Below are 1,153,433 nucleotides of genomic sequence, written 5' to 3'. Positions count from 1 at the left end.
AACGGAAGAGACCCAGAGGCCGTCCAAGAAGAAGATGGGCTGACGCCGTTGAAGTGGACTGGCTTCATATAGGAAGACCCGGTAACTGGAGAAGTGTGGCGAGAGACCGGAGTGAGTGGAGAGCGGTTGTGGAGGAGGCCAAATCCCACCCCGGGATGTAGCGCCGTGGAAGAAGAAGAAGAAGGTATGGAAATATGGACGCTAAACCAAAAGATGTCACGGAGACTTGAAGCTTTCGAGATGTGGCTGTATAGACGCATCCTCAAAAATCCTTAGACTGACCGGGTGACAAATGTTGAAGTTCTCAATCGAATGGGGAAGGACCGAGATGTTCTACGTAGTATCAAAACCAGGAAATTACAGTATCTCGGCCACATTATGAGATGACAAAAGTACAGTATTCCCCAACTTGTCATTCAAGGAAAGATCAATGGTAAGCGTAGCAGAAGACGGCGCCGCCATTTGTGGCTTAAGAACCTCCGTGATTGGTACTAGTTCAGCTCCACTGAACTGTTCCGGGTAGCAGACGACAATGCTAAGATCGCCTTGATGGTGGCCGACCTCCACTAGGGGATGGTACAATAAGAAGAAGAACGAATACAATTAATTCTAACTTAAGTATAGTAAAAACTTCATCCCCTACCTATTAAGTCAAGGATCGCAATAAAAATATAACCAACAAATTATGAATAGTGGAAGTGTTTGTAAAAAATCCCTTATGACTAGTAATACAATCAATATGTGTATACATCGTCAAGACCCTGATAAAGGATCATTGAATAATAATCAATAAATACTACATTCAAGAAGTGTAAAATTGTCAATACTGGGAATTTAATGCAGTTAACTTTTGGAGTTAACTGGAGTTTTTTTTTTAAGTTTAAAGTTACGCTCAATAATTGTTCGTGTGATTTTCATCAAGGTCGACTATGTATAAGCAGATCATGGCACTAAATTTCGAATCATGATGATAGTGCTAGCTGTTGATTATCTTCGAGTGCAATAAATGAAGATGTATCGAAATTTTTACAATTTATTTCATTATGCAACAATCATCATTTTCTACAAACAGTTTACCACTATACTGCCCCCATAAGCAAAAAGGCAGCTTTTGGACAAAGTCACATTTTGAGATAATGAGACATTGACGTTTTTCTACTTTTCTTAATATTTTTTTAAATAATTTGTATGAATCTTTTGATATATGGTATAAGCAAAAACCAGTATATTTTTAATCGATGCTATGTGTTTGCTTATGAAACTCGTTATAATGTCTTTTTGTTTAGAATAACTACCGTTTTTGTGAAAAAAAACGAAAAACAATATGTCGATTATTATATTGAAATAAATTTATACTGCTTTTGACTTTATGTAAAATGGTTCAGAATTTCACGTAGAGCATTCATTATCTGTACACTAACTCAATTTGTGATGTTTGTCAAAAAGCTGCCTTTTTCCTAATGAGGGCAGTATAGCATTCGAAGTATGAGCAATAACTAGCACTACCACCAAAGTTAACCGTTTCATATCACGGCCTGACTAAAGTAAGCCTGGATGGATTTTAATAAACCCATAACCTTAAAATATAGTTCACAGGTAGGTACTGACAATACATTTGGAAGTGATCTGGTACTCTTTAAAAAAATAACCTCCCTATCGATCTAATACCTTCAAATATATTCCTCATAGAAGGTTTCTAGATAAAATATATAAAAGTGATTGTTATCGATAATGGTAAGATAATGGATCTTAACATTGTGTTATGTAGCAAAAAAATGTAGTAAAGGGGGGCGAAAGTAACAGGGGCAGAACCCTGCTAGTATCGCTATTGTAATGTAATTGTTTTTTTGTAGTGAAAAACTTCTCAATAATAAACAAGAGTGATCAAATTTAATGTCCCTTTGGATTCAAAAATGTCAATTATATAACGAGGCCGTAATTGTTGGTTTAGTCGTTATATGTGTGATTAATATGAAGACCACCGTGGTTTTTACGAACTTTCATTAGGGCATATGAAAGAAATATTTTTAAAAACAATATTTGTTCGTAATATAATAATTTTTCAAAAATTTCATTTAAAGTAAGTAAAATATAGCTCCGTTTCGGTTTTTCAAGCTTCCATACATTTAAGCGTCGCGACGTCGGAAGCATGTGATTGCGAGAGACGTCGTTTTTTTAAAAGCTTGTGTTTTTGGAGAGCAAAAAATGACAGAAAATACTTAGACGTAATATTCAGTTTAACATTTGCGGCGGGCTACGTAACGTATATCAAGAGGAACACAAAACGTGAAAAAATCTTTAAAACACTCCTGATATCGTTCGCAAATTTATACTTTTTACGCGTTTTATAGTAAATAGTAATAACGATGGATAGATTATTTGAAGCTCTTTTTGATAATCATTTTAAATGTCGTCATACATTGAATGGGTACCTACTAGAACCAGATTATGTAAAATCCAAAACAGACTATTAACTACAGGACGTCTCACTGAATCGATGAAATAGTTTACCACATTGAATTCGAATTTTGAAGAATAACTAACACTACGATCAAAGTTTATATTATCGTGTCACGGCCTGACTATTATAGTGGGTCTTAGTAAATTCGGTAAAGTATTTATTTTTTATATATTTATATTATTCATAAAACGTAACTGCCTATATCTATAAAAATATAACAACCAAATTCGATGAGTTAGGGAACAAGAAATTTAATCCCGTCATTTTGAATTGATTATTTTTAATCCCAGTTCACATATCGAAATGTCTGAGGTAGTAAAAAGTTTTTTTGTATTTTAACTATGATATATTATTTAATAAAATGTAGGGAAATAATTAAAAAAAAATGAATCAAGGCGATCAAACAGTTTAAAAGTTTATTCTGTGGGAAAAAAAAATCTTTATAAACCCAGTACTTAATTATTATTACAGAGTTAAACCATGTTTATGATATATTTTTAGTGTAGTATTATAATGCAATGATAAACTCATACTCACCATGACCAAGCAGTTACGCGTCTGGCTTATGATGTCATGTAAATTCACATGTTATTTTTCAATGTGTGTCTATTTTGACTCTATTAGTTGAGCTATTAATACAACCTCCATTCTGTAGAGCCCTGTATTATGATCTTTTTATGAATACTATTTAAAAAATATATAAGTCATACTCTAAAATCAAGGATGTCTTTCTGCAATGTATTACTGACTATTGCCGAAATATTGAATGTGAACTTGTGGCATTTGTATTAAATTCTAGATGTAGCATTTCACATTAAAACAATACTGTATAAACAAAAAAATGAGGTAATAATCCATACATAAAATAAATAAATTAATTAATTATAAATGTTTTTATCGAGGATTCTTTATGGAATTTGAATTTAATTTAAGTTGTGATCTTTTTTATTTCAATCATTTTTTGCAATCAGGGTTTCGGTTTAGGTAGGTATATTCATGCAATCTGAAAAATGCATAGAATATATAGAATATAATAACATGCTGCTTATATACTAAATTATTATATAAATTATCTGATATTGGAATATCTGCTGTTAAAAAAAATTTGTATTAAAATCCCAATTAAAAATGAAAGAATGAAAAATTTAAGTAAATATGATATAAACCAATTAATGTGTAGTTCAAAGTTATTTGTGTAATAATGAAAATATTAAACGTTGTCTAGAATAATTCCAGTTAATAAATTTTCAAATATGACATTCTACAAGTAGATAGTATTACGTTTTAAATTATTTTGCATTTCATCATAACGAAGAAATAGGTAAGCGTATAATGTGACAGCCTATCGTCGATCATTTAATTAGTATAAGAAAAAATTATTACATAGTGACTATATTTAGTAGTTTGAAACTAAAAGTTTCAGGTAAAACTTTAGTTCACGAGTCACCATATCGCCGTCCAAAGTTGTTAGGTCACCATGAAAAGCTACCGCTGAAGAAACTTTAAGCCAGCTTTCAGAAACTAGGTATCGATCATAAATGTGAATGGAAAGAAACAGGGAACGGTTGAAGATGTTTTATTAATCAACATCATAACTTTTTATAATATTTACGATGTTGCATATCATTGATTGCAATACCGATATTTCAAAAACTGTTATTTCAGTATTTTTCGATACCGAAGTACCGGTTTTAAAAATCGGGAAATACCGATATAATATTCGGTATTGAAGGTTGAAACAAAATGTGTTAATTAGCATGAAAGGTTTAATATGACTGTATTTTGTCGGGTTACGGGATTTCCGGTTTACTTCCGTTGCTCTTCAACGCCCTTGGAGATTAATATTAATATTTTAAAGATCTTTATGTATATATTTATTAGTATATACCTCTGTTTTTTTCTATATATATCACGAATACCGGTATTCAATAGGAAATACCGAAATAGCGGTATAAATATTTTAATTCAGTATTACAATCCCTAATCATCGTAAGTTATGGTTCTATGACCTTTGACAGGTCTTGGTCTCCTTAAAAAACATCTTCTATCATGGACGCTCTACTTTCAATACTCTCCAGTTGAAATCAGTGAGCTTTCGTGTGGCGCAGTTCAGATCATTTCAGTTTCAACGATCTATGTCTTCTCTTGCTCTCAAAAAATATGTACATAGCCCGCCTTGGTGGTAACTGCTGTGGTATTCCATGGACATTACCAATCCACCGCACCGCAGTCTCTGCATTTTCATATGCCACGTGTTATTTTCGCCCCCAATTTATTATGACATAGTTAAAAACATATTATATGGACTTCCAGGACATGACCATTTGACAAATATGTAATTAGCCACCCAATTTTATTTAGAATTCTACTTTACCAACATTGAAATATTTTAAATCAATTTTCAAACTCGGTAAACTCAAAATTTAAAAACCTCACAATAAGGTAATGATTATTGAGTTGTATATTATGGGAAAATAATAGCATTTTCTCGCCATAGTCCAGAAATAGTTACAGTTCCGAGAAATAAATAAAAATATCAACAGTGCCTTAACAGTGCCAACATAATATGAATTATTAACGACTTACTAAACATTGGTCATGATATTGCCATAAAAAGTTTTCACATATCATCATCTATTCGATTGTAACTTGAAATTTTATTAACTATCTTTGTATCCTATTACAAGGGCCATTTTATCTGTACTATTGATAATAATATTATGTACAATCAAATGTCAACAATTCACACGTGATAAAGTTGACTATATGAGCTAAACATATTGTATTGGATATAGTATATGTCGAAAATAATTTTCTCAAGAGATTCTCTAACCAATTAAATGAATGACTTCTGCAACGATCCTTAAATGTCGAAGAAAGAAAAAAAAAGAGTGACAACTGAAAAATTAATTACAATAGATTGTAGTTAAAGACAGTATTTGTACGGATTTAATTATTATTAATACTTCAAGCGTTGTTTTGAATGGCTATATGCCACATCTTTTCATTTCAGAAATTTTCGCAGCAGGTCAACTACGAAGAATGAATTATTAAGCCCGATAAAGGCGGGAAAACTAATAAGAGCCAAGAAAATGCTCAATGAACTTTTGCTTCACTTTAAGTTTTCCAAGTTTCACTTTAAAAATTATTACTTTTTATCACCATGTTTTATCGAAAGAAAACTCGTATTATATACTAGAAAAAAGTAAAATTATCGCTGATCAGAGACTGGAGTCACGGTTTAGAATTTGGCATCGGGAAAATTTTGATGATATTTTTTAAATGTGTTCCATATGTTTATAAATTTTTCTTGAAGATAAACACAGATCATTTTATACACGAGTGAAAATATTAGTTAATTACATTAGTATTTTGGGTTCCTTTTTTTGCCCTAATTAAGCCACATTTACTACCTCCCGAATAACTTTAATTTGCCCTCATAGGCCAAAGAAGAGGATTAAAGCTTGTCGTGGTGACGACTAAAAATGTCTTAATATGTATGGTATACTTTACCTGTTAGTTGAAATCTTTGAAATACCATCTCGCACTACATTACTCCTGCTTATTATTAAATCAACTGAATTATGTATTATATTAGTGTTAATATATTTAATTTTAAATCTTATAATGTCTTTCCACAATGATTTTATTTTTCAACATATGTTTTTCATACACAGTTCATGGACCCTTAATGTAATAAAAATTAAAAATTCCGAGTAATGGAATTTTGCATGGAAAGGTGCATGTTAGACATAACCGAAATACAATAAAATAAACCTATGGATAATGAAGAAAACAACAGTACACGATGTGATAGAGGTTGCCAAGTACTTAGATGAATTCACAATGTGCTGGGCATATCGCTTGGTGAATGGACAATAAATGTTGACATGTAGTGGTATCCAAAGGGTATTAAACGACCACATGGATGCCCTAAAATTCACTAGATTGTTGAATTCACAAAGTTTGCTAAGTGTGCGTGATAGCAAAGAGCTAGGCACCGAGAAGAAAGGAAGAAGTTAGAGTAGGCTTTCATCCATCAGTGGATCGACCCCGAATAAAGATGATAACACAGTTTGTTCGTTACATTGCGGTAGATAGTTTCTCCGATATTTTGTGTGAGGGAACTAAATAAATGTTAACTAAAAATACGGTTTAAATTGTCAGCCATTTAAAAATGCTGCGTTAACACTTTTATATGATAATAATGCATACACTAGGTATGTGTGTTTTTTGGGTCCGATTATCGGTTGTTGGCATGCGTTTCGAACCACAATCGCACCTCGTTGTCCGAGAATATCTTTAATTGCGATACAATGTTTGGTTAATTAACAACAGTGTATGTAAATATACTGTCAATTAATTAAGCGGAGTGAACACGGGCCATTCTCTGGTAATGCACGTATGGACAAAACCAGTTTTCCGGAATGAACAAAGTATTTCATTCGTTTGTGAGGCTGCATCTTGGAAAACAAAGGTAGATTACTGTGGGATAATTTAAATGTATAATGATAATTATTCATGCAGCGTAAAAATATTTAGCATTACCGTACGACGTATATATAATTGAATTCAACAATGATAAAGAACACCTCTCTTTATCTATATGGAAATTTTATATATTATGGTATGACAGTTATGAGAGCATTATTATTATAAACATTAATATTTATTTCTATCATACATCATCATTAATAATTACATTTTCTCATTTTTTATGCTCCCTATTTACCCCATTTTAAAATATATTATTTATCAGTTCCCTCACTAGGGAATATTCTTTTTTTTTCTCAACTATCATGTATTTACATGGAAATTTTATATATACCTATTATAACTTATATTTATTTAGGCTGCACTGGGATAACAGTTCAGAGTATTATTATAACAAATCTGCATTTTTTTAAATCTACCATATACCATCATAGTATTAGAAACTTTTAGACTCACCATCCTATAATCAAATATATTAATATTTACCAGTGCTCTCCGCCAAAAAATCTATCTCTATCTCAACTAACAACTATTTTTTACGACGAATTTTCTGCAAAATATGTGTTTTTCAATTTCGGTTTTCATTCTTTTATTGTCAAAATTTCAAATAATTATTCTTGTAAGCACTTGTTTCTTTAGTTTCAAAGTAGATCTAAAACCGTTGTTGCCCATCTATTTATATAAAACAAAGTCGGGTTAGTTACACCATTTATAACTCAAGAACGGCTGGACCGATTTTTATAATCTTTAATTTGTTGGATTTGTCTCCACCCCGAATAGCAGAGTAACTATTTAAACATTGGATAAATTACGGAAAAAATTAATTATGAAGAAAATTCATTTTTTCATACATTTTGACATTTTGAACAATGAACCTCGCCATTCGAAAATAAAAGAAAATCACAAAAAAATTAAATCCGTATACAACGCCATCTCTGATACATGACAGAAGCAATAAACAAGAAACAAACAAACAAAAGAAAGTATGAACATGGCGTTTTTGACAGTTGATTCAGTTCAGCCTCAGATATACCGAAAGACTTTGTTGTAGACAAATAGCAATTTTGATGGTGATTTTCAAACTATAAGTTGCCTTCTAAAATGTTCACTTTGTGAGGTTATCAAATTTGTGAATGTGCGCGTATCAATAATTGCTTTATTATGTAATTTTGAATTGTGTGATTAATTTTCCAGTGTTATTTACAATGCCGCGAGCCAGAAGATTTAATTTATCTATCTATATAAAACAAAGTTTGGTTAATTACACCATTTATTTTATAACTCAAAAACGGCTGGACCGATTTTTATGATCTTTAATTTGTTGGATTTGTCTCCGCCCTGAATAGCAAAATAACTATTAAAACATCAGAAAAATTCACGGAAAAAGAAATCATGAAGAACATTCATTTTCTTATACATTTCGTATGGAACGGCTTTTTTGATGATGTCTATTGATGATATAGAACTGATTGACTGGTTTCGATGAATTTTTTTTAATTGTCTCGGCCTCAAGAAGCTTCCTCGCGCATTAGAAAAGTAAGAAAATCACAAAAAAAATCCGTATACACCGCCATCTCTGATACATGAGTATTGCAATTCAGTAAAGTACATCAAATACATCTGCAAATATGTCACCAAAGGTAGCGATATTGTGGTTTTTGGCGTTCAAACTCCCAATACCAACGATAAAATCACGCACTATCAAGTTTGTCGATATGTGAGCTGCAAAGATGCAATTTGGTGTATTTTCTCATTCCCCATTCATGAACGTCATCCCACTGCTGTACATTTGGCGGTGCATCTGGAGAATGGTCAACGACTTTATTTTAATGCATCAAATGTTGCTCAGCGTGCTGTAATACCTCCAGCGACAACATTGACCAGTTTCTTTTCAATTTATCAAAGCGATCTGTTTACACGAACGTTGTTCTACTCTGAGATGCCACGTTATTACACTTGGAACGCTTCATCGAAGAAATTTCAACGTTGGAAGCAAGGCGATGCGGTTCCTGATCATCCGGATGTGCATTCTAATGATACTCTTGGTCCCATTTACACAGTTCATCCGAAGAATGGCGAATGCTTCTACTTGCGGTTGTTGATGGTAAATGTTCGTGGGCCGACATAATTTGAATCACTTCGAACTGTCAATGGTGTAGTGTGTCCAACATTTTGTGCTGCATGTCAACAGCTCAATTTGCTTGAAAACGATATTCATTGGGACATGAAAATCGCTGTAGCAATTGTTTCTGCATCTCCAAGTCAGATACGCACATTATTTGCTATCATTATTTCGACATGTTTCCCATAAAATCTACCTGAATTGTGGAATAAGTACAAGGATGACATGTCAGATGACATTTTACATCGAATTCGTGTCAGTTCAGAGAATCCCGATCTCGAAGTGAATGAGGAGATACATAACCAGGCTTTGCTTTTGATCGAAGACATGAGTTATCTCATGTGCGGCAGTTTGTTATTTTTCCTCGATGCGCCTGGTGGAACTGGGAATACATTTCTCATGTCATTGATTTTGGCCACTGTTTGTGCGAGATCCAAAATTTCTGTAGCAATTGCTTCTTCTGGGATAGCGGCCACGTTGTTATAAGGATGCCAGGCTCATTCAGCGTTGAAATTGCCGTTAAACCTTCAAACGACTGAAACACCGACAAGCAGTATTGCGAAACACTCAGCAATGGCCAAAATTTTGGTAGCAAGTAAAATCATCACCTGGGATGAATGCACAATAGCGCACAAATGCGCATTGGCAGCACTCAATCGAACTATGAAAGATCTGCGCAATTACTCAAGATGTTTTGGTGGCGCAATGATTCTACTATCTGGCAATTTCCGCCAAACACTACCAGTCATTCCAAGATCGACCGCTGCCGATGAAATGAACGCTTGCCTCAAATCATAGACTCTGTGGCGCTATGTGAAGAAACTTCAGCTGATGACAAACATGCTAGTTGCATTGCTAAACGATCCATCTGCCGAAAATTTCTCCACGCAATTGCTGACTATCGGTAGCGGCCGTGTTCCTGTCGACGAATCGAATGGATTGATTTTGTTTCCGCTGAATTTTTGAAATTTTGTCTCAGCGAAGGACGACCTCATCAACAAAGTGTTCCCGAACGTCATTGCTAACCACAAAAATCACAATTTGTTGAGTGAACGAGCAATTTTTGCGGCAAAGAACAAAGATGTGAATCACTTAAACTTCACAATTCAAAATCAAATCGTTGGTCTAATGCATTCCTTCAAATCTATCGACTGTGTAATAAACGAAGACGAAGCAACCAACTATCCAACTGAATTTTTAAACTTATTGGATCTGCCTGGCTTGCCAATGCACAATTTACAACTGAAGATTGACTTGGTAGTTATCATGCTTCAAAATCTGAACCAACCAAAACTAGGTAATCTATTTCATTTTGATTTGATTTTTGCACATTTATTGAACTTAATTTATTTTGAGTATTTTAATTCAGCTAATAAGTTAACACAAGATTATTGATTCTGAGGCGGTACGAAGTTCGCCGGGTCAGCTAGTTTCTTAATAAAACTCATACTACACTAGCAACAAGAACTGTGAATAATATGACGTACGTAAGTTACCAAATAATGTTGCTATTTTTTTCAAAACATTAAATTTAATACTGCTACCACTATCAATTCAATTTTTTTGTTATTCTGTGTTTAATGAATGAATTATTTAACTGATTTTCGATGTTGTTTATTACTCAATATCTACACTTTACACCCCTGTGAGTCTGAAAACCTTATCACTGTCTAATGCCGAGAAGCGTAGATTATCAGTAATCATTAAATACTAAACAACCGTTATTCAGATAAATAGTGTTTAGTGAATAGATAAAAAGTATGCACAAACAAGTTAGGTAAACTGTAAGAGCGCATAGCTAGTGAAACACCACTAGCGGTAAATAGTGAAGGAAATTTGACAGCTGTCATAAAAGTTTGGCATTTTTACCAGAAATCAAATAAATATAGTTTATAATGTCAGTTTTTTGTTTTCGACAAAGCAATTATTTATTTATTTTGAGTATCAATTATACACGCAAACATGAAATAATAACGTATTGTATTAGGTATGTCTATATTTTTCTTCTCTGTATGCTTCTATGGATACCTTGCATTTACTATCGAGATTTCTTTAAGGACTTTGGCACGCAAACTACTCTACTTGATGCTAGTCAAATGAAAATTTGCCAGCTGAAAAATATGCCTTATAGAGATAAATCATCCTTACTCGGGGTCAATCTATTACTGGATGAATACCTCCCCTAACTCCTGTAGAAATGTTTCATAGAACTGATATTCTGAGCATATACTTATCCTGACTTATATGACTGCAATCACTGGATCTGAAAGGCATGAATCATTATTACATGTCACCGTTTCAATGTTTTTATTCTTTTTATTAAATCAATACAGAAATTAAGGTGCATCTCTTCCAGCCTCGTTTGCCAAGGTCCGCCAAAGATCTTGAATATCCGCATCTGCCACCTCTAATAAAAAGTTCAGGTTGTGCTGCTCCATGCTAAAAAATGGAAAATCGAGGAGTAAATGTAGGACGTCATGGTCGCTTCTGTCGTCGCATGGGCACTTGCCGTCTGATGTTATATTAAACCGGTGGCTCGCATGACTTCGTGACCTTTAAGGATCTGAGTCATCTCTAAACATAGCCCCTTGTGTACCCTGACGTCTCGTGCTGCTGAAATAGAAGGTAAAAACTTTCGGGTCAACTCCCATGTCGGAGGGTTTAAGTAAATATTATGCACACTATCAATGTCTAGTAAATTGATATCTAATGTGGATAGACGCAATATTTATAATATTTTATTTTTATTGTAATGTCAATAAAAAAATTTACAAATAATGACGATACTCTAGAAATTACAACTACTGAATAATAAAAAATATTTCAAGTTTAAGTTTAATTTATGACTATTTTTCAATTTAAATAATTCATTTTTTTTTACTATAGCACATGCAATAAAAATATTTTAATAATTATTTGGTAAACAGAATTTAAAAAGAATAGCGTCAATTTTGATCCTGGAAAGCAACGTTACTTAGCTAATTAAGATGTACGAATCTTTCATCCTATTTTGATTTATGCATGGCTTTAGACGTATTTTGATTTTCAAAGTTGCTGTAATGCTTTATACAAAGTACATACAATATACCTTAGTTTAGGATTCGGGTTTATATTAAATATATATAATATATTTAAAATAAATACGAAATGGTATACAGTATTATTATCATAGTTTAATTCTTAAAATATGAAAAGTGCATAAACTTTTTGTTTGCTGAAAGTGACCACACACAACGAACGATTAACATGACTTGTTTTGTATAACATAGTTAATATTAAAAAACTTTACTTTAAATTAAAGTTCTCAGTCAGCTGAAGTGACTGAAAACAAAAAGCTCGTCGACTGTTGCCATTGTCGTAGCTTGTTTTCATTAAAAAGCTTCTGAGAACACTTTTAGAAAGCTTATTGTTAAGTGAAAGCTCCCTGCAAATAATTGAGTGGAGAAAACGAATGTTACATAGAAACATTCAATTATTTATATACTGCTTTCTGATAATTCTTCGCTATTAACAACTTGACGCGTTATTTTTGTTTGTTTTTTTTTCTCTCATAATCATCTCTTGTTAAAATAGTCTTTTACAGAACGACAGAGTCACATGACGACAATCTTGTGTTCAAGATAGCATTAATTAAATTGAATTGGTGAGTACATTATTTCATTATTACAATGAATTAGATATTTTTTTCATTTTATTTAATGACCAAATATATAATTATTATAATACTAGTGATCGCCCACAGCTATCCGGATATATTATATAAAAATAAATATTTTGACTCGTATTAATAATTATTGTTTTATTTTTAGGAGTGCGTCTTATTTCATATTGTGGGTTATTTTGGAGAAGTGCTATTTTCAGATATTATGAAGTTATTAGTATCAAAGTCGGTAATCTTCATTTTTACTTTATTTGATATTTTTTTTTTGGTTATGATTCAGTAAGTACTTTTCCATTATATTATTATGTTTATTCATAAAATTTCAAATCGAGCTCCATTTCTTAGTTGAATAGAATTAAAGCGGATGCTGATTGCAAAGTAGTTTATAGTCATCATCCGCCATTTAAAAAAAATACGACTGTCTATGTTTTATTCTATTAATTTGAATAACATTAAGGACATATTATTTCGTTATTTTATTTTTCTAATTGTTAGATAATATTGTCTCTGTTCTGGCAGAACACACTAACTGGAGAAAACTAGTTTTGAGTAATTTGACTTTGAAGTTGTTAAAATGTTTGAAATGGTCTATCATGTGAGTTTATTAAGTAGTCGTAAAAAGGATGACTTTAAAATAAAGACTGTTTATTTATTAAGAAGGTTTCCAGACGATAAAGTTTGAAATAAGGAACATTTTGGTATAACTAACTCAATATGTAATTTTTTTGAATTAGTGTCTTTTGCTAGAACAGAACTAGAAGATATTATGTTTGCAAAAAGAAAATATTATATGTGCTTGACGCTTTTCTTACGATTGTCTCAAAATGATGGAATATAGAGATTACTGACTTTAAAACTATTGCGCATATCCGATGAAATTTGTTGCATGCAACACCAGCTGTTTTTTTTTCAAACTAAAATATTTCAATCATGTGTGCGATGGTACATTTTGTTACATGTGAATGTCAACAAAATCCCATGTGGGACCCGGTTTAGTGTTAAACAAATAACGTCATACAGTAGTACACAAGGGACTCAATTTCGATGGGTATACGTGACAGCGAAAAAAGAGCCTAAGGAAAGTGGGTGGTGGTATAGGAAGGTCCAGGCTGATGATTATAATGCAAATAATATACATGCAATTTAAATTAATCATCTAAAATCTAGGGGATGCTAAAATATAGTTTTACCTGTGACATCTATGTTAGAAACGGATATATTTCCATTAAGTGCTAGGGGTGCCGGTGCAGATTATTTGGTCATTATGTAAATCTACTTTTTAGTAATGTAAAAGTAATTTTGTTTACGTGTACCATAAATTTCAGTAAAATTCTCTTTGTATTCTGTAAAATATTGAGCATGGTATACATCAGTAGTTTTCAACCTTTTTCGTGCCATGACCCTCTTTTGTAGTGGTCAAGTAAAATCCACCCCCCTCCTCCCCGGTCACGTAAACATAAAATACATTTTAATCTAGCGAGAAAACACATTAAAATTAAACTTCACACGTGGTTTATCATTTAGTTAGTTATTATTCATCACATAATATCTTGATACCAAGAATTCATTCCATTTTTGATAGTTCGTTGTACATTGACGTGTAAAACACATTCATTCAGACATTGAAACACTGTATTAATTTTTTTTTCTGGTATAATAACTAATAAACTTGTTTTTATAATTTGATATGTTGCTTTTATGTTATTTCAATTTTACATTTAGTTGTACCAATTTGGTTCTGTTGTATAAATTGTACCTGACTAAAATTTATTATTCTGTGTGCTATGTTTAATTGTTGTAATTTATATATAGTCGTACACACTAAAACATAACCATCAGGCCTTATTTTGTTTACTATCGGTTATTTTTCGGTATATAATAAAATATTATTACATAACATCAATGCAAGTTGATTCACTGACTGATGAAGGCTTTCATTTTTTTTAATGTTTAGTTGCCTCGTATTTTCTGTGAGCATAATCAGCACCAACGTTAAAAGACTTCATAAGAAACCAATGGTAGACCACCAAACGTCCTTTTATAATATCTTCAACAGCTGATTTTTTTGAAGTATTTGTTTTCAAATTCAATATTTCTACTCGTTTCAATATTTTAATTACTTACAGTTTTTTTCTAAGCACCCAAACGATGTAATCTAACTCTTTGGTTGGGGGTCATTGATATCCTTGCACCGACCCGCCCACCTTGATTGTTCGGTGGCGTTGTAGGTGCAATTACACACCTGCCGCCTACTAACAACCCACAGGGGAAGGGCGGGAAGTCATCATCATATGTAGGGGTGCCATTCGAGATACATCCGTATTTAAACTAACCGTATTAAGTAATAATTATTACTAGCGAGAGCGAGCTGGCTCAGCTAGTTATTATTAATTAGTCGCAATAATAACGAAATTTGAGAAGTGTTTGAAGTTATGTCTAAAAGAAACTGTCTACTGGAGCGTCTTACGACTCACTACATACTACATCAACGAATTTATTAAGTTCGCTGAACAGCTAAGAGCTAAGGAGTAAAATACTCTAAGATACCATATCCAGCTAATACTGATTAAGGTGATTGGTTGCATATTAGAGTATTAGTATGATTTTATAGTAACATCTATCGACATAAATTATAACAACTAACGACCTCAGTCGATAATTAAGTACTCGAAATTATCATAATATTATATTATTAGATTATAATATTGAGTCGATATCAAATCTTTTAATCAAGCAGTTCAAAATTAACATCTCAATTAAATAGTCGTTCCTTGCATGTTTGTCCTAATATGACATAAAACTATTAAATACTAAATTCACATAGATAATTAAATTAATATTATCAAAATATATAGGTAAATTCTCAAAATGTAATACAGTGTACAAATGCATACAACAAAACAACGCTAGAAACAGTTATGTATATCAATCAATTATTTTGTATCCAGATATCAAAAATTAAACATGGTAGTTAAACAATTAAAGATAGTAACCACCCCACCCCACCCCACCCCACCCCACCCCACCCCACCCCACTCCATTAAATGAATTAGCAAATATAATTTTTCTTAACATTTAATTACAGTTTAATGAACTAATGTTATACAAGAAGTATATTGATTAATTATTACGATTTAGTGGAAAGATATGGAAGACAATATATTTATATATTGATATGTACTAGTTTTCAGCGCTAGTCTACATTATTAAGTGATACAAAATAATTACAAGATAAAAAGAACTTTTTATATACGACGTTTTAAATTTTCTGTTGAATTATTATGCTCAATATGCTCAAATTTGTTCTTGATATGAAGTAAATAAAAAAACAAACAAACAAATATAGAATACTGAAATGTCATTTTGATTGCCATAGTAACGCACGTATATATTAATAATTCAGTTGCTAAGACCACCCTTTAGCAACCAATAATCTTAATTTTTACTTTTTACGGATAATATTTAACTTTTTACGGATTTTTCTGAAATAACTCTCCATACAAAACAGAATTAACTGAAAATGAATTCAATTCTGCTTAAAGATGGCTAAAAGTATTACAAAAATGCATTGGCATCGTGTTCTGATATATTCTAAAAGTTTCAAATATCTAACTAGTCGGGAAGTTAGTTAAAAATCGATTGCAAGATTTGTACTGGACAAACAACCACCGGACAAACAAGAATACGAGCTAATAAAAACGTTGTAAAATACATTGTCACATATATTTATGTATCTAAAAATATATATGGTACAAATAGTGGAATTAGATACCTGTAAAAAAATCAACCGTAAATATATTTTGTACGATTGTGGCAACCCTGAATTTACAGGTAGACGGCCTGTTGCCAAAATGTCGGGCGGTGTGTTTCTTCGCTAAATTGAATTTGATGGCCGGTGAAACGAGTGTGTCGTAAGTTAGGGTCTGCTCACTGCCGGTGCCCGGACATGTGTTTTTCGTTTATCGTCCCTGCTTTTCGCAAATATTTGCACTAAACATTAACTTGAATTAAAATGAAAATTATTTCACATCCCGAAAAGAGTCAAATATTTTTAGAATATTTGTTTTTGGTAAGATTACCTCTTTGCAATAATCTAAGATCGTTTTGTATTATTCGCTATTACTGGGTAGCTAAATCTTATTGCTATAGAATAATAAAAATCTCTCATTGTACTTAGATTCTAAACAATCACTGTGTATTATTCCTTCTTTTACCTTTCTCCGCATTTTTTATTTAATAATATGGTAAAATGTACTATTAGGCTAGGTTAGGTTAGGTTGAAAATCTCAAAGAAAGAAGGAGAAGAAAACATATACGGAGATAGCCCAAAAACTAAATACAATCATAGATTTATAACTACGAAACGTGCAGCGTTGTTTTCAAAATCTATTATTTTTAGTAAAATATGAGAATTCGGAAAGATCTCCTCAAAAGTGCACTTTGATGCAACCTGTCATTAAAATACAACATTTTTTTCACACAGTAAAACCCGTATTATTATTGATTGTAAATTTATAAAATGACAAAATAACAAACTCGATACCTACAAAATGACAACGATCCGTCATATTTAAGGCGTACCTATATATTATAATAAAGCTTTTTATGTACAAGGATTTTTGTGGATCAATTTTTGTTAATATTTAAACAATATGTTAAGGGTGAAAGAATAATAACTAAAACTACAGTACATAATAATATTAAATAAAAAATCTAATTTTATACCAAAATGGAATTTACAAGTTTTAAAAACGAAATAATAAAGAAATCATATAATTAGGTAGGTATCACATTAAAAGTTTTGAAAAAAATGGCAGAAATAATAATTAATGACAAGACAAGGAACTAAGTATAGGTAATAATATTGGAAGTTAAGAAATGCCTTTATTCCATAGATATTATGTTGCTAGACCACTCATAAATATTCTTCTGACCAGGGTTCGAAATGACCGTATCGCCGTTCCAGTTCATAAAATCACCAAAATTATCGCTCCGTCTCGTGGAAAAAATAATTTGACTGTCTGAGCCAGATAAGCCATATTACAAAAAAAAATCTAATACACTTATACATAAAAATGTTGATATTTTCGTAAAATTAGCCAGCGATCCGGTTCATAAAAAATTACATTTCGACTGCTGCTGCAACCAAGAAAACGAAATATGTATAATGTGATGGGTTTTTAGTTCCCAACTAGAAAACACAAAACAATCAGGTGCCTATTACTGGTCATGGCAGGGAAGGCATGATCTCCATATTACATTTAACTTATTTATATACTTGTGTGATTATTTTAACATGTTTCAATTAAAAAATGTTTACATCATGATAAGAATTATAATAAGTACATAAAGATGCATCAGTGTAGGAATTAATAAAACATCGATCATCTAAACTCAGTCGCACGCATGTGTAAAAAATCTATGTTCGGATGGGATTCCATTATGTTTATCTACAGGACATTATTTCATTTGGTCAAAGGGCGTGAGCAAGTTGAAAGTAAAAGATTGAAGACAAAACACTATTTTCGTGATCAATGCATTTATTGTTTAATCACTTAAGTTACATAGTTGAATGTGCGGTATGAAGAAATTGAAAGGCGAACGGTGATATATAGGTAAAATACTAGGTAAGTTTACAATGAAGGGCTAACACTCTGACCTCTGACACACAGCTGAAAATAATTGTTCTTTTTAATTTCTAACAGCCAGTTTTAAAGTTTTGTTTCAGCTTGATATTTTTTCCACGGGTGTACAGTAAATTTGATCTGTAGTAAGTTTTTATCTTCCAAATTGTCATCAGTTATCACAATTAGCAGATTAGTTCTACAACTTAGACTTATAGGAACAAACAACTGATTTCTGAAATTCCAAAGATCAATACTGGTTTAAAAGGCTTGTGGTTTTCGGTAATACCTCACCTTCTTTAATGTCGTCATAATATTATTATAGTTGCAAGAAAATAGTCGAGATCTGTTTTTCTTCCCATTAAAGAAGCATCACATTTTATAGCCATATTATAAAAGAAAACACTAACATTTGACCCCAGTAATATTTATATTATATGTATGTTTTTTTATATATTTTATTTCACATACACTCTGAATGATGGAGAAAAAGCAGTGGCGTGGATTTATCTTCGCCTGGGGGAGAGTTTTCACATATTATTATACGAATGTGGGAATAAGAGGAATAACCGCAGTTGTTATTGCTCAAATAAAAAAGCGATAAACAAGTACACTTCAACGGTGCGCCATTTTGTTGACGGATATGTGGTTACGCCAGTGCTACTCAAATAAATATTATTATGTTAAATGTGTGTACATATCTGTAGTTTTCAGTCAAATTAATAAGTGAAATAATGATAAACTAAGTTTTCTGAGTTCTTCTATTGTAATAAAATTATAGTATTTGCTGTGTTATTCTAATAATATGTTATTTAACTTCTTTTGTAACTTAACTATTTATATTTTATATAATTAACTGTCAATTTGTGGTGGAAGTGCATCGTATTATTATTGAAATAAAACGCATTTTACAATACTGGTTGCACTTTTGTGAACTGTCTGAAGAGGGATTAAGGATTTGGATGTTGGTGACGGAAAGCGGAAGCAGGGGTGTGTCCAGGCAGTAACCTTTGATTTGAAGCTGGTCCGGCCTGCTGGCTCTTGGGGTGGTCTTCTGGGTCCTGCACGTACTCACTTGTTGCTAATTGTTATGTATAGTACTCTCACATTCACAATGAATCAAGCGGAACTTTCTTTGTATAATTGGCCCAACTAAGTACTAATTCTATTTTTTTTATTAATAAAGATTAAACTGGAACGGTTTCGTCCGCTTCAGAGGGATATTTTCAACTTCACGATGGCCGCATGGCTTAAGCGTCGGCCTATAGCGTCGTGAGTTTCAGGTTAGAATCCTGGGTCTGGCAAGTACACATAGGTATTGTTTTTCAATTTGTGTATGAACCAGGGTATGGACCTAATAGGTTGAGCAAGTGGCTGACATCCATTTTTCGTAAAAATAATCTGTTAATACAAACCTACACTTTGTGGAGGCCCAAAATGATCTTATCAAGATCGTACATGGTCGAAAAAAAAGAATAAATATACAACAAAATAGATATTTATACAAATAAATTTAAAAAGAGACAAACATATTCACAAATAAATTAAATACATTTAACTAGTTTATCAACTTTACCGGTTACGCTTTAGAAAAGCGCCAAATGTATGCAGTGTAGCCATTTTTGAAGTAAGTTAATTCGGTTGCTCGTGAAACCATACATTGACGATTAATATATACAATCAACATAATATTACAGAAACAATCAATTGAAATTGTTTTTTATTAATCGATTTATAATATAACAATTATATAAAATATGCGTGTGTGTGTGTGTATATAATAAAATATAATGAAATAATGAGTCCGTGAGTAGGTACACACAAAGCTCGCAAGGTAATGTTAGAATAAGCAATTTAGAAACAATATTTATTTCAATTTGCCAAATTTTTTTTCATGTATTTTTTGGATTCATTCAATGGTGTAAATTACGTTTAATAGATACCCGAGTACCTTTTTATTATACATAGTTATAATAAATTTAGTTAATGCCCACTTATAAAATAAAATACTGATATGAATTACTTAAAAATTATTTTGAGTTATCTCGAGGCAACTGAGATTATGGTAGGAATATTTATTTATGTATATTTAGGAACCATAGGTGCAATCCAAATGAAGGTTTTGCTGCGAAGATTTAAGTAGGTTTTAGGGGGAAGAAAATGGACGTCTCATAGCAGGAAACCGGCCATTCTGAGAATAATTCAGACAGTTCGTCGCCGGCGCGTTTTATCCAACCAGACCATGAAGAGATTGTGCGTCAGTCAATTGTCATGATTGCAATCTTATTTGGGAGTAAGGATGTGTTCACTGCTTTAATATTTTTTTCGGATATTTCGATATTTTGGCATCGATACTTTATTTTATTGAAAGCTTATTAATTTGTTAAAAATAAACTCATTGTAACTTGCAACAAAAATAACACAGATGTTCTATTACAAATAGTTAACACCAACCAATGCGAGATTTAACCTTTAAAAGATCTTGGGACAGACAAATAGATTGGTTGAGCCAATTATGGTGGTTATCATCCCTATATTTCCCTTCTACTTCAAATCCTCAGTGTTGATTTACGCAGTTACGAGTCAGTAGTTGACCGACTATTAATATAAAAACTTCAGTCTTTCATCGACCGCGCGCTAACAAACACTTACAACTTAAACCACCCTTGAAAGTTCCGCGCACCGGGTGACTAACAAATAATACCGTGCAAGTGATAGTAAAACTAGACCACCTAGCAAGATCATCAACAGCATAAAAGGTTAGTGCCTGGCATACCAACATAACCCCCTCCCCCAGAATCCACATCCACCATCACAATCATTCCATCAAAATCAATTACAGTCCATTATAAAAAGCGCAACGATAGATATACAGATATATCAAGACAAATATATAACGTAATATTAGAATTATATTGCTTAACTAAATCTGCCCATCGATGATCTGATATTGAATATATTGTCAAGGCTCTGAAGTGACAAATCCAATAACAAGAACTTGGTCAGAAAATGATTTATTTTATACAGAGGACTATGATTTGAGTTACCCCATCTCCACCCGCCATTAATATGCAGCCGAGATTTGTGCACGGCCGCCTTCGGTAGCGCTATAAACGTGTCAGATTAAAAAGATTTTAGTGTCACACTTCCTTGTCCCGAAACAAAGCTTTACAAGAAAAATGTAGAAACTATGCACCTTAGTGCTTAAAGAAACAGTTTAGAAAATAAAAAAGAATCTTGACATGCTCTGCCGTTATTTATCTTTAAAGACATGAAGTGTCCTCTGTGGCCGTGTACTGATCCTCTGCTGAAACAGAGGAGTCAGGATGTGAAAGTAATGAATTTAATGAGGGATCGGAATTATTCCTTCTTCCATATTATGACGCAGCAATTTTTTCTAAAGCCTCAAAGTTTGCCTTGGTTGATACCAAATTGACGTGGCCAATCGGGCTTGTGTGTTTAAGGATCCTGGTAAACAGCTCTGCTTGTACCGATCCCATATTATAGACATCTTACAGTTTACAATATTCAAGTGGATTAGTTTATTTAACTAGGAGAGCGTTAACGTTATTCTGGCATTTTCGGCGAGAGACCGGATCCAACTACCCTTTACCTAAAAGTACCTTGCTCATCGATTTGAGGCTTTTTCTTTTATCTGAACTCTTTGTGCTGGAGGTGCCATGTGCCCTTCTCAGAAACGACTCATTGTGTATAATTCTTAAAGCTTATCAAAATGTACAGAACACACAACATATAAAATAATATTCATCATAGCTAAATTGCGGCCAATTCCTGGTTATAAGATTGCCAGAAACCAGTTCCGGCCCAACACCTGAAGTGCGATTTAGTGGATCTATGTATTTTTAAAGCTGTGAATTACAATTTATCTAACGTATTCTTCCGAAATGACACTTATAACTATCGATACAAACTATCAATACTCTTCTCTCAATAGTGCACCCCTACTTTTAGCTCTGTGGACTGAGAATTACATTTGCCGTGAATAAATAATTCGAAAGAAAAAAAGCTCTTATCTTAAGTTGGCCAGGATATGGGATGAAAGACACGTCGGATAGGCATAAATTTCTTTATTCATCTCTTTGCGAAGAGTTATTGATTTGTTATTTTGATGTTATCGTTATTAGATAATAATATAAAGGATTTTGAGCAATGTAAATCAACTAACAAATCGAGATATATAACTATTTATTTGTTTTATTGACAGATAAAATATAAAAAATATTCTTAATACTTAGGTAGTTTAAGTACACAAGTATTACACACAAGTTATTTAAGGAAGAAAACGGAAGTAATATATTATGCGAATATGTTTTTATTCGTTTTATAATATAACCAAAAAGCTTGTAATCACCACAACCTAAAATATAGTTTTATAATTTATAGCATGTGAGCATAATACTTACTTTCAATCAATTATGTCCGTTTCTTTTTGTATCTTAATTAAATATATTTTGATAGTGTACTTTTTGTAATTTCATTCAAGATCAAATTCACCACGTTTCTTAAAACTATTATGTTTAAATCACAATTTATGTAATATTAGCATTTATTGTTTTATAATATATAAGAAGTATTATATTTTTTGCAGTAATATAACAGACAATTTTAAATTCAAATCTATGGATATGATATAACTGGTACATTCATGTGTTTTAGTCTATAAACAAGGATTACATACTGGCGGTGATCTTTAGTGGATTGTAGGAAGGCAATTATTTGGATGCGGGGAAAAGACGGCTACACAGGAATTCAATCTAGGCACTAACCTTTGATGTTAATAAGGTGAGCGCGCTGGGCTGGTTCCGTGGTCCCGCACTCACACAACTTGTGACAGATGGGTTGTTAATGAGTTTATGATTATTTATGAATTACGGTGATTAACGCGGCATTGGTCAAACTGTAACTTGTCATTGAATTACTTTTTTGATGACGCTAGAGCGGTCAAACTAGTGCAAGCCTTGAAAATGTTGTGATCTGAAGTTAACTGCGTTTTGCAAACACGGTTGTACAGTCATTCGTTAATTGATTAAAATGCCTGGATGGCAACAATGGGTATAGTATGTAGGGTAAAAATATGGGCTGGGATTTACGCTACGATAAATGGTACCAACACATATCATAACATTAGTTTGAATTTATATTATAATATCAAGTATGTGAACGTGAATGAAGATGGTTGATATAGGGTGAAAAAATTTCATAATATGCCCACCGAGTAAATTAGAAAATATCAACGTATGACGTCTTGGTATTTTTCCGTATGTGGTATATTAACATTTTTATTATGTCGGTTTAATAAAAAAATAAGGTTCTTTATTTCATCGTTCACCAAAAAGTAAAGGTAGATAATATAACTCTGTATATATTTATATCGTAATAGTAATGAAAAAAATATGTTAGACGACAGATAGTGAAGTTCACTGTAAGTCTTTTGTGAAATTGCTTTGTCCTATTAAGCTTATGTTTAAACCGGCACATACTTAGTTGAATAAAACTTTTTGTAACTTTTAAATGTCAGAGCTTTATGCCAGCTATGTTAAAAGTTTTAACTGACAGCTAGAAAAAAAGCGCCCAAGATACAAAATAGAAAAAAATGTTAAGTTAGTTTTCCATCCATGAAAAATAAATGTAGAATTACATTTTTAAAATAGAGACGAGAGGAAAATTCTGTCAGTTAATACACTTTTTCAGTTTTTCGTTTAAGACAGAATGTACACGCACATTACGAGCAATTTTGTTTATTTTGTTGAATGATAATTAATCAATTGCTTGACAAAAGAAAATGGGATGACCTAAAACTCTTTTCTGTAAGAACGTATTTTTCATCGTACATACGTTCACTGCTCTACATTGCATGAGGCCTTTTGCTTACCGCATTTAATTTAGTCCGTCAAATTTTTTCATGTTATTCATCTATCTTGTAGGCCGTAGGGTGTCTTCCAATGTTTCGAGGTCCAGTTCAAGGTTTACGCTATAGAAAATTTCCTACCGGCTATCATTCGTTGCCAGCCTACTTCGACTTGTGATTCGATGGATGAGATCATGAATAAAAAAATCAGAGAACATATTATTATATATAACAATAGATCGCGTCGGGAATTCGAAGGTCGAAATTCGAAGGGAGCTACAGATGGCATGTAATAATTAAAACAATGTTCTGTAGGTTGTCAGTTTTTATTATTGAATGTTCTGAATGTTTTGACGTATTATAAGCTCACATGACGGAAACACAATTTGTTTTTGGTGTTATCTACATTTATGATTGTTTCTTAATGATATTTTTCAGATTGTTTCATTGTTCGCTACGCCACCTTTAATCGGTATGCTAAATCAGGGTCCATGTCTCCTATTCGTATGTAAGGATGCACATATTAACAAATATTCTTGTTTTGACGCATTGTGGTATGTCGGAGTATAATATGACATGTTCTTGTCTACTGAAAGCAACTGAGCCGTGGTACATTTTTTAAATACTTAATTTTAAAGTTTATCCGAGATACTCACATTATTCGATTCTTTTTGAAGCATAATATTTTCGTGACTTTTTAATGTATCAGGATCACCATTTGTAGTTATTTGTTATTTTAATTTGGTATGATGTCTAACTACAAAGATTTAGTTTTATATTGATATAAATAATTGATTAATAAACTCATATATTTTATTTTTGGTTATTTATTGTATTATATTATATTTTAATGTTACATGATAGCATAGATTTATTATTTTGATAGTTTAATGTATATTGCGGACAAACACAATAATATGCTAGAAGAAGTAATTTACTTTAAAGATTATTTATTTGTAAACTGCTTAATTGAAAGATTTGATATCGACTCTCATTATATCTAATATATTACCTATAATGTGATAAGTTCGATTTATGACTACCTGAGATTGTTAGTTCTGTTTCATGTCAATAGATGTTACTATAGTATACGTTTATCGGCAAGAATTTCATTTAAAAATATGAATGCAGCGGTTGTATCAAATTTTGTGTCCACATCTATTTCCCACAAGAAAAAAAAATAGTTGACACGTGGATTTAGCCTCGGTTCAGACACGGCGGATTCCGCGCGGACTGGACTGCGCTGAGTCAACTTGTATTAGATTAGTTATTAAGTGTGAACGAAATTATAGAAGCTAGTACAAATTGACTCCGTGCGGATGCAACCCACGCGGTTTGATCCGCGCGGAATTCGCCGTGTCTGAACCGAGGCTTAACCCTTGAAATTAAAGATAACCAGTTGCGTACATTGGTACACATACAGTGTTACGAAAAAATCATATGAATTGAGTTTTAATATTTTACAAACGAAATATATTTTTAGGTGGTATGCAGACTTGAACTTCAGACCTAACGATTACCAGTTACATAAACCACCAATACGCTATTGCCAAAATTATATTGTAATATGACAATTTTAGATGTTTTTAAAACCAAAGTGTATGAGATCTTCAAATATTATTATAGATTATATCATGCATTGTATTTAAAAAATATAATAAAGTTAATAAAAAAAACTAGAATAAATTCACCATACTATTATAAATTTGATGGATAAAATTATTTATTTGACTAGTGCCCTAAGATAATAATTAGAAATATTGATACAATTTATTTAATTGGAGTTTTTATTATTCGAATGTCAATAATATAAATAAATGCAATTAATAAACCAATTATACACTTCTCTTTAGTATTGTTAAGAAACAAAATCAGTTTTAATATTAATATATTGTATTGACATTTAAAATACCTGTCATATACAAATAATAAGAAAATACAGTCTCAAATAATATCCTTTTGCGTTACGTTCAAAGGTTTTCATATATAATATTGTAGCAGGCTAGCATGCAGTGTAAACAGGTGAAAAGGAAAACATCCCCTGTTCCTACTAACGGATGCACTCCGCCGGTCGTTCGCCTCGAATAAGTTGCAATACTCGCCTTGTAATGCAAACGAACATTGCCCGCAAGTCTCTGAGGAGCTCTTTACCTGTTTGAGAGTCCTGCGCGCCTGGTAGAAAATAATAGCGTTTTCCGTGGAACGTATACAAATTATTGTTTTTCTTGCAGAATGAAAATGTTTCTTATTTGTTTCTGTATAAAAATAGTTACATAACAAAATTGTTTTATTTTATTTAATATATTTATTAAATAATACCATGTTTTAAAAATATGGCTCTCTTCATTAAAACTAGTGTTAATTATAATATTTAGATTCATGTTGTAGCGAGAAGAGAATCACTTTAGGGTGAAGAAGTTGGAGGATGAATAAATAGACCGGAGGTTATTGAGTGGATCCAGGAGCGAGTATTTATTGCTGCGTAAACGGTATACAGGTTGAACAAGAGTAAATAACGCAGGAGAGATATTAGCGGTTCGAGGCCCTGTGGAAGGAATGCTTGAGTCCCAGGCACGATGAGAGAATGCTTCTGGATGAGGCGCGATGGTATACTGTACCGCTACTGAGATACTGAGACTGAATCTGGTATTCCATCAATTATGACTCATTATTTATTATATAAATGATTATTTGATAATTTAAACCAGCCATTATTGATGTAGGTTACTATTGGCAATATGCTTACCGATGCACCGTTGCAACTTCGCGGCGTTTTGTTAACCAGGATTTGTTGTTTAATCCTCATATAAGTTCGTATATCATACTTCACCGTAGCTAAGTTGGTATGCTACATTTGTGTAACTTTCTGATTGTCGTGATTTCGCTGACATAGTCTGGGGTTGTTGACTGCCACTAATATAACCCATTATTTCACTTTCAGTAACTTACAATTGTATTGTCATAAATTGAAAAAGAAATCATGAATTGCCGTATTTTTAAAAGTTATTGTGTAAAAATCATTAAAGATAGAAAAATTAATACTCGTACTAAATCCGAAATGTTTAAACAGGCCGAATAAGCGTCAGTAAAAGTGCAAGTGGGAGTGAATAGAAACCCATCGTATTTACTAATCGTTAGTATGTACCCCCACCACAACTCCACTCACACTCGCAACTCGTCGCAATGTGTAAACGGCCTAACTATCACCCTACTAGTGTGAAGTGATAAATAAGAACACCACATATGATTAATAACTGTTTGATTAAATCAATTTACGCCTAGACGTAGAGTTTGAATGCCACTGCTTTGTATTAATTTGGTATAATCTAAATCAATATGTTATGTTATTTAAAACCATGCAAATATTACATAATATAATATAACAGGCATAGCCAACATGGCATATTATACCGTAATAATAGGATGTTTATTAATACTATCATAATATTTGCATTTCCGTATTTGCTCTCTACTATTATAACTCATGCAAGTTGTAAGTTATTTGTGGAAAATATAGTCCTTTCATGTTCGTGACTGGTTGCATAACCGTTTTCTAAGAATTTCTGTTCAGTCAAGATCATCCAGCCTCTCAGCATCCATCTGGATGTTCCACACGCCTACTAGCCTACTAAGATTCCTCCATGTACCGCATGGATAGTTATGACCTGTCCATCTGGAGTTGTACTATCTCAGGCTAAAACTTATAACATAAATACACCACATTTGATCTTCTTTTATCGGTTCAAGTATAATTTAATTTTCGAAAACCTACTATAAACATACAACATAAGAGTGAAGTTCGATAGTTTTGACAGAAAATATGTCGTAGTTAGAGCTTCATGAAGCTTCATGAAAGAGCAGTTGGAAATAATATTACATTTAACCGTATAGTTAGTTCACTGTGAGAAGAAAAAATGACGCGCTGTTCGTAGAGCATTGCAGAAAAAAAAATCCAATTTCATTAGATTAACTAAAACATTAATTTGATATGTATTGGTATCAAATATCAAACGGTGTCATTATTATCAAATATTAATTGATAGGTGCGAATTGATACCTACTTACGAGCAGATACCAGAAGTCCAGAAGATTAAATACACAATATTATGATTGCACCTATATCTAATTTACTTACCCACATTTTATTCTTCTGTATTTCCCTTGTATTCCGTTGGTTTTTGATACGTGTTTTTTAAGTGTTTTATTTAAACATGACTCAATGATCTCAATACTATAATGCCATTTTTTCCAATATGCTAGACAAGCTAGACACGGGCCTTTTGTAAAATTAAATATATTATGTATGTATATTATTTGTATAAATATTTTTGAAACTAAGTTTTGTTTATATTAAATTTTCATTCTTCTAAAATACGAGTTACTTGTTATATTAATATATGAAAAATAAAGGAGTAGGTAGGTATTTAATATAGCCAAAAACTTACTTTTAATGCTTTTCTATTTAAATTTTCGATTTGCTATATATTTATAACATATTTTATTAATTAGGTACATATTTTTTCCAAATCATATTAGACGTTAAATATTGAATATACGCTATTGATGTATGTATTATAATATGTAACTATCTCTAATATAATGTATAATATATGTATCGAATGCTAAGATATCTTCGATATATGCAGAGAAGCTCTGCGACAATATTGATCCAGCGAGGCCGGCATCACGTTGGCCTTAAATGTTACACGGGTCTAAGTAAACTTAGTTTGTTATTCTTAGACCCGGTATCGTAATTTAATACAAACATAAGTTACTTACGCACTGTTGTCTTTGGCATGGTGTGAGAGCGGCCTAATAATTATTGTTCTCTTATAGAAGATAACTGTGTCATCCTCTGGTAATCCTTTGGAATAATATTGATAGGTTCGAGGTGTTGGCACGACGACCCATTGAGTGAAATTTGTACCGTATTGTTTACTGACAACTTCACTTTTGCGTAGTGGTGTCCTTTATCTATTTAGAACCGGATCTGGTGACCTGTTTGTTAAAAGTACACACGTTATTTGCAAACTGGTTGTTGCAAATATTAATTATCGCCGTATACGGATAAAATATTTTTGATTAATTATCCTGATATCGTCGCCCCAAAAACAAAAGGGAACTTGTGTCAATTTGACGGTTTTGAGTTATGAATGTAATTTTTTTTTCTTAATTTTTTCTCTCTACATTATAGACAAAATGGCATTTGTGGATCTAAATCTAAAAAATCACAATTTACGAATGAAAATAAAGGTCACTTGTGTATTTGTAAACTAATCTTCAATTAACGTATAACAAAAACTTAACATGTACACGATTTGCCAGCTATGTGCAGTGGTTACAAAAATAATAATAGAAAAAGGTACTATGTGTAATTATTTTTAAATGTATAAAGGCCTTTGTACAAAAAAAGATTTTATTGCAGTAAAAGGGCCCTTGTGACGATAATCTTCACAAGATAAGAAAAATAAAAAAAAATACATTTCAATCTTTGATTAATAAGTGCGAAAAATGCGATGACACGCCTATGGAAGGATCGGAGAATTTCGATTGCCACAAATATGATGCTTGTGCAAACATTAGTCATGGACCCTGAAGGCAAGAGAACGGAAGGCAATTGATGCCTTTGAGATGTGGTGTTGGCGCCGAATGCTTCGCATTTCTTGGACGGAGCACAGGACGAACCAGTCAATCATCCAGAGACTGAAGATAAAGGAACGGCTCTCGACGATATGTCTGAGAATAATTCTGCAGTTTTTTGGACATATTCTCAGGCGCGGACCGGACAACCTGGAGAGACTGGTAGTTTTGGGTAGCCTCCAGGGAAGGCAAAGCAGATAAAGAGCGTCTAGAGCGACCAAGTGAAAGAGCTGACTGGGGGCACCATCCATTCTGCCCTGAGAGAAGCGGAAGAACGAGAAGGATGGAAAGTCTTGGTCGCTCAAAGGATGGCGAAATTTAAATGTGTCACGATCCTCAGCCATGAGTGCACGACCAAGAAGAAAGAGTAATAAGTCACCGGTGCTCTGATTTTCATTTCAAAATATTAAGAAATAACGTCCACATGATTTTTTTCAATCAAAAAAAACTTAACATACGTTTTTCGCAAAACTATATTTTTGCACAAGTGTCCTTTTGCCTTTGGAGCGACGAATGTAGCCATCTTCTGAGCATTCAAGACACTCACGGTCCTCTGTTTCTCTCAAAGTAGATTATCCGGCACTGAATGATTGTCTGAAATACTGCAGAATGCGTCTCAGGCATATATTGTCGATAGCCGTTCTTTTATCTGGGGAAACTGGTTAGTAATGTGCTCTATCCAATAAATACGTAATATTCGACGTCAACAATTCGTTTCAATTACATGATATTATAGCATAATGACTGACTAATATTAGTGCAAAGTAATTTCTAGAAAAATTACACTGCATTAAATTTAGTGAAATAATTTATCGTGGTATTGTAGTCCAGTCATAATAGAGGTTTGCGAAGAAATAATTCCTCTAAATGGGAGACTTTGCATAATATGTAGCTATAGAGCTAGTACCCAGTAATAAGATAGAAAAAATCGTCACTCTTACATGCTGTGCTACGGCTGCCATCTTAGAAAATGGCAGACGATTTAAAATTAAAATACCTATGCCATATCTCACTAACGACTAAAATGTGATAACTAAGTCGACACACTTCATGGTGTATCGCTTTAAAAATCGTCCGCCATTTTCCAAGATGGTGGCCGTAGCACAGCATTTAAAAGTGATAAGTTTTAGTTTGTTGTTACTGGGCACTAGTAATATTATGTAATATTTGCAAAGTCTCCCCTTTAGTGGAATTATTTCCAAGGAATGGGTTATTTTCATCTCATATGACTGAAGTATTGTGGCTATTTTCGTTTAAAAGTATATATTACATGGTCAATTGTTTATCTAATGATATTGCGATTATTTTATGAAAAAAATATTACAAGTATATTCTAATACATTTCAAGCCCTGCTCTTATTATAATGTAAGTACTAATTATGTATGCGAAATGATAGATACAGGCAAAGTGTCTACAATATTGAAAAATGGTTGAAATAAATTACTAACTTAACTGTAGATATTATATATTTGCACAAAAAAGAAAAGGACTAGTCGAATTGAAAATACTGAATTAATAAATTTCGCATTTAAACATATAGGTAGATAGTGATTTTGTTTAGAATTGTTTAACCACATTCTAATTTATTTATTACTGAAATAATGAAATTTGTATATATAAATTATTCATCAGAAGAGTTGTATAATATGTAGACCCTAGTATGTTTTGAGAAAACAGCAGTATATTAATTAATGCATTGGTGATATACACGTATATTAAAATTATGATTGTTCGTTACAGCTTCGTGGAATGCTCATATTATAATTACGTGAAAATCGATTTCGCATGGGTTAAATCCTTTGACGAAGCTGTCAATACGTGTTAGCAGTTAATCCTGTCATATAATTTCACTGCATCGATGAAATATTATGAAACTGCGGCTGTATTCTGAATGCTGGATAATACTGACTTTAAAGCATGCGTAAGGGTGGTTTTAGTAATAAAAAGCCATGCTTCCGCAGGTGTAATTGTTAAAACTCCATCTGGAATACGCCCGATTTCAGCCGCAATATTTACTGAAATAACTCGGACGGCTGTCAAAGCGTGCACTAGCCTAAAATTAAATGTCCATTTCAGACTTTAATCAAATATTGAAAACGAGGTTTATACATAACTGAATCAATGCGCGGGCTCTATATTATTTATTGTAGAAACGAATAATGTCAGCTGATCGTGTAAATAAACTGAATCATATGAGAATTTAATAGTATTGTGAAAGCTTTGTCAAACTGACATACGAGATAAACCATTTTTATTATATATACATAACAAGAATTTAATAATTACTTACGTACCAATTACTTTCTAGTTTCATCTGACAAAACGTCACCTCTATTGTGACTTTTATTTGTTTGTTTTTTATAACATTAAAATCAAAATACATACAATGCAATTTGGTGTATTAGATGGCAGAGTAAATTTCAAGGAAGCAATGAATTATGCCACTAATAATTGATAATAATTACAAGATAAAAAGAACTTTTTATATAAAACGTTTTAAAATTTCCAGTTGAATCATAATATAAACTTGACTTGACTAGCTTAAACGATCAAAAAATTTTGTACTTGATAGAAATAAATACTGAAATGTTATTTTGACATTTCATATTGATTTCCATAGTAACGCACGTATATATTAATAATTTAGTTGCTAGAGCCCCAGACCCCTAGCAACCAATAATAGATGATTGGATTACGGATTTCTTCCGAAATAACTTTTCATACAAAACAGAATTAATTGAAAATTAATTCAATTCTACTTAAAGATGGCTAAAAGTATTTGCATTGCAATTAGAAAATGTCTAGCTAGTCGGGAAGTTAGTTATAAATCGAATGCAAGATTTGTACTGGATACACAACCACCGGAAAAATAAGAATACGACCTAATAAAAACATTGTAATAAAATATACTATATTCCAGGTATTAGTAGGTATTAACTAACAATAATTCAAAAAATGAATTTTTCTCTACAAGTTAGACACGCGGTGACGAAGTGTGTCACAAGATATTGTCAGTTGATGGTCATTATCAAGGATACAAAAAGATCATTTTGATAGGAATTATAATATTAATTAGCATCGACACAAATACAATAAAATTAAACCAGCGCATTGAAGAATACTTGTGTCGCTAAATTTCAAAACCCGCTATAACACTTTTTTGACATAATTAAGATATATATATCGTTGGATTCGTTATTAAAATCTCTACATGAAAATTGTATCGCCTCTTTCAAAAGCCGCTACGATTTACTGTCATTTATGAAACAAAATCAATGCGTCAATTAAATCCCGCTATAACACTACTGAAACATTCAAAAACCTTTTTAGTTCTAAAAGTTTTTATTGATTTTGTCAACATAATGAAAAAGTGTTATAGCGGGTTTTGAAACTCAGCGACACAATTGATCACCTTATGTGCAAAGTCTTAATGGCGGCCCATTAAAAATCTATTCAACGTATTCTATGTTTTTATTTAATTAAAAAAATAATTAATGATAACAAATAATACAACATCCCTCTCAACGTGCAACTTTGACATGTTAACATGTTTTTTTTATTATGCTATGCAAATAATTAATTGAATTATTTTTTATTTATTTTTCTTCATCGTGGCTTAACGACTAATCTCGGTTGCACATAAAAATTCGTCTCAACTGCGATATGTCAAATTTGTCGTGTTTTTTTTTCAAAATACATGTAACTTAATGCAGTACATAGTATTGGTATGTCATTTTTGGTTAAAAAAATCCGCATAACAGTCATGAGAGTCGTGACATCACTGTCCCAGCATGTCTAGTATGTGTAGAAAGTTGTAACATTGCGCCTGGATTTAATTTATGACGATATCTAAGTCGAGACGATTATCGATGTGCGACCGGGCTAAGGGTCGTGATCCGGATGTTTTGTCTGTTCGACAGTCATATCAGCTTAGATTAACTTATCTCAGTGTTTGCAGCACATGTTACTAACACTAAAATCCGTGGCCCTCTTAATTCTCTGTCCACCTGGAAAAAGTTCTGTCTGGTCTTCGCGTACGCGTTTACATACTACGCTATCCCTATTCATAAAAAATGTAGGGTCTAAAAAGTATTAGCTAAGTAATAATTGCGCACTTACAAATTGATATTAAAATGCTTACGATTTTTCACAGATGCTGGCGATAATAGTGTGTAGTTTGCTATATTTTACAAAAAGGTGAAAGAATTTTTAGTCAATTTGTCATACTAGTGGTTACTATTATTTACTCGGCACATTGGCCGAAATTCAATAGATAAAATATTTTTTTCTAATAGTTTTATTTCTGATATGTTCTAATTATTGTTTATATTAAACAATAATGTAAATCAATCATTTGCTATATTTAAATAATAAGTGTCGTAAAATATAATAAATATATAAATATCAAGTCGGCATCCGAGGTGAAAGGCAATTGATTGTTCTTTATTCCGTCAATAAATTCCAACCAATAAACTCAACAACATAGCGAGAGAGACGAAAAAGAAGAAGAAGATGAAGAAAACGTGCAACGGAATCCCAAAAACGACCTCCCTTTATGCAAACTTTTAAATTGCTCAATGGAGTTAGGAAAAAAATACCATAGACATAAATAAAAGTTTTCGAGAGGAGCCGAAGGAAAAATGGGACGAGCTCGTACAAGGGACCTTATGTGAAAGAAATTTAGGGAAAATGCGACCTTAACTCGGGAACTTGTAACTTGACTGTTTGTTATCTCGGAAACTTTGCGACCTTAGAGATGTAAATACTCAGGGAATATTTTTGTGCGTTGACTCTTTTTGAGAGCTTCCCAAGACTCATGTACTAAACGGGAACTGATAAGGAAGCCTTAATTTGTTGAAGGATTTAGTTAAAGGTTTTCCGTAGGTCGTATAATTTATAGATATATGTTAATAACGACATTTTTCTCTATTTTATTCGTATATTGATTTTTTAGTTACAACATTCGTAAAAATAAATTTGAAATATTTTACTAGGATATTTTGAAGGAACTTATTAAAATGTCAATTTATGCAAAAGCAAATAACTAGAAAAAAATACTTCACTCGTCAAATTTCCTGTCGATGCTTTTAATAACAATATTTAGCTAACAATAATATCATAAGCAAAATAATATAATATCTAAACTCTAAAGCATCGATTTGAATACCATTGTAAATTGGTATGTATCTATATCGATAAAGCCGGTGTATTTTATGTGAGTAAGCGTATAAATAAAATGCATTTATGTGACTCAGCGAATAAGCGTAGCACGCATGAGTGGGATGCAACGTGGGTATTTTATTTATGCGATCGTGCAACAAAGACACAAACTCATATAATAAATTGAATGTTCGTGCATCAGAGAGAGACATTCTATGTATTGTAGACAAAGTGACAGACAGATAGATACAATATCGATATACAAATATATAATGTGATAAGACTGATAAGCGACGCTTTTGTGTATCAAGTGTTAGTTTTCTTTCTTCTTTTGACCATGTCCCATCCTAATAAGGTCTTATGGGTCTCCACAGAGTGGAGGTTCATATTAGCAGATTTTGTTTTACGAGAAATTTATGTCAGTCACTTCACAAAACAATATGTGTACTTGACCGACTCATGATTCGAACCTAGGACCTACGAGGCCATAGGCCGATTCTTAAGCGTTTTATCCAAAGTAGTAAATCGTGATCTTGCAAAATGGTGTTTTGATTAAACCGCAAAAAATATACGATACAGACTGTCCAAACTACACTTAATTTAATTTTTTCAGTGTGTATGTGTATTAGTTAAAAATAATGAGTTTTTACAGATATTTGCTTTGGCATAGGTATTTTCAGATATTTGTATAGTTTGTTCATGGGCATGGTCGAAAAAAAAAACACCAAGAAAAATCACCCAAACATGACCATACTGACTTACTTGTTAGTCATTACTTTTATATGTTTTACATCTGAGGCGAAATGGAAAACAATGGACATTATATCAGCACACATTTTGAATGTTCTTATACAAAATATCTATAAACGAGTTTTTAGTTGATTTATTCATTATTATATTTATATATTATATTATATATTTCTTGGTTTGGATTTGGCTTAATATTTACAAGACAGCTCATGTTGTCATCCCGTGGTATGATTTTTTCAAGTCGATTTACATTTTGACAGCATACATTTTTAACCACAATCTTATTGAGAAGATAGATACCTTAATATACTCGCTGTTTAATATGAAACTGGCATACGCAATCTTTCTACGCATCTACTTTAATATCTTCTCCTCCCTTCACAAATGTATTTAAAATTGTTGTTCATTATTTTTTGACTCAGCGATTCTCAACATTTTTTGCTTGGCGGAACCCTTGAAATATTTGTTTTTAAATCTCGCTGAACCGTTACTAGGATACCACACGGTAAGATAATAAAAGACAATATTATCAAACGTTGTATTATTCGTATTCATTTCTTAAACGGGCGCCCTCTAAGGATATCTTGCCCTAAACAACGCACTGCTTGCGTACTCATTACTGCCGGTAGGGTTAGTCAACAAATTACTAGACACCAGCTGTCTAGCGACGTATTACGAAATATATTATAACAGTAAGTTGCTAATACATCTGAATTTCACAATTTTTATTCATTCATAGCTCCCAAGGAGTAGAACTAACCTGTCATCGGTGTTGCCAATTGGGAGGGCAATAACTCTGTCCAACCAAATCACTTAGGATATCTTCCACCTAAGTGTATTATATTGTAATATATTATATGTATTTCTTCTTTACACTGTTTAATACTATTTAGTTTTTTTTTTTAAATGTCATGTTGTGAACGTCTTAAATTTATAATTTGTAATATTCACCGTATGTATAAAAAAAAATATGAATTAGTCGCTGGAAAAATTTTCTTTCAACTAGAATACACTTTATTTTAATAATAAATATGATGCAATATTTAAATCTAAATAAGCTTTAGTTTAGACGTTAAATATTACTTTTAGCATATTACCAAAATGGTTTTAATTTGTAATAACCTTTTTAAATTCTTACGTAGCCTCGTTTGCGCTGGGCTTTCTTCCATGGAAACAGTATTTTTTTAAATTATGGGTTACAATGTTTTAATTAAAATTCATTTAAAGTAAATTAAATAAAATATTTTTTAAAAAAGTACCTTAGTATCTATGGTTAATATTATCATGATCGTATAAAACAAATTATGAGGGATGTTTTGTGGAACTCCATTGTTGTATAACCATAGAACAATCAATGGACTAATAAATTATTAAAGTACTAATTCGACAAAGGTATTGTTAGTTCTACATTATGGGATAGTTCACGAATAGACAGCGGGGAATGCTTTTGTCATTGAAACTCATTGATTTGAGATAAAACGGATAGGGTGCAATTTTCAAAATTTAACATTAATGAGTGCAAGATTATTGAATACTATTTTTTAGACTAAATTATAGGTCTTTTATAAAACCAAATCATGTTATTTTCCAAGAAAACCATAGTTTCATCTCTTTAACGAATTAAATAAAATATTTTCAAGCATTTGCTTTATAATTTTTGAGAATACCTATTAGTTGCTCCAATTATGGTGGCCATCATTCCTTTTTTCCTACCTACCGAAAATCCCAGTTATTGTCGCAAGACCAGCAATCATGGGTCATGAGTCATTAAGTTACATGCAGACAGCCGACGTGCCTAGGCTTGTTAAAGCGACTCTATCGCGCGCTATTTGATACGATATGAACGAGGCCGCGTTAACCACATAGTGACTCATCTAAAACGCATCTGTTCGAGTTTGAGTGAACGTCGTACCTATCTATCAGCCATCTTAAAAATCTCATCATCATTTATCCCAAAACCCAGATGAAACCGTGAGAGTGACATTCCGAACCGTCCGTTTACCAGTGCGTGTTACAGTATCCCTCCCCATGATCCGTAATTCACCACCATCTTCAAATTACAGTCCATTGCAAAAATTGCAACCATTTATATTACATCAATGGCATTTTGCACGTAACTTAATTGTATTATTATTATCTTGATAATGCTTATAAATTAAAAGTCGAGATTGCTCGCAGAACCAAACTAATATGGCGTGCGTTTGGGCACATGAATTGTATCTTCAAAAGTGATCTTCCATTGGATCTTAAACTTAAAATGTTCAACCAATGTGAGCTCCTAGTGTTTACGTATGCATGTAAATCATGAAGTTTAATTTTTTTAAAGTCGGAAAATTGCGAATTGCGTTCACCACGTGGTATGAAAAGTTGCATGTTGGGGATAATGCAGAAAGACCACAAAATAAACTAATGGATAATGCCATGCCTAAATGGCGCGTTTTGACTCGCGCGCAATCCAGGTACATATGACTTCAATGAGCCATCCACATGCACTCGTGACGTATCGCAGAGAGACACGCGTCATCTGGACAAGCTCGAAGGAAACAGACAAAAGTAAGGCGCTAAACAGATAAACTATAAATGGGATGGAAAATATGTAGTTCAATGAAGAAAATTTTGGCGGAAAAATAAACTTGTATTGACATTGCATCCCACGTCGTGCAGGAAATTCACAAAAAATGGTCTTGACTTAGTTTCCAGAGGTAAAAATTGAGGTCAAAAATCTAATCGACATAATATCACCATAATTTTCAACAATTTTTTTGTAAAATTTTCTACCATTCCGTGACGAAGCTGTGTGGTATGAAAGTTACATGAAAATAATATATTCATTTTAACGCAGGTCAAGCCAAACTGACAAACATACCCTTGGGATAGTTTATCAAAATTTGTGCAAATACGATTTTATAAAAGAATTTTATGATTTCGGATAGAATCTTTCTGCATAATGTCGGGACTGATTTTTTCATACTAAACTCAATTTAAGTTACAATGAATAAATTGTAATAATTATGTATAATAGTTTTACATTAAGGTATTTATCAGATTATTATTTTTCCATTCGTTTGATATAACATAATATGGGTACCACTTAGTGCCTTCAAAAATCCCTGTCATTCGCGCGTCCTATTACGTTTTCCATGATCATAACGGTATTCCGTAGCACCAATATATCGACACCTCCTACGTATACTATTGTAACTAACAAAATGGCGTTTTTCACTTTTTTTCATTTTTCGTATCCATAGTATGTATTACATATGATGCCATTTGCAGAATTTCAAAATTCGTATTATAAGTGCAATTTTCAAGCATTGCATATTATTGTATCTCAAATTTCTTGAATTTTTTCCGACGTAAAGTATGGTAATGTATTTAGCAACACTATACGCAGGAAACGCACGGAGAACTTGCCGCGCGGGTGTATTGTTACTGCTAATTACGATACTTCACTTCGGACGGGAGGTGACACACCGCTATCACTGTGAACTTTCGGTTATATTGTATTTTTTGTATGGTTTGGTAAATATTAAATACCATAATGAAGAGATCTAGACAATGTCAATAAATATTGCGCAATATGCCCGCCCCTACAGGACTTTAGTGTCAAGAATACAAAAATTGATAGAAAATCTATCCGTGCACAAAAATGTGTGATTAGGCCAGATGGGACAATTAATAGTACAGCGTATAATATTATAGAAACGGATAATAATAGTAAAACAACAATGGACGAAATAAATTCTACCCAGGGAAACTATGACTTTAGGATTCAAAGTAAGTTAATATTTTTAATCTTTTTCTTGTACGACAACAAAAAGTATTGTAAGTTATATATACCATTGCCTACGTCGTTTCTTTGCTTTTAACTATTATTGTATGTAATATTTACCATATTTTACGTCGGAAAAAACTGAAAAAAAATATTGTATCTATCACTTATGGTAATTTACGTCGTGCTTATTTTTGTAAAATAAATTGTATGTAGTACTTACCATATTCTACGTCGACATACAATTTTAGTTACAATATTATACGCATGATAACTTTTATAAATTCATGTTTATTTAGTTGTTTTGCTTTTTACAGAGTCACAACTGCCTCCAGGTGCTGATTAAAATATGATAATAGAACTTTTAGACATTATTTGTGACGATGATGAGACTAGTGCCAGCGTTGCTGATACAAACAGACTACATTCTCTCGAAAAGATTAACTGTAAAAGTAATTGAATATGTTATAAAATATAGAGCTATTTTTGTGAAAAATCACCTCAAAAGGTACTGTTACCATAAACTATGAGATTTAAAATGCTTTATAATCATGTTGTTTAAAAAAAAACCTCAATTTTAATGGTTAAGGTTACGGGTGATCGAAATAAAAGTGGTAATATTTTGCTAAATTAGCGATAAATGAAAAGCAACGCAGAGTTTTTACTGAAACTCAGTTGTGGCGAAGTTTTACCATTAAATATCATCTGACGAAATATCGAAATGAAAATAACATGGAGCTGGTTAAAGTCTGCAAAAAAAGTTTCTAGCTATATTCTCTATTTGTGATCAATTCGTATTCACAGCTTTGGGCAAGGTGGATAATAAAACTGGCGTTTTAACACCTGATCAACAAAGTCGACACAAAAATTACAATGTTGTATTAACTGATGATATGAATACCAGTTTTTCCGACCATCTTAAGTCCATCCAACCGGTCGAATCAGGTTATGTTCGACAGCGATCAAGCAAACTTTACTTAGATGGCGACCTGGATTTTACTCCTTTGCTTAAACTATAAATAATGAATGGTATAAACCCATAACACACACACATAAAGCTCAAACAGAAAGGCAGTCTCAATTATTCATAAACAATGAAAATTTTAAATTGTGTTGTGTCACTATGTCCCTAAAAAAGACTAGTATGACCAATGTCATATTTTCAAAAACTTACAAGTACGAGTAGCATCCACGGAATAACTCCCAGTTTATGGCAAGAACCTTTCTCATCAGTTAAAATTATTTGATAAACATGATGTTCAATCATTACACGGCAAAATTGTATCTGTGAATTTTGACTTCCAAAAAGTTTTGAATACCCTTCACGGAAATTTGAGTATATTTTATTATAAACGTAAATTATCAGTTTTCAATTTCACAGTTTTTCAATTCACATATAAGGTGGCTACATAATACATATGGCAGGTGGCTGAAGGCAAACGAGGTGCAAATGAGGACTCGAGTTGTCATCGATGTCTCGATAGGCCAGAACAGAAATCGCATTGTTTATGACTTTAACATGACTGTATGTGGTCCATAAATACAATGTTATTATAAAGAACAAATTTTTGGAAAGGAGACATACGGAAAATGAAGAGGACTACGTTCAAGCCCTGATTGAAAGATGTTCGAAAAACAAACAAATGTTTGCACCTCCAGAAGGGTACTGTCTAGTTGGGTGAGCAAAACAAGAGGGAAAACCAGAGGATGTGGTAGAGATCAATCACGTAGATATGTTTGATTTCAGAGCTCTATTAAAATAGCATATATGGACTAATACAAATTAATATAAACCACAATGATCCGTTTAAGATTAATTACAGTGCGACTTGTCCAGCACTGTCTTCTCGACCATGGCCGTGAAAACTAACACCTAGCACACGCAACAGCACAGCACACTTCATTTTCGGTAAAGGTTCTTTATTCACAAATATTGCCAATTCCAAAAGCTAAGACAGATGATTTACTGGATATGTGCAATAGTGGAATCATTCCTGAGCGTTATCTTGAGTTTTTCAGTAATTTTATACCTGTTAATACCTACCACTGAAATTCCACCAGCAGTTTCTGAGGAAGATTGATTTTATTATTTGTGAATACGAACACCTATAGCAAATTGTGTTTTTGTAGGATGAAAACAAAATCAGCTTAATAATTAATATGTCAGTGTAAAAAATCTATTTTTGGTTGTATGTTAAAATTTTGCATGCTTCTTTTTTCGCATCATATAATTGAAAATTAGTTCCAAACTAAAAATATAGTTGCAAAATGATTTTTTTTCCAATTTCACGTATATTCTGACCTGAAGTCTTTCACCTTACCAGCCTTACACCCTTTCACCTAATCACCAATTGTTATTCCCATGTCTGATTTTACTTTGATATTTGATAAATTATTGTACCAATTATTCGTAAGAATGTTGGTTTGAAGTGATTGTAATTTTTCTTTTAATTTTATTTCAATATTTTCATACTTCCTTGATATGGATTTTTGATTGAAATTGTTTCTTCTCTATTTTTTTCTGTATGTTTAATTTTTATCACGTCATGGAAGTCTTAAATTTATTTTATGTTTTATGAAATGACAATAAAAGCAATTTTATATAGAGAATATTTTTTCCAACCTACCTGATGACCCATACCATAACTTTTAATTATTGTTATTACCAAATTATAATTTTAAATACGCAAAAAATCCTAAGTGAAGAATTGTATCTAGCATATACAATATATTTCACCAACACCATGACGACGTAAATTATAATAAGTATCACATACAATTAAATGCATGTAAGAGGTTCCGCCGTAAACTATTGTATGTGCTTTATACAATGTTTCGAACAAATTTTTTTCCGCAGTGTAGTGTTGTAACTGCATTTTCTGATAAACCACAAAAAATATTAGATATCCTTTAATGCAAAACAAATCTATTTATGATTGACAATAAACATCCCAAATTTGGTGCAAAACATTCAAAAGGTCGACTTACACCAAGCTTTTGTGTCTTTAAACCGCTCTCCTGTAAAGTTGCGATTTTGAAGTTACAATACTTTACGTAGGAGGTGTCGATATATATATGTTACACCGAATGTGCGAAATTAACCATTACATGAAATGGGTAAAATTTTGGCTAATTCATGTAATAGTCAAGCCTGTTGCCTTATTCATGAATTAGGTAAATTTTCTGCTGAGTACATGAATTCGCCAGGGTATGGAATTCTTGAACTGTCAACATGACAGAAGAAAAAGTAAATTTAATACGGATGGTTTTATTAGTTATAATTGGACATAATATAATATTCTTATTATTAGGTTAGGTTAGGTTAGGTTTTGTAATTCTGAATTAAACTATTCAACTAAATGTCCATTTTGAGGTTAGCTATCAAGTGTCAACAAACTATCACAAACATTCAATCGACCATTGCATGTTTGATACCCAAGCACGAATCAAATCGCGAAAATACTTTTCAATAAAATTCTTCCGTTATCATATTATAGTTCTAGATTTTTTTTGCGCATAGTAAATGGATATGAACGTCATTGTAGTTATTGATTGGTATATTTTTATATTATAATCAATGACATTTGACACATTTGTTTAGTTTGATTAGTTGCAAAAAACACCACCGGAGCGCGATCATCTATTTTGACCATAGATAATATATGTACATTTTGACCAATGTATGAGCATTTGATACATTTAGTTTAGTTGCAAAAAATACCACCGTAGCGCTACTATCTAATTTGTCCAATACATGAACTAGGCAGAAAAATTACTGCCGAATTCACGCACTCTTCAGATATTTTGTCTAATTCATGAATAAGGCAACGGGCTTGCATTTTTCATGATTTAAGCAAAATTTTGCGCATTTCATGTAATATTCAATTTCGCACATTCGGCGTAACATATATATATAGTCGTATGCTGGAATCTGGTTGATGTAAAGAGAAGTCACAATATCAGCTATTCTAAATACGTAATACGATTACACGTTTCTGTTATTTTTATTGCGCGAATTTCATAAACAAGACGGTTATCCAGAATATGCTCTGGATAAAAAAACAGTCTAATAAGAGATTCTAATGGGATGCATTTGTAATCAATTAAGACGTGTTAACTATGTTACTCAACGACATTTGACATCTCGCTGTTGACGCGGTCATGTGCGACCGTATTAAACAATATCACACCTGCGCATATCTTCTATTCACAAGACTGCTATCGGCCGATACGGCAGCTATCTAGGGTAGGTTTGTATCGAAGTATTAGCACTTATTATAACAATATATATAACAATAAGTTAGCCGTCTAAATAGTCAAAACTGTCTATCTCTCTATAAACGTTAGCACAGCCAAGAGAGGTGCTGTTAAAACATAGTTATTATTGTAAAAATTTCAACTGACTTATTGTAACTAATATAATACATGAATACAAATGATTACAAGATAAAAAGAACTTTTTATATACTTACAACGTTTTTAAATTTTCTGTTGAATCATATACACTTGACTTGACTTTCGAAGTTTAAACTTAGCAAATTGTTTATTGAAACAATCCTTGCCTTTTTTCAATCAAAAAACACTGATGAATCTTGCAATGTTGGCAATCTTCGACGCAGTTTGTCATTTAGGTACTTACTTTAGAAATAATTACAAGATAAAAAGAACTTTTTATACACAACGTTTTTAAATTTTCTGTTGAATCATATAAACTTGACTTGACTAGCTTAAACGATCAAAAAAAATGTACTTGATAGAAATACTGAATAATGAAATGCCACTTCATATTGATTTCCATAGTAACGCACGTATATATTATTTATAATAATTTAGTTACTAGGACCCCCTAGCAATTAATAATGGTATCGAAATAACTTTTCATACAAAACAGAATTAACTAAAAAATGAATTCAATTCTACTTAAAGATGACTAAAAGTATTCAAAAAATGCATTGACATCGTGTTCTGATATATTCTAAAAGTTTCAAATGTCTAGTTAGTCGGGAAGTTAGTTAAAAATCGATTGCAAGATTTGTACCGGACAAAGAACCACCGGACAAATAAGAATATGAGCTAAGAAAAGCGTTGTAAAATATGATAAACTACCCTTGATAGCCGCCGATATCAGTCTTGTCTATAGAATAGATGCGGTGAAACTTCTCGGTTTAATTAACCGCTTGAATACGACGTATCAAATTTATGATTTTTTTATTGAATTTGGAGGTAAATACTATGTTAGAATAGCCCTGCAGGTTTGTTTAATGTGATGAGTGAAGTTTGCTGAAGTTTATTGGAGTTTAACGATGATTTGCTCGTCGCTAATCAGGGGAAACTCCGGATCAAGACAGATCCTTTTGCAAAAAACGTTCTTTGAGTTGATTTACATACTGACAAGAGATAAATTGTTATACAGCCTGTAGATCATCTCTTGAATAGTTCTAGATTGAGTAGTCGAATGGGAAGGCGTCATCGCCGTACTCCTGATCGCACGGTTTTGTTTAATGTAAATTGTAAGTATTACATTTCGTAGTTGCACAGTTCTCCGTGGGCTGTCGTACCGAAAAGAGTTATTTGTGGACATTGCAGTAATACTTTGATATTGATTGATATCCAATATCTGATAACGCTATCATTATTACCAGGTACGACTTGGTACTTATACATTTATTTGCCGATTTTATTCTATATTTCCTTTGTATTTCGGTGGATTTTATTACGTATTTGTAAGTGTTTTATTTAAACATGAATTTGATCTATCAATTTATTACCGATACAACATATTATCACGGTGTAATTCATGCGTACATATTTCTGAACTCGGTACAGCTTAGCTATGGTAGTGACAGTTAAATCTCTGTCAGTTGGCATTGACTTTCATAGTACGAAGTCAAAGAGAATAATGAAGAGAAACGTGGTAAAATTAACTTAATCATTAATGCATTAAGTAAATTAACTTATAACTTTTACTAATATTAATTATCTTGTAACGGTACATACGAGTAGTATAGCATTGAACTAGGTGCTCAGTCCGAGTCGCGATCCGGTAGTGATGATGCTCGGGAGACGAGCTCAGGGATGTGTGCTCGAGAGACTAATGTCGAATGACGAGTTTTGAGAGCAAGAGACTGTCAGCAAGTGATTGAGTCGAGTAACTGGACTCGTGTGGATTAGTGACAAGTTATGTATCGTCCTTGCTATTTATATGAATGAAATCAATACATTTTCAGAATCATTGAAGCAATTAAATAAATCATAATATACACTGTTGATATAGGTTATGATTCAAGAAATGCTGGCAATCGCTTCCGCCACTCTGATTTTTTTTGACAACAAAACATAAATATCAAAGTGTGTCACCCTTGTAATGCTGAGTTGTATGATTGCTACATACGATTGATTTTGAGGCCCCATATGATTAAATAAAATTAAAAAAACCATAATATATAAAATTACTATAGATCTACCATCATAAATTGGCATTTCAGCGAGGGCGCTAGTATGACATTGAGAATATTACCATAACTAACAAAAAATGGTAATTTATAATTTTTTTTTGGTAGTAGATTTCTGTACAAATATTATGCAATCCATAATTCGAGAAACATGTTGTAAAATTAAATGGCATTTGTAACAAATTTATCCTCGATAGACAATTTTAGTTTCAAATTTGACCGGCTGCCAACTTACGATGGTAGATCTTTACCACCGTATATAGTAAAAATAGCAATGTAATATCTCTTCTCCAGTGACAGAATATAATAATATCAGTGGTATAATTTTTATATACAATTACGTACCTACCTGACTATTTGAGTGGTCATGTTATATGTTTTTTGAGGTCAGTCATAGGGACTTTCTTATGATTTGAATATTATTTTATACGCAATTTTTATAACGCATCTTTTTAAGAATTTGGTTTAATTTAATAATTATTCAGTGACTGGTTTGAACCGTTTCGAGGCCACATTTAAAGCATTCTTACAAATCGATTGCATTATTTGGGTTTAAAAAAACGCGCTGCTGTTTTTGTGATATATTTATTGCTATCAAAAAGTAGTTGTAACGTTATTGAGGAATAACTTAGGCTATTTTTGATTTTACTATTTTTGCGCACTAATTATGAAATTCTAAAATAATCTAACTAGATGAATTATTCTTTTTTACTATAATATTCCTAACACATTTTAGACAGAGAAACCTCGACATAAATTTAATACAAACGTTATTTAAAAATAATTTCAACGCTCATCTATCAAGAAATGTTTTCTATTTAAATTTTAAGTTCCACGTATTGCATTCCAACTTTTGTTTAAGATTTCAATTGTTCCCCTACTAAATGAATGCGAGTCCTTTGAAACCCGAGTCGGCGATGCAGAAAGAGCAGGTGATTGTAATTACCTTATACAAATAGAAATAAACTATTTTTTATATTATCAATTAAGGGCACATGTTATCAAACGAATTAAATATATAATAATGTACACTTACATAATTCATAATACCTTTATTTGACCGTGTCCAATCATGAGAAGATCAAATGAAAGATCAAGAGAAATGGATGTTAGCCACTTGCTCAACCTATTAGGCCCATACTCTGACTCGAAACACACATTGTAAAACAATAAGTGTATTTTCCGAATCCAGAATTTGAGCCTTGGATCTACGATATCATAAGCTAGCGCATTCGTCTCTTGGCTATCGGAATATCTACTAACAGGAAAAATGTAGGTACTCAACGGGACAAGAGCCTGTTACCATTTAAATCTAATTAAACTATCAATCGAATCGTTAATTACATCAAAAAAGGGTTTCAAATTTTGTATGTTTATTACATTTTAATCATTGTATAGTTCGTGTATGTCGTGGATCCCAGGTTCGAATCCTGTGTCTGGCAAGTACACGTATTGTTGTTTTTTTTTTTTTTTTAATTTGTGTATCAGTCAGAGTATAGACTTAAAGTTGAACAAGTGGTTGACTTCCATTTCTCGTAAAAACAAAAAAAAAAGAATCGATGTGTGTACTTATGTACGCGCGTTAGAAGTTATACTTCTTTGGCGTAACAAAATTTGTGATAAACTAGATTATTTGACTAGCTTTTAATTATCTTGTTAAATTACACACTCAAGAAAAAGGACCGTTTATTGGAACGTCGTTGGTTTATTTCTTTACACTTTAATTTATATTACTAAATTGTATAATGATTTCTCGTTGTTTTTATTTTTAAAGTACCAAATGTCAATCTGACGTTTAATCGTTTATTTACGTAAGAAATTGCAAATGGCCGACAATAATAAATTCGCTGTCTAGGCAACGGAACAATTCTAAACTATAATATTAAACTGTATAATCGTCACGATTGCAGTATCATACTGTGGCATAAACGTAGTGCGTTCGGCTGATAGCCGAACAATCGTTGGTTCGAATCCAATAGAGTGCGTTTTTTTCGTGTGAAAAAATAAAATATGTGTTACATGTCACACACCAAAAATACACTCTTCCACACTCGAGATCGGTTGCCAATTACTCCACACCCATAAGGTATTTTAGTTCCCATTATTTCTGAATTACCTGTGTGCAGACTTGTAAATGGTCACTCTTTTTTAGAGAAACAACAACTGGTGCTATATTATATGTACCTAATATTAAAACGTCTTATTTATAGATAATAAAATATAACATTATTATTAAAAAATATCTTTTAATATTCGCAACTCATAACAGTAGTAATAAAACATTTGCAAAATTACGTTGTAATAGAAACCACTTCTACATTTTTCATATAACATAATATCACTGGAATTTCCACCTAATCTTTCAGCGGGGAAAAGAAAATAAGATTATATTGGTACTATCTGATATGTTTCATCACGTCTTTTCGCAGGAAATTAAGTAAGAAATGTGCAGCAGAATTCCTTTCCAACTCTTCATAAAGTGCCTCGTCCACTTTACACGTTCGAGACTAAGCAACTGAACCGATTAATCCGGTTATCATATCATTTACATAAATGCATTTTCATGTAAGGCGTAAGTCATAGTCTTATACAATATTGATTTACATGTCTGATAATATGAAGGTTACATGCGAATGCTTATATGATTAATATTCATAGTCAGTGACATCCCTAGGCAAAGTGCCGCCCTTAAGAAGGCTTAGCATGATATCCCATTTCATTTTTAGCTTTAAATATTCTGCAAATTGTATTATTTATTTTTGGTTACCAAGTAAATACATAAACAATCTTTAAAACGACATAGACAAAATCTACTGAAAATTATAGCATTTCCATGGAACCTACTCTCAAACAGTGGTGGCTTAAGGTACGTGCAGGCCTGTGCTGAAAGGTTCAAAAACACCCTTGTAAAAAAATCTGTGTGATAATATTAAATAAAATTTTAAATAATATGTTATATATTAAATTATGTTTTTGCCTTTACAGAAAAGGTTCCATTTTGCACTTTACCTCTTGGATTCAAATACACGCATTTTGCATAATTCACCATTGCATATGACGTATGTCATTTGGTTTACTTTTCCATACATTTATTTAGTTAATATCGAGCAGTGTCGCGGGGTGAAGGTATGCTATAAAGTATAAATAGTGCACCCAGTCAAACGTATTTATTTTCATTGAATACCTCCACGCCTCTAAACTGATATTGAGTACATTATTCGAACTGCAAGGAGTTTTTTTTGTACTTCTTCTCTCTTCATTGCGGTATTTAAAAAAAAATCGCATTTTATTTACCCTTTAGTTTCAATGTTTTTCTGATGAATTGATTGATTTATTTAGAAATTTTGTATGTAACTCAGTTTTAATTAAAATTTAATTTGACAATGTTTTTGAGAGATGTCAATAAATATAAAAATAATGCGCACATGAATACAATGAAACAAGTGAGTCGTATGTTCTTAATTTGCATTTAAAATGGATAACAGTGTGAAATCTGTTCGCGAGACTTAACGTATTAAAATGCTACCCCCTTATCACATTCCCCCATTGCAGCCCGTGCCCCTGTTTCCCCCTTTTCCTTTCTTCCCGCCTGTCTACGCCGCAAGGAACAACCGTCTCTTCCGAATAATTAAATTTATTCGACTCAATAAAAACAAATTTCCATTAGATGCCTCGAGAGGAGGCCGGGGCACTTTTCGGTTCGGGGGAGACCTTTTTTGTTTTATGCCGTGGATGAAGAGTCATTTTGTGAATATGCTGCCATTTTATTGAAGAAAATAAGCGTTAACCACAAAGGATTATGAATTATTGGAAAATTTATAAATTTTTATAATATTTATTGCAATACTGGCACTTTTTAATTTTAGGATTTTTTGTTTTTGTTTTATGAGATGCATGAAAAACCATTTTGTAAAAAATCATTGTTAAATTGTAAATTCTCCTATAAATCCAGTCAAATTGGATCGAAAAATACGTTATGGTTCCAAAAGGTGGGGTAGATTTTTTTTTATACTTGTATAATATGGTAAAGAGTGAGAAAAAAACGAGTTTGCCAATTTGGCTGAGATCGGCACAACTTTTGGCGGACAAAAAACCGCGAAATTTTGGAACATTTTTCGGTTTTTCGGTTATATCTCAAAAACGGTTGGTCGTAGCAAAACATATTGTTACATACACAATTAAAGCTTATTAGATTTCCTAAAATGTTTATAAAATACGTTTTTTTCTATCTCTGACTCTGTTTATGAGATATTTTTGTTGTTGAAAACAGTTATATGTATACGAAAACACGCGTTTTAGTAAAAATGATACAAAACTTTAATTTTACGAATTTATTAGAAGTCTGTGAATAATTAGAATATTTATCTAAATAACAAGTTATTTTTGTCAAAAAGATTTTTTCTTGTGGTTATACATTTCTCATTATTATATTTTCAAATTATGTCTATTCAATAAAATAATGTTAAATTCTTAAATTTTGTGAATTATTCGTTGACTAAAATTTTTTTTTTATTATTAATTAGGTCACTTTATTTCGCTATCCGCTTTTCATAAATTATTTACAATATTTTCAAAAAACATTCTATTTGCACCCCTAGAAGCTCTCGATGGTTTTTTTTAAGATTAAATAAAAATTCAAATAAATTTTAGTGTTTGGAAATTTAAAAAAAAAACAAATAAAACCTGCTTGCCATGTCTCTAATAGCAGACGTGATCTTTGTAATGTTTAATTGACGCTTTTTTCAGTGTAATATCGCGTGAAATAACTTTATTAGGACTGTCGAACGAAATTAAAATAAAAAGTTTTTTATATGCGCTAAAAGTAATAATGGTGAGCTTTATTTATACCAACATTAGACGTTTATTGCCTACAGTATTTTTATTGTATGAATTTATTTTGGTCCCCTCTCTATTGCTTTATAAAGAGCTTCCCAAACATTAACTTGTTTTCCTGTTTTTAAGTAAAATTAAAGTGATTTACACAATACTGCTTATACTAGCGGGAACAAAAAAGTATAACTAGAGAATTTATATAATAAAGAATAAATACGTGGCTTTAACATTTAGTGTATTAAATAAGATTTATTCATATTTTATTCCTTTTCCTCATCATTCATTATAAATTGGTAATTGAGGCATGTATTTTCAAAATGAACTTATTCCACTTCAACAAATTTTTGGCAAAAGCCAAAAAACTGTTTACAGTGTTGACGTTACATATGTTTTTTGTATTGGAATAAGTTATTTTTGTAACTAACACCGATTTTGAAGTTGATTTATCTACTGGGTTGAATGATATTAGATTAGTTTATTCTATTCAAAAAATACTTGTTCAAAATTTTATCGTTTAAATTCTAGCATTCATAAGTCATTTTCGTCAAATAGTGGAATAAGTTCACTTTGAAAATACACCCCTTAATTAATGAAATTAAAAATAACAAATTAAATTTATCTGTTTATTTATTTTATAATGATATTGATAGTATATAAAAATAATCTATGATTGAATTGGCTTGAATCAGCAGTTAATACAATATGAGTTAGTTAGTTGTCGCCTATTAAAGTCGTCACACGATTTTTCATATTTACCCTCTCCCCTCATTCATCTCATTTCGTCAAAAAATATTTTAACTCATTGTCGACCCAAATTATATAAAATTCATGAATTTCCCTCCATTATAACGAAAAAAACAAATTCATTGAAAAATATCGATTTCAATATTGTTCTCACGGAATATTTCATTTAAAAAAAAAGAGTTTTTACGTTATTGGTTTTGTGATGACACATTTTACAGCTTTATCACAAATTACTACATTGTATCAGACTTTCGCCACAAAGGCTTAAGGCGATACATCAGTGAAACGGCAAATAATTTTCAACTATAGGCGCGACGAAATTCTGGACTCGCTGCCATTCGGAGAGAGAACGTCGAGCTGGGAACACGTCAATTTGTTTCGTGTTGGCAACGGGGGTATTAATTCTTAAATCGTGTAAAGATGACTAAAAACGTTACCCATTTACTTGAAAAAGGAAACATGTAAATGAATATATTATTATTGTTACTAATAGAACAAAAAACAGAACATTAAATGGACGCATGTTGGATTTATATGACAAATTATATTTCGTTTGGCATGCGTCATTTGTACCCGCGAACCGCAATCCGCGCATCGCCTAGCCATGATCTTTTTAGACCGTGCCTCAACTGATGTATAGCCTTAACGATATAATAATATACCGTCGTCCCTTTTTTAACATCTTTTACGGGTAATGGTATATATGAGAATAGCTGGAATATGGTGGTCCATGATAAACTTATTTGGAATCTACTAATCAAGAACATATGAATTTGTCAGACATGAGACAATGAATACGAAACGAATACGAAACGAATACGAAACGAATACGAAACGAATACAGTGACCTCGAACTTAACTCGACAAGGTTGAAACATTGTCATTTAATGTTACATAATTTGAGAAGAATTACTAGAAAAGTCTTTGAAAAAATAATACGAGGCTTGGCAGGAAACGAACCTGCATCTACTGGATTCATATAAATGTACTTTATCAATTGAGCAACATGTGTCGTATTTACTTACATTAAAATTAACTAGGTATATACATCTTGAATCGCTTCACGATTGGCATTAATTTAGCCAATAGACTTTTGTGGTTTGAATCAAGGTAACCAATAATAGGACGGTTAGCTTAATTAGTAGCCGTCGTCACAATCTCTCTAAATTTGAATTATAATGTTCCTACTTAAACTTTAAAATCAAAAAAACAGTAGTATCACTTTTAATTAGGTTTGGTGATTTTAAGTCTCTTAACGTTAGGTTAGGATGCATTACATATAACATTTATGTAGTTAAGATCGCTATACTAATTTAACCTAATGTCGGGTAAGTTTAAAAAAAAATATATTTTTCTAGTTGTTCCTCACATTGTTTGGATGAAGTATTTTTATGTTAAAATTCGTTATGTTGAGGTTTTTACGTTGAACATTTTAAAACTATTCTTCGTGTAACTCGCAAACTTTGAAAATCTCTCCTGCGGTGTGCGGTGTGTATGAGCCGCCCTGTACCACTATGCAGGCATTGCATTTTAACAATGTCTTTCCATACAGCGCGTACAGGGTGGCAACAAAAACATTCCCCCGTCAAATAATGCGCTTTATTGCTTGTCGTAATAGCTCAGTGCTGCCTGCACGACGTACTCAAAGCGTTTTATGGGTAAACCTTTGTTACACGGGTTTACGAAACTTTTCGTTAGAGAAACCTTCAACGGAATTACGTCGTTTTACTTCTCACCTTTTACTCCTCAAGCATGTGTGCACAATTGAGAAATTACGATTTTTTTATTATTAAAAATACAATGCTTGCATATTAATTATTATGTTGTGTACGTGTACAAGTACTTAATAAAAGTATGTATATATTGAATACTATTTTCACTAAGTTACGTTATTGATTATAAAAAAATGTAATATCAGTAGCTTTTCGTAATAGTTTTACATTTTTATTCAATTTCAATTTCAATTTATTTTTTAACATATTGTGGACATTACAAATATAAATTTAAGACGTTCACAACATGAAATATTATTATAAAGAAAAAAATGATAAAAACGATAAAAATGAAAATATAAAGAGAGAACATAATATAAATATACGAAAGCAGTGAAATTACAATTATAAATCTATAAGCATCGATGACATTGAGCTACTTTACAAGCTGCTAGTCGGCGAGCTTAAAAGCGAGCGAGTCAGCTAGTGCGATTGTGATGATGACACATAAAACTTTCCACTCGCTCAGAAGCCAACAAGCTAACGAGTTGAAACCATATGTTGTTTCTTTAATTTGCGGTAAATAAAAAAGTAAATAAAAGTTCGTTGGGATTTTTCGCCAGACCCCAATATTGAAAGGGTACATAGGATATTATACTTTATGTATCTTAAAACTTTATTTTTGGTACTATTTAACAGGACGTATTGAGAAATTCATTTTGTTACCGGCAGGTTCGCCACTATCGCCCTACTACGCAGACGCAGATCGACCCACACGCCAGCGAGTAGCGAGTAAAATAGCCCGGCTTTCAACTTTTATCGGTAGATTGTTTACAATCTGCTTGTTAGCTAGTTCGATGATGACACTGGGAGAGTTTACAAGCAGATCGTAAATTCACCCGCTTGTAGCTCAATGCCATCGAGCCTAAAGAAGTTCAAAGAAGTAGGTACACCGAGTTTGCTAAGGTGACCCTGTTTTAAGAATTTATAAAACAGCGTCCGAGACTCACCTCACGCAAGTGGAATATAACAGCACCCAAAGCAATTTGGTTGAACATAGTTATCGCCCTCCCAATTGGCATTACCAGTGGCAGGTTGGTTCTGCACCTTGGGAGAAAAAACAACTGATGCTCTCTATTTTATCAGGGACAAACAGGACACACATTGATTATAAAAAAATAATAATATCAGTAGCTTTTCGTAAGTATTTCACATTTTTATACAAATATCTGTGTCGTATAGTAACATAATTTTAAAAGACTTCCTTTATCATAAGTTATGAATATTTTTATTTTATATTTTACATTTAAAAAGTACAGTAACGGCTAGTAGCGGATATTATATAACGCAATAAAACCGTCATGAAATTTAAAAGGGAGCCTTCAGCATAGAATAAATTATTAATGTTGATTAAAGGTTGTATAATTTATACTATATTGATAATAAATAATATCATTTGTAGTCGTTATATGCATAAAACACACCAGAATAAGAAATTCAGTGATAAATATAACAATTATTACGATAGGTGGCAGAGTCTGAGACAATTTGACGGCAGAATTACTGGGCATCAAGGCAACTGGACGATGAGTCAATATGGCGCCGGGACAACTGTATGCTGGAATAGACATATTACGTTAAGATTCGATACAGCAAGTATACATCAAATTTACATAAGTACCTACTAGTATACAAAAAAAGCATTGTATTGTTGGGCCATTTATATTCCCATTCCACTCCTTATCTCCTCACCCACCTCCTAATCCCCAGTGTAATTGTCACCAGACAATCAATAAGCAATTACGGGTCCATGAGAGACGGTTTTTCAAAGAACATGGAGTTGCATCTCGATAGCGGGCGTGAGCGGGCTTCTAATAGCTTTCCGTCGCTTAAGTGATTGACTCAATAGATACAGACTCATTCAGAATCTATCATCATCATTCATACACCCTCACATATCACCCATAAAACTGTGTCACAAAGTGCGTGAGTGTACAAACCGGGTGACAAAAACAACAATACCGCGCGAGCAAAAGTTGAAACCAGACCACGGAGCCATCATACATCATCACAAAGGTCAGTGTCTGGCATTTTGTTCCATCGCCTCCACTCCTAGATCCAACCTCCTCATATTTCCACAAAATAATTACAGTCCACTTAAAAAGCTCGACCAAGTAAATATTATTTAAAAAAAACTAACTGGCCCCATACTCTACCTAACAAATAGGACACAGGTAGGGATCCCGAACTTTTTTCGAAACCTATGAATCCCGGGATTGATAAACCTAATCCCGGGATTTCGGGATTGATTTTTTTATCAATTTTTATGGAAAATAAAATAAAAGCGAAAATATAACAGAAAAAATACTTTTAATAAAAAAATTTTAATAAGAAATAAACTGAGTTTGAATGAAGTTTGATTTATACCATGTGTAGGTTGCCGATTCATTTTATTTTTTTCACATAAATTATTAATAATGAGAAAGATTGGAACAAAACAATGCTTCGCTCTTTTAACAAAGTAATTCCACCATGATATCATACGTTTTACGGCAGTTTCATATTTGGCTGACTAATTAGATTTATGAAGCGGAAAAGCCATAAGTACGCCATGATTATTTGCTTTACTATTTTAAATCTCGCTAACCCATTCATTATGTCTTTACTATCAGAAACAGCAATCTCATATTAAATTCACATTATTATTTATATTACAATATTATTTACTCCATTAAACTTATGTATTTCCAAGATTGAACGCATACAATATTAACAATAAATGTCTTAAATAATATAAATTATACTAGATTTATTTTTATCCGATTTTATCAATGTTATTTGTAAATATAAAAATTTTATATTAACAATGGAAAAAAAATGTCAATCCCGGGACCAGTCCCGGGATCCCGGGATTGTCAAATTGTAATCCCGAAATCCCGGGATCAGAATTTTGGCTCGGGATTGGATTCCCTAGACACAGGTATGATCTCGTGGCTGGAGAAAAAATGGATGCTGTGGTTGATCAATTTTGTGTGAAAATTATATTAACTGACTTTTTTTACGAGGATTTGTTATTAGTATTTTGCCCAACTCATTAGGTTTGGTATTTATATTTTGTAATTTAGATTGCTAAAGCGAATAAATTTGTCCGCAGTAGATGTTCAATATTAATACCTAGTAAGAGCAATATAACTCATTTCACGGTACTAATGCTGAATGTTGAAACTTGTCTATTGCGCACTGTAATTGATTGAACATAATTAGTCAATATCCATAGCAAAGTTTCAATTACATCTCCCTTTGATCCTTAAATAAAACGTACAGTGTCAGTTAAATCTATATCTACTATGCTGCCAGTGGTGTGCCAAATTATGTACCTAAGTAAAATATTACAAATTACATAATAGATACCAATGCATTAGGGATGTGAATAAAAGTAGGGATTTAGGTATTCGGGATATCGGCCGGCACCTTAGACTATAAATACATCTAGACGCTACCCATTGCATTGCTAAATGAAGCTGCGTGCCGTGCGTTTAGTTTGTGGGCGAGCGAACGCATTCGTACACAAATGTTTGAGACCATAGACCATTTCGCTAGAAACGCTATTACGCTCAGAATTAAAATATAATTTTTATTATAAATTATAAATTTTTTTACGTTATATAGTATTTTTAAGCGGTCAAAATGCAACCATTGGGTAAAGATATTCATAATTTAAGTTATTTTAAAGAAACACTAGGCCACTTGATGTTACAATACATAATAATATACAAATAAATTATCACGAACATATATCAACTTACATATGAAACGTAATACCATCTTCTTGCTTATCAGTACGGCTACCACATTTTAATACAACACACAGAACTATCTTTTCTACTTAATTAACTAAAAATATTTACCACTGACTTTATGTTTAACACAAAAAATAGCAATTTTAGCAATACGGTTATCGACGCTTAGTTAAGCAATAAAGTAAGATTAGGCAGCTACACCGTAGCAAACCATCTCCCACATCTGTAAATCTTTTATCTTACTCTTAGCGCGTGTCACAGAGATTATAAGGGTGCCGAATACTTTTTCACTCGCACTTATGTATCGTTTTTGTTCAGGCCTTGCCGGCACCCAAAATTGTATCATTCTGCAGTGAAATTCTTTTTTTATATTCTTTTTTCATATTGTGACACAAAAAAATCATTAATACAATATATTTTATATAGATGAGGCCTGCGTTAATGTGTGAAAGAGAAGAGGAACAGATATTAATACATTAACATAATTATTATTATATATCCGCTTCCGCTATATTATATTATAATCGACTGTTTTGAAGATGGGTCAATCGCCCGATACATATGTTAACACTAATAACTCAGATAAAGTCATAACGTTTAAGTTATGATGTCTGTGGGTGCCGCATATATAACCAGAGAATGACAAGCCATGAAGGAGTTCTGGGCTAATATAATATATCGGGCACTCCAAATATAAGTGTAAGAACGATTTATCTATTGTCTAAGGTTGGAACGTATTATTTTTTTAATCTATCAAATATAACATTTAAAAAACTCAATTAATATTACAATAAGTGAACATAATCGATGTTCACAATGACAAATGATTTTTAATTTAATCTGTGGAATACGGAAAAAGCTTTTATCCTAATTTATTTATAATATACAATGCAGATAGATGCTTTTATCTAGAATATGATTGACGACGACAAAATGAGACATGTAGTGTTATTAAATAAAAAAATAAGTATTGGTCATTATGTTTCCTACGCACGCCACTCGTACAATGTTACAAATTGTCCCTCGTGAAGTGCAACGGCGTGGTTAGGTTAGTTCCCACGACGCAGACACTCCTCGCTTCGAATAGCCTCACCACTTGACTAATATGCACCATTTGTTATAACTCCGGTCAATGCAGCTTACTTCGCAGTGTAACCGCACCGAGTTACCATGGATATAATAAAATTATAGAAAACAGAATACCATACATGAATGTATTCATTGCTCCTAGAAGAACTTAGTCTCCTGAGATTTCTTCTTAATATGCCATATAAGCTATTTTCCAGAATCCCCTATACGTCGCTCCTCTAAATACAAACCAGTCTTTACGATTCTTGAGTCAAGATGTTCTTCTTCTTCCAGAGCCTTGCTTATTGGAAATCTTCTCATGAATGAGTTGACTAAAGTATGCCAGCTTTCTGGATGATATTTATTTGATATTTTTTATCCACAACATTTGTAACTTTGTCTCTCTAGCTGATAAGGAGTATTTATATGTGTTTATACCCACGTACACAGAGTTTTTGTGGGCGTCACGCCTTCATTCCATATAATAGGACTGAAAAGACATAGAACCTTACAATTTTCATTTCGAGTCCCAGGCTTGTGTCGTGGCTATTTAGTATTTTCCTCAGTCATGTAAAAGCAGCATTACCTTTCGTGACTAGGTATTTCAGTGAAATGTTGACAGTTATCATTCGAGATGTAACCTAGGTACCACTTTTCATTTCAGTAACATAAAAACATCACACGAACTCACACACATACTAACAGGCCACGGAGCACTGGGAACAAATCTAAAACGATTTAAACAATACGTCTCAAATTAATAGTGTGGCATATCATCATTAATTTCTCAATATTAGAAAAGAAATGATGGGATATCGGAAGTAAAATAATAATATTTTTCTTTCAATGGCCTTAACTCAAGACCCCTCCTTTTCTCTAACCAACCTGTACTTATGCGCTCTTGTTTCCTTTATGATATTGAACAGGACTCTTATATCACATTCACATAATTCTCTTAGTGCAATCACGGTGTGAGGAAAGAAATACAATAATATGTTTACTTCGGAACCAGTGTGTCTTAAGTCCTATTTCATAGAAAATTATTACAGTACAGATTTTTTACCCAAATTATACACAATATCAAACTTTGAAGTGTAATTGAATCTATTCCCAAAATGATATTTTTACCTCAGAGCCAGTGTGTCTCAAGTCCTATTTTACAGAACATTATTACAGTACAGATTTTTGTACCTAAATTATGCACAATATCGAACTTTGAAGTGTAATTGAATCTATTCCCAATATAAACCTGAAATTCTCAAAACCATAACGTCGTAAGTCTATTAAAAATCTTGACTTGCGTCTTTTTGGTCGGCATACATATAATCAATATAACTGCGGATCCCATAACGAGAAATTCAACTTTCAATACTATGGGTAGGTACATCAGAAGAAGAGATTGGAGAAGAAAAGTCATAATATAATGGAAATACAAAACAGAAATATGAAGCTTAGGAAAGAGTTCCCTGTGTTCGGTGGTCGATATTAGATGCCTGCTGTAGCCAAATACATGAAACTACATAGCATAGACCAGAGTAGAATGAAAATTAAAGATACAGCTTGCATTTAACAGTGAATGAATAAGTACGGATAGGTATATAATATAATAACTTAACATCTCAGAGTAATAATATAAAGAGAGTGGCTATTGTTATGCAAAATGAAGCCATGTTATTTGCGTATAACGTACAGTAGAACGGCGCACATGCTCGTCGTAGGTCAAAATTGAGTTTTTATTGTATTTTCAAACCATGATCCTGGACACTCCTTAAACGTTGTAGATAATCTATTTATATAATTTTGAAGCCTTATTATCCTTTATAGTTATTTTAAACATTTGATGACTGCATAAAGTATTTTTATTACCTAAAATAGTATTCTTTTAAACCTCTCGCTCTAATGTTTTAGAATATAGTCATATTTCGGTACATAACTGTGCAGTGGTGTTAAGATTTTTTACATTTATTAATATTTAAACGCATTTATAAAACCATTAGTATAATTTATGACGAGATAATTTTTGTAAAATATTAATGATAAAAAATTATATTGATAATCTCTGTGATCCCAAATTTGACAAGAATTGGGCATTTTATTATTCAAAAAATCGGCAAGATTAACACATTTAAAGATGATTCTAAAGAAACTAATTATAAGCTATGTTTTTGACCATTCAAGTGTAATAAACATTCTACGAATAATGATTGCTTTAAGAGCGAGAGGTTTAAAAGAATACTATTTTATGTAACAAAAATACTTTATGGAGTCATCAAATGTTTAAAATAAATATGAGGGATAATAAGGCTTCAAAATTATATAAATAGATTATCTACAAAGTTTAAGGAGTGTCCAGGATCATGGTTTGAAAATACAATAAAAACTCAATTTTGACTTACGACGAGCATGTCTCCCCTTAACTATGAAATGTTTATACCTCACGTTGCTTCTCAGCACGGCTTTCAAATTTAAACACAACATAAGATAACTATATTTTATACTAAATTAACTAACAATAATTACCACTATTTAACACAAAAATTAACTTTACATTTAACACAAAAACGACATATTTCAGTAACAGATGCTCGTAGTTTTTAAATGAATGTAGTCATGAAAATCAATATTTCTTTTACCGGCGACGTGTAGAAAAAATATTAAATTCAGTCATAGAAATTCTATCTTACTCTAACGCATACTGCGGAGATAATATTATAAGCGTGCCGAATGCTTATGTTTCGTTTTTGTTCAGGCCTTGCTTAACATAGTTTGTTTATTTTAAACACATAATACACATTTTTATAACAGACCTCAAGTTTCGTCAATAAATTTCCATTATAAAGTATAGCAGAACATAGTTGGTGTCAGCTCGGTTATTTGTGTTAGCATATAATAAATACGTACGTAAGGTTTAATTAAGTTAGATTATTGAATATGTTAAAATATTTTCTTTACAAAAATTCATTACAAAATCGATTATTGTATGGTTGTCTTTATTATTGAATTATTGAACCCGTGCACTCTCCAGATGCAATTGGAGCCTTGCAACGTACCAATTAATAATTATAATGATGGTTGCATTTGAAAAGTCAATCTGATGTAATGTGTTATTACGTTACTCATTAAGCAATAAGTGATGTGTGTACAGCATGAATGGTTTAATTATATTCATTAATATATTAATTTTTATATATTACTTATGTCTGAACATAATAACTTTAAGTATAGAAAACTATGTATAAACTTAAATTTTCTTTTTGGTCGACACTTCATGAGTAAGTGTCATGATCCAAATGATTTCGCCGTCGCGCAGTCATCTCAACTGCTTTGCCACATCGCTCTTAGCATTCAACCTGTAGAAAGCTCTTCCTTGACTTTTCCAACATTTGATTTGATCAAATATCATTATTTTTCATGTTAACATCCTTCCTACGGGTTACATGTTCGAATGATTGAAATGTCCAGCGGTGATTGATGATTGACTCGTTCATCCGTTTGACTGTCAACGTCATTCTCAGCCTCCATTTCCAGCACAACATGTCAACAGATGTTACCAGATGAATTGTAATCACTTTGGTAATGTTTTTGTTTTTCTTTATAGTTTTGACATTACTGATCTCCTTAGTTGAGAGATTCGCTGACTACCGACTAGGTTGGTAATATCAGTTAGGATAGTCTTGAATATGATCTATGATCTAATTCAAATACGTTTATTCACGTTCTTTTTCTATTACTATATACTTTTTTCTGTATTTAAATAGAGCTTGTCTTTTGTTGACTACCGTAAGTATTATCAAATGGTTATTTAAATATAAATAATTTAAACATTCTGGTTAATTAAAATTGTTCACTGTTAGCTGTTGCATTAAAAAGAGATAGCTGAATGGCGTATAGCATTGAGATCAAAAATGACTAGTTGTGCGTGGAGAATTGCAGACAGTATAGTTTACACTTTATTAGATTCAATAAGAACATTAATTTGAAATTGATTGGTATCAAAATATATCTGATAATAACGCTGTTATGATTGTCATTACCAAAAATTTATATTCATATATACTCGATGTGATTGTATTTAAAATTTACACACATAGCTATTTTATTCTGTCTTCCTCTTGTATCCCGGTGGTTTTTATTACGTATTTTTAACATGTTTTATTTTCAGATTAATCTGTTCTCGATGCTATAAGGTCATCGATTTCCGCTACAATATCTCACGATGAACTGTAGTATGGCCAACTATATATGTACACTTTTCCGGAAACAAAACATTCTAATTTTAGTGGATAATCAAGTTAATGCTATTTCGGCAAGGTGTTGATAGATGATAATTTCATTTGGATTGAATGCTTTTCGGTTATTTGTTGATCGATATGTTGGCTTCGATCAATTTTCTGTCGTAAAAAAGTTTTTGTAAAAATTTCAACGATCAGTTTTCTATGTTCGCTAAATAAAATTAAATAAAAACGTTTTAAAGTTCAACCTATAGTGTTACACAAATGTACACTTTTAATTGAAAAGCCTGTTTATACGACCAGAAAAATTACACACATGCAATAACTCAGCTCAGGAAATGTTATGTCATAAATAAAATAAAATATGGCCTACTTTTATCCGTTTTCTTTATGGTGTCGCTATAAATTTAATAACGCTATAGAATAAATTGCAAGAGTGTCGCATTATGGCTGACCTGATATTGTTAGAGCCACAATGTCATAATTTTATTTGATATATTTATACGTTTTTTTTTTAAATCGTAATATTATTTTTTGAAAATGTGTAAAACATTTTAACAGCGAACATATTAATCCGTTAAAAATCTATTTACCTATTGTTACGATAATGAAATTATAATAAAACGGCCTAAATAAATAATAATTGGTTGACTTAGTCCTAAACAGATCAAATTTAATTTCATTTAATTTAAAATTCCCGCCCTTCGGAACATATTTAAAAATATACCAATAGAGGCATTGGCTGCTCGGTCACTAGATTGCTACTAGTACTTGAAGTGAAGACTTTTAAAATTAATGGTAGCTGAGAAAGGACCGGGGTCACGGATCACTCCAATATTTTTTGTTGTAACTTACTTGAACTTGCTAATAATTGCTAATAAAGTAATGCCTACTTTGATTTAAAATACAAAATCCGATAGCCAATAGTAGCTAAATTTGGAAAGCACTTCAGAGACTATCACAAGGCATTAATTACAATTTATTGCAATTAAGTATGGCACCTTTTGCATAGTGGTCTATTTGGGTGAGCGCGAAACCCGAGAGATGCAGGTTCGATTTCTGTGGGGTGTCTATTTAAAAGTTTTTATCTATTGGTTATCAGAAGTGTTTTTAAAATTATCTAGATTCAAATTAAGTTAAATTATGTATTAAATTATTTGGGTTTAATTGTTTTAAATGTTGTGTGTGCATATAATAGTCGAATCTTATGATTTCAATATTTCCTTCACGAGGCTAATCAACGTGACCATTGACGTACTCGAACTAATATCTAAAGTTTAAATGAGACATGAAAAGTTTCTTATTATTTGTTCACTGCGGCCAAGTGGTTTCCGAATGAAAGAAAAAAAAGAAAAACACAACAGGAAAAGAGTCCTAAACTAACTAAAAGCAGATAGTTTAATGGCTGTCATCAAGGAGTGTCCTTCAGCTGTGTTACTTTACCCCAGAGTCGTAGATAAAAAAGGAAAAGAAAAAATAACACAGAGACACTGTGCAAAGATTTGACTTCAGCAGGGGATGACATTCTTATCTCGGCGAGACGTGGCCAGAACAGGATTGAGATGCAGTGACGTGGTATACGCTTATAATAAGGAGTACTTAAAAAGTATGCAAACTTATAATATTTTTTCATTCATTACTTGTCTTCAACATTTATGAATGTTGTATTAAATCTTGTGTTTGTGGAGTATTATATAAATATATATATATTATATATATTTCAAAGTAGGTACCCTCGAAAATATGTTTCGTTAACACCATTCACTTGTTTAAATTAAAAAGTTTCAATTCATTGACGAATTTTAACATCTCAGATAGGGTGGTTATTAGAAGTAATCTACAAGAATCACAGACGGATCGGTAGCTTAACGGATAACATACTCAGCAGGATAATGATTTTTGTCATATATATATATATATATATATGAAAATGTTATCAATAGTTATTTGTTTTCTATATCATCATCATTATCATCATCATCATCAGCCGGCATCAATCCACTGCTGGATGAAGGCCTCCCCAAGTTTCTTCCAACTTTCTCGGTCTTGTGTCGTTTGCTGCCACGTATTTCCGCCGAATTTTACCAGTTCGTCAATCCAGCGGCTTTTAGGGTGACCCTTTGGCTGTTTCGTGTCCCTTGGGTACCACTGGATGACGGCATTTGTCCAGCGGCCGTCCTTTCGGCGAGCAATGTGCCCCGCCCATCTCCATTTCAGCTATTTGGCAACGTCTATTATATCGCGTACTCCTGTCTGCTTCCTAACCCATTCGTTTCTCTTACGGTCCTTTCGCGTGATGCCCAACATACACCTCTCCATGCCTCGCTGTGCGACTCTTGGCCTTTGGACATCTCTCGTGTTGAGGGTCCACGTCTTGCAGCCATACGTGAGCACGGGTAGCACACATTGGTCGAACACCCTACGCTTAAGACACAATGGCAGGTCACTCTTGAAGATACTATTCAGATGTCCGAAAGCACTCCATCCCAGCTTTGTTCTTCGAGCAATTTCATCGTGCATGCTTCCGTCTACGGACACCTGCTGTCCGAGATAGACGTAGCTGCTGACTTGCTCGAGTTGGGTGCCATTAATACAGATAATCTCAGGGTCCGAAAAACAGTTCCTCATCACTTTTGTCTTTGAGATGTTTATCTTTAGGCTGACCGTTTGACTGACATTCGTGAGTTCTTGCATTCTACCTTGGAGGTCTTTCAGGTCTTGTGAAAGTATAACAATATCATATGCAAAGCGCAGATGACTGAGGTGCTTCCCATTAATTGAAACACCTTTTTCCTTCCAATCAAATTTCCTAAATAAGTCCTCAAAAGTAGCGGTGAATAGTTTAGGTGAAATGGTATCACCTTGCCGGACACCTTTGTTAATGGGGAATTTACACGGCCGTTTGTGGAGTTTCACGCATGCTGTGACATCACTGTATATACTGTTCAATACGTTTATGTAGCGTCTGAAAATTCCTTGGTTGCTAAGGGCGTCTATAATAGAAGATTTTTTTTCTATATAATATGTTAAATATGAGCTAATAATAATGATATGAGAATGTTAATACTTATTAGTGTCGCCAGGGATTTGTGTGCAATTCGTTGAGACAATTTCATTTAGATGAAGATGACCAAATTGCTTTGCCCCAAACGAAAATAATTTACGTCACAAATATACATTGTACTAAGAAAAAGTGATAAATCTATCATTAAAATATTTAGTCCTAGCACTTTCCACGTAATATAACATAACAACACAAACGTGGACTCTCCTAACAAACCCCTGCACCACACTCGGTCTTAATGGGGCGTATCAAGTGAGCCTAAATTTGGTGTGAATCATAAGCAGTTATTTACACCTGATAATGTCTCAGGAGCAGATACCCAAGACTAAGGTTACAATGCTCACAAGTGAGCTTTGACTGAGTGAAAGAAAGACGTAATTTAATAAAAAAGAGCCATGGGAGAGAAGAGCACGGAGACTAAACAAACATAAAGGGATTTAATGATATATAACATACAAAAAACAATGATATTATATAACATAACAGTCATTTACACTTGGGACTCATACATTTTTATAGTACGCCTATGAAATAAGGGGTGGCTTTTTATCTGCCGTATGCAAAGTCCAGCCGTCGTGGATATCTGCTTAGCAGGTGAGCAGGGAAAGGGGGCGCGACTCTTATGCATGGCGAAAAGGTTCTCGCTCATGCTGATTTATAGGCCAGGCGCTTGGCTGGGCAGTGATTTTGTTAAGTAAGACTTAGCTGGATAATATTTTCGCAAAACGCTATCTTTAGGATTAAATTGAACGAGAAACGTGACGAAGCGTTTTTCTTTTTTTTCTACTATAAGTTATAATGTAGGTTGGTAAACAATTTTATGAAACAATTTATCTAATTTTTACTATTCAATATGAATACTTTCATAAAAACCTTATTTTATTTACGAAGCCTACATATTATATTAACGCAAAGCTGAACAAAGGATCCACGATCTACTGATTAAATTTGTTTCACACTGTAGGTTCATTGGTTCAGAGCACGAACAGCAAGAATTTCAACCAAATTTACACATCATTTTAGATTATTTTTTTTCGACCATGTACGATCCTAATAGGATCATATGGGCCTCCACAGAGTAGAGGCAGATTTTTTGTTTTTTACGAGAAATGGATGTCAGCCACTTGCTCAACCTATTAGGTCCATACCCTGACTCACACACAAATTAAAAAACAATATGTGTACTTGCCAGACCCAGGATTCGAACCTGAGACCCACGGCGTGATAGTCCAATGCTCAAGCCGCGCGACCACCATGGGATTTTAGATAGGTACACTAAAACAGGCAATTGTATAAATTAGTCATTCTATTTTTTATGTCCTATTCATAAAGCAGTGGAATCCATATAGTTTTAACTATACTATAAATGAGATCATACGTCGATGATGAGTAAGATTGAATCATGCAATCCTGAAACGATTCGATAAGATATACGTAATTTAATCATAATCGATTAGGCATATCCGAGAAATCAGCAAAATATGCAGATATATTTCCGAGATATTTAGAAGAACAATCGAATATTTGTCAAACGCATATATTATCATATTATATAATATATATATTTGAAATTATTAATAACAATATCCTTGCTTTTTCGTACAAGGTGGTTGTCAGTAATTTTGAACAATTACAAACACCCAGGCTTTGAGAAAATCATATAAATATTGTTTCCTCACCGAGATCGAACCCAGAGCTCCCAGATGGAAGGTCAGCGCCTTACGCACTGCACCAAGAATATTGAGAAACAAAAACGAAGACGGCGACTATAAAAAATATTTAAATTTCAATCTGCCAACTTATAAAAATATTAATTTTACTGAGGCTACCTAATCTAATCCATTTTGATTGACTCTTGTATACATTCGAATTTAATGAGAGTTAAAATGATTTGCATTAAATTATGAAAGCGTTAAAATATGCAATAGTAGTGTTATGCGGCATAGAACGATGCATGTTGGGTATAAAAAGTGTAATATCACATACGAATGCAGTGGCTTAGGAGGCATACAAGAACACGCAATACAATATAACATGTATATATTTAAACTATAGTTATAGCAATGCGGTGGACATGTCGCTCGGATATGAAGGAGGAGACTATAATATTAAATTACTACAGGGGTTATAATGTGTTATTTTTAACTTTGATATATCTAAAAAAATCAAATAGTTCTACAGTGTGGTGTCTGGGCTCTCTGGGGTTTCTCTTTATTTGACAAAACTTTCTCTACTGTACCAAATGCTCTTTTTACTGTTTTACGGTTTGATTTAGTGAGGCTAAAATCTATGGATTCAATTATTATTTCAGAGCAATCAGAATTATGATTTTTCACATATTACAGTCTAGTTCCAAGACGGCGGTATACATTTATTCAAATAATAACATTGTGTCCGAATGACACGTTCATCGTTGAGGATTTCACCGAGCGGTATTTTATACGTATTTTAAAAACATCTGTATGAAATACAAAAATATCGTTAATAATTTTAACTATATTTATCAATATTTGTTAAATACAGACTAAGTTTACTAAAGCTAAGTAACGAGTTAAATTAATTAAAGGTCATTAGGAGAGGATTTCATACAGCAGCGGATCAATTCAGTTAATAATAAAACTATACTACGTTTATTTGACACTTGTTACTTTCCTGCTAGATTGAACATTTCTCACATTTTCTCGTAAAATCGAGTCAAACAAATTGACACCAATCAATTTATACAACCTGGTTTTATTACAAAGACCGAATCACACCGTTTTTGTTTGATAAGGTAAAGTATGAAGGGTTACCAATACATCATTGTTATATTTTCATTAGCATTATTATTTTTTTTTCCAACCATTTGTTCTAATTTATATATTAGAATCTGTGATATTTTATTGATATACTAAGAAATAATGAGTACTTAAATAAAAATATGTTGAAAAATATCTTCATCTATATAAATCAAGCGTAAATATATGAAAGTAAATAATTAAAACCCTTAAAATGTGTGGAGGCATCTGGCTATAAGCACACCACATACGTGTGAAGTACGACGTATCCGGAAATTTGTACGTAAACAGTTCACCGCAGGACATTAAATGTCGTGCGCCACAGTACTCAAAACATGGGTTTTTGTAACATTTAATCAAATGACGAGTTCTTCGTTGAACATTTCACCGTGGAGTATATTTGTACGTATGCCATAACATGTGGCGAATTTTATGAGATGTCTTTACTAGGTTAGGTTATGTTATGTTATGTTATGTTATGTTATGTTATGTTATGTTATGTTATGTTATGTTATGTTATGTTATGTTATGTTATGTTATGTTATGTTATGTTATGTTATGTTATGTTATGTTATGTTATGCTATGTTATGTTATGTTATGTTATGTTATGTTATGTTATGTTATGTTATGTTATGTTATGTTATGTTATGTTATGTTATGTTAGGTTAGGTTAGGTTAGGTTAGGGTTAATCTAATTGGAACAGTACTATTTGCAAACTATCGCCGCATTTTGTAAGATACGTACAAATGTATTCCACGATGAAATGTTCAACGAAGAACTCGTCATTTGATAAAATGTTATACGAACTCATATTTCACGTACTGCGGCGCACGAATAAGTGTCCGACGATGAACTGCATACGTACAACTTACATGTAACCGAAGTACGATAGTCTCGATACAAAATATGACGTAACTGAAACGGTTCTATAGGCTTCATGTAAGAGCAGTCGGAAATAATGTCAGTACCGCTAATTAAATTCGTACGCACTAGAAGAAATCGTAATCTCCGCAAGTTCAAGGTTAAGTTGTTCGAATATAGTTCATCTATTAGAAAGATTTTACATGGATGTTAACTTTAGTTTTTAGGAATCTAAAACTAACCTAATGTCTGATCCAACGATAATTAGGTATTTTTACATGTCGTTATTCTGACTGGTTGAGATGTTGACTTCAAAAATAATATGTAATATGAAAAGGTAATAATAACGTTTAAAATGAATAAAGCTTATAATATCAAATTAAAAAAATGCTTCATTAACATGGGTTATTTTTAAATAGGTAAATTAAACCATATGTCATAGACGTATATATATATATATGACTTCTTATTTATAGAATACCCATTTCGGAGAAGTAAAATCAAAATAAAGTCGTCACAGTTTTATAATACTGACTTAATGGTTTTTGCTGTCAAACATTACGCCACATAAAAATATTAAAAATTAGAACTGGCATCCGTTCTAACTTTTTCGATTATTTATAGAATTTCACTTTATCCACTGAACAGGTGAATACCGGTTGCAAATATTGCAGACAATGTAGTACGTATCTTAGTGTGCAGATTATTTTTTCGTATGACTTGTAATTAATTATTGTGCATTATAATACAATATAATATAATTATATAAAAACTTTATACGAGCAGTGGAATTTAAATTTAAATATATAATAAATTAATATTGTTTTCGGTAGCCCTTACTTTGCAGAGTAATTTCTCGTCCGACGTCGGTCTGTGGCTAGCACGACGTCTGGCGTCGCGACGCTGATTGATGCCGGTGACGTCATCTCGGGAAACTCCCTCCCCAAAACGATTTGTTCTTGTAAAACTGGCTTCGCTGCTATGCAGTTTCCAACGTACATCTTTTTGTATAAAACATGAATGTACCGACTAAAGTTTATGTAGGGGTGTTATGAAACACGTATAAATAAAAAAAATAGTCCGGAAAATTACGAAGTAAGTATTTAATTCTACTAAATTAATCATTAGTTATCATTATATTATATTATGATAATGAATTGGTAAATTGTAATAAAAACATCCTTTAAAATAATTGTCATATACCATTACTTTAAAAAACATATTTTTTTTTCAACGAATAAGACAGAAGATTTGAAAATGTAACATTCTATATATTGAATATACATAATTTTAAAACATCTCATGCATATACACACTAGAAAAAATCGTTTTGTAGAAAAAAATACTACACCCGACGGGTTTTAAACCTGTATCTGCTGGATTCGCGCCAGTATTCTTTTCCAATTATGCTACGGGCATCTTAGTTAATTATGAGCTTAGTAATGCCTACCTTAATTTAATATACTAAAATTGATAGCCAACATTATATTGCAGTTCGAAAAGCATTTTATATAACAACTACTAGTTAACATCGTAGTAATTAACTAAGATGCCCGTAGCTTAATTGGTAAAGGACACTGGCGCGAATCATGCAGATACAGATTCGAGTCCCTCGGGTGTAGTTTTTCTTTCTTTCTACAAAATGACTTTTTGTGTGTATATGCATGAGATGTTTTCGAATAATGTATATTCAATACACCATTGCATTAAGGGCGGACGTGCTCAGCGTGGGTCAAAATGGAGCTATTATTCTATTTTCAAAGCATGATCCTGGACATTCCTTAAACGTTGTAGATAATTTATTTATATAATTTTGAAGCCTTATTATCTTTTATATTTATTTTAAACATTTGATGACTGCATAAAGTATTTTTATTACCTAAAATAGTATTCTTTTAAACCTCTCGCTCGAATGTTTTAGAAGTCACATTTCAGTACATTCATGTGCAGTGGTGTTAAGATTTTTTACATTTATTAATTATTAAACGCATACATAAAACCATCAGCATAATTTATATCGACATTATTATAGTGAAATATTTACGATAAAAAATTATATTGATAATCTCTGTGATCCCAAATTTGACAAGAATTAGGCATTTTATTATTCAAAAAAATGGGCAAGATTAACACATTTGAAGATAATTCTAAAGATACTCATTATAAGCTATGTCTTTGACCATTCAAGTGTTATAAACATCCTACGAATAATGATTGCTTTATAATAATTATTGACCTAAGAATAAGGTAGTGTTTTTTTGAAATACGCCATTTCTTTTGGCATTCCCCAGTGGTTAAGCTACAACATACGTCCGTAGCCATAAATTGACAAAATAAAACTAAAGTAAGGAGTAAGAACATGTTAACGCGCGTGTTTGAACATGTACCTAACCGATTTTTTTTTAAACGGTATTTGAATGGTCAAAGACATAGCTTATACTCTCTAATATTCTCCAGATCATAATATATCCATTACTATGTTAATGGTGGGAAATAAGGATGGCTAAAGAATGGAGGGTATAATAATACATATTTTAACGATGAATAATTAGCCGTTTACAATATCCCGGGATTATTACTTTGTATCATATACATCTCCAATTCTCATTGCTAGATACACATATATGGATTTATTTAAAACTGACGGTTAAAAATGACCAAGCCAGGCGTCTACATATTATTTCAATATAGTAATCATAGCACTGGAATAAAATTATTTTTTCTCAGTTAATCGGATGAGAAGCGGTAAGCCTATGGCATGTGAAGAAAATTATGTTGGCATGCGAAAAAATAATTGTAGAACCATGCAAAGCCTCAACCACTGGCACGTAGAATGTCTCGGTCAACGTAGCATCTAGTCAAAGTGAAAATTTTGATTTCTGAATGGATTTTTTTTGCCACCTGCTATCATAATTTCACGATGCAGAGATGTTTTCTACTGTCTTCTGCAATTCTGATATTTTTTTTAAAATTTGTTTGTTTACACCTGAGAAGTAATCAAACTGTGTGTTTTTAATTTTCCTGACCCACAGTTCTAACTTGTCGATAAAACATTTAAATTTGCCTGAATTGGCATTGGAACACGGCACACATAGAATATCTTACGGTATACTAGTGTGCCCCGTCACATAGTTTGCCAGATCAAAACTTTATTAAACAGAAACATGTTGAACTAAATGTAGGTAACCATTTCTCATTGAATCAATACGCAACAGTATCATAGGATTTCTCTTACATCAACGAGGCTATTCTAACATATCACTTAATATCAAAAAGAGCTACATGTAATAAAGACATCGGATTTATCATTTTATGTATTCAGGCAGTTAATTATTACAATAAGTTAACCGTCTGAACTCTCAAAAAGTGCTATCTTTTAGCAACCCCTCTCTTGCTGTGTAACTTTTAGAGTGAGATAGAGTACGTTAATTTTACATGTTGAGAATTGAGATGCAAGATACGGCTGTTTTAAAAAATAATTACGTCATGGTCGCCACCTTATTTTATAGTTCCCCGTGAGCTGTCAAATATTCAGTGGCTAGTAGTAATATAATATTTTTGTTTTACTACATGCTGCAATCGTAATGAAATGACCAATAAAATTGTAGGTTATGTTGACATGTTTGACGTTTCAATACAAGAATTTGGGGTTCGAGTGGATACGCCAGCATGAACATACCCGAATTTGACCGACATGTCTAACAACCTAAATTTTCGCCGTATTACAAATTTACCAATTATTGTAGATAATCGCCGATAGCTATCGATACCCCCTTTTGTATGGAATGCGTTCCGTGTTAATTTGGACTAATAGAAATAGCAGAAACGTGTAAAAATTGCTGCTAAAGAGTCCATGTTTCACATGTACCTATGTGAACATTATTAACATTGATTTGTTGAATACTAAGAGTCACAGGAAGGGTACACGGCAAAAACAGGAACATCGCATATTTTTCATTTTTCAGATTTAAATGACAATTTATTCAACAGTGCTCAAGAATGGTATCATTAAAATTACCAAAATCGATTTTATTGCTTCATAAAATAAATTGTGTATAAAACTGCACAAAACGTTTGTTTTAATTACTTTTTTCAATTTTATTATATTTTAAAATAAATGAGAAATCAATAAATATATACCTAAATACTTTTAGTAATATTAAACCCATTTTCTAACCAATAATGATTTTATTCTTCTTTTTGCTCTCCTGCACAATTATCATTTTGTCGATGAGCCTGTTTTTGCCGTGTACTCTTCTGATATAATATAAGAGTACCTATAATGAAAATGATATTACGTATCAAAATAATATTAGTACCGATAATGAAGAAGAACAAAAATGATTTTGCTTTATTCTTAGTTACACACAGTTCCGTTATTAGATTCCCCAATAAAACATTACAATATCCCCAAATATATTTAATTCAAGACAAAAACCAAAGTCAATTGTGGGTGAAAACAAACTACATACACGCTGCAGTCGTGTATATTCGATCGGTAGACCTTCCATCTTGCGGCCAGCCAATATGTCGGTGAACATAAATTTCCGGAAACGATTCACCTCAGCGTACGACCCCGCAGCGGCCAATAAGTGAACCGGAAACAGGTTCTATATACCGCGGGAAACGGAAATGTGTATGATCGCGAATAAGGAAAAAATAATTCACTTCTGTGCCACTATATTGAGGAGTTATTGATACTGATCAATATTATAAAGAGAGCATTAAAATTATCTCAACGTATACTTAAATGGCAAGAATGGGAAAGATGTGCAAGCAATGTAATATTAAAAAATATTATATAGGCTTTAATCAAATGAACAAACAGTGGTTTAAATGGAGACTATTCATTTACACAAACAAATATATCATATTATTGTACCTAATTTTGTATAAATACATTTTATGCAGAACCTGATTACATGAGGAATCAATTGGTGAAGATTGCAGATAGTATCAAAAAACTTAGTATTAAAAGAAAGTTGTATCATGACTTCCTGTTTGAATCTCTAAGCCTCACTCAAATTTTATTACCATCATCAATCACATCATCACATTAGCATATGTATAATAGCGAATATCAATATCTAAGTATACAAAAAATAAGGGAAGAGACGATTGAAAATGTATTTAAATATATAAGATATACCTGATATAAAGTTACTAGCTATTATAGTGTATTATGTCAGCCAGATTATGATTTATACCTGAGAGAAACACACATTGACGACAGTAAAGTAGAAATTTTCATTCAAAATGACTAATTAAATTTTCTAAGATCTTGTTGTACAGGAAGTATATACTTACTTATTTTTCTTTATAATTAAACAACTTATATTATATGCTCAAATTTCTTGAGTACGAGAATTTCTTGAGTGTACGTATAATATTTATGAGAATTTGTTGTTTGTAATTAGGTATATTCTACTTTTTAAAATATGGTTATACAGACACATGCTCTGTATCAGCTGGATGATGTAAATATCGAGAATGTAAAGGCCAAATATGATATAATTAGAGAAATACACACTAGAAAAGTGGTTCTTGACCTTGTTGGAGGTACCGACCCCCACCAGTTTCATATGCGCATTCACCGAACCCTTCTTAATTTGAAAAATAAAATATGATTTTTTTTAAATTCAAAACATAGGTATATATTTTACTGGTGCACAAAATGAACTGTGCATCAACATCGCTGTGTCAAAAGAACAAAACCATTAAAACATGATTTTCACACAAAAACAAAAACATAATAATGAATAATTACTGCAAATCATTGTGATTTCTGCTGTTGTCTTTCAGAGACCAGTTCAGAAATGCGCGGCTTCTCCTTGGTAAGTGCCACTCTCATGTCATTTTCGCAACAAAGTCTGTTTCTTTTATTCATTTTTATGTCCAGCATCCTCGAAAAGGATTGCTCGCAAAGATATGTTGTAATAAACGGTATGAAAATCTCCAGAGCTTTCTAAGCAATAACAGGGTACGTTACCATTTGTTGACTCCAAAACGTTGAGAGCCTTGTTGTTCTGAAAAATTGTTACTGAGCCACCAAATTCCCTACATCACAGATAGGCCAAGCGATGTTGCGTGATCACCTGCAGCCAATGATGGCCAAGCGGGGCGTGTCATCACGAATCATATGAGTCGGGTGTGTGTCTTGACCTCCGCCGAAGCCCTGGGGTTCGATCGAAAACAGGTTAAGAACCACAGCACTAGAACGTCGGCATACTTTGGCTACATCCAGGGAGCTTAGAAATAATGAAAACTGAACTAACCTAACCTACCGGGTAAGGAGAAGCAGGCAACCGATCTCGAGTGCAGAAGAAGACGGGATAAACTTAAACGCATGTCAAGAATACGTCATACGTCGAATACTGACAACTGCTCTCGGTTTATGCATTGACGCTCTTTTGATATTATTGAAGGTGTCAACACTTAATACACACTATTGCACGTCCATAATGCGTGGTTCATTTTCGTAGGACCCTCACACATTCAAAACCTCGCTTTAAAATGAAGTGTATTGGTATATAGCCTAACGGAATTCTATTTATTGATCTGTTCTGTGTCCATGCCATGGTGGACTGCTTTGAGACAAAGATTCTGAGACGGATATACGAACCCATGAATGATTGTGGGAAGTGGAAAATTAGATACAACAGGGAACTATACCGCTTATACCAAGAATCAAAACTCTCAACCTTTATAAAACTCCAGAGGCTAAACTGGGCAGGCCATGTTCAGCACATGCCTGAGTCACGAATACCGAAGAAGATCTTCGAAGGAAACCCAGGGGGGAAAAGGCCAGTGGGAAAGCCACGCACACGATGGGGTGATAACATTACAAAAGATGCCAACCAGCTGCTAAAAATCAGAAACTGGAAAAGACGTGCGGAGGACCGTTCCGGCTGGAGGACGGCGGTGGAGGAGACCAGGGCTCGACTTGAGCTGTAGTGCCATCGAAGAAGAAGAAGTTCTGTGGCCATATCATACGACATCTCTAGATATCAATTTTATCATTCAAAGGAAGATCTCGGGTAAGCGAGACGCTGGAAGAAGAAGACCAGGCTGGTTGAATTCAACATAAGAAGACGATAACGGCTATGGAATAAAAATAATATCAATAATAGTTTAGACAGTTTGACATTTAAAATTATATTGAGATAAATGATTGAGCAAATTAAAAATAAACACGGAATCTATAGTAAAAGGGGTTTTGACCTTTTTCATCCTGAAATAGATAAGTTGATATTATATTCTTACATGTTATAAACTAACAGTGATATTCATACATACATTATCATGATAGTCGTTTTCTTTTGCTCGGGTAAATCGAGTTGCCTTTTTAAATTTGTACGAGCCATTTTGGTAAGAATAATATTATCGCAGACCTTAAAATAACAAGTCAAGACATGTAAATATACTCCATAAAAATGGAAGATTTTTCTCCAGAATTCTATTATAAACTTACAGCATATAAATCATGTGAATAAAGAGTGTCTAAGGTCGCCAACTTATCGAAATGACACAAACTTGGTGGGAAAATGTTGAATCAGGATTTAATGAACGTCTATTTAACATTTAGGTACTTAATCGTATCTGTAAGAAAATATATTTTTATTAATATCAAATAGATACGTAATATAATTAGCAAAAATTGTGCGAAATAATATTTTTAAATATTTGTAAGTAGACACAATATATAAAAATATAGCGCGATAATATGCTCATATCATTTTTCATATATGCGCGCTAATATATTATATTAAAATACAATCACTTGCATTAATTACAGTGATCCGTAATTAGTTATTTCTTGCAGGGCTTCGAACCGTTATATTATTTTCGTTTCTGTTTTCGTTCCGGTTCAAGTACAAAATATTTTTGGTTCGGTTACGTTTTTTGTTCCGAAAAAAAATAACGGTTTTTCCGGTTTTCGGTTTTTGGTTCAGCTCCGAGTGATTATTTTTAAATGTTTTTATTTGTATAAAAAAATATTTTCTAATATAATTTAGAACATTTTATTGCACTTGTATGATAGCCCAGCGCCACGCTTCGAAACCAATTGTTATGCAACATCATACGGCCGTAGCCATAATTTTTTTAAATAATTTATTCAGTATTATTACACGCGCGTGTTCGAGCATGTACCGGTTTTCGTTCCAACAAAAATAACGTTTTTTTCCGGTTTTCGGTTCAGTTCCGTTTCTAAGCCCTGATTTCTTGGTTCGTTCATATGATCAAGATTAGTAAGTTTTGATAATATGAAGTAAATAATTTTATCCAGTGTATTTTAAACTTATATCCCAGGCTTTAAAATTATAAATAATTTTGAAGCACCCATCACTTAAAGTATGTGGCTGTTTCATTACCTAACCTCTTTCCAAAAAAATGCTGTGGAATAAACTGTCATCTGATTTTAAAATATAGAGATAGATTTTGGTAATTCCTAAAGATTTATTAAATAATCGACAGAATTATGTAGATAAATATTTAAATTGTAATAATATTTGTAACTTTGATACGGGATACTAACAGATATATTATATATGCCTAAAATTATATAAATAATCTTAACATAATGGTGGAGTTGCAGTAAATTCTACCCTCGTGTGGTATTAAGAAAAAGATAACGTTCAGTAGTGGATGAGCCCTCAATACTGCCAACGAGGTGCGTCTCCAAACCTGAATATGTTACCTTTCGCGTCAAAGTACGCGTACATATTGGCCTAGTGTTAACAATTTTTTTTAGTCCAAACGTCTTCAATGAATTTTAACCATTGCATAAACAAATAAAACAGTGTTTCGTTCCCAATAATGAGAAAGTGCCCATGACATATTGACAATTATTACATAAATTTTCTCGTTGAATCATAAAACTTGACAATTCTATTTATTAATAAATGCTCTTTTTTGTACTTGATAGAAATACTGAATAAATATAGAATACTGAAATGTTATTTTGGCATTTCATATTGATTTCCATAGTAACACACGTATATGTTAATAATTTAGTTGTCAGAACCCCCTTAGCAAACCAATAATAGTGTTTTACTTTACTTTACTTACAAAAAAAGAATTAACTGAAAATGAATTCAATTCTGCTTAAAGATGGCTAAAAGTATTAAAAAAATGCATTTTCATCGTGTTCTGATTATATTCTAAAAGTTTCAAATGTCTATCTAGTCGGGAAGTTAGTTAAAAATCGATTGTACCTATTATATTACACACTATATTATTATTTAGTATTATTTTATACTAGTATAATATTTCATTTATATGACATAAACATTAAAGTTCTATTATCTCGAAACTAGTATTTTTGACTTCACTGTTGCTTTCAAGTAGCAACATATAAAATAATATATTCTAGTAAATATGTATTTAATTACAATACATAAAAGACTAATACTAATCCTTTTAAGAATACCTACACACACATTATACTAATATTATTTGAATGGGTATAGTATAATATATTTGTATATACAGGTAGAAAGATACTATTTATAGAAGAAATAAAATAAAATTTTATTAAATAGTTAGGACGTGAGATGGATTCACTGTGGTCCATTAAGCAGATTTAGTGTTACTGTTTTAGGTTAAAAAGGGTTACAGCAGATCGTCCGTCAATCTTCTGAAACCAACCCACTGTGCTATCGTCCTCGTCCGGTGATTTGCTCACTCATGCGGAAATATAAAGTACTATCTCAAATTAAATGTGTATTTACCATGAAATTTTCATTAACTAGATCTCTACTACCAGCTTTAACTACTATATTGCAAATATGGTAGGCTTTGAATCTAGTTAGTTTTAATAATTACTTTGTGTTTTTTTTATTGCACATTCCCTTTGTATCCCTAGGTTATTCGTATAAGACTGTTATGCACTTTTCAATTGCTTCACAATCTTCCATTTGTTAACTTAAATTGTTATATAATGTACATATATATTATATAGTGTCATGTGTTGAGGCAATTAATAAAAAAATCATATATATACTAATTTATTTAAGTTTTGTACTATTCTATTTCAGTCGTTTTATGTTACCTTTCGGCATCTTCAAGCACTTTGCTATTCGTCAATGGTAAATGTATACCGACAAAAAATACATATAAATCTCGTTTATATAATCAATTAATATAAAAAGAGGGTAAAAAACCTTATCACCTACTGAGTGGGTATGAGATTAATTTTAAAAACGAATGTTTGTAACGCCGCGGTTCAATTTTCCATTAATTCTGGTTTATTTTTTATCATTACTTAATTCTATTAAATTTCCAATATTTCTTAATTCCATTAATTCCACAATGTTTATCCAATATATATACTACGGGTTTTTACAAACACTTAAAATTTTCAAAATTTGTATTTTTCATACATTAGGCTCCATATATGTAGAAGAAGATTTTCTGATCAATATATTTGGTGTTGATGTTTTTCATTGTAACTATATTGTTTACGGTTTTTGCAGTTTTTCTTGATTATTTATCTTAATAATAAATTGTTCACAATTTGTTTACCAAGTAAACTTTCCAAGAGATAGATAAAATAGAATAAAAAATAAACCTAATGATCTATATCTCAATAAAAATAAAAATAATAATAAGAGGTTTATCTATATAATACTAGTACACATGCATGTTTTAGTTTTCGCAAATATGCTAATTTAATAATTTACGGAATTGGCTGATTGAGTGAATGTAAATTGTGTTAAAATAATATTGAAATGCCTGCGGTTTTTGGTAGATGTGGGGCGTGGGCAATACTGGTGTAAAGTTTGCTGCAAATGAATTTGCAATGCAAAGTTACTTGCAGCTATGATCACTATTTCCTTTCAAGGGATTCAGTATTATTTAGTTGGTGGTCAAAATGCTTGTAGGTATATAATTTTACATTTTTTAAAAGATGAAGCCTGGAGTGCTCACGGCTCTTCTGTGCGATCATTTAAGTTGATGGCAGATGAACAAACTAATGAAAATAGCATTTCTGTGGTTCCATAAAATATTAGCGAATATTTTGCAGCAAGGCACGAAAAAGGTTTTAGAAAACATTTGAATTATTTAATTAATTATTATCTGTAGAAATTATACTTTTATTTTGTAAAAATGATGAGGTACCAATTTTATAGACATATTTTTCCAAATTATAGATAGCAGATCTGTACATCTTTGAATGGAATTTCTACCTGGTATTAATCATATATAACGATTGTTTTACGACACGTGTCGTATTCACATGGTAATTTTTATGAAGTATGAATACCTAACGAATGTTACATACAATCAAACGTATACTTTGCTACACATTCTTGATAAATCCTACTACGTCAACGAAACACGTGTCGAAAGTGATAATTACAAGAACTCTTTCGTTGGTAACATTATCATTTGAATAATATATACGCACAGACTACTTGTTTTTTCCTCCGTCATTTACGATATTCCTAGATTCATTATGCATGAATTAACCATGGCGCAAATAACGTTAAGTAGGCATATATAATTCTGCAGTTTTGCGGTAAAAGTCCTTTAGTCAGTTTGGTTACAGCTGAGATAATCGGTTTCGAAATAAATCATAATTTTCAAAATACTCTCGCTTAGAAGTTAATTATTTGTGTATCTTTTTTATTTATGTTTAATAAAAATTTTGATATTGTGTTTATTATATTTAATGTTGTTGAATAAGTAATTTTACTTAAAGTTATTTTTTTAATAAAATCTATTCCTATAAATTAAAATATCTATTTATTTTGCCTACATGTGACAAAATCTTTGATATACAAAAAGGAGCAAAATTCTTTACACACATTGGCATTAAAATCTTAATTTCGTAAAAACGCGACTTAAGAACTTTTACCTTGCAACCACAGAATTTAATATGCAGAATTTTCTAGACATAATTTGTGCGAAAACAAAGTGAATTTTTATCAGCCATTTTTCTATTCTGGCACATTTTTTACGGCCAAATAACTTGTTTATGTCAAACAAAACAAACTCACAATGCAACGAAAACGTAATAATTTATTTAAGATCTTTAAATAGAGTTTTAATAATATTTTATGTTATTTTTGGAATACTGGGAACAGTAGAGTATCCCCAGAGATCGTAAAAATCGGAGTCAGTCAGTCGAACAAAAATAGACCGCTTTATATGGTTACCGGGGATTTAAAAAGGTTCGGGTTGACCATTTGCGCAATTTATTGGTGACCCCCCAATAAGGAGTACAGGTGGAACCGGACGCAAAATATTGGAGAAGTAAAAAAAGGGAAAAAAGGAGACACACTATCTTGAGACGCGTTATTCAGATAAAGGGCGGGATTTTATTGGATTTGGAATATCGAAAATATTATGTATGAAGATTTTTTTAATTTTTAAAAAGTACACTATTCTCAAAGTTATGGACAATTTAACAGTAAAGTCTGACTTTAAAATATTGATAGTATTATAGCCACCCACCAGTTACGTAAAATTAAGTGGTGGAATTGTACTGGTTGTGTTATGTTTTTTATACACGGATTTTTACATTTTCACATATTACATTCATGTGGGTAAATGCCAAATGGTGTGATCAATCAAAATCCATTCCGTGATCGACATGCACGCACTACACAAATACTTGCCACATCTCCACATCCTTTTAACCTAGAGAGTGCCATAAACGAGTGAACTCGCAAAATTTGTATTATACTGTCAAGCCACAAGCGAGATAACTCGCGACTTCATTGCCAACATCACGTACGTTTTCTGTCTGTTCATGTTTTTTTCGAGACGATATTTTATCAATGATAATATAAATTTTGACTTAATTAATAATTTTTATGATTTCAGTACTTATAAAAATATTCACTGAAAAACTCGAGAAATTCTGTTAAGATTATTCTGTAAGTTATTTGTTTAATTCCAAAAATAGCTGGCCTACAGGTATCCATCTAGTAAAAATTGCTTGGCAGTAAAACGATTAAGAGTACACCGCGACGTAACTAATGAGAGATGACTTTCAAAGATGTGTAAGAAAAGAAAAGAAATGAAATGAAAAAGTGTAGAATGGTGTGCCCTAAAGTATACACACAAAAGAAAGCTTGGTTAAAAAGAGACTTTATATCTCCAGAAAACTACCTTGTAATAGAAAATCGACCCAACTGGAGAATAAAAATAGTTTAGTTCATCTTCCCTTTCAATTGTAATAATATGACAATCCCAGATGAAGTGATGATAATCAATTGTTTTGTCATTCCGAATGCTGAAATGCCGAGTGGCCTAAACCTCGAATGGCTGAAATCTGAAAATCCCGAAAGACGAAGATATTGTTTAGTAATGAGTCTTCGCCACTGCGTTGGGGTGGGTTTGATGAAGAATTACGTAAGTAATGAGTTTACTTGAACCATTGCTCCCATTCACAATATATGTAATGTCTGTAATATTCCCAAACAAGTATGTTACAAATTGAATATATTCTTATAACCTAGCCTCCCTTGAGATAAGACTTTGAAATATTGTATGGTTCAGTCAATTTTCTAAATGAAAGATCTGTGGAGGTGAATCGGCGATTGTGAGAAAGCTCATGTACGGAATAGGTAATTGATATAAATATATGTGTCTTGTTTTTTAAACAAGCCAAACAAATGGAATATTTAAAAAAAACTGTACCGGTTTATAGTAGTTTTATCACAGAAAATGTACCGATTATTTCAAACCATATATAATTGCGATGGGAAGATGATTTCAAATAGTCACCCAACCTGATAATGACATAGTTTTATTATATATGTAGTCATAATGTCACATTATAAAATATTATTCTATATTTTATAATTAAACAATATAACTAATATATTATATGAACGTAATATGTTGAGCAAGTGACTAACGTCCATTTCTCGTATTCTGGTAAAAGAAACATCTGTTAAGAAACCACTTTGTGAAGCGACCCAGATCCACATACGATTGTAGAGCCAATGAAATATAATATATAGTAAAACACTACATATTATTATTATTTAGTAAAATCATAATATTTTTACATTTTACTTATTTTAGGACTGGTTTGAAAAACAAAGTTTTTTGTTAATTCTACAATATTTAGGTTAGATATTTACAGTTTAGCATTGGGCCGACAAAAAATAACTAATCTGAAAAATATAATAACAATAGTGAATCACTTGCCTGCAAAAGCTTCAAAAGGACAAACCACTTTCAAAGTAAACTAAAAAAATCTTATATTAAACTCTCATGTGCCCGGTATTACCATATATATCAGAATTCTGGACACTCAGCAAATAGGATGAGAGAAATTTGGGTATCTTTGAGAGGAGAGCTTTGAGAAGAATCTTTGGGCTGTTCAAGAAAGTGGCACTAGAAGGACAATGTATAATGAGGAACTTTACACACTTTATGGGAGCAAAAAGATTACATGGCATATGAAAATGCAGAGACTGCGCTAGATTGGCTACGTGCATATAACGCTGGAGGATATACTGTATAAGATCTGGATGGCCAAAATTGAGATGCCTGGACTGCGCAACGGGAGATTTAAAAATGCTCGGTCAAAGCGACTGGAGAGTGTCGGTGGTGATCGTCCAGGATGGAGAAAATTTTTGAAGGAGGCCAAGACCCGCCGAGGGTTGTAGTACCACAAATGATGACACTTGCTACTGCTGAGTAGGGTAACCAAAAATACACGAATTCATTAAAATATATGTTTCCCATCACATAATGTGATTTTCTTATATTAATTTTGGATTTTCTGAGGTGAAGATGAAGGATATTATAATATCTTGTTCTATCAATATAAATGAGTGAGCTGTTTCGTTAAATGAAGGTCGTGACTACTAGCAGTGAGGATAACGAATGAAAATAAGAAGAATATACTGTAAATTAATTGTTTGTTTGAAGTGTGAAAACGATAATTATTATGAGTTCTTTGACATCCACTCGATTATTAATTTTCATACAAACTTTGAAGAAATACAGGACTAGTTCATTAAGTTTCCATATAAAAAGGCACACACGTGAAACTTAAACTTGCTTCAGTGGTTTTGATAGGGCACTCGCTAGCATAAAAAGCCTTTCTTTAGCATAGTTGTATTTGTCTGTTGTAAATTTACTGTCGTTAACATGAAAAGGTAATATATGCGTGCATGAATTAAATAAAATTTTAATTTTAAAAATCCATTTAAACGATACACTGTCACAACTTTAAAAGATCATTTGAATATCAATAAATCATTATAAATTACTTTCATATATTTTTGGCTGAAAAATTAAATAGTGAACTAGAGCTCTTTCTGAAACAAGAAATTCAAGTAGACATGCGATCTATCACATTGCTTAATCGAGTGAAAGGGAATACAAAAGAACGAGACGTAAATACTATTCCTTGGTCAAGCATGGATCAAAGTATCCTTTTGATGGATTTCACCATTTTTCTTTTCATTTGAGTACATCTCAAAAGAAATACGTTTCATTCGGGGAGCCTTGAACCAAAGTAAATACCGTAATCGATTATTTCGTAGAAGAAAATAGTTTTGTCTAAATACGCACCATTTAATGAACACCATTCTTTTTAAACATACATAAAAGTTTGGTCAGTATATTAAGAATTAATGAGGATTTTTTATATGTTATTATGTAGGTATTAGCAAATGTACATGAATTTGGAATTTTGAATTGATTAGACGGACTATTACATTTCCAATATATTATAATACCTATATATTTATATTATTTTTATAACATTTATACTAGCTTAGGTAAATAATTATATTATGCTGGATACCCATCACTGCTCCTGATTTGAAAAAAGAGGTGTAGTATGCTACTTGATAGTAAAAATTAATAGGTAGAGTGGAATTTTCTTAAATTGTATTAATATATCAATACAATTATAACAAACGACCAAATAATATATTATTGTCGTTATTAAAATATAATTTATTTGGGTACTGTTCGGTTATGAGGAATACAGCGGAAAACACATTTTGAAAATACCCGATATACTGGATTATTTGTTAGTTTGGGTTAGTTTAGGTTAGGTTAAGTTGGGTTAAGTTAGGTTAGGTTAGATTTGGTAAGGTTAACCCAGGGGTCGGCAAACCGCGGCTCGCGAGCCACATGCGGCTCTTTAGGTATTGACGTGCGGCTCCTTGCCAAATTCCCAATTCACAATTTTTTCAAAAACTTTTGCGAAGTTCACAATTTTTATTTTTTGTCATTGATTGTACACTTATTATATTATATAATGACATTATCGCAATACTAATTTTTCCTCCGTGATGGTTGATGCAAAAAGGTATGATTGTTGTTGTTTTAAATCCGCCCATTGCAAAAGTCGACAAATAAAATTTTGACACGAGCACTTTTGAAATACAATTTTATTGGTGTATATGTATGTGTATGTTATAGTTACTACGATTTTTAATGCATAGAATAGCTTTCCTAACTCATAATCAAGTCTAAAAAATGTTATATATGTGAACAATCATTTTCAAACATGAACAATATGAATAGCATTTAGAGAAATCAAATAACCGATGAGAATTTGGAGTGGCGCCTGAAATTAAAAACTACAAGTTACATACCAAACGTATAGAAACTCTACAATGAAATGCAAGGAAGGTCATTGTTCACACTAGTTTTAAGAAATGCGTGAAAATTGTATGTACCTAATTCATATTCTGTAAAAATTATATTTATAATTTCAACAATAAAAACATATTATGTTTACGTTAGTTTTATTCGGAAATCTTCTTCACTTAATAACTAAATAATTATAAAATGTAATTAATTCATTTGAATATACATATGGTTCTCGAATTTTTTTAACCGTTGTGCCACTCATATTTGGCTCCTTTAGTCCAAGAGTTTGCCGACCTCTGGGTTAACCTAACAAATAATCCAGTATATCGGCTATTTTAAAAATGTGTTTTCCGCTATATTCCTCATAACCGAACAGTACCTTTATTTGTAAATATGTCAATAAAATTTACCTTGCCCAGTCTACGCCTGTGCGTAATGCAAATAGTGGTAAATATTATGTTCATTTTACTTAAAAACCTTGTATAAAATCTATGGTTTTAGTTATTCCCCATTAATTATGTATGATTAAATTCTTGATATTATGAAACATTCAATGTTTTGGATAAGTTATTTTTTAACATGTGACAAAATCTGTGATACACAAAAAAAGCACCACTTTTTACACACGGTGTTATTACAATCTCAATTTTATCAAAACATGACGGGGGGACATGCTCGTCGAAGGTCAAAATTGAGTTTTTATTGTATTTTCAAACCATGCTCCTGGACACTCCTTAAACGTTGTAGATAATCTATTTATATAATTTTGAAGCCTCATTATCCTTTATAGTTATTTTAAACATTTGATGACTGCATAAAGTATTTTTGTTACATAAAATAGTATTCTTTTAAACCTCTCGCTCTAATGTTTTAGAATATAGTCATATTTTGGTACATAACTGTGCAGTGGTGTTAAGATTTTTTACATTTATTAATTTTTAATCGCATTTATGAAACCATTAGTATAATTTATTACGAGATAATTTTTGTAAAATATTCACGATAAAAAATTATATTGATAATCTCTGTGATCCCAAATTTGACAAGAATTAGGCATTTTATTATTCAAAAAATCGGCAAGATTCACACATTTGAAGATGATTCTAAAGATACTCATTATAAGCTATGTTTTTGACCATTCAAGTGTGATAAACATCTTACGAATAGTGATTGCTTTATAATAATTATTGACCTAAGAATAAGGTAGTGTTTTTTTGAAATACGCCATTTCTTTTGTCATTCCCTAGTAGTTAAGCTACAACATACGGCCGTAGCCATAAATTTACAAACTATAATTAAAATAGGGAGTAAAATTATGTTAACGCGCGTGTTTGAACATGTACCTAACCGATTTTTTTTTTATTTTTTTTTAAACGGTACATGTTCAAACACGCGCGTCAATATCATTTTACTCCCTACTTCAATTATAGTTTGTCAATTTATGGCTACGGCCGTATGTTGTAGCTTAACCACTGGGGAATGACAAAAGAAATGGCGTATTTCAAAAAAACACTACCTTATTCTTAGGTCAATAATTATTATAAAGCAATCATTATTCATAAAATGTTTATCACACTTGAATGGGTAAAGACATAGCTTATAATAAGTGTCTTTAGAATCATCTTCAAATGTGTTAATCTTGCCGATTTTCTGAATAATAAAATGCCTAATTCTTGTCAAATTTGGGATCACAGAGATTATCAATATAATTTTTTATCGTGAATATTTTACAAAAATTATCTCGTAATAAATTATACTAATGGTTTTATAAATGCGTTTAAAAATTAATGAATGTAAAAAATCTTATCACCACTGCACAGTTATGTACCGAAATATGACTATATTCTAAAACATTAGAGCGAAAGGTTTAAAAGAATACTATTTTATGTAACAAAAATACTTTATGCAGTCATCAAATGTTTAAATAACTATAAAGGATAATAAGGCTTCAAAATTATATAAATAGATTATCTACAACGTTTAAGGAGTGTCCAGGATCATGGTTTGAAAATACAATAAAAACTCAATTTTGACCTACGACGAGCACGTGGGCCGTTAAGTAGCAAATACAGAAATGTGAAACTAAATCTAATAATAATGTGTTTTAAAATAGAAATGAAATTTATAATAATTGAGGTTACATGGTTTCCGTTATCGTTAAATCGCTAAAAAAATCGTTAAAAAGTATTGTTTTAAATATATTAAATTATAGATGGAAGGGCGAAGAACGATGTCAATCAGGGGCAACAAGTTTCTTTCGATAGAATTGCTCGCAGATTAAGAGCTTAAAGTTTGGTTGCCTGCAGGGTAAAGTGTTTTTGGCTAACGAAATAATGTCTTTAAAAGCATGCCTAAAATGCAGTGTCTAAATTGTTATTATGTTATTACATTTTTAAGTTCACCGATTAATTTAAATGAAAAATAATTTCCATTGTCTATATTTATATATTATGTATATAAATTGTTTGGTGAAATAACACCCGCTCTGATGGGCAGTTGATACTTATGTACAATTACAGAGATTAGGGGTTAAAGTTGGGTGAATGGGGAAGTGGTGTCTCAATGTTCTACAGTTGAGGTAAATTGCAGCAACCCACCCAAAGCGGTCAAAACTACACAAGCTGCTTTAATTAATTTCGCACCACAAGGATTTGACTTAACACCTTATCCATAGCTTTCGACTTTCGATAGAATAATATAATATTACATTATATAACTATAAATATATAAATGTCTTTTACTAAAAATATTATTTCTTTTTAAAGATATGCCACCGTTACAGATATAGTGGGATAATATTTTTTTTACAAATACTTTTATTTACTTTGTTGAACATTGTGAATGTGAAGTTTTTATAACATGTTGGTTTAATTGAGAGAAGATGTAGGTACATACATTTTCTAGGTAAAATTTTTAATATATAACCTGTGTCAATGTAAAGATAAAAAAAATAGTAAATTACTTAAGCAGACACAAATAAGTAATCTGTATAGTCTTAATAATAGTGTAATAATTAAAATAGCTATCGACTGTAAAATTTTAAAATAATAATTTAGTTTACCAGTTAGTCCATTTATAAAATAGTAAAAAAACAACAACAAAAAGTAAATGCTAACTGAATCAGTTAACTTTTTTTCACTGTAATTTATACTATTTATATGCATAAATGCTTATATAAATGTTTAATTTATTATTGAGAGTATCTTATATTGCATAATTGCAATACAATATTGATATGGAATTTAAATATTATTATTGTTTCATATCGTGAGGAAATTTGGAAAATAAGATGGCTCGGGCTAATGAAAGAGAGTGAATTTTTACGAGCTGTCGGTAGTAGGGAATCCAATCCCGAGCCAAGATTTTGATCCCGGGATTTCAGGATTGGCATTTTTTCGATAGTTATTATTATTTTTATACAATATATACAAAAAACAACATTGATAAAATTGGTCAAAAATATCTAGTATAATAATTATCCTATTTAAGAAATTTATTGTTAAAATTATGTAACAATCTTGGAAATACATAGGTTTAATGGAGTAAATAATATTGTAGTATAATGTAAATAACAATGTGAAAGTAAAACAGTTTTATTTATTTATTTAAGAAAAGACAAAAATACAAATACAAGTTCAATTCAAATAAACGATAACATATTTTATTGAAAATAAAAACAATAAATATAATAAAATTCAAAAACATTCCGAGATTCTAATACTTCCTATTCATTCGTGGATGTGTTTGTATTATGAGAAAATTAAAAAATACATTCATAAAACTCGGCGTAGAAACACGTGCCTCCCTGAATTTCCGTGGAACTGGTGGTTAGACGCCTTTCGCGTCCCAGCACGTCAGTGACGTCTAACTGGATATTATAAACGGATATATTATTTTTCTAATGTTGTTACGTTTGCGTATGGCAGCAAAAATTGTTATGTATTATCCATGAATATCTGGCTATTCCCCCTGTGATATGTGCATGTATTTACACGTCACTAACATAATAATTTTGCACACATTACAATTGATTGTGATTGATAAAAAATAAATCCCGAAAGATTCGGGATTATGTTTACTAAAGGGAAACTTCAGGATCCCGTGATTAGATTCCCTGATCGGTAGTAAGTAGCGTGCCATGTCGAACGTCAGAGCTTCAAGATATTATTTGTTATAAGAGACTGTGTAGTCACTGTAGTACACTACATAATCTCTTCGTCGCTGACAAAGTCATTTTTATATCTAGTATCCACCACAAGTATCTGGTCAGAAAGCTCAGAATATTAAATTTGATAGTTTTAGAGGTGCCATAAAGAAAAACTAGCTGATTTCATATAATAATATAACTCTTTTTGAAATTAAATTGTAACAAAATAATCATATTTTAGATATAATAAAACTAAATCAATTTAGATGATAAGACCGTGAAAAAATGTCATACGGTTGACTCTTATTTTGGATTATTTTTAAGTTATGTATGTTCAATAAAGAATTCTTTAATCTCGTGTCTGTTTAGTGTTAAATAAAAAAAAATATTGAATTACTTGAAAATAGCACCTTTTATACCGCACGATAATAATATGTCACTCGTTTCACAAGTTTTGAAATTAATTTGAGAAGTTTATAAACTAGCCGTTGTGAAAGTGTTAATCTCTCAGCGACTTCGAAGTTTATTCCGTAGAGAAAATTCACGTTCGATTGTTGCCGTGGTAATCATCATCAAAACTGGAAGGTCAATTAAATTGTAACTTTCACAGGTCTGGTGGATGTTAGAGTGTTTGCAGCCACCAATTGTAATGGATTTGATTATAGTATTGTGGATTTGTGGAACGAGGGCTTAAAGACCGAGTTGTAGAACAATTAAACCATTAGTGCCACTGAATCATTGCTCATTGTTGCTTTTGTATTGGCTTTATTAACTCCAATACGGTTCATTAGACAAAACGAGGTTTGAAAAACAACTGAACAGTTTCTTAATAGTTTTCTATTTTGAACTAATTCGTTACATCTTAACTTAGGACGGTGGTACGGAAGTGAAACATAAAAAATTAAAACTTTTATATAGGTACACTTGTTTTCATAACAAACACCATATCGTAACCGTTCAGGCAAAATTCAACAAGCCAAAAAACATCATTTCGAGATATCGTAATTTGAAAGTTTGGAGATAAAAATTCTTTAAATTTTTTTAAGATTTTATCTACATTCAATAATTTTCTCGTGTCTTCTTAATAAATTCTTTAGGTTACTTTTACGTTTTGATGCTAATAACGAATACATACATTTGGAAGGTTTTGAAAGAGGCAAGGTGGCTAAAATGTGATTTGGTGATTATTTTTTACTAATTGTTAACAATCTGGACAAAAGCCATCTTAATAATATTATGACAAACTAAAGTAACTATTTCTGTTTAGTTATTGTCGTCTGTTTCAGTATTATAAGTTTTCAAATGACAAATTAATAAAAGTCACCATAATTATGTATGGTGTAGTACCTTTTGCTTCTATGTTTATAACAAAGGATTTATTTTTTACAGTATTTATAATGTCTATCCGAATATAATAACTTATGCTTGTTAAGATTTTATCCAAAATCAATCATTTAAAAATAAATAATTCGGATTTAAGCATCATTTTACTAACTAATGTACCATTGTAACTTTTGCATCTCAAAGAACGTAATTTTACGCTTCGGGTAACATACTCTATTCACAGCTGCCTTTTTGAGGGTTGGTGACTTTTGTCTGAACGGTGACGATATTATTAATAAACCAAAATATGATCATATCGAAGGATACATAATATGTTTATGTGAATACAAAGTAATATTATATTTATATATTTGTTTATTTATGCAATTTTCGGAGTGTATTTCAGAACCCAGCGGAAATAAAATACCAAAAATTTGTCTTGAAATAATATCTAAAAAAAGCATGCGATAATCGTCTGATTGTTATACTTACCTAAAATGTCTTTATAATATTTGGTTGCTTGTAAATTATTGTTCGTATGGCATGTCGCCATATCACAATTCAATGTGAGCTGTTGTGCCAGAAAAAGACGGCCGTATAGCATTGAGATAAAATGACGCATTGTTCGTGAATAATTCCTGACAGTAATATTAGATATTTGATAAGCATGACTTGATAGTTACGAGTACGAGCACCCACATGCTAACCTAGTTTTGAATGATTCAGAATTTAATAAGTATAAATATGCACGGTATGTATCATTTTATTTATAATTGTCTTATTTATCTCCTTATGTTTTTTTGTCTTTTCTATATTTCGATACCCCATTTAGATAAGGAAACAACTCAAAAATTCAAAGTTTTGAGTTAATAATGCCATTCGATGTAGAAAGGTATTTTCCTTACAATTCAGCAAAAAAAAAAGACTCAATTCAGCAGTTATATTATGCTAGAATTTCTGGGTTAGTTCCTTATTAAATAAAATTAATTTATTTTATTATTGTAAAATATCATTATGCATTGCTGAATTACACTAAACTAAATATAAATAATTACAAGATAAAAAGAACTTTTTATATACAACGTTTTTAAATTTTCTGTTGAATCATATAAACTTGACTTGACTAGCTTAAACGATCAGAAAAATTTGTGCTTCCTAGAAATAATACTGAAATGTCATATTGATTTCCATAGTAACGCACGTATATATTAATATTAATAATTTAGTTGCTCGGACCCACTTAGCAACCAATAATAATTTTACTTTTTACGGATTTCTTCCGAAATAACTTTTCATACAAAACAGAATTAACTGAAAATGAAATCAATTCTACTTAAAGATAGCTAAAAGTATTAAAAAAATGCATTGGCATTATGTTCTGATATATTCTAAAAGTTTCAAATGTCTAGCTAGTCGGGAAATTAGTTAAAATCGATTGCAAGATTTACCGTATATACCGGATAAACAACCACCGGACAAATAAAAATACGAGCTAAGAAAAACGTTGTAATAACTTACATTTTTCCAAAAATAAAGGCTTTAAAATGAAAATGAGAATATGTGCAAAAAATTCAAAAGCCATTATCTTAGAACTAGGTTTTTTGAGTTGTTTCCTTATTGAAAATTGGTATAGATTCATTTGTTGCTTTTTGTAGATGTACTTATTGAAAAAAATAAATATAAAACAATATTAAAAATTGAATTTGCATAAATAATGTTAATGGTCGAAAAAAAAAACTTCTAAGCCAGAGTATTTTTAAAACTGTGATTTATTTCAAAACTGATTATCTCAGCTGAAACCAAACTGACTTAAGCACGTTTACCTTGAAACTACAGTAAATAATCTTCTAATCTCACTGAAATTATGATATAACTGAAATCAAGATCATCTTTTTCGGCCATGTCAGCAATAAAAACTAAATATATAAACCGAATGAATATCAAATGCAGCATTTTGTCTCTCTGAAACAACACTGAAGCCACCGTCATCAATTATTCTAGAAAAGTTGTAGTAGCTGATTTCGCACTATAATTAACAATGTATTTACGGATCGGGTTCTAATTATTTCTGTTAAACAATGGATTTTTCATGTAAGGTATGTATTTTTTTTGTATTCACGTTGTATGTCCATCAGTTATATTTTAATATTTAAAAATAATAAACATAACACTATAAAAAATGTTTTTTTTTTTTTTATTATGTGTTGGCGGTTCGCGAAATGTTTCTCCTATTTTCACCGGTCAGGAGTAAAAGATTGGGAAGCTGCTAAAGTATCAAATTTATTGTCCGCTTCAAAATTAGAATAAAAGATATTTGTTGTACAGTAAAATAAATGAGAAAACAAATAAAATAAATGCAAACATAGATTAAAACAATTCGAGCTGTCTAAAAGTTAGAATATCTATTTATTTTGCTTACATGTAAGAAAATCTATGATACACAAAAAAAGAGAACAATTTTTTACACACATCGTTATTAAAATCTTAATTTCATAAAAACGCCTTATAAGAACTTTACCCTTTGACCACAGAATAATATTTGTATCTTTAATCTTTAGAATGACGATTTACTTGGAATTTTTGGCATATAGATTTGTAGCTGTCAGTATATTATTGATCAAATGTCTATTTTTAATGTATCAAATTATTCGACCGCAATAATAAATTCCCAGTGACTCATATACCGGTAAACAACTGTTTAACTTTGTCAGCAGATTGATTGGCGATATTAAATACGGTATCACAATGGAAAATTAGTCTAATATCCATTGCCATAGTATCATATTATATTATGACTGTAATAATAAATAAAATTCACAGCTACTCGTATTTAAGCCGTTGACTCTATCAATATAATTATGTACTGGAATATAATGTTTACTGATTTATCAAAATGTCACTCGAATCTAAGTACCTGGCTCGTAACTATCTCAGTACATAATATGTACTGTCATTGTATTAATACTATCGTACCGACCGTTACGCTGCAAATAAAACTCGCTCCTGCATACATATTCGACTTCTTCATCTTCATCATCATCCTCAACACCATAACCCACACATCGAACACCACAAGTTTATAAGTGGGTGACAATACTATTAGCGGACTGGCAGAATTTTTCGGCGGAAAGGCGGTTGGGAAACACTGCTTTAGATTACTAACGTGACATAGAAATTCACAGCAGAGTCACACTGTTTCATTATTCGTTGAATACAGAGTAAGCTTTTCACCTTAAGCCAACTAAGTAGTTAACAACAATGAGATAGAGACAACAAAAGGAAGTGCTGGCATGTGATTGCGTCAGTTTTCTGAACTTTCAAAGCGTTATTGGAAAACTCTCGAGAGTTGTGCTTTTCGTACCGGACATACAGTGTTGCGCGAAGGTGGAAAATTATACAAACACCTACTGTTTTTGTTTCAGAGTCTTATGCACATAATGTTGACGTTATATAGTAAAAGTAACTAATTATGCACAAAACACAGATAGCTCACTAACGCGGCAATTTTGCTTTTTGTAATTTGTTGGCATTTAAAAAATAACAATTATTAATCGATACTATACTTCAATAGGGAATCAACTCAAAAAAACCTTGTTCCAAGATAATGCCGTTTGATTTTTTCGTAGAAATTCTTATTTTAATTTTACCTAATAGCCTTGCTTCTGAGTAAATTGTGTGTTTTTACAATGTTTTTCTTAGGTCGTATTCTTATTTGTGCGGTACAAATCTTGCAATCGATTTTAACTAACTTTCCGACTAGCTAGATATTTGAAACTTTTAGAATATATCAGAACACGATGCCAATGCATTCTTTTAATACTTTAAGCCATCTTTAAGTAGAATTGAATTCATTTTCAGCTAATTCTGTTTTGTATGAAAAGTTATTTCGGAAGAAATCCGTAATCCAATCCACTATTATTGGTTGTTAAGTGGGTGGTCCTAGCAACTAAATTATTAATATATACGTGCGTTACTATGTAAATCAAAATGACATTTTAGTATTCTATGTTTGTTTTTATTTATTTACTTCATATCAAGTACAAGTTTGAGCATATTGAGCATAATAATTCAACAGAAAATTTAAAAACGTTGTATATAAAAAGTTATTTTTATGTTGTAATTATTAATTATATTTGGGTTAGTAGAATTCAGCAATGCACAATGATATTTTATAATTTAATAGGGAATTAATCCAGATATTCCAGTATATAACTGAATTGATGATTAATCTCAGAGAGGGTTTTTTGATTTTATGACACATTGAAGAAATGTATTACTCTTTTTGTGCTAACGAGAAAAACTTTCTACGTCGAATGGCATTATTAACTCAAAACCTTGAAATTTTGAGTTTTTCCTTATTGAAATGGGGTATTGATATATCTAAACGACTAAGTACCTAATAAATTCTATTATCAATGGTTTGTTTTCGGTGAATATATTTTTTAAATATTATTAAAAAGACAGAATTTTTTTTCTAAATTTATATAAATTATTTTCAACATTTTAAATTACTGTGCATTACTCTAAATCAGGGTTTCCCAAACTATGTTCCGTGAAACACTAGTGTTCCACTGAACCTGAATAGGTGTTCCGCGACCATTTGGAAACGTTTTATATACTGCAACCCATTTAAAGATCTTCTACTAAGTAGAAGCAAAATAAGTAAAACTAAAATAATTAAAGAATCTACTTCATATTGAAAGGCGAGTGGTGATCCATCTCCACTGATGTTTATGACGTCAAGTATCTAGATAGGTCATGGCTCCCACAAGGGCGGGCTGACAGGCCTCTAGCCTGGGGGCCTGGGCTTACGGGGGGCCCGGCGTGAGAGATCGACCAGCCAAGTGAGATAAACACAAATCACAAACATGCACCAATAGTAAAAAAATGTCACTTATGTTTCACTTCAAGCATGCTAACATGTCCATAATTGTGCATATCAACATAAAAGTGGGTGTATAAAAATACAAAAAATCCGCTAAAAATACCCTTAATTTTACTTCGAACACCATTTGGAATATGCAACTGTAGATCGTCACATTGCCTTTAACCTTAGCGATAAGTAGGGAGCCCGCCAAAGATCCTAGCCTAGGGACCCGCTTCGGGATATGGGGGCCATGATCTAGGTACAGACGGAGGACCATCTTTTCTCACACCGTGCGCATGAAAAAGATGGGAAACTAAGTGTTCCGTTAAAATTTCCGGGTTTGCAAAATGTTCCATTGTAGAAAAAGTTTGGGGAACCCTGCTCTAAATAAAGACAAGAAAAACAAAAGTAATGATAAGCTGCTTTATTTAACCAAAAACTAAGAATACACGAATTTTTCCAAATTGTTTTTTAAATTAGGTACTAGTTTACAAGTAACTGGTATACATGAAAAAATTCTATATTCGGAATAAGTAATAAAAAAAAAAGTATTATTTTACCTTAGTCTGTTTTCGTAAGTATATTTTATACATAGCTCAAACAAACATTACGCCTCCAAGCGATTCCTGTTAGTCAACTACTTTCTTGCAAGAACATGGTATTATAATATAGGTAACTAAGCCCTTTGGCTTATTTTGCTGGTTATCTAGACATACTAGGTATATTTTTCCCGGTAAGTATATTAATACGTAAGTAAGTTATACAACTTTACTCGTAATAAGTTTTTATTATGCGCACATGTAAAATTTATACAGATTTTGTAATTAAAATGATTTTAGAGGAAAATAATAATGCTCATCATTACAAGATGTAGGAGTTTGCAAATTGAAGCCGCTAAGTAGGAGTAAGTTGATTAATACAGAATTCAGAATTATACATATTAAAAAAAAAACTATTGGTGCCGGATGGGACCCGAACCTGCATCCATCAGATGTTGGACATCAGAATATGTGCCTTGAAAATTTATTCACCATACCCAATCATGACGAAATGAAACAATATCAATTCGTCTAAGGCAGTGGTTTTCAAATTATATGTTACTATGCCTCATTACACGAAACAATAAAAGATTAAAAGTTAAACTTTTCACGCTTTAATTTGGAAACCGCTGGTATAAGGTGTAAAATATATTCTCAAATCTTTTGAATTATCCTGACACTGGTTAGTGGTTAGTAATTAATTTAACTGATACTTTGATTTAAAATACAAAAAACGACTGCCAAAATAAACGCAATTTATTCAGCGCTTAAAAAATGTAAAAACTACTAGTTAATTTCATCGTAATTAGATGGGACGCACGTAGCTTAGTTGGTAGATCACATTGGCTTGAATTCAGTGAACGCGGGTTCGAGTCCTGTTTGGGGTTGTATATTAAAATTATTTATAATTATTTATCTGAGGTGTTTTCGAATAATGTAAAATCTTAGTAAGTAAGTTATATTAGTATGTAAGTAATATTATACTTCATATACTTGTGAGAATGGCTCTTGGTACAGCTTTGAGCAACTATTATTAATCGCATGAATGATTCCAACACGTATTATAGTGTTGGAGTAAGTGAGAATGCAGACGAAGTTCTTATCTACCAGGTGTTTTAACCAACGGAGCTATTCTGCGAAAGTTTTCATGGGGTCGACGTCTGAAAGTTTGGTGTGCAACAACAGATGTACGCAAACGTTTACCGAAGAGCCAATGCAGCATATTAGTAACGCCAATTATGTTATTTCCACCCTGCTTTCCCTGTTCCTGACACTTTATACACATTATAAAATTCAGTATATGAACCTTGGACATGGCATTATATGCATTATTTCTATCGTCGATTTTAAATATTTTGTTAAAAACACGTATTATAATAAATATATATATATATATATATTATATATGTTCAATAATTAAAAATACAAGTCAAGACCGTATTCATGCTTAGAAATGAGCTTAAGCTGATATTGAGGCTAAGACAGGACACAAAATGGGTAAAAGATTTGATGTCCTCATAAGAAGAAGCGATTCGCAGATCTGCGATGAATGTGATGTTTTGAGGACATTGTACGTATAGCAGTACAACGCCCTAAATATGAACGACACAGAGTACAGCTGCGAATTGCGGATATCTTTGAGAATGCCAATGAATTGAAAGGTACCTTGGCGGTGGATAGAACGGAAGAGCTCGGTAGAATTGCAACGTTCTTAAACAAAATTGGAGTGAGTGCCTGGTCGACTTATCCTCTTCCAGATAAGAAGAGGCGATATGACAACGAGTCGCAGTCAAAGCCTCAGTAAAATCTTAAAAAAAAATACGTAATGGTCCTCCAAAAAAGTAACTTATTTCAATGTATTTTACAAAACTTTTAATCTGTGTTTTTACTGTATGACACTGGTATGTATTATATTTATTTATTTATTAAAAAAAATATAGCCATAACTAATCAAAATTCAGAATCTTGCACTTACAACATGAGATTTGCACTGGGAAAAAAATTGACTCTAATCAAACAAGTTAAATAAAAATGCATACTTCTCTAATACATATTTATAAAAAATATTAACAATAAATACATCACTGAGTTTTTTTATGTCTTTAGGGAGCGCATTGACTAGTCTTGCACCCCTCGCTAATGATGCTTAATAGGCTTGTCACGAGGAAACGGTTCCGACCTATAATAGGTTATGGCTGCGACCACGTAGGTAATTGACAGGCGCATATAAACTCAAAATTCTTTAGAATGCCTGGATTGGAAACCATCCCTTGTGATATCAGGCAAAACTATCTCAAGAGCAGAAGTGACCTACGAGATTCAAGAGAGTGAAAAGTGAGCATGCCTTGTAGAAAGGCAGGTGGAAAATAATCGTTTGACGAATTATTGAAAGGAAAATAGTTATATAAAATAGAAAAGAGGTCTTTCAACCTCAAATGATAATCGTATTGTTGTCAACCGTACCAAGTTGCTAAGTACAGTAATATCTCGATTTATGTACTATAATTTTGTGTAGAATACTATAATTCTGAAATAGACGATAAATAATTGGAGTTTTCTTCTTTTGCCATATCCGAGCATATGGACACCACGCGGCGCCTCCAAGAATCCCTGTCACTCACCAGTCTTCTTGCTTCGTTCCAGGTCAAACCAACATCCCGTAGCTCCACCGTATACACTTTGTAGAGTGTATTTAGTTGCCTTCCAGGACGCCGGAATCCGGTCGGCTTGAAAAACAGGCAAGCCAGGTAGAAGTTCTCTTCTGGCATCCACAGCACGTGGCCGAGCCAGGTCCAACGTCGCCTCTTCACTTTTAGCGTGATAAGAGGCTGCTTGGTGCGTTCTCTTATCTCCTCGTTGCTCCTAAAGTCATACCACCGCACACCCAGTATTCATCGCAAACATCTGTTTTCGAAGCTCAGTATACGGTTACTCTGAGCCTTCGTAAGGTGCCATGATTCGCTACCGTAAAGCAGCACCGTCAGAATTCAAGCGTCGAATAGGCGGCATTTGGTTTTGACCGAGTACAATCGTGAGTCCCAGATATTTCGCATCGAGTTGAATGTTGCTCCAGCCATTCCCATTCGGATAGCGAGCTCTTTCTGCAAAATGCCATCTCCCGTGATGTGTACCCCCAGGTACTTGAAGCTGTCGATGATAATTGGAGAAGTCGACTAAAAAAATCCAATTTCAAGCACAGCTATTGATTCTTGAATTTGACTTTGACTCTGTGCACTATAACTTTTGTCGAATTACCATAATTCTTCAGACCACGTACTAAAAATTGTTTATAAAAATATGACAATCCTGGCATGTCTTAATGTCTGAATATTATAGTGACTCTTGATATACAGATATGTACAAAATAAACCTACTTTATTTAAAATTTTAAACGATGACAATTCATTCACCATTTACCATTCATCAATTCACAAATACTTAATTATATTTTTCGGTCCCCGAGGTGGCTACAAATTTATAATCCTTTAAGTCATATTGTAATCTAGCTTTGATACAAGTAACGTAAGCCAGTTCACATTAAGCATCCTGACATCAGATCATGGTGGAGTCTACAAAGTGACGACCCTTGTGGTCGCAGTTACTCCCACCTGATTACCAGTTATATTAAAAATTGAGATCCAGATATTATTGATATGATACTTAGCCAACCCTTTTATTATGTAAGCTCATTTTTCTCGTATTATATCTTGATATATTTATTAATAAAATATTCTGAGTAAATCCGGTTGGTTTTCATCTTTTTGTTATATATCTCTGAAGATATTTTTTAAATCATCCATTCATAGTTATTTTGAAAAAGGCAATCGTTTTGTTGCCTGTCACATTAGCGGTTTTTCATGAGGTAGATATCAAGAATATCAGTAATACATAAATAAATTTTAAATAATTACAAGATAAAAAGAACTTTTTATATACCACGTTTTTAAATTTTCTGTTGAATCATATAAACTTGACAATTCTATGTATTAATAATTTACTTAATAACAAATAAATAATTCTACGTATTAGTAATTAGGAGTACCCCCTTAGCAACCAATAATAGTGGAATGGATTTCTTCCGAAATAACTTTTCATACAAAACAGAATTAACTGATAATGAATTCAATTCTACTTAAAGATGGCTAAAAGAATGCATTGGCATCGTGATCTGATATATTCTAAAAGTTTCAAATGTCTAGATAGTCGGAAAGTTAGTTAAAAATCGATTGCAAGATTTGTACTGGATAAACAACCACCGGACAAACAAGAATACGAGCTAAGAAAAACGTGGTAAAAAATACTGAATATTTTTTAAGCCATGCTATAGGGTTCTAAAATACTCATAACATAATACATTTTTCCTTTCGTATCTGAATAAAATAATCTACTTTGAATAGTTTCAAAATGTATGTTTTGCATTATATTAAAGCTGGTTCCCTGGACCCTGGTTGCGCTACCCTCTGTCCAAAGAACCGACGGCGTCGAATAGGGTCTCCTCGGTGTCGTTTGGCCGGAGTCCAGCGCAATTTCGATCGCCCGCGGAGGGTGTGTTTGTTTTAATGGCAGACAATTAAGTGGGTCAGCGGACTCTAAAGACCTCGGAGAGACGCTATCTTGTTGCACGGGTCAATGATGCAGGGATCAAATTTGGTTCATTTTCCTGAATTGCAATATTCATGACAGTAAACTCAGACTTTGTTGCTAGTTAGTAGGCTATTTCAAAAACCTTCCCAGTCGGTTAAAATTCAATAATTATATTATCCTATTTATTAAGAATTTCAACTTCTTTTATTCTAAGTATTAAATTGCTATGTAAAAAATATTTAACTGTTTTTATTGTTAGTGTGTATCTGCCATTGATGATTGCGCGTAGTGCCTGAAGATGTCGAAAGGCAAAACCCGGGAAATAAAAAGTTACTCAAATGGAGTACTACAAAACTCATATAAATTAGAATCTAAATATTTTTTTACTGTAAAGTTTAGCTTATATTAGATTATGATAATACCTAGAACATGTAACATAATTAGATTATAATAATAGTACGTGGGCAGCAAAGGCCTAGGGACCGAGAAGAGTGGAGGAAGCTAGAGGATGCCTTCATCCAGCAGTGGATCGATCCCAGCTAATGATGATGATGGTGATGATAACAATTTAACAAATTGTTTAAGTATATTTTAAAAATCATTTTTTTACAAATGAAATTTCTAACTAATAATGAATATAGAAAATGCCAAAACTTAAACTTAAAAAAAAGGTTTTATTTTATTTTTTTATCATGAGGAGCTTCAAATCAGTAAGCCCCCAACATTTAATTCGTCACGGAGACATACAAAGAATCCAAATAAAACGTAACATTTATTATGGTAAGACGAGTTTGGCATTGCAAAGTTAATTATAAATAAAACAGGCAACGGCACCACTCAATATCTATACATTTTATGCTGTTATATTATATGTTAATATATACAGTAAAACCTATAATTCACAGTGCTTACGTTACGGAGAATTATAATATGTAGATACATAAACATGCTGTAAGCGCAGATTCGGGAGCAATTTTGGGTATCTCGATTGGCACAAAACCACATCAGTTGACCCGCTTTACTTTACTTTAAAACTAAAACGAGGCCGCTAAATGATTTTTCATGGCGTATCTCCTCCATTTTTTTCATACAGAGAATTTTATATTTAAATTATGTTGTGTGTTTTCAGTAATTTTACTCTAATTTTCAAAATATTATAGCGTACATTTTTTAGGGTTAGATATTACGTTTAAAAATGGATCCTGTAAATTTTGGAAGTTAAATGGATCATGAATTATTGCGAAAAAGGTTAAAGCCAGTGGTGTGAACTTGCGGTAGACATAAGAAAGTGGATACGTTTTCCGAAGACGGCCAAGTGACAGCATCAAAGCTCGATTTAATATAAATTAAAAAAAACAGTTACGCACATTTCTATTTTATAGAAAAATCAACTATTTTTAAATGATTATTCAAATTTTTTTATGCAACTTAGGAAAGAAATTATAAAACTAATTTTTAATGCTATAAATATTCATAAAATACGATGTACTAATAGGAGTTTTGTTACCTATGAACGCACATTAAATGTCGGTGTTTTTTATAAATTGTTTTTTTTTATGTTTTTGTATAGGAATGTACTGATTATTTAAAATAAAAATTGCAATATTTTACCACGTTTTTATTAGCTCGTATTCTTGTTTGTCCAGTACAATTTTTTTCTTATGTGTCGAGTACCTACACATCTTTTCTTGTTTGTCCAAGATTTGTATTGGATGCTTGAAGATTTTTAACTAACTTCCCGACTAGCTAGACATTTGAAACTTTTATAATATATTATCAGAACACGACGATAATGCATTTTTTAAATACTTTTAGCCATAGAGATAGAATTGAATTCATTTTCAGTTAATTCTGTTTTGTATGGAAAGTTATTTCGGAAAAAAATCGTAAAAAGTAAAACAATATTATTGGTTGCCAAGAGGGTCCTAGCAACTAAATTATTAATATACACGTGCGTTACTATGGAAACTATATGTATTCAGTATTTCTATTAAGTACAAAAAAAAGTATTTATTAATACATAGAATTGTTAAGTTTATTTGATTCAAGAGAAAATTTAAAAACGTGGTAAGTATCTATATAAAAAGTTATTTTTATCTTGTAATTATTTTTTTAAAATTACTCCAGCCCAATAAAAGATTGTTATTTTTTTAAACAAAAAAGGCTTAATAACATATTTTTTTCAAATAAAAATGCCAATTATATTAAAACCAAAGAATTTGAAAATAGAAGGAGCCTCAAACATTATTTCTGTTATGACATTTGAAAGTATTTAGCAATCGCCTGAAGTTTGTAAACCTTAAAATCGCCCAGTTACCATTCCGATTTTCTTATTCACGCAATATGGCAGCCATTTTTTATGTTGATTGTGATAATCTACTCGATTGCAGTTATAAACGATTATACACAAATTTTACAGTATTTTTCAACTAAATAATAATGCCAAAGAGTAGTTAGTCACTGATTCCTTTCTGCTGATAGTGACAGATTTTCAAATAAATGTCATAGCATAAGTGTGAAGTTCTCTACAAATGAACTTGCAATACGAAGTAACAAAATCAGTGGACTAGTGGTATTTTTTTGCTTCGATTTCATACATTTAGGTTCCATTTCCATATAAGGAGGTTTTCAACATATTTGATTATGTCACTTATGTAATTTTCTATGACTGGTACTCATAAAGATATTAAATAATGGTACTTAAGAAGTCCAAGGATGTAGAGCAAAACAAAAAAATGTCGCTTTTTTCACCACACTGATTTTTTATTTCATATAAATTTAATGTCGGTTTGTACTAACTAATTAACTGAACACGTGAGTAATTTTGTGTATATTGCACGTTCTTCACTTTACTATTAATTTATAATATTGTGCAATTTGTACTTTTAATGTATATTGTGGCGCATTGGTCAATTACTGTTATGTCATAATCATGACCCCCACAAGGGGACACCTGTCAAGACTCTCGCCTTAACAAATGTGCTCTAAGAGTCAAAAAATTCTTGAAAAGTAAAATGCCAGCGCTCCATTGGCGAGCCAATAGTCCGAGGACAATAAATCGTCCGATTTGTCTATGCTCTGCTACTGATCAAAGAACGAATAAAAAAATTGAGCTGTGAAAAGTCAAAAGTTGTGATTATCGTAATGTCTTCCGATAATCCTATAATTTTGTGTTATTTATATGTAGACTTATACATAAAATAATATAGCAGTGAAAACAACACGTTTTACGTTTTCCTTAATAAATTTCATAAATACAAATAAAAATATAATTGATAAATCTCTCATTTTCTAATGTGTAAATTAACAAATTATTCAATGAAAATATTTAAAACAATTACAGATTTTTTTCGGTCCGAATGATCGCGTATTAATGTCAAATCGCATTTGCATAGTGATCAACGGACGAAGTCTGGCAACTTGGAGAGTAAAATATCAAACATGTTTGAAATCCAACGAGGCTGGTCTCCGGATTAAAAAGTCCGCAGATCTGGGGTGCTCCACGCGAAAAAAAAGTCCGATGACTGTAAATCGTCTGACTTGCGTTTCAATGGACCGCCGGCATTATAATTTAAAAATAAGTGGTTGTGCGATGCAATTTGACGTTATATGATGATTTTTATACTTACATGACAATTCAAGCACATAACTTAGGAAACTCTACTATAGAATATAACACTGTCATTAAACCTTGGCCGATATATAGAGGGGCCCGTCAAACATCCTGGCATGGGGGCCCACTGACGGTCATAATACAGTATTTTTTTCTAAATATATGTCTTCAAATTTTAATACGATCATTGCCTACTTATACAGTTTCAGTGAGTCAGTAAAACATTGTTTGATGTTTCATATCAACAAATCGAGTATTACCTTCAAAGACTGCAAGGCATACAGAGTGAAAAATCGTCTAGTCAGACACACTTGACGGAAAATAAAAGTAGGTATCAGCAAGGTATATCCTTCCGCCTTGCGACAGACAAACGCTCTGCCAAGACGCTCTCTGTTTGCCATAAGCTTGCGACTAAGGGGAAGATAAATATCGGTTTTCTTACATCATTTTTCAGATATAGAGAATATATTATTATATATTGACATTATTAATATGTGAAGAATATTTCTTAAAGTGTAGTTTAGGGTGAGGCTTGCAATCCCGGAAAAGAAAGTATTTGAATACCCGAGATTAGTTTTTTGATATTATGCTTAGGGGAGGGGGTAGGTAGATTATACCTACGTTGCATACCGACGCAAGTTATAAGAGCGACGAATGAAGGAACCTTTAAAAGCAGTGGTAGTTTTTCAGGAACCAGGATGTTGTCGCTTAATTAGAAATTATCAACATTATTATGTATCGATAACTCCCCTTTCTATAATATCTCCCTAATGACAATCAATTGTCTTTTGTTTAATGCATCGATACCATAAGTAACTTATTAAGTACCTATTGTTGAGAATAGTCGATTGATGTACTTTTGTGAACTGTATAAAGGAGGTTGAGGATTTGGATGTTGGTGAGATACAGCGGAAGCAAGGGTGTGTCAAGGCACTGACCTTTGATAATAAGGTGGTCCGGACTGCTGGCTTTTTGGGCGCTCTTCTGACTCCCAGGTCCTGCATGCACATACTTGTTACTGATCGTTATGTTTATGTTTTTTTAAATACAAAAGTCGATTGACAATAAGTACCGTAATTTAGAAACCGTTTCAGAACGTATTATAAAAACCATCACCAGCTTCGTCGCAATTAGATAAGACATGCATAGCTCAGTGGACAGTGCACGTAGACACGAATCCCAGGGGGCACAGGTTCGAATGCTGCTGATTTTTTGTAGTGATTTTATATTTCTCGGAAGTGTTTTCAAATTATATATATATATTTTTGATACTGTTGCTCTGATGGCTTGCTTTAATTTGTTGCATTATGAACAAGTGTATGGATACAATGAATCATCATTATTTAGATGAATAATCACGTCAAATCTCACACATAAAAGTAGAGAACTAAAATATGAGAAGGACGTACCAGTTTTATTTTATTTATAAACGATGCATTTAATGTTGCCAACGCCGAGGAAACAATGGTATATCTACAGTTAAAATAATTCACTAAAATCGTGCTGGATTAGCTATTTAGTATGGTTATACATAACCAGGGGTAGCGCTTTGGTACTTGCGGTACTGCAAAGAGTTCTAATCAATATTGTATTGGTACATATTACAATAGTGTTGAATCGCGTGAAAATAGAAATCATTTACACCTATATCGTGGCCTATAATCATTTACACCATGTGGCTAACTTCTGGCTAAAACCATTATAAAATTCTTAAATTATAATATTTTAAGATGTGGGGCACCTACCTAAAATATTATAATTATTAATCAACGCTCCGGACTTGCTCCTCGCTGTAGTACTACTATTGGTATCTAGTTATTTTTATTTAGTTTTAAAGTGACTTTTGCGTTTTGCATATTGTGAAAAGTTGTAATGTAGAATGTAAGGTACTTGTATATATGAGAAGAAGTTAGTAAGAGCATGTTTCCTGGTGAAAAGAGGTAGGGGAGACGCTTGATCCCTCCACGCCACTGGCTAATTTGAACATCAAAGTCGATCGCTCGTGCGTGACGTTGCGTGCTTTGCATTAGATATTTACAGTGGCGTCGGGTAACGAAAGGGTTAAACAATACGCGTAAGATTTTGACAAAATAAATTATATCATCCGATTTAGAAACAAATAAATTACTTGAAATCAAGGATGTTGAAGAAAGCCGTTGTTTATTAAGATTGAGCTGTAACATATCAGAACGTTGCTTCATCAGCAGCAAATCTGAAGACGGTCTTCTGATTTTCGGACGGAAGATCCTGAGAGCAATATTTGGAATAAATAATGAAGATGAATTTTGACGTATAGGTATGCCATAATTGCGAAGTCTACGATAAATTTGGGGAACCCAACATCGTGGTCTCCACATCCTGAAACGGGCTTCCAGGCCAAAATCTTTAGCGGGCCCCCCTACCTATCGCTAATGTTAAAGGCAGTGTGATACTCTACAATGGCGTTTTCCAAATGGTGTCAATTAAAGGTTTATTCAGTGTATTGTTAGCGATTTTTTAATACTTATAACCACTTGTGTTATAGAGTTGTATATACAACACTCAAAATTACATCGTATAACCACATATTTTCAAATTTTAATATATATTAAGTAAAATTGCGCCGCAGGTGACTTTTTTACTATAAGAGCAAATGTGTGATGTGATCTTACTTATTTGGTCGACCCACCACAGAGCCCTGTCAGACCCCTCCTTGTGGGGGCCATGTCCAACATAATATGGTCCTTGTTCCATTTCATTACAGGCACTGAGAATTTCAATTTCAATTTTAGTTTGGACCCCATAAAATACCTGTTTTGGTGTATAATAAGTAGGGAAATGACTATTATTTTAAGGTTATTTTAACATGTTCACATTTTACTTGCACAATTTAAATAAATATGATAGTATTTAAATATAACGCATTACTGACAGTCGTCTTAGCTTGACAAAAAAATATTTATATGAAAGAGTTGGTGACTTAGTAAGTGTACTTACCCACTTCCATAATATATTTGTGTTTTTATAGTTTTGCTGGTTTCATATTTTGACGTTGGTTGACTGCCAATCTGTATTTGTGTGTTTGTCCTGGTTTTTTTGCGTTAATTTAAACCATCGCAAATTCCCGACTAAAATGAGCCAGTCATGATCAACGAATGATTCTGGGCCGACCATTCCAGAAACTTTTTTAATGCGAAGCCATCTGGGTGGAGCTCTAAGGAGAGTTAAGAGATCCAAATTGCGGTAGTTGAATGACGTGGCTCAAGATGCACGACCGTTTGCAATCCCGAATTGAAGAAGGATTCTGGAGGATATACCGGACTGACATCTCGGGTTGTTATGATTCAATTAGGTGAAATATTAATGTATAGCAAACATTATACACCTACCTACTCTAAGATTTATCTTGAAAACTTGCCAATGCTGTAATAAAAAATATAAATATTTTATCGTATAGTCCAATACGGGTTTCGGGTTTAATTCTCGGTAAGGTGACAATACATATGTGTAATTTATAGGTCTCTCTGTGATTGTTTCACTGGTTCTATTTATCCGGTCATTACGTGTTCAAAAACGGGTGTATTTTTCGCGTTTCGAGGGAGTTTTTATACTTTACATTTTTATGTATTTTGGAGTGTTCTTTTTGAATTTTCACTTTACCACTTCAATTTTTTCCGCTCGCGCCGTTATTAGCTAAAAATTTAGAAAATAAACAGTTTTCTGATTATAACTTTTTTTTCATGTACTTTATAATAAAATCAGTTATGTAGTAAAATAAACAAGATATAAATTCTAATAATTTATATCGTTATATATTTTACGTGAGGTGAGTAATTCAGATGTAGGAGTAAGGCAAATATTTGACGTTATTGTCACTAGTGGCGGAGACGTTTTTTAAAGTGTCATTGTAAAATACGGGCATATGCAATCAGTAATACTTTAGGAGAAACAAATACTTGAATACTTCCTAATTGACATTATCCATAAGGACGAAAACAGATGTTTATAATACAATCTTTTTCTTTTGGTTCCTCTTTTATCAAAGATTCGCAACTGAATTGCGATACATCTCTCTATCCTGGAGCAGTCGTATCCGATCATAAACGGCTTAAACGTTGAGCTACGTATGAAGGTTCGTTTGATCGTATAATATTCATTCGCTAAAAAAATCTTTTAGCTTCGTTTCTTAAGGCGAATCCTCTACATACGAGAGGCACCAAGCGGAAAAATACGAAGCTTGCAATTTGGGACATTTTTTTGATCATTTACAATTTAAACTGTTAAAATTAATAAATATGTATCTGTAAACATTACAAAGAAAAACATTTATTTTTTATTTTAAGTCATAGATAAATTAACAATTTAAAGAAAATTTGAATTCGTTAAATGATCCCATCTTATTATTACATATTATTATTTTACGGTCATATTTTTTACTAAAATTTAGTTTATTAAGTTTTCTATATAGTATAGAAGAGATTTTTGACTAATTCATAGTTTTAATATTTTTTATATTTATTTTAAAAAACATCGATTTTTAGTCAATTTTTATAAAAATATACATGTGTATAATAATTTGAAAACCTTTTTATTTATTTCATCAATACATATAAATCAAAGTCTTAGTCATAAGTATAGAAAGTTATATCGTAAATTTTAAATTCTCAATCATAATATACGTTGACGGTGCAATTTTCAAAGTATTCATTAGCCGCTTTGAAAAAAATCATACTATGACTCCCCACAATCTGCAAGTTGCATAGAATTTCAGTTGGTGTCATTCAAGCCAAGTCCTGGCGATAGGGGATAAGACTTGTCAATAACTAAAACACTCCAACTAATCAAACGCGAACTTTCAAAAGATAGGGTGAAAAAACCTTCAATGAAAAAACCGCTGGATTTTCAAGAAGAGATATTTTCGACAGTGGCATTCAAGGTTTGAAATTCGCATTCAATTTATTATAAACCTATATAATATTGGACAGCCATTTTGATTCTTACACAATATCACAATATTACTTATATTTCTACATACCAAAATATCTGCATGCAAACGTTTTTTACACATATTACAGAAATATACACTTATTACAGAACATATACACATATTACAGAAAATAAAGTAAAAAAATCGGTGTGTGTACTTATGTGCGCGCGTTAGAAATTATACTTAGGTATTTGGCGTAACAAAACTGATAATAAATGATAATCTGAGATAAGCTCTTAATTATCTTGTTAAATTACACACTCATGAAAAAGGACCGCTTATTGGAACGCCGTTGGTTTATTTCTATACAATTTAACGTATATTACTAAATTATATAATGTTTTCTGGTTGTTTTCATTTTTAAAGTACCAACTGTCACTCTGACGTTTAATAGTTTGTTTACGTAAGGAATTGCAAATGACCGACAATAATAAATTCGCTGCCTAGCCAACGGAACAATTCTAAACTATAATATTATACTGTATAATCGTCATGATTGCAGTGTCATAATGTGGCGTAAAGATAGTGCGTTCGGCTGATAACCGAACAATCGGTGGTTCGAATCCAATCGAGTGCGTTTATTTTTCGTGTGATATTATTATAGATTGTGTGTAACATGTCACACGCCAAAAATACACTCTGATCTGATTTCCCAAACGCGCCAAAAGACGTATAACTTCAAAAATGTCACTACATAGTTTAATATATCATAATATTTAGTCGACACAGACATAATGAGCAAAGAAAAATATTCATCTATGATGTAAACGTCCTTGTAATTATGTTTTATTTTATAACACTTTCCTAAGGTCGTTATGGTAGGTATCTGCCAATTCGTCGTGTAGCTAAAATTATAAAAACATTAAAGCTTTTGTTTCTAAGTATCATAATATAGGCAACAATGTACGTAAAGGTTATATCATTTGGAGCTTTACCTAAGTTATTGGGATCAAAAAAAAAAAATTAAAGCTGAAAAAATCTACATAATCTGTTTAATGCATGAAGTCTGGCTGGAAAGATATTCTTAATCATAATAATATATAAGCAGAAGCTAAACAAAGATTTTAATAAACAATTTATGTCATATAATATTTAATTCATAATAAAAATTATGACACATAATTAAAGTTTTCTATATTGCGATACGAAACGCTATTAAAGTTTAATTATTTTCGTTTTGTCTATCATTATAGGTCTATGATATACCGTGGGTTGCTGCCAAAAGTTGATAAGTCGATAATAAAATTGTGTTCTAAAAAAATCAAGGTCATCCGATATATATGGCATGCGCATAAAGCACAAAGAAATTAGCATGATGCTTGATTTTGATCAAATTGCAATAATTAATACATAATTTGATTTAGAGACTTACCAACTTTTGGCAGTAAATATTATTATGGTACATACTTAAACCATTTCTATTATATTCACATTTTAGTAGATGATTGTAGAAGTGTGAATTCATACAACTTTACAGATATTTAGAATCCTGCAATTATTATGAAAAAAATCATTCAAATGTTTGATTTATTATATGATCGAATTTGTTGCGATACTAGGCTTCGCTTTAAAAGTGTAAATGTAGTCTCAGATACATTTAATTAAATTAAAATGTTGGTATTATGTTACCTTTGGTTATTTCAGTAACCACAGAACAGATAATAAATAGAATACCGATAGATACGCCGCATGGTGAAGCAGGCTTTTGAATATGTGAGTGTCCTACGAAAATAAAGCACGCATTATGCACGTGCAATAGTGTGTGTAATACACCAACATTAAATGAGCGTAAATGCATAAACAGAGAGCAGTTTTCAGTATTCGACGTAAAACGTATTCTAGGCACGTGTGTAAGTTTGACCCGGATTCTTCCTTACTCGAGTCGGTTACCTGCTATCGCCTTACCCGTTGTGTATTTCAGTTCCCATTATTTCCGAGTTCCCTGTCAGTAACCTTTTAGAAATACATAGTTACGTCGTTGATGTTTGTTTAACTTAAACAAAATATTAATATTCTAAGTTTTAGTAGAAAAATTGTACCTAGTTTTTAGCTGGTAAATTAAAAAAAAGTAATCAAAAACTTTCACAATCCCAACACAAATATCAGACTGATATGTGTGATCTGAGCCATGGCAATTTAATAAAAAAAACTCAACGTAATATTTCTCAACAATATTAACATTTTACATAACAGCTACCAGGAGTCAAGACGTACCTAATGGTACTTTACGCAGAGGTAAAAGTTCTCGACAGTATTCCCGTGAACCCAATTCACAGTGTCTGGTTATACCAGGAGCACAGCCGGGAGAGGAGGTAGAATTTTTCCCTACGAGTACAACGCTTACGGCAGCCAATTTCAGGTAAGTGGCGTCGCTATTGCGTGCTCTAGTGAGGGGGCAAAACCTCTTCGGGTAGCATGCCCCCCTGATACCAGTCGATTGTTATGCGTGACTCGTTTGTATTTTTGAAGGGATGATATTTCCGGGGATAATGAATGAACGATAAAAGAAATGATTTTTCTTCTTGTTGTATTCGTGTATTTTAGCCAAAGGGATAGTATTTACAAAAGATTTTTTTTTTGATCAAGGGTGTTCATTTTTTCACCGACGAACATGATTGTATTATTTTAGTAGTTTTTTATAAATATTAAATTTAGTAACTAGAAAAAATACCAGGTGAGAGTGCCACCTATGTACATTTTGTCGATGAGCACAATACTCTTATTTAACTAACAAACATACTATTTTTTATATCATAAACAAAGAAATATAGGATATACATAATTTGAAAAAACCTCGGATACTAGAAAAAACCGTTTAAAAAACAATTAATAAGCACATTATCGTGAATCCAGTGGATACGAGTTCTAGAACCGTCGTACGTGTATCATCATCATCAGTCTGAATCTATATACTGCTGGATGAAGGTCTCTTTAAGCTGCTTCCACTTCTCTCGGTCCTGTGCGCTGCGTTGCCACGGATTTTCGCAGAACTTTATCATTTCATCGATCCAGCAGACTCTAGGCTTACCTTGCGGATGTTTTGTACCTCTTGGATACCACTGAACGCTTAAATTTGTCCAACAATTGTATGTTATTTGAGCTATGTGTCCAGCCCATCTCCATACCTATATCTATATATATATATATATATATATATATATATATATATATGTGTGTGTGTGAGGTGTGAGGTGTTTTCAATGTGTATGTTCAATATTGTTTTGTTTATGATATTCTATTATGTCGTGCATAAAATATTATACATGAAAAATAATAAATCTACAATAATTTTAAAGTGAAGGGTATATAGTTATGATTCCCGCCGAGACAACCCGCCAGCCGTTGCATTTGACCCCAGTACACCCCCCTCGACCCTTCCGCTGTAGGAAGTGTAAGAGCTAGCCAGTAGGGTATACCTGCGTAAGGTACTGAAGGGATAATGTAATATCAACTGATTTTGGTGGTAGACAGCTTTATCTGAGCAATTTTTAATAAAAGCAGCTAAATACTACAAAACTACTATAAACATATGTTTTTTTTTTAAATCAAATAAATAAAAATTGATTAAATTAATCTTTCATTTTTATGAAAATATGCCATATTACCATTGCAAATATTGTAATAAACCTAAGTTTAATTTTGTTACGTAAGATAGCTATTTTTGCCCACAAAATGTTACGTCTTGTTACTTTTCTATTCCCATGCGGTCTAGTATGGAAATGCTATTAAGCAAAGAAGATCCCAAAGTATGCAACGGCAAAACCATGCCAGTCAAGCGTACAAAACTAAATCCCAGTATCGGTCACCGCATGCGATAAATATATGAATATATTATTATGTACATATTTATGCATACTGCGTTTATATTGTCTGTAATAATTTACATGAACATTATAATAACGCCTGTTGTATATGTGCATGGATTTACTGGTACAGATAGTGTATCGAGATTATAACTGTTTCATGTAAAAGTACTGACTATCTCGCCAATTTCATTTTTCAAACGTAAGCGAGACGCGTTGTTGTAATTGTATGGTGCTATTTAATACGTTGTGAAAATTGGTCAACCTCAAAATGCTCTGCGCGGTGTATTTCGTATTTTTTTCCGGAAGGTTCGCCACTGTTGTTTTACTGTAAAGGCGCAGATATTATACAAGTTACAACTATCACGTGAAAATTCGGAAGCCGCCGAACATTTTTGACACATGCATGTAATCTTGTAACTCACAATAATTCGTGTTTACACGAGCATTTTCTTATTATGGCCGCAAAAATACGTACTGTCAACAGTAAATTCATGCAAGTGTAAACAGGATATTTGAATAAAGACATTAATTATGTACCCACAATGTGAGAAAAAAAATCAACGCCATCTTTAATGGAACCTCTGTTGGACATAACGTGAAGGACCGCAAAATAGAAAATGGATAAAGAAGCAAACATGAATAGGTTATGAAACTCTGCATTCATAATAATATGCTAGAATGCTAATTGCCTATTATGATAAAATAAATGTGCTTGAAAATGAAAAACTTATGTTAGGTTTAGAGATAAAGTTTTCGAAAACCAAAAAGTGATTCTTATAATATTTACAATGTCACTCAAATTGAGCGATTTATAAACTAAGACTATCTCGAAAAACAAATATTGTATAAACGGAGCTATATAATATTATGGATGATATTGATATACATAGTACGTCATTATTATTATATTTTTTTATTTTAAAATTAAAATAAGCACAATTACCTAGATATAATATTAATTATGAGTTCCAAATTCAAAAAAGCTTTCAATGCAGTGCGTTACGATAAGCTACCGCCTTTTTACAACGTTTTTATTAGCTCGTATTCTTATTTGTCCGGTACACATCTTGCAATCGATTTCAACTAACTTCCCGACTAGCTAGACATTTGAAACTTTCAGAATATATCAGAACACGATGCCAATGAATTTTGTAATACTTTTAGCCATCTTTAAGTAGAATTAAATTCATTTTCAGTTAATTCTGTTTTGTATGAAAAGTTATTTCGATACCATTATTGGTTAAAATTCATCATTCTGTTAAAAAGTTATTTCGGAAGAAATCCGTTAAAAGAAAAACTATTATTGGTTGCTAAGTGGGTCCTAGCAACTAAATTATTAATATTAATATATACGTGCGTTACTATGGAAATCAATATGACATTTTAGTATTATTTCTATCAAGTACAAATCTTTTTGATCGTTTAAGCTACTCACGTCAAGTTGATATGATTCAACAGAAAATTTAAAAACGTCGTATATAAAAAGTTCTTTTTATCTTGTAATTATTTAATTTGACTGTAGGTACAAATATTTTTTCTTCATATTAATTATAGCAACATTCATTATGAAAAAATACTATTACATTAAGAACAATACTATTTATAATAATATATTCATTCTATTATATTGGATATATAATAATTAAACAGCTAGATCAATATCCACTTATTTTGAAATCAGAGTAACAAAGCACGTCCACGGATAATTTTATTTAAATATCAAATCAGCAAACATTTCAAACATGCAATTAGCCTACATTTTGTTTATTGTATTACATTAAGTCTACAAAAAGAACGAAGAGCTACTGTAAAAATATTCCCACGTAAGCAGCATAATTGAAACCGAACACAGAATAGATACAATTTCTTCTGCTGTTTTTTTGAAACTTTTATGAAACCCTTAAACTAAAGTATGTTAGCCATCAATGTAATTATGGCTGGAAAACCATGAATTTTAATAATAAAGCAAAAAAATATTACATTGTATTAACGTTTTAATAACCTGGATAATATATCTTACCGCGCCTGTAGACGAAAAAATCACTCCATATAGTTTTTTTTAAATTACCTGAATTATATAATTAATAAACTTATATGTGTATATAGTGTTAATACATAACGGATTTTAAGATAAAGTTTCATTTTCAATAAAATTATGTTATATGCGGACATAAGCTGTCCCATATTACAACGTTTTTATTAGGTCGTATTCTTGTTTGTCCGGTGGTTGTTTATCCAGTACAAATATTGCAATCAATTTTTAACTAACTTTCCGACTAGCTAGACATTTGAAACTTTTAGAATATATCAGAACACGATGCCAATGCATTCTTTTAATACTTTTAGCCATCTTTAAGTAGAATTGAATTCATTTTCAGTTGATTCTGTTTTGTATGATTGTATTTCGGAAGAAATCCGTAAAAAGTAAAACACTTTTATTGATTGCTAGGAGTCTGGGGTCCTAGCAACTAAATTATTAATATATACGTGCGTTACTATGTAAATCAATTTGATATGTCAAAATAACACTTCAGTATTCCATATTTATTCAGTATTTCCAAGTACATTTTTTTTGACCGTTTAAGCTAGTCAAGTCAAGTTTATATGATTCAACAGATAATTTAAAAACGTTGTATATAAAAAGTTCCTTTAACTTGTAGTTATTTTCTTATTATAATATAATATAACAGTCATATAAAAGAGTTATGTGCCTTAAAAAAATATTATTTTAAATATTTTCGTCCTTGAATTTTGAATTATTTTATATTTCAGAGTAGATATCGTCACTGTTCTGGCAGAAAACACTTATTCGAAAAAATGACATATTGAGTTAGTACCAAAATGTTCCTTATTTCAAACTTTACCGTCTGGAAACATTCTTAATAAATAAACAGTCTTTATTTTAAAGTCATCTTTTTTACGATTATTTAATAAACTCACATGATAGACCATTATTTCAAACATTTTAACAACTTCAAAGCCAAATCACTCAAAACTAGTATTCTCCAGTTAGTGTGTTCTGCCAGAACAGAGACGATATAAGATATCCGTGATTATTGCAAATTTGTAAAAAAAAATAGTTTAATTTTACAAGTTTTGTTAAAGTTCGGTATAACTTTATATTGGAGGTTTTGATGTGATTTGTAATATTTATGATGATACACCTGTACGATAATTTTGTATATTATAATTTCAACGTATATTATCTTTTATCTATACTTTCAATAATCGCAAACATAATTAGAGATATATCAACGTTCTACCTTTACAATTGATTTTTCACTTCCGAATTGAAATTTAGTATTTTCATTTTCCGACAGAGTGCTGACCACCATATAAATTGATGGACAACAAAAATATCCAATTGATATGATGTGATGAGTAATATAAGGACATTTGAAAGTTAATATCACTTTAACAAATGACATGGAAAAAGGTCTCTGAAACAAAAAATACCTGAAGCTTTCCCAAGTAATGTATTTTCAATAAAAAATGCTTAATTCTTACATCTTGTATAATACATATTATTATTTTTAAATAATTAAATGAATAGTGTAAAGGTATTAAAACTAAAACTAGAGTGATCTTAAGGCTATCTTTGAGTCATAGTAATAATGTTATAATATTTAATATTCATATAAATTAATTTGATCGCAATTATCGTCAGCATTTGCGAAAAATAGCAGCTCAGATTACATAGTTCAAATAAAATATTTCCAAATTTATTTCTAGTATATAAATATTTAGAATCATTCCTCGGATAACAAAATAATGAATTTGTTTCTGAGGCTTGTATAAGTTATGTAATATATTTCAAATGTAAATTGTTACATTATTAAGTTTTTAATAAAATAATAATAATTAGATTATTTATTATATTTTTGTCGTTGTTATAATGAATATCGATACCATTACAACCTTGATTGTACTTTTATTTCACGAGTTAAGTTATTTTTAACCAAACAGATTATAAGTAATACACAATAGTGAGTAGTTCATCCTATTTGACTTTAGTAATACATTGTTGTTAGAGATAATGTTTGTTTTCGTATCCGATTAAATATTCACGGTAATTATTCTAACTTTAATCGAGCGTAGTGCATTTTCACATAATAATGTTTAGTTTATATTATTAATCCAAGCAAAATAGATTCAAAATACAAAATACCAAATACCAAAAATAATGCCACGAAATTTAATCATATAATTTATACGTATTATCGCTAAGAGTAATCTGCTATATTTTTTGTTAAATGCAATCAATATTGGCTGCGCTTTTCAGTGGACGGTAAATTTTTATGGACTGATTTAGATTCGGGGGGTGGTCAAGTGTAGGATGCCAGGCACTGACCTTTTATGATGTTGAGGCTGGCTTCGTGGTCTGGTTCTCACTCCTAGTCGCACTACCACTTTCGTGTGGTATGGCTTATTGGGCCAGGAAGGTACTCTTGAGGTATCCAGGGAACTGAAAGAGGTATTTTATATACTTGGGAAAACCTAGTATATCAATAGTTTTATAATTATTGTTTTATTGGTGTATATATAATATATACTTTTGTTTTACTCTTTTATCATTATTTTATCATAATTCTCTATCTATATTATACTATATTATCAATGTAATATAATAATATTATGTAACTGTTTGTTTGCAATAAAACAAACTCGCTTTTACCTCCACCACCCGCCACGTCTCCACACCCGTTATGTAGGCGTATACTGTGGCGTAACGAACGTTAAACGTTGTGTCTCAAAGTGCCGAAAGTGTCCCAGGAGCAACTTCCAAAGACTTTGGATGGCGTGCACTAGAGTGTGCCTATTTCGATATAATAATATGGATAAAATAATATTAAAACTAACTATGTATTAAAATAAATGGAGTAGTTTTAACATTTTGTGTGACAACACTTGATAATAATTCAAAGGGGTATTTTCTATACGCAAGGCGGCTATCGACGGTAGTTTATCATATTTATATATTGAGCAATTATAACTATAGCCATATAACCCTATAACTATAGTTAGCCGTCTAAACTGACAAAACTGTCTATCTCGCTCTAAAAGTTAACACAACCAAAAGAGTGGATGTTAAAACATAGCACTTTTTGAGAGTTTATAACAGAGGGTGGCAAACTTTTTGGTTGGACTGCCAAATTCAAGAATTCAAAATGAGCGGCGGGTCGCAAGTAAAATACCATTTTTAGATATACACTATTATCACGAAAAATAAACATTACAAAAAAATTAATGAGAAGAATGAAACTGTTACATTACATTTTTTAACATTTTTTTAAATTCAGGTGTTAACTTTGTAGTTGATATTCTCAAAACTGCTTGTAAATGGGCATCAGAGATATTTGGTCGTAAAGAATTTTTATTGAGGTTCATGATCGAAAATGTTTGTTCACATATATAGGTTGATCCAAAAATAACGAACATTTTTCTTGCATAATCTTTACGTTGGTCGAATTTGTCTGAATTAAGGGCATTGTAAAATTTGGAGATTTCTTCACGACGATGCAATTCTCTTAAATCAGTGTCACACTGCAGATTAATAATCTCAAGTTGTAGCTCTGTCGGTACACTATGAATATCTATTGAAAATGGATTGCGTACTATTGCTAAACAAATTTTAATCTATTGTCAATATTTTTTATATGTGCAATTATTTGTTTATTGTTTTATGAAAATCATCCATTTATAATGTTATATCAATATAATATATTTTTCCCAGTTTAATATTATTTGTTAGTAGATTCGAAATATAATTTTCTATTGGATTTACAACCTTTTTGTACTAAATCCTTGCAAGTAAGTACACATTATACTACGTTTTCTTCGGTACTTGAACCGTTCTCGTACGTAAAAGGCTCTTTGTCTGAAAAATTCTTGAATAATACCCCGCTTTCTTTACAACAACGTTTGTTATCGCGGGAGTTAATGATATGAAAATGAAATACGGCGCCATTTTGCTACATACTCCGGTTATAAGTAGTTGCTCCATTTTTTTTGCATACTGCTGTCAGGTTATAAGTTATCAGCTAGGCTTATTTTAACGTCGAGCTACAAAAATGTTGTAAAACTCCACAAATGACGTGTCATATGATCTGTGATGAAAATGGTGTAACACAAAGAAACCAAATTTAGGAGGAAAATAAAAAAGCGACATGAATGTGACAACAGAATTCATGTTAAATACACATACAAGAAACAAAGATATTAAAAAAATAATATATTAGTATATAATGGGCTTTGCTCAATTAATAATAAGTGCAAAAATGATATAATAATACATATGTAGGGGTCGTCGATGTGAGGGCCAATGGTGTGGTGACGAGAAGAGATGAGAAGTCGTTGTCGAGATTATGAAGGGTGTGAGTTTATTTAAATTGCGTAAGTACATGTGCACAATTTTTACAATAATGCGAATCACAGCACAGAGCGATGTGCTTCGGTCGAAAACTTATAATCGAATATTTCTCTTTTTATCAATCATGACGTACTGATTATTATTTTATCAACTTATAATTATGTAATAATCAGGCTATTAACTAAGTGAGAACAGATATACAAAGATTATTGTCGCGGTCATTGATCTACAAAGTTAGCTTTGACTTGATACCTACATGGAAATGCCTATTAATTCAATATGTAATATCGCCATACATCCCTTAATTGCATGATGTTGAATTTCATTCATTATATTTAATTTTAAACATTAAGAGCGTAATGCAGAGTTGTCGGAGTTAAGTAACCGTTCTAACAAGAATTATATATATATTTTTTGAATTATTAATAACCATGTCCTTACTTTTTCGTACAAGGTGGTTGTTAGTAATTTTGAACAATCACAAATACCCAGGCTTTGAGAAAAACACATAAATGTTTTTGTTATGACCGGGAATCAAACCTAGAACTTTTGGGTGGAAGGCAAGCGCCTTACGCACTACACCACGAGAGTCGCCTAACAATAAGAATAATATTAAGAATAATAACATTCTAAGAATTTCTTAGACATCCTCAGTGAACTTAGGTCGCTGAAATTGGCCTTTTATAGTTAGGCGCATATTTTAGGGACGCGCCTAACTATGGTTATGCATCGCCCACTTAATGTGATCGATTGGAAAATGGTCTACCAGTACGCGTTTAAGGGTTTACCATCATACTATATAGATTAGAATGTGGAGATAGTCATTATATATTTACATTGCACTCTGGACGATGCCTGAGACCCATCATAACATTGAGCCAAAAAAACGAAGGCATCTTTTATACGACTGAGGAAAATACTTTTTGGCTACGACTTTGGAATCGTTTAGAAAATTGTTCATTTGGATTTCATATTATACTCAATGGCATGCAGTTCACAGAAGCTATAAATGAGGAGCATCCCCTGAGATAATCGATATAGTATCGTATTGTACACTAAATTGACAGGATAATAATGACATGAGCAGAGTTACCACTCCATAATACATTCATAAGAGATTCATTTAGTGAGAATATCACAAAGAGGTAAAATGTAACATCTTGTGGTTATACATGAACTTTTTTTAATAGCATCCCTACTATCACTGGTTTCATTATTTGGAGCGAAGGTGTGGACACTCAGAGGGACAATGGTCATAAAATTATCGACGTCTGAGTGGACAGTTTCATGGTCATTATCAGTTAGACAGATAGCATTACGAATGACGCAGTGATGTCGAGGATGAAGAAGACCAATTAAGTAAAAGATAACTTTTGGCCATATTAACATCTGCTTGTTATCATTCAAGACAAAAGTTCCAGTAACTGATACCGTGATAGACGAAAAACGTCACAGTGTCTCAGAGACTGGTTTCAGCGTAGCACTCCATCTATGCTTAGAGCTGCGACAGACAGGGAAAAAATAGTCAAAATCTTCGGAGTTATCAAAGAAAATTACTTATAAAACTGTATCATTATCATCGATTCACTGCAGGATTAAGGACTTACCCTAGCTATATTTAGGATAAACCTGCGGTTATCAACTGCCACTGTATGACTCATGTATGTTCCAGCGATTATCCACTTACCGATCGATGTACATTATGTAGGTACTGCCACTGTAAGCAAAAACTTTAAAATTACAAATTAGAAGAAAATTTCAAAACATGGTTGTCATTATTGACGGAATTTGAAAATACATAAAATTCCGTTGTTGTTATGAAATATTTACATGAATGTCACTTGAATGGCGTAATTGGTAAAGCGGAATGGGATGAATGTGGGTTCTAATATGAATTTTCTAAAGGTTTGTTTCTGAGACAAACTCCTTTATTTTTAGAATTTAGACGTACTTTTTTATTATTGAACGTTAAAATTTCAAACAATTTCTACCTCGTGTACTATGCATAAGAATCATTTTACAGTTTGTATGTGAATCTTTACATAAAATCTTTTCCAAATTTTATACCCGTATTTAAAATATTATATAATATCTTGTAATAATATAAGAAATAATTTAACTAAAATTACGAGCCAAGCAAAACTTCATAAGTAGATCATATTGGTATTTAGACTTAATAACGCATTATATGTCTATATATTTATGTATGATAGAAAAAAAGTAAGGTCACCTATATACTCGTAATATAGAACATGCACAAAAAGCAATTATGTCTGATTATAGAGGACATGTCAAATTTAAAATTGCAGATTACTCCATAACATGATTTCCAGACTTACCAACTTTTGGTAGCAACCCACGATAGAAATCTTATTTTTGTCAAAAACATTAAAATTAGTTCCTTAATAATAATTAATATATTGTTTAGTTATGTATTAGTTAAATAGTTTTAAATTAGAAATTAATTACGCACAATTATAATTCATTTTTAATAGAGAATAGTTTAATTCCGGTAAAGTAAAATTCGATTTACCTAATTACAATGTGATCACTTCAATATTTCGTCAAGCCTAGTCGAAGCAACTAATCAAGAGTCTCTTGTGCCTGTCATCCCTTAAGTAGTCGTTCTCCTAAATATCTGTTCTTACTTACATAATACGCAGCGAGTAAATTTTGATTAAAAACCCTTTCCAAATTAAATGCGTCGATCTAGTTACACTTTGTGTGCCCTGAGGACTCCCTTAATCCAGCTCTCTAAACTAAACTATACCCTAAATTACCGGTTAAACGGTTTCCCGGTTATCCCATATAGAACGCATAACCGATTATTTATTAAATATCATAAAACTGTGTAAATTATGTTTTATAGTAAACTAATATTTGCTATACAATTGTATTAATAGGTACATGTGGTATATTGATATAACTATATATTAATACACTAAAATTTTCTGCAACCTAATGTGGGTCTTACCCACCACCAGGAAACTTCTCCACTTTCATTCACCTGTTGCAAACTCTCCTTCATTAACTGGGCTTCGAGGAAATTGTTTCTCTTTTTACGCGGATTGATTATCGTAGTTTACATCTTTCGGTCATTAGTTTTGCTTCTGGTATATTAAACAGGAACCTTTAGGGTATATCCAACTTGATACGTGTCTCATTCAGTAAAAATATATTTCATTTAAATTAAAAATAATAAAATTATCACCATATTATAAATGCATACAATTTGTATTTGTACTACTCTCTTTACAGTCCACCTTACTATGACACAAAAATCAATATAAAAAATTTCTTTCAAAATACATATTAAGTATATTGTATAAGTATACTGAACGACATAATATTATTATTATGTCGTTCAGTACTCGCTTCATGTTTCGGAATGGGAAAAAAGTGATTTATTTGTCAAGCATTACTGCTATTAAAGATACGCAGCTATCATTTATTTTTCATAATATATAATTTCAATTTTGTTTCAATTTTGAAAACCGATATTTTTTCCGGATAAAAAAATTAATGTAAATAAACTTTGTCCACTTAAAACATAGATCCTTGATGTATGATAATTACAACATATTGCATATTATAAAGGTACATGTTGGTTATAACACATAAATGTTACAAAATAAACTAATCAATAAAAGTACGCGGTATGATATAGGTTTCTAAGCTGATGTGATAGCTATGAGCCGAAAATTTTCCTGGAAAGCCACTGGATAATTAATGTTGTCGTCCCTGAATAGACAAACCCAGCAACAAAAAATAAGCAACGATAAGAGTGGAACGACCTATAGAAAAGCCTTCATCCAGCAGTGAATCAGGCAGGCTGTTTTTGATGAATCAGTTTCATATTTGGCTAATGGAGGTTTTATATTATTTGAATTAACCACAACCTTGCGGGCTTTTTATTGTCTTTTAATGTTTTCAATAACATGGTTTTTGAATCGGATAATATGCCAAAAATATATGTTTTCAAAATACATTACCGGTGAAAAATAACCGGCGAATCATCCTTGATATTACCGGTTTATATAACCAGAAAATACCGGTTAATTCATAAACCCTACTTTAAACCTCCCTCAAATACCTGTGCGCAGCGTTTCCATCAGTCAACTTAAAGCGGCAACAATGGCGGGGTACTTCCCCGAGAATGATTACACTCATTAAGACTTATTACACTTGTTTGATGTACAAATTATGCCCGGCTCAAAGAAGATGCTGCCGCGGACACTTAACAAAGCGTCACGTTATTGTGTGCCGGGCTTTCGGAAACATTTTCTCGAGGGCTCGACCTTTGCTTCTCGAGTTCTTATACCTTATCACGGCCGGAGATAGAAATTAGGTAGCCGAAAATATTATATTCGAAAAAAAAGTTCCCGAACAATATTTTTGTATACATTTTGTTAGACGTAATCATTACGTAATTCTATATTATAGACTCCTATATGGATATTATGTAACATGTCAAAACAAAAAAAAAATGAGAGGAAACTCACGACGAGAAAAGAGACAAAAATGCATGTACCGAAGTTACGTCTTGAACCAGCAAATAAATAAAATGTAATTTAAAATATCTAGGTATTAATAACCACTTAATTGATCGTCTTCGGATATTAAGCTGGAACTGGCTTTTAGCAGTTTTAAACTCGGGAGTAAGCTATAATTTATCTAAGATTAATAGCGAGTTGTATTTTATTAATTTTTATGTGTTAAAACTAGTTTTAAGAATAATTGTAAATTACAACCAAATGCCTGCTTAGTCGAATGTTAGTGTATCCAAAATTCCAAGAAGGCCACATGAGAACAGAAAAAACTGGAACGAGTTTAGTTTGATATTTTTGTCACTTGCCGCTCACTTGAGGCCGCGTAGGTAAGAAGACACTCAGCTCATATCCTTTAGCAAGGTAGCATGTTTTAAAAATTGCATTTGTTAATTTATATTCATAATTGTATTATTGTAATACGCTGTAATCGTCCTTTTTTAATATATATCTTTCCGCCGTCAAGTTTTTTTGATTATTGGATTCTCCCCCCCCCCCCTCTATTAACACTACACCTATTGCGTCGTGGGTCTCTGGCAAATTCGAATCTTGGATCTGACAAGTACACATATTGTTTTTCAATTTGTGTATGAGTCAGAGTATGGACCTAATAGGTTGAGCAAGTGGCTGACATCCATTTCTCGTAAAAACAAAATCTGTCAATACAAACTTCCACTCTGTGGAAACCCATATGATCCTATTAGGATCGGACATGGTCGGAAAAAAATAGATTCATGTTAATGCGTTGATTTCACGTTCCAATATTCCAATGTACCTCAGTAATATTGCCCAATAAATACAAACAGGAATAAATAATCCGAAAATTGCGCAATGCGTTTGAACGAATACTTCTATATTGCAAAATATACTCAGATCTTAGATGTCTGAATCATAGTATATAGCTGCGCTTTTGTGGACTGTATGAAGGGGATTGAGGATTTGGATGTTGGTGAAGGATAGCAGAAGCAGGGGTGCGTCGAGACACTAATCTTTGATGTTAAGCTGGTCCGGACTGCTGCCTCTTGGGGCGCTTTTCTGACTTCCGGGTCTTGCACGCACACCCCTGTTGCTGATTGTTATGTTTTGCACTCTCAATTTCACAACTGAAGCATTCTTAATATGGATATTGACGCTTAGTGGGTAATGAATCTATGATTGGGTGAATTACGATGATTGATGTGTCGGTGGAACCGTAACTCGTGACTGAATGATTGGTGTGGTGACGCATGGCGGTCTCTATGGAACATTGTTGAATCGTCACATATGAGTCACACGGCGTCAAACTCTGTCGAGTCTTGACACGCTGGTTGTCTTGATGTAACTAATTGTTAATCAATCACGGTCAACTGATGGCTTTGTAATTGAGTTGATTGCCTGGACGGTGACAATAATTTGGATTAGAGGTAGAAGGGAAATAGTGGGACGAGGGCGAGCATAATTATTAGTCTAACAAGTATTTTTAAATGTGTTAGTATGTACGATACAATTTTGATTCATCAATCGTTGAAAACACAATATAATATCAGTAAAAATAGAAAAATATTTTAAATGATCGAAAATAATATGTGAATACTTTCTAAAGCAAAATTTTTATATTATTTTGAATTTCCCAAAAAATAAGCCTAAATGCGTATTGACTTCTACGTAGTTCCAATTTTAAAAATATTGTTTTGAGCTTGGTGACAGATGAACAAAACAAAATATAATTTGCTGTCATTCGCATTAAACACTGAATAAATTATACGTGCATAATAAATATTAAAATAATTGGAAACATTTTTCAAAGGATGAAGAACATTTATTGAAAAGTTTTAAAAGATATCCTGGCCATTTGGATGATTTCATACATTAATAAAATGTAGAAATAATGCTTTTACATAGGTAGGTACGCAAGACATTTTCTTTGGCAGTGGTAAAAAAGTGGGGTTAAGTTAGTTTTATAGGAAGATTATAAAAAGTATTTTTCTATTATTATATTCTTATTTTCCTTAAATTTAGTATTTTTTTCTATCCATCCACCTACAAAAAATGTATTATTTTATAACAATAAAATTCTCAAAAATATTATTATCTTGTATTAGGTATGATATCAATTCTACGCATCTTTTCCGTGTTCTTTTCTTGGTATCATATTATATTTATGTTATCAGTGTTGTAGCAGTTATATAATATCTATATATACATATATTATATCAATACTATAATACTCCTATGTTTGTTTTTGACATTGTGCCTCATTATTAATTATCCGTTTTTGCCAAATATTATTTTGCGGGCTTGTGTTATGTTAACAAGCCACACAATAGGAAAATATAGACAGAGATGGATTGAGTTTTTTTTTTCAAGACCGGAAACCATTTTTTTCAGTTAACCTGAAATATGAATTAATTGAGTTAGCATTTATTTGGTAGAATTCCATTTTACAAGAAATGAAAATATAAATAATATTAAATACAGGTTTTTTAAATAAGGTTTTGTCGATAGCTATTTCGGTTCTAACACCATTATCAAGACTATTCAGATAGGCCGTTTACCTTTGCTTAAATACTATACGTATAGATAGAGACAGAATACATTTTCTTATTCATTCCAATGATATTATGACTGTGTAACAGTAATACTTTGAAAACCCTTAGTAGGTTTTTAATGGATTTGACAATATTGATCAATTAAAATATATAGCATATCCATTACTTAAGGCTATTTGTCTAATGGTGTGTAGTTCATCCTCAAAATCTAATTTATTCATGGGCACGCTAAATATTTAACTTATAACACGCCAAGTATTTAAGCAAAGGCAAACGGCCTATTTGAATAGTCCTGATAATGGTGTTACAACCGAAATAGCTATCGACAAAACCTTTTTTAAAAAACCTGTATTTAATATTATTTATATTTTCATTTATTGTCTGTCAGGGCCTCGCTTATCGACTTCTTGAATAATATGTTGATATGTCTTGGGATGCCGCATAATGTGACCAAAGTATGCCACCTCACAGTTTTGACCTCGACATTCGTAAGGTTGTTTTACGATTTTATACATAGTATGCTGGTGCAAAAGGTGATGAAATGCTATCTGGTGATAGACCTTCTGATAGAGTTTTACGGCACCAAACTCTTCTGCAAATACATTGTAGGTTTAAAATGCATACACTGCGTACATACCCAATGTACGTATGGCATTCATACGTAAGAATAAAACCACTCTCCTATGTGAATGTAGATATATTAAAAACTCTAGCATATTGTTGACATATTGTGTGTCCTGTATTTCTGTAACATTTTCTTGGAGCTGGGGCTAACTGAAAACGCGACATTAGAAGAAAACTGAAAAGAAACTGAAAGAAAAGATTGTTGACATTTTTATTAATTTCAGCAATGTATATCCTTTATAACGAGACTAAGGATAACAATATGAGTATCTACTATTATAAATTTATACTAGATAATTGTAATTTGAACTGATAAAAATAACTGTTTTATTAATAAAGGCCGCTAGTATAACTTGATGCGGCCCTATTCTATAATACATAAGCGATTTGTTTACGCTGTGAGTTTTTAGCAGAAATGCAAAACGCTACTAAATTTTGTCCCCAACAAAGAGCAATGCTGCTAACAAAGATGAAAGCTTCCAATGTTTATGATGTCACTTTTTGTAGGAACTTTAGGTCGAAAGCTCCCTCCCGTAATAATGCGGGGTGGTTTTTTGTCAAAGTTTCTGTATACTTTACCTACGAGTACCTATAATAATGAAATGTATTCAAACGAAAACAATACTTGCTCCGTTCAATGATAAAGCGACTCAACTCTGATTATAATAAGCTCTATAGAAAAACGTTAACTTTATGTTTTGTTAATTAAAAATTTATATGCTAAATACAAAATGTTTTGAGGTTTTTCGCAATATAATATTCAACTTACAAATAAAGAAACAGTTTATTTTTATATAGGTACTATGTACTTCAATGAAGAAGGGGCCTTGTTGAATTAGGCTAGGCTCAGGTAAGTAAAAGGAAAAAATCCTAATATTATATTATTATATTTTTTTTTACCATATTCGATCCTTAGAAGAGTATATGGGCATCCAAAATAATTATAGAAGTTATTTTGAAGAACAGTTTTTTTCGCCACTTGCTCAACCTATATAGTCCATCCTCTGGATCAAAATACACATTGTAAAACAATATGTGAATTTGCCAAACCTGGGACCCACGACATTATAAACCAACGCAGTAACCGTTTAATCACCGTAAGTATATACAGACATGTTTACGGGACTCGAATTTGAATTTTGATTTATTCTCAGTATTTTACTGAATATAAGATATTATATTTTATATTTTTGTAAAAGACATTTCACTAAAAAAAACAACAAATTGATATTTTACAATAAAACTAATGCCGAACCGGGAATCGAACTTGCGCTAAAAAATCCACGGCTTCGCTAGTTGAACTTCTTATACGGTAAACCAACCAGTGTTTGCCTGATGCGCGTAAAATAATTTATACGTCGCACAACTATTACCCGTTTCATAATAAATATTGAAGTAGACGATTGTTATGTTTCAAGGACAAACACCATTAAACTTTCGAAAAAAAAACTTTGGATTATAACAAGCATTTTATTTTGTTTGCATTTACATATTAGTAGCTTGAATATAGTTTATCTATGTGTATGCAAACACCATTAAATATGTCTTACAGGCGTATGCATATAACAGCAAACTGCATTCAAGCTATTTACTGCAAATTTGCATGCATAAACCTAAATGTATCTGACGGATAGTGACGTCACGTCGCCGACGTAATACGCGTCATGCCATGGATAATGTTACCTAATTTTAAATTTAAATTTCCCGAAAATTAATTTAAAATTTTGAAATTGTGAATCGGTGTAAAAATGTGCAAACGGTACCATATAAATTTAATAATTATAAATAAATAATTATCATGAACTTTAAATAATTTATTTGTTACAAAATCATATTTATTTTTTACTTCATAATGCACGAAATGATCAAAGTATACCCAGTAAATATTTCCATAATATGGCAATACAGCTTCACCGATCATTGTCAATATTATATTTACAAACACCTCCATTGAACCACGATCTCGATCATTTTTGCAAGCTTAGCATCATTTTTATTTTCATTTTTTAGCATCATCATGAATCCTATTGTGGCACAACGACGACGGGCAGTTAACTTCACGCAAGATGAAAAGGAATTATTAGTTAGCTGTGCCGATAGGGAAACATTGATAATCTCTGATGTATCTTTTTTGCAGTCGCAAGCGTCTCCTCCTTTCTGTTTCACACACATTTTCGCAATAATTTATAAAACCTACGAAGGTTTCAAGCCTCCTACTAAACGTTTGTTGTGATGAAGTCATTGTGTATTAAAGTGACACTGACAGCTCGCGCAGATCGCCGCCATTTTAAGTTTGGTGCGCATTCCTGTGCGCATCTCGTGACGTATGCATTTTTTATAGTTTCCTTAATCGGCCGATAAACGGCTTACTACGTTGAACGCAGTTCAAATGTATATGAATACGGCAGTTAGAGAATAAAATAAATATGTCGCTGTTCAATGTCGTTATTTTTTCACCTATGAAATTTCCATAAATAGCAAATTTATATTTCTTGAAAATGTATGCTTTAAATAGTTTAAATAATCGCCAATTATAAAGGCTTTACCACTAATACATCTTTTTAGGGTTTGGGTCTAAATCCCGAAAGCCGAAATCCCGAAGGCCGAAATCCCGAATGATGAAATCCCGAAGGCCGAAATCCTGAATGGCCAAAATCAGATTAAACAAAATTCACATGAATGTATAAAACAAAAGATTTGCATATTATAAATCAAAATTATATATGAGTATACACATAATATATTATACCTATACGTAGTGTAGTGTAGTTTTTTAGTCTAGTAGTATTTTTATTTCAGGGTTTTCATCAAATTTTCCAGGGCAACGACCCTCTTGGGTGCACCCTTTCGGATAGTTCGCCATGACTAAGTGCTGCGTAACTACAGCCGAGGGTGTCCATATTAATGCACCAAGAATAATGGATATGTCACCTTTTGCAAAGGTCACCCTGTACCTACAGATACGATATGGCTCGTGTTTTAATATCTTTTCTTGCCAAACTTTGTTTTTTTTTGTTTATTGAAGGTTAATGGCTTGGTTATATTTTAAATTAATTTCAGTAAATATTTTCGTTGAAATATCAAAATGTTTGCACCTACTTACGATGAGTTTACTATAAGTTATAAGTAGTTGCTCACTGATCTATTATTTCAATTCAGCACCTGAAACGCAAATGTATTTTTAATCCTCATATAAATCTAGTTTGAAATCATGGTTATATTAATTTACTCGTATATTAAACGTCAAAGTTTATCTACATTGCAATTTTAAGGGTGCATATTGAAAATTCACGTTTAAGTCATTGACTTTGATTCCGCTAACGTAACCTAAATATTAAAAATATTATTATTATAAGTGAATGACCCATCTTGATACAATCGGAATAATGCGCAAACATTTTTACCAATTTAACTTCAATTAGGCTTTACGCAGTATAGAGGGGTGGAGGTAAGCTGTTAAAATCCAATTAAATAGTAAACACTCATGATGGCCGCGCAGCTTAAGCGTCGGCATATAGCTTCGTGGGTCCCAGGTTCGAATCCTGGGTCTGGCAAATATAAAATATTGTTTTTCAATTTGTGATTGAGTCAGGGTATGGACCTAATAAGTTGAGCAAGTGGCTGACATCCATTTCTCGTAAAAACACAATCTGTTAATAGAAACCTCTACTCTGTGTAGGCGCATATGATCTTATTAGGATCGGACATTGCGACAAAAAAAATAGTGCACACTACATTTTGTCAATCATTCTTATCTGTTTTCGTTGAATTTAGAACATATATTGCAGATGGTGTTGGTTATATTTTTAAATTCATTAAGCCCTGCCTAAGCCAAGCCATAGTTGATAAAAATGTTCGTCTATAAATAGGTATGTTTATAAAATGTCTATAATTATGTATGGTTTAATGGTATAATTATTTGACTATTATCTACGATGGCTTGGATTAGACAGGGTTTAATTGAAAAAAAAACTAAGAAATGCTATCTACATATTGCAGTCTTAGTTCTTAGTTAGATGATGATGGATGAGGAGAGCGATGTGTGAAGTATGAAGACTTGTAGGTGGTGCCGACGAAGATGGCGAGTTTATTTCTGGATGGACAGGTACAGGTTACGTAGGTACAATGATAAAAGATAACAGCGAGGTGGGTATTTATTCGTTCCGCGCTAATACAGCGTAACAGTTCTCTACCAAGAGAAAATGTGGAGTGAGATTTTCGTTCAATCGTCATAGTCTTTTATTCAACCCATCGCGATTGAAAATGCTTACACTGAGTATCCCAGGCCTTCGGCAAGAAAATGCATTTTTAACATAATAAATATTGCTGAGGTGAAAAGTGCTTATTTGCAAGAAATATTTATATATTCGATTATGTGTAATTTATATGCAAGAAAAATATATATGTTAAACAATGTTATTTTCGGCGTTTCTCTTTGAGTCAGAATTATTAAAAACTGCCGACGGCTTGTGAACAATATATAAACAATAATTAAATAAATGATATTAATTTGAGAAGTATTATTATTCTAACTTGACTGCCACATACAGCCCACCTCCACCTCTCGTAACTGCCTCTACATATAAATATATCATTAACTGTCAATAGATTTTTCGCATATTTTCCGTATACCAAAGATATATCTATACTTATATCCATTCACAATTGATTATAAATGTCACAACACAACTAGTCCTCATCTTTGGTGATTGCGTTTTTATGATAGGTTTATCATAGTTTTCTGATCTTAATTTTGATTTAGTTAAATCTGAATACATGTTTGAAATTTATAAAAGTTTTATAAAAAAAAACATGTTTTTTATTTAGATATAGGTTTTTAAAACTATTATAGATGCGGAAGGTTACACGTGGCGTGGCTTTTTTAAACAAAAAATAAACGAGCTTCACAACAAAAATCTGGAAAATTATACTAAATAAATATATGAAAAAAGCATGTAAATATTTTCGTTCGCTTAGCTTAATTCCTCATCTACGCTTAAAAACATATTTTTGTTTATATTAAATTTTGTATCTTGCAACTTTATCATTATAATATACCTACTAAATATTTTAAAATGGTATACAGTCTACATAATTAAATCACTTATTAAAAAGCTCATCCATATTATAAAATTACCGGATGAAGGTTTTTCCAAAATTGATTCCCATATTTTCAAGACATTATTGAGAATCGAACAAATCGCTAACTCTACAGATCTCAAGGACACCTCTAATTTATTTTTAGCGAATGGGATAACTGGATGCCAGGACAATTTTTTTAATGTCATGTCATTTTAATGTCAATTTTAATACTATGTCTTAAGCTTTATATAAAATAAAAAACTCTTTTTTCGTTGGATTTAATCATTATTTACGTGTGCATATTTAAATTCTCACCAACTATTAAATCATAATATAATAATTTAAATATAAATAATATTAAATATTTTTTTTAAAAGTATCTACCTATAAATACCTTACGTTTATTAAATTTCGATTTGCGTGGCGTTCAGTTGTCCCGGCGCCAAATCGTCCTAGGCCCTATTTTTACGTTGTATCTTCACTAAAACTATTTATTAAGGTTATTTGATAAAATATCCGGCTTGTAAAATATGATGTCGTGAATGTCATTTTCCGATTAAAAAACAATACATCCATTGACGCCTACACTCCTTTGCGGGTTTCCGGTTTACCTGTGGAGCTAAAGTAATCAAGTTAAAATGCCACTGTTGTAGGGTTACATGTAAATTGTACGTAACATATTTCACCGTGGCACAGTTCGCCGTGAGCTTTATTATCGGTATACTATACGGTCTCCAATTTAATTAGATTCAATATGGCCATTAATTCAATTTTCATAGCTGATTTTGGCAAAATTCAAGAATGAAGATCTAACCTAATCTTACCTAACCTAACCTAACAAATAATCCAGTATACCGGCTATTTTGCTGCTGGCTTCCTGTAAAGTGTAAACCAACAAGAACCGTGTTTTATTTAGACATGAATTTTATGTCAGTACTATACGACCCAAAGAGGTTGGACGATCTTTAATATACGGCCGCATATTTCCGATACAACATTTCACGGTGAAGTTTGATATGTCGAGCTGCATATGTACAAGTTTCCGGACACGCGATTGTAGACGATGGCAGTTTTTCTAGTGAGCATGGAATCCGCATAGGCATTGTGGGTTTGCATTCAGCTAGTCGTATAGATGTCAAGGCTGTATTCTGTGAGAACCAAAAATGTCGTTTGATTGTGACACATGGCATCTTACCAAAGTCAAAAGGTCAATATCTTCGCCGAATCTTGGGATACATTAGTTCAACCGCGTTGCAAGTTGCTTCATTAGTATCAGCCCTCAGTTATTAAAGAAGTTATATTCTGAATATCAACAAATAGTGCGACACTCCGTACCCTTGGGTATAGTTTCAAGGATTCTGTCGTCGTGGCCGACCCTGCCTAAAAGCTGCAGGTTTTACATGGTGGGAGGCGTTGGACGCGGAGGTGGGCTGAAGGGACTGGTGCGACATTGTGATTGCCCATTGCTAGAATGCAACAGGTTAAAGTAAGTAAGTAAGTAAATCACAATATTTGTCATACTTAGAGATTTATTAAAAAAAACCATTTTCTTTAGTTAACTGCATATATTTAATAATATTAACTGTTAACTAGTTATTTTAATACCAAAAGTTTTTCCCAGAATTACATGATTATATCTTAAATGTCTGCCTGCCTGACTATTTCTATCTTCAGCAATCCTTGCATTCCGCTGTCCGCATAGTTGAAAGTATTGAAAGGCCCACAGCGTCCTTCAATAGTCGGATCATTTACTTCCATGACGCTGGCCATTTTAAGTATTTAACTTGTGTGTCATTGATGGTAAACTGACTGCTTTGATGTATTATTATAATTTTGTTTAAGGTTTGTGTATATGAAAATCCAAGGATCCGTATTTTATTTTTATATTGATATATATATATATATATATATATGTATATATAAGGAGAAGTATAGAAGGCATGGAAATGATCTTACGGTAACCTTCAGGTCTAATTTTAGTTTTAAGAACAGCAAAGCTTCAATATAAATTGATTTTTATACACTACTACTTTCGAAGGAAATTGATATTTCCAACGTAAACATCTATATAAGTAAACAATGGCTAAAGTGTCTTCATAAGAAAGGCACGCTAGGCAAATTTCCCGTTTTTTCGCTTCGACGGGAGGCTCTCGTATGCTTGATTTATTTTTCAATCTTCGCCGAAAACGTTATGTCTGCATTTTTTAAAAAGAGAATGCGATTTTTTTGATCGTTAAATAAGCAAGGTCGAATGGCGATGAGACAAAATCGATATCACTGTCATATCAGATTTATAACATAATTATTAATCTTCAAATATATATGTACCTATCGTACCTATCTTTGTACGATTGTCACCATAAGCGCATCTATTCTATACACAAACGGCTATCAAGGTTATTTTAACAAAATTATGTTAAACCTCTAAGCTGACAAAACTGTCTATCTCGCTCTAAAAGTTAACACAGCCAAGAAAGGTCCTGTCGAAACATAACGCTTTTTGAGTTCAGACGTTCAGACGCTTAACTTATTGTAACAATTAACCGCCTCAATACATAAATATGATAAACTACCCTTGATAGTAGCCTGATGTATAGAATAAATGCGCAGCTGGTGTTGATCTACCACTGGGTGAAGCAGGCGCGCATACAGAAAAATGGTTTGGGGTGGGTCCATTTCGAAAAAAGTCCACTACCCCTGATTTCCGTATTTACCCCGCATACTATTTAAAGCTTCTCGTCGCTTCAACTGCGGACCACCGTACTGTTATGGGTACATTCCCCATACCCAGATAACGGTGGGGAAGAGTGGAGGTAGGCTGTAGAGATCCGACATAAATAGTGCATGCTAAACTTTGTCAGTGAAACGTATTTTTGTTTGCATTATTTATTATTATTAATATTCAATTCTACAATAATATAGGTATTTAAATGAGAATTTTACTTTATCCAACTGGGAATTAAACCAATTTAAAAATTATATATAATTAACAGATAACTGATCATATGTTATCATTTAAATGCTGTTAACTATCAATTGTTGGTGAAAAGATATTATATTAATTAAATAAAAGACATAATAATATAATATAATCAGTAATTTTCGCTCATAATAAAGCATATACCTACCATAAACCTTCACATAAATTGAGGTTACATTATTAACAGACTTTTATCTTTGAAAAGGTGGCGGTGAGTCTAAAAAGGTCGGGAATCTAAAATTTAGATAAATATTTTTTGCATGCGATAATGTCCATTCAAGAAAACACGTCATAATCGATATTGATTTATTTGAATTATGAACTTAAAATTTTAATTTATTTTTTATTAAAGTTTTCAATCATTATGGGTAGTAAAAATATTTAATTTCAATTTAATATAATATGATTTTATCGGCGAAAATTTCGTCAAGTATGTCGTGTATGGGTGTGTAAGAATTGCGTGACAGATACGTGGTATTGTACACATATAAGATACTTCATATTCAAATTTGACTATTTCGCCACAGCTGACGTAATCAGTACTGGGCAGTAAAACTCGGAATGGCTAAAACTCTAGGATTATCCGTCGCTAAACCGGGCTGACGGTAGAGATTATAGCTTTGGCCCATAATAGAGCTATTCACAAACGTAAACTGCAACTGTGGATAACAAGACACTTTATTTATCATTAAAGAATAACATTACTGTTTTGTATTTATATTGTTATCATTATTATTATTAAAGAAAATCACCCTAGGTTTTGAACATCATAAAACATTCTAATGGATTCAAGTTTTGTACTATTCCATTTCAGTCGTTTTTTCCGACCCCGGTTTCGCCTTTCGGCATCTTCAGGCACCAAGCACTCACCAATGGTAAATACACACTGACAACGAATGCAATTAATACTAACTTACATTTTATTTTATAAATTCTTAAAATAGGGTCTGCTTAACTCATCCGGTGTACTTCCTTGTACCTATCTAATTTATCTACTGATCTATCTCTTTTTTTTATGTAATACTGTTATATTGATATATCTTTGTTTCTAAATGTCATGTTGTGAAAGTCTTAAACTTGTAATTTGTAATGTCCACAACATGTTAAAAAAAATGAAATTAAATTGAAATTGAAATAAATAAAAAAAATCTTTTATTCAACGAATAAGACACAAGATGTTAATAAATTATGGTAGGTATCGATTAACTCCTTAATTACTAACCGACATCGCGGATAACTCCATTATTGAGTTTTTATAACGTACTTATACTTGCTATTAATTTAATAACTATTTCTTTTATTCAACGAATAAGACACAAGATTTCATAATGTAACATTCTATATACCTACTGAATAATATACATGATTTGAAAACATCTCATGCATATACACACTAGAATACACACACATATACAGGTTCAAGTCCCATCGGGTGTCATTGTATGTATGTGTCATTGGGTGTATTATTCAGTATTAGAATGTTACATTCTGAAATCTTGTGTCGTAGCCGTTGAATAAAATAAATAGTGTATTTATATAAATTAGGATCAACTGTATTCGTTGTCAGCGTGTATTTACCATTGCTGAGTGCCTGGTGCCCGAAGATGCTAAAGGCGAAACCCGGGTCTAATTTTATGCGAGGTAATCAGGCAAAGAGGCATATCAGTGTAGTAAAAAGTGCAAAAAAATGCAAAGTTATAAAACGTATACTTACTATAGTCTGGATTTGATACAACTATGAAGGTATAATATTATGTTAGTTGACTCTTTCACTGTATGATAACGTTTTGAAGTTGGAAGTGTAATATTTTGTATATGTTTATATTTGTAAATCCTGTTTAACACCAACGTTTTTCAAGAGGAATTCAAGAGGTTTTTAAAAATGCATCAAAACATCAAAATGTCACGTTTCAATGAAATCCATTATAATTGGAAAGCTTTTCGAAACAATATTAAATCGAATGTTTTCGTACATACCAAAGTTTGATAAAAATCATTGGATATAAGCTTTATTTTCTTCTACCCTTAGCGTCTGCTGTTGAAGATTGACAACCAAATTGCACGATATACACTTAGCCCTGAATCAGCTGTAGCTCGAACATCATGGACCTTGAGAATGCTTGTGGTGACGTAGTCAATATATTTATTTTTTACACTCTATCTTTTTCTACATTATGTATTAGATTAAACCCTATTCTTTCATTGCGGAAATTATCACCAAATCATTTTTAGCTTTTCATTGATTGGTGGTATTACACCAGCTACAATTTCTATTTGCTTATTGATTTTTTTTTAAATCTAGTGCAGTTTTATGGACTGTAGATTTACTAGAGACATCTAGTAGCGGAATACGAAAGATTTACTGATCATTACATTTTAAAGTATTTTTATTATAAAATCTGCGTTTGTTATTATAGTCATACCATAGTTTTATTCGACAGAATTAATAAAAAAATATTTCAAGTTGACCACAATTTTATTTATTAGATATACTTATCGAACTAAACTATACTAAATAGCTAACTGTTTTATTTCTTTAAAATAAAACTAAACCACATGTTTTGATGACAGAATTGATTAATAAAATTGACAGTGTAATTTGTTATTGATCGTCTCCAAGGTTACGGTGGTGTCGTGATGTCAAGATCATGTAAGAGAGCATCTCACTAATAGTTTTCTTTTCATCGTGTCATCTTCTCCCCTTTCTCGCAAGACATTCTCGAATAATCCAGCATAAATACAGTCATTACTGCGGCATCGTTCGAGGTCATTTGTGGCGAACCGTCGACTTACGACGTCCCCGCAACGCCCCTACCAGTTTGCCAATACGATTCATTAATATGTATTCGACGGACCCCAATAAAAATGCTAATACCGCGAACCACCGATTTACTGTCGGCATGTGTACGCGGGCGTCTCGTGGATAGTAAATAAGATATTATTTTAATTTTATTAATTTTATTAATTTTAAATTTTTCATTGATCCAAGGTATTGTTGTCTTATAAGTATACTGAAATAATGAAATTTTAATTTAATTATATGTTCTTATGCCAGAAATACAGATCTGTATTTCTGGCACCCAACTCGAGCAAGTCAGCAGCTACGTCTATCTCGGACAGCAGGTGTCCATAGACGGAAGCATGCACGATGAAATTTCTCGACGAACAAAGCTGGGATGGAGTGCTTTCGGACGTCTGAATAGTATCTTCAAGAGTGACCTACCATTATGTCTTAAGCGTACGATGTTCAACCAATGTGTGCTACCCGTGCTCACGTATGGCTGCGAGACGTGGACCCTCAACACGAGAGATGTCTAAAGGCTAAGAGTCACACAGCGAGGCATGGAGAGGTGCATGTTGGGCGTCACGCGAAAGGACCGTAAGAGAAACGAATGGGTTAGGAAGCAGACAAGAGTACGCGATGTAATAGACGTTGCCAAACAGCTGAAAGGACGGCCGCTGGACAAATGCCGTCATCCAATGGTACCCAAGGGGTACGAAACAGCCACAGGGTCACCCTAAAAGCCGCTGGATTGACGAACTGGTAAAGTTCGGTGGAAATACGTGGCAGCGAACGACACAGGACCGAGAGAGTTGGAGAAAGCTTGGGGAGGCCTTCATCCAGCAGTGGATTGATCCCGGCTGATGATGATATGTTCTTAATTCTCATAGGATGCTTAATCAAAATATGTCACGGAGAGTTAAAGCTTTCAAGATGTGGCTGTATAGACGCATCTTTAAAATCCCTGTACTGCCGGGTGACAAATGTTGAAGTTCTCAGTCGAATGGGAAATTACCGCGAAGTTCTGCGTAGTATCAAAGCATGGAAACTACATTACCTCGGCCACATTATGAGAGGACTAAAGTACAGCATTTCCCAACCATCTAAGGAATGATCAACGGTAAGCGTAGCAGATGACGCCGCATTTCATGGTTTAACAGCCTCCGTGATTGGCACTGTTATTCCAGGTAGCAGATGATAAGGCAAAGATCGCCCTGATGGTAACGGCCTCCGCTAGAGGATGGCACGATGAGAAGAAGAAGAATTATTTGTAAAATGTCTTCATTGCTCTCTTAGTATCACGATATTGATAATCACCATAGAAGCACTCAATGCACAATGTATCTAGTTTTTCACATTTCACATAAATCAAGCAGGCCCAACGCATTGATCGGTCGATAGCAAGATGGATTTTGGTCAATCGCACCATATATATTGTAATAATTAGTATGAATTCATTCAGATTTTGAATATGAAGCATTAACCATTCATTTTTACCACGTTTTTCTCAGCTCGTATTCTTGTTTGTCCGGTGGTTGTTTATCCAGTACAAATCTTGGAATCGATTTTTAACTAACTTCCCGACTAGCTTGACATTTGAAACTTTTAGAATATATCAGATTACGATGCCAATGCATTCTTTTAGCCATCTTTAAGTAGGATTAAATTCATTTTTAGTTAATTCTGTTTTGTATGAAAAGTTATTTCGGAAGAAATCCGTAATCCAATCCACTATTATTGGTTACTAAGGGGGTGGTCCTAGCAACTAAATTATTAATATATACGTGCGTTACTATGGAAATCAAAATAACATTTCAGTATTCTATAGTTGATTGTTTGTTTGTTTGTTTGTTGCAAAATAGCAAAAAAATGATTTGTTGACAATTGCCTTATTTGTCCTAAATTATTAATACATAGAATTGTCAAGTTTATATGATTCAACAGACAATTTAAAAACGTGGTATATAAAAAGTTCTTTTTATCTTGTAATTATTTACTCCTTAATCACCTTACTTGAAAGCCTCGTCGTAATTCGTAATACATGATTCGTATTGCATTATCGATTAACGACTGGTTCAATTTATTTTAGAAAAAAAAATCTTTTTCACTCAATGTAATCTACGTCACTGCCGCAGCCAATCCTGAGACTCAGTATTCACCCCACAAAATATTTACGAGGTCCAAGATGACCTGCAGTTAAGGATCTTGATTGTGAACACTTTATGGGTCCATTGTATAAATTTGGACCTATAAACGCATTCGGGCGGGGGACCTAATGTCACTTTCTGCATTACGAACTCTAGTAGCGAGACTTTTTATGGCGATTTTGACCTTTTTGGCACATCGATACGTACACATAAATATAATATGTGTGAATGTTGGCAATAAATAAAAATCTGTAATACCCACTTCTGCGTGAGACATTTATATCGTTAAAACGAACAGACGTTAAAAATAAATATGAAAGTTTAAGAAAAATCCTAAAACATCAGATTTATCTACAATATATTAAGAGCCGTATGTATGAGATTCCCAAATTCTTTATAAGCTATTTTCCGCCATATAGCGTATAGCACTGTTTGTGACGTAAGCAATCTGACATCACACGTAATTCAAAATGGCTGCTTCATCTGTCACTTTCAAATTTCATTTTAATAATGCATTCATTACAACAAACGTTTGCTTGAGGCCCTCGTTCATTTTGTAGAATCTGTAAAACATTTGCGAACTTTAAAAACAGTTCCGAGTCGTGCTGTTTAGAAAATACGTATAATTGTGATCCATTGTCTATAATCTAGATAGTAGGATGGTAGATAGATAGATAGTAGGATAAGATGGATTTACATAAGATTACGATAAAATACCTCCGCTAAACGACCGCAGACATGTCGGACTCTTTTGAATGAATTTTCCGAGGCTTCGAGGATTCTGCGATTAGAAAAATACTCCAGGATCTTAATATTTTTCAAGATCCCTTTTCATGAAACTCGGACGCTGTTCCCGTAAATATGCAGTTTAAATTAATAGATTTGCAAGAGAACGTGGAAGCAAAAACATCTTATCGTGATAAGAATTTAATTGAATTCTACAAAGGATTGACACTACACTTGAGGTAGGATATCCTAATATAGTTAAACATGATCATAAAATGGCTTCTTTATTTGGAAGTATGTAACTATATTTGTGAAAAAAACATTTTCGACAAAAAGCATTAATAAATCAAACTAATGATCAAAATTAACAGGCAACCATATTATCACATCTGTTTTGTGTATTCACACCACAACATTTGAGCCTAGATTGCAGGATTTAGTTTCAAACAAACAATTCCATAAATCACATGGTGAAAAAATTTTAATTATTATTTTTTAGTTTTTAATTTTGTTTAATTTAAGTATTAATATAAGAGTACCTAATAATAATGTATATTTAGTTAAAAATATAAGTTTACACAATTATGTTTTTTAAAAACAGAAATTTTACAAAAAAGGGTGGCCCGCCAAATATTTTTGTTTCAAAATTTTCCCTTTGACGAAAAAGTTTGTGAACCCCTGAAAGTTAACAGAAAATTAACGAATCGAAGTAGTTGGATCAATCTTTAGTAGGTACTTCGGTTAAAAAATATTCTGACAATAATTAATGTTTGTTTGCACTATACTTACAATACGTAGCAAAACTGTAATACAATATGTACTTATGACGCGAAAAAAGTGGTAATAATAATTATGGTTCACACAAAATTTTAACTAACATGACAATTTTGCTTCTGTTATAAGTAGGTATGTATTCTCAAGTGGATGCAGCTTGGTAATTTTGATTTTTATCTTCTTTTTATAGGAATAATTAATGCCTGAAAGTAGTAAAGTAAATGGGCACTAACCAATTCTAGCAACCATTATTTTTAATTCAATTACTTTCAGTTGAAAAGTTAACGTTATATTTTATAGTAATTACTAGAGGAAGTAAAATAGAGAATATCGTATCTTTTTCTCTCTCAAATATAGAACCAATGACTAAAAAACAATTTTGTTAAATACGTCATAGTAAGTTCACCAAATTTAATTAATATTTGCATTAATATAAAGGTTTGCAAATCAAATCAAATCAAATTTATTTATTTTACATATAATGAACATAACAACTTATTAATTAAAGCGTTCACGACATGACATAAAATAAGTGTTAATAACTATTAAAAAGTAAAATACAGAGAAATGGGAGTTAATAATACAATAAGTAATAAAATAAGAAAAGAAAAAAAATAAACTAACAAAAATAAAAGTAGGTGGAAGCACACAGAGTGAACTTTGATAGACCCTATCTTAAAAACCTATAAAACAACGTCCACCTAAATTCACCCTCACGTAAGTGGAATATATCGATATCCAAAACGATTTCATTAAACATGGTCATTGCCCTCCAAATTGGCATTACTAATGGCAGGTTAGTTCTGCACCTTGGGAGAACAAACAACGGATGCCCTCGATTCCTAAGGTAATTATCAGAGACACACAAGCCAACACCACCAAGAATGGCAGAGTTCACATTTATGCCACGTATAAGTCTGAAAAAATATGTAGCTAAACAAATATCCCTTCTAAATTTCAAGCTACATTATGTCAGCATACCTAAGAGAAAATCAGTCGGATAGAGCCACGGATAATATCCATACAGCCGAAAATAAAGGAGTCTCAAAAATTTCTTTTAGACTCTCTCCACCATAAGGCCGTACTTCAACTGATGCGAGGCCCAAACGATAGACCCACTCTCAAGTCTGTTTCTAACTAAGGAGTTATAGAGAATTTTTAGTACCGTAACATCCGAAAAGACCCGGGAAGTACGCAAGACAAAGCCCAACATCTTTAGCGCCTATTCTATTAGAACTATTCCATTTTATCAATTCCATAGTAGCATAGTGCAAAATTTATAACAATTAGAATTTAAATTCAAATCCCATCAAGTATGTACCTTCGGTCGATAGTATTAATATACTATCTAATAATTGTATACCGATTTATTTTGATGCAATATTGAATGTAGTTATACGAGATTTAAGAATGTAGCAATCATTGTAGCAGATGAATGACGATATGGGCGGACGTTTTTTAGCTACCTGAAAATCAGTCCGCTGCGCGCCGTCCTTTATAACTTATTTTGAAAGTATTATTTAAAAAATGGAGCCGGATCAATTCATTTATCATATTGTATGGACCGAATGGAACTATTAAGGTAAACCCCAAAGCACCAATCTGAAATTTTGTCAAATTTGTGTTGTATGTATTTTTTCTAATGTTACAATATGCGTAAAATTAATCCACTAGCGGAGATATTAATTTCATTGACTACTAACCCATTTTCAAGAAATTAAAATTCTCAAATCCATTCAAAAGTGACTATAAGGCCTAGTATATTGCTACCATGGCCCTCACAAAGCGGGGGCTGACAGAGCTTTAGCCTGGGGATCCGGGTTTAGGAGGGGGCGGCTTGGCCAGTTAAGTGAGATATACATACACCTCAAATTTGCTTTAATATTTTAAAAAAAGTCGCGACTAGTGCTTCATAATATAATGCTGAGTGTCGACAACTCAATAAATCAACTGGATTTATTTAGAAATAAAAAAAAAACGCTAAAAATATTCGAAACACCCTTAATTTGACCTTAAAGAAGCCTGGGGTTCCGCGGAATACCATTTGGGGAACACTAATATAAAAATAATTACAAGATAAAAAGAACTTTTTATACAACGTTTTTAAATTTTCTGTTGAATTATATAAACTTGACTTGACTAGCTTAAACGATCAAAAAATTTTGTACTTTTGACATTTCATATTGATTTCCATAGTAACGCACGTATATATTAATAATTTAGTTGCTAGGACCCCAGCCCCCAGCAACCAATAATAGTGTTTTACTTTTAACGGATTTCTTTCGAAATAACTTTCCATACCAAACAGAATTAACTGAAAATGTATTTAATTCTGATATGGCTAAAAGTATTAAAAGAATGCATTGGCATCGTGTTCTGATATATTCTAAAAGTTTCAAATATCTAGCTAGTTGGGAAGTCAGTTAAAAATCGATTGCAAGATTTGTACTGGATAAACAACCACCTGACAAATAAGAAGACGACCTAATAAAAACGTTGTAAAATCACACCGCCCTTCACCTTAACGATAGGTAGGGGGCCCGCTTCCGGATATGGGGGCCATGAATGGATTGCTACCTACCGTAATTGATCCTCGCGGTTTATTAAAGTGAAATAAATAGTAGGTACTAAAAAATCCTTTATTATGCACTTTTAGCATTAAGTGTTCAATTATTACGGATGGTTCTAATTTTGATTTTATATAATTCAAATTGAGTTGTTTAACGTACAATAACATGACTCCATTTGGCAACTACGATTCGGTTTTTAAATTAATGCACCAAGTGCGCTTCCTGCTCGTGGGCAGTTTATAACCCTTGTTCTGTGAAATACGGTGAAAATTGCTCGTTACATTCGAGTCGGAAAGCGGGCAGAGCGGACATTTTGAAAAGGTTCCAACGAAGAAAAATAGACGCGAACATTTCCTGGGCGCCGACTTACCGCGATCGGGAACATTTCGAATGTCAGTTAACTCCTCGAGACCTGAATGTATGCATAGTTTACTATAGTTCGAGAAAATTATATTCTTTTTTCAAAATATTCACAATCGATACGTGTCGTCAGCTTAGAGTAAGAAGACATAGTTGTGCAAAAAATATGGAAGACTTTTCGATTTGCGCGAACCACAGTTTTCCCGTCCATACACACAGGCTTCGCGATAAAAACCGGTTTGCGCAGTTAAGCTTTTGGTAAAGCATGAGCGTCTAGCCGGCGCTATAATGTTTTAGAAAATCATCAATTAATTGACAACCAAAAAACAATTATGTTAATATTACAAATGCGTGACAGCATTATTTATAGATATATCACCATTATAATATATTATAATTATATACGGTTAATAATGATTCCATATCTATTGATATTGTGTTGTATCGAATGTCGTGAGCATGAGGTTTTTATTTCATGATGGTTTGTTTAAGTAGTTTAAGATATGCGTATGCGATGGCTGAGCAGATAACGCGTCGGGTTATAATGTCGTGGATCTCGGGTTCTAATCTTAGGTCTATCAAAAAATGCACAATATATAGTTTTTTAATGTGAATTTGGACTCAGAGTATGGAACTAATAGGTTGAGCAAGTGTCAAGACATGCATGAACATAATATACCATATGGCGACCCATATAATCTTCGGATCGAACATGGTTCAAAAAGAAGTAACTTTTATTCACCAGTAGTTAAGTTAAGCTTTTCATTTTTTTACAATCATCATTTGCGTAAAGGATTATATTATAGTTTGGAATTTTACATGAGACAATATAATATGTTGTATAATATGTTCCATATAATTTTTCAATCAAAACTTAAAAAGTAAAAAACATACCTCGTGTATTTTTATTCTAAAGATCGCTACAATAATTATACGTTTAGCTAGTAGGTGCGTTACTTCCAAACAATAAAGAGCCATCAAATACTAGGAATCATTAATCCGGTATAGTTGGCTGACACACTCCTTGCACAAAGCCTCAACCGTAGAAAGGGTTGTTGAGAAAATTTCACTCCCTGAATGAGTGGAGAAAACTCAGCTTCTGTCTCAATTTATATTTCATTCAGGTATTGTAAATGTCTTCAGTGTTTTATTGGTAAGTGAGGGTTCTGACCGTCATCAACGTGGAGAAAAATCTGAAGATGAATAAATTTTTTAATGATGCATACATTTTACTTTTTGCTGTCTTCAAAATTCTCCATCTCAGGACATGTAAGACATGTGTATCGAAATTTTAATTAGTATTTTTAAATTGACGTAATTTTTTTTCATCGTTCACCTCTCAGAATCGAAAAACCTCCTAAAGTACTGAGTGTGATAATATTATGTCCTCATGAATTTTGGTTTCTCTTTCTTTTATGGAGAGAGGGAGCTAAAAAAGTTTTATTTCAAAAGTAATTCCCTAATGATTTTATTAGCGTCTGGTTCTCAACATCTTCGAAATGCATTTCCGAACAAAATGGCGAAAAATTTCAAACGGACTCTCAGCTCTTCGATGCGATGGTCCGTTTCATAAAATTGAAATCGTAAATTCGATCAGGAAGTGCTTGAAAGTTACGTTAAAACCGCAACGATGTTCCAGTGTTACCTACGTCCTCAATCATAATATTATTATGATAAAATATAATATTGTAATAATAATATAATATTATGTATACTCAGTCCTATTTTTCCATTACACTTAATGTATATTATTAAGTATAAGCTAATTATACTCCTAAAAAAATCAGCATCGCCTTCAATGTCACTAAGATTGATTGAAGATTAATGTGTAGATATTTTTATTCAACCAATTTCAATCGTATGTAGACTATTTTTTTAATTTATAAATACGGATTTTGGCGTGCGTACAAAATCGTCAACAACTTTACTGTCAAATGAGAAAATAATGCTTTATTTTTTGAAATATCCAAATAAAGTCGGTAAAGTAGGATGTTTATGGTAAAACAGTTTTTTAGGCATCGAAAAATGGTATTATTTGATAACTTACACAGATGGCATTGACTATAATATAGGAATAGTTTGAAATGGAGCAAATGTACGACAATAATATGCAATGAAGGATTAAGAAAATAGATGGAAATTACTTCTTACATTGTGTTTTAATTAGTCCAGCTGAATAAGTAAATATAATAACTTATTATTGTATAGCTGTGGATTAACGAAACACAGGAAAACGAAATAGAAACTTCTACACATTCACTTTATTCGACTCGTTTACCCAGCAAACCTATAATGAAAATAACAAAACACGAGTTATTTGTGAATGATAACTAATGATTTTTTTTTTTTTAATTTTTCTTTAGTCCAATATTCAGAGCATTTCTAAGGGCGAAATATCAAAATTTTGTGCCGAAATCTCGATGAAATAAAGTAAGTAGGTAAGTTGTAATATTTGGTGGGACTATTTCCAATAATTACCTACAATAAAATTTCCGCTCCACAAGAATTAGTCTTGTCATATTTATCAGACGAGCTACGTCTAGCACACATGCAGGACAACAGCCGCGTAATATTTTTTAACGCACTTGATTGTAATAATTATAATAGGTTTGTAGTAATATTTCAAAACATTATTTGAACCCTAAACCTCTAAAAACAACGCATTACAATGAATATGCAAAAGCACGAACATGACGATAAAACACAACAATTAGTATGAAATTAGGAGACGGAAAATTAATATTTAAGAAATCACAAGAAAGTATCTTTTAACAGTTATATGCTTGCATGACAGTTGATGACGGGTTACTTCGTTGTGCAATTATGTCGTATTTTTTTTATAATATGTATTCTAATTATTGGATAAGCTGTGGTGACATTTTTCTCGCTACCTTTAAGCCGGACCTATTAAAACGCGAAAGTGTGATCCCACACTAATAATTCAGCTATAATGGAGCTATTAACCTTGCATATGCGCGGATGACATTTCTTTTAGTGCGCAGCAATTATTAACCATGGCCAATGTGATTACATCAAGCCTATCGCATAATTTTCTCTCGCTTGGGACCACTTCATTAATCTCTTATTTTCTGCCATCAAACCCATGCCCCCCACAAAGGGGGGGGGGGATAACAGGGCTCTAGCCTGGGGGCCGAGCTCAAGAGGGGCCCGACGAGCCGAGTCGAACAGATACGTGAGATAAACACACATCAGAAATTTGCTTTAAAATAAATAAAAAGTCTGCGGCGCTATTTTCCTTCAGTAGTGTTATTATCGTAGTATATTCTTGGGTTTTCACCGTGTCTCCTTCTTCCTTCTTTACTCGACGTTTCGGGCTCGTTGCAGAGGCCATTATCAAGAGATATGTTTTATGATGAAATGTAGTGTATGTATGTGAATGTAAACGTTGCTCTAAGAATGTCAAATTGAATCCGATTATCTAAGAGCAAACGTTGCTCAGAGTAATCTGTCGATCATTACGACCGGGGATACTGGCTCGAATATTAGATTTTGCTGATAGTGCCGGAAGCCATGACGTTTTTAACCGTAATCCATCATCCCTATTGATATTTTCAGGGTTTCTGTGGATTTCAATGGCCTCCTTTACCAATCGTGCGAAATATCCTTTATACCGACCCAATATCTTGGTCTCAAAGTCAAATATCGTACCATCAAACCTCACGCTAATGTTTATTTATTTATTTATAAAAGAGTATTACGGCATAACAGCGATTGGCCAATGCGCCATAATACATAATAAATACAAATATATAAAAATATCTTAATTACAAATAACAACTAATATAACAAGAAAGTGGAAAAGACAGCATGTGTAAATATTAAAGAAATATGATAATATATACAATTATAAATTTAACCTAGTTAATAAAAAAAAATTAACCTTTATGGTGCCATCAAATAAGCTAATAGTTATTTTATATTTTTAAATTATTATTATAGATTTAGACTTTACAGTCCTTTAAAAAAAAGCATGTCACTAGCAATGTACTCGTATTATATTGTATCTATCATAATAATTTATTGATAACAATTGCGGAGAAAATAAAACTGTAGCTATTCCATAATATATTATTGACTAGCACTTTACGCTCGGTGGTCGAAATGCTCGTACTAAAAATCCTTATGGACTATTCAACAAATCGTACGGTTCGGTCTTTATGATACAATGTGTGCACTTTACTGTACTCAAATGGTATGTAAATGACTTCGAAAAAGAAGATTTGCTTAATAACGCGAAGCGAATAGTTTTCTATCAGCCTGTGCAAGAAATTTTACGTTGAACGAATATAGTAGCGAAATTATTACGATTTTAATTATTTATTATTACCTAATTATTATTATTGACAAATAACTTACCCAAGTGGAAAGTTATTTAACTATTGTAATCAAAATGCAATAAATAATTCTCTTTGTCATTTATTTAAATCGCTTGTTTCGTATTTCCATCACGAGATGTTATTGGTAACATTCATATTTAAAAAATAATTGAACACAATTTTAATAAAATTTAAATATGATGTACCTACTATTTATATCTGATAATTAAAGACATTGAGTACAAACTTCTTCAATGGATACGGACCTTTAATATTAAGTAAAGCTAATAAAGGGTCGCTAAGGCTAAAGACTAAACTAATTAGTCATTGCAATTGCAGACTCTTTTGCATCAAGTTCCACTTTTTTGTTTCCTAAGCTATATTTGCAAGGACCACAATAAGAAAAAAAAGACTGTTATGAGCGTTAAACACATTATTTTTTAAATAATAAATCACCATAAGATTGTTTCTTATAAAGTAGAAACACGTCTGGTTTTAATTTTTATTCAGAGTTCACAGATATTGATCAATAATAAAAGAGAATATTTCAAACGGTACACGGAATTAACGAAAGATGACTCGCTAGACCCAATGAGCAGACGAACTTGCCAAATGATTAGTTCACTTCAGGTGTGTATCGCACTTGAGAACTAGATAACAACACTTAGTACTAGAAACGAATCTCAATAGAGTAAAATAGTCTCATAATAGAGGACCTGTGAGATGGAGTGACTGTGAGTGAGAAAGGGTCAGAGTTAATCGGACTAAGCTGAAGCTGAGAGATTGTGAGTGAAGATTACGAAGTGAACATAGGGTTAAATCCTATTCCGCCTACATAACGCTTGCAACTTCCAGGCAAGTGGGCAGCGCTATCTGTGGATCTCTTTTCAAAGTTATGACCGCTACACAATCTCTATTTTAAATATTTTGATGAACAATCACAAAAACAGTATATATTTATATATATATTGATAATGATAATATTTATATGTCTGTATTGCATTAAAGTTTGTCACGTTAACAAAACGCACATTCAATATTGGTAATAAGTTTTTTATTTATATCTATCTTATCAATCTGTTCCGTGGATATTTAGTATGTGAGTCAGTGGCGTGGCGCAAAATTATAAAGATTTATACTGATACTGACAAAATTAAAAATTTAATCGCTTTTATAATAAATACATAATATTAATTTTAAAGAAAAATACTCATTATTCAAACTTGGAGAATATTATGGGTATCATAATTAAAAACAATAAAATTCAATTTATTAACATGAGATTTTTTTAAAATTCAATTCTTTGTTTCAATCATCATTTTAATTTTATGCTTTCATTGTTCTGCCATATTATAATTGTCTTGGTCATAGATCAAAAAGTGTATATATTTCAGGCGTGCCTACTAATTACTGGGCTATTAATTTGTATTCAAACAATGACCCCCGATTTTATTTATTAACTCCCTGTCATAAAACTGTTTATTTTGATTGAAGCGAAACAACAATAAAAAAAGATGTACGCCTCTGCTTTTATTCTAATGACACGGTGGTTAAAAATATTGAATTTTTAAAAAAAAAATGAAAATACATTTTAGTATATATTTGTCAGTTGTATAGCTATTTTTAATAATAACCGTTCGAGTTTGCTAGCTTAAAATTTGCGTCTTGTATTAAATGCAAATAAGAGCTACCTATATTATTTCTTTTTTATTTTCGCCCATCCAGACTGTAGTTTTCTTCTGTGCAGAAATCCTGATATTTTTTCAATTGATTCGTCCATGCATTTTCATTATTTTTTTGCGGTATAATAGTAAAATAAAGACAATTATAAGGATGATGAGATGCCGGCGTGAGATTATAATCGCGGATATGGAGGTACTGGTGAGATCGATGTGATCAAGAGATTGATTGTATTAATGAATTGATTCGAGTGGAATGACGGTTGACTATATCGAGTGAAGGACTCGTGACAATAGTAGTGCGTCTCGAGACAGACTCGATGAGAGAGTGAGGATTCATGCATTGTCCTTCCAATTTATACAAATGCAGTGCATATTACAAGAGGTATTGTCGCAATTAACAAATCATAACAGACCATACCGACCCTGTTATGGTTCAGGAAATGCTGACTATTATTATCGCTCTATTGTTTTGTTTTGACAACAAAATATACATATTAAAGTGTGTCACTCATTTAATACTGAGTGGTATGATTACTACATTTATTTTACGTCACCAGTACATTTCTAGACGGCTTATTTTATCACCCATGTTTAATTAATATTTAGCATCTATAACCACACTGATAAGTATTTATATATAAAATATATATTTCACCCAGCAACAAGAAAAATTGGTACTGTTCGGTTATCAGGAATACAGCGGAAAACACAATTTGAAAATACCCGATATACTGGATTATTTGTTAGTTTGGGTTAGTTTAGGTTAGGTTAGGTTAGGTTTGGTTAGGTTAGGTTAGGTTAGGTTAGGTTAACCCATAGCCGAAAATCCGACCTCACATAGATATTAGGTAGTAAAGAGGAGGAGGACTTTCATAGCTTCATCGAACAGGCAAGGATAATTATCAGCAACTGAGAGCCAGAATTTCGTTAACTGTTGAAACTATTTTTCAGTGACGTATATTCTGATAAATCAATGAGTTCTTCACTTGCTTTTGTTGACATACAAGTTGGTAAGTCGTCTTGAAATGGGTTACAAAACCAACGCAACGAATCAAACTTTTTCATCTCTTCCCCAAAATAGTCGTCAAAGTTATTTATTAACAGTGATAAATGACTGGAAATTTCAGACAGTACGTTCATCTTAGGCTGCACTTGGTTTTCAATATTAAAAGTTTCAAGTGTTTCAACACAATCATACTTGCCATTCTCAATACAACTTTTCCACAACATAAGCTTTTTCATGAACGCTCGAATTTTATCGTGAACTGCAAAAATGTCTGATCCGTTTGATCCTTGCAAATACAAATTAAGGCGTTGTATGGCGGCTACCCATTTCTTCACATAGTTTTTTTAAATAGGCGGGCTTGTAAGGGTTTTGTTTTAATATAATTTACAATTTTTATCTAGCCAGCTAGCGCTAGCTGGCGATATTCCGCGACTGTACTGCCATCTGTAGTGCATTGGCAATTCAAATTATTATTATTTTATCACAATATTTTCCGTAACTTAAGTTTATTTCAATTTTTAGGAATTATAAATAGCTGAATGAAATATCAAATTTATCACTTCCTATTTTTTTAAATTCATATATACAGTGGCGAGGGCCCACTCAATATTCGCTCGCGACCCACTGGTGGGTCGCGACCCATAGTTTGGGAAACCATGTATTAGTCGATTGAGTTATAAAAGTGTATTGTTTAAGGTTAAACATTATGTGTATTCATATTTATGAATTATTAACTTCAAAATCATTCTATTTTACCACGTTTTTCTTAGCTCGTATTCTTATTTGTCCGGTGGTTGTTTATCCAGTACAAATCTTGCAATCGATTTTTAACTAACTTTCCGACGACTAGCTAGACATTTGAAACTTTTAGAATATATCAGAACACAATGCCAATTTAATACTTTTAGCCATCTTTATGTAGAATTGAATTCATTTTCAGTTAATTCTGTTTTTAATGAAAAGTTATTTCGGAAGAACTCCGTAATCCAATCCACTATTATTGGTTGCTAAGGGGGTGGTCCTAGCAACTAAATTATTAATGTATACGTGCGTTACTATGGAAATCAAAATGACATTTCAGTATTCTATATTTGTTTGTTTGTTACAAAATAGAGAAAAATGATTTATTGACAATTGCCTTATTTGTCCTAAATTATTAATACATAGAATTTTCAAGTTTATATGATTCAAAAGAAAATTTACAAGCGTGGTATATAAAAAGTTCTTTTTATCCTGTAATTATTTAAAAGTCAGTAAGTATTTGTTAAACACCGTGTACTAAGGCGCCCCCTCTCAATAAACAAAACAGCAATTCTGCTCAGTGTTAACGCCTTAATTAATTACAAATGCATATAAAATCTGTTTATTGAGCACTACGAGTTTAATTACCATAAACAGAATAATGAATTTTATGGATTTCATTATGTAAGAAAATATTTATTACGTAAACATAGGCTATAATACTAATAATTAGTCATGCATTCAGAATAATATTAATTTATCAAGAAAAAGTGAATATCTTTATTATTATTTTCGTCAATGGCTCTGCGATCCTGTTTAGATCTTGGCCGTCTCCAGAATATCTCTACACGCTTCTCTACCATGAGCTGTAGTTCTCCAGTTTTGAAGAAACAGTAAGGCAGTCAAGCCATCTCAACTCGAGTCTTCTAAAGTCTATTCTCACCTCATCATAATATTTGGAAGCAAAATTTCCACCGCCCTTACACAATAATATGCATCTCACCATAACAAATTGTGTTATTCTTTCTATAGAAACAGCCGATAGAGCTCCGATTTATATATAACTCGCTCACCAGCCGTCATTTTTTTTCTAGGGCATTGAAAATCTTCTTATGATTTTTCTTTCGAATATCACAAGATTTTTCCTCAAAAATTTTCAATAACAACAAAAATTATACTGATATTAAAAATCAATGAATAATTATTTAGTAGTGTAATGCGTAAGACACTGTATTCACTCACCAGGTGTTATGACTTCGATTCCCGTAGAAGTCATAATATTATATAATATATTATAAATGACGTGTGATTTTCTTAAGGATGTGTGTTTCTGTGATGTGTTTTACTAGGTAATGCAATTGATACTCTTAAGACTTCTTGTAAAATCACCCCATATCGAAATATTAATCCTCATCAGTGACGTCCCTAGGTAAAGTGCTGTCATTACACAGACTTAAAATGCCGCCACCTTTCATTTTTAGTCACCTACCTATTTTATTACGTAATTATTTTCAGTAAAAATTTAAAAAAAAATCATTCTTTGTTAGAACACTTCTACGAAACATACTGTCAGATGTCGGCGTTTTAGGTACGTGGAGGTCTGAGGCACTGCTATATTTAGAGGCCCCTTGCGGGAATTTTGCCTGTACGACAAGTTATAATTGGGCATTATAAAACAAAAATAGGATAGGTTGCGAGGATTTTTTATGTTTCCATTAGTTTTTAAATTAAGATATCGGCACTACCTAACGAAGCGATGGGATCGTACGCTTCGTGGAAACCCGCCACTGTTCTCAACAGTTGTAATATTCGTATTCGTTCCCAAATTTGCCGACCCTAAGTAACGCATGGCCTGATTATCCCCACGGGACGTAATTGGTCATACATTCCGCATGCAAGAGTTGAACAGGCGACCTTAGATTCTGACTAGAAGTAATAAAAACTTTTACAATTTGAATTTGAGACGGAATGAGATTGTTGACAAATAAAAGTCTATAATTTCAGTGATCAGTTGATCATATATACTCAATTGGCATAGGGTGAGAGGTAGGCTGTGGAGAAAGCATATTTATTTGATAAATTTACGAGAAATAAGAAGATAATCCGACACTACTTATGGCAATTATACGTTAGATGTCGTTGGGCATATTGAATATTATATTATTATGTGATTATATTATTTAATATTTCAATATAAAATTAAAAAATATTTTCTTAAGAAGGTAGGCTTTAAATACTCGCATAGTATGGAGCCTTCGCCACTGCAAGACTAGTAGTTCAAATGATAATATGATTGACTTTTCACTCATTATCATCAACAAGAGATATGAATTTAATCTTAACAATAATAGCAGTGTGTATAATGTCATATCTCTCACGATTGGGTGAATTAATGTTCAGTAATGTTGCGTATCATATTGCAAGTGGCAAGTAGGAAGTTGCAGTGTGAAAACAAACAATGCACTTCATCTGCAAGCGATGCAACTGCCGCCCTTTCATTGCAACCAATTACTATCAATTACACTCGCTTATTTAGAAAAGCTCTGTTCGAACTTATAAAGCCTGACGTTCATACACAGAGTAAAGTTTTATTAAAATAATTATTTAATAGAAAATTATAATGCACTAAAAACAATTGTTTATTTAACTGAGATTAAAATCTTTAACCAAACGGAGAGGCCTTACTCGCAGCGCTTATTCATAAGCCGATTTGCAGGTTTCTATTAGCAATCGTATTCGACAAGGTGGCACAATCTCATCCAAACTATTCATCGCTACTTTGAAAGATCTATTCAGCCTACTTGTTTGTTATCCCTATAGAGGTCTCCCTATTAACTAACTGATTATACGTAAAAAATGAATATTTAATAAATAATATTATAATTATTGAGATCTGGGTTACAGGAATCCGATGACAGCCACACCAATGTATTTAACGCCGTGATAATTTTTGCTGAAAACAAATATATCTCTCATGAGGATGGCTCCGGTAATGAACCCAGGCCAAGAAAAGAAAAAGGAAGAATATAAGTTGACAACCCATAAAGTTTAGAATGTAGAATGTTTATATTATTGTGTATTTTAAAATCCTTGGAGTTTCAATGTGTAGGTACCTAATCTGTACTCAAGTAATATAATATTCTTTTAACATCCGATCCTAAGAAGTTCATATGGGCCTCCACCCTGGTTTCGAACCAGAGACCCACGACATTATAAGCCAACGCGTTAACCACTTGGCCAATGGTGTGAAATATTAAAAGTTAAACTTCTTGAATTAAGTTCAGTAAATTAGTAACTATATTGTAAATATATATTTTACCTTGTAAACCAGCCATCAGTGACTTAATGTATCTCACTGAATGGCAAATGAAATGCATTCATCGAGTAATATGATTGCACATATCAAATTCGTCATTCTGTTTTCAACACAAGAAGGGAAAATTGAATTAATTATTGTCAGTTGCAGAATTTCATGAGATGTACTTAGATATTGCAATTCCGGAATTTTAGTTTTAGAAATCTCGATCCCGAGCAATTCTCGATTGTAGAAAACATTGAAAAATATACTAATTTTGTTACTAAGCATCAAAGTACGTAGCTAATATTATAAACGGTATATACGTCTTATGTGTATACATTTTATATTTTTCATTTAAATAAGAAAAAAGTCTTCTAGTTTTACTAGTGTGGTTGTGTTCTTCCAATAATAAGGGAATTAAAAATAATGTTGAAACCATCTTAAGGGGGGACATGCTCGTCGAAGGTCAAAATTGAGTTTTTATTGTATTTTCAAACCATGATCCTGGACACTCCTTAAACGTTGTAGATAATCTATTTATATAATTTTGAAGCCTTATTATCCTTTGTAGTTATTTTAAACATTTGATGACTGCATAAAGTATTTTTGTTACATAAAATAGTATTCTTTTAAACCTCTCGCTCTAATGTTTTAGAATATAGTCATATTTCGGTACATAACTGTGCAGTGGTGTTAAGATTTTTTACATTTATTAATTTTTAAACGCATTTATAAAACCATTAGCATAATTTATTACGAGATAATTTTTGTAAAATATTCACGATAAAAAATTATATTGATAATCTCTGTGATCCCAAATTTGACAAGAATTAGGCATTTTATTATTCAAAAAATCGGCAAGATTAACACATTTGAAGATGATTTTAAAGATATTTATTATAAGCTATGTCTTTGACCATTCAAACGTGATAGACATCTTATGAATAATGATTGCTTTATAATAATTATTGACCTAAGAATAAGGTAGTGTTTTTTTGAAATACGCCATTTCTTTTGTCATTCCCCAGTGATTAAGCTACAACATACGGCCGTAGCCATAAATTGACAAACTATAATTGAAGTAGGGAGTAAAATAATATTGACGCGCGTGTTTGAACATGTACCGTTAAAAAAAAAAAAAAAAAAATTCGGTTAGGTACATGTTCAAACACGCGCGTTAACATAATTTTACTCCCCACTTTAATTATAGTTTGTCAATTTATGGCTACGGCCGTATGTTGTAGCTTAATCACTAGGGAATGACAAAAGAAATGGCGTATTTTAAAAAAACACTACTTTATTCTTAGGTCAATAATTATTATAAAGCAATCATTATTCATAAGATGTTTATCACACTTTAATGGACAAAGACATAGCTTATAATAAATATCTTTAGAATCATCTTCAAATGTGTTAATTTTGCCGATTTTTTGAATAATAAAATGCCTAATTCTTGTCAAATTTGGGATCACAGAGGTTATCAATATAATTTTTTATTGTGAATATTTTACAAAAATTATCTCATAATAAATTATACTAATGGTTTTATAAATGCGTTTAAAAATTAATAAATGTAAAAAATCTTAACACCACTGCACAGTTATGTACCGAAATATGACTATATTCTAAAACATTAGAGCGAGAGGTTTAAAAGAATACTATTTTATGTAACAAAAATACTTTATGCAGTCATCAAATGTTTACAATAACTATAAATGATAATAAGGCTTTAAAATTATATAAATAGATTATCTACAACGTTTAAGGAGTGTCCAGGATCATGATTTGAAAATACAATAAAAACTCAATTTTGACCTTCGACGAGCATGTACCCCCTTATGCGAATTTTGACAACAAAAAAACTATTACCATTATACTGAATTTTCAGGATGACAAATCGAGCATGATCTGGGATACCGAGTATACAAACCCTTGATTCATTATGCATATCGACCGTGTTTAGGAAAAAGGGCGTAACTCTCACAGAACAAATTTTACAGGAGAGGCAAAAAACGTTTTTTGAGTGATTTTAGTTTAATATTTTTTTTTAAAATAGGCACAGACTTTGAGTGCATGATGATTGATGATTTGGTGTAATATATTTTTGATCTAATAATAATTGAAGAAGTTATCACAGAAAAATCATTAAAATTGAGGATAAAATGCTTTTTTCCATAAACTAAAAATTAATTAATCTCAATTAAAACCTGAATTTAGATAATAAACCGGCATTTGCGGCGTATTTCCTTATTATAGAACGTGTATTTAGTTGTATACATTGTTAATATCTAATAAAAGCACTTTTCGGAAAATCGAGGGTTACGCCCTTTTTCCTAAAGTCGATATGACATCAGTGGTGTAGTTCTCGTCAATATTATGTTATTAGATTTAGAAAATCGCTTCTAATGGGAAAGCTCCGGGAGGTTTCCAAAAACTAGAGCTATGCGGCCGCGACAACAACTCTGCTTGACGTGGGTAGGTGATACGTTTCCTGATTAGATCACAATATTTGTTTCTAAAATTTTTTCAAACTAGGTTGGTTAGCTAATGTTTTACTGGTACTACTATACTACTGTAATTGGCAGCGGCGATTTTCTTGATCAACGCAGGTGACACAATTGATCCATCAGATAATTTAAAGGGGGTCCTCGAAACAGTTTGCATTGGCTATGAAATTATTAATAAATTATACTTGAATCTTAAAAAGATCTGTATTTCTCACAAACTAATTATAAAATATTGCCGAAAGGAAAATAAAATCTCTGCAAGTAATGTCAAAATGGTCTATAATATAAATACTGAAAGATAAATCTACATGCATACTTTTTCGCAAAATATAAGGTTTTGATACTATAATTGTGTCATCACTGTTATAGATAGGAAAGAGATACATTGCTATTTTTGCTAAGTACGTTGGTAGTTTTTATTTTATTGTTTATCATGAAGGCCTCAAAATCAGTGTCTCGTCTCGAGCCTATATGTGCCTTAGCCTGCCACTGGTGATTAGGCATCATGTCCTGCTGGAGGGTTAAAATGAGATTTGATGAGATTTTTTGTGACACTTTTATTCTCTTTCATTGCGTTATTAACTGTCAATTCATGGCGGAACTGCATTCAATTATTGATTAATTTAATAAAACGTAAATTTTTGAAGTTATACGGTGGTTATTAGGCGCGTTTGGGAAATCAGATTAGAGTGTATTTTTGGCGTGTGACATGAAAAACATAATTTATTTTTTCACAGAAAAAAAAATGCACTTGATTGGATTCGAACCACCGATTGTTCGGTTATCAGCTGAACGCACTACATTTACGCCACAGTATGATACTGTAATCGTGACGATTATACAGTATAATATTATAGTTTAGAATTGTTCCGTTGCCTAGGCAGTGAATTTATTATTGTCGGCCACTTGCAATTCGTTACCTAAACAAATTATTAAACGTCAGAGTGACATTTGGTACTTAAAAAATAAAAACAACGAGAAACCTGTATATAATTTAGTAATATAAGTTAAAGTATATAGAAATAAGCCAACGGCGCTTCAATTAGCGGCCCGTTTTCTTATGTGTGTAATTTAACAAGATAATTAAGAGCTAGTCGAAGAATCTAGGTTATCACAAGTTTTGTTTTTGTATTGTTCTAACGCGCGTACATAAGTACACATACCGATTTTTTTAGTAGTTAATCCACTTTTAATAAAAAAAAATCTGGACCGATTTCGTCTACCTCAGAGGGACATTTTCAAGTTTTCTCATTCATTCATTTCACTTTTATTCATTTAAGACACGCCAACAAAATAGTAAATAATTTTAATTATTGATTTTCACTGATACCTTTTCGAGAAGGTTTTTTTTTATTTTAATTTCAATTATTATATATTAATAAAAAGCTTATTTCAATTAGCATTTATGTTGATCATTATTTATTACCATCTCGAATCCTCAAACGAAACTATGCACATCTGGGGCAAACGAGAATAAATTTCCTCGAAAGGGCCAACTAGTATAATTAATAAAGCGATCCGCGGTATGAGAATGTGTTTATCTTTACAAGCAGATAAGTGCACTTAGTGAGAAATTTATTCCTGTTTGCTCTCTGCGAGTCCTTTGTTTGCATATAAATATTTGACGGGAATATTTACACCGTTTTGAATTATCGCCGAGTCGCTCGACTTTTAGTGTTGGTTCTTTGTAAGATGCGATTTACTTCGAGAATTGTTAGGTATCATATATTTTATTTTATTGGCGTAGGTACTGTGGAATGTCGTAGAAATTAATATGTGTACGATAATTATCCACAGGTAATTATTTTTCAATGTGTTATTTTTATTACGTATATCAGGCATCTCCAACTATAAGTAGCCTGTAATCTACATATTATGCAAAATCTGCAAAACTTTTCCATTGTCATTCTTCTTTGAACAAACGTATTATATTTGACTGACTTATTAAACAATAACTTTTCTCATCAGAATTTCATATTCGCCCTGAAAATTATGTTTTCGTCTTATTTTAGGCACTCATTGCACTCATCGTCATGCTATTCATTTAATGTGCAAAGAGCCTACGACAGTTAAAGGAAACTGGGCCAATTATGGTAGTGTAAATCCCATATAAATTCTCTACCTACGTCCACAATTATTGCCGCCATCCAGGCACTACAGTAGCGGATACATTAATAAATAAATGACAGGCAATTACTTCTAGATTCTAGACCATAAATGCGTCAAGACCTGTACATGTTTGACCCTAACGTCATCACAGAAATAATTCAATTACGAGTTATCGGTTCGTCCAATACCGCGTAACGCACCGTAATTCATAAACAATCAAACTCATTACCCAATTATAAATTCAACAAACCACAGAGTGACTCAAAAAGTGAAGTGTAACCGGAAGAGTGGTAGTGCTAGTGAATGAGAACTAGACGACGGAGCCAGCCTCATCATCATTAAATGTCAGTGCTTGGAATATTTGGTATACCCCCCTTCCCCCCCAGCATCTAAATCATCCCGTTCTATTACAGTCAATTAAAAAGTTCAGTCAGAAACTACACCTCAGTTTAAAGAATGGGGTTTTACATCTTTCCCTTTCTCACTCATGTGGCAAGTCATGAGTGATTCAATACGATTCTAGTGATACGATGACGTATGACGGGCTTTTTCATCGTTAATAAATTAAAAAAATACTTTTATGTTAAGGAAATAATGATCGGAATCGTATCATATTGATGTATCTAATAATTGTATATTATAATTATTACACAACTAATTGTAAATAATCGAATAATTTATAAAAAACTGAATAATATACACAATTAATACGAGTAGGTATTTGAATTCTTTTTTTTAATAAAGTATTTTTTATTGAAAATATACAATTTCCAAAACTTTAGAAGCGTAATATTGAAAAATCTCGTCGACGGAAATTAAAACTCGTCAGATAGCGTGTGTAATAAATACGAAATATTTGCAATGATTACTACTTGGGTTGGTAGTGTATGCCGTGTACTACATTAGGGAGATTAGGAGCGTCAGAGTAAACATCATACTTTACAATAGTGTGCGCGCGTGATACTGATTGTGATTGATCAGACAACAGTCACATTTTAACTAGAAATTAAATAAATAATTGTTAATGTCGTGGAAAATTATTTTAATTATAGATTATATATGCAAATACGAAAGACAGCAGTATTAAATACGTTTTGTTATATTATCAACACGGTTGAGATTTACTAATCTAAAAATACGCCATCTTAATTTCATACGTAACTCATTTCAATGATAATAAAAAAAAAATATGAATTAATAGGTACAATAAAAATAATTATACAACCGTGATATCGGTGAAGCGATTATGCGTCAGGCTTATAATGTCATGAGTTTGGCAAATTCAATATTGTCTATGGACCTAATAGGTTTAGCAAGTACCTACCTAGGTGGTTAACATCCATTTTTCGTAAAAACAAAACCCTTTTAAAAAAAATCCACTCTGTAAGAGCCTATATGATTTTCTTAGAAACAAACAACTAATGAGACACCGTAAGTATACTGTATCCCAGTGGCGAAGGGTGGAGGTAGGCTGTTATGATCCGCCATAAATGATGCACACTAAACTTTGTCAGACATACGTATTTGTTTTCATTGAAAAAAGACTACAGTTTATAAATGGTGTTGGTTAGTTTTTAAAATACAATAAATCCCTGTGAAAACCATGCACATAATAGATGATATTCAAAAAATACTCGTCTATCTATAAAATATCTAAAATTATGCAATTAATTCATATATAACTTTGAATACTTCATAGATATAAAAATATTTTGTATCTATTAGAGTTTAGTTTAGGCAGGGCTCAGTGAATTAAAAAATATAGCTAACAATATGTGTAATATGTATTATTAATCCAACGAAAACAAAGTGTGCACAATTTTGTCGTATCGCCCAAAATAATATAAGTAGGTACCAAAACTATAATGGTTGGTTAACTAATATCACTACTAATATAAATACTAATATCATCTGTAAATTGTAGTCTTAGTTCAATAAAAACAAATACGTATGACTAAAAAGTGTAATGTGCACTATTTATGGCGGATCTTAATAGCATACCTCCACTATTCGCTACTGCTGTATCCATAGAATACATAATACGTTAATTTATGCAATTAATCACTGATAAAGCAACTATTTAATTAATTAACGATTATAATATTATTAACTATTAATTTATATTGTAATTTTCATACCTTTACCTCTGAATGTTCATTTAAACTAATAACACAAGCGACGTATCGAACACTGGATCACCCTCGCCAATAAGTGCTATTTTGGTCTGCAAAGGCTTCTGAAAAACAAGGCACTCAGCAGGAAAAGCAGGAAAACCAAAACAACCTTATAGTAGTAGTTATATACAACTGGATATGGTATGGATCATAATGCTGGATACTCAGCAAACGGGTTGAGAGAAATATGGATATCTTTGAGAGGAGAGTTTTGAGAAGAATCTTTGTGGCTATTCAAGAAGATGATATTTTGGAGGTCATGGCTAATGAGGACTTTATGGGAGTCAAAAGATCACGTCGCATATGAGAATTCAAAGACTGCCCTGGATCGGCCACGTTCATAGAATGCCGAAGGATATAAGTACCAGCAAGGCAGCCTATGTACGTAACCTCCGAAAGCAAAAGAAGACTTGGACGACCGGAAATGCCCAGTCAAAGCAATTGAAGAGTGTCGGCACTGGATCGTCCAGGATGGAGGAAGTTTACGAAGGAGGCCAAGACCCACAAAAGGCTGTAGTGCCACAAATGATGATTAAGTAAAATAGTAGTATTAATTAATATTAAAACAAATTTGAATAATTATTCGGCAAACAAAGTTTAAGAGATGGTATCAAATCTGACTGAATGCGATGTTGCATTACTAACTCACTACTTTCGCAGCTGTCATTCTTTTTTAATATGTGCATGGCATTTTTACGTTGGCTTGATTTTATGCAATTCTACATTAATTCTACTTCTATGCATCTCGGCTTTAGTGGTCAGCGTCAGACTCTTCATCTGGCATACAAAATGCGTGTGCTCCATTCTCTATTGGTTCAATATTTCATCGAGGATTTTTAAAATATTAATTGCATAATAAAAACGACAAAATTTATAATTCAAAAAGGATTAACTCTTTCTGATCAAAAGGAGACTATAATATCAACAGGATTGCAGTACTAAGAAAAATATAACACCAGTCTTAAGTTCTCCTAATTCTTTCTGAATATATCACATTACAAAGCTTAAAATGTGATGTGTGTTCAGCAGATAAAATAAGAAAAGCATTCTACTTCAATAGCATTCATAGAATCCTTCCTTTGACCGGTTAACTTAAATTCATTTTGTTTTATTAGTCATGTTTTAAGCTAAAAGACTGTATATTATAATATGTCTAATGACTCTAATGTGTATATACCAGTAGCAGACACGCACACAGAAAAATTCTATGGGGCGTTTCATTTCGAAAAAAATGGCCATAATAATTTACCATTGATTTTTAAAGGCGGCGGGAGGGGGCGGTTAAGAATATCTTGCAGGTGCAACTAACTTCCGCATTTACCCCACGCACTCTCGTACTTTTCCGTGTACATACCCCATACTCAGACATTCCGAACATTGAGTATAGCTATGAACACCTTGTCTGCAGCTAAAACTACGACTGCTAACCTTCGAAATAGAGATTGATGACCTAGGGGTTAAAATTATTATTAAAACCGTTAGTGTCTGTTTGTGTCATCGGCGCTGCCTTGTTTTTGGACATGCCGCGTCAAAATAATAAAACAAACATTGTATACCCGAGATGGTTGCGCTAATTCATTATAGCCACGGGTCTTCCACTGACACGGGCCTTGCGTGCCGCAGAATACTAATTGTAGTGGAGCCAGTCTATTGAGAAGGCTTGACATCTTGAAGATCTTGACACCGGTTAGTAATTGAGATAATAATAATATTTTGATTTAAAATACAAAAAGTAACGCACTTAAGAAAGCGTTTCACAGAGTATTGTAAAAACCACTACCTAGTTAACTTTGTAGCAGTTAAATAGGACACGTATAGCTTAGTGGTCAGTGCACATGAGCACAAATCCTACGGGACGCCCGTTCGAATATTGCTGGGTGTCGTATTTTTCTCAAAAAGCTATTTTTTCTAGTGATAATCTATATTTCTCAGAAGTGTTTTCAAATTATGAATATTCAATAAAAGAATGTTACATTCTTGATTCTTGAGAATTATTTAATGAATAAAAAAAAAATATAAAATAAAACAGTGTTTCATCCCTTAATAATGACAAAGTGCCCGTGACTTTTTTTTTTTTTTTTTTTGTGATTTTACCGAGGCTTTGACTGCGACTCGCTGTCATATCGCCTCTTCTCTTCTAGAAGGGGATCCTTCGATCAGGTCCTCACTCCTATTCTGTTAAATGGCTTTATAATTATTTTGTCTAGCTCTTCCGTCTTTCTTTCTTTCTTCTTTAGACGCCAGTGTTTTATGCACCAGAATCGCTCTCCTCCGTATCCATCCCTTCTGTATTTTCGATACATCGTGTAATCATTGAATTTCAGATAGTCTAATTCAGACCTCAGCCAAGTCTCTGAGATTAATGCTATTGAAATTTTTTGTCTTATTAAGTAGAGTTCTATATCATCCTTTTTTTGCTTCATACTTCTGGCATTCCATTGTAAAATCCTAATTTGTTTTTTTATTATCCATTTTGCTCCAGAACCTCCCCTAGAATTTCCTTTAAGTGTCCTTCTTTGAATTGTTTGCATACCCAGTCCACTGCTTTAATTATTAGTTGTTTAATGATCTGCTGCCAGTCTCCCCCTTTCAGCAAGACTTTCATAATTTCTCCCATCGCGTTAACCTCTGTCTTCCCCTTTGAATTTTTCTTATTTTTTGTAGGCTTTACGCTACTACCTGTAGATATTATTGTTGAGCCTGAAGCTTCTACCACCGCTTCTTCTTTCTTTTTGTTTTCCTTAGTTTTTTGAATTGTTTCGCTTTCATCTCTTCCTACGATTTTTTTTTTTTGTTTTAATATGTCAGCATAGCTATTATTTAACATTTTTTTTTTTGCTTCCTTGAAAGGTATGTTCATTTTTTTCATTGCTTCTTTGCAATTCTTTTCCTCTTGCCACTTTGGGCATTTTTGGCTGTTTGCCGCGTGGTTACCTTTGCAATTGATGCACGTAATTTCCTCATTTTTTTCGCAGGTTTTGTGGTTTTCACCACACTTAGGGCACGTTTCTACTGTACGTCCGCAATTGTTCGCGATATGCCCATATCGCCAGCATTTGTAGCATTGCATAACCCTGAATACATACGGTTCTACAGCAAAAGAGACTCCATATATGTAAATTGTTCTCGGCAATATTTTCTCCCCAAATTTAATACTGTCTGACGAGGTCTTTGTCAGCTCTCCTGTATCACCTTTTCTTGTCAACCTCTTAAGGTTGATTACTTTTGCATCACTTTTGATTTCCATTTGCAGTTCTTGGAGGTCCATATCAATATCGACTTTTCTTATTACTCCATAAGAGCAGGAGTCATTCTCTTTGGTCACAAAACCGAGATCTTTGAGTTCTCCAGCTTGTTTCACTTTATCTGCTTCTTTTTCGTCTTCTACTTGGATGTACGTCTTTAAATTTTTATTGTAAATTTTCTGTACTTTTACTCCTGCCTTATGCAGCATCTGCGCTATTTTCAATTTTAATGGAATTTTACTTCCCGTCGCTATCATGACGATGTTTTGGTTTCCCTTTGGAGTGACCCCAGAGTCTCTTCTGGGTTTTTTTCCAGAGGTCACCGTCTGCCATTCTTCTTCTTTTTCTCCAACCACTTCCTCTTCATCATCGTTTCTTTTCTTCTTCGTTTTTTTGGTTTCATTCACTTCCATCGTGGTGTTTTCCATTTTATTGCTTTTGCCGTTCACGCGGTCTTGGAATTCGCGCAACAGTGTGAACAAAAAACAGTGTGGACAACCCCTCGCTTCACAGCGTTTGACGCACTCCCCGCACAAAGTGCACTATCCGTGCAACAATAAATATTTTTCACTTTTTCTCAAGCACTGGCACTGATTGTCAAAATCACATGGGACCACACATGTTGAGTTTATTGTCAAATTCATTTACAAACAATATTATTTTTGTTGTATCCCGTATTTATAACCGTTCGCGAGTAACCAGGCGAATAGCGTCCCGAATACGCAAGCGAAGTTGTACAACCTCACTCCACCGCTGTTGGCTTCCGACTGCCCGTGACTTATTGACAATTATTACTTAAATTTTTACCTGTTTTTGTTATTTCCATCAATTTATATTAAATAATGTCTTCTATTCTATATCATGTGAACGGAAAATATATCTCATATTGAATTGTCGCGGATTTAATTAAATTAAAACAAAAATCCTTCAGCATAAATCAGTACTGAATTCGTGATTTGTAATAACCCATATTTTTTTAATTTAGTAAAATTTAATAGTACGATTGGTTTGAAATATTGTCCTCATTTTAAATCTTTTGGCGAATTGATTGCGTTATCGGCGTCAAGGAAATAATTCGCCCCTGAACAGCTTTGCTCGTAATATACCTACTCAATCTGTAGGTGAGGAACAACAGTCAAAAAGAATTCTCTGAATACCTTCTTTCAATCCCCATTCAACGGTTAATCTTTGTGAATTCAAGATACATTATTATCAAGTTGTGTGAGTTGGAAAGTAGTTACAGTTAGGCATTAACAATACGTGTTCCTGGAGCGGCATTAATCTTGGCTACAAATGGATTTGCGATTGCATCTATTTTTATCTGGGCGGTTGTGACTGCAAACAAAATGCAACTCACGATCGCTGGGCGGAAAGAATTCAGCTGCAAACAATTCATCGCTGTCATTAATTATTTATAATTTTTATGATACATAGTGATATCGAGGGGTTTATATCGCAGGTTTTGTTTTGACTTGAATTAAAACCACGGATTCGATGTAATTGGATATTCGTTATATTTTCCTTTTCACACAATATATAGCACATAGATACTTATGGGAATAATAAAAACATAGGTGAACGTTTATTTAATAACTTTAAAAGTGTCACGGGCAATTGATACAGTGAATTTCGTCGGGATTAAGTATTTTTTTAAATGTAATATCTGCTGGTAGGTACACGCAATTTGGCGCGAAAGGCTTCTATTTTACAACGTTTTTCTTAGCTCGTATTCTTGTTTGTCCAGTACAAATCTTGCATTCAATTTTTAACTAACTTCCCGACTAGCTAGACATTTGAAACATTTAGAATATATCAGAACACGATGCCAATGCATTTTTTTTAAATACTTTTAGCCATCTTTAAGTAGAATTGAATTCATTTTCAGTTAATTCTGTTTTGTATGAAAAGTTATTTCGACACCATTATTGGTTGTTAGGGGTCTGGGGTCCTAGCAAATAAATTATTAATATATACGTGCGTTACTATGGAAATCAATATGACATGTCAATTACAATTTTTTTTGATTGTTTAAGCTAGTCAAGTCAAGTTTATATGGTTCAACAGAATTTAAAAATGTTGTATATAAAAAGTTCTTTTATCTTGTAAATATTTTTATTTAGACTCTGATAGTCATGAAGGGCTAGTTACCGACTAACTCTTATCTTTTTCTTCAAGCCATGTGAGGGTAACTAACATAACATTCTTTCTGTCATGCCCATATTCATTGTGCTGTGTAAGACAAGAATGCCTACTGCTCTAGCATGTTTTGATCGTTTGAATCAATATTATCAATATGTAATTATACTGTCATAGGTCTGAGTGTTCGATGGAGAGCAATCAGGTGCTACATAATTTCCGCACTGGTCTGCGAAGTCAAAGCCTGGACGTTAAAAGAATGAATAACCAGAATGCTGGAGTCTTACAAGATATGGCTGTATCAGTGTTACAATAAGATATCCTGGGTTGATCATATTAATAATAAAGAGGTTTCAAGGCGAGCTAATAACACAAGAAAACTTATAGCTAGGAATGAGGCTATAAAGAAAATGGGCCAAAGTATGTGGATATATTTTCATCATAGGGCATCATTAGAAAAGGGAAAATAGAATAAGTCTATTCGACCATCACCAACAGAGGTGCCCTGGTTTGTAGAGTCTCCTTTGACGAGGAATGAGCTTAAGTTAATACTGAGGCTAAGAACAGAGCACACAATTGGCAAAAAATTTGATGTCCTTATGGGAAGAAGCGAATCGCAGCTCTGCGATGAATGTCATGTTTTAGAGGACATTGTACATATAGCACTACAATGCCTTAAATATGAACTTCACAGAGTACAGCTGCGAATTACGGATATCTATGAGAATGTCGACGAATTGAAGAGTGTCCTGGCGGTGGGTAAGACGGAAGAGCTAGGCAAAATAGTAAAGTTATTTAACAGAATAGGAGTGAGGACCTGATCAACGGATCCCCTTCTAGAAGAGAATAGGCGATATGACAGCGAGTAGCAGTCAAACCCTCGGTAAAATCAGAAAAAAAAACTGATAGCTACTACCAAATGCAGAAAAAATTCATACTTCGGACATATTTTCCACGATAATGCAGGGAAAGTTATAAGGTATCATCCGCGTTGAGATAAGGAGATTTTCGTGACTCCGCCACTTCCAGAAGTGGCATAATGTCCAAGACATTGCGCATCCGATAAGATTCCTAGGACAAGGAGGTTCACTGTTATTTTTTTTTTGTTCGTTGTTTTTAGCCGTTAATCAGATATAGCTCAAAAACTGAACGTCTTCCACCATTTTCTAAGAAGGAGGCCATAGCACAGCATGTACTAATGTTACTTTTTAGTATGTTGTTACCAGGTACTCGCACTATGGAAAGTATCTATTCTACGGGAATTATTTACAGGTAAAACTCTAATATTACTGAACTATTCCGGCGACCCGTATCCTAGTATCAGGCTTTATCAAATGTATTTAAGTGTAAACAGCATAAACCATTAATTAATTGTCATGCAGGTTATATTACCAAAGAAAGAAGTTGGGGAAATTGTCTCTAATAAACGTTTCATAATATTTTAAAAGCACGAATTGTTTGAAAATGCATTATTCTCTAAGCCCGTATTACAATGCAGCAGCGATCTTGGTGCGGTGTAGTCGAGCGAAGACCGGTCCACAAGACTCGTGGAGAGAATTAAGGATTAACTTGTATGACCGAATGTTTCCTCTCTGCCAATAACTTAGCAAATGGACAACGAATTAAATGGGAATTAGTCTGCAGCCTGTATCAGATGGTAAGCTTTCATCTGAAGTACAAAGTCAGAATGCGGAAAATGTCATTATTACATGGTTATGGCAATTGATTAAATTGATTATTGGAATATAACGAGGTGCTATGCAGCAGTACGTTAGAAATAGGATGCGGGTAGCTTAAGAGTATTTTTTTTCATATACGTCTTTACTTTACATACTCCTCACAAAGTGGCGTCTAAATAGATTTTGTAATGTATATTAGCCACTTGTTTAATCTATTAGGTCATATTATATTATTATTATTAATATTGTTGATGGGTTACGGTTAAAAACGTCATGGCTTCCGGCACTGTCGGCAAAATCCAATATTCGATCTGGTATCCCTGGTCGTAACGATTGACACATTACTCTGAGCAAAGTTTGCTCTTAGCTAATCGGATTCATTTTTGCATTCTTAGAGCGACGTTTGCATTCATATACCTACACTACACTTCCTAATAATCTTTATAATGGCCTCTGCAACGAGTGCGAAACGTCAAGAAAAGAAGGAAGAAGTAGACACGGTGGAAACCTAAAAATCTATTACGGTTAAAAACAACCTTGAAAGTCTCAAATATTATAGTTTATTATTATGAGTATACCTACCTACTAAGTAAAGGATGCAATATTAAAAAAAACAATTTTGAAGTGTTTGAAAAATCCGTAATAGATAATTAGATACCTACTCATTATTAATAGATATATTCGGTAAGCGCAATTAATTACCATTACCTGCTGGTATAATCGAACTAGATAACATGTTGGGAATTTAATAAAATGAACTCTGTAGTAAGTAAGATGTCAAAACATAATATGTCCGTTTTTCTAAATTATTCACTAGAGTAATTTTAAGCTTACTGTCCAACAAGATCTTCTTGGCTACGTGTTAAAACTGCGAACTAACAAACTCCTCCCATTTTCGATTATAGCGCCTTCTGGTTAGCGATGAGTTATCCACGTGTTAAAATTGTGAACTAAATATACTTCTGGAATTTCATTGTAAAATCCTAATTTATTTATTGTTAAGAATCTATTTGGTTACAGCACCTCCCCCAGAATTTATCCTAAAGACAACATAGTTATTATTACATTGTAATACATATTGTAAAGGCTGTTTAACGCACAGACATTTTTTTTCAAAAAGAGTCTCCAAACCTGTCAGTGCCACAGGCCTCCACGTACCTAAAAATCACCACTGTTTGAGAGTAGGTTTTTGTGAAAATATTCTAATTTCCTATGTATTTTTAAAGATTTTTTGTGTATATCATAAGGCAGTCAAAATACATGATAAAATAGGTAAACCTAAAGAACTTGCAGAAAACTTGAAACTAAAAATGAAAGAAATTCTTAGTCCGCTAAAGAGCGGCACTTTTCTAGGGACGTCACTGTCTATATTATAATATTGTCTACTATCAGAACATTTATCGTCCAATAATGAATATACTTTTCGAGTAGGTACATATGGAGAAAGATGCACTTTTTTGACAAAGTTTATACATAATCTCTCCCAGGCTTATATTTTATAAGTACTCTACCTTCTACAATTTTATAACTACTTCGCTATTTGATGCCTTTTCATTAAAATATATCCAATAATAATATTACCGTATTATGATAGAACCTTTAAAAGAATTAATTATGTATTCATGGGGCGCAATAATTTTAAGGTTTCGGCCATGTTTTCGCAAAGATTTCACTGTCAGAGGCCTCGGGCTTCCACACCCGCTGCTCGAGGAATCGCGAATTGAATTATTCATCACGCGCATGCGTAAGAACAAGCCGCGTGTCTGGCTGCCTCTCATTTGACGACACATTTATATTATTGAAGGTCTACTTTGGCTTAACGACCTTCGAAGGTTTTTTTTATCATGTCCTCGTCTCCGAGACTCAATACCAAATTGAGTGGCATGTAAGACCTAAATCTAAATACATTTTATCGCAAATCAAGTTTCCCCCACATAAATGTATGTACGTTTGAAATCCAACGCATATCCACACCTGTAAATATTACAACCAAATGTATTTTGGACAGTTCACTTAGTCACAACTTGCGCACTTTACTAAAAATAACATTCCACGTGACTAGGGAATCCAATCCCGAGCCAAAATTCTGATCCCGGGATTTTGGGATTACAATTTGACAATCCCGGGATTGGCATTTTTTCCATAGTTAATATATTTTTTTGGTACAGTTTGGTTTTGAGGAATACAGCGGCTAACACATTTTGAAAATAGCCGATATACTGGATTATTTGTTAGGTTAACCTAACCTAACCCAACCTAACCTAAACTAAACTAACAAATAATCCAGTATATCGGGTATTTTCAAAATGTGTTTTCCGCTGTATTCCTCATAACCGAACTGTACCATTTTTTAATATTTACAAATAACATTGATAAAATCGGTCAAAAATAAATCTTGTATAATTTATACTATTTAAGACATTTTTATAGTTAATATTGTGTACGTTCAATCTTAAAAATACAAAAGTTTAATGGAGTAAATAATATTGTAATACAAATAATAATGTGAATTTAATATGAGATAGCTGTTTCTGATAGTAAAGACTTAATGAATGGGTTAGCGAGATTTAAAATAGTAAAGCAAATCGTGGTATATGGCCTTCCCGCTTCATAAATCCAATTAGTCAGCCAAATATGAAACTGACGTAAAACGTATGAGATCATTGTGGAATTACTTTGTTAAAAGTGCGAATCATTGTTTTTTCCAATTTTTCTCATTTTTATAATTAATGTGAAAAAATAAAATGAATCGGCAACTTACATATGGGTATAAATCAAACTTCATTCAAACTCAGTTTATTTCTAATTTAGTTAATTGTTAATAAAAGTATTTTTTCTGTTATATTTTCCGGGATTATGTTAACCAATCCTGGGATTCATAGGTATCGAAAATAACTCGGGATCCCGGGATTGGAATCCCTACACGTGACTATGCTTTGCTCCTTCAGGCACGAGATTTTAAAAAATCGGCCAAAATTGTCCACACATACAGTGAATTTGCACTTATTTTAGATCCTCAGCGGAATACATTGTAATGTTTGTAAACCATTTTTATCCGACGTGTATAGTATTTTATTTGAAAGCTACAATATTAGTATAATATTATTATATTGTAGTATAACATTATTTCGTAATTTTTTGGCGAGATATTAAATTGTGGTAAATTAAATAACATACTATATGGGCCTTTCTAGTCTAAAAGGTGGACGTTAAATCAACATATTTTAATAAATAATGGTTGGTATCACAGAACAAAATAATGAGTTGATAGAAATGCAAAATAGAGTCGCCATAGACCAAAGCTTTGAAGCCAGTTTCGATTTACGACTTAATGACGATCGAGAAATAAAACGCAAGAAATACAAAGCTCGCCAGAATAATCTCAAATATTTCCAATATCAAATGCGCGTTTCGTTTACGTGGCAATAACACCTGGATAAAAATGTGGTTTCGCTTATTTAAAGACAGTGGCATATTTTTGAATCAATGATTGGTTTAAATACAAAAAATAATTTATATAATGTCGTCATATTGTAAAAAAACAATTATGTGTTTGGGGAAATCATATTAACAAATTCTTTAACACGTGTTTAAGTTCATTCCATATTTCTCTCCACACTCTAAAATGAAACCATATTATAGCTACACGCAGAATGCAACTCACTTTACATTATGTTTGTATTGCCTGGTTCTTGTCCATTCAAACAATGGATCAAACACATGTTGAAAAAATATTATGTAGTTTTCCCAGACGCGAAGTTCAAACCCACGCCTAGGGCCCGGCCTTTCTATTACACTGCAAAGGGTGGGAGGGAGAAATATTATTAAAAACTAATATCAATTTGATAGTGATTAAATTATGTGCATTTTAATTATTTTTGAAGTTATACTTCTTTAGGCGCGTTTAGAAAATCAGATCAGAGTGTATTTTTGGTGTGTGACGTGTAACACATAATTTATTTTTTCACACAAAAATAAATGCACTCGATTCGAACCACCGATTGTTCGGTTATCAGCCGAACGCACTACTTTTACGCCACTGTATGATACTCAAATCGTGACGATTATACAGTATAATATTATAGTTTAGAATTGTTCCGTTGCCTAGGCAGCGAATTAATTATTATTATTTTCTCAAAGCCTGGGTGTTTGTGATTGTTCAAAATTACTAACAACCACCTTGTACGAAAAAGCAAGGACATGGTTATTAATAGTCAAAAAAAAAATCCTTACGTAAACAAACTATTAAACGTCACAGTGGCAGTTGTTACTATAAAAATAAAAACAACGATAAATAATTATATAATTTAGTAATATAAGTTAAGGTGTATAGAAATAAATCAACGGCGTTCCAATAAGCGGTCCTTTTTGTTGAGTGTGTAATATAACAAGATAATTAAAAGCTAGTCGAAGAATCTAGGTTATCACAAGTTTTGTTTTTGTTTTGTTACGCCAAAGAAATATAACTTCTAATGCGCGTAAATAAGTACACCCACCGATTATTTTCATATCAAGTGAGAAATCCAATTAACGTAACAAACACTATTATACACGTTTTTCTCTTAACTTATAGGTATAAGTACTGCGACATGTGACGGAAGTACGAGTATTATAGTAAATGGTACATATTACAAATAATTATTATTAATGACGATATTTGTCGCTGACTTTGATACACGACAAAAGCGCATGCAAAAAGCTACCAGGTCGTTAATTGTTATATTAATTATAATGATATATAATTAGTATGCTTCTGCTAATTAAAAATACGAATTTCCCGAGGGATAGCGTAATCACGTTACCCCCCCCCTGCATGCATGATTACACTGAAAAAATAATGTTTTACTAATTACACCGATAATGAGAAGTTTAAATATGTATTCTGCATCGTAAAACATTGCAATTTTGAGGATATCGATTGAAAACCTTCTATGTGCTAAAAGTAACTCTTCTTTAATAATTTTTTCTACTCTTTCTTTTAGTTAGTTCGTTTAAACTCGGCTCATCTGCAACACAGCCACAGCCTTATCAAAAATAAAAGAATTATCAATGGTAAAATTAATATAATATAATTAATCTGATCATCACAAGATTACATTGGGAGACAACTTTTAATGGAATACAGACGTAGGTATACTTCGGACTTTGTGAATGTTACGTGAGCTTTTTTAAAGAATGCTTTTGATTTAAACTTTTGTTTAACGCTTTTTTTAATTTAACTTCTAACCGGGATGGTCACGTCCAGCGCATGTTAGAAACATAGGTACAAAAATTGGTCTTCGTTGGGATCCCAAGAGGAATGCCAGCGACGCAAAAGCTCTTTTCTTCGACAAATACGGTGCCGTAGAGGATCGTTTTATTGGTGGCAGTGGGGGAGACCTAACTAATGTTTTGGTAATGACCTATCCAAACCCCGCCCAGCACCACATTCGGTCTTAATCAAGCATATCACGAAACTCTTTGGATGTGAAGTATCAGCAGTTTACGCATGGGAATGTTGCAGGAGTAGATACCCAAGACTGAAGTCGCCATGCACTCAAGTGTGCTTTGAATGAGTTTACAGATATGTACTTAATTTAATAAAAGTTCTCATGGGGTAGAGGAGCATGAATAATTAAAAAAAAATGATTCCAATTAATTAACATAATATATTACATACTACAAAAGCAAAGCTAAAACACTACGAACATACAAAACTAAAGGGAGAGATCTTCACGTCCGCAGTATAGCGCCGCAAGTTTTTTTTCGTGGCGATAGGTAGGTACTGATTAAACCGCAGGCCACGGAAAGATTAATAATATGGAAATGCGAAAACTAGTCACCATGGGCCAAGGTTATGGAGCCAGCTATGGTTTATTACGAGTACTTAATGACGATAAAGACATTCAAATCGAAATTCAAAGTCCTTAAATAGTTTTGAATGCATGTTTCGTTAACGTAACAAACATTAATACATATTATGATACACAATCGAGAATTATACATTCTAATGGCTTTTTCCAGAAGATAAACCATTTCCCTTGATTTTGTGTTCCCTGCTGAGAACTCATACTTAAAACCATAGAGGTATTAAATAAAAAGAGGGGCAAAGAATCGACTTTCTCATACAACTGAATGAAGGAGGCTGACAACTTACGAGAAATAGCGATGCGATAAAAAAATATCAGGGCATCACGGAGAATTGACTTTGGTCATAATACCCATATAATATAATGTTAAGGGGGATGCTTATACTATCAGAGGCGAAAAGAGGCACCTAAAGGAAAAATACGAAGCTTGCAATTTGAGATTTATTTTGATAATTTACAATTTCAACTGTAGTTTTTAATAAATATGTATCTGAAAACATTAAAAATATTTTTTATTTTTTTTTAAATTTAAAGATAAACTGGCAATTGTGAAAAAATGTAATAAAATGTGAATTCGTTGCAGGGTCAAATCTTATTATTACATTATATTTTATGGCCATATTTATTATTAAAATTTAGTTTATTAAGTTTTAGATTTTTTGTCGTTTAGATTTTTGACTACTTTATCGTTTTAATATTTTTTATATATATTTTAAAAAACATCGATTTTTATAAAAATATAAACGTGTATAACTTGAAATCCTTTTTATTTATATCAAATTTTATTTTAGGCATGGTCACAATATTGAAGCTCGAGTTGATATAAATAAAAAGGATTTCAAGTTATACACATTTATATTTTTATAAAAATCGATGTTTTTTAAAATAAATATAAAAAATATTAAAACGATGAATTAGTCAAAAATCTAAACGACAAAAAATCTAAAACTTAATAAACTAAATTTTTATGATAATTATGACCATTAAATATAATGCAATATTAAGATTTGACCCTGCAACGAATTCACATTTTATTACATTTTTTTACAATTGTAAGTTTATCTTTAAGTTTAAAAAAAAAATAAAAAATCTTTTTAATGTTTTCGGATACATATTTATTAATTAATACAGTTGAAATTGTAAATCATCAAAAAAAATCTCAAATTGCAAGCTTCGTATTTTTCCGGTAGGTTCTCTGTTAGCATGCCTCTCCCCCTTAACGTGGAAATTTTGCCGCAACTTGATGAACAGCCCGCCTCACCATACTTTTTCACCATACCAGGCTGCTTCACCATACTTCCATATAACCTGCCGCCCCTAGTTTAAAACGTTATTTTAAAAATAAATTTATTAAATTTGGCGTTTAGGAGGTATTTAAAAAATGACGTCGAATTACTTCTAGAGTGCGCTCGCAGACCAAGCCTCCGGTAATGCGTTCTTTGCAAAATTAACCGCACCCTTTTGCTCCGATAATTATCTTTAAGGTTTCTCATACTCGTAACTCGTAAGTAGTGCCTTAACATATTCCAGACAATCGTAGTTTCGTAAATAACTCACAACGCGGCACGCCCACACTATTCGGTTACACACCGCGCAAAGCGACTTAACTAATATTGCATTTTGTACTTAACTAATAATGCAGCTGAACTATATACTATTGTACGTATACTATTAATTCATAGTAAGTATAGGGTTTTCAAATTAGAATTATAGAATTTTTAAATGTCACAGCAGTCGTTTTTTTCTGATTCCCACCAAAATTGACATTTGTGTTCAGTATTGTTTAGTTAATCATCATGGAAAAATACACAGTTGTAAAGCGTATACAAATTATTAAATGTATTACAACAATAATAAATCTATTCGAGCTACGTTTCGGGCATTACGTTTTCTTGTCAAAACAAAACAATAGAGCGAAAACGATTGTCAGTGTTTCCTCAATCATAACTAGATCAGTAGGGTGTATTATGATTTGTTAATTTCGACAATGGGCTCTTGTAATATATGGACTGCGTTAGTATAAATAAGAAGAACAATTCATAATTTTTCACTCACTCATCGAGTCCGTCACTCGGCGCATCACTCTTAAATTGAGTCTGATCACACGACATAGACACGATCAACCATCATTCCACTGAAGTCCAGTCTCTCAGTTTATTAATATAATACGATCTCGATCACATCGATTTCACCAGTACATCCACCCACGATTATAACCTCACGCTGTCATCTTTATTATTTTATTTATTTATTATCGTAACGATAAATAAACTGTCCCATAACAACATCCAAGCAACAATGACTTTATCTTCACACATCTCGTCATGCCCAAAGGTCTAATACAATTGGAACATTACGGTCCACGAACAACGCATAATTTATTGATCTCTATAGCCTCAATGACATTGAGCTACTTTACAAGCTGCTTGTTGGCGAATTTACAATCTTCTTGTAAACTCGCCCAGTGTCATTATCGAACAAGCTAACAAGCAGATTGTAAACAATCTACCGAGAAAAGTTGAAAGCCGGTCAACTTTACACGCTACACGCTGGCATGTAGGCCTACTGCGTCTGCAAAGCAGGGCGACCAGGGCAGTAGCAACCTCCCGGTAAAAAAACGAACTATTCAATACGTTCTGCCAAAATAGTACAAAAATGACGATTTAAACTCGCTAGCTTGTTGGCTTCTGAGCGAGTGGATAGTTTTGTGTGTCATCATCACAATCGCACTAGCCGACTCGCCCGTTTTTAAATTCGCCAACAAGCAACTTGTAAAGTAGCTCAATGTCATTGAGGCTTACATCATATATTTCCGAAATGTAATACGTACAATTTTAGATGTAGCCTCTATGGTGTAGTCATATGTGTGATGATTAACTTGAAATAATAATTATCATACTGAGTCAAATTTTCATTAATATGTTTGCCGTTTGATAAAGCATTCTTATAATAATGTAGTCGAACAAAGTGAAAATTAATGTAAACAATGTTAAATCAGTTCTACTATATAGAAGAGGAAAATATTTTTGAATCGAAAAAAGCTCTATTTTTAACAGTAAACAATGAGTAGAAAATCATGTACGAGCTTCGAATATTTCCAGTTCAATCGGTAAATGTTTCTATACAGCTGAAATAATTTGTTCACAATAATAAATGCAGCACTGGTTGTAATTTGATTCGTTTGCAAAATTGAAGAATTTAATCAACGAAATTTAGTTTGTGTTGGGGTTTTCATTAATTTGGCGAATAAAGCTTTGATGCGAGTGAACCTGGAATTCGTTGCAGCCATATTTAATTGTTATCAGCCCTAATATTTTATATAATAAAATACTGACATCAAAGAAAGAAAAAAAATCGTAAGAGGAATCATATTATATCTATCTACTAATTATTATTAATAATTTATATCTACTTGCTTTCTATTATATTATTGTAGGAATTAATTATAATATTGATATAAGTAACTAAATCTGTAATAGTTTATTAACTGAATTATATTATCGGAGTGGACAATCACCCAAAAATGGTGATATGTCGGCGCTTTGTGACGGCTTTTGTCGGCGCTAGTGGACTGTAAGAAGGGGATAATTTGGATGCTAGGGGGGGATACAGGGATTCAATCTAGGCCCCAACCTGTAATGTTTATAAAGCGGAAGCGTAATACTGGCTCCGTGTTCCCTCACTCACCCACCAATACTATCATTCTCACGGTTTTACAGTACTCTATTGAATATATGGTTGGGTAATGAGTTTATGATTGTTTATGAATTACGGTGATTGTCGTGGCATTGGGTAAACCGTAACTTGAATTACTTCTTCGAAGTATCATATTGTTATATGACTGTGAATATCTCAGGACTCATACCCAAGACTCATGCACTCAAATATGTATGACTTTAAGTTACGAAAACCTATGGGAGAGAGGAGTATGGAGAGGCAAAATTAAAAGTTGTAACAGGTAACAAAAACTAATACAAAACTGCTGTACAATTTAAGTGAAGAGATTTTTACGTTGGAAATATTATGATGCCGCAAATGTAATAAATGAAACAAAATTGGCCTATGTGACGACCAGGTCGGACAGTCCGATGGGCTCAACAGCTGGTTGAACCGAGCAGCTCTTCTCTTTCCGTATATACTTTAGGACATTCCCAAAAAATGTGGTTTGCATACTGTATTTCTCCGCCACATTTTAACGGGTAATAAGACCAAGCTGATAAAGCCCGCCAGCGAAGTCACCATGCCCAGTAAAGAATTTACTGGGCTAATCTGGAATAAAAAGCAGTTATCCAGTCAAAGCGGTTATCATAGAAATACAGGAGCACAGGTAGCACACAAGCGTTCAATTATTTGGTCCTCACAAAATGCAGCCTTGACCTCCATGGGATTCCAAGTTGGCTGAATGTAACCCGCCACACCCACGTGGATAAGAACAATAATGGCAATGGATTAAATTATAAATATGAGCAGGGATATGGTCACATAATCTGCGAATTTATGCATATGTATATAAGACTAGCCGAAAAGCTTGCGAATGCTGACATTTCTGCTAGTTTATTATAATTATGAATGAATGAGTAGTATTATTAATGCAGATTAATATTATTTGTATAACAATATATAGGTCCATTGATAAAGAAGTCACGATTTCTTCACATACAAACATGTTCCACAATAAATCTCATTGTGTCAGATATCAAATTTTATTGTCATATAAATCATAAATAACCATTTTTGTCCGATTCTCTCCAACATTCTGGATTTATGTCTCTTTGTTAAGGATACAACAGTACATAAAAAAGGTCGTGTCAACTTTTCTTCTACTTTATTTTCACTTTTTTGTATTTTAATGTGCGGTGATTTCTCAATATTTTGTCACTGGTTTCATGAAGTATAATTGGAGATACAAATCTGCTGCACCATTATTTCGAATTTATTTTGTCTTCATTTAAATTTAAATTGTATTTTTATTATATTGATAAAAAGAATAAAATTATTTATATAACCACAATACATGAATGAATTTATTTTTTATAAAATGTTCTCAACTATTTTAACTACAAGCATATTTTTTTTATAAGTATATAAATAGCCATGCCCTTGCTTTTTTATACAAGGTGGTTAGGGGGGAATGGGACAACTGGACGCCAGGACAATTGTCTGTCGTAGACACGCAAACAAAACGAAGACAATGATTTTAATCAGTTTCTATCTATTACTTAGTAGTTTTAATTCATTTTACTCTTAAAATAATGTTTTATTTATTGCGGATTAAGAATTATCATGCCTAAGGCTTTATATAAAAATGAAAAACTCTTTTTTCGTTGGAACTTAAACGTATGCACGATTAAATCATTATTTACGTGTGCATATTTAAATTCTCACCAAAAATTAAATCATAATATAATAATTTAAATATAAATAATAATATTAAATATTTTTTTTTAAAGTACGTATAAGTATGTACCTAACGCCTATTTATTTTCGAATTGCGTAGCGTCCAGTTATCCCGGCGCCAAATCGTCCTAGACCCGGTTAGAGGTGTTAGGTGCATTGATAGGTGGCTAATTATTATGTTCCTCCATTTATATCTTTAATTTACTTTATGGCCAGAATTAAATATGTTGTGTAGTATTATTGTGTTGTTCTATTGGTTAGTACTTCGTAAGGTTTTTGGGATTGAATGTCATGGTTATGCTGTCTACATCCAAGACTAGTTGAAATATATCAATAATATTTGATACCGATGTCTCTAGGCAGTGCCGCCCTTAGCCAGAATTAGAATAACATCCCCATTCATTTTAGTCTCAAATTTTATATAACATTGTTAGTCGTATATTATGTTATCATCTTAAACTAAATCTACTGAGGATTAAATCATTTCCGCGAAACCTACTCCCAAGTAATGGTGAATTTAGGTACGTGGAAGTCTAAGGCACTGACAAGTACGAAGGCCCCTTTGTAATATTTTAATATTAAGATGTAAACGACCGCATCGTTCGCTTCATGGAAAACCGCCACGTTTTAATGATGGTTCGTTGTTTAATTTAAAGCTCGAACAATATTTTTTCAACATATATTATTATTTAAATAATAAGATTCAACAGAATGGTCATTGAATAAAGTTTGAGAAACATTGATCGAAAGCACTTTTTCGAACTATCAAAATTTTGTTGATATCTAAAAGAAAGCGGGGGAAAGTTGAAATACAAATGATAATATTATTTTGTTTGAAAAGTTAAGTTTTTTTTTTATTATTTTTTCATAGAATCACTACACAGCCTCTCGGTATTGGAGTAGTATATTATACTGTAACTTACTCGAACATTTTTCAAAGAAAACCAACCAATGTGAATAACAGAAACGGTTTTTTATTGCCGTTTATTTGCAAAGTTTTTGATACGAATCAAATATTGGAAATATTCAATATTTTTGCTTTCGGTAAATATATTTTTATATGAAAATAACAAGATTTTGGCGACTTTCAGACCGAGTATTTGTTACTACACAGGAAAACATTTTTCAGGTAGTAGAAATTTATTTTTATATAAGTAGATAATATAGATATGGTTATTTTTTATTGCAATAAAACTTACTCTTACAATTACGTTATTCTTGTGACGTTGCTTTAAAATAGATATTTCGCTAGGTACGGAAAGAGGGAGGGCACACATTTAGATAGGTACCGATATAAATTAAAGAAAACATCAAATAAATCGCGTGGAGGTACTAAATTTTTCACCTGTGGAGCTAACAATGTGTATAAACTTGAAAGGTCAGTCGATGCATTTATCAGACTTTTTCATTTGATTATTTAATATTTAAGGGCCCACATGCGCCACATAGGTCAAAATTGAGTTTTTATTGTATTTTCAAACCATGATCCTGGACACTCCTTAAACGTTGTAGATAATCTATTTATATAATTTTGAAGCCTTATTATCCTTTATATTTATTTTAAACATTTGATGACTGTATAAAGTATTTTTATTACATGAAATAGTATTCTATTAAACCTCTCGATCTGATGTTTTAGAATATAGTCATATTTCAGTACATCCATGTGCAGTGGTGTTAAGATTTTTTAGTTTTATTAATTTTTAAACGCATTTTTAAACACATATTCTAAAACATTCAGCAAGTCAAACGTTGAAAATGATGAATCTAAGGAGGGATCAGAATTATTCCGTCATCCATACGATGCTGCAAACTTTTCAAATGCCTCAAAGTTGGCTTTGGTTGATATCAAGTCTGCGTGGCCAATTGGGCATGTGTATGGACGGACCCTGGCAACGAGCTCTGCTCGGTCGGATCTAGTCATTGGGAATTCTTGATGGTCATGGTGTCACTCGTGCCCGCATGTGAGCTTCCTCAGTGTAAGAACCTAATAGATTTGACAAATAGCCAACAACCATTCCTCGTAAAAAAGACATTTAATATAACGCCTACTTTGATTAGGTCAATAATAAACGTGACAAACGTGGTAATTTAGTATACTTTTAAAATAATATTTTAAGTGTTTCGCGAGGAGATTACATTTTTTTCTGGTCAAGAGAATAGCTATAAATAATTATTACATTTTACTTAAGTACTCTTATAATATATTAAAAAAAAAATCAATCAAAATCCAAAATTTAAAAAAAAAATAGTTAAAATTTTATATTAAAATAACGATATCTTACATTATATTTTTTATCATCCTTCCAACGTATGCATTGGAGGAATTTGGCTCTCGTTGTCACAACCTTGGACCATGAATGGGCTGGTTCACCCAAAACAAAGATATAATTTATACGTTAAACGGCTGAACACAGTCGGTAGTGCACGGTGCGTGTTCGGAATCGCAAATTTATTCATCGATGTATAAGGTTGCGCATATCTTACCATGTATAGAATGCATTTCGAGCCCTGGAGTACTATTGCATGCGAAGATTTTCGGATAAGGAATGTGAAATACTTGAGAGATAAATAAAAAAGAACATACCGTCTGTTTACTTTGTATGAGTATTTGGAATTAAATTAGAATCTGATTATCGTTTGGTCAAATGTAAAATAATATGCATAGTTTGGACGACTACTATGCATATAATCTAAACAAATTGATCAAAATAGGATATTATGTACTTGTACATTTTAAATTAATTTTATTAATAATGAATTATCTTACATAATAAATTTGTAAAAATCTGAAACATATGGGTACCCAGTTGTCAGGCGGATTCCGTCGAATTTGCTTCATATAATTATGATGAAATTAACTAAAAGTCATGCAACCAAAGCTTTTATAAATTATTTTATTAATATTGAAGACCAGTTTTGTGATGTGAATCAAAGTACCAATAAAATACACTTATCTTGATTCCTCGCCGACGTCAGGATTTCTCCAAATTTTAGTAATAATCTACTTGCACTTGCTAATCATATAATATTGTCTGAGGCGTTTCCGAATTATAAGTATACGTAAGCGTTTAATCTTGTGAATTATTATTCGTTGAAGAAAAACACAGTTTATTAAAATATTGTCTTACGTTTTAATCTGACTATCTCGCTAAGTAATTTAACTATTTCCATTTTTTTTACATACCTATACCATGTGAAATCAGTTGGTAAATTTTAAATGTAATAGTGTTACAATTGGCTTATTTTTATAGGTTTCATAAAAAAATGCTTTATTATATGAGTAAATTTTTAAAATGCACAACAATCACTTTTTGAAATGTTAAAATTAGACCCAAAACTTTAATATTTTATTTTTAATTTAAATAATAGTCAAAGTGGCTTAGTACACTCTTTTAATATTATAATTCATTGATTGACAAACTGATAATGTAGCTATCTAAAAACTGTGTCATGTGCATATCTAAATGTGTTCATGACACGCACGTACATAAAGGGGAGGCACTTTTAGTCCGGATAATTCATAGTACATTTCACGCACACAACACATACAAACAACTACTCAATCTCAAAACCAGTACAACCTTTTGTATAAAGCCTAACAGGCCCTTTTGTACATGTATATATTCATTTCGGCGTGCTGGATTCATCCCGTGGTCTCGTAATCTGAGCGAATTAAATAAAAAATAAAAAAATTCAAATTCAAGTACCTACTGTACCTAAGCACCTACTGTACATATTGCCGTTGTAGGACTTGCTTACAGTTATCTACCACAGCCTTAGTACTTTCAACAGGTATCCTTCGCTACTGTAAGATAGTAATATCTCCCGGTAGGGTTGATAATAATGCTCATACCAGTCCCTGCTGTAATACGAGTGAAGGTAGGAATCAATACCATTGTTTGCGGCAACTATCACCTGTAACTCCTAGTTGAAGTTTCCTTTCCAATATCTCTCCTGGGTACATACTTTATAATTTAGTGCCTTAACAACTTCGATTCCGCGTGCATCTAATTTGAGCTCGCTTGAAGCTCAAGAGTAAAGTGTGACACAAAAATTATATAAACCGGGTGTCCGGGATCCCTTATTTCACCACAAATAACTACTACAGTTTACTAATTATTAGTTTAAGTAGAAGACTAAATAATCATACTTTTGCTTCTACTAACTACTCCAAGTGAGTACCGTATATCGTGGGGTTACTGTCAAAAGTTGGTAAGTCTCTAAATCATGGTATGGAGTAACTGTAATTTGAAGTTTGACATGCCCTCTAAAATCAGGCATACCTAATGCAAATTTCTTCGGATGACCTAGATTTTTTTCAATCATACATATCAGTGTTTATTTTTTAAAACTGGACAGACACTCCTCAGAGATAAATGAACTTTTCAAATAAAAACACAGAGCAAAAACACGCACGCGAAAAAAACCAAACTGTCAGATTGTATGACAACATACTTGGTCACGTGACTCAATACAGTCCCGCCATTAGCTGAAAGTGACATGTCTCATTTCGAATGTCAACAACGTTGGACGTGTCCCTATTTGAATGTCAACCTACTTTTTGAAACCTCTTTTCAATATGAAATTGGTGTTTTGTGGCTATTTTTGAAAGTCAACAAAGTGTGTATGAGGATATAGAATGATATTCCGATAAAAACTCATTTTCAGCATATATGGGACTTGTCCAGTTTTTAAAGTTAACCACTGATATATATAAAGACACATAATCCGTTGTCGACTCAAAATACTTAAATTATCGACTTACCAACGTTTGACAGTAACACTACGAATTGTGCGTATGTGTTCTTTTACATTCTAATACGAAAAGTTTATTCATAAAGATGAATTAATTGCATGAATACAACTTAATAGCACAATAAAGTAATCTGGTAGAGTTTTACAAAAAGAAACATATTGAAAAAGCTCCCACTGCAAGGAAAAGCTCTTTATTTCGTCGCAAGAGAAAGTTGTCGGTTCATAATGAAGCCACTCGGAAAGTTTTGACCGAAGGCACCGCAAGGAAGTCGCCGGAATGCATTAAGTTTTCAACTTAGTTGCGCGTACAACTGGATTAGGTAGTGCTGAAAATTAGCGAACAAAGTATTTCGCAGGCTCCTTAAGTTCGTTTCGCTCTTAATAATGCGGAGTTAGCGCATCCGATCCGGAAGACTAAATTTAATAATTATGAGCTAAAAGGATATGCGAATATGCTAGGCTAAGACCGAATTAAGTATATTATTCATATACAATTTAGTACCTACCCCTGTTCACAAAGATATAGTAAAAAAAACCATTACATTTTAAGGGAGGAATCAAAATGAAAATTATGTAACGTTGTAATACAATCAAATTATATAGAAAATACGACCCAATAGTTGATGTGGGAAGCCATATTGGATTACATGAATGTCCAGTGAAACTAACCAAAATACAAATGCATCCATTCACGATGGTTGGATTTTTCTTTTAAATGTTTTCCATAACGCCACAAATTAAACCTCCCTGACTTACCAAGATTTTATTATTTTTATCACGTTTTTTTAGCTCTTATTATTGTTTGTCCGGTGGTTGTTTATCCAGTACAAATCTTGCAATCAATTTTTAACTAACTATCCGACAAGCTAGACATTTAAAACTTTTAGAATTTATCAGAACACGATGCCAATGCATTATTTTAATACTTTTAGCCATCTTTAAGTAGAATTGAATTCATTTTCAGTTAATTCTGTTTTGTATGAAAAGTTATTTCGGAAGAAATCCGTAATCCAATCCACTATTATTGGTTGCTAAGGGGGTGGTCCTGGCAACTAAATTAATAATACATACGTGCGTTACTATGGAAATCAAAATGACATTTCAGTATTCTATATTTGTTTGTTTGTTGCAAAATAGAAAAAAAAATATTTGTTGACAATTGCCTTATTTGTCCTAAATTATTAATACATAGAATTGACAAATTTATATGATTCAACAGAAAATTTAAAAACGTGGTATATAAAAAGTTCTTTTAATCTTGTAATTATTATTTCATTGGATAATCGAAGTGTGTTATCGCCATAAAATGAAAAACGTTATGAGTACTCTTTCTTGGGCAGGATACGTTTGATTTTAATAATTTGAAAATCAACGCGTTTTAAACATTTCGACTGTATTACGTTGTGAAAATTTATGTTATGCATTTGTTTATTTTGGTTTCTAAATTATATTATCTATAATTAAACCATAGGTACAAAATACATTAACTGAACTAGCGATTACGTTGTACAAAAATCATAATGGTTTTGAAATCAGTTTTATTTTAATTCTGAATTTGAGTCATTTGTATTCACAGCTGTTTCATGTTATATCCCATCCTCAAGACAATCAATAGACACATACTCATAAAAAATAGAGAGTGAATATTCACTATCCGGAAATCACGAGAGAAAAGAATGGAAACCTTCACGATCCACACCTTAAAATCAGTTTTACAGAGGGTCAATAGAAATTGGTGGTCCGAGAATTCGATGGTCTTATGGTATCAATTCGATATTCGATTGATGAAATAGTAATGTAGTAGTTACAGAGAAATAATGACGTCATAATTAATCGTGCTTATTTTTTTGTATTGTTGAATAAATCCACTTGAATTATGGAGTTGTCGAATACCGACACACAATAATCAAAAATTGCATCACACAATTAGATATTTTAAAATTGTAATACTCTTCAAATAAAATAGCGCCACGGGGGAATTTTTTCCCATTAGGGAAAATTTATGATGTGTGTTTATCTCACTTATCAGGTTAACCCGCCACGTCGGGCCCCCAGGCTAGAGCCCTGTCAGCCCACCCCCTTGTGGGGAGCCATGATTGTGACTACACCGTGAATTGAACCCTGAACACCGGTATGAGAAATCAGTGCCGCGTATATCATAATAGTCAAATAATATATAAATATACGGTAATTCTTAGTTCAATCACTTTACTTTACTAGTTTATGGTAGGTATACAATACTTTTCAGCTGTTTATTTTTTTGTCGCTTAATATAATATACCGCAGATTTACGAAATAATTTATCTACAAATGCATCAGATAAACGTAGCAAATAAAAAATATACAATGTATTCAGAAAACAATCACAACCGGATTTTCGTGTTCCGGTTCGATTTATTTTCCGGTGTCACGAGTCCCGCACTAATCCGGTCGCAGCACCTGTCCAAAATTAGATTCATTTTTCGGTTCGGGGTTTTTTTCATCCGCTCGGATTTTCCGGCAGTGAAAAAAAAAGAAAATTCGAACAACACACGTATGCCTACCCACACACCTGCTTAATTCACACATACTCCGATCAAGTGTTGCATATATACTGTTGATTCGTAAAAGTTGAGCTATGACATTTTGGAATAAGCAAAGCATATTATGAAACGTAGGTACTATTAATACATAAACAATATAATTAAAGTTATATTGCTGGAACGTTATTAAGTAATTAAAATATTCCACAATATTCTGTCCTTCGAAAAGTGATTGCGTATTTACGCTTTGCCAAAGTGGCAATACGTATTTATCGGACAATTGTTTTCATTCGTTTGATCAAAAACGTTGTAGGTTTAAAGTAAAATTTCAAAAACACGATGCTTGTACTCAAAAAATAAATTATTACATTTAATAATTATCTTAGGCTGAAAGTGGTAATAAAATATGTTTAGTTTTGATTTAGTACTTAACTTAACTTAACTTTTGTAATAAACAAAAATGGCTGTTTAAAACACCATGACGATTAAGTAGGTACCTACCTACATAAATTATTATTATATTATTTGCGTCAGCGCCGAATTACGGATCATTTTGGAATTAATGTATAGTCGTAATAAATATTATCGGGGGAAAAAATTTTCCCAATTCTGTAATCTTCCACTCGATAGTATATAAGGTTATTTAAATTGCATTTTTATTCAATAAAAATTACAGAGTTACATTAAATAATGTAGAATAATAATAATATTTTTTCTGCACATACATAATCCGGTACCAACTATATCAGAAAGATGAGTAGGTATTAGACGAAATCAAAGAAAAAGTCTACACTTGAGCCCAAAATCTCATTACAAATGATTGATGAATGCCTGATTCATGGAATGACAAGAATCGCTAAACGCTATTTCGTCGTGTATCGGCTATTTAACGGAGAACAACAAACATTTAAACAAACGTGGTGCGAAAAATTATATGAACTTAGGCGAATAATATTTGTCATTCGCGACTGCCGAGTAACAACAACCAAAAACCTTTGCGAGCGTTTTAAAAATTTCTAATATTTATCTTGAAAATCGATGCATTTCAGCAAAAAAGAACACCAAGTTTTTAAGAAATTTCCGGGTGTTTTGTTGGTGAGTAAAAATATTTATTATATTTAATAAGTTTATTATAAGTATGATAGCTCATTGGCATAAAGTTTCTCTTTCTACAGGTCGGTACGCGGGCCACCCGTCGCGCCGCTTCCAATTAGCGCAACAACGTGTGCAGCGAAAGAGGGAGAGGGCGTGACGGGGAGACTGTTGAAGTGAGGGAGACGGGCGTATGGGGGAGGTTGAGTCTCTGGCGCCCGTGGGCTATTTTGTACAGATTGCCACGTGCTGGATTCATCCCTGGAACCGGATCTGTCATAATACGACAGTTGTTATTGTTTCATAACAATAATAATAATTGACAATAAAGAATGTGTTACGGCAATTGCGTCTCAGGTTACGAAGGCTTTCGTCATCGTCAACATGGTGACGAAAGCCTCTGTCTGTACAATTATAATTTTCGATTTTCTTTAAATTAATTGATTTAGAAATTGATTGAATTGGTCGTTAGCGAGTTGGTGACGAACGATGACACCACAAGAAGTCGCTTCAGTTGGCTGAGATATATATTTTGCACGACCATACCCTCAGCCTCCAGTGATGCTACAAAAGCGATTTATGCGCTGCAGACCCATAGTAGGAAGAGCGAATTATCGCGACTTTCTTCTTGCCGATTGCTGCGGTAAGGAACTATCTATATTCATCTCTTAGACACGCGACAGTTGGCTGGATAATAATTAATGGCGATTTTTATAAATAAACGATAATTATAAACTAAAATATAATAAAATAAAACATGATAATAAAATATAATAAAATAAAACTGAACACAGTGATAGCGCTGGAAATTCGCGATGTGGAAAATCAGGAAAATATGCCAAATGAGATTCCGTCAGAAGCCAGAGCCGTGGAAAATCAGGTGATGAAAAAGATCATGCAGGCAAAGAGAGGTGGAAAAAAGAAGAATAAGGTAAAAATGGAAAAGGAGAAAAGGGTGGACCGGACGCTTCAGGACCAATACCAATGGTAAAGAACCCTTACTATAAAGAGGTAAAACGAAGAAGCTTAGTCGATCGAATGAAGATAATGAAAAAAATTCCTTTTTATTATATTATTACGTTTATTGGTTATTAGTGTTATTACATTATCTATATTACTCTTGTTACACTGTAAAAGAAATATTTGAAATATAAATCGTCCACTAAATTGAGCTTATTTCGGGTATTTGGCCGGAAAATGAATATTTAATCCGTCCTAATATTTGTAACTTTGAAACGTTGAGTTTGGAAGGAATGCTAGACAATGAAACAAATAATTCCACGAATATTAAAATAACAGAAGAAAAACAGCCACTTCTACCCCCGCATGGCTTGAAGAAAAAAGATAATAAATAATGATCGGCAATTAGTATTTGAATGCCCAGGTGCGTCTGGACCTAATTGGTACGCTACCTTTCAGCCAAATGTACCTACTTACACAACAATATTTAAAAAATATTAGTTAACCCCAACGTAAGTTAGTGCATAAAGTAAATAAATTCAGTGACGTCCCTAGACAAAATGCCGCCCCTAGGCAGTGCCAAAACGCCGCCACATTTTTTAAACAGTACTTTTTATCATACTTTCATGACTCCAATATCTAAGAATTGTATCGTATGGATACATTACTAACAAGATATAGTATACAACTAAATCTAATTTAAATGCAATCTCTCCTTAAATAGACAATATTGCGAGTCTACGGTTTCAAATAGGTACCTACATTTAAAAATACACCTGACAACTCCCATAACTCGCGAGTGACTGAAGAACGTGACGTCCAAGGACAACGAAAGTAAACTAGACATCGCGAATCCGACAAAAAAATTAGTCCTGTTGAAAATTTTATAGCACCTACTTACCTAATTAATATATTTTGTTTCCAACCTGTGAGCTGGTGTTTTTAATGGAAAGATATTTCCGTTATTACTATCTACGTTTAGGTAGCTTTCTATATATTTTCTTTTTATTTCTCTTTTTTTTATGTAATACTTTTTTATATTTCTTTGTTTCTAAATGTCATGTTGTGAACGTCTTAAACTTATAATTTGCAATGTTAACAATATGTTAAAAATAAATAAATTGAAAAATTGAAGATTTTTTTAATATACCTAATGATTCTCCTCGATTTTCCGCCCTTCGAGTAACTGCCGCCCCCAAGCGACGCTCAATCTGCCTACCCCTACGGGACGTCACTGAATAAATTGTGTTTCACCTCTAACAAGTGCCTTTGACATCTTGACAATCATCAAGTACACTTTCACTTATGTTTTTGTTTCTTCAATGAACATGTCTATATCTCGTCACGTCTGAAAAGTAAAATAATATAACAAATATTCAATTGCCCGGATCAGTCGTTTTAATTGAAGTCGAAACAATCCCTCCAACATAAATCCCTCCATGTCATAAGACACTTAACATACAATGAAAAATTCACAGATATTCTGGCCACCTTTGTGCAGTGCACATCCTTCACAAATAAAAACGGGGCAGACCTGTAGAGAAAAGATATTATCGATATAATCGGTGGCCAATAATATTAATATAAGAGACAACCAAAAACAAATATCAACAATTTTTAACTGTTTAATATATACAAATCAAATAATTAACAATATACATTAATCTTGGTTTTGAAATACTTGTTAATTCTGTTTTAGTAACTTTCGGGCTACAGATCCATCTTAAGAACGAATGTTGTAATGATAAATCTTCTTAAAAAACAGTAACTACACAAAAACACAATCTACATGAATATTTCAAGACGACTGAGAACTAAATCTTTTTTTTTGTTAAATTGCATGATTCCCACATAAAACTAACTGAACTACCTTCTTACTTATTTGTAAGTTATTATCTCTTTTTGGTTGATTGATTAATAGAAATCACAACAAGAACAAGGTAAGTAAAAGATATATAAATACGCATTTACAGACTTGTTACTCATTCTGGAATTGGTCTTACACTAGGAAAGTATACTGTGTTCAAGTATAAAGTTATGATTGCATTCGAAACGTCTTTGATACAGCATTAATAATTATTATATTATTATGCTGAAACTTGAAACACGAAATATGAAATTAAGCCAAAGATTTAACTACAATGATACTATGCATAGTTAATTAATTGGATAGACGTTAACGAACCTAAAAAAACGATTGGTCAGTGGCGGCCGGCAATCTCCAAAATTATTTTTTGTGGGCGTGCTTACCTTATTTGAAAATAACATATATTTGGCATTGTTTCTTCTTTTCAAAAACATCTACAACTTTCTCAAAAAGGGAGTGAAAACACGTTCAAACACTCCGTGCTATACTGAGTTCCGCACATTTTAATAACTTTAAGTAGTGATGATGTTCAGATACGCACCCTTATTTCAAATATATATGGGGAGTATACAGTATATATTTCAAAAACTGAATGATAACTTTTGATTCTTATGAATAACGGTTAACCATATTGAACGATGTTTTAAAAATTACAATGAGGTGCTGTGCACTTTCATAATGTTAAAGCCGCCGCCACTACAATTGGTGGATATTGTGTAGATATTAAAATACCCATACCAATAAAATTAAATCAATTTTTATTCATGACACAAAATGAAAGAAATACATATTTTTCATTGATACACATAATTTGGAAAAGCCTGAATAAGAATTGATAGGTCAGCTTATTTGTTAGAACATAATATTGACACGGATAATAAAGTACTTGAGCCGGTAGATTAATTGGAAAGATCTCGCCCCAATTGCAATAGATGGAAGTTCAGGTTCCATCTGGTCTAAGTATTTATAAAAAAAACGAATATGTATTATTTTTAGGTAAAATTTTGTATAATATTTGTAAAAGTATTTACCGCCAGAAATGGGTTGTATCTTAAAATTATTCAAACCATTTGTATGGTTATATCTTGAAATTTCGTTTTGAGTTCCACATTTAAACATTTAGATTCACAATGTATACCTGAACACTTTAGTGGAGTACACTTCAAGTAGTTTTTACATATTGTTATATTTCAAATGAATATAAATGACTTCCATTCTCGGCAAGAACTCAATGTATCAAGAATCGATTAACATCCAATTCTCGAAGACACGTCCATACCATAATGATAATAATATGTATCTACATTGACAAAATATAATATGTACCTATAATTATTTGACGAATAATTATTGTAATTATTTTTTATCGGTACCTACTTATTTGTTATCGTTGTTATTCATTAATGTGCACATCAACTATGTAGATTACTTGATTTCAAGTGGCTTGCTTAATGTGAATGGTTGACGGATTTCAATATACCGTATGATCAAAATCATTGCTCTGTCATATGCAAAGGAAATTAATCAATCCATCTGTTTTTGGAGAGATGTGTCCCGCCCACAGCCGAAATACATCTGAAAACCTTGTCCAATGGCATCTGCTCATGTCGCTTTGATTGATTATTGAATTTTAACGCATCGTTGTCACCAAAACCAGTCGGTAAATACTACGCATATGATTTTTTTATGATTATTAATATATTATATAAAGTTGAGCAAGTAAATCACTGAAAAAATATTCCATATATTCCACACGTCTTGTATATTGCTTATTATGTTAGGTATTTCATGATTTTTTGATTGCATTTTCATCGTGTGTGGTTAATACATAGATGTATTAAAAGTAGGTTACCATCATGTTCCTCTTTTTCTTAAAAACTTTTTAAGGCTCATTGAGAAGCACTTGAAATGTTATCGCGTACTACACAGAATTTTCCGCGCATCATGCATACGTTACAGTACTGTAATGCACTGAAGTTACATGTACATGAATCCTCAACAAACGTGAGTTGCAGAAGCTTACTCAGAATTGATAGGTGTTTTTTGGGGATATCGCGAATGCACCATGACACCATCGATACTTATAATTCGCGCATTCGATAACCACTCGTGCGAAGCTATTCTATACACAAGGCGGCTATCGATGGTAGTTTATCATATATTATGTATTGATGTGGTTAATTGTTGCACCCACGATGGCCGCGCGGCTTAAGCGTCAGCCTATAGCGTCGTGGGTTCCAGGTTCGAATCCTGGGTCTAGCAAGTACACATATTGTTTTTCAATCTGTGTATGAGTCAGAGTATGGACCTATTAGGTTGAGCAAATGGCTGACATCCATTTCTCGTAGAAACAAAATCTGTTAATACAAACCTCCACTCTGTGGAGGCCGATATGATATTATTAGGATCGGACATGGTTAAAAAAATTGTTACAATAAGTTAACCATCTAAACTGTAAAAAAGTGCTATGTTTATAACAACCGCTCTCTTGGTTGTGTTAAATTTTGGAGCGAGATTTTGACAGTTTAGATGGCTAATCTATTTTAACAATTATGATAGGTACCTTATTAGATAAATATGAATCCCGCCAATAGTCGCCTTGTGTATAGAATAGACCCAATGGAATCGCAAAACCGAGCATCCGTAATTATAGAAGCAAGTCAAGTATTAATTGAGTTAACATTTACTTGGTAGAATTCCATTTTACAAGAAATGAAAATATAATTAATATTAAATTCTACATGTTTTTAAAAAAGGTTTGTCGATAGCTATTTCGTTTGTAACACCATTATCAAGAGACGTCACTAGATAGTCTTGATAATGGTGTTACAACCGAAATAGTTATCGACAAACCTTTTTTAAAAACCTGTAGAATTTAATATTAAATATATTTTCATTTCTTGTAAGTCAAGTATTCATAGCTAGACTCAAATTGCGGAGTGTCTGTATATGAGGAATGTACCCCGAAAATCTCGTGGGTCTACGGTTCAAGCGACGAGAAGCTATAAGTAAATACAGAAGTCAGTGGCACCTGCTAGATTTTGTTAATGTCGCTCCCTTCCGCCGCCATAGAAAAACAATAGTTAACTATTAATTATAGATATTATTTTCAAAATGGACCCTCCACTAAATCATGAGCATAGATGATTACAATTATTTGATTGGTAACAGTTGATAGAAGCGTGTCAAGGCTTCGCGGTGTTAAACAGATATGCCACCATTTACATCTTTAAAATGAGAAACGTTAAAGTATAAAACAGGAAGACGTGAGAGTTTTTAGAGGCAACTAATTTCACACCAGATTTAAGAGCTAGCAATGGTGCAAATTATATAAATTAGTTTAACGTCAATTGCAAAAAGTTACCCTATAATTAAATTTACATTCAGTCCGTAGCAATGGTTGAGTAAAAAATGAAAAAAAAAATGACGTTCTAAGTATGTATGTAGCTAAATTAATAACTTTAATATTATTATAGGTAGATCGGATTTAGATAATGCAAAAAAGCAGGCCGAGCATGTACTGGCACTTCCAGCGAGGCAGCGGACTGGTCAACGAAAAAGTTTTCAAGTCACGACTTCCAACTGACCAGCGAGTCAGGGTTGCCACACAGCCACAGTCGTATTCAATATAAAATTATCCAGTTAATTATTATGTTACTAATAAGATGTGATATATTGTGGGCAAAATATCAGGTAAAAAGAGGACGAACACTGATGTGGTCATGGCCCCCACATCCTAAAACGGCCCCCCCGGCCAGGATCTTTGGCGGGCCCCCCTACATATCGCTAGCTAAGTTCAATGGCATATGTGACGCACAACAGAAGCGTTTTCAAAATTGTGTTAGAGGTAAAAGTAATGGTATTCGGTTTATTTTTAGGGATTTTTGTAGTTTTAAAACATGTACTTGAATTATGACGTAGTTGTCAAGTATCAAAATCAAAATGCATCTAACGACCTTATTTTTAAAATGCAAAATTCTCTGTTGTGAAATAGCGCCGCAGGCGACTTTTTTACCTACTATTAGAGCAAATTTGTGATGTGTGTTTATCTTAAATATCTGATTGACCCACCACGCCGGGTCCCCCTGAGCCCGGGCCCCTAAGCTAGAGCCTTGTCAGCCCCCCCCCCTTGTGGGGGCCATAGATGTGGTACAGTATTCTGGTAACGAAATTCATGTGAAGATCTGCGTCATCGTCTAGAAGGTTTGCAGAGAATAAGAAAAGATTGATAAAAACTGATTCAGAATTATGGAGTGACTACGATACTCTGTCGTGAGGGTAACAACGGGGAGGAGAGGGAGAGAGAGAGAGTAATTATATGACAGTTAGAACAAGATGTAGCAAAGGGGTTAATTTTTTTACTTTAAAATAAATTGAATAATCATTTTATCGTATGGCAGAGTGTCAGCGATAGCATCGAGATACACATACACTCATACAATCACAGTAACACAAACACATTGTCAATAGAATTCCAGAAGCACAAATAAAACCTCAATCTATGCCAGCGCATTTTCATTACCTCGCTGGGTGGCAAATTTCTCTAAGTATATGGTATTAAAACAGCAACAAATATATTTTTTAAGCATGGTTGAAACTCTACCGCATTTAAAAATAAAGGCGAATTTGAATCTTGAAAATATAGGCACATATTTGAAAACAAAAGTATCACTAGAAAGATAAAGTTGGACTGGAAAAGGATGCCGAAGTGGAAAATTAAGAAGTTGAAGCCTCGATTTAAGGCTTAGGTAGAACCATTGGAAGAAGAGAATATGTTTATTTAGATTGCTAGAAATATGTTATTCTTTCAAATTTAATATGTCATGTCTAAAAATAACTACTAGGTAGATACTAAATAAAATCTTAATTTTTCTAAGAAAAGATTCCTCAGATATTTTTTTATTTCCATTAATATACTCGGAACATGTCAGAACTAAATGTTTCAGATTCACCGTTAAATAATGAAATGAACATCGAACACCTTTTAATTATTAATATCTAGTGTTAATATTCGGGTTTAAAATAGTGATTTAGTAGAAAACGTAATAACGAACTGTAAAGAATCTTTTTATCAATGATTGATTTTATTTTATTCAACGTACCCACACCATATACCTATTCAACACTCAGAATTTGATTTAAATTAAATCTATTTAACAAATAGTTATCTATGCCACGCCAATATGAACATTACATCATCATGGAAAACCTCATCTACTCTTCTTGGTTTCTAGTACTTCTACTACGTAACCTGGTTTTATTTTCGTTCCAGCGAGTGCACTTAACTTAATTTATCCAGGGCTCAAAATGGACCGGAACGCACCGGAGCGCCGTTTCTGTTCGTGAAATCGGTAAAATTATCGCTGCGTCTCGTGGAATAAATAATTTGACCGTCTGAGCTAGGCCATAGAATAGAAAATCTAACACACTTATTTTTATGAAAAAAAACACATAAACTTTGATAACTTTATTATATAAAAATCTTCAGAAAACTGTCGAGTGCTCCGGTTCGTAAATTTTTCCATTTCGAGCGCTGAATTTATCCAATAAGTGTATATTCGCTGAACGACATTGCGTACTCATACATGTCTGTTTTTATCATTGGTTTATTTTATGATCGTTCCGCGTTATGCCCAACGTCCATATTTCTTATAATATATTATTATATTGGTGAGAGAGTGCAAAACTACCAATGATTTGAGAAAATTGAAAGCGAAAATTCTAATCAATTAAACATCGAAAATGAAATGGATATATTATTACTATAAGACTATTGAAACTAATAACTAAATATGCATTGATAAAAACTGAGCATAAATATTGTTTGCACATTTTCTTAACATAAATAATATTATATTATATTGTATGTGTTTTGTATTACCCTAATATTTTTGAAAGAAAAAAGCAATTTGATGTTTAAGAGGTTAATGCAAGACAAAACCTTCCCAACGGATTGTTATGTAAATTGATTCTTATAATGGGCCTCGTGATAACTAACAAACCAGTTTCAACTTTTTCATACAAACAATGTGTAATTTTGATCACGTTTGCCGGACGTATACTGCGGTTGCTCACGTGTGAGCGCTACTCGAAGAAATTTTTATTATGTAACAATAAAAATAATTTTAAAAGTACCTATAGATGAACTTCTTTACCAGGTCTTCTACGCGCAACATGCGTCGCTGAAACTGTTACGTCACATGGCTTTTGCGCGTCGATACCATTAAGTGCGTGCTCTTTGCATGTTGACTTGTCATAGCAGTTGATACTCTATTTTTGGCACTATTGAGAGAAATTAAAAGCTTTCGTTTTTGTTTCTCCTCGTCACAAAATATCTTCATCCGAAATAATGCTCTTTGTCTGCTTCCGCAAAGGTTTAGGCATTTTAATACATATTAATATTTCATCATAGTGTATACGTTTCGAGAGGTTATGCGCGACTGTCGGTGCGCGGTCTTCATATGCAATATCGGAGTGACGTTCCTAGAAGGTTTGATTTATACCTGTGTGGCATATAAGGCGAGTTTAGATGTGAAAGCCAGCTATGAATTATTGTGAACTGTCGCATCCTCAAGGGATTGTCAAATGCGCGTGGCTTAACGATCATAATTATTATGATCGTCAGTGTCCATTTGTTTCATCATCGATGACTTGACTTTAAGACATGCCACATTGAAATATTAATGAAAACATTGTATGACCCCGATAATTTCACCAATTTGTGAATGCCACGGTTCTTCACAAGTCCTGCGTATCTTAGAATACCTAGAGTAATCAGGCAAGTACCTTGAGAAGGCCATGACCATGGCCGCTGCAAAGGTGGCGCTGACAGGCCTCTAGCCTAGGGCCCAGCCTCAGGGAGGCCCGGCATGGCAGGTTAACCAGTTAAGTGAGATAAACACACATTAAAAATTTCCTTTAAAAAAAGATTTCCCTTCAAGGGTATTAACATTTTAAAATATGTGATTGTTGGATGCAATTTTTCACTATTATGTGTCAATTCTCAACAAATAATTTTATTCCTTACCTTATAACTAACCATGATTTAAGTGGATGTATTAAAAAACGCTAAAAAATCACTGAATACCATTAATTTTACCACGAACACCATATGGAAAACGATACTGTAAATTTAATCACACTGCCTTCAACCTTAGCGATAGGTAGGGGCCCCCGCCAAAGCTCCTAGCCTGGGGGCCCAGTAATAAGGCTGGAGGATGTGGGGGCCATGAGTATGACAGCAAATCACCTAGGTAACGATCTTCAGTCATGCGGTCCTGATGAAAAAGACGAAGAAGTAATATTTTATTTACTTTGATAATTTGAATTTTTTGATTCTAAAGGAGTCTTGACCCGTAAACCCGCTTTAAATAATGATAATATGAGACGCTCAACACAAAGTGTTCGTATTACTAACTAACATCGAGAGAAATATTTTAATGTGGGTCGAATTGTTTCCATATTATTACATATTGTGATGTATGGATTAATTCTGTTTTGTTCTTTGAAATCACTGTAATAAATTCACTTATAAAAGAAAGTTAATGTGTGCCTGCACACTTTTCCTGCGCGTAACGCAAACTTTATGGTATACATTATCTTATTTATTACTACGAATAATATAATATATGACTTGTATGCATACTAATCATAATACTTATAAAATAATACATTAGTATTACATTAGTGGTATTCAAACTGTGCACCGCGGCGCCCTGGTGTGCCGCGTCCAGTACCCAAAGGCGCCGAAGCTGTTAGAAAATCTTAATAATAATCGTACAATTCGTCAAATGATTTTCACTCTCTTGAATCTCGTAGGTCTCTTCTGCTCTTGAAACACTTTTGCCTCTCATCGCGAGGGATGGTTTCCAATCCTGGTGTCCTAATGAATTTGAATTTCCATGCGCCTGTCAATTACCTACGTGGTCGCAGTCATGATTTATTCTGGATCGGAACCATTTCCTCGTGTCAAGCCTGTCAGGCACCATTAGCGAGGGGTGCAAGACTAGTCAATGCACTCCCCCAAGACGTAGATATTTTCGGTGACGTGCTGTGTATTTTGTATTTGAAATTCTATTTTTCTGTATAAAATTGTATGTTTTTTGTTTTCACAATTTTATTTTTCTTTACAAAATTGTATTTTTAAATTTTATTGTTATTATTTTATACATTCTCTTCTTCTCTCTTGTGAGGGTAATATTTGTTATAATGTAAAGCTCGTGTTGTGCACATCTTCAATTTAGATTTGTTATGTCCACAATGTTTTTTTTTTTAAATAAATAAATAAATAATGATACCTACATCCCATTGTTGCACCAGTTTCTAATATTCAATGCTTCCTCTCACGACATTTTTTTCATTTTTGAAAAACACTCATCTCACCTTAGCAACTGGTTTCAAGCATTCTTTCCGGAAAATAGGATGAAAAATTTCACATTTATTGAAGATTTGGGAAATATGAGGTTAGCTGCAGTTACGTCCCATATGGCCTAAGTCAGTGTGTTACTCAGAGAAGGTACATTAAGAAAAAATCCTAACTAGACTAGATTACGTGAGTAAATATAAATAATATAGCGGGTGGCAATTTGACTACCTTTGGTACCTGTGTGTAGTTTTGAGAAACTGCTTGGAGTATAACGAGCAACCCTATCTCATTAAGTAGTAAGTGGAATTTTGTTGGGGTGTAATTACAAAATATTTAGACACGAAGGGCAACGTGTGATAAAAAAAATTGAAAACCACTGTATTACACGGCGGAAGTAAGGGCGAGATTAACCTAAAAAATCACGACAATATTAAGGACGTGTATTTTTTTCTAATGTAAGTATATTTTGACAATAACTGACTTCTTATATAATGTAAATTTGGTTAGTAAACAAAATGTCGGCAATGTCCATTTGTACATTTATTGCAGCTCTATAAAGAGAATTGAGCAAATGAAATATATTGGTTTCCATCTATAAGAAAACTAGAGCCCAGATCGTGAGATGAAGTGCAGAATTGAGATGGTAAGAAACACTTTAAAAATGAAATAATATCTTTTCTGCAACCGTGATAAGTCTGGGAACTCAAAGAGAGCGATCAGGTATCTGGATACTTCATCTTCATTATGTGGTATGAGTTGGAGCCTGGACGCTAAAGGTTAAAGGTACCATAAGACTGGTGGTTTTAGAAGATTTCCTAGACTGATCATGTTAACAATCGTTATATATACGATTGACCTACGGAATATTAGTTTCGGTCAATTTGTCTTCGTATAAGTGTTTTCGTTCATATTGTCCATTCGGTTTGATGTTACCCAAAGCATTTTGAATTACAGTGATGATCTTGTGTTATGAAACAGCGGGATCAACTTCACCTTTTATATTTAAACTGGCTTTATTAGAAGGAAATATATATAATATAATAGATTATGTTTTAGTTTAGACAATAACTTGTTAACAGTTTGATTTGATACAGTGATTGTGTGCATTCGATGCATCCTTCTTTAATAAGGTTGAAATAAAACTGAATTGAAAAGCTTTTTCGATTCTATATAAAACAAATATTATTAATATTACGCATGACATTCTCAGATATTTAATAGGAAAATTGGATACCTATCAAACAATATTCGTTAGAATGAAGTTTGAAATAATGAGTGATAAAGATTTACCTATTTCATTTCAGACGTTTAAAAAATTGATAAGAACAATGGTGCAATAAAGCAAATCTTTATCAAATACATTCCCAGCCATTCATTATTCATGCTTATTAATACTTGATAATAAAACAAAGGTAGGCTAAATGCTTCGGGGCTATAACACTAATGAATACGTGTATTAATTAAGGCTCTAAGTACCAAAAAGTAGTATTGCCTGTAGTAAATACCGAGTCATTGCAGTAAAATTTCATGAAGCAGACCTTTTGAAAAATGTGGTTTTACAGTGTGAAGCAATCACGGCAGCTTCTATAATTTTAGGTATTAGGAAGTCGCAAGTGTCAACACACCATCGTCAGCCATTTTATATTGAATGAAGTTGACCACTGTAGTGCTATTTACACCATTATAAATAAAACAGGCCAACGGACTTACAATGTTGACAGGTTTAAATATTTTGCTGTATTTTTTTGACTTGCTTGAGGCACTTAGACCATAGCTGAAGTTATTGGCGTTAGTATGTAGAACACTTTTCTATAAAAATGTCAGTTTTTTTTGTTTTTGGTACTTAGAGCCTTATTTAATACACGTATTCATCTTGTGGTCTTACTATGATACCAAAAATAAGTGTCTTGGTTGTAGTAAATGTTACCAATTCCCAACATGCTTAAATTTATTACTATAGTAGCCAAGTATGACGTATTTATTAAAACTACTACAGTGTAAGGTATATGCACAAAGTTTAACCCTGAGGGCGAAATGTTATAAGGTTTCAACTGGAGAAATCGCAGGTGTCACTTTCAGAAAATGTCGGCATATTTAATTCTATTCCTTTAAGGCAAAGTCCAAAAGGGCCTTAAAGAAGTCACAGGTCTCGCGGTGTACTTACAGTACGAGTCATAAACTACTGCCTCGTTAGGCTGTATCGCACGAGACGATGCGATTCCAGTATATACTTGAACGAACGACTATTGCAGTTGTACATACCTTTTTTTGGTTGGATATTTTTTTTTCATATAATATGCTTTTATGGATACTTCGCATTTACTATCGAGGTTTCTTTGAGGACTTTGGCACGCAAACTACTCTACTGGATGCTACTCAAATGAAAAGAACCATTCGTCTACCCGCATCGGGTATTATTAATTTTAATTAGGCCAGAGCCAACGAAACCACCTTGCAAAAACTCTGGCGGTGGTGATTCTGATATTTGAGATGAATTATGAGAACTGCGATTTATAACCGAGTTTTTTTTCCGTGGTAGGTTGGATATTGGATTACTCATGTTTATGTGTCCACGAAATGTGGCAGCACTTTTTAGTGGACTGTAGAAAAGGGGATGATTTGGATGCATGAGGAGGGAAATAAAATAGGGATTCAGTCCAGGCACTGACCTTTGATATCGATATGGTGGGCACACTGAGGTGTTCCGTGTTCCCGCACTCACACAAATAGTGCGATCGCTCTCACGGTTACACTGTACTTGTGACGGGTGGGTGGGTGAGTTTATGATTGTTTGTGAATTACAGTGATTGACGCAGCATTGGTTGAACCGAAACTTGTAATTGAATTACTTCTTTGATTATGCTAGAGCGGTCAAACTAGTGCAAGTCCTGACACTTTGATGGTCTGAAGACAACTGAACTGTTTATAACATGCCTGTACGCACAATAATAATTGTTAATAATAGTTGAGATAGGTTAAGAATTTGTATATGATTAGTGCTACCATAATTATTGGCCCTTACAAAATATATTATGAACTTTGTGTCATTAAAATTATTCCTAGAATGATTTCTTTAAAAATGTTTCGACAAAGTTACTTTTAAAATTTATTTTAGTTCTTGCAAACTAACTTAATAATATGCACCATCTATAGGTAATACCATTTTGTACAGTATTGGATTTAAACATGAATACTTACTGCTAGAAATCTATTATAAAATACATTAATAATAATTATTCAGTAAGTAATAACATAATATTTTACATAACCCTTAATAGATCAGTGATTCCTAAATTAGTCATTACTGCTGGAGGCGTTAAGAGGCGATGGAAAACAATGGGATATTAAACTGCTCACAATGGCAAATAATATAAATCCTACGTCAGGATCCTGAATGAATTGTTTTTTTAGGTTTTAGTAAGTCTTGAGTTTATCCATGAATTTGTATTATCAAATAAAATATTGTATTTTAATTATTGCCATGTTAAAAACAAGCAGTGTGTGAAAAATAAATGTATTTAATAAGGCATAAACCACCATCCCTGTCTCCGACCAGGTCTGCTCATTCTCGTGTATATATTTTTTTATTATTTTATAGGTTTATAAAATTGGCCGAAAATTTTACTTCATGGTCAATCACCAAATTTTTTTATATTTCATAATTAATCTTATTATGACAACGAATTGATAGCTGTACCGATATGTGCCCAGTTTAAAATTAATGAAATCTACGTAAATAATAACAAGGAAGATTTTTACAATTTTTTATAAGACCAAGTTCCGGAAAGCTTTATATATATTCTCTTGGTTGCGATTACATAACGATGTATGTAATAATTGTTGAAAATGGAAAATTGGTGGTGTACATATTATGAGATGTAACTATCTGAAAGAGTAAAGGATTTTTTGTTCAGCATTTCTCCGCTAAGACGTCCGTAACCATGATAATATAATGGTAGTGCTTGAGATTTTGTATGCGAGTATTGTAACACTGGTTTTTAAGTTAATAAATGATATCTAAGAATTGCTAGATTTTTTGCGTGATGTACCGCATTCTGGTTGAGTGTTATTCGGTCAAACCACTTCGCGTAATACGGACATTTTGCTGTGTACGCTACATTCGTTACAAGATTTCTCGGAGCTTTTCGTTACTTTACATAAAGAGCTTTTCAGTGTTATGTTAATTTGTAAGTAAGTATTACATCGGTATAAACATTTTTTTTTATAATTTAACGTTTTTGTATTATACCACATTGTGAAATATGTACTATTCATATTAAATTTAAATATAGAGAGACTACCACTATTTTTAATGTTTTTATTCATATTATAAACAAATACTTACATTTATTTTTTATTTTTTCATGGTAAGGTATTTTTTTAAATATCATTGTAGGTACCTAATAGGAAATTGAAAAAAGGTAGGCTAACTGAAACAATTACTAATGAGCTCAAAAATTATTTCTGCATTTGGTTGATATGTATATTATCTTTTTAATATCACAAATATAAAAGCAAACAGGTTAAAGAAAACCTCATTCCAGAGAGATGCGGCTGCAAACGCTAATAATTAAAGTTATTTCTCATTGTAAATTCATTTGAAGCAAATTTCAAAATGTTGTTGCACACATCTCTCAAAAATATTATGTACATACGAACAGAATATTAATTATCTACGGCTAGCATGTTAACCGCACTAAAAACGATTTAAAATGAAATATTATACAAAAAAATATTAATCCTTTTATGTAGGTAGCGTTAATATTAATTGAATAAATCGTGCAATTATGACGCCCACGATAGAAAATTTATAATGTGTGTTTGGACCCAGAAAATGTATCTAATAGGTTGAGCAAGTGGCTAACATCCGTTTCTTATAAAACAAAAATCTGTTAATACAATCTCCGTGATCCTCTTAGGATCGAACGCGGTGATATAATGAATTCTGTGTTATCATTGTAGGAACCTATGCTAAAAATGGCTTTATGAAACAAGAAAAATAAATTACCATTTTAGCTTCTAGTCGGTGTAAGTTATAATAGTAACATACTTTTTACGAAGAATGGTTGATAGCCATTCGTCCACCCCACTGGGTCCTTGCAATGAATCAAAATATATACGTTGACATAAAACATTCATTTTTTAACGAACCTGCGATAGTTAAACCAACTTGAGTGCGTTATAATTATAGTTACTGCTAATTGGTTGCCCTTTTTATAGTGAACTGTAATTGATTTTGATAAAATGATTATGATGGTGGATGTGAATGCTGGGGGGAGTTATGTTAGGATGCCAGGCACTGATCTTTTATGCTGTTGATAATCTTGCTCCATGGTCTGGTTACACTATCGGTCGTGCGGTATTGTTTGTTGGGTCACCCGGTGCACGGCACTTGATGTTCAAAGATGGTGTTTGTAATCGCGCGGTCGATGAATGACTGAAAATTTTTATATTAATAATCGATCGACTACTGACTCGTTGCGCTTGCGTTGCGTTGTGTTGCGCCCAGTCTTGCGACAATACTGAGGATTTGAGGTAGGAAAGAAATATATGGATGAGGGCCACCATAATTGGCCCAATCACTAATTTATTTATCAAATTTGATATTTATAAATAGTTTATTTCAACTACTAACCCTATTCGCCATGATTTCAATATTATAATATTATTATAAACAGATGGCGCCCAGAGCCTAACGGTGCGGGGGATGGTAAAATACATGCTTTTAAATTCAGCGATGTCAGCTCAACTTCAATTCAGCTATAAACATCAAATGCCCATCGGCTATCTGCGGCCGAGAACCAACATGTATTTTTCATACGAATGAACTCTAGCAAAACGAAACGTTCGCGATGTTTCGTTTCAATAAATTATAGTCACCCCGTATTTATCGATATTTTATTAAGCTCATTAAACTTTTAGTAATGACTTAAAGAAAGAGACGTGGCTATATTATATTATTGTAACCTTATGTCTTAAGGACAGGGGTACCTTCGCTTTGATATTATGGAGTGTATATAAAACAAAAATAGTATTTACCACGTGGTCAATACATTTATTTTTTCGGTACTGTTCGGTTATACCGGAGGCAGCGGAAAACGCATTTTGAAAATAGCCGATAAACTGGATTATTTGTTAGGTTAACCTAACCAATCCTAACCTAACCTAACCTTACCTAACCTAACCCAACCTAACCGAACCTAAACTAACCCAAACTAACAAATAATCCAGTTTATCGGCTATTTTCAAAATGCGTTTTCCGCTGCCTCCGGTATAACCGAACAGTACCATTTTTTCTTACTGTCTGGAAATGCATTAAAACACAATATACATAATATATTATCTAGTATGTACCTACTGATCCTATTTTTTAAATATTACTTTAAACCAGTTTCGTCCGCTTTAAATGGACGTTGTGAACTAATTATTAGTTGACAATATTCATCCAAAGCGGATGGAACAGGTCCAAAATAATATTTTTTAGAAAATAGAACTAGTACTAGGTATATAATATTGTGTTTTAATTTAATTAATATATTTATTATTCTGGCAAATAATGTACATACATGAAAATGAAATCCTTCTCACTACTTTACTTTAGAATTTACACAGTTATTAAATATTTAGTATACTTGGGAGTGTTGGGACATGGCCTCATAATTATCATGGCGGTGATTATGATCATATTTACATGTACTACCGGCGCCTGTATACTATTATACCCACCACGAGTGACATGAATCGCGATGGGATTATTCAGTTGTCAATACCTAAATTACTCTAAGCAACTAATAACAATTCAATAATCTCGTCGCGATGCATTTCACTCCGGTGGGTACAATAGAATTAAGACGCTGGTGGGTAAAAAGGTGGGATTCTTGATTTTACAATCAAAAATTGATTATTGCCATTTATTGATATTAATAGAAACTTTTACCCGAAGAGTTGCTACTTTATAGCTTTGCACCCCAGCTCTAGAATGTAAATGATGTAATATATTTTAAAAACATTTTTGAACATATCGTCACTGTTCTGGCAGAAGACACTAATTCGAAAAAAGGACATATTGAGTTAGTTATACCAAAATATTCCTTATTTCAAACTACCGTCTGGAAACCTTCATAATAAATAAACAGTATTTATTTTAAAGTCATTCTTTTTACGATTCCTTAGTAAGCTCACATGATAGACCATTTCAAACATTTTAACAACTTAAAAGTCAAATTACTCAAAACTAGTATTCTCCAGTTACTGTGTTCTGCCAGAACAGAGACGATATATTAACTACTTATTTTCGTATTCCTACATATATTATTAATTGATCAAATTGTATGCGAGGTAATCAGGCAAAAAGGCGTATCAGTGTTGTAAAAGGCATAAAAAAGTGCAAAGTTATAAAACGTATACTCTATCAGCAGAAAATTAATAAATTAAAATACAAAACATTACATCGGTTTACATAATATATACCTAATTAATTATTATAAATAGTGGTAACATGTTGCTAATTTCTTTCTTTGGTACTTCATTCAGGTAGTTTCGTGTGTCTAATTTTATGTGTACTTATATTAAAGTAGAGAGGTATGCACTAGCATCTTTGAGAGAATGGTAAGTTATTCTTATTCTCCAAGTTAAACGTACGCTAAGTTGTTGAATTAATAGTGAGGTTAGAATTTAATGACGCCTCAACGTTGCTTGGTTGCCATGCACGCTAGGGGACGCTGCAATTTATATGATACTTGAGTTTTATAGAGAGATTAAATAATTTAGTAAGTGTTACGTTTATGCGAATTTTATGGAGAATTTCAATTTAATAATATCATGGTAGCACACAATGTGTAGTGTAACCTACTTACAGTGAAGCTATATGTTATATTATGACGTTGTTAAAAGGTATCTCTTATTTGCATTCTTGGATTAGTATCATACAAGGTAGGCGCGCATACCGAAAAATGGTATGAAGGAGCAAGGGGTGTAGATGTTTTGAACAAGAATTCTCGCCTTGAAATTTTTCGAATCCTGAGAAAACTTGATTCTATTTTCAAGAGAAATTGTAAACAAAATTCTCAAGAATGGTTTATTGAATATTCAATATAGCGATATAGGAAAAAAATAGAAATAATAAAAATACTAAATACATATTAAATACATTTAAAAATAATCATCAGTTACACACAGCATGCAGACTGCAAAGCAAATAGGTGTATTCGAGAAATTAATAAACTAATCTCGAATTATCGATAATGAAATATATTCCTTATTTATCGAATTATCGATCACCAAGAATCTAAAGTAGGTGAATAAATCATAAGGAATAATAATTCTGTGGTTACAGGGTAAAAGTTCTTATGTCGCGTTTTTACGAAATTATGATTTTAATGCCAATGTGAATTGTACTCTTTTTTGTATCATAGATTTTGTCACGTCATGTAAAAAAATAGATTGATATTTTAATTTTTATAAATAGCTTAAATTGAGAAAATCATTTTTAACTTAATAAGTAACATAACTGAAATTACTTATGTATAACATAACAAACTTATGAAGGTATATATAAATAATGTAAAAGAAAAAAAAAGACACCAATTAACTTCTAAGCAATAGTTTGATTTATTTCAAAACCGATTATCTTAGCTGCAACTAGAGTTGGGTTTCGGGAATTCTCGAGGCATTTTCGAGATTTTCCATCCCGAATCTCGAGAATCTTTTCTCGAGATTCGGGATTTCTTTATTATCAAATAATATTAATTGAAAAAACGATTTTCTATTTGAAAAAAGTTGACAGAAAATACAAAAGTTCAAAGACTGATCGGGGCATTTAACACAATTAAGTGCACTCAAAATGAGCGCAATTTTTGCAAACGCAGCGATTGATACTCTGTGTTTTTTGAAATTCCATTTTAATAAGTAATGTTTTTAATTATTTTTGTTTTCCTACTTACTATTTTGTTTGTCTTCTTACATAAATAAAAAATAATATCATATTTTTTTGGAATTTGTCTGTTTTTACACTGATTTTAGGATTTTTACGGGTTATTTTTAAATTTCCCGATATCTCGGAGAATTCCCGAGAATTCTTTTCTGGAAATCCCGAAACTCGAGATTGAGATTTTCTCGAGAAATACCCAACTCTAGCTGCAACCAAACTGGCTTAAGCAATTTTACCCTGAAACCACAGAATTTATTATTTTTTTACGGAGTGGTAATTTTCATGGCTAATTCTACCACAGGACCTTGAATTTTCTCGGGCGCGTTTCCCATTCCCAGACACTCCGCATGTTGATTTTACTTTGAGCCTGCAACTTAAGCCACTTGAAGGTGCTCACTTATGAATAATTGCTGTGACAACATCTCACTTACTGGTGGTTGTTGTGTACGCGTGTTCTAACTAATAGGCACAGTGTTTCGTCTTTTAGACATGCCACATGGCAATATTAAAAGTAAACATTTCGTATAACTTCATCCCTATAATAAGTATTCTATTTACATACCTATATTGAGATCGAGATATTTTTGCGTTGGTGGGGTTGGTGAGGCCGCCCGGACACGAGGACCCCCCCCCCCCTTACGAACGCGCCCGAAGCAAGGTATAGTTGTTATTGAAAATATTGTTGTGTAAACGAAAATAAGTAGGCATATAATTGAATGTTATGATATTTTTATGTTTACATAACCATTGGCAATCTAAAAAACAAACTTTTAATAAACAAGGCTACAAGAAAATCTATGGTGATTTATTGTAGTGAAACATAGTGCGTCACTAAAACGAAGAAGAAATAATTACACGATAAAAAAAACTTTTTATTTACCACGTTTTTAAATTTTCTGTTGAATCATATAAACTTGACAATTCTATGTTTTGATAAAAACTTTTTATTGTTTTTGATAGAAATACTGAATAAATATTATATAATACTAGCTGAAGTACCCGGCTTCGCACAGGGTCGCTTCGTGGTTATATTTATCTTAGATATTTAAAAAATAATAAGAGGTAATTATTTTTTTAATATTAAAATATCTGTGTAATACAATATATCAATATGAAAATAATTCTAATAGGAGTAAAGGTCAAACAAAAGAACACTAAATTAAAATCGAATCCAAAATATGCAAACGTTATTAATGTTATTAATATGCAGTAACAAACCAAAATTGGATGGAACAAACTTTGTATTTTATATAAAAATAATTTAGAAACCTTCGCAGGTGTGCGCAAAACTTACAAAAATTTCATCGCAATCAGATGAATGGTATAAGAACGCATATGAATAGAAGAAGATAGAATAGATGAAAAAGAAGAAATGGTTGTCTCAATTTAGAAACCTTTGCGGGCGTGAGCACAACACTTGATCAAAATTTCATTGCAATCGGATGAATGGTATAGGAACACATACGAATAGAAGAAGAAGAAGACGATTGTACTAATTCAGAAACCTTCGCGGGTGTTGGCACAATTACTGAAGAAAGTTTTATTGCAATCGGATGAATGGAATAGGAACTCATACAATTAATAGAAGAAGAAGATGGTCGTACTAATTCAGAAACCTTTGCGGGTGTTACCACAACAACTGACGAAGGTTTCATCGCAATCGGATGAATGGTATAGGAACCAAACGAATAAAAGAAGATATAATGAAGAAGACGAAGAAGATGTTTGTACAAATTCATAAACCTTTGCGGGTGTTGGCACAACCACTGACGAAAGTTTCATCGCAATCGGATGAATGATATAGGGACCATACGAATAAAAGAAGATATAATGAAGAAGAAGAAGAAGAAGAAGAAGAAGATGGTTGTACTAATTCAGAAACCTTTACGGGTGTTACCACAACAACTGATGAAGGTTTCATCGCAATCGGATGGATGATATAGGAACCATACGAATAAAAGAAGATATAATGAAGAAGAAGAAGAAGATGGTTGTACAAATTCAGAAAACTTCGCGGGTGTTGGCACAACCACTGATGAAAGTTTCATCGCAATCGGATGAATGATATAGGGACTATACGAATAAAAGAAGATATAATGAAGAAGAAGTAGAAGATGGTTGTACAAATTCAGAAACCTTTGCGGGTGTTGGCACAACCACTGATGAAAGTTTCATCGCAATCGGATGAATGATATAGGGACCATACGAATAAAAGAAGATATAATGAAGAAGAAGAAGAAGATGGTTGTACAAATTCAGAAACCTTTGGGGGTGTTGGCACAACCACTGATGAAAGTTTCATCCCAATCGGATGAATGATATAGGGACCATACGAATAAAAGAAGATATAATGAAGAAGAAGAAGAAGATGGTTGTACTAATTCAGAAACCTTTACGGGTGTTACCACAATAACTTATGAAGGTTTCATAGCAATCGGATGAATGATATAGGAACCATACGAATAAAAGAAGATATAATGAAGAAGAAGAAGAAGATGGTTGTACAAATTCAGAAACCTTTGCAGGTGTTGGCACAACCACTGATGAAACTTTCATCGCAATCGGATGAATGATATAGGGACCATACGAATAAAACAAGATATAATGAAGAAGAAGAAGAAGATGGTTGTACAAATTCAGAAACCTTCGCGGGTGTTGGCACAACCACTGATGAAAGTTTCATCGCAATCGGATGAATGATATAGGGACCATACGAATAAAAGAAGATATAATGAAGAAGAAGAAGAAGATGATGATTTTTCTAATTCAGAAACCTTCATGGGTGTGCATACAACCACTTACCAAAATTTCATCGTAATCGGATGAATGGTATAGGAACCATATGAATAAAAGAAAATAGAATGAAGAAGAAGAAGAAGATGATGATTTTTCTAATTCAGAAACCTTCATGGGTGTGCATACAACCACTCGGATGAATGATATAGGGACCATACGAATAAAAGAAGATAGAATGAAGAAAAAGAAGAAGATGGTTGTACTAATTCAGAAACCTTTACGGGTGTTACCACAACAACTGATGAAAATTTCATCGCAATTGAATGAATGGTATAGGAACAATACGAATAAAAGAAGATATAATGAAGAAGAAGAAGAAGATGATGATTTTTCTAATTCAGAAACCTTCATGGGTGTGCATACAACCACTTACCAAAATTTCATCGTAATCGGATGAATGGTATAGGAACCATATGAATAAAAGAAAATAGAATGAAGAAGAAGATGATGATTTTTCTAATTCAGAAACCTTCATGGGTGTGCATACAACCACTTACCAAAATTTCATTGTATTCGGATGAATGGTATAGGAACCATATGAATAAAAGAAAATAGAATGAAGAAGAAGAAGAAGATGATGATTTTTCTAATTCAGAAACCTTCATGGGTGTGCATACAACCACTTACCAAAATTTCATCGCAATCGGATGAATGGTATAGGAACGCATACGGGACAGACACACAGACAGACAGACATACAGACAGACAGACATTCATTTTTATATATTAGTATAGCCTATACTCTTCGCGAAAGTGCAAGCAATAAGTTGACAAAGTTTTATTGCAATCGGGTGAACGGTATGGCAGTGGATTCAATACGAACAAACAAACAAACACACAAACAAATATTATTTTTTATATATTAGATTGAAATGTCATTTTGACATTTCATATTGATTTCCATAGTATCGCACGTATATATTAATAATTTAGTTGCTAGGACCCCCTTAGCAACCGACAGTAATAACTTTCCATACAAAACAGAATTAACTGAAAATGAATTCAATTCTGCTTAAAAATGGCTAAAAGTATTAAAATAATGCATTGTCGTCATGTTGTGATATATTTTAAAAGTTTCAAATGTCTAGCTAGTCGGGAAGTTAGTTAAAAATCTTCAATCGTCCAATACAAATCTTGGACAAACAAGAAAAAAATGTACTGGACACACAAAAAAATCTGTACCGGACAAACAAGAGTACGAGCTAATAAAACATGATAAAAATAACAATGACTTTGAGAGAAAAATATTGCGTATTATCTTAGGACCAACGTTCCCTCTAATTTCTCTATTGTGTGTGTGGATCATCAACGCATCTGAGCAGTGGCATAACTAGGGTTAGTGTCACCTGTCAGTGACGGGCCGTCACCCGGTGCGGTAAATTTACACCCCCCCTCCCTCCCCACAAACACACAGATACATTTTTTCATTAAAACTTGCATTTTAAAGATATGTATTAATTAACTTGCGTGCTTGCGTTAGTCACACTTGACCTTCGCCTTCCGAGAAATGAGTCGATGAATTGTGCATATTGTGATGGTTTCGTGCATTCGAGGAAAACTAAATCTGACAAAGGAAAGTTTTTTTTAGAAAATATTTGTGTGAGGACTGTGCGGGGGAGGGAAACATGTGTGCGGACACATTTTGGTAGGTGTGCACCTTACAGGGAACATTGCTTAGGACCCACACCATATTATCAGTACTGTCCACGCGTCACGTACACCTCGTCAACGTGTTAACTATAATTATTTCGAAATAATAATTTTCTTACTATAAAAAACCTTTAAAACTGGCAGTTTCCGAAAAAAATCGTAGTGGCACTCTGTACCTACATAAAATATCTAAATATTAACTCGAGTTTAAGGATATGTTTTACGAAAATAAACTGGCATGGAGTGTATTTAGGCTCCTGCGTAGCATCTTAAAAAGAGGTACTTATACCATTGCGTCTTAAGCGTCAAATGTTCAAATAATGTGTGCTACTAGTGCTTACGTATGCGTGTGAAATGGATAAATCCAAAAATACGAGTAGCGTATAAGGTGATTGTTGGGCATAACGCGTAAAGATCAAAACATAAGCAATGGATAAGAAAGCAAACAGAGTACGCGGTATCATAGAGATCGCTAATTAGGAAAAATGGCAACGGGCTGAAATGTCGATAGGCGAGTGGAACAACCGCTCGACAAATCCCGTCTTAAAGTGTTACCTACCTAATGGCGGGTCCAGACGCGTGTAATGTCAATGTAACATGTTATGTAACGTGAATTGTATAAACGGCATACGATCTCGATGCGAATCATGATGTTGTTCGAGTTGATCCATTCCAAACGACCACTGCGAGCGCATTTGTGTTCGTGTTGAAAACATTACAATATGTAAGGATCATAGCTATGTCCACACGACAAATTCGCGTTATATTACATGGTACATTACACGCGTCTGGACGCGGCTTTAGGAACACTACACACCAAACGGACACCCTGAAACCTACTGGATAGCCAAACTCATAAAGTTCGATTGATGTCCGTAGCAACAAAGAATTTGGAAACTAAGGGAGGCCTTTATCCAGAGTGTAGATAGACCACGGCTGATGATTTTGTAATATCTCAATAATAGTAGGTAACCAAGTGATTCGCAAAATACAGTAAACTGATGGGTGTGCAGTAAAAGCTCGCTTAATGACACACATTTATATCGTATACCTACCTACAAATCGCTTCGTTATGAGATTATTGATATTATACATTATTTTCCTAAGTGATTTTAATACAAAACACTGAAATCAACCTGTATTAGACTCGCAATAAAGCTCAGCTGTTAATTAATTAGAGTTCGTTTAAATATGCATTATTTATTCCACAATTCACCCCTGAATCCGTTTAACAATAATTAATTCAGGTAACACTGCCCATTCTGTCGAAGATCTTTCAGATAGAGACAATAAATATTTAAATACAAGAAATACTTCTACCTGGCATATTTTTTCTCTTTCTTACGCTTTACGCATTCATTTAGTTTTGTACAGAAGTCGGTGGCTTCTTGGTGCAAGTCATTAACAAAGACCAATTCATTGGATTGCATTTTAAGTGAAGTTTATTGGATAAGAGATAATACATCTCTTTCCTCATGATACTTTGTATAAATTCAAATACCTTTAAAAGGGGCTACCATTATTTGATTACATATACAATACAATGAACTGAAGGAACCTTATTAACAATATTACAAGCATACGAATTAACACACAAGTACATGTCTAGGTATATAATCTTGAAGAAACTTCTGAGAAAATATATTTTTTCAAAAAAGATTTTTTCCGTTGGTGGTTTTTCTGTGTTTTCATAATGATGTACGTTCAATAAAAACATAAATAACGTTACATTCTTAAATCTTGTGAATAATCATTCGTTGAATATAAAAAAAAATAGTTGATTAAATTATTAGCAAGTTCAAGTAAGTTACAACAAAAAATCTTGGAGTTATCCGTGACGTCGGTTAGTAATTAAAGTAAATAATACCTTCTTTGATTTAAAATATAAAAGCCGATTGGCAATAGTAACTCAATTTGGAAAGCGCTTCAGAGAGTATTGTAAGAGACATTAGTTAAAATTTGTCGCAATAATATAGGATGCCTTTAGCATTGTGGTCGATGTGTACGGGCGCGAATCCCGAGAGACGCAGGTACGACTCCTGCTGCGTGTCGTATTTTTTCAAAAAGATTTTTTTTTTGGTTATATATTTTCTCAGAAACGTTTTCAAAATTATGTATGTTCAATAAAAATAATGTTACATTCTTAAATCTTGTGAATTATTCGTTAAATGATAAAAATGGTTAATTACATGTCTATATACTAAACGTTTATTGTATCTTATGTTCATATAATATTGTGTTAACAATTTTATATTAATAAGAATGATAAACAAACCTTAAAAGAAACAAAATATTCCTTTTACAGTGAAAGTTTGTTGAATAAGTCAAAATTGTACGTAGGAGTACCTATGACGTCACATGTCCCGACTTAACGACAGATATATCGTAAGCAAACAGTACAGTATTCCTCCCCCAGGGTCTAAACATAGTCCGAAGGGTCTATTAAATATTTCAAACGCGTATCGTTGTTTTTTCGACATGCTGTACTTAGGGGCATCAAATCAGGGCTTATAAAATGAATATGGTACATACTTATTTTTTGTTCCGTAACTATAAATCTGTTAAGATACCTACTTGGGAGTCCGCTAAGGCCCACATTAGATAATAGAGCTGATGGAAAAAAATGAATGATTTTAATATAATTTTTCGTTATTATGGTTAATCCCTAATACACGTACAATCATGTATGATGTCAAACATTGTTAAAAAGACACTAAAAAACAAAACCACAAAAAAAACTGTGGTAACAGCCTCCTACTCGCGCTCCTGGTAAATTGTACGTATACATTTAGCCGTAACACAGTCCACCGTAAAATATTATAGAATTTTGATCAAATTCAAATTAAAAATAAAACATTTAGCAAATACATAATAAAAACCACCGGAATACAAGGAAAAGACATAAGAAAATAGATAGGTAAGTAAATTAGAAATAAAATCACATCGTTTATATTTACACATCATTCTGAACGATTTAAAATAAAAGCGCCTGTACAAGTGCATGGAATTACTGTCGGCAATCGTGCTTATTTTAAACTATCATAACAATAACTGTTTACACGTAAAAGACTGTCTCTCCAATCTCATTCTTCAAGAGTAAGCGAGGCGCAATGCATTTTATACTACTATCTACCTAAGACTATCTGACAGGTCATATTGAAAATTGGTTCAGTAGTTTTTTTACCGGCATTTTCGCCCCTATCGCTCTACTGCGCAGGCGCAGATTGAAAATAATCTTACTTGCGCGTTGAATTTGGAACCTTCCAAACTTGTTTAATTTATGCACGCAATCTTGGCAATTGCAGGATAATACATGTTTCCCCATACATTTTATAACTGTGCACAATAAATCTTTGCACGTGTAAACGGGGTATAAAGTTATTAAGTACGTGCACGTAAGTATCAAGTCGTACATATAAAATATCTAATAATAGACAGTGTTATTACCAGATATTGGATACCAATCGATATCGAATAAATGTTCTTATTCAATCTAATAATATCTGAACATTACTTGTGTACAATGCTCCACGAACAACTACAATCTCAATGCTATACGGTAATTTCTTTCCGGTATAACAGCTCACGGAGAAATGTAATACGTACAATTCACATGTAACCTCAGTTCGGTCTGTTGTATGGCTGAAACTCCTCCGGGGAAGGCATATTCTTTGCAGGACTCCACGATGTGTCCCGTAAATTGAAATGTCACTAACTTACTTTTGATTTTTTTATGGTACTTATATATTATTGTGGTACACATCTACACTATTTTCCACGTATATGTCCAAAAGGATTCAAGAATAAAAATAGAGACCTCACCCCAACTGCATTTTATGTAAGTATTTTTAAATAATAATTACGAGTCTTGCGATTTTTTATAACATAACATATAAATAACATTGCTTTTAAACGGTTTACTCCGGTATGCGTTATTTTATCTGTTTTAAGTAATCAAACACTTTGCTTGTTTATTAACAAACATCGCATTTTAAATAGATATTTTATATTCAACATTAATTTTCATCGAATCATTTGTGACTAACTTTTTTGGAGGGCGCTGATGAAATAGACATACTATGCTCTAAGAGAGGGCGGTAGTTTAAAGCTTGGAAATGTTTGACATACACAATATTGTATAACACTAACTTTAAATTATCCTTAATTTCAATGTTAAAAACATCTCAAATAGATGAAATATTTATTTATTTTTTCAGAATTATATTCACATAATAATATTATTATTATTTATGCACAGTTTTGGTGTCTGTTTGGTAATTAGTTATGTGTAATAAATGAAGCTGGAGGGCACTTTGTACTATTGTAAGTAGGTAGATACTAGATAGCCATCGTTTTTATATTTTTTTTGCTCCAATGTTAACCAACGTATGGATCATTTGTACATCGCGACAATTTATTATTGCAGTATTTTAGCTGTGTAATATAATCAGTTTAAGCGTCGGTCTGTAACATCGTGGGTCCCAGGTTCGAATCCTGGGTCTCGAAAGTACACATATTGTTTTTAAATTTGTGTATGAGTCAGAGTATGGACCTAATAAGTTGAGCAAGTGGCTGACATCCATTTTTCGTAAAAACAAAATCTGTTATTACAAAAACCTTCTCTCTGTGGAGGAATCATAATTGTCGGAAAATTCATTTAAATAGATAGCCAATTTTGAAACATTTGACGCCCCTGATAGTGCGGAAAGGGCGCAGATGGTTTTCCAGTCCCTTAAAATGTTTCCTTCAAAGGTTCTGGTAAATCGCGCAACTACCCGTGGGCCACGGACGGAATATCAATAAATATGGTGCGTCTATGTCTGACGTGCTGATTGAATTTCGTTAGGAAATATATTTTTTCACCACTGTAGGTTATCAAATATTACTGAGACGAAATAACATTCCCACCGTATTTATAATAAATGATTGCATTACATATTAAATTCAAATGTAAATTTCGATAGTCATACTTGATAAATGTCACCATGTGAGCTAAACACTTGTCTTAAAGCAATCTGTGTATTATAACTGTGGTGAATACCAAGTGATATACTCATTTCAATAATTATAATGTTTGAAAACGAAGATCTTTGCTAAGTGTCTTAATTCAGATGCTTAGTCATACTCAACCGCCACTTGATGTTAGGCGGTTGATCTCGACCGTTAAGTGACTATCGACACTATTAAATAATTGTTAAAGAATTTATTAAAGTGGTAGGTATAAATAATTCATGCAAATAATAATTAATTATTTGTTTTAATTATTGTAGCTATAATTTACTCGAGTATATTGACAAAATGCCATAATATGCCTTACCTATCAGATATGCCACTATTTAGTTGGGATACTACTTGTATCAGTTAGATTGATTTAATTGCGACGTCTCTGCATCTGGCATTAAACTGTAAAAAATAATAAAACAGCTGTTTCTTTCACTAAGGCCAACTGAGCGTATTTATACGCAAAGCAGCCAGTCCATACAAACCTCAAACAGAGATAGAAGCACTTTTATGTAAAGTGTGTTTCTTTAAATCCACAAAGCCTCTGTATACTGTCTATACCTTTTGAATGATAAATATTATATATTTATATATATATATATATGATACCTCCACGTTTCTACGGGTATGGAGGACCCCTTTAGGGTAAAGTACGAGCGAAGCTATGGATGCCACATTCATGTTTCTTATAGTCCGCTAAGCCAAATGTCCGTCTATCGCCGCTCGATCTAATAAAATGCTTTGTACTTTTATTTATTAACAAAAAAAATGTACAAATTGCTAGATAGGTGAGATAAAGGTTGGTCATGCGAGATAAGTATGATCGAGACTAGAAGGAAATAATTTTAGTTTTTAAATCGTATTTATATTAATATACCTAATGTCGATTCCCCCGAAATCGCTGTAGCTCTCGGCTACCTGGCTAAAATTCTAGCCAAAAAAACCCATGGCGGGTAAAGGACAAAGGTGCCCGACGTGGGCGAGAGTAATAGAGAGGGGTGAGCGTTCAGGGGTGGATTGAGAGGGACAGCGATAAGGCCTGAAAAGGGGACATAACCGATGGTACGATCTGCCAGGTCAGTAAGCCGAAGCCTTCGATACGTGGTGGACTTCGTGTCCCGCTTAGAATCGACTTCGCGAAGAATATAATTTGTTGTTGTCTACCTACTTTTTAAAACGATTTCTGTATCGAAAGGAATCGATCCGGTCAGTCAACACGTGTTTACTACATACCAACTTCCCATAGCAGTTAAGTGACGTGAATCACGATTTGCTGGCTACACAAGGCGCCCAGAGTTGTCTAAATAATTTAAAAATCGAGGAAATTAGCTTAGATAACCCTTCTATAAATAATAGTGTAGCCGTGCGATCACTACGAATAAGAATATTAACAAATGAACTTGTGAAAATTTAATTAATATATATATAGAATTGTCAGTGACCGACCTTTAATCTCGAATGTGCCTGTAACTGTATACACTGTGAAAAACTTAATAATTGTATACCTTTGTGTTGTGTATGTAACCTTAATGTGAACCATACTTAATAATTATAAAAACCGTTGACCTTTGCGTCGATTAATTGGTGCGTTCATCATTTTTATCATCCCGGCATCCTATAATTTACCCAACTGTCAAGACTAACCTTACACTGAACGTGCTCTACCAACACCAAACCCAGCTTTGATTGACCGCCCTGAACAATTTACCATCACTGAGCTAGTCAAAGGGTGGAAGCTGGTCGTGTAACTTACACGTATCGACCGACGGCGCGCTACCAAGGGCGTCATTAACGCCAGTTCGACCGGAGAGCTGAGTGCGGAGGTCGGATCGGGCTGTGCGGCCCCGACTCCCCTCCCTACTCGGACTTCCGGGGTGTCATACATATATATATATGATGTTGTGTAACTTATAAAGAGATAAAAGCATAAAATCTATGAAATTTTTGTGTTTTAGAAGTCCAGACTGTTTTGTGCAAAACGGGTTTTTTAGAATGTTCATTCTTGAATGCAACCAACTCTTATATTTGTAAGAAAAATCGTTATTTTTGCATTTTTATTTTCTTAAAAAAAAACCTTCTAGTTATTCAAGTATTATGGAAATTACAAAGTTCTGAAAATAATACGAAAAACTTGTAAATTATACATTATTATTTAGCTGCCTGGCACTAATTTTTACATGAAAAATCTATATATTATATTATATGTAATAAAATGAAAAACATATTATAATGTAATTGAAAAAATAAGGTTTATTAATTAAATGTAGAAAAACACACCTTACAGTCAGGATTTTAATAATTAGGAAAGTACATAACGACGACCCCAGGAAAAACCATTGTAAGTCTGAAAATAGCGTTTCCGGTTTTATTAGCTTTTTATAATATTTAATTTTTTATGCATGTCCTGTAAAAAAATCAAGTCTCTAGCATAAAAATTGACGAAGTTAGGTTTTTGACAATGGTGCTCTATATCTACATATCGCATCGACCAAATTTGTGTTCACAGAAATATCCGAGGAGTATAGTCATACCTCGATAACAAAAGTGCACTGCGCTTTATTTTACAAATAAGAAGGTTGTTATACTTGTTATAACATTCTTTTACGGAGATCTAAAGAAACAGCATGATTTATATTGACGTATCACAATAATTTAAAAAAACATATTGGTTTATCTCCGAAAAATATTGGTATTTGCAGTGAGTATTTGCATTATTAGTTTAAAAGTTAGTCAATATTATTGTGTCAGAAAGTTAAGTTATTATATTATTTAATATAAAACAAATACCGAAAAGAAACGGAATTAATTTTCACTTGCATAGCTACTTTAAAAAACTTCTCAGTTATTAATATTATTTTAAAATTTGAAGTAATTATATTAATTTTGATTCGCTTATTTAAATTAATTCACTGCATGATAAAGACCTCTTCAATCTCTCTCTTACTCTTTTCGGTTGATTACTCTCCCATATAGATACTCAACAAAACAATGAAGTAAAGTTTAAATTTGAAAATTTTATATTATTTAATATAAAAATAATAACATACATAAAACGTTATTTATATATATTTATATTTAATTACTTTGCAGTTACCTACTTAACTTAAAATGAGTTTGTAATATTCTAATATATAAATTTAATTTACATAAATACCCAGTAGAAAAATACATATTTTAATTAAATATTACTATCACTATAAAATCAAATATTTTGGACCTAAAAAGATAACTACCTAAAATATTATGTTTTAACTTCAAAATGTTATTTTATCATTAGTAGAAAATGACATTACATATTATTTTGGTTGAATTAATCTTGCACAAAGATAATAAAAAATCACTATTTTCATGGTTCAGTTTGAAAACATTACTAATTGCTGACTATTTTTTTATGATCCAACCAAGTTAAATAATCCTTTTCATTGCATTTTGAAATGGAATTATTTATGAATGGCTTGCTTTGGAAATAGTATAATAGTAATGAACTTCGTCTAAATATCAATAACATGTGCGTCAGTTAAGTTAGTGGTACACATTAAGTAAATTATGCATAATTTTGTATTTTGAATATTCCTCAAAGATAGAAATTACCCAAAGGATTATATTATTTTATTACATGCCATTCGCCGAAAGGGATTAAGCGGCTGGGATTTTTGAAAACGTGTTTTGACGTGACATTGTTTACAATACAATTTGAAAGTAACAATAAAATTTTAATGGTCAATAATTGTTAAAGCATTTTATGCTTATCTAAGTAGATATATTTTGGAAAAAGGATGAAGTAAAGTAAACAAAATGATGTGTAGGTATTCTGAAAACAAGCCCATCGCTGGTGATTGGGAATTTTTAATATTACCTACTAATTAAAGACATATATTATAATCTTAGCATTGGTGAGTGGTGACATAATTTTCGATGTTAGTTAAATTTGTTCAAAATAAATATATAGTGTTGCTTTTAACAAACAATAACATTTCTATAATATTTTCATCACAATTTGACATAGCTTATTTGACTTTTAACACTATAGATAATTACATAAATATTATGTATCTATAGTTTGTGAAAAACTCAAATAAACCATGTCAAATGGTGATATCGTACACGGTATCTCGTAGATTTTAATTAAAATATCAATTGGATTTGAAAAGTCTGTAATGGTAAATATGTACTTAAATTCATATACTTACCTCCTATTCACCTATTGACTATGATTTTTATAAATTATGAAAACCTTTTTAAATAGTAACTACCTAATTATTATTTCATCCAATTTAAATCGGTCTGAATTATACATTTTGTAAAACTATTAAAATAAATAGTTATGAATGAACAAATGATATAGTAAACTGTGTTTCTTTGAGAAAATTTGTATTAAAACTCTACGCAATCGATTAAATAACAATATAACATTTCAAGAACATACTAATTACTTGAATGCAAATTTTTTTTTTCAGTTTATAAAAAAAATGCAAATCCACACCAACAAAATAAATTTGATTATTTAAATTTGAGAGTATTAGTACACATTTATTTCAACCTTTTAAATAAATAATAAAAATCATAAAACATCGTATTAATTAACGTAACAGAGCTCAATTAAGAAATATACTTACTGAAGTTTATGTTGACAATATAATATAATCAATCTATATTTAATTATAATTGGCAATAACATTCATATTAACGATTAAGATTAAGAAATACGAACGATAATTAATATGGTCATAATTTATATGAAATTTTATAATCTTAATTATAGAAAGGTATTATAAAATTATATGCACAAATAAGGATACTCTTAAAAAAATAGAAGGTAGGTACTGACAAAGCAATTTCTCTTGTTTATACAGATACTGTATGAATATCATTTTAGATAGGTACATAATCATAATTATCGAATGGACTTGTAATACAAGCCTAATAATTATATTAAGTATATATTTTTATATAAAGATTTCTGATGATGCACAGTTGACTGCGGTCTCATCTGAGAACGAAAGTAATAAACCTCTCTTTCATTAATAATTGTTAGGTAAACATAACATTAGTTATTTTGTTAATACGTAGTTATAATTTTCAAACTAGAAAATCTATATTTTTGCAAATAGTATGATGTTTAGATAGGTATATCTGTGCCAAATGTTCAAGAATATATTTCAGTAGTTGTTTACTACCTACATTCTTATGTTCAAATAAGCAAAGCGGTTAGTAATTTATATTATTGTATTAAACCGTACATATGTTTTTTATAAAATGGTAATTACTTATTTAAATAAAATTCATTCCCTCAGAAATACAATGATGCAGTTAATAAAGTATATAAGTAATTATTTCCCTAGTTTTCATAATTAAGTCAACTACTATTAATAAATTAAAATTGGCTTAGTGATTTACATGGCGATTGACATTATGTTTTTTCAACAGTTTTAATGAAAATTGTGTTGTAAAGAATAAAAAAACATTTCTTTTAGCTATTTTTTAAATCTAATAGTTACCAATGTTATGTACTAATTTCTTATACAACTTCTTTATTATTCCATAATTAACATTTTTCCTGAATGTTTATTGTTTCGTAATGTACATATTCTCATTATTTATAAAAATATCAATAATAATTTACAAAAAAATTTAAAAAATCATACTTAAATACTTTTAAGTTATAAAAACTCCGTATAAATATATATATATGTCAATATATCCTCATACTCTTTGTTAAAACTTTATAGACACGCTGTATTATTTCGAGTTAAACATTGCGCAATGATGGTTCTTCCGTAAAAGAGCATTATAAATATAGGTGTACTAAATAAAATCGTATAGAGAAAGAAAAACGTGACGTAAAACAAGGTTACATCTCAGGGTATGAGTCTGTTACGCGGAGTCTGTAATCTATTTCGTCCGCGCAAAAGCATGTTGAATCAAGTCAAAGCACCAAGCGCGTAATATTATTCCAAATAAAAACGATTTTTTGACATTATCTCAGCTGTTTATTAATTAATCAACATTAAATTTTGATAGGAATATAGACCATAAATTGGTTTATCTGATTTACTTAAATAAGATAAGAAAAAACTATCTCATTTTATATGATGAATTTAATAGCGTAAATATTTTAGTTTTTTCGCTCTCCTGAACATTTGTGATTTTAGACTTACACCGGTTTTTCCTGGGGCCGTCGATAATATTATTATGTGGGTGCTTTCTGCAGATCGAATATGGCATATTTTTAGAACGCATTTATATGATATTTTTGTATGACAGCAGCTTGGCTGCTTTATGCAAATCGAAAATGTCATATTTTGCGATTTGCAAAATCATTAAAACGCATTTATATGAGATTTTTGTATGACAGCAGCTTGGCTGAATTGTGCAGAATGTAAAACAAACGTGTGAGATTATGGGAATCACAATAACTATTTTTTTTCAAAATTGTGGCCTGGCTGCTTTGTGTATAACTGCGCTCCTTTGAGTCATTTGAAAAGTTTGCTGCGTTTTATGAGGACGGAATATTTCCGATCTCTCCTTCGATTCATTACTTTAAACTCCTGACTCCTCTGTTTCGACAGTGTTTCAGTACACGAGTACAGAAGACACTTCATGCCACTAAAGATAAATAACGGCAGAGAAAGTTATTTTATAAACCCTTTATTTAAGCACCAATGTACATCGTGGCTACATCAGTCCTGTGCAGCTTCGTTTTGGTATAAGTAAGTATGGCGCTAAAATCCTATCATTCTGACACGTTTATAGGGAAGGCGGTCGTGCACAAATCGCGGCTACATATACATGGCGGATGGAGATGGGGATGGCGCAGTGCGGAATGCGCTGTCCTTGTATCCGGGAGCTCCGGGTTCGACCCGGTGAGTACACAATATATGTATGTGATTTTTTAAAAGCTTGGGTGTATGTGATTGTTCAAACTATTAACAACCTTGTACGCTTGCATGGTTAATAAAAAAAAATATTTTATGTGGACATGAAATATTTTTTCTATGATAAGAATAGGCAGTTCATTATAGTGAGACATACCTACATATTTCCTAAAAAGTCTACAGATTATTCAGGCGTAAATCTCATAGATACTTTTTTTTTTAATTTTTGATCTTAATACGGCACCTGGGCCCTTAATAAAACGTGTTTTAATTTTGTTTTTATCACTAGTAACAGTCTCGAAAGCAAGTAACAGATTTAATATTATCAATTTCCGTTCCTTATTGTAGGCGATCTTATCCCGGCTTAGTACAAAGTAAATTAAATATTACAATGACAGTACAAGGTGGCATCGTCCGTTCGAAACTGCCGATTCAAATCTCGATTAAAGCCCACTTTGTTCTGATGAATCGTCTCATTGTTTCCCCTTGTGTGATATCGCCGTCGATAACAGAAATTATTAATCTACGGCCAAGGAACTCTCGCATTGTTATATGCAACATTATACATTGATAAATACTTTAGTTATTTTTTTAATATATAAGAAATTAACCATTTAAACGAGAAAAGAAAGTTAATTAACATGAAAAAATTTAGCTGTCTGTATGTTAGTATTAAACATGTCGATACATGAAAATATTAATTCGAAAATACTTTTAAAACTGGCTAATAAAAAACTTCGGCTACATAACGGCATACAACGGTGACATGGAAATTATACCTACGTATTACATTTCGCCATAATACAGTTCACCGTGAGCAAATTTACTGGAAAAAGAAGGCCGTATAGCATTGTATCAAAAATTTAATACGTTGTTCATAGATTATTGCATACAGTAATTTTCCAATTTTATTAGATTATAATATCTGATAATAACACAGTCTTAATTATCAGATATTTGATAGGGAATACTTGATACTAATATATACAATATGATTTATTTCTAATTTATTTACCTACGTATTTTCTTTTGTCATTCCCTTATATTCCGGTGGTTTTTATTATATACGTATTTTCAAGTGTTTATTTAGACATGAATTTGATATCAGTTACTATACAGTCATCTATTTCCGATACAACAGCTTACGTTAAACTGTAGTATGGCCAAATGCATACACTACAAATTCCGGAAACGCATACACCTTTCCGCAAAAGTTTTTCCTCGATACAAATGTACGTGGACAAACATTTGTTTAAAATATAACATGTTCACATTAATTTACCAAATTAAGCTTAGTCTGGAAAATCCATATAGTAAAAATTGGCGTGCGTTATTCAAAACACCACTCTTTGAGATTACTCATTTTTACTTACGAAGATATTGTAAAATAAAATATAAACATTTTTAATAATTGAAGTTGCTAAATACGTTACTCCCACCCTTCAGTATCTTATAGCTGCATTTCTGCTATCACGTTATACCGTTTGTATGGTGTACAAACCTGTTACCTGTAGTGTAAACCCAGGTGACTTTAATTAAAATATAACAGAGAGTGACTGAATCACACACCAGTCTGAGCGGACACGAAAATAGTTCACTATACGCAAATGGGAAAGGCATTATTCATAGTAAAATTTATCGTCACCCATTTTCGATGGCAAAATGAGAAGCTGGTATTTCAAATACCAGTCCTGGAGTGACACAATACATAACGAGCAAGTATGAGCCAACTCATACGTCCAAATTCATACAGATTCATTCATACAACCAACAAAGCCTAGTTTGCTTTAGGAGAGAATATCGGATCTAGGGGGATTTGTACCCGAAACAATAATTATAATATTATTATGGGGTAGTAACCTAGCATATATTATTATCTCATGAATCATGATAATTATTACAAAAGAGTATTGTAGAAATGTTTTTTTTTTTTTTTTTAGAATTATTAATAACCATGTCCTTGCTTTTTCGTACAAGGTGGTTGTTAGTAATTTTGAACAATCACAAACACCCAGGCTTTGAGAAAAACACATAAATGTTTTTGTCATGACCGGAAATCGAACCCAGGAACTCTCGGGTGGAAGGCGAGCGCCTTACCCACTGCACCACGAGAGCCGCCTCCTTGTAGAAATGTTAGTAATCATAAAAACATAATAAAGGAAAATTAAGAAAAGCGATCTAGCTGACTAAATGGGTGTCTCGAAAATTGCACGTAACCAGTTCGCCGAATCAAAATTCTCCGTGAACTGTTGCACCATAAACGTATAGCAGTATATCATTAAGATCGTGTTGTTTGTGGAGTGTTTCGCCACGAAGTAAGTTATAGGTTCGTATGTTACAAAACCATATACAAAATAATTGTATAAATAATATGTGGTGTACTTTTATGCCTATTAAGTGTCAAGTATTGGTGAAAAAACATTGTATTAATTAAAATAACAGACAATAATATATGTAGTGTTCATTTCACATCATACCTATATTATATAATAATAACTGAACCAGTATAGTTTAGTACAGTGTTTCCCAACCGCCGGTCCGTAGATGATTTTTGCCGGTCAACAAATAGTATTGTCATCCATATTCCTTCGGACTTCGGACAATTCGTACCCTTGTGGCACAATTTTGATGATTCCGTCGCCGTGGCAGGCCTCCTTCACACTGCAGCGGTACTACAAAAGCGATCTATAGCGCTGCAGGTCTGGCATGACTGAATGTGCGAGAGTTGGCGATGGATATTATTCGACTTTAGAAAGGAAAAGGGCGCAATACACAGAAATCAATTTTTACAGGAGGCACAAAAACGTTTTACTGATGGTTTTCGGTCAAAGTTAAAATACAAAATAGACATAACCTTTAAGTGCAAGATAATTAATAATTTGGTTTTTATATTCCTAGTATGATATTAATTATTGAGTTAATTAAAGAAAAACCGACAAATATTACGGTTGAGTTGTTTTTCCCACTTGACTTTCTTCTTTTTTTGTAATTATCAGCTAAATTTGCATAATAAATCAGCGTTCACAGCTTACGTCCTTTGGAAATAAAACCTATTTTGAAAAAAATGAGGGTTACGCTCTTTGTTCTTTCTAAGGTCGAATTATGGAAGTGGCGTGAACTTGTGCTTGTTCAATGCCTCAATGCGGGGGCGTGATAGGATGAAAGAAAGAAGAAGATAACAGTCACAATATTTTTTAAAATTTAACATATTAATTAAATATGTTAATATGTGTAATCACGTGACCCAGCTTTTGAATTCAAAAGTCCAATGAAAATGTTTAAATAGCGGAAAATTATTTGGATATTTTCTGGAGCATGCCTTTTTAATTAATTTTGTAATTAACGTATTATTTGCATTTGAAAATCAATTAGCAAAAACACAAATTTGTGCGCCCCGTAAACATCTACAAAAACGACAAAATCACAATGCGAAAGATAAAATATCTCCATTGTTTCGTACGTTTCAATTTGTGACATCAACTGTCAAGAAAAATAAGAGTTTTAACGAAATCCCAAAAATGCGAAAACAATAATTATACGGAATATAAAAGGGCCGGTGGCTACATTTAATTGGGAAACACCGTGCTAAAGGCATAGGCTGCGATAATCATGAAATGGCATTATAGACGATCTCGAGCGCCCTAATTCTTAGATTCCATCCGCTGCCAGTCAGGCGTGCTTAGTCTTTGTTTGAAGACAGATCGCCTTAAGGGTGATTCCTATTTTCATTAAAGCACTTTAATCGCGATCACTATGGTGATAAATGATATTTAAAAAAAATGTCGCATAATTAAAAATTAAAAAGGTTTAATGTTGCAGCAGACTACATTCTAACATTATAAAGACATCTGTCGTAGTTTCATACAAAACGGATTTTGTCGAAAAAATCATTTTCAGTTATTATAAAAGAGAACTGTAAATCATAACAGTTCGTTGATATAGTGAGATATGACTCACCTTGCAACTGTATTTACCGCAAAATGCAGATCTTAATTATTCATAGATTTCCAAAAAATGCTAATAATAAAATGACATTATTTATTTGGCAACTCAAGGAAATTCATAATATATTTTTATTTTTCTTTTGACCATGTCTGATAGTAACAGAAGCATACGGGCTCCACAGAGTGGAAGGTTTGTATTCAAAGTTTTTTTACAAGAAATGAATGTTAGCTACCTATTAGGTCCATACACAAATTAAAAAATATGTATATTTGCCAGGCCCAGAATTTGAACCTGGGACCCACGACATTATAAGCTGACACATAAGCCGCTCGGCCATCGTGGAGAATATATAGAGAATTCAAAGTACATTTGAAGCATAATGATTTGTAAGGTAAGGGAGGAATAACAAATACCTAATATTCTTTTAATTATCTTACCTTCCCAGACTTAAATGAATCGATTTTATGTAGGTACATATACATATATAATATATATTTGTATTATTTTCAACACTATAACAGGCCATAAGGCTTATGACAGTGGTGTAGTGAAACAGTAGCGTAATTAACAATATAAATGAAACACTGACATCCAGTCTTTAATAAAATCACATGACCTCACCGGTAATCGAGCCCGGATGAAAGGCCAGCGTCTTACGTAGGTACTGGACAGAAAAAAATATTACTACGATTTTACATGACGCTGTATTTAACCGTTTTAATGTTTTTGAAAATTTGACTGAAATACTTTTAATCGTAAATTTAGGAGGACCGGAATCATCCCTTCCTACGGACATTTAAAGTCAAATTTTCTGACGCCGAACTGTCTGCCGTCAATAACTCTTAGCCTCCAGCAAAATGGACACGAAAGGGATTTTAGGGGTCCTGAATGAATAATGAACGAGCCGATATACTCACCGGCCTCACGCATAAACAACTGACAAAACACTTTCCGTGAATAATGTATACTCGTCCTCTTCTCCCGGCAAATTCCTATCTTTCCCTCACTGTTCAAATCAGAGGCAACCGACCGGTCAATTGCCTAATGCAGCGATTCCCATGGTGTGTTGCGCGAATCACGAAAGGTAAGTTTCCATAGAAGTCCGCGTAATGACAATCAATGCAATATCAACCCAAAGTACTTGCAGACACTGCTGGCAATATTCCATAGTAGGGATATGTTGGGAAAATATGAATAAAATAAGTACTTAATTACAATAAGGTGGAGCTCCAGCTTATTAAATACGATGCATGTAATTTAATACAATTTACCGATACTGGTTGGGCCAATTATGGTCGCTTTTTCCCACCTACCTCAAATTCCCAGATCCTCAGATACCATATGACCAAATCCGCGTGAAACACATTGAAGTTAAATTCCCTCCACCAAAACCCGCCCCGTACCACCCTCGGTCTTAATCGAGAGTATCACGGGACCCATCAATTGGTGATGTGAAGCATCTAAAAATTGGCCTGGGAGTGTCCTGGGAGAAGATGCCCAAGACTTAGGTTGCTACGCTCAAAGTGAGCTCTGACTGAGTTTACTGAGTTTACTCTAATGCAAAGTGCCAGGGAGAGAAAAAGCACATGGAATTTACTTTAAAGAAAAAGAAGCTACAATTTTAATATAACAAAGAACGAAGCTAATCATACAGGCAGCAAAATTTATGTGAAGAGATCTTCACGCCCGTAGTAAGACGCCGCAAATTTTTTGAATGCAAGATAGTTGGCCTTAGTAGCAACCAGGTCGGACGGGCCGATGGGTCCAACAGCTGGTTGGACCGACCTGAGCATTTCCTCCCGTTCGGAGCACATACTCAGACACTCCCATAGGATGTGATTGGCATCCTGTACCTCCCATCCGCATGGACATGTCGGATGGCTTACAAGTCCAAGCTCAAAGAGCCTGCCAGCGAAACCACCATGACCAGTCACAAATTGACTGGTGTAATGGTCTGGAGTGAAATACTTGGTTATCTCCATTCGCCACTGAATGTCTGGAAAAAAGCTGTATGTGTGCCGGCCCTTGGTGGATTTGTCCCACTTTCGCTGCCAGGTCTTAATGGCCGAATCCAACCAAATCCGCGTGAAACACAGAGTGACTCATCGAAAACGCATTTGTTATTCCTTCGTCTAAATCAGGGGAGGGCAAACTGCGGCCCGCGGGCCGCATGTGGCCCGCCGGGTATTTTTTCGCGGCCCGCCATCGATAATTGAACTTGTGATTACGAATAACTTTTTTATAATTTTTAAAAAAATATTGATAATAGATCATAATTTGAAGAATTTGTTGTTTCGTAAATGTATTATCTCAGTAGGTATTCCTTGCGTCTCGTCTCACACTATTTAGCCAAGATTTTCTACGTTGAACATCGATTTCAATAGATATTGATAGTGTACCGACAGAGCTACAACTTGAGATTATTAATCTGCAGTGTGACACTGATTTAAGAGAATTGCATCGTCGTGAAGAAATCTCCAAATTTTACAATGCCCTTAATTCAGACAAATTCGACCAACTTAAAGAGTAGGTATGCAAGAAAAATGTTCGTTATTTTTGGATCAACCTATATATGTGAACAAACATTTTCGATCATGAACCTCAATAAAAAATCTTTACGATCAAATATCTCCGATGCCCATTTACTAGCAGTTTTGAGAATATCAACTACAAAATTCACCTAAATTTAAAAAAATGTACAACAGTTTCATTCTTCTCATTATTTTTTTTGTATTGTCTATTTTTCGTGATAACAAATAGTGTATATCTAAAAATGGTATTTTACTTGCGGCCCGCCGCTCATTTTGAATTCTTGAATTTGGCCCTCCATCCAAAAAGTTTGCCCGCCCCTGGTCTAAATCATATATGGTTTGAGCGAACGTCGCATCTATCATCCATTCTGAACTTGTCACCATCATTTATCCCAAAATACAAGTGACATCGTAAGTGTGACATTCCGAACCGTCCGTTTACTAGTGCGTGAGTGGTTGAACACCGAACCAGCTCCAGCGCGCCAGACCGTTTCTTGCTGATTATTTTTGTCATTTCTTAGGCAAACATTTTTTTACCGATAATTTCAGAAATTCTGTTCCGATTGAAAGTCGAGACCTTATTTTTATTTCTACCGGCGGAAAAAAATTACCAAGGTAATTAATTGATTAATTTTTTAAATTTAAATTCTGGATGCGGTCGGCAGCTTAAACCCCACTGATAATTTCTCGATTTCTCAAGAATCGATATTGGCCTTTTCCGATTATCTCTCGAGAGAAGATTTCTCGATCACAACCTTAGACTATAGATACATCTAGACGCCACCCATTGCATTGCTAAATGAAGCTGCGTGCGGTGCGTTTGGGTTGTGGGCGAGCAAACGCATTCGTACACAAATGTTTGAGACCATAGACCATTTCGCTAGTGCTCGCCCAAAGTGCTCGCACTAGACGCTCAGAATTAAAATATAATTTTCTATTTTTTTACGTTATATAGTATTTTTAAGCGGTCAAAATGTAACCATTAGGTAAAGATATCCGTAATTTAAGTAATTTTAAGGAAACATTAGGTCACTGATATTAAAATAATATATAATAATATACAAATAAATTATCACGAACATGTATCAACTTACCTATGAAACGTAATACTATCTTCTTGCTTATCAGTACGGTTACCACATTTTAATACAACACACAGAACCATCTTTTCTACTTAATTAACTAAAAATAATTACCACTGACTTTATGTTTAACACAAAAAATATCAATTTTTGTAACACGCGCTCGTAGGTTATCAACGCTTAGCTATGCAAGAAACTAAGATTTGGCGGCGACACCACAGCAAATCATCTCATACATCTGTAAACCTTCTATCTTACTCTAGCGCGTGTCGCAGATATTATAAGGGTGCCGAATACTTTCTCACTCGCACTTATGCATCGTTTTTGTTCAGGCCTTGATCACAACCTTTTCTTTTTGCCAAATTACGTAATGAGCAAATACCCAAAACCGAGAAAAAGTAATGCATATCCCGTATATGAAAGTTTCAGAATCACCGCTCATGGCTTGCGCGTATAGAAGGTAAGCAAAACAAGAAATAACAATATAACATTTTGTTTGTACGCGTAATTCGTTTCGGATTTGTCGATTTATGGCGTTAAGGACTCAATGTGAGCGGTGTCTATTGTTTCACCATTAATTTCTCTAGATAAAAAAAGATTTATCCCTTGAAATCCCTCTGATATATTTAAAGGGTTTTAAAAACACAAATGGGTGACGGGTTCGATTTCCGGTGAGGTCAAAATTTTATCTTTCAATTCTTCGGCTTAATATGTCACAGAAATTGCAGGATATTTTGATTGGAAGTATTCCAAGTTATAGCTACCAGCATCTCATAACTTGATACAGTATCTGGAGGGTAGATATATAACAACTTTCTAGGACGCCAAAACACGAATAACATTAGCTTAAAAAAGTCTGACCAGGTTAAAACTCTCTTAATGCATATGTAGCTCGTGACCGACCAATGTCTAACGAAGATTCTTCACTTTCGATTTGACGAGAGGCTGCATTAGCCAGCTCTGACATCAAAACTCGTCTCACCTGCAACGTGTCGAATACGTCGATATGACGTCATCGTTATTCACTAAACACACGTTGCCAAATGGAGCGAAGGATGGTCGAATGCGACTGATAAGTTTGAAAAAAACATCTGCCGTTGCAATCGACAAGTTGCACGCTTCCCGCTTCGCATACAAACACCTACGAATTGGTCATTCCTATACCTGCTCGCCGATCGCCGCATCCAAATATCTATACGTTTGGAAGGTTACGGTCACTAGGTAGATCTGCGCGGTCTTCATATAAATGCGGCTTTACTAAAATACAAGACAGCGCGGACGACACAAACGAACGATCCTAATAATTATTATTATGAACGTTAGGCCACGCGCATTTAATAACCACTTATGGATGCGACGACTCGCAATAACTCGTAGGTGAATACCCTTAGTTATACCTTCAGGGTCTATGTTCATCGCTAGACTAAAAATGAGGAGTATCTGGGTATGGGAAAAACCCAAAAAGGTGCAAATGTCCACGGTTGAAGTAGTAGGCTGGATAATTATGATAAATCAGTGGCACCTGCTATATTTTATCAACCCCGCCCCCTCTCTCCGCCTTAAAAATCACAGATCATGTGACTTATTGTATTATTGCTCTAAATATATTGTATAAAATGCTTAATTTAATGTTAAATCTTTTAGAACCGTAATCATGAACTATACATGCACATATTCTAAATCTAAATAAATCTACATCTACAAGTTTTAAAAATCATTCTATTTAATCTTGAACGTGTGAATTCTTTAATACCATACAAATTGTTTTTGATTTAAGGAAGAAAATGTGAGAAATAATAAAGAAAATAATTTGCCGAAAAAGACGTTTTAAATAATAAATAATGTACGTCCTATTAAATTTCCACAGGCTAATGAAATATTGTCATGGGAAACCAAATTAAAAGCTTCAATGAAAAGCGAGCCTTAATTATTTCAATTTACAAAAGCTTCTTTAAGGATCGATAATAATCAATTGGTGCCATTGAAAACGACATTTTTGTTTAAACGACCTTGAATAAAGGTTTAAAAGGGTGGATAGAATTTTAATATAAATTGTTGTAGTCTACGAAAAATGATTCAAGTAAATAAAAGAATTTGATCTTTCGGCGACTATTCGACAATAAGAGAAGGACATCTCAAATATTTTCAAATTATATTCATTATTTTCTATTTTGAAAAATTTAATTTTCTTTCTATCAAATGCTTCATTACCTGATCGTAAAGTACTCGCGTAAACTCAGGGATTCCCAACCCTGTGCATTTTATATAATATTATTAATACTATCGATCGAGAGTAGGTACTTGATGAAATTTTAATTTAAATTCTAATCGATTTTAGTTTTGTACTATTCTATTTGTGCCGGTTTTTTTTCGACCCGGGTATCTTCATGCACTATGCGCACTCACCAATGACAAATATTCACTGACAACGAATGCAGTTAATTCGTATTTTTTATAATTATTAATTTAATATAATAAAATAAAATAAGGTAAAACCCTTATTTCCTACTAAGTATAATAATCATCATTGCAAATTGGCGTCAATATCTTTACTTTATATAGGTACCTATTTCTTTTTTTATATACTTACTGTGTTAATACTATGTCTTTGTTTTATAAAATGTCATGTTGTGCGGGTCTTAAATTAATAATTTGTAAAGGTCACTATATGTAAAATAAATAAAATTTGATTGATTGATACTTACAAGTGATATTATATTCGAATATTATATAGAATATCATAAGTATGTATATTTTATGTGGTTGTAAAATCAATTATATCTACATTATTATGTACCTATTTTTTAATCGTTAATATCATTGGTATATTCTGCTAACGTGTCCATTTTTATATTGAGATTTTAGATGTGAGACTGCCTTGGCATCAGTCAATCGTGAGAACGCACAACAGTGTTCTGAACTCGGTATGCGCGCCGAACAGAAAAAAATAAAATAAAACAAAATACTTTATCAAGCATGTCAATAGAGTTCATCTGTATCGACCAACCAGATGGTCTTCTTATACATATAACTGAGCTAATATAGTCCTTGATATACAATCCATACGGTCTAGAGTAGCTCGACAACGGGGATGTAGTCGTGAACTGTAGATAACATTGTGTGTAATTAGATGTCAATCAAAATAAACAAATATAAGAGGCGATCTGTAAAAATGCCAGTGATAACACTCAGCACCCAAGAGGGATTATCACACATAATCTTGTTTTATTTTAATTTTTTTAATTCTTCTTCTTTTATCCCATATCCGTTTCCGTTATCGCACGTCGGCGATGAGCTCGGCCATTATCAGCCACACTCATTGTTCTGGGGGAAATACTACAGTATTTTGCTCATGTCTTCTGGTGAATATTTTTATTGACTTTCCAGTCTAAATCTATCTTTTTTGTTAATTTTAACAGGGTCACCTGACACCACTACATAGTACATGACGTATCATATACGGACGGTCTTAAAAAGAAGAGGCTACCAATCTACTACTTACCAGATTTATATTCGTATCACTTTTTCCTGTAGAATTGTTAAGATCAGTGACTATAGTTCGACTAATAAAGGTGCTGGACTGCAGCTTCTATATCGAGACATCAGTGGCGAAGACTCCATACTAGGCGATTATTTAAAGCCTACCTTCTTAAGAAAAATATTTTTTAATTTTATATTGACATAATAAATAATATAATCACATAATAATATATTCAATATGCCCAACGACATCTATCGTATAATTGTCATAATAATTTTACGATCTTTTCCACTATTTCAATAAGCACCATTTATGGCATGTCTCAAAGGTTTAAAAAAATAAGCGACATCTCGTTTTGCTTCACATATTGTATGGATTACGTTCGCGTGAATCGAAAACTTTTTTATATGAAGTTTGTTTCTCATGATTTCAAGACGTCTGCGGCGGCCCATATAAATTGGTAAGCTATTTAAGGATCGCTTACGCCTACATATTACGTAGGTGCACATTTATTCAAAATAATTTATAAGATAACCTAAAAAAATAATTTCTAGGGATTCAACCACATATAAATATTGATTGTTGTTAAAAATAATAAATAATTTATCTCGTTATTTTTATTTGTCAGTTAGTTTATTCATAGACTAAGACAATTTATTCAGCCAATTATTTAAGTTGACATCTGATATTGTATCTAAGTCTGTGTTTTAAATATAGAAGAATTTTAAAATGTCTAGTTTACGGGTTAAATTATAAATTGTTATGGAACAGATTCACAACAACAGATATTTTCAGTATATTTTGAGCGTATCTTGCGTTTATATTTAAGAAAATACATAATTCAAATTAATTGCTTAATCTTATATAATCAGTGAGCTTTTGAAATTTCATCGGTTTTTGTGTACCTACCTATTCATCAGTAGTTATGTCGGATTATCTTCTTATCTCCCGTAAATACATCTAAGAAGTGTGCTTTCTCCACAGCCTAACTGTTTCCAAAAGTCACCCTTCGCCACTGCGAGACATACACGTCACCGCGGTTGTTTTTTAAACTAAAACCGCTGCAATACGCACAAAGCGTAATACTGTAATCGCATACAGCGCCATGACGTAGATGTTCAAATTGTTGATTGCTATTGTAACATCTATATACGAAAGAGCTCGAAATGGGAAAGAAATCTAACCATAGTTAAAGAACTTGGACGGAAAAATAATGCAATAACCATCTTTAAATTTCTGACATACGTAAGCATCTACTAAAATTTGGGTGAGCAAAATTTGTCAGCGACACAGGCGAAAAAGATGAATTTCTACGAAACCTACTGTTTTCCATGGTCTGCTGCCCATAAGCAGTGCGTGGCCAGCCTAGCCTCACAAGACGTCATACAAAAAATGAAAATACTAATAAGTTTATTTAATCTATCGATGTTCTAACATTGACCCCTCTTATCTGTCATTCAATATTTTTAATAGGGGGCAGTAAAAATGTTATACAAAAACTGTTAAGTAAATGAAATTAAATTTAAAAAAAAATAGTTTTAATTTGATTACCTGCTTTTTTATATTATTATAATGCCCCCTATCAAAAACATTGAATGCCAAATACGAGGTGTCAATGTTAGACCAAACTCTATGTAATTAGCACAATGTGTTCAGCATTTTAGATTCTTGAAATTTATTCAAATTTTCTGGAAAACTATTTAATAGTTTTTATGCACATAAATACTTCATCTGTATGTTTACTACATCTACAGTAATAAGAAAAAAATAACGATTGTTAACCATTCGCTCTTTTTTTATCTAACGTAGACAATAACGTAGGACATCCAACCATAATTGAATGTAGTTATGCAGAATGTAGCCAGTCCACAATAATGTCGAGCTGAGATAATGGCACTTTAGTAACAACATGATTATTAAAAATGTATGTAAAAATGTAACATGTCAAATTTTATTTCAAGAATATTTTTTTTGCGGCTTGGTTATTTTCAGCAGAATGTTGAGAAAACCTTCTCGCATCTGATCTAGATATCAAATCTCATTTTTTTATTTTTTGTGGACTGGCTACTTTCTGCATAACTATGTCCAATTTATATTAAAATTCTTAACGTAGATATAATTAAAAGACAGCCCTTATAATATTACATATTCACATGTATTAAAAGTTAATTAGGATCACTGTAATAAAATGTTGTTTGCTATGGTGACTTGATAACTATTGATCCTTCATCAGAATAGTTAGTTACACGGAGCGTTCGGTCGATTTCTCAGTAACCCTGACTAAACAGATACCACGTCAAGTGCCCTCGCAATGAGATGACTTGCCATAAGCCCCGTTGATTTCCAATAATGGATCCCTATAAACTTTAGATACAGACCATTACGGGATTCTGCGTAAGAAGATACAATGTCCGATACTTCGTTGAACGTCAACTGGCTGGCCACGAGCGTAAGTATTATTTCTAATTATGAATACGTCAAATAGTTCTTCAATCGTCAATCAGTTAACTGTTTTCTTTATTCAACGAATAATTCACAAGATTTAAGAATGTAACATTATAATTATTGAAAATATATAATTTTAAAAACACTTCTGAGAAAATATATTATAACCAATAGATTAAAGTATTTTTCTATTTTTTTTTCTAATAACATTCTAATTATTGAGCATACATAATTTTCTCAGAAGTGTTTTCAAAATTATGTACCTATGCTCAATAATTAGAACGTTACATTCTTAAATCTTATGAATTATTCGTTGAATAAAAAAGATAGTAACTGGACTTAAGAATTTACTGATTGCAAATTATTGGTTCTTGGGATGGTAATAATATATAATAAATCATAAAATACGTATGTCGTAAAAACATAAAATGATTTTCTCTCCAAAATAGAGTAAATTTCGAACTACGATAGAAATTTTACTAAATGTGGCTGTCATTGGATTCCTGTGACTCAGGTCTCAATTATAATTTATTGAATATTCATTTTCACGTAAAATACGATTTCGTAATATTGATTTAACGATAGTCAGTGAGGTGTCCAATTGACGCACACTTATTGATAAAATGTACTTATTATAACCAATAGAAAAAAGTAAGACACCTCGCAGGAATCGAACCTGCATCTCTCGGGTAACCCACCAACGCACATAGACCACTATGATAAAGGAGTCATACTTAATTGCGACAAATTTTAACTAATGGCTTTTTAATACTCTCTGAAGCGTTTTCTAAATTGAGCTACTACTGACGATCGGCTTTTGTATATTAAATCAAAGTATGTATTACTTTAATTATTAACCGACGTCACGGATCACTCCAAGATTTTTTGTTGTAACTTACAAGAACTTGCTAATAATTTTCAATTAACTATTTTGGTAGGTACGAGTCGGTTATCCTGGATACAGCGGCAAACACATTTTGAAAACAGCCGATATACTGGATTATTTGATAGGGTAACATAACATAACCTAAACTAACCCAAACTAACAAATAATCCAGTATATCGGCTATTTTAAAATGTGTTTGCCGCTGTATCCTGGATAAACGGATAGAACCGCTATTTTTTTATTCAATTACTAATTCACAAGATTTAAGAATGTAACATTCTAATTATTGAACATACATTATTTTGAAAATATCCGAAAAATGCAGGTTCGATTCTAAGGGGGTCTTACTTTTTTCAAAAAGATTTTTTCTATTGGTTATAATATATTTTCTCAGTATAAAATGTATGGTGAGCGTCATCGTCAAAACTCTCTAAATGGCATAATATATAGAATATAATAAAAAAAATGATAATTTTACATATTTTAAATATCCTTTTGTTAAGTCAAAAAACTGTATTGTCGAAAAGGTTGGCAGTCACTGTAATAGTGCGTCAATAATAAAATTATTGGTCACGCACGCAGACGACGACTTGCTACAAAAAATATCAAACATCCAAAGGATGAACATTTTTAGGGAGTTGATACAACAAACTCCCTTGGCATAAAGTAGTGATATCACCTATACATAGGTACTATAATTTCTGAATCCAACTAAATTAACAACAAAAAATAGATAGCTTTTAACAATCTAAAGATATTTCGTCTTACTGATTACTGATCTATTCGAGTAAATACGTAGCTAATAACATTATTACCTACCATACGAATAATATTTTACGAAGTGATTTGTGCTATTAAAATTTTATATTTAAATATCCAAATTGGGTAGTAATTTCTATAAGGGTGATTCCTAGGTGACTATAGTCGAAAAAGTTGCAAACACTCAACAGATTAGTAAGAGAGAAATGTAAAAGCCAGTTGCCATGGGAAAAAGGTTTTGAAGCCAGATTATCTTTATTATTTTATGACCCAATACAAAGCGTGCCGATTGTCCTCAAATAATAAAGAATGCACGTTTCGTTTATATGACAAATTTTAATGTATATTTCCATACAGACGTAATTATTGAAAATAGTATTTTCTTTAACACTTTAACACGTTTAAGTTCATGCGTCCACGATGGCCGAGCGGCTTAAGAGTCGGCTTATAATGTTGTGGGTGCCAGATTCGAATCCTGGGTCTGGCAAATACACATATGTATTGTTTTTCAATTTGTGTTGGGCGTCAGAGTACGGATCTAATAAATTGTTCAAGTATACATAATCTCATTTCAAATAACAAGAAATAATTCTTTAATTTGAATTATAATTAATAATTTTATCGCCAATCAATTGGATTAGGTCATTATCCAGACTATCGTCATCCTCAATTAGTACGGATAGTCGAGGTTCTACTGTAGTTTGTATTATTTATGGTAAACTGATCGAGTGCTATGTGTAATGCTTGCTATTAGGGAATCCAATCCCGGGATCCCGAATCCCGGGATCCCGGGATCCCGAGCTATTTTCGATACCTATGAATCCCGGGATTGATAAACATAATCCCGGGATTTCGGGATTGATTTTTTTATCATTTTTTATGGAAAATATAACAGAAAATATACTTTTAATACAAAATAACTAGGTACATTAGAAATAAACTGAGTTTGAATGAAGTTTGATGTGTAGGTTGCCGATTCATTTTATTTTTTCACATAGATTATTAAAAATGAGAAAGATTGGTAAAAAAACAATGCTTCGCACTTTTAACAAAGTAATTCCACCATGATATCATACGTTTTACGGCAGTTTCATATTTGGCTGACTAATTAGATTTATGAAGCGGAAAGGCCATAAGTACGCCATGATTATTTGCTTTACTATTTTAAATCTCGCTGATCTATTCATTATGTCGTTACTATCAGAAATAGCAATCTCATATTAAATTCACATTATTATTTATATTACAATATTATTTACTCCATTAAACTTGTGTATTTCCAAGATTGAACGTATACAATATTAACAATAAATGTCTTAAATAGTATAAATTATACTAGATTTATTTTTGACCGATTTTATCAATGTTATTTGTGAATATAAAAATTTTATATTAACAATGGAAAAAAACCCCAATCCCGGGACCAGTCCCGGGATCCCGGGATTGTCAAATTGTAATCCCGAAATCCCGGGATCAGAATTTTGGCTCGGGATTGGATTCCCTACTTGCTATGTATTCACTAGCACAGTATCCTTCAACATGTTTATCACTCACTACTCGTTATAAGTTTAATACAATGAAGTTAAATATTATCATCCCGCAAGTCTCAAGAACTTCCGAGAAAATGAGGCTTGACCTTTCATCCGGATAATGAAAACCACACACCAACGGATTTATTATCAAAGATCCAGTATAATACACAATTACAATTTTGAACAACGTAAAACATCATTCATATAATATATCATGGGCTCTCCAACCCAATGCAGAGTCCCGAGAAAATGTCACGACTTCCTTCTCTCTGTCTCAAGCTCATTCTTTTGCTAAATCATCATTTTCACAACACCCATCATTACAAAATATTATTAATAATTGTGAGATCTAGCAAGTGTGGATAAATTGACACAACTGAGCATAATATTTTATCGGCCAATTCCATGTACCAAATTCCCAATTTGAGTGGTAGATCACTACCGGTTTTAATACTGGATGGTAGATCGCAGTGTACTTAAAGTTGGATATCCCTACTTTATAGGATAGGATTTAGCACTAGATGTTATGCGTTGATAACCTGCCGGTACAACGCTTCATGGACCAGAATATGTATTTTCATTAAAAATGGTTCGTTTTTTTAGTAAGAAACTACTGCTGGATTCCATTCATATTTCGATTCAAAGCACGAGTGTTTGTTTTTTAATCCCCCCCCCCCTCCCCGATTTATCTTTTTCTCTTTCTTTATATGGTTCTTCTAGTGCTTTTAAGAGAAATTCAATAAAAGTCTGCTCGTGTAAGTCTGAGAATAATGGTTCCTCCGTTATTTCAATTACGGATAGGCTTAAAACGGAAAATGTAATAGGCATTACAGTGAGAGAGTCACATTCTCACGTACGCACTTAGGAAAGCGTATAGTCTTAAATTAAAAGCTGTTTTATGTGCTTAAGAATAGGCAATAATCAGTTTCGTACTGTCCTACTCAATTTTTCTAACCTTAGTTACATACTTCTTGAAAAGGAATGGATTTATATTATTAATTTCGGCTTAGTTATGTATGTACTTATTTCACTGAAATATTTCACACGATAATATTGGTCAAAAGCCCAATTTTCGAAGCAAGCAATATCTTCGCACATGGCTACGATTTTCTATGATAAATATTATTTCTGCTAAAATTTATACAAATGCATCTAATAGTCGCGGAGGCTTATGAGTTTCACGCTTCCCTGATAGGGGCGCTAGTTTATCGCTGGTAGTAGTCCATTTTAATTTTGACAGTTTGTAAACAGATACATAATATTATGATCATCTTAGGATTGAATATGGTGAAGTAATCTAATGTAATTACTAGAGTAGAAAATACATTTAACATTGGATAATTTTAGTACAGGGTTTAGGTATATATCGACAAAAAATTTTTTTAACACACTATGTAACTAGTTGGCAATGTTGGCATGATATTTATTTTACTATTTCAACGTCGAAGGTATTAGAAATTGCGACAAGGTGTCACAACGGCTTGAAAAGTAAGAATGAACAAAATATTAATCAACATCAGAAAATGCAACACCAGTTCTGGTGTGATCATTTTTTTTCGACCATGTCCGATCCTAATAAGATCATATGGGTTTCCGCAGAGTGGAGGTTTGTATTAACAGATTTTGATTTTACGAGAAATGGATTTCAGCCACTTGCTCAACTCGCATACTGTGACTCATACACAAATTAAAATAATATGTGTATTTGCCAGACCTAGGATTTGAACCTGGGTCCCACGATGTTATTGGCGTTTTTATTATTTATGACATTTATTTGTGGCTACAATGACGGGGTATAGGGACTTTGAGGCCCAAGGAACTAACTGATTTTGAGCCCTCCCCCACGACCAAAATTAAATGAAAACCTTTCAATTTACCTAGTAAAAATATCAATTTTCTATAATTATTACTAGTCTTCTATAATTATTACATCCTGCAGCTAAAATAATTATAACCTATTGTTTGCAGGGATAATACCATATAATCATATTATTTTTCAAGTTCAAATATACATCTGTTTGAGTTATATATTACGTTATGGACCCCTTTGATGCTAGCTGTAAGGATTTTTTTATGCCTCGGGTAATATTTTATTTTCAATTTGTGAAAAATATGCATGAAATGTTAAAAATTTCAATTCTCGAGATTCGGGATGGAAAATCTCGAAAATTTCTCGAGAATTCCCGTCGGGAAATTCCTGAAACCCAACTCTAGTCACAGCGTAGCTATTACAAGTGGAAATCTAAGAATATCCTATAATGGGTTAGGATACGCCTTCATCTAATAGTGGATCGACACCAGCCGCCATCCGATGATGATAATGATAATATACTAAGTATATGGTAATTAACAGCAGTAGACAACTAAGCTATCTGTATTCAAATTCTTTCATTAACCTCTCCAATATATCCACCTATCGTTCCTTAGGTAATGTTCTGTAGCTACTAATTTGAAAATAGAACACGTCGTGAATTAATTAGGGCAGAAAAAACGGATACATTCATAAGCTGACGGGACAGAGCTCGTACCTATATGACGTTTCATTACGGATTTATATGGGACAAAACCTGTTTACTTCACGTCGATGACTTGTAAACACTAGATTAAAATCATTTCTAGTATCAATCTAATCATATTGAAAATCTTAACTGTTATATAACAAATATACCTACTTACTTTTTAAATTATATCTTATATTACTTTTTATTTAAGAAATAATACCCACTGTTACAACTGGGGGTAAACTAATCTAATAATTAACAAGAATAACAAGATAGGTATTTATTTAAAAGAAATGATTTCAAGCTATACCCAGTTATAAGGTAAACGGCAAGTGACGACAAAAACTAATCATCATCCATTCCCACTTTCCCGTCTATCTGAGCCATCTTGTCTACGCTGAGTTGCCTCGTGGATCATGGACAGAACATTCAGGTAATGGTACCTAGTATGTTACATTTTAGCATCCAATTAAATGTGTACATAAGTATACATAAATAATACAACTAAATCCTAATTAATATATATAAAATTTAAGTAATTTTCTAGATATAAGATCACCCGAAGTCGGTTCCGGCCGAATCCTTGAATTGGAATCAACATGGTGGACGTAATATATTATAATCTATAACATTGCTGAAAAAGCAAAGCCTAGGCTTTCATCCGGGGGCTTTGGTTTCGACCGGTGTGATTTTCTTAAAGTCTAGGTGTTAGTGATCATTACACTTCTATTACATACTAATTATATTACTATTTTACTACACTACTGTCATTGTGCCTCACAACTTATTGCACTGTTAAAATGAAAAAACAAATCCATCTAAATGTGGTGTTTGTTCTTACACAAGAAGAACGTAGGAAGGTACCACCACTTAAAAATAAATACGTAGGGACACGTCAATAACGATTAAAATACGATATACGTACGAGAAGAAACTGTGGTCACTGAAAACACTTAGAATGACATTTACTGATGAGACTCCAAAATGCAATGCTTGTTTTTATCAATGCAAAATTATTATTTATTCAACCATTTTTCACAGGTTAAATAATTTACCTGGGTTAAGATGTCGTTAACAAAATCAACGTGAAAATGGTCAATAATTTTCGTATATATAGTTGAGACACGAGACTGGATCATGCTTAATAGTCCAGGGTAGTAGAAAGTTGAATTTACAGTTTTAAACAACCAAAATAGTAAGTAAGCTGTTAAGGCACTGACTATAGAAGTATAATGTTCACAATTTGAAACACAATATAATGTACTGTCCAGATTGCATAACTTATTACACACACAGTAAACACGATGGATGGACGGATTCCAATGGATGTAGCTTCGGGTCCTGTTTAGTACAAATATTTCCAAATGTGTTATTAAGTATGTATGTTTAATAATGACTTCTTCAATCGAAAATCTTGTATATTATTCATTGGATAAATTATAGTCTTGTGGCAGTCAACAACCTCAGGCCGTGTCAGCGCAATTGCGATAATGCGCTGATCAGCAAGTTACACACGTGTGGAACATCACCTCAGCACATTCTGCAAGTGTGACATACTTCGATGAGGGTAAAATAATAAAGCCTGGTTAGCAAAACGTCGCGAAGTTGCAACAGTGCTTGCTTCTTTTGTCGAATATTCATTTATATAGATAGCGAGTCATTATTGATGGAATATCAGATTCCGTCTCAGTATGTTAGTAACAGCTACCTGCTACACCATCACTGAGCCTTGGACCAGTGCACTCTCCCACCATGCACTATCATCACGCATCGCCCAGAAATATTCTCTCACCGTGCCTGGGAATCAAGCATTCCTTCCACCACCAAGCCTCCGACCGCTACACGCTAACATCTCTCCTGCGTTATTTATTCTTGTACCATCTTGACGGTTCCCTCTCATATACAGAGTTTTCATAACTGTCACAATCTGGAAGAAGACTGACGAGCTATATGTGCAGATTCTTCATATCGCCGCATATGGCTACATGTTCAATGAAGAAAATCGTATCCATGTTTTATATTTATCCAACCAGAAAAACATACGAATTGTATTATTCTATACTGACGCTAATAATCCACAATACCTATATAATAAGACCTTTTCATACAATAATATCATAAGTGATATAATAAATACCACATTAAAAAATATAATAAATTATATGATTAAAATTGTTAGTTTTAAGATAATATCTTAAATATTTTAATATCAAAATATTTATGATTTTATCTATGAAAACGATAATGCTGTATTTATTTTTAGTATTTAATTCCATGGAAATCTTTGTAATAAATTATAAATTTATTTAACACACATCATAACTGTCACATAATTAACTGATTTTACGAGTCAAATTATAGGCCTACAATAATTGTATTTTTATTCCGTGAGACTTCAAAGTAACGTTCGAATAAAAAATACAATAAATAATTTACATGTTATATCAGAGGAGAGATGAGTGCTACAAACAAAAAATAAATATAATTCAACATCAAAGATTCATTTTATGACACGAACAAGAGATATAATATTTTAAATTATTGTTTTTCTATATTATAATAACAATATTTTTACAAAAAACTGGCGGTAAGATAATTAAGATAAAATACACATCACAAATTTGCTCAAATAGTAAATAAGTCGCCTGCAGGGCTATTTTACTTTAGCACATCTATTCTAAATACACAAGACTGCTTTCGGCCGCTATCCAGGGTAGGAAAGTATCCAAGTATTAGCACTTATTGTAACAATTACAATAAATTAGTTGTAATTGTTACAATAAGTGCTATGTTTTAAAAGCCCCTCTCTTGGTTGTGATAAATTTTATAGTGAGATAGACAGTTGTAATTGTTACAATAAGTTTTAATATTTCGATACTTTCCTACCCTATTTAGCTGCCGTAAAGGCCGAAAGCAGTCTTGTGTATAGAATAGATATGCTAGATTATTAACATTATAAAATATGTGATTATGCGATGCAATTTTTGATTATTGTGTGTTAATACAGTGAATGCCGTTAATTTTACCTCGAATACCATTTGGAAAATGCTACTATAGAGCCTCACACTGCTTTTAACCTTGATTGTTAGGGGGCGCCAAGGATCTTGGCCTGGGGCCTGCTTCAGGATGTGGGGGCCATGAATACAATACAGTCAATATAATTTAAACACTTTATTATTTTGGTTCTACTGCGTTACCCACATTTCACACACAGCGAATATTATCAAGCGACCATTGTTCCCTGACGTGTATATTATGGAAAATGGACGCTCGACTTTGTATCGCGCGATAATAGTCGCTGCGTGTGAAATACTATATGACCACCAGCTTTTGAAATATTCCCAAACCGATGAATTATTAAATTTGAATATCCTTCCCTTCAACATATTTGTCTTGAATTTTCTGTAACGCATGAGAGAAAACATTTAAAAAATTGTTAGAGAGAGAGAGACGGGGGAAGATGATTTAAACAAACACATATTAATACAAATTCAAAATTTGAAAAATGGAGGAATCGTTTTTTTTAATCGGGCCGTAAAAGAAAACAAATGATACTATCATAATTTTGACAGGTATTTACAGTATTGTAATAATACATTGTTAATGTAATTTTATAGTAGAGATAGGGTGTTGTAACCTACTGTAACTTTAGGCAACATACACAATCGATCAAAAAATATCAACATTATGGATGAGAAATAAGTATCAGCAAAGCGTCGCCGGTTAACAAATGAACGAGTTCAGTGATGGCGTGCTCGGCAAATCCAGGAGACTGGTGCAGCAGCTAACAAATAACTAATTAAGTCTGAAACACCAGAACAAAGACAGTAAGACAGACGTGAGAACATACACGTATATATATGAGAAAGCTGGTGAAAGGGAGAAGGTTTATGATACCAGTGGCGAAGGGTGACTTTTGGAAAGAGGTAGGCTGTGGAGATCTGATAAAAAGAGCACACTTGTCAGGTATACTCTCGAGAATAGTACACACTAATAAATGACAACGACACACTAATTCAATGAAACTTCAAAAACTCATTGACGACATAAAAATGAGCGATGTGTTTAAATTACGTATTTTTCAAAACATGTATACCCATCAAAAATCATTAGATAAAATTTATTTTTATTTTTAAAAACAATCTATACTTACTTATTTATTAATATTCGATTAAACACCGTTGAAATATTTTTTTTAATTATCTAATTATTAATGATTTTGGACAAAGTGCGCAGTCGTGACAACAATATTATGCACGAATGTCTTAGGCTCTGCGATAGGTGCTTACCTTATTTCGTACAAATCAACAGACTTGCTGAGGTTACGACGAGACGTAAAGTCCATACGAAAAAAATTCAGAATTATTTCACACATAATCGGAAATTTATTTACATCGAGACGTCGCGGCGTTTATTATTTAATTTAAGGCGCGCTGTGGTATATTTTTTAATATCTTTGCAGATTGTTTTGTAAACTGTGTAATACTGTAATACATTCCTACACATACGACATCTCTCGTTGGCAAAATAAATTATTTTTATGTAACATAAAATAATGAAGTGATTAAGTATATAAATATGTCAATATGCAGTTAAAAAATATTTTTCTTAAGAAGGTAGGCTTTAAATAATCGCCTAGTATGGAGTCTTCGCCACTGTATGATACTTATGATATTTAGGCTATAACATTGTTGACCAGACAGCTATAAGACTAGTTATAGAAAAGAAGACTGTATCAGTAGTTTCATCAACATTCATTTTTCTGATATGCTTACAACTAGCTGAAGAACATTCTTCTAGAACCTAGATAAATACGGTTTCCGTTTTGGGTTTATGCATAAAAAAATCACAATATTAAGTAGGTATGTACCAACGTAGATATTATGGTTAGTTTTTTTGTGCTCACTATAAGTAAGCCGTTCTATGATTCCTCTCAATTCACTTGAATCAATTAAATCCCCATATTGTTTGATAGGTTAGTGAGAAACCGGTTCTGAATATTACTTATGTCGGATTAGTATCAATAAAAATAAAAATATTGCCAGTGATGGCGCGTGATCTCACTATTTATTAATTTTACTGCTAGCAATTTTCTTCAAAAAAAAAAAACTATATCGCGTAGATTTATTATAATTTTAATGATAATATTTTATTACAAAGTTATTAGCAGAAAAACATATTTGCAAATTAAAATAATTAGGTACCTACTTAAAAACTTTTGAATACAGAAAATTTAAGTGATTTAAACGTCATATCCTGTTAATATTGGATCCTTTCATCGCATTGAAATAAAAAAAAAATGACTAGCCTCGGGTTGGTACGCGCAAGCCACCGCTTCGTATTTAAATAAAGGCGGTCGCTCTATCAACTAGGCAAGCATATGTGGCAATGTGGGATTTATCTAAATCTAAAATAACTAATAATAATGCATATTTCGAAAAGATATAGGTTGTTAAAATCCGACATAATAGTGCACACTAAACTTTTGTTAGTCATACGTATTTGGTTTCATAGAACTAATACTGCAAATTGCAGATAGTGTTCATTATTTTTAAATTTCAATTAAACCCTGCGTAAACCAATGCATAATAAATAATGGTCAAAAAATATTCGTCTATAGAATGTGTGGCATTAAATCATTCATTATTTTAAATATTTTTTGGTGTGGTTAATATGAATTTTAAAAACTCACTGAAACAGAGAAACAGAGTCATTGAAAAAAAAATGAGTGACAAATATTAGTGTGCACTATTTATGTCGGATCTTAACAGCCTACATCTAACCTTTGTCATGCGTATGCTCTGGTAAAGACGCCTTTTCACACTGTCGCTTGTCGTTACATAAGCACAAGGCGTCTTTGCTGTACCGTTGTTGAATTTTTGATAGTAGGTACACGAGCTTAAGAATTATCCAAAAGTGTTGTGAATATTCATTTTGCACTAGGAATTGATAAAAAAACAACATGAAGTGACCTATTAAATAACCAACGCACAATCTTTACATGAATTATCATGAATTACAAATTTTACTATATTTTTTATATTAAATAATATAATAATATGTACCTAAGTATAAAAAAATAAATCAAGTTAGGTAATAGTATCTACCACCAATGTCTTATTACAGCAGTGTGTTTCCAAGTAGAATCATTAGTAGATTATAAATTTCAATGGACGGAATTCGAATAAGTATCAATTATTTTTGTCGTCAATTTTGAAATGAGATACAATTCTAATATCTGTCAAGATTATATTCGTAAACGTCTGGAGGAATTTTGTTTTACATAAATATAATGACGCCTTAACTGTAAAATTATTTTAAACAGCCCGTCGTGAAATAAAAGTTAATTCTTATTATGTTTAGATTAAAAATTCTGATAAAAAATAATGTATTTAAGTTATTATTAAAATTTAAAAAATATTTTGATAAAATTTTCGAAATATTTTCATCTAAGTATTAGTAATTAAAAATATAAGAACCTCTTTTGAGATAAAATAATTTTGAGATAAATCTTTAAAATATTCAAATTTAATTAGTTTTACTAAGATGTACATTTTAATTACCTAACTACCTATTAGGGACAAACGTTACTTAATTCTAGATACCGTACTAAAATATAACAATTTGATCATCTCAGATACCCTGGATTTACATCTGGATGAAGGCTTCTCTTTAGCCTTCTGCTCTTAATTATCCCATAGATTAAACGGACTCATAGTTATCTCTTGCGTAGGTCTACACGTGCATCTATTCTATACACAAGGCTGCTATCGGCGGCTATCGAGGGTAGTTTATCATATTTATGTATTGAGCTATTAATTGTTACAATAAGATAATCGTCTGAACTGCCAAAAAGTGCTATGTTTTAACATCACCTCTCTTGGCTGTGTTAAATTTTAGAGCGAGATAGACAATGTTGACAGTTTAAACGGCCAACTTATTATACCAATTATAATACCTCAATACTTAAATATGATAAACTACCTCGACAGCTGCCGATAGCAGTCTTGTGAATAGAATAGCTGCGATGATGTATATTTTTGGGGGATAATCTATTCTCCAAGCAATATGCTCGCCCATCTCCATTTCGACGACGAGGTATTGTATAATGCCTATCACTTTTGCTTGTTTCCTTACGAATTTATTTTCTTTTCGATCCCTGTGTATTATACCCAACATGCATCTCCCTATAGCACGCTGTGTTAATCTTTTGAATTTTGTGTCATCGTGTCACACACATTTGGTAGTACTGGAAGAACATGATAAAATAAAATAATTGTAGCGTAGTTAATAAATGAAAAATACGATTTTGTTTTTCTAACACTTAATTTTGTAAATAGGTACCATATTGAAAAACATTTCGTCGATTGTAAAGCCAGGTATAGATTAGTGAGCCATAACTATGACCGTTATAGTAACTAGTATGGACGCCAAATAATTAGTTCGCAAGCATACGAGGCTACACATAGGGCCATTTTAAGCTCTTTGTAGACACATATTTTCGAGGCCTTGAATTGAAAACTTTACTTAAAAATTATCAGCATGATGGATGATCGAAAATGTAAGAAATTTCCTCGTACTTCATGGTGTTATTATTGTTTTAAATTATCTAATTATTAATTGTATTCTTAATATATTATACGCAAAGATTTTGGGCTTTTCCATTAGAGCCTATCATTTGTATAGAATGCTCCAGACAAACTGAAGTCACTTGGCATGAAGTTCATACAAAAAATATCAATATTCACCGCAAATAATTAGAATTTGTTTTAAAGACAGACTGTTACATATTTTTTTAAATCTTTCTTTATAATACATTCATACTTTCTTACAGATACGACAGATGTCGTTCGCAAATTAAATTATTTTTATAAAATAAAGTTATTAGATTATAATAGGTACGTCAAAATACATTAAAAATTTATTTTTCTTAAAATGTTGGCTTTAAACAATCGTCTAGTATGGAGTCTTTGCCACTGCATGACAGTACTGTGTCTCTGTTTGTATATTGGCAGATATTACTTAGTTTTTTTCGTTTTTCTTTGTGTATTTATATTTTCAATTAAAATATTGTAGCCCCTAAAGGGTTCGTATACCTTAGGCGCTCTCTGCCTATTGTGCTTTATGGATGAGGTTGCCCTGTCTACATAAAACATTAAATAAAAATAATGAGTAGCTTTTATAACTTGTTATCAATACTATTGTGTACACGGATACTAACCAAGTTTCGCCATAAATTATTCATCGTAATAATGATTAAGTATTCATTAATACAGCGGCCAAACGAAAAATAACTTTCTTCCGGAAAACAGTTTTTTTTACTATTAATCATATCCGGCGGAGCATCCTTATAATGTAGCGTTTTCCCTTAAAAACTTATTCGGTAGTGGGCCGATGGGAAAATTGAATGTAAGAAAAGTGTCACTAATAAATCTAAAAATTCGTGTGAAAATGGAATAGAAAAAAATGGCAGACGACTGGCAATAATTGATTTTTTTTAAACCTAAGTTACTTTCTGAACTAATTTGAACCCATTCTATGATGTCAAGTCATGTAAAACAGATTCTTAAATATTTTATAATTTAGTCTACTCTCTCCTGCATATATGTGTATAAACATTCTCACCACAAAGCCAAATATCGATAAAAATGTTTATACATCTATATATTATAATATAAAAACCGATATTTTAACATAATATCATAATGTGAAGGTACCTACAACCGTAACACAGCGTGACTATACAGGACATAACGAAATGTATTAAATGTATATGTTACGCCGAATGTGCAAAATTGACTATTACACGAAATGGGCAAAATTTTGCCTAATTCATGTAATAGTCAAGCCCTTTGCCTTATTCATGAATATGTAAATTATCTGCCGAGTGCGTGAATTCGCCAGGGTATGGAATTCTTAAATTGTCAACGTGAAGTAGAGAAAGTAAATTTAATACGGATAGTTTTATTGGTTATAATTGGACATAATATAATATTATTATTATTAGGTTAGGTTACGTTAGGTTAGGTTAAGTTAGGTTTTATAATACTGAATTCAACTGAATGTCCATTTTGAGGTTAGCTAACAAGTGTCAACATACTATCAAATCATACTATCACAAACAAACAATCGACCATCGCCTGATACCCAAGCACGAATCAAATCGCGAAAATACCTTTTAATAAAATTCTTCCGTTATCATAATAATTATAGTTCTAGATTTTTTTGGAGCATAGTATATGGATATGGACGTCATTGTAGTTATTGATTGGTATATTTTTATATAATCAATGACATTTGACACATTTGGTTAGTTTGATTAGTTACAAAAAACACCACCGGAGCGCGACCATCTATTTTGACCAATGCATGAGCATTTGACACATTTGGTTTAGTTGCAAAAAACACCACCGTAGCGCTACTATCAAATTTACCCAATGCATGAACTAGGCAGAAAAATTAGTGCCGAATTCACGCACTCGGCAGATATTTTGCCTAATTCATGAATAAGGCAACTGGATTGCATTTTTCATGATTTAGGAAAAAATTTGCCCATTTCATGTAATAGTCAATTTCGCACATTCGGCGTAACATATATAATAATATTACAAGTATCGTTCAAACAAAATCACGTATGAGCAAATTTTATATTAAAAGAACTGTTTATTTTAAGAACAATATGCACCGTGCCCTAAAGACGGGGCATCGTAGCGCAGATGACATAATCAGACACTAATACAACATGCATACGATAACTACTTGTAATTGCGACAGATCGTAACAATTCGAAGGTAGGTAAGCAGCTTGACAGTGGCTATAACTACGTGTCAGGTATTCATCGTTTGAATCAAAGCATGCTGAGTGTTTGAGCATGAGGAATATACCCAGAAAAGTGTGGAAGTCAGCATTGAAAATAAGGGAGCATAGTAAGCTTATTAGCTACCTGCGTAGTGTAGCTAGCCTATTAATTGGCATGATACGATCCGTCCGGATTGTTATATTACGGACAATTTAATCCGTTTCATAAAAAGTTGCGTTTTAAATATTATGAATTAAACTAGTAAATTATATCTCTTTCCCAGTTAGAGTAAGTACGTAAGTATATGACTAATAATAATTCATCTATCACATTCCGGATTTACCAATTTTGCTACAGGCCCAAATTCATGCCGAAGTTTCTTTATGAATACACATCTGATTTGTTTATCAAATTACATCTATATTGTCAACCATATATTGTAATTTAAAAGTCTATACCTTTTACCGTTACACATTAACTACGTCAGGACCACTCCAAATTTTAGTTTTGACGTAGGGGTAGGTACAGAAAATTATTACAAAAAACAAACATAATTTTTATTAGTTTTCTGTTTAATTAAATCATAAAGTTTCATGTAAAATAACACTATGATATTATATTATCGTAATAGTGGAAATTAGTTGACCAAGTCAATTGTAACAAATTGCCCTTGCCGCTACTTAATATTTTTATTTACGCCTGGATATTACATTAAGATTAAAAATATAACCTTCTTCGTTGCCGTAAATAAATTATGTAAATACAAAATGGATAAGTATATTTAATGAGTTATGTACTTAAATCTTGGTTACAATAATTAAATTAAATCTATGTTAGTTAAACAAAATAAATCATGTCTTCTCGGTACATTGCAACTCATATCAATATAATCACGTAGGTGGCTTTCGTGATGCAGTGCATTATAGCGCTGGCCTTCCATCCGGGAATTCTGGGTTCGACCTGGTGAGGACACAATATATGTATGTGATTTTCTCAAAGCCTGGTTGTTTGTGATTGTTGAAAATTACTAACAACCACCTTGTAGGAAAAAGCAAGGACGTGGTTATTAATAATAAAATAAAATATATATAAGAATGAAAATAAAGAGCTGATAAATAAAACACTATAATTCCAAAATACGAATAATAAAAAGAATATCCTCGTTTGGGGAAATGATTACTAAGCACTTTTGTGGAAAAGCTCACTCCCTAAAGTAAACAACAGTGTGAATTTTATTGCAGTCAATTGCAATCAATTTAAGTGCACGGATGCATTTGCGACCCCACCCAAATGGGACACTCTACCGGCTACCCCATTGGATATATTTCAATTAACCCCCTTGCATTGTTAATCGCCGAACTTTAAAATTGAATAGTTTATCATGTCAGTAAGATGTATTAGTAGATAATATATACCCGTATCTATGTATATACTTTGTTTTATTTCACTTGAGCAACAAATGTAATAATATAACAAAATAGACAGCATTAATTCACACATGTTACGTCATACAGCATAAATTATATTTTGAGCCTCCTCCTTCCACGAAATCAATGAATAAAATATTTCATTGTAAATTAAAGTCGATTAAAATCCCGATTCAAATGAGATCTTTGTTCTAATACAACCAGTGACGTCTCGTGGAAGTAGGCAGCTCATGTGTTGCATAGGGGCGGCAAATGAAGGGATCAATACAAATATTATAACTTTTAACAGCAGTGGCAGTTTCCAATGGTGCAGATAATGCGGTCGCTTAATTAGAAAATACGTACTTGAGTATAAAAAGTATGCTATTTTTGGATTATAATATACCAATTATAATACACAATTTAATGGCTGTTTATCACACTTGAAATGTTTTCCTCGTATGTGTCTGAAAAGATGTCAGCGCTACAGATTTCCACTTAGGTAGACGTGGGTAATTACGTCAGTTTGAGATTTTTTTGCATATTTGTCTGTTTAAGATAGTCGAAAATATGTGATAAAATATGTAAGTAGGTAGGTATCTAACGAAAACGAAAAAGTCTGATTAAAGACAGCACTTTATCTAGGGACGTCACTGAACAAATGACACGTATTTAAATCACTCGTTTCCAACATATTTCGTCTCGCGATCCACTTGTATAGTATAGTCTATTGTATTGTATAGTCAAGTAGCCTGCGACTTCCTTACGAGGAAAGGTAATAATTAAAATCAATTATTGAGAAAAAAACATAAAACAAAACTTTTCATTTAATTTTCAATCATCATTAAGCTACTTTCACTTTGTATATGATTGTATGTGGATTAGTATTCATCATATTAATGTGGCAATCAACGGTAAACAAACTAATTTTTGGTAATTATACAGTAGTATAGACATTTACGATGACCTATCCTCAGAATACGAGTAGATATTACAAAAAATAAGACATGAATAAAAAATATACTCTTATAATTTTATATAGGATTAGCAAAAGATTACTATCGACACCCTCAATCATCCAAAATTAATAAAAAAAAATACGTAGTACCTACCTATCGCGCAACAACATAATATACAGAGATTTTTTTTTTTAATTATACTCGCGATAGTTTTGACGGCTGAAAATATATCGAAAAAAACATTTATACCTATATTATTTTATTTATGAGCTTGTCCGATCCTAAGAAGGTTATCTTTAGGTCTCTCACACACACACATTGCAAATATGTGAATTTTGCCATACCCGGGATTCGAACCCGGGTACCTCGATATCATAAGCCAACGCGGTAACCGCTTGGCCATCGTGGGGCGAACATACATATCGGGGAGAAACATTTTCAATGCAAGATTGTCCTTATGCAAGCCGGACGTTATCTCCATCTCCATCAGCCTGGATCTACCACTACTGGATGAAGGTTTCTCCAATTCGATTTCATTCTTCTCAGTCCTGTACTGTGCATATACATGTACTTCCACAGAACTGAACAATCGTTCTAAGTTTTCTATCTACAACTCAATGATTATATTTGTTGTGATTGTATCTAGCTCTAAGAGTCACCACCCAAAACAGATAAAACAACACAAACTGAGCATATATATCATGGGTATCATGTGGTGCTTCTGAGAAACTTTGTCAATTGGTGGACTTCCTACATCTTCCCATATCCAACCAGCATCTCTTAACCCTGCTGTATACAATATAGGGATGTTATTTAGAGGCATTCTTGGACGTCGGAAACCGTTATCTTGAAGAGAAGGCGAGCTTTAATTTTTGAAGTTATACTTCTTTTGGCGCGTTTCGGAAATCAGATCAGAGTGTATTTTTGGCGTGTGACATGTAACACATAATTTATTTTTTCACACGAAAAGAAACGGACTCGATTGGATTCGAACCACCGATTGTCAGCCGAACGCACTACCTTTACGTCACAGTATGATACTGCAATCGTAACGATTTTACAGTATAATATTTTAGTTTAAAATTGTTCCGTTGCCTAGGCAGCGAATTTATTATTGTCGGCCATTTGCAATTTCTTACGTAAATAAACTATTAAACGTCAGAGTGACAGTTGGTATATTAAAAATAAAAACAACGAGAAACCATTATATAATTTAGTTATATAAGTTAAAGTGTATAGAAATAAACCAACGGCGTTCCAATAACAGGACCCTTTTCTGGAGTGTGTAATTTAACATGATAATTAAGAGCTAGTCAAAGAATCTAGTTTATTACAAGTTTTGTTTTTGTTTTGTTACGACAAAGAAGTATAACTTCTAACGCGCGTACATAAGTACACACACCGATTGTTTGTATATTAGACATGACCATAACGACCTTGACAAACCTATGTCACACCATAAGTGGGAAACAAATTTATTCAACAAAATTATTCTACCTTAATTTAGAAATCGCATTGGAGTCTTACATCAAGCAGTGCATTGAGGGTTGATAGCGATGAAAGTATAATGAAAATCTTCACCGCGATGCTTTTACTTTGCCCTATAATTTATTCATTTTTTTAATAAGCCTTTATCAAATTTCCTTTTAGTATGCCATCCATCTCGTTTACTTTTCGACATTATAATGATAATGATGAAAAATACGTGCTAATACCCCTCGAAATGGAATGCTTTTTTCCTATCGGCAGCACTGCGAGACGTGGCTTTGCATCTTCTCGATATATTTCCACATAGGGGTGGATAAGAAATAAGGGATGGGGGCGGAATCACTTCCGATCGAGAACCTCTAAAAATAAAATGTTTGAGGCTTCCACGGTTGTTTTTTTATCGTGGTAGATTTTTGGGTTTTTCCTTCCTTTCTACGTTTCGGGCTCGTTGCAGAGGCTATTATCAAGAGATGATATTAGAGATGAAACGTCGAGGAAAGAAGGAAGAAGGACACACGGTGGAAACCCAAAAATCTACAATGATAACCTCTGGATATCTTGACAAGTTTACTACACCATGATTTTATTTTTAAATTTTTCAGTATGCCATAATATGAAAATTTTTCATAAAATATAATTCTAAAATAAATTATTTATGAAATGTTTTTACTTTTACCTACGGCAAGAGAAAAATTGAAAAAAAATCTGAAAATATAAATAGAAAGTAAACAAACATTCATGCAAAAAATGTCCTTCACACGTCATGTCGAAATTGTCGATGTCATTTTGTTGTCATTCACAAAATACAATATGTAACCTAGAAATCGAAACCTATGTAGAAAAAAACGTTTGAATATTTCACCTGACATCTACAAAATGTCGCATCGGCGCTTGTGCAGAGCTGCTTTGTTTTGGTTAACCGCGTGACGTCACTGTCCTGGCATGGTCTAACTATGAGCATGCAGGTGAGTTGCAACATTGCACCCACTTTTGATTTGTGTAACCATATTTTCTATGTGCGACCGGAACAGGAGGTTGTGTAGTTAAAATTATAAGTAGGTGTATAGCAGATACGCTTTATTTAAGATTAAGACAAGTCCCTGCGTAAATAAATGGCGGAATTATAAACTTTTGTACACAGAACAGATTAATGAGGTAAATATGCGAAAGCCAGTCGCCGTAGACAAAGACGGTAATTTTGGTTTATGATTTAATGGGGGGAAGCCATTAAACGCAAGAAATACAGACTTGGCCTCAAATAACAATATGATCATCACGCGTTGCGTTTACGCGACATATAGGATGCAAACATAAATACTGAAAATAACATAATATTTTTTAAACACGTATTTACATTTATCCAATATTTCTCCATACTCGACAATCGTAACTTTCTAGAACCACACCCCGACTGTTGCGCACTTCCCATTATTCACATCAATACATCCAAAGACAGTGGTACTTATAACAATATTTTTATCACAGTAGGTTTACAATTTTACATTATAACAATGACATAATATTCAGAAAAAAATGTTTAATAAAGGGGAAAATTCTTAGACTATAGATACAAAATTCTTTGCTTGTTGAAAACCTTATTTTTTTTCCTGTTTTGTAAATGAGATACAGTTTCTTAACATAATATATATAAATCAATACATGGCACCCTCACCAATTCTGTCGATCCCTTTCATTGTGAGTAGGATTATAGATGACGAACGTCGAGAGCTCGCTGCAAAGATAGTTGAGCTGGATGATATTTGATGGATAGTCCAAGGGTAGTTCAGCCATATCGACAAGGGTGGAGATTTAGTTTTATTGGTATTTAGAAAAACGAGCGGGTCTAATGGACATTATCGGTTCATTGTGAAGGTCATTATTATCTTACGTTTTATGTGATCTTATTTTGCCTACGGTGTATTCATATCTACTAGGTTAGCATATATTATGTTTATGTAAGAGATTTTTTTTACATACAACCAACATTTTTTTATTGGTCAAAATATATAAAATGGAAAAGAAAAACATGCATATTAAAAAATTAATTTCTAGAAAACATATTGAATCGAGTGAACACGTCATATATTTCTCTAAAGAATTATGCTAGTGGATGACGTCGTGAATTAAAATGGAACTCGACCAACGACGTGTTTCCAAGATTTTCATATACATTATATATTATTTTGTACCTGCAGGGATATTCTAACATATGACTTGTGATAAATACGATATATGTTGCATTCTGAGAGTTAATTATCCCGGGATATTATGAACTGTAAGCGTGATATTTATTAACGTGGGTCGAGATAACCCCGTTAACTGGCTTAGAGCCAATGGTTTGATTTACCCCATCTCCACCCGCCATATATATGCAGCCGCGATTTGTGCACGGCCGCAGTCCATGATACTATAAACGTGTAAGAATGATAAGACTTTAGTGCCATACTCCTGAGTCCCGAAACGAAGCCGCACGGGACTGATGTAGTGACCATGCACCTTGGTGCTTAAAGAAAGAGTTTGAGACAATATGCAAAGAGTCTTGATTTGCTCTGCCGTCATTTATCTTTCGTGACATGTAGTGTCCTCTGTACTGTGAACTGAAACTCTGCCAAAACAGAGGAGTCAGGAGTTTAAAGTGATGAATCTAAAGAGGGATTGGAATTAATCCGTCCTCCACATGACACAGCAAACTTTTCAAATGCCTCAAAAGTTCAAAGTTGGCCATGGTTGATATCAAGTCGGCGTAGTCAATTGGGCCCGTGTATGGACGGGCCCTGGCAAATAGCTCCACTCGATCGGATCTCATCAGCAGGCAGCCCCAAAGGACGTGTTCAGCATTTTGATGACAGTGCTCGCATGTACATTCCGGCATATGTCCTGTCAAACGAAAACCGTGCAGCTTGGCTGCGAAGTCATCGTAGTCGGTCTGGAACTGACCTACCCAGTGTGTTGATCTTAATTGGGTCATTTGAAGCCTATAGGAAACGTCTGGAAAAAACGGATACGTTTGTCGTCCGATAGAGTACGACAACTACAAATTAAGAATTGAGATGCGGCGATTTTGTAAGTTAATACTATTTTTCGACACTAGCGCTACGGTCGCCTCCTTAATGGTGTTGAGTTATATTATATACGCATGCACGAAGCTCCGCTCGAATCCACATGAAGTTGGTCTAGGTTTTTCTTAACCGTTTTCACCCCAAAGCCTTTTTTGAAAAGTAAAGGTAAATATAAATTTGATAGCTCAATACTTAGCTAGATTACATATGGTATTAATGTATGTACTTACACGACGCAACCGGAGAAATTTAATTAGCCAGAAAACCGAGGTCTGTCTCTCAGACCACACATCTTCAGTTAGAAGAAAAGGTAGGGAAAAAATTGCATTGACATTTTGCCAGTGACGTCCGGACTTAGAATTCCGTTTCTTTTCATTTTTAGTCTCAAAATTTAGTGTATGTAAAATTATTAGGTGTCTACTGAGGATTAAAAGATTTATATTATGTAACCTACTCACAAACAGCGGCGTTCGTATGAAGGTCTGAGGCACTGAAAAATCTGGAGGCCTCCTTGTGATTTTTAAAAAGTAAGATAAACTCTCGATACTTTCTAAGGAAGCAACCGCATCATGGAAAGGCGCCACTGCTTTCAAAAGTTGTTATGGTCGTATTCGTTCGTTCGTTTGCCGTCCCTAAGAGACAAATAACCAGCATATACTCACGGGACACTCCTGGAATTTACGAACTGGGTGTCTATAACTAAGGAGATAAGAAGACTAAGCTGAATTGATAAGTTTGCCTGATACAGCCAATGTTTATTGTGGGCTGTACCGCTTCTTAATTTTATTACTAATATCACTTTTAATTACCTACATATCTATAACTTAAGGTATTTCTCTTAAAAAATATATTGTATCGTATTTTAAATAAACGTTTCAGTCATAACAAAATTTTCCAATTTATATTAATAAATTGGGCCCTTAAACAACATTCATCATTATCGCGTAATGGAATATCTTGTTGCTATCTACATAAATTAATCTTAAAAAATCCATAGTTTAAAAGTGAAAATTTAATAATAAATTTGACGCTGGAAAATTCCAGCAAACCTTGAATTTATCGATAAAATAACACGAAGCGTCCTCTTGGCTGTTCAAGCTCTCAAACTAAGTTGAAGATGGTAATTATTTTTATTATAAAATAGGGCATACACATTATTATAAAATAATCTTAATTTGATAATAGGTATTTATTATACATACATACTATTTATAAATTATATTTATTTATATTGGTTTTGGGATGTCATCGTGCATTCTTTCACCTGATTTCCTCGACATTGCAGCGGCCATCATCAAACTCTGAGAATTCAAACTCATATTAACACAACTTAAATAATATGAATAGTAAAAGAAATTTTCAACTGTCAATTAACAAGAATAATTAATTGTTATAAAAAAACTATCGCAGTAACTTAATGTTGTACGAAAATGTAATATTTATTATCATCGTCATCAGCTGGGACCGTTTCACTGTTGGATAAAGGTATCCCTTAGCTCCTCACATCTTTGTCGGTCCGTAGTTCTTCGCTGTCACATATATCCACCGAAGTTTATGAGTTTGTCTACCCAGGGCGTTGTTGTACCACTGCATGGCGGCTTATGTCCAGCCCATTGCTATTTCATATGCCTGGCGACCTCTATCACATTGCGTAGGTACTTTCATCATCGATGTATTTTCTGGTTTTTCCAAGTTATACCCTAAATGCACGTTTCTATACCACGTTTCACTGCTCACGTTTTTATGTACTTAATGCATAAGTCTGTGTTATTTAATTAAATTATCAAACGTCCTTTTTGCATATTTCTCGTATACTCATAAATTTCTACAATGGGCCACAATAAAATATTCGAACGTAACAGAAACATCTTCGATTTAAAAATTTCATTTCTCAAATCTGCATCATTTGAGAATCGTTTCCCCAAAAATGAAAATATGTAATAATCTTGCGAATGGCTATCTACAATGCAATGCTACAAAACTATCTTTATTATTATTATTATGAAAGAAAAACATTTTTGTTATTATTATTGAATCTGAATTGAATGAAAACATATGAAGCAATAGGAGGAAAAAACATGGAAATCAATCTAACAAGTCAGTATGTACATAGGTATATATATATATATATATATATATATATATATATATATAATAAAGAAAGAAGAGAAATAAGGGTGACCGTGATGCCTTTTTGAGTTTATTTCACATACGGCTACAATTAATACACTTTACTGATAAATTTCAAATTAAATAACTAACACGTATATAAAGACATTAAAACAAATTAATTGGAAGACCGATTTTTAACATACTTACTTAACAATTTAAAATTTTAACTTAGTTGATTTTTCTAGAAAATTAAATGTGTATATAATATACCTTTAAATTCTTTTTACTCAATCAATTTGTACTTTCATCAACAACTTGTTGGTCCTTTCCCATTTGTTTGTGGATAACAACGAAAATTCACTCTGTCACTCCAAGGAATTTTGATGTTGCGTCTATAGTCACATAATATCAGTTAAGATATCGATTGAATTAACCCATTATCAAGTCGTGGTAATATCCTTCCCCAATATAACTTGGCTGGTTTTATCTGACAATGGTAAAGTATTTCCCATAATCAGTCTATGGGAAAATCGTACATACTCGCATAATTCATATTATATAAATAAAGGATATATTTCTTTCGAATACAATGAATACATCATAATTACTATTGCTGTAATACGTTTCTGTGGCTTGATTAACTAATTATTTGATATCTCAATAATTATTTCCAGATACTGGTCTCCATGGGCCCTATAAGAGAAGCAATGACATGGCTTTAGCCTGGGGGCCCGGGCTCAGGGAAGCCTGGCGTGGCGGGTCGACCAGATAAATAAGATAAACAAACACAGCACAAATTTGCTCTAATATTGAAAAAGTCGCTAATTTTATTTACCATTTTTTTATATATGTGGTGCACGATGCGATTCTTGATTAGTATGTGTCAATACTCTACAAAACCATAATTCAAGTGGGTGTTTTAAAAAAAACACAAACATCGTCAAAATTCCACTGAATACGCTTAATTTTACCTCGAACGCTATTTGCAAAACGCTATTTTACAGTATTACACTGTCTTTAACCTTGGCGATAGGTAAAGGGACCCGCCAAAGATCCTAGCCTGGGGGCCCGCTTCAGGATATAGGGGTCATGCTGGTCCAATTTCTCGTTGATCCACTTCTTAAATATTTATAGTTGGTCACAAGTTCAATTAGTTTGCTACTGATAAAAAAATATTTTGTATTAGGTGTCGCTATCTTAGACACTATTAGTACTTAATAGTTTTTTTTTCTATAAATGGTTGTAATTTTTTACCTAACGATTGATTTCTCCGAATTACGTCATCTAGTCACTCGGATACAATTATTAGCATGTTACTAAACCTTTTATACGGACGGACACAATGAGAAAAATAAATAATGTTACCTGGAAATAAAAAAACTATCTAAAATCATCAGAGCTTTATAATACTAACTGACATTTCGTAAAATTTCACTCGACTTTTCTTGTCAGTTTATCGCAACAATAGCTTCGTAGCTCGTAGAAGCTGGTAGTGAGTTTATTTATAAATTTTATTTCTCACAAATAATAGAAAGCAACAATACATACGTTTGTTCTCACGCGACCGTGAGTTTGACGTGACTTGTTCAACTCACAGTGGTAACATTAAACAATTCAACTGGACACTGACAAAGAAATAATTTAATTGATAATAACATAAATGTTTACTTTAGAGTAGGTTCTGCGTATTTAATTGTATAATTAATTGAATAAGTATTTATATTTAAGAGTGTACATAAGTGAAATGGCAAATAATTTTCAACAGTATGTGGAACAAAATTTCGCAGTCGTCGTCAATCGGAGACTGACAGTCGAGGTGTGAGCACGTCAATTTGTTTTGCGATGGCGTCGGAGGAATATATTCTTAAATCGTGTATAGATGTCTAAAAAACGTTCCGCATGTACTTGAAAAAGAAAACATGTCAATGAAAATACTATTATTATTACGAATATAATAATAAACATAGCATTAAAAGGACGCATGTAGAATTTTTATGACAAATTATATTTCGTTCGGCTCGCGTCATTTGCACAATACGCGCATCCCCTAGTCACGATTTTTTTAGACCATGCCTCAGCTGAAGTATAGCCTTAAGAAATTTATTCTTGTAGTTATGTGAAATAGATAAATTAGTTAAATGTTGCTAATAAATAAATAAGTAATAAAAAAATAAATAAATGCCGAGAGGTGTAGAGCCTTTCGATGGCCAAATTATTCGGGTCTCAATCCACAATCATCATTAGGTGTTAACAATGAATAATAAGTGCGTATGGAATAACATTATCCATACAAAATTGACGCGAGCACGTGATGCACATCAAATTAAAAGTTATGAGGCGAGGAAAAGAATCCACGACTGTTTTCGTGGCTGACATCATGACTTATGTGTATAATGTCATTTTAGGTAGAGGAATCACAAAATAAACTGCGTCTCTCATTTTATTTATACGATAAAGGTCTGAGCACCTGGACTAAATAAAATTGTTGAATATTTAGTGGATTTTTAATTTTAGTGTTTTTGCTGAGTGTAAATTTTAAACAATAAACATACCATTGTGCGACGGCTTCAGGACACACTCAAATATAAATAATTCGATTAAATTACCCCCTCCACATGACTCCTCCGGTGCGACATGTCACTTTAAGTGAGTTTTATAACATCCGCATCTCCACGGCCACAGGGTTATTATGTCGTGATTGGGATTTTCTCACATGAATTTTGTTGCACGCCAGAGGCGGATTTAGAAGAAATATTTTTGACATTGCCCAAAAAAATATTGTTAATTTACGTACCTAATCATTTGTTTTTTTTAAATGATTTATCTTCTTCGATTGTGTTATAGTACAAATCGACCGTTGACCACCTCAGTTCTACGCATTCACCAGCAATTAATATCTCTGTAATCCTTCCCACGTTGTTTCACTTGGCCTGACCAATGACCTGGTCTTCTCACTGATTGATTCTGCCTTGGGAATCAATTGGAGCTCTCGGGATAAAACAGATTGTGTTCCCATTATAACTCTTCCAAATTCAAAATAAAAAAAAAGCTTATTGGCAATGACTACTGTACGTCAAAATATATATAGAATATTATAGCGATCAAGAATGCAGATTTTAAACAATGATAATATTTAATCGATATAAATTATTTAAATATAAACTATTGCCCTATACCCTAAGTAGGACTCTGCAACTTGCATTACTCAAGTGGCTACACGTATTCGGTATTGTTGATCAACAGTATGCAAAGATTTAAATGACTCAATTATGTTGATGGTTTGTGCTTCCATTGTCAACAAGTCAAGGTAATACTAATGCGCTCACTTACTTATCAAGACATGACTTTTAAGATCATCGAGATAATTTTCCAGTTGAGCTCTTTTTTCTTTGAGTATTATAAATTGTATAACAACGAAAAGTTTTCTCAGATTATAATACATACCACTGTTATCTACTTAGATAATAAAAATAGTTCTGAGGCTCAGAAGTAAAGCGTTGTGTCTCACAAATTTAGATACTAACAAACCGCCACCTGATTCCGGACGAATACGGTGGAGAATAAAGGATATAAAATGTTCTTGGTGAGGAGGGTTGTTTCAGGATGAATACGTTTTTGGTAAAACTAATATATTGACACAGTAGAAATTATAAAATTGGTTTATTATATTTTGTTTATACAACGCGTGTGCGGGGGATAAATATTAAGTAACGCATCCATCTTATTGCTTCGAAATGGAGGTAGGTACTATTTGAGATTTGCAACGATATGCGTCGTAATAATATATAAATATCTTCTTATTCAATGCGTGCAAAATTAAAAACGCGTCATAATCTCGTGGCAGGAAGGCAAATACTGAATCTGATAACAGTGTTGCCAAGTCAAAATTTGAAATTTCAGTAGAATGTGTAAAAAAAATTCAGTAGATTCGACAAAATATCAGTAGATTTCTGTTTTAGGAAAAATATTTCATTGCGGGCCGCAGGTTCCCGGATTTTCATAGTCGGCTTGTTTTTTTTAGGAGAAATATTTCGCCGCGAGCCGCAGGTTCCCAGATTTTCATAGTCGGCTTGTTTTTTTTAGGAAAAATATTTCGTCGCGGGCCGCAGGTTCCGAGATTTTCATAGTCGGCTTGTTTTTTTTAGGAAAAATAGTCGCGGGCCGCAGGTTCCCAGATTTTCATAGTCGGCTTGTTTTTTTTAGGAAAAATATTTCGCCGCAGGTTCCCTATTTTTCATGGTCGGCTCGTTTTTTTAGGAGAAAAAATTTCGCCGCGGGCCGCAGATTCCCAAATGGCTAGTTTTTTTCCCGGCTGGTGGGAATTTTGTGAAATGAAGAAATATCAGTAGATTTCAGAAAATATCAGTAGATTCAGTATATTCTCAAAAATATCAGTAGATCTACTGAAATTTCAGTAGACATGGCAACGCTGACTGATAACAGTGATAACCACTACTCAGTGAACTCTATGGATCAACGCGCACGCATCGTAAGCCAAAAATATGTAGCGAATCGGCTTTACGAGTGACAACGGGGATTGGAATGCATACATATCGGTGCCATTATAAAAAGGCGGTGTCAATACCTATTTGATTTTTTGTATATTTTAGTATTTCGGATTTTTATTTTTTTTATTTCTTTAATAATAAGGGATGATTTTTCACACCAATTTTTAAGACTGAATAGCGTAATTGATAATTTTATTTGTCTTAATCTTCAAGAGCATAAATCTCATCTTCATCTTCCAACGACGGATTATGTGATAATATCACATTAAAGGAATATAAATATTTATTTTCAGGTACTGTAAATTCTGATATCATAATATTCAAGTTGACACGAAATAGCGGAAGATTTTAATTTAGTAGATTCACACATTTTTAATTTACAATGGTTTTTTAATTAGTTCTCAGAAATTAAAATACTATTGTGATGTAAGAAGAAAATAAAACCAGTTTTATACGATTTTTCATTAAATCCACATTTAGGTATAATATTCAAGTATAGACATGCCGAGGCCCTGAATTGTGAGTTATGATGGTTGTGCTAATTGATTATTTTGGAATGCAATGCGGTAATCTCTTCACAGTAAATGAAGATTTTCGATTGTATATTTCGCAGTGACGTCCCCAAATAAAGTGCCGCCCCATGACAGACTTAGATTGCCACTCCCTTTCATTTTTAGACTCAAATTATATGCAGATTTTTTATGTACTTACATAACTATTTTATACTCTACTTCCGCCTATTTAAAACAAACAAATACAAAAAATTACGAGTATTAAAGCATTTCCACAAAACGTGTTCTCAAACAGTGATATACGTGGATATTTGTATTTGTATTATGATTGTTTGTGTGTAGAGCAAAAATATGAATATTTTACTTTATTTAAAGAGAGTGTAAACCTATGCTATTTTACCAGACTGACGAAATCAAAAATAAGACGACAAGATTTAGTTATTGTCTCGACTGAAAATATCGAATATTACAAGTACGACGCTTTACCTCTGTAGTCCAGATTTTTAATTTATATTATACTAAAACTGTGTAGTAAACAGTTTTGAATTCCTGAAAAAATATATAAACCATCACGTCTCAATTAACAATGAGACACCTGAGTAAGCATCGATTAAAGTAGGTTAGTAAGTACCTGTTTATGTGTAAACAAATAACTACACAACTATATTATTAATATTAATATTATAACGTTATGAGAGCCTTTTAAGATAATTTATTGCCCTCTGGAAATTTCGTGATCAAAGAATAAAATATCGAATAAGTTAGGTAGGTATGTATTTATAATCGAAACAAAGCACGTATGTAGGTATTTAAAAAAAAAATGACTAGCATGTGGAAACTGAAATCAAATTCAAAACTAAACACAGTCATGTAGGTATATACATATTATATTATATACACTGAGCAATATTAAAGAAAGCTCTGGAGTTCCTGTATACAGAATTCTTCCAATAAGCGTCCAAAAATTACTTTTCTCTTATTCATTATCATACAAATAGCTTCAAATCATATGTGGGTATACAGTCACCGTATCAAGTTTTTTCAACATATCCTAAAAAAATAAAACTGAATAATATTTTGACAATAGAATTTATGACATCGGTATTGTTAAACGGATTCTGGGGTGATTTGAGGAAAAAGTAATGCATATTTAAACGAACTCTAAATAATTAACAGCTGAGCTTTATTGCGAGTATAATACAGGTTGATTTCAGAGTTTTGTATTGTAATCTTGTTGGGGAAATGATATTTATATTAAAGTATTTATGTACTAATACATAATTGGTGTGTCTTGAATCTAATTGACATTGGTCATTGTAATTTTAGACAAATGACGGCAGAGCAAATCAAGATTTTTTTTATTTTTTAACCTCTCTTTAAGCACTAAGGCGAATGGTTGTTACACCAGTCCCGTGCAGCTTCGTTTCGGGACGCGTGCCATTAAAATATTTTCATTCTGACACGTTTATAGTGTCATGGAAGGCAGCCGTGCAATCGTGGCTCTATATGACAGGTGGGGTGGAGTATCTAACTACGGATGCAGATTCGAATCCCACCCGGCGTTGTGTATTTTTTACAGATTTTTTTTTAAATATACCTATATTTTAAGGTGTTCTACAAGTTATAGGTATATGTTCAATGAAGAATGTCACATTTTAAAATCTTATAAATTATAGATTAACTTTTAAAAACACGATTAATTATTAGTTGGCTTTCATGTAGCGCAGTGTGGCCTTATATTAGTATCTGAACTAATAATTATTACAGCGCCATCTAAAATTTCTGGATTTATATTATACTAAAGTCATTGTTGTGCGCACTAATTAATACGGCACCGTGAATAAAAATATTGATTCATATTAAAGTGACACAGGGGAACATTCCTATAAATTTCTTGACCAACATTCAACTGACAGTTGATCAACAAAAATCGTCTCGCGGAACGCGGCATTATATAAAAACATATTTTGCACCAGAAGTGTACGAGATTTGTATATTGTATGTGATTCACAGTCATACAGAGTCATGCCTTTTTAATGTGGAAGGCGATAAAAACAAATTGGACATTCACGTCTCAGTAAATTTAAACTACCAGTATGGGAATAAAGTTCCTTGGCGTTTATTGTCGCGACTTTAGCGGAGCTTCTGAGGGAAAACGGTACAATAGATAAAGGAGTAAAATATTGTCCTTTTAAAAATGATAATTTTGGCATACGTATAAGACGAGTCTCCGTTAGTGATATAAACGTATGGCGTAGTGAATTCTGTTGTGTCAAATAAAAGGAAGATATATCAAAATGGTGTGAAATTATGTTATGTAGTAAGTTGTTTGTTATGTTACATAGTATTATTAATTATAACGACAAACAAGTTTTTTCGTATCAGATTGCAATTAAAATATAATTATATAAATTATTTGTAGTGGTATAAAGCTATACTCCATTTCCTATATAGTTTGACAGTTTGAATTATGAGCTTAACTACGTATTTCCATGTATTAAATTCAAAGCTTTCAACACTATTACGTAACAGCTTAGAAAGATTAAAAGTCACCCCGTAGCGGAGATTCAAAGCTTTAGCGAACAATACGTCTGCGAAATCTAAAAGACTACTGTGATCCTTTGAAAAATCCAGAGCTTAATTTTCTTTAATAATTATTATTATTTCCTTTGCGTTTAATTCGGAGGCTTTCACAGTAAGAAGATACTTTTATAAACTTCCTATATTATAGTAAATGAGCAGTTTATCTTCTGTACGTAGGTTATAGGCCTATACCGAGTGGTGGTTAAATTAACAGACTTCCTATGAAAGTTTGTTATCCATTATAACGTTTGAGACTTTCACCGTTGTTTATTGTCATAATAGATATTTTTCCATCGTGTGTTCTTCTTCCTTACCGTTGCTGAGGCTATTCTCTAGAGATAATGTGTTGATGAAGTATACCTACTGGTTGTTAGCCATTTATTTTACCCATTAAATCTTTGTCAAACAATCAAACACCCCATGTACAAATAAAACATGTGATTTTTGTCAGACGCAACCCTGACAAACAGATTGATATTAATTGGCTCTCTGCTGAGCGATACAGGCATCATTTAGAAAACGTGAAAACGTATTGCTACTTCAAATGGCGGTATATCGAAATACTTTTACGAGCGTATTTCAATCAGTTGTATTCAATTAATACCGCAAACAATGGAACCGTATATACTCAGATTTCCCAGTTTCGGCAAAATTACTGCAAGCAATAATAAAACCGCTATTTTAGAATCAAAGTTTATATTGACAGTGTCAATCATAACAAACGCGTCACGACGAGACATTTTGCGTCTCTATTCATGGTTATATTCTGCACCTTTCCGCTACATATATGAGACAAATGAGATAACTCTACCTTGGGTGGCAAAAACTTATGATAAAGAATAGTACTGTTATCAACCAAATCAAAAAAATCCTGGCGCGTAGCCTTGTATGAAACGATTCAGTTTTGTTGTTCACTAGATTTCGTCTGGCTTATATTATTATGGAGCAAAGGCTCCCAGCGTGTTTTTGTTATAATCAAGAAGTGAGCGGAAGGCACATATTAAAAATTCCATTATTTGAGAAAGTAGATATAATATAAAGAAGATTAATAGAAAGCATGAAAAATTGCACTACAGGCGAATTTTTGGGTTTCTGCTCCTCAGACATTTCCAGTCATAAAAAAATAAACAAACGTAGCCGTAGGGTCCCATGATCTGATTAAGACCGGGTGTGGTGCGCTATGGGGTGGTTAAGTGAAGCCATTAACATCACTGTCATTTTTAACTGATAAAAAGTACATTAATACAGTCTTAACATCATATTATTACTCAGTTAAATCAGCAATGAATTGAAACGAATCACATTTAAGTTGATACTGCACACTCATATGTACTTACATCAACTGAATTCCGTAGAACAGCGAATAATATAATATGTAGATGTGGAATTTTGAATCGCACAACTTTCGCCAGTGTTGCGAACCTGTGAAACCGACTTTCGGAGAAAACTACTTGAAAGTCAGTGCAGGAAGTGTAGCCAACCTAACCGTGAAATAATGGCGCCGACCGACCGCAAGCAAATGGAGCTAGTTACATAATCACTGTATTACGGTTCTCTCTATCCTCTCAAAAGAAAAACTGCTTCACGAATTCTAATTATTGGTTCCCAACTAATTTATGGAGATTTTCAAGCATTGTGGTAGGTGTTTAAAAACTACCATTACGACGAAATTCGTTTATAAGTAGGTATTACCTATGTGTGCGTCAGGAAAAGGGAGATAAGTCTAAAATCATTAATTTTCAGGACACCTAAAATAAGATAAAGCGTTTAAAAAAACATAACAAACAAACAAAAAAAAAATCAGTAAAATTCATTCGCATTTATAATAAAAAGAGAGATAAGTATAAAATAATTAGTTACCAGACGAGTGAAAAGAAGATTTTTGTCTCTATAAAAAAACTAACAATACTTACAATTAATTAGATACGTTTACAATTTTATGTGCGCAAGGAAAGGGAGATAAGTTTTAAAGCACTTATTTTTTGGACAACCAAAATTTGTCGATGACTTTATACACGAATTTCCATCTGTCTCGTTTTTTTTATTTACGTACTTATGTAGCAATTTGACATACTTAAATATAAATATTTTTTTCGATTTTAAGATTAATCCCCATTTTCACTTCGCACACAGAATCACGTTGGTCCATGGTTTTGTAATGCACGACACCGCACTACCGTTGTACTTATGAAACTCAAAATCAAATTGTGCATGAAACATTATAGTACGATGTATGTACAGTTTTATATGATTTTATAATATAGTTGTTTTTACTGACATTTAGTATGTCTCATTACGTCTTTTTATATCGATTAACATCAAAACTTACCTTGATAGTCAGCCTTGTCCAAAAAGCCTGCTAATCAAAGAATATTTAAAATCTACGATACTCGTTTTCATCCGAACTCTGATTTTCTTTAACACAAATGACTCATTAGAAGATTTAAAAGGGTGCATGAAAACAGTTCAAATCGGTTACACGATTATTAAAATATACCCACAATCTTAGATGCGTTTTTTCTTACTAAAATATTACCCAAAGCATAAGAAACCTTGAAACTAACGTCAAATGGGTCTATTTATAGTTACCTTCAGGATGTGACTCTAGAAAGAGATAGGAACATTGTTATTTTAATTGGGAAATTTATGGTTTTAATTTAGTTTTATATCATAGGGAGCCTAAAATCACTTATTGCCTCGAGACACCAAGTCTCTAAATCCGTCATTGTTTCTTCTCGAGTCGTCTTTCAATACTTATGAATTTAATTAGTCAGTATTTTTTATTAAATAATATCACATAATATTCTGTAATATAGTGTACAAATTTCCAGATAAAATATGATGATAGCTACTTATTTGTAATTATGTGAACATAGGACGGTGTTGGCAAATGGCGCTAAATTATAAAATGGTCGCTGCATATGCACATTTCGCCAAAGGCTTGCTAAATGCAAACCGTATAAGAAATAAAATGAAAAAAGACGCGAGTAAATTTGTTCCAAGTTTAAAAATAAACAAAGACAAGCAAATGAATGCCGCCAACTTAAAAGATTTTTTAACAGTAATGTTAGGAAAACATGGGAAATGTTCTGTGGCAAACAATGACATTAATATGGACGAAGCATCTAGAAAATAAAATGACACTCACTTTGTGTCGGGTCTGCTGGATGGCGAAATTCATATTTTAATATCGGTATCCTACGCTCAAATGAACATTCTGCTTGCAAGCGGTTTGGCGACACCGCTGGGTCTGCCCATACAAAATTTCTGACTGTCAGGTTTCGACTCCACCGTTATTATTGTGTTACAAAATGCCAATGTGCCTAGTTAAAAATTGTAAAAAAATCTACTTAACACTCCAAGAAAGATGGGATATCACTTTGCACGTGTTAGTATTATTTATTATTTATAAAATGCCATTTTAAGATATTGATGAATGTTTATTCAACGCAATTGAATGACAGGAACCATTGGACAGTCAGTCGCCTGTGATGTGCTGGGCTCACTTGCGTCTAATCTTCGAGAAGTCGTAAGTAACCGAGAATCTGTTTCTAACGCAATGAGTCATGACACTAATACGCCATTACAATAAAGGTTATATTACTATAAATTCTCGAAGCTTGTATCGCATAATGAAAACGGATACGTCAATGGTCACGTGACATCTACCTATACATCTGTGAATGACTTTCATGCACAATTTCTCGTGCGCGCCGGGTATGAAGTGAGTCGTCCATTTAATATGTCATTGGTGGCAAAGAATAAAATTAACAAACTCCAATCATATTGTGTAGAGTTGACCCAATTCAGAATTAACAAAATATAAATTAACGAAAAAATAATTTATCGATGAAGGCACATATATTTTATAATGTGGATAATGAATTTTGTTAATAGACTAAACAATTAATGCCATTGTCATAGTGGGTACCTATTCTAAATATTATCTTTGATGATCTGTTAACGCTTTCGATGTAAAAAAATTGTTTTTTTAACAGTGACAAATATGATGGTAGACTTTCATTTATTTTTTAAGTCTGCGAATAACCTGATTTATTTAATTAACAGGTAGTTAGTAAAGTGCTCATCATCGTCGAATGTTTATAAAAGCTCCGATCTGATTACCATGCAAATTATAGGTATACCCAACGGTGTTATTTAAAAAAATATATAAGTACTTACAATAGTATTAAATTTATTATCTTTTAATACTACAATAGGCTATGAGGCCCAATGATAGTAGCGTAGTTGTTATGTCTAATTCATTATTATTTACTCATTATAATTATAGTAACTATTTTTAATTAGTCGAAAAGTTTGTCAGTGCAACATATTATATCATTGGCGAGGGATGGAAGTAGGCCGTTAAGATTCGACATAAATAGTGCACACTAAACTTTGTCAATAAAACTTATTTGTTTTCATCGAACTACGAATACAATAAATTTCCAGATGGTGCTGATAGTTGGTTAATTTTTAAAATTCAATTAAACCCTGCCAAAATTAAACCATAATAGTTTAGGTATGGCTATGGGCGATCCGACAAAAATATTGCGCACTTTTTTCAGTCATAGGTAGGTACTTATTAGATTTCGTTGAATTAAGAAGACATTTTATTACAGTTAATGTTGGTTAGTTTTTTTTAATTCAAATCCCTGCCTAACTAAACCCTAATCGATAAATAACCTAGATCAACAGTGTCTATTATAATTTATTTAATTGCGACTATGTCCCTTGTAATGTATGGATTGCATTTGTATAAATAGCAAGGACGATTCATAACTCACCAATCATCTCGAGTTCATTACCCGACTCACTACTCCACTCAAGTCCGTCACTCGACACAGTCATCTGACTAACGGTAGATCGCGGTTCGGCCTGAGCACGAGCTCTCCGCGATCACAATCAAAAAAAGTAATGTAAACACCTTGCATAAAATTAAATATGATGAATGGATACCTAATATCGAAAAGTGTCAGATAGCATAGAAACTATTCACACTTTGGCACTTGAATCAGTAGGTCTAACGCGAATGAAAGATGCGTATTCGAATCCTAATAGGTACCTACCTAAAACATTTTTCTATGATTTTTCTAACAAGATACTATGCAGTGGTGAAAGGTGACTTTTTGAAAGAGGTAGGCTGTGGGAGTAACCATGCTTGTCAAATATATTTGCGGGAAATAAGAAGATAACCCAATATTACTACTGATGAATAGGTACGCTAAAACGAAGAAATTTGAAAAGTTTAATTGGTTTGTTATAATTAGGTTATGGTTTGAATTACTTATGTATTTTCCTAAACATTTATAAACGTAACATACGCTCAAAATATATTACCTATCATCTTTGAAAATATCCGTTGTTGTGTATGTATTATGTTCCATAACAATTTATAATTTAACCCGTAAAACTAGACATTTTAAAATACTTCTATATTTAAAACACAGACTTATGTAGGTACAATATCAGATATATAAATTGTGTAATGAGTGAACTAATAGATAAATAAAAATCACGAGATAAATTATTTTATATTTTTAACAACAATCAATACATATTTATGTGATTGAATCCCATGGAAATTATTTTTTAAATTACCTTCTTATTAATTATTTTGAATAAATGTGCTCTAGCTATGTAAGCGCTAATGAAACAATTTGTAGATTTGTAAGCGGGACGCCAGATATTTTGAAATTATGACAAAAAAACTTCATATGGAAAAACCCAACGATTCACGCGTAAATAATCCTATACAATATGTGAAGCGAAACGCGATGTGTTTTATTTTCTTTAAACTTTAGAGAGATGCCATAGATGGTGCTTATTGAAATATGGGAAAAGATCGTAAAATTATGACAATTATACGATAGATGTCTTTGGGCATATCGAATATATTATTATTATTTGTGATTATATAAATACGTCAATATGAAAATAAAAAATATTTTTCTTAAGAAGGTATGCTTTAAATAATCGCCTAGTATGGAGTCTTCGCCACTGATACCATGTATGTTGTTTCTGAGACTTTTAAAATTTATAATTATGTAATAAAAACGCTATATTCTTAAATATTATGGCTTGTCTTGAATACAAAATAATTTTATTAAAAAATAAATAATATTCGTTTACTTTGTACGGGGACCCGCACATTGTACAATCCATCAAATTGGGCCGTCTTAGTCATTCTATTCTGACATTCGGGAAGCCGAAAGGCAAAGTATACGGTAGAGCAGGGGGGGGGGAAACTGCGGCCCGCGGGCCGCATGTTGCCCGCCGGGTATTTTTTTGCGGCCCGCCATCATTAATTGTACTTCTGATTATGAATAACTTTTTTTATAATTTTTTAAAAAATATTGACAATAGATGAAAATTTGAAGAATTTGTTGTTTCGTAAATGTATTATCTCAGTACGTCTTCCTGGCGTCTCGTCTCACACTATGTAACCACTATTTTCTACGTTGAACATCGATTTCAATAGATATTGATAGTGTACCGACAGAGCTACCTACTACTTGAGATTATTGATCTGCAGTGTGATACTGATTTAAGAGAATTGCATCGTCGTGAAGAAATCTCCAAATTTTACAATATCCTTAATTCAGACAAATTCGACCAACTTAAAGATTATGCAAGAAAAATTTTCGTTATTTTTGGATCAATTTATATATATGAACAAACGTTTTCGATCATGAACCTCAATAAAAATTCTTTACGATCAAATATCTCTGATGGCCATTTACAAGCAGTTTTGAGAATATCAACTACAAAATTAACACCTGAATTTAAAAAAATGTAGAACAGTTTCATACTTCTCATTAATTTTTTTGAAATGTTTATTTTTCGTGATAATAAATAGTGTATATCTAAAAATGGTATTTTACTTGCGGCCCGCCGCTCATTTTGAATTCTTGAATTTGGCCCTCCATCCAAAAAGTTTGCCCCCCCCACCTGCCGGGTAGAGGCAGAGTGTCGAATTGGATTTAAATACATTGAGCATCCTAAATTAAAGGGAAGCGGCATTGGATATATCAGGATTGCGGAGGATGCTGAATAAGACCATGACCCATAACCATGAGGCGTGTAGCGTCAAGAAGAAGAAGAATAACATATAGTTATCACAAAAGATGTACCTACCTACTTAATTTTCTTAATATTTGTAATATTATGTTAGTGCAAATAGAATGTGACGTATTTTACGCCTTGATAGGTACATAATTTATATTCATTCTATAATGACTGAAGATGATTGCCAGCAGCCTGCTTTATCTAAATTCCACGTTTACACAGGGTAGCGAATCGTTAAATTGCACCGAGTTACATTAAATAATTTGCATTCGTTTCAAAGACCACTGGCTAATCGGACAAATAACATGTCAGCCACTTGGAAACGTATAATAAATAATACTTGCCTCAAGTCAGAATAAATTGGACATCTGCAGTATCTGCTGTTAGCCATAAATATGCGAAATAAGATCACTTTTCATAGCACGCACTTACAGCTATGAATTTCAATCTCGGCAATGATTTATCAATCTATGTAGCAAATCAGTCTACTTGAAGGCATTATTTGGTACTTATTCACGTTAAGCTATTTACAGCATTATTGTTTAATGAGCGCTAAGCCTAAAGCTATACCAATATAATTGGCGATACATAATTTAAATGGACTGTAATATTTGGTGGATAGTTCGGAGGAGTAGGCTGGACTTGAAAACTCAGGGCACTTACCTTGTTGGTGGTGAACAGAGGAAGTTCCGCACACACTATCACGATTATGTCACTCGTGGTTTTAGAGCGCACGGTCTGCACAGGCGCACGTTCACCTTGTATTGTTGGTGTTTAATGTTTTTGATGACTTTACTTTTGCGGTATTAAATGAAATTGGCTCAAAAATAATATATAGTATCCAGATCAAGCATCGAGTACATCCGATTTTAATCTAGAGAGAATTTAGTATGCCAGTTTCTGCGTTTCTTGTAGGACTCTCAATCAATTACCTTCAAGCGGTCAGCGGTCAGCCGTTAACATGTAAAGTGAATATATGCAGTTCACCGTAGCACAGTTATCGTAAGCTATTGTATTGGAAATGTATTGGGATGTATTGGAATGGCATTGAGATCAAAAACTGACGCGTTGTTCGTAGACTATTTCACAGCGAAGTAAGGTTTATTGTATGTTATAAAACCGTTTACATGTGACGCCTATCTGCAGATAGTAATATTCAAATTTCATTAGATTGAATGAGGATATTAATTTTATATTCGATAGGTATAACTTATAGAGGTTTTACCCAAATCTACAACTAACACGTTATTGTATATGCTCATGCTTAGAGCATAGACAATAGCGAGTCGGAAATGACAGTTGTCTAGAGACCTTGAATATAAATGTAGGGGTGCAAGGGCACTCAGCCTTTTTCAAATTATCAAGTTAAAAGGATCATGATCAACCTTTAGACGTAAAACATAGTTTAATATAACTTAATGCTATCCGCCGTATAATACCACTAGTGTATTAATTGTGCTACATAAATAAAAGACAAAACGATATAAATACCAACGCGTGTTTTCCTTGAACACTGTCCATACAATATCACATGTCACATACAAAATCAACCGTCTGAATATAAAATAATAACGGTGGTAGATGACTAAAAAAATAACAACTGCTCCCCTTATAGACTTGACACTTACGGGCACATTCTATAGCAAAAATATGCATAGGTTTATTATATACGATATGATTATATTTCTAATTTATTTGCCTACCTATTTTCCTATATCTGAATTCATTTCCAAGACGACGAAAATATACAATGAATGATGATCAATGACGTCCCTAGACGAAATGCCGCCCTTAGGCAGTGCCAAAATGTCACCACATTTTTTTATAATTACAGTACCTAGGTACTTTTTATCATCCTTTCATGATTCCAATATCAAAAAAATGTGTTATATAGATAGGTACATTACTAACAAGATATATAGGTACCTCTAAATCTAATTTAAATGCCATATCTGCTTCAATAGACAATATTACGGGTCTACGATTTCATATAGGTACATTTAAAAAAACACCTGACAATTTCCAAAACTCGCGAGTGACTAGCAAACATATTTGGATAAATTTTAAATTAGGTAGGTATGTATGTACCTACTACAATAAAAATATTATTTGCAAATCTGCCCGAGACATTGCTATTCACTAAGGACGTGACGTCCAAGGACAACGGAAGTAAACTAGACATCGCGAACCCGACAAAAAAAAAATCCTGTTAAAACTTTTATAGTAAATTAACACATTTTGTTTCCAACTAGTGAGCTGACTTTTTTAATGGAAAGATATTTCCGTTATTACTTAGTTTAGATACTTAGCTATTTATATATAAAAATAAATGATTCTCCTCGATTTGCCGCCCTTCGGGTAAGTGCCGCCTCCAAGCGACGCTCAACCTGCTTACCCCCGCGAGACGTCACTGATGATGATGGTTATTCGGTTATTGTAAATGATTTTTTTTGTCAACTTGTATGATTTATAAAAGAACACAACAGAAGTAATGAAACAACCCCCATGTGACACGACATTAAATAATAACTGGTGCAAACGGTGTTATATAAACTATAAATTAAAAAACTTCCGCTTCCAACTTTTGACTGTTTCTCTCTCTCAAAGTTTACAACTTTGAATGAGAGAGCCGAGGAAGACTTGACAAAAATTAAAAAAAAAAAAAAAACTTAGTCTCTTATGAAATTTTGTAATACGTAGTACACACATAGCTTAACTTTTTCAATGTTAGGACGCTGTTCGGTAAGTGCAATTTGCTTCGGAAACTTTTAAATATAATATAAAACTCTTAAGTTTTGCAAAAAGAATATTTTAGTTGAAAAGATAATACATACCTAACAGCGGCGTGTGGTGACTTATGCTTGTAGGGATGGATGTTGTTAAAAATACATACTATTATATACATTCTATTTACTACATATTGAAAGCGTATTTTCGTATTTTCAGCGTTCGCAAGGGATCAAAACGCATCGGAACGCAGTTCCGGTTCGTGAAATCCTCGAGATATCCGCTCCGTGTCGTGGAAAAGTTAAAAATGGTGCACCGGTTAGGGAATTATTATACAATCATTACCTACATTAATTAACATTTTTTAATAAACATTTGTAAGAAACTTGACATCTCGTTTACATTATTTAAAATCCTATTTATACAAACAATAATAAGATTTTATGTTGTTTTGTTACAAACAAACTTTGTAGGCGATCTTAATATAATGACAATTCTAATTAATGAGAGTTTTGTAGGTACCATTCCGTAGGATTTGAATCTAGAATTTCGATATTGTATGACATTAACAATTAATAACTCATTATTTTAGTATTTAGTGCTAACACCGCGACTGGCGCGTTTGCTGTAGTTAGCCATTATATATAATTAACATGACATTTAAATGTGGTAATTAAAAAGTAATTAACTAGTCAGCAGTGAATGTATTAAACAATCGTAAATAATTAATTTATAAGGACAAAGCAGTCACGTCCCGTGAGGGTAGACAGACCATACTTTGCGTATATTCAACAGATAACGGAAGGAAAAATAATATTACGATTTTTGACAACGCGCTGAACAATTATGATTTCCCAAATATTGAGTAGTAATACATCAGGTATTATGACTGTTAATGAATTTGTTCGTCTAAGGTAGATGATAAGTATCTACGTATGTAGTATATAATAAAAAAAACTTGCATACTTTAATATTTTCGGAAAATCATTGATCGCTCCGGTTCATAAACTTTTTTTATTTCGAGCGCTGGTATTTATTAAGCGACAACTGTTTCAATTTCACCGAGGCACTAGTTTGACTGATTTTAAAATAGGCTAAATAACAAATAATCCCACTTATTTACGTAAGTATTACTATGCATTTAACACAATATTACAATGTGCTACGCTACTAAATTCATAATTATTATTGTATAAAGAGTTTGTTGCATGTTTAGTTTCTCATTACTCATTACAAACTTAATGAGCAAACATTACCACCTCTAGTTTTTTCGAAAGTGCATGATTAAGCGTCTCTTTTGTTTGTATGACCTTAGCTTGGACTCTGTTTGTGCGGTTTAAACTTTTGCATTCTTGCTATTACATACATATGTTTAGTCCGCTCGCGGGTGATGTATTCGGAATATTAATTCACCTGGCAGGCATTACTCATGCTCGTATGGGCAGAAATTATTCAGGGTTACATGCTAAGAGCGGAATGCAGAAACATTTTGTCATAACTAAAATTTCCTTAGCAGAAAACACTATGCAGAAACATTGTCCTTAGTTAAGATCATTTCTATTGAAAATAATACCATATTTAAAAATTCTCGTTAGGTAAATTAGATAAATTATTTTATAATTGTTAAACGATGACAAAAAATATGACAACTGCATTTTATAAATGCAATTACTATAAATACATATTATTATTTAATTATAATACTCTTATGTTTCGGTTATAAGTCATTATACGTGATTCCACAGGCACCGCAAGATATTTTTTTAACATGGTATCACTAGCGTCAAGTGTTATTCTTCACCTGGCATTTTGTATTTCAATAGTAAAATAATATTCTGCAAGTACATGCCAAACGAATTAACACTATCAATATCCATATTATTGAGATACATTGTTAAATGAATTTGAGTGTATGGACTGTGTTATAGATATGCGAATTTATTTTGACAGCAGCTGTCAGTGGTAAATGCTAATACAGAAGGGGGCGTGTTCATAACAAAAGTAGTATATGGTTAAGGATTCCTTAACTCTATACTCTGGATTGTCTATAGTTAAGTCATGCTTTTCGGCGACTTATCTTTAGGAACGAAATCTTAGATTGTGCATAGGGCTCTAAGACGATGCCCTTTTCATACATACAAATAATGTAAAAAAATTTAAATAAAGTAGATATGTAAGCGATTTAATAAATATTCATCTATCCACAGAACAGACAATAAATATAATTCTGATAGGTTAGAAATATGTAGATTCAATACTCCATATTTTGATGCAGGGTTTTGAATGTGTGCGCGTCCTACGAAAATGAAGCACGCATTATGCACGTGCAATAGTGTGCGTAATACACCAATATTAAATGAGAGTCAATGCATAAACCGAGAGCAGTTGTCAGTATTCGACGTATGATGTATTCTTGAAACGTGTTTAAGCTTATCCCGGATTCTTCCTTACTCGAGATCGGTTACCTGCCCTTATCCGTTAGGTAGTTCAGTTCCAATTATTTCTGAGTTCCCTGCGAAGTATTAAAAAATATGACATTAACTATTATGGTTTGGTCTAGTCAGGGCATAGTGAATTTAAAAAAAAAACTTACTAATACCATGTGTAATATTAATATATTGTATTCTTAATTCTGTCTGGAATGTCTGGGACTCACGATTGTACTCGGTCAAAACCAAATGCCGCCTATTCGATGCTTGCATTCTGACGGTACTGCTTTACGGTAGCGAATCATGGCACCTTACGAAGGCTCAGAGCAACCGTATACTGAGCTTCAAAAACAGATGTTTGCGACGAATACTGGGTGTGCGGTGGTATGATTTTAGGAGCAACGAGGAGATAAGAGAACGCACCAAGCAGCCTCTCATCACGCTGAAAGTTAAGAGGCGACGTTGGACCTGGCTCGGCTACGTGGTGTGGATGCCAGAAGAGAAATTCAACCTGGCTTGCCTGTTCTTCAAGCCGACCGGATTCCGGCGTCCTGGAAGACCGCTAAATACAATTTACAGAGTGTATACGGCGGAGCTACGGGATGCTGGTGTGACCTGGAACGAAGCAAGAAGACTGGCGAGCGATAGGGATTCTTGAAGGAGCCGCGTGGTGTCCATATGGTCCAGTTGAGGGGCGGATATGGTCAAAGAAGAAGAAGAAGTATTCTTAATTCAACAAAAACGAATAAGTCTGACGGAAAAATCGTGCACTATTATTATCGGATTTCCTATAACGTACATAAACTATTATGGTTTGATTTAGGTAAAGTATAATTAAATTTTAAAAACTAGCTAATAAAAACAAATATGTTAGTATGGCTAAGAACGTTTAATTTTTATTATTTTGTTGCAATTTAACAGCCTATTGCTGTAGACCAGTGGTCGGAAAACTCATTAGTCAACAGAGCCAAATATCAAAAGTACAACGATTGAGATTTCTTTTGAGAGCCAAATTTCTTAAACTGAAACTATATAATATTATGTAAGCTGTTCATTAAGTTCATTAATCAACTTTAGGTAAAGATTTAAGTCTTTATTAAGCTATAGGTACACTGAATAAAACTTGATATCATACTTAATAACGATCTTACTTATTGATAAAAATTAAATTGTAAGTAAGGTATCCATATAATTAAATGATGACAATGACTGACAAACACTTAATGTGCATAATGGGCTTGCATCTCATTGAAAAGTTTGGGTAAGTCAGGTTTGTATGTTGATGTTTTTAATTTTAAGTACGATTCCAGGTTCTCATAAACGATTTCCCAATTTACTCTTGATTTTTTCCTCTCTTAGAAATCTCTTTACCAACCAGAAATAATGCAATATTAACATTGTTGGAAGATTGTATTCAGTAATTAAATACAGAACTTGATTTTTCTTGACTCTTCTAAAGTTCCTCAACTGCTTTCTGCCTTGCATCACCGACAGGATATTTAGTGCTAAATGATGCATGTTTAGTTGTAAAGTGTCCCTCCAAATTTGACTTCGTTATATGCGCACATTTTCCCGACAAATAATACAGATCGATAGGCCATTTAAGTTTTGAATAAACACGAAAGTCTCGATCCATTTAACGTCAAATTCACGGTTTTCGTCATCTGTTTTTCTTTGCTTCTTCTTTGTAGCGATGTCAAACAGGGCAGAGGGCATTTGTGGCAGAGCCGCACTCAAGGGGGCAAAGAGCTACCTACATGTGGTTCGCGAGCCGCGGTTTGCCGACCACTAATGTAGACGAAACGTGTCAGGAAAAAATATCTCATTTCCTAGAAATCTATACTCAATAGTCAATACGTATATTTGCATTTGACCATTCATTTGTCGCCCTTGAATGTGCCATCCCAAAGCACAGCATCACATCCTGCCTACCCTTACGGAACGTTACCGCGTATATCTCGTATCTCAAATGCCCCAACTCTGCATGATACTGAAGCGTTACTGATAGTTTTTTTTTTAAATTTTATCTATAATCAGAATAATAAGAAGATATATAATATTATTGAATCGTCATGTCATATTGTAATATCGCCTTCGGGGATATGCAATTACTGACCGCGGTGCAGCCTTTGAAAAAGAGAGAAAGAAAATAGAAAGAGAAATATGCAAAACAGAGATGGATACGCGGGGTCAACGAATACAGCTTATGCCTGTTAGCAAAACAGGTGAACCATATGATTTATTTACCTATCTCTGATTAGGTACACATAACGAAGTCTTAAAGATAAATACTAATTTGTTTTTCTCTACTGTCTTTATTAGGTATATAATATTCAAACGCACATATTATTATTATTATTATATTATGTATATAATATACAAGCAAATGTATATTATAAGGTTAAGAATACTGTAAAGTACAAGGTCGTCTATAGTGACTATACTTATTAACTAATTTGAAATATTAACTTCATTGTGTTATATATTATTATGCTATAAAAATAATATAATTTGCCAGCGACATCTGTCTGTGAGTATGTATTTTAAATTTATTTTCGGTTTGCTCAACCAGACGGACATAATATGTCACTGATTAATTCGTAATACAATGAAACAACGACTATATTTGTTATATTTTACGAATAAAACACATAATATTATAATATATTACACTTGTATTGTAAAAAAAATATACACACAATATCAAAACCACTGTTATACTATCGCGTGCACTGAGGCTGTAGGTATAATAACCTAACATGTCTACAGTAACGTAATTTTTGTATATGATATAATATCCTTTAGTTTACATCCAATTCAATGTCAAATGGTTTCATGGTTAATAAGTTAACATGCTGAATTACTGATACAGTGGAATTTTCTAGCCCGAGTTTGAATGTGGTTGGGTATTTTATTTTTTAATGTATATTTAGTGCATGTTATCTTTATTTCATAAAATACTTATTATAAAAAAGTAACATAATATTTTTTGTTCAGTAAAATACAGAAGATGGCCTAAATTCAAATTCAAGTCATGTAAATATGACTGTCCCAGGACTTTCTTTCAGTTATCAACCACTGCCATCTCCCTTCAATAGGCACCCTTCGGCACTGCACGGTAGTGTTAATTATTGATTATCTTCAAATACAATGCGGTGACACATTCGCAGTAAATGAAGACTTTTGATTGAATACTTCGTGCAAAATAATTAATAATGTATTACTATTTTACATTTTACACACATCATCATTTTCTAGAATACCTATGTCATATTGTATTCTAAGAATAAGCAACAACTAGCATTACGATCCAAATTTGCAGCTTCATGCTACGGCCTGAATATAGTCGGCTTTGTGTAATGTAGAAAACGGAAAGTGCATGCTTGGCAAATTTCATAAAACTGAGAATGCTCGATCAGATAACAGGTCGCCACTGTCCTTCTAACAAGCCGGTACCCCGTGCCTGCTGCCTATTTTACAACGTTTTTATTAGCTCGTATTCTTATTTGTCCGGTGGTTGTTTGTCCGGTACAAATCTTGCAATCGATGTTTAACTAACTTCCCGACTAGCTAGACATTTGAAAATTTTTGAATATATCATAACACGATGCCAATGCATTCTTTTAATAAGTACTTTTTTTTAGCCATCTTAAAGTAGAATTGAATTCATTTTCAGTTAATTCTGTTTTGTATGAAAAGTTATTTCGGAAGAAATCCGTAATCCAATCCACTATTATTGGTTGTTAAGTGGGTGGTCCTAGCAACCAACTTATTAATATATACGTGCGTTACTATGAAAATCAAATTGAAATTTCAGTATTCTATATTTGTTTGTTTGTTTGTTTTTTATTTACTTCATATCAAGTACAAGTTTGAGCATATTGGGCATAATAGTTCAACAGAAATATATAGAAATTAATAACGTTGTACCTATATAAAAAGTTCTTTTTATCTTGTAATTATTTAAAATGTAGATTAATATTTTTTTATTAGGCAGGTACTTTGCAATCGTCTTTTTTTAAATAAATACCTATCCGCTTGGATTTGCTACTCTCTAACCATAAGAATACTTAATAATGTTGCGTTGTGTATTTTTTTATGTCAAAAGTCGCTACCATCGAATACATGAAAAAAGCATCGAAGCAATAACGTCACCGCTCACAAACTCCACACAAAAGGTTGCAAAATTCTAAAGAAATATGTTTGCTATGCAATCTACATATTTGAATGTAAATTTCCAAGGGTTGGTTCAGTCGATAGTAACAATTTCAATGTTAATTTACCATTTTTCCTCCAATTGCTCAAGTCGCAGGCAGTTAGTATGCAGATCACGTATCTCCCGCGACAGATTTATTGGACCATCATGGGTAAGGGAACACTGCTGATATGAACGGAGTATCAAATCAAACATAAGAAATTCCACAGAGAAAATGTTAAACAATAATATACATTTAAAATAATCAATTGGTTACGATAACATCCATTCGCCTACCATAGCAACGTATAGAAATATTTATTTCTAAAAATATGATTGTTTAATCGTCTATCAATAGATAGATATTGAGAGATGAGAATGATGAAATAGACCAAACAGTGAAGACCATATCAATGCAAGTAAAAGCCCTTAATGCAATTTGTAAATAAGATGGGTTTTCAAAATCATATTAATTATCAAACTATATACGGGAATTAATACCCTTCACGTACTGGGAAGTTAACTCTGCGAAATGAACGAGCCCTGAACATCTCTGAAAGAAAAATTATCCGCCGTATATATGGACCGATTAGGGATGCCACCAATTGGAGGAGAAGATATAATGCTGAGCTCTACGGGCTGTACGAAGATCGCAGCGCAGTTCAGTCAATTAAGATTGAGAGACTGCGGTGGCTAGGTCATGTGCACCGTATTATTGACAATGAACCAGCAAAGAGAGTGATGTCCAGCAATCCAATAGGACGTAGAAGACGAGGGAGGCCAAAGATTCGCTGGTTGGATGGAGCTGCCAGTGACTGCCGTATTCTGGGGGTACCAAATTGGAAAGCGGCCACACTGGATAGGGACAGGTAGAGGGAGCTGTTGGAAGAGGCCAGGATCCACACCGGGTTGTCGCGCTCCTGATGATGATGATGATGATGACGTACTGGGAATAGTACAGGACTGGGAAATGTGGAGGAGATAAGGGCAGCCTATATTCCCTGGATGAGAATAGCGAATACTATGTCAGAATCTGTGACATTGTCATTCAATGGTTAGGGATCACGACCGAAGTCAGGCAGGGTTGTGTCCTTGCTCCGTTTCTTATCATCATCGTCTTTGACTTCATTATACGAAAGTCAATACCATCTAACCGTGGCATGCCTGTACGCTGAAGCTGTGCGACCTAGTCTACGAGACAATCGACAGGCTGCATGACAACAAAAGTGTCGACAACTTTAAATATCTGAGGGTACCATTGATATACTACTGGATGAATCATATGCTTCTTAAAATGACGCCCGATTTTCAGCGACTCGGCCAGTGTTAAAACTTACTGTTTTAATATCAGCGGACTTAACTCGATATAAGCTCACTTAATATTTGACTCAAAAACGACCTGGCAATAATTATGAGTAAGCCCGAGCTAGCTTGCATCTTACTCTAACTAATAGTCAGCGCATGACGACTTGCTCTGTCCGCTCAGACATGCATTTTTGGTAGCTTGCAAGCTTTGGGTTGCAACACCCTTAGGGTCACTATTCCAAGAACGCAAATTTAGTTTTACAGCCAGAGCAATACGGGTGAAATTCGGGAATCCATGTTAATGGTCTTAATGCATTATACCTACAAGGAAATATTAAAAGACGATATTCGTAATATCTTCTTTTGTGGTACATTTTTAAAATGACACTTGTATGGGAAATGCTCATCTAGTAGTATATAAATGGAGGGTACACATCACGGGAGGTGGCATTTTACAATTTGAGCTCGCTATCCGAATGGGAATAGCTGGAGTAACATTCAACTCGATGCGGAGTATCTGGAACTCACGACCGTAGCTACTAGTTTAAAACCAACTGCAGCTTATTTGACGCTTGCGTTCTGATGGTTTTGCTTTGCTATAGCGAATCGTCGGCACCTTATGAAGGCTCAGAGCAACTATATACTGAGCTTCGAGGACAGATGTTTGCGATGGATACTGTGCGATACTAGAGCGAATCAAGTAGCCTCTCATCATTCCGAGAGTGAAGAGGCGCCTGAAGAGAACTTCAACCTGGTTTGCCTGTTCTCCAAGCCAACCGGATTCTGGCGTCCTGGGAGACTCTTTAATAGGTACAATTTACATTAGTAGCGAAAGGTGGAGGTGGGCTGTTAAGATCCCACAAAAATAGTGCACATTAAACTATGTCAGTCATACTTATTTGTTTTCATTGAACTAATAATACAAATTGCAGATGATGGTGGATAGTTTTTAAAAATCAATTAAACCCTGCCTTAATCAAATCATAATAGATTAGGTATGCTATGAATGGGCAATCTGACAAAAATAGTGCATACTTTTTCAGTCATACTTATTTGTTATCGTTGAATTAAGATTACCTGTACATGGACAGAACATGTACCTAACCGAAATCTTTTTTTTTAAAACGGTACATGTTCCAACACGCGCGTTAACATGATCTTACTCCCTACTTCAGTTTTAGTTTGTCAGTTTATGGCTACAGCCGTATATTGTAGCTTAACCACTTGGGAACGCCAAAAGAAATGGCGTATTTCAAAAAAATACTACTTTATTCTTAGGTCAATAATTATTATAAAACAATCATTATTCATAGGATATTTATCACACTTGAATGATCAAAGACATAGCTTATAATTAGTATCTTTAGAACTATCTTCAAATGTGTTAATCTTGCCCATTTTTTGAATAATAAAATGCCTAATTCTTGTCAAATTTGGGATCACAGAGATTATCAATATAATTTTGTATCGTAAATATTTCACTATAATAATGTCGACATAAATTATACTGATGATTTTATAAATGCGTTTAAAAATCAATAAACGTAAAAAATCTTAACACCACTGCACATTTATGTACTGAAATATGACTATATTCTAAAACATTAGAGCGAGAGGTTTAAAAGAATACTATTTTATGTAATAAAAATACTTTATGCAGTTATCAAATGTTTAAAATAAATATAAAGGATAATAAGGCTTCAAAATTATATAAGATTATCTACAACGTTTAAGGAATGTCCGGGATCATGCTTTGAAAATAGAATATAAGCTCCATTTTGACCTACGCTGAGATAATCGATAAATATATCTTCTATCTTTAAAATATATATGCATGAAAAAATGCAAATATATATCATAACATATCATAATATTTGGCATATTTTATAGATAAATGAATATTTTTTGACTATTAAGTATACCTAAGTATATTTTTTACGAATTTTAGAATTTAACCAATACTAGGTAGGTATTTGCAATATATAGTCTTAGTTCAATGAAATCAAATACGTATGACTAACAAAGTTTTGTGTACACTATTTATCTCGGATCTTAACAGCCTACCTCCACCATTCGCCACTAATCTACATAGTGTATACTGTATGTCTACGGAGAAGCGAGAAGCCTCTGGCTTGACAAGGGATTCTTCAAGTTGCCGTGTGATGTCCGTATGCTCCAGCTAGGGGGCGGACATTGGCGAAGAAAGAATTACGAAAACTGCTTCAAACTCATTTTTTAATTTTATTATAATTTTGTAGGTAAGTACTAATTTAATCAATTATTAATGGAAACCAATATTATTTTTAGCTTGCAATGTTTGCTCGTAGAAGAGTGTCATATAATATTCCGTGTGATACCTTCTCTACCTTGAATAAAATCACTTTTTATATGTACTTTCTCATGCAAAGAGTGAGCAGATTTGTTCTCCTGATATTTTAAACTGATTCCGTTTTATCGAGTCGCGGATTGACTTAAATAAATAACCGATTGATTTGTGGTATATCCCGCCAATGCTAAATCGAAAGATATCACTTGATTTATTACGAAAGATTTTGCACGCGCTTAATGAGATAATTTACCTGGCTTAAATATTTTGTGTTTTTGAATCTGAGGTAAATCATGACCAGACACATGGCCTGGAGATATCCCTTCCCTTGTCTACTCAAAGAACGATTTTTCATTTAAAATACAAATTTCTTTTTACATTTAAAATAATATTCTTCTATAACAGTTGTATGCATTGTTTTCATAATATTTTCATAGTGTTGAAGGTAATTTTGCATGTTGTAATATTTTTACAACGTTTTTATTAGCTCGTATTCTTGTTTGTCCGGTACAAATCTTGCAATCGATTTTTAACTAACTTCCCGACTAGCTAGACATTCGAAACTTTTAGAATATATCAGAACACGATGCCAGTGCATTCTTTTAATACTTTTAGCCATCTTTAAGCAGAATTGAATTACTTTTCAGTTAAATGTGTTTTGTATGGAAAGTTTTTCAGAAAATTCGTAAAAGACTATTATTGGTTGCTAAGGGGGTAGTCCTAGCAACTAAATTATTACTATGGAAATCAAAATGAAATGTCAAAATCATATTTCAGTATTCTATATTTGTTTGTTTGTTTGTTTTTTATTTATTTCATATCAAGTACAAGTTTTAACATATTGAGCATAATTATTCAACAGAACATTTAATAACGTTGTATATAAAAAGTTATTTTTATCTTGTAATTATTATATAATATTGCCGACAATGCATTACTTTTACCACGATTTTTTTCTCATTGTATATTCAGGCTCACACGTAGAAAAAAGGTTTGGGGGAGTCCATTTTGAAAAAATCCATGCTTTTTTGTTTTATTTATTTTTAAAGCGGTGGGAAGGGCGGGGCTAACAAGATCTACCAGGACGTGTCATTGACTTCCACATTTACACCGCCTACTCTTCATATATTCTAGTTGCTTCAATCGAGAAATGTTGCACTTTTATGGGTACATTCCCCATACCCAGACACTCCGCACTTTTATTAAAGCATTACACACCTGGCTTGCTGGTAAAAGGTATTCATCTACAAGTTTGCGTATTTGCAAGTATTGCGACCTGTCGTACCGACAAATGGTTATTGGATGCGCGTTGCTTAACGATCATTATTATTAGGATCGTTAGAGCGTCCGTTTCCCCCGCGCTGTCTTGTTTTTTAGACATGCCGCATCGTAATATGAAAGCAGACATTGGATGGATCAGATAGTTGCACCAATATATGAGTGCCGCGGGTATTCCAGTGGCCACAGGTCTAGCATGTCGTGAAATGCCGATAGGGGTGGGAACAACCCATTATAGACGTATGATCTTGAGTTGTTGGTTGTAGGATCCAACATCTATTAATTGTATGTAGAAGATTGCGTCGTGTGTGTGATATTATAAATGTTCGGGGCACAATAGAAATAAGACACAGCGTTGACATTTTTTGTTTTATATTGTGGTAAAACATTTTGGATAGTACACGGCATTGACGAATATTGAGATTGATATTGAATTTAGTTAACGTAAGATTTACATTGTGATTTTATTGGATATTCACTGAGTTGCGGGTGAATATCTGACTGTACAATTCTAGACCGAAAATACAACTGATTTGTGAGCTCTCTTTCCACTTAGTATTATTGTCTGTGCCATACAAATGACCACAGACAATAATACGTCGATTATAGAGTTGGGTAAACATCTACACCATGGAAGAGGTTGTTAAACAGATTAATCATCCAGGTCACAATCCTCACGCATGAGGTCCGAGAAGATGAATAATAATTTATATTCCATTAATATTATCTATTCGCTCCAGTTCTGGGAACTCTCACTATCTTTTGTGTGCACCTGGATATATTATAATATCTATTATATAATTCTTAATAAGTAATATAATTCTCATCGAGCTTTGTGTTTTTATAGCATTCTCTAAATTGCATATGCTGTACACCGTATTTTCTTTATTTTCCTACGCTGTGTTATAATAAATGTATCCAGCTTATTGGCCATCTTTCGGTACCGTTTTCCGTCAAGGATTGGTACCCAAACTGAAACACATCTCTTTATATTGGGCCAGTCGTATCCGATAATCAACGCCTTAGACATTGAGCCACTTACGGAGGATGTATAACCAAGCAAACCTTCCTCTATATACGCCTATGCTACCCCCTACATTTATTACATACATAATATATTACGAACAAACACGTCGGACAAAACTGTCAGACAAAACTGTCAGACAAACTGTGAGACAAAACGGATGGACAAAATTTTCGAGTGCGCTGTGGTTGAAATATGGAAACGGATACGAGTTGTAATATTTATCAAAACAATACCTATCTAGCTAACGGAATACTATATAATTTAAGAAAAAAATATAATTATAATTAAGTACCGTTTTCATATATTTACAACAAGAACCAACAATACCATTATTTGTTGATATTTAGTGTAACAGCCATTTCGAAAAATGCTTAAAATTTGATGTTCAAATTGAAATTCAAAAAAACAATACAGTTATTATTTAAGGCAGTTAAATCTTACCAAAAGATCATAGATTATTGCATTCATTGGAGTATTGTCTTAGTTTGGTTCATGTATATTTATGATAATATATGTACCTACTGCGACTATTGGCCGTTTCACTTAATATGTATGCTCTTAATATCATGTTGAAAAAACTTATACAAAATACATATTTACAGAGGTGTCAGTTATACCTGCAACGTAACTAAATACTTTAGACGTAGAAATTATGATAAGATCTCGTACGTGCAATGTCGGCTGGTCTCGCGCGAGGCGTCGCAAATCGGCGCCTCAATTTATTGCGACGTTTTTTTAATGAATCGGCGAATTTGTTCCTTTCGCGAGTCGAGTCGTGACTCGTGAGTCACGAGTCTCGATCGCGTTCGCTCACGAGATCATCTCACTACAAATAGGGTTGCGAGCCTACAGCGAACAGCGGAAAAAGAGCGGATGTTGGACGATGGCCACCAAGTTTGCGCGAGACGATCGAGAGGACGGCTCGAGACCGAACCTTAACAAAGAGGAAACTCCTCCACTAGTTCTCCTCAAGAACCGGATTAAAAATAACCTTTTACAAACTTGTGAAACGCCTTGATGCAAAAACACAGTAAATCCTTAACCTAACCTATACTACGGATACACAACTAGAGATTAAGGGAATAAGGGCCTCGCCCAGATGCCCCATAAACAAGGGTTATTCAGAGTAAGTAATTTGCGAGCCACGTTGCCAACAGCATTTGTCTTGTCAGCACGTCTATTCCAACATAACACTTAACAACAAAATCTTAAAATTAAAAACTAAAAATTTAGTATGAAATAACACTTTTAATGCCAATTGTATTCATTAGATAACTCCTCGAGTTGTTATGTTATTGTGCTGTGCACGTTCGTCTGAAGCACCAGGAGGTTGAAATTGAATAACTCGGCTACCCTCAAAGGTTCGCCTATTAATCACAGATTAGCGTTTTCCATCCGGTTACTTTGTATAGCAGACGTGGTGTTATTGAGTATTATGGTGTTACGTAGATGGAATAGACGTGCAGATCTCTAATTTTTAACAGACATCTAGCTTACAAATTACGCATCTGCCATATACGTTGAATCTAGCGTTTAAGACACCGTGAATCGCCAAAATATTCTTATAATTAAATAAGTTAGAATATTACACCAATTTTCTTGAAAACTAACGTGTTGACATTTTGTAGCTTATAATGGATTACCAGAAAATTAAACATAAGTAAGTGATTACTAAATAATTTCGTGCAAGATTTTTTTTTTTTTGTTGTATAACTTATTAATTAATTGAGAAAATTCTTTAATGAATTGAGATTCTTCAATCTGTATTCTCGTAAAACAATATTTCAAATTATGAATGTTTTAATGTGGAGAAACAACTAACTTATTTTCTTAATCTATCTGACATATTATTGTCAATGATAGTTTGCAACACTGATTGCGAGTTGCGATCACAAGTGATTTTAATATAATACTTTGTCTCAATGTATTATATCTTTCCAACATGGCACATAACATAATTTTACAACACATGCAACTGAACGTATTTAATAACCCAATAAAATAAAACCCAAAAAGCATGTCTCGGTTTGATGTTATTGAATTAAATAAACATTGTACCACTTTATCAGACGCGGGATTCGAGCCGGTGATCCACAGATTAAGAAGTGTAAATTCTATTACTATGTAGATGTCGATAGATATTATAATGCAGCTTAATTCCTGTTCATTTAACTGTTAAACTTTTTAAGAAGAGAGAAAATGTACCTATAACTAGAGACCTGCCTACAAAAAAATAGAATACTAATGCTTCAAATACACTCTATGACGATCGGTCATATTTATGTCGAAAAACCCGTTTCTTATGTTGGCGTCCTGTGTCACAGGGTGTCACAGAGTGTAAATAGGATGTCATAGCTGTCATACAATATGTATGTATAATATGTCGGAATGGCATAGATTTGATCATAGACACTAAAATGCTCTTAGCATATATGTGCCCGATCGTCATATAGTCTATTTGAACCTTAAACTAAATGGTTCATTATTATTTTTGACAACCATGTTTACTAGGGTCACTTAAACACAGCAAAATTCACTAGCTATTGTGAACTCTTCGATGCAATGTCTAAAGGAAATCTTCTGCAAGACGCGTGTGAGAAATCGAGGTGCACTTGACTCTGCCAAAGAGATCAAACGCCTCTGAAGTATGAATGGATCATATTTAGAAGACATGGTGGGGTTTTTTTTTAAAGGACATACAATAGCGGCAGTGTATACTTAGTGTACTACAACCAGAATGCTCCTGGTGTGAGTCTGTATGTCAGCATTATCAGCCTCTTTTTTCGCAATCACATTGTCACAACCAATACCTATACCTACAGGTATTCGTGAACTCATTCGCTGGTTCGTTGTTAGAATTAATAGTTTATGAATCGTATCACATACACTATACAGAATGAACTTGACTAGGATCTCGTTTCAATATTTATTTTAACTGATATATATATCCTTTTAGATTTCACGTTTATTAGGTGAAACTGTATGACAGTAGGATAGCGAAGGCAAGTGTCATAAAATTAAAACATTCAAAATGTTGTTAAGATGAATGCTCCGCCTACCAGGGGGTCTATTCTATACAGTATACACAATCTATCGACGGTAGTTTATCATATTTATGTATTGATGTATTATAATTGTTACAATAAGTTAACCATCTAAACTGTCAAAACTGTCTATATCGCTCTAAAAGTTAACACAGCCACGAGAGGGTTTAGAGTGTTTAGACGGTTAACTTATTGTTACAACAATAACAACCGCCTCGATACATAAATATGATAAACTACCGTCGATAGCCGCCGCTAGCCGCCTTTTGTATAAAATAGCTCCGCAGATTCACATAGTGGAAAAAAACAAATCCTGCAATTTGAGACAGTGTATTGATAATTTTACCACTATATGGAAGGATCGGGAAATTTCAATTGCTTCAAAAATGATGATTGTACAAAATATATTAATGTTCTCCATATTTGTATAAGGCTTTGAGTCATGGACCCTGAAGGCAAGGGAATGGAAGGCAATTGATGCCTTGGATATGTAGTGTTGTCGCCGAATTCTTCATATTTCTTGGACAGAGCACAAGTCAAATCAGCCAATCATCCAGATGGCAGATAAATGAACGGGTCTCGACAGCATATCTGAGACGCATTCTGCTGTTTCTTGACATACATATATTTGACCGGACAATTTGGAGAGGCTGGTGGTTTTGGGTGGCCTCCCGGGAAGGTGAAGCAGAGGAAGAGCGCTGGAGCGACCAAGTGAAGGTGCTGACTGAGGGGCACTATTCACTCTGCCCTGAGAGAAACAGAAGATCGAGAGGGATAGATGGAGCTGTGTTTAGGAAAAAGGGCGTAACCCTCGATTTTTGTAAAAGTGCTTTTATTAGATATTAACAATGTATACAACTAAATACACGTTCTGTAAAAAGGAAGTAAGCCACAAATGCCGATTTATTATCTAAATTCAGGTTTTAATTGAACTTTAATTAAATTTTAATTCAAGGAAAAAGCATTTACCCTCAATTTTCATGATTTTTCTGTAATAACTTCTTTAAATATTATTAGATCAAAAAGATATTACACCAAATCATCAATCATCATACACTCATTGTCTGTGCCTATTTTTTTTATTAATATTAAACCGAAATCATTCAAAAAGTTTTTTGCCTCTCCTGTAAAGTTTGTTCTATGTAGGTTACGCCTTTTTTCCTAAACACGGTCGATATGATACAATAAAGGTGGTCATGATCGTTAGTCATGAGGGAACGACCAAGAAGAAGAGATTGATAATTTACAAGTATCACGAATTTGGAAGAAAATGAAGCATCTAACATTCTCTAAAATCTTGTGTAGGTATATACATAATATATTCAGTATTAGATAATAATTTATTAAATAATAATTTACACATAACAATGTGGTTACTTCAATATATTTTTTACTTTATTCCATTGGCTAACTCGGTACCTATTCAAATGTATTCGTAGGTACATAGTACATAGTACAGTAGGCCGTTAAAAAATAGTGATACTTTTTGAACTATACTTCAATACTTTGGTACCTATCAATACTTTCTTCCGATACGATACAGATACTAGGTATTGATAGTTGACGGCCCTACCCATACGTACCTATTGTAGAGGCTTCGTCAACTTATAAACTTTAATTGATCAGTTGCCTGCGTAGATGAAGACATTTTCCCTATTTCTCAAGACACCCATTGATTTCAATTTGTGTAACATTTTATTATCGAAGAACTTTAAAAGCCTTTTAAATCTGCTTTTTACACAACAATGTGGAGAGCACTCCGCGAGTTATGTGGGCGAAGAAAAAAGCAGCTGTCATAAACTTTATATGCTCGGCTTTGTGATGATAAATATATATATGAGCACACATTCCCGTGTTATTGTTACATTATGTAGCGTTTTTATTGGTGCATTGCTCCAACTGTTAAGCAGAGCTTTTGAACAATTTTCATAAAAATATATACTTTTTGAGACAAAAATATGCATACAATATAGTATATAATAATATATTCCGTATTGGATTTAAAATTATACAGAAACCACTGAACTCCTTTCAGCGTTTGAAGGCTTTAATGAAACAGAGGATCCCAATATGAGTCAAAAATAAATAAACCAGTAGCGAAGACTCCATACTAGGCGATTATTTGAAGCCTACCTTCTTAAGAAACATATTTTTTAATTGCATATTGACTTATTTATATAATCACTTGATTATATTATATTCTATAAAATAATTTATTTTGCCAACGAGAGATGCCGTATGTGTAGGAATGTATTACACAGATAATTACAAAACAAACTGCAAAGCTTTTAAAAAATATACCACAGCGCACTCTGTCTTGACGTAAATAAAGGTTGGATTATTTTTCAAATAATTCTCAATTTTTTTCATATGGACTTTATGTCACGTAGCCCCGCCCAGTCTATCGAATTGTATGAACTAAGGTAAGCTCCGATCGCAGAGCTTAAAACTAAATAAATAATAATAGGATAATTTAAAAAAAATAATTTCTATGGTGTTTAATCGAATATTAATAAATATAGACTTTTTTTTTTTTAAATAAAAAGAGTTTTTATCTAATGATTTTTGATGTGTATAAATGTTTTGAAAAAATTCGTAATTTAAACTGATAGCTTAATTTTATGTAGTCAGTGAGTTTTTGAAGTTTCATTAAATTAGTGTGTTGTTGTCAATAGTGTGTACCTAATTACCTATTCATTAGTAGTAATATCGTATTATCTTCTTATTTCTCGTAATATTCCAGACAATAGTGTATTCTTTTTATCAGATCTCCACAGCCTACCTCTTTCCAAAAATCACCCTTCGCCACTAAAATAAACAAATAAACTAATACGTGTTCTCCATAGACACGCAAGTCAGACAATTTACCGTGTTCGTTGGACTTCAAACATTTTTTACTCTCCGAGTTAACATAAAATGTGTGTTGTTTTCACCCCTATACTGTGTTATGCAAATATACAGGTAAATAATACATTTCAGGATTACCGAAAGATATAACGATATTTTAAAAACATCATAAACACATACGTAAAAAACGTAAATTCTAAAAATTATATATATTTTATGTAAATAATCACGATCAAATCGCTGCCTACATAGAGTGAAGGTGTTAGCAATTCGCCCAAAATATTTCGGAAAGAAGTTCGGACACAAGCGTTTTACCACTACCCCATCGAGAGGTCTAATGAATATAATATATTCATATTATTGTGACTGTGAGCTAAAAATACCACACATTAGAACCTAAATCAAATCAAACCAAATCAACGTTTATCGAAAACAGAGTTGATTATTGATTTTAAATTAATAATGCATAATTTATAAATTCATGTTGAGAAGCATTGTGTTACATTATAAAGTATCGTAAAGCACATCAAAAATTAGTCAGGTCTATATTATTTTCGATTTATAAAGGTTTGTTCACATGACGTTTCACATAAAGATTTCAAATATTTTTATTTCCATTACAATTATTGTATCGCTAGATTTAAAAATCAGCCAAGTCCATAATAGATGAATAGGAGAAAAACAGCTTTTTGTTTTCTCAAATACACAGTCTCAAGGGTGAAAATTTATATTATTTCGAGTATAGAATATTTAAAATTAATAAATTCCACATTTTGATAATGCAGAAATGTTAGAAAGCAGTAGTTCTTCAGCAATTCACAAAATAGTCAAAAATACTTAAAGGTGGATTTGGCTGATTTTGATATGAAGCCACACAATTATTAATGTATAGAGAGTATTGCATGGATTAGTTAAGTTACAGCTCATAATAATTATCGACAGTGGAAGTAGTGGATAAAACACATCCATAACAATTCGTAGGTTGCGGATTCGAAATTCACATGATTTTATTTTTTCAATAATATATTATTATGTTTGCATCCAGATCATGGACCTAATGGGTTGAGCGGAGGGTTGGACTTTGAAAACGCTGTCAAGATAAAGTCTATTTCGTAAAGATTATAATATGAACAGCAATGTTTACGTCGAGTGGAGAGAATCGTTTATTATTCCACTGCTGGCATAATGATAAGTTGTCAGCCATTCATTCAACTCCATTTTAGGGAGTGGAAATTGGAGATATTGAATTTACTTAGACGAAAACGATTGAGCTAAGTTCATCATTTACTTAACGTGTTAAAGACGTAAATTAATATAAGACGCAATAACTCTTCTTGGTCGTTCCCTCATGGCTGAGAATCGTTACCATCTTTAAATTCCGTTATTTTCTGTATATTTTCGGTATTTCAATAAATTAAAAGTAAACATTGTTAATTGACTATGTATATAGACAATAAATTAAGAAATTCTATGTTCAAATGTGTTCAATAATGCAAGTTATCAGGAATTAAATAAATCATCATGAATTAGAAGAGAATTAAAAGTCCACATTGTTTAAAAAATACACAATTTTAATTACTAACCATCTAAATTTTAAGATAAAAAAAAGTTTGAATATATAACAATGCAATAATATCATGACAATATTAAGACAAATAATCATTTCACAATAAAAAAATATAATATTAATTCAATAAATTATTTTGTTTTTAAATTTGTTCATATAACTGTAATATTGTATAATATTTAGTATTAGTTGACAATGCCGGTCCTGACTATTATTAAAGTACGAGAAATTATTACTAACATTGTATTATTATTTTATTTTAATCAGTATATCATATTAAATTCGTTCAATGGTCAAATAATAAATTACACCTTCCATAACTTACTAAAAAATACTTTTTTGAATCAGTTATCGCAAATATTTCTGAGTTATCTCTATAGTAGGATCAATCAGCATTTTCATCGGCAAGTGTTTTCTACGTTATAATATTATATATTATTAGAATTGAATCTTGATGGTTGACTTACCCAAAAGTAATAAATCGCATTTACAACAATTTCGAGGTAGTCACTAATATAATGAATTATGATAATTATATTGAGTTAATTTTCTTATCTACTCGTTTTATTGTATTCCAATGTTTGTGTGGAGGCTACTACAAAATAGCCGTGGACCTCGTGGACGCTTCTTTAAGGTTATCTTTTTGAGTTTGAAAACACATTTTATGATGGGTGGCTCATAAAAGTTAGCGTTTATTGCATATAAAGCCGCCTGAGTGATAGATAACGTTGTAAGGATGATACATACTTATTTACCCGTATGTTTACCAATTTTCTCCTATAGCTCTTTCGATATTATTAATACACTTTAACAAATAGAGAAATTACAACAGCTATTCAAATCTTGTATTATTATTGTATTTCTACATAAGGTGTAGGTAATTGTTTCAATAGACCTTAAATGGAAACACATAGTTAGGAGATGAAATAATCGCTGGTAGTGTAGTAGTACTGAGTAAGTGAGATGGAATAAGGAACAGGGAGGGTAGGTTGGTTTGACTCCAATAATAAGAAGATTGATGCGTGAATGAAATGAACCCTGGTTTTATTATCTCCTTCCAAATAAATATTAATTTAATTATTACAGGTACGTTTACAGATTATAATTTAGATGGGTGAAATCACGGTCATGCGTTCTGACGAATTGCGAAGTCGATCGAGCGGAGCAAACGATAACCTTACGGTTAAATCTTTGATAACTGACTGACAATATTGCTTTCTTCTACTGAGTGTTTTATGTAGATTCGATACAATAGAAAATGCTGCTATCACTACTTGGATATTTTGATAATCATGCTTTGTTGTGTAATGCATGGCTCGTTTATAAATAATTGATTTTAATTTGAACAATTAAGCAGTTTTTAATAATTCGGCAAGATTGATTTTCATATAAACAATTTTTGTGCATATCATGATAAATCGTTTTGTAAATTATAAATAATTGATTAATATAATTATTGAATTATTTTTGCTAAATTAGCTTTCTGTTAAAAATTGATCGATTCACATAAATCGCTTGTTTTGCTATTTCAACAATATTATTTGCAAGATACATTGTAATTATAAATTAAGTCATGCGAATGGTAGGGTATTGACCTTCCCTACAGTACTATAGAAAATAGTGCAGCGTTGCTGCGTACCTATTTAAAATCCTAGTCACCCCCTACCCTCAACCTAAAAGCATAGTTACTGAAAATTTTGAATTTTACCGGTCTCAGTAAAAGGCAATATATTTTCTCATAATCTCTTCTGAATTGGACGGACTAATCGCTTATTTCTCAATTTTACCTTCAGTTTATTCGGTGTGAATATTTAGGTAGGTACCTACATATTTAAAATTATCATTTTTTTCGCAAAAATTATAACCATATTATTTTCTGAATTTACTGTTGATTGAAAATTATTGTGTATAATATAATATTGATGATAACTGTTCCACTATTGACTATGACTATGCCACTGATCACGACAGGATCACGATAGGACTGTAAAAATATATAGGAACCACAGAATCTAAAGATATTCTCAACATTAAGTTATTATATCTAAATTTTAAAATAATAATTATCATATTGGTGTATTTATACAATGTTTGTGTTGAAAACAAGTGTCTTGACAATGATGACACTGGTCATCAAGAGCTTTAATGCCGAAATACATAATTATATGTTTATTATTATACTTTAAGAGCCCAATGCAGAATCCAAGATTTCAATCTTAAGGATAAGTTGCCGAAAAGCATGACTTAACTATAGACTATACTATACTGAGTATAGAGTTACGGAATCCTTAACCATATACTACTTTTGTTATGAACACGCCCCCTTCTGTATTACCATTTACCACTGATAGCTGCTGTCAAAATAAATTCGCGTGTCTATAAAACAGTCCATACACTCAAATTCATTTAACAATTTATCTCAATATGGATATTGATAGTGTTAATTCGTTCGGCATGTAATTGCAGAATATTATTTTACTTTTTATACGCCAGCCCGCAGAAATACACGATGTCAAATAGAATGGCATTTGACGCTAGTGTTACCATGTTAAAAAAAATCTTGCGGTGCCTGTGGAATCACGTATAATGACTTATAACGGAAACATAAGAGTATTATAATTAAATATTAATATGTATTTATAGTTATTGCATTTATAAAATGCAGTTGTCATATTTTTGTCATTGTTTAACAATTATAAAATAATTTACCTAAACTATAGGAACGAGAATTTTTCAATATGGTATAATTTCAGGTTTTAGGTTTCAATAGAAAAAACGAACGAAGCTTTAAGACGAGGTGAACCATAGACAACATGATCTTAACTAATGACAATTTTTCTGCAGTGTTTTCTGCTAAGGAAATTTTAGTTATGACAAATGTTTCTGCATTCCGCTCTAACAATATAATATATGTTAAGTGTTTTAAATATCTACTATTTTTTTTTAAAAAAATAATTATGGTTTCTACCTACTAATTTTTTGAAAGTTTACGTAAACATACTAAATTCTATATTTAATTGGACTTATATGAAATGTACCTGCCTATTTATATCCAGGAATGCAAAAAAATAATTATGACAGATGGCTCGTTGCTGTTATGTTTTTAATGCAATTAATCCAATCGAGTTGGTGGAATTTGAATTGAAATTCTAATAGGTATTGTTAAGTTAACTTGATTTGGTTTAATTTTAGTTTTACTTATGAAGCAACATTGTATTCAGGAATTTAACAATATGTAGTATTGAATGCTTGATTCTTTATAAGTTAGGGATGCATATTTGATATTCTTTTTTCAAATCCATCGGTGTATAAAGAAATGCGCGTAGAAATAGTGGTCAGAAGAATCAGAAGTATGCTATGCTGATATATTATATTATACCACAGATCACGATATTGCCATGTTATAAATATATCATTATGCATTGCTTACTAAAAGTTGAGCGATATTATGTACAATTAAACTTTCAAAAAAACAACAGGGTACGAGCAAAAAAATCAGTCGATACGAATATCTTGAAAAAGTGTACGCTTTCAGAAATCAATTAATAAAACCGGAGTAAAATAAATATTTCCCAGTGATTTATCTTTCGTTTTATTCTAAAAATTTGATTTCTTCATGTCCGAAAATTCTCTCTCCATGAATTTTATTATTATATTCATATCAACGTAGGATTTAATATGTAATACTTAAGATTTACTTGTAGTTATTTCATGTTTGATTTAGTTGTAGCTATATAAATACTAGTGTTGTAAAAAACATTTTACTTTCCTGGCTTAGCCAAATTCTAATAATTCAACCCTATGCCTGTTTTCGTTCTTCTCTAACGCCGAATGCGTTTTAATTGTCGGTAGCTCGGCCGTCGTCAGACTGGCGGCTCCATTTAAATTTAAATCGTTTAATTTATTTACCACGCTGTATCATACTATTATATATTTTTTTAATAAATACATCAACGCCGCAAGTTCTGTTTCCATCTCTAGTCATAACAAAATCTATTATAAACGATTCATTATATTCCAATTTCCAAAAATGCCTCATCAGTTAAATACATATTGCATTCAGCTTTCGTAGAGTTATCTTTTATTTTATATCCAAAGTGCATTCTAATGTTGGCCGATAGATGGTGCCAGTAATCCGTCTACCTGCATTAATCGGCTTGGTATCTATCTGCCTTAATATTATTATCATTTAGGTATGTAGGTATTATTCCTGGACCAGTGGCTCCCCGTTGATTTCATACAATAGACAAATGCACGCATTTACCCCCACGTGCCCTCAATGCAGTGACGGCAATAATTTTACGTGGCAATAATAAATAATTCATGTTATATATCCTCCATGGAGCGGTGCTAAGCACACTCATCTCTTCGTCTTCTAGTTGCCGGTTCGGACCTATACGGTGGAGAAAATTATACTGTATTAGATTACAGACGACGATATTGCAATTTTTAAGTAGGTACCATTATCTCAAAAATTAGATCGACGACATTCATGATTACACAAATAATATATTAATAAAGGTTACACTTCTGTAAATTCAGTGGTGTAGTACCTACTAAATAAAGTAGTGCCCGGTCGCTGGTTTCTTTTATCCTTATCACTCACCCCTCCTCCTTCAACTATACTTTATCGAAAAACACATTTCTTAACATTTCGATGTTTAGGTACCAAATATTTTTAATTTCACCACTCTATGAAAAAAGGTACTTAATACGTTTTCTCATAATTACTTCGGAATTGAACTGATAAATCATATGACATAATTTATTTATTTTTGTGTTGCAAAATTATTGTGAAGACATAATATCGTTTGAAGAAGTGTCAGGGCGTCTTTCTATCCCACTACATTACTAGATACTCGTAGTTTCATTACCAAAAATAAATAATTGAGACTCCATGTTTACAGTACCGAGTCACCTCCCAAATTATAATAAATGTATTTTCTTCTCATTTTGCACCTGCATACCAAATTTAAAGTCTCTAAATATACGAGAAATCGGTGAAAATTGAGTAACAAAAATAGTTGCAGATTTTAGTTAAGCTTTTTATATAAAAATAAGTGGTTAGTTATCTAGTTAAGACTACTTATCAAACTTTGCACGCCATTGCATGTTGAATGATTTGGCGGTATTATTGGTCCGAGTCACAGAAGTCAGAATGCAGAGGCGGCACAGCGGGGGGTCATTTGATATGAGCGAATACATGAGGGGGCGCACAGGCGTACGAGAACCAATAAACATTAATATTTTTGCAACCGTACCAATGTATTATTATTTGTTTGGAATTGTCTCACAATAATAATATGTCATAAATTATTACATTCCAATATCCAAACGATATTCACTATTTTTTATTTAACATATTCCTACCTACTTCATCTTTCTAAATCCAAATGAAAAATTATAGTACCTATGTATTTGCTCTCAGATATATTACCCACTAGATTTAAACCAATATATTTAATTTAATTTATAACATGCAATGGTATTTATCCAAAAACAATAAGAAAATGGTGTATTTCCGCCTATATGTAAAATAAAAGGTGAATAATTATCATATTTGCTTGGAGTATATCAGGGAACTCAGAAATAATGGGAACTGAAATACATAACGGGTAAGGCGAAGCAGGTAACCGACTCCGAGTAAGGAAGAATCCGGGCTAAACTAACACACGTGTCAAGAATACGTTTTACCTCGAATACTGAAAATTGCTCTCGGTTTATGCATTTACGCTCATTTAATGTTGGTGTATTACACACACTATTGCACGTGCATAATGCGTGCTTCATTTTTCGTAGGATACTCACACATTCAAAATACTGCATCAACATGTGGCGTATTGAATATAGCCTATCGATATTCTATTTCGTCACTGTTCTGGCAGAAGACACTAATTCGAAAAAATTACATATTGAGTTAGTTATACCAAAATGTTCCTTATTTCAAAGTTTACCGTCTGGAAACATTCTTAATAAATAAACAGTCTTTATTTTAAAGTCATCCTTTTTACGATTACTTAATAAACTCACATGATAGACCATTTCAAACATTTTAAAAGCTTCCAAGTCAAATTACTCAAAACTAGTATTCTCCAGTTAGTGTGTTCTGCCAGAACAGAGACGATTTATTATCTGCTCTGTGGAGTATATGCACATAGTGAGCAGGTAAACAATTATTATTTATAAGCTATTTGACACAAGATTTGAGAATGTGATATTCTATATATTGAACATACATAATTTGAAAATATCTCATGCATATTTTTTTATACACACTAGAAAAAATACGACTCGTCCGACAATAAGTCTATGTAACAAAATATTTTTTCTAGTGTGTAGGTATATGCATGAGATGTTTTCAAATAATGTATGTTCAATTATTATTAATTAAGAGTAGCATTCCACATAGTATCTACCTACTAATCTAATTACGACTGTTACGAATGTTTGTTCAAGTTGAATACTGGCAATAAATTGAATAGTGTAGTAGATATCAGCCGATTTTGATACTGGATCATAGATCGCAGTCTACTTGACATTGGATAATGGATATACCTGTAGAATGAGGATAGTGGAGACCAGTGGCGACTTGACGACTTTCTATGTGGTGGGGTTTTAATCATTAATTATTAAATATTTATACCTACCTACTTTATTGATTAGGAAATAAGTGGTCGAACGAGATTTGTACCGCGATGACGGGATATGACTGAGTGATCCCGGTCACCGAAAAATAAACGCCATAGTATTCTTAATTTGTACATTAAATTAAGTTTTATTACATCGCGTAATCATCATTGTGTTATTACATAATTAACAATCATTTCTTTATTTATGTGTATAATAATAAATATCTCTATAACATTGCGACGGGTTTAGATGGATGAAATAAATTTAATATTTCATTCAATCATGTAATTAAGTGGGTATAATAATGACAATGATAAAAATATCGGACGTGTATTTTTGACATCATAATGATGTGGGGATGGTCCCTATGAACCCTTAAAGTTGAGCCGGCCCTGGTGGAGACCATGACATGATTTGGGCAATAGCGTCTATATGGAGGAAGAATAAAATGTTAGTTTTAACCAACTTATTGAAAGAAATATTGTAAGAAACGTTGTATTGATTCATAAATATTCAGTCACTTAGCAAATATTGAATTTATGTTCGTTGAACTTCGATAACATGTATATGAAATATTTATTTCAAAAGCTCTCTTGATTTATTTGATATAATTCGATAGAAAAGTCTTCTAATGAAAATTATTATGGCAACATAAATTCTGATAATAAATCAAAAAGTGCATCGGACAATACAGTTTCATTTTTAAGCCGGCAGAGTGAAAAGCAATAATCATGAAATATTACAGATGTTTTTCATACTTATTCGCTTATATTGATTAATTATTGCCTTTAGTTCAATAAATCATATTCCATAGTAAGAAGGTTTTTTAATCCATTTCATTGAAAATTCAGAGTGACTTGCAGTCATAATACTTGGAAGTATTGACTATACACTTTTTGAACAAAATTAATGACTCTTCTGCAGTGGCGAAGACTGCGCTTTGGAAAAAAATAACCGAATTGAACACTGTATAATATAATAATTAATATAGGTACTTAATATATTTGGATAGAAAGTTAATTTAAAAGAAGGTCACCCAGCATACATAACTACATACGTTGAATTCTAATACCTATTCTAGACCAATAAATTTTATTATATACCAGTAGCATGCGGTTCATAGATGCTATAGATGCGGAGCATCCCGAAAAATAATCGTTAATGTGTTATGTAATAATATTATATAGGTAATTTATTGTACAAGTGTATGGTTCATTTTACAAGTCTATATTTTTCTCGATCGTCTCTTCTTCGAAGAAGCTAATCGTTGGACAAATTTAGTCATCCAGTGGTATCCAAGAGGTACAAAACGTCCGCAAGGTAGACTTAGAAACCGCTGGATCAGTGAAATGATAAAGTTCTGTGGAATTACGTGGCAGAGCAACGCACAGGACCGAGAGAAGTGGAAGCAGCTTGAAGAGGCCTTCATCCAGCAGTGGATAAATTCAGGCTGATGATGATGATAATATTTTTCTCAGGGTTTTATTCTATTTACAACAAAGCAAATTTAAAACTGCAACATTATTATTTAAAACCGTAAGTATATAATATTTTGTGATAGAATTCCTACAAGTGAAAGTCACCTCACGCCAATGAAATGTACGTTAAGGAATTAATAAAAGGAAGAAATTAAGTATTCATAAAATAAAAGATATGTCTTCGGCTAGAAACACTGTAAAAAAAAATCTCATGAACTCAATTGTAATTTTTATACTACTACAATAGAATTCTTCATTTTTTCCATGAAAAAACTACTCGGCACGTCAGACAGTCGAAAAATAATATTTGGAAAATTTTGACACACGCACGTAAAAAGGTTCGTTAACCCTGGCATAGGTACTACAAATAAGATATCGTTATAATTGTGAAAATGTTTTTTTCAATGCGTTGTTGACCGAACGTCTAACAATTTATTATTCTTCGAGAAAAGTATCTTAATAAGGTAACTTCTACTCTTAAATTTAATTAACAATTATTTATGTTTTTTTCATAATACAGTAGATACATCTGATAATAAATAAAAAATATGTTTTACTTAATTGAATCGCATAAAATATGCAAATTTAATTGAAATAAAATAACCTTGAAAACGTGGTTATAATTATTTTATTCACAGCTTTGATCTTATTTTCATAACAAACTGCTGTTTTCCTCCTCAAGCGAGGCCGTTAGCCTTGTTTTAGCGACAGATTCAAATATTTTGTACATTTCCCTTTATCTGTGACTTTTGTAAATCAATTAATTGCTAAAATAACTCCTTCCAGATATTCTGCATATTTGATGTTATCTTAATGTTAATTTAAATTAATAAATAACCTTCTAAATTAAATAATTTTAATTGAATATCTCAACCGTTAGAAGATTCACTCTGTGAAATGGAATTTACCTTTAAATAATGTTAATTAAACATAAATAATATGTCAAAAGATTTCATGGAAACGGATTCTGCTTGCGATTTTAAGTAAGTTCTTATGGGTTACTGAAATTTTTACGTTTCGCCCGGGCAATATGATTTTTCATTTGTACATAGTTGTTTTACCTTTTAGCTTTTTGTCATTCTGTTCTTTGGCGAAGAACGTGTAAATTTATATGTATCTGTTATGTACTTATACTTTATAGCATGTTTATTTGCACGACTTGCAAGCTAAGGGCCGTATGTATGAGATTCCGAAATTCTTTATAAGCTATTTAACCGATTTTCCACCATATAGCGTATAGCACTGTTTGTGATGTAAGCAATCTGACGTCACACGTCATTCAAAATGGCTGCTTTATACGTCACTTTCAAATGTCATTTTAATAATGCATTCATTACAACAAACGTTTGCTTGAGGCCCTCGTTCATTTTGTAGCCTCTGTAAAATATTTTCGAACTTTAAAAACAGTCCCTAGTCGTGTTGTTTATTCATTTCATTCATACATTTATTCTTATTCCGTTTTGACATATCATAATAGAAGTGAATGAAGTGAAGTTAGTCATAATCAATGATGCATACAAATGAGCAGTATTTAGCCTATACAGTATTTGGGAATCTCATGCATACCACCCTAAATATCTTATATCTTTAATTACCTAACCTTAACATCATTGACATTAATAGTAGGTATATATCTTTACGTTTTTATTTGTCGATTAACATCAGCTTCTGTGTTATTCTCTATCATTACTTAACCTTGCCCAAACAACCTATTGATCGGAGACTATTTAAAATATACGACACACGTCTTCTTCTCAGCGGCGATTTCCTTTGACGCAGATGACGCAATCGATTCGTCAGAGGGACCTCAAAACCAATCATACAAGTATTATTAAATTATAGAAAAACCTTATAAAGATGCGTATTTCCCAATTATTTATACATATTATTATTATCATCATCAAAGGAGCATGTAACGTAAACACCTAGGTACTGCCATCTTTCATAATTATTATTTTTAGTTTCAGCTGTATTTTTATGAAGGAGATACCAACGTTAAGATTTTTATTAGGTACCCACATCGGTAGTTAGATGTTGTGGTTTTTATTTCAATTTTTTCATGGGGTGGTTCAAAAACACTCTCCATGGCCTCCAAGTCCCTAAACACCCACTACTGTGCAAGCTTCCGTATTTAATAATTGAACTCATTCTTATAGTTTCGTTCAGAAAATGACGGAATTGAAAGTTATTTGATTCTCAGCCATGAGGGAACGACCAAGTAGAGACAAATAATGTATTTTGCATGAATATGGACATTTTCTACATTATTGATAAAATAGTTAAGTACCGAATCCAGTTTGAATATTATCAATGTGTTCTGTGTTATCTTATCTATAAATGCTTTCTATAATACTTATGTTAATCCATATTTCTATTACTATTGTATTTAGTACGAAGTTCAAAGCCACGCGCATTCTCATTTTTATTAAAAAAAATTAAATATAATCAATCAGTACCTAGTAGGTACGTACCTTTTATGAATATGTTAAAATACATTACGGCGTTAGGAATATTGTAAGCATTTCCTCAATCACAACTATATCAGTATTGTCTGTTATGATTTGCGACAATGTCTCTTGTAATATAAACTGCAATTGTATAAATAAGAAGAAAAATCCACAAATCCTCACTCACTCATCAAGACCGTCACGCGGCGCACTACTATTGTCACTCAACATAGTTAAACGTCATTCCACTTGAGTCCAGTCTCTCAGTTCATTAATATAACTGATCTCTCAATCACATCGATCTCACCATTACATCCGTAACCGTGATTATAACCTCGAGCTTTCATCTTTATTAATGTATTTATTTACATTAATAATTGTAACGATAAATAAACCCTCTCCTCCAAAATAAAAGCAACAACGACCTTTTATCTCCTCCACCTAATCTACCCCCAAATACAGTTTACAAATCGGTTTTAATAAACAATTATTAAAAAATGACATTGTCCATTTATGACAATCGAATGGAATACTAATAAAGTATGAAAAACTAAGTGTCAATTTGGACAAACAAATATTATTAGTAGAGTAAGTTGAAACTATAAATTGAAATCTTGTGCTATATCGTATGATGACGATGAGACATTTATACAGAATGCAGTTCATCTCGTATGACGTTTTGCTTTGAAATAAGTTGATAGCCTCATTGACAGATATACGACATCCTCTGCGAAAAATTGCACACGTTGGAGAATCTATCTATACTAACTAAAAATAATATACTTCATAAGATGGACTGGCAAAAGCTGAGTAATTGTATTTTTATACGATATTTTTATTACATAACTAGCTGAAGTACCCGGCTTCGCACGGGGTCGCTTCGTGGTTATATTTATCTTAGATATTTGAAAAATAATAAGAGGTAATTATTTCTTTAATATTAAAATATCTGTGTAATACAATATGGCAATATGAAAATAATTATAATAGGAGTAAAGGTCAAACATAAGAACACTAAATTAAAATCGAATCCAAAATATGAAAACGTTATTAATGTTATAAATATGTAGTAAAAAAAAAAACAAAATTGGATGGAACAAACAAACAACAAACTTTGTATGTTATATAATAATAATTTAGAAACCGCACACAACTGACAAAAGTTTCATCGCAATCGGATGAATGGTATAGGAACGCATACGAATAGTAGAAGAAGATGATTTTCTAATTCAGAAACCTTCGTGGGCATGCGCATGACAACTCACCAAAGTTTCATTGCAATCGGATTAATGGTATAGGAACGCATACGAATAGAAGAAGAAGAAGATGGTTGTACTAATTCAAAAACCTTCGCGGGCTTGCGCACAACAACTGGTCAAAATTTCATCACAATCGGATGAATGGCATAAGAACGCATACAAATAGAAGAAGAAAAAGATGATTGTAGTAATTCAGAAACCTTTGCGGGCAAGGGCACAACAACTCACCAAAGTTTCATTGCAATCGGATGAATGGTATAGGAACGCATACGAATAGAAGAAGAAGAAGATGGTTGTACCAATTCAGAAACCTTCGCGGGTGTTGGCACAATTACTGACGAAAAATTTGTTGCAATCGGATGAATGGAATAGAAACGCATACGAATAGAAGAATATAGAATAGAAGAAGAAGAAGAAGAAGATAGTTGTACTAATTCAAAAACCATTGCGGGTGTTACCACAACAACTGACGAAGGTTTCATCGCAATCGGATAAATGGTATAGGGACCATACGAATAAAAGAAGATAGAATGAAGAAGAAGAAGAAGAAGATGGTTGTACTAATTCAGAAACCTTCGCGGGTGTAGGCACAATTACTAACGAAAATTTTATTGCAATCGGATGAATGGAATAGGAACGCATACGAATAGAAGAATATAGAATAGAAGAAGAAGAAGAAGAAGATGGTTGTACTAATTAAAAAACCATTGCGGGTGTTACCACAACAACTGATGAAGGTTTCATTGCAATCGGATGAATGGTATAGGGACCATACGAATAAAAGAAGATAGAATGAAGAAGAAGAAGAAGAAGAAGAAGAAGATAGTTGTACTAATTCAGAAACCTTTGCGGGTGTTGGCACAATTACTGATGAAAATTTTATTGCAATCGGATGAATGGAATAGGAACGCATACGAATAGAAGAATATAGAATAGAAGAAAAAGAAGATGAAGAAGATGGTTGTACTAATTCAAAAACCATTGCGGGTGTTACCACAACAACTGATGAAGGTTTCATTGCAATCGGATGAATGGTATAGGGACCATACGAATAAAAGAAGATAGAATGAAGAAGAAGAAGAAGATGATGATTTTTCTAATTTAGAAACCTTCATAGGTGTGCATACAACCACTTGCCAAAATTTCATTGCAATCGGATGAATGGTATATGAACCATACGAATAAAAGAAGATAGAATGAAGAAGAAGAAGAAAATGATAATTTTTCTAATTCAGAAACCTTTATGGGTGTGCATACAACCACTTACCAAAATTTCATTGCAATCGGATGAATGGTATAGGAACCATACGAATAAAAGAAAATATAATGAAGAAGAAGAAGAAAATGATAATTGTTCTAATTCAGAAACCTTTATGGGTGTGCATACAACCACTTACCAAAATTTCATTGCAATCGGATGAATGGTATAGGAACCATACGAATAAAAGAAAATATAATGAAGAAGAAGAAGAAGGTGATGATTTTTCTAATTCAGAAACCTTTATGGGTATGCATACAACCACTTACCAAAATTTCATTGCAATCGGATGAATGGTATAGGAACGCATACGGGACAGACACACAGACAGACAGACATACAGACAGACAGACATTCATTTTTATATATTAGTATAGCCTATACTCTTCCCGCAAGTGCAAGCAATAAGTTTACAAAGTTTTATCGCAATCGGATGAACGGTATGGCTGCGCATTAAATACGAACAAACAAACACACAAACACACAAATATTAATTTTTATATATTAGATAATCCTGTCGTATTATTGTTATGGCATTGTACAATGTCCAACTGTCGGGTCAAATGCAATCATAGGCCATCCGTGATGTTTACTTTTAATTAAAATGAGTATTGTTTTTTTTCTTTGACGCAATCTATTCGTCATACAATTTAAAAAGGGGTCTAGAAACAGTTTAAACGAGGCATAAAATAATTATTAAATTAAATGCGTATTTCTCAGAAATCACCATTAGAAAAAACGCCTAGTGGGATTCGAACCCCATGGGACACTGATGTGTGTTCAATAAATAATGTATAACTCCTAAATCTTGTGAATTATTCGTTGAATAAAAAACTAATTGACTTTGACCCAATAGCTTGAAAGAATTAATAGTTAATAGCAAGCGTTATTCTTGTCAGATCTAGCATTTTTCGATTGGCATCTATCCTAGCTTGCAAAAATGCCTCTCGCTTATAGCGTTTTTATTAGCATTTTTGATGCCTTCAGTAGCTTTAAATGTGCTGAAAATAAGCTAGATTTTTAATTTATTTTTTCATATATTTAATGACGGTAGGTCCATATTTAACAAATAAAACAATACAATGAAACAATATAAGCATTCTAGGCATTATATTGATATATTGGTAGCAGATATTATAATGTAATGTGTGCTTAGGCATTGTAGCATTGGATTGACGATTATCGGGGATTCCACTCTCTGGTATTAGGTACCTAATTATTAATTATCGTAGGTTGCTAGATTAATTAATTATTTTTTGTCGATTTTGAAATGAGTTTCTGGAAAATGTGTTTTTGGATGGGTATACGTGTGAATGGATTTTACACGTATACAAGACGTATACCCATTTTAAAAAATTTTGCAATTTTTTTTCGATCAGTAAAAATAGGTAGGTACTTATTAAAATTTAATTTCACAAAATCTAGCGTTTTTTCTTGTCAAAAAGCTTGTTTTCGTACCCCATCTGACATATTCTTGTCACCGACAGTTGGCAACACTGTTAACAAGGGAATGGGACAACTGGACTCCGGACAATTGGACGCCGCACTGTCGTAGACACGTATACAGAACGTAGACGAGGTATTTTAATCAGTTTCTATCGACTACTTAGTAATTTTAATTCATCTTACTCTTACATAATGTATTCTTTATTGCGGATTGAGAATTACCATGCCCAAGGCTTTATATAAAATAAAAAAACTCTTTTTTCGTTGGAACTTAAACATATGCACGATTAAATTATTATTTACGTCTGCATATTTACATTCTCACCAACTATTAAATCATAATATAATTATTTAAATATAAATAATAATAATAAATATTTTTTTAAAGTACCTATAAGTACATAAAGTCTATTTATTTTCGAATTCCGTGGCGTCCAGTTGTCCCGGTGCCAAATGGTCCTAGACCCGTTAATAACCATTACTTTTAAAAATCTCTGGTAATATTATAATCTACACTCTGTGGATGACCATAATGCTCTGCACAGAAATTGCTGGCCCTGCATGGTTGAAATAATTATTTCTCTAGCTCCATTCTTATAAATCAATAAAAATAACAACAAGTTTTCCTCGTCGAAATTCCATGAAAGTTAGATTCGTATCGCGGGTCTATAATTATTATTGTTTTGAAACAAGAAAAAGATCAAAATTGAATAGAATATTTAGTATGATTCATTATAGGTATAACATTCTTTAGGGCATATTATTTTTAATCACGTTAGAATGGACAGTACCCATTCTAACATGTTTATAAAATATTATATTGTTTATATAACTTTTTGCTAATGTTATTTTGGGTTTTACCATATTGTGTGAATCTGTTGATCTCATATTTGAGATCACTGAAGATGACTGATTATTGGAGGTATATTATAAACCAGGGAGGGGGCAAACTGTGGCCCGCCGGGTTTTTTTTGCGGCCCGCCATCATTAATTGTACTTCTGGTTCGATTACGATTACGATTAACTTTTTTATATATTTTTTAAAAAATATTGACAATAGATTAAAATTTGTTAAGCAATAGTACGCGATCCGTTTTCAATAGATATTGATAGTGTACCGACAGAGCTACAACTTGAGATTATTGATCTGCAGTGTGACGCTGATTTAAGAGAATTGCATCGTCGTGAAGAAATCTCCAAATTTTACAATGCCCTTAATTTAGACAAATTCGACCAACTTAAAGATTATGCAAAAAAATATTCGTTATTTTTGCATCAACCTATATATGTGAACAAACATTTTCGATCATGAACCTCAAGAAAAATTCTTTACGTTCAAATATCTCCGATGCCCATTTACAAGCAGTTTTGAGAATATCAACTACAAAATTAACATCTGAATTTAAAAAAAATGTATGTACCTACAACAGTTTCATTCTTCTCATTATTTTTTTTGTAATGTTTATTTTTCGTGATAATAAATAGTGTATATCTAAAAATGGTATTTTACTTGCGGCCCGCCGCTAATTTTAAATTCTTGAATTTGGCCCTCCATCCAAAAAGTTTGCCCTCCCCCCCCCCAATATAAACCATTCGAATTTATGCGTTCACAATACCGAAGTTCGGTTTGATATAAACAAAAAAGATTTCAAGTTATTCACATTAAAACTAACTAGAACGAAATACGATAGTTCTTGAAATTATTAATTAAAATATAATTCAATAGTAAAAGTACGCACTTACCTTTAAAATATTATGTACCTACCTATTAATAAAATTAATTTGTTGTGAGTATAGTTATTTTAGTAGTATTGTTAATCAATGAATTAAAAATATATATTTATCATTTTATTGTTCTTAGTTACATACGTATTGATTATTGAAAACACTTTAAAATGTTGATTATTAATAAAATATATTAAATTGCATCCTTCGTATTATGTTTCTAGATGCCCTCTAGAATTTATTATACTCCCGTATCAAAATGGAATAATTACATAGAAAAATCTTGAACCATTGAAAACATGTATCCACCTATAAGTTAAGACACAATCATGAAGGCCAGTGATGGCGAACCTATGGCACGCGAGATGGTTTTTCATGTCACACGTTTGAAGAGAGAAAAAAACTATAATAATAAATAACATTCCCATTGTATAAAAAATAGCAGGCAAATACTATTCAAGAATAAGCATTACGTTTAATGTAAATATATAATTACATAGGACGGTCCTTAAAATTTATACGTCACATATAATGTTATCGCACTAATCTCATCAGGCGGCGGGGAATGCCGCACCGCGAACCTTTAATTTTGATCGATTTACAATGTTTGAGACCACTGTAGTGAGAGAATACCTCAACTGATCGTAGAAAATCTTATGTCAATGTGTGATTAAAGAACCAAACTAATTAATACACAAAAATGACTGCACCAAATAAGAAAACAAAACTTGGTGAAGCTAGTAGTAGTAATTATTATGGCAAACAGTTTCAAAATTGTTGGACCGAAATGTATGGCTTAATTGAAAAAAAGTGATATAGCTACGATATGTGTGCTATCTTTTGTTAGTGGTATCTAGAACATCGTCATTTTTCTAATAAGTTTGTAAAAAACTATTTTTTTCTAAATGAAAAACTGCTCGGCACGTCAGATAGGTGAAAAATAATATATGGGAATTTTTGGCACACGTATGTAAAAAGTTTCGCCAACCTTGCTGTAGACATTTATATTACAAATGAATTAAAAGTTGTACATGTTGGTAATTCGATAATTTCGTTCTGTCAAAGTATTTCTCTACTACACACTGATTCATACAAAACAATTTGAAAAGCGTAGGTATACTTTTTGGTGTAATATTAATACAATTTCATTTGGGATTTTGATTAAAAATATTAACCCACTTTCTTTTTTTATTTATTTAGCCAGTTTAACTGAACGTCACTTTCAAATTAACCGTAAGAAAACCCGCGTTACCTCATTGTATTACTTGATTTCAATTACATCACTCACGGCTTACTGCAGAAGTTAGAGAAAGAGAAGATGTTAATCTCCGCGCTTTAAACGGAAGCTTAGTTCTTCGTACCGTCACGGCAGTAGTCTCTTTACATAAATGGAAAAGTTAACGAACCGAAGCGCTGGACTATTATTTTCTGAAGATATTAACATAGTTATCAAATTTTATCTGTATTTTATAAAAATAGGTGTGTTAGTTTTTTTTGTTTTTGCCTATTTAGCTCAGACGGTCAAATTATTTTTTCCACGAGACGGAGAGACTGTTTTACCGATTTCACGAACTGGAACTGCGCTCTGGTCATTTCGAGCCCTGAGTTTTTGCCCAAAAGAAGACCAAAAACATATCATTTTCTCGGCGAATGGAAAATCAAGTATTTCTTTATGATAGTGAAAGACGAATGTGTTTAATTCGTAACGCCCAGTGTCCTCAATCAAATATAATAAAACGTTAATTATTGTTCAAGTTTAAGAATAATATTAGTAGGAGAGTATGTTAATGTATATGTTACACCGAATGTGTGAAATTGCGTGTTACACTAAATCGGCAACATTTTGCCTAATTCATGAATAAGACAACGGACTTGCATTATTCATGAATTAGGCAATTTATCTGCCGAGTGCGTGAATTTGACAGGGTATGCAATTCTTAAACTGTCAACATGACAGTGGAAAAAGTAAATTTAATACGGAAGGTTTTATTAGTTATAATTGGACATAATATAATATTATTATTATTAGGTTATGTTAGGTTAGGTTTTTTAATTCTGAATTCAACTGAATGTTCATTTTGAGGTTAGCTAACAAGTGTCAACAAACTACCAAATCATGCTATCACAAACAAACAATCGACCATTGCCTGAGACGCAAGCACGAATCAAATCGCGAAAATACCTTTTAATAAAATTCTTCCGTTACCATATTATAGTCCTAGATTTTTTTGAGCATAGTAAATGGATATGAACGTCATTGTAGTTATTGATTGGTATATTTTCATATAATCAATGACGTTTGACACATTTGGTTAGTTTCATTAGTTGCAAAAAACACCACCGGAGCGCGACCATCTATTTTGACCAATGCATGAGCATTAGACACATTTGGTTTAGTTGCAAAAACACCACCGTAGCGCTACTATCTAATTTGCCCAATGCATGAAATAGGCAAAAATTTTCCGATATTATGTAATACGCAATTTCACACATTCGGCGTAACATATTATATACATAATAAATCGCAGCCTACTTGAAGTTAGACATATGCTTGTATAGGGAAACAACTTAAAATCTCAAGGTTTTGAGTTAATAATGCACTTCGACGTAGAAATGATTTTTCTTTACAATTCAAAAAAAAAATTTTTTCAACGGGTCATAACATGGAAAAACTCTTTCTGGGATTAATCATTAATTGAATTATAAACGTTAATATCTGGGTTGATTATTTGCTAAACTGTAAAATTACATTGTGAATTTACTATCCACCTAAAATTTTTGAATTGTTTCCCATTAAAAAGAAGTTAGGTATCAAATGTCTGGTATAGGTTATTAAATGAGTAGGTACATATAAAAATACATTTTAAAATTTGATACATTGATTTACTTGCAAAAGAAATATTATATTATATAGATTATGTACTCCCCGGGTAGATAATGCAAATTGGGCATATAAAATATTCATTTAGCCACTTTATGTAATTCAAAATGTCATGTTTTATAAAAGCCGGAAATTATCAAAGTTCTGATATGTACACAAATTAAAATTATTTCCTGTTTGACATGTAAATATTATGTTATCTACCGACAAAGTTATGTAGGCCCTAAGTACCTACTCGGCGATAATAAAACTTGGTGACAACGTTGTAAACTCGAAAATAATATGCAACCCGCATGTATTTCAAGCGTGTTACTTTGTTCAGCTGGATTTTAAGAAACATGAGATTTTCAATTACTACCCACTAGATCAGTGATACCTATCATATGATTTACATTTTTCGCGGAATTAAAATTATAATATTATAATTTAATTAAAACACTAAATAATTTCTTTTGGTACGGGTCTCTAGAAACCTTCAGCAATGCGATTAGAGAAATGCGGAGATCATTGACTAGATATAACGATATGAGCATTTGAATAGATTCGCGACCAAGAACAGTGATGAATACGGTAAAGAATAATAAGAAAAAAGACTAAGTATACCTAATAAAAATATACTTATCTATATTCTTAATTTTTTTGCGATCACTTTTAAAAAAATATCTTAGCTTAATAAAGGAGATTTTGTTTTTAAGAAGAGCCAAAATAAAGGCCTAATGAAAACAATCTAAATCGTTATAGTGCTTATATTTGGGTTTGGGTCTTCTGTCTCAAAAATTTTCTGACCCCTGATTTAATGGATTGGCTATTGTGGCTAAGAACCAAGAACTAAAAGGGGGTCTGAAGGTATTTTAGAGAGACATTTTTTAAATGTAGACGGGGTAAGTCTGCTGTAAATGTAAACAAAGAAAACTCCTTAAAACTAAATTACAATTAATCTATCGATTTTCTGTATTAATTGGCATGGTATATATTTTTGGTTTATTCTTTTACCAATAATTTTAATAATAATTACCTTATAACATTGAATTATTTGTAACGCATTAGAGAAAGCATACTATAGAAGACAATATAATACCTATTAACATATAAATGCAAATTGTAAATTGAAAAACCGGAAAAATCGTTTATTCTTATTCGGTCAAGAAAGAAAACAAATAATACTCTCATAATAGTTTGACAGGTGATTCTTACGATGAGGCAATAGCATGTGATTACGAGTATCGAGATGTTTATATGTTATCGAAGAGATTTAATAAATGTAATTATAATAAGGATATGACCTACTGTAACCTTAGACAACATACATAGTCAATAAAATAATAAACGTTGTGGATGAGGAGAAATCATCAGCTAAGCGTCGCTCCTATAGCGTTCAGCTATGGCGTACTCAACAAAGTGAGGAGACTTCAATTTCCACAAAGACCCTGCATATTGTTGATTCTGAAACATCAGTTTTGACGTAGAAGTCATGGAATCGCTTATTAACTAGGCAAAGATAAGTAGGTATGTGATAACGCAATTCACTGGACTGAGAGGAATCTAATGGACCTAGAAAGATCTTCATTTAGTAGTGTATCACCACCAGTCATCCACGTTGTTCGACTAAATATTCACGTCACAGCATTTAATAACTTGTATTTTTATAAATTTATGTAATTATAAGAGCACAGCTCAAGAACACTACAAAACAAAAATAAAAACCGTTAAAATTAAAATGTCACCGATGCTTGTAAATTGTAACAACTGTCATGTTACATTTCACGTGACATGTCTACATTTCAAACGCAGACTTAAATAAATAATGTTAATTAATTAACAACAAAATTTGGCACAACCTTGTTAACAGTGTGTGTCAACCTTGTTTCTAAAACGATGACCGTTAAAAAGAAAGAACCAATGGGGATTCTTCCCGCTTTTTTGAAAGCGTGATGCAAACAAACAATTCATTTCCGCCCACAAGATTTCACTCCGGGATTAGATTTAGTGCAGTTCGGACGTCACCGGTTAACATATAGAAATAGTTTCAACGCCTTTTGTGCTTCCCTTTCGGACAGGAAGATATAGTTCCAGCCAAGCTGAAATAGCAGCCATCATTTAAAATATAAAAGCTAAGTAATCAAAACCATTTAAAAAATACTCTATGACCCATACCAAACGAACGCATCTCAAATTTGTATTAAAATTTCTATTTGTTTTTTTTGTATCAATTTTAAATTTCAATGTAGTACGCTTATCGTACGAAATTGATGGTGTGTAATTAAATAACATTTTTAACAAATAAAGCTGTGTTTTTATTTTTATATTGCTATATTTAATTTGTAAATACACACCTTTCAAGGCGCCCAAAAATTATAATTTAATATTTCAAACGAGTTTACAAATGACATTTTATTCGAGGTAGATAATGATTTATAAGGCATTCTTTACAGAAGGTTAAGTTGGCAGAAAGCCGAAGCTATATGCTTGAGATTAATAGTACTAAATATTTCATGTTTTATCGATTGAATTAGTTGGCACTCCATGTTTAACAATTGTGCATTACAATTAACGATACTACTTTACACTTTTTTTCTTTTTTTTTAAAATATGACACAACGTATTGAGAAATGTTGATATTTATTAGCTAATACTAGCCGGCTCACACATCAAAACTCATCTCGTCTGCAAAGTGTCGAATACATCGATGTGACGTCATATTCAGAAAATTCACGTTGCCAAATGGAGCTCCGCACACTAGAGGAATGCGACTTTTTAGTTTGAACAGATCTTATGCATCTCGGGCTGCGAGTCGAATCTTTCAGAACGCATACGCACACCTACGAATTGGTCATTCCTATACCGGATCGCCGGTCGCTGCATCCCAATATATCCACGTTCGAGAGGTTACGCGCGACTGTCGCTAGGGGGCTATGTGCGCGGTTTTCATATGCAACATCGGAGCGACGTTCCTAGAAGGTTTGATGTATGGCTGTGCGGGAGACGAGGCGAGTTTAGGTGTGAGAGCCGGCCTACGTGGTACTGCGTTGATTTCTATTGGTTAGTGCGCGCGAGAAATGTCAAAGCGGGGCAGCGCGTACCTATATTCTAACTATGTATGCCACCCTAATAAGGGTCGAGTCAAATTAAAAAGCTTTAATGGAAATGGAGAATTCATACGACGAAGCTATTTTTGCAAACCTGACTATTGTTGTGCATAATTTCTCGCAGCACCATTGAAGAAAATGATTATGATGAATGAAGGATGCTAATATAACTTACTAATAGTTCTACAGTTGTATTTATTAGACACTTGTGTCAAAGTAAAATGACCCTTATTCAAACAACTAAACTAATTCGCCTAGAAAAATAAGCTTTGAATGATGTATGTCTTCTAGGGCGGTAAAATGTAAGTTCATACATCCATGATGAGCTTTCAAAGAGAAGCTCTCAAAAGAACTTGCTCCGGATAGTTTGAATAGAGGGCTCTATTATCACACTGATACGATTGAATTGATCACACTGCTAGGCTAGGTATATGAATGTGTCGTGAGTGTAGTTTATTGATGTACTTAGGTGAAAAGTAAAGCTTCGTTCAAACCAATACATAATAATATGCTCCCGAACAATTAATTTATACGATGGCTTTAAGCAGTACAATTAAAATTGATTGTAGTTTTGACAACGATCTACATATCACAAATTTGCGTGCTTAAATCACTACTTCCGATGAAAAAGTTATTGTTCCCTTTTTAAATAAGTATAGCAACACTCGCTTGTTTGCATCATGTTTCATCTGCAGTGGAAAACAAAAAAACATACCTACTTAATAAGTTTTACATATTTTTATTTACGGATAGATGCATATTAGTATGTCTTTAAAAGTATGATTTTTTGACAGATTTTTTTATCTACTTGAAGATAGATTTTCAAAATAAATTAATGGTGATGACGAAATAGTGTGTGATCCCTAGGCAGACTTGAATGTCTCAAACAGCGGTGTTTTTAGGTACAATTTAATTTTATTTATTTTTACGTAAGTACCGTGAACATTAAAAATTATAAATTTAAGACGTTCACAACACGACATTTAAAAACAAAGCAATTGTAAAGAAGAAATAAATAACATAATAATCATAAAAACAGTATGAAATGTAAAGTAAAAGGTACAAAAATATAAAAAAAATATAAATCATGGAAGCACACCGAATGAGCTAGGTGGACCCTTTTTTAAGAATTTATGAAACAACGTCCACCCTATACTAATCCTCACGCAGGTGGAATATATCAACATCCGAAGCGATTTGGTTGAACAGAGTTATTGCTCTCCCAATTAGAATCACCAATGGCAGGTTAGTTCTGCTCCTCGGGAGAAGAAAAAATTGATGCTTCCCGATCAGAACGACAAACAAGTCAACGTAGTCAAGTACGTGTAGGTCTGAGGCCCTGAATGATTTGGCCTCCTTGTGAACATTTTCCCCGTGCGACAAATGGCCAATGGTTATTACAATACAAAAATAGAAATTATGTGATAGGTTATCAGGATTTTGAATGGTGTTGGAAAGATGTTGGCACTATTCAAGGAGTCTACTGCATCATATGCGTTATGGAAATCCGCCAATGCTCTTAAAAGTTATAATAATATTAGTATTCGTTCCTTCGTTTGTCGCCCTTAATTAAACAACGCATGACCTGCATACCCACACGAGCCGTCACTGGATCGACCCTTAAAAATTAGAGCAAGAAGAAAAACTACCTACTGAAATATTATGTCACCTGATATTATTGTTGTAATCGTTTGGTGGTCTAAATAATTAATACAATAATATCCCTCCGTAAATCAAAACTATAAAGTAGTGACCACAGATCTTCCCCAAATGCATTGGCCAGCGCATGCGTACATATTGTACAAATCCACCACAAACCTGTTTGAAGGAAGAAAGACAGTCGCGAAGAGTGGGGGGAGGCTCACTCTGAAAACTGTCAGATTGGCCCGAGCTCTCAGCCGGTGATGGTGTGTCGCGCGAGTTCATTTCAAAGCGAATCGTCCGCGCGCGATCTTTTTCGACTGTCATTGGTTGTATTATTTCCTCAAATAATTAAATTAGTTTCCAATTCAATCGGAATAAACCTACACATTGACAGCTTATCACGTATAAAAAGTCGTTTTTAAAACAATTCAACAAAAATAAATAAACTTTCTTCATTATAAATTTAAAAAAAACAGTGAATAATTGTATGTGTTTGTTATTGGGATAGGAGTGTTTTGTGATTAATGATAAAATTGATTATTCAGTATCCTATCTACGATTGTACAATTTGTAAAAATATATTATATACTAGCGGTTAATGTATAATAATTAATTAATAAAATATAAGTTATTATCTTGAACCATAAACAGAGTTAAAAGTTTACCGTCGGAACTTTTAAAAAAGCTTCTTTATTTTTGTGCTTTTATGATAGAGAACAAACTAATTGTTTTTATAATTATCGTGTAAAATTATCGTATTTAATAACAAGTGTTTTGATTCGGAAACAGTACTTATAAATAGATGTTTACATTATTGTCATACGAAATGTAACAACACATTCTTATTTTGAATATTGTTGTAAGGAAAAAAATATATTTACATAAGACAGCTACTTGTACAACCGATTTATTTTAAAGCTCGACTCGTAATAAAGCTGATTTTTTTAAATAATAATAATTTACACTTGACTATACGTAGGTACGTGCAGTTGTTAGTTTTACGTCAAGCTTTTCCTCGGTCGTATAAAAAAATAATATTGTGAGTGAAAGAAGTGTTTATTTTGTTTGTTTTGAGTTTTGAGCGAGTACAGATTGAATATTTTTATTTTATTCTTTGCCCGCACATGTGAAGCAAGTGGTCACGAGGATTTTTTTTTACTTCCAATTCTTCGGGCTGGATAAGCAGCTGATGTAAAGAGGAATAACGAAATTCTAAAAAAAAGGTAAGCTCTTTTAATAATAATATAAAAGTTGTACTGTCAAAAATGTCAATGAATCTTTCTTTACACTTTTTGTTGTGATATTTTTTATTTTCATTATCACTCAAAGTTTGTGATCGGGGTTGATTGAAAACCATCCTTATATATAATACAAATAAGTGCAAAGTAGGTAGATATGTAATAATTATTGTAACTTCAATTTCTGAAAATAATAGCCACAACACAACACAAGTCTTGTTCATACTTTGAAAGCAATATTGTAAACTGTTTATAGAACATGATGATTGTTGCATATATTTAAATTAACTACCCATGCAATTAAAAATCTTCAGTTATTGCGGGTTACCCCATTCGAAGATAATCAATAACTAGCCGTATCAACATCGCAATTCAGTGACACGGCCTGGCTATAGTCGGCCTTGATTGAATACAACAGTAGCGAAGGGTGGATGTAGAGTGTAGACTGTTAAGATCCGCCATAAAAAAAGCACATTAAAATTTGTTCGTCATACCATACGTATTTATTTTTATTGAACTAAGACTACAATTTAGAGATGGTGTTGTTTAGTTATTTCAAATCAATTAAACCCTTCCTAACCAAACCATGATAGTTTTGGTATACCTACTTTGGGCGATGCGACAAAATTGTGCATACTTTTTCATTCATAATTATAATATTTTGTTTTTTGTTGGATTAAAAACACATAATATTACACTCATATTGTTGGTTCTTTTTTTAAATTTATTAAGCGCTGCCTAAACCAAACTATAATAGATAGGTAACAAAATATTATTCCATCTATAAAATATCCAAAGTCATGTATGATTTAAATGCATGATTTTAGATATGTACCTATATTTATAGACGAGTATTTTTGTACTATAATTTATTATGGCTTGGTTTTGCAGGCTTTAATTAAATTTAAAAAACTAACCAACATCGTCTATAAATAAATTGTAGTGTTAATTCAATGAAATCAAATACCTGACAATGTTTAGTGTGCACTATTTATGGCTGATCTTAACAGCCTACCTCAACCCTTCGCTACTGTCAATACAAACATTAAACTAATTCATTAAACTTTGTAATATTATAGAATATACGCATAATATACCTACTTAGGTATTGGTACATTTAATGTACGAATACATCTATGTCCTATGATTAAAATACCTACATTGAGGTTAATCAACGGTGACTAAAAAGTTTCAAATATTTCATTCAATAACCATTACGTACTTAACTAAATTTGCATGAAATAAACCGGGAAAATTCTGATTTTAGGCTAAAAGCATTTTGTTATACTATGTATGAGATCAAAGGGAATAAATTTTCCATGAAGACTTCTGAAAACTTGAAGCCTAGGTAGGTATTATGAATATATTTCAGGTTTATGAATATTGAAACATAATTTGGGCATAATTTTTAGTTTATTATTTCTGTTTTTAGGGTTGGATTCCGTAATGAATAATGGAAAGGGCATTTATTTTTCTATTCGTTAGTCTAACTAAGTCTATATTCTAGAAATCCACGCATATGAAATTAGTTTTCTAATTTTATTCAATTTCCGGTTCTTGTCTGTTTCCAGCGGCAAACAAATTTTGAAAATAGCGCATATACTGGATTGTTTGTTAGGTTATCATTCTTGAATTTTTCCGAAGTCGGAAATGAAAATTGCCGCTGTTCCCGCCTAGCTTCCAGTAATCAGACTTTTACCCATTTTCCTTCTAATTTTATCGACGACCTACCTACTTAGTTGTTTTTTTTTTAATTTAATTAAAATATTACATTTTTTGTATTGGTAGGTACTACAAATCCCTGAAGATAGATAAAATCCTCGATAATATGAGTTTTTTTGTTTTCGAATATTGATGGAAAAATGACACCAACTTCGGTAACATTTGAGGGTAATATTGTAATAGTAGTAAGTAAGGCGGGTCTCGTGGTGCAATTGGTAAGGCGCTCGCCTTCCACCCGAGAGTTCCTGGGTTCGATTCCCGGTCATGACAAAAACATTTATGTGTTTTTCTCAAAGCCTGGGTGTTTGTGATTGTTCAAAATTACTAACAACCACCTTGTACGAAAAAGCAAGGACATGGTTATTAATAATTCTAAGAAAAAAAAAAAAAAAAAAAAATAGTAGTAAGTAGATAAAATTCCCTGTTATAGTATGAGAAAGTTTTTGAACAATCATTTATTATCTATATCTATAAAAATATGTTGTAAGTCAGGTACCCAAATACGACTTATTCTCCATGTAATTTGATACTTACTGTTAAAATTAAAAATGTCACGGATGTTTGTAAAATATCACGTCTTATTGACCAAAAATATTGATACCACGTAACAATACGTTATAATCACAGAACAAATTAATAAATATAATTCCCATAAGTTTATCCCATATTCTTCCACACTCGAGATCGGTTGTCTGTTACTCCACACCCGTTAGGTATTTCAGTTTCCATTATTAGTTCCTTGGTTAAAATCCTAAATTCTATTGGACTTTGCGCAAGAGAAATGCCAAAGCGGGACAGCATGTACCTACATTCCAGCTACAATAATGTGCCATTGATAATAATTCGGGTCGAATATAGATTCCTTATTTTCCGTGAATTGTTATATTATAATGTCCAAGAACCTGACAAAATTAACGGCTTGAATAAAGCTTAAGGGGGGACATGCTCGTCGAAGGTCAAAATTGAGTTTTTATTGTATTTTCAAACCATGATCCTGGACACTCCTTAAACGTTGTAGATAATCTATTTATATAATTTTGAAGCCTTATTATCCTTTATAGTTATTTTAAACATTTAATGACTGCATAAAGTATTTTTATTACATAAAATAGTATTCTTTTAAACCTCTCGCTCTAATGTTTCAGAATATAGTCATATTTCGGTACATAACTGTGCAGTGGTGTTAAGATTTTTTGCATTTATTAATTTTTAAACGCATTAATAAAACCATTAGTATAATTTATTACGAGATAATTTTTGTAAAATATTCACGATAAAAAATTATATTGATAATCTCTGTGATCCCAAATTTGACAAGAATTAGGCATTTTATTATTCAAAAAATCGGCAAGATTAACACATTTCAAGATATTTCTAAAGATACTTATTATAAGCTATGTCTTTGACTATTCAAGTGTGATAAACATCTTATGAATAATGATTGCTTTATAATAATTATTGACCTAAGAATAAGGTAGTGTTTTTTTAAAATACGCCATTTCTTTTGTCATTCCCCAGTAGTTAAGCTACAACATACGGCCGTAGCCATAAATTGACAAACTATAATTAAAGTAGGGAGTAAAATGATATTGACGTGCGTGTTTGAACATGTACCGTTTAAAAAAAAAATTAAAAAAAATCGGTTAGGTACATGTTCAAACACGCGCGTTAACATAATTTTACTCCCTATTTTAATTATAGTTTGTCAATTTATGGCTACGGCCGTATGTTGTAGCTTAACCACTGGGGAATGACAAAAGAAATGGCTTATTTTAAAAAAACACTACCTTATTCTTAGGTCAATAATTAATATAAAGCAATCATTATTCATAAGATGTTTATCACACTTGAATGTTCAAAGACATAGCTTATAATAAGTATCTTTAGAATCATCTTCAAATGTGTTAATCTTGCCGATTTTTTGAATAATAAAATGCCTAATTCTTGTCAAATTTGGGATCACAGAGATTATCAATATAATTTTTTATCGTGAATATTTTACAAAAATTATCTCATAATAAATTATACTAATGGTTTTATAAATGCGTTTAAAAATTAATAAATGTAAAAAATCTTAACACCACTGCACAGTTATGTACCGAAATATGACTATATTCTGAAACATTAGAGCGAGAGGTTTAAAAGAATACTATTTTATGTAACTAAAATACTTTATGCAGTCATTAAATGTTTAAAATAACTATAAAGGATAATAAGGCTTCAAAATTTTATAAATAGATTATCTACAACGTTTAAGGAGTGTCCAGGATCATGGTTTGAAAATACAATAAAAACTCAATTTTGACCTTCGACGAGCATGTCCCCCCTTAAAAACAGTTTTTGAAAAAGCTTTAAAAATGTTTTGTTACCTACTTCAGTCTGTTCTCGACGTTGTTGCATTCTCTATAAAATAATAACAATAAAACACTAATTTCTATCATATTAAAAAGTATAAAATATCCGATAAAAATATCAACAAGCCTTAAAATTTCTATTTGTCTGCATTTGAAATATGTACGTAGCTTATTCTGTTGGTTCCATACATCTTAATTCTCTTCTTAGTAGACGAAACACCCAGGTGAATAACATTGACTGGAGCAATGATACCTAATTGAAAATGATGACTGGGGACATTCCTGCAATGCCCTTGAGATATCCGCCAATGACACATTGAGATTAGATTCTCTCTACAATGTACGTGTCGAGATCGGTGTTTGAAATATACATTTATCATACCCACTTAGTTACTAATTTATTTAGCTAATGTAAGTGATAGGTATCAACTCAAAACATACACACCCAATTTATATTGGCTCATAAATCCTCAAATATGTACGTATTGGAATACATTGATTGATATTCAGCGCCCGGAATGGAGCAGAACGCACCGGAGCGCCGTTCCGGTTCGTGGGATTTCCGAGGATGGCGTTCCTGTTCGTAAAAACCTCGAAAATGGCGTACCGGTTCGTAAAATATCCGACTTCCAGCGAGCCGTCTAGTAAAATCCTCAAGCGTCTTACTTAATATTATAACGTTCCGGTTCTTAAATCTTTTTTTTATATACGTGAAGGATAATAATATTTTCTTGAAATACGGAAGAGCGGCATTTTCAGTCTATTTAAGGGGCAGCATATGTCCTAGGGACGCCCCTGATTGTGTTATTACTAAATCAACATATTAAATCAAATCAATCAAACTAAATACATTATTAATTATAAGTAAAAATACAGTGACGTCTCGTGGGGGTAGATGGTACATATGCAGAAAATAGAGACAAAAAAGAAAATAAATATATATTTTTAGAGTAGGTATATTTCGTAAAAATGCGTTGTATTTTCGCCTGCGGCGCTGATAAACGTCGCCTGTCCATATCTTCAGTCAATGTGCATTTTAAATGACTATTTGCATTTTTACTTTAAATTTATTTGCATATCAAAAATTCTGGCAGACGTAATTTTTTGGAAAATTATCGAGTGCTCCGGTTCGTAAAATTTTCTATTTCGAGCACAGATTGATATAATATTTTTCAAGCTATGAACTTTCTTATAAATAACTTGCGATTGTACCCAGCATCACTCGAGGGTTTTTCTTTTGTGGTTGGTGTATTTTTACTGTTCTACGTCGCAACCCTTCTTCAATCATGATTTTCTTTAAAGTTATTTACAAACAAAATAATGCATTCAGTTTCTTTATTCTTAGAATGAAGTCGATTCCTGTCGTCATATTATATTATTATCATCACTTGATTGTAAAATTGTAGATATTATTGACGAATTCTGAATTAAAATCGAAATATTATTTTAAACGTCGAATGTCTTCAAACAATTTTGTTGTTCCGTTACCAATATAAAAAAAAAAAAAAAATGAAGTAAGTACAGACCTACAAACTTATCTGAAGAATGGGATGGGGGAGCCACTGTCGAAAACTTCCCAATCAAGACTCGTAACTGGACAAAATCTTACATTCGAATGGCATTTTCAAAATGGCGTCTTATGGTAATTCGTAGTTCCATTTTTGGCTTTCTTCTGTAAATAGCAATGTATGGGAAAGTTCAAATAATTATATCTTGTGAATAATAACACAAATTTATATTATTGTGTTGATCCTAACTTTGGCCAAAGAATCTGCAGTAAAAATGTCAGCACTCTAGCTAGAGCCTGTCGTTTTGGAAGCTTTGAATTCGGGAAAAACTTTAAATATCTACCTGTTTTATTACTTGCGATTAGTCATCTACAGCCCATTGTGACTCGTCATAACTAGATGAATAATTAATGTCTCAGGTGAGTGTTTGACTTCTAAGTGAATCAGACACTGAAACAATTTCATAGACAGGTAATTCATATTAATACAATATACCTATTACTTTATGTAAGCACTAAACGTGAAATTACCATTTAATTTTTTGTTGATATCGGTTGATATCGCTTTAAAAAAAACATATCAGCTTTGATAAATAAACGTACACTTGAACAAATATTCAGTTACGTAAGTACTATTGATTCACGGCTCGGCAATATAATATGTCATCATCATCAGACAGAATCGATCTACTGCCGGATGAAGGCTTCCCCTAGTTAATTTCAATGTTATCGGTCCCTAATTCTTCGCTGCCGCGTACATTCACCGGACATGGTCTATGCAGTCGGTTTTAGGGCGTCACTGTATTCATTTAGTGCCCTTTGGGTAGTATTGTATGACGGCTATTATCCAGAGATTCTTTCAAAATAATCATAATTTATTTTATTTATTTGAGGTTTTCTATTTAAATACAGCAATCGAAATGCTATTTTGCATTTCACAAGAGTTTCTTAATTTTAAATACACATGTTAATGTAATGTTATACCTATATACTTATAAAATACTTAAAAATGTATGGAACATGACTTCATCGCTGGTGCAGTATCACTGAATATGAATTGTTAAGATGGATTCAATCATATAATTTCTTCTTATTGTGCCATCCCCTAGCGGAGTTGGGCCACCATTAAGTCGATCTTAGATTTGTCATCTGCTACCCGGAACAGTTCAGTGAAACTGCACTCGTACCAATCATCACGGAGGTTATTAAGCCACACAATGCGGCGCCGTCCTCTGCTACGCTTACCATTGATCTTTCCCTGAATGACTTTTGTCCTCTCACAGTGTGAACGAGGTGCTGTAGTTTCCTGGTTTTTGTACTACGCAGAACTTTTCGGTCCTTTCCCATTCGATTGAGAACATTCCAAGGAATTTTGAGGATGCGTCTTTACAGCCACATCTATCTCTAAAGCTTCAACTCTTCGTGACATCTTTTGGTTTAGTGTCCATACTTCCATACCATAGAAAAGAATTGAGAGAACATAACAACGTACCATACGCAATCTCAGACCTAGGATAAGGTCTCGATTACTAAGGAGGCATCTCATTTTGAGAAAGGCACTCCTTGCGATCTCAATTTTAATTTTTATTTCCTGAGACTGGTCCCATTTTTCATTGACCCATGTACCTAAATATTTATTATGGGTCACACGTTTATATAAGCATAGGTATAATTAGTATTGCTGAAAAATATTTTAAAAAAATGTCAGGAATCTTCGTCTTATGATGCAAGTTCACGTTTTATTCTATTCTGTTATTATTTTATTAAGACTAGTGATAACGGTGATTACATTGCTGGAATACGGCAAGTATTATATAGACAGTCCACATCACAAGGGCGTCTCCATACTCCAGCCTTATTAATTACCCACCTTAGGTAAGAGTATATAACTTTAATTCGGTAATAAATAGTCGGCATGGCCACACTGGCGCGAGCAGCGGGGCGCAAACTTTTTTACGGGGGAATTAATTAACTGGCCCAACCTGGCAATCATTAATCTAATAAACGGGCGTAAATGTCCATCGATCATCGATCGCTGGGATTTATCTATGCAACGTCTCAACTGCACAACGTATTGCATCGAATGTAAAACAATAATTAACAACATATATAATTGGTAGGGATAGTAAATTGAAGTACCCACTACAAGAAATAATATTATGAGCACTTTTTATTTGATTGTGATTCTATAACGATTGTGGTGTGCTTTATTTCATAATTACAGTAAAAAATATATTTCCTGCTTTAACAGAATTGAATGTAGGTATTGCTTGAAAATAAATTTGATAATGAATTGACGGTTATTTGCGATACCTAAGTAATTATTACCTGATTCTTTTTTAAAATTAGTATTAACCAGTGGCTGGCATAGAGACCTGTGGGTCTATTCTATGCTTATCGACCGCTAAAGTGATAAAGTGAAAAATATTATCAAACTTAGGGTAGGTTTGTATCAAAATATTAGCACTTATTGTAACAATTACACGAAGCCGGTTTTTATTGTTGCAATAAGTGCTATATTTTAACAGCACCTATCTTGCTGCTGTTAAAATATCGCACTTATTGCAACAATAAAAACCGGCTTCGTGTAATTGTTACAATAAGTGCTAATATTTTGATACAACCCTACCCTAAGTTTGATACTATTTATCAATTTAGTGTTCGATAAGTATAGAATAGACCCACTGGAAGCCCGAGGCACTGATTGATTTTGAGGCTCTCTATTTTATTATACTAATTTATTATAGATATTGATCGAATGATCAAAGCAGAGCCGGTTTGATTTTATTTAAAATTGGAGCGTTTTTAGCAATTTTGCGGCGAAAACCAATAACATAGTCCTCGATTTCAAATATTTTTTCAGTTCTCTTCTTTTCTTTAATAATAATTTTTCCTGTCAATTCTTGGCGGATATACAATGGATTAATACAATAAAACACACTATCTTATACTAGTACCATTTATTTTTATTTTGATATTAATTAGAAACGGATGATACCGGTTATGACTGATATTAAAATAAGTGGAACTTGTACTGCATAGTGTGTTTCATTTTATTAATTATTTCAGATACCTGAAGGGTAGTTGACATTTGCGAATACGAACGAGAGAATGAATAATCTGGAATGCCCTGTCAATAAGCTAAACAAAAACAAATCATTTCCGTAACCGCTTAGGTATACATATTATTATTATATAATTATTATTACATAAAAAAGTGCTTTGTCAAATAATGTGTAATAATTAATTAGTACCGAAATAAATTGGTGTGTTTGTAAATAAATATTATGTCAACTTTCTTTCTGTTAACCGCAAAGTACCAAAAGGCCCAGTATCACTGCTTATCACAAAACAAAATTAATTTTTAAAGAATCTGTAGAATATTGCTCAAATGAAATGCTTTTCGTGTGGACTCTTCCGTTAGGTTGTTGCGTTCGGATTGCGTCTATCACGATCTTTGAATCGAAATGCCGATCCGTGTAATTGAATCTTGGAAAATGTATACAGAAGTTAAGCATAAAACGAAGATTCTTTGGTACGCAGGTAGTACTTGGTTCCTCACATACATACGTACGTTGTATTTTGTGCGACAAATTGTCACCGCGATACAATGATCACATTACCGATGGCGACCGACACGGCGAATGGTACATTTAATTGCACGAAGACAAAAAGCAATGTATACTTCCACCATCACTGAACTCAACCAAGCTTCACGATAGATAGGCACGTACATACTATTCGCGAAGACTCCTCACTAAATGGTTACCTTTAATAGGTACTAATATAACGATACATTGAAAAATATTGCTTTTAATAGTTTTATTTTACATATACCCAGTGAACATTGCAAATTAATAATTCAAGACGTTTACAACATGACATTTAGAAACAAAGAAATATTATTAAAACAATATTAAGTATATAAAAGTTATTAAACAGTAGAGAAGTGTAAATACAAAAAAAAATATAAATTAATACAAGGAAGTATACACCGAATGGGCTAAACAGACCCTATTTTAAGAATTTACAAAACAATGCCCACCTATACTCATCTTCACGCAGGTGGAATATGTTAATATCCAAAGTGATTTAGTTGAACTAGTTACTGCTACGTATTGCCCTCCTAATTGACATTACCAATGGCAAGTTATAAGTATATCATTTATGTTTTAATTTAAATCATTGATCACGAGCGATATATATATATATAATATAATATATACATGTGTCGCTAATTGAACAAGATGTTGCTTTCGAATTTTATGGAATTATCAAAGATTATCCTTTGATACTTTGATAGTAGATTTTTATGAAATTCGACAAAAATCTATCGGGAAATTATCAAAGCAACTTGAAATTGCAAAGAAGCATTTTATGAATGACAACTAAATCACATTGACGAATATGACGTGTTGCAGTCGATACGAGTTTATATGTGCGACGTGGCTTACGTCCCTTTAGCAAGATTAAGATAAACTTAAACACTTGTTAAAGAATGCAATTTTCAATAGTTGGTACGTCTGTATCATAACTAGGCATTTTAGTTTGTCACGTCAATGGAACGTTTCAATCTTTGGGCAACAGTCGACTGGGTTTTTCATATTTGGGTTTTATGGCGGTGTGGGGCATTTGGATCACATATTTAAAATATTTTATATTTCCGAAACGAAGCAGCGCCACTTTTACTATTAATAAAATAATGTGAAAAGTGCATTAGCAAACTAATCAAGGACTCAGTAAATAGATTTTTTGTTTGTTTCAATATGTCTGGCGTAGAAATCAATTAAAAGTGGAGACATGCCGAGCATACTTTTTTGTAATGTTGATTTCCAAAGCACCAATTTTTCATGAATGCCTACACTTTGTCTTTTTAAATCAGTGAATGCATTAGTAGTCCTTGCACTGATTTATTCACTCATTTTTTTTTAATTTCAACCAAATATACAAGTTTAACAACAAAATTATCGTTCCTAAACGAATTTGCCTCAAATTTCAACATTATGATTTTACCCTTTTACTTATTTTTTTCACGAGATAGCCAGCGCGCTTCACAATAGTATAAAAATGAGGTATTATAAAATTAGTCTCCATATTTTCAGACAGGTTTGCAAACAACCTTTTATAGGACTGTTTTTTGCGTAGTTTATGACTAGTGGTCGTTTCATAAACTATGCATTTGCAAACTGCAAACATGTGGCTATATTAATAATTGTGTTAAACTTCGCGCCTCCCTTTGCAACACTCCGCGCCACCCAGGGAGGCGCGCCCCAGTTTGGAAATCGCTGATTTAGATAGTGATCACTATTTTTCAAAACGTACGTAGGTATAGATAGATACTTCATATTATTTTTATTCTCAAGTATGAAAAAAAACTAGCTTATAATCGCTCATATCTCAAAATTATTAATACAATAAAAAGTATTTTGCATTACACTAATTTACATAGTTACCAACCTAATTATGGTTAAACGTGAGCAACAATGTTGTGGCACTTTTTTTAAACATCGATTTGTCATTATGTCAACGAACCTTCTCATTTTTTTCAATTCATCTAAGATAATAGTTTATTTCACTACAGATGATGGATGTGATTAAAATATATATAGCTATATTGCATTTAAATAGTTGTCCCACAAGTATGATACGCACATATTTGATTATCGATTTAAAAATGCAAATAAATAATATTCGTCTTCTAAAGTGTTTCCCAAACTATGTTCAGCAGTGCGTAAATAGGTGTTTTGCGAATTTATCAGAAGAGTTTGTGTAAAACACATACAGGTCCAATCAAATACTGAAAAGAACGGTTTCTTCACATAAGTTAATCAGTTAATCTTAAATTATATAAGTATTTCTACAATATCAGTGGCGGTTTTTCGACAGTAGACAAGACAGTAGACGAGACAGTAGCTTAGTTAGAAATTATGAAAATATTTAAAATTGCGTTTTTTTCACAATCTCAGTACAAAGCAATATACTTACGTAAATATTCTTTAAAACTGCCATATTTACGTTTTAAACAAGACGGCAAGATTACAATTTTATTCAGTGGAAGATTTTCAGCATTTATTATAATGGAACATCTTAATTAAGAAACATGCAATAATTAATTTATTTAATAATTGTCATTTTTTGTGGAATGACATAAGCAACGTTAATTAAAATAAAATGTTTAAAATTTCTTTCGCATAATTGATTGCTGACCAGGACCGGTTTCGTCCATCTTAATTAGCATTGTCAACTTACATAATAATAATATGCTATTACCGTTAATTAATTTTTGTGGAATGACATAAACAATGTTAATTGAATTAAAATGTTTAATATTTCTTTTACATAAATTATTGCCGACCAGGACCGGTTTCGTCCGCTTTAAATAACATTGTCAACTTACACAATAATGTCCTATTACCGCTTATTACTTGCCATGTATAAGTAGGTACATAAGTATAATATGCACGTTATTTAAACAATTAGACATGTATGAAAACATTAAAATAAGTTGCCTAACCACAAAATTCTAAGAATAATAATGGTTCAGTATAAATTTAATATAAATAATAATATGCAGTTCCCATAGGCACAGTAAGTGTTATGTTATCTAAGGCAGTGTTGTGTTTTTCAACCGGTGATCCGCAGAAATTCAAATCGTTCACATATGCTAAAAATTCCAATACAATTTTCAAAACCGGTGCACTTGCAAGTGTTTACGTTTTATGTGACGAAATCAACAACGATCGGACGTTATTATACGTTACAAATAATATTTTTGATTTCTGCATTAGTGGTCCACAAAACGTTTCTACTATTTTCAGTGGTCTGTATGTGTGAAAGGTTGAGAAGGCCTTGAAGGCAGGGGTAGAGGGCGATTTGGAATAATTAAAATATATGCGTTTAAAATACCTACATTGACTAAAGTAAAAGTGTTACGTAATTGAGTTCCGTTATTAATGATATAATAAACAATGTTTTTAGTTCATTTAACTACTTCGGAGTTGGTACCATAACTTTGTTTTGTGTTATTTAAAAGATAATCTATAAAATATAACATACCATTGCTCTATTTTCGTCGACTGTTCTACATGAAAATGTCACTAGGGTTTCCTGAACACACAAAATCAATAAAAAAAATAGTTTTTTTTTTACATCAAACGTCCAGGCAGCCAATTAATAAAACACAAAAAATAACAATCTACAGAACTTGTTAGGTACACCGAAGGCGCCTATTCGATTTTTAAATTGGTTTTTGACCCGTTATACGTCAGACAAACCTTCACAGTAAGTAAGTACCTACTTTGGCATTTGAATGTATTAAAAATAATACATATTATAATAGTGAGTATTCATATACCTACCTACATCGAAGAAGAGTTTCAAGATAAATAATTGCATTTATATAATCTCATTTAACCATTTCTCATATATTTTACATAAAAAAATGATAATATACCCAAAGATAAATGAGTTATTCAATTATATTTTGTTTCAATTAAATTGTTTTATTTCAACTCACTTGTACAATTAAAACTTAAATACGTTCACACGACTCCATTCGCTTTTCGCCATAATGGGCGTGTATTTTTTTAATATTGTGCTAAAATGATATTTTTTTATCATTCTGCTGTAGATTTTTAGATTGAGTATGTCAAAAGCAAAAAGGTTTCTCTCCATCGTCTCACATACATCTTTTGAGGTGGTTTGAAGTACTTATATTATATTAAAAGCTGTATTAGTTACATTATATAGTGATGTTACTGCCAAAAGTTGGTAAGTCTCGAAATCATTTTATGGAGTAATTGAAATTTGAAGTTTGAATAACGGTAATTTTTTTTCTAGTATACATATTTATACCTAGATGTATAATCTACTGTTTTCTCTAAATAAATTATCGACTTACCAAATTTTGGCAGCAATACAACTATATTATGTACTTAACTAATACGACTTATAATATAGGTAATAATAATTAATTTAGTAAGTAGTTGTCTTCATTTGAAGATTATCGATAGTGGCTGCAGTGCATTACAAAAATTGAGAGTAGCCATTTTGCTTCTAATATACTCAATTAGCATGTGTTTTAGTATTTGTGTGTGTAGACATACATTAATAAAATAGTAGGTAACTGAATATTTATCTGGTATGTAAAGTGTTAAACATTTTAGGATATGCAAATTATTTATACTTTAGGCGAGTTACATACGTCTGCCTTGTAATTAATATTATTTAAATTAATGAATGTTAACATCCATCGCCGGTATAATTAATTCGCAATAAATATATAAAATATATAACTTAAGTGTATTAGTTTAATTCTTGTTTAAATTCGATTAAGATAAATTATACAATAATTAATGCATATGTATAAGGCATCGATACACCTACACAAAAATAGCTGAATATTAGACTTATTAAATACATGCTATCATAAGTATGGCAATTCGTGTACCTACCTACACAAAAATATCAAGTTTTTCATGGTTTTCATATATTTGTTTGCATGCATCACTCGCGGAAAGGGTTGTAGGGTTGAAATGAAAATGGACCAGAACATCTCGCAATGCAAAACATGTGACAAAGTCGATACCATGTACCTACAAATAAAACACCTCTAGGACAGTGTTTCCCAACCGCCGGTCCGCAAATAGTAGTCGAACATTAGGTCAACTAACAGAATCAGTCACGGAGAATAAGTATTATTATAATATAGAATAAAATAATATGTAATGGTCACAAAAATTTGGTGGATGCAAAAAGCATAATAAATCAAATTAAACTAGATCAAATATTTGGTACAGCTGTAAAAAAAGTATTGGAGAGTTATTGAAAATGGTTAAAAAATAAAAACACATAAGATGTAATCATAAGAAAAATAGAAAAATAATACAGAAAAACATAAAAAAGTACTTACCTACTTATATAGAGTAGACAGGTAATATATGAAAAAAATGAATGTAAAAAATACTAGATAAAATAATAGATTTTGGAGCAAATTAATTTGAAAGAGGCAATTGAACAAAACAGATTCACTCGATCACTGTGAAGATTCAAAGTTCTGCAGAGTCGAGCCACCGGACAATAATAACAATAATTGTAACCTAGATTGGTTTTATATGTATGAATGTATAGAAGTGAGAAAATGTGACAGTGAATATTGATTCTGGGTACATTAAATTTAATGTAAGATAGTAGTTTTGGGGAATCTGAATGATTATTAATTATTGTGAAGATAAAAATAAGGTCAGAAATAGTAAGCTGTGTTTCTGAAGTTTGTATATTGAAATGGGTAAGTGAATATGATATGATAACCGCTGAAAATTCAATAATTGGATTTTAAAATTCTAAGCATCGTCATTCAAATAAACATTTTAGGACAATGGTTCAAAACTTTGATCATTTTTCCGGTGAGAAAATGAGGATCCTCGCAAATGCAATCTATAGATTAATAAGCCCTACACGGAAAACGTCAATTCACGCGCAGTTAATACTCGATAAAAACAAAACCTAATCAGGTTGTCGCTTGATGCTACGCTGGTGTCCAGACATGAAATACAAACATTGTCTCAATTTTGGATATCACTGGAAGAAGAACATTATCCGTCTGTAAATTACAAAGCCATTCAATATTACAAATATTACATATTATTGCATATTACTTACATGTTACATATTATTACATATAACAGTTAATATTCAATATTACAAACCCATTCAAGTTTTTGTTCGACAATATAAATTTATTAAAGAAATAGAGACAGAGTCGGAAAGAGAAAGTTGTAGTACATATTAATTTATCAATCAATTAAAATTCTTGCTGCGCTGAAGTCTACTCTATCGTAATTACCAATACACTAATATGTATTGCATTCTGCATTCAAACTTTTTTTTTTCCGACCATGTCCGATCCTAATAGGATCATATGGGCCTCCACAGAGTAGAGGTTTGTATTAAAAGATTTTGTTTTTTTTACGAGAAATGGATGTCAGTCACTTGCTCAACCTATTAGGTCCATACCCTGACTCACACACAAATTTAAAAACAATATGTGTACTTGCCAGACCCAGGATTCGAACCTGGGACCCACGGCGTGATAATCCAACGCTCAAGCTGTGCGGCCACCGTGGGTTCTTTACACTTAATTAACTCAAATCTAATAAGTTATTATATTCTATTATATTCATATTCTATTTATTCACTGCACATGCAATTAACTAGTAAATACGCTACCTAGTTCATATTTGAAATTGATTAGCTTTTCCTGTGTGAAATCATATTAGCTTTCATTTCGAAATGAACAGTGCATTTGGTTTTTTTCACAATTTAATGTTTCATGTGGATTTTGTGATATTTCGCACAGTTAGACGATTTTCCACCATCGCAATTTTTCTCAAACGAAGCTTCATTAAAATTGTATGTCTAATGTTTTTATAAGTAGGAACCTACGTGGAATCATATCATTGTCATAAATACGTCATTAGAGTTGTTTTTTTTATCTATTACATCGTCCCCTTGTTTTTAAAAATGACATGACAAAGGAATACGTTTTAAATTGCGTATCTATTTAATCACCACCTGAATGTTGAAACCATACGTCGTTATAAAAATCCAACTATGCCCTTTAAACTTTAAAATGACTCAAACGGAAAAAAATAAGTACATATTACTTAAGTAATTGGAAATAAATTTCTAGTACTTAAGTAATAGAAGAAAATGGCAACCTCTAACCTGAACCTATAAGCCTATTCAGTAATTTTCTAAAATACAAACACGTGAAAGAGAAGATGAGAAATTATCATAAAGGTATACGTTTTACTCATCGATACTTAAAAATAATATGCTGTCTAAAAATACGGATTTGCCATTGTGGCCATAAAACTCTAGTTACTTGGAATATTTTGTTTTTGTAAAAGCCTCGTAATTATTATAATTAAATTAATATCTCAAATCCATTCTAATATCACAAGATTTTATTTTAATATATATGGTTTTGAGGTCTTTCCAAAGTTGCGTATTTTCAATGATATCTTTTATGTAGGTGTGTATATTTTATTATCATTATTGATGTAATTAAAATTTACGAAGAGAAACTTTACGTGGCTGGGACATGTATTCGGGATGTCACCAGAGAGTGCAACACTTTGTACCGTTGTTGCACAGTCTTAGGCGTGACAGGGTGAAAGAAAAAGAAGAAGAATTTAAATTATTAGCGAGTGCATGGATATTAACAAATAATAAATGGAGAATTTCTGAGTCCATCTATGAATCAAACTCTAATGTTTAAGTATTAGGTAAGTACATTGATACTATAATTGTAAAAGATAAGGTTGCCATTATTCAGGCAAGTTGAAAATGCTTCGTTGTTTGAAATTAACTTGGTCCAAGATGTTTTTTAATTGGAATGTTTCTCAGGGTTTTTCGTGCATAGTGCGTATATTTTTCATCGCAAAATAGGATACATACTTAATTATTAATACTATATTTAAAAGGTTATGACTTTAAGTACATATTCAAAGTTGTTGATTGAATTCATTTTGCCATTATGGCAATTCTTGCTCTGGGCAACCCTGCGTGGTATAGAGATGATATTGTGACGTCGAATCGTTACTAAAATTACCTGTCGTCTGTTGACACGACGCAGATGATTGATCGTTAAAATGAAAAAAAAATAGAATTCCATACAAAAATAATTTAAACTTTAAACATTATCATATTAACAAGACGTGTGGGTAAAGAACGTATCTATCTACCACCTACTTACAATATATCGATAGCTATTGAATCGTATAGAAAGATTATTTCTATAGACCACCACTCATGTTTACTAACTACTGAACACTGTAAAAGAATATTTTTAATTACAAATTATTACTTGAAATAGTTAATTATAAGTTATTTATTTATTTATTTGATTGTATATAATATATTATGCTACTGTCAGTGATATTCCACTGTCAGTAGCAGTGATTTACTACTTACAGTCCAGTTCAGGCCTGGGCAAACTACTATTTAAATTTAAACGAAGTATTTCTGTGGGGCCCGCGAGTTTTTTTTTATTTATTTCTGAACAAATTTGACATTTTTCTACAATTATAATTAAATAAAATTTGAATATACATGAATTGCACCGTCGAGAAGAAGTCTGCAAATTTTACAACACTCTTAATTCGAACAAATTCGAACAGCTTAAAAATTCTGCTCGAAAAATCTAATATATAAAAATTAATATTTGTGTGTTTGTTTGTTCGTATTTAATGCGCAGCCATACCGTTCATCCGATTGCGATAAAACTTTGTAAACTTATTGCTTGCACTTGCGGGAAGAGTATAGGCTATACTAATATATAAAAATGAATGTCTGTCTGTCTGTGTGTCTGTCCCGTATGCGTTCCTATACCATTCATCCGATTGCAATGAAATTTTGGTAAGTGGTTGTATGCATACCCATAAAGGTTTCTGAATTAGAAAAATCATCATCTTCTTCTTCTTCTTCATTCTATCTTCTTTTATTCGTATGGTTCCTATACCATTCATCCGATTGCAATGACATTTTGGCAAGTGGTTGTATGCATACCCATGAAGGTTTCTAAATTAGAAAAATCATCATCTTCTTCTTCTTCTTCATTCTATCTTCTTTTATTCGTATGGTCCCTATACCATTCATCCGATTGCGATGAAACCTTCATCAGTTATTGTGGTAACACCCGCAATGGTTTTTGAATTAGTACAACCATCTTCTTCTTCTTCTTCTTCTTCTATTCTATATTCTTCTATTCGTATGCGTTCCTATTCCATTCATCCGATTGCAATAAATTTTTCGTCAGTAATTGTGCCAACACCCGCAAAGGTTTCTGAATTAGTACAACTATCTTCTTCTTCTTCTTCATTCTATCTTCTTTTATTCGTATGGTCCCTATACCATTCATCCGATTGCAATGAAACCTTCATCAGTTGTTGTGGTAACACCCGCAATGGTTTTTTAATAAGTACAACCATCTTCTTCTTCTTCTTTTTCTTCTATTCTATATTCTTCTATTCGTATGCGTTCCTATTCCATTCATCCGATTGCAATAAAATTTTCGTTAGTAATTGTGCCTACACCCGCGAAGGTTTCTGAATTAGTACAACCATCTTCTTCTTCTTCTTCTTCATTCTATCTTCTTTTATTCGTATGGTCCCTACACCATTTATCCGATTGCGATGAAACCTTCGTCAGTTGTTGTGGTAACACCCGCAATGGTTTTTGAATTAGTACAACTATCTTCTTCTTCTTCTTCTTCTATTCTATATTCTTCTATTCGTATGCGTTTCTATTCCATTCATCCGATTGCAACAAATTTTTCGTCAGTAATTGTGCCAACACCCGCGAAGGTTTCTGAATTGGTACAACCATCTTCTTCTTCTATTCTATCTTCTATTCGTATGCGTTCCTATACCATTCATCCGATTGCAATGAAATTTTGATCAACTGTTGTGCTCACGCCGCAAAGGTCTCTGAATTGTTACAACTATTTTCTTTTTTCTTCTATTCTATCTTCTTCTATTTGTATGCGTTCTTATACCATTCATCCGATTGCGATGAAATTTTGACCAGTTGTTGTGAGCACGCCCGCGAAGAGTTCTGAATTAGTACAACCATCTTCTTCTTCTTCTATTCGTATGCGTTCCTATACCATTCATCCGATTGCAATGAAACTTTGGTGAGTTGTCGTGCGCACGCCTGCGAAGGTTTCTGAATTAGTACAACCATCATCTTCTTCTTCTATTCGAATGCGTACTTACACCATTCATCCGATTGCAATGAAACTTTGGTGAGTTGTCGTGCGCATGCCCACGAAGATTTCTGAATTAGAAAATCATCTTCTACTTCTATTTGTATGCGTTCCTATACCATTAATCCGATTGCAATGAAACTTTGGTGAGTTGTCATGCGCATGCCCACGAAGGTTTCTGAATTAGAAAATCATCTTCTTCTACTATTCGTATGCGTTCCTATACCATTCATCCGATTGCGATGAAACTTTTGTCAGTTGTGTGCGGTTTCTAAATTATTATTATATAACATACAAAGTTTGTTGTTTGTTTGTTCCATCCAATTTTGATTTTTTTTTACTACATATTTATAACATTAATAACGTTTTCATATTTTGGATTCGATTTTAATTTAGTGTTCTTATGTTTGACCTTTACTCCTATTATAATTATTTTCATATTGCCATATTGTATAACACAGATATTTTAATATTAAAGAAATAATTACCTCTTACTATTTTTCAAATATCTAAGATAAATATAACCACGAAGCGACCCCGTGCGAAGCCGAGTAATTCAGCTAGTGTTTGATATTTTTTGATCATCCTACATACATTTTTTTATAAAATTATTTTTTGCTTTGTTTTTTTTCTCTACCTTATTTTTTCTATGGTTGATTTACTTATACTTTTTATTCTAATCTCATGTTGTGAACGTCTTGAATTATTAATTTGTTATTTGCTCAACGTGGTTTTTTTTAAATAAATGAATAAATAAATATGTGAAAAAATAGTCAGCTGAATGCAGAATTACTATTCTAACTTGCATTTGATTTTTTTTACGAGATAATTCTTTGAAACAACGTACAGAAATAATTTATTATTTTTATGGATAATATGCATCATATTTTAGTAGGAGTTTTACATGCACTGTTTATAAATAAAAAATATACCTAGCTGAAGTAGGTAGCCTGTTTCATAAACTTCTGCAAAATATTTCAAATGTTAGTTAGAATAGTTCTGCATTCAGCTAACGAAACATTTTCAATTATGAATATCAAAAAAAACTCTTTACGATCAAGCATCACCGATGAACATTTACAAGCAGTTTTAAGAATCTAAACTACAAAATTAACATCTAAAATTAAAAAATGTTGAAAGCGTTAAACAGTTTCATTCTTCTCATTAAATTGGTGGGTATTAGAGAATCATTTATTTTTTATGTTGAAATTCCTTTTTCATGATAGTCAACAATGTATCTCTAAAAATAGTATTTTACTTGCGGCCCGCCGTTCATTTTATATTCTTGATGTGGCCCTTCATCCAAAAAGTTTGGCCAGACTTGACTTACACTCTCTCATTAACTGAAACAACCCTACTTATTATAATTTGGCTGAAGACATTCAAGTGTCGCAAATTAAACAAAATTAATTGTCTTTTACCACCACAAAATTCTGTCAAAATATTAAATTTCTATAAGTTTTTCTGTAAGAAGAACTACACCTCAATTTTTAAACGACTTTTACTTTTGGAAATAAAATGGTAATTGCTTTTCCTTCAAAATATGAATGAAATCATAATTTCATATCCCCAAAATCAACGTTAAAGTAGGTATTAAGTAAATTTTGTATAATATGTAGGTAGGTACCCGTTATGACCAGAATTTACACCCGGGACCCTCCCATCGCTAGTTATCCGCACTACCCAGTCAATACTACTTGACGGTGGGCAACTAACTATAAGTTAAAATAGCAAATATGTAACAAGGTAGAAATCTTTCGAGTTACGCCGTTATTGCATTTGTCGAGCGGCGTGCCTAATATTATATACATAATATAACCACCAACAAGGGTATCCCTCGTTATTTTGACACAGGACACCCCAGATTGATACCAAGGGTGAAAATAATCAAGATTGATAGCTTCTTGACCGGTATCTATTGCGCACATTCAAAATTAGATAAGTTACTTCATCCCTTTTGCGTGAATTTTGTTCCTTGTTAAAATATATTATATGTATTAATTTATTCACAGGATATGGCGTTTAAGTACTTAGTGGTAATTCATGATAAATCATAAAATAATGTGTATCGCTTGGTATTCACCACATATTAAATGTATTTTATGATACCTGTTTCGTTCACATTGTTAACTTTATCAATTAGACGTTTTAAATACCGATTGAGTACCTCTATATACTTAACTCAAACGTAAATTTAGTATTCATATTTAATTTATTTTCTATTTAGGTAGGTATACGAGGCTTATTTTTTAAGTTAAATTTTGTCTTGGTTCCGATTCTCTAAGCACTTTCCCATCGTATATTCATAAACTCTCAACTACATTTGTCGGTAAAATACATAGATGTATTAAAAATAGTATTAAACCGGAAGTGGATTGCAAAGTCAATTATATTCATATTCCACCTTATTTATATTTTTCGACCAATTTTAAACATGTTTTTATATTACTTTTAATAACTTTGAAGTAACTACATTTTTTATAAGGGAAGAGAAAATATTCGGTTTGTAATCCTGAATTAGGTAAGTTATGTGATTGGCGGTTTTTTTGTGATTATTTAAAAATGGCGGAATATATTGGTAGGTACCCGACTTTGAAAACACTTTTTATAAATACATTATTTTACATATCATGTACATTTGTATTTATTGGGTACTTTTATGATAATAATTATATGTACACAGTAGTATTCAGTAATATTGGGACTAAAAAATAATTAAAATCGGTTTGTATGTGAAAATATTTTTATACATATAACAGAATTTATATGTAGTTACCTAAGCAAAATATCTTAATATCATAATTAATAGCATCATGTTATATTTAAACCGCAAATTATCGCTTTCTTAGGGAAGAGATCAATGGTCCAACCATTGATATACTACTGGATGAATCATATGCTTCTTAAAATGACGCCCGATTTTCAGCGACTCGGCCTTTGTTAAAACTTACTGAGTAAGCCCGGTCTAGCTTGCATCTTACTCTAACTAATAGTCAGCGCATGACGACTTGCTCTGTCTGTTTTGCGTTGCAGACACCCTTAGGTTCACTATTCCAAGAACGCAAATTTAGTTTTACAGCCAGGGCAATACGGGTGAAATTCGGGAATCCATGTTAACGGTCTTAACGCATTATACCTACAAGGAAATATTATAAGACGATATTTGTTATATCTGATGTGGTACGTTTTTAAAATGACACTTGTATGGGAACTGCTCATCTAGTAGTATATCAATGGGTCCAACGCTTTTCAGTGGACTGTAATATGATGAATGGTTCAGATGCTGGGGGGGGGGTATATCAAGGATGTCAGGCACTGACCTTTAATGATGATGAGGCTGGCTCCGTGTTTTGGTTGTCACTCACTCGCACTGCCACTCTCGCGCGTTACTGTTTATTAAGTCACCCTGTGCGCAGCTATTTACGGTCAGAACCAGTACACTTAAATGACGTTTAATGTTTTATATGTTATATGTGTTTATAAGCACAAGGTTGCAGAATGCCTGCCTCTTAATGGTGAGCCTGGCAAGGATAATTATATCAGGTGGGTGTGATATTTATATTGCATTAATAAAAAATATTATTTTATATTGTCTACAAATTCAATCTGAAATAAACTGTAAAAAGGCTAAAATACTCTCGGCGAAACGCTAGAGCGAGTCGATGAAGAACGTGTCACCCGGTATCAATTCTCTGCCAGATGATATTTGAATACATGTTCACGGCTATAATGCGTGCGTACAATTTACCGGAGACGGTCTGATGCGCGATACTAGGCCATGATATAACAATATATTATTTTTTATGTAGAAGAAGAATATCATCATCATCATCATCATCAGCCTGAATCTATCCACTGCTGGATGAAGGCCTCTTCAAGTTGCTTCCACTTCTCTCGGTCCTGTGCATTGCGTTGCCACGTACTTCCGCAGAACTTTATCATTTCATCGATCCAGCGGCCTCTAGGTCTACCTTGTGGACGTTTTGTACTTCTTGGATACCACTGGATGACTAGATTTGTCCAACGATTGTCTCTTCTTCGAGCTATGTGTCCAGCCCATCTCCATTTAAGGCTTTTAATAAACTCTATTACATCGCAAACCCTTGTCTGCTTCCTTATCCACTCATTCCTCTTTTTGTCCTTTCGCGTTATGCCCAGCATGCACCTCTCCATACCACGTTGTGCTACTCTAAGTTTCTGGATCTCTCTTTTACTTAGGGTCCATGTTTCACACGCATATGTCATCACGGGAAGCACACACTGGTTGAACACTTTGCGCTTTAGGCACAGTGGAAGGTCACTTTTGAAGACATTATTCAGGCGGCCAAAAGCACTCCAGCCTAGCTTTACTCTGCGAACAATTTCATCAAATATACATCCATCTATAGATACTTGTTGTCCCAGATAGATGTAGCTTTTCACCTGTTCGAGCTGAGTGCCATTGATGAGGATCTCTTTTTGGCCTGCAAAGCAGTTGAACATGACTTTCGTCTTTGTTACATTTATTTTCAAACCTACTTTGTTGCTTACTTCAGCGAGTTCCTGCATTCTGCTTTGGAGGTCTTCTGAGTCTTGCGAGAAAATTACTATGTCATCGGCAAAGCGCAGATGACTCAGGTATTCTCCATTTATGGGGATCCCTTTGTCATTCCAGTCAAGTTGCCTGAATAAGTCTTCAAGGGTAGCTGTAAATAGTTTAGGTGAGATTGTATCACCTTGTCGGACTCCTTTGCTGATAGGAAATCTGCGCGATGGTTTATGGAGATTTACAGATGCTGTTGCGCTACTGTATATATTATTGAAAATATTTATATAGCGTCCAGGGATTCCTTGTTTTCTGAGTGCGTCGAGTATTGAACATTTCTTTATCGAATCAAACGCCTTCTCATAGTCTATAAAACCCATGCATAGTGGCAGTTTGTATTCCTGGTACCGCTCTATGATTTCTCTGACGACTTGGATATGGTCCATAGTGCTGTATCCTCCTCTAAATCCGGCTTGTTCTCTCGGTTGGTTCTCGTCTAGTACATTTTGCAGACGGTTTGAGAGAATTTTTGTGAACGTCTTGTAGAGAATAGGGAGTAGACTTATTGGACGATAATTTGCTAGGTCTTCTCTGTCACCTTTTTTGTGAAGAATGACAATGCTGGCATTTTTCCATACCTCTGGGACATCCTCTTTGCATATGCAGGCTGTGAACAATTGTGCAAGTACTTCATTTGCATCCTTTCCTGCTTTTTTGAGGATATCTATCGTTAAACCGTCTTCCCCGGGGGCTTTCCCACTTTTCATGTAATTTAAAGCATGGGTTACTTCCCAGGATGTAATTTCGGGAGTATGGTCTTCCGAATTTCCATTTCTCTGAAGATCTAAGTCTATAGTCGTATTGTCAGTGTCATCACTGTAGAGATCGCTGTAGAACTCTTCAACTCGGCTTAACAAGTGTTCCCAATTTCTGACGATAGATATCCTGAATCGATGAATTGTTTTCACTTTGACCGCAAATCAGACAAGTGATGACCTTATCGGCGACATTTACGTCAGTATTTAGTAGCCACATATAATTAGGTAATAATGCCACACACTGTGTCTAGACTCTAGAGCATACAATTATTAGTATAATATTATATACCTACACGTATTCGGAAATTTCAACATGTTATGCAGTTGGACGTATCACAGTTCACGTGCAGTTCAGTGAGACGTTGCATCAGAAATAGATAGCCTATAGTATTCAAATCAAATTCATGTCATAAGAAAACACACTGTGTTTTCAAATTATGTATGTTCAATAAAAAGAATGCTACATTCTTAAAACTTGTGAATTATTCGTAGAATGAAAAATAGTAAATTAACTTACAAATATGTAATAAAAACTATCGAAATACAAGGTAAAGACGTAATAAAATAGGCTAAAACGTAAATACAATTTTATTGAATATTTTATATAAAATTCTGGTAGGTGCTCGTAAGTATTAAATCGTACCTATCAACAAATATCTGATAGTAATGACAACATTATTATCAGATAGATATGTCAAACCAATCAATATAAAATGAATGTTCTTATTGAATCTAATAAAATTGGAACATTACTGTTTGCAATGCTCCACGAACAACGTCTATTTTTTAATCTCAATGCTATACAGCCATCTCTTTCCTGAGATATATCTCACGATCAACTACTACGGCGAGATATAATACGTATAATTTACATGTAACCTAATATACTAATACTTCCCAAAGTGATTTGTATGACTTTACTAGATATCAAGCAACACCAAATAAGTAGGTACATTGCGTTACGGCCGGTGTGGCAAATTCAATAATCGACGACTTGGGAGGAGGGTGGCATATATTTTAAAGATCAAGGCAGAGAGCGTACAGTTTACAATGATTATTCTATAAATTAGATAATTTGAATTAAACTGTCCTCTTTGTGAAGGGCGAGCTTCCAACTGGAGTTACCTGCAATTCTTTTATTATATTATTTTATTTATTTATTAGAAGTGGAATAAGTACCAAAAACAAATGCGTTTTATTACATTAAATCAATAATATCACATAGGTACACAGGTACATAAATAAAACTTAATTTTAAGTACGAATTGTCCAAGACACAGACAACTTCAATATCAATATATAGATTGAATTATACTAATTTATAATTATTATACGAATGTATATTCAAAGGCCCGTTTCAGACGGGAAACCGGTGTCGTGCTCGATATAATATAGAAGGCATTTGTATTCGAATAAACGGGCGTTTGTATTATGTTTATGAACGCCCCAGAGCTAATGAGTCAACGCGTGTCCGGTACACTTTTTAGTCGGCCGCTACATTCTCAAGCCGCCAATACACTTGTTTTTATTACCGCAGCCAGTTTTGTGGTCTAATTTACAACGCGAAATTATGCGTTGACTCATTAGCTCTGGGCGTTCATAAACATAATACAAATGCCCCTTTATTCGAATACAAAGGCCTCCTATATTATATCGACCGCGACACTGGTGTTCCGTCTGAATCGGGCCTAAGAGCCTTGAACATTTTGTATTTAATATTATTTTGGTTCCCTTGCTTGTTAACGTTTATAATTAATTAAAAACAATTACATATTGTGTATAGTGTAGAGTGAAAAATAAAAACATTTTGGCTCATTCCAAAGCTTTGATTTGGCGATGTTAACTCAGCGCTCGGAATGGAGCAGAACGCCCTGCAGCGCTGTTCCGGTTCGTGAATTCCTCGAGAATACCGTTCCGTCTCGTGGAATCCTCAAATATACCGTTCCTTCTCGTGCAATCCTAGAAGATAGCAAGATGTCTCGTAAAATTCTCGAGCCTCATCAGAATATTTCATATGGCGTTCCGGTTCAAAATATTTTGAAACATAATAAAATAATTATTTTTCCATTAAACAATGATTTTACTGGTTGAAAATCCCTGCTTATTGTTCCTACATAATAGTATGTCGATAAAAATGGGTGCCACAATTAGCCAAGTTAAAATTTTGTTTTTAGAAATACATCGAGATAGGTATATTTTTTCCCAACAATGCATTTCTAGACAACACATGTGTTTAATAATAAAAAATAAAAGTTGAAGAAAGTACCTTAAGATGTATTGATCTCTTCCGTTTTCTTAATAAGACAATATGATAATATAATAGTATATTATTACAACAATGTTTCTTTGCGTGCAGATAAAATCACAAAATACATCATTTATTTAGGGTACCTGGTATTATGGGTATAGATTATAGAAGGACGTAAGGTAGATGGTTTGTGAAATACAAAATTATCATGATGCAATCAATCCACTTTTCGAATATTCACGTCATTCTTATAATAGTAATATATACAATGGAAAATGTATATTATAATTAAATTATTAATGAAAATAGTTTTTATTATTATTTAAAAATTATCTTGGTTATGGCATGCCTTCTAAAATTTTCACGTTTTTAATACTAAGCTAAAAATATATTACATACATATTTAAAAATAGAATTTTCACCTATTTATTACTAAGCTGAAAATAATGTCGACATTGCATATTTTGAAAAATATGTATTATGCGTCAATTACATTGTGCTTCTTTACGAGCTGTTTGTTGGCGAATTTATAATCTGCCTGTAAAGTCGCCCAGTGTAATCATCGAACAAGCTAACATTTCGATGATTACACTGGGCGACTTTACAGGCAGATTATAAATTCGCCAACAAACAGCTCGTAAAGAAGCTCAATGTAATTGACGCTTTAGGCTCTCATAGACCCCTGCAGGTAGATTGTTTATGAAAAATGAAAATGCCTTCTACAATTTTCACCTATTTAGTACTAAGCTTAAAATAATATCGATATTGCAAATTAAAGAAAAAAATGTATTAGGTCCTCATAAACCCCTACAGGTAGATTGTTTATGAAAAATGGTAATGCCTTCTACAATTTTCACCTATTTATTACTAAGCTTAAAATAATATCGATATTTCAAATTAAAATAAAATGTATTTGGCTCTCATAGAACCCTGCAGGTAGATTGTTTTTGAAAAATGTCAATGTCTTCTAGAATTTTCACCTAGCTTAAAATAATATTCATATCGCATATTTAAAAAAAAAATGTATTAGGCTCGCATAAGATCCTGCAGGTAGATTGTTTATGAAGAAATGACAATGCCTTCTACAATTTTCACCTATTATTACTACGCTAAAAATAATATTGATATTCGATATTTTGAAAAAAATTTATCAGGCTCGCATAGAACCCTGCAGGTAGATTGTTTTAAAAAAATGGCAATGTCTTCTAGAATTTTCACCTAGCTTAAAATAATATTCGTATCGCATATTTAAAAAAAAATGTATTAGGCTCGCATAAGATCCTGCAGGTAGATTGTTTATGAAGAAATGACAATGCCTTCTACAATTTTCACCTATTATTACTACGCTAAAAATAATGTTGATATTCCATATTTTTAAAAAAAGTATTAGGCTCTCATAATATAAAGCTCATAGATAAGGTAGATTGTTTGTGAAAAAATATAAAATTATCATAATGTTCTAATTTTCAAATATTCACTACATTCTTATCGATGCACTGGAAAAAATGTATTAGGCACTCATAAACTTATGTAGGTATATTGCTTTATAATCCATTAAAGACAATTCGTTTTTGATTATTGTATAATAGTTACCATGGCAATTTCTTTTAAAATTTTCGCATTCTTACTAAATTTAAATAATGAATAATGATATTTTCATACTAGGCGAATGTATAAGATTCTTATAAAATCCCTGTAGAGTGTAGGTAGTAGATGATGGTTTATGAAATACAAAAGTAGGTGTCATGATGCTATTTACTTTAGTCTACATTCTTATAAAAGCACTGAAAAATTTCAAGGCACTCATACAACCTATGCAGGTGATTATATTGTTTTTTAAGCTTTTTTTTGAAGTTATACTTCTATTGGCGCGTTTAGGAAAACAGATCGAGTGTATTTTTTGCGTGTGACCAGCCGCGATGTAACACATAATTTTTATAATTTATATTGCATTCGGGTTGCGTAATACTTTGAAATATTTATCGTTGTGTTAGGCGGAATAAAATAATTTTAAACCAGCGGCACTCAAATAAGAGGCGTTTTTCTGACTCTGTAATTTAACAAGATAATTAAAATAGTAATAGTAAATGATATTAATAAATACAGAATTAAGCAACAAGATAATTTTAAACCAGCGGCACTCCATTTCGACTTCCTACCAATAAGAAAAACAAATAATTTGGATAGTTCGATGAACCAAAAGAACACTTTTATTTATTTTGTGAACCTGATTCTAAATCACCACACCAGAGCTATTCATAGAATCTAGGTCTAAGTTTGTTTAAAAGTCTGCATATTTAATAAAGAATGCTACATCCGTAAAACTTGTGTATTAATTGAGTACCTAATTTTATTAAATTAATTTATTATGTTGTTCATACTGTGTTCTTGATGCTTGATGCTCTTGCTTTTTCGTACATGTTGGGTTTTGATTTGATTAAAAAATAGTTTTATCAAAATATTTCCAATTTACTAAAAATCAGAGCTTTGAATAAAGTAGCATGTGTCTTGTCTGTATCTATCTCAAAGGCTGTTTGAGACTTTCACGATTGTTTATCATCGTAATTGATTTTTGGGTTTTCACCGCATGGACTTCTTCCTTCTTTCCTTGACGTTTCGGGGTAGTTGCAGTGCAGAGGCCATTATCAAGAGATATCATAATATCATAATCAAACATAATAATTATATTATAACATATCGAGGAAAGACGGAAGAAGTACACTTGGTAAAAACCCAAAAATCAATTACGACAAGGTATCTTTACTCATGTTTCCATCTACACTTAGTTATACATTTATAATTTATTCAAACTACTGACGAAAGCAATGGGAAATTGTATTGGTTTGTCCATTATTTCATTTGTTTTTATGTTTCCTACTCCAATTAGATTCATATACATTTAGATATTTATATTTGTATATTAATGTTATGATTTTGTAAACGATTTCGTAAACTTATATTATTATATATTTTGATGTCACAAACAACTGATTCGGGCGAATGTGGTGATGAAAATTTTTTATAAAGTACATTATGTAAAACTGAGATATTTTTGTATTACAGTTATTATTTCGAATATTGCACATATTTTTTGAAAAAATATTGAGCGTTCCGGTTCGTAAAATTTTCTATTTCGAGCACTGTAGTTACCTGTTTGCGGTTGTGGACATAAATTTTAATTGATTTCAGTTTTGAACTTCCATTCTAATCGCATTTTTCTAACCGTGATTCGCCGTTTTTTTTTTACTTCGAAATGATTTCAAGTCATTTTTTTCAGTCGGGCTTTCGTATATAAATAGTCTAAATTCAACAATTTAATGAGAACCTTTGCTAACTACAAAGTTTCTTCAGTATGTATGTATATACTGAAAGCTTTAAGCTCGGACGGTTTTACTTGACTCTGATGGTGAAAATGCGTCAGTTAAGTCTAAGATCACATCTCTTGTGTTTAGTTAGCAAACGGTGTGAACAAATAAGTGCCTACCTATAAGCACCATTCAGTTAGGGTCTTTAATTATAGGTACCTGCTAAGAGCTAAGGCAAAATTTGATTTTCCGGTATCCAAAGTGAAAGTAGTTTTGAAAATTTAAATATCTTACATAAATAAATTTAGAAAAAGAAAATACCAAAACGAAATTCAAGTAGTAATAAATCTAACGGCACGGATGTCGAATCACCTTAGAGGTAGAGGCAGAGAACAGATAATAAATAGAATTCCGATAGGCAATATTCAATACACTACATGTTGATGCAGGGTTTTGAATGTGTGAGTGTCCTACGAAAATGAAACACGCATTATGCACGTGCAAAAGTGTGTGTAATACACCAATATTAAATGACCGTCTGCATAAATCGAGAGTAGTTGTCAGTATTCGACGTATGACGTATTCTTGACACGTGTTTAAGTTTATTCCAGATTATTCCTTAATCGAGATCGGTTACCTGCTACTCCTTACCCGTTAGATATTTCAGTTCCCATTTTTTCTGAGTTCCCTGGGTAGAGGTGTACCCTGTGTTAAATTTTGGTAGAACACTCCTTTCTCATTGACGGCAGCTAGAACACCCACTTAACGCTCAGAATATCAGTCCTATGCGACATTTCTTTTACCACGGGAAAAACTCGGCTACAAATCGCAGTCCTCAGTTCCCAATGAATACGACAAAATATTTATCAGAATCACCACCGCCTTGCGCTACAAAGAATTTTTCAGGGTTTTTGCAAGGCGGTTTCATAGGCCCTGGCCGAATTCAAATTAACAATACCCGATGCGGGCAGAATAATAGTTTTCAATAAGGCATATTCTCTCAGCCGGCACAATTTTCATTTGACTAGCATCAAATAGAGTAGTTTTCGTGCCAAAGTCCTTAAAGAAACCTCGATAGTAAATGCGAGGTATCCATAAAGGTATCTAGGGGGAAAAACACCCACTTAACTCGATGGTGTCATTTATGCGAGTGTATTATTGTTGTGCTATGAAGGTAAGTAGAGGGGTTTTGATATAGGAATTGGCGCAAGCAGGTATTAAATTAACTAGGTAGATAACTACATTCTTCCAAAAATTGCAACTATAAAGTGAAGCATTTAGCTAAGTATAAGAATGAAATACTGAATCTCGATAAATAGTAAAAGTAAATGCGAAATTATCTGTAGTTGTGCAAAAGGAAAAGAAGATATGAAAAAAAATACAAAATACCCATAAAGCATACCTACATAATTATTATTATCATGTATAAAGCAAAAAAGAGACAAATCATATCAATTCTACTGAATCTGTATATTTCACATAAAAATATATAAATTAACATACAAATTTGTCCATAAATTAATCTTCATTTTCCTCTCCTGGAATGTAATGATTTTAGACTTATTTCCTTTTTCAATTTATAAACAAAATTAATTCTATTTTGTATAATAATATGTAAATATGAGTAGGTAAGTATATGTATATATACTGATATAAAATGTATATTATTTTTGTTCTGAAATATATTTCGACAGAACGACATTTTTACGCTATAATGTCATGTATTTTTCTGTGTATAAATTAATAAAGAAATGAAATAAAAATTTCCTTAAATCATTGACATGATAACACTTTTATTTCTCAAACTACAAATAAAAATAAATTAAAGAACGGTTTACCGTTATTTTGTTACATACACGAGAAACAAAAACGGTATTCCGGTGTAACAACGTTAACCGGTTTTCTAACCCCTGTCATCCTACCTATCTAACACAAAGCGGAATTTGTTTCCCTTATCCCGGCGGCGATCTCTGGACGTGGATCAGTCCACAAAGCCGAGGCGGCTTACAGAGAGGGATCCATCTTTTTCTGCTTCAGAAACGAATCTCAGGCGAAGATATGAAAGTTCAGAGATCATCTGTTTTACCTCGTACCTACATACGAAACCTTTTCTTTCATCACATCCAGATACCTACTTCACTAACTTGCGGAGATATAAGTTTAATGTGTTACAAACGGCTATGCAGTTAAACTGGGGCTCTTACTAATACACTATCGTAATTTTAAATATAGTATACATACTTTTAAGTATGTATGCACATTCGGTATACTTAACATGTAGGTATAGGTTACTAAAGTCATTATCGCAAAAATAATAAGTACTTAAATAAAAGTGTTACAATATTGTAATTTAAACGAAAATACATATACGAAGGAGAATTCACCGAAAGCACAAGGCCGAAGCACTCAGGCCGAAAAAAAAATTCATTGATCAGATCTTTCCACAATCGGTAATTAGGTAACGTTTAGTCGCTTTTAAAAATTAGTGGTAGTAATAGTGAAAACAATTCTGTATTTATACACTAGTCTTGGGTATTTAATTGTGTTAAGTACAATCGAATGAGATATCGACGAAAAACACAGTTAATAATATTATACACGTCTTAATATGGGTGCCTTTAAAAAACATCCCTACTACCACAAGGTTATTTAACTTCTACTCAGAGACCCTGTGCTCTTTCTACATAAATTATGTAATATAAACATCGTAGTCTAGTCTTCTGATTTTAATTTTCCCTTCTGGTCTATTAAGAATAGCGTCTTTGGTGGTTAGGTGTCTTCCTTGAGACATGGCCTGACTAACGGAGTCGCCCCACAACAGGGGGATCATCCTATAATATAGGGGTAGTCAACCAGGTCCCTACCGCCCATTAGTGGGCGTTTCAGCTTTCATGGTGGGCGGTAGGGATTCTAAAAACCTCATCTCTTGTGGAATCAGGCTTTCCGAAAGAGGAGACCTTCGTTTGTTTCTCACAAAAATTGGGCCAGATATCCAGTATTTAGTTTTGCAACATCGGCCTCAGGGATCTCATTAATTATTTAATTAATTAAATGTAATTTTATCAGACTCCATGCTTCTATGTAAGCAAAGTATAAATAAAAAGACAAATTTAACTACAGTGAATTGTTTTATAAAGATTTATTCTGCCAAACTCAGCGAAAGTCTGACATAAAGTATTTAGTAAGTAATTATTATTAAAGCTTTAACTTGCTGTAACTCTACTTTATAAATTTTATAAAATAAAGTTACTTCCATACTTTATAAATAACCATTACTGTGGAACCGGTGGGCGGTTCGACAATTTTATTAACAGACACAAAAGTGGGCGGTAGATATGAAAAGGTTGACTACCCCTGGACTATAATGCGTACAGTTTCTGGTTGTCCCTTTCATATTATACGAATCAAAATATTAATACATAATTAACTTCAACGTAGGTACCTATTATGTTATTAATTAAATGCTCTTCACGATATAAAATATTTTTAAATACAAAGCTGCTGCATAACATCACATAGTTATTATTGCAGTATGCTATAAGTTATACATGGATTATGTTGATAAATGCGTAATTTTTGTATATCAACAAATCTATACAACTGTTAGGAATATTACTTTTACAAAGTGTAAAATTGTAGCAAGTTGTGTTAGTAGGCAGTATGATATTGAAAATATTATCTACACGAGTAGGTAAGTAGTTTAGAAAAATCATAATTCCCATGAATGCAATGGAGATTCTCGAGATAAAAATAATATGTCGGTGCCTGATTTATTTACATAAATAAATTACATAATCCTTCATGAATCAGTTATAGCTATATAAATATTTTTATTTAATCTCCAAACCACTCTTTTGAAACTAACCAAATCAGAAAATAGATAAGTACAAAGACTAAACTCCGCAGTGATTCTCAATGTGTTTCGTTAAAAATAACGTTTATTTTTGACACTCGCGTATTGTAATAAATTTTACTAAGTAAAAACTAATAAATTAATATTAAATCTATTTTCATACTATGAGGTATTATAACAAACATATTATTATACAAATTTGTTTATAAAATTTTACCCCCACACACACATGTTTAAAACTCAACCCATTTTTACACAAGCAGTCATTGCTATCAAACTTAATATTATTTTGGACAGACCACATTGTAAAATTTTTCGCACGTTTATCAAACAAGACTCCACGAGACCAAGCTTTTCATCTTTCTGCGAAAGTGTAAAAATACACTCAAACATGTTCACCCTTTCATGTTTATGGCAAGTGCATTTGTGCATATTTTCCATCCGCGGCAGAATATAAAAAGGGACACTTTTTATATAGCTTTTAAACACTTTTTATAGATACAAAGTTTATTTATTTGCTGACAAATGTTTGCAGGCTTGCAATAACCTACCTACCTAGAAAATTGTATTAGTGTGTTAGTATGTACTCATTTTATTATTGGGTGACTAAATACCAGCGTTGGATAGATTTCAATATGTCGTAACCAGGGAACTCAGAAATAATGGGAACTGAAATACATAACGGGTAAAGCGATAGCAGGTAACCGACTCGAGTAAGGAAGAGTCCGGGTTAAACTTACACACGTGTCAAGAATACGTTTTACATCGAATACTGAAAACTGCTCTCGGTCAATGCATTTACGCTCATGTAATGTTGGTGTATTACACACACTATTGCATGTGCATAATGCGTGCTTCATTTTCGTATGACACTCACACATTCAAAACCCTGCTTCAAGATGCGGCGTATTGAATATAGCTTATCGGTATTCTATTTATTATCTGTTCTGTGGTCGTAACCTACAAAAAATCATTTGACAGGAGGAAAACTGAAGGTATAATATAATGTAACGTACGATGAAGCTATAAATAGTATTTTTAATAATAAGTAAAACATAATACCTTAAACACTATCTTGGATATTCCACTCGCTTGGAAGGCAAACGACATTTATTGCAATTATTTTTGGTCTTGAAAGTGGAATAAGTATCTATGCAATTTTTCTTTAAATTTAAAGAAAACTATTCATCAAAACATTCCCATATTTACACAAATGTGTACTTCTAGAATTCTTTACTCAAATTTAAAAAAAATAATAATAATTAAATTTGCTGGGTTACGACATATTGCAGTTTTTGGACGCCTTATAAAGCTGAAAACAAAAACACTGTTTATTAAAATACTTTAAAAATAATTAAAAACCACTGGTGTGGTTGTCCTGAGAGTTTCTATTACGGTCTTATGAATGGTTATTTATGTTGAAATTGAATATTTTAGTAGTAAACTGTTCTTACACCCCTCTGAGTTTTTTTAAAACGCTTTTGTAAGTAGCTTACGTGACCCTAATTTTATTAACATAGTGACAGACTTGAACCACACATTTTATATTCATAGTTTTTATTCGTGCGGTGGTTTCGAAAATTTGAATGCCATGAATACAATAACGTAATATTATTTCGATTTTATAAACATGAATTTTCTCTTACCATACAGATGTATGAATTTAATATGTATATACATCGAAGTCTCTCCCAGTGACGGTTTTCTATAAACCAGGTGAAGTATATATACATAAATATGCCGTATTTTTTACGTATATACGACGACCTGAGTGTTGAAAATTAAAGATATTTTATAATTCTGGCAATCTAACTATGACTATATTTTTACACGCAATGTAGCCAAAATTTTCAAAGGGTTTCTACTTGCATCATGTCAGTATTGTCAACGCCTTGGGTCTCTGCGTACTTAAAAGTAAAAATCACCACTAGATTTCCCTTCGATGGATATTAGTGGCGTAACTAGCAATACGTTTATGTTCCAATAACATATACCTACGTCTGTAACGCTTTTGTCGATTATACCACAGCCAGTAGCGGCTTAAGATACCTACATGGAGGCTCCTGGTGTTGATGAATTTCGAGGTCCAATATACCTAAATTATGCCAAAAAATATTTACTGGATATATAAGAAATATATCTATTTATAAGAAAATCATTTACTTACTTATCATTACTTATCATTACTTACATTATATATGTATTTGTATTTTTTATGAAATGTATAAGTATACGTAAGTACATATTTAGTTTTTACACATTCAAATTATTTGTATCTACAAATAGGACGTGTAGACTTTTATAACTTTGCACTTTTTTTTGTACTTTTTACCACACTGATACGCCTCTTTGCCTGACTACCTCGCATCAAATTAAATCAACTGATATTCACTTGTTTTAATTTAATATATTAATGTTGTACATACCTACTTAAGCGCGTACATAAGTAAAACGGCAAATAATTTTCAACTGTATGTGGAACGAAATTTCGGCCGCGTTGCCATTCGGAGAGCGATAGTCGACCTGTTTGCGCGTAAATTTTTTGTGTGATGGCGTCGGAGGAATATATTCTTAAATCGTGTAAAGATGACTAAAAAACGTTCCCATGTACTTGAAAAAGAAAACATGTCAATTAATATACTATAATTATTACGAATATAATAATAAACATAACATAAAAAGGACGCATGTTGAATTTTTATAACAAATTATATTTCGTTCGGCTCGCGTCATTTGCACAATCCGCGCATCGCCTAGTCACGATCGTTTTAGACCATGCCTCAGCTGAGGTATAGCCTTAATAAATATATACCTAACATATGTATGTACCTATATGTAAAAAAATCGTTTTCATCACATAGAGCCGTAGTGCAAAGTTATGAAGCGTATACTCTACGTACCTATATATTTCATGTTTTAGTAGGTATTTAGTATTTATGACAGGTTTGAAGGCCCCCTTTGTAAAATCCTGTAGAATAAGCGGCTTCGGAGTGTTAAAAATACCGCCTTCCCAATAGAATTTTGTTTGAATGATTTTTTTTTAATAAAAATCTAAGATTGTGAAAAATGTACGTAATCTGTTTATGTCTTTGGAACAAAGCGAGCGCCTCCTACGCTTCAAGGAAACCCGCCATTGACCAGTATTGTCAGTCTCTATAGTCCTAGGATAACAATAGATTTATCAATAAAGTACCAATTTGTTATTATTTCTTATTTCTGACACAATCTCGGGTCAAAGTGCAGTAATTGTTTCATTATAAATTACTATTGATTATTTTTAATATCCAATATTATTATTATAATATTATTGTTTACAATTTTAACAAGAGCCAATTAAGTGTCATTGACACTTTTAAACATCTAGATTATAGACACGCGTGCGAGTAAATACCCACACAAAGCCGTGTACACACGCAGAAAAAAATTTACAACCCAATAAAAAAACTATTTATTACAATAAGTTATTACAATTTATTATAATATTTAAATTTTTCAGAAGGCTTAGCGCAAGATCGCTAAAATACCTTACTTTGTATCGCTTTATTCCCAGATATTCAATAGAAGAATCAAGCCGATATGACATTTTTGTAGTGTTTCTAATCCAGTGTGTACACGACACGAAATAATATGAATAAACAGATATTATTTAGGTATATTGGAAATATGTAGATAAATTCAAGATCACTAGAAATGGAAAATGTCTTTACATTATAACTAAAAAAAAATACCCTCCAATATGTAGAAATAATAAGTATACCTATCTAATGTGTGTACCTATACGTTAAAACCTTTTGTGCGAATTAGTGTTTTACATATTATTATAATACTATGTAGGTATGGTATTCTAATATTACAAATACATTATAAAGAATCCAAAAACCCTGAGCAAATTATTGGTTTGCGCATTTCTTAAATACACAAGACTGCTATCGGCGGCTATCGAGGATGGTTTATCATATTTATGTATTGAGGCGGTTAATTGTTACAATAAGTTAACCGTCTAAACATGGGGGCCCGCTTTAGGATGTGGGGGCCATGCATTTACACCTCATAACCTCATTTCATAATAAATAAGGTATACGAGATTCGTCTCCTTGGCGCACAATATGTACTATTAGTGCGCAGTTACTATTATTTATATTTTATAATATAGCCTATCGAATTTAATCATATTTCGTAATATCTATATATCTACTTAATTCTGAGGATTACGACCAAAATTCGTTACACAAGATTTTCAGTTATAACATATACCTACCTATCTATTGTCTAAGGCAGTGGTTTCCAAACTTTATGTTACTACGCCTCCTTTTAAAAAAAAATAATCTTGGCGGCCTCCCCTCTTTATTTCATTAAATAATACGGACACCTTTTTAAATAGTCAAAAATGTACTAATACAAAAGTGAAAAAAAAATATAAAAATAAACACGGTTTTATTTACTACTTATATTAGGTATATTCATTTTTACATGCGATGAATGTGCTTATTTATTAGAACAATTCAATTGCAATAGTAGTCAAACCAAAACGAAGTTCCTCAGGCGACTTTTTTTACTATTAATAAAATAATGTGAAAAGTGCATTAGTAAACTAACCAAGAACTCGGTAAATAGATTTTTGTTTGCTTCAATATATCTGGCGCAGAAATCATTTAAAAGTGGAAACATGGCGAACTTATTTTTTTTGTAATTTTGATTTCTAAAGCTCCAATTTTTTGTGAATGCCTTCACTTTGTCTTTTTAAATCAGTAAATGCATTAGTCAAATGCAGTCTTGCATTGATTTATTCACTCATATTTTTTTTAATTTCAACCAAATAGACAAGTTAAACAAACAACAGAATTAGCGTTCCTAAACAAATTTGCCTAAAATTTCAACATTATGATTTGACTCTTTTATTTAGTTTTTTCACGAGATAGCCAGCGCGCTTCACAATAGTATAGAAGTGAGGTATTATAAAATTAGACTCCATATTTTCAGACAGGTTTGCAAACAACCTTTTATAGCACTGTTTTTTATGTAATTTATGACTAGCGGCCTTTTTATAAACTATGACTTTGTAAAATGCAAACCTGTGGCTAAATTAATTGTGTTAAACTTTTCGCGCCTCCCATTGCAACACTCCGCGTCTCCCAGTTTGGAAATCGCAGGTCTAATGTTATAACTTATCACTAAACGTGTTGTCGGAACGGCCTGCTAGTCTACCTATGGTTATACCTACATTATTCCTTACTCCGGCTCTGACTTTTTTAAAACTGTCTTTACCGATATTTATGTATTAAAATAATATTATCTAATTACAAACGTTTTATACCTAAGTGGCGCGAATATTTGCTAGTCTTTTTTTATATGGAATAAGAAAGTTATGTCGAAAAATGTTCAATTATATCTAATACTTACTTAATAATATCTACATTAGTTGATAGCCCTTGAAGATGTTTTATTATGTCTGTACCTAACACTACATATGCCTAATAATTGAATATTTAATACACCCACGTTATCGACGCATAATAATTAATTATAGAGCAAGCAGCCAGCGAAGGTCAACAAAGGGTATGTATAAGAACTTTTAATGGTCGTTTTATATCTTATAAAATAAATTATTTATGCATGCCACGCTCATGTACAAGCCTATAGGTATTTTGTGCTGTCGCTGTAAAAATTAATAAGCATTTTGAATATTAACGCGAACTAGTAGACTGTAAAGAGTGCCGTTTTGGCAAAATATAATTATCAAGGAAAGCGAAAATGAGCCTACTATATCACTGCCATTATCAATCATCCTACATTACTGCTGCAGTGGCAAAAACTCCATATTAAACGAATATTTTTTTTTCGACCATGTCCGATCCTAATAGAGATCCCACAGAGTAGAGGTTTGTACCTATCAAAAGATTTTGTTTTTTACGCGAAATGGATGTCAACCACTTGCTCAACACAAATTGAAAAACAATATGTGTACTTGCCAGACCCAGGATTCGAACCTGGGACCCACGGCGTGATAGTCCAACGCTTAAGCCGCGCGGCCACCGTGGACGTTATCAAATCGAAACGAATATCTAAAGCCGTCTAAAGACGCATTTAGACCAAGCGAGCGAATATTTGGTCTTCTCCCACTCCAGCGAAATTCTTATGTTTGTTCAACAAAAAGCGTTTACGTCAAGGGAATTTCGCTGGAGTGGGGGAACAAACATTCGCTCGCTTGGTCTAAATGTCGGTATACGCCTTTTACATTAATTCACTACTCAATTGATATGGGCCTATTAGTTATATGAAAATTGTACGTATTACATTTCGTCGTACACAGTTTACCGTGAGCTATCTTACTGGAAAGATTTGACTGTATAACATTGAGATAAAAAATGACGCGTTGTTCGTGGAGCGTTGCAGACAAAAATGTTCCAATTCTATTATACTCAATAAAACAGTGATTTTATATTTTATTGGTATCAATGGCTTATGAGCATCTACCTGCTAACCTTATTACTAATCACTCAGAATTTTATATAAATATATACGATACGATATGATTGTAGTTCTAATTAGTCCGATGGTTATTATTACGTATTTCTAAATGTTTTATTTAGACACGAATTTTATCTCAATACTATACAGCCATGTATGACTTATACAACAGCTAACGGTAACATTTGATACGGCCAACTGCATACTTTCAAATTTCCGGAAACGGGGTCTATCTAATATGGTGTGATCGGCCAAAATCCATATTATCTGAACTAAATGATTATTGTTCATTATTTTAAAACAGGGAATAATACAGGGAACCCAGAAATAATGGGAAGTGAAATACCTAACGGGGGAGGAGAAGCAGGCAACCGATCTCGTGTGAGAATACGGGATATATTTAAACACGTGTCAAGAATACGTCATGCGTCGAATACTGAAAACTGCTCTCGGTTTATGCGTTGACGCTCATTTAATATAGGTGTATTACATACTTGACTATTGCACGTCTATAATGCGTGCTTCATTTTCGTAGGACACTCACACATTCAAAACCCTACGTCAAAATTTACTGTGTTGGTATATTATAGCCTATCGTAATTCTATGTATCAATAATATGTTCTGTGGAATAATATTATAATTTGGTTTTTAAAATTAGAATACATAGTATGAAGACCACTAAGTTATTTTATTTATCGAATTTTGATAATAATTGAGAGTGCTATTAAACTTTTATGTGTAGCAGAACATATCAATATCTGTCAGTTTCTATCTTATTTTTGTATTCCTGAAGTCAATTGGCTTTACATTTTCGAAGCTAAACAAAAATATAAACCCAACATCCCTCATTTGTTATACAGAGTGACCGTCAAAATATTGCACTAAACTGAATCTTAAAAAATATTGTTTGTGCTCTCAAGTTGAGCTGTTGTGGCATTTGGAATGGGAAGATTTATTACGAGAACCTTTGCTAATTTTACAACAGGCCCAAACGTGCTCCTTGTTGGGTCGAAGGTTTTTTTTTATCCTCTTGTAGATATTTTATTGGCACCTGCTTTTTTTAACACACCCTGCACCGCACCATTTATTTTTCTTTCTATTATACGGAAAATGGAGAATTGAGGCTATTAGTTTAAATGTCAGTAAGCTCCTTTTTTACTTTTTTTATATTTTTCTTGGTTCTAATTCTGTAAGTATTTTTAAAATATAATATGTACATTTATTATATTACATCCAATATCAAAATAAGCTCTGTTTATTGTTATGAAAAACTTTTAATGTACTTGATAGAAATACTGAATAAAAATATAGAATACTGAAATGTCATTTTGACATTTCATATTGATTTCCATAGTAACGCACGTATATATTAATAATTTAGTTGCTAGGTCCCCTCTAGCAACCAACAATAATAACTTTCCATACAAAACAGAATTAACTGAAAATGAATTTAAGTCTGCTTAAAAATGGCTAAAAGTATTAAAAGAATGCATTGTCGTCGTGTTCTGATATATTCTGAAAGTTTCAAATGTCTAGCTAGTCGGGAAGTTAGTTAAAAATCTTTAATCGTCCAATACAAATCTTGGACAAACAAGAAAAATTTGTACTGGACAAACAATAATACGAGCTAATAAAAACCTTGACGCTTGGCATAAAAATGAATAAGCACACAGTTGAAAATCGCACTCTACTGATAATACATTTACCATCAATGCTTACGATAACTAGTCCTTGGTAGGTATATGTAACTAAAAGGTTTCTAGGTAACATGCAACTCGTGGGCCATGAGTTGTGTAAGTACCACTATATTAGATTAATAATGAAAATTATTGAAGAACTGCAGCTAGAAATTTACTGCATTATTAAATAATATTTGCGTTTTTAGATACCTGTTACATTCGCTTACTTACATGTGTGGCGGAAATTTGACAAAGACACATAAAACGGGAACACCAAAGGAAAACACATGGAAATTCACAAAATCACACCAAAATTGATAATACTGGCCGTGGTATTAGCAATTTTATTTAAGCTACTCGTACCAAATTTGGAAGATTTAAAAATGATAGGTCCCATTAAAAAAAACCAATTAATAATGGACACATGAAAATTAAAATAAAATAATATGTGTTCTGTACATAAATGTGATATTTATGTTTAAAATACTTAATAATAATACCATTTCAATATCATTTTAAGAATAGCAGATTTTTGATACAATATTCCTAGCTAAAGAACGTGCCGTTTTGAATACCAATATGTAGTTAGGTATCTATTTCGATCAAGATGGTGTACCTATTTTACGTGAGTTTTCATCGTTATGTTCATAAAATTACTTATTTTTATTTACAAATATACAAAACTTTAATACAATACACCTGAATGGGTTAAGAAGCGTGTGAGTGAAATGCATATACGTGACTAAGCGATTAAGTGCAGCGCGCACGAGAGGGATGCAACGTGGGTGTTCTATTTATACGATAGCGCAACGAAGATGCCAACTCTTTCGCATGCAAATTTACGTGTGTCAGAGAGAGACAGGTGAGCATCATTACATCCTACTAGTAATAATAATTAGCCGCTGAGATGTTTCGTAAATTATTATTTTCGCAAGAGGGCAAAAAGTAATGGCGGCGACTTTTGTTCTTTTTTGAGGCGTTTGAATTTGAAATTCGAACGCGAGTTGCGCGCGTTTGCTCTGATATATTTGCATTGATTTATTGCATGATTGCGGTTGATTGAAAAATGTAATAATATTAATACAAATTGTTAGCCAAACCGGTTTCATTTAAATCCATGATCATATTATTGTGAGGTAATTTTATACCGAGCAACGTCCGTCAAGGTACATATAAAATTTAGAAGGTATTATAATTTGGTAGGTAACGTAAGTTATTAAATTCTTATTTCATAGTAGAGTTGCCACTTCATAACTTTGCACTCCGGCTCTAAGATAAAAAGGATGATTTTTTTACATGCATTAGGTATACCTATATTTATTTATTTATACTTCATATTTACATATATTCATATACGTATTAATAAAGTGAATATCATTAATTGATCTAATTTTACGCGAGGTAATCAGGCGAAGAGGCGTATCAGTGTGGTAAAAAGTACAAAGTTATAAAGCGTAGTACTGTAGAGTACCTAATAGGTACTCTACAGTAGAATCTCGATATAACGGACCAATGCGGGTGAGGGGATGTCCGTTAAAACCGAAAGTCCGTTAAGTATATAAAAACACAAACAAAATCCTGTTTATTCATCTTCGGATGATATATCCAGACATACCCGTTGTGGAGTGACGTTAATGTTCAATGTCGACGCGCTTGCTTTCGGTAATCCTGCTTTAAAAAAGAATCAAGTTTTGTTTTTTTATAATCAATTCTCTAAAATTTTGAAAATGCGTGTAAATTTCGTTAGGTATCTGACGAAAAGTCAATAAACTTTATTAGATTATCAGAGTGTTTAAAGCGGTGACACTTGGATTTATACAAGTAGGTATAACATTAACAGGATGTTATTAACAATTTTCACATTTGAGCGGATATTTTGTCCGTTATATCCATAGATTTACTATAAATACTAAATCATGTCATGATAATATATTCTTTCGATCATCGAAAATTTTTTGGTCGATTGTTTTTAATTTAAAACTGTTTCGAAGCGATAACTTAGAAATTTATATTATTATTGGTTTTAATGCATACTAATACATTTTTAACCAGTACACTTTCATGTTGATCAAAAATCTTCAACAACAAAACCTTGACCAATTTTTCCAATTTAATAATTAACAAAATACGACATTCATATTTTTATTAAAGTTGTAGAAGTTAAAAAAAAATGAAGACACTATTCAGTACCTATCTACATACATAATAGGTATGTTTTCTATTGAAAGCAGATTAAATCTCAAACATACTCCGTAAAAATTCTCTGATTTTATCCACATTTATTTTAATGATTGGTGTGAAAACATATCAATGCGATGATTCCTAATTAAAATGCTCGCATATCAGTGATATTTTCTAAGAGACAAATACACACATAACTGCTGATAAAAAACCATACCAATGCGTTTCTTTTTTATTTATTACGACAATTTAGACGATAGTTATTTTTAATCTATCTTCACGGCTATATTTTTATGCAATAAGTCGATTACAACAACAAACAAGTTGAATACAAATCCCTGATATGATATAAATTATGGACCTACTTAATACATTGTAGCTTGAAACGTAGGTATTGACAAATTGTAGATATTATTGTAGTCACATTTGCCCAGTGACTTGAAATTTCTAAAATCTGGATAATGAAAATTCTACCGAAAGTCTTTTACATCATAGCATCATTCCCGGTTAAAGAATAATTAAGTGAAGTCATTGTGCAGGATTCATCCATGTACAGATATGCCACTAACTTCTAAAATATTTATATTCATAACGCGACCATTAAGTAAGTAGTAGGTATTACGAGGGTGGGTCAATAATTCCTTAGAAAAAAGCATTAAAACAGGTTTTATTTTTGTATTTTTTTTTTATTTCTCAACATAATTTCCTTGGAGCTCAATACACTTGGTTAGACGTTTCTCAATTTTTTTTAAACCGTCAGAAAAATAAGTTTTCGGAAGGTCCTCAAAATAAGCATTTGTCCGATCGATGACTTCTTCATTTGAAAAAAAACGTTGTCCACTTAGCCATTTTTTTAAGTTTGGTAAAAGGAAAAAGTCACTGGGGGCTAAATTTGGCGAATACGGTGGGTGGTCGACCAATTCGAACTTCAATTCTTCAATTTTAGCCATTGATCGTAAACATGTGTGAACACGGGCATTGTCCTGATGAAAGAGGATTTTTTTCCTGTTTAAATGAGGCCGTTTTTCTTCAATTTTGTTTTTTAGCTGGTCCAATAAAGATGCATAATAATCCCCTGTTATTGTTTTTCCTTTTTCCAAATAGTCAACGAAAATAATTTCACGTGCATTCCAAAATACAGTAGCCATAACCTTACCAGCTGATTTTACGGTTTTCGCCTTCTTTGGACATGGTTTGCCTTCGCAATCCACTGCTTTGACTGTTCTTTCGTCTCGGGAGTATAGTGGTGTATCCATGTTTCATCTACAGTCACAAAGCGACGAAAAAATTCATCCGGATTGCGTTGCATGAGCGACAACAGGGCTTTAGAGGCCACCACCCTACTGCGTTTATTGTCGACTGTGAGCAAACGCGGCACCCATCTTGCAGAAATATTTTTCATGCCCAATTTGTCATGTAAAATAGAAATGACGCTACCTTTTGAGATCCCTGTAACCTCAATTATCTCACTCAACTTTAATCTTCGGTCACTTAAAACCATATCGTGGATTTTATTGATCATTTCTGGTGTAGTCACCTCTACAGGACGTCCTGAGCGTGGTTCATCCTTTGTTGATGTACGACCACGTTTAAATTCATTTAACCAGTTATAAATAGTTGCAAGTGAAGGAGCAGATATGCCGTGAACTAAATCCAACTCATTTTTTATTTCCTTTGCTGTTAACCCTTTTATATTAAAATGTTTAATAACAACTCTAAACTCAATTTTCTCCATTTTTCCATTTTCCACAAGCAATTTTTTTTTTAAATGTACGAGAAACACACAACAACCCGACCAATCTGATTGAAACTTCTCAGCATACTGAATCGGTAGTGCCGCTGCATGAAAACAAACCGCTTGCAGAACTAGTCGCGCCACCTGTCGGCTTTTCTAAGGACTTATTGACCCACCCTCGTATTATAAAATATTGATACCTATATTAGACTGGTGACTTTTGGCTACTGATGTAAGTATTACAAATTACCGTATAGGTACTTAGTAATATGTAGGTAGGTACCTAACCTTTGAACACAATTTAGAAGAGATACTATTAATTATAAATAACCACATATGTTTATCGGTAGGTAGGTACAGAATTCTGAAAAATGTCTGAATTCACATTGTGTAGCCACATTATGTATAATATTCAATTAAATCCTTGTTGTAAGCTCATCATTAAATACTCATTTGATTTGGGTGAAAATATAATTAATGACATGTTGAATTCACGTGCCGCCTCTGTCAGCCAGGTGTTATTTCGACGCGCCGCCCATGGGTCGGATTGCAGCCCTCTACATACCTGTGATTCTTGAACGAATCCTGTTGAATTTAAGATTGTCTGCGAGAAACGAGAAAAAACCATTGCTGATACCGAGTATAATATAGACTGTAATAAGAATATAATATGCCCTATTTTTATATTATGTTTTGGAGGTAGATAATAAATATTATATCTCATACAACCGATAGAATAATATAATATATCAATAAAAGCATTTCTGCATTTTAAATTTAAGCTCATAGTGTTAGCGAGAATTCGTGTCTGATAGTAGGCGTGGGTGAAATGGAGGAACCCTTAAATTTTAGTATGATTAAAAAACTATGTATTTATTTAGGTTGATTGATTTATGAACCTATTCGAAAATCTGTAGATATAGCCGTAGTTTTTATTAAAATCTTAGCTATAATAGTTTCCATTAGTTATCTGTCATAGTAATCGGAAATAACTACAGCATGTGTGTTTCAATTTAAAGAAATAAATCATGAAATTTCATTCGATAACATCGATATACCTACCTATTGTATATTATGTAATTTTGATTCATTCAACTTAGGTATTTCGTGTTAATTATTCAATTTAAGTAATCGATTTTCATAATAATCTTAATATTGTGATGACAATTTAACATTTAGTTGAGTAACGATATTTCGGTAGTTTATGTAAGTAACAATAATAATTAAGTACTGAGTTTGACTCTGTACACAAAAGTGGGGTCTAGAGCCACTTTGAGGTACAAATTATTACCTTCGTATTATGAAACCACTCATTTGTGATAAAAAAAATATTGTATGATTAAGTGTTATGGTAAAAATTGAAAATATATTTTTTGAAACACAATAATAATACGAATCAACGCAGCTTATTGATTTCCGATCCACTTCTAAGAATACTCAGGTGATAAAATATTTGATATTTGGAATTATGTGAAATTTCTATTGTTTACAAAGCATTTTTCTGTGAGAATAATATAAAATTATATATACGAGAAATTGTGATTAAATATACGTACCTACCTAGTTAGTTATGAAATACCTACCAGTGGTGAAGGGCGGAGGTAGGCTGTTAAGATTCGACATAAACAGTGCAAAATAAACTTTGTCAGTCATACCTACTTATTTGTTTTCGTTGAACTAACAATACAATTATTATTTTCAAACGGGGCAGGTTAGTTTTTTTTTTAAATTCAATTACATACTGCATAAACCAAACAATAATAGTTTAGGTAGGATATGGGCGATCCGACAAAAATAGTGCACTCTTTCAGTCATACTTATTTGTTTAATTTTTTGAATTAAGAATACATATTTAAAAAAAAAAACATTAAGCCTGCCTAAACCATATTCGTTAAAAAATATTCTTCTATCTATAAAATGTCTAAAGTGACGGTTTAATAGTTTAATGGCATACTTTTAGATATTTTATAGATAAACGAATATTTTTTGACCATTATCTACTATGGATTGGAGTAAGCAGCGTTTATTTTAATTTTAATAACTAGTAAACACTATCTACACATTGTTGTCTTAGTTCAATGAAAATAAATACGTTCAACTGACAACATTTAGTGTGCACTATTTATGTCGGATCTCAATAGCCTACCTCCACCCTTCACCACTGATGCCTACTTATTTATAATATTATCTAACGAAATGCTGTCGTATAACTCAGATAAAATCTTTTGATGTTATAAGTTATAAAATTGTTTTGATCGGCATTCAATTATGTAGAAAGATAAACCTGAATTAGTAATATTTAAATAAAGATTAATCGCGATAAAATTCATTAATTTCACTAGTTATTTAACTTTTGACGTTTATGGGATTCATTTGTCGGATGTTTTCTTGCGAGACCGAAGCGGCAAGCCATTTTGTGCGATTGGATTAATTTATTTAACTATTTTTTAAGTCCGCTGATTTTTTTTTTCATCGAGAAACAAAATAAAAAAAAATATGTTTGTATAAAAATACATGCGTTGTCTAAAAACGAGTTTTACGACGCCGTAAATCTTGCTGGGGTATAAAATTTTAGCCTATTAATTAACGTTATAATATGTTATTTTTATTTTATGTTAATAACATTACTTTTATGATAGGAAACAAAGAAAATATGCTGAATCAATAGCATTGCTATAAAATATATACAAAATATTGCGTATAAAAATAATATCATGGGTTCAGGGTGATAAGAATATAAGATGAAATGTTATATAATATATAGTCATCAGTGGCGAAGACTCCATACTAGGCGATTCTTTAAAACCTACCTTCTTAAGAAAAATATTTTTTATTTGCATATTGACATACCTATTTATATACTTAATCACTTCATTATTTTATGTTATATAAAAATAATTTATTTTGTCAGCGAGAGATGTCATATATGTAGGAATGTATTACAGTATTACACTGAAACAACTGCAAAGGTATTAAAAAATATATCACAGCGCGCCGTAAATAAATAATAAACGCCGCGACGTCTCGACGTAAATAAATCTCCGATTATGTGTGAAATAATTCTGATTTTTTTTCGTATGGACTTTACGTGTCGTAACCGCAGCAAGTCTGCTGATTTGTACGAAATAAGGTAAGCTCCTATCGCAGAGCCTAAAACATTCGCGCATAATAATGTTGTCACGACTGCGCACTTTGTCCAAAATCATTAATAATTTGATAGTTAAAAAAATAATTTCAACAGCGTTTAATCGAATATTAATAAATAAGTAAGTAGGTATAGATTGTTTTTATAAATAAAAATAAATTTTTTCTAATGATTTTCGATAGGTATACATGTTTTGAAAAATACGTAATTTAAACACATCGCTCATTTTTATGTTTATCAATGAGTTTTCGAAGTTTCATTGAATTAGTGTGTCGTTGTCATTTACTAGTGTGTAACTATTCATTAGTAGTAAATATCGTACTATTCTCGTAAGTATACCTGACAAGTGTGCTCTTTTTATCAGATCTTCACAGCCTACCACTTTCCAAAAGTCACCCTTCGCCACTGATAGTCATTGACTTACGACAGTGTTGCTTAAACTTACAAGATATTAGTACCCCGTGGGAGACTTATATTTTTTAAGTAAATACAATTATATAGTAGTAGTTTTAACGTAGGAAACCTTATGAGTGACGAGCGGTGGTCCGTAGATGCGATGGATGAGGAACATGCTCAAAAATACTAGATACAATTGTTTATATTGTAATAATATCATGTAAATATTTAGTGTCAGAAAGAAAAGCTTAAGTACATATTTGTAGTAGATATAAAACTTACACCTTGTTTCAAAGTTCGATTAGTTATAAACCCTTAGTAGTGACGTGACAGCATGTCCACTACAATAGTCACCACACTTCATTGGCATAGTATGTGGTCAAATATATAATACCTATGTAGTTCAATAATATTATTTACTATAATTATTACAACATGATACCACTGCGTGAATCACTGACAAGTAAAATTTATGTTTACGAAAAAAGCTCAACCGCGCATATCACAGTTTGGGAAACATTGAATTTAGCTCACTTAGGATGTCATTTTGATATTTAAAAAAGTTTTATTTAAGTTTCTTTAATACTTCTTACACAGTATTATTTAATGTTATTATATATTATTATGTTGAAAACAAATCAACATTTAAAATACAACTAACTATGTATTATGTTGTAAATAGGAAGATACATACTTAGTCATTATCAATTGATTGATTGAACTGGTGTTTTGACAATAAAAATTGATACAAAGAATACCTACATGTTTTTCTATTATTTAGGTATGAATTTGTTAGTTACCTACCTATATCCGTAAAATTTAATGTATTTTCACTCCAACGTTGCTAAATTGTCTAATGTGTAGATTTACTATTATATGGTTATTTTTATATTTAATTAATATTCAAATTGGTGTCTTCAGTGTCCCACCCTTACGTTTTATTAATTATTATTAGATAGTAGGGTATTTGGGAATGGGACAACTGGGCGCCAGGACAATTGGACGCACTGTTGAATGAAATAAATAGACGTTCGTTACGATTGTATACATAAAGTAGACGAGGAATTTTAATCAGTTTCTATCAACTATTGTGTAAGAAGTTTTAATTCATTTTGCTCGTAATGTTTTTTTATTGCGGATTGAGAATTATTATCATGGCTGAGGGAGGCTTTATATAAAATAATAATTATAAAATTAAAGAACTCTCTTCTCATTGAAACTTAATGCATATTTAAATTCTCTATAAAAATAATAAAAATGTAATAATTTAAATATCAAATGTCTATTTATTTTTGAATTTCATTCGATTGCGTGGCGCCCAGTTGTGCCGGCGCTGAATCCTCCTAGACCCGGTACTTACCTTACAAAACTTCAAATCATCTGCTTAGTACTTACCTATCTACTACAGATAGAAATTATTTATTTTATTGTCTATATATCTAACAGGAAGAGATCGCCGAGTTCATAACTATACAATATAATTATATTATCTCGGCTCGTAAATATCCGATTATCTATAATCTGAAGTACACCCATATCGATTCGTTGAATAACAATACCAATAAACAATAATTAATTACCTAGTTACCTGTGTTCTGTGCTTCGTATCCTAATAGGAAACATAAAAATAACTGCTAAAATTGTGATTCTCAGTAGGCATCTCTTTCGTCACTTAGAATAAAGCAACCGTATCTCAGCAGTTTGTAATAAAATATAAAAGGAGTTATATTAATGATACACAGAACCTGTATGAAATAGTTGAAAAATATTCTTTATGAAATTTTCAACCGCGGTTTTCACAAGTTAGGTGTTTAATAATAGGTTATAAAGAATGGTATATGAACACGTCATATTATATACCTACAAAATATACTACTACTACTTATATGACGTATCCTTCATCGATTCATTGGACAGCAATTTTAACGAATCACCAATAATTATCTCTTATTCATAATATTATTATATACCGACAAATACGGCGAATATTAGGTACAAATATATTTTGATTTAAGTAGGTATCTAGTTAAATTCTATAGCAACGTTAAACGCTTACTCATTTTTTAACAGGTGACATCGCATTAATTCAAATTACAAAACATTTAGAAAATAGTTTCCTTCACATAAACTAAATAATAGTAAACAAAAGTTCCGTATCACATATTTAAAAAACAAGTAATCTTAGTTTTGACAACAGATAGTCACATAAAAAAGAGTAAATTCACAAAGCGACATAATATTTCACCAATCAAAATAACCCTTACTCGTGGCTTATATCACTATGGTCGGCTAAAATGGTTACGACATATTTCAGTCTTGTCAAATAAAATATAAGATTACTGTAAAAATTGTTGTTCAAAGGTAAGTAACAATACTTACTGTATTTTATTATAACATTTGATATTATTTATATGTTAAAATTAGATATGAAACAATGACAATGTCATCCATAATAATGTTTTGTTGCCGAGAGAAAATATTGGTTTTTGTCTAGTTAAACTTAAAAATGACAATACTTATAATATTTTTGAAGACATACAAAATACCATATAGGTATATCTGCTACATCTATATAGTAATTATAACCTTTTATCAAAGTGATCATTTATTTTTGATACCTATTATACATTTTTAGTATATTATGCTATGATATCTGAATATAATATGTACAATATCATTATTTTAAAATATTCGGTACAAGTCTGTTTACTCAACTGGAGGCCAGGCGGTAACAGCAGCAATTGTCAACTCATAGCCTTCGGCAAAATTCAAGACTTTGAGAATGATAACTTAACCTAACCTAACCTAACAAGTAATCCAGTATATTGGTTATTTTAAAAATTGTTTGCCACTGGTTTTCACTAAACAGACAAGTACCAAATATCCTTTTAATTAATTTGACAAGAAGAGCAATCAATATTCATGTGTCTTCCTAGTTTATTCTAGTGCTTATGTGTCTGAATTAGCTGTAAAATTAAACCACTACAGTTTTAAAAACAAATCTTAATTTTTCTAATCACCTTGATATCAATTACTTATATATTTCGTCATTCTGATCAAAAGCAGCCGTATCCAAGAAGGCTGTAATAAATATCACAGATTATATTTGTCGGACATGTGTGAAATAGCTGAAGATATTATTTATTAGGATTTTGACCGCAACCCGGGCCGACCAGGGGCCGTTAAGTGAATATAAAAAGTGAGTTTAGAGGAAATTAATTTAAATGTAGATCCCATTTAGATAACACTAAAATGCTGGCAGCATTTACGGGTCCATGTGTTGTAGTGAGGTGGCCAGGTGATTTTCTATACCAGCGATTATACTAGGTGCCTGTTATTCAGTGGCGTCCTCAAAAATCACCAAATAGGGATAAGGTATAGTTTTTTTTTTTTTTTGCAAGATTCTAAAAGTTACGCAATGGAATCATTGATATAATTACTAGTAACTAGTATACATACAATATTCGATACAATATCTCAATTCTGAAGTGAACACATTTAGCCGAATAGGCTTAACACATTTTACAAAAATCTGTAAAAATATCTATTCATTATTGAAATATAGGAATAAATTAATTTTAATTATCTACCTATCTGTATGTTTTCAATAATAGTCTGGCAGTAGAAGCCTTAACAAAATTGGACAATAATTAATTATTGTATAGGATATACCTATACGCATATTTGCAACATAACTCTTAAGAAGAATATTTATTTACTTAAAACACAATCACTGCTAACCTTTTAATTACCACATTTAAATAACACGTTAATTATATCTAAAGGCCAATGACTCCAAACACGCCAGTCGCGGTGTCAGCACTAAATGAGTTAATCATTTCATCTGTATTTACGAAATAAATGTTCACGGTCTCCAGTAGACTAAGTGTGTATATGCATGGTGGTGTATTATGCCGGGTCCACACTGGCAACATGTCGCCGGCAACTTCGTTAAATTTTACGATAATTATCATACTTATCGTAAAATTTAACGAGGTTGCCGGCGACATGTTGCCAGTGTGGACCCGGCATTAGGGATCATATTTTTTCACACACTATTACTATTACCCCATTGACTGAAATACGTCATGTATGTTAATATTTGACAATATTATAATATGACAGTATGTATGTAAACGAAGTTATTACTGGCATTTATTAGTTACCTGATAGGTGACCGTGCAATTACAGTATAACCTACTATTACTGATGTACAACTACACCTTTCTTTGCGATACGTATGGAGTCTCATGATCAGCGAGGTCGCATCTCGAAATTGGAAGTAATTTAAAACTTCAAAACTATTTAAGATACCACAAAGGGTGACAATAGATAACAGATAAGTTTTGTATGATAATAAATCGAGCCCGGAGAATTGGACATAATATGTAGTTGGCCTTAATATGTCATAATATGTAGTATTATTAAGATCAAATTTATATCTAAATAAACACTTAAACATATCGTCGCTGTAGGATTGGTCTGTAGAATAGACCAAATGTCAAATGTTCAAGAGACGAAAAACAAATTTCATTATCTTATATTAAAATACATGGAGGTATTTAAATTGTTGTTTTTACAGCATATGAATGCTGTATTCATTACAAAGCAATTTAAAGAAAGGATGTTTCTGGTCCATTTAGATAGAAAGTTGATTTCGACACAAACGGATATTCGACAAACCAAAAGCGACGATATATAATACATAACTACCGGAATAAAAGAGAAAGCCATAAAAAATAGGTATGTAAGTAAATAATAAATACAATCAAATCGTATATATTTATATAAATGATAATAATGACGGCGATGTTATAAGAAATTACATTAACAATTTACATTTAAACATCGTAAACGGATCACCAGAAACGGTGCGGGGGATGAGGGATGCTACGAAATTTTAGGTACAAATGTGAAATATGGTCGATATAAAAGGGAAAGGTATTTTTAATAAATAAAATATTGTATTCCCACGAAAGATACGCCACTGACCCAGCTACAGCCAGGTATAAATAATAATTACACCATGGCTCGGAACTACAAACGGATCAAATTATCTGTTCGCTTGTTATGGGAAATGTTGTTTGCGTATTAAAAAGAATATTTTCGAAAACGTAAATTATATACGTTGTTTTAATAATTACTGTACCATGTTGATACAACCGCGTATCTGTTGTCTGAGAACACTTGGTCCGTGGTAATTTAAGTTTTACTGACAGTTTAAATATTATGTACACAATACAAAAGGTGTATACTGGTCTTTATATTCAATTTGGTTTAAAATGCAACATTTTATTGCGTGCATCGTCTTTTTACAACCAATGTTTTTTTTACAGTGTATCTTAAAAGTACAGACACATCTCACACATCCTAAATATTATAATGCACCTAGCTATTGAGAATAATTCTAGACAAGGTATAATAATATAATATGGTTTTTCAAATATTTAGTTAAATAATGGTGAGCGACCCTCAGCATTTTTCTTAGCTCGTATTCTTATTTGTCCGGCACAAATCTTGCAATCGATTTTTAACTAACTTCCGGACTAGCTAGACATTTGAAACTTTTAGAATATATCAGAACACGATGCCAATGCATTTTTAATACTTTTAGCCTTCTTTAAGTAGAATTGATTTCATTTTCAGTTAATTCTGTTTTGTATGAAAAGTTATTATTGTCGGTTGCTTAGGGGGTCCTCGGAACTAAATTATTACCTAATATTAATGCATACGTGCGTTACTATGGAATATATTTCAGTATTATTTCTATCAGGTACAATTTTTTTTGATCGTTTAAGCTAGTCAAGTCAAGTTTATATGATTCAACAGAAAACATAAAAAGTTCTTTTTGTCTTTTAATTATTTATGATAATAATACGTCTATGGAGCATAATAATTTGAAAAATATATACCTACTTTCCTACCTATTATGTAAAAGTGATCCACAAAAATAGTTTTTGTGTGTTGTTTTTCATCACTGATTTACGAGGTAATGTAAATACGATGTCAAATTAGTATTATTTATTAGGTACGTAATATTCAACTAAATTTATTAAAATATTATCACAACATTGATCGACAGTCGTTTTCTCCGCACCGTTTACGTATACCAGGACGTTCCCTCACAAAAACAATTAAAAAAATAAAGTAGACACGTTAGCAAAATAGGCAATAATCGCAAAATTTTCAATATCACCCTTTACGAAATACTATAGGTGGTGAATTTAATAATTAAGACGGTCAATAACACCAACATCATATTTTTTATCCGATAGAATTTGATTTATATGGCTACCCATTGGCCGATATAAATAGTCAGTATTATCAGTTATTTTAATTACATTTTATTGTACGAGTATATAAACAATTATTTTTAAGCACAAAAAGCTACACAAAACCGTCTTATAAATTTGTACTGAGTCTACCTACGATTAATTTTCCAACTAGGCATTGCATAATATTATATTGTACACACTCTTTGGAATAATGATCCTTATTGGGTTAGTTTTTCAACAACATTAAAGTGCGGCCACACCGGCAACAAGTCGCGCGACAACTCGTTAAATTTTACGATAATTATCATAATTGCTTAAGAAATTTTACGATAATTATCATGCTTATCGTAAAATTTAACGAGTTGTCGCGCGACTTGTTTTCGGTGTGGACCCGGCATTAGCACATTCATTCTCCCATTCGACCACCAATCTGAACACGAGTTTTAAAAGTGTCTGTGTGAGATAATAATGTTAAAACAAAAAACTTGAGTACCTATCCAACGCAGGTAAGCCGAGGATAGTCTGTCTTGAATAAAATGACGCTGATGATGGACTCCCTTGGCCGTCCATAAGACTCTCAACACCCGCTTCCAGCACAACATTTAAAATGCGCCCAGTCTCAATCTCTATCTTTGCATAGGTATATCTCGGAAGCCTTTACTTACTATGTAATTAAATAAGAATCTTTTTATTCAAATATAAAGACTCAAGCTTTCCTGCCACTCTGTCATTCCTCTAATGAAAACCTGACTTGTCAGCAATAAAGTCATATTAACAAGAGTGTAGTTGCTGTAGGGCCACTTATGATAGTATATAAATAATATAATATAGAAATATGTCGTATATAAAGTATGTACCTACTCGTCGAAGCAGAATTTCATTGGACAATAATTTGTGCTGCATACTAATTTGCACGAATTCGACTTGTTTAATTTACAAAATAAGGAGTGGTATATCTACAAGATGTTTATTTTTCTGCGGCCATTTTAAAAAATGATCCCACAAGTATTCTTCGTAGTTATCTATATAATAATTACCAAACTACGAAGTAATACATATCTTTCGTGTACATTAATAATTGTAGAGTATACGTTTTATAACTTTGCACTTTTTTTCACTCTTTGCCATATACTGATACGCCTCTTTGCCTGATTACCTCGCTCTAAAATTACCTAGATCAAATGATATTCACTTGTAATAAAGTAATATATAAATAAATAGATATAAGTATGTAAAAAAAATATTTTTAGAATACATTTATTACCAGGTGTAGAGGTTTACCCAACTCTACAACCGAAGTATTATTGTCTATGTTCATTTGTATAACATAGACAATAATACTAAGCGGAAATGACAGTCAACAAATCAGTCGCATAAACTCAAACAAAATTCATAATGTAAAATCTTACGTAATCAACTCTCAATATCAATGTATGAGATTCGTAATGCGGTGTACAATCTAAAATGTAGTGCTACAATATAAATCCAAGAAAATATATCACTGTGTCTTATTTCTATTGTACCCCGAACATATAACATCTCATACACGACGCAACCTTCTGCATACAATTAATAGATGTTGGATCCTACAACCAACAACACAAGAGTATACATCAATACAGGAAACTACACTACCTCGGCCACATTATAAGAGGACAAAAATACAGCATTCCCAACTTGTCATTCAAGGAAAGATCAATATCAAGTATAAACGTAGCAGAGGACGACGCCGCATTTCGTGGCTTAAGAACCTCCGTGATTGGTGCTAGTGCAGCTCCACCGAACTGTTCCGATCACCTTAATGGTGGCCGACCTCTACTTGAGTATGGCACAATAAGAAGAAGAAGGCCTCTGAAAGACAATGAACATGTACATAGCCGATCTTGATAAATTCTAAAATATCCAAGAGTGGTTAACTACACTCGTTAAATAATAAAACGAAGAAATGTCATAATATATTACGTATTCAGAATATTATCTACAAATATAAATGAATTAAATTTATATAAAATGACCCATCAAAACCAGACAAATATAACAGTTATCGACATTTTCGTTAAGTAATAAATTCAATTCAAAAAGTGGTTGGTCTCGCATGAATTTTATTATACAAACAAATACATGCGGTTTTAGAAATTCTCTATTAATATAAAACATGGACATATGTGTCGCTTAATATGTCATTGGTGTCGCTAGATTTCAAAATCAGCCAACTCCATAATAGATAAATAGGAGAAAAACAGCTTTTTGTTTTCTCAAATACACAGTCACAATGGTGAAAGTTTATATTATTTCGAGTAAGTATAGAATATTTAAAACTAATAAATTCCACATTTTGATAATGCAGAAATGTTAGAAAGCAGTAGTTCTTCAGCAATTCACAAAAAAGTAAAAAATACCTAAAGCTGGACTTGACTGATTTTGAAATGTAGCGACACATATCTGATTTTGATTCTATACAGTATACGTCATAAAACAGTTGACAAATCCAGTTACCCCAATCAAAAGTCGCTATTTTTTGTAACGTGGAATTGTAATAAAGTTCGTATTAATACGCATATAATTTTATTAGACGTAGCATAGTTTCAAACATGTTGGGTAGGTATACAAGGGTACGCTTACACCGCGAGTTCCTATCGTGCAGCTTAGTTATGCAAATTGATTCACGTAATGGGCCTAGCTGTGTAATAAACAAACACGCCCCGCCGGGCTCGCCGTACACCGCCGTCAATAAATTACTATGGACGGACACTGCGCGGACACATGTCCAAACATTCTTTGTAGCAGCTGAGTGTGTGTTAGTAAACTGTTCATGCATTGGTGAGCCCTAAAATGTATATTCTATCAAGCGGCTCGGTTAAGTTAGGCATGTGAAGGAATAGTTTGAATATGGAACATAATCGGTAGATGGAGGTTTAAGTCTTTCACATGTGTTATTTAATTTAATTCACAGAATTATTACTATCTGTATTCCAATTAATTGATTTAGGTTTTATGCTATTCCTTTTGGGTAGTTTTTTTGCGACCCGGATTTCGCCGTTTGGTATCTTCAGGCACTATGCTAATAATATATAATGCTAAATAATGAATACAATAAAATAGGATAAAACTTTATTACCTAAGTAAAGGATCAATTATAAAAACAATTTTTGAATATTTGATTAAGTACCTACTTAGAGATATTTCAAACGATCGCCGAAATACTTTCATTCGTGTCGGCCGAATATTAGTATTAGCTATTATAGATTTGGTCAGCAACGATTTACTTTAACGCAGATGACGTGATCGATTCGCCAGAATATTTAAAAGGGGGCCTCGACACTGTTGAAAACCGTGGAAATTTATGATTTTTATTTTATTTTTTATCGGGGGATGGTCAAAATCAGTAAGTGTGTCGGTCCTCCACGTTACTAAATCTGCCACTAGATTTGGTACTTACTATTCTTTGGTAATATTACTCCGTAATAAAACCAGTCTGCGCCGATATAAATTACAACAACCGGTTCCCGCGATTCGATACTCGAGCGTGGAAGCACACCACTAATGTTTATGCATGTGTTTAGAAGTATTTTGACCGAAGACAAGAGACGGACACATCATCAATTATTATTAACATTCGAGATGCTGTCAGCGAGAAGAAAAGCTTTTTTTTCAAGTTCACCTAATGATGTCCGAAGATTGATTTCACGAGGTGAGACCGGGCGGACGCGGCTACAGACTACAAACGAGCTTTAAAAAATGGCAACATGGCATAGCTGTAAATTAATCGATATGTAGAGTTTCAAAACAGAATAACAAAGAATAATCATGTTATTGAAACGTGGGTAAACATATACGTAAGTATAGAAAATAATGACAATAGGCGTAACTTAATTAATACATAGAATGGCGCATCATTTAAGTTATCATTTAATTTGGTTATATTTATTAAGGGGGACATGCTCGTCGAAGGTCAAAATTGAGTTTTTATTGTATTTTCAAACCATGATCCTGGACACTCCTTAAACGTTGTAGATAATCTATTTATATAATTTTGAAGCCTTATTATCCTTTATAGTTATTTTAAACATTTGATGACTGCATAAAGTATTTTTGTTACATAAAATAGTATTCTTTTAAACCTCTCGCTCTAATGTTTTGGAATATAGTCATATTTCGGTACATAACTGTGCAGTGGTGTTAAGATTTTTTTACATTTATTAATTTTTAGACGCATTTATAAAACCATTAGTATAATTTATTACGAGATAGTTTTTGTAAAATATTCACGATAAAAAAATATATTGATAATCTCTGTGATCCCAAATTTGACAAGAATTAGGCATTTTATTATTCAAAAAATCAGCAAGATTAACACATTTGAAGATGATTCTGAAGATATTTATTATAAGCTATGTTTTTGACCATTCAAGTGTGATAAACATCTTATGAATAATGATTGCTTTATAATAATTATTGACCTAAGAATAAGGTAGTGTTTTTTTGAAATACGCCATTTCTTTTGGCATTCCCCAGTGGTTAAGCTACAACATACTGCCGTAGCCATAAATTGACAAACTATAATTAAAGTAGGGAGTAAAATTATGTTAACGCGCGTGTTTGAACATGTCATTATTCATAAGATCTTTATCACACTTGAATGGTCAAAGACATAGCTTATAATAAGCTCATAATAAGTTTTCCTAAATGTCAATGTGTGATAAAGGTAAACGCGGTCCCAATATTAGCAGTAAATGAGACAGAATTCTTTCTACATTTTTTCTCACTTCGCTACTGTTTCGTGTCTAAAAGAATAATAAATCTAGATTCATTCACAGTCACCTGACAATATATCGTATCCCACACGACCTCTCAATAAACAAAAAAACTTAATACCGGCTAGCACCACCAGGAATGTCCTTTATAAATCTCGGAATTGTGACATCTTCAGGAATTCATTCCTTTTGTATCATTTTTTTTTTACTCTAACATCATGAACATTTTTATCGTGCCGAAGTCTTCTATATTTTATACTAGGGAATCCAATCCCGATATCCGGCTAAATCCTTCATCCCGAAATCGCGGGATTTGAATTTAATAAAATTCAATAATCGTGAGTAGTTTTAAATATTTTTTTTATATTACTTATAAGAATCATTCTTTTGTCAACATAAGAAGTGTAATATTTATAGAACACAGTTGTTTGTAGATTCAAATATTATTAAAGCCAGTAACGTCCCGTGTGGGTGGGCAGGTTATGCGTTGCATAGGGGTGGCACATTATAAATGTTGGCTAATGAAGGAACTTACATTTCCGTGACGTATACGATGCGGTCGCTTCGTTATCTCATCTTAGTAATAAGTGGATAACATAACTAATCCTGTATTATAAGTTTATAATACCCGTTGTAAAAGATATTCTAATGGAGGTTTATTACATAGGTATTTTTTTTACAATGGTGCCTCCAACCCTGTCAGCGCCACAGGCCTCCATTTACCTCAAATTACCACTGTTTGAGAGTAAGTTTTATTGAAATGGTTTAATTGGTACTGTTCGGTTATACGGAATACAGCGGAAAACGCATTTTGAAAATAGCCGATAAACTGGATTATTTGTTAGGTTAACCTAACCAAACCTAACCTAACCTAACCCAACCTAACCTAACCTAAACTAACCCAAACTAACAAATAATCCAGTTTATCGGCTATTTTCAAAATGCGTTTTCCGCTGTATTCCGTATAACCGAACAGTACCGTTTAATATATTAGTAGATTATGTTTAAGAGTAGATAGATGATGTATAATGTCAATTTAAAGATATTTGGTGTAATTGTCTGTTTAAGATAGCCGAAAATAGATAATAAAATTGGTAAGTATCTAAGTCTGCTTGAGGGCGCCGCTTTGTCTATAGACGTCCAGACTAAACCTTAGAAATAATTACAAGATAAAAAGAACTTTTTATATACCACGTTTTTAAATTTTCTGTTGAATCATATAAACTTAACATTTCTATGGATGTATTAATAAAAACTTTTTATTGTACTTGATAGAAATACTGAATAAATATTATAGAATACATTAATCATTTTGACATTTCATATTGATTTCCATAGTAACGCACGTATATATTAATAATTTAGTTGCTAGGACCCACTTAGCAACCAATAATAGTGAGTAGTAAATATTACTTTTAACGAATTTTTTCCGAAACATACAAAACAGAATTAACTGAAAATGAATGAAATTCTGCTTAAAGATGTCCAACAGTATTAAAAAATGCATTGTCGTCGTGTTCTGATATATTCTAAAAGTTTCAAATGTCTAGCTAGTCGGGAAGTTAGTTGAAAATCTTGGACAAACAAGAAAAAATCTGTACCGGACTAACAAGAATACGAGCTAATAAAAACGTGGTAAAATACATAATATAAACCTCATATTTTAATGATATTCGAACAATATACCTACGTCGTAAAATGTCATAGGTACCTATAAACGAAATCATTATTCAATTCAAGAACGTGCTACAAAATGTCCAATACATTGTTTGCATTTTTTTTAGCATTATAAGTAGGTATATTTATTTTATAAATAGGTACATATTATATTTATGTTTACTGCACCAGACTCACAAATCACTATTAAAGTACCTATTTGTCTAATCCTGTGACCGAAAAATACTTATTCGGAAATTAAATGTTAGAATACTCTGCCCGGGACTGTCATCCCCAATCTATACTGGATAGTTTATGACTACGTTTAGGATATTTCAGAGCTTACGTATTTAGTAGGAAACGACTGCAAAGTGGATAAAAATCGGTGAGATTTATCTCGTTACGATGGAGTGTAGCATGCAGCTAGAGCGTCGCTCTTGTAGACCAGAATACCAGGTTGTAATCCCTTAACAAGTCGTTTTTTAGCATGGAACATGCTTTTGTCTTGACTACCCGGGCGGATTTGTTACGAAAACATCGCACAGGCAGCGGTAATGAAAACAAAAAAAATAAAGTCACGGAAGTAGCGCGGCACGGGCCGGAGTAGCTTTACAGTTCTGTCGGCTTAGGGAATGACGTGTAATCCGCGCTCCGCAATTTATTTTGTTTTCTTTCGAATTTGGACAACCACCATTCAGAGAATCAGTAGGCAAAGCATGTTCCATGTTTAATAATTTTAGCCGTCAGTTAAGTAACCATCATCTGAGGGGCCCAAATTAATATTTAGGTAAGTACTTCCGTAAATTTAGATGTTTGTAATGGTGTCTCTTACCTACACTATATTTAAACCAATTAATAAGGGAGTACAATCAATTCTTGAAACAAAGTATGTTGCATCATCTCCATCATAGATATCGATGCGTGACAATTCGTTCGGGTTTATTCGACCCTATCCGAGAAAATAACGATTTTCAGTTTATTTAGAATGTCACATTCGTATAGATATTATAATCTTGTGAATCATTCTTATTTCTCAAATTTCATACACTTTTTAGAAGACACAATAAACACAGTAATTATTTACAATTTTTACAAATATTTTTGGCTAGCTAAATAGCTAAAATTTCTCGAAATGAAATTAGTTTTTACCTGGTAATGAGTCATCGCAATTGAATTATGTATGCTCCGTCGCTTAGGAAAAAACAATTCGTGTTTTTTTATGGAAATTGGTATCTACCCACATACTTACATATTTTTTTTTACTACGGTTATATTCTCATTTAATTTAAAGCCTTAAGGGGGGACAAGCTCAGCGTAGGTCAAAATGGGGCATTTATGCTATTTTCAAAGCATGATCCTGGACATTCCTTAAACGTTGTAGATAATCTATTTACATAATTTTGAAGCCTTATTATCCTTTATATTTATTTTAAACATTTGATTATTGCATAAAGTATTTTTATTACATAAAATAGTATTCTTTTAAACCTCTCGCTCTAATGTTTTAGAATATAGTCATATTTCAGTACGTCCATGTGAAGTGGTGTTAAGATTTTTTATATTTATTAATTTTTAAAAGCATTTATAAAACCATTAGTAAAATTTATGTCGACATTATTATAGTGAAATATTTAGAATAAAAAATTATATTGATAATCTCTGTGATCCCAAATTTGACAAGAATTAGGCATTTTATTATTCAAAAAATGGGCAAGATTTACGCATTTAAAGATACTTTTAAAGATACTGATTATAAGCTATGTCTTTGACCATTCAAATGTGATAAATAGTCTACGAATAATGATTGCTTTATAATAATTATTGACCTAAGAATAAGGTAGTGTCTTTTTGAAATACGCCATTTCTTTTGGCATTCCCCAGTGGTTAAGCTACAACATACGGCCGTAGTCATACAATAAAAATACAAAAAATTTAATAAAAGCTCCATTTTGACCTATGCTGAGCATGTCCGCCCTTAAGCGCAGGGGACGTGGTTATCTTTGTTAAAAGCTCATCACATTGTTAAACCTCAGTTATTTAAGCTTCCTCGTATTTATTGTGTAACGCCGATTGCTTGCGGCTAATTTCGGATCATATTTTCTATGACATGACATGACAACTCAATAATAATCCAATATGTGCAATTTCACAAGAGTATTGCATGAAAAAAGCTTTTGAAAGCATGACTTAAATTTGATACCTTACGCTTACATTGTTAGATACGTTCGTGTAAATCTAGTTTAGTTTACGACAGTTGAATGATGAGATAATAATATTATCATTTTATTTTTTTACTTAATTTGCTATATAATAATTATGAACATGCTATAGATAACATCTGATTGAATCTTCTCTAGACTTTCGATTACATAGCCCGAAAATATTTTGAATATTTAATATAAATACGTGAATTCCACACTGTGATGCAATTAATAATTACATAATATTATGTTAATATTATTCTTGTACATTACGTACATATTTTGGTAAAAGAAAAACAGAATATGTTTTTTATGTTTAAGTATTTATTTTGTCAGAAGTATTTACCTACGGAGAATTATTCTGTGCAGTGTTGCAGTGTCATACAAAATAACAATATATTTTTTTCATTTTTACCATGTTCGATTCGAAGCACATCAAAATATGGACCTCCACAGAGTGGAGACTGTATTAAAAGATTGTTATTATTTTACGAGAAATGGATATTTTTGCTCAATCTAATAGATCCTTACTCTAGGTCCAAATAAGCATTTAAAAACAACACGTTGGTAAAGAATTCGCACCGGAACCCACTAAATCATGGGCCGACACGTTACCCGCTTGGTTAATTAACACAAGCAATTAGGTACAATAATTAATTTAAAAATATATTTATATCAAAAGCAAGTGCAGCACGAATCACAACATGTTCATCTACTGTAATGCTGGACTGTCTGAATTATGAAGTAATGAACATGTCAATGTATTATTAAAAAACATACTTATCATTTTAAAGTTTGATTTAATAATGTGAAATGGAACACAATTTGAGTACACGAAACTAGACCATACTTACTCAAAAGCTCGTGAGAGTCATCGATTGAATTCACAGTTTTAATCAGAATGACGTATAGATTATAGCGCGTACATATGAATCGGTAAGTTATCTTTTAATTTCCTTTCAGCTTCAGCTGGAATATCAATTTTAAAGATATTTACCTGATTTTCTTGTGGATTTGGTTTTAATATAATTAACGAAACAAGTCTTATACTTATAATAAAGCAATTTACTATGCATTTATTGAATACATATCTATATAAAAATAATACCTATCATTTGTATTATGTACCACAAAGTAAACTGTGAATAATTACTGTTGCAATATAGCTCACTTTTTAACATTATTATGGTGTAAAATTATATATTATATAATTTTCTCTTGCATGTTTGGGAAGAATAAAGCGCAACAAAGAGATCGAAAATAATATAAGATGCATGCACACTATATTGCAACAATGGGCATGAAATGCACAAAAAGCGCATTCAACGAGATGCATTGTGTGACGCTACGCTGCTATTTACGTGCACAATGGAGGTTGTCATCTCGCATCATTTTGGTTCATTCGGTTGCTTATACCCATCAGGTAATTTAAACTACGTTCCGCGTACTGATTTAAACACTATATAAGTACAACACAAGAACAATAATGTGAAAATATGCAGCGTGAAAATCACAGACCAATTAGGCCAATTTCATAGCTTTTAAGCGCACGCGTAATTCCAAAACAGTTTGCTAGTGTATATAATTTATGAATGGACTACAATAATGAGTGGCTCTGTAGTGAGTGAAATTGTGGACGGAATGGGAATAGATGCTCAAGTCGTTCTAACCAGCAGCTGTTGGGCTCATCGGATTTCCAGATGTAATGATCTCTTTATAATATAGAATGTAAGTAGGTACCTACGTAACCTACGTCGATATTGTATTAGCTTATTTTTTTGTATTTTAAATAAAAAAAAATATTTTCTTATAATCTCCCTCTCTTTCATTGGCACATTTTATTAAAGAAGTCAATTTAAACACATTCTTGAGTTCGGGCCGACCTCAGTCTTGGGTAACTGCTTCTGAGTTATTTGCAGGCGTGTAAAACTGCGGGTGCTTTATACTTAAACCTAGGGCCTCGTAATACGAATGATTACGATCGAGTGAGGGACAGGTTGGTGTGGAGCGTCCATGTTAATTTGTGCTTCTTGATAAGCCAAGACATGTTGAAAGTATCAAGAATTCCATGGAATCACTTCATACCTGTTCGCCATGGCCCCCACATCCTGAAGCGGGCCCCCAGGCTAGGATTTTTGGCGCCCCCTCTACCTATCGCTATAGATAATGGCAGTGTGACGCTCTAAAGTAGCGTTTTTCAAATGGTGTACGCGGTAAAATTAATGTTTATATTTAGTGTATTGTATATTTTAATACATCCATTTGAATTATGGAGTTGTCAAGTATCTATACACAATTGAAAATTGTGTCGTACGACCACATTTATTACTATTAGAGAGAGTTTGTGATGTGTGTTTATATCACTTATCTGGCGACTCGCCACGCCGGGCCCCCAGGCTAGAGCCCAGTCAGCCCCCCCCTTTGTGGGGGCCATGCTGTTCGCACACATAATTTATATACATGTTATTTAGAGACAAACTTTATCCCCTTGCTTGTGACAAGTTTTCAATTCTCCGAATTCCGGTCAGTCATAGATATTCTTCGATCATGAGCTCCGATTTGGCAATTTAAAACAATTGGTAAAAATACAGCAACATAATATTATTATGCATTAGTGTGACTTATTAGTCTTATTACAATATAATACAACATTAACCTTTAATTATAATTTAAAATACAAAGCGCAAAAGCATTCAAATAATAATTTACTTATTATTTAATTTTCTTGGCTATTTAAAATCCCAACTTGGAGTGAAATCTTTCACAGTCATTGCCTGAAATTAACAAGCGTAGGGACTATTGAATTTCCCCTTACAGGAAACTTGAATCCGGAGCTTTCCTTTCCTGACCCGCATTAATATTCAACAAGTAGACCTCGAAATAATTAGACGCTAACTTTTAAGCTCTCGCAGTCGTTTTTAATAAAGATACGAGCAATCAAAAATACATACACCAATCTTTGTTAATTGCGCATTTAGTGTCCTATTATATTAATTGTGTCGCTAGATTTCAAAATCAGCCAAGTCCATAATATATGAATAGGAGAAAAACAGCTTTTTGTTTTCTCAAATACACTGTCACAAGGGTGAAAGTTTATATTATTTCGAGTATAGAATATTTAAAATTAATAAATTCCACATTTTGATAATGCATAAATGTTAGAAAGTAGTAGTTATTCAGCAATTCACAAAAAGTAAACAAATACCTAAAGGTGGACTTGGCTGATTTTGAAATGTAGCGACACAATTATCCAATACAATATATTATAAAATATATTACATAAAATGGATTTCCAAAATGATAGGTACTAAGATCTAAGAACTTGTCCAGACGCACGAGTACCAAATATTTGTTGCGCCCATATGACGCGTTTTATTTGCCAGTGTACAAGCTAGGTGACCTAAAAAAAGACCCAGACCATATCCTGATGGCGCGATTTAACTCGCGCGCATTGCAGGTGCATTTGACCTTGTTGAGTCATCCAAATACACTCGCGGCGTGACGTCGCACGATAAGTGCAAGCGATCGCCGGACTCTCGACAACGCGGTGTTTTTATGGCCATTCCAAAATGTATTACGTCATCTAGATTGTACAATGGCAAGTACACATCTTGCCAGTTGTCGCGACATAATAAATATCAAAGGAACCGTGTATCATGGTTGAATTGTTGGCCATTCTTCTCGCACTCGCGCTCGTTTGTTATGCCGATTCAAAAATAAATTACGTCACTTAGCTTGTTCACTACCAAATGAAACGCGTTGTATGGGCGCAGCATATTTTTGATACTCGAGCGTAAAATGGGGTGGGACCAAATAATGGGAACTGAAATACCCAACGGGTAAGGCGATAGCAGGTAACCGTCTTGAGTAAGGAAGAATCCGGGTTAAACTTATACACGTGTCAAGAATACGTTGTACGTCTAATACTGAAAACTGCTCTCGGTTTATGCATTTACGCTCATTTAATGTTGGTGTATTACACACACTATCGCACGTGCATAATGCGTGCTTCATTTTCGTAGGACACTCACACATTCAAAAACCCTGCTTCAGCGTGCGGCGTATTGAATATAGCCTATCGGTATTCTATTTATTATCTGTTCTGTGGGTGGGACACACTCCATCTGGACATAGTCAAAGTTATACATACATATAAAAGAACATCGCTTAATATTATGTATATATTGGGATTCAATCTTCAAAGTTGACTTACCCAAAACCAATAAATCGCACTTACAACAAATTAGAACTAGGATGACGAACGTTATTTATTCATATGATATAGATATTATTATTATTTTCTGGCAATGTGTTTATTTTATTATACTTTCTAAAGTTGTTGTTCTCTGCCTTGTATCGTATTCCAATTTTTGTGCAATCTAATGTGAAGGCTACAAAAATAGACGAGGATCATTCTTGGGGTTGTGTTTTTAAATAAAAAAAAATTTCTTTTTTTAAAAATTAAAAATTTTATTTTTAACTTTACTGTATAATGTAAAATATTTCAGAAAAATTTTAATAACGTATTCTAGACGATTTTAACATTGTTATCTGTGTTAATAGTTAATATGCTCTTCACCCAGTTCAAAATAATAAAAAACAGATATTAAACCACAATTATAAATATATAAATAATTTATAAACCATTAATATTTGTTGCCAAAATGTACCTACGTTTGTATGTTAACAAACTAATGACTTGAAACCCCTGTCATATTGTGATGTTTGTTTATAATTTACCTGCATATTGTATGGGCGTAAACTTTCGGGATAAAGCATCTTTTCGTGGTTGTTCAACGTTTCGTAGGCCAGCCGAATATTGTAAAGGTGTTTTTTTTAAGATGTTACTACCAAGATACTCTGGAATTTATTTACATTAAAATATGGTTTAATGTGACGACTAGTGCATCCATCTTTTTTCACACAATTATCTTCATTTTACAAAAAAAAACAGTAAATATAAACATTCTGTTATTAAAATTTGAATTTCTTTAGGTATAACCGATAATTTTACCTAACTTCCTTTATGCTAATTTTCTTCAATTACTTAATCTTTAATTACTTAATAAAATTGATTTAGTAATCTGATAATACTAGCCACTACGTTGCGAAATGATTTTGTGATACCCGGCGCTACAAGTGTACGAATGTCAAAATGCGCAATATCATAATATGGTTTATTAAATCATGACGATCTACTAAATCCAAAATAATCGAAGTTTCTTGTCGTTGTTGTCACGCAAATATTAACAATAATATTATCTAGTAAAACTGTCCAGTAGCCGAGAAATGATTTTTGTTACCCGGATATGCCAATGTATGAATGTAAAATACATGATATTATTAGTATAGTATACTAAATATAAAATAATCGCTGTTTGTTCATGTATATTATAATGTCTACTAGTCGCGAAATGATAATACGTGATACCGGCGACATAAATAATCATGTATTGTACAAAATGTAAACATGAACGGTATCGTATTAATTCGAGATTTTTTATGTACAAAATCTTTAAATAAAAAAGTTGCATGTGGCGCTATTTTACTTAAGGGCGGACGTGCTCAGCGTGGGTCAAAATGGATCTTTTTTTCTTTTTTCAAAGCATGATCCTGGACATATCTTAAGCGTTGTAGATAATCTATTTGTATAATTTAGAAGCCTTATTATCCTTTATATTTATTTTAAACATTTGATGACTGCATAAAGTATTTTATCACACTTGGATGCTCAAAGACATAGCTTATAATTAGTATCATTAAAATTATCTTCAAATGTGTTAATCTTGCCCATTTTTTGAATAATAAAATGCCTAATTCTTGTCAAATTTGGGATCACAGAGATTGTCAATATATTTTTTTATCGTAAATATTTTACTAAAATTATCTCGTCATAAATTATACTAATGGTTTTATAAATGCGTTTAAAAATTAATAAATGTACAAAATCTTAACACCAGTGCACACGGATGTACTGAAATATGACTATATTCTAAAACATTAGAGCGAGAGGTTCAAAAGAATACTATTTTATGCAATAAAAATAATTTATGCAGTCATCAAATGTTTAAAATAAATATAAAGGATAATGTGGCTTCAAAATTATATAAATAGATTATCTACAACGTTTAAGGTATGTCCAGGATCATGCTTTGAAAATAGAACAAAAGCTCCATTTTGACCTACGCTGAGCATGACCCCCTTTAAGAATCATTAACATTTAAATATATTATGTCGTTGTGCGATTCAAGATACGATAAGATGATTGATATAATTAAATAATATTTCACGTGTAATTATTTTTAGTGTATTGCCTAATTAATAAATATGGCTATTTCTCCAATATGGCGAAGGGTCGCATATTACTTGGATACCTCAAAAGCGGATCGCGTTCCTTGCTTCATAATAATATGATGGCAACTCTTTAAAAATACAGAAAATCTCTAAAAAATCATGGAATACCCTTATTTTACCTCGCGGATCCTTCGAGTTCCGCGGAATACCATTTGACTGCAGTGTAGAATATCACACTGCCTTTAAACTTAGCGATAGGTAGGGGGGGGCGTCAAACATCCTGGCTTGGGGGTCTGCTTCAGAATATGGGGCCCACGAAGACAAGTCATGTAGGTCAATGCGTTGGCTCTCTATGTCTTTAAACCCGCCACTGAATACATACATAATTCATAGGAAAGCTTTCCTTTTCGAGTACGATTATTTAGTAAGTACCTATCGTTTAGTACATACGACAATACTTTTAACCGAGGAACTCAGAAATAATGGGAACTGAAATACCTAACGGGTATGGAGTAACATGCAACCAATCTCGAGCGTGGAAGAATATGAGATAAACGTAAACACGTGTTAAGAATACGCTTCTCTATCGTTCTGACAACTGCTCTCGGTTTATTCACTGACGCTCATTCAATATTGGTGTATTTGAAGGTTGCAACACACACTACTGCACGTCTATAATGTATGGTTCATTTTCGTAGGACACTCACACATTCAAAACCCTGCGTCAAAGTGTAGTGTATTGGGGGGTGTCCCGACCATGTCCGGTCCTAATAAGATCAAATGGGCCTCCACAGAGTGGAGGTTTGTATAAACAGATTTTGTTTTTACGAGAAATGGGTGTCAGCCACTTGCTCAACCTATTACGTCCAAACTCTGACTCATACACACATTGAAAAAATCGGTGTGTGTACTTATGTACGCGCGTTAGAAGTTTTACTTCTTTGGCGTAACAAAACTTGTGATAAACTAGAGTCTTCGACTAGCTTTTAATTAATTTGTTAAATTACACACTCAAGAAAAAGGACCGCTTATTGGAACGCCGTTGGTTTATTTCTATACAATTTAACTTATATTACTAAATTATATAATTATTTATCGTTGTTTTTATTTTTAAAGTAACTGCCACTATGACGTTTACTAGTTTGTTTACGTAAGGAATTGCAAATGGCCGACAATAATAAATTCGCTGCCTAGGCAACGGAACAATTCTAAACTATAATATTATACTGTATAATCGTCACGATTGCAGTATCATACTGTGGCGTCATAGTGCGTTCGAGTGCAATTGCAATCGAGTGCGTTTATTTTTGTGTGAAAAAATAAATTATGTGTTACATGTCACACGCCAAAAATACACTCTGATCTGATTTTCCAAACGCGCATAAAGAAGTATAACTTCAAAAACAATATCTGTACTTTCCAGACCTTGATTCGAACCTGGGAGCCACGATGCTATGCGCGGCCAACATAGGTATTGGGGTATAGCCTATCGGAATTATTTTTATTAATTTTTTCTGTGCTTTTTTAACCATTTCAATCAATGATTATTTTGAAGAGGCATTAACAAGCTATTGAATTCAGCCACAGAGGCGTAGTCGATGATAATATAACATCGTGTAATTTTATTTCAATTGCTCGTTTTTTTGTTAGTATAATATCCACAGACAAAAGCCGTGGGCCTAGGATTACACTATGATTTATGTTCGGTGCAGTGACGTTAATTATTATTTTGATTTATGAGCCACCTACAATAGCATCGGCAACGCGTAACCGTTGCTACCGGTTGAAAGTTGATTAAAAACAAAATTAACATTTTGTCCAGACCAGACACGCCCCCAGTGATTTGATTAGCTTCTGATCGACCGCTCGCAGCATCATCTACAGAGCCGCACTCGAACTATGCGCGGCAATGCTCGACAAAATAATACGTACAAAAATCGTAACTGTGCGACGTCTGGATTGTGCTAATGACGCGTGCCGAACGGAACATAATTTGTCATATAAATTCAACATGCGTCCATTTAGTGTTATGTTTATTGTTATATTAGTAATAAAAATAATATATTAATTGACATGTTTTCTTTTTCGAGTACAAGAATAACGTTTTTTAGTCATCTTTACACAATATAAAAATATATTTTTACGACGCCATCACAAAAAGTCAACATGCTCTCTCTGTTAAAGTCAACATGACGTCTGTTATGATTAAATTAGTAATTTAATTAATCTAAAATCAAATTGCCTCCTGTTTTCTAGAATTTTAAGTAAGTACATCAGTTAAAACGTAGTTATAAGAAATAATTCGCATGAATCATAGACACATTGATAACATGTCCAACTCGGTTCAACTGTTTTTCTAGATTTTTTTCTATATTATATATTTTTGAGGTTATTAAAATGTATGTAAATCAGGCGCGCACACATAAACGTAGTATTAGAGGGGGTCGATTTCGAAAAAAAAATATTTATAATTAATATATAAGCGGTGGGATATGATGATTGATATAAATGGGGTAATAAAATATCAGGTTTCCTTAGGTACCCTACTACTACGTATAGCTTCTAGTCGCTCCTGCATATTTACGGATACATTCTCCATACCGATACAGACCACACGTATATCCCATATTTTTTATTAAATTAAGTCTCAGTAAACTCAGTCAAAGTGCACTTGAGTGCGTGGCGACCTCAATCTTGGACATCTGCTCCTGAGATATTACCAGACGTAAACAACTTCTGATGCTTCATTTCCAAACGTAGGCCTCCTGGTACACTTGATTAAGACCGATTGCGGTGCGGGGTGGCATGGTTTGGAGGGAACTGTTAGATAGTCCACACTTTGAGTCTAGCGATGAACATCTGGTCTTCAGCTATAACTACAGGTGTTCATCTATGAGTTACTACGAATTGTTGCGTCCACAAGTAGAAATCGACTGCGCGTAGCTTAACCGTTTGAATTATCAGGATTGTTGAAGGCCGTACATCAGTTGAGGCACGGTCTAAAAAGATCGTTGCTAGGCGATGCGCGGATTGCGGGTCGCGGGTGAAAATGACGCCATGCCAAACGAAATATTATTTGTCATATAAATCGAACATACGTCCATTTTATATTCTGTTTATTGTTCTATTAGTAACAATAATAATATATTCATTGACATGATTTCTTTTTAAAGTAAATGGGTAACGTTTTTAGTCATCTTTACACGATTTAAGAATTAATTGGCCCGTCGCCATCACGAAGCAGAGTGAAGTGTTTCTAGCTCGACGTTCTCTCATTGAATGCGAGCGAGTCCAAAATTTCGTCGCGCCTACAGTTGAAAATTATTTGCCGTTTCACTGATGCGTCACCGTAACGTCCGTTTCTGTCATACGCGCTCTCTTGTCTTTTAGACATACCGCACCAAGATATACAAAGTAAACATTGAAGCCCCAGATGGTATTCCACTAGCACATGCCGTGTGTATCATATAGTGTCGAAAGAAGGCTGTCGAAGTAATTATCCAAAGCATCATCATGATCGTCAGTCAGGAGATCTTTGCGAAGAAGTAATAGTACATATGTACCTACATGTTTTCATAATATACCTACTCCCTTTACTTTTTTTTCTTTACTTTACCCTCCCTTTACTCTAGTGGTCAATAATTGTTGGTGGAAAGACATTGTCATAATTAAAATAAAAGTCTGGTATATATAAAATGAAGGACATTTAAATAAATATGTTTAACAAATTGAAAAAGGATTTTCGTCTCCATTAATTGATTACAGATTGAACCAAAATAGACTGGGGATGGAGCCCACATCGATACCAATACGGGCGACAATATTATTTATCGATTATGCTATCGAGTCAATTACTATCAATGTGGTAGTTAATTGAGAAATAATATACACTTGTGGTATCTATTATAAAGTTCCTTCAATAGATATTGGGTAGGTATGTTTTTGGGGTTATTCAAACTGATTTATATATAAATGTTATATTTTCAGATCTATTTAAAATGTTGTGTTTTTTTGCGATTATGTGACTAAATTAATGCCTCGTTGTGTCGCCGTCACTCGAGTGCGACTCTGTCACATAAACCAAAGAGGATTAGACTTATTATTTGGTTACTGGCTTTTTAAGATGATTTATCTGTTTTAATTATCCTGGCCCGCCATGTCAAACAGGTAAACTCAAAGCTGTAATCAATATTTACCTGGGGCAGTCGATGTGAAGAGTAATAAAGTGAAGTTTAGACCGAAATTATAACGGGTTCTTGCAGCCTTTTTGATCGTGCTCTCTTTGATAATCAAATACTTACGAGATCGATTCGGGTTATGCTTAAATGAGCAATGTGATCAAAATGAATTTAATAAACTTTCTACGAGGCTCTTACGAATCTTTAGCATCGCTTAGATACGAGTATGAACTGTCTTACGTAACATATTGATAGCAAATATGTAAAAAGTTTTATAGTTATCGGTATTATTTTGACACAATATATGTATAATAAATTCTAAATAGCAAAAAAATATAAATATAATAGTATGTCCACGATGAATATGCCTTCACATTCGATTATAAATTAAACTATAATTTAAATTGCCTACCTAACTAAATATCTGTGGCGGGTTTAGGGACTTGGGGGTTCGAGACGCGCGGTGTAAATGAGAACTCTGCCATTTGTTGGTAGTATTGACGTGTGTCCCCCTGATAACTATCTTAGAAATCGGGAGTATCAGTTGTTCGTTCTCACAGGTGCAGAAATAACCTGTCATCGGTGATGGCAATAAATCTGTTCAACGTTCAACCAAATCGCTTCGGACGTTGATATAATATTCCACCTACGTGAGGATGAGTATAGGTGGACGTTTTTTTATAAATTCTTAAAATAGGCTCCACTTAGGTCATTCGGTGTAATTCCATGCTATAATTTTTGTACTTACATAATATTTACTCTTTATACTGTTTAATACTATGAATTTCTTTATTTTTTTAAATGTCATGCTGTGAACAATTACTAAAAAAATAAGTTACAAGTCGGTTTACTGGAAGCCAAGCGGGAACAGCGGCAATTAATTGTCATTGCCGATTTCGGCAAGAATTCTTCTTGAATTAGAGAACGATAATCTAACCTAATAAATAATCCAGAATATCGGCTATTTTCAAAATTAGTTTGCTAATAGCGTCCACTAAATAGACCAGAACCAAAAATAATTTGAATTATCTACCTACTATGTTGTTTCATTTTACAATATCTGTATTACGTCAGACAATATAATGGTTCATTCGAGTTCACTTCGATGCATGTTATAACTAGGGCCCGGATTTATATGCTAGTGCATGTTTTGTTAGGGTAGCTACGAGAGTTGCACAGAAATCCGTTTCGAAAGACGCAGAATCCAAAAATAAAATTTTATTGTGCATATAAATGCATATTTGAGACGTTAGAGCATATTTCATTAATAAATGCATATTTTAGGGCTTTTGCATTTATAATTTTATCGAAAAATAACTAAATCGGGTAGATGCACTTGCATTTTTAATGGCACCCCGAGCATTTCATTAATTTATCAGAAAAAGTGAAATCAACTCGGGCACCTTTATTTAAATTTTGCGCTATCACCTCTGTGGACGTTGAGAGATCATTTTCCGCATATAAATAAAATACTGACAGATATGCGGACAATTTTATGCCAGAGAATATTGAAAAAAATATTGTAACTTATTTTCTCGGACAAAAAACAGCAAATATTATTTAGGAATAGTTAAGTGTGTAGTTTTTGTTTTTTTTTTAAGTTGTATTTAGTTTCCATAGTTTACATTTACATTTTGCATTTCTTATTCAATTATTTGTACCTACTTGTAAACAAACTATTTTGAAAATTGTAATTGATTAACTTTATATTGATTATTTGTGTTTTTTGTTATTGTATTAGGTATATTGCTTGATTATTAATTTGTTATTCGATTTTTATCTGTGATATTGGGTGAAGTGGGTATTTACAATATTTTTCCATAAAATGTAAATTTTTAACTGCATATTTCTTTGGTTTTAGTGCATATTTCAATGATTTTAAGTGCATATGTGCATCCATATAATCATGTTTTTTGTTGCATATAAATCCGCTCCCTAGTTATAACAATATGATAACGTACCTTGAATTAAAATCATAATTAAAAGATCCCCTTAGATCTTGTGCACTTTAGTTCCGCCACTGATATGAGTACATACCCTAGTTATGTTATAGTCAAAAGTATTTGGTTCCAATTTTAAAAAAATATACAAAAACACTATTTTATCCTTATATAGCGTCATCAGCGAACTTATACGGTGTATTTAACCCTTACGGGGCGGCGTCGCCGTATTTTGACCCCTTCGCGCCGGATGCTGCGACAGCTTGCCCTAAGGAAAGCAGTCCTTCATTCAGATCACGTACTGCAAAGTTATAATAAGAAGTTGATGCGAACGCACACAAAGGGACGCAGAAAAAATACATGACGCCTGTAATAAATTTACGGATTACACCGGTATACGGTGGACACAGTGTTATTAATAAAATGTAGGCTGTATATGTGTTATCCACCAACACAAATATAAAATATTAAAGTAGTGTCTGTTTATCAAGATTTTTATTTGGATCTTTTATGTTATAAATCACGCTTTTCCGTAAGCTATTTTTACACTTCAAGGACTGGATATACTTGACGATTTTGTTTATCTTGGCTCTTGCATTACAAATACATGAAAATGAGATTAATTGGAAAATTGGCATTGTAAATGGAGCAATAAATATAATCTGCGAAAAAAGTGCCATATTGAAATGGACCGAAATGTGCTCATCTCTCACCATCTTTATTTAGATCATTAAACCGTGTCCACACTCTCGCCAAGACGTATCGTCCAGCCACTCGGCGAGACTTTCCCTGATACTATTAGCAGCGCTCGAAATGGAAAAGTTTACGAACCGGAGCGGTCGATAGAGCTCGTATAGTTATAAAATTTTATGTGTATTTTATAAAAAATAAGTGTGTCAGATTTTATATTATACGGCCTATCAACCTCAGACGGTAAAAATATTTTGTTCACGAGACGGAGCGATAATTTTACAAATTTCACGAACCGGAACGGCGCTCCGGTGCGCTCCAGTCCATTTCGAGCCCTGACTATTAGGTACACGAAGAAGGTCGAGCACGTCTACCACACTGGTCGAGCTCACTTAGGGAGTCTTGGTGAGGGTATAAATGTGATATAAGAAATACTCACGATATATGGGCTTTAAGTAAGTATTCCATTGGTAACGATGATGAATATCTCCATTCAGGAAGAAATATGGAGGTTGATTCCTTAAAATATATTCTGTTATATATTATGTTCTGTAGTTCTTTGGTGACATGGTCAGCATGGAAAATTATAATTTATTATTTAATAAACAAGTGTAGCAGGCTCTAGGACACCTTCAGCTATACGAACGAGGGAATACATGGGTCGTTTGTGGGATATAACTAAAGTATTTAAAATGTGTCACAGTCCAAAACAATGATAAACACAAACACGAAGAACTATATAGTCATAGTGAGGGTCAAAGCGAGATAAACCGATTTGATAAGAGCGATGTAAACACAATATAATATGTTTACTAAACCCCTATTTCACCTGATTGTGGTAGGTAACGGTTTTAATTATTTTAATATATTTAGTTATGACAATTGTTATCATCCATTTGATTGATTCCACTTAAGGGATTAGGCCGAAATTGAATTCAGAAATTTAATATGTAATGATATTTAGTTGAATTATTTCATATTTTTGTACACATTGGATTAAGATTGTAACATACTACTTTACCCGAATGTTATGAAGAAAGGTCACATGGACGTCAGTCAGCGAAGGCATTCACGTAAAGAGTGCGTCAACGTTGAGTGAGGGGAGTGTAGATTACATATTTTCATCACTTGCCGCTCACCTGAGATCGCAAGTCCTCTTAACATGGTGTGCCGGCTTGTAGTTATATGTAAATTTATTATCAATAATTATTGTATACGCTGCGCTGCGATCGTCCTTTTTAGATAAAAACATCTCCGCCGTCAGTTGTCGTTCATTTGATTTGCCATTCCCCCAATCGTAACAGTAGGTAGGTACTTACATTTATTTATTTTTAAAAATCAGAATTGTATTATTACCTAAAACTTGTAGGTACCTAAGTACGTCATTATTTTTATCTCCAATTATTTTTATCGAAAGTGGAGTACGCCAACATAATCTCTGAAAGGGTGGGGATAAGGATGTCGTAATTTTGGGAAACACTGGTTTAATGCATAACGCGATTCAAAGCATGTTCCTAAATTAAGGTACGATCGTACAATGAAAAAAGTAATGCGTAGTGGTGTTTATTGTGAAACTGCGAACGTATATAATTACCTTGCTTTTATTTCTATTTATACATACAGCACACAGTTTCGTTGCAGAGCTCTTCATTAATGAAGTGGCCCTACATCCCTACAATAGTGACGAGCCCAGAGAAGTGCGACGGATCGAAAAACATGACTAAGCGAAAGGAGAAAAAAACACGTTTCCTCAGCCAAAGTCAGTCAGTCATTCATTATTGACTTTTCCGGCGTGCGCCCACGGTGAAGGGGGGGATATAAGTTTTGTTCAGTTTGGCAAAATGGAATTCGCTCTACGTGAAACTTCCACTCCGGGAATAAGACGTCATTAAAACTTTCAGTGAAGTGATTTTTATGAAATGTTATAATATCGGTAAAATTGTTTCGACAGTGTTGCCTCATGCGAAATTCTGTTATGTCGACTGAAAAGGACATAATAAAATCAGATTTTTCAGTACCTACGTATCTAAATTTAGCTTGTAAGTATTTATTATCTATAACGGCATAATAGAAAACATATGAAAATGTGTATGAGAAAAATATGTATCAACGCAAATTCTAAATTTGAAAAAGCAGAGTAATCGTTTTTTTAATCGGGGCGTCAAAGAAAACAAATGATACTCTCATAATAGTTTGACTGATGCTTACAGTGCGGTAATATCATATTGATAAATTGGTGAGTTGTTAAAGAGATTTAAGGGTAATTATAATTGGTAAAGGGTGCTATAACCTACTTGTAATCTTAGGCAACATACACAATCAATAAAAAATGTAAATATTATGGGAAAAGAGGGGAAAAGATGAACCATCAGCTAAGCGTCGCCGTAAATGTATGAGAGAGATTGAGATAAGGAGAAGACGTATGGTCGTATGATAATGTTGAAAGTAGATAGTATTGCCACCCGATAATATTTGCTAGTCTAAAATAATTAGTATTATTCAATATGCAGAGACAACTACTAGCGACAACCACCGATGGTAAAAAATGCTTTTCATTGTATTTCCCATACTGTTTCTATGGAATGTTTGTATATTATGCTGCGTAGTGTACTACGGATGTATAGTACTCGCTGCGGAATTCAGAAAAATATGCGGCTCGCCAGTGCGATTTGCATCCATTATAATGAATGCATTATATCCTGATGATCTTCCGGATATTTTGCAAAGACAGCGATGTCACCAAAATGGTATGGAAAAATGCATGCTGAAAATAAATCAACGGTCATTATGTTGGCTGACAAGAGCCTGCGAACGCATTGAAACCTTCTGATCAAGCGTGTCCATCAAATTGTACTTATGCATTTGGCCGTATCACAGTTTACCTTGAGTTGTCGCATAAGAAAAATATGGCCGTATACCATGGAGATGAAATTCACATCTAAATTAATACTTTAGAAATACGTAATAAAAACCACCATAATACAATGGAAAGACAAGAAAAAAGGTAGGTATGTAAGTAAATTAGAAATATACAGTCTAATCGTATATTCTTTATAGAATTATTTGAATGATTCAAAAGTATGTTTTCATAATACGGCAAACTGCATACGTATAATAATTATTTACATGTAATCTCGAGAAAGACCTGTAAAATGTCTTGTATATTACGTCATTATACATTCATCCCTTCCACGCAACTAAGGTATTCATGTATGGTAATTTTTTATTTTAGCAAAAGCTTGTTATGTTTTTAATTTCCATTATAATTTTATCAGTATTACATACAAAAAATGTATTTATTTTTCGTGCGATATAGGCTTTAGAATCGTTAAATCTTTCGCACGAGGGGTTCCTCAAACTTTGTGATAACTTTCTTTGAATTGAATGTACCCATCTCTTTTAAAAAAAGTTTGCGGGTTTTTTTTTTGAAAGCCTTGATGTTTTTAAGTCAGTCGTCACATCGCGGGAAACTTTGCACAATTCAGACGAACCGATATCCCCCGCATTGTATTTCTTAGACATAAAACAAACTTTGAATTTTTTATGCTAACCGGTTTTTGTAGACTTCCTTGTTAAAATGATAATTTGATTTTTCTCCGTGATTTTTATTGAGGAAAGTTTATTTTGCAGAAAAAAATGTGTGCCTACATTTCTTTTTGCGTCTGCTCTGTTTACTTTATGTAAGAGTAAATTCTGATCTGCCTTGGCATATTGTTTTTTTTATTTAGTTTCTATATACAGCCGCCATTTCGCGGAAAAGTAATATTATAATATTTATAATATGCAAAATTATATATAAGACTGCTATTTCATGTTAGCAGGGGCGGACGCATTTGAGGACCCAACTCGCAGGCCGCAGCACCAATAATAATATTGGAGTTCCCCATAGATAAAAAAATATTTTAACAACATACTAACCTAAAAATGACATAAAACATGCATTTTATAATTATTAATTTAAGGCTATACTTCAGCTGAGGCATGGTCTAAAAAGATCGTGACTACGCGAAGCGCAGATTGTGCAAACGACGCATGACGAACAAAACATAATTTGTCATAAAAATTCAACATGCGTCCATTTAATGTTATGTTTATTGTTATATCAGTAATAATAATATATTCATTGACATGTTTTCTTTTCGGGTAAATGCGTAACGTTTTTAGTCATCTTTACACGATTTAAGAATATATTCCTCCGACGCCATCACAAAACAAATTGACGTGCTCACAGCTCGACTATCGCTTTCCGATTGGCAACGAGTGCGAATTTTCGTCCCACCAATTGTTGAAAATTATTTGCCGTTTCACTGCTGTATGCTCTTAATAAATGAACGCACACAATATTTTCTAACAAGGTATTCATTAATCCAGCGGTTTTCAAGCTGGTGGCACGAAAATTTTAATCTTTAATCTTTTATTGCTTTGTATAACAAATAGATTTTTTACACGAAATGTTTATACATTTGATGATTTAAAAAAATATGGGACGTAGTATCATAATCATCTCCAAGCTCATTACTACCAAATGTTCAAAAAATCTAAGCTTTCCAATATCTCGGCAAATTCCTTATTAAGAAAAAAATATTTCTATTAGGTACCCAGTTAATATAATGCCGGGTCCACACTGGCAACATGTCGCGCCACAACCTCGTTAAATTTTACGATAAGTATGATAATTATCGTAAAATTTAACGAGGTTGTCGCGCGATATGTTGTCAATGTAGACCCGGCATAATACTCGTACATAAACAGTGACCAAACATTCTATAGAAAAATCTTCAGTTATAACTTATAATACACGTGCGACGTTCATGTACGACTGACTTGGGACATTTGTGTCAGAAGATGCCCGTGAAACAGTCGTTCACCAGTTTTTACACGCATGCGTCATGACTGATTCATGTCATGATAAAAATTGCGTTTCCATCCAGCCAATGTCTTCCGTAAACGCTATGAAAGCTGCAACAAGTCAGAGTGAACGCGTATTTTGTTCTTCGTGATTCGAATGACCTAATCGGTAAGAACGAGTCATGAAATGTAATTGACGCGAAGACGTATATAATGTTCAAATTTGAGTGACTCATCCCGTGACCAGTAGGTACAAACAATAAAGAAAAAGATAACCGATAGTCGAAAGAAGGTGACGTGAGACTAAGGCTGGCAATATACGGGCAACTTCATGTTGCTGCTGCCGGCAGTGGCAACTCGGAGGTCCTTAATTTTTCATACAAAACTCATAATATACGCACACACAGCAACTCACTGCTGCTGACCTTAGCAGCTGCAGTCGACGTGCTGCCAACTGCCCGAGTTGCCGCAGTTAATTTGTCGCCGCGTCAAACATACACTCGGCAGCGCTGGCTGCCCGGTATAGCAACTCAGCCCCTACCACCTCTCTATCCGCCTAGTCATGCGCTCCGTCATTCCAGTCCGAGTTTTTGTCAAAGATGGACGTCAATAATTTTGACACGGACGCTTTTATAAGTGCAAAACTATGAGTGCATTTGGAATTTAAAATGTGCCGTAGTTGCATAAATAGAGTATGAAATTCACCATGTCCAGCCTTTTGAGACATGATAGGATGTATCGAAAATCTGCGAGTTTTTCTACGTCTTCTTTTACGTACTAAAAGTACAAGCAACAACACAGCTCTCCTTCAACATTCATTTTGGATATGAGTCGAGATTCGTTCGTAAACTCCAGCTCCCGCTGACACATTTGCTGCCAAGCACAGCAGCACGAGTTGCTGTGGTCGGCTGCTCGTTTGTTGTCAGCGCAGCAACACGAAGTTGCCCGTATATTCCCGGCCTAAAACCGATGCTTATGGAATAGTTCAAAATTCTGACCAGTTGGTTTTTAGCAAAATTATTCCTAGACTGTAATATTATTATGTTGAAGTTGTACTCACCTACGTATTTTAATAAATAAAGAAAAAATGATAAAAATTTACTACGTACCTACATAATATATTATTTGCGGATATACAAGTCGTATATCTCTTGTTGGAAAATGCATATTACTTATATATTTTTTTCTTTATTTTACGAAAATGTTTTTAGGAAAGCGAACACATTTTTTAAAGGTTTATGTGTGTTGTCAACAAAGTCATTTTCCTCATGAAAAATGCAAGTATGCAGGGTTGTTTGTTTGACCAAGTATTCTATAAAACCTACATACCTGTATTACTTGCCTGTGTGTTTATTTTAGTACTTTCGCTACGCATGTTTGTCGTGATGTTTAAACCTATAAAGCGGAAGAAAAATTAAATATATTACAAATAATTAACTACATAATATATAAAATAATTAATTTTTATTGCAGTGCTATTCTGTCAACATTTTTGGATGTGGACATACGCTAGTACGGCACCAAAAGCATCTATCAAACTATTTTAAGATTATCATATCATTTGGTTTCTTTCACGACCCGATTAAAATAAACAATTCCTTTATTTGCGTGTCAATGTTATTTTTCAAATTTAGAATTTGCGGTTTACGTGTATGTTTTCTGGCACCTTACTCATTTTAATACATTTTCTCCCTACCTCGCTCTCTGCTACACATTTACATATGTTTTCTCTCGTGCGTTACAGACGGACATATAAATAAATCAAGACAGTATATAATATTATAACAGTATTTATCTCATGTAACGTTTACGCTACAACGGTTGTTCATGTAAATACAATTCATTTTTAGTATTCATGCAAATTATATGATATACCCATTATATTAGCAGTAACATTCACAAGTGAAATACAAATATACCTAACTAATATCGATCACAATGCAATATAAACGTATTTTTCAAAATACTTAATGAAATGTCCACGATGACTAAGTAATGCAAGCTGAGTAGTGTGAGCTAATGTAACATGCCGGCTTATGATGTAGTGGATCCCGGGTCTGGCAAATTCATATGTTGTTTTTCAATGTGTGTTTGGGCACAGAGTATGGACCTAATAGGTTTAGCAAATGGCCAACATCCACTTCTCGTAAAAAACCAAAATCTCTTAATGAGACCTCCTGCGGCTCAAAAAAAGTCGGGAGTGTTAAAAAAAATATTCTTACTTGATTCTTATTGTGATCAAGCAATGGTGATAAAAGACAATTTTGCCGGTCGTATGTCGCTGCAAACATTTAAAAGATGAAAAAAAAAATTATAGTATAAACCAAGTTGCGATGGCCGTGCGCTTCAACTGAGGGTCGGACCTACTTGACAAGTTATTCCCATCAAATCGATTCACAAAGGATTTGACGGCGTACTTCAAATTTTCTACATTTATAATAAGTTCGAAATGACATTAAGTAATCCGGCTTAATGTAAATGTAAATAAATAATCATTTTGTAACGATGTACTTGTACTTACTCTATCATTTATAAATAGGAATACACAGCCGAGTGCACTTCTATATGAGCTAATAAGCTAATGCACTTCTTTGACGATTAATTCTCATCTGCAGAGCTTACAGCCACAGGCGGTGGTTATTAGTGGTTTGCAGGGTGGTACTATGTATAAATTTAGGGGATGAAAATGAAATGGAACTGCGTAAGAAGCCTAGGGGATGTAATTTAGAGATCTTAAATAATGAAACTGATGCCATTGTTGGAAATTTTAAGGGATGACTGCTTTGTGAAATCATGTCAAGTGCAGTGCCCATTCAGATGTTAACAGATTGTTCAAAGAATATCACTCGATTAAGTGCATATAGTATTATTTTATTATTTAAAAAAAACTTTAACGTAAAAATAATGTTAAGATATTATCTTGTTATATCATGTTAATTTGATCATACGTAATATACATATCGAGAAACAGCGCCGGTTTATTACACACGCAGGTTTACTTTATTATATATAATATGTCTATATTATATTATATAGACCTTATGTATTAGCCGTTTTCTTAGTTTAAACCCGGACCTTTCAAGTGTCTCAAACCGTAGAATATCACTCATTTAAAAAACGCATGATCTACGCCTACGGAAATATCAGAATTCTTTCTCTTAGGTAAGTAAGCATGGACTTTATGTTTTTTGCCTCTGAAGAGTATTTTGTCAAATATCCCGATTTAAAACTAGGTATAACATTAATTTAAAAATATATTTAATTAAAAATCAACATTACGACTGCTTAATCTGCAAACCGGCTAACTCCACTTGGGCAAATTGTTCAGAAAGGAGAAAAAAACTTAATAATTATTTAACTATCGAACCGAATTTAGCAATTATTGCAAAAATACACATGGATTTCTTTTGAACACTATGAATTAATACAATATTTTAGCTTCCATTTTATATATAAAGAAAATTATATAAAACTTGGAGTTGTTCCATTTATGATATTGGAAATTTGGCAACTGCACTGTTTTGTCATTCTACACGCATTTATTTGTAGGCTTAGGATTTTGATTTTGTATGAGCACATAAACCATGCTTTATAACAAAATCCCTTCAAAATTTCATTTTTAGTTAAAGTGCAGTTAGCTGGTTTGCAGATTTATCAGTCGATTAGTATAGGTACCTGTTATAATCAAGGTCGTTACTACTTACTACGTATTAGTTAAAATAACTTGCTAAATTTAGCTGATCTAGACAAATATACCAGAATTCATTATTTTAAAGCAATCTTTTAATAATATTAATTCCATAGAGGCATTTTCAATGGAGTGTAATTATTATTGTTGTCCTATTACTTCTTATATAGCTTATATTATTTATTTACCTACGTAAAAATGAATATACTTATATTAAAACGAAATTTACGAAATAATAAGACACCATTATAAGTGGCTGTCATTTGTTTCATTTTTCTTTTTGGAGATGCCTACTCTTTTTAATGAACTCAAGTAAACTTTTGTACAAAAGTGTCATTGAATTCACCCTTCCGAAGGCTTTTTTCGTGTTGAAGCCTTTTGAAATATCACTTAATGACATCCTTTCAGGTCGTGTCTTTCAAGAAAAATCGATTTTCTTTGCCGTTTCGAAAAGATGACTCTACTAAAAATAATACTTAAAAATAAGAAGACGAATTGGTTACGGCCATTAACCCTTTGTAAGATTTTATTGAAACATTACTAATTGGGATACGATGGGAGATTACTGTGTTCACCAATTTAATATTCCACCAATGTTAACTATACCTACATCTGAAATAATAATCTACAGTGTTTAGGACAGTTGTGAGTCCCGTTTCTGGTTCTATGTACTTTTTCGGTCATACTTATTTGATTTCGATGAATTAAGAATACGTGGATGGTGGATGGTAGATGGATGGTGTGAACTTAAGTAAGAACTAGTGTAAACTAAACTATAACAGATAAAAAATATTATTCTATCTATAAAATAGCTAAAATTATGTATCGTTTAAAGACATAATTCAAGATATTTTATAGATAAATGAATATTTTTTGACTATTATATAGTACCTATGGTTTGGATTACGCAGGGTTTAATTAAATTTTAAAACTAACAAACAACAACTACACATGAAAACAAAAACGTTTGACAGACAAAGTCTAGTGTGCACTATATATGTCGGGTATTAACAGCCTACCTCCACTCTTCGCCACTGGCATCTACGTATCTACTCTAATATTACCTAATTTATTAAATGCACCTATTAAATAATGAAAATTATATAATTTATATTACTTATACAATCGTAGAATTATTAAAGATCTATATAAAACTGTATTTTATTATCTACATTAGTGAAATTTAAAAACGCTTAATATGGATTTAGGTAGGCGTATGAAACCGTTGGTTGAATGACGACGTCATATTGTGTGAGGTAGAATTTTCGTTAATCTAAATTGGTAATTTGTGATTTTTTTTTCAATGAATTATGTAAGCCTAAATCAAATAATTGCTTCGTTTAGCCATGAATTATTCTATATAACATACACTCACCCTCCGTATGAAATTCTAAACCGTTCACTTACAAAAGGAATAAAAAACAATAAAAACGGCATACCTATAAAATTGCCGCGCAAACAACAAGCTGCTCTCATAAATGGAAATAAAAATTAATTCGAATTACACAATGGGAGCGAGAGACAAAAGGTTGCCCACACCGTTTTGGAAAAAAATATGTAAGCTCCCCTTTCCCTCGTTCACCTTTTATATTTGACCTATGCCACGAACAAAATTTGTAAAATACATACCTACCCCGTTGTCATTAGGGGTTGTAATCCCGAATAGATTTTTCAATACCGGGATCACGGTAGGTACAAGTATTAATTCATTCAATCCCTGGAATTAGATTAATAGCGCTTGTACACACACGTGTATGAATTTGCTTGCACCAATAGTGTGTATTTTAAACTATCACGATAATAACTGTTACTACACTTAAAAGTGCAGACTGTCTCTCCAATCCCATTCTTCAGGCGTAAGCGAGACGCGATGTTGTCATCGTATGGTGCTATTTTACAGATTCAGACAGGTTTGAAGGTAATCGGTAAACGTCAAAATATGCTATGCGGCGTAGTTTGTATTTCCTCTGGCAGGTTCGTCACTATTGTACTACTGCACATGCGCACCGTCATGTAAGTACCAAGTATATCGGGAAAATTCGGAAACTTCTGAACTTTTTTGATTCACGCATGCAATCTTGGAAGTTGCACGATAATACGTGTTTGCACGCGCATTTTCTTGTTATAGCCGCGATAATACGTACTGTTAGCAGTAAACCAATGCACGTGTAAACGGGCTATTTAACTAAAATTATGTACAAAGTGCTGATGTCTTTTTTTAATAAATTTATTGGTATTAACAAAAAGTCATGCTTATGAGTATTCTAACATTTATGTAGGTACTAACACTCTCTCAATAATTATTGATCATGTAAATTGTAGATGACGATGTTTAATACCTACTTATATATATTATCTCCAACCCCTTAATTTCGTGATTGTTCGGAATTTTATTTTTCTGAATAGTTTTTTTAATCCGCTTTATAATGTCATTGGCTTTACACCTCGTTACTTTTTCAAAATCAAGTAATCACGAGATCCATCATCCCTGTAATTTCTGGATTAATAAATCGATCGGGATCCCGGTGTTGTAATCCCTAGTTTTTATAGATACCAATTAGGCAAGTACATAGATGATAAGTGTAGTAACATATTTTATTTATGCACAGTGTCGGATTATAAATATATATTAAATAGTATTACATAATAATAATAGTTAGCTATGTTCATTAAAATATTCGATAATTACCTACGTTTTTAAAATTGGCCACCATTTTACGAAATTAATTAAACTATGTTATGCAAATGAATAATGCACAAGAATGAAGCATTCTTAATTTATAATTTTTGTGACATACCCGAAATATAAATATGAAAAAATATTTTCATTTTACACCCTCAAAGTTTTTCTCTCTAGCATAGCTAAACTAAAAATATATATGTACTATACAGGTTATCTTTAATTAATCATTTCAAAATTTTTGTATCCTGTGATTTTCTTCGCGGCTGTCGTAAACGGTAGATAGGTACTTTGTTGTTTAATAAAATAGCCATTTCGTCTCTACGGAACCCACTTTCAAAAGTTGAATTATTTCCATTTCTGCCTCTATTTTTCTACCTTAAAATAATATGCCACGTTAAACATAGTACAGACTGGCCTACCCTCGTGGAACGTCATCATTCATACATTGGAAATTATTAATAACATCAAATATTCCTAATATAAGCCGACAGTTTTAGTTTCATGTAGTACAATAAAGATCATCCACCAAAAATATGTTTGTATAAATAAAATATGCAAACACATTTTTTTAGTTTTCATTTCAAAAATTAAACTGAGCTTTTAACATCACAAACATATTGCAATGCAACCGCGCTACGTAGGTAGTGCAAGCTTTATTTTTCGGAAGCTTTCGTTCGGTTTTTTTCAATGAGCTTACACTCCCGATTAGTAAAATCGTTCTTTTCAAAAGCTCGCGAGGGGAACGCCAACATTTCAAAGGGCTTTTGTTTTATATTAGCTTTGTCTTTAAACTTTATGTTATTCGGTTATGCATGTCGTCCGCTCTGCAAGCTTTTTGGCTGATTGATAGATTGGCATTCACGGTTGGCGTTTCGTTTGCGATTGGACCCCCGGACCCTCCTAGCGAATTCATTCATTATAAATTATTATTGACACACTATATTGTTCTGATTCAGCTCATACTGAAAACGTATTTTCGGGAAATTTAACGGAAAATTTATCAACAAATAATATGACCGATAGGTACGCTTGCCACGTGTCAGGTTAATTGTACATAAGCAACTGTATGTATGGATAATATGGCCATAAGCATAAACATTTATTTATAACAAATGCCTGAATGATGACATTGAGACTGAATGACATGTTCATCGTCCAGCATTTCACAGAGTGATAATTTTAATATTTTCACCATCATCGTATATCAGTAGCAAAGAGTGGAGGTAGGCTATTAAGATTCGCCATAAATAGTGCACCTTAAGCTCTGTTAGTCTTACGTACCTACTTGTTTTTATTTAACTAAGACAACAGTTTACAGATGGTTGGTTTTTAAAATTCAATTAAACCATACCTAAACCAAACCATAAAAGTTTTGGTATATTTTGGACGATACGACAAAATTGTGCCAACTTTTTCATCCATATTATTTGTTTTCGTTGGGTTAAGAATACATATTACACATAATGTTGGTTCCTTTTTGTTTAAATTCATTAAGCTCTGCGTAAACCAAACATTAATAGATAACAATATTATTCTATCAATAAAATATGGAAAGTTTATGTATGACTTAATTGCATACTTTTAGATATTATTTTATAGATGGACGAGTATTTTTTAACTATTGTGGCTTGATTTTTGCTGGGTTTATCTGTAAATTGTAGTCTTATTTCAATGAAAACAAATGCGTATGCCTGACAGAGTTTAGTGTGCAGTATTTATGGCGGATCTTAATAGCCTACCTCCACCCTTCGCGACTGCCGTATACCTATATGCATGTAGTTTCAATAATGAATTATTAAAAACCAATAAAGACACATATTATATACCTACCCTACAGAAAACATTAATTATTAAGTTAGTACTTAAGTACTACTAAGTAAGTTGGTACTTGTAAGTACTCGCCTATCATTATTTATTTATTTATTTAGAAAAAGAGTATTACGACATTACAGCGATTGGCCAATGCGCCATAATACATAATAAATACAAATATATGAAAATATCTTAATTACAAATAACAACTAATATTACAAGAAAGTACAAAAGACAGCATGTGTAAATATTAAAGAAACATGATAATATATACAATTATAAATTTAACCTATTTAATACGTCCACAAACATTATATAGTTAATAAAAAACAAATCAACCTTTATGGTGCCATCAAATATGCTAATTGCACGATACACAGCATCATGAAACATAACATCTGTCCTGCGACGAGGTATCTTGAAGACCGTGGAGCTACGAGTGTACATCAGATATTACGACTGCCTGCTTCATATGACAAAATAAAAACGAAAATGCTATAATAAAATTGTTAAAAAAACTATTTGACCTGAAAACTAGACCTGAAATTTGGGTTTTGGATTTATAATACATTTAAATTGTCATCGTCTATTTTTAGATTCAATATTTTCAGCTGGAACGCAATGTTTTTAATTTGATAGATTGAATGATATTAGTGCATGTTATCAAATCGTAAAAATGCAGATTAGAAGATTAATTCATCGATAGTGCACTATCAAAATGAATTTACGATGACAGCGATTGTATATGGACGGATTCGACGAAAAATACTAAAATAGTCACCATATTTAATTTAACATCATACAGAGTGACTAAAGATGCACATTACTTAACGAAAAAAAAATCTTTTTTTTTAAACGGTACATCTTCAAACACACGCGTTAACATCATTTTACTCCCTACTTCAATTATAGTTTGTCAATTAATGGCTACGGCCGTATCTTGTATCTTAACCACTGGGGAATGCCAAAAGAAATGGCGTATTTCAAAAAAGCACTACCTTATTCTTAGGTCAATAATTATTATAAAGCAATCATTATTCGTAGGATGTTTATCACACTTGAATGGTCAAAAACAAAGCTTATAATTAGTATCTTTAGAATTATCTTCAAATGTACAAATCTTGCCCATTTTTGAATAATAAAATGCATAATTCTTGTCAACTTTGGGATCACAGAGATTATCAATATAATTTTTTATCGTAAATATTTTACTAAAATTATCTCGTCATAAATTATACTAATGGTTTTATAAATGCGTTTAAAAATTAATGAATGTAAAAAATCTTAACACCACTGCACAGTTATGTACTGAAATATGACTATATTCTAAAACATTAGAGCGAGAGGTTTAAAAGAATACTATTTTTTTTAATAAAATTTTTTTATGCAGTCATCAAATGTTTAAAATAAATATAAAGGATAATAAGGCTTCAAAATTATATGAATTGATTATCTACAACGTTTAAGGTATGTCCAGGATCATGCTTTGAAAATAGAAAAAAGCTCCATTTTGACCCACGCTGAGCACGTCCGCCCTTAAACTACCAACGACATTTTCACCCTTATACGTACTCAGAGACCAATTCGGTAGATAGGTAGGTGCTAATGCGATGACTACTTATATTAGTGCATTGTGTTAATTTTGGTGTGGCCATGTGCTCCGAATTCGGAATGTTGGGATTTGTTTTAAATGCTACTTTTAATCTGATTCATTTGTCGAACGGTTTTCAGATAAAAATTTTAAAAAAAATGAATGTAATCGATCAACTTTATGAGATAATTAATTGAAGTTACGAAGAAAATGTTTTGTTATCATACGTATAACCTAATTGGTCAGTGTTGCCAAATTAACGTTAGTCTTACAAAGAAACAAATTGCATCTGGCGTATGGCGTATGGCATTAAATCTAGCGTTTTTTCTCATCGAAAACAACTTAAAACTTTTCAAAATAAATCTAGATTATTATAGCAGATTTGCGTTTGAAAATCAACATGCTGTCTTTTTCTACATCATAATTTATAAATAAAACAAAAATTACATACAAAATAATGACTAAATTTCGTCGGTGTTTTGTAAAAAGGGCGAATCAACCATTTTGGCGAAATCGAGATTTTAATGAAAATACAATATGTACCCCACTACCTTTGTTGTGTAAAAACGGCGAATTTTTATCTCCACAGGAAAGCACTTAAAAACGATAATCGACTAAAATTAAATTAATTAAAATTACGAAATAAAAAGCAAATGTGACATATTAGGCCTTTTAAAATATTATATAATAATACCTATTATAATGACAGTATTCTTTATAAGCTTTATTATAAACTTGTTAGATATTTATAATCATCTACAGGTAAAAAACAAATAAACGTCAAAAGTTAAAAATCCTCCTGTAAAGTAGCATTTTGGTTAATTCGCCCTTTTTACAAAACACCGACGATTTGTTACCTACATTCATTTTTACATTAGACTTTTTTATTAATTATAAAAGTCGAAATTCTTCTTCAATCTTGTAAATCTTGTTCTTGTAAAAACAGTGTTAGTAATTATCACGTATTTTTATGAAATATCGTTTCTAGACACTTTTTGAATTTTTATAAATATCTAGCATTTATTTCTGCCATATTATTTAACTCACTATCTGGTATATAACCGTGAATTGTGGCAACACTGGTAAAGATGCAAATAAACCTTACTATATCATCCATTAAAATCATATATTATTAAACCAAATTTGTTAACGTTACGGTTTGCAGTTTAGTAATATCAAAACTTTTGCACCACTATGTATGTTATCGAAAGCTTTTTCAATCGCGATTTTATTTATTTGATTTGATGTATGCGAGACGACTGCGTTTTTTGTTATAGATTTAACACACAACATAAAAATCAATTCCGTAGACCGATTTGGCGCTTGTGCCGTACCTATATGTTTTTGATTTAGTTTTATTACGTCATTCGTAATCAAAATAGTCATGAATTGGCAATCAGACAGCGATAAATGTATTTATGGATCAAGGGACATTTTCAAGAAATTGACAATTGCCTTCAAACTTTTGCCTTCTCTTAAGTTAAATTAATATATCTGTGATAAACGCAATGTCACTCTATTCAAAAGTCTATCAACATAACGCGACTCTTTATTTTTGGTTTAGTATATTACTATTGTCATTCAGCTGTTTAAACCTTCAATGTAACACATTTGTCAAAATCCTTTGTTTGTATTTGTTTAATTATTCATTTATGGAATGTAGTACCTATAATCATAATCAAATTTAAAAATAATGCCCCACTGAAAAATATTCTTGTAAAAATAAAAGGATAACATAATATAACGTAATATAAATATGTCTTCAGTGATCATCGTCATTTATGGCATTACAACCCTTGGCGGGTGTTGGCCTCCTTCAAAAACTTTCTCCATCCTGGACGTTCCATCAGTCCGACAGTTGCTTTAACTGAGCATTCTAAAATCTTCTGTGGCGCAATCCAGCCATCTCAATTTTGGCTGTTCAGGTTTTCTCTTGCCCTCGGGGGTTCTGTATATACCTAGCGTACATAGCGTGTCTGATCCAGCGCAGTCTCTGCAATTTAATATGCCACGTGATATTTCCGACCCTATAAAGTGTGTGCAGCTCGTCATTATACCTTGACCTCAAAATGCCTCTTTCTTGTCCTCAGTGACATCCATAGAAAATGTGCCGACCTATTCTTTCACTTTTAATTATTAGTATCAAATTATGAGCAAATTTGTTTATTTGTACCTTTTAAACAGACAAATTCAACAAAAATCTTAAAATATAATACATTAAAACCATCGATTGAAAATTATATATTATTTCCACGAAACGTTTTAGATACGTGGAGGTGTGAGGCGCTCTCAAGTTTGCAGACCCCTTTTTAAAATCAACGATGTCGGTACTTTGTAACGAAGCGACCGCATTGTCCGCTTCATAGAAACTACCATTGCTTTCAAAAGTTATAATGACCGTATTCGTTTCATCTTTTGCCACCCACAAACAATGCGTGACCTACCCACCCCCACCAACGTCACTGTACATCCTATATTATGTAATGTTGTTCGCCAAAATACACAAAAATGTTGTTATTCGTGTTATTTTTGAATGGCCGAATTATTATCAATGCCAGCGTTGTATTTACGCATATTGTGCGTAATTCAATATTTATGTAAATATTATATACAATGAACGAGTATGAAATAATTTGTTTGCAACTGGGTCCAACGAATATTATTACGATATTTATTTGTGGGCGACTGATAAGTCTTATTTACATTAATCTGTCATTAAACAATCAAGCCACACACGCTCGAATATTATATTGCGATGTTTCAGATTATTAGGGGAACGAATTCGTTATGATGCCATTGATTCAATATAAAGTAATCATTATATTGTCATTGAATTAAGGTACTTATACATATTGTATATATATAATATATATCATGTAATATTGGAGCATAATATGATAATATTTTTACACAATGTTATCTATATAAAACAAAGTATATCTGTTTGTTTGAGAATTCCAATTTTGATTGTTTCCCACAGATTAAAATAAAGCTTGCATATTTTGAATTCGATTTTAATTTCGTGCTCTTTTGTTTGATTTTTACTACTTACTGTCAGAATTATTTAATTTCGACAATTTGTATGCCTATGGATATACCAGTGGCGAAGTGTAAGGTTAAGCTGTTAAGGGGGAGAGGAATGCCAGCAGGCACCTAGCGGAAAAATACGAAGCTTGCAATTTGAGATATTTTTTTGATAATTTATAATTTCAACTGTCTCAATAATTAATACATAATGTACATCTGAAAACATAAAAAAGGTTTTTTTTAAGTCAAAGATAAACTTAATTGTAAGTTTATCTTAATTGTAAAAAAGTGTTATAAAATGTGAATTTGTCACAGGACCACATCTTATTATTACATTATAATATGTTATGGTCATATTTAAGTATTATTGAAATTTAGTTTACTAAGTTTTCTATTTTTGACATCTTAACATCGATTTCTATAAAAATATAAATGTGTATAAATCCTTTTTTTATATCTGCCTCTGCTGGTATAAACGTCCTCCTTAAGATCCGACGTAAATATAATGCACGATGCATTTTGTCAGTCATACATATTTGTTTTCGTTTGTTAAGTAAGAATACAAATAAAATTGCAGATGTTGTTGGTTAGTTTTTAAAATTCAATTAAACCCAACAAGGATAAATTTCGGATCTTAACAGCCTACTTCACTCTTCGCCACTGATATAATATATAGTAATTTGTTTATTGGAAAATGTAATTAATATTGTTTTGTTAACTAAGATAAATGCATATCGATCAACGAAGCGACCTCTTACTTCAGATAGTATGATATTATAATACAATCTACTATCCATTATTATTATTATTATGGACAGTAGATTCTATATAAAAGTAACATAATAGATACATTGAAAACAATAATGGTGTGGAAGTAATAGATAATATGTAATAATTGTAAATATAAACTTAATCTATTTAATACATAAATTATTAGGTTATTTAAGCTTATGCAAAATCATGTCTGACTTGAGATTCGGTTTCTTGTGGGTATATTCTATACACAGGACGGCTATCGACGGTAGTTTATCATATTTATGTATTGAGGTGTTAATTGTTACAATAAGTTAACCGTATAAACTGTCAACAAGTGCTATTTTTAACAGCCCCTCTCTTGGCTGTGTTAACTTTAGAGCGAGATAGACAGTTTTGACAGTTTAAACGGCTAACTTATTTTAACAATTATAATACCTCAATACATAAATATGATAAACGACCGTCGCATCTGTACCTATAAATAAAAAATAGGATATATTTCGGTCATAATATATGGTGTGCTTGAATAAATTATAAAATATATTATAAGAAATATAATCAAATAGGTATGTTATCCATTACCACCAATTAAACACAGAATCTATTAAAAACATTTAAACGATTATAAAATTTCACTGTGTCTTATTTAAATTGAACAAAATTATATTAGGTATATGAGAACCTAAGTCATAACATAATTTACCAGAGTAGTTTCTATTTTATCGTCTAATGATGATGACAGAATATTAGTTTCCCACAAATATCTGTTCCCAAAAAGTCTAATTCTCTCGTGTATGAGAGCAGCTAGGTATTGTAACAATAAATCTCTAGATTAGAGCCCATTTGTGGATCTTAATGTTTTGCTACAAATTGGCATTACTTCGGGAATTGCCTCATTATTATGCACCCTTTTTATGAAGGGTATTTATTTCTGCTTCAGACGAAAGTAATGTAACTTTACCGCCCCGACATGGTAAGGGATGCAGTCAGCTGAGCCAGTAGTTACATTTTGTGAATACAGTATTATAAATGTATTCATTTACAGTTTTACAGTATGTTTTAATTAATAGTATAACTATATTTTTACAACGATCTATGTTTCTAATTTAGTGTTATTATTGTTAAACCAAATTTCGTGTTATCGCTACTTCAGATTCATTCTGTTATTAGTTGAGATTTATTATATTTGAGCTACACAATCGAGTTTAAAGATTAAATCCAAATATATGAAATTAGAAATGTTTTAATTAAATTTGTGAAAGCGATGGTATTCCAAATAGATAAGTAAGTTTTTTTCCCCCAAAAACTCGAAACGGGTTGACAAACAAAATCACATCAACATATTCGACACGTTGCAGTCGAGATGATTTTTACATGTGCGATCCGCATTTACTTGGTATACTTCCATTTTACAAGAAATGAAAATATAATAATATAAACCTGTATAATTTAATATTATTTATATTTTCATTTATAACTAACATAATTATTGACAATAACGTATTATTCTTTAACACATGTTTAAGTTTATATCATATTTCTCCACACTCGATATTTAAAACTTCTAGCCAATCTAGGCCAATCACCTCCCAATATCTCCGTGTTCCCTGATACTTAATATATTATCATATACTACTTGAAGTAACAAAAGTAAGTATTTACTGTCTATCTGTCTTTTTATTTCCGTTCCTTCTGTTTTAACTCAACAGCTACATACTGAAACAATAGTGATGAAACTTGCAAAGCTTATAAACTACATTTTATACTTGCTACAAAAACTATCACTATTTTTTTAGCCAAATGGTAGATTTTAGAGATAATAGGGGAAACGTTAAAATAGTTTCTCCTGTAACATGTAACGAGATTTACTTTACGTCTCAAGTATCATTGTTTCGATTCTGAACCCCAACCAAAATGCATTTTGTAATAATTCAACATTGCCTAAGTAATCTTTACTGTGTTATTTTGTACTGTGGGGTGTTTTTTCTTCGCCCTGTATAGATAGGGTGGAGCAATAATCGCATGAATCTGGGCTTGTATTCAATAAATTATATTAACGAATTTGATTCTTGGATTGTCGCCTTGTGTACTGCCTGCTTCTTCCCTCAAAGTTTCGTTCTCATTGTAGAAGCCATTCTCAACAGATAATTTGGTGTATAAATGTGAACGCTGCTCCAAGTGTGTCGTTATGATATATATATATATATATACCAACCAGCCGTGAAAGTCTTGCACAAAAAATACTTTTTATATTTTATTATTAAGTATTATTATTATTTTTATTATTTCATGATTACATATTTTTATATTGGATGCTTATAGATAATATAATTTTTACTCTCTAGTTAGATGAACAAAGGCAACATTTAAATTAAAAAAAAATGACGCTATACTTATTAAAAAATGACGCTATAATTGTATATCAAACTCATTAATTACATCACAATTATTAGTACAGTTACCACTGTGATATTCTGATACATTGTTATAGTCTAAATAACGAACCAAACCTAACTTGACCAAGTAATTGTATTAATTTCAAAATTCCCGCTCTTTTGGGACAAAATTCATAATATTATCAATATAATATTATATTGTGTTAATAGTCGCCCAGCGACAAGACCAGACACGAGGCTATCAACCTGAAAGCGAACCTTGCTTCAGGAGTCGGGAGTAGAGCGTGAATTCACACGCCTATAATTATATAATCTTACCATAACTTAAATGCATGACATTTAGACAAATTTTATCAAATATATCTTGTTACCGAGTGGTCGGCCCTCTATCTCCCAGTTTCAAAGGGTGGAGGTAGGCTGTTAAGATCTGACATAAATAGTGCACGTTAAACTTTGTTAGTCATACGTATTTGTTTGCATTGAACTAAGACTACAATTTATAGATGGTGTTGGTTAGTTTTTAAAAATCAATTAAACCCTACCTAAACCAAATCATAATAGTTTTGGTATGCTTTAGGCGATCCGACAAAATTGTACATATTTTTTCATTCATACTTATTTGTTTTAGTTGAGTTAGGAATACATATTACACATATTGTTGGTTCATTTTTTAAAAGTCATTAAGCCCTGCTTAAACCAAACTATAATATATTATTCTATCTATAAAATATCAAAAGTTATGTATGATTTAATTGCATAATTTAAGATATTTTATGGATATACGAGTATTTTTTGACTATTTTCTAATCGCTTGATTTTAGCAGGGTTTAATTGAATTTTAAATATTAACCAACACCGTCTGTAAATTGTAGTATTATTTCAATGAAAACAAATAAGTATGACTGACAAAGATTAATGTGCACTATTTATGGCACATCTTAACAGCCTACCTCCACCCTTCGCCACTCCTGTTCTATAATGATATGTAACATTTAAGATTGTATTAAATAATGTAAGTTTTGTTTGTTTTAATGAAAATTAAATTGTGACCACGGGGTAAAATGCAGTTTTTGTATACTCCGTTATAACCTCGCTCAACCATCTGCCATTTTTATTAAAGTGCCCTTAAGTAATTCGGTTACTAATCGTTATAATATTTTACTTATCCATGTGCTTTGATTCTTATCACACCTATATAAGTTGGTAATTAGGTATATTATGCATTATAATTTGTATTGACTTTTCTTATAAATCAGTAAAAGTTCTAAAAAGCTTTTATCACAAAGTTTCACGATTTCAAAAAGCTTTAAATTTTATTAGGTCGTAAGAAGGTAAAGTAGCAAAATCAGCAGTATCTTTCCTTTACCTAAGTACACATGCCGGTGCATAGTAAAATATATTTACGGAAGGATAGAGCTAAAGGGATACGGATTGATAAAAGATGGATACTTTGGAGTAATAATAATTGTAAAGATAAGGGTACAGTGCGATATTTAACGGAGATAGGTACTCTTAATTCGGTTGCTTTCTAGAATGTGATCCCTAAACTTCAAATGTAAAGCGGATTAAGTCAAAAGACGTCATACAATATACCTAATATCATGATTATTATCAACCTGGATCAATCCGCTTCTGGATGAGTCCTTCTAAATTGATTACACCCCATTCGGTCCTGTGAATCGTTAAACTAATATCATCTCGTCCCAGCGGTCTCTACGCAAACTTTTCGGATGTTGCGTACTCTTCGGTATAAAAACGTTCACGATGTGCTAATCCAGCTAATTATTGAAAATTCAACTTGGCTTGAATTTTTTTCTGCCATTTGTGAATCGGCTTGATGGTTTCGGCTAAATTTCTGTCGTACAAACGGAGCATGTGCGAATGAATTATACGGAATTTTATATTAGACAAAAATATATATCGAATGGAATTTGAATCCACAACTATTCATTTGAATTTGAATAAATACATAATTTAATTTAAAAAGATTGTTAGCATGTCTACCTTGTAGATGTACATACTTTTCATTTACAAGCTTTTTAAAATACAACAGATTTCAAAAACTTGAAGTCATAAACGATTCAAACTGCCAATTTTCTGTAGGATTTTGTATTTATTAGTAAGTATTTATTTTGTGTTAAGGGGTGCTGCTCCACCCCACCGCGCATTACGTGTGTATTTTATAAATTTTAAGGGGGGTTGACTAAATGCGTTATAGTGTGAAAATAATTAATGATGGGAGGATAATTTTTACAGCGCTATGATACGGGCAATGACACTTTAATGACGTTTATTCAAGAAGCATTATTTTTTACCGCGAACAAAATTAATCACTTGGAATCCTTATATTTTTATTTTTATAAAAGACAATCATAAATAATAATAGTGGGCATCCGTATTAGCGAATATTTATTTAATGTTTTCTAAGGTCAAAATGGAATCGCAAAAAAATACCACATAATTAGGTACCACCTATATATTATATTTTAAACAAAAATCCACCAACAACAGATATTCTAGATGTTTTGAATTGGTTTTCGTTTGAAAATATCATTCTTTTTTTTGACCTGAGGTTTAATAATACTAAAACAAGTGAAAAATCTTGTTTTAAGATTTGTAAATTATTACATATTTAATTTTAAAATATTGATATTTCCTTATTTGGGGATTTTTTTTGGTTTGAATGAACTTACTTACATTGATAAATAAATAATCAACCCAGACATTTCCGTACCTATAGAATTTAAACAGTGATTAATCTCACAAAGTATAAAAGGTTATTGGATTTTATAACATAAGTTTTCTGTTTTTTTCTTGTCTCATTTGTTTACTAAATTACTTAGGTACTTATAAACAAACAATCTTTCTGCATGTCATCTTAAAAAATTGATTAATTAGGTCATTCGGTATTATATTAGTATGTCGTTGATATGTATTTCAGGAAATTGAGCTGTTATATCAATAATAATTGATAACAATATTTTATTTTATTATATTAATGAAGCTTTCTATACAGTAGTAGGTATGTAGGTGGGTATTAAAATAGTTATATATATATATATATGTTATGTTATATGTGTCCAGACGCTAGTAAAAATTATCTGTGTATTTAGCAATATTGTTAATGATTAATATCATTAAAAAAACCTGCTAAGTAATCCTGAGTAACATAATATTATTACAGATGATTCATCCGAGGTATGTATATGATAAAAAATCACTTAGCTTACTAATGAACAAAAAGTCATGCCCACCAACAAAAAGCTTAATTTATTCATATTGTGCTTTTAAATAAACCTTTCAAAGAATACAATTATTACTTACCACACTCTAAAATTAAACAAATTTATGCATATATATATAGTACTAACCGCACACTATATTCTGTTGGTATATATATATACATATTCATACAATGATAATTGAATATTTTATCTTCCTTTTATTTCCAGGTGAGTCACACTGTCATATTTGAAGCATACACAACCTGGACGATTGTCTCAAAAATTACCTGCTACAATAAGAGAAATAACACTGTGTGAATGAGAAGGTCAGTGTTTCTACAATGTTTTTTTTTAATAATTAACTTTTGATTTTATTCATTCATTAGCTATGATAATCAAGTAATTGTGGTGAAATTGAGTTTTTATAACGTACAGTAAAATCTTGATATAACGGAATAATGCGGGTGAGGAGGTGTCCGTTAAAGCCGAAAGTCCCTTATATAAAAACAGAAACAAAATCCTGTTTTTTCGTTTTCGTTCGTGGCGTTAATGTTCGATGTTGACGGGCTTGCTTTCGGTAATGCCTGTTTTGAAAAAAGTTGTTTTCACTGCCTGCTGTTTTTTTATAATCAACACAAAGTTACAAGCGGTGACACCTGGATTTAAACATGCAAGTATAATATTATCAAGATGTTTTTTTCAACGCTCACATTTGAGTCCGTTATATCGAGGTTCTACTGTATGTTCTATGATTATATTTCATAACATTATAAATAGTAGTATCTCATAATCAATTATGTGTTTAATAACAATGTAAAGGTAAATATTAAAAAATAACCGCTTTAGTTATAAAAAAGTAAAAACTAAAAAAACATTTTAAATCCAGAATAAAGATAAAATTAAAAATTTATCTTAGAAAATAAATAAAGGTACTTTAAAATATTCTAACAAACACCTACCAGACGTTTAAAGTAAGAAAATCACTAATTATTTTTCCTGCAAAGTTGTCAATATGTATTTATCGTAGTTTTTCTTTCGTATACTTACAGATATTAAATAATGTCGATAGCTATTGCTAGTCAACATAAAAACACAATTTTGAAAAACCTCAGAAACATGATACATATGTGCTATTAGAAAAACATCTAGAAAAAAGGTTGGACCTAGTGAGACTCGAATTCACGTCTTTCACTTTCCGGGTGAGTGCTTTGACCTTTAAGCTATTGATTCATATATGATTCAAGCGAATTGTTTCTTATATTTACGTATAATTTGAGGAACCTACATCAAATTCCATCAATCGGGAATCAATCTACTTTATTAGCAATTGGGGTATAATATGACATAACTAATTTGATAGTAACAGATGTCTGCACGCTAGCCACATATTTATTATTGTCGTTCTTGTACTCATGAATAATGAAGTAATTATTATCTTTTATTTAATACTGAATATTATATACACAAGAGTTTAAGAATGATAGACTCTTTATTATAGAAAATAATAAAATTTTGAATTGAAAAAGTAGATATATGGTAAACCGAAATAGCTGTCGACTGAGAGCGGAATGCAGAATCCAGTATTTAAATCTTAAGGATAAGTTTCCGAAAAGGATGACTTAACTATAGACTATAGTGACTATAGAGTTAAGGAATCCTTAACCGTAAACTACTTTTGTTATGAAGACGCCCCCTTCTGTATTACCATTTACCACTGACAGCTGCTGTCAAAATAAATTCGCGTGTCTATAAAACAGTCCATACACTCATATTCATTTAAAAATTTATCTCAATATCATTGATGTACATGCAGAATATTATTTTACTTTTTATACGGCAGTCCGCAGAAATACAAGATGCCAGACAGAATGACACTTGACGCTAGTGTTACCATGTTAAAAAAAATATCTTTCGGTGTCTGTGAAATCACGTATAATGACCGATAACGGAAACATAAGAGTATTATAATTAAATATTTATTATGTATTTATAGTTAGAGCAATTATAAAATGCAGTTGTCATATTTTTGTCATCGTTTAACAATTACAAAATAATTTACCTAAAATTTTGGAAATGAAAATTATAAATATGGTATTATTTTCAATAGAAAAAACGAACGAAGCTTTTAACACGAAGTGAACCATAGATAATATGACCTTAACTAAGGACGATGTTTCTGCATAGTGTTTTGTACTAAGGAAATTATAGTTAAGATAAATGTTTCTGCATTCCGCTCTAAAATACTATTTTATCATGATTATCGTCACCCTGATATGAAGAGATGAACAAAGAAAAAATAAATATTATTTTGAAAAATAAATGCTGTAAGTAAATAATAAAAAACGTTTTTGAAATCACTGAAAACGTAGTAGTACAAATCATCCCACTGAGTTTATGTATGTTAGTCAGACTCAATTTAAATTTTCAATTTGAATCTTTATGCGCTTAAAAAAACACAATGGCTCTTATGTCACGTGTGTGTTTGTTGCCATTGTTGAAAGAAAAAAAACCTTCTACTCTGTAACTTCTCCGGATCGTAAAAATATGATTTGAGAGAAGAAAAAAATATCAAAAAAGGGTAAAAATTTCTTCTCTCCGAATCACGTGCCGAATGTCGTATTATTTACTTTCATACTTGACTTGTGAATTGTAAGTAAAAAGTCAAGTTACGTCTCAAGAATATTTGCGAGACGTGACGTTTCTGTATTGGGAATAATTTATCTAAGCATGCAATGTTTTCCATATTTCTCGAATAAGAAATTGTTTGCACATTCGGAAACAACATAAACTTGTATTTTGATACTACAATCTGAATGTTTTATATAACTTGTTTACAAAATACCCACTCGTCGGTAATTTATTGTTGTATTATGAAGACATCTCCAAGTTTCTCAAATGCAATCAAGAATGAGAAACTAGTAAGAGATATCAACATCTACTTACATTCTTAATTTCCAATAATGTTTACATTTAATTATCGTTATATTATATATATAAGATATTCTTTATTAACCGAAATCCAGAAAATAGCCAATGGAACATCGATGAAATTCATTTTAAGCGTCACGTCGTTCCTCAATTCAACAAAATTTCTCACGAATATAATTATAGTGCTTCTATAGAATTTCGGGCATTGGTTGCAAAAGGGTTTCGAATCCAGTTTTATTGATTGTATGAAAGTAATGATGAAATTTCTTTTGCAGCAAAGTTATAAGTTTTTGGGACGGACTTAAAATTCATTGCTTGTTTTCAATGGTAATGAATTTATTTAATATATCTATGGTAGTGAAGCATATCAATATATTTTGATTCTGACCATGCATTTTTTTTATTAATTTCATTCAGGTGCTCTAATATATTACCAGCCATGTACGCAAATTTGGCCATTAAGTAAGTATTGTATAATATACAAAATTATTTGCATTTTTTGACACAATGCGCCGCGGCACACCTAGCATCGTCTCGCGGCGCACCAGTGTGCCGCGGCACACCGGTTGCGGAGCACTGATCTAAACGACGAAAAATTGAAAACTTAATAAACTAAATTTTAATATAAAATATGACCATAAAATATAATGAAATAATAAGATGTGACCCTGCAAAGAGTTCACATTTTATTACATTTTTTTTACAACTGTAAGTTTATCTTAAAAAAAAAAAATCTTTTTAATGTTTTCAGATACATCTTTATTGATTAATACAGTTGAAATTGTAAATTATCAAAAAAATCTCAAATTGCAAGCTTCGTATTTTTCCGCTGTTCTCTGCTGGCATGCCTCTCCCCCTTAATTTCAGATATTTTAAAAAATAAGACTCTTGGATATTTGCTTTGATTTATTAAAAATTTAAAAACTAACTAACACCACCTATTTTCTTTATTCTACGTTAAAATTAGTGTGTTACTTATACACATGTAGTAATATCATATTGTTATAGCCTACCTATTTCCAAAAGTTAACAATTTTCAAATCATGTATATAAATATTATTACACAAACAATTATGTACACCTCTTCTTATTTTGTTTAAATATTGATTCTTAATTTTCAATCGACGATGATGATTGATTGATCATTATAATTAATTCATAATATAATTTTAATTATACACAATCCTTCAAATATAACAAAACAATATTATGAAGTATATTATCTCATGCAATATTGATGAATAATAAATATTTCATGAATACCTACTCAAGCATCAGCTGTCAGTCACCTTTTATATAATGATTGGCTTCTAATTTGAGGATTGCCAAAATGCTCGTTGTTTTTGTATTATTTTTTCCTATGTGGCGTATAAGCCAGTATTAAATGAAAATTTACACATTTTTTTATGCGGCCAGATCAATCATACTCTAGTTTGATTGATTAATGATTGTTTCGAATAAGATAAATTGATTTTGTTGTTTCTGTGACGCTGTTTTCGACAAGAGATACTACACCGGTGACCGAACGCCCGATATACTCACACATGAATTTATTTTGTTTTTCCGTTTTTCAATTCGATTCGATTCATTCCATGACCATCTATCACTTTGATTAAAAAAACACTACCCTTTTTATTTTAAATAAATACATTACATTAAATAGAACAGGAGCCAAAGGTTTGAATATATTATACAAGGGCACTTATAATTAATAGTTCCTTTGATTCTGTATGGCCGAGGACACTTAGAAGTTTTTTTAGCCTTTTATCAGAATATATACATATAAGGTACCTACATTCATTTTTCGAATTTAAATTTCGTTATTTTTATTGTTATATTAAATCTCAAAAAAAATGTTTGCTATCCCTCAAGCTAGTTCAAAGTAATAATATGCATAATTTTTAGTAAAGTTAATTTCAAGCACTTTCGGTGTATCGACTTGGTAACTTATAGGCAGATATAATTAGACTAAAATTTTTCATTTTACATTACTAAATACCTCAGTACTACATTTTTGCAGATGTCTACGAATTGGCCTGGTTGCTAGAGCAGCCGTCGGTCGTTGCGTGGATCCTGCGGCTGGACAAAACAAATGCATGCTGTTTTTCAACAGGTGTTTTCTCTAGTGCAATATTTTACAAACTTTATATATAACCCCATATTTCAAATGTACCTATACAAATTTCTTGTAAAATATATTGTATATTTTAAGCTAAATTTAATACACGAAACAATATAGGATTTAAGGTGAAAATCTTCGCGCCCCCCTTTGAGCTAGTACACACCCCCAGTTTGAAAACTATTTCTCTAGTGGGTTGGGCGAATGCCTAACAACCTCTTAAAAAAGTCTGTAAATATATGCGAAGAATACAGGATGCAAACCTCATCCTTTAGGCATCTCCTGAAATGTGTACAGAAAGTAAAAAGTTGCTAAAGTCGACCACCTATTGGGCACATCGGGCCGTCCGGCCTGGTCGCTACATAGTCCAATTTTATTAATTAAAAAAATGTGGCGTCACACTGCAAACGTGAAAATCTCTTCACTTAGATCATTTTGACAGTTTTATATTTGTGTTTATTTTAATTTTATTATTTATTTTTGTCCGTTATCCGTAGTCCTCTCTCCCATGGGCACTATTAACTTAAAAACGTGTAAACTCAGTCAAAGCAAATTTTACCTCAGTCTTGGTTAACAATACCAACGATAAAAAAACTTACTGGTGATGCTTCATGGGATGGTTTGGAGGGGTCTACGTTTTTGTTTTTATAATATGTAAAGGTTTATTTACTATGTTCTATAGCCACGATGGACATAGTTAGAAAGAGTGTAGAAGGGTGGCTTGCATGCAATAGTAGATAATATTTTATTTCGGCCATGTCCGATCCTAATAAGATCATATGGGCCTCCGCAAAGTGGAGGTTTGTATTAAAAGAATTTGTTTTTATGAGAAATGAATGTCAGCCATTTGCTCAACCTATTAGGTCCATACTCTGACTCATACACAAATTGAAAAACAATATGTGTACTTCCCAGACCAATGCTTTGAACCTGGGACTCACGACGCTATAGGTCGACGCTTAAGTCGCGCGGCCATCGTCGCGGCCATCGTCGCGGCCATCGTCGCGGCCATCGTCGCGGCCATCGTCGACGCATACGTGAGCATCATTGTATTATTTATATTCGACTATAATAATTAGTAATCTATTGTTACCGTGTTGTTTTATTATTGGTTAATCAATAATCTTCTATCTATAATATAAAAACAGTTACCAAGTACGTAACAATCTTTTGTTGGTACATCATGGTATGCAAGCATATTGTTTATAACCAACTATGTTGCAAAGCCTAAGAAGAATGCCTATTATTATATTGTCTTCGTTACCCAGTTATAATATAAGTCCATTTATTATTGAAATACAAAATGGCTCAATGAATAGATAGAGTTAGTTAGACACTGGCGGCGTCTACTATCGATCTCGTCCGGTCGTTGTTTTCAATTATTCACAGATTCACTTGTCTAGTTTTGTACGTAGTTCAATCACCCGGATATAAGTAGATATGTAACTACCATTTAGGTAGGTTTGTAGTTCATTATTACAATAGCGTAATATAGCAACATAACATTAGAATGAGAAAACTACAATTCAAGTCATTTTCAAATTTATTTATTTTATTTATTATTATAATGAACATGACAAATTATAAAATATTAGTATTCATTAATAATAGGTAGTGCAAATCAGGGGTAGTCAACCTTTTTATACCTACCGCCCACTTTTGTATCTCTGTTATTAGTAAAATTTTCTAACCGCCCACCGGTTCCACATTAATTGATGATTTATAATATTTAATTTCTTCATTATATCTATTTTCACAGTTTCACAGTCACAAACAGTAAAGTTCTACTTGGCAAGTTGTATCAACCTCTTCAATATTTGCGGTAAAAAAGAGTGGAGTAAATTTTAAAACATACATGACCATTGACCCAAACGTCCTAATTAGTGTCTTGTATGAAATGTACTTCAGAATAATTGTTCACCTGCGACCCACTACTTCATAAGTGGACTTTTTGCCATTCGACCACCGTGGATATTAATTATTACCCAAGCAATATAATATTATTATTACATCTTATTCTGTTAAGAGCATACTTCAGTGAAACTGCAAATAATTTTCAGCAATAGATGGGACGTAATTTTGCATGCGTTGCCAGTCGGAGAGCGATAGTTGGCTTGTGAGCACGTCAATTTGTTTTGTGATGGCGTCGGAGGAATTAATTCTTAAATCGTGTAAAGATGATTAAAAAATGTTACGTATTTAGCTACTCGAAAAACAAAACATGTCAATGAATATATTATTATTATTACATAACAATAAACATAATATTAAATGGACACATGTTGTTGAATTTTTATGACAAATTATGTTTTGTTCGTCACACGCGTTTGCACAATCTGCGCGTCGCGTAGTCACGATCGTTTTAGACCGTACCTCAGCTGAAGTATAGCCTTAAGCTCTTTTATACATGAAGTCAACAATTATTATTAACATTGTATGTAACATTTGTCATCTTAGTGAGCTGCGTGTATCAACTTAACAAGTTTTACATTTAATTTATATAAAAATATCGTAAATGAAAAACTGTTTTACATTTTTTTTTATATATTATCTTCACAGTATATTGGCCAAAAAAATAATGCGTGACCAACGTAAAGTGGCGGGTGCCTCAATTTAATTGAACCTTTTCCAAAATATACTTCACAGAGTATTGTTACGTAATTACAGTGCAGCACTAAAAATGCAGGAAGCGAGTATTTTAGTATTTTTTCACGTTTTTTTTGTGTTTTTTTTTGTGTCGTCTTAACGCTTTGGTGACTGGTATAATTCCTCGAGACAAAACACACGTCAACACGCCGTACCCGTGGAGGAGTCGGTAGCAAAGAGCAGTAATTACAGGTGGGCATGTCATGATGGGAACAATGATTGTGAGACAGACAACGAAGTCTTACGCGATGTGTTTATTTTAATGACACGGTATTAGGCATGGTTTCGTTGCTAGATAGTTGAAACATGACACTATCATGTCAGGCTACCCCCTTTCAATAATCTCCCGGAATACATAATATTTTTACCACAAAACTTTTAATAATTCCTTATCACGCGATTATGTATATTGTATAATATCCTTCTTTTGGATTGAAAATACCACTTTGCGAATAATTATTGTTAAAAGCATAAACTTATTTAGTTTTAAAACGTGCAATTATAGATAGATGGGCTTACCATAATTATGAAACTCTAAAAATTGTTTTATTATTAAAGTATGTACCTACAAAAGAAGAATGCAGAAGGTCTGCAGCAGAAATTTAAATTATTGTATTGTACCATTCGTACTTTTCGTTGGAATGAAGTGTTTTGCACCCTGCCCCTCCGTCTCATCACATATACGCTACTACGGTCAATCATGGAAATTTATTATTGACAATCATTAATATGCGGAACAACAGCCGGGACAAAATGCCAAACCGACCGGGACGCCGGGATCAATGTGTGAAACCGGGACGTATGGTAAACCTATACATAGACAACCTCATAAAATATTTATTTTACCAAAAGGTATTTTAATGAGTGTTTCTGCTAACAGCTTCATTTTTATCTCATTATACCGAGATTTCGCTGGAAACTTCACTCAGTACAATCGCTGGTCGAATTCCGTCATACAGCGGTATCCAAGAGGCACTAAATAACCACAAAGATACCGTAAAACTCGTTGGATAGACTACCTGATAAAACTCGATGAATGTACCTGGCAGCAAAGAACTAGGGACCGATAAAAGTAGAACGAGCTAGGTGAGACCTTCATTCAACAGCGGATCGACCTCGACTGATGATGGTGATGATTCCAAGATTTATGGAGTAAGTTTAGCTTAGCCATTTTTATGATGTTGCCAACTCCAGTGTGTATACGATTTTATACATTATTTTGTAAGTCACATCTCAGTCAGTGAAATTATGTTACATTATAAAATTATTTTTCATCATATTATGCATTTTTAATTCACATCAAACCATTGCTAACTAAACAGTAATACAGTAATGTAATGTAGCTGTTACATTCAAAAAAGGTTCTACGTTTTTAAATACATAGATAATTATTTTTAACAAGTATATAATATGCAATAGGTATTTTAAATAAAAATGGCTATCATACATTGAAGTTTGAAAGTTTATCTGGGCAATAAATTAAGCACATTTTGACTGATACGGGCGATACCAATGTGAAGTTTACTATAAGTAAATGAATCTGCTATGTAAAATTACGTAGAACTGATTAAAAAATGATTATTTTTAGTAAACTTGTTTCATCTTTAGAGTCTTTTGTGTTATTTTTCGACTTTGTTGATTCTAACATTCCTAAACGTCATTCATTACATATACGTACATTTCAAATTCGGAACATTATCAAAACAATGAAAAGTTTTAATTGCATTTTGATGTTTGTTCAATTTTCAAATAAATAATGCAGCCATTTTAAAATTAAGAACATTACCGAATCAATGACAAGTTTTAACGGGTTTTTTGATGCATGTATTTTTACGTACAAACTTTTAATGCGATCTCTTTTAAATGTTCTCTAAATTCGACGAATCATATTCTCATCTAACTTTGTCCGAATGAAATCGTATTAATGATGCAGTCTTATTTATATATTATACTAGCTGACCCGGCAAACGTTGTTCTGCCATATAAATTATTTCTAGTGAATATTTTGGTTGTTAAATAAAAAATAACGAATGTATCGTAAGTGTGTGGGGATGGGATCTATGACAGAAAGAGGAATGGAGCGCTGTACACGATGACCGCCGATAAAAAAAAAACACCAACCATTCATTTTCTCAATTCAAAATGAGTAATGATGTTCATAATGAATGAATTACCTGTGATAGGATCTCGTTGTTTAATGTTTATGCAATAACCGACTTGTCCCTTCCAGAAAATTAGCGGATATTGGAGAGCATCGTATGAACGGTGTGTGTCAGCGATGAACTCCAGATTATTGTTTCTTCTTCGAATCACGATTTCTCGCGTCGATGTGCGGTCGCCAACCATGATTCCAGCAATGTCGTCAACAACAGGCGCATTGAATCGACGCACGTCCTCTCCAGCTGGTGTTTTATCAGGATTGATGACAATAGCGTGATTGTCACTTTGCAATTCGTGCATGTGTGCTTTAAAGAATTTCAATAATTCATTGTGCTCATTCAATAGGGCGTCTAGTTTTCCGACGATGCGCCTGGCATTAGGCAAATTGAGGTTATTGTAGCCGCAACTTGCATCCACACGATTGATGTCCTCATCGCCCATGAAGCAGATTTGTAAAAAATTATGTGGTTCGTTTGGCATTGGCAGCAATGAGCCTACTTTGTGGTATACTTGGCCTTTGGTTTTGAACGTATAATGGAATTGTTGACCATGTGCCGCAGTATTGTGAACTATTTCTGTTGCTCCGAACGAAGTCATTTGGAAGTATAAATTGAATGTGCGAATGGACTTCAGGAACAGGTTTGAATCTGGAACCGTGCCGATGAGCAAGCCGTTCAATGGTTCTGGTGGTATCTAAATTTCTGGTAGTTGCACTTTTCCTAATGCGCAACACATCCCGGCTGACTCATGTTTGAATTTGAGCGCATGACAATGGGGAAATTCTTTGTCCATAGCACCAATCAGCACTTTCGGATGAGCGGAAAATTCAATATCTGGCTCGTAATCGAATGCGAGACGAAGGAACGAAGCGGATGTAAATGCTCGATGTACTTGTTGCTCTGCGTGTGTTAACTACGAACCGGCGCGCTTGGCTCCGTTCCAATTGTCGTTGTTGATTTTGTTCAGCTCGTGCCTCTTGTGATTGAGATGCACGCAATTGTGACATGCTTACACGCACGTTTTTGTTATCTTGTTGGATTTGTTCGTCTGTTCTTTCTGCTCTACTATTTCGCACGTTTGTTGCTTTATTCGTTCGACGGCCCAAATGGCCCCCCTTGCGTCTTGCTGGCATTATGCATTGTAATACACGCACACAAAAATAGATAAATTAAAATAAATCGTACAAAATTTTGCACGCACTGCGTTGTGATATGCCGAATGAAATGTCAAAATGACGTGACGCTTCTCTTGAATTCTTCTCGGACGTAGAGCCATCTGTCAATCAACAACATAAATAATTTCGTTCTGTTTGAAATACGAACGACGGTTAAATTTGTTCATACAAAAATAAAAAAATCGCGATTAAAAAATGGGAGGGTGGGGGCAGGAGAGTAAAAATTTGGAATTATAGGTATTTTTTGATGCAAAATAATAAAAAAAATACAAAAAGAAATTTTCAAAAAAATAAAAGAAAAAATTTTCTGGATAGAGATACCCTAATCACCTAGCGGTATGAAATATACTTGTTGACCTATTCTCATACCCAACAAATATACATATAAAAATTCATAAAAATCGGTCGAGCCATTTCGGAGGAGTGCGACCACAAACACCGTGACACGAGATTTTTATATATATAGAGATTTTAAATTCAGAATAATATTCTTATATAGCAAACTGAATAACTTACTTAAATTCTCAATTTCATTCATGGAAGTATAAAAAATACATTTTAAATTTAGAATATTATCAAAACGATGAAATTTAAACAGTTTTTTACGCTCATTCCATTTTCAAATTATTAATGCAATCTTTTAAATTTGCCTTATTACAAAGGAGATTATTTTTACAGCATTCATTCTAAAGAAAGCGATACCGGGAGGTCGTTTGAGTGCAATATTTACAAGATACCTGAGATCTTAATGGTGGATATAAATTAAACTAAACGGTCAATAAAATTTTCATGTCCGCGACCAGAAGCGTTGGCCATTTTATTTTAACATTTTCAAACCATTATATTATGGGAAAATGGGAAATGTTCTTATTTTTCTGTATTTATTGTTAGAAGTATGGTTTTTTCTCTGTACTTATAAATAATGGTATTTTTATCGTCGTCTTTGATATATAAACAAAAACATTCTTCTGTTAAAAGTTATGTATTTAATTTGTTATAGGTAATCCCTTTATTTACCCACTTCACATAGGTGATCACGTGATCAGTCATCATCAATTACAAATAATTTAGCAGCGAATCATGCTTAGCAGAGTGTTAGTGCGCCTTTATAAAATAAAAGTTATAACAAAACTAAAAATTCAAGGCTGCTTTGTGCTACTGACATTTGACAGTGACATCCCTGGGCAAAGTGGCGCCCGATCAATGACATTAATATGGACGAATCATCTGGAAAAGAAAATGACACTCACTTTATTGTCGGGTCTGCCGAATGGCATAATCTGTTCTAACGCCATTACAATAAAGGTGATATTGCTATAAATTCCTGATGCTTTTTGTTGGGTCTGCCGAATGGTTCGGTTCGAACGGGTTCTCTCAAATGAACATTAACATTAGAAACACTGCTCTAACGCCATTACAGTAAAGGTCATATTGCTATAAATTCCCGATGCGTGATATCGCATAATGGAAATTGCGTGATGTCTACCTATACATGCGAATGCGCGAATTTACTTGCTAGCTACTGTATTGAGTGCGTCGTCCATTAATAATGTCATTGCGCCCGATACATTCATACCAGAATCTTTCAAAAAATGATGTTAGGCGTAGTTCTTCATCAATTGTCCGCGTCAAAGCAGTGCATTACGTGCCTACTCTCACAAGTTGTCACTGACAATACGATAGATTACAATTTGTTATCATTTTTGTGTGCATATTTTATTAAGTAAATTATATTACAATGGAAACTGTAATGTAAAATGTGTAGAATTTACGTGATTACATTTTACAGTTATGCATTTTCGTGTCCGGAAAATTGTACGGATTCAGTTCTCCGTATCACTGTTAACTGTGAGCTGAAGAGATCACTTTGTTCGTCGAATTCACCGTAAAGTAAATTGTACGTATACTACAAAATTCTAAACAAAATATTGCAAATATGCATTTTTTTTAGTATAAACAACAAGATGATCTCAATGTCTGTCTCTGTCTGCGGTACAATAAGTCGTGAATAATAACGGTGAATTGTGATACGACGAACTACATAATAATATGTAAAATTTGCATGTAACCTTGTATTTGAACAGATGAAATGCGACTATACCGATCATTAAAAGAAACAGAACCGATCCAAAAGTCGCACCTAATGTTTGTTAGGTTTTAATTTAGTATGGAATTATTTTGCATACACATTATCAACTGTTACATTTTCACAAACTATTTAACTACGCGACAATTATAATACCTATTGATTTCAAAGATATTTTTTATATTTATTATCATATAATATAGATACTAAGCTGAGTATATTATATAATTTAACTACTTATTATAAAATTGAATTGGATTAAGTTAATTCCAACTCAAATTGTTATATATACAGTTAAGTATGTCAAAATTATTCAAGATTCTCTATCTAAAAAATAAACTGGGAGGTTTTTTTCAATCAGCCAGTTGTATGGTAATGAAATAAAAATGCTGCAGTTAGGTGTACGTATGCCATTTTAATAATAAGTGATTGAAGATTTCGGCTTCCGGATAATTACGCTCCGATTTTTTATTTTTATTTGCTACCAATGTGCTTCCATATACGAACACGTTTTAGATTTCATCGACCAATTTTTGTATGTTACAGATGTGTGATTAAAAGTTTCAATGTCGGTTATTATCGTCTATGATTGAATCCCATACTAAGATGGATTTCCTGGAAAAAAAAACTTGTCAATAATGTCGGTCTTCTTTCCATTTCGTGTGGTAGCTTTATGCTACTATAACCAACCGCGCTATAACGGCTGGCCGTCGCCATTGTGCTAAATGCATGCGTGCGGTATGCGTACGCGGAGTTTAGAGGGTTGCGTACGTGCATTTATGGGCACGTCAGCCAAATCCATAATATTTTATCAGGGGGATGAATGTATTGTTATTCTTATCCCCGATATTAAGTTTAAGTTCAAATGGTTGCTTGAGTGCGAATGATATAATATGTTCGGGCAGTGATGAATAGAAATACGAGTTGGTATTTTCTTGGTTTTACATTATTATAGTAATAAAGTTCGGTAACACGGCACTAAGAAATGACTGTCATATTGATTTTTGTTTGAGTTGAAAGGTTTAAATTATACTTTGGAATTTAGATATTAAAAGAGACACGGAACAGTGGCGCGTGTCGACTACATTATAGGAAGGTTCAATGACAGTTGTATTATTTCCGTTGCGTCGTTGTCTATGGTCTATAAATGACCATAGACAACAACATGGCAGTTGTAGGGTTATACAACCTCTACAATCCTACCAGAACTGAAAATAGAACCGGACTTGAATGTTGGTACCCTTAGACCCATGAAAAACGACAGTATTTTGGACTGCTGCTGATGCCAATTATTCTGAATAATATTAAGTAATTAATATATTATTATTTATTATGATAAAATTATATACTGACGTAGTTTTTGCAAAAGTTTGTTTACTATTTATTACCTATGGTTGAATACTAACAAATTGTGGGCATCTATATGCTCCATCTGGTAAGTTATATGATCTAGAAAAAATAGTAAATGCCTGCTTTTTTGAGTTTTAATATTAAAATAAAACATCCGTAATATTATAACGTTACATAGATATATGTGGATAGCGAAACCGAACGTCATTCGATTTTTTACACAAAAAATGAACCTCAATAATCATTGGGGGGGGGGGTCTAAACAGGCCCTAAATTCAAGGTTTAAAAAATTGGCGCATTGCCCATTACTTATGTAAATTTTATTATTCTGCGATCGTACTTACTATTTGTATTTAAGTAAGTACTTATTGATCGTGCACTGAGCAATTAATATCTGTCCTAGAAAAAAATCTTATGTCCGAATGCAGAGATGTCGTTGGTAAGCTAGACTTAGGTTAGGTATCTAAAACGTTCCATTAAATCGCTCATTTTAATCAAAATGTTAATCTAAATGAAAACATTTAGAAAACGCAGACATACATTGTATCAATGTAAGTATTGACAAGACTACTACGTTTCTGGACCTTCGTATGTTTCAGCTAGGTAGATGTTCCTCAAAATTTTATAAAATACTTCAAGAGTTCCGCCTACTCGGGCATCATGAGTATAGACCATAAATACTAAGTAAAATAAAAACAATAGGTATTAAGTAAATTGTTCTAGATATAATATATATTTTTGGTACAATGCCAATTTGTAAATACAGTGTTTTCCACCCTAATGTTAAAGTGCTACTGTATCCTTAAAAATACCATCAATGTGTTGTCAGACGAGCAATTCCGGCCCCTTAAGTATCAATTAATTAAACTTTTTAAAGCTGTTTCTTGATAATTTATGGTGCGTAAAAAAATCATAAAACATTTTTGTGTGGGAAAACAGCAGTTTATTCGACGTTCTCGCGCCAACGACCCACTTTCAATGTTTAGTCACGCGGAAATATTCTTTGCATCTTTTTCTCCTAAAATATAGTCCAAACCAACAAACATCTGCCCGCAAACAAATTATGCAACTGTTTGTAAACTTTTTTTTTTTTTTGAAACTCAATGCATGTCCACATTTGCCAATACTGATATCAAATTATATATTGTTTGGAATGTCGATAATATATTCAAATTAAAATATTCCATGACACTAATCGTAACTACTTCCAATGAAACGGTAAAAAAATACCTCAAATATGGCCAAACTTATTGTATTTGAAAATGATTTATATTCGAGGCGATTATCCGTGTGCGGATTATCCGTCAACGATACGGTGTACATACAACGATATTAATAGCTCTTAGGAAAATTCGGAATGATATTAGAAAATCATTAAAAGATTCCTGCAACACCAAAACCACAGATTTTCTTAATAAATTATGAGTACTAAACATGGTAAACTAATTGTCTGTTTTACAAATATATAATAATAATATTATTATGTAGTAGGTATATTAAAAAGAAAAAAAATCGGTGTGTGTACTTATGTACGCGCGTTAGAAGTTATACTTTTTTGGCGTAACAAAACAAAAACAAAACTTGTGATAAACTAGATTCTTTGACTAGCTCTTAATTATCTTATTAAATTACACACTTAAGAAAAAGAACCGTTTATTGGAACGCCGTTGGTTTATTTCTATACGCTTTAACTTACATTACTACATTATATAATGGTTTCTTGTTGTTTTTATTTTTAATGTACCAACTGTCACTCTGACATTTAATAGTTTGTTTACCTAAGGAATTGCAAATGGCCGACAATAATAAATTCGCTGCCTAGACAACGGAACAATTCTAAACTGTAATATTACCTATACTGTATAATCGTCACGATTTCAGAATCATACTGAGGCGTAAAGGTAGTGCGTTCGGCTGATAACCGAACAATCGGTGGTTCGAATCCAATCGTGTGCATTTTTTTTGTGTGAAAAAATAAATTATGTGTTACGTGTCCCAAACGCGCCAAAAGAAGTATAACTTCAAAAACATAGTTTGGATTATCCGAATTTTTCGTTTATCCGTGCCGACTCTCTCCACCATTAGACCGCATAATCGGGAGTCTACTGTACTTACTTATATCACAATCAAGGACGAACATTTTCTTTATCTCAGCACACAATACACACACGTTTTATAATAATTGAGTCATTTTTCTTAGATCCCGTATCTTTCTAAAGATGCTGTAGTAATTTCCTACACGTTTCCTTTTCCTTCGTGGATTCCACATTCGCAGCATTTTTACGTAACGCATTTCCAAGAATACTTACAGAGCTTCAACTCGAATAATGGCACCCCCTGTCGCCTTATCGGGAAGCGTAATTCGTACTTCCTTGGTAAAACGCGCGAAGCAATTACAAAACACGTGCGTTCTAACTTTCTATTGTATACTTTTTTAATTGGCTGGTAGATATCACGGTATTGAAACGAAATTAAAAGCTTCCACTGCTTTAATTATTATACGTCATTGGGTGTCGGTCACAGCTGGTGTGAATAGAAAGCAACAACGACATAAGTCTGAAAAATCATTATTATAGAACCATACATTCAATACCTAGTACTTACATACATTCAGTACCCAAGGCCGACTATTTATGGTCAGGCCGTGACACGAAACTGTAAACTTTGTAGCTTTGATATATTTTAAAAAGTAATAATCAGAGGTTGGAGCATACCCTTTTTGAGTTGTTCCGCTCCACCTCCACTCCGGGATCTGATACTTGCTCCAGCTCCACCCCAGGGCCTGTTCCGCTATAGGTATATATGTAAGTATAATGATGTAAAAAAAATTAGAAAAATAAGTGGCTTTAAAATAAGGTTTATTATTCGTCATTTTCATTATAAATTTTATTAAACAACACCTACAGCAAATCGTCTTTCATGATCTCCAACTTTCAATAAATTCAAATAATTCCAGTGTTGCCAAGTGTCAAATATAATACATAGGTACTTTCGTTAAATTTTAGGATGACAATTTAATAATAATTAAAAAACATCCGAAGCAGTAGAGCACTACAAATTTTTGGTGCTCCGGCTCCGTTCCTGCTCCGGGAAAACCCCATTGGTCCACTGCTCCGTGCTCCTGCGCCGAGGTCCGCTACAACGCTCTGGTAATATGTAATATAGAACATTTAGAAGTCAACTTCAGTAGGTAACTTAATTTTATTACATAGTACCTACTATATCGATTCTTTTTGGGGATGCGGAGGATCTACATTCTACAGGTCTACGTTAAAGTGCCCACTACCACCCGTCATATATACACAGCCGTGGATATGCACGGCCGCTTTCTATCGCACGGTACTGGTACTTAATTAAATGTCTAAATCAGTGTTTCCCATGCAGGTTCCTAAAAAAATTGTACCGGGGTTTCTCAAAACCTAGTTGTAACTTACCATTTTTTTTTATAAATGAATAAGTAAAGCAATATATACTTAATAAAGATGTTGACCTGATATTATAATACTTATATTGATAAAACGTTTATTGACCGATAAAAATGCCTACGATAGCCGCGTCGCTTTTTAATGTCGTAAGTCCCAGGTTCGTATCCTGCGTCTGGAAAATATACATTTTGTTTTTCAATGTGTGTTTGGAGTCAGAGTATGGACCTAATAGGTTGAATAAGTGCCTAACATTAATGCCTGTTAACCAGGGGCGTGCGGTGACTTTTACGATTAGGGATTCTTTTGAAAGAAAAATATATACCTAAGTACATATTATTATCATCATCTACTTAGAGTTTTGTAATTAAATATTAGCTCGTAGTGTGGTGCGTGTTATTGACAGCTCTAAAACATAGTTACGTTATAAATTTATAATATATCATGTAAATAATAACAACCAATCGTGAAAATCTCAAGCTATATAAGCATTATTTAACTTTTAGTTTAGAAGAAGGTAGGTATACTTAGTTAAATAAAATAAAACATACAATTTTTATTACGCAAAAAGTATGTAGGTAGGTAGGCACTTACTTAAATAATATTATATTATTTTATCTAAATTGTTAAATATTTCAAGGGATGCTGCGCTTCTACAGCATTTATGGACCACAAGCCCGTGGTGTTAACATAAGGATTACCCGAGATTTTTCCCGCCAAAAATGCTGCGAATACCTGGTTTAATCTAAAAGTATATTACCTTATACTGGTTCATAGTGATGCGATTGTCCGCGTCTAGAAAAGTTGGAACTCCTGTTTCGCGAGATAAAGGAACATTATTGTATAGGAGATGGAAAACCTGCGTGAAATAAAATTAACATTGACAGTGAGTCGGTGCTTTAGTAATCTACGTCGAAATGCACGCATTACAAGTTTCATTGTTATTCCACTGCCTTACACTGAACGCCTAACTGTCGTTTTTAATTTATTTTCACAATTGCATTCATTTATTAGCTGACGTAAAAAGATCGATATACTCGTATTATAATAGTATATTATTATTATAAACTCTACCTTATAAGTATGCCAAGGCCTGGACAAAAACTAACTATAAGTGGGAGTGAGAAACCATTCGGTTCCGGTCATTCTCCGCAATATACGTTAGAGTAAGATAGAAGACATATGAAGTCTATTACTCAGTAAAGCTAGAAGTGAAGCCGGTAAATATTTCTTTGACTTATATGCTCGGGCAAAATCTGGGTACGTGTTTCCCTGTTACTATTGACTGTGTGAGTATAAAACCATACAGAAAGACGGATAATGTACGTCCTGAGTGGCAGCGTTCGGTGCAGCGTTGAGCGTTTTGCACAACTCAAACGTATGACCGTGTGTGAAAATGTTCGTAGACAATGTCTTTTTTTGGTTATACATTTATACGGTTATACGTTTGAGTTGCGGCTGAGGTTGAGGCTGCGCCAAACGCTGGCACTGAGGCCTCACACTAACGATTAACGCAAGAGAAAAAGATATTCTTCAAAATAATACGAAATTTGCGGAGCAAAACGCACTTCAATAATGAGTACTGCTGGATAACTCAATTTGATAAAAATTTCATGTACTTACTTATATATATATTCGGGTTTTGATATATTCCACCTACGTGAGAATGAGAATAGGTGGACGTTGTTTTATAAATTCTTAAAATAGGGTCAGCTTAACTCATCCGGTATACTTACTTGTACCTATATAATTTATATTTTTTGTATGTACACATTTCTACTTTTTAATAACTTACTATATAATATGTCTATACTGATATATCTCTTTTTTTAAGTTTTATATTTCTTTGTTTATAAATTTCATGTTGTGAACGTCTTAAACTTATAATTTGTAATGTCCACAATATGTTAAAAATAAATAAATTGAATTGAATATTTCATTTTAAATTATTGTAATTCAATAGGAGGCTTGGCCCGTAGCTTAATAATAAATTAATTTGACCAATTATTATTGGTCAAAGCATATTGTCGCGATACCAGTGGAGTTACGGATTCAAATCCCGTCGGGCATCGTATTTTCTTCAAATGTGATTTTTTCTAGTGGGTATATCAGGAGTGTTTTCAAGTTATGTATGTTCAATGCCTACTTATTTGGTTTTACAATAGTTTTTATCCATCCAATAGATAGACAGGAAACGCCATTGTTGTATAAAGGTTAAGTCTGAAGTGACGGAAGGCTGCGTCATGCAGAAGATCATTAAGAATATGTCTACAGATTCGAATTTAACTTTGAGTTGTATTTGACTGATCAGAATATCGGGGAAATGACTAGACTCATAGGTTTTTAGCTATTTAATTATGTATGCCGTACGAATACTTGATTCACCGTAAAACAAAGACACAATAAGTACCTAATATGCGGAAATTGTGTTGGGTCGATTTCCTGGGGGTATTATAATAATAACCGGTAACTTAATTGAAATCACGCGGCCGCGGGGATTCCTGGAATCGTGTCATACCAACATCATCGATTCCAAGTATTCCCTATTCAATCACTTGAGTATTTTTCTCAGCATTGTTCAAATACCCAAGTGGATGCCTTAAAATGGCTTAAAATATTCATCCAGTCACTGTGCGTTATTTACAGTAAACGGTATGTTTATAATAATATTTATATCATAATATTATAATACCAATATAAATGCGGAACAAAAGTGCGTACATGCTGTAGTGGTAGGTAATTGATATTTACCTCTTCATTATACCTATATTTATATTGAAATTTACACGCAGTAGTGCCTAATATAATGAACAATAATAATATGTAGATTGTAGAACCTCTGTCTAGCTAGAAAGTATAAATGACAAATTGCTTAAGATAATATGCATTAAAAGCAATGGAATTATAGATAAATCGTGTTAGTAAAGAATACAATATGAATGATTAATAATAAACTATATTTAAATCATTGTAATGGTGAAAAATAAACATAATTTGAAAACACCTCTGATATATAGGTATTTATTACATTCACGGAACTTGAGCCCCTATCCACTGCAAATGGAAAAATATCCGAAAATTTGATTGTTACATCAATGAAAAACCGAATTTTTTTTTAGCTTCTATTTACGAAGATCTTATAAAAGTTTCATATTTTGTTTTGTTCATTATTTGATGTTTGCTATGCAAAAAAAAATATCCCGATAGCCAACGATCTTTTAGGTTCCATTGAAGTTTTTTCTCAGCAGAAAATATTCAACTAAACTAAAAATTAATTCTTTTGAACGAGTATTATCACCCTACAATGCTATGTGGCCACAGAACAGATTAATAAATATAATTCAGATAGACTATACCCCCAATACACTTAATTTTGAAGCAGAGTTTTGAATGTGAGTCTCCTACGAAAATGAAACACACAATATTATTATAGACGTGCAATAGTGTGTGTTGCAACCTTCAAATACACCAATATTGAATGAACGTCAGTGAATAAACCTAGAGCAGTTGTCAGAACGAAGGATAAGCTTATAATGACGTATTCTTGACACGTGCTTAAGTTTATCCCATATTCTTCCACACTAGAGATCGGTTGCCAGTTACTCCACACCCGTTAGGTATTACAGTTCCCATTATGTATTTCCTGTATGTGGCCTTACATAACTCGTACCTAGTGAGTATGTTTATTTACTATTCTATAGTATATGTGCATTTTAAAATGGTGGTCTCTCTCAGGTGGCAAACCATTATTGTGAGGGCTATATCAGTATATCACATATTATAAAAATGCCATATGCCAAAAATAATTTGTGTTTATTGTCGTTCTATCGAATATGAATAATGAACAGTCAACCGAATCCATGCCGCGGAATCAAGATAACCAAAGAATGCATGCATTCATATTTTTTGTCTGTTTGCTTCTCGTATAAAATTAATCAAACAATCGCTCGTATAACGATATTTTTTTTATTTACATGTATGGCGGTTTTGAATTTTATTATTCATTTATTCAAACGCCAATCTCATGGGTGGTTGTATGACAGTTCGGAGAAACCGCATTCTGTCAGCTACCAACAATATAAAAGATAATAAGTTAGTATCTACACATATATATTTTTTATTTAAGTACGAATTTAATAAAATTGTCGCTTATATTAAGATTCAAATTCGAACAGATATTCCACTGTTACGTGTAATTCTAGAAATACCTACCAAATTTAATTATTCAAAGATGGAATTTGATGCGACTACTCATATGTCATATTATATTCAACCTACTAAATAAAATATGATTATTTTGAATGATATTTGGGATGGTGCTGCGTCGGGGAGGCAATGTCGTTGTTGCTTGGAGTTTCGACTGTAGAGTTTATTTATCGTTACAAAAATAAATACTTAAATACAAAGATAATGGTTTTCGCAAGGTTAAATTGAATTTTAAAAACTAACTTACACCATCTGTAAATTGTAGTATTATTGTAATAAAAACAAAAGCGTATGACTGACAAAGTTTAGTATGCACTATTTATGGCGGATCTTAACAGCCTACCTCCACCCTTCGCCACTGTGACAGAGTAATGTTATAATCGAGGGTACGGATGTGCTGATGAGATTGACTATATTAATTAACTGACTGGGGATGTACCGAGATGTTAATTTTACCTAGAGACTGGACTCGAGTGGAATGACGGTTGACTGTGTCGAGTGACTGGACTCGATGTGAGAGTGCTCCGAGTGATGGACTCGGGTGGAGTGAGGATTTATGGATTGTCCTTTCTATTTATACAAATGCAGTTCATGCATTACTAGAAACATTGTCGCAATTAAACAAATTATAATAGACCCTACAAGAAACTAATTCGATTGTACATTGTAAATTAACTCAAGTATAGTTCATGTTAGTACGGTTTCGAAATTTCCAAGATAGTTATTATTCATAAATACCACTGGAGTGAGAAATGGGAGGATTCATTCTCTTTATCTGAATTAAATGATGGCGCAATAAATGAAATAGCTATTGACCAACCTGTAGAATTTAACATAAAATATATAATCATTTTGTTAAACGGAATTCTACTCAGTAAATGCTAATTTAATTAATAATCAATAATATTTTATTGAAAACTCTCTGAAGGTAATATACTCGTATATTAAAAAAAAAACATTCATTTTAACGGGCATGGGTAGTTTATAAACACATATTATTATATAATTATTTCAAAACTTATTAAATTATTTCAATCGTACCAATTATTATTGTCACCAGGTAAAAATAGTTCGTTGTATTATACTACTTACACTGTATTATACAAATACATATGTGCTTACATACTTGAATTACATATATAATATATTATAATGGTGCACATTAAATTTAATGTTAGCAACTAATTCAATCCCATTAACAGTATCGTGTCCTCAAATATATGCAATTATCATTTAATACCTATTTGACATTAGCCCGAATAATCACATCATCATGCTTAACAAGCGATTTAACACAGTGATAATCACTAAGGATGCAACATACCATCGTCGTCTTCCTCGTACCCCCTAAATCCAGTGATATATGATAGTAGCCGGCCATATTTCAGTGTCCTAGGCGTCTGGCCAGGATTTTCTGTATTAATTAAATATCTATTTATGTACAACACAAATTTTTAATATTAAACGTCGTAGTAGGTATTTACTTTAAAACCTTAGATTATTAGATGTTCGCCAATATTAACAAGATTTGGAATAACACGTCGAATGCATGTTTTTGGGTAATTTCCGCGTAATTAGTAATTGTCACCATCCGTCTGAATCTATCCACTACTGGAGTGATTCTAAAACTTTTTCATACTACTCAACCAGAAAAAAAATCCGAGGCTCTCCTCCTCAAAAATTTTAGTCTTGAGTGATCAACAGTACTTTATTTACCATTAATTATTATTATAGGCACATTTTTACTAAACATAATAGAACATTTCATTTACTTGCTTGTAAAACAAAAATTAACTTTAAATTTATTACAAATACAGCCTATAAAAACAATTTAATAAGAGGGTTGTGATTGCATATTTTTACATAATAAATCAATATCCGGTACAATGTTTAAAATGCTAATTCGCAAGATTTGCTCCAAAGTCTCCATAGAAAGTCACGGCATGTGTTTATTTTTTATTACCAGTAATGATGAAAATGCTATTTTTTTAACTAAAAAATCTAAATAATTCATTAAGGCTATACCTCAGTTGAGGCGTGGTCTAAAAAGATCGTGGCTAGGCGATGCCCGGATTGCGGGTCGCGGGTGCAAATGACGCATGCCGAACGAAATATAATTTGTCATATAAATCCAACATGCGTCCATTTAATGTTCTGTTTATAATATGGTGCATGGTTGCAGAATCAGTCCCGTGCGGCTCCGTCTCGGGACGGAATGAACACTTAAAATCACCTCTTTTAGACACGTTTAAAGCGTCATAGAAAGCGGCCGTGCATATCCACGGCTGTGCATATATTATGACGGGTGGTGGTGGGCACTTTAACGTATGTTATATTAGTAACAATATTAATATATTCATTGACATGTTTTCTTTTTCAAGTAAATGGATAACGTTTTTAGTCATCTTTATACGATTTAAGAATTAATACCCCCGTCGCCATCACGAAACAAATTTACGTATTCACACCTCGACGTTCGCTCTCCGATTGCCAGCGAATCCAAAATTTCGTCACGCCTATAGTTGAAAATTATTTGCCGTTCACTGAAGTATCGACTTATTATTAGTATATTATTTATCCATATCGGATTAAGTATTGTACACGTGTGAAAATTCGACCCCGAGATTTTGACTGTTTTGTATCAGGTAAGTATCGTCCAGTGACGTCCACGTCCACGTTTTAATGATTTTTTTTCAAATACTGAAATATTTCGCGACACTGGCAGGAGCTCCGCACCCCACAGTTTGAAAAGCACTGGACTACTGGATAAAGGGCTCTCCAAGCTGATTTCATTGCTGTCCCTCCCATGCGTTGGGTTGCTACGTTCTTCCGCTTCAATTTTTTTTAAGGCAGTGTGGGTTGGGGTTAAAAAACTAACCGATTTTTACTGAGTTCTGCACTTACCCTGCTACTAGTTATTGTTTCTAGTCAGTTCATCCGCGGACGGCCGCACTTAACGGACGGCTACCAGTCCACCTATGAATATCTGGTTATAACCACAATTGTTCACCCACGATTTACTGTGAAATGTCGCATTACCGAGTGGTTAGCGAGTGCGCGTGGCCTAATGGTCACTATAACTATTATTAGGAATGTTAGCGACCGTTTGTCCGCGCTGTCTTGTCTTGTAGAGATGCGGTCCTACGTTACGGGTCACGGGTCTTCCACTGGCGCAGGCCGTGTGGGCCTTATAATGACAAGCAGTGGCGAAGGGTGGAGATAGGCTGTTAAGATCCGCCATAAAGAGTGCAAACTAAACTATGTCTGTCATACTTATTTGTATTCATTGAAATAATACTACAATTATTAACAGATGGCGTTGGTTAGTTTTTAAAATTCAATTAAATCCTGCAAAAACCAAGCCATAATAGATAATAGCCAGAAAAGACTCGTCTTTCTATAAAATATCGAAAATTATACACTTAAATCATACATTACTTTGGATATTTTATGGATAGAAAAATATTTTTTATCTATGATAGTTTACTTTAGGCAAAGCATAGTGAATTTAAAAAAATGAACCAACAATATTTGTAATAATATGTACCTACCTATTCTTAATCCAACGAAAACAAATAAGTATCTACCTACATATGAAAAAAAAGTTTGCACAATTTTTTTCGTATCACCCAAAATAACTGTTATGGTTTGGATTAGGCAGGGTTTAATTGATTTCTAAAAACTAACGTACACCATTTGAAAACTGTAGCCTTAGTTCAATGTAAACAAATACGTATGCTGTATGAGTAACAAAGTTTAATGTGTACTATTTATGGCGGTTCTTCACAGCCTAGCTTCTTCACCTTTCGCCACTGGTATGGTGTCCGTATCATGATCCTCATTCATGAGGACTTGACGAAAAATAAGTAATGTTCCGTATACCTAAATAATTTCTTCACATCGGTTCAATTGAGATATTAATCTGTTTGGTAAATTAATATTATATAAAATAAAAATTATTATTTGTCATCATTAAGGGGGGTAGCAAGAAATATTTCAAAATTAATGTAGGACATTGCATCATTTAGTAATAACGTACGATTTAATGCTGCGATTATCGCCGAGGAAGCAACATACCATCGTCGCCTTCCTATCATCCTCTATATCCCTTGATATATGATAGTAGCTGGCCATATTTTAGTGTCCCGAGCGTCTGGGCTGAGTCCAGACCGGGTTGTTAGTACAGGCATTACATTAATTAAAGATGTATCCTAGAAAACGAAAGCGGAGGAGATTTATCGTCGCGGTGTTTGCACGACGCTGTCTGCGCCATTGGACGGCAACGTCGCATGGTTATATTATAATTGATTTAAGTTTTTTACTATTCCATTTGAATCGATTTTTGTGATCCGGATTTCGCCCTTTGGCGTATTCATGCATTATGCGCACTCATCAACGGTAAATAATGCACTCTGATAATACCAGAGCGTTGGAGAAGGAGCATGGAACAGTGTAGTAATAGGGTTTTACCTGGAGCAGTAGCAATGAAAATTAGTAGTGTTCACTGCTCCGGATGTTTTTTTATTATTATTAAATTTCTGTCCTAAATTTCAATAAAGATATTATATTTGACACTTTGCAACACTGGAATTATTTGAAATACGGCACTAACACTGCCGAGTGATAAACAACCTATTTTTGACAGAAAAGGCAGATAATGACAGACGATTTGCTGTCAAAAATTTTGTTTAGTAAAATTAATAACGAATGACGAATAATAAACCTTATTTAAAAACTATATTGTCTAGATACATATAAAATCTTTTTACCCGGAGCGGAGCAGACCCTGGAGCGGAGCTAGAGAAACGTCTCGGAGCAGAGCTGAAACAGAGCAACTTAAAAAAGGGCCCGCTTTAACCCTCTGGTTTATACAATACAATAAAATAACGCGAAAGCCATGGATTATAAAATGAATGGGAACCGGCTTACCTTAACTATGGAAAAATATGGAATAAACTGAGACATGTTATTTTCAATACCTACGTTTCTGTCATAATATTATGCATTACATTTTGTCACGTAAATATAACTCGCATTAAATATTTGAGGGCAGTCGGGTACAATTTGTTTTACTTTCATATATCCATGGCGGTGGGTTTTATATTTTTAATCCTTACCTATTCTATCGTACCTGTTCTGTGGTGAAAACCTTATTACCTACTAAGTAAAGGAAACTGAAAAAAAATCGAATTTTATGAAAATTGAACTTGATCAATAATTATTGTGAACCACCCTTAGATTATAGAAAAATACCAGGAACCACCCATATTAATATCATCGGGTTGCTGGCAGAAATTGGTAACTAACATTTTGATGTATGTGAGATATTGCGATTTGAAAGTTTGAAGTTCAACCCAAATCAATTAATAAAAGAAAAGTAAAATATTTAAAAAAAATCTTCATTGTATTCATTAAATGTATTTACTTATAAAAAAATCAAAAATCACCTTTTTACCGTACATTTCAACAAAAAATAAAAATTTGGTTGTACTTACCAACTCTTGATACTAATTCTACCTACCAACTTTTTTTTTGTTAATAATTGTACTAAAAATCAACTAACTTTGCGTACTTATTCAATTCCGCATCATAGTAATTGATATTAATTTGCATTTTTTAAATAAAATAAATGTATATTATAAATGATAATAAAAAATAAAAATTCGGAAGCTCTTTCCTGTAAAAAAAATATGTACTTCACAAGCAATAATAATGAATAATTGACATTAATTTTAAAATAAGAAAAAATTTTTTTTTGAATAATATCAGGCAAAACTGAGCAAGTGATGTTACAATTTTTATCTAGACAATATTTTGACAGCAGAACACTTAACTCGTTTTTAATGATACAAAAAGGTATTTTATACTTGTAATATCACTTACAAACTTATACCAGGCATAGACATTGATAATAATATGATGTCAGTTACCGAAAAATCTCATTTTATGAAAATATGTAGTTAGCAACTTCTGCCAGAAACACGACGATATGTTGATAATAATATTTTCCGCATGCCAGCATTTATGCACCGCTGCCTAATAGTTTGTGGCATTATACAAGATTACTTTTGGGAATATTCACTACTTTTATGTGGTAGTTATGCACACTTACACCGCGAAGTTCCGTCCGCAAGGTAAAAAAAGTAAGTCGTGCCGGCCGTGCTGATGCAATTAGCGTGATTAAAAAAAGACACCGCTGTCGTACACGTGTTGAAGTAAGGCTAAACGTTCAAATAACGATGCATTATCGGTATTAAACCAGACTGAGTTCCGATAAATTCAACAAACATCCGATCATGCACAGCGGTTGGAATTTCTCGGGCATTATTTTTTCTATTTGACTGAATTATTTTTTTATTATTTTTAGCAATTTTCGCAATGATAATATGACGCACGAGAGAAAACGTATGATAATAATATGTTGGAGAGAACGAGATAGGGAGAAGACGTCTTCTTCTTCTTCACTTGGATCTGATGCGGCTGACGCCAAAATTCTGAAAATCGGCTTCTTCCTCCTCCTCCCCACCCCGTCTGGAGGAGAAACTACTGGTACCGGAAACGTATTCCAAGATGGGTAGCGATGGAAGAATGACCGAATAAAGAAGAGATCAGACCTGTGCGTGCGCTAATGGAGAGGCTGGCTCGAGACTGAAGACTGAAAACTTTATTTTACCAACAAATGGCAATTGAGGTCATCCTCCCCCGGCCCCCCTCAAGTCGGATTAAAATCGCACACATCGTATACTTGTTACAATCACACCCAATTAAATTCTTACAAACATATATCACAGATCACACACTTCAGATGAAGGGGAAAAGAGCTTAAAGCTCAGGTGCCCCATAACTATCAAAAGTCAAAGGGAGAGGACGTATTAAATGGAGAAATGTGAAGGAAAAGATACACGTAAACCTAAATTCTAAATTTGAAAAATAAACTGACGATAAATTAAAATAATCGGGTCGTGAAAGAAAACCATTGATAGCATACTCTCACAATAGTTTGATAGATACTTTTAGTGCAGCACCAGCATATCGCCACATTCAAGAATGTTGACAGGTGGCACTGCCACCAAATATATTTTTTAGTATATAATATAATATGCAGCAAATCTACTTAGATTTTCATGATTTTAATAAAAAAAATTCTGTCCGACTGTCACTCTGTCTGTAACCTCTCTGACACATGTAGAGTTTGCGTCTTTGTTGTGCGATCGCAGTAATGGAACACCCACGTCGCATCCCTTTCATGCGAGCTGCATTTGATTGCCGTACATTTCGCTCACATATTTACGACGCTTACACATACTTATGTCATTATTATTAGCCAAATAGTATGATTGAGCGCATCGACAAGAATGTTGACAGGCGACACCGTCACCCGGTAGTTTCTTTTTAGTATAATAATATGGATCCAACTATTAATGATATCTGTAAATAGACTGATTATAATATCTGAAATTCTATTTTCTTTTAAACCAGATTATGAATAAACCCAGTTAACTAAGTAAAGCCCTGCTAAGTAAAAAGAGAGTGTTTCTGGGTTTTGTGAAATGAGAACCCAAGTTTTAAAATAAATTTACTATTTTATTATGCAAAATAAACGGTGTATATTTAGAGATTATATTGTCAAAACAATTCAATAATTTTACATAATACAAGAGAAAGGGTAGTTGAAAACTTGGGTTCACATTTCACTAAAACCAAAAACACCGTCTTTTTACTTAGCAGGCAGTAGTGTTATAGAATCTATTTATCTACACCCCCTGATGTCTTCTGAATTGATTGAAAATAATTATGTAAGGGTAGTTGTATCATGCGCTGTTTTCCGTTGGCATTTTTCCGAACTTTTAGTATTTCAAGATTCTTTGTAATAAAAAATGCTTTGTTCATATTTTTCCAATTCAAAACGATGGTTGTGTTTCGTATTCAACTGAATACAACGTGCATATTCTATTCATACCGTGTAAACTAAAACAATGGCTGTATCATAGTGGAAATGATTTATTCCCTCCGAGGCTAAGTAGGAAGTGAAATATAAAATAAATATCTTCAACAGTTCGATGTTTATGGCCCAGTCACACGTTTCCCTGTTCGAATCCTGCCCTAGGCAATTTCCTTCTGTACACCACTTCTCTGTTGTTCAACTTTTTGGTCTGTTTCATTATTTTGTAGACGTCAAAAGTGAGTTATATTCAACGGGAGGCTCGAAAGTACACATAAGTATGATAATAAAACTATTTTAAATACGGATGAGCTATTTTTACTTTATTATTAGTTGTTTAAGTATAATACAAGGAATACAAAACCTAAACCTATACCTAGCACTACGTATAGTTCGCTGTTAGCCATTAAATTATATTCTATGACGCGATATAGTCGCGAAGAGTGGAGGTAGGTAGTTAATATCCAAAATAAATAATGCACACTAAACTTGGTCTGTCATTGAACTAAGACTACATATTGCGGATAGATAGCGCCAGAAGATTTTAAAAAGGAGCCTCGACGCAATGCAACCCATTTATACAATCATTGAATCACAAATCGCAAAGCATAACAGAATCCCTGCAACTAACATCAAAAGGGCAAAATATATAACATAACCACACAAACAAATACGTACTTTTACGCAAAAAAATAAAATACCCAATATTATTATGTGTTATTTCATCACGGTCTTAAATAATAATTTGATAGGGAATAGATACATTGTTATTTTTAAGGTAATTTATGGTTTTTATTTTTTTACCGTGAGGGGTCTCAAATTCAGTTTATGTATCGGGCCTCCAAGTCTCCAAGCCTGTCACTGAAGGTAGATTCTAAATAATCGGTTAGTAAGAAATCTTCGCCAGTGGTAGGTAAAATTATCCACTGTTTAGAATTTGTATGAGTTCAAGGAGATTGATTGGTCAAGTGTTTGTTTTGTTTAAAGAAATAATTTGCATTGTGTTTTACTTATAGTTTACCTATGTTTTTATTTATAACTCATGTATTGTAAAGTGAACTAGAATCAAAATGCCTTAAGTGTGTATGATCGGTAGTATGTAGGTAGTTTATTCTCATCGTTCGGGTGTCAAATGCATTTGAAATATTTGTTGCGTTACTTTAACCGGTGGGTGAAATAACGGTGTAATGCTGGAAGCAATCTAAGGCCCTCAACACAGGTGTACAATAACCGAAGATAAATTCCTTGTCATTTAAACGCATATACAGAAAAAAATTCCTTTAATTTTGAAAGAGTGGCAGGAGAAATAAAAAAGGTACGTATTCGAAAAAAAAATCGATGCCTTACTTAATTGAAAAATGTGAGCTTACGTATTTTAGCAATGCAGGCGGCGCACACAGAAAAATGTTTTAGGGAAGCTCTATTTCGAAAAAAATATCCATTATATTATCTTTTTATTGATTTTTAAGACTTTGTCGATTCAATAGCGGGAAACCACACTTTTCCAAGCACAGTATCAAGACACTTTGCACTTCGAGTCTAGCTATAACCATCTGGCCTACACGTATAACTAAGCGTGTACACCTACCTACAAGCTATTGCATGGTGTCTTATTCGTAAGTGGTCATCCAATGAGCATGGCTTAACGGTCATAATTACTGTGTATATGACCGCTAGTGTCCGTTTGTGTCTTCTGCGCTGTCCAGTCTTTTAAACATGCCTTGTTGGACGATTGAAGTAAACATTGGATGCCCTATTGAGAAGGCTGTTCGACAGTCAAATCATCTAGGTAACATTTCTTAGTCATGAGGATATGACGAATATGAGGAAGAAGTAACTTTAATAATTCACTTAAATAATTTGTTTTTTTTTCTTCCTGGGAGGGTCCGGACTCAAACCCCTCCCCCCTTGAGTGCGCACAATCTAATATAATGTTATTTCTGACAAAAACAGTTCTTTAAACTTCTTTAAATTGAGAATTTGATTTCTTCTTAATGGTATTAATTTATGGTAAGCTTCTTGTAAACTAAAAAATATTACAACTTTTGTACCTACTTATAGTAGAACCATTATATCTTCACTACAATTTTCTGGCGCTGTATGCAGTTATCAAGATTTTGGCGGGGGTCGGGGTGGTAAAAATATACCTGAAAGTGCGGGGAAAAACGTAGTTACGCAGTTCGACGCTAACACGCCCGTATCCATGTTTTAGTGGTGTCTATCATAAGTAAACTCTTATAAAAAATATTAGGCAATTACACAAAGATTTTAGTGTATTTTATAGAACATACCTAAATATATTTTTAAGTCATATGTTTATCTAGAAATGTGGATCAAGTAACTTCTATAAAATTGACATGTCTGGTTTGATTCTAAATATCACATTTTCAAAATTCGAGCATACGAGTAGAACTGCTTTGAAGTTATTAATACTTTATTATAGTTGAATATTCACTGTCGTAGGTTAACATTTGTCACATGCCACTTTCTAGTTAAGATTATATTTATAGTCACGGAACCATGCGTTGTATGAATCAATTATAGTCTCCGTAAATGGAAACAACAGGTAATGTTATCTGTGAAAAATTGACTCGATTTCATTGTGTCGAATAAGAAAGGGTTTCTAAGATACCATATGTATGGAATTGATGTATCATGAAAATGCCCGCCCTTTGGTGGATGTTATACCTCATATGGGATAAGGTAGAAAATGTAAGCTTTTTAAAAAAGATATTGATTTGAGAAGTTCAGTATTTTTTTTGCTAACGACAATAAATAAAATTATCCAATTTTAGCACCATGCACTTTCAATTAAGTTACCTCTCCGATCTAAAATTAATATTAGCAAAACTTAGACATATTTGCAGTTACACATGTTTGGCTCTGTGAAAAATATGTGGAAATATATATTATAAACCATCAACTTAATCCAGCTAACTAATTTTATGACAAAAATCATAGAAAAAAATGTATGGAATGGCTGTACCCATAATACAACTGTAGAAAGGAAAAAGGACGTAACGCTCAGTTTTTTCAAAATAGGTTCTATTTGATAATAACGTTGTACACGACTAAATACACGTTGTGTCCAAAGGATATAAGCAGGAAATCCCGATTTTTTTAAAATCTAAACTTAACTCGCAATTTTTAAAAGAAGAAGAAAATGAAGTGGGAGAAACAACTTAACCATTATTTTTGTTGGGTTTTCTTTAATTAACGCAATAATTAATATAAGCTTAGGAATGTATAAACCCAATTATTAATTATCATGCACTTTGCGGTTATGTCTATTTTGTATTTTAACTTTGACCGAAAACCATAATAAAAATGTTTTTGTTCCTCCTGTAAAATTTGATTTGTGTGGATTACGTATTTTCTACAGTCGAATCTATTGCAGTCCGAGCGGACAGTGAGAAAGGTCATAATGTATGTTTCTGAGGGTATTCCAAATTATGTAAGTTCAATGAAGAAGAATATTGATCGATGATACAAGTAGGTAGGAAGGTACTCTAGTTTAGCCGAAATACATGGCAATGACAAGCTAATGATCGAGAAAGGTGAAGACAGCGAGAAGATGTCTTTATCCCATAGTGGTTCGTTGCATAAATATGGTGTAGGGCTGTAGGCATTATTTTTTGTTGAATAAATACAATTATCTTATCATGTCACCCCCTAAACGAAGATGTTTGTTTTATCATCTGCTACCCGGAACAGTTCAGTGGAGCTGTACCTGTATCGATTACGGAGGTTCTTAAGCCATGAAATGCGATGTCGTCCTCTCTCATCTTTCCTCGGATGGCAAGTTGAGGAATGCTATACATTTGTCATCTTTGTACGGTAGTTTTCTGGTTTTGATACTACGCAGAACTTATCGGTCCTTTCCTATACTCGATTGAGAACGTCAACATTGATAATTATTGTCAGTCGATCACTCCAAGGAATTTTGAGGATGTGTCTATACAAGCAAATCTCCAAAGCTTCAACGATCCAGGATATCTCCAGGTTTAGCATATAGGTATATTTTCATACCATAGAAAAGGATTGAGAGAATAAAACAGCGAACCGATATACATCAACAAAATATTTACCTAAATACGCATTCTGATTTTGTTATATAAACAGGAGAGTCCCTTACAAAATTGGATTAAACATTTCTCGTGTTGGTTTTATCAGCGTTATCAACATATGGTCAACCGGTCCCTAAGAGAGCACTTATAAATGGTTTTTTGACACCTTCCCACTAGATATTCCCGATATGATGATCACACGCGACAATTAATTTATGAAGACCGACCAATTAAAATCATCGATAAATGATAAGCATACGCATTTACTGAGTTAATTGATTGATTTTTATTTTATTAAAGAAAAAAAAAGAATGACTGGAAACCTGAACAGGGGTTGGTCAATAATTTTTAAGTTCGGCTTACACGAACTGTACCATAGCTGGACTCGCTCCATGATACTATTGATAATTTTATTTTGTCTTTAAGTTCTCATAGCATACATATTTTAAATTTTAATGGAAACTTGTTATGAGTAGGGAGCAACTACAATAAAAAATATTGAAAGTAATTTTATAAAATATTATTACGATATAAATATACACATATGTCAGTGGCAAAGGGTGACTTTTGGAAAGAGGTAGGCTGTGGAGATCTGAAAAAAAAAGTAGGATGTATATTTACGAGAAATAAGAAGATAATACCATATTACTACCAATGATTAGGTACACACCAATGACAACGACACACCGATTCAATTAAACTTTAAAAACTCACTGACGACATAAAATTGAGTGATGGGTTTAAATTCTGTATTTTTCATAACATTTATACACATCAAAAATCATTAAGTAGATAGATAAAATGTATTTGTATTTTTTAAGAACAATCTATTAATTAATATGTGATTAAACGCTATAGAAATTATTTCTTTAAATTATCTAATTATTAATTATTTTCGACAAAGTGCAGTCATGACAACAATATTATGCGTGAAGATTTTAGGGTCTGTGATAGGAGCCTACCATATTTCATAAAATTCGATAGACTAACGGTTACATGACGTAAAGTTCATACGAAAAATATCACAATTCCTTGCCAAATAATTCAACATGTATTTACGTCAAGACAGTTTGCGCGCTGTACAGATTGTTTTGTAATAAGTATAATACATTCCTACATGTACGACATCTGTCGTTGGTAAATTAAATTATTTTTATAGAATATAAAATAATCTTGTGATTATATAAATATATCAATATGCATTTAAAAAATAATTTTCTTAAGAAAGCTTTAAATAATCATGGAGTCTTCGCCACTGACATTTATAAAAGTATTATAATAAAACAAAAAAATTACACATTACATTTAACTACACCAGTAATGTCAACTGATACTATAGGTACAGTTATACCAGTGATCACCCACAGTTCTAGTTATACAATCGTATTGCGATGGGTTGATACCCACTGTCGGTTAGTATTTTTTATAAAGTTCCCCAAAGTAACCTGCAAGTGGCCGTGTAAATTGTAAACTCCTTCTCCGCAAGCTTCCCAGCCTGTGAGCCAGGATATCGAGATCTGTCAAGAGCAAAGCAAACACTCTTCACTATTCAGTTGTGCTTCTCGGCTGTCAGATGCAGACCTGGAAGTCAGCATAGAGACTCCATCAATCTCACGAATAGGAGGGTAACCTAAACAGTTTTCTTCGGCGAGTTAGATTTGAATATATATTTTTTTAATGCATGCACTGTAAGCATGCATCTATGAATATTCCATGTTAAATGTGGAATATTAACTCAATCTATCTGTAGAGTTTACGTATTCTGTATTACGTTTTGCCTTACACATAGTTGGTAATGTTTCACTTTAATATTATACTATCGACTATGTAACTAAAGGGTCTTTATTTACCTTCATCTTATTATAAGTTTCGCATTATTTTAGAACTCTAATATATATTGTATTACAATAAAAGCAAATATTACATCATTCTATGTCCTATGCCAGTATATTATTATCATCATCATCTCTCGAAAATGGTATTATGTTTTAGTCTACTCCTGGGCACTTTCAGAACACATCTTGAAACTATTCTCCTACTATGCAATACTGAGCGGCGGTAAAGTTCAGTGTAAAGCGCAGGGTTTCATAACTTCCCTTTCTCTCACCCCTGCGAGAGACTTTGGCTGATGAAATACGTATCAAGTGATATGACGAGGTACTGCGAGCTTCAACTTTCACGTTAACCGGTCCTTTTCAAAATCTCAATGAAATCATATTATATTATTTAAACTGAAAGCAGGTACACTCTTTTTACATTTTTATAACTCAGAAGTTCTGTCGGCATATTGTACGATCGACGGTTAATATGCATGATATTATATTTTATAAACATAACATATTATTTTTTGATTGAATCTTAAATCAAGTTTTGCTCAAAGCTTATTAATTATTATATAGAGAACCATACCTAATATTATTTATCATAGAAGATACGGTGACAAGTTTTTTTTTTTATTTTTGTATGATTACCAAGTTAATATTTTTTCGTTGTCCCAAGTCCGTTAACTAATTATTATTAAGAGTAACTAACTATCTTTGACGGCATGTAAGTAAAGTAAAGTAAATTATATTACATGAGATGTCGAAAAATATTTCCTGGCTGAAAGATACGTTAGGTACATACATACGTACATTTTTGTCTGTCGTCCCAAGGTAATCTGTGTGTAAGCGAGCAGATACATCAGCGAGAGGAATAAGTTTCGTAAATACTTTCTTACCCCACCCATCGCCACGTCACTGGCGCACTAACATCATAAAAATATCCGGAGAAATAATTAGTTCTCCGTATTATTAATGGATAAGATGTCCTACCTTGTCCTAATAACTACGGTCACGGTTATAACTTCATAGTTAAAAATAAAAATATAGATAGAATATTGTTCCACTATATGCGGCCGTATTGTGTGTTTGTATTCGTCATCAGTATCACCATCAACCTGGATATATTCACTGGTGTATGAATACCTCTCCAAGCTGATATAAAATGCTGAATAAAGATATATTTATTTAAACAATTAAATTCATAACAAGGGGAGGTTTCTAAATTATAGCAATAAACAATTTTTTTATAATTTAAAATTCAGATATTATTGATTTAATAAAACACATTTTTTTAGTACTTATTCCATTTTTAATCAATAGATCTGGACCGGTTTTGTCCGTCTCAGAGGGATATTTTCTACTGAATAATCTTTACAAAATTTTTAATTTGTTTTGATAAATGCCTATTTTATAAATATTATTCAGTTGAAAATATCCCTCTGAAGCGGACGAAACCGGTCCAGATTTATTTATTAAAAGTGGAATAAGTACATTCCAAAAAAAATGTTTTTTTAAATCAAATCAATAATACATAGCATTTCCACCATGAATACGCACCGTGAGTGTAAAACCAAGGCATCTGCAAATTTTTCAATTTCAAGATTAAATGCAAAACAATTGCAAAAGTCGTGAACTTGATAATGTAAAAGTGAAGTAACTGAAAGAACATGCAATATAATGTAGATATAAACCAAATATTATGTTTTTTTTTAGAAACTCTATTTCTCCTAACAAAACGAAGACTTCAAACCCTAATATATCCAAAATATGTCTTTTGCAGATGCCTTGGTTTTACACTCACTGTGCGAATTGACAGTTAACACATTAAAAGAAATTGAAATCCAGGTAGGTAATCGAATAATCTTTTTCTAATTTAATACATAAATAGCATATACTGTAGAAGACGTTTTGAAGTATCCCTTTTTTTAGTTTTGAAGTCAGTTAGCGGGTACCTTCATCCAATGTGTTATTCCAAGCACGCCATATCCGCGCAGAAACATCCCTTTGAACCCTCCCAGCATAATCCTGACTCACCCTCAGCGGAGGCTGACTCACCCTCCTTAGGATTTTACCCAGCAGCACATCAATCACCTCAGGATTATGAGTCTCTCCTAATCTCGTACGTACCTACTTCCTTACGGAATCTTCCTAGTTTTTCAAATTGCTTATCTATTAAGCTAGGCGCACTGAAAAGGCCGATCTCTTCCCTTTATTCGTATACTAACGAGGTTGTGGGTATAAAAATGAAATTATAAAGAGTATTGTGTACTTACCTCTAACGATAATTCAACAGGCATTTAAGTATACGGTATAAAAAAAAATACGAATACTCTTTACGTTTACATAAACAAATTTAACAATAGATAATCTTTCATGTTTTCAACAATGTTTAGCAACGGTGGTCTTCTTTAATGTAGATGACGTAGTCAATTCATCGGATGATTTAATATGGGGCCTTGAAACAGTTCAAACCAGTTATATAATTTTTCAATGAAAGTAGGTATAACAACATCTTAAATTCTAACAAATTGAGTAGGTATAAAATATTATCCAAAGCACATGACCACTCACATCGCCACTCAAACATATTTATGTATTTTACCTACATATATCATTAATTTATTTTTAGTTAAATGATGTGTTATATAGCAAAATAGGAATCACGCACACTTTAGTGCACGCCAACCAAGTCTTAGGAAGTTGACACTGGAGCACGACATTGAGGGACGTCTAACGTTCGTTACGCCATGGTATACACGTGCATAATGAGTGTGAAGACGTGGCAGGAGGTGGATGGAAAAGCAAATTAAATGATGTGGTTCTAATAAAAATTGTTATTTTTACCAGATATCTACATACCTACTATGTAAATTTGTTTTTTTTTTTTAAATTTTATTGAACCATTAGGCATGTCGTATAAAAATAGATAGAACTTACGGTTTTCATTTTTATTTTTTATCGTGGGGCCTCGGATCTCCACGTCCTTAAATCTTGTAATTCGTGGGTCGGGATGTGAAGTCAGATAAGTCACAAATTGTCATTTTGAGATATAGCAAAAACAAAGTTCAAAAAATTCCCCACATTCCCCTAATTATAGTTATGTTTTTTTATGGGTAACAAATAAAAGTACATGTAATTGGCTTTCAATTATATGTCCTAGAAGTATTCTAACTACTTTGTTTCATTAAAACTTAATTGGTTTTAAAAAAAGGGAATTGACTTAACTGGAATTGCACAAAAAATGATTGACTTACCTTACTACGCACAAAGTAATATTGATATTTTTTCATGTTAATCCAACTAATATTAGCAATAAAACACACATTTTATACATAAATCTCATTGGTTTATTGAACAAAATATTACTATATACATTTAAAATTAGTATTTTTATAACTTTTATTTTACTTTAATGTTATTTAAGTAGTGAAAAGGCACACAAACCTGAATATTATAAAGGTTCATCGTTATCATTAAACTTCAGTATGGATTTCTTCAATGGTATCAGGTTAAATATCGCTGACTATCTCAGATGTCTCAAGTGACTCATAAAATTCTCTATAATACGGTGAAATGTATGGAAGTAAGTCTATCAAATCTTTCGTCTTGTCTCGTCTTAGATATGAAATTTGTTAAAATGCAGTCGTCTCGTCAAGAGTTCTTTTAAATTTTACTATTCCCGGTTCGTGTTTGTTGAATTGACTCTCCAAACAAACTTATTCCCATATGTGTCTAATTTTCTGAATGGCAATGGTCCTTTTAATCGATCCGAGTAGTTAAAACAATCTGCACGAGTCATTTCACTGACTTTAAAAGGATTTTTCTTTGCAGCCTCACACATTGATTTGGCCCAATCATGAGGATGTTCGATCGTTTCACTAAATGTCTTTGTTTTCTTCTCAATTATGCGATGGTCAACTATCGCACTCCATATGTGTGTGGCCAGGGACTAAAAAGTGTGATCAATTTTGTTTAAAGTCTCAGAATGTTTTACTGCTATCATGCACATTACAGCTACGAGGCTATTTTTGTTTTGACCCTCACATCTATCAGAATACATGAATACATGATCACATGCTTAATATTATCATGTATCCCCTTGGTTAAGTATTTGAACAGGCATGAAGCGATATCGTTAGCTTAGCAAGAGTCTCATGGCATACATAGCAATATCCCTGGTTATTATCACAATAATCCCATGCTAGTTAGTAGCAGTTAGCAGTTAATATCACATGCACTGTCAAATGTCGTTTGTAAAAGGCCAGGAAACTTTGCTGCATGTCAAATGTTACAATTTGTACTCTTTATCACCATTTTTAGCTGAATATGCAGTCAGCTTCGTCATGATGCTCTTTCAATTCCTCACGATTTTTATTTCTTTCTTCATCGTTGGTGGAATTCTTAATTACGTTAAGTTTATCGCATTTTTGGCAAGTATCCTTATTTGGCCGTTTGAATGTTAAGTTCATGCCATGGAATATTTCTGCGTATAAACGAATATTGATGGGATTAGAGCTAATACTCTTCAAAGATTGAGAATACATCACAGTTATTGTCAAATGTGGCGGTAAGTATTTTCTGACAGTCCCTTCTAGAGTAATGACTCTCATAATGATGGAATTGAGATTATATGTGTCTTTGCTATTTGCCTATCTTCTTCGCTATCTTTGTTTTTAGAGATATTTTTCCTCTTGCATCATCTTGAATAAGTATACCGGAAGTAGTCGCACATTTTTTCCTCAAAACATATTCAAAAAAATTGTGACTTTCACTTAATGTTTTTAGAGTACAACCTTTACAAATTGGTTTCCGTAACAGTTCAACAGTCAAGTAATATCGAACTGTTACTTGGCGAAAATGTTGTTTTCCTGGTTCGCTTTGTCTGATACGACTTTTTTTCGTATTCATAACTTCCATTGTAGGTACTTGTTGTGTAACTTTTGCCAGTATTTCGTGCAACATTTTTATCATTTCTGAAGGTATCATCCCTTAAGTTACATTTTTGGTGATTTTTACTTCTCAATCGAGAACGAGGGTAACAGGTTAAAACATCGTTATGATGTGTAATCGTGGAAGCACTATTTGAGCATGAAGGGCGTGGTTCTTCAATGTTGGTAAATTAGACTGTAATAATTCTTGAATATTAAAATCAGGATCTTTTATTCTATAAATGAATTGTCAACATACAAGTTATTGGAGTATGTGGTTGAACCTAGAAGCAAGATTATTTGTTTGGATATTGTGTACGTGTTTTTAGATTTAAATAAATCAAATTCGATAAATTTGGTATATTTTTTTATTATTTACAAATAATACACATACTTATTTATATAAGTCATAATTTATTATAATATGACTATTTTACTTAGGTTCTGTTATTTTTTTTTCAAAATTTCTCAAAATATCTTAAAAAATACGTTAGATTCACCAAAATCAACACTGAGTAGGTATGACGTTTGAATGTAAGCCAACTATGAGTAGTAAGGTAAGTCACACAAAATGTTGACTTATCTGACTACTCATGTGACCTAACTGTGTACACACCCCGTAAAATAAAAAATATGTTTTTACTGAAACTGCATCTCGCCAATGGTGAGACGTACGGCTTACCTGACTACACAAAACGAAAGATTATTTTTTTTTTAGTATAGTGGCATTCATATCTCATTTTTGCTGTTTTGTGACTTACCTGACTACACATCCCGACCCACGAATTGATTATATGGATTTTCTTGCGTAGAAGCAATATTATATATGCGCATATTATTTAAAACATTATTTTTTGATACGTTAATATTTCCTTTATTTATTGGGTATTGTAAGCATTGGTTACTATTTAATTTATTTTCCCTTATACCATGAAACAACAGTTTTGTGAATGTTAAAAATGAAAAAATTAAGGAATTAGTCAAAGAAGTAAAAACCATAAATATGGTACCTTCCTCACCTAATCATTTTAGAGAACTGAAGAAGAACGCCGTCGATTGAAACATTGAACCTGAACATCTGAACCCAGCATTTCTTCATATTTAAAACAGTCAAATCATCACATACGTCTGATAAAGTATAAGGCACAGAAAGCCCTACTTCACACATTTTATGGCACCCCAAATAATAGTCGACTGCTAGATGAAGGTCTCCTCTAGGTCTTTTTATTATTTTCACTACCTAGTTCTTCGCTGACACATACTTCATATGTTCATAGATCAAGCAAGGTTTAGGACGTTGCTGTGATTGTTTGGTGTCCCTCAACTTACCACTGCATCTATCCAGCGGCTGTCTTGATACCGGGGTCCATTACCATTGTGACACCCCGGAAGTCCCGGTAGGGAGGGGAGTCGGGACCGCACAGCCCTATCCGACCTCCGCACTCAACTCTCCGGTCGACCGGGCGGTAATGACGTCCTCAGTAGCGCGCCGTCGGTCGATACGTGTGAGTCACACGACCAGCTTCCACCCTTCGACTAGCTCAGTGATGTAAATTGTTCAGGGCGGTCAATCGAAGTTGGGTTTTGGGTTGGTAGAGCACGTTCAGTGTAAGGTAGTCTTGACAGTTGGGTAAATATAGGATGCCGGGATGATAAAAATGATGAACGCACCAATTAATCGACGCAAAGATCAACGGTTTTTATTATTAATTATGGTTCACAAAAAGTTACACACACAACACAACATACAGGACACTTATTAAGTTTTACACAGTTTATAAAGTTACAGGCACATTTGAGATTAAAGGTCGGTCTAAAGTTTACAGAAATAATTAAATTTTCACGAGTAGGTTCATTTATATTTTTATTCGCAGTGATCGCACGGTTACACTATTATTTATAGAAGAGTTATCTAAGTTAATTTCTCGATTTTTAAATTATCTAGACATCTTTGGGCGCCTTGTGTAGCCAGCAAACCACGATTCACGTCACTTAACTGCTATGGGAAGTTAGTATGTAGTAAACACGTGTTGACTAACCGGATCGATTCCTGTCGATACAGAAATCGTTTTTAAAAAGTAGGTAAACAGTAACAAACTATATTCTTCGCGAAGTCGATTTTAAGCGGGACACGAAGTCCATCACGGATCAAAAGGCTTCGGCTTACTAACCTGGCAGCTCGCACCACTGGTTATGTCCCCTTTTCAGCCTTATCGCTATCCCTCTCGATCTACTCCTGAACGTTCACCCCTCTCTGTCATTCTCGCCCGTGGCAGAATGCTTGGCCTTTACTTGGGTTTTACCTTAAGGTTCGTCCAATTCACCTTTTGGCCAGGTAGTCGAGAGTTACAGCGATTTCGGAGGAACGAGCCCAAAAGAAACAACATTAGGTATGGTTTTTGAAATATTCGAACTACGACTATAAATATTAATCATTCGTGACCAACCATTATCTCAATCATCTAGTATTTTTTTACATTTTTAGTTAATAAATACAGAGCATTTTATTCATCAAGCAGCGATAGACGGGCATTTGGCTTGGCGGACTATAAGAAACATGAATGTGGCATCCATATCTTCGCTCGTAATTTACCCTAAAGGGGTCCTCCATACACGTAGAAACGTGGAGGTATCAATTGTATGATATTATCAGGTATCACATATTATGTTGAAGAAGTAGAGATAGAGGCTGTTCGACATTATACATTGGACTGGAATTAGTTCGGTTGAGAAATGGACAATACTCTTGTCAGACAAGGACTAGCTACAGAAACCATGAAAGTAATACGCGAACAACGTTTTTTTATATTAGGACATAATTTTGTTTATGGATTAATTGTTTTAAAGTATTATAGAGAATGAAAATATATATTAATTATACGATTTAATAAGTAGAAACTTATTGGTCATTTTTTTAAAACATTTATCTACTACCTAAGACTAATTTTATTGCCATGTTCTTCGATTTGGTGAATGTAATTACGTAGGTATGCTAAATACAATTGAAATGTTTTATTTATTCACAGTCCTGCCATATAAATGTCTCAGTAAAGCTTTAATGTAACTGTTGAATATATGTTGATCCATGTTACTTTTAGAGAAGTTTTAATGAAATGCGTGGAAAATCGGATACCCGCCCGATTTTTTGATCTCAATCTTTCGATTTAGGGGATAGTTTTTATTTGTCAAACGTGTCGTATTTTATAGATTTAAAAAAATAAGGAAATATATTGCCAATATAGTTTGTCAAATCGGTTATTCAAATAAATTAAATATTCTTTTCTCTTATCGTAAAATTTTAAAGTATGAGACCAATTAATTACATGGACACTGAACGATGTGAATGCGACTCCCACTCAGTCCAACTGTTTTTAGAAATTTAAATAAAATATATGTTTCTATACGGGCATTTAAATTCCATCGTTGGCCCCTAAACAGAGCATACTGGCCTCCAGATGATAAATTTTATATTATCAAAACTTTTTACAAAGAACAGTTTTTAACTATTCGCCTGTCCAGCCTAACCTGTTGGATTCTTGCACTGGACCAAACAAAAATTCAAACATATTTTTTTCTAGCTGCGTGATCGAATTTGTGTCAGACGTAAGGCCTGAACAAAAACGAACTAGTATAAGTGTGAGTGAGAGAGCATTCGCCACGTTTATATCTCCGCAATATGCGTTAGAGTAAGATAGAATTTCTACGGCTGAATTAAATATTTTTTGTACACGTCGCTGGTAAATATTGATTTCAATGACTACAGTCATTTAAAAACTGCGAGCACGTGTGCACGAAATTTATTGGTTAGTGGTAATTATTTTTATTAAATTTAGTAGAAAATACAGTTAACTATGTTGTATTTAAATTTGGTAACCGTACTGAAAAATAACATGATGGTATAATGTTTTATAGTTAAGTTAATAATAATAAAATTCAGGTTCTAATGAGCGTTATACGCAAGAAAAACGGCTTCATTTTGCCAAACAATACCCAATATATTTATATTATTACTCTGATGTTAGACGGATTCGGCGACGGGTGTTCTACTAACTAGACCACTGCAGGAGCAACTTAATAAAGTATCCCTTGTTATGCTTCTACCCATGTAATAACAGGAAAATTATTATTAAAATAGTTTTTTCGTTTAAATTTTCTCGAGCGTTTCAAGTCTCTTCATCAGGCAGCTGGCAAAAAAAGCCATCAGAAATTTAATAAACATCATTCCTGTTTACACAGCAAAACCAATACGCCTCCACTACGTATTTTCATCGCCGCTCGCATAGAAATATAAAAAAACGATTTCCCATAAATTTATTTTTGCATTTCCAAGTAACAAAGTTTTCCTCTTAGATTTTCTTTTCGTCATTTATTCTATCCAGTATCAATTGCAGATTTTTCAATTGAATGGGGCGCCGTTTCGAAGCGCCTGGCTTGATTTCCATCTAGAACAAACTGTCGTCGGAAAAACACAGCCCGAATGGACTGCTCCGATCGCTTTTCCATTTATTCAAAGTTGAGAATATGTGTTTCGTATTCAAATGTCGTGTCTCCCAAAAGTCTATATTGAATTTTGTAAATGTATCAATTATTTACTCTACACTGTTTGATAACCGGTAGTTCTTTTTAAAATAAATCGGATTTTATTTTCAAGTTAATACAAGTGGCGAAGACTCCATACTAGGCAATTATTTAAAGCCTACCTTCTTAAGAAAAATAATTTAATTTGCTAACGACATCTATCGTATACGTAGGAATGTATTATACAGATTACAAAACAATTTGCAAATATCCAAAAATATATACCAAAGCACGCCATCTGTCTTAACGTAAATAAATATCGGATTATTCGACAAGGAATAGTGATGTTTTTTTCGTATGGACGAAATATTCTATTATTATATTCGTCACGTGACCTCAGTCGGTCTATTGCATTTTATGGAATAATGTAGGCTCCTATTATCTTTGCTCATAAAATTATTGTTATAATGACCACTTTGTCTAAAATAATTAATAATTAATTTAATAATTTTAAAAAATATTTTCTATAAATTTAACCACATGAGTTTTAATAAATATAGATTGTTTTTAATAATAAAAAATAATTTTATCAAATGATTTTTGATGCAGAAATGTTAAATACATTATTTAAACTCATCGGTCAATAAATTTTATGTCGTCACTCGTCGGTGAGTTTTTGAATTTTCATCGAAATAGTGTATCGTTGCCATTAGTATATACATATTCATTAGTAGTAATATTGTATTATCTTCTTATTTTCCGTAAGTATACTTGACAAAAGTGGTCTTTTTCTCAGATCTTCACAGTCTACCTCTTTCCAAAAGTCACCCTTCGCCACTGGTTGATATTATACATAAGTAAAATAATACATAAGCAATACACTTTAAAATAAAGGTTACAAGTACTTATAATTAAAGTTATTTTAATATATCTTGTATAGTATTTATGTAAAAGAGGTAAGTAATAAAATAGAACTGGAAGAGTTAAAAATACAACATGATAGCATAATAATATGATGTTTCTGTAAGTCATTTTGCATCCATAAAACGGTGTCTGTCTTTATAACTATTAAAACTTTTACGGCATTATTTCCCTGTCTATAATAGTGTTTTTTACGAGAACAAGATTCATTAGGTTGTTTATACTAATTAAAGATAATAATTTGGTTTGTGAGACACAAATAGACGGACTATGAATAAATTAAAATATAGGAATCATCATCATCAGCCAGGGTCTATCCACCGCTGGATGAAGGCCTCACCACAGCTCCACCCATTCTTATCGGTCCCTAGTTCTCCGCTACCACGTATATCTACCAAACTTGATGAGTTTGTCTCTATCTATACAGTGGGTTTTAGGACATTCTTGTGGTCTTTTAGTACCCATCATTTTTCTAGCGGTGTATGCCCAGCCTTTTACGTAGCTACCTTTATCACATCGCGTACTCTTGTCCGCTTCTTTATCCATTGGTTTATTCTGTGATCTTTCCGCGTTATACCCAACATGAGCACTAGTAACGTAATAATATACTGGTTGAACACTTCACGCTTAAGATACAATAGGAGGTCACTTTTTAAGATACTATCCATACATATAGATACATACAAATGTACTCGATGCCAGTTTGCTAGTTATACAGTCCTCCTTGAATAAAATATACGTTTGTTGCCGAGATAGACGTAGTTGTTAACCCGCTCCGTTTTAATGAAGATTACTTTAGGTTCAGAAACGCAATTTATCATTTCTTTTGTCTTCAAGACATTTATCTTTAAACGTCAAGAAAGGCTGAGTGTGGGCCGACTGGAAAGAGAAAGCTCGGGATAGAATCCTAGATGAGGGTTTTGCAGTCGTCCATGGACCCGAATAGTCTGTATCGTCTAAATTATTATTAAAATATACACGAATATAGGCACAATATCAAGTCGTATACCTTTGGACAAGGAAGTCGCTAACTATTGCAATATGTAACCTAAACATCCCACAAAAATACGTATAGGTATATACTATTTTTGTTACTCAGCAATGTTCACCTATTAAATAAATGATACAGCGCGCGTTGTGTTTTAGATTCAGCATACAATACTTCTCGACAAAAAAGTATTTTTTTACACGGTTTTTACAAGTTTTTATTATACTTAATTGGCCGAAAACGAATACCGAAAAATTGCTCTATTTGGTCAGAATGTTCTTAGAGTATTTACTTCATAACTTTGCAATCCGGCTCTAGGGTGAAAATGATGTAATATATTCTGGAAATATATTTTTTACATATATTTTTTACATATATTACTTCTATAGATACTTTTTTATATTAATGCAATTGAATGTCATTTGATCTAATTATATGCGAGGTAATCTGGCAAAGAAGTATATCAGTGTAGTAAAAGTGAAAAAGTGCAAAGTTATAAAACGTATACTATAATATATACCTGTGGAATTTTTTTAAGATCGAAACCTTTTGAGATTGGTAATAACAACATAAATTTACTAATAATACATAAAATAAACAATCATATTGATTCCATTTATTATATATATATTCAATATTCTTAAATTCAATAAAACAAACTCTATCATAAATGATTAGAGTTACCTGTTTAATGTGCCATGTTTTTTTTAGATCCTCTTCTCCCGAGTGAAATAGAAATGCAGCTCTTTATATTGGATGTCGACATGAATAAGTCTTCAGCCTGAATGGAAAAACTTTGCCTCGAGCACTGCGTTAAAAGAAAAAAAAACTGTTTTCCCAAAGAGGGCTGTATAACAGAATTTAAGATTTTCGTTTAAATTAAAAAGTGATCGATTTACTTGAATGTTACAAAAGTAATCATTATATAATAATAATTATATTTAGAAAAATTTGATTCCAATAAAGAAAATCGGAAAAAAACAATAATATTATGTTCCGGAAAATATTACCCTTAAAAAAGTAGATCATTGATGTTAATAACAAAACCCAATTACACACGGTCTTAATCGGGTATATCACGGGACTCTACGCTTGATTGTAAAGTCCGGAGTCTAAGCAGCTATCTATTTTCATTTGCTATTCAATATTTGGAAAAGAAGAACAAGAAGAAAGAAGTACAAAACGTCCGCAAGGTAGACCTAGAGGCCGCTGGATCGTTGAAATTATAATGTTCTGCGGAAGTACGTGGCAACGCAATGCACAGGACCGAAATAAGTGGAAGCAGCTTGAAGAGGCCTTCATCCAGCAGTGGATAGATTCAGGCTGATGATGATGATGATGATGGTGATGATGGTGATGATGATGATGATATATTAAAATGGTTTTGAATCCTGTATGTATTGCTAAAGTTACGAATAAAAAAATTGTTATCGTTATATGGAGACACCTTTGGTGGAGACGTTCCACTTATTTTTTCATGTCTTCAACACTACATCCAGTGTCATAAAACATTTTAATAAACTTTTTTCTTGACCATCCGTTCCTAAGAAAATCATATGGGCATATTAACTCATATAGACCTATAAACAGATTTTTGTTTTTAAGAGAAACGGATGTTAGCCACTTTTTCAACCTATTAGGTCCATACTATGACTCTAAAGACACATTTAAAAACAATATATGTGTATTTTTCAGACCCAGGATTCGATTACCTGGGACCCATGACGTTACAATCCGACGCGTTCGCCGCTCGGCTATCAGTTAATACAAACCTCTGTACAGGGCCATATTATGATCTTCTTACACGTCTGAAAGGACATGTTCTTATTAAAATTTATGTCTGTATCATATTAATATGCATTCGACATAAATGTAACGCGCGTTCAATATTTGATGGAAGTTGGCACCTTTTGTTATACTTGGGATTTATAGCCTCACTTTCATAAAGTACCCTGCTTCAAAACCTTGGTCCATGGCGATGACAATATTTACAGTTCTATCTTATTAATCTGTTCTGTGAAAAAGACATTGAAAAACAGTAAAAACATCACATTCATTTAGAAGCGGACAATGTGACACTACACTATTGCGAAAAGGCTTTATATAGGTAGCATACTTAAATCCTATTTTCTTATTTTTTTAGATTCATAAATTATTACGTAACACTTGGGTATCGCTCACCTTTCACGGATGAAAGTATGTATTCTCCAAGTATATCAATCAGTCGAATCTAATCACTTCGTTTCTCGAAAACTTATATGCGTAGGTATATTTTTTTTTTTGCGAAACCTGCAAATCAGGGTGCCATGTTTTTTTTATTATTAAATAAGACCCCAGACATTATATCTACGTAAGCAAGTTTGACATTTCGCTTGCTATAGTATTATAGAAAAGTGGAATTTATCATTTCTTACAAAAGTGCTGAACAAAGACATCTTTTACGTACAACTCTTTCATCGTACAAATCGATTTTTCCATTATTTAAATATAAATAAGCAGTTTCTCGCATTGCAGACATTGTTTAAAAGTTATGTGTACGCAATTTTCTTTTATAAAGATAATGTATATTCAATATATTGTATTTATATAAATCAAGAAATGAAAAAGCATAACATATATTATATTATATATTACAGATAGCAGTGGCGACGGGTATAGCTATTAAGATTCGCCATAAATAGTGCACATTAAACTTTGTCAGTCATACATATTGGTTTTCATTGAACTAAAACTACAATTTACAGATGATGTTGGTTAGTTTTTTTAAAAATCAATTAAACCCTGCCTAAACAAAACTATGGTGGCCGCGCGGCATAAACGTTGGACTATAACGCCGTGGGTCCCAGGTTCGAATCCTAGGTCTGGCAAGTACACATATTGTTTTTCAATTTGTGTGTGTCAGGGTATGGACCTAATAGGTTGAGCAAGTGGGTGACATATATTTCTTGTAAAAAACAAAAATCTGTCAATACAAACCTCTACTTTGTGGAGGCCCGTATGATCCTATTAGGATCGGACATGGTCGAAAGAAGAAAAGAAACAAAACCATAATGTGGTATACTTTGGACGATATGACAAAATTATATATACTTTTTCATTCATACTTATTTGTTTGCATTGGATTAAGAATATAATATTATTAGACATATTGATCGTTCATTTTTATAAATTCATTAAGCCCCAGCCTTAACCAATCTATAAGAGATAAAAATATTATTCTATCTATACTATCCAACATTATGTATGATTTAATTGCATAATTTTAAATATTTTATTGATAGACGAGTATTTTTTGACTATTATCTATTAGTGCTTGGTTTCGTAGGGTTTAAAAACAAACCAACACCATCTGTAAATTGTAGTCTTAGTTTACTATTTATGTCGGATCTTAACAGCCTACCTCCACTGCTATATATTAATATACACATTACATAAGGAGACTGGCGAGCAACAGGGATTATTAAAGGCGCCGCGTTATGTCCTTGTGCGTATGCAGTTCAACGTGAGCTATTGTCGGAAACAAATGGCTGTATAGATCACTCAAAAAGACATAATAAAAACAGCAGAATGCAATGGAAAGACAGAAAAAATTAGTCGGTAAGTAAATTAGAAATACAATCATATACCTAGTAGGTATATATTTACATAAGTATAATATATCATTCTAAATGATTCAAAAGTTGATTAGAAAGAAGTAGGTACCTATTTGTAACTATCAAATACATGATAATAATGTCAGTGTCATCAGATATTATCTGATACCAATTAATATAAAATCAATATTCTTTTTAATTCTAATAAAATTTGAACATTATACTGTCTACAATGATTCATGAAGAATGCGACAATTTTTTATATTAATGCTTTAAGCTTTAAGACGTATAAATATGGCCATCTGTTTTCGGTAAAAAAGCTCACGGTAAACAGTTATACGGTCATCTGCATCCGCATAATTTACATATTGTAACCGTCCATAATATTATGCTCCAACCTAGGAGCGGACATGTACTCCTGTAATGCATTAGAGAAAATTTGATATTTAAACAAAATGCATTTTAATTGTAAGTCTATCTTCGACCAAAGAACACAAAATTAATGGTAACTGGCTTTACCCTACTGGGTGTGGTGCAACAGGCTAAATATCTCGAATAAGGAAAAATATAGGAAAAACTTAAACAAGTGTTAAAGAATATTCTATTTTCAATAGTTTATGATGTATAATTTAGTTTATCACGTTAATGTAACGTACTTTCCATCATTGGGAACAGTCGACGCGGTATTTATAATTGGGTTTTATAGCTGTCATGCCAAAAACTACCGTCCTTCAGAACTTTGGTCCATGGTAATGGTTTTTACGTTCTGTTGTGTGTCTTCCTTTAGATAAAAAATATTTTTCTTTTTAATGTTTTATTTACCCATCTACGTATATATTAATTAAGCCAATTTCATATCAAAAATTAAAAAAAGTCTAATATAGAGGAATGAAAATAATAAATTAATGACGAATTTGACAGGATCTTCATTGGTATCCGTTAACTGTTCAAGTCCAAAGACAATATGAGGAGACTTGTTAGCTGAATATATATTGTGTCACGTCGTATCTTTTGCTTAATGCTTACTTGCTTTTAATCATCTGAAACTGATACAATGTTTACCTATAATTTTAAAATGAAAAATAACTGAAAACGAGAGAGTATTTTATTAAAATTCCACAAAATACCACGGAAATCACAGGACGAAGAAAGATAAACTTTGCGATTTTTTCTCTCTCCGAGGAATTTGAATCGCCCGAAAGTTTTTTTTCGTAATTAAGGTTTCATTTATCGAAGAGAACTTTCGTAATTTTCGGCATTTCTGAAATATTCCATTGGTAAAATATTTTAATATTGTCAGGTAAAATTCTAAAGAACAGCGCTTATGAAACAAATACTTTTGAGAGCCCTTTCAAGTATTTTTAATGTAATCTACAAAATTTTGGCAGGTAAATATGCAACATTAATAAATGTTTAGCTTATTGAAAAAAACGGCGTTTCGTAATATGATATTTTTTATGATATTCATTCTTTGTTTTTTTAATGAAACATCCCGACTTTAATCACTTTATGAAACTGCAAAACGTGTAAGCATTTGATCAGATAACCGTTCTTTGAAGAAGATAAGCACATGATTTGAGGCGTATAATAATAATACCAATAAGTCATACCACTTTATCAAAATCTAAACTTAAGGCTATACCTTCAGTTGAGGCATGGTCTAAAAAGATCGTGGCTAGGCGATGCGCGGATTGTGCAAATGACGAGAGCCGAACGAAATATAATTTGTCAAATAAATCCAACATGCGTCCATGTAATGTTCTGTTTATTGTTCTATTAGTAACAATAATAATTGACATATTTTCTTTTTCAAGTAAATGGGTAAAGTTTTTTAGTCATCTTTACACGATTTAAGAATTAATACTCCCGTCGCCATCACGAAACATATTGACGTGTTCACAGCTCGACGTTCGCTCTCCGATTGCCAGTGAGTCCAAAATTTCGTCGCACCTATAGTTGAAAATTATTTGCCGTTTCACTGAAGTACCGTCTGAAACTTATGATTGACAGAAGCCAATTATTTAAGTCGATTAACATACCAAAATAATTTTAATTGATTGTTTATTTGTTTTTATTCAGTGACATTATATTATTTTGTGACATTTTGCTGAATTTACTTTGTTATATTAAAAACACTGCAACAGGCCATAAGGCCCAATGATAGTAGTGTAAAGAAACTGTTATGTAAGTAGTAAAACTGGACCACATCAGCTATTAGTGGATATCTTATGTAACTACGAGTACTACAGTATTTTTAAATAATTTTGAACACTATATATTTAGACAGTATTTGTGAAATACCGTAGTAGTTACATTATATACCCATTATGTATACATTCATCAAACGCATTTAATGTTAAATGTTACTAATGAACTGTTTATTGTATTAATTGGTTATATAAATTATACATAATTATATTGTTTATCATCTAAGCAAACTATTACATGCACAAAAAACGTAATATACTGCTAATATGGAATTGTGTATGTATTTATTATTTGTTGTGTAGATAAACGCATCTTTAATGCTCATTCCACATATAATTCTTTTTGAATAGCTTTGTCAATTGATATGTTTAATCTTTAAAATGTTTTCTTTCTTTTACAGGTAAGTGATAATGCATTGAAGATAAGAAAGGATCCCTAATCAGATTATCGGTAAGAATTTCCGAAATAATTGATTATTAGTGAACATTACACGTGACTTCTAAGTCTGTCAAGTGCATGCTTGACAACATTTTACAATTATTGTTTAATAATTACATTAAATTCTACGAATGTGTTTTTTGTTAGTTGTATGTACATTGGAATGAAAACGGAAATAACTATTGACTTTGAGAGAGATTTGTAGACTTGAAATATTTGTGCTTTCCAAGCCTAGAGAAAATAACACATGTATTTTAAAACTTTGTATACAATCAAGAATTCATCAGTTATATAGGCAGGTAAAACGGCAAACGTAAGTAAGATTTCTTTGAGGGCATTAGGAGTATTTAAAAACTGAATTTGCCACGTGGTTACAGGGATTTTCTATGAACATAAACGAATTACTACTGATAAAGTATTATGTTATAGTTATACAATATATTGGCATAGGACAGGCGGGGGAATCTACTCCCCTTAGTTAAATCGGTTAGTTAAATTTTGAAAATCTATTGGTCCATCTCCTTAGCAATTTTGACAAATTACTAATAGCGGCCGACTGACTTTTGGTCAGTCTCACTGAAAACTCACACAGCTGATATTTTTTAGCACTATTTGCCATATTTTAAATTCTACTTTAGATTAAACCTAGCCTGATGATTACAATCAAAATAATGCATCGGATTACAAATTACATCGAAACATAATAACGGTGGAAATAGTAGGTACTTACATATTTAAAATAAAGCATTACGTTTCGTAGATATTGAGGTAGATAATGAACACTTTTAAGTACATAACACAGAATTTTATTTGAGATTTACTGTTTATTAATTTATTTTTATAATTCCGTGCACTATCTATACCTAAATAGTGGAATATATTTCTTAAGTTTGGTTGGTTATTTTTGCATACTTATTAAAATATATATTGTGAAAATATCTATTCATTCTAATAGGAAATAAGATCATTTTAGAATCATTTTCTGTAGAATGAAAAATGCACTTAGTGCAATATTATACAAAAACGTAAGTAGCAGGAAGCACACAATGGTTTCTGTGTTGCAGAAGCTATGAAGTATAGATACTTGTGTACATTGTGACTGTTGGTTTTAGCCAGATCGTTATGCCAAGTACACGAGAATAGCGGAGGGTAGTTGAACTAATTACCACCCCTCGATTCTATAAAACGCCTGCCGTTTTTCAACCCTCCCACCCCCTTAAAGGCTGTTCGCGGATCAACCCTGGAGCTCAAAGTAAACCTTTGTAACGCAGCCTTCATTTGAAATGCTGCACTCTTGATTTCACGAGTAGTGGTAATTTTGCGAATTATTATTTTAATTATAGACGTATTAAATTTCATAATTGCCCAGACGAATAAAAAAGAAGAACAATAAAAGCCATGGGGCCTTTATTAAAACGAAGGATATTACATTTAACAGCGTTAATTTTTTTTTTTTTTTAATTTAGTATGTAAGTAGTTTTATCTCAGTTTTAAAAAGCTAAATTTATAATATGAAATTATACAAATTGTAGGTCTTCTTATTGCTTATGACGTCAGTGCCAACTCCAAATATATTAGGAAGGGAATACAAAAATCCAAATACAAAAAGGTGGAATTTTTATTAAGTTTTTGTTTTTTAAGTGCCACAAATATACCTATATCATCATTAGTCGACATTGGTGCATGGAGCAAAGACAATTCCCTCTCAAATATCTGGGGACAAAGTAAATAGGCGAAAAGTCTTTGATAGTTGGAATACATTTTAAGTAGCTAGTAATTAATAAATCAGTATGTACTGGGTAATCATAAAATTTTCAAGACGTTTTTGAGTTTTTGTTAATAATTTATGGTGTTGACTATTTCGAGTAATTTTAAAATTGTGATTCTTCATAAATTCCAGTGAAATACGACTCGACTCACTCTTAAAATCTCGGAAAAAGACTATAAAAAGAATTTGTTGCCATTTATTTCCATTGCGTGAACGGAGCCGGTAACAAAAAAGTTGCCAACTTAGCTTAATAACCGATTTAAATACGTGTCAGGTAAATTTTACGTTATCAGTTGCACGTATACATTATGGCCGTGAAAAGTTATTCAAATAACAAATGTCAGAATTGCATTGATACCGGATGACACGTTCTTCGTCCAGAGTTCGACCGAGCAGTAATTTGTATACTTTCATCCTAAATACATCTATATCTGTATGAATATACATACCAGCGGCGAAGGGTGACTTTTGGAAAGAGGTAGGCTGTGGAGATATGATAAAAAGAGCACACTTGTCAGGTATACTTACGAGAATAGTACGATATTTACTACTAATGAATAGGCACACACTAATAAATGATAACGACACACTAATTCAATGAAACTTCAAAAACTCATTGAGGACATAAAAATGAGCGATTTATACCCATCAAAAATCATTAGATAAAATTTATTTTTATTTTTAAAAACAATCTATACTTACTTATTTATTAATATTCGATTAAACGCCGTTGAAATTATTTTTTTAATTATCTAATTATTAATGATTTTGGACAAAGTGCGCAGTCGTGACAACAATATTATGCGCGAATGTTTTAGGCTCTGCGAAAGGAGCTTGCCTCATTTCGTACAAATCAGCAGACTTGCTGAGGTTACGAGACGTAAAGTCCATACAAAAAAAATTCAGAATTATTCCAAACATAATCGGAAATTTATTTACGTCGAGAAGTCGCGGCATTTATTATTTAATTTACGGCGCGGCGCGCTGTGGTTTTTTTAATACCTTTGCAGTTGTTTTGTAAACTGTGTAATACTGTAATACATTCCTACATATGCGATCTCGTTGGCAAAATAAATTATTTTTATATAACATAAAATAATGAAGTGATTAAGTATATAAATATGTCAATATGCAATTAAAAAATATTTTTCTTAAGAAGGTAGGCTTTAAATAATCGCCTAGTATGGAGTCTTCGCCACTGATACATACTATATATACTTTACCATAATATTGTATATGTTCATATATTTTTTTAACCATGTTCGTTCCTAAGAAGATCATTTTTTAAGGAATGGAGGATGTATTAACAGAGTTTTTTTCACGAGGAATGGATGTTAGCCACTTGCTCAACTTATTAGGTCCATACTCTGGCTTCAAATACACATTAAAAAACAATACACGAACTTAAAGACGCAGAATTTAAGCCCGGGACCACAATATTTCAGTACGACACGGTAGCCACGCGACCATCGTGGGGCGTGTTTATACAGTACATCTATCAATATTAAATAAATAATTGTATATGCTAATATAGTTTTAATAATAATTTAGCATTGCAACTATATAAATATAACATATCTCCGATATTATTATATTTAATACATTTATAATGTATGGATAATGTAAGGGTTTTTTTCAAACACTTCAACTATTCATAATTTGTTAGTTATATATTTTTTTATTGTAATCCTTGACTTAATATGTAGGTGATAACGTTTTACCTACTTTAATGTATTGATTTTTGTATTCGTTGTCAGTGTATTTGCCTTTTGGTAGTGTACGCATTGCCTGAAGATGCCGAAAGGCGAAATCCGGGTCGTAAAAAATGACTCAAATGGAATAGCACAAAATTTAAATCCGTTAGAATATAAAGATGTATTTAAAATACCTACAAATTACTGCTCGGTAAAATACTGAACATGGGCTGTCATCTGTTTTTAATGCTATTCTGACATCAGTTATTTGAATAAATGTTGTCGGGTATAAGATATACGTACAATTTACATGTAGGTAATCATTTATATAATATGATATAATAAATTATAACTTATTAAAATGCCCATATTTAGTTAGCATAGTATTTTTCTCTTAAAATATGTTACACTATTTTCACGTTTGCTTTCAAATGTGCCGAGAAGTCTCACTCAGTCCCCTGTCGTACTGGTTCCTTGCCTCACTATATTTTCTTCCCACTGCATACAAAATGCTTTCCAGATTGGCTTTCAAGTAGTGTACCTCTTTCACTTTGCCAAGTTTTCTGTATGCAGTGTGCCTCTACGTCACAACCATGTCATATTATATATTTTAAAATGGATACACACTACACGTTACGTGTACTAAATTATTATTTTTCTTTACAAGAAAATGGCCACGCGACTTTCTTGAACTGCAGCGATATTATGCAAGTTGATAAGTACTAGAATTTGAAATTTACGGATCTCGTTCGAATTTTTGATCATGAAGTCTTACAAGATATACCGCGTGTCCTGAAATTTGTACCTATGCTGTTGGCCATATAACAATATTATTCATCGTGAGCTTTTGTATCGGAAACAGATGGCCGTATAGTGACATCAAATTTGTGTCTAAATAAAACAATTTAAAATACATTATAAAAACCACCGGAATAGAAAGGAAAGACAAAAAATAGGTAGGTAAATAAATAAGAAATACAATCATATCGTATATATTTACATGAAATTTTGGTAGATTCTCGTAAGTATCAAATCGTAACTATCAAATATCTGATAATAATAATGGCGTTATTATCAGATATTTTATACCAATGAATGCCAAATTATTGAATCTAATAAAATGGGAACGATGCTCCACAAATCACGAGCCCTTTTTTATCTCAATACTATACAGCCATCTCTTTCTGGTAAGATAGTTCATGGTGCTACGGCAAAATGTAAGACGTACAATTTATATGTATGTAGCCGATTAACCAACGTTGATTATTATATAAATTGAGTGGTTTTGTTTTATTTCGTCTACAAATTTATCTACCTACTAAACTTATAATATTTAAATATTATAAGTACCTATATGCGTTATAAAATAATAACTGCATGTTTGGGTAGTAAGAAATTGTTCCCGTTCCAAGTATTAAAATACTGATTATAACAATATTATTATAAAAATTATGAAGAATAAAGCAAAATATAGAAAAAAAAACCTCCAAAGAATGAATCTTTTGAATTCATAATCAGATTCCAATAATATTTTACGAACAGGCCAAAATAATTCCCAGTAATAATTAAATCAACGAACTTGATCGCTAGAGTTGCCACGATGAAATAAATTATTCCCTCCAGAGGCCCACAAAAGAAATACTTTTTTCCCAATTTATTACGGTATTGTTTCCGGGGGAGAAATTTTCTTTTTCGGCTCTTTAGCTGATTTCATCCTAAAATAATAATTATGTAATGAATAAACTATATTTAAACATTTTCTATTGTTTCCATCCAAAATTCTAAGGGTGAAATAATTAATGTAATATCTACGTGAAAAAGTTTATGTTGTGGATTTAGAACGATTATAACTCGATTATAAATATTTAAAATTGTACCGTTTTAAGCCTTGGGCATGCAAACTCAGTGATATGTTGGGATGTAGCATTGAAAGGGTTTAACGGAGATAATGCTTTCATTGTCAACTTTCTTGAACTATCCGATAAGTTGGCATATTTATATAAAATTTATACTCAGTTTCGGGTTTATTTAATAATTTCAGTAAAATTGTTTTGATCAGACCTGGGAGACGTTTTTGGGTGAAAAGCCACATTAGGAGTATAAAATGAACGGTGGACCACTAGTAAAATACTATTTTAGACATACCACATTATTTATCATCACGAAAAAGAATTTTTTTCTCTAATAGTCAACAATTTAATGAGAAGAATGAAACGGTTTTAAATTTTTCAACATTTTTTAATTTCAGGTATTAATTTTATAGTTGAGATTCGTAAAACTACTTGTTAATGTTCATCGGTGATGCTCGATCGTAAAGAGTTGTTATTGATATTCATAATTGAAAATATTTGCTCACTTATGTAGGTTGATCAAAATATAACTAACATTTTCGAGATCTTCAACATCTTTAAAGTTCTTTGAATTTATCCGTATTAAGAGCAGACTTCTTCTCGACGGTGCAATTCATGTATATAATTTTTAAAAAGGCGTTAAAATGTAGAAAAAAGTAAACTTTTTTTAGAAATACGATTAAAGCTCGCGTGCCCTACTGAAATACTTCCCAGGCCTGTATTAGGTATAATTTAACACAAGCTAATATAATGTAATATTATCAAACAAAAATTACAGCTTCGGAGATTTAAACAGAATAATTTGACGTATGCAATATATTATTAATTATCAATACATTGAAATCTAAGAATTTGTCTACTATCGGAGTACCTACATAATATTATGTAATTTAATATTAAAGTTGTTGAACGTTTTTTTTTTGGGTTTGGGGACAGGTTTGATAACCAAAGAAAAATTATATATTTTGTATAATATATATATATATATATATATATAATGTAAGTTGACAGATTGGAATTGAAACATAGCAGCTTGGTTATATCTGCTACCTACCTAACTTTATTTTCATTTTTCTATTCGAATGAAATACGCGTTTTACACATTTATGATTATTCTCTAATTATCTGCACATGTATCGCGGAACCCGTGAACTTATCACATTATGTGAATAATAATAACGATTCAATTCCACGCTGAGAAGCCATTTGATGATTGATATCTTACAAAATCATTTCAGGATAGTCTGTTTCGCATATTCGCTTATCATCGTCGTATATCGATATTTAAAAATTTATGAATAATTGGTCATAACAAAAATAATAATAATTTACGGAATTCACTATGGCGGTAAAACAAAAATTACTTGCGGTTTTTCACAGGCGAATACAGGACAAAATAAACAATAATAATGCATATGTATAAAGTAATCCATGAGTTTTTGGTTCGATGGTTTGTAAGATGTTTCTTTTCAACGTAAAATTTTTTAAACCATTTTTAATACATAATTGGTCATGTTGTATTGTTATGTGTTATTTTTTTTGTGTTTTATACCTATATAGTCAAATAATAATGTGTGATGACATTATAACTAAACGTATCCATAATACACCCAAGCGTCACTGGGTTACCTATATATTTACATGTACATAAACAGGTACATGAAATTCTAAATAACGTCAGTCCATTTTCTCCAACTCAAAATACGTAGGTATGCGTATTTTCAATTCCGCGATACCAGGCGCACAGAATAGCCGTGGAGTATCTATATATCCCTCAGAGACACGAGCGAGGCTGCACGCCGGTGCTGTGAGCCTCTCGACGGAAGCCAATTTGACGTAAGTACTTGGCGCGAGAACTGCGTGTATGGGAACTAAAGTGCTCTATCCACATACCTCCTATTCGCTTTTGCGAGCCTGATACATTTGATATCTCGCGAGAGAGATGAATGTACTTACACACTCAAGTGATAATTATTATTTGCATGTGTGGGATGTACGTATACGTTCCGTGAGATAGGCATACTATTATTTTAATGAATGAGAAACTATCGGTGTGGAAAGAATGTGGTTTTGGTGTGTAACAATTCACTACGTACACGCTATCGAGCTTTGTATGTATAGGTAGGTACGTGAAAAAGAGCAAATCAGGTACAATTAAGAAATACGTGAAAAAAATATAAAATAATATTATGAAGTAAAATATTAAAGTATTTTCTTGGCGACGTCTTCTCTTGAAGATTTTCAACCGAATTGCAGTACATCCACTATCCTGTCCCAATCATATCAGATACCAACGCTTTTAACATTGGGCTACTTACAAAGGTTCCGTAGTCACAAGCATCGTGTTCTATCTACGGCCTACGCCTTAGAGATAATTAATTAGTTTCATAGTTTGACTTCTCACATAGAATACTATTAAGTTTGTATTGAATCAGCATGCAGCTATGGAAGTGTTATAAGTTTAATATAATGTAAAATTATTCATAGTCACTCATTAGCGATATCCTAACCTAATTCAACATTTAAAAAAATGTTATATCGCCTGCCATCGCTAGGCATATTAATTAATTAATTAATTATATTGTATTATATAGTATGTATAGCATTGTGTAGCATTCAGGATGAATGACAACATGGAAAACCTTATTATATTTGATCAGGTTTAAGTCTAAAGAACAAGAAAGAGTTGGGTATTTAGGCGGAACAAATCAATAAAGTCACAAAGGATTTTTATTGACGAGATGGGTAGAACCGAGCTAGTAGTCTGCTTTACAAATCATCTGAGTCACACACCTCAGTCATGAGATCTCGACGAAGAAGAAAAATAATGCTAATAATAGTACCAAGTTAGGAGGGTGAGTAGTAGGATCCACAACCACTTTCGGGGCTGGCACCATGACTTGTCGTGTATGCTATCCTCTCAGATAGACAAATCACAAAATAAACTGTGTCTCTCATATTAAGACATACGAAAACAAGGCGTGACTGATGCCTTTGAAGTACCAAATTACAGAGGTGTGAAATGCGAATCGTGCTTTTTTGTGTCTATAGTCACAGGTAGGGATTCCAATCCCGGGATCCCGAACTATTTTCGGTAACTATGAATCCCGGGATTGGTAAACATAATCCCGAAACTTTCGGGATTGATTTTTTTATCAATTTTTACGGAAAATAAAATAAAAACGAAAATATAACAGAAACATACTTTTAATAACATAACTACATTAGAAATAAACTGAGTTTGAATGAAGTTTGATTTATTGCCCATGTGTTGCCAATTCATTTTTTTTTTTTACATAAATTAATAAAAATGAGAAAGATTGGAAAAAACAATGTTTCGCACAATATTAACAATAAATGTCTTAAATAGTATAAATTATACTAGATTTATTTTCGACCGATGTTATCAATGTTATTTGTAGGCATATATAAAAATTTAATATTAACTATTGAAAACAGTGCCAATCCCGGGATCGTCATATTGTAATGCCGGAATCAAGATTTTGGCTCAGGATTGGATTCCCTAGTCACAGGTAGATGAATAACAAAAAACAGCGTCCCTTATAAATTATGTACACTCAAATACACCAAATTCAAAAGCACCCAGTGTAGGTTAGCATAATTTTTGTTATATCTACTTATTAACTTATTTAATATTTAAAAAGGCTCGTTTTTCTTGTACTGCATATTATATATAATAATATACATTATTTGTGAATATTAGAGATTCTATTCTCGGACATTACTCTTTAAACTTTGGCATTAAACTAAATCCAGTGATTTTTATTTGCCCACATTTGCACCCCGTTTAATCCCGGGATTTAGGTACGAAGGAAATGAATGTAATATATTATTATCTCTATATCGATCATGTCAAACCTTCATCAAAATATATATAAATATACTACATCTCAATTTAATATAATATGAGAATACGTACTGTCCGATTTGTAGTATGTATCCATCCGTACGACGCCTCTCCCTCTAAGAACACATGGAAATAACTCGATACGCAAACAATCTTGAAGTGGAGATGGATTGTTTTTCTTTCGTAAAGTTGACTTTGGCTGAGAAAACTAGCAGTGTTGCATCAGAATCAGACTGAAGCAACATTTTTATTCGAGGAAATTTACTTTTAGTTTATTGGTTTCTGGCTCACTTTTCGCAATCAAAAGCTCGAAATAAATATACAAGATCGATGCTGTTTTGTTTGCGAAAGTATTCTTAGAAATAGTCTGGTAGTATAATATATTTAAAAAACGATATATTAGGTTATCACATATTACATCGACAAAAACTTAATTCACCTACAATAATTAAAATTCATTTATTTACATAATATACGACTGTGAATATTCGACTAATGTGAATTTCAAATAAAATAATACGAAAAAATACGAACCACAAAACATTGTGACTATTGGTTACAAAATAGGTTAACCATTCGTGAATATTTATTACAAGATAATCATAAGAATGGGAAAAGACCACAAAACTACAGTAATTCGACCAGATTATGAGAGGACAAAAGTCAACATTCCAAAACTTGTCATTCAAGGAAATATCGACAGAGGACGAAACCGCAATTCGTAGTTAAGGAACCTTCGTTATTGGTACAAGTCTAACCCCACTGAACTGTTCCGGGTAGCATATAAAAAGGCAAAGATCACTCTGATAGTGAACAACCCCTGTTAGGGGATGGTACGATAAGGGGAATCAAGTAATTTTAAAATATCGAATAGTGAAGGTGATATAAAATAAAATTAAAAGTTGGTACAAAAAATAGCGACCGACGGAGTTAACCGACTTTGCAACCAACTTCCGTCATAATAATATTTTACAAGCAAAGACGGCTGGATTTGATAGTTATTGCTCTTACATGCATTAGAATAATACTCAGAGAACCATAAACACGAAAAATATAAAAAAGGAATGATATTTATATAAATTAAGTTAGTATTATAAAAATGGTAACTATTTATTGTTGGTATTTTAAAATAATCAAACAGCCCAGTTATTATTACCTTATTATTACTAATTATTCGCAAGAAGGAAACGTGTGTTTGTAGTAAAGTAATAATTACAAATACTCGACAGGCAAAAAATATATTATGTGATATCACATTCTACCCTGTCCAAAAAAATTTCAAACATTTTTGTGAAACGCATGTTCTGAGGGTTTAAAAGTATGTAGGTATATTCATAAGATATTTATAAAACGAAACCTACATATGACACCTTCTCTAACGTTGTTAATCGAAAAATATTAAATAGTTGCTGACCCCAACGTTTTCTCAAAGCTTCTGAAAGCTCTCTTGAAGTGTTTTTGAAAGAGCTTTTTTGTATCGCTTTGCGTCAACGATATAATAATTGGAGGGCGGATACGATATGTGTGGGCTTTATATTCATAATACATTTGACTGATTGTATAATTCATAATATAACATTAACCAATTCATTATGAATACTTTCTCCTAGTCTTAATACTATATTTGTGGCTTTATACTATAATACTATATTTGTGGTTTATTAAATGTTATTATTCAAATACCTTTTTTCAATTTTTCAAATATTGTGTATAGGTACTAACATGTAGTAAAGAGGAATATTGGTGCAATTGAGACTATGCTATGAATTTTATTGCACAATTATGATTTTGTGTAAACTTACTAATTGTTATTATATTAATTATAACTTAATAATAAAATGGTTTTATATATAAAAACACAATAATGAAGTTTTACGGCGAAAATGTCACTTAAATTAATTATATTACTAAATAAATGAATCCCGGCATAAAAAAACATATTGCGTAACATATTATTCTAAAAAATACATAATATTCCTATTTTTGAAATCTCGTTTATTTATATTTACCCTATCGAAATAATTTAATATTTTGATTTAACAGTGACTTGAGTGAAATACGCACAACTAATATTCTACATAATATGTTTATTTCAACTTATGGCATCATTACAATAAGATATATTATAGTGTATTTTTCTATAGGTATAAAAATGAATTTTCGGAAAAAGTCGAAACTTCTTGAATGGCTCCTAGATATCTCTATTTGAAAATCTTTCTTTATTCCACGAAAAAGAAAAAAAAATATTGTGGCAAATGTCGTTCTCGGAAAACCCACAAATATCAAAACAAAATAACAATGCTAGCCAACAGTCTGTAAAGACATCCTTTTTTCTATCAATAATAATATCTTGTAAAAGTATTATAAAATTTTCAGCCAATAAATATATCACCATTTCTTTATATTTATTTTTATATACAACATACACTCCCGAGATGCGAGATTGTATTCTTTACGCTTCGCAGGGAAAAAAAGCTTTTTCGGCGACCTTTTTTCTCAATACAACCGACCCCACCTTCCCCTTTTTTACCCCTTCCAATCCTCACCACATTATTTGCTCAAAAGCAGGCAATATTTTTCAGATAAGTCCCCACGCGAAAAATGTCCTTTAGGAATACAAGGTGTACCCGAAAAATAATATCAGAACAGAAATCAAATAAAACAAGGAGTAAGTAACAAAAAAAACAACTTGTTGATGGCGATACGCTTGTACTGATTTTGTATTTTGTAAGTATTGTTAAAATATATTTGCAGTACATACTATGTAAGAGTATTAATTAAAAGTATTTTCCTCAAGAATTTACAGTAAGTTATTAACACAATTAAAGTAGATATAGGCAGAACCCCAAGACTGGTCAAATATTTCCCGGTGATTGTTAGTAAATGGTCAAACGACGGCAAATAATTTAGTGACTTGGTCATGAGTAGTTAACAAATATAACAGTCATGGGAACAGTTCTCAATTATTCACTGTTGCACTAGTAAAATTACGTTTAAGAATGCACGATTAATTGTCACACCAAATATTAACCGAGCACTCTCTTCATATCCTTAGCGACAAAGCACACTGCGAGTGGCCGTGCGATGCGCATATGCCGCGCCGTATTTTTACTTATATTATAGTTATAATTATATTTATAGTATATAAAAAAATATCATTATTTCAAACTAAATGTTTATAATTTACAATTAATTTTGTTTCATACACCAAATTTAATATCTGGTGTTTATTAATATACAAAATATTGAGCTCACTGATATGGAAATAGCTGAATTAATGGGAGACTAATTCAATCAAAAGCCTATCATTAATATAAGTAGAAATATTGGACTGCTAAAATTATATAATATTATGTATTGCTAAAATCATTTGAAAGATATGATACATTTTAGAACGTTGTAGCTCTAAAATGATCAAAGTTCAATGCAAAAATTCTATATAACTCTCATCTTGATCATTAATGTTTATGGTTCTAATAAAAAACCGGTTGAAAATCTCTGTCATAATATAATTACGAATGCTATGAAGTTATGCATATTAATTAACAAATCAAGCAATATAATATTTAATTGATGGAAAGTTATTAAATCAATTTATATTAATTCGAGTACTAAACCCAATGTACAAGATTTGAGGTAACACCGAAACTCATAAACTGAGATGATTATGCTTTGGTTAGCTGCTACGTTTGACTACTTGGCACGCGTGCAACAACTTGCAATGGTTACTTCAACAGAAAATATTACTAGGTATCAGGGCGACCCACCCAAAAAGCTAAGATTATATAATGACCAGAGAACTCAGAAATAATGGGAACTGAAATACGTAACGGGTAAGGCGAAGCAGGTAACCGACTCGAGTAAGGAAGAATCCGAGTTAAACTTACACACGTGTTAAGAATACGTTTTACGTCGAATACTAAAAACTGCTCTCGGTTTATGCATTTACGCTCATTTAATGTTGGTGTATTACACACATTATTGGACGTGCATAATGCGTGCTTCATTTTCGTAGGACACACACACATTCAAAACCCTGCATCAAGATGCGGCGTATTGAATATAGCCAATCGGTATTCTATTTATTATCTGTTCTGTGATAATGACTAATAAAATTTTTTCGAGGTACAGCTAGAATCCTATATTACATAAAACTATAAAGGTAACGTTTTATGTGACACACTACTGTCCATTTATATAAATTATAAAAGGATAAGAAAGTAAACGAGAAGTTTTTTGTGCGCCATGTATATGTGTAAAATAGCAAAAAAAACATACAGGCCATACGCGCTAGTTTGCTTGTTGTCAATACCTACGGGTTTTTTTCTCCTACGGAAGTAAATTTGTGAAAACCATTTTCATCGGTCGTGCTTAGATGAGTCGGCATTTTACCTTTTTGTAAATCTTTTATGAGAACCCCTCGTTGATTTTTATGATTTATAAAACATCACCGTTATGTTTTTAAAGTGCTTGGCTCTGCTAAAATTAGCGAAGGGGGGACGCAGGTTCGGACGAGAAAACTTTTCACTGAGTTGGCGCAATATACTTCTGTTTTTTAATAAACTAAACTCCCGGAAACCACTTCAGGTGTTTATTAACTTTATCAATTTAAATGATTGCGTTTTAATTCTTACGTAAAATAAATTTTCTAAAGTTTTATCCTAACAATTATATAGGTACTTAACAATATTAATAGCTCATTAATTAGTAATTTTCTTCAATCTGACCTTATTAGTGTCTTATAATCAATGTATCGCTCAAAAATATTGTATGTACACGGTCAAAAAGCTAAAATATTCTGCACAACATTTAACGGAGGGTGTTTCTTGGTATCTCCCAGTGGCGAAGGGTGGAGGTAGGCTGTTTAGATCTGACATAAATAGAGCACACAAAACTTTGTCAGTGATACTTATTTGCTTTCATTGACCTAAGAATACAAACTACAGATGGGGCTGGTAAGTTTATAAAAATCAATTAAACCCTGCCTAAACCAAACCATAATAGTTTAAGTGTCCTATAGGTGAACCGACAAAAATAGTGCACATTTTTTCAGTCATACTTAGTTTTCGTTGAATTAAAAACACATATTACAAATGCTGTTAGTTAAATTCATTAAGCCCTTCAAAACCAAACCACTATTATAGGTACCTAGTTAAAAATATTCTTCTATCTAATAAATAATGTATCTATCTTCTATCTAATGTATATTATGTATGATTTAATGGCATAATTTTAGATATTTTACAGATAGACAAATATTTTTAACTGTTATCTATTATGGCTTGGTTCACGCAGGGCTTAAATTGGAATTTGAAAACTACCACACACTATAGTCTTAGTTCAATGCAAACAAATACGCTTGACTGACAAAGTTTAGTGTGCACTATTTACGTCGGATCTTGACAGCCCACCCCCACCCTTCGCCACTAGTATCTCCAGACCAAATAATGACAATTAGTCAGGATGGAGAGGAGCATTTATTATACCCATATCGGTTATGTTTATTATTGAGTTATCGCGTAGTAAGTATTTAGTTGATCCAGCTACTCCTACGTCTGCATAGGTAACTTTCGGATGTTTTTTTTTTAAACTTTATGTACTGGCTGTATGACAGGACTTATCCTGTATATTTCGAATTTATATTTACTATATGGTATTCTGCCATTCATGGTAGTATTGACCTGTGTCCCCCTTGTAACTAGCTTATAAATCGGGAGCATCATTCTTTGTTCTCCCAAGTTGCAGAACCAACCTGCCATTGGTAATACCAATTGGGAGGGCAGGGCAATAACTCTTTTCAACCAAATTACTTCGGATATTGACATATTCCACCTACGTCAGATAGGAGGGCATTGTTTTATAATTTCTTAAAATAAGGTCTGCTTAGCTCATTCGGTGTACCTACTTCTAATTGTATACTTATAATTTTGTACTGTTTAATTACCTAATACTGATCTATTTCTTTTTTTTTTATATAAGAATTCTGTTTTAATAATATTTCTTTGTTTCTAAATGTCATATTGTGAACGTCTTACATTAATAATTTGTAATGTTCACTGTAAGTATGTAAAAATAAATAAAATTTGAATTTGATATCGTGTGATTACTCTAATTTAAATTCTTCTATTATGAAGTCTAATTTTACCAAGTAAATTATATTCAAATGTTTCAAATCAAATCTGCCAATAGATTTCGTACATTGCCCACGTGATAAGCATTCTTTTATTATTTATTTATTTCGCGCTTTACAGAACGTCGCGTATATTTTTTTGAATTTAAAATTCGAACATAAAAATTCAATCTGCGTAAAAAACAAAAGAAAAATAAAAAAAAATGGTGCGAACAGTGGCACTGACCCCAACATTTTTTTCTCTCTTTTATGCCGCATAATATTCAATACCGATGCGGCTTGTACCTATGATCATGCAAAATGCTTTGATTTTCTTCGATTTTCTTCGTCTGCAATTTGCATTTGTGCCGTTTCGGGAATTTGGGGTTGGGATCACGACCTCACCCGTTCTCTGTTGTCTACAGAAGCCATGTCCCCTAAACTCCCTCTCTCTGTTGCTGCTCCCCGTAGACCAATCGACCGTGAGACGGACTGAATTGGAAGTAGTTGGAAGCTTTTTTTGCTAAGAATATTATTTTCCAAACCCTTTTTTGTGCAACGGCAAGAATTGCTCGAAATTAAAAGTTGGGCATGAAAGAATTCGAATTCGATTTTTTTTGTTGTAAAACCTTCCAATTTCCCATATACAACAATATAATCTTATAAAAGATCTGCGTCTTTTCAGTAAGTAGGTCCTCCACTTTAGTAGGTACCTAGGTACATTCAATAAATTGTTTTGCGAATAGTTTCAAACAATTGAAAATTTACCCAAAAATACCAAAGAAACATCTAATTACGATTTTGTAATCATGGGATCCTGCTCGATTTCTTAATCATAAAAATTGGTTATGGAAAATGCTGGAAAGCTGACAGTTTCAAAATAAACATAATTATTTAAATATATATGTAAAATGCGATGTAAGTCGTTATATCACAAGATAATGGCGACCTCGTCATTTTATTTTTACGTTCGTTTATGTAAAAGCTATTTCGGTTGTCACATCTTTATCAAGACCAATACGTAATATCAGCATTACCTCTCTGAAATATTTTAAATGCAAATGTTGAATAGAAGAACGATTACCCACCTTTTTAGCAAAAGCAAGAGTATATTGAATAATAAAATATATATACTATACAGTGACGTCACTAGGCAAAGTACCACCACCACCCCTAAGCAGGCTTATAATGGCATCTCGTTTCGTTTTTGTTTCAAATTTGTTATTTGTCTACTTACTTATTTTATTATTTGTGACTGTGTTAAACAGACAAATAGGTATACAACAAAAAAAATACATGCATATTATTCAAACAGTGATGGTTTTAAGTACATGGAGGTCTATAGCCTTCACAGGTTTGGAGCAACCCTTATGAAAATTATTACACCTGTGCGATAAACAGCCGTTGCAATAAATGTATTACAACTAGGGAATCCAATCCCGAGCCAAAATTCTGATCCCGGGATTTCGGGATTACAATTTGACAATCCCGGGATCCCGGGACTGGTCCCCGGATTGGCATTTTTTTTTTCAAATTTTTATATTTACAAATAACATTGATAAAATCGGTCAAAAATAAATCTAGTATAATTTATACTATTTAAGACATTTATTGTTAATATTGTATACGTTCAATCTTGGAAATACACAAGTTTAATGGAGTAAATAATATTGTAATATAAATAATAATGTGAATTTAATATAAGATTGCTGTTTCTGATAGTAAAGACATAATGAATGGATTAGCGAGATTTAAAATAGTAAAGCAAATAATCATAGCGTACGTATGGCCTTTCCGCATCATAAATCTAATTAGTCAGCCAAATATGAAACTGCCGTAAAACGTATGATATCATGGTAGAATTACTTTGTTAAAAGTGCGAAGCATTGTTTTTTCCAATTTTTCTCATTTTTAATAATTCATGTGAAAAAATAAAATGAATCGGCAACCTACACATGGGTATAAATCAAACTTTATTCAAACTCAGTTTATTTCTAATGTAGTTATTTTTTATTAAAAGTATTTTTTCCGTTTTATTTTCGCTTTTATTTTATTTTCCATAAAAATTGATAAAAAAATCAATCCCGGGATTATGTTTATCAATCCCGGGATTCATGGGTATCGAAAATAGCTCGGGATCCCGGGATTGGAATTCCTAATTACAACGGATATTACAAGACAACAAAGCTGTGTTGGAAAGTTTTTCTGTGCGCCGTTAATTTTTTAAACTACGATAGCGATACTTTCTAATGAATCGAACGCTTCGTCTGGTTCCATGGAAAATCACCACTGCTTTTAAAAGTTGTAATAATTGTAGTCGTTCCTTCATTCTCCACCGTTATGCAACGTATAAAACGCATACCCTCACGGGACGTCACTGTTATTAAAGTATGCTTATGAAACTACACAATATTAAAATTTGTTTCATTTAAATTTGCTTTGATATAATTAGTAGACTAATTTTGGGTCAAGTGGACGAGTGAGATTTTTAACTAAGGCGTTCTTTGATACATTTTTTGTTGAATGAAAAAATTTCATACGGTAACCTGTATGGTAGTTTTTTTATAGGCACAGACGAGACGAGAAGAGACGACACGATAATTCTTATTCATTCTAGTAATTATCTCAAACACAATATTAGTATTCTAACAACCTTGTTGTAATTAATTTTAAAATATGTTTTTATTATTACGTGGCAGAGTTCATGGATTTCCTTGCCTTCGGGTATTTTCTGTCATTATTACTTTCCATCATAATAATATAAATAGATTGAAGATTGTTTTAAAATTCCACGAAAAATATTTTGAATATGCGAGATCTTTTTCTCGTAATAACAGTAAAGGAAATTTTTCCCATACAATATGGTTTATTAAACTTAAAAAGTCCATCTAAATAAGAAAAAATCAGTAAATAATGTTTAAATGTTGTTTATAATATTTTTCAAATTATCCACTCGGTCAACACAAACGAACTTACAAAATGTGACCATTTAGATAATCTTTATGATGTTGTAAATACTTAATCATTTTTACTGTAATAATTATAAACTAAACGACATCGTGACTAATTTTTGTAGTGCAAGCGTAGAGTTATTTAATACTGTTTTTTTTTCAAAGCCACTATAAAGTTTCAATAAAATGAATGAAAAATGTTGGAAAAGAAATACGTGACGTCCATTTCAGCTGGCTTGTTGCGAATGCGTGATTATGCCGTCATTTTCGCAAATAATATAATAATATTGTAGTCATATTTTAATTTAGGCTATACCTCAGTTGAGGCGTGGCTAGGCTATGCGCGGATTGTGCAAATGACGCGTGCCGAACGAAATATAATTTGTCATATAAATCCAACATGCGTCCATTCCATGTTCTGTTTATTGTTCTATTAGTAACAATAATAATATATTCATTTCATTGTTCATTTTCTTTTTCAAGTAAATGGGTAACGTTTTTAGTCATCTTTACATGATTTAAGAATTAAAACCCCCGTCGCCATCATGTAACAAACTTACGTGTTCACACCTCGACGTTCGCTCTCCGATTGCCAACGAGTCCAAAATTTCGTCGCACCTCTAGTTGAAAATTATTTGCCGTTTCATTGAAGTATCGTCTTAATAATGTCACAGCAATTTAATTTCTAATAAATGAATAATTACAAAACAAAAACCCTTTGTAGTATATACGATTAGGTACCGTTTTATTTATTTTGATAACTTAACGAAAATTCAATTTTTTTAAGCTTGTATTCAGATAAATATTATTTAAAGTATGTAGCGGCGTGACTTCGAATAGAGACCCATAGATATCGCGGTTCATTGACTGGACGCTGCAAGCGCTATGCAGACGGATTAGGATTTATCTCTATGTTATCTCTCACAGTCTTTTAGCCAGTTAGCTTCGTCTGATTAGCCCTGACCCTTTTGATCATACAGGGAATCTATTATGAATCTGAAACTAAGCGCCTTACACTATCGAGATTCTTTTCTAGTGATAAGTGTGGTTTCTATTTTTCAAATGTGATACCTACCTCAAATTCATTTGGTTATTTGGTCGAGCGAGTCATCTTATCTTGCTAATCTGTTTTCGTGTACCGCTTGAAGTATTCTCTGTTATTATAGATTGTATCTCTCTGAATAAATATTAAACCGGAAGTGTTTCTATTTTTATAAATAAAAAAACATACTACCGAAAATAAAGTAAGTATTTATATTTTGCAAAATATTAATGATTTTTTTATTCATTGAACATTTGCTGTGCTAAAAAGTGTCTTAAAACCCTGAGTGTTTTATTGGTAGATACAAGTAGTGAAAAAAATGTAGGAATCCTTTACTAATTCCAGAGTCCCGGGATCGGTTGTCCATATTACAAATCACTGCCCCCCAACTCCTTCAAATGTTAATCAAAACCGACAACTGTATACTGAGTAGTTAATTTATCATACATCTCTTTGATTCTAATGCCAATTTTCCGGCTTCGTTGACATTTTTTATTAAATAAAAAGAATACGGCTCCCGAGGTAAGTTGATCAACAACTTTGGCTACCACTTAGTCTTGTTCTTTTCCTTTTTATGAGTGTCCTTATCCAACGGAGGAAACTTTCGACACGTGTTATCGTTAGCCAAACAAAATGCCTACACTATAATAAAATATCCTTTTGATTTTTTTCGTAATAAAAAAAACTTCAAACGTACAAGTTGACGACTTGTGAATTAGTAATCGCCATATTGTAAAGTCTATAAGTTTATTGCAGCGTATTATAATTTCAAAATAGTGTTCGAAAATTGAAACTCAGAATTTATTCTAAACCTAAACAACTGAAATTAATTAATTGAATTTCTATACATAGCATAACCGAGATAATTTTATATTTGTGTTCTACTTATTTACTACTATGCTCGCTTTTGCCTAATCCAAATGCATCCTTGTGGTCTAAACATTATCTTTTTAAATTGAATTAAACATGACATAAGACAGTGGTTTCCAAACTGGGGGCGCCCAACATTTCAAAAGGGTACGTGAAAAGTTTAACCTTTAATGTTTTATTGCTTCGTGTACCAAATTTCATGTAAAAACTATATTTGTTTATACAATTTTTATACATTTGAAATAGGTGGGCGTAGTAACAAAAAGGTTGGAGACCACTGAGTCGTAGCATGTCCTTTCAACCGTTCACTTAATTCATTATCATCATCAGCCTGAATAAATCAACTTCTGAATGAAAGCTTCACCGAACTGACTTCATTATTATTGGTTTTGTGTATTGCGTTTACTACGTACGTTCTGCACCAGGGTCTTCACTTTAGATATTTTCAACCATTTTGGTAACACCGAATACTCACTAACTTAAGCTAGTGTTACAGACCATTCAAATCTGTAACGCTAAATGACTGCCCGACCGACCACAGGTATCTCTATCCCGAGCTCTCTCTCCAGTCAGCCATACTTACCCTCTCTACATCCCTCATGACGTTATCCACCAATGATCATTGGAATCCACCCATCTCTTTTTGGTGCAGCCCAGCGGTTGATTGCCCGCTGTTTATGGAGAGCTCCAGATTTAGATCCATCGAATCTAACAACGTGACCGAGCGCCCTCAATACATTAATTTAGAACATTATATTATTTAGAAGAACACTAACTGAGAGAGTATATCACAACCAATAGAAAAAACTTTCTTTGAAAAAAGTAAGCCAACCGGTCGGGAATCGAACCCGGCATCTCCAACGTGTAAACGCCCCAAACTAGTCGCATTCAGCCATTATGCTACGGAAGACATACTAATGACGACAAATATCTATCGTGTTCTTCTAAATAATATAATGTTCAATAATCAGAATGATATATTCTTAAATCTTGTGAATTATTCGTTTGAATAAAAGAAATAGTTAATTAAAAACATTAATTTAGTATGGGGATTGAACACTAAATTATCAAAATTTAATCAGCCTCGTACTAATATCTGGTACTGTGCAATTCCATAGAATGTATTTAGCGAACTCTATTGTAACATTACACTTGTAAAAAAAACGGGATACTTACGTGAGTTTTAGTCTGATAATGAATCTAGATTTCCGACTGTATCAGTTAAGATCCGCTTGTATAAATAGTTTTAACTCGAGATTATAAGACTCTAAGCCAACAGTCACTATTTTCTACTAAGCTTTAACTTTAAACCGTATTTTAAAGTATCCACTTAAACTAAATTATATCATGTAAGCATTTTGTTTCTTTCAACCAAAAACTCCCAAAAAGGTATGGTCTTATGTATGTAAGTGAATGAGTATGCTGTGTTTACACAAGCTTTTCAACTTGAACCGTTGACCTCTGGGCTGAGCCGATTTCTTAATCGCGTTACGACTTGACCACAATCATGGAGCAACGTAGCATACCCCAAAATGCGTAAAGCGTAAGTCGCATTGCGGAAAACATCAAAGTGTGGGAAATCAACGAACTAATTTTATAAGAAAATTGACATTTCCATATGCAATTTTTATTAATGATGCGATATAATTTTATGACAAGTCGTCTCCAGAATTCTGACTTGTTACAAGTGCGATTTATTGGTTTTGAATCAATCTAGTTTGAAAAATACATATAAATATGCATGAAATTTTGGTAAGTAGCTATCTATAATATACGATAGATTATAATTTCGGGTATACTAAAGAGAAACTAAAACACTACGAATTTGAAATTAATTCAAAAAAGTTATTTTTCTATTTGTACATGTTAGAAACGGGTGACGAAATATGTTTATGTACAATAAAATACCTACATGTAGAATTGGGTTTCGGGAATTCTCGAGAAATTTTCGATCCCGAATCTCGAGAATTGAAATTTTTAACATTTCGGGAAATCCCGGATCTCGAAAATCTTTTCTCGGGATTCGGGATTTCTTTATTATCAAGTGTTAATTGAAAAAAACCATTTTTCTATATGAAAAAAGTGGACAGAAAATACAAAACGTTCAAAGACTGATTGGGGTATTTAACACAATTAAGTCAACGTCGACTCAAAGTGAGCGCAATTTTTCGACATCGGGGAATTTTGTCTGTCAAAAGCGTGCGCGATTGTCAATCGCAGCGATTGACAGTGTGTGTTTTGAAATTCTAATTTAATAAATAATGTTTTGAATTATTTTTGTTTTCCTGCTTCTATTTGTTTGTCTTCTTACTTACATAAATGAAAACATATTTTTTTGGAATTTGTCTGTTTTTACACTGATTTTAGGATTTTTTACAGGTTCTTTTTAAATTTCCCGATATCATGAGAATTCTCGAGAACTCTTTTCTGGAAATCCCAAATCTCGAGAATTCAAAATTACATCATTTCGGAAATTCCCGAATCTCGAAATTGAGATTTTCTCGGGAAATACCCAACTCTACCTACATTTCATAATTATTTTGATTCTTTCAGCGTAAGTAATTATAATATGTACAATAAACTGAAAACTGCTACATACCGACTTTACCACATATAATTATAATACTTCCATGCAGGCTCAGGCAGTCTAGTGCGTAATGAACTGGCTTCTCATTCAGTAGCTCTGGGTTCGATTCTCGGTGAGGTCACAATAAGTACATTTATGTGATTTTCTCAAAGCTTGTTAAATCAACATGTGATTGTTTCATTTCTACTAGTTCAAAATTTTTTCACTACACTAATTTAAGACACTAATTAAGGACAATATTACACACTCTTCGTGACTGCATGATGATGTACTTACATACCTACATGCAACTATAAATTATTGTTTCCTGTCGCTACCAATTAATTACACGATTTTTCGACTGCTTTCATTCGTGACAAACTAGTATTGGCGGTGATTTTTCATCGTAGTTTGTGATCAATTCTAGTAGATTATTATTTTATACTCACTCGTTTCTTATGATGGCAAAAACTGCCAATTTTTGTAAATAAAATACATCGTCCATACACATTAGCAACACTGAAAAATGAATAAAATTTAAAATAGTGGCTAACAAACACTTTAATATTTATGGAATTTATTTAAAATAAAATACTCTGATACAATACTTAATGTAATTACCTACGTTTTAGACTGGTCTTGGTTAAAAGGAAATTGTTAACTGAATAATGATCCATTAAATGTACAAAACCCTGCTTTGATTGTTGTAAAATTATGTCGATTAAGTTTTATATATTTAGTATTATTTCAATCCATATAAAGTTATTCCACCAAGCATTTTGACAATTGCCCCTATTAAAATGATTCATTGAAATACAATATAAAATATATTTACTTCGATAACATACGTCAATAAACAGTAAGTTTATTTACATCCATAATTCACGTACCCCCAGTAATTAATTTTTGAGGACCGCTGCATTAATCCAATTAGGATATTTTTATTTACTTAACACTACTGGTGTACTTTTGAATCAACCCCTACTTATTTGTTGGCCTCAGGATTAGGCGTTTGCCCGAAGCAAATTATCGAAGTGAGTTGCCTTTTGGTATATCATTGTTTGTCGCCAAGTCAAGAGGCTTTATTTATGTACCGGATTTTCTTGTATTAGTAATAAATAATGTTCCATAGAGTCTAGGAAACGTCTAGGGAAATTATTAATCAATTTGATTTAAACGCACAATGTTCCCTTTGAATATTGTTATATACCTAGTTGTTAAGTTAACAGTGATATATAGGTACTATTCATAGACGTATGTACATATAGACATATATACATAGGCCAGAGAGGGAACTCAGAAATAATGGGAACTGAAATACATAACGGGTAAGGCGAAGCAGGTAACCGACTCGAGTAAGGAAGAATCCGGGCTAAACTTACACACGTGTCAAGAATACGTTTTACCTCGAATACTGAAAACTGCTCTCGGTTTATGCATTTACGCTCATTTAATATTGGTATATTACACACACTATTGCACGTGCATAGTGGGTGCTTCATTTTTCGAAGGACACTCACACATTCAAAACACTGCATCAACATGCGGCGTATTGAATATAGCCTATCGATATTCTATTTATTATCTGTTCTGTGACATAGGCATAGATACAAGAACTCTCAATTCGAACTTCAATTCTTCAATTTTAGCCATTGATCGTAAACATGTGTGAACACGGGCATTGTCCTGATGAAAGAGGATTTTTTTCCTGTTTAAATGAGGCCGTTTTTCTTCAATTTTGTTTTTTAGCTGGTCCAATAAAGATGCATAATAATCCCCTGTTATTGTTTTTCCTTTTTCCAAATAGTCAACGAAAATAATTCCACGTGCATCCCAAAATACAGTAGCCATAACCTTACCAGCTGATTTTACGGTTTTCGCCTTCTTTGGACATGGTTCGCCTTTCGCAATCCACTGCTTTGACTGTTCTTTCGTCTCGGGAGTATAGTGGTGTATCCATGTTTCATCTACAGTCACAAAGCGATGAAAAAATTCATCCGGATTGCGTTGCATGAGCGACAACAGGGCTTTAGAGGCCACCACCCTATTGCGTTTATTGTCGACTGTGAGCAAACGCGGCACCCATCTTGCAGAAATTTTTTTCATGCCCAATTTGTCATGTAAAATAGAAATGACGCTACCTTTTGAGATCCCTGTAACCTCAATTATCTCACTCAACTTTAATCTTCGGTCACTTAACACCATATCGTGGATTTTATTGATCATTTCTGGTGTAGTCACCTCTACAGGACGTCCTGAGCGTGGTTCATCCTTTGTTGATGTACGACCACGTTTAAATTCATTTAACCAGTTATAAATAGTTGCAAGTGAAGGAGCAGATATGCCGTGAACTAAATCCAACTCATTTTTTATTTCCTTTGCTGTTAACCCTTTTATATTAAAATGTTTAATAACAGCTCTAAGCTCAATTTTCTCCATTTTCTATTTTTCCATTTTCCACAATTTTTTTTTTAAATGTACGAGAAACACACAACAACCCGACCAATCTGATTGAAATTTCGCAGCGTACTGAATCGGTAGTGCCGCTGCATGAAAACAAACCGCTTACAGTACTAGTCGCGCCACCTGTCGGCTTTTCTAAGGACTTATTGACCCACCCTCGTACGATCATGTTAGTTGTTAAGCGTAATATTCAGCTGGATATTTTTTTATCAAATTTTTACACTTAACTTAAATATTTGAAGACACAAATTTGTTCTAAAGATTGAGCTTTCTGTGTTTTACAATCAAACTCACTGAATCAAGTTTGAGTTTGACGTAAGTGGTATTTTTTCTGCAAATTAGTAGAATATAATAATATACTCGATTGACTTATAACAGAAAGCTTCTTAAACAACCTTGGTCTGTTCCGTTCTATGCACTGGTTAAACAAATGACCTAAACGCTTAAAGGTATGTTATAGGTACCTACTTATGTCTTTGTTGCTATTTTTTTGTATTTTTTTTTAAATATATATCATTGTGCTTCTTTCGTTATCAAAGAGCAGTCCGTATTGGTATTGTATCACCAGGGAACTCAGAAATAATGGGAACTGAAATACCCAACTGGTAAGGCTACGCAGGCAACCGATCTCGGGTAAGGATAACATTAAACGCGTGTTAATAAAACGTTATTCTAAACTTGTGCGTTGCCCTGACAACTACTGTCGGTTTTATGTTCATTTAAAATTGAAAATAGCAATCTGCTCAGTAAAAAGTTGTGGTAATGATACAAATATGAAAAATAAAACAAATAGTGCAACTACATTTCACAAGTAAGCATATTTTTATTGTTATTTTGAATATTTATGTCAATATCGTAACATGCATTAAAATTTATTTTCTGCATGGCATTTGACGTTCACGCACAAACAATGTTAAACGTTATTGACGAGTGCGACGCACACCACTGTAATGCATATAATGCGTGTATTTTGTTTGAATAACAGGGCCGCATTTCAGACAGGGAATATTAGACAATATTTATAATAATCAATTAGGGATAACTGTTTTCGTTTATCATAATGATTTATTGTTGCATATGCAATATGCATAGGTAAATGTGCATTTATTTACTGTCAATATTCATTTTAATTATAAAATTAAAAAAATAAAATCAAGTCATTAAATGTTTCAGTTATTAATTATTGCTCACCGTTAATGTAGTGTATTTAGATACCGTTTTGTCATCAAGTAAGCAATTATTTAAAATTTCTTTTTGTACCTACCCATATTTATTCGGAAGGGAAGTGGTGATGCCATGTTTAGAGAGATCTTCCATTATACATGCGACAGAATAGTCAAAAAACTTGATATTTGATTTATATGTTATATAATGATATTTTCTGTTAATATATAATTATAAATGCGATTAATCTTATGCCTATTTAGAATTACCTTTGTATGTAAATATTTATGTACTTATCTTGTTATTACTTAATCTTATATATTATGTCACGTATAAGTTTGATGAGGTTTTAATAATTATATTTAATATTTTTCATAATTATTCTGTACAATGTACAAACATAGAAATATACTTACTACAAAATACAATTAATATCCTTTTTTCAATTTCTATAAATTATATTCCTAACTGTGTGTGAAAAGTATGTTAATTTAAAAAACGCGTTAAAACACCAATATTAGTAATATGTATTTATAATATTACATTGTTTCGTATGAAATATTTCTAATAAAAAGTAGACATCAATGATGCGGCTCTGTGTGCGCTGTGAAGGTCATTTTTTGTCCGCCCACCCTATTAACGCACACTTCTAAAATCCTGCTTCAATTTGCAGCGTTTGCAGGACCTTGGATCAGAGTTCTATTTATTTTTCTTTTCTGTGTGTATCACCTATAATTACGAGCATTTAAAATATTGCAGTTTAAACTCTAAAGTCACATAATCGTTGTAGAATTTTGTTCACCCAGTACTTTTGTGTACTGGGGTTACCAATAATTAATAAACACATAAACATATAAGATGCATGGAAAAAGCTTGGAGAGAACATATTTCAATAATTCAAGATATTATTATTATATCAATATTATTATTATCAGTAGGGGTCGAATTAGTCCTGGATTAAGGACAGCTCCAGTTTATTTCTTTTAGTATGATTTTTCGCTTCATTTTACTTTCACACAAGTTGATGAATATCATATGGTGATTGAGTGTCTCTTTGGTAACATTTGAGAGAGATATTTTTAACCTAATAGAAGCAGCGCTCGAAATGGACTGGAACCCACCGGAGCGCAGTTCCTGTTCGTGAATTCCTCGAGATTATCGCTCCGTTTCGTGGAAAAATGAAAAATTGCATCATTTACATATTTAAATATAATTTTTAAAGTTTATACGAAACTGAAAACTTAACTCAATTTTCATCTACCTTACCGACAACATTATGCCCCAATCTTGCATGCCACAAAACTATCCCAGCAAACCGTCTAATCTTGGCAGGTATATAACAAAACATCTACTAAGTACATATAACCTTACATAAATATTTTAATGTATTCGGAAAATTATCGAGCGCTCCGGTTCGTAAAATTGCCCATTTCGAACGCTGAATAGAAGGGTGATCTATATGGTGAAGAAATCAATATAAAACTGAGAAATATGAACCGAGGGTTCGGCCTATTCGGAGAAACCCCTGGGACCTCTTAACTGACAGTAATAGGTATCCTACAACCTATATCCTGCCAATTATATTATAGTAGGGAACGTTAAATAGCTATGCTTATTTAATTAAACGTCCGACTTACCTTCATCAAAGCACGTCAGGTGTATTAATAATTTGTCTGTGTTAATCAAAGGAAAATTATTTTAATAACCATTCTCAGACACGACCGACCTATTATTATGGAGGAACAATCACTGTATCATTTACTGTGTAACAATAACCTGTCTTAATAAATAAACGCTATTACTAAAGTGTAGCTTATCGGGGACAGCTTTAAAGCTCGCGTTAGATACAATTAGCACTGCGCGCGCAGTGTTTTAATAATAAACTGGCCACGTAGACGGTAAAGCTAGTTTTGGAACGTACCAAGCTCATTACTAATAATAATATCCGTGTGACTAGAGTGTTGCCTCCGCAAATGATTAACAAACGATATGATAATTTTTTTAATAACACTCAAGACCTTGATATAGGAATATGTTCTAATTGCGTAATTTTACGAGACTTTTAAAGCAAGGAAGACAGAAAACTTGATCTAGTAATCATCCAGTATGTGTAATGTATCCCAATAAAAATCAATGATAATTAATATGTTATCGACTACTTAATCTGCATGCCGGCAAACTCCATTTGGGCAAAAATTGTTCAAGAAGGAGAAAAAACATAATAATTTAACTATCAAGTGGAATTAAACAATTATTCCAAAAATACACTTGGATTTTGTTTTACAAATAAGCTGCACTATGAATAATTAATATACTAGTTTTGATTCACTTTTATATAATATGAAGAAAAATTATATAAAGAGTGAAGTTGTTCCACCTACGATATTGCAAATTTGCCACCAGCTGCAGATGGGTATTTTGTGTGAAGAACGATAACGCATTTATTTATAGATTTAGGAGTGTGAAAATTGTTTGAGCATTTAAAACATGCTTTATAACAATATGCCATCAAAATCTTATTTTTGGTCAAAAGTGCAGTTGGCTGGTTTGCAGATTAAGTAGCCGATATTACTATTTTACTCTATGCAGAGTTCGCTGTCACGTAATCAAACCATTTTCTACACACGCGTAGGTATCTATCAGAGCAGCGTTTATACATCTACAGTACACAATACAGATTCAGACCGATTCGTCAAGGAAAGAAAAAGTAACATATGGTGACCACACAGTAAGAAAATGCAATATCTTTATGACACTAAATGTATAAATTCTAATTCACCAAAAGCCTAAAGATAACCCTAACGGCGTAGTGGCCGGCGAAATTCTACGGCACTTCTCCAGATAGTAAGTTTTCATCGATATTATGTTACTTGCAATAGTTTTGAGTAAAGTAAATAAAGAAACACCCGAGTTCGTGAGCAGACACAACAGCCTTCGGTGATTGAAGTTATCACGAAGAGACGATTTACGTGGCTGGGACATGTATTCTGGATGCCGCCAAAGAGTGCGGCACTTCGTACCCTTGTGGCACAGCCTCAAGGGTTCCGTCGCCGTGGCCGGCCCTCCCTCGCCCTGCAGCGATGCTACAAAAGCGAGCTACGTGCTGCAGGTCTGACGTGGCGCAGGAGTTGGCGATGGACCGAGGGAAGTGGCGCCAACTTGTGCTTGCCCTATGCCCCAATGTTGGAACGTGACAGGGTGAAAGAAGAAGAAGAAGAAATAAAGAATATTATGCTGCTGTTATTTTTAACTTGTAAACAATCAGAACTGTTAAACTGGACGTAAAATGAAAGAAAAGTGACTACTCGGTTAAATTCCTAAGTATGAGAAAATGTAATGATCTTTAGCATTCCGTCTCTTCAATATATATTCTTTTGCCTATCGAAAATCGTTGTCATTGCTATTACGACATTTTTGGTACGTATCCATCGAAATATTAAAAATATATGCAGAGAAAATGGGAGGAAGATTAGAATGTTTAAAAACTGCAAACCGGCACTCTTTTATTTGGTAGTGTTGCTGCTTCATAACTATGTACTCCGGCTCTTGGATGAAAGTTATGTGAGTTGCCTAGAGTTATAGCACATATTCAAGAACTTTAGTTTTGAGATAATCGCAAAAAACCACCAGCCACCAACAATCAACTTTCAATGATTTTCACGTGGTTTAAACTTTAAAGTGTCTTTTGATACCCAACTATTTTTCCTTTAGAATGCCTTTAGAATCACTTGGTATATTAAGTATTAGTATAAAAAGTGCAAAGTTATAAAACGCATATTCTACTACACTGTTAAAATAATGTTATGTGTAGGTACGTATGTATTAAATAGATTTTATCAACCGGTTCGGAGTGAGGTTAGCTATCGTATAGACTGATTCATAGAAACCCGTGTAAACCCTAGGTACCACTGCCTGTTACCGAGTTATTCACCCTTAAATGTAACAGGGTAGCGGCGGGTAGAAGCGACCCCTGGCCGTGGAAAGCAAGTGTCACGATTGACGCCGCTTCGGTTCGCCGGAAATTGCCTTTGTTCGGTCGATCGATCCACTAGAAAAAAATTGCTCCAAGATCGTGTTATGCTTTTCAAGATTTCCTCGTTGAAAATTTCTTTTTAAGCTTCTTGACATGCATTATGGATGGAGGATGTTATTTTCAAAATAAATTTGCGAACGCGCGGATTTCATACCACGAACCCCTTAAATTTTATGTTAAAAATCAATTTGACACGTTTTATTCGAAATCATAATATTCGTCAATGATTATTACTATTTAGAGCAGTTGATTACTATTTACCCCTGTCAGTGGCAGTATTTACCCCTGTCAGTGTAAGTAATTGGTAAGTGAAAAATAATACGCGTAAGTATAAAACGTACACACATGGACAGTAAAGTTTATAGGTAGATTACCAACCTAGTCGGCTAGGAATATAAGTTATGGAAGTCAAGATCTAATGGCAGAAGATTAGACCATTCTTCTTCTTATTTCATTCACAGTTTTTTTTGCTGAAAAAGCTATAAACGTAAAATTAACGATTAAACAATAGGATATAAATGAATATTTAAAATGAAATATATATTATATTACATCGCAGACAAGGCTTTGCGATGTAATAGAGTATATTAAAAGCCTTAAATGGAGATGGGCTGGACACATAGCTCGAAGAAGAGACAATCGTTGGACAAATCTAGTCATCCAGTGGTATCCAAGAAGTACAAAACGTCCGCAATATAGACCTAGAGGCCGCTGGATCGATGGAATGATAAAGTTCTGCGGAAGTACGTGGCAGCGCAATGCACAGGACCGAGAGAAGTGGAAGCAGCTTGAAGAGGCCTTCATCCAGCAGTGGATAGATTCAGGCTGATGATGATGATGATATATTAATTTGTTTTTGAATCTTGTATGTATTGCTAAAGTTACGAACAAAAAAATTGTTTCGTTTGAATAATCATTTCTTTTGTAAACGAAGTTCAATTCCTTGAATTAATATTAGCTTTATTTTGATATATCGTTTTTTAGTATAGGTTAATAATAAAATTACAAATTGACGACGGAAAAATTCGTTATATCGTAGAAATATCAAAAATAGATATTTATACAAAAAATACATAATTAGTTCATTGATACACATACCTATTTACTTACTTCACCCTGTGACGCCTAGGGGTTGCAATATCAAATGAAAATACTAATACCGATTTTTAGGTATTTCTTGTTGAATAACGCTATTAATACCGGTGTTCGTGAAATATATGATACTTAACAGAAGTATGTATCAATAAATATATATTTAAGTATGTCTCTTTAAAATATTAATATTTTATAGCACGTGTCATTGCTCATCTCCAAGGGCGTTGAAGCGTAACAGAAGTAAACCAGACATCGCGTAACCCAATAAAAAAATGATTCATGTTAAACCTTTTATGTTAATTATTAATACATTATTTTTCCACTTTCGATACCGAATACCTATATCGGTATTGTCCGATTTTTAAAACCGGTAAGTATTTAGGTATCGAAAAATACAGGGATATCGGTTTTGAAATACCGGTATTGGAATCCCTAGTCACACCCCCAGTGCTATGCAAGCACAAGGTCATGCCACTTCCCCCTTGGTCTATCGCCACGTACCGCCATGTGAGACCTGAAGCGTGTAGATCGCTTTTATAGTACCGCTGCAGGAGAACACTTAAGGTTATGCCACAATGGTTCCAAAGTAGTTTCAGAACAACTTGAAGCGTCTCCTCATGATTACTTCAATCACCGAGAGCTGCGAGGTCCGCGCACGAACTCGTATATGTGTAACACGGTCGTACCAATGTATTCCTAAGTATCGGCGTAGTCATAGACTATCAAAACTCAAAATTCGATACCTTTGAAACTTGGTAAGATATTGTCATGTCTCACAGACATACAGGTGCACAGGTAACACGCAAGCGTTGACCAAAGCGCATTGAATATAGGCTTGACCGCCTTGCGACTCCAAGTTGATTGAATGCAGCCCCGCCACACCTTCACGAGAAAGACTGCCATCGTTAATAAGTATACATAACCAATGGTAAAACTACTTTTTAATTAATTAATTGTGACAGAATTGGGAATGAGAGAATAATTTTAGTACGTATATGATATTTAATACTATTTACAGACATCACCATCGTAAAATACTGAAAATGTAAACAATATTAGGGGATGCATTGATCAGTATTAGTTATGTCGTACCAATTGAAAATAGAAACCATTAAATAGAGTTATTAATATAATTATCATTGTATTCAATCGAAATATTTTTTGCGGGGGTGTTTTAGTAAAATATGACTAAAACGCAACGTAGCGGAAAATTTCTCCTCCTATTCGAATCGATATTTTGTATCAATAACCCCATGTCAGTTTTCTAAACATGACATGTATTTTAAATTGGTATCCGTTTTCCCCTATTTTTCCCCCATTCTCGGAATATATTATAGAATATGTTATGGGAGAAAATTTTACATATTTCGTAGGGTAAAAAAGATATTAGTTTAAAAGCCTGCGGTTAGTTGGTTTAAAAATACATATCATTGTCTACTATAATATAACCTTAAGCGTGCATCTCTATACTGTATACGTATATAATAGTACGGTGGCGAAGAGTGTCTGTTGGAGGGAAATAGATAATAAGTAACCGAAAAAAGGTATACAGTGATACATACGGTAATAATTGAAATTGAATTTTGTTTGAACTGAACATAAAAATAGTATACTTTGCTTTATGAATTGGATATTTCACCATAAAACTAACAAACACTAGCCGAGGGATTGATGTTGCGATCCACGGCCTGATAGGTAGCCGCTCTACCAACTGAGCTACAGTGAGTGCTGTAAAAAATACGTGAACCAAATCTATTCAAACCAAACTAACACAAGTAACATAGGCAGACCAACCAGCAGAAAAATAAAGCTTAAACGTTTTTTCAAATACCTATATTATATTATATCGCGTAGAATTTTGAATAATATTGATGACATCAATGTAAAGACTTGTTGTGCGTTGTTGGCTGAAATAATCGTGAGGTTTCTATAAATACGAGAGATATCACTGCCTAATTAAAATAAATACACTATTAAATAATATTTGTCCTACGTTTTATAACTTTGCACTTTTTTGCACTCTTTACTATACTGATACGCCTCTTTGCCCGACTACCTCGCACAAAATTAGATCAAAATGATAATATTTACTTGTATTAATATAATATGTATTAATAGACGGATAATATATGTTAAAAAATATGCTTAGAATAATAATATATTACATCATTTTCATCCTAGAGCCGGAGTGCAAAGTTATGAAGCATATACTTTACCACTAATTACATGTTATATTATTAATATTTTTTTTTAATTTTATTTCTTTTGTATAAAACTATTTTTGCTTTCTTTTTTTCCTCCACTTTGTTTTTTTCTGATTTTCCGAACTGATTACTTGTAATTTTTATTCTAAATGACATGTTGTGAACGTCCTGAATTAATAATTTGTTATGTACTCAAGGTGTCTTTTTCAAATAAATAAAAAAAAAACATAAAAGGACGGCCGCTGGACAAATGCCGTCATCCAGTGGTACCCAAGGGGCACGAAACGGCCACAGGGTCGCCCTAAAAGCCGCTGGATTGACGAACTGGTAAAGTTCGGCGGAAATACGTGGCAGCGAATGACACAGGACCGAGAGAGTTGGAAGAAGCTTGGGGAGGTCTTCATCCAGCAGTGGATTGACCCCGGCTGATGATGATGACATGTTAGATGTCAACGTATTAAAATGTTAAATAATGATTTGCAATTGAGTCTTCGCCACTGGAACAAAATAGTGTTAGGTATGAGATTTTGATAAAAGCCTTAAATGGAAATAGGCAGAACGATAGTTCATAGCAATCGATGCTCAATTTCGATATTAGTGAAATCAACTTGGAGAGACTTTCATACAGCAACGGATTGATATAGGCCAACTATACTTATTATGGTAATGTATTTAAAAAAAATGTATTTCAAATAAAATTTCCTGCTTCGAGTGTTCTAGTATGCGAACGCAAATAATAAAAAAAAACATGACCCCTTCACCTGCTAATTCAAATAAACAAACATCGTTTTCAGAGAGAGACCCTTTTTATTGTAATATTCCAGTGACGTACCTACCTATCTACGCGACTGTTCTATTTTCCACAGTCGAATTATGTGAATTCAATTCCAATTTAAAATTCAGTTGCAGACGCGAGACATTTTCGAATGCAATACGAAATTTTAACGTTATGAAATATTTAGCGACCCTCTCGTACGTCTGTCTGGTCAGCACTGCTCAATTATTCAACTTGTCTGTTCACTTGTGATCATTCTAAAACTAAAATTTTCATACTATGTAATTATTCATCATTATTTGGGTCTACAGACCTTGGCGGGTGTCAGCCTCTTGCAGAAACTTTTTCCATCATGGATGATTCTTGCCGTTTTCCAATGATCTTTAAACACTAGTCCAGCAATATCAGTCTCGGATGTCCAAGTGATCTTTTAGCATCAGGAAATGTGCACATCCATCCAAATATTTACATTTTATATGCTTCGAAATCTTTTAACCGTTATAAAGTGAATGTAACTTCTCCACTAAAGCCATTATATAGGACATTGGTAATCGTTGGTATATTGCTTTAATAAATTTGTCTCTAAAGAATCAAAAAAAAAGATTAAAATTTAAACCATGATGGCATAGTGTATTAAATGAATATTAGCTGTCTCACAAATCTAAACTCGTTTTGTCTACAACATGTCGAATACATCGATGTGACGTAATCGTTATTCACAAAACACACGTTATCTTAGTCGACTCTCACATCTAAACTCGCCCGTGTGCCACACAGCCATAAAGCAAACGTTCCGAGAACGGCGATCGAGTGTTGCTTGTGAAGACGCATATCTACCTGGCGACAGTCGCGCGTAGCCTTCGAAACGTATAGATATTTGAATGCGACGATCAACGAGCCAGTATAGGAATTACTAATTCGTAGGTGTTTGTATGCGACCTCGCGTCTTCGACTCGGAGCCCGGAAGCATGCAACTTATCGATTGCAACAGCAGATGTTTTTTTTTTCAAACGAAACAATCGCATTCGACCAATCTGCTGAGCTTCATTTGGCAACGTGTGTTTTGTGAATACCGATGACGTCACATCAACGTATTCGACACGTTGTAGGCGAGACGAGTTTTGATGTGAGAGCCGGCTTATGGAGCTTCGCACACTGCTGGAATGAAACATTTTACTTTGAAAAAACATCTGGTGTTGCTTGCAACGAATCTCATGCAACTCCGAGGTGCGGTTATGCATGCGCACACGCTACGAGTCGGCCATTCGTATTCAGACGTCAACCTCGGCGGTTCTCGGTAGCTACGTCCGAAATGGCAAATGAGCGCAACAAATTTACTTCGTTCAAGAAAATGAGAATTATCCTCGAATATAATAATACTATACATACTAGGAGATGTGCTTAATTGACAGATAAACCCAATAGTTTTGCCTGCTACTTCAATTTCTGCGGTACCAATACATAATAATCGCTGTTTCGGTGTCTGATACTCTGATGGCGTTTGACTACTTTGACGTTTCTAGAGGTTACGCGCGTCGCTGTCACTAGGCTCTTATGTGTACTGTCAAATATGCAACATGCTTGCGATATTCCTACAAGTTTTGACGTATGACTGTGCCATAGACGAGACGAGTTTAAATGTGCGAGCTGGTTTAAGGAGACAGCGTGTGTTGCAAATGGCAATCATGGAAATAATAGTAACAATATGGTGCAAGTCATATAAAAATTATCATTAATACTTTTATTATATATTATTTTAGTTTGAGTGTCACTGGCCGGGGCAGACTGGCGATTCAAACCCAGAAGGAAAATGCATAATGTCATTTTCTGTTTAAATTTAAAAATGCAAGCGACAGTTGCTTCCACAGCACTGGAGGGATGGAAGGGGTTAGAAAAAGGGGCACTGGAAAATGTAAACCTGTCCAAACAGTTTTCCTGCAAATTCAATATCATATTACATTACTTCCATGACGTCATAAGAAAGATTATACGAAGTGATTCTTTTCTTATCTTTCACACTTTTCTGTCTTTACGTAGCAAAAGAAATATAAAATTCTACGAAACGATGCTTAATAATAATAATGCATTTTTCTGCACAATACGGGAGTCAATTTTTATAATGCTTTTCCTTTGAGCTGCTACAATGTTTTATCAAAATCCCAGCGAGTGATGCTAAGATTTATAATTAATAATTATTGTTGATAAAAAAAAACATCTTATCTTTCTTGTGATTGTGGGCCATATGATTATTATTTTAAGTACCAAGAGTGCGGAAGACTAATAACAACTCGTGGTAAATTTAATTTGGTGGTTAGATTGAATAGAGGATTTCTCGATTGCTTGAAAATGTGCCAATTGTGGGTAAAAGAATCTACATTACCTGTTCCCTGTTCGCACACATGCCGTTGTTTATAATAATTTGTCCCTATATCATTTTCATGACAATAATTAGACAGGTTCAGTAGCACATTAAGGCGAAGTCTTCACTGAGCCCTTTTTAAAGAGGCACCTAGCGGAAAAATACGAAGCTTGCAATTTGACACATTTTTTTATATAATTTACAATTTCAACTGTATTAATGAATAAATATGTATCTGAAAACATTAAAAAGAAAAATATTTTTTATTTTAAGTCAAAGATAAACTTACAATTATTGTAAAAAATGTAATAAAATGTGAATTTGTTGAATCGGACCGCACCCTATTATTACATATATTTTTTTATTTATTATATAGATTTTTATAAAAAATATAAATGTGTATAACTTGAAATCCTTTTTATTTGTTGTTTATGTTGGAACGAAGTTATGGTTACATTTTTTTACATAACATATATATATATATATATATATACTTACTTATATATATTATTTTTAATACTACAACAGGCCATGGAGCAAAATGACAATACTGTAGTGAAACAGAAGTGTAATCACTGATAGACGTGAGACAATCACACATTTTGAGAAAATCACATAAACATATTATCATGACATGACCCGGGAATTTAACCCGGAGCTCCCGGATGAAACGTCATCGCTTTATGCGATGGACGATGAGGGCTGGACATCAATAATTGGTTTGTAATTTTTAAACCAAAATTTTGGTGTCAAATCTACCGGAGACGAATTTTATATCTACTGACAGAGCCCTTTTTGTCGACGACTTGTCCGTATGGCGGGCAGTAAAAATGTGCTGCATCCAGTAAAATGATGCAAGGATGCATGTTTTCCGTTAATTTGCATGTGACAGTTATTCCATGCATAATATTTACAAAGCTTGCCGCTTTAAAACTCTTTGTGGACAAAGCATATATAAAACATATACGACGTATTCGCACGCAAAGAAGATGAAATATTCATGCAAATTTGAGTGCAATGTACAATATTTTTATGCGGTATTTTTTGCTTATTTATTTTAATATTGTACTTTTGCAATGAAATCCCAGAGATGAATAATGAAAGTTTCAAAATTTTTAAGCATTCTTATTTCAAATAATATACTAATAATACACATTCGAATTTCCAAATCCATAGTATACTAAGATACTTAGTGAAATTAATTCGATGTACCTAGTTGGAAAACCTGAACCTGAACTCCATTTTCATCTCCATGAGCACATAATATTATATTTTGTGGTTTTTCCGCGTCATTCCCAACACGCACATTTTAATGCCAATTTGGATTTGCTCTTCTCTTTATTATAATATAATCTCTATTGCATAGTACCTACGGCAGTGTAGTATGTAGACCGACCGTCTAAAAATACAATAAGAAATGATTATTGTTTTTTCAAATGTGTATTTAAACCAGTGCGAAGTCCTGGGTTAGGTAAATGGTTAGAAAGCACTCCTCGTAAAATCTTTTAGTATAAACTCTACTCTGTGGAGGTCCACATGCTTTGCTCAGAAGCGAAAATCGTAATTTTAATGAAAATATATAATTTTGTAACGCATGAGAAAATATTCATATTACAAACGGGTGGACCAAATTGGACGCGAATCTCGCATTTTTTTACTGGCCAGATAACTGATATTGTCCCTTGTGCTATCTGTTCACCGATTACTCAAGTGAATCAAATATAATATTTATGCCGTTTGATACAACTAGTAAGTATTAAACTACGCCAAAGTAAAGCTATAATATTTTAATTACCTACATTAAGAGTTCAATTTATCCATACACTATTCATTGCAGAACCAACCTGCCACTGGTAATGCCAAATGGGAGGGCGATAACTATGTTCAACGAGGCGGCTCTCGTGGTGCAGTGGGTAAGGCGCTGGCCTTCCACCCGAGAGTTCTGGGCTCGATTCCCGGTCATGACAAAAACATTTATGTGTTTTTCTCAAAGCCTGGGTGTTTGTGATTGTTCAAAATTACTAACAACCACCTTGTACGAAAAAGCAAGGACATGGTTATTAATAATTAAAAAAAAAAAAAAAAACTAAGTTCAACGAAATTGCTTCGGTTGTTGATATATTCCACCGACGTGAAAATGAGTATAGATGGACGTTGTTTTATAAATTCTTAAAATAGGGTCTTCTTAACTCATCCGGTGTAGTTCCTTGTACCTATCTAATTTATATTTTTTGTATGTACACATTTCTACTGTTTAATAACTAACTATCTATCTCTATACTGATCTATCTCTTTTTTATGTAATACTGTTTTATATTTCATTGTTTCTAAATGTCATGTTGAGAACGTCTTAAACTTATAATTTGTAATATCCACAATATGTTAAAAATAAATAAATTGAAATTGAAAATTGCAGAATACATCATTATTCAGTCACCCGAAGGTAGAGTTACCACTTAACTTCGCACTCCGGCTCTATGATAAAATGGTGTAAGTAATATATTCTATAAATATATTATTTTACATATTATATTATCTATTTATTTTCTTATTACTACATAAGTAATAAGTGAATATAATTTGTGCGAGGTAATCACGCAATGAGACGTATCAGTGTAGTAAAAAGTGCAAACTTATAAAGCATAAGTACTACTCTACTTTCATGAATCACATGAATTTTTATTTGTGCTTTAGGGTGCCAACTAGTAGTAGTGAAACGATCACAGAAAATCATCTAAATAAATAAAATATTGTAAACTGAATGGAAATCGAAACTGGAATCTCTGGACTATGAGGATAGAAAATATTGTTATTGATAATTCACAATAATTAATTCTAAAGCAAAGACTTTTTTGTTTAGTTATATTTTTAACCATTAATGAGATTAACAATTATTGAGTATCAAACGGTTAACTATCACTACACAATATTTGGCATTAAGGGGGACATGCTCGTCGAAGGTCAAAATTGAGTTTTTATTGTATTTTCAAACCATGATCCTGGATACTCCTTAAACGTTGTAGATAATCTATTTACACAATTTTGAAGCCTTATTATCCTTTATAGTTATTTTAAACATTTGATGACTGCATTAAGTATTTTTGTTACATAAAATAGTATTCTTTTAAACCTCTCGCTCTAATGTTTTAGAATATAGTCATATTTCGGTACATAACTGTGCAATGTTGTTAAGATTTTTTACATTTATTAATTTTTAAACGCATTTATAAAACCATTGGAATAATTTATTACGAGATAATTTTTGTAAAATATTCACGATAAAAAATTATATTGATAATCTCTGTGATCCCAAATTTGACAAGAATTAGGCATTTTATTATTCAAAAAATCGGCAAGATTAACACATTTGAAGATGATTTTAAAGATATTTATTATAAGCTATGTCTTTTACCATTGAAATGTGATAAACATCTTATGAATAATGATTGCTTTATAATAATTATTGACCTAAGAATAAGGTAGTGTTTTTTTGAAATACGCCATTTCTTTTGTCATTCCCCAGTGGTTAAGCTACAACATACGGCCGTAGCCATAAATTGACAAACTATAATTGAAGTAGGGAGTCAAATGATATTGACGCGCGTGTTTGAACATGTACCGTTTAAAAAAAAATTAAAAAAAATTCAGTTAGGTACATGTTCAAACACGCGCGTTAACATAATTTTACTCCCTACTTTAATTATAGTTTGTCAATTTATGGCTACGGCCGTATGTTGTAGTTTAACTACTAGGGAATGACAAAAGAAATGGCGTATTTCAAAAAAACACTACCTTATTCTTAGGTCAATAATTATTATAAAGCAATCATTATTCATAAGATGTTTATCACACTTGAATGGTCAAAGACATAGCTTATAATAAGTATCTTTAGAATCATCTTCAAATGTGTTAATATTGCCGATTTTTTGAATAATAAAATGTCTAATTCTTGTCAAATTTGGGATCACAGAGAATATCAATATAATTTTTTATCGTGAATATTTTACAAAAATTATCTCGTAATAAATTATTCTAATGGTTTTCTAAATGCGTTTAAAAATTAATAAATGTAAAAAATCTTAACACCATTGCACAGTTATGTACTGAAATATGACTATATTCTAAAACATTAGAGCGAGAGGTTTAAAAGAATACTATTTTATGTAACAAAAATACTTTATGCAGTCATCAAATGTTTAAAATAACTATAAAGGATAATAAGGCTTCAAAATTATATAAATAGATTATCTACAACGTTTAAGGAGTGTCCAGGATCATGGTTTGAAAATACAATAAAAACTCAATTTTGACCTTCGACGAGCACGTCCCCCCTTAACGAAAGTTAATTGATTTCATAGCGGGCGTTTTGTATGAAAATGTAATTACATTATTTTAATAGGCTTACAATAATTTTATTTTAATTTTAACTCATGTCTATATCACTCAAATTAACACATTAAACCCTTAATGGGGCCGTCGAGTATTAAACGTAGGTATTAATACGTAAATTTGAATATGACTACCAGTCTGCCCCACTATTTTGTAAAGCATACACTAAGGAAATTCTAATAGTACTTAGGTCGGGAATATATTCAATATCTTGTGTATATTGATATTAAACTAAAATTAGTATACTGGAATATTATAATAGCTTATAGGTACATATTGCATTTACGATATTATAGTATAACACTACTTGAATATGGATAAGCACATAATTTGTAATCCATATGAAACCTCTTATTAATTAGTTTTAGAATGGTTCTTGGAACCGGGACGTTGGAAAATGGGAACTACAGAATAAAAATGAACCACGAGTTGGAAGAGCTGATTGAACAGCAAACAATCATATGATACTGTAAGTCTCGAAGACTACGATGGGCGGGACATGTGGAGAGAATGCCTGAAGTTAGAGCGCCAAGGATCATGACGAAGTGGCTACCCCAACGGAAGAGACCTAGAGGCCGTCCAAGAAGGAGATGGGCTGACGCCGTAGCGAGAGTGGAGAGAAACCGGAGTGAGTGGAGAGCGGTTGTGGAGGCCAAATCCCACCCCGGGATGTAGTGCCGTGGAAGAAGAAGAAGAGAATGGTTCTTGTCTATTTAGAGGAAGCCAGCGACAAACACATTTTGAAAATAGCCGATGTACTTGTTTATTTGTTAGCTTAGGTTAGGTTATCATTCTTGAATTCATGAATTTTACCGAAATCGGCTATGAAAATTGCCGCTGTTCCCGCCTGGCTTCCAGTAAACAGACTTGTACCTAAATTGTAAGAAGTTTATTGTAGAGATTATTTTTTTTTTTTAATATTATAATATAATATATTATAGACAAACTCATAAATTTCTGTCGTTGTACGTGGCAGCAAAGAACTAAGGAGTGAAAAGAGTGGAGGGAGCTATGGAAGTCTTAGACTTAGATCGACCACGAATGATAATAATAATTATCTTTTATTTTAATTAATAAATACAATGTTGTTCCATAAAGATTGATAGTTAACACCAGGGAACGAAAAAAATAATGGGAACTAAAATACCTAACGGGTGCGGAGAAGCAGGCAACCGATCTCGAGTGTGTAAGAATACGGGATAAACTTAAACACGTGTCAAGAATACGTCATACGTCGAATAATGACAACTGCTCTCGGTTTATGCACTGACGCTCATTTAATATTGGTGTATTTGAAAGTTGCAACACACATTATTGCACATCTTAATACGTGGTTCATTTAAGTAGGATACACATTCAAAACCCTGCGTCGAAATGTACTGTATTGGGAAATAGAATATCGGAATTCTATTTATTAATCTGTTCTGTGGTTAACACCATAGCATATACTAAAATAATACACACACATAATAATGTACTTATATGTGTACGATATTACCAATCGACTAAATATTTATTGTAAAATTATTATAAAACTGAATTCTACTAAGTTATTACTTTTTAAAGGTAAAACAGTGTTTCTGATCCCAGTTTTGTTTCTCCAATGTATGGAATTTTAATTCTCCAAGGGTTTTATGGTTCATAACGTAACCATGCGTGAAATATAAAGCATTATAATTAGTATCGGAGATGTACGCCCTCAGTCATTTTTGTGTTTTACGTGTTACGTTAGGTGCTTCAACCGTAGAGGGCTATTAGCACGTAATTGTTAATAAATCATGTAACACATTTAAATTTCACGAAAAACTACACGAAAACTAGCTATCATATTAATGTTGGAGCACTGCTAATGGGGTGGAATGAGTTTAATTATTTTACATAGTGTTGGGTGGGTGAACGTGAGTTAAATAATATCACCATGATTTTAATGTTTGTGCTATGATTAAAACTATATCGTACAGTCATAATTTAACAAATAAATAGAAGGTAATTAAACACGAGCAAGTGCAATACATAGAAAAATGTTATAAAAGAGGAGGAGGATAATACAAAAGCCGATTGCCAATAATAACTCAATCTAGAAAGCGCATCAGAGAGTATTGTTCAAACTTGTTTGCAATTAGATAGGATGCCTAAGTATAGCATTGTGGTCAATGTGCGTGGGCACAAATCCCGAGAGATGCGGGTTCGATCCTGCTGGGTGTCGTATTTTTATCAGAAAAGATTTTTTCTTTTTCCCAAAAATGTTTTCCAATTATGTATGTTCAATAAAAAGAATGTTACATTCTTAAATCTTGTGAATTATTCATTGAATAAAAACATACTTAATATAGGAGTCCATTTTGAGAAAAAATGTATGACAGGTGGGGATTATACCTTATATACTTACTTAACCTTAATTTTGATTATGTCACTCCCGTTTTTACTCCGCCTACTTAGCTACTTACCGCATCAAGCCATTGCCGATATGGACACATACGTTTTACCGGGTACAGTCTTCATGCCCAGACATTTAATTATGTTTTTATTTTGAGCCTACAGCTATATCACCCTTGAATTATTACTACCAGTCCCACCCACAAATGCTTATAGTGTATGCGTAGTTTAATGGTCCTAATCATTAGAACCATTTTATGTCATCTACGACCTACGTGGTTCTCTCTTATATTTTCACTGTTATATTGAAATCAAAGATTTCTTAGTTAACCACTGCCGTAAGATATTATGACGTTTTCAGTCTTTGTGAAGGGTTCGGACCTGAGAAATTATCCCTCCCCTTTGTGTACTGGCCCAAAATAAAATATGTACAAAGTACCTCAAAAACTTGGAATGAGTCTATACTATGACTAGTAGAATTCTTATAAGCTTTTAGATTACAACACTTGGTGCCGTTTGTCCAAATTAAGCGCAGGTACCTAGTTGAATTGGCAGCAATAGAAAAAATCTTTATTTATTTTAAGAAAACAAAATTTTGTGGACGTAACAAATTAAAATTCAGGATCTTCACAATATGAGATTTATATTATAACAAATATTACTCTCACAAGAGATAAGAATAATAATAATAATAATAATAATAATAATAATAAATCGTATACTTAGTTGTTTATAGCCGCCATCTTTGGTAAATATTTTAGTAATATAATACAATAATTATACAATAATTAACGCGATTTGTCTCTTTACCGGCTATATTAAATTTGTATTCTAGTGTGAATGTTTTGGTTTCGGTACAAGTCGACAATGTTTCGTTAATCATGTAAAATGGCCATCGTATGTTATAATAATTAATAAAATAATACCACAAAGTTTAAGAGTATATCTTGTAGGTACATATTGTAATGATTGGTGGAATTGACTGATCTATAATCTTTGAGATATACCTACAAACAGACGATACGAGTATATAATTTTATCAACAATGTGAAATGATTTAAAGCTGCCGTCTCCTGACGCCCGGGTGTTTGGCACCCCTAACACCCCCGCTTGGCGGGTTCTGGGCGTATTGGAATAGTTTTCTACAGTGCTATTTCAATTCTAGAAAACATAATCAATACAACTTTAAATCGCTTTTTTCTTACTGATGGTGTCACTGTACCTACTCTGTAGTGTGATTCCACTAGGTATAGTGTGTACACATATTCTGTGTTTTATTTATATAAATAAATTGTTTGCATGTACGTATATTTGATTTTAATGTTTTACTTACACAATATCGTATCTCGTAATACTTCTGTTTACCTTTCCGGGACTTCATCTGCCATCCGCAGAACGTAGGTATCTAAAAAGGAAATAAAGCTATATTTTAGGCAATAAATATTGTACAGCGTACACCTGTTTGGATAAGACTGAACAATTGTACACGCTGTCCGTATCTGGTTTTAATAAAAACGATCGCGGTCGGGGATAAAGGGGCGGTTACCCTTAATGTTATGAAAACCTATTAGCAGGTGATAAGTGCTTTCATTAACGGCATCATTAGCATTCATGGTTATTTCGCGCCGCCTTCGCTATCTAGGAAGTTGCCCCCGGGCGCGGTTTGCCCACACTTACCCCAATTTTTAAGTCCCACAAAAAAGTAATTTCATTTTTTTTTGATACAATTAAATAAATTCAATTACGGTCCTCTGCCGATTAAAAAGGTCCCGTGCTATGTTTCGGCAGAGAGAAATAACGTGGTGTAAAATTTTATCAATTTGACTTTAATTTATTAGCGGGCATTAGCCAGTTCGTTTGGGGGATGGCTATCGAGGGACTTTAACAAAAATACTTTTACCATATCATAATCCTTAATAACCTATGTAGGTACTTAGTTTGTTCTATCAAACTGCACAACTGACCTGACATTGATAGTGCCAATTGGGCGAGCAATGACTGTGTTCAACCAAATCTCTTTGGATATTGATCTATTCCACCTACGTGAGGATGAGTTTTGGTGGACAATATTTTATAACTTCTTAAAATAGGGTTTATTAAGCACCATGTACTTTCATATGCTTACTTAATAATTTTTGTATTTACTCTTTTACTAATATTGCTTTTTTTTTAATACTGTTTTAAAACTATTTCTTTGTTTTTCATGCCTTGTTGTAAACGTCTTGAATTTGTAATCTGTAAAGTTCACTATAAGTAAATAAATAAATAAATTTGAATTTGTAGAGGTCTCTATGTCATGACAATGGCCTGGTCATGTCGCTCAGCGAGTTGGAAACCGTTGGACAAAATACTATCATAGAGTGGTACCCAAACTGCACTGAACGACCGCATGGGCGCCCTAAAACCCGCTGTATAGACGATCTCATAAAGTTCAATGCATGTACGTGGCAACGAAGAACTAGAGATCTAGAAGAGTTGAAGAAGTTAGGGGAGGCCTTCATCCATCAGTGGATCGATCCCGGCTAGGTATTATTAGGGGAGCTGCTAAAATGAGCTTTACGGCTGTACGTTTCAGGTACACGTCAATTAATTAAGATTAGTGAACTACCCTTGCTAGGTTATATTGCGTAGTATGTGAACGACAATGCACCTATAAAAAAATAATGACGAGCAATCAGGGTGCAGGAAAAATTCGCTCATCGATTGAGATACTGACAACTACCGTATATTTAGGGTGCTGAATTGAAATGTGGAATCGAAAATACTTTCAATTGTTGGAAATATTCAGAACCCATCCTGGGCTGTCCATCTGCCGATGATGGTAGAGCTATAGGTAGGTAGGTACCTATTTACTGTAGTGAATTGCAATGTTTTTCTTTATAACTCAGATGAGTGCATTTATATGGACACATTATTAATTAATTGAGGGTAGAAGAGGAGACTTGCTTTTCCCTCCACCACGTCTCCACACCCATTATGCAGGCGTATACCGTGGCATACCGAACGTTAGGCGCTCTTCAAGTTTGTGCAGAAAGTGTCCCAGGAGCAACTTCAAAAGTGTGCGTGATTCCTACTTCGAATTAATATATTACGGTAAATTCTCGATGATAAAGACCTTCTCGCTCGCCGTAAAATGCCGCAAACTTTTTGAGTTTGAACTGAGAAATTTTCCCTCGTGGTCACCAAGTCGCAATGGCCGACCGGTCCAACTGAGGGTCGGACCGACATGAGAAGCTCTTTCCTTTAGAGTTTTTACTAGACTAATAATTATTACTTCGACTTCTATATCGAGACGTACACGTCACTGCTGTCGTTTCTAGAATTAAAACCGTTGCAATACCGCCAGCATGCAAAAATCGGGTGGGTAATTCGCAAACAACACTATGACGTAGATGTCAACATTAGAAGTACTCCTCCGTAGTAATACGCCGAAAATCAATTCTACAAAATACATATTCCTCAAACTAACTGAGAGATTCCATCTATTTAGAATATACGAGTATAGGTTGGTAAATACGAAAATTGTTTGCAAGCTTGAAATCAGAATTATTGATTTCCTTAATAAATTGAATTGGATTCCGAAATAATCATCAAAGTTCACACATTCAATTTCCCCATGCATCGGGCGAGCAATAAACGCGACAAGATGGCGGCCGTTTGACATGGAGTTCCCGCCTAATTTAAATTAGTGTCGCATGTCTGATCCGGTCACATACATTGGGGAGTATTTTACTACATTCACTGCGATGTGATGAGCACTATTCAGGAATAAAAACGGATGATACATTTAAATGTTTTTGTTATCATAGTAATAGTTTCGACTGTATTTATTTTGTCACAATATTTTTATCTATTTGAACGGTTCTTTGGACTGGATAAATATGTAATAGGTACAATCAGTTAACGACACTAATCTTGCCACAAATGACATAACATATAAACAAAATCCTCAAGAGAGAATAACTACTTACTACACAAAATATACAAATAGATCCACACAAAATTTTAATAATATTTATGTTTACTGATGATGAAAAAAAAACAGAAAGAAATTCTGGAATGCATCTGTCATCTGTATAAAGGGTCAGATTTACTCTTATTGGGGTCCCGGGCTAATACACACTGAGACACAAAAACGAATTTAAATGATTTAAACTCATCTGAATTTTTCTTCTAAATATCATCTAATAGATTTTACATTTCAGATTCTATCTACAAAGATGATGTGATTATTATTGATGTTGACCATTCAATTTGTACAATCTAAAAAATACATACCCTAGCTAGTGGAATTAGTTGTTAGACCCCGGGGCACCTGCCAAGTTAGGGATTCTCAGCCTTACACCTTTTAGTCTTACTGTAAATCTAGACTGACTAGAATCTCTCCCTCCGTGATGAACAAACGACCAAATTGCTATCGTTTCCTCAAAGTATTAAAAGGTAATGATTTAATATAACTGAAGGAGACATTAGTTAGAAGTATAAGGACCGTGTGGTCATGGGTCCACTTTTAGAGATAAAACACTTAAGACACATCGTTGGATAGATCCGGTAAATGTTATAATGAATGCAAAATGGCCGGCATGGCTAATATCGTAACACAACAATTACTTACTGGACAAAAATACCAGGATAATAACCTCCGTTTAAAAAAATGTCAAGACATCAACTTTCTCCATTTGAAAAGTAGGCAGACTAAATAAAATATGAAAAACCAGAATTATTAAGTAAATAAAAAGGGTAAATGTTTAATTGGAAGTCCATAAAAGTTTGGTTGGTATACGTTTCTGTGGCACTGGTAAATTTTTGAACCTTGCTTCATACTCGTATTATGTATTTTTCTAACTGACTATAATAATTAATAATGTTAATTTAAGCACATTTTCTGTTTCAAGATTTAAAATTTAATTTCTCCCTTTCTATTTCTAAGTTTTCACAATATTAGATGTTGGTATAATTTTAAATTTGAATCCATTTTGTACAATTTTTATTTTTATTTTTAAAGCATTAAAGTATGTTATCAAATATATTTTTGTATCTATTATTATTTGTTATGTCAATAAAATGTTATATAAATAGCATTTTTATATGGGGGTAATGTCTGTCAGGATTTTGAAACAGGGGACTATTTCCGGGAGGTTATTGACGGGTGGCTTAATATTATGTATAAATAATTTAACTTTCAATTAATTTAAAGTGGATGAGGAATAGATGAAAAACCGTATTGATGTGATCGTTCTGATAATTCCGGATCGCATTTGCCATGTCAAAATAAACGTGAAAGCAATGAAAACTTGAATTGGTCACATCCCATTGATGTGAACTTTTTTTTCACTACCAAAGTGGTACCAGCATTTGTCAAATTACGCCAGTATAAAGCTGTGTGCGACATTAAAAGTTTATAAATATTTTGTTGTACCTAAAGACAATTTGATTGCAATTGAAAATGGCCGTTAAGGTTAAACCGGTCTCATGTTAATCTTCACAACTAAGGAAGATACATGAATAAAATACAAAAAGCTTCGAGGCGCTTGTTTTCACCACCTTACAGCGCTCGAAATAGAAAATTTTACGAACTCCGGCTCAATAATTGTAATTTTATGTGTATTTTCAAATAAAAGTGTGTTTGATTTATTGTTATATGACCTATCTAGGTCAAACGGTCAAATTAATTTATCCACGAGACGGAACGATAATTTTGGAGATTTTCGGAGGTCCATTTCGAGCCCTGCACATAGATCCACTCGGTAACGGTCCATATGCTCCGCTAAGGAGCAAAATCGGTAATTTAATTACATATGACTTAATTAATAAAACTCAGAGTCAGTGTTGCCAACTGTCATTTACAATAATATGCCAGATAAGGTACGAAAATAAGCTAGTTGTCTGAAAAAATGCTAGGTTTTCACAAAATTAAAAAAATCCAGAAATTACCATTTGTTTTAACAAGAGCAAAAATACTGAAAAAGAATAATTATTAATTGCTTCGCAATTACAAAAATTAAACATTTAACTAAAAAATAATCTTATCTACTTATATGAACGAAATTTGGAGATCACTTAAATATCGCATGTTATATTTTCTACACTATTGTTAAATTAGGGAATATGCCATTCAAGCAAATATGGTGCAATGTTCTAAATGAAGCTGTTTGCGGTGACGAAAAACGCTACATTTAACACCATAAATATTATGCACGGTACGTATTTTACAAGCTAGATGCCTATTCACTAAAATGCTAGATCTTTTAAGGAAAACGCTGCTCTTATTGATGATGCCATCTTGAGTCTTATCATTTCTTATACGAATATTTCTGAGGTGTTCCAAATTAAATTTAATTACACTTGTAATGATTTAGTTTTAGGACCGCTGATAATCGATCCTGACCATCGTAGAGTCCGAGCAGTTAACACGCCATGTCTAAATGCTATCTGTATAATTTTCCATCCCTTTCATTTCCATATTGATGGAAAGTGACAGACGTAATATGCATGACGTCATAACATCACGTATGTTCGACCAGACTACTCAGACAAAAATCCTTTAGACACGGATATAATGCGAATAATCAACAGAGGATAAGGCTTTGCCAACAATATGAGAGAAGATATAAACTAAAAATGTACTGGGCATAGTAAGGTAGATATTAGCGCAAGCTTTAGAATCATCCTTTGTAAAAGACATGGTATAGTAAATATAGTGCATTTACGTAAGTATATAACTGACAGTATTTAGAGAAAAATATTATTTTGACGTTTGAAGGTAACAAACCCTTGATTAGACAACGTACGTATTAAATTGGTGCCCTTATACGGGGTTTTTACTTATCAATACTAGAAGTAGGTAGCTACTTTTTTCAGATGTTAGTCCAATCGCACATGCAAACTCGTCCACATGCACATGCAATCTCAAAATATACATAACTTAATAATATACTGTTTCACGTAGCGTCGATGTAACATTTAGCTAGAAAAAAAAATCTGCCGTTGCATGCAAAAAATATCACTCGAAATGGGCCACATGTTGAACATAGAAAATGTTCCAGCAGCATTTGCGCAGATGCTGCTCATCGCGGTCAGCAATTCAATTTCGTTACGGCTAGCCCTGTCGCGTCACTATTTCTGCATACTCCCTGCTAGCAGTTTTAGTTTATGGCCATATTGCAGTTTAGACAATTTTCTATGTGCGACCGGGCTTAAGTGGCAACTTGCAACTTGCAACTAAAACACTTAATAATGGATTTAGTCTGTTATATCTTAACATCTTCGTTTTTAGACAATGACCTTACCATACGGCGTATAATTGGCCATAATGAGTAATTATTAGCATTGACTGGGTAACATTTCCATTATCCTACAATATAATCATAATATGTCTCTCTGTATATAACGCGATAAATATTAAATAAAAAAAATAAAAAATGGACAACGAAGCTGAATTTATCGAAATATAAATGCAATGCCTTACAAAAAGTAATATTTAGATATAAGTAAGTATCTGGTTAGTTAGGTATTCAAATTTCTAATAATTAAAGCATATCATATTAAATGATTGAGTTGTCATTGATATTATAGAATACCATTTTTCAGAGAAAGCCTTTTTAAGGCGGAAATATCGATGAACTCAAAAGTACAATAAAATTATTGTGTTTATACGTGGTTAACTAATGTAATTAGTTTAAATAATGTCTATCAATATTATCTTTGTTATTTTACTCATATTTTTAAAAATATACGTTACTTGAATACTTTTACATATCGAATTAATATTACTGTCAGTCGTGTAGTTAGTAATGAGTAAATATAATCCTAATAGTTGGAAGCTTACTTTTCAGATCATATCCTCTCCTCATAGATTACGGACCTTTAGTTCACCCACGATGACTCGTCTTTTTAAGTGAAATTGAAAACTAATATCCGATTTCTTGCTCAAGTGGTTATTCAGTATCTAACGAATTTGAATTCCGAATGCTTTTTTCGGGTGCGGGCTTTTTTGAAATACGAACAAAATTATTCAATGACAATGCGTTATCAATCAAGGTCGTGTGGAAATAACATAATGCCTAAGCAAATTGTGGTTTTGTAAGCATATTGAAATATAATTAATAGTAGACTTGTTATTTTCTGATGTTTTTTAAATGATTTTTAGTTAAATTGAGAAACTTAATTCAAGTTGGTATTATTAGATCAAACATTATCTAGTATTTGAAATTATCAGTACATGTCGTTAATTGGATACCTACTTTTGGATACGCATAACATAATAAGTCCAAGGAAATAAAAAATATGTAAGTATTGCAAATACTCAGTACAGTACTTATGCTATTTTAACCTTTCATTTTATGTGATAATAAATTCAATCACATTGCGGTACAAGAAATTTAGCTACACAATAGATTTTTAAAAATTTTCTTCATTGGTATTTGTATTTTTTGCGATGTAATTCTACTACTTTATCGTTGATTAGTTCAAAGCTTGGTTGAAAGTGAGTCAATTTATTTTTTTGGGTCTCATATCAGTTGAAGTGCAGTCTTTAGATGGAGATGGTTTAAATGTTTTAAAGATTAATTTCAATAAACACCGACCCACATGGTGACCGCGCACCTGTACAAAATGTGTGCTCCAAAGCCATTAGTGTAGTTGTGGCATAGCCGTGACAGTGTGTGCGTAAGTGACTGAAACACAATAGTGCGTGACTTCCTCTGGTTACCGTAAACTAAAAGGTTAGTGCACAAAGTTTCCCAGTTCACTCTATCCATTCGAACAATAAATTATAGATTAGAGTTCACTAAAAAATATCGCCAATATTTAAAAAAAACATTTTAAATATGAAACAGTCTATAACAATGTTACGTAACTTGACATAACAGTATGGGCAAGGTTAACCACACTTCATTAAACTGCGGTAAAATGTATCCCCCAGAAATACTCATAAATTGATCTAAAATATCAATACTGAAACTAGGACTACAGACAATTAAGGCTTCCAACCATTTCCTGGACAAAGTAGACGCCAATAGTTAATAAAGTTTTGCTTCTACTTGTCAAACTTGAATTAAATAAGCTTAGTAAAAGCTTATCGTAAAAAGCTAACCAATAAAAACATGAAAGTAATTAACGTACTTTCATTTTCACATTAAAACGATTAAGATTAAATTATAAAATATTTATATAACTTTTTTATTTTATCCAACGCAAGTTAACGATAAAATTTATTTAAAAAAAAAATAAACGTCATTTTTTATTTCCCACTATGCCCCCTACCCTTGCACATTGAATTTCTTTTCGCGTTCTCTCACCCAATCAAACATTATAATCCGATTTTTTAAATTCGATTGTTTTACTCACCCCCTCTTAATTGGTTTTCGTTATGCCCCCTTGGGTGTTTTCTTCAGATGTTCTTCAACCGTAAGAATTTTTTATAAGTACGAGAAAACGTCAATTACTAAAGAGATTTAACACGTTACTAGGCAATATAATATAGGAGGATATAAGGTACAAAGTATTTGTATGAAAACGCTTGATACCAATCCCAGAACTATTTTTGGATGGTTAAATTGTTAACTATAAAAATAATAATGTTCTTAATATTGACAGCATTTAATAAAACTGCTTCTAAATACAAATAATTACAAGATAAAAATAACTTTTTATATACAACGTTTTTAAATTCTGTTGAGTCATATAAACTTGACTTGACTAGCTTAAACGATCAAAAAAAATTGTACTTGACATGTCATATTGATTTCCATAGTAACGCACGTCGTTGCTAGGACACCAGACCAGCAACCAATAATGGTGTCGGAATAACTTTTCATACAAAACAGAATTAACTAAAAATGAATTCAATTCTACTTGAAGATGACTAAAACTATTAAAAAAATGCATTGGCATCGTGTTATCGTGTCGACCATGACATAAATTTTACTAATGGTTTTATAAATGCTTTTAAAAATAAATAAATATAAAAAATCTTAACACCACTTCACATGGACGTACTGAAATATGACTATATTCTAAAACATTAGAGCGAGAGGTTTAAAAGAATACTATTTTATGTAATAAAAATACTTTATGCAGTCAACAAATGTTTAAAATAAATATAAAGGATAATAAGGCTTTAAAATTATGTGAATAGATTATCTACAACGTTTAAGGAATGTCCAGGATCATGCTTTGAAAATAGCATAAAAGCTCCATTTTGACGTACGCTGAGAGCATGGGGGCCGTTAATATTGGCAGCATTTAATAAACTGCTTCTTAATACAAAAATAGGCACCTGTTGTTGATATGTTATTCTCATTATTGCTACTTTTATTTACGTTTATTTAAATTACATACGTTATTTTACGCTGTTTCCAAATTAAATTCGCGTGACAAGAAATAAGCTAGATTTTTTTCAAAATAAATGATAATAATAGTGGATCATTTAGCACTTATTATTAATTTCTTATATCCCTAAAAAGTATTTTTTTCAGCATGCTGCGAATTTTATCTTTCGCGAGTAAGTATGATGAAAAACATATTTTTTATCCCAGTTAATCTGTAGCCCGGTTAACATAAAACATGGCCTGGATAAGTCGTGAATCAATAGTATTGGTTTTTATAAAATAATATCGTATGAATATCAATTTTCGAATTGAACTTTTGGTGTCGCTGATGTCTGCCAGGAAACGATCGGGCAACCGAATTACAACCAATCATTGAACATTTTTTTTTGAATTTTGCCTCATTGATGGCTTTCAGATCAATATCCGCCCTGTGGGGGCATGTTAAAAATTGCGTTGTCACGCAAATTAGAAACCGGGCCAAGATAAAAAGGGAGAAATGAAAAAAATATTAGGGCAAAAGGAAAACCTATTTGAGGCGTGAAATTGCGGCGATTCATATTTATGCGCGAGCTTTTATTTGAATACATTAATGTAATTACCGTATTTTTACTCTGCTGCCAACTTTGAAATACTGTTTTGTTGAATTTTTGTTTTTAGTTTGGCAAACTGTACGTATCGTAAATCTTAATTGTTTTTTTTCTTTTAACGCAAAATAGTGGGTAAATACATACATTTTGACAGTAAAATTATAATGGGTTCGTTGTGGCGTTGCTTATAATTATTATTCGAAACGTTCCCATAAAGCTTTTGTATGAAAACGACATTTTCATAATTCGGTGAAAATTAATGTTTCTATGTAAGAAAATATTTCACCCACCTTGTAAAGAATAATATTAGTTAAGCACCAAACATTTTACATTAAATTATAGTAAAAATAAAACACAAATAATTCCTTTATGAAATTTGAACTTAAGCTGCTAAAATATTAATCAAAGGAGCACATTAAGCCATAGGTAATATACTATACTATTATCATTTTGTATTCTATATCGGTTAGCGTTATTAAAAATACAAGGCAACATGGTTAACTCGTTGATATGTGTTTTTTGTTAATTAGTCCGTATGAATAATTTTATTTTAAAAATTTAAGGCTTAAGAGCGGAATGCAGAAAAATTTGTCATAACTAAAATTTCCTTAGCAGAAAACACTATGCAGAAACATTGTCCTTAGTTAAGATCATTTCTATTGAAAATAATACCATATTTAAAAATTCTCTTTCCTATAGTTTAGGTAAATTATTTTATAATTGTTAAACGATGACAAAAATATGACAACTGCATTTTATAAATGCAATAACTATAAATGCATATCTATATTTAATTATAATACTCTTATGTTTCCGTTATAAGTCATTATACGTGATTCCACAGGCACCGCAAGATATTTTTTTAACATGGTAACACTAGCGTCAAGTGTCATCATCTCTATTATCTGGCATTTTATATTTCTGCGGGCTGGCGTATAAAAGTAAAATAATATTCTGCATGTACATTCCAAACAAATTAACACTATCAATATCCATATTGAGATACATTGTTAAATGAATTTGAGTGTATGGACTGTTTTATAGACATGCAAATTTATTTTGACACCATCTGTCAGTGGTAAATTGTAATACAGAAGGGGGCGTGTTCATAACAAAAGTAGTCTATGGTTAAGGATTCCTTAACTCTATACTCAGAATAGTCTATAGTTAAGTCATGCTTTTCGGCAACTTATCCTTAGGATCGAAATTTTGGATTCTGCATAGGGCTCTAAGTGCCTTTTCCAATACTAATTATAACTGAGCAAATTATTTCACTTACGCAAAAATGAGCCTTATCTAAATCTGTTGGCTATGGGGTTTAATATTTATATTGTTATTGAAACTAAGCTCTTATCGCGGGGTAAACCAAATTTCCCAGTAAAGTGAAATCCGGTGATCAGTGATATTCGAAAAATAACAAAAAAATAAAATATCAGAGAAGTATGATAATATGCGAGGAGTTATTAGATTCGATTAAATGCAGCGAGTCTATCAGCTTTAATATATTAAATCAAATGCGTTTTGCTTAGAACTTTCTCTATTTGAAAAATGTATTTTTCAGATAGATACTGAATTACCTCGTTGATATTTCTGTGCGCCGAATACATCACTTTTACGTATTTTTACATAACGTTTTTTTCATATTTTATTTATACTTACGTTTTATGTATTATAAAAAATATTTTAATATACCTATAGCAAAAATCATTCACTATCAAAATCAATGTTTTTACAATTTTTTACCGCACACTTTAGAACTGTATACTGAGAGCATAGTATACCCAATGGGCTGAGTTAATTACTGCTTGGCTTTTTTATGCGAATATACTGAACATTTAGCATCTTAGTACAAAAGAATTATTAAATACTAAACTAAGTACTTTAGATAAATATCCCTTATCTACAAGTTTTATCATAGAATAATCCAACAACTAATACTGCTATCTGCTTGCATGGCAGTTAATTTATTTTCTTGTTTTACAATTTCCACGTAATTCCATACAAAGTATGAACGGTATAATCTCAATCCTGTTAATTTATTTTATTCCAAGTCGAGATTTTAAAGAGTTATATACATTATTTTTATGTGAAACTTGGAATATAAATAAATACAAAGGAATAAATGTGGAGTGCTTTGCAAATTTGGCGCAAAAGTTTTATTGGCATCGCTAGGGAAAGAGAAAAACGGGGAGCAAAGTGAGCTTTTTACTGCCAGTGAAGTACTCAAAATTCTAAAGCTCAATTTCGCGACAACATGACGACTTTTCATCAAAATATTCTTATAAAGAACATATCTGTTTAATTGTTTTTATTCAAAATTAAATATAGCATTCTTAATGGAATATAATATCTCAAATCCATTTCAGAATATACATAGTATAAGCATAGCACAAGTTAAACATTTAATGTAAATGAAAGTACTTGTAAATTTTCGAATTTTCTTAGCTGCTAATCGAAAATTGTATTTTCCGATCAGAACATTATTAACGATCATTTAATTTAAAGCTTTTATTAGTACCGAATTGGATTTTTTCTTTCCTTGAATAGGCAATTGATTTGAACCAACGGTGTTCGAGCTTTATATTTTTTTTTTCAGATTCAAGTGAAGGGGATTTTTTCTCGACGTAATATTAGGTTTCCTTTCAATTAATAATTAATCGAAAAATGTTATTCCAGTTTTATCAATATCATACAGTGCATCTTGGGTATTTATTTGTATCTATTAATATTCACCCGTCATACAATACGTTTTAATTTCACTGCTGTTCTTGTCATTTGCCCCCATCTTTTTAGACGACAGTCACGCCTCTGGTCACAGTCCACTGGCTCCCATTATTAACTTTACCATTAAGTCTAGATAAGTTGATCTCACGGAACGTTTTAACTTTTCTCCCACCGTGAACTCCGCTACATTGTAATGTACTGTAAATGTTAAGTTGGTCTCTTTGGTAATAGCGGAAAGTTCATTTGAATTGTACCTTTGGTATTAATTTGGAAGAATAAAATAAAATAAATGTATCTAGATATTTTCCTACTTAAAAAAATGGTTTCACTTTGTTCTGGTTAAGTGTGCTTAATTAGTTATAAGATGATTTTTAGTTATGATTTATTTTATATGATATTCAATTAACAATATTTCTTGAGATTTTAAATAATCACAAAAATAGATTTATAATCCGATGTTAGTTATATAGATATATTATAGAACTATGTACGACATGCCATGATGCCCAATGACACTAGTATTATTTATAGTGAAACAGTAGTTTGCCCTTAGAAGTGAATCAATCACAAACACCCTGGCTTTTATAAAATCACCAAATAACAATATTTCTTGAGGTTTTATAATTATTAATAATTACAAAAATAGATATATAATCCGATGACTTATAATAATATTAGGTAATTAGATATATATAATGATAGACATTACGACCGGCCATGGTGCTCACTGCCATTAGTATAGTGAAACAGTATTCTAGTATTAGAAGTGAAATAATCATAAACATCCTGGCTTTTAGAAAATCACATAAATACATTGTGACCTCACTGAGAATTGAACCCGAAGCTCCCAGAAGAAAGGTCTACGCTTCACGCACTATAGTACGAGGGCATATAATATCTCGATACCTCCAGATATCTATCAAGTAGATGAATGTAAATTATTGTGACCTTTGATACATATTGTCATTAGGCGAAGCTTATAGTCTTACCCTTTGCACACTGCATTCTTCCTATAATTATTATGTATTAGAATCCGACACATAATTTAACGTAGCACATTGGTGACATATTATAAGATAATTAGTGCCGCACTTTGAAAAAAAAAAGAAATACCAATTTCTGCACAAAAGCAATATTTTAAATTGACTGGACACATTCGATTTATTCTAAATATAATATAAAGTTGTTTCGTTTGTTATAATGTTTTACTTCCGTCCGACTTCCTTCCGTTCTGACACTGTCATTATGCTCCACCTAAGCAGCATATCTAATATATAAAAATTAATATTTGTGTGTTTGTTTGTTCGTATTGAATGCGCAGCCACACCGTTCATCCGATTGCAATAAAACTTTGTAAACTTATTGCTTGCACTTGCGGGAAGAGTATAGGCTATACTAATATATAAAAATGAATGTCTGTCTGTCTGTCTGTCTGTCCCGTATGCGTTCCTATACCATTCATCCGATTGCGATGAAATTTTGGTAAGTGGTTATATGCACACCCATGAAGGTTTCTGAATTAAAAAAAATCATCATCATCTTCTTCTTCTTCATTCAATTTTCTTTTATTCGTATGGTTCCTATACCATTCATCCGATTGCAATAAAATTTTGGTAAATGGTTGTATGCACACCCATTAAGGTTTCTGAATTAGAAAAATTATCATCTTCTTCTTCTTCTTCATTCTATCTTCTTTTATTCGTATGGTTCCTATACCATTCATCCGATTGCGATGAAACCTTCGTCAGTTGTTGTTTTAACACCCGCAAAGGTTTCTGAAATAGTACAACCATCTTCTTCTTCTTCTTTTTCTTCATTCTATCTTCTTTTATTCGTATGGTCCCTATACCATTCATCCGATTGCAATGAAACTTCGTCAGTTGTTGTGGTAACACCCGCAATGGTTTTTGAATTAGTACAACCATCTTCTTCTTCTTCTTCTATTCGTATGCGTTCTAATTCCATTCATCCGATTGCAATAAAATTTTCGTCAGTAATTGTGCCAACACCCGCGAGGTTTCTGAATTTTACAACCATCTTCTTCTTCTTCTTCATTCTATCTTCTTTTATTCGTATGGTCCTTATACCATTCATCCAATTGCAATGAAATTTTCGTCAGTAATTGTGCCAACACCCGCGAAGGTTTCTGAATTAGTACAACCATCTTCTTCTTCTATTATATCTTCTTCTATTCGTATGCGTTCTTATACCATTCATCCAACTGCGATGAAATTTTGACCAGTTGTTGTGCGCAAGCCCGCAAAGGTTTCTGAATTAGTACAACCATCTTCTTCTTCTATTCTATCCTTTTCTATTCGTATGCGTTCCTATACCATTCATCCGATTGCAATGAAATTTTGATCAAGTGTTGTGCTCACGCCGCAAAGGTTTCTGAATTGATACAACTATTTTCTTTTTCTTCTATTCTATCTTCTTCTATTTGTATGCGTTCTTATACCATTCATCCGATTGCGATGAAATCTTGAACAATTGTTGTGAGCACGCCCGAGAAAGGTTCTGAATTAGTACAACCATCTTCTTCTTCTTCTATTCGTATGCGTTCCTATACCATTCATCCGATTGCAATGAAAATTTGATCAAGTGTTGTGTTTACGCCCGCAATCTAAATTGATACAACCATTTTCTTTTTCTTCTATTCTATCTTCTTCTATTCTATGCGTACTTATACCATTCATCCAACTGCGATGAAATTTTGACCAGTTGTTGTGCGCAAGCCCGCGAAGGTTTCTGAATTAGTACAACCATCTTCTTCTTCTTCTATTCGTATGCGTTCCTATACCATTCATCCGATTGCAATGAAACTTTGGTGAGTTGTCGTGCGCACGCCTGCAAAGGTTTCTGAATTAGTACAAACATCATCTTCTTCTTCTATTCGAATGCGTACTTACACCATTCATCCGATTGCAATGAAACTTTGGTGAGTTGTCGTGCGCATGCCCACGAAGATTTCTGAATTAGAAAATCATCTTCTACTTCTATTCGTATGCGTTCCTATACCATTCATCCGATTGCAATGACATTTCTATCAAGTGTTGTGCCCTTGGCCGCAAAGGTTTCTGAATTAGTACGATCATCTTTTTCTTCTTCTATTTGTATGCGTTCTTATGCCATTCATCCGATTGTGATGAAATTTTGACCAGTTGTTGTGCGCACGCCCGCAAAGGTTTTTGAATTAGTACAACCATCTTCTTCTTCTTCTATTCGTATGTGTTCCTATTCCATTAATTCGACTGCAATGAAACTTTGGTGAGTTTTCATGTGCATGCCCACGAAGATTTCTGAATTAGAAAATCATCTTCTTCTACTATTCGTATGCGTTCCTATACCAATCATCCGATTGCGATGAAACTTTTGTCAGTTGGTGTGCGCACACCTGCAAAGGTTTCTAAATTATTATTATATAAAATACAAAGTTTGTTGTTTGTTTGTTCCATCCAATTTTGATTTTTTTTTTTACTACATATTAATAACATTAATAACGTTTTAATATTTTGGATTCGATTTTAATTTAGTGTTCTTATGTTTGACCTTTACTCCTATTAGAATTATTTTCATATTGCCATATTGTATTACACAGATATTTTAATATTAAAAAAATAATTACCTCTTATTATTTTTCAAATATCTAAGATAAATATAACCACGAAGCGACCCTGTGCGAAGCCGGGTACTTCAGCTAGTATATTATATAATAAGGTGAAAAAATTACACGGCAATCTTTAGGAGCATTTGAATAATAATCATAGAGTTCCGAACACTAAAATGTTTTTTGCGGTAAAGATCATATTATTATGCAACGTGCCTATAACATTTCCAGTATGATACTTACGTTATCATTTTTTCCCCCCAAATTCGGAGAGTAACATTTATCAGTATCATATTGTTATCACGTTCGCCCACGTTTCCAGCACCACAACCCTCGTCTTCAGATAAAGAAGAAGGAAACCAGAATCCTGAAGAAGGAATGTATTCAAGGAGCGGCCCAGTTTTTCCGTTTTCGAAAATCTACGTTTCAACGTAAAACTTTTTCCACGAGATAAAAATAAACCTCTACGTGGACTTACCATTCGGAGCATTTCTCTCCAGTCTCCCCTTTCAATTTTTAACGGATTCATAACCAGTCAATATTATTCATTGACATTGTTATATAATCACATTAATTCATTCGTCTTCAAGTTAGTACAGAAATATTTTTTGTTGTTGTAATATTATAATATATAAAATAATAATTAATATATATTATTTAGAATATTTGGTACAGTTCGGTTATGAGGAATACAGCGGAAAACACATTTTGAAAATACCCGATATACTAGATTTTTTGTTAGGTTAACCTAACCTAACCTAACCTAATCCAACCTAACCCAACCTAAACTAACCCAAACTAAAAAATAATCCAGAATATCGGGTATTTTCAAAATGTATTTTCCGCTGTATTCCTCATAACCGAACGGTACCGAATATTTATAATATATAAACTCAACTGCCAATACATTTGGTATGTATAGTAGATACATGAAAATACTATAATATTCTTGATATGTTCATAATTTTTGTTGAATTTAAATTACCGATGGCCACGCGGCTTAAGGGTCATCCTATAGCGTCGTGGGTCCCAAGTTAGAATCATGGGTCTGGAAAATTACACATGTTTTATTTTTCAGTTTTTGTACGAGTCAGAGTATGGACCTTTTAGGTTGAGCAAGTGGCTGACATCCATTTCTCGTAAAAACAAAATCTGTTCATACAAACCTCCACATTGTGGATGACCATATGATCCTATTAAGATCGGACATGGTCGAAAGAAAAAGAAAAAAAAATATATATATACTTATTTAAAAAATTAAATATCTTGAAAAATAGTTTAATAAGCGTACGCACATATATTTCGCTATTTTGTCTAGTTTCATCAGTAATTTCAATAACATAATATGAAGATCTTATTAAAAATGCAAAATTTAAAATAGTGTCTTAGATGTAATTAAGGAATAATGTTTTAAAATTATTCTTATTTTCGAATACTGTTTTATTTTTTTTATAAAATTGTTAACCCCGCGTACAATTTCGTATTTATGCTCCGTAAAGTTTATTTTAACTAGTATTACTTGGCGGTCCCCGTGGTGCAGTGCGTACGGCGCTGGCATTTCATCCGGGAGCTCTGGGTGAGGACACAATATATTTATGTGATTGTCTCAAAGCCTGGATGTTTGTGATTGTGATAATAACCAACAACCACCTTGTACGAAAAAGCAAGGAAATCGTTATTAATAATTTAAAGTTACTTACTTCTTCTTCCTCCACCCTGTCACGTCCCAACATTGGGGCATAGGGCAAGCACAAGTTGGCGCTACTTCCCTCGGTCCATCGCCAACTCTTGCGCCTCCCGCCATGTCAAACCTGCAGCACGTAGGTCGCTCTTGTAGCACCGCTGCAGGGTGAGGGAGGACCGGCCACGGCGACGGAACATTTGAGGCTGTGCCACAAGGCTACGAAGTGCCGCACTCTTTGGCGGCATCCGGAATACGTGTCCCAGCCACGTAAAGCGTCTCTCCGTGATAACTTCAATCACCGAAGGCGGTTGTGTCTGCTCACGAATTCGGGTTTGACAGTTCTCATCGTGAATCTCTGTGGCAAATTCTGCTAGACTATGGTGTCCAACGGAAACTGGTCGCCGTGATAAGTGCTCTCTACACCAATACTTACCTACTTACTACCATCGTAAAATAATAGTAATTAAAATGAATAAAAATCATTATTCGGAAATTATAATTATTTACACTGCTAATTTAAATTCTATTTCTTATATTTATCTCTACCTTATAATTCCGTTATAGTTGCACATACGATTGCAATACCCAGTATATTTTTTTCAACTTTTATTTCGTTTTTTACCCGTTGATCAGATATAGCTGAAAAACTAAAAATGGTCAAACATTTTTCAAGATGATGGCCATAGTGCCCGTAGTACCTATAACATTTAAGAGTGTTGATTTTATGTACAGGACACTAGCACTATACATCAGTGGCGAAGACTCCATACTAGGAGATTATTTGAAGCCTACCATCTTAAGAAAAATATTTTTTAATTGCATATTGACTTATTTATATAATCACTTGATTATATATTCTATAAAATGATTTATTTTGCCAACGAGATATACCGTATGTATAGGAATGTATTACACCGATAATTATTACAAAACAATCTGCAAAGTTTTTAAAAAATATACCACAGCGCGCCATCTCTCTTGACGTAAATAAAGGTCGGATTATGATTCAAATAATTCTCAATTTTTTTTTCATATCAACTTTACGTCACGTAGCCCCACCCAGTCTATCGAATTGTATGGACTAAGGTAAGCTCCGATCGCAGAGCCTAAAACCATTTTATGTCAAACGATTTTAGATAATTAAAAAAATAATTTCTATCGTGTTTAATCGAATATTAATAAAAAATGTTTTTAAAAATAAAAAATAAATTATCTAATGATTTTTGATGTGTATAAATGTTTTGAAAAAATACGTAATTTAAACTGATTGCTTAATTTTATGTCGTCAGTGAGTTTTTGAAGTTTCATTAAAAATGTGTTGTTGTCATTAGTGTGTACCTACTTATTCATTTAGTAATATCGTATTATCTTCTTATTTCTCGTAAGTATACCTGACAAGTGTGTTATTTTTCCACAGCCTACCTCTTCCAAAAGTCACCCTTCGCCACTGCTATACATGCTCCTTAAGTCTCTCTTTTAGGGATTTATTTCCAAATAAAACTCAGCTTTGATAATCAATCGAGTGTTCAATTACAATAACCGACGAATGTAATTCTATGTTGGCTGATTACATAGTTTGGTGCTTATGCTGGTATAGGCGTCATATTGGAATAACTATTACATATAATAATTTTATCTAATATTATAGATGCCTTTTAGTGTGTTATTAAATATTGATGTAATGCAAAATACTATGCGTATTTAAATTTTTGTTATTAAATAGGAAGGAGTCTTCGTTACTGGTATGCAATGAGTTAAATACCCTGAGGGTATCCTTCGCATTACCGTCAAGAGATTTTGGAACAACCCCCTGCCCACCCCTTTTAAAACTTGTTCAAAAACTTTGCATGTTAGCGCTGCGATACCAACAGTATCTCTTTTTTCATTCTGCGTTTATTTTACATTCAAGAAAGAGATGTTTTCCCTGTGATTTGTCGATGCGAAAGTTTGCGCCATTTTCGTGGAAAAATAACGCGATACAAAAGTTCGGATCGGGAACATTTTCCTAAATTGATATTTTGTGAGCGAAGAGTTTATTTTTATATCGTTACTTACGGTGGCTTTGGAATGATATACGTTTCAGTTTATTGTTAATGTGCTGTCAAAACAGTGTATAAAGCTATACCGAAGACTCTATAGTAAACTATATTATGTTGACTTGTGGAAAATCATTTAATTATAAGCATTAAGTAACCACGATATCCAATTTATTGGTTAAATACACACCCATAGAACAGATGATAAATAGAATTCCGATAGGCTATATACCAATACATAGTAAATTTTGACGCAGGGTTTTGAATGTGTGATTGTCTTACGAAAATCAACCACGCATTATAGACGTGCAATGGTGTGTGTAATACAGCAATATTAAATGAGCCTCAATGCATAAACCGAGAGCAGTTGTCAGTATTCGACGCATGACTTACTCTTGACACGTGTTTAAATTTATCCCGTATTCTTCCTTACTCGAGATCGGTTGCCTGCTTCTCCTTACCCTTAGGTATTTCAATTCCCATTATTTCTGAGTGCCCTGTACACACCACACCACTGGTTTTTTTATCTCTAGGGAGCGCATTGACTAGTCTCGCAGCCCTTGCTAATGCGTTCTTCGTAAATCTGAAACGAGAAACTAGTTTAATCCATAAGAGGTCATGATTGCGACGGGTGCATTTCAATTTTTGTTTAGGTCACCAGTAGGTACTGAAAACAATCCCTTGTAAGAGAAGGCAAAAGGTCTCAACACCAAGAGTGACCTATCAACTTCAAGTAAGTAAAAACCAAGCAGGCCTTGAAGAATGGAAATTGATTCATTATTTAATCATTCGCCTTAGGGCGCAGATTAGAAACACCAATTGGGTAAAATAAATCCAATTGGTGATTCTAATCAGATGCAATTGAAATCAAATATGACCCTGTGTCGACGCATGTGCACTACAATGCCGTGTGTCTGCAGCCTTAGTAACGGTTTATAACATTCACTTTTAAAATTATTGAAAAGCTTCAGGAAAACTTCGGAAACATACATAAGTATTAGAAAAAAGATAGAAACCGAATCTGTATCCATCAGATTTCGACCAATGTGTTTTACTAATTATTCACCCGCGCTATACCTACCTAATTACAACCTAAAACTTAAACGATTCAAAAAAAAATGTTGATAATAGCGACTGAGTTATGTGGTTTAATTATTAGCCAGCATCAAGGTTTCACAAAATTTTAATCTTAACCGACTTGCGCTTGCCAATAATTTAATCTTCTTTGAAAATATGATTATTCAAGAAAGTTTTATTTCAACATATTATTTTGTTAAATTCTGTTCATTGTAGAATATTGTAGTGCCATTCATATAGCCAGTGTTTCGATGTATAATCAGGGTACAAAGCCAATCAGTAGAATAACTAGTGCTTCATTCACTCAACGGCTTTAAGTTCCGTATTGCGAACGGCATTATTATGAGCACCATGCAAATATAATCCATTCAACGGATCAGAGAATGTTGCACAGTTACTTAGTTTCATTATTAGTGCAGACATTGTATAATGTAACAAGTATGGAATAACGAAAGGATATAATGGCAATGGTTGTACTGAGTCTGAGTGTGGCGTTTATAAATACGATTGATGCTTTTGAAACGTGATTTATGAAGCGAATGTCAAGGATTTTACGCCGCCATCTTGGAAAAATGACGCACAAAACTAGTTCTTTCACAATATCTCTTCACTGATAGGTACAACGATTAAAATAGTTATTAGGTATCAATTTTGTAGAAAATAGAATTCTCTACAACTTTATTCTAAAATATATTCTTATATTCTGCTTTCCGCATATTTCATGGTAATTATTGTTAATAATTATCTATTTAAATAAAATAATATTTAATCCACATATTTTTCAAGCCACTACTTCGGACCCGGCTACTGACTATTTTGTGTACGGGCGAAATGGAAGATTGACTCCGTATTCAATGAAATAACGATTTTGTTTTCAGAGAGTTCTGCAGTGCTTTGGCTACTTAGACAAAAGATATGGTAACTGTTTGTAGAGATTCATTATTAAATAACAGTATGAGTCGATTCAGAATAAGGAATTACTCGATGGTCCCACCAACTAAAAGGCGCCATGACTATTTTCACGCATGTGGATGGTAGAATTTAGAAACCTCTGTTGATATATAAATTGGAGATTTCATCATCTACGATGAGGTATACAACAAAGAAGATTTGCTGTTCTCTTTCCTAAAACGAAGAATATAGCCCTCGTATCGTGTAGTTATCCAGAACTTTTCTTAAGACTTTATCATTTATTATTATATTATATAGTTTATCGACCGGGATCTATCTGCTGGTTCGTTCCACTTATTTCGGTCCCAGGTTATTTGCTGTCACATACATTTATCGACATTCGTCGATCCAGCTGGTTTTTGGGAGGTCCTGAAAACTGTCGTCTTTTTATTCTATTAGTATTTCATATCCGTAATTCATTGGCATGCTTAACGGCTAAGAGCTTAGAGGCTCGTCTGATTTTGAGCCCCAACCCCGATAAAAAATAAATTAAAACCACAAATTTAAACCATCAACGTACGTAATTTAAATAACAAAGTACATCCTACCTATACAATTATCACTGCAAATAACAGTGATGAAACGTCATAAATAGTATTAATAGTAAATTTGTTTTGTGTAAAAATACGTATCTTTTTGAATGGTTATATTATCGGCCCTTCCGATGTTAGTAACGAGATTTTATTATATTTTCGATAATTATTGTGGGTAAAATACGCACATTTTTAAGATTTCAGTATAATTTAATAATTGCATGGCTTATTTTATCTGCTTCGATGCCTTTTTTAAATCTATGGATCAACTGATTGCATCATCTGCGTCAAAGAAAATCGGCGTTGCGGTTACCAAACAAATGTTATAAAAAGCTCCACTTAAGCGGAAACGGAGCTTTCCTATCTCCGTACTCTTAATGGAATACGATACTAGGTATGTATATACATGCAAAATAGAAAACTTATAAATATAACAATAATATGTAATTGAAAATTGCTAGATATTTAATATACCTATCCTTTTTATATTTTATATATAATACCTACAGTATTGATATAAACGCCCGATATTACATTTACCTCCGAGCCATACCTGGAGCATATTATTATACAGATATATTCAGCACGGCTTTATAAAAAAATTACTATCCTTATCGAACCCACTATGTATTTACTTATCTTAGGTGTTCTTTACATACTTAACCCTCCAGCTCGCAATGAACCTTTCGGGGTGGAAGGGTCAATGGCAGTGGCGTCCTTTATCTACTGCTAACCCCTTACATGACTTTACGTATATTGTTATGATGGCACAGCCTCGATTACTTAAAATTACTGTTATATATTCCGTGTTATCAGTTGGAAAATTTGAAAACCGTAATTTTATTGTGATTTACATAGTACATTTTAATTAATTTTAATAATACTAAAAAACATCGAAATCAACTGTATAATTATGCGGTAAAAATTAAAAGAGCCTTTGTCTAAAAATTATTAATGTAGAGATTCAGAACTCTTTTAATGTGGAGTCAAGTCAATCTTGCATTATTCGCCGTACAAAAGAGTTCACTAGCCGGGTCCGAAATAAAGGCATTTTTTGCCATGCAAAAGGTACTGTTAATCTGATATTGGGATGTGTTTTATAGTAATATGTGGTCCTAATAAAAAATCCAAGTTTTCGACTCACTTTTGGCTCACGTCGAAATTCGCCGCCATCTTGGAAAAATGACGCACAAAACTGGTCTCTTCACCAGTTGGCACTCTTATAAAGATAAAAATAGTTATTATTAATTTTGTAGAATTCTCTACAGCTTTCGTCTGAAATATTGTTTTATAATATATTTAATAGATTGTATGGTAAAAAATAAAAAGGCGTTTGTCTAAAAAATATCAATGTAGATTGATAATGAACAGTGAATACAAAGGTGAAACAAAAAAGTATAGCTCTTAAATGTGCAGAAATATGGAATAATCTTAAAAACGTCTGTATCATAATAAATTATGCATTAAATTTTAATAGTAAACGAAACGCGGATTCAGTATTTATTTAAAAACACTGTAGGTATAGCCTGACCGTCATTAAGTAATAAACCAAAACTGGCTTCAAAGCATCCTTAACGACTGGCTTTCGAAATTCTATCTTATTAATATATTTATAAATTTATTAAAGTATCCTTAAACTTGTCTAAACTTTTATTGATATAAAAATCATATAATTTTTTAGCATGTCCAATCCTAAGATCCTAAATAATAATGTCCACAGAGTGTAGGTTTATACTGTTTATAGTAACATATTTTTGTTTATGAGAAAGAGGTGTTAACCACTTGCTCAACCTATTAGGTCCATGCTCTTGACTCCAAACAAACATTGAAAAACGATATTATGTTTATTTTCCAGACCCATGATTCTAACCTGGGACCCACGACATTATAAACCGACGCGTTATAATCTTATAATACTGTAAATTAATTACGTAAAAACCTTTTAATGTCCAAAATAGACGAAAGATAAGTATTTTTGAAAAAAAACCAAATTCATCAACCGAAAATAATAATTTATTTTCGATACCTACTCACTAAACAAAAACTTTGAACATAATTAACCAATAATGACATACAGTGACAGAACTTTTCGTAATGAGTCACAAAATTTATACATTTTTTTAAATTGTTACAATTGTTTGATAAATAAAATCAGGGAATTGACAGTAAATTTATTCATTGAACTAAATATTTATGATGATAACATTATTCGTATTTACAAAACGTCATAGAGTGACATGATTTATAATAATCCTCACATGTTTTCCAATTTGTCATGTTTACCCGAAAATCAATCAAGTGACATTGCAGAAATAATACAAAGGTGTAGGTATAAACATTTTACACTGTTTTTTTTCGTATTAAATATCCGAATAATAAATAATATATCGAGGAATTAGTGATAGCGAAGAAGGAAATTCCTTATTATGTGTAAAGTATTCTTGGGATCCAACAATCAATGTGTTTTACTCTAAGCCAGATCCTCAAAGCATGACCAAGATGTCCACCGTATTTAATGAGCATTCTATAAAATTACCAGATTTACAGTAGAGCACAAACAACACTAAAATAAACGTTTATTTTAAATGAAACCAAACGATATTGTTTATCATTTGCATTGATGTTATGTAATTTATTGTAGCTTATAACTTTTTTTTCGATTTTAATTTCGACATTAATTATTGTAAGTGCTCTGATAAAACCTTTCAGTGCCTACGACAATAAAATTGCAGTCGATTTGTGACATTCATTGGGTCATAAAACCTGGTACTTATATGACTATGTAACCTTAATAGCTATATGGAATATAGAAGTTCCTTACAAAAGCGTCCAAAATGGATGAAAATTGAGGTGACCAGATATTGGAGAATATCGAAGAAGAATGGACATATAAGTTTTTTGGTTTGCTCCATAAATCTGGGTAAATATTGGGTTCCTTCAACCAAAACAAGATAAAATCAATGAATGCATTATACACATGAAACACGCATGACACAAAACTGTAAAATTCAATCGTACTGCTAGTTTATTGCTCATGCCTACTTCGAATGCAATATTGTATACTGTTGCATATTGAAATAAATGCTAATAATTTGAACGACAATAATTATGCAATGGGAAATCTTCATTTATTGCAAACATAATTTAGTAAAATTGCATTCGAAGATGATCAACATCTAGAATCGTAATTCACAATTCAATTCCACGACCTTACTTACATATAAAATATCGTTGAAATCTGAAATAATAATAAAAGTATTTATTATATTTTGAGTTGTATAATTATTATAATCAATAAGTAGTATAATTATCCATATATCTACATTTAGCCAACGATGTTAAGTATTGCATATTTTTTATTAAAATATGTAGAATTTAAATTACTAACAATTACACATTTCACTATCTATATTATTATTGAAAACTTTTAAAACAATTGCTTTTAGTAGAAGATATCAAAATATTGCATGTATATATTGTATCATGTATTATACTTTTGTTCTTAGTCTGTCTATATGTATCTAGTACTAATTTCTTCGTGTCAGAATAATATGCTTTGAATAAAGCAGAAGTTCCATAACATTATTATAATGAGTAAGTAATGCAGGATAAGCGCGCACCTATATTGCCACCGTGTAAAATTAGCTCCGAGTCAAAAGGCACGTCGCTCCCTTACATCAGAGGCAGATAAATATAATCTCGCCGGATTGGTATACCTGTTCTCCAGCGATTGCTACACCCACGTTACGGATTCGGTGGTGGTAAGTAATTCTGGTTTCCCCACTCCGGCGCTCGTCTCCTCATTCCGTCTCGCCTCGGGTTGTTTGTCTTTGAGACTTTTGAGTGAAATTGCGTGCGTAACAATATCATCTTGAAACTTAAAGTTTTGATTAAATTCAGAGGAAAGTTTATGTAGTTGTCTTTTGTGCGTTTGGGGGCGTTCCGTCGTCGAGTGTGTTTGTTGATTGAACTGGAAATGAGAGATATTCAATTCATTATATAATAGATATAGAAGCTATACAATTCCTAAATTTGTGAAATTAACATAGCATTGACAAGACGTAGATAGTAGAATTGAATGCTTCGTACCTATACATTTATGTATATCGTCGTCGAGCTGATAAACCCCCGTCTCATTGCGAAAATATTATTTCTATTTTGTATTATTTTTTTCTGTTTACACCGCATTACATACGTAGATAATGATATATTTGTCTTGATTTATTTATCTTGCTGTCTGTAACGCAGAGGAAGAAAAAAAATCATATACGAAACTGTGCGGGACAGAGCGAGAGAGAGAGAGAGAGAGAGAGAAAAGACATATTAACATGGTTAAGGTGAGAGAAAACTACGTAAATGTATGTAAAAGAGTATAAAAGAATATACGTACGAGAGAGGAAGACACGTAGAAGACGTATTAAAAGGGGTAAGGTGAAAGGAAACCTACATAGAGAGGGATAAAGAAAGAATGTATTAAAAGTGGTAAGGCGAAAGATGTCTGTTTGTTACGCATAAGCTATCTCTCTCTGACGCACGTAAATTTTAATGCGAACAGTGTGCGACTTTGTTGAGCGCGTCGATGAGAATGTTGACAGGTGGCACTGGCACAAGTTTAATAAAATGTTCTTTATATCGACAACATTAAAATATAATAAACTATAGAAACCTCCGCCTTGACACGTCTCATTTTAGATTTACCTATTAGAACAAAAAAAAATCAAATGGGGCTCGTTTACATATCCATCAGACTACGGCCAAAGTGCTTTACCAATTTATCTTCCGTTACCCTATTTAATTACGACCAAATAAACCAATAGTCATGCGACTGAAGCACTACTCAAATTTCGTCAATGTTGGATACCGGTTTTTCGTACCTATCATGATTCCTCGCCGACTTTCCAAGTGTTAGTCTAGCACGTAGGTAATTGACAGGCGCATGTAAATTCAAATTCATTAGGACACCAGGATTGAAAACCATCCCTCGCGATAATAGGCAAAAGTGTTTCAAGAGCAGAAGAGACCGACGAGATTCAAGGGAGTGAAAAGTAAGCATGCCTTGTAGAAAGGCAGTCGGAAAATAATCATCTGACGAATTATCGAAAGGATAGGAATAGTTAAATGTCTTAAAATAAAGACATGGAAGAAATTTTTTCAGGACGCGTTCTAAAATAAGCTTATAGGAAACCTCATAAGGACACCAGATAATCGACCCATATTCAAGAATGCTACGCACTAATGAGACGTAGCGTGTACGTAATACATTTGGATTCTTGAATGGTTTGGATTGTCGCATGATGAATCCTATAAGCTTACTCGCACGTAGAGCCGTAGAAGTTATATGCGAGTGAAAAGAAAATGAAGAATCAAAAATTATCCCAAGATCTTTCCTGAGATTGACGCTTTAATGAACTTTTTGACATAATATAATTATATTTAATCGGGGTTCTTGACCTAGAAAAAGTAATACAAAAACATTTGTCAGTATTAAATTCTAATTTATTCTTTATTGACCAACTTTCAAGTGAACAGAGATTTTGCTGTAATATGCAACAGTCCAACTCATTGCGAATTGGTGCATATAATTTCAAATCATCTGCAAAAAGTAAAAATTCTACTTCATCCATGGCTTTAACTATATCATTGACAAATATGATGAACATAATTGGTCCAAGATTTGATCCTTGAGACGATTGAAGATTTTTAACTAACTTTCCGACTAGCTAGACACATTTGAAACTTAAAATATATCAGATCACGGCGACAATGCATTCTTTTAATATTTTTGGCCATCTTTAAGCAGAATTGAATTCATTTTCAGTTAATTCTGTTTTGTATTTTTCGGAAAAAATTCGATAAAAGTTATATTTACTACACACTATTATTGGTTGCTAAGGGGGTCCTAGCAACAAAATTATTAATATATACGTGTGTTACTATGGAAATCAATATGAAATGTCAAAATGACATTTCAGTATTCTATAATATTTATTCAGTATTTTCTATCAAGTACAAAAAAAAGTATTTACCTATTAATACATAGAATTGTCAAGTTTATTTCAACAGAAAATTTAAAAACGTGGTATATAAAAAGTTCTTTTTATCTTGTAATTATTTTAATGACTTTTTTCTAATTTGTATATTTCTGAGTTGTCACCACATTATCTATGTTCAATAAAGAATGTTACTATTATTATTATTATCTTGTAAATTATTCGTTTTATAAAAAAATAGATTAGTATCTTTTTGCTGTAAACCAAAAATTCAATCGTATTTAGTAAATATTTACAGTCGGTGAAAAAGAATATTATTTTTCATCGGCTGCAGAATATTATTTTCATTGGGCCTTTATCATAATCTTTTTTTCACGTTATTAAATTAGGGATTTTCATAATTCTCGCCTCTCATAAATGAGTTAGCAATCCAATATACCGAATGGCGTTATTATTTTTTATTTTTCCAGCAGCGCATTACGGCCGCGCGAGAAGAGAGATTTTCCGAAGTCATTTCTCGAAACTGACCCATTGTCCGGCTTATCCCGATCTCCTTAGCTCATCCCTGTTTTCGTTTTCGCAACTTAGATTGGAACGGATTAAGATTATTATATTGAAAAGAATTTTCATTATTTCAGCCTTTGTTTTATTTACAATATTGAACGAAAAATAGTCTCCGTAGCCATTCCGTGGTATGCGATGATTATTTATTTTGCTCATTTACTCCCTTCTAAAAGTGGATCATACGCAGCGTATGGTACGTTGTTATGTTCTCTCAAATCTTTTCTATGGTATGGAAGTATGGACGCTAAGCCAAGAGATGTCACGGAAGCTTTCGAGATGTGGCTGTATAGGCGCATCCTCAAAATTACTTGGACTGACCGGGTGACAAATGTTGAAGTTCTCAATCGAATGGGGAAGGACTGAGAAGTTCTACTGGACCGAATGTAGTGTGGGCATTCCAGTGTCTTTATTCCATTGTAGGTACCCACATACATATAGATACATTTCACTCGCGGTGGTTACAATAGAATAAATGCACAGGTGTACTTATATGATACATAAATGGGGTTTGATGGAGCGGTTTTTTCATAGTAATAAAATAACGAACTATTTTTTATAAGATACACAAAACATAATATGTAATTAAGTATTTGTTTGTCAATATATATTTTAAATACCTACCTATAAAATTTCAGTAATTTGCTTTGTGATATTACATCAAACTTTTTAATCTTATAACTTAGTTAGGTAGTACGTGAGCTTTCATTGTAATTGTTTATTTATATTTTTGTTTCACAATTAAGGGTTTTTGTTGTTTATACCGATTAATTACTTCAAAATTTTCATCATGAGTACTGAATTCCTAGTAACTTTTCAGTATTGATATACTAATTTTTGCTTTAGCTCAAGCACCCACTTGAAATTATAACAATGTTTTCTGATAAGCTAGGTAAATTTTTGATCAGAGATTATCTTAAGACTTTTTTTAAATTATATATCTTGAATAAATAATTTGCTTTTTAAATTTCTGTTTTACTGTACCATCTGACAATGTAACTTTAAAGTGGTCAAAACCATTCCAGCACGGATATTCTAAATAGTAAAGAGTTAACACGGTAATACGTTTCCCTTATTTGTAATGCTCTAAAATAACACGAATATCAATCGGAGAAATTCTATAAATAAGGCGGTTATCTACAATACGCACTGTCAAACTCCAATAATTGGAGAATCTAATGGCATGCTTTTGAAATTAAGTAAGACATGATAACTGTGCTACTGATATGTCATATTCATCATTTTTTAGTAAACTGATATTATTTTAGAATAGCATTGCGGATACAAATATTAAAATAAACAGAACTAGTACTAGGTACATAATCAATACAATGCATTTCCGGCGAGAATTGGCAGTTAACACCATTAAACGTAATAATGTCTTCCCACGAATAATTGACTGTTAACACTAACATCACAACTTTAGAGAGGAAAATGAACGATTATGACGACTTACCTCGGTTAAAAACGGTTGTATTTAGAGCCCTGCTTCATTATTTCACTTGATCATTCCCACCTGAAAACGAGTGAAAATCAGAAAACGTGAAAAAAAAGTTTTTAAATCCACCTCTGGTGATTCCGTTATCATTCTACCCCACACGCCTCTTAAAAGTGGCCACCTACTTCTCTCGGCCGGAGCCCCACCGGCCCCAGCTTAGCTTCCAAGCGCCCTCACAATGAGTTTGTATAAAATGCCGACAAAAACTCGATTCATGTTTCTCTTTAAATCGCCCAAGAAGCCGGCGTACTTGTTTTTCGAGCACTTTTGTGGAAATATATTATTAACCAAAAGCCGACGCAACTATCCACTTCGTCGCAATAAAAAGATCTCTCGAGAGTATTTAACTTAACGGCCTTTCGCGGTATTTCACCTAATTAAAGTAATATTCTGTATAAAACTAATTAACCTTGGCCTACAATATTCTATTTTTTAGTGTATGAAAAATTACTTTGGTACTTACCGTTTTTATAACGAATGTTTGTGAAGTTAATTTTCCAAAATATTGTCCGTACACATAATAAACTAACATGGTTAAATTTAAAAGCGCTTCAAAAACTAAAAATAAACCAGCGGTACAGTGACTTTTCCCGCTATTTTTGTCTAATTTCTGTAGTTCCATTATATTGAAGTTCATTTTAGTATGATTAATTCCCAGTTTTATGTTTTTATTTTCCGAATTTTACGTCTGAAATACATATTATTATAACTAAGTAAATACATATACTTACCTAATTTATTTTAAAACCTTTAATTAGGTATGTATGAATATAAATGCACAGCAATCATTGAAATTTTAAGTTGCAGGCGCATTACTGCATCATTTTTTTATATACTTATACGAATATACGTCTGCCGTATGTGAGCTGTTTGTGTGCATTCTATTTTTATTGACACGGCTGCAATGCTCGAATATTGCTGTCTTATTTTGTTTACCTATATCATTTTTACGTTCTGCTCTTTTACAACCATTCAAAAGTTAAAAAAAATATGCAATTACCAATTTGAATGTATTTTAAATAAAAAAAATATTTATCATTTTCCCGCTATTTACGTTGTTTTATGTCAGTCCCTTCATAAATGGGGTTTCACTGCATATTTGAAAATAATATAATAATTATAAATAATAAAATTATACATTTTCCAAATTTAAGATATTATTAATCATCTTTATCTACCTGGCAATATCCATAACTCGCCGGTTGTGAATGAGCTGCAATAATTCTAATGTTATTTATTACAGATATTAATTTAAAATCATTCACGAATGCGCCATATCTACATAATATTATAATAATTTTACTAAATTTCGGTAGAATATAAATTTAATTTCGCTATATTAAGCGCTAACATGCGTTAACGCAATTATTATTTCGTGTTAATAATTTAAGCGAAGGGGCTGCTGATATTGTATTGCCAACAAAAGGAAGTTTTCTCATTAGATCGGCTTCGCGATACAATAAACATTTGCAAAATCACTTCATATTTCACTGAGAATAAGGGATTCTCACAGTGAATAGGGTGACCGCGTGTCTCGCATATTGTCCATGATTTAAGGTACGTATTAGTGGGATTTTCTCAATACAGGAACAAGCCCAAAAAGGACTTTTCCTATAACGAAACATCTGGTCGTGTTTTAATATCGTTTGAGGATTGTCATTGAGTTTTGCAAACTCTAATTCGTTCAATATAATATTATCATTGCAGACAAAATAACTACATATTATAAGTAAAACTTTGTAATGTTGAAAATAGAATTAAATGGAACATTAGGTATAAAAGAAAAATTAATAAGACTTTCACATCAAGTTTTCATTGTTGGGTCTAAACTATAAATAGGTACCTACATGAAACTGGATAATTTATTTATCTGTAAATGGCGCGTGCACATACCTTACAAGAGTCAATGTATTGATTTAAGTTATATAATTTAGTAATTAAAAAAGGAAAACTTTGAAGGGAAATAAATTTTAAATTAATAGACAAAGCAGATAATTACATCAAAAAAAATTTGTTTACTGCATGGCTTGAAAGCGTGAATGGAAGTATTGAACATGTTAATATGTTAATAGAGCTAATCATTGATTTTGAAGAATGCATTGAAAAGTCTAGGTTAGGTTATTCTAATTGAGACACGAATATGTATCATACGCTAACGTTAGGTGTAGCCGAATATTGAATCTACAGTTTTATACATAGCCGAATTGTCTACTGTTTATTGCTTTGCTTTTATCATGCATCAGCTATCTTTGAGAAATTACTGTGGACAATTTCATTAAGCTAGAATACTGAGTTTAAAGTAAATAAAACATATATATCTTTTATAATTTCAAAAATATCTCATATTGTCCCGAAAAATTGTAAAAAGTGTAAAAAAAAATAATTAAACACCGTTTATTTCGTAATTATCATGGAATCACGGGATTGGATATAATATTCATAAATACAGAGCTTTGCAGAGGAATTAGATGGTATTAATAATTTATAATTATTTCAACAATAATCAGTCTATTAAAACAATATAAGTACTTACCTAAATTTTATTAATAAATTGAGGGGCTTAGAAACAAACACAGCATTTTTTACGTTCATAAAATGTTAGCGAGTCATTAAAAATGTCTTATACCTTATAGCGATAAATAATTTCTGAAAAAATATTTAATATTGTTTTTATATTAATAATAATGAGTAGATCAAAAGTAAAGGGGTTTCTCTCCATAGATACACATTGAGATATCCGCATAAAAATAATCACACAGTTTTCATTTGTGTTTTAAGTTGATTATAAGTTTTATTATTCTTCAAAATAAAAATGATAAATTACAAAAAAAGCGATTTTTGTACATTTCAAAAACGAGGAAAAGCCCTTTTGCTTATTACCTACATTTGCTAATTATACTTTTTTATTGACTTGTCAACTTTTTTAAATATTGGACACTGTCGTTTTTGTTTCTAGATTTCTTAATTATTAATTATTAGCTTAATACCGTCCGACTCCTAGATCCTAAATAAAACTTCATGACATAAACTAATTATTAATTATCACTCAAGAAAATTCTTCTAAATGTGAAATTTCTAATATGTTTACGCATAGTATGTCAATATGAGACACTAAAAATAAATTAAATACATTGCCGACATAATTACAATGGTATAATAATATCGATGTATTAAATGTCTATAGGTATTTCTCAATATTTAATTATTATCTTAATACGCCTAATTTTCCACGATTTCTGTGGCCCTTATAATGCTTCAAGATGCTAAATTAACACAACGTTGCAACCCCCGATAATTGCACCTCAAACAAGCCTTGCACCCCTTGTTCTTGTTGCAAACATGTTGTTGCTACAATAATAATTTATTAGTGCACGGCCTTCGTATGATTCATTACCTTATCTACGGTACAGGATGTACATACACGCACAGAGTTTAGTTTCCTAAGCTTCCGTAGTCGTAAGTACCTACGTTCTATCAGGGTGCTCTTGAGTTTTGGAACATGAATACTGATTATATATCGGGCATATTGATCCTCCAGTTCTATCGTATCTTAAAATACGATTTATTAGTTTTGAGTGAGTCAACCTCACCGAATATATTGATAGAAAAAAATGAATTCTATCGAAAATTGTAATTTTAATTCTAAATGATTTACATTTTGTGCTTCTCTTTTTTAATCTTTTTAGTCACCTGGTTTCTCATTTCAGTATTTTTAAGCACCATTTATATTCGCCTGTGGTAAACATACAACTGACATGGATTATAATCATTTACTTACAGGTTAATAAAACTCACTATGTCAGCGAATATATAATATTGTATAACAATTTTTGTAGGTAAAGACAAAGCATATATTTTTTTTTGAGTAGTGATCATCTAATACGTAGACCTAGACCAAAAACAATAATTATTGGACGTGAATAATGTTTTTTGTCCGCAGCTGAATGCAAAAGAACGTGTATAATTTTATAACGGAAAGTAAGTGCTCACAGTTAAGGTGATACATCAGTGAAACGGCAAATAATTTTCAACTATAGGCGCGACGAAATTTTGGACTCGCTCGCATTCTGAGAGAGAACGGCGAGCTGGAAACACGTCACTTTGTTTCGTGGTGGCGACGGGCGTATTAATTCTTAAATCGTGTAAAGATGACTAAAAACGTTACCCATTTACTTGAAGAAGAAAACATGTCAATGAATATATTATTATTGTTACTAATAGAACAATAAACAGAACATAAAATGGACGTATGTTGGATTTATATGACAAATTATATTTCGTTTGGCATGCGTCATTTGCACCCGCGCCCGCAATCCACGCATCGCCCAGTCACGATCTTTTTCGACCCTGCCTCAACTGAGGTACAGCCTTAAACGGAATAACAAAAAAAAATATCAAAATAGGTATTCATTTGTTAACCAAGCTTTTTTGATGATAGGTACAATATTGTTAAGTAAACTTTCAAAGCTCGGAATATAAAATAAAGCTTGTAAAATAAAATACTGTATAATATAAACTATAATAGTACCTACCTAATGATTTTTATATAGGTTATCGTAATAATTTCTACTGAATAAGTTTAATATATAAGCTGTCAAAAGCGACAGAAGAGAATGATGTTGTCATAAATAACTCAACCAATGAAGTTATTCTACAAACAAGTTCATTTAATATAATTCTTTAACACGATTAGGCCTGTGCTTTATTTAGATTGAAAGGAAGGCTTTGTTTAACTGTGGAAATAGAAACACTTTTCATTGATAGTAATCAAACGACCGTTGTGAAGGAGTTACTTTTATCGAGATTGTGTTTAAGGATATTTCGAATACAGGCATTCAGATATAAATGTTTATTTTATTGAATTTGTTTAAGCACCAACTGAATTGTGAAGAGATTTCTGTTTAAATTTCAAACTCCTAAGTGGGCTGTTTATAATAAAATAACAAACTCTTGTTTTATTTTAACTATTAAACGCGTTCCGTTGATAGCAATCTTTATACTCAAACCGATATTAAGAATAAACATACCCTATAGCAGTGTTCCCAATCTTCTCATGACACGGCACACTTTTCAAATTACAAAAATCACTCAAAGAATAAGTAAATATTACCTATTGACTCACTTTTGCGGATTACACCGGAACTGACTTCTCATAACCAAGAATTAGCTTCAATTTGGTTAAACATAGGTACCTATTATAAGTTTTGTTTGAAGTGTATTATACCAAAATGAGACGTTACGATTTGTAATCAAATCTGGAGAGTTCGTAAGTTCTCGAAAATTGAATGTTCAAACACGCGCGTTACCATGATACCTTACTCCCTACTTCATTTATCGTTTGTCAATTTATGGCTACGGCCGTATGTTGTAGCTTAAACACTGGGAAATGCCAATAGAAATGGCGTATTTCAAAAAAATACTACCTTATTCTTAGGTCAATAATTATTGTAAAGCAATCATTATTCGTAGGATGTTTATCACACTTGAATGGTCAAAGACATAGCCTATAATTAGTATCTTTAGAATTATCTTCAAATATGTTAATCTTGTCCATTTTTTGAATAATAAAATGCCTAATATTCTTGTCAAATTTGGGATCACAGAGATTATCAATATAATTTTTTATCGTAAATATTTCATTATAATAATGTCGACATAAATTTTACTAATGGTTTTATAAATTCTTTTAAAAATTAATAAAAATATAAAATCTTAACACCACTGCACATGGATGTACTGAAATATGACTATATTCTAAAACATTAGATCAAGAGGTTTAAAAGAATACTATTTTATGTAATAAAAATACTTTATGCAGTCATGAATAGTTTAAAATAAATATAAAGGATAATAAGGCTTCAAAATGATATAAATAGATTATCTACAACGTTTAAGGAATGTCCAGGGTTGTGCTCTGAAAATACCATAAAAGCTCCATTTTCACCTACGCTGAGCATGTGGGCCCTTAACGATCTGACGTGTTATTTTCAAATTAACCACGTGCAAATAGTTTAGCATTTCAATAATAACTTCTGATACTACGAATTAAATTGCAATCAATATTAATTTACTTCAACCAAAATGTATGTATATTAAAAATAAATAAATTGTATTTAATACGACTTGATACCGTCGTTATAACTTGTTCTAAGTTCGATTTATTAGTTTTGAGTTAATTTGATTTTAAGTTTGAAAACATTTATGGAATATAAACGATATTAACAAAGTCGAATACCAAAGATTTAACCAAAGTTTAAGGCTATACCTCAGTTGAGGCATGGTCTAAAAAGATCGTGGCTAGGCGATGCGCGGATTGTGCAAATGACGCGTGCCGAACGAAATATAATTTGTCATATAAATCCAACATGCGTCCATTTAATGTTCTGTTTATTATTCTATTAGCAACAATAATAATATATTCATTGACTTGTTTTCTTTTTCAAGTAAATGGGTAACGTTTTTAGTCATCTTTACGCGATTTAAGAATTAATACCCCCGTCGCCATCACGAAATAAATTGACGTGTTCACAGCTCTACTTTCGCTCTCCGATTGCCAGCGAGTCCAAAAATTTGTCGCACCTATAGTTGAAAATTATTTTCCGTTTCACTGAAGTACCGTCTTAGGCTACTTGATAAAAATATTGTAAAGCCTATTGAATAGAGACTAAAACCAGACACACAATATAGGTACTATGCGATAACTAGTGGTAAGTAATTAAAAAAAACGTATTTCACTTAGTTAAAAAAAGGGTAACGCGTTAAGTCTAAAAATACTTGACTGTTGAGTAATGAATCGAGTAGTCTTACATCATTGATAATAAATATGTATATTATATTATTATGTACCTATATATATCTTTGCATAAGAAATTTTGTTTTAGTAGAATTAAAATCTCTTCAGCGTCATTCAATTATTGTACATTGAAGAGAATAAACGAACAGGTGTTTCGAAATCTTAAAATTGCATGTTAATAATTTATCTCGTTAAACGAGATGCTACCATCACTTTAACGGCACACAGAAAAATATCTATAATATTTTTTATCGATTTTTAAGTCGGTAGAGGAGGTGGGGTTAACACAATCTAGCAGTTGCCACTTACTTCCATAATATTATTTTAACTCGCCTACTACTTATAGATTCTTGTCGCTTCAACCACGGAATATCGCACTTTTATAGGTTCATTCATCATACCCAGACATTCTTCGAGTCTATCAATAAACACGTGACCTGCAGGTATAACTAAGGGTGTTCACCTACGTGTGTCGCGTCCATAAGTGACTGTCGAATGCGCATGTCTTAACAGTCATATTTATTAGTATCATTAGTGTACATATATGTGTCATCCAGTTGTCTAGTATTGTCTTTTAGACATGCCGCATCAGAATATTAAAGCAAACATTGGAAGCCCCTGATATTTTCACCAATTTATCAGTGCCAAGGTCTTCAAGTGGCCACGGGCATCACAGAATGCCGGGAAGAGTGGGGCCAACCCGTTAACTTAACTTAACTACATGTTCCATCCTCGTGTCTTCCCATTCTTGATTAAGGTGATATTTTTTAGTGACTTGGTAAGTAATCTTGTGGCTTAATAATGTTTGTCCAATACGTGGGATATTATACTTTACTTTTTTTTTTAAATATATTTATATAATACTATATATTATTATACTGTAAACATACCACATTAGCACGGCTACATGTAAGTTGTACGTATGCAGTTCATCGTGGGACACTTATTCGTGCGCAACAGTACGTGAAACATGAGTTCGTATAACATTTTATCAAATAACGAGTTCTTCGTTGAACATTTCACCGTGGAATACATTTGTACGTATCTTACAAAATGCGGGGATAGTTTGCAAATAGTACTGTTCCATTTAGATTAACCCTAACCTAACCTAGTAAAGACATATCCACATGTTGTAGCATACGTACAAATGTATTCCACGGTGAAATGTTCAACAAAGAACTCGTCATTTGATTAAATGTTACACGAACTCATGTTTAACGTACTGCGGCGCAAGAATAAGTGTCCTGCGGTGAACTGTTTACGTACAAATTTCCGGATACGCATTAGCACGTAGCTCGATTGTTTTGAGGGAAATTAAGTCACAGTCAAAGCGGTGCCGAGTGATGCAATAGGCTTGATGTAACTATCCGTAACAATAATCTAATTTGCTTAGAGTAATTCATGTGCACCAGAAGCTTTTGCATCTGCGTAAGTACAAGTTAAAATTATTCCTTTTGTTAAGACTGGAAATGGTTTTTTAGACCAGCGTGATTATAATCTTCTTGGTTACCATATTACCTAACTGTTGATAGTCTACTCCAGTGTGCAATGCGAATATGATATTATTAATTATTGAGTTAATTAAAGAAAAACCAAGAAACATGATGGTTAAGTTTACGGTCAAAGTTAAAATACAAAATAAACACAACCGTGAAGTGCATGATAATTAATTATTTGATTTTTATAATCCTAATTTGATATTAATTATTGAGTTAATTAAAGAAAAACCAAGAAATATGATGGTTAAGTCGTTTTTCCACGTCACTTTCTTCTTTTTTTTAATTGCTAGCAAAATTTAGAGAGTAAATCATCATAATATGCAGCTTACCCTTTAGACACAACGTGTATATTTATGCAATAAAATCTACCTTTCTACAGACGATATAAGTACCTACTAATTACACACTATTTACTTATATGATACCCTTCGACGTTGGCATGATTCAATTTACCGCCACATATTGCATACATCAATATACTGCGTTATACAATTAAATAATTACTTATATACCAAGCGTCATAAAAAGTATATGACTGCCTTAATCCATATGCCTATGATAATAAAAATTTTGATATATCATAAAAAGATAGGCATCTAATGGCCTGTTTTCTGTCATAAAACTTCAGCCTATCGACGACACACGTGTGTAAAAGTTCATTTTTGATTAGAAATAATACAGCCGCTAAGCCGTCGATAAATCTGGCCGTAAAGTGTAAACTCACCCTAACTTTTGAACTGAGCGAATGACCTCGCGTGTTTTACAATGGGTGTGTGTTAAATAAAAGATGCTGAAGAAAATCAAAACTTTCTCTGAGTACCTATATGAAAATTAAGTTGAAAAACAGATGTGATTGAATTATTTCATCATCTCATTTCTCATTGTAAATTCATATGTAGAAAACTTTACACTGTTTAGTGGCTATAAAAAACCATAAGCATTACAAAATAATATTAGATTCACTTAGGTGGAATATTAAATGTGCATATTAGGTACATTGACAGAATGAACCCTGAATTTTGAATTCGTCATGAATGCATGGTAATCTTTACCATCTACCATACTTATCATTATCATCAGCCAGTCTCGATCCACTACTTGATGAAGGCCTCCCCATAGCTCCCTTAACTCTTCTTGGTCCCTAGTTCTTAGCTGCCACGTTCATCCATGAACTTTATGAGTTCTTCTATCTAGCGGGTTTAGGGCGTCCTCGTAGTATTTTATTTAAAAATATCACAGGTATATTAGAATATAAATGTAGCTATAACCGCAGTAATGGTTCGCGTCGTCAGAAAGTAAGAAAATCAGCTGTTCATCACTTGACACATAGTGCGGAGTATCTGGGTATGAGTTATGTATCCGGAAAAGTTAGGGGGTCCGCGGGATAAATGTGGAAGTCAGTAGCGCCTGTTAAACTTTGTAAAGCAAACAATAAATTATTATGGAGAATTTTTAGAAATGGACCCCCCATGCCAAATGGTTCTGTGTGCGCGCCTGCCAAATTAACATTATTTAAAATATTTAGTATATTAGTCATACGTACATAATAATGAACACGAAATACGTCAACGTGAAGAATAATATATTTTTTAGGGATTTTGAGGAATTACCACCAAAATATGACACTGATTTGTACATACATTAAAGTTATATATGTGAATTTTTTTGTCACTATATATTGTTTTTCTTTATTTTTACATAATAACAATGTGTGTACATTATTCGTGAATACAACTTCTTATTATGTGTACCTATTATAAATTTAATATTAATTATAGCGTTAATAAATCTCACCATAATATTGTGTAAACACACCCTTTACTTTTTGAACTTAGACTTGATATTATTATAGGACCTCTTGTGTTCAGCAGTGTTGCTGTTAATATATACTAAAGCACTATTATTAGATGCCAGTGTTATTACTAGTTGCGGTTTCTTCGGCAACCTATTGAACTATTACTCAGAAAGTTCCCCCCATATTGAATATCCAAACGCAACTGATTCTGATTGATATTATAGGTATAACGTGGATACTATGTTATATAATAATAGTCAAAAATATGTTTGTTTGATTTCCTTTTTTTTTACTACTTGGTCCCAACCATATATACATCTGTTATCTATGGTCCCAACACCCCCAACTGACATGTACCTATTTTATAAAAAAATATTAAGTTTATTTGTTCAAATTACCTTTCCTGACAATTCCAATTTTAAATTTTAAAGTTTGCATATTTTGGATTCGATTTCAATTTGATGTTCTTTTATTTGAATTAGCTGTCAGAATTATTTTCATGACATGTTGTATAGTTAAATATTGAAGAATGTGATTATTATTGTTTTGTTAAGTGAGATAAATGTATATTAATCAATTAATCGATTTCGTGCACAGCCGGGTTTCCGCTAGTATTGTAAAAAATAAAGTAACCTTTTCAGTATGATATGTTTATAATTAGGTTACGTGGTGTGGTTTTAAATGCTTATACTACGTATTAATATTGGTTTTCTTTTTCTTTTCAGGTGAGAATTTCGTATTAAAAGGCATTCCAAATCAAGCGGCTTACTATTCAACAGAAAATGAAGTATGTAATACCTATTAAGAGTATTTTTTTATTTATCATTTGATTAATTATTTATCCAACTTTTCTCATAACTCTACATCACACTAGATCTTCTCGGTTGTGCTTTCTTGGTTGAGGATCATGACCACAATGAAAAGCAGTCATCTTCTAACTGACTAAGATTATCCACCACTCACAGTCATCTGCTTCTCTCCGGCCAGACTGAAGGCTGCTCCTAGTAAGCTCATTCATTACCTACCCAAATACATCTGGTCCGCACCGATTTATATGTTCAAAAAACTGCAGAATGCATCTCAGACAGTAGTTATCGAGAGCGATAGAGAATCTTTGGATGATTGACTGTATCGTCCTGTGCTCTATCCAAGAAATACAAAACGTTCGGGACAAAACCACACTTCAAATACTTAATTTTGCTTTCTACTTTTTTGCCATCATGGTCCATGATCTGTCACTGTCATATTAGATAATATTATCATATTAAAAATGATATAACTAGGCTAATCAAACATTTTTAATGAGATAAATAGTTACTGTATATTTAAGTGGAAATAATTTGTTCGGTATTTTCTGAATACCATATTATATTTTTTACCTTTTTAAGTTCAGAGTATTAAAATGAATAAAAAATCCTCTTTATAACTTTAACGATATTGGTTGCTAAAAGGTTAGTAATTAGTGCTCGCTACACTGAAAAAAGTAAAATTTTCTTAATTGGTTATTTAGGTCTTCGCTTAAAACATCATCGTCTTAATTATACCTACTATGCCGTAAAATTGATTGTTTGAAGCCAGCCATGCCTTACCTTTACAGTGGCGTTTTTCGTTTTATTATTTTACCAATTAAATATTTACTTAACGGCCAATAAAAATAGCTCTATAAATATTATAAAATATATTCCTTGAATGAAAATTTTCTTCTGTTTTATCAAATTAAATGCTAATTGAATTTGCCACAGCGTGGGCGTTGCTTATTTTTAAAACGAACCAATGTCTTTCCGCATGGCTTTATATGTAGCTCGACTGTTAAGGCACTAATAATCCAAATTCATTTTAACTGCCTACTTCCATATGTGAAACACTTACATGTCAATTGTACGTATTACATTTCACCGTAGCACAGTTCGCCGTGAGCTTTCTTATCGGAAAGAGATGACCGTATAGTATTTATTATACGGTCATATGTATAGCACCCAGGTGAAAAAAATACGCGTTGCTCTGTATTTTTAATTTAATTACATACCTATTTTCTACTGTCTTCCAGTTGTATTTCGGTAGTTTTTATTACGTATTTTAGGTACAAGTCGTTTTACAGGAAGCCAGGCGGCAACTGCGCATATTTTCATAACCTGTTTTGGCAAAATTCATGAATTCAAGAATAAATACCTAACCTAACCTAACAAATAATCCAGTATATCGGCCATTTTAAAAAATTGTTTGCCGCTGGCTTCCTGTAACGGTAACCGACAAAAACTTTGTTTTATTTTGTCATAAATTTTATTTCAGTGCCTTACGACCCAAAGAGGATGGACGGTCTTTAATATACGGCCATATATTTCCGATACAAAATTTCACGATGAAGTGTGATACGGCGAATTGCATACGTACAAATTTTCGGACATGATGTGAGACAAGAAATATTTGTAATATATTTTATAAGAATGATTAATTGAAACCAGATCTAGTATGTTTGTATACAGATAATCAATTCAACATTATTTCAAAACTCCAATAAATTATTCAGGTCTAATCTCTTACTTGGCGGATTTGTTGGTAGTCTGAATGTACATAGGAGTAAAGTCCCGCGCTGATAAAAGAGCCTGCCGGATATTCGCAGACATCTGTAACATTCATAAATTCATAAAAAAGTGTGCTTATAAATCGTCAACAATGGTGGCAGTCTTAATTTAAGCAACAAACACAGTAGTGCAATCAATGTTTTTCTATAGATACTACCGAAAAGTGCCGAACGGACATGTATATACCTACTCCTACTGGGCCAATAGTATTGGTAGGTACTAATCGTAGCAGAAACCAACACAAACATACATAGGCTGATAGCTCCTCTTGTATATTATATAGGTACATTTATTTCGGCGCACTGGATTCGTCCCGTAGTCTCGTGATCTGAGCGTATGACTCCCGTGATACGAGGGTGGGTCAATAAGTCCTTAGAAAAGCCGACAGGTGGCGCGACTAGTACTGTAAGCGGTTTGTTTTCATGCAGCGGCACTACCGATTCAGTATGCTGCGAAGTTTCAATCAGATTGGTCGGGTTGTTGTGTGTTTCCGGTACATTTAAAAAAAAAATTGCTTGTGGAAAATGGAAAAATGGAAAATGGAGAAAATTGAGTTTAGAGCTGTTATTAAACATTTAATATAAAAGGGTTAACAGCAAAGGAAATAAAAAATGAGTTAGATTTAGTTCACGGCATATCTGCTCCTTCACTTGCAACTATTTATAACTGGTTAAATAAATTTAAACGTGGTCGTACATCAACAAAGGATGAACCACGCTCAGGACGTCCTGTAGAGGTGACTACACCAGAAATGATCAATAAAATCCACGATATGGTGTTAAGTGACCGAAGATTAAAGTTGAGTGAGATAATTGAGGTTACAGGGATCTCAAAAGGTAGCGTCATTTCTATTTTACATGACAAATTGGGCATGAAAAAAAATTCTGCAAGATGGGTGCCGCGTTTGCTCACAGTCGACAATAAACGCAATAGGGTGGTGGCCTCTAAAGCTCTGTTGTCGCTCATGCAACGCAATCCGGATGAATTTTTTCGTCGCTTTGTGACTGTAGATTAAACATGGATACACCACTATACTCCCGAGACGAAAGAACAGTCAAAGCAGTGGATTGCGAAGGCAAACCATGTCCAAAGAAGGCGAAAACCGTAAAATCAGCTGGTAAGGTTATGGCTACTGTATTTTGGGATGCATGTAAAATTATTTTCGTTGACTATTTGGAAAAAGTAAAAACAATAACAGGGGATTATTATGCATCTTTATTGGACCAGCTAAAAAACAAAATTGAAGAAAAACGGCCTCATTTAAACAGGAAAAAAATCCTCTTTCATCAGGACAATGCCCGTGTTCACACATGTTTACGATCAATGGCTAAAATTGAAGAATTGAAGTTCAAATTGGTCGACCACCCACCGTATTCGCCAGATTTAGCCCCCAGTGACTTTTTCCTTTTCCCAAACTTAAAAAATGGCTAAGTGGACAACGTTTTTTTTCAAATGAAGAAGTCATCGATCGGACAAATGCTTATTTTGAGGACCTTCCGAAAACTTATTTTTCTGACGGTTTAAAAAAAATTGAGAAACGTCTAACCAAGTGTATTGAGCTCCAAGGAGATTATGTTGAGAAATAAATAAAAATACAAAAATAAAAACTGTTTTAATGCTTTTTTCTAAGGAATTATTGACCCACCCTCGTAGCACACTTTTTAAGCCCGAGCTCGATCGCGGTTGGGCATTAAATTTTTAATAGCTATTTTAGTGATGGCTGCCTAGTTTTGTGTAATATCTATTGTAAAAAGGTGAAATATAATAATTTTTTGTTCAGTAATATATTGAAGATGAACAAAATTCAAATTTAAGTATTTCTTCTTTTTCGGCCATATCCGCCCTTTAGTTGGAGCATATGGACACCACACGGCGCTTCCAAGTATCCCTGTCGCTAGCCAGTCTTCTTGTGTCGTTCCAGTTCATACCAGCATGCCGTAGCTCTGCCGTATACACTCTATAGATATTATTTAGCGGCCAAGTACATATGTATAATAAATATGGATGTTCTATGACATATTTTCAGTTATCTACCACAGCCTGCCTACGTTCAACAGTCACCCTTCGCCACTGCCATTGAACTAGGTGTTAATTAGTGCATTCTTATTAACATATGTATTGTGTTTTAGAAACGTCAACTAAATTCAACAAGTAAAATCAATAAATTGCGTTGAGCCTGTACCTATATGCGAGTTCATTTATTGTTAATAAGACGTATTAACAAAATGTATATTATTATTATGATTGAAACATTGGCAAATAAACCTATTGTATGTATGAATTTTAGTACCTAAGGTAAAATACTGACAACCTCTCACTCTAACTGTCTAACAGAATTGGCCTATTACTATGACTGATATATATATGAAAAACATGAGGGCTGCCAGTTATTAATAATGCGCATAATATATATAAGTTGTTTCTTGCCATTTATTTTTCCACTTACAAATTCATAACCTCACTCTTCGGTAGCTGTGCGAATTACGTAGTCACCTTGTATCCGCAAAGAGAAAACCGGGAACCATATAAAATCTAGGAGGCCATTACAACTCGCATCACACGGACATATGGAGCCATTTTTATTGTTATACCAGCTTTATAGCCCAGCTGACTCGCTTAAGTACCTCTTGGCGCGATAACTGGGGATTTTTTCAAAAAAATATTTCCCCCACGAACACCGTGTCACGGAACCTTTGATGCCCTCCACTGGATGACTTACTTTATACGTCGAATGTAATTTTTTGCTTTTGCTTTCAGACATACTTATGTATAAGAGACCAAAGTTGAAATTATACGAATCGATACCTTCACCTGTATCACTGTATGAATCATTTTATAAAATTGCCGTGAAACACATAAAAAATAACAAAAACGCGTTTAAACGATTTTTCTCATGTACGTGTCATGTTATGTGTTTTTAAGTGGTGATACATTCTACTTACACAAATACCACATTTAATATTATATTTTAAATGTATTATTTTTACTGATTGTTTTAGTGGGATACTAAGGAAATTTATTATGCTCTAAGAGGAAGTGATTTCCCGAAAAAGTTTGAGAAACTCTGGATGCTTCATTTACCTAAACTAAACTGTCAATAAACGTATTGGACAAAAATTATAAATCCACAAGATTGCTTACCTACTAACACGCAATATAATATTGTGACGCAAGTATAGTTTGACATTAATAAGATGTAACCACACCAGTATTGCCATCTCTCCTCGACAAAAATATGCCAGACGAAGTGGGAGAAGAAGCCATTTCACGTGCAAAACTATTCTCTTACACCTTTCACACAGATTGATTTATCTAAAGAAAAAAATCGCCAGTGGTGCAATTTTTTTTTTGGAACTCATTCGCTGCTGACTAGATAATGATTTTTTTAATTACGACCTTTAAAATGCACGTTAATTACATCGATTGGCCGCCTGGTCATTACGCGCCAGGTGCGTCTTCAGCGTCTAAAGTATTAAATATATATTTGAAATTTTTCTTTGTACGATATTACAGATTTTTATTATTTAATCTTTTAGTCAAAACATATATATTACACTTATAATTGTTCATTGTTATTTTATTAGAACTAGTAAGTTGTTTTTTTTTAATTCTAAGATAATTATTTTGGAATAATTAATAAAAAAACTTTATTTTAAAACCTATATAATATATGATATTATGATATATATATTTTAGCGATTATTAAATATTGTATTGCGCCCTCCATGGGGAAAAGATTAGGTAGGTACCTACTGAACTCTGATCTAGAACTGTATGTTGATATAAAGAAAAGCTCACAAAAGAATAATTAAATACCTATGTACTTTAGACCTCTGATCTGATTTTATAATTACATATCTTTAGACACATTTTATGGTATAAACCCTTGATAATTATATTTAATTAAATTAATAGTTGTTGTAACTGAATAGCGATAATAACTGGAAATTATACTGAATCAGTATTCAATTGTCATTATGAATCGATGTAGCTAATAACTTCATGGAAACTGTATTTGAACTAATGTTTCTTGGACATGCTACATAATCCTTTTTTTTATTACAGAAAGCAGATGAAAACACAACGGTTTGACGATATCATAAAAATGATGTCTGTTTAACGAGGTCGATGCAAAAATTACAAAAATTCGAGCGTATTTTTGTTTAATTTACTGTGACTCGCCTTTTTGATAATGTTATGAAAATTTAACCGTTTTTTTGTGAATTTAGTATTCACATTTTTTTATTGTTATACTGAATAAATTTATTATTAAGCAGATTATTTAATATTGCACGGTTTTATTACATATTCTTGTACTGAACACGAAACTGTTTCATAAGTTATTTATTAAACCTGTGTTGTGTTTTATTATACGTACTAAATTATACTTGCTTACATTATATTACTTTTTGTAAATGTTGTACTTATTAAGTGGCTGCTATGAAGTGTCAGCCACAAAAGAAGACGCAGAATACTCAGTCGATAAAGATCTTAATTCTTCTGTGACAAACGCGCCTACAGACTGCAAGCAACCACAGATTGCTAAAAAGCTGCGGTAGAGTATGGCTAACGTGTGATGCGATGTGTGGATTAGACCGCATTTGGCTGCAATTTTTGTGAGTTCTTATGGTCCGTATGTGTTAACCATTAGATATATAGTCATTAAAGACATATATGGACTAAGTACGTTGTGTGTTTTCAATATTAATTGAAGTGTCAATAAAAGTGTAAATACCAGAAGAACTGTTAGTTAAATATTGTGGTTGAAGAATGTCCCTTAACGCATAAATTATATCGAAAACAAAACAAGTCATAATGAATATCAAACGGTGTTTATCTGTGGCTATCTGTGGTCAAGCATGGCCAACCTGCGACTCGATGCGTAGACTAAACCGCATTTGGCTGCAATTTTTGTAAACTGTTCCGGTCCTAATGGGTCAAGCCTAGTAGATAGATGGTCAATAAATACATAAACGGACAACGTCCATTTTGTGTGTTTTAATATTAATTGAAGTGTCAAGGTTATGAGAAAATACGAGAAGAACTGTTAGTAAAAAAATGTGGTCGAAGAATGTTCGGTAAATGTTTTACCTAACTCTACAACTGACATGTTATTGTCTATGCTCAATTTTAGATCATCGACAATAACAAGACGGAAACGTCAGTAGTTGTCTAGAGAGATTCAACAGATAGAGGTTACGAGGCACTCTTCCTCATAAAATATCAAGTTAAAAGTATCATTATCAACCTGTACGTGTATAATTAATATACTTTTGTGTATCCTTCCATGTAATACCACCATAAGTGTAATTGTGCTTTATACAACATACAAAACGTTATTAGGAAATGTTCATGCGTGTTTCCTTTTGTAAAGCACCATATTATATACAAACCCTGTCTGATCATATAACATGAACGGGGGTAGTTGACAAACATAACGACTACGCCCCCCCAATAGTTCCTAAAGCCATAAATTAGATCGAATATAAAATATTAGGTAAGTACGAATCATAATGACTATCTGCCATCGAGTATAGCTGGGACACAATGAGTTGACTAGACCGCACTTGGTTGTATTTTTTAAAAACATAATTTTTATTCAATTCAATTTCTATACTAATAATAATTACAATATCTAAAATAGAATATTAGGTACAAGTTATAATGCCTGTCAAGCTGGATGTACTTGTACTATGTTAGTTATGTAATATTGTTTGTAAATATAATTGAGGCGCCGAGTGCCAAAGGAGCTTAAGCGCCAACTTTACGATTTTTGACATTTGAATGTAGGTTTTTTCTATAAATCGATATGTATCATGCCACAAAGTCTTATCGCTCAAATAATTATAGATATTTTACAATAGAGATTTATTTTCTGTGGCATAATTGTTTTGGTCGTTATGTCGACACGCCACAGAAGCTTATCCGCCAATATTCTATGGAGAGCGCGAGACCAAAATAGCTGTCAGATTTGTTTTATTGAATATAGTTCTCAACAGTGAAAAAAACTAAAAATGAGCTAAAGAAGGATTAGAAAAATAGTTTCGATGTGTGTTAAACCTGTAAACGAGGAAAATCATGGTAAGTTTAACATGTTTTATCCGTTTTTCTTTCACATACGCTGTTGTTTAAAATATTTTAGATTACTTTTGAAATATGGTTATTAACTTCATTTTAGTAATTATGTCCACTAAACTTTTACTTCCATAAAGGAAAATAACTCTTATTTCTAATTTCATCTTATTTTATATCTAATTACGAAAGATATACACTAAAAAAAGTATTTAAAAAATCACCCGAATCCTTGAGAAAAAATGATGGTGTTAAATTTGAATAATGATTTTGTTATTTTGGCCAGTTTGGAGTAACGATTTGATTTAGTATTATTAATAATATTGGGTATATAGACGGTTATTACAAAAAAAACCATCCAAAAGCTTTGAAATCATTGCTGTAATGGCAAAAATGTATTTAATATTATAAGGCAAATTTTATGCCAAACAAACTCATGTAACAATCATAACAAATTTGACCATTTTTTCAGTGTTTATTTGGCATAATAAAATTTGTTTATATCAAAATGTTTTTTTATTGCTATCCAAACCCTTACATTAAAACATTTTTTTTAAATGATTTATTTTTTTAAATTAATGCCATTATTTGAGTTTGAAAATGTTAATGCCACAGAAGCTTATGCAACAAAAAAAAGTATCAAGTGCCACCTTTTTTCATTTTTCTATATGCCAAAGGGGCTCAAACACCATTTTTTTTGGAATCCAATAGATATTTTTCATTAAATGTTATTGCAAATAATACTTTGATTTTTTAAAATTTGCTTTGCTTAGAAAATAATTGTCCATTTCAACATTCAAGTTTAAAATTAAAAAAATAAATTCACTGAAAACTTGTCGGCCATTTTGTAGCACTTTTGTTAAATGGTGCTTGAGCTCCTTTGGCGCTCGGCGGAAAATATCCACTTTAATATGCTTGACTTATGTGGGTACTCTTAATGTCGTACGTGTTACTGCTTATCTCATTTCGGGCATACTAATAATGAAAACAAAATAGTTGTCAGGCCGGCAATGATTTTAAATTAAAATTGCTTTTCTTGAGAGAACATTCTCGGGCGGTTAATATTCTCTTATTACTTCGTAATTACAGGTAGTAAAATAAACTTTACGACAAGAACATCAGAGTGTATAAGAACTATACGACCATACTTACCAACATCCACTTTTATATATTTAAAAAAAATGGAATAAACCAAATTAAACTAATGTTCTGATACTTTTAGATACAAAGAAAAACTAACCACTACCATATGTAATTAAGTACAATTTTTTGTTTAGTACAATGATGTTAACGCGCGTGTTTGAACATGTACCGTTTAAAAAAAAATCGGTTAGGTACATGTTCAAACACGCGCGTTAACATCATTTTACTCCCTACTTCAATTATAGTTTGTCAATATATGGCTACGGCCGTATGTTGTAGCTTAACCACTGAGGAATGCCAAAAGAAAGGGCGTATTTTAAAAAAACACTACCTTATTCTTAGGTCAATAATTATTATAAAGCAATCATTATTCGTAGGATGTTTATCACACTTGAATGGTCAAAGACATAGCTTATAATGAGTATCTTTAGAATTATCTTCAAATGTGTTAATCTTGCCGATTTTTGAATAATAAAATGCCTAATTCTTGTCAAATTTGGGATCACAGAGATTATCAATATAATTTTTTATCGTGAATATTTTACAAAAAATATCTCGTCATAAATTACACTAATGGTTTTATAAATGCGTTTAAAAACCACTGCACATTTATGTACTGAAATATGACTATATTCTAAAACATTAGAGCGAGAGGTTTAAAAGAATACTATTTTATGTAATAAAAATACTTTATGCAGTCATCAAATGTTTAAAATAAATATAAAGGATAATAAGGTTTCAAAATTATATAAAACGATTATCTACAACGTTTAAGGTATGTACAGGATCATGCTTTGAAAAGAAAAAAAGCTCAATTTTGACCCATGCTGAGCACGTCCGCCCTTAATGGTAATAAGATAGGTAAGTACCTACACGAAATCATTACATTTAAAAATATAAAATTGACAACACCTTTCTATTTTAAACTGTTTCAATTTTTATCATCTAACAATCACAGACATCTAAGAAACTAAAATCTCCCCGATGTTTTATGTACCTACACTTTTTAACCAACATTTCTAATCTTTCACACTAAATATCGATGAATAAGTAAAAATAATGTTTGAGGCTTTCACGGTTGTTTTTTATCGTAATAGATTTTTAGGTTTCCACCGTGTGTACTTCTTCCTTCTTTCCTCGACTCATCATAAAACATATCATCTCTTGATAATGGCCTCTGTAACGAACCCGAAACGTCGAGGAAAAAAGGAAGAAATATACACGGTGGAAACCCAAAAATCTATTACGATAAGAAGTAAAAAGTAAATTACAATGTTCTAGCCTAAGTGGAGCATATCGTTGTGGTAAATGCAATAGGTCGTATGTCAAAAAAATTTCAATTTTGTTTTATTGCACCATAGTGACCAGCCCAGTCATCTACACCATCTCCAATAGGTCTTATGTCGTTAGACCAATAAGAAGTCGACTATCCCAACACTTGCAAAAAGACGAACCGACACGTCATTGATATTGGTCACGCCAAACAGTTGTATGTCAGAGCTCATCATAATGATAGTAATGTTTTTGTTTGTTTTTATTCCTCGTTCTTGACTTTATACTAAAGAATTCGTCAAATAATACGATGTAAGTAATTTACCAATCACTGTTTTTTAAAATCTACTTTATAATTACATTATTGTTGTCAGATTTAGTAAAATTTTCAAGATTCTTTCTACAGATAATCTAACATTACTTTTTGTCTCAAACTAAAGAAAAATTCTCCGCCGTATATATGGACCGATCAGGGACGGCACCAATTGGAGGAGAAATATTGCTGAGCTCTACGGGCTATACGAAGATTGCAGGGCAGTTCAATCAATTAAGATTGGGGGACTGCGATGGCTAGGTCATGTGCACCGTATGAATGTACGTACGTATGATGTCCGGCAATCCAATCGGGCGTAGAAGAAGAGGCAGGCCAAAGATTCGCTGGTTGGATGGAGCTGCCAATGACTGCCGTGTTATAGGGGTACCAAATTGGAAAGCGGCCATACTGGATAGGAACAGGTGGAGGGAGCTGTTGGAGGAGGCCAAGACCCACACCGGGTTGTCGCGCCCCTGATGATGATGACTTTTTGTCTCATTTATTTATTGCCAAAGTAATTATTTGTTCACCAATCACGATGGACAGTTTTAATAAGACACTGTTTATTTAGTTAAAAATTATTTAGTAAAAAGCTATTAAAATGATTAATGGAAGTTGTGGGCGGTACTTGGTGTCTTTAGCAGTCAGCAACATTACTTCACCGGATACTAATGGTAAGAATAAATAAGATTATGTCGCCACATAACAATAAGATGTGGAGTGGAGATGATATTTTGCTGAGATGCATTAACGATTATCAAATTTAAAAATGATTATTTTCTTCAGGACCTCAAATAACCTGTGAAGTCGTAAGAACCACTGACGATATGGCGTTACAAGTTGAACCTGGGAATGCAGCGGAACTTGAACAGTCTTAGAGCATCCATTTGAAGTCACTTTTCAAAATATTGGTTCAGAAATAGAACTCGATTTCGCTGAGGTTAATAATACTTTGACTATCGAAACTCCAATTTTAGAACAAGCAGAATCATTGCTGAGGCAACCTTTGGACATAAAGATAGCAGAGAACATTGTATCAACACAATCAGCCCTGAGATAAAATATAGATTGTGATATGACGATGACTGAACATCTAAGTGGCCCTGAACATTTACTATCTGATATCAGTAGTGACTCTGAAGCTCTGTATCAACCTGAATCAAATCAATCAAGCTCATCAGAAGACTAAGAGGAGTTTGCTATGCAGTCTGACACCCATGGTGACGAACCTACTGAGCAAGTGAATCAAAGAAAACGAAAAGGGCAAAGCAATAATTGTAAAGAGTGGAAGAGGCAAAAAAAACTCCCAACTGCTTATACTATAGATACATCTCAACTGATCAACTCAACTCAATCAGCTCAACTGCGATTGCTAGGCAAGTCTTATGCGGGTTTTGAGAAGTATGAAGAGTCCGGCAAGAGCGGCAAGTGTAGACAGACGTCTAAAAAAGAATCTATGACCATAGGTCCACGTTGTGGTGGGCATAGTGACATGCTCAAAAGGTTGGGCCAAAAACAGCCTTTAAGTGCGATACAATCAGTGATGAACAACGCAGCTTGCTATTCACAAATTTTTGGAAGAAAACAAAATAATACTACCTACCGTTTAAATAAAAAAATTACTTTTCTAAAAAAAAGTATTCTTTTAAAACTGTTCTTTTTTCTTTTAAGTAGGTATTTACGTGCTCTGTTTTATGCAAATACATAATTAAACTATGATATTTTTAAATAAATCTTTTTAAAAATTATTGTGTGTTAATTTGAATATTAACTTTTAATCTTTTCTTTTAAACATTGAAATCGTTTTTATACAAGTGCCTAATTAAACAGAGATTTATAATAAAAAAAAACTTTTTCATTAGTTTAAGCTTACTTTTTAAACGTTTATGTACAAGTATATAATAATATGTCTATATTAATATAATATTATATTTTGTTTCATTATAAATACCTAATTTTAGTATTTTAAATTTAGGTATGTTTACATAAAAATTGGACTTATGTCAACAAAAGTGGCCAACATTGACGATCAAACAGTTGTATGTCAACCTAACTTTCTTATTATCCATATTACATCAAAATGATGATAACAGTCTTAACAGGGAACAAATTCAACTAAGTAAATAAATAAAATCAGTGCATTGGGGTTAAGATGGGATAGTTTTTTGTCTCTCCTGAAAAGTTTGGTATCTTCGACATACGACCTATTGCATTTACCACGACGATATGGGGTTTCGCCCCCTGGCGATATTCGGCAAGTCAATGACTTTTATACATTTCTATCGGGAAACCATATTTATATGATGAATCTATTAGTGAATGCTTCAGATCTATAGAGTCATTAACAAATAGTTAGTTATAGTAAACAATGTAAACATTGTAGTAAGACCCCATTTTCAGAGTTCCGGACCGCCATAAAATTTTAATTAAATATTTTGTCCCCACTGGATAAAATAGCTTAAGATACAAAAGGTAAGCTACTATAATCGATCCTAATCAAAGTATAATTATGGGCCCCACATAGTGAAGATTGTATTACCTAAAAGGGTTATAAGCAAGGAACAAAATTTAATACACATTGAAAAAAAATGCATTTTTGACCAACAGCGGGATTGAACCCGTGACCCACGGCCTCGTATTAATTATACAAAGACGCGCGCTCTATATGCTATGCCAACGTGGGGATAGAACAGGGAACTGAAATTAAATACCTAACGGGTGTGGAGTAGGAGTGTGTAAGAATATGGGATAACCTTAAACACATGTTAATAATTAAAAGGCTTGTCCTCCATTCTGATAACTACTCTCGGTTTATGCACTGACGCTCATTCAATATTGCTGTATTTGAAGGTTGCAACACACACTATTGAACGTCTATAATGTGTGGTTGATTTTTGTAGGACACTCCCACATTCAAAACCCTGCGTCAAAATGTAGTGTATTATAGGCTATCGGAATTCTAATTATTAATCTGTTCTGTGGGATAGAAGTATTTAGGTAATTTTATTATTGTTTTTTTTTAATGTGGAGCTTCCACCGTTTCATTAATCTAACCCGTTTAGTCTAACAGGAGCACCCAAAACAATTTATGCTGTCCGGATAATGTGATAAATTAACTGCAACTTTAAAGAACTAACTAAGTTATTTATCTGAAACCCCATTGTTCTTTTAATGCTTTATCGGGAATTAAGTCAAAAAAATAATTTAATTAGTCGGATATAACATAAGTTTACATTTTACTACTGCGTGGGCATATGATTAATCTCGAAACGTTTGCTTGGCGTTTAATTTATTATCACGTTTTAAGAAAACAATTCCTACTGCTTTTTTAAATTCATATAATTTTATTACCGAGTTAACAACTTTAATAAAATCGGCAAATATAAATTATTATAGAAAATTTCGCCCACATTAAAATCCACCAGAAAATGTTTGGTTACTAACATCGCCTTTTTATGACGGTTCATCTCTAGCCCGTTTTCACAAATTTTAGGTTTCCAATATGCCACATACCTAAACAAAGTTCATTCCCCCCATTTGAACAGTGTTTTTCAGATTCAGTATTTTGATTTATCGGCGCTAGGATACAACTCGTTTTAAACTCAATACTCCTCTTGTGTACATGCGTTGCACAAGTAGAGAAATGCTCCGAAACTCTTTCCCAGCACACGCGTTGTGCAAACAAGTTGTTATAAACAAACATTTTAATTTATAATACCTCAATAAATAAGTTTTTAAACAGTTTTCAACCTGAAGCAACCCCCCCCCCCTTCACCAAAACATCACTACCGCGATTCTTCCGTATTCACCCAGAGTCAAGAGTTTGGCGGTTTGTTAGTACCTACCTAGGTGGCCAGTGTTTTAAAATATCTTTGAAGAATTCTATATTTATTATGTAAATGAATTCATACTTCATTGACAATTAATTATTGAACCAGCGATTACATGGTACCTATATCTCAATTATAATGATTATGAAGATATTTTATTCTTGTTAAGTACATAATTTGATTCTACATAATATATCTATCTACATATCACATCGGGTAGGTACCTACTCTTGTCTGGCCTGTTACCGTATGTTTATGTATCCATGGGTATCGTATAATTATGTATGTGGGTACCAACATTATATTAAAATTTTATTTAACCTATTTAAATGTTTTTTTTTATTATTCTTACTATATTTATAATATTTTTTCGCCATTTTAAATGTGATTTTATAACATAGCATTGACAGTATCATGAGAGCTATGGCAATGCTTTCATGGCCCCATCGAGAAGGATTTATGACATGTCATAAAATATGATATTCAATCATTATATTTGATATATTGGCTGCAGTATTCCCGTCTTGTATGACTGCAAATCAATAATTGTCTGAGAGAGATATTCGATATACTTAATATGTATATATTTAAATCATTTATACAGGTTAAGTATATACATACCATAATACATAATATCAATAATAATATGTAATTAATTATATTTAGAGTTAAGTAATTATATTAAGAAGAATACATTTTAGCAAGTTGTAGTACCTAAGTTTTGTTGAAATGAAATATTTACTTATTTACTATATTTTGTTAATTATTTTTTCTATTTGCTAAAAAAATCACAATACTATGTAATCATAAATGACCTGAGACAGACCGGAGAATTTTCTAATCATTCTACTTAAAGTTAAGTTAATATTAGGATACATTTAATCATTGAAGACGTTTTCAGAGCTTAAACTTAATAATAGTGAGTGAACTTTATTGTCAAATATTGTAATTACAGCTCGGAATGTAATAAACATTAAATGAACAAGTCTCCAAGAAATTTTGCGTTTAATATATTTATTATTAAATAGTTTGTAATGTGTGTGTTGTTTTACTTATATATAATACGTGCATTGTTCACAATTTGCAATCCAAAAATTAAACAAATTGCTCTGCATTTTGAACTCGTCAGCCATTTCGAAGTTTTATAAAATTCATTAAATTTTCCAAAACGAATTATTGATATTAATTACATTTAAAACTAAACGTTATTATTATTATTTTCAATTGTAGGTTTTTTTAACATGTACAATATCAATGAACACGATTTTCACGAACAGTTTTATTATTCAGGGCAACTTTGGCACGGCGATCAAAGAAAGTATCACGTTGACAAAATTTCCACCGTAGTATCGAATTCGTGGCGCTTTTTCTTCACTGTCCTTCCTGTTATGAACACTGAATCGAAAGGATGCGGCTATAACATGCTATTCATACATTTTATCTGCATTGTTTTGTTTTTATTCCTCTTTGCTCATATCATGCAGTAGGCATTATTGAAAGATGTCTACCTAATTCATGTTACAGTATTATATTATGTAGGTGGCCACTTGTTCTTGGAGGCTCATCACAAGAGGAGGATTACTTGTCTTGTACATGGAGGAAAGCAAATCGATAACTACCTATTACGATGCGTTTTTAACTTGTAGGTTATATTTTTTGACAGTGCTCATATCGACAGGTGTATTATTGTAAAGATTGTTGGTTTTTGATAGCCTTCACGGAAGGCTAAGTAGATAAGAGCGTCGGCACGTTGGAGCGACCGAGTGGAGGAACATACTGGGCCATGTCGCAAATCCATACTCATTTCAACTGCAACACGTCAAATTTGTTGATATTGTGATTTTGTGTTGATCACAAAACATATTCTAACCTAATGTACCGTCACACACATTAGGTAGGTACGAACGTTATATTTTTGATTGAAAAAAAACATTGATTCTTGTCTGTTTAGTGGAAACCAGTGGCAAACAAATTTTTTAAATAGCCGATATAATGGATTATTTGTTAGGATAGGTTATCATTCTTGAATTCATGAATTTTGCCGAAATCGGCTATGGAAATTGCCGCTATTCCCGCTAGGCTTCCAGTAAATAAACTTGTTCCAAAACATCTGTCGCATGCAACAAATTTCTCTCGACACGACATATGCTGCTTTTCACAGCCAACTATTCGTTTCGGCTCAAGATACATAGGCATATCGTAGTTTCGGTTAGCATCATGACGTGACTGTCCCTCTTGTGTACGCGGAAGTGAGTTGCAACATCGATGGCAATTTTAATTTATGAGCATGTTGCAGTCGATCTGATTATGTATGTGCGACCGGGCTTACTCGAACAACACCGATGTATTTCTTTATACCTTGATTGTAATCATTATTTCCGTTCACTGTACTACATACGTACATAATCTGTAAAGCGCACTAGGGGGTTGTCATATCGAAATAAAACGTATCCATATCAGATTCTGGTGTCGGTCTCGACATAAAAGTCTCGATACTTCAAAATAGGTACCAATACATTTTTATTTATGCCCTTATTCCGTTTTCCATTCAGCAATATTATACTACATTCACGGCACAGGGCGGTGAATAGCAAATAGCAATAGTTACAAGCAAAATGCATTTTGTTGAGACTGAAAGTGTCGCGAACTCAACATGAACCAGTCGACGTCATAGTTCTCAAACTTTAAGTGTATTGTGTACTCAATACAAGGTTCTGCAGTAAAATTTCAACTATAAATTCTTGCAGTACCTCAGTATGCCGTGCAGTATTGGTAAGATATTGTGATCTAGAAATCTCGTCTCGTGAATTCAAATCTCGAATCGACTGAGATTAGGCTAAGCTGCCCAAAAATTTAATAACTCCGTTATATTGACCGAATGACGAAAAAAATGTATTTCATCGTGAACGGAAGTGGTTCAAATTCTCGCGAAACTCAAGAATAATCAAATAGTCTTGATTTTGAGAATTGTCGAATTTCTAGAAATCGCTCTAGTCTTGGTAGCTATGATACCCAAATTATCAGTTTTGATTTAAATATAATTCACATTCATTTCATTAACTTTGTAATGTGCAGTTTTAAATACACGGGTACGCATATTATGCATAATGTACGGATAAGTAAATTGAATATTGGTTTGATCACAATAGTAGTATAGTAAGTAGGTATTTGTTTTTCATGTCTTATTATTATATTGTTCTCTATTACCTATTACGTTCACCTGTAAAGATACAATCATGCAAAAACACTAGCGTTGCCAACTCATTTTTATTGCCAGATCTAACATTTTTCGATAGGCATCTATTTTACAAAAAAATACACCTAGCTTATGGCGTTTTTATTAGCGTTTTTTGATGCCTTCAACAGCTTTAAATGAGCATAAAATAAGCTAGATATTTAGTTTATTTACTCAGATATTTATTGAAAGTAAGTCGGCACTTGAGAAATAAAACACACAATGAAACAATAGGAGCATTCTTGGAGTTATAGTGATATGATGGTATTATAATTTAATGTGTGCTTAGGCATGTGGCATCGGATTGACGATTATCGGGGATTCCACTGTCTGGTATTACCTAATTATTACTTATCGACGGTTGTTAGGTTAGGTTAGGTTAGGTTAATTAATTATTTTTTGTCAATTTTGAAATGAGTTTCTGGAAAAATGTGATGTGATTTTTTTTGCACTTTTTTTCGATATGCAAAAAGTGTAAGTATTGAAATTTTATTTTCACAAAATCCAGCGTCGTTTTCCTGCCAAATAGCTTGTTTATGCTTGAATAACACTACGTGTGTTTACTGTTTAGTGCCTGTGATAGGAATATTTAGTTTTATTTTAATTAACCGTTTATATCAGAAACTTTTGTTTGCCATTTTTTTAGATTTATAAAGTCCTATAAAAACACGTCACTTGACATTCTGCGAAATAATTTCTAAGTAGGTGTTTCATGGGGTCTGATACCATTATGCGTTTTCTTTTGAAGCGAGCATTCCCATGACTCGAATGGCCTACTCGAGCCGCTTTAATAGATTTCTATGGGGTGGCGGCGGTTTTCTTTATGCGGATTTCAGCGTATTTCGGCTCCCCTAATATTGCGGATTTCTCCTTGCAATCACTACTATTCGTACACTGGTTTGAATTGAAGAAGAAAAAGAAATGGGAAATGTATAAACACGACACGAAAGGAACCAGGAGGCTAAATCTCCTTTTACACAATATTGTGTGATGTAAAATATGTTTTATAATGATTTTATTGGGGAGAAAAGTGACTTATGTTAAAATATCTAACACTTTATTTTTGTTCTATTCTTAATAATGGTTACATGTAAATTATACGTATTACATTTCACCATAACACAGTTCCCCGTGAGCATTCTTATCGGAAAGAAGGAAAGAGATGACCGTATAGTATAGCACGAGATGAAAAATATACGCCTTGTTCGTGGAGCATTGCAGACAATAATTTTCCTTCATGAATGAAAACCTAACCTAACCTCACAAAAAATCCAGTATATCGGCTATTTTCAAAATTTGTTTGCCGCTGAGTTCCTGTAACCCGACAAGAACCGTGTTTTATTTAGAGATGAATTTTATCTCAGTATTATACCACCCAAAAAGGTTAGACGGTTTTTAATATACGGCTATATATTTCCGATACAACATTTCACGGTGAAGTGTGATACGGCGAACTTCCGGAGACGCTGAATACTACGATATAAAAACGTTGTTTATACAAGTTTAGCGTGACACTACGCACTGTTCATTTTGATTCTATCACAGCACAGTAGTAATTGATTGCGATGATTTACTATTCATACTATGTATTGCTTGTCCAAGAACGGTTCTTAATATGTGTCATTCTATCACAAAACAGGTCTAGTATCACTGAGTTAGTGCGTAACTATTATTCAGCCCAACCAATGATTACCGACAGTGTATGAACGAAATAAACTTACAGGCTGGGAAAGACCATTTAATACCGGAAGCTTCGGCAACAAGCGATCGTCGATAAATCACATGAAATTGAAACGGGCGCCGCGACGTTAAAGCTCGCCAAAGCTCAAAGCTGTGTTGACCTCCACTCATTAACATATTTGAGTGCATAGTTCCGCTGTGTAATGCCTACCGGTGTTTATTTTCGAGGAAATAATTAAAATTCCGGAATGCAGCTTTTGTGGTAGGGACGCGCAACGGACACGTGTTTTAACGTTGTAGTATTAAATAGGGGAACAGGAACACAAAGTGAACTTACAGAATATAATACAGTATTTTGATTAATTTACTATTCGATACGTCTTTTATATTATTTTACGTTTTTGATCAAAGATTAGAGAAATATCATAGTGCGATTTTTTAAATAATATATAAATAATATAACTAGATAAAATAGCAATGAGCTGGACAAATTCCATCACCCAGTGGTAACCAAGGGGTACAAAACGACCACATGGACGCGCAAAACCCTCTGGATAGACGAACTCATAAAGTTCGATAGATGTACGTGCTAGAATTAGGAACCAAGAAGAGTCGACGGAGCTATTGAGAAGGCCTATATGCATACATAATAATATATCATCTTCAGCCTATATATATCCACTGCTGGATGAAGGCCTCACCAAGATGATTCCACTTCTCTCGGTACCGTGCGTTGCGTTGCCACGTACTTCCGCAGAACTTCTGAACTATCATTTCATTGCAATAATATATAGGTGAAATTAAAACATGACTTTTATCAGGTGCAGTGGCGGCTGCTCGAACATCATGCAAGTGCATATCACTTCCTTGTTATTTCAAACATCCCTCATTTTAATAATATACAATCGTTATTCATAAGAATCAAAAGTTAACATTCATTATTTTATAAATATATACCGTATACTGCTCATGTTATGAATTTGAACGATCTGGGGCTCGATTTCCTAACTATCATCTCGTGTGACACCAGACGACATGACGTAATTGTGGCGTCAGCCAATACACGCTCGAGCGGGCGGCATGTATTGGCTGACGTCACAATTACGTCATGTCGTCTGGTGTCACACGAGATGATAGTTAGGAAATCGAGCTGCATGGGCCTTCTGTTGTGAGTTGAAGTCGCCCGGTCGACATGACGTCATATGACATCATTGTGACGTACTACCGGAGTGATAATAGCATTCGAGAAATTAACGCTACTCAAATACTGGCGTTATTCATTGTCCCCATACACAAATAGGTGTTTCAGCATAATAATATCTATGGTGAGGCGTGTGTGTTGGCTTGCCTCGATCGTGTATTGGCTTACGTCACAATTACGTCATGTCGTCGGGTGACTTCATATCACAAGTTATAACATATGGCTGCAGTACGTACCCCAACGTTATCGCTTCATAGTCATCAAAATATGCGGAACCCAATGTAGCACGCACTAAAATATGTATTGTTTAAATCGAAATGTGTTTTTACTCTACTGTGGATGTTTTTGATAATCAGAAACAACGCTAAGTATATCTTATTTTCTGATAAGGTGAGTAACTGTTGTGCACCTCCACCGAAACTAATTTTGGGAACCACCGGCCGCCACTGATCAGGTGTTCTTTGCTGAACGAGTCTTTAATATTAGATAGCTTTTACGCTGGTGAGATATTTCGTTACGATTATTTGTACAAGTGTGTATTATTCACAGGTATTTCCCAACACCAAAAACAAAAAAATCAATGCATAGATGTATAACGCGGCGCACAGTCATTAATTTATTTCGGTCCCTCTCTGATTTACGGCGATATGCATCCTTCTTTTTAGTGCGCCCTGGGCTCGTCATAAAATCGAAAATACTTAAAATCGTATTAGGTCCCTCACACGCTGTGTAAACAAAGCAAACGGGCCCACGTGGTCGTAAAACAAACACAAGAGACGAGGATAATCTTAGGCGGTATTATTTAGAATCAACACCATCTTCGTGGCCCCAGATAGATCCCAACATCATAGTACAATGACGTGGTTGGTGTCTCAATATAAACGTGATCTTTATACAATGAATTAAATTCAGAATACATTATAATTTAAATTAATAATATACATTTTTACAGCAAGCAATAAAACACGATTTATGTGGTAGGAACCTGATGCAGAGATGTCTCCATTAAATTAATTCAATTAACATACTTGGCGCCACATCTATACAGTGGTTGACTGAAAAATACACCTGGAATTTGTCGAAATAGTTAATTGCGTCGTACACGTAATTAAAGCTAAAATGTAGGTTTTTTTTCGTTTATCATTGCGCCAGAGAGATGAAAGTTAATATTAGTTTTTATTCAAATGAAATATTACATTAGGTATTTTACCACGTTTCGATCACAAGATGATTATAATAATATGGCCCTCCACAGAGTGGACGTTGTATTTTATTTTTACAAGAAATGGATGGGAAGAAAACAATTAAGTACGTGTGAAAAAGTGTGCACTATTTTTGTCAAATCGCCATATCATACCTAAACTATTTATTACCCATGATTTGGTTTAGGCAGGGTTTAATAGAATTTTAAAAACCAATCATCACCATCTGCAAATTGTATTCTTAGTACAATGAAAACAACAATGTATGACTGACAAAGTTTAGTTATAGTTAGCACACAATTTATGTCGAATCTTAACATCCTACCTCCACCCCTCGCCACTGGTAGGTACTTATAGTATATATATAGTCGCTGCCTATTCAATAGATAGGTACCAACCTCCAATGCGGTGGTTTAGGCGAAAATGAATTATGAATACCAATTACTAAGTAATGCGTATTTTATTATCTAGTATCTCTGTATATTAATCATATTATTATGTGACCATGTGACAGCATCCAAAATCATGTATCCCAATTATTCTTAAGGCGATACTTCAGTAAAACAGCAAATAATTTTGAACAGTATGTGGAACGAAATTTCGCAGTACCTACTCGCCAATCGGAGACCAACCGTAGAGGTGGTGACATGTAAAGACGATTCATGCCTTTCAGATCCAGTGACTGCAATCATATAAGATAGGATAAGTATATGCTCAAAATATCAGTCCTATGCGACATTTCTTTTACCACGGGAAAAAAAAAAAAAAAATTCGACTCCAAATCGCAGTCCTCAGTTCCCAATGAATACGACAAAATATTCATCAGAATCACCTCCGCCTTACGCTACTAAGAATTTTCCAGGGTTTTTGCAAGGCGGCTTCATAGGCCCTGGCCGAATTTAAATTAGCAATACCCGATGCGGGTAGAAGAACAGTTTTCAATAAGGCATATTCTCTCAGCCGGCACAATTTTCATTTGACTAGCATCAAGTAGAGTAGTTTGCGTGCCAAAGTCCTTAAGAAACCTCGATAGTAAATGCGAGGTATCCATGAAGGCATCTAGAAAAAAAAAACCGTAGAGGTGACTGCACGTCGATTTGTTTCGTGATGGCGACGGAGGTATTAATTCTTAAATCGTGTAAAGATGACTATAAACGTTACCCATTCACTTTAAAAAGAAAATATGTCAATGAATATATTATTATTGTTACTAATAGAATAATAAACAGAACATTAAATTGACGCACGTTGGATTTATATGACAAATTATATTTAGGTCGGCATGCGTCATTTGCACCCGCAATCCACGCATCGCCTAGCCACGATCTTTTTAGACCATGCCTCAACTGAGGTATAGCCTTAATATATGACATATTGGGAGATATATTCTTATAATATAATATGTATTACTTGTCAGTTGTTTTGACTCTGGTTTTGTTTAGATTAGACTTTATTTAATGCTATAAAATAGCCTCCGTCAAGCATCAACCTAACTTTGATGGACTTGCCCACATATTATTTCATTTTATATCACATGAGAAACGATAAAACTTTGAACCGTTTTCCTGAAAGCTGTAAACAGTAATAAATCTCTCACCATGCACGCCAGTCCTTGGGTAATGTTTTGATAAAAGGGTGTATGTGCTACATTGTAAAAAAAAAACTAAAAATAATATAAAACTACTCCCATTCTATAATCTAAATATTGAATAAATCATTTTAATGCCCTGCCACACAGTTGAAGGAATTTTCACAAAAAAAACCCTTAACTATAGTTGTCGCAAACCTTTATCTCGTATCAACATAAATATTTTCATATATCGACATTTATAAAATGTTAGTTTTTTAGAATTATAACATCACTTGGTAGAAGTCTGTTGACTGAATGTCAGGCGGGAACAGCGACAATTTTCACAGTCAATTTCGGCAAGGATTCATGAATTCAAGAAATATAACCTAACTTAACCTAACGTAACCTAACCTAATCTAACAAATAATCCAGAATATCGGATATTTTCAACTCCAATAGACAGACAAGAACCTTTTATATTCTAAACAAAATTACACATTTGCAGCGTGATAATACATGGTGTCGTATTTCGCGGTATCTATATATCCCTGTATTTGTTAGTATCTGCATTGTATCTTAGTAGGTACCTATAACTTATAATTATGTACATTAATAATCACTGTGAATCCTTTTTTTATTGTGATCTCCATTTCTTCAAATCTAGACGTAGGTATAGCTGAGAAATAATATAATCTAAATATTCAATTATTAGCCATTTAAAAAGTAAATTTTTAATATCAATATTATCGACCAAAGGTAGGTACTTGATGGAATTTGAATTTAAATCCATTAGAAGTTAATTTTAGTCAAAATTTATTAATATCTACAATGTATTTAATAAATAAATGCGTTTTTCATTATTTTTCTCGCTTATGTCTCAGCTAGTATATGATATTTATATTCATTTTCGGTACAAGTCGGTTATGGGGAATCCATTTGCAAACACATTTTGAAAATAGCCGATATACTGTATTATTTGTTAGGCTGGGTTTAGGTGAGGTTAAGTAAGGTTAGGTTAGATTAAGGTTTCATTCTTGAATTTATGAATTTAGCCAACATCGGAAAAGACAATTAGCGCGGTTACCGCCTGGCTTCCCCATAACCGACTTGTGCCACATTTTCGTGTTAGTGTATGTTGGCTGGGATGTCACTACCTGCTTATTAAAAGTTAAGTTGAAGCTCGAAAATCAACGGTCGCATACCTCTGCATAATCTCAAAGTTTAGTTTAGGGTGAGCTTTTTTTGTGTTACAAGCACTTGAAGTGAGCACCGGTCGCTACAGACGGTATTGATTCGACAAACGGGAAGCCATTTTTTTGTATGAAATCGACACGACATACAAGTAGGTGGTACAATATGGCAAAGTGACGTCTTCATACTACGTCTGCTTCCGCGTCCCCAATATGACGCGACGTGACATGGTGGTGTCGCGTGGCACGCGCGTGAGGTAACAACCCGCCTAAGTAAATTGTTCACAGATCCATTTCAAATGATAATAAAAAATGAGCACTTTAAAACAGTCTATTGATTTTAGCAACCCTAATTCTTTGTTTGACATGGATTGGAAATAAATAAATATAAAGCTCTCATTCGGGGAGAATCATGGTAATAAAGACGTATGTAGGTACGTCATAATAATATTATTTACATCATAATATCTTATTAGGCTAAGAGGGCAAATTAAGCGATTATTTAAAGCCTACATTGTAACACATAAGATAAAAAGAACTTTTTACATACCACGTTTTTAAATTTTCTGTTTATATATCATTCTGTTCATATAAACTTGACAATTCTATGTATTAAGAACTGCTTTTTTTGTACTTGATAGAAATACTGAATAAATATAGAATAAGTACTGAAATGTCATTTTGACATTTCATATTGATTTCCATAGTAACGCACGTATATATTAATAATTTTGTTGCTAGGGCCCCTTAGCAACCAATAATAGTGTTTTACTTTTTACGATTTTTTCCGAAATAACTTTCCATACAGAATTAACTGAAAATGGATTCAATTCTACTTAAAGATGGCTAAGAATTAAAAGAATGCATTGTCATCGTGTTCTGATATATTCTAAAAGTTTCAAATGTCTAGCTAGTCGGGAAGTTAGTTGAAAATCGATTGCAAGATTTGTATTGGACAAACAAGAAAAAAAATGTACTGGACAAACAAGAATACGAGCTAATAAAAACATGGTAAAATAGACTAAAGTATCGTGTGATTGTGTTAATTTAGAATTCGTATCAATAAAGAAATATGCGACAGCGCCACTTGTCTTCAACTATTGTTATTTTGTCAGGTCACGTGATATTAGCCTCGTCTACCGAAATGTATTCAATATGGTAGGCTTGAAAGGCAAAGTTTAAAACCTTTGCACATCATATTATAGAATATGACTGCAGCTTTTTCCGAAATAATTAATAAGATAATTTAAAAAAATTATTTCTATTGCATTCAATCATATAAAATATAGTACGGTATTCAATAGGAAATATCGAAATACCGGTATTGGCATTTTCATTTGGTATTGCAAATATTGCAATCCCTAATCCGAAGCAACTCAGTTATAATAATATTATGCTGTTTAAATATATAATAATATTTATTCTGTTTTTTATATATTATGAACAAGACTTTCTGACAGACGATCTTATATTTCCGTAAGGTTTTTAATATTACGGCATTTATGTCATTCTGTTCTTTTAAAGGTTTATATTTCAGTAGGTCCCAGGATTCATAATACAATCAAGATACTGCGTAAGTACTCCCTCTTTGATATCAGCAGTAAAAGTCACTATTGCAGAGTATTGCTTATCTTATACATTGAAAATGATGCTTCTAGTTATCTTGGTATCATGACTAGGCCATGGTCCCACTTACAAGTCAGCATCTTTGGAAAATAAAAAAGACCAAAGAAATACCTAAAGGACCACCCGTTCAGTAGACAAGACGTTTACTGTTTTTTTAACTGTGTAAAAAGCTAGCGAATTTTTCGATCCAGCTGTAGATGCGAGTTAGTTGACAATGATAAATTAAAATTAGAGAGAATATACTTATTTTAGTAATTCGTACAAAAACACTCTGTCCAATTTAATTACGTCTACAAATTGAATGCGATATTTCACACCTGGCATTGCCACACAGAGCGTATGTATTTTTATTACTTTATTAGCTTTCACCTAAAAAATAAAATTAAATGAAAACGAGACAATTTTTTATTTTTTAGCTTTACGTCAAACGTGTATTTTTAGTGGGAAATGTCACGCTTCATTCAAAGGAACGCATGGCGGACAAAACTAATCCTGCTTTAAAATTAGCTTTAAAAATAAACAAGCTGTTTTTGGACGTTTACCAAATCCGATTGTGACTCTCGGTTGAATGATGGATCCAGTAAAAATTTTGAAAGTTTTATTCGGATTTTTAAATTAAATTATCTTTTAAAAATTACCTTTATTTATTTCACTCTGTTTGCCATGCTTTTGCATACAAGTTTTGTATGCAATTTGTGAATACGTACCTGCTATATGCTATTGTTTTCATTTGCTTCCGTTGATTACTTTGATTTTGACGATATGTATTTACAATGTAACGAAGACATTAAACGTCGCAAGTATATAAGTTAATAACCTGTCATAACTATTATATTGTTCATATTGTAAATTACTAAAATCCCAAGTGAGAAATATTTATTATGTAGGTATAAGTACCTGTAATTATTATAAAATAAAAAAAATATTATAATATTATGAAATGAAAGTTTACCAAAAGCTTAAATTACATTAACGCCATTATTTTATTGTCGCATCTCAAATAAAAATTCGTACAAAATTACCGCTAGGCGAAAATACTAGTCGAAGAACATGCAATTTAGACATTAAGCTTTTCTGCAATCTATAATAGGTATAAATGTTTTCGTGAAATATACTAACGTTTTAGTACGACTGTGCGACCGTATTTGCCTAGAATTTATTTTATATACATACTTGTTTCAATGAATTATCACTGCACCCCACGTGTATGCAATAAAGCATTACTTTTTTAAACCCTCTCATACAATTAATCATTTTGATAAACATCAAACGGTAGTAGGCAATACCGCGGTTTCAGTTCATTTATTATTTAATCAGTATTTCACTAGAAGCAATATTTCTTAAAAATCAAAAAGCATGCCAAATTACCGTCGTATCCGTACAACGGCAACATATTAAAACAAATAGTCCAGCTTTTGAGCAGGATTTCCGCAATCAGTGCAACCGACAGAAAACATTAGAAAGGGGGTTATTTCTCGTGCAGCGCCCCCCTTTAACCCCACCCTTTGCACATTTCAGGGCTTCGTGGCATAGCTATCGCCCTCTCCCCCCCCGCAGGCTGTTCTTCCTTCCGTTGAGCCGCGTGTTGTTTTTATTGCCTGCCTATCTCTTGATACACCCTCACTTGTTTTGATACAGGGCTGTGTCAACAACTTTTGCCACGAATGGTAGACTTCGACACAGGTACTCGTATATTATTTTCTTCTCATAAGTATCAATTTCCAGTTAGAAACTATTATTTTAAATAATATTTATCATTTATATAAGTACGATATACGCAATGGCGCGTTCAGTGACGTAAGAGTCAGAAGAACAGACTGATTTTGAGGTCACCTACGAACTACGATATAACAATTTTACTATAAAAGACGTAGTACCTAGGTACATATATAATATTTGCAATTAATTAACTGTCCGTTACCAACGGATGATCTGCCTTCTCTTATGGGACGTCGCTGATTTTAACAATGTTCTCTGAATCGATGGTATTAAAAAAATAAAATCGAAAATTTGTGAGAAATACGCATATTTTATAGATTTTTGTACTTATAGGTAATTTAATAATTTTACGATTAGTTTTAACTGTTTAGAGGCAGACTATTAAATGTTACAACGAGTCGATTGCATCATTTGCGTCAAAGAAAATCACCACTGGATATACGTACCTACCGGCTTATTATTTTTTTTGATAGGTTGTGAAAATACTCGTAGTTAATTTAATGTTATCAAATATTTTCGTTAACATTTATAATTATGCTTAGCTGTAAAACTGATTTTATAAATTAGTCTAAATCTTGTACTAATGTTAACACTTTCTATCGTACCTATTATAGGTATGTAAATACCTGCTTAAAAAACAGTGGTACCCAAGGGGCATGATCACGGGAACGCCATAAAACCTGCTGGATAAACGAACTCGTTCGATCCGTACATGGTAGTGAATAACTAGGGCACGAGAAGATTGAAGGAGCTACGAGAGGTTTTCATCCAGCAGCGGATCGACCTCGGCTATTCATTATGACATAACTATATATATTGCCACTATTTGTTTAATTGTTATTTATTTTGTTTTTAACAATAAAAATGCTAATACCCATCAAACATAAAAAATGCCGGTTATGAAAGCACAATATTTAAAAAAAAATGCATAAGTAGATATAATCTACAAAACAAAATTGGGACGCAGGCGAATTTTTTTCTGTATATATGAGGTAAGTACACATTTTTTACGTTGAACTGAAATTTAAGGATGTTTTAAAAACTAGCTGCCGAAATGTTCTTAATGATATATACCTAAATTTTACCTAATTGATTACCTACCTATGTTTAGCTCTTAAAATAAAAATTGAAGCTGTACATTAATACCTATATTTTTATTAAATATTATAATCGATGTTCAAAATAATTGACATCGGGCCACAGTTGCCAATTTACGCACCCCTGTATACACAGATGCATGTTGTGGGTGGTTTGGGGTGGTGGTCGAAGTGGCTGGCTAGGGGGTGGGGGGGGGCGAATGAATCTCTTCGGCGGGTCGCTTTATCGTCGTTGGCACGTCATAAATTATTTTTATTCATTTTTTTAAAAGTGCACTTCGCCCTGAAGAAGGGTTAGTCGATTATTCATTGTGGCCCCGAATCTATTCGCAACCATGACGTAAATAATACGTTTTCAATAACAAGAATCTTTTACAAATATTGCACTTTTCAAAATTGTAAATTTTGTATGAAAAATAGACAAGTGAATACCTACCTAAATGATATCGTATTTTTTACTTATTGACACTTGGCTATGTTTGTTGATACGCTAAATTCGTATAAACTTTCTGGAGTTGTAGATAGACATGGGTAATTCGGGATACGGGGAAATTACGAATTCCGCCACCCACACTACCACACTACCACACTACCACACTACCACACTACCACACTACCACACTACCACACTACCACACTACCCGTAAAATATGTTAACGTAAACAATGGATGAAATTAAATCAATGGTGGATTTTTGTAAAGCGCTAATGATTCGAAAATTGTTTTATAAATTATAGCGTTTTTAATTTATAAATCAAACTAGATGACCGGCGATTATCACCATTCAATTAATATGGTTAATTATGACGTACACAAAAACACACCACAGAAAAACTTACCTATTTCAAATTTACCATTCTTACCACAATGTGGTATTTAATCCTTTCGTCGCATCATCATCGTGTAAAATACCTACTCATGCAAAATTGGCTACAAACTAAAAACATTTCATTTACAAGTGATATACAGAAACCCAAATTCTATGAATTAGTGAAACTATAAAATATTCACAGGGTGCTAAATAAATAGTGGAAGAAAATACAGCAGCAGTACAGCTTAATAGTGGTCAAAAGTAATATGTAGTCATGTAATAACGTGTGAAAATGATTATATTATGAACACCGAGAAACTCATTGACAGTCAGAGGTGACAAATTTTATAATTAATCTGAATATAGTTAATCTACTACACGTGACAGTGGCAGCTCGATAGATGTACCTATAATATGTATTTTACAACGTTTTATTAGGTCGTATTCTTATTTGTCCGGTGGTTGTTTATCCGGTACAAATCTTGCAATCGATTTTCAACTAACTTCCCGACTAGTTAGACATTTGAAACTTTTAGAATATATCAGAACACGATGCCAATGCATTTTTTTAATACTTTTAGCCATCTTTAAGTAGAATTGAATTCATTTTCAGTTAATTCTGTTTTGTATGAAAAGTGATTTCGGAAGAAATCCGTAATCCAATCCACTATTATTGGTTACTAGGGGGGTCTGGGGTCCTAGCAACTAAATTATCAATATATACGTGCGTTACTATGGAAATCAATATGAATGTCAAAATGACATTTCAGTATTATTTCTATCAAGTACAATTTTTTTTGATCTTTTAAGCTAGTCAAGTCAAGTTTATATGATTCAACAGAAAATTTAAAAACGTTGTATATAAAAAGTTCTTTTTATCTTGTAATTATTTTTATTGTTTTTTATATTATTGTAAGTACTTTTGTGTATGCATATTTTGTGTATCTTATTTTCTTCTCAAATACCTACTTTCGGTTCACCCGTGACCCGATAATGCTATTCAACTTGTATCTACTATAGTAATTAACTATAATTTCGCAAGTTAGTGCGGTCGGCTACTCATCGGAGAGTCACAATATCGAATTTTGTGGTTTGATCAAATTCTCATGTGTGTTCAAAATAATTGTGACTTGCAAAATAACGAAAACAAAAAGCTATTTTTAGTGAGGGTCTAAGACCAAGTGATCAGTATTTTTAGACATCCCGTAAAAGAATATATGTCTCGCATGTACCTTTTATTATTTCTCTTACAACAATAAATTTAAATTCCTCGTTCTGAAATACTTATATTCTTTGATACATACACCATGATAAATCACCAAAAGTTCGCCATCATTCAAAAGGTTCTGGCGCAAAACAAATAGAGTCTGCAAAGTTATAATCACTGGCTAACTCCAAAATTTTTGATTACCTCATACCCTTTTTAATAATAATAGGTACTCATACCCATACGATTTACCCTCTTCTACGCCTATGGAAAGCTCGCCCAAGCGTATATCATAGTATTAAATCTAAAGGGAATATGTAAATAATAATAAATAATATGGAATACCTATCTATGTATGCGATTATATTGTATGAAATCGTTGTTTTAATTAAGTTAGCATTAGCACAACGATGGGAAAAATAACGTTTTTGAATTTCGAATAGTTTTATCAAAAAATAATAAAATTAATATGCGTATTTTTTTATTCTCTTCAGTAGACTTGGCCATATTTTATCAAAATGCTTAAGGCCATGCATTAGTTGAGGCACGGTCTAAAAAGATCGTCGCTAGGCGATGCGCGGATTGCGGGTGGCGGGTGAAAATGACGCCTGTCAAACGAAATATTAATTGTCATATAAATCCAACATACGTCCATTTTATGTTCTGTTTATTGTTCTATTAGTAACAATAATAATATATTCATTGACATGTTTTCTTTTTAAAGTAAATGGGTAACGTTTTTAGTCATCTTTACACGATTTCAGAATTAATTGACCCGTCGCCATCACGCAGCAAAGTGACGTGCTCCCGGGTCAACATTCTCTCAGTGAATGGCAGCGAGTCCAAAATTTCGTCGCGCGTACAGTTGAAAATTATTTGGCGTTTCACTGATTCGTCACCTTAAGGGGGACATGCTCAGCGTACGTCAAAATGGAAATTGTATGCTATTTTGAAAGCATAATCCTGGACATTCCTTAAACGTTGTAGATAATCTATTTACATAATTTTGAAGCCTTATTATCCTTTATATTTATTTTACATATTTGATGACTGCATAAAGTATTTTTATTACATAAAATAGTATTCTTTTAAACCTCTCGCTCTAATGTTTTAGAATATAGTCATATTTCAGTACGTCCATGTGAAGTGGTGTTAAGATTTTTTTATATTTATTATTTTTTTAAAGCATTTATAAAACCATTGGTAAAATTTATGTCGACATTATTATAGTGAAATATTTACAATAAAAAATTATATTGATAATCTCTGTGATCCCAAATTTGACAGGAATTAGGCATTTTATTATTCAAAAAATGGGCAAGATTTACACATTTAAAGATACTGATTATAAGCTATGTCTTTGACCGTTCAAATGTGATAAACAGTCTACGAATAATGTTTGCTTTATAATAATTATTGACCTAAGAATAAGGTAGTATTTTTTTTGAAATACACCATTTCTATTAGCATTTCCCAGTGGCTAAGCTACAACATACGGCCGTAGCCATAAATTGACAAACGATAAATCGACAAACTTTGACAAAATTGACAAACGATAAACCTACATAGACATGAAAAGATGTAAGAAGACTAAAGAGTGACAGGAGTTCTTGGAGACACCACGGAGTATCTATTTGCTCCAATTACGAAATGCACATGCATTAAAAATAACCACAATTTATTTTTATTTAGATGTAAATGAGCAATAAAATTGTAGATCATTCATACAAGCAAAGCTTTTTTTATTTAATACTTACTAACTTCTTACTTAATTATTAATGAACAACATTTAAAACTGTAAATGTTTTACTAATTACCTAAATAATATGTAATATAATATTCAAGATTACAAAATACTAGCGACAATTCAAAAAAAAATTAAAAATCGATGATTATAAATTTGTATTTTTTCATCATACTAAAATAATGTCTGTCTGTTTTATCGTATGGGTTATTATAGAAATTATTATTTTTGTCACAGTACAAACCACTGTTTATTTTGTACAACTGCTCTTCAACTGTCCCACGCCACTGCAAAGTCCACTCGACCAAATGTTCCAACCACTTGACAAATATGAACGATTTCCCAAACGAACAAAAGTTCCTGGCCAGTGGTGGCGATAAACCCACCCCCGTAATATTTTGTATGAAACAGATTAAAGTTGTTTAATAACGGCTGCCACTGCACGGTTTTCACTGGCAGATAGATTAATATTATTATTATTTTTCGTCCAACACAAAATGTGAATGGATCTTAATATTATAAAGTGGAGTAAATTATTTTTGTTTCACTTTATTAAAAACAAGTATATTAAATCTACATTTTTTTGCCACACATGTTTTTGTTTCTTGTAAGATATTAGTATATTATGAGCATACTTATTATAAATTATATTACTCCATATTATAAGTCTATGACGTAGTTGTCGTAGTTAATAAAATGACCATGTTTGGTGCGAGTTAGATACCATATCTGGCAATTATTACTTTCAGGACCTTGGATCCACGATGCTTTGGGATCGTGATCTGTATGATTTGACTGTTGAACAGCCTATGAACAGGTTGGTCACACTATTCTCTTTATTCTACGACACGCAAGACCCGTGGCACTCATAAATTGGTCCAACTATCTGGGACATTCAATGCATTAATATTTAGATGCGACATGTCTAAAAGACAAGAAAGCGTGGACGACACAAAGGGTAACGATCCAAATAATTAGGACTGTTAAGCCACGAGTATTCGCCACCTTTTAATGCGACATATTGCAATAACGCATAGGTGAACACCATTAATTATACCTGCAGTCCAAGTTTTTACAGCTAGATTCAAGTGGGGAGTGTCTGGGTGTAGGGAATGTATGTGGAGTAAATATGGAAGTCAGTGGCACCTGCTGAATTTTCTTAACTCCGCTTTTCCCTTCTCTTCTTCAAAATCAATAAAAAAATATGTATACTTTTTCAAAATGAGCCCCTCTCCCCTAAACGGTTTTTCTGTGTGCTCGTTCACTCTGGTACGACTGGTCCAGGATAAGATGTACCTACTGCAATTTGTTCGCCATCCTTTACCAGAAGAAAAAGATTAACACTTCCCGGCTGCAACGACTCTGGTCGTGGTCGTGAACGCATTACTACAGTGCGTGTGTAGCTTAAGAATTCTGTTTTAAATAATAATGTGTTCTATCTTAAGATGGATATTTAACAAATCAACTCCAATTCCACTCTTTCTCGAAGACAATATTTTCTTTACCACATCGCCAAGCACCTGTATTGCTTATTATTTCTAGAATACGAAAAAATATATATAATCTGTAAAGAACATACCCAGTTGTACCTAAAAGCTCCTTTGTAGCTTGTCGTTTTGTTGTATTATATTATTATTTTATTTTCTTTCCTAATGGAGGCTAATTGGAATGTTTATACTCTGACAACAGAATAATAACGCGAAAAGGCTATTTTCCGAAATACCTCGGAAAAAATTCAAGCAGAAGCTTATCTCTTATACCTACCCACTGTCACGGGATTATGACATTACGGAATATAAAATTTATTAAAAATAGCAAAGATAAATATTAAAAATATAATTTTGTTACATTGCCGTATTACGGAATTTTCTCAGCTATGCGATGTCTTTTTATATTATATAAACGCATGTACTACCTCAACCATATATATATATTTTTTTTTAAATATTTTTCTTCATTCTTATTTTGTAAGTAGTTTTTCCGTTGTATATATTTTCATAAAATATCAAAACCAGCTCCGTTTACCTTACCGTAGATTGGTTGTGAAGTCGGTTATATTCATCCGTATCCGAGTATGCAGTTCGCCGTATCACACTTCACCGTGAAATGTTGTATTGTAAATATATGGTCGTACATTAAAGACCGTCCAACCTCTTTGGGTCGTATAGTAGGTACTGACATAAAATTCATGTCTAAATAAAACACGGTTCTTGTCGGTTTACAGGAAGCCAGCGGCAAACAATTTTTGAAAATAGATATACTGGATTATTTGTTAGGTTAGGTTAGGATAGGTTTTCGTTCTTGAATGAACATCATCGTCTGCAATGCTCCACGAACAACGCATATTTTTATCATTTCGGTGCTATAAATAGAGATGACCGTATAGTATACGGTCATCTCTTTCCGTTAAGAAAGCCCAGCGCGAATTGTGCTACGGTGAAATGTAAAAGGTACAATTTACATGTACTTAACCATATTCACCAGCCGCCATTTTTTTATATTTTACAACCAACTGTAAACATGATTTTTATTTCTTTTAATGTTTTTTTTTGTTTCTTTATTAAACACCACAACAGACCGTGAAGCCCAATAATAGTAGTAAAACACCCAGGCTTGAGTTAATTAATTAATTAATTTACATATAAGATTGTGTAAATATATTTTGACCTCACTAGGAATCGAATCCAGAACTCCGTGACGGAAGGCCAGCGCACTGCACCACGAGAGCCGCCAATGACATTTTATTTCGTTTTTCGGTTTTAAAATTAAGAAAACATTATATTTTGCAGTCCTAAAAATGTGCTTGACGGTTTTTTTGCGATTATCTCAAAATGGCGTAATATGGAGGTAAATGACATTGAAACTAACAACCTCAGTCTTTTTCTTTCCAATTTTTGAGAATTGAGAATAATTCTGTCGCTCCCTGATTAATTAAAAATGAGACATGATTCAACATGAAATTGAGTTATGTCTGCTGGGAAAAAAATGATGTCAATTAATCAGTAAATATTGCGACTGCGCGCAGACACGACCATTATAGATAGCGACGAGTAGAAACTGTAAGGTGAGGATTACATTTCCCATGCCGTTTGAATTTGGCAATCGCATACGCTTCGTAGCATGCGATGACTGGCTACAACTCGCTACGGAATTCAGAAAGTCTACAGTTAGCCGTTACTATTTATCTTGCGCTCTTACCCCGCCTTCTACTTTCGGCGTAGTAATATTCGAATTTCCTGCATTAACTGCGAGTTGACACATACACAAGTGGTTATCGTATGCGTGTGACATTATTATAATAATATATTGAAATAATGATACCATGGTGTGTTGACTCATATCCTTGTCACGTCGTTTTCAAAATATCTGATATACCTACGTCCCAATTTCATGCTTTTGACGTGTTTCTGTTTTTTTGGTATCGCAGAAACTTCATTATAAAAAAAAATCTCTTTTATCTATGATAGATTGCACCATTTATATTTTGGTAACTAATTACATAAGTATTACTTAAGATTTAATAAGGGCTCCCTTTGTCGTTAAATATGAGGTCAAGAAATTTAATTAAAAATAACGAAAAGTAATTAAGCAAACTAATTGATATTAAGTTACGTAAGTATTTTTTTTTTAATTTAGAGGCAAACATTAATTATTTATGAATAGACGTTTGAAGTTATGATGTCAAAGTATTTACTTAGTCACAACATTTTGTATTTTGAATGTATCTCGTTTAGTTAACAAAAATGGCTAATAAGTAATTATATTGCAATGGCGAAGGGTGGAGTTAGGCTGGAGGATCCGACATAAACAGTGTATACTGAACTATGTCAGTAAAACGGATTTGTTTTCATTGAACTAAGGCTACAATGTGTATGTAGGTGGTGTTTGTCAGTTTTTAAAAATCAATTAAACCCTGCCCATCCAAACCATAGTAGATAATAGTCGAAAAATATTTGTTTATCTATAAAATATCTAAAAATATGCCATTACATACATCATTATAGATATTTTATAGATAAAAGAATATTTTTTATCGATTATGATTTGGTTTAGGCTGGGGTTAATGAATTTAAAAAAAAACTAACCAACACCATCTGTAATAATATGTATTCTTAATTCAACGAAAACAAATAAGTATGACTGAAAAAGTGTGTAAGTATTATTTTTGTCAGATCGTCCATAGCATACCTAAACTATTATGGTTCGGTTTAGGCGGGATTTAATTGAATTTTAAATACCAACCAGTACCATCTCCAAATTATATTATTAGTTCAACTAAAACGACTGACAAAATTTGTTGTGCACTATTTATGAATAATCTTAACCATGCCGCCCACACCTGAAACGCCCCCCCAGGCTAGGATCTTTGGCGGGCCCCCTACCTATCGCTAAGGATAAAGGCAGTGTGATGCTCTACAGTAGCGTTTTCCAAATAATGCACGCGGTAAAATTAATGTGTATATTGAATGTTTTTTGTATATTCAAATACATCCATTTGAATTATGATGTTATCGAGTATAAATACACTGATACACAATTTAAAAAAAAATTACAATCACATAATTTTAAATAAAAATATTACTGATGGAAAATAGCGCTTTTTAATATTAAAGAAAATTTGTGATGCGTGTTTATCTCATTTATGTGGTCAACTCGCCTCGCCGGGCCCCTCCTGAGCCCGGGCCCCCAGGCTAGAGCCCTGTCAGCTCCCCCCCCATTGTAGGGGCCATGATCTTAACAGCCTATCCCCACCCCTTGCCACTGTTATATTTTACAAAGAAATACAGTAATATAATATAAATACATACCGACTTTTCTATTTTGTTCTAATGTTATAATCATTACAAATAATATTCTAAAAAAAAGTGTAAGGACCATATAAAGTCCACTACAGAAAAGCGGTGCTTATTTGCTGCAGTGTGAAACTTGTCCAGCAATTTAACTGGGTCATACGGACAGTAGTTTTATTACTAGGTTTAAAAAGCACGTCATATATTCGCGGAAAACAGATAAGATGGAACCTTATAGAGACCCGCCATATTGTGTATCCCAACTATTCGTTCTATACATGATAAGGGTCATCGACTTAATATAAATAAATACACTGCAAAATGGTCCAGATAATTACGTAACTAAAATATAGATGTGAACCTTTATAAAAATTCTCTCTAAAAACCGTTTTACCATATATTTTAAGTTCGTATTAAATAAAGAATGACAGTAAAAAAAATAAGTACCTACATACTGTTGTATAAAGAGAAGAACATAAGTTTAATTCAGTACAACCTCTCTTTCTGTCACAGCTTGTAGTTGGTAATGATTATTTTTTTTTAAATTAGTTAGTTTATCCATACCTACACATTAACATAAACAATTACATAAATGTACCGTACAATTTCATAATATATATTACATAGTATATAATTGATTATTTATAGCACTGCTGCGTATCTTCTGCATTTGTGGAGCGCACTCCACTGATGTTTATCTACCTCTTCTTCTTTCACCCTGTAACAACCCAGCATTGGGACACAGGGCAAGCACAAGTTCACCCCACTTCCCTCGGTCCATTGCCAACTGCTGCGCCTCTCGCCATGTCAGACCTGCAGCACGTAGGTCGCTTTTGTGGCACCGCTGCAGGGCGAGGGAGGGTCGGCCACGGCAACGGAACCCTTGAAGCTGTGCCACAAGGGTACGAAGTGTCGCACTCTCTGGCGGCATCCGGACCACGTGTCTCAGCTACGTAATGTGTCTCTTCGTGATAACCTCAATCACCGTAGGCTGCTGTATATACCTACTGCTGTATATTATATTATATAAATAATATAGTGTGACTGTTGTAGGTACGTATTTCTGATATTGAGTAGAGTCGAGTAAAAATCATAAATGTTTTTTTTATAGTAAATATTCCTCGTAAAATATAATATGTTATTATAATCTCATTTGTAGAGAATAATATTGCTCCACTTAGGAGCGAAATAGTAATTTGCTTAATGATATACGATGTGGAATATGGATGTCTTCTTTCACAGTCGAATTGAGAGCTATTGATGTAATGCACTTATTTAAAAGAAATGTATTTATTGTCATAAAAAAATACTAAAATTCTTGGAATCTGACAAAAAAATAAGCCAGCGGACAAATAAGATTACGCCACGATGCACCTGTATGCGATATCTGTCAGTTTATCTATCTTTCCGAATAAAATCTGAGTCCATTTAGTTAGCTAATGCATGTAGGTGTTTTTTTTATTCTTTTCAAACTTCGGTGTGTCATCTAAACTCGTGGCACAGGTGCCGTTACCTGACAACTGTTTTTATTCTGTTTCATATTATAAATTAATAATTTTGAACGCTGTAAACTAATGGAAGTCAATTTTATGGTTGGATAGAGTGAAGAGTCTAATCTACTGTGACTACGTTTAAATATTTATTAGTCATGATTCTTTTTTTTAGTAGTTACTTACCTTATCTACCAGTGGCGAAGAGGGAAGGTAGGCTATTAAGATTAGCCATAAATAGTGCACACTAAACTTTTTCAATCATACGTATTGGTTTTCATTGAAATAATACTACAATTTACAGATGGTGATGGTTTAAGGTTGGGTTAAGTTTATAAAAATCAATTAAACCCTGCAAAACCAAGCCATAATAAATAATAGTCAAAAAATACTCGTCTATCTATAAAATTTCTTAAATTATGCAATTAAATCATACATAGCTTTGAATATTTTACAAATAAAATAATATTTTTTTTATCTATTAAAATTTTTTATAGGCAGGGTTCAATGAATTTAAAAAAATGAACTAACAATATGTGTAATATTATGTATTCTTAATCCAACTAAAACAAATAAGTATGAATGAAAAAGTGTGCATAATTTTTTTGTATCGCCCAAAGTATACCAAAACTATTATGGTGTGGTTAGGCAGAGTTTAATTGATTTTTTAAAACTAACCAACACTATCTGTAAATTGTAGTCTTAGTTCAATAAAAACAAATACGTATGACTAATCAAGTTTAATGTGCACTATTTCTGGCGCATCTTATCAGCTTACCTCCACCCTTCGCTACTGGTAGATACTAAATATTAATATTCAAAAAATATTTCTATTAACAGTCATATATTAAGTACAGATTATAGATAATTTAATTACTGTATAAGTATTTTGTCTGCTGGTGACTATTTGTAATTCAGATGTATAATAATCATTATAATATAATATAATAATCAGATGATTTTTTTAAAGAGGTTGGCTTAGTGTACTTTAATAAAATGTATTTAAAAATGTTATATTTGATACAGGTAATATTTTTGGTTCCAGATTATCCATAATAACCGGACAAAACAGAACACGAAGAAACATAATAGTGACAAAACCACAGAATGGATAAAACATAAAAGCCAGTGGAAAAATAAAACATTCATTTTCGTCGTATCTATTTATTAATTAAATACTTTAAAAACTTAGTTTTATAAAAGAAATATATTTAATATATACTTATATAATCACTGCATGTTGGCTATTTGGCGTAAAAGCCTCAATTAATCTGCTTGATTCTGATAATCCACTGAATTATTAAACTAATTATTTCGTTGTAACTAGACATACAAGCATTTTGAACATATTAGATTGACTAAGACGAGATAATATACCTAGCCTGCCGGTAACACTGAGTTGAGTCCTGTTTAATTTAGGCTTTCTTGCGATTAGAAATGCAGAAATTATATTTGATTTTTTACGGCGTATTTAAAACCCGTGTTATTAAAAATCTATAAGTACAACATATAGAGATACGACAATTTCAATATTTCCTAAATGTTATGTTTTTCCTGAAATGTCACAGTTCTGTTTGACCATGTTGTGTTTATTCATGGAACCGTTTCTTGTTATTAAAAAATATATGATAGGTAGGTAAATAAGTGTAGTAAAAAACTAATTTTATATTATATAAAGCCCTTGTTCACAATTCCAGAATAAAAATAGTAATGGTACATAGGTAAATACTATAAACTAAATTATTCAAAATAATAATGGTAAAGAAATGCCAAAATTATAGAAAGTGAAGTGAAGACACTTGACATCATCATGTCCTCATTTAATACACAAATTAGGTCGTAAAATATTATTAAACAAACTAATTTCTATATTACGTGATCGTAAACTTGGTATTTACCATCACTGACCATCTTTGACGCACTACCTTTACTGTTTTATCTTTTAAAAATATTTCGGCTATCAAGTTTTAATTCAGTTTTTATGTTAGTATCAGAAATATTAATTCCCTCTAAACCTCGACGTCCACGGGGGACTTTTTATTAATAACACTCCTCTAAATGGTAATATAATAATCTTTTAAGGAGCCAATGGATACTTTATCAAGAGCTTTTACGATAGCGACATAGTATTAAATGACGACAGTTTGTATAAATTAATAATCTAAATGCTTGTAACAAAATATACCAATCGTAAATTTTAGCCGTTATTATGTGACGTGTTTTGGAAGAGTGGGATTATTAATATTATTATAATATTACGACATTTTTCCAAAATTATACCTAGTTACTTTATGACTTCTGGTGTGGTGTGTGAAATCAGGATTTTATTTGACAAAAAATTAACGTTACATTTTTATTAACTCATATTTCGCGCCGTTTTCTGTGTTTTCGCGAATGGAACATTCCTACAGAAAGGCGGGAAAGTAAAATGGCCGCGAAATTTTAAAAGTGGTCAAGACGACCTCGAGCTTTTTTATCTTGCTTGCAAGGAAGTAATGACGGGTTCACTTACTTGTGTTATTGTATTATAAAATAGATAATTTAGAACGTCAATCATCAGCATCACACTATTTTTTTTTTTGATTATGAGGTCCTGTTGCGAAGCTCCGTTCTGTATTTGGGTCTAGGACTATTCCGCGCCGGGACAACTGGACACCACGCAATCGAATGAAATTCGAAAATAAATAGTGGTAAAACAAATTCGTGAATTATAAGTCCTAATAAAATATATATTATTATTTATATATATTTAAATTATTATTTAATATTTGGCGAGAATTTCAATATGCACTCGTAAATAATGATTTAATTGTTCATATGTTTAAGTTCCAACGGGAAGACAGTTCCTTTACTTATATATAAAGCCTCAGGCATGATAACTCTCAATCCACAATAAAAACATCGTCTCAAGAGCAAAATTAATTAAAACTACTAAGTAGGAGATTAAAATTCTTCGTATACTTTCCAGTTGTCCCATTCCCCTGTATTTCAATTAAATATGTCATAACAGAGTAATGTACATATCCATTTTTATTTCAAAGTAAAATCTCTTTAACTACATATATTCGGCGAATTGCCGTGTATGTTTATGGTTTTTAATATATTTACCCCATATCGCTTCGTGACTATCTGCCTAGTGAATGGATTAAAAAAAATAATCAAATAGTAACAGTAACTGTAACTGCAGAATATTGAACTCTCAGACAACGAAATATATGTCAACTGATCTGTGTACTTTTTAATACATATGTATATCAAATGGCAAAACTGTCTATACATAATAAATATAGATATTGTGTATTTGTGTATTATGTACATATTATTGATTTTTAGTAAGTTGTGCGTAGTTACATAACTTTGTTTGTATGAGTAAGTTCTAACAAACATTCTTATTTTTAAAAGTTATGTGAATCAATTCGTAGAAGGATAAACTTCTCGAAGTCGTATAACGTTATACTATATTCAATTTTACGTAATATGTGGATCATATATTATTTGAATATTCATGTAGGCAATCATATAATTGGAGTGATCGTATTCCAGATATCGGAATTGTTCAAATAGTGCCTAATCCACGTAAAACCATTCGTAATCCTAAAACATAATACTACACCAATTTACAAGCGTGTATGTGTGCTTGAATATACACTTGCTAGCGAATTTCATCACATTGTGACACTTTCTACCAATAATAGCTCCTATTTATTTAAATGGAGATAGAAGATTTTGTCATTCAAAACCAACGATGTGAAGTTGATTTGACAGTCATTGCCAAACTATTGTACTTGTTTTCAAACTCATTTAAAATTCCAAGATCAAAGTAATAAATTGATTTTGTTTATGCGGAAATCGAATGAGGTTTTAGATAATTATTTTATCCTTCAGTGTGACTACCCTTTGTGCTCTTTCATTAAATTTGTCAGCTGGTAATAATCGAGGTTATTTGCTTCTAAGAAAAGCCCTTTTACAAATATTATATTTTGTATTATTTTCAAACAACTTAGTAGGCTCATAATATTATAGGTACCATAATATGCTTTAAAATGACTTATGCAGAAATTGGATGCTCGAACGGATGTCGTCCATTTCACCGTTTTCCATTAAAAATGATGTCGTGATATGATAAATGACATTCGACATAATATTAAAAGTTAACATGTAACTGAAAGTACACACACCATTAACAATGACCGTATTTTATAAAAATACTTATATAAATAAACATTTAAAATTTAAATTGACAAGTTATTTTGGTTTTGTTTTTATATTTATTTATTTAGGTGATATATCGCAGACACTAAAAGTTTCGTAGGGCCTAAGCACTCTGCCTATTTGTGCCTTACGTATAAGACGACCCTGGTCAAAACGGTTACGCGTAAATTGTACGTATTGGATATATTTCACTGTGACACAGTTCACGGTGAGATATCCGTATAGCACTGAGATCAAAAAAATATGCGCTGTTTGCAGAGCATTGCAGACAGTAATGATCAAATTAAATAAAATAATAATTTTATATTGATTGCTATTATATATTTGATAATATAGCTGTCATTATTATCAGATTAGGCACGAATTGATACTTATGAGCACCTTCCATAAATTCATATAAATTATACGATATGGTTTATTTTCTAATTTACTTACCCACATAATATTTTCTTCGTTTCTTTCATTTTATTCCGCTGGTTTTTATTATGTACATATATGTAAGTGTTGTATTTAGACATTAAATTAATCTCAATACAATACGGCCATCTATTTTTGATACAAATTCTCCCAGTGAACTTCAATAAGGGTAATACGGCTAACCTGCATTTGTATAAATTTCCGGACACGGCACAAAACAACAGTGAAATCTTATTTTTTCTTAAACCCTAAAAATAAACCCTGAATACATTTCAGGAGGAAATTTTCAAAAATAGTTAACTGCAACATATTTTTTGTACTGACCTAGAAATGCTAGATCAGTCTCTAAAGTGTTCTAGACATAGTGTTATTTTCAGAACTCAACAAATTCAACATCAAATCGTGCAAAAAAGTACATAGGGACTCAATATTGGACTAATTCTCAACAGTGGATAAATCCATCAGGTTAATTTTCAAACAGCGTGAAATCCATTTCAACCAATCACGTTGTCGCAAAGGCAGACGTTATTTTGCTAAATGCCACGTGTAGGTACATACATTATTAATGTGATCAAAAAGACGACGTGTTTGTTTTGTTGCTAGTGAACACCTACCTTTTAGAAAAGAATAGTGAAAATATCCGATTTTCTTATAGTTGTCAAAAGATGAATTATTTGACCAAATTTGAAAATTACCTCTTGATTTACGCTTTAATGCAAATACTGCTATTGTCTCGCATTTGTTAACGCGACACCCACTTTGAGAACCTTTCTGTGGACTTAATAGGATGGTCTATAGATTTGGAGGAATTCGTTAATCGTATTTGTTGGAAATTGTAAGCGACACAAAGATGTTGAATTCCGCTCCAATCGAGCGAGCGCCCCTCTCTGCTCGCCGCTGTGCTCGCCGCTTCTCTCCCCGCTCCGTTAATCGCGTTCGGAAATGGTTTTTCTTGCCATTGACAAACTCGTTACTTTTTGTGCGATTTCCTCCGAAATAATCTAAGCAAACATCGTCTATTCGATTACAATCCAATCCGCAGATTTTAATGACATTCGATTTGATTACATATTTAATCATCAGAACGTATCTATTATTTCAATCTAGGAAGGAAATTTTTGTTGAAATGGCAACACAGTGTAAAGCGAAAATGATTCATTTAATGGTGTTATAGTATCCCTTAACGACCCACATGCGCTACGTAGGTCAAAATGGAGCTTTTATGGTTTTTTCAGAGCATATGCCTGGACATTCCTGAAACGTTGTAGATAATATATTTATATAATTTTGAAGCCTTATTATCTTTTATATTTATTTTAAACATTTCTTGACTGCATAAAGTATTTTTATTTCATAAAATAGTAGCTATCCTTTTAAACCTCTCCATCTAATGTTTTAGAATATAGTCATATTTCAGTACATCCATGTGCAGTGGTGTTAAGATTTTTTAGTTTAATTAATTTTTAAACGCATTTATAAAACCATTAGTAAAATTGTTGTTAACATTGTATAGTGAAATATTTACGATAAAAAAATATATTTATAATCTCTGTGATCCCAAATTTGACAGGAATAAGGCATTTTATTATTCAAAAATGGCCACGATTAACACATTTGAAGATAATTCGAAAGATACAGATTATAAGCTATGTCTTTGACCATTCAAATGCGATAAAACATTCTACGAATAATGTTTGTTTTATAATAAATATTGACCTAAGGATAAGGTAGTATTTTTTTGAAATATGCCATTTCTATTGGCCCCATACCCATAACTCATAAGAAAATAAATTGTAATCACTCACCAATAATTTACGAAAATGGAAACTGCCGTTTTTGTTTTGAAGTCCCCCAATTAAAGCAACAAAAAACTTCATATCAATTAAGAAAAATTACAGAAAAAATAGAACCGTCCGAATAAGAATGTCTTCATATTATGGATCATCGGATGGTTACACTCTTTTTCTGAATCATTGTATATTCAATTTACTTATATCATTGTGGGCATCTGGAGTTTCGCAGTATTCTAAGTATGACCTACTTTAGAATTATTTTATTTTTCTAAACGACGAGATGATCAAAAATTTTCATGTTGGTACCTATCTAAGTAGGTACTTATATATTTTCTTAATTGTTGATTCATGTAAAAAACAGTTTTATCACACTATTCAGATAATTGCCACTACACACGTTAGCAATTTTTTATGAACTGTGTTTCAACGCATTTTTACGTTTGAGACACTTTTTCAAATGATTCATAGATTCTTGCATGTATTTTCTAACATCACTGAAATCCAAAATTAATGAAAATTAGAGATACGTTCATAATAAAATGTGTCCTAAGGATAAGGTAGTATTTTTTTGAAATACGCCATTTCTATTGGCCCCATACCCATAACTCATAAGAAAATAAATTGTAATCACTCACCAATAATTTACGAAAATGGAAACTGCCGTTTTTGTTTTGAAGTCCCCCAATTAAAGCAACAAAAAAACTTAATATCAATTAAGAAAAATTACAGAAAAAATAGAACCGTCCGAATAAGAATGTCTTCATATTATGGATCATCGGATGGTTACACTCTTTTTCTGAATCATTGTATATTCAATTTACTTATATCATTGTGGGCATCTGGAGTTTCGCAGTATTCTAAGTATGACCTACTTTAGAATTATTTTATTTTTCTAAACGACGAGATGATCAAAAATTTTCATGTAGGTACCTATCTAAGTAGGTACTTATATATTTTCTTAATTGTTGATTCATGTAAAAAACAGTTTTATCACACTATTCAGATAATTGCCACTACACACGTTAGCAATTTTTTATGAACTGTGTTTCAACGCATTTTTACGTCTGAGACACTTTTTCAAATGATTCATAGATTCTTGCATGTATTTTCTAACATCACTGAAATCCATAATTAATGAAAATAATAGATACGTTCATAATATAATGTGTCGTATTCAAGCAGTTATTAATTATCTCGGGAACTGAACTGTCTGGCGTCTGGCTGTGTTTTTAACATATTTAACCGCCTTGTTTATGGAATTGCTCCGAGTGATATCCCTATTATTTTGGAACAATAAAACTAACGGAAACGTATTACCGTGCTAAATATTAAGAATAACATTGTTGAAAAACACTGAAACTTTCTATTAGCTTACAAAAATAATATCAATTTACATTTTTTTAGGAAGTTACGTCAAAATAGTAACGAAAAAACAGCTGTTATCTTAAGAATATTATCATAAACGCTCGATAATTTGTTTGTTTTTCTTACGTTACCATTTTGTTTATTCTGTGGCAACACTAAACTTGACAATGAATGATATATCCGCCGGATTTACACATTATTGTAGGTAAACGGAAGTCAATATTTGACAAATTATTCAGGTGTGAAGTTGTATTCTAAACGTGATGGCAAACCAGTAGCCTTGGAGCCACATATACATTATTATAAATTGTATTATTTATTTATTCGTGCATACGTCATTTAAAATAATAATTTAATTTTGAGTAACTAATTCCTGCAGTCGATAATGCAGTAGATTCTTACTTAATGGATGAAATAATATATTACAGATTTAGCTCAATGATTGTTTAGTTTACCATTATTTCACAATTATTACGTTTATTTAAATACGTTCATACTTTAAACAAACTTCAAACCAAACTTCAAATATCTTTAATGTGGCATCGTCATGTATGATGATTGTTTTTAGATTCATTGCAGTAGTGTCGACTTAAAATATAATAAGATTTGTGTATTTCTAGTTGATACATAGCAATACACTCTGTAGACGTTTCATCCGATAATATCATTACCATTATCAAATGCAGAATATGAATGAAAATTTTTAGAGGCCCAAGTTTTTAAAAATACAAACCCTCCCCAAGTATTAATACCTTGCGTTTTCGTACACTAAATTCAAATTCATTCATTTACATGAGTAACTATACAAATTACAAGTTCGAAAATTCATGAAACATATACGGAAAAATAAATACCATAATTATTAGATAATACACGTAGGTAATTAGATATAAAACAGGGTGATTAAAACATACTTACCTAATTAAATTTATACATAATTATATGTTTATAAACAAGCACAAGGGAGTAGGTACTTACACCGCAAAAAGAATTTATAAAACAACGCTCACCTAAACATAGGTAGTCTTACACAAATGGAATATATCGGTGCTTGATGTAATTCTGTTGTACACGTATTAGTTTAAAATATGCAATATCTAATAAAATTGTTTTCTTTTCTTTTGTAGGTAAGAATTCCACTGAATTCAGCACTCCACCAATAGGCAAGTAATAATGTACACATTTTATATCGAATAATTAACACATAATGATTGGTGCTTGTATTACTAAGTATAATAACTTCTAAAAAATAATATATATTCTAAATACTTCTAAATTTTTCAACATCATAGCAGTCCTCGTACGTTTCATTCGGGGACTCCGGTGAGGTCTGGTAGTTTCTGCGACTATTTCACTGATGTTAGTTATATAAACAACAACACATAATATACCTTTTTTCACATTTCATTTTTAATAATTCATCAATACCCGTTTCGTCCATTATGACCTCTGAACAGATAAATGTGAATACCAGTCGCCATGTCAATGATTTTTAAACTGGGTCGCTTTATTACTTACTTTAGCCCATAAAACTCAAAAAACACAAAGCGCACCAATTGTCCTCAAATATTGAGTCCTAGTTTCGTTTACATGACAAACTTTAATGCATGCTATGATATTTATTCACACTTGTTATAATACCAAACCCAGTCGGATAAGATACTTAGAGTGTGGAAAAAGTAAAATGAAAACAAAAATATTATTTTAATTCTGTCTTTTATTATTACGGCCAACACTATCACCGATTGACGGTTAATGAAAATAGCTAAATAACGACGACAAAAGTATAGGTGAGCTTTAAAGCTCCACCATTAATCATCACTCAATTTACGACATGCGATTTAAATAGTGGGTACCTAATAAATAGGGCTATGCGCATAATATTTTGTACGTGCATAATATAGTATATAATATAATAATATAGTAGTATAGTAGGTAGATGGCCACCCTAAGGTATCAGAGCAAAACGGAAGTAAACAAAGCGGCCGTAATTTCACCGCGCAGGCTGCTTCGCGGTTTGGTCACCTTACCTGCCGCGACAGGTGCACGGAACACAGGTAAACACCCCGATATTTGTGTATCGCAACTAAAACCAGGTTAAAAAGCGTTGGGCGTGAATTTACACACAAATTCGTTGTGTTGGTAGGACCTTGGATAGCAGAAGAAAATAATTTGAATATGATTAAAAAAAAAAAAAAAAAACTGTGTATATTCCTATTTGCTATATACTTGTGGTAATAGTACACAATAATATACATTTAAATTGAACAAATTTATACATCTATTAAACAATAATTATTTATGAAACCTGTCATCATTGACGTATATTATACGAACATGGCATGTGAAAAATAAAGTGATTACACAATATTTTTAGTCTATCCTAAAGTAAAATGACCACCAGAGAATACCATAACATAAAGTTTTTATTATCTTTAGCACACACTACATCAAGATATTCCATTTCACAATTTATTACAAACAAATAGATTATAGGATCTAAATAAAGTAAATTTTCAGCGTCTATAATTTATTATTTCTTTAGAAGTAAATCTGTGTCAAATTATTTAGTTAAAAACATCATTGTTATTGAGGCCATGCTATGTTTTTGAACATTTTTATTTTATTTGAAGGTAGGTACATACGTCGATGTCAAATTATTGCTAAAGAATAGTTAATGTAGTAATTGAACAGTTAAAGTTAAAGGAAGCTTTAAAGCTTTAATATTGGAAGCTTTTAAATTACATACCGTTTTATTCTGTAAGTATTATGGATGTTAGCCCCGTTTTCATAATACCTATGTAGACATCAATTTTCCCATTCACGTATGTACATAATTACCTACGAAACTTTTCCTGTAATATATTACATTCAAATATTTTTTGGGGTTGTTAGGAGCCAAAAAAATGTCGCCGAAAACATTTATCTATCTCAGAGGGTTATATTTAACCGCCCTCATTTCGAAAATGGACCGAAACGATTCACCCTTTAATTCTGAAAAATTCGCCAGGGCTGCCAACTGCGATAAATAAGAACTATAGGCATCCCGCTCAACACTTCAATGCCCTGCCAAATCTTAAACTGTAAATCCGTATGTATTGCTAAGACGTTTGATTTTTTTTTGTAATATTATTTATTTAGTAAACGTCATAAGACATTAATTACTGTAACACGTCTATTTTACAATGGGGTATTTTGAAAATGGTTTAAAATAAATATGTTACTTATATCAACAATTCAAAATATAAGTAAATTATTTATTATCTTTTCATAGTTTCTCATAATATTCTATTTAAATCAAAGTGAACCAGATTGGTATGGAAATAAATAAATGTAAAAATCCTCAATTAACATGTTTTTTTAATTTACTTATATTAGGAGTTTGTAACAATTCAACTAAAGAAAAATATGTTTACTTTTTTAGTTTGGAGGTCGAAACAAATAAAAAATATTGCGATTTCATTCTATCTGTCGCTTTGCGAAGAATTCCAATTTAAAAACAAAGGATTACCATGACAATTTTATTTTCAAATCACAAAGTGTATGATTTCGATGTTTAGTCATTCAACACCTTCCACAACGTTTGGTGACACGATAAAAAATGCAAATTTAAGTGATGACATATTATCATAATAGTTTATTTTCAATTCTGTTTTGAGTGGTTATGTTATGAATTTCTTTGATGTTTTTTGCAGGTGTTTTGTTATGCTTTGTGTATAATTTTATACTAATTTTGTGAGAAATATATATTTTTTAAATGTATTAATTGTATAACCGGATTGAACTGTTTCAATGCCTATTTTTAATCTTCTGACGAATCGATTGTACTATATTATCTGTGTCAAAAAAAAAATCACGTAATAGTAAAAATACCCCGTTAATTGAGTAAATGAATATTCTTTACTTTACAGTCGTTTCTTTCAAGTTATCAGGGTATATCCCGTCCCTATAGTGTTAGGGGATCTTTTATATAATTTTTCACGTTGGCAAGCCTAGCCTCGTGAATATCTCATTTCGGGCATTTTATTTTTTTCCGGACGACATTCTGCGTACCGTTTATTTTATTTCTGCGGTAACACAAAATGGGGTCGAATTAATAATGGTGGGCTTGTGAAGGTTATGGCTCGCACAATAGATTTTTTTTGATAAATTGTTTAAACTTTTTGAATAAATTTTCCAAGCCGTATTGCTCTAATATGCCATTGTATACTTTACGAGCCCGCCTGGAAAAATTATATGTCTCTCATAAATGTTGGCATACAGAAATAATTTATGACATCGACTAGACCGGCAATTTAAAAATTATCGGAAAGAATTTTTATTTTTGCATAATATTTTTTTGCTACTTCCTTGTCTTTGTGATGGTTTGACCTACTTCAAAGTATTCCAACAATCCCTATCTAGGTGTTATTTAGCTTCTATCTAGAAGAGGTAATTATGAAGCGAAATCATCCATCTAACATTCATTTTAAATGGTTGACTAACAATTCTACTGCCTTTACATATTGTTCGAAATTGAGTATGTACTTTTATTGTTCTCTTGACCGCCGTCAATATTATATCAGTGGCGAAGTGACGAAGGGTGGAGATACACTGTTAAAATTCGACATCAAAAGTGCACATAGAAAAATAATATCACTTTATTATATTTATGTATTGAGGTATTATAAGTGTTACAATAAGTTAGCCGTCTAAACTATCAAAACTATCTATCTCACTCTAAAAGTTAACACAGCCAAGAGAGGTGCTGTTAAAACATTTTGACAGTTTAGACCAGCGATACTCAACCTGCGGCTCTTAAAGCTTTTATGTGCGGCCTGAAACACATTTATTATCAGGAATTTCGTATATCTTGAGATTCGTTTCGACTTTGACGCACAGATAGTGACACCGGAAGAGGATTGTCATTATGGTCTACATCAGATCTGGTATAAGAGTGTTGCTATTGCACACGATTAATTTAAAAAACACGCATAATTTTTAAAATCTCAAAAATGTTTTGTAAAAAAGGGTGGGTTTCGTGATTTTTTTCGTCACACCAGTAGTGATGCGGCCCGCGTTACTTTACGAATATATGTATTTGGCCCGAAGAAAAAAAAGGTTGAGTATCATTGGTTTAGACAGTTAACTTAATGTAACAATTAACCGCCTCAAAACATAAATAATATGATAAACTACCATCGATAGCCGCCTTGTGCATTGAATAGCTTCGCCAATTTAAAAACATTAATAATTTGTAATCTTTAATAAGTATTCTTGTATTTAAAAATATAGCATACATATTTTGACAGATCTCATCTGCATTGCACGAGATATTATTTTTAGCAAGCATATTATTATTATTAAAAAATAAATAAAAACAGAGTAATGAATATGCCTGTTAAATTTTATATTGCCACGATAGTATCTAAAAACCTCATATTATGTCCGGCGAAATTGTATGGTCGCATTTAGGGATGTCAAAGAAGTTGCGATACTTTTAAACAGATATTTCGGTATTTTGGTATCGATAGTTTGGATCGGTTACAATATAGATACGAGTTAATATCACTATATTAGGTTTCATCTTGCTTTTTTATTACGCTATGAAGCTTTCCCGTGGCATTCAGAATACGCCTGTCACTTAGGCCTGGGCAAACTACGACCCGCCAAAAAATATTTGAGGCCTGCGAGCTTTAAATTATATTCCTGAAAAAAGTTTTTTTCTACATTTTGACATCTTTTACATATATAATTATGAATATCAATAAAAAACTTTTTACAGCATCATCGATTAACATTTACAAGCAGTTTTAAGAATCTACAAAATTAACTTCTTCTTCTTCTTTGGCCATATCCGCTCCTTAATTGGAGCATATGGACACCACGCGGCGCCTCCAAAAATCCCTGTTGCTCGCCAGTTTTCTTGCTTCGTTCTCAGGCCTCGGAAGCGCAGGGCTAATCACATTGCCTCCTTAAGAAACCGATTAACATAACACCAAAACTAACACCTGACATTGAAAAAATATAAAACAGTTTCATTTTTCTCATTATTGGCTATTAGAGAATCATTTATTTTTTGATGTTGAAATTTCTTTTCAATGATAATAAAATAATAATAAATAATTAATAATATAATAATATTAATAAATAATACTGGCGGCCCGCCGTTCATTTTATAATACCAATGTAGTCCTTCATCCAAAAAGTTTACCCAGGCCGGCCCAGTGTCCCAGTCTTTAGACTATTCCCAATCTCTTATCCATGATCGCATCCGTCACCTAAGACTGAAACGTCAGCTCACAATCTTTAGCATATGTAACACTGTCGTACTAATATACCTCTAATCATGGCCCCCACATCCAGAAGCGGGCCCCCAGGCTAGAATCTTTGGCGGGCCCCCCTACATATCGCTAAAGTTAAAGGCAGTGTGACTATCTACAGTTGTGTATTCCAAATAGTTTTCGAGGAAAAAATTAGGGTATTTTTTAGCGATTTTTTGTAAGCTACACCCACTTGAATTATGGATTTAACGAATATTGACAAACAATAATCAAAAGTTGCATCGCCCAACCATATGATTTAAATTTTGTTTTAAGTGAAATAGCACCGCAGACGACATTTCTTTACTATTATTGCATTTTTGTGATGTGTGTTTACCTCACTTGGCTGGCCAATTTGCCAGGCCGGGCCCCCCTTAAGCCAGGGCCCCAAGCTAGAGTCCTGTCAGTCCCCCTTCCTCTTGTGGGGGCCATGCTTCTAATATTCAGCGGTGACATCGGTTAGAAATTACAAAATTCGAAAAAAATCTACTAACCATTACTGAAGTGTCATTAATCTGGCGTTTCATATTCAACCATTCTTTATTATAATGTAACCGTCCACTAAAATTTCAAGTAAATAAATTCCCATTATAATATGAGAATTTTAAATTAAAAATTTTTCTTCCAACATGCATATTCATAAATACATATATATATATACATAATTTTGATAAAAACTTTCTGAGAAAATATATTATAACCAATAGAAAAAATCTTTTTGAAAAAAGTAAGCCACCCCGGCAAGGAATCGAACCCTGCATCTCCTGGGTTTACACCCCGACCCGTCCGTTACATTTACCAATATGCTACGCAGTGACATACTAATTGCGACAAATTTTAACTATTGGCCTTTTTAATAGCTAGTTTTATTGAAGTAATAGGTATCTACTTTGATTTAATAAAACAAAAACCGATCGCCAAAGTAGCTTGATTTAGAAGAACGCTGATGAGTGATTGTGAGTAAATTGTTCGTTGAATAAAAAAAATAGTTAATTAACTTGTGAATTATTCGTTGAATAAAAGAAATAACTAATTAAATATATATAATATAAAGCCTTCAGTCTGAGACTCAAGAAGCGACGTTGGAGCTGGCTCGGCAATATGATGTGGATGCGTGGAGCGAATTACAACCTGGCTTGCCTAACCTAACCTAAAGATAACCGGATGAGTGTGTATACGGCGGATCTACGGGATTCTGATATGACGTGTAATGACGCAAGAAGACTGGCGAAGAAAGGAGTCTAATTGCAATCTTTTTAACTTCAAATATTCGAGTAATTATAATATGAATACATGGTACTGTTCGGTTATCAGGAATACAGCGGAAAACACATTTTGAAAAATAGCCGATAAACTGGATTATTTGTTAGGTTAACTTAACCAAACCTAACCTAACCTAACCCAACCTAACCTAACCTAAACTAACCCAAACTAACAAATAATCCAGTATATCGGGTATTTTCAAAATGTGTTTTCCGCTGTATTCCTGATAACCGGACAGTAACGAATACATTTACAATAAATAGAAGGCCCAAAACGGATAATTAATTTCATTACTTTTTCAAATGGTAGGTAGGTAGGTAACCTACATACTAGGTGTTGATATTTTTTTAAGATACCATATCAATACTTTTAATTTCAATATGACATCCCTAGTCCGTAGTCGAATACCTACATCATACAAAGTAGCCCGAGATTGCTTTTAATATTATGGTCTTCGGCATTCCCGTGCGTTCTTGTCAGGCATCATTTTGAAATGAAGCCCGCATGGATTAAGTATTATATAATATTATGAACGTTTAATGCTAAATTGCAGTTTGAGAGGTTGTTTATTGAAGTCATGCACTTACTGGGTTGCGTTGATATCTGTTTAAAAGTTACGGCCCTACGTCGCGTAATGTAATATGCTGGAGTTGATTTTAAGGGCATACGTAACATAATAATATGGCTTATAGCAAATTAGCAATGAGGGGAGTGAAGAAAGTTTAAAATACAGACTTAATTCAATCCGTTAAGCTACTGTCAGTTACTTAGCCTGACCACTGGCTTTTATCAGTTCAAAGGCATAGCTAATATATGTTACCTTTCTGTATATATTAAGAGCATATATATATATATATAAGTGAAATAGTAAATAATTTTAAACAGTAGGTGGGAAGAAATTTTTCACTCTTAGCCAATCGGAGACCGCCAGTCGAGGTGTAAGCACGACAATTTGTTTTGTGATGGCGTCGGAGGAATATATTCTCAAATCGTGTAAACATGACTAAAGAACGTTACCCATTTACTTGAAAAACAAAACATGTCAATGAATATACTGTTATTATTACTAATATAACAATAACATAACATTAAATGAACGCGTGTTGAATTTTTATGACAAATTATATTTCGTTCGGCTCGCGTCATTTGCACAATCCGCGCATCGCCTATTCACGATCTTTTTAGGGGAATGGGACGACTGGACTCCGGACAATTGGACGCCGCACTGTCGTAGACACGTATACAGAACGTAGACGAGGTATTTTAATCAGTTTCTATCTACTACTTAGTAGTTTAAATTCATTTTACTCTTAACATAATGTATTCTTTATTGCGGATTGAGAATTATCATGCCTTAGGCTTTATATAAAATAAAAAAAACTCTTTTTTCGTTGGAACTTAAACATAATTATGCACGATTAAATCATTATTTACATCTGCATATTTACATTCTCACCAACTATTATAAATCATAATAATATTCATTTAAATATAAATAATAATATTAAATATTTTTTTTAAAGTACCTATAAGTACCTAACGTCTATTTATTTTCGAATTCCGTGGCGTCCAGTTGTCACGGTGTCAAATCGTCCTAGACCCCTTTTTAGACCATGCCTCAACTGAAGTATAGCCTTAACTATTTATATCAGTACTTTAATTCCTATTCAGATTTGAATAATTTACAAAATACACTTTTTATAAAAGTGCCCGACTTTCTTTATAATATTTTTCATTCAAATTATAAAGATATTTATTACCGATTACACAAGTTTAAAAAACATCTTAGCGTATAAAATACTGCTGAACCCAATTATATTAATTAGATTTTTTTCTTTTTTTGGATTATTACCGTAGGTATAAAATAAAACCTCAAGGTTTGTCTTAATAAATCCCTGCATCTACCTACTTACTTACTACCACCTCGAATCCTCAGAATTATAGAACCTTCGTAATCTAGATGTCAGTTGATGTATAGATATATTAAGGGTCCTTCATTCTGAAAAAGGCAAGGGTATGCTTGTTTGGACTACCAAAAATTAGTATCTACCTACCTTTAACAATAGTATTTTCAAGTAGATTTAAGGGCAAATTGACCTATGTCATAAAATTACAATGTAAAAAGAACTTTTTATATAAAACGTTTTTCAATTTTCTTGAATTATTATGCTCAATATGCTCGAACTTGCACTTGATATGAAGTAAATAAAAAACAAAAAAATATAGAATACTGAAATATCATGACATTTCATTTTGATTTCCATAGCGACGCACGTCTATATTAATAATTTAATTGCTAGGACCAACCTCTTAGCAACCAATAATAGTCTTTTACTTTTTACTGATTTTTCTGAAATAACTTTCTATACAAAATAGAATTAACTGAAAATGAATTCAATTCTGCTTAAAGATGGCTAAAAGTATTAAAATAATGCATTGGCATCGTGTTCTGATATAATATAAAAGTTTCAAATGTCTAGCTAGCCGGGAAGTTAGTTAAAATCGATTGCAAGATTTGTACTGGACAAACAACCACCGGACAAACAAGAATACGGGCTAATAAAAACGTTGTAAAATACAAAGAATCCTTGATACAAACTTTGAGCGAGTGGGATTTGATCTAACTGATTGAATGCTTCTATTCATTAAGCTACCGATTTGTCTATGATGCTTGTGAATGAATTCTAACAACTACATTATCTTGATAGAAATAATACTGAAATGTCATATTGATTTCTATAGTAACGCACTTATATATTAATAATTTAGTTGCTAGGACCCAGGCCCCTAGCAACCAATAATGGTGTCGAAATAACTTTTCATACAAAACAGAATTAACTGAAAATGAATTCAAGTCTGCTATAAAGATGGCTAAAAGTATTAAAAGAATGCATTGGCATCGTGTTCTGATATATTCTAAAAGTTTCAAATGTCTAGCTAATAAAAACGTTGTTAATACTATATACCTACCTAGTCGTATAATTATGCCATATTATCATTATACATTGCCGAGTCATAAAACATTTAATTCAATAACAAAATTAATGTAATTATATGATTTTAAATATTATTATTAAAGAGTATATCTTCAAAATATCTTTGTATCCGTGTTCAAGTCAACATTTTGCTCCCCTTCTTTACTTTTTATATCCAGTAACGAGGAGACGATCTTGGAAAAACTCACTTCATTGCGAATTGAATTCCTTTGATTCGGATGATTGGATCTATAATTTTCAAAAAAAAGAAAATAACGCGAAAACTGTCAAATAATGATACCCGTGAAAGCGTTACATGTACATTCATTTGACCAATTAATCCTCGTTGACATTTCGTCGATTGAGGCTTCGAATTTAATATGACAGGCTTCAGAAGAATTTTATTAACTATTACATAACTTGTATTATTTGTTAAATGGTGCACGTGTGAATTCCTCGACTATCTGTTGTCTGTAGTGGGGTTATAGCCGTTTGGGTTTGTCGTAGAACTAAGTCTGTTGTGTGATCGGAGTAGTGAATGAATAATACTACAAACAATTACAACTTATGGTTTAAGTCATTTTGATTCGGTTTGTGGATATAACGCCCAACGTCGATAACATTCATGATGAATGTCGCTGTTAGCGCAAGCGACCTCCTTTTTGTTTATCTGTAAGTATATAAAGTCTTGAACGTTATGCAGCAGTGAGTGGCACCGTTTTACAATCTTTACAATGTGATATGTTTACTTTGATTCTGATTGTATTTTTGAATCATACATACCGGTCTTGTCAGAAAATTTATCTTTTCTTTAACTTTAAATTGTGACTCTTTCTAAAGATCATCAAGAAAAATCATTTTACACCCCATCTGTTCAGCTGCGATACATGGTACGGGTGCTAAGCAAGGTGATATTCGTGACCTCAATTGCTTAATATACCCTCATTCCTCGTATCGTTGAAACTTATATCTCTTATCTATACAAACTCTCCATTATTATTGCGATATCTTCAGCAGTTGTGTAATTATCAGCGTTTAAATTTATTTCTTATTTTGTGATGTGGCTCGGCCAGTCATAACACCGCATACGCACCGCAATAAAAGACGTAGTTCAACGCAGTGTTACCAACTGTCGTTGATAAAACTATGCCAGACAGTATACACAAACAAGTTATTTGGCTGGAAAACATGCTAGATATTGTGAAAATAAAATTTCGATACCCCTTTTTACCTAATATCGAAAAAAGTGCAAAAAAATCACGCTACATTTTCCCGGACACTCATTTTAAAATTGACAGAAAATAAATTAATAATCTCAACAACATAAATGATAAGTAATAATTATTAGGCACCTAATACCAGAGAGTGGCATCCTCGATAATGATCATCAATCTATGCTCATATTGTTTCATTGGGTTGTTTTGTTTCTCAAGTACCGACCTACTTTCATTAAATATCTGAATAAATAAACTAGCTTATTTTCAGAACATTTAAAGCTATTATTGAAGTCATCAAATAAAAGTAATAAAAACGCCATAAGCTAGATGCATTTTTTGCAAGAAAAACGCTAAGTTGACAACGCTGGTTTGACGTCGAAAAATCTTGAATACTTATAGCGTCAATTATATTTATCTTAAAAGCAGCTTGCATGCTTCTTTAAATTACTGTAAAATAAGAAAACATTAATTATAACAATTTTCATAATATTTTCCAGGAGCACCTAGTTAGTATAGATATACACAAACACGTCCGCCGTTTCATTTTCATCCGCTCAGTTATTATACACAATAACACTCCACTTAATTTTACAGCCGACCGATTTTAATGGTCTTTTGATATGCACTTTCATATTCACTTATCTTTAATTTACTGATATATTTGTTACTTTGTAACCCACACCATGTAATTTAAGGTAATATTACTGCAGATCTCCGAGGTGGCCTTCTTTAACGAGGTGGGAAACTCGACTCTTTATAGGTATTGACTTTTAAACGATTTTTGCGAAATTTAAGATGGTTTTTTTTTGTATTTGTTCGGGCATCCTTAAATTTTTCAAAGAAATTTTGTCATCTTGACCTAATAATAAATATATCCACTGGAACTATCCACATAATGTCGGTTAAATGGGAAGATCTGAACTCTATTCGACCTTTATTGAATTAAAATAGGTACAATGGTATAAAAACTACAATTTTAATATATTATCCTGAGTCTATTATAAATTAAAATTAGTAATGTTATATACCTACCCCCTTGCTTTTATTCAATAAAATAAAATGATCATAGCTTTTTGACAGATTTTAAAAACACTTCATACCCGTTAAGAAATACTATTGACAGTTATTAAATCGTTATTAAACCTTGCTTAATTGGATAAAGCTTTTGCCCTGTAGGTAAGGCGTGAGGTGCACAACGAAAAAAAAATATTTTGCTAATAGTAAAGTGATCCATGCTTTAAATAGTTTAAATGGTGATTTTTTAGTGTAGGTACCAACCAAGAAATTGTTTATTAATCATTATGGGTTTTGATTATCGTTGGACTGATGTATCTTCCTTGATCAAACTTAATCCATAGTGATAATATATAATAACATTGAAGTATCTTTCAAAAACATATCGAATAGTCATTACTCATTATAATGTCGACAAGTACTCTCCAACAAGAAGATTTAGGCAAAAGCCGGAAGGCGCTGTTGTCGACTAAATGGGAGGAGTTTGTTAGTTCACAGTTTTAACACGTAGCCAAGAAGATGTTGTTCGAGTATAGTGTGAACATAGCTAAACGTAATTGTAAAATACGTCATTATTTGTTAAATGCACTATAAGCCTTGGCGGTTTTCAGCCTCTTCCTTCAAAAACTTCATCCATCATTGACAAACTTCTTGATCAACCCCACACATTCTACTGAAGACACCGATTTCAATGACTTCTATATTCTCTCATCATGTTTGCCGAGTACCCGGTATTCATACTGAGAGTATATATATTGACGTCAATGGCCCCACCAAACCAAATCCGCCCCGCACCACACCCGGTCTTCATCGGGCGTATCACGGGACCCTACGTTTGGTTGGGAAGCATCATTTTTTTATGGGAGTATATACAGTTTTGGTATTCCGTTTGTTGTATTTAAGTAACAAAATTTCTCTTCAGTTTTAAAAACATCGCCGCCTATGATAAGGCTGTTAATATCATCTGTTTAAGGCTATACCTCAGTTGAAGCATGGTCTAAAAAGATCGTGGCTAGGCGATGCGCGGATTGCGGGTCGCGGGTGCAAATGACGCATGCTGAGCGAAATATTATTTGTCATATAAATCCAACATGCGTCAACTTAATGATCTGGTGGGCACTTTAACGTATTGTTCTATTAGTAACAATAATAATATATTCATTGACATGTTTTCTTTTTCAAGTAAATGGGTAACGTTTTTAGTCATCTTTACACAATTTAAGAATTAATACCCCCGTCGCCATCACGAAACAAATTGACGTGTTGCCAGCTCGACGTTCGCTCTCCGAATGGCAGCGAGTCCAAAATTTCGTCGCGCCTATAGTTGAAAATTATTTGCCGTTTCATGATGTATCGTCTTAACAAGTGATTAGCTAACGTTGACTTTCAATACGTTAGAGTTAATAAACAAATATAAATATTAAAATATATATTCAGATATAACGACCACCACATAACTAAACACTATTGCTGTATTAATTAGTGCATGTTTAATATAGACGAAATCGTACAGTTTTTTTTATATTTTTCGAATATAAGCATAAAATTTAACCTGGATATTTACTATTTTCTTTTGCGTTTACTTATCAAACAGTCAGCATATATCACAGTATAAACCTTTTGATAAAAAGCTTTGCGATGATAAAATAAATATAATAAATTGTGTAGTCTGTATCGAGAGTAAAGTTAGTTGGCGGCAGAAGCGTGTCAAGTTTTGAGATTGATCGTTTTTCTTGGCTTCATTTGAATAATGTTTTATACATTCGAATGCAAATCAAATTGAATTTAAGTGGATTATCAGTTTGCCCTCTGAACAGTATACGTTATGGACTACTCCATGATCTTGGGTCACACAATAACCATCCTCAAACCAATGATGTGTACTTTGACTACTTTGGATTGTGTTCAATTTTCTGCAGGATTTATTTCAAAGTGTAGGTATCCTAATTTCAGTATTTTATCGTCTGTAAGCACACATATATTAAACAGTTTTCGTAAATTATCACTTCCGTTCATAAACTGTAATAAGTCTGAAACATTAGTATAAGACAGTAAACGTACTGATAAACCCTCCAGTTATTGTAATTTATTTTAATACCCGGTATGAACATAAAATATTTACCTACACTGTTAAATCAGTACACATTACTTTGTTAGGTAACATAAAAAGATGATTAAGTATATCAATTTTCTCTAGCAAAAAGATTATACATTTTTTGTCTTAAAACATGGTACGAGTATTTATCGTAGATAAATACTACCTCATTAACATTCAGATATTTTATATAATTGTTCAACCAAATCACTTCGGATATCGACATATTTCACCTACGTGAGGATAATAAGCATAGGTGGTTTCTTATAATAGGGTCTACTTTGCTCATTCGGTGTACTTCATTCTATCTTATTTATAATTACACTTTTCTATTGTTTAATAACTTAATACTGATATTTTTTTAAATAATACTGTTGTATTTGTAATATTTATTTATTTATTTCTAAATGTCATGTTATGAATGTCTTAAATTAGTAATTTGGAATGTTCAATATACTGATAAACAAAATAATAAATAAAATTTAGTTATTTTAGTAGTTCAGTGCGTGAGACGCTGGCCTTTCATCATGGGACTTCGGGCTCGAAGTCCGGTGGGGTCACAATATATTTATATGATTTTCTTATAGCCTGGATGTTTGTGATTATTTCACTTATATTCATGATTACACTACTGTTTCACTGCACTACTGTCATTGGGCCTCATGGCCTGGTGTATTGTTATAGATATATTTCATTATCACACTGTAGTATATACTATAGATAGAGGGTTGCATGCTGGCCATAACGCGTTAGGACAATTCACTTAAGAATTCACTAAAAAACCTCAAATGGAAATTTGATGAATACACCTAATATAAGGGACAATCGTTGGAAAAATTTAGTTATCCAGTGGTATCCGAAATATAAAAAAACATGTTAAAAGTAAATGTTAAGACTGCATAATTACGGATGATATTAAAATAATCCACAATCTAGTCTAGTGTTTCCCAACCATTGGTCGTTTTAAAGTCACTAAATGAAACGTCTTTTTCTGCTATAATTAGTTTTGTGAATGACAAAAAATTCACGTCGACTGAATAAAATAAAAAGTGAATACACAACCACCATTAGAATGAAAACGAGTTTCTTTCTATTCTATTATCATGTTTTTATTAGCCCGTATTCTTGTTTGTCCAGTACAAATTTTTCTTGTTTGTCCAAGATTTGTATTGGACGATTGAAGATTTTTAACTAACTTCCCGACTAGCTAGAGTCCAGGGGTTCCCAACCCCGTGCCCGCGGGCACCATGGCGCCCGCGGAACGATTCGTATGTGCCCGCCACTATTCGACAGAGACAGAATTTTCACGCTAGCCTGACACACGCAAAAAACCCGAAGTGAACGAACAGTAGTCGCGTGCTCCTACCGTCCCGATTGCTTCGGCGATCATCGGCTCAGTTCGGGTTTTCGGCATGTACAAGGAGTGATGTGCAAATAGCATTCCCCGCCTGGAACCGCGTTGTTGTCATTGTGATTGCGATTGCTGCCCCGTTCGGGTCGCGACAGTTAGCAAGGAGACATCTTCGTCTGACGAAACACGAATTAGGATATTCCTTCTATATAGTTCTAAAATGAGTGGACCGAGTAAAAGACAACGAACCTATAATTTTAACATTGACTGGGAGGAATCATATTATTGTTTCTTTAGTGTGAAAAATAAATGCGTCTGTTTGTTGTGTGGCAGTAGTATTGCAGTGCCGAAAAAACATAATGTTGAACGACACTTTCAGACAATTCATGCCACTTTTGATGTGAATTATCCACTTAAATCTGAAGTAAGAAAGAAAAAAATATGTCAACTAAAATCAAGTCTAACTGCACAACAGACTGTTTTCACTAGACATGTGGAAAATTTTGGAATACAGTGGACAGAGAAAAGTACCCATTTTTGAAAAAAGCGGCCTATAAAATTGAGTCATTTTTCGGTTCGACATATTTATGCGAATCATTGTTTTCAAACATGAACTTAATAAAATCAAGATATAGATCTCGACTCACCGATGAGCATCTTTATGATTGTTTGCTAACAAGATTATCGTCATACTCTCCTAATTATGAGGCACTGGCCAATGATATGCAATGCCAAAGATCACATTGACATATTGATATTCTATTTTTTTTATAAAATGTTTTCTTTGTATTTGTGTTTTTTGTTTACTTTATTTACTTTTTGTAAATACATTTCTCTGTGTGTATGCAATTTGAATAATAGTTTTATTATTTTGAAACATTTTTGTTTATTATTTAATAATAAATTAGGAATATAAGAAAATAAATTATGGGAAAATGAGAAGTTATGGAAGGAGTTTGTCGATTAAAAATAGGTGGTGCCCGCCACCCTACCGATATTTTAGAATGTGCTCTAGAGTACAAAAAGGTTGGGAACCCCTGAGCTAGACATTTGAAACTTTTAGAATATGTCAGAACATGACGACAATGCATTCTTTTAAAACTATTTCGGAAAAAAATCGTAAAAAGTAAAACACGATTATTGTTTGCTAAGGGGGTCCTAGCAACTAAATTATTAATATATACGTGAGTTACTGTGGAAATCAATATGAAACGCCAAAATGACATAATTATCAGTATTCTATAAATTTATTCAGTATTTCTATAGAGTACAAAAAAGTGCCTATTAATACTTAGAGATGTCAAGTTTATATGATTCAACAGAAAATTTAAAAACGTGGTATATAAAAGTATTTTTTTTATCTTGTAATTATTTAGTTCTGAATTGTAAGTAAATTCGTTACATAGATAGCTACTATACTCTTTTTTTTTCTTAACTACCTTAAATGGACCAATGTTTAAATCTTGCGTTCAGAGTGAATAAGATTTTGTCAGTACCGCAGGCGAAATAAAACTATTCCAATCTACCCTGTCAGAAATTATGTTCTACCCGTTAGAATGCACCACCCATGCTTGGCGTGCCTATCGCTACGAGTCGTCACTGGATATGTTCAATAATCTATTTGTACAAAGTCAAATATTTCGTTAGGTACCTAAGTATTTATTTATTGAAACGTTAGCCTTTCGTACTGGCTGTCCAAATTGTCTCAAATATTTGCTACAATTTGATAGTGCTTTTCCTTTGACGCTCTCCAGTGACGGCGACGTTAATTATATCACTTTTCTTCCGAGACTCTTCGTCAAAAAGAGATTTTATTACACGAAATGTCGTTATCAAAAACGGGAGCATTTTCTCATAATGCCCCGAACTAACGCCGGGAGAGTGGGGAAATTTACATAATTCAGCGGTATCCATGCTGCTTTTATAAGGAATAAAAATATTCCTCAACTCTGTTTATGGACAGTCGCTAAGTCCTTCATCATTCTTTCTCATAATACGGCCAATTCATCACTTACACAGACTTTGAGAACCTTTTCCCGCACACAACTGATGTTTTTATTTATTTTTTTGCTTAAGAAAGATAGATATGTTTTATTTTTCACCCACGTCACACATAATAATATGTAAAGAATACAGTTTTCCCTACTTTTTTCGTTGAACCTGAAAACCTTATTTTTAAAGGAAGGGTTATGTAAAAGATTTTATTCAAATGAAAGGTACAGAAGGAATACAAGACAGCTATTAGGTACAGCCCGTAAAGCTATTACAAGTGGGTTTCATTATACAGAATAAAGCTACGTATTTTGAAAAAAATATATGGTTATGTCTAGTGAAAATTTAATATAAATTACAATCTATAAAATAAGTATATCACTAATAATTGGTTTTAACTACATAATATAATAGCATGATATAGTATTGTAAATGCTGTATGGTGGAGGTGGAAAAGGAACTATGGAATATGTGAAAAGGAAAGTTAGTAAAATATTTAGAGTAACATTTTCATCAGAAAGTAGTAATGGAGTATATGATTCACCGTCAAATATAACGATCATTATTACGTTAGTGATACGTAAAAGTATTGTTTTCCTGCGCGATGGTGTCTCGAAACGATATAATGTTTTCAAAATTTGAATCGTCCGGTAAAACTAAATTTTCCGTTAAAATGAAACCGAAGATAGTTACATTTCCCTGTTACAGCAGGGTTAATAATGCTTAATTGGAATTTTAAGTAAAAACTGTCATAGATAAACCATCATAAATCGTCAGGTATTCGAATTTAGAACTAAGCTCATCACAGTATAAACAGTATTAAATGATAATATGTCAGATGTTGGCATGTGGCGTCCTCACTCAGCTGACAACTTAAACTGGTGAATCTATAGTACAATAAACGTTTCTGTTTACTGTAAATAAACCCCCTAAAAATTCTGGTTCATTTAAAAAAATCGACTGCATGTTATAATTATTATAGTATTTGTACTATAATTTTGATCCGTGTATCGAAAATGTAAAGTACTGCCTCAAAAATACTATAGTTTCGTGTTTTCCTTACTATAATTAAATTTGGTCGCATATATACTATAGTTCTGAAAGAGATGATAATAATTTGGTGAGTGAGGAAAAAATGCTTACGCAATTTACTGTAATTCCTGGATATATTTTTTTGGATATTTATCCAAAAGAGCAAAAAAAACGGATTTTTCGAATTTGTTTATAACTAACTCTACCAATTATAATTTGTCTAGAAATATTTTTTTCAAACCGCGTACTTACTATATTTTCATGGCAGTACCTATACTTGTTATTCCCCAGACGTCCGTGTTGTAAATCGTGTATTAATAATTATTGATACCTCGTGTTCTTCCTCGAGTCTGACTCTCTTAATTTAATTTACACGAAAAAATGTGAAAATTTAACTATAAGTTATTAAAAAATTTCATTTTTTCCCGCGTCCTGGTTCATATGGTCTTTTCAAAAACAATAAAACGAGAATTCACTGTAAATGCACTACCTAATCAGCTTTTATTCACGTTGATTGCGTGCATTATAAATTATATAACAAAGTACTAAAAAGTGGGCATTAAAATAATATATTATATATAATATGTAAAATAACTGAGTGATAGTGACTGAGTGGTAGCGCATTTAAAATCTGAAATAAATATAACCGGTTATCTACACTATTAAGTTAGCGTGCAGAGCAACGTGCCCTGTTTAATATGAAGGATTCCACAAATCAAATCAGCTTTTAGCTACACGTTTGCGAGTACGTCAATTTGCACGCATGAAAAAACCATATTCGTGCATACTCTTTAGGGTTTTAATGGAGCTATTGGCACTATGTAATTTCACAATATCTTTGTATTTCTTCCTATGTACCCTCACAGGTCAAGCATAGAAGAGTATCCTTAAGAGGATGACAGAAGTGAACTGTCTCATAGAAGAGATGCGATCCTCATAGATCGATGCGTAAAGAAGTGACTTCTCATGTCTGCGGTTCCACGTTCAAATCACACTACATGAATGTAATTTCATATAGTCTGGGTGTTTTTGTGATTATTTCATTGCTACTAACTACTACACTATTTTTTTCTAGGGTTACATATAAATTATATATATATATATTACTTTAAGCCTTTTAATAGTTCACTGTGAGGTATCGTACTAGAAAAAGATGGCTGTATAGCATTGATATTAAATATTGACGAGTTGTTAGTGGCAACATTGCAGACTACTGTTCCAATTTTATTAGATTCAATAAAATTAATTCGTTTTTGATTGAATAGTATATACCTAACTATAATTCTAATTTATTTTCTTTTATTTTGTTAACTGTCAATTCATGGTGGAACTGCATTGTATTGTTGTTTTTATTTAATAAAACGCAATTTTTTTGTAGTACTTATTCCACTTTTAATCAATAGATTAGGACCGGTTTCGTCCGCCTCAGAGGGACATTTTCAACTCAAATTGAATTTGAAAATGTCCCTCTGAGGCGGACGAAACCGGTTCTAATCTATTGATTAAAAGTGGAATAAGTACTACAAAAAATTGCGTTTTATTAAATAATACAACAATCTAATTTACTTATCTAGGTACCTACCTCTTTTCTTCTGCCTTTTCCTTGTATTTCGATGGCTTCAACCAACACCAAGAGCTAGATTAGCTAGCCAAGATTAGCTCAATGAAAACAAATAAGTATATCTGACAAAGCTTAGTGTGCACTATTTATGTCAAATCTTAACAGCTTACCTCCACCCCTCGCCACTGGCTTGTAGTCAAGTCCTACTTCTAGTAAAATTCTTCTTGGAGCTTTTGATGAAAATGAAAGATCATCAATCGATGATGAAAATACAAATAAATTCTCTTCAGCAGATCGTGCCTCTCAAAATATTGAATCAAGTATATCGCGTCGGATTGGTCTGGTTTATTATTGACTGATGAATATAAAGTGAATTGGCGAGAGGTTTATAGTTTTGATATCAACAAAAACGGCATTCGTGTGTTACTTTTGGTCACGCATGTATACTGAGGGACCGGTGAGTGGATATTTTTACGATTTACATTATGCAGAATGACAGCAAATTTATTGAATGTTATTCTAATATATTAACTTAGTTATTACGGGAAGATGATGTGGCATTTCATGACGCTATCCATCGCACTTTTAACCTTTATTTGTATTTTTTATTATACATTTTCTTATTCAATAGGTAATACTTAAACTACACAAGTTCCAACCGTTAAATGCCTTAACTTAAATGCACAATGGTAACCTCTCCCTTGAATATATACTTACCTACCTATATTATTATACTGATTGATTACATTATTTAATGTTTAATAATATCATTATAAATTAACAGTGACACCTGTGAATAAAAACTATAACAATTTTGTCAACACACCTTGGCCACTGCAGAAAACTGCAAGTTTTTATAAAAAAAAAACTATTCACACAAAAAATATAAAAAAATTGTTACTATAAATATGTTGGTACAGTTTGTTACTGAAAATCAACATCATGCAATTAAAGCATCGTTCATTGGTAAATTATCCATAATTCGGAATTAATTTGTAAAAGACATTGGAAACTGAGCCCATTTTTAGGGGGATGGATTATATTTATATTCTTTGGATATTTTATACAGATTAAGTCTCTCACCATTTACTATGATTATCTTTTATATTTTATATTATCTGCACATAATAATATATTTAGGTGCCTACTTAAGATTTACTATTTTAAATATAACATTAGGGTTTTTTTATGTTTTCTATTATCTGTTAAATTGCATAATATGTCGTTAAAGCTCGTAAGCTTAATTTATTGTGCAAATTAGCTACAAGCGGTGTCAAAGAATTACACAGATTTTGTACAAACCCCAATAAGATGATTTTTCCCTTATGATATCGGTGATATCACCCTTTCAAGATTTACGTTATTGATAAATAGTGTTAAATAAAAATTAATTGAGTATTTAGAAAAGTGTGTAATATTATTTTTAATTTACAGCCAATTTGAATTTAATGTGATATTGCATTTCCATAATGATAGATGTCTGCTTGTACCTACTAATACCGGGAAGAAGGACTCACATGTAAACTGGTAGACCCATCATCCAGCATCACTTTCTGTGTTTCTTTCTTGCTTGCTTCTTTCACAACATATCTAGGATTTTTCGTTTGATAACACCACATACTTGCAACAAACAGTACCTTATAAATGAAATTGTCAATCCGGACATGTTTGCGTTTTGGATATCAGTAAAAGATTAGGATCATTTGCTGAATGCGAAAACTAAATGAATGATGCTTCAAATTGTGACGATTTAACTTTACGAAGTTTGGTTTTCGATATTAGCTGTAATAAAAACAAAAAATCCGTCAAAACCCAACGTGGAACGGGAAGTTTGTTAGTGATCAAGGCTAACGCTTTCCACAAATTCTGTATGTATTTTTTTGGGACGCCGAAAATGAAGAAAACCAATACATTTTACAGTTATATTATTGATATTTTATTTAATTTTAAACGTACTGGAAAACACTTTCATATTTCTTTATTTTCAGTTTTGTATCCTGAAGCTTGGCTAATGTATTATTTTAAATCCCATTACTTAACCTGTCATTAATGAAATAAATGGAGACGAATTTGCATTGCGTGTCAGCTAATGGATCTCACAGGTTTGCAAAGTAAACACAAAACAAAACTGCAATGCATGCTCCTGCCTCACTCATAATTATTATGCATATTAGTATCGATCGACAGAAACCTGTAGTAAGCCACGTTGCTAAATAATTAGCATACATAGTAAAGGGAATGTAATCTGTTGTCGTTAATTTAGTTAAGATTTATAGATGCATAGTTTTATGAAAAAGGTCTCATATTGTTACCGTCTGTCTTTCCAATTCAATTAAGCAATTGATATATAATCATAAAATAGTACTATCGACATATGGTACTTTATATAAGTTCTATATTATTTATTCCACAACTTTACCTTATTTCATTGTTTATGAGTAATGACATTTTAATGCGTTGACTGAATGTATTAATAATTATTAGTGATTGTCTAATATTCCGACAACAGATTTTTTCTACAACTAGATACTTACTAAAATTTCTAACATTAGTTTTTATACGTGCTCCTTTACATTGTAATAAAACTTTCACGTTATTTTTTTTGTTGTATAAATCAACGCCCACGATGACCGAGCGGCTTACGCGTTGGCTTAAAATGTCGTGGGTCCCAGTTTCGAATCATGGGTCTGGAAAATACACATATTGATTTTCAATTTGTGTTTGGAGTCAGAGTATAGACCTACTCGGTTGAGCAAGTGGCTAACATCCATTTCTCGTAAAAACAAAAATCTGTTGATACAAACCTCCACTCTGCGGAAGCCCATATAATGTTATCAAGATCAGACTAAATCAATAATAATTATATTATATTAACGAGAATTAACCGTATTCGTTGTCAGTATGCGTTTAACGTTTCTGAGTGCGCATATTATCCGATGATGCCGAAAGACGAAACCCGGTTCGCAAAAAACGACTCAAAGGAAAATATCAAAATTTAAATCAATTTGAATTTGATAATATTCCTATGTAGTAATTTAAAAAAAGAAATCGAATTAAGTAGATATGTAATTACCCAAAGCAAATACCTACATGTCATCATCATATAAAGACTTTTGCCGTATTACCCATTACTGTTGTCATTCTATAACTATATCGTGAAGTGGTTGGATTTTAAATAATGTACATAATATACTTAGCCAAAACAACTTTTAGCATTTTTAGAGTTAGTAGGCATCGCAATAATAACTATTGATATCAGTGGAAGTGTCAAAAGTAAAATATCAAAGTATCGGTTAAAAAATAAAGATTAAATTATCAATAATTATTTTTGACATTTGATAAATTGTTAAATAATTAATTATTTTCAAACTTGATCTCGGAAAATCCATTGTACCTTCCTATACCATTATGGTGTTAAAATAAGGATAAATTGTAACAATGCAGGTGTTTGTTATTTATAAATTATACTTACTACTATAATTATATTGTATTTTAGTTATGGAGTGATTACTTGAGATTGTAACTATGTATTTTAAATGTTATTTTTAGTTTTCACTTCACGATATATGGCCCATTATTTTTTTTTTTTTAAATATTTATAGATACATAATGTATATTCAAGAGCGTCTTATAAAACTATATCATTATAAATACATTACAATAATTCTGACTAAATTATATTTTTTTTACGGTTCATATTTTTTTTTTTATAAAAACATCGCTTAAATCTTATACGTAGAAAAAATCCGGGCCTCAAATTAGGTAAACACATCCTGTAAAACGTACACAATACCTAAATAATTATGACAGATTATAATATTATATATCAAAATATTATATTCTATTTGATCATACACCTACTAACTGGCGCAGTTATTAAATTATGAAGTGATCCAAGAGACTATCTTAAGTGAAAACCGATAACCTACTAGGACACCATAATACCTACTCCACGATTGGCTGGATCCGAGTTCTAAAATTATGGTTAACACCAATTAAAATCGACCGCTTCAACGAACGGATTAATAGCTACGGTTTAATTAAAGTTTAGATTAAATGCCATTCCATCTAGCCCCCCGGAAGACTTGAGATCGCTGTACGTACAACTGGTACGAGTGACAGTGTCGTGTGTAAGTTGGTCATATTATTTTTATTTTTATTTCAAATTTAATTCTAATTGTTTTAGTTTTTGTACGTTTGTATTCGAATAATTGTAAAGTTTATTTTATTATAACCTTATAATATATGCGTCTTGGATTATCTCTAACACATGAGATAAAACATATGAAAACGTGAAAGACAGAGGGAGAAGACATATTAAACATGCATTTATAATGGCAAATTCTAAATTTGAAAAATCGGTGGAATCGTTTACTTTAATCGGGTCGTGAAAGAAAACAAATGATACTCTCATAATAGTTTGACAGATGCTTACAGTGTGGCAGTAAGTAGCATATCGAGTAGATATTATATAAGAAGTATTAAAAGACATTACAATTAATTTTTGACATATTGATGGAATAATACAATTAATATGTATATGGTGTCTGATTTTAAAATCATATGGTTGAAAGTGACAATTTCTATACGAATATACTCGATTTAAATTGAAAAGATTTCGGGAATGGATAAATCGAAGTGAAAGTGTTAAGACGTTAGTGTGTGATTCAAGAGATTTGAGGCTTATTATAATAGGTATGATATACTGTATAAGGGTGCTGTAACCTACTGTAACCTACTGTAACCTATGGTAATATACACAATTAATCAAAAAAAATGGAAACATTCACGAGGAAGAACCATCGGCTAAGCATCGCCATTATACAAATGGACGATTTCAGCGATGGCGAACTTGACAAAGTCAGGAGACTACAAAATCTCAGCTAGGCTGATGCAGTACTTATAGTACTTATGTCACAAACAAATAATTGAGTCTGAAACACCAGAATAAAGACAGTAAGATAAATATACACGAAACGAGAGAGACAGAGAGAAGACGCATTTTAATGTTGACAGGTAGCACTGTCACCTGGTAATATTTGCTAGTTTATTAATAAGAATCTAACATTCTTAAATCTTATGTATATTCATTTTGACATAAAATAATAATAATTTAGATATTTTATATTATCTAATTACTAGTAAGTAGTACTTAAGATACATTCGATACCAGTGGCGAAGGATGGAGATAGGCTGTTAAGATAAGATATAAATAGTGTACACTAAACTGAATTAACCAGCACCATCTACAATTTGTATTCTCAGTTCAATGAAAACAAACAAGTACCTATTACTGACTTTTTTTACGTGCACTTTTTATGTAAGATCTTAACGGCCTACCTCCAACCTACGCTACTGTTAGATACCCACTGTTAATACATTCAGCAGGCGCATTAAATGCCATTACACTCATAAACAAGTTAAGTGTTGTGAACTTAATAAAACTAGGTAGGTATGTACTTTATAAAACTTAGAGAAAAACCACTAACGAAGGTTGCTATATATTAAATTCAAAATAAATTGTTTTCAAGGTATAATCTATAATAGATAAATTGAATGCGTCGAATATACCACAACTTGGAAGGTTTTAAAAGGGTATACATAAATTACACACGTGGTTCGCATTTTACGTGCAGATATGTATTAATTAAACATGTTTAACTGTTAAACATACATACCTACGCAAAAAATGACTGAAATGCAACTGAGCCTAAATTAATTATAATGATAGTTTAATTATTAAAACATAAATTATATTAATAATTGTTGTCCATTTAGGCGAGGAATTTATACAAATTGATAATATAGAACAGTACGAAACATAATATTATGGTAATTATAACAACAATATAATATGGTAATGCTTTTTTGAGATAAAGTTGTGTTATTGTTTATCTAATACAGGATGCATATGACACTTTGTCGAATGTCAAGTGTAAATTTAATACTTAGTATTTTCGAGATAACGTTTTCCTGCTGCAAAAGTTCAGTAGAGATAAATAAATCACTAATATCATACACTGTAATTATTATGTATTATGTCATTATTTTAGTTTTTAATAATGCACTTATACCTATAACAGAAGATATTTTTATTTTGTGTCATAACTCGTAACATAATACTTACCTATTGCTTACTAGCAGTGTTATTTTAGGACAGTCGTACTAAAGAACTAAAGTAACTTTTAGTTTTAGTAGCACGAGCAAATTATACAACATAAATGTCATAAAATCATAAATCATGCATTAGTCCACCGCCAAATGTTTTGAAACTCTACGCTTGTCCCTACCTGCAGCTATTAAATTAAACGTAGTTTAGTTAGTTCATTTGAACGCTTGAAATCAAAATAGCACTAAACGAGACCACGCATCGCTACTTGCAATGAAACAAAAAAATCCCTTAGACACCGCCAAACTTACTTAGTTTTTGCACACGTTTTTCATCCTCGGCGGAATATAAGTAGATAGTCTAATATTATGTCAAAACATTTCAAATGTTCCTATAAAAATGTTCGTAAGCAGTTTTTATACAATGTTTCACTCACATAATAATATTATGTTGCTATGTATCTTGGTTAGGACTAGGCATAAGAATATAATTTATACCCGGTGCATATAGTTAGAAAATACAAAAAGTACACAAAATTGGCCATAGAATTATATTATATTAATAATTGTAAAATGCCTTTTTGGTTTTTATCTATTTATTTTACATTCTCACTACGTATTAACTAAAGTACTAAAAATATGCAATTATTATCATCGCAAATCAGATAATACATAAAATATCTGTATGTTTATTATACTTTGAATAATCTTTAGTTTTATTTAAATAAAATTTAGAATTGTTTTTATTCTAACAATGAAAGTTAACATTTTTTTAAATTCCTAACTAAACGTTTCCTTTGAACCATAAAACATCTGTTCTCACAATTACAACTATTTTCATTGTTTCACATTTTATTTATTTGTTTACTACTATCCATTTCCTTTCAATTCGCTGATCCACTATCGCCCAAAACAAATTTATGGTAATTTTTATTGAAAGCATTTCAATAAAAAATACCTACCCTAAATTGTTGTACTAAACTAAACATTGTAATATGTAACCAGTGGATACCGAGCCTTATAAAAGAATACATATGTTACAAACGGTTAGCTATATATTATAAATATTCGATTGCAAATTTCCAAATAATTTATGTATTCAACAATGATTCAAATTCAAATTTATTGATTTAATTATTTACATAATACTGAACAATAAAAATTACAAACTCAATATGTTCACATGACATGAAAAACAAAGAAATATTTTGTATTAAAAAAGTACTTTTAAAAACAAATACATATAAGCAGTATAAAAAGAGTTTAAAGAGTAAATTAATATAAAAAATATATAATATATTAAGTAGAAAATATGTATAAAACAAGGTTAATCTAAACTCATAGTCACATACTTGGAATATATTAATTATTAAATTATTAACAGAGTTATCGGTCTCCCAATTGCCATTACTAATGGCAGGGCAGTTCAACTAGAGTTGGGTTTCGGGAATTTCCCGAAGGGAATTCTCGAGAAATTTTCGAGATTTTCCATCCCGAATCTCGAGAATTGAAATTTTTAACATTCTTTTCTCGGGATTCGGGATTTCTTTATTATCAAATATTAATTGGAAAAAAAAGTCTGTGTTTTTTTGAAATTCTATTTTAATAAGTAATGTTTGGAATTATTTTTCTTTTCCTACTTCTATTTTTTTTGTCTTCCCACATGAATAAAAAAAATCAAATTTTTTGGAATTTGTCTGTTTTTACACTGATTTTAGGATTATTACAGGTTTTTTTTTTTAAATTTCTTTATTTCTCGAGAATTCTTTTCTGGAAATCCTGAATCTCAACAATTCAAAATTTCATCATTTCGGGAAATCCCGAATCTCGAGATTGAGATTTTCTCAGGAAATACCCAACTCTAAGTTCAACACCTTTGGAAAACAAACAGCTGATGGCAGAGTTCGTATTTACACCGCGTATGAAAAAGTATGGAGTCAGGTATCTTAATACTTTGGACGCTGAAGACGCACGTGCGCGTAATGACCAGGCGGCCGATCATGTAATTAACGTGCATTTTAAAGGTGCTAATTAAAATCTCATTATATAGTCAGCAGCGAGTGAGTTAATGTAGTTCTGAAGATCGTTTCATACTTCTAAACAGCAGCTATTAACATAAGTAACACAACTATTATAGAAATAACAAAAAAAACAACAACGCCAATTATTCAATTAGTTATTAACAGCTCATAAAACGTGAATGTTCAACGAACGCATATTGTTTTATAGTCATGTTTATCTTGAATTTAAAAATCTTTATTTTTCTTTTATTTTTCTTATTAAGTATAAATTCATTACTACATTTTAAAATGTAAATAAATTGAAGAAAATTGTGTGTTTCGTACTGCTAGTAGAATTACAAAAGTGCTGCATTTTGCCTCAACCTACCAAGCCAAGGATTTAAATACAAGTTCTTACTGAATAAATCTTAAGTGAGTTCTAACCCCGCTTTGACGAAGAATTTCTAGGATTTTTCTAATACCTAATTAATAGTTTCTTATGTTGGTAAAATTTATATATTTTCGAACATGCATCATTTTGAAAACACTTCTGAGAAAATATATTATAACCAATAGAAAAAATCTTTTTGAAATTTTTGTAGTTATTTACCTGAACTTGCTAATAATTTTTAATTAACTATTTTTTTTATTCAACGCATAAATCATAAGATTTAAGAATGTAACATTTTTATTATTGAACATACATCATTTTCATAACATACCTACATGAGTTTTTATATTTCCGTACAAATTTGAATACCTGAATGATGGTAGCATATTATCATTAGTTGGATGTTCTATCGTTGAGCCATTTCCAAGAAGGTCACACGGAAGTCAGCCAGCGATGGCTTCCAGTAAAGAGAAAAAGCGTTTATACATTTTCGTCATGTATCGCGCAGGTGACAAATCAATCGTACCATGTTATTTTAGCACGCCGGCATGGTGTCTCGGCGACTGCATTTTTAAATTTACATTCTTAATTAATATTCTTGATTGAGTTCTTGTTTATTGGATTCAACACCGCTCAGCCATAACAATTCAGTATTGAATAAATCACAATTAAGTATAAAAACGTTGATTAGGTACCTACATTAATAATTTTACCATTTGCTTTCAATATATATATTCATTTGCTTATAATATTATGTTATTGAAAACGGTTGTCGTCCAATGTTACCCCGTGTTTCAATAATGCAAAGGTGCGGTTAACTGTATAAAAATTAATATAAAAAAGTTTTATTCCAGTATAAAAGTAAACCTAAGTAGGGACGTTTTTTGTGTTTCCATATTCAAACGAATTGTTTTACCGTAAGTGGCATTTTTATTGAAATCGTTTTTTAAACATGCGCCTACTAAAACGTCACGTTGTGTTCTGATGGTAATTTTAGAAGATTATTTTTACCACTTATCACACCCTTTTACTGTGCATACCCGTCTAATTATAGGTACATTCTGCTGTTTTTTAGTAGTTTACATTTAATAAAATAACAATTACTCACACTCTAGTATCTATTAATATAGTGCTGGAACAGTCTCAGTACAAAGTACAACCATGAATGAATACCAAACGCGCACACAGAAAAGTGGTTTAGGGGGGGGAAGTACATTTTGAAAAAAATCCCATAGTATTTTTAAGGTGTTAAGAAAATGGGGCGGGGTTAAGAAAATCTAACAGGTGTCATTGACTTCCAAATTTACTCCGCCTGCTACTTATAAATTCTCGTCGCTTCAGCCGCGGAATAGCGCACTTTTCTAAATACATTCTTCATACTCAGACACTCCGACCTCTGAGTCTAGCAATAATAAATAACCGTCATGCAGCTATAACTAAGGGTGTTCATCTACGAGTTATTGTTAACTGTCCGCCCTTAAGTGGTTTCCGAATACTCGTGGTTTAACTATCATAATTATTAGTTATTGTCCGTTTGTGTCGTCCGCGTTGTCTTATCTTTTAGACATCACATCGGAGTATTGGATGCCCAAGATAGTTGCACCGATTTATGAATGTCACTGATTTGCCAATGATCTATGGTCTTCCAGTGGCTACTGTCCAGTCGGCCACAGAAATCCGCGTCATGAAGTCCTGACGAAAAATAAGAATAAGTCCAATATTCCATTTACCTATCTAAATTATTTTTTGGTAAAAAAAAATTCAAGAGCCATACGTATATTTTTATAAATATGATTTATTTAAATGAATTGATTACATTTTATAATTGTTGATTTATTAAGTGAAGAAGATTTCCCGAATAAAACTAACGTAAATACTTAATATTATATGTTTTTATTGTTGACATTATAAATATAATTTTTACAGAATATGAATGACATACAACTTTTACGCATTCCTTAAACCAATGTGAACAATGACCTTCCTTGCATTTATTTGGATAGTGTGTATGTTAGGTATGTAACTTGCAGTTTTTAATTTCAGGCGCTACTCCAAAAAATTCTCATCGGTTATTTGGCTTCTCTAAATGCTATTTATATTGTTCATGTTTGAAAATGATTATTCATATATATATTATTATGTAGACTTGAATATGAGTTCGGAAAGCTATTCCATAATATGTATTAAAAATCGTAGTATCTACTTTATGTAGATCTTTTAGAGCGCCCCACCTGTGTTGTGAAATTAAATTGCATTTTTCTCTCTCCAAATCCTTAATTTTGGTGGCAAGACCTACAAATTTTGTTGTTGTTTTTTAAATCCACCAATAAAATTGTATTTCAAAAGTGCTCGTGTCAATATCAAATGGGAAAAATTTGATTTGTCGACTTTTGCAATGGGCGGATTTAAAACAACAACAATCATACCTTTTTGCATCAACCATCACGGAGGAAAAATTAGACTCGCGATAATGTCATTATATAATATAATAAGTGTACAAATCAATGACAAAAAATAAAAATTGGGAATTTGGCAAAGAGCCGCACGCCAATACCCAAAAAGCCACATGCGCCAACCCCTAGGCTATTCTATTGAACTAAATATTTACCGCATACAATTCGAATATTTACATTATGGTTCCAACCACCTTGCCAAATTTGAGTTGGCAAGTCTTTGAATCAATGCAGATTTGATTAATTTTTGTTTTAGAATTAATGTTGTATGTGGTGATTTTTGAATATTAAATTCGAGTATTCTAACTCAATAACAATCTTTAGATCAAAACATTTAGTCATTAGACATACTTTTCTGACTTAAATTTAGGTATATAACTTTTAAAATCGGTTTAAATTTAATCAAATGAAAAAACAAATGTGTTCCAAATTATTTAATAACAACGACACGTGTATTGGTCAAATGATAAAAATTTTATTCTATTTCCGCAGCTTTCACTTTTTTAGTCACAATTTATCAAATATTCAAAACACGTGCAAACACTGAAACTAAAATTAAAATAATATACCTACTGATCGATTGCTCAAAGGATAGAGACATCAAAGGCACTCACCATGACAATGATTGATGTGACACTTACTCCATTTTTTTCTATGATTTTTTCTAATAGGTGTGAGGTTTTTTAAAATTCTGGATTTTCTAAAATAAAACTATTAATTTATAGTAAACATGATATCATTTGTTAATTTATTGTTTTTTAAACTCACCCAGCGATCTCCAGACGATACAGGATTAGTTTCACTTTTGGTATTCACCTTGCGTTAGCCACATACAATATTATTACCGCGTCCCTCCGTTCCTTGCTCGAGTTCGCAACCCCCATTTGGAAGGCCCGAGTGGCTGTGTCGCTACCCCCAGCGATTAATTGAAAAGCTCCAATGACGACCACATGCGACTCCGATATACCTACCCTAGATATCCCTCATGGACCTGTAAAAACAGACAAGGATACAGTAGGTACGCTTTCTTGCAATTGAGATTTTTTTCGCGTCAAAATACTCATTGTATTTATTGTTTTAAAAACAGTGGTTGAGAATTGCACTTTATGAATACGATGCATTTCTGTATTTTATATATTAAGTTTAGCTACACGGTGTAAATACTCGAACACAAATGATACGTCATTATCCTATTTGAATACGTTTCGCAAATGATCCTTATTGCAAATATTGCAATGTAGACAGAATTCATGTATAAGTAGGCAACATCATCATCATCAGGGGCGCGATAACCCGGTGGCCTCCTCCAACAGCTCCCTCCACCTGTCCCTATCCAGTATGGCTGCTTTCCAATTCAGTACACCCAGAATACGGCAGTCACTGGCAGCTCCATCCAACCAGCGAATCTTTGGCCTGCCTCTTCTTCTACGCCCTATTGGATTGCTGGACATCACTCTCTTTGCCGGTTCATTGTCATTCATACGGTGTACATGACCTAGCTATCGCAGTCTTCCAATCTTAATTGATTGAACTACGCTGCAATCTTCGTACAGCCCGTAGAGCTCAGCATTATATCTTCTCCTCCAATTGGTGCCGTCCCTGATCGGTCCATATATACGGCGGAGAATTTTTCTTTCAAAGATGTTCAGGGCTCGTTCATTTCACAGAGTTAATGTTCAGGTTTCCGATGCGTAGGTGAGCACTATCTTTACAAGTGTCTTGTAAAGTAGTATGTAGGTAAGCGAGAAAAGTAGGCAACACACCATAATAATATGTTTTTTTTTAATATTAAATATTTTGCAGTATAGCTGTAGATATATTTCATCTTGCCCCGCCTCCAAACCTTGACGCTGAAAAAGTATCCTTGAGGGAGCGAACAGTACGTCTTATGACGCTGGATGTGGCGTCGAAGACCTGGCAGCGATAGTAGGATGCCTCCACCAAGGGCAAAAACAATATGTTTATTTGCCAGACCCAAGATTCGAACATGGGACCCACAACGCTGTAGGCTGACGCTTAAGCCGCGCGGCCATCGTGGGATTGTCATTTTACATAATATATTATTTATTGATATCTTTTATCATTAACGAGTTACAACGTGTAATTATAACAACATTATATAACAAGCAATATGTAGGTACTTACCTATGTATGTAGGTATTACGTTTAGAGAATTTTCGTATTCAAATTATTATTGGTTTGAAATAGATGTTAAAAATTGATTTATATTGAAAATTCGCTACTACTCTAACCCATCTCAAAGAGTGTAGGCTCGTTTATAAAATATAAGTACTATTTTGTTTTTTTTTTACAAAAATAGGCACTACCCCCAATGTCTATTACCATATCCCTTTATGCATAAACACAAGGTGTCACAATTGCGAATGAGGTTTACGGGGCCACCGGTAGGGTCCGAGAGTGGCATCATCGGGGTTCCCTTTACACTTAGCGTAATGCGCTGGACGCGTCGCGACGCTCAAAATAAAAGCTTTCACGCGGGCGCCGTTTGAATGAAAGGTAGCTTAATAAAGCTCCACTTTTATGACGTAGGGAAGCTCGTCAATATTTTTTATTGAATCAGCGTTTTATGATATGGCTATATTTAATTTTTGCCCATTTGGTGAAATTTGATAGGGAGTTCTTTCTATAGCATACAGGTAACGTCAACATAATGTATACGCTGACGAATGATAATGGTATTCATTAGTTTTTTTTTATGATAGGTTTATATAAATTCGTATAATCCAATATAATACAAAGTACAGAAACGGATACATATACTTTTTAATGAATAAATAATAATGTTTTGCGTAAATTTATGAAGTCTTTTTTATATTCTTGTATTTTGTCTATAATGTTCCAATTTTTAAATAATTTATTTATTGTAAAACTCAGTAAAAGATTTATGAAATGGTTTTGCTGCCTTTGACATTTTGCATTACGCACTGAAAAATTACATAGTCACCTATAATAGGTGAAGTATATTGGAAAGTGTTTGAATGTCGATTCAATATTGTTGTATTATATACCAAGTACTTAGTTTATTTGTGTACATTTTAGATAAGCTCTCCAGCTCGTTATAATATTATAAAGATGAGCCTAAAATCGCGCGTTTTTTGTTACAGATAAAGCAAACTTAATATAATATTATTTGGCACTTTATTTATTATGTTAGTTTCAATTAAGATAATATTACACAACATTTTTAATGCGATTTATGGATATATTTTTAAAATTATGTTTCACTATATAAATTAAGAATGGAGCTCGCATTTGATAACGGTAAACAGTCTTCTTTGACCACTTCACGGATACTTATTAGTCTTATCTACTTTTCTCTGTCATGGACTGCTATCACCTTTGTGAAATATATAATCTAAAATCGTTTGATGTCTCCCAAATATCTTGTTGGAGGTCAAGCTTAATGCATTTTACTTGCACGTGGTCTCCACTCCTGCATATTACGTTTATTTCATTTATTCTCTGACACCCTTGCAATACGTCCTAACCAATTCCATTCCCACCAAGCAATCCTATCCTCAGGCAAAATTGACAAATTAAGGAAAACATTTTCGTATTTTATTTTTTATTTTAACGAACGTAATGTTTTAAAACGATTTCTAACAGGATTAAAAGGTTTGCTGAATATTTTGATCCGTAGACAAGGTCTACGAAAAATCCTAATGGATCTAAAAAAAACTGTAAGTGGATACAGTATGTACTATTGCACGAATGGATGATATACCTGAACACATAATGAATGAAAACATAGGTAGCTATACCTATTACCCTCTTAAAATAAATTGTCTTAAATTCATATTAGATGATTAGGCGATAGGTAAATGTCTTTAAAATATAAATACCCATTCATTTGAAAATACATTACGTTAAGAATTACCTAATACGTAATTAAATTAATTATTTACTTCAATTAAAATGCAACAAATCGTAGATACTTAATTCACATTATTAGATAAGATACCTATCGCATAGACGTCAGTGCACATGGGTGCGATTTCCGAGGGACACATGTTCGAATACTGCTGGGTGTCGTATTTTTTTCATTTTTTTTTCTAGTGGTTATATTTTCTCAGAATTATTTTCAAATTAAGTATCTTTAATAAAAGAATATTACATTCGTAAATCGTGTGAATTATTCATTGAATAAAAAATAGTTTATTATAATATTAATATGTTTAATATTTTAAGCAAGCAGTAGGTACCTATTGTTACACTATTAAAGTAAACAATCTCTCAACAGTCTCAACCCTAGTTAATTTTGACAAAAATGTGTAAAGCCATTCATTTGAAAAGGGCCAGTATATTATATACATATATATATATATGTAAATATTACAATTTCATGTCTATACCATTCCTGTTTCATTTCAAATTCTAATCCCCGCTATATGTACCTCGCCGAGTTTTGCGGTTTTCTTTCCGCATTTGGTTATTTGCCATTTCCTTTTTAAGTCACATTAAATCTCCAGGCAGGGTCCGCTATAAATAACATAAATGTCCGCGAAAGCCTCCCCGAAAGCCTCCAATAGCCGCAAGGTGGGAGGCTGTGCGGCCGGAAAAGCTTTGAAGTGTCGAGAGTCCTTCCCTTTGGCATATCCTTTCTTAACGTTTTAAGGAAGTGGCCTCTGCGAGGTGGCAACGCGTAACCAATGAATGATGAATTACCCTCTGAATTTTGTATTATAAAGAAATGAAATAAATGCTCATAACTGCCAACATCCCTATTTTCTTCACCCTTACAGATTTACATAAAAATATTCTTATATGTAGATGGAACTTTTGATAAAATAATATGCAATTATTGAATATGTACTAAGGCGAAGATGCATAGATGGACATACTACTTAGTGTCTAATGGAAAATGAGTGCGAACGCAAGTTGCGTATGCGCGCGACCAAAACCCTGCATTCTGAGAGCTGTTTAATTTAACTTTAAAATCTATGCAATACCATTTTCAATTCGTATTCTTAGTTCAATGAAAACACAATAGTTATTTATACACTCTACTACACCTATCAAAGTTTAATTTGCACTATTTATATCGGATCTCTACAGCCTACCTCCAAACTTCGCCACAATAGTAATATGTATTGTACCACGTTTTTCTTAGCTCGTATTCTTGTTTGTCCGGTGGTTGTTTATCCAGTACAAATCTTGCAATCGATTTTTAACTAACTCCCGACTAGCTAGACATTTGAAACTTTTAGAATATATTATCAGAACACGATGCCAATGCATTTTTTAATACTTTTAGCCATCTTTAAGTAGAATTGAATTCATTTTCAGTTAATTCTGTTTTGTATGAAAAGTTATTTCGGAAAAAATCCGTAATCCAATCCACTATTATTGGTTTCTAAGGGGGTGGTCCTAGCAACTAAATTATTAATATATACGTGCGTTACTATGGAAATCAAAATGACATTTCAGTATTCTATGGTTGTTTGTTGTAAAATAGCAAAAAAATGATTTGTTGACAATTGCCTTATTTGTCCTTAATTATTAATACATATAATTGTCAAGTTTATATAAATATTACAGAAAATTTTAAAATAATTACAAGATAAAAAGTTCTTTTTATCTTGTAATTATTTGTTATAATCTTTCCATTATATTGTGTGAGTTTTTGAAAATAGACGCCAAATATTATGTAACGAATAAAACTTATTTAAATGAGGAAACGTCTTCAAAAACAAATAAATCCATATTAAAGTGAATAAGAGATAGTTTCCAAAGGTATTTATTTAGGTAGCTATTTACGATCTTTTGCATAAGGGATAAGGTTAGTATACATCGTTTACGTATTTTGGTTTCAACTTTTCCAATCATTCTCCGCTTTCTCCGCGTATTTGCTTTGTCATACGGGGCTCGCTTACAGAGACTTCCTATTTCTAGCGAACAAGTAATGTCTTCTTTATTTATTTTTGCGAAGAACTAAGACAATTTGTTCAATATACAATCACTTTAAAGGCAACCATATGGACACTAGACGGTCTCAATATCACGGTTCATTGAGCACCATCCAACGGATATGCATTAAGCAAACACCGTTTCACCTTGAGGACACTGTAATGATATAAAACATCACGCAAATACTACATTAAAACTAGCATTTGCGATACTTTTTTTTAAATTTTCCTAATACATATAATTTTTGCAGCAATTATGTATAAGTTTAGTTATGATTAATTAATTAATCTGAGTCATACACGATTGTGAATGTGCGAGAGACCAGATTCCTTAAGTGAAACGGTGTCTTCCCTTAGTCACCCCATTCACAACAAATGGCTATCTACCCTCATTCCATTTTCACATCCATTAGCTGAAACAGTTGTTCAAATATTCAAAGCAATTCTCTCGGACTAGTAGACGATACGACGATACAGCGCATCTTAATATGTATGCAAAATACCAATTCGGATAAGACCGAAGAACAGAATTTAGAATACTTACTATATTTGAAAATAGTAATAACATAATATTTATTTTAAATATTTTTTCAAAACAAAAATGCGACTTACATTAACCAAGCACCGTATTACCAAACAAAATTGTGTAATATTCGAAGGTAGTATCTTCTTGAATTTTGTTGAATGTCCTGGTGTTTATTTGTTAATTTTGTTACACTAATTATTCATACAGATCACAAAAAAATAAAACGACACAATATATTATTTTTTATACACGCCTACTTGTCCATTTTTTTTCAATCATATTAGGAGGTAGGCTGTGGACTATGGAGGTCTGACATAAATAGTGCATACTAAACTTTGTCAGCCATACTAGTTTGTTTTCATTAAACTAATAATACAATTTGTAGATGGTGTTCATTAGTTTTTTTAAATTCAAATAATCGCGATATTCCTATGTTTAGTCAATGAAGTGTTTCATTAATACATCACTTGTAACAGCCTCAGGAACCTAAAATCTGGAACAATCCCAGCACCACCACATACACCACCCTTGAATGAAAAAAGGTAACCTACCTTGTTTTAAATTACAGAGATAGTAGCCACATATCTACGGAATTTAAAAACATCATTCATCACTTACGTCATACTGTTTAAAACTTTCACAGTTACTTGTCTTTTGTACTTCGTTAGCTTAATTAGTTGCCCAGCAAGGGACCATGCTCAGTTCAAGTCTCCTCTTCTAGAAATATTCTAATAGGCGAAGCTGTTCAAAGACAATAATAATATGATGTGTTTAAAAACGTTCCATTCTCAGTTCGCGCCTCTACCTTTCTGTTATAAGTAGTACCTAATAGGTATATAATACATCTACTATTTCATTATAATATAACTTCCTATTTTTTTTTACAGAACCTCTGTATATTATCTCCTATCGAGTGTATAATGTGAACGTTTCTATACGAGTATTTACCAGTTTTTCTGATTGAAATTGAAACTTTGTTTGAACTTTTTCAATCAAACTATTTAATCCCCATCGTCTTTTCACTCACTATCAGCTATGTAACACATTATACATAGTTACACCGTTCGTTATTGTTTAAACTGATTGATTTAGACCAGAGTTTCACAAACTTTTTCGTAATATTGCCCTATTTTATAGCACATATCTCAATATAACCACCATTCAGTGAATCAATAATGATACTTACATAAAATAACGCATTTAAATAAATAAAATAATATTTAAAATGCGATGTTTGCCTTTTTACAAGCATAATATTAACTAGTAGTTCTTAGCATGGAAATTAATAATTGATACCTACTTTAATTTAATATACAAAAACCGATAGCCAACATTATAATAAAATTTAGTACCTAACCATTTTTTGTAAAAATTACTAGTTAAAATCGTCGTAATTAAGTAAGATGCCCGTAGCTTAATTAGAAAAGCACACTGGCGCGAATCCAACGGTTACAGGTTCAAGTCCCGTCGGGTGTCGTATTTTTTTCTAAAGAGATTTTTTCTAGCTGGTACCTATAATTAATACGGATGAGATGTTTTCAAATTTTGTATGTTCTGCATTATATATATATATCCTCCCTATTGTCAACCAACACTGATATTTACATTAAAGAACATATTTTTAATGATAATATAAAAAAATATCAAAACTACGATGTTTGCAAGCAAAATATTAATCAACATTATCAATACATAAAATGACAAAATAATGTTGGTTGTTTATCTACAAAAAGAAATTTGGACTAGGTACTTAAAATCATATAAAATAATAAATAAGTGCCTACTAGAATAAACCATAATGTGATGTTTATTCATTTACGTTCATTGAAACTAATGACATGATAAAATAATATAATTTATAATAAGTATACTGCCGGTGGTGTAATATTTTGGTAACTATCTATATTATAGTCTGTTAATTATCACGGAATTTTAACCATCCGATAAACCCGGAGTAAAATGTCTGGAATCTTATTATGTTACCTGCATTTTTACCTCTCCAATAAACAGATACAGGTAAACACCTTTCGCAATAATTAATTCGGTAATCTCCAACCGAGACCTGCATGCCAACATAAATAATTAGACCAACAATTCTGCATTCTTACGAGAGGGCCGATTCTCAAGTCGATTCGATGCTACAGGGGTTTCCAATTACTTGTGTACTCAAAATATGTTGAGAATATATTGATGTAATAGGGAACATTACAGAAATATACATAGGTATATATTAGAAAAAAATGTAGGTACTGAATAGAATTTTAACCTACAGCCATCACAATTCGGGCGCTGTAATTTCAGCGTGACTATTAAGTATATCGGTAGCTTAATCCTTTCTATGCCGCAATTAGTTAATTGATAGTAATTAACATAAGAATTGGTGTAATTAGGGCGTCTAAAGACGCTTTGGGCACTTAACCGGTTAATTAACAAAACACTGCCCTATTGCGTTGGCGTTGCGTTGGCTGTGAGTTCAGTACTTTTCGAAGTGACTAAATGGAGTAACCGAAAAATATCTATAGGTATTCGGTACAGATATAGGTACTGCTAGGTTTCTACGGTTAGGTGATCCATGGACACTATAGGTAAATCATTCTGCAGTGGCATAATGGGTAAAGCTAAATCGATTCGCAGTTATATTGGTATTGCTTGATATTATTTAAACATGCATTGCAGTAAATGATACCAATGTATACTCCTAAGAACTGCTCATGATGCCAGGTGGTAGCATGATGTTTCATTCTAGCTGCCCATTCATTGGCTGGGAGTAGGGATTGCAATACCAAATGAAAATACTAATACCGGTATTTTGGTATTTCGGTATTTCCTATTAAATGCCGGTATTAACACCGGTATTCTTAAAATATATGGAAAAAACAGAAGTATCTACTACTAAATATGTATATAGGTATAGGTCTTTAAAATATTAATATTCTATGGCATATGCCATGCTGATCTCTAAGGATGTTGAAGGATAACGGAAGTAAACCACTGACAAAAATACAAGCATATTATTAAACCTTTTATGTTAATTAATACATTTTGTTTCCACTTTCACTACCGAATATATCGGTTTTGTCTGATTTTTAAAACCGGTATATCGGTATCAAAAAATGCAGGGATACTGGTTTTGAAATACCGGTATCGCAATCCCTAGCTGAAAGTATCATATTCATTCATATCTCAATGCCTGTTGGACCTCAATTACAACGTTTTTTCTGAAGTTAGTAGGTACAGGGTTACTAGTCTTATTCATTGATAATTTTAAACCCTTTTTTCAAAATTGTATTTAATGCTAATTATTCTGCAAATTTAGAAATATTTTGAATTAGGGGTGTGCTCCACCCAGTAAATATATTTTTTTACTGAATAAATATCGTAAGTAATACCTTAAAGTAGTTACATATTATTTCAAGGAATATTTATTTTTTAAAAAAAATTTATACGATGGGTAAGTACCTACCTTACCTTTCTATATTGCTTGTCTTTAATTAAATAAAAGACCAAACCTTTGTAGCGGCGTATAATGAAACCAGCTAATTCTTTATGTATTACCGAAACTCATACCAAAACCATCGTGACTTAATTTTATTCCTACGTGAATTACTCTCGCAAAAAACCACAAAGTAGAGGACGACCCAAAATTGGGTCGCGTAATGACCACTTCTGAATTAAAACAAATGCCACTTACCTTTTTGGCTTGCAACTTGCTTTCTGCTCGCTATCATCAGGCCATATCTAGAGCAGAGGTCTTGAACCATTTCTGCCATTCAAATTTTAATTTTTTTCAAAACATTTCCAACATTAATGAACAAAACTCCTCATAAATTAAACACTTTTTACGGCCACATAAAGTTTGTATAATATTAAGCTATACTTTGATACCTGCATTGCCAGTTTACCATAATCCCACATAATCGTGACGCGATGCGTACGGCAGCAAATACATATATGCACCCATCTACTCTATGATAATTGAATACAAAACAATGATTCGGTTGGTCGATGATGTGCGTGCGGATGGGGAGCCGTACTAAATACCTGGCAGCCGATGAGCGTGTATTCGTACGCATGCAATCCACGAACCGAACCGTTGTTTTGTTTTTACTGTACATGCTGATATAGATGTTTAGGTATTTGTTGTAAGTATACTTATTATAATTTGAACTGAGAGATATATCAGTTGTCCAACAAATCCATCCTTAGAGAGTTAAGGCTAAAAACATTTTAAACCACCATCTGCTAAGACTTTCAGTTCTTTGGACATGTTAATCCAGTGACAAAAATAATTCTCATTTAAACGTACAGTAAAAACAAATCAATTATTCGGTTCGTGGATTGTATGCGTACGGATACGTATACCGTCGGCAGCGCTACGAGTACATCGGCTACCAGGTAATTAGTATCACTAGTAGGGGTAAACATCCGCACGCATACCATCTACCAACCGAATAATTGTTTTGTTTTTACTGTACCTGTAAAATTATTTTATCTTGGGCTAATCATTTATTTTAAAATATATGTACCTACTTATAATCTTGACTGAGGCTATAACCGAACCCAGATTCAATCACTACGGATTTATTCGTCATCATTAGCTTATACCTAAACATTTAAATTTCTGCTCTTTTTTCTCTATTGGAGGATAGTTTTTCTTTAACTCTTAGTGTAGTGTACCTATTATATTGTATGTGCTAGGTAGGTACATCGGTTGGCGATCGCTGTTGTACATTTTTCGGTCACTTTAATTCACCCTTTTTAGTCCACTTCGTTTCGCAACTAATTAGACACATTTTTAAGGTAATAAATTAGCCAAAGTTGCCCAGTTGTTTTCGGTTCCCTTTCTCTCTGCCTACCTGTTGTTTGAATTTGTTCTCCGTGTTTTCGAACACAATTATTATGAATTTTAATGAAGTGTTTTTGGAGTTGCTATCATTCGATTTGACTAAGGACACTTTGCACATTGATTGGATGTTTTAATTAACACGTTTTGGTCCAAAAATAATAATGCGATTTTATCACTGTATTTTGAATGCTTAAGTATATTGTATGGGGCTAAACGTAGAAATCATTACAGTTTAAGTGTACCTGTTCAAAAGCCATCAAAATTATTAGGTACCTAATTGTTTTATAAACATAATGTATAATTAAATATATTATAATATTGTTTCATGAATAATTGAAACTTAAATTATGTCATGTATACCTACTGCACTACTTGCAGATACTAAAATGTTGTATTGTTATTTTTGCGATTTGTCGTGATTGTTCATCTGAATAGCGAATTATGTCACCGGCACCTTACGAAGACTCAAAACAACTGTATACTGAGCTTCGAGAACAGGTGTTTGCGACAGATACTAGTTGTGCATGACTTCAGGAGTAACGAGGAGATAAGAGAATGGACCAAGCAGCCTCTCATCACGCTGAAGGTGAAGAGGCGACGTTAGACCTGGCTCAGCCAGATGCTGCAGATGCCAGAAGAGAATCTCAACCTGGCTTGCCTGTTTTTCAACCGGATTCCGGCATCCTGGATCTACGGGATGCTGGCATGACCTGGAACGATGGAAAAAAACTGGCTAGGAAACACCGCGTGGTGTCCATATGCTCCAACTAAGGGGCGGATACGACTGAAGAAGAAGGAAAAGAAGAAGTCTATTATATACTATGATACATGCTACAAAGTAATCTGCAGTCTAATCATCAGTATTAACTTTAATTTCATATGTTTAGGCTCCATCTCTATTGGTAGGGTTTTCTTCAGCGCCTTTGATTTAATTTAATTCATAGTTAACTACTAGATTCCACTCTTATTAATATTCTTCTGTATCGTGTCAGGTTCTTAAAGGCAACTCTATTTCCAAGTTGTACGACCTCGTTAAAATTGCATTTTATTGGACATGGCCATTAGAAAACTCCCATTTCACCATATTGTATATTGTGGGCGTATTACTATAGTATGTTTGTTATATTTTTATCGAGTGTTAGTGTAGTAGAGTGTCCGCCTCTGAAGCCTTGGATCCTTTATCTAGCACATTCATATCGTATTTGTGTTTGGATCCAGTAGGTAGGTACATGAGTAGTTAACACACAACGGATTTTAGACACACACACGATAGAATTGGAACTATAGTCGAACAATAACTTCTTGTCCACGTGTTAAAACTGCGAACTAACAATCCTATTCAGTGCAGATAATCGCACTTCCGTTTTCAAATGAGGAACCCCCCAAAATTTATCATTTAATTTTACGCTCCCGTGGTGTATGAATCTGTCAATTTACATAATTTGTAGCTTTCACGATAAAAATATGTCTAAAACGATTAAGAGTGATGTAAGAATTATTATTAGGAAACTTTTGGTTCATTGCGAAGAATACAAGGAGTCGCAAATAAAAGAAGAGCCGATACATTATTTAAACACCCCTCTACCATGCGTTGCCGCTATGGCAGGTACGTCACTGATAAGTCTTCTACATGCTCTAAATGTTTTATTTTAAATTAGTTTCGTGATACCATAATTCTGTAATATTATTTTTCTTGATTCGAGACCACTCAGAAATCATGAAAAATTATAATATTATGTATGCAAGTAGATACTTACATAGATATCTCGAAGTTATGAAACGTCAAAAACTCTGTTTGTTAATAGTGCCCTTGTCGGCAATTCACATTGTTTTTATGTGAAATTATATTAGTATTTAAATTTTATTATAAATATACATGTCCGATTTATTTTTAATGGCAGAACAAAATGGCAGCATTGCAACAGCTGATTGCTTAATTAAATATTTTGACGTTTCTTGGTTAAACGTCAAATAAAATATCCTATGCACCCATTTGTAGGTTAGTCAAAGGCGCGAAAGTATTCACTTAAAAAAAGAAAGAAAAACATCTGACGTGATGCAAACAATAAAATAATAATAATTCTTCATACACACTTTGTTCTGTACCTATTTGACTTATAATAAGTATAATAAATAATTTAAATAAACTAGTTTTCTCACGCGTCTGTGGCAAAAGCTCCTAATTTAGTGTATGAATATAGCGCTGAGCTTTTTCCGACTCGCCTCTCGAAAACGTAGGCAAACGGAAGCTATAAATTTCGCCTGGGAGTTGCCTAAAACAGGCTTTATAAGGATAGTTTCAATTGATTCTCTCTAGCCTGGCCCAGAAGCCTGCGTCGTTTATTTAAAATCGCCCGACCGGAATTTTTGTCTTTCTTTTTTACACCCTTTTTGTACGTATTAACCCCTCGTGTCAATGTAACCTACATACTACCCATCTTTTTTTATATTTATAAAATATATTTTGAATTTTTTTAGGTCATCAAAATACACAGCAAACGTAAGTAAATTAGATAATTATATGTTTGTATTTATGTCATCATCGGTCAGTCCAACGCCTAAGTAAATAAAGCTCTGTTGCTAGTTCTTCATCGAACATGAAATTAAGTTCTTCAATCTGGTGAGTTTTGGGGTAGGTACCCCTGTGGTTACTTAGTGTTTCCCGGGTAAGTAAAACTATTTGACTACATTATTGTCCAGGCAGCAATTATACACTTTCTGTGTTATTTCATCAACCTAACAACCTCTATCACGTCGCGTATTGTACCTCCTTATCCATTCCTTTAATTTGTGGTTTTTTCACCCTACGCCCAACATGCACTTATCCACGCTACGTTTTGTGTTCTATTAATATCCAGGAATACCTAAAATGTAAGCGCATCTACTTATATATCTATATAATATAAATATAATACAAACAACCTATCAAAATTTTAAAATACCTACATTAGTTTGGATTATATACAAATTTTAATACTTTTAATATTCTTTTCGATTTTTTAGAATAATATAACATATTTTTTTACCATATTATTCAATCGTAAGACCGTATTATGGGCCTCCACAGGGTGGGGATTGTATTAAAAGATTATCGTTTTTGCGAGAAATGGATGTTAGCCACTTGCTCAACCTATTAAGTCCATACTTTGGGTCTAAATACACATTGAAAAGCAACATGTGATTTTTTTATCATACCCGGGATTCGAACCCGGCACCCCACAACATTATAAATCGACGTGGTAACATCTCGACCATCGTGAGCGTGAACGAAAAATATACCTACCCACATAATTTTGAAATAATTACAAAATAAAAAGAACTTTTAATATACAACGTTTTTAAATTTTCTGTTCAATCCATAGACTATAGATACATGTTCAATCATATAAACTCGACTTGACTAGCTTAAACGATCAAAAAAATTTGTACTTGATAGAAATAATACTGAAATGTCATATTGATTTCCATAGTAACGCACGTATATATTAATATTAATAATAATTCAGTTGCTAGGACCCACTTAGCAACCAATAATAGTTTTACTTTTTACGGATTTCTTCCGAAATAACTTTTCATACAAAACAGAATTAACTGAAAATGAAATCAGTTCTACTTAAAGATGGCTAAAAGTATTAAAAATGCATTGGCATCGTATTCTGATATATTCTAAAAGTTTCAAATGTTTAGCTAGTCGGGAAGTTAGCTAAAAACCGATTGCAAGATTTGTACCGGACAAATAAGAATACGAGCTAAGAAAAACGTTGTAAAGTACAAAGAATCCTAGATAAAAACTTTGTGCAAGTGGTATTTGAACTAACTGATTGAATGCTTTTAATCATTAAGCTACCGATTTGTCTATGATGCCTGTGAATGAATTCTAACATCTACGTTATCTGATATTATTCAAATTCTGCAAATAGTAATGCAACTTTAACTGAAGGTTATTTAAGATAAAACGTATTTCCGATAATATTTTTGATAATCGCTGGGAAAACACATATATACCTAATCGAATAAATCAAATTCAGCGGTGATACATGACAGAAGAAAAGCTATGGACTAAAATAAGTGGTTGATGATAATAATGTAGAAATATAGAAAACATAATCTGGGGCAGATATACACCGATTGATGAAGTTTTCCGAATTGATAGTGAAATAATACACTTGATCTGCTTTTCCATGTAGCTACTTGAAAGGGGTTTAAGATGTAATCCGTGCCCTATAGTAAGAAGCTTCGCGAATGTTTTATTTTTCAATTCGTGAGTTGGTCGATAGATTTCTCTGTTCATGAAATGCCCTCACGAGTAAATGAGTTAAGATTTTTTTTTTCAAGATAATAATGCCTTGTTCTACTATCTAAGGAAAACATTGTAGTATGTATATATAAGAAAATGGTAAAATATTTTGATCTACCAGTGATATAATCAAATGTAATATGTATATGATAAGATAAAAGTTATCAAATAGGTACTTACTACTACAATAATTCAGTTAGATATTGATGCCAATTACACCTATCCCAGCATCCACATCCATAATCATCCCAAATTACAGTCTACTAGAATGCGCCGTCAATATGTTTCTGGGGTATTTAAAAAAAACTATAATATAGTTTTGTATCAGGCAATGAGGCAAGCATAAATATTACTTACAAGAGCTACATTTTTGTCAAATTAACAGATAAGATTTTATATATTTTTTCTACAAAACAATTTCCCTACTAAATCCGAATAAAAATATATCTTTAAATTTCGAAATAGTTACCAAAATTACTATATATCAGGATCGAGAATATTGTCCCCAAATTCTCTCGATTAAAAATTGCATTCCTTCCTTTATATACGTATAGAAACAGGAAAAACTTAATTTTTGTACATGTAGTTTCAACATTGTGAATGTATGCTGGTTTTTATATCAGTTGTATTGGACGGTATATTAACAATATATCAAATCAATCAAACTTAGTATGTGAATCAATCAACGTAATTATACCCATTCTTATAATAGACATTTCGTATACATGAAAGTATTTTTTTATAATTCTTAGTAATATTAATGCCATAAACATGTTAGAAGGTATCAATGGCTCTGTAGGTATCTAATCTACCGAAAAATATTCAATTGATTCATTACAATAATGTTATTAGTAGGTATTCGTAATTTTACTTTCATAATAACATGTCAATAAATTTCTAATATTTTAAATAATCAGGACTTCGAACCGTTATTTTTTTCGTTTCGGTTTTCGTTCAGGTTCGAGTAAAAAAAATATATCGGTTCGGTTCCGGTTTTCATTCCAAATAATTTTTTAAATGTTTTTATTTGTAAATATTAAAATTTTATTTTCTACCATAATTCAGAACATTCATACAACCGCAGCAAATTTTTTTTTAATTATGCCGAGATGCGTCACGACAATTGAATGACAACTGAAATCGTGGGTGAGATCATGTTAACGCGCAAGTTTAAACCTGTACCAAATCGAAAAAAAACCATATTTTTTTTCGATTCAGTTCCGGTTTTCGTATCGTCAAAAATAACGGTTTTTCACGTTTTCGGTTCAGTTCCGGTTCGAAGCCCTGATTTTATTCAGATAATAAGGGATTTCTAATCATTTACATATCAACTGAAATTGTGAAAATATAAATATGAGTAAATCAGCATTTTCTTACCAAGGTATTAATAAAAAATACGACGTTTCGTTCTTATTATCTCCGTGAACCCAACACGGAAATTAAGATTTTTGTGAAATCACTTCACAGGTAATAAGTACACCTAAGTATCGACATAACAGTGCTACTTTATTATAATAATATTATGATCTTTTTCAAACTTTTAACTCAGCCTAATCTAACTAATCTCTAAAACTAACTACCTAAACTAATTTCCTTATTCTAACATATTTTTGTACGTTTTTTTATAAGTTTTCATAGCAAATGGAGTCAGTTTCATCTCGCGTAGGTTTGTACATATGAAATAAAATCTTGAGTTAATTGAAGTTATCAACATAAAATTATCATTGCCAATTTTACACGGTTATTCCATTAAAATTAAACTCAAAATACTAATTTATTAGTTAATATATTCCTAACTAAAATGCATATTATGTTACTCAGTTAAATTCTAATTAAAGCCAACAATATTTAAGCTTCATTCCGATAATTAACTCGACTTCAACATAAATGCTTTCATAATGCCGGTGGATCTATCCAATTAAACTTCATCTAACAATTTTATTGTAATCAAATTCTGTAGTGCCCACATACATAAATAATTTTAACCTATTTTAGACTTTTAGTAGGTATTTAGGAACATAATAATTAATTGTTATAAACAACGTAAGTATAGAATTAAGTATTTTTTTATTCATTTGAATTTAATTACAATTCAATAAGTAAATAGGTACAATTATTATAGTATACGCTTTATTACTTTGCACTTTTTATGCCCGGAGGTGATAATAATATGTATTCATTTACGGTCGGTACTAAACATGTTTCTTTTGATAGTTATACCTACACGATTATGGAATTGATTATTTGAACTCATTGAAAGATCTTCATGATTACAACACGTTCCCTTACCTCAAAAATAAGCTTTGGGAAATTATATTTTGAATCGAATCCTTGCATTCACGGTCGAAGGACTGCTAATCCTTCATCAAGTTAGAAAAAAATCCAAAAGCGGTTATGCCTGATCACAAATTTTGCCCTTTTTGTTAAAACACAGGCTTATTAACATGCGCTAATTTCAAACAAAAATCAACTGGCTCTAATCACGATTATACTAATAGGTACACTTACTTATACGCCTTACTGTTGTATTCTTAGGGTGATGAGACAATACGTAATGATTATTTAAAATTAAATCTACCAGCAAAATATATTAAATTGTAGTCTTTGCTAAAAACGCTACTCTCATCCTTAAACAGATTTCATTAAAACCTGCAAGGTTAATTCGCAACATTGAACGCTTCCAATAAAAGCATGCCTTGACACGTGTTCGGTTAATATCACGATCTGAAACGGCAATGTTTATCGACGTGTCCATGTCCTAGGCTCTCCTAGGATAAATCCTCATTATTCTAATTAACCCAAACTAAGTTAAATTTTATGATACAAGTTTACATGTGACACACGTGTATTTGCAGTGACGTGCACCCATATAGTAAATGTTGGTTTGTTAATCATAATAATATAGTAATTTCTTTACTATAACCAGAGCTGCATAAATCCACTGCGAATGATAGTCTCTCCAAGCTGATGCCAATCTTCACGGTATTGCATATATTGCTTTATCACGTAGGTACCTAGATACTTTCAGATCTTAACTAATTCGTATATTTATATGACAGATGTCTTCATCGTCTTGGGTATAAATACCACTAAACGACTACAGTTCAGCGATTGTCTCTTCTTAGAGCTATGTATCCCACAAGTGAATATTTTGTGAAAAAAAAACATTTTTTATTATCCACATATTTGTATTTTTATCAACATAACACATTATGTGGGTGAAATATAAAAAAAAGTTAATCTTTACGTCTAAATTATTCTTCTTCGTATTGTGTCATCCACTATCGATTTGTTTTGTCCACATTGTTTTGTTTTTTCTTAAATAAATAAAATAATTAAATATTTACTATAAATAGAAAAGGTACGGGTCGGTTATGGGGAAGCCAGCGGCAAACACATTTTGAAAATAGCCGATATACTGGATTATTTGTAAGGTTGGGTTAGTTTAAGTCAGGCTAGGTTAGGTTTTCATTCTTGAATTCCTGAATTTTGCCGAAATCGGCTATAACAATTATCGTGGTTCCCGCCTGGCTTCCCCATAACCGACTTGTACCTATATTTATTAATATTTCAATGAAGGCAAATTGCTTACTTTATTTGGAAGAGAATGACCCGTATCCAAAATCTGAGTACTAGTTTTTCTCTATCATTTTCTAAAAGGCTTATTTCTACGGTTTTTCACGTAAGTTACTTGCTTACCTATTTTTATAGAACTGAGCGATGTTGATGGTCGGATTAACTCTGTAATTACTTATAAAACATCAACATTATCGTAGGTAAATGCTTTTCTATTTATTATACCTTCTTACCTGTCGGCTTTAGCGTGCCACTGAGTGTTCGGTGGTATCAATGCTACATCTGCTCCCAGCAATAAGAGCGTCGTATTCAAATAACGAGCAAATAACACCGCAACGCCATGCATTCGAAGATGCAAATCTATTATAGGGTGTCTATGTGTCAGGCTAATAATTTGAAATATATTTTATAATAAATAAATAAATTCTCTTCACAATAATTTGCGTGAAAGTTTCAATGCGGGCGTTCATTTGTCGATACAAGAATAAATAAATAGAATGATTAAGATGACAGAGTAATGTAATAATCGCGGGTACGGATGTACTGATGAGATTGGTGTTATTAAAAAATTAATAGTACCGCCGGACTGGACTCGACGTGGAATGACGGTTAACTGTGTCGAGTGACCGGACTTGAGATGAGTAGTAACGAGTTATGTATCATCGTCGCTATTTATACAAATGAAATCAATATATTACAAGAGTCATTTCCGCAATTAAATATATAACATAATAAACACTAAATCACTGCAGATTATAATTGACGAAAATGCTGACAATTGCTTCCGCCACTCCAGTTACCAACTTACTCCAACTTACAACGAATTAAAAAAATGGAGTAAGTATTTGAATATGTCAACCTTACTGGTTTGCAGTTTTAGTTTAAGTAAAATCAATTGATTATGTGTTTGCGCATTACACTAGTAAGAAAATGATGTACTTATTAAATATATTCTAAAAATATATTTTTTTACATTCATTACTTATTACTACATAGGTACATAATATATTAATACAAGTGAATATCATTTTGATCTAATTTTATCCAAGGTAATCTGGGAAATAGGCGCCTCAGTGTGGTAAAAGGTTTGAAAAAGTGCAAAGTTATAAAACATATTATACTTAACTACCCCAACTTATAATATTTAGTTGATACTGAAGCAAAGTCGTCATATATTATTATGACACTGACTTTATATCAACATCGCAATCTTGTCTATCGATTCAATGATTAAAGATTTACTTAGGTGTATTATCTTACAAAAATTAAATTTTCTGATGTACATATTAGTTCCCGTGTATCGCTTAGTTATTTTAAAAGTTTGTGTCTTTTTTCAAACCCTTTGGTCACATTATTTAATATTCAAAAACAAGTGGAGCCGCGAAAGGTCCTTGTCTAGAGGCGACATCTCGAGCAGGAGTAAGCAAGAGTAGCAATTAAATCGGCCTATTCAGTCCCACATCGCCGATTCACATTTTGTTCGACATCTCAACGACGCATGTTCAACTTGTTAGATACCTTGATTGTACTATAACATGCCTTGGAAATTAACTTTATCGTAGAATTCATATATAGATAGATACACATGCCATTATTTTTTTTAATCATAGTTGTTTTCGTAGTGTAAGTATGTACGTATTCCTTCATAGATTAGGATTCTTAAGGTTCAATTGAATCCGATAATCTTTTTTAAAAATCACGATAAGGGAAGGGAAAGCAGTGTCTACTCCAGGAGTTCAGGTATAACATGAAGACGATGTTATAATATACTAGTGGAGAAGACTCCATACTAAAGTATTATTTAAAGCTTACCTTTTTAAGAAAAAGATTTTTTAATTGCCTTGTAACGTATTCAAATAATAACTTCGTTACTTTAAAGTTTTCTACAAAAATTATATAATTTACCAACAGCATCTGCTTGTAGGTATAGATTATAAATTGATGAGCATTTCACGCTTATAACACATACATACGATTACACTCGTATTGTAAAAAAAACATAGACAAAATGTCGAAATCACTGTCATATTATTATTCCGTGCTTTGAGGTGCCCGAAGGCCTTGAGGCTGTAGGTATTTTAGCCTAACATGCTAACAGTGATGTAATTTTTGTTTACTGGTTTGATGCCAAATGGTCAAGATGCTCAAATATCGAGACAGTAAAATTTTCTAGGCGGAGCTCGAATCGCGGTTAGGCATTACCTTTTTCAATATTTATTTTAGTGCTTGTTGTCTTTTTTTCGTGAAATATCCGTTATAAAAGGGTACCTAATATATAATATTTGGTGATATACGTTTATCCTGGATACAGTGGCAAACACATTTTGAAAATAGCCGATTTACTGGATTATTTGTTAGTTTGGGTTAGTTTGTTTAGGTTAAGTTAGGTTAGGTTAGGTTAGATTATCCTAACAAATAATCCAGTATATCGGCTATTTTCAAAATGTGTTTGCCGCTGTATCTAGGATAACCGACTAGTACCGTATATTTCCATATTTGACTTATTACCTGAAGCTGTATTCGTATTAACATTACGTCAGCAATTTCATTGATAAGTACAATACGATATACAATATTGTAACCTTTTCAGTGGATAAGCTGCCGAATACTTTTTCATTACTCGTCCCATATCCCTATCATTGTTGCATCCTTATATGCGTAATAGCGAAACTTTCTTATTTCTATTGTATTATTTTGTTGCATGTAGTTAAACGAAACATTCCGCAACATTTTCAGCATCAAACAGGTCAAAATCTCAACGATAAAATCTCACACGGTTGTTTTTGCATACATGTTACGCCGATGCCGTATCGGCGGGCTTGGAGTGTCGGGCTCGCTGGCATCCGGTCGCATTTGTACCCCCAGATCTGTTGCATCGAAGATGTTGTAAGAACGAATACGTCCGAATGTAGTGGTGCACCGAGATTAAGCGAGCGAATGCGGACGAACCCAGCGAGCGTTCGTGACGCCGGATGATGTACACGGATTGCGAAGCGCACGAGTTATTATCTCTTATGACCCCGCGAGCCGGGAAAGCATTTTTTTCACCTGCTAATACAATGTAGTCTATACTCTCACATAAAACATGTGTATTTAGATGCCATATTAATACAAATGATATTCATATTTATTAATTGAGTTAGCATTTATTTGGTAGAATTCCATTTTACAAGAAATGAAAATATAAGTAATATTAATTTAATTCTACAGGTTTTTAAAAAACGTTTTATCGATACCTATTTCGGTTGTAACATAATTATCAAGACTAGACAAGACGTCTTAAGACTACTTATATTTTCATTCCTTCATATTTATATTATTAATTTAACCTATTATTACATTAAACATAAAGCATAACTTCAGTGATTTCTTGTAGAGCTAGGCAGGTCATGTGTTGGTCAGGAGCGGCATATTATAAAGGGCAGCAAAGAAGTCACAAAAGTCGCTTCGTTAGAAAATGCTGAATCTTAATTAAAACAGTGATGAAAACATATAAAGTCCTGATAACATATCCTATTTTTGTATTGTAATACCCAATGTTTATCGCATAGGCATATTTATCACAAGGAAGCCTCCAAACTTGTTTGCCTCTAAAAACTCCACGTACTTTATATCACCGCTGTGTGAGAGTGGTTTTTGTGGAATTGCTCTAACTCTCTGTGTGCATATATTTATAACAAATCAAAGTTTCCCAGTGCGATTCAAAATCATAATTAAAAGAGAAAATCCCTAAGAAGGTATATATCTTTAAGCGGCCAATATCGGAAACGTAGAGCGCTATGCAGAATCATCAGGGTTAACTAAGTCGCACTTAACTATAAACACTATCCAGAGTTGCTAATTTATCTCGACCTAGTCAGACGTGACGTTTTTAAAATTGTTTCGTTCTGGGCCAATGCCGTTTTTCCGTAGATTTACTACCTGCTATATTATGTATTATTATATTGATACCGTAGGGCTGTAAGGGTCTTCAACAGTGTTTAATATAAAAATATTTTCACATATAATAATAGGTATATGGGATTGTCTCTTCGTGATAACTTCAATCACCGAAGGCTGTTGTGTCTGCTCACGAACTCGGGTGTTTGTAACGTGGCTGGGACATGTATTCCGGATGCCGCCAAAGAGTGCGGCACTTCGTACCCTTGTGGCACAGCTTCAAGGGTTCCGTCGCCGTGGCCGGCCCTCCCTCACCCTGCAGCGATGCTACAAAAGCGACCTACGTGCTGCAGGTCTGACATGGCGGGAGGCGCATGAGTTTGCGATGGACCGAGGGAAGTAGCGCCAACTTGTGCTTGCCCTATGCCCCAATGTTGGGATGTGGGTGAAAGAAGAAGAAGAAGAAGATATGGGATTGACTGGATGCATAAAAAATTGTGAATATTTAAAGTTTCATAATATAATTACAAATTAATGCGAAAAGACTTTTAATTAAATCACTAGGTTAAATTTAGTTGCATTTTTTCAGTACCTAAGTATCATTTTCATATATTTAGAATCCGTATGTAGGTATTAGCATTGCTTTTGAGCAGAGCCCGGAGCAGGAGCACTGAGCAATGGAGCAATGAGGTTTTACTTTTAGGTTTTTAATGTAGTGCTACACTGCTCCGGATGTATTTTTTATTATTAAATTTTCGTCCTAAAATCCAACGAAATTAGTATATTTGACACTTTGCTTGACAGAGGAGGCAGATAATTTAAGACGATTTGATGTCGGTTTTTTAAAATAGAAATAATACCTAATGAAAAGGATGAATAATAAACATTATTTCAAAACTACTAAACTACTAAATATACCTAATAATTAAAACTTTCGGGTATAAGGGCATTCCTCTGGGTATAAGGAAATTTTTCTTTAATGAATTTAGATAGCAGTTAGACTATAGAGTACAGAATTTATTATAAAGCTTTTCAATGTGAAGTAAGAGTCTCCTCTATTAATTCCCTCTATGTGAGGATGAACAACGATTGTCGTCTAGCTGAAACCGATAAATCTTACCAAGGGAGAAATCCCCGTTATATTTTTTTCCAATAAATGTGTCAGTTCTCACACGGCCCTTACTTATGATCAACGGCTATATGCTCTAAAAATATGGTTATAGTTTTTCTTAACTCCGGGGCTGTGTTTTCCGCTGGGCCGGCAATCGGGGACATTAGTCTGGCGAGTTCGGGGAATAGAGGTTTATTTTAGCTCGGCGCTTCTATTTTCGTCGAAAATACAGCCTTTTGTTTTGTTTATTTTCAAAACGTAAAATATTATTTTCACATAAAAAGTTTTCAAAGCCTGATACGCAAATAATTCAGATTTTGATTAATGTACCTAATACCGGGATCGTTTGTTGTGTATTTCATTTTATACTACACAACTTGTTGTGTGTGTTAAAGTAATTCATTTAGGTACATTTAATAGTGATTGTGCTAAAAAAATATCAAAGAAAGTAATTACATCTTTAAATACGTAGTCATTATGGCTTAAAATGCTTGGTGATCTTTTTGTCTTACGCATGTCGCTATCAGTTTACGTCTTACTACATAACAAGATAAGTTGCATAAATGCACAAATATACAGTGGTGGTATTTTATGAAAATGAGGAGGCGATCGCTTCGTTACCACATTACCATTGCTATATTTCCATACAGCTACACGTACATCCGTAATATTGTCACAAGGTGACTGACTATACCTGCCGAAGCTGTCGCCTTCACGTATGTACCTAAAACCGTCGCTGAGTATATATGTATGTATAATGTACTAATGTGCATATTATATACTATAATCATGGACCCTGAAGGCAAGGGATGCCTTCGAAATGTGGTGTTAGTGCCGAATGCTTCATATTTCTTTGACAGAGCACATGATGAACTAATCAATCATCCAGAGACTTCAGATAAAATAACGGCTCTCGACAAAATGTCTTGTGACGCATTCTGCAGTTTTTTGAACATATTGTTCGGTGCGGACCGAATAACCTGGAGAGACTGTTGGTTTTGGGTAACCTCCGGAGAAGGCGAAGCAGAGGAAGAGCGTCGGCGCGATGGAGCGACCAAGTGAAGGTGAATGGTGTTGAGAACTCCCGTTTAGTATTGAGTATCTGCTCCTGCGACATTCCACTCCACGTCAACACTCTATGACCAATACTTTTTTCAACACAATACCGACACCAGTGCAAATAATTTTATATTCGATATGACATCCACACATGTGGGGTATTAAATAAAAATAAATATCACTTGGAAGAACATCGATTCCTTTTATCCGTTCGAAGCTTTTCAGTATTTATTCTGAAATCCTGAAAAATACCTTAGACGCTAATGAAACCATACGTCCTTATTAAGGTGAGCGGGATGAAAAGGGGCACTTTGTCACACTTAACAGTGAAAAATACATCCCTTATATTTGTCGAATTTTACAGACGATAAAAGAAATTGGTCCCTGAGAGAGAGAGTAAGAAATTTATTTTATATGACGACTCATAAACATCGAAGAGAATTTTCCACAGTGTATAAAAAAAATATATAAAGTAAAATAAGGTGTAAATGACGATTTGCAACGTTACAAGAGAGTAACATGAAATATGGTTTTTTTATGTTCTTATTAGCTATGGAATAACTCTTACTGGAGAACTTTTAATTATTTAACCCATTTTCACTCATGTTATATTATTTTTATTATAAGGGATATATTATTTCAGCAACTAACAAAAAATAATTTTAACTTTGAAATGCTGAATTAGAAGGGTTGCCAACTATTTTTGAGACAGGACACAGAGTTGCCATTATAATACGCGAAATAATGTAGGTTAGCAATATAGTTCGCGTTATTTTCCCGACCATGTCCGATTCTAATAAGATCATATTAATATGGGCTTCCCACAGAGTGGAGGTTTGTAGTAACAGATTTTTGTTTTTACGAGTAATGAACGTTAGAAGCCATCCATCGACTGAAACCGTATGCGGTTTAAATCCGTGTGCCATACTAAACCTATGATTTTTGTTCATGAAAATATATTTTCACTAAATTTGTAAGTGTAAGTGTATGGTATAAACGGATACGATCAAATGCTTATAATATAGTTTGTGAAAATATATTTCCATGAACAGAAAAGATAAGCTTAGTATGGCACACGATTCTAAACCGCATACGGTTTCAGTCCATGCATGGCCTATTAGTCACTTGCACATCCTATTAGAATTAAAGTCTATACTCTCCCTTCAAACACAAAAACAAAATGTGTATTTGCCCTGCCAAGAAACCTCTGCCAAAATTTTAAACTTTAAAATCTGATCTGAGATACTATTTATTTTAGCTTTTCTGACCTTCCCAAGCTATAATAGTTTGTATATATTTTGTTTTTAAAGGTCGAGCGACATCCCGGTTATGATCAAACCCACAGAACAGATTAATAATTGGAATTACGATAGGCTGCATGCCAATACGCTACATTCTGACACAGGTTTTGAATGTGTGAGTTTCCTACAAAAATTAACCACACAGACGTGCAATAGTGTGTGTTGCAACTTTCAAATACGCCAATATTGAATGAGCGTCAGTGCATAAAACGAGCCGTTGTCAAAACGAAATTCCCGAACCGTAACCGAATTCTTCCACACTCAAGATCGGTTGCCTGCTTCTCCACATCCATTAGGTATTTCAGCTCACATTATTTCTGAGTTCCCTGATCAAATCATAGGACTTATATTCCGGGACAGTCTCATCCAAGCCGGGATGTTTAGCAACCCTTCGCTGTAGATAACATTCTGAACAATCTACTAACCCCATAAATAACTCATTTTCGACAAAAATGTCGCTTGCGCCTTTATGGCGTAGCAAACTGGTTATCTACGATGGCTGTATTTTCCAGACTTTATGAATACGTGTATGGAATTGAGATAGTTCTCTAACTAATACCATAATATATTGATGTCCAAGTTTCGTGTTTTGACAGTATCATATTTAAATTTATCTTTGGTAATAATTTATTTGTTTTTGAGTGAAAAAATTTGCGTGCCATCATATATTACTTTTTTTCAGTTCGCGTTATAAAAAAATGGTTCTTCTGAATTATATTAGGGTTTGACATATTAGTATTTCTCAATATTTTATATTATGTTCGTATAACTACGATCTCTACGAGTAAGTTTATTTACACGAAACTGTCCTAAATTTAATATTGGAAAATATAATAAATTTTTCTAGTTTGATAGTGCACATCGAAATAAATCTTTTACGTCTTTAGGCAGTCAAGAGTCTCGTGAACTGATAGATGAAATTAACGAAAGAATCGTGTTAGCGAACCAAATAATAATGCTACTTCGGTAATTAAATTTAAATATTGTAAGTAATATTTCGCCGAACTAAAAACAATATTATTGCATGCCATTTGTAAAGCCTGGATATTTTTCTACCAAGTTAAAGTCCTTAATAAAATACACACGTGGGGTTGTTGCCAAAAGTTGGTAAGTCGATAATTTAGGTATTTAGAGCAATGGATTATGTGTCTATAAATATATATATATATATATATATATATATATATATATATGTATGTATATAAATATGTATGCTAGAAAAAATAAAGGTCATCCAATATATACATAGCACATAAAGCACAAAGAATTTAGCATTATGCCTGATTTTATATGACATGTCAAACTTCAAATTACAGTTACTCCGTAACATGATTTCGAGACTTACAAACTTTTGGCAGTAATCCCACTTGTTTTAAATAAATGGAATAAAGGTAATTAGGTCCTACTTATTAGTAGAAATAAATATCGAAAAGCCAATAGATCAGAGGCTAGACCAATCAACCGAACAGTGCAACAATGTGAAGTTCGAGTCCCACTTGGCCCTTTTTTCTGGATTTTTTTCTAAAATGTATGTTTTATGGAGTTTAAAAAAAATATGTATCTACCTATCTATTAAAATAATTTGACATTCTAAAATCTTGTGTCTATTCAGTGTTTATATCATTTTTAATGAGCCCTTTTTAGGGCCACATTTTAAATGAAATATTTTCTATCGAATCCATGGATCAAAAGATATACATAGGATGGCATAAATTGGAAGAAAAGATACATACTGATGTCAGAGGTCAGTACCAAGATTACAGCGCAGTACGTTTGAGAGACTGCGTCCCATATAAATGACAATGAATAATTATTGAAAGACAGAAGTGTCAAGCAATTCAGTAGGGGGATGAAGAAAGGCTGATCAAATATCTGGCTAGACGAGGCTCAACTAGAAAAATGACAATGAATTGGAAATTTGCCTCTGGATAACGATATGTGGAGAATTTTTGGAGGACGTTATGGCTAAACTCAGATTATCGTACTCTTGATAATGAGTATGGTGATTTGTAAGTAATATGCACATGACTAATTGGTTTGCCATAAGGCAAAACACGGTTGCGGAAAACACTCAATACTAATGTTAATAAACTTGTAATACATATATTTAATATTTGAAATGAATAGATCATCTCGTCTGATCGTAGCAAAATATATAATATTCAAACAATCGTAGTTATACAAATTCAATAAATTATTTTACTTATTTAGTAAGTGCTCTAGAATAATGTTTTATGTGCTCTAAAATATTTCCCTTCTCATCTTTTCGGCCTATCTGTACAGCAGTAAGTTGACAAAAAAGGCTGTATTGAACAAATAAATAATATAGCTTTCCAGGCCTCAGAAATATTTTCTCTATTATAAATACAAAATCAATACAATATTTAACCTTCCAGCGACGTTTTAATCGTTTATAGTGTACAATTAAATGTGTCGATATACAGAATATTATAATATTGTCGTTTTGCTTTGTTTTTCAGAGACAAAAACTACGCACGTATGTATTGAAATAATACGTATAATGCTGTATATATTAGTGTATTATTAATTAATTTTATATCTATACACACACACTTGAAAAAATAATTTTATTTTAAATTATAACCCGTTGATATGTATTGAAAGTAATTTACGTAAACCAGTGGTTTTTAAGCAGTGAAATACAGTTGCATAGCTATAGGCTAAATAAAAAAGCATCAGAAAAAATATTTATTTATTTACTAGAACAGGCCATGACAGTAGTGTAATAAAACGGTGGTGTATTTATCAGTAGCGAATGAAGATTTTTGGAAAGAGGTAGGCTGTGGAGATCTGAGAAAAAGTGCACACTTGTCAGGTACTGACAGCTTACGAGAAATAAGAAGATAGTACGATATTACTACTAATGAATAGGTACAGACCAATTCAAAAAACTCACTGACGACATAAAATTGAGCGATGAGTTTAAATAATTACGTATTTTCCTAAACATTTATATACTACATCAAAAATCATTAAATAAAATAAATTTTAATTTCAATGTAAGTACTCAAGTATAATTATTTATATGTGATTAAATGCCATAGATTTTTATTTAAATGATCTAATAATTAATTGTTTTGGACAAAGTGCATGACATCAATATTATATGCAAAGGTTTTAGGCTTGGCGATAGGCGCCTACCATATTTCATACAATACGATAGACTGACTGAGGCTACATAGGAAATAGGCATAGGAAAAAATATCAACATTCCTTGACAAATAATCCGACACTTATTTACGTTAAGATGGATGGCGCGCTGTGCTGTATTTTTTTAAAAACCTTTGCAGATTGTTCTGTAGTCTATGTAACATACTAACATCCTACATCGTCACCGTTCAGGCAAAAGTCACCAACCCTGAAAATGGCAGTTTTGAGTTGAGTATGTCACCCGAAGCGTAAAATTATGTTCTTTAAGATGCAAAACTCACCTCGCTACATTAGTTAGTAAAATTTTGCTTAAATCCGAATTATTTGTTTTTCACTAAATGACTTTCGATAAAATCTTAACAAGCAAAAGTCATTATAGGTGAATAGACATTATTGACTCTGTAAAAAAAAAATCCTTCGTTATAAATATACAAGCAAAAGTCACTATACTATGGATGGTGAGTTTTACTGATCCTTCTTTTGGCTAACATTGTTCAGATTATTAACAAGCAAAAGTCACCAAACCATAATTTGAGCTACCTTGCCTCCTTCAAAACCTTCCAGATGTTTTAATTAGAATCAAAAAGTAAAAGTACCTTAAAGAAATTATTAAGAAGACATGAGAAAATAATTTAATGTAGATAAAACCTTAAAAACATTAAAATCTGATTTTTCCTGCATTTTCAAACTTTCAAATTGCGATATCTCAAAACTATGTTTTTAGGTTTGGTGACTTTTGCCTGAACGGTGACGATATACGATATATATCGCTGGCAAATTAAATTATTTTTATAGACTATCAAGTGATTATAAAGACGTGAAAATGCAAATAAAAGATATTTTTCTTAAGAGAGATTTCAAATAATCGCTTAGTATGGACTCTTCGCCATTTAGTAATATAATAGAAACAATCACAAACACCCAAGCCTTCGGACAGTCTAAATATATCGTGACCTCACTGAGAATCGAATTCGGGACCCCCGGATGAAAGGTCAGCGCCAATTATTTAGTCGTTGTTGTATAATATAAAATTGTACCTGACAGAAATCATTTATTATCATTATTCAGCGTACACCGTTTTACTGTTGTTTTTTTTTATATATACCTAGTATTTAAATAAAAACCGCTGACTATAATAATAGTAATAATTAACAATTGTATTAAAATGTAATTTCTTTTCTGTTTCAGGTATGATGTTATAACACAATTTCATTGAAGATATCATAGATTCATAGAGAACCTGAGACCTCACTCAGTAAGTAGTTTCTTTTATACAATATTTGTGTATAACTTCTTCGCATTTTTGTCATACACGATTTGTTATACGTAGATCGTTTCCTTTTACAGCTGTACCAATTGTAATATCGTACAATGTACAAAACAAGCCACGTTTTAGTACGATTTTGTAGTGGGGTTACCTAATCTCTGAGCAATCGCTGGGAGAAAACGATCATGCCTATCGAGTATCGACTTAGCCTACTCTGTTTGTTCGATACATAGATACTAGATGCGTATTCGATCGAATTATTAAAAATATATATATGTAAAGTTGCATATCGTGATAAGTGGACAAGAACATAATATTGGAATTATTTTTTTTAAATTTAATTATATTCCATATTTAAATACAGTAATACCCTGACTTGCGCGAACTAGAAGTTTCGCGGTTCTTTATTCGACATTATTCAGACCCAATTCCATATGAAAATTGCAAGTTAAGATCTCAGCTAAATTGAAAAGGGCTTAATTTTTCTATAAAACATAGACTCCAACGAAGAATTACATAGCAAAGAATCAAAAAAATATCACCGTGCTACGAAGAAATTCTGCGTAAAAAAGGCATTGTGTACCTACCCAGACGAATTTATTCGATTTTATGAAGCCGTCGACATCGAAATAACTTTTTTACGTAACTTTATTTTTTTAATATTTTATACATATTAATATGTACCTACTTACAAATAACTGCAATTTTATTAAATATTTTGCGGTTCTTGTCTGTTTAGTGGCCAAATAAATTTTGAAAATAGCCGATATACTGGATTATTTTTCAGGGTAGGTTAGGTTAGGTTATCATTCTTAAATTCATGAATTTTGCCGAAATCGGCTATGAAAATTTCCGCTGTTCCAGCTTGGCTTCCAGTAAACAGACTTCTTGCCATTCTCTTCTAAATCACAATCAACCATCTGCAAATTATATAAGTATGACTGAAAAAGTTGAGTGTGCAGTATTTACGTCAAATATGAACAGCCTACTTTCACCCTTCGCCACTAGCATACACTATCTAAAGTGCTTCAAATTCCGTAAAATGAAAGGCGATCAGCTATATTAAATATTATAGCTGTCGTTAGATCGTGTCACAAAATATTATTATTCATGTTTTTCTACTTTCGAAGAAGTAAATTATATATTTTTTATTAAATATTCAATAGGCATACACACAACTTGACAAGAATGGTAGATTTTTTATTGTTGAAAATATATAATATTGATATTAACTATGAGCTTTTAAGCAGCATTTTATACATGAGCTTTTTCGGTTATTGCGCGGTGTACCGCAGACTGTAGCGCAACTGCGGCTTTTGTGGGAAAAAAAACTAGGGTCGCCGATTGCCAATGTATCGCAATCAGTCGAATTGTAGGCGGTCTGATCCCCTGGCAGAGGGTGGTTCGCCGGGGGATCTGGGGGTTAAGATGGATTATTGCAGTTATTTTTCAAGTTGATTTGGGGGTGTTTTTAGGGGATTACGGAAATGTCGCAGCGTTTCTTGTTTCGCTTATACAAGAAGCGCTCGTTATTAAGAAAGTGTTTTTTTCTCGTCTGCCAAAGGGGAGGGGGCGATTTCTGTGTAATTGGCGAATTTTTCTTTGTAATTCTTCTACTTGTGTTGAATCGAATTCACAAAACGATATACATTCCGATTAATCACTTGAATGGTGTTATTTGGGGAGAGCCATAGAGTTTTGCTAGTTTCCCGCTAAATAAAACGGACAAATAAATTGATTTAAGTAATTATTTCCCTTACGATCCTACTGTAAACATACAATAATTGGCTACATAATGTTAATTCTCAATTTTAAAATACAATGGAATCTCTACATAGAACATGAGTTTTTACATTTTTAATTTCAGGTTTCAATTCCGGTATTCAGAGTTTTATTCCACTACTACTATTCCCGAATATACATATTAATAATGAGCATAATATTGAGGAATGCGTGAAATTAAATTCAAAAGCTTTTAATGACTACAGTATTTTTGTTGATGGAAACTGTTGGATATGTCACCAGAAACTTTTGATGTCCGTTCATTTGAGTTGATTATTTATGTATGTACCTAATGTTACTTTATGAACTTGTGCATTGCACCGCATGACATCTTTGTATACCTGTGCAAGTTACTTCTGCTGAGGCCCGCAATGGACTTCTGAGTCGGTGACGCTAATTTTTTTTTCTATACTAACATAATATTATATAGGTAATATTGAAGATCTTTTAGTCACAAAATTGAGTGAGATATATTATAATTTATGTGAAATCATCCCGGGATACTACAAATTAAAATAGTTTACTGACTACAATGACAATGTTATTAATACTATCGACTGAGTATGATCATCATCAGGATAGAGACAACCTGGAGTAGGTCCTGTGCCCTGGCTTACTTCAACAACTTTACTATCTCCATCTGCTCGTATGCAAACTGAGTGCTTACCAATTCAGTATCTTGTCTTTCCCGATTTATCCTTGTTCAGACGGTACATATAATATTATTATTCTATGACATGACAGTTCAGTTTTCCTGTCTTACTTGTTTGACCTTTTACGATACTTGGTTCTACCCTGCTTTCCTCAATTTTTTACTACAGCAGGTCTTTGGTATCCTTTTCCACATCGAATTATTAGTCTTCCATCAGGTATTTCGCCTGTAGATATTTATGAAATATCTTAACTACTCGTATGATACGCGGGTCATTTATCCTTTGCAGACGTGTAATGTAGATACAGTGCCTAGGAGCGGAATGCAGAAACATTTGTCATAACTAAAATTTCCTTAGCAGAAAACACTATGCAGAAACATTGTCCTTAGTTAGGATCATTTCTATTGAAAATAATACCATATTTAAAAATTCTCTTTCCTATAGTTTAGGTAAATTATTTTATAAATGTTAAACGATGACAAAAATATGACAACTGCATTTTATAAATGCAATAACTATAAATACATATTAATATTTAAATATAATACTCTTATGTTTCCGTTATAAGTCATTAGGTATACGTGATTCCACAGGCACCGCAAGATATTTTTTTAACATGGTTACACTAGCGTCAAGTGTCATTCTATCATCTGGCATCTTGTATTTCTGCGGGCTGGTACATAAAAGTAAGATAAAGGTACCTACATGTCAAACGAATTAACACTATCAATTTCGATATTGAGATACATTGTTGAATGAATTTGAATGTATGGACTGTTTTATAGATATGCGAATTTATTTTGACAGTAGCTGTCAGTGGTAAACGGTAATACAGAAGGGGGCGTGTTCATAACAAAAGTAGTCTATGGTTGTTAAGGATTCCTTAACTCTATACTCAGGATTGTCTATAATTAAGACATGCTTTTCGGCGACTTATCCTTAGAATCGAAATCTTAGATTGTGCATGCCGCTCTAGATAACTACCTACATGAAAATTGGTATAATTTTAGTTATACCTCCAATCTCTTCTCATTGTGATTTTATGACTAATGGAGTTAAATGACTAATAAATTCCGGACGTCCTTGTCTCTGCGCGTTAATAAATAAATTATTACTTAGAAGTTTATTTTTGTGAATGCAAATTGTTTCTCCTTAAAATAATTAACATTTTTCACTTAGGCTTCGCGTATAATGTGAATATTTGTCACGCCCGACTAATCTCGTGCATAAAATATTTATTACTTCGCGCTATTCTTGGAAAATTGTTTCGTATTCATGGTTTGTTGTTGTTGACAGAGGATGACAACCGTTTATTTTTATTAAACCAAATTTGAATCCAAATTTATGTGCTTGCGATATAATTTTCACAATTTCCAAAAAAAAAATCATTAAATGCGCACGGGAACTTATTCTGCGCAATTCCAATTTAAAAACCATTATTGGTAAAACTGGATGACATATGTAACAAGACAAATAAAATAGCGTTGCTATCAATCGATCACTGACTGATTTAGAGGTATATACGATAAAAACCATACGATAAAAAAATCAATATATTTTTAATTTTCCAAATAATAAATGCGGGAATTCTGGTATGCTTTTGTAATATTTTACACTCAGTTTGTGCGAAATGCGAATCTTGTTTTATAATTTTCGATATTTACTGGTAAGTATTAACTCTTCGGAGGCCCCCTTTTAAATTTACTGACGATTCAGCTGCCTTATTTGTGTCAAAGAAACGCCCCGATGGGGAGGATCATCTTGCAAAGCGTAGATAGAACGTTTATTGGAAGGTTTTAGAAGACATTCTGGCCATTTTGATGAAGTCGTCAATTATCAATTGTGGAAATAATATGTACCTACTTGCATATATCTAATATGAGTTATTCACAAGCATAGTGAACCAAGTCCATTCTGGTTATTTTTGAGATTTACAGATTTAGAAATACTCAAATATTATGTTTGAACCTAGCTTTCCCAAAAATAACCAAAATGGACTCGGTTCACTATGCTTGTGAACAACTCATATATTATACACGACATTTTTCATCGCAGTGTTAAAAACATGATAGGTTTAGGTACTTACCAACTTTATGGGTAGACTTTAAGCAGTATTTTTCTGATATTTCCTGATACGGTCCTAAATTATATGCACTTATAATATGCCAGCATAAAGTAACAATTTAAATATGTTTTCTACATCCTTGGATGGGCTTTCCACCTATTAACCCTATACTTTTATTCGTCAAATGAAGTATCCATAATATATATTTGTACCTACATGTAATAAATTGGTGCAATAAATATATTGAGTTGCCCAAACCACTTGAATTGGTAGAATAATTGTTAAGCATTAAGCAGTCTATGAACTGCATACACATATATGATAGGACGTCACCGGACTCCAATAGGCTGCATATGCCATATTAAAAAGGCAAACTATTACAAAACTAAACCTAATTAAACCACTTTCTTAGTTTTCTCGAGTTCGGTCACCACCAGAACGATCTTTGATTAAAGCACTCGTCCAACAAGCGAAAGATGTGTGTTCGAATCCCACCAGGTCCAATTTTTTTACGAATTTAATTGTTGTTTACGGGGCACAACTCAATTGTAATAAAATTTAAGTATTGTAGTGTTGTATTTGATAGATCGAGCCCTGGAACCGAACCCGAAAATGAAACAATAAAAAACTAGTGCTTCTAAGATCTCTGATAGGACTCATAAGGAGAACTGAAAAATATAATGAGCTTAAAAAATCGTTATTTTTACATATAAAATTTAAATTACCATTTTAAAGATATAATAAAATTAACCGCGGGTGCGAATTTTAACACAAGTCGCCAGTTATTGCACCCATACTTCTGAGAAATACTGCGTCATGTCACTGTGAATAAAAATCGCAATAAATTATCTGAATTTTGCGCTGTTCCATCTTCAAATGTCTGCGACTGTGGTCTGAAAAGTGACATGTACAGAGAGCTTTACCAATTTAAAATGAAAGCTCTTGATTGTGAGAATTTCGGAGTTAAGTATTTGTATTTAATAAGTTGTCACTTCAGTTCTACCTAATCGTAAGATACGATTTATTAAATTTCTGCGAGCCCATGTTTAAATCTAAATTTCATACTCACAGCAGTGTTAAACTGCAAAAAACTATATATTTTGATACTAAGTATATTAATTAATATTATTAATTCATTACATTTTTTGACAAGGTAGTTATTCAATTATTGTTTCCTGTAATGGTTCAAATGAATTGTCATTAAAGCCCTATCATTCTAAAAATTAACTCATAAATATACCTATGAATTGAATAAATCGAAACCGTCTTCTGGCGGTTTTATAACAAGGTATTGACTGCAACGCGTGCATTATTTAAATTTTAAGTAGTGTTATAAATTTCCATAACTACTGTTAGACAACAAGATCTCGTCGATAACAGGAAGTCGCTTCAGTCGAATTTATAGAAGACTTCAAAGTGACGTACATTCATGGCGGCAACTTGTGCTTAAATAATGTATCGGCTCTCTTTTTAGATGCGACTCCTTTTCGTATTAGCAATAAACCAACAGTTTACTAATACTAATTCTAACATCACTCCTGATCATTTTAGACAAATTTTTATTATATATAGCATCGAATTACGTAAATTGATAGATCCGTACACCACGGAAGTGTAAAAGGAGGGAGGAGGGGGTTCCTCATTTGAAAACGGAAGTGAGATTTACTGCACAGAAGGAGCTTGTTAGTTCACAGTTTTAATACGTGGACAAGAATTTCTTGTTCGATAATAAGCATACGTTATGTAACAATCATTATATCTGGTCCCAAAATTCCTAGAAAACGAGCCTTAGATATGAATCCATGCTATCATAGTTCGCGCCGGGAGTAGAGAAATAATGGCAAATCGGAGCTCGCTATTTTCCGGAGCGTACAATTTTTTTTTTTTTTTTCTTTATTTGTACAATTATTTTAATTCGCTAATTTTGCATTCATAATAATTATTGTCCTACTGTTACACTGTAATAGTTATTTTAGAATAAATAACTGTCCGCTTCAACTTGTTGATCGTTGGATTCGCCACCCTCTAGTCTTAGCAGGCATTTAGCTTCTCATTGTCGATAATATTATATGCTACTAGCAATGACGTACATAATGACATCTAGGTAATAGGTACATAGGTACATCAATATACTGTGTGTCATCTAGATACCTACCTACCTAATTATTTTTTCAATAGAAAGTCTGGCGCCCGTATGTTTTGAATGTTCGTTTTATTATTTAATTTACTAAAACCAAGACGTCTAAGTTGAGATAATAATATAAATAGTATAGTCCTAGCGAAGATTCCTATTAAGCACACTTTTTCAGTGGAACAAATCTGTCTGTACAAACTAAAAAATGTGCTATTTACAGAATTTGTCTCGTATAAAATGTACAAAACCTCATCTATATTATGTGACTTCATTCTTCAAAGAAAATTCTTTCGATATTCATTTATTTTTTCTGCCAGGCGGTCTTTTTAGAACTAATAAAAATGCCAATTTCCAGAAGATGAACAATGCCTCTTTAATTTTTTTTATATTAAGTAAAAAACTTTTAAATACCTACTGATTATAATTTAATATTATTTTATACCACTTGTAGATGCGGCACTTCGAAATAACACGTAGATTAACACCATTATACCTGTAGATCAGATGTTTATCGCTAGAATCAAAGTATGGAGTGTTTGGGTAAGATAAATGTATGTGGAAAAATGTGGTATTTGGGGCAGAAAGTGGGGTAAATGTGGAAGACAGTGCCACTTTTTAGATTTTGTTAACCTCGCCTCCTCCCGGGTCATAAAAAACAATAAAAATATTATGGATCATTTTTGAAAATGAACCTCCCCAAATCATTGTTCTGTGTGCGCGCCTACAAGTACTGGATTCATATATTATATATTTTATTCACATGGTACCTATTTTATTATTTGCGTTTTTAGATCGTGAGTATACGAAAGTAATAATTAATGTCAACGTTGTTTTTAATACTATTATACTTATTTCAAATGATTCCAAAGTAATTATAGCTTTTCGGTTTTTGTTGTGGAAATACTCGCAACTCGCGAATGATAGAATAGATGTCACCTGTCCATAGTCGTATGCACATGTTCTTATGCTGGTTTGTACTCACCACTATGGAAGGGCGACATACGCGTTGTTTGGCAAATGTTTGCCGTCTATCGACACAGTGACGATATTTTAGCACGCATCAAAGGGCGTTAACATTTTGCCTGATTCGTGTCAATGTAAATAGCCAATATTACACGCAACACGTTTTTTCACATTTTTTTAGCTGTCCGTTAAACAGGCGATATACAGTGAAATAGCATACATTCAAGAATTGTGAGAATATATTTTTAACTTAACCCATGCGTGAATCGTATTATAATATTTTTATTGTGACGAATATTAACTATAGGTACAAGTACCTGCCTAATTCAAAAATGATATGTATGTCTTTTGCGAAAATTAAACATGGTGGCTATAATTTTTATATAATTACGTAGATACATGACCAGGGAACTCAGAAATAATAGGAACTGAAATAACCCATGGGTAAGGAGAAGCAGGCAACCGATCTCGAGTAAGGAAGAACACGGGATAAATTTAAACATGTGTCAAGAATACGTTACACCTACTTCGAATACCGACAACTGCTCTCGGTGTATGCATTGATGCTCATTTATTATTGGTGTATTACACGTGCATACTGCGTGTTTCATTTTCGTAGGACACTCATACATTCAAAATCCTGCCTCAAAATTTACTGTAGTGGTATAATTATTATAGCCTCTCAGAGTTATATTTATTAATCTTGTGTAGCTACATGACATGCTCACTCTTCGTGATGTCATCTATAAAAAGGATTTACAATGTTACAACTTACAATACGCGCTGTTTATTGCGCCCAATTAAGCTATCGAGATTTTTTGTGGCTCCTCAAAAAACGTAGGTATCATTGGAAAAGTTCATCTTGAGGTTTCGTGTTTCGGTAACAAAAAAAATGCGAGTTACAAGTAGGTAACTTTATTATTTGCGTAGGTAGGTAGGTATTACCTACTAGCAGTATAATTTTTAATGCTCATTACAGAGATTGGTTGTAAATTTAGTTTTTTTTAGATTTGTTTGACATTCAGCACTCTCAATTCTTAATAGGCCGTCATTCAATGGCCAAGGTTTTACCAGGTTAGTGAAAATTTGACAATGGACCCATAATGAGAATAAATTATGGCGTTTTAATTTGGTGTTCCTAAAAATATGTGTTTAGGTTAGGTTAGATTAGATACTGATAATAATTATTATAACTTGAGGTACGGCAGTTTGGAGAATTAATAGCTCCGGTAATATCAGCGGCGCGTTTCTTTGACGCAGATGACGCAATTGATTCGCCAGAAGATTTATAACAGGGCCACGAAACGGTTCAAATAAGTCACACTTATAATTATTAAATGATACCTACCAATTTTTAAAAAAGACGCGTTAAGTACACAAATTACAGTAAGTAATTAAAATAAATAAACTAAATACTGCTCAAAACATAACTACCTGCAACTGACGTAAAATACATATAGGTAACATGATCTCATACGTACCTACCTAATTGTACACAAAAAATAAACCACTTACCTATATTATTATATTGTGTCACCCACCCTGTCACTACATAAGAAATACATTGGTATTTTTACTAAGAAGGTTGGTAGTTTTTTAGAATTGTATTTAGATATGGTTTTTATTTTATTTTATAATAGAGCGCCTCAAAATCAATCAGTGCCTCTGGGTTCCAAGTCTCTAAACCCGCCACTGGGTAATTAATACTCACATCGCAATACTGGCGCCAAGGTCGTACCTCATATTAGAATAATAAAATTGTCGGTACATAGTAGCCAATTTAACGCCTCGAAGACATTGTCGAGTTTTAGCTATCTATGCACGAGAACTCGTAAGCCACTGAGGGTCAGTGGCGAAGACTCCATACTAGGCGATTATTTGAAGCCTACCTTCTTAAGAAAAATATATTTTAATTGCATATTGACTTATTTATATAATCACTTGATTATATTATATTCTATAAAATAATTTATTTTGTCAACGAGAGATGCCGTATGTATTACACAGATAATTACAAAACAACATGCAAAGGTTTTAAAAAATATACCACAGCGCGCCATCTGTCTTGACGTAAATAAAAGTCGGATTAGGTTTCAAATAATTCTCATTTTTTTTCATATGGACTTTACGTCACGTAGCCGCGCCCAGTCTATCAAATTGTATGAACTAAGGTAAGCTCCGATCGTAGAGCCTAAAACCATTTCAGGTCAAACGAGAGTGAGAAAATAAATTAATAATTAGATAATTAAAAAAAAAATATGGTGTTTCATCAAATATTAATAAATATGGACTGTTTTTTAATATAAAAAGAACTTTTATCTAATGATTTTTTTATGTGTATACATATTTTGAAAAAATACGTAATTTAAACTGATCGCTTAATGTTATGTCGTCAGTGAGTTTTTGAAGTTTCATTAAATAAGTTTGTCGTTGTCATTAATGTGTACCTATTCATTAGTAGTAATATCGTATTATTTTCTTATTTCTCGTAAGTGTACCTGACAAGTGTGTTATTTTTATCAGATAGCCTACCTCTTTCCAAAAGTCACCCTTCGCCACTGCTGGGGGTTGATACTTTCGAATGGACCGCCATTGCGACATTATATACCTACCTATAATATATTGAAAAAGACGAAGCATTGAACTTTTTTTTATCTTATTACTTATAAGGATACTAAAGAGATACCTATTATATTATCCGGCTATATGCAGCCGATGTATACAATAAAATCATCACGACCACGATCTACAGTTAAATAATCATCTAGTTTAATTGGGGATGATAGTTTCTGAGATAATGATGCACTCAGATAGGTACATACGTCATCATCCGGGGTCGATTCAACGGTACGTACCTAGAGCGCGATGCAGAATCATACTTATAAGCGTAAGTCCCTAAGATATATATATATATATATAGCACGCAGATAACGACATGTTTGATTGCATCGCCTACTGTATCCGTATATAATAAATAATAATACATAGGTACAGACCTACAAACTTATCTGAAGAATGGAATGGGGGAGCCACTGTCGAAAACCACCCAATCAAGACCAGTGACGTCCCGTGAGGGTAGGCAGATTGAGCGTCGCTTGGGGGCGGCAGTTACCCGAAGGGCGGCAAATCAAGAAGAATCATTAGGTATATATAGATATATACCTAAAAAGCTTAGTAATAACAGAAATATCTTTCCATTAAAAATATCTGCTCACTGGTTGGAACCAAAATCAATTTTTTTTTTGACCATGTCCGATCCTAATAGGATCATATGGGCCTCCACAGACATACCCTGACTCACACACATATTGAAAAACAATATGTGTACTTGCCAGACCCAGGATTCAAACCTGGGACCCACGGCATGATAGTCGGGTTCGCGATCTCTAGTTGACTTCCATTGTCCTTGGATGTCGCGTCCTTGGTGATCAGCAATGACATGTGGAGATTGTCGAATTACAATTGAATTATAGGTAGATGCATACTTACTTAATTTAAAATTTATCAAAATATTTTTGAGAGTCACTCACGAGTTTTGGAAGTTGTCAGGTGTATTTTTAAATGTATCTGAAACCGTGGACTCGCAAAATTGTCTATTGAAGCAGAGATGGCATTTAAATTAGATTTAGTTGTATATATCTCTTTTCGTAATGTATCCATACAACACATTTGTTGGATATTGCTGTCGTGAAAGGATGATAAAAAATATGGTATAAAAATGTGGCGGCATTCTGGCGCTGCCTAGGGGCGGCATTTTGTCTTGGGACGTCACTGATCAAGACTCATAACTGGACAAAATCTGACATACGAATTAAATTTTCTAAATGGCGTCCTATGGTAGTTTGTAGTTCCATTTTTGGCCATTCTACAGATAAGTTTGTAGGTCTGTAATATAGATTATAGAAGGTAGTGCATCTACGGAAAAGGCAGTGGCCCAGAAGGAAACGTTCTAAGTCGAACTAAATTAGCAACTCTGGATGGTGCTTATTGCTAAGTGCGACTTAGTTAATCAATATGGTTCTGCATCGCACTCTTAGTCGACAAATTAATAGTAATACGTACTACACTATTTTTTATTTTTTTCACCTAAAATTTTGGTTACTGTAGATACCTACATCCACAGTTATAAAGAGACCGTTAAAATAATAAGTACATAACATTATTAAGTAAGTATATACCTATTTATTTTTTACTTTACCTTGTTGGGCTTGTCTCACAGAACAAACAGATAATACATATAATACCGATAGGCTATATTCGAACCGCCGCATGTTGAAGCAGGATTTTGAATGTGTGAGTGTCCTACGAAAATGAAGCACGCATTATGCACGTGCAATTGTGTGTGTAATACACCAACAATAAATGAGCGTAAATGCATAAACCGAGAACAGTTTTCAGTATTCGACGTAAAGCGTATTCTTGACACGTGTGTAAGTTTAACACGGATTCTCACTTCGATTAAGACCGAGGGTGGTACGGGGCGGGTTTGGTGGAGGGACTTTAACTTACTCGAGTCGGTTACCTGCTATCGCCTTACCCGTTATGCATTTCAGTTCCCATTATTACAGAGTTCCCTGGTTTGTCTTAACTCCCATAAGCAAATAATACGTTAAGTGTATTTTCTCCCCTATACCAAACTTAAACATTCAAATACAATCTATCTCACTCTAACGCATTGTGAATATTGGGTAGGCACATGAATACCTAATGCTTTCTTACTCACACTTTTTATTCTACATAGATTTAGGATTTAGCTTTTCCTCAGTTTCGCAACATGATTCGATAAGTATATACCTACTGTAAACTGTTTTACGTTTACAAAATTGAATAGGCTACCTATCAATCAACAGGTTCTTCCAATAATTAATGTCGGTACCCACATATTTCTAAATCGATTAAAATCGAATGCCAATAGACTTCATTGGTCGAATCAATGACCGATGTTAGATAAATATGACATTGACGTCCGTCATCTCATCTTTTTAAAATCCATATTTTTTCTTCACCTCGGGTCAGAGGAGAAAAAAACCTAGAACGGGTTTATAATTCGATTGGCCATTACCGCATTATAATTATCGCTGTGTTTATTGCCACCAATAAAAGTTCCGTGATTGCAGCTGGCCATATTTTTTTTACCGCGGGAGTGCACAATAAGAGACGATTTAATTGTTTTATTCCCTATGAGGGGCCGCGCCATAATTGTCGTTGCCTTGGCAACAGTGACGCTTCGTAAAAAGCGAGGTGAAGGGTTAACACCGACACAATGATAGAGCATTTGCGGTAAAATGTATCAAGTATGTACCTACATATATATTTTTAAAATCATAATACATAATTCTATTTCCGAAAGGAAAAGAGAGGTACCTACTTATTTCTAATTTTTTTTAAATTTAGATTTTAGATTATAAAAAATTAACCATAAAACATTTATGCGTAAAAGGACGAGTTGAATCAATGCCGCTAAACTAATACAGTTCACACCATGATTTATAAATTCATTTAAAAAGTTGTTCTTTCTTTTGCTTCTTAACATTATCTTAATAAAACAGTGCGATTGGTGTGTACTGTGTACACCTGTACACGTTGGCAGGTCTTTGGTCGGTAACACAAATAATATGGTTAGATCACTCAATCAATCTGCACACTAAAATGCAACTTCAAGTTTCTACAACCTGGTAATGCCTCTGCCGACTTCTTAAGCGACACACGTGGTAATTGAAGACTGGGCATGGAGGTGAAGATTTGTATGTGTGGAAAAGAGGCTCTAAGAAGGAAGAAGAAGAAAAACTATTTTGTTTTAAATGACGAAACCAGGTAATTAACCACTGGGTCTATATATTCTATACTTATCGACCGCTAAAGTGATAAAGTGATAAATATTATCAAACTTAGGATAGGTTTGCATCAAAGTATTAGCACTTATTGTAACAATAACAACCAAATTATTGACCCACAGGCTTTGTTAACAAATTAAAATCTAGCGTATCATCCAATTACACAATGTTTCAGTTACCTCCCTACATATTATTATAAATATGGGGACCTGCCTCTGTACTATTAATAATATTTATTTATAAAATAAATTATTCCTTGTTAATTTTATTTCCGATGCTCACTATTTTTTTCGTGATGTTTAATGCTATTAATCTCCACTGTCATAAACGTCGAGCGCCGCCACTGTTTGGCGGCAACCGCATTTAAAATATATAGCGTTCCAAAATTAAAATGGGCGCGGCAAGCAAACGGCCTGTGTGGTCTCGCCGATTTTGCCGCCAATTTCTAGCGAAACCCGTTTTAGCATTGTCAACACGATTTGGCGCGTTTAAAAAAATGATAAATACGCGTTTCGTTCCATTGTTTGAAATTTAATCTACACTTCCTGACAAATAATAAATAAATTATTGAAACAATAACTGTGCCGTAAATTCCGCTAAATGCCCTAGCGTTAAAAGCATAATATTATTGAAAATACATGTTCATATTGTGTGGTTTTACGGTTTTAATTGTGCCTGCTAAATTATTATGATTGTTTTATAGAAATTACTTTTTTAACATTTTAACTAGCTTGTAAGTATATTATTTTAATTAGGGATGTCAGATTTATTATGTAGACTTGTAATAAACATCTTCTGACAGTGTGTGGGTACAAAATACATGTTATTGTATGATATTATATTAAGTAGGTATAATAAGCTATAACTATGATACAGTGTTTCCGAAACTGTGGAAAACGAAAGCTTTGAAGGGTAGGTACGCGGTTGAATTTTTTTTATGAGTATCTTTCATTGTCAAGATTAGGGAATCCAATCCCGAGCCAAAATTCTGATCCCGGGATTTCGGGATTACAATTTGACAATCCCGGGATCCCGGGACTGGTCCCGGGATTGGGATTTTTTTCCATTGTTAATATAAAATTTTTATATTTACAAATAACATTGATAAAATCGGTCAAAAATAAATCTAGTATAATTTATACTATTTAAGACATTTATTGTTAATATTGTATACGTTAAATCTTGGAAATACACAAGTTTAATGGAGTAAATAATATTATAATATAAATAATAATGTGAATTTAATATGAGATTGCTATTTCTGATAGTAAATACATAATGAATAGATCAGCGAGATTTAAAATAGTAAAGCAAATAATCATGGCGTACTTATGGCCTTTCCGCTTCATAAATCTAATTAGTCAGCCAAATATGAAACTGCCGTAAAACGTATGATATCATGGTGGAATTACTTTGTTAAAAGGGCAAAGCATTGTTTTTTTACCAATCTTTCTCATTTTTGATAATCTATGTGAAAAAATAAAATGAATCGGCAACCTACACATCAAACTTCATTCAAACTCAGTTTATTTCTAATGTAGTTATTTTGTATTAAAAGTATTTTTTCTGTTATATTTTCCATAAAAATTGATTAAAAAAATCAATCCCGAAATCCCGGGATTATGTTTATCAATCCCGGGATTCATAGGTATCGAAAATAGCTCGGGATCCCGGGATCCTAGTCAAGATAGGATACATAAAAAAATCCGTGTCCAGAAATTTGTACATATGCCGTTGACAATATATCACAGTTCACTGATGTTATATCGAAGATAGATGGGCGTATATAAAAATAAAACACTTAAAAATACGAACGTAATAAAATCCGGCAGAATACAAGGGAAAGACATAAGAAAATAGATTCCAAACTAGGTTAGATAGAAGGTGCTCGTAAGTATCAAGTCATTCCTGTCTGATAACAGTGATAACACTGATAACAATGACAGCGGTATTATCAAATATTTGATAGGTACCAATCAATATCAAATTAATGTTCTTATTGATTCTAATAAAATTTAAACGTAACAGCTTGCTATGCGCCGCGAACAACGCTTTTATTTGTTATCTCAATGCTACACGGTCATTTCTTTCCGGTACGACAGCTGATGATTAACTACGAAACAGTAAAAGGTAATACGTGCCTACAATAAAATTTACGTGTACCTAACTATAAAAACACGTCTGATTCTGAAAGGATTATTTTTTCAATTGGCACTTCATAAAAACGAACCGATCAATTCGTATGTTCTTTGAGTGAGCCTTCGTCTAGCAAAAATATAATCTTAGTATGCAGATGAACGATAGCACAATAATTATTAAGTAAAACCATAAAATGGAATTATTTTAATACCTATTTGGTACATTTATCTTTAATAATATACTCGTACTATAAAGTTTATCTTAACTTCGACCAGTGGCAGCCCTGAAAAATATACCAGTAGCAGACTCATAAAATATATTAATTATTGCCGGTCGTGCGAAATTCACTCACCAATAAAAATTACACAATTATAGGCTTTCATAAATAAATTGGACCTCTCCGTGTGTGGCACAAGAGAGGCAGAGGACAATCAAAATTAACAAGATCCCATCAAAATATATCATTTCCCAATGCTGAGCGATGAGATTTTGCATTTTAATACTATCCCATTCAGTAAGGGATAGACATATTATTTGTAATAAATCGAATAACAATATTACAATACAATTGTATGGCATTTACTAATTTTTAGTCAATTATAATAGGTATATTTGTCAAAAGTAAAAGGTCGGGTGTCACATTTTAGAAATTAGCTAGAGCAAAATGTAAAATAATACAACTACTGTTTTGGCACATACCCAATGGTTAAATTTATGTATTTTTCTTGAAAGATTTTTTTTAAATTCCATATAGGTAGTACCTAAGTAAAGGTAAGAAGGTATTATATTTGCTTAGGTTTTTAGGTATCTGCACTAACTACAGAATTTTAATACAATACAATAACTTAATTTTATCATTTTATATTGTAGAATATCCATTCTTTTACCAATGATGTAATATTACGAGTACGAGTATAAGAATATTAAATGACTACCTAGGTATTTACTCATTTTACAAATTTTCGTGGAAAATGGACATCTGGCCTTTTACTTCTGATATATTGTGCATATTGTATACCGATTTACTTACATACATATCTTGGCATTATAGACATCTCTATCGCAAACGCTCTCTCTCAAATCTGTCACATTATTTATTCCTGATGACATCGTCCACCTTCCTCCTCCAGGGATAGCCCAGAGACCGAGCGCTTGTCTACTAGGATTCCTTCATTATCATACGTAGCTTATAGATATTTTTACAGCATATTGTATGCTAATTGATTTGACTCATTTTTATGACCCGAGTTTTGGACCTGATAGTATTAATTTTGCATTATGTTATATATTTAATTGGAAAATAAATTCTACCTTTCTTGCGGTTATACCTACATATTAATAAGTAATGGTTAACGCATTCACATCCACGCATTTGAATTGTTGTAATAATTCTGTATTTTGTCAATTCTTTAGTTTTAGTAGATACTACTACCTAGGTAATATTTTTATCACTAACAACAATCACATATTAATGTCATTCAGTGATGTCCCTAGACAAAATGCCGCCCCTAAGCAGCGCAAAAATGCCGCCCCATTTTTTATACAGTATTATTTATCATCCTTTCCTGATTCCAATATCTAAGAAATGTGTTGTATGGATACATTACTAACAAAATATATACTTACCACTAAATCTAATTTAAATTGCAAACTTCAATAGACAATATTGCGTGTCCACGGTTTCAGATACATTTAAATATACACCTGACAACTTTCAAAACTCGCGAATGACTGGCAAAAATATTTGGATAAATTAATGTCAGTATGTACCTACCTACCTATAATTCAAATATGCACGTGTCATTGCTCGTCATCAAGGATGTGACGTCCAAGGACAATAGAAGTAAACTAGACATCGCGAACCCGACAAAAAATAGGTCTGTTAAACCTTTTATGTTAATTAATAAGTACTTTTTTTCCAACCAGTGAGCTCAATCTTTCATTGGAAAGATATTTCCATTATTAGACACCTATTTCTATATAGGTATACCTTTCTCCTCGATTCGCCGCCCTTTGAGTAACTGCCGCCCCAAGCCACACTCAATCTGCCTAACCCCACGGGACGTCACTGATGTCATTGACTAACAATAATATTACAGTCCATGTAAATCTACCATCTTTCGCAGATTGAAGTATTCCCCTCTCTGTTGCCACGCGTCAGTGCTCACTGTCCTTTCGCATGATGATTTCAATTAGGCCATCATGACGCTTTGCGGCTCTGTCCAATTCCATAATCGGTATAATTAGTAATTGTCTTCAATATGCAACCCAGGACTGAATTAAGGGGCACGAAAAGACAGATCACTGGCTTTGGCGTAGCAAGATAGAAGGGCGATCAAAACAGGTAGTTTAAAGATACTAGATTAGCTTAAGTTAGCAGGTGACTTTAAGCTCTGGCGATAATGCATCTGAATAGCGATCAGTGACTAGACAAAATTCCACATATTTTTATATATGTAGTATTTTTTATCATCCTTTCACTACAGTATCTAAGAAATGTGTTTTATGGACAAATTACTAACAAAATATATACCTACCTACCACTAAAACCTACAAAATTAAATTTAGATAGAAAAGGTGAATAAATATGATATAGGTAGGTAATTAAGTTAGACACTTAGCCAAATCACCTGAGTGTGAGATTCTATTTTGTTGATATTTCTGACGCATTTGGTTTGTACCATTTAGCAATATAAAGATTTATTAGGTACTGTTCGGTTAAAGTGGATACAGCGGAAAACGCATTTTGAAAATAGCCGATAAACTGGATTATTTGTTAGTTTGGGTTAGTTTAGGTTAGGTTAGGTTGGGTTAGGTTAGGTTAGGTTAGGTTTGGTTAGGTTAACCTAACAAATAATCCAGTTTATCGGCTATTTTCAAAATGCGTTTTCCGCTGTTTTCGCTTTAACCGAACAGTACCATTTATTATTTTCATTCTATTTTTTCAACATGTAAACAAAATTATTTTAGCTATTTCTATATATTCCAAATAATTCTCCTCAATTTGCCGCCCTTCGAGTAACTGCCGCCCCTAAGCGACGCTCAATCGGCCTACCTTCGCGGGACGTCACTGATAGCGATCATAAGCTATTTTATTCGAATGGTTAATATTTGATATATTAGTAGGTTGGTACCGAAATACATTTTGATGGATGGACATTTTGTAACCTTATCAGCGATACCACTACGGGTTGTTTTCAAATTCAAATTTTATTTATTAGGATCACGATTAGGGATGTCATATCGAAAGAAAATGTAACGATATCTGGTACCGGCATTGAACTAAAAGTAACGAAGTATCGTTCAAAAATTATCGATACTTTTTTGCGGTCCTAGTTACGATATAATTTGGGTGGGTTTGAAACAGTGCGGCTATGTGGTATGTAATTTATTTAGGTATGTAGGAAATCATGTTTTAGTATTTATTCGTAATGGTGAAATTGTTGTTCAATTTATAGCGCTCCAAAAGTCTCAGCCAAATTAAATATGTTTTTTCAAGTTGAATAATGAAAATGGCATAGTGTCGAAGATCAATGATAATTTTGATACTGAATAAGTAGATCACAGCCAGGACCGGTCCATAAAGTGCGAGGCCAAATAAAAGTACGAGCATATGCAATATTATTTCAATTTCTTTTTTATGCAATATTAATTTAATTAAAATTAAAATAGAAATTAATTTATGTAATATTATTTACCCCACGAAAAACGGTTGAGGTCGAGGGGGGTACCTACATGACAACACTATTTAAAGGATATTTTCACATAATCTATTACAGTACCTGCCTACATAACTAATTTCTTTACTCTTCAAACAATATTGTATTGTACTATTTGTACTGCATCTTCTATTATGCCAATGAACAAATTTTGAATGTGTTTTTCAAAAATTTTATTATCAGTAGTCCTGAATAACTATACTCATTAGTTCCTCAGAATTTCATGATTCTATTGCATTTAATTGAAATTTAAAACCATGTTTAATTTATAGTTTCATTTTGTTTTACCGCGGTTCACTTAAGACGAGAGGTCCTACAGAGTGCGAGACCCGATTAGACCCAATCCAATCGTTCCAAGACCAAGCTTTATTAGTGATTACAGTCTATTTGCAATTTGATGTGTAGCTGCAGTATTTGTAACACTATAAAAAATGAACAACCTATAAACTTTTCGAATTAGGGTACTTTATTATAAGAGTGCAATCATATTTATTAGTACCTATAGAACATGGCCCCCACATCCTGAATCGGCCCCCCAGGCTAGAATGTCTGGCGGGCCCCCCTACATATCGCTAAAGTTAAAGGCAGTGTGACGATCTACAGTGGTGTATTCCAAATAGTGTTCGAGGTAAAATTTAGGGTATTTTTTATCGATTTTTTGTATTTTTGATACACCCACTTGAATTATGGAGTTATCGAATATTGACAAACAATAATCAAAAATTGCATCGCACAACCACATAATTTTAATTGTTATCATGCTTTAAGTAAAATTGCGCCGCAGTTGACATTTTTTACTATTATTGTAATTTTGTGACGTGTGTCACTTGTGTCACTCTCACTTGACTGGTCGATCCGCCAGGCCGGGCGCCCTTTAAGCCCGGGCCCCAAAGCTAGAGCCCTGTAAGCCCCCCCCACTTGTGGGGGGCCATGCTATAGAATATACCATCTTAAATCGTCAGGTGTTCGAATTTATAACTAATCTCATCTCAGTATAAAAAGTATGAATTGATAATGTAAAATGTTACCATGTGGCGCCCTCGCTCAGCGGACACTGTTGGATCTTTAGTAAGAAAATATCTATAACGAGCATCTCAGTGAGTCCATAATATAAATCGTGAAAAATAAACAAATGGCATTGTAAAAAATACATTGATTCGATTGAAAGAACCTTGATTTTTCACTTAAGTAGTTAATTACATGCCCGAGTCGCCTTGTTCGATCTAGTCCCGTAGGCTGCGGTCACACACGATAATAACTTTACGACGCCGCGTCAATTGTGGCCGAGCCCTAAGCCTCCGGCTAGAGCCATTCCTATCAATTATCATTAGTGGCTCTAACGAGGCTGATGCGTCGCTATTCGCCGCTAGCATGCGTGATCGCGCCGATTTTAGTTTTTGACACGTACTTACCTATTTACCTATATGCCATACTACGCGTGCGACAAAGGCTTAATTAATTATTCCCTATTATAAAACACACCAAAAAAAAATTCGTTCATGAAAATTTGGATTCAAAGTCAAACACACGAGTTATTGAAGGGTACATAATATATGTAATCTGTACGTATACTTTATAGCTGTGATTCAAACAACAAATGGCACAATAGCAATGAAGACCGGATGACACGTTCATATTCCAGCATTTCAACGAGCAATAATTTGTACGTGTGTACCTACCTATTTGAACCTTTTCGTCATCTGACGTTTATTTGAGTTGCGACGCTTAAGTATAATGTTATTCGTAGACAATAAGAATGTTTGAATTATATTAAATTAGACCATTTTACCGTGATTCGTATCAAATATCTGATACCGTATCAACTTACCTACTTTTAAATTTCTTAGATGCTCACGGCCGCAATATATTCGTAAAACAGTTGACGTAGGTAGAGTTAACTGGGAAAAAAAAATTGAGGTGTTAACACCACTAAGATACATTTAAGTAAATATTATGTAATATTAAAATTATTTCAAAATGTCATGTGCTTTGAACAAAATTATTATCATGGTATTTCTGCTCTCTATTCATGAATGATGTAATAATTTAGGAGTAATTTTTATATCCTGTTAGGTACCCTTAATTATTGTATGATGGAAACCCTTTATTATACATATTATTACTTTTCTAAACGATAATATTATTATTATAAATTAACAGTGGCACCTGTCAATAAAAATTATAACTATTTTGTTAGTAGGTACCTACATTTGTCAATTGCAGAGAACTGCAAGGTTTTAAATAAAATTTCATTCACATACTAAATATTAAAAAACACTTTAAAATAAAACCAAAAAGGTGAATTTATTCATATTGCGCTTTGAATCTTCCAATTATTAAGTAAGTATGTTATGTATTTGAGTGTATGAGAAAAATTCTTCCTTCGGTTAATTCAAGCGTGCATTGTGTACAAAATCGTTTGTCATGGCGGAGGAAAATGCCCTGTCACTTCGGGATGACTAGTGCAGATGAAATATTTTTTTTTTTTTTGTTATACAATTAACAATTATAATAATAGCACATACAGATAATGGATTGCCAATATTATTAGAATTGACGAATTGTTAATTATTACAATATTGATTTGAGACGTCACTTAACATTTATATTGTTGTATACACGGTTATTAAATAAATAGGTACCCCTCTATTGACATATATATTTCATATTATTTTTTGATGAATTCTAATGACAACACACGTTCAATGCAACAGTATCACATCTCAAACACTTTGTTAGAATATACAATAATGGCAGATCACAAATGCAGGGTGGTGGACCCTCAGTATATATTCGGAATTACATATTATACATAGTTAGTTATAAACATGACACTACCTCAGCTGAAAAAGACTTGATTACACATAGGTACATAATTACATTTTAAGCATTTTAAGTGGACGTAAAAACACTATGGTCGAACGGTTCCGCGTCAGGTTTATAATGTCGTGGGTCCCGGGTTCGAATCCTGGGTGAGGTAAAAATTCACATATTGTTTATCACAATTTACACAAGTGTTGTTGTTTTTATTTAATAAAACGCAATTTTTTTGTAGTACTTATTCCACTTTTAATCAAGAGATTAGGACCGGTTTCGTCCACCTCAGAGGGACATTTCATGTTGAAAATGTCCCTCTGAGGCGGACGAAACCGGTCCTAATCTCTCGATTAAAAGTGGAATAAGTACTACAAAAAAATGCGTTTTATTAAATAAAAACAACAATACAATGCAGTTCCACCATGAATTGACAGTTAACAAAATAAAAGAAATTACACAAGTGTTTTTGGACCCAGGGTATAGACTTAATATGTTGAGCATCTGGCTAACATTAATTTCTGTGAAGGCTCATATGATCTTTTTAGAATGGAACATAATAAAAAAACATACGTCATAGCTGAATATAGGCAAGGCATTGTATATCGTCACTATCACCGATGGTGTTTACATGCTTTATCTGATATCTTGCACGACGCCCTCCCACTCTTTCTTGTTACCTTCTCAAAACATCAAATCTTACTTATAAGATGTTTCATTATTTATTATACAATATATTTACTTATTACAAATATCATTCATGCAAAAGTTTTTTTGTTTTAAAATTAAGTATTCAAATTGAACTTTAAAAACCGAATCCCCCGCTACACCGTTTTTAATTTTCCACCCTTTGTCCGTATGAAAATAGACACATGTGTATTCGGATGACAACTATTAGAAAATGTTTATTGTTTGGTATTGTAATCTCGCGCGTCGCCTTTGTTCGCGTCGCGTGTCACGCCGATACGCCGCGGTCGCGCGCGTGGGACCGCGCCCTTATTCATAATAACTGAAAAGGGCCATTTAAATATTCAATCTTGTCGCGTGTGAAATTTTTAATTCATGTGTTATCACTTTACAATAACTCTATTCAAATAATGCATCTGCGGCTTCTAAAATTCGATTTAAATCAATATTATGCATAATATTATTATCTAACTGTGAGCCACCTTTACAATAAATAATCATTACTTATATATGTTAATTTTATTAAAACATTTATTATAGTCGGTTACAAATTGTAAATATTATTTCCTTGAAAATGACGTGTCTTAATTTCAGGAAATTTTATTCCGGTGTGTCAGCTATCGCCACAATGATAGCTTGTGAAAGAAAAAAAAATATTAGTTCTGCACACTGGGGCTGACAGGGCTCTAGTCTGGAGGCCAGAGCTTAAAAAGGGCCCGGCGTGGCGGATTGAGCAGCCAAATGAGATAAACACACATCACAAAATTGCACGAATAATAAAAAATATCGTCGGTGTTTTGTAAAAAGGGCGAATCAACCAAAATGCTACTTTGCAGGAGGAGGATTTTTAACTTTTGACATTTATTTGTTTTTTACCTGTAGATGATTATAAATATCTAACTAGTTTATAATAAAGCTTAGAAAGAGTACTGTCAGTATAATAGGTATTATTATATAATATTTTAAAAGGCCTAATATGTCACATTTGCTTTTTATTTCTTAATTTTAATTAATTTAATTTTAGTCGATTATCGTTTTTAAGTACTTTCCTGTAAAGATAAAAATTCTCCGTTTTTACACAACAAAGCTAGTGGGGTACATATTGTATTTTCATTAATATCTCGATTTCGCCAAAATGGTTGATTCGCCCTTTTTACAAAACACCGACGATATGTGGTTCTATGATGCAATTTTTGATTATTGTTTGTCGATATCCGACAACTCTATAATTCAATTGGGTGTATTAAGAAATACAAAAATTTACACCACTATATTTTGGAATCGTCACACTGCCATTAACCCTAGCGATAGGTAGGGGGCCGCCAAAAATTCTAACCTAGGGGCCCGCTTCAGGATGTGGGGCCCATGGTGCTGACCATGTGATTTACCAGCAATATTATGACTGAAGCACACAGTATAAAGTCACAGTACCATAACTGGTGAACCTACATTATTTCCAATGTAGAACTCATATACTTACGAATGTTTCAACGTAGTGATTTTTTTGTTGTTGTTAGAATATTTAAGCGGTAAGGTTCGAACCCCAGTCGAAAAATCGAATGGTTTTCAGAGTTTCAGGGATTAAGTTCCTTTTCCAGATCTGGGTATTGTTTTTTTCTTTAGGTTCATTACCTCGCTTTTTCTAATTATTATAGTCATTGTCATAATGTAATTATTCTGTTTTATGAATAAGTATCTAAATAAATAAGTAAAACCCTCTCTCAGAAGAAGGTTAATACCTACTTATAACTAATTTTTGATTGAATTCTAAAAGCCTACAAATATTCAAAAACATTAATTATCTGCCGAGGGTACGTATTCTGTGGAAATTTTACACGAATTTAGTTAAACGAAACGACTAAGTAAGAATACGACAAAATCTTTTGTTTTCAATTTTCCAATACAAAATCAGTAGGTAGACAAATAGAAACTTTAACCCTAAAATCTAAGAACAATACGTAATGAACGAAGACTTCTAATTAAGCTGTCAACGCGAATAAAAACCCCTTTGTCAGCGTCAGTCATTATTTGAACTCCGAAAATTCATACCCACCTACCAGCTTTTAATGTTAAATTTATATTAAACACGATTAATCAACGTTTTGCGGCACTGAAAGTTTTTTTGTTGAAAATAAGCTTTTTAAATGACATTGAAGATTAAGCTCCAGTGTGGTTTTGTTCTGTTTTGTTTACACTTTTTGTTAAAACGGTGGTAGAGGTTTGTGAAATGAGACAATTGTTTTCACCCTTTCCATGCCGGTGACGTTCATTAATTGAATTTCTTCGAATAGCCACATTTCCTTGTTTTGTTTGTATAGTAGGGTTATTTCTGTTTGGTTTTGGTACACGAGGCTACACACCTTCGATCAATGAATTCTTTGATCGCGCCCTTTCAAGTATACATGGCCAGCAGTGGCGAAGGGTGGAGGTAGGCTGTTAAGATCCGCCATAAATAGTGCACATTAAACTTTTTCAGACATACATATTTGTTTTCATTGAAATAAGACTACAATTTACAGATAGTATTGGTTAGTTTTCAAAATTCAATTAAACCCTGAGAAACCAAGCCATAATAGATAATAGTCAAAAAATACATGTCTATTTATAAAATATCTAAAATTATGCAATTAAATCATACATAACTTTGAATATTTTATAAATAGAATAATATTTTTTATTTATTATAGTTTGGTTTAGTCAGGGCTTAATGAATTAAAAAAAATAACCAACAATATGTGTAATATGTATTTTTAATCCAACGAAAACAAATAACTATGAATGAAAAAGTATCCACAATTTTGTCGTATTCCCCAAATTAGACCAAAACTATTATGGTTTCGTTTAGGCATGGTTTAACCGATTTTTAAAAACTAACTAACACCATCTGTAAATTGTAGTCTTAGTTCATTAAAAAAAAATACATATGACTAAAAAAGTTTAGTGTGCACTATTTATAGCGAATCTTAACAGCCTACCTCCACCCTTCGCCACTGATGGCCAGTCGGTTCGTGTCGTTTGAAACATTTTCCGAGGTGTTGGACCTTGAATGTGTTGTTGTTTGTTCTGGAAATAGAACTTTGAGCTTCGCACGAATAATGAAAAACGCGTCATATAATTTGGTCACTAATATGCCCTTGTTGGATAACACGAGACCCTTGTATAGAGGCGAGAGTTGAATTATTGTAACGTGTATAGTATTTATTATTCTAAATAACCTCGTCGCCAAATTTAGATAACATTTCTTGCATTATTAGTGTTACAGACCTAAAATATATGTTTTTTTTTTGTTGCATAAAACAGTGCATTTTTATTTAGACGAATAATCACATAAAGACGTATTATAGTAGGTATATATCTACGCTAATGATCGGTATCTGATCTGATTTAAAATAATTAAAATGTATATCTACTGTAGTAGTAGTATCATTATTTTTCATCATGCGATGATGCTCGTTCGAATTGATCAGTAATGTGACCGGAAACTGAAAAACTTTGTGTGGACCTTGGTATAATATAATATATATATATATCTTGGCCGCTACATTCTGAAGCGGATCCCAATGGTGGGTTATTTGGCTATTATTTATTATTATTTACTAAAATTTATTACTACTCGTATTTTACTAAAATTTATTATTATTTACTATAATTATTTATTATTATGTAGTAAGTTTAAGGGTAGTATGATGCTCTACACATGTATGAGTCTACAGCATGGCCCCCTCAAGGGGGGGGGGGGGGGGGTGACAAGGCTCTAACCTGAGAACGTGGCGGTTTGAACAATTAAATAAATAAACACATACCAGAAATTTGCTCTAATAGTAAAAAAGTCGCCTGCGGCGCTATTCTACTTCTATAAACTATTAACATTTTAAAATCTGTGGCTATGACGCAATTTAATGTAATTTGATAACATGTTATAATTAATTAAATGATAATTTACGTGTAGAATTTTATTTGATAAATATTGTTTCATGACTAATAAATAAACTATTTTTATATCATAATATATTATATTTATTTATTTATACCATGATATTATATTATATTATTTTTATAACATGATAATACCACCTTATATTTCTATTATATTATATCATATCATATCATATCATATCATATCATATCATATCATATCATATCATATCATATCATATCATATCATATCATATCATATCATATCATATCATATCATATCATATCATATCATATCATATCATATCATATCATATCATATCATATCATATCATATCATATCATATCATATCATATCATATCATATCATATCATATCATATCATATCATATATCATATATCATATATCATATATCATATATCATATATCATATATCATATATCATATATCATATATCATATATCATATATCATATATCATATATCATATATCATATATCATATATCATATATCATATATCATATATCATATATCATATATCATATATCATATATCATATATCATATATCATATATCATATATCATATATCATATATCATATATCATATATCATATATCATATATCATATATCATATATCATATATCATATATCATATATCATATATCATATATCATATATCATATATCATATATCATATATCATATATCATATATCATATATCATATATCATATATCATATATCATATATCATATATCATATATCATATATCATATATCATATATCATATATCATATATCATATATCATATATCATATATCATATATCATATATCATATATCATATATCATATATCATATCATATCATATCATATCATATCATATCATATCATATCATATCATATCATATCATATATCATGTCATGTCATGTCATGTCATGTCATGTCATGTCATGTCATGTCATGTCATGTCATATCATATCATATCATATCATATTATAATCAACTCAATCATCAATCGATCAAATCACTTTGCCCTGTAGGATGAGATCGAAACAAAGTTCTTCATCCACAATTTTATTAAGCTTGTTTCATATTGACATTTATTTTCAAATCACATATTATTACCTACCTATGTACATATTCGTACGTTGTCCCGACATTCCAGACAGTCGTATGAACTTTAAAAAGCTTTTCTTTTCAAATAATTAATGCAACGTTTCTTAAAATTGAAATTTCCCTTTGTCGTTTTCGTCAAACAAACTAGCTATTGTTGTAATAATCAATACAAAATCCCGTTGACAGTCGTCGTTTAACTGGATGTAAATTGTTTGTTACAGAAAAACTTTCAGTCTTGTGATTCACTTTATTACGAGTATGTAAATTGTAAGCTACATTAAATTTACTATTTGGAACACATACCTTAATTATCTGCACTTAACCTTTCGTGTATCTACATTCGTATTATATATTAATTGTCTCTATCATAATAATTACAGGGCTGAGAAGTGAATTATTAATACAATTACACGGGGACCTACTTGGGAAATCAAGATCAAAGTTATAAAATATGCATTTGCAATTTAACATTCCATAAAAATGAGGCATCTTACTATTCCAAGTCAACAACATTTAAATTTAAATAATAAGTAGAATAAATCAATATTTCGTTTTTTTATGTATTAATTAATGTTAAGGATAAATCAGGCTAAAATAATAATACATTAGGTTCATACATTGCTAAAATCCTCACTTATAACTTTGACTAAAATCTTTATAACTTTTCATCCAAACTGTAGTACCGAATATAGGCCAGCGTTGTTATTTTAACATCTTAACACCTAAAATCGAGCGAAATGTGATACATATATCACATTTATCACTTTATGTATTCAGGCAGGTAATTAATACAATAAGTTAACTAGCTGTCAAAAGTGCTATATTTTAACACCTCCCTCTCTTGTCTGTGTTAACTTTTAAAGCGAGACGGAGTACATCAGTTACATATTATTGAAGATTGAGATGCCACTATTTTGAAAAACAATCTACATCACGGGTGTCAATCTGTAGTTCCCTGCGAGCTGTCAAATATCGAGTGGCGAGTAGTAACACTTTTTAATACATGCCGCAATGACATGACTAAAGTTATGTTCAAAATTCTTGTTTGACGTTTCAATACCAAATTTAGAGATTCGAATGAAAAAACCACAGATACGCCAGCACGAATATACCCGAATTTAAACGAGGTCCGCAAATAAGAGACATAGTTCATACGGTATGTCTACCAATATAAATTTTCGCCGTATTACAAATTTACCAATTTTTTTAGATATCCTCCTTGTGTATGGAATTGCTTCCATCTTAGTTTAAAGTGTTTAAATTAATAAAACTAACGGAAAGTGTTAAAGAGTTAACTGTTGAGAATAGCTTTGCTGGTCACCTAATAACCCAATAAGCTCGTTTCCTAAATACCAGAATGATAAAGGAGGGAAGCCTAGACTGCAGTGGTTGGAAAATGTAGGAAAATACTTCGCACCCCTGGGACTCCTTGGGAACTCAGGTTAGAGGAGGTATAGTAGGGAAGGAAGCGTTGATACATTTGTGTTGTAGTGTTGATGATGACGATGATTATTACAACATGATGGCTGAATCAATTATTATTAAGAAGAATATGAGATAACATAAGTACTAATGATATTCTTTCATTGAATTAATCGTTAAATACTAATATTATTATTTCTACATCTTGTATTAGTGATTGTTTTAAATCAAAAATTTGAAATAGGCGCTTAGATTATGTTGATAATAATTACACACAGATAAAGTGAATAGTCATGTATTTAGGCCTCATGCCCTTTCTATTGTATCATTGATTCAATTACTTACATTGGATTCTCGGAAAAGATATAAATTTCAATTCCAACAAACGAATAACAATAGAGTAAGCAGATAAAGTCAATTCCTCAGAAATGCTTAAACGAGATTTGTATTGCACGACGTATTTATATACAATCTCTCGCAAGTATGAAATCATCAATCATTGAGTTATCATACTGGAGTCTGTTTTAATCTAATGTCGCATTGATTTTATACGTATACAGATTTTGATTTGCTACAACTTCACCCCGGTGACGATGGCCATTTCCTATTCTAAAACCGATTGTATTATCTGATACCTTCCAATATTTTTTTTTCAGTAAGTTTAGTTAAGCAAATAAAGTGCCAAAATTAATGGCCCCACCAATACCCGATCTTAATGAGGCATATCACGGGACCCTATGTTTGGTGTGAGGTATTATTTTTTTATGATTGGGAATGTCTCAGGAGCAGTTACTCAAGACTAACATCGCCATGCACTCAATTGTGCTTTGATAGTAGTTTTGATCGAGCAGCTCTTCCTTTTCCTTACACATTTTAGGAAATTCCCGGAGGATGTGGTTTGCATCCTGTATTTCTCCGCAATGAGTTGGACATGTCGCTCGGCGAGTGGACTACCGCTATACAAATGCCGTCATAGAGTGGTACACTAAACGCCGACAGGGACGCCTCCCGCCGGATAGATGAACTCATAAAATTCTGTCGATGTACGTGGCAGTAAAGAACTAGGGAACAAGAAGAGTGGAAGGAGCTAGGGAAGGCCTTCATCCAACTGTGGACCGACCCCGGCTGATGATGATGATAAAGTTTCTTTAAAATAAAGTAGAACTTACAGTAAATTTTATGGTAGCCAGGGACGCATATAGTAGAAGTAACAGTTTTTTTTGTTCTTGTAAACAAATTTTGAAAATAGCCGATATATTAGATTATTTGTTAGGTTAGGTTAGGTTATAATACTTGAATTCATGAATTCTTACCAAAATTCCCGCTGTTCCCGCCTGGCTTCCAGTAAACAGTTTTGTACCATCTTTTTAATAATTTTAGTAAAAATAAAATAGTTAAAAATAAGAACGACTGTTGAGCAGATCGACGCCTCTAAAAGCGATAGTGTAAACGTAAACGAAACTAAATGAAAGCTATACAATAATGACTTATACTTTCATAGCTGTAAGTCCACAATTGTTGTGAGAAATGGTTTATTGTATAATCACTGAACATTGCCGCTTATAAAACCATAATAAAAGCAACGTTTTTTTGATTTGCCTCGATTTTATGGATATCATTAATATTATGATAGAATTAATTTGAACACATTGGATTTATATTGCTCGGAAAGATCTCAGCTTTTTGTTACTGTTCGTATTTATCTTTATTATGTTTGTGCAGTTTAAATGTCAGAATAACCTCCGGGTGTTAAAATGTTACGAAGTAAAGCGCGCTAATAAAATGTTATTTTGAAATTACAATAATTCCACAAACAAACTTGTTATTTTAAATGAAGATAATAGAATAAGCCGTTTGCTTTAAATTTAAAGTTAATTCTGAAAATGTTTTGTCAATATTTTCTTTTATACAGATAAATAATAATGATGATTAAATTTAATGATTACCTAGTAAAAGATTGATAGGAATTGTTTTCCGGCATCGCAGGAGTTACGAGTGTTATTGAGAAGGGGGTTGTATACACCCATATAATATCAAGGGCATACTGACAGAAAGCATTAAGTCATTAAAACAAGTTCTGAGATAATCGCAAAAAGGACTTAATTTTTTTTCAAAGCGTTCTCCCACGTAGATTTTTTTAAGATTTTTTTTTTTCTATATTATAAAGAATAACGTTTTTGGCAAACAAACATCAGTTCCGATGTCGGTAAGTTATATGTTTATTTAAAAAACAATGTAATTTGTATAGTATGACTGCTGACTTAATGCATTCTATTAGTACCTAACTATTTTAAAGATCGCTAACTACAACTTAATAAAATTTAATAAATAACGACAAAGCAACTGTTATATGTTTTATGTTAGTGATTAGACTGGTATGTTGTAATTATCATTGGCGAAGGCTCCATACTAGGCGATTATTTAAAGCCTACTTTCTAAGAAAAATAGGCTAAAGACGTTAAGAATCAGAACCATCTGTTGTCGGAATCTTCAAATGTCAGTAACAAATATGCGACAGCACCTATAGTATCTATCCGATTATTTTTTTAGGTCATGTGACCTCAGTCTCGTCTAGCGAAATGTATGCAATACGTAAGGCTTGAAAGGCGAAGCCCTAAAGCTTTGCGCATAATATTATTGTCTATGACTGTAGCATTGTCCAAAATAATTAATAATAATTTCTATTGCATTCAATCACATCATTCATACTTAGATTGTTTTTTTAAATAAAAATAATTTCATGTAAATATTTTTGATGTGTATACATGTTTAGGAAAATACATAATTTAAACTCATGGCTCAATTTTATATCGTCAGTGAAGTATTAAAATTTCATCGATTTAGTGTGTCGTTGTTTTTTTGTATGTAGGTACCTATAGATCAGTGGCAATACCGTATTATCGTCTTATTTTCCGTAAGTAAACTTGATAAGTGTGCTCCTTTTCTCTGATCTCCACAGCCTACCTCTTTAGAAAAGTCAACTTCGCCCCTGTAATCATAGTACCTATACTTACATATTATATTAGCACCTACTCGTATTAAGTGATACAAATTCAATAAGTACGATGATAATTTTTGACATCTGCGTGGCGGTAAGGAGTCATTGCTCTTAACGCTAACGTTAAAGCCCTTGTGAGAATAAAAGAGACAATATTTAAAAGCGCAAGAGTGTTAAAAGATATCGAAAGGTCAGTGTCGTACTAGAAATAGCTAATACGTTAATAAATTGTAATTCCATTTTTAAACCAATCTTCTGACTCTGTTAACCCCGTTTCAGACGGGACACCGGTGTAGCGCTCGTATATAATAAGGAGGCCTTTGTATTCGAATAAAGGGGCCTTTGTATTATGTTTATGACCGCCCAGCGCTATTGAGTTAACGCATAATTTTGCGATATAAATTAGATTAATTAGAACATACAACTGGCTGCGGTCATAAAAACATGTGTATCGGCGGCTTGAGAATGTAGTAGCCGACGGAAAAGTGTACCATACACGCTTTCACTAATTAGCTCGGGGCGATCATAAACATAATACAATGACCCTTTTATTCGAATACAAAGGCCTCCTTATTATATACGAGCGCGACACCGGTGTCCCGTCTGAAACGGGCCTTAATCTGACTTTAATATGATACACCGTGTTTTATTTAATTTAATTAATAAAAAGTATATTATATCCATCTAGCAAACTAAAGTACATTTAAGATTATTTATTTTAAGATGGATGTATTATATTAAGTACATTATTCATAAAATACAAATATTGTCCTAGTGGGTAAATGAAAATTTATTAACTATGTTGTTATTATTCTTACTTCGATCATTAGTTACATCAATTCATTTAGATTTAGAACGAGATAAGAGATTCGCAACATTAATTTAAACCGACTTGTACCAATTATGTCTATAAATATACCACCAAGCAAAGCATCTAAAAGGAATAAAATAAATGATCAAAACCTAAAAAAAATAAAAAGATTTATCTTCTAATCACGTCTTAAGGCCATTGTCATATAATGGACTGTGTATTTAGATGTTGAGCTTGGTGGAGTAGGGCAGACGAAGGGACTCCGGCCACTAACATTTTTGGTGGTAAATAGATTCTTTCTGGATTCCGAGTCACTCACTCACAGGCTTATTATGTTATGTTTATTTATATGTTTGGATCGGCAATTATTCACTCGCGCACCACTGATAGTTTGGTACCAGGGAACTCAGAAATAATGGGAACTGAAATACTTAACGGGTAAGGAAAAGCAGGCAACTGATCTCGAGTACGGAAGAATACGGAATAAATTCAAACACGTGTCAAGAATACGTCATGTATAGTATACTGATATCTGCTCTCGGTTTATGGATTGACGCTCATTTAATATTGGTGTATTAGTATTACACACACTATTGCCCGTCTTAATGCGTGGTTCATTTTCGTAGGACACTCACACATTCAAAGCCTTGCATCAAAAACTACTGTATTGGTATATAGCCTATCGGAATTATATTTAGTATCTGTTCTGTGGTTGATATTTATTTGTATATTATTGAGGAATAATAATATTATGGTGATTTGAATTTAATAAGCATTAAAGTTTCTGCGGCACTGTGCATACGTCAGGGGAGGATGAAGCAAAATAAGACAAGTAGTGCGAATGAGAGAATATGATTGATGGCTTCAAACTGACATCCCTTGTTATCGTCCGTATTGAAAATAGTTCTGCAAAGCGTGTGCTCGCGATAAGCCGTGACGTTCAACTTTTATTATTTATTCTCACTGAAATATCCAATATTGCTTTTTGCTTTTTTTTTGTTTTAACATAGAAAATGGATGAAAGCCCCGGTTCTATATAACAGAATATAACATTTATCTTGTCAAATGCGAGTTTGAATAATATTACAATGATAATTTAATATCTAATGCTAGGCGTAATAATATCAAATATATTATTATTATCATCCCTTTTCAAGAATTCAATAGTATAGAGCAGCGACTCTCATTTTTTTGTACACTATAATGTTGTCGCACTTCGTCACAAAATCTTTTCCCCTTGTCTAAATTGAGTTATAAATTATTAATTTGAATAAAAACGCAATATCTGTACCTATTCCACTTTTTATTAAATAATCGTACCGGTTTCGTCCACCTCAGAGGAATGACACAGGTACAATTTAATAAAAACTGGAATTAGTACAAATAAAATGTTTTTATTGAAATTAATAATACAATGCATTTCCACCATGAATTGACAGTTAACACAATTAAAGAAATTTAGTAAGTAAATAATAAATATTTTCGTCAACATATTTTTTGTTAAAAAACCAAATTCGTTAAGAATGTTTGATTCCAGTGTTCTTAGAAAAAGTTTATTTTTTGTTGATTTTTTGATGTCATAATATTTTCCCCTACCCCCTCCCCTGATTCCTGCAGGTTCGATTTCTGCGGGGTGTCTTACTTTTTTCAAAAAGATTTTTTCTATTGGTTATAATGTATTTTCTCAGAAGTGTTTTCAAAATTATGCATGTTCAATTACATTCTTAAATCTTGTGAATTATTCGTTGAATAAAAAAAGTTATTACTTAATTAAACATTATTTATTATACGATTGCTAATAATTATAATATATATATATATATTATTAAAAACACTTAATGATTTAATTAGCGTGTTTGTTTAGCCTATTAGAATTTCCAAGCTGCATCTCAGTGTAAAATATTGCATACAACAAACAAGTCATGGCAGGGTGCCGGGATCGCCATAAAGTGAACTCTGAATTATCAAAACATGAACTAGCCATTACAATAAACATGAATTATGGCATATTTATTGTAAATGATAGTTCCGTACCAAAGTATAAACCCACTACACCTGTTTCAATAAATTCTACTCACGAATTCGTTAAAATTACGATTTCAAGAAATACTTACTTGTTTATTTTAGACAGATTACTTTTTCTTGACGTAGCATTTCAATCATTCCTTTACCGTATTTGTTTTAACAATAGATCTTATTCTATTTTTTATACAATACATCATCGTCGACCTGTTAAAACCTCCGATGTGATGTATTGTATCAAAAGTTTTTTTATTAATGTTTCTCTTGACCATTTATTTATATTACAGTTTAATAAAACCCTCAAAATACTATATACCTACCAACAAAATAAAAAATATTTTTTTTTTAAAAATATCTGATTTAACATTCTCACTTTAAAAGACAGTTCCAATTTCCGTAGTGCCTAATCAAATGAGAACTATTATAAACACTTAATAATGACAAGAAAAGCCACCTGTTATTTAGATAAGGGGCCACCCATTTATGACGTCATGCTCTAGGGGGGGGGGGGGGATCAGAGAAAATGTCACAAATGTCACAAATAAAAAATATAAAAGGATCTTAAAATAGAATATTGGAGATCGGAGATAAGGATCAATATATAAAAAAAACATTTTTTTTATGTTTTTTATGGGGTGGCGTCAAAAATATGACGTAATATAGACAGGATGCTAATAGTTTATAAGACGAAATGTTACGATGGAGGTGGGGGGGGTTGGTTAAAAATCGTGTGACGTCATATGGACGGCCCCTAACCTAATTATATATAATATTCAGAAATTTACAAATTTAAATCTGCATTCAGGTTTCTACTTATAGAACAGTTTTTTTTTGTCTCTTATTTAAAATTAAAAAAAAATTCACATAGGAGGTTTAAACAGTTGAACGACGATTTTTTTATAAACCAGTATAATGTAAAATAAGTGTGCAGATATGTACGTATAATCGAAATTCTGCGGGAACCGTCATCAAGTTATTGCCAATTCTCCCCATAAAATATGTTGTTTATTATTAATTAGATACACCAATGTGATGAAGACAAGAAACTAAATGTGGTACTGGGGGTGTATGCTAAGAGTATCGGAAGGCCGAACGATCATATGGCTCTTTCGCCAGCGAGCTTGACACTTGAGAAACACTTACCTCGTTTTCTGTCAGTGTCGTACCTTCCGGTTTTCAGCCACATAGTACCTAACCAGCAGGAAGTGTTGATGCCTAGGAAAAACTCATGGTATTTGATTAGGTCCAATGTACAAGAGGGCGGACCAAATCAATAGTGTCACACGTTTTACACTGAAAGACATGAGAGGGGGAATGCCCATAGTGGAGACTGAAGAAAGCTGCTGCCCGATAGTTAAATCATCTGGATCATGGTCATGGTTTCCTGTTAAGTACTGTTGAGGATCATAAATCTGCAATCTCTGCATATAGCCGTTCACATAGCGAAAGATAATGCAGTGCATGTAGCGTCGGACCACAATACAGAAGATCACCGTCTTCCATATCGACCCCTCGATGTTTCCAATGATGAGCCTTTCCTAATATGTTTTCTATTCTGGCTATGTGGCTAAAGTACTGAATAACTCTGTCGATACATTTATTTTAGAGAACTTTTAAGTTTATTTGTTGTTGAACGGAGATATTATTTCTCTGATGTACGTAGGCAAATTCTTTCTTCATGTATGTACATAATATTATGTACTCTTTGCTTCCCTACCTTATTATATTTACAAGTATTTAGTATGTCTAATATAATATTAATAAATAAATTACATTTATCAATACCAAACAATCCAAACATATTATATTTTTTTGTATGAGTCAGATTAACGTTTTGACAGCTTAAAAAACTGTATCCCGTAATCTTACAAAGTTGTATGTCCATAACAACCTGTCTTGCAATTTGTAATGTAGAAGTCACTCTTTGACTTGGGTCATTCGACACATGTTTCGTTAACCATATATGGTCACATATTCACAACACTCTTTTGACATTCATCTTCTGTAACAATGACTTTGCAGATATCGTATTTTCCACTATGATTATATTTTATTCCCTGTCGTTGGGTACCGTCGTAGATTGTATGTGATTTGCTGTATTGTGTTGTGAAAATATTTCTCAGAAGTCATAGCATAAATTGTTGGTTATACCTTTTGCTGTATTTAATTAAACTGACGATTAAAGTTTATCGTGTGGATCAAACTAATGATTATTTTACGATAAACAAGTCTAGACTGATTTAAATAATTTGATATTCATATCAAAGTATTGTCAAATATTTAGTTTTTTAAATATTTTCTTATTAACTTGGATATATTTATTATTTTTATATTTCTTCGTCCGTTTTGAAGTTACGCCTTTTAAGTCTCGCCGTTACCGTCTACACTCTTGACGGTCCTGAGCATTTTAGTGGATCAAGGATCACTTCACACATTGAAAAAATATTCTATAGCGAAGACACCATATTAGGCGATTATTAAAGCCTACCTTCTTAAGGATGAGGCTTTTACCTAATATTTTTTATATTTATTTAAAAAAACATCGATTTTTATAAAATATAAATGTGTATAACTTGAAATCCTTTTTATTTATATCAAATCGAGCTTAAATATTGGGACCACACCTAAATAAGACTTCATATACTTAAATAAAAAGGATTTGAAGTTATACACATTAATATTTTTATAAAAATCGATATTTTTTTAAAATAAATATAAAAAAATATTAAGACTTATAATTAGTCAAAAATCTGTACGAGGAAAAATTGAAAACTTAAGTAATAAACTAAATTTTAATAATAAATATGACCATAAAATATAATGTAATAATAACGTAACTGTGGACATAAATATGTAACAAATTCAGATTTTTTTACAATTCATTGTAAGTTTATCTTTGACTTTGAAAAATATTTTTCTTTTTATTGTTTTCAGATACATATTCATTAATTAATACAGTTGAAAATGTAAATTATCAAAAACTGTCTCAAAAATGCAAGCTTCGTATTTTTCCGCTAGGTGCCTCTGGTACCTATGTAGAAGCATCCCCCTTAAGAAAAATATTTTGTAATTGCGACACGCAATACGCGCCATGTGGACATGCTCTGAGATTGTGTATTGTATAAAGATAAAGCAATGTCCAAAATTGAGCCAACAGTACTTGCTAGATAAACTATTTGGTTCAGATTACATGGCAACACAGTATTGAAAAAGTTATATCGCGATATTTTTTGATGTTTAAGCTCAGAAATTTATCGGAAAAAAACCGAACAATGAGAGTTATTTACGGAGAGCCGTGTTTTATTCATGATTATACGTTCTGCAGCAAGGCGGCAATCATTTGTTGTTCAAAAAGCAATAAAGAAGTTTTTTTGCCATCGTAAAATTTATTATAAAACAATTCCGCCATGTTGTTTTTTTCAATTACCGATATTCTTGGCCTTCAGCTATGTAATGAGGCGACCGGTAGAAGAAACCGGTTGAATTTTACATTATATAAAATTTATTTATGGATCAGTATCAAAATATTTTCGAACATCGTTATCAATATAAATAATAACGAGCATATCATTTGTACGATAGCTATCTATGGTGACCACTTTATCTTAACGGAAAAAAAGGGACATATTATAGAGTTTTTTTGACGTTTTCCTAATTTTTCAAAACTATTTAATATTTGCCTACTCGCATTTTATATAGGTACCCTAGTATTATGATTAGTAGCAGAGCCAGCTGGCTATAGCTAGATTGAATCCAGCTTAGCGTCCTAACCACATAGTGGTCGATTTAAATATAATTATGAAATAAATCTACTTAATAATGCATAATGATACACAGGTGGTAATTATTTAGGATGGCAGTAGGATGTATTCTTAGTAACATCTATCAACATAAAATATAACTAAGGATCTCGGACGATAATTAAGTACTCACCAGTCGTCATTCTAACTAATCATAGTATTATATTGTATTAGGTATAATGATTTGTCGATATCACACCTTTCAATCAAGCAGTTCAGAAATAATCTCTCAATCTAATAATTGTTACTCGCATACTGTTACTGTGTTTGTCCTTGGATGACGTACAACTATCAAATACTAAATTCATATTGATAACTAAATTAATAATATTATTGATTTATTACAATGTTTTAATTAGCTCGTATTCTTGTTTGTCCAGTATAAATCTTGCAATCGATTTTTAAGTAACTTCCCGACTAGCTAGACATTTTAAACTTTTAGAATATATCAGAACACGATGCCAATGCATTCATTTATTACGTTTAGCCATCTTTAAGCAGAATTGAATTCATTTTCAGTTAATGCTGTTTTGTATGGAAAGTTATTTCAGAAAAATCCGTAAAAAGTAAAAGACTAGTATTGGTTGCTAAGGGGGTGGTCCTAGCAACTCAATTATTAATATATACGTGCATTACTATGGAAATCAAAATGAAATGTCAAAATGACATTTCAGTATTCTATATTAAATTGTTTGTTTGTTTTTTATTTACTTCATATCAAGTACAAGTTTGAGCATATTGAGCATAATAATTCAACAGAAAATTTAAAAACGTTGTACTTATATACAAAGTTCTTTTAATCTTGTAATTATTTTTCTCGTATATTTATGTTGTTGCAGTAAAAATAATGCATTTTTTTTTCAGTGTAGCAAGATTCCTGGGCGAATGTATAATAACTATTGTAAAAGATCTTTTAATTAAATTTTCACTTTGCACGAGCTCATATTTTAAGCTTATGAGCAAAAATGGTATTTTATCTAAAATATTAAAAAATCAACGAAGTGGCGTTCAGATAAGAAATTATTGTACCTACATATTATCCAAGATGTTTGGATAATAATATGTAATTTTAGTCGACTTTTAGAAAATACGTATAACCAAGTTTGTTTAATTTGTGTAATGATGGGTACCGTTAGAAAAATTCTCCATCGTTTTTTTTATAAAATACATAGCAATTCAGTAAATTTTCTTGTATGGTATCTACCTGCCTATAATATATTAATTTGTACATGATAAAATAATAATATAACGATTGAGTAAATAACTTACTTTCGAGTGACATAGGTACGCTGATTGGCTGTCAAAGCCTTGTCAAAATAATACAATACACAATATTATGTAAGTAGATACTTAATCTATTTATCTTTGTTAGTATTGTATCTAATATCGCATTATGTGTATTATATATTTATAACTTTATTATCTACAATATCAGCTTTCTGTACAAAACACATTCTCGATGGTAAACACATGAGTACGTGAACAATATCGCTTTTGAAACAGCTTGTAAATATTTTACCAAAGAACAAAAGACGCGATGTTTGCACACAAAGAGGAGAAAATAATTCCATATATATTTTTTCAATGGATTTATTACAATATACTTTTCGCTGTTGGGCAATCAAAAAACTCTTACGGACTATGTTATCAAAAGCGAGCCTATTATTTAGAGCGGACACGCGAGATATTCTTGCCAGTATTGTAACAGAACGAACGAAATCTATGAGAAATATCTCATACTTAAATATTATATAATGTGTGTAGATACATTTATTTCGCCTGGCAACGATTACATTTTTTCGAAGCTTATATTCCCTTAATCTACAGAGTGCTTCAGAATACTAAGTACACAATATTATTGACTATTTGTATTATTAAATTAGAATGGTGTGAAACATGGACTCTTAATTTAAGGCTATAATACTTCAGCTGAGGCATGGTCTAAAAAGATCGTGACTACGCAACGCGCAGATTGTGCAAACGTGCGTGCGGAACAAAACATAATTTGTCATAAAAATTCGACATGCGTCCATTTAATGTTATGTTTATTGTTATATTAGTAATAATAATAATATATTCATTGACATGTTTTCATTTTCGAGTACATGCGTGACGTTTTTTAGTCATCTTTACAGTATTTAAGAATATTTTCCTCCGACGCCATCACAAAACAAATTGACGTGTGCACATCTCGACTACCTCTCTCCGATTGGTAACGAGTGCGAAATTTCGTTCCACCTATTGTTTAAAATTATTTGCCGTTTCACTGATGTATGCTCTTTAGAGAAGTAGCGCAACGTGGCATAGAATATTAAAGAAATCATAGGATAAAATTGCAGACAAGAGTACGCGATGTGAGTAGACAAATGCCGTCATACGGTGGTACCCAACGGGCACTAAGCGCACGCAGGGCGCCCTCAAACTCGCTGAATAGACGAGCTTAAGTTTGGTGGATGTCCGTGTCAAGAAAAAACCAGGGATCGACATGAGTGGAGTGAGCTATGAGGAGGCCTTCATCCAGCAGTGAATAAACCCCGGATAATGAAATTAGAATGATGCCATTATCTTAGAAATCGGGACCATTTATTAGTAACCCGCCATTGGTAATGTCAATTCGGAGGGCAATAACTGCGTTCAATTAAATCGCTTCAGATATTAATATATTGCACTTGCGTTAGGACGATTTCAGGTGAACGCTATTTCACATATTTTTAATAGGGGAATACTCCTGGAAAAAGATGTAGGAACAGGCAGACGACGATAATTTTATTCAAATGAATCTAAGACATTGGTTTCATACAAACACGGTCAGCAGTCTAAAAGCTAAATATCACCTTGAAAGATAGCTAATCTTCGCAGAGGAAACGCCATTTCGAAAAGAAGGGTATTAAAATATTAATCGTATTAAGTTTTACTGATTTTCTGTGTTTTGTATCTTTCTGCATATGTATTCCTAAAACACTTATTAAGTATTAGTTATTAATAAATGAGTAAGTTTAAATTGAACTTTTATTATAAATTATGTTGTAGTCTCATTTGTGTCACCCTATACTAAAGGTATACTTTACTCGGTTTGCGATTACAGCGTTTCCTAGCTCATATCGGTTTCAATAATATCTAAAGGGAAGTTTCGTGATAACAGCCAATCATATCACCGGAATCTTGACGTCATCCATTGAAAGTGAAATGAAAGCCTTTTTTGTGATAGCGATCGCCGATGCCTGATGGAAAACTCAGCGGCCATGATAAACTGTGGAAATAATCGTAAAAAATCTTTCAAATATTATTTATTACCCGCGTTTTTCATACTCTATCCAAAGTACTTATAATCTTACTATAAGTATTTTTTAGTAAGTAAAGAATAAAGGCTATGTCAGAAGTCGAGCGTTTTAAATTAATTACACTATTAAATACAATTTCCGTATCAATATAAGTACTGTACCTATAGGTGAGACGATAGGCAATTAATAATTATACAAGACAATTTTTCCCTTTCTACTTGTTTGTTTCATTTTGGTGGTATTTGGTCAATTAAAAGATCGTATAAGACATAAGACAAAGAAGAGCTTCACCCAGATGAACGGACTAAATCAAGGTTGCCTCGATTTTGCGTTAGCGGTTCGCGAAATATCTATATTTTCAACGGTCCGAAGGTGTAAAAAGGTTAGGAAACACTGATTTAGACGATTTTTATATTTGACTTTTGATAATGGTGTGACAACTGAAATATCTATCGACTAAATAACTCATTTCAATACATAATTATTTTTAGTATCGGATATAATGTTATATCATATAATGCAGTGTTTCTCAACCTGTGGTCCGCAGAATTTTTCTGGTGATTCACGAATTTTTGGCGTCCAAATGCATAATATGCTAAAAATTCCAATAAAATCTTCAAATCCCGTGCACCTATAAGACGTGTGCATTGTGTTTTTCTTCTTAAAATAGATGAATGGTTTTACATGACGAAATCAACCGCGATCGGACGTTAATATACGTTACCATATAAATAATATTTTTTATTACTGCGTTAGGCGGTTCGCAAAACGTTTCACCTATTTTCAGTGGTCAGCATGTCTAAAAAGGTTGAAAAACACTGTATAATATATATTATTACATACCTATCCAATATCTATTCACGTCAAATTTCAATTCTTACATAACTATTGCAGGTTAATGCTTACATACGAAATATATTTCTTCACAATACCCAGAATCTAATACATTATGTTTGTATCAAAGCATAATGGACTTTTCAATTGTAATATCAATTGCTTCATAAATAAAACTAATGACGTATCCCACATACATAACAAATGCTGTACCTACGATTTGTTTCAAAACTTTTGTGCTCTAATATAAAACACCCACTTACCTTTATCATTTTCTTATTACAATTAACGGCCCCTGCATGGGGTCCATTTGTAATATTTAATGCACCAATAAACACTGATCATTTTAGATGGCGTCTACCGGTGCTTCCTTTTTGTGGTCGGATTCAATTTTAAAAGACGAACTATTGTTATGAAATATTATTAGATATAAGACATGAATAGATAAGTAAATTTATGACTTACCACAGTATTATGTTATATTGTTAAATATTATAACAAGGGATGTTTTTATAGACATAAATTAGGGATACCTTTTAGATTAGATGTAAGTATCGTGTAATTTTAATAACTAGCTATTTAGCCGCAATGTTGTTGGTGTGAATTGTAATAATATGAAATGTAATGTTCACATAATAAAATCTATAGTTTATGATGTTTTTGTGGAACATCTGCTATATCCCCTATGGCCTATCTATACAGATTATTATATCCCTAGATATTCTTACGGTGACCCTAGCCCGTCATAGGTTTCCATGTATGTGATAATAGATGCCCGTGCGTGCAGTGTTCGACCTATATATTGTGCATACTATAGTTAATGCAAGGAGGACTCTTGTTTCAGACGCCATACTGATAAGTTATGTACTCGTATGTTAAATACCTGATTATACAATTGTCAATTCAATGAATCCAGTAAAGTATTTTAATAAAAAAAATCGTCAATTACTAATTTTGGATAATTATAGCAGCCTGGTTAAACTGTACTAAAACACTATCATAATATTATACTTCAGGCATATCCAACGCGTTGATCGCGGGATGAGTTTTGGTGGATTACACCAAGGATAGACTCGATAGGTTAAATTAAGTCGTGAAGATGTAAAAAGCGTGTGCGTTCAGTTGTTAAGTATATCATTTGATCACGTTCTAATTTGTAAGGGATTTTATTACCCATTCCTATTTTTATGATCTTGATACGTATTGAATCACTCATAAATAGCTTTTCTTAGAAGTGATAGAAATGTAAGACGTGAATCCACGCGCTTTAAACTGAGGCGTAGTTTACCTTACCGTGGCATAATAGGAGAATAGTTTGACGATGAATGTAAGGAGTGAAGTCATTATTTTCACGACGAGTGGAAAAGTGAGTATTTTTTTCTGATGGTAAATTGGTAAAGGTTATAATACTTAGTAGTTCAATAGTACGTAAACCACAATTTTTACTCTAAAACGTATCTCTACTTATTTTCTTTTACTAACATTAATAATTAATTATTAACCATATTTTCAACGGAATAAGATAAGATCAAAACAAAATATCAATGACATACTAGAACGAAGTACAAAATTGAATGAAAACATAACATGTAAATTTCACCTAGAAACGTTCTTCCGTGACCTCCAGATCGTTAGCACAGTGATATACCTAATCCAATGTCGACCTCATCATATGGAGGTTGATTCGTCAATAATATTGATTGAAAAATAAGCGAACGTAGGTATAAAAAGTATAAGATAAATTTTATTTCTCATCGCCATATTTTTACGCCTCAAAGGGTTAATACGTATTATTAAATTCACAAGAGCACGCATTTCTCACTTCTTTGTCAAATTAATATTATTTATGCACCGAAATTGCCCGTTAAGGAATAATAGTGCAGTAAAGTTAACATTTTTGATTTAATCTAAATCAGCTTTTATTGCCAGGGCGTTTGAGGAAGTGTTTCGCTTGGAGAGGAAATAAATATAATGCGTTTTTAAGGGAAGTAAAGAATGACCCAAAAATACGTAACACTTATTATATTATTTTATGTTTGTAAAAATAATGTAACTGTTTGCCTATAAGCTTTATGCTATGCTATGTGGTTTACAGTGTTAGAAAATATTCTTTTGTATTTATATCATTCAGAAGATAAGTGGTGGGTCTGTCTGCCACGATCCTCGAAAAGCACAGTTAATTATAGTATAGGTATATAGTTGCATCAAAAAACCCTATCACGAGAAATTTAAAATTTATTATTTCATAATTTTTCAATGGCACACATTTCCAAAAACAACGAAAATGTGAGCATATGATTTCAACGTAGAATCCGATAGTCGTATAATAATAATAAATTATAATATAAATTCTGTATGCGATTTCAAATTAAGTATACACATTTAAAAAACTCTATATGTTTTTTTTAAATACATGCAAAAACAAAGTTTTACATTATTCCGAGGATGGGTTTATAGCCGTAAACAGCTGTCAACATAGATAACCTATATAAACCCCACTTTAATTATTAATAAGTACATAAACATAAAATAATTTAAAACTTTGAATTATTTAAAAATATATTTGCTGCGTTCTACAAAACCTTAATAAACTAAATATTAAAGTAAAAAAACCGCGTCGACTGTTTCCAAAGATTGAAAGCACGTTACAATAACGTGACAAACTAAAATGCATATATTGAAAATAGCATATTCTTTAACACGTGTTTAAGTTTATCCCATATTTTTCTACACTCGAGATATTTAGCCTGTTACACCACACCCAGTAGGGTGAGCCAGTTCCCATTAATTTTGTGGTCCCTGGATGGAACCCATTAACGAATTCATATTTTAATTTTATAACGTTTTTAATTGTTAATTAAATAAAATTATTTTTCTTTTTTAGATGATCTATAATTTGTCTCAAATCGCATACTTCATATTTAATCCAAATTTCTAGTGTGAGGTACTCGGAAAGTGGTATAAAATTACGTTGAAGACATACGGAAAAAATAAGTGATAATAAAATATGTAGGTAGTTTCTTATATGGATTTAGACTTCAGGTAAGATGGTAAAAATATTTCCGGGTGGGTACTGCAAAAAATAGTCCCTAAATGGAATCATTGATTCAGAAACATTCGACTCGTCAATCAGGTGATTCGATTTATATCCGAAATCAAAAATACTTTTTATAATTCTGCTGAACTCTGTCTTTTCCTGTCAGGAGTATTAAATATACATAAATGAATTACCCAGCTCGCGCCTTTCAAGAAAATGAATAAAAAATAATATTTGTATAACAATTCTCGTGAGCCGGCTCCCAACGAGCGGCCGAACAATCAGAGTTCTACGCCCACAAACTATTGTTGATAAATATAACTAGGTCATTAAAGCCAAAAGATTTTCCATCTTTCTGTATCGAAGCTTATTTTTCATAATAACATAGCGTTCGTGTTGCTTCGAATGAATTGAGCTGTTATGATTGTGACTGTTTTATAATGAAAATTTTTAAGCCATTGAAGGGCCTAATGGGGTCAATCATACACTTCAAGTATTAACATAGGTAAAGTTTTTATCTAGTAATGATAATTAAAAAAAAAAACCCTATCCATTATATCACAAAGAACGTTTTCATAATGCAATATTTTCTATATGTAATAAATAATCTTCACGCTTTCAAATATTGTGTGTATTTGGTATTAAAATATAAAAAGTTAAAAAAAAAAGTTTTGGAAAAAGTACTGGACGTCGGTTACGATACAATATCATTTAGTATAGATCGTCTTTCGATTTGCGGAAATTTAAGTATGTCAAATAAAACGTAGACATAAGAAATAATTCACTATACTTAATCAAAGACGGATCGATATCTTACACTTTAAAGATAAAGCACTCACCCAGAAAGTAAGAAATGCGAGTTCGAGTCCCACAAGATACAACTTTTTTTCTACGCGTGTTTCCAATTTTTTTTAAACCACTTAATATATTTGTCTTATAGAGGAAACAAGTTTATTTGGAAAATTTTAATAATAAAACGGACACGCTAGAAGAGCAGGCAATGGACAAAGATATCGAAGAGAACATTATTCTAAAAAATCTCCTATACTTACTCTTACATTAATGGTAACTGATTTTTATAGGGAAACCACAGAACGGTGGGTCTGGATTAATCTGATTTCTATGGCGAGGGTAGTTTGTAAAACAGTGATAGATATATTATTCTGTATTAATTCGCAAGATAAAATAATAATTTAAAGTAGGTACCTACATGTATATTTGGAAAATTGCAAGGTACCTAAGTTAGTACCAACGCATCTATTCTATACACAAGACTGCTATTGGCAGCTATCGAGGGTAGTTTTGTATCTAAGTATTAGCACTTATTAATTCCAATAAATTAGTTATAATTGTTATAATACGTACTATGATTTAACAGCACCTCTCTTGGGTGTGTTAAATTTTAGCGTGAGGTAAACAGTTCTGACTGCTTAGACGGCTAACTTACTGTAAGGCATAAAGTCCACTAAAGCGGGTTTGCGGGGCGCTCGCGCATATTCTATGTGAATCATCGAAAATACAACGTAATCAAATACGCCAGCGCACACTGGATTTGACGACGCATTGTGCCCGCCCGCCCCATGAGTCACCGTAGTGTGGCATCTCAACGGCACGAATTAACGAAAATACCTACAACGTAGTCCATTCATTGAACACGGCAAACAAAATCATGCTTCTGGAAGCATCGTCGATAGACGGGCGAGAAGGCATTATTTAATAATAGTGAACTCTTTGTTTAGTTATTGCGTGTCCGATATTTCGCTGGTAGAATGATGTCATCGTGAATATTAATTACAAGCCCCGAGAAATTTAATAATATTTTTATTGCTTTGTTATGAGAGACGCTGATAATAATAATTATTTTGTGCTCCTTGAGCCCCTTATTACATAGGTGAAGGGTAATGCGCGGGTGGGAGGGGGCCTACTTCGTAGAGAGCGCACCGAGCGCCGCTTTGGTGGGCTTTATGCCTTACAATTATAATACTTCGATACAAACATATGAAAAACTACCGTTGATAGCGGCCGATATCAATCTTGTGTATAGAATAGATGCGCAGGATCGGGTAAGCAATCAGTTTTTCGTAAATTTTCCAAATTCTCTGGAATTATAATTTTATGAATATTTTCTTATTCTATAGCTTAAAATGGTAGCATATTATTGTTTGTCAACATTGTATACATTCAATAAGAATCTAATATTCATAATTCATAAGTATTGAAAAAAAGAAATAATATTTAAATATTTATTTCTTACCCGTTTTCTTTATTATTTTAATGTAAAAATAAACGCTTTAAATTAAATATCCATAATCTGTGTCTTAAAATTATTAAGCGCCGTTTACACAAGATTATTCTTGAATTTCAATTACTTTCTCATAAAGGTTAGCGGCGATAATTTTCGTTTCGTTCCGCGGCGAACGAAATAAATTGTTTGATAATCGTCCGCGAGACACGACAGGAGTAGGCGGGGATTATTTTGTTAGTGGGTACATGAGCGGAAGATTATTACTAACTGTTCCGGACAAACCCGATTCCGGACGAAAAATATTAATAATTCATTTATGCATAATGATGACATACCAATGAAATACCGCTATCTGATTGAATAATATACCATCAGTCAGACAGCGATGCGCATTCGTGGATCAAGACGTAACATTTTTGTTACACTGTAAAAGAAAACGTAAATTATTATGATGAATAATATTATTATCCTCTTCTTCTCATATGAGATATTTGAGTATCTTTGGTTCTGTTATTTGATGTTCAATTAATTCTATTAAATCCACTATACGCCCCCGTATTGAAGTGGCTATACGTTTCCACGCTAAAGGTTTGTTTACATGGACTTAATACTAATTATTATAGATGTACCATCATAAATCTTCAGGTGTTTGAATTTAGAACTAAACTATTGATTTAAATTAATAAAACGCAATTTTTTTTTGTACTTATTCCACTTTTTTATTTAATAAATTTGGACCGGTTTCGTCCGCCTCATAGAAACATTTTCAACTTAATATACTGTTGGATATATAAGTACTGGCTACTCGCGTTAATACCGACACGTATAAACAGGCCGAATACTAATAAGTATTTCGTATAAATGCTAGTGTGAGTGAATTGAAAATCATTCTACATATTTACTAATCGTCAGTACGTCTCCCACCTGTTGCAACTTGTCGTAACGCGTAAACTGCTCAACTAATGTAAATAATGGCTCTATGGTATACGGTACGTCTTTCGTTTATCACCTATAAGTTATCAAACATTATCATGAATCTACCATGAATCGACAGATTAAGCTACATACAATACCTGTGCATGTCGTCCACAGGTAAATTAACAAAATAAGTATTTTAATTTTATTCTTTTTTTTAATTGTCTTTATGGAGTGGCGGTATTAAGTACCTACGGTGTGACTAAAGCTTTGGCAGGTTTGAAAGCTCCCTTTCGAAATTGATTCCGCAAAGATGTTATGGCGCTGTATGCAGTGGTAAGATCTTTAGCGGGGGTCGAGGGCGTATTAATTAATATACTTGAGATCTGTAGCTCCACAGATCACCGATTATACGTCCGTGGCTATGATAATAATATAATGGCAAGGCTTACAATGCGATAAACCCCATTGAGTATTACGACTACAGACTAGTTTTTGTTTACATTTTGACTTAGGCCATCCTCCCACGGCGCAACTTATGTCCGTCGAAACTGAAACTAAAATTCCAGCCAGTATTTAGCTAATGTATTTCAATGGCGGCTCGCTGACGGCGAGACTGGAATCTCTCAGCTTCAAAACGGTCGCGAAGAGATGCGACATGCTAGTCGCGCGGTCTCTGAAGTTTCCAGTCACCGTAAAACAGTAGTACCAACATCATTAGATTTCGGTGAAGAATCATATTTTCTTACCAAAATTGGTAGCACTTCGTAAAGCCGCTAGCGTCATATCGTAAAAACCAAAACAACCAGAGACGTCAAAAGTAAATATTAATCGGAAAATTAAAATAACATAATTGTAAACGCTGCAGCGCGCGTATTGTCAATTTTTGTACAACACAGCTGACAGTCCAGTTTGATAGTTTGAGGTTATGTGATTATTATTTCAACTGGGTTTCAGTAGCGCCGTGTGCGAAGCATCACATTGGTCAGTTTATGAGTTCCTTCACAAACCAGTTCCATCAGATTTCAGTTGCGCCGTGGGAGGATGGCCTTACTGTTTTGTCAATGATTAATTTGTTTACAATCGGATTGTGAATAATATTTATTTCTACCGCCACCACCGGATGTATGTCCATTTGGTTGTAAGTACGTAGGTACCTTATTCCTTAAATTTAAAAACCTTATATTTACAATAAAAACACAAAGGAAAAACGAGTCATATAAACTGAACACGATTTCATATTATTATGTGTTAGTATTAGTAAATAATAATTATTGTTACCTTCGATTTTATTCCGTGCTTTGATTATTGTCATTCGACTGAAATACCCAGCCTGAAGTAATGACGCGCCAGAAAAGACAATACAAAATCGATAATCCACACACGAAGCTTTCTGCTCAGAGTAGTCGCTCAAAAGCCCTGCCTCGTTTACCAACAATAGTAGTTGAACTATACAAATTTATGGCAAACAATAGACATAAATCTTCATAAACTGTGCGAGGTTTACTTCACAGATTAAACTGCAAAATAGAGCGAAGCGGAACTTCTCATATTAGTCTACGTCTCGCGAAACTGGTAGCCAACCTTTGGCACAACTACGACAAAAATATTAGTAATTATTATGATACTATAAACTCATTTTTTTATGTTAACGAACAAGAATGTCATAAGGGAGGGTGCTACTTTTGTCTACAAAATTAACTAATGTCTCGCATCGTCTCCCGCCTTACAAAACTTCTAATGTATCTACTAGAACTAGACGCTGATCCAACCGATACCAAACTACAGCATTCAATATATTCGAGAGGTGCTACGTGTAGGATATATGTGCCTATACTAGAAGGAGAAGAGTGTCGCATGTGACATAACATGGAGCCAGGGCTCGAAATGGACCGGAGCGCACCGGAGCGCCGTTCCGGTTCGTGAAATCGATAATATTATCGCTCCGTCTCGTGGAAAAAATAATTTTACCGTATGAGCTAGATATGCCATATAACAAAATATCTAACACACTTATTTTTATAAAATACACATATAATTTGATACCTATGTAATATCTTCAGAAAATTGTCGAACGCTCCGGTTCGTGAACTTTTCCATTTTGAGCGCTCCCTGGAGCTCTACAAACTCTTGCAAGACGAATGTATATCCGCATTTTTAAACTTAATAGACTCCGATGGGTGAGCCATGTAGCATGAATGGACAGTCAGTACTCAACCTCCGAGGGGAATCCTGTATATCAGACTGGACAGTTGGAAGTCGATTGCAAGCCTAGACTCCGGTGATTGGATGGTGTCAACAAATATGTTAGAAAAGCAGGTAGGTACATACACCTTGGAGAACACTGTTCCATGATAGGGGGATATGGAGTAAGTTCTCGAAGGAGGCTAGATAGAACCCACCCAGGGTAGTAAGGCGACTTAAGTATGATGGTAAACTTTATTACATTGATCTCTTCGACGTCTACCACGAAAAAGAGGTCAAACGAATTGTCTAAAAAAAATACTATCTACTCGACGAAATTCTGATTGATTTCTAAATATATTAATAGTGATTATTTTTACTGTGCTTACTACCGGTTTTTTACAAGGACTTTTTAGACTTAACTTAAGCCAGCCTGTTTGTGGCGGTCTGGATTTTGCTTAATACCATCTAAAACGTGTATCTATACGACAGAGCTACGGGAAACTGGCATGACCTGGGAATATATAAAGATGACAGGAAGGCGTCGTGTGATGTCCATATGGTCCAAAAATGTATCATTTGAATAATTTGTCAATTAACACAATTTTTCCAAAGGGTACCTATCAAGATAAACCGAAACGGTGAGACAAACATCCCTTAGTTGATTCAACAATGGGTAATGTTGGCAGTTGGTGTTGCGAGATATTATGTCATTAAAACGGTTAGTTATAAATATATTTTTTCTGAATCTGAAATATAGCATCATATCGTTTACAAAGCGTAAAAGGTGCAACATAACTGAACTAACAACGTATGCTTGCTAATGGAATTGTCAATCGTTCTTTTCACATGCTGAGTTAGAAAAGGTAAAGTAAAGTTAATATACCTTCCTACGATGAATACATATATCATTTACGTAGTAAAACAACATTAGTGCTATGTAAAAGTTGCAGTTTTAAACACTCGTCATAATAAAATGTTATTATCGTTACTAGCTTTGTCGATCAACTATTGCATGAAGGGTCCCCATAGCTTCTTCTACTTCTCTCGTTCATTTAACTTTAAATATTTGGTTAACTCACACCTCTGTAGGTAAAGATACTACCGAAAGAGAATTACGATATTTATTAGGTAACTAACAATCAAATATGTGCCTACTAAAAATAAATATATTTTCACTTACTTTCATTATTATTAATCTTTGCGACTGTCGACTTACTAAGTTTGCCAATGCAACATAATAACTCCATAATTATACTAATAATATAATTGGATTGAATGTTTTTCCGTTTGTTCGGTTATATTTTAATGAAAATTGCAAAGCTTATAGACTACATTATTGACAATAACTAACTAGATTCTAATAGGAATTTCTTTGGCATTCCTGTGGGTCTATTCTATACACAAGTTGGCTATCGACAGTTGTTCATCATATGTATGCATTGAGGTATGTATTACAATTGTTACAATAAGTTAATTGTCTAAAAGTGGTATGTTTTAACAGCCTCTCTCTAAGCTGTGTTAACTTTTAGAGCGATATAAAATTTTGACAGTTTAGACGGTTAACTTATTGTAATGCTTATTATAATCTTCTATACATAAATAATATGATAAACTACCGTCGATAGCCGCATTGTGTATAGAATAGACCCACTGATACCTCAGAAGAAACTCGAAATTAACGCACTTGCAACAATATGATATCGAACAAATTAATAATACGAATCAGTATATTACTTGATTGTGTATTTTACAACGTTTTTCATAGTTCGCATTCTTATTTGTCCGGTGGTTCTTTGTCCGGTACAAATTTTGCAATCGATTTTTAACTAACTTTCCGACTAGCTAGACATTTGAAACTTTTAGAATATATCAGAACACGATGCCAATGCATTTTTTAATACTTTTAGCCATCTTTAAGTAGAATTGAATTCATTTTTAGTTAATGCTGTTTTGTATTAAAAGTTATTTCGACATCATTATTGGTTGCTAAGCGGATGGTCCTAGCAACTGAATTATTAATATGTACGTGCGTTACTATGGAAATCAATATGAATGTCAAAATGACATTTCAGTATTATTTCTATCAAGTACTTACAAAAAATTTTGATCGTTTAAGCTAGTCAAGTCAAGTTTATATGATTCAACAGAAAATTTAAAAACGTTGTATATAAAAAGTTCTTATCTTGTAATTATTTACTGCTACTTTTACATAAATTCAAATTATATTCAATAAAGAATGTTACTTTCTTCAATGTTGTGAATAATTCGTTGAATAACAAATAATTGTTTATTAGCAAGTGCAAGTATAACATAAATTTGGAGAGATCCTTTAACTGGTTAGTAATTAAGGTATTCATTATTAATACACTTTGTTTTGAAATACAAAAACATTCTGCCGAAAAATAACGAAATGTAGAAGGCGCTTCGGTAAGAATAAATTGTTAAAACACTAGTCAAATTCGACACAATTAGATAAGACACACATAGCTTAGTGGTTAGTGCACATGGGAGCGGGTTCGAATCTCGCTGGGTGTCGTATTTTTTCAAAAAGAGGTTTTCAAATTATGTAAGTATGTAATTATTATAATATATTATTATTTAAAATTTTTAGTTTTGACTATAGTCGAATAATTATTACGGCTCGTCAGATATATTTTATAATATCTATGTTTACCAGTGGCGAAGGGTGACTTTTGGAAAGAGGTAAGCTGTGGAGATCAGAGAAAAAGAGCACACTTGTCAGGTAACTTACGGGAAATAAGAAGATAATACTTACGATATTACTACTGATGAATAGGTGCACACTAATGACAACGACACACTGGTCATAGGTTTCACCGCTGAATTTGTCAAATTATTTAAATCACTTATGGCAGTAGAATTCCACGCATACTTTCTTTACCAAACAATACGCATCGCCAACAAAAAAGTTTGTTTAATGTATAACTGCCAATTAAAAACAAATATTTATCATTTATAAATTGTTGTGAAAATGTCTAATATAAGTTTTTTTGCTGTATTCAAATCTAAATGAACCCTTGGAAGGTCAAGCTTTGATAATTTTTAAATGCAATCGTTCGCACATTTTCTACCGGGACACTACACAATTTAATAAATACTTATATATTTAAAGCACTGGCGAATGATTTCGGTACAATATGAGATAATTTATCCACATTCACAGTAACACAATGAATTTTGTATTATAAAATAAACCTTTACCACCGCTTTGATATGTCAAAATGACATAAACTGTGAATAGCATGTTATGTTAGTCTATGACTGAAGTAACCTAAATAATAATCGCGAATTAATACAATATTTATTTTTAATAACAATTTATAAATTATATGTGATCGAACACAATAGTTATTATTTTTTTTAATCATCCTTATTATTTGCTTTTAAAGATAAGCAAAGACAATAAACAAATCAACATTTCGAATAAGCTTGTCTGTTAACGCTTCTGAGTCTCGAACAAAAACCCAGACATGCATGGAGTTGGCAACTGAATTTCGGTAGAAAATTCGGCTTGGATTATCGTTGAAATAATTCTAAAAATAGCACTCACGTTGGACGTTCCGTCATTTATTTTTGATTCGAAACATGACTAAATTAAACGCTCTACTTATAAATAACGACGATAGATGGCAATCAATATTTTTATTATAACCTACAATGTCCTACAATATAGATATTTATTTATATAAATTAAATACTTGAAAATAGAAGGTAAGCTTTGAATAATCGCTTAGTATGGAGCCTTCGCCACTGATGTTTACAGTATGTTAGTATTATCATGCTTTACATTATTATGAATGTCCAATCTGCATAAATTATGATTAAAATGTTTATAATAAAATTATTTTAAAAATCACCATCTAGTGTGTACAATAATTGGTCGTCATTATCCTCGTGAATTATAATATTATTATATTAGACTTATCGTACACGACACACCAACTTTCTACATGTATTTTCCATACACATTACCTACATAATAATATTATGTTACATGTTAGTATTTGCAAGATTTTATGTCATATATTAAACTAATTCATCAATGTCAGGCAGATATTAAATTTAGTAAGGCTTATTTGACTTCGTTCATAATTTATTTTGACAATTTATCATTTGAGTAATATAAATATATCGTAGTAATAATATCATTTACTCTGCCAATCCTTATAATTTATTAATAAGCAAGGTTTATTGTCAAGTCTTCCTTTTTTGAATCTACTTGCTTCCAATCGGAATTTAATAGTTCCCTACCTACACATAATGATGTGATTTACGTAGGTCAATGATATTATTCTAATCTAATATATTATAATATCAGTGGCGAAGGGTGGAGTGAGCTGTCAAGTTCTGACATAAATAATGCACACTATACTTTTCCAGTCATACGTATTTGTTTTTTTTTTTATCGAATTAAGACTACGATGGGTGGAAAGTATCTGTTAATTTTAAAAATTCAATTAAACCCTCCCTAATCCAATTAATAGTAAATAATGGTCAATAAATATTCGTTTGTCTATAAAATATCTAAAATTATGGCATTAAACCGTACATAATTTTAGATATTTTATAGATAGACGAAAATTTTTATCGGTTATGGTTTGTTTTGGCAGGGCTCAAGAAATTTAGGTTTATAGGCAGTTTTTTTTTAATTAACCACACGATCTTCATCTTGTAGTCTTAGTTCAATGAACATAAATACTTGACGTATGACTGACAAAGTATAGTGTGCACTAATTATGGTGAATCTTAACACCCTACCTTCACCCTTCGCCAGTGATATGTATATAGGTAAATACGTACATCGTTTTTTAAAAAATATAACGTGTTAATTAGTACGAATGAAATATAGAATCTAAAATCTTCATTTTTTGCAAATACGTTACCGAATTGTATTCGTATTATAATAAATAATTAGCACTACGATTGCAACTAGCAAGTTCGTGCCGTGGCCTGTAAATAGACGAACTCGGAGCACTGTGCACTTACCAGTGGCGAAGGGTGACTTTTGGAAAGAGGTAGGCTGTGGAGATGAGATAAAAAGAGCATACTTGTCAGGTATACTTACGGGAGATAAGAAGATAATACTTACGATATATTACTACTGATGAATAGGTGCACACTATAATCACAACGACACACTGAATCATTTTACAACTGCTAGTTAAAAACGAATATTTGTCATATAAATAATTGTTGTGATAATATCTAATATAAGTTTTTTTTGCTGTGTGCAAATCGCAATAAACCCTTGACTTTCCAGCTTTGATAATATATGATTTTTTAACAAACGTCAAACTAGAGAATGATATTCTTAAAATTTGGTCTGTCGTATTTATAACATTTTTCAAAATAAATCGGAAAACTAGACATTTAATAAATACTTATATAGTATTTAAAGCATTGACAAATGACTTAGGGTACAAAATAAAATAATCTATCCACATTCAGAACACAATAAATCACTGAATTTTGTCTAACAAAATAAAACTTTACCACCGTGTTTGGAACAATAATTTGACTGAATTAAAATTACATAAATTATGTTTATCTATGACTGAACTAATCCAAATTATTAATCACGAGATACAATTATTTGTTATTTTTAAAAACAATTAATAATTATATTTGATTGAACTCAATAGACATTATTTTTTTAAATCATCTTATTTATTTATTATTTGCTTAAAGCGGCAGGCATAGACAATAAAATTTGCATAAAGAGTTGTAAGCGGTGTCTCGAGCGCTTACCAAACGAGACAAAATTTGTAGACTTGCCTGAAGAGATGAGTCATCATAAGTATAGAAAACAATTTTCGATTATGATGTCAATAATCGTCATTCAAAGAACAAAAAAAGATGTCGCTACTCGCGTGTAATTTTTTGTTTGATTCTAAACTTGACTAATAAACAGTCGCCATTCTAAATTCAAATCCTGACCATAGATGGACTCAATATTTTAAAATATTCCTCCGTATTTAAGTTTGAAATAAATACTTGAAGATATTATTTTCTTGAAGGTAGGCTTTAAATAATCGCTTAGTATGGAACCTTCGCCACTAGCACTTACAGACTTACACTAATGGCAAACGGACAATATACAAAGTGCGGCACTAGTTATATTCATGTGAATAAATGTTACGATTACATAACAATAGTTACTCTACTACGTTTAAAGGTGTCGCTAGTATTTTACGTTGTAATAAAATTGAATTACTTACAGATAGAATAATAAATCAATCCGTACTATTTGTGGAAATTAATTGTGGTATTTCCATAAAATTTTCGTATTTCATTTAATTAGTTAAGGTAAACGTTAAATTGCTTTGTAATTATTGTAGGTATAGAGTATTTTCCACTGTTGTATTTATAACTTATGTAGTACGCACGTAGGTACATTCATTCACACGTATACAGTGCGTGTGTCAGTGGGTAGGTAGGTATTTATTACACTAAAAAACGGCGTCAAACACAAAGAACCAAACGGAAATTAAATTTTCAAATCAAAGCATTGTTCACACGTCTAATTTAATACGGAATCTTTTTAACAGCTTTAATAAAATTTATGCAATCTTTTGAAAAGTTCCTTTGTCACCCAAAAATACTTCTTAAATAATCACCCTCGCTGTCCGTCAGGCGAGGGAGCGAAATGAAAAAGTGTATTTGCATTTGAATGCAAGAAAGCTCCCGATGCTTGTAACAGAATGAAATAGTCATTCATATTCTAACAAGTAGGTAAGCTTTCACTAGCGGGGTGTCCTGGCTTGAGCCAATATCCGCGACATATTAGGGACAGAATGGTTCGGAACCACTAAATCTAAATTGACTTTGTATGCAAGTATTCCAATAGGACAACCCACTGCGTTGATAACCCTCGCTAAGGCCTATAAAACGAAGTCTACCGTTATATTATGGTGTGTGCTTGCTGGAGTCATGTGTTACTGGTAGACTTGCTCATACAGATCCGTGGCATCACAACTAGCCTGGTGGAAGATTGAACTGTCAAGATGAACCAATTGAAAACTACCACTGTCATTAAATACTCCCATTATCATTTTATTTTGGTACATTTTACCTTTAAGTGCAAAGAGAAGGTTAGTTAGCAATCTTTTCAGTGGGGAAGTTTCTTTTTTTTCGTCAGAACCTCATGACTTCCTAAATCCAAAAATTAAAAAAAATAAATAAATTAGTCGTTGCCAGGAAAGGATCTTTCCTCTATTATAATATTATGTACTTATATGTGAAAATATAATTTTCTATACACCTGTCAATTACCTGTGTGGTCGCAGTGCAGTTATGACTTATTTTTTCAACATTGAATATTTTTGTATCAAGCATCAATAGCAAAGCCTGCAAGAATAATCAATGAGCTGTAATATCATTTTAAATTTAATAATTATTGAATTACTTTCACTAATCTTTGCTTTTTTACGACTTCGAACTTGATATATAATATATATTTTTAAATAATATATTGTGAACGAACGTCGTATGCAGTATTTTAAAATAAATAAATTAATATACATAATTTTAAGAATGTTAGATTCTTTATTATAGAAAAACATACTTTAATAACCTAAAAACATAAATCCTAGTACAAAGTTGGACCGAATGAGACTTTCCTGATGAGTGCCCTCACCTTTGAGCTATCAATCCGTATATGATCCGTGTGAATTATTTATTTTTATTACATTTAAGAGTTGATCGCTTTTGTAGCCAATTCAGGTAAATTAGGTTACTAACTTAATTATAACCAAACCGTTTTCAAAATTATGCTTTTACATTATAAACTCATCATGATATATTATTTTTTTATAAGTATACTACTTATTTTATTTAGTAAAATACATATGCTAAATAATAATTATTCAGCAAGTAAATATATGCAAAATTTAAAATAGTCGCACCATTTCTTAGGCCACTCTGCACTTAACCATACTGAGGTATTTTTAATTAAGCTCTCGTATAAATCTCTGGCGGGTCTCTCTCTGATCGTATTCTTTTGTTTACAGCCTCGTTCTGTCAAAGGCTTGGAATTTCTGCGATGCCATGTATTTTTTTAATATGAGCGAGTTATAGCACACCCATTCCTGATATTGCACTACGGAAATAATATATTTGTGCACGCCAGTGGTGTTATTGAATCGTATACTTTTATTACGTACGTTAAATGTAAAATAATGTACTTTCTTTGTATTATGTTATCTGTACCAGGACCTTAGAATCTAACATAGTAGAAACTTTACTCTCTACTCATTGCATAGTGAAGATTATTTCCAGGGACGTCGCATCCTTGTGTGCAATGTGTGCGGCGTCGGAACCAAAGGGCGGCTGCAGGCTACTTTCTTATTTTGTCTGTCTGTACTGGCCGCTACTTGCTACTTGATTAAAAATATGACGCCAGTCTAAATATAAATAAAATTTGACTTAATGTAGTGCGCGATGTGAATGTTAGGTAATTAACAAATATTAGTCATAATGGAATGTCAATCTGTACACATTTACCTACTATATATATATATTAGAATTATTAATAACCATGTCCTTGCTTTTTCGTACAAGGTGGTTGTTAATAATTTTGAACAATCACACAAACACCCAGGTTTTGAAAAAAACACATAAATATTGTGTCCTGACCGGGAATCAAACCCAGAATTCTCCGGCGGAAGGCAAGCGCCTTACGCACTGCACCACGAGACCCGCCCCATTTACTATATTAAAGAAAAGCTCTGATTGTTTATATAATTATTATTAGTATCTAACAGTTTCTGTGCAGCGTCAATAATTTACGCTGACGTGCGGACTAAGCATGTTATCTGGCTCGCACATCTAAACTCGTCTCGTCTGCAATATGTCGAGTACGTCGATGTGACGTAATCGTTATTCACAAAACACACGTCATCTTATGGACCTTCACACTTTGCTGGAATGAAATATTTTGGTTTGAAAAAATCATCCGGTGTTGCTTGCAACAAATCTCATGCAACTCCGCCTGAAAAGTCGCTTGGCGACTTGGCGTCCGAGTTTCATTTACGCAACGCACACGCTACGAGTTGGCCATTCGTATTTAAACGTCAACCTCGTCGATCGCCGTATCTCATACATATCCACGTCCAAAATGGCAGATGTGCCTAACAACATTTACTCCATTCAAGAAAATGAGAAATATCCGTGTATATATTAATTACTATACTAGGAGATGTATCTAATTGACGGATGTACCCAATATTTTGCCTACTACATACTTCAATTTCTACGGTACCAATACATAGGTACTAATCGCTGTTTCGGAGTCTGATATTCTGATGGCATTTTTGGCGTTTGAGTATTTTGACGTTTCGAGAGGTTACGCGCTGCTGTCGCTAGGCTCCTATGTGCGGTCAAATATGCAACATGCTTGTGACATTCCCACATGGTTTGATTAAGACTGTGCCGCAGACGAGACGAGTTTGGATGTACAAGCCGTCTTAAACCAGCTTTAAACTTACATGACGTATCGCCGTGTAAGATTTTTTTTAGTAGATATATTATAAGTCATCATCATCAGGGGCGCGACAACCCGGTGTGGGTCTTGGCCTCCTCTAACGGCTCCCTCCACCTGTCCCTATCCAGTGTGGCCGCTTTGCAATTCGGTACCCCCAGAATACGGCAGTCACTGGCAGCTCCATCCAACTAGCGAATCTTTGGCCTGCCTCTTCTTCTACGCCCTATTGGATTGCTGGACATCACTCTCTTTGCCGGTCCATTGTCATTCATACCGTGCACATGACCTAGCCATCGCAGTCTCACAATCTTAATTGATTGAACTGCGCTGCAATCTTCGTACAGCCCGTATAGCGCAGCATTATATTATAAGTATTACGTATTAATTCTGTATTAGGGCGGTATTTTTTTATTTGCACATAGGTGGGTGTAATTACCTCTCATGGCGGTCCTAATTGTTTTTGTAGTAGGTACCTACATTCATCCGAAGCGATAACTTTAAAATAAACATTTAATAAAAAAGTGAGTTTTAATTTTGTAAATATATCTATAAGTAATTGTAATATTATATTATATCAAGCATGGCAGAATCCGAACATCGCTACCGTATCTAAAACATATTATTTGACATGATACGTCAGATGTCAAACAAAAGAAATACAATATCTTCTACGAGTACGCCTCTTGTTCTGTTATATAATATAATATAACATTTTCTTCCTGTTATAAAATAAAGGCAGGCGTCTATCAGGAAAACTCGGAATATTGTTGATCGTCTTTCGTTACTGTCTCTTTAGGGAAACAAAAAGCATAAGATAACATTATCGTAAAAAATCTAATAAGAAATTCATAAGCAGCTGTTTAAATTACGAAGGTAGTGATGCCAACTAATATTATTCTACCATGCTAAGTAAAAAGACAGTTTTTTTTGGTTTTGGTCAAATGAGAATCCAAGTTTTAAACTACCTTTTCTCTTATTTTTTTTTCTTTTATTGTGTTAACTGTCTTTTCTCTTATATTGTGTAGAAGTATTGGATTGTTTTGGCATAAACTCTATATAGACAGTGTAGTTAAAGCAGTGGCGCACCCAGGATTTATTATTGGGGGGGGGCCGAAGGAGGAGAATGGACATTAGTCCCATAGGCTCTTTTCCTTCTTCATATTAATATTTTTACATAATTTCACAATACACAGCGATAAATTTGTACAGTTTCTCCTAGTTTTTATTAAATTGGAGGCATAGTGGCGGTAACCGTTGAGCGTGTCATCAGCGACTGGCGGATTGGAAGTGAACAGCGACCATGCTGGACATGTGTACCTAGTATGCTTAAACATTACTTAAATAATATCGGCTGTGCTACCCGCTTGGTCTAGAGCAGTGTTTCCCAAACTGTGGTACGCATACACCCTGGGGTACGGGAAGAGTTTGGTGGGGGTACGCGCTGCACCGGGTTATGGCTACGCCTGGTGCAACAAGCTTTAATACATGGATGTTGCTAGAAGGTTTATCGCATGCGGAAGAAAAGCAATTGTTGGAATTATTAGCTTCAGACGGATTCTTGCAAAATAAATATAAGGAGTGTACTTAAACATCATTAAGGTTGCAAATGCAACATGTGTATCCAGTTTTAACAGAGAAATTCCTGAAATACATTGCATTTTTCAACTTCATATCTATGTGAAGTTGCTTTTTCAGCATTTGTAGACATTAGGTCAAAAAAAGGAACAGCCTTTGGGTGTGGAACCGCATCTCAGATTAAAATTAATAACCAGGGAACCAAATTATGATGATCTGTCATTTCAACAAAAATAATTTCATCCTTCTCATGGTTTATAATGAATGTTATTTTTTATAATATAACTTTTATTTATATTTCTGTACCTCAGAGGCAGACGGATGCAAGTGCCAAATACCCAATTGTTCAGGAAAGCCAGAAAACAAACAAAAACAATTTTTATTTTAAACGAATACTCATAACTCCCAAGAAAATATACATAGATTGATCATTATTTTTTAAATTCGAATTCAATTAAAGTACTTCTGGAATATGTAAGAAAGGAAGAAATATAATACAATTGTATATCTAAAAAATAAAATAAAAAACGTAGTATGGATTTGCATCCTTCTGCCTCTAAAGATATTTTGTTAATGTGGACTTGTGGCTTATTTATCTAGCCAAAATAAAACAATTTGTAAGTTAGAAAAACTTATAGGTATAAATATAACAAAGCAAAAAACATTTTTTTTTTAAATTTTATTATGTCATCATCATCAGCCTGAATCTATTCACTGCTGGATGAAGGCCTCGCGACTCTCCAAGCTGATTCTACTTCTCTCGGTCGTGTGCATTGCGTTGCCATGTACTTCCTCAGAACTTTATCATTTCATCAATCCAGCGGCCTCTGGGTCTACCTTGCGGACGTTTTGTACTTCTTGAATACCACTGGATGACTAGATTTGTCTAACGATTGTCTCTTCTTCGAGCTATGTGTCTAGCCCATCTCCATTTAAAGCTTTTAATAAACTCTATTACATCGCAAACCCTTGTCTACTTCCTTATCCACTCATTCCTCTTTTTGTCCTTTCGCGTTATGCCCAGGATGCACCTCTCCATACCACGTTGTGCTACTCGTATGTTTCTGGATCTCTCTTTGATCTCGTTTTCTGTGATCACGGGAAGCACACAGTGGTTGAAAACTTTGCGCTTTAGGCACAGTGGAAGGTCACTTTTGAAGACATTATTCAGGCGCCCAAAAACACTCCAGCCTAGCTTTACTCTGCGAACAATTTCATCAAATATACATCCATCTATAGAAACTTGTCCCAGATTGATGTAGTTTTTCACCTGTTAGAGCTGAATGGCATTGATGAGGATCTCTTTTTGACCCGCAAAGCAGTTGAACATGACTTTCTTCTTTGATACATTTATTTTCAAGCCTACTTTGTTGCTTACTTCAGCGAGTTCCTGCATTCTGCTTTGGAGGTTTTCTGAGTTTTGCAAACTACTATGTATTGTCATCGGCAAAGCGCAGATGACTCACGTATTCTCCATTTATGGGGACCCTTGCCATTCCAGTCAAGTTGCCTTAAAAGTCTTCAAGGGTAGCTGTAAATAGTTTAGGTGAGATCGTATCACCTTGCCGGACTCCTTTGCTGATGGTTTATGGAGAAAATATTTATATATCACCCGGGGACTCCTTGATTTATGAGTGCATCGAGTATTGAAAATTTCTTTATAGAATCGAACGCTTTCTCATGGCCCATGGCCCCCACATCCTGAAACGGGCCCTCAGGCTAGGGCATTGGTCGGCAAACTGCGGCTCCTTGGCCCCTTGAGTGCGGCTATGCCACAGATGGCTCTCTGCCATATTTGACATGGCTAAAAAGAAGAAGCAAAGAAAATGGAAGAGGATAACCGCAAATGTGATGTTGAATAGACCGAGACTTCGCGTTTATTCAAAACTTAAATGGCTTACCGACCTTTATTTATGTGTTGGGAAAAATTAGCGCATTCAAATTTAGAGAGATACTACAACTAAAAACTCGTAATTTTGCGCTAAATATTCTGTCGATGATGCAAGGAAGAAAGCAGCTGAGAAGAAGAGTCAAGAAAAATAAAGTTCTGAATTTAATTAGGTACTGAATAAAATCTTTCAACAATGTTAATATTGCAAGTTTTGTGGTTAGTAAAAAGATTTCCAAGAGAGGAAATCAAGAGTAAATTGAGAAATCGATTTACTGATGAGAACCTGGAATCGTGCTTAAAATTAAATCAACAACATACGAACCTGACTTACCCAATTTTTACAAGGAGATGCAAGGCCATTATTCACATTGAGTTTGTCAGTCATTGTCATGGTTCAATTTTATGGATACCTGACTTACAATTTAATTTTTATTAATAAATAAGATCATTATTACGTATGATATTCAGTTTTATTCAGTGTACCTACCTATAATTTAATTAGGACTTAAAACTTTAACTAAAGTTCATTAAGTAAATTAGCAGTGTACCTACTTACTACCTACGCATATAAGAAATTTGGCTCTCAAAAGAAATCTCAATCGTTGTACTGTTGATATTTGGCTCTATTGACTAATGAGTTAGCCGACCACTGGGCTAGGGTATTTTACGGGCCCCCTATCCACCGCTTAGCTTAAAGACAGTGTGAAATACTACATTAACGTTTTTCAAATTGTGTTTTAGTTAAAATTGAGGGTACTTATACAGTGAATTATTGGCAATTTTCAATACATCTACTTTAATAATGGAGCTGTCGAGTATCGACACATAATAATCTGAAAATATATTGGACAATTATATAATTTAAAATGTTCATAGTCATGAAGTGTAATAGCGCCGCAGACGACTTTTTTTACTATTAAAGATAATTTATGGTGTGTGTTTATCTCACTTATCTGGTCAACCCGACACGCCGGCCCCCCACAGCCCGGGCCCCCAGGCTAGAGCCCTGTCAACCCTCCCAAACAATCACCTATACCTCTCCAGAATTCGGGTGGACACCGATAATTTCATTAGGGGACGGGTTTCTAAAAAAACCTGACATCAGTGTTTCGAAATTTTTGTGTTAGAAATTAAAATCTAAGAAATTTTACTAAAAAGGGTGCTGGAGAATTACAAATTATTTTTTGCCGTGTTGTTTGTCTAAGCCCAAGGTATAGTTTATTGACTTTCGATTTCAATGTGTAAAATCATTCTGATGATTTGCATATTTTGGGGGGGGCCAAGGCCCCCTGGCCCCCCCCCCTGGGTGCGCTACTGAGTTAAAGTAATAAAAGATAATTTAAAACTCGGGTTCTTTCACTAAAACCAAAAATACTGTCTTTTTACTTAGCAGGGCAGTATTGTACTCTTTCAATTTATATCAGAACCAAAGAGTGACTTTTGAATGGAGATACGTTAGATAAAGACATTTATTTTACCTGGCCTCGGCAATGCAATTTGCATATCTGCTTTCAAAATATTCCGGTGGATGGCAATTCCTAGTCACACAGCTGGATCATACATCAGACTACAAGAGCCTATAAACACAGTTTTATTTGTTCGTCTACACTACATAGACTGCATACGCGACCCTCGTATTCCAGTGTGCAAGGCATTGGCTTCTTATCCGGTGGCTCTGGGCTCGATTCCCGCAAGGTCACAACACATTTATGTGATTTTCTTAAATCCTGAGTATTTGTCCCTACAGTTGTTACCGGCTTACACAGCAATTACTGATGACCACAGCATATTATTATATCAGTTTTAATTCAATCCATTGTTAAATAAATATGTTGTCCTACATAATTTAAAAACACTTCAAAGAAATATAAAAAAACGAAAGAAGTACTACACACAGCATTCTTTAATCTTCTGAATTATTCGTTGAATAAAAAAATAGTTTATTAAATGTATAATTAGTAAATTCAAGTACAAGACTTTGGAGTGACTCTGACACCGGTTAGTAATTAAAGTAAGTAAATACTTTGATTTAAACGCAATTTAGAAAGTGCTTCAGAGAGTATTGTAAAAACCAATAGTTAACTTCGTCACAATTATATAGGACAGCGGTCCCCAACCTTTTGGACTTCACGGACCACTAAACTCGAGATCTTGAATCCCGCGGACCACTACCACGTATTTATTCCACACTTGTTAAAAATTCTTAGAAAACATGAAAAAATCGAGCGTTTCTACTTTAGTGGTGTGTCGACATTGGCCGTTTCCAAGAATTACTAATAATAATATCAGTGTGTCGATATTTTCATTTTATTTTATCCCGAACAGCAAACTTTATTCAATTTATTTCTTCTTTAACACATTTAATATGGACTGACAACGTAATAAGGCTAAATTGTAAAAGAAAAGATATTATAAGAATATAGGACCTATTGAAACTTTTTAATAAATACGTAAATTGCAAATATATTCAAATTACTCGGACCATCAAAATTCTCTCACGGACCACCGGTTGGGGACCGCTGATGTAGGTCACAATATAGTGTAGTGGTCAGAACGCACTGGCGTGAATACCAGATGTTAGACACAAGTTAGAATCCTGCTGGTTGTCGTATTTTTTGGTTATATATTTCTCAGAAGTATTTTCAAATTATGTATCTATATTATGTTATTAACTAGGTACTCCATTTTATAAATCTCCTTTTTCAGTGGGATCGTAGTATTAATTTGTCAACCCTGGATATGATAATGAAAAATCAAGTGGAATCCCACATGAGATTGCAAATTATAATGCCAATAATATAATAATATTAACATGAATGAAATTTTTAAAAATAGAATTAATTGTAAGGATACGCTTAAGTACATAAAATTGAATATCAAATTAAAGAGATTTATTGTATGCTTACACATGCGTCATAACAATGTGCTTACGATTCGCGAAGACCTTATTGAACCCAAAGAAGACGGCAAGTCTCCTCGTGAAATTCCTTTATTTGCAGAAATTGTTGAACAAGCGATGAGCACGATCGCAGTCGTCTTCTATGTAGTATTATTTCTGCTTCATAATGTAAATTTGATTTTGTTTGATTGAACGCATATATCAAAGATGAATACATGAAAGCTCCTTCCCTCCCCTTCTTTGTTCCATCTATTTAGTTTATTCGCTGTGGAAATCTTAACACGTTCATGTATGAGTATAATATATTAGATACTCGGTTTTGATATCGATTTTAAGAACACAAAACCTTAAGGCTATAACTCAGTTGAGGCATGGTCTGAAAAGATCGTGGCTAGGCGATGCGCGGATTGCGGGTCGCGGGTGCAAATGACGCATGCCGAACGAAATATAATTTGGCATCCAACATGCGTCCATTTAACGTTCTGTTTATTGTTCTATCAGTAACAATAATAATATATTCATTGACATGTTTTCTTTTTCAGGTAAATGGGTAACGTTTTTAGTCATCTTTACACGATTTAAGAATTAATACCCCCGTCGCCATCACGAAACAAATTGACGTATTCACACCTCGACATTCGCTCTTCGAATGCCAGCGAGTCCAAAATTTCGTCGCGGCTATGGTTGAAAATTATTTCCCGTTTCACTGATGTATAGTCTTAATAACGATGTTTCACTGTTGCACCTAAAGTTGTTATTATATTGAGATGCACGTCGCGTGCTGTCACGGTGACAAATTTAGTCTATGGTTTCGTCATTTTGCAGAATATCTTGAACGATCACCGTCCCTGTCAATTCTATGATGGAGACTGCCAAATCAATATTTTGAATTATTATTCATTAAGGTTCAAATAGACTATATGACGATCGGGCACATATTATACTAAGAGCGATTTAGTGTCTGTGATTATATCTATGACATTCCGACATAGTATACAATATATTGTATGACAGCTATGACATCGTATTTACACTCTGCGACACCCTGTGACACAGGACGCCAACATAAGAAACGGGTTGTTCGGCATTTATATGACCGATCGTCATAGAGTCTATTTGAGCCATTATTCATGCTAACTTCGATTGATGTAGAAATAATCTAACATTAACAGATTATTTCTGTCGCTTTTGATTTTGTTTGGTAAATAAATACTATTTAAAAAAATATATTCAGCTGAAAATGTCCCTCTGAGGCGGACGAAACCGGTCCAAATTTATTTATTAAAGTGGAATAAGTACTATAAAAAAAATTTCATTTTATTAAATCAAACAACATATTACATTACATTATTAAGACGGTACTTCAGTGAAACGGCAAATAATTTTCAACTATAGGTGCGACGAAATTTCGGACTGGCTGGCAATCGGAGAGGAAAGTAGAGCTGTGAACACGTTAATTTGTTTCGTGATGGCGACGGGGGTATTAATTCTTATATCCTGTAAAGATGACTAAAAAACGTTACCATTTACTTGAAAAAAAAAAAAAATGTCAATGAATATATTATTATTGTTACTAATAAAACAATAAACAGAACATTAAATGGACGCATGTTTAATTTTTATGACAAATTATATTTCGTTCGGCACGCGACATTTACACAATCCGCGCATCGCCTAGTCACGATCTTTTTAGACAGTGCCCCAGCTGAGGCATAGCCTTAAGTGATAAGCAGTACCTTTCGATTGTCATAATAATTACAATCTCTAGTATTAGAATGGGTTAGTTACACGGTTTTTCATTTGAAAAAACTATAATTGCAGTTACAAGGCAATCTACCAACGTTGTTTTAACGGCTATATGATTTTTTTTTATAATTTTACTAATGCATGTATTATAATAATTATGTATACACTGCTTTTAAACGAGACGAAAAAGTCACTCTGGATAATTTCAGAAGTTATATTTATAAGAAGTAGGTACCTACTGCGCTGTGGGTGACGATATTATGTAAATGTCTAAGCAAACATAATAAAATAATAAGTAAAAGCTTTAATATAACATTTTATGAATGATATTATTTTTCATCTGGTTCTCAGGATGTTATGCCAATTCAGCGTTTTCTATTATTTGGTATTCGCGTATTTGAGTTTCCTTCGGAATTTTCTTATCTCGACTTTTGACATGCTGTAATAGGGGTGATGTGATGTTTGTATTGGTTTTAATATTATTAAGCAACCACAATATAATGTTAAAAGTATTTAAAATCCAATTCAAAATAATTACATTACAATGTTCAATGTCAAAATGCATCAAAATACAAAAAAAAAAACTACAAATATCATAATTTTTGTCATTTTTTCAATCTTAGATTCCCCGATGTTTATTAAAATATTTAATGCTGACACCGCGACTGGTGCGTTTGGAGCAGTTGACTATTAGCTATAATTAACGTGTTATTTAAATGTGGTAATTAAAAGGTCAGCAGTGATTGTGTTAATTTGAATCAAAATCTTTGATTAGCATGTGCAAGTATGTACGTTAAGACTAAAAAATTGAAAATATCCATGACGCCGGTTATGATTTAAAGTAAGTATCTATATATTATCAGTACCTACACGTCATCTTGATTCAACCATAAATAGTCGGTAGCAATATCAACGAAATTTTGAGATGTGCTTCAGTTACTTATATGAATATGGAGCTCTTGAGCAAGTGACTAACATCATTTTTTTAGAACAACAAAAATCTGTTAGGATATAATACCTAATATGATCTTATTAGGCCCGGACATGGTCAAAAAAAGTTAATTTCGTCATAATTAGGTACATTAAGTACATTGATAGGAATCCAATGAATACAGTCAGTGACGTCCCGTGGGGGTAGGCAGATTGAGCGTCTCTTGGGGGCGGCACTTACTTGAAGGGCAGCAAACCGAGGAAAATCATTTGGTATATATAGAAATAACTACCTAAACTGAGTACTTAATAGCAAAAATATCTTTCTTTTCAAAAATTCAGCTCACTGGTTGGAAACAAAATGTATTAATTAGCATAACAGGTTTAACAGGATTTTTGTCAGGTTTGCGATGTCTAGTTTACTTCCGTTGCCCTTCGACGTCCTTGGTAACCATAAACGACACGAGCACGGATATTAAAAAAAAATATTATATAAAAAATGGGGCGGCATTACGGCGCTGCCCAGGGGCGCCATTTTGTCTAGGGACGTCACTGGATACAGGTTTCGAGTTCTGTCTAGCGCGCATAATGCATGGCTCTATTTCTGAGGCGTTTCCAAATGACTTATTATCTACATTTTGCAATTAGATTATTATGTAACTATTCATTGCACCATATTCACATTATTCAGTTTTGTGTGATTTCCGATGTTGCGATCTCGAACCCGGTTCGCATGATAGGCGGACATTACCCCAGCCCGCCGCAATAGCAACTTGGCCAATAAAAGTGTTCAGAAAGCGGCAGTGACAGGAAACAAATGACATTCGTGACCGGCGGCCGCTGTGATTCACATTAGATACAGCCTAATGGTTATTGGCCCCTTTTCACAAAAAAACAAAAAAACAACCGCTCATTTTGGTTTACTTCTATGAAAACATCGATCATTTTACAACTCTATGACCGCGTTTTAACAATAATTTTCAAAGCGAATTGTACTTTACCTAATAACATAATATATTTTTTTCTATTGTATTTCGTATTAGTGAAAAATGTACGCCGGCAAACGCCTGAATATAATGACATTTACATTTCTTTTGTAATCTTTCAAACGTAATACGTAATATCAAAACCATGGGAACTCAGAAATAATGGTAACTGAAATACCTAACAGGTGAGGAGAAGCAGGCAACCGATCTCGAGTAAGGAAGAATACGTGATAAACTTAAACACGTATCAACAATACGTTATACGTCGAATACTGAGAACTGCTCTCGATTTATGCATTGACGCTCATTTAATATTGGTGTATTACATACATTATTGCACGTCTGTAATCCGTGGCTCATTTTCGTAGGACAGTCACACATTCAAAACCCTGGGTCAAACTTTACTGTATTGGTATATAGCCTATCGGAATTATATTTATTATCTGTTCTGTGGAACTATTATAGTGTAGAACACGAATAAGTCTGGTGGGTAGAATGTATGACAATTTCATACAAAACCTAAACAAGCTGAGTTTTACTCACTTGGGCCATGGGCTGTGCACTCGTACGGTTTTATGTCTATCACGTTATTGAGGCTGCAGGTGGTATGTTAATTATCACTGGTTACTGATTTAATTACTAATTGTGTTGCGTTATGTTAATTTAATAGGTACACACACAAACATCAATTATTTGTTAATGCATCTTTATGTTTGTTAGTTTAAAGAATGTAGATTCCAGATGAGCGTTGAGAAGTTGCTTTTCTGAAAAGGGTAGGACAAATAAGTTTAGGAATCTATGTTATAAACTATAGATTTTTAAATATTCACACCAAAATTGACAATTTTGTCTTCAGTATTGTTTTGAAAATCATCGTGAAAAGATACCCAGTTGTACAGCGTATACAAATCTATTCGTAGCTACGTTTTGGGCATTGCGTGATATTTATGGTAAAACTAATTGACCTATAGAGCTTACTATTCGTAATTTATTTTGAAAATTCGAGTCAAACAGTGCCTAATATTTGTGATAGAATCCAATTCGTCAAAACGTAAACATACTGCTAAAATATAGATGTTGTGAATCAAAATGTGGATGAAAATTCAGAACAATCAATTATTATATTATGTCGTTCTCAAAAACTTGGACTTTCTTATGGTACTACATGAAATATTCTTTATAAATATTTGCATTTGGAGGCGTATAAAATACAGTTAACATAATAACTTAAACCGAATGACCATTTGGTGCAACGAAATTTGGTGACTAGGCCTTAGAGATACTTTAGAAAAAATAGACATCTCTTAATTGATAACCCTATATTAAATCATCTTGATAATGAATGCTATTTGACAATACTCGTTTCGTGTAAATTGATAGCCTATTTTTATATATTACCTACAAGTAAATTTATAGACTATGCTGTAAAGTTGATAATTTTGAATATTGTATTATGTAGGTTATATTGCCAAAATTCCCGCGTTATGACTTGTGATTACCCACTCAAAGTTTAGTTTTAATTTCGAACATTAAACTCCCTACTAAAATAGTAAACCTAGTAAATTTTATTATGCCCCTACTTAACTGATGTCAACATATTATTATAAAATTGACAAAACACGTCCTTTGACGTCCATTTTTTCAACGTCGTTTTCCAACAAACAAACGACCCTCGAATGTTATTCTACGTACCTACCTATTCTGATTTGGTTTGATGTCACATTGGTTTTAAACTATTTCATTTTAAATATTAAACATGGTAGATTCTTTGCATACAATTGATACTCTCGTTATTTCAGGTAATATACCTATTTAGCGAACATCAATTAAACATTGTTAATGCTGGGAATTTCTTAAATATTATATTTTATGATTAAAAGACCACCTCCGCAATGTATGATCAATACTTTTAAATTTCAATTGCTGTTCACATATCACGTTTAACAATATTTACAAGGTAGGTATGATGAAAGTAATTACAATATCACTTGTTTGCGTTTGGCATACATATTTATTTTGAAGATTTTTTTTGACGTTTTGTGTGTTCGGCTGGGACTGAATAATTTACTCTTTAACTTACAAAAATTGAAAATTTGATATACATTGTCAAAATAACGTTGTTTCTTTTATTGTTTTTAATATAAACCATATCCCAAAAAAGTGACAATTCGATCTAAGCATGTACATTTTTATAAATTCTCAATTTCAAGATGTTTATAGCGCGTCACATTTCATGGTCATCGTAAGGTATTTAGCATTTTATTCTGTATGATCAGTTGGACAAGAAGCGTCCTGTAAAACTGTGGTAGTCAAGTCAAATGTAACCGTTGCTATTCTTTCTCTTTTTGGGTGATAGACGACATATTGTCTCTGTTCTGACAGAACACACTAACTGGAGCATACTAGTTTTGAGTAATTTGACTTTGAAGTTGTTAAAATGTTTGAAATGGTCTATCATGTGAGTTTATTAAGTAATCGTAAAAAGGATGACTTTAAAATAAAGACTGTTTATTTATTAAGAAGGTTTCCAGACGGTAAAGTTTGAAATAAGGAACATTTTGGTATAACTAACTCAATATGTCATTTTTTTCGAATTAGTGTCTTAGTGCCAGAATAGTGACGATATTGTATTTAGACTTGTACGCGTGCACTATGGTAGATCTGCAATATATTATATTATAAATGTGCTTTGTTGACGTTAATATAACAATAAATGTATATAATTATATAATTTTGAAAAACACTTTCTGAGAGAATATATTATTATAACCAATAGAAAAAATCTTTTTTGAAAAAAAAGTAAGCCAACCCGACGGTGAATCGAACCCCGTATCTCCCAGGTTTACGCCCTGATCCGTGCATTACCACTATGCTACGAGGTGACATACTTATTGCGGCAAACTTTAAATATTGGTCAATTTTAATACCTACTCATTAGTGCTCTTCCAAATCAATCTACTTTGGCAATCGATTTTTGTTTCTTAAATCAAAGTAGGCAACTATTTACTATTACTTTTGATTACTAACCGACGTCGTGGAATTTCTCCAATATTTTTTAGATGTAACTACTTGCACTTGCTAATAATTTATAATTAACTATTTCTTTTATTCAACGAATAATTCACAAGATTTAAGAATATATCATTCTAATTATTGAACATAATTATATAGTTTTGAAAAAGACTTTCTGAGAGAATATATTATAACCAATAGAAAACATCTTTTTTGAAGAAAAAAGATTATGTTCAATAATCAGAATGATATATTTTTAAATCTTGTGAATTATTCGTTGAATAAAAGAAATAGTTAATAATAAATGTATAAGTTGAAATCCATAATACGAGCAAAATACCTGCTATTAATTACTACACCACTCCTCGAGATGAAGTCCCGGCTCTTTGCTTCTGTCGTCCATTCTTAAGTCCCTAAATGATTTATAGTTACATTACTTAGGGTAGGTATTAGCAGCTTAAGTTTATTTGCTGAAGAGATCCTCATGAATGGTAGCCACCTCGAACATGTAAATAACTTTATATTATATACTTATATATGACAATATAATATGCCTAGATAGTAGATATGGCTGGATGTGTGTTTCATGAAATTTATTGTTTAAAAAAAATGAGCAACAGGGCAGTAAGAAGGGTTTAGTTACCTACTGGCCGTAGTGACGTGTCAGCCAGAATATAAAATCGACTACTATGAACCTAAAATAAAGTTCACGTTTATTATGTACTTATAAATACGTATATTATGACAGTAGGTTCAGTATAATATTATGTTATATACTCAAGTCTATCAATGAGATCGCAACTTCAGGAAACATCACTACTTATATTGTTTTGGGACCCTATTTCTACCCTATAGCGTGCCAAAAAGAACCCCTGTTTTACGGGGCAGTAGTGGTGAAATGACTTGACCTCGTTACCAGATGAGCACTTTTCCTGTACATACATACACATAATATAAGACAGTCAAAGTTGTTCTTGGAAAATCTCCGTGAACGAAGGAAGCAATTTCGTTCCGTGATTATTTTGTAAGCCGGCTATGGGCAACAGAGACCTTGCTCGCTCAAACGAACAGCTCGGGGAAATGTCGATTGTAGAATCTGCGACTTTTTGCCAAAGAGCGGTGAATCTCGAACTCGGTTAGAGTTAAACGTACCTACATACTGTTATGTAATACAGACTTTGATTTTTAGTACCTACTCTGCAACAACACAACCAGTAACGGACAGTGACTTTTGCTTGTAGAGATCCTTTTGACAAAATACATAATAATAATAAACTACGTATATCTTGGACAAGAGATGTCAATAATTGATAGATATAATATATATCACAAGAATTCTCGCAAAACCGAACTGACATGGAGTGCATTTGGGTGACTGAATAGTATTTTAAAATGTGAACTACCATCGTGTCTGAAACGTAGCGTGTTCAACGAACGTGCTGGACTAGAGTTGGGTATTTCCCGAGAAAATCTTAATTTCGAGATTCGGGATTTCACGAAATTATGTAATTTTTAATTCTCGAGATTCGGGATTTCCAGAAAAGAGTTCTCGAGAATTCTCGAGATAAAAAACAGACAAATTCCAAAAAAATATGTTTTTTTTTAAATTTATGTAAGAAAACAAACAAATAGAAGTAGGAAACAAAAATAATTCAAAACATTACTCATTAAAATAGAATTTCAAAAAACAGACTCTCGATCGCTGCGTCTGACAATCGCGCACGCTTTTGAGACACAAAATTTCCTGATGCTGAAAAATTTGCGCTGACTTGAGTCGACGTTGACTTAATTGTGTTTAATATCCCGATCAGTATTTGAACGTTTTGTATTTTCTGTCCACTTTTTTATATGGAAAAATCGTTTTTTTTTCAATTAATATTTGATAATAAAGAAATCCCGAATCCCGAGAAAAGATTCTCGAGATCCGAGATTTCCCGAAATGTTAAAAATTTCAATTCTCGAGATTCGGGATCGAAAATCTCGAAAATTTCTCGAGAATTCCCCAAACGCAACTCTATGCTGGACTAAGCGTGGACTAGCTAAACCAAACCAGGTAGGCTGCGGAGATCCGACATAAATAGTGCCGTGTCCAAAAACTTGTACGTATGCAGTTCACCGTATCTCACTACACCATGAAATGTTGTATCGGATATATATGGCGGTATATTAAAGACCTTCCAACATCTTTGGGTCGTATAGTACTGACATAAAATTCATGTCTAAGTAAAACACGGTTCTTGTCGGTTTACACTTCACAGGAAGCCAGCAGCAAACAAATTTTGAAAAAAGCCGATATACTGAATTATTTGTTAGGTTAGGTTAGGTCAGGTTTTCATTCTTGAATTCATGAATTTTGCCAAAATCAGTTATGAAAATTGAATTAATGTCAGTCATGAGTATTTTGTTTTCATTGAACAATGGCTACACACTGCAGATGGTGCTAGTTATTTTTTTTAAATTCAGTTACCGCTGCCTAAACTAAAACAAAATACATACACAAATATTTTTGACTATTATCAATTATTATAACTTGGTTGACGTAGGATTTAATTTATAATTTCAATCTAACCTCCACTATCTGCAGTGTGTTGTCTTTGTTCAATGAAAACGAATACTTACGACTGACAAAGTTTAACGTTCACTATTTATGTCGAATCTTAACAGCCTACCTCCACTTTGATAGATACAATATTATATACCTATGCTTATATTATACATATTTTAATCAATTTTAACATAATATAAAAATATATCACTGGCGAAGGGTGGAGTTAGGCTGTTAAGATCCGATATAAATAGTACACAACAAACTTTGTCAATCACACTATTTTGTATTCATTGATAAGACTACAACATAGAAAGAATATTAGTTAGTTTTTTAAATTAATAAAACCCTGCGTAAACCACGCCATTAATAGAAAATAGTCAAAAAATAGTTGTCTATCTATAAAATATCTAAAATTATACCATTAATTCATACATAGTTTTAGATATTTTATAGATAGAAGAATATTTCTTATTTCTTATGGTTTGGTTTAGGCCAGGGACGGCTCTAGTAAAGGAGCAAAGTGTGCACTGCACTCCCATCATCGATTAAATAAAAATATATAATATACAACCCCCATGTATTCCGAAAAATGCGATATCGGAAACTTATACGAAATCAATCATTTTGAATTCCGCGCGTATTCGAACATGTGATTTCGACGCGCCAACGCCACCGTCTACCAATACACACGTAACTACACCAATGAGACGCGACCAATACACACATGCCTCCATCGGTGAGACATGCCAAGGAGCAAAATTCAAAGTGTACCTTGAATTTACACTATTTTTCACGCATACATTTAAAAATTTAGATCGACAAATGAGGCTAGTAGAATCAAAACCAACAAAGTTCTATAAGACTACATGAATCTTCGTTGGAAATGATGTTTTCCAAGTTAATTCTTCAGGAGGTTGCCTGTACATAATGCCATAGTACAAAAAGCTTAACTCGGCGTTCGGACAATAAAATCATACACTGGCCGATATAAATATTCCAACACAAGCGCTTAGGCCACGCGTCGAGATATAGTTGGAAGCCTAATTATTGATGACTAATGTCATGTCGATGCATGCAGTGCAAAAATAGAAACATATTCTCGACTTATTTATCAAACGGTTAGTTTAGTAAGTTTAGTTCAACGTAAGCCGCTCCCGGTTTCACCGATTTCGTCGATATTATTATGCTAACGTTGGTGGATTAATTTTTTTATTTTCATTTTGAGATTACCCTATTACTATTAGTGTTTCAATAGGTAGGTATCTTAAATTTGATGTACACACAGTTCAGTTCAGCTTGTTAATTTGGTACTTAGGTGCATTATGATTTTAATCAGGTGGGTATTCCGCAGAAAGGCTGTTATTGAGAATAAATAGGTACTTAGGTGTAGAATTGTAGACGTAGGTGGGTGGGTAGCTTTTAACAATTAATTAGCCTAGTGTTTGCCGCATTGAAGTAGGTACCTAGTTACATAGGACTTATAATATCTATTATTACGTTTATTTTGTACAGATAGGTAGGTACCTAGGTATCTATTCAATAAGAATGAACATGGAGCATAGGTACTGTCGTTGAATGAGAATTTTACAAGTGAAATTATTATTGTTCATCGTTATTTTAATTAGCGATTCACATCGAGACAGATGACAGTTTACATTGGCCGACATTATTAGCTCAGCCAAGTATTCATTCATTGAACGGTACCTACCTACCTATTTATATTTTTTCTTATTTGAAACGATAATGGGGCCCTATTTCGTGGTCGATTTGAGATTAGGTGGTACCTATTTTGATAAGTAAGTACGATAAAAAGGCCCCATTTCTTTTGTGGTCATTTTGAGATTAGGTAGGTATCATTAACCTTATCATTAGGTAGGTAATTGTGTAGGTAGTATGTCGATAACTACCCACTGTCCTATAGTTTAATGGGAATTAATTTTCCTAGTCGAATTCATGAAGCAATTATTATTCACATCGGCGCATCATCTATTCTATAGGTGGGTAAGTATAAAGACTGCTTTTGGATCACAATAAGTGCTAATACTTCGATACAACCCTACCTTGGATAGCTGCCGTAGCGGCAGAATGTCATCAATGGGAATTTAGAGCATAAATCGACGATTCAATTCAATAACGTCATCGTAGGTATCGTGAAAATGCATTAATTAAACGAAGTTGCGATTTTATATGACAGATCACAGCACTGTCGTGTCGCGGGAACGTTCTGCGATTTGAATCTGACATGGGCTGATTTTAAAGAAAATACCGAAGATATAAATTTTTTCCACTCAATATCGACGTTTCGGCTTAAATATGTTCAATAAGCATGTCACTCATCATGTTAAATGTGCCGAAATTCCTTCGTTGCAAAGTTTATATCATTTTTTGCAGTTCGACGTTTAACATAGGGGCAGATTGGCAATGCGCGGAGGTGACATTTATTTTTTATAACTTTTATTAAAACTATCTTATTGCTCGATGGAAAACGCTAAAACTTTGGAATATGTAAATATGCATCGTCTGAAACATATCTACAATGCGGCCGCACGCAATGAATTTTTAAAAATCGGCGGTCACAGTTAGAGTTCCGTAAACAACGCGACCGAATTATGCCAAATTATCAGCTATGTTTCGCATTAATCATTTCAAAATCATACGTATATTTAAAATGTGTACTGAAGAGAGCTAGCCGCCTACCTAGCCAGCTGGCTTTATATTTTAGTAAATGATTTTTTTTTAAATCGGGTAATTTAATACTTAATTATAAATAATGAATAATTATTATTAACGTGACAAATTTAAACTTAAAAATGAACTAATAGTCTTATACAGTAGAGAAGATTTCTACGTTACTGTTGGAGCATTATTGATACTTCAACTTTTCATTAATAATAATTTACTGGAAGTATTTGGCAAAAGTGTTACCCTATTAAAAATAATTTGTACAATCCCGATGATTTCAGTGGGAAGTGAGCGTTGTTTCTCAACTTTAGAAAAGGTTAAGTCATTTTTGAGAAATACAATGACTCAAGACAGGCTAAATGCTCTTGCGATGTTAAGTATAGATGTTCGTCTTATTGACGTGTTTTCAAAATCGATGGAAGATGGACTTCTTGTATAAATAGGTGAGTTTTTTTTGCACTCCCTCATATTCTTGTCACCGGCCGCCACTGGTTTAGGCAGGGCTTAATGAATTTGAAAAAAAAACTAACCAACACTATCTGTAATAAGTACATATTCTTAATTCAACGAAGATAAATAAGTATGAATGAAAAAAGTGTGCACTATTTTTATCGGATCGCCCATAGCACGCCTAAACTAATATGGTTGGTAGGTATAGGCAGGATTTAATTTATTTTTAAAAACTAACACTATCTGCAAATTGGTGGTTTTTGCGTATGCCTGACAAAGTTTATTTCGCACTATTTATATCGGATCTTAATAGCCTACCTCTACTCTTCGCCATTGGAATATATTATATGCATATCCAATAATTTTTTGATAGTATAGTAGTATTTCAAAAATATGTAGTTAACTAGTCTGTTATGAGTTATGACTTATCGAGTTATTTTCTTAGGCGTTATTATACTTTTTTTAGTGTAAACAGCAGATAATGTGACCCATCTCTAAATTTAAGTAGGTATCTAGTTTCGTTCAGTCAAATTTCGTTTTCGAAGTATCTATCATCTTTCTGTTTTTGTTTGAAGAGTTTTGTTTATTAAAATTTCTTCAACAATATTCGCAACTGAAAGTAGGTATGCCATAAACAAATCTTGTTTCGTAGAAGTTCGTGCATAAAGGCTGTGACGTGATTCGGATGGTCCAAGCAAAATAAAGAAGAATCGGAAAACTCTGTTTAAAGTTTATACTGTCGCAGCGACGTGAAGTTGTTATTTTCGTAAATTTTAAGTCGTCGAATTTTCTACAACGCAGTAGGTAGCAACGTCCAACAGTAACGCCTATTTCACACTATACGGTTTTAACCGTACGGGAGAAATTCGAACGGTAAAAATCCGAATCGTCAACAAGTTCACGCTGTTTTCACACTATACCTACGGTTTATGCACGGTTTTTTTTCGTCATAAGCTCAGTTTTTGGTTGAGTGTATCTAATATCCATCTAATCACTGATGTGAAAGCGTTGCGATCTTTTTCTATGCTGATTATAGTACAAAGGCGTGAAAATTATAGTATTTCGACAAAAACAGGAACATTTTTCGTCTTGAATCCTTTAAGTATTTTGGCATATTTGGCGTAAAATTATAGTATTTTACATTTTTCGCCGAATCAAAATTATAGTATTGTACTATAATTATAGTACGGTTGGCAACACTGGCTAATGGTGTTCCTAGTAAAGTTGCCATTAAATTAAAACATTTGGAGTCCTATAAACGTTCATAAAATTATTTTTGTTAATTTCGAATAATAAATTATTCTATAATTTTAATAACCTGCAGTGCCAATTTATTTATTTTTTTGACGCAGGCAATGCAGTCGATTTGTCAGAAAAATTAAAAAGAGACCTTGAGACAGTTAACAGTTTAGACAGATTAACCATACAATTATTAAATTCAACCCCATTATAAAAAAAATATTTACGTATTTCTCACAAATGTAGTACCTATCTATATAATATTACATAATTGTGGTTAACGACGGCTTAGCTTTAACAAGCATGTCCGCTGTCTTGAAATAACTGAATGTAACTTAATTACGGTCAACTCATGGCCCGTGACTGCTGGTCGCCTGGTCTTGCGACAATAGCTGGGATTTTTGGTAGGTAGGAAAAAAGGAATGTGGACCACTATAATCGGCCCAACCATTTACTTTTTATTGATAATATAGAACCCTTAGAATAAGTATGGTTAAATAAAATTAACTATACAATTGCGTAATACATAGTAGGTACTCAAACGATTATTTCCGGACATGCTTCTTATCTGCAGCATATATGGACCGCATGTTAATCCTGCCAGTATATTTAATATAGGTACTGTAATAATATAGTGTATTAGGTACGTATTCTAGTTGTATTGTTACAATAAATGTCAGCAATTACATGCTAATTTTATACAGGACTAAACTCTTAGTCAAAATAAAATATATTCACCTAATTTATTTAATTATTTGCTAGGCGGAAAATACAATTTTGGCAACGGTTATACATGGAGATGTTGTGCGTAATGTATTAAACTAATTAACGGAATTGTTTTCCTCAATTCACGTGAAGCTTCAAAACGCTCCCAACCGGATGTACCCTACTTGTAATTTGTACGACCAAGTTTCCGTAAGTAAAGCAAAATACAAAACATTTTCTTTCCCGCGTTCGCAGATAACAAAAGCTCAGTACGGTAGAGATTACTGGGAATTTACTTTGGGGAAAAATCAACTTTTACTTCTATACCACGGTGAGCTTTTTTACTTTTGAAAAGCGTATTGAGTATTCACGTATCTACCTGAACTTTCAATCTGGTTAAGTGCAGTGAGAAGCCGAAGGAATTGCAAATACTTAGTAATAAAATTTTATTCTACAGTTAGGAATACATACAAATAAATGCAACGTTCTAATAAAAAAAAACTAAGCATACAACTTTGGTATTTAAAACGACCGTTTTGATCTTATAAATTGAAACGTATAATATTATATATTCAAAATATTTAACTGTCTGTACAATTTACGCTGAATTTACGTGAAAACTTACTCGATGATTTTCCATTTAAAACATTCGATAAAAATTACTGTAAATCCATCATTCTTTTCTTTTTCGTGGGCCATCTGAGCAGTTGATTTAGCAATCCTCGTGTCTATTATTTCTGTACTAATCCAGTAGATAATATTATTAGTATCACAATTCTACATTCACATTCGCCTTGATAATCATTATAAAATTATATGTGCACCGACGATACTTTTAAGACTTTTTACTGAACAATCCTTCTTTAATGTCGATTCAAAGACTTCGCCTAATTATTGGTATACCTACTTAATTTAAAAAAGATAACATGCTTATTACCTACATATTCAGCTTGTTATTTTTATCGCTGAAGAAGATAATCTCTACAGAGCTGATCACTACAATTTTGCAGCATCCCGTAGCTATAAAAAATCTTATTAGATGTCAATAGTGACAATGAAAAAAATCACTTTGTTTGGCAATGTCCGCTTTATGATAGTCAAAGACAAAGGCTCCTTGAAATTTTAAGAAGTCAAAATAATCAATTACTACTCAATATAGAAATGTTTATAGCTCAGCCAAGCATCTAAGCATTTTTACGTATCCGAATGCAAGTATAAATTATTATACCACATAATATATGATGACATTAACTCTGCGAAATGAACGAGCCCTGAACATTTTTGAAAGAAAAATTCTCCGCCGTATATATGGGCCGATCAGGGATGGCACCAATTGGAGGAGAAGATATAATGCTGAGCTCTACGGGCTGTACGAAGATTGCAGCGCAGTTCAATCAATTAAGATTGGGAGACTGCGGTGGCTAGGTCATGTGCACCGTATGAATGACAATGAACCGGCAAAGAGAGTGATGTCCAGCAATCCAATAGGACGTAGAAGAAGAGGGAGGCCAAAGATACGCTGGTTGGATGGAGCTGCCAGTGACTGCCGTATTCTGGGGGTACCAAATTGGAAAGCGGCCACACTGGATAGGGACAGGTGGTGGGAGCTGTTGGAGGAGGCCAGGACCCACACCGGGTTGTCGCGCCAATGATGATGATGATGAATATAATATGATGTTAACATGTAATATTATCTACCTACGTATTAGGAATATTATTTTATTTTTGTTTTTAACTTGATATTGCGTATGGCCGGTAATAAGGTAATATAGAGTAATAATCTCCTTATACTATAATATAGAAGAAAAAATAAATAATAATAAAATGCTATGTTTATTTTTAATACCTTTCTTAACATTTATAACCAATATAAATGTATTTTAGACGTATTATAAATGGGTTTCATCTTTTATTTTTTTTATTATTTACATTATCCAATAAAATACTGTCGTAAAATTAAACCGGTAATAGGTTTATAATATTTGTGGAGAAACTACCAAAGTATATTATATGTCTAAAAATAACTAGTACCTACCTACTTGTTATTTCTTCCTATGTCCTTATGTCGTAATGTAATAATATATTATATTATGCTATATATTAATTGTATAATTATTTTTTTACTTTTTTATTACTAATGTTCCTGCATAGAATACAATATATTATTATATCAGAGAAGTCATGTTTAATTAGTCAATTGAATCGGTTTTATTTAATTAATGATATAATACCACCGATATAAAATGTAATAAACCTATATAACAGTTTTATAGTAAACATAGTAACTGTTAACTTTAAATGTTTCACCGGAAGTGTAGCTAATATAACTGTTAAATAATGGCGGAGGAAACCACATACAACTGCCGGAAATTGACTGAAATAGGACACAAGTTTCGTAACTAGCTTCAGGTGGTTTCGATTGTAATGTGAAATATAGGTTCTCATTAGAAACAGGTATGGCAATTTCATTGGAATTGATTATTGTAGTAAATAGTACAATAATTCTTTTAATTTAATTATTTATTTATTAATATGATATGACACAATAATATATTGTAAGTTCGTAAAACCGTATATGAGAGTTGTATGAAAATACGAATCTTTCGCTTAAATTTCCCATCTTACAAGTGGAATATATCAATACAAACTAGTAATCTGTTATTGCCTATCCGATCGGCATCACCAAGCAATCAATACATAAGATGCAGAAATATAGGAAATCCATTTTAATATGTATGTTTCAGGCGTTACACTATTATGAATATTGTCAATACATAATATTATTACGTGGTGTCGATAATTATTTCTAGGTACATAATGATATTGGTAAAACTATTTCCTGAAATTATTAAATAGCTTTTGCACATATAATGTTTGATTTATTAGATATAATTATTATCTGTGACAATGCAGGGGAAAAAAGATGTCTGAAATCACAACTATTCAGAAGAGCCAAAAGAAGGTTCAGTTTTGGATTATTTTGTATGCGAACATCAATGTGTATATGTGAAATTAACAAATTCATCAGCGTCGACTCCCTTTACCCCTTTTTTCTTTACATTGTATACCTACGTATAAGCATTATGATTAAATTGGCTCATTAAACTTATTAAAAAAATAGACTTCTATCCCTTTTCTCTCTGCACACATATTATTAATATATACCCATGAGGTAACAAACATCCGAAAGGTAAACCTATTGATCGCTGAAGCGATCAAACAGTTTAGTTCTGTGGTACATGGCACGAGAAGAATATAAGCAGTTTGGAAAGGCTTTCATGCTGCAGATGATAGCTACTACGTTTATTGTAGTTTCATAACAGTATGTATTTGTCGTATTTATATATTTTCACTGCGTGTACTTCTTCCTTCTTTCCTTGATGTTTCGGTCTCGTTGCAGAGGCCATTCTCAAGAGATATGCTATGGTGAAGTATAGTGTAGACTGTAGATGTATAAAATGCGAATGCCACTCTATGAATGTCAAAAGTAAATCCGAGCGACTTGGAACGGCGTTAGAATTCATACACTTACATTAATTATACTTAATCTGGAGTTCATCTAACATATCTCTTGAGAATGGCCACTGCAACGAGCCCGAAACATCGATTATAGAAGGAAAAATACATGCGGTGAAAACCCAAATAAATATATATGTCAAATTTGTAGTACTTACTACCTACTTTATTCATTACTTTCAAATTACATTCTTTTATAAGGGAAACTTCATAATTGAAAAAATATTTTCTGCAGATTGCGTCCCGTTTTTTCTTTTATCATTTTCGCAGAAAAAAGTGATTGCTTGAATTGTGAACATCATAAAACGCTTCCAAGTTTTCAGTGTTCTTAGTAAAATAGTACAATATAATATAATGTTGAAATTTACATACTATAATAATAATATTAATAATGTTTATGCACTTTTTTAAATTAGCTCCATAACCAATTTAATTGTATATTATTTTATAGGTAAATATTATTAACTATCTAATTTTTTTGGGCAAATGTAGACACGAAGGTTCTGCATACCATGTTATATTATTTCTCACTTTCTTATTGCTTTGATGTTTGCCAGATCTAAAATCAAATAAGGCCCCTATCTTGAGGCCAGCCCGGGGCGAACGAGAGGGTAATATCAAAGATTGTGGATTTCACAGCGGCCTCTTGATACAGTCTGCGGCTAGACCCTCGGATTGTGGTCTGGAAACAGGGGAGGTCCCTTGCTGTTAGTGGTGGGATGGTGTGAGAAATGTATCGATGCTTCATAGCGGTACTGTTACCTATCGATAGTAATTAACACTGTTGTGTTTTATTATTACAACGAAATAATAAAATACAGTAGAACCCCGATTTTATGTGCCCGGGATTCACATTTTCCTAATAATATTTTCTATTGCTTATAATCCCATCTTTGTAGTACATTTAATTCTCGATTTTACGTTTTTAGTTGCCGCAATTTACATCTGAAATATTCAAAATTCAATTATCACAAGATTAAAAATCTAAACTCATACAATATCCACCGGAAGCATCAGCTGTTCTCTAATCTCAATATAGGACTACTCTAGGCCTGCGTAAGGTGACATGACTCGCTACCGTCATGTAGCACCGTCAAAATGAAAAAATCATCGAATATATTGCATTTGGTTAACGTGTAGTCGTGAGTCCCAGACATTGCAGATTGAATTGAATGTTGCACCGGCTACTTTTTGCAAACCTCCATCTCCTGTTATGTGCATCCCCAGGGACTTTAAAGCGATGGGCACCCTCGATATATTAAGCATAAGTACGTTAAGTACGTACCAGTAGAAATGGGTGAAAGTTGGCTGTTAAGATCCTAAACGATTAGTGCACACAAAAGTTTGACTCTCATACTTATTTGTTTTCATTGAAATAAGAATACAAATTGCAGATGGTGCTGGTTAGTTTTTTTTAATGCAATTAAATCATGCCTAAACCAAACCATCATAGTGAAGGTAGGCTATAGAGACCCGACAAAAGTAGTCATAGATAATTGTTTTCATCGAACTAAGATTACAGTTTTTCTATTCATGTTACCATTCCTAACCAAACACCAAAATATTCTTCTATCTATAAAATATCTAAAATATGTGTGTTTTATTGGCATAATTTTAGATAGGTAGGTACTTTGTAGACAGCGTATATTTTTTGACTATTTTTTGTTATGATTTTACCGAGGCTTTAGTTGCGACTAGGGATTGCAATACCGAATGAAAAATTAAATACCGGTTTTTCGGTATTTCTTATTGAATACCGGTATTTCCTAAACATTAAAAAAAACAGAAGTAGGTGCTTGTTAATAAATTAATATAGCTATTAAAATATTTTAAAAATATTATTTTATAGCAAAAATCTACATACCTATATTTATTATGTTGACATTTAAAAATATGTATTGATCATAATTGTAGAACTAGTGATTTTTTACAAAATATATTGATAATTTTGACTAAAGCCCTCAAAAGTTCATAAAGTCCAAAAAAGTCCGGCTGCGGGAAAAGCTTTTTAAAGTCAATGCTTGTACAATCATCAATAATTATAGAATGATTGAACATTTTTGTCACGAATGTTTTCTATTTCGAAATAATATTGTGATAATTCATCGCGACAATTACTACTTACAATATATTTGATGACATTTTTTTTATTATTTTTTCATCTCTGTTGGATTTACTCAATATATTTGCATTTTAGCAGCACATACCGTATAATTCATTTTCAAAAACGTAAACGAAAGTGCTTTCCTTATACCGAAAATTCCGGTATTTTGGATTTTTAAAACCACTATTTCGGTATTTATAAATAGTGGAATACCGGTTTTGAAATACCGGTATTGCAATACCTAGTTGCGACTCGCTGGCATATCGCCTCTTCTCATCTGGAACAGGATCCACCGATCAGGCACTCACTCCAATATTCTGTTAAACAATTCTACCGAGCTCTTCCATTCTACCCACCACCAAGGGATTTTCAATTAATCGACATTCTCAAAGATCCACAATTCGCTGCTGTTTTTTTACTATTATCATGGCACCTGAATGCATGGTTAATAATGCAGATGCAGTTTATTAATTAATATTATTTCATAAAATGCTGGATTCATATATTTTCTGATAGCTATAATATATAAAGATTAGATTGTAAATCTAAGTTAATACGACGATGATGTGGGTAGTTGAATATTGATACTATGGGAATATTCTTAAACGTATATAAACGTCCATCCCTACAGGTTGCTAAACCAATATGGAGAATTAATACTATTTGTCGTACGTGGCCCGGAAATGAAATGGGTACTTAAGTTGAATCTGTATACAGACGACGCGCCCTGGCTTTCTTTGACCAATGTACGAAAGTGCTCCTACTCAGTTATTATGAGAGATTCGCAAATTATGTAACTTTATTACTACATATTGAAAAGTAAAAGAGATTAATTCAATCAAATTGTGTTCTTTTACTTCTGTATGATTGATATTTCTAATAGAAAAAGGTATATAATAATAATATAATATTGACAAAAACGTAATAAATTGAAAGGATGAAATAGTAATTACATATTATGACAATTTTTCGACAGTTATATGAGATAAAGATTTTTGATTGGAAACTATCGTACCTGAACTGATACGATCAAAGGCTTCTGATTAATACAAAGTATTTAAGTACTTAACTACTTACCAATTAATTATCATACCTATGGGTCTCTTCTATACATACAAACAGCTTTTGTCGTGAATTTGTTTCAGCTAAAGTCATACCAACTTTTTGTGCACGGGTCAATCTCTCTCTCTGTAATTTAATTTAGTGAACGAGCTTAGATGCAGGACGACGTCCACACAATTATAATTATTATTACACTCGAGTGTATTTTGTGAACTTTGTTTCAGCGAATTTACTAAGCGCAATCTGTTAAGTGGTCCTTGATGCATAAGCCAAACGGAGTTTGCGTGGAATTCTAAATTTTGAGGTAAATATTTCAAAGGTTATGTTAAATAACGTTATGTACTTGAGTCAATATAATATTGGGTAGGTACTAATACCTCCAGAAAATAGAGGCGACTTCGTTTTCTTATTCGCAACCTTTTTATGTAGAGATGGAATTTGAAGAAGACTCGTACATAAAACACATATGCCTTCTCAAAGTTTTGCTCGTTTTTACTTGTGATCTATTCAGTTTGAAGTGTTATGTGTACATTCAATTATTCTACCAACCTAATTATGTGTATTAAAAGAATATTAATTATTAATTATGGAAGATCTAAGGTCGGAAATACTTACTCATTGTTGAATAGTATAACAAGTTTATTTCTGCAGCAAAGATATCGCACATAGTTCATTACGATTAAAAAAGAAAACAATTATATATTTATAACAATAAGAAAAAGTCTCTTCGTCGTAATATTATATAGAGTATAAGTATATAAATATAACTACCTATATTATTTATTATAATAATTAAATATAACAATAATTTATTAATAAAACGCATTTTTTGTAGTACTTATTCCACTTTTAATCAATAAATTAGGATCGTACTACAAAAGACTACTACAGAAGAATACTACAAAGTACTAAGAGTAGAGTACTACAAAAAAAACCGTTTTATTAAATTAAACAACAATGCAGTTCCACCATGAATTGACAGTTACAGTTACAGAATAAAAGAAAATAATTTATTAATACAATATAAGAAATAACAGTGATAATTTTGCCATCCCTAATTCGTTTCATAAGATATCCGTGATTATTGAAATCTTTTGTCTACATTTTAATTAGCCATTTAATAACACTTATTTTTTATTTTATTTCAGGTAATATTCAAGAAATTCTTCTTCGAATTAAAAATCTACAACAGATCATTGCACATTTGGTAAGATAATATATATCATAATTAACTAATTAATTGGTTGATTAGACTATTTAAAAAAAATCCTATTGTAATTCTTGTAATTATTGTAGTCTTTACTTTACTATCACTTCCCAATCGAAATGTCTCAGGAGAGCAATCTTTTAAAATGTCTTATACCTAACCGAATTTTTTTTATTTTTTTTTAAATGGTACATGTTCAAACACGCGCGTCAATATCATTTTACTCCCTACTTCAATTATAGTTTGTAAATTTATGGCTACGGCCGTATGTTGTAGCTTAACCACTGGGGAATGACAAAAGAAATGGCGTATTTCAAAAAAATACTGCCTTATTCTTAGGTCAATAATTATTATAAAGCAATCATTATTCATAAGATGTTTATCACACTTGAATGGTCAAGGATATAGCTTATAATAAGTATCTTTCTATTATCTTCAAATGTGTTTATCTTGCCGATTTTTTGAATAATAAAATGCCTAATTCTTGTCAAATTTGGGATCACAGAGATTATCAATATAATTTTTTATCGTAAATATTTTACTAAAATTATCCCGTCATAAATTATACTAATGGCTTTATAAATGCGATTAAAAATTAATAAATGTAAAAAATCTTAACACCACTGCACAGTTATGTACCGAAATATGACTATATTCTAAAACATTAGAGCGAGAGGTTCAAAAGAATACTATTTTATGTAACAAAAATACTTTATGCAGTCATCAAATGTTTAAAATAACTATAAAGGATAATAAGGCTTCAAAATTATATAAATAGATTATCTACAACGTTTAAGGAGTGTCCAGGATCATGGTTTGAAAATACAATGAAAACTCAATTTTGACCTACGACGAGCATGTGGGCCGTTAAGAAGATATTTTTTTTATAATTACCTCGTATGGAATCTTCGCCACTGTTGTATAACCAATGCCGATGATATATTATGTAGGTACTTCTCTTATAAATACCATTTGATTAAATGTTATTCTAACCTATTTCGGTATCAAAAACACTGGAAAACATTTTATGGATTGTAGAAGAATACGGGCAATAATTTTAAAATTTACAGCTGAGGATATTAAAACTTTTCAGACACGATCTGCTTTCCAAAACTGGCGTAGCAATAACTCACAGATACTCCGTAGCGGAAAAATAATATTAAAAACAAAACTTTCCAACTCTAAACAACACGTTGCAGTTTACGACGGCTCCGAAATTGGGGTCCGAAAAAACATCATCGCACTTCAGATCTCGCGACTTAAACAACCTTTTCACACGAGTAGATATATGTAGGTATGCTAATTCTTATTTGTCCATTACTCCTTACCTCCAAATATCCCTGTGTTTCAACAGGCCTCATCCTAGTATCCTGATATTTTTTTTCTAATAGTAGTTGGTACATCATATTATATACTTAAAGCTATACTTCATTTGAGGCATAGTCTAAAAAGATCTGGACTAGGTGATGCGCGGATTGTGCAAATTACGCGTGACGAACGAAATATAATTTGTCATAAAAAATTAACATGCGTCCATTTAATGATATGTTTATTGTTATATTAGTAATAATAATAGTATATTCATTGACATGTTTTCTTTTTCAAGTACCTACATACGTTTTTTAGTCATCTTTACACGATTTAAGAATATATTGATCCGACGCCATGACGAATTAAATTGACGTGCTCACACCTCGACTCTCGGTCTCCGATTGGCGACGAGTGCGATGTTTTTTTCGCACCTACTGTTGAAAATTATTTGCCGTTTCACTTATGTATGCTCTTAATACGAATCGGAAAATTTCTAACTAAATTCGTAACAATTGGTTGCATTTAAGATGCAATATAATATATAGTTATTATATTTAACTAAGCTTGGACATTTTTTTTTCGTTTAAAGTCTTATAATAATTAAATATGAAAATACCTCAACCGGATAGGTACCTACTGTATTTATAAGTATATTATTATGCTTGACGGACAATTTGTTTTTTTTGTAAGAGGTCGCCTTTGCTATTTTAACCCCAATAGTTTTAAAATTATTTAGCTTCGTGTTGTTTTCATTATACCATGGAATCTAATTTAAAAACCGTAAAATAATACTTTTATTTTTCGCGCTAACTTTAACGAACCAATTCCACACTTATAGCGAATACAGTTATTAATTCTTGCTTATATAATAAATTAATAAAATTACAAGATAAAAAGAACTTTTTATATACAACCTTTTTAAATTTTCTGTTGAATTATTATGCTCGATATGCTCAAACTTGTACTTGATATGAAGTAAATAAAAAAACAAACAAGCAAATATAGAATACTGAAATGTCATTTTGACATTTCATTTTGATTTCCATAGTAACGAACATATATATTAATAATTTAGTTAGTTAGGACCACCCCCTTAGCAACCAATAATAGTCTTTTACTTTTTACGGATTTTTCTGAAATAACATTCCATACAAAACAGAATTAACTAAAATGAATTCAATTCTGCTTAAAGATGTCTAAAAATATTAAAAGAATGCATTGGCATCGTGTTCTGATATATTCTAAAAGTTTCAAATGTCTAGCTAGTCGATAAGTTAGTTGAGTTTGAAAGATTTGTACTGGACAAACAGCCACCGAACAAACAGGAATACGAACTAATAAAAACGTTGTAAAATACGAGGAGGTGAAAACCTTTTTTCCCACCTACTACGTAAAGGATCAAGTATACAAAATATGATGACCAGTTGAACTGTTTGAAAAAACCCGTACCTACTTACCTAATAGATAATTGAAGGCGTCCCTATAAAAAGGTTCTATATGCAAAAACAAAAATGATCAGGAGAAATGAAAATAAATAAAACAGTTTCAATGTTTTATGTGTATATTTTGAAAGATGAGCATTTTGGTATCTTAAATATAATATTTCAAGATAATAAATAGGTACGTAATAGAGGCAAACAATAACTAAATGAATCAATTTAAAAGTACCTATCAAACTGTACATTGTATGTAGACCCTCGTAAGCAAACCTTTTCGAACGAATTTTGATAAGAAGTGTTTAAATATAATATTCCCTTTAAATATAATAAAATCAATTTTGATACCAATTTATTACAAAATTATAAACCCTTTTTATAGGGACGCCTTCAAATAGATACAAACTCACAAATAGGTACTAATATAACTCTGAATCACTAAATAATATTAACATATTCGCAAGGTGATACATTTTTTTAGTGATGGGACCCTACAAGTTTTTAGATTACACTAGAGAAGGGTGGGTGCCCGTTCAAGAAAGTTAGACTGTGGCAAGTAACTGAAAAAAGTCTATGACATCTATATTTATGGAATATGAATTTGAATTTTGTTTCAAATAATATACAGTTCAGACTTCAGAGAACTCAAGGACAAATCGATTCGAAACCTAAAACAAAAAAAAAACTTTTATTTGATTATCCCAAGCTAATGTTTACATGTGTTAGTAGTAGATTCAATAGACTAGCACACAGAATATCTGTGTTTGTTAATCCTGAATGCAATACTTAAAGATGTGTCTTTTGATATTTCTTTTCCTTTAAAATGTCCAGATTATTTAAAAACAAAATATATATATATATATTTTAAGAAGGTAAGCTTCGTCACTGTTATATTATGATGATCCCTTAGCGACAAGAATATTGGGCATCATAGAACCACGGCTTTTGCAAACTCATGTTTTAGTAAAAAAGCAAATCGGTGTGTGTACTTATGTACCTACGTGCGTTAGAAGTTATACTTCTTTGGCGTAACAAAACATAAACAAAACTTGTGATAACCTAGATTCTTCGACTAGCTCTTTATTATCTTGTTAAATTACACACTCAAGAAAAAGCACCGATTATTGGAACGCCGTTGGTTTATTTCTATACACTTTAACTATATTACTAAATTATATAATTATTTATCGTTGTTTTTATTTTTAAAGTAACAACTGCCACTATGACGTTTAATCGTTTGTTTACGTAAGGAATTGCAAATGGCCGATAATAATAAATTCGCTGCCCAGCAACGGAACAATTCTAAGCTGTAATATTATACTGTATAATCATCACGATTGCAGAATCATCTGGAAAAGAAAATGACACTCACTTTATTGTCGGGTCTGCCGAATGGCATAATCTGTTCTAACGCCATTACAATAAAGGTGATATTGATATAAATTCCCGATGCTTTTTGTTGGGTCTGCCGGATGGTTCGGTTCGAACGGGTTCGCTCAAATGAAAATTGACATTAGAAACACTGCTCTAAAGCCATTACAATAAAGGTGATATTGCTATAAATTCCCGATGCGTGATATCACATAATGGAAATTGCGTGACGTCTACCTATGCATGCGAATTTACTTGCTAGCTACTGTATTGAGTGCGTCGTCCATTAATAATGTCATTGGTTTTCCGTAACAACATCCGAGATCAGGCTACTTGTTCTTCAGTGTCCTCGTTTGCATGATGTATGACATGGTCGCATTTGCAGTCGGCTCGCACCAAATTGCATTTCCATCGCTCGGAAACGCTGCGCGGCTGTCGGGACGAGTGATTGCATCCAATCAATAAAAATGCACCGACGTCGGCTGACTGCTACCGGCCGACATGACTTACGCTGGCTTACCCGGGTGATAACCGGATTACACTCACAGTTTGAGCAACGCCGGCTATCCGACGATACAAGGACTAGTATATTATCGGTATTATCATATGTCACATATTTCAGTATGAAACTTGTTCGATCAATACATGCAAATGAATTTAAATTTTAGGCTAGTTATTAGGACAACTTGAAAGGTTTTGTATTGTGTTTTATAAAATGGAGCTGGCACCACGGTGGAATTGGTTGAACAATGTATCAGTAGCATGCACTCTAAACTTCATCAGTCATACTAATTTGTTTTCAATGAACTTAGAATACAATTTTCAGATGCTAGAATACCCACTGGTTACCATCTACATTCTTATGTATTCTTAATTCAACGAAAACAAATAAGTATGACTGAAAAGAGTGCACTATTTTTGTCGGATCGCCCATAGCATACCTAAACTATTATGTTTTTTTAAGGCAGGGTTTAATTGACTTTTAAAAACTTACAAACACTACAAATTGTAGTCTAAGTACAATGAAAACAAATTCGTTTGACTGACAAAGTTTAATGTGCACTATTTATGTTAGATCTTAGCAGCCTACCTTACATTTTGCCACTGCATTGCGTCTATCACATTATAAGGTTCTATAGTTTAGGTGGTTAACAAAATCATCTTTGGAAGCGAGACAAAATGGATATGACAGATTTTATGTAAACCGGTCGGCGATAACGATTATATACAAAATTATAATATACAAATTAAAAGACCCGCCTGCTTCTTGCTTATGTGAAGAATATTTAAATATAATCTTAATGTTGTGCCACTACTCGGAATGACCTGAAATGTGTACGGAAAGGAAAGAGCTGCTGTTGGTACCATTATACCGTCCGACCTAGTCGCCACAAGACCAATTTTGTTGCATTTAGAAAATTTGCATTTTTATATTAGCTTTTTTTATATATTTATATCTGTTGTCATGTTCCTCCCTTATAATTGCATATTTTTAAAAACTCAGTTAGAGCACATTTTTGAATTCGTGGTGACCTCAGTCTTGGGTAGCTCATGGCTCCTGAGACATTCTCAGGGGTAACAACTGCTGATATCGAATGTTGGGCGGACCGACCGTGGTGCAGGGCGATTAATTTGAAGGCGTCTATTTTAGCGTTTTTCCCAATAAATGAAGATATTCGATTGCATATTTCGTTCTAATTATTTCCATTTAGGTATATCAATATGCAACAATCGTCATTTCCTAAAAAAGTTTAGCATATTGCACTTGAATAAGAATAATAACTGGCACTACCATTGAAGTTTTTACAGCCTCAATATATCGAGTCTTGATTTTGATATTTTATAGTTACTGTTTTAAATAAAGTCGAATCGCAATCACGCGAGCTGTCGCCGTGTGACATAATTCAGATTGCACAGTGGCGCAGTAAATCGGGCTGCTTCATAAAGTGAAACACTTTTTAAATTATGCAAAAGATTTTTCCACAGGAGTCAGTCGTAAAGCTTTTTTTAACGCGGCAGCTTTTTAACGCTGTGCCGACCGCGCGCTCGTAAATAACCGGGCAGTGCTTTATTTAAAGGCCATTTATGCCCAATGGGTTGAAAACTACCCCAATGTTTCAGTGCTATTTACACATTCATTCAGTTGCAACTAACACTCCAGCGTGTTTTACTATTTTTGGCACTGCACTATAACTGCCGAAAATCAGAGTTTGGGATAACATTGGGTCAATTTGGTGTTTTTGGGTTTGAAATCACTAAGCTAAGGGGTAACACATAAATTTGTTCTAATTGATTTAGGTTTCGTAGCCATTTGAGTCATTGTTTGCGACCCACATATGAAGATGTCGAAACTTGGGTCGCTAGTCTCCACAGAGTGGGAATTGTAACAGATTTTATTTTTTACGAGAAATGGATTGCTCAACTTATTATTCCCATACTCTGGGTCCAAACACACATTGAAAAAAACAACATGTTAATTGGTCAAATCCGGAACCCACGACATTATAAGTCGGCACGTTACCAATAATATTAAAATTTTACATAATTTTATCTTTATTACATCATTTAGGTAGGTACTACGATTACTAGGTAAGTATCAGTTTTTTTCGCCATCACTTTTGATATTCTTCTTCTTCTGTCATCTTGTCACGACCCCATGATCCCCACAAGGGGTTGGGGACTGACAGGGCTCTAGCCTGGGGGCCCGGCGTGGCAAGTCGACCAAATAAGTGAGATAAACACACATCACAAATTTGCTCTTATAGTAAAAAAAAAGTCGCTTACCGTGCTATTTTCCTTCAATAATGTTATTATTTAAAATTATGAGGTTGGACAATGCAATTTTTAATTGTGTATCGGTACCCGAAAATTCCATAATTCAAATGGATGTAGGTAATAAGTATATAAACAAGTAATAAAGTAGGTAAACAAAAAAACACGAAATATATTAATATAACTAGAGCGTCACATTGCCTTTATCCTTAGCGATAGATAGGGGGGCCCGCTTCAGGATGTGGGGGCCAAGCACGACCCTGCATTGGGGCATAGGGCAAATACAAGTTCGCGCCACTTCCCTCGATCCATCGCCAACTCTTGCGCCTCCCACCACGCGTAGATCGCTTTTGTAGCACCGCTAATGATATATTAAGTAGGTAATTAATCGTATACAAAAATAAATATTATTGTGTTTATAATAATACCCACATAACTATGCTAAATAATTGAATTAGACGATTTGGCTCCGCCATATGGACGCCATGGTAACTGGACGCTAGCCATTTTGGCGCCGCTAAATTGTAATGTATTTCCCGAGTACAAAGAAAATAATGTAATTTTATTATGTAGATTTTTTGTGAGATTGTAGATTTGATGGCTGCTGTTTCGTCATCATTTTCTCGTCAAAGGTTGTATAGTTTATTGAAAATGTTTCATTATTTTACTCTTCGTCGTATGATGAATAATTAATAACTATAAAATGATTAATATTTCTGTACAGCGTAGCTTTTTAAAATATATACTCTATCGTTATATGAGCCCCTATAATCTACGTCATAATAAAACATGTTGAGTAAAAGCATCAATCTGTGTTATCCAAAATCGTAAAATTAGTATTGTGTATTTTCGTTCATGTTAACATCTTTTGTAAAATAGTGATGGAACATTAAAACTAAACATGAAAGCTTTGTATTTCAATGGAAAATGCTACGCGATATAACACGATAATATAATAATAATAATATATTGTTGTATATATACCTTGTTACACCTACGCGCCGAATTAAAACTTTTACCACCCACATGTAGTGAGTTGTTAGAGGAAAGATTAGAATCATTTCTGACATTTACGCTGTTCATAGGAGCATTATTATTAATATACTTTTCCTTTGAGAATTCACTCAAAGCCAAGAGAAATATTGATTTAAGCCGTAATAAAAAATATCCATTATAATGGCCGGTAAAAATCATAACAACTGCGTATCTATTGTGTTTTTACGATATTTTGTTTTCTCGTAAGTTTTCGTGTATATTTCAATAAAACATGATATAATCCCTTGTTATGTTTTGATATTATGTTTTCTTTATAAATGAAAACGGAAGAAGGTATATCGCATACATATAATATTCGATAGTTTTTTTGATTCTTAGATATTCTTTTCTTATATAGATTGCCAATATTTTATTAAGTACTAGCGATTGCCCACGACTTCCTCTACGTGAAACATGAAAAGAAAAAAGAGACAAACATTTACGATGAAAAAATTCTTCTTTCGACGATGTCCAATCCTAATAGGATCATATGGGCCTCCACAGAGTAGAGGTTTGTATTAACAGATTTTATTTTTTACGAGAAATGGATGTCAGCCACTTGCTCAACCTATTAGGTCCATACCCTGACAGACTCAAATAGTAAAACAATCTTAGCCGAATCTTAGGGGTACATTGGTACGACCGCGTTACAAACACCCGAGTTCATGAGCAGACACAACAGCCTTTGGTGATTGCAGTTATCACGAAGAGACGCTTTACGTGGCTGGGACACGTATTCCGGATGCCGCCAAAGACTGCGGCAATTCGTACTTTTGTGGCACAGCCTCAAGGGTTCCGTCGCCGTGGCCGGCCCTCCCTCACCCTGCAGCGGTGCTACAAGAGCGACCTACGTGCTGCAGGTCTGACATGGCGGAAAGCGCAAGAGTTGGCGATGTACCTATGGAAGTGGCGCCAACTTGTGCTTGCCCTATGCCCCAATGTTGGGACGTGGCAGGGTGGAAGAAGATGAAGATTATTAATAAGGTTCGATTCCTAGGCACGCGGCCCTCTACCCGCGTAGACGTTTGTAAGTTATCTCAATTTTATGAAGAAGATATTATATTTATTTATATACTTAGCTAGACAGAACAGAGTAAAAGCAGGTACACGAATTTGATTGATATAGGTACCTACGTAATACTATGGCAAGAGTAATAAATATTCTTGAATAATAAATAACTCATAGACTTAAATTTGAACTATTTCTGATGCCATAATATAAATACGAGTATAAATCAAAATATAAATAATAATATGTTATTTTCATGTAAAGGCAGGTACATACTAAATTATTTTTGGCACTATAACCAGAAACAATATCTATCCCAGACGAACTAGTGCTTCCCTTTTCCAATTGATTTGGTCCAACATACTTTACCCCCCCCCCCCCCCGTTGCATAATCCAACTACTTTAATTTCGGTCATCCAAATCTTCTAAATTCTAAATGATTTTAACCCAAAGAGTGACTATATTTTCATCCTTAGTATTATACTTCGACCTTCAAACAACATATTTTAGCATCCCTCAAAATTCTTCTCAGGAGTCTCTTAAATAACAATTTAATAATGATTTCATTGGGATAACAATTACGTTCGGCACTCTTGGACTTTTCTCATCCCCAATTCGGGTTCGATTCCTGGTGATGTCACGATACATCTATGAGCTTTTTACAAGCCTGACTGTGTGGTATGTTTCACTACATACAGTAGCAACGTTACCAACCTGATGTTTTACTTTGCCAGATATAGAATTTTTAAACAGTCATCTCTAGATTATAGATCAATAAACAATCGAGAGTTTTTCGACTCCACAAACAGCTTATAACTTCTGATAAAAAAAAATTGTACCGAATTTGATAGAAATATTTTGACAATAAATGTTACACGAAATTTGATACAATATATTATAATTTAAGACCAATTTTTGGACTCTTCCATTAAAATGTTTGCAGCAGGTTTTCTATCTTTTCACGTACTTATGTAAGTACATAGTTTTTTATGCGTGATCATAAGTTGCCATTAAAAAGCTCTTGAAAATATTCTGACAACATGTAACGTTATATATTTTATATTATTTATTATTAAGTATATTGTGTGTCCAGAATCTTGATACAATGTCACTCTTTTGTATATAAATAATACAACTAACCAGTCAACTCCAGACGGTATTTCAGTAATGATTGTTTGATAAGACAATGATATACGTCACTATAAAGGCAGACTTAGACACTCTAATAGTCAGACATCAATCAGATAAATATATTATAAATTGAATAATGGTATAAAAGACGTATAAAACGGAGTATAAGACATCTCGTATAACACGCGTCGCACGAGGTATCTCGAATCAGTAGACAATAGATTTTACTAAGGTGACACATAATAAATGACAGTTGGACAATAGAATGCTCCTCTGTGCGGTGTATTCTTTCTCTCCAGTGAAGGATGTCCCAAATTACATTTAACTTCTAGGGATTTTCTGAATAAAAGAAAATGGATTTTGTTTCTAACGCCTCATTGAATTGATGACTAGTACTGACTTTGCAATTCAGTTTATTGTTCGTTTCAAATCTGCCCATTCACGAAAATAACATTATTTATATAATACATAATAATGACTACATTAGTAAGAATATAACCACTTTAATTAAAGGCAGATGTGAATGGCCCTCAATTTAAAATCTGACATTAAGTTTAATAATATAAAATCTTAAATTTGACCGAGATGACCAATTTTAAACTTATTGTATAATAGTTGTGCATTGTTACGCTGTGAAATATGTATATATACCCAGTGTGAGCTGTACCTAACTACCGGAAGTGGCGGTATCACAATAATTGGTGCCTGATAAATAAAAGAAAACCAATTATCAGTGCGTTGACTAAACTTGAAAAAAGTACCTACAATTAGAGATTCTAATCGGATGCATTTAGAATCAAGTAAGATGCAGTGTTGTGTGTTAACAATAATTATTATGTCGGTTATGGAATTGCTCCGAGTGATATCCGTGTAATTGTTGAAGAATAAAAATAACGGAAACATTGTTACCCTGTTTAGAATAACCCTGCTTCAGTATTTTTTTTTATCTCGAAAAGTTTAAAATATTGTTCATATAATTATAATATGTATTTAACTACTTAATTCATTATGTTTTTTGTTTAAAGGTGAGGTGGTCGACCTATGCTCATTCAAATATTTGTTACGATTACAGACTCCAAATTTTGATAGTATTTTATAAAATGACGCTAATTTGATGAATTGTGAATAGAATAGTAGGTATAATTTAATACGGGTATTATGTCGACACCCGCGATGAGTGGTAATGTGTCCGCTTATGAGTTCGTGGAACTTGTGTTCGAATTCTGGGTCTGATGATTTCACATGTTATTCTTCAATGTGTGAATGGACCCAGAATATAGCCAGGATAGATTTGAACAGATGGACAATTAATACCTATTCGTCGTAAAAAGCCTGTTTCAAAACCAATCTTACTTAGGTACCAATATTATAAACCAAAATATTTTTTACGAATCAAGGTTAATATTAAATAATTACAAGATAAAAGGAACTTTTTGTATACAACGTTTTAAAATTTTCTGTTGAATTACTGAAATGTCATTTTGACATTTCATTTTGATTACCATAGTAACGCATAGTAACGCATATATTAATAATTTTGTTGCTAAGACCACCCCCTTAGCAACCAATAATAGTCTTTTACTTTTTACGGATTTTTCTGAAATAACATTCCATACAAAAAAGAATTAACTGAGAATGAATTCAATTCTGCTTAAAGATGGCTAAACGTATTAAAAGAATGCATTGGCATCGTGTTCTGACATATTCTCAAATGTCTAGCTAGTCGGAAAGTTAGTTAAAAATCGTTTGCAAGATTTGTACAGGACAAACAACCACCGGACAAACAAGAATACGAGAATAAAAACGATGTAAAATATAGTCAAGGATCTATTATTACTCGCTATTGTTATATTAAATGCATTACTATTGTTGCTAAATGGAAATAATGTACTATTGTTGCACTTGAAATCAGCAATGCCTCTTGCAATTTTCTCTTGCATATCCTTAACTGGTCATTACGGTATGGTATGAGTTACGAACGACTGGACATCTGGACACGGATGGCGTACATCTTCACCATTTGCGGGTCACAATGGCGTAATAAAGCCCGCGCCCCCTTGTTAAAAACCCCGGTCGCGCCTGTGGGCTAAACCAGGGGACGCAAAAGGTTAAATCTTTTGAACAAGATTAAATGTGGGAATTAAACTCAAGTGTTTACTTTTGTTTGATTTTTTTTTAATTACACGCTTATGCTCTCTGTAGTAATTTGGAGGTATTAACTAAACAATTTCCAGGTAAAAGCTAAAGAGTTATTTTTATACTTTAGTAAAAAAGCAGGACCTTTAAGATGGTCCATTTTTTCTGTTTTTTTTTTGTTATTCGCGATTACCATTAGAGTTTATAATGCTCATCTCTTGAATCATAGACCGCGGGCTTGAATCCTACGATGAGCAAATAATTAATAACTATTTTCCGAAAATCTGTTACTGCATACTATAATATCGACTGCTTCACAATCACTACTGACCTGTTAATTAATATTTAATGACCACATTTAAATATCATGTTAATTATATCTAATGGCCAACTAATGCAAACGCGCCAGTCGCGGTGTCAGCACAAAATGAATTAATCTGGAAACCGGCTAACTCCATTTGGGAAATTTGTTCAGGAAGGAGAAAAAACTTAATAATTTAAATATCGAACGGAATTATTTAACAATTCCAACAATACACTTGGATTTTTTTTTACAAATACGCTGCAATATGAATTAAAACACTATGTTAGCTTCCCTTTTATAGATATAGAAAATTTATATAAAGAGCGGAGTTGTTCCATTTATGATATTGGACATTTGACACATGCAGCTGGCTGTTTGAAGAGTGATAACGCATTTATTTATAGGTTTAGGAGTTTGAAATTTTGTTTGAGTATAGAAAACATGCTTTATAACAAAATGTCATCATAATCTCATTTTTGGTGAAAAGTGCAGTTAACTGGTTTGTAGATTACGCAATCGAATTATGTAACATTCACTCTTTGAATATCTAATAATGTTATAACTATAGTATTATAGGTACAATTCAAAGACTGCCAGTTGCAGACAATTGAACGCACACGGTGTTGGAAAATGGTTGATACCAGTGGCAAAGGGTGACTTTTGGAAAGAGGTAGGCTGTGGAGATCTGATAAAAAGAACACACTTGTCAGGTATACGTACGAGAAATAATAAAATAATACGATATTACTACTAATGAATAAAGACTAATGACAACGATACACTAATTTAATGAAACTTCAAAAACTCACTGACGACATAAAATTAAGCGATCAGTTTAAATTACGTATTTTTTGAAAACATTTATACACATCAAAAATCATTAGATAAAAGTTCTTTTTATTTTTAAATATCTATATGTATTAATATTCGATTAAACACCATAGAAATTATTTTTTTTAAATTATCTAATTATTAATTATTTAGTTTTAGGCTCTGCGATCGGAGCTTACATTAGTTCATACAATTCGATAGACTGGGCGGGGCTACGTGACGTAAAGTCCATATGAAAAAAATAAGAATTATTTTAAACATAATCCGACCTTTATTTACGTCAAGACAGATGTTATGATATATTTTTTAAAACTTTTGCAGATTGTTTAGTAATTATCTGTGTAATACATTCCTACACATACGGCATCTCTCGTTGGCAAAATAAATTATTTTATAGAATATATAATCAAGTGATTATATAAATAAGTCAATATGCAATTAAAAAATATTTTTCTTGAGAAGGTATGCTTCAAATAATCGCCTAGTATGGAGTCTTCGCCACTGGTTGATACTGGGTATGTTTGATTTTATCCAGCGTTCGAAATGGAAAATTTTACGACCAGAGATTATTCTCGACTCGATAATTTTCTTAAAATATTAATCTAATTTTGTGTAGGTATAGTATACAAATAAATGTTTCTGTTATATACTTACCTTGCTCAGACGGTCAAATGAAATAACAGTAACAAAAACGGGGCTTACGACACGTTATAAATATTATTTTTTAACATGAAAAAATATAATATGTATACAGTCAGTGGATGTAATTTCTTTTTAATAATTTACGTACTGGAACGCAATAGGCATTTATTTTTTCATGAGACGGAGTGACAATATTGAGGTTTTCATTAATTGTAGCTACACTCCGGTGCACTCCTGTGCATTCCGAGCTCTGGTTTTGCTAGATATGCATTTAATTTATGTACGCGAACTTCCCAATGCAAATTCCCAAATAAGTCAGTGGCTTACTGCCATCTTCTCAACTTATTTGAGAAATATTCATGAGTAAGTATACCCAAAACCAATAAGTATTTTTTCTTAATGTTTTAATAATTTAATTCACAAGGTTGTAATAAAGTGTTTTCCCGGCTATTCCGGCATTTATATCCGTCTAAGATTCCTTATCCCTGCGCTAGGTGGCTTACAATTCGTGGGGAATCACACACCTCCGTCTACTCTGAATTGTTATTTATCGCCCCCATTACTTATCCAGCCCTGAGCGCGTGTACACAACTTTTAAGTTCGTGCCCGGGACCCGGGGAAAACAATGTACTGAGTACTCTGTTCTTGCGTTTGCGAGCGGGCCGCGAACGCTGCAGTAATCACGAACGTCCGGCCCTGCTGTTTTTTGTTATTCTAGTTGATTTGTTGAAAGTTCTGTTGATTATTATTTTCGCTATTAATCTCGAAAGAAAGTAGTTTTTTTGATGAATTGTGTTTACCTTTTTTGCCTTTTGTGATTTACTCGGGTGCGAAAAACTATGGTTACATGTTACATTGTAAGAAGTAAAATTTACCGAAACCATCGCGCCGATTTACAAAAGGCTGAATAATTGAATTTTGATCGATCAACATTTTGCCGAATTTTTAAATAAAAATATATTCAATAATTCGAAACGATTATCGCCTGGAAGTTAAAAGAACAAAACTTTAAGAAACAAGACTTTTGAGATTTGGCTGAAGATTTCGGACTGATTGCATTACAAATGAAAAAATATATTATATTGCATTTATGTTATGTTACATTCTTTTTAAAAAGATATTTCTAATGGTCACTTATATAATATTCTCTCAGAGTGTTTTCAAATGATGTATGTTCAATAAAAGAATGTCACATTCTTATATAATAAAAAAAAAGTTTATTAAAATATTACTCACATTTGAAATATTTTGCAGAAGAGTTTTTTGGAACAGTCTAATTCAGTTATTTATATTATTTATATAGAAAACTGTCCGTTATAACAAAAAAATGGAAAAATTCTTATGTACCGATTAGTAATTAAGGTAATTTAATACTTTGATTTAAAATACAAAAGCCGATTGCCAATTATTAGTAACGTAGTTTAGAAATGGCTTTAGAGAGTATTGTGAAACCCAAAAGTAAAAATTTGTCGCAATTAAATAAGATAACTGTAACATAGTGGTCAGTGCACATAGTCGTAATTCCTAGGGGACGCGGGTTTGAATCCTGCTGGGTGTCAAAAAATAATCTTTTATACTTTTCATATATTTTCTCAGAGGTGTTTTCAAATTTCTGTTTGTTGTCTATCAAATAGTAGGCCTCGAAAATGATCTGTTATTACAGTATTTTCCATTCACGATTTGCCTGCAACGAATCCAAGTCAGGGTAAGCAATCCGAGAGATCAGAAAGGAAACTAATGTATTGCGCCAAATAAGTGCAAATTTCTCAATAAAGTAAACTGGTTTGAATAATGGCTTTCTGAACTGTGCCGGTACAAAGGTAGATTCAATTTCACGCAGTAATTCCGGTGAGTTTTATCAAACATTTTAAACTTATCACCAGCTTCGATAAGTTCCGCCAGATTCTTCGGGGTGTCCTCCACTTCTTCCCGCTTCTATAAATGAAGGTTTTTTTGTCAAAAAATTACACTTTGATCACCTAATTTCTTGGTGAACAAACTATTTTTCGATATGCGTGAGGTTCTTGCATATAAATTCAATAGTAGTGTGAAAGGAAGATTTATTGTCAACGTCAACATTATAAAATTGCAACATTGAATGACTCGCCTGTGCACCATAATCTCCGTTGTCTTGGAAGCTGACAATCACATATTCCTAAACTCGCTACTAAGGTCGTATATTTAACTTTAAATACTAAAATGTGTAGAATCCGAAAAATAAACTGTGTCATGTTACTTAAGGTGACGCTTCAGTGAAACGCCACATATCTTTCAACTGTAGGCGCGACGAAATTTTGGACTCGCTGCCATTCAGTGAGAGAATGTCGAGCCAGAAACACGTCACTTTGCTGCGTGATGGCGACGGGTCAATGAATTCTAAAATCGTGTAAAGATGACTAAAAACGTTACCCATTTACTTTAAAAAGAAAACATGTCAATGAATATATTATTATTGTTACTAATAGAACAATAAACAGAACATAAAATGTATGTATGTTGGATTTATATGACAAATAATATTTCGTTGGACAGGCGTTATTTGCACCCACGACCCGCAATCCGCGCATCGCCTAGCAACGATCTTTTTAGACCGTGCCTCAACTAATGCATGGCCTTAAGTATCATAACCATCCCTATACATATTTAGTTTTAAATATATAATATTTCTAACCATTATGCATTTAATATGCTATATGAATCGCAATCGCAAATCACAGTAAATTTTGGATCGTCATCAAAACTATTTTGTCATTATTTAAAAATGAGCTCGCGTTGATTTATACTTTATACTGTATCTATGTTTAATCAAATCTCTAATTTTCACGAATCTACGTCTTATCTATAAATTATATTGTTGTTACAATTTTAGTATAGTTTATTCTTATTAAATTCCTCTCAAGTATGTAAAAGTCATATAGCAGTGGTGGATTGATGAGGTGAGGTATAGTATTGATTTAGAAAATTCAGTCTATTTTGTCATTCTGTATATTATATTATATTACTTTTATTTTCAGTATTTCATGCGGCACGGAAATGTAGGCATTGCTAGTAATAATAATAATTAATAAGTATTTTCTCAATTATGTCCCAATATTAATTATATCCCACACTGAGATCTATACGGTCATAACTGCAAATAACATGATCTTGAGTAATTTGAATGTTAAATAATTAACTAAAATTTAATTAATTGCAGTAGACTGCTGAAAAATACGGCCGTCTAGCACAAAAAATATTGTACCTAAGATGAAATATTTTTTAGGCAAAAGGACCTCATGTAAGATAATGCCTCTAGATATAGCTCTAAATTAATTTTTTAAATATAAAATAACCATGTAGGAGGCCACTGCTTCTAAGTAGCAGTTAATGCCATATAGCATTAAAAATAGATTTTTTTCAATCGAATTACATTCATAAGTCATTTTTGGCTGTTTTTGCAGTATGCGATGTGATCTAAAATCAGGCGCAGAGATGCCGCCGAATGTGTGAATGACCGGAATCATTAAACGAAAATGGTGCCGACCTTAATATAACTCCGTGAATTATTTCCTTGTTAATTTTTTTACCTTTGTGGAAATCTTTATGGGAATCACATTATGCAGGCGAGATTTATAAGGATTAAGATAGCGGATAAACAATGTTATTGTGTAACTCAGTAATTTTATTCTCGTATTTATTAAGCTCGAATCTGTTGGAATACGCGTACAGCGATTTAAATTTAGTATGTACATAGCTATATCAGATTAACGTTAGGAGAATATAACAGTAGGTAAATAATATATTAAATTATAGTATGCGTTCAGGCATTGCTTATAAATAGAAGTACTAGCTCCACATAACCACAGAAGCATATATTATAAATAAAAGAAAGTTATTCAAGTAACGTATATTAATAAATTTTTCCTATTTCCACTTTAATTCAATATGGTCATTGAGCTTTTAAACGATGTGACAATGTTTAAATTTTACAGGAGAGATACAAAACAGCTTTTAAGTACAAAAATGAAAATAGACTTTCCAAAGAAATACCTTGATTTATCTGAATAGATGTAGTAGATGCTCGTCATAATCGAGTAATTTAAATAACCCCGGTGTGACAGCTACATAGATTGGAGGCATTTCAGTATTACTAAAATGAAATATCAGATTTCTATACAAATTCTTACAGAGTTTTAATTTTGTTGATGCATATAAATATCTAATATAACATTGACGGTTTTACTATAATGTAAACGGCTATAAAAGCCATTTTTATATGTCAAACAGCTCGAAAACGATGCATTTATTACATATTATGGTAGATATCAGTGGCGAAGGGTGGAGGTAGGCTGTTAAGATCCGACATAAATAGTGCACTATAAACTTTGTCAGTCAATTTTTTTATTTGTTTTCATTGAACTAAGAATACAATTTCCAGGTGATGATGGTTAGTTTTTAAAATTCAATTGAACCCTGTCTAAACCTAACCATAATAGTTTTGGTATATTTTGGGCGATCCTACAATACACTTTTTCATCCATACTTATTTGTTTTCATTGAAATAGAAATACATACATATTACACATGTTGTTGGTTATTTCAATTCTTTAAGCTCTGCCTAAACCAAACTAGAATAGATAAAAATATTATTCTACCCAAAATTATGTCCACCTCTTACCTCCACCCTTTGCCACTAACATATATGTGTCGCTAGATTTCAAAATCATCCAAGTCCATAATAGATGAATAGGAAAAAAACAGCTTTTTGTTTTCTCAAATACACAGTCACAAGGGTGAATGTTTATATTATTTCGAGTTTAGAATATTTAAAATTAATAAATTCCACATTTTGATAATGCAGAATTGTTAGAAAGCAGTAGTTCTTCAGCAATTCACAAAAAAGTCAAAAATACCTAAAGGTGGACTTGGCTGATTTTGAAATGTAGCGATACATATATCCATACTGGGGCGTGGCAGGGTGAAAGAAGAAAAAGAAGACTCCCAGTCCTCGTAGGAGCAATTTTGCTTTAATACTTATTCTTAATAAAATATCTGGAAAAGCGGGAGCATACTTATTAAAAAATAAACTTGGATTTTCTTTTTAACATAGCTTATGGTTACTTAATTATTCGAAATAAACTATAAAATAAATTTTATCTTTTTTTCGTTAAATTTAAGTACTTACCGAGGTAATTATTTTGTGATCAAAATAAATTGTGTTTTTATTTCGTTCTACTATGTTAATTGTAAATACGTCGTGTTCATTCTTTATTATATTTATTCAACGGCATGCATATTAGATACAATTTTCAATGACTAATTGATTTCATATTAACTTATATAAAATTATGTAGTCTTGAAAATATTTTTTTTGAAGATAATTTGTATTAATGGGCTTGTGAGATAACGTATAGAGAGTAAAGACCATATTATGCTCTTCTTGGTAGATGAATACACATTGGAATAGGTAGGTAGGTACCCTTACCCACGGTTGACATCGAAATGATTTACCCACATTTCGAACATTTACGCAAATCTCCATTAAAAATGTCTACATTGAAAAAAAATGTTTTTCTCTAATTCCGTCAAAAATAAGGAAGCACGATTTCCCATTTGCAGCATTCAACCCGAAATACCTGTCATACGCATTCAGTCCAGGGGAAAATAAAAAAATCGCTAGGTAGGCCATATTATTTGCAACATTGGCAACCCTTCGTTATTCGGAGTGATTTGTATGGCCTTATCTGTCAGATAGCGTCTCTGAAAAAAATAAATAACCTGAAAGGTCTGGTTGTACTTTACTTTTAAAAGGGTGGAGTCTGAAACATTCTAATTATAATTGCCCAAAAATAATAACGGTGACTCGAATAAGTAATTTAGTATTCTATCCCATGATTCGTGATCGCCAAATATATGAATAGGTTTTTTAATCTTGTGAAGGCCTTGTTACCGTTTATTGATATAAGACAATTTTTAGAGTATATAGTAGTATTTTTAATTACCTACAAGTATTTTTTTAAAGTATGGAATGGAAATTTAAATAAATAAAATGTTTGTACTTATATTATTATTTTCTCCTTTTCGTGCAGTCTTATATCGAAGATTGGCGATCATCTTCTATTATACCTCCTAGTCCTGGGCCAGTCGTATCAGAAACCCAATGCCTTGGATATTCAAATTAAAATCCAAGTTTTATTTATTTTATTTTATTACAACGTTTTTATTAGATCGTATTCTTATTTATCCGGTGGTTGTTTGTCCGGTACAAATCTTGCAATCGATTTTTAACTAACTTCCCGACTAACTAGACACGTGAAACTTTTAGAATCTATCAGAACACGATGCCAATGCATTCTTTTAATACTTTTAGCCATCTTTAAGTAGAATTGAATTCATTTTCAGTTAATTCTGTTTTGTATGAAAAGTTATTTCGGAAGAAATTCGTAATCCAATCCACTACTATTATTGGTTGCTAAGTGGGTGGTATTAGCAACTAAATTATTAATATATACGTGCGTTACTATGGAAATCAAAATGACATTTCAGTATTCTATATTTGTTTGTTTGTTTGTTTGTTTTTTATTTACTTCATATCAAGTACAAGTTTGACCAAATTGAGCATAATAATTCAACAGAAAATTTAAAAACGTTGTATATAAAAAGTTCTTTTCATCTTGTAATTATTTACATATAATTAACATTACAGATTATTAATTTAAGACATTCACAACATAACATTTAAAAGAAAAGAAATATTAATAAAACAGATATAAAAAAGAAATAGATCAACATTAAACAGTTGAAAAGTTTAAATACAAAAAAATGTAAATTAGATACAAGGAAGTACATATACCGAATGAGCTAAGCATACCCTATTTAAAACAATGCCCACCTATACTCATCCATAATTAACCACTTACTGAGGTTGCTTAGCCAAAAGAATCTCTTTCTATATTATACACTGCTGCCACCGTCTACTTTCCTCTTTATTATGAGTTGGAGTAAATTATACTTCTCATTATAGATAATATGACTAAAGTATGCAGATTTTCTGAGCTTAATAATAGCTTTAAATTATTTCATATTATTTATTTCCTCATCTCAACCCTCATCGAAATTCTCTAGTATTCTTAATTTCCGTTCCGTCAACGTCCAAATACCAACACATCTTCATTCATCGAGTGCCCATGTCTTGATTGCAAAGAGATTATTCATTTTTTTAAATGTGCTTCTGGTCATCTCAATCCGGATCATAATTTCTAGTCTCCAATGTCTAGGCTCCAATCTTCACGTAGTCCGTAGGTTTATTATTAAATGATTCTTTAGCTTCTTACAAACGTTCACTTACCTAGTGAATGTTAATGTAAGTATATTAAATAATATATAATCTATAATCTCTTCTTCTTCATCATTATATTTTTTCATTCATTTAGTCTAATTATGGGTTAATATTCAATAGGTATGTGATTATAATTATTCTCGCAAGTTGGTTGGTCATGAGATACAATTTTTTCTCACTATGCATATTGTTTATATTATAATTTCGTTTTCTTTTACATGTTTTCTGTAGCAGATACTTATAGTCATCCATTGCTTATTATTTGCTCTTCTTCATACATTTGAAGATGTCTTTTTTCAGACTTATTATATTTTCTGCATTCTTCGATTACATCGCAATATGTAAAATGTGTCTATCTTTTTAGTGGTTAGTAATTCTTTTACGACATATTAAAGTATTAACAATTACTAGGTACATTCGAGGTTGAAGTATCTATCAAAATTTAATCTTAATATTATAAAATCATAATAATTATAGTCACTGCGAGTGATTGATCTATTGGAATTTCATATAGAACCTCTTTTTTAATTTATAAAGTTATAAAGTTCTGGAAGACCTCAAGATGCAACGATTGAAGCTTAAAGCGTGAAATAAAAATCAAGTTAATTGAACGGTGTGCCAAAGGTCCACCCTAGGTAGGCCTGCGACAGTGTGGCCAACAAAGCAAAGGCAATTAGGAATAAAAACATTCGAAAATGGCATAAATCACACGGCGAACAACGGCAAACGCATACACACTTAATCTATATCGGCACGCTATCTTTACATATACACTTCTGGATGAAATTAGATGATTTTTTGGTACTGTTCGGTTATACCGGAGCCAGCGGAAAACGCATTTTGAAAATAGCCGATAAACTGGATTATTTGTTAGTTTGGGTTAGTTTAGGTTCAGTTAGGTTGGGTTAGGTTAGGTTAGGTTAGGTTAGGTTTGGTTAGGTTAACCTAACAAATAATCCAGTTTATCGGCTATTTTCAAAATGCGTTTTCCGCTGGCTCCGGTATAACCGAACAGTACCGATTTTTTTTATGGAGAAAAAAAATTAGCCTGTGTTAGAGAAACGCGAGTGGAGATCTCTCCTGGAGGAACCACAGAGACCCAGATTTAGTTGTACTACCATTTTGTTATGTTAAACGTTGAGCTATTTCTTCTTCCTCATTGACCATACCCCTTGCATCTTAGACCATCCACGACACTTACTCACTTTTGACATATTAATATAATATTTTCTTTTCCAGTCATCATTTTATTTTTAGTCAAATCAATAAATTTATAAACGAACGTTTCATATGTAACTATTTTTCATTTTTGTTCATTTACCTCAATCTAATTTATTCTTCTCTTTTTTTGTTACAGGTATGCTGTGATATCAAATGCTACAAAATAAACTGAACCTTCAGGCCTACTGGTAAACTTCAAGTTAATAAACCTTTTTTTTAATTTCTGAGAATATTCGTTTACATTATGCATACTTTAATAGTTCATACTTTCAATTATTTTGTCATTCTACGTATTCATGAATCCATGTAATAGTAAAATACATGAATATTATATGTAAATTTTGAAGGAATAAATTTATTTCTAAAACCTACAATGTAATCAGGAGGGACGTATAACGTATAACGACTTTTAATAATAATAATTGTAAAAAGACTATTTGATGTAATATAAACAAAGATAAAACATAATATTATATTTATTCAATCTTTACAAGGAATTCATTGTTGACTCGGGGATTTCGTAGTAATTCATGATTTTTGTTCGTAATGTAATGTTATTAAAATATTTTTATATATTACATGCGTTTCGTTTATATCAGTGGCGAAGGGTGGAGGTAGGCTGTTAAGATTCGACAATAATAATGCACACTAAACATGGTCAGTCATACGTATTTTTTTTCATTGATAATAAGACTACAGTTTACAGATAGCGTTGCTTAGTTTTTAAAATATAAATAAATGCTCTGAAAACCAAGCCATTATGTGTAATATGTATTAATAATCCAACGAAAATAAATAAATTATGAATGAAAACGTGTGCCCAATTTTGTCGTATCGCCCAAAAAATACAAAAACTATTATGGTTCGGTTTAGGCAGGGTTTAATTCTGTTCCATCCAATTCCATCTGTAAATTGTAGTCTTAGTCCAATAAAAACAAATACGTATGACTAACTATATCAAAATAAAAATATGCATATAAAATACTTACATAGTATAAATTGTAATTCTATTAGGGGGAGGGGTAAACTCTTACATTATATTATGGAAAATAATCATCTGCTAATTTTAAAATTTCATGCAACTGAAGAAATATAGGCTTTCGTATTTTTTCATAGGAAGTTATCATTTACCTAAAAGAATTCTATTATACATAATTAATTATTTAAGCTTATTTTTTTTTGTTCAGATTTTTATAATTACTATTTTTAAGAAAGTTATGGTAGCTAAATAAAATTATACATGCGAATAAATGTTCTAAATCGATACTAACATATTATATAATTGATGATGTTATGACTTTACTGTACTTGATAGAGTTTACCCGAACACGTACACAATTAATAAATCGAAATGTGAATTAATATCAATTGATACACCAAGTTTTAAAAAAAAGTACTATTGTAGTTTATTATATTGAATAATATGTATGTTTGTGTTAAAATTTACATTATGAGATTCATACATTTGGTTATTATTATTAAATTTGTGGTTTGTGTACTATGGCCCGACAATGTATCGCACTAACTTGACCGAGGTAAGGTATATCTAATGAACTTTGGCATGAATAATTAATTAGCGCCATTATTGACTTAAGGCGTTGGAACGGATTTCCTATTAAATGGGGCGCCAAAATTACCATACCCGCCCCCTGTTTTATTATGATTATTCCAAGAAGATTAATCAAATAATATTTATTTTTCTCAGCCCATTCCGATTGTTGTGTTTTGTCGCACGATATTACGTTTATAATATTTCCGAATATTTAACCGAAGTATTTCTGTTCGTAAGATATTTTTTTCGTGTCATGTATTTTGTTCGAAAACACTAGTACGAAGGAAAATTGGCGGAAACCAATTAGAGCAATTCCCAAATGGCTTAAAGCCAAAAAGGTATTTTGTACGAATTTTAAAAGTGTGTATCAATTATTTTAGATAGGGTAACTTTTTGATCACACTGATTATTTTTAGGTAAGTACATCGAAAATTTCTCGTCGCTTATAATTTTGACATTAGTTAGATGTGTACCGTTCTGACGATGGTTTTATTTCCATAACCCGAACAAATTTAAAAAAAATCTTTCAAAACCATTAAATGATTAAACCATGTATGATTGTATGCGATTCAATTCTAAGCCAATATGTCGAGCACATATTTGTCAGGATATTATGAAATTATATGATAACTATCTTAGAAATCGTGAGTATCAGATGTTTGTTATCCCAAGGTGCTGAACTAACTTGCCATTGGCAATGCCAATTGGGGGTGTAATCATTTAATTGAATTGGTTTGGATATTAATATTTTCCACTTACGTGAGGGTGAGTTTAGGTGGATGTGTTTTATAGTTTTTTAAATAAGGCCTGCTTACTCCAATCAGTGTAGACTCTCTGTCACGTAACCTTGCCATTTGGAATAGATGTTTTTGAATGAAAACGTGTTATAATTAATACATTTTTACGGTTGCATATACACACATATCCTTGTCACCGTGTACAATGGCAAGGTTACATGAAGGATTGTCTACTCCCATATACTTTTTAACTCATCTTATTACCGCGTCGTGAACGCTTTAAATTTGTAATTTGTTAAGTATGTTCACTGTACTATGTGAAATAAATAAATTTGAATTTGGAACATTCCGTATTATAAAGCGGAATAGCCTACTTATGTAACACACACTCCATAGAACTTAAATCGTTGTAGAAATTGTCACAACATAATAAATGGATGCATCACCGCATAACCGCATAACATAATACTTGGGAGATCTTTTCTGGAAGGTTGTTTTGTATTCATAATCTGTTTTTCACTTAACCGAATCAGAACACGCGTGCGGCAAACATATTGTTACATTTCGAAACTGTGGTTACATCCGTGAAAGAGTTAACACATCATATGGTTTATTACAACAATGTTCTCAAAACCTGATCGATAACATTTTAACTGAAATCGGTTAATAATGATACATTACAATAATATGGGGGTCTAGAACGATTTGATGACACCATCTAACCACCAGAGCAACTGGATAATTGCTTTCTTTGCTCCAGTAAATATGAATGAAATGCGTGAAGAAATAAATACATGTGTGTTACAACTTGAAAGACGATGTATTCAACACAATATGTCTAATATATATCAAACCTATCAATACCATAACAATATCTTATAATACGTCAATGTATCATTGCGAATATAATGAAAATGTTTTAAAGTACCTACCTACATGTTAGCTTTATTGTGCAAAAATGAAAAAAAAATAAAACAATATTTTTCTATTCATACAGTTATAATGATTGAATTGCGTAAATATCTTTAAATTAAAATCAGGATATTTTTATATAATTTGTGACACCTAAGAAAAATATTTTTCTAAAAATGTTGGTATGGAGCGGGACTCGAATCCGCATTCATTGGATTCCAGCCATCGTGCTAAGCCAGCTAAGCTATAATGAATCTTGTGACGTGCATCCATTGAATAAAAAGATATAGTTTTTTTGCTCGATTAGATTGCTGTTACGTCTTTTTAATTTGTATTTTTTCATATTTTTTCGAAGTTGAGTCCCAACTTTCTCTCCTTCATTTTAGTAGTCCAGCGGGTCATCTGTGCAATAAATACTTTGTGTGTAATTCTAGTTAAGCTAATCCACGTATGCATTTCAATATCTTCTTTTCCATCCTCAGCGGGTTTTGCCTGCGACTCATAAAAGCGCCACAAACGCCGGATTCCTATTTCCATGCATTTAGATTTGACGCATACGTATATAAAGAAAAAGTGGCGCCAGCTTTCGAGCCTCACGCGTATACGCGCGTTTTTTCATATATTTTGATTTGGTTGATTATGCTTTAACCTCAATCATTGTCCAATATTTAATATTGCCATTGATTGAAGGTTTGGTTAACATAGTGTGTCAATCAAAAATCTGTTTTACTTTTAGCATACATTTGAAACACTATCTTAACATAATAGTATATTTTATTGCAATCATATTATACAGTCATTTATGTTGTAAAACTAGGGTGGCACTCTGGCATTTCCTCAGATAGTTTACAGCAATATTATGTTACACGCAAAATAGTATACAAATAATTATGTCGCTGTTATTTTTAACTTAGATACAATCAGCATAAAAATGTCATAGAAGCGATTAGTCAGTCCAATTCCTAAGTGATTATAATATGATATTGTATTTATCTTTAGTCTCCCGTTGTTTCGATTTTTGTATATCGATAGTCTTTGTCATTGCTGCTGAATTGTGTTGAAATATTAAAACATGTGCTTTAATAAAAATGTAAAGGGGGGGGGGGGTATGTAGAGTGTTTAAAAGCTGTGACTCGGCACTCTTTTATTTAGCACTACACAATATGATCTAATTGTTTCAATAAATATCGGTTATTTCTCACCTCTCGCGAATAAAGCGATGACGAACAAAGAGAAATTCGGGGTCGCGAATAAGCATTAATCAGAATGATGTGAACAATGAATGAGCCGAGAATGCGGTCGCCCCATAGGAGTCGGACTCCACTCTCCGTAACGCGTCGTATCCATTTACCAATATAAAACCATATGCGAAACCTCCACCCAATATCATGTCCGATCGATCAAATTGCTTATATGGCTATGTTTTTCTGGTGGAATCTTGTGTGGTATAATATTTGATGTGATAAATGGATAACTCGGATACGCATGCCTTGATAAACCGATGTCTAATATAACCATTTGTTTTATTTTTTCCCAACATCGATGTCTCTTTCGAAATTATGGCATTACTAAGAGGCTGCAGGTCTTTTTCAATGGTGATGAATCCAAAGATGTCGAATTACTATAATTGAAGGGATCTATTGTTATTGATTCAAGTGGAGGTAATTTATTCCCCGGGACACTTTTTTATTTGAAAAGATAATTAAGTGTATTATTTGTTTTACTAATACAACAGGCCATGTGACCCAATACGAGATGTGAAACATTCACATAAATACTCGAGAAAATCTATTGTGACCTCATTGGCAATCGAACCCGGAGCACCCTTAAGTGTTAGAAGCCCAGAGAGTGGTAGGGTTGGTTACTCAAAGGAATACAAAACGGTACCTACCTTAGGTTTTACAACTATATACAACATATTTTATTGTATTGAATTAATGATACTAAATACGTCTAAAAATACACTTCGTATTTAAATTGTTTCAACCGGCTATTATAGTCTTCGTCTATTGCGACTGGCTGTGGAATTCACAATGCAATTAATTTAAACATTCACTGTAACACAGTTTACCATGACTTATCTTATCGAAAAGATATGTCCGTAAAGGACTGGAAAAAAGCGTTGTTCTTGGACCATTGCAGACAGTAATGTTACAATTATTAGATTCAATAAGAACATACGTATGATATCGGTATCATCTTCCTATCTGATAATAGTAATTGCGGCGTTTATATCAAGACGCACAAAAACATAACATAGTCTTCGATTGCAGACATCGTTTGAAATACCTGAAAAGGGGTCAGTTGACCGTCACAGTGACGTCCCGTGGGGGTAGGCAGATTGAGCGTCGCTTGGGGGCGGCAGATACTCGAAGGGCGGCAAATCGAGGAGAATCATTTGGTATTATATAGAAATAGCTACCTAAACTTAGTTATATTATAACCAGAGCTTTGGAGATGTTTTGTTCCGGATGCTTTTTTTTATTATTACCCAGTCGGTACTCGCAGCGATTTTAGTATGATGTCACCACGCTCCGCTAGAGATTTTTTTATTTTATTTTTGACTGCTCGGTTTCGTATACAAATGCTAATAAACTTGGCGCCTATACACATTATGAATATTTTTATAAATGTAAAACATCACAAACGAATAATAAATCAGTCATAATAATATAATGTCATTTACTCAGATTAAAGAGTTCCTTTCATAACAGTGGTAGGTATACTGCGCAAAAGCCAATAATTATGTCGCGCCATAGTTATTAAAAGAAAATAATATTATATATTATATCAACGTTGGTAACGAAACAAGGAGAATTTATGGTAGAGATTTATAGGTAGGTACATACCGTATTTTTTAATTTATCCAAATATTTTTGCCAGTCATTCGCGAGATTTAAAAGTTGTCGGATGTACCTATTGCAAATATATACCTATTCATAATGATTATTAATCCTTATTGACATTTGACATAATCAATTAGTATTCGTGCATATAATAGGTATTTACGTTAAGTACCAGCTAATTGTAATAAAAATGTACACTAGTAGGTATCTACCTAGATTATATCATATTTATCGTGCTGTGAATACAATACTGTGCAATAGCTTCTTTTAAGTCGTTTTTTTTGTAAACATATTTTTTGCTGATAATAGTGTGGATTTGTAGTTTATTTCAATCATCAACGGTTGAATGTTGAGACTATTAATTAATAGTGTATTTATGATTAAATTTAGGTTTATATTTACAAAATAATGAGGAAAATTATTTTGTTTACATGTTGTAGGGTACAATAATAGCATAGAAAAAATGGTGTGAAAATAATACATCTGCGTAGGTATTACTAAATGATACAAACCAAATGTGTCAGACATATCAACCAAATGGCATCTCAGACTCTGGTGATTTGGGTAAGTGTCTAACTAATATTATATTTATTCGCTTATTTATTTACTGATATCTAAATTTAATTTTGTATGTTTCAGCTTAGTGGTAGGTGTATATTTTATTAGTAATGTATCCAAACCATGCCCCCCGCAAGGGGGGGGCTGACAGGGCTCTAACCTGGGGCTCGGGCTCGATAAGTGAGATACACACTTATCACAAATTTGCTCTAATAGCAAAAAATTCGCCTGCGGTGCTATTTTCCTTCATTAATGATATTATTTAAAATTATGTGGTTACACAATACAATTTATAATTGTGTAGCGATACTCAAAAGCTCCATAATTCAAGTGTATGTATTAAAATATACAAAAAACACTAAATATACACATAAATTTTAACGCGTACACCATTTGGAAAACATTACTGTAGAGCGTCACACTGCTTTTATCCTTAGCGATAGGTAGGGGGGGGCAAAGATCCTAACATGGGGCCCGCTTCAGGATGAGGGGGCCATGCTTCATACAACACATTTCTTAGAAATTGGAGTAATGAAAGGATGATAAAAAAATGGGGCGGCATTTTGACGCTGCCTAGGGGCGGCATTTTGTCTAGGGACGTCACTGGACCGTCACCCTTGTGAACACGAACAGTCATTTCATTCAAAATGTAACTTTCTTAGGCTTGTCGAACCCCTTTCAATAAAAAAGAAAACAATTCCATAACCGCGTATGTTGTATACATAATTATCATATGAATGCGCTTAGTCAAATGTGTAATTGTCAGATGTGTGTTCAGTTCCCTGCCAATCCTCGCAGAGTTACCATAAGCTCTAGTATCACACGACCTATTTTCTTCTGTCTTTCCTTGTATACCGGTGGTTTTATAACATTTTTTGTAAACATTTTATTTAGCCATGTATTCGAGTATATGGTCGTATATTTCCGATACAACATTTCACGATAAACTGTGATACGGCCAATTGCATATTTACAAATTTCCGGACACGCCTTTTTCCAGTTTCACTCTTATATTATAAAAGCCAAATCTACATTTAAAAAAATATATTTGAAAAATCTTCAACATTTTCGGTTGCACGTTATTAAATTTGAATATTTTTTTATATACTTAGGACATCTAACTAAATTGAATGCAACAAACCGTGCGATAACATCGTCAAATATCTCACATCAAAATGTTTACATACCGTGTGTCCCATCAAGTAGAGTGGAAACTGTTTAAAACTGAAACTGATGAAGCACGGTTCGCGAGGCGGTGAGTAAACACGGAAACTAATTAAACTTTCCTATTTCTGCGGCGCTTATGAAAAATACGTACTCTGCATTGCACAGGTTCCTTACTCAGTGTTATACTTTAACGCTGTGAATGCAGGAAAATTTTAAATCAAGTGTAAATAAGCGAGTGCTATTTGAAATACTGTCGAAACGGATTGCATTTAAACAATCCTTTTCATTTTATCACTATTTATTATTTTATTTTACAGCACGTAGTTAAATAAATTCATGATTAATCCTACAATTATTAATGAAAGTCGTTCTAAGTTTAAAATGCATAATGTTCGTTTCAGTTTTGTACGGCCCATAGATGCTGCGGATACGGCGCATCGCGTAATTATTCCAAAATATTCATTGAATTCAAATTCAGATATTTTTTTTTTTTACATATTATGGTGAACTTACCTACTTACTTACCTATAAATTAAAGACAAAGTAATAGTGTTAAAACAGTATAAAAAACATAGAAATAGCTGTGCTACTTGAAAAAACAGTACCTAGGTATAAAGAGTAAATACAAAAATTATAAAGTAGATTCATGGAAGTACACCGAATAAGCTAAGTAGACCATATTTTAATAATTCATAAAATAACGCCCAAGTATAATACTCATTCTCAAGTAGGTGGAATATATTATCAACATCCGAAGCGATGTGGTTGAACAGATTTATTACCCTCCCAATTGGCATCACTGATGGCAGGTTAGTTCTGCACGAGAACAAACAACTGTTGCTCCCGATTTCTAAGATAGTTAAGCAGGGACGCAATACTACTAAGAATAACAAAGTTCTCATTTACACCGCGTATAAGTCGGTGTCGGTCCATAAGACAATGTCGAAGGTTGGATGTAGGGTGTTAAGATCCGACATAAATAATGCACACTAAACCTTGTCGGTCGTACGTAATTGCTTTCATCGAACTAATAATATAAATTGCAGATGGTGCTGGTTAGTTTTTAAAAATCAATTAAACCCTGCCCCAACTAAACCAAAGAGGTACGTTTGACAAAGTCTGGATTAAATTACAATAATTAAATAATATTATAATGCTGGATTGAGCTTGAGCTGACTTCACATTATAAAAACTTAAATTTTATTTTTATGTATTATATTCCTTTTTTCAACCGACTCGTTTTTTAGTTAAAATTTGACAGAAAATAATAATTGTGAACATACCAACGTGCTGTTCCTACCTAAAGTGGCGTTATATTCCGCGGTGGTCGTGGTTGGTTCCTGTTCCAGTTCGAAGGTTCTGATATCATTTATGGTTCCAAAATATATTCGAATGTCCAAATATAAATTATACAATCTGTGTATATTTTTGATCCAATATTTTTTCCCATTTCATCGTCCTACTTATTTATTTACATTCATTTATGAATATTGATTTTTATTTATCATTTGTACACACAACGAAATACGTGATTTTGCTTCCGATTCATGGAATTAATTTTGTTTTTACGCAATTTCCGCGAAAATCGCTAAACGACTGTCGGAAATTTCTCGGAAAATTCAAACCGTTAATCAAGAGAAAAATCGCGATACTGTTTTTCCTTTTAATATTTAAATAATCAAAAGGATTTCCTACACCTTCAACAACCAACACAAGTATAAATAAAATCAGTATTTACTGTATTGTCGGAACGTTACATCATTCAGTTTTAAATTTTGAAATGAAATGTCATATGGCACGGTAGTGCAAGTTTATTTAATTGTTCCTAATCCGAGCGTAACGAAATTTTCAATGGCGACTACTTTAATGGTTGCGCGATGGGATAGATAAAAGATACGTTACACTTTTTGGTATGCTCGCAAATGTCATTGGGGACAGAGTTCTCGTTATCTGCGTCCAGTGAATGAATTAGCGCGATACATACAGTGATGTAAAGCTAAATAAAATAGTGCCAAATCGCAGTTTTTGAACATCGTATTACTTCCACGACACCATCACGCCGTGGGTCTCAGGTTCGAATCCTGGGTCTGGCAAGTACACAAATTGTTTTTCAATTTTGTGTGTGAGTCAGGGTATGGACCTAATAGGTTGAGCAAGTGGCTGACATCCATTTGTCATAAAAAATAAAATCCGTTAATACAAACCTCTACTCTGTGGAGGCCCATATGATCCTATTAGGATCGGACATGGTTGGGGAAAAAAATACTTCCCTCCCCCAACTCCACCAAAAATTTCATAACAACGATTAGCACGCTAATGATCCATACATTTTCCCATAATCACTAAGAATTTGAACTAATCATTTCATCACATTTTGACTCCCAGTTCACGTGACTGAAAGCGCCGCCGTGGCGTGGTCTGGCACACTCACAGAACAAATTAATAAATATAATTCAGATAGGCTATACCCCAATACACTACATTTTGAAGAAGGGGTTTGAATGTGAGTGTCCTATGAAAAGAACCACACATTATATACGTGCAATAGTTTCAACACTTGCAACCTTCAAATACACCAATATTGAATCAGCGTCAGTTAACATAATGCTTACGGGCCCTTTTAATTAATTTTGTAATTAACGTGTTAATTTGCATTTGAAAAGTAATTAGCAAAAACACAATTTTGTGCGGCCCGTGAGCTATGGGTTAATAAACCGAGAGTAGTCAGAACGAAAAACAAACATATTCTTGACACGTGTTTAAGTTCATCCCATATTCTTCCACCTTGCCTGTTAGAGGGCTCGCACATCAGAACTCGCCGCATGCGTCTTACGACGAATTCGTCGATGTGACGTCATCGTAAACCAAGAAACAAACGTTATCAAATGGAGCTTCGCAGATTGGCTGATGCAACTGCGACGCGAGACGATCCGCAGATGCAACATGTCGCATTTGCTACAGCCTGCATGTTGTATCTAAAAAAAGTCGACTCCGCGCAAGCGCACAGCCTGCGGCCATCGGCCATTTCTGTCTCTGTCTACACTGTCATTGCTCGCTCATCGCTAGTCACCGCGTTTGACGTTTGTTCATATAATCAACACAATAAAAATGGCAGACGAGAGACTCTCCTTTTTCGCGTTTGACGTTTGCCGCTAGGCAGATGTGCGAGGTTGTAGCATGCAACATTCATCGGCGGTCTCAGAAAATTTGATTTATGGCAGGCACACAAGGCGAGTTGTGATGTGCGAGCCGGCTTACTCCACACCCGTTAGGTACTTCAGTTTCTTCTCGCTCGCAGTCGAGGTCCAAGTGATCTCATTGAGCCGTACACATTCACTCGCGACGTGTCGCGCCGAGACATGCGTCATCTGGACAAGCTCTTATGGTCGATCAAGTCGCTAGTGTGCACTGTTGTTATTTGTGTTTTTTTTTGATTATTTGATTACTGTATTAATAATATGACATTAGTGATATATTATGTAATATTAAATGCTATATTTAATACGAGATATTCTTAATAATAGTGTTGAAAAAAACTATAAGTTATGCGATTTTTATCCATTCACAGTAATCCCTTATTTATGGCCTTAAGTAATAATACATCACTTACAAAATGTTTTACGATTTTCATCAGTCCAATTTGCAGATTGCCCATTAAATTTACGTATTCTGTTATAGTTATAATACAATAATTATCCTAAATATCCATTCAGCTAACCGAATTTATTAATACTCTCGCAAGTATTAGTAGTGGCATGGATAAGTATATAATCACACGAAAAACTTTATCGTATTTTACCTATATAATAAAGTAATACCTGCCCAAAATCCATTAACTCAATTAAGGCTTTAGACTTTGCGTGCTAGTTTTGTTTAAACAAAAATACTCCCCCTATTAAAATATTAACGATTCTTGTTGATGTAAAATTTCAATTTACAAGTCAATTTTGTGATAATTGAGCAAATAGCATTAGACGCTAAATACCGCCAAATACAGGAACCAGTAACACAAGCTATTAAAACTAATTTTTCCATGCTCGGTATTAAAATATTATGAATATAAGTCATAAGAATCGTTCCATTAATAGTTCTAACAATGATTGAAATAATAATTAGTCTACAGAAAAAACGAATGTCTTGTATACGTATACTAAAATATCAATAATGATTTATATCATGTCCAGAGTATTTTTAATCAGTAATTTACTATTCTTCTTATTGTGCCACCCCCTAGTGGAGATCGGCCACCATCAAGGCGATCTTATCATTGTCGTCTGCTACCCGGAACAGTTCAGTGGAGCCTCACTCGTACCAATGACGGAGGTTCTTAAGCCACGAAATGCGGCGCCGTCCTCTGCTACGCTTCCCATTGATCTTTCCTTGAATGACAAGTTGGGGAATGCTGTATTTTTGTCTTCTCATAATGTGGCCGAGGTACTATAGTTTCCTGGTTTTGATACTACGTAGAACTTCTCGGTCCTTCCCCATTCGATTGAGAACTTCAACATTTGTCACCCGGTCAGTCCAAGGAATTTTGAGGATGCGCCTATACAGCCACATCTCGAAAGCTTCAAGTCTCCGTGACATCTCTTGGTTTAGCGTCCATACTTCCATACCATAGAAAAGAATTGAGAGAACATAACAACGTACCATACTTATTGAAATTTTAAACTAGGTGATTTACCCAGCATCAAGCTTTATCGTAGGTCAATAAAATGACATAGCTACCCAAAAAAAAAATTACCCCGAGACTCTTTGCTTCATTTAATTACGAATGTTGTGAAGGTATCTTGGCACCCTTCCCGACGAGGCTAAGTTATAAATTAGTCAAGGTCAGAATATGATAATATGTATAATATGTTTGGCGGTACGGGTAGTAGTCACCTTAGGGATGTTGTTGAAGTCACCAATTTGGTGATGAAGTAGAATGAGCGACGGAGAAGTGAAGAATTGAAGGTTGAGGATGATGTAGATTGCGTATTTATTTACAAGTGCAGTGATACAATATTAAAAGATAATAACGAGATATTATAGAGTGGTAGTTCTCGATGTGGAGTGAGTTTACGAAGTGAGACATTTGCTCGATCGTTATAGCCTTTTTATTTAACCCAACACGGTTAAAATTAAAGCACACGTGTCCCAGGCTTTGGTGAGATTTTAATATAACGTTACTGAGTTGAAAAGGTGCTTACTTGCAAGAAGTAATAATATGACTGTGAATTTTATATGGGAAATAATATAGTATGTAATGAACAACTTATTTTTTTTCTTTCTCCCCGAGTCAGCGTTATTAAAAACTGCTGACGGCCTGTGAATCGTTAAATAAATAAATGACAATTAAATAAATTGCATTTTCGAAAAATCCGTACCTATAACCTACCGATATTAATAATGCCACAAAACGCATAATATGCGTTTTAAATTAAGCATTTTTTATAGCATTTACCAATAATTGATTAAATAAGGATTGCATTGTCATAAAAAAGCTTTCTTTTAGCAAAACTGTTTTTATTCAATGATAATTAGTACTCAAGATTTGAGAATTTATTGTTAATATATTGATTCAAAACGTCAAAAGATGGAATTTGATAAAACCTCGGACGCAAAGATAGTCGGAAATGTCTACTTGATTAACATTATATCCGTTGCTTAATTCATGAAGTAATTCGCGTAGAATGTGATGCGAGTTAGAGTCATGCTCAATACATTGTGTTTTCTATCTTCAGTTTTCGAAGTGTTTCAAATTATATTGTTAAATGAAAAATAACAACCTTTCAACACTGTTATCCAAGCTATGTGGAGAACAGGCACCGCTAGCTCAGGGTACTGGGTTTCCACACTATCTCTCTGATGAATTCCAATCCTGTTACGGAAAGGACCATCGAAATCAATTGGTATTCGATGGATAATGTCTACCATACCGCTGCAGCGGTTAATTGCGAGCACTGAAAACTTGACTCTATTGGACGCCAAAGCCTTTTCTATGAAAGAAAAGAACATAAAAGAACATAATATTACGGGATACAATTAAATTAAATGAAACACCGTGATAATTTTAACCTCACTGTATTTAAAATAAATGCAATTAAAAGTCAATGATACATAAATGGCGACATGACGCCATAGAAAAATCACCACCGTTCACAAACGACGAGGTTATAATACATAAATATTTACGTTATACAAAAGACACCATATCAGCGTCTGCTAACTGAAATTCTAACACAACAAGTTCTCAGCAACTAACTTAAACTTAAACCAAAATATCCACATGTGAGTGAGGTTATAATTAAAGCAAAGACTTAAAATTAATTAATACTAAAAAATGAAATGTATTTACAGCCGCATAGCGATTCCGCTATGCGGGATGTGCTCCTCCCACGTCCACTCGTGTCAAGGGTCAACCAGAAAGGGCGGAAATCCAAACAAAATTCGATCGCCTGACATCGATCCCCCCACCACTCAAACAACCCGGAAGCTTGAAGTGCCAATCGCAGGATTTTTGTGTTGCCCGCGAGAGAAAAACCTCTCCACTAATTACAATGGTTAATTAGCCCGTTGGTGACGTCTGCAACGTCACAATATATGAACTTCTCTTCGAGGCTCCCTTCGATATAAAAGCTTTAGTAGATTTGCAACCACTGTAAATGTATAACAGATAATATTATTGAGGGAGTGAATGGATTGGGCGATCCTCGTATTTTAAAGTGCAAGGTGTTGGCTTCTTCTCACATCAGCGGTTCCGGTTTCGATTCCTGGGTCACAAGTCACAGGTCACAGTACATAATATTAAATGTATGTAATTTTCTCACCTCCCGATATTTTTATGATACGATTGACTAGCTGATATAATTTGTTCCATCGTGACATGTTGTAGTATTGAGTCGAAAATAAGTTGTAACAAGAAACTATTCCTACCTATCATTATGTTCATTACATTACTAAATATTTGATAAAATTTAGTCATATTATGATAGGATAATCACAACTCATTCTACAGTAATTTACTTCATTTAAAAGCACCCAATTTAGTAAATTCCATATCTACTGATATAAATAAAACAGTAATTTTGTAATATTGATAATATTTCTGTTATTTTTTTGGCTAACGATAATTTTGTTAAATAATATGAATCACTAATGGATAGGTCACCCTACCTATGAACGCAAATCCACCCTCACCCATTTTTTATTTTATTTCCCTTATTTTGTGGTCGCTCCGGTTCATTATGATTTAGTCACTGTTTGTTGCGTTTACGAGTTATTAACTCTGCGGTTAAATTTAATATCCTCTTTTTATATCAAAAGCGCACGCTAATGCTCTAGCATATTGCACCTACTTAGATAAAATTTAATAAGAATAATTCATTTCGTACCTAGCACATGCTTCATTGTTTCGACGTCACTGTAATGTTCTTTTTTTATTTCATGAGTAGATAGCTACTTATGTTTTGCGTTGGCTTACTGATATAGGTACTGCAATATCATAATGTTATGTGTTATAATAGTAAGTTACCTAGTTGGTTACTAGGAATATATCAAGCCCATTCACTACACAATACTTATTTGCTTAAGTAGAGTTTATAGAAGAAAAAAGAAAAAAGAAAAAGAAAAAAAAGAAAAAGAAAAGAAAGAGAAAAAGTAGAGTTTAGAGAGAATAAACCTAAGTAGAGTTTTCGCTCTTGAAATACGCCAGCAAATGGGGCGACTGGTAAATAATACAGACATTGATGCATGCATACAGCATTTATAATATATCATGAATATATTATCATCAACGAAGGCCCACACCCTTGCGACATCATTCCTTCGATGCTACCAGTGATCACTCTTGTCTCCAGGCTGCTCACAACTCAAGCAAATTAATGCAGGACCGCTCCAGATGGTAGGATATTGTTAGGAACGCCCGTAATTTCAGTGGTCACCACTCTCAATAATAAGGCGCATGATATGAAGAAAATTCTTCGCTGCTACGTAGATCCATCCATGATGGTGACCCAACTAGTTTTAGAATAGCCATATATGATCGTTTAATCTTTAATAGCATGTGTCTGGTATCTAGTGGTTGTCCACTTAGCAAGTAATATTTCTGTCCCATTGCCATTATATTAGCTTGTGCGACCTTTATCATGACACGTATTATTTACAGTCTCTTATTTATTTATGTATTTTGTGATCTTTCCGTGTTATACCCAACATACTTATTTCTATTACTCATTACGATATTCATTGTTTTACATCTTACATTAAGAAGACCTATTGAAGTCTGTTTTCTATAAGCTGGCGTGCGGTTCCCCCCCCACTTCAGCATTCAGCACTGCATTCCCCTCGTTTCCTCCCATTGAAAACTTGCAACAGTCGAACGCGATGGCACACTGCTCTCCGTCCGCGAACGACGTGACCTGAACGCCAGCTTATAGAATACAGACTTTTTCATTTTAAAGAAAACATAGAAAACATAAACCATATAAATTAACATAATCACTAGAAGTATAAATTATGTGAAAGATTTTGATAGGTAGGATAATAAGGTATAACTCAGATAATCAGTTTTGCCGTTCAGTATCATTTACGCCATTAGTATTGTTACCATATGAACAGTAGCATCATTCTTGATAATCCATACTTGAACATTATATAATTACCCTTAGCACCAGGGAACTCAGAAATAATAGGAACTGAAATACCCAACGGGTAAGGCGATAGTAGGTAACCGTCTCGAGTAAGGAAGAATCCGGGTTAAACTTACACATGTGTCAAGAATATCGTCACTGTTCTGGCAGAAGACACTAATTCGAAAAAATGACATATTGAGTTAGTACCAAAATGTTCCTTTTTTCAAACTTTTCCGTCTGGAAACCTTCTTAATAAATAAACAGTCTTTATTTTAAAGTCATACTTTTTACGATTACTTAATAAACTCACACGATAGACCATTATTTCAAACATTTTAACAACTTCAAAGTCAAATTACTCAAAACTAGTATTCTCCACTTAGTGTGTTCTGCCAGAACAGAGACGATATGTTGTACGTCTAATACTGATAACTGCCCTCGGTTTATGCATTTACGCTCATTTAATGTTGGTGTGTTACACACACTATTGCACGTGCATAATGCGTGCTTCATTTTCGTAGGACACTCACACATTCAAAAACCCTGCTTCAACGTGCGGCGTATTGAATATAGCCAATCGGTATTGTATTTATTATCTGTTCTGTGATTATCACCCACGGATGTTTCAACTCGATATACGCCATAACTTAAGCTATATTTCATAGTATTGACCATAATGCTAAATGCAAAATATTAATTTTAATTCTCAAGGGTGCAATTAATGTGTATTGTCTGATTTTTGGACTTAATGTATTTTCACAGTAGCGACGCTTGTCAAAATGTCAATCATGTAATCCTCTTAACAATCACCACTGACTGATGTGAAAAATGATTAATATAACGAAAAACATTCTGTTAATAAGCTACGCACCCTACAATAATGATAAAGAGTGACTTGTATTTTTAGAAGAGCTTTTGAAGACGCGTGAATCATTCATTGCATGATGTTGGGAATTATTAATTCGTTGTAGGTAGGTACTACTATTTTTCACAGTAAAAAGACAATAATATGATCATGAAACAAAAAGAAATACTTGCTTTGTTAGTTTTTTATTATTCTAAGTCGGTGCTTAGCTACTATATTTACAATTTTCACTGTCAACTTATCCGAGACAGGTTTAGTTTTATAACATTTTTAAAATTTATTATTTTAATTAAAATACCGAATAGATTTTTTAATTTTTAAACTATTAATTATATATGGCCTGACGTATCGTCGCTCAACTGGTATAATAACATCAGATATGACAGTATTGAAAGTTTATAGAAAAGCCACAAAACTACCAGACAAGCACAAATATGTCTTGTCAACTTTCAATAATTATATTAATTTGGAAGTCTCTGAATATTTTGATTTATCTAAATAACATACATAATATAGTAGGGGCATGTCCCCCACAAAGGGGGGCTGGCAGGGCTCTAGCCTGGTGGCCTGGGCTCAGGAAGGACCCGGCGTGGCGAGTCAACCAGATAAGTGATATAAACACACATCACAAATTCTTTCTAATAGTAAAAAAAAGTCGCCTTTCAATGTTGTTATTATTTAAAATGATGTGGTTATACGATTTAATTTTCAATCGTGTATCCGATACTCGACAACTCCATAATTCAAATGGATGTATTAAAATATACAAAAAAAACACTACCTTTATCTTTAGCGATTGGTAGGGAGGCCCTTCAACGATCCTAGCCTGCGGGTCCGCTTCAGGATGTAGGGGCAATGAGTAGGGGTACAATTCAAATGGGATGACTACGTATATGTTAGGTACTATATTCTTACTCATGTTATGTCATGTTACATCGGAGGTTTACACTTACAATTAATTTTATATAAATTTTAGTTATGTATATATATACATTGAGGTTTTTGCCAAACTATGAAGTATGATATAAATAAACAGAAACTATAAAAAAATGATCAAATTGCCTCATCAGAGGTTTTAACAGATCAACAACAATATTATGTTATATAAAACTGCTGTCTAGGTATATAAATTTGTTATATAGTCTTAATACATTAAAAGCTTTTGGTGATATTTTTTGTGTACTGTATTTGAATGAGATCGAGTTTTATAGAGTAGAGTCGACAGAAGGATTCCAGGCACTAATCTTTTGATGATAGCACTCCTGCCCTCCTTGGATGCCGGGTCACACACTCGCACATTTGTTATGTTTATTGTGGGGTTGAGACACTCGTGCGGCGCGTCACCTTGTACTCCAGATGTTCGTTTTATTGTTGAAGCTAATTTGTAATTAATGTTAGTCTAGTTGCGATCAATATTACCTGCTCTTTTTCTTCTCTTGTTGCCATCTTCTATCGAATGTTGGTGACCAAACTGCAGTTCATCCCCCTATCCTGGACCAGTCGGATCAAATCACTACTCCGTAAACGGATCTTGCGTTCTCAAGAGAACATAATATTACGACACTCCCCTGTATCTTTCACTGCATTATATTATAATTGAGTTTTGTATTATATTATAACAATAAAAACTATGTATTATTTATTATAAATTAGTTATAATATTTTGTTTATAAGCTCAATTTTTGGCGACCTTTTAAGGCCATGCATTAGTTGAGGCACGGTCTAAAAAGATCGTTGCTAGGCGATGTGCGGATTGCGGGTCGCGGGTGCAAAAGACGCCTGTCAAACGAAATATTATTTCTCATATAAATCCAACATACGTCCATTTTATGTTCTGTTTATTATTCTATTAGTAACAATAATAATATATTCATTGACATGTTTTCTTTTTAAAGTAAATGGGTAACGTTTTTAGTCATCTTTACACGATTTTAGAATTAATTGGCCCGTCGCCATCACGCAGCAAAGTGACGTATGTCTAACTCGACGTTCTCTCAATGAATGCGAAGCGAGTACAAAATTTCGTCGCGCGTACAGTTGAAAATTATTTGGCGTTTCACTGATGCGTCACCTTAACGTTTCGACTACGTGAGGGACATCGTGGTTAAATCGTCGTATGAAGCCGCAGGCTGTATGTCGTTTATATCTCCTTAAGCTGTGTAAATGTCGTGTGAATGGAGTATCGTTCCCATGTATATTTTCCATCTATCTAATCGCATGCAGGTATTTTACCGAAATTTGTGATATATAACGTGAATGTTTTATGTTATTGTGCACGTAGAACATGCTTTATAGTAAAATGGTCAATGCTACTAATAAAACAATGTTATTCAAATTCAAAATTCAATTTATTTATTTACATGTAGTGAACTTTATAAATTACAAAAGTACGTAGGTACTAGGTCGTGGAATTAAGTACGCCGAATGAGCTAATTAGAAGATCGTATTTCAAGAATTTATAAAACAGCATCCGAATATACTCAGCCTCACGTATGTGGAACACGTAAATATCTGAAGTTTTGATCTAACATAGTTATTGGCACTAATGGCAAGTTAGCTTTGCACCGTAGGAGAACAAACAACTGATGCGCCCGAATTATACGATAGTTATCAGGGACACGCGTTGAGAGGGTGCGCTCGTCCAAGGCTCAGTAAAAGTGAGTTCTGTGCGGTATGATACTGTTTACTGAATCTCATCTGAAGTACTGGATAGAGTGAGGCAACCCATCATTATGACGCGTTATTTATATAGGTACATGAATATTCGGTTAATTGCGGGAGTCATTGTTTATGTAGTTTTCAATTGGGAAATCTGCTAACCACCGCATCGTTGCGACTTCGAGGCGTTTCGATGACCAAGCCCGAGATAGTCGACCTCCATTGAAGTATGTCACACCTGTGGAAAATGCTGATTGTAGATGCGGTGATTGTGTGATAGCCGAATGACTCACTGCTTCTTACGTTGCCGTAACAACGCTGACTAGACCCGAGGTTGTTGCTCGCTATGAATTTACTGAATGGGTGAATCTATAATAACTATTTTGAATTTCTACTTGTGATTTTCGACAGATGCGGGCAATTAGAGTGTGAAGTTTGCTATATTTAAATGATTTCCGTTACGAAATTAATTGCATCTAATTTAATTGTCTTCACTGATTAATGATTCTTCCAGATTTCCAGAGAACCTTTTCATTTACTTCTTTAGCGTATTAATTTTCTTTTTATACATATTATCTTGTAAAATCCTTTCAATATAATATTATACTTCATAAAAGTTTGAATTTGCTTGATCCTTCATTGCCAGTGAGTTGACATTAGTTCCTTCAAAGGTTTCCTTTAATTAAATATCCGTAATGGATATCCGTAATCGATATAAGCTGTAATGTAAATACACACCACCACATTCTATCAACTGAGTAATCAATAAAACGGCTTCACATTAGTTTTAACGCTACATATTTTATGGAGTATAGGTATTTGAAAAACTTTTTACAAAAAAAGCTCTTTATGATTAATGCTACATATCTACGTACTTTTCGTTATTTATTTGTCTTACAAGTTTTCTAAAGTTATTTTTATCATTTAATTTGCCGATTTTATACATATTTCGTACGACGATTATGTATAGATGCTGTACACTTTTTAAATTATAAAAGTATAAAAAGCAATAATATGTACCTATACATAAAAAAGGGGAAAAATTAATAGATCTACAAAATATTATGTCCTTATACCTACATACCAATTTAATATACCTAGAAATTACAACCAGAACCTGATTTCCAACGAATAAGATGTACATAAAATACTTAACATCCTATATAATATTATATATATTTACTTACCCTTTTAACTCTGATTTATTTTTAATTTTTTTAAGTTTTTATATACTATGTTATCTTAAAAATAATATTTTTATTGAAATTATTTTTTTATACATAATTATATACTTAAGTGTCTTCCATCTCTCCTGTATATATACCCCTGTCATAGGGACGCTTTCGATTATTGATTATGTTTATCAATGTTAATATTTTGTACCCCCTTGCAAGTCTACCTACCTACTGGTAGATCGATCGCCTGTAAATCCTTGGATCGGAATAATTCAAATTCCATGTTCAGAAAATTCACAAGTTCTTTTTTCGATTTATTTAAACAAACATTTTTCTTTTCAAGAAAATCAGCATTTATCTAATTGTAATTCATGACAATTAATTATTACACGAATTTAACACTCGGTATTCACAACATATATATTTTTAAGGACCGTGTTGCACTCATATGGTAACTTTCACGCGAAAGAATCGCATGTCAAGCTATGATACAATTTAACGAATTTTTGACGTGATTTAGACGAGGGGTAATTTTTTTTTGATTAAATGTTGATAGGGGGGGGGGGTCAAATACACTTAAATTCGTCTGGCATCATTTATGGACGACCCCTAAGCTATTCAATCATTTTTTATTACGCCATATCAAAATCTCATTAACCACGTCATAGACAATAATTAACTTATAGCTTTTAAGTAACGTTCCTTCTGACACTTGTAAAAACATATCCGCATTTTTTTTACTGACGTACGCATACAGGAATTATATTAAAAGTAGTGTGCAATATCAGATTAATATTTTTTGTATGTACTATGTAACGTCTTTCGTTGCATAATAATTTGACGAGTTCATTTATCTACGCAAATACTGATGCATTCTCGCACATATTTTTTGTACAAAATTTACGGCTCATGAGTGATAGAAAAAAATAGAGAGAACGTTGCTTTTAGGTCTTATTACTGAATTAAATAAAGCTTCACTTACATTTTTTTGTCGTTTTAAAAGTGCATTAAGTGCTCCGGTGTTGTCAGACCAAATTCACTTTCCTTTGCGCGAGAAAAAAAGTATGAAAAAAAAAATTGTCCCCCTTTTGACAGAAAATCCATTCAGCCAGGCTCTACCTAATCACACTTCATTACTATTTGGTCTGAATAAAACATCTTCTTTTGTGAGTCACTTCCGCCATTGTGCTAATAATTTCTGTCCGCGTGGTCATTCATTGAATCCGATTCAAAAGAGCGCCAACTAATGATGCATTTGAATCCTAACGTAAATTCCTTACTTTATTATTTAGACGTTTTCTGACCTTTTTTTTTAAATGCTGCTCCAACTGAATTGAGTAGGTAGCAAATTATTTATTTTCAGTCAGTGCTTGGATGCATGAAATATCACAAATATCCATTAGCTATTTACTCGTTGATCGGCTTTAGACAGTGTGCGTAAAAATGCAAATGGATGACACCTGTCGGCTGTCAATTACTGAGTGACAATACTGCCCTTAAAAATCCTATAGTAATGGCTTCGTTATAAGCGTTCACCGCGGGAATTAATGATATTGTTAATGTTATAGAACTTTCAGAACATTTATGAAGTCTAAAAAGAATTCGTACCTTAACACAGTTAATTACCACATTTAAATATCATGCTAATTATATCGAATGACCACCTTACTCGTTACGCGCTAGGCGCGTCTTTAGCGTCCAATATATTAATATTATGTGTTTGAAATATGATTTAAACATGACGTACTTACCTAACAGATTTGTATGAAAAGTGACTAAGTAGTAATTTATTCCTAAAATTTGATTAGGTATATCCGATGGACATTGTGTAGGTATTAAATATTATTATTACTTTCATTGCAATTTATTTAATATGAAGAGGACTTGTCCTTTTTCAAACACTAAAAACTAGAAACTTTTAAAATATCTATCAAGACCAGGAAACTACAGTACCTCGGCCACATTATGAGAGAACAAAAGTACAGCATTCCCCAATTTGTCATTCAAGGAAAGATCAATTGTAAGCGTAGTAGAGGACGCCGCATTTCGTGGCTTAAGAACCTCCGTAATTGGTACGAGTGCAGCTCCGATGGTGGCCAACCTCCGCTAGGGGATGGTACAATAGAAAAAGAAGTAATATTGGATCATATTAAAAATTAAAACAAGACGTCATTACAATTTAAATTTGAATTAGATTTTCTCAAAACGTTCACCGCTGCACCACAACCCTCTTCAGCACTGCAATTACTTTGTAATATTATATATGCTGCCCGGAACAACTCCCTATGGGACCAAATGTAGTGTGGTGTGAGATTTACTATATGGAAGTGAAAAATAAAATTAGTACTTAAGTACCACATACCTGGGATTGCAATAACGAATGAAATATTAATACATATTATTAATACCGGAGACAGAGAATATACACTTAAAAAATTCTTAGTCCACCCGAGTTGTTCGGATAGGTTTCCAATTCGCAGCAGTCGATAAATAAAAATTCGCTGTAAAATGATTCTTTCTGACATTAGAAAATTAATTGTCATATGAACATAGTTTGTATGCAAGTGACAGAAAATGGAATTCGTATTAGGTACTTTGTTTTTATATTTTTAAATCTTGTAAATCGTTATAGATAGTATGCAGGTGACATAAGAAGGGACGTTCCTTTGTTTTTTTAATATTGCATAAAATGTGTGGATATCAGAATAATGCGTTTTGAATATAGAATGATTCTGTACAATAAATTATCAAACTTATGTCGGAAAATATGAGAAAAATATTTTACTTACACAATATATTATTATGTAATAGAAGTCTATTATCATCATATTGTTATCATAAACATTAGGAAACCTAGAGTATTAATAGTGTAAACTTGTGTATGTAAGAAGTATTGTTTTAATAACAATAGTAGCAGTTAGTTAATGAAGAAAACCTCCGGGTTTCTGTATAGTGCTCAGTCTTGCCTCGGTACAATCCATCAAAAAATATGAAATTATGTTCCCGTTCATAAAATGCACGCTCTCGCTGCATTACATCCATTGTTTCCCTCCCTCGCTGCAGGAAGAAGGAGAAAATATAATACAGCTCCAAGTTTCTTTCTCGTTTCTTTTGGATTTAATACAAAGTTCCCGGTACTTATTCTTTTTGTACGCGATTTAAATTAAAACAATTCGCAACTGAGAGAACACCAACGCAATCTCTTAACAAGGGCATAAATAATTTAATTCAGTGAAGAGTTTTGTTTTTAAAAACAAAAGAGTCCGCACACCGTCTGTGTGCCTCTGATCTCGGCTACAGCGAAATCGCGCCACGGTGCGGAACAAACCCGGCTAAAAAAATAATAACATGTGATGTGGGATGATTTTTAAAAGAGGAACTGCAAATGAATCCTAATTTAAAACTGATTAATTGTGATCCATTCTCTACCGTGACCACGATTGGTGCAATGGGTATTAGTTACACTGACCTTCTTTCACTTTGCGCACGTAATACCAGATTACTATGTTGGAAGTAAGTTGTCATCTTGAACGATTGTCGTCAGCTCCAACAGGATCATTGATAATAAATAGTATGTTAGGTTGGAGCAAGCAAACTCGACATAAATATTGATAAATGTAATCTTTTATCGTTTACTATTTTTTTTTAAGTTATACTTCTTCTTTTGGGGCGTTTGGTAGAGAGTGAAATTGAGAGCTGCGCGCGCACACCGTTACGAAAGTAATCGACAGTATGAAGTTAATTGCGAATCAGTGAGCTGTATACAAACGCAAGTTTGATAGTAGAATAATTGTTCCGGTGCCTGAGCAACAAATTTATTATTATCGGCCATTTGCAATTCCTTACGTAAACAAACCATTAAACGTCAGAGTGACAGTTGGTACTTTAAAAATAAAAACAACGAAACACCGTTATTATAATTCAGTAATATAAGTTAAACTGTATAGAAAAAAACCAACAGCGCTCCAATAAGCTCCCTTTATCTTGCGTGTGTAATTTAACAAGATAATTAAGAGCTAGTCAAAGAATTTAGGTTACCACAAGTTTTGTTTTTGTTTTGTTACGCCAAAGAAGTATAAATTCTAACGCTTAATATTCGATGCATGTCAGATATTTTTTGCGAATATCATCTGTAAAGGATCTTGGCATTACGTTTGATAGTAAACTGATATTTAGCGGCAATACGGATTACCATTCGTAAAAAGGCACCACAAAATGTTAGCGTTCATCTTGCGTACTTCCCGGGTCTCTTCAGATGCTACGGCATTAAAAGGTCTTTATAATCCCTTAGTTAGAATCCAGCTTAAAGAAGTTTTATGGTGGAGAGAAGTCAAAAGTTTTTTTGATACTACTTAAGACTGTATACTGATACCTACTATCAGTTGCTTTATCCGATTGACTTTCTTATAGATATGCTTACGTACAGACTGCAGTCTAAAAGTTTGAAGAGATGTTTGGTTACGTACTTTTTTCGACTTACACACGGTGTAATTGAGAACTACACCATTCTTGTTTGCTTTGACTTGTATATCCCTGATATCTGTCTTAGAAATAGGAACAATCAGAAACTTCCATGATTCAGAATAAACCTGTCATTGTTGGTCATGCCAATTATTAAGCTTACTTAACTCATTCTGTGTATTAAAAAATGTGTTTGTTCTTTATTCTCTTTTTATAATACCACTTTATTTCTTCTTTTTTTCATGTGGTATTGTAAACATACTGAATTTGTAATTTGTCAAGTTCACTGTAATATTATCATGTAAATAAATTAATTTGAATTTGAATTGTTACTTACCTTCTATTCTGCAATTGGTGATAACTTTTGAAATGGCAATGGCCAATGACTATCTACAATGAAATTGCTTCGGATACCGCTACAATATTATATTTATATTTTAGTTGCAATTCGGTACCTATGTTAAAATAAATTGAATCATAGTTAATTAAATCTTGATTAAAATTGTAAAAAAGCAGTCAGAGTTCGCTTCTTGCAAATTTCGCTATCTCGGAAACAAATACCATTACAGAGAATGCATTCTGAGCTCAGAACGTGTTAAGCAATTTCTGAACATAAACGAAATAATGGATTTCTTTTGCAGTTTTTTGGCGGCGGTTTCTGCGAGCTTTTTAAGGACTTTTTATTCGTTTATCGCTCCTTAAGATGTTTGGATTCTGAACCAAACAACTTTGCAATTGGGTACATATAGTTTGAAAGAAATAAAAATCTTACTTGGTATTGTAGTTTTATTTTAATGTAAAAAAAAACTTTACGCGAAGAAGATATTCGGATATATAATTTTGTTGCGATAATACCTGCTTATCTCGCGATGTTTATTTTACTCAGATAACTCAAAATCAAATATCGTTTGGGTTACATTGATTTCACCGAAAGAGTTTTATTAATTGGTAAACTCTTCTTCGTTTTTAAAACAACACTAGCTTGAGTCTTTGTTTTTTCCAGCTGATATGATCGTCTGCAGCTCCGTCCAAACGTTGAGAAGATATTCCTCGTCAATCCTTCTCCCTATCAGTATTATAAATACCTATAATAGGACACCGTGTCCTGGCATGCACTGTACCATAGTATGCCCAATTCAATCTCAGCAAGTTTTTAAAATTGAAAGGATTCTTGTTCGTGTGTTGAATGTGTGTTCTTTACATTTAAATATACGTACTTATATATAGTTAGGAAATCCTTAGAAACATACCTATATATTTGAAAATATATTGTGCAGGGTGAGGCTCGAACTGCGTCCATCGGATTTCGGCCAATGTGTTTTTACCACCTATTTAGTCACCTGCACCCACCTAATTATGATGCAATTAATTAATAGTCATACCACTTAAGTGTTTTTCTCAAATTACGTTAACATTAGCAACCGCCGTTTGTTGTTTGAACCAAGGTCCCAATAATTGTTAGGTACTTACGTTAATTCCTAGCCGATGTCTGGATCTTTCCAAATTTTATTCTTTACGCATTTCCAATTGCTAAAAATTTTATATAATTATTTTTGTATTCAATGAATAATAGCTGTTATTTAAAAATAGTGAATGTTACATTAAAAAATAAATATACGTAACTAGGATCAATTGAATACGGTTTAAATTTCCGTCAACATAATACGTATGGTTTACAGTTTACACATTGGTTATTTAAAAGGTTTTAAATCTCTCGTGTCTTCTTCATCGGCACACCATGACTGAGGATCGTGACTCTACCTTCCAGTGGCAAAGGGTGGAGATAGGCTGTTAAGATCCGATATAAATAGTGCACACTAAACTTTGTCAGTTATACGTACATATTTGTTTTCATTGAACTTAGACTACAATTTACAGATGGTATTGGTTAGTTTTTAAAATTCTATTAAGCCGTGCGAACACCAAGCTATAATAGATAATAGTAAAAAATACTCGTTTATCTATAAAAATATATATAATTATGACATTAAATCATATTAAGTATATAATTTTGGATATTTTATAGACAGAATAACATTTTTATATTATGGAATGGCTTTATGGCTTTTATGGCTTATGTAATGGCATTCACTGCTGACTAGATAATGATTTTTTAAATTACCACCTTTAAAATGCACGTTAATTACATCGATCGGCCGCCTGGTCATTACGCGCCAGGTGCGTCTTCAGCGTCCAAAGTATTAAGCAGGATTAATGAATTTTAAAAAACTGTCTGAGTGAGTGTGGCCTACAAGCTTAAATTGTTTTTGTTTTATTTTTTTCCTCTCCTGTAAATTTGTATTGTACCTAATAACTATATGAGTAATTATTGTAATACTATACATTAACAGTATATGTTTTAAAGAAAAGCTAAATAAGACTCAATTGAGACTTCGTAGCTAAATAAAAGAAATAAAAAAATGAAGAAAAAAAACAACATATTGTGTAATACAATGTACTCGTACCTATTCTTAATTCAACGAAAACAAATCTCTATGAAACAAGTAGGTATCTATGAAGGAAAAAGTTTGCACAAAATTGTCAGATCGCCCAAAGCATACTAGAACTATTATGGTTTGGTTAGGCAGAGCTTATTGATTTTTTTTTAAATTTACCAACAAGGTACATCTATAAATTTTACTCTTTTAGCTCAATAAAAACAAATACCTACGTATGACTGAAAAGTTTAATATGCACTATTTATGTCGGATCTTAACAGCCTACCTCCACCTTTCGCCACTGCTATCTATATAATATGTTAAAATAGTTAAGGGATGTGCTACATCCGAAGCATCTATGAACCGCATGCATCTGATATGAATCAATTTTCAATAAAATATATTTCTATAAATTTATAGTTAATATAAAAAGTCATTCATCATCGCATTAGATAAATCAACAAAAAGCAAAAATATTTATCTAACCTTTCTCTTAATTGTTTAATTACCCTTTGAAATTCATCAGACACAACAAACAAAGCATGCCCCGAGTTGACTGTTTCGCCTTAATATCAAACTCATTTGTTGTTATAAAGTTATGAATGTTATGATAAATCTCCGAATGTTCCTATTATTTACCCTTGACAGAAGATAAAGGAAGAATCCGAAAGTCTAGACGTGGAATTCTCTTACCACCATAACTCAAATAAATGATACCTGGTGTAAAATTTTTAAGTAAACATTTTCTCTACTATTCTTTGTGTTTCTTTGTTTCCTTACTGAGCGCTTACTTATGCTTACATTTACTTGATTCAAGTATTTTTACACGTATTTCAAGTAACTGTTATTGTAGTATACGTAATGGAATATCATTATTTTTTTATAATTATTCTTTATTCAATACTGTAGGTAGTCCAGTGGCTAAAGGTGGAAGTAGGCTGCTAAAATCCGATATAATTAGTGCACATTAAACTTTGTCCGTCTATTTGATCTAAGACTATGTGGAGGTTTTGTATATAACTCGACAACTACAAACTGCAGATAATGTTGATTAGTTTAAAAAAAATCAATTAAACCCTACGTAACCAAGCCATTAGCAATTTATATATTCAATATATGTAATGCGATGTAGATAGCAGTGGCGAAGGCTCCATACTAAGCGATTATTTAAAGCTTACCTCCAAGAAAACTATAGCTTCAAGTATTCATTTCAAATTTAAATACATTTATAAAACGTGGAATATTTTAAAACATTGAGTCATCTATGGTCAAAATTTGAATTTAGAATGGCGACTGGTTAAATAAGTCAAGCTTAGAATCAAACAAAAAATTACGCGCGAGTAGTGACATCTGTTTTTGTTCTTTGAATGACGATTATTGACATCATAATCGAAAATTGTTTTCTATACTTATTATGACTCATCTCTTCAGGCAAGTCTACAAATTTTGTCTCGTTTGGTAAGCGCTCGAGACACAGCTTACAACTCTTTATGCAAATTTTATTGTCTATGTCTGCCACTTTAAGCAAATAATAAATAAATTAGATGATTTAAAAAAATAATGTCTATTGGGTTCAATCAGATATAATTATTAATTGTTTTTAAAAATAACAAATAATTGTATCTCGTGATTATTATTTAGATTACTTCAGTTATAGACAAACATAATTTATATCATTTTAATTCAGTCAGATCGTAGTTCCAAATGCGGTGGTAAAGTTTTATTTTGTTAGACAAAATTCAGTGATTTATTGTGTTCTGAATGTTGATAAATTATCTTATTTTGTACCCTAAGTCATTTGTCAGTACTTTGAATATATAAGTATTTATTAAATGTCTAGTTTTCCGATTGATTTTGAAAATTGTGTACGACAGTACGACACACCAAATTTAAAGAATATCATTCTGAGTTTGACGTTTGTTTAAAAAATCATATATTATCAAAGCTGGAAGGTCAAGGGTTCATTTAAATTTGCACACAGCAAAAAAAACTTATATTAGATAATTATTATCACAACAATTTATACGATAAATATTCGTTTTTAACTGGCAGTTGTAAAATGATTCAGTGTGTCGTTGTCATTTTAGCGTGCACCCATTCATCAGTAGTAATATCGTAAGTATTATCTTCTTATCTCCCGTAAGTATACCTGACAAGTATGCTCTTTTTCTCTGATCTCCACAGCCTACCTCTTTCCAAAAGTCACCCTTCACCACTGGTAGATACGAGATTCAATATTATTAATAAATAACATTATGAATCCCGATCGCAGCTGGAAATCATAGTAATAAATTGAAGATGATAATATTTTAGTGCGTTGTTTGTATTTTGATAGTAGTCAAAAAAATTCGTCTACCTATAAAATATCTAAAATTATGCCATTAAGTCATACGTAATTTTGGATAAGTATTCTATATTAGGTATGTAGAATAATATTTTTTATCTATTATGATTTGGTTGACGCAGGATTTAATTTAATTTTGAAAACTAATCAACACCACCTGTAATTTTATCACATTCAGTTTTTCACAGATATCATACATTCCTACCTTAATAATTTTTAGTTTATAGAAAGACGTCAAAATTAAATGTGGCATTGAAGTGACGTTTCCTTGTTTTAAACCGGGCATTCCCAACGCGTCGATTCCGGGATAAATTTTGATCGATCACACCGAACTGAGCCATGAAAATTTAAAAAGCATGTACCTACCTTGAGTTGTACTATATACCTACTCGTAATATGATTTCACTGAAAATTTTAAAGGAAGAATTAATACTAATTAAGAGTTTAGCAACTATCATTTTATTTGATTTTTTTCATTTAATATTGACGTTTTTTCAATTTAACCTAACTCAAGTTTCAATACATCTAGGGCAAAATTAAAATTTTATTATACATTGTAATAGAATTTGAAAACTATTGTGATTCTTGATTTGAATAGACGATTCTTGATCAAGTCGTTATCAAAGTGTATACTTACTAAGCTTTGCTCCAGTCTTTTCGAAAATTTGTTCCAGCGCGGTGTCTTATCTGATCATTAAACACACGTTTACGATATTCAATTACATACATTTACTATCAAAAACCCCATTTAACACAATGCTTCCGACGTTGCTTATAAAACTATGAAAATTAACTGTAATTAAACATAATTTTTAAATTATAAACTTACATCAATAGAAACTATAAAATTTCCAATGCTTTATAAAAAAAATCCATTCATTTATTGATGTATATAATGCAATATAATATAAGGGAATCTATGAGTGACCGGAATCGATATGTTGATTATAATTTACCTATAACGTAAACTAGTTTTATGTAGGCGTGGTATAAGAGTTCGTGGGAACGTACGTTTTATAGACCTGTACGTATATAAACTTTCCACTATGCCGAAATATTTTTATAAATAATTACACTCTATGTAAATATACATTCTGGTATACAATTCTGAACCTTAGAGCTAGGAACAAGACAAAAAAGGCGGAAAGAAACTATACGTCATTTTTAATAGTTAATTACATTAATAATTGATATTCAGGCAATGATTGTATATTTATTTTTATTTCTGTCATTATCTATCGATATAAACAAAACATCTAAAATATCTAGCAATTTTCTTATACATAAAAATAAATAATGAATGAAAAGTCAAGTCCATTGAATTTGATATGTCATATTTGAAATGTGATAACTAGACACCGGACATCTGGAGTCCTTTTTTTTTTGGGACGGACTCGAATATTACAACATTTTTTAATTAAAAAATGCGTTAATAATTTATGGAACCTATGTTTTTCAGAAAAATAAGTTGTACGATGTAGTAGGTACAATGAAATATGAAATAAATGATATTGATAATATGTGCAAGAGACTTTATCGATACTTAATTATATAGAAACGCTGCTATTAGTAGATATACTATACTATTTAGAGAAATTAATGAAGCGCTTACGTATAGAGTGGAAGAATTAGGTGTTAATAGTAATATCTATAATATTTAATAATATTCCACTTTTTATATACCTATTATTGAAATCAAAGTTTAAAATTTCCACTAAACTACTTCTATTTTCACTATCAAATAACAAATCAAACTTGCTCCCATGATGAGAAGGACCGGACAGCTAGTGTATTATTAAAATCGTACCAAATCTGAATGATTTCGTATATTATGTTGATACTACGAAAATATATAATAAAAAACATATTATTATATTATTGTAAAACCAATTCAACGAGGATTCAAATCAATGCTTATCAGCTCGGAGTAAGGACAGATTTTTACACAATGCACAACAGCGGCCACTTGAGAATATCAAGATACGTCTGTTATATTTACCATAACTACTTAAGTACTTAAGCCAAACTAGTAATTATTTTTGTATACTTCACATATAATACGTTTCTTGTGATACGGAATGCAACAGCTGGATTTAGGGATGGGTAAAATGGAGAATATCGGACCTACGTGGTTAATGAAACCATTTAGAAAAAGTTTCGTACGAAAGATACTTCAAATCGTACTTCTGTGTTTCAAGCAAGTGGTTGGACATGTTGAGATATTCAATTTTAATATATAGGTACTGATGTTGTAATTTTTTTGACATTTTGATAGGCCATTTTTAAACACTTTATATTCATCATGCAAAATATGTAAGTATATGCGTTTTCTGTTAATTGCTACTCCCTCATACTATAAATTATATATCATAGTATTATTTCAATGAATTGTTTCGGAAGTTATCAAAATGATACAATCATAATTAGTCGACATTGACACATTGTGTATATATAGTACCTAATACCATTGATAATAAATTATTTTATCAAGAAATATTAGATATAAATAGGTATAACACAGTTGCAGTGCCTACCATTTCTTAACAAGTTGACCTTCCCTAATAGCTCATTGCTTTATCCAATCTGGGAGTTCACACATGAAACTATAATTTGATGTTATAGTAATATGGTAGAAAAAATAAAAAAAACTAAACCTGCGCGCTTGTTAACTGATCTACGTATTTTCTTAAAATCCGACATCACTTCTGTATTGACGATTATGGATAATAGCTTAAAATTGTTGATTTGTTTTGTATTTAGTGAGTAGGTATATTTCGTGATATTTCACATTAGCTGGTTCCATTGTTTACGGGAAATGACGATTTAACGGGCTTACATATTGAATGTATTAATAGTATGTAAGATATTCATTACGGGTTTTCACAAACACTTCAGATAATCAAAATTAGTTATTTACTTGATCCTTTATTAATAGGTAAGAAGGTTTTCACATTCTTTTATTATATTAAATTACTATATAAACGAAAATTAGCTTTTTTCGATGTCAATGTGCATTTACGATCGGTGAGTGCGCATAGTCCACGAAGAAGGTATACGCCGGGTCGTAAATAATGACTTAAATAGAATACCTAGTACAAAACAAAAATCAATTAGAATTTATTGATTAATGTTTTTGCCACTAGTACCCGTTAGATATAGGGACCATTATACCACGTTTTCCTCTAGAAGGTATATAAGGTACTTTTAAACACTTTTGAACTGATTTTTTGTCCACAAAATCGCTTTATATTGAGACGTCACACAACTATCACAACTTACGATGGTTATTGTACATTTTGCATTTTTGTTTATTGTTATTAAATCTTAGTTGATATTATTCTTTTGACTTATTAACCTAAAAATAACAATAATGGATGAAATATAATATTCCTAAAAATTATAATATGGCACATACAATATATAATTGTCAAGCCTCGATAGCGAAAGCTGCGTGACTATCAAATGCACTATTTAAACCTGCTATTAATATTGTTTTAAAAGCACATTGCATTGTTATTTTTTTAAGATTATCCTTTGCTTTGTAATTTTATTCTTGTAAATCCACGGTAAACATAAATTTATATACAATATTGGTATATACTACAGCTGATGATGATACATACTATCGTATGGAAAATAACTCATTCTTAAGTAGTGGACTTTTTGTATTCATCATGCGATTGAAAACAATAAAACCACATTCAAAATATGTCATTGGTAGGGAACCTTTTTTAATATCTGAGGTAGGTGAATTTTAAACACAGAAAATTTTTCAGTGATGAATTTGCGCTATTTCATAATGTATATAAATCAGTCATTTAATAAATAAGGACAAATATCACCAACAAGTTAGTTCAAGTAAACAACGACTCCCACGTTATCTATACTTAATTAATTGACTTTTTATGCAATAATATGTACCTACCCATATTTTGTAATGTTATTCAATTGAAAATGTCCATTAGGATAAAATTGGTTAAATATCAAAATTATGAAATAAATGTGGAAAAAGTACGAAAGTACATATAAAGTGTTTTAATGAAATATGTATCTAGGTACCAGTCGTTTTATGTGATGAATAGTTCTTTACACTTTATAATATCTAAGTATTTAAATCAAATACATAATATAATCATATATCAGATAATTACTTTTTAATTACAACATTTAAATATAAAAATATAATGCTAATTTTGTCGAATGGCCACCTAATCGGCGCGCCTTTAGCGTACAATGTATTAAATGGGACGGCAGGACTTTTTTAACGTTACACACCTACAAACTTACCTGTAGAATGAACAAAAATGGAACTACGAACTACCATAGGACGCCATTTTGAAAATTTCATTCGAATGTCAGATTTTGTCCAGTTACGAATCTTGATTGCGTAGTTTTCGACAATGGCTCCATTTTTTTTGTAGTACTTATTCCACTTTTAATCAATAAATTAGGACCGGTTTCGTCCGCCTCAGAGGGACATTTTCAACTGAATCTTCCCTTGTTCAGTTGAAAATGTCCCTCTGATGCGAACGAAACCGGTCCTAATTTATTGATTAAAAGTGGAATAAGTACTACAAAAAAATGCGTTTTATTAAATTAAACAACAATAAATATTAACGTAATACAATGACTAAGTGAAAATCTGAAGCAATATTATATTGCAAAACCTTTAGAAGAATGCAATTACGGCTTACGCAATACATAATATTATAATAGTAGGTTCAAACGAATATTTTCAGGGATGTTTCGCATCTACAGATGTACGCCACTGGTATTTTGAAGATGAAATTTCTTACGATCGATTTCATGAAATTCTTCAATGTCAATAGTTTATAATCAAATAGACCAGTTTGGGCAGAGCATCCTCAAAATACTTAAATATCTAAAGAAATAAACAAGTAGGTATGTGACTTTTTTATCGATATGTAGGTACGGTATTGTTGCTTGGTAATACTAATAGGTATCAATATGATACACTTAGAACATAAAACGGGTCAGCGGACAAAATCTTTCAATATTTGTATTTATATTAGTGGTAGGTACGCAAAAGCTATTCGATATTTAATTATGAAAAAACATATTCTACACGCATTTTATAAAAATGGTTTACCATTACTTACCTGCAATAAAACAAACCATCAATTTTGTAATGCGACCTTTTTAATTACAGTTTGCGAATTTGAATTCGTTTGAGTCGCCCGCACGTCGCGTTAAAATATTGGCAAGACGATTATTTTAATTACAATAATTACCATCGCACCTGAGCTGCCAGAAAAAACAACTGACTAATTGTAGAAATCCATACTAAGAATCATTTGGGCAAAAGTCTCCTTAGGATATTGGATTCGTCCACCATTTTAATGTGTTTTTTTATAGGTTGACGGTTAAAGACTCGAAAGATCCGGTCTTTAGTGATAACACTGATAACTGATAATAATGAATGGCGTATAGGTACGTTATTCATGAATGCCTTGAAGTTGAGCATTCATTTTAGAACTTAGCTATAATTCATAATATTATATTCTTTTAATGTCGTTTACTGTCAATATTTCCTGGATTAAATTACACGTGCGTTTATACAATCTAAATCTATATGACGTGTTAGGCCCGTTTCAGACGGGACACCGGTGTCGAACATAGGAGGCCATTGTATTCGAATAAAGGGGCCTTTGTATTATGTTTATGAACGCCCCAGAGCTAATGAGTCAACGCGTGTCCGGTACACTTTTCCGTCGGCAGCTACATTCTCAAGCCGCCGATACACCTGTTTTTATTACCGCAGCCAGTTTTATGTTATAATTTATAACGCGAAATTATGCGTTGACTCATTAGCTCTGGGGCGTTCATAAACATAATACAAAAGCATCCTATATTACCTATATACGAGCGCTACACCAGTGTCCCGTCTGAAACGGGCCTTACAGTGTGTGTACCCACTTTATGGCAATCAAAGTGTTTCGTTAGCTTCGAAAGATATTTTCAACTTTATATTTTTACACAAAACAACAAATTTTAAATATGGCCACAGCAGATTTTGTAACTGAAATATTTTTTTCTGCAAATTCAAATAATTGATTTTTGAATTTAGTATTAAAATCTTTGTTAAGTGTAAGAAGAAGACGATTTTGGAATCCTAAAAAAACATCTGCAGTTGCAATCGACAAGTTGCATGGGTTGCGAGTCGAAGACGCCAGGACGCATACAAACACCTACGAATTGGTCATTCCTATACCGGCTCGCCGATTGCTGCATCCAAATATCTATACGATTCTAAGGTTACGTGCGACTGTCGATAGGTAGATGTGCGCGGTCATCATATGCGACACCGGATCGACGTTCTTGGAACGTTTAATTTATGGCTGTGCGGCAGAGGCGAGTTTAGATGTGAGAGTCGGTTAAGGTATCCAGGAGACTGTAAATGTATGAAAATATTATAAGTGTTATTAATATATTATGTTTATTATCTACTTACATTAGTTTTACACATTTTTATTATGTTTGTTATAACTGTGTATATATTAATACTCTGTGTAATTATTTATCTAAGACTTTGTACATAAGGAAATTATTACTTTATACCAAATGAAAATAAATTTATCAGTTTCCACCACGTTGGTTTGGTCTCACCATAATATGATATAATCTTCCCTGTGTGTTCGTTCGTCTATATAAGATGGATAAAAATACAGATAAGCGAGAAATCGCAAAAAGTCATAAACATGCAACAATGTACCAAGTTGCACCCTCACCACAAATTAAAGCCTTTCTCGCTCACAATGGATGTATCCCGCAAACAAAACCTCCTTCCACCAGAACCCGAACCTGTACTTTTCCGTATCAATCGGTGGGCGTGCGCCACCATTAAACCGCCCGCCGTAAATCGCGCTCGCTAATTTGTATCGCGGTGCTTTCGAAAGCTTCGATTGGCAACAATTAGAAACACGAGAGCTTACGTTCGAGAGCTTTTATTCAAGTGCAAATTTTAAGTTACAGAGAGGCGAATTGTAAATGTTTGTAATACATCTAAGTGTAAGTATTAATACATATTATATTTTTGACTAAGGCGTTACGAATTCATACTTGTATTATTTGACCATCATAAAGAAATACCTACTCAATTTACCAATCGTCGTGAAATGTACAAGTTTTGGTCTTGTATACCTACTCATTGCACTTATCATCAAATTATTTTTAGTCTTTGTAAAGAGCCTACTGCGCGACGATAAGACGCCTCAGTTAATACTTTGGACGCGGAAGACGCACACGGTGCGTAATGACCAGGCGGCCGATCGATGTAATTAACGTGCATTTTAAAGGGGGCAATTAAAATCTCATTATCTATTCAGCAGCGAAAGCGTTAAAGGTGCTGGGATTTATATCTTATCCATTACATCTTCGTGCGTCTACATTCTTATCAATGTTTATCATATTATTTATGCCCAGGGAACTCAGAAATAATGGGAACTGAAATACACAACGGGTAAGGCGATAGCAGGTAACCGACTCGAGTAAGGAAGAATCCGGGTTAAACTTACACACGTGTTAAGAATACGTTTTACGTCGAATACTAAAAACTGCTCTCGGTTTATGCATTTACGCTCATTTAATGTTGGTGTATTACACACACTATTGCACGTGCATAATGCGTGCTTCATTTTCGTAGGACACTCACACATTCAAAAGCCTGCTTCACCATGCGGCGTATTGAATATTGTCTATCGGTATTCTATTTATTATCTGTTCTGTGTTTATGCATGTAGTTCATTTAAATAAATCAACGTAAGTATAACATAGCACCAAGGGAATTGCTGTTTTCACGGTATAAGAACGAATGTCGCGGTGCAGGTACGACAAGAAAAAAACGCATATTGTGGCACTGCTGCTCCGAGACTAGATGTTAGTAACTAGATTGTGATAGAGTAAGTAGTACCTAAGTATAATCTATAATCTATTGCAAGTGTCCACCTATACAAGTCATTAATATGTTAATAGTGTAGATCCCAAATACATAGATACGTTCGATCAGTGGCTTACAAACTTTAACTTTCCAAACAAATATTGTATTGATAGTTCCTCTATACATCGTTTTAAATTGTATCTAGTTTTCCATATTTTCCTGGATTTATCGTTTTTGTTCTGAATACAATGAAAACAATGAACGGTTATATTTTCTCTAAATGAACTGATTCATCTTCCCCCTTCCTTAAAAAATCCTTTGTCATTGACTCGTCAGTCTTCACAGGCTTTCGTAGTTAGCTACAGTCGTCCGCAGACGTCCGTGTTGTAATTAGTGTATTGGTTGATATTATTATCTCGTCCTCTTGTGGAGTCTGGTGGCATCCATTCTGTAGCTACATGATTTAGGAAAAATATGTGAAATTCTAATTGTAATGGTTATTTATTAGGATTTTTTCCTTAAATACAGTACTATTTCTCTATGTTATGTTCTCTAATATAAAATATTTGTTAAGAATTTAAATTATTTTAATTAATGCATGTTTTTAGTAGCCAATGATTGATTTTCTTTAGGCGAACTCTGAAACCGTAATACCAATTCCCTGACATCATTTTTCACATAGTAATTACAGCAATCGAATGCGTAACGAGACACTCCTCTTGACAAGGTCGTAACAAGGTTACAATTTAAACACCCCCCTCCCTTCCATGAATCTTGAGCCATTTCGTAAATCAAAGCTTCGTTGGATCGCCGCCTGGAAATTAATGGCGCCGTTATTACCTGTCTGGTTATAATTGTCGTTCAAAATGGCACTTAATCTTTCAGTTGTTGGTTAGCATTTATCTCAATGGATACCACGGCGCGATGCTTAAGTTAATATCGCGAATGATTAATGGACGTATAGTATGTTTACTGTCTATTGATCAAAATGGACTTGAAGTTAATCCGCCGTAAACCATGATATAATTGTCGTCATTACTCAGTATTACGTCTGATGTGGCATATATATAATTAATAATTCTCGAATTGCAGTCTTATAGTTATTATAACACTAATCTACGATAATTAAAAAAACACCATTATCTCGAATTCACAAATGAAAATCAAAAAAACCCCAGGGTTTCATGATATATTTTTGCTTTTCTATAATAACATTAATAACAAAATATGTTTTATGAATAAAAGAAAATATTATGAACCATTTGAAAGACATAGGTATATGGGAATAAAAGCTAAATACTTTTGGTGTTTTTTTATGGATATGATAAACAGCAATAAAAATTAATGTACCTATTTGATAAAAAAATAAATTAAAAAAAATGTCTTTGTAGGTAAACGTTAAAAACAGCTTTATGGACATTATAAAAAGCAGAAAAATCAAAAAAATATTTTAAAGCTTGAAAAAACGCAGAAGAAAGAATAGGTATAGATTTGAAAAAAATATAGATAAGGTATATACCTTACCTTAATTCTTATCACTAAAAATACGAATGTGCGAAAAATCACTAATTTGCCTCTCCTGCCAAGTTGTCAATTTGGACCTACCCTAGTTTACCTCTCGCATATATAAATATAATAATATGTTATGTTTTCCTTTTAGTACACAACAGTGGCGTAGTCCTCGCCGATTTAATTAAATTAATTGATAGTGTCGATTGATCTAATTATTAATTAATAACTAAATCAATCTAATTGATAGTGTGTAGATATTTAAGAGTGATAGTGTCGGCTAATGCAATCGTGCCATCTGGGCTTGAATCCGCATCTGGCAAATTCACATGCTGTTTTTCAATCAGTGTTCGGATTCCGAAAATGGACCAAATTTTCCGTGCAAGAGGCTCGTAAAAACTCTTTCGGGATGCAACCAAGATCAATATCGGTTTGTAAAGCGAATGAAAATAAAAGTCTAACAAGTAATTAATTCTAACTCGATTAAACGTGTCGCGTTGCTCAACCGAATGAATAAACTTTACTATAAATAACACGTTATTTTCTCTTGTTACAGGTACCTACAGCATCAGACTATCGTTAAGCAGGATCTACACTCGATCCTCAAAAATTATACTTTGAGTAGCACCTACTTTATAATTTCATCCTGCCACGCGCCAGTCTCGGAGCATAGAGTAAGTAAGTACAAAGTCGCACTGCTTTTAATTGATTATTCGTTAATGCGACAAACTGCTCCTCTTTAGTACCTCAAAAGGAATATAATATGAATGACCGATTACTAGTGGTTGTAATAAAACTCTACTTAGCAATGGCGTGCGGTATCTTTTGAGATCGGGCATGCTCTTCAAAAGGGGTATTTTGATATAGATACTACTTATACTTCTTGTCACTGCCGATATCACAATTTTGAAATACATTATTTCTACTGTGTATTTGATGATAATGAATGTTACAAAATCAAATTAATGTATTAACATTGTCAATGTAAATTAAAATTATTCGATTACTACGTAGTTTTAAAATAATTGGGAATGTTTACAAAACCTTAAAAATATATAACGAAATAGAAAAGTCTACCACAATACATATTCTCCCATAGGAAGCAGTACCGTGCAATTAGTATGTCGTTGTATTTATTTATTTGTACTTATTGATACTTAGAATAATTGAGGTATGCACCGCATCCACAGCATAATATAATATGAACCGCACGCCGCTGCTACCTAATATGGCCCCGCCATCTCATCTCATATCTTTGCCCTGGAATACGCGTTGGATACATTGGGAGTCTGGAGATCCTTTTCTACTCCGTCCAGCCATCAAAGTCTTGGTCTCTAGTGCGTCGACATTAAGTAGGTACTTCCATTCTGATGTATTATTATTTATTTTCTCTATGTAGGTATCCACCCAGCGAAATTCTCGGGTCATTATAAAGTTTGTCTCAAGATTTTTAGGAGCTGGATGGATACCTTGTTATCAAACATCAGTTTACGATAAATAGTACAACACAGAGTTAGTTAAGTAGGTTTCTCAGGTATATAGCAGTAGCGAAGGGTGTAGGAAGGCTGCTAAGATGCGCCATAAATAGTGCATATTAAACTTTGTTAGTCATACGTATTTGTTTTTATTAAACTAAGACTACAATTTACAGCTGATGGTGTTAGTTAGTTTTACAAAATCAATTAAACCCTCCCTAAAGCAAACCATAATAGATTTGGTATACTTTGGTCGATACGACAAATTCATTTTTTTAAACTCATTAAGCCCCTAAACCAAACTATAGTAGATAAAAATATTATTCTATCTATAAAATATCCAAAGTTGTGTATGATTTGATTGCATAATTTGAGATATTTTATAGATAGGCGAGTATTTTTTGACTATTATACCTATATTACGGCTTGGTTTTCGCAGGGTTAATTCAATTTTGAAAACTAACCAACACCATCTGTAAATTTTATATTATAGTCTTATTTCAATGAAAACATATACCTATGTAATGTCTGACAAAGCTTAATGTGCACTATTTATGGCGGATCTTAACAGCCTACCTCTACCCTTCACCACTAGTATATAGGTATAGTAAAAAAGAAAATTTCTAAAGTGTTTTTTTCGTTATATTGTATATATAGAGTAATGTAATTTTTAATTAAAGCTAGTTGATGGTAGGTAGGTATGCCACACTAAACAAACTGTGCAATCTCTTTGAAGTGAAGTAATCTAAAACTTCCGAGTTAAAAGTCATTCGAAAATGAACTAAACGACTAAAATATTCCTTTCATTGAGAAGAGGAAATCTTTGAAATGTCGCACATATCGCGTTGTTGCACTCTGTCGTACAAATGCAAAGTCATTTGGTGCATGCAAATGAATCCTGAGACCGCGGTGCAAATATTTTGAACTCGCGGTCCTTTTTATACATAAAACGTAGTCTTTATTCTTAACAAAGAGCTATGATGCATTTGCATATTAAGTTTTATCATAAATTTTATTCATTAGTATTTATCATCATTAGACCACGTCATGCTATCATTAAAATATATTCATATACTATTAAACACGTATTATAAGAAAACACCCACACAATGTCAAAATCTGAGGATATAGGTATAAAAACCTGACTTATATATTATAATTATATTCATATTGTTTTGCTCTGCTCTCTATGTGAAATGCCCCTTCAACTAAATACTGAACTGCCTAGACCAGGGATGGTGAACCAATGGCACGCGAATGTTTCGTTTTGAAGAGAAAATAAATTACTACCTAGGTACCTATTTTATATATAATATATATGTATTTAAAAAATGTTTTTTTTTTATTTAAAAAAATACAAATAAACATATGAGCAAGTACTTACTTATATACCTTATATAATATTAAAAAATAATGACGACATAGCCATGTGTATTTTTTCGGTTTTTCATATTATGTTTACCAATCGATGCAAAAACGGAAACGTCAAAATTCATGCATAAATGACAAATCGCATTTTATAAAAAATAGCAGGCAAATCCTTCTCAAGTATAATTAAAATTAAAAATAGTATAATAATATAAAATAAAAAAATAGTAAAGTATAATATAATTAAAAATAAAAATATTCACTCAACAAACCTTATGAAATTAATTATCGGCAGTCATTCAAATATAATAACTGCTTGTTATTATGCCTCAAACATAATCTCTAAAAATGGAAAACGGTTCAGTGATGGAGAATATAATATGAAAGAAGAGTGGTTTAAATGCTTCCACGATTTCATTAAGAATTTTGAAAACAAGGAACAAAATATTCAAAGAATAAAAGATATGCCTTCGGCTAGAAGTACGATGAAATATATAATATCAAGAACTTGATTGTAATTTTTAAGCTATTTTAGAAAACTTTAAAAAACTTTTTCCGCCATGAAAAACTGCTTGGCACGTCAGACAGTCGAAAATATTATTTGGGAAATTTTGGCATGCGTACGTAAAAATGTTCGCCAACCCTGATCTAGACAGTATAAGTTTCTAGCCCGAGATCAAACGCGGTTGGGTATTACATTTTTTTGCTCAGTAAAATACTGAAGAAGAAAAAAATTCAAATTCAGTAAATATGGCTGTTCTTAGACTTTCTTTCAATTACCTGCCATAACCTAACTACCTGCAACAGACACCCTTTGGTACAGACAGTATAAATGTATATTGTTTCTTCAGCTTTTACTATTTATCAAGCCTTATTCGTGACGTGAAAGTGTTATCACGGAAGACTGCACTAACTTTAAGCAATCTGTGTGAATTAAACAATCGTAAAGCTTAGTTTTATTTTTACAGCTCTACTTTCTTTTGCTGAACTCTTTCAAAATGGTGTGTATTAACGCCTTGCGGCTGTTACAAATTGTCGGTGACGTTTCGCACAAGGGATCGGTATGCAGTTTACGGAACTCTTCGACCCTCACGAGCGTGGCCCACCTCTGCTTGACATCTGCAAAATTAATAATATATACACAGTATTAAGAAAATACTTTGTTTCACTCAAAAGCTTTTATTATGAGTCATTGTACTCGTGGCGTGTTTACATGAAGCAAATGAGGCGAAGACCAAGAATAATAAAAGACAGATACTTATTTACATTCTTTATGTGAAAAAAAAAATCAATTAAAGCATAACAAATCAATGTGTAGAAAAAAATTGGCGATGTAATTGATGACGGATTATTATGCAGACAGGAGCCTCCGAACCTATCACCGCTTTCGGCCGATACGTGCCTAAAAATTGTTCTTCAGTTTTTCACAATGCTTTCAAGTTCCCTTTAATTGATATACTTACATCATTAAAATACATATTATCAAGATCCTGGATCAAGGAACTCAGAAATAATGGGAACTGAAATACCTAACGGGTAAGGCGATAGCAGGTAATTGAGTCAAGTAAGGAAGAATCCGGTTGAACTTACACACATGTCAAGAATACGTTGTACGTCGAATACTGAAAACTGCTCTCGGCTTATGCATTTACGCTCATTTAATGTTGGTGTATTACATACTTGCACGTGCATAATGCGTGCTTCATTTTCGTAGGACACTCACACATTCAAAAACCCTGCATCAACATGCGGCGTATTGAATATAGCCTATCGGTATTCTATTTATTATCTGTTCTGTGTCTTGGATATATGCTGGCAAACGAACAGACTTTATGTATGATGTACCTACTGGTGAGATCGATGTGATCAAGAGATTGATAATATTAATGAACTGAGACTTTATTTGAGTGGAATGACGGTTGAGTGAAGGACTCGTGACAATAGTAGTGCGTCTTGTGACGGACTCTACGAGTGAGTGAGGATTCATGTATTGTCATTCCAATTTATACAAATGAAGTAGGTACATATATTACAAGAGATATTCTCGCAATTAACAAATCATAAGACCCTACTGATCTAGTTATAATATATATTACTTATTAATAATTCATGAATCATAGTGTAATTTTTCCACGAGACGAACCGTTAATCTCGGGGATTTCACGAACAGGAGCTGCGCTCCGGTGCGTTCCGGTCCATTTCGAGCGCTGATTTGGCTGCAGGGAGGGCTCTACCTTTAGAGTCAGTAGAGATGGAAAATATATCTAGAAAACATCGTTATTGTACAATAAATTAACTGCTGATTAACGAAAATTACCTACACTTCTAACAGACACCATTCATTTTATATGTTGTTTGACATATTTACTAATTAACAAATTTTTATTAAGGTCTTCTTTCTTACAATTATTTAATAGTCTTCGGTTAAGTTGGCTGTTACATAATATTATTATTAAACAGTAAATTATTTTTTTGAGATCGACTTCCTTTTTCCAACTTTGTAAGTTTATTTATGTTCTATAGCACGGTCATAGGAATGAGCTGAATAAACAGAATTAAAATATTAGTATCATGGTTATTCGGTAGAGCTAATTGATGCAAATGAGATTCAGATAAAATTTTACGAATCCATTAATCCAGGCGTGCCTTGTTTGACTCTGGAGCATGGATCGGATCAGATAATAACTCTCAAGTCACAACGATTACACAAAGTAACTCTCGTTAAAACTTCGACCGGGAGAGGTTCAAGTCAATAGGATTAATTACCAAAATGATTCATTCGCCTGTATTCAAATTCCTTACTCTCACAATAATAATAATGATTCGAGTCTCTTACATGGCACTTAGGTTTAATTACACAAATAACTGTTGGTCGTCATAAAAGTGCCTGTATGAAGTGATGTTAATAGTCTTCGCTGAACACTTATCAATTACTTGAAGATTTATTACAATGTAACACGAACGTTTAACTCGTTGAACGCAATAAAATTTTGAATCGAATCACTTTGCTCCCTCTAGACCAGCGATTTCCAAACGGGTAGGCGCGGACTGTTGCAAAGGGATGCGCGAAAAGTTTAACACATTAATGTAGCCACAGGTTGCAATTGCATAGTTTATAAAACGGCAGTTAGTTATAAACTACATAAAAAAACGGTACTATAAAAGTTAGGTTGTTTGCAAATCTGTATGAAGATATGGAGAGTAATTTTATTATACCTCATTTCTATACTATTGTGCATGGCTCCCACAAGAGAGGGGCTGACATGGCTCCAGCCTGGGGGCCCGGCGTTGCGGATCAACCAGTTAAGTGAGATAAACACACACCACAAATTCGTTCTATTAGTAAAATAAGTCGATTACAGAATGTTATCATTTTATAAATTATGTGTGTCTGTGTGATACAATTTAATGTGATTGTGTGGTGTGTGTGATTGTGTGGTGTGTGTGATTGATGATAATTCACATGTAGAATTTTATTTTATAAGTATTTGTAGTGTATTTCCTGATGGCTATATGGAAACAAAAACCTTTGTTCAATTTTGGTTGAATCCAACTGAAAACTAATATAATACTTTGTCAAGAAAAGCAATGCAAATAGGTACTGCTATCATCATATTTATGCGAAACGGAATTTTCTGCATTAGATGCAATGAAATCCATAATTATATCGAGCCCGTTTAGTAGAAAAAAAGCATTGTGTATCATAGCAAAATGTATTTAATGAAATAAAGGAGGGGAAGCGCCAAGATTAGATTGTTTTAAAAGGGAGGCGTAGTAACGTAAAGTTTGGAAACCACTGGTCTAGACCAGTGATTCCCAACATTTTCTGGTTGGAAGTACGGAAAGGAACATTACAAAAAAATATGTAAAACAATCGACACTGACTGCCCAGTCAAAATGCAACCCATCAGTGGCGTGCGGTCCATAGGTGTCAACTGTCAATAGATGCGCAGCATCCCCAGAAACAATCGTTAAATTACATACACTAATATGATGTATTTATTGTGCAATATTGGATATTATCTTAATTTAGTTTATGGTGCTGTCAATTCTTGACTCCATACTATTTTAGTCTCACATTATATGTTAATACTTTTTTACTTAACAGAAAACAATATGTAGGTATGTAATGAAAATCATTTAATATAATTATGTACATACACACAAATTTACTTTGCCCAAAACTCCTCAAGTTTTTTATATCACCCAGACTATCCATTTTAAACTCCACGAAATCTACCCTGAAACCTGTTTTATTTGCAATGCTTCATTAATTTACTACTACATTGGAATGTGCCGCCCATAAGCAACGAATTCCCAGCCCACCCGTAAATAATAATTACCTGACTAATATTTTGGGGGAAAAAAACATTATTTATTTACACCCCACACCAACTATTTTAATAAGTATGGAAATTATTTCAATGATGTACTTCAACGTGTACTTTTTTTTTAGATTTCTAACGGAACCTAGTAGGGAATCACTGTTTTATATAATTATAAAAAATGTGGATAATTTGGAACAACCTCAGAAACCTTCATAATCTTACATGACCCGTCTTCAATTAGTGCAAAGGTTCCTAAACTTGTCTGGATTCCCGCCGCCTTTTCAAAAATATTTTTTATGAGACACTATTAAACGTTTTTTACGCTTAGCACTTACAAGACAGTTGCTACTTTATTAGAGGCCTTTTATTTACTTACAACTTCCGTTACATTCGAGTCTTTTCCTTTATGAATTTCATGAACTCTTGCTATTACATAATATACGATACTATTTTTTTAAATGAGAATGCATAGTGTTAAAAGCATTCGTTATTCTTGATTTTATTAATTAGGACTTGTGCGGGGTATATTTAATTATCGTGTTAAGTATCTACCGCCAAAATCTACATGTAAATTACACTATTTTTTTCGTGCAAACTTAATGTTGTTTACTTACTCGTAAACAGGTATAATAAAGCATCAAAACACTTCTAATAAATTATATAAAATATAGCGACCACCTATTTGATAAAAAACATTACATATCACCTAATTAAAAATGAATTTGAATCATAATGATTTTAAGACATCTCGTTTATTAAGCAACATTGTTCAAATTCATATGAGACAAGCTTTTAAAGTAGTCGAGATAAATCACCGAGGAAATTAAATTTCGTCGTTGAAACTAGAAAATTGTGTAACTCCGTTTTAATCGAAAATTGACTTTGAATGCCATCTAGTGGCCGTTGATAATATCTATCCGTCTTGCAAATTTTGTAATTCCATAAAAATTCTATCATTGTTAAATCATGGATGATTTCACTCCAAAACCATACATTTGTATAGGAAACCATAATGTTTTTTGTCTCTCCTGTAAAGTAGTGTTTTTGGAGTTACACAATTTTCTAGTTTCAACGACGATTTGTTTTTTTTTATTGTGCGCATGCTTAGTGAATGTGTGTGCGTATGTTCCTACAAGAGCACTTTCGAAATAAAAAGCACGATTATTGTACCCAACCGTTCAGATTAATCTCAGTTAATTAATGAATGACCAGAGAGGAATTAAATCGGACCGCATACAGGCATTTGTAACCATGTAACTTTGAAAGTGGGTAGGTATCTACCTGCTTTCATTAAAGTGGAGTGTTTTGATCGAATGTAAAAATACAGCATGTTTATTAACTTTTTTTATAAAAATTTCAGAGGGTTGGAGCATGTATCTATAGTCTAAGGTTGGAGCGGACCCTTTTTTTAGTTTCTCCGCTCTGGAACCTAATACTTGCTCCAGCTCCGCTCCGGGTATTATAATTATGTTATATACATGTTTCAAAAAATAAGTAGAAAATACGATAAAGGAACTATTATTACTACACAATTCTTTCTGAATGTATCAACCGTACAAAACGTACCGTAGCGAATTAGGCATAAAGCCCACCAAAGCGGCGCTCGGTGCGCTCTCTACGAAGTTGGCCCCCTCCCACCCGCGCATTACCCTTCACCTATGTAATAAGGGGCTCAAGGAGCACAAAATAATTACTATTATCAGCGTCTCTCATAACAAAGCAATAAAAATATTATTAAATTTCTCAGGGCTTGTAATTAATATTCACGATGACATCATTCTACCAGCGAAATATTGGACACGCAATAACTAAACAAAGAGTTCACTGTTATAAATAATGCCTTCTCGCACGTCTATCGACGACGCTTCCAGGAGCGTGATTTTGTTTGCCGTGTTCAATGAATGGACTACGTTGTATTTTCGTTAATTCGTGCCGCTGAGAAGCCACACAACGATGACTCATGGGGCGGGCGGGCACAATGCGCCGTCAAATCTAGTGTGCGCTGGCGTATTTGATTACGTTGTATTTTCGATGATTCACATAGAATATGCGCGAGCGCCCCGCAAGTCCGCTTTAGTAGACTTTATGCTTTAGAGATAACAGATAACATAAAGCCGGGTACTCATTAACGAGTCGTAAATGTAACCGTTATACTTCAGCCAACTCGAAATGTGGACGCGGCGTCAATCAATGGCCTGCATGTTTCGATGGCGAGCCGCCGTATCCACAGTGTTCGTTCTGAGCTGAAACATGTACGAATTGATGATTTTTATAGACTTTTTACTAGATAAAGACAAACTTCGAGTCATGACGTGTATAAAAGAAGAAGCAGTTCTTCGTTACTTACCTACTGTGAAAATCTCTTCACATAGTTTTAGTATGTCCGTGTTGTTGTAGCTTTGTTTATACATTTTAATTAGAATCATTTATTTTCGCTAATTCTCCGTGTCCTCTCTCCCATAGACACTTTGATTCAATTATGTCTCAGTTAACTCAGTCAAAGTACACTTGAGTGTGTGGCGACCTCTCTCTTGGGCATCTGCTCCTGAGACATTACCAGGCTTAAAAAACTGCTGATGTTTCATATCCAACCGTAGTGCCTCGTGATACGCTCGATTAAGACCGAGTGTGGTGCAGCGCTGGTTGGTTTGAATAGAACTATTAGGTAGTATTATTATACTAATAATTATTATAATATTAACCCAATCTTTGCTATACAATATTAATATTTTTGAGGCATTTTATATCTGTATTTATTGGTTGATATTTCTGTTTTTTTTTCATATATTTCACGAATAGTCCAGGTATTAATACTGATATTCAATAGTAAATACCGAAATACCGGTATTAGTATTTGTATTCTGCATTGTAATCCCTACCCACTACCTATACGTTAATAAATTACAATTTAGAGATTTATTGGGATAGGTTCTAATTAATAATTGCTTAGTAAAGTCTCACGTCTTACCACTGATTATTAGTATTATACGGATTGATAAACATTAAACCAAAATAATTGAAAAATATTGTTTTCTTATAAATGCTGACTCATCGTTTGTGATACACCAAAACACCTCAGCAATAAAATAAGTGATTTATCTTTTGCTCAGAGGATGTGGTCAAAATATTTTACTTTCATTTTTATTCAATTTAATTTTTATTCCCCCATGTTTTGTGAATAAATGAATAAATAAAACTAACCACCCGATACGTTATTACTTGGCGTCCCGTTGTTCGAGATTCCCGCTCATAATCATTGTTCGAATAACTTACAGTGATAAAAGAGTTTGTTCGACGCGAGCGGAACAATAAATTCGGTGAGATTTATCGCCCATCTCTATTCACTCAAAGGGATTCCATTTAGGTAAATGTTTCTTGCATTTTTAAGCGGACTTCCCCGCCGTTTCATCTCGCGCTTTTTTGTAAGCTTTTTTTTGTTCTCGTGTCGGGAATGCATTCTACGACGTCAAATTACATTGTCAAAGACATGGGAATCACTACAATAAAAAATCATGACACGGAGCGTTCGTGATATTGAATTTCTTCATTTGTGTGTTTTTTGTGATAGGTACTAAAAAATCAATGTGATTAATTAGCTACAATTAGTATCACCTAGGTCAGGGTTGGCGAACCTTTTTACGTACGCGTGCCAAAATTTCCCAAATATTATATTTCGACTGCCTAACGTGCCAACCAATTTTCCATGTGAAAAAAATGGTTTGTAAGAATCTCCACTCATCGTCCACTCACAGAACGTAGTACACATATTATAGCTTTCCCTATCACTTTTTTCAATAATTACGCCATACATTTCTGACAGCAATTTTAAAACTTTTTATTTACTACTAGCTCCACTTGTATCTTATTTGGTGCAGTAATTTTTTGTGGGTATAAATTAAATGGTTTTTTAATGTATTAATTAGTTTGGTTCTTTACAGCATAAATTCACATCAGAATTGCTCCGATCAGATGAGGTATTCTCTCGCTACAGTGGTCTCAAGCATTGTAAATCGATCAAAATTAGATGTTAGCGGCGCGGCATCCCCCGCCGCCTGATGAGGTTAGTATTATATATGACGCATAATGCCTACGAACCGACCTATACAATTATATACATATTTACATTAAACGTAACGTCCACCACTGGATCTAGGTATCTTAATTCAATAATAAAAAGATGTTGAATAGTAATTTACCCATTTCGAATTAATAATAGGATACTTGCGCATCTATTCTATACACAAGATGGCTACCGACCGCTACCGGCACCTATCGAGGGTAGTTTATCATACTTATGTATTGAGGTATTATAATTGTTATAATAAATTAGCCGTCTAAATTGTCAAAACTGTCTATATCGCTCTAAAAGTTAACACTGCCAAGATAAGTGCTGTGAAAACATAGCAACTGTAACATTTACAATTAACAGTTACTTATTATAAGTATCACTACCATCGTAATTCACAATTCCGTGTCACGGGCTGAATATAGCTGGCCTTGGGTGTGACTGAACACTACTCTTACCTCGCCTACTACCTAATACCACGGCATCCATACTTTTCCCGTGTACATTCCGTTTACCCGAACACCCCATTTGATCATAGCGAAAGACACATGGTTATAGGCATCATTATTAGTAGGATGCTGCACTGCGCTGTTGGTTTGTAGTGATACGAGTCTGATATGGTGATACCTACTAGAGTTTTTTGCGGCAATACGATCGAATGTAGGTAGGTATTTACGGACTTTGTTGTTGTTACCCAGATAGGTATTTACGTACTTTTGAATTATATACTTACAACTATTTTTGAATATTATACTGCCACTTTAAAAGGTAATAAAATGACATGGTTCTCCTTTTACGTAAAGGATTTCGTTTTTATTACCTCGCTGCTCTTTCGTTAATAAACGCGTCGATGCGCGCGCATCGGAAATGGATGCTTCGTTGAAATATGACTTTGTTTTAAGTGTCAAAACATGTTATTTGAAACATCTCGGAGACTGTTTGCAACATTTAACACTCCGGCTCACGTGTTACCGATGAGTGAAATTCAAAAATAGAACCCATTCCATTTTCAAAATATACCAGGTACCGTAATAGACAATATAACTCCTTATCAATCAGGTATTGAGTATCATTATTACTACCATTACATAGACGGAGAAAGGTTTGACTGCTCAATAATAGAGCTGTTCTATTTTTGAAACGTCGGGTGACTGAAAGGTATTGTCTCAATAATACTCGTACATTAATCCTCTATTTCGTAGTGGCAACATTACTTACATAATTCAATAAAAGTTCTATTTTCAAATTATGAGAAAATGGCGGATTACAACAATAGTATCACTATATACCTATTCATTATTAATTGACTACCTTCACAACTATCTCGGCTCCGTTTTATGACAATATTTGGAAGCGTTTATGTAGAACATAATATATTTGACTGTCTGCCGGTGATCCATAAACTCTCTCTCTCTCTGACGCACGTATATTTTCATTCGAAAGAGTTTGCGCCTTTGTTGTGCGATCGCATAAATAAAATGCCCACATTGCATGCTTGCTGTACTAAATCGCTTAGTCACGCATATGCATTTCGCTCACACGCTCTTTGCATCTCATACTATATTGGTATTCAAATTGACACGTTTTTAGCTATGAATGTCGTTACCCTATATTGATTTTACTATGGCCCTATGATATAAATAAAAGATAGTATTATTGTTAGCTTATTATTGACAGGTGGTACTGTCACCTTGTTAATTTTTCTAGTGTATAAGATCAGTTTGGAAGGCATCTCTTTGCACTTTTCATAATATGTCCCGAACATTACGGGTGTTATCTCTACCGGGGAACACAAATATCTGTTCCGTGACATTTAGGTACATATGCTAAGCTCTGTCTAACGCTATCCTATAATATTCTAACATATAGGTATATGTTAAGGCGGTTCTTGTGGTTAGTGCGTAAGACGCTGGTCTTTCATCCGGGAGCTCTGGGTTCGACTCGGTGAGGGGTGTGAGGACACAATATATTTAAAGCCTGAGTGTTTGTGATTGTTTAAAATTACTAACAACCACCTTGTACGAAAAAGCAAGGACATGGATATTAATATCTAATAATAATTTTAAAAAGGTACTAACTAACAAACCGCTCTCTTACTCCGAACGAATACGTTATGGAATCGCTGAAGAGAAGGAGTGGAGTTTTTATGAATAGTTAGTCATGTTAGGATGAACACTGTTTTGGTTAAACTAATTGACACAATAAAAATCACAAAATTATCCATGAATACATTTTAATCAAAATTAAATTACCATTATTACACGGCTTTTTTAATGAACCCTCTCATTTGGTGGCGGGCTAATGTACATGGAGACCCGATGCACTGACTGGTTTTGAGCCACTCGCATGATTAAAAAAACCATAAATTACATCTTTTAACTAAAAATAATTATTACTTACTGAAAATTATGGAACATATATTATAATATATTATAATAGGTAATATATAATATTTATTTATTTGTGTACTAGTAGGTATCGTATTGTAATCTTTTGATTATATTTGCAGTTATGTTTTAGGTTGTAGGTTTAGTATTGTATACCCACTCAATTTATAAGAAATATACATATTTTTAAGATTTAGATATAATTTATTAATCGTATAACCTATTTGAACTGTTTCTAGGCCCCCTTTTAAATCTTATGACGAAACGATTGCATCAAAGAAAATGTCCGCCGTGTATGTGGTTACTGAATATTAACCCCATCTTGGTTTACATAATATATGAAGATATCTACACTTCCTAATATGCGATACAACTCCAAGTTAACTTGCTAACTAACTGCTAAATCGATTGTTAACTTGGGAACAAAGTTAACAGTTCTGTATACCTGATGTGCATTGAAATTTAGATTGCTTTTAGTGCTGCTATACCAAAGTATTACCAGTACATATTATTATATTTCGCTCCTTTGACAATCGCGATCACTGATCATGGTATTGTTACAACTTCACAACATTATTATTTTGAATAATTTATTTTTATACCGAAGTTTACCATCGCATCTATTCTATACACAAGACTGCCATCGGCAGCCATCGAGGGTAGTTTTTCATATTTTTGTATCGAAGTATTAGCACTTATTGTAACAATTACAATAAGTTAGTTGTAATTTGTAATTGTTACAATAAGTAAGTACAATGTTTTAGCAGCACCTCTCTTGACTGTGCTAAATTTTAGGGCGAGATAGACAGTTTTGACTGTTTATACGACTAACTTATTGTAACAATATTATAATACCTCAATACAAAAATGTGAAAATCTACCCTCTATAGCCACCGATAGCGGCCGATAGCAATTTTGTGTATAGAATAGACGCGCATATCTTAAAGAAAGATCTAATGGTGAAACGTGAAACTCATTTAATCGGCTGAAAATTTGATTATTCATATTTATAAAAGAGTGACTGACATTCGTATTATTAAACTTTATTTTTATGTGAAAAAATGGTCTATATGTAATATATATATGATATATTTCAATGTCACAGTTATTATTAATTTTCATAAATTACACGCAGCGAATAGGATAAGTTTTTTGTTTTCATTATCTTTTGAGTCCATCCGCTCATCCAAATGTTTATTGATATCCTATTGATAATTATCCATGATAATAATTGTCCGGATGCACTTAACTGTAAATTATAGATAAGTAGCTATCAAATTAATTTTTAATCAATTAAAATCCACGATGGAGGTTCGAATCCTTGTTTTTTTCAAGGTTTCTTCGAATGGGTATCTTTCTGAGGCGTTTACAAATTGAATTACGAATATTGAATATAATACTAATTTCATTAAAAAATAATCTATCTATGTACATAATATCGTTCTAAATTTATATTGATATTTTGTGCTACAAAATCCCAGTCGCTTTTACGATATTTAAAGAAAATGACAGTCCATTTACGTATTTGTCACACCTTTCAAAAGTTTATTTTTGTTTCATATTTTCCATGTCGCATGAAACTAATTTGGTTGTTCGTGTATGAAACGAGTCGCTGTCGTTTGTATTGGTGCTAAAAGACTAGATATTACAGGCCCCAGAAACCAAACAGATTTGTTCCACAACTTTATGGAAAGCTTTCAGTCGCAAATTTATACTCTCGTGGAAGGCTATATGAAAATGTCTGATAAAGTACGAGAAAGCATTTATTATTTTATGACAAAATCAGCAAGAATATTGCAATTTATTATTGAACTGCTTGAATATCATTCGTTTACTGGATTCAGACTTTTGAATGTTTATTGGGATTATTTCCATGAAATAAATTGCCTTCTAGTAGGTTACTGTTACTACTGTTGTAGTCAATGTCCACGATAGTCAAGCCGTGGCACGAAACATCGATAATATCGATCGTAGTATTAGTTATCTTTCATACTTCGAATGCAATATGGTAAACTATTTCTAGAAAATGATGATTATTTAATATTGATTTGAACGAAATATACAATGACATTATTAATGGACAACGTACTCAATACAGTAGCTAGCGAATAAATTCGCGCATAGCTTTAAAAGCACATGTATAGGTAGACGTCACGCAATTTCCATTATGCGATATCACGCATCGGGAATTTATAGGAATATCACCTTTATTGTAATGGCGTTAGAACAGTGATTCTAGTGTCAATGTTCATTTGAGCGAACCCGTTCGAACCGAACCATTCAACAGACCCGACAAAAAGCATCGGAAATTTATAGCAATATCACCTTTATTGTAATGGCGTTAGAATAGATTATGCCATTCGGCAGACCCGACAAAAAAGTGAGTCATTTTTTTTCCAGATGCTTCGTCCATATTAATGTCATTGGAAATATACAATCAAAAATCTTTTTTACTTTGAGCAGGTTACCACGCTGCATTCAAAGAAAATCAATAGGTAGCACTACGATCGATATCGCAATTCAGTGCTGCGGCTATTCATTAAAATTAAGAATCTCTTACTTATTATGCAATAAAGATCTAAATTAAAACTCCGTAATCGTATATTATATTATGTTTTCTTAGTCCTTTTGTATGATGTGGAAACATAGTACTATTTTGAACTTTGAGCGTGTGCTTTAAATAGCATGGAAAGACAAAATATGAAACGACATGGAATTAGGTATTGGGAACTAAACTTTAGCTAAGAGTGTTTTTGCAACGTGATGAGTGGCAGAAAATATCTTCTAGGTACAATTTACCATACAGAGGAGAACAATTAGATATTAATGTTATATTCCGTACTCATATACTTAACCAAGCTCACGATGTGAGCGAAACACGTATCGTAAGCAATTTTTATATGCGATGAATACCAATTTTAGTGATGAACTAATTTTATAAAATAATTTCTCAGTATTTGATTGAATCTAAAATCGTTTTAAGGTTTGATTGAAACGCTTACGCTTTTGGACCAATGTGGCTGAAAAACAGTGAAATTTTGCTAAAAATTAATTCAAAATCAGAATAACCAATTCAAATAGTAGACCAAGAGTACTTCTTTTTTCAGCTTCACTTTCTTTATATATTTAGGCTCCATCTACTATTGCCATAAACTTGTGAAAGTATTATAGCTTTCGTGGCTTTAACGTCATTTAAAAATTGTGGAGTTATTATACCTATATAATATGATGTATTATTAAGAGCAGTGACGTCCCGTGGGGGTAGGCAGATTGAGCGTCGCTTGGGAACGGCAGTTACACGAAGGGTGGCAAATCGAGGAGAATCATTGGGTATATACAAATATAACTAGTTACCTAGGTTTAGTAATAACGGAAACTTTTCATTAAAAAATTCAACTCACTGTTTGGAAACAAAATGTGTTAATTACTATAAAAGTTTTAATACGACTATTTTGTCGAGTTCGCGATGTCTAGTTTACTTCCGTTATCCCTGGATGTTACGTCCTTTGTAAACAGCGATGAAACGTGCAGATTTTCGAAGTATACTTGAATTATAGGTAGGTACATACTTACTTAATTTTGTGTAAAATATTTGCCGTCACTCGCGAGTTTTGGAAGTTGTCAGATATATTTTTAAATGTATCTGAAACTATGGACTCCCAATATTGTCTATTGAAGCAGAGATGGCATTTAAAAATTAAATTTAGTACCTACTTAGTTTATATTTTGTTAGTAATGTGTCCATACAACACATTTTTTAGATATTGGACATGAAAGGATGATAAAAAATACTTTATAAAAATTGTTGCGGCATTTTGGCGCTGCCTAGCGGCGGCATTTTATCTAGGGACATCACTGATTAAGAGCCTCTTGAATCTGTAGTAGTTATTAAATTTAGTTTATTTTAATATTTATCTTAACTTCATAATGTTAAACAAACGCTGTGGGATCTTTTGTCCTAACCATTTCTGAACTGTTGTTTATGGCGTATAGGCTAATGCCTCGTAAAATGTGTTCAGAAGCCCTTGTAAAAGATATTTCCATCAACAGACAGTTAACTGTATAAAATATGTTGTTTGACATTTAATGCCAAACATATGGAATATTTTTCACATTTCATACGTAGCGCGATAAATATCACATTTTGAGCTGTGAAAATATTATCATTAGGGATCCGTTTTTTTTTATGTGACAACATTATTTTTAATTTGGTATGAGTGTTTTAATAAAGTATTTTAATTACAAATCATTTCGTATTTTTACTTTTAAAAAGTTTTTTGGTAGTAATAAATAATTGGAAATGTCATAGCACTCGTACCGTGACACAAAATAATAAATTATGATTTTTTTTATATCATGAACACTTTCAAATACGAATGTCCCGGCATTAATTATTGTTAATTTTGCATTCATATTTTTTAATTATGAATATCATTGAGCTAAAATACCTATCTGTTGACAAAATTGATCATTTTAAACGTCAAAAGATATCTAAAATTTAGACTATATAGCACGTTTCTGTTATTTTCATTTGTCCAAATTAACATGGAAGGCATTCCATACACATGGCGGTTATTGACGGTTATCTACAATAATTGGTAAATTCGTAATACAGCGAAAATTTAGGTTGGTAGACATGTCGGTCAAATTCAGGTATATTCGTGCTGGCGGATACGATCGAACCCAAAAAATGTTCTGGGACGTCAAACATTGCGATTACAGCATGTTGTAAAACAAATATTATTTTACAACTAGCTGCTACTAGCCACTCGATATTTGACAGCTCGCGGGGAACTATTTTTCAAAATATACGTATCTTGCATGTTAAGACTATACTTCAGTTGAGGCATGGTCTAAAAAGATCGTGGCTAGGCGATGTGCAGATTGCGGGTCGCGGGTGCAAATGACGCATGCCGACCGAAATATAATTTGTCATATAAATCCAAAATGCGTCCATCTAATGATCTGTTTATCTGTGCATATATGACGGGTGGTGGTGGGAACTTTAACGTATGTTCCATTAGTAATAATAATAATATATTCATTGACATATTTTCTTTTTCTTTCTTAAATGGGTGACGTTTTTAGTCATCTTTACACGATTTAAGAAGTAATACCCCCGTCGCCATCACGAAAAAAATTGACGTATTCACACCTCGACGTTCGTTCTCAGAGTGCCAGCGAGTCCAAATTTCGTTGCGCCTATAGTTGAAAATTATTTGCCGTTTCACTGAAGTATCGCCTTAATTCTCAGTATGTAAAATTGACGTACTCTATGTCCCTCTAAAAGTTAACACAGCCAAGAGAAAGGCTGTTAAAAGATAGCACTTTTTGACAGTTCAGACCGTTAAATTATTGTAATAATTAACCGCCAGAATACATAAAGTGATAAATGTGGTATATTTATCATATATGTAGCTCTTTTTGGATGTTACGTGATTTGCTACAGTTGAAAATGTCCTTCTGAGGCGGATGAAACCGGTCCAGATATTAAATAAAAATGTGCGTTTTATTAAATTAAATTAATAATAAAAGCTATCCCTTATTGATTTATATCAAAACATACCTTGCTGTAATATTTAATAATATAGCAAAATACTGTGGGAATTCGGTCAGTCATAAATTTACATATTGATTCTTGTCTTACATCTAATAATATTTTATAATTATAGACAAAGTGCATATTCCCCCGAAAAAAATAATACACAAAAATGGAAAATAAGAAATACCTGCCAATTTTAATTCAACATAATATTTAGTTATAATATATACCTATTATTACTGATTCAAAGAAAGTCACATTAGTGTTGTGTGGATTCTCATTGAAAGTAGTGAAAGTTTTGTCATTTGTTCCGCCCCATTAGCAATATAAGATAATTTTCTCAAATTGATAAATATGTTTCAGTAGATACTACAGTTATCATAGTCAATAGTTTCTTAATTTTAGAGAAGTTGAAAAAGAGCATTAGTAGCATCGATTAACGCATTATATTTTTTACAACATCTATATTAAACTTTTATATTTTCCAACAGCAATTGTATTTGCGGAAACGCAGAAAAAATAAAAAGATTGCATGCACAATTTCAAAAATGCTTCCGCTTAACAACATTCCACTGCAGTTGATCCAACCAAGTTAAAACTGTGGGCTGTACCTACGTGCAATTAGAGTTGGGTATTTCCTGAGAAAATCTCAATCTCGAGATTTGGGATTTCCCGAAATGATGAAATTTTGAATTCTCGAGATTCGGGATTTCCAGAAAATAATTATCAAGATTTCTCGTGATATCGGGAAATTGAAAAAAAACTAAATAAAAAAAAATCCTAAAATCAGTGTAAAAACAGACAAATTCGAAAAAAAAAAAGATTTTTTTATTATTTATGTAAGACAAATAAAAAATAAAATAGATGGAGGAAAACAAAAATAATTCAAAACATTACTTATTAAAATATACTTTTAAAAAACACATACTGTCAATCGCTGCGTCTGACAATCGTGTACGCTTTTTAGAAACAAAATTCCCTGATGTTGCAAAAATTGCGCTCATTTTGAGTCGACGTCGGCTTCATTGTGTTAAATGCCCCGATCAGTCTTTGAACGTTTTGTGTTTTCTGTCCACTTTTTCCATATAGAAAATCGTTTTTTCAATTAATATTTGATAATGAAGAAATCCCGAGAAAAGATTCTCGAGATCCGAGATTTCTTCAAGATTTCGAGTTTGGATTTTTGTTTAAATATATCTTGTACAATAGTAATTATGCCATGCATGTTGCCAGCATGTCACACAGTCTGTATTCTACTGTTTGCAATATTACCCGAGTAATTATTACGTTCCACAAGGTATTACAAAGATTTTACAAAATATTTAAATGTTTTCTCCAAAGAAAGAAAATGTTTCGAATCACTGCTGTACATAAAGAAAACTGCCGGTTGACTGGCTTACACTGCAATGTATATAATGTAATATATATTGCGTCTCGATCTTTAAACTTTGGGAATACACATCACGTAAGTTGCGCCATGGGGATAGAGGCTCGTTTTATTTATTGTTTCTTCGAAGGCCTTTTCATACAAAATAATATATATTTATTGTGAGCGGTGTCAAAAAGAAACACATACGAGATGTCTCCGTCACGACGTTGTCGGTTTTACGCAGGCGTCGTCAGAGTCTGGCAAACGAACTTTTTATTGGACTTCAATAATAAGTCAACACACAGTACAGGAGTTTATCATTTCATCAATATAGATTGCTTGAAGAATGATAACAATTTAAGTTGTTATACAACGAACGCTTTAACGGCGGTTAACACCCTTGGTGAAAGTACGCAAAAATAATTCAATTTCTAATTCAAAAAAATATTAGATATAGTCTTGGATTTAAATAATTATTTTATGTTAGCCAAATGTAATATAGTTTTGGTTTGTGATATAAATACCTATCATTAATGTAGGCCGTGCTATATCGTGCTATTTTAAATTCTGAATTATTCATTCATGATTATCTAATGACGCAATGAAATATCGAAATGCTTTGATTATATTTTTTCCATTAAATCCAGTTCAGCATATATTATATTTCCATAGTATTATGTTCCCTTGGCAATTTTAAAGATTTTTAATCCGTCCTCCATACCAAAAAGGTAGCCGACTTCTCATCTAAAGCTATGTAATCTTGAACTACTTTAATATTTTTTTATTAGATGGTATAATGTATTCATTTTGTAGAAGATTATTATCATATGTGACTATTAATAAATGGGTCAATAAATTAGCTTGCCATCGAAACTGTCCACAAATTGACAAAATACATTTAAAAATGTTGCATTTTGACAGCAACCCGTCATTTGTTTGTTTTAAATAGATTCTGTCATCGAGTACCTATACTGAGCAGAAACGTAGATAGTTTGCGAATTGTAAATATGAATTGAATAGGAGAATATCGCAATAATTTATTTTAAAATTTGAGTATCCGACATGACGGAAATCGTTAGCAGTTACGAAATAGCAGTGGCGAAGACTCCATACTAGGTAATTATTGAAAGTCTATAATTTATAATTAAAATATATTTTAATTGACTATTTACGTATATAAATAAGGGATCGTCCATATATGACGTCACGCTCAAGGGGGGTTGGGGGGTGATGATTATTGAAACGAAGGTTGGTCAGAAAAAATGTGACGTCACAAAGTAGATAAAAATATAAAGGAATCTGAAAACACAATATTGGGGATCGTAAATTTAAGGATAAACATTAAAAAAATCAGTTTTCTTCTGTTTTTTGACGTTTAGGGGGTGAGAGTATCAACATGTGACGTAATATAGAAGGGGGCTAAACGTTTATGTGACTATGGGGGGGGGGAGGTTAAAATAGTCAAACCGTATGACATCATAATGTGTAGACAGCACATAATTACTTCATTATTTTATATTCTACAATAAAATATAATTTTACAACGACATGTATGTAGGTATTTCTTATAAAATAGTGATAAACTGAGTTCCAGTCACGGTTGAGCATTACTTTTTTACATAATCGTCGTTGAAACTAGAAAATTGTGTAACTCCAAAAACGCTATTTTACAGGAGAGCCAAAAAAACTTTATGGTTTTGACATATCCTCAGGGTCTTTCATGTGGTTTAGCTCAGTCGGCGACCCCCAGGTGTCAAAGATTTTATTAAGTATAACTATTTGTAGATTTTTTATATATTTTTTTTTTAGACTCGGGACTGTAATGTGATAAAGGGACACGGGGAAAACAACACAATTTTTCTTTTAAAGCTTCACTTTTATTATGTTTATTTTTTTTACGAGTACATTATTTTAATTTAACTTCCCGACAGTCAGCCTTTATCGGTTGGCCCTTGGACGCTAACTGATTGCGACGGGGTTCACAATGCAATCTCAAGCTCAAAACATATCGGAAGCGCGATGGGGTTCTTCTTTATTAATAACGCGACACACAATAATTTCACAATGGATGGTGTTGCCATTTTAATATTATTGCGTATTTAGAATTTAGATTTTACTATTAAAAATGATTCTACTGAATTTAAATTACATTCACCCATCGCGCTGTACAATTTATGTTACCTTATTAAACATTATCAAACATTATTAAACATTATTAAACATTATTAAAACATTAATTTATAACTTAACTAGAATATATTGACGGGTTATCAAGGAGCTTGGTTGCATGTTTTGTTAAGCCGACGATTTTTGAGATTAGGTAACATGTTTCAGCCTTTTCTGAAGTTACAGTGTAGGCACTAGCAATAGGCTAATGTGAGAGTGTATCAGTTTCTTATACAAATATATGCTTATGGAGTTAAATCATCCATGATTTAACAATGTTACAATTTTTTTGAAATTTCATCATTTGCAAGACAGGTAGATAGATATTAACAACGGCCACTAGATGACATTCAAAGTCAATTTTCGATTAAAACGGAGTTACACATTTATCTAGTTTCAATGATTCATAATAAGATGATGTTGTTACGTCTTTCCACGGCTGCTGCAATCAACTGATCCCATAATACACGTAATCTATTGTAAACAAATATAGTAAATAGGTTAGAAAATGATTGGCAACGTCTGCTGTACACGATCTGTCTTGTTTATGTGCGGCACAGTGGCGCCGTGGGAAGAAACGGGAAAATATGAAGTGACGAAAGCGGCGACAACGAAATAGCGCTCTACGCGGAGGAAAGAGTTGAATCGATTAGAAAAACTGTTGACGTTCACACCCTGGAAGTGTTGACAACTGACGCGTTTATGTTACGCGTTAAATATTTCGGAGACGGAAAATAATGTCAACTTTGACGCTCGTTTGAAAGCCGTTATTAATTCGTACCAAAGTGAAACGGTAACCAATATTTTCATAGTTCGCGAATCGCTAGTTAAGTGAAACGTCTACAATATCGTTTAATATCTGGCTGTACGATTCAAATTTCGAATTGGAAATTAGGTCCGTGCTATTTTCTATTGTCTATAGTAGGCACCACTATCCACTATCAAAACTGGCAGTCATCTACTTAAACCTAACTTAAATAAACCTTTTACATTTTACTGAAGCCCACAGAGACCCTGAGACACTGGGGTGTTACAAATGAAGGAACACTATCAGTTTTTCAATAAATCATAAAGAAATAGTATTCGGTTCGTTAATCGTCAAGCTATCTTCTACTGTCGAACGTGTATATTATATATATACTGTATGACTGTATGAAAAAACTACGCTTCAGTTTCACACAGTCATTCTCTTTCTCTCACTACTGCGGCAGACCGTGAGTAATGTGATACGAATCAAGTGATACGGCGAGATCCCGCAGACTTTCACATAATATGTTAATAAAAATATGGATGGGTAATCGATCTCCTCTAAAATCTCAATGGAAATGATTTCACGAGGGTGGAGACTTTTGAATTTAAGTACATGCGGTAAAATCATTATACCCGATTCGTACTCACTGGTCTGTTTATCTGCCGCAGAATCTTTATCACAAAGGGATCAACCAGTCCAGCTGCTTTCGCACTTGGTGTGTACAATTCACTTCCCATACAATATACCACTAGAAAACGGCAGGATTCGAACCTTGTCCCTTGAACCTTCACCAATGTGACTGAACACTAAGCTATACATGGTCTATCTAATTGCGACTAAGTTAAGTTAGGTTCTTACAATACTCTGCAAAGCGTTTTAGAAATCGGATTTTGTATTTTAAATCTCAACGTATTAATATAACCTCAATTATTATTACTAATCGATGTCAGGATCTCTCTAAGTTTTAGTTATAACGTACTTTCACTTGCTAATAATTTAAGTTATTTAATTGTATTCAAATCAAATACGTTTTGATTCTGCACAAATGCCCCATATTGTTTATTTTCAATTGTTTGAAATCAATACATATCGGTCTGTCATCCAACCAACAAGCACGGCCTGACGAAACAACGCCGAACATCTCGTGATCCACTTCTGCAGAAGCCTGGCGTGTTTCATTCGGTCGGAGACGTCCAGAGTAAACAAACCTGTCCATTTCGTAGAGGGTAACTGACGTTCGTAGCTGTTTGCGCTTCGCCACTGAAGCGATATTGCCCTCTGCACCGTTATATTATTATTTCTATCAATTTGTGTTCACCTGTCGTCACTCCACTGCACCGTGCTATTTGTCTTTCAAACCATGCAATATCACTGTTCCGAATTATTCGGAATATAAAACATGGATTTAATATTAATAAATGCGTGTTTATTACACTATTATTATATTAAGATGTAACTATAATCACCTTTACGACAATATTATTCATGTTTTTTTTAATATTAAAAATTTTGGAACATCGCTTTTTACGGGAAATAAAAATGCGTTTTCCAAGTGGCGGGCTTCTAGGATTCATGACGCGACAAGCTAAACCATTCAAGAATTGAAATATCATTCATAAACTCTACGTCTCGTTAGTGCGTATATTCTGGATTCCAGATGTCAGTGCTTCTTAACCTTTTTACACCACTGAAAATAGGAGAAACATTTGACGAAACTACTATTATATTGCAAAACAATAGGTGCAAATGAGACGTCTGGTCGCGATTGATTTCGTCACATAAAACCATTAATCTATTTCAATAATAAAAACACAATGCACAAACACTTGCAGATGCATGGCTTTTAAAGATTTTATTAGATTTTTTAGGATAGGCATTTGGACGCCAAAAATTCGCAGACCACCAGAAAATTTCTACGAACCACCTGTTATGAAACACTGTTCTAAAATGGACGTATTTATGCAAATAAGATCCAACCCACACATGTAGAATTCTGAGAAAATTCATTATTTGACTCTAGATTGATTTAAATTAAAATGATGTGTTCATTTAATTGTATTATAGTATCCCATCTGATGTTTAAATTAAATAATCACACATATTGTTTTTAATCAATTCTCTCAAATACTGAATTTTCTTAGAATGCTAAGGGTCTATTATCTGTAGACCTTATGAAGTTTTCTACAAGCTTACCTCAGAGCACGCCCAGAAGAATTTTCTTCGATGTCTTTATTTTAAGATATATAACCATTTTTCTTTCGATAATTCATCAAACAATTATTTTCCGATTGCTTTTCTACAAGGCATCCTTGCTTTTCACTTTCTTGAATCTCGTAGGTCACTTCTCCTCTTGAGACATTTTAGCCTGCTCTCACGAGGGATGGTTTCGAATCCTGACATCCTAAAAAAATTATATGCACCCGCCAATTACCTATATGGTCCCAAAAATTACCTATTCTGTGTCATAACCGCTCTCTCGTGCTCTCAAACTTACCAGACACCATTAGCGAAAGATACAATACTAATCAATACGGTCATAGACACAAATATTTTCAGTTACGTACTGTGTATTTTATTTTTGAAATTTTATTTTATTGTATAACATTGTCTATGTTTTTTTCCCTCATTTTTGAGGGTAATATTAACTTTATATTAGATAATTATGTATTTTTATTTCACTTGTTTGAATAGAACCAGTTTTTAAATTTAAATCTCATATTGTGAACGTCCTGAATTCTGATGGGTTTTGTCCAAAATGTTTTTATTTAATAAATAAATATCTTTTGATGAAACATACACAGTAAAAATAAAAAAAAATCTAATACAATGTGCCATTTACCATATTATTAAATAAATATGTAATTATAAATGCAAGTCAAGATCGTTATTATCCATTCCTAATTTGCCTTGTGGTGGCCTTGGCTCCGTACATTTAACATCAGTGTATGTATGGGGCTCTACTTAGTGGATGGCATATAATAATTTTATAACGGACGTGAAAGTGAATACATAGAAAAACTACAGTAATTGCACTGGATATAAGATAAAGTATAAAATTTCATTTGTTACATACAATTAACATTTACATTGTAAAACTCTTTGTTCAATTACAGTACAGCTCAATTGAAAATGACCATATGTCTTCTATCGATTCATCTCCAACCATTACGGATCCAACATTGTCGCAATTCGTTTAGTGCCATTACGAATCCGTGACAACCCTGCAGAGAGCACAGTTCGTGACCAGATTCTACTATAAGCGCCGTGACGCTATCCCCGTAACGACGCCTGAAAAAATAAGCGTCGGCGTCGGTTTCACAGCTGATAGCAAACTTATTCGATCTCTCTGAAAGCTGAGTGTATGTAGGTCAGACTCATTTCCTACTAACGTTCTTGAAGTAAATTAAAGAGATGTTAAAGTATATTCCAGAAGTGGTGTTTAATATCTTACAGGACCTAAGTTAATGTCCTTCTGACTATTACGTGAATTGTAAAAGAAATTAAGAAGTTATGTTATTTTTTGAATAAAAATGAAAGTATTTATTTATTTATTTATTTATTTAAGAATACAAAACATTGTGGACATAACAAATCTAAATTCAAGACGTACACAACATGAGATTTACATTATAAGTCAAACATTACCCTCACAAGAGAGAAGAGAATATAGAAAAAGAAATATATATTTAAGTAATAACAATAATAATAACAAAAAAAAAATAATCAAAACATACTTAAGTATAATTTAATACAGAAAAATATAATTTTTGAGAACGGAAAATATACAATTTTATACAGAAAAATACAGTTTCAAAAATAAAATGCAAAGTACATCATTGAAAATGTCTATGTCTTTAAGGAGCGCATTTACTAGTCTTGCACCCCTCGCTAATGGTGAACACCAGATAATCGACCCATATTCAAGAATGCTACGCACTAATGAGACGTAGAGTGTACGTAATACATTCGGATTCTTGAATGGTTTGGATTGTCGCATGATGAATCCTAGAAGCTTACTCGCACGTAGAGCCATGGAAGTTATATGCGAGTGAAAGGATAATGAAGAATCAAAAATTATCCCAAGATCTTTCGCCTCAGATTGACGTTTTAAAGAATTTTTTGACATAATATAATTGTATTTAATCGGAGTTCTTGACCTAGAAAAAGTAATACAAAAGCATTTGTCAGTATTAAATTCTAATTTATTCTTTTTTGACCAACTTTCAATTGAACAGAGATTTCTCTGTAACATGCAACAGTCCAACTCATTGCGAATTGGTGCATATAATTTCAAATCATCCGCAAAAAGTAAAAATTCTACTCCATCCATGGCTTTAACTATATCATTGACAAATATGAGGAACATAATTGGTCCAAGATTTGATCCTTGGGGAACACCTGAAAGAGTTTGAAAGACTTCAGATGCACACCCAGCGTACTCGACATATTGACAACAACGATGCGTTATATTAATAAATATAACATTATAATTATGTACTGAATTATTCATGATTATTAAAAAAAAACACTTTATCGAAACAGAATAAATACATATACAACATATAACGAGCGGGTAACGTGTTGGTCTGTAATATCGTGTATCCCGTGTACGATTCGCGGATGAGGCGAAAAAAATACATATTTTTAAATGTGTAATCTAAACATCACTTTGAACTAAATGTCACTTTGGACCCAGAGTATGAATCTAATAAGTTAAGTATGTGGGTAACATTCATTTACAAAACTTACATTACATAAATCTGTTAAGGTGATACATCAGTGAAACGGCAAATAATTTTCAACTATATGCGCGACGAAATTTTGGACGCTGCCATTCAGAGAGAGAACGTTGAGCTGGGAACACGTCAATTTATGTCGTGATGGCGACGGGGGTATTAATTTTTAAATCGTGTAAAGATGACTAAAAACGTTACCCATTTACTTTAAAAAGAAAACCTGTGAATGAATATATTATTATTGTTACTAATAGAACAATAAACAGAACATTAAATGGACGTATTTTGGATTTATATGACAAATTATATTTCGTTTGGCATGCGTCATTTGCACCCGCGACCCGCAATCCGCGCATCCCTAGCCACGATTTTTTTAAACCGTGCCTCAACTGAGGTATAACCTTAATACAACCTCCACCATGTGGAGGCCCGTACTATGATCTTTTTAAGGCTATAATTCAGCTGAGGCACGGTCTAAAACGATCGTGACTACGCGACGCGTAGATTGTGCAAACGACGCGTGACGAACAAAACATAATTTGTCATAAAAATTCAACATGCGTCCATTTAATGTTATGTTTATTGTTATTTAAGTAATAATAATAATATATTCATTGACATGTTTTATTTTTCGAGTAAATACTTAACGTTTTTAAGTCATCTTTACACAATTTAAGAATTAATTCCTCCGACACCATCACAAAACAAATTGACGTGCTCACAGGTCGACTGTCTCTCTCCGATTGGCAACGCTTGCGAAATTACGTCCCACCTATTGCTGAAAAACATCGGTCATGGTAAAAAAACATTTCGGGTAAATTATCATTCGAGTGTCAATGGTGATTTACCTTTATTTAAAGTTGTTTTAGCTGAAAGAATGACGTATGAGATGTAGGTACCTAAGTATCCTTTGAAAGAAAATAACCACACTAATGTAGAGACACAGTAAGGAAATTATGAATATATAGAACATATAAATGAATAGTTTAATTCAAATTATCTCAAGACCTTAGTTACGTATAGTATTATGTACATAGTTACTTTATTAGATTGGACGTGGTTGGCCAAACCTTTACCAAAAACACTTTAAACCGGTATTTGGTGTAGCATAAGGTAAACGCTGTTGATACTAAGTGGCCAGAGTGGGATTAGAGCAAAATTGCTTAGACAGTTTTAAGGTGTCCACCACTATAATATACTAGGCTAGTTTATCGGTCGCTCTTGTAAAGAGAATTCAGAAATACATTTAGGAGAGCTTATTCTGAAAACAAGTTTGTTAAATATAACCACCCCTCTGTGAACCGTATACTGAGCTTAGTAGCAAAAACTATAATTTACTTATTCAAAGGAAGTTGATAATATTCTTATATTATATTGATTAAAATGATGTATATTTTCATTTCAGTTATGGAATCATATACATATTACCTACCTTTATATTTTACTGTGCACATTTGATTGGCACTTTGACTTATGTTTTAAGCCTACCTTAAATAATTAACGCGAACTTCTTACTCACACTTTTATACTCGTACATATTATATTATAATGGACGAGGATTTAACTGTTTTTTATTATTGCTAATTTTCTCGTTCTAAAACATTATTAGTTGGTCAAATAAATTTGATAGGTATTTTAAAAAATTTGACAAAAAAAATCTAAATAATATTCAGCAAAATCGATTTATTAATAATAATATGTACATTATTATTTGCAAAAAAATATGATGTATGTAGGTTAAGTATCTACGCCGTTTGAAATGTTACACCCCTAGACTTGTGGGTCTATTCTATACTTATCGACCGCTAAAGTGATAAATATTATCAAACTTAGGGTAGGTTTGTATCAAAGTATTAGCACTTATTGTAACAATTACAATAAGTTGGCTGTAGTTGTTGCAATAAGTGCTATATTTTAACAGCAGCAAAAGAGGTGCTGTTAAAATCTAGCACTTGTTGCAACAATTTTCCGACCATGTCCGATCCTAATACGATCATATGGGCCTCTACAGAGTGGAGGTTTGTATTGACAGATTTTGTTTTTACGCGAAATGGATGTCAGCCACTCGCTCAACCTATTGGGTACATACTCTGGCTCATACACAAATTGAAAAAAAATATGTATATTTGTCAGACCCAGGATTCGAACCTGAGACCCACGACACTATAGGTCGACGCTTAAGCCGTGCGGCCATCGTGGGTGTAAACAATTACAACCAACTTATTGTAATTGTTACAAAAAGTGCCAATACTTTGATACAAACCTACCCTAAGTTTCATAATATTTATCACTTTATCACTTTAGCGGTCGATAAGTATAGAATAGATCCATTGGACCAGTCAACAATGATTTAGCCACCCAATTCTGTCACGTCTATAGCTACAAAGGTAGACGGCTATAAAATCATATAAGTATAAATAGGTTTTTTTTAAATTAAGCGTTCCAGCAACAATTACTTTCTCATAAAGTTAAGATTGTTAATATATACATCTAAATTTTATATAATGTTTTATATACGTTATTAAGGGTACCTATACATTACTTGGTAGATTTTTTAGGCGATGTTAAATTTTATATCATTGTATATAGGTACTTATACCTATGCAGTATTGCATTTTTTAATAATTACATTGACATAATAATGAAGTAGATTTATACCTAGTCTGTTCCTGGTGTTATTTTACGTATTATCATTTTAGCGGGAGCAGGTAAATTTTGATTGGAATTTAACGGGTGTATAATTATTAGAACAGACAATGACAATATGAGCAAAGTATTATGTAACAAATCTGCGTGACAGTAAGTAGTGGGTATTACGAGCGGTGGGGTTATAGCGTGGGGTTATAGCGTGGGGTTGCTGCCAATAGTTTGTAAGTTGACATTTTATGTATTTTAAGTTAATGCTCATTTACGTGTATTCAGGTAAATATCTATGTCTAAAAAATTGGACCTGATCACAGTTTCAAGTATTTAATCATATTATTGACAAACCATTGTTATGCTGTTTTTTCAATATTTGGTGAGGGAAAAGTTTGTAAGTCGATAATTATCTTTGGGGTTTAATTTTTGATTTTTTAACAAATATTTGTACAGCAAAAGGTTTATAAGACCAATTACGGTATTCTTATACCTAATATTATTACACTTATGTCGACATATAGCATTCTAATCTTAAAAATAATATTGTATGCCTAATGTTTAAAGGTTTTTGGTTAAAGACATAACTTATTAGATCAATTGCAATGGATAAATCGACACACTATACCATGGTTGATGCAAATTGTACTTGAATAACTGAATAAAATATACTGCCAAAGCGAGAATCGATGATTTAATTCCTTGATTCCAATAGGAATGCACAGAAAACTATCAAAATATGTAAAATTTTGTCTGCCAAGGGTTGGTAAGTATTTCAGTTTTTTTAAATAAATAAGCCTTTATGTATAATATAACTCCAATATATAAAAAAAACCTAACTTTAATTAGGTTTAGACTACGACTGATTTTATAGAAAACGTCAAACGTTAAAATGGAAGTAATAACATGTTTTTGACACTTAAACACTGTTTGCAGTAATCCTACAAAATTCTTCTTGCCGATTCGAGTGATACGCGTGTATGCGTTTGTCCTCACTGCTTATCTTAACTAACATCGTTGCTTTCACGAGGGGACGCGTTTTACCGCATAGATTCTTCATACCTAGACTATCTATGGTGGCTATCGTGTGCATACAGCCTTACAAGCAAATAAATCCTTTTTTTCGTTTATTCAAAGCTTAATGTAAAAAAGAATCCGTTGGTCAATGTCCGCCGAAGAATTTATCTCATTCCCATTGACTTGAGTATCGTTTTTACATACAATTGATGAATATTTATGGGTCGATCTCAAAGGGAAGTTGGTTAAACACTGTCAAGTTGTCGCGGTGGCGTCTCACAGACCGCCGGCATTCGACGTGTCGCCTATACATACAATACGTACATTGAATACATGTGCGTCGAAACGTTTTGTACATATTAATAATTGAAAGTTAGAAGAAAGCAATGAATCTTGATATACCTGCAAGAAGAGATCCCCAAAGCGATGAAATGGTGATGAGCTACTTTCTCTCTAAACAGGACATATGTTTCAAATTTCCGCAAACAGAAATTTTGTAAAAAAATAGTAATTATGCGATATCAAACTTTTGGTTTGCCCAAATCATCAATATTTTGTCACATACACCAAATTGTGGTTACATGTAAATTGTACGTAAAACATTTCACCGTGGTACAGTGCACCGTGAGCTTTCTTATCAGAAAGAGATGACCGTATAATATATTAGATTCAATATGAACATTAATTCAATTTTCATGGTTGATTTTGGCAAAATTCATGAACTCAAGAATAAAATCCTAACTTAATAAATAATCCAGTATATCGGCTATTTTCAAAAATTATTTGCTGCTGGCTTCCTGTGAAGTGTAAACCGACAAGAACCGTTTTTTTATTTAGACATGCATTTTATGACAGTACTATACGATCCAAAGAGATTGGACGGTCTTTACTATACGGTCTTTTATATTTCCGATACAACGTTTCACGGTGTAGTGTGATACGTTGAACTGTATACGTACAAGTTTCCGGAGACGCCAAGTTGTATGGTATGTATTTGCTTTCACGGCTAAATAATTTATAATTCGACGAGTTCATTTATCTATGCAAAAATATATTTGCATACTCATATATTTTGTAAGTACAAAATTTACTGATCAGTTGAGTTTATGATCCGCACGTAATAAAAAAATAGAGGGAACGTTGGCAATGAGCCGGACATAAAATAGTGGATAACCTCTAGGTAGACTTACTATGCAAAATAAATGATGTTTAAACAGTGGTATACATGGAGATAACTACCAGACTGCACTGAAACTAACCCTTTATTTTGAGCCTGCGAATAATTAGAGTTCGGGGAGGGTTGAAAAATATAATGGAAGCTCTAAATACAGATATACATAATGATGTAATCTCTGTTTAATTGCCTTGATTTAGAACATATTATATTGTTTTGTCACCTTTTAAAATACTACTAAAAATACTCATAAACTACGATGTAGGTACCTACTATTATAAATCTACCTTCCAAAAATCGCACATTTTATACAGTTTATTTTTGTAAAAAAATCTTTTTAAAGTTTTTAGATACGTATTGATTATTCAACATGGAAATTATCAATATATTAAATTGAAGTATTTAAATTCACAATTAATTCATTGTGACATTATCATATAATATGACACTTAGTCGCCAAGTATACCTACCATTATAATTAATGTTTTCAAATGCAATCGGCGCAAGTACGTTTACATTCGTTCCACTATCTTCACATTCTCTGTTTGCATTCAGACGTCAATCAGCTTTAAAGTCTCGTCGTCCCCGAGGACTTTGGATCCTTCAGGCGGAGTTCACTTTACTCTGTGTGTCCTGAACGTTTCTCTCCAACCGTTCACGTCAATCGGATATCTATTGTTCTTGTATTGTATTGATTATATATTGTTCGTATGAGTTTGTACTTTGTACGTATTCGCATCCTGGACAATAAATTAATTAATGAAATGTGTCCACGTTTTCAGATGTTTAGCGTTTTTGAGGCATTTATCAATAGTTACATGTAAATTGTACGTATGCAGTTTACCGTGAGCTGTTTGTACCGGAAACAGATGGGCGAAATGGTCATATAGCATTGAGATGGTGGATAATTTCACTGTCAAGTAAGTTGCACCTACGCATGTAGGTATGTTACAAAGCCCTATTACAGAATAATTTTTGATGGGGGATTTAGACATGTATTACGTCAGTAGTTTCCAAACTTTATATTACTACGTCTCCCTTTTAAAAAAATCTAATCTTGGCGCTTCCCCCCCTTTATTTCATTAAATTATACACACTTTTTTAAATAGTCTACAATGTACTAATACAAAAGTGGAAAAAATATAAATAAACATGTTTTTACTACTTATATTATACCTATTCATTTTTAAAATAATTTGTTTTTCATGCAACGAATGTGCTTGTTTATTAGCATAATTAATTTCAATAGTAGTCAATCGAAATTCATCATCGTCCATTGACAAATGGATTCTATCATGGGCCCCAGATCCTGAAACGGGCCCCCAAGCCAGGATCTTTCAACCACATATTTAAAATATTTAATAGCCCTGAAACAAAGCACGTTTTTTTACATTCAATGTGAAAAGTGCATTAGAAAACTAACCAAGAACTCAGGAAATAGATTTTTGTTTGCTTCAATATATCTGGCGTAGAAGTTATTTAAAAGTGGAGACATAGCGAACTTTTTTTTGTTGTAATTTTGATATCCAAAGCTCCATTTTTTATGAATGCCTTCACGTTGTCTTTTTAAATCAGTTAATGCATTAGTTGTCCTTACATTGATTTATTCATTCAGTTTTTTTTTTTTTTAATTTCAACCAAATAGACAAGTTTAACAACAAAATTATCATTCCTAAACAAATTTGCCTCAAATTTCAACATAATGATTTGATCCTTTTATTTTATTTTTTCACGAGATAGCCAGCGCGCTTCACAATAGTATAGAAGTGAGGTATTATAAAATTAGTCTCCATATTTTCAGACAGGTTTGCAAACAACCTTTTATAGGACGTTTTATAAATTATGCATTTGCAAACTGCAAACTTGTGGCTACATTAATTGTGTTTAACTTTTCGCGCCTCCCTTTGCAACACTCCGCGCCTCCCAGTTTGGAAATCGCTGTATTACGTGATGCAGAATGGAATAAAAAAATGCATGTGTGGATATAACGTGTGAAGAAACTACTTGTACTTATAATATAACAGGTGTTGTCCGATGTAACGAAATTTGCCAAACGTTAAACGATAAAACAAATGACAATCTGTATGGCAGTGACGAAGGGTAGGCTGTTAAGATCCGACATAAATTGTGCACACTAAACTTTGTCAATCACACTTATTTTTTATCAATGACACTACAAATTGCAGACGGTATTGGTTAGTTTTTAGAATTCAATTAAACCCTGCGTAAACCAAGCCAAAATAGATAGTAATCAAAAAATATTCATCTATCTATAAAATATCTAAAATTATGTCATAAATTCATACCTAATTTTAGATATTGTATAGATATATGAATATTCTATATCGATTACGGCAGGGCTCATCGAATTCAATGAAAACATAAAAGTATGACTGAAAAAGTGTGCACTATTTTTGTCGGATCGCCCATAGCATACCTAAACTATTATTGTTGGTTTTAGGCAGGGCTTAATTAAATTTTAAAAACTACCCAGCACCATCTGAAATTTGAATTCTTTGTTCAATAAAAACAAATAATTATAACTGATTAAGTTTATTGTGCACTATTTATGTCGGATCTTAACAGCCTACCTCCACCCCTTTCCAATGTTGTCCGATATATCGGTTGATAACAAAATGATCGATGAACAAACTAATTCATTCAGTGGTAGCTACAAAATTCAAACTCTTCATAAAAACTGCTAGATTGATGACATGGTAAAATATGGTGGATAATTTAACACAATAGACCGAAAGCAATATAAAAAAACTTGGGGATCCATCCATCCAGCAGTGAATCGGCGATGGTTGCTGATGAGTATCACTTATATGCATGTTATTTTATTGAGCACCCCACGGTGGCCGCGTGGCTTAAGCGTTGGACTATCATGCCGTGGGTCTCAGGTTCGAATCCTGGGTCTGGCAAGTACACATATTGTTTTTCAATTTGTGTGTGAGTCAGGGTATGGACCTAATAGGTTGAGCAAGTGGCTGACATCCATTTCTCGTAAAAAAAACAAAATCTGTTAATACAAACCTCTACTCTGTGGAGGCCCATATGATCCTATTAGGATCGGACATGGTCGAAAAAAAAAAATTATTGAGAGAACTAAAAATAGTAGGTACAGCTTAGACATAGTATACAACGTTCAATATTTCCCATATCAACTTTTCCAGTCAATCTTTTCTCTACTGAATTTCTTCGACTGACTTAAATCTTTTGCATTGAAGCCGTGGAAATAAATATTGACTGATAATAATCGAGAAGGCATGCAGAAATATGTACCGCCCGGCTTGAATGCACGGCTGATTTTCTCAGCTGCACTTTTAATATGCATTGAGTTGTCAGTCATTGCAGTTAAGAATTGTATTAAAGCATCTGACGACTCATATATATGTTTTATATGCACAGTTAATCGTACAGCAGGTTGATGTTTGACTACTTACGTGCTTTTTAAATCTGCGTCTGTGCATCTTTTTTCTTTGCTATATCCGTTATTGGAATTATTTGACTATTTTAGGTACTTACTTACATTTCCCTTTTATTGCTGTTTTAATCAGGGATGGAGTTCTGAGCTCAAATCAGTCTTTAAAGTTATTGAGAAAAGGCGTCAGAGCCTCGCTTACTAGGTATCTTTCCTTGAATTATAAGGTGCAGAATTTGATATCTCTCGTCATGTCGCATGATGTTGTCAAAGTGTGCCAAGTCTCTCGTGTTTAATTGGCTGATTATTTCTATGATTGTTATCATCCGCGACATTCGTAACTTTGTGTATTATACTGATATGAATATACCGTATTCACAGCCATCTTTTGAAAGTTTCAGTGCTGTGCTTTGATTATCTGAGTGTCCACGTATCCACTCTGAATAGTAGTACCGAAAGGACAAATCAACCATTTTCATTCTGCGTCCAGGTTTATATCGTGGCTTCATAGTATTTTCCTCAGTTGTGTAAAAGTCACGCTATGGCCTTTTCCATGTGGTCCTATTTCTAAGTTATCATCCAGAGTACAATAAAAATATTACAATGGAATTTACTTTACACGTCCACGTCTTCATATATACGAGACTCATTTATAGATACTGATTTATATATTTTAATACTCACTGAAGCACTTTCCAAATTCAGCTTATTGGCGTTCGGCTTTAGTATAAATAAATCAAAGTAAGTATTATTTTAATTACTAACCGACGTCACGGATCACTCTTAATATTTTTTTGTTGTAACTTACTTGAACTTGCTAATATTTTGCTAACTATTTTTTTATTCAACGATAATTCACAAGATTTAAGAATGAAACATTCTAATTATTGAACATACATAATTTTGAAAACACTTCTGAGAAAATATATTATAACCAATTGAAAAAATCTTTTTGAAAAAAGTTAGACACCGCAGGAATCGAACCTGCGTCTCTCGGGTATCGCGCCTACGCACGCACTCAGAAGTGTTTTCAAAGTTATGTATGTTCAATAATTAGAATGTTTCATTCGTAAATCTTGTGAATTATTCGTAAAATTTGTCGTTAAGTATGATTTATATATGTTTTTTGTATTAACATTAAGGCTGTAGGTATTTGTTGCAGGTCTCCTTTAATGAGTATTTCCAGACCTTTTTGACTATCTTACTATACCTTAACTATACCCTACTATAACTATACCTTAGATATCTACAATGTAGAGCAATTTTGGAAAATAATGAATAACACATACCTACCTAGGTACCTACATATAAAATTTGAAATATTATTTTAATTAAATTATTGCGTTTTTGATTTGGCCTGATAAATACACAACAATCATTGAAATATGTAGGTCACACAAGTTGAATGAAATTACTTAGTTCACCTACCCCCCTGTTTCATTATAAAAGATTATTTCAAATTCTAGCCGTGTGCGGCTACTAAAGAAGTAGGTGCCCAGTATTTTAAGCGCACGTAAATATAAAAATTAACAGGTGTAAGAAATACTATTTTCAGTGCGAGAGTAAAAGAAACGTTTATTACAAAAAGCACCTGCAATAATTTTTATTGTGTGCATTTAGATTAAGAGCCGGTGATAAAGTGCCCCAAAATCTGTATAATTTACCCATTAAAATAAACGTGAAGGAATACTAGCATTCTTTGTGTTTTCCATTTGTAATTTTTCAAAACAACTCTGCGTACTATTTATCGACTCTTTAATAATATCGTAAGTAGTGTGTAGGAGAAGTTCCGATTAGTATGATTTTAGTCATTATAATGAGAATATATAGAATGCGACAAGTTTAACTTGATGTGTGGCAGTTCGGTGTACTAAATTCTTACCTCGCGCTTCCCTAATCATTCCCCTCACCATAAAAGTATTCGACGTGTGTGCTTTAAGTCATTTAGATGACAGTGTAAATAATTCAAAAAAAAATGAAAATTATGTGAAGAAGTTGACAAAAGAATCGCGGCAATGACAGGAGAAATCATTTTACATTTTAATGTCACTAAATTAAAACTAAAAATATCTTAACTCGATGGAAAAAAAATGGCTTATGTCATTGTATTTCATATTTCTATTTTTATCGAAGAAATGGGAAATAATATTTTCTAATCCTGGCAATACTCTCAGAATACTTCGATAAGAACTGGAGCGCCGCCATCAAGCCTCAAGTTAAGCTTGTTGCATTCTAAGTACTGACATACTGTACTTATTTTTAAATAAACAGCGTTCTCCGCTACAACTAAAAATTATTGATCCTGATGAGAAACAGACGCTGGCTCAAAACATTGTTTTAATACCTACATAGTACCTACTTTAACACTACCATGTTATATTTTTATGCGTTGACATTGTGCAGGGCTTCAAACAGGAACTACGGCTATTTTTTTTATCAGAATGAAAAAGGAATCGGAACAGAAAAAAATATCGGCTTTTTTTCGGTTTGGCACATGTTCAAACACGCGCGTTAACATGATATTACTCCCCACTTCCGTTGTCATAGGCGCATCGCGTCTTCCGTCTTGGGTCTTGGCCCTTAAACACTCTGAGGGTCACTCACTACCATCCACTCGAATCTGAACCGAAAACTTTGAAAACGTATTTTTGTGGTATCCAGGGAACCCAAAACTGACACTGCATTGCCTCTTTGAATGTATATGATTATTGGCTGTCGTATGTACTCAGTTAAATGGTATTTAACTGCTTTATCAGTCAAGCGACGACCAATCTCAGCCAACGTCTTATTATATAATATCTATATTATATAAGTACTTCGTTATATTATTTAATTTTACTACTTTACTCGCCACTACTTTATTTTACTCTTTTTATTGCTATTAATGAAATAATTCTCCATTTATGATTTAAATAAATATCTCTGACAGTAAAACATCCTTAAAATATAATATATTATTTGACTTTGAAGGAAGCATTAGAAGCCACACCCACTAGTTGTTATATTGCCTTAGGTATCAGTCCAAAGTGTAACTATCATTATTTGGTTTCCTGATTGATAACTTGTTATTTTAATTCTATGAACATGTATAATAATATGTAATTCTTAATTTCCTCGCTTTACTCCTAAGTGTGACAACGTTGTCACAATAATATCAAAACCCATTAACTATTTTCAATTATTCCATACGACGGCCTTCCACTTAGGATAAACACTAAACAAACTTAATTAATGATTATATTAATTTAACACATTAAAGCTGAAAACCATGTTAAGCTTCATCCCTATTCGGGCAACCAATTAAAATAAAATAATTACAAACATAATAGACGTTTGATAATAATTAATTTAGATTTCTCTACTTGTTAATTATACGTTTGTTGCCATAGTAATTAGTGCGATTAACTCAAAAAGGCGCTCGATCGCTGGCTTTTAAGCAGTCCAGTTTCACTCAAGATAAAAAAATATTATTAATAATACTTATGAAAAAAATAGAATTAAATGCTACCAATGGGCTGCCTGCCCACAGCATTGTATTATTTGTGATCACGCAAGTATACTTTACGGATTAATTGCGTACGTCAGAGTAATTAATGTTGCCCGATAATACGTAAAAATAATAACCCTTTAGTGGCGGAAGGACGGGGTGGCCCCGGGGAGATAATAAATTAATTCGTTTGTTATTTACGCGGGAAAACTTTGATAGCTGAATAAATTTTCACATGAACCCTAACACAAGTTTTAGGCTATTTCTGGAATTTATTATATTCATATTTCCAATGTCTTCTATTCAGTGATTCAATCCTATTCTAATAAGTAAGCTATATTAATTTATACATTGTTATAACATTAATAAATCTCTTACCGTATTGCACAGCATAAGATGCATGTTTTTTCTCAAAAAATGGAGTGCGTTTTACAACCACTGTCTAAAATGATATTTTACGAAAAAATTCAACGACTCTGAGTCAAAATGTGATTAGTAAAATTAGTAAATCTAAAAACTGAATCTAAAGATGTGGTGAAGATATTGCAGAAGAAATTATCTATATACAATTATTTTATAATATGTAATATGATTTGCATTATTTAATAGCTAATATATATTACCAAGTGGCAATACCACCAGTCAACATTCTCATACGTCTTCCCTCTATCTCTTATACGTTTACATGTATATTCTGTCTGTATAAAATTACCCTTAAATATCTTGGGTACCAGACTAATTTCTTATTTAAACTCCCCTTCATTATTACCCACACGCAAAATTTCTTTTATTTGAATCGCGTATATTCGTATACAAATTGATATTTTTAGATATATATCATTTTTTAAATCATGTTATCTATCCGATACTCTTTATTTCTTTATACCTCTCCGTCAATCTATTACAAATTAATTGTAATGTCGTTTAATACTTTTTATATACTCCAATTTTATTGTAAGTAGGTATCTATCAAACTATTATGAGAGTATGATTTATTTTTTTCACGACCGATTAATTATAAACGATTCCTTCATCTGCGTGTCGGTTTATTTTTGAAATTTAGAATTTGCGTTTATGTGTATATTTAATACGTCTTTTCCCTATCTCGCTTTCTCTAACACAATTTTATATGCTTTCTCTCATAGCGTTACCGATAAATCAATAAGACAATACTGCTTTTTATTGTCATTGTATGGCTCTCATAATATCTAAAGTTTTTGAAGAGTAATTTATATTATTCGTGTTTAAATGAGTCTAAATCCTATAATAATTGATGCAGTACAAAGTCATACGTATGATTTTCATCTTTATCATATTTTCTGTCGCGTTCACCACTCAAGATTTTATCACCCAGTTGGTTGGCATTTTCCGTGGGTAATTTACTCTGCAAAATCACGTGGACCAGTCTTCCACAAACTTACCAAACTCGCCCACTTGGCGAGCCACCTAGTTGTCTGAATACCGAATGATCAAATGGCTGTTGATTTATTTTCAAACTTGTAACATTGCCACGAACGAATCTGGCTGGCCGTTTTAAATTGCCGTCCGACCGCAAAGAGCCAACCACTGTCGCCGGTTGTGCATTTACTCCAAGCTGACTGCTAGTTGCTGTTCCACGTGACCGCTGATAACCAAACAAGCCACATTAATAATTATTACTAGGGTGATTTTATAATAATATATCTACTAGGACACTAGATCACAATTTTAATAAAGTGTGCTTATGCAAACGTTTTCTTGGTTAAAAATCGTTCACACATAAAACTTATTTAAGCTTTTTTGTGATTGGATCTAATGTTGCCTTTCTCATATACGAAGTATAATATATTACCACTGATGGGTTGGGGTGGGGCATTATGTCGAAAATTAATATTTTAGTGCTTATTTGCTTGCTAACACTGATATATATGTGTGTGTCAGTACAATGTCATTTCTTTTCTCATCTTGTAATCAATATATATGATGATCGCGATAATTATATAGGTACATATTGTATTTTGTAAAATAAAAGAATATTAATTTTAAACTCGTCATTCCAAAATTGAATATTAAGTCATATTTCATTTTATAATATTATACGTGATTATAGCACCTTTTTAGGTACTTTTTGTCTCTATAATTGGACGTTTAATTAACATGATTTATTTTAAAATATATACGGTAAAACTTTCCACTGCATTTTCCAATTGGCTAGTGACTTTGGAGAAATCTAAACATTTGCATCCTGTCTATGCCATTAATGATTATTTAATATATTCTAATATATCAATTCTTTCATATTTAATGAATCTTAGAGTGTATTCATCTATTTATTACTTAGGATATTTTGTAATCCAAGTATTCTGTTTTTTTCTAAACACGTTATACCTAACGTGCTCCTTACTATAATATAATTCTAAATTTGATACTCTTTGGATTTTTAATAAGTAGTTTTAGTATGTTCAACTATAATGTAGTACGGTAAATCTGTATTTGGATAGTAATAAAACTCATTCATATGAAAATATCACCCTTATATTTTTTATCAAACGGGTTTCCAAAATACAAAAGACACTTTATTCACAAAAACACAACTTGAAAGCTCACCTCAGAGAGAAATTCGTTACTTTGAAAAGACAGCAGTCTTTCTGAAAAGCGACATGGGAAAACCCTTTAGATTTTCACTTGGGAGTGCACATGGTCCTTAACGTCAAGGGGTCTTATAACATAGGTCCAAGTTTGTTTATTTATTGTTTATGTAACATGAAAATGTATTATTACATTTAGTACGTTTGGCTTTTACTAAAAAAACTAAGTATACATTATTTATCAACATCTACCGTAGATTAAGTAATGTATATAGCAGTGGCGAAGGGTGACTTTTGGAAAGAGGGAGGCTGTGGAGATCAGAGCAAAATAATACAATTGTCAGGTATACTTACAAGAAATAAAAAGATAATACGATATTACTACTAATGAATAGGTACACACTAATTCAATGAAACTTGACGACGTAAAATTGAGCAATGAGTGTAAAGTACGCATTTTTCAAAACATGTATAGTTCATACACATCAAAAATCATTAGATAATATTTATTTTTATTTAAAAAAAAAACAGTATATATTTATTAATGTTGCGATTAAGCACCATAGACATATATTTTATACAAACTAATGATTAATTATTTTGGGTAAAATGCAGTCATGACTGCAATATTATGCGCGAAGGTTTTTTAGCTTTGCTTATTATAAGAGCCTAAGATATTTCATATAGTTCGGTAGACTGACTGAGGTTACGTGACGTAAAGTCCATACAAAAAATATCACAATTCCTTCACAAATAATCTGACATTATTTTATTTACGTCAAAACAGATGGCGCGCTGAGGTATATATTTTTTAAACCTTTGCAGTTTGTTTTGTAATCTGTATAATACATTCCTATATTTTGTTGTCGGCAAATTAAATTATTTTTATAGAATATATAAATATCAATATGCAATTAAAAAATATATTTTTAAGAAGGTAGAAATAATTGCCCCGAGTCTTTGCCACTGGTATATAGTGAGTAAAAGTTCACTGTTTTTAAATTGAAATTTAGCGGATATTCCATTCACGAAAATGAAAGTTTTATAAAAGCTTTAAATATTTTCATACGTAGTCCTACTAGGTATACGATCTTCAAAATGAGATTAGATAATATTATTAATGCCATACTATCAGTGTAATAAAAGTGTTTAAAACTTTATGACCTTATGTTTTTCTATTACAATAATTAGAACGAATCTCTTCTACAACAGATTAATAAATAAAGAATCTGACTTTTAATTGCAGAGGTACACTCTAGTGTGCATGTTGATTTAGGTATTTTAACTTATTTTGTAAGGTTTATTTATTACCCATTAACTTGGTTCATTGGGTCCATGCTCTGTTTCTAAACCTGTTGATGTAAAGAAAATCATTTTTTTTTAAATTTTATCTAGACATTATATTTAAATCCGGTCACGAGTTTGTTAACTTTTGTTTCACGGTAGGTAGTTCTTATAAATCAATAGAGTTATAAGTATAATTATTTAATATCTAACAATCATTTCCCTCTAAAACCTATGGTAAAATTTCTATCGAGAAAAACTGTAAACAACGCTCGCAGTCGATAATGCAGCACTTTTCAGAAAAAAAACTTACCTGGATCACATTATTATAGTCGTGTCGCAGAAATAAATCGATAAAAATCCCTTAAGAACAGTTCTGTGTATTAATTAATTAATTCTGAGTCCATATCTTAAAAAATATCTAAACAGCTACAAACCTACACCCTACAAAGATTCGTGATAATATACTCCGTGTAGCATTTTTATAATACTTTACAGTCCTACTAATAAAGGTACTTTAAAAAGCAACCTTATTACCTCTTTAGATTAAATGCTTATTCACTGTCTCAGATACAGATACTCATCTGAGTAGTGGTCATCTACTCTGTCTTTTCGACCCACCAACATTTCTTCACCACCGCCCTCAAAGCAGGTGGTCCCAAGTATCCTAATGTCTTGAAGCTCAGGAACCGGAAATTGTAATTTGATAATGTCGAGTAAATATATTTTGATTAATTTATTCAATACACTTTGAAGTTTGATCTGTTCGCTAAAGCTTTCATTAAGTTTGTTTACACCTGCAATGCGATGGCCGCAGTTCACTTTGATATCGGAAACTGCCATCGGATATCCGCCAAGACACTTTAAGGGGATGTGGTTTGTTTTATTCGTTACTTTGTTGTGTATCTTCTTATGTTTTAGAATTTAGATGCCAATAGTTTAACATAGTAATATATTCTACATATAACATAATAATATGTTCATAACTCGTCGTTCCGATAGTCACTTAACATTATGATTCTTCGTTGGTCAGGTGTTCATTAGAGAAACGTCTCGATAAAAGTATTTTAAGATTCCGTATTATAATGTGCGGGGAAAAATATATTAAAAAAAAAATCGCTGTCGTTATTTGCCTGAAGTTTCTTTCTATAACTAATACTTATATATTTTTTAATTAGCTCTGCAATCTGATTTGGATCTTGGTCTCCTCATACATGCTTCCAGGCTTCATGCATACAGGCTTCTTTTACGAGACATGGATGTTAGCCGATTTAAAAACATATTGGAAAAAAACAACATATGAATTTTTCGAACCCGAGACACTGGAATCGAAGACGCATACTATATATGCTTATGAAATGTCAATAGCTAAGTGGACACGTTAGCAGTATAGGTCACTAACATGGACACGATTTTGCAATAATCACCGAATTGCAATGTTGGTACTTATGGCTATTTTTGTAACTACAAACAATCTCGATATTTGTAAAAATTTGTCTGTATTTATTCGTATACGAAAAAAATCATTTTGAATAAGAATAACTATATGTATATGAGTAGGCTCGTATATGAAGACGTTTTTATTCGTCACATCCTATATCCACAATGCATGGTATATATCTGTAGTAAGACAGCAAAATATTATTGTTCAATTACATTTATTTTCAAATTGTTCAGGAGAGCATTTGTATATTTCAAAAAATATTCAAACACTGAAAAAATCACATAATATTGACACAGCTTACTTCTCCCATACCCAACCTATAAGACCTATACATAGTGTATTTTGATATATTGTAAATCTCGCTGAGACAAGTTTAAAGGTATACATAAATCAATTTTCCAAAAAATGGATATATCATGTTTTCCATCTTCTAGAGATATTATGTGCCTTTTTTGCATCTCTATAATAATATATACCAGTTTATAACTTCACATTTTATCACACATATTTTTACTATAATTAATAATGACTATAGACACCCGCAATTTTCAATCGAAGGTAAATACTATAAGATTTAATTATATCGAAGTATTTTCGTATATTATTTTTTCATTCAATAAATATCTCATTTATCTTAAAATCTTTCAACGTTTGCGCTCATTATCCTAGCTCGGGCGGAAAATTTCCATCATTAATATTTATACCTTTTCAGAAATAGAAACATTTTCTCGAAAATATAATTAAGAAATGTCGCATTGCCGTCGTCTCCTTAAAACGCCGCTAAGAGATTTCAACTTTCATCATTAAAATTTTGGTTATCACTTATTTGAGAAAAGTCATACTTGCTTTTTGAAGTCAGTGGCGTATAAATATATATTACGCTTCATCATACATATTAAAATCATCAGCGGTTTTTTGACATGTAACATTATCCATTATTCGAATTAGTATTGCTGTCAAAATGCCACATTTAATATATGCCTATTTGCCAAATAGCAATTTCCACACCACATTTGCAATACAGAACAAGTAACAGTTTTATTCAAAATAATACAAACTACTCGAGATTTGTGGTTGTCATAGTCTACTTTTAGTACAACCACATTTCTCTGAATAACAAAGTAGACGAATTGTGTATTCTCACACGTCATATGATGCATTATAATATGTACTATGTGAACTTGAATTTAGCTCTGTACTACATATCGCTAGAGTTGATAGGAATTTCCCGACGGGAATTCTCGAGATTCTCCATCCCGAATCTCGAGAATTGAAATTTTTAACATTTCGGGAAATCCCGGATCTCGAGAATCTTTTCTCGGGATTCGGGATTTGTTTATTATCAAATATTAATTGAAATAACGATTTTTCTATATGAAAAAAGTGGACAGAAACAAAACGATCAAATACTAATCGAGGCATTTAACACAATTAAGCCAAAGTCGACTCAAAAAGCGCAATTTTTCAACATCAGGGAATTTTGTGTCTCAAAAGCGTACGCGATTGTCAGACGCAGCCATTGACAGTCTGTGTTTTTTGCAATTCTATTTTAATAAGTAGGTAATATTTTGAATATTTTTTGTTTTTCTACTTTTATTTTGTTCGTCTTCTTACTTAAATTAAAAAAAACATATTTTTTTTGGAATTTGTCTGTTTTTACACTGATTTTTACAGGTTTTTTTAATTTTCTCGATATCTCGAAAATTCTCGAGAATTCCTTTCTACGTAATCCCGAATCTCGAGAACTCAAGATATCATTTCGGGAAATCCCGAATCTCGAGATTGAGATTTTCTCGGGAAATACACAACATATCGCTACCTGAAAGCAACAGTTAGATAAGACAAACATATTAGTTTCGTGATAATTGAACTTTAATGTTTGTGTCATGCAGATATACTTGTTTATTTTGTTTTTTTCTGTGGTTTATAATAATAATAATGGTAGGTTTTCGCAATGTACCTACTGTACTTTTGGGATGCATCTGGATTATGGATCTGTGGGGGTGGAGGTTTACTCAAGAGTTGATCCAGGCACTAACCTTGATCTTGTTCGGGCGGGCTCCGTGGTCTGGTGACACTAGCACCTGCGCGGTATTGTTTATTGGGTTTCCCGTTGCGCGGCACTTGACGGTATACTTTTGATGAAGAAGGTTGATGAATCACAAAAGCCGGTATTAGGGCTTGCCAAATGTTCAGAATTAGACATAGATCAGATTATTTCGATTGGACGACGGTCACCTGTATCAAGTTGACCCGGTCGTGGTCTACGAATAACTGACTGTTGACCCGTGATTGTTAAGTGCCTGGATGGAAATAATAAATAAAGATGGTAGGTGTGACAAATTTTTGCGGGTTTAAGTATGGTATTGGGATCATAATAGGCCCAACCAGTATACAATTATTAACAGTGAGTTGTCTTAGTTATCTCTCTATTGCTAGAGGTTCAGTTACAGAACAATTTTAATAAATGCAACGTCGGTATTTTTTTCCTTTAAGGGTATTACAATTTAAAAAAAATAGTGATTTATTATGTAGATATATCTTTCAAAAATCGATTTGCACAGGTACTTATCTCAAAATCGACATTTTTCACTTTATCTCACCATTGCGTCTTGTAGCGATATGTAGGTAAACATGGTTGGCGCACGTGGTTGGCGAAGTGGGACGAGTCTCTTTCAACTTATACCCGTTTGCAATCAACCTGAAACCTTCACTAATCGGCTCTTTTCGATTTCCATATGAATTTTATAATATGTTTACATTTGAACGTAAATAATCTCCCGCATGGGCGCGCAAAACGAGAATTATTACAGTAAGTTGGAAAACGATTAAAATTCTAGCTATGAATTATGCTCTTCCATTTTTACGGAGTATTTTTTTAACGTCACCAGTGAAGTTGTAATTTTGGATATTCGATTGTCAATTTATATGGTCCCTAAATGTCCATATATTGACAAAATGCTGTTTGGTGCCTAATGTTACCTAAGAACGACGTAAATATGTGTGCTGAGTTATCTTTAGGCACAGTTTTATGACCGTATCATGTAAGTCCTGATTTTTTTAAATGTAAGCTTATAAAGATAAGTGAGCTAGGTGTCCTGTCCTACCTATAATAATTTATTTAAAAAATGCACTTCAATTAATCAATATTTTAATTTAAAAAAAATACCACGTGCTTAACACCAAGCAAACCGATCATCAGACGATATTAAATTAATAGCTCTATACATTATAATATCAAATATTTACACATTTTGCCTTCCACTTCACTGTTAAAGTTTTCGTTTTCAATACGGCGGGTGTGGTTTTAACATAGTCATCACTTTGAAAGTGTCAATCATTGCTCGCTATGTTTAGAAATAATTTAACAAGCGACTTATCCAACTCTATGGTTACCTGTCACATGTACTCCAATCTCCCCTTTTACTCTTTGTGCCCGAACCACGCCTTTCCCCTAGTTTTCACATTAAACATTCTATTATAATACCAACGCGGAGCGAAATTTCATACAGCTTTAATAATAAATATTTTAAACCCACCAATATTTGTACAATAAATTACCTATGTTTAAACAGTGTTGTTGAAATACGTATAGGTATTTCTATTGAAAGTAAAAGTATTGATATTTATAACATCTATGGTATTGATCCTTGGCATCGGTACCATCTCTACGAAATATATCAATACCTATTGAGTGTCTTTAACATAAATATAAATTGTATCGGAAAATCGCTTTTCCAAACGTTTAGGTATGTATTCTCAAATTAAACACCTATTAGAAAATATACCTATAATTACTACCTACTAATTGAATAATAAATGTATGATTTAAATCGAATGCAATATTTCTCTAGTGCATATAATGCAGTAACATTTGGATAATGCGTAATAAATTTCAAATAGGGGTTAATCAGTTACAAACAATTTGAATATAATAATTGTATTCCATAATAAGCGATAGCCAGCAACTTTATCTGTGTTAAATAAAAAGTGTACACATATTTAAAGAATAACAAAGTAAACTGCATACAATTCGGTTTAATTTTTTAGCATATATGTTTTTATCTGTGAAAGCTATCTATATCGTAAATATTTAAGTTATTTGTTGAAGAGCTTTCTCTATTAAATTTATTGAAGGTAACACAATACCTAAATGCAATGGTATTCGTAAGTAGTTAATAATAAATAAAAGCTCTAAGTCGATTTTAAAATATCTATTAATCTTTCCTGCGAATCGATTGCGATAATATATTTTTATTTAACGAGTTCTGTAGCTTGTTTAAATAAATATGTAATAATTACATTAAACAAATTAGTTATTATAGTTACTAGTTTATTACAATATACCAGAAAATATACTCTATAAGTTTATATCAAATTTAAATTATTATTCGAACCGTAATGAAAATGAATCTTTTGCTTATTTTCAGATAGATAGTTATTACCCCCTATAATGTATTACATTAAATTCAGGAAGGTTAGGATAGGGTGAATTGGAATATATTATAGATACACACTGTATAATATTTAATAAGCATGGTAATATTTTTCCTCATCGTATATTATTTATTATTTTCATTTTACTAGATGTGACATAGGTGTCATATTAAATAAACAAAATAAACAAGATTAGTATTGACATATTATATGACAGAATATTTTATTTGCACATTTTATAATATTTACACGTGTGATTTTTATGAGATTTTCCCAACAATTAACTGAATCAAGCACGGAATTCTTAGGGTCCGCACGAAGCGGCGTGATTGACATGGTGGGCGAGTATTACATTTATGTTGGAAGAACTATGGTTAAAATCACCTATCTTCTTTGAGTTATATCTAAGTATATGAATATTTTGTGGTCGATTTTCAAAAATATAAATGTTAAAAAATATTGTTTCGATATACTTTTCGAGATAGTGAAGGGCAAACATGAGCAGTGCGGGGGCGTTCATTTTGTGCACCCACTTAGCAATGCCTCGTAAATTGCTTACTAATTCCGCACTTACTTTACACTCCATAAAAGATTAATATAAAATCATAATAATAGAGTTAAAAAAAACGTCAAATTTACATAATGACACCTTGGAGGTATACGTAATATAATTATTGTACCTGCCTATGTCGATGCGTTGGAACCCAAATTATTATGAATTATTGTCGAACCACTAAGAAGATGACCTTAAAAAGAAAACAATAAAACTTACCTACACCCTTATTTAAAGCACATTGAGTATCAATTTACTCACATTCCCGTTTATAAACTCCTGACTTACGCGACCCTCAAATGCGTTTATAATCATCACCCAAGGCATCTAGTCTCAAATAGATAACCGTAATAGAAACTTCTCCATTCATTTTTATTACATCGAGAAAACTCTTATAAATATCTTCAGTTCCATGTTCTAATACCTTTAAGACGTTCACCAATGAAACTAAATTTATACAAAATAATATTAATTAAATTGTTTTCATTCAAGATTAATTATACACTCGATTTAAAAATTAGTTACATTGATTTTATACATAATTTTGGACAACATAATAACACAGTATATTTTAAAATATGTCAATAAACAGTGCAGAGTTTGCAATATTTTGCTACAAGGAAACCTGAATCGCTAACTTACTAATTTTATTATTGATAGAACCATCCAAGTTCCACGAATTTATTTACCTAAGTATTTTATTATGAATATCGTTTAAGTTTAAAAAAAACTAAAAATTAATTAGAATATATAATAACTACCTGATGTTTTTTCAATAATATACTTATTTTAATTAATATTATTAAATTGTTTTTTGTACCTACTATCGTGTAGATATATCTAATGCCAAAACCAAACCAGGATTCCGTGTATGTTAACAAGTAAATACCTATTCTTTCGACCATGTCCGATCCTAATAGAATTATATGGGCCTCCACAGAATAGAGGTTTGTATTGACAGATTTTGTTTTTTACGAGAAATGGATGTCAGCCACTTGCTCAACCTATTATGTCCATACCCTGACACACACAAATTGAAAAACAATATGTGTACTTGCCAGACCCAGGATTCGAACCTGGGACCCACGTACCTCACATACCACATACCTATACTAAGTATAAAATTGATTGCATATAAATCATAATTGATTTAAGTTTTGTATTATTCCACTAATTAGGTCATTTTTTTCCGACCCGGGTTTCGCTTTTTGGTATCTTCAGACATAATTCGCAATCACTATTGACAAATACAAAATCACTTTGTTTTAAAATATTTCTACAAGAATATTTAACACGTTATTCTCATTCTACCGCTCATTAACATTAATATGGACGAAGCATCTGGGGAAAAAAATGACACTCACTTTTTTGTCGGGTCTGCCGAATAGCATAATCTGTTCTAACGTCATTACAATAAAGGTGATATTGCTATAAATTCCCGATGCTTTTTGTCGGGTCTGCCGAATGGTTCGGTTCGAACGGATTCGCTCAAATGAACATTGACAATAGAAACACTGTTCTAACGCCATTACAATAAAGGTGATATTGCTATAAATTCCCGATGCGTGATATCGCATAATGGAAATTGCGTGACGTCTACCTATACATGTGCGAATGTCGTACGCGCGAATTTACTTGCTAGCTACTGAATTGAGTGCGTTGTCCATTAATAATGTCATTGCTACCGCTGATGGAAAATATTGTCCACGCAAAGATGTATTTTGATGAAGATTTATTTATTTACGATCATATTTTTTTCAGACAGGTATCTATTACTGTATTACATAAATATATTAGTACTTAGTATCTGTGTGTTAGAGCATTTAGTAAATGCATATACTTACATATATTAATGGTGCCTAAATCGACACCTTTTTACAACGTTTTCCTTAGCTCGTATTCTTATTTATCCGGTGGTTGTTTGTCCGGTATAAATCTTGCAATCAATTTTTAACTAACTTCCCGACTAGCTAGACATTTGAAACTTTTAGAATATATCAGAACACGATTCCAATGCATTCTTTTAATACTTTTAGTCATCTTTAAGCAGAATTGAATTCATTTTCAGTTAATTCTGTTTTGTATGGAAAGTTATTTCAGAAAAATCCGTAAAAAGTAAAAGACTATTATTGGTTGCTAAAGGGGTGGTCCTAGCAACAAAATTATTAATATATACGTGCGTTACTATGGAAATCAATATGAAATGACATTTCATTATTCAGTATTTCTATCAAGTACAATTTTTTTTGATCGTTTAAGCTAGTCAAGTCAAGTTTATATGATTCAACAGAAAATTTAAAAACCTTGGTTTTACCATTCGACCACCGTAACTTGGACCTGCACACACTACTTCGACCAAACAGCTTAGCATCAAAAATTTTCCGAATTGGTCGATCCTAGTTTGTGTTGTATAATATGCTACACAATATCTATCTAAATTCTAGTAGATACATACTTACCTAATAAATAAAAATATTTATTCTCTAGCTAGAATATAATATCCAGACTTCATTTAACATCTCTTTCTATTAGATCTAGTGACTCTAGTTTCATATAGCCAGCGAATTTTCTTAAATTATCGTTTTATAAATTAAACTAGGTACTAAAATGATGGGTTGAAAATATCGTGTCCATTTTTTAAACTTAACGACTTGTTTAATAGGTATGGGCTCCAAACGCCGTTACGTCGTTAGACAGGCGGGCATCAAACGGCTCGCCGTTGTAACGAGCCGCTCGTTACGTGCGCCAGACGATTTGGCTCTAGACAGCCTAATAACAATCATCAACCCGACGTGTGGCGCTAACGAACATTTCGTTTTGCTTTGCCATATGTCGTGTTATTAAATTCAACCGATTCGTATGAATCCAATCTAAACATTTGGATGATTCTAATTGAGTAGACTGGGCATAATAATTATCATTTTTTTTACATGTCAAAGGTATTTTATGATTGATTACTATCAACAAACTCCATGTCACTTGTCAATAATTGTTTAGGTGATAATGTTAATATCATAGTTTCTTCTATATTTAAAAAAATATATAAGTCATAATTTTTGTCACAGTTTACATTAAAAAAGTATAAAATTATTACAAGTCTCAAATGTTAATATTTGAATCTATCCACAATTATACAGTTTGACCCTAAGTCGGGTCTCATATCTAAACTGGTCTCGACTGCGACACATCGAATATGTCGATGTGATTTTGTTGGTGCAAAACACATGTAGCCGAGTGGACCCCGCACACTGCTGGAATGCGGCGCTGGTATAATCTGAATATATCGCACTTCGTCATTCATTTTGGCTAGCCGTGTGACGGTACTATCCCAGCATGGCAAAGTTGAAAAGATGCGCCCAGTTTTTATTTACGACTATATTCCAGTCGAGACAATTTTCAATGAGCGATTAGGCTTATTATCTATCCACAGATAAATATAAATTGAAACACAAAATACAGAACAGAACCATCGAGAGCTTATTATGGGCATGCCAAGATACACAAATTAGACCATTTATGTATCACACCTTTTGATTTCGCTAGGCCACATTAAGTAAATAAAAATTCTCTAGTGCTGTATCATTATTGTATACAATATAAAACGTTGCCTTTTTGTAGCATTTCTTGCCATTTTTTTGCATCTACTAGCTACTTGGGGTTGTGTACGGCCTGCGGGCCATGGATATGACATACCTGAATTTTAAGCAAGCAATTTAGTTACAATGTTTCAGAATCTACTGACGTGTTATTAAAATCTATAGAAGTATAAAAACCAAAAAAAAATATTGAAATTATGGATACTCAAATTAATCAATAGCAATATTTTCTAATGAAATTTATGAAATTATGAAATGTACGACATTTTAATTAATATTTTGTACTGTAAGTATATATTTTTTATATACACCTACAGCTACTAGTAACATGAAAATATAATGATAACGTGATTATTTTCTTAAAACAGGTGGGTGTCTTAATAAGGTTGGCAATTTAAAATATGTTTTGATAAAATTATTCCGAGCAAGCTAACATTTACTTCCCTGCAAAGTTTTCGTTTTAAAATAGCATATTGTCAATTCCTCCAAGATTGAATTAGATTCATGGGATATTTTGGATGACTGCTCTCGTGGAAGATTGAATAAAGTTCAGAATAATAATATTGCCCCTCGATTCTGAATTATCCATGTCTACCCTTTTGCTTAAATTTAAATGGGAATTACGGACGTATTTGGACGTTTAAATTAGACGTCTTATAAGTATTATTATCGTGTTTTAATTTTTATTTACATTTTAACGATTCTTATTATCGTTAAATACCTTTGTAAGCATTAAGAATGATCCGCTTAGCATGCCCTTTCTAAAAAATATGTTGTGCCTTTATACTCAAAAGGTATTGTTCAAAGGATAAAATAGTATGAATGAACTTTTGTCACCGTTGGATTTATGTTTAATGTCTCAATCTTTTGCAAAAGAAGAAAGGACAATATAATATTATGTACCTACCAGAATTTATGTACTAACTACGCAACATCAGGTTTTAACATAATAAACAGTCATAACTCTAGTGAATTAAATTGCTTCACGTGCAAAGTTTTTTGTTTATAGGTACCTACTATATTCCGTTTAAACAATAATATATATATCTTAGTAATTCCTATGAACTTATCTCCCAATAAACAGCAAGTTAATACGTTTTTCTAGGTGTGCAATGGAGAAGATCGATCAATCCGAATTAATGTTTTAGCATGTGGGCCCAAAATAAACGTTTTATAATATAAATCGTTATTATGGTTTTTCGTTAAGCTATGCATCGTTTTTAATTTGCCGCACTACTGCATGTTGTTAAATGCAATAACAAAAGCTTTTATGCAATACACCAACCACAACAAACGCATAGTTTTAACCGAAAAAATTTATAATTGGAACTGTTATTAAAATTTTCCATATAAAATGATATTGATAATATAATCATGACACAATAAGCCAACGTTAATTTATAATAATATGCTATTTTTGATAGATACCGGTAAAAAAGTAAAATAAATGCTGTAAATATATACGTAGTTACTAGGTATTGACGATTTCGGAGATGTAAAGTAGAAATATATATATATATATATATACAGTTTATTGACAAAAGGTGACAATCAATACCAGTGGCGGCCGGTGGTTTTCAAAATTGCATTATGTGGTTGTGCACTGAAAATTTTCTTTATAAAAAAAGAATATTAATTCTGTGTCATTTTTACCTCATCTATAACGTTTACAAAATCACCACATAATACGCGCTCACCAATTACTGGGTAGCTTATTTGATACATGATAGGATACTGGTCATATTATTTAAAAGTGTTTCCAAATGTTGGTTGATAGATAAGAGCTGCTCAATTCAACCTAAAATCCTTCACAATTACAGTTTTAGTAAATAGTTCCTGGGAAGCTCCTAGCACAACAATGAAATTTGTCGTTAATTACGCCACTGTATAGCTTAAGCGTCGGCCTATAGCGTCATGGGTCCCAGGTTTGAATCCTGGGTCTGGCAAATACACATATTCTATGTCAATTTGTGTCAGGGTATGGACCTAATAGGTTGAGCAAGTGGCTGACATCCATTTATCGTACTGTGGAGGCCCTGCCCTATTGATCTTATTAGGATCAGACGTGGTCGAAAAAAAATATATACCTTAAAGTAAATAAGTCAAATGTTGTATGCATGTAATTGATTCATAAGGTTCAGTCTCACATGCACACATGCCTTAAGTTAAATTCAGTTTTATTTGTTATCTTTTCAACTTTGTGAATAAATTTTTAGTATTGTTAAATAGTATGTTATTTTAAGAGCATCAAAACAAGATAACATCGAAAATCACACGAATATACTTAAAAAAAACAACAACAACAAATCTCATACCTATATTATCATGTATGTTTCATGTGCCAAAAAATGTTTTTTTCGAGTCTATATAAAACGTAAATTAATATCATTGAATAGTAATTTTTCTGAAACATGTGCTGCCAGATATTTCTGTTTGAATACATCATATTTTATTTGCAGTGGTTTTTTTAGTAGGTATCGAAAAAAAATATACACTTAGATACATGCTATTTATTTTTTACCCATAAAGACAATGTACATATTAAATTAATTAAAATTTCATTTGCAATGAAAGCAGGTAAACTAATCATTTTAAATCAGTGTTTCCTAACGTGGACGTAACCCTCCACTTGTGGGACACTAGAAGACTCAAGGCGGCGCTGGAAAACAACGTGGCACTGAGCTATTATTATAAGACCTCTCATCTTCGTATGTTTTTTGTATCTTCTAGCATAGTGTGTCTAGGAGTCATGGGGTTTAAATTATAAATTATATTATAAACCAACTATAAAATATATATCGGTTAAATAATACGTATATCAACACCAGATAATGAATTGTACCGATTTTGGATGATGGAACTCACATTAGATATGATTGGATTAAATAGCTATTGTAAAGTAATTAGGTAGTATGCTCATGCCATTGACTATTTCCAGGATACCGAATCACAAAATAAAAATAGATTATTTAGAATTTCTACCTATTCGTTTGTTCCGTTATAATTTTAAAACTACTGGACCGAAATCAATAAAACTTGCACAGTTTATAGAATACATAACATGTACTTATTTGGGTTATTAAGATTCCAAAGTTACAACAAACAAACTTCTCACAAATAACGCACCTACATCAATTCACTATACAGTGGTGAAGGGTGGAGGTAAGCTGTTAAAATCAACAAAAAAGTGCACACTAAACTTTGTCTATCAAATGTATTGGTTTATCACTGAACTAAGTTTACAATGTGTAGGTGTAGATAGTGTTAGTTTTCAAAATCCAAATCAACCCTGCATACTCCAAGCCATGGTATATGACAGTCAAAAAATATTCGTTTATATATAAATATCTAAAATTATTCCATTAAGCCATACATCATTATTTGAATATTTTATAGATTGATGAATATTTTTTATCGATTATGGTTTAGTATAGACAGGGCATAATGACTTTAAAAAAAATAACCAACGCCCTCTGTATTATGAATTCTTAATTCAACGAAACGAAATCAAATAAGTATAACTGAAAAGTGGTGCATTTTGTCTGATCGCCCATAGCATACCTAAACTATTATGGTTTGATTAGGCAGAGTATAAATAAAATTTTAAAACTAACCAGCACCATCTTCAAACTGTATCCTTTAATGGAAACAAATTATCAGGCAGACAAAGCTTATTGTCCAACAAGAAGATTGAGGCACAAGCCGGAAGTCGCTGTCGTCGATAAATAGGAGGAGCTTGTTTAGTTCACAGTTTTAACAAGTGTAACCGGAAGGCGCTATAATCGAACATGGGAGGTGCTTGTTAATTCACAGTTTTAACACGTAGCCAAGAAGATCTTGTCGGACGGTAGTGTGCACAATTTATGTCGAATCTTAACAGCCTACCTTCATCCCTCGCCACTGTCATCACGAGTAAGTAAGTGGTCAGATAGCAGCGATGGAGTGGCGTGGTGAGGTAAGGTTAGAGGGGCCCGCATTTGAAAACAAAATCAAAACGAATTAATATAATTCACGTAGGTATCACGAACAAAATCGCGGTCTATCGCTAGTAGAAAGAACTGCATAATAAACTGAAACTTTCATAAATATTCATATCTGCGCCGCCTATGTATGCAAAATGATTTGTTTTTATCAGTAATCAATATCGAGTGCCAATTCAATTCTGCGTACCTACATACGATTTTAATATACTGTGGTATGAATGTTTGATAGTTTTTATTACCCGACGTCAGTCTGGGAAATGACAGTGTAATTGTCTCTGTACCACGGGGTTATTTGTGCATGTTGTACAATTTTAACTTTGATTGTCACTATTTTTGCATAATAAATTGCCATTCCGTTCGGATTCCTACATTGCGTTTGATTGCACACGGTGATACTATGTACTTATATTTACTTCTTTTAATTATAATTATGTATATATACATATTATAATTTTTTGTATCTATGTACTTATATTTACTTCTTTTAATTATATACATATTATATACATATTATAATTTAATATATTGTGATATAAACTCTCATTTATTTCCTATATAGACAGAGACTCTTCAATTCTGAATTTAAAATGAAGGATTTTAAATTTACCAAAAATACCGTAACCTTATAACCATGCTATTTAGTCGGCAGTAATATGTAATTAGTGAGGCATTTTATGGCGTATTTCCCTGGTCTTTTTAGTTGCTACGATTTTTCTTAATTCCTCAGTTCAAACCAGGTTTGGTTGCCAGGTTCTGGAGTGGATCTATTGTTTGGTCCCCGCATCAGCTGAAGTACGGCGAGAGGGTTCAAAAGACTTTTTTGATTCTCTTTTACCCGAGGCTGCTGTAGATATTATCCGTGTTTATCCGACTGTGGTTATATTTGGTTTTGTATACGCGATATAAATAAGAATTCTGCCATTCTTGTTATGGATGACGAGCAAAATTTTTATATTTTTCAATTGGAATCCAATAAAATCTTATAAAGGGGCGGGGCAGCCAACATATTTTTTTTCTTCAATTAGCATTTGAATAGATTATTGTTCAGTTTATTCATGTAATTTATAGTGCTGAATATGTACTAATCCTATTGCATCAATGAAGTGACCTCGTGGCACTTCATTTAGTAGTATTTGGTTTAATTCATCAGTGTCACCATTAATGAAACTTGTAGCCATTTCACTTTGAAATCACACATTGTTCACTGCAAAATAAAACTTCATTCACACAAAACATGCAATAAATAATAATGGAGTTTGATGCAAAAATGGGACATCATGAATTTAAATCTTAAAGAAATAGTAGTTAATGAGTAGTTTTTATTTTTAGTGTAATAAATATCTAGATAATATAAATATTATAAATCATGGTATCGGGTATAATTATTATTAATACGAAGAGTAAAATCTCTCACATATTATTATCGGTCGAATAAAAGATATTTCTTTGGTAGCTTTATATTAAAATAAATGATTTTTTAAATAGAAAAAAAACTTGATTCTATTCCAGAGCACCGTCCGTTTTTTCTAGTCATATTCAATTACTGTCATATCCATGAGCCGGGCCTATATCGTGTGATTAATGAATTTGTTTTTTACTGCCCACATGCACAGTGTCTACTTGTACATTATTAAATTTGTTTGAAGCGTATCGAAATGATGTCCGCCGATACTAACAAAGTGATTTTTTTTATGTAGCGGTTCGTGCCTTATCAAACTATTTTATTACTACAAAGTAAAATTTAATTATATTAATGCGTACATGAAGTATTATTATTATAACATTATACATGCAATTTGTTCTAGTGGTGTTAATAGTTTCTTTTACGTAGAATACGTTATTTGGAAGGACCTACGTTGAAAAACGATAACGCGCGGTATCACGTTTTTTCTTAAAATCGAATGTGCTCGGCGACAGAGAGTTCGCTCTCTATATATGTATCAGGTGGCGAAGGGTTACTTTTGGAAAGAGGTAGGCTGTGGAGTAACCACGCTTGTCAGATATATTTACGGGAAATAAGAAGATAACCCAATATTACTACTGATGAATAGGTACACTAAATCGATGAAATTTCAAACGCTCAATTAGTTTGTTATAATTAGTTTGTAAATAAGCAATTAGTTTGAATTATGTATTTTCCTAAACATTTATAAACGTAACATACCTACGTTCAAAATATATTACCTATCATCTTTGAAAATATCCGTTGTTGTGTATAATATCGCACCTCGCAACTAAACTGCCACAATCCAAAAAAACGTCAAACGGAGAAAATCAGCTTTGAAGTTTTTACCTTTCGCATTTTTGTACTGTGTTTTTGAAATATCTTTAGATATTGAATGGCGTTTTGACTTGAATTTGATGACTTGGAGATATGAAATTTTCGGAACATATACTATGAACGATAGACAATGAAACATAGTAATTAACTCAAAACACGTAAATTTTGGACTTGTGGCGGTTTAGTTGCGAGGGTGTTATATGTTCCATAACAATTTATAATTTAACCCGTAAAACTAGACATTTAAAAATACTTCTATATTTAAAATACAGACTTTGGTCCGTGCTTTGTTACAGTTTCCAATTACTTCAGCAACTCCAACGTATAGTTTAATTGGAACCGATCACAGCAATACCAAAATCATTTGTTTTAAAAAATCTGTCATCGAGTGCTCAGTAGATCCATGATCAGAATGTTATATCTCAAAATATTTCCCATAATTTTAATATATTATGATTTATAAATTTCACGCTTCACCATTGATAATATTATGTATATTTATTTCATAATATATTCACAATAACATTTTTTTATTTATGACTCCAAAAGATTTTAGAAAGTGACATTATCCATTGAAAATAAATTGTCCATAGCTCGAATCTAATTCTTTGATAAATTATATCAAACCGAGCAGAATTCAAATTCACATCTATCTCACCCAGTGACGTCCCGTGGGGGTAGGCAGATTGAGCGTCGCTTGGGGGCGGCAGTTACTCGAAGCGCGGCAAATCGAGGAGAATCATTTGGAGTATATAGAAATAGCTACCTAAACTTAGTAATAACGAAAATATCTTTCCATAAAAAAATTAGCTCACCTGTTTTGTCGGGTTCGCGATATCTAGTTTACTTCCACTGCCTTTCGACGTCCTTGGTGACCAAAAACAACACGTGCAGATTTGCGAGTAATTAAGTATCGTCTGATATTTTGTTAGTAATGTATCCATATAATACATTTTTTAGATATTGGACTGAAATGATAAAAATACTGTATAAAAAATGGAGCGGCATTTTATCTAGGGACGTCACTGATCTCACCTAACCTAACCTGACGGCTGAATAATTAACCAATAAAACTGCCAACTACTACTTCCATGCAGAAATTTCTACGTTTGAAAAAAATGCAAAATGTTTCTCTTGCCATCCAGCTATTAGTAATATTGTTATTTTTTTTTATTTACTGTGGTTATTTCTACTTAATCTGTATTTCTCTAAAATTATTCATCCTTTAGGGATTAGACCTTTTGTGGAATGACAGTAAGTTATCAGTATGTTCGTATTATTGGGAAAGATCAGGCACTCGTTGGCTTTATAATAAATACACTGTCCTAAAGTAAACTGATTCTACGTTTTTATCGAAATGCACCAGCTCACGAAAGTAGAGTTACAAATCAGATATAACAGCTTTGTTAAACCAATTATTGCGTGATTCGGATTTTGTGAATGTTTGCGAATATTTCAATTTATCAACGTTAAATAAAGCTGAGGTTCTAACTCCTAACGTTAAAATACCGTGAGAATACTGCGCACGCTATTTCACTTTATTATGACCGCTTTGCGTGACGTTTGTTACCGTGTACGTCTTTTTATGCATGATGAAGGATAACTCGTCAAGTTAACCATACCTAATGGTATTTATCTATCAAAATTATACACAGAGTTCTTATTTTATTTAGTTGTAAAACTGAAAATCTAACAACTCGTAAATTATAGTCAGTGACGTCCCTGGGCAAAATGCCACCTTTTGAAATGCCGTCCCCTTTCATTTGTAGTCTCAAATGAGTTACAAACCTATCTGATTATTTGTATAATTTTATTCTGGTTACCAATAAAAATCTTGAAATAATCTAATAATAATCTAATAATGATAAGAGCATTTCCATAAATAATATACTCTCAAACAGCGGTGATTTTACATACGTAAAAGTTAGAGGTGCTGAAAGGTCGAGAGGATCCATTATGAAAAATTACGTATTGCCTACTTTACAATAATGGTTATATTGCCCGGATTTGTATGCTTCGGTTATTTTTTAAATTAAAAAAATATAATTTTTTTAATGAAGTGACCGTTTCGGCCGGTTCATAGAAAACTGCCACTGCCTTTAAAAGTTATAACATTTATATATTTTACTTAATTTCCACTTTGTATTTAGTGCCGGCTTTAAGCAACGCATGACTTTTCCACCCTCATTCTAGTTACAAGATAGATATGTAGATGCAATAAAAAGATAAGACCAAATAGTTAGACTATAATATTTTATTATAACATTTCTGAAACGTTTTGATTGTGGTACATTTGGTAACCAGAGACAAAAAATATATTATATGTATAATGATATGTAATATGGTGGCACGTTGAAAACCACCATTTTTTTCAGTTTTAGATACGAATTACTACGCGTTTAACGTAGGTATTATTTGTGATTGTTTTCTAAATATCCGTGCAATATCCGAACAGTCGTGAATTTACCCAACACTTAAATTTTGATTCCATATTAAGAAACCATTTGTGACGGTTCATTTCTAAACCAATCATTTCAGAATAGCTTATTTCTCGTGATATGAATTGACTGTTTTAGAGATTCTAAGATTCTGTTGCAACTTGGTTAAAATTCATGTGGTTTAGATAGATAAGCACGAAAATAGTGAACTAACTTTCTTCTTTTTACTTCTCATGGTACACAAGAATCTCTGTCACTCGCCATATTGTCATGTTATTATATTTTAGTGCCAAGTATATGCCCTGCGGATCGTCATTGGCATTAATTCGTGCATTGAATTTTGTAGTTTTTTTTAGTTATATCACCAGATCGTTATCGCTCACGTTCTCTTGATCGAACTTATCGTTTTTAAAGTTGTTTATTTCTATTTTTGAAGAGCGATTAACTATCAACGTTTCTTTGGTCGACTTTCCGTTTGTTTGCTATTTTGAATTAAAAAACATTCATAATAATATTAGTTATATCGTCCGTGATCACAAGATTGCCATAACTGAAAATAATGTTATCACAAGTTATCGTGGAAATACTTAGCGAGTGAAATTAAGCTATCAAAAATACTTCACATTATTTACAATAATCATTTGATAAATTAGCATACCTACTATTATTGTGCAAAGAACTTAACATTATAAACCACTACTAACTAAAAAATATTTTTTGTGCTATATTAATTGATTTGTCTCTTTTAGATGTCTTTTTTTTATAATGCATAGGTACACATAATATACTTTTAGCATATTCTAACGAGCGACACTGGTATTAAAAAAATGTGAAAAGAGTGGTTTTAAAAAAACACAAAAATGTCACTATTCACGGAAATAAAATATATAGTTTTTAAATATTCATATGTATTTCCGAAGGTATGATGGTGTAAGGAACAGGCAGGGTTGGTTGGTTTGACTCCCAACTGAATAACTCAGAATTTGGTGCGTGAATGAAAAGAACCCTGGTTTTATTTTCCCCTTCCAAATAAATATCAATTTAATTGTTACAGGTAAGTTTACAGATTATCATTTAGATGAGTGAAATCACGAGTATGCGTTCTGATGTCTTACGAGTTCGATCGGGCGCAGCGTACAATAACCTTACGGTGGAATCTTTGGTAATGACGATGTTGCTTTCTTCTACTGAGTGTTTTATACTGATTCGATACAATAGAAAATGCTGCTATCAACTACTTGAATATTTTTGATAATCATGCTTATAAGGTTTATTGAGCAATGCATGACTCGTTTCGTAAATTATAAACAATCGATTTTAATTTGAACAATTATGCAGTTTTAATAATTGCGCAAGATTGATTTTCATACAAACAACTTTGTGCATAATATCATGGTAAACTTACATAGCATTATTTCTTAGTTTGCGATATTATTGATTAATTGAAATATTATATTATTTTGCTAAATAAGCTTTCTGTTGAAATTTGATTGACTCACATAAATCGCTTGTTTTGCAATTTTAACAATATTATGTTGCAAGATACATTATAGTTATAAATTAATGGTTTTCTGCCAAGTCATGCTGGATGGTAGGGTATTCACCCTACATGTATCACTTTAAAATATGGCTTGATACAACTTATAAATATGGTGTCCACAGAAGAGATTATTGGTTTGTACTAAATTACTCTATATTATATAATAATACATGATTAAGATTTATTATGTGGCAATAATTATTTCTTTACGTATATTATATCGAATTATTATGTTTTGTTAATATTTAAAAATAAATTTGTAATATATAATGGTGTTTTTTTCTCATGTAAGACTCCCAGTCTGTTACGCAGGATTCGAAACAACAAAGTTTACATGTGAAACGTTTGGTTTATGCAGGGAACACACAATGAATAAAAACTGGCTTACCCTCAGCAACGTCTCGTGGGGGTAGGCAGGCCATTGCTTAGAGACGGCACTTAATAAAGGGCGGCAAATGAAGGAATGAATATAAAATTTACACGTTTTGAAAGCGGTGACATCAGCTGTGCATGAAGCGGACAATGCGATCGAAAAAATTTGGCAACATACCTTTACTATTTTCATTGCTGTATCATAATACGCATTTTTTCATTAGAAGGCCTCCAATCTTGTCAGTGTCTCAGGCGTACCTAAAACCACCGCTGTTTGTTTTATGAAAATTGTCTAATAGTCAGTAGATAATGTATTGTTATCAAGATGTTTCCAACAAATTTGCGTAGAATTTTAAATTAAAAATGAAAGGGGATGGCATTACCTAGGGATGCCACTACTTACCCTACCGGGTGGCGCAACAGTTTTTAAGCAAATTTCGCTATAATACTTTAGTTAGTCCATAAAATCATGGGACACGAAGCGCTACGACTCTTTGTAAATGTCGAATGCGGGTTACTTTTACATAACAAATTTTAATGCATATTATGAAACAGACGTAACTATTGAAAATCACGTATTTTTAACACGTCTTTAAGTTATACCCCATATTTTTCTACATTCGATACCCGTTCCCAGGTTTACCATACTCGATAGGGTAAGTCAATTATTTTGTTCCCTGGTTTTATGCACACGGTCGGTGGAATAAAATTGCACATTCGAAAGATACATAAACTATATCAAACATATTTGTGTATTAAATGGGTTAGTTTATCAATTTACGATGTGTTAATAAATTGTTAACTTATAGTTAAGTTTTTTTCTTCAAATTAATGGTGTGTTGTAAAATCATGTAACAGCGCAACAAGCATAGCTGGTTTAATTTAAAACCCATAAGGCACGTCCGGTTAACGCGTTTTATTTAAAAATAATAACGCTTTTTAATAGCGGTATGGAAGTTAAGCACTTTTTAAACGCCCCTCTTAAAATGTGCCGGTACATGCACTTGCCTATGGAATTAATTTTTAATACTGACTTCCCTAACATACCAGTGGCGGCTCGTAAACCACAACTAAATAATTTAATTCAGTAACTATGTTATTAAAAAAAATGTCGCAGAAAAACAAAAATGTTATCATTAAAAGCTTTTTGAAGAGCTTTGAGATTGAATAGTTTCATTGTTTTTTAAACTTTGTTGGAGAGTGGATGCAGGCTTTCATTTTTTTTTCATTGCAAAATTAATAATAAATAATTACAAGATAAAAATAACTTTTTATATACTTACAACGTTTTTAAATTTTCTGTGAAATCATATAAACTTGACTAGCTTAAACGATCATATTTGATAGAAATAATACTGAAATGTCATTTTGACACTCATATTGATTTCCATAGTAACGCACGTATTAATAATTTCCTAGCAACCAATAATAGTGGATTAGATTACGGATTTATTCCGAAATAAGTTTTCATACAAAACAGAATTAACTGAAAATGAATTTAATTCTACTTAAAGATGGCTAAAAGTATTAAAAAATGCATTGGCATCGTGTTCTGATATATTCTAAAAGTTTCAAATGTCTAGCTAGTCGGGAAGTTAATTAAAGATCGATTGCAAGATTTGTACCGGACAAACAACCACCGGACAAATAAGAATACGACATAATAAAAACGTTATAATAACCTTATTTCTGAGACGAATTATTCCAATGGTTATTTAAAAAAAAAACTAACCCCCATTCAGTTAGTTTGTGAAAATTACAAATTCACAATGCCCTACATCCTTACCCTATCGCTTACTGTAGTAATTCATGTCCTGTATTATCACCGTATGCTACAATAATAATTTCATGATATGAGACAGTTTTAAAAATGGAAATAGTTTAATAAATATTCATGAATCGTTATTATCTATTTTTTGTTTAACAGCTAAAATATTGAAGTATCTACCTAGTAGATGTATAGTAACTGAAATATTCAAATTCAAAAAAAGTTTCTGAATTACTCGCGGTACATCTGTATATTATTATTATTTAACTTAATTTGTGACGCAATGTGATTTGTATATGGCGCTTAATTTGATAATAGGTAACTTAAAATAATATTCTGGTTAATAAATGTGTCAAATACGGCCCTGTTCTCGATCCTTGGTTCTTGGTCAAACCTTATACCTACCCCCTTTTTCCTTTACCAACAAAACAATTCATTCAATTATTTCTCTCTCTAAAAGTAGTGTCCATTAAACAATTAAAGAAACATTAGGTCAACATTCTTGTAGCGTGGAGTTGAATTAATTATCAAAAAGAGTTCATACGAGGATAAAATATTTGGTATAAATTTAATGGAAAGTTTTGAGCAAAAAAAAACTTGTGAACGAGTATGTTTTGAAGCAATAAAAATTTTGATCTACATACTGTGTAGTCTGTAGGTACTTATTATTCATTACTTTTAATTTTATTTAAGTGAATTAATTTCTCTTTTATTGGTTATTGACCTAAATGATAATACTTATAAAATAAATTTATTTAGTACAATATAATATGTAGCAGAAATAAATAGACAACATATTGTATAATATAAGAACTTCCGTGATTACTACGTATGCAAATCTATCGAACTATTCTGGGTAGCAGACGACATACTTAACTGCGAATCGACCAAAGCTCGGTCATACAATATTATAAACCCGTCCGACTGCAACACGTATAAATTGTTGATGTGATTTTATTGTCATTCACAAAACACAAAGCATCGTTAGACATGTTTGATCAAAAAAACCGTTTGCTTGTCTCATGTAACAGATTTCACTCGAATGGGCAGAATAACAAAATGTTGCATCGACGCATGCGCAGATTGCTGGTTTTCATTCGTTTCGGATAGCCACGTGGCGTCATTGTCGTGCCATTATCCTCTGTATGCGGTACGAGAAAGAGATTTGCAACATTGCCAGGTGTTTTGATGTATAAACATTTCGCAATAAAGACGATTTTGTTTGTAATTCGACAGAAGATAACACCAAAAGACGATGAATTACTGGTAGGCACCCACTGTGTATTCGGCACCAATAATTGATTCGCCAGACCTTTAAAACCGATGAAGTCGAGGTGAAAACATTATTAAAGAATCAATAATTCTATGGTTACTGCTTTATATGCATTAAAATAATGTACTTATATATTGTATATGAATAGTATGGCATCTAATTTGTCATTATTTATTGGGTAGACAACAGCATCCGCTAGTCATTTGTCAGCATATACTTTCATACGTCTAGAAACGTATCATTAGTTATGAAAAATTGCTCTCAGAAGCATATTATTATAAAGGAGTGTCTGGCAATAGGTCATTGGAAAACGCTAATGAATTATATGATGTCTACTTTACGGATAGGCTGCTATAACTGAGTAAAATAATTATACTCGTCGCTGCTTAAACGTTTTTTTTTTATTATTTAATATTTTTAATTATTCGTTATCGGTGATGTACATATAATATATGAGTCGCTTAGAATCATAACTCACATATTGCAATTTTGTCGTTTTTTAGTTAAATATGCCAAGTGATTCTAAATGAATTAATCTATATACCGAAAAATAGTTGAGTATTAAAAGTCAATTTAAACCATGTGAAAATCGTTGACAAAGTTCATTGTTGGTGTAATATGTCGTATATTTCAAAGAATAGAGTTTTGTCACCAACGCCTTCCTAACCAATCGGGGAGCTCTATTTCTCATAGTGTGCTGTATGTCTGCAACGTTAGGAGTATTAGGTATATATATTTAAAAAAAAAAAAAAAAAGTTATTCGACTCTCTCACTCATTAATATTCTATGGAGTTCAATACTGTTCTTCTAATTACAAAAAATAGTGCTCTGTTGGTTTTTAGCGATTATCTCAAAACTTGATTTTTGGAATATGTGAGTTATGATTCTAAGCGACTCATATTATTTATTTATTTTACCCTTATTCCTTGGTGGAAAATAAAATACGAAATAATTGGGCGATTTATTATAAAAAATAAAACTAAAGTAGGCACTATAAATAATTAAAAGAGCTTAACGATTGTAGTAGTATTTGTATGTTACTAATTATTATTTTTCAAAAAAAACATTTATGCTACTAAAGCAGTGACTTTTGCTTGTGGCGATTATTTTGAAAAAAAAACATGTATTTTTTATTTATTATAATATATTCATTATTTGCTACGTTATACATATTATAATATTGTCTACTTATTGGCAAATCATATTAAATTTATTATAGACTGTTTATAATAAAAGTAATATATAATTTTAGAGAAAGTATAGTTCAGAAAAAATAGTATCTACAATATATACATTGTATTAGGTATCACATTGAACTTTATCGATTAACTGTGTCGATGCTCCTCATTTAAAGCATCTATAGTTCACACGCCACCGGTTATTCTGTATCCATATTAATTTCTTTTGATCATTTTTTTTATTTAGCTACCATTTTAGATAATGGGTACATTTAGTTTTTCTGCCAATCGTAAATCTTTATAAAATTATTTTTTTTCAATTATGATCCGAAAAATGATATTCTTCTATTTGAAATAGATATATTAATTTATAATACAATCACCAATCTAATACTGCGTAGGTACCTATTTTTTATATACTTAGTCTAAATGTATTATGTGGGTATCAAAATTAGCAATATACATAGTCAACAATATTACTAGTCAACAGCATCATACTTAATAGGTATTATGGATTTTTTTACATTTAATTAAATGTACGACAGGACGCCTCCGGTGTATTGATATTAATTCTCTACAGTCGCCGGTTGCAGGCAAGCTTATGGTTAATGATTTTCGAGTTAGTAGGTACTTAACAAAAGCAAACTTGAATGACTTCGGGTATACTCTTTCCGGTGCTGATAGCCACCAAGTTTATAGTAAATAATAAATCTAAAATTTAAAATGATTGTTTCATAATATCCTCCGAATAAATATTATTCTTTATATACTTATTATTATTCAGTCGCTCGGGTTTCTGGTTAAAAAATATATTTAAAGTATTTTGAAACAAACGTGGTCATGTCTCCCATTTCTAATATTTATTTCTTTTTATTCCAGACGGTGAAATAAAATGCGCTATGGAGCAGCGCTGTGGGCGCCGCGTGATGTCTCCGGTGGATGAAGCAGAAGCTATTTATTGCGGACGATACCCTCCACCACCCGCGCCCGGTGCAGCGACGCCTTGTCGCCCGCTTCTCCACTTTCCACCTCCGCCCCATCACCCACCTCCACTCAGGCATCACAACAACAATCTGTCGGAAGAGGACAGGATAAACCACCTGGAGTACGACCTCCAGGAGTGCCTTCAAGACTACAACCACAGGCAGAATGCATGTAGAGAACTTGAAGAGGACTGTGAGGCATATAACCATAGAAATTACTTAGGAGATATTCATTGTGACAGAAGAATCTTTGAAAGAAATCATTTTGCAACAGCTTCCCGCAATGCTCTCGTTAGTCATCCAAAATGTTACTCTGATGATGTTCAGAAGTCAAAGACGTTCGGCCATCATAGGCACCACCATTCTGCATCGGAACCGGTGCGAGATCCAAGACTTTGCCAATCTTATCTTACCGATGAACACATCCTTACAACGGCGGAGGTTCATAACTTTCCGCCGAAGGATGGGGGATCACCGAAGGACTGTAATCATAAAAATTACGGATCCAAAAAATACCTCGGAAAGAATTCCCAAAAGTATCAGGAGGATGGAGACAATATTATGTCATTAGATGAAAGGTGTGCTAAAGACTTAGACGAAATATTACCGGCTAGGTTTGCCGCTATGTCCACTTCTCAGAGAGAAACCCCTGTTCAATGGAATAGAGATAATATCGCTGCAACCATGGAAAGGTTCGAACCTGGTGACTATTCATATGCGTATTATGAACCAGGTGCAGCTGCTCGAAGGCTTAGTGCTTCAGCCCCAGGGTCATCTCGTAGTAATTGCTGCCAAAAAACACCGCCCAATATACCCAAAAGCTTACTCCCTAAAGAAAGAACCGTCCGGCATACGTATCTAACAAGGTATGGAACGGAGGAAAATATTTACGAAGAAATAACCGATGGTTCAAGAAATTGTCCCAAGCATAGAACAGCTCATCAACAATCTTTGATATCTTTAAATCAAAGCATTGTAGAAGAAGAAGTAAGAAGGGTAGAAAATAGGCATAAGAGGATATTAGGAGAACTCAATTTATCTGTCGAAGCAATGTTGATGCCAGAGTCTGAGTCACCAGATTCTGAAAAAGCTGAGGGAGGTGATAATTTAGAAGAATTACTAAGGGTGGGTCCAACGGATGAGTTGCTCTCGCCTGCCAGTTGTCATCCACCTGACTTGGACAGTGGATTTAGTGGTAGCAGTAGTGGAGCAAGCTACGTCGGAAGTCTTAGATATAAACCGAGAGGTTCTCTCAGTTTACCTAGGGCTTCACCACCAGCTGTGATATATGGATCGGGACGCGGAGTGAGAATCTTGGATTCAAGAGATCAGAAGGAGACGAAACCGGATTGCAATAACCATTGTTCAAGAAAGTCTGATAATTCGATTCTGCCAAGCAAAAGTGTAACTAGTGTTAATGATTCAAATTCGACGCAAAAATCTGGCGGATTTTGGAGTAAAAAGGCGTGGAAGAAGATCCCTGGATTTTCGAGTTCTAATAGCATCAATAAGGCGGGTCTTTCTGGTGAGTTGACTAATGTATATCTTAATCGTTTTTTTAGTAGAAGGAATGCATTAGTAACGAAACAGTAACGGTGTCTACACTTTATTTCTTCTTTTAAATGCCATTCATTTTACATGATAAATAGTCATTGTTAACATGACGTTGTCTAAAACTAAATTAATATCAGAATGTACCTACTCACATTGTAATTAACTGAATGTTTCCTGTGTACCTACATCTATTGTTAAATTTAATGATTCAAACCTAGAGTAACTTTAAAAGAATTGATATTGAGTATGCACCAAGTACTAAAGCATTCCTCTTTACGTTGCATGACACACCGTATTTTATATATTTTTTACGCTTGATGCATTTTTGTTTTGTGTTTGTCACCAAAATAAAAAAAAAATCATCACAATAAATAATATTACTTTATTTCATTCATTTAACTTATTTTTCTATCTCGAGCTACTCGCGCGAGTTTTTTTTTAGATTATCGATTGCTATTTTTTAGTTTTAGTTTTTAGAATCGATTTTCTTCGATTCGGAATATTGTTCGCTGGGAATTATTATTTGTGTAGATTTATAAGTCATCGACCAGCGAGAATTTAAAATCGATTTTATCGGAAAAGGGTAGAGTGGGACTATTTGTACCACGATTAATAATCTTCTTGTACTTATTATATTTTATTAATTACGAAAATTTTATGATAGAAAACCGAATTAGAATTACACTACGTTAATATCTAGTAAATAGAAATATAGTCTTCAATAATAATATATTAAGTAGGTAGGTAATACAATCTTTCATACTTATTTAGTATTCTCTTTCACGGTTTGTTTAAATCATTATCTCATTTAAAAATTTTGTTTTTCATTTGTGTTATCGTTTGATATGAAATCTTTATCAGATACTGTATCGAATGAATTAATAGATTCCTCAGTTACTTAATTCTATTATTTAATATTACAATTACTCTAACTAAATAACATAAATTAATGGTTAGTAGTATTCATCTTATCGGTGTTTCTTTATGAATTAATTTATTCAACTTAATATTCATTATTATTCAAATCACAGACATTCACATCACCAGACATAAATATCCGAGGATTCCTTAAAAAGCTTAAAAGAAAGCTCAATACCTCGTGGTATATATACCTGATTAACGCTAAGTTTCGTGCATGGCGACTTTGGCGAAAAGGAATATTGGGTTTTCCTATTCTTTTAACCGGTTCTCACATCTAAACTTGCCTCGTCTGCCGCACAGCCATAAATCAAACGTTCTAAGACCTTCGTCGCTCCAATATTGCATATGAAGACCATAGGCACCTAGCGACAGTCGTGCGAAACCTCTGGAAACATGGATATAGTGGGCGTATGCGTTCTGACGCCATGAACTCGCAGTCCGAGACGCATGCGATTTGTTGCTAGCAGCACTAGATGTTTTTTTCAAAGGTCGCATTACACCAATGTGCTGAGCTCCATTTGACAACTTGTGTTTTGTGAATATCGATGACGTCACATCTAATGCGTATTTATAGTTGTCCACAAAATAGTTGCCAACTTACCTCATTAACTTAATATTATAATAAACTATGACGTATTTTAAGTTGTCGGCTTTGATGTGTAAACTATCTCTGAGGTTGCGTAGCTAAAGAAAAATATTTTTTATCAGTCTCAACGTTTCTTCTTTTCTGCTTGATAAGTTGTAATAAAACATTTCATAAACATTTAGCTGGCGCAGATATTCAAAGTGTTTTTTTTTAAATATCTGTGCCAAGATTATTTACCCAATTGATGTTTATTCAGTAATTTAAAAATACATTTTAATATTGGCCGTTGTATTCCCGACCTCCCCAGTTCACATCGCTACAATTAAAATAACGAAGCGTTCGGATTTATCTGTGTTTAAGATCTGTAAGACTTTGAATTTATTTCTATTGATTATTTAGACAGGAAAGCCGCGTCACTAAATAGCCATGGCCATATCTGGTCTCTGACATCTAAAGGAATGTCTACTTGTGAAAGATAGTACCATTATATTATGTATTTTTTCACTAATACAAGCATTACTTCTTATGGCCACAGTCACTTGACCATATTGTTGCAATAAGTCATTTGATATAATCTGCATAAGCATCGCGGGATAATTTATTATTTTTGTTGTGATATTTTTATATTATTAACAAGACTAAATAAATGAGAGTACATAAGAGTACAAAAGTCAGTTGTCTTCAAATAAGCACTTTTATTTTGAGATATTCATAAAAATGGTATTGTCATCACATTTACCGAACCTCGAATCCATATTCAAAAAAAAAAATCAAATTATAAACAATTTTACTTTATAGAAGACCTAAAAATAAAATAAAACACAACACCACCAATTATTAAATAAAAAATCATACAATATCCGAGGAAACATTGTTAATAAAAAAAAAACAATAAAATAATTACTTCTTCTTCTTCTTTGCCCATATCCGCCCCTTAACTGGAGCATATGGACACCACGCGGCGCCTCCAAGAATCCCTGTCGCTCGCCAGTCTTCTTGCTTCGTTCCAGGTCAAACCAGCATCCCGTAGCTCCGCCGTATACACTCTGTAGATTGTATTTAGCGGCCTTCCAGGACGCCGGAATCCGGTCGGCTTGAAGAACAGGCAAGCCAGGTTAAAGTTCTCTTCTGGCATCCGCAGCACGTGGCCGAGCCAGGTCCAACGTCGCCTCTTCACTTTCAGCGTGATGAGAGGCTGCTTGGTACGTTCTCTTATCTCCTCGTTGCTCCTAAAGTCATACCACCGCACACCCAGTATTCGTCGCAAACATCTGTTTTCGAAGCTCAGTATACGGTTGCTCTGAGCCTTCGTAAGGTGCCATGATTCGCTACCGTAAAGCAGCACCGTCAGAATGCAAGCGTCGAATAGGCGGCATTTGGTTTTGACCGAGTACAATCGTGAGTCCCAGACATTTCGCATCGAGTTGAATGTTGCTCCAGCCATTCCCATTCGGATAGCGAGCTCTTTCTGCAAAATGCCATCTCCCGTGATGTGTACCCCCAGGTACTTGAAGCTGTCGACGCTCTCGATGCTCTGTCCATCGCTAATCAGAGGGAAATCTGGATCAGGACAGGTGCTATTGCACAAGACGTTGGTTTTCTTCGCGTTGATTTTCAAACCAACGCGAGAGGAGTTGTTATGCAACCTGTCGATTGTCTCTTGAATGCCCTCGATTGAGTTGTCGAATAGGACAGCATCATCGGCGTATTCCAGGTCGCATAGCTTCACCGTGGGGGTAACAGGTATGCCTCGGTCGGGTGGTATTGACTTCCGTAGTATGAAGTCAAAGAGAATGATAAAGAGAAACGGTGCAAGGACACAACCCTGTCTGACTCCGGTCGTGACCCCGAACCATTCCGTGACAGTGTCTCCAATTCTGACACAGCATTCGCTATTCTCGTGCAGGCCTTTGATTATGGCAATGATCTTGGGAGGGATCCCGTATGCTCCCAGTATCATCCAGAGGGAGGGGCGGTGCGGACTGTCGAAAGCCTTCTCATAATCCACAAAACAGCAGGCCATCGGACTGTTCAACTCATGGCTCTGCTGGAGAAGACATCGAAGGTTGTGGATTTGGTCTGCACACGCTCGACCAGGTAGAAACCCGGCTTGGTTTTTCCTGAGGACGTGCATTATTGGGTCCCTTATTCTCATCAAAATGATGTTTGCCAAAATCTTTCCCGGAACACTGAGTAGCGTAATGCCTCGGTAATTGTCGCAGCTTAGAGGGTCACCTTTTTTAAGAAGTGTGATGATTTCACCGTTCACCCAGTCCCTTGGGCAGCGCTCTTCTTCCCACACCTTTGTCATCAGATGAAACATAGGGTGCAGGATTGCGCTCAAGCTGTACTTGAGGAATTCAGGATGAATCCCGTCTCCCCCCGGTGCCTTTCCGTTCTTGAGCCTTTTCACAGCCGATTTTATCTCGGTGTGCGTGGGCGGGCAATCGGAAATGTCGGTCGCTCGGGGAATGTCCAAAAGTAAAGCTTCCGCAGATATGTCAAAGGGATCCAAGGGGGGTGGGCGGTTCAGCACTCCGCAGAAATGATTCTTCCAAATCTTCTTGACGCATTCTGCGTCAGACTCTATTGCTCCACTGGGACCACGAATGGCTCCGGGAGTCGGTGGTCGCCTGCCGCAGACTTCACGGGTGATTCGGAAGAGTTTCCTGGTGTCATTTCTGCTTGCTGCCTCCTCTGCCGCTTCAATTTGCCGGTTCATAAAATTGCGCTTGTCCAACCGCACGGATCGTTTGACTACCCTGTCTTGGGTCTGGTAGTCAGTCCGGCGGTCCTCGGTTCGGTCGGGGTCTCTCTCCTCGTCTCTCAGGGCTTTCAGCCTGGCTCGTTCACCAATTTCAACCCACGTTTCGTCAGACATCCACTTTGGCTGCTCACTCCTTCTGGTACCAAGGACGGTACGAGCCGACGACACAATCGCACTCTTTATGAGGCTCCAGTCCGCCTCAATGAGGTCGGATTCAGATTTGTGCCGCTCGTAGATACGATCTACACTATCTCGTACAGCAGTTTCGAAGTCGGTCCGAATTCTTCGGCGTCGGAGCTTCTCAACGTCAATTCGTTCGCACTTTGGAGGCCTCACCTGGCGACTGAGTTTTACTCGGATGTTTCCAATAAGTAACTCATGATCGCTATGGATATCGGCGCCTCTGTAAGTACGCACGTCGAGAAGTTCCTTTCGGTGCTTCAAGCTGTATAAGAAGTGGTCAATCTGCGTCCTCGTGCGTCCATCAGGAGACGTCCACGTATATTTGTGAATGTCTTTGTGGGGAAAAACAGTGCCTCCGATTGCAAGCTCGTTCAGAGTGGCGAATTCTACGAGCCGCTCACCATTATCGTTGGGGTCACCGAGGCCGTGTCGTCCCATCACCGTGGGGCCAAGCACCGGGTCTGCTCCTACTCTCGCATTATAATCCCCCATTACAATCACGCGGTCTCTTCGGGGGATGGCGGAGACTGCCGCGTGGAGAGAATCGTAAAAAGCATCCTTTGTCTGCGCGTCGGCATCCTCAGTGGGGGCGTAGCACTGAAAGACGGTCAAGGAGCTACCAGGCGTCTTGAAGGAGGCACGTATCAGTCTCTCCGAGATTGGTTCCCATTTCACGAGGCAACGGGCCGCTCTCTTTGACATCAACACTGCCACTCCCTGGCGATGGTATTGCTCCTGACCTGAGTAGACAATAGAGTAACCCTCAATCAACTTTCTCCCGGCTCCTTTCCAGCGCACTTCGCTCAGCCCTAGGATGTCCACACCATAGCTGTGCATGATGCGTGTGGCGTGCAGGTCCTTTCCGGGGGTACGCAGGGTGCGAACATTATATGTCCCAATGCGCATACTCGAGTTGTTAGAGAGGATTACTCTACCTGTTTCATTGTCCATTTCCATGCAAGGTCTTCGTTTTACAGAGCCGGTTGTCGTCCGAGGCTGCTGTGTAGGTGTTTTGTTAATCTGTTTCGTTTAAGGAGGCAAGGTGATTAGCCCAGCGCTCCCGAGGCCTGAGCCACGAGGGCCCTGAAGGTCGGCTCGACCAGGTTTTTCTGTCGGGGATTTCCTTCCCTTAGCCAGAAGGCCAGTTTTATGGCGCCGGTCACTCGCCCTTCGCCCCCTGCTGTTAGCTACAGCGTACGCTGCATTGCCCGGAGGTCGCCACGGGGAGGCCAGCAGATGGGACTTGCTGGCAGTTTGGCATTTCCCAACTTTTGCTATGAACACATCTACTGGCGTCAATGTGTCCACTTGGGGCCGTACAATGAATTTATCGAGATTTTTTTAAAATTGTAAGTTATCATTTTTTTTAAAAAATTCAAATCAAATAAAATTTATTTATTTTACATATAATGAACATAACAAATTATAAATTTAAAGCGTTCACGACATGACATAAAATAAGTGTTAACATTAATTAAATAAAAATACAGAGAAATGTGAGTTAATAAATAAGTAGTATAATAGGGCAAATTTCACATTTACGCCGCGTATGAGTCGGAAAAAATATGTAGGTAAATAAAGATCGCTTCTAAATTTTAAGCTACTGTATGTTAGTATAAGTATACATAAACACTTTATAATGTGAATTATTTAGTAAAATTTTTTTAATTTAAATTTTTATAATATTTTAATGAATTTATTTAAATAACAAAATCAATAATATGAAATCGCTGTTTTGGTAAACATTCGTAAAAATATCGAAAATTTGTTAAATAAATCGAAAGGTGTTGTGGAATTCACTTAAAACATAATTGCATTTTCTAAAAATACAGTTACTTCCGCTAATACAGAAGGGCGTAAGTGACATTTTACACCTTCACATAACAGCTATTTGAAATATTTTTTTTTATTGGTTTTGTCATATTATTATGTTCATTATTAACTACCCGACCAAAATTGTTTGCTTGTCATCTTAAGAATAATTCTAAACCCAAAAATAACTCGTTTTAGTGAAAGAATCCCTTACGCCTTTTTGGTTTAATTACCTCGATATATCATAATATTTACAACCAATTCAAATGTTTTATTCTGTACACACTTTAATTCGAACTAGTATAAATAACGAGGCTATTTAATTAATACTATTTAAATAATTTCATGACGTCCAAATTATGATAAGGGCCGTAACTCAAAATATCACAAAAATAGATACGCCGTTATTAAAAGGTTAAAAGTATGCAATGATAAAATGTAAATTAATACTAAAACGTTCAAATTTCGTTATCGGATCTGTTTTTTTTTTAATAACTGCTAAACGCTTTTTACTGAGAAGAAATTAATATGGAAATAATTATAAACACGATTGCAATCGCGGCGTAAAGTGGAATTTTAAATCGTTTCAAAACGAAATAGCCACCAAGTATTTTATTCAATGGAATAAACCCATTCTGCCAATCAGGCCAAAAATCAAATTTTGATTTTACGACTGCAATAAGAGAAAAAAAACGTTTTATTGTGCGATTAAAATAATTAATGTGCCCATAAAAAGTCCAAATATAATTTTATAATAATTACCTATTGCTGTTATTAAATTCAAAAACATTTACAAACAACAGCGGCATTAATATTCAAATCAAGTTGGCTTCAATTACGTTTTAATGGATTTGAAGTTCAATTGAATTAATTTATTCAATTAAATATTATATCTTCCTACTCGTTTTCGGAGAAAAATCCCATAAAACTAATAAATATTTTCTTATTACAATAAAAATATAACATTGTTTTAAACACATAAAGCTTTAATCGCAATAAATAATATTAAGGCTATACTTCAGTTGAGGCATGGTCTAAAAAGATCGTGGCTAAGCGATGCGTGGATTGTACAAATGACGCGTGCCGAACGAAATATAATTTGTCATAAAAATTCAACATGCATCCATTTAATGTTATGTTTATTGTTATATTACTAATAATAATAGTATAGTTTTTTAGTTATCTTTACACGATTTAAGAATATTTTCATCCGACGCCATGACAAAACAAATCGACTTGCGGACACCTCGACTGTCGGTCTCCGATTGGCGACTAGTGAGAAATTTCGTCGCACCTACTGTTGAAAATTATTTGCCGTTTCACTGAAGTACGCTCTTAATGGATAACAACGTGAAACAAAAAAATGGAGTTCACCTTACCGTCTGTTATATGTTATATCTAATAATGACAATTGAATATTCATATGAGTCGGAAACAAATGAGTCGTTGAGTCGCAATATCCTCTTTAAACATTTTTAAACTCCCTTTTCTATAAATTACATGACACTACTCTTGGGAATTTGGGGTATTTGACAGTAGCGAAGGGTGAATGTAGGCTGTTAAAATCCGCCATAAATAGTGCACATAAAACATTTTCAGTCATATGTATTTGTTTTCATTAAAATAAGACTACAATTTACAGTTGGTGTTGGTTAAATTTTAAAATTCAATTAAACCCTGCTAAAACTAAGACTTATAGGTAATAGTCAAAAAATACTCGTCTAGCTATATAATATCTAAAATTATGCTAATAAATCATACATTATTTTGGATATTTTATAGATAGAATAATATTTTTATCTATTATAGTTTGGTTTAGGCAGGGCTTAATGAATTTAAAAAAATGAACCAACAATATGACGTGTACTATATTTTGAATTCATCGAGAACAAATAAGTATGAATGAAAAAGTGTGCACAATTAATTTTGTCGTATCACCCAAAATATACCTAAACTATTAGAGTTTAGTTTAGCCAGGGCCTATTGTGAATTTGTAGTCTTAGTTCAATAAAAACAAATATGTGTATGTATGACTAACAAAGTTTAACGTGCACTATTTATGGCGGATCTTAATAGCCTACATCCACCCTTCGCTACTGATATTTTTATCATCGTTTTGTGCCAATATTTAAAAATGTTGAGAAATTAAAATTCTATATAATTATTAACATAGGAGCTTATAGGAGTAGGTACCTATGTATGAAATTAAAATATTTTTTTTGTGATTATTTATTAAATGGAAGAATTCTCACAGAGTGGATAATATTACTCGTTGACTTACCTATTCATTTCTGACTCTGATGATTTTTCAATTATTATTATTATAACAAAAGATAAGGTCAACTACATTTTTTTTTGTTTACAAAAAATTCTTATAAGCTCGGAAATGGTTGAAAGTATCATTATCTTAATTTTGAAATATTAAACAAATATAGGTACATATATGTTTATTTTTACTATTATTATAACAAATATAATATTAAGCATCTAAAAAAGTGTGAAAATTCAAATAGCTAAAGTACCATCTGTTTTGTTCTTGCTAGTTCAAAATTTGGTAAAGTTTTAAACTTTCAATAATTTTATTACAATTTCATAAATATGGTTAAAAGTTAGTGCTTTAAACATTGAATATTAACAGTGAATATAAAATTTTCGTTATAGTTATTAGGATGTTTTTTAAAATATATAGTAAATATAGTCACCCATTACAGTAATGAAACACATCATAGAAACACCCAGGCTTGAGAAAATTACATAAAGTATCGTGACCTCACGGTGATTCGAACCCGTAACCCCTGGTGTGAGAAGCCAGTACTTTACGTAAAGAACTACGAGAGCCACTTAACAACATAATGAGTAATATGAACTTCCCTTATTTAGACTAACATAATACCACAATAACCTACAAACATTTTTGTATTAAATAAAAAAGTTAAAATACCATCTTCACTTCAAAGCATATTTTATGACTGTTGAGGTTATCTTTGCGGGCATTCTATAGGACAGGGGGTTGTTATACATTTGCTCAACTGATTAAATTGTACACATTTAAACTACTTGAGTAGTGAATTCATGTCAGTCTTTCGAACCCGTGACCTACGCCTTATAGATGGGAGCGTTCTACCATTACTCCACTACGGAAGATATTAATCGTAGTACTTATACCATTATTTTGTACCTTAACTGTCAGTTTATTAAGCTATCTTATTACAATAATAAGAATCAATCATTTTAAATTTTATCGACATTAAAAAATAATATTTCATTAAAAAAACCCAAACTGTAAAACCTTATTTGAATTCACAGACCTCCGTGACAGTTTATATTAAAAGAATCTGAGCTATTTCCTGTTTTGCCTATCACTTATCACGAAGAATAGGGTAAATAAATTGAATAATTAATCGTGAGACATTCTGATAAAAGTGACAACCCTGGCAACAAAATAATCCTTCCCGTTGTAAGGCGGCTCAGCTTTATAAAACTAATCTAACCTTTACTTGCCCCTGAGGCAGGGCTGACAAACTTGGGCTGCGTGAGACGAATTTAATTCGGTTGTGTTACAGAACCTATAATAATGATATGCAAAACTCGGCCGATAGGCATGGAGAGATGGTAATGCCCACCCTTATTATCATGTGTATAATATTATAGAGGTATTGTAAATGACAGTCGGGGTAGGGCTGCATTTGTTAGAAATTTATGTTACCTGTTATTTTATTTCGTCAATGATTTCATTAATTTACTAGTATTTTTTCTTTACAATGTCTTTACTGCAAATTAAAAACGAATTGGTAATACAAACTTAACAATGTAACAGATGATTTCACATTAATTATTTAACAAATTACGTGTTATTGTAACTTTTTTGTTAAAACACTTGGTAGGGATTTTTGTGTTAAGTATGTTGAATCTGTTATTTTGTTAGGTACTTTTTTCCTTAATTTAATTTAATAAATAATATTTTAATTTTTAATTTAATTAATTATTACTTAATTGATTAAAATTAAATTCTAATAATAATCTCAGATCACAAGTATAAACTTGGATCAGAAATACAAAATTAAATGCAACTTATTTAATGCTTAACTTATTATCAACTTTACTTGAAAATAAAATATTAGCGAATAAATCGTATATTATACTTACCTAACGTTATTGTTCAACATCTTTAGTTAGGTATACTAAATTTCTCAATAGTATTGGTGGACTGATAGTAAACCCTTCTTAACATATTTGAATATTAAATTGTACCTAACTTAAACTATTAAAATACATCATAATATATTTACTTAGTTAATAATCTTGAAATCCGCTATATCCGCTATACAAATAAATAATATATTGATAAGATTTATAGACACAGCTGTAATACAACTTAACTAATCTTTACAAAAAACAGAACACAAAATGGCCCGTTGCCAAAAATGATAGGCTGTGAATTTGGCGGATATTGGAAATAGACTGCCAATGTTTTTGTTACGAATAAAGGACATTATAGTCATTTGTGAAATCGTCTACGTATCCATTATTTTTTTTATAAATAGTAAGATAGTATTGGTTATGGCAATAGCACACTCATTAATACAAAACTGAGTTATTACACGCTTCTACTATACATTAAAAATAATGTTCGATGATAATAAAATTCTCATTGATAATGTATATTCAAATTAGAATGATTTAGTACCCCTTTCGTCAAACTCATATCCTTTCAAGATATTGCCCGAATAAAGGGGCATGCCTAAATAAATTCTATTGCCGACGTCCATTAGCCGGCCATTATATTATGACTGTGAGTATTTAGCCCCTCGACCGGAATTAGGGATGTGTTATCAAATGGATATTATTTTATACAGCTTTCAAAAGCTCCCATAAAAGCTCACTAACGAGACTTCACCTACTTAAATATTTACTATACGTAAACTTAAAATGATACCTAATTGATAAAATGAAACCTAGATTGGCAGTCCATTACGGAATACCTAATCAACTCATTGAAGTGTTTTATTAATATCATTACTTTCAGAATATTTCCATCTCAAAGACGATATAAGTTATTGTTTAATGTTTTACGAGTAAGAAGGTAGTAACTTATTTTTTTTAATCCACTCTATATATATTGAGTTATTGAGTAACATCTTTATTTCTTGAATTTTATGAGTTTTACTATTCATTACATTCTACTTTATTATAAAAACACCAATATGTGTCTAAACCAGCGTTTCTCAATTAATTTCAGTTACGGAACCATTTTATATTGTGTGCAACATAACGGAAGTTAAATATTCTAATGCAGCACATCGCTGCGAATTTCTTCTTCATGTTAATGTTCTGATTCTTCAAGAAAATCTATAGGTTTTAGAAATGAGAGTTATTTATTTATATATTATATTATATTTATATATAATCGCGAAATATTTTTTTTTTAAATCGAAATCAATGATCCAGAAAAAAATTCACAGAAAGAGTGGTGTTCCCACGCCATCATATTATATATATTTCAATTATCCTGACTGTAATGTAATGGTAAATTTTCAATGAAATTAATAAATTGGTCCACTTCATCATGCACAGTTTTAAGTGTGACTGAGATATTAATATTAGCTGCTCTTCTTCATAGAAAAAGTCGCGGAACCACATTTCAGAATCGCTGACCAACGTGTATGTATAGGTTTGATTACGAAAAACTTTACAATAAATATCACACGTAGCAATTAATACCCGACAATATATTTATTTAAAATTAATTAAAATAAAAGATAATACATAATTTAAAATCTACATATTATTATTTACGTAGTAATTGGTGCGTAAGAAACTGGCGCTGATATTTATTAAAAATTATAATATTACTCTAATAAAATTATTTATAATTTGATATTTAGAACCTATGCTAGAAAATGAGTATTTGCAAAATTGAACCTTTAATGCGATTTAAAAAATGGAAAAGTAATATCACAGTATAATTTATTTTTCAATTTAATACAATTTATCGTACGTATTCAGTTTTTTTTTGAAATTGGAATACAATTTTTCCTAAAGAATATAGTGTAAGGTTAATACTATTACCTACAGCTTGTTAGGTGATACCTAACAATAGTTCTTCTTCTTATTTGGCCATATCCGCCCCTTAACTGGGGCATATGGACACAACGCGGCCCCTCCAAGAATCCCTGTCGCTCGCCAGTCTTCTTGCTTCATTTCATGTCAAACCAGCATCCCGTAGCTCCGCCGTACACACTCCGTAGATAGTATTTAGCGGCCTTCCAGGATGCCGGAATCCGGTTGGCTTGAATAACAGGCAAGCCAGGTTGAGGTTCTCTTCTGGCATCCGCAGCACGTGGCCGAGCCAGGTCCAACGCCGCCTCTTCACTTTCAACGTGATGAGGGGCTGCTTGGTGAGTTCTCTTATCTCCTCGTTGCTCCTAAAGTCATACCAAATATATTCGTCGCAAACATCTGTTTTCGAAGGTCAGTATACAGTTGCTCTGATCCTTCGTAAGGTGTCATGATTCGCTACCGTAAAGCAGCACCGTCAGAATGCAAGCGTCGGATAGGCGGCATTTGGTTTTGACCGAGTACAATCGTAAGCCCCAGACATTCCGCATCGAGTTGAATGTTTTTCCATTCCCATTCGGATAGCGAGCTCTTTCTGCAAAATGTCATCTCCCGTGATGTATACCCCTAGGTACTTGAAGCTGTGGACGCTCTCGATATTTTGTCCGTCGTTAATCAGAGGGAAATCTGGATCAGGACAGGTGCTATTACACAAGACGTTGGTTTTCTTCGCGTTGATTTTCAAACCAACGCGAGAGGAGTTGTTATGCAACCTGTCGATTGTCTCTTGAACAATAGTTACATTCCAATTATTAATAATTAAACATCGCTGTTACCACCCCATAGTATATTAAAGTATATTGTATAGAACCATTGTTTATATGTTTTATAATAATATGATGTATGAAATAAACATTAATTAGACTAAATATAATAATAAGTAATAAATACCTACGTATAAAACAGAACATGGCGTAATTTAATAAAACCTTTCATCAAACGTTCTTATTTTTCTTCGAATAAAACAATGAATTTTCAATCATTCGGAGCCATACGGTATTTTCTTTCCATTGTTTTCCAACGTTTTCTGTTTGATCTAGCAAAACAGAAACAGAGGCTTTTACTAAGCCTTCTGAAAATCGTATAAGTACGCTTTATCGATATCGTAATAATATTATTCGCCAATGAATAAATATTCTGTTATATATATTATATTTCCACAGTAAAGTTGGAGAGGGTTTGAAATGCCTGGCATTTTTTTTTTAAATTAAGTGTTTTTTTAAACTTTATTCATTACCTTTTTAATGCAGCTTTTGATTAACATGCTTGCCGTTTTTACTTTACGAAGGCGTACCTCTATTATGCTACGCTAAATGCGCAGTGGTAAAATTCAAATTACACATCATATGGTTTTCTTATCACTCTAGAGTTATCACAGCGAAAATTTAGGTTGGTAGACAATTCGGATATGTTCGTAATGGCGAACCCAAGCGGATAAGACCGAACACACGCGGATAAAGCTGATCGAGCGCCATCTAGTCGCTAATGAGCCGAATACAAGAATTTTGTATTACACGTCAGACATATCAACATAACCTTCAATTTTCTGAGTCATGTCATTGCGATTGCAGCAAAACAGTTAGATCTTGCGTCTCCATTCTCAATATGTAAAATTGACATACCTTTTGACAGTTCAGATGTTTAACTTGTTTACATAATTAACCACCAGAATACGTAAAGTGATAAATGTGATATATTTATCACAATTAGCTCTTTCTGATGTTAAGTGGTATGTATGAATAGGTATCCTGGTGGAGACACGCCTTCATGAGGTAAAATTAGTATACTACTGTTTTCTGCCAGATCGAGCCTTCTATGATGTTCTATAATTTATATCAAAATCACTGAAGCAATTTCCAGTTTATTATAAGTGCCCTCTGTCTAGCCAATTGCGTTCCAAATTTATTACCCAGTTTGTATGAAAATTAATAGACTATATGTCTGTTTTTACTTTACTGTTATGAGCTTAAATATTTGGACTTAATCTTTATGAATAATGTGTTTCTTCAAAATCTGTAGACTATAGTTTTGATGATTTTTAAGTCACCGCATCATCCGGTAGTAATAGAGGAATGGTTGTAAGTTATTCGCCGAACCCATTTGTGACCTTGCCCACGACTTAATAGACGGCTGCTTTACCAACCAGACTACAATGTACTAGAATTCGTGTATAAGTCGTATTATTATTTAACATTTTTTTAATAATTTTACTGGCAGATATTGTATAAAGTATTTATTTTATTTGTGTTAAAATGCACATTGAAAAAGAACAATACGTGATATTTCTGTTGCCGGAGATTCGAATCCGGAGCCAACGACATTATAGGCTGACACGTTGTCCATTCAGTTAGCTATCAGGGGCATAAAAATACAATACGTAAACTCAAAACCCAAATTTATCAGAAACAATACTTTACGTCTGGGTTTTAGTAATGTATATTGTTATATTCGCTATAATATTATCCTAAGACAACGGACCTAATTGTGTTAGTGGTTTACAAAAGTCAATTAATCTCAGTCTGCTACCCATGTGAGTTAGTTACTTTCCGCATAGATAGGTCCAATAATTGTTACCAACCGAGAGCTTTTAATTCAAAGCTCACTCATCGGCGTCGATACTAATTATTCTCATCTCAGATTTGGCCAATAATTATTATTTATTGAAACACGATCAAAGTTCTATCGCCGCGGGCTATTGGGCAACAATAATAATTCACTATCACACACTTTCCTATCGGTTCTTCCTTTTCCTAAAATGAAATATTGTTTTTCATTATCTTCGACACAGCGTCGGGTTATTAATTATCGCTCGGTGGAAACACAGTGACGTGCACGATTTCACGAAAGTCTGACAGCCAATAATTTGGGCGTTTTTCACAAAGCTCTTTGAATAGATTGTGATAGACTATTAAAGAAGAATTTCTTTTTGAATACATGAAAAGGAGCTTTTACTCGCCGGATGACAACCATCGATTTCTTCCTTATCCTTATTTTATCAACGGCGTTTTTCCCCATATTCTCTTTACGTATTTTTTCATTTCTTATATGGACTTTATTCTACTTGATATTTAGAGCACAGTTTTCCAAACTTTTTCGATGACCCCTCCCTTTCAAAGACATGTTTTTAGCGCTCCGCACCCACTTTTGAAAAGTCTGCCTATCGACCCACAATAAAATGGTAAGTACATTCTTTTTGATTCGCCAAAATATTTAGGTATATACTCGTACCTAGCTAATATGTGCTTAATTTTTAAATTAAAAATCCTATTTAGTATTTGGAAACTCTATGGGAAGAAAGACACAATTTTGTTTATTTAAATTAAAAATATTAACAAATACCTCTAGAGATTCACGTGATATTCTGTAACCAGTTTGTCTATATCATGGACCACATTTTTCAATACTCTCAATAGCATACTTAATTTAATACATTAATCGGTTACTGTTTTTAGTTAATAAAAACTTGTGACAGTACTAAATTTATGTTTAATGAAATATCATACTTTTTATCATCTTATTATTGGTCACTTACTCCTCAACGCTCCCCGCTGCAATGGCTTCAGTAACGCCATCCATGTCCCTTACGCACCACTTCCAGAAACCATGGTAGTAAGTATCGATAATTGTATTATAAAATCACTATATTTTTGTTGAACTTTCCTAACATTGAATATATTAAACCCTAAAACCTATCATAATTCTTAACACTACAATTTTTTTTCCATCCCAGACAATCCATTACTGCTGCTTTCTAATTATTTTGGCGATATTTTACAGTATATAGTAATAAATAAAATATGTACATACTCACTGTATTACTTCTATAGCGCTAATACTTGAGAAAAATATAATGAGCTAGCTGACTGCTTTCAATAAGATCTTGATCCCAGAGGTAAGCAGTTATACGTCTGCATACAGCATAAATTAATTCAATATAGGCGGAAAGTGAAAACAAATCGTATTTTACCATAGGTACCTACTTAATTTTACATTATTATTTCACTCCAGTAACAAATGTACCAACTTCTAATATTAGCATTTATTTTTTAAAGACATTTATCTTTATTGTAAAATATTTTTTTCTCACTTTATCTTCAGATGGTTTCACTTAATCTAGTATCAATATGTACTAGCTACTAGCTAGTAGCTAGCAACAGTAAAACATTGATAATATAAAATTTGTCCCTATTCGGTAACATAATAATATGAAATACATATCGACACGGTTGTAGAAATGATCCAATTAGTCGTTAAAAATGAGTATTTACAAGAAGAATAATATCCATTATCAAATACACCATTTAGCCTCTAACACTGGTGTACAAAAAGCGTAAGTAAATATATCTCAGCTGTCTTCATTTGAAAAAGTGCCATCTCTCATCATTCCAAATAAGTACTATTTTTCTTATTTAAGCAAAAGAATAAGTGGTACCTACCTAATAATATTCATAGCTAAAGAACGCGTCGCTTGGTAGCGTAGGCGAACGCGTTTAACGGGTCTAGGACGATTTGGCACCGGACAACTGGACACCACGGAATTCGAAAATAAATAGACGTTTGGTACTTATATGTACTTTAAAAAAAAATATTCAATATTATTATTTATATTTCAATGATTATATTATGATTTAATAGTTCGTGAGAATGTAAATATGCAGACGTAAATAATGATTTAATCGTGCATATGTTTAAGTTTCAACGAAAAAGGAGTTTTTTATTTTATATAAAGCCTTAGGCATGGTAATTCTCAATCCGCGATAAAGAATACATTATGTTAAGAGTAAAATGAATTCAAACTACTAAGTAGTAGATAGAAACTGATTAAACTACCTCGTCTACACGTGTCTACGACAGTGCGGCGTCCAATTGTCCGGAGGCCAATCGTCCCATTCCCCGTTTAACTTAGTAGGTATATATTTCGATAAAACCGGTGTATTTTACGTGGGTTTCATTGGTATTGCCTTTTTTCTTTTTTATAGGACAGACATAGAGAATTGAAGAACATTTAGATGAATAAAGATTTTTTATATTCGCGGAGATTCGGAATAATATACAAAAATATTAAAATAATGCATGAAATTGTTTAATCGTATTTTATTTCTCACTCAAAATATGTACCCGACCTACATGCGTTAAGAATCTGATAGTCAGAAAATTGATGCGCATTAAAATACATAAACTAAATATCTAGCGTTTTTCAAAACCATTTAAAGCTGTTGGAGGGATCAAAAAACGCTAATAAAAACGCCACAAGCCAGATGCGTTTTTTGCAAAAATGCTAGATCTGGCAAGAAAAACGCTAAATAATTGGCAACGCTGATCAAAAGTAGTAAAGGTTCCTATTTTTTATATTATTTGGTAGAACTAGTAATCCAAAAAAACATAAAACTCAAAAACCATGTTTTATCATAAACGACACTTTACCTCTGACCTCAAGATATTATAGTCTTGACTATCTACAATATTTGTTATGGGAATTCCTATGAGCTTGACAAATCCTCTTTGACGATATGAAATTGGTTACTGACTAATGGCCTTTCTCTTACAGATGGCTTTAACCGTATGACATAAAAAGCTCTCAAAGTTATTGTGTCGTGTATAGATAGAGTGACGTCACACATCACTTTAGTTAACTATGCCGTGATCATGTCTGTTCATAGATATTGATAAGAGTGTTTTCCGTAATATAAACAGCTGTTATTTGAAATTTATTTATGTTGCTTTATGTTGATTTATTACTTATTTATTACGTGGAACATTATTTTTATTGACACGTTCAAGATAATATTGTCAACTTAAAATATATTTACATTATTTTTGAATGAATATAAATTTATAATCGTCTAATAATGCTATATCTGATCGAACAGGCGGATATTTCCCAAAAAACTCAAAAATTTTAAATAAAAAAGTTATTTGTTTTCAATCAACATACATTATTTCGATTCACAGTGTGTTTGTGACGCTGGTCTTTTCTCCTTCCTCTTCGCATTGAAAATGAGTGATTAGATATAATCAATACAAGGTAAAGAAAACCCTATGGGTTAAGTAGTGTTGAAAAACCTTTGGTTATCTAGATCAGGCGTATCCAATCTCAATTGGCCTATCATCTACTATTCAGAATCAAAATTAGCAGTTATGTTACCACACTCTCCCATCGTCATTCTTAAAATTGATCAAACTTATTATGTGAGAGGTCACTGATTCGTTACAAAACAATAATACTTGCCGTTCACTATTACAAATAAAAATTTCCATTTACCCATTCGTCATCAAAATATTTTGGTCATCTTTTAGATACATTTTTGCACTAGTGTCGTGTCCAGAAATTTTGTACGTATTCAGTTTGTAGTATCACACTTCACCGTGAAGTTGTATCGGAAATATATGGTCGTCTATTAAAGACCGTTCAACCTCTTCGGGTCTTATGGTACTGACATAAAATTCATGTCTAAATAAAGCTCGGTTCTTGACGATTTACAGGAAGCCAGCGGCAAACAAATTTTGAAAATAGCCGATATACTGGAATATTTATTAGGTTAGGTTTCCATTCATGAATTTTGCCAAAATCGGCTATGAAAAATGAATTAATGTTCATATGGAATCTAATAAAATTGAAGACCGTATAATATACTTACGGTCATCTCTTTCCGATGAAAGCTCACGGCGAACTGTGCTATGGTGAAATGTTTTACGTAAACTTTACATGTAACCCATTTTCATACCCCTGCGAAAGACCCTGAGTGATACAATACGAATCAAGCAATGTGACGAGGTCACGCGGACTTCCTCGTGCTTAATTTAAAACGTATTTAACGTAAGATGGTTGAGGAAATATAAATAGGAATAATTAATTCTTCCTCTTACTATACTAACTGTGCCTTAATACTGACTGTATAGCTTTTTAAATTAAATTTATTTTTGACTTTACGATCGACCAAAATCTACCCCCCCCCCCCCCCAATCGATGCGGTAGACATGCTTGATCATATTACTTGATTTTTTGTTTTATAAGCCTTCCCACCTCACGGTACGTATATTATGTTAATGAATAATTTTCGTTATAGGCTAACTGTCAATAGATGCCTAGCTTTTACAGAGACTTTGGCATATTCCTTTCATAGCAAAATACATGAGCTGGTCATAATAAATATGATCTTTTTAATATTCTACAAAAATATGCAGATAAAAGACACATACCAATAATCACTTTGAATATTTCAGTAAATGTATCCAACCAAATTATTCGAAAGCTATGTTATAACCAGGCTTTCCATACGTCTGGATTTTGTCCGGATTACATGATCTTGATAGTAGTAACCCAGTCATGACTTTTTTTGCCCGGAATCGGTCCTTTTGTTCGGATTTTTTTTTCAAATTTAGACGTCATCTAAAATATCAAAATCTCCGTCTCTAAAAGCGCGCAAATTTTTACGACTTGGATGGACTGTCCAAACTATATTTAATTTGATAGCTATGTTTGACGTGCGTTGAGCATCAAACAAATGATTGTCCGTATGCATTTGTGTAGCGTATACTGTTTACAAAGAATCGCGTAGTTTTTGTGCGGAAATGTTATTTTATTAGTGTCTGACATAAACTTTTGCAGGTGCTACACTCAATCATCCATTGGCTGCTAATTTTTTGAACTTTTATGGCCGTAAAATTTAAAATATTTTAAAAAATAGACAACATTATAAAACCGCAGTACAAAAATATCTACACATACTAACACATAAGTAAGTAATGTTTTAATATTGTGATGTTTTTTTCATGATTTTATGACTACATAATTCTGTTTTCAAAATGCTTTTAAGGTTTTATTGCTCTCAGAACGTTGCTATCAATTTTTTGTGCAATAAACATAATACACATAAATGTAAAAGAAAAACACATTTATATGAAAAAGCTCTATGAATGGTCCCACACATTTTTAGTACCAACCTACTTATATGTGCCGCGTATATATTTTTTTTACATAAAATCAATAATTTTGCATCGTTAATGTTTTATGTTATGATAAAAACATAATATTATTTAAATGTACTACTACGGTAAAAATTTATAAACAAAATTGCATATACATTTCACAGCGGTGTCAGATAAATGTTTAATTTGTCAGCTGAAAAATTGATCCCATGAATACTTAGTATCCCATAGTTATAAAAAAACTCTATACATTATTTTAAATACGCTTCTCGAAAGACACGAATGTATTTCAGTGGGTACACAATCTGGACCAAGTTTACTGATGGTATTTCATGTAACAATAATCAGTATCCTCCCCATGCCATGTCTTTTGGCCCACTTTTGAGATCCATCAGTCCTCAGCTTGTGATTACTGCGCTTATGTTCAACATGCATATTTTTTTATAAACTAAACTAAAAAAACTTTACACTAAATAAGCCAACTAAACCAAATAAAAAAATAATTAGAACTTTTATATAACGGACTGATGCCGTCGAGAGGGTGTCCGTTATGATACTAAAATGGAGGGGGGGGGGTTATTTCTATGTATTCGTCTTCGTATAAAGAGGTGTTTGCTTTCGGTATGTTACTTTAAAAAACCATTAAGTTTTGTTTACACTTTTGAAATCTGTAGTTTTTTTTTAATATTAACTATCTTTGAAATTTCGAAAAGTTATGTAATAAATATAATTTTTCCGTTATATCGAGGTTTTACTGTCATCATATTTATAAAATACTACGAACATAAAAATACAGAAAACATAAGAGATTTTAGCGCTATATAGAAACCAGCATCGCTAAACAGGGCATTATAATAATCCAACATCCAACAAGCACCTCATGCTCTGAGAAATTTATTGGAGCTGACCTCTCCACGAACCGAAGCAGTACGTAAGCTAAGCTTTGCCTATAACCATTGAGCCACGAGAAATCTCGCGTTCAAACTGGTTTACGGCCTGTATCTAGATGGACTGACACGTACTAACTAGAGATGTTCCTAAGTCCTCGTTACTGTCGAAGATATTATCATTATCAAGTTTATATAACGGATATGGTATCGATATTCCTTATGCAAGTCTTTTTATAGAGTAAGCGTTTATTTTATTGTAACCCATTAAGGGTTGACAGTCCTAAAACCGATAATAAATCCATACCCGAGAGTGCAAGTATCGTAGTTAAAGAATATATGTAAATACATAATATTCTTGACACTACAATTTTTATTTGCTATTTGATTCTTCTATATGAATATTTTTTTTTTTTTGAATTATTAATAACCATGTCTTTGCTTTTTGGTGGTTGGTTGTTAGTAATTTTGAACAATCACAAACACCTAGGCTTTGAGAAAAACACATTAATGTTTTTGTCATGACCGGGAATCGAACCCAGAACTCTCGGGTGGAAGGCCAGCGCCTTACCCACTGCACCACGAGAGCCGCCTCTATATGAATATTATCCGTACGAATATTTATTAAAGTACAACATTCATCAACTTATCATATATGGAAAGATCAATGGTAAACGCAATTCATGGCTTAAGAACATCCATGATTGGTATGTGTGCAGGTCCACCGAATAATTCTGGATAACAAATGATAAAGCAAACATCGCCTTGATTGTGGCTGATTTCTGTTAGTGGATGATACAATTAGCAGAGTATGAATATTGATATATAGGTTATTAAGCTAAAACAATATTTGAATAACCAAATATAATGGTAAATGCGGTTTAAATACTTTTTCTTTCTTTCTTTCGACCATGTCCGATCCTAATAGGATCATATGGGCCTCCACAGAGTAGAGGTTTGTATTGACAGATTTTGTTTTTTACGAGAAATGGATGGCGGCCACATGCTCAACCTATTAGGTCCATACCCTGGCACACACAAATTGAAAAACAATATGTGTACTTGCCAGACCCAGGATTCGAACCTGGGACCCACGTCTTTGTAGTCCAACGCTTAAGCCGCGCGGCCACCGTGGGTGTTTAAATACTACTTCACTATATTCGATTCTGAGTGGAGGTTGTATCAACAAATTTTTTTTTTACTTGAAACGGATGCTAGCCACTTGGCCTATACTCTGGGATACACATTAAAAAACAATTTGCTAGGCCCGGGATTTGAACCCGAGACCCATGATACAAGATGACATGTTACGGTGAGGGCGGATAGTGTGTTTTAAATAGCATAATTCAATTTATCGACATGACTTCAAAAATCACATTTTTCAATATGAAATTTTACCTCTATGAGTCTATTCTATATACTAGGCGGCTATCGACGGCTAAATTTGTAAGTATTATTACGTTATCATATTTATGTATTATAATTGTTACAATAATTTAGTCGTCTAAACTGTCAAAACTGTCTATCTTGCTCTAAAAGTTAACGCATCCAAGAGAGGGACTGTTAAAAGGTAGTATTTTTGACAGTTTATACGTGAATATTGTAACATGAATCGCTCAATACATAAATATGATAAACTACCGTCGATAGGGATACTTAAATCAAATTCCGCTTAAATCCGCTGGGATACTTAAATTAACAATTTTAATGTGGATTTTAACTCGTTCTATTAGAGTGTTTGTAAATGCATCTCGAGCTCTGATTATCCTTAAAATAATTTTCATTTACAAGTTCCCACGTTGTATTATTATTTTATTGCGATACCGCTTACAAGTGTCATTATTAAACCAGCGTTAGATATCAATACTTTTCTTCAAATGGCCCACCCCTACAACCCGGTCAGTACACCTGTTTTCGTTTCGGACTATCGAGAATCGTGGCTTTTATAACGTGTTAAGTATAATGGACTACAACTGAATTCTTTGGCACAAATGGAGTAAAACGAATCAAAGCTCGCGAACGATTAGAATTACCTGCAAAAGAAACACGGTTCCCATAAGTAGGTACCAATATCCTAGGAATACGTTAATGCCTTCAGTTTGGTTAGACTCTCCATACACGCTCACCATCTGTAGTCAGAGGATATCACAGGTTTGGTATTCAAAACAATATCATAATGTGGAAAAGGGGTGTAGCTAAATATACGCTGTGTCCATGGGCCCCACATCATGAAGCGGCCCCCCAGGCTAGGATCTTTGTGGGCCCCCCTACCTATCACTAAGGATAAAGGCAGTGTGACGCTCTACAGTAGCGTTTTCCGGTACATAGTGTACGCGGTAAAATTAATGTGTATGTTTAGCGTTTAATTGTATTTTTTTAATACATCCATTTGAATTATGGAGATGTCGAGTATTGATACATAATTAAAAATTGTATAGTACCTAAAACCACATAACTTTAAATAATAATCTTACTGAAGGAAAATAGCGCCGCAGGTGACTCTTTTTCCTATTAAAGCAAACTTTCGATGTGTGTTTATCTCACTTATCTGGTCGTCTCGCCTCGCCGGGCCCCTCCTGAGCCCTCTCAACCCCCCCCCCCCTTGTGGGGGCCATGGCTGTGTCTATGCTCAAACTTAATCTTCCTACACCGTACATTTTCCGTACATCTCTTCTCTGCCGGACTTAATGTGCGTTACCTGCACATTTATTCGCAAACCATCTGTGTATTGAAGACCAAATCTGCATCATCCAGATATTTGTGTCAAAAGCTAGTGGCTTTCGTGTCAGAGTATCAGTCACTCTGAATTTTTGTTAATTTATTTGAGTTGTTTAATAATGTTTTAATTTTTAATTCATGTCTTACAGCTTACTTTGTGCGATATGAAATAAATATACCCATTAAATTTGAATGTACCTACTATAAATTTCAAACCTATACAGAGTTTCTATACCCGAGATCACGAAAAGAGATTTCTTAAAACTATTATGAATAATTGACGTGTTTCACTGGTCACCCCTGATTTGGCCCCTGGCACAGTGTTTTTGTTTTGTTACTTAATTTTTTTTAATCACCATGGTTTGTGGAAGTGACAAGTATAACACATATAGATACTTTGATATCCGTTTATTTGAGGTGATTATATTATATAAGATAATAATTTTTGCGTGACTGTATAATATGCGTGTTGCCCGTGCTGAGGCCCACAGCGGACTGACTACTGCCGGGACGCTACAGCTATAAAACTGTGATTTATAGATACATTTTTTTTTATAAATTAAAAGATAAGCGTACTTATATAATATGTTTTTTTAATTAGAAACCGTCATTTACCTAATGTTATGTCTTATTAGTTTACAAAAATAAATTTTTATTTTACAATAAACACGTAATAATATATGTAAAATTAATTCAGTAATCCCAGATTCACGGATTTGCAAACTCTAGTTTATTACTACATAATATTATACTTTGTCATAATGGAATATTTACTGTAGATATAATATATTGTAAAGCATATATTATGATACAATCTTTTAAGGAACTGTGATTCCAAGAAACGTGCGTACCCGCTAATGGATGGGTCGGCGGGGAATTAAATTTATGTATTTTGTCTTGTCTCGATCTACACATACAGGCTTAATATATGTACAGATAATAATATAATATATGCAACATCCATGAGCTCAGGTTGTGTATTTTTCGTATTAGTTCTCTATTTTTTCCCCTTGCTGTTAATCCTATGTGGGGTAAAATCGTATGTAAATAAAGAAATCAATTGATAATGTTAATTATTGAACCTATTAGGTACATGCACTTCTTTCGTATTTTTTGAAAAAAGCGATTTAATTTCGTCAGTTAAAACATTTTTAGTTTGTTCAGTACGTTCTCAATAATATGAATCATTTTTTTTTTAAATCACTACGTACCCAAGGTGTAGGTATACCTACCAATATATTATATAATAAAGCAAATAAAAAGAGAAACTATACTTATTAGTTATTAGTAATTGTAATACTAATTGTGTGAACGAGTCGCTTTAATTAAAATATAACAAAATATGTAACTGCCTACCTATACCATGGCCCCCACAAAGGGGGGGCTGATAGGGCTCTAGACTGGGGGCCCGGGCTCATGAAGGGCCCGGCGTGGCGAGTCAACCAGATAAGTGATATAAACACTCTTCACAAATTCTCTCTAATAGTAAAAAAAGTCGCCTGCGGGCTATTTTTCTTCAATAATGTTATTATTTTAAATTATGTGGTTGTACGATATAATTTTCAATTGTGTATTGACACTCGACAACTCCATAATTCAAATGGATGTATTAAAATTTCTATAGAGCGTCACACTGCCTTTATTTTTAGCGATAGGTAGGGGGCCGTGCCAAAGATCTTAGCCTAAGGGCCCAGTTCAGGATGTGGGGACCATTACCTATACCTACTACCAATTTATTCCAAGGAAATTATATCTGATATCTGGCCAATTTAGGCTATTCATTTCAAAGTCAGTGACTTCCATTTTTACTTTTTTTTAATTTTTAGTTGATTTTGATTGTGTTAATACCTACATACTCGTACATTTCTATCTTGTATAAATAATCATAAAATTTCAAATTCAGCTCTGTTTGTTAGTTAAATATAATTTAACTGGACGTTTATAGCATAGTCGTTTATATTCATCGGCCGCCATTTTTGTATGCTTTACAACTAACTTTAAACATGATTTTTTTTATTAATTTAGGGACATTTTATTTTGCTATTCGTTTTATCTAATTGTTAACAAAAAGAGAGTATTCTATTTGCAGTCATAAATAATGTGCTTGTCGGTTTTTTGCGATTATTTAAAAATGGTTGAACACAGAGGTTTCTGACTTTGAAACTAAATACTTATACTTTAATCCATGAACTTACTTGATAATATGTGAATAATTATAATTTAATTCCAAATTACGAAGCCTTTCGACGATTCATATCTTAACCAACCATACTCATCAAATATTTAAAGTTGAAACTACATGGATTCTCAACTTTTGGAATAGACTGTTTTAGTGAATTGACAATTGTGCTGCAATTTATTATTTACATAAAAAAAAACTTCCTGTTTTTTGACACTGACGCGCATGAAAACAGAAAAGCTCTCTCCTCTAATAGACAAGGTTTTCTTTAATTCGTTTTTCTTTTAACCCATAGCTTACGGGCCGCACAAAATTGTGTTTTTGCTAATTACTTTTCAAATGCAAATTAACACGTTAATTACAAAATTAATTAAAATGGCCCGTAAGTATTGTGTTAAGGGGGGACGTGCGCCTTGGGTCAAAATGGAAATTGTATGCTATTTTCAAAGCATGATCCTGGACATTCCTTAAACGTTGTAGATAATCTATTTATATAATTATGAAGCCTTATTATCCTTTATATTTATTTTAAACATTTGATGACTGCATAAAGTATTTTTATTACATTAAAAAATAGTATTCTTTTAAACCTCTTGATCAAATGTTTTAGAATATAGTCATATTTCAGTACATCCATGTGCAGCAGTGGTGTTAAGATTTTTTATTTTTATTAATTTTTAAAAGCATTTATAAAACCATTACCAGCGCGTGTTTGAACATGTCACATCCCAGATTCCCTGTCATATAGACAGTTTCCACTAGATTCACCGCATATGGATGGTATTTACTATTAAAATAAACAACCAGGGATTATTAAAGGGAATACAAAAATTATAATTGAATACTTTTTCAATTCTATCTCATGTGTTTTCTTTTATTTATTAAAAATATTTTTCTATATGATGGCGAATCACAGGTTTCTTGTATATTATAAAAATTGTGTAGCGACTGTTGAAACGTTAGCGCGTATTGTTAATTTTTTACAACTTATTTATTAAGTATGATCTTCTCGAGGTCAACAGATTTTCATGGCGTAAGTAAGTGGTAAACTTTCCTTCATAATGGACTGTGCTTTCACCAAAGTTGAAAATAACAACACCCGAAACTTGAAATAAACAAAATTTCTTGGAATATAATTGATATTATTTCGTTGTGTGGCGTAGGTACTTAACGCAAGCGGAAACTTTCACTAACTCGTATGATGTTATTGGACCGAACTAAGAATGTTTTTATCAAAAGTTTTAACCGAAGCCCTGTTGTTATAGTAATTAAATTATAAGTTGCCCACAAAGTCTTGTGAGTAACAAACGTGATATTCTGTTAATATTTGGGGAATAATATGACCTCTAAACCCAATATCGCTTTTACTTTGAGATTACGAGTTAATCTCTACGGAGCGTATTAATAGTTATACCTAACTGGTAACTGAATTTCAATTAAATTATATATTTTAATAAAGTGACGAAAACTTAGTTGCTTATAACCAGGCAAAATAAAATTCTTAAACTTACTTAAGTAATTCACTAAAATGATATCTGTCTGTCTTATTTATTATTTAGTCGCTTAATTTCATTAAAGTATACTCAAATGCCCGCGAGTTATTTGTTATTATCGAAGAAATAGAACAAAACTGATAAATTAGAAATTGTGATTTATTTAATTGCATTTAAATTATTACATAACATGCATTGGCATATATTTTTATTCTTCTTCTTTCACCTTGTCATGCTCCAGCAATGGGCATAGGGCAAGCACAAATTCGCGTTTTGATGCATCGCCAACTCCTGCGCTTGCCACCATACCAGATCTCCAGCGCGTATATCACTTTTGTAGCACCGCTGCAGTGCGAGGGAGGGCCGACCATGGTGCGGGAAACCCTTGATGCTATGCCATAAGAGTACGAGGTGTCGCACTCACTGACGACATCCGGAACACATGTCTCAGCCTCGTAATTCGTGATTACCTCAATCATCGAGGGCTGCTGTGTCTCCGTGTGTCTGTGTGTGCGTGAGGGCTGCACTGACATATATATTTTACTAAAAAGGATGATGGCCAAGTGCTTATTGAACTTTCGCCTAAAAATCTACGGTCTCATTAGTCGAGCTTCTTATCAAATAGACCGCTAGGATAGAGTCCAACACACGTAGTCATAAGAGGCAGGACTCGTTTCATATTGTGAGCCAGACAAAAAATAAAAATCTCAAGGAAAAATCATGTCAAACTACATTAAAAAAAACTTTGGATTGTCCCGAGCTTTTTGTTTGCGTGTGTTAGTAGAAGATTCTATGTACTTGGATACAATTTATCCATGTGTAGGTGTATATATAATATATAAATACTCATCTATTGTTGAGTCTTCGCCACTGATATATTAGGTATATTATATTATTAAACGTATAGGGGGTACTTTTTGATATGCTTATGCAATGACATTAATATGGACGAATATGTCGAAAAAATGACACTAACTTTATTGTCGGGTCTGCCGAATGGCATAATCTGTTCTAACGCCATTACAATAAAGGTGATATTGCTATAAATTCCTGATGCTTTTTGTTGGGTTTGCCGAATGGTTCGGTTCGAACGGGTTCGCTCAATATGACATTAGAAACACTGCTCTACCGCCATTACAATAAAGTTCATATTGCTATAAATTCCCGATGCGTGATATCGCATAATGGAAATTGCGGGACGTCTTCCTATACATGCGAATGCGCGAATTTACTTGCTAGCGACTGTATTGAGTGCGTCGTCCATTAATAATGTCATTGTGCATATGTAACCACTTCCGTTTCCGTTATTCCAATCATAAAATTCATTATTTCGAAAATCTGGTACTAATTTTGAACAGATTTAAAAAAAAACAATGAAACGTTCCATCTACTGTCTGTCACTTGGATATTATGCACTCACTTTAAATAAGATTAAAATAAAAAAAATCTCTAGAACGTTCCATCTGTTGTCACGTTAATGCAATCTACATTAATTTTATTCTGAAATATCAGAAAGTGTCATTTTTAAACGTACTTTTGTTTATTGATTGCAATGAATTTTAAGAGCTACCTGCAGGTATGTGATGGTATTATTGGATCAACAGAAGTCTTTTCTCCCCCAGAGCTTTTTTAAATTTATTTTTTCTGTCGACTTATGAATTATAAATTGGTCATCTAATAAAATTGTGTGTAGAGTGGGCATTGTAAAAAAATATCATATTATTTAAAAATGACTTATTAATAACTGTATAATTTTATATTATCATACTATTCCATGGTTATATAATATTAAAACATTTTCACTACCAAATAAGAAATATCACACAACAATTTTGCTCAAAATCGGAAAGTTCCCGGCACTAATATAATATTAAGCATCTATCAAACGTGCTACTGTAAAGTAAGTATATGAAAAATCTATAAGAAAGCTCATTATAGCTTTATCTTGTGAGTTCAGTATAATATTTTACTGCATTCAGTAATAACTTTTACCAATATAAATAGATGAAAACACGAAAAGCATCATAATAATAAAAAACACTTTCAAAACAAACTGGAACAATGAACTTTTTAATTGAATAAGTTTTATCGGATAAATCACATTAAACCCTTACTTCAAAGGAACGATGTTATGAATATTTTCATGCATTTTCGTGACCTATTTATCAAAATAACAATATGAAATATTTTGAAATATAACCGCTCTAGATTGTAATATTATTTATTTGGAATTTTCCTAATATACTATCACAGCACACTTATTAGATTTTAATAAAAATGTTTCACAGAATATTTTTTGAGAGATACCTAATAGTAATTTTATTAAAGTAAAAAAACCTGTTTTGTTTGCAATACTTTTTATTAAATTCTACTTCTATTATTTTTAAATATATATGAATTATAAAATGTCATGTACTGTCATGTGTGTTCGTGTGCTTTGTCATGAATAATGCATATCACATCTCTATTAAAACTTTCAACGACTTTTTCGTACAGGTATTTAGGTACCCAATGTTGACTATACTCAGGGCAGGCGGTATCATGGAATTGAGAATTACGATGGAAGAGCTTTTTAGTGAATGTTTCATTCAAATTATTGCCATTAAGTTTACCATATTGCAATCGAAGTATGAGCAATGATTAGCACTACCATCGTAGTATACAGTTTCATGTCACGGCTTGACTATTATATTGGGGTTTGGTATTTACCATATACTGGGTACGTGGCAATATATTATTATATCAATTTTACGGTGGTCCAGTGTCAAAACATGGCGTTTTTTCAAAGTCTGAAAACCTCGCCAATTGAATTCACATAGTTTATATATTATTATGGTTAGACATTTTTAATACATCTAAATTAAATTCAATTACCACAGCCTTATATGTATTACGTTAAGGCAATGTCGAATTTAAATAGTTCTCGAAAACAACATCAATTTTACTGTTTTATACTCAGAGTAATAATACTAAAGATACAGCGTATTTTCCGGCTATATGAAACCATTTTCTTTGCGTATGACGCACAGTAGAATCTCAATTTTATTATTATTAACTTACCTATAATCGTTATACCATCATCTTGCTTCTCAGTATGGCTACCGAATTTAAACACAACATAGTTAACCATATTTTCTACTAAATTAATTAAAATATTGACCAGTTACTATAATATTTCGGCAACTCGTAATCCCGGTTTTTCCCTAAGCCAAACTAATATTTACTGGCTTCGCTTCTAGCTTAATATGTCTTCTATCTTACTCTAACTTCTAACTAACGCATACTGTGAAGAATATATGCGTTGGTTTTACTTCAGATCTTGGTTTTATATGTTATTCTATACTTGGATTGATTATATATGTTACGCCGTATGTGCGAAATTGCGTATTACATAAAATCGGCAAAATTTTGCCTATTTCATGAAAAATGCAAGCCCGTTGCCTTATTCATGAATTAGGCAAAATATCTGCTGAGTGCGTGAATTCGGCAGTAATTTTTCTGCCTAATTCATGCATTGGACAAATTAGATAGTAGCGCTACGGTGGTGTTTTTTGCAACTAAACCAAATGTGTCAAATGCTCATGCATTGGTCAAAATAGTTGGTCGAGCACCGGTGGTGTTTTTTGCAACTAATCAAACTAACCAAATGTGTCAAACGTCATTGATTATATAAAAATATACTAATTAATAACTACAATGACGTTCATATCCATTTACTATGCCCAAATAAATCTAGAACGATAAATGATATGAAAATGATAACGGAAGAATTTTATTTAAATTTTTGCGATTTGATTCGTGCTTGGGTCTCAGGCAATGGTCGATTGTTTGTTTGTGATAGTATGATTAGATAGTTTTTTGACACTTGTAAACTAACCTCAAAATGGACATTCAGTTGAATTCAGAATTAAAAAACCTAACCTAACCTAACATAACATAATAATAATTATATTATATGATGTCCAATTATAACTAATAAAACCATCCGTATTAAATTTACTTTTTCTACTGTCATGTTGACAGTTTAAGACTTCCATACCCTCCCAAATTCACGCACTCGGCAGATAAATTGCCTAATTCATGAATAATGCAAGCCCGTTGCCTTATTCATGAATTAGGTAAAATATTGCCGATTTCGTGTAATACGCAATTTCACACATTCGGTGTAACATATATATAAAATACTTTTATTAACCGAATGTAATTCCGTACCTGAGAGCCAGTCAAAAACAATACTCTAGATTCAGGGAAAACGCAATTTAAGATTTTTCAGCCGCTTAATACCTATATATATATTATAGACTTTCTACTTTATGTTATGAATATATGCAAAAGGTGATTTGGCGTTGAAATAATAATAATATATTACGCTACTTTAGGTCCAAAATCTGTATGTAAATCGTATTTGTTATCATGACTTATTACTCACTAGCTCTTAGGTACAAATATAATCCTTTGACATAATAATATAAGAGTACAATAATATGAATGCGGTAATAAACCAACTTAGATAACAAATAGGTATCTATGTCTATTATGTGGATTTAGAGTAAATAGCAAGATATAATTAAATACACTATATACTCTTTGTCTTATTTAGGTACGCAGCGTCTATTTTAATACCTCTTATAGGCAAGGAGTGTTTACCAAGGCCCGAAACATAAATGGTTGTAATGTTTAATATGTTTTAGAGCAATATCGTCATTATTCGGTATAACAGAACAGCTGTTAAAGTTCAACAATATGTGTTGTTTCTAGCAAATGCTCAATAAATTTGCAAATTTACTATTATGCTAGGCTTTACTGCCACTTGTAAGATAATCAAATGCTTGAGTTGTAATTCGTAAATATATATTATATAATATATAGTAATTGCAAAGACGATTATTAACTACACAAATAAAAATTAATTTAAAATCACATTATTTCAGTAACCAAGGTCGACTATAGTCAGCCCGGGGCACTGAATTGCGAGTTACGATGGTAGTGCTAGTTATTTTGTATCTTAGTATGATATGCGGTAACCTGTTCTTAGTAAATGAAGATTTTCGATTGAATATTTCGGTCAAATTAACCAATGGATTATCAGTTAACAACAATCATCATTTTCTGATCACCATATTATTGTATTTAAAGATTAAATAAAAACTAAAACTATGATCTAAATTCACTTATTCGCGCCCCGGTCTGAATAATATACCTGGTCGGACTTGATCGGTAAAACCTGTTACCAGTAAATGAAGATTTTCGATTGAATATTTCTGTCAAATTAACCATTGTTTTTTTACAACAATCATCACTTTCTACAAACAGTTTACCATAATGAATTTAAAGAATAAACGACCACAAGCACTACTATCGAAATTCACATCTTCGTGCCCCTGTCTGAATAATATTGTCGGCCTTGATCATTAACAGACTATAGTGGAACAATTTAATATTGAACATGGGCAGATTGCGGGTTCTTTTAGTGTGCACTAATTACAAAGGGCAAATTTAATTATCGGTAGCAATATTATTTTCGATTGCTCTAACATGAAGCCTATCGTTTTCCCTCGTTCGTCGATTTAACTACGTCATAATTTATATAAAAACTATCGAACTTCACGCTTATGCGGTATGTTTAAAACATACGCATCGATACGTTATATAATGTAATAGTAGTCGCAATCTACCTACACATGCGCTGTGTCGTATATTTATGCATTCAAAGGCTGTAATAATCCGTACGTACATGTATCATATTATTTTTGTATACTTAGTATATCTTGACATATACTGACAACATAATCATATCAGCAGATGTTCCAAATTTTTTTGTTGCCAAAGGCTTTTCATTGTCAGCCTTCCGGCAAATATTATTAATAATTAGGTCATTTTATGAATGCTTCTTAACGCCATTAAATCATGTTAATTGTAATTTAATTTATATCTTTTACTTTTATGTAGAATTTAACTAAATTTAAAAAAACTGACGAACACCATATAATACTGCAATAATTATCCGCAGGGGTCAATTGTCAGAGTACATGACGAAAGTCGAATACGAATAACGTAAAATTTGATTCAATAGGTTTCAATTGTACCTAGCAGAAGTTATTCATGCGCTTTCCTTGAAATACATTCGAAATGATGTGTATAAAAATCCAATTTCCCCATTTTCGTAGCCTCACGTTGAATAAATATTATATCGTAGATGTGCAATTGAAAATTCGCGAGTATTGGAAGCATTTCCAAAAATAGTCTGTTGGAACTCTAATATTATTTTTCGGCACATATATAACATTTTGATATAAAGTATAACAAGCTTCAGTTGCACATAGTTAGTTGTACACATTACAAACAGAACCCATCACCGGTGTTTTGAGTGTCAATATTATCATTGTTTAGTATATTATGTGAAATATGTATAAGGCAACAAATAAATTTATAAATACATTTATAAAGTATTGCTACTTAATTGAAAATGTTTATCAGAACAAAATCGGTATTGGGTGTATAATACTTTTTTGCAGAATATACTTAACTAATAGGTATATAGACTTAACTAACATCTTCAAACAAAAATAATTAATATTCTTTTCTTTATGAAACCTATTTATTACAAGTAGTTAAATTAGTTACACAAAAATCGGGTATATATTATAAAACTAAATATTTTAAATAAAATAATGGCGATTAATTAAAAGAAAATGGTTTTTTCAAGAGATTAAGATACTGAACGTATCGCCGTTAGTAGGGATTCCAATCCCGGGATCCCGAGCTATTTTCGATATCTATGAATCCCGGGATTGATAAACATAATCCCAAAATCTTCGGGATTGATTTTTTTATCAATTTTTATGGAAAATAGAATAAAAACGAAAATATAACAGAAAAAATACTTTTAATAACATATAACTACATTAGAAATAAACTGAGTTTGAATGAAGTTTGATTTATTACCCAATTCATTTTATTTTTTTAAATAAGAAAGATTGGAAAAAACAATGCTTCGCAGTAAACCATTGCGCACAACCAAAAAATGCTATTCTGGAGACCCACTGGTCACAGGGGGAATCACCGGATAATAAATAACATTTTTTTGCTGCCTTAGCAATCGTAACAACATCAGAAAAATAATAAAATAGTTTATTTAAATGAATTTAGAGGATAAAAAATATTAAAAAGAAAAAGTAGAGCTCGTTTAAGGTGATACATGTTGTTTTAATGGAAGTAAAATGCATTAAAATCTGAACTCTATTGTAACATCCGGGGAAATTAATGCATTTGTCGTTATTTAGTATCTCTCCTTTCAAAATAATAACAATTGAAATTTGAAAATATGACGAATCAATAAAAATCCAAGAAGTACCAATATTAGATCCAGATTAAATGAAGAAACACTTGATGCTTTGGTATTACTTGGGGCATATTAGTCAGAATAATGTTTTAATTAATTAAATCTTGAATTATTTTATATTATATTTATTGTCAACACAATAGGTTATATTTTCATAAATAATTAAAACGTTTTTACTTTCATATTATTATTTATATTACAATATTATTTACTCTATTAAACCTATGTATTTCCAAGATTGAACGTACACAATACTATCAATTAATGTCTTAACTAGTAAAAATTATACTAGATTTATTTTTGACCGATTTTATCAACGTTATTTTTTTGTATATCAACTATTGAAAAAATGCCAATCCCGGGATCCTGGGATCGTCAAATTGTAATCCCGAAATCACGGGATCAAGATTTTGGCTCGGGATTGAATTCCCTAGCCGTTAGTGATTTTCATACAAAATACGATTCCTGTCGAGTGTCACATAATAGATAGTACTTGTCATTTAGAACACACATTGGTATTAATACAACATTATAATAAAAACTTAATATTATAATAAAAGAGTTCAACACTTGTACCACTTTATTTATTTAAGGTATTAAGTCACACGATACCTATGTATTCTCACACCATATTTTATGATATCTATTCGATTTTGTATATTTTCTCACCGCATTCTCACGCAAGCATTTTAAATCTATTGCCCACAACTAACGAGCATTGAACGTAATACTTTCCATCACATTACGTCGTCTTGTGTCATAATTTTTTAATATTTTATTATTTTTTTGTGTTTTGTCACGTTTTATTCTCTACTCAATAATTATTGTTACTACTCACATAAATATCTAATGCACTTTGATAGTGTTTCTCAAACTGTACTGGACGAATAAATCACATTACCTAATGCTTCCTAAAATGTTCTGTATTAATTCACAAAATGTCACTCTCTCGATATTATAAAAAATGTAAAGACCACTATTAATTTAGAGTTACGGATCTAAGTATGAACAATACTTACAGTTTATAGAGAATTTGTTTGTGTCATTATAATGTTTTGAAATAATACATTCAAATAAATGTTTATTTATACGAAGAGGAATTATTACCGATATGGTCTCATTACGGCATAAACAACACTTAAGATTATCTACATAAATTCTGTAATCTGATAATAATATAATAAAGATTTTTTTTACATTTATAGTACATTTATAGACATGCGAATAACTTTTTTCATGAGTTTACTTCATCGAGATGCTTACTGATCGTACCTTTATTGGATATTAATTATTATTTATATAAACAATAATAATAACTATAACTTTTACAGTCTTATAAAACCTTAAATTAAGCTTTCATCAAATTTATAGCTCAAGCTTTATTCCATAATAACGGTATAATTAACTGCCAAATTCTTGGCGAAAAGACAATTCTTCATTAATTAAAATAAAACACAATATATAGTAGATACTAATTCCACATAATTTAATAATATCAGGACCGATTTCGTTCGCCTGAAGAGAATTAATTTAGTTGAGAATGTACTATTTAAATGGAAGAAACCGGTCATGTTTATTTTAAGTGCCTTCGTGAAATAAGTACTAGAGTCTGTATTCTATAAAGTGGCGTACACGTCACATGGAAAGCATTGTGCCATCGCGTTCAACTATTACAAGTTTTCAATGGGAGGGAACGAGATGGATGCTGAAGCGGTGGGAAACCGGCATGCCAGCTTATAGAAGACAGACTCTAGGTACATATTGCGTTTTACTTTATTTTATGTTCACATATAAGATACAAGTATCGGGTGTCCCATAAACTCACAGTCAACATTTCAATATTTTTGTTTAACTATTTAAATTATTATTTATCAATAAATCTTACAGTATTCGTTCATATCCAACTAACCACGTTTATTTTTTATATGGTTTGAGAAACACTGCAACAACACTATAACTTTAAAGCACATGTCAATGTTTTATCAATATCTTGTTAATTTTATGTTTTTATCTTTGTGGAATATTAAAAATAAAAATAATCACTTTTTTTCAAAGTTCATTCACACATTATGTAATTTATAAAGCTTAGAACTCGTTTTGTTTACCAATAATTTATATTTTGTTTTTTGGTAAGTAAAATCGGTTCTCGGTTTTGAAAAAAATTTATGTGGAAGAATTATAAGAAAATTCTTGTTTCATTATAAATTTAATTTAATTTCTCAGAGATTGTAATTGTTACTGTTATTTTGTTATCCAGGTCTACCTTAAAAGGCAGGGGCGAACTCAAGGTACTAAAAATAATATATATTTATAATGAACGTTTATTTTTATTCACCTTTTCAACTGTGAGTTTTGCATAATGAATTTCTCCTAAGTATCATCACATTTGCATTTTTAACGACTGCCGGGTAAGCGGTATTTTAATAGAAAACTGTATATTCTTTTTTCCTCCGCTACCCACCTTTCTCGAGAATCCTCGTACAAAGCAATGAAAATTGTGCAATTTTCACTCTTCGTAAAGCTAAGAGGGAACAAGTTTCGCTTACCTCGAATAATTTTTAATAAATTAAAGATACACGCAAATGTATTATTAGTAAGGTAAATTCACCATATATACCGTCTTCTGTCTGTTTTATGGATATTATAACTAATTTGTATAATATTGATATTTAAATTGATTTTATTTATTTCATGCTATTTATTATGACAATTATTAATATACAACAGAAAATGACAGAGAAAGGAAAACAAAAATAAACATTTTGGTTATTTCGGGCGATTAGCAAACGTGGAATGCTGAATATAAATCGACAATTTAAAGACAAATGGCGCAATTTCCAATCTTTTATCTTTCAAAAAACTCGATAATAACTTCAACCATTAAACCTCTCAAGTATGTATCCATCATATTATTGTATTAAAATATTACATGGATTTGTTTATAGAGACTACTTACAAAAAAACCTCACCCATGCCAAATATTACAGTCAACATCTTGTACTTGCACTTTTGCTTGATATCACGTTCCCAAGCGAATAAAAGCACGTGTTCGCATTAATTAAAATTTTCGCCGGAATATGACGACTCACACTTTCTGAGATAAAAGAGGGGTGGTAATTAGGCAAGGGGACGTTATATGGCGACTTTACCTTTTAGAAATGTATTGTGTTATTGAAAAGGGTTATGTCCAAACAACAACGAGCAAAAGTTTTCGTATTCAGGAAGATCTTCAACGCTCTTTCTTATAATAATAACATGATGACACATGTAAAATTCCTTCGATAATTGTGTTCAATTATTTAATATTCGATAGATATTTCTCATTTATTTGACAAAACATTTAGCTTTACAATATCTTAACGGAATATGAAATAATAAACTAATTGATTTCATACAATAATTTCGAAAGCATCGCCCATAAATCATCCAATAACAGTTTTACTGTCATTTTTGGCGCAGCAGTATGACGGTGGAAAGTGAAACCACTTTTGTCGCCACCTCCCGCATACAGATGGCAGCAGTCTAGCTCGAAATATAAATTGAATAACATGACGTGAGAATATGGTTTCGCTCATTTCTGAATATATTTCAGAGATATTCTAACGCGAATATGTTACTTGCACAAGTAGATAATATAATGTGATATTATTCTGATATGCCGGAATATGTTGAATTTATGTCTGCTTTGTAGTTTATAATATGATTTATAGAACAACTATACGCCATTTTAAAACTATTCCACATTCTCAATTGGCTATACAATATTTCAAAATATTATTTAGGTATTTACTACTATAAATTTAATATTCTACACTTCATAAGTTTAATTTCTGGAACTTAATACATACACAATAGCAAATCCATAATGGAAATAAGTTTCCATCGTAATATAATAAGTGCCTTTAGGTAATTACTAAATAGTATATATTATATTCAATTATAAATACTAGCTGAGCCAGCTGGCTCTCGCCAGTCTGTCTCGCTAGGTCTTGCAGACGGCTTGGCGGTGTTGGATTTTAATATAATTGTGAAGTATGCATAGAGTTTTCCCTTCAGAATTGATTTTCATTCACCTCAAGACAGTTTGACATTTTGCTGATTTGTCCGTTGTACGATTTTCAAGTCGTCACTGTCAATATAAATTTGGGGTCATATGCGTAGTCTATTCTGGAGTCTGGCCTTCACAATATCGTCCGACACCACCTCAGGCTGATAGGCCAAGTAGAACAGCTTGCAATCGCCGATTGCGACCACTGACATTTTAATAGAATAAAATATGTGTAGTTATATAAATGTTTCGTTAAAACACGTGCATTTAACAATGATAAATAATTATACATCTCATAAATTCGAATATAAAGCAATGTATGTGATTATTATACATGGTGATCCAATATAACATGAATATTTATCTGCCACGGGACCCATTTAGATAATAAAAGGTTAGCAGTATATAAATAATAAATGCTTGCAGCTGTTGAATAATATTTAAAAAATCAAATTTTGAAAAAAAATTTAACCTTAAATAACATAGTCTTTCGGTGCGGAACATTCATATCGAAACAAAATTTATTTTGGATATTATAAATAGGTAGGTATATAAAATCACAAATAAAAAAAAATATGGCAATTTATATGACCAAGTAGAGTAGAATTAGGTTGGGATAACCTTCATCCAGCAGTGGATTGATCCTGGTTGATGATGATGATGATTATGATGACGATATGAATATGTAGATAAATAACATTAGCATTTTTAATAAATATAGAAATTCAATACTGTCAAGAATCAGATTGCGGAACCCTTCATCCAGCAGTGGATTGATCCTGGTTGATGATGATGATGACGATATGAATATGTAGATAAATATAATATCACCGATTTTGATAAATACAGCAATTCAAATGACAGATAGGAGTAGAATCAGGCTAGGGAGGCCTTTATCCAGCAGTGGATTGGTTCAGGTCGATGATGATGAGAATGATAGATATAGGTATAATATCACAAATTTGTTTAACCGCTAGAAGTAGAATCAGGTTGTGGAAACCTTCATCCAGCAGTGGATTGATCCTGGTTGATGATGATGACTATATAAATATGTAGATAAATATAATATCACAGATTTTGATAAATACAGCAATTCAAATGACAGAAAGGAATATAATCAAGCTAGGGAGGCCTTTATCCAGCAGTGGAATTGTTCAGGTCGATGATGATGAGGATAATAGAAATAGGTATAATATCACAAATTTGCTTAACCGCTAGTAGTAGAACCAGGTTGTGAAACCCTTCATCCAGCAGTGGATTGATCCTGGTTGATGATGATGACTATATACAGATGTAGATAAATATAATATCACAGATTTTGATGAATACAGCAATTCAAATGGCAGAAAGGAATAGAATCAGGCTAGGGAAGTCTTTGTCCAGCAGCGGATTGGTTCAGGTCGATAATGATAAGGATGATAGAAATAGGTATAATATCACAAATTCGTTCAACCGATAGTAGTAGGATCACGTTGCGGAACCCTTCATCCAGCAGTGGATTGATGATGATGATGACGATATGAATATGTAGATAAATAACATTAGCATTTTTAATAAATATAGAAATTCAATACTGTCAAGAATACAATCAACGTAGAGAGGGCTTCATATAGCAGTGGATTTATTGAGGCTCGTGATAATAATGGCATTATATATAGATAGGTAGATAATAATATAATATCACTGATTTTGATAAATATAACAATTCATGTGTAAGTAAGGAGTAGAATAAGGCTGAGGAGGCCTTCATCCAGCAATAGATAGGTCAAGATTGATGATGATAGGGATGATAAAAATAGGTAGATATTATACAATATCACACATTTTGATGACTATAACATTTCGTATTAATTTCTTTCATTGTTTGCAATGGCAACTTTGTTAGTTTAATATGACTATATTCTGATCTATGGAAATTAGTAGCCTAGGTAATTATTCAATAAAAAAAGATTGAGTGAACAGCCACAAAGAAGTATTTAAAAAAATCAAATTTGGAATATCACGTTATCTATGAAATGGCGGACAGTGGCGAACGGCGCTGTCAGAAAATATTATACGTAGTGAATTGTACCAAGATTATGGTTTTTTCACCAGAAAAAAGTGCGCCAATGCCTACATTACGATATTTGAATAAAAATAATCCAATTCGTTTGTCAAATAAAGGATTAGAAGGTCTTAAGCGACGAAGACGTCATTCTGTGAGGCATAAACAGTAAATATGGCGATTGTATACGGTGTGTAAGAAAATATCGGATAGAAACGTCACGTACATGTAAAATAATGGAAATTTTCTGAAATGTGTTCAATTCAATCGGTAGATGAATCGGTAGCGCACATTTCGAAGTGAAGATGTAAAAATAACAATAAAATGTCGCTTAAATGAGCTGTTAGTGCGTTTTCCAAAATCTCTTAGGATAATAATATATAGGAGATTATAATACATACCTCTTTCAACATCGGCGTACAATCAGCGGCCATTTAGTGCGGCTATCGTTTAGTGCACGGCGCATATAACGATGAATGTGTACTAAATTATCATAAAAAAAACGTTATTCTTCGATGTCGCGTTGTCGGAAAATAATAGGACTGCACACAATGCAGAAACTATTGAATCTCAAATAATAGTATGTTTACACTGTGGAGATAATATCATTATTATGATAAAAGTTTGTACATTTCTGTTCTAATATAACCACCAAAATAGTATGGTTACTTACACAATGTGTAAAAAAACACAAAAAGCATCGTAGATTTTACATACCGGATTTCTGATCCAGTGCGCTTCCGCATAATCCGAGCCCTGACTTTAATCATAAAAATAATTATTATGGGGGGTAGTCTAAAATTATACTATCAAATACGAACTATAAAATCATAGGGAAATCGAGATAAACACCGTCGGAAAATTCTTATTTTATTTTGCTCGCGATCCACGCACCTCTATTAAAGTTGTCTATGGTTTGCGGACTTTATTAACGGCGCCATTGTGTGGTCGTAAAATTTTATCTCCTTCATTTAGCGCCATTTCTATTTTTCAAATTGAGAACGATTGCGAAAATAAAAGCATCGCTTTGTGATAACAATCCGTTATAAAAATAAATATTAGCAATAGTGTTTTGAACTGCATTTAAGTAAACAAAATTATAGCATAAATAGAAATGTACAGATACGGTCATAAATAACTATCCATGAACTACCCACGTAATTTTTTCCTAATATATACCTCAAGTACATTACTACTATTTACCAGTGGCGAAGGGTGACTTTTGGAAAGAGGTAGGCTGTGTAGATCTGAGAAAAAGAACACACTTGTCACATACTTACGAGAAATAAGAAGATAATACGATATCACTATTAATATATAGGTACACACTAATGACAACGATACACTAATTCAATGAAAATTCGAAAATTCACTAACATAACAAAACATGTATACACATCAAAAATCATTAAATAAAATTTCTTTCAGCCTCGACCAATTTACCGCAGGGTTAATGCTGGTCAAAGCATTCTGACCTGAACTGCATTCCTATGGGAAATGTTAATTGTATTGCCATGTAGGTACGTCTATAGCACAATCCAGTTGACCTAGCTGCCCTAGGTCCACGTTGCGGACGTTGTCCACTTCCTATGCACCTACCACTTAAAGTCAGTGGCGATTTTCTTTGACGCAAATGATGCAATCGATTATTCAGAATATTTAAAATGGGACGTCGAAACAGTTCAAACCCATACCATAAATATTAAAATATTCCGTATTTCTCACAAATGAAGTATAAAATTGTACTCAAAGCCTGTCCTGTAACTAACATAATTATTGTAAGGGATCTATTACAGAACCACTCAAACAAATACGTAATTTCTACACAAAAAATATGTCACTAATACTTATTATTTATTATGTGACATCGCTGTCATCCTCAGTAACAATTATTTTTGTTAAATAATGTGATGTTTTTCATTTAATTTTTTTTCGTGGAAGGGGCTCAAAATCAATGAGGACGTAGGCCAAAGACCCTAAACCCGCCACTGGTTTAAATCTGTCCAGCGATTTTTATCGTTTCTTCGAGCTACCTATCTTAACTTTCCATTCAAGGTTATGTTGTTAATCATATCAGGTAATATCGCTTACCTTTACTTTGCTCCCTTATCGAATTAATTTGTATTTTATCCTTACGTGATATGCCCACATAGGTATACACATTCCTATACCACAGTGTTGCCATCTTTTTCTATGCTGATTATAGTACAAAGGTATTTCTGTAAAAAATATAGACAGGAACATTTTTCGGCTTAAATCCATTAAAATTATAGTATTTTGGCATATTTGGCGTAAAATTATAGTATTTTACATTTTTTTGCAGAATCAAAATTATAGTATTGTACTATAATTATAGTACGGTTGGCAACACTGCTATACCATATGACAATACGCTGGGAAGTATACAGTGGATTTTCCTCTTGATTGTAAGAATAGTGAAGCATAAAATACAAGATTTAAAATATGTATGTAATGCACGTTCGAAACAAAAGAATCCGTGTTTAAGAAATATTTTTAAAATTTAGAATTCAGGGCGACATGCAGTGCCACCAACTGCAAAATCAAAAAGAACAAACATCACGACTGACGTTGGCAACGAGACAGAAGGAGGACAGGAGTGACGTTCGCCACGGTATCGCTTAGCAATAATTCATTGGCGGGATGTGGTTGCTAGAACTGACAGACATTGCCCTGTCACAGGTAATGCTTTACCTTTTGTCAAATGGCGTGGAGTGAAGGTGGGGGCGGGAGATGAATGAAAACGGAAAAAAATCACGCGAGAATTAATAATAACCGAAGAATGGGGTATCAATTGAATCAATTGCTCGGGGTTTTGATGTTTAGGGCGGCATAGCGGTAGTAAATATTTGATTGAATACTGCCGCAGGGGCAGGGTAGGGACTGTATGCTATTTGCTTTGTGGCAGCGGTGAATTAAACAACCTAAGGGGGGTGGAAAATATGTTTTATTAATATAGGTACCTAATAGAATTTATTACATTCAGCATAAGAGAAAACATAAACTTGCAAGATTTGTTTAAGAAACCTAACTGCCGGTGGAATATGGCTGAAGATTGCGAATACAATTGAAACAATTTCAATAAAACTGTATTAAATGATGAAATTTTAATCATAAATCCAGTTTATTTTTTAATTAGTTATCTATCACACATATTATGTTTTATTCAAAATTGTACCTACCAATTAGTTAAATACCGATACATATTAAGTATAACAAGTTCCGACCATGTCCGATCCTAATAAGATCATATATGGGCCTCCACAGAGTGGAGGTTTGTATTAACAGATTTTGTTTTTACGTGAAATGGATGTCACTGACGTCAGCCACTTGCTCAACCTATTGATTAGTGAGATAAGTCCATACTCTGATTCATACACAAACTGAAAAACAATATGTATGTGTACTTGTCAGACCCAGGATTCGAACCTGGGACCCACGACGCTATAGGCCGGTGCTTAAGCCGCGCGATCATCGTGGGTGTTAACAAGTGATAGTGCATAAAAATAAGATAATTCAATATTTAGTTTAGACGGGAAAATAGGGTGGTTGTACAGAGCAGTACTAAATTTTTATACTCGTATTTTCAATATTTTTTTTTAATACCTACTTAAGCTAACAAAGAAATACATAGGTACGTACATACCACGATATATTGCTAGAGGTTTCAATAATGAAACGATTTTTCTTCTTCAAAGGTTTCAGTTGCGGTTTTCTTTTGTGAGCCAAAAAAAAGCACTCGTTAATTATAATCTAAAAATAACAAACAAAAAAATCCTGCTACACTAAACAATTTTTCATTATACAATGAATAGCTTTCAATTGTCTAAACCCGAATGCTGCAGTCATATTCGTAAATTACACATTATTAATGATGTCCTGTCACATACAATGCCGACATCCATTCAGACACTGTCGATACAATGTTCACACAATGCAATGACAAAAACGGCCATCGTATTGATAATGTGAAATTAACAATATTGTATTATAAAACATACATATTGGCTCACAGGGGAGAGTGGTACGAAACTAATTAATCATCTATATTTACAATAAATATTTTTTTCTTGTATGGTTATTGTTTGAGACATAACTCTGGGCACTCGACGGAGAGCGATCAGGTGCTAAGTCACTCCAGTTTTTGATACCCGGAGTTGCACCCTGGACGTTAAATGAACGGACAATAAGAAGACTGGTGGCTGTCGAAATCAGTATACCATGAAGATATACTGAGCTGATCACATTATCAGAGGAGATTTTAAAATGTATCAATAAAACAAGATAACTTATAGCCACTATCAAGCGAAAAAAAGCTGCATACTTCGGCTATCTTTTTCGCAATGAGAAATATGCTTTACTCCCACTCAACTTAATCGTGACTCAGTCCATCACAGGCCTCCGGACGCAACACACGCGCATTACACACTCACGCACACACGTCGAAATTAAAGTCACGTGTTCCACTGATCACCTACCCAACAACCAAATTCGACACTCATAATGCAGGGGAGTGTTAGAGGGCAGCATAAGTGTAGTTATAAGGAAATTCTTTTGGCAATGCAACATTCGCAGGTTGCTCAATTTCCAAGGCGTTGGGGATCTGATACTACTTACTCAGGATAGGGAGGTACACCGCAAGTTGGTTGCCACCCTTTGATATAAAGAAAAGTGCACCAAAAGAAGAAGAGTTATTGTTAATTTTATATTCATAATATTCTCTGTGACTCAGAGACCCGAAACTCACTATACATGTCTTATACGATGACGATAATATTCTACAATAGTTTGGGGGCGGTCCGGGGATACAAATATGTAGTCTAATACGACATTCTTCCAAAAAACTAACTTTTAACTAACTTTAACTTCTAACTAACTAAATAGAAGATTCCTCATGGTTTCCAGATGTGATTGGAATTTTATTCTGAATTTATCAAACACGCCTAAACGTTATGCTATAAGTAGTATCATAGTATTTAATTGAGTCGATGCCTTGAGTATTTACGGTGTGGTGTATTTATATTTTTTTTTCGATTTTAAATGTATCTTCGCACATAGTCCGCGTTTAACGTTATAGAGTCTCCATATAATATAGGCTTCAATTTTCATCTTTGAAACAAATATTTATTTGTGAATATTTTATTACGTCAACTCAATACCGTATGTGAGTAATACTAATATGATTCGGGGTAAGGGCGACAGACTTGTGATTTTAATTGAATCAATCGATCAATACTCAGAATTCCTGTAAACAGTTATTATTAGTAATGGTATTGGATTAGTAAAGGTAATCAATAATACAACAGAGCCACAGACAGAATAATTTAAGGTTTAAGATCGAATCGTTCTTCGTAACGCTAATTGAATTTAATTTAGAATCCATTACAAACATGGTTGATAATATTATACCCTCCTGTTTTATTTAATCATTCAACAGCGTCATATTTATCTAATTCTTATAATTGATTAAGCAAGCATTGATAATGAAATCATTGTATAGTACAATAAATAGTTTAAAAAATCATCTGATAAATCTGTTTAATGTTTGTTTACGGGAAATGGCAGGATATTATGATAGGGATTGGTAATTGATAATACTTCCAAACACATTTATTTCAATTGAAACTCTCAGAGTATAAATACAACGTGATTTTAGATGAGTCTTATTACCATCTTTGACCTGTTTTTAATTAGCATGTCCACAGTTATAATCAATGTCCAAAGGTACATGCATAGATTGTACCTGTGGACTAAAACCACCTTTTTCAGGTAAATTGGTGTAATCGACGAGCATGATGATGTTTTAATTAATTAAACATATGAATTTTATAAAAAATTGATTGATAACAAAAATATTTTATTCTATAATGTTTTGTTGTTGAGAAAAAATCATGAATGAAGAAAAAAATAATATTTCTTAAGGTATACGACTTGCCCATACCTATGTGATTGATTTTTATCATGCCTTGGTTAGGTGACCTAACCTCATTGAGCCTAGCAATAAATCCACCGTGCCCGGTAAAAATTGACCGATGCAATGGTCAGGAGTCAAAGCGATGAGGTAGGAAATGTTGTACCATAGCAGTGCCATTTTCATATGGGTACAGTTTTAGAAAGTTTTAAGATATATTCACTTAGGTAAAGTAACTTTAGCATATACATATACCATTGTTTAGATTAGCTTAAATTAATACCAATTTGAGTAAGGAAGGGTTACTTTTCTATCTATGTTAAGTTTGGTTATGTGAGGTTATATTACGTTTTGCTATATTCCAGTTACTTCCAGAAGCGTTTTGTTTATTGACTTTTAACCGCACAATGTCTTGGGCATATTGTTTCTGAAAGTTTTGGCTTTAAAGCATACCCTTTACTGAAAATTTACATTTCAAGTACTGCTAAGTGATATTCCAATTTTGCAATAATTATCAGTGGCGATGAGTGCCTACTAAACTATTATTATCTAGTGTTTACCATTAAAAGTATTGTTTTAACATAAGCATTTAACACAAAGTCCAAGTTTCCGTTTAGTACGGGTTAGATAGTCTTTGTGTATGTGTAATATGTTTTACTATTATATTCATCTTTATTTTTATATAATAAATTATTTCATAATATAGAATTATGGTAGGAAAATCGAGAATATTTTTTTTATTAAAATCGTCGACACCATCTAACTGATAATTATCAAAGTATTTAGCAATTGTATATCTAGCAATTAACGATCATTCAATTTATTATAAAGGATATACAACTTCGCATGGTATATCATCATGGTGATAAGCAGGTGATTTATAACATCATCCATAAATATTAAATATACCATAAGTTAGTAACTTTTCCAATCAAAACGATATCATTTTTATATGTTGTTAAATGCTATGTACTATTATATACAGTATATTATGGGTAGTTATTTTCATCACAATATAACATAAAATATCATCGATTTCGTCATTGTCTTTAGTGATTGCATGTAAATTGTACGTAGTACATTTCACCGTATCGTTGTTGACCGTGAGTTATCGTACTGGAAAGAGATTACCGTATAGCGTTCCATGCAATAAGAATAATATTTTGAAATTGATATAGCGTTATACTGCCAACGATGTCCCCACTTAGATTTATCGACAGTTTTGTATAAAGCTCATGTAAATTCGCACAAAGCACACTTGAATGCATGGCGACCTTAGAATTGGGTAACTGCTCCTGAGACAGTACCATTGATAAAAAAAATGATGCTTCACATCCAAACGTAGAGTCTCGTGCTCACGATTAAGACCGGTGTGTTTCGGTGAGCCCATTAACTTCAATGTCTTAGTTTGTTTCTACTATTCTTTTGCCCATCATTTACCCGTTTATAGGCACTCTTCGCCACTGACATGTACCTATAGACAAAAATGAGTAATGAATGTCTATGAGAAGTTGCTATCGGATTGACTATTGCTGCAAATAAGGCGTGACATTGTTGTCGAAAGTTGGTCTACTAGGACGCGTCACTTTTTACGGCGGGGGGAGGAAATAATATCGCTTAGTTATGGCCGCTTCGTCTCCCTTTTGAAAACGTCGAGACTGCGAGCACTTTGTTGTTGTAGAATGGAATTGTAATTGAATTGGTTCTGACGTTGATAAATTACCATTTGTCATCGTTGCGTTGGTAACATTGTGCGCCGTGCGCTTCCATAGACTTCACCGGCGACTCGTCGCTAACTTCGCGCTCCTTCACCATTCCAACAGTTACTGCTCAAGCTGTTTTTTGATCTATTGTAATTTCTTTCTAAAATACATTTTCTCAACATTAAAACATTATTAATGTAACAGGATTTTTTCTTATAGGTACTGTCCTCTACGCCCGATTCTCATCCAATAAAGCCATTCAAGTTAGCATTGTGTATGTATTTTAGATTAATAAATAAACAGATGTAGTGTTCACACACACACAGAACTGCTAATAAATATTTGGAAATGAAATTAAAGCCTATTCACTACTCCGTAGTCCAGAAGTTTGTTCGTTTACAGTTGACCGTATCACAGTTCACCATAAGCTGTTGTATTGGAAATATATGGCTGTTTAGTATTGAGATCAAAGTTATGTGTAAATAAAACACTTTCAAAAATAGGTATCAAGTCGTACCTATCAAATATCTGACAGTACTCCACCCTTCAGTGCAATTGGCATAGGAAAAGTTCCCTCATTTTCAAATTGATCTATACTCCGGGCTTTTGTTGTCAGACGACACATAAATACTCAGACTTTAAGAAAATCACATACATACTTAGATCTACCAACCGCTAAACAAAATTACATGATGATTGTATTATAATATTAAATACAAAGTTTTAAAATTACTAACATTTTAAAAAATCCAACATCAGAAATTAAGAGAATGTTTAATTAAGAGTAGGTACCAAAGCATTCATTCAAATTTTCAATTTTGTGGTAGGTACATGCATATGTTTTAAATGTACCGTCGTGCCATTATTTTATTTTAATCACTTGGCATATCTAATATTGAGATTTTCTACAAATCTATGAGTAGTTATACAATTAAAATAAAATAATGCTACGTAACGAGTCGAATATACAGTAACGTTTTAGTATATCCTATCAACCTTTTATAGATGTGTAATAAATAAATGTAGTATTTTTGTATGCAACGTCATAGTATCTATTTAACTTTAATAATTGTAGACGCAACTGTATCGGAGGGACAGCGGCCATCTTGAATAGATTGTCGAAAATTGACATGGATGCGTCTGCTACAGCCGATAACGTTTGAGACATTTGCCAAGAAAACGAGTATTCAGTTTGTCAAGAAACGGCATTTCATTATCATTTAAAATCTTGCACTGTACATACTTACTAGTTGGGTAAGTAGCTAAAAATCTTCACTGTTTAGTCTTATGATAAGACATTCAAGTGGGTATTGGACTTTCTTTTTTCTATACAAAACGCGTATATTCCCAAATCACAAGTGTATGTTACTTTTAATCAAATATGTATAATGAATTCTCTTTTTATATGGCTAATGTATAAGTATGTTATACGTAAGTATAATGCAAATAACTTGTTATACTTCTTTCAAAGACGAATAGATACATTTTACGAAGTAATCTTGATTAAGACCCATATATGTATAAAAGAGATTAATACACAAATATATGGTTACATAAATATATTAATTCTATGGTATATAATGTATTGGTCAATATAATTTCAAATATACAATGCCAGCCTGTAGGCTAGGGCCACAGAATATTCTGAGTTCCCTGACTAAGACTATCCTCGACCTCACAGGCCGCTGAGATTTAGGGGTTGCAAAATTTTCGATTATATTGATTTATTTACATCCCACTAAATCATAATACTTATATTATTTTTACTTGATTAATGTTGTGATGCATTTATGACAGTTTTATAGGGTCAGGCAAATATAGTGTAATTTCGTTTGTAGCATGTAGTTTGTGTAAAATTTTGATTTTGTGACACACAAAATTTAGCATTTTTTTTAAATCAACTACCTATAGATTTATCTCCAAAACGACTGGATCAATATCGTATCGTGTGTACAATGAATTATTTGTTACACAGCAATTACACTTTAGGAAATTGATACATTTTAAACACTTTGATAAATAAGGTGAAAAAAGAACGTTAAATTTCATGCTGTTATATTCAATCAACCTGAGAAGCATTATTTACAAAAAAAAACATAATTAAAATTTCCCGCCAAATTAAGCGCGGGAGGTGGGCGTCGTCACGGAAGTGCGTAGTGTTGCCAGCATGCAAATATTTAAAATAATGTGAAAAGTGTCGCCAGGAAGGGTCGTTTGGCGGCACGCTCCTCCGCCATTTCTCTCAGTCGTTCGCAATCGCATTATTGCCCCGCGCAAGTAAAAAACCATGCCGGGCCATTTGTCATCGCCGTGACAGAGAGAAAAATAAAAGCGTCGAGCCAATTATTACATTTGTGTAAAGGTGTGAAAGGAAACGCTGGGCGAACGCACCTTTTCAGTCAATTAAAGAATTGCTACGACTTTCCTACAGAACATAATATTAGTCAATGGAACAATTTTCAAATATTTTATTTGAATTTCGAATTCGAAGCCGTTTCGATGTGTAGTTACCGTCAATAATAAATTAATGTCCGTGGTATATGCGATTTTATTACATAATGTTTGTCACGTCGTAACTATGCGTATTTCAGTTGATTGGTTATAACATAATCAAAAACAATCAGACAAAAATATTTGGTTTGGACTAAATTATATTAAACAATTAGGTATTTGATTCAAATTCAATTCAATTCAAAACGTTCCCAACATGATATGGAAAATAAATATATAGAAGTAAGCAAAAAAGTATAAACAGTACATGCAACAATTATAAAATACATCTAAATACATCGATTGAGCGATGAAGTTGACCGTAATTTAATAATTAATGAAACAACATCCACTTAAATTCGTCTTCATGTAGGTGGAATATATCAATATCCTAAACGAACTGGTTGAATACAGTAATCGCCTTTCCAATTGGAATTACCAATTGGTTAGAAGAGGGTGACAAAAAACACCAAGTTTAAATGGAAATAGTGGGGTCATAATATCGTTAGAAGATAATTATTATCAGGTAAATACAAGAGTCTTAATTACTCAATTGATTGCTAAACTTGATTGAAGAGAAATTATGGCATGTAGGTATATGGAATATATATTATTTAATTTCATTCTTGGTTGTTCCCTCATGGCATGGAGCGTAACCACCCTGAAATTCAGTCAAATTCTGAGCGACCAAGACTGTACACTCGTCTCGATTTTTTGCTTTTCTCAGACCAGATTGAAGGCTGGCCCTAGTAAGCTCATTTACTTGGTCATTGCGTCGTCTTCCATGAAGGCTACCCAAAATCATTAGTCTCTCTAGGTTATCCAATCTGGGCCGAATAATGTTGTCTAAAAAACTGCAGAATAGCTTTCAGAGATATTATAGAGAGCCGTTCATTTATCTGGAGTCACTGGATAATTGACTGGTTCAATTTCTAATTTCAGAGATCCGAAATTGCAGTCTATATACAAGTATATTCAAAGCTTTCCATGTTCACTACTCGAGACTGATTCCGTGGGGTGACACTCTCATTCTCTTACCTATTCTTCAAGACTCTCATAACCAATATTAAAATCTCGTTGAGACAATCGGTCCTATTCGAATGACACTTCAAAGATGTAGGTATCTGTTAAAACCGTTAATAGTCTAGTTTTAGATATTTTGTCACTGACCTATATCATGGATATTATCGTAATCTGTATCAATAAACATTAGTTTTATTTTCATGACCCATCGACTGAATGTCGCCATCAGATAAATGGTGATTTATAGAGAACGAGGCGGTAAGAATACATACCACTTCTTGAAATATGTGTGGAAGCATATATTTCGTTTACAAAAAGATAATCACTAGCCTTGAAAGTCTCCCTTATAAAATAGAATCATAGCAAAAAAAACTATTTCTCTGTCAATACAAAATTGGGTCATTAACTCACTGTAAAAGTTTTCTCGCAACTGATGTGGCCATTTTGCGGCCGCGGAAGCAAAAGGAAAAATATTTCCGAACGCCCTTCGTGTCAGACTTCACGACAGATTTCCACACCCCAGAAATAAAAAAAATATCCCCGGCTCGTTATTTATCGCCTATCCCCTCCACCCCCATGTCTCACACTTCATAAAAATGCTTGGAAATAATACAATAATAATTATTATTATTATTTCGCAGGTCTCTTGGCTTTTTTTAAATTTAACAATCGTTTAACGAAAACAAACGATTTTATCAAATTTATTTAAATTTTCAATCACGAAAATTCTAGCGCCTAAAAGTACAATATATTTTATGAATCTACATAAAAATTAACAATATTTATTCAATTTATTCACATTATACATTTATCGTATTTCAATGATTGTACTTTTGTCGTGGTAAATATCAGTTCAATAATATGCGGCATTACATTATCTGGATGTAAGTGTATGAGTGATTATAGTAGAGTGATGTATGGGGTATAAAGACTGGTAGTTGCTGGCGTACTTGGCGATTTTATTTCACAGATTGATAGATACATTTTACATGGATATAATGAAAGTAGATAACATAGAGGCAGGTATTATTACCCGAGGCACTATGATACTTAGTGACAGTTCTCTACCAAGACAATGCGAACTGAGCTATTTGTTCATTCGTGATAGCCTTTTTATTGAAACCCATCTCTATTGAAAATGCTTACACTGAGTATCCCAGGTCTTCGGTAAAAAAAATGCATTTTTAACGTATTAAATATTATAATATATAGCACTATTCAGAGTATCGCAAATATAATTTACACATGTTAATCGACTTGACCATATTATTCAAGTTTTCTGCATGACAATTAGCTAGGTATAAAACATTTCAAAATTCTTTTTCTACACCTTACAGACGTTCACTGCTTGACATAGTCATCTATCGCTTCTCCTACATTACGGCTGATCCTACGTCAGTACATCGTCCCGATATCGTTTACAATAGTTTACATGTAAATTTTACGTATTGTATTAACACAGTTCCTCATGACATGTCTTACCGGAAGGAAATGGCATTATAACATTGAGAATATGAAGGAAAAAAATAACGAATTGTTAGTGGAGCATTGTAGGCAGTAATGTTCCAATATATTAGATTAAATATTCAATTCAATTAATATTGGATTGGTATTAAATATTTGATAATAACGCCATCATTATTATCAGATATTCATAGGTACGATTTGATACTTACGACCAGCTACCAGAATTTTATTGTATTTCTATTTTTGTACCAATTTTCGGTACTGTTCAGTTATACCGGAGGCAGCGGAAAACGCATTTTGAAAATAGCCGATAAACTGGATTATTTGTTAGTTTGGGTTAGTTTAGGTTCGGTTAGGTTGGGTTAGGTTAGGTTAGGTTAGGTTAGGTTAGGTTAGGTTTGGTTAGGTTAACCTTACAAATAATCCAGTTTATCGGCTATTTTCAAAATGCGTTTTCCGCTGCCTCCGGTATAACCGAACAGTACCCAATTTTCTTCTGTCTTTCCCTTATTTTTCGGTAGTTTTTATTACATATTTTAAGTGTTTTATTTCGACATGAATTTTATCTAAATATTACACGGCCATCTATTTCTGATACAATAGCTCACGATGAACTATGAGACGGCCAACTGCATACCTAGATACAAATTTCCGGACACGACCGATATCAACCACCCAAATTGTTGGATGTTCCAAAATTTCATCCGGTCATCCCTTATATTTACGAGTCTGAAAACAAAAGTTCATTATCATCCTTGCCACTACAACCCTTAGTGGGTATTGATCTTCTTCAGAAACTGTGTCCATCTCGGGCGATTCAAAATTGCCGTTGTTAAATTATTTTGGGCGAACATCTTTAAATTTCCTATTGCGCAGTTCAGCCGTCTCAGAATCGGAAAAAAGATACCTTAGCTACATAGTATTGATAAATAAACATAAATATTTACAAACTTTTATGTTACCCACTGAAACGCATAATATATTCCCTCAAGTATCAAAGTATTCGCATTACTCAGTTTTATTTTATATCATGTTTATGTGGTACTAATTAATTTAAAGTCCACAGACATGGGACAGTAAAAAATGAAAAAAAAAACCTAAGTAAATCAAACTGTTTGACTGTCTGACTGCGACGTTACACAGCGCTGCTGAACTGTATAAACGTTTCTCCTGCAATAAAATCATAATGCATTTTCAGAAAGTTTACAAATAAACAAAGTAAAATAATCTCTTTTTACGAGTATTGATTTCCCGGAGAAAATAATAACCGGCAACACAAAGTCACAGGGTAAGTATAAATAATAAGACTCAAGACGCGATAAGTGAATTTATCTATTAATCCACAAAATTTGAGCTATGTAATAATAACAGACGTGATAATGTGTAACAATATCATTAATTATTTAACCACGCTCCACGAGTCTTATCATTTAGTTTATATCAAGGGTCGCTTAGTGTTTTCTGGTGTTGATACCACAGAACAGATTAATAAATAGAAATGTAAAAGCCATCGCCATGGAATTTTGAAGCAGGGTAGTTTATGGCCTGACCGCCATAAAACCCAAGTTAAAAACAACGCGTCGACTGTTCCCAAACATTGAAAGCACGTTATATTAACTTGACAAACAAAAATGCATATTATTATGATACTGAAAATAGCAAATTCTTTAATACATATTTAAGTTTATCCCATATTTTTCCTCACTCGATATCTCTAGCCTATTATACCACACCCAGTAGGGTAAGTATACTAACTAACTAAATTTGTTCTTTGAAACGTCGTGGATAATATAGAAATATAAGCAAATCTAGTATCTACGAAACTTGTAATGTGTGACAGTAAAAGAACAGCGACCAGAAAAGTAAATAAAAATGTGATGGTTGTGAATATACATGTAGATATTGGCGAAGTGAGAGAAAGTGTGATGATGGAACAGTTTACAAAAAGAAACAGGAGTAAATCTAAAAATAATAAATTAATTTAAATATGGAAATTTAAACAATAAAACAAATTGTGATGCAAAATATTATAGTATAGGATAAAACATTTGCATTTGGAATCAAATAAGACCCTGCGTCGACGCACGTCTACGCACATCCACTGCAATGCCGTGTGTCTGCAGCCTAACTAGGCCATTAATATTAAAACCTATTCGCTGCAGACCTTTTAATTAATATTTAATTACCACATTTAAATAGCATGCTAATTATATCTAATGGCCACCTGATGGGTAACGCACCCGTTACGTCACTACCAACACTGCCAAGAATATAAGTGAGGTTATTTAAACCTTTATATTCACCAGTCATCTCATGTGGGCTCACGTAGCATTATGCCACTCACCCTTTCCATACACAACCTTCTTCCCTAGTTATAGACTTTTTCCAGACATTTCTAGACAATCAATTACGAGTAGAGTGGGGTAGGTCCCGTCCACTCGGCGCGCCGTAAGTGTTGCCACAACGAAGCGAAAATAATAAATTACGACGCGCAGACGGATAATTCGCGCTACAAAGGTTGCACTTTTTCATTGCTATTGTTGCAACACTGTGTTTGTGGTGGCGTTGATTCAAAGAGAATTCTCAACAGAGACATTAAAAAATGGCGTCTTGTTACGAAAATAACAATATTATGCTTCTCTTTCGTGGATAAACAATGTTTGTTTCTTTCTTGTATGGTAATTTTACTGTCTATAATAGATAGATACCTACTATATTACATGATAATATAAAAAAATAAGCCCATATGATCTTCTTAGGATCGGACATGATTTAAAAAATAATAATAAAACATTATAATATGCTTACCTACTCCCCCAAAAGCCTCAATTACATTGAGCTTCTTTACGAGCTGTTTATTGGCGAATTTACAATCTGCCTGTAAAGTCGCCCAGTGTAATCATCGAATAAGCTAATAAGCAGGTTGTGAACACTGTACCGAAAAACGCCCGCTTTTAAATTCGCCAATAAACAGCTCGTAAAGAAGCTCAATGTAATTGAGGCTAAAGACAGTATAAATATTTTTTTCATTTCATTTCTCATATTACCAATAGGTTTATCATTATTCATTACAATTGCAGTTATGATAAATAATTGTCTTTTATTGTATGATTGCAACATCGTGTATGAATAACACATATTGATTCAAAGAGAATCCGCAATGACAACATTGATTAGTGGCGCTAGCGTCGCTTTGTTATGATTCACAAAAGGGGATGATTCGGATTATCGCTAACCAATTAACTATATATCCAATATCTATACCTTTCCTCATATGATCAATACTGCCAGACTATAAGTGAATGCCGAGTTTGCCAGTCGTCATTATGATTTTGAGCAAACAATAAAAATACGACGATCGATAAATTTTAATCAAATCAGCCAATTCAATAACATATATATTTTAAAAAGGTATTTGCTTTTATATTATTCAGTGAGTGATTCCAAATTTTCATATGGAATACAAGCATAATGTACTCAAAAAACTCAGGTAGAATAATTAATACTTAATTTATTCGTATATCTACTCGTAAAAAACATATGAAAATATAGACAGGAAGAAGTCTTATTACACATAGGTCAGGGTTCGAAATGGACCGGAGCGCCGTTCCGGTTCGTTAAATTGGTAAAATCATGTCATCATAAAGTCTTGTTGAAAAAATATTTTGGCCAGGGAACTCAGAAATAATAGGAACTAAAATACCTAACGGGTAAGGATAAGCAGGCAACTGATCTCGAGTAAGGAAGAATACAGGATAAATTTAAACATGTGTCAAGAATACGTCATACGTCGAATACTGACAACTTCTCTCGGTTTATGCATCGACGCTCATTTAATATTAGTGTATTACACACACTATTGCACGTCTATAATGTGTGTTGTTCATTTTCGTAGGACAGTACACATTCAATACCCTGAGTCAAAATTTACTGTATTGGTATACGTATAGCGGATAGCCTATCGGAATTCTATTTATTATCTGTTCTGTGATTTTGACCGTCTGAGCTAGATAGGCCGTATAATAGAAAATCTAACACACTTATTTTTATAAAATACATATAAAAAATGGTAAGTATGTATCTATACAATTTCAGAAAATTGTCGAGCGCTCCGGTTCGTAAACTTTTCCATTTCGAGCGCTGACATAGGTCCACAATATAATATAAACAACGCAAATTCTAAAATTGAATAATCGGAAGAATCGTATATTTTAATCGAGTCATGAAAAAAAGGCCCAAACAAACCAGGAGATTTTCTTGGCTAAGCAACCTCCGTAAGTGGCTTAAAGTCCTATTCAATGGTGATCTCTGGCTAGGGAGAGAGATGACCTTTGATAGCATCCAAACTAGAGTTAGTTCAGTTAAATGGGTATATTTTTTAATTGCAGTTACCTCACTGTAGGTATATTAAGCCAAGTAGGTACAGACGTAACTATAGACGCTGTATCTTGAGTTGTAGGTTGTGAGATCCAGCATCTATTAATAGTATGTAAAAGGTTGCTTCGTGTGTGTGATAATATAATGTTCTGCACCTTTTATATATTATTCTATTTATCTCTAATATTTCCTGATAAAATAATTTATGACTCACACGTAGTAATTTTGCACCTTTTTCTAATATACATACGCAAATATACCTACAGTGTAGAAATTGAATTATTTTTATGTCGCTTCTACAGTCAAAAGACTTGTGAAATGTTGTTATACGTGCAAAAACACACAAGAATACCACTCAAATATGCCTATTATATATACGTCTGTAGTCGGCTTTAACGGTACACATTACATAAAATAGATTGAATTTTTCCGAGGATTTGCATTACTTTTAATATTGACGCATTTTGTTTTTCATTTTCTTTTATTTACTCTCGAAATGTTACTGCAACCGCATGAAAAATAACAATTCCCTGGAATACGTACTTGTAATTCTTTTACACGATTAGCAAGTAGGTATTTGCACACATTACACCCCCCAGCCCTAATATAATCTCCACTCTCAACCCGTTATGGCAGATTCCTTGCTTTGTTTAACCCATTCGCGCCCGTTTAATTTTCCTCAGGAAATGTTTTTGTTATTTTTTTTACTCTTTTTGCCCGTCATCCGCAATTGAAGTTTATACACAAATAGAACGTTTTATTTAACGACTGTTTATTTTCTTGAAAACACACAAGAATAATACAAGGATCATCATAATGTCTAGTGAATTGTAAAATTCCAGGGGTGGTGGAAATTATGTATACTTATCGAAGTTTCTTTAAATAAAATGTAATAAAATATTACTGTGATAGTAGTGCTAAACATCATACAGTGTTGCCATATTTTTTCACACACTTATTGTAGATAAAGAACAGATTCTTCTGGCATTGTTCCCACGACGAAATCTCCATGGGATGGTGATAATGTAATTTGAAAGTAACGATACCAACATCTAAATATGTCGCCTACACTACCGGAAGAATCTGATACCATTCTACGAGAAGTGACTGAAAATTATAGTACCTACAGTCCTACTCGAATATTTTCCCTATTAAGTCGAATGCTTTACCTACCAGAGGCACCTAGTGGAAAAATACGAAGCTTGCAATATGAGATGTTTTTTTGATAATTTACAATTTAAACTGTATTAATTAATACATATTATTATGTTCTTATCTGAAAACAATATAGATACTTATAGAATAATTTAAGATAAACTTCCAGACATAAGTATATAAAAAGGATTTCAAATTACACATTTTAATTTTTATATAAAAATCGTTTTTTAAATAAATGCCTACATGTAAAAAATATTAAAACTATGAATTAGTCAAAAATCTTTTAGGTACAATAGAGAAAACTCAATAAACTAAATATGATCATAAATAATATGTAATAATAAGATGTGATCCTTTAGATGGGAGTTAACTGTCATCGTTCTATCTGATTTTTTCTTTCTCTTACGGTACCTACATGATTGTGTACTTTGGTAATGATCGGTCATGAAGGTATAAAAGGTTATCCCCCTCTGCTCCGTACTTAATCCCATCAAAAATCGCGGGAAAACACCGTCATCCGCCTCACAGTTTTCCCGCCAACCCACACGGCTAATCCCCATACCAATTTATCTTGACGTGCGCGCGAAAAAAAACAACGCCACCAACATAACAAAAATAAAATAAAATAACGCCAAACAAACGTTTTCCCGCTTCTTTGCACCGCGGTTAACTTTGCGCCGGTGGAACACGTCTGCCAACCGGAAGGGCAAAAATTAATGGAACGGACCAACCAAAAAACATACGAGTATGTACAACAGACATTACAAGTTTATTGTAAAAAAAATACACGCATTAATATTTATATCAGACGCCATCTTTGCTGTAGGTATTCCCGCGCAAATAGAAAATATAAACAATTACAAGATAAAAAGAACCTTTTATATAAGTAGTTACAACGTTTTTAAATTTTCTGTTAAATCATATAAACTTGACTTGACTAGCTAAAACGATCAAAAAAATTTGTACTTGATAGAAATAATATTGAAATGTCAAATTGATTTCTATAGTAACGCAAGTACCTATATATTAATATTAATAATTTAGTTGCTAGGACCCACTTAGCAACCAATAATAGTTTTACTTTTTACGGATTTCTTCCGAAATAACTTTTCATACAAAACAAAATTAACTGAAAATGAAATCAATTCTACTTAGAGATGGCTAAAAGTATTTAAAAAATGCATTGGCATCGTGGTCTGATATATTCTAAAAGTTTCAAATGTTTAGCTAGTCGGGAAGTTAGTTAAAAATCGATTGCAAGATTTGTACCGGACAAACAACCACCGGACAAATAAGAATAAGAACTTAGAAAAACGTTGTAATAAAATATGATTAAATTTACTAATAAGTACCTAATGATAATAATATAAACATAAAGTATTTTTTTTTATGTCTCAATCTTTATATTATTTTCTAATGCCAAATACATATTATACCTATACAATACATGAACAAATAAACCACAGATTCTGTAGATGCGGATCGAGTCAAGAAATAATCAATAAAGTAGGTATCTTTCTTTTTTTTTGGCTCTACAATACTACATGTGTATTTGGGCCGCTCCACGTAAAGGTTTTGTGCACGGAGCAGTTGAGCAATGGAGTTTTACCCGGAGCACCGAAAATTTGTAATGCTCCACTGCTCATGATATTTTTTTGATTAGGTACTATTAAATTTTCATCCTAAAATCCATGAAATTGTTATATTTGACACTTTGCAATACTGGAATTACTTAAATACAGCAACACTGCCAAGTGTTCAATAGCCTCACCTTTTTTGACACTTTATGAAAATGACGAATAATACACCTAATTTTAAAACTACTTATTTATTAACATTTGTATACATAATACCTATTTCTACCTGGAGCGGAGCTGGAGCAAATATTAGATCCGGAGCTGGAGCGGAGCAACTCAAAAAAGGGTCCGCTCCAACTCTCCGTTTCTTAACAAATTTTGGCTATGACGATAAATTGATGTTCTCACTTTGTTCATATCACGATTAGTATACGTCAGTACCTCCCCCCCTCCATATACATTTCTCCAACTTCACCTTGATAGCTGAATGAGATGGATTTGATATAGTGTCAATAATTTAGAGCAAAATGACTTTGTAATCAATGCCCTTAAATGGTTTAAATGATAAACGAATGTGCCACTAAAGTATGCCAATGAATCGAAATTATTAAACGGCACTCTAAGTGGAATTATAATACACATTAAGCCCATACACTATCTGTTAGATTTATTCGGCTTAACAAATTGACTGTGACACTGTTTATATTTATCTTCGGCAGTCATTCTGTCCGGTGGAGTTAAAGGATAGTTCGGTAATGTTTATAGCGGCCCACCGTGACTGTCTCATGTAGGCGGCCTTTGCGAGTGATTCCCAACACAAGTTGCCTAATACATTTTGCAACACATTATCATCATTATTGTCAGCCTGCATTGACCTCTCCAAACTGATTCTATTTCTCTTGGTCCTGCAGTTGCATTGCCACGTTCCTCCATATATCTATACTATTTCATCGATACAGCACCATCTAGGTCCAACTTTAAACTGTATAAACTGAACGTGTTATTGCTCTATGCTTCAATATTAATATTATTATTTGCTTATAATCTTATATCAGATGTTTGTGAATGTGTAATTTAACTATAAGAGTAAATTAGATGATTGATTTATTCACAGAAGTAAAAAAACTATGTATAGCATACAGTTTTTTTATTTCGATAATTGATAGGTTAATCATTAAATTCAGTACCTACGTTTGTATTTAAGTACCATTTTTTGCTACCCGGGTTTCGTCTTCTAGAATCTTCAGATATGCACACTCAACAATACCAACAATATTGTTATAATGGGACATGAAACCTATTGCATAATTGTCTTTCGCTCGGTGTTGCTCTAACTACGTCATATTTTCTGTCAAAACTATCGAATCACGCTTACCTAAGTGATTTGTTTATAATTACCGTTTATATAGAAAATTAATAGTTTAAAGATCATGATAATTACTACTAAGTTGCTAAGTTAAAAAAATATAATCTGGAAATTTTGTAGTACCTAGGTATTTGGAAATGTCGTACAGTAACATACCCTCTGTTCAATACATTCAATCCTTTTACTCGTAAGAAACGGACCTTTACATGTAAAGTATTGGAAACTTTATAGACATTAGGACAATATATTAAATCCAGCGCTCGAAATGGAAAAGTTTACGAACCGGAGCGCTTGACAAATTTTCTGACGATATTTACATAGTCATCAAATCGTATGTGTATTTTATGAAAATAAGTGTGTCAGATTTTCTATTCTATGGCCTATCTAGCTCAGACGGTCAACATATTGTTTCCACGAGACGGAGAGATCATTTTACAAATTTCAGGAGCCGGAACGGCGCTCCGGTGCGTTCCGTTCCATTTCGAGCCCTGATTAAATCCAATAGGTACAAATATAATATAATGTTATCGTATGATCCACCAGTAGATAAAGAATTGGCGAATGATAAAAACAGATATCCGAAAGGTTTTTATCCTTCGAACAGATTATGGTGCAATTATATTATGTTGCGCTGGTAATTTCATGTACCTATGGTGACATATTTTTCATTCATCATTTCTGTTAACAAAAAACTATTAAAAATTCTCCCGGAAAGAAGACAATGGTAGTGAAATTAAAAAAAACTGTTTAATTGAATTTTTACACAGTTTGAGAACACTTCTCTCATATCGTTTATTACTCTTATTGATGTTGGCTTAATGAGACGTGTAATAAATGTTGAGAACGCCGCTTCAATAATCCTGGAAACCAACCGGTTTGTCGTCTTCTTCCAATGGCTTGTATTATTATAGGTAGCTCGACTGCTTTCAATAAAATATTTATAATGCCGACTTATATTTTTTAAAACTACTTTCAGCTTAATTCATTGGCCTGCCCTACGGCGCTGGGCATAATATGAACATCAACTTACACATAGAAGTGTCTCTAACCAGTGATTATGTATATTTATACTGGTGTCTTAAGTAGTTATTACTTTTCAAAGGATTTTATACACAGGTTATGAACCCATGGGTCTAACAACTGCTAAATAATAAACCGAAGACATATTGATTATATTGTAACATTACAAAATTCTATTACTATCGAAATTCATTTCTAATCGGTGTTTAGATGTTTGAGTACCAGAATATTGCTTATGGACTTTCTCAGAATTTCTTATCTTCACTTTACTGGAAGGTATGTAGGAATGGAAGCTGGGAAAAACTGGCCTCTAGAGACTAGAAAAACTGGAATGGTTCAAAATACATAGACAGATTAGACAAATGAAACGAAATGTAATGTATATTAATTTAAAAGTAGTAGCAAATGCAGTAAAAACTAAAAATGTGATGATTGATGATTTATTTATTTAGAAAAAGAGTATTACGGCATTACAGCGATTGGCCAATGCGCCATAATACATAATAAATACAAAATTATAAAAATATCTTAATTACAAATAACAACTAATATAACAAGAAAGTAGAAAAGACAGCATGTGTTTATGTAAATATTAAAGAAACATAATAATATATACAATTATAAATTTAACCTATTTAACACGTCCACAAACATTATATAGTTAATAAAAAATAAATCAACCTTTATGGTGCCATCAAATAAGTTAATCGCACGATACACAGCATCGCGAAACATAACATCTGTCCTGCGACCGTAGAGTTACGAGTGATATTGGTGGGAACATGAAAATTAATATTTGCCAGTATATACGGATTGTAAATAAACCCACGAAGAAGTAAAAAGCAATGCTTTAAAAGAGCAATCACTCTTCGGGTGGACAGGGATAAAATATATATATGTGATAGACTATGATGATGGCGATTGGACATGTAAACAAAGACATTTTTTTACGTATATTTTAAATGTTTTTTTTCTTTATTTAAAATATATTGGCAAATGCGGGGTGAGATGTTAAGTTATTTTGCTATTATAAAAGGGGTTCGTGATTGGGGATAGGTTTAAAACTCGTGATTTAGCAGATATCTAATGGCATCGAGTATTGCACTTGATAAAGCTTACTAAGTTAATGAACCACGTGCTGCATATGAATAATCACATATCATATTGATATAGGTATCAAATATATTGTAAACCATAAAAAGTACACAGAGAGGTACTGTATTTATTATATTTAAACTTTAAAGCATTGAATGAAATCTTTTTTCTTATAAAAATAAAATATCACATGGTGTAAACCATATTTAGAAGTATTAATGTATCTTTTATATAGTAACTGTGTCGCTTTTACAATCAGTTTGAAATGTTTTCGAATTTTTTTAGGTCTTAGATTTAATTATATAATCAGTATAATTTTTAATCGATGCCCAAAATATGCTATAATTAAGAATTTGACGCCTACGATGGCCGAGTGGTTACCACTAAGAAAGTCCCTTGTACAACCCCCACTCTGCGGAGGTCCATTTATGGTCTTTTTAGGATCGGACAAAAAAAAACTCACATACACGTCTTCAAATAAGATGCAATATATGAACCATCAAGCGATCGTCAATAAAGATATACATTACACAAGTTAAACTATCTTCGATCGATATGATCCATATGAGAGTGAAAGATTTTGGGTTTAAAACTCAAATACTTAGACAAGTCAATACATAGGTACACTGCAATTGCCTAAATAACATCGATTGATATTGCGGCCTTTCATTCTTTCTTGCGTGGGTGCCACTGGCATGCGAAGCACTCAGAAGTCCATGCTGAGCTTCTGGTGTGTGTATATTTTGAGATATCGTGCATTCAAGACATAACTGATTTGATAATTAAATTTATAACGTTACAGCAGGGGCGGGGCGTGGGTGAATTATTAATTGATAATAAAATATTCAAAATGTTGCCAGCCTATAGTGCCATCACTAGTATTCATGATATGTTCAACAATTTAGTGCTAATTGCTAATGGACTATAAATACCTCATCTTACTAATTGTCGGCATGCTCTTTTTAGTACCAGTTATGATCACAGTACCTATTCGAATAAATAATAATTTGTCAGCTATTTTAAATTAACTTTTTACTAAATTGTCACTATATATCATTTTTTCTAAAATATTATAACCGTTCTTTCGGTTAATTAACAATCCGGTTATTTAATAATCCGGTTAATTAATAAATATCACTTGTTAATGTATATGTAGCAGTCAAACAGATGGTTTATAACTAGGTATAAAGAACATAGACAAAACAGGTGAGACAGATTCGTAATTCGGTAAGCATATTATAGAGAGCGCCAAATTGGGAATCCAACGCATGATCCCATACATATCGACCATGGAAAGGAAAAAGGGCGTAATCCACACAAATCAAATTTTACAGGAGACACAACAACGTTTTTGTTATGGTTTTCGGTCAAAGTGAAAATACAAAATATACATAATATACCTATGCATTGAAGTGCATGATAATTAATAATTTGGTTTTTATATTCCTCATCTGATATTAATTATTGAATTAATTAAAAAAAATAACAAAAGTGATGGTTAAGTCTTTTTTCCCAAGTCACCTCCTTCTTTCTTTTTTTTTAATTGTTAGCTAAATTCAAATAATAAATATCGGCGGCATTTGCAGCTTACATCCTCTGGACACAACGTTTATTTAGTCGTGTGCAACGTAATTATTCAATAAAACCTATTTTGAAAAAACTGAGGGTTACGCCCTTTTTCCTTTCTAAAGTCGAATTATGCATCCACGTGACAATGAGATAAATTATTTAATTCATTGTAAAAAACGTTCGGAGATTACCTTATTAAAATGTAGGTGTGAATATATTTAATAATTCTCTCTTAAAACTGTTTTAAGTCTTTTGGATGTATAAGTGTGAGTGATGATGGACGAGGAGAGTGATGTATGGAGTATGAAGGTGTGTGGTTGCTGGCGGAGATGGCGAGTTTATTAATTGACCGATTTACAAATGCAGTTTACATAGATACAATGATAAAAAATAACAAAGAGGTCGGTATTGTTGCCCGAGGCACTATGATACTTAGTGACAGTTCTCTGCCAAGATAAAATGCGGACTGAGAGATTCGTTCCATCGTGATAGCCTTTTTATTGAACCCATCACGATGAAAAATGCTTTCACTGAGTATCTCAAGTTTTCGATGAGAAAATGCAATTTAACAAAATAAATATTAATAATAAATTAGTGAGGTGAAAAAGTGCTTATTTGCAAGTGGTAAGTAATTCGATTGTGTCAAATTTTGTATGCAAGAAAAATATGTGATAACAATGTTCCTTTCGGCGTCTCTCACAGTCAGCATTATTTAAAACTGCCGACGGCCTTTGAACAATGTATAAACAATAACTAAATAAATAATATCAATTTGAGAAGTTTTCGTAAGTTAGGAATTTGCTGATGCTGTTTGGTTCTCACAGACCCGTTGACCGCCACACTCCAAAAGATATTTCAAGTCCGTAGAGCCAAATCTTTCTAATAAAATAGATGGATAAGAATAAATAAATAAAGTAAATGTGAAGTCGCCATTATTAGGTGAACGAAAGAACACAGAGTATCACAGCTCTTTCTATGATGGCTTGGTACTCGTACTTGCAAGCGCTGAATTTTCAGTTTTGAGAATTAGTTATCTTTGTGTCATCCGAAGATGGGTTCATAGCTCGAAGAAAATAAATATCTTAGAATTTCAAAAAGACTTTTACTAAACTGTTTTAAAACCATTATAATTGATAATCACCGAATTTGTTATTTTATGCTTTATTTGTATTATTTTTACCACTATATAATATTCAGTTATGTTTGGACATGTTAACTGCAAAATGTTACATTTACAGGAGTGCAATTTTAAACTTTTAATTGTCCACATATAATTTAGTTTATTTTTTTGTCTAATATCGAGAATACATTTTAAAATAAATAAATGAAGAAGAATATGACAAAAATTCTATTTTCAATTATTCCACTACCTAATTAGGAAAATGATGTCATTTATCAGTGATCAAAATATGATAAGGTTTTTGATCATGTGCTGACTAAACTAACCGCTGTGTTTGTTAACATAACATCATAATTATTACGGTAGAGTTTTGAGCATTTTAAAATGAAATACAGATATCAGGTTATTACCAAAATGTAAGAAAATACTATAATGAGCTAATTTTTACTCTTAACATAAAATCAAAAAAAAAACAGTTATCAGGTTAATTATATAACTCTTTTGTATTTTGAAATCATTAGTCTAATTAATTAGACTCTAATTTTTAATGGAATACTTTTCGAAGACAATAATTTTATATTTTATAGTCACCAGGCCTTCAAATCCTTATCCTCATACCAAGGGACAATCCTCCTCTTATTGGTGACTCTAGCTCGCTAGCTATATCGGAGTCTTTGCGACTTCAAAAATATACAAATAGCCTATTAATCAATTGCGTACTTCAGCTCTACACTAATTATATGGTTCTACGATAATTACCATCTGAACGAAAGCCCGCCAAAAATTATCCCCAGACAATATTCCCCTGATTAAAAACCCCTTGGATGAAAACCGTTCCTGCAAAACTCCTCCAAACATAACCCTGTTTAAAAATAAAAACTCTTCAAAGAAAAAAAATTGACACAAGAAACAATGAATACATTTTTTTTGATAATGTTCTTGTTTTAAAATGCCCTTCTTTTGTACATAATGCTACATTCATTAGAATGTTAATAATCAAAATTAAAGTAACATAGGTAGGTACCTACATACTTACTTAATTTTATTTCATAGTAATTATTTTGACAATTATTGTTTTGTCATAAGAAAGTTGTTTTAAGAATGTCATCTAAATCAAGGATATTGTTCAATTTTATTTTCACTGTATTATTTATTATAAAAATATTATGTCAGTACATAATAATATTAAACGGTTATTTTATAGCATTTTTTAAAAGTACTTACCTATAATGTTAGTAATGCCCCTATAAACTGATCAATAAATCGTGGATATATTACTCTTTATTCGAAATTGATTATTTATAACCTCCTACCTAAACCAATAATAAATTTAGTCGAGCTCTTTCCAGCAGCTAATTGAATACATTTTGTAAATGTTGCCGCAATATCCCGGGGCGGATTTTTTTCGTTGTGTATTTTTGGGATTGCCTTTGTCATTTATTTAATATATTTTCGGGGCCCGCCGTCTTCCGTAATAATTTGATATAATCTCCTCCCGCGTCAGATTTTAAACCTCCATAGAGATCAAATTTTTATTCTGAATAATGACGCATCTTTTCACGCCTAATAAATGAAAGCTTTTAAAAATAAACTTTTTGATATAAAGCTCCTCATTCGGCCTCGAAAAAAAAAATGAAAGCATTTTTTAATTTCGTTATTTGAGAAGTAAACGTTATTGAAGCTTACAATTAATACTGATTCTTTGAGTAAATAATGATCTATGTACTAATGAACAAATATTTTTTTCAACGTCTTTAATAGAAACTGGTAGAAAAAAATAAGAAATTAATAAATTTAACGTATACTAAAATACCAGTATTTTTTACGACGTTCAATCCTAATAGGTTAATAATAATATGGCTGTCCTCAAAGTCACAATTTGTATTAACAGATTTCTTCATACGAGAAATGGATTGCTCAACCTATGAGGTCCTTATTCCGACTCCAAACACAAAAACAATATGTGTATTTGCTAGACTGAAGGTGCTAGGAACCTGGAACCTACGAAATTATAAGCTGACATGTAAGCCGCTCGGCCATCGTGGGCATGATATATTTAGATATTCATATTATTGATTAATGTCAAGTACATATAATTTGATTTTACTGTGCCCCGGTATGCGTTTACCATTGGCGAGTGCGTAGTGTCTGAAGATGTTGACTATTACAAAACTTAAATCAATTAGATTTTAAATTCAAATTAAAAATAGGTACATACTGTGTATTAACGTCGTATTTCTAAGTATATGTTGGTATCTTAGTCGGAGCATATAGCAGTGGCGAAGGGTGACTTTTGGAAACAGGTAGGCTGTGGAGAAAGCACACTTGTTAGATGTATTTAGGGAAATAAGAAGATAATCCGACATAACTACTGATGAATAAGTAGATACACAAAAACCGATGAAATTTCAAAAGCTCACTGATGGTATAAAATTAAGCAATTAATTTGAAATATGTATTTACCTAAATATAAACGCAAGATACGCTTAAAATATATTGAAAATATCCGTTGTTGTGAATCTTTTCCATAAGAATTTATAATTTAACCCGTTAACTAGACATTTTAAAATAGTTCTATATTTAAAACACAGACTTAGATACAATAACAGATTTCAACTGACATAACTGGCTGAATAAACTGTCTTAGTCTATGAATAAAATAACTGACAAATAAATTCACGAGATAAATTATTTATTATTTTTAACAACAATCAATATTTTATATGTATTATGAACGAATCCCATAGAATTTTTTTTTTAAATTATCTTATTTGAATAAATGTGCACTTACGTAAAACGTAAGCGCTCCTTAAATAGCTTACCAATTTATATGGGCCGCCGCAGACGTCTTGAAATTATGAGAAACAAGCTTCATATAAAAAAAAAATCGATTCACGCGAACATAATCCATACAATATGTGAAGCGAAACGAGATGTCGCTTATTTTTTAAAACCTTCGAGACATGCCATAAATGGTGCTTATTGAAATAGTGGAAAAGATCGTAAAATTATTATGACAATTATACGGCAGATGTTGGGCATATTGAATATATTATTTAATATGTCAATATAAAATTAAAAAATATTTTTCTTAAGAAGGAATGCTTTAAATAATCGCCTAGTATGGAATCTTCGCCACTGGCATATAGACACTACATGGCACCTCCAAGAATATCTATAGCTCGCCAGTCTTGTTACATCTTCGCAGGTTATACCAGCATACCGTAGCTCTGCCATTTAGACCCTGTGGATGCTATATAGCGACTTTTCAGGGTGCCTAAAACCAATAGGGGTTGAAAGAAAGAATATATTTATTTCAAATAAAATCATCTATTGGTTTTCTTATTATGTTTTTAGCTAAAACGTTTAATCATTATCATACATTTTTTATGCCAACGATAATTAGTAAAGTTATTCTTCCCCTAACTATAAAAGAATATAAATACAATATATTGATATATATTAAATGAGGTAAATACTTTGTCTCATAAAGTATTATGATTTTCATACTAGAGCCTTATTAACTTTAAAAACACTTGACAAAAACTTTGACGTTTAAAAAAAATGACAAAATTCTCGTATATATAAGATAATATTATAATGTTAAAATGTTTCTAAGAAAAAGACGTCATCTTTTACCGCATAATAGCTTTTCAGTTACATAATTTTTGAATATTAAATTTTGTATGGCTTAAGTTTGATGTTCGAGTACGAAAATACGAAAATACTAATACTTGAAAATATTAAAAAATATGATAACAGTCTGCGTATTTTTATTACTTTCTATGTCCACAAAATGTTTAAAATAATATATTGTATTATTTTTAATTTACCTACGAATTATCTATTGCTGGTTGCTACCTTCAAAAGAAACATCTGAACCAGGACCGCGCCAAGGGTAAACGCCGCCCGGGTTCCAACCTAAAATTGCCCAAATATAAAAATATTTTTTTAATGAAAATGTTTGAAATCATTATTTTATTGTCTTCACTATATTTTTATAATAAATAACAAAATGATTTTTTTGTTATCCATCAAAGAAGTTCATAATAATAATAATAATAATGCCCCTTCAAATATTATAGCTTACCGCTTAACCTTAAACCGTCAATTGAACAATAACCGACGACATCTTCCTATTTATGGCACCGTCGAGTGATTGTCGTCTACGGAGAACCTTAGCCGGCTCTCACATCAAAACTCGCCCGTCTGCCGCACAGCCATAAATCAAACCTTCTAAGAACGTCTCTCCAATGTTGCATATGAAGACCGCGCACATAGGCACCTAGCAACATTGAACACAAACCCTACGTTAGGATGTGAAGCACGATTTTTATTTTTATGACTGGGAATGTCTCGGGAGCATTTACCCAATACTAAGGTCGCCATGCACTCAAATGTGCTTCGACTGAATTTACATGTCTTGTTAATGTACCTACCCATGGGAGAGATTCCTCATCTCGTAGAGGCAATATTAAAAATTATAGTAAGTAACCCAACGAAAATATATTGGGATGCGGCGGGATAGGAATGACCAATTTGTAGGTGTACGTACATTTGCGTTCTGGCGGCTTCAACTGTTTGTTTTGTTGCTAGCAGCACTAGATATTTTTTCAAACCAATGTGCGGAGTTCCATTTGGCAACGTGTGTTTTGTTCATAAAGATCACATCGACGTATTCGACACGTTGCAGACGAGTTTTGGTGTGCAAGCCGGCTTACTTGAGCTAATTAACTACAATATGTACCTATCAAATTTATTATTAATATATTTTATAATTAAATCAATGCGGTTTCTTGACACACCGGGTAAGTAGGTGTGTTTTGAGATATGTTTCCGTTGTATGCATAAAGTTATTTGTCTTTTTTGTGAAACAGAATATTACCGCGTCACGTTCCACGTGAGCCCTCAATCTTAATTATTATTTATGTTTGATAAAACTGCGCCATATTTCATTTTATTCCACATTGAAAATTACACATACCTACGTGCTTTTAAATAATATTATCTTCCTCTCGGTTAGTTCATACTCACGTAAGATCACTTACGCTAAAACCACTCACGTTTAGTAGTGTTACTATCGCATAAATCATTTACACGTCAATGTTCACATGTAAATAGTGGTTTAAGCATTGAATAATTGATTTACTGTATTTCTAGATAACTTCAGACAGCATTTCGCTATCGTTAATTTTAATGCCTGGTTACCGCAGATTATTATTAATTTCAACTAGTACGTGTCCAGAAAATGTTATGTGTGCGATTCGCCGTATCACAGTTTACGTTTACCGTGAGCTGTTGTACCGGAAACCAAATGGCCTTATAGCATTGAGATCAAATTCATGTATAAATAAAACACGTACAAGTTTGAAAATTAAAATAAATATTTACTTACAACAATATTTGTGTAGGTAAACAGTTAGATACTACATAGTTGGGTCACGAGTAAATTGTTAGTAATTTCATTTGCCGTATTACAGCTCACTGTGTACTGTTGTACAATATGAAATTGATGCCATACTTTAACATTGATATCATAAACCATTGCAACCAATTCAATTTTATTAGATTCAATATCTAAATTAAATAAAAAGTCTTTTAATTTCTTACAAACAAAAGTAAATGACAGTTAAATGACTATATCTAATGAATATATAGATAACCTATGAATATATATATGTATATATATCTATCTATGGTTGTATTATCTACTTATTTTCTAGTTTATATAATAGTAATTATTATTATTTTTTATATTTTTGTATAATACATATATAGGTATATTAAGATTTTTTTTATTTTTGTATATAATACTATAAGATAATGTTTATAAATTGAACAATGGTATGTAATTAGTTTGTTTGGTTTGTAAGAACCCCTCTTCGGGTGAAGGCCTCCTCCAAAGTGTTAATCTCTGGCCTCTCTGGTTTCTTTCTCCATACCCGTTTGATTTCGTAGCTAAGTATTCGTCTTGTCTGGGTTGGCCTATTTTTGCATTTAGGTCGCCCATTATTATAGAAGTTTTATGTGCTTGGTTAATAATAGCTTTGTTTACATTTGTATAAAAAGTATCAATTTCTTTATAGATTATTGATACTTCTTATTAGATTCAATAATAACATTAATTTGATATTTGGATAATTGGATTATCAAATATCTGACGTTGATAGGTACGACTTGATTTTTACGAGTACCTACCAGAATTTTATAAGTACAAATATATATATATGCTTGTATTTCTAATTCACTTATCTACCTATTATATTCTGCCTTTCCTTTGTATTCCGGTGATTATTGTTACGTATTTCATTTTAACATGAATTCGATAATCTATTTCCGATATAATAAGCACACCGTGAACTGTGACACTGTCAGCAATGCGGTGATAAAATCTAATTGATTTACTTGTGAACTATTTTTATTTGTCTGTCCCATAAATCAGTGCTCCGCAACCTTTTCTCACCCACGACACACCAAAGGTTTTCCCAGAATTCCATGGCACACCACACGTAAAACAATTTATACACCAAAACATGGATCCCACATCCTGAAGGAGGACCCCAGGCCAGGATCTTTGGCGGTTTCCTCTATCTATCGCTAAGGTTAAAGACAGTGTGATACTCTAAAATAGCGTTTTTCAAATGGTGTTCGAGGTAAAATTAATGGTATTGATTTATTAATACATCCACTTGAATTATGGTTAGTTGTAGAGTATTGACTTAATAATAATAAATTGTATCCTACAGTCGCATGTTTTAAAATGTTAATACCAGCGTAGTAACATAGCGCCGCAGGTAACTTTTTTTACTATTAGAGCAAATTTTTAATTTGTATTTATCTCACTTATCTGGTAGATTTACCACGCCGCTCCCCCTCAGCTTGAGCCCACAGGCTAGAGCCCTGTCTGCACCAAAATTACATTAATTTAAAATCATTAACTTTCCATCGTATTTTTTATACTGTAAAATGTATTAAATATATGTTAATACCTACTTAGCTTCTTTATCTTGTAAAATCGTTTAAAACACTTACATTGTATACGTTTATCTTTGAAAAAAGTACAAATAGAGCTTTCGTAATATCACAATATGGCGTTAGATTTATCGACACTGCGTCAGATATTTCACACGCGTTTCCTACCCTCCGCGAAATGGATCGTCAACCAACGGAACACGAGAAAAATAGCAAAACGCACTCTAATAAAATTATCGCGATATAATCAATTCATTTCGTATGATAGGTATACCTTACACAACAAGTTAACAGTTAATCGCGAATCAAATTGAGGAGCATCTCGCCTACATGTCGCCTACTGTCACGCTGTCGCAGCGGCAAATTTAGTCTATGGTTTCGTCATTTTCAGAATATTTTGAACGATCACCATCTCTGTAAATTCACTGAAGAATGACACTGATGAAGAGTGCCAACTATAATGTATTAGTAATTTGAATTATTATTAATTATTCATGCTAATTTCAATTAATTTTAACAGTTACTACGTGTGCGTCATCCATAGATAATATTTTCAACAGAACCCAACCAGGCCATAGTAAGATTATAGATTATAATAAATACATAGTGCCAACAGCTAAAAATAAAAAACGTGATTTTGACATGATAGTTGAAAAGTGTAGACATATTGTAGAAGATGATAACGTTCATTGAGTCATGCAGGTGCCGATACAGTGCAGTTCAACGTGAGGTGACCTCATTATTGTCCTGGTGATATCGCAGATTTTTCTAACTGACAATGTTCGTTTAAAGATTCAAAATGTGCTACAGGATGGGAGCATCAGTCTGGTAACATTTTAAACACCAAGAAAAACGACATTACACACTTTTTCCGTAGCGACAGCATACTGTGACGCCACATGATAGTAGTAGTAATATCGCAAGTAATTTTAACGCCGTCTACTACTCGACTATTAATGTCTTTTTGGTATTTTGTTTGCTTCAAATAGCATTTCCATCTACATGCACACTACATGTAGGTATGTATTTTTTTATTGTTTTCCTTGAAAAAGTCAATTAAGTTCTTCACGAACACTAAGACTAAGCTACTGTGAAATAATTCTTTTTTTTTTCACTTTGTCGTTCATACCAAACATAAAAATGGCACTCGGTTAAAAATGTTTACCGTTTCTGTTTTACGCACATTTTCGCCTGCCTTCTTCTCTCTTATTTATTCCTCCATTCAATTTTATGATGCATACCAGAGCACCACTGCATGAAACTTTTTCACATTATTTGTAGGCGTATGGGTAAAATAATTTGCGAAAGACTCCGCGCAAGAATTCGCGCTTGTAAATCAGTGATATTCCCATCGCGAACTTAATAATATTTTGCTATGAACCAAAGACGTCTTTAAGCATACTATCTGGCAACACTGGGAACTATACATGACTAATAAGTATTACGTAGCTTTATGGTTATTTATTGCAACGAAGCATCTGGCCGCAGCCACTTATTCTGCTAAACAAAGCATGCAGTTTTTCAAATTATATTCTATTTAAGAATGGGCTTATGATTATTTTGTGTAGTACGTGATTAACATATTATTATATATGTTAATCACGTGTTTTTTCTTATTGTCGTTTTTTTCCTATTTTTATCAATTATTGGTTATGAAGGTAACGTGAGTGAAATAAGAAATATGCATCTTCGATAAGCTGTTCTTATTAATATACTATTAAATAATTGTTTTATCCAATCTAATGGAAACATATTCGTCTTGAAATACTCTTATATCAAATGCATGCTATGAATTTCTAGCAACTAATCACTTCGGCCAAATAGTTTGTTGGTGTAATACGTTCATAAGTTGGTTATTATTATTATTATCATCTAAACTTTCAAAAGCTTGTATGCCTTTTTCCATATAGACTAGAAATTAGGATTATATTTCTAATCTATTAATTTTTGGACCCGGTGCTCCAAATATGGACTCAACTTATTTTTTCATTAGTGGCGTTATCTAATGTCATTTTATTATAAATGATAATTTTATGTCAAATATAATCGCAGTTTTAATAAATCCTCATCTATGATGATGATGTTATTTCTATGTAGTTTACATTTAAAATTATTTTAATATAATTTATTCTGGGATCATAGTCATAATCAATACAAAACGTAATAAGCTAAGCTTCTTTTTAGCGTAAAAACATGTAACTTTTGAATTTATTGGTCCCTATGCTATGTTTGTTTTTTGAAAGCTTGATTTCATTTAATTTTAATCCGAAGATTTGTTGGCGACAAATTTTACTACTTGTTCAATTTCTTCGATATTTTTTTCCTAGCCATGTGGCAATTTTCATTTACATTTTCCGAGGACTGATTATAGGCATATACTAATACTATATGATAAGAGAGAGACAGAAATAAAACATCACAGAAATAATAGCTTTTAGAAATGTGAGTTTGTAAACTAATTCAATATTCTTAATATAATTACATTTCCTCTTTCACAAAAATGATATTATCTAAAAAAAAGAGTATTCTTACCGATTCCCTTTATTCAGTGAGACACAACATACATCATATTTATGGGAAAACTCCGCAGATAACTCATCGCATCAGTGGGGAAGATCGCAGATCATTTTTTTCCCTCCACGCACGTCAGTAGCGTTGTGAAATCACTTAAAATCGCACGGATTACAATTTCTCGTGTACATTTATAACGAAGATTTATCTGTCAGGGGAGACATTATATCTTGCAACACTGCTTTTCAGTTTTACTATAAACGTACATATATTTCGATTCGCTCCTTACATTTATGATGCGTCTTAGGTACAAAAAATAAATATCAAACGTTTGAATTATTTTATACAAAAAGAAACTGACATATTTGTGGGACATTTGTAATGTTTTCAGTTCATAAATTTTCCCACAGCAAGTTTAATGTCATCGTTATGCAGCATTATTTGCATAGTAATATTATTACATCGCAATCATTTTAATGAATTAATGATATATTTATTATTTTCAACAACTACAAACATGAATATACTATTATCAAAATCATATTTACTATTTTAAGTTATAGTTTACATATTGGATCGATCTTTAAACATTCACTAAACCTCATGTCAGGCTCCAACATCGTAGCATAAGGCAAATATAAGGAAACGCTATTTTCTTTGGGCAATGTTGCTCGGTTCAAATCTAAGGTAGGACACTGCAATCCGAATCGCCGTGCTACAAGGGTGCAAAGTGTTGTGAAGCGCTTATTCTGGGTCATACGTGTCACGAAGGACTGAGGTACTATTCTGTTTCCCGCGCGATCCAGAGCAACGCAGTGGCGAAGAGTTCCTATAGAATGGAAGTAGGCTGTAGATAGAGTTGGATATTTCCCGAGAAAATCTTAATCTCGAGATTCGGGATTTCCAGAAAAGAGTTCTCGAGAATTCTCGAGATATCGGGAAATTAAAAAATACCTGTAAAAATCCTAAAATCAGTGTAAAAACATACAAATTCCAAAAAAATATGATTTTTTTTTATTTATTTAAGAAGACAAACATAATAGAAGTAGGAAACCAAAAATAATTCAGAACATTACTTATTAAAATAGAATTTCAAAAAACACAGACTATCAACTGCTGCGTCTGATAATCGCGTACGCTTTTGAGACACAAAATTTCCTGATGTTTCGAAAATTGCGCTCATTGTGATGGCTTAATTGTGTTAAATGCCCTGATCAGTCTTTGAACATTTTGTGTTTTCTGTCCACTTTTTACATATAGAAAATCGTTTTTTCAATTAATATTTTAAATCCCGAAAAAAGATTCTCGAAATTTTAGAATGTTAAAAATTTCAATTCTCGAGATTCGGGATTCGGATATTCGGGAAAATCTTGAAAATTTCTTGAGAATTCCCGAAACCCAACTCTAGCCGTGGGTAACAAAAAAGAGTTCTAGGACAGCAATATGTACGGGGCTTTAATTTAAATTTTGTTTTATCTTCAGTATTTTACTGAAACAATTCACTGAACATAAAAATATATTTTATTTTTTATTATAAGTAGATATTTTACTAAAGAACATAACGTGCACTAAAATAGATTGCTGTTAACGTATACATCTTTTTAAGCATTTTCTTTTACATACTTACACTGTTTGATAATTCCGGTTAGCCAATTGGCTTAATAACAAAAAATAGCATGCCTTCACCCGACAACATTACACTTATTCAAAACAATATATGTATGTTTTGTATGCGTGAATTAGGAATAGTCCAAATTCCTGCAAGATATCTTACTCGGGGTATGATAGTGGTAGTTTATACGACAGGATACTGTCCACATCTATCAGATGGGTAGGATTACAATCAAATAGGTACAGACAGATGGGCGGCCTTGTGGTGTGATGATCTAATAAGAAAATTAATTATACCTATAAAATTGTATGTTATAAATGTTTTTCTAAAATGGTAGACTTTAAATATTCGCCACTGGGGCGACGAGATGAGGTCAATGTCATCCGCGTACCCTTAAGTTAATTTCTATCTCGTCAAAAATATATTAATAAATTATGAAATGCCAAAAAGTATTTTGAAATTATTAAATTTGTTCTTTCTTACCTATTGTTAAGTTCTTACGACAAATAAATACGGAAGTTCCTTCACAGATATGAGATTTCCTTTCCGGAAATGGATGGTGAAAATAAAATAATACTACAGGAAAAGTAAAAATTTTCTACGAAATAATCCACCAAGTGAAAAACATGATATTTTTAGATACGACAGAAATAAAAAAAAGCACACAGACAATACATTATACGTGTTTTGTAGGGAGTGTTCGCATTATTTATTGTAAACGTATATTTTAGCATTTCCTTTCGTATTACACATGCAAAACCATGTTGGCGTGCGTATCTTTATACTTTTTTCTTGCATAAAGTGATGACATATTCGGTATATGTGCGCAATCAATCTTGAGTTGAGGGCAGATGAGAATAATATATACATTATAATAGACGAATATAGTACGTATATTATATATTATATATATAATGTAGAATCCTACGATCTGTTCACTCCGAAATGGGCACGTGCTAAATATAATACATATTTTCTTATATACGAAAATGTCTTATTTTGAAATGTTGTGCTCTACAATACAAGGGCTATATCATTATATAGTTTTGTATTTCCTAAACTGTAGTATACATGCCCGTGGCGGAAAACGTTTGAAATTTTTGCAAATGTCTATTGTGTGACTCAGATAAATGTTAAGCTTTTTTCTGTACATATTTTCATTGTTAATTTTATGGATTAATTGAAATCGATCATGTGTAATTAACTAAGTAAGTAAATTGAGAAAATATATTATAACTAATAGAAAAAAAATTGAAAAAAGTAAAACACCGAACCCTGCAGGAATCGAACCTGCATCTCTCAGGTATCGTGTCCACGCACATAGACCACTATGCTAAAGGAGTCATACTTAATTGCGACAAACTTTAACTATTGGCTCTTAATATTCACTGAAACGCTTATCAAATTGATCTAGGTACTATTGTATTGTGTTTTCAAAATTATTTATGTTCAATAATTAGGACAATATACCTTCATTAAATAATATCTGAACAAATAAACTAAATATCTAGCTTTTTTCAGCATACTTAAAGGTATTGAGGGGATCAAAAAATGCTAATAAAAACGCCATAAGCTAGTTGTATTTTTTTGTAAACTAGATGCTTATTGAAAAATGCTAGATCTGACAAGAAAAATACTAAGTTGCAACGCTGTACATGACATCGAAATACTAAGAACCGGGAGGAATGGAGAGCAATTCATTCACTACTATAACGAGAGTGGATGAGGTGATGGTGATGATATATTATACTAAACGTTCATAACAATACCAGACTGAGCTCACTTTTACTGGCAAATAAAATATTTAATTAATTAGTCTGCACCCGACATTTTTTTACAGACATTTTACGCTATGCCAACTTTTTAGCACACAATTACTCCTGTGTCTTTAAACTTTTAAATACATCCAACCGTAATTATTTTAATTTCGCCTTCTTTGTCAGCGGCGCTTGACGATTCCGGGATCAAGATCTGTGTGGGGTCCCACCTCCGAAAGCTAAAACACTAATTACGCGAATTCCACTTCTCGGAGTGTCCCGGCAGGCAACCGTATCGCGAAATTTCAAAGCTCGTTTAGAGGACGTAGCTCAAAGGAGAGCTTTAATTGCGCCGCGCGGAGCTTTATGCTCAGACGTCCGACGACGCAGTTGTCAACGGTCGTCATTATTTCCAGGGAATTGATGCCAGTTGAGGATTTCATGAAGGGATATGGAATGCCACTTGATGCTTGTCGGTTACTTAGCTGTTTAAATAGATCTATTAGTAATATTATTCCAATGTTCATAAACTACGGTATAATATTAATAGTCATACTCATAGCCAATAAAAAATACACGTACGTATTTGAAATTATTTTCTTTATCCCGCCAAATATGATGTTCATCATTTATCTTCATATCTACTTAAATAATAGATTCATTTTCCTATAGAAGAGCTTAATTGCAATAACGCTACTTTTAAATAACGCGCCCACAGAACAATTCAATAAAATAGAAATATGAAAGCTAGTTGTCATGGAACAAGGTTTTAAAGGCGGCCTATTTTACAACGTTTTTCTTAGCTCATATTCTTATTTGTCGGGTGGTTCTAAGTAGAATTGAATTCATTGTCAGTTAATTCTGTTTTGTATGAAAAGTTATTTCGACACCATTATGGTTTGCTAGGGGCTGGGGTCCTAGCAACTAACTTAGTAATATATACTTGCGTTACCATGGAAATAAATATGACATGTCAAGTACAATTTTTTTTGATCGTTTAAGCTTGTCAAGTCAAGTTTATATGATTCAACAGAAAATTTAAAAACGTTCTATATAGAAAGTTCTTTTTATCTTGTAATTATTTACTATTTTACTCCTCAACCTAAATAATACAAAGCGTTCTGACGGTCATCAAATATTGAATGCGCTTTTTGTATATATTGCATACTATGATACAGACTTAACTATTGAAAGTAACATAATATTATTGTTTGACATATTATTGTATTTAAGTATATCCCATAACATTTTTAAGTTCCACAAATGCGCTACACATTCGTGTATTACCACAAAGGTATACTCGATTTCCTATTCTTCGTAAAAATTATAATTTTTAGTTTTCTTCTGGGCACTCGCTTCTCGCAATGTTGAACGTTTCTCATACTGTCTAAAGAAAAACTACATCCAGGTTTAAAGCGCGGGGGTTCACACCTTCTCTTTCTTGCACTCCTGCGTCATTCGTTATGCAATACGAGCAAGTGGTTACTCGCGTTTAATTTAAAAATGATCTTCACGTAAGCTGATTAAGGAAATACACATTGGAATGGTTAGGTTAGGTTAAAAGCTCTTTGTTATTATATTATATTACAACTTTGATACTGAATTTTCATACACACTTTTTACATATTCACGATATAATTCATATGGTGAGATCGACCCACATAATATGACTATTAGCGTTTCGCATTTTTGTAAACACGGTCGTAATGCAACAACCAGGTAGGTACTCTCTGAAATGAAAATGAAACAAATTTTTTGCCTGTTTACATTTTTGGTATTTTATAATAATATGTTAGTCGAAAGTTTTACCAACAGATGGCATTCATGGCGGAAAATATTATGCACTACCTACAGTAACTAACAGATGGGTTTATATTACACACTTGTCAGATTATGTACTACTTCTCTATCTTTAGTTATACAAAACAACCGCATAGCAAATGTTACATGAACGTTTGTCACTCCATGAAATTTGTTCTTTATATTTCGCATTTAAATCTTTACAAGTTTACTAAATAACTTATCTAAGATCTGGACACTAAAATTAATTACTAACATAACCTTCGCAAAGGGTTAAGCATTAAAGTTTTTGCTTTGCATTTATATTCGCCTTGTCGTTCAATTTACCAGAGTTGATCTCGTAATTATTTAATTAAGCATTTTAAGATAGTAGGTACATTATGTTATTAAAAAAAAGAATAATGTACCTATCATTGATTTAATTTACTTTTATCCCTAATTAGATAGATGGTCACAGCATATCGGCCACAATGGCTGAGCGGTAATGTTTCAGCTTATAAAGTTCTGAATCTGGCAAAATCACCTGTTGTTTTTAAATGATTGCTAGTAACCAGCAGCCCGATTTCCTAACTATCGTCTCGTGTGGCACCAAACGACATGACGTAATTGTGACGTCAGCCAATACACGCTCGAGCGGGCGGCATGTCGTCGCATGTCGTCACACGAGACGATAGTTAGGAAATCGGGCTGCGGACTACGAATCTAATAAGTTGAGAAAGTAGCTAAAATTCGTTTCTCCTAAAACAAAAATCTCTTACTTATGCCCCTTGGTGAAACAGCTAAGATCGTCATTCGACGTATTGTAGATTTTTTTTTTTAAATAGATGGTTATCATTATTTTATTAAATACTTACATAATTCTGTTTCCTTCGTGCCTTAATTTTACAGTCGTACCGTTGCTACAACCCCACCTAAGTGATAATGTATTTATTAAAATTCTTTACTTATTTATCTTAACATGTTCGATCATAAGAGGATCATGTGGGCCTCACAGTATGGAAGTTGTATTACAGATTTTGTTTTTATGAGTAATGAATGTTTGCAACTTGCTCAGCCTATTGGGTCAATACTCTAAGTCCAAACACATATTTAACAACAGCATGTAAATTTTCCAGATCCGGAATTCGAACACGGGACACACGATATTATAAGCTGACATGTTAATGTCAGACCATCGTGGGCTTTTTGGTTAATTTAGTTAATTTCAGTTTGATTTGATATATAGAACACGTTTCAGTGATTTTTTTTATAAATATTTCAATGGAGAATGGTCTATACCTCGCTAGAAAGATATATTGCAAGTATGTTTCAACGATTTTATAATATATAATTAACTATTTTTTATTCAACGAAAAATTCACAAGATTTAAGAATGTAACATTCTTTTTTTATTGAACATACATAATTTTGAAAGCACTTTTGAGAACATGAGAAAAAATAGGACACCCAGCAGGAATCGAACCACCGTCTCTCGGGTTTAGCACCCACGCACACATCATCTACCTAATTACAACAAATTTTAACTAAATGGATCTTACAATACTCTCTGAAGCGCTTTCCAAGTTGAGTTAGATACTATTGGCCATCGGCTTTTGTATTTTAAATCAAAGTAAGTATGTAGGTATTAATTATTTTCAGAGAGTATTGTAAGAGCCATTAGTTTTAAAATTATGTATGGTGTTAGATATAATAATATGAAAAATTGATTTATTTAAAATATAAGTATTCATCAAAGCTTGTCTGTACTTGGACTGAAATGTAAGAATCGATCGCTTTCAAGTAAGTATTACGGATAATATTATTATTGCGTAGGTGTACACTACTTGTTTTAACACTCTGGAATAAATATGAACTTAGTCATAATATTACGGTCACCGATAAAACTTATAGATTACCTACTATAGCTCCTTTTATCTACCCATTTCTTTTATACTTATTGAAATTTCTGTCAAATATGAGATATCACTCATTGCTGGTGGAATGCTTATTGCCACCCAAGTGGACGAAGACAGATTCTCCCCTTTTCATAATAATTCCAAGCATTTATTTATATCAAACGAGAGTAGAAAACGACAAAAACCCGCGGAACGGCACGGGACAGTCTGCCAGTGGCGGCAACTAACTATTATACTCGTATCACATGTAATAAAAAAACAACGTCTGCAAAAACCGATAAGTCCACAATTTATATCTTATATTGTGAGTGACGATTTTCTTATTTTAATAACTTTATCAAAATTGTTTTTGCTACGTATTCTCCATTATAGTTATTTTTAACGAATGTTTTAACTATTAATCGCAAAATGAGCTGAATTAATACGTTTAACTGAATTAATATTAAGGGGGGACATGCTCGTCGACGGTCAAAATTGAGTTTTTATTGTATTTTCAAACCATGACTCTGGACACTCCTTAAACGTTGTAGATAATCTATTTATATAATTTTGAAGCCTTATTATCCTTTATAGTTATTTTGAACATTTGATGACTGCATAAAGTATTTTTGTTACATAAAATAGTATTCTTTTAAACCTCTCGCTCTAATGTTTTAGAATATAGTCATATTTCGGTACATATCTGTGCAGCGGTGTTAAGATTTTTTACATTTATTAATTTTTAAACGCATTTATGAAACCATTAGTATAATTTATTACGAGATAATTTTTTAAAATATTCACGATAAAAAATTATATTGATAATCTCTGTGATCCCAAATTTGACAAGAATTAGGCATTTTATTATTCAAAAAATCGGCAAGATTAACACATTTGAAGATGATTTTAAAGATATTTATTATAAACTATGTCTTTGATCATTCAAGTGTGATAAACATCTTATGAATAATGATTGCTTTATAATAATTATTGACCTAAGAATAAGGTAGTGTTTTTTTGAAATACGCCATTTCTTTTGTCATTCCCCAGTAGTTAAGCTACAACATACGGCCGTAGCCATAAATTGACAAACTATAATTAAAGTAAAGAGTAAAATTATGTTAACGCGCGTGTTTGAACATGTACCTAACTGATTTATTTTTTATTTTTTTTTAAACGGTACATGTTCAAACACGCGCGTCAATATCATTTTAGTCCCTACTTCAATTATAGTTTGTCAATTTATGGCTACGGCCGTATGTTGTAGCTTAACTACTGGGGAATGACAAAAGAAATGGCGTATTTCAAAAAAACACTACCTTATTCTTAGGTCAATAATTATTATAAAGCAATCATTATTCATAAGACGTTTATCACACTTGAATGGTCAAAGACATAGCTTATAATAAATATCTTTAAAATTATCTTCAAATGTGTTAATCTTGCCGATTTTTTGAATAATAAAATGCCTATTCTTGTCAAATTTGGGATCACAGAGATTATCAATATAATTTTTTATCGTGAATATTTTACAAAAATTATCTCGTAATAAATTATACTAATGGTTTTATAAATGCGTTTAAAAATTAATAAATGTAAAAAATTTTAACACCGCTGCACAGTTATGTACCGAAATATGACTATATTCTAAAACATTAGAGCGAGAGGTTTAAAAGAATACTATTTTATGTAACAAAAATACTTTATGCAGTCATCAAATGTTCAAAATAATTATAAAGGATAATAAGGCTTCAAAATTATATAAATAGATTATCTACAACGTTTAAGGAGTGTCCAGAGTCATGGTTTGAAAATACAATAAAAACTCAATTTTGACCTTCGACGAGCATGTCCCCCCTTAACTACGTTTTTGAAGTTTCTCATATTTTTTAAAGTTACTGAAAAAAACAAATAAACGCATGATTAACCAAGCACCAATGTATCGTTATTCTCATTGCATTGGTGTTGACTTAACATACCAATATTGATAAGTCAAAAACGTTTGATTATTATTTTATGAGAAGATATAAAACAGAATATGTATATGCAAGAGAACGTTATATCCAACTTAATTTTAAGTAGGTATTATCTTGATGCATTTGTACTAGTGTTAATAATATTATTACTTATATGATATGTAATATGTTAATTTTATAACAATTTAGTTTGACCTACAAATACGTAGGTATACAAATCTTTAAATTGATAATTTCTTATTTTTAGAGTTAGCCTATTTTGAAACAAACTTTGATCTTTCAAGCAATGGGCCAACTCCAAAAATAAGAAATTATCAATACCTACTATGGATTTATCAAATATTGTTAATTGACGCAAGTGCTTACATATTATATTAACTGAGTGGGCAATTGCAATTGAAGTACGGCGCTCATGGGATTACATTTTGATCTTTAAAAAACGCAAGAGGCCGCCAGCATTTATTTAGTTAAGTTAGTCGCGGCTCGCGAGAGAAATAAAGACAGACGAGGGCTCGCAAAAACGTTATTCTCTCTCTAAACTTCACCCCATTCTCCCCTGCTCACTTTCACTTCACCCATTCCACGGTACAGGCCCGTACGAGTCAGACGTTTTTGAATCTTTTTTTCATTTAGTAGATACTTAGTTATAATTGCTTAATGTCTCATTTTCCCAACACCATTCTTTATTCAAACGACCTTTATCCGACACAATCGTATGATGTAGTTTACTGTGTCAGACTGTAATATTTCAAAATTATATTCTATAGAAAAAATATCTTCTTCTTGTGTTACCGTCTTCTATCAATGGTTGGCGACTCATTTATAGTACACCTCTCCATACTGGGCCAGTCATATCAGATCCCCATCGTCTTTTATTTTGAGTCACTCACGGAGATTACGTAGCCAAGAAAATCTCTTTCTACCTTCGCTTCTGCTTTATTTTGAGATGGAGTGAATCATATATCCCATTGCAGAAAATATAGACATAGTTTGATATTCTTTTCTGCAGTTGATAGTAGCTATTAGTTCTCTTGTCTTATTAATTCTTCTTAAAACATATACATTGGTAATGTAGTCAATCCATGATATCATCATGCTATGTAGATACAGCGAAATCTGAAAAGCTTTAAGTCGTTTTATTACCAGTTCCTTTAGTCCGGGCACGGACTCTGCAGAATAGTACGGATATGATATGCTTTGCCTTGTGGCTGTTATCCAGTTATCAGTAACCAAAATCTCAATTATAATATTATTAATTAAATACTAATTTTGACGAACAATCAGTCAATATCTACCTATACATATATAATATGATTTCGTAATGTTATGCGATAGCGGATCTGCAATTTCATAACATTTCGAATTAATTTTATTTCATAAAAATGTCAAAATATTATTTCATAATGCGGCCGGTCAATAAATAGCGGGTCAGAATCGATTGGACATCTCACTCGATTACAAGTTTCCGTCAAAGACACATCGCACCGAACTACCGTTATATTGATTATATTGCATCGATTGTACCCATGTAACTATTGAAACACAAAATAAAACCTCGTCTCCTCCATCATCACGAACAACTACTACCGTATCTAATCTGCAATAAAACCAAAGAATACCATAACCCTTTAGAATGCCTTTTTGGGTGGTAAAATGGGAGCTGTTTCAAATAAACGGTGATAGAGTTTGAAGGTATATCTGGTGGCGAATGATATGCATCTTCAGCCAAGACACGGTCATATAGTGATAGATCCAATGGTAGAGCTAACATGAGCACAACTTCCCAGCAAATATATCGTAAACCTAAACTGCATAGGAACGTGGTGATGAGATCCAATACGAAGACATCCAAATCGTTGAGTATGTTGAGCAATCTGAGTCCTATATGCCATCCACTGCACCTAGGTATGGATTAAGATCGTGGCCCCCACAAGGGGGGGCTGACAGGGCTCTAGCCTAGGGCCCGGCGTGACGGGTCGACGAGATAAATGAGATAAATACACATCTTTAATTTGCTCTAATAGCAAAAAAAAAATCGCCTGCGGGGCTATTATATTTTGGAGTTATTACCATTAATATTTGGTTGTTGTGACGTATTGAGTGATACTCGACAACTCCATAATTCGATGTGTTAAAAAATCGCTAAATTGCAATAAATTTTATTTGACCTCGAACACCATTTGAAAAACAACACTGGAGAACGTCAGACTGCCTCCATAACGATAGGTAGGGGGGCCCGCTTCAAGATGTGGGGGCCATGATTAAGATTCTACCGATGCTTGTCAAATGATAATATGTTAATAATATGTCAAATGATAATGTCTTATCAATGTGATTTTGATTTCATAGATGTGAATGAATAATCGAGCAAAACCGACAATTTATAATCCTTCTGCCAAGTTTTTTAGATTATTTTCCAAAAAAAATATTTCCAAATTCTGCTCTGTTTATGCAACCTCCTTGGCCCTCCCGTGGACCCGCCGTGGGACCATTATTTAAAAAAAGTCTTTTCTCATCCTATTCCACTTTTTGCATTGTTGCCATTGTCTGCCCTTCCAAAAAATTCGCATTCATTTTTACGGCCAGCCAAATCATTTATTTAATTCAACAGTCATAGTCTGGTGTTCTTCTTTTAAACAGTCAATTTTTTTTGCTCGATATGTCTACTGATTTGAATGTCCACCCACACAGAAGACATTAGACTATTAGAGCATTATTTTCACTGTCTTGTTTAATACTTTTATTTTTGTTACGCATATTATTCCCAAGACAGTTAATATTTTTTTAAATTACTTCAATATTGCTCTCAGTACAACATTGAAAATCGCTTCTCATTTACGCAACATTATACGTTCGAAAGGGTGTATATAAGTCGGGATGGAAGAAAATGTGAGGTATTTCAATATGTTTCGATGGTGTCTAATCATATATATTACATCTACGTCGTTTTCATCATTTGATTGAGTTTTAATAAATAGCGACGTCAAATTCGTCAACTATAAACATATCACATAAGCGAGATGTTTGATGGTTTTGACAGAAAATACTCGTATGACTGATGTAGTCAGAGCGATGTTGAGCAAAAGAAACGACAGCCGGAAATAATGATGGTATCAATAAATTAATTTACCCTATGTTATTCGTGCGTAGTAGAAAAAATCGCAATCTGCGCAATTTTGGTGGTTTAGTTGTTTCACTATATTAATTAGTCGTAAGTGAATTTCCGTCATTTCAAAAAACTAATGTACAATATTATATAGGTAAAAATATTAGGTTTTATTAATAACTTGGAATCGGTATAATATTTATCTATGGTGATATTGCAGTCTATTTTTATATCCCGCCTGTTGTATCTCATTGTTTCATCTTGGGACCTCTCCCACTCGCTCTCCTTATATATCCAAATTATCAGACATTACCGGCAATACGGTAGGTACGTTTGTAACTTATAATGAGACAGAATCACCATTTAACGTCAAAATAAATTCAAATTATAAAAACTTACTGCGGTGGCTGGTCAATTTCGAGAAGGCAGGCCGAACCTGCAATCGTACGCCCGGATCAAAGAAAACATATCGTCATTGAAACCCGACCTATTGCCGCAGATACGTGGACTTGCACTCTTGTTAATCAATTTCATTTCCACTTTAGAATGTAGTGTGCTTTAATCGTATTTTTCTCAAATAAACACCATTCTCCGCTAGACATTGTATGATTCATGTAGTTACCACATACCGCTTCCTTCTAATTAATCCCACCCCAAACCTTGTAAAAGACTTATACAATATACTATTAATGTATAATGTGTGTGCTGCTAATAAATACTTTCAAATACAGATTATAATATCTTGATAATTATGTAGGTACCTACTTTAATATAATAATGTTCCGACTTTTTCTATTTGCCCGTCAAGGAAAAGTACGTATATTTTATATTAAAGAGAAAGAATCTCAAATATGAGAAATTTTGACAAACATTCTTTGTGAGGATTCTATTATTCATACATTTATGAAATATATTTTGAAAGTTGAATCAATGTTATGTTTATTGAGTTGGTATGTATATACGAGAAGACGTGCCATATCTAAACAATAAATTCCATTTAAAAAGCAAAAGATAAAAATGGTTTGCAGCACGAAGCGTTTTAAAAATTCATTCGAATCGGTTATAAATTTTTGCCAACATCAATTTTCGCATGGTCTCGCTGAAAAACCAATATTATTAATGTATGGCATCGTGCTATGCTATAGCTATAGGGTAGGTTGGAAAGTTGGTACCACTGAAACGAAAAAATGTGACAGGTCTCGTATATTAGGAGCGGCGCGGAGTGAACGAAGATAATAATTTTACGTTCGCCGTTAGATGGCACTGGGCGGCACTCGTTCAGTCGGATTGACAAATCGTTCGGAATTTTAAAATGGCGCTTTCATTAGAAGGAATTACGTCTTGTCGCTTGTTTGATTTTGTTTTTATTTTTTATCGTCGTGTGTTGGTTTCGCAGGATTTATTACCCTCTTATGAAATATTACAGAATGTCACTTCGAATTTTTATCTACATTCTTAAATCCAGTCAACCCAAAAAGTGTTTTTCTCCAAGGCTTGATAGATTGCAACTTTAAAAGATAGGTCTGTTTTTAATATTCTTTATTTTTCACATTAATCATTAGATTCTTGTTAACACGATGAAATATGTGAATAATAATTAATTGATATGTTATCAACAATTTTAATCAGATTTTCCAGAGTTCTCTGTTTAAAATTGACCTGGGCTAATACATATTGAAGGGCATAGAAAAACGACTTATTAAAACGGAATTTCATGAATCATTATATAAAATAATCGGTTTGTGTACTTATGTACCCGCGTTAGAAGTTATACTTCTTTGGCGTAACAAAACTAAAACAAAACTTGTGAGAAACTAGATTCTTTGACTAGTTCTTAATCATCTTGTTAAATTACACACTCAAGAAAAAGGACCGCTCATTGGAACGCCGTTGGTTTATTTCTATACACTTTAACTTATATTACTAAATTATATAATGGTTTCTCGTTGTTTTTATTTTTAAAGTACCAACTGTCACTCTGACGTTTAATCGTTTGTATACGTAAGGAATTGCAAATGGCCGACAATAATAAATTCGCTTCCTAGCAACGGAACAATTCTAAACTATAATATTATACTGTATAATCGTCACGATTGCAGTATCATACAGTGGCGTAAAGGCAGTGCGTTCGGCTGATAACCAAACAATCGGTGGTTCGAATCCAATCAAGTGCGATTTTTACGTGTGAAAAAATTAATTATGTGTTACATGACACGCCAAAAATACACTCTGATCTGATTTACCAAACGCGCCAAAAGAAGTATAACTTCAAAAATGCGTAGTGTGAGAAAATGCATGTCTCTAAAGGTGTTACCCTTTACCTACCCCCTTGTTTTTGGGAAACACTGCTATATAAACGTATACTTCTCAGTGAATAAAATAATTGACACAACGCTTGTATAGCCTAGGTATATTATCTTGCATGTATTTTTCTGACACTTGAGCTGTGTGCAAATGTTTGTTTTGGACACTTCCCATTATATTATTGGACCATTTTAATGGTCAAACAAGATGCAACGGGTGCTGTTGGACAATGTTTTTATTGACAAGTTTGCACAGTGTTAGAGCAGAGGACTCTAACTTTTTTCTTACCTTAATAGTCATTTATTGCATAGGTATATAATATTTTAAATTCATGACTTTTAATTTAGTATGTGGATCAATAGGTATACATAATTTGAAAACATGTCATGCATATACACACTAGAAAAAATCATTTTGTAGAAAAAAGATACGACACTCTTCGAGGCTTGAAACTTTATCTGCTGGATTCGCGCCAGTATGCTTTTCCAATTAAGCTACGAGCATCTTATTGAATTACGGCGATTTCAACTAGTAGTTATATCCCGCGTTTGGGAAATACACATTTAATATATATATATATATATATATGTTTTGGCTCTAGCTAGACCATGCGTTGGTTAAAAGAATGGTTAACGTTCATTTCCTGTAAAAAAAAAAACCTCTAGAGGCAGACAAAACTCATACCACCTTGTAGAGCGAATGATATTTGGGCTTTATTTGGACAAAAATCGGTTTATAAATGACAACCTTAGTAATCATTTATCTGGAATTTACGGTTACAATAACAGTTATATTAAGTATACCTATAAATTTTCTAATAGATGTGAAAAGTATTTTTCTTTTTCTTTACTACAAATAAATTCTCAACAATATAATATAATACACTGTAGCCTTAGTGATAATGTTATATTATATTCTGCTTCTAAAGAATAACAGAGCCTTCGTAAACAACCCTGATATTTAAAAACTTTCGTCTCTACACAAATGCACGTGCACAACGTCATTTGTTTGAAAGCCGACTTATTTTTACATTTGAAACATTTCTATCTAATAAAATGTAGTTTGGATAGTCCACATCGTGCCATTTTGCGATTCCACCATACCACACGTCACTACTTCCAATAAAACAGTTAATATTTTCTCGCAAACATGGCCACACGTATATTTTGTTAGTGCATTTTGCATATGATTTACATACATGTTTATTAACGGTTTGTATACAATGTTTCTGCTTAGATATAATATGTCTGATCTGGTCTGGGTTTTTCGTAATAAAACATTTTAATATGGTATAAAAATTAACTTTACACACATTGCATCAATTATTATGATCATCACAAATTCACGTCCATGCCTTAAAATTGACACATTATTCAACTAACGTGTCTATATTATTAATATTTAGACATTCTGTGTAAAGAGACAAGTGTCTTAATATAAGCTCATTCAATAAAAGCATTTTTCATAACATTGTTTTACAAGAGTTACTGTTTAAAATGCACTCGGTCTAGTTACTGGCATAATCCAACGCTCTCTCTGGACTCTCCTATCCTGTTTGTTCGTTCGTTTTGTCAAGTAGATACCTATCCTTGTTGGTATAAGCCAATTGACTGAAATTGAACGCTTAGCGTACATTTTTAATACAGACATAACTTTAAATCTTCAAAATATTCTTTCCAAACCTATCATATCAGTACCTACGCACTATTCACACAAAATATAGCAATAATCGTTACAGAGTAAAGCAATCATGATTGGAAATAATCAAATATTTGACTCCTGACCATCACACCAGTCAATTTGTGACTGGCCACGGTGGGTTCGCTGGCAAGCGTTTTGAGCTTAGACTTGCAACCCGTCCGACATGTCCATGCGGAGGGGAAATAGAGGATGCCAACCACATCTTCTGAGAATGTCTGAGTATGTGCTCCGAACGGGAGGAGATGCTCAGGTCGGTCCAACTAGCTGTTGGGCCCAATCATATTGCATTTAGAAAATTTGCGGCGTCTTACTGTGGGCGTGAAGATCTCTTCACATAATTTTTGCTGTCCGTATGATTAGCTTCGTTTTCTTTGTTACATATACCTTAAATTCATTTTTTCCGTAATTTCCATGTGAATAGACGCAAAAACTCTGTTTTATAGTTGTGAAACTTTGCCAAACACTCGATTGAAACATCCTCACGATGCTGTTTTTGTTCCATTGTGAGTAATCGGGGCACCCACCTTGCGCACAGCTTACTCATGTCTAAATTTTCAGTCAATATGTGATGTACAGCACTTTTTGAAATGCCTAAGGCCATGTCTGCTAGCTCACGCAATTTCAGTCGACGTTCATCCAATACCATTTTGTGGATTTTCGTCACGATTTCTGGCGTGGTCACCTCATTTGGTCGTCTACTGCGATGTTCGTCTTGGCAGCTTGTCCGAGCTCATTTAAACTCAGCCATCCAATATGTTACTGTTGTAAACAAAGGAGCAGACACCCCCAGAGTAGAATCTAACGCAGCTTTGATATTGGTTGGACTGAAACTTTTCAAATGAAAGTATTGTATCACATAACTATGACCAGTTTTTTCCATGTTTACAAATTCACTGAGAGCTTTCACTGTTGATGGCTGACAAATAATTACTGAACAACGTAACGTCGTCAAACTTCAAACTTAGGTTTCATAAGGCTGGTACTTTCTATCATGGTCATTATTTTCAAACAACAACTGCTATCTATAAGTCAGGTCGGGTACTTCTGGGACTACCGGTAGCAAATACAAATAGTAGGTAGTATTTTTAAAGCAGCATCACTACAAACAAAAGTCTGGTATCTAAATGTCTGCATAGTTTATCCTTTCTAGAATGTATACTATTTTTTAGTTTTTTTTTTAATATTATGTGTGCTCGTTTTATGTGAATCGTCCTCTTTGCAAAACCTGTCGAAGACAACATGGTTTTTTTTTGTCAGAGGGCTGAATAAATTATTGTCACGCTATTAATGCAAATATTAGCTTTGGACACTTCGGTTTATTATTAAGCCGGCTGGGTCACATTGTTTGTTTTCGCTTTGGGGTGACGTCGCGTCGATTATGTCTAGCACTGCCTTCTATATAATAATATGTAGCTCAGAATGTCGGGAAATATTCACTGCCATTATTTTCTATATATTTACCAATGCGCTATTCATTAATAGCCCTAAGCCATGTTATTATATCAATATTTTGCTTCATATAAATCTTCACTTCGACCACTTTTGATCCACTGCTGGATGTAGGGCTCTCTCTCCCTGTTGTCTCCACTCTCCTCGGCTCTTAATCTTTCGCTACCATCCACTAACTGACCAACGCTTAAACTTGATTATCACATACCTCCAGCCGGCGCTTGGTCACGCTATAATAGCCCATTTAATATCTCTCGGGTTACGATATTTTATAGTGATATGCCCTACCATTATTATAATATGTAGCTTGGGGTCTCAATGGTTTATATTGTGTCCAAAACATATTAAACCATAAGCATACATACTTTGTGTAAATTTTCTTTTGCCTCCTTTAACTAAAATAAGCCCGATTCGGTTACTATACTTTTACTTCATTGCTAAATTCATAAAGAAAATACTTAGGTATATTTTTTATATATATATAAACCAGCTCTCTAAATTTTAAAATGGACGACATTTTATGTCTTCAAATAATCTAAATTATAATATGTTCGGGGTGGTTAGGAGCAGGTGATGTGGGTTGATAAAGGCAGAGGTAGCGTAGATAGATGTAGAATTTTATTGTCTTGATGAAGAGCTACAATTGTATGTGTAAAGATAACAGTACATAGTAATCGTGGTGAGCTATTCTCAGACCGAACCGCGATCCGGTAGTGACGACTACTAAACTATTGATAAGACGGAGAGTGACGGTGAGCAAGTATCAAATGACGAGTAGCGAGTGAGGAGTGAGCAGTAACGATTTCCACCATCGTATTTTGCTATACAACTGAATATTCAATACATCATAAAAGTCATTGTCTATCTAGGCTGCAATTTTTATAAATCATAATAGTCATTGTTTATATAGGTTATGATTAAGAAATCTACTACAATCTCATCATCGCAACTTCGATTTGTTTTGATAACAAAACATAAACACCGAAGTGTGACTCCTGCAATTATGATATGGTATGATTGCCTGATATTACATGATACATGATATTTGACGATGTTTATCTATTGGTATTTTTTTCTATTTTGATTACTATAGATAGCAAGTATACTTCCAAACAAAATCTTAACACTAAAAGTTGACACGTTTTCCAGAATATGCAAAAAATACATTATGAAACTCTTTTAAAGTCACATTTATTACAATGTATGTAAATTTTATTTTAAACTACACCATACGTATTTTAACCCACAATAATGATAGAATTATTTTCAAATTCTTCATTAATATAGTACTTATACTGAGTTAATTTTTCAACCACTATCATATTTTCTTATTTGTTTACAAAAGGCAGGACCAGATTTGTACGGGCACTGCCGTTAATGAAAGCTATTTTATTTAGTTAGTACTTATGGGCGGCTAGTAATAATATTAATGTGTAAATGTCGCCCACACAAGCTTCCGTAGTTCTCTATTAAGTTGGTACATACTTAGTTTTAAATGTAAAATGATCCTTTTTAAGCTGTCGTGAACGGCCAGGGTGTATATGCAAAACATGGCATGGACTGCGGAGCTCTGATGATTAATAGCCAACAGGTAGGTACCTACGTCGAATAAATTCGCGCTCACGACGAATGATAGCGACTTAATAATATCAAAACAACGTAACCACCGTCAAAACAACCAAAATAATCACCACAGAGCTGTTACAATTCGAATGCTTTACATATTAAACACCTGCATTTATGAATAATAATTCTGTTTTATTTCGAAATGGAGTGCTTGATTTATTCAAAAGCGACAAACAATTCCGTGTATTATTCCAGGAGAAAAAATATAATAAAATTATCTACTGAATCATTTTTTTGTAACTTTATTATTTTATTCTGATGTTTCTTCTTCCTGTTAAACGCGAAAAGGGTAGAAACACCAACAACAAATCCTTGTACTTAAGTTTTTCAACATACCTCCCACATACAAAATTAGAAATCTTCTTCTTCTTCTTCCACGGCGCTACATCCCGGGGTGGGATTTGGCCTCCTCCATTCATTCCGGTCTCTCGCCACACTTCTCCAGTTACCGGGTGGGTCTTCCTATATGAAGCCAGTCCACTTCTACGGCGTCAGCCGATCTCCTTCTGGATCTCTTCCGTAAGGGTAGCCACTTCGTCATTATCCTTGGCGCTCTAACTTCAGGCATTCTCTCCACATGTCCCGCCCATCGTAGTCTTTGGGACTTACAGTATCTTATGATTGTTAGCTAGTCAATCAGCTCTTCCAACTCGTGGTTCATTTTTATTCTGTAGTTCCCATTTTCCAACGTGGGTCCAAAAATTTTTCAGAGTATTTTACGCTAGAAGACAGATAATTTGTTTTCCTCGTTTTGAGTTAAGCACCAAGTCTCACAGCCATAAGTGACCACTGGCCTTATAATTGTTTATATATTAGAAGTTTACTTATTTGGCCTAGAATTTTCGACCCCACGCTTGCAGGCATGCCAGCATTTATTCCCGGAGATAAGGCGAATTTTTATCTCCTCTGCTGTCTTATTTTGGGTATTTAGGCTGGATTCGAGATACGTGAACTTGTCCACCCCTTCATATGCATGCTGTGCTATGTCTATATTCTGCAGCGGTACCTGATCGCGTGTGCTGACCATATACTTAGTTTTTGAGTGGTTTATTTGCAGCCCAGCGTTTTCTGCTTTTATTTTCATAGTGCCACCATAGTCGATCATCCTCTGTTTGAATCTGCTTGTAATTACTATGTCGTCAGCATAAGCAAAAATTAGAAATCACACATATATATTATTATACGGTTACATGTGAATTTTACGTATCACAGTCCACCGTGAGCTGTAGTACAGGAAAGAGATGGACGTATAGCATTGAGATAAAAAAAATCACACGTTATTCGTGGAGCATTGCAGTCGGTAATGTTCCAATGTTGTTACATTCAATAACAACAATAATTTGATTAGAATTAATTATTATCTGATAAAATACACTGTCTTTATTTGTGGTAAATGCGACTTGATAATTACGAGTATCTACCTCCGATATTTAGGTGGTTTTTATCGCGTATGTTGAAGTATCTTATTTAGTCATGCATTTTATGCGGTATGGTTATGCGAATTTGACGGCCTTCTATTTCCTATGCAATAGCTCACGGTGAACTGCAATATGGCCAATTACATACGTAGAGTTTTCCGGGCACGGATACAGTCATACATATTATATAAATAGATATTATTTAAAAAAATCTTTGACACCGGGCGGGAATCGAACCCGTATCAAGCGGATTGTTCAATACAAAATATCACAATCTCAAATCTTGTAAATTATTCATTGAATAAAATAATAGTGTAAATTATCTTCCACATTTTGTATGTTACCAGTGGTGGAACTATTTATTTAATTTTTTAGTAAAAAATAAACGCGCAACAAACGCTACAAATTATGCTGATATTTTTTGTATAAATAAATGTACCCTACATCACATCACAACACCCACGATGGCCGCGCGGCTTAAGCGTTGGCCTATTGCGTCGTGGGTCTCAGGTTCGAATCCTGGGTCTGACAAGTACACATATTGTTTTTCAATTTATCTATGAGTCAGAGTATGAACCTAATAGGTTGAGCAAGTGGCTGACATCCATTTCTCGTAAAAACAATATCTGTCAATACAAACCTTCACTCTGTGGAGGCCCATATAATCCTATTAGGATCGGATATGGTCGAAAAAAAATGTACCTACTTATAATACTTATTACTTAAATTGAAAACACCTCAGATATATACATATACGTCTATATTAACTAGTAGTTTTTACATCCTGAAGCGCTCAACAAACGTGTTACTTTTTTACATTATTATGTATATCCAGAATATAAAGCTGATAAATGAGTGGCTAGCAACCAATCCTTAGCTTCTAGGATATCATCTAAATGTGTTTCGTCTTACTTTTATATTTTATTGTATCTTCTCTACCAAAAAATGTAGAAACAAACGCTTAGTTTGTCTAATAATAAACGAGATCATTTGAAAGTATAAACGCCATTATTTTCTTTCTCACAACTTCAACTAAAATTTCTCATTAAATTCCTCATTAGTGTGGTAGTCATATGCTCCATCTTTTAGCGCATATTATGCATTAACATAATAATACAACAGTCGCCAAATGAGGGTATCCATTAGTCGTTACGTTATTCGAACCAATTTTTTTGTCATACAAAATGTCTGATAGCTCGATATAATAGTGAAAATAATGTAACACTAAATAACACAATATAAATCTTGTTTAGTTGAGTAAATTCACGTTTTATGGGCCATAAATGTAAACACTATACACAACTAATTCAGATAATAAATAAATGCGATGCTTTATTTGTGTTGGTGATAGCTTTATTCCTTTGGGAAATTACATTTTGTTCGATATTAAACCATCGCATTATTTAATATACAAGTTAGTTTATGCATGTATTTGTTTGTTAACATCGATTATCGAAATGGTTTATTATTTTCGTAAAGTCTCTCATTGTTATAATATCATATTTGAGTAAAGAATGTTCAATTGTATAACAAAATAGTACAACATTACGCCCCGTTCAAAGTGCATGGATTTACTGCTGACAGTAAGTACGCATTATAGCGGCTATAACAAAAAAAATGCTCGTGTAAACACGTGCAAACTTCAAGCTTGCATGCATGTATCAAACAAATTCAGAATTTTCACGCGACAATTGGACTGTGCTATATCTGCGCCTGCGCAGTAGAAAGACAGGGGTGAATCTGCCGGTACAAAACGAACTACACCGATCAGACTCATTTTGAGGTTAACCAATTTTAACGACCTGTCAAATAGTACCATACAATGACAATATCGCATCTAGCTTACTCGTAAAGAATGAGATTGGCGAGACAGTCATCACTTTTACATGTAAACAGTTATTATCACGATTGTTTAAAATACACACTATCGGTGCAAGTAAATCTACGCACGTGTACTGGCACTATTAGTCATGGAAAGGCGGAAAGACACACCACAATAATGGGCAGTAATTTTCACAATTTTCATTCTAACTCATCGAAAACAAAACCATCACGAATGACGAAACCCAGTACGGCATATCAATGAGTAAAACCGCCGATATTGGGAGAGTGAAAATCCAGAAGGAATTCTTGCATCACAATTATTGCATCCCACTACACTCTATAGTCACTGGTTCATATTTATTTGAGAACCAAAATGGTGTCGCAGAAACAGTCAATGGTGAACACTACAAACAAATCATTGAAAACGTTTTAGTCCTACAAATGGACGAATTTGTAATGGGCAATGTGTGTTTTTAGCTGGATGGCATACCAAAAAATATAACAATATAAGTTTTGAAAGCGTTGTCCATTGGTCAAATACCTAATTTCACATTTTATTGACATATATTGGCTATCAAGATCACTTGATTTAGCAGATTTTTTGTGTTACTAAAAAGAGAAAGATTGTTTAAATAAATTACAAACAGCTTAAAGATAACATTTGTGAACAATTCAAAGGCCTAACTGTGCACAGGAAAATTAATAAAAAAAAATAAGATTAAATGAACTCACAAATAATACACTTTACCTACAATTGAACCAAAAAAAGGTTCTCTGGTCTACTGATTAAGTTAGCTACAAGTGCATTGCAGTTTCATTTGAATAGATGAATAGAACTTCACGCTTCTATCATATTCCACTATAGTTTTAAATTCACCAATTTTTTTATGATTTTACCAAGGTTTTGACTGCGACTCGCTGTCACATCGCCTCTTTTCTTCTATAAGGGGATCCGCCGATCAGGTCCTCACTCCAATTCTGTTAAAGAACTTTACAATTTTGCCAAGTTCTTCCATCTTGCCCACCGCCAGGGTACCTTTCAATTCGTCGACATTCTCAAAGACCAAATTTATTAATTACATTTATGATTCTATGTAGGTACAGATATTGCCAAAATAAGCTTTGTATACGTATTGAAATTCATAGGATTGGATAATACATAAGTAATTATTAAATTCGATATTAATTTGATGTCGCATATCACAATATGTTTCGTATCAAAGCAGCCATTTAAATATAAAATTTAGCTAAATACCTGTGGAAAGATACACCCTCGCAGGCTTTTCTTTCTTTTTCGGTGTATTGCTTTTCCATTCTTATAGACTATAGAGCACCTGGGCTAATTAAGACCTTTATCTCCTTCTTCTCTGATGAGTGGACTGTTTAATTAAGCAATACATTTTTCATTATTCTTAAAACGAATAATCACGTAAAATACCGAGAAATGGGTACGTAGGTTATGTCAACAAGGCAAGATACTTCAAACAAGAATTCGTGCCGCAATTTTATTTTCAGTGCTGCCAATAAAAGAAGAAAATAATAAACTTCGTACCAATTAAAGCACAATAGATTCTAAATTTGAACAGTCTTCAAAATTCCTAATACGCAATTCGTATAAGACTCTTTTCATGTAGAGTCCAAATTCTTTGGGAAAAGGTTTATTTTTTTTTCGCTAGTTTCTGAAAATAATTACAACGATGTTTTATTCATAATATCAAAAATTATATGTCTGCTTATTATCTTGCTTGACATTTAGCAAATGTGTATTTTTCTAAAGATTACCTCTTGGCGTTCCATTTTTAAAAACATCTTTTATCATTAGACTGACATGAGAAATCGTATTTTCGTCTACGTACAATGCCATGTTATGCGGAAGTACTTAGTAAAAGTCCTATAAAAACTTGTAATATTTCATATGACTAGAAAGCTTTCTTACTTAAAAATTGTATAAGCGTACGCAATCATATATTTTTTTTCTGGAATGTAATGGCAAAAGGGTACAGACAATACAGTTGTGATGGTTCACGGAAAATGATCCTAGTTGACCAGTGATTCCCAACCGGATTCCGTGTGCAGTGCCAGGCACTCCACGAACATTCGCATATATTTCCTTTTAATCCCAAGTACCTAACAAAGGTGTAATTTAACATGGCATATTTTTAACAATGCAGTATTTTTTAATTTCTTGACTACTTATCTCGTTTCCAAGAAGTACGTATCTATCGGTAAGAAAGAGAGATAATTTTACAACAATGGATAAAGGAATATCTACAAATTGGTTGATTGGTAATAAACGACGCCACCTACTATGTACCTACTTTTCGTTTTGTTTATGTGATAATATTTTAAATATGTACGCTAACGTTACAGTTAGAATCCGAAATGTATGTAGTTTTTCAACCTAATTTAACAATTAATTATCAACCATAGGGTTGAGATCAAAATTTATGTGTAAATAAATCACTTAAAAATACATAGTAAAACCCACCGGAATATAAGCGAAAAAAGACAAAAATAGGTAGGTAAGTAAATTATAAATACAACCAATTTATAATAAATCGTTTCTTTTTTGGCAGAACACACTAACTGGAGAATACTAGTTTTGAGTAATTTGACTTTGAAGTTGTTAAAATGTTTGAAATGGTCTATCATGTGAGTTTATTGAGTAATCGTAAAAAGGATGACTTTAAAATATAGACTTTATTTATTAAGAAGGTTTCCAGACGGCAAAGTTTGAAATAAGGAACATTTTGGTATAACTAACTTAATATGTCATTTTTTCGAATTAGTGTCTTCTGCCAGAACAGTGACGATATTATGTTTATATAAGATTCAAAAGTACGTTAGCAAGAAGGTGCTCGTATCAAGGACATACTAATCAAATTAATGTTGTATAAATTAACATGTAACCGATTTTTTAAAACTAGCTAAGTACTTATAGTCTTTTATTTTTAAAACATTATCCTCTCATTGAATGAAGAAATCAAATCTAGAATTTCGTGGACAATAATTGTTTAATTAAATTTACGATACACTCTATTACTTTGATTAAATTTCGTATAATAATAGTAGAAACGTATATAGTTTATCTTTCGTAGAATTAGCATGCAGATGAAATATTTAAATCTCATTCACTATAATACGTACACTCAGTCCGGTCATCACATTATATTATAATGCTTCCACAGACTGTCATAATTTTCTCTTGATTTCGTAAACCGTAAACAAAGCGCTCGTCTTTCTAGCGCTTTGCAAGCTTCACGTAAAGCTCATCATAATTCAGTAGACGAGCTGATTCATCTGCATTTGTTAACATTTCAAGTTGCCTTTGCCACGAGATTGCTAACTCACTCTAAACCTAAACATTATAATGTAACAAATGTAATGAAATTTTGTCGTTAATTACCATCCGGATACATTATAAATAAAATACGTATGTTAATAATCAATTAATAATTAGGAAAATATTTACACTTTTATAATATTATATTCTGTTTGATTGTTACGAAATACGTAATGGTATCTGACAATATAGTGTGTACGAGTCTGAATCTCACGTCTGGTGTTTAAATACTAACTGATTTAAGTTTTGTACTATTTCATTTGAGTCATTTTTTGCAACCCTGGTTTTATACAAAATAGTACAAAACTTAAATGAATTAGAATTTACCTTTAAATTCCTTCGAGTACCTTCCCTCAGTTGATAGTATTAATTTTTCGGTCTCTTTGTTTCAGGACAAGGACTCAATAAGTTAGTCGAATTGCTAGTCTATGAATATTATGTAAACTACCCTCTGAGGAAGTCCATATGCTCCGCTTTGGAGTAGTAGTGGTTTTGTTATATAAAAAAAAAAATATATTGTGATCAATATGTATCTGCTCATTTCAATTCAATGCACAGATGTTGCATGCACAGTTTCAGTGATTTCAGTGATTCGAATTGATAAAACATTTAAGGCGAATCTACTATTTTCAGGGTATAATGGTGTGATGCAGACGATCGTTTTGCGTTTAATAAACCAACTTCAGTTAAAACTAAACATAAAAATCTACGCACGTACCCATTGATGGATAATAATTTTTAACTATTATATTAGCTACGATTCTAGACAGCATCCACCACGGAGCAAAAAATAAAACACTCATCTCCTGGTCAGCGGACCTTGGGATAAATTTTTGCCATCTGGTTTATATGAAGGTGTTACTTTTATATCAACCAATTTGTTGTGTATTTGTATATCCAGGACTTAATCCAGGTTTTCCTGTCGCCTAAGTTAATCCATGAAAACTGGACATACGAAATCTATTGCATGACCCATCGATATACTTATTCTAATTTATGAGGGGTTTATACTATTCCATTAGGCATCGTTTCTAGCTTCCCGGCTTTTAGCCATTCTACATCTTTTTATTTATGATAAATATATGACTGACAAAGCTAATTTTTCATACCATTAGTAATCTTGATTGATCAGCATAATATATAAAATTTCCAGAAAATGGAAACTTTATCTACCATTATGTTTATACTAGATAGTCTCACTGGAATGGGTTAATTCGGTTTTCTCACCAATCGGGCTGTCGACCAACTACATACCAGTCAGTGCATTATGCAGTTGTACGAATGCGACTGAGGTATTGCATTTCACTTGGGTTGAGGCGCAACGCGGCTGATGTCGGAAACCAACGCAATGTTAGCCAATATAGTATTCATCACACAGAACAATGCTTTATTGTTAATTTTAGAATATGTAGATATTTGGGTACATTATATATGGCAGGTATGGTTAGCAGGATTATTGATCGATATTGTGACCATGTTTTGTAATTTTCTAATTCGTATTAATTCGCCTGCTTCCTCTGGCTATCTCTGAATCACGTGGTCAGTCGCTGTGGTACATTATATATGGCAGGTATAGATGGCAGGATTGTTGATCGATATTGTGACCATATTTTGTAATTTTCTATTTCGTATTAATTCGCCTGCTTCTTCTGGCTATCTCTGAATCGCGTGGTCAGTCGCTGTGCGTGTTTCGAGCTGTGATTGGTACTTGACGCTTTATTTTATACATATTTTTTTTAAATAATCCGCCACCTTGTATTTTAAGGTATATTATGTACAACTTAATATGCAGGTATTTATAAACAAATACATAGGGTTTCATACCATGGATATACATATTATTAAATAGCTACACACATACATACTAAGTATATAATATTTTATTTTGTTTTTACTACTAATAAAAAGTGTTTAATATGAAGCTACTAGAAGTCAAAATTGTCGAGCGTATGTCTGTTTTTGACTGTTTTAAATAGTTTCTTAAACAGTTAAAACTGTTTTAATACATAATGGTATTTAAACATTTTTTAATTATTGTAATTAAATTGGTATGTATATGTATGTATGACATATTATATTATATGTTTGTATGTATTATATATGATTAAATAAGATGGATGACGCTACACCACTATTGTGAACGAAAAGAGTGGAGAAACAGATTTTGACGTATACATAATTTACCCTTTCGTACACAGTTATAGTCGACCGTTCCAAAGATGGGTTTATATCCCGAGACAGCCAATAACGTTAACGAGTCAGTAAAAGTAGAATTTAAAAACAAACTAACCTTGTTTCAAAACCATTACAATAGATTTCTAATTGTTAAAAGTAATAATATATACATTCTTTACCATTGCTAACAAATATGTTACCTACTATGCGAGTTTGTTTTTCGTTTTCGAACAGTGAAGTGATTTTTTGTCGTCGTTGCTTCTAATAGCTTCATATTATATATAATATATTACTAAAATAATACTGCATGATAACTAACAAATAGCTGTAATTTTCTATTTCCAAAAAAAAACCCCAAACATATATACCCACATAAATAACGCCTCATCGTGAGTAACGTCTGTGTTGACCCAAATATATGCATCGTGGTACTCGCCCAACATATAAATGAGTGGTAAAATCTCCGGCACATATATATGTAGGTAGATATAAAAAGTTGGCAGCATATCAGATATACGCGTAATGGTTGTAATTTTTTTTGCAGAGTTAAAGCTTAATGCGATATGATATAACGTCAGTCATATCTCAGGGTATGTTACACGGATGTACGAGTATAAAGTGTAGCTGGGCAACCAAGCACAGACACTTTCAGTTAAGTTGAACTGCAAATACTACTATGTTCCGTTGCATATATCACATTACGTAGAGCGGGCAGGGAATCTGAACAGTTTTCTATGCATTCACTTATATAATAACGGTCTTATTCTGTTTTCTTCGCAATGTCCTGAACGTTAATGATTTAAGGCATGATACATAGAATGATGACGTTATGTAAAACTGATTAATTATTATTAACATTAATTATCAGCTATTGATGAAATTAGTGTTTAATAAAGAATGACTCTGTGCATGCAAGTAAAAATTGTACGCAAACACGAAAGACTAGCAATATTAAATACTGCCAGAACCATCAACTTTGGCAGATTGATTGCCAATTATACGGGCAATAACTGTGTTGATAAAATAAGTAAATATCACCTGCGTGAGGCTAAATTTAGGGGAAGATAAATTCGTAAAATGTTATCAAAGTACTTAGTTCATGATGTGTTATTACATATTCTTTATACTTACCTACTCTTTTTATTCATTTTTATGCTGTTTATATTTCTTTGATATTTCATGTCATGTTGTGAACGTATTGAATTTCTAATTTGTTAAGTATTAATTGCCATGCCAAAGAAGATATAAATTTACCAATAAAGACAATATTGCCTATATGTATACTGTATCCGCATTGCGTCTATTTATTTAATGAACCATTGATAAAGCAACCATTCAATTATACAAATAATTATAATCCTATATGATTAGCTAATGTTGTAAAATTTTCATCCTTGTATAAATTATGCCAATTAAAATATATTTTAATCAGGTCAGGATATATTAATCAAGTCAGCATTTACTTGGTAGGGTGTTTTTTTATGTCGATATCTAATTCGGTTGTAATACTATTATGAAGACTTAATTTGTATTAGAACCGTAATAGCCGTCGATTTAAAAAGAAAAACGCCTGTAAATTTTAATATACTTTATAATATTACCATTAATAAATTATTGTAAGATCTGAATGGTTGTCAAAATCTGAAGCATACAGATGGCGTCGTCATATCATCCTTTCTGGCTTGGTGGTAATCTTATAAATAAAATACTTATGAAATATATATATGTCAGAAATATGGTACTGGAAATGTTGAAGTGGCGAAGGGTGACTTTTTGAAAGAGGTAGGCTGTGGGAGTAACCATGCTTGTCAGATATATTTGCGGGAAATAAGAAGATAACCCAATATTACTACTGATGAATAGGTACGCTAAAACGAAGAAATTTCAAAAGCTTAATTGGTTTGTTATAATGAGTTCATAAAAATAAGCAATTAATTACTTATGTATTTTCCTAAACATTTATAAACGTAACATACGCTCAAAACATTTTTACCTTTCATCTATGAAAATATCCGTTGTTGTATATATATTATGTTCCATAACAATTTATAATTTAACCCGTAAAACTAGACATTTTAAAATACTTCTATATTTAAAACACAGACTTAGGTAGGTACAATATCAGATATCTAAATTGTCTAATGAGTGAACTAATAAATAAATAAAAATCACGAGATAAATTATTTAATATGTTTAACAACAATCAATACATATTTATGTGATTGAATCCCTAGAAATTATTTTTTAAATTGTCTTCTTATTAATTATTTTGAATAAATGTGCTCTCGCGACGTATGCGCTAACGAAACAGCTTGTACATTTGTATGCGGGACGCCAGACATTTTGAAATAATGAGAAAAAACTTCGAATTGAAAAACCCGTCGATTCACGCAAAAATAATCCTATACAATATGTGAAGCGAAACGCGGTGTGTTCTATTTTTTTAAACTTTCGAGCGATGCCATAGATGGTGCTTATTGAAATATGGGAAAAGATCGTAAAATTATGACAATTATACGATAGATGTCTTTGGGCATATTGAATATATTATTATATGTATATATATAAATACGTCAACATGAAAATAAAAATTATTTTTCTTAAGAAGGTAGACTTTAAATATTCGCCTAGTATGGAGTCTTCGCCACTGTGAAAACATAATATTGTTTGCAATAATTGAGTAAAAATCTAAATAAAATCTTAGCATTTAGCATCATTACTTATCATACTTTTTATACAATATTATATTCCCTGTTTGTGTGTTTCATAAATCAAAAAATTATACTTACCTACGGTATATTTTTCATTTTGAAAAGAAATTTGTTGCGAAATAGTTTTCATATCGCGTATTTTTTATGGCTTTCCTCACAACATGATACAAAGTATTCATTTATGGATAGGAATTGCCCAAAAATACTCTAAGTAAACCCGTACATCTCTTTTAGCAATATAACTTCCTCATTACTCTTTGAAATATTCCGAAGCACTCCTCGGGGGGCCGTTCACCTCAGCTTTAGAACCGCTGGCGTAGAGCGGCGCCATTCCAGTGACGTGTCAGTTTAATTTGTTGTACAATGTTTGGAGTCATCCTCTCGTGTAAGAGCCTCTTTATACACGGAGCTTTGTTGCCTTAACTCTGGTACACATTAGTGAACATTGCGTATTTATGCTTACATAATTGCAATGAATAACGCTCATAATAACATGGCTTTTTGCACCTGAACGACAAATGAAGCTATATATTTAAGTATTCAGTTGAGCGTCCAATATAATTACAATAACATCTTAAGGGCCCACGTGTCGTATAACAGTCGAAAATGAATAATTTAAGGTATATATATTTAGAAGCTATGCCTGAATAATCCGTAGTCTTTTTAGGGCAGGTGTATGTGTGATCATGATTACACAGGGCCGTTTCAATATCTTCGTACGCCATAGGCATTTATTTTTAGATGCGTCGATCTGAAATTTTTACCTTAAAATTTTCAACATGATGGAAAATCGAAAATGTACGTATGAACCTAGTAATAGTAGTGTTATTATTGCAAACTCCGTGTCAAAATCATATCACGACAATGATAGCAGTATATATTATGACTAGGGCCCGGATTTATATGCTAGTGCATGTTTTGTTAGGGTGTATGCACAGCTATGAGAGTTGCACAGAAATCTGCTTTGAAAGACACAGAATCCAAAAATAAAATTTAATTGTGCATATAAATGCATATTTGAGACTTTAGAGCATATTTGAGACATTAGTGCATATTTCATAAATAAATGCATATTTTAGAGCTTTTGAATTTATAATTTTAGTTTTTTAAATTATTTTATCGAAATATAACTAAATTAGGAAGGAAGATAGCTTAGATGCACTTGCATATTTAATGCCATCTCCGAGCTGTGGATTTATCAGTGAAAAAAGTGAAGTTAACTCGGGCACTATTATTTAAAGTTTGCCCAAGTGGACGTTGAGAGGTAGTTTTCCGCATATAAACAAAATACTGACAGATACCGAATATGCGGAAAATTTAATGCCAGACCATAATATTGAAAAAAATAATGTAATTTTTTTTCGGGCAAAAAACAGAAAATAGTATTTAGGAATAGTTAAGTGTGTCGTTTTTGTTTTTTAAGTTATGTTTGGTTTACATTGCATTTATTATTCAATTATTTGTAGGTACTTGTGAAAAAACTATTTTGAAAATTGTAATTGATTAACTTTATATCTTGTTTTTTGTTCTGATATCGTATTATGTTGAGAAATTATTAACTAGTTACTCGATTTTTTGTCATTAATATTGGGTAAAGTGGGTATTTACAATTTTTTCCCACAAAAATGTCAATTTTGAACTGCATATTTGTTCGGTTTTAGTGCATATTTTATTGATTTTAAGTGCATACGTGCATGCATATAATCATGTTTATTGTTGCATACAAATCCGGGCCCTAATTATGACATATTATATTGGTTAGTGTGTAAGGTAGATTATTAAAAAAATCTACAATCATCTTGAATAGATTCCATGTGCAGCTCACAATCTTAACTTGGTTTAGTCAACTCCAGTGGAGTGTTGTTTAGCCTAGTAAAATGGCGCAAAATTAACAATTAACTGTAAGTACATACGTTACTCTACTGTGTCTATGTTTGTATAGGAAGAATATATAAATGAATATTGTAAATAGCAGTTATTGCTAATATAATATTATATGACCTCTATCACACCGGGTACTATTGTCTGCCTCAATATTTTTTTATTTCTTTTGTGGTCTTTCCGCCCCGATATGCCCAACATGCACATTTCCATGTCCCGTTGCGCTACTCTTATTTTTTGCATTTCTCTTACATTAATGTTACATGTCTTCGATATGATCTAATGTTATAATCAGATATATCCTACGAGTACTACCATCCCCTATATTTACTGACCTTCATGGAGCTGTAACCGACTTCTGGTAGTTTTATAATTATTTGTTTGCTCAAATTTAATAGATATTTAATAATATTAAGATTTAGTTGTTATTTAGACAAATTCTAAGATTGTAGCATACATCTACTTTAATGTTCTGCCAGTGATCCATTTCCAAGAATGTCACACGCAAGATAATGTCTTCACTCGCTTTTACCTCATGATTATTGCAAATAACGATAATCGGAATTGAATTCTTGACCCTCCCAGTTTTAATAATACGTTCTAGAACTATTATGATATTTATTAATCACAAATAATTCGTCGGTATCTATGGTAGATCTTAGGTAAATGTTCAACTAACTAATTAAATAATTATTGAAAGTATTACTCTAATAAACACTGTTATCACCATACTAATATAATCCAATGTATTTGTTGGTTGGAATAATTATTCGAAGCCAAGTTTAATTTTAAATAGAGTTCAAAATATGGCACGTAACGCAAAAAAATATTACCCATTTACAGGGCGTCTAACGCCAATGGCAGTGACAGCAGTTGAAACCAACCAAAAGTCAATCGGCCGCCAGCTGTCAAAAAAATAATGACTATCTCGTGGCGTCTAATCATTTCAAAAATAAACTAACCGATTTTACCACAAAGAGTCAATTACCCTTTCCCATAACCCGTCTTCTAGGTTACAACATAATAATATAAGTATTAAACACACTTGTTATCAGACCATAATATTTATTCCTAATACACAACAAAAGTTTAATTAAAATGTGTTTTTAATATGGCATCGCCAGTTCTATATCAAACTTAAAACCTGCATTAGTGACATGAAATAACGTCGGTGTCATTTCGAGCGCAGTCAACCGGAATTAGGTCGCGTCGCCAAAAAGCTTCTAAAAGCTCTCCTAGTTGAAGCTCATATCGCATTTTTGTCCGTGCAACTAATCAACGAACTAACGAGGTATTTCCTCTTAAAGCTTTTATATTATCCGTCGTATAAATTTACAAAGGTATTTCTTGCGTTCTTTGACATTTTTTAGAACAGTATTAATTTATTTATTTACAAAATAAATAATAAAATTACACAAATCTACTTATATTATTCTCTTTTCTTTTACTATTATATCCACTTTCAGTTGGAGAAAATGGACGATATATTTGAAGACCCTTCAATTATCGATTACTAACAATTTCCTTAGCCCTTAGCCTTTATTATGATTTGAGATAACGTATACCAGCAAATGTCAGCTCAATAGATATTTATATGAAATAATCGTTGATTCAGCTAGTTTTCTAACCAAACACATTTCTAAATTTAATTAACTACCTGCCGTTTAATGATAACGTACACGGTGACTCTTTTATCGGTAGATAATCACAAATAATTCTAGCTTAGTACTTAATTGAATTAACATTTATGTGTTTGAACCTATTATAATGGTTTAAAATATAGTTTTCTGTTATTTCTACGATAATCGAGTTAGGTTGTATTGGCAGCTGGCTATGAATGACACTAAGATAACTTTATAAATTACCTCACCTTATCAAATTATTTTAGTGTCGTTTTGAACACGGATTCATAGCCCGAAACAGCTATCGACATAATTAACTCAACTATCGTATAATGAACTAAAAACCTTGTTTTAAACCATTTAATTCTTATACTATTGACCGAGAGGGTACTCGATGGAATTTGAATTTAAATTCTAATGGATTTATGTTTTATACTATTCTATTTAAGTCGTTTTTTGCGACCCGGGTTTCAATTTTTGGCATCTTCGGCACTATGCGCATTCACCAATGGTATCTACACACTGACAGCTTATTCTAACTAATATATTAAATTAATACAATAAAGTTGGAAAAACCGTTATTACCTACCTACATATTATTAAGTAAAGGGTCAAGTATAAAATAATAAATATAATACACATAGTATGAATAGTTGAAGTCTTAGTAGAAAACCCTATCTAATAAATAATTAGATACCTAATCACTAAAAATACATTCAATATGCGTATAAATCGTCATTACTGGAAAACAATGGCACTGGGTAACGTATTGGGAATTTAATAGAGTTAACGGTACAGTTCGATTATGAGGAATACAGCGGAAAACACATTTTGAAAATAGCCGATATACTGGATTATTTGTTAGTTTGGGTTAGTTTAGGTTAGTTTAGGTTAGGTTAGGTTTGATTAGGTTAACCTAACAAATAATCCAGTGTATCAGCTATTTTCAAAATGTGTTTTCCGCTGTATTCCACATAAAGCGTCAATTACATTGAGCTTTTTTATGAGCTGATTATTGGCAAATTTATAATCTGCCTGTAAATTCGCCCAGTGTAATCATCGAATAAGCTAATAAGCAGGTTGTAAACACTCCACCTAGAAAAGTTGAAAGCCGGTCAACTTTTCACACTACACGCCGGCGTGTGGGCTTACTGCGTCTGCGCAGTAGAGCGATGGTGGTGGAAAAACGAACTACTCATTTTGAAATTTACATTTTTGACGTTTAATGGAAACATTGTTATGGAGCGTAGCGACCTCCCGGTAAAAAAACGAACTACGTTCCGTCAAAATCGCTCGCTGGCTTGTGGATTATCAGCGAATGGAAAGTTTTGTGTGTAATCATGAAATCGCAGTAGCTGAACCGCCCGCTTTTAAATTCGCCAATAAGCAGCTCGTAAAAAAGCTCAATGTAATTGACGCTTAACCTAACTGTACCGAGTTAACTAATAAGAAATATCAATAATATAAGTACATACTAATAATAAATAACAATGGGTATTAATAATCCACAATCAGTAAACTAAATGCAACAATCGCTGTACCAAAATGTCAGTCGTCAAAACTTTTAACCATTAGTCTTTAATAATTCTTGTTTACATCCAATTAACTGGAATACACAATAAGAGTTGGTTTTCTTTTTGTCCATTTATTTATAAATAATGCAGCAACCACTCAGTGAATACAGAAAATGAAAAAAAAATGGAATATAAATTAATCGTCCCATTTTCCGTGAACCATGATAAATGTGTGACATTCATTACACAAGTTAGCATGACCCCTAGCATTAAGGATAATATATAATATTTTCCAGAATAATTAATTTAAACATGTAAATATTTTAGATTATTATCACCAACCTAAGTATTTATTTGAATTCGAAAAGTTTATGTATTACTTTATCCTGGTGAACAATTTATTATTACAAATAAAGTATTATGACTGATAAATTTTCGGGATAACAACAGGGAAAAAGTTATGGGAAAATTCCTAACTTAACAAATCTTCACAAATGTCGCCACAGTCCGTGATCCATGTCATGCGAAGTTTTCCCTTTTTTCCGCGCGTCCTGTTTTTCAAACACGAATTAGAGAAAATCTTTCAGCTCGTTAGAGACAAGGTTTTGCGACAAAAAAAAACGGCGGCAAAAAAATAAATAAGTGAAAATTTAGACTGCTGTCTATGAAGACTATTATTTCTTCTTATTTATTTTTGCGATCTGTCACTGTGACGTACAGGAAATTAATATAAAACGTATAATTAATTTGTCCTTAGGGGAGGGAATAATTTTAATATTTCACAAATGAATAACAATTTTATTATCTTTACTTTTACTATCTTTAATGCAATAATATCAATATTCGTAATATATTTTATATTATAACAAAAAACAAATGTATTATTACTTGGCAATCCAATTTTAAACTTTTTCGGATGTTTGCATCTTTTTAGAGCAAATATTTTATTTTCATCAGCTTGATTAAACATATAAAATTTTAATTTAGAATTCGATGTTAGTCAAATTATTCTAATATAAGCATAACATATCGTCGCTTCAATACTACAACTAGATAACTTTGATTTGGTAATTGTTGGGAAAGTGAAATTTAAACTTTACTTGATTAATCTAGGCTTTAATTATTATTTAAAATAAAAATGGAAAATTGTGATTGTCTAACAGGGAACAATTAAATTATTTTCAATTGTATGAAAAAATATTGTAGTTAGGTATATTATTTTATTTATCTAATGGATTGACTTCCCATAAATTTCTGACTTACCTAGTTTTATCATTTTGTAGATAAGGAAATGTAGAATCATATTCAATAGCTTTCTCAAAAAATTACGTTATCTAGTTGTAGTATTCAGGTGACGATGTCAATAATTAAAAACACATAAAATAACACATACTTTTTTATGTAAATGTAATGTTTCTTCATTTATACAAATATAATTTACTATTATACAATAATTACAGATCTGTGGAAAAATTATTTAAATTGCGATGTACTTATTTTCTTGAACAAACATTGCATTAGGAAACCGCTTTACCAACCAGGTTAACTAAGTAAACATACTCTTCAAAAATACATAAGGTGGAAAGGCCCAAGAATCTTAAAAAAAATCGTTCTTAAATCTTATGTGTCATCATATTGTGTCGGGCTAGGTTCTATGTTGGATGAAGGCTTCCTCTAGCTTCTTCAATTCTTCTCGGTCGCTAGTTCTCCGCTACCATGTATATTTACCGAGCTTTATGTATAGTCGATCTTAACAAAAATAAATACATTTAAATAAATGCCTACTCTTTTTTTTATAAAGTAAAGCATTTCGTAGATTATTCCATGAATATTACTCAAGTTGTCATCTAAAATGTAATTTGTAAGTTCCTTACAATAATAGAAAGTTTTACAGTTTTGGCAATTTAGTAATCTTATCATTTAATCAAGTTGTTCAAATTTAATGATTATTAATAAGTTGGTCATTATTGTGTGCTTATTTTTGTACAGTGGTTGCCAACCATGAATCCACGTAAAGGTAAGTGTTCGGAATGTTAGTGCACGATGAATCATACCGATTGTGAATTTAAACATTTCGCTGTGAAATTTATGCAAGCGCCTCGCAAACAATGTAATTCTGTACGTATAAGTGTTACCCCCTTTTCGCCTTTCCCGCCCCCGCCCTTAATGCCTTATTAATGTCTTATTTATGACGTTAACAACTCTACTGGGGAAAACGTAGATGGCGGTAGTGTTCTCCTAACTATAGGGTATGTGTGGTATTATTAACAATATTTGAATATTCACTGTTCAAATGGGTTCGTTTTATTTTTTTGGTTATGAATTATTTAGAAAATATTTCTGCGAAGAAAAATTCAGGGAAACCATCAGTCAGATTAAAAAATAGCGGAGAGTCAATTAAGCCGAATGAAAATTTCTTTGTTCAGTACTTACCCGAAAAATATTATGAAACTATTTTTTTATTCAACGAATCATTCACAAGATTTAAGAATATAACATTCCGTATATTTTACAGTAGACATAGTATATTTTAAATTCGCCAATAAACAGCTCGTAAAGAAGCTCAATGTAATTGAGGCTTAAGCCAGACCTGCAGCACTTAGGTCGATTTTGTAGTACCGTTGCAGTATGACGAAACTCTTGAGGTTGTGCCACAAGGGTCCCACGTGACTCTTCATGATTACCTCAATCACCGAGGTCTATCGTCTCGCTGTCGATCTCGGGCGTTTGCAAGATTCGGTGGAAACATCAATTCTTAAAGCTCAGACGCTGAGGCCTTTGAAACTTAGTAAGATGCCACGTCTCACATTCATATAGGAGCACTATTATTATTAGATTTTAAATTCGTAAAAAATAACCACTTCGGCGAAAAATTATTCGTGTTGAATGCTTTTCTGTCTCTTGTTAAAATGAAAAGTGTTTATCCCATACACATTACCGGAAAAGTGAGTTTGAAACCGAAATCTTTGAATAATACCGGTCCTATTCTGAAATTATTTATGATAAAAACTTACTATTTCAACGGAAATAATGTTTCAGAAAATACACATTATCACCAAAGAAACCGCTATTTTACGTTTCTTCTTAAAATCTCTTAATTTATTCGTTGGCTAGCTTAGTCCATGGTGACTATCTAAATATTTTGAATATTTGCCACGGGTTTTTTAAACATGTTATTCAGGGTTTTCACTAGTGAAGATTTCCAGGTTATTATATTCGTACGTGTATTTTTCCCTGCTTTGGGATCTGGGTCACTAACTGCTCACAGCCTCATTCAAGTTCTTGAGCTTTTGCCTTTGATTGTTTATAAAAGCTCTCGTTTATTATTCATACCGTTAAAAAACTATAGTATAAACATGGCGTTGTTTTAGACTTATAGAGGAATTAATTACATATTGAATAGTTTATGTTGTAACTGTTTCTTTGCCAATTACATCAAGGTACAAGCCTAATTTGTAGACGTCGTCAGGATTAATTTAGTTTTCAGTAATTCTGATTTCCATATACTTAAAAAAAAAATTGTATTTTACTATTTTCATTTTAGGTAGCTTTCTTATAACCTGTAGCTTTTTCAAGTTTTATACTAATACAAGAATTTTTGATGCTCTATTAGGTATAGGCCAAATTATATGTACAATTAATAAGGGTTATAGATATATTAATTTCATTTTATTTTAAAACAATTTAATTGAATTCTCATGAAGTTTGATCAATAGTATTAGTTTAATAAACTATTTCTTTTATTCAACCAATAAGACACAAGATTTGAAAATGTAACATTATATATACTGAATATACATAATTTGAAAATAGCTTATGTATATATATACACACTAGAAAAAATCATTTTGTAGAAAGAAAATATGATACTTACAAAATTCGATAAACGTTTCATGTAACAACTACTAGTTAAAATCGTCGTAGTTCAGTAAGATGCCCGTAGCTTAACTGGAAAGCATACTGGCGCGAATCCAGTCGGGTGTCTTATTTTTTTCTTACAAAATGTTTTTTTAGTTTGTATATGCATGAGGTATTTTCAAATTATGTATATTCAATAGTGTTTATGTTGCACCGTATAAACGTATCACAAATCACGCCAAATGTTATGAACGGAATTATTCAAATAATTATTAATTGTGTATTTATAAAGATATTTAAACAAATATATGTGGTAATATTCTTTGCAAACTCCTTGTATCTCTGTACGGAAACGGAAGTGCCATATTCGTACTTTACCACCTTAGAGTTAGTATTGCATGTTCCTGTGCCTAAATTTGAATTAAAATTCTTCTTACATATGGGCGGGAGAAGCTTTTGATAAATTGTAGGCAAATTATTATAAGGCGTCGCGTTAGACACGGTTTGTTAAGATTTATGTCTTGCGTTTCTCTTCAAATGGGAGAAGCGATTGTTATTAATGTTAACATACTGAAAATTTATCAAAATTATGATGGAATCTTTCAACCTTGTGTCAAGATTTTAAGATAAAAACCATTATACACAAAGACTCTGCGCTGAACCTTCTCGAAAAGATGAAGTCTAAATAATTGTGAAAGTGAAGAGTATAACGGACTATTACGACTAATGCTTAAATGAGTTTTAATTAATTTTGTATTGTAGGTATTCATTTATAGCCAATTTTAGCCGCAGACTGTCAAAAACTGCAAGCGAAAACAACATAATTTTGGATTCATTCAGTCAATTCAACAAATAATTAAACGTACGATTTCAATTTGTTAGAATGGATGGTTTTGTTTTATTAATTACCTACTACATTCATTGACACTTTGAACGCGAAACATAATCGACAAATAAAAAACACTATAATTCAGTACCTACCGGTAGTGAAATATACTGAACTGTCAATAGCTGGAATATTTAGATGAATACTCACAAAAATTGTGGATGTCATAAATATATTTTTTTTGGTACCTACTTTAGTAGATGGCAGCTACAAATAATAGTTTATAGCAGATACTTTTCAATGCACTAACGTACATAATATTATTTTTTTCTCTGACTACTAATTCAACCATACTTAAATATTCTAGAATTGCCAGCAAATGTATAAAACCATTATAACACTTTACGCTGTTATAGTTTTTATTCCTTGGTTACACTTTATATTAATTGTACCATGTTTTGTTAATAAAAAGAATTAAATATGATTATTTTCTGAATTACAAATTCGATTTTATATTCTTTTTGCGTAATGATTTAGTAAATTTTTATTCTACCTATTATGGGTTTTTTCCAAATAATTTTCAACTTTATTAAGTTTATTTTTTATAGCCATTCAGTGATCTTGTTTTATACGGAAATCACAGGTGGCGATGCATTACCGCTCTGTGGCCACCTTATGTTGGAAAATACTTTTCCGATTGAATCAGAGCCTCTGAGAAAATTCGACCCCGTACGTTTCGTCCAAAATCTAAAGCTCTTCAAAATATCTCTTCATTTCTATTGCATCTGAAACCATTGCCTATTGTGCATCATATTCAAATTGTATTTAAATAAACTTTAAATGAAATTAAACCCGAGACAATATATGTAGTAATACTAATACAATGAAACATGACAAAATATGTACCTATATCGATGACGTATTTCCGATAGGTTTATATTGATTTTTATTTAACCTGTGTCCTAATTTATAGGTCGTTGATTCAATGTAATGTGAGTTACAGCACTTTTATTAAATTCAAAACTATAACTAAACAATGATGCGTGTAGATAATTGGTTTACGTCTAAATGATATATTATTAGAATCTGTATTGAACTTCATAATATAACATCGCAATAATTCTTATCAATTATCAAAGAGTTTAATCAAAAATCAGTTAATTCAAAGGCACGATAAAAACGAATCATAAGTGCAAGTGAGTAAACATTCGGCACGCTTATATTATTATCTCCGTACTATGCGTTAGAGTACGATAGAATTTCTACGGCTGAATTAAATATTTTTTGAAAACGTAGCCGGTAAATATGGATTTGACTGATTACATTCATTTAAAAACTCTGAGCACGTGTTGCTGAAATTTATCATTTTTGTGTTAAATATAAAGTTAGTGGTAATTATTTTTAGTTATTTTAGTAGAACATATGGTTAACTGTATTATGTTAAATTTGGTAGCCGTACTGAGAAGCAACACGATTGTATAACGTTTCATAGTTAAGTTGATAATAATAAAATCGAGGTACTGCTGTAAACGCAAGAAACACAGCTTCATTTTGCCGAAAAATAAGAGCTCTCTATATATCATTACTCTGAGACTTAATTTGATTTTTAAATTGCTACATTAGCACAATTAATTGTTGTAGGATCAAATATATTAATTTGCAATACATAATCACCCTAGGTAGCAATGTGTCTTATCAATGCAAGTAGCGTGGACCCTTTTAGGGGTGGTTATATCCTATATTTTAATATGTACATCATTTTGTCTCATTAAAATATAGTCGATACGCGTATCAAAATATTAGAATAAGTATCGTATGAGTAAGCATTTATCAAATTAAAGGTTTGTTTACGTTACTTGTGTAACGTTTCCGAACTGTTTGCACCCTGAATCGCCCTAAAAATCCACCCGGGCAGAGTCGAGGTGCAGTTTCCGCTGTTATCTTTCTGGCTTGCAGCTATCCCAGTTTGCCGGTTACAGCGAAATGCACGCGAGCTACTGCACATATGCACTCCGCAAATGTAATGTTTGTGATAGTACCTTGGAGAGACGGGGAACACGTGATTAACAAGTCATTTAAATGTTTTTCTTTACAAATTTCTTGTATTTATTGTGAGTTTCTTTAATATATTTTTATAATTATTACAAAAAAACTGAAAGTCAGAAATTTAAATCGTATTTTTAATATAATTATGGATTAAAGACAAAATGTGCCATTTCAAATTTAAATACATTTTAAATACTTACGTAAGAATATATATTTCAAAGTTATCTTCGAAGTGAAGGTTACTTAAACTTAGTAGATGCCAAGGAATACGATTATAGGTAATTTAGGGAGTTTATGCGTTTTTTTAGGTTTTTTCTCATTAACTTAACAATTGATTTTTATGCGAAGCTCAGTATAATTAATTATAGTCGAATATATTATTTAATATGTAGTTTTCTTTGTGTAACAAAATTGGTATTTTTTTCAAATATCCTATTGCACGTGGCACGTAACTCAAAAACCTTGTTCCAAGATATGGCATTTGATTTTTTTGCAGAAATTCATATTTTAATTTTAAAGCCTTAATTTTGGTGAAATGTATTTTTTTTTAGTTATTATCATTGGCGGCTCTTTGCTAGATAATATGGGAGGTCAGTTTTAAATAATTTTATATTATTTTAATTTGCCTTTTCGTTGTACACTTAAAAGACGTATTATAGCAAACTGGCTTTTTAAACATTATAAAAGAAGTGCTATAAATTGTTGGATAGTTAGATAGAAAAGATAGGTACCTACTTACCCTTCAAAAAATGTATATTTTCACATCAAACAATCAAAAATATTTAATAAAAACTCCGTAGCTTTTTAGCTTCATTTTTCATTAAACTGTCACTATCAGAAAAAGTGTTGTGTACTGTTATGAAATGGCGGGATCATTTATATATAAACACTTTTTATATTTCCACAGATTTTATTAGAAGGTTACTTTTATGATTGATACCTATAGCAGATTACATTTTAAAGGGTAACATTTATACAATAGTTTAACTGTTTAACACAATGAATGCAGTCGATGCGTTTTAGTCAAAGGTTGTATTTAAACTAAACTAAAAAGCTATTTTTGGTAGAGTACTATAATATTACAAAACAAACAATGACATTGCATATGAAACTTTCAGACAACAATAGGAAGTTTGAAATAATAAAAATATAAAAAGGTTAACCAGATAAAAATAATACGGTTGAAACAATTGGTAGGTAAAACAAAACATGCTTAATGAAATCGCATGTTTGGTAGGTAAAACAAAACATGCTCGATGAAATCGCGAGGCAATAATAATTAATAACAGAACAACGTTTTATACCTGTTTCCTTTAACACACTGAAAAATGTATTGTTATCTCTTTCTCGGACAATGACGAAAATCTTGCCTATGCTGCGTAAAAACAAATTTAAAAAAAGACTGGCGAAATGTGTGCTTTCTCCGTTTCACATATGGAAAATGAGAGAGAAAGAGAAATATTTAGAAATATTTTATCCCGGCGTATTCCAAAATGACCCAAAGTATAGCGACCAAGCGGATTCTGTTTGTTTGAATTTTATACACACAGTTCGTCCGTCCGTGTGCGTCTCGCCTTGACGTGTTAGCTGATAATTATTATAATACATTGTACCTACATCTTAGATTATAACCTACATAGATTGTAAGATGTTTATTTTTGGAGGGTCATTGACCAAATGACCTAATAGACCAGCCGCCATTGGTTATTATTATGAATTCAGCAATGCAAAATGAAATTTTACAATTTAATAAGAAATTAACCTAGAAATTTCAGTATACAACTGAATTAATGATTAATCTCTGAAAAGTTTTTCGATTTTATGACATACTGAAGAAATTGTTGACTCTTTTTTTTACTGAATAATTGTAAAGAGCAGACCTGTCTACATCGAATGGCATTTTAACTCAAAATCTTGAAATTTTGAGTTGTATCCTTATTGAAATGGGGTAGGTATCGGTATGTTTGTTAGTAATATTTGCCTTCATCATCTCCCATAAGATATCACTGAGGGCTTACTTCTTGTGTGTAGGTACGGTAATTTAAAATTTCAGCGACTAAATACAATACAATATTAATGACATTTTATTTCGTTCAATACTTGTATGCTTCTCTAGGACAGGTGTTTGTCGTGTTATATTTTTTCTCTCACATGATTCTCAAATGGGGGTTAATCAAAAGAATATTTAGGTTGTAGAGAAAAAAAAATATATATTAAACTTACTATTATCGGCATGTTATGCTTTTTAAATATTTTTAAATTAATTGTCGTATAAATAGTCAATGTTATAGTTCGGCCTACACTCCCCTAAGTATCTACTTCAGTCGTGTGCTATTTGAATTCGTGTAGCCATTGTGTTCTGTATTCACTGCACTTTATTGTTACGACCTTTCATGGTGGCTCAGCAACCATAACGCTAGATTACAACAATTTAAATTACAGGTGAGAAATGAATCAAAATTAACGACAACAAACAAAGCCTTAAAGCTCGGGCGCTGAAAAGTTCAAAATGCAAACCTGGTTTAATGGGTTTTGTTAACTTTATTCGCGATGGCTTTCACGTAACAAAGATTGATTAAGCAATCGTAAGAGCTTTTCATGTAAGCTGTTTTACATTTATGAATGTGTTTTAATAAAATTACATGTATACACAAAGCTTGCGACAATGGCTTAAATAGTGACTAGTTCTGTGCTTTCTTCTTTGTGCCGGCTCTTCAATGGCTATAGTAGTAGATAAAGGCAACACCAAAACCTCAAATCTTCCATTATAACAGGTGTTTCATGCTTTTGAATTTTGCCGCACATGCAAGCTTGCCCTACTTTACCATTTATCTTAACAATGTCAAAGTTTAGACTTAGAACATATATAATTTAAAAAGACTACTAGAAAAAATGTCTTTGAAAGATTAGGTATGTATACGACGCGCTTATGTAACCTACCAACTAAGCTATCTAAGGTGCGTCGCTTCTAATTACGACGAAATTAACTATAAGTTTTTAAACGCTTCACAAATTGCATTAATTTTGGCAGTAGGCTTTTGTATTTTAAATCAAAGTATCAATTACCTTAATTACTAACCAGTATCAGGATCTCTCCAAATTTTAGTTATAACGTACTTGGCACTTGAATGTTTTCAAATTATGTATGTTTAATAAAGAATGTTACATTTTTACAATCTTGTAAATAACTCGTTGAAAAAAATAGTGTTGTTAGACTGGCTCTGGGGAAGACGTTTTACTGGTCTTGCTGGACTAATTCTCCCAGGCCTTCAGGCGGCGCAATCAGCGCCTCATGCTGTCAACAATGTGGTCATTGGCATAAATAAACCGTATCCTATATGTAAGCAGTGTATACGAATTGTATGCAAACATCCTTCTTTTAGGCAGTTCTCAATACGAACTGCAGTTTGACGTCGAATTACAGTAATGACCATTCCATCAACATACAATACTACAGTGATAGACGCAGGCTTTAGTTTAGACAACTTTGACAAAGTAAAATTAATAGATCACTTGTTGTTTAAAATACAATATTCTTTATGGGTGTATCTCATACTATTGGATCCTGGAATCATAGACTATAAATTACCTAACACTATATCAGTTGCGAAGGGTGGAGGTAGGCTGTTAAGATCCGACACAAATAGTGCACACTATTTTTTGTAAGTCAAACGTATTTGTTTTTATTCCACTAAGGTACTACAATGTGTAGATACTGTTTTTTGGTTTTTAAAATTCAATTAAGCCCTGCATAATCCAAGCCATCAAAAATATTCGTTTATCTACAAAATGTCTAAAAATACCATTAAACCACACATATTTTTAGATATTTTATAGATAACTTTATCGGTTATGGTTTGGTTAGGCAGGGCTTAATGAATTTTAAACACTAACCAACACCACATAATATTATGTTACCATTATACATTATATTAATTCAACGAAAACAAATAAGTGAAAGTATTACTGATAAAGTGTGTAGGTACTATTTTTGTCAGATCGCCCATAGCATACCTAAACTATTATGGTTTGGTTTAGGCAGGGATTAATTGAACTTTAAAAACTAACCAACAACACCTGCGAATTATATTATTAATTAAATAAAAATAAATAATTATGACTGACAATGTTAAGTGTGCACTAATTTTGGTGAATCAACAGTCTACCTCCACCCCACAATAGAATGCTTACTTTTACCAATATTTTGAACAAAAATAAATTACAAAATATATTAAAAGACAGCTGACTACTAAATTCTATTAATTTATACCAATTTTTTCCATTTATTTTTGACAATTAATTAATTACCACGTATGATCGATACATACATAAATACCAAATTCAATTTTGTCCTCAACAGTACTCTGACAAGTAATTTTATATGACAAAATGATTATTAAATTGTCACTAACGGTTTAACTATCATCGGTTGGCATTGCATAATATGTGAACTTATGAATGACATACATAATATAGCTAAGTGTATCAATAACATTTGCTTATTTTAAAACAATTAACAAAATAATAGAACTACAATAATTAATTCAATCAGTTTCAAACTGAAATATAAAGAAAATGAAATCAATTCCGTGTTTACTTTTGTATTTATTATTTGAACTCAGTTGAGTTATATAATGTAGTATATATTTTCCATTTCCATTTTCTTGCTCTATGTTTCTGCCACGGTATTACTGAACTCGCGATGGGTCATTCACTGTTATGACGATTTTCTATCACCTTTCCTCGAAGCATATTTCATAGAAAGCTTTCCATAAGCTTTCCGATATGAGGCAAATGCATCTGCGAAACGAGGAAAAGGACTTATTCATATTAGTTTTCGAAATATATATATATTTCAAGTATTTTCCTGTGAAAGCAAATATTATTTATAACTCGAGAAGAAAATAAGCTTCTACTAAACGTTTTCGTATCTCTTTTTTAAAATACACAGCAATGATAATCATATAAAGATTTATGCATTTCTTTATAAAAATATAATAATATATCAGTATAAGTAGTTTGAGATATCCATTTAATCAAAACATTGCGCCATCGTTATAATGTATATTAAGACATATAAATATTCATAGTTCATTATAATTTATGTAATAATATAGATAATACTAACATTAATCTTAATTATTTGCAACAATGTATCACATTTTTTAGGTATATAAAAAAGTCAATATCTACCATAAAAGACAGCTTTATTAGCGATAATACATTCCTGTTTTTTTGTAAGTTTCGTTTGCTGTTTGCAGTTCATCAAGTACACTATAGTCAAGCCGTGTCACTAAATGAGAGTTGTGATGGTAGTGGTAGTGATTGCTTAACTTGTGTTCATATTAATTTACGTATTACTTTTTTTCAATATGAACCAGTCATCTTTTTTTCCACAGTGTACCTACCATATTATTTCATTCGAAGTATTAACAATAACTAGTGCTACGATCGATATTCTCCAGTTTCTTGCCGCGGCCTGAATGTAGAATTTTTTTCGGCGTTCACTATGTTTAATGGTTATAGCATAATTCTCTTGTGTTCATCTAATGAATTCTTCAATGATTGAAAAGTTTCAAATTCTAAATACAACATATCATCGAATCACACTAACGATAATAAGGCTCTCTATGATAATGAATGAGTGTAGTGCCTTTTATTGCTTAACGTATTTTGAATGTAATGCGGTAAATGAATATTATTGCGTTCGTATTAATTGAGGCCTTTTTATTATGAAATAAACTGCAAACGATGTTTTACATTGCATTCAAAGTAATCGCGAAGGGTGGAAGATAGGCTGTTAAGATCCCCCGTAAATAGTGCACACTAAAATTTGTCAGTCATACATATTTGTTTTCATTGATTTACATTGACTACAATTTACAGATGGTATTGATTAGTTTTTAAAATTCAATAAAACCCAGCGAAACTAAGCCATAATAGATAATAATCAAAAAATACTTGTCTATCTATAAAGTATCTAAAATTATGCAATTAAATCATACATAACTTTGAATATTTTATAGATAGAATAATATTTTTTATTGAATATAGTTTGGTTTAGGCAGGACTTCTTAATGTAATGAAAACAAATAAGTATGAATGAAAAAGTGTGCAAAATTTTGTCGTATCCCCCAAATTATACCAATACTATTATGGTTTGGTTTAGGCAGGGTTTAATTGATTTTTAAAAACTAGCCAATACCATCTGTAAATTGTAGTCTTGGTACAATAAAAACAAATACGTAATGAGCACTATTTATGGCGGATCTTAACAGTCTACCTCCACCCTTCGCTACTAATTCGAAGTATTATACCTAACCAATAACTAGAACTATATACAATCGGAAATTATGAATGACTTTGTAACGACAACTAATATTACCTGATTAATACTCTAGTAAAATAGTTAACTACTAAAACTAAACATAAAATGTGGATCTTCGGACTGAAACAATGGGCGCACCTCTTTTCTGGGTTTCAGGTCTTCTAATTAGGTATACGTTTCGAAGAAAGAATAACCAGGAGTCGAAGCGAGATCCCCCCTCGCCACGCGTCGAAATCTGCAGGTCCTGCGTTAACCAACGGTGCTAAACACTCTTCTTATTAAGGTAAGCAGTATAAGAAATCAATGCCGTGGCTTCGTCTGGTTTGGGGTGCTTTTGGATACTAACAAAGAACGCAATAAAAACAATATTATACTATTATATCATACAACAAGTAGTATGAATCCTACAAATATTATCGTATTTGGATTTATACCACTAAATTAGTGCATTAAAAAATGAGCTTTTATGATATGTGTACCTATATAATGTTATACAATTTTAAGTACCGTCCCAATTATATAGTAGGTATAAACCATTTTTTGTGTGCGTATCATTATATTATATAATATGTATATTATGTATATTTGACTTGTAAATTAGCTATTTTTTAATGCTTCAATATTATAATGAGAGTCTTTACCACTCAAAAATCATTATATTTTAACATTGTCAAAACATTTTTTCTATATTATATAGATATATAAAGACTATTTTTTCTATATAAAACATCCCGAGGGGTATTTGAATACACGTATTTTGTTTTCCAGGCGAACGCTCTTACCAATAAGCTCTTTCCCAAAAATAGATATTCCTTAATAACTACGTGAAGTATTTTTTAATTCCATCAACAATGGCTATACCTACATAATATTGTCATTTAAAATTAAATTCAAATCATCTTAAAAACCTGTCCACATTGTCACGAAATATTTTTTTTGCAGAACAGTTTTGTAGCCCTCATAGTCCAGTGCGTAAGGCGCTGACCTTTCATCCGGGGGCTTCGGGTTCGATCCCGGTGAGGTCACAATATATTTACATGATAATATGTAGGTATGTGATTTTCTCAATGCCTAGGTGTTTGGTTTTTTCATTTCTACTACTTACATAACCGCTTACCTACACTACTGACATTAGGCCTTATGGCCTATTGTAGTGTTTAAAAAATGAATATATTATATGTATGTATCTCTTAGAGCGCGATGCTCAATTCGTACTTACCATAAAATAACAGTAAAAATTGTAAGTAGCCGAAATCCATCTGTTAACTATAGATTATAGAGATAAGGAATCCTTAACCGTAGACTACTTTTGTTATGAACTCGCCCCCTTGCCCCCCTTTCGTATTGCCATTTACCACTGACAGCTGCTGTCAAAATAAATTGACGTGTCTTTAAAACGGCCAATACACTCAAATTCATTTAACAATTGATCTCAATATGGGTATTGAACAACTATTAAATATCCGTGACATATTTTCCTTTACTTTCTTGATTCTGTACATGTCTTAATTTAGTAAAACCGATTATCGAATTGAAATGCCAGTGTCAATGAATTATGAATTAACTTTTCTTATTCAGATTTAGATATTTATGTAATATTAAACCAATAGATAGGTAGTTGAAATATATAAGTACTTAGTTACCTACACACCAACATGGTAATATTAGTTTTAATCACTCTATATAATTATTCACATCATGGCATATATTTGTAATAATTGTAAATGACAAAATCTGACATTTCAACGGCAAGTGTTACCGTATCGGGAAAAACATGGTCAAAAAATAACTTATATTATTCACTAATTGCGGAGACATTTAATCATTTTTATTAAATATTAATTGTGTATTTATAGTTATTGAATTTATTTTGTATATTTTTCATATTTTTGTCATCGTTTAACAATTACAAAATAATTTACCTAAATTATGAAAAAGAGAATTTTTATATATGGTAATATTTTCAATAGAAAAACAGAACGAAGCTATTGCAGATTTGGTGGACCATAGACAACTCGATCATAACTATGAAAGGCTTTCTGGATAGTGTTTTGTTGTAATTTTGATGTAATTATGACAGACGATTGTGCATAGGGCTCTTAGGTAATTTAAATGTTATACTGTTATTATTACAAGTTTACATGATGTAAATAAAGCCTGAAAATTTTAAATAATACATGAAGCAATAATATCTAGTAATATATTCTTGTAACCAATAGAATTAATTTTTATTGGTTATGTATTTCTTAGAAGTGTTTTCAAATTATGTATATTCAATAAAAATAATGTTACAATTTTAAATCTTGTGAATTATTTGTTAGAATAAAAAAATAGTTAATAGTATTAATTTATTTTATTGTGTTAACCGTCAATTCATGGTGGAACTCATTGTATTGTTTGATTTAATAAAATGCTTTTTTGTAATACTCATTCCACTTTAATAAATTTAATAATTAAATAATTTAAATAATTAAAGTGGAATAAGTACTACAAAAAAAATGCGTTTTATTAAATCAAACAACAATAATCTCAAAAATCTCAATACCAAATTTTAATGCGATCTTTTTTGTGTGTCTCCAAATATGTAGGTAGAAGAACAGGGCCCACTTTAAGCGCAAATCTAGTCCTGGTCAAAAGTAAACGAAATTTCCAACTGAAATATTGCTAATAACAATTGAGACCGTCTAACAGATTAACATATTTTAATAAAACTACATGAAAATTGTTTTATTTTCCGACTAAATGCCTCATATAATTTTCACACAATCACCTTACGTACCTACATATATCTTGAAGTATCTAAAACGTTTATTAAGGGTTTTTACGCACCTTCGGGCGAAATGAGGCGAGCAATCTTTCTCTCTCCGCTCTGCCAAATCGTATTTCAATAGGCGAATAAAAAAAATAGCGAATGGAAAAACGTCGGCAGTAAACACTCCAAGGGGGCGATATACGACGCACTTAGCGCGTTCTCGGAGTGTTTTAAGTCATAAGTTTTCATCATAGCTGCTTCCGGTGTGCGAAAAACATGCATCGAAAGATTTCGACGCTCACCGGATGTCAGCATTTCTTTACCGTGTATTGCGAACCGCAGTTTGTAGATCTGTGGTTAATTTATTCAAAATGTTATATTAATTGTCAGTTGGATCGGATTAAAGTCTTTGTGAATTAAAAATAAACATGGGAAAATGATAAAATCAATAAATTGACTATGTGACATAGTATAATATGTTTTAATAATTAAACCTGCCATGAGTGTCTATCAAGGGTTCAAATCCCGGGTCTAGCAATTTCACGTGTTAGAATTATGGTAAACTATGTCCATCAGTTAGTGTCTTTATTTTTAGTATGCCAAAAAAATCATAACTTATCTTCGAGATATTTCACATAGAAATTCAGTAACAATTTCAAGTTTAAACTATGCCCATGTATTGATGCTTAAATTTATATGCCACCATATCAAACAGGCTCACGCCCACGGTGGCCGCGCGGCTTAAGCGTTGGACTATCATGCCGTAGGTCCCAGGTTCGAATCCTGGGTCTGGCAAGTATACATATTGTTTTTCAATTTCTGTCAGGGTATGTACTTAATAGGTTGAGCAAGTGGCTGACATCCGTTTCTCGTAAAAACAAAATCTGCTAATACAAACCTCTACTCTGTGGAGGCCCATATGATCCTATTAGGATCGGACATGGTCTAAAATATATATATATATATCAATCAGATAACTCTTTTATAAGTTTTGGAAAATTAATACAAAAAAATACTTTGAACAAACCATAAAAAAATATTGGGTGCCGGACGACATCCCGAAGGCCGAAATCCCGAAAGCCTAAATCCCAAAAGCCTAAATCCCAAAAGCCGAAATCCCGAAGGCCGAATTCCTAGCTCCTAGCTCCGGATCGTGCACACATTTATAAATAATTAATATATTTTTATTATACTCACACTTCTTCGGATGGGTTTTTCTGGAAGCATTTATTTTGGAAAAATGCAGTATTAAATTTATTTACAAATTGAATATTATTAATAAATTGCTAATGCCATTTTTATATATTATTATGTTTTTGAATTCTAGAGTGTACAATAAATCGAATTATATTTCGCGGTTATTTAAAAATGGAACTTCAAGAATCCGTGGAAAGCGGTTTTCGTTATTCCCCGCCCGTACGTTTCGCTTGTTTGTCGAACGCTGTGTGTTTCCGTAACATATTCGTTGTTTTCGCAAAATATTTTGAATACACAAAAACTGTGTTGTCGGATAATAATGGGATTGTCCGGGATTTATTTCCACCGAGAGATGTCGGGAAAGGTTTCGGTTTTGATTCTTTTTTTTCGCTGTTTGAATATTAATAACTTAATGCTATCTTGGAACATTTGCATGCCTGATTTCGCTGAGTGTGATTTGATTTCAAACATTGATCTTGTTTACGTATTACTTTTAGTATGCTGGATTCATTCTACAGTGGCACCATGGGCGATTTGTATGTGTTGGTATTATTTTCTACAATGCTTGCATACAATACGAATACAACTGCAAATTATTGGTTTTATCGCACCCATGGTGCCATTCTATAATTATTCCAGTGCTATAATATAAGTTTATATATTATGTATTATATATGCAATGATCAAATTCGTTGTAGTAAACATTCTCTAGTACAGTGCTTCCCAACATTTTTGGCGATACGCCACAATATGAAAATAACAAAACTAGTATTTTTTTTTCAAGACTTTAAACTAATAAATATAGTGCGTATATCAATGTAATAATTACGCTTGTTATAAAGAACTAAAATATTTTGTGTCTGTGTTGATGCTTGAAAGAGATACCCATTTATTCATGATTAATACATTTTTAAATTACCCTTTTATGTTTTCTTGATAGTAACCATCAAGCGCGCACAAAAGGGTGTGGGGAGGGGTCGGGTCCGAACTCCTTTCAGAAATGAAAAAAAAACAACTAATTAACGCAAATTGAATATTTCTTTTTCATCTTCTTCAAGACCTCGTGACTGAAGATCATAACCCGGATAATTTTACTTGAAAGAGTTGGTTATATTCCTCTCGGTATTCTACGACACGCAAGATCTGTGTCAGTGGAAGACCCGTAGCACTCGTGCATTGGTGCATTCATTTGGAGCATCCAATGTTTCTTTTAATAATCTAATAGATATAACCATTAACTGCTAAATGGTCGATACATTCGGTAATCACTTGTGGATTTCTAAGGTCACAATAACACGTAGATGAGCTTTATGATATTGGTGCAAAATAATTATGAATCAAATGGAGATTTTGAGTATCGGTTTGTCAAATTAAAAGAGCTTCTATTTAAGCTTGCCTCAACTTAATCATCCTTTTTAACTAAAACATCACATACGCATTGAAATAAAGCCGTTATTAACTTATTAATGTTCAAAAAAATTAACTTAGACATAAATCTATTAACCGTATCAGCAAATTTTCATTTCGTTATTTTTCTTCATCACAATCTGTTAAAATAATGATTAGGTAGTTATAATAAATATTTTCTGAGATTTTCAACTTCTCTATATTATTGTACATGATGTAGGTACCTACTCGACTTAATTTTCACCAATATAATAAATGTAATTTATATTAAATTATTATAAGGCTATGTATCGATTTATATTGATATTATCAATGTACTATTATATTATAATATGTTTCATAATAATAATTATTATTAAAACTTTTCTCTATTTTTTTGGTTACTTACCTAAAAATATTTTATCGGTGAAATTCAGTAATGTTACCAGATTTTCATTACTTTGTCTGGTATCCGAAAAAAAATAATCACTAAGCTTAAACATAACTGACACACCTTTTTGTAAAATTTTCGCCATAAATCAGTTTAAAATTAATGACTAACGTTCCATCATTTCGCAAAAAAAAATATTTTACGGAGCATTTTTTTTTTGTTTAACTTTATGAATATTTTAAAATAAAACTCTCCATATTAATCTGAAAGAGAAGACTCCATTAAGTAACGAATGCAAAAGCCTTTGGAAAATGTATTAAGAGTGTTCATTTGCATTTCCCTAGACCGTTTTACTAAGCCATCACTTTTTCATACTAGAGGCAACAAGGAACGATCATTAGAAATATACATAGGGCATCATAGCGGCTTATGAAACACATTTATAAATATTCAGTGCATTTTAAGTCGCTAACTTATGGTCTGGCATATAAATTTCACATTGTATTTTTTTGCAATAACGTTTTTATTCATTCTAAGTTAGTGATACTGACAAGTATTTTTATCTATACCTATACCAGTGGCGAAGACTTCATAGTACACGATTATTTAAATCTTACCTTCACAATAAAAACAATATTTTTATTGCCCATTAACATATTATTATATAATAGTAATAACTTCATTATTTTTTATTCTAAATAAATAATATTACTTACCAACAACATTCGTCTTTAGGTATGTTTATTGTTTATATATTTGACGCTTACATAACTATACAGACGGAACACGTATATAGCACTAATATGTTACCAGCCATCAGTGGCGAAGGGTGGAGGTAGGCTGTTAAGACACGCCATTAATAATGCACATTAAATTTTGTTAGTCATACTTATTTGTTTTTATTGAACAAGACTACAATTTACAGATAGTGGTGGTTAGTTTTTTAAAAATCAATTAAACACTGCCTAAACCAAGCCATAATAGTTTTGGTATATTTTGGGCGATAAGACAAAATTGTGCACACTTTTTCATTCATATTTATTTGTTTTCGTTGGATTAAGAATACATATAACGCATATTGTTGGTTCATTTTTTTAAATTCATTAAGCCCTACATAAACCAAACTGTAATAGATAAAAAAATATTATTCTATCTATAAATATCCAAAGTTACGTATGATTTAATTGGATATATTTTTAGATAGACGAGTATTTTTTGACTATTATTTATAATGGCTTGGTTTCGCAGCGTTTGACTGAATTTTAAAAACTCACTAACACCATCGGTAAATTGTAGTCTTGTTTCAATGAGAACAAATACATATGACTGACTAAGTTTAATGTGCACTATTTATGGCGGATCTTAACAGCCTACCTCCAGCCTTCGCCACTGCCAGCTGTAGCACAATACAATAAAAAAGGCTCCAAACAATTTAAAATATTTCACGCATACAACACATACATACGACTACACACGTATACAATGTCAAACTTGATCTAAGGCTGTAGGTATGTAAGCCCCCCCCCGGTGTATACAGTATTGTATTTTTTTTTTATTAAATATACATTCATTTAGGTGCACTGGACTGGAATCGCAGTTGGACATATTTTTTTAAATATCTATTTTACTGCATGTTGTTTGTTTTTTCGTGTAGTATCTATTATAAAAAAGGTATAATGTATCTATAGTCTAAGTATAATACTGAAGATGAGTAACCTGGCTGACCTAGAATTTCTTTTTCAGTTATGTAGCACAGCCTACCAACCCTAAACAGGCACCCTTTGCCATTGCCGTAAACCTACCGTCAGAACGATCCAGTTATATCAATTAAAGCTAAACATTCTGACAGTGAAAGTTGAATCTCGATCTAAATACATGACATAATAATTGTTTATTAAAGAATTTTGCAACTGAATCTTTGTCCTAATTATTTAATTTTTACTGAGTTTAGTTAATTGAGATAAGAAGACTGTTATTTTGGTGATGTGTAACCTATGATCGACTATACACCTGCAAAAAGTGTAAAATGTCCTGCAACCCAATGTGATATAGGAGAAGGCATAAGCTACATTTTTATTACTATCGAGCAAAAATTTAGCTAATATCGACCATTCATGTGGGGTACCCAATTGGCGTACCGTGTTATGTACGAAAAAGAATAGGATAACACCGTCACGGCGATTCACAAATAGAAGAAAATTATTGACATTATCGTTAATCAGCTCCTTTCAAAAACGGTCATTTGTACGAATTGTAAAGTTCTTTAATAAGTAATTGGTACTTTCTTATTTTTTTTTGTAAGTAATTAGAAATGAATTAAATTAGACTTTTAATATTAAATATCATATAAAAGTGTAACCTACCAAAGATATTCAGAATTTTTATAAAATTTTATTTTTCCTGAATTAATATTTTTCTGCCATTTGTGAATATCGGCATCATGGTTTCGGCCAATTTTTTTTTTTTGTTGAAATTACTTGTAGAACATTTTACGTTTTATAACTTTGCACTTTTTTGCACTCTTTACTATACTGATACGCCTCTTTGCCTTATTACCTCGCATAAAATTAATGATAATTACTTGTATTAATATATGTAGTAATAAAAATATATAGACAGAAAAAATATGTTTACATCATTTTCAACCTAGAGCAGGAGTGCAAAGTTATGAAGCATATTTTACTCTAACTCTGAATTGAAGAGCGGTGAATTGGGTACGTGCAGAGAATTCTTGGATCCACCACAAATTGATATACCCACTCGTGGTGATGATGGTTAATGTTATTGGTATCTACTATAGATATATTAAGTATATTTAATATTATTTTTTTTCTTGGCAAATTTTTATTCATAGTAGAAATAATATTCCCTAGGCAGAGATATCACAAAGTTTTATGTTTACGTAAAATAATAGACTAAAATAATTAAGTGGGTATATCTTTTTGACGTAAACGGTCGTACAATATTTTTTGCTATAAAGATACGAAGCGCGTCGCGATACAGTAATTAAAATATGCAAATTTCTCTCATTCCTGACGTCCCGTGTAGCAGAACCCTAATGAATCCGGCCATAAATCAGAAAATGGAACGCGAGCCCATTGTTTGGTATCACTTTTAGACAGGCGCGAATCCAGACATTTTCCAACTCATTCAAGCTAATCCAATGAATAACGTAGATAATCTTTAATGCATTTCGGTGACAAACTATGTTATTTTTGTTTTGTGAATGAAATTTTAATTAAAAACTTTACAATTCTCTGTAATCGTTCTTATACAACAGGTATAGTTTTTATTCATATGTCCATAATTTATAATATTGTAAAACTATTACTATTATATTCGATCATGTTTTTATAAGTATATAACACTGAGTGTGTACGGCGGAGCTACGGGATGCTGGTTTGACCTGGAACGATGCAAGTAGACTGGTGAGCAAAGTGGATTCTTGGAGGCACCTCGTGGGGATCATATGCTTCAATTAAGAGACGGATATAGCCGAAGAAGAAGAAGATACAATAACAGTTTACTTATAAATAAAACCAATATTTTTTTTTGTCATACAGTCTTTCCACTACAGAGTTTTTAAATAGATTTTATTGAAACCGTCAAATTCAATGGAATACTATAGTTTAATGCGAACATTGAGCTGTGACTTTTTAGATTTTATGCTACCAATACATTAAATGTGTCTAGTCGCTCTCCCCATATATCTTTCTAGCAAACTCTTGGTCGTACCTCTTCCTTTCTGGGTATCCGATGTATCTTCTTTATCATTCATATATTATACTATGATATGTGTAGCGTCTTCAGTGTGATTAATATTCGTTTTTATTTATTTTATGTTCTCAATTTAGCTACATCGATAAAATTTATGCGTCACTATATATGATAGTTTTAATATCACCCACGGGTGGCAGACTTTCTGAATGCGGCTCTGGTTTTATAGCTCCCATACAACGTGAGATATTGTTCCCCGAAGTATCGTTCAGTTCCTCAGAAGGTCTGGCAGTGATTTCCCGCGCTAAATGGAGGTACGGCAGTCTGGCGATACATTGCGCGATGAAAAATGAAAATGGCGCCCCCTTTATTAAATTTGTTTTGCGTTGTTGCTGTTTTTATGCCTTTCCGAAAGGAAAAAAATGATAAACCTTTATTTTTTCCGCTCGTGTTTTATGTAAACAGAGGCTATCTGGCGAAATTTTCTTACGTAAAACGGCTACATTGAAAATAAGATGCTTTATAAACTGGGCGCCTAATTTGCGTTTTTTTATTCACTTCCGGAGAAAACGTTTTTTACAGCTGAAATAAAATTTTAACTTAAAATATGGTATATATCTGACTTAACATTAATTAAAACGATTTTTTTCAAAAAAAAAAAAAAATAATGGCAATTGTATGCACAGTATCATATTTTTCTGATCTTTGTTTGATTACGAGAAGTTATTCCATATAACACGTTCTATTAAGTGCAATCTAACCATATTATATTATAATAGGGCAAATATTTTTTTTTATGTTTTTATGAGTTTTTTTATCAATTTTTATGGAAAATAAAATAAAAACTAAAATACAACAGAAAAAATACTTTTAATAACATACAAATACATTAGAAATAAACTGAGTTTAAATGAAGTTTGATTTATTACCCATGTGTTACCAATTCATTTTATTTTTTCACATAAATTAATAAAAATGAGAAAGATTGGAAAAAAACAATGCTTAGCACTATTAACAAAGTGATTGATTCCTCCATGATCTTATACGTTTTACGGCAGTTTCATATTTGGCTAATTAGATTTATGAAGCGGAAAGGCCATAAGTACACCATGATTTGCTTTACTATTTTAAATCTCGCTAACCCACCCATTAAGTCTTTACTATCAGAAACAGCAATCTCATATTAAATTCACATTATTATTTATAATTTTACATTTACAATATTATTTACTCCATTTAACTTATGTATTTCCAAGATTGAACGTATGCTAAATATATATAATATATATATGTCTAAAATAGTATGAATTATACTAGATTTATTTTTGACCGATTTTTTCAATGTTATTTGTTAATATAAAAAATTTATATTAACAATGGAAAAAAATGCCAATCCCGGGACCAGTCCCGGGATCCTGTGATTGTCAAATTTTAATCCCAAAATCCCGGGATCAGAATTTTGGCTCGGGATTGGATTCCCTAGTTATGATAGTGTGTATCGTGCGATTGACATAATATTTAAAGGCACCATGCAGGTTGATTTTTTTAAACTACGAGTATATAATGTTTGTGGACGTTTTAAATAGGTTAAATTTATAATCATTTTACTTTAATAATTACATAAGAACTTACTTTATCTTCTACTTTCTTGTTATATTGGTTGTTATTAGTAATTAAGTCATTTTTATAACTCGTATTTATGTATTACGACGCATGTGCCAAACGCTGTGATACCACAATACTCTTCTAAATACTAATTCTAATACATACATAAATAAAGTGATTCTAAAGCTGGGTCCACACTGGCAACAAGTTGCTGGCAACCTCGTTAGATTTTACGATAATTATGATGATTATCGTAAAAATTAATTAGGTTGCCAGCAACTTGTTGCCAGTGTGGACACGGCATAATGTGTTTTAAATTTTATTTAGCTACGTAAGTAACCAAGTTACAATAAAAAATCAGTTAATAAATATTTAATGTCTTCATTATTTAAAAAAAAAAATACCGTTTTATAAATTAATTACTGTTTTTAATGTTTCATCGGAAGTAGCGACGCTGGGTCTCTCTCAATGTTGTTTTCATTAAAGCTTGCAAATTTGTACGATGTAGACTGTCGACATTACATAAAATTGTATGGCAATTTTTGCAGATATTGAAATGTCTTGAGTTTCAAAACTTTCAAACAAATGTTTATGCGCAAACATTTGTGTTAGGACAGATGTTCATAAACATTTGTATATTTGTTCACGAACAAATGTATCTTGATGTGGACTTGGCATGAGAAGATAAATATCCTAAGTAAAAATAGAATGTACAGAGATCTGCATTTGTATAGGTACTGCAACAAGAAATTGGTTTCTCGGAATAACTAGTGTAAATCAATGCACTAACCAGTCTTACAGAAACAAGAAAACGGTTTGGTGCACTACCTTTACCTATTAATAATAGCGAACTCCGAGTGTAAAACAGTATTAAGTGTATTGTACGTTTGCTACTACTGAATTTTCATGCAAATGTTATAACATACAATAATGTATAGCAGAACTTGGAGAATCTTCAATACTGTCGGGATTTGAATACTTACATTACATTTAAGATATTATAGTAATTTGGTTATATCTGCAAGGTTAGTATTTGGGGCGGCAGCGTAATGATACGAGTACAAGACTCGAATTCAAATAACACTCACTCACCAGAATTTTACCTATTAGTAATATGTGGAGACTTTTGCTTGTAGAGATGCTATTGAAAAAAACTTTCGTTTCTTATGTAATAATACGATACCTGAAAGCAACAGTGAGATATGTCAAAAATACTAGTTTCGAGATAATTGAAATTTAATATTTATTTTATACAAATCATATCGTTAACTTTATTCTATGATAATGGTAAGATCTTTTTATGTAGGTAACATTTTTTATTAGCAGTGAGTTATTTTAATTATCCCACTGTTGAAGTTACATGACTATTTTTTAATAAAGGCAGCATTTTTATTTTATTTTAAACGGGTTATTATATTTCAGTAATTTATTGTATAGGTATGTATAGCTTTCAGCAATAAATCGGCAATCTTATTTAAAAATCGACTTTCTTCACTTTATCACCGTTACTTTCGGGTAGCAATATTATATATGTTTAGAAGAAGTATAATTAAGGAAAATTTAAAATACAATTGCAAAATAAATGTATCATATTATTATTATTAGGTACATAGTTGGGGATTCTTTACATTCATTTACATGTTATGTGTTTTAAATGAAGAATGCTACGTTCTTTGCAGGTGTATAAAGTCATGGATATTTTTTTAAAATAATAGTTATATCGTATTAATACATACCTATAGATTAAAGGTAATCGTAGCAGATTATGGACGTACTTTATGGCTTACGAACCTCCGTGATTGACACTGCTCTAGAAAACTGTTCCAGGTTAGAGATTGACAATTCAAAGATCGCCCCAATTGTGGCCCGTGTCTGATATTGGATGAGGAAACACTTTATAAAAAAACTAACATTATATTTTCAATAAGATTTAAGGTTAATAAGAATATTATCTCCATTTATTTATTTGATTCATAGAAATGTTTATACTTATTACAGTTACTTACTACTTCTCGTTGTAATGGATTTTATACTTAAGTGTATATATTATATTATTAAATTCCCATAAGCCACGAAATCTTTAATAAAATATATGCGTTGTTGAATAATTCATAACATAAAATCAAACATATCGTTTTAATATGTTACAAAGTAAGCATTAAATATTTTCTTATAGAAGCTGTAAACATCCATTCTTTGAAAACGGCGGAAACCCCTCTAACAAGTTTATCCTGTAAAGAAAACGCAGCTTTTACGCGTTCGCTTGCTACAGTAATAGACAACATTTGAACATTCATTGTTTTTATAAATTTAGTATGCAATTTACAATTAAATATCACTATAAAGCGGGTCAAATTTCGTAATTCGCTTCTATCTAATATGGATATTAATTGAATGCTTGGTACAATTCTGTTTACTGGAAACCAGGCGGGAACAGTTGCTTGCGAAAAAAATTCGTGAATTAAAGAATGATAACCTAACCTAACAAAAATAATCCAGTATTATACCGGCTATAGTCAAAATTTGTTTGCCGCTGGCTACCTCTAAACAGACAAGAACCGAATGATTTACTAATGTTAATACGTTAGGGCTTAGAAGCTCTTCTATTCGCACAAATCATACAATATATTTTAATAACCTGTTTTAAATTATTTTTTCTTTACTTTATTTGGTTTCCATAACCACCTAGTACTTGGGGTTTTAATCTTGAGTCGTTCTTGTGCGTCTATTCTATACACAAGGCGGATGTCGACGGTAGTTTATCATGTCTATGTGTTGAAGTATATCGCTCTAAATGTTAACACAGCCAAGATAGGGGCTGATAAAATATAGCACCTTTTGACAATTCAGACGGTCAACTTATTGTAACAATTAACCGCCTCAATACGAAAGAAAATTATCAGAGTATTAGGCAAAATTAATTACCAAATTTTATACTCATTCACTTAATAGAAACATTACTTATGATAAGTGATTGTGAAAACTCTTCAAATTATTTTGTCACGGGTATACGTTTAGTTCTTTGGCATAATTTTATTATTATCAGGAGGTAAAAGGTTGCGAATGTCTCTCCTGCTTTAATATGTTGGAAATATTGCAGTGCTCATAATCCCAATATGACGTCCTCTTTCATCGATGTGCATTCCTCTTTTTAACGAAAGCCTTCCAGGATTTTTCCTCGCTGCGAGGTTTTCTTGGAAAGCTTTTCGTAATTTCCATGACAATGTGTCGAGCTTTATATCGTTCAACATTATTGGTATAACATTCAAATAAGGATATTCACTGTGGTAGTTTAAATAATTTTATTGAATATCTGATATTATATCCTTTTGTCAAGCTTCTGCGAATATTATATTCGTTCGGTCATTGCGAAAATAATTTTAATAAAAAAAATACTAATAAATATCTAGGTCTATTTTACATGTAACACTAATTTATTGATATTCCGTGCCTGTTTTGGTGTGTAAAAGAACTTACCTTACTTGAAAGTTTTATTCTTTATTTAATTCTAAAATTATGCAAATTGCAGAACTTTACAATCAACCTGGTATTAGCAGGGGCGGATTAGTCTGACCGGTCCAAGAAAGTTTTTAGTCGATCGACCCAAAATTAAATTATTCGTGTAGGTATGTACGTATGTGTTTATAAACTATTAATTAAATACATTAAAACATGAACACCAAATGAACTATATGAACGAACGAAATGAGCTAGGGGTGCAAGAATAGTAAACGCGCTCCCTAAAGACATAGACATTTTCAATAATGTACTTTTGTTTTGAATCTTTATTTTATTGTAAAAAATTGTTACTTTTTTTTTATTATTATTATTGTCATTATTACTATTCTTCTTCTTCTTCTTCTTCTCTCTTATGAAAGTAACATTTGTTATGTAAATTTCATGCTGTGAACGTCCTGAATGTTTCCACAATGTTCCCGTCCACAATGTTTTGTTTTTTTAAATACATAAAAAAAATGTCAAATATTGAACGTTTTGGAAGGCATCGAAGCATTCATTCACTCATATGGTAGCAGGCTGTAGGCAAGAAGACAGAAATTATATAGTAATTTATTACTAGTGGCACCGATAAAGCCTCATCAGTTTGGTGTATGGCAGAAAGTCTTTTAGAGGATTCAGGTCTGGTCAGGTGTGCCTTTGAAGTGCCGTTGAATCTATTGCCATTTGAGAGTTCTTCTTTGCCAAAATATGTATTAATAATAAGTATCAAATTAAATAATTTAAAAATTCTGTGATAGGTAATGTATTTTTTGATTGATACGTCATACTATACCTATATGCTTCACAATTTTCAATAAAAATGTTTATAAAAAAACTATATTTCAGATTACTCGATCTACCGGAAGCCCAATTCGCCCCTGGCAGGACTTATCTTTTTTAATATACTTTTATAAGATAGATACGAGCCGGAAAGTGTAAAAACTAAATTTCGAAAACTTCTGCTCTCAAAGCAATAAATATCAAAGTCGTTTATTTTAAGATTTAAATTAAGTATATTTTTAATTAAGTAAGTTTTTTCTTAGGAGATACTCGTAGCACACTTAGATTTAAATCCACCTAGAGACATTCTACGTATTTTGATATGGGTAACATACAATGACTAAAAATAAAACATCTCTTTGAACAAAATATTAAACATACACAACTTGAAAACACCTCAGATATCGAGGGTATACTGACAGAACGCATTATTTCAGCTTTTGCTGTTTTTCTGTTTTAACTGCCAAAATGTATACAATTTTACGCTCTACGTCCTGGTAGAACGCACAAAGGCATAGAATATAATGGTGAGAAAATAGAAACATTATTAAATCATATTGTTATTTTTTATTCTGATAGAAAGCATGATAATGACCTAATGCGTTCTGCGTAAACAAAATACAGGACTTGTAACATGTCGTTTATTGTGTTTGCCATAAAGGTAAGTTTTTATAATGTAGAAAAAATGTTTTTAAATCATAAAACAATCCATGTGAGAGAACGCTTTGAAAAAAAAATTAAAGTCCTTTTTGCGATTATCTCAGAACTTGTTTTAATGAGATAATGCTTTCTGTCAGTATACCCTCGATATATACCTACTAGAAAAAATCATATTTGACAAAAAATACGATGCTCAACGTGATTTTAACCCGTATAACCACTGGGATCGCGCCAAGTGTGCATTAACCAATTATGCTACGAGCCTCCTATCTAATTACGACAATTTAAACTGGTAGGTCGTACATGAAATGCGTTATTTATTGACTATCGTGTTTTGTGAATTAAATCAAGGAATATTAATTACCTTAATTACTAACCGACGCCAGGCTCTCGCCAAACATTTTAGTTATAACGTCTACTTGAAATTGCTAACAATTTTTTATAAACCATTCTTTAATTCAATTAATAATTCACAAGATTTTGAGAATGTAACATTCTATATATTTAACAAACATAACTTGAAATCACATCAGATATATTATACCCACTAGAAAAAATCATATTTGAAAAAATTACGATGCTCGACGGGATTTGAATTCGTATAACCACTGGTATCGCGCCAACTGTGCATTAACCAATTTTGCTATGAGCCTCCTATCTAATTACGACAATTTTCATTGATTATTCGTTGAATAAAAGAAATTGTTTATTATAAAATATTACTTCAGCCTCTCTGCAAAAACGATTACCATTAAGTACTTATTTACAACTTTCTAAAAGCTTAGAAATATTTGCTGAAAATTTGTCATACGTACCTGGTTCGATTTTTCATTCTTTTCTACTCTAATATCTCGTATAAACTCAATAAACTATTTATCGGTCAATCGTGTTCACATTTACTAACTTTACTGGTCGTCTAACTACAGTATAGCTCTCAAACTCTCTTTCCTTGCTATTTTCTACTGTAAACATTATTTTTATTTAAAAGGGTTTAGTATCATGATATTCTTCATTATTATCATCCAAAATAATTAATTTTATCTACATCCATATTTCGTACCTTCTCCTCTAACCAGAGTTACCAGACATCCCGATTTTTGCGGGACGTCCCGATTATTAAGCAAAAGGTTGTCTCGCTTTGGACAGTTAAAAAATGATTATTCACAAAATACAAATAAGACATTTAGGTTAAGACGAAAGAACGCGATGGATGCATTGTAACTTTTCTAAACCTTCTATCGATATGATTACGAAAAATTCAAAAGACTGCTGCACATAAATTGAATCAGTTATTCAAATTATTCCCGGAAAAAAGAGTGTTAAAGAGTTTTGTAGTTTGTGTTGTATCATTTCTTATTAATATCATTGAAATAAACGTTATAAATATTGAACAATGTGGTTTTTAGGTTTTTTTGCTCCTAAATCTTAATAATCTTGTTCTTCACATCCCACCACTCTTCCATAAATTTATGTTCCTGTTTTTCCCTTTATTTATAAGTTTTGAACCACCAAAACTCATCACAATATCACCACAGTCCGCCATCTTACAACTTTATTCCACTAACTGTCACACTTTCAACGATAGTGTTGCCATGAAAAAAAAAATCCTAGGGTATTTTTTTCTAGATCAAACTGTCCGGAAACTACAGTAAAATGTTTTTTCGTTGAACAGTCAACTTGGACCATTATTGTTGGTTACAATGCTGTTGGTTGATAATTGATTTGCTCAATTTTTGTGCCGTTGGGATAATTCGCTTTTATTCAGCAAACAAACTTCACATCACCTTCGTCTTCGAGGCATTAATCTTTAAACCTATTTTTCAATTGTTTTTGAAAATTTTCACGGTCTTTCATAATAGTCAACAATGTCGTCTACAAAGCATAGGTGATTGAGATATTCGCTGACAATGTGATTCCACTATTCTCCTAGTCAAGTCGCTTGATATAGGTATATATAATTACTAATTGATAGGTATATGACACTTTGTAAATGTAACATCTTATATACACACGACACTCGGTTTTACAAACATCCAATCGAGCAGGCTGTCTCCACTATGTACGCCTCACACGAACTAATAAATTATTCCCAGGGCCCGAAAAGTATTCGCATAAATATCCCCATCGGGTTACAGCGTCACATCTCTTCGGAAACTTTTCTACCGGAACCGCCCGTCCAAAATAACGGCTTCGGGCACCAACTATTTCCATATAAGATATTCTTTCTGCGCAAACTCGTATCGGCTCAAAGATACGTGGCATACTATAGTATAGCTTTTGAGCTGAAGTTATAAGGGTAATTTGGAGGTCGATACGATTAACCACAGAGTGAAGCTAAATCACAAATCCCGGACCAAAATTATGTAGATTGAGATTGACCGAAGCTAAATAACTATTCATGGTCCAATTGATCAACCATAATTTCTGCAAGAGTGTAAAGCAGTGTTTTCTAAAATGTTCATAGTGGAACCAAGCCCATTGGAAACGGTGTAGCGTGTTGTGGATGGCGCGGGAGCTACACCTGGCATTTTCTCAGCTCACAGTGGTGGCGAAGGGTGGAGGATCCTGTTAAGATCCGCTATAAATATTGCACACTAAACTTTGTCTGTCATACGTATTTGTTTTCATTGAAATAAGACTACAATTGACAGATGGTGTTGGTTAGTTTTTAAAATTCAATTAAACCCTGCGAAACCATAGTAGATAATAGTCAACAAATTCTCGTCCATATATAAAATATCCAAAATTATACAATTAAAGCATAACTTCCAATATTTTATAGATATAATAATATTTTTATCTATTGTAGTTTGGCTAAGGCAGGGCTTAATGAATTTAAAAAAAATAATCAACAATAATATTATGTGTGATATGTATTATTAATGCAAGGAAAACAAATAGGTACGTATGAATGAAAAAGTGTGCACAATTTTGACTTATCGCCTAAAGTATACCAAAACCATTATGGTTTGGTTTAGGCAGGGTTCAATTAATTTTTAAAAACTAACCAACACCATATGTTTATGTATCTGTCTTAGTTCAATAAAAACCAATACGTATGACTAACAAAGTTTAATGTGCACTATCTACGGCGGATCTTAACATCCTACCTCCTTCTTCTTCTTATTGTGCCATCCCCTAGCGGAGGTCGGCCACCATCAAGGCGATCTTATCTCTGTCGTCTGCTACCCGGAACAGTTCGGTGGAGCTGCACTCGTACCAATCATGGAGGTTCTTAAGCCACGAAATGCGGCGCCGTCCTCTGCTACGCTTCCCATTGATCTTTCCTTGAATGACATGTTGGGGAATGATGTATTTTTGTCCTCTCATAATGTGGCCGAGGTATTGTAGTTTCCTGGTTTTGATACTACGTAGAACTTCTCAGTCCTCCCCCATTCGGTTGAGAACTTCAACATTTGTCACCCGGTCAGTCCAAGGAATTTTGAGGATGCGTCTATACAGCCACATCTCGAAAGCTTCAAGTCTCCGTGACATCTCTTGGTTTAGCGTCCATACTTCCATACCATAGAAAAGAATTGAGAGCACATAACATCGTACCATACGCAGTCTCAGACCTAGGTTAAGATCTCGATTGCTAAGGAGGCGTCTCATTTTGAGAAAGGCGCTCCTTGCGATCTCAATTCTAGTTTTTATTTCCTGAGACTGGTCTCATTTCTCATTGACCCATGTATCTAAATATTTATAATGGGTCACACGTTCGATTGGTTCGCTGTTAATGACAAAATTTGTGTTGGTGTCTGGTGTCGCTGTTTTTGATACTAGTAATAGTTTTGTTTTCTTGAGGTTCATTTTTACCTCCACTCTTTGCAATTGGCGCACAGCAATGTGAAGTGTATTAATACTAAAAGAAGATTATATAAGCCACGTATTTTTTCCCACTTATACGCGGTTTAAATAAGAATGTGATGTGTGTCCTCAATAATAATTATTATCTCATCAGGAGCATCAGTTGTTTGTTCTCCAAAGGTGCAGAACTCACCTGCCATTAGTAGGAATGGTCGAATCAACGCCTCTTAAATATGTAGATAATTTCTCACAGAAACAGATATCTACATACAAATTGTTCAAAACGCAATCTTCTTTTGGCTTTCCCGAATAATGGTGATGATAGACATCTCCTATTTACTTTTGAATTACAGATAATTATGTAGATATATTCAATATAGAATGCTATTTTCTTATCATCTGAATAAAAAAGTTTTTTCCTTTCCTTTTTTCTCATCGTTTAATTTCTTATCAGTTATATTTTTATAAAAACATGAATAATATTCAGCCAATTCAGATCGGACGCTAAAGAATATATCATATTATCCGTATATAATCAGGCAACGATTTCCTTTTATACATAGTTTATTTTTCAATAGTGCCATTAAATAGATAATTCGTACATTAATCATGCATTCCTACATTATATATCCGAAGGCATTTTGAAAGAGGAAGCCACTCAAAGGCCGACAATGGGAGCTTGCGAAAACAAAATGAATTATTGCCAATATTCTCTCATAGATGGCTACGATAAAAATTTAATAAATCACTCGCGTTTGAAGTCTCGCGTACGGACGCATTGAAAGAATGTATAACCGGCTTTAGAAATATATATTATGAATATGAAAGCTTTAGTATCGGGATTCGGTATAAGTTATACCTTTACACAATACAAGAACATCTTTCGTAGTAGAATGCAGAAGATTAATTTTGAACCATCATCACTATGAACCTGGATCAAGCCACTGCCGATACTATTCCTATTATTTCTTTAGACTACAGAGCTCGATAGAGGAAGATGCAGCCAACCCTAGAATAACCCATACACAGAAAACCCACATATGGCTCTAGAGTCAGGAAGCAGTAGACGTTCGTGGGATTTATGTAATATTTTTTGTTAGTAAAAATTATTATAACTTAACATACATAATATGAATGTTAGGATCATGGCCCCCACATCCTGAAGCGGGCCCCCATACCTATCGCTAAGGATAAAGGCACTGTGATGCTCTACAGTAGCGTTTTCCAAATGGTGTATGCGGTAAAATTAATCTGTATATTAAGTGTTTTTTTTTGTATCTTTTAATATATCCATTTGAATTGTGGAGTTGTCGAGTATCGATACATAATTAAAATTTGTATCATACAAACATATAAATTTAAATACTGACATTATCGAAGGAAAATAGCGCCGCAGGCGACTTTTTTTACTATGAGAGCAAATTTGTGATGTGTGTTTATCTCAATTATCTGGTCGAGTCGCCACGCTGGGCCCCTCCTGAGTCCGGGCCCCCAGGCTAGAGCCCTGTCAGCCCCCCCCTTGTAGGGGCAATGGTTAGGATGTAAAAACTGTCCCTAACTCATATTTTGCTTCACGTGTACTATTTTAATATTCGGCACCTCAATTAGTATTACATTAAGTGTATATTATTTGTATTGATTTATCTGTATGTAATAGATACACACACTGTTTCTCTGATGCATTTGCGATGTTGTGTCTCGTTGAGCCGCAACATATTTTTTAATTGATTTTTATCCAATTGAAGATTCTAATCGGATACATTTTGAATCAAGAAGACGTATTGTCGTGCATCTTAGCCCGCTTATCACTGTGTAACCAATAATTATTGTAGATAACCGCTTGTATTCGGAATTGCTTTGAGTGATATTCGTATTATTTTATTAATAACAGAAATATGTTACCGTGTTAAAACTCGTTAGAATAAGCCAACAGGTAAGTAAAACACAGCGAAACGCGTATTGTTACCTAATTATCAAGTATCGCATACATCCCTGCGCATAATATATTCAATTTGCATCTGTTAATCCTTTTCATCGGTTTATTTAATCGTAAACCTTTTCATTGAACTTTATTGAAAATTATTCATATTCAACAGTATGAAAATGAATACAGCATTCTGACACCAGTATAATATAATGATAAATCACAATTTTATAAAATCACAACAAAATCCCTGAACTCTGCAGTCTGTCTAACCATTTTGTTTTTATTTGTACGTTCAACTATTTTCATTGAAAATTAATTATATTAAACTTTCTTTTAAATGATTTTATAATTAGTTTGATTTATAGACATCTCGGAAGGTAGATTAATGACACATATTTTTTTTGTTTTACTATCTATTTGGGTATATTTTTTTATAAAAACATTATATTATGTTAAAATACATATCTGAACGTCTTCAAATTAATATAATAATAATATGTTATGTCATGTGTGACAAGACACAATATACAGAAAAGTGTCGAAGTATCGATACTTTATTGGCGGCCATAATTGTGCCACATGCGTACTAAATTCGTGTGTATCTATGTACCTGTACCTAGGGATTGCAGTACCTGTATTTCAAAACCCCAATATTTTTTAATACCGAAATACAGGAAAAATTAGACAATATTGATATATTCGGCATTAAAGGTTCAAACAAAATGTATTAATTAACATACAAGCTTCAACAGGACTGTAATTTTTTTGTCGGCTTGCGCGATGTCTAGTTCACTTCTGTTGCCCTTCGATATCCTTGGTGGATAGCAATAACACGTGCAGATTTGCGAAATACATTTATGTACTAAAGAGTAGTTTATACAATAGTAGAGTAATATATTTTTGTTGAACAAAAAAGTGTGCAATATTGTGTTTGATATTACTTCTTACGGGATAAAAGTAAAGATATTGCTAAGTTTAAAAAGTAAAATAAACTATTAAAACACGTGGAATTACCAGTGGGTTACATACATATTATTATCGAATAACACTTTATAATACAATTAAATTGAAAGATCATTCGAAGAAGAAAGTGGTAATAGTTCAACTACTAGGTATCTGAAACATCAGGATCCTTACCATATCTTACCTTTTCCTATGTTTAAAGGTTTACATAATATATGTACCTATTTTAGACATTTTGCTATAAAATATTAATATTTTAAAGAGATTTATATATACATATATATTGGTAGATACTGTTTCTTCCATATACCTATTTCACGAATTCCATTCAATTCATTCATACCATTCAATAGGAAATATCAGTATTGGTATTTTCATTCGGTATTACAATCCATACCTATACGAGAAATAGATAAAACCGTCGCTGAAAGTTTTATTTTTTATTTTTTCATTTACTTACATACCGTTTTTCATTTTTTTGACACCAAAAATTAATATAAAATAAGGCTGACATGCGTAAATAAGTCATTTCTCATGTTATATGTAATAAAACACTCACCTTTTCTTTTGTTTAACTCATATAAGTAAATGTAATTTTATACTTCACTCAGGTGAGACAATGTAATATTGCGTTTACCTGGGAGTATTATTTGTCTTACTAGGTGTCATCTTGTCTAGACTCAGGACTTTAATAAAAAATACCTTGTCTTATCAGTCTTATCACGTCTGAGTTTTTAACTTTATCTAGCCTATCTAGTGTTTAAGTTTGTTCATAAAATTTAAATAATTGGTTTTAATATCGAGGTACAGTAATGAATATTTTTAGTGCTAAACGACAGCCTATGTCACCTCGTACATACATTAACAAGAAAATATTAGATATATACGACGAAATGATCAGTAATATGCCCGCCAACTCAATTTAAACAATCCTTGTAATGTTTCAAATAATATTTTTTTGTGTCTTTCTATCGTCACTTTGCGCTGAGACATTGATAATAGTGAGTTAACACCCACGATGGCTGCGCGACTTAGGCGTTGGCCTTTGGCGTCGTGGGTCCCAGGTTCGAATCCTGGGTCTGGCAAGTACACATATTGTTTTTCAATTTGTGTATGAGCCAGAGTATGGACCTAATAGGTTGAGCAAGTGGCTGACATCCATTTCTCGTAAAAAACAAAATCTGTTAATACAAACCTTTACTCTGTGGAGGCCCATATGATCCTATTAAGATCGGACATGGTCGGAAAGAAAATATTCTTTTAAATATAGCAGTAGCGAAGGGTGAAGGTAGACTGTTGAGATCCGCCATAAATAGTGCACATTAAACTTTGATAATAATACGTATTTGTTTTTATTGAACTACCACTACAATTTACAGATGATATTGGTTAGTTTTTAAAAATCTCAATTTTCGATATGTAATTGACATACTCTATCTCGCTCTAAAAGTTAACATAGCCTAGAGAGGAGGTGTTAAAAGATAGCACTTTTGACAGTTAATTTCTTGTGATAATTAACTGCCTGAATACAATAAAGTGATACGTTAGAATGGCCTCGCTGGCAGTGAAAGGTGTGAATTCCACCCGGCACAACATTTTCTAGATTTTTTTCTAATAAATATTTCTTTTCGAAATAAGAACGTACCTACTCATATTTTATTACAACGTTTTTCTTAGCTAGTATTCTTATTTGTCCGGTGGTTCTTTGTCCGGTTTAAATCTTGATATCGATTTTAACTACTAGCTAGACATTTGAAACTTTTAGAATATATCAGAACACGATGCCAATGCATTTTTAATACTTTTAGCCATCTTTAAGTAGAATTGAATTCATTTTCAGTTAATTCTGTTTTGTATGAAAAGTTATTTCGACACCATTATTGGTTGCTAAGGAGTCTGGGGTCCTAGCAACTAAATTATTAATATATACATGTGTTACTATGGAAATCAATATGACATGTCACAATGACATTTCAGTATTATTTCTATCAAGCACCATTTTTTTTTGATCGTTTAAGTTAGTCAAGTCAAGTTTATATGATTCAACAAAAAAATTAAAAACGTTGTATATAAAAAGTTCTTTTATCTTGTAATTATTAATTATTACTACATGATAATTTTTATGACTAAACTCTATAGAAGATGTAGGAAAATTTATCAATATTTCTGTAAGTAGGTATACTAAAATTTAAAACAATAATGCACTTATCGATTACTTTCTACAGATTCAATATCAAAAATATAATATCTTCATTAAAATTTGTGCTGACCACCTACATACATGCTTAAAAACCTGCAGAATCACCATTTCGAAACGGACGTCCGAGATCCAAGTCTACTTCCACGCCCAACAGATATCCTTATCTGGCCATCTCTTCCGCCGGATGTCTCCAACTGACCGAGCGAGATCCACCAATGAGACAACTGCGCACCGGATCGTATCGCAGTCGTTGTTTCCCTCCATTTTCTATATCCGGTTTTTCGTAACAATTCCGTATTGTCTAGCCATACAAGTGGAGATCTACGTAAAGTCGTAACTTTATTTCATTTATTCCAGAACAATGCGACGTATTTTTAAAACTAAGTATATATTTTTAAAACGTCATAGAGAACATTTTTTACTGATTGCCACCAAAATTTACATTTTTTGAAAAATTATGATGAAAAGATACACAGTTAAGTAGCGTATTCAAATTATTAAAACAGTAATATTTTTTTTCGGTTACGTTTCGGGCATTACGTGAAATTTATGGTCAAAATAATCGACTTACAGAGCTTACTATTCGTAATTTAATTAGGAAATTCGATTCATGAGGTATTTTTTTGACGTGAAGAATCCAGTCCGTCAAAAACTCAAATATACTGCTGAAAATATCGATATTGTCAATCAGAGCGTGGATGAAAATCCAGAACAATCAATTACGTAGGTACACGTCGTTCTCAAGAACTTAGACTTTCTTATGGCAGTAAATAGAATATTCTTTATAATTATAAAGATTAGCATTTGAAGGCTGGCTGAAAATACGGTTAAAGTTAAATAAATTTAACACAACACCGAATGACCATTTTGACCGTTTGAATGAATTGACAATCGAAATGTTGCTGAAGATTTAGGGTTACTTGAAACAAACCCATTATTTCATGAAAAAATCATCTTCAGCAATGAAGCTTATTTGCGGTTAAAATGAATTCGCAAATAAGCACAATCATCGCATTTTGAGTAATAAAAATCCACATGCCATTTTTGAAACATATCCACAAAAATTAACAGTTTGATGTGTTTCTAGGTGTGTGTGTGATAACGCTCGGACATGCTCCTCCGTTCACAGCGTTGCCTTAATAATATGACTCCTATTCTTTATTCAAAGTATTCACGAAAGACGCTGGCTAGATGGGAACATAGTTTTTAGCCATGACATCTGAATCAATCACAACGCATCCGCATAAAACTTAGTGTACATACCTACAAACTTATCTGAAGAATGGGATGGGGGAGCCACTGTCGAAAACTACCCAATCAAGACTCATAACTGGACAAAATCTGAAATTCAAATGAAATTTTCAAAATTGCGTCATATGGTAGTTCGTAGTTCCATTTTTGACCATTCTACAGATAAATTTGTAGGTCTGTACAACTGATTCACTGGAAACCTGTGACTCACATATTTCAAGTCAGCCGTACATGAACGACACATGTTTATTATATAACCATGGTTTTATTCGTTAGTTAACACGCCGCATTTCACCTGCTCATATAGAGGCCTTATGTTAGAACTTGTGAGTTGTAGTCGCCCGGTTGACATGACGTCATATGACATCATTGTGACGTACTACCAAAGTGATAATAGCGTTCGAGAAAATAACGCTACTAAAATAGTGGCGTTATCCATTGTCCCCATACACAAAATAGGTGTTTCAGCATAATAATATCTATGGTGAGCCGTGTGCGTTGGACGGCTTGCCTCGAGCGTGTATTGTCTGACGTCACAATTAGTCATGTCGTCGGATGACTTCATATCACTAGTTAGAACATAGGGCTGCATGTCTTTCGACGGCTTCGGAAGAGAAGAAACATACTGCCTTATGACATCTATCGTATATCTCATAATACGTAGTATTGGTGATTGTTTATAATTATAACATTTAGTTGATACATTCGTGTATTTACTCGATGTTTACAAACAACTATTACTTACGATACTAATATCAAATACATGCGACAGAAGCAGTCTAATGAAACAACGTTGATTTTCTTTTATTGCGCATGCTTGTTTTAGTCAACATTAAAAAAAAACAATGAAACTCGAATCTAGACAGATTAAATTCCCCTTAAGATCCAGCCATTCTTGTCCGACTATTTCGATAATCACCGATAGAAATCTTTAGTTGAAAAGGTGTTCGGAATGAATGTCACCTAGAACAAAATAATATCGTTGAGTTTTGCTCGCTTTGCTTTTTCCGTGTCACAGTTATTAGTTACAATCTCGGGCAAGTAATATATATTTTTAACATCGTGACCCTAAGTACGGGTCAGATTTTTATCAAGTGTCCACAATAAGCAGTTTTTTCCCTACTTAGAAATCGTTTGTCTGATTTTCGTTTCTCATTATATACAATAAAATATCCGCCGGTAAATTCAAAAGAGGTCGTATACTCGTTGTTTTATTTGAGAATCTAAAACGATATCATGAATAATGTTGTTGTAGTGTAGATATTTTATGTATAGAAGAATAATATTTTATAGAATGCTTCTCATAATAAATAAATTTATTACGTTCTCTATAAATATTTTAAATATCTTAAACAACCCTTACCTGTAAATAGGAACCAAACAATCAAATAATAGAACCAAGAGAACCGTTTGCTTTTGTAATCAGTCGATAAGATAACAATCTAAAAATATGAATATTTAAACACGTCGGACGAGTCGCAGAGTGTTCACTTCTGAAACCGTGTGTGACGGGTTCAAATCTGGAGTCTGGCAAATTCAAATGTCTTTTTTTTAATGTGCGTTTATTATACCCGGAATGTCGATCTAATAATTAGAGTTAAAATGTAGTTCCTCTTCTTCTTCTTTCACCCTGTCACGACCCAGCATTGGGGCATAGGGATAGGGCGAGCACAAGTTCGCGCCACTTCCCTCATTCGTCCCAGACATTCCCCATCGAGTTGAATGCTGATCCAGCCATTCTCATTCGGATAGCGAGCTACCAAAACTTATTTTATTAGCTTATTATACGTAGGTATTGATTCACTTTATAAATAACTTGGGATAGTTTACTTTTATGCCAACCCTTATCACTATTTTAGCGAGTTTAAAAGCTTTTTTAGCGTTAATTACTGGAAATATTTCGTAAAAGTTTTCCATCAAAGGATTTTGACATGCTAATTTAATATAGCCCCATAAAGACCTAATTAGTTCTTGCTTTCGCATTAATTATTAGTTTGCTGGCTGTGTGAAAGCATACTATTTATTAGCCGCGTTTACGAGAAACTAATTTCATTATGATCATAATTTTATCTGGCATTTAAAAAGTTTGATTGACTTTTTTACTGAGGTATTATAGCACTAATTTACGGTATTACTGGAATTAAAGTTTTTTGCCTGTTGAACTTTAATAAAATTTCATCAATTAAACATATATTTGTCCTTAGGTGAAGGTGGAGGAGATATAAGATCGATGTTGTGTAGATGTTTGGAGGAGAGTTTATTGGTCAATACAATAATACAATAACTACAACAGATGACAGCGTGAGATTATAATCGCGGGTAATGATGTACTGGTGAGATCAATGTGATCACGAGATTGATTATAGCTATTAATGAACTGATAGACTTGATTCGAGTGGAATGACGGTTGACTATGTCGAATGAAGAACTCGTGACATGCGTCTCGTGACGGATTCGATGAGTGAGTGAGGATTAATGCATTGTCCTTCAAATTTATACAAATGCAGTCCCATATATTACTAGAGATGCCAATAGGTATACCTCTAAAAAATGTTGAGACGCCACTGTCCAAGAAAGTCAGCAAATCCTATCTCTAGCCTCCGCGTGGCGTCCCCCGGGCAATGCAGATAATGTGCTGTATAACGCAACATAATATCTGTAGCTAATAGAGAAGGGTGCAAGGCGAAACTCTGGCGCCTTAAAACGAGAGACCTTTGGCTACGGGAAGGATCACCCAGACAGAAAAACCACACACCAACCCGTCTGGACAGCGTGGTGTGTTATGTCCAAAACCTTCATATGAAAACAAAAACTTCTAGAACCCGGCCCTCATTCTCCGGAGGCCAACCTGATACTGATCACGGCAGCGATCAGCGAAGGAAGGCAGAGGGTGCTAAAAATCCCCGGAGACCCGGAAAAGGCTTCTAACAGATGACCATTGCTACATATAACGCAAGAACATTGTCCAGCGATGCCAAACTTGTAGAGTTTCAAGAAGAGCTCCGGAATATCCACTGGGATGTTGTCGGACTCAGCGAAGTAAGGCGTAAAGGTGAGAGTATTATTACTTTACAAAGCGGACATGTGCTGTACTCCAAAGGAACCGATGAAGGACGCACGAGCGGTGTTGGATTTGTTGTCAACAAAGCCTGGAGGGACCGCATAGTCGAGTTCAACTGCATTTCTGACAGGGTCGCAAGCGTGATACTTAAAATCAATGCTAGGTACCGCATTCAGATTTTGCAAGTATATGCTCCGACACAGAGCTATCCTGATGAAAAAGTGGAAGAGTTTTACGAGGAAATAACATCCTTGAAAAATAAAAGTAAATGCCACTTCAACATCATAATGGGAGATTTCAATGCACGTATTGGATCATACCAAAGAGATGACGTAGCGGTCGGACATTTCGGACATGGCTCAAGGGATGGTAGAGGGGACATGCTTGTGGAGTTTGCTGAAACCAACAATCTTCACATCATGAATTCCTTTTTTCAACATAAACCTACACGTAAATGGACGTGGAGAAGCCCGACAGGAAGGACCAGCGAAATCGATTACATCCTCACTGACAGAAAATATACATTTTTAAACTGTAAGGTGATCAATCAGTTTAACACCGGCAGTGATCACCGGATGGTGAGATGTAAGATAAGATTGAACGTCAAATCAGAAAGATCCAAACTGCAGAAGAAGTCAAATGCTCGCGTATACCTGCAGAACAATACTGAATTCCAAAATGAACTCAAAAATGCACTATCGGCTTTCTTAGATGAGAACGAAACCGTTTCCCTATCCAACGCGGAGGATATAACGAATATTATTCTACAATGTGCAGAAAAAACAGGCGTAAAAAGCTCAGAAGTTACACCTTCCACCAAGCTTTCGAAGGCAACATTGAATCTTATGGAGCAGAGAAGGAAAACCAAGAGCGATAGACAGGCGCAAAACGATATGGAGTTTTCATCACTTTGCAAAACCCTCCGAAGGAAGATTAGAGAAGACCTTCGTAAATTCAATGTAAACCTCATACAAGCAATTGTGAAAGCAGGCAGAAGTTTAAACAAAAACAAGCAATGCTTGTCGATAGGAAAACGTCAAATCACAGCACTAAAAGCAAAAGATGGTTCTATCGTCAGAAATTGGGAACACTTGTTAAGCCGAGTTGAAGAGTTCTACAGCGATCTCTACAGTGATGACACTGACAATACGACTATAGACTTAGATCTTCAGAGAAATGGAAATTCGGAAGACCATACTCCCGAAATTACATCCTGGGAAGTAACCCATGCTTTAAATTACATGAAAAGTGGGAAAGCCCCCGGGGAAGACGGTTTAACGATAGATATCCTCAAAAAAGCAGGAAAGGATGCAAATGAAGTACTTGCACAATTGTTCACAGCCTGCATATGCAAAGAGGATGTCCCAGAGGTATGGAAAAATGCCAGCATTGTCATTCTTCACAAAAAAGGTGACAGAGAAGACCTAGCAAATTATCGTCCAATAAGTCTACTCCCTATTCTCTACAAGACGTTCACAAAAATTCTCTCAAACCGTCTGCAAAATGTACTAGACGAGAACCAACCGAGAGAACAAGCCGGATTTAGAGGAGGATACAGCACTATGGACCATATCCAAGTCGTCAGAGAAATCATAGAGCGGTACCAGGAATACAAACTGCCACTATGCATGGGTTTTATAGACTATGAGAAGGCGTTTGATTCGATAAAGAAATGTTCAATACTCGACGCACTCAGAAAACAAGGAATCCCTGGACGCTATATAAATATTTTCAATAATATATACAGTAGCGCAACAGCATCTGTAAATCTCCATAAACCATCGCGCAGATTTCCTATCAGCAAAGGAGTCCGACAAGGTGATACAATCTCACCTAAACTATTTACAGCTACCCTTGAAGACTTATTCAGGCAACTTGACTGGAATGACAAAGGGATCCCCATAAATGGAGAATACCTGAGTCATCTGCGCTTTGCCGATGACATAGTAATTTTCTCGCAAGACTCAGAAGACCTCCAAAGCAGAATGCAGGAACTCGCTGAAGTAAGCAACAAAGTAGGTTTGAAAATAAATGTAACAAAGACGAAAGTCATGTTCAACTGCTTTGCAGGCCAAAAAGAGATCCTCATCAATGGCACTCAGCTCGAACAGGTGAAAAGCTACATCTATCTGGGACAACAAGTATCTATAGATGGATGTATATTTGATGAAATTGTTCGCAGAGTAAAGCTAGGCTGGAGTGCTTTTGGCCGCCTGAATAATGTCTTCAAAAGTGACCTTCCACTGTGCCTAAAGCGCAAAGTGTTCAACCAGTGTGTGCTTCCCGTGATGACATATGCGTGTGAAACATGGACCCTAAGTAAAAGAGAGATCCAGAAACTTAGAGTAGCACAACGTGGTATGGAGAGGTGCATGCTGGGCATAACGCGAAAGGACAAAAAGAGGAATGAGTGGATAAGGAAGCAGACAAGGGTTTGCGATGTAATAGAGTTTATTAAAAGCCTTAAATGGAGATGGGCTGGACACATAGCTCGAAGAAGAGACAATCGTTGGACAAATCTAGTCATCCAGTGGTATCCAAGAAGTACAAAACGTCCACAAGGTAGACCTAGAGGCCGCTGGATCGATGAAATGATAAAGTTCTGCGGAAGTACGTGGCAACGCAATGCACAGGACCGAGAGAAGTGGAAGCAACTTGAAGAGGCCTTCATCCAGCAGTGGATAGATTCAGGCTGATGATGATGATGATGAACAGACCTTACTGGTCTAGTTATGATTGAGGAAATGTTGACGATCATTATCGCTCTATTGTTTTGTTTTTAAAACAAAACATACATATCAACGTGTCTCACTCACTTAATGTTGGGTGGTATTATTGCTACATATATAATATGTAGGTTGTTTAAGAAAAAATGGATTGTCCTGTACGGGGCAGTTAAAAATTTACGATTATTCAACAATACAAATAAGACGTTTAGGTTAAGACATAATTTTCAAGTAATTCCCGGAAAAAGATTCTAAAAATGTTTTCTAGGTGATTTTATTTAGTTTTAAGCATATAAACCTCCAATTTTTATACCGAACGGATATTTTCTTAGATGAATTTATAATGGTTTAATGCATGAAACAGAATATGTTCTATTACGTAAGTTGATAAAGTCGGAATTACTTGTTCAATTAAACATTATATACTAATGTACTGAATTTTATCAATACATTAAGCAGCAGAAAGAAACTCTTCAGGAAGTAAAAGCCTAGTACAAATAGGCGAGTGTCGTGAAAAAATATTGTTTAATATTATATATATTGATAGTTAAAGATTTTTGTAGTTTGTTTTATGTCATTTGTGATTGATATTATAGAAATAAACATTATAAATATTGAACAATGCGTTTTTAAGTTTGTCCCACTTTTTGCTCCTAAATACCGATTTTCTTATCCTATTATCTGGCAATGCTAAATTGTACATAACACGTACCTAATGAAAACAATTAACTTTAACAATTTTCATGTCTATTGTATGTAACATGATTGTATTTCTATACTTCGTTAGATTATTACTTACCTAATTAATATTGACGACTGCAAACAAATAATAATTTCAATAATAACAAATAAATTCAAGTGTATTCATATATCAGGGATGGCGAATCTCTTTCTACAAGTGTGTTAAATTATATGCTGAAAAAAATAGTCGCATATCAAGATAAATAAAACAAAAAAACGATTTTTTTTATATTTTTACAGAATCAATAGTTTATTACAAATTAAAAAAATATAAATAAGTTGTTATTTATCCGATGTACTTAAATTTATTTTTATTATTAATTTATTAGCTAACTAAAACTTTTCGAAAATAATTTAATAAAATAAACCTACAGGTGTTTTAGTCAAACCATTACCAAGACGATTATTTTCAATTTTAAATAATTCATGGACGAAAATAATTGTTCGTAGTTGCAGTGTTACCCAAGATTGCCTTTTCGTTTTGGCTAAGCATGATTCATTAATGATTATGTTATAATTATACAATACCCCTCCACCATTTCCCTAGTAATTATTTTGCAAAAAGTGCAAGTATGTTAGAAATAAAATGGAGAGATGCTGACAACGCCTAGGAATCAAGTTACCATTTTCATATCATAGGTAATTTAAAATTTAATTATGGTCGTTGATATTGACGGAATTCGAAATAACACCTTATAATTATAGTTTTTTTAATTATAGTTTTTAACAATGTCGCGCGTTTAGCAATTATATCGGTAAGGTCTTGTCCAGATGGCGCGATTTGACTCGCGCGTAAAAACTCGCGCGCATTCCAGGTACATGTGAACTCATTGAGCCATCCACATGCAATCGCCAAAAATCACTTCTCGCGCACGATACAGGTGACCTCATTGAGTTATCCACATTCACTCGCACCGTATCGCGGCTAGACACGCGTCATCTAGATAATCTCTAAAGCTCACTACCTGGATTGCAATGGGTGTAGGTTTAAGTTCCATACAATATTTTTAAAAAATCTAGGATTTTTTTATAATAAATAATATGTTTTCGTGGTTGTTCGAAATTATGTAGGTACGTTCAATGAAGTAAGTTGCATTCATTATTTATTATTCATCGAATTGAAAGATAATTCATAATTTGAATTTATTATTGAATAACAACATCGATTCTTATAGGTAGCTTCGCCGTTTGGTTATTTGTTTTAACGCGCGAAAAGCTATTCTGCACTTCGCCTTTCCGTCCGCAAGTCTCCCGCAATATAATAAATTTGAAAATACAGCGTCTAAGGTCATTAACACACTATTTACCGGGGCGTAAATCAATTTTATTTCGAGTCTGGGAGATTTTCGCGAACCCTGCACTCCGCCTTAATAAAACTTTCAACAATGTCAAATTACGTTTGATTAATGCGAAAAGTAGGAATACCAAATAATATATGCCCCCGCCCCTCCCCCTTTCCCGTCTACTACCCGCCTGGGAGAACCCACCTGAAAAGTTTCGGAAAGACGGCGTTAACACATCTCGTTTAGTTTCAGGGATGCCGGGAAACTTTTGCAGGTATTTTTCTGAATAAATAAAGTCAGCCGGGTTTTAATGTGTTTTTTAAACATATATTTTCTAAACATACATAATTTGAAAACACTTCTGAGAGATATATAACCAATAGAAAAAATCTTTTTTGAAAATCCAGCAGGATGATTTAAAATACAAAAGTCGATTGTATTTTACATCAGAGAGTGTCGAGAGAGTATGTATTGTAAGAACCATTAGTTAAAATTCGTCGCGATTAGATAAAATACCTATAACATAGTGGTCAGTGCACGTCGGCGCGATTCCCGAGAGACTGTCTTTTCAAGAAAGATTTTTTCTAATAAGTATATTTCTCAGAAGTGTTTTTTTTAATTATTCATGTTTAATAAAAAGGATGTTATATTGTTAAATCTTGTGTTTTTATTATTCTGTATTTTTCCTCTATATTATGGAACATTAGGGTTTTTAAAAAATACATGGAAAAGGGGGTGTTCAATATTAGAGATACTAGAGACAGATTTTCAGCTACTACTCTACCGTAGGGTTATCTCGACAGACTTATATGCTATGCTGTTGTACCTACTCTAAATCCGAAACACAAATTATGTAAAAAATAATGTGTGACTGACGGATACTTATTCGAACCCGCAATTCACGAAGCTAGAAACAAATGTTCTGCCCACAACTCCACCGAGAATGCACTACGTTATTAAATTATGTTATACCTTAAAAAAAACTACTATAACATACGGTGAACGTTCAATAGATACTATAAATACAATACTTCAATTAGCTATTGTATGTCAGCCCCAGGCTACCACTGTTTCGCAGTGGCGCACCCAGGGGGGGGGGGGCAAGGGGCTCTAGCACCCCCCAAACATGAAAATTATCACAGGCAATAAACTATACCTTGGGGTTAGACAAATAAAAACACGCAAAAAAATGATTTGTAATTATTCTCCAGCACCCTTTTAGAAAAACACAAAAATATGTCGGGTTTTTTTAGAAACCCAATCCCTAATGGTACTATCAAAAAATTCTCGATGTCCATCCGAATTCCGGAGTGGTGTAGGTCATGGCTGGGGGAGGGGTGACAGGGCTCTAGCCTGGGGGCCCGGCGTGTCGGGTTGACCAGATAAGTGAGATAAACACACATCATAAATTAGCTTTAATAGTTTAAAAAAAAGTCGCATCCTTCATGACCATAAACATTTTAAATTATATAATTGTGCAATATATTTTCTGATTATTATGTGTCGATACTCCGACATATACGACAGTTATTAAAGTAGATGTATTAAAAGAGCCTATGGACTAATTTATATTCTCCTTGCCCCCCCCCCCCCCAATATAAAATCCTGAGTGCGCCACTGCTGTATCGTATATATACCTACCTACCAAGTATTATATTTCTACGAAAATATAATAACAGGATTATGGACATTATTAATAATATTTACCTTGTGCTTGACATTAATATATAGTAGTTATTTTTGTTTTCTACAAAAAATACAAAAGTAAATTACTTGTAGGTATATTATTCGTAGATAATAATATAATTCAATGTTCAAATAAAAGGTTACAAAATCGGAGGTAAAGTGTACGTATTATAATTCCAAGAATTCTCCAAATAATACAATAAAGATATTTTCGAAATCACCCGTGCAAGTACGTTATTCAATTTTCATCGTACGGGGGTTATAAAAATAATAATATATAAAAGTTTCATTTTCATAGAGAAAACGAAGCTGTAACAAGGGAATGAGATATATCAAGATAGATTTATAGTTCGGTAAAATATACCAGACGATTCGTGGAAGGAGGTTTTCGAGATTATTTTCACTGAAAAAATAGATTTCTATTCTTCGTCCTGGTAATATCAATGTTATTAAAATTATTATGTAAATGATGATATATGGAATATGATCCAAATAGATTTAATATAACATTTTATCCGCTCGATGTTTTTTTTATTCGTAAATGTCTATTTGGGTATTATTAAGGTAATTTTGTATGATCCTTGATTTTTTATTGTGAACGATAATATTCAACTGGTCACATTACATATCATATTGTTTATATTTGCAATAGACTAGTTCGGATTATATTTAAGCTTCCTGGATTTTTTTTGTTAAAAAGTATGATTAAAATACTAACACATTATAAGTACCTATATTCAATTGATAAATTTAGACTCACAATGAGATGTTAATGGCTGACTCACATCTGAACTGTAAGTTAGAAGAAATTGAGAAAAATCTATGAAAGACAATATCATTACATACCGACATTTATCACATTAATTACACTGATTTTCAACTTGATACGAAGCATTCATTAGTTTTACAAAGTTAAAGTATCGCTGAATCAGACATGCATCTGTTTAATTTTAATGAAATCACCCAGGTACAGCTTAACGGCCCACATGGTCAGCGTACGTCAAAATGGAGCTTTTATGCTATTTTCAAAGCATGATTCTGGACATTCCTTAAACGTTGTAGATAATATATTTACATAATTTTGAAGCCTTATTATCCTTTATATTTATTTTAAACATTTGATGACTGCATAAAGTATTTTTATTGCATAAAATAGTATTCTTTTAAACCTCTCGCTCTAATGTTTTAGAATATAGTCATATTTCAGTACGTCCATGTGAAGTGGTGTTAAGATTTTTTATATTTCTTAATTTTTAAAAGCATTTATAAAACCATTAGTAAAATTTATGTCGACATTCTTATAGTGAAATATTTACAATAAAAAATAATTATATTGATGATCTCTGTGATCTCAAATTTGGCAAGAATAGGCATTTTATTATTCAAAAAATCGTCTTTTGAAAATAGATGCTTATGATATATTATTAATTAAAGTACATTTACTAAAAGGCAAGCAATATACGCGTAGTAGGTACGCAATACTGCCAACCATGGCCCCAATAAGGGGGGCTGACAGGGATATTGCCCGGTTCCAGGCTCAGGGGGGCCCGGCATGGCAGGTCAACCAGATATATGAGATATATACACATTACATTTTTTTTCTAATTATCTAAAAAAGTCGCATGCAGCATTCATGAGTATCAATTAACATTTAGAAAGATGTGATTATGGGATGCAATTTCTGATTGATGTGTGTCAATAATACTCAACAACTAATGATACCTAACCCGCCAATTTACCATAATTCAACTGGATGTGTTAAAGAACACAATAAAATATACTGAATACCTGCCATTCATTTTACCACAAACACTATTTTATAAACGCTATTGTAGAGTATCACACCGCCTTTAACCTTAGCGATAGGTAGGGGGGCCGGCCGAAGCACCCGGCCCGGGGGCCCACTTCAGTATATACTATATTTCAAATCATACGTTTGGTATTTTATTCGCGATGGGTTATAATATAACATGTGAAGATTGCAATTATATCTACATACAAATAAATATGTACTTAATATTTACAAACACATAATATATCTTTCGAAAGAATCGTATTTTGTTTTACTCGTAAGATTTTGGTTATGAAAACAAGTATCTTGGAACATTGCAATATTTTGTGTTTCAGTCGGGTATTTTCTTAAACAATGATAAAATTACATATCATTAATTATAATGTTCGTCTAAGTATATCAAGATTATTCTTCTAGTGTAACTAACGACCAAATAAAAAAATGTAATCTTAAAGATATTACTTCAACTCAATACGTTATTATCGAGTTCCCAGACGCCTTGAATGTACATCCTCGGTCGCATCCTATCGGAAGTTCACAACCGTAACACGCATTTACGAGGCAAAGACGAAACCCTCAGGCAACAGGTTTCCTGCGACAGGGAAAACTTTCCTCCACTCTTAATGGTTTTGATAATTTAATGATCACGCCAACTTTGAGATTCATCTTTCTTTATCAAGTTAAATTATATTATAACATTGTTAAAACTTTTATTCAATATCGTCTTTTTTTTAAATGTCAATCAGTTTTTTTCAAAGACGTTTTTTTTAAGGTTTCTTTATTGAAAACGAAACGTCAATAAATCAGCCGCAAAGGAATTTGGACATCACAGATAATTTTTGATATATATATGAGCGTAAATACGTCAACACATTTATAGAATTCCATAACTTATTATAATATGAAGATATTTGAAGATAAATCCTGAAATTTTAATATCTTACTAATGTGTGTAAAATACTTTCGACTTCTACCAGATCTAAAACGTTCATATCGATGGTCTAACATTGACACCTTGTACCTATCTGCATTCAATATTTTTGATAAGGGGGTAGTTAAAATGTTATACAAAAACTAATGAAATGACATTAAATAAAAATAAAAATACCGTTATATTAAAAATGAACTAAATTATTTTTGCACTAACCGTATTTTTGTTTTTATTTAATATCATTTAATAGTTTTTGTTTAACATTTTAACTACCCCCTTCCAAAAATATTGATTGTCAGATACGAAGTGTTAATGTTAGACCATCGATACAATAAATAATGCACACGTGGATGTGAAGAGGACAATCACAGAACAGATTAATAAATATAATTCTGATAGTCTATATTCCCCAATACACTACATTTTGACGCAGAGTTTTGAATGTTCGAGTGACCTACGAAAATGAAACACATTATAGTGTATTGCAAACTTCAAATATACCATTATTGGATGAGCGTCAGTGCATAAACCGAGAGCAGTTGCCAGAACGAAGGACAAGCTTAAAATGACGTATTCTTGACACATGTTTAAGTTTATCCCATATTCTTCCACACTCGATATCGATTGCCTGTTAAGTATTTCAGTCCCCATTAATTATGTGTTCCCCGGTCATAATCACATATCTGTGATTAGGTATGCTGCTAATCGTGAAGTCACTGCCAAAAGTTGGTAAGTCTCGAAATCATTTTATGGAGTAATTAAAAGTTGAAGTTTGACATATGTTTATGTGCATGTTTTATCTGATGACCTTGAATCTAGCATACATATATATGTATATATATAGACACATAATCCGTTGTTAACTCTACATACATAAATAAAACTATCGACTTATCAACTTTTGGCAGCAACCTTATACCTATACTTACATATTAAATTATTTAAAAAAAAACTCACACACACATACTGTACAGTTAACAGTATTTACGCAAACAACTTTAATATGTCTCGTAAAATAATGGTTGAATATTTGTATAATTTTGGTGTAACAGTATTATTAAACAATGGCCGTCCCATAAGTTTTGTCTTTGTAATATTGCCATTAAAGATTCAGTGATAGGGTAGTCAGTAGTGAGAACTTCATTTGTATGTAAGTAGGTACATGAAAGTTCCGCTTTGGTCTAATAAATTTTAGGGTTCCTATCTGTCAGACGGGGAAGACGTTGTCGCCCTTAAAATCTATCTTTACAAACAAATTTCAATACGCCATAACATGATGTAGCTACTTCGTACTTGATTCAGATCTGCTCACATAGTTACAAACTAATATCCTACCTACGCGATATGGAGATTAACAATTCAATTACTACCCGGGTAGTTAATACCGATATATCGAGATATTGAAATCAAAATATATTATTAAACATCCTTAATCGATAGTATCGATTAGTAATAAGTGAAAAGTTTGTCTTCCAGTTTCCCACTATGCCGGATATAGCTAAGATATAATATATTGGACATACTTAACTTGAAAACACCTCAGATATACATCTAGAAAATATCACATTTGAAAAAAATACGACGCCTGACGGGATTTAAACCAGTATATCCACTATTTCTACGAATATTTCAGTCTTTAAGAGCGTAATTCAGTGAAACGGCAAATAATTTTCAACAGTAGGTGCGATGAAATTTGGCACTCGTCGCCAATTGGAGACCGATAGTCGAGGTGTTTGCATGTCGGCTTGTTTTGTCATGACGTCAGATGAATATATTCTTAAATCGAGTAAAGATGACTAAAAAACTTTAAGTATGTACTTGAAAAAGAAAACATATCAATGAATATACTATTATTATTAGTAATATAACAATAAACATAACATTAAATGGACGGATGTTGAATTTTTATGACAAATTATATTTCGTTCGGCACGTGTCATTTGCACAATCCGCGCATCGCCTAGCCACGATCTTCTTAGACCATGCCTCAACTGAAGTATAGCCTTAACAATTGTATCGTAAAAAGCGTTTACGTTCAGTTGTAATATTATGTAATATGATTTAATTGAGTTTTTGAAGAAAACATTAAGAATTTATTTTTTTATTTCTTTAAACCTGCTTAAGTGAAAGTCGCTTTTAAAATTACCCTGAGAAAGCCCGCGTAATTTCGTCGTATCACTTGATTTTTATCGATAGCATCACTCATGGCCTGCGGCAGGAGTGACAGAAAGAAGAGGTATGAATCCCTTTGCTTTAAACTGAGATGTAGCTACTTTTCAGTCGCGCGATAGACTCTTTAATTTATAATGCATCGATGTCCTCAGTCAAATATAATACATTTATTAAAATTAAAGAATGACAATAAGAAAGTATTGTAGATCGATGCCAGTTTTAAAACTGGATAGTAGATCAGAGCCTACTTGAAATTGGACATACCCTGTCTTTAAATACAGACAAAATCTTCAACCAAATATTCAATTACGCATTATTAGAAGGTGTGTGAAAAGTCAAATCAATATTTAGTGATTTTTGTCTCAATTTTGTGGAAGAAATAAATCTTAAAAAATATATGACACTTCCAAAGTAAAGTTGGTGAATATATTATGGTGGATATATAATATTAGACATGGAAGGGATTGAGACGAGGTACTTAGGAGCCGTCGTGTGTGGCGTGTCACTTTCCCATGATTTATCACCCTCCCACGATTATGGAAATCTTGGCTTAACAACTAACAATTATTCATATCGTTAGCGGGAAACGCTGATGAGACATTTTTGAGATAATTGAGCGGGAAAATGCGAGGATGGGTTTTGAAAATCGAAGAAAATAGTAATTAAGCTGTTGCCATTAAGTTTACAAGCTATGTGGGTATATACCTATGTATACTTTTTCAAGATATTCGTATTTACTCAAATGTTTCCAATATTGGTATCAAATACGAGAGATGATTAATGTGTAAATAAAATTGTATTAATTAAAATGTATTAATAAATTATAAAAATTACAACCCCATTCATAAATATATTATACCTAGTCATAATGTCGTGTAATATATATAGTGAGGTGTTGCAAAGAAATAATAAAGAACGCGTCCAGAAGAAATTTCTTCGATGTCTTTATTTTAAAACATTTAACTATTTTCCTTTCGATAATTCGTCAGATGATTATTTTCCGACTGCCTTTCTACAGGGCATGCTTACTTTTCACTCTCTTGAATCTCATCGGTCTCTTCTGCTGTTAAAACACTTTTGCCTATTATCGCGAGGGTTGGTTCCAATCCTGGTGTCCTAATGAATTTGAATTTGCATGCGTCTGTTAATTACCTACGTGGTCGCAGCCATGATTTATTCTGGATTGGAACCGTTTCCTCGTGTCAAGCCTATCAGGCACCATTAGCGAGAGGTGCAAGATTAGTAAATGCGCTCCCTAAAGACATAGACATTTTCAATGATGTACTTTGCATTTTGTTTTTGAAACTGTATTTTTCTGTATAAAATTGTATGTTTTTTGTTTTCAAAAATTATATTTTTCTGTATTAAATTGGACTTTAGTATGTAAGTATGTTTTGATTTATTTTTGTTATAATTATTATTATTATTATTGTTATTATATTTTTTTTCTTTCTATATTCTCTTCTTCTCTCTTGTGAGGGTAATGTTTGACTTATAATGTAAATCTCATGTTGTGTACGTCTTAAATTTAGATTTGTTATGTCCACAATGTTTTGTATTCTTAAAAAAATAAATAGGTAATCAGAGAAGGAAAAACTAGAAACTTGGTATACTTTGGCAGCATTATGTGACATTACAAGACATATTTTGACTTCTGCGTCCTATCATTCTTGAGAAAATTGTAATACCTACTTACTTATATTAGTTTGCGTCTACCATGAGGAATAAATTTCGTTTATATTCATGAAGAATGATTAGAAAATCGATGCAATCCAATATATAAAGAATTATATAGTTCTATTGAGAATTAGCATGAGCGTTTGTTATAAGTAATTAAATTTGAAGCAAAATTACAGTCACCTACAGACAGGAATAGCGTAACTGGAAGCATGCGCGTCTGCTAATCGAAAAGTCTTGCATTGATTCGATGTCGAGTTAATTACGAAGCTTTTTCGTCACAGAAGAGTGGGAGTCATTGTTCCGGGAACTTTAGTGTACCGCACGTAAAAAAAGTTTCAACAAAGAACAAGTTTCAGGCAATAATTTTGACACTATTAACAATATCAGTTGAAATATTCTACCTGTTGACGATTCTGAACAACGATTATTTTCGACAGTGAAATGAACAAGTTATAAGCGTCACAATCAACTCGATATCGACCAACAACGGAGACCCTCGGCTTACAAATACGTCAAACTTTGAAAACTCGCTCCGTGTTATTGTATTAACTTGTCTGGAATTATTAATCAGTTTAAATTAATACCACTTCGGCTCGGTGTATTTATTAAATTGAAACTAGCGAGTTATTATTTTGTTCACTCAATTGGGACGGGCGACAAATTTGGAGGGATCCCCCTTACGAGCAGTCGCAAGTCGACGCATGTCCGCGTCATCATGATTGATGACATCTCGCGGCGTAATATCTCGCTTGAGCCCGCGAGCCTATGTTCCAGGCGGATTTTTGAGTCGTGGTATAATCGAAGTGTAACACGGCTCGTCAATGTATATGTCAAAAAAATATCGGTATTTTTCTTCCTGTGCGATGCCAATATCAAGCAGGGTTCAATTTCAATTTACTTTTTGACATATTGCGGACATTACAAATTATAAGTTTAAGACGTTCACAACATGATATGAAACACTATAAAGAAAAAAGTTATAAAAACGATAAAAATGAAAATATTAAAAGGGAACATAATATACAAAAGCAGTTAAAATACAATTATACATCCATAGAAGTTCAAAGAAGTACCTACACCGAGTTTGATGAGACCCTATTTTAAGAATTTATAAAAATAGCGTCCATCCAATACCGGAAGCAATTTGGTTGAACATAGTTATCGCCCTCCCAATTGCCATTACCAGTGGCAGGTTGGTTCTTCACATTGGGAGAATAAACAAGTGATGCTCTCTATTTCTAACATACTTATCATAGACACACAGGTCAACACTGCCCAGAATTTCACCGTGGCATAGTTCGCCGTGAGCTGTCTTATCAGAAAGAGATGACCGTATACTATACGGTCTCCAATTTTATTAGATTCAATTTGATATACGTCTTTAATATACGGCCATGTATTTCCGTTTATTTAAGCAATATCTGCACATATATCAGTATGGTATTAACTAATTGAGTAAATCTGAAAATATAGTGAAATGTTATAAGTAGTAGAAGTGTGAAGTTATCTTCAAATGAACCTGCATCGTGAAATCACTTGTAGCTAACGTAATCAGTAGATCAGAGGTCATTTTTGGCTTCAGTTTTATACATTTAGCTCCATCTCTATTGAACTTTTTTTAAACCAAGAATAATAATTGACAGTCAACAGTATTCAATTTATTACAGTTAAAAGCTCGTAGAGTCATAATATGGTCGCACCATCAAGTTGACGCTCTCTTTTTTCATAATTGACCTTCGATGTTATACATTTCGGTGTAAAATCGTCATCTTTCGATCCACTGCTAGATGAATAACTCTCCTAGCTATTTCCACTCTTCTTAATTATAATGTTTTCTTAAAGTTAACGTAAAATATCGGATGATCTTAATTCTTTTAGTCACTTTAGTGATGTATTATTTTAAAATGAACACCAGTTTTTGGACGTAGTATACCTACGTGTTAAGTAGGTACCTACATTGTAAATCGAATAACACTTCGTTTAAACTTAAAGTCATCTAGCTTGCTCGACTTTAAGAGCATAGTATAAAATAGGTATAAACGTACAGTGTAGTCAAGTTATTTAAAATGCAATTTATTATTCGCAAATGTTCACAACAAACTGACGTCTATGGCAACAATTTCCCGCCAATATTTTTAAAAAACGCGCGCAGGAAGGAAGCCTTCCGCGGCTTCTACATCCGGCGGCCATATTGACGCGAGAAAAGCGCGGGAAAATGATGTTTACTCTATTTTTTATTACAAAAATCTACTGTCATCCTGTGTATGATGTGCGTCAATTTTGTGTCAGTCGTAATCTCTGTTTCATATTATTAGGCATGGCTGTCAAAATAATGACATTACATTGATATAAATTGTTTCAAATAAATACAACGCGTGACTTTTAACAGTTAAATAATGCTGACGTTGACATAGTACTTATATTTATTTTTTTAACTTTCTGCGTGTTGTAAAAATGTCACAAATTAGTAAGTACATAAAAATTTGCAAACTACTTGGGCTTAGTATATTTTTTAATAATTTAGACTATTATTTAGACTAATAACTTAGAAATAATTTGTTAATTTGCATACTTAGAGTCAGAGGTCATTAATACTTTATTTCATAAATACGAATCCTTCTTACCATGATTGTATATTTTATTTATATTATGTAGAAGTTTATGTATCTTGTCATACTTTTTACGACGATTGGTTGCTAATCATTCGCTCAACTGACGTATTATATTTTTCATACAATTCGTCTAGTAATATGTCAATGCGTATTATAGTCTATAGTATTACTAGAAATGACTGACCATGCAATAACATTGTGTGCAATTATAAATGGTAAAATTTACATAACTGATTTTACCGTATTAATTAAAATAAAACACAAGATGTAGTACATACTTATTCCAATTAGTATAATAATAATCAGGACCGGTTTTGTCTGCTTCAATGGGACTTCGTCAACAGATATAAAAATGAAATATTACAGTATTACAGATATTTAGACGGATTTATTATGGATAATTAATTATTTATTGAAGACATAGACAGTGATTTAATTATTTTATAAGTAATTCTCCATTAAAAACAAATTAATGAAATTAACATAATATCTTTCAAGAAAACATTAATAAACTAAACGGAATAAGTATCCCACTATGTCTTTCCACTACTTGTTTATTTTTAAGTGTTCTATAGTACTCGTAGTAAAATTACGTTATGGAATATCGCAAAACTACTACTCTGTAATAAGACTTCATGGTCTGCCATGGCTAAAATTGTCACAAATCGCTAAGTAAATAATATGTTATAGGTGAATAGGGGTACATAATATGTATCTTTCAACAACATCCCGATGAGCTCAAATCACTGAGTGGACACACTTAGCTTTTAATAACATTGTGTATTATTTAAAATCTCTGTATTTTTACGAGGGTTAATCGCATATATAATTCAGTCGGCGCTCACGAAATTATAAGGTATTTCCGTAACATAGTGCTATGTCAAAGTTAATCTGCAATAACATCATCTACTCGACTGCAATCCAGAGTAACTTCAGAATTGATACCTACTATTCAACCGTATCTACCTTTATAAACTAACTAAACCAACTATACCAAAAGTACAATTTCAGAAACGCTCTAAGTACCTACCCAAAGTTCGCTCAGTAGGGTTGGTCTATAACTCGTTTAGCAGTTAAGCTTCTCTTGAATTATAAATTTATTTGAGGCGCGAATGGAGATAGATCGGCACTTAAGTCACTGTAAATGTTTGCGTTGCTGCTTTATTGCATTGGGAATTTGCAAGTAATATGCAGTTTATGTAATGCACGGACGTAAAGATGCTGTCTAAGCGCTTATATTATAAGAAACATTGTATCAGATGCCATTTTATATTATATTTCCTTTACGATCTAAACTTGCATAAAATGCATCAGTAAATATCAGAAAGCTTGAACCGTATTTTCTTAATTCAAATATTACATCATTGGATTTTATTTTTAGAACCTGGAAACCCCTAAATATTTCAATAGAATATTCTTTTATATTATTAGTATATTATATCATCATTCTCATCACCCGGGGTCGATCCACTAATGGATGAAGGCGTAATTATCAGTTCGTCTATCCAGGGGGTTTTATGGCGTCCTTGTGGTACCCCTTGGATACCACTGTATGACGGCATTTGTCCAGCTGTTGTCCACTCACCGAGCGACATGTCCAGCCCATTGCCATTTCAACTGTTTAGCGACTTCCATCACATCGAATACCTACTCTTGTCTGCTTCCATGTCTGTTGTGTCATTATTTTGATCTTTACGCATCATGCCCAACGTGCACCGTCCTATGCCACGTTGTGCTATTCGTAAGTTTTGATTTTCTTTATTCGTGAAACTTTTTTAAAGTTATCTAACTTTTAACATGCAATTTAAAAAATAAACAATCAGGTAATGATATTATCATCTTTGAATGTATCTGGAGCTTTTTATTTCATGACAAATAGAAAAGCTAGTGGTATGGAAGGATTCTTGCGTTTTATAGCGGAATTTTGGAATATATTGAACCATCACTTTCGCAAGTTTTCGTGAACAGAAGACAGAGAACATCTGTGACATCGTCCACTCCATCTGGTGATATTAGATTCCCTAACTCATGCACTTCATCGAATCATTCTTCTAAGATCTTGGAGTACCTGCATACGCAGAAATAACACTTCTCGTCAGCATCGTAAAAAATAATCATATGATTTTGGGGTGCGATTTCGGATATTTAGTAAATAAAATGAGTTGGCCAATTGTCACAGTTTTCTATGTTGATAATATCTCACTATTCAGTGTGAAGCTTTAGATTTAGACAAAGGTTTTTAATTTAAAGTAAATCTGAGAACACAGAAGCTTCCTGAAAATTATCTTCAAACAATCTAAATAAAATCCATGTTTAAAAGCGACAATACGTCTTGTAATCACAGGAGTCGACGTTTCCATGTTAGTCTGTATTTTGCTAATTGATATTACACTTTCAGCCATGCGTAACATAATTATATCCAACATAATTAATAAGTTATACTAAATTATTATTAAAATAAATATATAAGCTTTCTAAAAAAAATGCCATTCGTTCATCAAACAAAGAAACGCAGTGATAACTCAACGAGAGTACAATAAGAATTTGAAAGCACAGAATAAAATTTCAGTGGGATCTTGATACCGAGATTCATACACTTTTGTTACCGTAAACTGGCTGAAAGCTTCCCAAAGTCTGGCCGAAAGCTTCCAACTCGGTATTGTGTGTAAGTCAGAAGGGATTTTGCAAGTTTTATTACTCAAGCTTCTCTTAAAATGTATTTACTTTTCATGGCTTGATTAGGACAATAGAAATTCAAACGTTGGCGTCAGTTTTCTTTTTATACTTATATTATAATTTAATATTTTAGAAAATAATAATACTATTAATATTAGAACATTTTTGATTGTTTGTAGTTATGCAGGAAAATTGTTTATACAGTTATACAATGTTCTTTGAAACATGTTACTGAGGTTAATAATTAAATTAATCACAAATAATTTCGCTTTTCTGGTTCATTTACAGCAAATTTTTGTGCTTTGAGTTATTTTCAGAGGGATTGAGACAAAAAAGTTTTGAATTTATATTAAAAGTATAAAACAAGTATATAATACGTTGAACCACCATTCTTTAGAAATATATTATCGAAAATAATATTAAATTATGCGTAGGTACGGTATAACAATGTCAAATTAATGTACCGATATTTTTTTTAAGTAAGTACTTACTAATTCAACAACACGACTTACTTAATCTGCAAACTCCATTTGGGCAAATTGTTCACGAAGAAGAAAAAACTTAATAATTTAACAATTCCAAAAATATGGATTCTTTTTTACAAATAAATTGCACTATGAATTAATACACTATTTTAGCTTCACTTTTATATATAAAATAATTACAAGATAAAAAGAACTTTTTATATACAACTTTTTAAATTTTCTGTTATTTTATGCTCGTTATTATTATGCTCAATATGCTCAAACTTGTACTTAATATGAAGTAAATAAAAAACAAATGTCATTTTGATTTCCATAGTAACGCACGTATATATTAATAATTTAGTTGCTAGGACCACCCCTTTTAATTTTTTACGGATTTTTCTGAAATAACTTTCCATACAAAAGAAAATTAACTGAAAATGAATTCAATTCTACTTAAAGATGGCTAAACGTATGAAAAGAATGCATTGGCATCGTGTTCTGATATATTCTAAAAGCTTCAAATATCTAGCTAGTCGGGAAGTTAGTTAAAAATCGATTGCAAGATTTGTACTGGACAAACAACCACCGGACAAACAAGAATACGAGCTAATAAAAACGTTGTAAAATATGTATGAAGAGCGGGGTTGTTCCATTTACGATATTGGAAATTTGGCACATGCAGTTGGCTGTTTTGTATGATAACGCATATATGTATAGGCTTAAAAGTTTGTGTGAGTATAGAAATCATGCTTTACCTATTACAAAATACCATCAAAACTCATGTTTGGTCAAAAGTGTAGTTAGCTTGCGGATTCAGCAGTCGCACAGTATTTCAAGTATAATCATTAGCACAATATACCCTTGTTTTAATTGGCTAACTACAATCCGATGTGGATGTTGACCGAATAGGTTTTGCAACAGATTTCTGTTATAGTCACTTGCTCACATTGATAACATATTTTGCCAAACCACTGTATTTGTACCCGAGACCCACGACTTTATAATATGCCGGCACGGTGTGCTCGACCATTCGGGCGCGTAGGCAGCATAATTGATTAACTCAAAATTTCAAATTCATTTCTTACTAGTGAATCAAGAAATTTATAACAATGCGTGGCCCAAGTTTCGTTAAGTAAAACACTCTTGCAAACAGGGAAATACAACACGAGTTTATATGGGAAAATACGGAGATTCCGCGGATCAGTGCGAGATTTCTTGCGGTCAACGCGTTTTAAGTGCTGAGGATAATGCGCCGTAATCGCTGGAAGCCCTGCCAGATAAATGCCTGGATGATTGTGGCAGCCCTAATAATGGTGCAAATGAAAATAATACTATTTCAGTGTTATCTTATTGTCTTATACGAAAACCAATTGTTTATATATTTATTTTGTTACAATACTAATGTAGATATTGTCATTATATTGTTAGAACTTATAATTGACATACATGAGATCTTTGTCTTCCTTGCTAGTAACAATACCAATTGGGGAGGGTGCTATGCGTAAGGCACCGGTTTTTAATCACATTGCTCCGGGTTCAATTCCCGGTGAGTTCATAATCTTGAAATCTAGGTGTTCATTAGATTGTTTCACTTATACTACAGTAGTACTGCTTCACTACACGACTATCATTGGGCCACGTAAGCTGTTGTGTTGTTAACATTTATTATAATGATAAAGAGTAAACATTTCAATCGAATCGCATTCGCCGTTGATGTACCTACATAATCAACTTAAGTGAGAGTGAATTTAGATTAGTGTGAGGTTCCTTGTAATACATACTTTATTTACTTAGAACCATAAAAGAACCCTCGCAATCGAGCACTTACTTATCTGAGTCAACATAAAATTTTCAGACGAAGATAGTTGAAATATTAACTGTACCTACATTTCACTAAGGAATCAGATTACAAATTCGCGTACAAATTTTCAAAGAATTGCTACGACATTCTGTATTTAGGATTTTCAATACCGGTATTCCGGTCATTATGGATACTAAAATACCGGTTCAATAAATCCAAAATACCACTATTTTGGGCATTAATGAAACAGAACTAATGAATTAATTATAAGAATAATAAAACGGAAGATTAAATTATATTTTGACAAACGTGAAATAATAACTAAAAATATTTAAGTGAAAAGCTCTCGAGTTTTGAAAAGAATAGATAAAAAAGCTCTCGACTCGAAATTTTCTCTCATTTTGCACGAAAAGTTGACAGCATTAATATCGGTTTTGATACCGCTATTCAATATGTAATCCCGAACTACCAGTAAAATGATGTTTTCAGTCAGTATTGAAATCCTTAACCTGTGTACTGTGTAGTATATTAAATATTGTATATTGCTGTCAACCATGCATAAGCCAAGTCTCTAATTAGTTTTACATAACGTTGACATAATGCCCTTAAGACGCGACCCAATGATGATCGTTTAATGTTATTACCTACACTACCTTACCATGGCATAAATGGTCATAACTAAGTATGTACCAATGTTATTAAACATGCTAAAATTAAATAAGTAGTTGCTTTTTTGTTTAGCCCAAGATCACGACGTGTATTAAAATTTACTTAGGGTTGAACAGATAACTCTTGCGAGTAGGTACTTGTTCATTGCATTTTCTTCCACCTATTACGTGCCGCAACAAGTCTAAAGCCAGCAGCTTATGAGTTACGTGACCACCTGGAATCTGTCGACTAATTTAATTTTTTTTTTTTTCGCGACTGCAACACGTTACCTTTGGAGCAGTATGGAGAAATATAGATTGTACCTACTATCATTTCGAGCAAGATTATTAATTCCTTAATATATCAATATGTACGTAACATACTTACATGTACGTATGTTATTTTATTAATTGAGCTAGTATAACAATAAACCAGTAGCCAAGCGTGACTTTTGGAACGAAGTAGGCTGCGGAGATCAGAGAAAAAGAGCACACTTGTTAGGTATATTTACGGGAAATAAAAAGATAATACGATATTACTACTGATGAATAGGTACACACTAATTCAATGAAATTTCAATAACACTGACGACATAAAATTGAGCGATGAGTTTAGATTATGTATTTTTCTAAACATTTATACACATCAGAAATCATTTTTATTTTTAAAAACAATCTATATTTATTTATAAGTCATTGAATGCCATAGAAATGTTTTTTTAAAATATCTTATTATTAATTATTTTAATAATATAATATTATACACAAAGATTTAAGGCTCACGCATTAGTATATAATGTATACTAATAGCGGTATTATCGCTTTGTATAGACTGCTCCAGACATCTTGAGGTCACGTGACATAAAGTTCGTACAAAAAAAAACATCACTATTTACGGAAAATAATTAGACAAATTTGTTAAAGACAGATGTCACGCTGTTGCATTTTTTAAACCTTTCTTTATAATACATTCCTAATTTCCGATATATGCGATAGATGTCGTTGGAAAATAAAATTATTTTTATAAAATAAAGTGATTATATTATAGGTATCGATATGCAATTAAAAATTATTTTCCTATAAGTATTATATTTCAGTACATATATATTATTATTTCCTTATATATTATATTATTCCAAATCGAATCAGTCTACTTCTTCAACCAGTACATCTGTACACTTTTCTTTTCATAGTTCAACCATCAAACCAACAAACTGTTTTTTTTTTATAAAATGTGGTGATTGTCACAATAAAAAAATGTTATTATACCAATAACAGACTAACATAGGCATATATAAGTAATAATATGATATAATTGTTGTCGCGATATATCTACATATAGATATATCATATATTTACCACGAATACATTTGTTCAAATGCGGTAATAATCCGTACTTAAATTTATCATATTTTTGTAAAGAATGTCGTGACATATATTGGAAAATCGTAGTAACAGTAGCCTTTAAGCAATTAATTAAAAATATTCGATCTAATCATTAAAAAAATCCCGCGCCGTTAAATTGTATTTAATTTTATCTACATTTTTATCCAATATTATATCACCTAGTTAGTACCTACCTACTCACGTATATATTTTTTAATTTATAGCTTTCGAGTATCAAATGTAATCATGGTACCTACCACCAACGCTTCACAAGTCATAAATCTAACACAGTTTTGAATTATTATTCCAAGGCAGAATCGCGTTCGTTTTCACCTGGGGGAATCAATTTTTATGGAAACTTCCCGTACTAGTTCTGCTTTCCTCATTTTCCTGGCAATGCTAAGCTTGCCTACTTCCCGCTAACAATTTTTCCGTCTCGTTGCTCTCATTTTCTCGAGTCGTTGAGATGCATATCTCTCAGGAAAACAGTTTTTTTTTTTTATTACTTCAATAAAAGATTATCACAGGAATATTTTTCATATGAGAAAATGGTGGCATAAAAATCAATAAACGGATTTATTCGTTTCCTAATATAACCTATAGATCTACCATCATAAATTGGCATTTCAGCGAGGGCGCTAGTATGACATTGAGAATATTACCATAACCTAATAATTTTTTATTGGTAGTAGATTTCTGTACAAATATTATGCAATCCATAATTCGAGAAACATGTTGTAAAATTAAATGGCATTTGTAACAAATTTATCCTCGATAGACAATTTTAGTTTCAAATTCGACCGGCTGCCAACTTACGATGGTAGATCTTTAGTAAATCGCCAGTTCTTACCCATGCCATAGTTATGGATCTCCAAAAAAGGAAGAAATTTCAATGACTGATTTTAAGCATTCGGATACATGGACGGTATTAAGCAACAAGGAACCAACTCTCATTATGTTAAAATATGAGTTAGTTCTATAATGTGGTTCCCATAAGAGTCAATTTGTTAGGAAAAAAATGCCAGGCGTGTAAATAAATGTTACTGCCATCTATCGTTGTAAGAACGAACATATTTTGTTAAAAAATGCATTAATTTCTTCAGATAAAACAAAAGTTAAGTAGTCAATATAAAACAAATAATTACTTTCAATATTTTTAAATGCCCACAATGAACTCCACATGGTTTACCAACACATATAACTTAAAGGCATTTATCTCAGAAATAGATTTTTGTGGATTGGTTCTTTGTTGCATAATACCATCCACATGTATGCCCGAATCCATAAACACAATATGTTAACCAAAAAACATGGTGTGAATTTGTTCCAACCGTGGTATTCAAACTTATTTCCGACTTAGGTACCGGTAACCAAGTCTACTAATCTCTATTCCTTACAATAATATGTAGTGATACCTATCAACCCTTCGCATTCCTAAAGACGGCGTGAGAGGGCAAAAGAGCGGTACTTCATTACTAAGGTGGTTGGCAAATATTTTGAATATACGGGTTATTATAGAGTGAAAACAAGGACGTTAACAGCGCGGCTCTTGTTAAGTTTCACATATTACTTAGGTACCTATTGAAAGTTGTATAAAATTATCATTCTAAACAGTATATTCGACAGAATATTATGTCTTTGCCTACTCCGTTTCCAAACGCGATACAAAATTTTGAATATTGAGAAATCGAGAGAGTATTTATTTAATTGTAGCGTTGAGCTCCGCGTCTCTTGACAGGACGCATCAATCGGTTAAAGGGAGAAAGCATGTCACCAGGCATATAATATCTCTTTGCTATAGTTACGTTACTTCGGTTTAGTCTCACGTTAAACTTGTCGGTCTCTACCACAGATATTCTTACCCCCGTTTCAGACGGGACACCGGTGTCGCGTTCGAATATAATAAGGAGGCCTTTGTATTCGAATAAAGGGACATTTGTATTATGTTTATGAACGACCCAGAGCTAATGAGTCAACGCATAATTTCACGTTATAAATTAGAACATAAAACTGGCTGCGGTAATAAAATCATGTGTATCGGCGGCTTGACAATGTAGCGGCCGATGGAAAAGTGTACCGGACACGCTTTTACTCATTAGCTCGGAGAGTTCATAAATATAATACAAAGGCCCCTTCATTCGAATACAAAGGCATCCTTATTATATATGAGCGCAACACCGGTGTCCCGTCTGAAACGGGCCTTAGACCTAACGCAGATACGACCACTTTCAGCTACCGCCAGTGTTGACTGCTCGCATCACAGTTTAGAAATTCTAGGCGAGTGGATATTCACAGCTCGCGCATTGAAAGCCTACCTATAAAGTCGCACATGTTTGACACAGCGACGTTGTACATGCGAGCGTCCGGTACAAACTGTATAAAAAATTAGTACGCGTGGTTGGTACCCAAGATGGTTGTGGTTAGTGGTAATATATGCGCATGTATTATGCCCCGTTTACTGGCTAACTTTCTTTGGATAATGAACTTTAAAATTATAAGTGATTATATTTTAAGAAATACACAGATTTATTTGCATTTACTATCTAAAGAAGAGACCAAACTGAATGTATTTTAGGTGGATATTAACATATTAATAAAGTTTGCATATTTTGGATTCGATTTTAATTTGGCGTTCTTTTGTTTGACTTTTTCTACTGTCTGAGTTATTTTCATTTTTATATTATAATATAAGCATTCGTAGATTAAACAGTTATTTTAATATTTAAAATATCATACTTTATTTATAAAATTGAATTGAACTTGTATTTTGTATTCAAATATATCTACCAACGTTCAAATACTGTAGTAGAAACAATGTGAATTTAGTAAAAACACGCGATGTTATGTTATTTTATTAGAAATTAGATTAATGGATCTCGAGACAAATCCGCTATCTTCTCGGATATATGATAAAGTTATTCCACTTGCTAGTTTGAACAAGTTTGCACGAGCGTCATCGTAATTTTACATACAAATACATTGCTCCCTCCATACATATTCCTTGTGTATCCAACTTCACACCGCCGCCAAAGGCTACCAACTTGAGCAAACTTAATCATAATAATAATAACGTAACAATACTCAAAGATGGTTTTCCTAATAACATTTCAGTTAAAACTTATCTCGCTCGTTTTAATTAGTCTTATAATACACTAACCGTCTGAGTTCGCGGAATTTCACTGAAAATATGTTTGGAAATATTCGCGAGCTTTTTGCAACAGAAAAGCTTGTAGGTTATACCATGTAACTGCGCACTGAAAATGTTCGTTAAATTTTAGAACAGCTTTTTGTGTTATAATGTTGTAAGTGCGTAATACTAAACGTGTCGGTAGTTATTTCAAAAGTTGTACGTTAGAATAATTTTTAATTATACGTACGTAATGCTGCTATGGTCTATACGTTAGGCATATTTACACAATTTCTCGTAGATTTACATTTGTGGAATACATGTAAGTATACCCGCGGCGAATTATTTAGGCCGTTATTTAAAGTTTACTTTGGAAAATAAATTTTAAGCACAAGCGTGTAACGCATATCTATCCGAGTGCCTCTATCTTTCTTTATGGTGTTGAGGCTTGATCCATAAAAGAAAAGTAAATGAGTTATGTTGATGCCTTTGATTTGATGTTATGGTGTTACGCAAATTAAGTTTGAATCAACGGGCAAAGACAACAATATTAATGTCTCCTTTCTGAAGAGAAAACAATTATTTTGAAAGGGTCATCGTCTGCAACGGACGAAGTGATGGACGCTACTGACCTCTGTGAGTAAATTATTCTATACACAAACCGGCTATCGACGATAGTTTATCATATTTATGTATTGAAGTATTATAATTGTTACAGTAAGTTAGCCGTCTAAACTGTCTAAACTGTCAAAACTGTCTATCTCGCTCTAAGAGTTAACACAGCCAAGAGAGGGGCTATTAAAACATATCACTTTTTTACACTTTAGACGGTTAACTTATTGTAATAATTAACCGCATCAATACATAAATATTATAAACTACCCTCGATAGCCGCAGATAGCAGCCTTGCGTATAGAATAGATCCATTGAATGCGTTTATTTATGCGAACGGTGGAATGTAGAGGTCGTTGAGGATATATAATAGTATTTATTAATTTAATAAAACGAAACCCTCTGAGGCGGACGAAACCGGTCCAGATTTATTTATTAAATGTGGAATAAGTACAATTTTTTTTTTGCGTTTTATTAAATTAATCAATAATGCAATGCAGTTCTGCCACGAATTGACAGTTAGCACAATAAAAGGATATATTATAGTAAATAATAAGATTTTAAAGAAATCGCTTTCTTCGATAATGAGGGACATAAACATGAATATCCTAGATGCCACAAATAACTCAGATTAATTTGTATATATCCGTCTTAAATTACCACAATCATTGCTAGTGACATAAATATATCTTTTACTTAAATGTATTTAGTTGTCTGTGCGTGTATTGTGTGGATTTAAATTGTTGTGTGATATGATATTACCTAGCGGACCATTATCATTATCAAAACTTACCGCAAATGTACTCCCTGGCAAGTGATAACTTCCAAAGTATATTATGGTAAACGTTATAAATCCGAATTAATAAATATAATATGGTTCAGCAGCATTATCATGACTATTAAAGCTGTTCTGATATTATTTTGTTCAGAAAAAAGGATGTCGTTATTCCACTATTGAATGGAGATTTTTTAAATACAAAATTCTAAATAATACCTTATGTTTATTGTTGCTAATAACTTCATAAAAACGTCGTTTATTCTAATTTTTTATATATATCTATAACACAATTTCTATCAACGTATTATTGCTCTGTTCCATATATGTAATTATGTACTTACTAGAAAATACTTACGGGTAGAGGTGAATTTAATATTTTAGACGGTCAATAACACCAACATAATATTTGTTATCCGATAGAATTTGTTTTATATGGCTACCCATCGGCCGATATAAATAGTCAGTATTATCAGTTATTTTAATTAAATTTTATTGTATATAATATTTTAGTTTAAACTATTATTTTTGAGAACAAAAAGCTACACAAAACCGTCTTATAAATTTGTACTGAGTCTATCAGTTCTGCACTATAAATAAGTATCTGTCAAACTATTATAATAGTATTCTACAATGATTTGTTTTCTTTCAAAACCCGATTAAAATGAACGATTTATTTATTTGCATGTCAATTTATTTTTCAAATTTATAATTTGCGTTTACATGTATGTATTCTCTCACGCTACTCCTTTTAATACGTTTTCCCCCAGTCTCGCTCTCTCCTACATGTTTTCATATGTTTTTTTCACATACGTTACAGACTGTTAGATCAAGACAAATATATCAGTTTAACATAGATATTTTTAATATTCTTCATCTTCTCCTACTGTAATCTCTTATTTGTCGTTTCTTCGTGGCTGACGACCGTAGCAACGTAAAAATCCAATCATTTTTTCGTGGTCAATACTATCCACCCCTCTTGGTTATCTGCTTCTCCAGAAGGCTCATTCGCTTAGTCGCTCCAGCGTACCATTGACTATTTACTTCACTTCGCCTTACCCAAAGGCTATCCACAACCGGTAGTCAGTATAGCTTCACCGGTCCACGACGAGTAATATGTCCTACAACAATTGATTGGTTCATAAGCCAAGTGGGAATGGGACAACTGGACGCCAGGACAATTGGACGCCGCACTGTCGTAGACACATAAACAGAACGGACATTTTAATCAGTTTCTATCTACTACTTAGTAGTTTTAATTCACTTTACTCTTAACATAATGTTTTCATTGCGGATTGAGAATTACCATGCCTAAGGCTTTATATAAAAATAAAAAACTCTTTTTCGTTGAAATTTAAACATATGCACGATTAAATCATTATTTACGTGTGCATATTTAAATTCTCATCAATTATTAGATCATACTATAATAATTTAAATGTAAATAATAATGTTAAATATTTTTTAAGTACCTATAAGTACCTAACGTCTATTTATTTTCGAATTGCGTGGCGTCCAGTTGTCCCGGTGCCAAATCGTCATAGACCCAGCCAAGTGAATCATGTCCTATCTGGTTAGTTTTGAGTAAACTAAGTTCAAACATAATATTTGTTTATTTTTAATTCTGTAAGGCTATGATTGCCCTTACAGAATAACTTAAATGTACTCAACATAACATAACACATTATTACAATCATACCCTTACAGAATTAGAAACACTCAAATATTATGTTTGAACCTAGTTTACTCAAAACTAACCAGAATGGAGACGTTCACTTGGCTTATGAGATTATTTAACAGCTTATTTTTATAAAGTATTATTTTACAGTATGTACCTAGCTAATCACGACTATACCAGACTGATTATAGGTTGTGGAGTTAAAATGTACTTCGGTATCATAAATCGCCAATCTGTGTGGGTTGTACCTAATATAGCTCGATTTTGTCAGATTTTTCCGACGACTTGCGTCATTTTCCACGCGGCGCGGCGTGGGAGATATTTTCTCGTAGGCGTATCGGGAGTCGTTTTACGCGACAAAAAAAGTAAGTACAACGAAAAAGAATACGAAAAAATACTACAGGAAAACCATGTTTTATATAATAAAGGCTTTGAATACATAACAATGATTAATAATTCTTTTAGTATTTATTACCTAAGTGATTATATTTCGTGAAATTTTGTTTATTCGCAGAAGTTCCCGGATATATTATGTATTATAACATATTATTAGCAATCAATGGAATGATATATTTTTAGACACATTACAAAATTGAAAGAAACGTTTCTTGACTGATTCAATTTCAATTTATTCAATATATTTATTTTTTAACATATTGTGGACATTACAAATTATAAGTTTAAGACGTTCATGACATGACATTTAGAAACAAAGATATATAAAACAGTATTACATAAAAAAAGAGATAGATCAGTAGATAAATTAGATAGGTATGTACAAGGAAGTACACCGGATGAGTTAAGCAGACCCTATTTTAAGAATTTATAAAACATCGTCCACCTATACTCACTCTCACGTAGGTGGAATATATCAACACCCGAAGCAATTTCGTTGAACATAGTTATCGCCCTCCCAATTGGCATTACCAGTGGCAGGTTGGTTCTGCACCGTGGGAGAATAAACAACTGAATGATCAACAACTTACTCATATAATTATGTGTAGCTTAGTGAAGTTAGAATCCCACTAGGTCCAGTGGTTTTTTTTCTTCAAATTTAGTAGGTATATATTTTCAACATGATAAAAATGTTACATTCTTTGTGAAGGTCTATTCTGCCGTGCCGTAGAGATTATGTCGAATCAATCCAATAATTTTACATAATATACGAGAGAAGGTAATTTAAATCTCTTACAACAATTTCACTAAAACCAAAAACACAAAAACACTGTATTTTTACTTAGCGGAGCTGTATTGACTATATGTGTTGACTTAATTTTTAAACATTTTAATGAATTTATTTGACTTTTGTTTAAATTTGCTAAAAGATGACATGAGGACATTTTTAACACAGCATTATAATAATTGTATTTCCGTATTGGGTTCATTGATAATAGGTTTCATTATTATCTAGTACATTTTTGTTGATATAATCTATAGTATTTTGCAGTCACCCTTCATTTTGCGACACACATGCCGGGAATAAAAGATGTGGAAACCGCAAATAACTTTTATCTTTCGGTTTTTAAGTCGCTTCATGTATCGGCGATATTTTTTTATTTATCTTATTCCTTTCTCGCTCGTTTTCGATTCTTTGTATTAGCCACGGAATGTAAAAGGAGACTGTCCTTTTTCTGTATAATTTATTCATCAATATGTTCTAAATCTAAATCTAAGATATAATGAATATTCATATCTGAATTTTCTTTCAATATCTATATTAAACATAATTCCTAATCATATATAGGTACAATTTAGCAACTCTGTACCGTTATTATAAATTTGTTATTATGATATAATATTAATTATACACTGACATTTATATTTATGGCAATAGTAAATTCCCTTGGCGAAGAGTGAAGGTAGGCTGTTATAATCCCACATAAATAGCCCACACTAAACTGTATCAGTCAAACGTATTTGTTTTCATTGAACTAAGACTACAATGTGTAGATTGTGTTTGATAGTTTTTAAAATTGAAATAAAGCCTACCTAATCCAAGGCATAGTAGATAATCATAAAAAATATTCATTTAGCGATAAAATTTCTAAAACTATGCCATTAAACCACTCATAATTTTAGATATTTTATAAGTAAATAGAAGAACATTTTTTATAGATTATGTTGTGGGGTGGGTATGCAGGGCTTAATAAATTAAAAAAATAAACTATTCAACACCTGTTCTTAATTCAACTAGAAAAATAACTATGACTGAAAAAGTGTGCACTATTTTTGTCGGATCGCCCATAGCATGCCTTAACTATTATAATTTGGTTGAGGCAGGGTTTAATTGAATATTAATAACTAGCCAGTAAGTACCATCTGCAAATTGTATTCTTAGTTCAATGAAAAGAAATAAGTATGACTGACAGATTTAGGAGTATGTACACTATGTATATCTAATCTTAACAGCCTACCTCCACCCTTTGCCACTGGTAAAATCGTTTATTTATTTAAAAAAAAAACTTTAAATTGTCTTAAAGAAGCTTGGGTTGGATTTTATATAAATATTTATAAGCAAGTACTTATATAAATTAGTCACTATTTTTTTCCTTTCGTAATCCTTGTTGGTACCCTTTTAAGGTCCTTCATATTGCCAATCATTAATATAATTAAAATATGTTGTCTTCCCGGTAGCATATTGTGCAATTTTTATGGCTGTAGGTACCGAGATAATGGAATACGCAGTATTTCTTATCAAAAAAAAGTCTGGGAGGTTTGCGTACCATAGTTTGAGAATCACTGTATCTAAATATATCCGTAACAATTTATATAATAATAATATATATTCCTATTATATACTTACCCAATTTTATTCCTAACATTTTTGGTTAGCGGAATCTTGAAATAATTAATATCCTACTTGGTTGACAAAAATAATACTTACCTAATATTAAATTTTAAATGAGTTTTGGGAATTTGAATTTTGGTTACAAACGATTTTTAAGTACCTACTTACTTAATTGTTTTCTTTAAATAAAATCTTACGTAACTAAACGTGCATAACAATAATTTTATTCACATACAATATACATAAATAACATAATCAATCATAAACAATTTTATTATTAATATTTTGCAGAATCGTAAAATTGTATATTATCAGCGCCATCTGTGGAGAGCTAGAGACACGTTTCCAATTAGAAAATAATTATTAAAGTGTTCAAATCGTTGGCGACTTGATTTTCGTTTCCAGTAAATTTATCAATTTTATGTGGTAATATTATTATAATAATATTATTATAACGACGTATTAAAATAATGTTAAAAAATATATTAGATATGGTAATGTAATAGCGCACTCTGGCGATTTTCTGTAAAACTGTTATAAAATACTATTTGGGTTGCGTCACGGCTTGACGTATAGTTATATATTTTTACACGAGATGGTACAATACTAGTTTTTATATATCATGTTAGATGGCAGTGTAATTATTATGTAAAGTTTTCTTGTTTGTATAAGAATTAATAAATAATCAATGGAAATAAAATAAAATATAATTGCAACGAATTTGCTGTAGTTATATAAAAAATAAATTATATTAATTAATCTAACTTAAAAACAAGTTGATTGTAAAATGTGGCTAAGATAACCCACTTACTAATTCTATTATGTTTTGTATTGTTATTTATTATTTTAAAACACTGTATGTTTAGGAGATTTTTTTTAATTAACATAATTATCATGTCCCTGTATCATGCATGGCTCTTAATAGTTTTTTTTACACTTTGATACCAAGTAATAGTATGACAAGATAATTAATTTTTTTAAGTGGAAATAATCCATTGTTTTACTATTATAGTAATTCACGCATTTTTGTCCATTATCTTGTGAGAAATTAAATAAAAATAATAATAAATAAATAAAATAAAATAAAATCTTAAGTATTATTTATTATAATTCATAATAACTCATCATTATAATACAATTATTTACAAGCCATACCCATTATCTTGTGAGAAATTAAATAAAAATAATAATAAATAAATAAAATAAAATAAAATCTTAAGTATTATTTATTATAATTCATAATAACTCATCATTATAATACAATTATTTACAAGCCATACTCAAAGAATATCCGCTAAAAATCAGAAAGATCATTTACAGTGGCAAACATAAAATTATTCGATATTTTAATATTGTCCAATACACGAAAAGAGATTGCAATAAAATATTATGTATTGTAGCAAATAGAGATCAAAAAAAAAAATATTTCTATATAAAGCAATATCTCAAAATTACGAGTGAATTGCAAACTCCAATGGAAAGTATGCGGAATATATTTATTTACAAGGTGATACCTAATAAACGTGCTGACAAAAGGATAATTTAAAAAAGCTATAACAATGTGCATTAATGACTTTATTCTCAATTTAAAATGACTACGTTTACAATAATACTATGCACTACTCTTTTATCGTATTAATATATTTTATGGCATGTGATTATGAAAATGTTAATTTCCTGAATGAAAAACCATTCTACAATGCTACCTAAACTTATTTTTGTTTTTCATTTTTCATTTTATCAGAGTGGGTTCAAACTTCAAACTACGGTTCTGTAACTATTGATATTATTAATTTATAAAATGTGACACACGTAATTATTGAATTTATTAGTTATTGATTCAATATAAGATTCATGAATATTAATTTCTTCCCAATAACTTAATATTAAAACTTTCTAACGATGTAATACATTAGGTTATAACACACTCTTCGAAATCAAACTGTGGTAATTAATACTTTTTTTATTACAGCGATGGGTGTATTTAGAAAAATAAATACATGATATATTTCGTTTTTGTTAATTATTTTTTAACTATCGAAGACCTCCCACTTTTAGCCGAAAGACAACATCCCACTGCGTCTTTTATCGAGTGAAAGCGTAATCAAATTATAATTTTCTTTACCCGTCTAAACATCGCGTTAACTTCACTGTAGATATTGTTTTTGAAACAACAAGGCATCTTCCCCCGCGTTCAATAACGATATTTTAGATTATACGACATCGAAAAGTGATTCTCACGATACTTTTAGGACAACGGTTTGCCCTGGTTTGTTACTTTGGTATCGTTGCATTTGAATGTACATTTTCAATTTATTCATAACATTAGTTAACTTAAAAGACTGTACCTATATTAAACATATATAATACTACATCCACATCCCCCGCCCAAATGAAATATATTGAAAATCCCAAGCAACCCCCATTGGCATTATCGATACGAGATTGGTTCTGCACCTTAGAAGAATATGCAATTTCTAAGATAATTATCGACTATCGTAGATGTATATATTATAAAAAATGACAGAATAAAAAAATATAGTTGACTAAACTCACGATGTTCGATCATAATATGAGACTCCATGGGTTGTATTAACAGATTATTTTTTTATTTTTACGAGAAATGGATTTTAGCCATTTGCTCCACCTATTGGATCCAAACACCCATTTAAAAAGAACACGTGAATTTTCCACAGCCGAAAGCGTTACCGCTTGACCATTATGGGCGTTACATTATAGCCCGATTTAAAAATGTCTTCTAAGCCCTCTCTACCGTAGGGCCGTACTTCAACAGATGAGATTGTCAAAAAATCGACCCATTTTCTAGTCTCTATGAATTATACATGTAATGGATTATAAAGTAACATTCACTGTCAGTTAATCCTAAGGCGCAAAGTCTACACGAGACAGTGGGTCGATGGTGCACAGATCATTTTTGAGCTATTTGCCAATTTAACGAAAGCACTACATAAATTACGTATTATACTATATTTTGTTAAATTCAGAGACATATATTATATAGCAGAAAAGATAATATTTTCATGAATTAATCCTACATAGGTGAGATAACGCCGGGCAAACGCGAGCAGTGCGGAATAGTTTGTTTTTGTATGCGCTGAGAAAACACCTCATAAATCACGCCGGGCTTTTCACGAACGTTTTTCACACAAATCGAATCTATCTATTTGCTTATTTTGATCATCATTTTTGGTTACAATATGTGTCATTAATTTATTGTCTAAAAATCTCTCACTTCACTTCAAACCACTTCAAACTAAGCAAGTAATCATTCGATATAAGATAAGACAATGAATGTATAATTTATTTATAAGCTAATTTTAAGGGCTTGGCGACTTTGTTGGTTTACTTTGTCGAATAAATCGCTCCGGGTTATACGTTCCACTTTTCTACTAAAAATATTACAAAATTTCCAAAGAGGTTTCTGCTGTGTATTAAATTTATTAGACTTAGATGTAAACATTTTTATGAACCTAAGTTCTCGGTCAGTATTCTTAATTTTTTATATATACCTATATATACAATATAATATGCTTAATTTTATCGTCTATCGAACAAGTACCTTAAACTTTCTCTTCGTCTACAAATCATAAGAGTTTATCGATCTTTCAAATATATTTTTATTTATTATCGTCATGTGTCACGATTCTAATAAATAATAAAATTGTAAATAATACTAAAACTTCTCAGCTAAAAATTTGGTACAAGTCTGTTTACTGGAAGCCAGACGGGAACAGCGGCAATTTTCATAACCAATTTCAGCAAGAATTCATCAATTTTAACCTAACCTAACCTAACAAATAATCCAATATATCGGCTATTTTCGAAATTTGTTTGCCGCTTTGAAACAAATAGTTTGACACCAGATAAGTACTATAAAAAATCGTTTCCAGTTTTGATTTCTAATCCCATTTTTAAATACATCTATCTATATTGCATTATTAAAAACATAAGGTAATAAATCGTTATCCTAACTCGCTGTTCACCAATATTGTGTAGGATGATAAGCTATACATTATGATTTGTTTAACACATTTTCACTAGTAGGAAATTTAAGATATCAAGTATGCGTTTTGATTCAGTATCTGAATAAACCTAATTATCTTTCGTCATTATTATAATGCAGTTAGCCTACGCTAAATTATATACCAAGACTACGTAGGACGGAGTATTTTTTCAATACAATGAAGGTACCTACCATAGTGAAATAGAGTTTTGTTTCACAACACTACAACCCTACAACCAAATAAATTAGGACATTACATTCTAGAATGTAGAGTCTAGACCATAAGACATTTGACAGAATCGAGATAACAAGAAGTACGTTTGAATTGATTAAACTTATCTTCTGCAATTGAGAAATAATTCTGAAACAGAAGAGGACACGAATTAAGAAAATATAGCATGGGGTCGGAGATGTAGGTAGAATTTCTATGGTATTGGTGATGATATATTATTATGATGTGACTGCTCCAGGATTGAGAAATGTATTGCAATTTGATCACTTACCTTATATTGAAGATGATATCAAGAAATGAAGAAAGTTGATTTAAGAACTTCTTTTGTACATTTAATTGTTCTTGTGTTCTGTGATATTTCTCACTGAGAAACTGAAGAAACTAAAATAATAATTTTATATCCTAACTAATCGTTAAATAATATGTAGGTACCCACTGTATTTATTTCAATAATTTTAATTGTTCAAATAAAACAGCTTATACAACAATATCTCTCTTGAAATCACCAACCTTGCTCATATCAAATTATATTGTCAAAAGATTATGGATATATATTAATTGTTTGCACATGTATGTGTCTAAGGCTTAGTAAAAATAATTTAAAACGAACGAATCAAATAAAGTAAACATTCAATGTCCTGTTAGTTTGCTGAATATAAAATCTACACAAATAGATATACGCCAATTTTCATTATTGCAAACAGAAATAGAATGACATTTTATAAATCCGTTTATTTCATTTTCCGCCATTGTTCATTAAAATTACGAAATAATACTCTTTTCCAATGATTTCGTTGTAGCATGCAGAGTATCAAATAAAGCCTATTTTCTCGGTCGACAATGAATGACACTGTCAATTAATATAATCGAATTGAATTTACAGCGAAATGCACTCAGTCTGCATACAGATGCAATGTATTTTTATCATGATTGAAACCGGGATTCATTTTTTTAATTAAAAAACACATTGTAATGGAATAATCCATTATTCATGTCGTTTTTCAATTAATTATTCGCGCCCAAAATAGGCATTACAAATGATAAAAGCGTATCTGTTGATTCGTTTGGTAATAGATTTAATCAACATCAACTAACATAATAATTATTATATTATGAGTATTATGACATTTAATCAACAAAGGTATACGACATGCAATAAAGTTTTTAAAGAGATAGATCTCTATTAGGGAATCCAATCCCGGGATCCCAAATCCCGGGATCCCGGGATCCCGAGCTATTTTCGATACCTTTGAATCCCGGGATTGGTAAACATAATCCCGGGAGTTCGGGATTTATTTTTTATCATTTTTTATAGAAAATAAAATAAAAACTAAAATATAACAGAAAAAATACTTTTAATAACAAATAACTAAATTAGAAATAAACTGAGTTTGAATGAAGTTTGATTTACACCCATATGTAAGTTGCCGATTCATTTTATTTTTTCACATAAATCAATAAAAATGAGAAAGATTGGAAAAAACAATTCTTCGCACTTTTAAAAAAGTAATTCCACCATGATCTCATAAGTTTTACGGCAGTTTCATATTTGGCTGATTAATTAGATTTATGAAGCGGAAAGGCCATACACCACGATTTGTTCTACTATTTTAAATCTAGCTAACCCATTAACGCTTTCGCTGCTGAATAGATAATGAGATTTTAATTGCCCCCTTTAAAATGCACGTTAATTACATCGATTGGCTGCCTGGTCATTACGCACCGTGTGCGTCTTCCGCGTCCAAAGTATTAATTAAGTCTTTACTACCAGAAACAGCAATTTCATATTAAATTCAGTTTAATTTTTATTTTACAATATTATTTACTCCATTAAACTTCATCAAGATTAAATCAAGGTTGAACAATTAACATAATTAACAATAATAATTACAAGATAAAAAGAACTTTGGATATACCTACAACGATTTTAAATTTTCTGTTGAATTATTATACTAAATATGCTCAAACTTGTACTTGATATGAATTAAATAAAAAAAACAAACAAACAAATAAATATAAAATACTGAAATGTCATTTTGACATTTCATTTTGATTTCCATAGTAACGCAAGTATATATCGATAATTTAGTTGCTAGGACCACCGCCTTAGTAACCAATAATAGTCTTTCACTTTTTACGGATTTTTCTGAAATAACTTTCTATACAAACAGAATTAATTGAAAATGAATTCAATTCTGCTTAAAGATGGCTAAAAGTATTAAAAGAATGCATTGGCATCGTGTTCTGATATATTCTAAAAGTTTCAAATGTCTAGCTAGCCGGGAAGTTAGTTAAAAATTGATTGCAAGATTTGTACCGGACAAACAACCACCGGACAAATAAGAATACGAGCTAATGAAAACGTTGCATAAAAATGTCTTAAATAGTATAAATTATCCCAGATTTATTTTTCACCGATTTTATTAATGTTATTTGTAAATATAAAAAAAAATGTATTAACTATGGAAAAATGCCAATCCCGGGGCCAGTCCCGGGATCCCGGGATTATCAAATTGTAATCCCGAAATCCCGGGATCAGAATTTTGGCTCGGGATTGGATTCTCTAATCTCTATGAATCTACTCGTTCAACCCATTGGTTCCATGCGCTGTATCAAATCGCAGAATGAATAGAAAAACAGCGTAATATGAATAGTTACATGTAAATTGTACGTATTACATTTCACCGTAGCACAGTTTGCCGCGAGCTTTCTTATCGGAATCTTATACAAAGGTATCCTATAGCAGGGGTGGCGAACTTTTTTACGTACGCGTGCCAAAATTTCCCAAATATAATATTTCAACTGTCCGACGTGCCGCGCAGTTTTTCGTGGAGAAAAAATGGTTTTTAAGAATCCTATTAAAAATGATGATATTCTAGATATCACTCACAGAACATAGCACATATTATAAATAGTTTTCCCACTTTTTCAGTTACCTACGCCATACTGTCCACTAATTTTGAAACCGTCTGCCAGTATTACTACTACAAGCTCCACCAAGTTTTTGTTTCTTACTTGGCACAGCCATTTTTGTGCGTATAAATAAAATTGTTTGTTACTGCATTACTTTGTATGGTTCATTATACACAAATTAACAGCAGAATTTCTCCAATTAGATGAGGCATTCTCTCGTTACAGTGGTCTCAAGCCATTGTAAATCGATCAAAATCAGAAGTTCGCGACGCGGCTTCTCCCGCCGCCTGATGAGGTTACTGCGATAATATACGTGACGCATAAAGCCAACCTATTCAATTATATATTTACATGAATTGTAATGCTTATTCTTTAAAAGTATGCAATGAAATCTGTCATTTATTATTACTATTATAGGTAAGTATATTGTCTCTCTTCAAAATAAAACATTCGCGTGCCATGCAAAATCATTTCGCGTGCCATAGGTTCGCCACTTCTGTCCTATAGCGACATATATTTTAACTACGTATCGAATTAATGTCTACGATGGTGCTTTTATACTTGTGTTTATATTATATTATAATTCTAATTATTATGTAAACTCTGAACACTGACATACGCATCTTGATATTGTCATATCCATTCGTCATTCGATATACCCGTGTATATGTTTAATTGTGCCAGGAGTGTCCTAAGATCATATTCGTATGTATTTTGATATATTGCGGCGTTGATGGTAAGAGACCCTTTCGAAGACCCTGCATACTCTTTGTGACTATCCACACGACCGATGATTAAAACTTGTGTAAAATCATTTTGTATAGATTATCAAAGCGATAATATTATTCAAAAATTATTTAAAAAACAAAAAAAAAATTGAAGGCTTATACCTACCTCAGTTGAGACATGGTCTAAAAAGATCGTGGCTAGGCGATGTGTGGATTGCGGGTCGCGGGTACAAATGACGCATGCCGAACGAAATATAATTTGTTATATAAATCCAACATGCTTAATGTTCTTCTTATTGTTCTATTAGTAACAATAATAATATATTCATTGACATGTTTTCTTTTTAAAGTAAATGTGTAACGTTTTTAGTCATCTTTACACGATTTAAGAATTAATACCCCTGCCGCCATCACGAAACAAATTGACGTATTCACACCTTGACGTTCGGTCTTCGAGCGCCAGCGAGTCCAAAATTTCGTCGCGCCTATAGTTGAAATTTATTTGCCGTTTCACTGAAGTATCGCCTTAACAAAAACATGTTTATAGGCATTAGGTATAAAAAGCAAAATTATTTCAAATAAAAAAATCTGTAACCTCTTCCGTTGTCTAAAAATAATCATACTTTTTTCATTTTCTTGAAAAAGCAATCAAAACTTTTACTTCAGGTATAAAGAAAGTAACATCATGAATACTGATAGATTCCAGATAACCAAATGTATCACCATTGTTAAAAATCTCGCAAGTAACAATAATATCCAATATTAAGACTACCATTATGCATACCTATCGATTACATATATATTTACCTACCAATGGCGTGCGGTGACTTTTACTTGTCGGGATTCTGTTAAAAATATATACATGCACAATATTTGCTACATTCCTATTATTATCTACTTACGTTGTAGTCATCAAATTAATAGTGCGCGGTGTTGCGGAGTGATAAGTTTGCAATATTCTAGAAAAAAAATACGTTATATTACCGCACGCCACTGAGTTTATCGCAGATGAAATTCCTTACAGTTTGTAGATTATATTATACTATAGTTATATTCAGATGCATAGGTATATAGCAGAAAAGATAATCTTTTCAAGAATTAATCTCACATCGTATTATGTACATTCAATTCAATTCAATTTATTTATTTTTTAACATATTGTGGACATTACAAATTATAAGTTTAAGACGTTCACAACATGACATTCAGAAACAAATACATATAAAACAGTATTACATAAAAAAGAGATAGATCAGTATAGAGATAGATAGTAAGTTATTAAACAGTAGAAATGTGTACATACAAAAAATATATAATACAACGAAAAAGAATATGAAGAAATACTACAGGAAAACCTTGTTTTATATAATAAAAGCTTTGAATACGTAACAATGATTAATAATTCTTTTAGTATTTATTACCTAAGTGATTATATTTCGTGAAATTTTGTTTAATCGCAGAAGTTCCCGGATATATTTTATATTATAACATATTATTAGCAATCAATGGATTGATATTTTTTTAGACACATTACAAAATTGAAAGAACCGTTTCTTGACTGATTCAATTTCAATTTATTCAATTTATTTAATTTATTTATTTTTTAACATATTGTGGACATTGCAAATTATAAGTTTAAGACGTTCACAACATGACATTCAGAAACAAATATATATAAAACAGTATTACATAAAAAAAGAGATAGATCAGTAGATAAATTAGATAGGTACAAGGAAGTACACCGGATGAGTTAAGCAGACCCTATTTTAAGAATTTATAAAACAACGTCCACCTATACTCATTCTCACGTAGGTGGAATATATCAACACCCGAAGCAATTTCGTTGAACATAGTTAACATCACGTTGGTATTCTATAAATGTGATTCCATGTAAGTACTCTAACCAATAAACTATCAACCCAGGTGGCAGTAAAATTCTAAATCCTGCAATAAAAATTAAATTCCATTACCAGATGGCTACTGTCCTTTTTACTGAATGACGACAATTCTCAAATTTCTGAATTTTAGAATTACATTCATTTGATTTAAATACCGTAAAAATACAAATAGTTCAAGATTTTAATGGAAATGTCTTGTTTTATAAAAATAATTGTTGTCTTGAACAAAAATTAAAAAATTTAATCACACGTCTTTCGATATCTGGTGGTAGCTTTACCATCAAGAATAAGATACCGTTATCAACAGTACGTATATAAGTACATAAAAATTCAATACATAATTCTTCAATGACAGGACAAAGTTCACACTCTCATTTCTAACTTTTGCAAAATGTATCACAAACCAAATTCGGCAGATATTGAACTTCTAAATTTCGTAAAATGTATCAGTAGCCTAAGTACGCCAGTATTTATGGAACCTTATAACATGCATTAGTTAACCAAGTCCAGACCGAACCATAGACAATGTGACATCCAAAGACAATCCTCACGGGTCACGTATCAATAGAATACGGCCTGCCAGAGGAAAGGGTTAATTCCCGACACATCCCCAGAGGATATATACATCAGGGTGGAGTGAAATATCGTGGCATAAATATAGATATAATATATATGCATAAAATATATTGTACAATTTTATAATATAAATTTCACACTTTAAATATGAATGTATAGTTTTATTATTTTATTAAATTAGCTCGATAAGTTATCTCGAAGTAGTCGAAGGGATTTGAGTATAATTCATGATTTTTATGTATTTTTTTTATTTATGTTAAGAACGTCATATTTTTCTAGTAAATAAAAATTAGTACAGTTCAACTTTTTTTTTAATTACTATATTGAATTGCACCTTGCAACAATATCGATAATCTGCAATGCGAAATCTTCCAGATAATTTTGTTATTAACCTTGTTACCTACCCTTTTTCATCTTGACTTAAAAGAATATTTTCTTCGGTATCTTCAATGGGTTTTACATTAATTTTCTACTTACTTGTGGTCACTACACATTAATTCTATAAATAATATCGTGTTATTTTCAAGACACGTACTTACTGTATTCAGTATTCAAACAAACATAAATAATAGTGATATCTCTGTGCGAAAGCAAAAGTGAGCTATGTTAGAAAGCATTTATTATTATCAGAATTAAAAGATATTAAGGTTTGGATAACGTTGTACTTATATAAATTTCTATTACTAATTCTTCACCGACTCATTACTTTCATTATTTACATAATATATAATAAATAATATGCGTTCAACTCATTATTTATTTAGTAGACATAAATCTCCTTTTTCCTATCGCACACACATGGTAATTTGTGTATTCGAATTTATATAAAATTGTTTCGCTAATAGTCGTGGATGAGTAAAGAGAGGACGTAGTGACATATTCAACCATGTCCGATCCTAATAAGATCATATGGGCCTCCGCAGAGTGAAGGTTTGTATCAACAGATTTTGTTTTTACGAGAAATGGATGTCAGCCACTTGCTCAACTGATTAGGACCATACTCTGACTCATACACAAATTGAAAAACAATATGTGTACTTGCCAGACCCAGGATTCGAACCTGGGACCCACGACGTCATAGGCCGACGCTTAAGCCACGCGGCCATCGTGAGGTTAAGGAGTTAAGGTGAGGAGAGAAAGAGAGGACGTAGTGACAAGGTCACCTAATAAAAAGAACAATATTTATTTAGTATAATTATCTAATTAAGTAAATTAAAAAAAAAACTTTCTTCGAGCATTCCATTTCACTCCACCCCATTAAACACATCCTATTGCCCTTTGTCAAAGCGAGACCATCGAAAAGGATGCTTCGGAGACGTTTAGACTAAATGGGTGTGTTTTTTTCGTTTTTTTTTATTCAACGTGTTCAAAGGGTTAGGCGATTAAGTAGTGCGGCCTGTTTTTTTATTTCTACATCATCCCTTTGTGGCGAACAAAAGATTTCATTCTGAATCGGTGATGAAAGCACGTTTTGTTAAAGAAACAGGCGGCCATATTTTAGTAAAAATGCACAAAGTAAAATCGGTCTCTATTCTCCCTTATGTCCTTCGTCTTTTTTAATTAAAAATTTATCTGTTGAACAAATAATTAGTATTATCATATCGATGATTACAAACTTAATTAACAAGGTAATTAATACCTATCGGGCATGGGGATTTGAGAAGCTATACTTTGAATGCTTCCAGCATAAATGTATATTATGGCGCTTCTCGTTTGTTGTGCCACAGTATACATATGTCCAAAAAATTTATCGAACGGGGAATGCAAAACAATGGGAAATATGTTGCCTTTTGGATGAGGTTGTAAGGGCTCTAGCAAGATTTGAATCTCGAGTGTGTAAAAAAGTAAGACAAACTTAAACACGTTTTAAAGAATGTTATTTTAATAATTACGTCTCTATCATACAAATCTCTAAAATACTGGTATGATATAGTAAATATCAATTTTTAAAAATTGTTTTTTTTTGTTTCCGAAAATAAATAATAAAAAATATATATGTTGGTAGATAGGTACATCATACATTTGGCTCAATTTGAAACTATAAATAAAATAAGACGGCATTCTTACTCCGCTTAAGGGAGGCACTCTGGATACGGATTTCACTGATATTGTTTTTGTGTCTAGTACCAATTCCGGTAATATATTCAATGTAATAATAAGATAGAATAAGGATATACCTATGTTATATTAAATATATATGTGTAAATAGTTTATTGCATTCCGATCATTGTTAAGCAAATGCTACATGCGTTTCGGATGTGCTAAAGTGCAATAGCGCATCCGAACATTATGCAACCGGAAATAGATGCAGCGCGACCAATAATAAGTGACTGCATGCGACCGGTGACATAGTTAGTAACTACTCAAAGCGTTCGTCGCGCAAGCTTACTGTCAAAATAATGATACCAAAAGCACACTTCCGGCTCGATGGCGTGGGAAATGCAGACCGTTTAAGCCCAGCACTGATAAAAAATCAATAAGGAAACTTGCACCGTAAGTAGAGATGAGCAGAACAGGCTCGTGCGAACCGGCTGATATGATCAATTAACACACCTTTGTTAATTCATTATTGAGATAATTTATTGAATTCTATAGGTTGGTTTATTAGACATTAGCTATTTCGATTATCATCCATTATCAAAACTACGTTAATAACGTCATGACAACCGAAATAGCTACGATAAAATAAATTAATGTGTCGGAACTGAATATACATAATTTATATTGTCATTTTGTAAAATAAAAGTTCAACAACAATTTTTTTGATCCAGTATAAGGACACATTGGGTTGAAAAAGTCTGCTGATGTAACCCCCACTCTATGGAGGTCCATAATATATTTCACATAGATTCAAAATATTATAATTGTTGAAATTATTAAATTTACTTATTTTATTAGAGTTTTATAAACAGTTTTATGTTGTCCCCTTTATATTGTGATAAATTGGATTAGGTCAAATATCTATAATACCTCCAATATATCATAATATAAATATTACTACATTATAAACAAAATAAAGTTATAAATATTACATATTTTCTTCAAACAATCTTCCAATACGTCACTTTAAATGAATGAATGTAAAAAAAAAACGAACCGTTTGTTATTTAAATAAAATTTGTAGATGCAGCACTAACTGTAAGAGATATGGAAAAATATTTTTAGTAATAATGCATCCATTCCGTGAGGTTGAGAGTATTTTTTTAATTATTATTAATGTAGTGATGGGCGGATAATGGGTAATGGCCATGGGAATCCGTTACTAGTACAGCAGTTTGTCAAAATTAATTGACTGGTTGTATTAATTTTCTTCGACCGGCCGAAACATAAGTATTGCCCTATTTTTATTTAACCCAGTCAATTAATACCCGTATAAGTAACGGAAGTTGAAAGTATGTATATCTTCAAGCTTTCATGATTCAGCTTTTTGATAAATCTGTTTAGGAATAATGTGTAGATATAAATAAAACTTAATATATTTGCGGTACATATTTATGAAAGTTATAGATCACATCTGTGTACGAAGGCAAAACATGATATGTCCGTTTTTTTTTTTGTAAATTGAGTCATGTATACCTTCAGACTTGTCTCAGTGAGATCTACAAGATATCAAAATATGGTATGTCTAGGTCGTAAAGGTTGGGAGAAATAAGCTATGTTAATATGTGATAATATTATATCCATTGTTTGAATTTCTTTACTCTCACTCTACTAATTAATTAGAAAAACGGACATTCATATCGTGTTTGTCATCTTACTACAGACATTTACCGTGAAATTACAGCTAACGTATATTTTGTTTGATTTTGACTATACCTAGACTTATCGAGTTTTGGAAATACGCGCCTCATATATTAAACAATTACTCGACATTGAAAAAACCTGGTACGATGGAATATTTTATAGATATATAAATTTTGTTGCTTAATCAGATTTTTATCCGGAATTTCGGATTAAATCACATTTTAGTTTTATAAATGGTAAACTACTCACAAATCTTATATTTTCATTTGTAATTGGTGTGTTGTTTTCAAATGGTTTGGTGAATTTTCTTTATTCGAAGGTAATTTGAAGTAGGTGATCTCTTTTTTTTGTTTTTGTTTTATTTCAAATTTGCTCAGCATGGCTTTAATGTAATAATTTATTTTGCTAAGCTTTTCTTTTTATTTATATCTGCTTCATTATCAGCTATTTTTAGTAAAGTTATTTTTTAAGATAAATCATATTATAAGAAACCACATAAGCTAGTATTTTTAATCATCAAATGTATGCTGAACATAATTTTAAATCCTGCATATCACTCATTCAAATATTATAAATATTATTTTCAATTACAAATAATATAATACATGACTTCATTTTCCCTCTCAGTTACTTATTTATTAGTGCTTTCCAACAAGGTTCCGCTATATTTTGCAGAAGATTTCTGATAAAATACAAGTTGCCAATTTTGTAATTGTAGACTGCAAAATTATTATACAATTCAGCATTTATTTATAGCTCAATTAGATTTAGAGATAATTATTGTTGAACAATTTAAAAAAAAAATGTTGACACAAAATCATGTAGGTACTTATACTTACAGTATTTTTTATAAATCGTAAGCTAGACGTACAGTGAAAATGCTTGCCATTAATGAATGATGAATCAACTGTCTAACTAAAACGGTTTCATCAATTCATTATAATATTCTAGAATAGTAATATAAATATACCACAATCACAGTATTATAAAGCTTGTGTAAATGTATAATTTGATTATAATTCACACATTAATTATGTTACTAAAAAAAATGCAAGCTTCGCTGCATTAACAAACCTTACTGCTTGTGAAATAATTAATTTATTCTTTCAACTCAATGATAATTATTTCTCTTCTTTCCAGTGACCCCGACCGAAAACTGGTGGTGGCGATGGATCCCATAGCATCGGCAGGAGGCGGGAGCGCCGCCCGCCGAAGACCAGCAGTCGTCCTCCGCCATGATGATGCAAGACGACAGCCTCGCCCAGGAATTGGCCCTCGTCCAGGCGCTGCAAGGCTCTCAAGCCCGCTCCGACTCCAGCACCGTCTCCGTCGCCCTCACAACTTCCAGCTCATCAGACGGCCTCGGGACGACGGAGTCCAGCACCACCAGTGATCCCGTAACTTCAATGTATATTAAGTCTACTGACGTTGATGTGTTCTGACTTGGTGCTATATAGACTTCGATGAGAGTAAATAAACTTGAAAGGACAGTTTCGGTCAAAAACAAGTGTAAAATTTTTTGCATATCTCACAATGTTGTACCGATAAACGATGTTGGTTTGGACATTAAATTGATAAAGTAACTCAAAGTGTAGGTATATCTACGTAACGTTTCGTACTACTTTGAAACTATTTTCTAAACACCATACTTAATGAAATTTCAAGTTTTACAGAAGAAATGTGTTTCAATATATTTATCGTCATTGAACTGTTAAAACCTCCGATGTGACAAAACTGAATTTTCGCGAAACTGGTTTATAATCCCAAACATGAAAAAGGAATTATCTTGATGTATTGATTTATCTAAAATGTGATTGATTACTACGTAAATTGAAGAAGTGCGTGTTATTAAAATGAATTGGAAATTTCCATAATTAATTCTATAAAAATGTTTGTGCTGTATTATGGAAAATTGAGGGTTTTACTAAACTATAATAAATGATGAAGGAACTATAAATGAATTGTCATATCAGAGGTTTGAACAGCTCGACAACGATGTGTTTTCCATGAATAGCGAATCACAAAAACATAATTTTACAATAACCAATGAACTTCTATGTCATATGAAATAGAAAAACATTTTCAGATTAATAAGTCAATTTAATATAATATGAGAGTTTTTGTGATTTTTTATCAATTTAAAAATCTGATATGAACAGATAGTACCTATAATATTCATCAAATAAAATACTTCAAGCGTCTGTTGTTTGTTAGCCTTAGATAAAGTCATATTCGTGGTTTTATAAAACAACCTCTTATTAATTGTCACCATGGTTTTTTTTTAGTTTTGTACCCCCTGTACTTGTCTGATTTAATGTAAATCATACATATATTAAAACTTTCTGTTATATCATTTTTTTTTATGTAAAAAAAAATACGGCCTATATTTATTTAATTAATTTATGTTATCATATTTAATACATCTTACAACATTCCGTTTGTAATTTATTATATGTCTTCAATAGAACAATAGAAAATTAAACCCAATTTAAATAAATGTTGAAATTGCTGTTAAATAAAATTAATACTAACATTTCATTGTATAAAATCATTTAATATTAAAAAGCACTTGTATCAAGGTTTACTATGCATATAATGCCGTCTGTATTTAAAATTATAAAACTAAAATTAAAAATATCTTCATTACATATATTATAATAGTATTTCTTACTTCTAAATTAAACCAAGCCTAATCAGATTAACAGTCGTAAAATTTGCAATGATTGTTTATTAATCATTTTTTTTTAAATTGTAAATGAAAATTATTGTTAAACTATTTTTTTCGTAGAAAGGTTTCATAAAAAAAACTTATTTTACTGAAACAATATTAAGTTAGTAGCATTAAATGTTAAAAAAAAAACAATTTCTGCCATCTAAGTCAGTAGTTTTAATTGGATATCAATTGTATGAATAATTATTAATTATCCACTAATAATTTGTATAAAAAAAGTTTTTTTAAACTAATAAAAATATTTGGCTAAACTAACCATTGACCAATAGATGTTGAAAGGTCTATTTATTTAATAAATTATATGAAATATATTTATTATTTTTGAACGAGTAGAAACACTTCACGAAATTATATTTACGAGTAATTTACTTAAATTTATACAATATGTATATTTTCACCATATAAATTATAAAGAAAAATAAAATGTTGTTTAATAATTATTATATGTAATAATATACTTATTTTGAATGTAAAAAATATGCCTTTATGTATATAATAATATTTTAAGTAAAGGTTACCCTTTATGCATAAAAAAACAGTTTCAAGCGAAATCATTGTAATCTCTGTAAATATAATCGTCTAAGAAGTTTATAACAGATTAAATTGTAACTTTATTATTTTGAGTTCTATACATTGTTATGTGTGCCTTTGATTATGTTGTTTTGTCACCAAATAATTAAAATACACACAACACTCACATTCAATATTAACACTTTGTACAGATTATAAAATTTTCACCAATTTTTTTAACGTATAATTTTTTGGAACATTCGGTATCTCTTTATTCCTGGCATCCTAAAGAAATTATGTATGTATAGGTACTTACTGTTTTTTTGTTGTTATTTACCATCTTTAAATATTAAAATTGTATTGTATAAATCAGTGTTTCTTAATCCGTTATCTTAAGGTTTACCTATAAACTATAAAAATTAAAGGAACAACATAAAACCCACATCCAAAATAATGTTGGTCAGATATGCCACTAAATAAGCGCAATTAATTGATTATTATTTAAAATGATCGCTCTTACGTTTCGAGTATCGTCAGTGATTTTGTTCTTACTTTATTTCTGGATAGTGGCCGTGTCCCGGTCGAGCTTTGTGAATCTCATTTAATTATTAACATGACGAATTGGTCTGTCATATGAGCTTAGTGAAGATCAAGTATGTGGCGTACGAGATACACGGTGTTCCAAAAAGTGTACCAAAATATTCATTGAACAACGACATCAAAAATAACCATACGTTATTCGTCTTGCATCCTCAATACTCTTGCATAGAATTTCATATTTTTGAAATTCCAATCATTTTCATTGGTATTCAAATACATTTTTTTCTACATCATGTTTAATATAAATGTTTAAAATATAATTAAAATAGAAAGTCAGTCATTATTGATAAACAGTTTTGTCTAAGTTTAAGTGTGCACTTCATTAAAATGTATAAAAATATTATAAACAGGAAAATGTTACACATAAATGAAAATATTGTCACAGTAAAGAATTTAATTTCCCTACAAGTTCATAATATTTCTCACTCAGTGTTTTAACTCAAGAAATATATTACAAAACTTTAGTCTCCTTAATAATAGGTACTAAAAAATCCGTTATCATGATTTGCTTTTCTTAAATAAATGTTTAAACTACTTACGTATTTTTTTCATATTTACGTACTGTAAAAAAATAGATGTTTATTTGTTTTACCATATACATACCTACCCACTTACGATAAATTGCTATTATTTTTTCAACTATATATAAATCACAAAGTCTAGTTGATTGCTAAAACTTGTTAAGTGCACGAAGATTATATTAAGTTATTTACTTCATTGTAATGTGTGAATATACGATTTTAAGCATTTCGTTAATGAGGTTTTGTTATGAAATATTAATATTTTGTTTATTCATGTTTTTAGTTTACTCATATAAGTGAGTTGCCGGTACTTTGTTTCATGTAAAGCACTGGTTCCTAACCTTTCTTGTGCCGCGAGCCTCTTTTTTTAGTAGCCAGATAACCTGTGACTTCCGTCAAATAAACATATAACAGCAATTTTAGTAACGCGGGATAACGAAGAAAGGTCAAAAGTCGCATTTTTTTTCTTTTTTTTGCCACGCCGGGCGTCCAGGCTAGAGCTTTGATGCCCCCCCCCCTCTTGTACTTATACATGGATATACTAAAATGTTATAAATATTGTTCTTTTCTTGCAAAGCAGTTACATGTGTGATTCATGTTTAATAATGATGTGAAAATGTTCTAATTTTCTTTTAATTATTTGTTACGTGTACTCAGAACCTCAATTACTTATATCATTGTATCACAATTTTAATGAATCTATAATAATAATATTATTATTACATTATGTATCTCGCACTTAATGAGTTTTACTTTTCAATTTTAAAAATAGTGTAATTTTTAAATGAACCCAACCAAGATTTTTTTAGTCTATCTACACAATTTTACCAATGAGAGTTTAGTGTGGACAAATTAAAAATATCACATTTTCACAATCGGTGTGGGAAGGTGATATACTGACATCTTTGATATTCTCCTTCTTCTTCTTTATACGTGGCGTATAAGAATTGATGTATGTTTTAACTCAAAGAATTTAATTTTTATTTACTATTGGGTCCATGTTAGGCTCTCGTTGGTTGACCTATGTTTTACCATTTAATGATTATGTTTACATTAGTGCTTAATAATTGTTTATTGCTACATATTATCTTCACTAACGCATCGATGTCAATACATACATATAATTATTATGAAAAGTCTTATAATCTTTCGATATTTCATATTTTGTACAATAATGAAATTCAAAGATTGGGCAGACAAGGTCAAATCGTGTAACTGTAGTAATTAGGTTGTTTTAATTGAATAAAATCTGTTGATATATGAAGAATTCTTTAATTTTTCACCTCTATTCTAAAGCAGTCTGTCTAACCAGCGCTCGAAATGGAAAAGTTTACGAACCGGAGCGCTCGACAAATTTTAGATTAAAGATATTTACATAGTCATCAAATCGTATGTGTATTTTATAAAAATAAGTGTGTCAGATTTTCTATTCTATGGCCTATCTAGCTCAGATGGTCAACATATTTTTTCCAAGAGACGGAGCGATAATTTTACAGGTGTCACGAGCCGGAACGGCGCTCCGGTTCGTTCCGTTCCATTTCGAGCCCTGTGTCTAACTAAACCAAAAGTCAAGGAATATGGGTAAATTCTGTACCAACCGGGAATAAGTAGGTAAGTGTTGCTTTCAGATTATCAGTCATAATTCATAACTCCTAAATTTAATAATTTAAAAATTATTTAACAGAATAGAAAAAATACGGCTAATTTACAAAACTATATCGTCATAGTTTGTTTGTATTATTAAATAAATAAATAATTATACAATTAAATATAAAATAACCAAGCTTAAATCGTTACCCTGAAATGTTGCTTCTCGTGTAGTTACCAATTTATTCACGGTTGGTACCAGTGACGTCCCGTGGGGGTAGGCAGATTGAGCGTCGCTTGGGGGCGGCAGTTACCCGAAGGGCGGCAAATCGAAGAGAATCATTATTTATACAGCAATAGCTACCTAAACTTAGTAATAACGGAAATATCATTCCATTAAATAGTCTTTGGTGAACAGTAATAACACGTGCAGATATGCAAATAATATTTGAATTATAAGTAGGTAGGTACTCGTACATACTTACATAATTAAAAATTTATCCAAATTTAATATGTTTGCTAGTTACTCGCGAGTTTTGGAAGTTGTCGGGCGTATTTTTAAATGTACCCACCTATCTGAAATCGTAGACATTGTCCATTGAAGTAGATATGGCATTTAAATTAGATTTAGTGGTATAATATATTATCATGTTAGTAATATATCCACCATACAACACATTTCTTAGATATTGGAGTCATGAAAGGATGATAAAAATTGCTGTACCTAACTCATAGATTTACCTAACTATAAAAAAATGTGGCGGCATTTTGGCACTGCCCAGGGGCGGGATTTTGTCTAGAGACATCACTGGTTGGTACACAATTATTATCCCCGATGGGGTAAACAAGAAATAATTAAAGGTAATGAAGGATCAAACAAAATACAAATAAATATGTATATGTATATCTGTAAGCAATATAATCGTCCACTTTTCATTGTGGCAAGAGCTTGTGATTTGTCGAATTTTTTCATTCGTTGAGATTCAAGAATTATTGAAATCAAGAATCGTTGTGTTCTCAAGATTCTCAAAAAATCGACTTCATTGCCAGCGTTTTTTTAAGTATAAGTTTATTAAGAAATTTCGTTTAAATTGAAAGCCGATATCTGGTTTTCAGCTTAAAAAAATCTGGGAAATTTAAGAATTTCCATTCAGTATTTTTTAATTGGTTGTTAGATTGGCCTAGTCACAATTACTACATTTTCGAGAATCTAATTGATTGTTTCTATAGACATGAGAATTCGCGAAATTTTTGAAAATTAATTTCTCGAGATTCGAGATAGGTCTTTTCTAATCATGTCTCGTTTATTTTCGAGACGAGGTTTCTCGATCAAAACCTCTACATAGGAGCAACTTTCAATGATTTTGGTTGGTATACACTATAATCTATTACTAACTATGAGACGGAACTACTTTAGAAGCTCCTACCTTTCAACTGACTTAATATTATGTGTACACTCTAAGGTCTAAGATGAGATGATTGACATCGTGCAATTCTCCACATGAGCAAGTTGATGATTCTTGGAGATATTACAAGAGATTTTTAGATTTAAGGCGTAAAAATCAATAATATTATTTTATAAAAGTCATCGCTCGTCTTTTAGAATGCAAATACCTTCAGCGTATTATTTATTACGTTAATTTTAAATGTCGTTTTCCCACAATAAACAACAAAATATGTTTTAAATTTTGCATTCTAATTACAATAGGGATTACTCATTTCCTTTCTAATGAAAACCTAGCCATCCCTAAAGGATTCTCAATTACAATTTATGACTATTTATTTGTTTATATTAAATCCAAATAGTTCAATTATAGACAATATCTTAAGGGCGTATGCACCAACGCCCTTTCAAATAATAACCACCCATCAGCCTTTAGAGCCCGCCAGTTGTATAGGTTCATTTTAGTTTGACTCGATCAGTCACCCCATTTTTGTTATTTATTATTTTTGTCTATTATAGCCGGTAACTTTTCTATGAAGTCAAATTTAATAATTCGAATGACCCAGTCCCCTTTCTGCCAGGCCCGCACTGTAGGGCTTAGTCTTTTTATATTATAGTATATACCTAGTTGTAATTTCAACCTCATGTCATTTTCTTCTCGTTGTTGTCAGTTTCGTGATGCCTATATACTGCAGAATATATAAATGCATGCATCTTCCTAAATATCATTCGTTCTTTATTCTTATGGTTATCAATGGGTTTCCCACATTATTATTTTTAAGTTGTCGATAATTATTGTTACATGATATTTTTTTGTAGATAAATATTTCGAATCTCCAGTTAACTCATATTTATAATTCGAGTGCTTAAAGTCAAACAACGTTATCTACAAAAAAGTGGTTTTTAGATAACGTTATTTTACATTTTCAGCTACATGATAGTCAAACAACGTTACGTCAATCTTTTCTAATTTCTTCTTAAATCGTCAGTACAGTTTGATGTTAACTACATAAGTAACCTTTGTTTTCATATATATATATATATTTTAAACTATTCCTATAAATTTTAACATCATAAGCAAGATAAATTTACAATACATAATAAATTCTAAAATATGAACATTAGGTTTTAAATAAACATTTCCCTTGATGAGTTACATGAATCTAAAAAAACGATTTTTGGCTCTACTGTAAAGTTGCACTTTTGTACATAGTGTTGTTTGACATTAAGCCCTCGAATTTCAAATAACACACAAGGCTTGACATTTTGTTCTATGTCAATTAACTGGTTTATAACGAGTTTGCTTGGAAAATCAAACTGGTATGGAACGTATTTGGGTACCTGAATAGTATTCAGAGGAGAAATTGATCTCCCATTGTATTTTAAGCGTAAAGTATTTAACCAATGTGTTTTACCAGTGCTCATGTAAGACAGCCTTAATGTAAGAGAAATCAAAAAATTACTACTAGAGTAGTGCAACACGGAATGGAAAGGTGCATGTTGAGCATAATAAGAGAGCAGACGTGGATACGCGATGCAATAGAGGCCGCCAAGAAAATGAAATGGAAATAGGCATGTCGCTCGGTGAGTAGATAAACCATACGTACCTAATGAACGAGTTAAAACACGTAGGATCGGCGAAGTCATGTAGGTGGCAGCGAAAAACTAGAGGCCAAAGAGAGTGGAAGGAGCTAGAGGAGGCATTCGTCCAGCAGTGGATTGACTCCAGTTGATGATAATGATATATATTATATATAGTCCATTTGCTTCCGTTATAATAATTGCGACCGTTACCATTACAATGCAACAGATTTATTAAACGAATTAAAATTTATTAAAATAAAATCAGAATATTTTTTTTAAAGTTGGAAAAGCTTACCGACTGATGAGTCATAATACTTTTTAATAAAATGTAAAATTTGTATGTTATATTATTATTTATAAAATTATTCACATTACGTCCCTGTCATTGGACATTAAGGGCACTCATAGCAGTCATAGCTCGCCCATCCGGTATAAATTTATGATTTAGTACAAATAATAGGCAAGTTTGATTTAGTGTTTTTAAAAAAGTCTGCGAGCTCGTGTCTCAAGTATGGTTCAACATAGTTTGAAATAAATGTGTGCGCCCCTACTCAACGTACGACATACAAGTCTTTTCATAAAGTAAATTATTGAATTCTTAGTAAGTAATATATTTGTTTGGTTTTGTCGATTGATATAGTATTAGATTATTACTACGAGGGTGGGTCAATAAGTCCTTAGAAAAGCCAACAGGTGGCGCGACTAGTACTGTAAGCGGTTTGTTTTCATGCAGCGGCACTACCGATTCAGTATGCTGCGAAGTTTCAATCAGATTGGTCGGGTTGTTGTGTGTTTCTCGTACATTTAAAAAAAAAATTGCTTGTTTACAAAAAATGGAGAAAATTGAGTTTAGAGCTGTTATTAAACATCTTAATATAAAAGGGTAAACAGCAAAGGAAATAAAAAATGAGTTGGATTTAGTTCACGGCATATCTGCTCCTTCACTTGCAACTATTTATAACTGGTTAAATGAATTTAAACGTGGTCGTACATCAACAAAGGATGAACCACGCTCAGGACGTCCTGTAGAGGTGACTACACCAGAAGTGATCAATAAAATCCACGATATGGTGTTAAGTGACCGAAGATTAAAGTTGAGTGAGATAATTGAGGTTACAGGGATCTCAAAAGGTAGCGTCATTTCTATTTTACATGACAAATTGGACATGAAAAATATTTCTGCAAGATGGGTGCCGCGTTTGCTCACAGTCGACAATAAACGCAATAGGGTGGTGGCCTCTAAAGCCTGTTGTCGCTCATGCAACGCAATCCGGATGAATTTTTTCGTCGCTTTGTGACTGTAGATGAAACATGGATACACCACTATACTCCCGAGACGAAAGAACAGTCAAAGCAGTGGATTGCGAAGGCAAACCATGTCCAAAGAAGGCGAAAACCGTAAAATCAGCTGGTAAGGTTATGGCTACTGTATTTTGGGATGCACGTGAAATTATTTTCGTTGACTATTTGGAAAAAGGAAAAACAATAACAGGGGATTATTATGCATCTTTATTGGACCAGCTAAAAAACAAAATTGAAGAAAAACGGCCTCATCTAAACAGGAAAAAAATCCTCTTTCATCAGGACAATGCCCGTGTTCACACATGTTTACGATCAATCGCTAAAATTGAAGAATTGAAGTTCGAATTGGTCGACCACCCACCGTATTCGCCAGATTTAGCCCCCAGTGACTTTTTCCTTTTCCCAAACTTAAAAAAATGGCTAAATGGACAACGTTTTTTTTCAAATGAAGAAGTCATCGATCGGACAAATGCTTATTTTGAGGACCTTCCGAAAACTTATTTTTCTGACGGTTTAAAAAATATTGAGAAACGTCTAACCAAGTGTATTGAGCTCCAAGGAGATTATGTTGAGAACTAAAAAAAAAATACAAAAATAAAAACTGTTTTAATGCTTTTTTCTAAGGAATTATTGACCCACCCTCGTATCTAAATTGATAAAAAATGAATGTCCTGTATAATTAATGATTGGTGTCATATGAGGTCAAAATGTTATTTTGAATTTTTATTGTTTTGATGAATTTCTATGAAACGTACACCAATTAATTATATTATTATCAATTGACGTATCGACAACTGGGTTGACCATGTCCGATCCTAATAGGAATAGGATCATACAGGTCTCCACAGTGTGGAGGTTTGTATCTTAACGAGAAATGGATGTTAGCCACTTGCTCAATCATACTCTGACTCCAAACACAAATTTACAAAATGCCTATTTGTCAGACACATGACTCGAACCTGGGATCTACGATATTACAAGCCGACGCGTAAGTCGCTCGGCCATCGTGAGCATCGATGTCGTCTTGAATAAAATGTCAAGGTTAGCAAAATAGATCAAAGCTGCGCTGCAGTGACGTTTACGAGTAGGTACCCTTTTGTTGTTTCAATTTAAAAATGTGTCGAATAAGATATGATCATAAATAAAATTGCCAGCAATGTTGCAACTCTGCCGGGACAGTAACGTCACATGGCTGGCAAAAAACGTTTAAAAAAGCAACTTCTGCCAGAGAACTCATAAATAATGGGAACTGAAATAGGTACCTAACGTCTGTGGAGTAACAGGCAACCGATCTCGAGTGTGGAATAATATGATATAAACTTAAACACGTGTCAGGAATACGCGTGTCCTTCGTCCTGACAAGTGCTCTCGGTTTATGCACTGACGTTCATTCAATATTGGTGTATTTGACGTCTATAATGTGTGGTTCACTTTTGTAGGACACCAAAGGTATATGCACTGACGCTCATTCAATATTGGTGTATTTGACGTATATAATGTGTGGTTCACTTTTGTAGGACACTAAAAGCCTGCGTCAAAATGTAGTGTGTTATGCACGATGGGGTATAGCCTATCGGAATTCTATTTATTTAACTGTTCTGGGACTTCTGCATATACACCGATTTAATATGTTTCTCTTCTACCTGCGCCCCAGTGAAATTTGCTACAAGTGACAAGCAGGTGTATTGTTTCTACTAAAAATTTCGCACTGACACTAAGTTATATTAAGTTACATGTGCTTTGTGAATGAAACAAAATCGCATCGACAAATTTGACTTGTTGCCGTCGAGGCGAGTTTAAATGTGCGACAGGGCTTAGTCAGTCAATGAATGCATAATAATGAATTAATCTTGTTGATATTTTAATCGTATCTATAGTTATTACAAAAGTATATACTATTATATGAAAGAAATATCATTCTATAATTTTATAATTAATGAACTTTTCAAAATATCCCTTTGTTACAAAAAGAAATACCTACATACTGTGAACACTATGCATTAATGCTTAGATATTGAGTTAATTGAAAAATTGTATTCGTCTATTAATATTCATTGACCGTACGCATTAACTAGAATTTCTTTTGATTATCATTCGGTAGATAAAGTTGCTTTAAAATCGTTTAAAAGAAATCGATTTTTCAATGCATTTAATTTCAATGCTTATTTCTCTGATCGGAAGAAATTTTCTTTGAAACATTTCTTTTCACCCCTTCAGACCGATTTGATTATTAATGATAATAATAATTATAGGTACTATACCCAACATTATGTAGTTTTTTTTAAGTTTTCTGATTATTTTATAAACTTACCCTCCATATTTTTAATTCACCGTTACAATTAGACACTGTTAACCACATAACAACACAAAACTCCGCACTCGGCCTTAATCGAGCGTATCACGAAGCCCTACGTTTGGATGTGTAAAATGTCTCAGGAGCAGATACCCAAGACTGAAGTCAACACAGCAATAGAAAATTGAAGTTAATTCCCCCCCCCCCCCCCCCAAACCACACTCGATCTTAATCCGGCATATCACGAGACCCTACGATTAGGAATATTTCATGAGCATTTACCCAAAGTTGTGGTCCGCATGCACTTAAATTTTCTTCGACTGAATTTACATAGCTTTGCGTTGAGAGTAGGTACACATGAACAAATTGTAGTAAGTAACAAAAGCTAATACAAAACTGCTGAACAATCTAAGTGAAGAGATATTAAGTTGGCAATATGACGTCGCAAATTTTCTTAATGCAACAAAATTTGCCTTTGTGGGCCAGGCCAGGTCGGACTGTCTGATGGGCCCAACAGCTGGTTGGACCATTATAGGACATTCAAAGGGGGTGTGGTTACAACCTTAGAACAGTTTATTATGATAGGAATGCAACAGTCAGTCACCATAAACCAAGGCTGTGAAGACAGATTTGGCTTATTACTTGATGTTCCGGCTATAAAACATGAGAAATAGAAAGCAGGTTTACTTCTTTCAAACATTACTAATAAATATTGAATACACGTTTAGTTTGCGTGAAAAACTTTAATACATATTATGATATAGCCGTAAATTACATATTCCTTAACACGTGTTAAGTTTATCCCATATGTATCCACACCCAAGAATTGTACCTTCATATTGCCACACCCAGATTGTGAACCTTATATTTGTGTTCCCTGGTTGCAACAGCTTAATTTAATTAATTTAATATTGAGTTGCTTTTCTTTACCTTAACTCAGCGGTTCCCAACCGGTGGTACGCGATTGGATAGCTGGTGGTACGCGAAAAATAATCAGTAATGGCGGACATAAAAAGTAAAAAAAAATCAGTCATAAAAATAATTATTGTATTTTTTTCATAACTATTATTTTCGATAATAAATAAAAAAAATTCGGTAATAAAAATATTTTTAAATACAATTTCATTAATATTATTATATTTAAAACAAAAATTTCGCCTGCGGCGTTGCTGTAAATTTGTAAAAATGAAAGTGTGAATTGTCTCGTTTTCGTCAGAAGAATTTTTACATTATTACCGTGTTTAATTAATTTTATATACATATATTTTCTATTAATATCGGTAATTTTTGGAAAAAATTACCGATATTGCATTTCATTTTTTTTTATACAAATAATTTAATTTTTATCAGAAAAAATTAAGCTTTTGGTATTTTTTTTAAACTTAAATAAGTTGAGTTCTGGGAAATATAGTCACCCTATAAAATTTATAATGCAAAGAGAATAACAAATTTCTCGAAATACGAAGTGGTACAATTAAGCGTGATGTACTACCAAGTGGTACGCGAGCCAAAAAAGGTTGGGAAACGCTGCTTTAACTAATTACTAATACGCGTTTTATAAATGTTTCTCCAGCGGCTAATCCAAGTCTCTCATAATATCCTTTTTAATTTGAAGGTGACAAAATTTTTTGTCTATTTTTCGACAGTCACTGCGGTTATTAAAATACATATAACACGCTTTCAAATATTTACAATAATTTTGGCAATCTGCAATTACAAAGTAATTACGTGAAATAGGTTGTGGCATGATTAACGCGTGAACCTGTAAAATGATTAACCTAAGGGTTAAAATGCAGTGCATTGTTCGAATGAATTCGAATTAAAAAAGGGCGTGGTCAAATCTTTTACAATTTATTAATATTAATACTATAGTACCGTATCGATATTCATAATCATTCTGTAATATAATATAATTTGTATACTGTTCCCATCGAGCTATGAGCCATATAAAACAAAACAATACTTAGGTAGTTCCAGTGACGTCCTTCGGGAGCATGCGTTACATTGGGGAGACATTAAAAAGGGCGGCGAATAAAGTAATGAATACAAATATTACAACTTTTGAGAGCAGTGGCGATTTTCATGAAGTAGCAAAATGTTGCATGGTTAAATCAATAAAGGGATGTATTTTTGAAATGCATTCATTGCGCACACCCCTACCGCAAGAGATTACGAGCTAGCGTGTCATGTTTACGTCCGCCTAATAAAATTATCACAAATTTCACATAAAACGGTAATGTAAATATTTGATTGTATTATATGAAATCCCTTGACGATACTTCTGGCAACAATTGTGTTGAATAAAATAAAGGATTCGTGGTTAACCACTGGTTTAGTTGTGTGACTAAATGTATATGATTTCTATAATTCAGAAATATTTATTTGTAAAGTAACGAAATCTGTGAAACACGTAATAAGACTAAATATAATATCGTCCACTGTTCTGGCAGAAGACACTAATTCGAAAAAATGACATATTGAGTTAGTTATACAAAAATGTTCCTTATTTCAAACTTTACCGTCTGGAAACTTCTTAATAAATAAACAGTCTTTATTTTGAAGTCATCCTTTTTACGATTACTTAATAAACTCACATGATATACCATTTCAAACATTTTAACAACTTCAAAGTCAAATTACTCAAAACTAGTAGTCTCCAGTTAGTGTGTTCTCCCAGAACAGAGACGATATGATAACAAGGTGGGTATCTCAGCAAAAATGGGTTGAAGTTCTACCTACCATGAATGAGGTGGATTTACTAGGTAGAAAAAAGCTGAGATACGAGCAGATTTGCGATGGACAGTAGTGAACCCAGTACACTTTGCAGAGGAAACTAAAGGATGAGAAATTATTGCACATATTATATGAATTAATAAAGCAAAATAATCGTTACTCGTAGCTAATCTCACTATGGTCGGCTATGGTCACGTCATTTTCATATGTCATGTCAAATAAAGTTTGATTTTATTATAAAAATTGTCGTTTTAATAGACCCATATCAATAAAATCGAATATAACAGAATATGAATTTATAATGTATATTATTGATTAATTTAGTGAAACGATTTTTTTTGGTACTAATTATTCCACTTTTATTGTTTAATAAATTTGGACCGGTTTCGTCCGCCTCAAACCTTTTTCCAAATTCTTTTTGAATGAGTTTGTTCGGGTCTAGGACGATTTGGCGCCGGGACAACTGGATGGCACGGAATTCGAAAGTAAATAGACGTTAGGTACTTATACGTACTTTTAAAAGAATATTTAATATAATTATTTATATTTAAATTATTATTTAATAGTTCGTGAGAATTTAAATATGCACAGGTAAATAATGATTTAATCGTGCATATGTTTAAGTTCCAACGAAAAAAGAGTTTTTATTTTTATATAAAGCCTTAGGCATGGTACCTTATTCTCAATCCGCAATACAAAAAACATTATGTTAAGAGTAAAATGAATTAAAACTACGAAGTAGTAGATAGAAACTGATTAAAATTCATCGTCTACGTTCTGTTTACGTGTCTACAAAAGTGCGGCGTCCAATTGTCCTGGTGTCCAGTTGTCCCATTCCCGTGTGTTCATAATTTTATATAGGTACCGAGGTAAACAAGGAAGCTGATAATTACGCTTAAACAAGCCACAACAGATAAAAGACCTTCAACCTACACACACTTCCATCTAAGTTACGCAAAACAAAAACTAAACGAAAACACAATAGAGCTATAGAATCACAGATACACAACATCCGCATCAATAACGCAGAAATGTATTCCAAACATAAACTCTGCCATCACTCTTGCCAGGAACATAAAAATATCACACGAACTCACACAGATACTAACAGGCCACGGAGTGGTGCGAGCTTATCTAAAAAGATTTAAATTGAGGGATGATGACTGTCGTCCATGTGACGGCAACATATCTCAAACTGTATGGCATGTCATCAACGACTGCCCTATACTAGAAACGGAGCGTTGGACTCTCAGGACCTGGTATAGACAGCATAATCATGAAATTGACCTCCAAAAGCCTCACGAAGTACTAAGCAATAGAACAACACAAGAATACTACACAAAATATTTAATCCTGGCCATAAAGAAAATTAAAGATATAAATGGAGGGACCTAATTAGCCCCACATCAATGCAACTAACCCACCCAACCACCTTGTACGTAAAAGCAAGGGCATGGTTATTAATATTTTAAAAAAAAACCTGTTAATGTTGTAAATAACTAACTTTTAGCGATTCATGTTATTCATAATATGACATCGAAAATTAATCTAATATCAAATGCCTTAAATATGTAGTATTCTTTATTTAAAATTAATTGATCATATGCAAGGATAGAATTATAAAAACATTTACAATCAGTGTAATGTAATGACTCTAATGTATATAACAAATTAATTGTAAACAGTGATATTGTAACAACTACTAACGAATTCATTTTTATATTATCGTTACATTTTAATACTACCAAAAAAATCCAATCTGCAAAAATCAACCCCTCAATTGAATCAGTTTTAGAGTAAGCGATACAAACTGGGATACGTGGCCTTGACCCGATTTGTGCGAATATCTACCCTCGTGTTCTTATTGAAATCAATGCGGTAATTTTCGTTACAAATCTAAAATCAGTATTCCAAAGGGTGACATTATACCAATGGCAAGTACCGTCAATGATTCAGAACTAATGGTATAAGTACGCGTAAGTATCACCCACGCTAACCTAGTTGATAGAGCGGCTGTCTTTATAAAAAAATGAATGTTGTTTTTACATATTTGTTCTAGTGCAAGGACCCAATGGATTGAGTGAGTGATGGCTAACCAAATGAGTAGTGGCTAACAGAAATTTATCATTAAAAAATCTGTTAATATAACCACCACTATCCGCTTTGGATGGAACATCGTGATTTATTTTACATATTATAGTATCTAATATACTTAGTACTTTAGAATTCGCAACAGTATACTGCACATATATTATTAGAAGGTATGTTTCATTACATCTTCTTTGCTAGGGGCCTTGTCCGGTCTTCCTGGCAAGGGTGATTTCACCTACTCATCTCTGTCTTGTGATCTCTGAAACTGCTCTTGGAGTACCTCGTATTCTAGTTGAATGCTTTATATTCTAGTCTATCTCCTATTCTATCATATACCAGCATTGACATATCATGGGATTAAGATTGTTTCATTTTCTGCGTTTTATATTAGGAGAGCTTCTGCTATTAAGTTATTATAGTACAAAGGTAGGTACTGTTTCGTTAGGTTTTTTTGTTCGGTTTTTATATACTTATAAAACTATCTAACCAAGTGTCTTTTTAAATTATGTATTTTTTTAAATGAATACGGAATTCAGATTTTTAACTATCAATTTATCATATTCTAATATGAAGTTTGAAAAAAAATGAGATTATATAATAGTCGATTTAGTGAATTGATTGTGTGGGGTGAGGTCAAGCCAGATTAAATTAGTATTCAGTTTTTTTGTTCAAAACAAAACACACCTCAATTTTAAAAGTGTCTCCCTTTGTCCTTAAAACTTAAAATCAAATAAATCCTCCTTTATGGTTACGGGTGTTTTGCTGTGTGGTCCAACCCTATGGTCCTCAAATTGTAACTACTTTCTTTCTGTAAAAGTTTCTAAGTCAAAATATGACAGTAACCATCAACATTTGTTTTGTATAAACACGTAGATATCTAAATCGATAACTAAGCAAATTCCTCATTTTAAGGATATTTGTAAAGCAAAATTTTAATTACTTTAAGTAAATTCCATCAGGCTGAAAAAATATATTCAGGATTAAACGAATGCAAGTGTACCAGTGACCAAGATAAGTAAATTAATAATAATATGCGATTTTACATAGGTACTACATAACTGTATTAAACATTCATTAAAGTGGGTCCACTTTTAAGTTATCTATTATTAATTTTCTGAGATTTTTTGTAGGATGATGAGCCTAATTAAACCAAATTAAACTCTAAATAATATTTAGTAAAATTATTATAATATATTTTAATACACAACTTGTTTAAATCCTCTGTCACGCTTGTATGTGGTGATGTGAAAACTGTTTCGAACTCATTTTTAAATTCTATTTCACTTGCACTCGATTAAGTGCATTGATTAACATTACACTAACTTAAGACATTATCGTAATCTGATTAGAAAATTTAATTATTATTTATGACTGTTATGTTAGTCATCGTATCATCTATATGCGCCAGTAGATAAAGGTTGAGATAGGCTGTCGAGTTCCGATATAAATAATGCACACTAAACTTTGTCAGTCATTCCATTTTTTTTTCATCGGACAAAGAATACAAATTTCAGATGGTTGGTGAGTTGCTTAAAAACATGTTCCCCTATCGACGAATATTTTTTTAATATCATCTTTTATTGCTTGGTTTATGCTGAGTTTAATTTAATTTTAAAAACTAGCCAACACTACCTCCAAATTTGAATCTTAGTTCACCAAATATAAATACGAATGGCTGTCAAAGTTTAGTGCAATATCTGTGTGGGATATCAAGGGGCTACCTGCACCTTTCGGCACTAGTATGACCAACTGTGGTATCTGAGACACGACCCTACGATAGTCTTGCCCATCTCAAATAAGATATAGGTTCATAATTGGATGTATACATGACTGAATCAAGAAATAGATGTTCAGTCCATCAATAAAAAAATAAATATTAATATTATGTATATTTAATAATAAACCACATGCAACGGGTTTGTGTTTTATACATATACGGATGCTCTACCAACTAAACCAAAATTAGAACTTCCACTCTTTGAAGGCCTATATACAGTGACGTCCCTAGATAAAATGCCGTCCCTAAGCAGCCCCAAAATGCCGCCCAATTTTTTATACAGTATTTTTATCATCCTTTCATGAGTCCAATATCTAAGAAATGTGTAGTATAGATACATTACTAACAAAATATCAGACTGTAATTATTCGCAAATCTGCACGTCGTGTCGTCTCTGGTCACCAAAGACGTCGAAGGGCAACGGAAGTAAACTAGATATCGCGAACCCGATAAAACCAGTGAGCTGATTTTTTAATGGAAAGATTTTTTCGTTATTATGTACCTACTAAGTTTTGGTAGCTATTTCTATATATATTCCAAATGATTCTCCTCGATTTGCCGTCCTTCGAGTAACTGCCGCCCCCAAGCGACGCTCAATCTGCCTACCCCCACAGGACGTCACTGCCTATATACTCCGATTAGGAACGATCATAGTAATATATTTTTTTACTATTAAAATTGAGAAGCACTGCATTGTTTAACCCCCCATCGAGAGTCTGATTAAAGTTGCCCTCAACAAAAGTGGGGTTGATAATAAAAACGCAGTAAATTCTAAATTCTTTACACTTCGAAACACAATACGTTCGTGTCTTTAGTACTAAAAAATATAAAATAAGATTAATAAAAAACACCTTACGTGTTCAATAAGAAAAAGTACTTTCATTGAAAAATCTTCGTATCACAAGATATAAGGGAGAAGTTGTCGTGGGGTTACTTCAATTTATCTTATAGTGTTTTTAATGTGCTCAGAGTCCTTGGACGCATTGATATACTGTTTTTGGATAAACTTTTGATTTAATTCTGGTGAACGTGACCACGTTGTTATTATCTGAACTAGTTTAAGACAGATTTACGATAATCATATGTTCTAAGTTTCGTGACCACCCGAATATGTAAAATCTAAATACCTATCACATCCCAACAACTCAACACTAAGTGTTGGTGTTAAGTAAAATACATTATTAAATTTAGTGAGCCATTTACAAAGTAGATGCATTAGTAGACTAATTGTTTTAATAAAATTGTAGTTTATGGTTGTATGTAAAATTGTACGTATTAAATTTCACCGTAGCTCAATTCACCGTCAGCTGTCTTACCGTTTACCACTGAGATAAAAAAATAATTACAAGATAAAAATAACTTTTTACATACAACGTTTTTAAATTTTCTGTTATCAAATCAAATTTATTTATTTTACATATAATGAACATAACAAATTATAAATTCAAAGCATTCATGACATGACATAAAATAAGTGTTAATATTTTTTTTTAAATAAAAATACAGAGAATAAGTAATAAAATAAGAAAAAAAATAAGAACATAAATAAAATAAGAAAATAAATAAAATAAGAAAATAAAAAAAATAAGTAACAAAATAAAAGTAGATGGAATCACACAGAGTGAACTTTGATAGACCCTATCTTAAAAACTTATAATATGCTCAATATGCTCAAACTTGTACTTGATATGAAGTAAATATAAAAAAACAAACAAACAAACAAACAAATATAGTATACTGAAATGTCATTTTGATTTCTATAGTAACGCTGGTATATATTAATAATTTAGTTGCTAGGACCACCCCCTTAGCAACCAATAATAGTGGATTGGATTACGGATTTCTTCCGAAATAACTTTTCATACAAAGCAGAATTAACTGAAAATGAATTCAATTCTATTTAAAGATAGCTAAAAGTATTAAAAGAATGCATTGGCATCGTGTTCTGATATACTATTCTAAACGTTTCAAATGTCTAGCTAGTTGGGAAGTTAGTTAAAAATCGATTGCAAGATTTGTACTGGATAAACAACCACCGGACAAACAAGAATACGAGCTAAGAAAAACGTGGTAATAACGCGTTGTTCGTAAATCATTGCAGACGGTAATCATCTAAATTTATTAGATTCAATATGAATCAATGATTGAATTAGAAAATTAATTTTCTATTTGATAGTTACGACTTAATACTTACGAGCACCTACCAGAATTTCTATAAAGATATACCTATTTACCATATTTTGATAATATTTTGTATTTTTCGATTATTTGGACTATGTTCATCCCTGTCATTGGTTCATCCCCAATTATTCCAGATAATTATGTAACGTTAGATACTACAGCTGTTTTTTTTACGCATATTACGCAATCGATTCGTCAGTCGGTTTAAAAAGGGGCCTTGAAATAGTTCAAAACGGTAATATAATTATTAAATTAAGCCAAAATCGTAAAATGATGCGTATATTATCACCAATCGAGTACCTACATAATATTATCCAAATCATAAAAAAATCCCTGCAACTATAACCACTCAAAGATTTATACATACATACAATAAGAAAATATTTATTTAAATTAATAAAATATTATTATTTTTGGTTACAGGTGTGATTATAAGAAAGAGATACGAAGGTACATTAATATTTTTACTAGTTACGTTGTCATATGGTTTTTTTTTTTATTTAGGGAGCCTCAAAATCAGTCTCAGGCCTCGGGCCGCCAAATCCCTAAACCCGCCACTACCCGGTAGCAAGTAGAGTAAGCCAGTTACCATAAGTGTGTTCCGTAGATCCAAAAGATTGAACTAATAGGTTGATTAAATGGCTAATATCCATTTCGCGTTAAAAAAAAGTCTTCTTCGGGAGATATATAAATATAATTAATATTATTTATTTCAACCCGAACAACGTCAGAAAGATGCATGTGTACTAGTGAGAATGGCCACTTGACAAAACACTTACATTCGCAAAATCTTTGAAAGCACCTTCCCGATTTCTACGGCAAATGAAAAAAACTCGTTCAATATAGGTACCTACACTTTTAGTAGCAAAAAATTGTTAAGTTCCTGGAAAGCACAGCTGGGCAAAGAAACTTTAATATCCCCCTCTTGTCAGGTTCGCTCGCCCTCAGACTCGTGTGGTGCTTTTGATAAAATCCAGGTAGGCAGACAGGTTCGTGCTTTTGACAGGTAACTAAACGCACCCCGTGTTTATGCCAATCTTGATTGATTTATTTCTTTTTTTAATCTTTCGCATGGCTTGTTTTAGAGAAAAGCATAATATGTGTTAGATACATATATTAATATATTGTAATATTATTACAATTAATTATTATGCATTATTTACATACCTACCTATACAATTTATATGTTAAATTTTTATAAATTTGCCGTTAGTATAATATCATACATTTTTAATTCAATTTTTATTTGACATCAGTTTTAGGAATGTAAAATTATTCGTATTAAAATACATAATTTTGAAATACCTTTCTCTAGGATTTTTTCTAATATAAGTATATTATGTTTTCTGAGCTATTTTAAAACTATGTATAATATCATAATTTATATAGGTACTTATACTTTCTCTGATAATAAATTGCTTAATAGTATTTCATTCATAAATTGCTTTCCCAAATACTATAGGTTGATTTAATTTGTGTATTTTACTTTTAGTTTTAACGATTCTGGGGATTCGCTCTTCGGGTTTTTCAGGACCAATTCTCATTGAAATATGATAAATATGCAACTGCCAAAGACTAATAAGAACATAATATATAATGCTCGCTAAAAACGATTCAATTTTAATAATATTAAACTTTAATCAATTATAATTTAAATTAATTTACTTTTTAGTTAAATGTTCATTATAACACTTACATCTTATTGAAATACTTACCACAGTAATAAAATGAAATATTTTTTCTACTATCTAATTTGCTAAGATGAAGTAATGGCTGGGTTTAAATCATGCATCCAGCAAAAATCACGTACTTATCATTTTTTGTAATATGTATTTTGATCTAAAATAAGGCCTCAACGGGTGAATGACAGACAATTAGTGCTCCTTGTAAAACTATGTTACCACAACCTCCACTTTTTGGAATCCCATATACTTCTCTTAGTTTGTTTATATGTTTAAAAATTGCAATATTTTAATGGTAATATTTTAATTATAATTTGTAGTCGTAGTCCAGTGGTCTGGTCTTTCAACCGTAGGCTCCTGGCTCGATTTCAGGTGATATAACAATTATATAAATGTGATTGTCTCAACATGTTTCAAATGTTTGTTATTGTTTAACCTATATTACTATATATAATACTGTAATTGGGCCTCATGACTTGTTGTTGTTAAAAAATATAGTTAGTATATATTTTTTACTTTAAAAAATTAGCACTCAATAAATATGTCAATTTCTTCGAGTGAGTAGATTACAGAAAATCTTTGCTTTCCATATACACACAGTGTGGATATTATAACAGGGTTTTTAAAATGATGTTTTTTGTCATTATCTCAGTTCTTGTCTTCATGTGCTAAAAATAATCAGCGTATAGAGTCCAACATTTTCTGACTGATCATCTAACTAACCTTTCCTAACTGCACAATTTGAAAATTGACATCAGAAACTATATTATAAGTAATATATTTACGTATAATGTATAACTGTTCAGATTTTCTACTTACTTATTTACTTAATAATAATGTTTTCACTGTCTCTTAATGTATTAATTCGGTATATAAATGGTACTCGTAATTATTAACAAAATTAAATAAGTCAGTTGTGCATTTTCTATTGGTGATATTGAAAAGCACGGGTCAAAATAAATATAATTAAAAATTTTAAATCCATTAAGTTGATACACTCAGTCGGATTAAGTTCAAATTAAAAATACTTCTCCAAAAAGATACTTATAACTTTGTATTCCTTCTTTATACCCAGCGAGCTTCTTCAGTAGGTCATGTATTTTTTTCAATATTTGACTTCCAGTAGCTGTTGCATTCGTAATTGCAAATAAAATCCTAATCACTCAGCAATCTGCAATCAACATAAACAATAAAATTAGAAAATACCATACAATATACAATTAGTACTTCGGTGCATGATATTACTCGAAGACTTTCTTGGAACACAGCCTTAACGTCAAAGCTCTCATCAAAGAAACACTTAGAAAGTTGAAAGATTGAAAAAAGCTCGTTAAAGCTTACTTTGTATACATCAGGTATCGGTTGCCTGATCATAATAAAAGCTATATCCGCAATCTAACGCGCATCGTCGAAGCTTTTATGTAAATAAAGTACATGACGTAAAGTTTTTTGACAAGATTAGAATATCAATAAATTTACATAGGCATCGAATATATTCCCATCTTAAGAAATGTTAAATTTTCAATTTAACGTGGTATCTCTAGTCTTTGGAACAGAGATGGGAAACAATTTTTCATTTAAATTTTCAAAATCTTTTGATTAATTATGGTTTTTAACGGATAGATGACTTCGAAAGTTTTTCACACAATGCAGATGCAAATGCAAGATACTAATAATATTCGCTCATGCAAAATAAAACAATTGTTTATAAGCTTTTGTCGCAACACAAAATGCACGTGCACCATTTGAAATTTAACGCTTATCCATAGCTGCAAACATTGCTATCAAATTAAATGTTCTACAATCCACATCGTTAAAAATTTCCCACTTAATAAAAATTGAACATTTCACAAGACCACGCGTCGCTACTTCCGATGAAATAATAAAAAACCCTCAATCGAAACGAAGCACCTAGAAAAAAGAATGACACTCACTTTTTTGTCGGGTCTGCCGAATGGCATAATATGTTCTAACGCCATTACAATAACGGTGATATTGCCATAAATTCCCGATGCGTGATATCGCATAATCGAAATTGCGTGACGTCTACCTATACATGTGCGAATGTCCCTATGCGTGAATTTACTTGCTAGTGTATTGAGTATTGAGTGCGTTGTCTATTAATAATGTCATTGCTTGTGTATCAGTATATTTTTACATGCCAGTTCCGGTGAAATACATAAAGAAACACACACAGATGTAGGCACGTAAATAGTGTGTACCTATACAACTTTTACATAACGTTTATTTTAACTTTTAAATTGGTGTGGACCATGCAAGGTTGTGTATGGACTAGGGACTGCAATCCTAAATAGAATTTTAAATTTTGTAACTACTATTATGGGATTAGCGTTTGCTCAATACTAAAATTCGACAACAATAAGTGAAATTTCTTATTACTTAAGTACTTTTTTATTGAAATAATTTAGTTCATAAATAGTATATTTTTACGTTCTCGTATTCATCTGAAATGTTTTGGAAATGTGTCAGCTGGCGGAGGAAAAGTCTGTGATAATATTACAATATTCTAATATGAGATTACTAATTCACTTACATAATACGTATCGATATATCTAGAGGATACACCATTCCATACAATATCTGTACATAAAAGGTTATGGACATCTGATAAAAAAATCTGTATGAATCACTCTTATTTCAATGTCAGTAGAGTTTATGTTTAAGGACATAACCGTAATGAGTCATTAATGCAGTTTGGACTGACCTTTATTAAAAGCAGAGTTATTTTTTACCACGTTTTCCTTAGCTCGTATTCTTGTTTGTCCGGTGGTTGTTTATCCAGTACAAATCTTGCAATCGATTTTTCACTAACTTCCCGACTAGACATTTGAAACTTTTAGAATATATCAGAACACGATGCCAATGCATTCTTTCAATACTTTTAGCCATCTTTAAGTAGAATTGAATTAATTTTCAGTTAATTCTATTTTGTATGAAAAGTTATTTCGGAAGAAATCCTTAATCTAATCCACTATTATTGGTTACTAAGGGGGTGGTCCTAGCAACTAAAATATTAATATATACGTGCATTACTATGGAAATCAAAATGACATTTCAGTATTCTATATTTGTTTGTTGCAAAATAGATAAAAAAATGATTTATTAATATAAAACTAAATTATTAATATATAGAATTGTCAAGTTTATATGATTCAACAGAAAATTTAAAAACGTGGTATATAAAAAGTTCTTTTTAACTTGTAATTATTATCTGTTTTTCACGAAAGACAGATTTTTTCAGCCACTTCGTTCATATGAAATTATAATACGTCCAATGGCCTTTTAGTATTATAAAATTAACGAATTCGCAAGCATTACTCATTTTATTATAACAACGTCGGTTTCATTATTATGAAGTATTTTCTAATAGTTGGTAATAAAAAAACAAATATAAATAAGATAGCGATTTATCTAAACAAACGTTCGTTTAGTTACGTAAATTCAAAATTTCACAATCGTGATATAGGATATAATTAAGCTTGTGTCTAAAATATTTTAAGCAATAAATTTTGATTAAGTTATTATAATATTAACTACAATGTTTGCTTTTCCTTTCAATAATGTTGCCACACCCAGATTTAATTTTGCAAAATATCGAAAGTAAAAAAGCGTGATTATAAGAGTAATAAATAAATGTATTCTTACTTATTCTTTCAAAAACGTTTATTTAATACCTACCAAAGATACCTCTATATACACTATGTCCGAAAACGTTATATCTCTTTTAATATAAACTAATGATTAATGCACTAATGATCTTGTGAGCTTTGTTTCTTTATTACCCAAGTAATATAATGTAAGAATTCGTGTAAATTTTATATTTCCAGAAATAATAATATAATAACATAAAAATCTGTATATTCAATTATATGAGTATATGTATTAGCATTACTTTCGCTTATGACTTGAACGATTGGTTTCTATGGACGTGTAAAATGCAGTATTTTGGAATTTTATGTACCTATGCCCAGTTTTCATTTTTAATTTACTACCCCTAGTATAATTATAGTATCTTCATTCAAACTTACTAAAATATTTTACACTTTCAGAAAGATTGCCATTTGCAACTGTTGTTTTACTTTTTGGTATTATTAGGCTTCTATAATAGAAGTTTACACATTTTGGAATTTTTAAAAAAATATTTTAATGAAAACAAACGTATTTAAAATGTGTCTATAGTATCTACTGAATACACTTTTTGTATTTCTATATACTTGCATTTGGAAGGGATGGTATTGGATCGCCGACCTGTTTAACAATATAATATATCTGGATAATACGAGTATAACGGTGTCCGCGCGGCTTAAGCGTTGAACTATCACGCCGTGGGTCCCAGGTTCAAATCCTGGGTCTGGCAAGTACACATATTGTTTTTCAATTTGTGCGTGAGTCAGGGTATGGACCTAATAGGTTGAGCAAGTTGCTGACATCCATTTCTCGCTTTTTTGAGCTACCCATCGATTTGATCACTATTTTTAGTCTAGCATTCGTTAAAAAATACTTAAGAATATCAGTCTTCAGTGATTAAAATTATCAAATTATTTTATTGTTTTAGTCACGTTCTTTCTTTCACTTTACAAGTTATCAACATTTGCGTGACACGGTGTACAGGTGTATCGACAGTAAAGTCTTGGAATATTATTTGTAGTTCAAATTAGAGGTCACGGTGAGGTCAAAATTCTCAGGAAAGGTCTCTGAAGAAAATTGTTTGTTATTTATAAAATTATTGATGAGAGATCGTTATAATTTTATAACCTATCATGTAAATCGTAAATTGTAGACTATTCAGTGGAAGTTTGATTCTGAATGTGTGCCGTGATACAGCGTCTCTTTGCATTTTAGATGAATTCATGGAGACTTTTGAACGGGTCACTTTCTCCTTTTAGTTAAAGGTAATATTTGTACAGGCAACAATATAAGAATATGGAATCGTAAATTATGAACGGGAAAGTAAATCATTTTTAATTTTATCGTGATGTTCTGGTGAAATAATATTGCCGTGTCGGTATTTTGCTATATTTTAATCATAAATAGGGTTTTATGGTCGTATACTTATATAAATAATACGTTTCATAATATTGCTGAATAAATGTTCTAATACATTGAAGTAAATACTTTCGGAATACTGCCCCTTTTCAAAGCAAACATTTTATTAGCTAAAAGCAATTGAAAATTGTATTTGAATAACAAAATATTTAAATGCGTTGTTATTAATAAAGTTTTACCACTTAAAAACTCAAAAAATGACATCCTGGATAAAAATCTTTTAAATCTGTTAAAGCCTCGTAAATAAAATCACATAAAATGATGCATTATTAGCGAGAGGTGTAAATTTGTATTATTTTCCTCTTTTGAAAAGCCTAGTCCTCCCCTTACCACCAACTTGACTTTCAGCATGCTTTGAGTCTTCTAGACTGAGGATGCTCTTCAGTCAAGGATCTGAACAACAGCAAAACACCACCCCTATATGCATGTAACATAATCATACAGTTATTTGGACAAATTGTGCTTGACAAATTTGAACAAATTTTTGAATTGAAAAACGAAAACCAATTCAATAGGCGGTGTGTAAAAAAATACGGCTGAAGAGTTACGTATCGTGTCGTATCGTATCGTATTGTTGTATCGTATTGTATTGTATCGTGTTGTATTGTATCGTATAGTATTGTATTGTATTGTATTGTATTGTATTGTATTGTATTGTATCGTATCGTATCGTATTGAATTGTATCATATTGTTTTGTATCGTATTGTATTGTATTATATCGTATTGTATAGTATTGTATTGTATCGTATCGTATTGTATCCTATCTTAGTGTATCGTATTGTATCGTATTGTATTATATCGTATTGTATCGTATTGTTTTGTATCGTATTGTATTGTATCGTATTGTATCGTATTGTATTGTATTGTATCGTATTGTATCGTATTTTATTGTATTGTATTGTTTCGTATTGTATTGTATCGTATCGTATTGTATCGTATTGTATCGTATCGTATTGTATTGTATCGTATCGTATTGCATCGTATCGTATTGTATTGTATCGTATCGTATTTTATTCTATCGTATTTATTTTATTGTATCGTATTGCATTGTATCGTATTGTATCGTATTGTATTGTATTGTATTGTTTCGTATCGTATTGTATCGTATCGTATTATATCGTATTATATTGTATCGTATCGTATCGTATTGTATCATATTGTTTTGTATCGTATTGTATTGTATTATATCGTATTGTATCGTATTGTATTGTATCGTATCGTATCGTATCCTATCTTAGTGTATCGTATTGTATCGTATTGTATTATATCGTATTGTATCGTATTGTTTTGTATCGTATTGTATTGTATCGTATTGTATCGTATTGTATTGTATTGTATCGTATTGTATCGTATTTTATTGTATTGTATTGTTTCGTATTGTATTGTATCGTATCGTATTGTATTGTATTGTATCGTATTGTATCGTATCGTATTGTATTGTATCGTATCGTATTGCATCGTATCGTATTGTATTTTATCGTATCGTATTTTATTCTATCGTATTTTTTGTTATTGTATCGTATTGCATTGTATCGTATTGTATCGTATTGTATTGTATTGTTTCGTATCGTATTGTATCGTATCGTATTATATCGTATTATATTGTATCGTATCGTATCATATTGTATCGTATCGTATTGTATCGTATTGTATTGTATTGTATCGCGTTTTATTGCATCGTATCGTATTGTATCGTATTGTATTGTATCGTATTGTATCGTATTGTATTGTATTGTATCGCGTTTTATTGCATCGTATCGTATTGTATCGTATGTTATTGTATCGTATTGTATTTTATCGTATCGTATTGTATTCTATTGTATCGTATCATATTGTATCGTATAGTATTGTATCGGATCATATTGTATCCTATCGTGCTGTATTATATTGTATCGTATTGTAACGAATCGTATTGTATATTATCATATTGTATCGTAATATATTGTACTGTATTGTATTGTATTTTATCGTATTGTATCGTATTGTATTATATTGGATCGTATTGTATCATATTGTTGTATCGTATTGTATTGTATCGTATTATATTGTATCGTATCGTATCATTTTGTATCGTGTTGTATTGTATCGTATTATATCGTATCGTGTTGTGTTGTATTGTATTATATTAAGTATATTATATTTTATTATATTATATTCATTTAACATCGTATTGTAATGTATTGTATTGTATCATATTGTATCGTATCGTAATGTATCGTTTCATATTGTATCGAATCGTATCGTACCGTATCGTATTGTATCCTATCGTGCTGTATTATATTGTATCGTATTGTATATTATCGTATTGTATCGTATTGTATTGTATCGTATTGTATCGTATTGTATCGTGTTGTATCGTGTTGTATCGTGTTGTATCGTATTATATTGTATCGTATCGTTACGTATTGTATTGTATTGTCTCGTATCGTATCATATTGTTGTATCGTATTGTATTTTATTGTATCGTATTGTATTGTATTGTATCGTATTGTATTATATTGTATCGTATTGTATCGTATCGTGTTGTGTTGTGTTGTGTTGTGTTGTATTGTATTGTATTATATTATATTATTAAGTATATTATATTATATTCATTTAATACTATAACTTAGTGGCCATGACGCCAGATGACAGTAGTTTAATTATTGATAGAAGAGAAACAAACTTTGAGAAAATTACATATATATTGACCTCACTGAGAATTGAGCCCGGAGCCCAGCAGATCAGCGCCTTACGCACGAAGACTAGGAGGGTTGCGTTAATTTCGCCGATCAGGTGATAGAAGTCACTTATTTTTCTATCATATCTGTGCAGGAGTTGCCTTTAAATTTCAGCTTTTCAGCACCATATTCGCGGAGAATGGTGTCATCGAAATACCCATAGACGTCATGTGAATTAATCTAAGAACAATATTTCTTTCAAATTCCGCCATTGGGGAGGCAAGCAACTTTGTAGTAAATCAACATAATTATAATTATTACTAACATATTTATTAATAATGTCCTCGCACATAAGATTTTTTTTCATTGCAGATATTTTCATTAATATGAATCTAACATTCTTAAATATTGAGTAGGTATATTCAGTTTTAAGTAAAAAAAAAAAAAAACCCCTCACGAGGAAGATAGTACTCAGGTATATAATCTAGACACTATTTCCTCACTAAGCTTAATCGGTAAGATGGTAAGGGCCAAAGGGAGGTCTTTAAAAAAACTAAACACGAATCTTTCATCAGAAATAGTAATTTATTTTTTGTTGGTATCTTTTTACCCACGTTATAAGAGGTTTTTTTCGAGAGGATGATTTAATAAACACCCCATTTAAACAAAATCAGGTCTGGCGCCGGGCTTTTAAACGTTTTTTGTTTCTTATAAGTACAGTTTTTTTTTTCTATCGAAATTAATTTGTAAAAAAAATAAACCAGAAGCTCCTATTAATGTACCATCGCAGCTACGAAAGGGACAACTAACTTCCTTGAAAAAAATATTTTCTGTTCTATGATTGCATCACAATGTCTCTATAATTGTATTCCAATACTTATCGAATACCTACTACTACTACATAAATGAAATTATTAGCAAAATGCAAAAAAAAAATCGCAGGGCTTTCGGAATACTTTTTTGCATATCAAAAGCTTAACGAATAGAACAAAATCTGAATCTTTCAAATGGTGTACAATTATTTGAATATATAAATTTCCTTAGTGAAAAATAAATTTTGTTGAAATTTTACTTAGTAAAATACCTTCAATTATCCAAATGAAAGTGCTTTTTTGTCTGAAACTCAACTCACGTCTCTACAAAAATGGTTATCTTATTCATATAAAATTTATTAAACATTATGCACTGCCATGTTATTTAAGAGTATGGCTAATAATTTATTATACAGTTATCAAGGACACTCCGATCAACACTAGCAACTTCTTATTTACCAGTGGCGAAGGCTCCATAGTAGGCGATTATTTAAAGCCTAACTTCTAAGAAAAATTGATCTTCAAGTAAATAATTTAATAAAATAAATAAATATACTGAGTCATCAATCGTCAGAATTTAGAAGTACGAGTACATAGTTTTATTTTATTTAGTAAGTTTTATAACCATAACTATCGCGAATAGCGCCGTCTGGATTCTACTATATTATGAAATATTCGATGGGAATTTAACATTTGGTTTGTAGGCGTTTCAGTCACATGACGCCAGTCACTCTCTGGCTTTTTATTCCGAAATCATAGGTTGTTTAGTAAGCGCCTACATCCGCAAGAGCACATTTATTCAAAATAATTATTAATAAAAAGGTAATTTAAAAAATAATTTACATGGGATGCAATCACATATAAATATTTATTGTTGTTAAAAATATAAAATAATTAATCTCGCGATTTTTATTTATCACTTATGTATACCTAAATCTGTGTTTTAAATATAGAAGTATTTTAAAATGAGTTTTACGGGTTAAATTATAAATTGTTATGAAACATATTATACGCAACAACGGATATTTTCAAAGATGATAGGTAATATATTTTAAGCGTATGTTACGTTTATAAATGTTTAGGAAAATACATAATTCAAACTAATTGCTTATTTATAAACCAATTATATAGAACTAATTGAGCTTTTGAAATTTCATCGATTTAGTGTACCTATTCATCAGTAGTAATATTGGGTTATCTTCTTATTTCCCGTAAATATATCTGACAAGCGTGTTTACTCCACAGCCTACCTCTTTCCAAAAGTCACGCTTCGCCACTGTTATTTACACCACATACTTATCTATAAATCAGGAAAATGATAGATAAATATCTCTTCTAAATTTTAAACTAGAGTAGGTACGAAGCGTACCTATCTAAGAGAAATTCAGTCACAAAAAATCACAGGTAGTATTCAAACAGCTTTAAACAAAAAATAATTGTATCTGAGACCTCTCCAGCACAAAGCCGTACTTCAACTGACACGGGGCCCAAACAATCGATCACACTCTAAAGCCTGCATCAAACTAATGAATTATAAATTAATTTAAATACTTATTGTAACATCCAAGACCTGAATATGACTGGTATATGAATGCGACAGAGAAAGTTTTCGGAAGCACTTAGTGATAAAGATATGAGTATGATGACCTAAGCTGAAACGTAAGCCTAAGTTTCATTGCCATTAAACCGCTCTATCAATATTTGGCTGATCGGTGATCAGTTAAGATATAATTAAATTGTCTATAGACACAGTTAACCGTACTGTATCGAAAATTAGTAACCGACCTGACAAAAAGAAGACGCTTTAATGCACTGTAGAACAGGGGGGGGGGGCAAACTTTTTGGATGGAGAGCCAAATTCAAGAATTCAAAATGAGCGGCAGGCCGCAAGTAAAATTCTATTTTTAAATATACATTATTTATTATCACGAAAAATAAACATTACAAAAATTACATTACAAAATTAATGAGAAGAATGAAACTGTTTACATACATGTTTGTACTACATTTTTGAACTTTTTTTTGAATTCAGGTGTTAATTTTGCAGTTAATATTCTCAAAACTGCTTGTTAATGGGCATCGGAGATATTTGATCGTAAAGAATTTTTATTGAGGTTCATGATCGAAAATGTTTGTTCACATTATATAGGTTGATCCAAAAATAACGAAAATTTTTCTTGCATAATCTTTAAGTTGGTCGAATTATTCTGAATTAAGGGCATTGTAAAATTTGGAGATTTCTTCACGACGATGCAATTCTCTTAAATCAGTGTCACACTGCAGATCAATAATCTCAAGTTGTAGCTCTGTCGGTACACTATCAATATCTATTGAAATCGATGTTCTACGTAGAAAATAGTGGTTACATAGTTTGAGACGAGACGCAAGGGAGACGTACTGAGATAATACATTTACGAAACAACAAATTCTTCAAATTTTAATATATTGTCAATATTTTTTAAAAAAAGTTATTCGTAATCAGAAGTACAATTAATGATGGCGGGCCGCAAAAAATACCCGGCGGTTTGCCCTCCCCTGCTGTAGAATGTGGATCCTCTAGTATGGAAATCATCTCGATTATCCAGATTATTGATTATCAGGTTTGCATTATGATCATCAGCTTTAAGTATATGAGTGAATGCATAATTTAAAAAAAAACTTCAGTGGAAAAGGGTCATTCCGGAAGTAAAATAGGTTTATTATTATTCTTTCTACTGTCAAAATTTACCTGGTGTACCTACTTTTATCACAATTATTGTGGATTATTGAGGTTTTACTATGTTTCATGTTCTTTGCTATGCTTAGAAAACGGCCGCATTTAGCCAGACAATATCCTCTTTCTACCCCAGTGATTTCAGACTGGGCTCTGCGGGAATCGATAAAATCTTGAGCAAAAAAGTACAACCTGTAACCATTTTGGAAATAGGGCAAACACAATGTTTAATTTGGCATATTTTTGTCTAACACTACAGTATTTTGAAATTTTAGGTTAGATAAGCCATAATTATTATTGAATGAGCGTGAGTTTTATTTTGGTGGGACATTTTTGTAACAACACGGAATGAAAGAATAAAAAATGACGTAGGTACCTATTGAAAATCATCGCCTACTACGCATTGCTCATTTTTTTCTGTTAAAGTTTTTCATATTAACGTTGTAGGTAAAATAAAACATTGATGTATTATTTATTTTATTTATTTCTTTGTTAATCCCATCAGTTTTAAGCAATGTGGAAGTATTTTACAAGTGTGGCAATACCATTTTAATATTTTTATCAAATTTAATAGTTACTAACCACCTGTGGATCAATTCTATATACAATACGGCGATCGACGGCAGTTTATGATATTTTATGTATTCAGGAGATTAATTATTGTAATAATTTAACCGTGTAAAATGTCAAAAAGTGCTATGTTTTAACAGCACCTCTCTTGGCTGTGCTAACTTTTAGAGCGAGATAGACAGTTTAGACGGCTAACTTATTGTAACAATTATAATACCTCAATATATAAAAATGATAAACTACCATCGATAGCCGGGTATACCCGCTTAATGTATAGAATAGACCCACTGATAACTAACAATAACATTTGCCGAGTTATGTGTTAGAAAATGTAGCAGAAAATGCTTCAGGAGTTCCGCCATACAAACAATGTTGGGATTCACTGCTCGACACTATGTACACATCACACATATAAAGTAGTTTCTCTCCTTCTCACCCATTATGTGCATTAACTTTTATATTATTTAACCTCACCTGTGTATTAATGGTTATTAGGTTATTTTCTATTCATAAATTTGCAGTGGCATAAATATATGACTTGAAACTCACCTCTGTTATATTCCTAGTTCAGTAATGCTGTTTCGGGATCAAAAATAATTGCAACGGTGACTATCTGCTGAGGATTTAGCTGTCAGGTAATTACCTCGAGAAAGTTGCGCGGTTCATTATTATCAGCAACTTCAATCTGTCGGCCTATAGGGTAAACGTACCAAATAATGACACTCCACAATTGTTTTGTAAATTTAGTTGTACACGTTTGTGAAACTGCATGTTGTGGCTTAATACTACACGTTACTATTTGCCGTTGTTTATTTAGCGGTAATTGATACACTTTTATTACATTTATACAATGATTACAAAAATACATGCTAGCTTCAACAATGTTGTATTATAGGTTATACTCATTACGTTCTCACAGAAACATTTGGATACAAAAAAAAACGCTTTGATGTTTGGCTGAGTTATAAACATATTAAAACTATGATTATACTATAATACAATATATAGATTTATTGTAAACTAAAATCAATAAAGTATCGATATTTTAAATAAGTTTTTGTTTGTGTTAGTGCTTACAAATGGCAATATATAATTATTGTTGAATAAAGATAATTATATTGGATCCAGAAAAATATGAATGTAATCGGTAATTTTAGTACTTACGTTGTTTCACGAGAGTGTTACCTATTTGATGTGTAATTATAAGATGTCAATTAACGGACGATATGTACTTAACTTATGATCGCTTTAAACAAAAATTCCAGAACGTAAGTGAGTATGTAACCAATGTTGCATTTTCAACAACTAATTGCGACAACAGCTGGTGCTGAACTTTTTAATGCATATGACGCAATCGTTTCGTCAAAAGATTTACAACAGTTTCTTGAAACAGATCAAACCAGTTATATAATTATAAAATTATACCAAAATCTTAGATAAGATGCTTATTTCTCACATATTGAAATATTACCTATTACTCTGCTAATAATATCAATTATGTCAATATGTTATATATATATTATGTCATCTTCAATAGAAGTCATTATTATTTACAGGGTGTGATTCTAGGTAATTGATATGTGTCACCAGTTGGACATGCCTGGAAATCACTCAGAAGCAGTTACCCAAAACTGAGATTGCCACGCACTCAAATGTGCTTTGACTGAGTTTTCATGACTTTAACTTAACAACGGGTACCTACAATACAGATAGCAGAAAAAATTGATAATAAAATAAAAACCAAACGCTAATATTTATACAAGTAATACCATTGGCTTCTGTGGCGACCAGGTCGGACGATTTGATGGGCCCAACAGCAGGTTTTAACGACTTTAGTAGCTTTTCCCTTTCAGTACCTACACATTTCAGGGCATTTCCAGAGGAATTTTGTTGGGAGAAGAATGACGGTTATGGTTTTCATTTTATTGATATCGTTGGGGGCTCAAAATCACCCCGTACCTACCTCGCGTTTCGATGTCCCTAATGCCGCCACTGGGGTAGTTCTGTCATAACAAATCACACGGTGCGGAAAACCTATCTACGATCGCTGTCAAACGTCATAATAATAATTTCTTCCACTCTTTTAGTAATTGTTATTAACAAATAAAATTTGGTACGCTAAATCTTTGCATTTATTGTATTACAGTGGTCACAGTGAAGTGGTTTACCTGTACATATAATACGGAATGGATTGTGTCCGTTGAAAATTCACATTTTCTTCATAGAATTAAAATAATCATTTTGTCTCATCAGTAACAAGGAACTACCTACCTACTCACATTACTCTTGTCCCGACATTCAAGATTTATGTAAGCATGTCAACTATACAACGACCGTCACTATATTTTTGACAAAAGGCAAAAACAATATAATTAAAACGTAATCATTAGTTTAGTACATAATAATAGGAATATTTCATTTTCCTTTTTTAACAATGATGTGGTTAGACTTATTATTTATATTTGGCCACGTATTTTTTCCGACTAGAACATGGTGAAAACGAGAACTCTCCCATTCTTGGTAGTATTGACCTGTCCCACTGATAACTATCTTAGAAATCGGGAGCATCAGTTGTTTGCTCTCCTAAGGTGTAGAAATAACTTACTATTGGTAATGCCAATTGGGAGGGCAATAACCACAGAACAGATAATAAATAGAATACCAATAGGCTATATTCAATACGCCGCATGGTGAAGCAGGCTTTTGAATGTGTGAGTGTCCTACGAAAATGAAGCACGCATTATGCATGTGCAATAGTGTGTGTAATACACCAACATTAAAGGAGCGTAAATGCATAAACCGAGAGCAGTTTTCAGTATTCGACTTTAAACGTATTCTAGACACGTGTGTAAGTTTAACACGGATTCATCCTTACTCGAGTCGGTTACCTGCTATCGCCTTACCCGTTGTGTATTTCAGTTCCCATTATTTCTGAGTTCCCTGGCAATAACTCTGTTGAACTAAATCATTTCGGATATTGACATATTCCACCTGCGTGAGAATGAGTATAGTAGGCATTGTTTTATAAATTCTTAAAATAGGGTCTGCTTAACTCATTCGGTATACTTTCTTTTTTGTATTGACACTTTTCTACTGTTTATCAACTTTAATATATTAGTGTTTTAAAAATATTTCTGTATTTCTAAATGTCATATTGTGAACGTCTTAAATTAATAATTTGCAATGTTCACTATAAGTATGTAAAAAAAAAATATTTGAAAATTTTAAATTATTGATCCATTCACGGAAAAAGAGAACTTCAATAAAAGAGGCATAAAAATTATTATTTTTTATTCAAAACTTACCTACTGAATCTACACACGATTTAAATAATGTTATATTCTTTATTATACTTACTTTAGCTGGTAGTTGCTACCACAGACCATTCAGGTATATGGCTGACTGCACAACTTACTGTCCTCCATGTATCACTATATCCCGAGACCCCTCTCTCCAGTTGGTCACACTCGTCTGATGCTATCCGCCCATCTCCTCTGGTGGCAGCCCAAGGCCCGAGCGCTTTCAGAGGATCCTTCAGAAACTCTATGGAGAGCATATAAGCGTAATCGGCCTATCCAAGACCCGTCTGAAGAAAACATGATTTTGAAATACTTAATTCACTTTCCGGGTGAGTGCTTTTGCCTCTAAGCTATCGATCCTTATATCATTCATGCGAATTATTTCTCATAAGTACACTTTAACTGATCTCTTTGAGTATCACTTCAAATTACATCAATCAGAAGGCAATCCTGCTAATTTAATCGTCATTGGCAGCCAGGGAACACAGAATTAATAGGAACTGAAATACCTAACGGGTGTGGAGTAACAGGCAACCGATCTCGAGTGTGGAAGAATTTGGGATTAACTTAAACACGTGTCAAGAATACGCTTGTCCTTCATTCTTACAAGTGCTCTCGGTTTATGTACTGACGCTCCTGATATTGATGTATTTGAAGGATGCAACACACACTATTACTCGTCTATAATGTGTGGCTTATTTTCGTAGGACATTGTAGTGAATTGGGGTATAGCCCATCAGAATTATATTTCATAATCTCTTCTGTGTTGGCCGCTATAGACTATTGCAAAACTGCCATCTTCGTCAGCTATTTTCAGATTGAATAAATAATAGCTAAGTAAGGGATTCTTTGGTCACTTGGCATATTGAGTGGGTTGCGAATTGTTTGCAACAATGTTTTTAAAGATAAAAAAATATACTACGATAGATAGCTAGATAAATTACAATTAATGTAAAAATATTATTCAAAAAACTTTTGTTAGTTTTTGAAAGACAATTTTTTGAAGGCAGAGCTAAAAAAGCTTTCGACTTGTGGCCGTAATTTTCAATTTACGCGGAAGATTTGATTTAAGTAGGTACATTAATTACTAAGTCGCGTAACTAAAGGTGTTACAATAACCTGGGCCGCGGCTTAGAACGGTTAAGAAACCCTGGTTTATGTAAGTAGTCGTTTGGAAACGTTACATTATTGTCAGAGTTTACAGGTTTCATTGACAGATTCACTCTACATTCACATAAAGCTTCTGCTTATATTATTATATGACATCGTCAATTCCTTTTGAAAAATATTGTTTATATAAACCAATAGTGTTTATCCGAATCATGTATCTATATAGTTTTGCTTGTCACGAAGACAAAGTGGGTAATGATAATCTGCTTTGCTGAACCAAAAGCGATCCTCATCAATGCCACTCAGATCGAGCAGATCAACAACCATGCCTATCTCGGTGAACAATAATTATTGTCAATTATTAACAAACTGCCGTGTGAATAGTGTGACGTTCCGCTGTGTTTTAAGCGTATAGTGCCAAACCAATATAATATATCACCAGTGTTCACGTATGCACCTGAAACATGGATCCTGCATAGAAGACATATTTAAAAAAAAATGAGTAGCGCAAAGTAGCATGGAAAAGTGCATTTTGGGCATAATGCGGTAAGAACACAAAATATACCAAAAACAAGGAGGCAGTCAAGAGTATGCGATGTGATAGACACCGCCAAGAAGATGAAACGATAAAGGGCTGGACATGACAGTCTACATGCCGTCATAGAGTTGTACGCCAAGAACACTGGACGAACACAGGGATACCCTAAAACCCGCTGCATTGCCGAACTCATAAAGTTCGGTGAATGTATGTGGCAGCGAATAACCTATGGCCGAAAAGACCGGAAGAGGTAGAAGAGACCTTCACCCATCAGTGGATCGACCCATGCTGATTATGCCTTTTGACAGTATATACCTATTCATTATACTATTATTACAAGAGATGTACCAAAAATTTCTCTTGGCTAACCAACATTCTTACTATTAATTCTTTGAATAATTCCAGTAAGGAACGAATGACGATACTAGATAAGGTGGAGTCAATCAGATTATACGGGGTCAGGCCTCAAGGTCCAAACGTATTCAGAGGGACACATTTTGAACTAACTGTGAGTGCCAACTTCATTTTGTAAAATTTAATATACGTTGAGTGTATATAATTTAAAATTAATTTTTCTTATTGACATATTTTTAATATGCAATTCCTCTCCATATCCAATGTTTCAAATAATAGTTAATTGGCAGAAAAATTCGCTAGATTTTATTATAATTAAAAAATATATCTAGAAACCAGCAAAACCTGCAGTCAAAAATAGTATTATTATTTTCTTTCCTTTAAATGCCGCATATAAACAGTGTATGGTGTGTCTACCTCCAAGGGATGTCACTGTTGTGTACTTGTAAAAATAAGTATTATTTGCAATGGTTTAATAAAATTAGTTTAATTAGAACTATCATACAATATCCACAGACATTGAGGATGTCGAAAGGCAAATCCTGGATTACTAAACCCAAATCCTATGGAATAGTACGACACTTGTTAATTAACATTTATGTAATATTAAGATTGAATAGGTGTTTACGACATTACTTTATTAAAATTGTAAATTAATGCAGGCAGTTAATGATTTTCATAATAATTCCCGAACCGGAGCGCCATTTTTAATTTGTCCACGAGACGGGTGCGAAAACTGCACTCCGGTGCGTTCTGGTCCATTTCGAGCGCTAGGCTTTACCGTGTCCGGAAACTACGTTCGCCGTCCGGTACGTATGCAGTTAGCCGTATCATCCTTCACCGTGAAATGTTGAATCGGAAATATATGGCCATATATTTAAGACCGTCCAACTTCTTTGGGTCGTATAGTACTGACATAAAATTTCGATAAGAAAGCTTAAAAAATGGTTTACGTACAATTTACATGGAACCAGGATTTATATTAAAGACGATTTTACAGACAGTCTACAGCAGTGGCGAAGACTGTATACTAGGCGATTATTTGAAGCATACCTTCTTAAAAAAAATATTTTTTAATTGCATATGACTTATTTATATAATCACTTGATTATATATTCTATAAAATAATTTATTTTACCAATGATAGATGCCGTATGTGTAGGAGTGTATTACACAAATAATTACAAAACAATCTGCAAAGGTTTTAAAAAATATACCACAGCGCGCCATCTGTGTTGACGTAAATAAAGGTCGGATTATGTTTCAAATAATTCTCAATTTTTTTCATATGGACTTTACGTCACGTAGCCCCGCCCAGTCTATCGAATTGTATGAACTAAGGTAAGCTTCGATCGCAGAGCCTAAAACTAAATAATTAATAATAAGATAATTTAAAAAAATATTTTTTATAGTGTTTAATCGAATATTAATAAATACATACTGTTTTTAAAAATAAAAAGAACTTTTATCTAACGATTTTTGATGTATATAAATGTTTTGAAAAAATACGTAATTTAAACCGATCGCTTAATTTTATGTCGTCGTCGTAGTGAGTTTTTGAAGTTTCATTAAATTAGTGCGTCGTTGTCATTAGTGTGTACCTATTCATTAGTTGTAATATTGTATTATCTTCTTATTTCTCGTAAGTATACCTGAAAAGTGTGTTCTTTTTATCAGATCTCCACAGCCTACCTCTTTCCAAAAGTCACCCTTCGCCACTGGTTTACAGTCTTATAGTCTTACAGATATATAAAGAGAGTAACAGTGTGATATTTTGACAATCAACTTTAACGAGTTATAAATTCTTCCTGCATAATATATTACCGCATAATGGGCAATACGTTCAAAATGTTAAATGCTAACAAGCCGCAATTTGCAAACGCGGAACAGTGCACCCGACAAAGTCGAGGAAAGAAAGTAAATCGCCTGAAAAAAATATCGAGACTTACCCACACCGACATGGCAGACTGCGTGGTAACCGAAAAGGTTAAAGGTGCACACTTGCATTTTGTTATATCGTGATTTGATAAGACTGCAATATCTCTTACTAGGAATGGCTTCATTTGAATGATTGACGTGATGCTAAGAGTTCAAAGTACAAGTAATAAATTACTTTCAATAGATTTTATACCTATTATAAACGCCAAACGGATATGGAAGCGAATTTTTATGATTATTTTTTTGACGAAAAGACATGGTTATATTTAAAAAAAAAATAGGTATGTTAGTTATTTTTCGTACTTCATCCATAAATTTAAATTTTGCACAATAATATACAATAATAATATATAACATCACGCTATAGGGGGAGGATGAAATCTGTTATAATGTGATGATGTGTGACGAAGGGTGGAGGGGGGTGTCAAAAATGTGACGTTATATAGACAGGGTGGTAAAAAGTTATGTGACGAAAAGTGACGATGCCCCGGGTTAAAAATAGCCAAAATCGTGTGACGTCATATATGGACTGCCCACAAGACTAGTTTCATGCTAACGGCTATCTTCAATTTGTATATAAAATCATTTTTACGATTTACAACACAATATTAGGGTTTGATTAATTTTTCTATTCCATAATTACTTTGAGAGAAAAACACATATTTATAAGATTTTAGTATACTTCAATACTAATTTAACGGTGTCAAGGACCCCTTATAAATTGTCTGACGAATCCAGTAGGTACGTCATCTGCATCAAAGAAAATCGCCATGATAAAGACGTAAACTGGTTCCTAATGTATCTACGTGATTAATATGATATACGTAAGAATATATGCATTACCAGAAAAAAATACCAAGTGACAGTGCCACCTGTCAACATTATTAGATGTGGCTTAGTTCTGCAATATAAATAAATTATTTTGATTAAAATCACATTTAGAAAACATCTGTCAAACTATTATGAGAGTATTCTATAATTTGTTTTCTTCCACGACGTGATTAAAATAAACGATTCCTTTATGTTCATGTCGGTTTATTTTTCAAATTTAGAATTTGCGTTTGAGTATTTTTTCATTCAACTTACGCCATTTAATTCGTCTTCTCCCTGTTTTGCTCTCTTCTACACATTCACATAATATTATGTTTTCTCTCATTCGTTACAGAAAAATCAAGATTATAATATAATATTACTAGCAGACAATTTTAAAGAAAATACATGTATGTACATAACCGAAGCTTTACTTTCCTAGAGTTAGCGTGCATTCTCTTGAATATTCATGTCAATATTATTACGGTCTCGGAGAACACAAAATAAATTACCCGTATTGTACAAAATGGCGTGTGGAATGGATGTAGGCAAAACAAAGTGGCGAAGAAAGCAAAACGTTTATTATTAAGTTGCCTGACAGGTTGCCGGTGAGCGAAGCGCTTGCAATCTTTTCGGCTTCCAATTCTTGGCGATATCTCTGATGAGGGTCCTCGGCCCACGCTCTCTACAGGGGTAAATTGGAGAAAGTGAAAGAAACGGTTCAATTTGCAGCGAAAAAAAATGTTTTGTCAAATTTGTATTCACGAAAGTTTTCACGCGTTTAAAGAATGATATATCTTTTATCTCTGTTTAGAAAAGCATTCTGAGACTATACCTACCCAGAGTAAAGCAAAGTAAATTACCATTTTCTATCCTAAGCAGAGAAAATGGGCATCCATAGAGTGGAGGTTGTATTAACGGATATTTGTTTTTGTTTTATATTCAAATACATCTATGTTAGTTAGCCACTTGCTCAACCCATTAAGTACATGCTCTGAGTCCAAAAACACATTGATAAAACAACTTGTCAATTTTCCAGACCTTGGATTTGACCCGATATCCACGACGTTATAGGGCGACACGCTACCGCTCGGCCATGCTGTAGATATTACATTAATAATTGAGAGTGATACCAGAATGGTTCTACTATGGTTGAACTGGTACAAAACATATGGGTCTGGATGTGATAAATACACGCGGGAGAAATGAAACTCCCAGACACGTAGATTATTAGTGCCAACCATAAAAAAATATTTATGTATTATAACATATTTTAAAGCAATCAGTATTTGAATTCGAAAAAAAACGCTTAAAGTTGAAAAGTATACTCACTGTCACCAATAAAATTTTAAAATAAATATAATATTCTCGCATGTATTTATACTAATAATAAAAACTAGTGCTTTTATAAATCGCTAATTAAAAAGTGGTCTGTGTCCACAATAATAGTTTTCTCCTGTCATCCAAAGGATGAAATAACGTAATTAGCAACTTGCAAGCCTGCTAATCGAAAAATATATTCATTAACCCCACTCGCTGCACTTAAACTTTCATCGAGTATGTAAATTATGACGATTTTTCATCACAAATTAGCAGGATACACTTCCCCGGAAATTTTCGCCTACGGCACCCAACGCAAAAAAAGTTTCAATTTTCAAACCGTCATTGACTTTTTCGTTTGGTTACTTATTTTCGCGATTGTTTATCAAAATAATAAACTTAAAAAAAACTAATTTAACGCTTGGTCATTGTACGGCGTTTTATAACATGTTCAGTGAGTAAATAACCTTCATTACTTTTTAATATCGCACGAACCTGAAAGCAATATTTATTTTTTTCACGAGACGGAGCAGTGCTCCGTTGCGCTCCGGTCATTTCGAGCGCTGAATCATGTACTTATAGATAATCGGTTGACTAACATAAAAATAATAATACCTACTACAATTCAAATAAAGTTTAAAATTTAATAAAATTATGTGTATTCAAGGAATTCTTTAGGGTGCCGGCAGACATCTTTTGCATGCTGAACATCCAACACATGCGACTTATTTACCATACCTGCGATATAATTTTTATATTCAAGTAAGATTTTGTACCAAATTTAAAATAAATGCAATTGAATTTATAACACTCATTCACAAATACATTATCTGAACCTTCCTGCTCTATCAATGCGGGATGTGGGTATATGATTGAATAATAAAAAGTAAAGTTAGATTTATAATAATATGATCAGCTATCTTATGGGAGAGATTTTATAAATATTATATTTTTTTACAATTATTATTATTGCTTTTCCTGTATACTCGTAAGTAAAAAAAATAGGTTCAACTTATTAGTTTTAGTACCTACATTATTGTCACTATTATTTATTACCAATTCCACTCTTTTCATATTCAAGAACAGTAATGATCTAAGTCACAAGTATTAACTGCTCGTTGAAGAATCGTTTTTGCTATTACCCTAGTAGCTTCCAACGAACAGACAACGCATCAAAATAACGCATAACATGTTTTTCAAGAGCCTAGCTAGAGAGAGCCGTCCGTATGGATTCCTTGCAAACAAATTATTGGAGTAGTGATGGCGAACCTTGTCTCGCTACTCGCCAAAATATTCAAAAAATTTCAATCAAATTACCAGGTACGTACCCCTTTTTCTTTTGAGACATTTCAGTATACCAAATAATGCAAAATCAACCTTACTCCATAAAAACAATAATTATGCCCGTAAACAGAATAATATAATAAGTATATTATAATTACTGTAGTATTAAATTAAAAATCAGCCTAACTTCTCAAAAGTACGCGAACCTAAGCTTTACTTTCATCATTCGCGTTTAGAAAATAGTTTTTTCGACCTCCACAAGCGGTCGCTAAATAACCGGAAACCTTGAAACAGTGAAACAAATTGAGTAAGTGCATACAGGAAAACCTACCCCTCTTTACACCTTGGCAAAGATAATGAAAAACTTACATAAATATAACGGCATTTTTCAAAACCGTGTAATAGAAATGACTTATTACATCGTTTTTCTTAGCTCGTATTTTTATTTGTCCGGTGGTTCTTTGTCCGGTACAAATCTTGCAATCGATGTTTAACTAACTTCCCGACTACTTAGACATTTGAAACTTTTAGAATATATCAGAACACGATGCCAATGCAGTTTTTTAATACGTTTAGCCATCTTTAAGTAGAATTGAATTCATTTTCAGCTAATTCTGTTTTGTATGAAAAGTTATTTTGACACCATTATTGGTTGCTATCTGGGGTCCTAGCAACTAAATTATTAATATATACGTGCGTTACTATGAAAATCAATATGACATGTCAAGTACAAATTTTTTTGATCGTTTAAGCTAGTCAAGTCAAGTTTATATGGTTCAACAGAATTTAAAAACATTGTATATAAAAAGTTCTTCTTATCTTGTAATTATTTTTGTTATTTGTAAACACACCCCAAAGAGGGCGGCCAGCGGAGCCGTCTGCGTGATTTTCCAGTCAAAATAAAGAGTACAAGTCGGTTTCCGGGAAGCCAGGCAGGAACGACGCCAATTTTCATAGCTGATTTTCGCAAAATTCATGAATTCAAAAATGTAAATCTAACCTAACCTAACGGAACCTAACAAATATAATCCAGTATATCGATTATTATCACAATTTGTTTACCGCTGGCTTCCCTTAAACAAACCGACAAAACCAAATAAATTTATACCCCGTTTACGCGTGAATGGATCTACTGGTGACAGTACCTACATATCATCGTGGCCATAGCAAAATAATGCACGTGTAAACACATATTATCGTACAAATTGCAAGATTGCATGACGTATGAATCAAAAAAGTTCAAAACCATGCAATATCTGCGCTTGCGCAGTAGAACGATAGTAGCGTACATGCCGGTAAAAAAACGTACTACACCGCGTAGACTTATTTTTATGTCAAGCGATTTTCACGACCTGTTAAATAGTACCATAAAATGACAACATCGCGTCTCGCTTACTCTTGAAGAATGAGATTGGCGAGACAGTCAGCACTTTTACGTGTAAACAGTTATTATCGCGATAGTTTAAAATACGCACTATCGGTGCAAGTGAATCCATGCACGTGTGCAAACAATAATAATGCATAAACATCGTATTATAATAATTGTAATGCTACGAACTGCTAATAGTTATTACGGCGAGTGATAAACTGATAAATAATCAAAGTGCAAACAACACGAATATCTCCATACCAACTGCTCACGACTAGGGATTTTTTTAGGGATAAAAAAAATCAATCTCGGGATCCCGAGCTATTTTCGATACCTATGAATCCCGGGATTGATAAACATAATCCCGGGATTTCGGGATTGATTTTTTTTATCAATTTTTATGGAAAATAAAATAAAAGCGAAAATATAACAGAAAAAATACTTGTAATAAAAAATAACTACATTATAAATAAACTGAGTTTGAATGAAGTTTGATTTATACCCATGTGTAGGTTGCCGATTCCTTTTATTTTTTCACGTGAATTATTAAAAATGGAAAGATTGGAAAAAACAATGCTTTGCACTTTTAACAAAGTATATCATACGTTTTACGGCAGTTTCATATTTGTATGACTAATTAGATTTATGAAGCGGAAAGGCCATAAATACGCCATGATTATTTGCTTTAATATTTTAAATCTCGCTAATCCATTCATTAAGTCTTTACTATCAGAAACAGCAATATCCTATTAAATTCACATTATTATTTAAATTACAATATTATTTACTCCGTTAAACTTGTGTATTTCCAAGATTGAACGTATACAATATTAACAATAATTGTCTTAAATTGTATAAGTAAATTATACTAGATTTATTTTTGATCGATTTTATCAATGATATTTGTAAATATAAAATTTTTATATTAACAATGGAAAAAATGCCAATCCCGGGACCAGTCCCGGGATCCCGGGATTGTCAAATTGTAATCCCGAAATCCCGGGATCAGAATTTTGGCTCGGGATTGGATTCCCTACTCACGACCGTATACTACATGTATAATGTAATTAATTATCCGATCTTTATAAATGTACCCATAATGTTATTGTGTTTATAATAATAAACCTAACTCTGCGCAGAGGTCTCAAATTTCAAGTCTCGGATTTTCTTCACTTTTACTAAGAAAAAATTATGTAATTCAAGTCCATGTACTGAAATCCCAAAGAAATAAAAGACTCCAATGAGCATCACAACAATGGATCCAGCTAGTAGGAGTTTTTACTACGTATCAACACTATCAACCGATATCACGAGAAGATGTTTTGACCTACTTTTGCACCGCGCATAGTGATTAACCATCCTTTAAGAAAAGTATTCTTCCAATACAGTTTTTTCATAGAACTTCCCCTGAAATACAAACTAAATTATTTCATACTTTTTATTCCACATCACACATGACTAGGCATACCATTTTTTTCCAAACTGGGACGAAATAAAATTAAAAAAATAATAATCATCTATTAATGAAAAAGAATATGGTTTAAATCAGCGCTGTCCAACTTCTTTTAGTCCGCGGGCCATTTTTTCTTTAGCAAACATTTCGGGGCCAAAGAGGATAGGTAAATGAAAAGACAGTTAACGTCAATTCAAAAGTTATTTTTTTATACAAAAAAAATCAAAAATAACACATAAGTTACTTATTTATTTATTTTTTTGTAAAAAAATTTATTCATCATAAATTTATTAATAACGTTTACAAAACTAAGATTATACTTATACGTACTTATAAGTTATTTAATGGGAGCATTGTGGCCTTAGTTATTGAGCAACAATTTCTTTTATATCAATATCAAGATTGTGTTGTGGGAAGTCTAATTATATTTTCAAGCGTGGAGTCCTTCAAGCTGTTCTGCTTCTATATTTTGATTTTATGTATTTCATGTCAGAGAAAGCACGCTCGCAGATATATGTACTACATGGAAATGATTTGAAGTCCAAAATCTTTCATATTTGGGCATCTTTCTCTAGCAAGGGAAATGACGGGACCTTATCCTTATGCTTGGCCTATTCTCCGACGCACGTGCTTAGCAATACGAAGTAAATGGTCGTTTTGTATGTACCTACAGACTATTATTTATTATTTTTTATCTTCAATAATTTAATCCTTTCTTTATCACAGTTTGTAGAATTATAGTATTATTTTATCCGTATATTAAAAAATTAATTCGGGATATTTTCTTTCATGCCAGATAGGTACGCGTACCGTATGTTTATCGGCGCTGGGATATAAGGCTAATTGAAACATGGTTTTATTGAACGTAATCATTATTTATAATTAAACAGAAGAGGTATTGCTTGATTATATACGTTGGCTGGTTGCATTTTTCAACGCCATTTCATTAAACTCCTCCTTAATAACAATAAACTAATGCGTGACGCCTCGTGACCTACCTTAAGAAATACAATTATAAATATAAATAATTTATTTTCAAATAATTCATGACAAATAAAATGAAAAGCTCGTGTAAAGCTCATTATATATTTATTTTTTTGCGTTCATACAAAAATAGCTTTAACGCATTTCTTGCGAAAATTTAGGTACTTAGTGAAGGTTGGGAAGCTGTTTATTTATGTATTTATACAAATTTTCTTACGAAAGATAATTATAATAATAATAGTTATGTAAGTAATAAGTTTTCACGATGAAATATATCGTTAATGAAAAATATGTTTAGTTAAATAAATTATAGTTATAGTAAAGTTATATATATTTCCGGGTTGCAGACAACAAATCCAACATCGCCTTGATGGTGGCCGACCTCCGCTAGGAGATGGCACAGTAATAAGAAGAATAGTCGACCGGTCCGAAGATGGGTTTATAGCCCGAAACAGATGTCAACGTAAATGACTTAATTCAAGTAGAATTAACAAAAATAACTTTGTTTCACAACCATAATAATGAAGCTTACCACGTAAATGCCAGTTCAATTAATAATAAAATTAATAAAGATAATAAATTATGTAAACTTACAATTTAAAAATTAACTTATAAAATGTGAAATCATTAAAGGAAACCAACATATTATTATATATTATTTTATGATTGTGTTTAGAAAGCTTGATACTTTATATATATTAAAAAATATTGCCGCGCGACTAAGCGTCGGTCTATAGCAGTGCTCCGCAACCTTTTCTCAACCACGGAACACTAAAGGTCTTCCCAGAATTCCGCGGTACACCACACGTAAAACAATTTATACACCAAAACATGGACCCCAGGCCAGAATCCTCGGCGCCCCCTTACCTATCGCTAAGGTTAACGACAGTGTGATACTTTAAAATAGCGTTTTTCAAATGGTGTTCGAGGTAAAATTAATATCAGCGAAGTAAAACAGCGCTGCAGGCGACTTTTTTGCTATTAGAGAAAATTTGTAATTTGTTTTTATCTCACTTATCTGCTTGACTTGCCACGCCGCCGTCCCTGGGCTTGGGCCCCCAGGCTAGAGTCCCCCACTGTGTGGGGGACATGCCCCAAAATTACATTACACATACTTATTTGATAAATAATTAAATATACATAACGCACGACGAAGAACCAAATGCATATATTCCCATGTATTTGTATTATCAATAAAATAAGTAATTAATATGATACCTGAGCTTGTTTCAATGAACGAAAAAGTTTTAAGCCTTACTTACTTAGTTTGGTAGCCTTGACAGAAATACGAGGATATTCTTTATTAACCGAAATCCGGAAAATAGCATAAACGCTTCTATAGAATTTCGGCATTGGTTGCAAAAGGGAATAATATGCTAATTATATCTAGTGGCCATCTAATTGGCAACGCATCAGTTGCGTTGGACGTACGTAATTTAAGTAAGTATTGTATAATATACAAAATTATTTGTGTTTTTTTTTAATCAATGCTCCGCGGCACACCTAGCATCGTCTCGCGGCACAGCGGTTGCGGAGCACTGGTCTATAGCGTCGTGGGTCCCAGGTTCGCATCCTGGGTCTGACAAATAAGTACCCATATTGTTTTTCAACTAGTGTATCTACCTATCTTGTGTGTGTACCTAATAGGTTGAGCAAATGGCTGACATCTATTTCTCGTAAAAACATAAATCTGTTAATACAACCCTCCACTCTGTGGAGGCCCATATTATGATTTTATTAGAATCGGACATGGTCGAAAAAAATAATTGCTTATATAATACGTAGATAAATTTACACTGTATTAAACTTTTATTGTGTACTTCAGGGTTTCCCAAACTATGTTCCGCCGAACCTGAATAGGTGTTCCGCGACCATTTGGAAAGGTTTTATACACTACAACACATTTAAAGATCTTCTAGAAGTAAAATAAGTAAAACTAAAATAATTAAAGAATCTACTTCATATTGAAAGGCGAGTGATGATCAATCTCCACTGATGTTATGACGTCAAGTATCTAAATAGGTCATGGCTTCCACAAGAAAGGGGGCTGACAGGCCTCTAGCCTAGGGGCCTGGGCTTACGGGTGGCCCGGCGTGAGAGATCGACCAGCCAAGTGAGATAAACACATCACAAACATGTACTAATAGTAAAAAGATGTGGTTTTGCCATACTTACAATTTTTGATTATTGTCGATATTTGACATGTCCATATTATTGTGCATATCAACATAAAAGTGGGTGTATTAAACATACAAAAAATCAACCATTTGAAATATGCAACTGTAGATCGTCACATTGCCTCCTTGGCGATAAGTAGGGGGCTCGCCAAAGATCCTAGCCTGGGGGCCCGCTTCGGGATGTGGAGGCCATGATCTAGGTACAGACGGAGGACCATCTTTTCTCACACCGTGCGCATGAAAAAGATGGGGTAGGTATATTGTTTTTAACTGACCGGCTGACAAGTCTTGTCAGTTTAACGACAGTTGCCAAAATTGGCAGAACGGTTAGCTGCGCTAATAAATAACCTACAAAATAAAGTGTTCCGTTAAAATTTCCGGGTTTGCGAGGTGTTCCATTGCAGAAAAAGTTTGGGAAACCCTGGTCTACTTGGTGTTTTATATTTTAATATATGTGTATTTCATCAAGCATTTTATTAAGATGTAGCGACGCTAAAATGGCCGTCGCCCAGTTGCGGTCATTTTGGCGTCGGCGTCATTTAGATAAGATTGGTTTGTTGTATTTGGCCACATAATCACTAGAAACTTACCAACACTAAAAACGATAACTGCATTATTCATCTTTATAAATGCACATCGACACTTTATCAAAATTGAACAAATGTAGACACAAGTGATACAACCCGATACAAATAAACGGCCGTTTGTTTCCGATGATTAATGGCTAGAAAGAACAGGTTCTTGTACTTAGTGAAAGCTGAAGATTTCGAAATAATTAGGTATTACCGATCATATCGATTTCGGGTCGAATCTTTGACAGACGCGTCAAAAACCAGACGACTGATTGCCTTACAAACAGACTGCGACGCATAGATTATTGATAAGTAACGCGAAACGTCGAAAGAGACGCCTGACAGGCGCGTCGGACTTGTCAAACCTGCGAGAAGGGAAAACGGAAGGAAATGAACACCGGATTGTGTTAGTCGTACAATAATAATATAAATAAAAAGTATCGAGTGCCTCGGTAGCTTTGTGCTCACTGACGTACTTTTGATGTTATCTATAACTACGGTGACCATATTTCATTGGCAGATAACATGGATAAATAATTGCCTTTCTCACACATGTGCACGTTTTTTTCCGAACTATTGAAAATTATTCTCGTATATGGATGAATTTATTGGTACGAGTGCGCGCAGGACTATGATCCCGCGCTGATATGGGCCCTCCAAATTAATAAACAATAATTATTATTGCTCCGTAAATCATTATTTCTCTAAATATTGATAATAGTAACTATAGCTGTTGAATAAAATACTTTTTTTATTCAAAACAAAATACACAAGATTAAACCAGATTATTTCTAGCATTTTTCATTGAAAACATACTATATTTTAGACAAAAATTCTCAGGAACATTAATTTTAGATAAATCAAAATATTTAGACTGTGTGGAAGTCAAACACGCGTCTTTCGCGTACAGGGCAAGAACTTAACCAAATATGCTACCTACCATAAACCAGTAACTAACTGGCACCATTTTTTTTCTATGATTATTCTTATAGATATATAATAATACTATTGCCCCAAGACTTGCCCCAGACATTCCTAGATTTAAAAAAAATGTCAAATAGATAGAATGATGTCCGATTACAATAATATTGTATTCATTTTTAAATTACCTAGCTTTTTTTTTTAGATTACGAATAATTATTATAAAACCAATGTTTTATTACAATTTGTATATACATACATTACATACAGAACATTGTAATATTATTGGATTCGAGTTTTCGTGCTTGA

General features: G+C 32.6%; 1 protein-coding gene across 2 annotated transcripts; it reads left to right on the top strand.

Annotated features, from left to right (window-relative positions):
• Positions 1–325,650: 325,650 nt before the first annotated feature.
• Positions 325,651–1,102,496, top strand: LOC147073837 (uncharacterized). Of its 2 annotated transcripts, none has more exons than XM_085944738.1 (4): positions 325,651–326,465; positions 898,435–900,063; positions 1,025,403–1,025,529; positions 1,032,716–1,032,885. In XM_085944738.1, the coding sequence occupies exons 2-3, from the start codon at positions 898,455–898,457 to the stop codon at positions 1,025,510–1,025,512; spliced, it is 1,719 nt and encodes a 572-aa protein (XP_085800864.1). In that variant the 5' UTR covers positions 325,651–326,465; positions 898,435–898,454; the 3' UTR covers positions 1,025,513–1,025,529; positions 1,032,716–1,032,885. The 2 variants fall into 2 exon arrangements, with proteins under 2 accessions (XP_085800864.1, XP_085800863.1); XM_085944737.1 differs by lacking the exon at positions 1,032,716–1,032,885 and adding an exon at positions 1,101,277–1,102,496 and having other exon boundaries at positions 326,367–326,465.
• The last annotated feature ends 50,937 nt before the right edge of the window (positions 1,102,497–1,153,433 follow it).

Source organism: Rhyacophila brunnea, unplaced genomic scaffold (genome assembly GCF_057557595.1).
Source record: "Rhyacophila brunnea isolate RB1 unplaced genomic scaffold, BYU_Rbru_1.0 scaffold_17, whole genome shotgun sequence".
NCBI classification, from domain to species: domain Eukaryota; kingdom Metazoa; phylum Arthropoda; class Insecta; order Trichoptera; family Rhyacophilidae; genus Rhyacophila; species Rhyacophila brunnea.
The sequence above is the reverse complement of the archived record's forward strand: the minus strand, read 5'-3'. Positions and strand labels throughout refer to the sequence as shown.

Bases quoted from the DNA above. Each gene is read 5' to 3' on its own strand.
- LOC147073837 (XM_085944737.1), top strand. From the start codon at position 898,455: ATGGAGCAGCGCTGTGGGCGCCGCGTGATGTCTCCGGTGGATGAAGCA. The intron at 900,064-1,025,402 runs GTGAGTTGACTA...TCTGGGTTTCAG, and splicing joins CAATAAGGCGGGTCTTTCTG to GTCTTCTAATTAGGTATACG.